The sequence below is a fragment of the Mus musculus genome, chromosome 1 (assembly GCF_000001635.26).
Source record: "Mus musculus strain C57BL/6J chromosome 1, GRCm38.p6 C57BL/6J".
In the NCBI taxonomy this organism is placed as follows: domain Eukaryota; kingdom Metazoa; phylum Chordata; class Mammalia; order Rodentia; family Muridae; genus Mus; species Mus musculus.
This window is the reverse complement of record NC_000067.6, coordinates 178896968-179959689: the sequence shown is the minus strand read 5'-3', so window position 1 is coordinate 179959689 and position 1062722 is coordinate 178896968. Positions and strand designations below refer to the sequence as shown.

At 44.2% G+C, this 1062722-nt stretch overlaps 7 protein-coding genes, 2 long non-coding RNA genes and 1 pseudogene across 22 annotated transcripts in view; 7 read left to right on the top strand and 3 right to left on the bottom strand.

Moving 5' to 3' along the window:
* The first annotated feature begins 81275 nt into the window (after positions 1–81275).
* Gm31668 lies at positions 81276–93693 on the top strand. The gene is made up of 3 exons (XR_373747.3): positions 81276–81523; positions 92650–92778; positions 93528–93693. It is a non-coding gene; the product is annotated as a predicted gene, 31668 (long non-coding RNA).
* Positions 93694–155674: 61981 nt separating this feature from the next.
* On the top strand, positions 155675–214786 carry Ahctf1 (AT hook containing transcription factor 1). The gene is made up of 36 exons (NM_026375.2): positions 155675–156337; positions 160352–160479; positions 163760–164013; positions 165867–166047; positions 167137–167344; positions 169275–169391; positions 169957–170041; positions 171351–171501; positions 172590–172722; positions 172814–172995; positions 173559–173620; positions 174554–174682; positions 175510–175600; positions 176654–176743; positions 177907–178047; positions 178730–178834; positions 179993–180086; positions 181867–181990; positions 182131–182187; positions 183536–183682; positions 184171–184358; positions 188747–188891; positions 188970–189101; positions 190231–190381; positions 190551–190701; positions 191288–191395; positions 193620–193812; positions 196017–196220; positions 196728–197145; positions 199329–199428; positions 201661–201755; positions 204036–204241; positions 205618–207379; positions 211000–211133; positions 212434–212510; positions 213162–214786. The coding sequence occupies exons 2-36, from the start codon at positions 160359–160361 to the stop codon at positions 213355–213357; spliced, it is 6732 nt and encodes a 2243-aa protein (NP_080651.2). The 5' UTR covers positions 155675–156337; positions 160352–160358; the 3' UTR covers positions 213358–214786.
* Positions 214490–264653, top strand: Kif28 (kinesin family member 28). Its single transcript, NM_001370897.1, has 23 exons — positions 214490–214573; positions 219571–219762; positions 223557–223760; positions 225292–225327; positions 226468–226692; positions 228290–228444; positions 231370–231481; positions 242911–242978; positions 245711–245817; positions 246750–246862; positions 247148–247238; positions 248345–248399; positions 250216–250339; positions 251149–251293; positions 253823–253941; positions 254473–254580; positions 257034–257308; positions 259319–259453; positions 260230–260396; positions 260605–260711; positions 260935–261082; positions 261738–261913; positions 263876–264653. The coding sequence occupies exons 1-23, from the start codon at positions 214490–214492 to the stop codon at positions 264029–264031; spliced, it is 3102 nt and encodes a 1033-aa protein (NP_001357826.1). The 3' UTR covers positions 264032–264653.
* A 7847-nt stretch (positions 264654–272500) lies between these two features.
* Sccpdh (saccharopine dehydrogenase (putative)) lies at positions 272501–291941 on the bottom strand. Of its 2 annotated transcripts, NM_178653.3 has the most exons (12): positions 291145–291459; positions 288995–289107; positions 283219–283299; positions 281520–281649; positions 280761–280810; positions 279975–280105; positions 279081–279198; positions 278138–278257; positions 277983–278039; positions 275374–275485; positions 273913–273994; positions 272506–273118 (listed from the first exon to the last, which is right to left on the bottom strand). In NM_178653.3, the coding sequence occupies exons 1-12, from the start codon at positions 291332–291334 to the stop codon at positions 273013–273015; spliced, it is 1290 nt and encodes a 429-aa protein (NP_848768.1). In that variant the 5' UTR covers positions 291335–291459; the 3' UTR covers positions 272506–273012. The 2 variants fall into 2 exon arrangements, with proteins under 2 accessions (XP_017176959.2, NP_848768.1); XM_017321470.2 differs by lacking the exon at positions 277983–278039 and having other exon boundaries at positions 272501–273118; positions 291145–291941.
* A 40270-nt stretch (positions 291942–332211) lies between these two features.
* Cnst (consortin, connexin sorting protein) lies at positions 332212–413246 on the bottom strand. Of its 2 annotated transcripts, none has more exons than XM_006496799.4 (11): positions 413074–413246; positions 379922–380352; positions 366824–367005; positions 357958–357988; positions 355085–355171; positions 354623–354737; positions 353421–353442; positions 353157–353253; positions 349024–349904; positions 336712–336923; positions 332212–334691 (listed from the first exon to the last, which is right to left on the bottom strand). In XM_006496799.4, exons 2-10 carry the CDS (start codon positions 380298–380300, stop codon positions 336741–336743), a joined length of 1977 nt encoding a protein of 658 aa, XP_006496862.1. In that variant the 5' UTR covers positions 380301–380352; positions 413074–413246; the 3' UTR covers positions 332212–334691; positions 336712–336740. The 2 variants fall into 2 exon arrangements, with proteins under 2 accessions (XP_006496862.1, NP_666217.2); NM_146105.3 differs by having other exon boundaries at positions 332217–334691; positions 336788–336923; positions 413074–413161.
* A 138-nt stretch (positions 413247–413384) lies between these two features.
* On the top strand, positions 413385–431638 carry Tfb2m (transcription factor B2, mitochondrial). Of its 5 annotated transcripts, XR_001781680.1 has the most exons (9): positions 413385–413868; positions 414704–414792; positions 417233–417383; positions 421843–421991; positions 425968–426057; positions 427563–427625; positions 428226–428386; positions 430024–430160; positions 430336–431638. XR_001781680.1 is itself a non-coding variant. In NM_008249.5 (8 exons), exons 1-8 carry the CDS (start codon positions 413559–413561, stop codon positions 430511–430513), a joined length of 1191 nt encoding a protein of 396 aa, NP_032275.2. In that variant the 5' UTR covers positions 413414–413558; the 3' UTR covers positions 430514–431636. The 5 variants fall into 5 exon arrangements, 4 of the variants coding, with proteins under 4 accessions (NP_032275.2, NP_001317984.1, NP_001317983.1 ...); NM_008249.5 differs by lacking the exon at positions 430024–430160 and having other exon boundaries at positions 413414–413868; positions 430336–431636; NM_001331055.1 differs by lacking the exons at positions 414704–414792; positions 430024–430160 and having other exon boundaries at positions 413414–413868; positions 430336–431636.
* Gm5561 (predicted gene 5561) lies at positions 438775–439445 on the top strand (annotated as a pseudogene).
* On the top strand, positions 441637–1007730 carry Smyd3 (SET and MYND domain containing 3). Of its 7 annotated transcripts, none has more exons than XM_011238864.2 (12): positions 441637–441902; positions 536272–536335; positions 547905–548012; positions 549226–549283; positions 554271–554407; positions 865288–865355; positions 866722–866824; positions 873256–873366; positions 909312–909399; positions 915779–915954; positions 916380–916383; positions 916833–916915. In XM_011238864.2, the coding sequence occupies exons 1-12, from the start codon at positions 441739–441741 to the stop codon at positions 916898–916900; spliced, it is 1149 nt and encodes a 382-aa protein (XP_011237166.1). In that variant the 5' UTR covers positions 441637–441738; the 3' UTR covers positions 916901–916915. The 7 variants fall into 7 exon arrangements, with proteins under 7 accessions (XP_011237166.1, NP_081464.1, XP_006497045.1 ...); NM_027188.4 differs by lacking the exons at positions 916380–916383; positions 916833–916915 and adding exons at positions 987394–987502; positions 1002128–1007730 and having other exon boundaries at positions 441649–441902; positions 915779–915953; XM_006496982.4 differs by lacking the exons at positions 441637–441902; positions 536272–536335; positions 547905–548012; ... (2 more) ...; positions 916380–916383; positions 916833–916915 and adding exons at positions 569199–585730; positions 987394–987502; positions 1002128–1004535 and having other exon boundaries at positions 915779–915953.
* On the top strand, positions 631626–662307 carry Gm31349. The gene is made up of 2 exons (XR_373746.3): positions 631626–632406; positions 633563–662307. It is a non-coding gene; the product is annotated as a predicted gene, 31349 (long non-coding RNA).
* Positions 1007731–1026832: 19102 nt separating the features above from the next.
* Kif26b (kinesin family member 26B) overlaps positions 1026833–1062722 on the bottom strand; it is a 403733-nt gene continuing 367843 nt past the window's right edge. Inside the window, exons 11-15 of one of the 2 annotated variants that reach the window (NM_001161665.1) lie at positions 1045839–1046001; positions 1041514–1044928; positions 1031329–1031531; positions 1030696–1030846; positions 1026833–1027610 (exon numbers count right to left, since the gene is read on the bottom strand). In NM_001161665.1, coding sequence (NP_001155137.1) covers positions 1027462–1027610; positions 1030696–1030846; positions 1031329–1031531; positions 1041514–1044928; positions 1045839–1046001 — 4081 coding nt within the window. In that variant the 3' untranslated portion in view covers positions 1026833–1027461. The remainder of the gene's footprint in view (positions 1027611–1030695; positions 1030847–1031328; positions 1031532–1041513; positions 1044929–1045838; positions 1046002–1062722) is intronic. The other variant, XM_006496865.3, reaches the window with a different exon arrangement.

The window sequence follows — 1062722 nt, the reverse complement described above, 5'->3', positions numbered from 1 at the left end:
GTGAGGCACGGGCTGGGAACTGCGCCACGGTGCCTCGCCGCCGCCCGGGGTCCCCGCGGTGACCACCCCCCAGCCGGCCTTCTTCCTCCACTTCTGCGGAGATGCCGTCGGTCCCGCAAGGGTACCCTCGGCTTCCAACCGCTCTAAGACAAGACAGCCGCTCCAGACGCTGTTTACCTGCCCACCCTGCCCCCATTCGGCTTTCCCACGCCCCAGACTCCTAATTTCCGGTGTTCCTAATCCACAGCGTTTGTGTCACTCCCCCAGGATGGAAAAATAATAAGAGACTGGTCTGCTTCACCATCCCTGTCGTGCATGCGGGATCTCAAAGGAGAGGGATTCCCGTTTCTGTTTCCCAAAGTTTCCCCCAATGTGAAGCCTGGCATGTTTTCCTCCAGAAATATCCTAGATCATGCCTGTTATTCTTCACCCAAGGTGACAAGCTCCCCTGGGGATTCAGCTCCCGCAATCAACATAGTTCGTCACTGTCACCAAACCTACAACTCTCTGTCAGCACACTTTTCAGGTATGGGGACAGCCACTCTGCGGCCCGGTAGCAATGCAGCAAAAAGCAAGTCACTGAAGAGCCAAGGCACCTGCTGCTGGTGGGGCCCTTTCAGGGTTTTGTGGTCTTAGATTTTGAGAGAGTTCCCTCCATAATGCTCATGGAAGGTTCTACTTTTGATACAGCTAAACCGGAATATTGCGTTTCTGTTATCGCCCCCACCCCCAAGTGAGCGCCTCCTCCAAAACGTGGTTATTTTATATGCCTTCCCTACACCCGTTTTCCGTGGCAACGCATGCAATGAATCATTCTTACATCTCAGTAATGCAAAAACAGGGAGAACCAGAAACGAAGGCCTAGATAAGTCAGAAAATGACGGCTCAGGTTAAAGTTGCTGTGATTCGCAGAATATAGTGAATCTTTTCTGAAATGTATACTTTCCGAGTCTCTTCTTGCTGGCATAAGTAAGGTCTGCATTATTTTCAATGTGTTCTTGACATGTGAGTGATACTTGATAGGTTCAGACAAAAGGTTAATCATTTCCAGCCATGAAATCTTTGAGTGTGCCTGTTCCTTAATTGTACTAGTAACAAAATTATAGACGTGAAATGTGATCCTAAACTAAATAATATCATTTGACATTAGTTACTGTTGTTATTTCATTGCCATTGGTGTCTTTTTTCCCTACCATTTTAACAAAGACGTTGCATGGGAAGGGATAGTTTTATATCGTCTGTAATCATCTATGTAGGTCAAGAAATGTTCTTCAGCCTCACCAAGTTTTTAAAATGAAGTCAACACATTTTTTAACAAGTTCATTTACTCAGGAGAGTAAGTCATAAAAATGTTTTTAAAAGTTTTTTAAAAGAGCACACAGAGACCAGATGGTTCAGCAAGAAAAACCCCTGCTGCCAAGCCAGACAGCCCGAGTTCCATCCCTAGGCCCAACATGATAGAAGTAGAGAAATCAATTCTCATGCCTTGCCCTCTGATCGCCACAATCACGCAGGGATATGTGCATGCACGTATAAAAGAGGTAAAATGAATTTTTTTAAACAATTAGAAATCAGTTGTCGAGGAAGGTGAACCCTGTCGGTTCTCTTTAAATGTCTAACTAGTAATAGAAATATACGAATTGATTGCAGGTGCTATTTTTTTCCCAGGGCTTGGAAAAGAATTCAGGGTGGCAAACAGGCTGTGCCCACTGAACCGCACCCCAGTCTTAAACACAATTTTTAACAAAAGACTCAAGCTGCCTGTCCTTCTACCTATTCTAATTAGCCCTTGGGTACCACCCACAGACCAGGGTATTGAAACTTATTAAATAACCCTTTCCAAATTATTTAGAGAGGAGAGGAGAGAATTTATTTTGTTTTTTTTTTAAAGCACAAAGAGAAGGAAGAAGGTTGAACCCAATCAATTTTGCTTGAATAATTCAAGCTTAGAGACTTAATAATTAACTGAACACTAAACACATTGTGCGGGTGTTATTTTAAATGTTCTAGTTGAAGTGTGAACGTGCTTGTTAATGAAACTGAGCTTAAGCCAAAGAAAGGGGCAGGCCCAGTGGTGGTACATCCCCTGAAGTGCTACCTCAAAACCCAGGCTGTCTGGCACAGGGTGCTCTTAAGGCAAAGAGCCTGGGGAAGGTCTTTGTGAGACTCGGTCTAAGAATCAGAGGTTTAATGTATTGCACAGCAAACACCCAGTGTGGTTGAAATAATCAGAGTTTTGTGAAGATGTTGACAATGAACCCCTATCTTTCAGGAAAAATAAAAATAAAGAAGGAAGACGAGAAGGTATAATGGTAGGTTGAGAAAGGACATGTGTGGTTAAACAGCCCACAGTGTGTAAGCTTTCCAATCCACTCTCCAACTCAGGGCTAAGAATAGAAGAAGCCGTGTACCAATTAATATTTATAACAACCAGCCCTATGCTTAACTTGGTACCTCTTACTCAAGAATAAGCATAGTTACAACAATGGCAAACAGGACCTGAGGAGATAGCTCTGTAGAGAAGGTTCTTGCCATGCAAGCGGGAGGACCTGTATTCATTTCCTCTAGAAAGCACATAAGAAGTTAAGCACAAACATGAGCACTTGGAACCTCTGCACAAGGGACACAAAGTCAGACAGACCCCTGGAGCTCACTAGTTTGCCAGATTAGCCTACTGGGCAAGTCCCATATCAATGCATTCACAACCTCACACAAATGTACACCTACAAACATTATTAATTAATTAATAACAGAGTAAAAAACATAGTAGGACTTACTGTGATTCATACAGAGTTCAGGACTTACTATGATTCGTACAGAGTTCATGCATAGCAGGACTTACTCTAAAGTCAGACCTCCTTATTTGAAGGTTTTATGTCTGCAGTGTCAGCCAACCACAGATGGAAAATAGACTTACACTATATGCACTTTTTTTGAATCAACATTCCATAAGCAACTCAGTATAATAAGTAATTGCACTGCATTTATATTATACTAGGTATTTAAAATAATCTTGAAACATTGGAAAATATATAAAAGGACATGTGAAACTTATTTACAAATACTATGTGGGGGACTTGAACAACCTTGAATCGTGCTGAGGTTGGGAGCTGGGGTGAAGAGAGGTCCTAGAACCAATCTCCAGCAAATACCAACAAGTAACCATAGTGCCCAACCCTCTGCACCTCTTCAGACCCACAAGCCTAGGTCTAGACCTGTACCCATGAACCTTCTCTGTGCTTGAGCCATCTACTCTGGATAAGTGTGGCCAGCACCCGTCCTCTAAGAAACAAGTCTTTATAGCAAAGGGAGACCATTACAAAAAACCACAACTGAACACAATGCTAAGATTACTGGATTGTGGAGAGCCCAGCCTACAGATACATCAGAGCCCCCTTATGGCTCAGGGAACACGGAGGAGGAGGAAGAAGATGGAAAGATTGTAAGAGCCAAAACACCAGTAAGTCTCCCATGGAACAGTCTTGCCCAGAAATGGCTGCATAAACAAGACTGGAACAAAGGCAGTGTCAATGGTCTCGTTAACATGGAAGGAAGAAGTCTTTGTGGGGTCCCACCCCTAGACAGAGAACTACAGGCCATTAATGATCACTGGGAGGAGAATTAGCCTCTCCACAGACAAGCAAAGGCCCCTATGATGGCTTATACAGAGCAGAGTAGCCAGCCCTCAATCATAATCTCAACAAAATCAGGGTTAGAAAATTCTCTCCTCTCTCTCTCTCTCTCTCTCTCTCTCTCTCTCTCTCTCTCTGTGTGTGTGTGTGTGTGTGTGTGTGTGTGTGTGTGTGTGTGTCCGTGTCCAAAGAAGGAGCTATCAACCTGAGAGTGGGACAAGGACATGGGAGGGGATAGAGGGAGGAAAGGGAGGAGGAGAAAGGGTATAATTCTATTCCAGTTTAAAACATTTTTCTCATGTTTAAAAACAAATTGAAGATATTTCACTATCTCCCCTCTAGGTTCGCCTATCCTCTGAAGACAGAAACAGTAGCACACGCTAGCCCTTGCATTTCAAGCTCATTATATTAGTAATATCAATGGCAAAGTCTCACCATTTAAAGGGGGAAGAAAAAGACTCTCTGATTAATGCTTGCTTTCTTTTAAGACTTTCATTTACTGTTAGTGGAAGGGGTGGGCACATGCCAAGGGACACAGGTTGATGTCAGAGGATACCTTTGATCCAGGGTTTGAACGTTAAGTTGGTTCCCCAACACCCACATATAAAGCCTAGTGACACTGCTCTTGGGAAGAAAAGACAGAAGCCTCCTGGGGCTTGCTGGCCAGCTAGTCAGTGGGGGGGACACAGGTTGATGTCAGAGGATACCTTTGATCCAGGGTTTGAACGTTAAGTTGGTTCCCCAACACCCACATATAAAGCCTAGTGACACTGCTCTTGGGAAGAAAAGACAGAAGCCTCCTGGGGCTTGCTGGCCATCTGAGGGGGGGGGGGGGGACTGACTACCTCCAGATTCAGTGAGAAACCCCGGCTCAAAAACTTAGCTGAAGAATTAAGGAAAATACAGATGACAACCTAAGGTGTACCACACACACACACACATACATACACACATACATATTCTACCCCTACCCCTACCACTACCTCCCTCTCCTCTCGTGTGTGTGTGTGTGTGTGTGTGTGTGTGTGTGTGTGTGTGTGTGTGTTTGATTAACGGGTTCACAAACTACTATTTCCCACCTGCTAGTCAGCAGATCTTGCCCATTTGCCCTATCTTTCTCATTTTCAAAACTGTGTATGGTCAAACATACTACAGATAGTATTCACTGTTGGAGCTATTTGGTAAGTTTGAAAATTGAAAAGATAACTAGAGGGTTTTTTTTTGTTTTTGTTTTTTTTATAAATTGTATCCACAGGACACATTTGGTCAGACTCTGGGCTACTGTGTCACAGAAGCAAGACAGTGTGTCCCTCCTAGTCCTGGACTGGGGGTGGAGGTGATTTCCCTAGAACTGAGAGCCCGCAAGGTGAGAATTGAAGGTTCTAGTTACCACACTCTGGGAACACTGGGCAGGGGAACCAGTGACTTCTATAGCACCACAGCAATAAGCTGTCCACAACCCACCTCTCTCTCCCGACCTTTGAGCAGTAGTTGATTGCACCAATCATATTTCCTAGTTGGTTCCTCCTTCTCGCTCTTTCTTGGTCCCCTTTCCTGGGTCTCCCTCACCTTATGACCAACACTGGGGCACCCACCACAGGGCACTCCATATCAATGGGCGATCTCAACTCACTTCTTTAAAGTTTGGATATAGCATCTCTGGAAGACTTGTCTGCTGAAGGTCTGGTTCCCCATACACCAGTGCTCAGAAGCCATTGAGCCATAGTGGTTCCAACCCCACCAATGAGTACGTCCATTCACTGATGGCCTCGCAGGGAGGGCTGTTGCAAGGCAGAGGTAAATCTAGGAGCCAGAGGCCAGTTGGGAATCTCAGTTATTTGAGTTTACCTATGAAGGTTGTGTTTGGTCACCCAACATATTCCTCTCCCCTCTCTTTCCTTCCCTTCTCCCTCTTTCCCCTCTTCCTTCTTTCATTCTTGGCTACCGCAAAATCAACATCTCCGCCCTACTAAGCCTCTTAAGCTTTAACAACAAAGGACTTAAGATTTAAACATTATTGGCAACGGTTTGGAAAACATGACAAATTATTTAATACTCCAACTGAGAGGTTAGGTCTACATCCCCTCAAGTGTCCCACTTGTAACAAATAGAATGCAGGGGCTGGAGAGATGGCTCAGTGACTGACTTGCACTGACTGCTCTTCCAGAGGTCCTGAGTTCAATTCCACCTCCACCACACATCCTGCCGTTGTACATCCATGTTTACAGCACTGTATGTTGTTTGCTTGCGTGCCTGCTTACTCGCTAGATTTCTCCCTTAATCCTCTGCTCTGTGAAGGTAGAAATGACACCGGTCTTCTCCCAGCATGGCAGCCTCTGCCCACGCTCTGCTTTGTCTTGTTCTTTGCGTGGCATGGAAACTCCTTCAGAGAACCAGGAGCAGACAAGGTGAGTCTCTTCCTAGGCCAAGAAGACAGGCTCCCCGTTGGCCTGCTGGCTTTTAAGGATTTCCACTTACTTCTTTTGTATGACCCGAATAGAACCCAGGGCCTATCTGTGCTAAGCAAGGACTCTGCTGTTCACCTGCACTGCCAGACCTAGACTTAAGTTTAGGAACCCAAGGGGGTTGGCAATGTCTTTTGTTATACAATGGCTGCCAAGAAGCAATGACAACAGCTAGCATGCATTGAGCAACCTCTCTGCTAAGCACCTGCCGCATTCACTAAGTTCTCTTTTGAAATCTTACAGCAGAGAGGCTGAGCTTAATGGCACATCCCTATAATCACAGAACTCTGGGACATTCATGAATTTAAGGCTAGCCTAGGTCTACACAGCAAGATCCTGCCTCAAAAGCCATCTAGGGCCAAGGAGATGGTTCTGTGTGTAATGTTCTTGCTGCATCAAAGTGGGGGCCTGAACTCAGATCCCAAACATTCAGGTAAATGCCAGGCACAGAGACACGTGCCTATAGTTTCAGCACTCGGGAGAGAGAAAGATCGCTAGGACTTGCTGGCCAGTGAGTCTAGCCAGATTGTTGACGTGTAAGTTCTATTTCAGAAAATGAAGAGGAGGGAGGGAAATTAAGAAAGGCCTTCGGCATTGACCTCTGCACCCACCACTCTTATCGCATGTGCACATACAACTTGAACATATACTGGTGATTGCCACAACCTGAAGAACGTAGCAGGGCAGAAAGGTTGATCAATAAGTGCTAAGGTAAAGTTATATAGAAACAAGGAGTTCTGGGGCACTGTCTCACAACAGAGTGACTATAGATATGTATTATAGGTATATAAACTAGGTACCATATGTTTTCAAAAACTAAGAATTATAAATATTTTTATAATAACCGATAAAAGTTTAAAGAGATAAAAATGCTTAAACTGACTTAAACATTGTACATTGTACACATGTATCAACCTGTTTCATGGTACTTCATTAGCATGTATAATTTTTATGTTTTTTTATGTGTCTCTTAAAAACAGTTTATACCAAACTTGGTGGCACAAAATTTTAATCTCAGAACTCAAGAGTCTGAAACAGAAGGATAATGAGTTCAAGACCAGCCTGGGCTATAGAACAAGACCATGATTCAGAAAGCAACAGTGAATCAAATTAAATGAATGAAAGTAAAGTTTGTAGGGCTAGACAGACCACACCGTGGTTAAAAGTGCGTATTGCTCATACAGAGGGCCTGAGTTTGAGTCCCTAGGCAACTCACAACCACCTGTCACCTCAGCTCCAGGGGACCTGACATCCTCTTCTGTCTTCCTGGGGCTCTGTACTCACATGCACAAGCCCCACACACATACATGTATATATACAAAAAACCTAAAAATAAGAATAAAATCTTCATGTAAAGTTTGTGTGCTTTGAGTGAAATATTGTCCTACCCCATAATAAAGTATCAGAAAAGCTAGCAATTGGTCATGAGAATATGCCTTATTATTTAACTGAAAAAAAAAAAAGAGAGAAAATGCAAATGAGTCTTACTGTAACCTTGAAGCACAGAAAATGTTTTCCTATGCAGGTTTTTGTCAACTGTTTTTCTTCTTTAAAATAAGCAAATCAAAGAGAACCATCTATTCAGAGAAGATTTACTTGACAGATACCAAAGGGGGAACTCTCGATTATCAGTACAGTGACTTCCAACATCAGACAGAGTTTGTGGGACTGTTGTCCCAGAGGCTCTTGGAAGTGTGCACTTCAGCTCAGTTCTAACAGGCATCCTTCAGATGGCTCAGAGACCGCCTGCCAGAAGGTAAAGGGACGAGAACAGATGCTCTCTGCAGGCCCCATTCAGCTGCAAGGTTCAGTGTCTCCACACCAGTATGGGGGACTAATTAAGCTCACAGTCATATGCTGGAGCTAGCGATTACGCTTTAGAATAGACCGTGACCTCTCTCTGACCCAGGCGATAGCAGCATCAGCATTTACAAGTGGAAGAAATACTGTGCCATCAGCAATGTGCTTTAACAATGAGAAATGTAACAAAGAAGAATAAAATCATAACACGTACGAGGCAAGACCCAGACGTGAGATGACGTCACCAAGGACTGTCGTTCTTGGGAATGAGAAAAAAATTTAAATTCGATCTGAGAGCTGGACAGGGCCTCCGTCAAATACAAAAGGCCCCCCAACATTGTAGGATATAAGGAAAACTTCAGGCAGAGGATAAGAAATATTGTAAAATAATGTATAACTAATAGACGTGAGACCTTATTCTAACCACTTCTTAGGATACTAGAGTGGATTTAGCTAGGATGGCAACCTAGAGAACCACACAAGGAGTGGCAGCCGAGGGTAAGAGAAATTATTTTCCTTTACTGTAACAGTGTGCTAGCTTTTCATTGCTATAACAAATACCTGAGATATTCAACCTGGAAAGGGGAAAGGTTTAACTTACTAAGCACCGACGGTTTCAGTCTGTGGTCTATGCCACTGTTACCCAGGGCCGCGCAATCACGTCATGCCAAGAGTGTGTGGCAAAGCAAAGCTACTCACCTTACGGGTAGAAAGGAAAAGAGAGGAAGGTGCAGGCTCTAGAGTCCCATACTGCCCTTCAAGGGCTTGCCTCAAGGGGTAAGGATGTCTTATTGGTCACTTTGCCTGTTGCCATGACAAAAGGCCTGGCAGAAGCAACGGGAGGGGTGGATGGTTTATTTTGGCTCATGGTTTCAGAGAGATTTCTGTTCATCACGGCAGAGAGACATGGAGTTGAGAGAGCTTCATCGATGCCGGCAGGAGCACATCATAATGGCTGTTGACTGGGCCGTAGCTGTTGGCATAGCCTAACCCAGGAAGCAGAGGAAGCCAGCCCTGGGCAGATCCTGGGCAGCTACAACCTTCAAAGACTCCCTTCTAGAGACCTACTTCCACAAGCCAAGCTCTGCTTTTGACAGGTTCCCCCAACCTTCAAAATAAGACCACAAGCTATATAGCCAGCACTCAAATCTCCAGCTTGTGGGAACATTATAGATACGGCAACCTCCTACTAGGCCTCACCTAGTAAAGGATTCATCCCTCTCACATCTCCTTCCTGGGGTGCACAAGCCTCTACCACAGGAACTTTTGAAGGAACCTTTAAGATCCAAACTATAGCAATTAAGCTTGCCAATTCTTTAAAACTTTTTCTGCTAATGATACTGTGCTGTCCCATATAACCAGTTGTTCATTACAGGATCATTTTCTGAGCAATGGACCTGAGTGTCGTATGAACCATCCATGTCCTTTTGTTCATTTTGCCTTATAAGGACATGATTCATTTAACAGCCTCAAGGTAAAATATCATGTGTGACTAGGGAGCAAATGTTTCCTCTACATAAAGTTAAAACAGGCCAACTCCCACTGCTAGCCTCTGACTTCCACAAAGGTACTATGGTGTGTGTGCATGCGTGTATGCACACACACATACACACAAATAGACAAATAAATTAAGTCACAAAAAACTTAAACAGAATAGTCTAGACAGTGATAAAACAGCCAGCTTTCTCTAATTAAGTGGCTCATACTTAAGACAGTGATTAATCATCCCACAAAAGTATTAACTAGTCACTGGTAAATACCAAGTCTTTTTAATAAGATTTATTTTATTTTTTTAATTATGTCTGAGGGTATGTATGTATGTGGGTGTATGTGTGTGTGTATGTGTGTGTGTGTGTGTGTGTGTTTATTTCTGTGTGTATGAGTGTGTGTGTCTCTCTGTGTATGTGAGTCTGTGTATGTTTCTCTCTGTGTGTATGTATGTGAATGGATGTGTGTGGATGTGTATTTGAGTGTATGCATGTACATGTGTGTGTCTCTCTCTATGCCTATGTGTATGAGTGGTATGTCTTTCTGTCTATATGTTTCTCTCTGTGTGTGTATGTGTGTGAGTATGTGTATATGGGTGTGAGTGTGTGTATATGTGCGACTGTCTGTATGTGTGATAGTGGGTGTGTATCTGTTTCTCTCTGTGTATGTGTGGATAAGTGTGTGTGAGAGAGAGAGAGAGAGAGAGAGTGTGTGTGCAAGTATCTCTCTGTGAATGTATGTATCTCTCTGTGCGTATGTGTGTCTGTGTGTGCACAACTAAGTATGTGTATCTATACGTGTGCACATGCTTGCATACGCAGGAGTTTGAGTACCTGGAGAGGCCAGCAGAGAGCACTGCATTCCCTGGACCTGGAGTTCAGGTCCTGTTTGCCAGCTGCTGGACTTGGGTGCTGGGCACTGAACTTGGGTGCTCTGCAAGAGCACAAAGGGCTCTTAACCTCTTTGACACTGCTCCAGCCCCCAGGTTATTTTTTTAAGAGATTACTAAAGATTAAGGGTACAGATTAATAGGTAGAGTGCCAATACACCACACATGAGTCCCTTAGTCCCATCCCCAACACTGTAAAAAAATTAAACATATATTATCAAATAGATTCATTCATTTGGTTATTCACAAGTACTTACCAAACCTCCAATTTATATCAGGTACAGAGAACAAGGTATATGTAGATGATATCCAAACATCATTGAATAAAATCCCAAAGATATACTTTACTTACAAACTGTAAACCAAGACCCACCAATATTATCAATGTCTTTTTAGTTTGGAAGTAGACAGCAAGCAGAGCGGGAAGAAGCAGGAAAGGACAATGGCACAGATGGCACAGATGACCACACCAAGCCTGCTTAGCCTAGGTCTCCTATGGCTAACTTAGTATTTGAAGGCCCAGTTCTGAGGACAGGGCTAGAGGAGACAGCTATGGCTGTCTGGTGGGTTGTAGGGTGTTGTACATGATAGTGGTTATTCCCAGCGAAAGCAGCATTGATTCCTAACAGGGGTAGAAGAAATCAAATGGCAGAAACTCAGGAGAGACTGCATGGTTCAGCCTAGCAGGTTCAGTTTCAGCAGGGCATTGGAAGAGAAACCAAGATACAATCGCATACACACAAGCTAACCAGGTGAATGGATCAGGGGGACAGGCGGCAACTCTCCAAGGTGCCTGGGGGAGCAACAGCAACTTGACTTACAAGCAAGAGGCATTTGTGACATCTTACAGACTGATGGTGCATGCCTGTAATCCCAGCACCCGGACGCATGAAGCAAAGGGATCATGGGGTTGAAGCCACCCTGGCCTACTCTGAAAGATCCCATCTCAAAACGCCCAAAGCAAAACGAACAGAACTGGGGTGGATGAGTTGGTGAAGGGCTTGCCACCCTGGGAAAAGGACCTGGATTTGGATCCACAGAATCCACATAAGAGTCAGGCAGTTATACACAGTTATAACTCCAGCTCTGGGGAAGCAGACAGAACGATGCTTGGTGCTCGCTGGCCAGCCAGTCAAGCCGAATTGTGGAGCTCCCTGCCTCTCTCCCAAAATAAGGTGGAGAGTGATTGAGGAAGACACCTGATGTTTGACCTCTACACACACACACATACACACACACACACACACACACACAAGCATGTAAGCACACACATAAATAAATAAAGGTATCTTGCTACCTACTGGTCAGAGTTCCTACTGTGAAGCATGTGATTAATCTAACCCTGGCATAGGTACTCCATGGAATAATGCCTGAAGGCCATCACTGCTGGTATCTGGTTGAAACCAGAACAGCCATTGATAAATACCACCAGTCTAAAACTGGCTCCCTCCCTGCCCTATCATGATGCCCCAAGCATGCCACAGTCTGTCCATTACTCTAGGTAAAGTTGAATCCTGATGCGTATTTCAGAGACTGTACTCAATAGAAACCATGGTTTTCCCTGCCTGCTAGTGTACTGGACTTTGGCCACTGGAGCTAAGGTGCTTTCTCCTGTAGTTGGCTACTGCTGAGCCTATCCACAGTGGAACTCCAGAAGGTTAAATAATAAAGAACTATTGTAGAGCCAAGAATCATAGTTTACAAGCAAATTAGCCTTGTAAGGGAAAGTCGGTAGAAGAGCTAAGGAAGGCATACCACCCTCTTCAAGGGACATAAGATGGCAACTGGGTGCCATGACTGTGACGCTTTACACAGCTATTCACCCACATGTCAGTCAGCAAACATTTATTGAGCACGGTCTGTGTGCCAGCTAGTGTGCTAGATGTTTCCAGTCTCTGTGAAGTCTGAGCATCAAACCATCCCCATTTTTTATGCTCTCTCCAGCTTCTCTCACTCTCCCTGGCTCACTTCAGTCTGTGCAGATCATCTTTCACTTCTATACTCTCTATTTTCTTTCTAATCTCTCTCCTCCTCCTCCTCCTCCTCCTCCAGCTCCTCCTCTCCTCTTTTTCTTGATTCGCCCCCCCCTCTCTTCTCTTACTTTCTCCCTCCCTCCTTCTCCTTCTCCCTTTCTCTGTTTTAATAGCCTATGCCAGGCTCAAACTCACAAATACCTATTCTGGCCTTAGCCTCCTGAGTACTGGAATCAGAAGCATAGCCACTTTGCACCCCCCCACACACCTCTCCCTTCCCCTCTCCTTCCCCCTCTTCCTCCCCCTCCCCCTTTTTCCTCCCTTCCCCCTCCCCCTCTCCCTCTCCATCCCTCCCTTCCTCCCTCTCTCCCACTGCCCTCTTTCACCTTAACTTCTCATAACACTGAATGGGAATGGATTAAAAATAGTTACTGTGTGATTGGTCTCAATTACTTAGAAGAAATAGATACTCTCAAGGAAGTTCCTGTTGGATACATTAAGCTGGGAGCAACTGTAACACCATGTTAATACTTCCCAGGGTACTCATTAGGTTGGATGAGCTAGCTACCTACAGGAGACAGGCACCAGAGGAAGAGAATGCCAGGAATGCGTTTGCTGGCAACTGGTGAGGGCAGATGGATAAAGGAAGGGTTTACTCGGGACTTTCCACAAGGGCAGTGCAAAAATGGGTCACCAATGCCTGTTCAGTAGGGAGTCTGTCCTGAGTATTTTCTCATACACTTTTTTTTTTCTGATTCCCACAATACACCTAGGATGGAGGCAGGATTATGACTTGCACTTGAGGAAACAGGAGAAATAAAGAAAGAGACAGTGCTGGCGCTAGGTCCCATTGTGTCTGATACCAAAGCCCTCTATGGTCGAACAACAAGAACTGTCCGGAACTTAACAGCTCTGTTGGCCAAAACAGAGTCAAGTCGTTATAGGGGACCACCGTGAGAGGTCCTGAGGCCTCCTGGCCACAGCAGGCCACTCTCAACAACTCTGTGCACGAGGTCCCTGGCACAGACAGCTCAATAAAAGATGAATGCATAAGCAGCGTTCCAAACAGCAAGCTCCAGAAGCTTCTGAACTGGAAAACTCATTAGTCCACCTCTTAGGGTTGGTTTTAAAGTCAACTTGTCACAAATTAGAATCACCTGAGTAGGGAGTTTCACAAAAAAAAAAAAAATCCTGATTGCCTTGATTGACATGGAAAGACCCACCTGATGGTGGGTGGCAACTTCTGGTAGCAGTTCCCATGAAAACGGAGGCTTGGCAGAAGGAAGGGCCTCTTGCCCTTGGAGGTGATTTGCCTTGTTGCTGCTGCTGCTGTGTGTGTGTGTGTGGGGGGGGGGGGGGTGTGATGGGAATGAGTCTGTCACAGCATTCTAGGCTTTCGTCCTAGAGTAACGACCACCAGCTCTCTTGTAGTCTTCCAGATTTGGGGCACTAGACTGTGATTGCTGAGGCACGAAACTTTGTGGACAAAGTAACTACCAGATTTTCAGTGTCCCGCCTCCCCAGCCTCAGACAGCCATTGTGGGCTTATCCCAACTGCTGAGGCTCCCAGCCTCTAGGACTGAACAACTATCAGGTTCTCAGCAGCTCAGGCGATTCAGCTGTTGCTATTTACATGTAAGTTGACCTAACAAATTATTTAATAGATACATGCATATATGCATATACATGTGTATTTTCTGTTTTTGTTTTTAGATATAGTCTTACTATGTTGCCCTGGCTGTCCTCAAACTCCTGAGATCAAGCAATCCTCCCCCTTGGCTCCCTGAGTGCTGGGACAGACTGCAGGCATCCACTACCACATCTGGATACGAGTTGGCTTCATGAGTCCAAGAAACTCAATGGATTCTTTATTAACTTAGGAGTATTTCGATACTAATGTGCAAATTTTTCTTCCTGTGCATAAGAGAAAAACATGTTTTTTTTATATATATATTTGGAATAGCAGAACAAAACCAATCCCACTGCAGAATTTGAGAACTATATAGAATTGAAAAGTCCTTCACAGGTCTAGGATGGGGATCATAAAGCTTCCACTTGGAGATCCCACTTCACTGAATTGTCTAATTCTCCTGAGGAGTAACCGACGATCCCAGTTAGCTACTGCATGACAAGCCTCTTGAAAGTCAGATGGCTTGACCTGGCATTCCTTCCTAGTCATTGCTTAATGAGATGGCTACATTCACAGATGTGTCACCAGATGAGCTCATCACTGTGAAAACATTGTAGAGTGCACGTACACAAACCACGATGCCCACGATGTAAGTAGGTGATAGGACTTAGCGGGACCACTGTCGGCTATGCAGTTCAGCATCGACTAAGACACCATCGTGTGCGCATAATGCCTCTTTATAGCTTAGGGTCAGCAGCTTGGACTCTTCTCTGATAGCAGTTTTTTGGCTGGGCTCTTTCGTGCATTAGTGGTCAGCCACAAACTGGTTTAGCCAATCTGGATCCCCGCTGGAACAAAGATGAGTCAGATCTCACTCACCTGGTCTCCTTTTCTAGCAGGACAGCTTGAACTCGCTCACATGGCAAATTTGAGGATTCCGGAAGAGCAGGTAGGGATGCTCAAGACCTCTAAAAGTCCACAGTTGGATTTGATTTGCCCTCATTTTTACCATGTTACCCTGACCAAAACAAAATCACACGTCCAGCTTAGATTTAGGGAGCTATGAAGTGGACTTTATCTCTGAATGGAAGAAAACGTAGTATTTGGATATGAAAGGGCCTGAAAATTTCCTGAACCCACCACATGCAGCACAAACTGTATTCAGCTCATGTTAAGCATAATATTGAGCCTGTATGACATGTTACCCTAAATGACACCCTGGTAGGATGTGAATACAACCCAATCACAATGTATGATAACTGTAACTAATAGATATACCTAGATGAGTAACTACTGACTAACATGAAGTGCTCTTAAGATGGAATTGCCCAGAAAGCTAGCACTACCCAAAGTCTGTCCTTATCCATGAGGTGCCCAAGAGATGCAGCAAGGTACCCTACTGTTACCTGGAGCTCTGGCACCAACTTGGAGCAAAGAACTCATGTTCAGCCTGACAGTCCCAAACCAAGGGAAGCAAAACAGGAAGCCTGGCCTGGAGTCACATCTTCTCACTCTAAGTGAGTGGTTCTATCTACCAGACAGGACTGAGACAGGAGAAACAAAAGGACAGATACAAAAGAAACTATGTTCCAAAAGTTAACCCTGGGTAGCCCTGTCTGGGCTTCTCAGATCATGGTGCAAGCACTTCTCAGATTAATCACAAAATGGAGAAGGGGCAGTGCAAATGGGTACTGAGCATGCTGGGAGAGCGAGCTTCTGGCTGTGTGACCCTGTGAGTGAAGGTGGCGTGTGTGGGTCTGTACTATTAAAAACAAACAAACAAACAAACAAACAAACAAAAACAAAAGCTGAAGCCTCTCTTGTTTCTCTGGGTTTCTGAGGTGTGTTCTCTCTCTCTCTCTCTCTCTCTCTCTCTCTCTCTCCCTGCCTCCCTCTGTGTGTGTGTCTCTCACTAAATCTATCATCTGTTTATCATCTATCATCTAGCTAGCTAGTTATCATCTATCCATCCATGTATTTATTATCTATCTATCTATCTATCTATCTATCTACTTATCCATCCCAGAACCTCATGTATTCATAGCAGGGCCATTTTTACACACCAAGTACTTCAGCTCAACACAGTGGTTGACTGATTGTGCCTCTTTGCATATACAGTTTGTTCTTCAGTATGTGTGTCTGCATTGTGTATTAACGATTGGGTTGGGTAAAAGATGCACAGAAAAGACTGGAGAGCTGGGAGTGTGCACCACTTACTTTACAACTCATTTAAAATATTTTTATTCTCAAGCACTTTGAACACCACCTGCAACTCCCAGGAAACCCAGTGGAATTCACTTTAATGGTCAAGTTTGTGTGGAGGGGTCTCTGTCCATTCGTGAGGTTCCGCTGAGGTCCTGGGCTTGCAAGCAACAGAGATGAACTTGACTTAGCACTTTACTACTTCATGAGACAACATTAAGTCAGCAGAGTAACGGCAGAATAATCTTTCCTTCCGGGTACCAATGGCAGAATAAATCAACCCCATCAACTCTAACCCTTCTCTCATAGAATACAAGAGCCAAATTTCATGGAAACTGATCAGCCCAGCTGTATTACATGCACACAGGGGGGCGGGGGCAGACAAGGGCATGGCACTAAACAAAGGAATTTGAGGGCAGAGGAAACCTCTTATTTGTCAAAAGAGCAGAAAAATTTGCTGAGCCATTTGAAACCAACCACTATGATGTCTTAGCCACAGCATCTTGAAAGTGCTTAGTGAAGACATTATAGCAAGGATAATGGGGCCCAGAGTCCACCATGTGGTAACTGGCTGAAGGGCAACCGCGGGAAGCATGTTCAGTCAGATCAGTATATATGGATAACTGAGACATGCTGCACGCTTAGAATACTATTATTCTGACGCTGTGCCCAGACCTTGTATTGAGCAGGTACAGTGAAACCGAGACCCATGAGAATAGCTGTCACAAAGGAGGGAGTTAGCATACTCCGAGTTTCCAGAAGCAAGAGGCATGGCATAGCACACAAGGTCACCACGGGAAACTGTGAAGCAATGGAAGCAGACAGGGAGAGAAAGGCTGTGGGGAGAAGATTCTGTCATGATTTAGGCAGCAATGAATGGAGGAGGGCAGGTTATGCCTAGAGAGTTTGAACAATCCCAGTGAGATCTGGGCTATAATGGTGGCTCACACCTGCTTGGCAGCTGGCAGGAGAAAGTGTCCCCGAGTGTAGGTGTCCGATGAAAATGGAATAAGCAATATACTGGCTGGATTGGTTGGTTGGCTCATCTAAGGTATGCTGACATCTTACACGCATTCTCGCGACCGGCCAGGAAAGACGCAACAAACCAGAATCTTCTGCGGCAAAGCTTTATTGCTTACATCTTCAGGAGCAAGAGTGCAAGAGAGCAAGAGCAAGAGCAAGAGCAAGAGCAAGAGCAAGAGCAAGAGCAAGAGAGAGAATGGCGAAACCCTGTCCCTTTTAAGGAGAATTATCCTCTGCCTAGGACATGTCACTCCCTGATTGGCTGCAGCCCATCGGCCGAGTTGTCGTCATGGGGAAGGCAGAGCACATGGGGTGGGGAACTACCCTTGGCACATGTGCAGATTATTTGTTTACCACTTAGAACACAGGATGTCAGTGCCATCTTGCAACGGCGAATGTGAGGGCGGCTTCCCACACTGACAGATGCCTTTGATCTCTGTAGGATTTAGTTAACTTGGGAAGGATGATGCTTAGGTCCACAAGACCCGCCCCCTAAGTGCCAGAGTGCAGAGAATGCATCCAATAGGGTTGAGAGTGGTGCATGCCAGTGGAGGGGAGGTAAGGGTGAAAATTTGAATCTAGCCTGGGCAACATAGCGTGACCCTGCTTCAAAACAAACAAACAAACAAAAAAACACAACACAGAAAAAGAATATGGAAAGTATGAAATGGTGATACTAGCTAGATAAGTTATAGGAAGTGTAGAATTAGGCTTACTGCGCATCCATTGTTGTCACGTGACTGTACTGACCGTCTAGTGTGCTGCAGGCACCTCCCTCTATCACTTCTTCTAGCTCTGTATCCTCATCCTTTTCACCAGCCCTGTTCATCGTGCACGAATGTCAGGACTTATTGAAATAGTTTCTATGGCCATGATTAGTATGTGAATCTTTTTTTGTGGGGAGGGGTGGGGGTTCGAGACAGGGTTTCTCTGTATAGCCCTGGCTGTCCTGGAACTCACTTTGTAGACCAGGCTGGCCTCGAACTCAGAAATCTGCCTGCCTCTGCCTCCCAAGTGCTAAGATTAAAGGTGTGCACCTCCACCGCCCAGCGTGAATCAATTTTTAAACATGACAGAACAGTATGCCTATTTGGATCAAAATGATATTGTTTTTAAAGATTTATTTATTTTATATCTATGAGTACACTGTCACTGTCTACAGACACACCAAAAGAGGCCATCGGATCCCACTGCTGATGGTTGTAAGCCACCATGAGGTTGCTGGGAATTGAACTCAGGACCTCTGGAAGAGCAGTTAGTGTTCTTAACCACGGAACCATCAATCCAGCGCGATAATTTTTTTTAAAGACAGGATTACATGTTCGCCAGGCTGGCCTTGAACTTCTGATCCTCCTACCTCCACCCCTAAAATCTTGGAATTACAGGCATGGCCCACTCCACCCAGTTTCGTGTCATATTTTAAAGTTAAATGTAACTCTTGGTTAAAGTACAGGGTAATGGATTCATGCGCTTCCAAATTGATGTCAACATATAATAAATTTCCAGGCACTGAAAATGTTTAGTTTATGAAACTCATCCAATTCTTTGTTTTTGCTTTTGTGGTGCCTAGGGGCTCAACTCGGGGCCTCACGCAAGCTGGATGCGCATGCGCATCCTATGCCCAGCAGCCCAGGCGCTGCTCTTTCTGGGCTGTATCTGTAGCTTCACGTTTGACCAAGCTACACCCACAGCCCCGGTTTTACCCTTTTTCTGCTGTATCCCTAGCTCTGCATTTGCGTCCATTTCTCTGCTACAGTCATATCAGTATTTATTTTCTCTGGGTGCATTCTTGGAATGTTTCTGCTCAGCAGAGATGCAATATCAAGCTTCTCTCTTTTATTAAATATCTCAGACAGCAGATTCTCTGGATGGTAAGCTCAAAGTTGCCAGAGGGTGTGTGTCTTTTGTCTGTTGTGAATTATGCCAACAAGCTCACCCGAGCGGCAAAGACTGTTTTATATTATCAGCTGAGTCTGCGAGAACGAGCTCTCCCAAGGATCAGATTGTCCGCTAGCTCCACACCACCGTCTAGAGAAATTTAAGTCTTCAACTTTTTCCATAGACGAAGTGCGTATTTCCTTTGGCTCTCTTTCTGTTGAGTTTGGTTAATCCCTTCTAAACCAGAGAGCTCGGGCTTAAAACACACACGCTCCCTTTTGCACAAACTCTTCATTGCCTTTCTCTGACTTCCCCCCAAGTCCATCTGTCATGTTTGAGCGCGCTCACCCAAACTGTTCGGATTTCTATTTACCCGTTCTGCATCACATTTGTGTTTGTGAGCTGGTTGCTTAGTTTTCAACGGCAGTTGCGAGTGAGTTGGCGTCGGCCTTCCAATGGCCTCTTTTATAAATAGTAATGATGGAACGCTCCCACGCAGTCACCACCTTTGAAGCTACTTTTCACGTTGATAGGAAAGGAAGCTGCTGACACTGGCTTTCCACACTTCCGATCAGTTCTCCAGGATCCTCCTACGAGTCTCCATCTCCTAAATTTCAAGCTTTGTAAGTCTGATTCTTAAACTCATTCGTCGCATAAAGCTGAACACATTTGCTTTTTTAAAATTTCCGTGTGTCCTTAAATAACGAGTGAATAGTGTCACTCCCACGGGGCTCATTGTGAAATTCACTGAGAAATCACAGATCTGTGGTGCTGGAGAACTCCACGGACCATGGGCTGTACCAGTCTCCCTTCAAACTCTGCTCTCTTTAACCCACAACTCTGACCCATATTTCTGCAACTTCTTAGGGTTCTTAGAGTCTTCTTTCTTGATATGCCCATTTCCAGTGATGTTAGCCATGAGTTCCTTATTTTCTTCAGTGTCTCCATGTCCTAAATAAAGACATGGCATGGCCTCAACATTAAAATTCTACAGACCACAACAAACTGATAGCTAAAAGACACCTTCTTGAATCATATGGCTTCCCTGCCCTTCCAAAACTGCAGGATGCTAACTTTAAAAGAAACACAAGGAATATCCAGTCCAGTCACATATTATTTCAAAATATGAAAGATTGATGTTTATTTCATTTGAACCTGTTCCTTTCAATAAAATCATCTTTAGACTAATGTATATGGTTAAACTTTTAAAATCTCAAAACATAAACTGAGCCTGCTGACCCAGGTCCGTATTCCCAGCCATTTGGGAGGCCAAGGCAGGGACTCTGCAAGCCCAAGGCCAGCCAGGGTAGCTTAGTAAGCTTCTATCTTAGCATAAAAGGTGAAAGGAAAGCTAGTAATATGAGTCAGTACTAGAGTGCTTGTCAGAAGTGTAAGAAGTCCTATGTTGAATCCCTAGGACTGAAAAGGGACCCACTGAAATAACCCAATGTACCTCATTCCTTCACCAAAGAATTATTACTGAGGCTTCTGCCTTTTAAATCAAATCATGGGGCCAGGGATATAGCTCAGTGGTAGAATGCATACTGAACATGCAGAGCACCCTTCCACTCAAAGTGATGATTTCTAAGAACTGGTATATTCAGAAGTTATTTAAGTATATTTAATACCAATTCATCATGGGCATCACCCAACCACTGACATATATGTGTTGGTTCTACTAACATCATGTGTGCCTGAACTTGTTACTATAAAATACATGTCTAGTGTTAGAAATAAGAAAAAATCATGTAGCGCCCCGGCTGGCCTTAAATTCATTATGTAGCTGTGGATGACCTTGAATTTATGACCCTCCTGCCTCCATCTCTCAGTGCTGGGATTACAGATCTGTACTACTACACCAGGTTTATGCAATGCTGGAGACCAAACCCAGGGCTTTCCTGACTGCTGGATAAGTACTATACTCTGCTGAGAATCATTCCCAGCCCATAAGAGATGATCTTTAAAAATGATTGCCTTGCAATAAAAATGTAACAGTATCCATGCTATACTATCTTCCTGATGGTTTGTTTGCTCCATATAATTTACTCTTGGTCAAAAGTTTAGAAGGCACACAGGATTTTTTTCCCTCATAATATCTCTACTCGACAAGCCATTGTAGTGACTGGTAATGAAATAGAACTGAACCCCAGAAGCTGACAAAATTGATTACCTTCTCAAGTTAGAACTTTTAATATTTTATAAGGTGAAGCCTGGCTATGGTGGTCCATGAGCAATCAGAGTTGTTATATTGAGATTGGAGAATGAAGGCAAAATAGCTACTTCATTAACAATGTGCAGTAAAGGGTGGCAATGTCTGTAGGGTTTTTTTTAAGATTTATTTATTTACTTATTTATGTGTGTGAGTACACTAATGCTCTCTTCAGACACATCAGAAGAGGGCATTGGATCCCATTTCAGAGGGTTGTGAGCCACCATATAGTTGCTGGGAATTGAACTCAGGGCCTCTGGGAGAGCAGTCAGTGCTCTTAACCACTGAGTCATCTCTCTAGCCCCTGTCTACAGATTTTATACAAAATTTTGTGGACAGGTCAATATGAAAAAGCACAATGGGACTCTCTCTCTCTCTCTCTCTCTCTCTCTCTCTCTCTCTCTCTCTCTCTTCCTTTTTGTTTTGTTCACTGCTGTGAAGAGACACCATGAACACTGCAACTCTTACAAAGAAATATTTCATCCGGACTGGCTTACAGTTTTAGACGTTTAGTCCATTATCATCACGGCAAGAAGCATGGCAGCATGCAGGCAGTCATGGTGCTGGAGAAGGAACTGAGAGCTCTACATCTGGATCCTCAGGCAGCAGAAGGAGACTGGATGCCACACTAAGCCAGGCTTGAGCATAGGAGACCTCAAAGCCGGCACCCACAGTGACACATTTTCTCCAACAAGGCCACACCTACTCCAAGACCACACCTCCTAGTAGTGCCACTCCCTGTGGGCCAAGCATTCACATATATGAATCTATGGGAACCATTCCTATTCAAACCACCATAAGATGTTTCAGTGTTTCTTTGTTATTTGAAAGAACAGATAATAAGGCGCATTCCTGTAAGTCATCCTTGCAGTTCTTCAATGTCGGGGGCGTGTACTGCTTAATGAGGCAGTCTACCCCTTACTCGAGAGCAATAGGTGCTATGAGAATCTGTGTTAACTCTTCATGTGATGCTCTCAGAAAGTGTGACCTCTGAATCAGCAGCAACAGCATAACCAGAACTTTTAATAAAGACATTATTGATCCCACCTCCCGTGCCATATTCACCAAATCAGAATCTAAGTTGATGCTCAACAATGTCTCTAAGTGAATCTCATGCTAAAACTAGAGACCTCCACAGAACCAACTGGACAAGGACACTGTTGAAGACTACTTGGGTTACATATATCAGAGATAATTATATTTAAATAAATAATGTGCATTGGAATTTTGCAGTCTACAAATTTTTGAAATAGAACAAATTGTTCTGGATAGACACAATAATGAAAATATAATCGCTTTCCAGGTTATTATTCTGTTTTCATGTGACGCAGATACTTCTAGGGGCATTTATTTCTAGCATAAAGCACTTCTTTTATGCAATATAGGTTGGAGCCAGGCCACCCTGGTTCAGGTACAGCTCGTCAAATCAGGACAGACACAGCAACTGTCCACGTGAAGTACAGTATCTTGGTATATGAGGTAAGATCAGAGCTCAGGATGCACAAGATCCTTTTGCTCACTCATAAATGCACACACAAGCTCTGCCTGACATCACTCCTGAGCCTTCCTGCTGATCATTTCCCTACCAGGTTATATCCTCTTCTGCTGCAGACAGACTTCTCCTGGTGGCAAGAAGACTGTCACCCCTTCAAATCCTCTACCCGCACATGGACCTTGTATGCCCCTTGTGGGATTTTGAAGAGGCTTGGCCCAGGGAGTGGTAATATTAGGAGGTGCAACTTTGTTGGAGTAGGTGTGGCTTTGTCGGAGGAAGTGTGTCACTCACTGTGTGGGTGAGCTTTGAGATCCTATGTTCAACTTCTGCCCAGTGCAGAAGACAGCCTCCTTTTGTCTGGCTGAAGAAAAGGAGTCTCTTCTTAGCTGCCTTTGGATCAAGAGGTAGATTTTTCAGCTCTTCCTTCTCTAACATTGTATTTACCTGCACACCACCATGCTCCCCACCATGATGCTGTCATGCTTTCTGCCATGGTGATAATGGACTGATCCTCTGAACCTGTAAGCCAGCTCCAATTAAATGTTGTCCTTTATAAGAGTTGCCTTGGCCATGTGTCTCTTCACATGAAACCCTAATGAAGACACCCCTAGAATCTGAATTGTTCTCTTGGAAAGAAGAAAGCTTTTCCCATCCAATCTCTAAACCAAGATGGACTCCTGGGATGGGAGGTAGCAACCAAAGAAAGGCTGAGAAAGCAAATAGTACCTGCTACAGTAGCCTACTACATAAACCTTTGTCGCTGTTACAATGTGAGAAAGAAACTTAGGGGAGAATAATTTGCCTTGCCCAAATTATTCCTGTCAGTGAAAATTGAAACCCAAAAGTTAAAGGTAATAACATTTAAAACAATATCATGGTCCACATTTGATAAAGGCCTTCCTAGAAAATTTTCGTTTGGGTCTTAAGTCAACATATTTGTGTTAAACTTTCTCCTTTGCAAAAAAAAATATTTTATAAAAATAGTTGGACGTGTCTTCCATAAAACAAGAGTTAAAGAAATCTAATTTTTCCTGTCGAGACAGACGGTTGAGATGTTTTTGGCACTTGTGTCATTCAGAAATGATTGTAACAAACTTCAAGCTTGGCAGGAACGTACTCCCATCAGAGCAAGGGGGAAATCAAGCCAACCTAAAGTTGTGAAGATTTAAGTGACAAGAATAAAAACAAAGTAGAACATTTTGTGGGTTTTTGTAAAAACTATGACTTAATGCTTCCTGACTGAAATGTTTTCAAGCAAGACTTCTACTTAACAAAAGGTAATTTTTGTTATGTGACTTCTTCCTAACCCTGGCGAGGTAGTGGGGAGCACATATCAGTGAAGCATACCAGTTAGGGGTTCACATGATCAAACATAAGCAATTCCAAAGATTTTCATAATAACACTCATGTGTTCTCTCCAGCCATGGTCTGGTCCTCCTATCTTCCCTTTGAACAGTGTCAGAACACTATGATTCATATACTAAGTGCCCTATGTACTAGATCAACATAACAATTGGGAAATCCCATAACCCTGGACTTCCTGGTGATTGTATGTCTACATTGACAATGCTGGTGCTGTGTCGCATAAGTAGGCAGTTTCATTCAAATGAGCATCAGTCTGAGTATGGTTCAGTCTCTTTTTTAATTGGATATTTTATTTATTTACATTTCAAATGTTATCCCCTTTCCCGGTTTCCCCTCCACAACCCCCCTATCCTATCCCCGTCCCCCTGCTTCTATGAGGGTGCTCCCCCACCCACTCACCCCTACCTCGCCACCCTGGCATTCCCATACACTGGGGCAATGAGCCTTCAGAGGACCAAGGACCTCTTCTCCCATTGATGCCAGATAAGGCCATCCTCTCCTACATATGCAGCTGAAACCATAGGTCCCTCGACACGTACTCTTTGGTTGGTGGTTTAGTCCCTGGGAGCTTCAGGGGCATCTGGTTGGTTGATGTTGTTGTTCTTCCTATGGGGTTGCAAACCCCTTCAGCTCCTTCAGTCCTTTCCCTAGCTCCTCTCTATTGGAATCCCTGTGATCAGTTCAATGGTTGGCTATGCGTATCTGCATCTGTTTGGTTCCGTCATTTTCGACCTCACATTGCTTCTTACCTGTCAGGTCCTTGTAATTGTCTACAACAGCCTACAACAAAGGCTTGCTTCAGCACAGCACAGGTTCCAGAATTCAAGCTCTTGTCAACGTTCAAAGAAGAGTCTACATGAAGGGTTTTTTTTTCAATTATTATTACTTTATTCTTAAAATTATTGTTGCCTCTTCTTCAAATTTCTGTCAAAGAATCAAACAGGGCAGGAGGCTATTGCAAAAGCAAAGAAACATTTCTGGGTCTTATGTAAAGGTCACATCGTGGTGAAACATGAGCACTCTATTTTTCTGTGACCTTTTGCAATAAATGTTAAGTTTGAAAATGTAGAAGAGAGGGATTAGATTTGGCTGTCCTTTACTTACAATTCCATTTCAGCAGATAATTGACAAAAATAAGACCAGGAAAGCTTCACTCTTTTCCTTGTGTTAGATACAAAGTGTGTCCACCCATGCTCACATGTGTGCATGTGTATGTGTGCATTGGCTGTATTTAGGTTCTGTCCATCTTGATTTTTGAGACAGGCTGTCTAACTGGCCTGGAATTCTCCCAGAAGGCTAGGCTGGCTGGCCAGTGAGCCCCAGGGATGATTCACCTGTCTCTGCCTCTATAGCGCTGGGATTACATGCACGCTACCATGTCTGCTTTCAGAAACAGCATCCCTCTGTGGTCTCAGCCATTATTCCTGCTTCCAGCTTCCCACTTGAGCTCCTGCCCTGGTTTCTCTTGAAGATGGTCAGTAAGCTGTCAGCCAAATAAACCCTTTCCTCCCCCAAGATGCTTCTGGTCGTGGTATTCCTCACAGCAACAGAGTGCTAACTAGGGCAAGATCCATAAAGGTAAATGTGATATGTGGGTCAGCTGTGGCTGATAAAGTCACGTGGATGAGGCTGTGGTGTTCTATGAAGGAAAAGGAAATCCAGGTTAAACCTGGTCTGGTCCTGGATTCACGGCAGAATGATATAACACTTTTCAGAAACATAAAGTTAAAAAAAAATACTGAAAGCTGGAGTGATGGAGTGATGGCTCAGTGGTTAAGGGCATATTGCTCTTCCAGAGGCCCTGAGTTCAGTTCCCAGCAACCATCCTGAGTATCCCACAACTACCTGCAACTCCAGCCCCAGAGAGAACTTAAGACCTCAGGTCTCCAGGCACACCTACACCAACATGTGTGCAGAGATGTCCTCACAGACACTTAATTAAAAATAATTTCTAAAAGATCTAAGAATATTGAAGATTCAAATAAAAAGAACATAATCACAAAAAAAGATTTTGCCATCAAATTCCACTTACAAATTGAATGTAATTTGAAGGACACAGTACGGTTCTTCTCACTGATGAAAATAATGCATTTTTAGAGAAATCATCTTACACAGTGTGATGCTATTTGTATTCAAATGAGGTGTATACATAAAACCTTCAGACAGCAAATATGAAAGTTGTAATGGCATCTATTTATACCTGACTGGTAAAGTTGTGGGCATCCTTTCCTTTTAGCTAATTTTGTAGCTTATAAACAGCCTAAAATGAACAACCCTGGTATCTCTAACCAAAATTGATGAAAATTTCTTTCCTTTGTTTTGAGTCAGGGTCTCATTATGTAATCCCGGCTGTTTCAGAACTGCCTACGTGGATCAGGCTAGCCCAGAACTCACGGAGATCTTCTGGCTCTGTCTCCAGGGCACTGGAATTAAAGTTTTCTGCACTGCGTGTCCCTCCTTGAAAATTACTTTTAAAAACAGTCTTTAGAATAATTTGTCTTTTTCTTTTCTGAAATTCATTTTGCATTTGGGAAAGGTACTAGAAAGCTTTTGAAGATAAATCAGCCTTTTAAAGATCGGTGTCACAGGGCCCCGCTAGGATCCCTATAAAATTTTGCAGACTCAACGCTAAGCTTCTCCTACTCTTTCAGCCTTGATGATGCGGCACCTCCCTCTATGCAATGCACCTCTGCCATCCCTTTTATTTTCTTTTCCAGGGCCCTGAATCTGCTCGGCAAGTGCTCTGTCATTGAACCACATCACAGTCCTCCTTCACAGCTACTTTACCCAGAATCCCCTGGCTGACCAGTGTTTCACTAGGCCCAGCTGTTTCTCCCTGAGACCTACCATCCTGCAGGCCATCATATTCTCTCTCAGCCTATAGTACCAGAGTCCATAGCCAATTGTCCCCTCCTGTGGCTTGTCATACCTCTAGTTCTGTGTTTCAGCAATAACAAGGACTGCTGGCTATGTCTAAGAAAATCACATTATTTTGGAACTCAGAGCTCCAACAGAAAGCCAAGGCTAAGTCTTTCTACTGAGGATTCTGGTGTGAGCTGGCTGAGATGGCACATTTATAATACCAGTACTACACAGAAAGAGACAGGTAGCTCTCTGGGGCCTGCTGATCATCCAGCTTAGCTTATTTGGCACGTTCTAGATTGGTGAGGTACCTTGTCTTAAAAACATCAGGTAGACATCACGTGAGGGTTGACAGCCAGGGCTGTCTCCTGGCCCCCACATGTCCTCACACAAAGGTATACTACTGTAGACATGAACATGCATACACCCACACAAAGATGCTGGTGCTCCCCTGCTCAGTATCACTAGCATCCAAACCACAAGCTATAGCTAGCTGCACTTCTACTGAGCTCTTCCCAACACACAAGATCTGTGACCACTTTGTGACCGTGTGACAGCCATGCGCTGTCCTCTGAAGCCCCAGGAGTCACCTGTACATGGACACGGTGAAAAGTGACAGCAATGGTGCCACCCTTCCCCCGCCACCCACATCAAATCGATCATCTGCCAATCCCAGCGCTGACGACAGGGTGCCTTTGGGAAGCCCCCGGAGATGATGCCCAAATCCACGCTGGCCAATTCATCCTTTCTATCCCACCACCCTGCAGAACAAAGAGAATGTTCTCTGGCCTCCAAGAGATCCACATGTGGGGCTTTACCACAATTAATCCCCACAAAGTTGAAAACGTAGTGGTCTAGTGGCAGCTCGTCCCAGGTGGCTGTAGGGTCTGATGTGTCCGGCTGTGACTCCCTGGACGACTATCAGGCCTGCATTCCTTTGTCTTCCTTAATGCCTCTCCACTTTGTTTTTTGGGGGTCATAGTCTCTCACTGAACCTGAAGCTCACTGATCTGGTGAACTGTCTGGCCAGCAAGCTTCAGGAATGATCCTGCCTCCTCCGCACTTCTCAGCCCCTGTCGGCACTGGGGCACACTCTTTTACACTCGGTGTTTCCATCTGTAACGACCTGGTTTGATTCCTATGCCTTTGACAGGGTTTATACAGGTGAGTTAAATGGTGGTGTCAGAGGAGTTGCTGCCCTTGCAGCCTTTGCTCATTGCCGCAGCCCTTCTTGAGATACAGTATGGCTTTTGTTTAGCTCGCAGTTTGAGAGAACAATGCATCATGGTGGGGAAGGCCTAGCAGCAGGAGCATCTGGCACTGCTCATATTACATCAACAGTTTGGAGACAGAGAGCAGTGAATGTTGGCACCCAGCTCATTTTATCTTTTTTTTATTCAGTCCAAGACCACAGCCTAGGGTACTGCTGCCAACACTGCAAGGGAGTCTTCGCTATTCATTGTACTGTTCTAGAAACACCCTCAGGTATACCCAGAGGTGTGTTCTCATCTAAATCTTACCAAGTAAACAATAAAAATTAACCATCACAGTCATCGCTGTGGACAACAGGGAGAGCCACCAGTTGGACATCGTGCCAAGATTCTTCGGTTCGTTTGCACAAATTATGGTCATTTTGCACTGGTCAAGGGTTACTGCAGGAAACGAACCCCCTGGTGAGTTTGCACAGCCATTGTGTTAGATTGCCTGGCCAGCTTCTACAGAGTGCTTCAAGGGCAGAAAGTGAGAGAAATCTCAAGGAATGTGAGCTGCAGAAGTGAGGTGCTGACGGACCCGCTACTAGATAGGACACTGGGGAGGCAATGTGGATCGCAACTGGAATTCTCCCAAGATTTCCTACAGGTGCTCTGGGTATTGGTTAGAATCTGTCAGTCCTGTTATTAACACGTTTTCTTGTTGTGTGTGCTGAAGAGAGAGTGGAACTGCACTCCAGTATCAAAGGGTAGGTCTTCACTCTAATGAGAAAGCTGCTGTTGCCATTCCATGGAACCCCACAAACAGCTAATGGCAGAATTAAGCCGTGAGCCAGCATACCAAAGGTCTTGGATATAGCTCAGTGTTTGGCCCTGGGTTTCATTTCCAAACCTGCAAGAGAGGGGGTCAGGGGAGAGGAGACAGAGAGGAGAGAGAGAGACAGAGAGAAACAGACAGACAGACAGACAGACTTGGAAAGACAGAGACACACAGAGAAATAATATACAAAAAGTCTTTGTCATCTCTTACAGAGTATTGCCTCATATGGCTCCCTCTGTCCAAACCTTCAACTCGATTACCCGTCACCCTGATTCTCTCTGGACACCATGTCAACACGAGGTTCTGTCCACCGGTAAAAGCTGACCCACCTTCGCCCTTACTAACAGCACAGTTTACCCAGCTTCTCTTCAGATTCCTCTGTGAATGTCCAGATGTATGTCTTCCAGCTCTTCTTCATGGGACTCAACTCTCTCCGTTGATAAATTGTAATGATTCGGAGTTGGAGGTGTCTCAGATCAGATGCCCCAAGGCACGGCACCAGCCCTTAACTCTGCCAGAAGTACTGAAGACACAGAAGTGCTAGAACACGTTTATAAATGGAGCCAGGCATGGCGACACATTTCAGAATCCTACGTACGCAGGAGTGAAGGTAGGAGGCTAGTGGGTTCAAAAGTTACACCAATTTCAGGTCTTGTTGCTATATAGATGGGTGTTCTTTGTTTGTTTTCTGTTGCTGTGATAAACGCCATGACCAACGTACAGGAGGGAAGGGTTTACTCTAGCTTACACTGCCGGGTCACAGTCCAACAGCAAGGGAAACCAGGGCGGGAACTCCAGCAGATGTTCCAGCAATGATGCTCTTTGGGGGACGCAGCTCACTGACGCTGCTCATTGGCTGACGCTGCTCACTGACCGATGCTGCTCACTCTTCCACAGATGTGAACAGGTTAGTTTGATCAAGGAAATTCTTCCATTGCTACTCTGTCTTCTGAACTGACTCTAGGTTATTTCAGACGGGCAATAAAAAAAACCTAACCTTGGCAGATGATGATAGCCCAAGTTCATGAGAAGTTCAGTAGACTGGGTTTTCTTCCTTCATCATGCCCTTATTATAGAAAAGCATACACAAAACATAAAAAGAACACCCTTTGGGTCAGAGAGGATACACTTTTCCCCTTTCGATCTATGAAATCATTCACAATGACCATACTAATAATACTGCAGATATTTTTAGGCCTAATTCATCTGGGCTAAGTCTCCTTCCTTACAGTGGAAGAACTTGTGTGCTTCTTAGTTCTTTTCATCTGGGGAAGAATTTGCTTTATGCGGTGGATGTGCGGTGCCCACAGGCCTGTTATAGATGAGACCCTGATTCACTCGGCTGCTGGGAGTGGTGGTGACCGACTGGCTACACTCGGCTGAGTTATTTCCTCTGGTTTGCCATTAGCTAAAGAAAGCCACTTTGCTCCAGTCACACAGCCCCTCTGAAGAGGCCCACAGAAAGCCCCAGAACCCTTTGTGGGATCAGCTGAAGTCTTCATGTGGTTTGAACGTAGTTCATCTCCTCCCTTGGCTCAGCCTTTTCTCTACTCACATAGCTCCGGGGACTTCCCTCACCCCTGCTACCACAAGGCCTGCTCTTCTTGTGGCATCTAAGGCAACTGGCTCTGGGAATGGTCTGAGGGAGCCATCTCTCAAGTGGGACTAAGAGCTAGATCACCCACAGGTCACAGGCGATGAGAACGCTGCCGCCCCTAGTGGCTGGTGACTCAAGGATTGTGCTTACGCTGTGCCTGTGCAATCGGTAAAGTTAGTTCTCCCTGGTGGTCAACTGAGATAGGCCATCAAAGTGATGTGGTGATTTAGCGATGTGCCCCCAGAATCATTGTGAAGGGTTTGTTTACCAGCTGATAGGATTCTGACCTAGTCAAAGGATCAAGCCCTTGGCAGATTCCTAGTGTGGAGGAGGATTCATCATTGGGAGGAGGAGCCTCCTTGGAAAACGTACATTCCAGGGGTGGGAACTGGAGAGGTGTATCTCATCCCTTGCCTTTTCTTCTCTATTCCTGATTGCTGTAAGCTGAGCAGTGCTGGCCACAAGCTTCTGCTCCCAGGGTGTTCCTTCTGTCTCATCTGCTCTAAGCTAACCTTGAACTGACTCTTCTGGACATATCAGCTAAAACAGATTTTCCTATCTTAGATTGTTTTAGTGTTTTGTTGTAAGTCAAAAAGTGTGGCTAATACACACACCGGAGAGCCAGTGGGCAGGGTGGCATAACTGGCGGTTATTACACGGCCCTGATCATCTGTCAGCTCCCCCATGCTGCCACAATGGCCATGGGAACCCAATGGCTATGGTGACAGCAGTTTTAAGTTTCATACAGGCTAAAGGCACGAACTCCTACCCAGTAGTGCTGATCCAGCTGCTGCTCTTAGTGTCGGACTTAGCTCCGGCACAGAGCACCCTGTATATCCAATGTGAAACATCTTTCACTAGAGACCATTTTGGTGGCAAGTTTGGATTCTTTTTGTACTGGAAATGTTTGTTGTGGGTTGCCCTGGTGCTGTTTGTATTCTGATTTTAATTCTGCTTCCTCGAGAGGAGCTGCATACTCAGGTGATTTCATGTGAACCTTCTTCCCATTCTAACTGGTCAGATAAAGGCTGGAGCCTGTGACTGGGCAGTGGGAGGGAAAGTTGGGGATGGAGGTCTTAGAGAATGGAGGAAGAGTAAGGGACAAGGAGGAACAAGGATGGAGGAAGAAGAGGTGGAAGGAAGATGGAGCAGAACCACATGGCCTGGAGAAGTCGCAAGTAGCCAGGGATCTCATAGCTGAGGAATAGAGTAGTGTAGTGGTAGACCTGTCCAATCTAGACGTACACCTTATAAATATAATAACTGAGTTGTGTGTTTTTGCACGGGCTTATTGGGGCTGGAAGCTTACTGTAATGTGGGAAACTAAGCAATTAATTGTGATAATAACTTACACATATGGATATAGATTCGCTTTCCATGCCTTCTGGTGTCAGTCAGCATTTTCTGAATCATTTCCAAGTGCTTAATCCACAGATATGGAATACTGTCATAACTGTGCCCATTCAAGGGACTCTACTTACAGCAAGATTATAGTAAATGTGAATACAAGACCATGGAACCCACTGATTCTATGGACATTATACCACTCAGACCCTGACAGGCTGTTAATGGGATCAAATGGCCTTTGAAAAGACCACAGATGCTCAGACTGGGAGATGCCAACTTGATAGGGCACCATCATCCAGGTTTCAGAACGAGATGACACTGCATAGTGTTGTGCTCCCCATAGAAAGAGTATTTAGGTCTAGGAAACAGGACAAAGTAGAGGTGGCTGTGTTTGCTATCACTATCTATCAGTCACTCGTGCTTCCTGCACTTGCAATTCTGGACTCTGTGGTTTGGGGTTCTTATGTGCTGAAGGGAAACTGCTCCCCTTAGGAACACAGTGCTCAGCCCATTGAACTTCAACACTACAGGCGCCACTCAGTCACCTCATGCTTGTTGCATAGACAGAGGAAGAAAAGGAGTCATCTAGGGGTGTGTCATCTTGAAGCCGCAGCATGGGTGATTGACTATAGTCGTCAGGAGGAGGTGGGGTTGCTGATCCAGGCTGGCCCGGGGAAATGTAGGTAAGACACTCAGCATGTCTCAAGGGAGCCTCGTCTTGCTTTCCTTACCATTCTGAGGGTAAACACAAGTGCTGCAGTTTTAGACTGAGAGGACAGGACCTGCAAGGTGTCAAATCATCAGTGATGAAGGTCTAGGCCATCCCATTAGGTAAGTCACTCAGAGGAGCAGAGATATGGTCCACGGGTGAGGGAAACCTGGAATGGGTGGTAGGAAAGAAAAGGACTTGGTGTGTGGGGAGGTGTCTCAGGATTCATTGCTGCAGTGACAGGATCCGTTTAAATTTCCCGGGGTAAAAAATAAATAAATAAATAAATAAATAAAATAAAAAAATCAGAGTCCTAGAGAAACTGTGTATAGGACATAATTTTTGGAAACGGAGGCTACGAAGCAGGTAGGGCAAGGCTGTGGGAGTTCTGGAAAGCGCTATTCAGAGCCCTTCTTCAGGGTGGAGATACTCTTTCCCCAGTTGTGGGGAGCACTGGGCAGTTCTCAGCAGAGTCACTCTCCAATATCATGCTCTCAGGCCCTATCTGAGCCAGTTTTCCATCTATAACCAATGGATGCAGGACAAGACAGGCTGTCCTGAGTCCTCTTTGGCTGAGGCCTGAATTTTGTTGCATCTGCCTCATTCCAGCACTGCCTCCTACCCGACCCTGATTCCTTCCCATTGGTGCTAATCCCTGTGTCCCTTACAGCTGCCTCCCGCCCCGCCCTGATTCCTTCCCGATGGTGCTAATCCCTGATAGACTTTCTGCACACAGATGTCTAGCTCCAGCTAGCTTTGCTCTGGATGGGTAACTTTGCTTTCACACTGTGTGCATTTTCAGTCAGAATGTCCTCTCTCACCCCTCGTCTTCCTCCGGAATTCTATTCATTCTTCACGACTCTGAGAGGTTATTCATTCTCAGCATTGCTAGATTTAGTAAATAAAAATACAGTTCACCCAATGAAATCTGAATTTCAGATAAACAACAAATAATTTTTAGTACAAATATACCCAAAGGCCCTTGGGAGTATTTATTCTCATATATCTTATTTAGCAATCCTATTCATTCTTCAAATATTTTTTGGGCATCTACCCTATGATAGTGATACTGAGAACTGTATTAGTACACAATGAATAAAATAACTCCAAATTCCTGCTCCCGTTGAGTTTACACTCTAGTGGAGGGAGTTGGGCCATAAATAATCAGGCCATTAAAACATAAATAGATACCCCATGAAGGAGAATAAAGTGGGGGCAGACTGGGGAAGAGAAAGGGTTGGTGTGAGTGGGCATCACTGTTTAACAGGGATCTCACTAAAACAGAGAAATTTAGAAGAACCCTGGAAGAGATGCAAGGAAGATTAGGGGAGGGCATGTTCCAGGGTGGACTTCAAAGCAAACTCCCTGAGACAGAGACACAGTTGGCATGTTAGGGTCTATTGAGGAAGCCAGCATAGCTGGAGAATAGTGACCAGGACAGGTATCAGGTATCGAGGAAACAAAGTCAGAGGCGGCCACTATAGAGGCTTCTGTATTGATTCTGGAGAAGACAGGGCAGACATGAGATGGCATTTCAGATTTTAGTAAGCTCAATACTCAGTTAACATATTTGTTAAATTGGTAACGTCTATGCTGAAAACTGACTCACTCTGTGGGGACAAGCAGGCCGGGTAGAAACAAGAGGACCGGGCCGCCGCAGCCATCTTCCAGTAACTCGCCAAAATGACGAACACAAAGGGAAAGAGGAGAGGTACCCGGTACGTGTTCTCTAGGCCTTTTAGGAAACATGGCGTTGTTCCTTTGGCCACATACATGCGAATCTACAAGAAGGGTGATATTGTAGACATCAAGGGAATGGGCACTGTTCAAAAAGGAATGCCCCATAAGTTCTACCACGGCAAAACCGGAAGAGTCTACAATGTCACCCAGCATGCCGTGGAAGGGCAAAATTCTGGCCAAGTGGATCAATGTGCGGATTGAGCACATCAAGCACTCAAAGAGCAGAGACAGCTTCCTGAAGCGGGTGAAGGAGAACGACCAGAAGAAAAAGGAAGCCAAAGAGAAGGGCACCTGGGTGCAGCTGAAGCGCCAGCCTGTGCCACCCAGAGAAGCACACTTTGTGAGGACTAACGGAAAAGAGCCTGAGCTGTTGGAGCCCATTCCATACGAATTCATGGCCTAATGTACACAAAGAAATAAAATACCAGCTCCAGAAAAAAAAAAAAAAAAGAAAAAAAAAAGAAACAAGAGGACCAATCATGAGGTCAACATGACAGCCCCAAAAGGAAACAATAACACCTGATGGCTGGTCGCTGGCACCGCAGCTGTAGAGACAAGGCTGGCAAGGGGCTAGGTCCTAAGCTGTAGACGTATATACAGCTGGTAAGACTGGTTGATGATTATATGTGGAGTGTACTATAATTTAGATGTGAAATATTCCCCAAAGCTCTATCCCTAGCCTGCTATTAGAAGGTGGTAGAATGGTTAAGAAGTAACACCTATCTGGGAGATCTTGGATGACTAGGGTGAGCAATTGAGAGATAGATTACTATCCCAGCCCACCCAACCCCAGTGTCTCCCTGTGTCACTTAGGCTAGTCTCTAATTCTTGGACCATATCCTCCCTCACCAGCCGGGTAACTAGTACCACAGACACCAGCCACAATTCAGTGTCCACCCTGATTCATTCTCTACTGAATAAGGGAGGAAGATGGAGACAGAGAGACTGACACAGACCTGGAGAATAGAAAAACAATGCTTTCAAGGAGTTTGGTTATAAAATACGAATGATCCCATAAAATTCAAAAGAAAACAATGGCATTTAAAATAAGGGTAAGAAGGCCTGGGCAAAGCCCAGGAGCAAGGGAACACAAAGGAACCGGGCACAAATGTGGAAACTGCAGCCCAGGTCAGGAGCACAGAAAGCACCACATTCAGAGCCAAGGTGAACTTGCAGACAGTGAAGTGGGAGGTGGGCAGGAACTATGGGAGGAGCCATCTCGAAGCACAATCCTGTAGTTGGAAGTAAGGAAGAAGAAAGGAATGAACCTGTTCAAACGCTGGAGAGGGGCGGAATAAAGTTGTCAGGGAGGGGAGTGCAGCGTCCTGTGAAGGGATGGGAGAGCCAGACAGGCCTCCAGCTGCTTGGGTTCTAAATCCCAACCAACACAGCCTGGTTGTATTGTTTTTCTTCAACTGCTCTCAGCTGTCCCAATGCAGGCAAGGAGTAGGCTGGAAACTGGATAGAAACCGGACTGGAATTCTGGCAAGGAAGTGCATCAAAGTGAGAAATAAGCCAGGCTGGCTAATGTGTGGGCCGGGGAATGTTTACAGTGACTGCCCAAGAACTCTAAATGGGGCAGAGAGAAATGAGGACAGCAGGGGGCGGGGGACAATGGACAGGTGCTGGGATTCAGGGTCCTGTGGGGGTAGAAATTTCTAGATTGGTGGGAGAGCGGAAGTAGGTGGGTAGGAGAGCAGAAGTGAAAAGCTGTCACTCTGGAGGACCCTGGAGAGAGTCTGTGGAAGGCTTGGGCTTCTCCGTGCCTCGCTGAAACAGTGGGAATCTCTACAAGCAAGGAAAACACAGTGTGCAGAGGCCTGAGAGCTGGGGGCTTCTGTGCACATCCAGACACCAGCAACAGTTGCACGCTGGAGAGGGTGACAAAGAGCCACTGTGTCCATTTCCTATTGTTGCTCTATCACGCCACCACAACTTTAGCAGCTCAACACAATACAAATGGATTCTCTTCTCACAGTCTCAAGGATCAGGGGTCAATTTAGTCTTACTAGTATTCAAAGTGCCAGCAGGATAGTTTTCAGTGGCAGAGCTTTCTGCCTATGTCCAACCCCAGGCACTGCCCTTTCCCTTCGTCCCAAGCTCCTTCTCCACAATGGTATCATCCCATCTTTTGCTTCTGTGGTGGTTTGAACAGGTATGCCCCCCACCCCCATAGACTCATGTGTTTGAATCTTGGCCAATAGGGAGTGGCATCATTAGAAGGTGTGGCTTGTTGGAGTAGGTGTGGCCTTGTTGGAGAAAGTGTGTCACTGTGGGGGTGAGCTTTGAAGTCTCCTATGCTCAAGCTACACCCAGTGTGACACACAGCCTCCTTCTGCTGCCTGCAGATGGAGATGCAGAACCCTGAGCTCCTCCCGCACCACGTCTGCCTGCACACTGCCATGCTTCCTGCCATAATGGTAATGAACTAAACCTCTGAAACTACAGGCCAGCCTCACTTAAATGTTTTCCATTATAGCAGTTGCCTTGGTCATGGTTTCTCTTCACAGCAATGAAACCCTAACTAAGGCAGCCTCTGTTCAGCCTCCCCACCGGCTCTAACACCTTTATAGATTACATTGGCCCCACATAGATAATACTTCCCACTCAATACTCTTTGCAAAGTCTCCCTTGCCACCTACATGTTCTCAGGTCCTGGAAATTACGGTATGGACTTCTTTGGAGGGCCATTCTTCTGCCTACCTCAATCTATTTGAAGACTCTCCGCATCTGGCTGTGTCAATCTCACTTCATCTCAGACTGAATTTATAAGATCCCCATATATTATGCCTTCTTTGAGTCTTTATTGGGGTAAATTTGGGGTTAATTTGCTATTACAAAAGATTTGATGTCCTATTCAATTCTGTTGTTATTGTTTTGTTTTTGTTGTTGAGAGAGGGTCTATTTCATATCTAAGCTAACCTCATACTCACTGTGTACTTGGACTGACCTTGAACTCAAAGCAATCTTCTTGCTTCAGTTGCTTGAGTGCTTGGATTGCAGGCATGTACAGTAAGCCCTATCTGGCTTCCTGAAGATACTAAGTCAGTATGACATAGGTATCTCTTCTAATCTTCATACTCATCCCCCAGATATTTGAAACCAATGGCTAGACTTTTGCTTGTTACATATTTTTTAAATATCCACCAGCTACACGTATTCACTCAAGAGCACTTAGATATAAAAGTTGTCAGTGTCTCTGCCAAGGGTTATATATCTCCAGGGAATTTGCGTGAGTTTTAAAGGAAAATATCAACCATCTCTGGGTCAACCAACCATTAGAGAATGAAATAATGCACAAGTAGTTGTAGAAAGTCTCAAATCCATACAAAGCAGTCTGGCAAAGCAATAAATAACACTGACTATAAAAATAAACTGTGTGGGACTGGGGAGTAGATTAGTTGGTGGAGTGTTTGCTGGCATACATGAAGTTTTGGGTTCAATTCTCATTACTAGGTTGGGGGGGGGGTGGACGTGCTCAAATGCCCATAATCCTGGCATTTGAGAAGGGAAACCAGGAAGAACAGAATTTGAAAGTTGTGCTCAGCTACATAGTGAGTTCAAGGCCAGCCTAGGCGACATGGCATACTGCTCTAAATACGAAATGAAAATCAACTGTAGACATTCATAATATCCTCTCGTAACAATCGCCATAAAGAATTAGATGACAGCACAGAGACGCTTATATCTACAGTTATAGATAATGGTGAAATTATATTCTGGATCACTGAGTCCATTATATTAATTGAATCATCAAAGTATAGTTTTTGTTTAATCAGTCAACTCATCTTCTTTAGTCGTGTGATCCTACTTCTGTGGGACACTTTGTAGATTCCACAGACCAGCATCAGAGAGCCATCCCAGGGTGGGTGTGCCCCAGTAGTGGAGGCTTGCCTAACATGCATGAAGCCTTGGGTCTATTTCCAGCAGCACAAATATCCCATCCTAATAACTAACTGACCAGCTACTGGATTGAATATGTGCCAGAAGATTTTTGTTATCAAAATGATTGAGACTCCATCCTAACTTTCCAAGCCCAGTCCTTGCCAAACCGTGGTCCCTAAGGAGCACTAGGGACATTATGTCACATAGACATAGATATTTTCTATCCCATTTTAAGAAAATAATCATAGTACCGGTTTCTTTGCTTTTTGCTGTCATAAAATCCCCGATAAAAGCATCTTAAGGAAGGGTTCATTTAGGTCCATAGCTTGAGGGCAGGGTTCAGCACAAACAGGGAACCCAGCCACAGGAGCCTGAGATGGCCTGTACCGGGGCACACTGGATGGATCCACAGTCAAGAAGCAGACAGAGATGAACTCTGCTTCTTGGCTTGCTTTCTCCTTTTTTGCTCAGTCCAAGTCCCTAGCCCACTCAGGGCAATCCTTCCCACTTCAACACAACCTAGAAAACGTCTCATAGTCCGGAGGCTTGTCTCATAGAAGATTCTAGACCCCTTTCGTGGGTCAAATACTCCTTTCGCAGGGGTCACATATCAGATAGCCTGCATATCATGTATTTACATTATGATTCATATCAGTAGCAAAATTACTGTTATAAAGTAGCAACAAAATTATGTTACGGTGGGTCACCACAACATGAGGAACTGTATTAAAGGGTTGCAGCATTGGGAAGACTGAGAACTGTTGTGTGGGTGAAGGCTCTTGCCACCAAGCCTAATAACTCGAGTTAGAGCTACAGACCCATATGATAGGAGAGAGCCAACTCCCGCAAATTGTCCTCTGACCTCCACACATATGCTGCCCTGGTCCAGGCATGCATGTATGCACACACACTCATACACATGTACATAAATATAATTTTTAATCGATGGCAGACCCACCTCTTGCCTTATCTTCTAAGTTTAGGACTAAACACATTTTAAGCATCAGAGGAACACTAACCATGGGTATTCTGTTTATCTCTTCAAGAAAATGTAAGTGGCTTTCTTATATCAATCATTCATTAGTCTTTGATCCCAAAGACAAAAGCCATCTCTAGGCCAAGTCGTGCTATATTTGATATAGATACAGGCACTAATGCCTGGTGAGCACCACCTTGCCATTACAATCAGACCAAATTTGGCTTCCTGCCCTGGAGAAAAGCATGCACCGGACTCAGCCATCCTCTGGAACTGTCGCTGGGGTTTTGCTGCCAACGACAGAAGCGAATGAGGTCATTTTCCATTTACCTTGGTGGGGAATGAGAGACTCCAGGGTTCCTGAGGTGCTGGCTCTTCTCTAGCTTTGGTCCAGGGGCTGACTATACCCGTGTCTTAGCTGCTTAGAAATACATTGAGCCATGATGATTTGCATGCATTTGCACATATGTGCTACAATTCTATAATAAGGTTAGAAAAATAGAAATGAAAGAGCCAGAGATTTTTGTTCGACCCTCGTGGATTTTATTTTCTTTCATTTGTGGCACTGGGGATAGAGCCTAGGGCCTTGCACATGCTAGACAATTGCTCTACAATTGAGCTCCACCCCCAGCTTTTGGCTGTGGGCCATGGGGTTAGCCATATTACTCTATCAAATGGGCTCTTCCTAGTCTCTCAGCACTAAGTTCTTGTAAGTGCACCACAGAAAGACAGATTCTCAGGCCCCACCCCAAACTGACTGAGTTGCAATCTGCCTTTTTAAACAAGATCCCCAACTTAGTTTATCTTGATTTTTCAAACTCAAATTTAACTGATATATAGACGTGTTAAAAACTACTGGTACTGGTGGGGGCGATCTGTAATACTTTAACAATAGTTGACCTGTTTATTGTAAGTCAGGGAAGTCACAAAGGGTAGCAACTCCACTGCTCTTTCAATCCCTTCAGGTTTGGTTTGGTTTCATTTGGTTTGGTGCTTGTTTGGTTTTGGTGGCTGAACCGGTGGAGACAGCAGAAGTGATGACTCGGGTCCTGGCTCACCAGTACTTTTTCCACACAGGAATCACTGTACCAGAAGCCCACTACACACTTCTTTATCTTGGTTTTGCCCCCGAAGGAGCCAGTGTATTGAAATCAGTGCTGGCTGATTTCCATTTAGTCATGGTTTTCCAGAGGAAGGCACTACCGCAGGCCCCCTATTTACCAACACTTCTGACCTCCTTGGTGCATTTTACCATATCACTGTGACCTGGACCGGAGCTCAGAGAACGCACGCAATGTTCTGACCCCTGCACTGTGCGATGCTTAAACTGCATTAAACATCCACCCCAGGTGATCTGAGTGCACAGGGAACTCTGAGATCCCCGATCTACAACATAAACTTCCTTGTAAACAAGGAAGTTCAATGTGAGAACAGTGTGCTGGATGTCAGAATGGAGGGAAATCACACGGACCAAAAGCGTCTTCTCTCCTCAGAGCAGCCTGGCGGCCCAGCCTACCAGGTTTGCTCTCGAGCTTGACCGTTCAGGGATGTGAGAACCTCAGCAGCCTTCCTTGTTTATGGTTTAACATCTTAGCCAAGAGCAGTAACCGATTGGAATCCATTCAGAAGAAGCCCGACTTGCAGGCTAGAAAGTACTAGTGTGAGTCTGCATTTATTTGAAAAGATAAATGGTCTCTTTAGCTAGGGACAAAGAAAACTGGGCCAAACTCGAGGAGAACCTGCCAGTGGAGGGCTCCGCAAATAATTAGCGGCTAATTTTAGCCCAGCAGTTTACCTATTTTTTTTTTTCGTTATTCGGTTGTAAAATATGATCCTCCCAAAAGAGTGCCCCCCAAATAATGCTTGTGGTCCAGCAATATTATCTCAGATGATAGCACCCGAAGCAGAGCAGCGCTGCAAGCGATCGGAGCGGCGGCTGCCTCTTCCTTCTTCTCTATGTCCCTCCTGTTCTCACCGGGTTGTACTTGCGCTAAACTCCAAGTGTGCGCACATCTAAGCACGGTGGAGAAATGCTTTCTAGTCTCTGAAGGCATACTCTTTCCTTTATCCTCGAATCAGGGCAAACTGTTTGCACGATAGTGCCCATTGCTAACTCAGTTTGCCAGCGCCTCACTCTGACCTGTACCTCGCTCTGACCCGGAAACACTTTCTTCTGCATTAGTGGCTCCCCATCTGAAGCCGTCTGAGGTCTGGATTTCTGATTCCTACAGCTTCCCCGTGCACTGGTCTCTGCTGAAGCTCAAAGCAGGGTTTTTTTTTTGTTTTTGTTTTTGTTTTTTGTTTTTACTAATAAACACTGGTATTTCAAAGTTACGTTAGGTTCCATTCCTAACATCCAAATTGATAGCATCCTGCCCCTGCAAATGGATGGCCTTTCCAAATATGGTAATTTTGAGATCTCTGTCATAGTTAGTTAGTGATAAAAGGCATTTGCCCAGGATGTCCTTAGGTTAATAAAGAAGTAGTGAACAACACTGCCCAGAAGTTTCCAACAGACCAATCATTACAAGTGGGTCATCTCATGGTGTTATGTCTCCTACGGGCATGGCGTACCCACCCTGCTCAAATTCACGTAGGTTACTTCACCCCTCTCTCCGCCACCCCCTCCCCCGACCAGAGATCTTGCCCCTTTAGCGCAAAAGGAAATAGCATTGGTCTGGCATAATCCTCTTTTTACCAAGCCACGCCTTGGCATTCAAAATGTAAGGAAATAGGGCTGGTTTCTCTGCCCGCTGGCCAAGGCACTCTGCAGAGAGCCCAGTGTGGTTTCTGAGCAGCCTTCAGTAAGTGGAACAGAGGACAGGCTGGGTCAGCCGGTGCCTAGAAACACGCATAGGCGGAGACATTTGTTAGTAAAACTGGCAAGGATGCTTTGAGATCTGAGGTCACAAGGAACCGAGAACAGCGGGTTAGGTGGACAGGCAGCCACCACGGATAAAATCTGACCTTTACCCACAATCCCACTCAGCTGTTTTCCCCAGCAGCCAGGGAGGGAGTCTTATCCTCCATCCCAGTGTCAGGCAGCAGCTACCTTTCTCTGCAATATAGAGCTCCCTGCAGCTCTGCATGTTTAAATGATAGCTCCAACATGCACAGACAGCCCGCCAGTGCGAAATCTACCTGACTTTAACTTGCCCTGATCATTTATTTTGGGGGTTAAACCCCTACCACTTTCATGGGCCCCCTGGGGAAGTACTTCACTCTTTGGAACCCTGTCCTTTCAAGAAGTAAGCTGCTTTCTTCCCTCTCTGTCCGGACTTGACCATGACATATCCATTGTTTGTTCAAGGTCACATATCTCCTGTTGGTAAGTTGAGCTCCTTTGTCTCTCTGGAAGCAGCCAGACATCAGACATCGGGACTCTGTTTTGTTTTGTTTTAATTCAAGTATTCCTTATGCTGTGGCAAAAAGAAATTTTTCTGGCAAGTGTCAACCCTAGAAAATAAATAAGAAGACAAGGCTGGGTGTGGCAAGGCTGTAACTAGGGAGGCTGAGGCAGGGGGAGAGACTCTAATTGTTGCCTGGAGGCTCAATTTCAGGATTTAGAAATTCTCTCTCTCTCTCTCTCTCTCTCTCTCTCTCTCTCTCTCTCTCTTTAGTTAAATTTTGCCAGACTGAAAATTGCTGTGTAAAATATGGCCGGTGGCAGAAGGCTTTGTCCTCTTTCTTATGACTGAGCAACAGCTCTCCTTCCCTACCTCCTCCCAAAGCTCCTCCCAGCCATGACAGACAGCCTCAGGTCCCTGGCTCCCCGCACTATCACAAGTGCTTCTAAACTATTCCTCCAGGTCCCTTCTCTTGCCCCTTGACAATGGCCAGGGAATCAAGGTCTACAATGCAGAAAGCTCTTTCAAGATCAAATGTCTCCTAGCATAAATTCTCCACACCTCATTTCCACTGACTCAGAGGTGTCCCTGTGCTCCCCTGAGACCCCTCCGCTTTCCCTGTGTCCTGAAGCTCCTCTCCGCCTTCTCTAGAACGCATCTTCCCACAGCTCTAATGACACTTTATAGGCAGATTAGTTGGCAGACATCTACTTTTCACACTGAGACTCACATTCAACATGGGACTGAAATCAGTCCCATCATCTACAGCTGATTGATGGTTGCCCCATAAAGGGACTGATTTGGTACCGCCAAGGACCACTGATCCAGCTATGTCTGGTAGTGTATTTATCCTTGCCAGAACTCATGCTCCTATGTGTTGAACTATAGACATATAGTTCATAGAACTATGTTCCTATGTGTTGCTTTATCCATGCACTGACTAACTTGTCTCAAATGCATTTGGTTAAAAGTCTACCCTGGTGTTTCATTTTGGTCAACTTGATACAATTTAGAGTCACTTAGAAAGAGTGAGTCTCAACTGAGGTATTGCCTCCATCAGATCAAGTTGTGGGCATGTTTTTGGAGGCATTTTCATAATTGCTAATTAGTGTAGGAGGGCCCAGCCCACTGTGGGCGGTGCCATCCTTAGGCAAGTGGGTGTGGGCTGGATAAGACAGCCGAGTAAGCCATGGGGAACAAGCCAGGAAGCAGCACTTGTCAATGGTCTTTGCATCAGTTCCTGCTTGAGTTCTCCCTCTGACTTCTTCACTAATGGAAGCTTAAGCCAAATAAACTCTTTCTCCCCCAGGCTGCTTTTGGTCAGTTCCTCCACCCCACTTTGTCTGTTTGTTCGTTCCAATAGCAACAGAAAGAAAATTCTAACACCTACATTCTAACCATGGAAGAAATTAAACTATACTTTTCTAAGAAACCTAGAGTCTTAGACAAATATATCATAATAACTATGCTTAGAAATCAGTAGTCACAGAGCGCTAAGAAATTTATTTTTTGAGATGGGACTGCACATAGTCCATGTGATCCTGTGCTATGCAAATGAAGACGCTATTGAGCTCAGGATCCTCCTGCTTGCCTCCTGCAGTGGGGACTGTGGGTGTGCACCCTCATGCTCACTGTTGCGAAGGGTATTTTAGAACCTCAAAACAGAGAGGTCTTACCCAGCCTTAAAAAAAAAAATCAGGAGAAATGAATGTCTGGATAAGTCTGGAGTAAGCCCCAAACTGTTAGTTGGTACAAGGCAAACCTAGAATTTAGATAGCAAGAAAAAAACAAATTACAGCTCAGAAGAATCAATTTATAAACTCAGTGTGGCGGCTCACACCTGTAATCCCAGAACCCAGGAGACTGAGATGGGAGGATTTTAATGAGTTCCAGGAAACCTTCAGAGTAAGATACTGTCTAAAAAACAAAACAAAACAAAACAAAACAAAACCCCTTATAGTTCCCTAAAGGCTCAGCCCCCATATGGAAAATGTGGATATCACTTCCTTAACCAAATCTATGCAGCCAGCTAGCCTGCATGCTATGAGTACTGTCTGATGGTATGAAATGCTGGTTTGTGGCAGCCATGTCCTAGGGGGAGGGGACAGATTGAGGGCTCTAGGTCTTATTTTCTCCACCCTGGCTCATTAAAAATTTTCATAACAGATCTTCAGAGGATCCAGTGTACAAGACACTCAGCTGTTGCTAAGAGATGTCCTCCCAAGTCAGAAAAAAAATGGAACACACACTTAGGGATGGTTTACATGTGACCCAGCTGGCAGAATAGCACCCAGACCCTTTTTGTCTAAATGATCCTCACAGAGAACCATTAGCTGTCCATGTCTATGTGCAACCAAGCCACGGTCCTGTTCCACTTAGTTCTGCTGCTTTTCACAAATAGATTTTAAAAAGAAGAAGAAAAGAAAGAAAGACAAAAAGAAAGATAGCTTCCGGTCTAAATGAGATCAACCCACCTGACCCACAAAAAATCCAATTAATTTACAATAAAACAATTAGGGAAATTCCCATGGAAAAACCAAACTTAATTCATTCTGGGTGAAACCTGGAGGTCCAATTGATTTTAGGGAGAAGGCTAAATAGTCCTGTGCTTGTTTGGATTTGGGTTTCTTACTTTCTTTTATTTTTAATGATTTATTTACTTTTATTTCATGTGCATTGGTGTTTTGCCTGCATGTATGTCTATAGGAAGGTGTCAGATTCCCCTTGAAGCCAAAGACAGTTGTAACCTGCCTTGTGGGTGCTGGGAATTGGACTTGTGTCCTCTGGAAGAGCAGCCAGTGCTCTTACCCACGGAGCCATCTCTCCAGTCCAGGTCACTTTCATAAGGTGGGTCCTTAGCGTTTTCTTAGCGAAAGGTGTTTGCACTTCTTTGATTCCCCAGAGGTAGAAATGGTGTATTATATTTTGTTTCCTCAAGATGTAATCTTAGACAAAAGAAAGCATGTCACATACAGTAGCTCGGACCTGTAATTCAAGAGACAAAGGTAGGAGCTCCTAGTTTGGGGCCAGCCTGTTCCACACAGAGAGTTTCAGGGTTGCTCGGTAAGCCCCTGTTGAACAAAAGAGGGATGTGAGATGGCTCAGCAGACACAGAGGCTTGCTGCCAAACCTGCTGACCTGAGTTTGATCCTCAGGGTTCACACCGTGGAAGGATAGAACTGACTCTTGAAAGAGTCCTCTCACACCCATTATGTGCAACGGTGGTCATCAAATGCCCCCTTTACACATACACAAGTAAATAAATTTATAACCAAGTAAATGCTGTCCAAATGCCCCCATAGATACACAAGTAAATACATATATAAGTATATGCAGTTTAAACTTGATTTTAATATTTAAAAAAGAATAAATGTTTATTGAATAAATCTCCAAACCCCATATTTGGAGACAGGGAGGTTAACCACCCAGCCTGTGTTAGCCTAGGGTGGTGACTCACATACTCCTGGCCTGGTTCCAACCGTCTTAACCCAGAGCATAAGAATAAGCCCTAAGCCTTGCTCACAACATCAACCTTTCAGAGTGTGTTTGTTTTCCGGGTAGGGTTGGTTTGTTTACTTCTCATGGTTGTGTTGTTCTGCTTGTCTGCCTGCCCTGACAGAAAGCTTAGATGGAGCGGAAGTGTCGCCTGTTTTAAGGCTTCCTGGCACTCAAGCATGCTCTGAAGACGGTGGCTTGAATGAAGCCTTTTGGAGGTCATGATGACTGACACCCATCTGAATGAACTGGAGAACCCCAGAGAAATGGAATCTTCCTTTAGAATACTGAATGGCATCAGTGTTGGTATGTGTGTGCATGTGTGCATGTGTGTGTGGGTATGCGTGTATGTGTGTGTTTAGACCATGCACCATCATTTAAGAAAACATTCATCACTGCTCTGTGCCCTAGTGAATAATCCCTAGAGCCCCACTCACCTTCTCTGTCTGAAGCATTCAAGCATCCTCTACCTAGAGAACATTCTGCCTGCTGTCAGGGGGGTGTCCCCTAGTCAATGAGCATACTCAAGATCCGCACTGGCAAGCCCAGAAGCCCATCTCTCAGGTGATTCTAGATTCTGTGAAGTTGATAAGTAACTTTATCCATCACTCATTGTTGCTTTGTCCTAAAGACACGGGAGGCACAAGTGCCATTTCCAGTATTAAACCACCATCATATGCAAATTTCCGCATGGCACCTCCAACAGACCTCCCCAGCATTGGACACAGGCTAGAATGGCAGCCTTGTATAAAGACGGAAGCAGAGCGGGAGGCTCATCACACAACGTAGATTAAACCTACAGTTCCCGATGATCCCCAGAGACTGCCCTAAGCACCTGGTGCTCAGGAAGGACAGCAGCTGCTTGTCAGCAGAAAAGTTCCAGGGGGTGCTGACGCTTGCCCAACCATTTGATATTTTTTAATTATTTTATTTGTATGCACGCGACCATGCATGGCACAGCATGTATGTGGAGGTCAGAGGACAACCTGAAGGTTGTCTCCCTCCATCGTGTGGATCCCGGGATCATACTCAGGCCGTCAGGTTTGGTGGCAGATGCCTTTACCCACAGAGCCAGCTCACTGACCCCAATCATTTGATTTTACAGATGAAGAGACAGCCATTAGAAATGATTCAGCCCAGGTCACACAGCAAACCTCTGATCGAGCCTCAACTGGAGCACCTTTTTCACTTCACCCCCTAAGGGTGTTACATTAATGTTATAAAGGATTAATCTGGGATGGAATTTTGTTTTGTGTTTTTAATAAAAGCAAATTGTTCGTGTCCACCTTCAGAAAGCACATGAAACTGTGTTAGCACATGTCTTTTCATGTGGTTTATTCCCACACAAGGGGCTACACAAGACAAAAATGTCTCCTTTGGCAGTATCTGACTCCAGGATGTACACAATTAAGGCAACTTATTTATAAGGGCCAGTCCACCATATGTAGAGGGATTTGCAGAGAGAAAGCAGCTGGAAAAACAACCAATAAACAGACCCTTTCCTTATCCAGCTCCACACTGCAACATTTATTTTCTTTCTGTGTTGTTGTGCTTCCAGCTACTGTAGCAAATCACCCAAAGTAGTCAACTTTAGATGAGGAAACATTTCTGTGCCTTAAAGGTTGGAGGCTTCAGCTGGTGGCTAGTTGGGTCTGTGAGGAGGCAGCATACAACTAGAGAGCACAGACTGGAATGAGATGCTGACATACAGCAACTAGGAAGTGGAAGCAAGAGATAGAGGAGGGAGCGGGCTTTCAATATCCCTCCAAGAGCACACTACCAGCGACCCAACTTCCTCCACTAGGTCCTCTTGAAGGTCTCATTCCTATTCAAGAGTGTCATGTTGGAAACTAAGCCTTCACAAGGGGTCTCTGAAGGGCACTCCAGACCACCCCCCAGTCTAATTCCAAACTCCCTATTCTAGTTCCAGACCCCAACACTCTAATTCTTGAATTCCTGCTCTAATCCTAGACCCCCATTCTAGTCCCAGACCCCCTCATTCTAGTTCCAGACTCCTCATTCTAGTTCCAGACTCCCCACTCTAGGTCTAGGCCCTCCCCCACTTTAGCACTGGTGGGCCACATAGAATCTACAAGTCTGTACTTTTGGAGACGTGCTGGGCCATTATCCAGAGCAACAGTGCTATGTTACATTCCCACCAGTGGTACAAAGGTTGGATTTCTCTGCTGGCTCCTGAGCATCACCCTCACTGACTCCTGTGACTGTCCCTCTTTGTTACCTCAGCCATCCTGTTGAGTGTGACAAGGTGCCTGATCTTGGCTGGGCGCTGCCACTCTCTGTGTCGCATAGTTCTAAGCACAGCCTCATGTTCTTCGTGGCTACTTGTTCACTTTCTTTGAAGGAATGTCTCAAATTATCTGCCCATTTTCAAAGTGGGCTGTTCATCTTTTTGTGGTGGTAAGGATTCTTTTTATGTTTTAGATATGTCTCTTGCCAGATACGTGGTTGGCAAACCTTTGTCTCTAATTGCATGGGTTGTCTTTTTATTTCTCTAACACTGTTCTTGGAAGCACAAAAGTTGTTTTGTTTTTAAGTCCAACTTACCCAAAATTAGGTAGCACTTTGTAGCCCAGAATGAGGAATTTAGATTTTATTCTAAACCAATCTATTTTAAATGTATTAATTTTCAACATTTCCTGTGTGTTTTATTTTTTATGATGCTTGTGCCCTGTTACTGTTGGTATTTTGTCTGGACTCCACCCCCTCAGTTACCTGGCAACAGCCAGGTATGCTACTCCCCACAGTTACCTGGCAACGGCCAGGTAGGCCTGGCCCACCATAAAAGGGGCTGCTTGCCCCCTCCTCTCTTACTCCTGCTTCTCTCCCTTCCCTCTTGACTTTTTACTCCCCCTCTTTCCCCACTCCTTTCTCCCCTCTCTCCATGTGGCCATGGCTGATCTCTACTTCTCTGCTCTCTCCCTCTCTCTGCCTTTCTCTGCCTCTTCTACCCTCTTAACTCCTCTCCCCATGCCCTGAATAAACTCTATTTTATACTATACCGTCCTGTGACTGGTCCCTCTGAGGAAAAGGATGCCTTGGCATGGGTCCACTGAGACACCCCCTTTCCCCATACCTCACTACACCCCCATAGAACATATTCTTGCTTCCCTTTATCTTTTATAACCACAATAGTTATTATATTCAGAAGCTCTCACTTAAGACAAGATTATAGGAATTTCATGCTGGACCTTTTTCTAGGAGTTGGGTACCGGTCGTACCTCCATTTGGACTTGTAATGAATCTTGAGTTAGTGTTGGAGAACAACTTGAAGCCAGGGTTCAGGTTGACCTTTGCCTATAAATGCCTATTGTGCCAGTGCCTGTTTGTAAACTACTCTCCCTTTGTTCTTGGACTCTGAAGAATCAGCTGACCGTAAACCTGAAGGCTTATAGACTCACTTTTGTTGTTTCTGTTGAGCTTTGGTTCTGCAAATAAAATTGAAGGCAATAAAATCTAGAGCTCAAAGGGCCTTAAAATTACAGTAACCTTGGGGTCCTAAGGCTTAGAGGACACAGACAATAGGCTCGGCTCTTTCTCCAATCCTCCCCAGATAAAAGGGCCATAGGCTACCTGTTCTTTAAAACAGCTTTGCTCAGCAGGCTTCCTCTCTCCAGAGAGTTTCGTGAAAACCCTCATTTCTTCTGTTCAGTACGGACCATGCAGGGCTGCTGAAGTGGCTCAGACCATGCAGGGATGCTGAAGTGGCTGAGCAGTTAGGAGCACTGGAGGCTTTACCAAAGGACCTGGGTTTGATCCCAACACCTACTTGGTAGCTTACAATAATCATCTATAGCTCCAGTTCCAAGTCTCCTCATGAGGGCACTGCCCACAAGTGCTATACAGACAGACCTACATGAAAAACAAAACAAAACAAAACAAAAAAGCAAAAGAAGAAAAAGAAAAAACCTCCCCCATTTAGATCCGCCTTTGTTACATTTGTATTTGTAGTTTCTCAGTATATTTACTGGGTGTGGTTTATTTCTTTCAACATATACATATATATCTGCCCTGCATCCAGTCTAGCTGTTGGCTCCAGAGAATGCCTAGGCATGAAAAAAAACAAACATTTTAGAGTTAAAAAAAAATAAGTAAAAACAAGCAATTCAATACGTCAATTACCTCAGGGAGTAATAAGGATTGTAAACAATGAATGGTAACAGGATTGCAAGTGAAAAATTACATCTCATTTAGAAAGTGTCTGTCCCAGAGGTCATGAGAGCAGGAGAGCTGGCCCTGATGCTGAACCAAGCCCCAAGAGTGAGAGATCAATCAGGAGATTTGAGCAACAGCACTTGGGAGACTGGGCAGCACCGTGGAGCTGGTTCTGGGGGTGTGGGGGTGAGCTGGCCCCAAGGGCAGGAGAGTAGGAGAGCTGACCCCACCTCCTGCCAATGGAGGCATTAGGTGGCCTAGCTGGAGAGCTCAGATAAGGGGGAGCTGGCACTCTGACCAGCTCCGCTACCATCCAGGCTCAGATCCAAGGCTCTGACTTGTCCCACCCCAAAGCCTATACTATTTGTTAATGGTTGGGATGTGTGGAAGGGCCAGTCCTGCAGAGCCAAAGCTGCAGGATCTCCACGATGCAGGACAACAGCAGGATAACTGAGAGGAGCCCAGATGAAAATCCAGTATTGATGTTGTCACGAAAGCCAGAGACCCCAAACCAGACCAATGACTCATTGCAATGATAATTTGCAAGTGAAGATGTGTGGACAGAGGGATACACTATGGGACACACTACAGCTTCTGTGACTCCTCGTAGAAGCTGTTTTCTATGCTTTGTTTTGGTGTGCGTGTGTTTTCCTTTTGTGGGGAGGATAAAAGAGCAGAGGGTGGGTATGAGGGGATGGGGAGATGAGCTGAACTGGGGTACATGACGTGGAACACACAAAGAATCAATAAAAAAAAGTTAAAAATAAATAAAAATAAATAAACAGCTTTTCTGAGAATGCAAAAAAAAAAAGATGAATAAGAATAAGAATAAGAATTGTCAACAAAAACTTCCACAAGAGACTGGTAAAACAAACACAAGTCAGGACTGGAGAGATGGCTCAGCCGTTAGGAGCATTTGTTGATCTTGCAGAGGAGCTGGGTTTGGTTCCAACCACTCACAACTGACTGTAATTCTAATCCCAGAGGATTGGACATTCTCCTCTGGCTTCCATGAACACTGAGCATACATGATGTGCTCAAAAAGCAAGCAAAATACTCATCGGCATAAAATTTTAAAAACTTTTTTTTTAATGCAAGCAAGTCTTAAGGGTTGAGGAATGTGCCAAACCTGAGAAAGAATTGTGTAAGGAGAGGTGTTGGCAAGTTTAAGGGCTCCAAGAAGGGTATACAGTAAAGCAAGAAGGCAAAATCAGCCCTGGTGTGGGGTGGTAGGTTTCATTGGGAAACGTAGAGGCAGGCAGATCTCTGTAAGTTCAAGGCCAGTCCAGTCTACAGAGAGAGTTTCAAGGAGAGGCAGGGATAAGTAGTGAGATCCTGTCTCTGGAGGGGTGGGGTGGGGTGGGAGAGGGCCAGAGTAGACTGGAGGAGGAGAAAAACGGGTAGAAGATTGGAGAATGGCAGGAGAAAAGCTAGAAAGCTCAGAAACACTTTGCAGCCCAGAAGGAAGAGTTCCGGTTTTATTCTGAGGTGAGGGAAAACCCTTGGAGAGTTTAGGCAGGCGTGATGGCTGCTCTCTGACTTGTACTTTAAAGAGCAATTCTGAGGGATGAAAACCTGCGACCTTGAGCACGACAGACATTTCTTCGGTACAGCACAAAAGCTCGATCTGTATGAGGAGAAGGGACTAGAAACTGGACTTCATGTTAAATTAAGATGGTTTTGCTGCCAGAAAAACACCATTGAGGATTAAAAGTGGAGCCACTGCCGATCTGGCGTGTCAGGAGCCGCTCGCTGCATATTAACTACAAATGAAAGGCTCTGCAAATTGTAAAAATGAAGAAAATGGATGCCCCGTAGCAAACTGCCTTCTTCCAGGCTAGAGAGATAGGCAAGGTAGATGCAGAGAATCATGGCACAGGAGAGCAAGAATCAGCAAGCAGAGACCATGGCAGCGTCTGGGCAGTGTGGAGAAATTTGGTCCGTGATTGGCAGTCGCTGAAGGTTCAATGTAGATGAGTCTGAGTCACAGAAGGACCTGAGTTTCATTCCCAAAACCCATGTTAAAAACAAAAAAACAAAAAACCTAGCTATGATGACTCACATGTGTAATCCCAGTGCTGGGGACAGGGGAGACTGGTCAATCTCTGGGGCTTGTTCTCCACCCCCACTGGCCTAACCAACTACCCTTCCAGGCCAATAAGACACTTTTTTTTAGGATAGGGAGGGAGGGATGTTATCTTAGAAATGACACCTGAGGTTGTCCTCTGCCTTCTAAACACAGACAGACAGGCAAGCAGACAGGCAGGCAGGCAGGCAGGTAAACAGGCAGAAAGACAGAAAAACAGAAAGACAGAAAGATAGGCCTGGCATGTGTTTTTGAAACTTCAAGGTCCACCCACCCCCAGTGACACACTTCCTCTGACAAGGCCACACACACTCCGACAAAGCCTCATAATCCTTTTAGTCCTTTCAAACAGTTCCACTGGTGACCAAACATTCAAATATCTGAGTCTATGAGGACCATTCTCATTCAAACCTCCACACTCCTGTTGGAATTAATTTTATGGACTAATCTGAGAAAAGGTTTAAATAAGCTGAAAATGTGCATAAAATATATGAAGGGGCTGCCAGGAGTGGTGTAACCTATAATCTCAGTAACCTATAATCTCAGTGCTTGAGAAGTAGAGGAAAGAGGGTCCCAAGTGCAAGGCCAGACTGGTCTGCTCTAAACAGTGTGTTTCAGGCCAGACAGGGTTGTATAGCAAGGCCTTGTCTCAAACACACACACACACACACACACACACACACACACACACCACACCATACCATGCACCTGAACATACAAACTCTAGGGGACCCATCCCGAGCTGTCCAGAAAAGGTACAACATGAATTTTACCTGCTGGTGCCTCCCCAGATTCTCACAGTTAATACTGAATGAAAGTTTTCCCATCCTTCTGGCAGGAATAGGGGAAGGAACAAATGCGTGTTGCATAATAATTGGATTATGTTCTGAGAAATAAGTCGTCAGGCCATTTTGTTGTAGGAACATTACGACAAATACTTTCACAAATTAGATGGGATAGGTCAATCACAGGCTCACAAATGAGCTAGGGTCTGGGGAGACAGCTCTGTCAGTAGAGTGCCTGTCACACAGCACGGGGAGCTGAGTTCAGATCCTTGGCACCTACATAAAAGCTGAGCTTGTTTGCACACGTCTGTAGCCCAGTGCTGGCAAGGCAGAGCCTGGCAGACCCTCCGAGCTTGATAGACAAGTGGTCAAGCCAATCAGTCAGCTCTGGGCTCATTGAGCCTTGACTCAAAAGGTAAGGAGGAGAGCAAGAGTAGAAGAATACCCATCATTGATCTCCAGCCTCTACTTGTACACACACACACACACACACACAGAGAGAGAGAGAGAGAGAGGGAGAGAGAGAGAGAGAGAGAGAGAGAGGAAGCACATGCTTAACATGTATAAATTCTTGGGTTTAATCTCCAAGATAAAAAAGAAAGGACTAGTGAAATAGCTCAATATGTAAAGGTACTTGCCACTAATCCTGAAAACTTGAGTTCAGTCTCCAGGACGCAGGGGGTAGAAGGAGAGAACCAGCTCATATAAGCTGTCCTCTGAGTTACACGTGCACACACAGAAAAATGATAGATAGATAGATAGATAGATAGATAGACAATAGATAGATAGATAGATAGATAGATGATAGATAGATAGATAGATAGATAGATGATAGATAGATAGATAGATAGACGATAGATAGATAGACAGATAGATAGATAGATAGATAGATAGACGATAGATAGATAGATAGACAGACAGATAGATAGATAGATAGTCAATAGATAGACGATAGATGATAGATAGATAGACAGACAGACAATAGATAGATAGACAATAGATAGATAGATAGACGATAGATAGATAGATAGATAGATAGATAGATAGATAGATAGACAGACAATAGATAGATAGATAGATAGATAGACGATAGATAGACAGACAGATAGATAGATAGATAGATAGTCAATAGATAGATTGACAATAGATAGATAGATAGATAGATAGATGATAGATAGATAGATAGATAGATAGACAATAGATAGATAGATAGATAGATAGATAGATAGACGATAGATAGATAGATAGGCAATAGATAGATAGATAGACAGACAATAGATAGATAGATAGATAGATAGACAGACAGACAGACAATAGATAGATAGATAGATAGACAATAGATAGATAGATAGACAGACAATAGATAGATAGATAGGTAGACGATAGATAGACAGACAGATAGATAGATGGTCAATAGATAGATTGACAATAGATAGATAGATAGATAGATAGATAGATAGATAGATAGATAGATAGATGATAGATAGATAGATGGATAGATAGATAGTCAATAGATGGATAGATGATAGATGATAGACAGATAGACAGACAGACAATAGATAGATAGACAATAGATAGATAGATAGACGATAGATAGATAGATAGATAGATAGACGATAGATAGATAGACAGACAGACAATAGATAGATAGATAGATAGACGATAGATAGATAGATAGATAGATAGATAGATAGATAGATAGATAGACGATAGATAGATAGACAGATAGATAGATAGATAGATAGACGATAGATAGATAGACGATAGATAGATAGATAGACAGACAGATAGATAGATAGATAGTCAATAGATAGACGATAGATGATAGATAGATAGATAGACAGACAGACAATAGATAGATAGACAATAGATAGATAGATAGACGATAGATAGATAGATAGATAGACAGACAGACAGACAGACAGACAGACAGATAGATAGATAGATAGACGATAGATAGACAGACAGATAGATAGATAGATAGTCAATAGATAGATTGACAATAGATAGATAGATAGATAGATGATAGATAGATAGATAGATAGACGATAGATAGATAGACAGATAGATAGATAGATAGATAGATAGACGATAGATAGATAGATAGACAGACAGATAGATAGATAGATAGTCAATAGATAGACGATAGATGATAGATAGATAGACAGACAGACAATAGATAGATAGACAATAGATAGATAGATAGACGATAGATAGATAGATAGATAGATAGATAGATAGATAGATAGATAGATAGATAGACAGACAATAGATAGATAGATAGATAGACGATAGATAGACAGACAGATAGATAGATAGATAGATAGTCAATAGATAGATTGACAATAGATAGATAGATAGATAGATGATAGATAGATAGATAGATAGATAGATAGATAGATAGACAATAGATAGATAGATAGATAGATAGATAGATAGATAGACGATAGATAGATAGATAGATAGGCAATAGATAGATAGATAGACAGACAATAGATAGATAGATAGATAGATAGACAGACAGACAGACAATAGATAGATAGATAGATAGATAGACAATAGATAGATAGATAGACAGACAATAGATAGATAGATAGGTAGACGATAGATAGACAGACAGATAGATAGATGGTCAATAGATAGATTGACAATAGATAGATAGATAGATAGATAGATAGATAGATAGATAGATGATAGATAGATAGATGGATAGATAGATAGTCAATAGATGGATAGATGATAGATGATAGACAGATAGACAGACAGACAATAGATAGATAGACAATAGATAGATAGATAGACGATAGATAGATAGATAGACGATAGATAGATAGACAGACAGACAATAGATAGATAGATAGATAGACGATAGATAGATAGATAGATAGATAGATAGATAGATAGATAGATAGACGATAGATAGATAGACAGATAGATAGATAGATAGATAGACGATAGATAGATAGACGATAGATAGATAGATAGACAGACAGATAGATAGATAGATAGTCAATAGATAGACGATAGATGATAGATAGATAGATAGATAGACGATAGATAGACAGACAGATAGATAGATAGATAGTCAATAGATAGATTGACAATAGATAGATAGATAGATAGATGATAGATAGATAGATAGATAGATAGATAGATAGATAGACAATAGATAGATAGATAGATAGATAGATAGATAGATAGATAGATAGACGATAGATAGATAGATAGATAGATAGATAGATAGGCAATAGATAGATAGATAGACAGACAATAGATAGATAGATAGATAGATAGATAGATAGATAGATAGATAGATAGACAGATAGACAGACAGACAGACAATAGATAGATAGATAGATAGACAATAGATAGATAGATAGACAGACAATAGATAGATAGATAGGTAGACGATAGATAGATAGACAGACAGATAGATAGATGGTCAATAGATAGATTGACAATAGATAGATAGATAGATAGATAGATAGATAGATAGATAGATAGACGATAGATAGATAGATGGATAGATAGATAGTCAATAGATAGATAGACGATAGATGATAGATAGACAGACAGACAATAGATAGATAGACAATAGATAGATAGATAGACGATAGATAGATAGATAGATAGATAGATAGATAGATAGATAGATAGACAATAGATAGATAGATAGACAGACAGACAATAGATAGATAGATAGATAGACGATAGATAGATAGATAGATAGATAGATAGACAGACAGACAATAGATAGATAGATAGATAGATAGATAGACGATAGATAGATAGATAGATAGATAGATAGATAGATAGATAGATAGATGATAGATAGATAGATAGATAGATAGTCAATAGATAGATAGATAGATAGATAGATAGATAGACAGACAGACAATAGATAGATAGATAGATAGACGATAGATAGATAGATAGATAGATAGATAGATAGATAGACAATAGATAGATAGATAGATAGATAGATAGATAGATGATAGATAGATAGATAGATAGATAGACAGATAGATAGATAGATAGTCAATAGATAGATAGATAGATAGACAGACAGACAGACAGACAATAGATAGATAATAGATAGATAGATAGATAGATAGATAGATAGATAGATAGATAGATAGATAGATAGATAGATAGATAAATAGATAGGCAGGCAGGCAGGCAGATAGATGTAATTTTAGAATAAAGGGGCAGAGGAGAGAACAAAATAAAAGCACTTAGACATTGTACTGGAGGACACTTATGAGCAGTCTATAAGCACTGGAGACGATATTTAATATCACCAGCCATCAGAGAAACACAAGATAAAAGCACAGTGAGACCATACGTCCAGCTAGAGTGGAACAGCGACAAATGTGGATTTGGAACGAGTGGCTGGTTCTCTCACACATTGCTGACAGGGCTAGAAAATAATTACCCTGGAAAACAGTCTGGCATTGCCTTAGAAAGATGGCATATAACATGATAATAGTCCTGCCTGGTCTGTACCTGAAAGGAAATGAAAATGTAGGTTCCTTTGAGTGTTTATATTATCTATGTTGAAAATAACAAAAGGGTGTGGCTGCAGCTGTAGTCAGTGATACCTAGCATGCATAGAAGTTCTAGGTTCAATCCCTAGCACTGCAATAGTTAAAAACAAATAAACAAAAATGGATACCTGTTCACTGAAGTTGCTTTGACAAGAACCATCCAAAGCTGGAAACAACATAGATGTCCTTTTGCAGGCAAATGGATATATGAACTATGGTAGGTTTACACCATGGACTGCTCAGTAACAGGGTCATGAACTAAGAAAATGCTCTGTGTAATGGATCCCAAAAGCCTTGTAATTTAAGGACAAGACCAAGTAACATGAGCTGTGTTCATCTAATATTCCAGAAAAACATGACTTTGGGGATAGAGGGTAGAATAGTGTTCACCTGAGCCTGGTGGTCAGAGGATGGAGCTACTGTAACGGATACAGGAGGATATGTTAGTTGATGGTGTCTTCCATATCTTTGTTGTGGTGGTGGTCATAGGGCATACAGATTTGCCAAACTTCAGGATAACCAGCAAAGTGAACAACAATGCTGGTCCCTGACCCAGGGCTCAGAGTGGGTTTCAGAGGTATAAACCCAATGGTTCCTTTTCAGACTATAGGGTTTAGAAGTCAATTAGTGTCTTATTTTCTTTTCTGTTGCTTGACAAAATACCAAGACAAAAACAACTTAAGGGAGAAAAGGCTTGTTTATGCTCACAGTTCTCAAGTGCCTGTCCATCACCGCAGAGAAGTGATAGCCTCAGAAGCCTGAGAGGCCTGGTCATGTACAGTCACAGTCAAGACTATAGATATGCTGGTCATGTGACAGTCACAGTCAAGAGACTCTGGCCATGTGACAGGGAACAATGAATTAATGCATGCAGAGCTCACTTTGCCCTTTCTCTTAAACGCGTTCTCACGACCGGCCAGGAAGAACACAACAAACCAGAATCTTCTGCGGCAAAACTTTATTGCTTACATCTTCAGGAGCAGGAGCGCAAGCCCCAAGCCCCAAAAACGAAAGCCCCCCGCTTACATCTTTAGGAGCCAGAGCGCCAGCGCGCCAGAGCGCCAGAGCGCAGAGCAAGAGAGCGCAAGTAAGAGAGAGAAATGGCGGAAACCCCGTCCCCTTTTAAGGAGAATTATCCTTCGCCTAGGACGCATCACTCCCTGATTGGCTGCAGCCCATGGCCGAGTAAAGGCAGAGTACATGTAGTGGAAAATTACTCTTGGCACATGCGCAGATTATTTGTTTACCACTTAGAACACAGGATGTCAGCGCCATCTTGTGACGGCGAATGTGGGGGCGGCTCCCAACATCTCCCCCTTTCCTTTTAATAAGAGCAATAGGCCACCCATATTAATGAGAGTGGAGATAGAGGTCAAATCCCCAGTGTGTAGGTAAAGGAGCCATGTACAGGATTAGCTCTTAGGCTCACAGGCTTTTACCCAGAGCAACCCTGACCTGCTCCCGTGTCGTTTTGCCTGGAGAGAAGGACACTTGGACACTCAACCTTCTTGAAAGATGACATGTCTCCCTAGAATAGGCTCATATATGCCGCAGAGCCCTTCTACTGCAGTGCTTAGCCGTGCAACTCTCTCGGGCTGCTGAAGCACACTCACTCTATCCCGTGCAATGAGTCTAGCCTCGTGAGATGCAAGAGCTGAGTGGCCAGCGACCTATTGACTAAGCATAGATATATCAGGGGAAGCACCATGTTCTAGAGCTGCAAGTGCCTGGGCAATAACCACCTTGTCTCTCCTAGTTTGGGCCTTAAGCTTACAGACCAACCAAAGAAGCAACACTAATCCACAGCAAAGTGTATCTCCAAATAATATCAATCCCACCCATTCTTTAAAGAAGGGAAATGCTGAGGAGATCCAATTGGGTAATCCTTTGGTCAGGGACAGGTCCAAGCGCGTGGAGTTGACCTGAAGTTTCAATTCCCGAAGGATCTGTTCAAATTCAGCCGTCCAATTCTGTAACATATACTGAAAAAGACTTTTTGACAAATTAGCTGCCCTAGTAAATTTCTCATACTGAATGGAAGTAACACACAATCCCGGAAACTTTTGTTCACATCCCAGCTGAGCTATTTGCCATAATACATCTAGTTGTTTCTGGACAAGATCTATGAGTTGATTAACCAGCATGAGACCACCCTGTATCTTGACATTAGCTGAGGCCTGTTTATCTATGACTGTAGTCACTGAGGCTGACAAAGTGTTAATGGTGTCAGTCGTCTGGACCTGTCCAGACAGAGCCAAGGCTGTCTGAATCAAGGCTAAACCCAGTTCCTAGTTAGTGGTAAAAAAGCAGGGGAATACTTGAGCATTATACATCACCGTCATTAGGAGTGGAAATGTCGACATTATCCCCCAACGCTGCTCTCTCTTTATTATTGTCGCCCTGGACATCACCAAGACGAGGGACATCAGTATTCCCTTGGTCAGTCTGGATTTTTTGGGTGAGTCTTTCTGGTATCCAAAATGGGTTGTCTTCATTCTGTGGGAAAACACAGATAGCTCCCCTGGATCTTATCAAAATAGGATCTGGGCCATACCATTTATTATCAAGGACATTTTTCCATTTAACCATCTCATTGGGCCTATCTGGCTCTGAACAATGACGTTCAGCCGCAGTATGGCCATGAGCATCAATATTTAAAAAATTGAGTGTAAAGAGTGCCATAGACACAGACACTCTTGGTACTCGGGGTAGAGTCTCCTCAATTCCCCTCTTCTGTTTTATAAGATAGGCTTTGAGGGTGCGATGCGCACGCTCAACAATACCCTGTCTTTGAGGGTTGTATGGAAGTCCAGTCAGGTGGGTTACGTCCATCTGACGGCAGAACTGCTGGAATTTTTGAGATGTATAAGCTGGTCCATTATCAGTCTTAAGGAGTTTGGGTTTCCCCCAAGCACTCCATGCCTCAAGACAATGTTGAATCACATGTGAGGCTTTTTCTCCGGTTAACGGAGAAGCAAACACGATGCCAGAACATGTGTCAATGGACACATGGAGATATTGAAGTTTTCCAAAGGAAGAAACATGTGTAACATCCATTTGTCAGACCTGTAGAGGTCGAATACCGCGTGGGTTAATTCCCACATGAGGAACTGGCAAGAACTCACAGCAGCTTTGACATTGAGTAACAATGTCACGGGCTTCTTTTCTTGTCAAGGAGAAACGACTGCGTAATGTTTTAGCCGTCACATGAAAATTGTTATGAAAATTTCTTGCAGCTTCTACCGGGGATGATAGGGCAGCAGCCACCACTTTAGTGGCCTTATTTGCCAAATCATTTTTTAGAGCCATGGGGCCAGGTAGGCCTGAATGGGCTCTAACATGAGTAATATAAACAGGAAATCTTCTAGATAACAAAACTAATTGTATCTGCTGAAAAAATATTGGCAACTCTACTGGAAGGCTTAATCACTCCAGCCACTTCTAAAAGATTTACTGCATTAACCACATAGCAGGAATCTGACACAATATTAAGGGGTTCTAAAAAGGTTTTTAAAACTTCTAAAACCACTAAACATTCTACCACTTGAGGTGAATTTTCATTATATTGTTTGGATACCACTTTACCATTAGCCACATAGGCACCTATGCCAGTTTTTGATCCATTAGTATATACCACAATCCCATTTTTAAGTGGGTTTCTTACTGTTATTTGTGGAAACACAACAGATTGATTTTGGGCAAACTGTAAAATTGGATGTTTTGGATAATGGTTATCTATTTGTCCTGAAAAGGAGGTAACTAAAACTGCCCAATCATTAGATGTGGCTGCCAAGGTTTGAACCTGTGCAGCGGTATAAGGTACAATTAAAAGATATGGACTTCGCCCAAAGTGGGTGATTGCTGCTTTTAGGCCTTTAAGGGCAAGCTGTGCAATTGCATCAGGATACCAATCTATTATTTTAGCTGGGGATACTTTTGGATGGATCCACAACAATGGCCCATTCTGCCACAAAACTGCGGTTGGCAATTGTGCTGTCTTAAAGACACACAAACTGAAAGGCTGCGAATCCTCAATACGTTGTAATTGTGCATTCTGTAAGGCTTTTTCCACCTTTTGTAAGGCCTGGTTAGCAGCTAGAGTAAGAGCCCTAGGGGAGGAGATATGAGGATCTCCTTCTAAAATACCAAACAAAGGCCTTAACTCAGCGGAAGGAATCTTTAAAAAAGGTATGAGCCAATTAATATCTCCCAACAGCTTTTGAAAATCATTTAAGGTATGGAGGTGATCTCTTCTTATCTCTACCTTTTGGGGCACAATCTTATCTGGGGACACCACAGAGCCCAAGAATTGTCCTGTATCAGAAATTTGGACTTTTTCTGTGGCTATCTGTAAACCCCACTGACTTAAAGTTTTAAGTAGAAAAGGATATGCCTTTTGTAGCATGGTAAGGTTTTTATGGCACAGGAGGATGTCATCCATGTAAAGGAGCAAAATTAAAGAGGGGAATTGTTCCCTCACTGGCAAAAGAGCTTCTTGCACATAAAGTTGGCACATAGTAGGACTATTGGACATTCCCTGTGGTAAGACCTTCCATTGATACCTCTTATCAGGTTCCATGTGATTAATAGAGGGGATGGTAAAGGCAAATCTGGGCCTATCCCTTGGACACAAAGGTATAGAAAATAAACAATCTTTAGTATCTATAATAATTAAATTCCAGCCACGTGGTAAGGCGGAAAGTACAGGGAGACCCCTCTGTACTGGGCCAAATAAGTTCATTTGCTCATTAATGGCTCTGAGGTCATGGAGCAGTCTCCACTTTCCTGACTTTTTCTTAATTACAAAAATTGGAGTATTCCAAGGTGAGGTAGAGGGTTCAATATGGCCTAGTTTTAATTGTTCCTCTACCAGTTGAATCACAGCTTCCAGTTTTTCAGAGGATAGGGGCCATTGAGGAACCCACACTGGATCCCCTGTTTTCCATGGTATGGGTCGTGCTGCCCCAATGGCCACTAAGGAAAACCCAGACCCTGTCTGTCTTGGTTTCCATTAGGTGAGATGGGCTCTATCCTTCCCTGTTCTTGATGTCCTAACCCTTTTCCTTCTTTATAACCCATCTTTGCCATGATATTTTTTGCTTTAGCTGAATACCCTCCCGATGGGGCGTTTTCATTGGACAAAATAAGGCCCAAATGCTGCATAATATCCCTTCCCCAGAGGTTAACCGGGAGTGGGAGCACATAAGGTATGAACTTCCCTTGCTGCCCTTCAGAGGATTCCCACGTCAAGGCAATGGAGCTTATAGTGGGACATGATTGATAACCTAGGCCCTGTAATGAATGAGATGACTCTGTGGTGGGCCATGCTTTGGGCCACCAATGTGTAGAAATTATACTTTTATCTGCTCCGGTATCAAGGATGCCTTCAAACTCTTTTCCGTTGATCTTAAGGCGGAGCTTAGGTCTATCATTCAAAGATACAACCAAATAGGCAGAATCATTTCCTGAGGAGCCCATTTTCTTTCTCTCAGGTCCTGCAAATTTCTCCCTGGTATTATCAGGGAGGAGCAGCAGCTGAGCTATCCTATCTCCTTTACTAATAGAAAAAACGCCCTTAGGGCTTGAGCACAGGACCTGTATTTCAGGGGAATGTTGACAATCCATAACTCCAGGGTGGACTACTAAGCCCTGCAAGGTGAGTGAACCCCGGCTGAGAATAAGGCCCATGGTTCCCGGGGGCAAGGATGGTATAGGCTCCACTGGCACCGGCTGAATACTCATTTGAGGCATTAATAGGAAGTCGGAGGCGGCACGCAGGTCCACCCTTGTGGGTCTTCCTGGGTCGCCTCTCTGACTGCTTCCTGGGTCCTGACAAACCAGTTCCCATATCTTTGAGGGCCCTGGGACCGAGGGCCCGATGACCCGTTTTTTGGCACATAAGCTGATTGACTATCAGGTGGGGGAAGGATTCTGCCCTTTATATCCCTCACAGAGCGACACTGGTCGGCTCTATGATAACCCTTGCCACACTTAGAGCAAAGAGTGAGAGTCCCTCCCTGTTTATCTGGAGCTCTGCAATCTTTCTTAAGATGCCCAGGCTTTCCGCAGTTAAAACATGTCCTCTGATCATTTCTGCCCATGGAGCGGTTTTGGGATTGAAGGATGGCAGCCACTAAACCTGCATTGCTGAGAGGTCCCCCAAGCTCTCGACAAACTCTGAGCCAGTCTTGTAAGCCTTTGTTCTTTCTTGGGGCTATGGCCGCTCGGCACTCCTTTGTGGCTTGCTCATAGATGAGCTGTTCTACCAGAGGTGCGGCTTGCTCTGAGTCTCCAAAAATACGCTCTGCTGCCTCTGTCATTCTGGCCACAAAATCTGAGAAGGACTCCTGAGGTCCCTGGACGATCTTTGTTAATTGCCCAGTGGCTTCACCTGCTCGGGAGAGCGCCTTCCAGGCCCTAATAGCCGTGGAGGAAATTTGGGCATAAGCTCCCCAATGGTAGTTTGTTTGATCAGCAGAATAAGCTCCCTGACCCGTTAACAAGTCAAAAGTCCAATCTCTCTGCTCTGGAGTCAAAGCAGCTGCGTTTGTTCGGGCCTGTGCTTGTGCAGCCTCATGCCAAAGCACTCTCCATTCAATATATTTGCCCATACTAGGGAGAGCGGCTTTTACAATCGTTTGCCAGTCGGCAGGAGTTAGTGCCATGCCGGCAAGCCTGTCTAACTGCACCAAGGTAAAATTAGCATTGGTTCCGTATTTACGGACCGACTCGGCAAGTTCTTTAATCTGCAAGTATTCTACCGGAGCGTGGACACGCCCACCCTCGGCTCCTTCAAAGACCGGAAATGCCTGTTGTATTTTCCTTTGTTCCTCTCTGGGAATGAATGAGTCTGCGCATTGCCTCTCTGCGCATTGTCTCTCTGCGCATTGTCTCTCTGCGCATTGTCTCTCTGCGCAGGGCTGACGCACTACGCAGGGCGGGGGCTCCGCATAGGGCGGACCTTGAAGCCGACTGCCCGGAGGCTGAACAGCATGCTGGCTTTCGCCAGCCGCTTTTGGCTTTTTTCTTGACCGACTAGCTAGCACTTTATCTGGCTGGTAATGAGCTGCTTCTTCCTCCCAGTCTGTTTCTTCAGAGGAGAATTCTTCATCTGCTTCAGAGCTACTAAGAGCTGGCTTCCTGAGCTCATCTAGTGACGAGTATCTCCTAGAGACCTCCGCTAATTGATCTTTTTTCTTTTCTTTTTTCTTTTCCTTCCTTCTAATCTCTCCCCAGGTATTCTTACCTGACCTAAACTTTTCCTTGGGTTCAAGACCCTTGGAAAGGCCTGTATACTTATTCTGTGCACCATATTTCCTCTTTGCTCCTACTCTCTCTCTCCGCTTTACTTCTGATAGATTGTCCTGAATTTCATCTAGAATTTTCAGCCCTATCTTAATCACTTGATAACATGTGAAAAAGAACAAAAGGGCTCCTAACACTAGAAAAAGTTCAAGGCCAAACATACCTTGTAAAGCTATTTTCCACTTTACTTCTGATAGACTGTCTTGACTTTCCTTAGAAAGTTCAAGACCAGACTTACCTTGTAAAGCTGTACTCACTGGTACTCCTGTTCCCCAGCTGAAGAGTTCTGAATTCATGCAGTTGAATCCTTCTCAACAGTCTGTTTTACGGGAACCTTTATTACCGTGACCCGCAGTTCTGGTTCCGGAATGAGGGATCTTCCTTGCGCCGGTGATGGTTAACTCCTGTCCCGAGTTTTCTTGTATTTTCTCGTCCCGGGTTTCAGCACCAACTCTTAAACGCGTTCTCACGACCGGCCAGGAAGAACACAACAAACCAGAATCTTCTGCGGCAAAACTTTATTGCTTACATCTTCAGGAGCAGGAGCGCAAGCCCCAAGCCCCAAAAACGAAAGCCCCCCGCTTACATCTTTAGGAGCCAGAGCGCCAGCGCGCCAGAGCGCCAGAGCGCAGAGCAAGAGAGCGCAAGTAAGAGAGAGAAATGGCGGAAACCCCGTCCCCTTTTAAGGAGAATTATCCTTCGCCTAGGACGCATCACTCCCTGATTGGCTGCAGCCCATGGCCGAGTAAAGGCAGAGTACATGTAGTGGAAAATTACTCTTGGCACATGCGCAGATTATTTGTTTACCACTTAGAACACAGGATGTCAGCGCCATCTTGTGACGGCGATCCCAACACCTTTCCAATTTACAGTCCAGAATCTCCTGCTTAGGGAATGGTTCTGCCCACAGTGGTCAGGTCTTCCCACCCCAGTTAGATCCTTCACGGCATCCCCAGGGGATGTCAACTAGACAATTCCTCCCAGGTATTCTTGGTTGTTGAGTTGACAGTGAATGCTAAGCACCACAAACACCTAAGGGGAAATATATATATATATATATCCCTAGAGTCCAGGAGATAAGTCCAAATCAGAAGTATAATTTGAGAGTTCTAAGAATTTTAATAATATTTTTATGCTAACAATCAGCCAGTATCTGTTACATCTATCCTGGGCAGTGGGCACAGACTAGAGAGTGTGTTTTCTTCATGGGAGTTGATATAGATGGGGCTGAGGGAGACACTATTTGTTCCATTTTTCTCAGGGTTAGTACATATCTAGTCAAAGGCAAACAGCCTACAAACAGAACCTTTACCTGTAACCCACTCACTTTGTGAGCACTGAGTTCAAATCAGGGCTAAGTGACTCAAAAATTTGAACTACAGTGAGTTACAGAGGGATGCCAGATTTGATTAGTCCTATAAAAGTGATTTATTGTCCCTGTGCATGTTTGTGTGTAACTCATAAGTATTTCGAAAAGATTGAAAACATATTTTTAATGTATGAAAATTGGCTCTGCAATAGATAGTAGGAGAAATCATATACTCTGTTTTGTGGCGTCGGCAAGCAAGCAAGAAAGAGAATGGCTAAGCAAACTCATCCCACATTTAAAAAAAAAAAACATTTAAAGGAAGTCAGTTCTAATTTGTTCCGTGTTTCCACTTTATAGTCAAAGCAATTTATTTTTTGTTTTGTCTTGGAATTGGTTCCCTTATATAACACATGCCAAGTAGCAGGGGAAGTGTGGTTAACTATTGCCAGCTAAAATTCTTGTCCCATAAGCACACTCCCTTCTGGCTCCTTCTCTCCTTTTCGTACTTTGGACATCAAGAGCTAGCATTCAGAGCACAGGCCACAGAACAGTTCTGCAGAGAGGGCACGTCCAGGGTTGGCCCTTCTTTGAAGCTCTTATTAATTTACCGAATACTGTTTGAGCTCCTTCAGGACCGCCATGTGGGTCTTGAAGACAGCTCACACAGGGTGCAGCCAGCAAGGGGCTTTGTTCTAAGTGGGGTTCCTTGAACAACGCATGCAATCTTGTGAAAGTGTGTTTAGAGGAGAGAGAAAGCAAAATGCTTTCATAGACCCAGGCACAACTCTAATTTCTTCACTTTGATGATCTCATTCACAAAAAAAAGATGGCATTCAAAGGCCTGCTTTAACTAGGTGTCAGGGTAAGCCTGTGCTACCAGCACTCAGGAGGCTAAGGCAGGAAGCTCACTTGAGCCCTAGGAATTTGTGGCCAACTTGGGCAGCGTAGTGATACCCCTGTTCTTAAATGGAAAAAAAAAAAGGAAAACTTCCCTTAAAGAGAAAGTTTTAAGCCAGGCTTGGTAGAGCAAGTCTTTAGTCTCAGTACTTGGGAGACAGAGGCAAGTGGATCTCTGTGAGTTCGAGGCTAGCCTAGTCTACATAAAGAGTTCCAGGACAGCTAGAGCTACATAGTGAGATCCTGTCCCAAAGAGAAAGAGGGTGAGAGAGAGATTTAAATAAATATACAGACAAATTCATATCCTATTTTATCCTATTTTCACCAAATGTTCTGTCTAGGTACCTGGAAAGCTCTCAATGTTCCAGTAAAGTCTCTGCATTGAGACTTACATATTTGACCACAAAAAAAAAAAAGAAAAGAAAAGGATAATGACATATGTCTGAAAATTCCATAGTGAAAACTGTCGCTGTGTATGCTAACTTTAAATAGTAACAGGAATGAAGAAAGTTAGAAAGTTTGAGTTTACCCCCACTGCACCCCACCAAACCCTACCCCCTTTTATTTCTTTTATTTAATTTATTTAATTTGAAACTGGGTCTCATATATGCCAGGCTGGCCTCAAACTAGTTCCATAACTCAGAACAGCTTTGCCATTCTGATCTACCTGGTGAGAGGCAGAGCCGTGAGAGCCCCCAGAAGCTAAAGCTCCAGCTAGCCCAAACAATAAAAGAAACTGCCACAAAAGCCACCTGGAGGGTGAGGACTGCCTTGCAACACTGTCCCCTGCCCTCCACACGTGTGCCGTGAGTGCATATGCCCTCACATACAAACACATACACATAACTGACCAACTAAATACATAAAACATTTATTACAACAGAAAAGTTTGAGATTCAAAACAACAGCAAATGGTGTGGGGGTGAAGTTCAGCGGAGAGCGTGAACAGAGCGTGCGCAAGACGTGGGCTCGACGCTCTAAAAACAGTAGTGAATGGAGATGTACCACGTCCACAGCGTTGTCATATCTACACTTCACAAACCAAACCTGGGTGCAGGGGTCAGGGGAGGTGAGACAGGAGGCACTCATGAAGCTCCTGGAGCCCTTCTTTCTTCTAGGATGCAATAAAGAATGTCGAGTTGAGAGCCCGGAGGAGAATGAAGCCATGTCTTACCAAACAAGCGAGCTAGAATTTTTCAAGCAAATTCAAAGAGACCAGACAAGGAGACTCAACAGAACAGAGTGCCAAGTCTAACAACTGTGCCATCTAACGTGGTAGCCACATAGTGACTTCTTATATACGTATAAATTCATTTAAGTTGCATAATATTACATTTTCAATTCTTCAGTCTTATGTAATGGTTACATGGGGCTGCTGTAACCCATTCGGTCGCACAGATATTCCATTATTACACAAAGTCCAGAACCACAGAAAATGCAGAGACAGAGCCATGAAAGCATAGCTTAAAAGGAGTCCTCAAGCTAACTGGCATGCTGCTGTGGCTGGTTTTGTACGCTTTCTCTGGCCACAAATTATCCAGATTCCAAAAGGCATTCCATTGATTTAATATGTGTACAGTGAGCCTCTACTAATTCAAAGTTAGGTAATAAGAGAGGCAGAAGCCTGAATAAGACAGGTTCCAGCCTCAAAGAGCCCAATAACAGGAAGGAAAATAAGACCCAAGTTAGTCATCTTTCCGTTACTAGGCCAAATAACTGAGATAATTGGCTTATAAAGAGAAAAGGTAGATTTGGGCTCACAGTGGTGGGGGTTTCTGTCCGAGACTGGTTAGCCCCATTGCTTTCCGAGAAAATTGTTAAGTAGCCATCATGGTTTGGGTGTGTGCAGAGCCCACTCTCCACACAGTAAGCCAGGGAACAATGAGAAAGAGGGCAGAGCTAGAGTCCCACAATCCTCTTCAATGACACAAAGGCTTCACAGCAGGGCCTTCTCTATAAAGACCTCACACCCCCAAAGAAGTACCATTCTAGTGACCAAGCCTTTAACACACAGGCCTTGGGGGACATATAGTGCTGTGTACAAATAACCACAGTGCCAAATGAAAACGTGAATATCTCCAGAGAGGGATGCCACTAAATATACAGGAGGTCAAAGAAAGGATGGGCTACTCAAAAATTCCAAACCATCTCCTAGATGAGCATCTTTCAAGCTAACTCTTGAGGAAGACAGTCCGGGTACGGTGGGGAAATCCCAGCAGTCCAGAGGTCACTTCTAATCCAAATGTGTCCTCAGTGAGAGGTCCTGGCTCTAGTCTCCAGTTTTTCAGTTGGTATGTAGAAGCGGTAAACGCTCAGACGGAGAGGCTGTTACAAGCAAAGGCACAATGGTAGACGAACATACGGGAAACCGGAACAGCGCATAGGCTGGGAGCTCAGTCACGGCGCACCTCTCTTACGTCACAGCGCACCTCTCTTACCACTTGTACCCAGTCGTGATATTAACTCTAGGACAAGGCAAAAAAAAAAAAAAAAAAAAAAGTGCAAACAAAATGAAGTCACCCTTGCAAACCAAACAAACAAAGCAAGGTTTGGGCAATGCCTTAATAGTGTAGGTCAGATATGAGAGGCACCCTGTGACAGTTTTAAATGTCAGCTTGCCAGGCTGAGAATCACCTGGGAAGCGTCTCCGATAAGGGAGTGTCTAGGTCAAATTGGGTTGTGGGTTTGTCTGTGGAAGAGTGTTTGATGAATGATTGATGAGTGGGAACCTAGCACTTTCTGGGCAGCACTACCTCAAAGTTGGGATTTTGAACTATGTAAGAGTAGAGAACACTTAGCCGAGCAGAGAGTAGGTACATGGACTGCGTGCGTGCGTGCGTGCGTGCGTGCGTGCGTGCGTGCATGTGCGTGCATTCATTTTGCTCTGTTCGACAGTGATGTAATGTGACCAGCTGCTTTGAGCTTTTGTGTAACTGCAAGCTTCTAAATGTAGCCACGCCCAAGTTCCCCCAAAATAACTTCTCTAAGACTTAATATTTCATGGAAAAATGCCTAGGCCAAAAGCGTTACTTGTTTCCTGACTAGCTCATAACTTATTTGTTGAGGTTTCATCTGTTGCTATGTATGTGATGCTAAATACTGCGCCCCCACCCCCAGGTCTGGTTGCCCCCAGGGATGAGAAAATTACCAAGTGCACCAAGTGATGCCATGTAACCTTGCTCCTTAATTTAAAACTATTGGTTGAATAAAGATGCCTACAGCTTATAGCTGGGCAGAAGGGAGGTAAGCTGAAATAAACCCCTTTTTTTGTATTTTGGGTTATTTTATCACAGAAACAGGAACACAACTAGAACACACAGCTAAAACAAAGGGGGCCATTGTATCTTTGTTTAAATGTGATTTTTAAGTAGAACTAAAGAATAATGAATGCCATTAATGTCCCTTCTTTAGGAAGAGGCTCCCATTTGTAGAAAATACGAGCAAGAGAACATTTTGAGAACACAGTCAGGAAAGCTACAGGCTATCTCTGAGGAGGAAGGGAAGCAGGTCAGAATCTGTAGGCGAGGGAGCACTCATGCACAGACCACTAAACAGTGAAGCTGACATGGAAAGGCAGAAGCCAGAACCACAGAGGTGGAAACGGTGTAGATCAGATGTAGAACGCTTCGTCCCGTGCTAAGAAGCAGATAGAAAACAGCGCGTAAGTGAAATACTACCTCAGCGGGCTTGCAGATCTCTATCTCTTAGTGGCTATGGATATACGTAGAGAAGAAATATTTGCAATCTGCAGCTGTACCAAGGATCTGTCAGTAGTTACACTATTATTTCTTCTGTAAGTATTTTTACAACCACACTGAAATATTTGTGTAAATGAAAATATGTGTTTGGTGTGTCCAACTATAACAAGGTATTTGCCTAGTGACAAGTCTTAAGACTTCCGAGGATTTTCTTTTTCTAACCCCCTAGGTCACTGCTGGCAATTAGCACCTTTTCCAGTCACATTCTCTTCCAAAATGTTGAAAATGAGACAGGGAAAAGACACAGGGACTCACTCACCATCTGAGATCTTTACAATAGCCTGACACATTACCCCACCCCTACCACAAGATGAGAACAAGTTGCCTTAAAAATAAACATTAATTGCATACTGAGTCCACATGCATATTTGTGCCTAGCCCTTAATCCAACCATAGCTGGGTATGAGGTGGGTATAGCTGAGGTGAGCTTTCACTATAGGTGACTATCCTCGATGGATAAAATTAATGTCAGTCTTTAGGCACCAGAAGGTAGAAGTGATTCTAGCCAGCCGTGACTTTAGTTTTCTGGCAGTACTAGATGGAACCTGGGCCTTGTGGGTGCTAGTCAAAAACTCACCGCTGTGCTTCATCCCCAGCCCTGAGGCGCTGATTCTTAGTTGTGGTATTTCAACTTAAATTGATTCTGACTAGACGCTACTGGCTAGGGGCATACCTCGGTGTCAGAGAACTTGCCTAGCGTGCATAACATTCCAGAGCTGATCCCAGCAACTCCAGTAAGTCAAAACAACGAAAAAGAAGCCTCGTGTGTTGAGCAAGGCTGTCAACTCACATTTTAAAGAGAAGCACTCATTAATCTGCTCCCGCTAGCACATGCCTATAATCCACATATTCAGGGTGTGGAGAGGAGGCAGAAGGATCACGGGTTCTAAACCATCCTGGGCTACACAGTTCAAGACTGGCCTGGACTATGTGAGACCCTGCAGGGGAAAAAGAAAGGAAAGAAAAAGAGAGAGAGAGAGAGAGAGAGAGAGAGAGAGAGAGAGAGAGAGAGAGAGAGAGAGAGAGAGAGATTTCTGGCTGTTTAGCCATTGACCACCTACATAATTCCTGATGTCTATTTGAATTATTTGGTTTTATTTTGTTTTGCTTTTCATCAGCTCTGTTAACAATTCTGTATTCATGTTAGATGTTTTTCTAGATACAGTTGGATTAAACCAAGATGCCGTCAAATTGGAATATGTTGGGCCCCTAATCTAACATGTCTCATGTCCTCATGTGGAAAGGTAGGGGGCTTGCAAGATGTCTCACAATAAAGCTGCTTGCTGCCAAGATGACCACTCTGAGTTCATCCCTGAGATCTGCATGATAGGTGAGAATTGACTCTAAAAGTTGTCCTCTGACCTCCACAGTGTGTGTGTGTGTGTGCATAATAAATATTTAAAACAGTGGCAAAGCATTTACTAGCATGTTCCAGGCCTGGGGTAATTTATCTAAGCACAGAAGAAAGAAGCAAGGAAAGAGGAAGAGGAGAAACTGTGGGCACACAAGAGAGATTGTGAAGACATAAGGAGTGAAGACCGTGCTAGGGCAGAACTGAAGGATGGAGAAACAAGCCAAGGCTTCCCCGTGACCGTGAAGTTCCAGAAGCTGTGAGAGAGGCGTGGAGTAGCCTTTCCCATGCTCTTGGCAAGGAAGCATGACCCAGAAGACACCTTGATTTCATACTTGGGACTCTAGAACTATGAAACAATGTCTGTTGGTTTATGTGACTCCAGCTTGTGGTGTTTGATTACAGCAGCCCTTGGAAGCGAATAGGCTCTCCTCTCCAGCCTTAAAGTTTGTGGTTCCCTACTGTTTGCCTGGGAGGGCTTGTTTGTTTCCAACCTGAGATTTTTTATGTCTCTCATTTTCATAATTTTAAAAAAATGTATGTCTCTCTCTCCCCCCCTCAGTATGTGTGTGTCTGTCTGTGTGTGTGTCTTTCTCTGTGTGTGTATCTGTTTATATGTCTGTGTGTGTCTGTGTGTCTATGTTGTGTGTGTATCTGTGTATGTGTCTGTGTGTCTGTGGGTGTCTATGTTATGTGTCTGTGTGTCTATGTTATGGGTGTCTGTGTGTCTATGTTGTGTGCATATCTGTGTATGTGTCTGTGTGTGTCTATGATGTATGTGTACCTGTGTGTGTCTCTGTGTGTGACTCTGTGTCTGTGTGTCTATGTTGTATGTGTATCTGTGTGTGTCTGTGTGTCTATGTTGTATGTGTTTGTGTGTGTATGTCTGTGTGTTTATGTTGTGTGTGTCTGTGTGCATCTCTGTGTCTTGTGTGTGTCTGTGTGTCTATGTTGTATATGTGTATGTCTGTGTGTCTATGTTGTGTCTGTGTGTCTATATTGTCTGTGTCTTTGTGTCTGTTTGTTTATGTATGTCTGTGTGTCTATGTTGTGTGTGTCTGTGTCTATGTTGTATGTGTATCTGTATGTGTCTGTGTGTCTATGTTGTATGTGTTTGTATGTATATGTCTGTGTGTCTATGTTGTGTGTGTCTGTGTGTATCTCTGTGTCTTGTGTGTGTCTGTGTGTCTATGTTGTATGTGTTTATGTGTATATGTCTGTGTGTCTATGTTGTGTGTGTCTATGTGTCTATGTTGTCTGTGTCTGTGTGTCTGTTTGTTTATGTATGTCTGTGTGTCTATGTTGTGTGCATCTGTGTGTGACTGTATGTGTGCACACGAATACATGATGAGGGAGCAGTGGCATGTGCCACCTTATAGGTGTGGATGTCAGAGGACAACTTTACGGTGATGGTTCTCTCGTCTATGTGGGACCTAGACCTTGAACCTATGTCTCCAGGTTTGTGAGACAAAGTGCCTTTACTTTCTGAGACATCTTGCCCATATCTATCTCTCATTTCTAAATATTTTTACTCATAAATTGTCATTGTGATTTCTTTCTCAGCCTCCGGAGTGCCAGAGTTGTGGGCACATACCACCAAGTCCAAATTCTGTTGAAACTTTTTGGGTTTTCTTTTTTATTTAATACAGAGCTTCACATAAGCATAGGCAAGAATGCACTCTACATCTGTGCTCTACTCTCTGGCCCCACAGTTTCCTTTTCAACCTCGAATACCTGGGTGAAAAATGTTTAGATTCCAAGAACATAGCAATTTAAATTATATCCTTATTATTGACTTCTAATTCAATTGAATTATAAGCAGGTTACAGTCTTATGATTTCAATTTTTTAAATGCTGAGACTAACTGACATATAAAATTGTTCTATTATAAAAGTCCTAGATATACTTGAAAACAAAGAAGTGTATTTTCTTTACAAGTCTGGAATATTGTATGTATTCAAGATACATTCAAACCTTTAAATGGTTCCTTCCTATCTTCTTGGTAGTCTCTAATTTATTTTATCCATATTGTTTAACCTATTTTTGAACATGCCTTTAATTGGCCCATACAATTGAATAGCTATCTTTAAAGTTGTGTAACTGTGGGATATTGGTTATTTACCCCCAGGCACTATAAAGACATATTTCATTGTCTTGCAGTGTCAGATTTTGCCAAAGGGATGTCAGCAGTCAGTCAAATGCTCATTTCTCTTCCCGCTAAAGGCTGTTACCTTTTCTCTTAATCTTTAATGCTGTATCATTTCACTGAGTTGTATAGATTTATAATATTTATTCTACTTGGGGGTCTATATGCGATCTCCTTCATGTGTCGGTGTGTTGTATGGTGAAGTGTCTGTGCACAAATGTATGTGAGTCCCTGCATCATATGCTTAGCAGACAGTGGAGGATAATGTCAGGCTCCTGCTCCATTGCTCTCTGCCTCATTTCCTTGAGATGGAGTCTCTCACTGAACCTGGAGCTAGGGTGACCTGCCAGCAGGCCTGTCTCTGTCCCAGGGTGCTGAGTTACAGCCACACATGTGGTGATGTGGGTGCTGAGGATTTGATCTCGGGCTCAGATGCTTGAGCAACTCCCCCCACACTGAGCTCTCTCACCAACCCTCCCTCCCTCCCTTCTTTCTTTTAAAAAAGTAGATTTGTCTTATTGTATGTGTTTGAGTGTTTTGCCTGCACGGATGTATGTGCAACATGTGCATGTCCGGCACCCTTAAAGGTCAGAAGAGGATATCAGTCCCCAGGGACCTGGCGGTAGGGATGACTATGAGCCCACCCACCATGTGGGTGCTGGGAACTAAACTCGGGCCCTCTGTAAGAGCAGCAATCTCTATTAATCGCAGAGCCACCTCTCCAGTCCCTCAATTCTTTTTTTTTTCAATTATAAAAAATGATACACTATTATCTCTTCAGCTATTGCTTCTGTGTAATATATTTCATTCTCATCTCGTATATTCCTCGTGAGCACATGTCAAAGCCTATCAAAGGGCCCTCCGATCCCCTAACTACTGCTCTCTGTCTCTCTGCCCGGTTTCCATGGTGAAAGTCTCAGCATTACCATCAAGTCTCTAATGTTTCCTTGAAACTATTTTCAGTCTATGGCACATATTATCTACTGGGTTTTAATTTTGATGGGTATGTATTTCGTTTCTAAGATGTCTAATTCTTTTCATAATCTTTTCTGATTTCATTCACATTGCTTTTTTTTCCCATAATACCTAGCTTTGCTTAATGGAAATTATTCTTTTGTGCCCCACCCTCTGTTCATTTATGTTCATGCACATGCATGTATGCACGAGTGTGTGTGTGTGTGTGTGTGTGTGTGTGTGTGTGTGTGTGTGTGTGTGTGTGTTTGAGACTACAGCCCTGTCTGGCCTGAAACATATCTTTTAGAGCAGACCAGGCTGGCCTTGAACTTGTGGACCCTCTTTCCTGTGCTTCCTAAGTGTTGAGATTATAGGTTATAGGCAGGAGCCATCACTACTGACAGCTCCTTCATATATTTTGTGCACATTTTCAGCTTATTTAAACCTTTTCTCAGGTGATTCCATAAATTAATTCCAACAGGAGTGCGGTGGTTTGAATGAGAATGGTCCCTACCGACTCAGACATCTGAATGCTTAGTGACCAGGGAGCAGAACTGTTTGAAGGGATTACAAGGATTATGAAGTTGTCTTGTGGCCTTGTCCGAGAAAGTGTGTCACTGGGGCTGGGCCTTAAGATTTCAAAAGCACATGCCAGGCCTAGTGTGTCTGTCTGTGTCTCTCTCTCTCTCTCTGTCTCTCTCTCTGTCTCTCTGCCTGTGGATCTAGATATAGTTCTTAGCCATATCAAGAATGCCGCCATGCCCTCTCCCACCATGCTCCCCTCCAAGATAATGGACAAACCCTCTGAAACTATAAGCCTGCCCCCCACCCCCACCTCGTTAAATATTTTCTTTCCTTTGCTTTGGTCATGGATCTCTCCTCGGCAGTAGAACAGTTACAAAGACAAGGGGTAAATTCATGTTCTTAGTTATTTGTTGCTGTTGGCTTAGCTTTGAATTTGGTTGAAACGCTCACTTGGAAACTAGGCTTGCATATTTTTTCTTTTTCTCCCTCCTTCCCTCTCTCCCTCCTCCCCTCCCTCTCTCCCTCCTCCCCTCCCTTTCTCTCTCCCTCCTTCTCTCTCTCCCTCCAATGCCCTCACACATTCTCCTCCGTGTGCAGTGGATTGGGGGCTTGCCTTCTTTCCACACTTGGCTCTAGAAGTGTCTTTTCAGACTCCAGCCTACTAATGATGCTTCCAAGGCCGCACCCCCAGTGACCCGAAGAATGCGCAGACACAGACGGGGCCAGCTACCCTTCCCGCTGGCCACAGGTTATAGCTGCATCCTCTCTGTCCATTTTGCCCATGGCTGGCTAGTGCTGCGGCCTCGGGCAATAGCTCTCTTTCAAGCTCCTTTCAAGAGCAGAAGCCTGCCCCTCCTATGGCTTCCAGCAGTGAGTTTGGCTACAGCCTACCATCTGGGCTGGGGGGTCTTTGATTCTGTTTACTTGGGAAGAGCCAAGCTCTAGTTACTACTGCCTGGTTCCAGCCCCAAATCCCATAAGCCCGTGGCTTCCGCTCGGCTCAGAGCTTTGTATTTCTGCTCCACTTTTGAACTACAGAAATATTTATTTAAATTTTAATCTTGATAAACTTCGTCATTACTGCATTCTTGGAGGAAAGATGTGTCGAAGGTGCACATTTTCAGGGCTGCCTGGACTGGATCTGGGTGCAGACCCCCTTAGCAGATGGAAGAGCCTGCGGTGGGTGCCTTCGCTTCTGTCCTTAGATCCCCTTCAGACCGCAGCAGGTTTTAGAACATTATTTCATAAATAAGCACTTTTAAAATAAGTACATGATTAGTGCATAGTCAAGAATAATCATTCTTGGTCTAGAAGTATAGCTCAGTGTAGAGTGCTTCCCTAGAATATGGGAGCCCTGGAATCTGTCCCCAGCACCGAGAAGAAGAAGAGAAAAAGCAATAGTCTCTTAAATAATTTTGTCTTTCATCTGCTTATCTAATTAACTTACCAAATGATCTAATTCAGCTGTTATAGTATTGAAAATATTAAACTTTTTACCTTCCAGCCAATCTTCATAGAGCAGCAATATTTTATTTTATTTAAAAAAAAAAAAAACTAAGGAAAATCTCTCAGTCCCCTGAGTTCTGGAATTTTCTAATGACTTTTTTTTTTTTAACCATATAAACAAGCCAGGAGTAAATGAAATGTGGTTTATTGCTTATACTTCCTGGAATTTCTGCAGCCATTGCAGAATTATAGCATCTCAGGGCTGGGAGACATTCTTCATATGACCACACTGCATCTTTTCCCCCTGTTGGTCTGCATCGAATTTGTGAAGGTTAGTTACTAACTAATGGGCTAAGACTCTAGAGAATTCTGTGGCAAGGTAAGAGCCCACTTCAAAGGAAGTTTAGACACCCAGCTGGCCCCTTTGAAGAGAACTCAGACCCATGAAAAATCGTTTGAAACTTTCCGATGGAACCCAATAGAACAAGGAGGCAGGTCCTCCTCCTCCTCACAAATGGGGCTGCTCTGCACATGGAATATTGGTACACGTTTAACAAGTAGCTGCCAAAAAGAAAGAGAGAGGATGGAGGGATGGCTCAGAGAGCATCTGCTGCTCTTGTGTATCCCCAACACACACACACACACTCATGGTGGCTCACAACTGCCCTAACTCCAGCTCCAGGGAATCTGACTCCCTCTTCTGACTTCCTCAGGTTTCAGGCACCCATGTGGTACAAACATACACATGCAGATGAAATATTCATACACAAAATAAAATAAATAAATCTAAAACCAAATTTAAACAAAAAAACGACTAAAAAACCTATGTGGAAGTGTTTGTCAATTTCCATGAGGCAAATACTCCCGCCATGGCTGAATTCAAACTACCAACCTGCCATTGCTGTTTACAGAATTGGAAAGAGTTGCCCGCAGTCCGTTCTCTGGGCTGGTATGAGTCAGACTCAACACGAAAAAGAGCTACAAAACCAAACCCAGTTCTCTCCACACCTCCACTTAACCCCCCCAGAGGATTTAATGGTTTGCACAGAGACTAAAACACCTTCCCAGTCTTCAGGTCCCAATCACAATCCTATGGCTTTTAAGCACCTACCTGCATAATTAGAGTTCATTTTAATTTTTTTCTCAAGACAGGGTCTCACTATATAGCTATGTAGCTTAGAACTCACATGGACCTAGCTGGCCTTGAACTTACAGAGTCAGCCTGCCTCTGCCTCCTTTAATCTCCTTCTTTAATCTCAGCATGCTGAGATTAAGGAATGCAATACCATGTCTGAGTTACTTAAATTCTTTAGCTTCACCTCCTGCCATTCTCCTGTCTACAGCTCTCTAGTTGTTTGGAATGTTTCTGGTCCTAACACATAAAGTTTCTTATCTCGCGTCCTTCACTTATATACTGAAATGCTACCTTCTCCTCATGATCTCCTCCATAAATTCCATCATTGGGGGGGCTGGAAAGATGGATCATTAGTTAAGAGCACTGGCCAGACTTTTTATCGTTATTATTATTATTATTGGATATTTTTAATTTACACTTCAAATGTTATCTCCTTTCCCGATCCCCCTCCCAAAATCCCTATCCTATCCTCCCTCCTCCTGCTTCTGTGAGGGTGTTCCTCTACCCACCCACCCACTCCCACCTCCCTGCCCTCAGTTCCCTTACACTGGGGCATCTATCGAGCCTTCATAGGACCAAGGACCTCTCCTCCCATTGATGCATGACAAGGCCATCCTCTGCAACATATGCAGCTGGAGCCATGTGTACTCCTTTGTTGATGGCTTAGTCCCTGGGAGCATTTAGGGGACTGATTGGTTGATATTATTGTTCTTCCTCTGGGGTTGCAAACCCCTTCAGCTCCTTCAGTCCTTTTTCTAACTCCTGTATTGGGGACCCCGAGCGTGTTCAGTCCAATGGTTGGCTACAAGCATTTGCCTCTATATTTGTAAGGCTCTGGCAGAGCCTCTCAGGAGACAGCCATATCAGGCTCCTTTCAGTATGCACTTCTTGGCATCCACAATAGTGTCTGGGTTTGGTGACTGTATATTGGATGGACCCCAGGTGGGACAGTCTCTGGATGGCCTTTCCTTCAATTTCTGCTCTACATTTTATCTCCATATTTGCTCCTGTGAGTATTTTGTTCTCCTTCTAAGAAGGACTGAAGTACTCACACTTTGATCTTCCTTCTTCTTGAGCTTCATGTGGTCTGTGAATTGTATCTTGGTTATTTGGAGCTTTTGGGCTAATATCCACTTATCAGTGAGTGTATACCATGTGTGGTTTTTTTTTTTTTTTTTTGAGATTGAGTTATCTCATTCAGGATGATATTTTTTAGTTCTATCCATTTGCCTAAGAATTTCATGAATTCATCATTTTTAATAGCTGAGTAGTACTCCGTTGTGTAAATGTACCACATTTTCTGTATCCATTCCTCTACTGAAGAACATCTGAGTTATTTCCAGCTTCTGACTATTATAAATAAGGCTGCTATGAACATAGTGGAGCATGTGTCCTTATTACATGTTGGAGCATCTTCTGGGTATATGCCCAAGAGTGGTATAGCTGGGTACTGGCCACTCTTACACACTCAGCAGCTCACAACCACCTGTAACCATAGACTCTGATGCCCTCTGCAGGCCTCCTAAAGAACTTCACATACATGATGCATATACAGTTTTACAGGCAAATAACCATACACAGAAAATTAGAATAAATAAGTCTTTAAAAAAAAAACCCTCTTCATATTCTGCCCTCAACTTATCTTTTTTGGTCTTACCTCTTGGTGTTTTGTCTTGTTTTGTTTTGTTTTCCGAGAGGGTTTCTTGGTCTCTTGGTCAAAACCTGGTACCTTCTCATGGCTTCCAACGGTATGAATGGAAATTCATTTCCCTCACAGTGTTTTCGTATTGCATATAGTTCCTAAGCATTGAACCATTTGTCCCCAGGCAGCTGTGAGCCTGGGGGGTGCCAGGGTCATGCCTGGTAAGCTTGTCTAAGTCAAGGTCATAGCAAGGGCTCAATGGATAAACGTTAGTTGGTGAAATGAACAAATAAATGAAATTAATAAAGCATAAAGTTTAGGTTGTATATGTTAGAGTAGTTATGGGCACCGAAGATTTTAGGATAGTGTCACTGGGGGGCAGGAGGGAACAATTACAGTTCTTTTTATGAGAGGACTCATAACAATATAAAACTGGCTTATTTGTCCCTAGAAAACAAACTGAGGAAAAGGGAAGATTCCCCAACAATGATTATAATCAGAACAAATGCTCAAGTAACGATACCACAAAGCAGATTTAGTTTACCAAGTAGGGCCCCAAAGTTCCTAATAATTATGTTTAACAGTATTTTAAAAAGTGGTTTTAATGATTTTATGGGGTCAACAGACATAGCATAAGTTGAGTATAGGAGCACCTAGAAAAGCTATCAATTGTTGATTTAGACAAATGTATGGATACAAGACAACTATATAGATGACGTACAGTGTAGCTCTGGTTTTATGATGAGCATGACCAAAGGAGACACTTTCTGTCATTCCTGCTCCTTTCACCATGGTTCAGTATCTCCCATGATCCTCTTCTCAGCCCAGTACTGTACTGGCTGGTTTTATGCCAACTTGACACAAGCCGAAGTCACCTGAGAGGAGGGAGCCTCAATTGAGAAAATGCCTCCATAAGATCTGGCTGTAAGGCGTTTTCTTAATTAGTGATTGATGGGGGAAGCACCCAGCCCATTGTGGGTGGTCCCTGGGCTGCTGGCCCTGAGTTCTATAAAGAGACAGGCTGAGCACACCATGGGGAGCAAATCAGTAGATAAGCAACATCCCTCCATGGTCTCTGCATCAGCTCCTGCATCAGGTTTCTGCCCTGTTTGAGTTCCAGTTCTGGCTTCCTTTGTTGATAAACAGGAACTCGGAAGTGTAAGCTGAACAAACCCGTTCTTCTCAACTTGCTTTTTGGTCATCGTGTTTTGTCACAGCAATAGAAACCTGGCCTAAGACTCAGACTGTCCCAGATCTCGCTCGTTGCTTATTCTCGCTGCAGAGGGTCCTGAGTCTCAGCCCACCACAGCTCCTTCGACTGCCTGGACACACCCTCTGCTTCTTGGCGATGTCCATTTTCTGGTCCTTCTGGACCATTCTACCTCCCACGGAAGCACAAAGATCTGCTCTCCTCTAAGATCCTGGGGTGAGAAAGAAGCTCAGGGTTTGCCTCTGCCCTGGGAAGACCTTTTCTGGTTTAGCTTCCTCTTTGTTGTATGCTGCTGAGGTAGACGGGCTTTTGGAAGAGAATGCTTTCTGTTTCCTATGGGTAGCCATCACTGATTTGCTGAGTATGTGCCGTGGGAGATATGACAGGAGACAGACCTCACTGTGTTTTCGATCTGTTGTTTGCTGACATAAAGGGAGGTAGCACCTCCCACTCTGTATGGATTAGGATATGTTGTATATTAGAATAACTTTTAGTAAGTTAAAGTTCTAACTCTGCCCTGGCAAGTATTAATGATTTTGTTAAAGTGTTCCACCTCAGGCCCCTGTGCCCAGGGCAAGCAGACCTCATTCCTTTAGCTCACCATGCTCCTCTTGGCTTCAAAACTTTAGGGGGGGGGGGAAACCTTTGCTTTTGTGGACCAGGTTTGCAGGGTTTCAGAGCACATGGAAATTCCAAGTTTCTAATCCCGAGAGTTCATCCAAATTGCTGGGTGGCCGTCCGCAAGCCCTCTCCAGTCAGTCAGTCAGTCCTTCACGTTAGCCTGTTGTGGAGGGAAGGGCAGTTCACAAAAAGAAACAAACCCAAAATCTTCCAATCAAGTCAACAGTTCTGACCTACAGCAGGGAGAGACTTAAAGCCAGTGCAGTCATGCCGGAGGCTTGCTTTTGGTAAAGCAAGGGACAGAGTGATTTTAACATCCACACATTCCAAGCCACAGTCTTCCAAGCTTGTCCTTCCAGCCAAACCTGATGGCAGGAGCCAGGTCTAAAAACAATTTCCAGAGAACAGATTTTGGCATATCTTTAATCCTGCAGAGAATAAGACTCAGGCCTCTTTTTGTTTTGTTTTGTTTTAAAATTTTTATTATTATTATTTTAAAGGACACCTTCATTCCTTTTGCTACATAATGTTGCAGACTATGTTGGTTTTTTTTTTTTTTCATTTTCAGATCACAGTAAATATTTTTTTCTCAAACAGATGTTAGGAACAGCTCAAAATTTTGAGATTCTCTCGTTTTTTCATTCTTTCTAAACTTGAAATTCTTTGTGAGAGCTGAAGTCTGACTCTATTTTAAGAGACTTGTTCTTCTTATGTGATCATTAAATCACTTTGCAGGGGGCAGGGGCAGTCCAATTCTGACTATTTGGAGAAAAGTTACCACATGACAAGTGGCAGAAAAAGGTTTTGATTTTAATTACAGCCCTGGCCATGTGGCCATGTGGCCATGTGGCCATGTGGCCATGTGGCCGAAGCTCTGCCACCCAGAGACACCAGCAGTCCCTGCCCTGTTTGGGAGAGTTTTATGAACCAAAAACAAAACAAAACAAACCACTGCAAATGTTCTAGTTTGAGAGGAACGTCCAGGGAAATTGATGGAAACCGGTGCGTTCCGGTGAGATTTCTGTGTGAAGCTGCAAGCCCGCAGGCCTGAAAGTGTGGTGGTGACCTAAGGGGCTGACTCAAGCCTCCAGAATCCACTTAGGGCCACAGACCTCATTCTAAAATGGATAGTCCTTTGGGCTTCTCAGTGTGAGTCTGTGAGGGCCACGGAATCAATGGGGCTCTGTCTGCCTAAGAACTCCAAGTTCTGGCAAACAGGAATTGATGTGCCCAGTAGCCAGAGGGGCAGCCTGTATTACACCAGTGAAGAGTTAAAACCCTGTAAGCCTGGGTTCATGGATGCACACATCTTAGCTGAAGAAGCAATAACACGGCGCAGTGTGATCTAACTTACCCACAACTAAGTTCTAGCTCTGAGCAGTTAAACAAATGCTTCCTATGGAATTCTCAAGTTTTCTGGAAGGCACAGGAAAGCTCTGTTTTCCACACTTCCTGCTCCCTACAGGGTTTACAGCCCTGACTTCCACCACCCAAATGCAGCCTGTTCTCCAGCCTTTTGACACTGTAGCAGCACACGGCGTTCTACCTTATCTCTCTTCTTCTAACTGTTCATAAAAGTAATAACTTACAGATTTGCAGGCATGTCCTTTGTCTGATAATTCACTAGAAAAAGGCATCCCAGACAGAAGATACAGCCTGTATTAGAGTATGTGATTTTGACATATATATGGCATATATAATATATACCTTGTTTTTATAGTGACTTACTATTTAGAAAACAGTTTACATATATGGTATCCTTCTATCATCTTAGCCATTGAATAAGGAAACCTTGTACCCATTTCTACAGGCAAGGAAAACAATGAAATGAGAAAAGGCTTGTCAGTGAGTCCGAGCTAGACAGGATAAGTAGGTTCTGGGGCACTGTTACACAGCATGGCACATACAGACAGTGATCATATTCCATATTCCAAAAGAGATAGGGGATGCCAGAAGTGATAGTTCAGACCTGTGATTCCAGCAGTTGGGAAGCTGAGGCAGGAGAATAAGTTTGAAATCAGCCTCGGCTCCGGAGTGAGACTCGGTCTCAACAACATTAACAACAACAAAAAGGTAGAAGAAAATATTGTATATATATATATTTTTTTGGTTTTTCGAGACAGGGTTTCTCTGTGTAGCCCTGGCTGTCCTGGAACTCACTTTGTAGACCAGGCTGGCTTCCAACTCAGAAATCCACCAAGGAAATGAGAAATGAGAAAAAAATGGTTACTCTCACTTGCATACTATGTAATGCACACCTGCAACAAAGCATCACACAAATGTGTACAATGTTATGTATCCATTTTTAATATTTTTAGATTAAAAGAGGGGAATGGAATGGAGCTCGGTTGGTAGGCTGCTTGCCTAGCCTGTGGGAAGTCCTAGGCTTGATTAGTAGCACACCACGACCAGACATGGTGATGCACACCTATAATCCCAGCACCTCTACAGGAAAAGGGAGAAGTTCAGTGGTATCCTTGGCTATCCAGCCTAGGATATATGAGACTTTGTCTCAGAAAAAAGAAAGAGAGGGAGAGAGAGAGAGAGAGAGAGAGAGAGAGAGAGAGAGAGAGAGAGAGAGAGAGGAAGGAAGGAAGGAAGGAAGGAAGGAAGGAGTGAAACCAGAGAGGTTAATGAACTTTCTCAGATGGGGTGCAGCTTAATGAGTGGGCACGTGCCTGGCGTGGACGAGACTCTGCATTCTGTCTCCAGAGACAGGAAAGTAAACTAAAATACCCACAGAACTTTCTCAAAATCACATAGCTAATTAGTGTCAATGATAGTACTTGAACTCAGGCCTTACAACTCCATAAGTTTTCAACAATACAGAAGAACTGCTCCCTTTATATATTGTATTGCATTGTATTGTATTGTATTGTATTGCATTGCATTGCATTGCATTGCATTGCATTGCATTGCATTGTATTGTATTGTATTTACTTGGGGGTGGTGGGGATTAAATCCAGGACCTCACACATCCTGGGCAAACACTGTCCCAATAACCCACATCCCTGCCTTAGAATCATGTCTACTACTCAAAAAACAAATTCCTCTAGGATCACACTTTATTCCAGACTCTGCTGCGGATCCTACTTTATAGAGCCGTGTTTGCAGTGTCCCTGCCGTCTCGTAAAGATGCCTTTCTTGTGAAGAAAGGACACACTAAATATCCCTGTAGACTCTGCAGTGTACATCACTGAAGTGGGTTCATTTAGTGATCTTGTACTGGAGTCCTCCCTATACATCCACAGATGAAGGGAGATAACGAGCCCTCCGTGCCCTCTTGCTCTGAGGATGCCTGGAGTTAGATTTATCCCAGCACTGGGACCTGGAGTTGCTGCTACAGGAAGTCCTGTCTTTTAAATTAGGGCTCCAGCCATTTCCTTTCCAGTGACTCTTATTGTCGACGGATCACTCCCAGGAATGCTGTCCCTACGTACATGTGCTGAAGATCACCAGTGACACCTACTCCCTACTGAACCACCAAGTGCTGGACAATCTGATAATGTCTATCATGTGCTTTGGATGTGTAGAAAGACCGGGTTTAGGAGCAAGGGTGCAATTATATTGAGTCAGCAATGGGATCATCGTCTGTAGTTTACGTATGTGGCTGTTGCCTAAGATACTGCTGAATATAATGAGGCTAACACATCTGACATTTTAAGGGCATAACGACGCTATAAAAATTAGCAGCAGAGTCTATGTTGAGAAGGGAAATATCCTTTCCTTTTAAATCCCTATATGACCAGAATTTTATTTTAGGCTCTCTGCCCCAGTTCATTGCGCAATTAGTAACACACCCAGATTTCACAAAGCCTTCCCTTCACTTCTTTGCCTGGTTGGATCAGAATGCCACTGTGGGGGAATGTCCTGCAGAAGAAAGAATGTGTCTTTGGAGGGACAATCAAACCTTGGAAGACCAAATGGCCATGACTCCTGTGGTAGTGATTATAGAAAACCTAAGGCCATAGCTCTATGCTTCACAGCGATGTCCTGGCCCATATCTAAGAAAACTGAGCCTGGCTGCCCTTGGCTAGCCTATCATTTGAATTTGTTTACAAGAACTACTAAACTCAAAAACCACTGTCCATAACCAAGTGGGGCATCTTTTGGTATCTTGGGAACTGCATAAGAACTGAGGCCATGAACATTAAATTTTTATTGGCGATTTGGTTCAGTTGATAAGTGCTTGCAGCACAAGAATGAAGCCCTAGGTTCACATTCCCAATACCCATGCATAAATCAGGAATATGGCACAACTCTGAGCACAGACAGGAGGAGCCCTGGGGCTTCCTGGCCAGCCTCTCTAACTGTATCAGAAAGTTCGGAATTCAGGGAGAGACTGTGTCTCAAAATAAATAAGGTGAAGAGCTAAGGAGTAGGATCATAAGATGAAGGTGCCTGCCTCCAAGCCTAACAAAATGTTTGAGGTCCAGGATCCATGTGGAGAAGGAGAGAAGCTCACTTTTGTTGTCCTCTGACCTCCACACAAGAGCCACAGCATACATGTCCACACCCGCTCTTAAATAAATAAATGTAATTTTTAAACAATGTCGGGTGCAGGCAAGTGTAGGATGCAGATGCTTGGGCTTGTGTTTGATTTTATTCACACTTAAAGATAATAATAATATAGGTAAGGTCACCACTCACTACAAGTCCTATCTCACGGTAGGAAAGTCTACATCATTGGAAAGTGGTTTTGTTTTGTTTGTTTGTTTTGTTTTGTTTTGTTTCTCTTCTACACATGTGTTGGCCTGGAGTTGAAGATGAAGCAACACAATATGAAATTCTCTCAGGAGCAGGCCCTATGGTGCACATCTGTAATCAAGTGCTCTGGAGGCTGAGGCAGGAGGATTGCAAGTTGAATGCCTAGGCTACAGAGTGAGATCCTGTCACATAAAAGAAGGAGGAGAAGAAAAAAGAGGAGGAAGAGGAGGAAAAAGAAGAAGAGGGGAAAGAGGAAGAAGAGGGAAGAGGAGAGGAAGAAGAAAAAGAAGGAATAAGGAGGAGGAGGAGGAGGAGGAGGAGGAGGAGGAGGAGGAGGAGAAGGAGAAGAAGAAGAAGAAGAAGAAGAAGAAGAAGAAGAAGAAGAAGAAGAAGAAGAAGAAGAAGAAGAAGAAGAAGAAGAAGAAGAAGAAGAAGAAGAAGAAACTGCCACCACTAAAAGGCAGTAGTGTTGCATCCTTTTAATCTCAGCATTCAGAGGGCAGAGGCAGAGAGATCTCTGAGTTCAAGTCCAGCCTGCTCTACAGAGTGAGTTTCAGGATGGCCAGGGCTACACAAAGAAACCCTATCTTGAAAACCCAATAAAATAACAAAAGAAGAGGAAGAAGGAAACAGCCTGCTTAGAAGTTCAGCTCCCTGTCATGGATACAATATTTCCAGTTCATCTCATCAGTTTCTTGATGGAGTCATGACCATCCTCTGTCTTAGTTTCCTATAACTACTGTAACAAGTGATTAAAACAAGTTCATTCCCTGGGAAGTTCAAAGGTCTGAAACCACTTTCAGGTTACTAGGCCAAGACTGAGGCACCAGCAGGCAGCATCCTTTAGCTTTTTGCAGATCCCCGTGGCCCTAGCCATCCTTAGCTTGTGGCCAAATTCATACCATCTGTTTCCCTGATCACTTCTTCTGTTTGTGTCCTACATACTCTAGCCCTGTGGTTCTCAACCTTCCTGACACCACAATCCTTTAATACAGTTCCTCGTGTGGTGACCCCACGTTACTATTCCATTGCTCCTTCATAACTGTAACTTTGCTACCATTATGAATAGTAGTGTAAGTATCTGATATGCAGGGTGTCTGATCTGCCACCCCTGTGAAAAGGTTGTTCAATCCACAAAGGGGTCGAGACCCACAGGTTGAGAACTACTGCTCTAGCTAAATTAACGGTCTACATGGGTGGTAAAGGGAAAGTTCTCACCCTAAAATTTGTAACTTTCCTTGAGAACATATGCCCTCTGCTCCTGGGCTAGTAACAGCCAAAGGTGTAACAACACTAAAAACTACTGTCTGCTTTACCTACCAACTGTCCCCACAGCCTGTGGAGTATGGAAAAGTGCCTGCACAATGGTCCCTCCCTTATCCCTCAGTCTACCTAATGACTTTTCCCTTCAGAGATTTCCTTATGGGGATACAAAGCCCAGGAGAGGCGCTTTATCTCAGCCTTTCTAAGACTCAATAGGCTCCAATACCAGGAGACTCCTTGAGTTCTTAGTAGTTTTCCTGTTGTCATACCCTGGGCAGTCTGGTGTATTAGCCATTAAACCTTGTCTATTCGGTGACATTCAGGGGGACTCAGGTCTGGGTGCCACAGGGCTATTCCACAGTACAGTGCTTTCTGCTCTCCTTAGACATCTGATCTTCTGCTTCTAAATTGTGTTTCTAGGAAAAACAAACAAACAAACAAACAAGATCCCATATCAACCCTTTAGGAATATATCCAACCCCAAGAGATAGACTTGATTGGTTTTCTTGTTTTCACTTCTGGGAAGCATATCACTGAGCCCTGACAGAAGAGTCTAATTACCTAGGCTCAGAATCTACTTCCTTCTGGGTGTGGTGGTGCACTGAGGAGGCTGAGACAAGAGGATGGTGACTTGAAGGCTAGCCTGGGCTACATTGTGAAACTATAGGAGGGAGGGAGGGAGAAAGGGGAGGGGAAAGCCCTCTTCTGTGAATATTCTGACAATCCTCAAAGGCCCCAAGCAACCATGAAAACTTCACATATACTGACATTAACAAGGCTGCTTATTGTTTAAAAAAAATACTATAGTCTAGAGATTACATAAAGCCAATGTCCGGAAGTTTTCAAATTATACCTCACCCTGACGTGACTGGATCCGGATCCAGTCCAAAACAAAGAGATTCTTTTTCCCATGCAGTAATCTTGGCTTCCAGATCTACAACTAAGATTCCACTGCCAAGTGGCTGCCCCACCAGCTCCCAGCAGCACACCCTAGGCTTGCATCTATATGTAGCACCTAAGAGTCCAGCAAGGGCCACAGAAATATCAACTTGGTCCTTGAACTTCATCTTCTGCTCTCTGAACTCTGCCTCAATGTTTGTACATTTACAAGCAAAAGATGTGTTCCCAAACAAGGAGGTTAATAAAAAGATCCATGTTTACATTTTCCACGCCTTTCCCATTCCCTGTACTTACAGGGAGGGCCCTGCTTTGGGCTTGGCTTCTCTAAACTGCACATTCATCAAAGGAAGAAAAAGAATTCTCCAAACAGTTACTTCCTCATCTCCCCTGGTGAGCCATCTGTGTGGTTAGCAATCTGGCCTTCTAGTTGGTCTGAACACAGAAAGCAGTTCTTAGTTTATTATTTAGTGTGATTGTCATTAATCGAGATCAGTTCTTCCAAGGGGTATATTTTCAACCACATGAAGATGGAGTCTTTTCCACATCAGGAACTGGGGTGGAAGGCAGGACCTGCTGTGTGTCAGCTTTTGGAGGAGGTTCTCGGCCAAGCATGGTTTCTCTGCTTTTGGGTCCTTTTTTCACGCTCTTGAGGAGTCGAACATGACAGACTCACATCTTGGTGAGCCCAAAGCCAAACTAAACAGAGAAAAGGTGTAACCAAGTGAACAGAGATAAATTACCTGTAGCAGGCAAAGAGCATGTGGGAGACGGTCTACAGATGCACATGGAGGGATTGGTCCACCCCGTTCCTAAACAAGCTCAGTTGACAGTCATAGAGATTAAAGTGATGGGCAAGAGTGCTCTGGGCATGCTTAGCTTGTCCCACGAGATTTACCTGAAAATAAGAGAAAGGCTACTCTGAATGGGACGGTAACATGGGAGTCTACCTTTGAAGGTGCCTATTTTGCTCTTTAAATACACACACACACACACACACACACACACACACACACATATATATATATATATATATATATATATATATATATATATATATATCAATGATATGAAGTACTGAAGTAGAATATAATGTTATATCATCATAAAATTTACTTAGAACATATGCACTGTTTATTTCTGGATTCTCTTTATTTTATTTTTGGATTGCAGTTGACCACAAGGTACATAAACAAAGCACACTGTTTATTCTTGGCTACCAGGTCTTTAAATGCCCTTCTTTGCAAGGAATACCCAGAGAAGGAAAGTTGGGACTCCATTACCACTTCAGAAGGCAAAGAGGGCCCAGAGCTTTCCTATGACCCAGCGGCTCAGAAGCCAGCGCAATGCTGGACCCTAGCTGGTCAGAGGGCTTGCTGGGATACGATGCCTGTGGGCAGAAATCATCTGTGGTGGCTGCGTCAGATGAACTGTGTGTCCGGCAGCCTGGTGACAGGTGTATCAGGTGCCAGGGACCAGCAGCCATGATGGCCATGGTCCAGCAGTGACCACCCCGGGGGCAGTATCTCTGTAGTCAGATCTTTTCTCCTGATCATTCAACGTCTTTTTCCTTAAAAATAAAAATTAAGCCAGGCAGTGGTGGTGCACACCTATAATCCCAGCACTCGGGAGGCAGAGGCAGGAGGATCTCTTGTGAGTTCAAGGCCAGGCTGGTGTACAGAGTGAGTTCCAGGACAGCCAGGGCTACACAAAGAAACCCTTGGGGTGGGGGGAAGGGGGGAGAGCAAGACAAAACAAAACAAAAGGAACTACTGTGGACATAATATAAAGGGAGCTGTTCTTTATCAGATAACTTTGAGACATGCCAATTAGAGTTGAACATGAATTTCATTTTTGTTTTGCTTTCCCAGCGCTAGGAATCAAACCCAGGGCCTTGCACGTGCTAGGCAAGCACTCTGACGTTGAACAATAGCCCCAGCACCAAACATATTTCTTCCTTACGTGAACTTTCAGATCTGTCCCTTGCAGTGACAGGGATGGATCTCAACACATGCTCAGCAAGCCCTCCACCACTAAACCACACAACCAGCCCCAAGCTTCTGAACATGGGAGGGTATCGTGGGACCCTCAGAGACGTCACTTCCCAAGTGAAATGACTGCGGGACTGTCTTGTTAAAGCTGTCTCTCGAAGGAAGACAAACCACCCAGAAAAGTTTGCACTTCTTACTGTGATCTTCTGCTTCCTCCCTCCTCGTCCTGGGGAGCCAGACAAAGTGGGTGAGGAGGGAAGGGAAACTGGGGTGTATTTTAGTCACATAAAAGTAAAATCAGAAACGAAATGACAGAATGGGGCGCTGGAAGCAAGCATCCTTTGCGGCGCTGGAAGCAAGCATCCTTTGCAGTTCTTTTAGTGTCTGTGAGAACAGGTTTGACAGCCTGCCGTTCATAGACCTGTGCTTCTCAACCTGTGTGTGGGTGGAGACCCTTTTGGGAGAGTTAAATGGTCCTTCCACTGGGGTCGCCAAAGACAAACACAAAACACAAAATGTTTGCATTATGATTCATAACAGTAGCACAATCACAGTTATGAAGCAGTGACAAAAATAATCTTGTGGCTGGGGTCACCAAACATGAGGAAGTATACTAAAGAGGCTCGAATTAGAAGGGTTGAGAGCCGCTGTCCGAGACCAACATCACGGCTTCACACCTGAGAGAACTGAGGTCGTACGGCTGCTGAATCTCATGGTTGTCTTGACTTGTTGCTGTATAGAGAGTCTGCTCTCATTTAGGTAGAAAATCTGATTACTTTACCAGAACACTGTATTCCCAGACTAAAGGTGACTAACTTAATGTAGACCAGTAGTATCACCTGAATGCCTCCCCGCCCCGAAATAATAGTTACGACAATTTTTTAATGGGTGCAAGCAAGGATAACTGAGACAAATGAAGAAAACAGTAGCATCAAAAACCACGAGACGATCCTCACAGGGTCAAAGCATTTCCGGGAGGAATCCCACTTGACTATGCTAGGCAGTTGTTCAGCCCTGTAACAGCTACTTGAAGTAAATCAATTTAAAAAAAGAAAAAGAAAAAAAAAAGGAAAAATTATTTTGGTTCCATGGTTGCTTGGCCCCAGTGCCTTGGAGGTCCTCTAATTGCCTGCCTAATTTCTGGTGACCAGAAAGCTGAAGAGAGAAAGAGGAGTCGCTGGGTTCCCGCAAGCCACGCCCCAGCCACATCCCCAGCCACACCCCCAATGACCTCATTTCCTGCGACTATACTGTTTTGAAGGTTTCACTGCTTCCTAATAGCACCAGAAACTGGGTAGCAAGCATTTTGCACAAGACCTTTGAGGATCATTGTCAATCTAAACTGTAGCACTGCCCACCCCCACCCCCATTACACACACACACACACACACACACACACAAGTTATATGTTATCTCAGGGATTCTCATCCTGTGGGTGTAACCCCTTTGGGATTGAATGAGACTTTCACCAGGGTTGCATATCAGATGTTCTACATATCAGATATTTACATCACAATTCATAACAGTAGCAAAATTATAGTTATGAAGTAACGGCCAAAATAATTTTGCAGTTGTGTGTGTGTGGGGGGGGATATCATCACAACATGAGGGACTGTATAAAAGGGTCGCAGTGTTGGGAAGGTTGAAAACCACTGGATTATGTGGTGAGTCTCTAAGGGAGTCTGCGTCTGGGTTCAGCCACAGAATAAGCATGAAAACATGGCTTCTTTCTCCAAGTCAACAACTCTGAGAGCTGAACTGTAATCTGAACATACGTAGAAAAATGAGGAAAACAGGAAGTGGAGAGGACCCCTGAAATGGGAGATGTCTCCTCAACAAATATCGTATTCATCACCTTGCTAGGTCAAAACCCGGTCATAAGACGATGACGACACGGGACTGCTCCGGCTGGCGCCTGGCCTGCGTTCATGGAATACGCGTTTAGGAAAATCTGGGAAATACTGGAGATCAAAGCTACCTTCTAAAAAACAGGTAGGGCCATTTCCTTTTGCTTCAGGTGAAACTTCCATCATGCTTGTCTTTGGTGAAGTCTCAGGCTCCTCCCATGACTGAGCTGCCCCATGACCCTCCAGAGGGAACCCCCAAGGTCGCCAACGCTGGAGGGAGCCCCACACTCGCCTCCTCTAGCACAACCCCCTCTCTCTATGATTGGCAAACGGAGCCTGAAGCCTACCCGACACCCGGAGAGTGAGTGTGCTTCTGTCCTTTCTATTTCTGAGCAGTTTTCCCATGGCCTCCAGCCAGAGTGTCCACACCAGTAATGTCTAGAGGATTTATGAGTCCAGCCAGCCTTTAGGTTCCTACACAGACCTAAACAGGAAATCCACACAAGGAAATGCCCTTTCTGTTTGCAGGCCAAATTCCCAGGATGCCTTCACCAGAGTGCCTGGCTGGAACAAAGCAAAGGCCTGGTACAACAAACGCCCTTAGATCCAAATGCAAGGGTGCCCTATCTGCCCCTCGGCAGCCCCCTTCCCCAGTCCGGGAGGCACTCTGCTCATTTAAGGAGAGCAAGATTCTCTTTCCTCAGCCCTCGGTTGGTTGAACCTTGCTCTAGTTGCTGGTTGGGGTCAGTAAAGAGACACACATATCCCTCTGACCTCAGGGCATTTCACCTGGACTTCTACAAAGTCCATTAACCTGAGTCCGCCCTCTGGCTCCATTAGCAGCGCGCACCGTTTGTTCGTATCTTTCCTGTTCTTCCTTCACACTGCATTTAGCACTGGGAGGATGCCTGAAGATCGGAGAAAAAGGCTGATTGAGGTTGAAGTATGTCTCAGCAGTAGACTCGGCTTGATTGGCATCTAGGACGCCCTCAGTTGTGTCCCGCACACCATAGGAAAAATAGAAGTGACACCCAGATGCTGCTGCGTCCCTCTGGGCTACTACACTGTGACAGCCATTCAACAAGCCTCTTCTGCCTGTCCTTCTCTCCTGAATCCAGCCACTCCAGCCCCGGGGAGCATTTTCAAATCCTCCCAGGTCTCTGTGAAAGATTCAACTTTACGAGACCGTGACTGAACTGGGCAGGAAGGAAGCTGGTGTCTCTGTCCCAGAATAGGACCGTATTGCTGGTGACCCTTTGACCTCCCCTCAAGGCATCCCCATGGCTGACCACCGAAAATAGACTCCTTCCTCTCTGATTCGCTCTCCCCTCCTCCCTCGGGAAAGAAGACACAAGCGTCCAAGGAGCCAGCAACATCATCAGGACTTGACTGTCTCAGGAATTACCAGATGTGGGGGAAAGGATAACATGTCATTTCCTTTAGCAAATAGTCTGAGTATGTGTGCTTTTCCTCTTGATCCGGCTCCCTCCGACGCTCTGATGCAGTGAGAGTTAGGGACAAATCCCCCTGGCTTCTTCCTACTCTCAAGGATCCTGGCAGCCTCCTCTGAAACCCTTGAAGCTCAGCCCCTCGTTAAGGATTTTATTTCTATTATTTTATTGTATTTATTTGATTTGGGGTGCTGGGAATGGAACCTGGGGTCTTTAAAAATAGCTACACATGCAGTATTGAGTTATATGCCCAACCCTAAGAAAACGCCTTGCCTTTTGTATATATGAACAAGGATCAGAATGAGCTTTGACTCAGTGGAAAATTTGGGAGTCAAGTTAAATACAAGAGAATGAACGGGAAGGAAGCGATGTTGGAGGAGGGTTTCTGGTGATCAAACTGCTCACCCTTTCCTCTGCACCACGGTCCTCCATGATGACCAACATGGTGATGTTTCTTGGAATCTTGCCTCACCAACCCAATCTTCTACCAGGAAGAGGCCCACCGATCTCATGACAAGCTTTATGTAAGTTTGGAAACCTCTGGTCCACACAGATAAAGCTGAAGAGTTGCCATGGTCCCAAAACACCAAGAGCTGATGTGAGATGGTCATCTGAAGGGGAAACATGTATCTGGTACATTGCAGAGGTGAGAGGAAGGTATACTGGTTAGATATTTGTCAACTTGACCAAAGTCTAGTCATCTGAGGGCAGGAGACCTCAATTGAGAAAATGCCTCCTATGATCGACCTGTAGGCAAGCCTGAAGAGCATTTTCCTTATTTGTGATGAACAGGGAGGGTCCAGCCTGTTGTGGGTGGTGCCATCCCTGTGCTGGTGGCTCTGGGTTCTATAAGAAAGCAGGCTGAGCAAGCCATGGGAAGCAAGTCAGTAAGCAGTATGTCCTCCGTGGTCAAGAGGAGCATCAGCTCCTGACTCCAGGTTCCTTCTCTGTCTGACTTGCTGTCCTGGCGTCCTTCTGTGGTGGCTTATGGTATGGACATGTAAGCCCAATAAACCCTTTCTTCTTGGGTTGATTTTTGGTCACTGTGTTTTGACAATAGAAACCCTGGATAAGACAGAAGGGAAGGGGTTGGAGAGATGGTTCAGCAGGTAAGAGCACTGACTGTTCTTCCAAAGATCCTGAGTTCAAATCCCAGCAACCACATGGTGGCTCACAACAACCATTGGTAATGAGATCGGACACCTTCTTCTGGTGTGTCTGAAGTCAGCTACAGTGTACTTATGTATAATAATAAATAAATCTTTGGGCTGGAGTGAGCAGGGACTGAGCAAACGGGACCGACTGGAATGATCAGAGGTCATACTGGAATGATCAGAGGTCATAAAAAATTCAACTCCCAACAACCACATGAAGGCTTACAACCATCTGTACAGCTCCAGTGTACTCACATACAATAAATAAATAAATAAATAAATAAATAAATAAATCTTAAAAAAAAAAAAGACAGAAGGGAATCAAATAACCTAGCAAAGGATAGTGGCAGGGCTGGGGCACATTTTCATTTAATAAAATGCATAATATGGACCCAGTTATATAAAGGTATATTGATATACAGGAAGAAATAAAATACTGCACATGGAAATGGCAGCAGGGCATAGTGGTGCACACTTGCAGTACCAGCACCTGAGCAGTGAGGGTAGGAGGTTGATTAGTTCAGAATCACTCTTTGAGCTACATCCAGTTCAAGGTCAGCCTAGGCTACATGAGACTCTGGCTCCAAAAAAAAAAAAAACCCAAGACTTTTATAATGACATCAGTAAACATGCCAACTCAGATAGGACAAACATCAAAAAGCCCATCCCTAGATGGAGAGCTACAGGCCACTGATGGGGTACAGGGTGTTCTCAAAGGACCCATAGTGACTTGCGGTCCTGCTAGATCAATTGGCTCAGGAGTCTGGCAGCCTCTGAGTTTTCTACACTCTGATTTCCTAGCAGGGCCAGGCCCCAGGCAAACACAAAACAAAACAAAACAAAAACAGAGTCCCCAAAGGCCTAACAGAAAGGACAATAGCATGATGTAAGAGGGTCACTTAGCAGCCAGTGACTCAGCGTTTCTGCCCCATCAACACCAGCTGTACCCTGCGGTGCTGACAGTGGCCTAGGCTGGGCATGGAAAAACAAAACGGACAGACAGACAGACAGACACACACACACACACACACACACACACACACACACACACACACACACACACCACTGCAAACATCACATTGTCTGAAGAGTGGCAAACAGTCTGACAGCTGAACAATGTATGGACACTGGGCCTTAATTCAGTCTTGGTTAACATCTTTCATCAGGTTCCCTATGAGGGGGCCACTGATGGGAGACCTTAGCTCTCCAGACTGGAGCTGTTATCTGCCTCCAGGCTCTATGCCCTGTTAATTCTCCTGACTCTCCATCGTTCTTTCCAAAATACCACAGGGTGAAATTTGGTTAGTGTGGTAGATGTCAGAAGAGGGTTCTCAGGGCTTGGGAGGAAATTCCCAGCCTTTGTGAGTCACAGGAGGGCCTGGGAGAGTTCTGTACCGGCTACAGAAGAGAATGGGAGACAGTGCCACAAGTAGTCACTGTCTGTAAATGTGTGTCTTATTAAAAGATGGTGTCCACAGGACTGGCACTGTTTTCCCCAGCGTCTCTGCTCCCCCTGGACCCAAGGCAAGGAGCTGTTCAGATCAGGCTGCTCCTGGGAGGGTCATCAACTACCACCAACCACCAAATCCACCTTTTTATCCAGCCTCACTCACTGAATGCGGCCCAAGCAAATGTATCTTGTCACCCACAGCTACTTTGAGAACTAGCTATGAGGAAAGTTCTTCACTTTAAAACTCAAGGCGAAATAGCTGTTTGTAAAGGTGATTGATTGCCTGATGACCTGATCCTATGGTAGAAGGTAAGAACCAACTTCCAAAACCTGGCCTCTGATCTCAACACAATGATGATGATGATGATGACGACGACGATGGTGGTGGTGGTGGTGGTGGTCCTGCTGCTGCTGCTTCTGCTGCTGCTAGTGGTGGTGGTGGTGGTGGTGGTAATGATAATGATAATTTAACTCTAAGAACTCCAGGGCCTGGAGAGATGACTCAGCAGTTAAGAGCACTTACTCTTGCAGAGGACCAGGGATTCAGTTACCAGCACTCACATGACAGCTCACAACTCTAGTTCCAGGGGTCTGATTCCCTCTTCTGTCCTCCCCAGGCAGGAGACATATATATGATGCATATGCATACATACAGACAAAACACTCATGCACATAAAATAAGGGAAAAAGCCTCCAGGGACTTCAGAATTTTCTTGTTCACTGTGAGGTATCAATCAGACCATTGCATGGACATTTAATTTATACATATATACACACATGTGTTTTTATAGTGGCTCTAAAGATGGCCTTACTAGGCAAGCCTCTACCACTGACCTTTACCGCAAAGCTGTGTGGACATTTCCAATCTCAAAGCATACTCTCATTTCAGAAATTAGGTGTCTTGGGCCAAGTATCCCTAATCGTTGCCATATTTACTCTCAGGTTAGTTCCCAGCACTTCCTGCCAGCCTAGAGCAAAGGACAGAGCTGGAAGACACGTGTCCCCAACTTGCTTCCCAGACTCCACTTGGAGCATGGAGAATATCTCTCAACCTCTCTATGCCAGGAGGACTCCATTCATTGAACCCCCACTCTCTTGGAAGCCCAATGCTTTCACAAATACAATCCCATTTCCTCTTCCTCCATCAGCTCCTTCCCCAGGCTGCACAGCCTTCTGGGAACTTTCCCCCAAATGCATGTCCCAGAGACTCACACCATAGAAAGAAGCAAAGGCTGCACGTTACAGATCTCTCCCACCTTCCCCATCTGAAGCTAACATGTATTGGTGTTTTACCTACAATAAATTTGGTAGCTACTCCCTTATATAGTTTCATCGTGGCCTGTGGCTAGAAGGTAAGACTCCCGGGTAAAGCCACAATGAAGAGTGTTTAAGAGTGTGATGCCCTTTTTACTTGGGAAGGTCCCTGCAGTGGCTACCCTGGGTATGCTTGCAAGGAAGCTCAGCAGATTTCCCAGCGTCCCGAGGAAGCAGCGATTCTCCAGGAATGTAATTTCTCAGCAGATGTGGGGAGGGAACACGTCTGCGATTCAGAGACAGACTGAGTGTTAGGGGAGAAACCCACTCTGGGGCCTAGAGAAGCCTTGGCTCCTACTAGTCTTTCCCAGTGCCCAAAGGCAAGTAAGGTGTCCTCCCTTCAGAGCACCCAGATCTCCAGCCCCACAAGCAGTGGGGTGTCTGTGGCCCCATGGTCACCCACTGATCACTGGCCAATGAAGGTAAAAGACTGTGATGGCAGCAACCACTTCCTAAGAAAGAAACAGAGAGGTAGTGGATATCGGTCTGAAGGTTGGAAGAGCCAGGAGGTCCTTTGCTCTCTGCCCACGGTGGGCATACAGACAAGGTTTTCGCTTGTTTGCCCTGGCAACTTTCTCACTGTCATGGAATGTGCCAGCCTAGGAGGACAAGGCAGGATGGATGGCGCCCAGCACAGAACAGAGAGAGTAGCTCCTGGCTGTGGTGATGACATGGTCCCCCAGTGGGACAGACTAACAGCAAGGCCTGCCATCCAACTGAGCCACCCTTTGTCAACAGGCCGTGAGCCTGTGGGTGACATGTCGAGCTCCTGAACTCCCAGCAGGCTTAGGTCCCTCAAGGCCCCCTGAGGGGCTGCAACCCTGGTTCCTAGGCCAGGAAACATTTCTAAATAAAACCTACTCGGTTCTCTTTGTTTCACCGGTGCCTTCTTCTTGGACTCGTTTTTTTTTGTCTGAAAGTAGGTCTAGCTGGATTTGTTTCTATTTCTACGGCCTCACGCACAGCCCCATTAACTTTCTAATACCATTGGAGCCTTTCAATTATGTGAGAAATTAAAGCAAACGTGCCATTCTTGAAAAACCTTTAAACCGCCATGAGTATTCCCTTGACCCAGTTTTCCATGTCCTCTGGGGACCCAGAATCCCTGACGAGGACACCTTGTGACTCACTGTAGAAAACAAGTCGGGAACAGCAAAGGGCAGGTGGCTTGGAACTGAAGAGGGTCTGGACCAGAGAAGAGCCATTTTTTTTCTTCCCCACATCCCAAATGTGAGAGGCTGCCGTGTATTTGCTCTGCTACAAATAAATAAATAAATAAATAAATAAATAATGATAAATACGTAGCCATCCATTTATGAAAGAATTAACACAGGATGAAAACACAGGATGTTAAACACTAGTGGGAAGAATTGTATCAGTTTGGATGTTGGATAAACAGGAGCCCTCTCCATAGATGGCAACAAAGTATTTTTGTCAGGGGATGGTGGTAAGGAACTGTAAAGACAGCAGGACCTGAGTTCACAGACACCTAAACTATACATTGAGACTCTATTCCAAAAAGCAAAATCATAAACTAATTCATTATCATTCTTGCATTCACATTTAGAAGAGTCACAACGTCAGGAGACATGCAAAGATGTCTCACAATGCCTCCCAACCTGTCTAACGAAGCATTCCTGGGCTTAAGCTCCAGACCCCGAGTCTGGAGGTCACAGGGCATCCTGAAGTCAGAAGTCAAGTTCTGGAGCACAGCTGCACCTCAGTAGCTGAGTGACTGCCTGACTTGCACGAGGCCCTGAGTATTCTTCCCAGCAAGGAGGAAGAAGAGGAAGGAGGGAGGCAGGGAGGGAAGAAGGAAGGGAGTGAGAGAAAGAAGATGGGAGGGAGGGAGGGAAGGAGGGAGCGAGGGGAGGAAGAAGGGGGAGGAGAAGGGCAGGAGTCTACAGTTTAAAGTGTACACAGCTCTTGCGGAGAACCCAAGTCAGGATCGCAGCACCCACAGAAGGCAGCGCATGACCATGTGTAACTGCAGCTCCAGGGGACGCAAGGGCTTCAGTGAGCACCTACGCTCCCAGACATAGACACCCACGTGCATACATATAACGATTTTTTTATATGTTTTAAAAAATAAGAAGAAAAAGCCCTGTTTCTAGCATTCATTCCATCTGACTTGCCATGGAGTCTTACCACAGAGGTTCCAGAAGCAAATCTCCTTTGCTGGGCTGACAAAGGCCAATTTAGAACTCTCTGAACTTACTTGGAGTGAAAAGACCAGGCCTTGGTCACTGAGTTGTTATGTCTATTACTATAGCGCCATCTAATGGTGAAGTACATTAAAGCCCAAATGGCACCCACGTAGGGGACCCCTAGGACCCTTAGCACTTCTTTCCCTATCGAATGTTTACGCAGATAGATCCTACCTTCATATTTTTTAAGTTTTTTAATTATGTGAAAGTTTTGCAGTCAGTAGACACCTCACTTCCCAGTTTTGATCTCCCCGCCCCGGGCCTTTAAATAGGAGGTCTAACACTCACAAAGCTGGGCAGGAGCAGGAAGCCCGGGCTCCCGGTCAGCCCAGAGATCCTGAAGGTGAACACCCGCAAGTCTGGCCATGCTGCCTTGTAGAGCGGGATGTTTGTAAGCTAGGCATGGGTATATTTTCCAGTTACCATGTCCTCAGCTTAATGGCTTTATCAGAACATAGCTCCATCAGAAGCCAAGAAGCATCTGTAATTTGCCTGTCTTTGCAGATAAGTCATTATTTCCCGCTTTCCGTCTGTGTAGATTAACTGTACAAAATAACGGGTTTCATTGTGACATTTTCCTAATGCTTATAATGTATATTAATCACATTTACCCCTCCTTATGAATCTCTTTTGTCCTGGTCCCCGCTTCCTTTCAAATAGTTCCCTTCTATTTAATGCTTTTCTTTAAAAAAAAAAAATCAATGTTCTGCTTATTAAAGAAATTTTGTTAAGTTGGCTTGGTGGGAAAGTCTTGAAATACCAAGGCAGGATGTTCAGGGGTTCTATACCATACTCTGCAACATAGCGAATTCCACCAAGTTCAAGGCCAACCTGGGCTCCATGAGGCCCTATCTCAAACAACAAGCAAAACTATGCAATATTTGTCTGAGTTTAGCTTATTTTGTTTGATGTGATGATCTCCAGTTCTAGACAGTTTTCTGTAAACAACATGATTTTGTTCTTTATGGCTAGATGACAATCCAGTGTACATATATGTTTTCTTTGCCCATTCACTATTGGTAGGCCCTAGGCTAATTGTATAACTTGATTATTATAAATTGTATCATGATAATATACATATATATGCATATATATATGCAAGTATCTGTTGTTTGCTGTAGCTTACTAGATTTTCCCTATAGGTCATTTTAGGTCATTTTTAAGTATGTAAAAAAGTACTGGATCTGAAGTCTTTGTAGGAAAAAAAAATAATAAAGTCTCTAGTTTGACTATCTGGCGGGGGGGGGGGCATGTAACATTAGTGAGGAAATTTTTCTTTATTAAAAAAAAAATCTCCCAAAGCATAGTATGGAAAATAAAATCATCACCAGGCAGTGGTGGTGCATGCCTTTAATCGCAGCACTTGGGAGGCAGAGACAGGCAGATTTCTGAGTTCGAGGCCAGCCTGGTCTACAGAGTGAGTTCCAGGACAGCCAGGGCTATACAGAGAAACCCTGTCTCGAAAAGCAATAAATAAATAAATAAATAATCAACAATTTAAGACACTGTTTAACATTTGCTATAAACAACCACGATAGGAAGAATAGTGTGGAGCCGGGTGTACACAGTATATTATCATAGAGAAGACAACGTCAGACCACAGCTCTATGCAGAGACTACCCATGGCTCTAGAGTTAAAGACCCAGGACTAGAGAGATGTCTCAGTGGTTAAGGCCACTTGTAGGCTAACAATCAACTGTAACTCCAGTCCCAAAGGATCTGATGCCTTCTTCTGGCTTCTTAGGAGACCAGGCATATACATGGTACACAGATATACATGCAGGCAAAACACTCAAACACATAAAATGCAATTTAAGGGTTTTAAAAACTAAATTAAAGTCATGGCAAAAATTAAATTGTGTTGTTATACAAGAAGAAAAAGTGCATATTACCAGCACATTGTCTTCTATTCTTCCTGGTAAGGAATGCAAACTGCAGGGCTGGAGAGATGGTTCAGCTGGTAAGAGCACTGACTGCTCTTCATAGAAGTCCTGAGTTCAACTCCCAACAACCACATGGTGGCTCACAACCATCTGCAATGGGATCTGATGCCCTCTTCTACTGTGTCTGAAGACAGCTACAGTGTACTCATATACATAAAACAAATAAATAAATCTTTTAAAAAAATGAAGAGGAAGAATGCAAACCACAGTTTATTTAGGAATTTTGTTCCCAGCACCGGGAATAGTGTGTGAATGGTCTGGGGAAATTTACTGACCAATGAGAACAAAACACATCTCTCTGCACCCTTAGGCTTCCTCTTTCTACACAGGACATGCATGCATCAGGGATTTGCTTTCTAGCAGTTCTTCTAACTCCAACTCCGTGTCCAGACATCAGCAGCATCGTTGAGCCTGGCTGCAGAACCTCCAGAGATGGGTCCTGCAAGGCTGGGAGGGTGGCATGGACAGGCGACAACCAGATACTCAGCTAGAGCATATAGGGAGAATTGCCATGGCAACAGCAAGCAAGGCCAGAGAAAGTAAAATGGGGTCTCCCTTCAGGCGTCAGTGTTACCGTGAAATTCCGAGACGTATTTGTACTCTTAAAAGTAACGTGCGCAGGCGGAGCATGGTAGCGCATGCCTGTGGCCCCAGCTACTGGGAAAGCTGAGGCAGCGGGATGACTTGAGCCCATGAGTTGCAGGACAGCTTGGGTGATACAGCATGGAGAAATGACCAATGAGGACAATGGGAAGGGGCTCCCATAGGATCAGAGAGGACAGCCTCTGCGCTGGGCTGCACATTGGTGTGCTCCTCCTCGCTGTCCAAGCACAGTTAGGTCTTTCTGTTGCAATGAAAGTAAAGGTAAGTAAAATATAAATAGCGCCGTGAATATTTCCTGGTAGGAGCTAGGTTAGGTAGCTTTGTACAGTTTTGTGCTTTCCTCGTGCTCCCAACAGTGCGGCATCTGTGCTCCTGTGCCCCAGCAGCTTGCAACGTGAACGGTTCGACTGAGATGGCCACTCCTAACCACCAACCTGGAATCATATCATAACCGGTAGGGTTTGTTTGTTTTGATGTATGCTTAATGTTTTAATAAATACTTTTTAAAGATTTATTTATTATATATAAATACACTGTAGCTGTTTTCAGACACACACTAGAAGAGTGCATCATATCCTGTTACAGGTGGTTGTAAACCACCATGTGGTTGCTGGGATTTGAACTCAGGACCTTCAGAAGAGCAGTCAGTGCTCTTAACCGCTGAGCCATCTCTCCAGCCCCTAATAAATATTTTTTTAAAATTTATTATATGTAAAGGTACTGTAGCTGTCTTCAGACACTCCAGAAGAGGGTGCCAAATCTTGTTACAGATGGTTGTGTGCCACCATGTGGTTGCTGGGATTTGAACTCAGGACCTTCAGAAGAGCAGTCAGTGCTCTTACCTGCTGAGCCATCTCACCAGCCCCTGATGTATGCATATTTTTGTCCTTCCTCTTTTCTTTTCTTTTCTTTTCTTTTCTTTTCTTTCCTCTTCCTCTTCCTCTTCCTCTTCCTCTTCCTCTTCCTCTTCCTCTTCCTCTTCCTCTTCCTCTCCTCTCCTCTTCTCTCCTCTCCTTTTCTCTTCTTTTCTTTTCTAGCTGTGTAGTAGCCCTAGCTGGCCTGGGACTGGATGTGTAGCTCACGCTCCCCTTGAGTTTCGCAGGTGCTCCTGCTTCTGTCTCCTAACTACCAGCATCACAGACATGTACCACCAGGGATATCTTAACCCAGGGCTGTATGTGTGCTGTGCAGATGCACACGTTTTTGTGTGTGTACAGTGAGTGTGTGCAGGTGTGTGCACACCTATAGCACAAGCATTCAGAAGCCAATGTCAGGGCAACTTCCTCAGTTGCTCTCCACCTTACCTTTTTTTTTTTTAAATTATTACATGAATTTATTTTGTGTGTGTATGTGTGTATGTATGGGGGGAAGGGTACCTGCACGCCATGACACACATGTGGAGGTCAAAAAACAACGTGTAAGAGTTGGTGAGTTGGGTGGCTAGCAGGTACATTTAACCCCTGAGCCAACTTGGCAGTCCCACCTCACATTTTTGGAGATAGGGTCTTTCAATGAATGCAGAGTTCACTGATTCTGTTAGACTATCTGGTCATCAAGCCCCAGGCTCCTCTTTCTCCCCATCCTAGTGTTGGGATGATACCTACATCCAGTTTTTTATGTGGGTGCAGGGGATCTGAACTGGTGCTTGTAGACGAAGTGCTTCACTAGGCACTCTCCTGACTCTCAGCCTGGCCAGTGGTGTTTAAAGTGATTTTTTTCAAACTGGCAAAGTCTGCATCATCTAAGAATTTGGAAAAAGCTGTTGTGGGGGCTTCATTCCAATTCTACTCCATCAGAAACTCAGGTATGGGGGGCTGGTGAGATGGCTCAGTGGGTAAGAGCACCCGACTGCTCTTCCGAAGGTCAGGAGTTCAAATCCCAGCAACCACGTGGTAGCTCACAACCATCCATAACAAGATCTGACTCTCTCTTCTGGAGTGTCTGAAGACAGCTACAGTGTACTTACATATAATAAATAAGTAAATCTTTAAAAAAAAAAAAAAGAAACTCAGGTGTTTTAACAGATTCTCTGCATGACTCAGATGCACTCACCAACTTGAGAACCACTGTCTTAAATGAAGACACTCAGAAAGAAACAGCTAGTGAGTGTGAGCCAGGCCAAATTAAAACCACACCCTCTGCTCCAAGTGTCAAGCCACGAACCACTTTGGCCAAGACAAGTCTACCCACCCCATAGACCTGGTTATTCTACCTGGGAACAGGGGCAAGGCCACTGGGGCAAAACTAGTTAGTACCTGTGATGGAGCTAGTGGAGAGCTCCCCGGGATCCTGCATCTCCTTGTTTTGTTTGCTAATCTCTAGGATCGATCAGTGGTTTACTTCCTAGCCTAGCAAGAATGGTTGGCAGGCATCTGTGTTGGTGGAAGCAACCGTGCCCTGGAACACTGAGATCTGGCTCAGCACAAAGGAAACAGTGTGGGCCTGCTAAACAGCTTGGGAACTGAGATAGCACAAAACCACCAGCGATCCCCCAGGAAGGGGGGGCGAAAGCCATTCATCGCCTGTTCTGATAAACACCCAAGTCACAGAAGAAGCGTAAACAATGCCATATCGGAGGCTGGAGGCCGCATTCCCACACTTAGAATTAATAACCGCTAGCACGGCCTCAAAGGAGAGAAGGCAGTTCTTTAACAGCATCTGGCTGCGCTCTGGGCAGAGGGTGGGAGGGCAGGCAGAGAAATCTTCAGAACCGGGAGAACCAAAGTCTTTCTGAAATTTTTTGAAATAAAGAAAGTTCTACTTTTATCAGAAAGTGCTCTGAGCAGGAGGCTGCCACAGTACTAATAACAGCTGTAAACCTGCCTTGTTGGAGGCTAGGAATTTAGAATTTATACACAATGAAGATTGGAAAAATAGCCAGAAAGCAAACCAGCTCCTTTGAGTTGGGAATGCTTACAGCAAGCTTCAGTTTTGTTTTAAGGATCGGGGGAATGAACCCAGGCCTTTGCATATACTCCTGAGCTATATTCCCAGCCCTTTCTGGAATATATTTTTGGACCACCCTCGTGCCCCATTTAAGGGAGAACAGAAAAGAAACCAGACTGATCCCAGGGAAACCAGGCTCAGGAGCCTACATGCTTTTTCCATAGAATTTATGGGATTGGAGCTCAACGTTGGAACACCTGGAAGGAGCCGTTGCCAGTGGTAACCATGGCTGCCTGGCCTTGGACTGCTGCACCTTGCAGCCCATCAAAGCAGATTCGAAGTAAGAGCCTGTGCTCAAGGTACCTTGCTATCAGAGTAGAAAAAAGATGAAGGTAAAAAGCTCAGAGGGCAAGGCTCCACAGAGGACAGCGCCACCTGCTGTGGATCCAGCAAGAGAAGGTGGAAGGGGCTTTATCTCTGCTTTGATCCCAACAGTTTTGCAGCTGTGAAGCAGCCCCACTTAAGGCAATGTCCAAAGCCCCTGGAAAGATACCACCCATACTAGCTTTGTGATGGTGGAATATGCCTTTAATCATAGCATTTGGGAGCAGAAGCAGGCATATTTGAGTTTGAGGCCAGCCTGGTCAACAGATTGAGTTCCAGGACATCCAGGGCTACTCAGAGAAACCCTGTCTCAAAAACAACAACAACAACAACCCCCAAAACAACAAACCAAATCCATTCACAGTAGAGAGGTGGCTGATTCTGTTCTTTGATAAGCTCAGTATATCTATCTGTATCTGCTTTAGCAAAATGTTTCTTCACCTGTCTGCCCCAGCCAAACACCATCTGACACAACTGACTTTCCAAAGAACCCTTAAGCTTCCACTTCAGTGACCAAGCCCACTTAGTCAGTCAACAGGGTCTTGAGGGAGGGAGTGAAGATGAAAGAGAAAAGACAACTAGACATCATTATAGCATGACTCCAGCAAGCACCGAAGCAAGTTTATTTTATTTTTTTCCCAAGCTGCTTTTATACCACATTAAAAGTCCGTGCAAAGAATACAATTTGTTCCTTCTGCTTATCAACATTTTTAACACCTGCTATATGTGAAGCTCTGTGCTAGAGTCTGTCAGCAAACATGAGTGAGGCAGAGTGTCTGACTCCCAAGAACTTACAATCTGGAAGAAAACAATCACACACCACCCTCAGCTTCACAGTGAGTTCAAAGCTAACCTAGCCATGTAAGACCCTGTCTCCAAAATATGGGTGTGTGTCTTTCTACCAAATGAAAAATAAAGACAAAATAAATAAAACAAGCATGTATAAGAAAGGAAAGAAAATAAGAAAAATAAGTAATCAAACACAGGGTTTGAAAAATGGATTTCCTATTGTAATCTTTCCTTTCCATCCATTCTCAATTTTATAAGTATTTACTAAGCATCTACAACACACTGAGAGCAGGACTATTAGAAACAAGATGCTCACTGGGGGGTGCACAGCTCTGCGGGAGAGAATGACCTAAAGCTAAGGAGAGTCTCTGAGGGTGCATGGTGTCAAAGAAGGCACCCAGCCAAGGGACCAGCCTGGGAAGGGAGAAGACACCTCAGAGAAATTCACAGTCCTGAGCCCTACACTTGTAAAGACTTTCCACAGAGCTGTTTGGAGTCTGGTGTGTTTTCATGAACAAACAAGAGATGGTATGCCTACTAGAATACCAGTTCCTTGGAAAGTCATTCTGTCTGGTGGGCCAGAAGTCTCCGTGGCTATTTGAATCTGGATACATCTGGAAGGATGCTGAGCGAGCATGAAATCAGAGCAAGTTGCAAAAATCCCCTCGGGATCTTGTTGACACCTGATGTCAGGCTGCCTCTCTCTGTCACCTTCTTCTCTGCCTCCTCTCAGCCATACTTGCCCCTCCTCCCTAGACCTACACCCTGTTCATCCAACTGCAATCTAGGTTCTATCCTACTGTGATCTGAAGCTGAGTTTATCCAGGTCATGAAAGTGAGTTCTCTAACGAGAAATACAGGACTCCCTCTGCCCTATATCCAGCACAGTCTAGGCTGCCTCTCCTCCCTGCACCTCTAGGCTAGATCTCCTTCCTACTTTGTACCCCTATTGTTTCTTCCTTTTCCTCTTCCTTTTCCTTTTCCTCTTCCTCTTCTCCTCCTCCTCCTCCTTCTCCTCCTCGTCTTCCTTTTTCTCTCCTCCCCCTTCTCTGACTTTACCAGCCCCTGCAGCCCGCAGCTTGTCCCCTCTATTCTTTCTATTGAGACCACAACTTCCATATTCATAACTGTTATCTGTGGCTCTAGTTGATTTTTATTTTTAAAAATTACAATGCAGTCTGATGTAACAGCACACATGTGTGATCTCACCACTCAGCAGGCAGAGGCAGGAGGATCACAGGTTCAAGGCTAGCCTGACCACATAGAAAGTTCCAGGCCAGCCTTGACTGCTGGAGACCCTGTAATAAAATGAACATGGCTACAATTTACACCCCCACCCCCACTCCCACTTTTGGCTTTTTAGAAATTGTAACCACTACTGGCAGTGAAGTCCAATGATGGAGCACTTGTCTATCATGTTTAAAGGCCTTGGGTTTGATCCCTGGCACTGCAAAATAAAAATAAATAATATTTTATTTTATTTTACGTTGCTTTTCACTAGCAGAGGATGGTGCACTGTGGAGGCCAGAGGCCAATCCTGTAGAACTGGATCACTCCTTCCACCTTTTCAATGGGTTCTGGGTATTGAACTGGGGCCACCAGGCTTGCACAGCAATCACCTTTACTCGGTGAGCCATTTCATCAGCCCCAACAGTAACCATTTTCAGCATAGAGTCTAGAGGCATTAGGTACCTTTACGTTGACATGCGGCCATCCCCACCATCTATTGTGAGAGCTCTTTACCTTACAAAACTGAGATTCTACCATAACCACTCGGCCACTACTCCCCCTCTGCCCTCTCTCCACATCTTGGCAGCTGACATTCTACTTTTCATTTCTATGAGTTTGGTCAATGTAGACCTCTCAGTAGAGATAGAATAACATAATATTTGTCTTGTGTATGTGAGAGAGAGAGAGAGACAGAGAGACAGAGACAGAGAGAGAGAGAGAGAGAGAGAGAGAGAGAGAAAGAGAGAGAGAGAGAGAGAGAGAGAGAGAGAGAGAGAGAGAGAGAGAGAGAGAGAGAGAGAGAGAGACTGGCTTGTTTTACTTAACACATCATCTTCTGGGTTCTTCCATGAGATAGAATGAACCAAATTTTCCTTTGTGTCTGTGTGTGTGTGTGTGTGTGTGTGTGTGTGTGTGTGTGTGGTTTTACTTAACACATCATCTTCTAGGTTCTTCCATGAGATAAAATGAATCAAATTTTCCTCTGTGATTGTGTGTGTGCACAAAGTTCCTAGTGGTCTAGAGGATAGAGAACTTAATGAACAGTGTGTGTGCATGCACTGCAGGGAAAACCCTTGAAGTCCTGAGTAAAGCAAAAGGGGAGATGATGGATGCCTTCTCCTCCTCCTCTTCCTCTTCTTCCTCCTCCCCCTCCCCTCCTCCTCCTCCTCCTCCTCCTCCTCCTTCTTCTTCTTCTTCTAAGATTTATTTATTTATTTATTTTTAAGATGTATTTATTTGTCTATTTCATGTCTGTGAGTACACTGTTGCTATTTTCAGACACACCAGAAGAGAGCATCAGATCCCACTACAGATGGTTGTGAGCCACCATGTGGTTGCTAGGAAATGAACTCAAGTCCTCTGGAAGAGCTCTTAACCGCCGAGCCGTCTCTCCAGCCCCTCATTCCTTTTTTGTTGCTGTGATAAAGCACCCTGACAAAATCAACTCCAGAGAGAAAGGGCTTATTTCAGCTCACAGTTCCAGATGCCCGGCCCACGGCAGAAACGACAAGGCAGCTTGGTCACACTGCCTCTCCAACAGGAAGCAGAGTGGGATGAACACATGTCTGTCAACTGCTCAGCAATCTTTCTCCAGTTACACAATTCAGGACCTCTGTCAGGGAATGGCTCCCCCACAGAGGTAGCTTCCCACCTCTGAACACAATCAAGACTATCTTCCACGGGTGAGTGCACACACATACACACACATGCACACACCCAATGAGTGCACACACATACACACACATGCACACACCCAACGAGTGCACACACATACACACACATGCACACACCCAACGAGTGCACACACATACACACACATGCACACACCCAACTTCCAGATCCTCTAGATTGTGCCAGGTTGACAAGTCACACTCACCATCACAAAGTATACGTGTAGTTATTGTTTTGGGGTCAGAACATCCATATTCCCTCCCCTTCAACACCAGTCAGTGCTCCTTGTTCTCAGGTCCTGGGACTCAGACTGAATTATGTCACTAACCAGCAGACCGCGGACTGTGGAACTTCTCCTAGTTTATACACGTACCCTTCTGGTTCTACTGCTCTGGAGAACCGTGCCTGCTGTAACTGGTCAAGAACTATCTCAGGTAATAGAGGCAATTAGCAAAAATGTGGGTGTGAGATAGAGATAGAGATATATAGATAAATAGATGATAATAGATAGATGATAGATAGATAGATAGATAGGTAGATAGATAGCTGGCTGACAATTTCAAGTTATTCAAGGTGGCTGGAACACAGGAAGCTGGAGGCAAAGAGAAGTGGCCATAGACAAAATCATATCATGTTTGCTAGTACCAGGAAATCCAAGATACCAAAAACATGGAACTATTCTACAAGGCCTGTTAGAGATGATCTGTGAGCATCAGGGTTCAAAATTAGCAGTATCTGATAGTATAAATCATGATATCCTTGCAGAGTCTTTGGATTAAAGGATGGATGCGCTGTTGCCATAATTCTGGTCCCAAATGTTCCCCCAAGGTCTGTGTGTTAGAAACTTGGTCACCAGCCTGTGATGTTGCTGGGGTGGTGCCCGATAGAAGGAAGTTAGGTGTCCGAGGGTGCTCTGAGGCCCCTTCCTTTCTCTCTGCTTCCCAGCTGCCACGAGGTGAATGCGCCTCTTCTGCTCTGTGTGATCACCGTCATGACCTGTGCCACCACAGGCTCAGAGCAGAGGGCGGACAACCGTGGACTGAAACTTCTGAAATCAGGAGCCAAAATAATGGATTTCCTTTTCAAAGTGGATTCTGTCAGGTACCTTGTTACAGCCATGTAGCGCCGACTCTCACACACAGCTATGCACCTCAGATCTTCGGCTCACGTTTGCTGAACTGAGCAGATAGATGCACAGATTCCCCAGGCTCAATTCCGAACACTGAGTGAACCAGGCGAGGTGTGCATACCTATAATCCCAGTACTCAGGAGGTGGAGGCAGGCAAGATGACGTTTAGAGTGAGTTTGAGGTTAGCCTGGGCCAAATGAGATCTGAAAACAAAACAAAACAAAACAAACAAACAAACAAAAGCAGGAGGAGGAGGAAAAGGACAGACCTGTCAGATTGGCAAGAAAGACAGATCCTCCAAGGGTTGTCATGTAGTAGATTCAGCTCTGCACACTAAATTACAAAAAACAGCCCTGGGGCTAGGGCAGGCCCTGGATTCTGAAGTTTGCTCCTTTGGCTATGGCATGCGTGCTGTACTTCTTTACCTGCTAGCTAGCCTACCCTCCTTCTTTGCCCCTTACCTTACTTGATAAATCTCAGCCTTTTGCTTACACACTTGTGAGCCTATCCCATAGCCTGTTGGAGCCCGTCTTCCTCTCTGGGCAGGCTCAGACTTTAACCGCGTTCCCAGGTCTACCCCCACCTCCAGAATCACCTGGGCTCAGCCTGTCTCATTCTTTGACCCTCAGGTCTGAGGTAGTCTAGAAAGAATGTCCCTGTTGGTCGGCAGCTTGGCTGGGAAAGGACAGCGCTGTCGCAGGAAGCCTGTGTAAAGCGGCCGCAACCAAAAATAAAGGAGGGCCCGCCACAAAAATTACTGACTCAGTCGAGGCCTCTGTCCCGGGAAACATTCCCCGGATAAGTCACACCCTCAGGCGGCCGAGGCTGCTCAGAAAGACCTTTTTAGAGAAACTGGAATGGGGGGTTGGGGGGAGGAATTTTCCAAGAAGTCCTGGGCGGGAAGCTAGGCTGGGCGATGGGGAAGTGAACGGCTAGTTTCCATTTGCTGCCACCTCCCGGGAGATCTGAGAACTGCAGGTCTGCCTGGGGAGCAGGGTCACCGGGACGAGCAGCCCTGAAGTTAGGTCCCACTTTGTGAGGCTGCAGTTGGAGGGAAGGTGACAATCACAGACCATTTTGATGCAAAGGAAGAAAGGAAAAGTGCAGGCTATGAGCCTTCCGTTTCCGGTAGGTTTTCATGTCCTCAATTTCTAAGCCAAAACACCTCCTGCCATTCCTCCCACTTTTCCCTTTTCCACTTCTCTCTCGACTGATGGGAACTCCCTTCCTCCTCCTTCCTAAACAGCTTTCTCCCATCAATCCATCCTGCTCAGGGCAGCCAGTTTAAAACCACTTAGTCGTTCATGGATGCCCAAGGTCCCATTGAACACCCAACTCCTCAGACCCACCCACAAACTCTTCCTCACCTTCAGGAAGTCACTCTTTCCAGTTCCGTCCACCGAGTGAATTTCTCCCCGTTCCTCTCTATCCGTTTCAACCCATTCACCCTTCAAATAGCAGCGCTCCCATCAATCACTGCTCAGGGAAAGTCCCTGACCTGCAAAACTCAGCTCCTTCTGCCATCCACTAACACTTCTCACACTATCTTCAAGGCCAGTACCACAGTCTAATGACTGTATCTACTCATTTAATTCGTATCTCATTTCCCCTAAACTGCAAATCCACTATCACTGACATATTAAATCTGACATAGTAGTAAATTCTGAATAATATTTGGAATGAAAGTCAGGCATAGTGGCTCATACCTATAAATCCAGCACTTGGAAGGCAGGAATTTAACATGATCACATACACACAGATCTATATAGCGTGTATACATTTTCATATATACACATGTATACATACACACATCCAATGTATATATATGTATATATCGTATATCTATACATATATATGTGTGTGTATTTATATATACACACATACATATAAACACATATACACATACATGCATACACGCACACACATACACACCCTGAGGCATTTTCTTTCTATCTTTCTTTTCTTTCTTTCTTTCTTTCTTTCTTTCTTTCTTTCTTTCTTCCTTCCTTCCTTTCTTTCTTTCTTTCTTTCTTTCTTTCAAGTAGGGTCTCTCTATGCTATCTTGGCTGTTCTAGAACTCACTATGTGGACCAGGCTGGCCTCGAACTTACAGAGATCTGCCTGCCTCTGCCTCCTGAATCCTGGGATTAAAGGCATCACCACTACTCCAGGCTATGTGGATTTTTCATATGCAAAACAGAAGAATGGTGAAGCCTGGCCTGCTCGGTGCATTAATAACTGTAGGCTTAGAGTTTTCAAAACCCACTTTTAATAAGGGGTTCTCAAACTCTCCGGCACCCCCCCTTCTAGCCCACCATCCAAAAGTAGGGGAGAAAAGATGGTAAACAGGACAAGGGGACGTGGGCCTGTTTAGAAGTAGTTCTTTGGGGCAACTCCAATCTCTGTTCATCATGATACCAGCAGTCCAGATTAGTAGTGTCAGGATACTGTGCCTCTCTCAATGAAGTGAAGATCAGTGAGGACTTGAGACCAACTAAGCATTGCAAAGCTAGCTTTCACGTGTCCTCCCCTGGGTCTTACCTCAGCAACGTGCCACATGAGTCTGCATCCCATGACACAACCAGAAACTTGCGCGGGAAGTAACTTTTCTTGTTGCTCTAATAAAAGCAACTGAAGGAAGGAACGGAAGGGTTTGATTTCGGCTCACAGCTTGAAGGTATGGGAGTCTGAGAGGCAGCTGTCACTGGCGCAGTCTAGGCCTCTGCCCCGAGAATCATTCCCTAGAAAAGTCACAGCCCGCCTTAGTGGAGGAAGCAGGGGGAGATGAAGGCCTTCTCAGCTTGCCTCTTCCTTTTTCTTCAGTCCAGGACCCCAGTCCACCGGAAGGTGCCGCCCACATCTAGGGTTGGCCCTCCCACCAAATTACCCCATTCTAGAAGCACCTCGCAGGCACGCCCAGAGATCTGTGTCCTAGGAAACTCTAGATCCTGCCAAGTCGACTGTCTTTATTAACTGAGGCGGCAGTGCATTGATGGGTAAGGGGGATGATGTGTGGGATAAAGGGAGCAGAACTGAGGGGTGAAGTGAGGAGGGACCATAGCAGAAAGAAAGCCACTTATATGCCCCATTACAGGGGAATGCCCGGATCAAGAAGTGGGAGTGGGTGGGTAGGGGAGCAGGGCGGCGGCGGGGGGTATAGGGAACTTTCGGGATAGCATTTGAAATGTAAATGAAGAAAATATCTAATAAAAAATTGAAAAAAGAAAGGAAGGAAGAAAGAAAGAAAGCCAGCCACTGAACTGGTGACTCGTAAAATCCTGATGGTGCCAATAGGTAAATAACAAAAGAAAATAAATATTGAATCCCCCTGTTCTAGTTAATTCTTGTTGTTATGATAAGACATTTGGCCAAATTCAGAGGAGGAAAGAATTTATTTATTTATACTTCCTGGTCACAGTCCATCACTAAGGGAAGTCAGGGCAGGAACTTGAGGCAGGAACCTGGAGGCAGGGGCCACAGAGGAGCTCTGTTTGCTGGCTCACCCCCTGGCTTAGACTCAGCTAGGTTTCTTATAAAGCCCAGGTGCAATTTCTTAGGGATAGTGCCACCCATTGTGGACTGGGCCAATCTGATCTGGGCAATCCCTCAACTGAGGCTCCCTCAGGTGACCCCAGACTATGTCAAGCAGGCGGCTAGGGCTAGTCACCCTCAGGTAATCCCCCCCCGGGGGGGCGAGGGGCAGGTTCCAGAATAGGTGATGTCATACTGTGGGAGGGAGTCAGACACCTACTTGAGTGTCATGTAGTTGTGACAGCTCTTGGACACCAGAGGGCACTCTTGAGATTTTTGGGGGGCAGCTTGTCCTGGACGTGTGATGAGGGCTGAGGCACCGCCCTGTAACTGTGCAGCAGGCTGGGCCAGCTGTTCATTCAAGAGAAGTGCTCTGTCTGTGAGGTGCCAGCCACCCAGAGTGGCCATTGTGTTTTAATTCCTTACTGTGTTTTAAACCCCTTCTTTGGAAAAACAGCACCTTAGTTATTGGTTTTAGAGTTAAAATCTTTGCCCTTATACTTTGGTAGGATAGTAAATCAAGAAACTTTTTACCATAGCCAAGAGGTGGGCAGATGAACTAGGTAAGGATACTCACAAAATCTTTGAGACTAAATGTGTGTGTGCTGTGTGCATGTATGCTTGGATATGCATACACATATGTCTGCTGATACATGCAGTATCTTCCTTAAAAAAGGGTCAGCCAGCTCCAGGGAGCCTCATGTTTCTACTTGATCTCTGCTGGGCTGACAGGCAGCAGGGCTCAGCTTTTTTTTTTTTTTAATTTATTAGGTATTTTCTTCATTTACATTTCCAATGCTATGGGCTCAGCTTTTTGTGTCTGTGCTGGGGTCCCAAACTCAGGGACACATGCTTGCATACCATCATAAGAACTTTACCAACTGATCCATCTCTCCAGTCCCAAGAGAACAAATCTTCCTTATACTTATTCTATAGTATTGGGGATCAAACCTAGAACTTCATACAACCTGGGATGAAGTGTTCTGCTTTGTGAGCCCCTGAGACTGAATTACAGACAGAGCCATGCATCGTTAGAAACAAGGGCTTGGAGCACCCCCATCCACACTTTAGCTCTCAGATAAAATAACTGGCCAGCTTTTGTTGGCACCTATCCCATTTCAAGAGCGGATTTCCAGCCTCCTGCCGGCTTTGAGTGACCTGACCACTGTTCAGGAAACTCTCCTTTTGTTTGACTAGCTCAAGCTGGTTTTCTTTTATGCCCCCCCAAGGAATTGAGACAAATTATTATCTGTCTCATAAGTTCTACTTGACTAAATAGAGATTGGGGAGGGGAGTCCCAGTTCAAAGCCTTGGATACCAGCTGCCAAGAAAGAAGGTAGCTGGAAGCACCTAGAATCTGGCTCAACACAGCTTTGGGGCACTAAGCAGGGAGATACTAATTGGCAAGGGAAGGAAGGTGGCTGCAAGAATTCGGTGTACAATCTTTTCTTTTAAAAGGTGTGTGTGTGTGTGTGTGTGTGTGTGTGTGTATACATGCCTTTGGAGGCCCAAACAGTGCTTCAGATCTTCTGAGGCTAGAGTTACAAGCAACTATGAGACACCCAAAGTGGGTGCTGTGAACTGAATGCAGGCCCTCCAGTAGAGCAGCAAGCTATCTTAACCAGCAGTAGCCCCTAACTATAGGATCTTCTGAAACTCTTCCCCACAGGAACGAGTCACAGATCTATAAGCCTATAAGCAACGAAGGTCAGAAACAGAGCCCAGAAAATCCATATTCCACAGCTCCTGGGAGATGCAGCAAAGATCCTAAGCTTCCCCAGGCACAGATGACTGATTCATGAGGCAGATGACTAAGAAAAATGCCTCTTGTATAAAAGATGTCTGGCCCTAGTTAGTGCCAGAGTCAGAGAGAGGGAAGCATCACTCCTCGTAAGCAGATGAAAACCTGCATTCTCTTTTTTTCCTTAAAATTTTTATGTATATGTGTCTGCATGTATGTGTGTACATGTGCTTCTATGTACCTATGGAGGCCAGAAGAGAGTATTGGATCCCCTGAAGCCGGATTACGGTAGCTGGGAGTGCCCAGGGTGGGTGCTGGGAGCTGAACTCCAGTCCTCTGCAAGAGCAGTGACCACTCCTGGCTGCTGAACCTTCAATAGACTAGCCAAGGTTAAGGTAATCGGAACCAATCGGAACCACAGCAGAGGTGATGGATTCCTAGAACTGTTGGAAGCAGGAGTCTCAGTATGGACTTGAGGTGACAGAGTTCTTTGACATAGGTCAGTGGGCTCTCGCCATGTTCCTCATAGAAGCTAGATGAGAAAGGGGCCCTTTGATCAGAGGGTATGTGTTGGCATGTCAGTGTCCACCAGGGTGTCCCTGGATCAGGATGAAAACCTGCTCTAACAAGCAGAGCTTGCTCTCCACCCTCCCATGGTCTGGGACCTAATGTTTTGCTGTAAAGAGGGATCCCTCCCTGTAGCCGCAGCCTGGTAACCGGATCAGGAACTTTGTGGCTGGCATCAGGCCCAGGCTATCCTGGAAAGCCATTGAGTAACACATAGAATTGCTAGAAAGACGGAAGTACCAGACCTGAAGAAGACAAAAACAGGAACAAAGAGACAGGCCACTGTATGGGGCCCTTGATCCATGGGGCGGCTCATGAGAGCTCTGCTCACACGGGACATAGTCAACCTGGCCACCAGTGCTGATGTGCATGCGTGTAACTCCGGAGATGGGGCATTGCTGTGGCCCTGTTACAAGTAGGCCACACCCCTTCCCCCCCTTCCTCACTCACCCCCAAACAACTATAACTGGTTCCAATGGTACCTCTAACTGCCTGAGTCTAAAAAGAGAAGAGAAAGAAAGGAATGTCTAGCAAAATTCTTGAATATCCCTCTGTTGTTATACAGTCCAGGATGGCTTCCAACTAACTCATTTTGTAGCCCAGGCTATCCTCAAACTGGCAAGCCTCACCATCCCCGTCTTGGCTAGCTGGGATTGCAAGCATGCACCCCATACCTAGCTTCCCTCTACCTACAGTTAATCTCATTCTTTAGCTTCTCTATTATCAGAATTCTTTCATGCATTCTTAAAACAAATCAACACAAAATAAAAACAAGGCAAGGTCTTGCTATGCTTCCCAGCCTGTCCTCGAATGCTCCTCCCATCTTGGCCTCTCAGGTAGCTGGGACTTATAGATGATGCTACACCCCACATTTCGTGATAACACCTGGGAGCAAGCCCAAAGCCTGGATCATCCACACGAGGGACTCTGCCAGAGATGCACTCCCAGCCCTCTGTGTATGATTTAAAAGAAAGCTCTTCGTTGTCACACTCTCTGATAAACACCACGTCACCTCAACAGATCCCCAAGCCAGCTGTGTGAAGGTCTGCAGCTAACCCATCACAGTTGCCCTGCTCAGGACCACTTTCCTTGGCTGACAGGAGCAACCCGGCTGGGAAGTTATAAATCCTTTCTACCCACAAGAAGTGGCAAGTCTGGTCAGGAACTGAGAAATATAGGGATATATATTAAAATGGATACAAATTATTTGTATCTTTTTTCCATATTTTCCAATTTGGCGAAGAACAGATTTTATTTTTTTTTAACTTTTAAAAATAAGTTTTTATTTTATTGTTGCTTACAATTTTGTGAATTTCTTTTTTTATTATTTTTTTATTTTTTTATTACGTATTTTCCTCAATTACATTTCCAATGCTATCCCAAAAGTCCTCCACACCCTCCCCCCCCCCACTCCCCTACCCACCCATTCCTATTTTTTTGGCCCTGGCGTTCCCCTGTATTGGGGCATATAAAGTTTGCCTGTCCAATGGGCCTCTCTTTCCAGTGATGGCCAACTAGGCCATCTTTTGATACATATGCAGCTAGAGTCAAGAGCTCCGGGGTACTGGTTAGTTCATAATGTTGCACCTACAGGGTTGCAGATCTCTTTAGCTCCCAGATTTTATTTTTTAAGATGTATTATTTTATGTATGTGAGTACACTGTCGCTGTCTTCAGACACACCAGAAGAGAGCATTGGATTCTATTACAGATGTGGCTACTGAGAAATGAACTCAGGACCTCTGGAAGAGCAGTCAGTGCTGTTAACCTCTGAGCCATCTCTCCAGCCCCAAATACATAAATACAAATATAAATATAAATGTAAATATAAATATAAGGAATATGTATGTATATATGTGTATATGTGTATGTAGATATATAGATATATTGTTCTTGACCTCAAGGTTTTCTGTGTTCCTGCCTTCCCCTGTTAGCTTCCCCTGTTAGCCACATCCTTGCTTGATCCCCATTCCCAACCTGCTTCCCCTTTTCCCTCACAGCTTTGCTTGAGACAGCCCCTCAATGAACCCCAAGCAATACTACCCTATCTCAGGCCCCACTTGCAGAGAATAAGGACTTACCACACTTTGCTGACATGATAGTCTTTTACACAGACACACACATGCATACACATGCACACACACACATACACAAACCTGCACCCACACACCGATCCCCTTCTTGTTACAGCTCTACAGTCTAGCATGTCTCTACTTCCCTAGCAGACAGGAAGAGGGGTTCTGGAGCATCCCTGACCAGTGCCAGGCAGACTGGTATTAGCCGATAGTCAGGCAAATGAACGCAGGGCTGCATGTGACATGCCCCAAGGAGAAGCACTTGCCACTACTGTATAAGGGGACTGCACTAATTAGGAGGTCGGGGAAGGTGTTTCTGAGGAAGTGATGCTGAGCTGTTGTGAAGGCTAATCTTAGTTGTCAACAATTTCTCCATCTAATACAGCGGGGAACAAACCTCAGGGATAGGGCCATTCTCAAAGGGTTGAGTCTCTCACATCAATTAATATAATCAAGACAAGCCCCGACAGATTGGCCTACAGGCCAAGCTGATCTAGACAATCCTCACTGAGGCCCTTTTCCCAGTAACTTTAGATTGTGTCGAGTTGACAAAAGAACCCATCATAGGTGTCCTGTTTGTGATCTTGGCTTCTCAGAAGGATCACTGAGTCCAGGAGTTCTAAGGTCAGCCTAGGAAACATAGCAAGACCCTGTCTCAAAATCAAATGAATGAATGGGTGCATAAATAAATATACTTTAAAGTAAAGTTATGCGATTCTGTCTGGAGAAGCAACCGGTGTGACTTGCTTCAGTGAATCATAGGTATCTCTTATTTTTAAAGTTTTTATATGCATGCATGTATAGAGATGAGTATAAAGATACCATTTTTTGTATGTGCAGGGAACACATGTGAGGATGCATGTGGATGCTCAGGTGTGGTCCTTCAAGAGTCATCTGCCTTGTTCTTTGAGGCAGGCTTCTCACGGTACTCACAAGCCCCAGGGATCCTTCTGCCTTTGTCTTGCAGCAGTGGGAGTATAAGCACACACTGCAGCAGTGGGAGTATAAGCACACATTGCAGCAGTGGGAGTATAAGCACACACTGCAGCAGTGGGAGTATAAGCACACACTGCAGCAGTGGGAGTATAAGCACACACTGCAGCAGTGGGAGTATAAGCACACACTGCAGCAGTGGGAGTATAAGCACACACTGCAGCAGTGGGAGTATAAGCACACACTGCAGCAGTGGGAGTATAAGCACACACTGCAGCAGTGGGAGTATAAGCACACACTGCAGCAGTGGGAGTATAAGCACACACTGCAGCAGTGGGAGTATAAGCACACACTGCAGCAGTGGGAGTATAAGCACACACTGCAGCAGTGGGAGTATAAGCACACACTGCAGCAGTGGGAGTATAAGCACACACTGCAGCAGTGGGAGTATAAGCACACACTGCAGCAGTGGGAGTATAAGCACACACCAGACACCAGGCTTTTGAGATAGGCGCTGGGGATTAATCTCAGATCTCACACTGGGGTCTCATCCTAGCCTCATACCTATTTTCTTTAGAATGTTTCTTACAGCCAGACGTGGTGGCGCACGCCTTTAATCCCAGCACTCAGGAGGCAGAGGCAGGTGGATTTCTGAATTCGAGGCCAGCCTGGTCTACAAAGTGAGCTCCAGGACAGCCAGGGCTACACAGAGAAACCCTGTCTCGAAAAACAAAAAAACAAAAAACAAAACAAAACAAAACAAAAACAAAAACAAGAACAAAAAGGGATGTTTCTTACATTTATTTATTTATCTTGTATGAGGACATGTGTTTGATCAAACGCCATGGCCTGTGTGTGGAGGTCAAAGGACAACTTGTGGGAATCTGTTTCTTCCTTCCACAGTGTGGGTCCCAGGGACTGAACTCAAATCCTCAGACTTGCAGCAAGAACCTTTACTCACTGAGCCATTTGCTAGGCATATATTTACTGATTTACATGAAAAAGGTCTCTTGTAGCCTAGGCTGGCCTCAAACTCATTAAGTGTCTGAGGACAACTTTGAATTTCTGATCCCCCTGCCTTCATCTCCCAAGTACTGGGTTTACTCCCAAGTGCCTGTTTCTATGAGGTTCTAGATGAAATCCAGCATTTTGTGGGAGCTAGGCAAGCACTCTATTAACTAAGTCATATCCCCAGTCCAGACCCCTAATATGTGTTTGTTTGTTTGTTTGTTTATTGAATTACTACAGGCAGAACCTGATCTTATTAACAACATAAGTCCAGGCTTTTCCCCTTCATGGTTTCTGAGAATTCCAGGCTATTCTGCAGTGGCAGTTGACAGGCCTAGACTCTCCACCCTCACTCTAAGAATCCATCCTCTTAGGAGAAACCCTCGACCCTTTAATGCAGTCCCATTGTGGCGAATCCCCAACCATAATTTTGTTTTCATTGCTATTTCATAACTGTAATTTTGCTACTGTTATGAATTATGATGTAAACATCTGTAGGTTTGGATAGTTGTGGTAGATGCCTGTTAACTTCCAGGGGGCGAGACCCACAGGTTGAGAACCACTGTCCTAGGGTTTCCCTATCTCTTACAACAAAAAGTAAATGCTTACCCTCACACACATCTTTGAGACTAGTGGGAGGCAGCACCTGTCCATTTATCCATTCTAAACTGCCTCCAACTGGTTCTGATTCTTCTCAACTACGTGTTTTAACAAGCCAGGGCCTCTGGAGCTAAGGTTTGTTCATCTTTGCACTCACCCCTGTCCTCAGCATCTAGTTAACTCTCAGTCTCCAGAGAGGGCTTTATTAATTTCCTCATCCAAAGTTTTGTCTGCCACTGCCTACATACCACCACCTCGATTATCTTCATTATCCCTAGCACTCAGACCTATCACAGGGGACAGGAGCCTAGTGCATGGGAGAGAGAGAGAGAGAGAGAGAGAGAGAGAAAGGCAAGAAGGCAGGAAGGCAAGAAAGAAAGAAAGAAAGAAAGAAAGAAAGAAAGAAAGAAAGAGAGAGAGAGAGAGAGAGAGAGAGAGAGAAAGAAAGAAAGAAAGAAAGAAAGAAAGAAAGAAAGAAAGAAAAAGAAAAAAAAAGAAAGAAGAAAAAGTATTTATTGAGCACCAAGTATATGCCAGAACATAGGCTAAGTGCAAATGACCCTGAGTCATGGAAACTATATTTTAAGAGGGAAAAACATGATTTTTTTAAAAAAGCAAATAAATAAGTAAATAAATAATAAATAACGAGGCCAGGCATGACCTTTAATCCCACCACTCAGGAGACAGAGGCAGGCAGATCTCTTTGAGTTCAAGACCAGCCTGGTTTACTCCTTCTAATGGCAAATTGAATCCAATTTGTAGGGCTTTTCCCCCCTTTTGCTTTGTTTGTTTGTTTTTAGAGACAGGGTTTCTCTGTGTAACAGCTCTCTGTCTGTCTGGGAAGTTGCTTTGTAGACCAGGCTGGCCTCAAACTCAGAGATCCACCTGCTTCTGTGTCTTGGTTAGGGTTTCCATTGCTGTGAAGAGACACCATGGCAACTCTTAGAAGGGCAACATTTCATTGGGGCTGGTTTACAGGTTTAGAGATTCAGTTCATTATCACCAAGGTGAGAAACATGACAGTGTCTGGGCAGGCATGGTGCAGGAGGAGCTGAGAATTCTACATCCTCACCTGAAGGCCTCCAGGAGAAGGCTTCCAGGCAGCTAGGAGGAGGGTCTTAAAGCCTATCCTATAGTGACTCACTTCCTCCAACAAGGCCACACCTCCTAATAGTGCCATTCTCTGGGCCACACCACCACATTCTGCCTCCTGAGTGCTGTGATCAGACATGCAACACCACCGCCCAGCCCTGTATTTTTCTAATGTGCACTGGACCCGCCTCATCCGGACCTACAGAAATGCAATTCCAGGCAGGGACTTCCCTTCTCCAGAGATATCCCTACCAGTCCAACAGCAATCTCACTTCAGAGCTCTTGATTTGCACTCTTCCTACAAACTACTTTTACACATTAATAATCTCTACCACCCACACCTCCGCCACCTCTCTGTGTGTGTGAGCATGCGCGCTCTGGATAGTAAGAATTTTTATCTCCCATCAGCTGTTCCTTGCCATGCTTGACAAGTTTCTTCTTACGGATGCCCAGGTTAATAATCAGGCAAAGCATCAAGGGAAGCCACATGCAGATTTTCTGGAGATGCAGTACTTTTCTCTTCAATACTTTGCCCTATAAACTGCTAGTTGCCTCAAAGTCCTCTGGTTTTTTTCTCCTCAGCTCTTGGGGTTCTGTGTGTGCTCCTGCCTCTCAACTTAGCAGTTCAGAATCTGCCTCCAGGCAAAGACTGGGGTGATCACAGGGCTTATCTTATTTGTTCCATCTCAGAGATCACACTGGGCACTGACTCTGGGTCCCTGTGTAAATACAGTTACTCCCTGTATGTGTCCAGTTTTCTAGTTGTTTATGCCAGAAAGTCAAGTTCCATCTCTCTTTTCCTCACAGCCTAAGTTTCAGTCTAACTCAATATCTAACCTAAAACAGCTGTATTAGAAGATGTATATTCAGAGAGTTTAGGGAGCAGCTCAGTGATGGAATGTTTGTCTGGTGTGCACAAGGACTTGGGCTCAAAAACTGACATAGAAAACAAATACAAATAAAAATAAGAACCTGCTTTCTGATCAGAGCTTTGAAAGCATAGAATCTGAGCTATGGGGATGGTTAATAGTTAAACTATGGTAATGATTAATCTTCACTGTCAAGTTGCTGGGGTTTTTTGTGTTTTATTTTATTTTATTTTGTTTGTTTTTAGACAGGGTTTCACTATATAACCCTGGCTGTCCTGGAACTCACTATGTAGATCACCAGGCTGGCCTCCAACACATAGATGTCCTCCTACCTCTGCCTCCTGAGTGTTAGGATTAAGCAAGTGTTAAACCACTTGTTTAGAATCACCATGGAAATACACACCACTTGGTATGTTGGGGTTCATGAGTTGCTCCACAAACCACACAAACCCCTATCTCAGTCACACAGGGATGGTTTATTGAACATGCATCCTAATACTGATCAGATCAGGGACGTAGCTCAGAATTATCTGAGGCTACAACAACAAACATCTTTCTCTTTCAGCTTATAAAGAAAAAAGCCACAAAATCACAATGAGCTCATATGCAGGTACAGGAAGTGCTGCCCAGTGGTCAGCCCTGACTCAAGCCATTTTAGACATAACAGTTCATATTGACCTTTAACTTGATGGGTCCTACATAAAACATTGTGGAATTTTTAAGATTAACAAACCTCAAATAGAACATACAGAATATAACAGGGTCAGCATGAGCCTGCTCTGAGTCGTTATTTTTCTGTGTCAACAACTGGCAGGCATGGAACAAAATGGGTACAGCTATGCTGGGGGGTTGGGGGGCAGACCTCAACAGGTGTGTCTGTAAGAGTGTTGCCTGGAATGTTTAATTCCAGAGGGAAGACCCATCCTAAATGTGAGCATCACCATACTCTGGGGTCCTAGGCTGACTCAAAAGCAAAAAATGAGCTAAGCACTGGCCTTTGTTTGTCTCAGCTCTCTGATAGGTCTGACATGACATGCTATCTTACTCTGTAAAAGTAACTGTTACTCATCTGTTACTACAGATGTAACCGTCCTCTCAGAGGCTTCCTGCTGAATAAACTCACCCTTTCTAGTTCTGAACTCTGGCTGGCTGGTTCAACTCAGCAGCCCTGGCTCAAAACTCCTCTCCAAACTGACTGATCCAATATGGCTTCTCTTGGCCTCTCCTGAATTGCTCTGCTTGGCCTCACACTAACTTTGGCAATATGTTCTAATCTTCTGGCTCCTTCTCATCCTCTGGCTCATTCTGTCTTCACCTGCAACCTGTCTCAGTAAAACTGTCCTGGTAAAATTGCCTCTTGTCTCTGTCCCTGTCCCTATCTGTCTCTGTGCCCTGCTCTCTTAAGTTACTTCCTTTTCTTGTACTGTTTTCTTCAGTAGCCTCCCTTTCCTGTGCTGTTCTCAAGATAATTGGGCTTATCCTATCTGATTCATTCTGTCAAATCTTTCTCTGATTCATCACTTTGTCTGCCCCTCAATTAGATATCATTTTCAAACATGGCTGATTCCTTCTTTAAAAAAAAAAAAAACTACTTTACCTACATTGTTAGGGATTAAAGGTGTGTACTAAAGGTGTGTCTGTTTTTCAACCAAATCATACTGTAATCCAGAACATGTCTGCATTCCAGCCAGATCAAGTAGATCCAGAAGGTCTTTGGATGCGATCCCTTGCCAGAGCAGTCATGTTGCTGGATTAAAATTCCTCTACACCACTCTCCTGGCACCGTACCTTCCCTGCTATAATGTGAGACAAAAATAAAACCTTCTCTTCTTTGTGTCCCAAAGAAAGAAGGGAGCAAGACACAGAATGTTATACCATGTCCATTGTGTGCCACAGGGAAGGGGAGAGAATACACCAGTGGACTTGTGAAACAGCAAAATATTTTATTATTCTCAGCACATAAGCAGAATAGCTGATGGATCAGGGCCACCAGACAAGGACTCTGGAGCCTTGTTTCTTCTGGCAGCCTCAAATAGACACTGAAGCAGGGTGCATCTGAGAAATGTTACAGTTATAATTTTTACCAATCCAAATTCGGGAATTAGGGACTTTCCTAAGTGTTCCGTCATTGTCAACTGACACTGAATATGAGTGGTTTTGCCCAACCAATCAAATTCATTTGTTCTTTCTGTTGTTAGGAACAGGCACTATGTTTTGGGGAACTATTGTTGCTTAGAGAGGGGATTGGTCGACCTAAATAAAATAGAGTCAGAAGTCAAAATGGTAGTATTTAAGTTCCTCATATCTGCTCCCAACAAGAGCAACAGCAATGAAAGTGGATTTACTTAAAGAAAGGGTAAAGGCATAGGATACACTCCATAGGGTGGGAGCAGGCTCACACAAGCATATGGTTGGGTTATGGGTAACTAAAGAGGAAAGCTCCTGAGATGCCCAAATAAGGCATTTATTCACTGCTGACAGGACTGCTCCAAGCAGAGTAGTGGGAAGCAGCCCCAACCTCCAGTTTGTTTGAGGTTTTAAAGGCAAAAACTGCAAATGTGACACAGAACGGCAACTCTGGACATCTGCAGCAAGTATGCCTTGTTTACAGAAGCAGAGAGACAGCAGTTAAGTGGTCAGGTAGTCCTCATAACCTTTAGGTCAGGGGCACACTGAGTCCAGAGACCAGTTTACTCTAGGAATTTATGACTGGTTTAAGTGACCAGAGACCAGTGTACCCAAGATAGTTTTAACACTTAGAGTATCCTCAGGAATATTGTCATGAGGTGGTACAGTTAGAGTTCAGCAGCCAACTACAGTTCAAGAGCCCACTTGCTGGGTCCACTTTCCTTTTTATTATCAAAAGGAAAGGGCCCAGTTCTCTGAGAAAGTGTGTTCTCCCTTAGCTGTCAAGGTGGTTGGTTTTCTTTATTTCTGGAGGGGAATGTACAGTCCTTGGGGTGGTGGTCTCAAGCAGTCCTGGGATAGTCTTTCTTAGCTGCTGGATTCCAGCGGTAACCTTAGCGCTCAGCTCACAGTTGTGGATGCCTACCTGTCTTCCTGCCCCACTTCCTTCTTTTTCCTTGTGAGTTATTTTGTCACAGCAGTGAGACTAACACTTGGGGAACCTTTGAGATGCCCTGAAAGGACAAACTACTCTGGTGAAGTTTGATGTGTCTCAAAGGTGATAAGGTTCAAACTCTGTCCCTATAAGTCTTCTTCCTTTCACTCAACAGAAACAACACCCAGCTATGGCTCAGCTTGGACACTGTGAAGTCATCCTCATGCCCTCGCTCTCTCTTACCTCCCATTCAGCTCATCAGCACTTCCGGTCAGACTCAGCTCTAAGCTGTAGTCAGAACACAGCCATGTTCTACTGCCCTGATCTCAGGCGCCAGCAGCTCTTGGTTCAATGTTTGCAATAATCTCTTGTCGGGTCTCCCTTCTCTGCCCAGGGTCTGTTCTCAACTCAGCAGCCAGAGTGACAATTTGACGTGGACTTCCCCTTTCACACCCGCTAAGAGCTCTTCATGTCAGGTTAAAGTCCTGCAATAGTTCATGCTGACTCCCTCCCCTCTGTCTCTGGGCTCCTGCCCTTTCTCACTCTCTCCCGTCCACCTAGATCTCCTAAACCCTCATGTTTAAGGTGTGGTTTTGCCTCAGGTCTTTGCCCTCAGTCTCTGCTTTCCTCTTAACATGCTCTCCAAATACTCACATATCTTGTTCCTTCAGTCCCTTCAAATTGTTGTTCAAATGTCTCTTCACAGCGACACCTTCTCTGGACACCTGCGATACTCTGATTTATAACACGAAATACATATTTTGGTCTTTGTTTCTGGTTCCTGCCACAGAACTCCTGAGACCTTTGCAAATTTCTGAGCAACAATGGTTCTGAGGGATATTGTGTGTCTGTGTGTGTGTGTGTGCATTTGTATGTGTGCGTGTGCATGTGTGTATGTGTGTGCACTAATATTTGCTCTTTGAGGAAGATAGTGCCAGTGTTGGTTAAATTACTGGATGCCTCTGGTGTCAGAGAGCTAGCACATTAGTCAGCTCTCTTACTATAACAAAGCACTTAAGATCATTGACTTTTTAAAAATGAACAGTTTAATTTGGTTCCTAGTATTAGAGGTTTCGGTCCATAATCAGTTGACCTCCGGTGAAGCAGAGCACTAATGGTGGTGGGAGCATGCAGCAGAAGAAGCTGCTTGCCTTATGGTGGCCAAGAAGTAAACGAGAAAGAAGAAATATCAGGCCCCCAGTACACTCAGCAAGAGCATGCCCTCATATAACCAGATTTCCAACTAGGCACCACCCCTAAAATGTTCCTCTGTCTGTCTGTCTGTTTTGTTCACATGTGTGTCCTTCACTAGACCGCCTTCTGATTCTGTGTTGCTTTCAGTTTGTCTGATAGTTGCCAGAGCAGTGGACAGACATGTCAGAACGCTGCAGCAACAGGAGACGCAGGACACTCTGGTCTCCTGCTGGAAGAAAGACCCTGAGAAAGTCTATCTCCATCTGGGCAGGGGAATTAATGGTCCCCGGCCTGATTCTGTTTTTATCCTGTGGCGATCGCCTGGAGGACTGTTTCTGTGTGTGTCTGGTGTGTCTCTCTGTGTTCGGACTTGGACTGATGACTGTTTTGAGAATCATGGGACAGACACTACCCATCCCTCTGGGCCTGTCCTTTTCTCTCATCCACAGGTCCCCTACTGGTTGGTACTTATGCCCTCCGGGAAACACCTAAGAATCCTGTCAGACCCCAATGCTGACCTCCTCCCTTCAGATCCTCCACTGCCGCCCTACCCCCTACTCTCCAACTCCAGGGAGCAGCCTGAAGGGCACAGGCCATCCTTGGATCGCCATCCTTGGATCGCCAAGGTGGCAGACCAGGGACCCTGCCCTTGGACCAGGAGCCAAAGGAGTTCAGCATGGCCAGCTTCAGGGCCGTTAACTTGGGGCTCCAGGCACGGGCGCTGCACTCCTGCACCTCCTCGGACTCCATGCTGAAATTTGCCAAAAGACCCTCACTCACAAAGACCACAGAGACCAAGATCGCTGCAAACTGCAAGAGGCTTTAATTATTGATCCAACACGTTGTGCCCTCACCCCCTGCCCCCCACCCCCCCAGCATGCAGGCAAGAGGAGAGACCCTGAACAAACAAAGAACATATTTTTTATGCCTTGTAAGGGGCAGATTTAGGCAACACGTCTAGCTGACTTATTCTAATTGGCGTAGCAAGTAACCCTTTCAGGCATTGGTTGGTTTGCATAGGGTGACTACCTTTGGCCTAGTCTCTCACTCTGCCTGCCCTTATGTTTTTTTTTCTCAGCATTGTTTAGTTGACCAGCTTCTTTATCTGGCTCTGCACTTGGCCTGCTAGTATAGTTTGGAAAGTCCCTTCAGAGGGGGAAGGGGCTGGGTGGTCTTGAATTTATTTTGGATTCTATATACCCCCTCCCCTTTTCTCTGGTGCATTTCAATCTTGAAATGATGTCTCACTTTGTTGCAGCTGTTGATATTGTTGCCTAAGCATCAAAACTTGTACTGTTCTTATGAGTTCTCGAATAAAAGCTTGTAAGTGATTAAGGGCGCATGGGCCAAAGGTTAAGAGCAGAAGCAGGATAAGGGGTAGTAAGCAGGACTAGGTAGGGACCCTTCCAGCGAGGCTCAAGGGTCTGCGCATGATGCAGGTGCAAGTAGACCAGATCTCTGACCTGGAACTGATGGGATGTCTTTTGAGTACCCAGCTCATAAGCTGGAGCCAGTTGTGACCAGACTTCTTTCTGCACCACCCGCAAGCCTTTTAACCTAGCATACAGATCATTATTACTACAATATGTGGGCTCAACCACATTATTTAAGGCAGTGAGGGGCGCAGGAACCCCATAAAGGATCTCAAAGGGAGTAAGACTGAATCGAGAGGAGTGTTTCTGGTTCTAAGTAGGGTGAGGGGGAGGAGCACCACCCAGTCTGCACCGGTCTCCATGGTTAATTTTGTCAAGGTCTCTTTTAGGGTTCTATTCATCCTTTCTACCTGTGCTGAGCTTTGAGGTCTGGACACACAATGCAATTTCCATTCGACCTCTAAATACTTGGCCACCCCCTGACTTACCTGGGCAACAAAGGCAGGGCCATTATCTGACCCTATTGCTTTTGGCACTCTGAACCTTGGAAAATTTTCTTCAATAATCTTCTTGATGACCATCTGAGCAGTCTTCAGGACTGGGGCACTGTTGCGTGAAATATTTAAAAAGCCATCCGCATTATACCAGCAGTGAGCATTGGTGGGCAAGCCAATGCCTGGCTGGCTTGGCCTCATCTTGGCAGATTCTCTGACCCAGAGCTCCAAAATCTCTTCACCCAGCTCACTAAATTCCTATGGCGGTCACTGCCACGTCAGCCCCATGCTTCCAAATTCCAGTCACTGGCTGGGGTGCCCCACCACCATACCTTTCTCTGGAACTGCTGCGTGAAGGAAACACCACACAATCTTAGTTTAGAATCAAAAGGCAACACAATCCCTGGGCACAACTAGCATCCTTATGTGTGAGCCATTCTAAACTAAATCCCCTGGTAGTGGATCCCAAAGGATCCGGGGTCTCTACCTACATTTTGGCCTCCATCAACTCCCCATTCAAAAGCAAATATCTTTCTCCTGCTTCCCCTCTTCCCCCCCCCCCCCCTCTCTCAGAACTAAATCTCTAACTCTCAGGCTAAGAATCCTACATTTCTAGTGGATTCTTGCCTGCCATGTTGGGCACCATCTATTGTGAAAGGTATGACAGCAAAGTGTGGGTTTGTAAGACGTGCTCCCCAAAAGGCTGTGGGAGCCGGGCAGTGGTGGCGCACGCCTTTAATCCTGCACTTGGGAAGCAGAGGCAGGAGAATTTCTGAGTTCAAGGCCAGCCTGGTCTACAGAGTGATTTCCAGGACAGCCAGGGCTACACAGAGAAACCCTGCCTGGGGGGGGGGGGGGGTAAAGGCTGTGAGAATTTAGAAGTGTGAGGCTTGTGTGGTAGGAACCCACCAATGGGAACTTAGTGAGCTGGGTGGAAAGATTTTGGAACTCAGTGTCAGAGAGTCTCCACGAGATGAGAACAGGACAGCCTGTGCCTTGCCAGCATAGCATGCATTGCCTTTTTTTTTTTTTTTTTTTACTATTTCATGCTACAAGGGACAAATCAGCTGTGAGGTGTGAGGCAGAGCAGAAGTGTAGGGTGATTACCAGATTTCTGGTCTGAGTTACTTGAGGGTGTTGTTATTAACTAGATGCTAATTTCAGTCTCATGAGTCATCTTCCTGTCACTGCACTACCAAGTCTCAGTGATGATGGGGCACGAAGCTGAAGCCACACACCCATTTTCACTCTGTGCACGAGCCTAGCTGGCGGCAGGAGCCTGACTTAAGTGCTGTTGGTCATCAGCTTCCTGCCCATTATGAAAGGCCACGCCTGTAACACCATCACCATTTTGGACAGGGCTCTGGGGCTTCTTGCCCCACCTTGACAACTCCCTGAGACAACCAGGGTAGGGTCATGCGTGGGTTTCCCTGAAGAAAGGTTCAGATTTCTGATAGTGTCCTGAGATTCACAATGCTCTTGCCTCAAGCCTCTCAAGTGCTGGGATTACAGGCATACTCCATCAAGCCAGCTTGCTTCTCACTTTAAAAAAATATTATTTTTATGTCTTTGGGTGTTTTGTCTATGTGTATAGGTCAGCCCTACCTGTGTGCGGTGCCCGTAGAAGAGAGAGGTTGCAGCATCCCCTGCAAATGGAGTTATAGATCGTTCTAAGCCACCATGTGGATTCTTGGAATTGAACCCCTGTTCTCTGGATTATATGCTCAACACTTAACTACTGAGCATCTCTGCAGCCTTTGATTCTCACTTTTGTTTGTTTGTTTTTATTTTTTTTCTGAGACAGGGTTTCTGCATGTAGCCTTGGCTGTCCTAATACCCACACTGTAGACCAGGGTAGCCTTGAGCTCAGAGAGCCACCTGCCTCCACCTCCTGAGTGCTGGGACTAACAGTGTTGCGCCATTACCACACAACTGATTTCTCACTTCTTGAGAAGACCTTTTCCCTTGAGGGGGACAGTTAAAAGGAACCTTTATTAATCTAGTCAACTTCCCATCACCAGGCAAGCTGGGGTATCTAAAGGTCCTACCCAGGCTCGGCCGAGTGGAGCAGTTGGGCAGAATGCTGAGCCCAGGGACAGCACTCATGAAGACCCCAGGATACACCTTTCACCCACCTGAAGGAGGGGGATGACAAAAAGCAAGCAGATCTGTCTGAAGCCAAAGGGCTATAAGTAGGCATAACAACGGGCATTAAGTAGATTTAGTAGGACGAGTAGCAGGCATTCTAGAAGGATCTCTGGAAATCAGTCTATAAAGACAGAACAGAACTTGAAGGTGACTGTTGAAGCAACTCACTTGAACCTAAGTGGCTCAGCAGCAATGGCCCTCCTATTGTGGAGCCGACACTATACCGCACAGCAGTAGTGCAGATTAGGACTTTAGGACATGCTTTTTCCGGAGGTAAAACAATTACATTCGTATACTTAAAAGACTTATTTAAGTTCTAAGTGCTGATGAAATAGTAGGTAATAATACATGGTTATCACACGAATAAATAGAGCATGATAGGCTGATGCAGCTGGAGGTGGCTTTTCATGTAAGAAGTGTTATGCCTAATTACAGGAATGGTATGTGTGTTAAGTTTTTAATGGCGATTTTAAAGACAACACCTTGAATCAAACACACTCTGTGATTTTAAGAATGGCTTTGAAATACCCAGCTTTCTTGATCATCAAGTGACCCTACTATAAGTCTCAGTGCATGAGTCAGGTCAGAAGAGTCACCTGTCCTTTCCTTCTTTCTTTCGGTTTTTTGAGACAGGGTTTTTCTGTGTAGTCTTGGCTGTCCTAGAACTCACTCTGTAGTTCAGGCTGGCCTTGAACTTATAGAGATCCTCCTGCCTCTGCCTCCAAAGTGTGGATTAAACATCATATGACTCATGGAAGTCCACTTTTTCAATAAACATTTAAAAAATAATGAGTCTAACTGAAGATATATCCTAGTAGTCCTAGCTACTGGGAGATGACCAGCCTAGATAACAGTGAAAATCTATCTTCAAACAAACAGAACATTTTGAACTTAAGAGAGATTCACAGGTCCTTTACTTTTTAAAAGATTCTTTTTAGATTTATTTATTTATTTATTTATTTATTTACTATGGATACAGTGTTCTGCCTGCATATAGGCCTGCAGGCCAGAAGAAGGCACCAGATCTCATTATAAATGGTTATGAGCCACCATGTGGTTGCTGGAAATTGACTCAAGACTTTGCAAAGAGCAACTAGTACTCTTAACCGCTGAGCCATCTCTCTAGCCCCGAGATTTATTTTTACTAATATGTTTGGGCATGTGTATGTTTGTGGGTGTGGATGTCAGAGGAGATGACCCTCTGGAGCTGGTGCTGAAGCAGTCATGGGAGTGAGAAATGAACTCAGGGCCTCCAGAAGAGCAGCAAGCACTCTTGACCACTGAGCCATTTCCCCAGCCCCCGTGATCCTTTATTGTTGGAATTATTTGTATTGACCTTAGTAACTATTGACATACAACCTGAATTAATGAACATAATGAAAAATTCATGGCTGAGATCTGTGTGGTAGCCTTATCAGCTAAAATAGAGATGATTACGCTCAGTACCAACTTGGCCGGACTTTTCGTATATGATAAATAGCACTGGAGAAAGCAGCAGGTCACTGCAAAAAACATGAAAACTATAAATATTGTACTATACCATATATAATCATATATGCATACAACTTTTGGCCTATACCCTGCTTGCGAGAGAAACGTCAGCGTGGCAGTGTCCATCTCTGAGTATTTTAGACACAGTTTTTCCTGGCATGTTTACAATTTCTTTGAACAGAAAACAGGAAGTTATTACAAATCTGTTTTAATCTTGCATAATGACATGACACAACCTGACAATTAGTTTAAAAAGACGATTATAAGTTAATTATGAAACTCAGTTTCTCACTTGAGTAACAGAAACGATGTAGGTTAATTTGTTACAGTAAAACACAGCGGCTTGCAACAGTTATCACATGCTGGGCCACGCTTTCCCTATCACTCTCTCCACAACCAGAAATGCACATCAGCTGAACCGAGTGCTGAGTGCTTGCCACTTTAGCACTCAAGGGGCTAACGGAGGAGGATTGCCCTTGGATTTCAAACTAGCCTGCACTCCATAGCAAGTACCACACCAACCTAAACTACAAAGCAAGATTCCTGATTCTCAAGTGTGCTTACCTGTATAGTGTTTTCTTGACACAAGATTTGTAGCCCAGGCTTGCCTAGAACTTACTATGAAACCCAGTCTGACTTTGTCTTTTGTGTATTTGGGTGTTTTGTCTTCATGTACATCTGCATGTCAGAAGAGGGCACTGGATCCCATGGGACTACAGTTATAGCATGTCATGAAGCTGTCATGAAGTGCTGGGAATTAAACTCAGGACCTCTGGAAGAGCAACCAGGGCTCTTAACTGACAAGCCATCTCTTCAGTCCCCAGGCTGGTTTTGAACTCACAGCAAACCTCCTGCCTTAGCCTGCCTAGAATTAGGATTATAAGAGTATGTTACCAGGCTCAACTCGTATTCTTTTAATCATTTAATAATGAGATATTATATTTATGATTAAATCTACTAAACTTTAAAACATACAGAAACTATGAGATATATTTCAAAAAAATTTTTTTTGAGGAACCTATTGTGACGGATTGTATTTTCCAAAAATGGCTGTTCCTATAGATTTATTGTCTCTCCGTGTTTTTCTTTGTCCTTTTAAAAATTTTTTTCTTTTTGAATTGGCAGTTAAAAGTACTTTTTACAGCTTTTGCACAGTATCCGTATCCAGCACCCACATGGCATTTCACAGTGGCCTGTAACTCCAGTTCCAGGGTTTCTGATGCCCTCTGCAGGCCTCTGTAAGCACTGCATGTACACAATGCACACACACACACACACACACACACACACACTCATACACATGAAAAGTAAGTCTAGAAAGTAAAAAAGAGGACTCAGTGGTGGAGTGTTTACCTAGCATGCCTATCTTTAATACTCAGTGTGGGACCTTAATGGGTTAGGGAGAAAAGGTCAAGGAATCTTCTATCCAGGATACCTCAAAACGTGAGGACAGCAGGAGTTGGTCACCTTCCCCCTCCCAACCTGGTACCCCAAAGCCAGCTCCCCCACCATCAACCCTAGTAAGAATGTATTACCCTGACATTTATCAGACTTCACTTCTGTTTGAGCTTATAAAGTCCACCCTCCTGCACACTTCCTGCCCCGCTCCGCCCCCACCCCCATTCCCTAACCCTACAGCCCCTGAGAATGCAGATGAGCCATCTTCTAACACCCCAGCCCTAACCAATGAATGGTACAGAGCCACACAAACCTTGCCCCAGAGACCCTAGCCACCTTCCCAGGAGCATAAATATCCCCCTCTGTCCCCCAGTAAACTGAACCAGTTCTCCAAAGTTGTTCCTGGGGTTGCGGGACCTGGCTATCCCAAGGGAGAAGCAGACACGGGGCGGGGCAGCAGCTCAGTACTACAAAAAGAGCAAACCCTGTCACATTAAAACGCATGATTGAAAGCTTCTGTTACTCTGACCTTTGTCCCTCAGCTTGCAGTGACATGAGGCTTCGTGATGGTCATGTAACAGCTGTAGTAACAATAAAACCTCTGTCTCAGTGATTGGCAGTCAAGAGATAGAACTTCCTGCCTTAGAAGGTGAAGCAGTGTGGGCTGAACTTGGGTAGAACTGGCATGAAGGCCAGTTTGGACTCTTTCCCTGGGACAGCTGAAAGCACTGCCCACCCTGCCCATGGCTGTAAGCTGCTGGGCAGTGAGAATGGGAGTGTACGCCAAGACATGGGGTTCACTCTCCAGCTGAATAATAGTTCTTAGTGTTCTCAAATCTCTGGGAGAGTCAGTAGAGACTCCTCATGTTAGTGTTAGGTAGATGGTCTGATAAGCAAGGGGCTCTGTCCAGTGGAGGACAAACAAGTCCTTGTCCACAGGAGCAGCTGTTTTAAGGAAGGAAATGGGGATAACTTGACAGTTGATGATACTAAGGGGGACTCCCTCTAAGCTGCCTAGAGCTTTCCCTGAATTTTAGGTTTCTTTGCTTTTATTACTCAGGGTATCCTGTAAGTTTTAGTGTTTGTTATTTGTTTATGGAGTGTCTCATGTGGCCCAGGCTGGCCTTGAACTCTCTATGTAGCTGAGAATTATCTAGATTTCCTGTTGCCTCTACCTCTGGAGTGTTGGATGACAGATATGAGAACCTAGTATACAGGTTGCTGGAGATCAATCCCAGAGCTTTGTGTATGTGGAGCAATTGCTCCACCAACTGAGCTATGTCTCCAAACCTGTTTGTTTTTAAAATAAGGTCTCACATAGCCTAGTACTCGGTTTGGATTTATAGTTTTTCCTACATAGCGCATACCTATCCTGTAGATGGTTTTGTAGTTGTAAGTATTTGCTATGAAAGCAAGAAGACCAGAGTTCAGAGCATGTAAATGTGAGTGCCCGGTGGCTATGGTAGATTGCCTATAAATCTATAAATCCAGCTTTTGAAGGAGATGACAAGGGATCCCCAGAGCAAGCTAGCTGTCGAGATTAGCTCTGTGGGCAAACTCTGGATTTGATTGTGAGACCTTGCCTCCAAAGAATAATGTGGAAGATCAGTCTAGGAAGGTCCCCGTTGCAACTCATGTCTCTATGGGCACATTCCCACACTCATGCAAACATGCATGTTCGCCTCACACCCCACACACAGAGTCACAAGATTTCCTCAAGACCCTTTGCCAAAACAAAGCTGTTTGTCGCAGGCCATTCTGACTTCTTCCCTCCCAGGTACTCCTCCCAACCTTCTTCCTTCTCGGAATCCCTCGTGCTGTGTGGAGAGCTGACTAGACCCTTTCTTCTGCTTACACAGCGCCCGTCTTTTTAACACTGGTGCCAGGGATCCAGACTCAGGACCCCGTGCTTATGTGGAAAGCACATCACCAATGGAACCATCTTCTCTAGCCCCAGGCACAAAAAGAACTGTTGTCTAACGGTGATAAACCTAGAGAAACCTGAGCAGAATCCTTCGATGTAGGATTTCTTAGAGTTGCAGACATTGAAGTGCACCAGAGTTGTTGTTTTTAACCAATTCTCGAACATCTGATTTTACCAATAAAGACTCAAGAACCAGATGCTGAGTGAAAGCCTGCTAGCTCAGAGAGGCAGAGAAAGCACCCAGCTGACCTCCCTCCTCAGTGGACATCCCAAAGCAAGCTGTCCTTCTCCACGATGTCTCTACCCCCACCCCCCAACAGAATGTCCCTCCTTTCTACTTCCTGTGTGTCTCTCTATCCTTCCTCCTGACTCCCTCTTACTCTCTATGGTTTTTCTCCTATGTTCACTTTCTGTCAAATGGTTGCTTGCTTCACCTCTTGACCAGTCTAAATATGGTTGACTTTTTAAAAATCCTGTTTACAATATTCAAGCAGAAATCTCTTGGGTTAAAGTTGTGTGCCAAGGCTGAGGCACATCACAACTAGAAAGAGGTTTATTCAGTAAATAATACAATTTCACATTATGATCAAATATCCTGCAACACAGAGTAGTGGCTTTTTAAAACTTTCCTGAGGATCCTTCCTTCCTTCCTTCCTTCCTTCCTTCCTTCCTTCCTTCCTTCCTCCCTCCCTCCTCTCTTTCTTTTTCTTCTCTCTTTCTTTCTTTCTTTCTTTCTTTCTTTCTCTCTCTCTCTCTCTCTCTCTCTCTCTCTCTCTCTCTCTCTCTTTTTCTTTCTTTTTTCTTTTTTCTTTTTTTGAGACAGGATCTCACTTGAAACTCTAACTAGTCTAGAACTCTCTATGTAGACCAGGTCTTGAACACTGAGATCTGCCTGCCTCTGCCTCTGCCTCTGCCTCTTAACGTCCAGAATTAAAAGCATTTGCTACCATATCCAGCTCCCTGTAAATTTACTTAAGGCAATCCACACTTAGTCCAGATTAATTAATTAATTAGCCAACTAATTATTTTTTATTGTCCTCCCTCTCTCCACTTCTCCACCATCAAAATGGCACTAATTCCACATTCCCACCTGTCTTACTTAGGGTTTTACTGCTGTGAACCGACACCATGACCAAGGCAACTTTTTTTTTTTTGCCAACTAATTAATTAATTAATGTTTAGTGCTGGAGATTGAGTCCAGGGCTTCAAGCAGCTAGTTAGGTGCTATACCTGAGCTATCACACCCCAACCCTCAGTTTTTAAGGGTTTTTTTTTTAATTCTTGAATTATTTCAAATGGGCTCTTGCTATATAACTCAGGTAGGGGACACTCTCAGTTCCTTGGCTCCAGCATGTTCTAGCAATCTCCAGTTTGACGATCTAACTAGTTATATTTGCAACAATGTATTTCAGAAGAAGGACACATTGTATACATCCTAGAGGTTAAGATTTCAAAATGTCTAGGGGGAGGGTGCAATTAAGCCTGTAGCAGAGAACAGTAGCCCAGTCAGTTTCCCTTTAACCATTGGCTGGGGAGGGAGGCACTGAAGGAGGCTCCCTGGAGATGGATTGGTTGTGTCCGTTCATGGCCAACTGGCATGATAATACTTTAATTGTGTGAAAAGCCCAATAACGTATATCCATTCTATGGCAAGAGAAGAATATAGATCTAACCCTGTACTTATTCTCTGTCTGAAGAAACCAGGCATTCCTGTTTAATACTTTTCAATTTGAAGTGGTTGTATTTTTTTTTTCAGTACTGTTAAGGCCTAAGTAGAATGTTAAGGCCTAACTGTTATGTTGCTACGCTGCCATTTTGTTGTTACTAGTACTATAGGAAAACTGTCTCATATGTTGCTTCGCTGTTACTAAGAATGTTTCTCATGCCCAAGTTGATTACATATTGTTATGTTCTGTTTTCTTGGAAATCAATCACAACAGAAGTCAGTTAGAACTGCTTTGTATAGTCAGCCACAATAAGCTTGGACCAAACCAACCACCCAGCAGCACTTCCTGTGTTTGTGTATATACTTTTACCGTATTTGCCTTTAAAAGCAACCCCTGTGATCCCACCAACAATGGATGGATCACAGGGCCCCTAATGGAGGAGCTAGAGAAAGTATCCAAGGAGCTAAAGAGATCTGCAACCCTGTTGGTGTAACATTATGATCTAATCAGTACCCAGTAGCTCTTGACTCTAGCTGCATATGTATCAAAAGATGGCCTAGTCGGTCATCACTGGAAAGAGAGGCCCATTGGACACGCAAACTTTATATGCCCCAGTACAGGGGAATGCCAGGGCCAAAAAAAATGGGAATGGGTGGGTAGGGAAGTGGGGGGGGGAGGGTGTGGGGGACTTTTGGGATAGCATTGGAAATGTAATTGAGGAAAATATGTAATAAAAAAATATAAAATAAATAAAATAAATAAATAAATAAAAGCAACCCCTGGAATGGACCCCAACATAAGAGAGACACCTGCGTCTATTAGAATAAGACTTCCATTTTGAGTAGGGGTTGAGTAAAGTTTAAGCTCCCAAGACCTCCCTGGGAACTGACATCCTACTTATCCCGGTCTCTCGAGCTGAGAGACAAGAACAACACGGACACCAAGGCGGGTTCATGCAGCAACTTCTTTACTTGTGGCTTTTTCCCTTACAGCTCTCTTTCCCAGCAGCTTCTTCCTCCTCCATCCTTCTTGCAGCTTTACTTACAACCTTTCCTTCTACTTAGGGCAAGGGCTACAACTCTTTCTATACTCGCGCCAACTGACCTCATCTAGCTCCCACCTCATCCAATCAGAATTCACACACACTCCAGGCACGAACTCAGGTTGGTCACCGATAAGCTGACAGGTCCGGATCACGAGGAACAGTCCAGCCTGGCAGGCAGCCCACACATGCAGCCTCACTGCGCATGCTCGGGCAAAGCAGTAACACCGTGGCCCATGTGGCCGCACCTACTTCCTGCATCTCCCCCTTTTTGTTTTATTAGTAGCTCTGGGATCAGCATTTGTCTTAGGTCGCCCCCATCCATGCCACATCCTTACCTGTCATGGGAGTGACGAACTCACTTTCACCATCCTGTCTTAGGTTGGTATGCGCACGTGGGTCTTACCCATCATTGATTACTGATCCAGCATATTGAGCCAACATTGGGGGAATGTTCCTGCTTCCAAGGCTGCCATAGCCTGCACTAAGGCTCGTTTATCAGCCCTGTGCCACCTTCACATACGTGTCATTCACCAAAGCATTCCTCCACACACAACAGTCAGCAGGAGTGCTCAAAAGGCCATCCCTCCCCAATTTTTTAAGAATCCCACAGTTCCCTGGATGATGTCCAGCCATTGCTTTGCAGTTGCAATCTCCACACAGGTGTTGTCCACATCAACAATCGATGCTCAAAGTTCCTTCATCTTTGTGTCGAGATCATGACTCCAATTTCCTAGCAGCATCACACCAATTGCACACAACAGATTTGCAGCTCTGGAAAATTCTGATACTGAACAGAGGTTACACACATTCCTGACATATGAGTAATGCAGGAAGCAAATACTAACTGCTCCAAAATATTCCTGCAACCAATCCACTCTTTGGTTAACCATAAGGATACCAGTTTTCAAATTTGTATTCCAGTGGAGCTGAAGCCCCGATTTCCTCTTTTCAGTCCCCTTGAAGGGAAGCTAGCATGGTGACTAGGCAAAAGCAAAATTTGAGCAATTCTATCTCCAGGGGAAATGACAGACACTCCTCTGGGGGAGGAAACCATGATCTTATTTTTGTGAACACCTTATTACTTTCAAAACACAGATGTACATAAAGAAAAACCTTTTATTCAAACTTGGCTATATTCTGTTCTATACCCCCATACCACACTGCCTTCTGTTCCCTGCCTGTTCACTAAATGTCTTTTCCATATCTTTTCAATGCTTACTGAAATACAGATTTTATAGACATAAATTTGTAACATATTTACATAGAGCATACATATGCATACTTAAGAACTTTAAGTGTTTTTATCTTACACAAAACAATGGCCCCTTTCATAGTGTTGTTTTCCTTCTAATACTATTAGCTAGTCCTCCCATCCACTATATAAGACCATCTTTTCTCTTTTTCTTTCATTTAAAGCATTCTCCTTTAATGGCTCAAGTTTCTACTACTGAGTCTTCAGGAACTTTCCTGCAGGTTGCAATGTTTTATCTTTGAGGAAATTGCTCAAAAAGTACCTAACCTTAACTCTTACTGCCTTTATCAGAGTTTAAACACATGTTTGAGGTTTTATAAAGGCAGCCTGGACCCCATAAGTTGAAACTGACTCCTTCAATCTTTGTACAACCTTCCGCTCCAGTGGTTCATGATATCATTGCCCCTGTTGGTCCTGAAATACTGGGAAGGCCCCCGCAACGGTGGGCACGTTTTTCCAGACTTCTGCATGAAGACTACGCTTTCCCCTTTTGTCTCCCTCATCTTTATAAGGGGGAGGAGAAGGCAACGGAGGGGCTGATGGTTTGGGCAGCCTACGGTGACTCAAACTCTAGAAGAACATCAGACTACAGACATCACTGTCACTATCAGTCCCATTGCTGTCACTAGTAGACCCTTCAGAGCTATATTCCTTCTTCTCTTTCTTATCTTTGGTTTGTTGTCTAAGCTGTTTAGATTTTTGGCGGCTAGCCTGAGAAGCAATCTCCGTAGCCTCCTCAAGCACTGCTGCTCCTTCCTCTATTTCAGCATTGTACTTTCCACTGGCGTCCCTCAAGCACGCCCTGACCAAGTTCCAGGTGGCTAACATTTTTACTTTCATTTTAGTTGCAGTTGAACCCATGTTGCTGAAATTCTCTTTGTCTCTATTCCTGAGAACCTTAGTACTTCGTACCTTTTTTCCCGGGAACCTTACCTTCGTCTCTATACCTGAGAACCTTAATGCTTTGTCCCTTTTTTCCCAGGAACCTTACCTTTGTCTCTATACCTGAGAACCTTAATACTGCAGTTTAATTAAGACTCAGAGACTTCTAGCTAGTTTAAAGCTTTTGGTCTTATGCTGGGGCGGTCTCTCAGCTAGCTATCTACATGTATCCTGACTTTTCCACCATGCTGTTTCCCCATGTGGTTCTCACCACTCCACTCCATTCATCTCCTACATGTTTCCTTCCACATCCTCTCCAGTCTCCCACTTCTCTGCTTCTCCCCTGTGTCTCTTGCCTGCCTGGAAGTCCCGCTCCATACTTCCTGCCCCAGCTCTGGCCCATCGGGCTTTTATTATACAAAAAACCAAACTCCAGTTTGAATCATCAGCAGCAAGACAATGCCCCATCCATCTCTGATGGGTTGTACTCTGGCAGGTGAGGAAGGACAGGCATTTACAAATAGAATCTATGTCAGTGTAGAATCCAAAATAAGTTCAAGACCACCTAGCCCCTTCCCCTCTGAAGGGACTTTCAGAAACATAGCAGTCAAAATGACTAAGTCTACAGCTGCCAAAACAAAATGAGCTGTTCTCAGAAAAATAACCATAACAAGATTAGCAGTTCCCAGAGATATTCCCCTACCCTGCCCCACACTGAATTCTGAAAAAAACAAAACAAAACAAAAAACAAAAACAAAAAAACACAAACCGCCGTGACCTTGTCAATAGCTGTGACATCAATAGCTGATCCATAAGTTCAAAATGTACTGCTGCTTTCCTGATAACCCACCATAAGGGCAGGCAAAGTGAGTCACTAGGCCGAAGGTAGTCACCCTATACAAACCAACCAATGCCTGAAAAGGTTACTTGCTACACCAATGAGAATAAGCCAGCTAGCCCTGTTGCCTAAATCTGCCCCTTACAAGGTTTAAAAGGTGTGTTCTTTGTCCTGAGTCTCACCTCTGGCCTGCGTGCTGAGAGGGGGGTCCCCAACATGTTGGATCAATTAAAAAAAAATCCTCATGCAGTTTGCAGCGATGGCAGTCTCTGTGGTCTTTGTGAGTGAGGGTCTTTTGGCAGACTCCAATATCAGCACAGAATTAACAATTGAAAATACAGGCACATACCTTCCCAACGTGAGGGAAGGGTCATTCCAACCCTTACACACTTGCAAATAAAACAAGTATAGACTTAACTAAATGTCTGACACAACTCATTTGATTAATTGTCACAATGATAAGATCAGTATCCCTTTGTGTTCTTACAAGGAGGAAACTGAGTCATGGAGTGGTTATGAATAGTTTTCCCACAGCAGATCATGTAGGAAGACAGAGCTCCACCACCACAACAAAAAAAAAGGTTGATAAACTCCATTCAGGCCCAGTAACACTTGGAATCCCAGAACTCAGGAGGCTGAGGCAGGAAAATTGAACATTTTGAGCTAGCCTGAACAAAAGAGCAAGACTATGTCTCCAAAAATAATAATAATAATAACCAAAACAAACACAAGACAAAAAAATAAACAACAAAGAAATACTGACAAACATTTACAGACCTTGTAAATTTCACAGACTAGGTACTTTGGTGCTGGGAATTGAATAAGTGCCTTGTGTGTAAGAGCTCCACCATCAAATGTAAGACTCTGATGAGCCTTAGCAAGTGGAGACACCTCCACCCCACCCCAATGAACGAGCAACTCAGAGCCAGGGATTGATTCAAAAGCAAGAGGAATTTATTGTTCCAGCACTCTGGGATTATCCTGCACCCGAAGGAGAGGCAGTGACCTCGGACAGCCTGTTTGACCAGTTTTTATACAGTTTTCAGGGGTAGAACAGAGAAACAGCCACTAGGCACAAAGTGATTGGCAGAACAGTATGACTTTTAAACTGATTAGTCCTTAGGGGATGAGGCAGCAAGGACTTCCCTTGTCTGTAGGTGGTCAATGGTTGGTCTACCCTGCAGTTTTCCTGAGAAATGTAACCCAGGAAGGGAGGGGTGCCTACGTGCTCCATCAACCTACCTCCCTTCCAGGAGGGGAGGGGTCTTTATGCTCTGGGGTCTGGTGGAATTTTCCAAATGTCCTGAGCTGATCTCTTCAGAGCTGTAACAATAACTTTTGGTTTTTTTTTTTTTTTTTTTGCGGGGGTGGGGGTTTGTTTTTGAGACAGGGTCTCACTATGTAGACCAGGCTGACCTATAACTCACAAAAATCTACCTGCCTCTGCCTCTCAAGTGCTGGAATTAAATGTGTGTCACCACCACCCAGCTTCCTTTATGCTTTTTGTTTTTTTGGTTGTTTGGTTGGTTGGTTTTTGTTTTTTTTTTTCAAGACAGGGTTTCTCTGTATAGCCCTGGCTGTCCAGGAACTCACTCTGTAGACCAGGCTGGCCTCGAACTCAGAAATCCACCTGCCTCTGCCTCCTGAGTGCTGGGAATAAAGGCGTGCGCCACCACGCCCAGCTTCCTTTTTGGTTTTTTAATTGAAAGAAAAAAAACCTCCTGCCATCTATTTTATTCTGATCATGATATTCCTCTCCCTTAATTCTTCTCCCCAGATTTTCCCCAACAAACCCAACTCCATGCCCTTTCTTTCTCTCTTTAGAAAACAAACAATTAAGCAAGCGAACAAATTTAAAACAACAACAAAAACCACCCACAAGAAACTTGAGACAGGACTACTCAGTGGCCTGGAGCTCACCAGGCAGGCCATGCCGTACCAAAAACAACAACAACAAAAAAAAAAACAAAACAAAAAACAAAACTGCTAAGCTATCTCTCCCATTCTTTGCCATAGTTTTAGAGCACCTAAGTTATGTTTTAGAAGCAATAGTAACTAGAACTATTCTATTAGAGTCACAGAAGATTATGATATTAGAACTGGTCATTCACCAAAGTAGGGAAAATGTAAACAAGGTGAAAAACATTGTCTTTAGAAAGTTTAATAAACAAAACTTACACAACATCACAGATACACTTGACTGTAGCCTTGAGCTTTTCTACCTGGCCTCTTTGTTCCCAGAAATAATTAAGACTCTGAGACTTAATATTTCGTGAGTAAATGCCTAGGCCAGAAGCTTTGGCTTGTTCCCTGACTAACTTGTGACTTAATTACTAGTTTATTCTATTTATAAATCCTGCTACATGATTGGTTACCTCTCCTCTGTCTTGTGTAACCATCTTCTTAAGTGTTCAAGGTGAATATCCTGTCCCTGACTCTTTCCCAGAATCCTCTGGCTCTCTGCTGGATGTCCCACCTTCTAATCCTGCCTTAGCTCACTGGCCATAGGCCTTTTATTGACAGGTGATGTTTAAGAGATTCTCTCTACACTTGACCATCAGTGGGTATCAATTAAGCCTGTATGGGTGGTTGAGAAGCATAAACACAAATACACTCCTCACAGTGCCCTAAAAACAGACACAGGAGATGAGTCTGACTGTAGCTTCCTCAGTAAAACCCATTTGCAGTGATGTGCCAGCATCTCGCCAGCATGGTGCTTAGAATGACTGAGGCAAATCCAGTGTGATACAGGAATCCAGAGGCATGGAGGTGGCTGCTGGCACAGACTGTTCTCTACTGACAGTGACTGTGAGTCACTGGCTTCCCAGCGATGGATGAAATCTTCCTCCAGAGCAGCCCCCTTCACACTTGGCTTGTGTGATCTCCAAGTCATCTTTCCTCTACTCCATTTGCTATGTGCTTTCAAAAGTGACAAGTCCTGGATGGAGTGAGCATATGGGGATCCCAGTGGAGGTGGGAAAGAGCTGCAAGCCTGGAGCTAGAGTCTGTTTTCTTTTTCACAGTGCTGGGGATGGAACCTGAGCCTCCTGTATGCAAGGCACGAGAGCTACCACTGAGCTACACTCCCAGCTTTTGGTTGAGATAGGATCTGATCTCACTTTATAACATAGGCTGGGCTTGGACTCACAATCCTATAGCCTCTGCTTCCACATCACTGGGATTTCAGGGGTGTAGCACACACAATGGCTGGCTAGAGTCTTTGTGTATCAGCTTCTAGAACTGTGTTAACTACAAGCCAGTATCCTTGAGACAAGGGGGCGCTGATGAATCCTGGAGCCAGAGTTCCAAGTGCAGTGTATCTGGGTTTCATGCCTGGAAGGGTAGGTGGACCTCTACAGGGTCTAGCTCAGCCTAGTCAGTATGTAGATTAAAGCATAGCTAGCTCTTCCAGGCTTCAGTGGATATTTTCAATCCAAGGGCATGAACTTGAGGAAGGAACAGAAGGGCAGAGGAGGGTTCCTAGAGGTGAGAAGGAGACATGAGGGGAGAAAGTGGTCCAAAGACACTATATACATGTATAGGTTGTTTTTGGTTTTTGGGTTTTGTTGTTGTTGTTGTTGTTGTTTTATTTTTAATTTAAAAACAGCCAGGTGTGGTGCAGAGGCAGACAGGATTTCTGTGAGTTCCTGATAGCCAGGTCTATTCAAGTGAGTTCAAGGATAGCCAGGGCTATGTGGTAAGAACCTGTATCATAACATAACATAACATAACATAACATAACATAACATAACATAACATAACATAACATAACAAAACAACTAATTGGAGCTGGGCATCATACTGTAGTCCCAGTATTTGGGAGGCTGGGCAGGAAAATTACTGTGAATTTAAGGCCAATCTAAATACATACTGAGTTCTGAACAGCCAGGAAGAGTAGGAAGGAAGGAAGGAAGGAAGGAAGGAAGGAAGGAAGGAAGGAAGGAAGGAAGAAAGGAAGGAAGGAAGGAAGAAGGAAGGAAGGAAGGGAAGACGGATGGATGGGTGGACAGATGGATAGGATTGTGACAGGTGCTCTGCTGCCTCCTCTGTCCCCTCCCTTATCTCATGGCAGCAGTCTCCTAGACACGTGCAAATATTCACTCCTTTTGCCTGGGGGGTTTCCACAATGAACCTAGTACCAACACAGCAGATAACTGCAGCAATTATACACCAGGGTAAGATATGTTTTTAAAAGAAAAATTAAGGGTGAGGGCTGTGTCTCAATGAGAAAATGCTTGTCTAGGCTGCCCAGGTCCTGGATTTGGTCAAGAGCACCACAGAATAAAATAAATGTATAGATAATACGATGATGGAATATAACCTCACATTTATGTAGAACAATCAGCCAAACAGTGAAGAAAACATTCCATGTTGCCATATATTGCATCCATCAATTTGCTGGGGTTGGGATCAAGGGCCTCAGCTCAAGAATGACAGTCAAGCTTTCTACCACAGTGCTGTATCCCCAGTCTCCCCAGGCCCAGCACGTTCCCCCCCCCCCCGCCCCCGCCTTGGGTGTGGAAGGGTTTTGTTTTATAAACCAGGTTGTTCTATATAGAGCTCCACATAGCCCAGGTCAGCTTGATAGAATCCTACCTCAGCCTCTCGAGGGCCTTGAGCCCAGGAGTGTGCCCCAGTGTCTAGCCCCTACACTCGAAGGCTCTAATTAGTCACCCAAACAGTTTCTTAAGAAACTGTTCATCCTTACAGATGAGGAAACCCAAGCTTGAAGGCCCCTGGCACTGGAGGTCAGGATTCAAACTTACATCTCTTCAACTCAATTCCGTGCTTTTTACAATGCTTCCCAAAGAGCTCATTTCCTGTTGTCACGGGCAGGGCTGAGCCCATTTCATTTGTATTAGGAATCAGATCTAGAGGATGATCTAAGTCACTCTGGTTGGTCCTGGGTTGTGGGTCCTGATGATCTGCAGAGACTGAAGGCACATGAAGCTGGGAAACAAATACTGTTTAAGATCTGCTCTCTGGAAAGTGGACAGGGTTTGAGGTGTCCACTTTCCAGATACCAAAGGGAATAAGCGAGTTCCACCGAATGCCACCAGAGGCTCTTGGTTCTTCGGAACTCTTCCCACGATGATCATTAAATGGCTTAAGGAGGTCCAGTCCGCAGAACGCAAGGTATCCAAGTGGGTGAACTTGCATAGGGGACTGCAAATTTCCTTTCCCCACCTTATTCGCCCTTTAATGCTTCACAGCCTCTTTCCGGTCTGTTTTCACTCTTTGAAACCTTGTGAGTTTCGGGCTGGATGGCTCTTTTTTTTTCTCATAGCCTTCAATGTTGTAACTCCAAAAGACAGCCGCTCCGTCCCCCGATGCTTCTGCATCTCTTTCCACCCTCCTTTTCTGGAGATTGCTTTCCTCTGCTCTCTGTCTTTCTCTGACTTCTTCTCGCTTTCATTGACTAAATATTTACAAAGTAGAGTTGGGGGTGTGGCTAAATGGTGCCAGTGTCAACAATAAAACCCAAACCAGACAACTCTTTAAAAGCTTCTCAGCCCGCTTTCTTATAGGACTCAGGACCACCACCAGCCCAGTGATGGCACCACCCACAGTGGGCTGGGCTCTCTCCCATCAGTCACTAATTTTTTTTCCCCTTCTCTTCTCCCTCTTGCTCCGCCCGCCACCCCCCCACCCCCCATCAGGCCCATAGGTTTTTTTTTTATTGTTTCTCGTTACGGATGGTTGTGAGCCACCATGTGGTTGCATTTGAACTCATGACCTCTGGAAGAGCAGTTGATACTCTTAAACTCTGAGCCATCACTCCAGCCCCCCCCCCCCCCCAGTCACTAATTTTGAAAATGTTAAATGCCTATGGCCCCATTTTCTGTAGACATTTGCTCAGTTGGGGTTCCCTCCTCTCAGGTGACGAGCTAGTGCCAAGCCAACACACACATGCATACAGAATAAAGTTTTAAAAATGTAAAAGTAGTCATAGTAAACTCACTGACAGTCTGGGTGTGTGGCTTACTGGAGTACTTCTCTAGCATCCTGAGTTCCATCCTCAGTTCTTAAAAGAAAGAAATAAAGAACGCACCAATATATGCACAACCTACAGTTTAGCTATTATTTTTTTTTAAGAGATGAGGTCTCACCCTGTTACTCTGGTGACATCTAAACTTTGGGGCTTGAGGGATCCTTTGGTCTCAGTATCCTGAGTAGTTGGGGCTACAAACACTACTACTACTACACCCAGAAAAATGTTCAGATTTTTAAAACTAAGAGATTATGTGAAAGAAAGGGAGGGCTAGAATGAGAAACATTTTGAAGAATAAACTGGTCTTTTACTGTATTGATGATAGGTTATTATCCACATTTGGAAAAGGAAATAAACTTGTGGCTTTATGCAAACAATTTTTCAAATTCATAAATTCTATATTTTGATAGCAAAAAAAATTACATTTCTTTAATAGGGGTCAACAAGATGGCTCAGCAGGTAAAGGGGTTTGCCACTAATCCCGACAACTTGAAATTGGTCCCACATGGCTAGAAGGAGAAAACTGATTCCCACAGTTTCTTTCTCTCTCTCTCTCTCTCTCTCTCTCTCTCTCTCTCTCTCTCTCACACACACACACACACACACACACAAATATATCAATCAATAAATAAATGTAAAAATAATCCTTTTAGATTAAGGTCTGGGGACTTGGTTCAGTTGGTAGAGTGCGGATGTGACACCATCCTTGGGTTTGATTGTAAGTACCACAGAACCCGGTGTGGTATGCCTCTGTAATTTTAGCACTTAGGATGCATAGGTAGGTTGATCAGAAATCCAAGGTCCTTTTCAGCTATGTAATATGTCCCAGGCCACCCTGGGCTACATAAGGCCCTGTGATGGCATGCCTGTAGTTTTTAACTCAAGAGGTTTAAGCAGGAGGATGAGCCTAGGCCATACAGTAAGTTCCAAGCTAGACGGTACTACAACGGAAGACCCTGTTCTTAACAACAAAACTAACCAAACAAACGCAAAAACAGAACAGAAAACCCACACAAAATTATAGATTTTACTTAATATTGAAAGGTATCAGAATATACCTTTAATTAAGGGTTATTTAAAGTAAAGGCTCAGGAGGGACAGCAAGTATAAAAGGGATAGTCCAGATAGGAATGTAAACAGTTACCCACCATTATGAAGCCTTGGGCTCCACCCTTGGGAAAACACACGCACACTCCTCCACTTGACTTGTATCAGGAGAAAAGAAACAGTCTTTTAAAAATATTCTTATACATCTTTAAAAACCATATTTACTTTTTATTTCTATGCATAGGTGACTGAGTTTATGCACAGTCCATGCATGTGGAGGCCAGAAGACGGTGCTGAATCAGCTCAGATTGGCACTACGAGCAGCTGTGAGCAACCAGGTAAGGCACAGAGAAAGAGCAGTAAGGGCTCTTAACCTCCAGCCCAGAACCATCCTTGTCACTAGAGGTGGACAGTTAAGGAACAGAAAATCCATACAAACAGACTCCTTCAGCCTCTTCACGTGTTTGGTAATTTCCCCAGAACTGTGACTCTGTTCAATCCACCATAGAAAGCATTTATTTTACTTCTTTACCTTTGCTAAATGTCAAATGAATTCACAGATCCAGCTGGAAATCCCAGGAATGGAATGACAAAGTTTTGGTGCCCCAATAATGCCAGGTAATGCTCAGTTGGTTGTTTGCCACTCAAGTAAGAGGACTTGAAGACCTGAGTTTGACCCTTGAGCACCCACATAAAAGCTGAGTACCTGTAACACCAGCACTAGGGATACAGAGCCAGGAGGATGCCTGGGATTTTTTGGCCAGCCTGTCTATCTCACTAACATTCCTCTGAGAGAGAGAGAGAGAGAGAGAGAGAGAGAGAGAGAGAGAGAGAGAGAGAGAGAGAGAGAATGACACCTTTGTGTGTGTGTGTTGTGTGACACATGTGTGTGACACATGTGTGACATGTGTGTGTGTATATGTTTGTGTGCAGTTGTGGGTCTTCAGATAAGTTCATAGGGTTTCCAGCATGAATGAACAGAGCAACACAAATAGACAAAAGCAAAAGAACTAGACAAGCCAGGTAATAGTGGCTCACGCCTTTAATCCCAGCACTCGGGAGGCAGAGACAGGCGGATTTCTGAGTTCGAGGCCAGCCTGGTCTACAGAGTGAGTTCCAGGATGGCCAGGGCTATACAGAGAAACCCTGTCAAAAAAAGAAAAGAAAAGGAAAGGAAAGGAAAGGAAAGGAAAGGAAAGGAAAGGAAAGGGAAGGGAAAAAAGAACTAGACAAAGTTCAGGAGCAGACAGAAAACCAACAAGCCAATAAAAACACTGTGGTAAATCACTTGACGGTTCATTTTTTCCATCTACAGAACAAGGTCTTCTGCCTAAAATATCTCTAGAGATCTAGAATCTCTAGACTGTGGGGATACACATGGACACACACACGGACACACAGACACACACACACAGACACACACACAGACACAGACACACAGACACAGACACACACAGACACAGACACACAGACACACACACACACACACACACACACACACACACACACACACACATTTTTGAGCCAGAGTCTCACTACGTAGCTCTGGCTGTCCTGGGACTCACTGTGAGGCTCTGCCAGCCTTTGCCTCCCTAGTGCTGGGGTTAAAGACCTGCGTCTCTACATTTGGCTCCCTTTGATATTTTTAAGATTTATTTCAAACGATGTGTTTGTGTGGGGGTGTATGCTGACATGAGTGAAAGGCCCCTTGGAGGCCAGAGGTATCAAATTCTCCTGGAGGGGATGTTCCAGGAGGCTATGAGTCCCTCACAGAAGTGGGTAGAAATCTAGTCCTCTATAAGAGCAGTAGTCTCTAAGCCATCTTGTTATGTTCTTTTGTTTAGAATAGTGAAATTGATATTCGCTCACTCATGAAATGATTATTTTAGCTGGTCATCTTATCATTGTGAGAAATGTTACATGGAAGAAGAAAAATGGAGCTCATCATTCACCCCGTGACTTGTTAATTGGCAAACTCCAGGGTGGGAACTGCTTGCTGTAGCCCATATTCTTACAAAAATGATGAAAATGTAGCCATTAGAATAAAGACCATTATCCTTATTTCAGACATAACAGCTCTATTTCTGTTGTTAATGATAAGGTAACAATGCCTTCTCTATCACTTTGCCAAACAAACCTAGCTTAACTCACACCGCTTCAATGAGGTTCTAAAGTCTCCCAGATAAGATTTGTCAGTCACTCCCGGGAGGCAGGACTGAAAAAGAAACATAGTATCTTGAATAAAGGACCTCCTTGGAGGCTACTGCCATTTTCTAGGCCCTTAGCTTTATACTGAAATGTGGTCATCCAGGTGAAGGGGAGGGAATTAGGCACCTGCTCACCTTTAATCTTTGCCACAATGGCGCAGAGCTAACATTGTCTTTTCTTAGCTGAGAAAACAGCCCCAGAAAGGGAAGTTTAAATTAAATCATGTAGCTGGAAGCAGTGAAAAGCATTAAAACCGAGTTTAACTCCAAATAATCACATTCTTCCCTTTACTTTCTTTGGTCAGAACTGTGCATTGAACGTAGAATCTCGAACAAGCAGGGCAAGCACTCTACCGTCAAGATATACTCAGCCCCTTCAATGACTGGGAAAAAAAAAAAGCAAAACTAAACAATTCTATTTGTTTACATGGAGTCTCAATGGATCTGTACTTCAGGCCATCCTGGAATCCAGGCTGGCCTCAAACCAATGGCAGTACTCCTGCCTCAGACTCCCAAGTGCTGGGATTGCAGACATGAGCCATCATTTCTGGCCCCCTAGCTCTTTTTAACTTTTGCGTTTCTTAAGATAGTGTCTCACTAAATTGCCCAAGCTAGAATTGCACTCAGTCTAGATACAAGTGTTATTTGCTATCCTACTGCCTCAGCCTATTGAGTGGCTGGAACTACAGACCTATGCTATGTCAAAAAGGCCAGGGTTCACATTCTTCCAAAAGGAGGACACTTTGCAACTGTGTTCACCCCAAGTCTATCCTGTGGCCCGCTGCTTATACAAGATAAACCGACATCACAGTCAAGTGATTTTGATAAATGCCAAGCATGTTAAAGACAGTGAAATATTACATAAAAGAAATGCTTAATTTATTTAGTCTGCTTTTCTACAATCACCGTTAACTACCAAGCCTACATTTTTCTCTTTACACTTGACATTTTTTTACCGTCTTCTGAAACTAATTAAAATAATCTGGTATATGCTTAAATGCCTGAAAGAGGAAGAAAGGTTGGAGAGCTTTGCATTGGAAATTAAGTTTATGGAGTAATTAAGGTTAAGAAGTGGCAGGGAAGTATTTTCAAAAGATGCAGTTTGTGCTCCTGGGGTAGCCAGAAGATGGGGGTGGTGGGTGGGTGGAGAGCATCAGAGGCAAACGGGGAACAGGCATGAAATAATGCAGCATACTTCCAAAGCAAGTGTTCAGTGAGTGGGCTGAAATGATGGGAAGGGTTTGCCACAGACAGGAAAGCTTTGGCTGGACACAGGGGGATAGTAAGGTTTAGATGGGAGGCCAGGTGCATGACATATTCCTGTAGTGACTAGAATGACACAGGGCAAGCCTAAGATGATTTAGCAAGAATGTCTCAAAGACATCAACTGAGCTGGGGGAGTAGTTCAGGGTTTGTCTAACATGTGCCAGACCCTGAGTTGAATCTCCAGCAGTGCATGAAACTTCTTCTAGTGGTGCATACCAGTATTCCCAGCACGCGAGAGCTTGGGACTGGGAGACCAGGAAACTAAGGTCATCCTGGGCTATGGAAGGAGATGAGAGAGACTGTATCAAAACAAACAAGAGGTGTAGGGTAAGTAAGTGGTAAGAAAGGAAAAGAAAGAAAGAAAATAGGGAGAGAAAAGAATGCAAAAAGGCAAAACACATTTGGGAAAAAGCAAAGGAAAAAAGGACATTTGTGGGGAAATAGGCCAGGTATGGTTGGTTGAGGTTTTTGATAGTTGATCACTGAAAACAAAAAACAAAACAAAAAACCAGTCTGTTGGTAATGACAGAAGAAAGATTGAAATCTGAACCATCATATATTGGTCTGGGTATTAGGTATGAAGGAACAGATTTTTAAATTTACAATCTAAAGAATTTTCAAATTATTTAATTTTCTTTATTACATGTGTATTTTTGCCTGTGTGTAGGCCTGTGTATCAATGGTGACCATGGAGGGCAGAAGAGGGTGCTGGATTCCTGGAACTCAAGTGACAGATGGTTGTGAGCTACTATGTAGGTGCTAGAAATCCAATTCTGGGCTGGACTGTGGTGGCACACGACCTTAATCCCATTTCCAGGACAGTCAGGGGCACACAGAGAAATCCTGCCTTTAAAAACAAAAGAAACGAACGAAAAGTCCAATTCTGGTCCTCTTGAAGAGCAGCCAGTACTTTGAACTGTTTTGTTGTTTTGTTTTTGGAGACAGGGTTTCTCTGTGTAGCCTTGGCTGTCCTGGAACTCATTTTGTAGACCAGGGTGGCCTCGAACTCAGAAATCTGCCTGCCTCTGCCTCCCCGAGTGCTGGGATTAAAGGTGTGTGCCACCACGCCCAGTTCTTTCCACCCCCACCCCTGGACTTTTAATCCTCAGCCTAAAGAATCTGTGTCAGTCCTCTGTGCTCTGTGTCAGTCCTCTGTGCTCTGTGTCAGTCCTCTGTGCTCTGTGTCAGTCCTCTGTGCTCTGCAGATGATTAACGAACAAACGCCCAAAAGGTCACCTGATTCCCCAGTTACTAAGCTCAGTGGTAGAATTCCTGGGCTGAAAATCCATCTTCTTCTTACTACCAAGGAGTCTGATATGGAAGGAAATTTGTTCCAAAGGATGGGAATATAGACAGAAGAGGAAGGCAGGCAGGGATGGAAACTAACATGGGTGTAGGACAAAGGCAGGTTTTCTGTTTGAAAACAGAAAATTAGTTCATAAGAAAGAGGGATGGGGGATGTAGTTCTGTTGGTAGAGTACTTGTTTAGCGTTCATGAAGCCTCGAATTTGATCCTAAGAACCACCTAAAACTGGGAAAGGGGTGCATGCCTGTAACCCCAGCCCTGACTGTCATCCTCAGTTACACACTGAGTTTAAGGCCAATGGTGCACATGAGACAGTCTTCACACACCCCATTCACTACCAGCAAAACAGAACCAGACCACACAACACTTACTGCAAAATCTTGTCTAACTTCTTCCTCTCACAATTTAGAATAATACCTTGCGCAAACTAGCACACTTTTACATCTTGCAGTGAATAAAGAAAAAGTCACAAAGATAAACAGTTTATTTCTAAGAGGCAGCTTTATCTCAAAAATTGTGCAGAGAGAGAGAGTAGTAGAGACAGGCTTTCCTGATTAAAGCAGTCTACTAATGTCTTCTCCTTCTCTCTTCCCCCTTCTGTTTGTTTGTTTGTTTGTTTGTTTGTTTGTTTGTTTGAGATAGGGTTTCTCTATGTAGCCTTGGAACGACTATGGAGACCAGGCTGATCTTGAACGCACAGAGATCCTCCTGATTCTGCCTGTGCTCTTACAACTCAGTAATAAAGACACATTCTATTTCATTTGTTTGAAAATTCTTTGGTGCTGGGTCTAGCTTCAAAGAGAGATACTGATAGTCTACAGAAGAAAGCCCAAAGATGAGCTCCAAATGATAGTCTAGAAATGATACAGTCTAGAAATGATACAGTCTAGAAATGATACAGTCTAGGGATCTTGATTGGATCTGTTTTCACTGATAGTTAAAAGAATGAAAGGGTGGTTCAGGTCTTTAATCCCACGGCTCAGGAGACAGAGGCAAGAAGATCTCTGTGAGTTTGAGGCCAGCCCCATCTACTAAGAGAGTTCCAAGATAGCCAGGGCTGTTACACAGAGAAACCATGTCTAGAACAAACTGAAAGGAAAAAAAAAAAAAAAGAACTGTTAAGACTAGAAGAGTTAAAAGGCAAAGCACAACAAGCAGTAGCAGAATTAGCAGTTAAAAAGGCGTTTATTGCAGGCAGTAAACACACAGAGAAAAAGACCTTCTACAAAACAGAGAGGGGATTTGAGAAGCTGAAAAATCCAGTCTCTTCTTGAGGCCTGGGGGTTGTAAAACCTCTAAAACCTCCCTGACCTACTTTAGTGTTGGTCAGTTTGAAGGCAGAAAGGATGGATGGTTGATCGGTCCACTACAGTTGTGTAACGTGTTCTAATCAGGCTTTGAACTTATTGAACCAGTCCATCAGCAGGTGACCTGCAGGTAGATGATAAAAGCTTGCCAGGTTTTTGTCTCAAATCAGGAGGTTAAAAAAAGCTGGCCATCTTGGAAATTCGCCATGGCTCATGTCCCTGTTTGTCTACTAAGGGTCTGCCCAACTCCTCGTCTCTCAATACTAACAAATCGAAAAGAAAACATAGGTTTGGCATAATGGAACCTACAGCTTCGTGCATGCCAAGCACGAAGCTCTGCCAGCAGAATTACCCAGCGTCAGATATATGACAAAAGATTAGGCTAGGCGACCTGAACTCTCTGCTTTTTGAGAAAAAAAAAAAAATGAGAGTAAGAGTTTCTCAGTAAGTCTGGGTTTTGTGTGTGTGTGTGCGTTTCCTTGAAGAGTTGGAGCACAGAACGGAAAAAACGGAGGCAAGAGCAGCAGTCATAGACGGAAAGATTATCGCTTGGCTGCCAGCAGGAACCGCCACTAGATTAGGCCGGCCCTTGCTCCGCAAAGCCGGACACGCCCTACACTACGCCCAGCGCACAAAGCCCTATGGGACTTGTAGTCTTTCGCCTATCTGCTCCTAGGAGGCGGAGAGACCCTGCTGTACGTAAATGAATCTTTCTTCCCGGCGTCGTCTCGGTTTTCTCCCTTTGCGAAAGGCCTAGTAGGGAAAGTTTGAAAATTCCCGCGGAGTCGGCGCCAGAGGCCGGAACCCTCGCGAGAAGTCCGAGCCCCGCAGCGCGATCTGCGATCGGATCCCCGCCCTGGCCACGATCCTTCCCTGGGCGGAGAGGCTGTGTGTGTGGGGTTCGGGCAGTGCGCCCGGGGTAATGCGCAGAGCGCGGCCCGAGCGGTGCCAGCCCAGTAAGTCGAGTCGCCAGCGGGGAGGACGCGGCGCGGGCGGTGGGACGAGTTCGAAGCCGGGATTGGGCGAAGGAGCACCCGGGGCCTGAGGGGACCGGCGAGAGACTGAGCGAGAAGCGGCTTCCGCGGGCCCGGGGCGCGCGCCGGGCCGTGTCTCCCGGGAGATGCTGTGACGGACCGCACGGAAGCAGCGACGCCGGGGCCCTTGGCGGCCTGGCCCGCGGGCTCAGGTAGGGTGGGGAACCGCAGGCCCGCGCGCCGAGGGCGGGGCGGCCGGGGCGGCGAGGCCCGGGGCCTAGGCCGGGCGCACCGCCTCGCGGGGAAGCGGCGTCCGCGAGCCGCGACCGGTGCGGCTCGTTCCAGCGCTCGGGCGTTAGTTACATAACCCTGGCGGCGGGTGCCGGCACATGGCCGCAGAGTCGAGCCTCCGGGCTCGTCTCCCGCGCCCGCGGGCGGGATCTCCGCCCCCCGGGACGAGTCTGACTCGAGACCCCGGGCCGTCAGGGTGTAGCGGAGCGATGGAGACCTTTGTGGGGCGTTCCCCGCGGACAGCCGCGGGCGCTCCGAGTCTCTCCGGCGTTGGCGTGAGCTCCACATGGTCCTGTGCTTGGCTCGGGTGAGTCCTGGGCGGGGGAAAAAGTTTCACTCGCGAAGCGGGCCACAGGGCTGAGTGGATCTGGTCCAGGACATCTAAGAGAACCGTGTCCGGAGCTCATCTGCGAGCTGTAAGGCCCATGACTTTTGCCTTTGGTTGACTTTTTGGAGAGTCGACTCTGCTTTTTGAATTGATAGGTACACACATGGTCCTTTTGAGACAGGTGGTTTTTGTTGACTTTGTGGAACCTTTCTTTTTGGTACCGTGAAGAATCACATCCAGGTCCTCACACATGTCAGGCAAGCGCTCCACCACTTGAGTTGTGTCCCCAGCATGGGATCTTGTGATTTTTCGGTTCCTAAAGCAAACGGCAGCCATTCTTAGAGGTGTGTTGTTATAGGAAAGTGAGCGTTGTTATTTTTGTTTATTTTTGATGCCAGTGATCGAAGCTACCACCTCGAGCTTATTAAGCTCGAGCCCCGCCACTGAGATCTAACCAAGTCGCTGAGTTTGGGTGCTTTTTTTTTTAATAGACAGTTGGAGACATTTTTTAAAGAGCGTGGATTCTTTAGAAGAAAATATAATTTGGTTTTTGATATACTAAAGAATCTGTGGGCTTTAAGAACTGTCTTTAACTGTCAGCCTCCCAGAAGACAGACGTTGTTGGGTGAATTTACCTATTTCAAGCGGTGATGTTTGTGCTATGGGGAGACTACATTCCGTGATTTAGTTTGTAGTTTTAGTGGTTCTGAGGATGGCCTCGCACATGTTAGGCGCAGAACCTGCTTCTGAGAGGACCTGCTCTTTACTCTTGAGAGACACTTATCACTTTGTAGCCAGGGGATCCTTGAATTTTTCTCTGTCCTTGCCTCAGCCCAGGGAATAACCGGGATTACAGGTGGGAACCACATAGTAATTTAGTAGTAAAATGTTACCAGTTTGTAAGGCAACCTAATTATTTGTAAACATTTAAAGTTGGAGCACAGATCTCCACTTAACAAATAAAGCATAGATCCTAACTTTATTTTTTTTATTATTTTATTTTATTTTTGGCTTTTTTTTTTTTTTTTTTTTTTTTTGAGACAGGGTTTCTCTGTATAGCCCTGGCTGTCCTGGAACTCAGGCTGTCCTCGAACTGAGAGATCCGCCTGCCTGCCTCTTCCTCCCGAGTGCTGGGATTAAAAGCGTGCGCCACCACGCCAGGCTAAGATCCTAACTTTATAAATCCAAGAATGAAGTGTTCCTTCTCTAGGTTAGCTTAAAGGTCTCCGTAGCATGTCTATTCTAATCCAGCCTTATTGCACAGATTTTCTTCTTTAGCCACACAGAATAAGACAAGCCCTGGGCTCATAATATTCTTGAAAAGGTGTTTAATGTTGGGTGCTCATCTTTTGAGGCATGTCAGCTTAACGTTTTAAAATCCTCACATTTCAAATCCTGCCTCTAACTACCACATTATTTTTCAAGACAGCCTAGACTGTCCTGGAACTCACTCTGTAGACCAGGCTTGAGTAGATCTGCCTGCCTCTGCCAACGGGTGGCTGTGCACTTCCACAGCCCCTGCTCTTTTTTAATCTCAGTTTATTCTTAGGATTTCACAGTGTATATATCTCTATTGTAGCTTTCATTCCTGCATCTTATATTGCGATTATGAATACCTTCTTCTAGAATGTAATCTGGAGGTCAGAATGTAGATCTTCCCTGCCTATTGGGGTCTGTCTTTCCTAGTACACTGTTTTGAAAGCACAAGGAACGGTGGTGCATGCCTATAATCATAGTTGGTGGCAAATGGTGGTGGAAAGCCGGAGTTTAAGGCCAGGAGTTCAGAAATCCTGTCTGAATACCAGAATTCAACAAAAAGTAAAGCAGCGTGTGGTTGTTTGGATCACAAGTGAAAGACTGCCTACTTGGGACCAGATACTTATTTAATGGCTAGGTTTAGAATTTTGTTTTTAGTCAGTAGAATCTATTTACTTTGGGACTGTGCATTTTACTTCATAAACTGGTTTATGGTATTTTTTTTAAGTTTCTTAGCCTTATAAGTTTTGCTCTTCATAATGAAATAGTGATACTTAAAAAAATAGAAGCTGAATATTGAGGGATTTAAAATTATATCTTAAAATTTATTGTGGCCATACATAATGGTACACACCTTTAATCCTAGCACTCAAAAAGCAGAGGCAGGGGTATGTCTTGAGATTTTGAGATCAGTTTGTTCTACATAGAAAATCTCAGTCTTCCTTTTTTCTAATTGCAAATTCTTGGCCAATTCAGGTTGGATTTCACTCCAGCCTGCCTAGCCTTTCCCCGTTTTTCTAGTCCCAGTCTTTCCCCATTTTTGTAATTCGTGAATCCTGACTGTGAGTTCTTTTACTGTATTTTACCCCTTTATATTAAACTTAGTCTTACTGCCTTTCAAGTGGACGTTGAGGCTGTTACTGAAGCAACAGATATAATAACCTTGTATAGCATTTCTGACAGTGCAGGAGTGCATTAAGCTCTGTTTTAGGGCTGAGCTTCACTTTTAGCTAGGGTTTTGCTGTACGTCACTGGCTCATCTAGACCTTAACATGTAGACCAAACTGGCATGGAACTTTCTATCTTACTCATTTTGTCTCCCAAATACCAAGGTTATAGGTCTGCCTTCATGTCTAGCCTGAAGAGTCTGCCTCTTTGGAACTCAGAGTACATTTAACAAGATGGGGGTCAAAAGGCTAGATTTATTTTTGATAGTTAATATTTAAGACCAAAGTCAGCTTGTCTCGCAGAATTCTTATTGTCTGTCCATCTTCTTCTGCCCCTTCTCCCTCCCCTGTCCTCTCTGCTTTTTATCTCAATCTTTCAGATAGATGCTTTTCTATTTAACCAGAATTTTTGGTCTTATTTGATGTATATCAGTGTTTTGTCTGCATGCTGCATGCCTGGTGCCTGTGGAGGTGAGAAGGCATTGGAGTTTTTGGAACTGGAGTTATGTTGGTGGTTGTGAGCCACCATGTGGGTGCTGAGAACCAAACCTGTGTCCTCCCCAAAAGCAACAAATATTCTTAACGACTGAGCTCTCTCTCCATTCCTCCTTTTTGGTTCACAACAGAAGTTGTGAAGAGATTTTAGACTTATGTGTATTGGAAATTAAAGATAATTTAGATTTTTTTCTGTCCAATAAAAGATGGTTTTTGGAGAATCTGGACATTATGGAGTTTTCTTCATTTTTACAGAAAAATTAACATTATAGGGTTGAAGATAATAGTTTAGTACTGAGTTCAGTTCCCAGCACAAAAAGGAAAAGGAATGTAATGTAGAAAAGGGGTAACTCTAAATGTGGACATTCCCCACGTTTACCTGTTTGTCTGCTGTTGTTCTCTGAAGGTTGGACAGTAAGGTGAATGACTTGGACACAGTTTTCACAGAATGTGGGAATACAGAATATCCTTAGCTTTGTGAATACTTTCTAAAGCTGCTTGAAAGGAATGTTTTCTTAGGAAAGCAAAGTTTCTAAGCACACATCGGACCCATATGTGTGTGCTTATTCTACTGTTATTTGCTTTTGAATGGGGCTCGCTCTCCCTCAGATTCATCTTGATTAGAAATAGTGAGATGTACTGTGTAATAGAACAATCATCATTATTTTATTTTTTAAAAATATTTACAGTGGCAGTATGCAAGACTTGACAGCTCAAGTGACTAGTGATCTCCTGCATTTCCCAGAAGTGACTATTGAAGCTCTTGGAGAAGATGAGATAACATTAGAGTCCGTGCTTCGTGGAAAGTTTGCTGCAGGTAAGTAACATTGTTGAAGATTCACTAATTTGAGACTAGAGCTCAGGCACTTGCTGCCTGGTTCAGTCCTAGGTTTAGCTTAATTGCACTACACATAGATATGCATAGTCATACATAGATGCAGGGGCAGCTTAGCAGTTCAGGGCACTTGCTGTTTAATCATGAAGACTGGAGCTGAGATGTTCAACCATTCACAAACCTATAATTTCAGCTTCAAGAGATCTAATGCCCTCTTCTGGCCTCCTTAGGCAATCTCATATCCTCATAGAGATAAACACACCCACACTCAAGTAAAATAAATACTTTTTTAAATTACCAATTTGGTTTGCAATGTATATACATATTAGTTTGTTCTAGATATATGTTCCTTAAAAAAAAAAAAAAAACAACCTAGGCAGAATATAACTTAAACAGTACCTGTTAACTCTGAATGTAAAACTATGCTCTGAAACGTATTAGTAAATTTATGGGACAGTGAATTCTAATTGTTTTTCTTATTAAAAACTCATAAGGGGCCAGGTGGTGGTGGTGCACGCCTTTAATCCCAGCACTCAGGAGGCAGAGGCAAGTGGATTTCTGAGTTCGAGGTCAGCCTGGTCTACAAAGTGAGTTCCAGGACAGCCAGGGCTATACAGAGAAACCCTGTCAAAAAGCAAAAAAAAAAAAAAAAAAAAGAACCTCATAAGGGGTAGGAGATAACTCAGTAAAGTGTTTACAGTAACCTGCAGCAGGTATGTAAAGGCAGGGCATAGTGGTACTTATCTAACTCCAGAATTGCTAGGAGGAGGTAAATTTGAAAGGCCTTACTCCCTTGCCAGTGTAGTCAAAATTTGCAAATGAAGTCTGGTTTATAAATTTGTAAGAGGTTTTAAGTTCTCAAAATATATTTGCACAGGTTGGGTTTCCTTTTTTATAAAGATTTATGCTTGTAAGTGTTTTACCTGCATATTTGCATGTGTACCATATGGATACAGTGCCCTCAGAAGTCAGAAAAGGGCATCAGATGTCCTAGAACAAGAGTGATAAATGATAGGTGGTGGGTGCTGGGAACCAAACCCAGGTCATCACAAGAACAGTGAGTGCTCATAACCACTAAGCCATCTCTCCAGTCTTAGTTTTTCCTTTTTCGACAAATCCTGGGCTTAGGTTTTTTGTTTTTTGGTTCTTGTTTTGCGCTTTTGTTTGCTTGCTTTGTAGCACACATCTAAAATGTCTAGTTAGCATGCTTTTCTCCTGGGGGGACTTTAGGTCCTATTCCATTTCCCAATCAGCTTTGGTTTTTGTCATCTTGATCACTTTTCCAAATAGATAGGAATACATCACTGCAGTGGCTCCTCTGTGTGCTTCTTGTTACTTTTGTGTCCTGCTAGAGAAGAGACTGCATAAATGAAGGCCTTGGGACTGCAGGTATGCTAAGATTGGTCTTGTGAGCCCCACAGTACACAGGTCCACTATTGTTCCTGGCTGGCTGGCTGGCGTCCTAATGGAATAGCACTGGATCTTTCTTTACCTATAAAATTGAAAGAAAAAAGGAATCTCACTGAGTAAGACCTTAATATATAGCTTTTGTATGGTGATACAACATCTTCCTTTTTCTTTTTGTTATTGTTATTTTTTGAGACTAGGTTTCACTGTAGCTCAGTCTGTCCTGGAACTCACCACATTGACCAAGCTGGCCTTGAACTCTGAGATTTGAATGTCTTTGCCTTCTGAGACTGGGACTAAAGGTGTATGTCACCACACCTGACTACAGATATAGCTTTCATCTACCTTTTTATAGTTCTGTCGTCTTGAATTAAAAGTAGTAATGGTACTTACTTTGTCAGGCATCATGACAGCCTTTTATTGAAGAAGGTAGAAAACTTTTCTAAGTAGGTAGTTTGTATAGCTGAGAATAAAAAAGGTTAATTAATGTGATCCTGGTACAAAGATAAATGGAACTTAGGTCTCCATTGTGTCTTGTTTTGCTATTCTCATAAACAGGATGTAGTATCATTCAACTACAAGCTAATATATTTATTCATCTATCTGTCTGGATGAATGACTTTTGGGTGAGGCTTCTCCTGGGGAAGCAGAAGTTACTGCTTAGCCTAGATACAGAACCCACAGCAGACCACAGTAACAGTTACATCCGAGTCCAGCTTGACAAACCAGTGAGTTTATTGGAATTACCAGGAGTAGGGTGAGGGATACCACAGGAAAAGGGGTGACGCAAAGGTAGCTACATCATTGAAAAGCCATCCACAACATGGACAATAGGAAAATTGCTCGCCTGGAGTTTTCGGTACATTTTGCGGGTAGAGACTGTTGTCAGTTCTGGTAGAGTCTTCTCCCAGCAGGAGGGGGACCCCATGACTCTTGCAAGTTTAAGCTTTCCCAACTGTATACACTTTGTTTACTTTCAGGGCGTCATGAATCTCCCCTCTTCTGGGGGTAGGGTTTTCATTAGAAGAAAATTGTGGTTGTCTCCAAGGTAGTAGTAAGTTACTTTCATTCATGTAGTTGCTCGTGAGAAAATGTAGGATCTGTTTGGTTTGAGTTTTGTTCTTTCTTGAGACAAAGGCTTACTATATATATAATTCCATTCTCCTGTCTCTTAAATGCTGGGATTACAAGCATGCACTACCATGTCCAGTTTAGGATATATGCATAATTTTTTTTAATTCTTCATATCTACCCATCAATAAGCAAATTATATTCTGTAAGATGAAACTAGTCAACCCATTCTTTTCACAGATTGACTAGTGTACCATTTCACTATATCTACTCTGCTCTCATCCTTTTTGTTTGTCTTCTTATTTGTTTTGTTTTGCTTAATGGCTAGATAATATTAAACAAGTTAGATTGTTGTGTACCTTCTTCGGACTAGCCAGTGACTTTAAAGACAGAATACAATTGAATAGGATTCGGAGACAAAAAAGGAATGGTGATACTTTGTGTTATTGAACATCACTGACCACTAGCACCTCGGATGGTTCATGTTTGTAGCTCTTGCTGCCACTGAAGTGTTGGGCTGTCCACGGTGTCCCATAATACCTGGTTTTGATCTGCTTGTATGTACTCGTGTTAACTAACTGTGATTTTAGACAAGTTAAACTGCATTAAGCTTGAGGTTATTGAGCTGTGATGAGTATATTTATATTTACTGCATGGTTTTATTTTAATTTAATTTATTTATTTTTGAGTTACACTGTGCTCTATAAATGCTTTGCTTTTAATTCAGGAGGGATTTACAGTAGTTTATGTAATAAAGTAAATGTCTTTTTTTTCTTCTCCATAGGGAAAAATGGACTAGCATGCTTAGCTTGTGGTCCACAACTTGAAGTTGTAAACTCCCTAACAGGAGAGCGGTTATCTGCATATAGATTCAGTGGAGTAAATGAACAGCCTCCTGTAGTCCTTGCAGTGAAAGAATTCTCTTGGCATAAGAGGACTGGATTGTTAATAGGATTGGAAGAAGCAGATGGGAGTGTTCTTTGTCTTTATGACCTTGGTATATCAAGAGTGGTCAAAGCAGTTGTTCTTCCTGGAAGGGTATGTACTATTTAAGATGCCTTGATAGTTTTGCTTTTCAAACTGAAAGCTCACAAGATGTGCTCACCTTAAAAACTCATCGAATTGTACATTAACAATTAATGTATTTTTGTGTAATTATCCCCTTCAATATATAGTTCAAAAATTTTATTTAGGCGTGCGTGCTTGTGTGCATGTATATATGTATATACATCACGTGCTCGTGTGGTGGTCAGAGGACAACTTGTGGGACACAGACCTTTCCTTTTACCTTTATTTGGGTTCTAGACATCAAATACAGGTTGTCAGGCTTGCATCATTGGGTAGCAAGTAGCTCTACTGTCTGAACCATTTTACTGGCCCCTTCAAGTTTAAGATGACCAGGCATGGCTGTACGTTAGTTTAATTCTAGCACTCAGGAGACAGACAGGTGAGTCTCTTGTATTGAAGGCAAGCCTCATCTTCTATGTATAGTTACCGATAAGTTAGGGCTACACAGTGACACCCTAACTTAAGAAAAAAAAGGCAGATTATAAAAAGAGTTGGTACCCATCTCTTAAAATATATTGAAGTTTAAATAGTAATGTTTGTTTTGCCTGCATATATCTGTGTGCTATGTGTAAGCAATACCCACAGAGGCTAGAAGAGGGCATTGTATCTGCTGGAATTGAAGTTAAAAATGGTTGTTAGCCATCATGTTGGTACTGGGAATTGAACCCTATATCTCTGGAAGAGCAGCTGAGCCATTTCTCCAGCCCTGGTTTTATCCGGTTTGATAAAAATACAACAGACATTTTGTTTGGGGTGTGTGTGTGCATATTGCCTTTTTTGCTGTTATGTAATTTGGAAAGTGTCTTAGTCACTGTTCTATTCCTATGAAGAGACACTATGACCAAGACAACTCTTAGAAGAAGACATGTAATTGGGGGGGCTTGCTTACAGTCTCCGAGGCTTAATTCCTTATAATCATGGCCAGGATCATGGCAACGGGCAGGCTTGGTGGGCAAGTACCTGAGAGCTGTATCCTGATTCCCAGGCAGAGAGACAGAACAGGGACAGAACCTGAGCCTATCATGTGCTTTTAAAATCTCAAGGCCACACCTACTCCAACAGGGACAGGGCTCCTAATCCTTCTAATCCATTCTAACAGTTCTGCTGCCTGGTGACTAGACATTGAAATGTGTGGGCCATTCTTATTCAAAGCACTGCAGAAAGGTAAACTAAACTTTTTTCTGAAATGATTAGTTTACTCTTCTTACATTGGGTGATGCTGAACTGGCTGCTTGTAAGCTCTAAACTGAAGACAGCATTGCTTTGAGTTGTGTGCTTAAGAATTTTATGATTTTTCAACAAGATGGATAAACCCTTAGCCAGACTAACCAGAGGCCACAGAGACAGTATCCAAATTAACAAAATCAGGAAAGAAAAGGGAGACATAACAATGAAAGCTATCGTAAAATAATTATTCTGTTTGTTGAATATTAACAGTTGAAAATATTAAAATCATGTTCTACAAAAAATAATTTTATGATTTTTTTATTTGTTTTAAGTTTCAGTCTACTTCATCTTTAAACAGATAATTGCATATAATTCAGTAAAAAGATTATAATAAATAAAATGAGCCAGCTAAGCAAATGACTGACACAGACTAAGCTGTCAATAAATATTGGTTAATTTTCATATTTTATTATGTTAACTAATAGCTTAATTTTGTTGTATATTTGAGAGTTGCACTGTTTTCTTAGATTCATGGGTGTCATGCAGATTATGGTTCCGTGTGTTATTTAAGACTGTTTAAGTTACTAACCTGCCCTAATATAAACTCCTATATGTTGTACAGTTGATTTAGCTTCTAATCCCATTCTGGATCCTAGGTAACAGCTATCGAGCCTATAATTAACCATGGAGGAGCCAGTGCGAGTACCCAGCATTTACATCCAAGTCTCCGGTGGCTTTTTGGCGTGGCCGCTGTGGTGACTGATGTTGGACAGATCCTTCTTATTGACCTGTGTTTGGATGACTTGTCCTGCAGTCAGAATGAAGTTGAGGCATCAGGTAATTCATCTGTTTGTTACTGGGAAACAAAAATTGAGCATTTCAGTGTTGTGTGTAATAGGACTTTTGGCTTTTTCAGATAATGTTTCTCTGTGTGGCCCCAGCTGTCCTGGAACTTGCTCTGTAGACTGTGCTGGCTTTAACTCAAGAGATCTGGGTTGATGTTTAAGTGGCCAATTGTTTCATATAGAATTTTTTTTTTTAATTATGTGTACCTAGGCATCCTAGTCCTCTTGGCTAAGTCATTTTATTTTATTTTATTTTATTTTATTTTATTTTATTTTATTGGTGTGTTGATATACTAAAGCAGACCTTGAAAGATGTAGGATGTGGGTGATTGAAGCAGCAGGATTGTGAGCTCAGGGGAACGTGGATGGATCTGTAACGCTCCAGGCCACAGCTCTGCCTACTTTCTTTTCTTTTTTATTTAATTTTTTACTTTTAGCAAAAATTTTTTTAAACTTTAATGTATGAGTGCTCTGTTGCATATACATCCTGCTTGCCTGAAGAGGGCATCATATCGCCCTATAGGTGGTTGTGAGCCACCATGTGGTTGCTGGGAGTTGAACTCAGGACCTCTGGAAGAGCCGCTTGTGCTCTTAACCGCTGAGCCATCTCATCAGCCCCAGCTCTGCTTAATAAGACTCTTTCTCAAGAAAAATGAAAAGAAAGAAATGGTAGAAGTCTAGTTTCCATGTCTGAGTTTTTCCTGCATATACCTGGTGCCGTGGAGGTCTGAAGATGATGTTGGGTACATGTGTAGAGAGGTCAGGGAACATCTTTGTGGATTCGGTTCTCTTCATCTTGTCTTTATTTTAAAATCTTAGATTTTGTGTGCATGTATACATGTGTATAAGAGGACATGTATGTCATGGTGTACATTTGAGGGTCAGAGGACAACTTGGAGGAGGTGGTTCTCTCCTTGTATCATGTGGGTCCCAGGAATTGGATTCAGGTCATTAGTCAGTGGCAGGTGTCTTATCAAGTGAGCCATCTTGACACTCTCCAGTATACACCTTTATGTGGAGTGTAGGAATTGAATTCTGCTGGCCCATACTTAGTTTCTTCATCTTGTCTTTTTGGTTTTAGACCTTGAAGTTATCACTGGTATCCCAGCTGAAGTACCACACATCAGAGAGAGAGTGATGAGAGAGGGGCGCCACCTGTGCTTCCAGTTAGTAAGCCCATTGGGAGTAGCCATTTCTACTCTGAGTTACATCAACAGGACAAATCAGCTTGCTGTGGGTTTTTCTGATGGCTACTTAGCACTTTGGAACATGAAAAGCATGAAAAGAGAGTAAGTATAATTTTTTCTCTTAGTTGTTGACTAATCAATTCTTTTAAAATACAATGTATCAATTATTTGAAAATTAGTATAAAGAAAATGACAGTATGAGTAATTTATTGAATTAAGTCATTGTTTGGTAAGGAAATTACCTAGCATGTGAGTTTAGGTTGGTTCGTTTATAAAGCATCTGAGTAGAGGATCAAAACTGGAGGCTGGCATGGGAGTGAAGCAAGGTCCAGGCGCCGCTGGGCTTTACAGAGAACAGTGGCTCACAAAGGAGAACGAGCAGGGGGAGAGCATTACAGTCAATTTGATGACCCATTTGCTGATCAAGTACGACTGGATAAACTGCATTATGTTTATAGTATGAGTTCTTTTGAGAACTCTGCTCCCTCTAATCTATTAAAGGCAACCATTTAAGTGTTCTTGGTATTTTTTTAAACCAATTATTGAACACTTGGTAAATTTTTTTATGCTGTCAAAATATTTCCTTAAATGTAATTTAATTGATACTTGTATAGAAGTAATCAGCAGGTAATATTGGAAAAGGCAGCAAATTAAACACCCCATCTTAATTTTTAGTTAAGAGATAGACCAGTGCCCATTTGACATTTTAAGTTTTCAGTTTTTTGTATTCTTTACCTCCCCACCCCTGCCCCCCTCCGGGTGTACTGGCATGCTCTCTTGGGTACCCCTCCGGGTGTACGGCATGCTCTCTTGGTTACCCCTCCGGGTGTACCGGCATGCTCTCTTGGGTAACCCCTCCGGGTGTACTGGCATGCTCTCTTGGGTAACCCCTCCGGGTGTACTGGCATGCTCTCTTGGGTACCCCTCCGGGTGTACGGCATGCTCTCTTGGGTACCCCTCCGGGTGTACCGGCATGCTCTCTTGGGTAACCCCTCCGGGTGTACTGGCATGCTCTCTTGGGTAACCCCTCCGGGTGTACTGGCATGCTCTCTTGGGTAACCCCTCCGGGTGTACCGGCATGCTCTCTTGGGTACCCCTCTGAGTGTACTCATGTCCTCCTGGGTGGTCTTCTCTGTTGTATTTCATTGTAACCTTGATTGGCTTTGCTTTTGAGTTGCTGCTAATACAGCATCCGGGCAATTGTTACATGTGCAGCATTGTGTTATCTGACATTGATTTTTGGGCTTATTATGCTTTTAAGACTGATTATGAAAACTCTTTAGTTTCATACTCATTGCCTTTTTTGTCCCTAATTTTTCAGTTGTGTGGGGTGCTGAGGTGGGGTGCGGTGTACATATGTGCATATGGTGGTTAGGTTGACTTGCAGGATCTCTTATGTATACCATGTAGATCCTAGGGATTGAATTCAGGCCACCACACTTGGTATCACATGATTCACAGGCTGCGCCGTCTCATAGACCTTTATCTGTTGTAGAAAATCGACTTTAAACTCAAGGGATAGCTGGGCAAAGATAAGAGCCATGATGTCACTAGCAGTGGAGAGATGGAGGAGGAGGAGGAGGATTAGGAGGGTCAGGTCAGCTTCACTACATAACAAATGTGAGAGCAGCCTGGGAGACATGAGACTCTGAAAGAGCAAACAAACGGTGATGACCAAATTCCCACATGGTAGAGTTGGAATTCTCTGCCTCTTAGGAATAGGAGTGGAGAAATGACCCCTTATGGTGTGCATTGGTGTGACTCTTAAAAACTAGTTATAATATAGCTGTACACATGTGATTTAGCAGTTGTCATTCCTGTTCTGCCTGGGAGTGATAGCTAGTATGATATGATTTTATCCTGCCTTGTGTGTGTTTGAAGGTAAGATAACTTAGCTATATCTCCCAGAATACTGAATTTAGGAACTGTAAAAACAGTTTCGCCTTAACCCAGATTTTTCATGAGGTACCTTTTTTTCCAAAAATAAAGTTTTAATTTGAAAATAAACAGTGTGTGACTTTGTTTGTTTTAGATACTATACACAGTTGGAAGGTGGAAGGGTTCCTGTCCATGCAGTTGCCTTTCAAGAGCCTGAGAATGATCCTCGTAACTGCTGTTATTTATGGGCTGTTCAGTCCACACAAGATAGGTCAGTATGCCTGTGCTTCTAAGAATTCATCTCCTAAGGCTGAGGATGTAGCAGCAAAGGAGTCACACTGCAACAGTTTGTTTCTTTTGAAATGTTTGAATTATATTGCCACTGCCATGTACTTTGGTACTACACCTTGTGCTATGTGTGCATTGTATCTGATTCATTTGGTACAATGACTTCATATCCCTTTGTAAAGTCCTGTTCTTGTGTAGGGCTTGATCTTTATAAGTAAGAGTGTGGAGGACATGTCTCCAAAGGCATGTTCTCTGTAGTTGCCACGGGATGATTCTATTCATATTTCTCTTGGCCAGGACTTAGTGCAAAGGAAGGTAGGAAATGCTGTTGATGTTTTAGGTAGCACTTACTGAAGGAGGAATATCTGAGAAAGAATATTGGGTTAAAAATTGTGGTAGACTATACCACATGCTGCATTAGTTACATTTTATACAAACAAAATACAGCTGCGGTTTGCCATATGCATTTTATGTGTTATGTAAAAAATTGGGAGGATGAGATGTAAGCTGCATGTTTTGGTTTCTTGAGTTAATTTCTCTTTCTTCAGTGAAGGGGATGTTTTGAGTTTGCATCTGCTTCAGCTGGCTTTTGGTGATAGAAAATGTTTGGCATCAGGGCAAATTTTATATGAGGTAAGTGGTTATTAGTCTATTATCCTTTTTTCTATTTGGTGTTTTTTTATTGTACTGTTACTCTTATGTTCAAGTTAATAACTGTATTCTTCATTAGTGGAAGAAACAATAGTTTAGTGGCCTGAGCTTTCTAAGGGTTTCCACCTGGTTTGCTCTTGTAGCACTCTTAACTTTTTCTAGGTATATTCTTCCCCCATAGCAGAGAAGCTGGACTAAATTACCTAGTTGTAATCCCAGGAGCTATTCTCCTAACTTTGTTCTGACATACCAACCAAGCACTTCAGGGTGTATGCATCAAAATGCTCAGATAGCATATTTTCCTAACTAATATTTTCAGTATTAAAGAGGAGTGTTGGCCTAGAGAGATGGCTCAGCAGTTAAGAGCACTGACTGCTCTTCCAGAGGTCCTTAGTTCAATTCCCAGCAACCACATGGCGGCTCACAACCATCTGTAATGGAATCTGATGCCCTCTTGTGTGTCTGAAGACAGCTACAGTGTACTCATATAAATAAAATAAATCTTAAAAAAAAAAAAAAAGAGGAGTGTTATTATCAGCTACATTTTCTCAACTCCAGAACAGGCTTTCTGAACTTGGTGTTTAGGTATCTGGATGGGTGTTAGGGAATCTTTGAACTCTAATGATTACACATTTTTCTGGGGAACATCTCAGCCTTATTAGCTCTTAAGAGACTCTGTGATTAAGAGAGAATTTTAAGCTGGGTTTAGTGGTACATGGCCTTTAATCTTGGCAAAGGCAGGCACATCTCTGTGAGCTGGAGGCCAGCCTTGTCCACATAGTAAGTTCCAGGACAGTCAGAGTTGCACAATGAGACCCTGACTTAAAAGGGGGGAGTAGGTAAAACTCTTTTTGTTTATTGAGCAGAAAATTCTGTTTTGATTAAGAATTAATATTCAGTCTTTTGAGGCAAGGCATGTTCTAGGACAGCCAGGTCTACTTAGAGTGACCTTATCTCAACAAAACTTAAAACAAAAAAAAACTATTCTTAAGAATTTACATGAGAATGCAGAAATCGATTTGCTGGCCTTTAGGGCATTCCAGTTTATACTCCAGCTACTAATGTATGAATGCTACCGTGTTTTAGAAAACTTTTACAATACTTATTGGTGATTATTTCTGAGACCATAAATCTAGCTTGGTATATACATTTTATATATATATAACTTTATAGCCTTCAGAGCGATTTGCTCTCTAAAAGCATTTGTGTGGGAAAACTTTTAGCATGGGAATATTTCATTTTAGAACACTCTTAGAATAGTGTTAAAGTTTCTGCATGTTTTATGTTGCAGGGATTAGAATACTGCGAAGAAAGATATACACTGGATCTAGCAGGTGGCACGTTCCCCTTAAGGGGACAAACTAGTAATACCAAATTGTTGGGATGCCAGAGTATAGAGAGATTTCCATCTCATGGAGACAGAGAAGAAAGTATGAGAGAAGGTTGGTTAAAAGTACTCTTAACTCTGTTGTGTGATGGCTTAAGATTTATGTCAGATTTCTGGAATTAATATTTCTGACAGTTGAAAATTAAGGTCCTGTGTATGTCATTTATTCAGGCTTTTAGGTCTTGTTGCTCTCTGGATGACTATACAGAACTGAAGAACTTGATTGCATCAGCTAGTGAAAGACCCTGTGTTTGAATCAAGTTCAACACAAAGATGGTCTCCATTTTAATAAGTGTAATTTGTCTTTGGATATTTTTCTGTTTTTTGGGTTTTTTTTTTTCTGTTATTTTGTTTTCCTTTTTGAACCATGCTGTGTTCCCCCAAACCCCACCCCGTGTCTTTTTCTTTCCTTTCAGAGTAAAGATCCCAGGGATAGATAAGTTCAGCATTGATTTGTTTTCCCTTCCTTTCTTTAGTGGTAACCTTTGACGGTTTTGCATTTCTGAGTCCTGCTTCTTCTATAGATGGAAAGTTCATTTATCCCAGAGATGCCCTGTGTCGAAGTTCCCACTTTTAACCTTGTGGTTCTGTTTTCACATCTAGAATTTAACATGCCATCCCTCTTCTTATTCTCTGTCCATGGCTTCCTTTTCCAGTTGCCATTAGTGATATCTGAGGTTTTTACTTTTCTCTTCCTGCCGAGGCCCCTTCTGGTGCCATTCCACTGCCGTGGTCTAGGTATTTGCATTTGTTTCCGCCTTTGCCATGTGGCTAGATCTGCCTTTCTCAACTCAGTTCCTCTAAAGGATTAAACCACAGACGTCCATTGTAGGTATTAGATTAGCTGCTGGTGCTAGCTGTCTACTGTCTTTGGGGAAATATTTGTTGAAATCACTTTCTAGTCTTATTGTCTCAAAGGTCTAAAGTATTACCTGGAAACTAGTAAAGGGAGAACCTTCTGATGAGAACTTCTCACCAGGAATGTCAGGGTGTAAGTGAGACTCAAGTGACAGAAATGGTTTTCATAAGTCTACTGAAATGTGAATTAAATGTTACTGTCATTTGGTTGTGGTTATGTTTAGGTTCTTTATTCTGTTTTTGAAAAATAGCTGGGTTTTTTGTTTTGTTTTTTCTTTCTTGCAGCTCTGTCTCCCGATACCAGCGTTTCTGTCTTTACCTGGCAAGTGAATATATATGGACAGGGAAAGCCTTCTGTGTATTTAGGGCTATTTGACATAAATCGTTGGTATCATGCACAAATGCCCGATTCTTTAAGGTATGATTACTATGTTTTCTCACCCCCTCTCCCTCAGATATTGTTATGTATAGCTGATAGTGTCTCAGTGCTTTAAAACTTTTTCTTCTAGATCAGGAGAATCTCTGCATAATTGCTCTTATTTTGCGTTGTGGTCATTGGATTCGGTTGTAAGTAGGACTTCTCCACATCACATCTTGGACATACTAGTACATGAGAGGAGTTTAAACCGAGGGGTTCCTCCTTCCTACCCACCTCCAGAGCAATTTTTTAACCCAAGTACTTTTAATTTTGGTAAGTATTTTCATAAATTTTTGAGAAAAATAATGTGTAAATGTAGTATGTCAGCTGTATGTTTCATATCTCACTATCATTTATAACTTACATAACTTCTGATACGTATTTATGTACACAAGAAATAGAGTATGTTTATAAATTTTGAGTTTTTTAGAAAATGTCAGTTAATATATTAGTAATAAAGTTTGTCACTATCTCAAAAGGAATTTATAATTGCTGGGCAGTGGTGGCACAAACCTTCAGTCCTAGCACTTAGAGGCAGAGGCAGGCAGAATTCTAAGTTTGAGGACAGCCTAGTCTATATACCAAGTTCCAGGGCAGCCAAGGCTACACAGAGAAACCTTATCTTGATAATTATTCTTGTCCAATGTGCTTGGTACATACCTTTAATCCCAGCAGAGGCAGGAGAATCTCTGAGAGTCTAAGGCAGCCAGGGGTGCACAGTAAGACCCTGCTTTGTTGTGGTTGTTTTTAAAGAGGGGACAGATTTATTCAATATAAAATTTTAATTACCTACAGTAAACATTTAATTCAAAATTTAAAATCTTTTTCTTTTTAAGATGCCACTTGTTTGTTAGACTCTGGAGTTATCCATGTAACTTGTGCTGGATTTCAGAAGGAGGTACGTATGCATTAACAACTTGCTGAGTGTGTGTTAGAGCTGAAGCTACATATTAGAATACAGGTGATTCATGTATTGAAATGTTCCTGGTATTTGTATAAACTAATTCATCTCTAAATAGTAGCTCCTGCTAGATTTTCGAGTTTAGCATCTTAATAACTTCAGTTTTAATGAGAGCTTGCTAGAAGTCATATAAATGTTTTTAGCAGCTTTGTGTGGGTGCCATCTTCTACAGGAACTCAAAGAAATGGTGACTAGGTTCGTGCCTCATTGCATCTTCTGGGTGCTTATTTTAGAGATGGGAAGGGGCGGGGTCTCACAGTATAACAGTGGCTGTTTGCAGTTTAGAGATCTGCTCAGGCCCCTAACTGCTGCAGTTAGACTGCCCCACAACTGCGGCCTGCCCTTTTGTGTCGTGGCCTTGTAGGGCTTCCTTTTTTTTTTTTTTTTTTTTTTTTTTTTTTTGGTTTTTTGAGACAGGGTTTGTCTGTAGCCCTGGCTGTCTTGGAACTCACTTTGTAGACCAGGCTGTCCTCGAACTCAGAAATCTGCCTGCCTCTGCCTCCCAAGTGCTGGAATTAAAGGCATGTGCCACTATGCCTGGCCGTAGGGCTTCTTCTTGTTTCTTTTGAGAAATAATACAAAATTGACAGAAGAATGATGTAAGAATAGTTTGTGATGTGAAGACCTTTTAGTTGGCAATCAGCCACACACATAGTTGCTGTGGTTGTCCTAAGTGAAAATCTCTCACTAAACACAGACATGTTTGTCTGCAACTTCTGAAAATACTGCTGTTGTGTCTTATTGATGTCATTGCATTCAGGAATCTCTAAGCCCCCTAACTTGATCATGCAGTTTAGTCAGGCTTTCAGTATTTCCATAGATGTATTTAAGTTGATGTTGGCTGATGTTGGACTAATTTTTCTATTACAGACTTTGACATTTTTAAAGAAATCAGGACCAACTCTTAATGAAGTCATTCCTGATAGTTATAATCGATGTCTTGTTGCTGGTCTCCTCTCACCAAGACTTATTGATATTCAGCCTTCCAGTTTAAGTCAAGTGAGACATTTAACTTTTTTCTTTCTTTTGAATTTTTTTTTGGGGGGAGGGAATCTGTAACCTCATGTTCCAGGATCAGTAGCCATGGCCTTGAAATTTGGCTTCCACATCCTCTAACCTTAGCTAAAGAGATGCTCAGTGGTTAAGAACACTGGTTGCTCTTGCAGAGGACCAAGGCTCAGTTCCATAGTACCTCACAACCATCTTTACTTCCAGTTCCAAGGGATCTGATACCCTCTTTTGACTGCTTAGGCACCAGATGTATTTATCTTATACATCCATGCCAGTAAAACACCTTTTTAAAAAGTCACAAGTGGAGCTGGGCTCAGCAATGCAAGCATATATATAATCCTAGTTACCGAGCTAGCAAGATCAAAGTTGGTCTGGCCACAAAGTAATTTGTACAAGGCTTGCTTGTATAGTTTCATGAGACTTTATCTTAAAATAAAAAGGACTGACTGAGATTATATAGCTCAGTGTGAGTGCTTGTGTCCTAGGCTCCAGTACTGCTAAAGAAAGTACAAACTGCGAGAGTTTCCTTAGCTGACGAGTTAAGCTTCATTGGCCATGGCATACAAGTCTTCTGTGGGTGTTGGGGTTTCCCACTTCTTACAATGCTGGGTATTGCGTTGGTTTTCTTCCTGCTCTGGTCAGGTGGCCTCCACCTTGTGACCCTCCTGTCTTACTCTCCTTAGTGCTGTAACTTTACAGATGTGCTCTGTTGTCTCTCTGGCTACAGCCAAATGAGCCTCAGAACTATTTCCCCACCTATACTGCCTCTGATTTCAGAGTGTCTTTCTTTTTTTTTTTTTTTAAACATGGTTTAGGAAGAACAATTAGAAGCTATATTGTCAGCAGCAATTCAGACAAGTTCCTTGGGACTTTTGACTGGTTACATCAGAACGTGGATAATAGAAGGTAACAGTTTCACTTTGTAAAAATAGAATATTTTGGGTGGGTAGGGGAGTAGGGGGGGAGGGTATGGGGGACTTTTGGGATAGCATTAGAAATGTAATTGAGGAAAATACGTAATAAAAAATATTTTTAAAAAATAGAATATTCATATTCTTAAAATTACAGTTCATGGTTTTACATTTTAGTTAACCTTTATGCATGAGATTGTTTTAAATTCACGTAAAGTTGTAGGGTGGAGTAAAAAGTGAATCTGTGATGCTCTGTACCAGCTTCACCCCAGTGTGAATATTTATTCATTCTTTACATGAACATGCACATACTCTGCCCATGTAATGTTGAAAGAACATGATGATCATTTGAAAGAAAGCTTCCTGTTTCTTAATCATTTCAATTTTATTTCAAAACAAAAGATAATCACTTATTTTTTTTAAAAAAAGTTGTGATTACAAACAAAGGTTAATACTGAGTACTAACCAGTGTTGCAGAAATGTTTTTTATAGCTTAGTGGGATTTAGAGGAATACAGCATTTTTGTATTTTGAGTTGTTTTAAGACAGGCTTTCTCTGTAGCCCTGGCTGTCCTGGCACTCTCTCTGTAGACCAAGTTGGCCTTAAACTCAAGAGATTTGAATGCCTCTGTCTTCCAATTGCTGGGATTAAAGGCATGTGCCATTATGCCTACCATGATTTGGGGTCTTTTAAATATTCCTTAATATGGTAAAATTTCTTAAGTCAAAATTTAAAAACTGTAGGCCTTTTTTGTTGTTGGTTTGGACTGTTTTGGGTTTTTGTTGTTTTTTTTTTTAAGATTGCTTTCCAGTTTGTATATATTGCTCTCCCTCATAACTGCTCCCTGCGCCCTCTTCACCCTCCTTCCAGTTTTGCACCTATGGCACTGCTCCTATGAAGAGGTGCACAGGATCCATTTGGTAGAAGTTAATGTTAAATTCATGAACTTGGCCTTCCTATCTGGCTCCTCCTACAAAGTTAGTAACTTCCATTTCGAAGTTAGTAATCATTCTTTTTCTTCTTTTTCCTTTCTTTCAATACAAATAAGAACAACCAAATTCTGCTGCTAATCTACGATTTGTTCTTGAGTGGACATGGAATAAAGTGGTTCTCACAAAAGAAGAGTTTGATAGGCTTTGTAAGTATGAAGTCTGGATTCAGGATAAGCTTTTTTTTTTTTTTTTTTTTTTTTTAATTTATTTATTATATGTAAGTACACTGTAGCTGTCCTCAGACACTCCAGAAGAGGGAGTCAGATCTCGTTAAGGATGGTTGTGAGCCACCATGTGGTTGCTGGGATTTGAACTCCTGACCTTCGGAAGAGCAGTCGGGTGCTCTTACCCACTGAGCCATCTCACCAGCTCTCAGGATAAGCTTTAATAGTTAATCTTGATGTTGTAATCCCAGGTAGAACATTTGTTTGAGACAAGGTTAGGTGTCGGTAATCTCAGCAGTTGTGAAGCTCACTAGGTCAGTGGTTCTTAACCTGTGGGGAGCAATCCCCAGGGACAGCTGACCTCTTCACGGGAGTCACATATCAGATATTTATATTACGATTCATAACAGCACAATTACAATTATGAAGTAGCAACAAAAACAGTTTCATGGTTGGAGGCGAGTCACCACAGCATGAGGAACCATTGCTGTAATCCATGCTTGCCCTGAACTTCTGGTGCTTTCACCACCGTTAGCCTCCAAGTGCTTGAATCCCAGGCATGAAAGTTTTACCATTTTGGGAATGTAAAGTCTTAAAACTTGTGGTCCTAGAAGAAAACATTTATATTAAAAGTGTATATTAAACAATTATTAACAAAAGCTTTTTACTAGAAATACATTAGTAAGCTACATTATGTGCCTTCACACCAGGCTGTAGATCAGCCATTGTTGCTGTTTTAAGCAACCACAAATGCTGGTAATGGAGACCTTGTGTTGTAAGGTGATTTGGGTTTTGATTTTGTTTTTTTTTTTTTTTAAGACCTCTTAGTATAATTCAAGTGCATATAAAGTATTTTAAGAAGAAAATTAGAAACTGATTTGAGGGACTCAGAAATTATGATGTTCTGCTTATTAAAGTAAATATACATCTTTTGACATGTAGTAGTTCTGAAGATAGAGTGCAGACCTAAATAGTCCATAATCTTACTTTGACTCTAGTTTTATATTGAAAACTAAGTTCCTATCTTATAAGTTCTAGCTTATATTTGTAAAGTCTGTCATTCTTTAGAGTAATGGGACTTCAGAAAAATGCACATTGATTGTAAGTTACTGTGTTGAAACTAATGTTGTATTTTATCTTTGAAGGTGTGCCGCTGTTTGACGGTTCGTGTCGTTTTATTGACCCACAGACTATTCAGTCTATCCAGCAGTGCCATTTACTGCTTAGCAACCTTAGTACAGTCTTAAGCTGTTTTGCAATGGAGGCCCAGGGTATCACTGAGAGAGGTGTGTACTTTATACAAATGAGTGTTTTATTAAATTTTACTTAATTTACTTACAATTCTTGTTTACTTGGTAAAACATTGTATAAAGAGGAAATGTTCAAAAGGAAAAAAATTTAACTTATATGTGTATATGTAGGGTATATGTGAACATGAGTGTACACATGCCATCTTGTATGGATGACACAAAACAACTCTAATTGGTTCTTTTTGTCTACATTGAGTGTATCCTAGGGATTGAATTAGGTCTCCTGGCTTTTTTAACAGGTACCTTTATTCACCGGACCATCTTGGTGGCCTTAGAATTTACTACCAGTAGAATTTAAAATTTGAAGTTAACATGTATTTATGTATTGAAAGAAGTGACTGGTTTTTTGGTTTTTGTTCTTGTTTTATTTTGCCACTTCAACAAAGGAAAAGGTACAATTTCACATAAAGGCCTAATTTGAATAGTCTACTTTCAGTCTGTTTTAATAGCATTTTGCATGAAACAGTTAATTTTGGTTTGCATAAAATGCCTATTTCTCTCAGTTATCTTAACATTTTAGAGATTTGCTTAACCTCACTTTGGTTCAGTGTATACTAAATACAAATTAAATTATATATGCATACTGTTGATTATTTTGATTGTTGTTCATGATTGATAAATGAAAAGTTACCCAACCAGTGTTAATTCTTCTTTCTAGGACTGGTGGACTTGAGCAACAAGCACATGGTCACCCAGCTTCTCTGTCAGTACGCACACATGGTTCTGTGGTTCTGCCACTCGGGGCTTCTGCCCGAAGGCTTAGGTAACGTAGTTAATGTATGAATAGCTATTCAGACATCCTAGCTCCATAGTGTTACTGTTTGCTTCTGAGCCTTTACACTATGTTGACTAGTCTTCATTCTAGTTTTTGTGTCTTCATTGCCTCACAGACACTATATTCATTGGATTAACATGTAAAATGAGAGCAAGTTGGGGGAAAACATGGCTTCTAAAAATGTCACTACCTATAACTTAGATCATGAAACTGTGGTTTTATAATGTAATTTACTGATGTCTTCAGTATTTCTATTGTTTTGTTCTGGTTTGAGGAAAGGGTCTTACCATGTATCCCTGTCTGACCTGAAACTCACGTAGACAGATCAAGATAATATTAATCATGGTTTCACCTGTCTCTACCACCTGGATGCTGGGACTCCCCAACATGCCTAGCTTGTGTAATCTCTTAATATGGCTGGCTGGCTGTCTTTCAAAACAGGGTATCACTATTTAGCTCTGGCTATCCAGGAATTCATACCAGATCCACCTGCCTTTGCTTTTATAGTACCAGGATTAAAGGTTATTGATACTTGTCATCAATTAAGTGTTTCTGTTAGTCTAGTAATGTAAATACTGAGAATTAGAGACTTGAGAAATTATCAGTATCGTCTTACAGAGTTTGTAACAAAGACCCAGCTCCGTGTATTTCTGGGAAGCACAGAAAGTTGCTCTGCTTACTGCATGTGCAACTGTTGTCTTATTTACCCTTTACACTTCCCTTACATTTTCACTTAAGTAAATGGTAAATATTATTTATTGGAAATTCTCTTTTGTGCCACAGGAATAAAATTATTAGGAGTAATTTCTAGGCTGTTAAGATCCACCGAGCATCCTTGTTACAAACTTCTTGTGTTGATTACATTTTAGCAAGACTAGGCCAGGTGGTGTATGGTGCACACCTTTAATCTCCGCACTTGGGAGGCAGAGTCAGGCCTGGTCTACAGAGCAAGTTCAAGGACAGCCAGGGCTGCCTAGAGAAACCTTGCTTCAAAAGAACAATAGCAACAACAACAAAAATAGTAAAAAAAATTTTAGGAAGACTAAAAATTTATTAAACATTTACAGTAAAGTCAGTTGAAGTTTTGAGGTATTTTGGCAGTATTGCTAACTTTTTCTTTTTCTCCAACTTTAATCAAACCTCCAGATGATGCTCTGCAGCTGTCAAGACTACGCTACAACTACCCTGTAATTCAGAACTACTATACAAGTCGTCGGCAGAAGTCTGAGCGCTCACCCAGGTACAGGCAGCCTGACTACAATATTCATTCTCACGTAGTCAAGTATTGTCATAACTGACATTAACCTGATGCCTATACTTTTTTATTGAAAACAATTTTTATATAAAATATTTTAAAAGATAAAATAATACCTGCTTAGGACACACACAACAAACAAATGAACAGGCAAACTTAAAGAGCCAAAGAACAACAAAACACAAAAGTCTCCTAAAAAAGTAAAAGTCTGTAGGGTAAGAAGAAAATGGGCAGACCAAGCATTCTGGGTCAAAAAGTACCATTGAGTTGGTTTGTGTTAGCCATCTACTGCTGGGCTGGGCATAGGGCCTAGCAGATGATATGAAAGTATATATAGTGACCCTACAAATTCCGACAAGAAACTTCTGTAGCTGATAATACTGTAAGTAACATAACAGGGTACAAAATTCATGCACAAAAATCACTAGCCTTCCAGTATACAAAGGACAGAGTAAGACAGAAACTGAGGAAACAGTGCCTTTCACAGTAGCCTCATAAAACACAGTATCTTGGGGTACTCCATCAAGAAAGTGAGGGGTTTGTATAAGTAACACGTTTAAGATGTTGAAGAAATTAAAGATTCAGAAGCTAGAAAGGTCTCCCATGCTCACTGATTGGTAGGGTTAAACAGTAAAAATGGCATGCAATCTAATGTCTACCGTTTTAATACTCAGCAAAAACCTGAAAATATATCAGAATTGGTTATTTTTAACTGTTTTCAAAACTTAATCATGTTTTTCCTTTTCTTTTTTATATTTTTCTCATATAAATTAAAAATAGCCTAATTAATTGCTTTGAAATGAAATTATGGTAGAAGGAATATTTAGAATCTGATCCTGTCTCTGGGATTGTAGAAGACCAAGTAACATGTAGGGTATGGTTCACAAACACTGATTCGGGTGTCTTACGTCAGATTCTCCTGGGAATGCCCTGTAATGCTAATACACTGAATGTTGGAGTTCACGATGCCTTAGTGTAACTATTCGAGGCTAATGACCGTGAACTTGGGAAGTTGATGGGGGTTTTGGTTTTAATATTTTCTATTTTGTTGTATCTTGAAACAGTAAATTGCTCAGGGTGTTCAATTAACTGTAGCTGACCATCACCTTAAACTTGATTCTCCTACCTCAGTCTTTAATGTGCTAAGATTCTTCTTGGTTCTAGTCATGCATATTCTAAATGTTGGTAGCTGTTAATTCTGTGTGTGTCCTTTGGAGGATTTTTTTACATTTTCTGATGTTTTATTTGTAAACTACAATATGAATATAAAGTCATATGTATAGGGCACTTAGTATATGTCGGTCTGATTCTTGGGACTGTTTCAATAAATAGAAACTTCCTGCTGTTCATAACAGTGGGAAGGAAATAGGCAGGGGTGAAACCAGTGTGTCACATTGTAAGTGTCCAGAAGCACATTGCTGAATGAACAAAACCAGGATTAGCTCTGAGCTGGAACAGAAACATTTTTGCTACCTGGGGCTGCTAATAGTTCATTCAGAATGGTGGAAAATAGAGCAGTCAGCCGTTTTGCTGGGTTGGTCCGGTTCTTTCCTTCACCGGCTGGTGTGTAGTGACTGCACTTAAGGCAACTTAGGGATTTTTTTCTAACTAATGCTCCTTTGAGCGCTACAGTCCCGTGATACTAAATGAAGCCCGTTTTCACCTGTCTTTTGATAAGTTTAGTTTTTAAGCATTTGATGCTTCCTGTTTTGTTATTAACAGTTAACATTGATGCAGATTATCCTTAATGTTTCCCATGTTGCAGAGGGAAGTGGAACCACGACTGCTTGATGATTGATGGATTAGTCTCTCAACTAGGAGATGAAGTTGAGAAGTTGTGGAAGCGGGACGAAGGTGGCACAGGAAGATACCCTCCTGCTAGCATCCACGTAGGTCACAGTGACACGGAGCCATTGACAGTGAATAGAGGGGAAGAGCTGACGGTCCATACTGGACATAGGCTAGGGAACATGGAACATGAAGAAAAGACTAGAAGATGCATTGATGGTTTTATCTTCTCCTTTTATAGGCATTACTTGATATATATTTATTAGACAACATTACCGAAGCAAGCAAACATGCTATTGTATCCTTTAAACTTTTACTAAGTATTTGTACATTACAAAATTCTAGCGATAAGACTCAAATATCTAACCCTAATCTCATGAACTGCTTTTGGTTTTTTCCCTACTTAAGTGTGTATTCTTAACTCAGAGTTAGTGGCATGCTCAGATGGTTGATAATGAATGTAAAAGTATATAAAAATTACTATTTTAGGCTATTTATTCTTGGGGTGACCTTACCTTTTATCAAATTATCAAATGTGTATAAAACCAGCTGCTCTGAGACTGGCAGTTGGGGTGAGAGGAGTCAGTGCATGAGTGGTGGCCCAGGTCTCAGGTTTGATCTCCAGCGCTGGAAGGAAAGAGTGGAAGCTACTCAGAATACTGCTGGGAGCGAGCTGCCATTCTCAATGGAGTTAAGTGCTGAAAATAAATAGCATTAAAAGTTTACACAAGGAACTGGAGAGATAGCTAAGTAGGTAAAGTGCTTGTTATAGGAGCACGAGGACCTGAGTTCAGATTCCAGCCCCCACGGAAAAGCTAAGACTTGTGTGCTTGCCGTCCCAGCACTACGGAAGCAGAGCCTCAAGATCTGGATTCTACTGCCTTGCAGGCCAGGCAGTGGAGTCAAGTGGTGAGATCCAGGTGAAGTGAGAGAGAGACTTTCCGGGGCTGGGGTCGGGGGAAATCAGAGAGTGAGCACTATTTGGTGAGTTATTAGCACAGTATCTAACTTCTGATGTCTGTATGCATGTGAGTGTGCCATAAGAACATGTATGCACACACTCATTCAGCATACCCACACACGACAAACGAGTTTTTAAAGTTAGCTTAACACAACATTAGGCATTATTTGAATCCTGTGCCTTTTATCAAATTGAAAAGATAGTCTCCTGCAGGAACAGTTTAGGTTAGGTATGGACTTCAGAAAAGAGCAAGTTTCATATCTTGATCCCTATATATATATCCCAATGTTTGTGCTAAAGTCCTTTTAATCTAATATATTATTGTCATAATGTATATAAGATACTTTTTGTATTTGCTTAAGCTGCCAGCTTTGCCCAATAGAGTTTGATCTATAACTTTTTAAAAATTTACTAAACAAGTTACTTGAATTTGCTATTTGTTTTAATGAACAAGATGTATTTTTATTCAGTCTTTTTTTTTGTCATAGCAGTAAAATACAAAGGATAAATAAGGTTGGCATGGGACTCCTTTTCCCGTGTTTAGTAAACTATATCCATACCTGCTATCCTAATGGCCTTGTAAGTGTAAGTTTCTTAAACCTCTTCATTCTACATCCTGCTCCCTACTCTAACTATATACATGGTTTTTCTTTTGTTTATTGTCCTTAATGCTTTTTTTTAAAAGACCATTTATTTGCTGCTTGATATTATGTATTCCTTTCCAAATAAAACGGATACCCCCATTGAATCTTTCCCAACTGCCTTTGCTATTTCTTGGGGCCAAGTTAAGCTAGTTCAAGGATTTTGGCTGCTAGATCATAATGACTATGAGGTAAGTAACTCACTTGGAATATACGCTTTTGTAGATTATTATACTAGAACGTGTATAACTACGTTAATTTTGACATAGGATACTGTCTTTTTTCTAGAAGTAATGAAAAGCTCACTTTAACTGGTGTTCTCGCCTAAACAGCAAGAACACAGTTCATAAACTCAGGTTCCTGCTGTCTAAAGAATGGGTCATTCAGGTGCAGCACTGACTGTGCTAAAAGATTTGTTTGGGTTCTGGTGTGAGCCAGAGAAGACAAAACTAGTTAATGGGCATGAAATTGGTGTAAGAAGTATTCTATATAAGGAGGCCTCAAAGATGATATTTCTGATAAACCTTGGGTCTTTGACCTCTACCATTAGATACTTTTATATTTACACTTATCTAATTTTTACTTTAGTGATTTCTTAATACTATTTGCCTTTTAAGAACCACAACCTTGTCTAAATACTAAAGACTGTATTTATAGTTAACACTTCATTGTTTTGCAGAATGGTTTAGACCTTCTGTTTCACCCAGTTACTGCAAAGCCTGCATCGTGGCAACATTCAAAGATAATTGAAGCTTTTATGAGTCAGGGAGAGCACAAACAGGCTCTCCGGTATCTTCAGACAATGAAGCCAACAGTGTCCAGTAGCAATGAAGTTATCCTTCACCTCACTGTTCTACTTTTTAATAGGTAAGTACATCTTAAAAATAGAAGCTCTTGGCCATACATTAAAAAGTGGAATTGATGGAATAGATAGTAAAAAAAAATATGTAATCAGGTGATGGATATATGAGACCCTGTCTCAAGAAAACAAAATACATAATTTTACATTGGTCTCATTATCTTATAAGACAAATACATGGTGCCTTTCACCAAGTAAACAGTGTGTGCTTGGCTGAGACATGACTACTTACTATCTGCTGCTATTAACGACATGGCTTGTCTCTTCCATGGACAGATTAGGTCAGGTATGGACTTAAGAGCAAGTTTCATATCTTAATGCTTAAACCAGATTTGAGCAAATACTATTTTTCGCTAGAGACCTTTTGTTTTTATTTGTATATTTGTGTATTTGTGCTTTATATGTTGTAAGTATGTGTACATACCACGTGTGCACAGCATCAAGTGCCTTCCTCTATTGCTGTATACTGAATATTCCATAGATTGGACATGCTGGGATTCATTTCCAGCAAGCCATCACCACCATCATCAATCATTGGCTATGTAAGTGCAGAATAAAGAGTAACTCGATGTTGTTAAAAGTTGGAGAACATTACACCAGTGAAGATGATTGCTTTTTTAAAGTTCAAGGCAAGTCCTGTAGTAAGCACATAATTACTTAATTTTCCCCATATACCTGCATCTCTAATCCAAGTGTTTATTCTCAGTGTCCTTGAACCATAGTTATATTTGGGGAATCTGAACTTAAATGTAAAAGGTTAGGCCACAGAGCAATCTTTCTGGCATTCAAGGATTGGTGATCGGATAATCATAATTACAAATAGCTGATAGTTGAAAATGTTTCAGTATTTCAAACATACAAAAAATAACCTCTTCTCTGAGACTATGCTATGTGATTGGGGTAATCCTGTGGCTTTTTAACTACTTAATGATACTGCTTAGTAATTATGCTAAATCCTTAAAAATAGTACTGGGACCAACCAGGTAGCTCAAGCCAGCAAAAGTGTCTGTCGTGCATGCCTGATGAACCTAAACACACAGAGGCAGGAAGGTGACTTCAGAGTCTGGACCTCCACATCACGTGGACACGTGTCATATACGCACATGTTCACAGAGCAATAGGGAGATGTGGTCCAGCAGCCTTCTACCAGGGCATAGTTTTTAAGAGGATAATCTTTGGACGAGGATAGATTTTAACTTTATAAACAGTACCACCTTCTCTTGCATATTTGACATTCCAGCATTTGAGAAGATAAGCTAATTACTTTCTAAACTGTAGTTTGTCCTTTTCATGAGGTTAGTGCCCACCTTGCAATATTGTGATTGTTAAGTGCACAGATGCCATTATAGCTGTTGAGAAAGTTGTAATTTATTAGCAGATGGTGGTAGTGATTGATAGCCATTGTATCGTTCATTAAACCTCATAGCTTGATTCCTGACTCTGACCCCTTCTTTATCTAAGATGTGTAGTTTTCCCAGTTTTGTGGTGGGTGCACAATAGTTAGGAAACTGTTAGTATTGTGGTTGCCTGATTTAATTTTTTCTTACAAATACAAGAGAAATGAAAAGCCTTATGTGCAGCTATTAGCTATTATTTCCTTTCTTTTCCTCTTTCTACACTCAGTAAATTGATTCTCCAATACTCTGTAGCTCAAGTTGAACGACTTCTAACTTCTTCCTTCATGAATATAAAAGTGTAAATCAACATCTTCTGCATTACCTAAGCTTGCCATTGAGGGTTTTCCCCCTGTTCTTTAAAAGTCGTAATTTATAGTAGAGAGTTTAAGTTTTTGATATGTTGTTAGTTTTGTTGCAGTTATGTAGAATACTCCACATGATAACTGATAACTCACCTTCGTAAATAGTGTTTTTATATTAATAGGTAAACTGTCAGTATTGTCCAAGACATCGGGCTGTTTTGTTATGTGGTTTTATTCTTTTTATGCTCTCAGTGACCTTTTCCTGTTCTATTTGATGAGTTACTAGGAAGAGATGCAGAGGACCTGGGTTCAGTTCTCAATAGCCACAACAGCTCATGACCACTTCTAACATGATAGAGAATCCAGTGCCCTCTTCTTGCCTCCACTGGCTTCTTCATGTACATGGTGCACATAACTCACACATGCACACACACATAAAAATAAGTTTAAAAAATTACAGAGAAAATTTAGGCTGAATTGCTGCTGTCTTAGTTAGGGTTTTACTGCTGTGAACAGACACCATGGCCAAGGCAACTCTTATACGGACAATATTTAATTGGGGCTGGCTTACAGGTTCAGAGGTTCAGTCCATTATCATCAAGGCAAAAACATGACAATATCCAGGCAGGCATGGTGCAGGAGGAGCTGAGAGTTCTACATCTTCATCTGAAGGCTGCTAGCAGGATACTGACTTTTAGGCAGCTAGGATGAGGGTCTTCAAGACTGCACCCACAGTGACACATGTACTCCAACAGGGTCCCACTTCCTAACATTGCCACTCCCTGGGCTGAGCACATAGCAGGCCGTCACAGCTGCCAGCTATGGGATTGACTGTATGTTCTTTTTAATACTGCCAACTTATGTTTTACATATTAGGTTAGAAAGAGTTTAACATTTTAGTGACTTTAGTATATTGTTATTTATTTCATCTTTTACAATATTGTGATCAAATCCAGGACCTTACATTGGTAGGCAAGCATTGTCTGTGAATATACTCCCAGGCCAGCCTTCTTATATAGTAACCACTGTCATGAACAGTCATTGTCATTGTGCCACCTTCTGTTATTTGCACCCTATGTACCTTTCCAGTCTTCTTCTCTCTAGGAAGGAAGGCTAAGGTTCAGGTAAAGGACTCTTGTATCCAGGCTATCTATAACTTACTGTGTAGCCCAAGCTTTTTCTCATACTTGTTTTGTGATTCTCCCTCTAAGATGCTGAAATTGCTGGTATGTGCCACCATGCCTGGTTTATATGGTCAAACCCAAGGCTGGTGCATACTAAATAGATGAGCACTCTACCAACACACACCTCCAGCCCACAATTGCTTTGCTGATGTTTATGTAGATTATATTCCTTGCAGTTGTATTGTTGCTTTCTGACCTACAGATAATTTTAGTTTTCATAGTTAAGCAAGAGTAAACCTCTAAAACAAGTCTGTCAGTGGGATCAAGTTGAACACTGTATTAATTTCTCTTGCTGTGATAAAGCACCATGACCATGGCAACTTATAGAAGGAATTTTATTTGGACTTATATTTGCAGAGAATCGTCACAGCTGGGGGTGTGGTGGCTGGAGCGAAATGCTAAGAATTCTCTTATTTATGTTTTTGTTTTTGTTTTTCGAGACAGGGTTTCTCTGTGTATCCCTGGCTGTCCTGGAACTCACTTTGTAGACCAGGCTGGCCTCGAACTCAGAAATCCGCCTGCCTCTGCCTCCCGAGTGCTGGGATTAAAGGCGTGTGCCACCACGCCCAGCTGAATTCCCTTATTTTTTACAATAAGCATGAAATAGAGTGAGCACTGAGAATGGGCAGCTCAAAGCTTCTCATTATCACTCACTTCATCTGACAAGGCCTCACCTTTGAGACCTCACCTAAGAGGACCACCAACTGGTGAGCACATGTTAGTCCATGAGTCTCTGGGAGACATTCTTAATCGAATCGACACAGAGAGACTGTAACTGCCAAAGTGCACAGATTCCCAGACTGACGCCAGGACACCTAAGTAAGAAGCACTGCTTCATTTAATGGTGTTCCTTCTCACAGAAACCAGTTCAGAGCTTCCACTTGATGTCTTCAGATGTTATCCACGTTTTCCTCTTAGATCTTGGTTTAGATCAGCCAGTCACCTACTTCCAAGCCATGCTTCTTACTTCCCCACATATATTGACACACAGGTCTCCAATTTTGGTCCAGTGTTCTGTTCATGCTAAGTATAACTACCATAATATCCTGACTTTTCCATGTCAAACCACACAAACTTTCAGTTCTTTCTGCATGTTAGCTTCTACTTTGTTTTTTTGCTATGTAACACTTAAATATTAGAAAGCTGCTTAAAATTGAGGTTCCCAGATGCAGCCAGACACAATGGTATAGGCCTTTAATCCCAGCACTGGGAATGCAGAGGCAGACAGATCTCAAGTCCAAGGGCGGCCTTGTCTACATAGTAAATTCCGTAACAGCTAGAGTGGATTCCAGAACAGCAAAAGCTATACAATGAGATCCTGTCTTGGGTGGGGTTGGGGGTAGCGGTGGGGTGCCCAGATGTCTTTTTGGCATTAGCAAGACTCATTATATATCATATTAAATAAAACTTTCAAGTTAATTTTTAGTTGCATGTGTAATTATCTTTTGATTCTCTAAGTAGGTGACTTTCCCACATGTTTCATAACTTTTTGAAACTTTGGTACTGATTTCAGATGCATGGTTGAGGCCTGGAACTTACTGCGACAGAATTCAAACAGAGTAAATATAGAGGAATTATTAAAGCACGCTTATGAAGTTTGTCAGGAGATGGGCTTAATGGAGGATTTACTGAAGCTGCCATTTACAAACACTGAGCAGGTAATCACTGACCAGTATGAACTTCAGAAGAAATGTAGGGTCAATTGATAGTTTACAAATCTGCTTTGTTCTTCCTAGGAATGCTTAGTGAAATTTTTACAGTCCAGTACCAGTGTTGAGAATCATGAATTCCTTCTAGTTCACCATTTACAGCGTGCCAATTATATTTCTGCCTTGAAACTAAACCAGATTCTGAAGAATAATCTCATGGTATGATTAATGTTGTCTCATTGTATAAAGCAAAATAATACGGGAAACTAAAACCTTTCTTACTTATTTTACAAGAACTTACAGTCTCATAACCATCTTAGTTTACATTGTCCTGAACTTGAAGGATCTGCATTGGTGCGATTATTATTGAGAACTGAGTATTACTACTTACATTTTCTGCATTTACCATTATATCAGATAGATTCAGTCACGGAGAAAATGAAAGGAAGACAATTAGAGAGTAAGAGTTGTACAGCCCAAAGAGCAGACCTTCAGAAATTAGACTGCTTTTAGCTTGCTCTGTGCATATAGGATTCCTTTTGAGCCTTGCTTTCCTGATCTGTAAAATGATTCTTGAGAGCTTGTCTGTCTGGTTGCCATATCCACCATATCCACATCCAGGGGTGGACCTGACTGAAACATTGGGAGAATGAAGGAAATAAGAAGGATAGAAAAGATAGAAAAGCTGGGATCTGCTGGACTGGACTCTTATGTAGATACCACAGCACCCTGGAAGCTCAGTGTGTTTATTCTCAGTGTGTTTATACAGTTGAAACAGGAGGGAGGGCAGGGCTACTGCATATAGCTGAACAAGGAAGCTAGATTACTATATACAGATAAACAAGGAGGTAGGGTTTAAAATATATAGCTGGATCAAGGAAGGCAGATTTATTTAATTTTGGTAGAGCAATCTTCAGGTCAAGTATCCAAAGGAAGAAAGCTACATTTTCTATACATAGTATTAACATCCACAAATGGACCAGAAGAAACCTTTGCCACTACAGCTATTGTGTGTGTGTCAGGGGCGTCACTCATTTTCCTGTGTACATGAGGCTTTTTGTCTTGACACGGCCATGGCCATGTCAGCACACATGTTCACTCAGAGCTTACCCAGCTTTGAAGGAGCAGAGTATGTGTTACATTGTATGAGTTGTGAAGTATCAGAGTTTGGTAGTGGGTATTTGGGATGTATAAATGTGCATACAATTAAGGAGGTATATGAAATCTGAGCTGGAAAAAATGTAGATAAAGGAAGATACTAGATGACGTTCATAATTAAAATTTCAGGAATAAATCTATAGCAACACCTAAAATTAGGAACATTAAAACTTTATTATGTATTTAATAGAGTGATCGTGACCCTCGATTGCGGGAAAGATCGGTGACTCGAAATTCTATATTAGACCAGTATGGGAAAATCCTACCTAGAGTCCAGAGAAAGTTAGCTGTTGAGCGAGCTAAGCCTTACCACCTGTCGACATCCTCAGTTTTTCATGAAGGTAAGATTTCATTGTAGAATGCTTGTACTCGGGCTAGGGAGGGTACTGAGTGGGTCCTTCCCTTCCTGGAGTCCTCGCCATCATTTCCTTGCTTTGTGTACTTAATTACCTTTCTATTAATAAAGTCATGTGAGAGATGCAACTGAGTCCTGTATTTTTGTTTTTTAAGTTTCTAGACCCAAACCGTTATCGGCATTTCCAAAGAAAGCTATAACTGGAACAGTGTTAACCCGATCTACGTTCATCAGCAATGTTTTATCTAAAATTGGAGAGGTGTGGGCAAGTCATGAGCCTAGAAATGGCGTCTCACTTTTTAACAGGTATTCTTTTCATTAACTTTACATGTTTTATATTTACTTACTTTGTGGAGTGGAGGGCATGGGTGTCAGGGTGCCTGTGGAGGGCAGAGAACTATTTAGATGAGTTGGCTTTCTCCTTTCACCATATGGGTCCCAGGGATCAAACGGAGGCAACAAGTGTTTGTTTTTTTAAAGTCCTACACATACTCTTTCCTGAGCTGCAGCAGTGTTCCTTGGTGAACCTTCATTGTTAGCAAGTTTATTACCAAATGTAAAAAAATGAAAACTTCATTTAAGTTAGCTACTTTGTTAAAGAAATGGTTTTGTCATTAAGTTCACATTTCAAACATCTTGTATTTGTGGGTGTGATGTGGAGATCAGAGGCTTTCCCAGGCAGTTCTCTCCCAAGGAAGTCTACCTGCTCAGCCTTCTTTTTGGCCCCATGTAAGATTTTCAAATGACTGTTTATTGCTGTTTGGCAACAGTGCAGAGAGATACACAAAGTGAGGAGGAGAAGTCCTTCTTTCCTCTTCTGTCTAATCTCACAGAACTTTTGCCAATAAGCCATGTGACACACAATTTAAAACTGAGTATTTTTTCTTTGTAGTCCTAAAACAGAACAGCCATCTCCTGTAGTACACTCTTTCCCACACCCAGAGCTTCCTGAGGCGTTTGTTGGAACTCCAATTTCAAATACATCCCAGAGAATTTCTAGGTGAGACTGTCTTGAACAATTTTGAAAAAAACTGTACTTGTCTTAAACAGGTAATATTTTAAATTATTAAGCATTCATTTGAATACTTTCTGTTCTACTTTGGTAGTATAATCATTTTATGAAACTATAAATCAAATTACACTTATTTCTGTTTACTTACCTCATGTGGCTTAATGAAGATAAGCAAGCCATATTAAAACCCTGAGGAAAACAAGCTGTCAGACTTTGTTTTGTTGACCACTAAAAGAATGTTGAAATCTTGGCTGACTAGGTGACGATTTCTTCTGGGCCCACTGAAGTGTCTTGTGTTGCTTAGGTGCAGTAATAGTTGATCTTTCCCAAAAAATTAACTCTTAAAGTCCTCTTAAAATATGAAATTGTGAGGCTGGATGTCACATATGCCTTTAATCTCAGCACTTGGGAAGCAGAAGCAGGCAAATGTCTTGAGTTCAAGGCCAAGCTTTTCTACAGAGAGGATCCCAGACAGCCAAGGCTTGGTAGCAGAGAAACCTTGTCTCAGAAGACAAAACAAACTAAATGAAATTGTGATTTAGTATATGCTTAAGAACACTGGGTGCCTGAATTGTACTCATACTCACCACTAACAGAGAACATTGTTGATTCTGAACAGTATGCCTACTCACTATAAATTTTAGCTGTTTTGTCAAAATTATACTTATTAATATTAAAATTGAGTTTTTACACTAACAGTAAGGTACTTGGTATTTAAAAAAAAAAGTTGGAATCAAAGATGTTTGGACCTTTCATAATTGGGCATATTCTGAAAGTTTGGACTGCATTTAGTTAGATGGTTTCTAATATGAGATGATAGGAAGTTGATGAGCGTGAATGTGACTGATGTTTTGTCTTTTCCATTAGCTGTAGTTGTTTCCAACAAGCCACTGCCTCTGTCCCCTCTACCTTAGCAGCAAAATGTTGAAAGGGAGGCAGTGAGAACTCTGGAGACAGCTGCTAAGGGTTTCAGGTCTCCAGTGTAATGAGAAAGTGAATATTAACTCAGAGGACATATCCTATTAACTGTGGTTATATGCCTTCTCAGAAGATAAATGCATTCCCCAGTTCTGTTTTCCATACTGATTTTGAAGAAATGGGACCAAATAGATACTGTCAGTCAGCCATGGCACTTCCACAGGCTTACATGATCGCTTCAGTTTGTTTTGTTTATGTATATACTAGAAAGTCCATTATTTGGATCACACCAAAAAGTTGAGGAAATCCCAATACCTAGCGAGATGCTTAGCATTTCCTTTATATAACATTTCTTAATCAAAAATACTTCTTTTCTTGATTCTTTTTTAAAAGAATAATTTTGCCGGGTGTGGTGGTGCACGCCTTTAATACCAGCACTTGGGAGGCAGAGGCAGGCGGGTTTCTGAGTTCGAGGCCAACCTGGTCTACAGAGTGACTTCCAGGACAACCAGGGCTACACAGAGAAATCCTGTCTGGAAAAAGTGGTTTCTGCAAATATTTTCTCCCTGAGTAACAGTTGATTCGGATAGGGTTTCTTATTTCTGGCAGCAGCAAAGCTGGTTACTTTTCCAAGCAATTTCAGCAGAGGTTTCCCTTACATTTTAGAGGAACTAAATGATGCTGTTCTCCTGTTGTTGATTTGTTTTGTTTTTGTTTTTTGAGACAGGGTTTCTCTGTGTAGTCGGGGCTATTCTAAAACTAGCTCTATAGAGCATACTGGCCTCAGCTCTGCCTACCTCTACTTCCTTACTGCTGAGATTAAAGGTGTGCACCACCACCACTACCCTAGCAAGGATGCTGGTTTTATCACTAAAAATTAAAACCATAAGTTGAGGGTGATGTCATGTGCCTATAATTCTACTACTTGGGAGGCAAGGCCAACAGGATCGGGTCATCCTCCGAGAGCGCGCGTGCGCACGCATGCACGCACGCACGCACGCACTCTTAAATAAAACACGGCGAGAACAGCCAGTACAAGTGGGCCACCAGATACTATAACTTGAAGATGACCTTGAAATTTAAATCATAGGTAAAGTGAAGGTGGGCAACTGGAGCTCTTTGTTTTTAAATTGTTATCTACAGTTCCTAATTCTTTTTTGCTTTTGAAAGAATGTCAGACTTTTTAAACTAATGCTGACAGTTTTTGTACATTAATATACTTACCTAAAATTAGGTTTACATGTTATGATGTTTAATAGTGAGCACACAGATATCTATTTGTATTTAATTACAGATTACTGGATTTGGTTGTCCATCCTGTACCCCAGCCTTCTCAGTGTTTGGAGTTTATTCAACAAAGTCCCACAAGATCTCCTTTGTGTCTGCTGTCCAGTTCGTTACCATTAAGTTCACAGTTTAAAAGGCCACATCAGAATACCTCCAGGCCTTCAGAGTTGCTTTTACTTGAGACTCCTCTCATAGTTAAGGTTAGTATTACCTGCCTAGTACCCTAGGGAGTCAGCACTGTTGTCAAGCAGCACATAGAAATTATTACTAGTTACAACCTAACTCTGGATATTCAAATGTATAGATCTTAATTCTTACGGTCATATCTTTTCTCTTTCTTTGATTTATTTTGTTTTGTTTCATTTTCAATTTTTTTCAATACATTTTCTCTTGTGGCACTCTCTGAACTGGAACACAGAGATCTGCCTGCCTCTGCCTCCTGTGCTGCTATTGAAGGTATGCCGCCACTGCTACCCGGCTATGTTTATATTTTTAAAGTACTGTATTTTTACTTTCTTCTTAGACAGTTAAGTTTATACTTTTCTGCTTAATATTAATGATGTTTAAAAAATAATGCACGTCTGTATATGATTGTCATAAATTGTCCTTTTTAAAATGCTTTTGTGTTTTTGAATTATTTATATCTATATTATTGTTGACCATCATCATGTTGTTGTTGTTTTCCCAAATACTATGTTGGTGTTTTTTCTTGCAAATACTTTGGTTTTAGGCTTATTTTCTCACTTGTTTCATTTTGAGCTAGTGTTGTCAGGTGATCTTTTAAAAGGCTTTCTTCTACTGTCCTTGATAAATGACTTAAGAAGAAAACAAACCCAAACTGGTAGTGACTGGTAGCAGTTAGCATATATATTTTTCATTTTCCAAGTATTTTTGCATATGGTGTCTTAGGCTCTGGTGTTAGTGTATTCTGCATATGATTTTTCTTTGTTTGTTTTTGTTGTTGTTTTTTGTTTTTTTTAAAGATTTATTTACTATATGTAAGTACACTGTAACTGTCTTCAGACACACCAGAAGAGGGCATCAGATCTCATTATGGGTGGTTGTGAGCCACCATATGGTTGCTGGGATTTGAACTCAGGACCTCCCGAAGAGCAGTCGGTTCTCTTAACCACTGAGCCATCTCTCCAGCCCCTGTTTGTTTGTTTTTGATTGGTTTGGTTTTTTTGGATAGGATCTCACCAGTCACCCAGGCTGGACTGAACTTAGATGCAGCTCAGAGTGGCCTTGAATTTGTAACCTTCTTGTCTTAGCCTCCTGGGTTTGAACCACTGCTGTGCCCAGCTCCTCTAAGTTTCTTGTGTAGTAATATGGACTAAGTCTCAGGGAAGGGGGAGATGGTTTTGGTTTTTGGTTTTTTTCCACATTATTTATTGTGTTTATTGGTTTGAGGAGAAGAGGTTCCGTCTTTTATTGTAAACTAAGGAATTCTTATTTTTCAAATTGAATAAGGGATATTTCACTAAATGCTAATATGAAAATAGTTTAAAAGAGCTTGATGTATTTGTTAGGTCCTAACTTATACTGTCCCCTATTCCTGACTTACAACATAATATTTCTGTCCCTTTTAATTCTCTTTCCCCTAAAATCACATTTTTATATGACTGCAATCAGAGAAAATTAAAGGTTTATTTATTTATCTCTTTTTGAGGCAGGGTTTCTCTGTGAAGCCCTGGCTACCCTGGAACTTACTTTGTGGGCTAGGCTGACTTTAAACTGCCTGCCTCTGCATCTCGAGTGCTGGGATCAAAGGCGTGTGGCTTTTTAAGAGAAGGTTTTCTTTCCTTTTCTTTTTTTAAAGATTTATTTATTTTTATGAATATGAGTACACGGTAGCTGTACTGATGGTTGTGCGTCATCATGTGGCTGCTGGGAATTTGAGTTCAGGACTTCTGCTTACTCCGAGCAGTCGGCCCCGCTGACTCTGGCCTGAAGATTTATTATTATATCTAAGTACACCATTGCTGTCTTCAGACACACCAGAAGAGGGCTTTAGATCTCATTACAGATGGTTGTGAGCCACCATGTGGTTGCTGGGAATTGAACTCAGGACCTCTGGAAGAGCTGTTGGTGCTCTTAACCACTGAGCATCTCTCCAGCCCAAAACTCTACTCTTTTGTTTTGTTTTTTGGTTTTGTTTTTTGTTTTTTGTTTTGTTTTGTTTTGTTTTTGAGGCAGGGTTTCTCTGTATTGCCCTGGCTGTCCTGGAACTCACTCTGTAGACCAGGCTGGCCTTGAACTCAGAAATCCGCCTGTCTCTGCCTCCCAAGTGCTGGGATCAAAGGTGTGCACCACCACTGCCCGGCTCTCTCTGAGATTACTGTCTGCACTTGTGTAACTTACTTATAAACACTAAAACTGGGATTCTCTTTGCTCTTCATCATAGAAAGCTAAATCTTTGGCTCTGTCAGCCACGTCTTCTGGATTTGCCGAGTTTACTCCTCCATCCATCCTTAGGTCTGGTTTTCGAACAACACCTTTAGCATCTCCCTCTTTGTCACCTGGAAGATCTCTCACTCCGCCTTTCAGAGTTAAAGAAACAAGGATTTCATTCATGGAAGAAGGCATGAATACACACTGGACTGATAGAGTAAGTTTGATAAGCAAAACTGAGATTTTTTTTTAATGAACTTTTGTGGATAGTCTTGAAATTACAAAGTAGATCTGAAAGAAACCTTTAGCCTATATTTGAGCTAAGCCAATATATACCTTCTATAGGTTAAATAAAATTGTGTGGTGTGGGTGTGTTCCTCTTCTATTATTTTACTATTAAAAGGACTAAGAAACTATATATTTTAATATTTGGTGACATCTCTTGATGGTTTGGTTTTTAATGAAAGACTGTGGAGTGCCATTTTAGTTAATATTAATAGAAATATACCCACTTGATCATTTTTTATCATCTGTCCTGTACATTGTATTTTGTTTTAATCAGTGACAAATTATTCATTAGAGAAATATTAACAAAATTAAGTTTTAGAATCACATCTAATGAAAATTTGAGAAAGTAGGAAGTGTGGAAAGGATGGGTGGATGTGGTTAGTGTAGACAGTGGGTGGGGGACCCCGGGGCTTTCATGCACTTTTCCTAATTTCAGGCTACAGATGACCGAAATACAAAAGCGTTTGTTAGCACATCTTTCCATAAATGTGGACTTCCAGCAGAAACTGAGTGGATGAAGACCAGTGATAAGAATACATATTTTCCTCTGGATGTCCCTGCAAAGGGCCCTCAGAAAGTGGTGGCAGAGTCACTGGCTACCCATTCAGGAAGGCTGGAGAAACTGGATGTGAGCAAAGAAGACAGCACAGCTTCCACCAGGTCAGACCAGACCTCCTTAGAGTATCATGACGCACCATCACCAGAAGACTTGGAAGGTGCTGTTTTTGTGTCTCCCAAGCCAGCATCTTCCTCCACTGAACTAACTACTAATTCAACTCTACAAACAGAGAGGGATAATGATAAAGATGCGTTTAAGTCAGAAGGTGCTCCTTCACCCGTGAAGAAACAAATAGGTAGGAATTCTTTGTACATATTCAAAGTTGTCATTGTTATCTACAGTAAAATTTGTAATAGAATATTTCCTACCATAGTAAAATGTCAAGACTAAATAATTTTCTCAGTTTGCTAGATCTTAGACAAGGTAATTTTATGTCAGCTTATGAAAGTGGCTTGCCTTCTTTCATTCCTTCATAAGCAGGTAAGATTTAATGACAGCTTGTATGTGCCGCCCTTTACTGAGCCATAGCATTTACTATAACAGCAGAAGGCGTGCTGGTGGAAGGGGGAACACACTGCAGTCTGCCTGAACACATCCAGTAACTATGACAAGTAGAATAGTGCCAAGTTTATAAACTGAGGGACTACTGGAATTTTAGACTTTTCTAACGGCCAGTTTGCTAGAAACCAGGACTTTGATTCTACTCTCTGCCCTCACCTCTGAAATAATCACATGAAGGTCATGATGAATGTCCTCGGGCCTGTGAATCTATTGTCTTAATGATTTTTTTTTAATCTACTGAAAAATTTGCTATTTTTCAATGATGGGGATTGTCTAAGTATTTTATGTGTGCTAGTAGAAAATCACCTTCTGCCCCCCACAGTCCTTGCTGACTGTTGCCTGTCAGCAGTAATGCACGGATAGAGTACTTGCTGTGCATCCTATAGAGTGTGGTGGGCTGTATTGACAGACACGTAGCTGTTCTGGATACGGGGCCAAGGGAACATCAGAAAGGAACACTTGGTTTAGAATCGATGAACCAATTGCCTACTTTGCATTATTAGATTTTGTTTGTTTGTTTGTTTTTGTTTTTGTTGTTTTTCAAGACAGGGTTTCTCTGTAGATTTTTTAAAGATGTATTTATTTTATGTATATGAGTACACACTGTAGCTGTATAGGTAGTTGTTTGTCTTCATCTGGTTGTTGAGAATTGAATTTAGGACCTCTGCTCGCTCCGGTCAACTCCTCTTTGTCTGGTTGGCCCTGCTTGCACAGTCCCTGCTCGCTCCGGCCTAAAGATTTACTATTATACATAAGTACACTGTAACTGTCTTCAGACGCATCAGAAGAGGACATCAGATATCATTATGGGTGGTTGTGGGATTTGAACTCGGTACCTTTGAAAGAGTAGTCAGTGCTCTTATCCACCAAACCATCTCACCAGCCCATGTTATTAAAATTTTATTGAGCGAGTTTATGTAAGGTATTTCCTTAGGTCTGTAAAACTAAATGCATACAATAAAAATCTCATCTGACTGGGGGTGGATGTAGCTTACGTGGTTTACCTAACATGTATCAAAGCCCTAGGTCCAATCCCCAGCACCAATTTAAGCACATAGTGTAGAACTGTAATCCCAGCACTTGAGCCCAAGAGCCAAGTCCAAAGTCCTCCTCAGCTGCATAGCAAAAACTATTCTGGGACATTTGAGACTTTGCTATCCCACCACCCCTTCCCCTCAACAATGTATCATAAGTAGATTCTCTTTGGTGTTTATGGGCTAGACTGAATGAAGAATTTGTAACAGGTAAGTGAGTCTGTTTAGATTGTAGTGTCTTTAACAAATATAGACGTTAATATGAATTGTTCTAAGAACTTTAGGGTTCTCATAAATTAAAAAAAATTGTGTCTAGAATTTTGGGCAGGGTTGTTTATTTTTTGTTTTCCAAGACAGGGTTTCTCTTAGGTAGTACTGGCTGTCCCGGAACTGCATGCAGTGCAGACTTGCCCAGGCCTACTTCCTTTTTTTAAGTGCTGTATTCCACTAAAATACTTAGATAGTCGCTAGTAATAAGGATGTAGATAGTGGTATCTTTATTAGCCATTTCTGCAATATTAAGCTGTTGAGACAATAGAAATCTTGGAGGGGGTTACCACCATAAACCATAGAGTGAAGTAGATTCAGTTTGAAATCTCAACCTCTTAACATGATTTGTGTTCTTCTGAGCTAAGCGTGAAATTAATGCTATGGGTTTTTTCACCTACCTCCGTGGATGTTGAGAATTGAGTTAATTTAGGGAGTCCTGTTAGACCCGCCAAAAGGGAGAAGTGCGAGTTAAGAGGGGCCCTTGAGCTAGGCCCAGATAGTTAGAAGGAAGTGCTAACAGCCTGATGCCAAGGAATTAAAACGAGAACAAAAGAAGTAGGACCAGCCATTTCTGTAAAGACACTGACCATGGCCTTATCTGTGTGGCTTACAGGCACGGGAGATGCTGCAGTGGAAGCATTTTCAGAACTGAGTCGCTTAGACCCTGTTGAAAGAGCTGAAGCTTCTTTTGCTGTGTCGTCAGTCTGTGAAGGGTAAGCTCTGGAGCAGAGGAGAAGGTTGGAGACACACACAGCTTGTTGGTTAAGAATGTACTGCTGAGGCTAGGAATGGTAATACACACCTTAATCCTAGCACTCAGGAAGCAGAGGCAGGCAGATCTCTACGATTTCAGGGCCAGCTTGGTCTGCAGAGTTAGCTTAGGACAGCTAGGGCTCTGTTTCACGGAGAAACCCTTCCTCAAAGGAAAGAAAAGTGAATAAGAACAGTGTGTACTGCTCTTCCAGAGGATCCAAATTCAATTCTAAGAACCTACATTGGGCATCTCAAAACTGCCAATAATGCCAGCTCCAGGGGATCTATCTGATGCCTCTGGCCTCCTCAGATCACATACACACACATATTTAAAATAAGTTGGTTTGGGAGAGGCCACCATTTCCAAGTGCTTGTTGTTCTTTCAAAGTTCCCTGGTTCTATTCCTACCATCCATATATATGAGATGCTTCACAGCTGTCTGTAAACTCCAGTGTCAGGACACTGAGTTCAGGACCTAATCATTTATCTAAAATGATAAAATGATAGTGTATGCCTTGTTGGTCCATCAGACTAGCCACTCACTGAGCTCCAGGTTTAATGAGAGACTGTCTCAAAAAATAATATAGAATTCATAGACCTCTGTATCAAAAAACAAAAGACCCAAACATGATTTTGATAGTCATTCAAAAATATGCATAAGAAGTACCCGCAAAGCAAAGGTGATGTCCATCAGTGCTTGCTGTCTGAAACACGGTCTAGTTTAGGTATGGTGACTCACAGAGGCTGAGAGAGGAATGTGAGTTTCAGGTCAATCTTGGTTATTATAGGGAGATACTCTCCAGCAGTGAAGAGAACCCCCAGGCTAGCAGATTGGTTCTAGTTCCTAATTATACTCAAGTGTAAGGTTACCTTGAAGTATACACTAGCACACTGCTTCAGTTATAGAGCCAGTTGTCCTAATCAATCAGTATGATCACTGGAGCCATCCAGCACCTTTCATTCAACACTTTGATTAACACTGTGTGGAAGATAAACAGTGATAACTTTAATGCTTTGAGGCTCTATGATCATTTAATAAAACTAACCCACATAGACTTTTAATTTGTAAGGCACAGAATAGCTCATTACCTTATGAGTGAGCAGTGGGTCTGATATTAAAACCTACCCACAAAACTTGGATGATCATCTTTGTCAACTCAGTCAAATATTTTTTGCTGAGGATAAAAAATGTAATAACTGGAATCTTCCAGTACTTCAACAAAAATAGTAGGAAAAATAAAGGATTTTCCTGGAGTTTTGTTGTTGTTGTTGTTCCTTATTTTGTAATTTTTCATTTTAATAAAAAATGTTTCGTAGGTTTGATGGACATTTGCAACAATCAAGAAGCAAGTGATTATTCATATTAGAAAAGTTAGTTTCAATGAAAATCTAGATGAATGTCAATATTTGGAAAGCTAGTTTCTTTTTTCATTTGTTGTTTGTTTCCTCTGTGTAGCCTGGCTGACCTGGATCTCATTCTGAAGGCCAGGCTGTTCTCAGATTCAGAGATCTGCCTGCTTCTGCCTCCCTCTGTCAGCACCTGGACAAGCTGGTTATTGGGCAAGTTGTGAAGATTTAGTTGTTGGGTATTAGTCATCAGTACTATAGATACTGTTATCTAGATAATCTCCACACACATAGAAATCTCTGCAAATGTTTCAGAGACTGCTTTCTTGGGAGTATAGTGTTTGTCCTATACTTTAGTTGGAACTTGGAGAAAAGCCCAAGTGATGGATAACTGCCGGAGTATTCTACAGCTTACCATTGTTTATTCTGAGTCATTTATCTTAATATTTCTAGTTAGTACTAAAGTGCTGGTGCTGAGCCTACCAAGTCGTAGGAAATACTGGACACTTGACAGACTTGCCTGAAAAACAAAGACGTAGTTGTAAAATGCCTGACATGTAATTTATATACTTAAAGGCACTTAAACATCATTTTACTTGTACTTTTAAGGCCACAACAGCATTTTTTTTTTTTTTTTACAGAAGAGTAAACTAACTAAAGGAAAGTAGGAGAAAAAAATGCAGCAGTGTTTATTTTATAAATTTTACAAGAGTAAATTTTATAAAATTTAAAATGTTCTTTGATAGTGGGTTCTGAATTCTAGTTTTTATAACAAAGTAGCAAGTAAGAAGAAGGTGGGACAGGTGAAGTCTCATTCACTAAAGTGTGCATTTCTGTTTCTCAAGGGAAACCTCCACTTCAAACTCCAAGACGTCAGTTCTGGATGGAATCGTGCCTATTGAGAGCCGAACCTCCATACTTACAGCAGACCACAAAGAGTGTATGTATCATTTAGGGCTTTGGATCAGTAATTTAAAAGAGTATTATTATTAGATTTTTCTTTTCTCAATTCTTCTCTGGCCAGCTTCCATGGAGTAAAAGCATTTTAAGGATATTAACTATCAAAAGAAACTAACTCTTTTGGGGTTTTTTTGGTTTTTTGTTTGTTTGTTTGTTTTTGTTTTTTGTACAGAGTTTATTCAGGGCATGGGAAGGGGAGTTAAGAGGGTAGTAGAGGCAGAGAAAGAGAGTAGAGAAGTAGAAGCTGGCCATGAGCATGTTGGAGAGAGTGGGGAAGGGCAGGGGAAGGGAGAGGGGACGGAGCAGGAGCAAGACAGAAAGAGGATCAAGAGTGAGAACAAAGAAACTTCTAAGAACAGGGACCTTGGTGAGTTTTATGAACATACTTTCTTTTGGAACATGAAAGAGCAAATAAATTACCTGTTCATAGCAGTTTATTCAAGGAAATCAATAAGTACATTACATAAATCAAGTTTTTAATATAACCACTTTGTTTTATACAAATATGAGAATGGTATTTTTATTCTGCGGGTTCACAGTTAGATAGAAGGAAAAGACATGGAATGTCTACTCCAAATACATTTCTTATATATTAGCTCACTTAATCTTAGCACTGTACTTTGATGGCATTTTCTAGATCTAGAGCCTGTACCACCACTATTAAACTTTATGCCCTGTCACAGTGTGAGTGACATCTGGGGCAGGCTGGTGCATTTGATCTCAAGATTGAGACTGATACACAGGAGCTGCAGAGATGGCTCATGCTCATTGTTAAGAGAGCTGACTGCTCTCCCAGAGCTCCTGGATTCAGTTCCCAGCAACCACAGGGTTGCTCACAACCATCTGTCATAGAACCTGATGCCCTCTTCTGGTATGTCTGAAGACAGTGTACTCATATACATAAAATAAATAAATCTAAAGACAGACAGATCTGATCTACATGACAACTCTAGTATAGCCAGGACTACCACATATAGAGACTGTCTCAAAAACAAATAGGAACAACAATAAGAAAATGAAATGGAATGTATATTTTTTGTAAAATAATCTAGGGAAGATTCTCAACATGTAAAGTAAAACCCAAGTTACTCATTTTTGGCTCTGTTGTTACCAATTTACATTGTCTTCTTGGGTCTGTGCTGTGCTTTGGGAAGAGAAGATAGTAGGTGACTACAAGCTGCACAGGTCTGAATGGGACTGCTGTGGTTTTGTGAGTCAGGTCTGCACTTTATTGTATGTTGTTCCTGGGTATGTTTTGTCTGATACACACTATCTTCCTGTAAAATGTGTGTAGTAGGGCTTGGCAGCTACTCTAGTGCTAATGCTATCTGCTATTGTAACTATCATGACATCATCAGTACATTTAATTTAAAAAAACTTATTTAATACTTTTATGTAGCAGTAACACAGGACAAGACATTCTGTCCCTTAGTGTTATAGCCTGTCATTGAATAAGTATGTTCTATGCTGTACTACTTTTTGGTAAACATTTGATCACAATATTTTTGTCAGGTAATGTGCTTTGTGTATTGAGAGGGGACAGTGGGTTATGGTGGCAAACACGGGTGAAAATCATCTCTCACTGAATTAATATTTACAGACTAAGAGTATGAGCCCATTAAAAAGTATAGGGGTATTTAATCAAACTAAACATAGACATCTTTTTTCCCTCTTGAGGTTATCATGTTTTGCATCATTCACAAATGCCAAGCCTCATATTGACATAAAACTTAGACAAGAGACATGAAAGGGATTTCCTTTTTAATTGGGCTATAAAATTATGACATATCTGAGAAAACATCTGTATCTATTTGGATGATTGCTACCAAAAGAAAAACGCCCATCCATTTTATAGACAACTGCAAAGTCGAGGTTGCAGATCTCTTGTAGAGTTCTGCTAATGAAGGTGGCTAGTTTTTTAGGAGTCTGGAGTCCCCTTAGAGTAGTTACCATTATGGTAAACTTTGACAATAATGGCAAGAATTGTATCCAATTTGGAGAAGCCAAGTGGTTCAAGTATGAAGTTTTTCTTCCATGTTTGCCTTTGTGGGAAATGTACACATTGTTGAACGCATACAGAGTAAGAGTCACAGAGAGGCCTTCCTCCTTGAGATATTACAAACTTTCTGGTAGTTTATTAAGATAAAACTCTTTAAGTCTAGGTAAGTCTTTGCTTTTTGAGTTATATGAATCTAGCTTTTTGTCTGGAATGTTTAAGAAGTTACTCTGGTTTTGTTTGTTTGTCTGTCTGGTTTTCCAGCTGTGGCCAACACGGTTGCAGATGTTGAAAGCTCTGGGTCCACCAGCTCCAAGTGCCCGGTTACCTCTGAACGCAGCCTCGGCCAAAAACTAACATTAAACTTAAAAGAAGATGAAATAGAAGCTCATGTACCAAAGGAGAACGTTGGTTTACCAGAAGAAAGCCCTCGAATTTCTGCTGCTCCTTCTGATACTCACGAGATTCATGTAAAAATATTACTTTTTTAATGCTTTCTAAATTTTAGTATAGTTGGGCTTTAAAGTTGCTCATTTAAACTTAATCTGCTCATTTGACAACAACATTTTTAAGATCTCAAAAAATAAGTATAAATGTTTTGTGGCATATAAAATAACACAAACTTTAAGAGATTAGTTTTTATGTAAAATCAAAAGATTATATTAAGGCACAATTAACATAATATTAATTAATATTAGCAGTTTTGTTGTTGCTCATTTGCTTTAAAATGGAAGGGATTTTTGTTTTGTTTTTTAACTACTTGAGACGTATTAACTGCTTGAGACATTTAGACATCATTTGTAATAAGTGAATATAGTAAACAGGATCTCCCTGCATATCTGTGGGAGAGAGACACTAGAAAAAGAATTCTTTTAGTACTTCATAGGACTTTCTGCTTTTCTACAGTCTTATCAAATCCCTTTCACGAGTAAGGGAAATTTGAGTAAATGGAGTTAGGAATAACTCTTAATAACTCTTCTAACTCATAAAAATCAAATTGTATGGAATTTGGGGAGTTTATTAATTCATAAATTCATCCACATTCATCTTTTTAAGATTCTCCCCCTGAAATAAATGGCACTAAATTTCCTATTTCTAAAGTTTGGAGGCAACAAATCCATGGGAGTAGGTAATGGGACTCCTCACTTCTAGGTTGGGTCCAGTCTGCCAGTTCACTATTTGGGGAGTGGGAAAATGTCTTTGTCTAGGTGGGTGATAATGTCTACCTTCTTGGTCAGGAGATCTCTCTGTTACTCTCTACCTCCTCCTTTTTCTCCCCTTCCCTTACCAAAAGGTAAATGCAAGGACCATTCCTTCTTCCACCAAACCCTTGCAAGAGAGGTACTGAACTTGAAAGCCTTAGGAATTTCATGGTTTATGCAGCCCCAGCAAAGGGAAGAAGATTGAGTCTAGCCCAAGGGAGCTTATGTAGGTGAATTGTTCTTCAACCTTACGGGGATCATGCTGTTTAGAAAGTGTGGATAGTTAGGTAATTTGGGGATTATTGTTTGGGGTTATTTCCTTTTCTCTAAGTTTTTTTCTTGGTAAAAGAATAAGTCTTTAATTTTCTTAGAATTGTTAGCATAATGATTTTCAAGATTTTGTTAATGCTGTCTTTTTAGCTAAGAAAATGTGGGATTTCTAGTTTAATTCCATCCATAATATGTGTAGTTATTTTGATTGAGGTTTCATTTCTTAAATGGATGTTTCATGACATAAGTCAAGTGTAGTTTGTATTTTAAAATGGACACACAAAGAGTAAGATGTCGTTAAAATTCTGTGTGCTTTAGATCAAAATGAACTTTATAATTCATTAACTAGTTTCTTTACCTTTAACTCATTTTAGCTAATTGGATGTGAAAATCTTGAAGTTCAAAATTCAGAAGAGGAGGCCAAGAATCTTTCATTTGATGAGTTGTATCCCTTAGGGGCAGAGAAACTTGAGTATAATCTCAGTACTATTGAGCAGCAGTTTTGTGACTTGCCTGATGACAAAGACTCTGCTGAATGTGATGCTGCTGAAGTAGACGGGGAACTTTTTGTGGCCCAGAGCAACTTTACCCTGATTTTAGAAGGTGAAGAAGGAGAAGCTGAGGCAAGCGACTCTGCAGCACCTAATATGTTACCGAAAGCGACCAAGGAAAAACCTGTGTGCCACAGGGAACCCCATAATCAGGAGCGCGTTACAGATTTGCCATCTGCTGTGACTGCTGACCAAGAATCCCACAAGGTAGAGACTTTACCGTATGTGCCTGAACCGGTTAAAGTGGCAATTGCAGAAAATCTGTTGGATGTAATTAAAGACACCAGAAGTAAGGAAGCAACTCCCGTGGCAGCAGGTGAGGCTGGTGATGAGGACGGAGCAGTGATAGTCTCAAAGGCTGCACATTCGTCCAGGCTGACAAACTCTACACCGAAGACTGTTAAGGAACCACATGCAGAGACTGTAAATACCAGCCAGAATGATGACATGGTTTCTTCTAGAACTCTCACAAGAAGGCAGCATGCCCTAAGCCTGAATGTCACATCAGAACAAGAGCCTTCAGCAGTTGCCACTCCTAAGAAGAGAACTAGAAAAATTAAAGAAACTCCTGAGTCTTCTGAAAGGACCTGTTCTGACCTAAAAGTAGCACCTGAGAACCAACTGACAGCTCAGAGTCCTCCCGCTCCTAGGAGAGGAAAGAAGAAGGACGTTAGCCAAGGCACACTGCCAAGTTCTGGTGCTGTGGAGCCGGAGCCGGAACCTCAGGGTACGCCGGGAAGACTGAGGCTGAGAACGCAGCCACCCGAGCCAGCAGCTGAAGAAACTCCTTCTAGAACAAAAGTCAGGCTTTCATCTGTTAGAAAGGGAACCCCTAGAAGACTTAAGAAGTCTGTAGAAAATGGGCAAAGTACAGAAATTCTAGATGATCTCAAAGGGAGTGAGGCAGCAAGTCATGACGGGACTGTCACAGAGCTGAGGAATGCCAATTTAGAAGATACTCAGAATATGGAGTATAAACAAGATGAACACAGTGACCAGCAACTGCCTCTAAAACGAAAGAGGGTCAGAGAGAGAGAAGTTAGTGTGTCAAGTGTGACAGAAGAGCCAAAGCTTGACTCATCCCAGTTGCCTCTTCAGACAGGACTCGATGTACCTGCCACCCCTAGGAAACGTGGTAGACCCAGGAAGGTAGTTCCCTTAGAAGCTGATGGTGGCACAACTGGTAAGGAACAGACAAGTCCTCAGAAGAAAGATGTTCCGGTTGTCCGGAGATCTACACGGAACACCCCAGCTAGAAATGTGAGTACTTTAGAAAAATCAGTTTTAGTGCCAAATAAGGAAGCTGCTCTAGTGGTGACATCTAAGAGGAGACCTACAAAGAAGTCTGCAGAGGAAAGCTCAAAAGATCCATCAGCGGCAGTCTCAGACCTGGCGGGTGGAGCAGCCCACACAGAGTCCGCTGACCGAAGGGACGGACTGCTTGCCGCCGCTGCTCTCACGCCATCTGCCCAGGGCACAAGGACTAGGTCTAGAAGGACCATGTTGTTGACGGACATTTCTGAACCCAAAACTGAGCCTTTATTTCCTCCTCCTTCAGTGAAGGTTCCAAAGAAAAAATCAAAAGGTATTTAGTTTTATTCATTTTTATCTTTCTTAGAATACAGAGCCTAAAATTTTGAGGGTTTTGTTGTTGTTGTTGTTGTTGTTTTAGTTAATTATTTAGTTAATTTCCTTAAAGAAAAATTGTGATTAAGACAGAACACCTACTCCCAAAAAACCCAAACCACCAGATAAAATTGACAAAAAGGTTTGTTTCCAGGTTGATGTTCAAATTGACGATTACCCAGATGCTCTATGGCTTTGTGTCCCACAGTCCATTTGACACAGGTCTATCTTGTTCTCTTTCCTCTCTGTCTTTATATCTAAGTAACTTCATTTTGTTTCCCTTTAAATATAACTTTTTGCTGTATTTTAAAAAAAAAAGTCTTCTGAGCCAAACAGTGCTTGAAGTTTAAGAAACAGCATTCTTGTTTGGAATAATGTAACAAACACCTTAGTTCCTCTTTGTCGTGTTAACGTAATTTTCTATATAGCTGTTTTTCTGTTAAAAAAAATACATCTATTACAGAAAATTAGATAATATGCTTTAATCCATGGATGGTCTTATTAAAGAATAAATGGAATAAGCCAAGCACGGTGTACCCCTGTATTCCCAGTATTGAGGCAGCAAGGCCACCTTGGGCTATGTGGCAAGACTCTGTATTAAACCACATGCTACAGTCTATGAACGTACTTCCTTAATGATCATTTTCAGAAACTCATGGTAGATGTATATGTTAGAGCAGGCTCATTAGCCTCTGTGGAAGCCAAAGTGAATCTGGAACTAAGCATTTGGCTGAATTGGCTGGTCAGCAGACCCTCCACTTCTGCTCTATTTTTGCCTCCCAGCACTGAGAATGTAGGCACTTTCGATGTTGTCCAGCATTTTACATTACTGCAGGGACCTCCTCATGCCTACACAGCAGGCACTTTACCCATAGTCTTCTCCACATTTCCTGTTCCCAGATATTCATAGTCTTCAAAGCTCTAAGCATATATGAGATGATAAATTTGGTCACATGTGACATTTCATGTCACTAATATTCCTCTGGTGCTTGAGCATCTTCCTGTGGGATATTCTCATGGTTTAAGGATTCCTGTGTTAGAGTAGGCACCTTTTATTAGGTAGCTGGAGGTACAAGAGATATTTGAGAGTTGGGGTCTCGTTTTGAAGTTGACCACAGTGGAGTCATTTGACCACAAAAAGTAGCTACTAGAGCTACCTCTCCTTCTCCCCAGAGAGCTGTGTTCCAGCCCTGGATTTGTCTTGTCATTTTTAACTTTTTAATCCTCATAATACTGTTCATTGAAATGTTTTTCTGAAGTTTGCAGAGAGATGAGGCATCATCTTACAGATAATAAAACTTTGTGTCTGCCCTAAAAGAGGTGTGTTAAAGAAACCACGACTAGGCCAAACATTTTAAACAGGATACTAAATTCTTAAATTCCTTTTTGTTTTTTTTGTGACAGGGTTTCACTTTGTAACTTTGACTGCCCTAGAACTACCTCTATAGACCAGGCTGGCCTCAAACTAACCGAGATTCGCCTGCCTCTGCCTCCCAAGTGCTGGGATTATAGGCATGTACCACCACCACCAGCTAATTTCATCTTAGTCTTAAAAGTACATGTGGAAGCTTAACTGGAGACTAAGGTGCTCTGGGAAAGCCAAAGATGATGGATGTTGCTCCAGGTAGCCTAGAGAGTTGTGAATATAGACTTGCATTGTTAACAGTAGGAAGGGAGCCTTGCCACCAGAGGCCTGCAGTGTAAGGTCTGCCTCTCATCAGCTGGTGGGGAGGGTGTCTCGTGCTGCTAATGCTCTTCTCTTGGGAAGAGCCAGGGCTTTTATGGGCTAGGGAGGTGACTCAGTCAGTAAAGCACTTGACTCTCAACCTTGATGACCTGAGATTGAATCCCCAAGATCCATGTAAAAAACTGGCATGATGGAAGGGAGAGGCGGAATGCTTGTGAGCCAAGTAGCCTGGCCTGTGTAAAATTCCAGTGTAAGATCTGTATCAACCAAAAGTTGGAAGACACCTGGGGACCAACCCCGAAGGCTGTCCTCTGACCTCCATAGACAGACTCCTGCATCTACACACAAAAGAGCACACACAAAGGCTCAGACAAGTTTGGGGTTGGAGTTTGTTTTTGCTGGTTTTTTGGTGGTGGTGGTGGTGGTGGTGGTTTTTGTTTGTTTGTTTGTTTTGGGTTTTGGTTTTTTGGGGTTTTTTTTTGTGAGTAGTGGTGGTGTTTTGTATTGTTTTATTTGAGAGAGAATCAGGCCAACTGAGCCCCCAACTTATCATTTTCTTACCCCTACCTCCTGATGGAACAAATAGGTTTGGGCCTTCATGGCCCAGCAAAAGTCATACTAGTAAGATTAGACGTCTGACATTGGTCATCTGTCTATTTGCGTGTCTGTCTCTCTTTGCGTGTCAGTGATGTGCATATCATACAAAACTTGTTTGTAAAGCACTTGCTATATGCATCGGATTGTTCTGATCTTTACTGAGATAATTTTCATCTGTATCTTACTTTTTAATTAGCTGAGGCAGGGGTAGTGAGTTCAGAGTCCCGAGTGTAATCTCTGCACTGCTTATGTCATTGCCACTGCTATGGTAGTGCTGTTTAAAGGAGAGTCTGCATGCCGCATTTCTTTTCTATGGCTTACTTTGCAACCCTCTCATTGCCCCCCCCCCAGGATCCTTCCCTGACCCCCTTAACTCTGAGCTGGTGGGGACCCCCACCCTGGCACTTTAGTTATTTTTAAAATGTCTTCATTTGCATGTAGCATTGTATAGATCTTGTTTCAGGTTTTTATGTATGTACATAGCAGTGATCATATTCAGCTCTCCTCCCTACCCTTTCACCCCTCTCCTCTTAGCTGCTCCCTCCATTTCTTGCACTTCTTTTTTTTTTACTTTTACTTTGTATAGTTAATTAGGGAGTGGTTAACTAGTCATCTGTGTTATCTATAACCTCCTACTATTTTTCAGCTTTAACTTTGATAAACTTTCCCACCTATCCATCCCTTCCCCATTAGAATGAGTAGCTCATAATGAGGTAGCTAGAAAGGGTTTTGTTTTGATTTTTGGTGTTTGGTGTTTCTCTTTTAATAGCCCTGACTGTCCTGGAGCTCCATCTGTAGACCTTGAACTCACAGAGCTCTGCCTGCCACCACCACCCAGCCTTAGGATGAGGTTTTAAAGTTGGAGTCTCTTCTTTGCAAGTAAAATTGCTCTTGCAAATAAAATTCACAGTGTAATGAAAACCTCATCTAGAAATGGAGACTCGCAGGCCACATGGGATTCATTCAGCTCCTGAGAGGAGCTGAGGGTCAAACTAATATTCAGTAGCTTTGTGCTGCCTGGAGGCCCATTGTTATGATGTGATAGCATTTACTTTGATGCCTTAACTATTCATGGACAGTGGACTTCCTTAAATAAGAAGGGGGTGTTTTGCCATCACTTCTGTCTCCTGACGTGGATAATAAATGTATATGCTGTATTGTCTTTGGATGTTTTTGTCTTTCTAATGCATACCGTTTCTTCCAGGATTTTTGCTGCTGTATATTGATTGCCTTTTGTTTTGTAAACCAGACATAGTTACAGGTCGATGTTTTGTTTGTTTCCTGCTTGTCTTTAGCTGAGAACATGGAGGCCGCAGCCCAGCTGAAAGAATTGGTGTCAGATTTATCTTCTCAGTTTGTTGTTTCCCCTCCTGCCTTGAGAACCAGGCAGAAAAGTATATCCAATACTTCCAAGCTTCTAGGTGAACTGGTAAGGAAGGCATGAAAACATCTCTGTGATTATTGAGTTATTTGTTTGTGTGTAGACTGTATACCCCAGAATTGTCTAGAAGTCATAATCTTGCCTCAGGCTTCTGAGAGCTGAGATTAAAAGGATGTTTAAGCGATTTTTTTTCCCTAAGTAAATTTGTTGAAAAAAATTATTTAAAGATGCAGGTGGGCTCACAGTTAACTGTACTAGCTGTTCTGGTAGAAGACTCAGGTTCAGTTCCCAGCTCAAAACCTGTAGCTCCAGTTTCTGGGTATCCAGCCTTCTCTTGTAGCCTCCTGGGGTGCCAGACTTGCATGTGGTACACACGCCCTCAAAATACTCAGACACAGGAAATAAAAATAATAAATATTTTAAGCAAGGTAACTTACATTTATATCAAAGGCCCAACCCTGTGTTTGCGGTCTTTAAGACAGGGCAGCAGCAATGTTGTAGCTACAGTTAGGAGTCAAGGTTTAAAATTAAAGTGCTTGCCAGGCATGGTGACATTCACCCTGAATCCCAGAACTCAAGGCAGAGATAGGCTCCCTTGAGTTCAGTTCCAGCCTCTTCTATGTGCTTAGTCCTCAGCCAGCCAGGGATGCATAGTAAGACCATCTCAAAAACAAACAAACAAACCAATAGTAACAAACATGGCCCTTAAAATTATCTGGGTGTTTAGTTGAAGGGACAATTAGTATGCTGAGTACAGTCGTCTCTGCCCAAGTGCCTCTGTCAATATAGGGATGGAGGGGACAGCTGCAGGGATTCAAGTGAAACATGGTGTAGGCTTTGAGTAGTTTCTGTGGAAAGCATTCTAGGAAGGAAGAAAGCCACCTTTGGTGACCCAATGCCTATAAGATAGAGAGAACCTGGCCTCAGAGCTGAAGACATGTTAGGAGGGTGGCTGGTAGAAGTGTAGAGTGAATGCTGACAAAACAAGGTCCAGCCAGTGTGGGCTGAGGAGAGAGAACCATTCTAGTCTAGACCATCAAGTTTCTGTCAGAGAGCCAGAGGGCTCTGTGTAGGACCTAGGAGGGTTAGCAATGCTTGACTCCTTGTCTGAGCAGGGTACTTTTTTAATCAGTACTTTAAATGTTTGATTACAGCCAGGTGGTAGTGGTGCGTGCCTCTAATCCTGGAACTCAGGAAGCAGGAGGAGGTGGATCTCTGAGTTTGAGGTCAATCTGGTCTACAAAATGAGTTCCAGGGCTACAGAGAGACAGAAATAGAGAAGCCCTGTCTAGAAAATCAAACTCTTAATTGCTTAAGCAATTTATATTTTTAAATTTCTAACCCATAGGAGAGTGACCCTAAACCATTAGAGATCATAGAACAAAAACCAAAAAGAAGCAGGACTGTGAAGACAAGAGCAAGCAGGTAAGCAGCACTAGCCCCATCTTCCGTTCATCCCCTGGAGCCAAGAGGGTGCTAGAAAGGGTGAGACCACTTCTCACACAAGCCTAGCCTTGACATTGTGGAGTTCAGCACTTGAAGTTAACATTCGCCACAGAGTGAAGACATACAGTTTATTGTCCACTTGGCGTGGTTGGAAGAGAAGATAGTCTACCTCTTCATTAATTTAAGTCCCACAGCTGTCTCACTACTTAGCAGTATTACTGCATGTGTGGTAAATATGTCCATGTGAGATGCCTTTGTGTAGCAGGACTCTCAGGCTGTGCTTAGGCTTGGCTGACAAATGAAAGTACAAATTCCTTCAACGCGACACAGTTGGCACCGCTCACATGTACACTGCCTTTGTATATGTTCATGCCACTTGCTACTGTTTATAAATTCGTGGGTCTGCTGGCTCTCATCCCATGAGCTGACTATAGGTACGTGGGCCATCCTTGTAACTGCAGAATTTTAGACATATCTGTGGCTGAGTATGCCCCCCGGCACACATGGGGACGCGGTGGGTGGTGAGGCCTTAACCCTGCCTGCAAGTCCACTCTCCAGGTCTCTGCGAGAGAAGCACTTGACCAGACAGCACTTTGTGCCCATTCCTACTTGACTGTATCTTTCTTTCAGAAACACAGGAAAAGGAAGTTCTTGGTCACCTCCTCCTGTAGAAATTAAGCTGGTTTCTCCCTTGGCGAGTCCAGTGGATGAAATAAAGACCGGCAAGCCAAGAAAAACTGCAGAAATAGCAGGAAAAACTCTTGGAAGGGGCAGAAAGAAGCCATCTTCTTTTCCAAAGCAAATTTTACGCAGGAAAATGCTGTAATTTTTAGCCCAAGATTTTAACACGCACCTGTTTGTAAAAGTCAACAGTATTTGTGTGGATTATTAAAGTCACCAATTTGGATGGAAATACTTTATATAAATTGTACAATTTTGTAAGCAGTAAATGAGTAACTCCACATGGAGTGCAGTTCTTGTAGTGCAGGCGTTTTATACGACTTGATGCGTTTATATCAATGTAAATATGACTTATCATTGGGAGGTTAAATAAACTACTGTAAAGTACACTGTGTGTCTGGTAGATTTTTGAGAGGAGCTTTCTGTTTGAGTTGTAATTTTATATGCTACTGGACATATGTTCATATCCTTTCTTTACAGTTAAGATACTAGAACTGTCTTAAAATGAGGGCGATGAACTATTGATTATTTTTAACATTGCTGTTTTATAATGTATGCACTTTGATGCTGTTCCTCGGATCTCTGGTCAGTACCTGTGCTCATTGGGCTTTGCCTGATACTGTGTTGAATTTGAATTGTGGGCATGTGATTTTGCCTTTTTGTAGTTTTACAAATGTTGTGTAATCTACCTCAAATGAGTAATTTTCCAGTACTGCATCGGTTTCCTAGCTAGCAGTTCTCTTCAGTAACTTAAGGACTATCTTGTCTCTCAGTTCAGAGACTTAATTATCCAGGTTAGATTGACCGGTTTCACTGCTTCCTAGCAACCTCATGGAAGGATTGAAGAAAGAAATAAAACAGTGCACCGACGTGTGCCTGCTGCTGAGAAGAGGAGCCGACAAGGTTTAGACTTCCCATGCTGTGAAAGAGCTTGCGACTTCGTCACAGGAGCCTCTCTAGTATTCAGGTTTTAAACTGGTAACTGCCACAGAACCTCAGGCACAGGTTACAGAGAATGGAAGAGTGTGAGCAGATGTCGGAAAAGAGGAAAGGAACCCTCTTTTCTGCAGCGTGTGTACCGTTGGTAATGGCGCCTGATGGAAGCCATGATGTTCATCAATAAATAAGTGTTGTCAAATAATTTATGACAGGTAATTGATAGTGTGTAATGAATGGACGCTTAATAATTGATACCTAAAAGCAGACTTTGTCAGCTAAGCTTTGGATGTTTTCGTGAGCAGTGTGCTTTGTGTGTTATTTTTCTACCGAGTAGCATCATGGATAATGAGAAAATGGGGAGAGTGCCTGTGCCGAGATCGGACAGTGTGAGAGTGGCCGTCCGGGTGCGGCCGTTCAGCCAGGTCAGTCCATGCTCATTGCCTTGCTGACAATTACTGCCTGATTTTATTAATTTTTTAATAATAGTTTCTGAATTTGTATTTAAGCTGCTTGTCATTTATGAAATATTAAACTTATTTAAATGGATTTGTCAAATGATTCACAAAAGCTCTAAGCATAATTTAGTAAACATTTAATTTCATTCCTTGGTACAAGTAGCACAATAAAAAAAACTGACAAGAGAAATACTGTCAAGTTAATAATTATTTAACCAGTGCAGTTTGCTAAATAGAGATGTGCGGTGTCTGTTTTTACTGCATGTCGGTGTGGGGCAGAGATGTCAGTTGGTAAGTGTGCTTGCCTACCGTGCATGAATCCCTAGGGTAGCTCATCAGCACTCTATGAAATGAGGCACAGAGATGTGTGGAATGCCAGCTTGAGGCGAGGCAACCTACTAGAAGCTCAGTTTTTATCCTTGGCTATGTTGTACATTCAAGGCCAGCTTGCACTACATGAAACACCAAGAAATGTTTATCTTAAAAGTAAGTCTTGCCACATGTGGACACGTCAGTGATCCCAACATAGAAAGCTAAGGTAGCAGAGTCATGTTCCTGACCAGACTTCAGTCACATAATGAGAACGTGCCAGTGTGCACTTACATGTTAGTTTTATGGAAACACTGCTCATGAGATCTCATGCGCAAGGCTGCCTCCTCCCCTTGGCTGTGCCCCATCTACCTAGCATACATGGGCACACTCTGCATACCACTCAAGTCAGAAGAACTGGAACTAAGCTCTTCCACAGGTTCCAGAGAGGATGCTGTTCTGTAAGAAGCTTGCCACAGAGGTAGAGAGCTGTGCTGTGTGTTCCCAGTGGAACCTGCTATCCCCCTTTCCATTATAGCACGCTTGTCTTTGCCCACTGTGACCAGTGAAGTTTTGTTACTCTATGACTGCTAGAAAGTGCTAGAGCTAAAGAGAAGTGTCCAGGCAGCTGGAGAGGGTGCAGTGTGTAAGAGCACTGGCTATTGCAAAAGACTTGGGTTCTATTCTCTCCTTGCCTGAGAGCCCAATTTATGCATCTGCAGGTGGCAGCAAACTTCACTGTCACCCCCTGGTAGGAGGTACAGAGAGCTCCTGGAGCAGGCAATGTCCCAGTGTGAGACTATGCTAATGCCATGTGGCTCGTTCCCATCAGCTCTGTGGTGGGCCCAGTCATCACACTAGGTGTGGAAGGAGAAGCTTTCGATCATGTGAGAGTTCTGCAAATTACATCTTTGCCATACAGGAAATGAGAAGTTTGCACTTTGTACCTTGCAACCCTTGTGCAAGCAAACACACACATACCAGGTCAAGAACTGAAAGGATTTTACCTGCTACTCACCTCCAAGGAATGTCTGAGATATCCAGGATCCTGAATCTTGATGCCACCAGCTCGTACCCTCATGAGTACATATGATGGATGAATACACAGTCCCTACTGTGTCACCTTAACGACTCTAATCTTCACTGATTAGCATAGTGTAGACATATAGTAGAGACAGGCCATGCTGGCAAGCAAGAAAACCAGGTTCTCAGGCACTCTGCTTTGTGATAGTTGGTCTGTGTGACAAGACCTACAATGTTCAGTTCAACGGATCTAATGATATGGAACACTCAAGATGGTATTGGCTAAGGTACGGGTAGTGTACATGAGACCAAGAGAAGGTGTAGGTTCCTCTAGCACCTGTACAGTCAGGATGGGAGGTATCAAGCCTTACCAAAAGTCAAGCCCCATCTGGCTCGATCACTGTTGAGACTGTTGAAGGAACATGAGCGAGTCAAAATCCCAACCTCGGTTCTTTCACAGCCTATCCAGTCTCATCAGGATTACCTGGCAGCTTATAGTGCCTGTACTTCCTGTGCCCCTCCTAGTGTGGTATCAGAGGCTGTGACTATGAAATGTCCCCACAGGCTAGCATGGCAGAGTGTTTGCTTCCTGGAAGATAGCACTGTACTGGGGGGAGGTTGTGGAGCCTTTGGGACATCAGGCCTCACTAGCTATAAAAGCTACTGGGACCTTCAGCTTGACATTGCTTTCAGTCGAACCATTGCTTCCTGATGCTAAGCTGTGAACAGACTGCTACACTCTCCTGCTGCCAGTCCCCAAACAGTCCAGATAAGTCTTTCCATAAAGGTCACTTTGCTCAAGTTCTCTCACAGGCATGAGAAGGGTAGCCACTACAGTGTTGGAGGTCAAGGGTCCCAATTGCCCCCTCATCAGTACTGCCTTTACAACATATTTTGAATTCTTCCCTTTCATGCCTTTCCTAGTATAGTATCTACCCCCAGAATGTCCTCAGGGAACAAGGATATTAGTACAAAATGGGGGTGCTGCCCTAATTTTGGGCACACCAACACTTGTGTTACTCAGATGGTCTTACCCCCACCTTCACCAGTTTCTTTACGTGGCCCTAGAAAGCAGCCTTAGTTGCTATGGGCCTATGCACATTCAGCATTTGAATCCAGTAGAGCAATGGACTCTTTGTCTTCATTGGCCTAGTGAGTTCCTTGGGAGAACTGTGTGGCCCACTCATTCTGAGACATACTCTTGGCTCCACCTCTTACAACATTCCTATTTGGGATTCCATTAACAACCTGTTCCTAAGCCCCACAAGAAACTCCATCCCCTCTGGGACAGCAGAGGGGAAAGGTGAGACTATGCTTTGGGCTTATTTTCTTTCTGCTTAGGGGCTACCAAGATCACCTTGGGTTATCATTTTCCTGGAGTTCAGGAATGGAGCACACCACACCATTCCTGTTTCTACCCCAAGTGCCACCCATCCACCCTCTTTATGTATGACCATGTGTGTGCAGGTGCTCCCGGCCAACACCAGCCTTGTCCACATCATAAACAGGATTTGGTTCCTATTCCATCACCTGATGAAACACCATGACCAAGGCAACTTTAAAGGGAAGCATTTAATTTGGGAACTCAGGATTCCTGTGGGTTGTAGAGGCCATGCCTGTCATGGGAGGGAGTATGGCAGCGGGTAGGCAGGCCTGACACTGGGGCAGTAGCTGAGTGACAACAACCACAAGGCAGAGAGAGAGAGAACTGGGATGATGGGGCTTTTGAAACCTCAAAGCCCACCACAAGCGACACACCTCCTAACCCCAAACAGTTCAATCAGCTGGGGCCCAAGCATTCAAACAGTGGATAAAAAGGGCTGTGCAAAGCCTGGTGACATGTTTGATCCCTACAGCCCACTGTAGAAGGAGAAAAACGATTCCTGAAAGTTATCCTCTGATCTCCACACACACCATGGCAAGCACGCACATGCCACACATATATATCATACATATACATACACACATATACATGCACATATATACATCATACACATAGTAGAATGAAATATAAAAATGGCTTTCCTAGGTCCTTGAAATGCCTGGGCATAAGTGGCTTCTCCTATCCGTGCACTGTTCCCACAGAATACTCAGGACTTCCTTGATGCTTGCCCTGAGCTACCTGCCCTCTCATCATGCCTCTCATGGCCACAGTGGACAGTTTTCCTTGGATCTGTCAGGCAGTCTGGATGCTGTTCCTCAGGCCAGATGATGGGTGACACTACTCGTCTCTCAGCTCCATTTCTTCTCACAGAAGCACCACTCCCATATGCCAGGGCATGCTCACCTGAGATGAGGCTCTCAGGAACACTTGTTTAAGAGAGTTTGCTAACTGTTTAGGAATGCTGCTACAAAGTCCCGATCTCTGTCTCTAACGTCACATTCTATACCTTCTTCATAGTCACAGAGGAGCAAGAATCAGGTAGGTGTAGGCGGGAACCTCAGCTCTCATGTCCTTCAATTCCAAGCTCCTCCCTACTCCCTTCCAGGGTTCTAATACCCATATCCTCCTCCCGTTGTCACCCACTGCATGAAGCTGGACATGGTTTTTTCTTGGCAGCCCAGCCTTCCATTTCCCTAACATTGTGCGTATTGCAAGTCTTCTGATTCTTTAGCTCTTTTCCCCATAGCCATTGGCCATTGGTGGTCATCCAGCCCACAGCAACAACTCCACCACAGTGGCAAGGCACTCCTTGCTCCTTTGACAGCGGTACAAGTAGCATTTGGCAAACAGCTCAAAAACCTGCAATGCCTTCGGAGTATATGTGTACTCATTAGGAGGGTCACAGTACCTACCATACAGGGCACGCTTCCCACACAGAATTATATATCCAATGTGTATGGCCTCTTACTCTGGCTTCTCTTGTCCACATCCTCAGTTTTCTGGTTGGCTTGCCAGTTGTTCCAAAAAAAAAAAAAAGAATCTACTCCCAATAAATGAGGTGCCATGAGACAAAAGGAAGTGGTAGCCATGAGACAAAAGGAAGTGGTAGAGACTGGGGTTGCACAGAGTGAACCCTCCTAGCAGAAGCCTAGCCTTGGCAGATCCTACGACTAAGGTCAAAGAAGAGGGCTTATAAATCAGTCTTTCTCACTGCCTATACTGTGATGAGACACTGTGACCAAGGTAACTGAAAAAGGAAAGCATTGCTTATAGTTTCATAACTGGAAGCTTACTTACAGTTTCAGAGGGTTCAGTCCATGACCATCATGTCAAGGAGCATGGCAGCAGGTGAGCAGGCATGTGTCTCGAGCAATAGCTGAGCGCTGACATCTTACTGGCAAACTAGAAGCAGAGTGGGGATGGTCTCATTGGAGGAGGTGTGTCACTGGGGACATATTAAAAGCCAATGGCATACCCAGAGAGAGAGAGAGAGGGAGAGAGAGAGACAGAGACAGAGAGAGAGAGAGAGGGAGAGAGTCTTACTTTGAAACTTCCAATCCCACCCCTAGTGACACACCTCTTCCAACAAGGCCACGCCTAATCCTATACAATTCCACCAACTGGAAAACAAAAATTCAAATATAAGTCTGTGGGGGCCATTCTCACTCAAACCACTACAAGTGCTCAGGACAAGAGACTTCATCCAGCAAGAATGCACTATGATTCTGAGTTTATAACCTAACTACAGAGAGAAAAGAACTCTGGAAGCCAGTGTGTGATCTCCATGCATTCCGGAAACATCAGCATCCGAGACCCTAAGAACGAAGAGCGTGTGAAGACCTTTACCTTTGACCTGACATATTGGTCTCACGATGGATTTCAAAAGGATGAAGATGGTGTCCTTATTCCATCTGATCCAGCTAGTAAATTTGCAGGCCAGGTAAGTCGCTTAGAAATGTCAGTGGTAGATTTTGTCCTTTGTTTCCTTGTCTAACGTGGCATTAGACGCTTCAATGTTGTCCATGCCAGAGCAGAGAGATGACTCAGTTGCTGAAACTCTTGCTGCCTGAGCAGGAGGAGAAGCTGCAGTTGGGACACTCAGAAGCCATGTGAATGCCAGGCCTTGCTCCTTGGATTACAGCGCTTTTAAGAAGCAAGAGCTAGCAGGAGAGGCTCTGGGCACTAGCATGTCCTTGACGGAAATGTGGGGACCCCTGCCCCTCTTCTCTCTCACTGTGCTTTCTAGCAATCAGGAGATGGCTAAGTCTCTGTCCTTCACTTCTGCCATGACACATTGTATCATCTTGGAACTACAGCATGGGGCTAATTGAGCATGAGTTGAAATCATGATCCCAAGCCAGTTTTCCCCTTTGTAAACCGATTGTCTCTGGTCCTTTAACAATGAAAAGCTGGCTAAGGCAGTGAAGCACAGTGAAGGGAGCCCTTTCCTCTGGTCATAGAGCGGTGAGTGGCAAGAAACTTGAAATGTAACTAGGAGGTGTACCAGATTTTTTTTAAGATTTATTTATTTATTATATGTAAGTACACTGTAGCTGTCTTCAGACACACCAGAAGAGGGAGTCAGATCTCGTTACGGATGTTTGTGAGCCACTATGTGGTTGCTAGGATTTGAACTCAGGACCTTTGGAAGAGCAGTCGGGTGCTCTTACCTGCTGAGCCATCTCACCAGCCCCAGATTTTTTTTTTTTAGCTTGCAGATGATACCCAAAATATGTCCCAGTAGTACATCACACCACTAAAATTTTTATAAAATGACTCTATTCCCTACCTAAGACTTAACAACATTTTATATTATTTGAAATTTTCAATTTGTTGATGACAAAGGCTGGTGAGATGGAACCCCTGCCATGCCTGAGGACCTGAATTCAATCCCTGGGACCAACATGGTAGAAGGAGAAAAACAACTCCCAGAAATTGCCTCTGAATTCCGCACGTGCACACACAAATTCGCACATGAACACAAAATAAATAAATTAAAATGTAATTTTAAAAAATTTTTAACTGAGAACAACAAAAATCTCTAAATTTTGAGTAGTGTTGATTAGAAAGGACAGCACAATTGCTAAACTTGGCAATCACTCCTGAGGTTGACCGAGTTGCTTGGAAATAACTGTAGACTGAGCTAGACAGAGTATGCTCTGTGGGTAGCACCACTGGCTGATCTAGCAGAGGAGCTGAGCTTGGACCCCAGCATCTGTGTTGAATGGCTCACAGTCCCCTGTAACTCCAGCTCCAGGTTGTCCAACACCCTCCTTTGGCTTCCAAGGGCACCTGCACACACACACACACACACACACACACACAGACACACACAAAACCCTCTTTTAAAAAGCTGCAGATAGGGCTGGAGAGATGGCTCAGCAGTTAAGAGCACTGCCTGCTTCCTCTTCCAGAGGTCCTGAGTTCAATTCCCAGCAACCACATGGTGGCTCACAACCATCTGTATTGGGATCTGATGCACTCTTCTGGTGTGTCTGAAGACAGCTACAGTGTACTCATATAAATGAAATAAATAAACCTTTTTTTTAATAAAAAAAGCTGCAGATAACCTCATTCAAATACATTTTGAGTAAAAAGTACAGACACAGTGTTCTTGAAAACTATAAGCCCAATTCCGTTAATCCTAGCGATCACAGAATCCTTACAGTACAGTAAACCTTTATTATCTTTGTTTGCTTGTTTTGTTTGTTTGTTTGTTTGTTTGTTTGATACAGCATCTCGTTATTTAGCCCTGGCTAGCCTAGAACTTACCATATGGACCAGGCTGGCCTCAAACTCACAGAGCTCCTCTGACCCTGCCTCTCAGATGCTGGTATTAAAGGCATGTGGCTTTTTAGTCCTTTCTATAAGAAATAAATAGTATTAAAATTGGTTATTGTAACGTTTCCCTTAGTAAATCAGACTGTGTTGGTGTGTGTTTCTTTCTCAGAATTAAAAATAATACAAATGCCGGGTGTGGTGGTGCACACCTTTAAGGCAGAGGCAGGCAGATTTCTGAGTTCGAGGCCAGCCTGGTCTACAAAGTGAGTTCCAGGACAGCCAGGGCTATACAGAGAAACCCTGTCTTGAAAAAGAAAAAAGAAAAAAAGAAAAAAAAAAGAAAAGAAAAGAAAAAAAGAAAGGAAAAAACCCAAATTCTATGGCTGTATATATTCTAACAAATAGTCCCAGGATGCTCCCTGTCTTACCTTTTGAGAGCTATTGCTTGTGACCAACATGGAAAGGAGCCAGGCCACACCCTGTCTTTTGAACAATCATGGACACAGTATTATTTGATTCTACTTTTAAAAAAATGTTTACTCAACAGGTGGTGGTGGCTCACACTTTTAATCACAATACTTGGGAGGCAATGGGAGGACGATCTCTGAGTGTTCGAGGCCAGCCAACCTGGTCTACAAATGGAGTCCAGAACAGCCAGGGCTCTCTTACACAGAGAAACCCAGTCTCGAAAAACAAGCAAGCAAACAAGCAAGCAAACAAACAAAAAGTTTCCATTTTTTCCCCTGTTTCTATCTCCCAAAGAACTCTACCACCATGCCTGCTTTTAAAGGTTTGTTGTTGTTGTTGTTGTTGTTGTAATATATTTAATATAGGCGCTGGAGAGGTAGCTAAGAGCATTGGCTGCTCTTCTTCAGAACCGGGGTTCAGTCTCAGCAGCCACCTGATGGCTCACAGCTGTCTGTAACTAAGGTTCTATGGTATCAGATGGCCTCGTCGGGTCTCCAAGGACACCAGGTGGCACATATGTGGTGTCTAAACATACATGTAGGCAAAATACCCATGTACATAAAATGATACAAATTTAAACATATTTTATGAGATATTTTTATTATTTTTTTTAGAATTTCACGCATGCATATTTGTATTTTTATGGTACTCACCCCTTACTCCTCTGCCTAAACTTCTAGATCCATCCACACCCCACTCACTCTCCAGCTGTCTCCTTATTTATTTATTTATTTATTTATTTATTTATTGACTCCCCCAGAGACAAGTTCTGGCTATCCATATGTTCAGGAGTGTGGGGCCATTGGCTGGAGCCTCTCCACTTACCAGGGGTCACACCCTCAAAGAGAATTGTCTTCCCCTAGAATCCATCCACTGTCAGTATGCTCTACTGTGTGTGCGGCTCTTGAGCCCCTAGCCCTCTGTGCTGGAGTAGGGACTGGCCTGTTGTTGTGCAGGTCTGGGCCTATGAGATGAGTGTAGTGGTCCTTCTTGGGTCCTCCCTGACGTCTGTCTGGCTCTCACTGTCTTTCTGTTCCCTCTCTTCAGTGGTCACTGAGCCTTGAGGGGAGGGTTGTTTCTTAGAGTGTATCATTAGGCCGCTTTCTGTTTGTATAAAAAGCACCTGTGATAACCCAATTTGAATCAAGACTTCAGTGTTGTAGGCCATTACATTTTCAGCCTGTGGTAAAGTAATGCATTACATTACAGCGGTGTGTGTGGAAGGGGGCGGGGAAACTATAGATTTCATAACAGAAAAAATGAAAGACAGAAAAAGACTAGGGTGTTTTCACAGCCTCCCAACGCTACCAACCTGGAAGCTAAACCTTTGACACATGGACTGTTGTTGGGTGGCACCCTGGATACAAACTGTGGTTCTGTGGAGGGGGCTGTGTTGTGTCAGTGTATGCACAAATGCATATGTGTGTTGAGGAAACTTTCAGGAGAGTCACCGCCACTGGTGACATTTAACGGTATCGTTTCTAGAGCGATGTCTTCCATGATATCGGAAGGGGAATTCTAGACAGTGCCTGGCGAGGCTACAATGCTACTCTCCTGGCCTATGGCCAGACGGGCTCTGGAAAAAGCTACTCCATGATTGGCTTTGGCACAAACAAGGGTCTTATTCCAAGAGTGTGTGAAGAGCTCTTCCAAGCTATTGAGAAGCAAAAGGAAAATCTAGAACCCCAGGTATGCCTTAGTTATTCTAGATTCCCGTCTCCTGGGAATTTTACCTGTTCTTCTCCTTTTTCTTTTTTTTTTTTTAAGATTTATTTATTCATTATATGTAAGTACACTGTAGCTGTCTTCAGACACTTTTTCTTCTCTCTCCAGCCCCACTCACTCGATCTGGCCCAAAGATTTATCTATTATATGTAAGTACATTGTAGCTGTCTTCAGACACACCAGAAGAGGGCGTCAGATCTCATTACAGGTGGTTGTGAGCCACCATGTGGTTGCTGGGATTTGAACTCAGGACCTTCAGAAAAGCAGCCAGTTCTCTTAACCGCTGAGCCATCTTTCCAGACCGAATTTCACCTTTTCATTTTCCACACGTGGAAGGCACCATCGACTGTATTTTCAGGTTTATGCGTGTGTCCTAAAATAGGCAAATATTTATATATTGTATTATGTCATAGACGGTGCTGGGACTTGGACCTACCCTGATTTGGGCATAAACATGGGCTCAGTCTCTGAAGTTCACCCAGGTGCCAAGGGTGGGTCTTACTGTCCCTGGCTCAGGTGCCTCCAGAGCAAGCTTTGAATCCACTGAAAGTCGGTGGCCATCACTAGTGTGACTAGCTCCAAAACATGACAGTAAAATGTCCGCAAACACCCACAGGCACAGTCCTTGCTCTAGATGGCAGCAGAGATCAGACAAAACACAAGAAGACAAGACCCTGCACCTCTTGGTGCAGAGGAGGGGTATTTTTTTTGTTGTTGTTACTTGTTTTGACCAACTGTTGGTTGAATCCATACATACAGAACCAACCTATGGTTTGGTAGTGAGATGCCATTCTAGAAACTTCTGGATCACCTGGGTTAGTTATGTGCAATGAGTCATTTCTATAAAGCCCTTCCTAAAACCCTCCCTCAGCACTGAGTGGCAGAACCCGCCTCCTCTCCCCCTCCCGTCCCCCTCCCGTCCCCTTCCTCTTCCTCTCTCATTCCCTTCTCCTTCCCCTCTCCTTCCAATCTCATTAGTCTTCCTGCCTTAGCCTCCTGAGTGCTGGAATACAGTCCCTGTATGGTGTCCGTTTTGTTGTTGTTGTTTGTTTTGGATCTCTTATGTGAGTATATACATGTGTAAGTGATACAAAGGTACGTGCACACATGTCTGTACAGGTAGGTGTACATGCCTCTGTGCACACTTGTGGAGACCTGAGGAGGACCCCGATGGAGGACCTCCATCACTCTCCACCTTGGTCCCTTGAGAAGGGGAGTTCCCTGGTTTTTATCTAGACTGGCCGGCAGCAAGCCAAGCGCGCCACCTATCGGCAGCCTCCACAATTACAGGTGAGCGCCGGCAGCCCTGGCTTTTTTTGTGGGTTCTGGGATCCAAGCTCAGGTCCTCCTGCTTGAGCAGTGCCTCCCCAGACGATTTTGTGTCTTTTTATAAAATTCATTAAGAACAATGCAGTGTGACACATTTACTAGAGTATGTTAGTGTTTCCCTGTTATGTCTCTTCAAGACAATATTGACTCATTACTCTCTCTACAGGTTATGTTTAGCATGCTGGAAATCTACAATGAACAGGTACCGGGCTCTCTCTCTGTCTCTCTCTGTCGCTCTGTCTCTCTCTGTCGCTCTATCTGTGTGTGTGTGTGTGTGTGTGTCTGTTTCTGTCTGTCTGCCTGTCTCCCTCCCCAGCCTCCTCTGCGGAGAATCAAACCCGGGTCCTCGAACTCACTAAACAGTCTTTACCACTGAGCCACATCCGTCCTGAGAGCCCATGCTCTGACACACATACCTGAGTGACTTCATGAATTACTAACACCAAGGACTCTGGCTGCCTGTCATTCTGTAATGCATGTGCCTCCCCCCCCCCCGCCCCCCGTCGTCTCCCCCCCCCCCCCCCCCGTCCCACTGCCTCTCCAGCACCATCTCAAATCCCTTGTTCTTCACACTGTATGCTTTAGCCACATAGCAGCTGTTTTAGTTACTGTCTGTTGCTGTGGTAAAACACCATAGCCAGGACAATAAACAGAAGAAAGGGTTTCTTTGAGGCTTATAGTTCTGGAGGGTAAGAGTCCGTTACTTTTGCGTCAGGGAGCGTGGCAAAAGGAGGCAGACACGGCGCTGAGGCAGCTGCTGAGAGCTCACATCCGAACCCACCAACAGGAAGCAGAGCCACTGGGGACGTCAAAGCCTAGTCCAGTGGCACACCTTCTTCCACCTCCTACTCCTACCCAGATGGTTCCACCAACTGGGGACCAGCTAGCCAATATCCAAACATAGAAGCCTGTGGAGGCCATGCATGGATCAGGAGGAAGTGCTCACAGCACTCTTAGAAACTCAGACAGGGGGTTCTTGAACATAATTGAGCTGCAATTCCAAAAATAACTGCTCGACTTAAAAGGTAGGTTTCTGGGAGCTGGCAGGACGGCGCAGAGGATGTAGCTGCTTGGTGCCAAGCTTGGTGACCTGAGTTCAGTCTCCTGAACCCACGTAAGGGTGGAAAGAGAACAACGCCTCAAAATTGTCCTCCAACCTCCACACAGTGTTGAAACACTTAACTCAGGTCTAAGGTTGTCTGGTCCCTACAGAAACTCAGCATTCGACTACATCAGGCATATTTACAGAGCATCTAAAATTCCGCAGGCAGTGATCTAACAAGGAAAGAGGTGAAGTCCACCTTAAACACGACCCCAGCCCTTCTTCTTTTTCCTCCCACAGATCAGGGATTTGCTGTCTAGAACCAAAGCTCCCGGAGGCTTAAGAGTCAGGGAGGATCAACAGCTGGGGTTTTTTGTGGAAGGTCTGAAGTGGGTGCCTTGTGAGAATTATGCACAAATTGAAAAGCTGGTGGAGCAAGGATCAAAAATCAGGATGACAGCGTCCACCAACATGAACGCCAGCAGCAGCCGATCCCACATGCTAATCGCCATCCAGTTCAAGCAGGTGGGACCCTCCTCTGCCACAGGCTCCCAGGGGCCGAGTGGGGGTGGTGCAGTGAATCCTTCCAGAGTGGACCAGTGGGCTGAGGTAACGGCTTCCAACCATAGACCATGGAAAGAGGTGAGGGCTTTGCTCTCCCTATCTATCCCTCAATTAGGCTGTCCCATTACTTGTGGTGAAACTGTCTTACGAGTCACAAGCCCTCAGAGTGCCCACAGGACAAGGCTGGTTGGTTTTCCTCAAGTAAATTCTACACTTTGAGGAATGAATTTTGAGTCCGAGTTGGTAAGGGTCATGAGCCCCTGTGATATAAGTAGAGAATTTAGATTAGCAGGTCCATGGACACCAGTCTGAGGACCAGACATGAGCCAAGGGCGTAGCCAGTTGCTAAAGCACTTCCTAAGATTCTGTCTAAGATGAAAATCCCTGTAACATCCACTAACTAAAGCCTCTGGTAAACAAGAGAGGATTTATCTTTTCCAATCTCCTTGATGGGAGTCAGGATATCTCTAAGTAACTTCCCAAAGTTGTTCTAGAAGCATTGCTCCTATATCCTGGGTGAATGCCACAACCAGCTGTGATTCCACAGGCCCTTTCCATGCTGGACCAGCAATGGAGGAAACCATCATGTTCACACCGGGAACAGAGGAGATTATCTTCCCAACCCTCAGTTTCCTCTTCTGTAAAATGGGCTGATAGCTCTGTTCTCAGGCATGTTGGGAGGCTGAAATGAAGTACTGCCTTTTGAAGAGGAAGATAAAGCTCTCGCTGTGCAAGCAGGAGGGCCAGGGTTCAAGTCCCCAGTTGCTACATGAAGAGCGAGGCGTGTTCTTCTAATCCTAGCATTGAGGAAGCAGAGACAGGAGGATCACGGAGGCTTAGTTGTGTGTTTAAGTGTGTATGTGTGTATGTGTGTATGGAGCAGTTGAGGAAGACATCCGATAGCAACTCCCATCTTCTGCATGGACACTCATGACTCATGCATGTGTACCTGTGTATGCACACACATACAAGCATATATGAGAACATGCATGCACAAATATGCACATGTACAGAAACACAGACAGAGAGAGAACAAGAGAGAGGGAAAGAGGGAGGGGGAGGGAGAGGGAGGGGGCATTTTGTACATTTTAAATGCCTTTTCCTGGATGAACATAATCACGTTAGTATAATGCGCTTACTGCACATGTGGTTCTCCCAGTTATTTGAAGTTCTTATTTTAGGGTCAAGGGGAAATCTCTGTGAGTTGGAAGCCAGCCTGGCTTGCACAGTAAGTTCCAGGACAGCCAGGGCTACACTGAGATACTCTGTCTCCAAAACAAAGCAAAACAACAATGAAACAAAATGCTTGTCCAACGCTTGCTGTCCACTATGTCTCTGCAAAAGAGCTTTGCAGAACTGGAGAGGGGCGGCAGGACACTTGGACCTGGGAGGGTAGCACTGCCCCTATCAACTGTCCCTGCACAAGGACAGACCCTCAGTGCCAACTGTCATTGGTCTATTATTTTTGGAGCCTGAGTTAACACCTTCATTGTAAGCCTGTGGACCAGTCTGTCTCCTGGGCTTCAACCTAACAGCCTGAGGTGTCGTGTCTCTACAGGTTTTCCTGGACACAGCTCTCACCAAACGGTCCAGCATCAACATGGTGGACTTGGCGGGAAGCGAGAGGCAGAGGTCATCAGGGTCTGAAGGAGACCGTCTGAGGGAAGGATCAAGGGTCAATTTAAGCCTAACCAGTTTAGGGAACGTCATCAGGTATGTGACGAGCGTACAGATATCCATAGAAGCTACTCTTCTATTGTTCTGAAGAGACATCATGACCAAAGCAACTTATAGAGGACATAGTTTATTGGGCACATATGGTTTCAGAGGATAAGACCATGACCCTAATGGCAGGGAACATGGCAGCAGACAGACAGGCATGGCACTGGAGCAGCCGCTGAGACTCACATCTTGATCTAGAAACAGGAGGTGGAAAGAGCTAACTGAAATGGTGTGGGCTTTTGAAACCTCAAAGCTAACGCCCAGTGACACACCTCCTACTAGACCTCCTAATCCTTCCCAGTTTCACCAAATGGGGACCAAGATTTAAACATATGAGCCCTGGGGACAATTCTCATTCAAACCAACACAACATAACATTAACTATGACAGTGAAGATCCACTGGTGATGCTCCAGTTCTGTAGTGAGCCCAAGACCGGGATCTCAACCCCAGCTCCAAAACCTACCAAGGTCAAAGAAAGAGGATTAAATTAATAATAACCTTTACTTCGCAACTCATTGGCACCAGCGGCTCATGCCCTGCCCTCCTGTATATTTAAAACTAATTAATGCCTAACAAAATAACACTAATAAAATAAGTATTCACCTGACCGACACAAGAACTAGTCAGTGCAGAATTCTTTTCCCGTCTTCTCCTCTTAGAGGCTCCACCCCTCTCCCCCTCCCCCCACACTGTTCCTCCTTTCTTTCTTTTTGTTTTCTTTTCATGTTCGTGGGCACACCTGTGAGTGGATATGTGTGCACATGTGCACACCTATGTGCAGAGACCAGAGATGTAGGGTGTCTTCCTCAACTCTCTCCACTGTATTTACTGAGGCACGGTTTCTCAGTGAAGACAGAGCTGGCTGGTTCAGCGAGTCTAGCTAAGCAGATTCCCAGGGGTCCCTGGGGAGATTCCTTGTCTCCACCCCACAAGCTCTGCAGTGCTGCCACACCTGGCTTTTCGGTGGGTGCTGTAATCTGAACTCCACTGTCCACACTTCATCCAGTGAGCATCCTCCAGCCCTCTCCTATCTCGTTTTATCACATGAACATTAGTGCATATATGGGGCACATTTTTCTAAAACTTTTTTTATTGATTCTTTGTGAATTTTACATCATGCGCCCCAGTTCCATTCATCTCCCCACCCCTTCATATCCATCCGATGTCTTTGCAGCCTCCCAACAAAACAAAACAAAACAAAACAAAACAAAACAAAACTCTCACGGTGGAAGCTTTGGTGATGCACAGCATTCCCCTCTGTCCACACATCTTTACTTGCAGAGGTTCCTAGCCACGAGTCATTGGTCTGGTTCGAGGCCTCTGGCTTCTCCTACATCGATACTGGATCTTCATCCGGACTCTTGGTTATCCTGTTGTTGCCCTGTCCCTTGGAGATTTTGCAGCTTTGGGTCTGCAGGACCAGCCTTCCACACTGTTCAGCAGTTCATAGATGAGGAGATAGATGTTGGGGTGGGCTAGCTCAAAGCCCTGGATCTGGGCATGGGAGGTGGCTGAGCTGGTCAGCCCTCCAACTTTCCCACATCCATACCACCAGGGTGAGCTCTCCAGCACTGCCCCGGCTAGCTCACCCAAAGCTGCAGCCAGCAAGTGGCAAGGCCAGATCTCCTGCTTTTATGCCTTTGGGGCTGGCTCACCCTCCCCTATGCCACCTGGACCAGCCCTACTGTGCTGCTAGGCAAGTGCAGGGTCTGATCCTGCTCCTCTGAGTGCTGGTGGCAGGACGATAAGGTGCTATATTTTCTTCTCAGAGTAACTTAAAAAAAAACAAACAAACTCATTAATTAAGGTATAGATCACAGTGACATACATAAATGTTTGTTTTGTTTTTAGTTTTGAAGTACACAAATCTTGAATTTTCTATTCAATGAATTAACATATACATGTTCACACACACTCACAGTTTAATTACCACCCATGTCAAAATATAGAAGACTTTCCGAAATCACTAGTCTCCATCACACCCCTCCCCACCGGAACACAGACACACAAATGTACACCCCCTGGAACACACCCCCTCCCTATTGTCACACCACCAAAACAAGCTGACCTTTATACTGTCAGATTAATCTTTGCCTAATACTTTTGAGTTTTATAATTTAAAGCATTTTTAAATTATGTGTATGTCTGTGGGTTTTTTTTTTTTTCAAGACAGGATTTCTTTGTAGCCCTGGCTGTCCTGGAACTCACTTTGTAGACCAGGCTGGCCTCAAACTCAGAAATCCGCCTGCCTCTGCCTCCCAAGTGCTGGGATTAAAGGCGTGAACCACCACGCCCAGCACTTGTATGTCTGTCTGTGTTTATGAGTGTGGATATGCGCACATGAGTGCAGGTACCCGTGGAGGCCAGAAGAGGGCGTCAGATGCCCTGGAGCTGGAGTTACAGGCAGTGGTGAGCTCCTTATGCGGTTCAAAATGGAGTTCTCAGCATGCTCTTCAGCTTGGTGCCTTCTCTGCAGTCGCTGTCTTTTGTGTAAATGAGGCAGTGTACACAAGGTCTCTGGCTTATGTCCTTTCTTGCTTGGGGACTCTTGCACGAGTATCTGCCGTTCTGTGTTATTGTAATTTTACAGGGTGTATTGGCTTCTTCTCCCTGACATGAAGCCGTGTCAGGGAGGAAGGATTTAGCTTTACTCGTGGTTTTTGAGTGAGGAAAAGCATGGTGGCTAGGTGGCTCGGTGGAGGGAGATTGAGCAGGGGTACTGGGTGGGGGGTGCTTATCCACAAAGCAGAGCAGCTTACTCACAGGGTTAAGAAAACGCTTACCCACAGGGTGGCCTTCAAACCACAACACAGGTTCCCAGCAGGGATTCATGAGCCATCTCTAGCTTACCCCTGGGGAAGCAGTTTCGTTCTTACTCCTCCCACTGATTGTTTTATTTTTTGCCTTCACCCAGTGCTCTGGCCGACCTAGCCATGGGGAAGAAAGTTCTGCATATTCCCTACAGGGATTCTGTTCTGACCAAACTGCTCCAGTCAGCCCTGGGCGGAAACAGCCGGACAACACTGGTAAGATCATTCTTAGAACAGATGACATTGCTCAGCTCTTAGTGGTCTATGGCTGAAATCACTCTCAATACATACAGGACTTATGGCTTGGCCTCACCCTCAATGCGTGTCCATTGTGGTGTGGGACAAGGCTTCCACGATATTAAATATTTTATTTATTCTTTGCAGCAGCTTTTGGGTATGGCACATGGAATATACATTGCTTTCCATTTTGTCTCTGTTTTGTGATGGGGATAGAAAAACAGGACCTATCATATGCCAGACAAGTGCTCTACCACTGAGCCAGCCCTCCAGCCTAGAATATTATATATAATTATTTTTGCTATAAGAACAAAATTAATAATCATTCCTGCTGGATGGTGGTGGTGCATGCCTTTGATCTTGGTACTCAGGAGACAGAGGCAGGCAGATCTCTGTGAGTCCCAGGCCATCTTGATCTACAGAGGGAGTTTCAGGACAGCCAAGACTACACAGAGAAACCCTGTCTCCAAAAATAAATAAAAGAAAGAAAGAGAGAGAGAGAGAAGAAGAAGAGGAAGAAGAGGAAGAAGAAGAAGAAGAAGAAGAAGAAGAAGAAGAAGAAGAAGAAGAAGAAGAAGAAGAAGAAGAAGAAGAGGAGGAGGAGGAGGAGGAGGAGGAGGAGGAGGAGGAGGAGGAGGAGGAGGAGGAGGAGGAGGAAGGGGAGGAGGAGGGGAAGAGGAGGAGGAGAGAAGAGAAGAACAAAAAACAAAAGAAAAAAACATTAAAAAAATTAATAATATTACTACCAGCATTCTGTGGTGAGGCAGGTAGTTGCCAGACAGTTGTACAATCACTAAGAATTGGCTATGTGGGTACACCAGACAGATGTACAGCCACTGAGAGTCAGCTATGTGGTACAACATGCTAAACCAAGGTCCGCTAAACTATTGCCTAAATGTGATTGATAGGTTTTCTCTGAAGATGAAATAAGCAAATTCAGCTGAATTAAAAGTAAAAAAGGAAGGTTTAATTGGGAACGGACTCCAGGGAGTTCCCCAGTCTCTGGGGATGAAGCCAGAAGAAGTCACAGGCAGACTATGTCACGGGAGCGTCTTATAGAGTCTAGTGGGGGTGGGGGTGGGGGTGGCTTGTGACTTCAGGTGGGGGGTTTGGGACACCTGTCAGGAATGTGGGACTGGGCCTTTTTGGTGCTTTTTCTGCTGGGATGCATTCTAAGTGGGTAGGGTTGGAGGAAGAGGGAGGAAATGGAACTTGCTGGACTATGGCAGGGAATGTGGGGGTGTCAAGGTGGGGGGTGTAGGAAAGGGGAAGGTGTGAGTAGTAGGGGGTTGTGGAGTGGGGGAAGCAAGCCTGGGACTACAAACAAAATACTTCATCTTAAAGTCTTTCTGGGTGTCAGTTATTTGTGGATCTCAATGGTACATTCACCAAGAACTTGGAATAAAACATCTTTCCTGCTGGGCAGTGGAGGCGTATGCCTTTAATTCCAGCACTCGGAAGGCAGAGGCAGGCGGATTTCTGAGTTCGAGGCCAGCCTGGTCTACAGAGTGAGTTCCAGGACAACCAGGGCTACACAGAGAAAAAAATAAAAGAAAAGAAAAAAACAAAACAAAACACTCAAAACAAAACAAAACCACAAACAAACAAAACTTGAAAGCCACCCTCTACACTGGGGCTGTCGTGCTGGACACAGCATTGATGTGTGTACAGTGCTAGGTTCCATTTCCGGTACCAGGAATGCAGAAACAAAATCAGTGCAACCAAGCCACCTTGCGCACACAGAACACAGATTAAAAGAGAGCAGAGTCCCCAGAGACAGTGAGGCCAGACACCTATGTAGATCAGCAACACTGATGTGGGCAGATTTGAAGGATTTGCTTGTTTTAAATCAAGGTATCGCTCTATAGTTTAGGCTGACCTCAAAATCATATTTCTCCTGTGTAGTACAACTATTATAAATTGTAGTAGACTCAGACTATGTTTATCTTCTTCGGCTTTGACAATTACTGGGGGGTAACCCCAAATCTACTTTTCTAACTGCTGGCCTGGCTTCCTCCCCAGTGATGTACTTGCTGTTTCTCCTGGTCCATCTCCTCTCATGGTACCTTCTCCTCTCTCCGCCTCAGTCTCCTCTCTCCTCCTCCACCCACCCCACTCAACCAGGTAACTCAAAAACCTGCCTGCCTCTAATCCCTCCAGTAATGGGCTGTAGCCATTTTTATTTAACCAATGGTTTTTAAATTAAGGAGCAAGGTTTTACACAACAAAAGCAGTAACCATGAGAAGTCACTCACAGGCCCAGACCTTTGGGTGTAGAATTTAGCATTGCAATACATAGCAACAGAGCAAATCTCAACAATCCTCCTCTTCTGTCTAAATAAAAAGGCTCTTTTTCTTATAATAATAATAATAAACAACATACAGTTGGAACAATTATGAAAATTATAGGTAAGAGTCACATTCAAAAAGTTCGGTCCGGTCTATTCATATTTGGCAACTCAGGAGAAACTATTCTATTATCTATCCTATCCTGGTGAGTTCAGAGTTCTGTATCTAAATCTCTTTTTTTTTTTTTTGGTTTTTGAGACAGGGTTTCTCTGTGTAGCCCTGGCTGTCCTGGAACTCACTTTGTAGACCAGGCTGGCCTCAAATTCAGAAATCTGCCTGCCTCTGCCTCCTGAGTGCTGGGATTAAAGGCGTGTGCCACCACGCCCAGCAAGATTTATTTATTATTATATGTAAGTATACTGTAGCTGACTTCAGACACACCTGAGAGGGCATCAGATCTCATTACAGATGGTTATGACCCATCTTGTGGTTGCTGGGATTTGAACTCAGGACCTTCAGAAGAACAGTCAGTGCTCTTAACCACTGAGCCATCTCTCCAGCCCCTAAATCAATTTTTAATCCTAACATGTATTATCATTCTAAAAATATCTCTGTAGATAGTTCTAGAACAACTTCTTCAATCCTAAACAATCTAAGTTTATAGTCAGAATATGCCTATCTAATCTTCAACTCCATCAGAGACCTGAGAAGGAAGGAATATTATCTGAGTATGCAGGAGGGACTCAGCTTCCAAAATTTATAGAAATGTCAGAGACAGCTGGCCACTGAAGAGTTTTTCTCTGCTGAATCCTATCAATGGATACCCTGGACAGTCTACAACTGTTCCTGATAATACCTTTTGTTTGCCTGCTTGTTTGGTTTTTTAACAGAAACGCCTCCTCCTATATGGTCTGTCTCTTAAAGTTGGAGGAATGCTATTCTGTGTTTCCCATTGTTGCAATAGATCTCTTCCTCATAAATTTGGCGGCCTTAACTTTCCTATTTGACCTTCCGGTCCTATACATTTAATCCATTTAAGACTTGTAGTTCCTGTCCCATTATCTAGAAGCTATGTAAATAGCCTTTGAAGCGGCCAAGCTGGATTCCAGGAATCTTGTGATGTTAAGGTTACATCTGCCCCAGTAGCCACTAATCCTTCAATCTTAATTCTATCTGACAGTAATTTTAACCTTGGTCTCTTATTTATAGTAGTCTGCCAAAGTCACTGTCTTTCAGTATCCATAGAATCGCTTTAGGAGATGCTCGATTTTCCTTAAGTGGCTTGACTTTTGAGCAGCTCTATTTGTCCTATCAGACCTTGAATTTGTTTGTTTGTTTGTTTGTTTTTGTTGTTTTTTGTTTTCAAGACAGGGTTTCTCTGTATAGCTCTGGCTGTCCTGGAACTCACTTTGTAGACCAGGTTGGCCTCGAACTCATAAACCCGCCTGCCTCTGCCTCCCAAGTGCTGGGATTAAAGGCATGTGCCACCACGCCCGGCGGACCTTGAATTTTTAAATTGTTTTAAACTGTGTCTCAACAAGCAATTGAGCCTTGTGCTGGGAGGGAGGCCCCCGGAAGCTCTCCGTGATGCAGGACTGATGCTATGGGACCATGTAGCCTGGTGAATGAGGCAGTTGCCTGGTCCCAAGCACTATCTGTTGTTTTTGTTGTTGTCGTTCTGTGGTGGCTTAAAGGCTGCGTTTTTGGGGAAGGGTGTGCCTCTCCACCCTGTAACTTGTCCCTGATAGTTTGGTTATATGCCCAAGGTAAAGTGTACCAAAATGTAGTACAACTATTTTGAATTTATCCTGGACTAGCTTACAAATAAATGAGACTCAGACTATGGTTATTTTATTAGCTTTGACAGTTACTGGGAGTGTGTGTGTGTGTGTGTGTAACCCTTAATTTATTTTTTCTAACAGCTGGTCTGGCTACCCCAGTGGTGTACCCCAGATACTACTATTCCATGCACTCACAGTACATCTCCACTCATGGCACTTTCTCCTCTCTCCTCCTTGTTCTTCTCCATCTTCTGCCAAGCCTAACATGGTAACTCAAAACCTGCCTACCTCTATTCCCTCCAGTAATTGGTTGTAGCCATTTTTATTTAACCAATAGTTTAAAATTAAGGAACAAGGTTTGGGGCAATAAAAGCTGGCCTAGGCCTTGGAGTACAGAATTTAGCATTACAATACATTGCAACAGAGTAAACAGAGCAATAAGGAATGCTCCTGCCTCAGCCCCGCAGGTGCTGCAATTATAGAAGTGTACATTTTAAGAGTTTCTCCTACTACTGAGCCAGCCCCGACCCCACTGTAGTGCAACAACAAAATGTCGGAGAAAAGGAGGTAGTGGGTGAGTGCTGATGAGCATCCCAGGCTCAGACTCAGAATGGCCACAGCCAACCTCCAAGCTCCATGACATCAGCCCCAATATCAGCAGAAATTTCTTAAAAGGGATTAAGTCACTGGCTCCAATGGACTCCAGCCTGCCCGACCACAACAGAGAGAACTCCATCCATCTTGTTTATTGGTTAGTATCCACAATGCCTTCTTCAAACTTTATGGTCCATTTCAGGAAGCTGCTTTCTACTTCTGTAAGTGCCGCTTTCAGCAAACAATACTCCTGCATTGTTCCAAGTGTATACAACTCAGATTACAGCTGTGTGTTATCTTAGGTTGTAAATGGTGGTTAATAGGGGGATCAGAGGCATTGTTCCCTTAAAGGCTGGCGGAACAAACAGGAGAGATCCAACTGCTGGCTGAGCACACAGCAGCCTGAAGTCTTCGGAGACCTCAAGGTGTGTTTTATTAGCTTTGGCTGTGAGGTCCAGCAGAAGTGCCAGTCTCTTAGAATCTAAGAGATCTTTTCACAATATTGTGTTGCCTCACCTAGGAGGTTACCAAAGCATAGCCTATCTCTGTCCCAGTCTGTGAGAGTGTTTCCAAAGAGGATTTAGCAAAGAAGAAAGCCCTGCCCTGGATGTAGGCGATAACAATCCCAAATCCACCTGTGAGCTGCAATGCTCTTCCCTAACTACCTGCCTCGAGGGACTGAATCCGCTAGGAGTCCGAGCCAAGAGAAACTCTTTTTTGTTGTTGTTGTTTGGGTTTTTGTTTTGTTTTGTTTTTTGGTGTTTTTTTGGGTGGGATTTTTTTGTTTTGGTTTTTTGGTTTTTTTTTTTTTTTTTTTTTTTTTTTTCAAGACAAGGTTTCTCTGTATCGTCCTGGCTGTCCCTGGAACTCACTCTGTAGACCAGGCTGGCCTCAAACTCAGAAATCCACCTGCCTCTGCCTCCCAAGTGCTGGGATTAAAGGCGTGCACCACCACGCCTGGTTGAGAAACTCTTTTTGACAGTAGATTTTCCCAGGTGCTTAGCTCACTGACAGGAATGGGAAGAGCACACAGCATCGGTCACCAGGCTCTTGACAGGATCTGGAACCAGTGAAACTTTCCTCTCTGTCCTGCTAACATTCAGCCATCCTTCAATTTCCTGAGGACCCAGCATTGAGAGCCCGAGGCAGAGTCAGCAGGATGGGGGCAGAGTTAGCCAGTGGCGGGCTCAAATTCCACTTCTGACCAGTTATCACATGGGTGGCTTTAGCTGTTGTAGTTTTCTCTAAGCAGAGTTGTAACGTTCAAACAGGGCAGTGAGACTGGCTCAGCAGGAAAAGGTGCTTGTGGCCAAACCTGATGACCTGAGTGCTATTCCTGGAATCTAGAGTGGAAGGATCCAACTCTTCTTGTAAGCTGTCCTCTGAATGACACAGCGACATGCACATGCACACGTGTGCATGTGCACACACACACACACACACACACACACACACACACACAAATAAATAGATGAATAAATGTAAAAATAAATTTATTTTTTAATAATTAGAAGTTCAGGGGTGTGGCATGATGGGTCAGTGATTAAGAGCACTTATTCTTGCGGAGGACCAAGTTTTGCTGATTCTCAGCACCCACATGATGACTCACAACCACCTGTAACTCCGATCCCAGGGAATTTGATGCCTGCTTTGAACCTCCACAGGGACCAGACACACACACATGGTACACACACACATACATGCAGGCAAAACATTCATACAGATAAAATAATCAAACACATCTTAAAAAGTGAGTAAAATTTCAAATAGTGCTGAAAATTAGTGTAATAGTCAGGGTTCTCTAGAGTCACAGAACTTATGGGTATGGGTAGTCTTTATATAGTTAGGGGATTTGTTGATGACTTACAGTCTGTAGTCCAACTCCCCAACAATGGTCAGCAGCAGCAGCAGCAGCTGTGAATGGAAGTCCAAGGAGCTAGCAGTTGTTCAGTCTCACAAGGCAAGCAGGCAAAGAAGAGAGCAAATCTTCCTTCTTCCAATGTCCTTATATAGGTCTCCAGCAGAAGGTGTGGCCCTGATTACAGGTCTGTGCCACCATGCCTGGATCTGGGACTTGCTTTGTCCCAGATGACCTTGAACTCAGAGATCTCCCTGTCTTAGTCTTCTGGAATTCATACCCACTGTGCCTCAAGATTTCCATGCAAAGATCCAGGTCAGAAACTTGTATCTCCCAGCCTCCAGAGTAGGATCACTGGTGAGCCTTCCAATTCTGGATTGTAGTTCATTCCAGATATAGTCAAGTTGACAACCAGGAATAGCCACTACAATCCACCCCTTGTCAACTTGACACAAATAATATCTCATGCTCACATGAAACAATAACAAGGTCATGAATACGCCTAACTTGATATATCTATTCCTCATACAATCACAAATGCATTAATAACTTTATAATGGGCAATGTCCCTAGGGAATATTCTTTTAGTGTCTCAATTTAAATACCAATTGATGTTAAAGAAACTGAAAGAAAGACAAATGTATTCTTAACAAAATAAGACAGAGCATTCTTATTACTATATATATATTGTTTGTTTGTTTGTTTTGTTTTTGTTTTTCGAGACAGGGTTTTTCTGTGTAGCCCTGGCTGTCCTTGAACTCAGAAATCCGCCTGCCTCTGCCTCCCAAGTGCTGGGATTAAAGGCATGCGCCACTGCGCCCAGCTCTTATTACTTTATAATCCTCATTTCTGCAACTGGTTACATGGTCTTAGCTGGTATTTATAACTACCTTCCTGTAGCTGCCTGAGGCCACACTAACTGGGTTCCTGAGTGGGAGGCCGGAGCTGTAAAGGAGAGACCGGTGAGAGAATAAAAGAGACCAAGATAAATTTTCTGATCATGGCCCCATGTTTACTAAGAGTCTGTGCTTATATAGGGGGAGGCTCATCCCCTGCCATGCCAGGCTTCTTGATGCTTTGTTGCTAAATTGTTAGCACTAATCTGTCAGAGCAGTTAGCATTAGGTCGCCAAGTCCACAGGTTGTCGGCTATCTCAGGAATATTTCAGGAAGACAGGTTCAGCCTCTCTAGTTTTTGAGAAAGAGCAGCGGGCAGGTGACAGAACAATAAAGCCATCTAGGTGAGGGCTCCACCCCAGGTGGTCTCATTCTCAGTGGAAGCAAGGTCTGAGCCAGCCTGCTCAAGGCTGGGGGAGGCTACACCTTCCTCTACTACCCATTCTGTATTTCCTTCACCCTTGGCACCTCAGCAGGTCTTGGCTCTTTTCCTGGAGGATTGACCCATACCTTCATTCCTGATGGATCTATGTCCTTTGTCATCCTGCTTGGATTAGGCTAGTGTAGTTTCCCATTGACTTTAATCACAGGACATGGTAGTATTAAGAAACTCCCTAAGGGATCTCCTGCACTCCAGACATAATCCTGTTTACCTCCATTGTGGGGAGGCAATCCAATTTCCCCATGGTAATCTGAATCTATCACCCCTCCTAACACTGTTATTCCTTTCTTAGCCTGTGGCTTTCAGGGTATTAGAAGCCCAAAATGACCAGGGGGAAGTCTGAGCTTCCAGTTCAATGGAACATTTATTGTGGTTCCTGGTATGAGCACTCCCCTCTCTGGAACCAAAACTTCTACGCCAGCAGAACCTAGAGTTATGGGGACAGGAAGCAAAAATTTTCCTAGAGGGTCACTAGGAGTGATAGTAAGTGGAACTATTCCCTTTTCCACCCCTTGATTCCTGGACTCATGGATCCTGGTTATGGGAGAAACTGTACCATATATCAGGCGCTGATTCAAAGCATATACTGCCTTCTGAAGAACTCTGCCCCAGCCCTCCATGCTGCTGCCACCTAATTGGCACTGTAACTGTCTTCAAAAGGCCTCGGTGCCCAATTAAACCCACTGAATTTAATTCATTTAATTGAGCAGCAGCATCTCCAACCCTAAGGTCTGGCACAAGGAAAAGGGCAAGAACAAAACTGTTCAAATGTGCTGGTGCCCCTCTCACCAGTTTGCGTCTTATAGGATTCATGAAGGGCATATCTTCTGGTCCTTCCCATTGTGTAGGATTAGGTTTTACACTATATATCCACTCTAGCATTGCAATTTCCCTAAGCCTTAAAATCCCTTAGTCAACACTAAGCCAAAGGATCTCAGGCATCTCCAACTCCTTTTCAGTAGGCCATCTTTTGATAAACACTTCAACCAACCATTCAAACAAACTTCTGACTGACACCTTTTTTTTTTTTTTTTAACTGTGTAAGCTTCCATATTAAACTTAGAATCTCCACTCAGAGGGCCCATGTCAATAAACTCAGCCTGCTCTAGTTTTATGTTCCTTCCACCATTATCCCACGCCCTTAAAATCCATTCCCACACATAGTCCCCAGGCTTCTGCTTGAATGAATTAGCAAACTCATTAAGCTCCTTAGAAGTGTAGCGAATTTCCTCATGGACTACACTTTCTGCCTCCCCTCTAGGGGCCTGCTTTGCCTTGATTCTGGTTATAGGTCTAGAAGAAACTATTGGTGGGCCTTGAGAAACATCAGTATTGTCTTGTCTGGCATTTTCTTCAGCTGAAGTCATTGCTGGTTTATCAGACTCTAGTGGATTAATTTCCTCATGGGAGGAAGGCATTATTTCAAGGGGTGGGGCTAAGGGTACTACTTCCTCTGGTGGGGCAAACCCTTGAGAATCTGAAGATTCAAAATTCTCAGCTTCAACAGGGTCTTCCCACACATCCTCATCCCAAGTTATAGGATCCCATTCTTTGCCAATTAATGTCCTTACTTTAACTGCTAACAGCCTCTGAGGCTGAGACTTGAATTTTTGCTGTAATTTAGCCAACCTTATAATAAGGGCTTCCGTTTGATTTTCTGCAACTTGAGCTCGGTGGCTGCTGGAGAGAAGATTCTCCTCAAGGACATAGTTAGCAACTTTTAGATTGTTTACTTGAGTCTGGAGTCATTCAATTTTATCATACAACTCCTTCTTTTCCTTCATCATTTGTTCCCTGAGATGCTAAGAGCAACCACCCAGCAAAATCATTTTCTGGTTTTTTTCCCCCATCTTGTAGAACGTTTTGTATACAGAATCACCTAATTCATCAAGATAATCAAGGGCATTAGCTTCTTTAAGCTTGAAATATAGTTTCAACCACAGATCTTGAATATTCTCTGAGCTCCCAAGAGGGAGAGACTCTGGAGAGGTTTCAGTAGTTGAAGGTGCTGGTGAATTATCAAACCAACTCCAGATTTTTAAAAGACTCATTCTTATACTTCTGCTCCTCTAGAACCACCTCACTCCTGGTACCAACTTCTGTATTAGAGTTCTCTAGAACCACAGAACTTATGGATAGTCTCTATATAGTAAGGGAATTTGTTGATGACTTGCAGTCTGTAGTCCAACTCCCCAACAATGGTCAGCAGCAGCTGTGAATGGAAGTCCAAGAATCTAGCAGTTGTTTAGTTCCACAAGGCAAACAGGAGAAGAGAGAGGGTATATCTTCCTTTTTCTAATGTCCTTATGTAGGTCTCTAGCAGAAGGTGTGGCCCAGATTAAAGGTGTGTGTTACCATGCCTTTAAACTCAGATGACCTTAAATTTAGAGATCTCCCTGTCTTAATCTTTTAGAATTCATAGCCACCATGCCTCAAGATCTCCATGTGAAGATCCAGGTCAGAAACTTGTTATCTCCCAGCCTCCAGATTAGGGACACTGGTGAGCTTTCCAATTCTGGATTGTGGTTCATTCTGAAAGAACCTAGTGGGGAAACCCCCACTCATTTTCCGTTTGGCGCGCACCCAAGAATCACGAACAGACAACCATCTTGATGTAAAAGCATGAGGTAGATTAATGACGGAGCTCCGGGCCGACCCGTATCTCCCGCAGGAGACAGAGGTGTCGACCACATGGTGGAGCCATAATGGCGGAGCTCCGGTTCGAAAAGTATCTCACACAGGAGACAGTGGTTTCGACCCCGAGGCTTGGAAGCTAGGGACTTTTATAGAAAAGGGGTGGGGCTGGGGGAGGAATTTGCGTGGTTTCACATGATTGGTCCATTTAAACATCAACAGACTGTCAGAAGGGCGGGAGATAGGGAGGTACCAGGCCAGTCAGGACAGGTATCGATGGGCCTGCCCGGGCATGTCCCGGCCTGTTCTGCTATTTTTTCAGCCCCAGGTTTTAAAGCTCACAAACAACTCTTTGGGCTACTTGACATACATTACATGAATCACAAGTCTCAAGTTTTATTTTCTTTTAATTCCAGATATAGTCAAGTTGACAACCAGGAATAGCCACTACAATTACATAAAATGTTTTGTGAATATTAGTTTCTTTTTTTTTTATCAGCACGTGTGTTCATGAGGTGTCTGTGTATGCATAGGTGGGAATGTCCATGTGTGTCTGTGTGTGCATGTGTGTGTGTGTGTTTGTGTGTGTGTGTATAAAGGACAGACAACCTCAGGAGGGTCATCCTCAGGAATGTCATCTACTTCCTTTGAGACTGGGCTTCTTGTTGGCCTGGAGCTCACCAATTAGACCACTGGCCAGTAAGCTCCATGGGTCCTCCTGCCTCTGCTTCACAAGTGTGCTCCAGTACATGTGGCATATTTATATGGGTTCTGGTATCAAACTCAGTACCTCATGCTTGCAAAGCAAGTACCCTACTGTCCGTGTCATTCTCCCAGCCCCAATGTTAGCTATTGTAATAGCATCGATGGTAATAAACTCCTGATGACCTAAGTCTGCTCCGGGGCCTTTCCAGATTGCAGCCCTAAGTCCAGCTGACATCTGTTATGAGGAAACCTTGTCGACACTGAGATATGCTGAGAGGTGGGTAGCTTGTGGGGGGTACCTAGTCATCATGTTCTGTGTCCTGAGTCACAACCCTGTTCAGCTCTACTTGATGGCTTGGTGTTTGGGCTGGGGGTCCAGTGGGGAGGACCAAGTGGCCCGGGAGAGGGGAGGAGGGGCTGGAGGGTGGGCTTGACAGTAAGGACGCAGGGATAAACACGGCAGTTGTTCTTGCTGTTCTCACAGGGATAATCACAAATTACATCATGGACCTTAAAGGTGGTAGTGTGTGGCCTTTAATCCCAGCATCTGGGAGTCTGAAGCAGGTGAATCTCAGTGAGTTAGAGCTCCAGCCAGCTAGGCAACAAAACCCTACAGTGCAGTTGTGCTTCTCCTAAGGGACCTTCAGACACTTCTCAGCCAGGGTCCCTTCCCAGCCTTCGTGGCTCAGAGGCAGTACCTTTTCACACCGCATTTTCTCCCAGTATCTGTAATGCAAGCTCAGATCTGTAGGTGGAACTCAGGCTTTAGGAACATTCTAGATGTTCTTCTCCCACCTGTTGCTGCAATTTTTGTTGTGTGTGTGTGTTTTTTTAAACATTTATTTACTTATTATATGTAAGTACACTGTAGCTGTCTTCAGACACCCCAGAAGAGGGCATCAGATCTCATTACAGATGGTTGTGAGCCATCCATCGTGTAGTTGCTGGGTGCTCTTAACTGCTGAGTCATCTCTCCAGCCCTCTTTGCTGTGTTTTATCAAAGGTGGCATAAGGTTGTGGGAGGGAGCAGCTCAGTGGCCCCAGGCCACCGAGGCGTTCCCCTGAGGGGACATGCCTAGTACATGCGACAGGCCTGGTACAAAAGGAAGTTTATTGGGGGAAGAGATGGGGACCTGGGAAAGGGGTAGAGACAGAGAAAGGAGGGGGACAGAAAAGGATGGGAAGAGAGAGGAGAGAAGAGAAGAATAGGAGACGGACAGAGAGATGGAGGGAGAAAGATGGAGAGATGTGGAGGGAGAGAAGGGTGAGGGGAGGAGGGAGGAGAGGGGCAGGGAGAAAGCTGGAGTAGCTAAGTAGTTCTTATGCGGGGGTGGGGGGGTTGAGGGGGCTGGGGGGGTTGGCTTGTGAAGGAAAATAAAATATTGTAACTTGTGAGTTTAAGAGCCCATGGCCCCAGCCTGGGACTAAGAACAAAGCAGAACAGCCCCCAGGCATGCCAGAGCCGGGCTGTTGATTAAGGCATTCCTAAGAACATCTTGACTGTAGGCTGTTGATTAAGGCATTCCTAAGAACATCTTGACTGTAGGCTGTTGATTAAGGCATTCCTAAGAACATCTTGACTGTAAAGATAAAAAGGTATGCAAGGACCAGCAGGGCTATATTATCTAAGTCAACACCATCTGGCCAGAATCTCCCCTCTGTCTATTGCCCCTTGACGCCGGGTAAAGTCATACATCAACTGGTTGCTATGTGAACAAAGATAAGCCCCCAGCCCACAGGAACAAAGTCCTGATGCCCTGTGTTCTTTCTGTTAATGTTTGAATAAGCCAATAGTGTGTCGCTATGCTGAATTCCACACCCCTGAGCCCATTACCCCATAAAAGCCCCTGGCTTTCGAGCCTCGTGGCCGACATCCGTTATCTCCTATGTGGGATGCATGTTGGTCCGGAGCTCCGTAATTAAACGTCCTCATGTAATTACATCAAGATGTCTGTTCGTGATTCTTGGGTGCATGCCGAGAATCGGGTGGGGGGTTCCCCACTAGGTTCTTTCACTTGCACCTGGCATGTGGCTGGCTAGGCAAGCTGTCCCTGGGTAACTGTTGGGCTAGTAGATTTCTGGGAGGGGTTGTGCACAGAGGGGCTCTGGGTTCTATCCACTCTGTCCTGGACTTTGGGCTTGGTGCAAGCCTCATTAGAATCTGTTTAAAATTTCTTTTTTCTTTTTTTTTTTTAAGATTTATTTATTACTATATGTAAATACACTGTAGCTGTCTTCAGGCACACCAGAAGAGGGAGTCAGATCTTGTTACGGATGGTTGTGAGCCCCCATGTGGTTGCTGGGATTTGAACTCTGGACCTTCGGAAGAGCAGTTGGGTGCTCTTACTCACTGAGCCATCTCACCAGCCCCTGTTTAAAATTTCTTTTGTGAAATAAAATGGCAAAGGCTTGAGACAGCTGTGGCGGTGAAGTCCTGTGGTAAAGCAGGTCTAATCCCCAACATCAAGATAAAAATAGCATAAGATACTCAGTTAAATTCAAATTTTAGATGGAGAGTAAGTCAGGTATGCCTGAGTTTCTGTGGTGACATGGGAGGTGGGGGCAGGAACAGAAACCCTGTGAGTTGACCGCAGCCTGTGGCACATAGTGGGGCAGTTTGCCTATGGCTCCCTGGGTTCTAATTGTTGATGAAGCACATTCTTGGATTAGCCAAGAGTGTTCAGGACCCAGGATGTTCAGGGGCCCAGCACAGGGACTGGGCTGAGCTTAGTGAATTTGTGTGAAGCATGTAGGTTACTGAGATCAGCTTTGGTCTTCATGCTTGCAGATATGTCTAGCCTGTGACCCACAGGCCCACAATGTAAATATGGCCCAAGAAATTTGTAGATGACAATGTAGTGTCACAATGTCAAAAGGCTAGGCACACCAGGTAGCGAGAGCTGACATGGTTTCACCCGGGATCTCAGCTTGCCTGCTGTTACCCCAGGGCTGGTGCTAAAGCTCTGACTGCAAAAGGGCCTGAGAGTGTGTCTGCCATTGCAAATGCAGGGCTAAGAAGGTTCGCAACAGAGCGGTGATCAACACCTGTCCACTGGCGAGAGCTTCCAGGGCCGAGAACGCACTGCTGCTTGGATTCAGGGGCGCTGGAGCAGCAGGTAAATCAAGTCAGGAGGCCAAGCTCAGCCCCTCCTAGAGTTGGATGACACCCAGGGGCTAGGACGGAGGGGTGACTTGTAGAGCAGCTGGTCTGGGGAGGGAGAGCTGGCCAGGCAGTTGGGGTGGGAGGGAAGGCCTAAGTTTTGTTAAGGGTTTTAACAAAGTGACTCAAGGGGCTGGTGAGATGGCTCAGGAGTTAAGAGCACTAGCTGCTCTTCCAGAGGTCTTGAATTCAATTCCCAGGAACTGAGTGTTGGCTCACAACCATCTTTAGGGGAATTTGATGCCCTCTTCAGGCAGGCGGATGTATATGCAGCAGAGAACTCATATTAAATAAATTAAAAAAAAATAATAAAACAAGCAAACAAACAAACCAAAGTGACTCGACCTTGAGAAATCCTAGCTTGGAGATGAGTGTAAGGTCTCCTTTGTTACAAGAAACAAAGCCTTGGGCTTTCCCATGGAGTAGGCGCACCCATGAGAACACATTTCCAGGTTTCCCATGCCAACTGGCTGACCTCAGGCATCCACTGCAACAAAGCGCTGCCTGAGTTAGAGGAGATGCAGACGGTGGCCCACACCTGGCCCTGTTGGTCACAAGTGCTGGGTGTTGACCTGTGTGTGGCATCGAAGTCCCATTATTACAAACCCAGACATGAAACATGAAAAATGGTGGAAGGCAAATCTGTTTTTTCTGAACCTCTGGCTGGATGAGAAGTCCTTGTGTGGATAGATGGTCACGTGCCTGCACACATGAAAAGGAGAAAGAGGGACCTCTGAGCTCCATGCTCCCCACGAACTACCCCAGGACCAGGCAGATGAGTGTTCCGGAAGAATCACACAGAAGCAGCTCCGTTTTATCTCTCCTCTGTCTCCTTTACATCTCACCTTTGATGATGGCCTGTTGCTTCAAGTCCCTCCTTCTCTCTAGAGCACCCAGCCTGTTTCTGGGCAGAACAGCAGCTGGGGAATCAGGGGACCTGGGCCCAGCTGCTGGAGCAGGCACGGAGGGAGTGGGAGGAGCAGTACGAGGCACTCACACAGGTAAGACTCACACCATGCTGTGGTCCCGCTCCGTCTCCTGGGGCTCTGGCAGGGAGTAGGGAGCCAGGAGAGGATGCCAGGGGCCTGAAGAAAAGAGGTAAGGCAGAAGTAAAGGAGGGCGGGGCCATAGAAGATGGCTGGTGGGGGACCAAAGGAAGTGAGGGCCCTGGGACAGGGCCTGCCCAGACAGCTCTTCTTCCTCCAGAGACCCCTGGGATAAGGCCTGCCCAGATGGTTCTCCTACCTCCCGGGGCCCCTGAGACAGACTTCTCTCTGTCTTCCTAGGAGCAGAAGATGGTAAGGATTCTCCCGCACCTCCTCAATGTCAATGAAGACCCACAGCTCACGGGGGTCCTCAAGTTCTTCATTCACAATGGTACCTGATTCTGCTGTCCCCTTACTCTTCCATCCGCCCCCCCTGCCCCCACTCCACCACCCCAGGCCAGCTCTGATTTTCCTTTCCTTCCTCCCTCCCTTCCCCCACTTCAGATCCTCCCCTCTCTCCCTCCATGCCTCCTCCCTCTCCTTCCTTCCTCCCTCCCTCCTTCCCTTCCTCACTTCTCTTCCTCCCTCCCTCCCCCTTTCCTTTTTTTGATTTTTTTTTTAAATTGCACTACAAAGCAAATTCACATCTTTAACCTCTCTTGAGTGTTAAGTGCAGAGGCACTAAACCATCACCACATCTATTCCAGAACTTTCCATCATTGTGTCAGACCAGAACTCGATACCCATTAAAAGCCACCTCCCCTCTCTCCTTCCTGAGCCCTGAGAGACCATCGCTCTTCCTTCTGTGTCTGCATTTCACCATGCCAGGTGCCTCAGAGCAGCGACATCACCCTACAGTTCTCCGTTGTCTCTCTCAGTCCACGGAGTGTAACTAAGCTCATTCAAGATGTAGCATAGTTTGGAATTTCTTTCCTCGGTGCATGTTATTGGTTCATCACCCAAATGTGGTCACATCACATTTTTGTCTAATGGTTCCCGAGGAGGTGGCAGCCTTTGGAATAGCTCTCCATTACGTGTGCTACTGAATGGGTTGGAATGCAGAGCCCAGAGTTGGGCTGACATCTGTACTCTCCTCCCGGCCGCTATGCGTGTCTAAGATGGGTGTTGGGAGGACAGCCAGACCCACTCAGGAGCTGCAGGGGACACTGTGCACCTCAAGGGGCCAGCCACCACAGTAAAAGAGATTCTAAGAGGAGAGACCCAGCCTCAGTGGGTCACTGAGAACTAAGGCCCATGAAGAAGGTGACACTGTCAGAAAGTTGGCAATCCCAAGGAGGGAAAAGCAGAAAGTAAAAGAATTATACATAAAGCAGCGTCATATCTGGGTGTTATGATTGACAGCTCCAATGAGGAAAACAGATTCTTTGTCTGCTCTTACTGAGGAAAGAAATGCCACTTTCAAACTATCAGGGATATTACCTTATCAAGGCCAAAGGATGATAATTTTTAAAGATAAACCGTCCTGACTCTTTCCAGGCTCCTGTGATGTTGGTCGAGCTGCCTCAAACGCCATCTGCCTTCAAGGCCTGGGGTAAGGACAGCACCTGAGTCCTGAACTCGAGGACCAGGACTTCTCAGCCTGGACATCTGTCTTGTTTGGGTTTGGCTTTTTTGTAGATGGGATCATACTATGTAGTTCAGGTTGGCTTCAAATACAAAATCCCCTGCCTCCTCCTGGGTGCTAGATTGTCAGGTTTATGCCAACGTGCTTGGCTGGAGAAGATTCTGGAAAGATATCTAGTCATGGGTAAGGCAGACTTAAGTCCAGTTGGATGGGCAATATTTCAAAGTTCCCAGGCCTCCCTCAGCATCCTCTCCAGTGCTCACGAGAGAGTGGTCCTGGAAGTGCAGTGTGGTGCATACTTCCTGTTTCTTTATGCTCCTTTTGGGAGATAAGGGACAGCAATGGTTAGAGCCTATAAGGCAGAACTCCACAGCAGAAGCAAGGTGACCGAGCCAGAAACAAGGGGAGAGGAAAGACCACGCACACTGTGAGGGTCTTTCACGACTGTACCTCTGGGTGACTGTATCCTCAGGTGTCTGTGTCTGAAGCTCTCACTGAAACAGCTTTAAAAATTAATTTAGGCCGGGCGTGGTGGCTCACACCTTTAATCCCAGCACTCGAGAGGCAGAGGCAGGCAGATTTCTGAGTTCGAAGCCAGCCTGGTCTACAGAGTGAGTTTCAGGGCAGCCAGGGCTATACAGAGAAACCCTGTCTCGAAAAAACAAAACAAAAAACAAAAAAAAAAATTAAAAAATACATATATCTGTTTTAATTGACACCATAGTTATGTACATTTGTTTTTAAAAAAAGATTTATTTACTTATTTTATGTATATGAGTACACTGTAGTTGTACAGATGGTTGCAAGCCATCATTTGGTTGCTGGGAATTGAACTCAGGACCTCTGCTCGCACCAGCCCCACTTGCTCCAGCCCAAAGCTTTATTTATTATTATACGTAAGTACACTGTAGCTGTCTTCAGATGCACCAGAAGAGGGTGTCAGATCTCATCACGAATGGTTGTGAGCCACCATGTGCTTGCTGGGATTTGAACTCAGGACCTTAGGTAGAGCAGTCAGTGCTCTTAACCACTGAGCCATCTCTCCAGCCTCAATTATGTACATTTGTATCTACAGTGTGAGCTATAGTCTCTATTGTACAATGGTTAGCCATCAGAGATACCAGGGATTCTGAAATGTTCAGCTAATGAATTTGAGTATTATAATCCTATGCTACAGAACACCAGGAGTTCTCTGTCAGCTCCACCCCTCTGGCCATTAACCATTTCCTCACAACCTCTCTGGCTACGGTAACAACTCTTCTTTGCTTCTTTGAGATAAGTGTTTTGTCCTCCCCATATGGGTGAGAATGGAATACTTGTCTTTCTGGATGTGGACCTGGTTCATTATGGCCTCCAGTTACATCCACGTTGCTGACCTCAGGGGAATCTTCCTGGCCAAACGGTTTCCCCATGGTGTACATATACCATGTTTATCATCTGTTGGTGGGCACGGGGGTTTATTCCATAGCTTGGCTGTTGAAACACTTTCTTTTCTCCATTGATAGTTTTGTCTTTTGGTTTTTACGTCTGGAGGTTCCTGGCAGCTGTAGGTCTTCAGCTGGGGTTCGTTCCAGGACTAGAATAGCATCCTCACTGTCTGCCAGCTCCCTGCACACACACACCCACACATACCATGGCTGGGCCCGGCAGCCTCCAATAGCACTGTGTGGTGTTGGGGGGGTGGGTGCAGCAGGAGCTTCCCCACTGGCCACAGCTGTGGATCTCATTGTGCAACCCAACCAGCCATAATCTACCGGGTGACTGCATCAAACTCCTGTCTTAGAATTTCAGATAAACATGCTTCCTTCGTGAATTTGGATGGTAAAGTGACAGTCGCACCACACAGCAAGTGCAAAGTCATTGTTAATGGGGTACCAGTCACCGGCAGGACAAAGCTGCAGCATTTGGTAGGTCACAGCAGTGCCTCAGTGATACCCTCAAAATGGTGGTCGGGGGTGGGTAGGGGTGGCTCTCTTGTGAAATGTCTCCTGTCACAGAGAGAGGGGCTGGCCTGGGCCTGGGGCTTCCCATCTCTGCCAGACTGCAAAGGCTGAGGTGAGAGACCCGTTCTCTACCTGCTGAGTCTTGGGAACATTACTTGAGTTCTCTGAACATCACTCATAATTGAAGGAAGATGGAAATGGAGGATGCTCTCCAAGATCCTGCCCAGTGCTCACATTTTATGGTATCCGAGGCTTAAAAGAACCTGTCCTTGGGAGCAGCATAGTGTCTACTTAAGACAGTCCCTCTTTGTCCCTATTCATTCTGCCACCCTCCATGGAGTTCCTTCCTCCACAGTGGTTACCCTGATGTCCTTTCCCTCCACTGATCAGTACACACAGAAACCATAAGCCTCCTTTTAGAATCACAAGGTGTGCCCTCCCTAGCTTCACTGTCCAGCACATGCCCCATCCCCAGGGCTTCCCTTTAGCAGGCCAGCAGCAGTGTGGTCTACCTTACCCGCCCCTTCCCCCCAACATCTGCTCTTAAGTCTTCTACCCTCTCTGAGGACTTCTGAAACCCTAATCCGAATCAGACCCAGGGGACACTCCACAGAACCCCTGTGTTTTTCTTCTGAGGTTCTGACCACGCTGGTTCCACTCCTGGAAGAGGGCTGAGCCCGGGTGGTGATGGAGGGGAAAGAGTTCCAAGATCTCTGTGGCTGGCCTAGAAGCCTGGGCCCTGCAGCAGGCCAGGCCTTTGCTTTCCCTCCCAGGACCGCATCATCCTGGGGTCCAACAGTGCCTTCCTCTATGTCGGATTTCCCTCCGAGCGAGGTGCTGAAGACCTGAGCAGATTCGACTACGACTTTTTCCAGCTGGAGCGGGCTGCAGCCGAGGGCGTGAGTGTGGCCACGCTTGGTAAGTGCTCTGGGTCCGCCTCAGGCATTGGCCTGTGCAAACACAATAGCAACTGCTTTCACGATGTCAGAGTACAGCATGCAGAAAGTTAAAATGTGAGCTTGTTCTCTGTCTCTCTCTGTCTCTGTGTCTCTGTCTCTGTCTCTGTCTCTCTCTCTCTCTCTCTCTCTCTCTCTCTCTCTCTCTCTCTCTCTCAATGCATGCTGGGGATAGAACCCAAGGCTGTGTGCTCTTGCATGCTAGACAAGTGCCCTACCACTGACCTTACATCCCCAGCCCCCAAATATGGTCTTCATAGAAATAGGGAACTGAATATACGTCACAGGTGTGTTTAGCTCATTAAACCTGCCCTTAGGGATGAGGGTAAATGTAGCCCAAGGCGATGAACCTTGATGTGGGGGCAAGGTTTTACTGTTTCCTACAGCGAGTGGAGGCAAGATGCTCAGGTGAAATCAGCGGGTTAGATGAAGGCCTTCAGCCAACAGGGGACGGCGTGCATTGAGAGCCTGCTCTGGGCTGGAAAGATGGTGATGGGCAAAGTCCAGGCCTTGGTCTGGAAGAAGTTGTAGCTCTAGGTTTCTGAGTGGAAGATACTCCCTTGCCCCTCAGCTCACCCTCTACCCCTTTACTATCCAGGATTCCTCAAAGGTGAGTGTATTAGAGGCTCCACCCTCTGCCCATTCTCCTCCCTTCCCATCTCTCCTCCCCCAGCGCAGAGTCATGTGCACAGGATTGGCTGGACCCTACTGAGGTCTTTGTGATACGCTAGCTTCTCAGGGGTAAGCACCTATACCCTGTTTGCCTTAATCAAGCCTCAGGTGAGGAGCAATGAGGCACTGAGATTACAGGTATCAGCCACCATACCTAGCTTTGTTTTCAGATCTCACTCAGTAGCCAAAGCTAGCCCAAGACTTACCATGTAGCCCAAACTGGTATCAGTGCGTTAACCTGTCTCAGCCTGCGGGATTGGGATTACAGATGTGTGGCACCATGCCCATGTTCCACTGGAGTTCTTGATATAAATCCAAGACCAGGGTTAGTGAGACAGCCTCATGCTTAAGAAAGCTAGCTTCATAGCCAAGAGGACATGGGTTTATACCACCATCCATTCATGGGACAGAGACAAGGAGGTGGCTGGGGCTTAGTGGCTGCATGTCTAGGTTCGTGGAGAGATGCTGCCTCAAGGGAATAACGTAGAAAACAGGAGAGGAGGACACTTGACATCTTCCTTTGGTTTCTGCTTGTGAAAGACTCCGAGAGGAGCCCCTCGCTCAGGCCTCAGGACAATAGCGGACACCCAAGAACTCACGACAGACCGAGCTTGTTGCAAACCACATGAGGTTTTATTCGGGGAAAGCCAGAGCTCTGGGGACGACTCATATCCCACGCAGGGGCAGAGGAGTCGACCTCGAGGGGAAAGAGTTCCCAGTTTTTATAGGCCCTCAGGGGGGAAAGGAGAAGGAGGAGATTAAGGGATTTCCAGATCTAAACAATGTCTATTCTCAAGAAATGGGTATGGGAGGGGTACGAGGAAAGAGTCTAATGAAGGTGCAGCAATGGGCACACACCTGGTCAGAACATTGGCAGACACACAGGTTCAAGGAGTGGCCAGAGCATTGTGCACCTCTATTTTTCTAAATCAGTGAAGCTAGTTCTGCTAACACTGACGTCTATCTTGCCAATTTCAGGGCTTCTGTGTCCTTTTACATTCTTCCAGGATCTTTCACTTGCACATGCATGCACACACACACACACACACACACACACACACACACACACACATAAGCAAGATAACCCACCTTCTCATTTTGTTTTTTATAACTGTGCAGAATGTCTTCCCAGCGTACAAATAGTGGTGACAAGAAGGTCATCTAACCCCAGGCTCTGGGCTGATGCACTCCTGTCCCAGTGATGATGGTGGGTTCTCGAGGCAGCCTGCTGGGAAGTTCTGAGGTATTGGTACCATGTGACGACAGGCAGGGAGTCTCTACAGAGCAGACAGGTCCTGACAGAAGTCGGTGCTCATCTGAGTCGGAGTTATGGCCTCCCATCATTGCTATAACCATTCCTCCATGGCACCCAGACACAACTGAAGGAAGAACAGGTTGCTTGCTGAACCTTGGAGGATTCAGCACAAAACCCCAGCCCCTTCTCTGGCCCACTGGCTTCTGCTTCATCTAACCCTTTTTCCTGGACAGTCCAGAACTATGCTAGTTTATGGGCCTTGAGATCAAGAACAAGAATAGCCGAGATTTCAAGGCTATGACGAGCAGCTGTATAAACGAACAGTGGAAGCTGGGCAGTGATGGCACAGAGGCAGCTTGGCCTACACAGTGAGTTCCAGGACAGCCAGGGCTACACAGAGAATCCCTGTCTTGAAAAAACAAAACAAAACAAACAAACAAACAAAAAAACCCAGCAACAACAAAAAGCATACCAAAATGAATGAACAGCTGAGTGTGTGATTTTATTGACGGCTGAAAAGTATAGAACAAGAGACAGACTCACTTCCTCCCCGACTCTCACTAGGTTGTGTCAGCCCTGGAGATGACCAAGCTGACCCCAGCATCTTAGCTGTGTTCCAGGACTACGTCAAACTCATGCCGCTGGTTGTTGAAGCCAATCAGATGAGCGAAGAGTTGAAGAAGGTAACCTTTTACACCCTGACGACGGCGTAAAGACAGTGACATAAAGACGGGTCCTGAAAGGCCCTTGAGTTCTAGGGAAGGCCTTGAGTTCTAGGAGGCTTTCCCACGACTGCACGGAGCTAGTGATGGAGCTAGGTTAACTCTCAGGCCTTTCCAGCCAGCCTGAGTGCCTGCCCTAGTTCAGAGCCACTGGCACCTGATGACTGCACACTGGCCATAATTAGCCCCCAACATCTCGCCAGCACCTCAGTGGCTCATATGTCTCAGAGGGGACCAGGTTAGCTCCCAGAACATGGGATCCCAGTCAGCAGGAGCCCCAAGAGGGAATTAATCGCCTTAGGAAGCACAATAATATTTTCAAGACAGCATTGAGAAAGTCTGGTCCTCTGCCATCCCGCTTGGCAGGAACTCCAAGGAACAAGATGATCCAGACCTTGTTCTTTTACAAAACCTGAGGCTGGGAAGAATGGAGAAGCAGCCGCAAAAGGAATATGGAGTACGGGGTTGTTTAGTGAAATGTTTCTTTACCAGGGGCTTACAATGGAATTGAAGGTGAAGAATTTAGCATCGTCAGATTCCAGGGGCTATGACCTCCAAAAAGAGGTCATGGTGAAGGTGACCAAACAAGGAACTCACGAGGTAAAGCACCCCCTGCCCTCATCAGTGGACAGACATGGGCCTTCTCAGAAGGCTTCCACAGTACACAGGGGATTTTTGCCAGTTGCATCCAGGAGACCTAGACGAGATGTTCTCTGAGTAGGGTCGAGTCTGGGGACCCTTTGTCATGTTTCCTTGTCTTTCTCTCATGTCAACAGTTCCTGGGATCTGGTGACATTGTCTCTTAGTCAGGGTTACTGTTGCTCTGATGAGCTCTCACAGCCAAAGTCAACTCAGTGAGGAAAGAGTCTATCTCCCTCCTACTCCTATGTAACTACCATTGAAAGCAGTGAGGGCAGGAACCGAGAGGTCATAGATGAGTGCTGCCTACTGGCTCCTTCCTCCTCGTGGCTGGCTAAGCCTGCTTTCTTATAGAACCCAGGACCACCAGCCCATGGTGGTACCGCCAGTCATGGGCTTGGTCCTCCCCCATCAACACTAGCTAAGACAATGCTCTTTAGACTTGCCTACAGCCTGCTCTTATAGAGGCATTTCTTCAACTGAAGTTCCCTCCTCTCTGATAACTGTCAAGTGGACACCAAACCAGCTGCTGCTACTACTAACTGCTTTAGCTACTAATGCTGCTCTCAAAGTACAAGGGGAACTTGAGGGAAGGTTTGGTTTTGCTGACAGTTTGAGAGTGGAGTCTATCATGGAGGGAAGTCATGTGACAGGGGCTTTGGGCAGCTGGTTACACTGCACCTACATCAGGAAGCAGACGAGACGAAGCCAGCTTTCCCTTTCCTGCAGTACAGGAACTCAGCCTGTGGAACAGTACTGCCGCTGCTATTCAGGGTGTGTCTCCCCAGTCAACCTAGATAATCAATCCCTAGACTAGCCAGAGACTAGTCTAATCTAGATAAACCTCAGAGGCATGGTAATCACTTGTCTCCTAGGTGATTCTAGATCTTGTCCAGTTTATAATCAATGTTAACTATGACAGACACCCATGAAGACCCTCTGTTCACATTTAACGTGACTCACAAGCCTTAGTATCAAGCCAAGGGTGGGTGGGTGGTGGTGGTGGTAAACACCTTTAGTCCCAGCACTCAGGAGGCAGGGGCGGGGGCAGGGGAAGGGAGAGGGGCAGAGGCAGAGGCAGGTGTATCTATGAGTTTGGGGCTAGCCTGGTCTACACAGTGAGGTCCAGGGCAGCCAGGAATACAGAGAAAGACCTTATCTCAAAAAACAAAACAAAACAAAACAAAACAAAAACCACATCTCTATATGGCGCTTCTTCACACGCCTGGAGGGCAAAAGAGACAGAAGAATCTGTGTTTATCCTGCAACTGTCCCTTTGAAGGTAGCATTCATTTGAGACAATACCTCCTCCTTTGGCTTTTGTTTTTATTCTAGCTGCCAGGAAGAGTTGCTGGGTTTACTTGATACCACTTCTGATGGCACATTTTCAGTCAAGAAAACTTCCAACCGAATTCCCTTCTATTGCAGCTTAAGGTTCTCCCCATAGCCTCAGAGGCCCCGCCCTTGCAATTCCTGTCTTAGACTCTTTGCTCACTGGAGGAGAGTGTGTGTGTGTGTGTGTGTGTGTGTGTGTGTGTGTGTGTGTGTGTGTGCCTAGCTGCAAGGGAGACGGAAGGCAAGGAACCGCGAGGCTGGGCACCTGCTGTGGAGCCACTCCTTGCTGTTATGGAAAGGAATTGTCCTGTTTGTATTGTCTGTCTGTAGCAAATTCTTCATGCACTAACTGACCCTATGACCGTAGCTCTCTCTCGGCTGTTAGTCCAACACAGGTCTTGCTGAGCCATTTTGTTCCAAGGAAAACTTGTGGTTGTTAAATCTATTTCCCTGCCCTTTCCAACTTCTGCCCCCACCAACATGCCTTGGCTCCTGCCTCTTTATCCTTAGTCAGCCACACAGTAGCTCTCTGGCTCTACTTCCAGCACACTAAATTTGATGTTCTAGTAGGGCCTCAAAACACTGTTTGGAGGGCTGGAGAGATGGCTTAGCAGTTAAAAGCACTGGCTGCTCTTCCAGGGGTCCTGGAGTTCAATGCCCAGCAACCACATGGTGGCTCACAACCATCTGTAATGGGATCTGATGCCCTCTTCTGGTATGTCTGAAGACAGCAACAGTGTACTCACATACAGAAAGTAAATAAATAATTCTTTAAGAAACAAATAGGGGGGGGGGCTGGTGAGATGGCTCAGTGGGTAAGAGCACCCAGCTGCTCTTCTGAAGGTCCAGAGTTCAAATCCCAGCAACCACATGGTGGCTCACAACCATCCATAACGAGATCTGACTCCCTCTTCTGGAGTGTCTGAAGACAGCTACAGTGTACTTACATATAATCAATAAATAAATCTAAAAAAAAAAAAAAAGAAACAAATAGGTTGCCTTGGTGCCTTGGTCATGACGTCTCTTCACAGAAATAAAAAGAGTAACAGACACTGGGTGACCTCTCTTTGCATCCTCAGGTATGGATTTGGTCAAAAGCCAAGTTCATCAATAGGAAATTCTTGATGGAGGAACTTTACCAGCGTTTTCTAGAGAGCAGAGACAGCCACGTAGCTCAGGAAGATGACCCTTTCTGGGATCCCCTGGAGGTTGTTCACTTGGGCTCAGCACACGTCTGGCTGCAGCCCCTGGCTCACTGCATGATGCTGGAGGAGCAGGTGGAGTTTTTGAACTGTGACGGGCTGGAGGAGGCAGTGCTACACATTCGAATCACACCCTGCTCCCCGGAAGGATGGTGAGTCTCCAATCAACCCCTGCTCCCCAGAAAGGTGGTGAGTCTCTGCCCCTTCCCAGAAAGTTCTCACGAAGGGGAGGGAGGTCCATTTGGTCCCTGAAGTGGTCACTGGTGAGACAAGTGAATGAGTTCTGTTGCGTGCAGCTTTTGCTACCCTGCCTAAGCTCTGGGACCCGGATCGAGATAGCAAACCCCACCCAGCTTTCCTTGAATCCACGAATAAAAAACACAGACACATCTGTTGCTCAGCTTCAACTTGCCTTTTTGGCACAATTGCTGGGTGCTACTTATCTTCTGTCCAGAGAAGCACGCCCTTATCAATACTCTTAGCTCAACACTTCACCACCTGCCCTCAAATTTAGTTGCTTAGTTACATCGAGTCCCTGATAAACATCCCCAACCTCCCACCTGTAGAAGTGGCCTGTGGCCACTCTCCTCGAGATCTCACATGGCTGCTTAGCTTTTCTCTCTCTGAAGCATGGAGAACGATTCTCTCTCTCTCTCTCTCTCTCTCTCTCTCTCTCTCTCTCTCATCCCCTTGTGCCTATCTTTTCCTGGGGTGGGGGGAACCCAGAAGTCCCACCTATTCCTTCTGCCCAGCAATTGGCCCATGGCTTCTTTACTGATAGATCAAGAGCCAATTGGGGGACAGTATGTTAGCTTCAGAACCACCTGTACAGAACTCATTCATGATTTGGCCTTGCTGAGCCTGATTCTTGTCAAATGCCCAACATTTGGGGCAGCCCAGCACAGCTCTGGGGAACCAAAAGAATGAGGAGGTCATTCCACAAAGCTGCAAATGGAGTGAGGAACTCTGGACGATGGCCCAAAGCCTTGAGTTGGTACCATGAGGGAAAGAAGCCTATGTTGTTGTGTTCATGCTTACCCACAGCCTGCTCCTGGAACCCTGGGGGGTCTGGCACCCAGTCCACAGGATGCTTGACACATCAGAGGCAGGCATCAGAGCCAGAAGCACAAAGTCAGTTTCTGCTCACCAACCTCCACTTTTGGTAGAGGCCTGAACTTTGCTCTTTGGTTTGAGGTTAGGGTTAGGTGTCGGGACTCCTGTCTTTGAACTCCCGTTTCATAATTCTTATTTTAGCTCATAGGATATTTATTTTTTTTAAAGATTTATTTATTTATTATATGTAAGTACACTGTAGCTGTCTTCAGACACACCAGAAGAGGGCGTCAGATCTCCTTACGGATGGTTGTGAGCCACCATGTGGTTGCTGGGATTTGAACTCCGGACCTTTGGAGGAGCAGTCGGGTGCTCTTACCCACTGAGCCATCTCACCAGCCCTCATAGGATATTTATATATAAGTACAAGTGTTTTAGCAATCTTAAGTGCAGAGGTTGGCAGGTCTCGGAACAAACATCCAGTGTACCTTTTCTTGTCTTGATGAAGAAGAAACCTGTTTGAGAAAGGAGGAGGGGAGCCTCCAAGTTCTGGATCTAAAGGGCCACGCTGACCAAGCTCTGTCTATAGGGACTTCAGGCCATTGGCTGGTCACTTGGTTACCTTTGCTGCCTCAGCTGCCCAGTAGTCACATTGAAAGTGAACAACATTCCTATGTGTAAGTTTCAGACCTTAGGGACATGGCTGGCATGAGAGAGGTCTCCAGTTAGAAAGCTGTCCAAATCAGTTTGTGAGGCTAGAGGGCTGGTGTTAACTCTGGACTATGAAGACAACTTAGGCTGCAGCATCCGTGAAGGCAGCTGGCTTTTCCTCCCTAGTGGGACCAACTCTAGCCTTCACCGCACACATTCACTGCATGAAGATGTCTGTACTCTTCCCTGAACTGTGAGCTCTTGGAGATATCTTCCCCAGAAGCACAATGCAGAACCAGCTGTTCAGTGACTGGATTCTACAAGTGGGTACTACTGCCCACTCCTCCTTTGGGGCAATCACCTATCTCCTTAGGACGCTTTCACTCCTGTGACATTCGAGTGCTAACTAGCCTGGGCCCAGTCTAATCTAGAGACTGACATTCAGCTCTCGTCTGTAGGGCACATGGTGAGGAAGACATGGTTATTGACCCTCTGGAGCTGTTGGGCAAGAGGATTGACTTCCAGACTCACATCGTCCGGTGCCTTGGTGTCAAATGGCTAAAGGAAGATGGAAGCCGGGGCATTCAGATGGGGTACGGGGTCTGCACTTGCACGCACCACCCGTGTGGCTCCTGGTGGGTCAGGACTTTGGGTTCTTTTTTTCTTTAAATGTGTTTGTCAAAAAGTTCTAAGTTTTTCTGTTTGCTCAACTGCAAAATGACTATTTTCTCCACCAAGTAGAGAAACCACAAGACCCTCCAGATGACTTGGATGGCTACTGAGCCTCATACGGTGTTAGGCACTTTAGTTGTCACACACACAAAAAATCCTTCTAAAGTGTATTATTTAAGTAAAATGTACAGGTAAACTAGATAGGGCTAAGTTCATTAGAGTCAACGAATACTGAGAGATAAAGGGATGCTTTAAAAAGTGAAAAAAAAATCTCAAACACCTCCTAGGAAACTTAGTTCTTTACTTATTTGATAGGGTTTCTCTGTGTAGCCCTGGCTGTCCTGGAACTCGCTCTGTAGACCAGACTGGCCTCAAACTCAGAAGCAATCCACCTGCCTCTGCCTCCCGAGTGCTGGGCTTAAAGACATGTGCTGTCACGGGTTGGTAAAACTTAGCATCTTAGAGCATCCAAATAGAGTCTAAACATTGATGAAAACCTTTCTCCCTTGTTACACTAGTTTCATGGTGGCCGTGGTCATGCTGAGTAACAGCCGTTGGAGTCAGAAGTCACAAGAATCGATTACAGGACAACTTCTTAGCTAACTGCACTGGGCTGTGGTGCTGTGGCTCGCCTGATTATTTTCTCCACAGATCCGTCCCTTCTAGTTTCCAATCCTGTTTTGTATTCTTCTCTCAGGTACAAGATTTATGATCTTCCAAATACTTTGTACACCAAACCTGTATGGAAAAGTGTGAATCCCAGAATTGAAGAGACTGTCCACTTTGCAGCCTTGGGTGCATCTCGAGAGTTTCTGGATTACTTACTGACCAATGCCCTCATTGTCGATCTGTGGGGCCTCCAAGGTACCAGGTTTACTCATTCTGTCCTGCTGTGTAACTGTCCAACCAGATCTAATGCTGCAGAGGGAGAGGAGGGAGGCGGGCGGGCCTGTGGAGCGGAGGGTAAGAGCCGTTTTCTGCCAGGCCTCTGGCTTCGACCTGGTTCATCCCAGCTCACTGGGAGCTGGGCAGCTGAGACTCCTTTCCTTGCTGGTCTCTCCCCACGCTGCAGAAGGCTGTGCCCCCTTGGGCGTCTCTCAGCTGGATGTCCTGCTCACAGGTGAAGGCCACATCATGGTAGACACCAAGACATTTTCCAGTGTGAAGGATGTGAGCCAGGTGTGTACACATGGTAGCTCACAGGGGACTGAGCAATCCTGGTGACGGCCCCTTAGAGAACATTCCTTCAATGTTCTGTGTGCCTCTCTGGGGTGCCCTGAGGGATCTAAACCTCTCCCCACCTCCCCATTCCATCCTTGTTTACTGGAGCTAACATGAAGCACTAGTCTGGAAGGCTCTGCAGGTAATTGCACATCAGGCTGAGCTGGCACATCCTCCGTAGATCACGTCAAACCAGGTGCCAGAGCTTTATCAGAAGTTGCTCAAATTAGAGCAGGAGACGGAGCTGCTGAGAGATGTTAACAGGGCTCTCAGAGGTGAAAATGTGTTTCTCAAGGCTTCACTGGAAAACGCTGGTTCTGCTCCACAGGGTGAGAGACGGTACCGTGTGAGTGCTCCAACACATTCCCAACTCCCATGTTTAGGATGTGCTATTTGTCTAGAATAGGAAGTAATTTAAAAATTGATTGATTGATTGAATATGTGTGTGTGCCTGAGTGTATGTGTGTCCACAGAGGCCAGAAGAGGCATCAGATGGATTCCCCTGGAACTGGGGTTACACACGGTTGTGAGCTGTCATGTGGGTGCTTGGAATTGAACCTGGGTTCTCTGGAAGAACAGCCAGTGCTCTTACCTGCTCGCCCAACTCTCCACCTATGGAATTGGAAATCTTAATGAATTAGTACATATCTTAGACCATAAGCAACAACAACAAATTAGAACTTCTTTTCTTTTGCCTTGAGCTATCTTTGAGTAGGTCCAAAGAGATATGCTGATAAGTGGAGATATAAAATGTCACCAAAGCCATGCATGGTGGTACACACCTATTATCTCAGCACTCAGGAGGCAGAGGCAGGCCAATCTCCAAGTTCGAGGCCAGCCTGGTGTATAGAGTGAGTTTCAGGACAGCCACAGCTACACAGAAAAACACTGTCTTGAAAAACCAAATAAATAAGCACAGAAATGTGTGGATGCTGATGAAAAATACTTTTTAATTAATTAATTTATTTATTTATTTTACTCCAGCCCAGAAGCTGGATAATCCAGAAGGAGCTACAAGGACAGCTGCTAGAGAGGCTAAGCAAGTGTGTGCTCAGCAGGCCAGCTCCGATGCCCAGCTGGCCAGAGCCTTGAAGGTGTTCTATCAAGGCATGGGTGTGGCCAGAGGACAGCTCCTCAGACTGAGGCGATGCAGACCTCCCGTGAGTAACCAGGCTCCCCCAAACCCCCAAACCACATCCCATTTAACCTAAAGATTTGACAGCACAGTGACGGGAGGTTTGTGAGCAGATGAGCAAATTAATAGTTCTTTAAAACTGTGGGTCCTTAGCAGGCAGCGGTGGCACACACCTTTAGTCCCAGCATCTGGGAGGCAGAGAGGCAGGTGGATTTCTGAATTCGAGGCCAGCCTAGTCTACAGAGTAAGTTCCAGGACAGCCAGGGCTACACTGAGAAACCTTGTCTTGAAAAACAAAACAAACTCTTGGCAAACTGGGAATCAAATGGATAGTCTTCTATCTCACCACGGAAATGTTAGGCAGACACAGGCTTCCATGACTAATGACTGACAGCTTTTCTTTTCTGGTTTTTTTTTGTTGTTGTTGTTTTTTGTTTTTTGTTTTGAAACAGGGTTTCTTTGTATAGCCCTGGCTGTCCTGGAACTCACTTTGTAGACTAGGCTGGCCTCGAACTCAGAAATCCGCCTGCCTCTGCCTCCCGAGTGCTGGGATTAAAGGTGTGCGCCACCACGCCCGGCCTGCTTTCCTTTTCAAACACGGAAAAGCCACAGATTCTGGCTAAACCACCCCTGCAGTCTCAGGTTTCAGTCAGCACAGGGAGGCAGAAAATACAGTCTAAGGATCGGAAAGAGAGCAAAGGCTTGCAGTCAGAGCTATGCCTGTGCCTGTTGAGCACTGTACACGTAAGACCCAACACTCACAACAGCCACTCTCCAAGGGCACCACTGTTTGGGTTTTCATTAAAAGGACCAGAGCGTCTCAGAAAGGACAAAGAATTGGTCATGAAAACCAGGCTGGCTGCTGCTTCTGGGAGAGCAACAGTATGTGGGAGCAGGGGGCTGAGGCAGGGCCCTGCTTAAGAGGAAGATACCTTCAGAGTCATTAGACCTGGGAGTTCCTTTGGGGCCTCCTTCTGTCTGTATACCTCCCAATAAAAGGCGAATGCCGCTGGATGAAGGGTCCCATAAACAACGCTAAGCAAATCACTGGGGCTGGGGAGGTGGCTCAGCTGAGTTTAATTCCAAGAACCACGGTTAAAAAAAAAAAAAAAAGCCCAAGTGGGCAGTGAGTGTGTCAGATCCCAGTCCTGGGGAGAGGCAGGCAGGGGACCCCTGGAGCTCACTGGCCAGTCAGCCTAGTCTACTCAGTGAGCTGTCTCAACAAGCCAGGGTGGACTGCTCCTTATGAACAACTGAGACTGGCCCAAGGCTCCTCAAGGCCTAGAGGAGAAATAAGCATGGCCTGACAAACCAATTTGTAGCATAGGGTGACTATCCCTCATGTAAAATGTTTTAGGTTTGTTTGTTGAATTTGGGGAGATTCTCGTGGAGTTTAACTGGATGAGCCCCCCTCACTCTAAAAGCCAAAGTTAAAACTTCCCGCCTGCTAGCCCGTAATTAACATCAAGTCTTCGTGTTCAGAATATACAAATGATTACCTTTCAAACGTGAAACAGGAAACCTGGAAACTCATTGTGGGAAAGCACTGGGCAAAGGGTCCCAACAGGCAGACCTCAAACAAGAACAACGCAGGAAACAAACTAGAGAGCAAATGTCGCCTGCCTGCACCCTCCCCCTCCTCTGCCGATGCCACTGCTACTCCAAGTCCCTTCCCAGGGGTACTTGTTTCCACTGCAGAGGAAATGTATCAGCAAACCCGTCCATCTGGGAGTCCCAGTGCAGGCCTCAGCGCGTCTACAGTGCTGAAAGCCTAGAACATTCCAATCTGCAACTGTGGACCACCGTATTCAATCTCGGTAGATTCACACGGCCTTCCTGAAGCCAGTCAGTCACCACTGACTGTGCATAGCGTTCCATGCAGTTCTCCAGCCACGTGGGCACGTTTACTGGACACCCCACTCACAGGTACAAAGTATTTGTATGTTTACTCTAGTCGTAAGAAGTTCCCTGCCTTTCTTTTTTGTAGGAAGATGATCAAATGCTTCGGCCATTTGTGCATCAGCAGTCGCAGATGCTAAAGGACTTGGAGGACCTGCTGGAGTCCAGTTTACACAAGTTAAAAGCCGACGTTGCTTTCATAGTGAAGAAGAGGAAAGAGTATCTACTGCCCAGCCAACAGTGAAAATGAGCCAGCTGAACACTGCACACATGCTCTGACTTAGTGAGCGGCACAGATGCGTGGACCACGTGCCTCTTTTCCAGCAAGGACTTGCTGTGGACCAGAATTGCTTTAGCTCATCTCTGTACCTCCAGCCCCAGTACAGGGATCACAGACCTGAGCCACCGCCACACTGGGCCTTAACTGGATTTTAAAATCCTGTAAAAACTGCCAGGTGGTGATGGCACATGCCTTTAATCCCAGCACGTGGGAGGCAGAGACAGGTGGATCTCTATGAGTGCAGGGCCAGCCTGGTCTACAGAGTGACTTCTAGGACAGCCAGGACTACACAGAGAAGATCTCACTTGAAAAAAGAAAAAAAAAAAAAAAAAAAAGAAAGAAATCCTATAAAAAATGAACAGATATGCAGGATGTCTGGTGAATGTTGAGAACCTAGAGCTCTGGATGTGACTGCCCAAGATTCAGTCCTGGCTAAATCTATCACTTACAAATTGTACGGGGTGTTGGGGGGACTCAGCCACCCTCTCTAAGCCTCTTTCCTTGTGAGTTATCTGTGATGGACAATCATTACCAACCTCCTGGAAGGCTTTTTTGGTCCTTTATAAAAGATTAATTTTATTATGTATATGTAGTGTGGTGTGTGTGTGTGTGGTGTGTGTGTGGTATGTGTGTGTGGTGTGTATGTGTGTGGTGTGTGGTGTGTGGTGTCTGTGTGTGTGTGTGTGTGTGTGTGTGTGTGTGTGTGTGTGTGGTACTTTTAGAGTCCTTTAGGGGGAGCTGGACTATCTGGAGCTAGACTTACAGGTAGTTGTCAGCCACACTTGGGCGCTGGCACTGATCTTGGATCCTCTGTGAGAACAGTACATGTTCTTCACCTCTGAGCCATCTCTCCAGCCTGTTCTCTTTTTAATTTTTTGGGACATGGTCTCACTCTTAACCCAGGCTGCCCTTGAACCCAGTGCTGTGATCTCAGTGTGAGCCAGCACACGCACACCCAGCTCTTCCAATCCAATCCTTAAATGAAGCCTGTCTGATTTGTTATTTTTGTTTGCATTGTTTTCGGAGAGAGAGATAAACAATAGTTAATTCACATTTATTTTCTTTTTTCTTTTCTTTTTTTTTCGAGACAGGGTTTCTCTGTGTAGTCCTGGCTGTCCTGGAACTCACTCTGTAGACCAGGCTGGCCTCGAACGCAGAAATCTGCCTGCCTCTGCCTCCCAAGTGCTGGGATTAAAGGCGTGCTCCACCACTGCCCGGCTAGTTCACATTTCTTATTCCGCACTCTGGCTCTGAGCATCTAATCTACCCATCCACACGTCAGTCTCCGTTTGCTTTCTATATCTGTTTAATTGGAATGCATCCAACTGGTTCAGCAGCAAGCAGTGTAGAGCAGGACCCTCTCAGCGCGGGGCTGGCTGTTCGCGAACTCCTCTAAGTAGACAGTCCGTCCTGCTGCAGGCTTAGATTCCACAAATGGTTGGTGAGTGTTAGAGACTGGCAGACACTAAGAGTCTATAAGGAACCCTTTTATGGCTGGGGAAACATCTCGTAACAAAGCAGTGACACATTCGCCAGGTGCCAGACATTAGTCCTAATTCCAAACATTTGTTGGCTTGTTTAAGTCTCACAATGATTTTATGACTTAATGTAAGCAGTATATAGTGACAATTTTTGGAATTTTAGTTTCTTTAAAAAAAAAAACCACAGCAATATTATAAGAATACAGTTTTGTTTTAATCCCAGGTGTGGGGATATGGGCTGCTTCACAACTGCTGACTACGATTTACCATGTTTTTGCCAGCTGCAGATAGTTTCTGCCTTTAAAATTCTGGGAACTTTTCAGAGGGTATGTAAGAGGGCCCCTGCTAGGTGATGTGGGTAGCTGTGGGTCATTGGTGTGTGTGTGGGGGGGGGGGGGGTTAATGATTGGCGTTGGTTGCTGTTGGTAGCTATTTGTTAAGCAGTAGTGTGCAAAGAAGAAACAAAAAGAAATCAGATCTCCTGACAGTGAAGATCAAACTTGCCCAAGGAGCCCAACGTCCCTGTAGTGGCTATTCCTGGTTGTCAACTTGACAATATTTGGAATGAACTACAATTTGGAATTGGAAGGCTCACCAGTGACCCTTATCTGGAGGCTTGGAGATCCTTATCTGGATCTTGGTTTGAAGATCTTGAGCCATAGTGGCTATGGATTCCAGAAGATTGAATCTCCGAGTTAAGGAACACACCTTTAATCTGGGCTATGCCTTTCATCTGGGATTAAAGGTGTGGTGGAACACACCTTTAATCTGGGCTACACCTTTTGCTGGAGACAATATAAGGACATTGGAAGAAGGGAGTCTAGCTCGAGCTCTTGCTCCTTCGCCTGCTTGCTGCGTGAGACTGAGTAACTGCTAGATCCTTGGATCTTCCACAAAATATCACATTGGTGCACTATATTGATGACATTATGCTGATTGGACCAAGTGAGCAGGAAGTAGCAACCACTTTGGACTCATTGGTAACACATATGCGTATCAGAGGATGGGAAATAAATCCAACCAAAATTCAAGGACCATCTACCTCAGTGAAATTCTTAGGAGTCCAGTGGTGTGGGGCATGCAGAGATATTCCTTCTAAGGTGAAAGATAAGTTATTGCACCTGGCCCCTCCTACAACCAAGAAAGAAGCACGTTTAGTGGGTCTATTTGGATTCTGGAGACAACACATCCCTCACTTGGGTGTGTTACTTAGGCCTATTTACCAAGTGACTCGGAAAGCTGCTAGCTTTGTGTGGGGCCTGGAACAGGAGAAGGCCCTTCAACAGGTCCAGGCTGCTGTGCAGGCTGCTCTACCACTTGGACCATATGACCCAGCAGACCCGATGGTACTTGAGGTGTCTGTGACTGATAGAGATGCTGTTTGGAGCCTCTGGCAGGCCCCTATAGGTGAATCACAGAAAAGACCTTTGGGATTTTGGAGCAAAGCTCTACCATCATCTGCAGACAACTATTCTCCCTTTGAAAAACAGCTCTTGGCCTGCTATTGGGCCTTAGTGGAAACTGAACGTCTGACAATAGGACACCAAGTCACTATGCGACCTGAACTACCCATCATGAGCTGGGTACTATCAGACCCTGCAAGTCATAAAGTGGGACGCGCACAGCAGCAGTCTATTATCAAATGGAAGTGGTATATACGTGATCGGGCCAGAGCAGGTCCTGAAGGCACAAGCAAGTTACATGAAGAAGTTGCTCAAATGCCTATGGTTTCTACTCCTGTTACAATGCCATCTGCTGCCAAGCATGCACCTATAGCCTCATGGGGTGTTCCCTATGATCAACTGACCGAAGAGGAGAAGACTAGAGCCTGGTTTACTGATGGCTCTGCACGTTATGCAGGCACCACCCAGAAGTGGACAGCTGCAGCATTACAACCCCTTTCTGGGACAACCTTGAAAGACACAGGTGAAGGGAAATCTTCACAGTGGGCAGAACTTCGGGCAGTACACATGGTATTACAGTTTGTTTGCAAGAAGAAATGGCCAGATGTACGATTATACACTGACTCATGGGCTGTAGCCAATGGATTGGCTGGATGGTCAGGGACTTGGAAAGATCACAATTGGAAAATTGGTGAGAAAGACATCTGGGGAAGAAGTATGTGGATAGATCTCTCCAAATGGGCAAAGGATGTGAAGATATTTGTGTCCCATGTAAATGCTCACCAAAAGGTGACTTCAGCTGAGGAGGAGTTCAATAATCAAGTGGATAAGATGACCCGTTCTGTGGACAATCAGCCTCTCTCCCCAGCCATCCCTGTCATTGCTCAATGGGCACATGAACAAAGTGGCCATGGTGGTCGAGATGGAGGTTATGCTTGGGCTCAGCAACATGGGCTTCCACTCACCAAGGCTGACCTGGCTACAGCTGCTGCTGATTGCCAGATCTGCCAACAGCAGAAACCAACACTGAGCCCCAGATATGGCACCATTCCTCGAGGTGACCAGCCAGCAACCTGGTGGCAGGTTGACTACATTGGACCACTTCCTTCGTGGAAAGGACAGCGTTTTGTTCTTACTGGAGTAGATACTTATTCTGGTTATGGATTTGCCTTTCCTGCACGTAATGCCTCTGCTAAAACCACCATTCACGGACTGACAGAATGCCTCATCTATCGTCATGGTATTCCACACAGTATTGCTTCTGACCAAGGAACTCATTTCACAGCCAGAGAAGTACGACAGTGGGCTCACGATCATGGAATTCACTGGTCTTACCACATTCCCCATCATCCTGAAGCAGCTGGGCTGATAGAAAGATGGAATGGCCTTTTGAAGACGCAGTTACAGCGCCAATTAGGTGGTAACAGCTTGGAAGGCTGGGGCAGAGTTCTTCAGAAGGCAGTATATGCTTTGAATCAGCGCTCGATATATGGTACAGTTTCACCCATAGCCAGGATTCATGGGTCCAGGAATCAAGGGGTGGAAAACGGAATAGTTCCACTTACTATCACTCCTAGTGACCCTCTAGGAAAATTTTTGCTTCCTGTCCCCATAACTCTAGGTTCTGCTGGCTTAGAAGTTTTGGCTCCAGAGAGGGGAGTGCTCCTACCAGGAGCTACAACAAACATTTCATTGAACTGGAAGCTCAGACTTCCCCCTGGTCATTTTGGGCTTCTAATGCCCTTAAACCAACAGGCTAAAAAAGGAATAACAGTGTTAGGAGGGGTGATAGATCCAGATTACCATGGGGAAATTGGATTACCTCTTCACAATGGTGGTAAGCAAGATTATGTCTGGAGTGCAGGAGATCCCTTAGGGCGTCTCTTAGTACTACCATGTCCTGTGATTAAAGTCAATGGGAAACTACAACAGCCTAATCCAAGCAGGATGACAAAGGACGCAGACCCATCAGGAATGAAGGTATGGGTCAATCCTCCAGGAAAAGAGCCAAGACCTGCTGAGGTGCTGGCTGAAGGTGAAGGAAATACAGAATGGGTAGTAGAGGAAGGTAGTTATAAATACCAATTAAGGCCACGTAACCAGTTGCAGAAACGAGGATTATAAAGTAATATGAATGCCCATTGTAAATTTACTAATGCGTTTGCGATTGTACGAGGGATAGTTATATCATGTTAGGCGTATTTACAACCTTGTTATTGTTTCATGTGAACATGAGATATTATTTGTGTCAAGTTGACAAGGGGTGGATTGTAGTGGCTATTCCTGGTTGTCAACTTGACAATATTTGGAATGAACTACAATTCGGAATTGGAAGGCTCACCAGTGACCCTTATCTGGAGGCTTGGAGATCCTTATCTGGATCTTGGTTTGAAGATCTTGAGCCATAGTGGCTATGGATTCCAGAAGATTGAATCTCCGAGTTAAGGAACACACCTTTAATCTGGGCTATGCCTTTCATCTGGGATTAAAGGTGTGGTGGAACACACCTTTAATCTGGGCTACACCTTTTGCTGGAGACAATATAAGGACATTGGAAGAAGGGAGTCTAGCTCGAGCTCTTGCTCCTTCGCCTGCTTGCTGCGTGAGACTGAGTAACTGCTAGATCCTTGGACTTCCATTCACAGCTGCGACTGAACAATTGTTGGGAATTGGGCTGCCGACTGTAAGTCATCAATAAATTCCTTTATTATCTAGAGACTATCCATAAGTTCTGTGACTCTAGAGAACCCTGACTAATACAGTCCCTAATCAGCAGGAAGTCTAACAGTAACGTTGCCCCCTTTCCAACCCCTGACCTTATTCAGGGACCTCTCTCCTTTCCTCTGTTTCTCTCTCATATCTAGTGTTAGGGGGTTGAAAGGAGAGAAGAAAAGGGGTGAAGAAGGGTCTAAGAGAGAAGAATGCATGCAGTAGCAAACAGTGGCTACAGCAGTCCTTGCACCAAAGCTCCTCCAAAATCCGAATGGAGAATGATCCTGGGATCAAGCAGTCCCATTACTGTGCGCATGCTCAAAGAATGGAAATCAGTATGCTGGAGGCTAGCCACACTCCACGGTCTTTTACAGCACTGTTCCAAGCTAAGAAAAGGCTTAAGTGTTTGCCAATCTCCACGTTAAGAAAAACACGAATTACTGGGCAGTGGTGGAGCATGTCTTTAATCCCAGCACTCGGGAGGCAGAGGCAGGTGGATCTCTGAGTTGGAGGCCAGCCTGGTCTACAGAGTGAGTTCCAGGACAGCCAGGGCTACACAGAGAAACCCTGTCTGGAAAAACCAAAATGAAAAAAATAAAATAAAATAAAGAAAAACAGTAGCTTAACTAAATTGGCGTGGCACCAAATTGCCTTCTAAATATCCCCACTTCCACTTTTATGCAAATGACACTCTCAGTCATAATCAGGGCCGCTTTTGTTTGCAATGGGCTGTGAGTGCAGAGAATCATGGCTGGTCAAGGTACCAAAGATACGTGACGACTGCATGCTCACTCCTAACTAGAACATCTATGGCAACTGCCCCTAAAGCTCAGGAATGTGTGGAAGAGGGAGATGACAGTGGATGATTTCTTCTGGGCATGATGCAGCAGCCATTGCAACCATGATCACGACAGCTGTGGCTGGGCCTGTCTGCTGTCCATCACAGGCTGGGGAGGGGCTCACTGGGCCCTGCCTCTCCTTGCTGAACTATTGACTAATGAAGGAATTGGGGGCCAGGTATTGTTCAGTCGTAGGCTCACTGATAAACCCGCTGGCCTCTAATGGATAGCTCCACACCCATGGGTGCCCAGAGGCCATGGTTAAACTCAGTGGGTCACAGAACAAAACAAAGTCATGAGTGTGGGAAGTGACTGGTAGAACTGGCAGGGATAAAGGGTGACGAAAAGAGGGAGGAGTGGGAGCAATTGGGGTGCATTGTACACATGCAGAAGACTGTCAAAGAACAACGTAATAGAAGCTGTCTGTAAAGGCAGCGAATTCTAACTTGTGATAGCAGGGAAACTTAGAGCCCACTGTGCTGAGTGACGAATCAAGCTACAGAGACAGATATCATATAATCTCCTAGCTACAAAAATAGCTGGCAGGACTGGCAAGACGTGTGCACCAGGAGCTTGAGGGAGGTGGTGAAATGTGAGGAGTCCTTTGTCGGTGATACAAGTCACAAGGAGTATGGCTGTGTGTTCTGTCCCAGGCTAACCATGGTCAGCAGTGATGGAAATGAGAGGATAGTAAATGTTCTCACCACAAAGAAACGATAGTTCCAGGTGGTAGATGTTATTACTTTGTTCATTCTATATGTGCATGTATTTAAACACCTTTTGTTGTTGATCCCAGACAGGGTCTAACTATATAGCTCCGACTGTCCTGGAACTATGCAGACCAAGTGTTTCCATTAAAGGTGTGGACCACTATGCTTGGCTAAATACCATTTTTAAAAATTGATTTTTATGTGTGCATGTATCTGAATGTATGTATTTGTACCACCTGTGTGCAGGGTTGCTGACTAGAAGAAGGCATCAGGTTCCTTGGAGTCACCAACTGTGAGCCACCTGTGGGTCCTGGCAATCAAACCTGAGTCCTCTGCAAGAGCAGCTGGTGCTCCTGGCTGCTGAGCCACCTCCACAGCCCCTGTGATACTCATTTTGAACCTCATAAATATATACTATTACTGGCCAATTAGAAAATTAAATAGAGCCGGGCGGTGGTGGTGCACACCTTTAACCCCAGCACTTGGGAGGCAGAGGCAGGCGGATTTCTGAGTTTGAGGCCAGCCTGGTCTACAGAGTGAGTTCCAGGACAGCCAGGGCTACACAGAGAAACCCTATCTCGAAAAACCAAAAAAAAAAAAAAAAAAAAAAAAGAAAATTAAATAGAAATAATTTAAAAAATTAAAAGATCCTCTCTCTTTTCTTTTCAAGTTGAATACTCTATTCTTTCACACAGAGAACAGAGAAGGGTCAGGAAGCATGGGTGCTCTGATCTATTATGTCCACACCCCCGTGGCTGCTTCCTTTGCGTAAGGAATAGCATGAGTACTGCATGTGTATGTCAGGGTCGTTGTTGTTTCTCTTGTTGAGATAGGATCTGTAGCTCTGACTGGACTACATAGCTGAGGGTGACTTTGAACTTCTGATCTTCCTGCCTCTGCCTCCTGGGTGCTAGAATTGCTACCACACCCAGTTTATGGAGTGCAGGGGCCCCAACCCAGGACCTCATGTGTGCTAAGGACACACTACCAACTGAGCCACATGCCCAGCCTCTGAGTATATGAATGCCATGTGATTATTACAGGAGGAAACATTCTTCTCCTTGTTCCACTTCCAGGCCAAACATGGCTGAATTTGACAAATTCTGCTGAGGCTGTCAAAAATCAATACAAAGTTAAAAGCCATTTGCTTAACACTAGTCACAGTTATAAAGTCAGGGACAGGAAGCTACACTGCTCAATTACTGGAAGTAAAAATGTCAGGCCACTTTAAGTAGTGCCAATGTATGAAAGTATGCATACAAGTCCAAACCAAAAAAGGGGGAAAAAGTCACTCAATAAATAACCCTTTATTATTCAACTGAGTTAAACAATCCAAGATCAGTCCATGGAGTAGATGGGTGAGAAAGCAGACTGAAGTAGAAGTACAGTTTCACTTAGCAAACGCTCACATGCTACGCAGAGGAACTTAGAGGAGGGTGAGATTCCACAACACCAGGGCAGGGAAGGCAGACTCTACTGCCACAGCCTAACAGCAGCCACGCTCCGTCACTAAGGAATGCTGTCAGCAACACCAACAGGGGCTCTCTTCACCATCTGACCTTCCAGTTCACTTGTCAATAAAAACGTAAGGAGAATGTTAGTTTCCTCTCACAAGCAATAAAATCATAAAAACAGCTGAGATATGAAGTTTAGGATAAGATAGTATAATTTCCTGCTTTTAATGTACAGATATTTTATACTTGACAGTCCACATACAGTCAGATAGGCTTATAGAAGAATTTCACATATCAAATACAGACGCGGTTTGTGCATTTTATGATTCGGTTAGTCTTCAAACGTTTAGACTTCGGAGCTGCTAATGACACTAAATTCAATGCCATGTTTGTTGAGTCTGTCAATCAACTTTGTTCTGGAGAAAGCTGCTCCAGGTGTAAAGACACCGCCCCTGTAAAACAGTAAACAGAATACAGTGCACATGGCTCTTTTCCAGCCCTCTCCTCTGTAGGACTAGCAATCACAGCACAACTCCTGAGAGCCAGTTCTTCACTCTGTCACAGCTACTCCTGGGTCCATTCCTAAAACCAGGCAAATGAGCACATAGCTCATATACCTGAATCTTCACACTCAAGAGGCCTAAATAAAAACATGAATTGGATTGACTCAGCCACTTAAAGTTGAGGAGAATAAGTTTCTGTAACTATAATAGCCAGTATTTTAAAAATGCTAAATGATAAGTACTTGAAATTTTAAATTAGGTTCTACTACACACAACTTTTATAATTTGCTTTTCATCCAGAGGGTTCTGCATATTGGTGAGCATGGTTTAGTTCTAAGAAGACCAGCGAAACGCTCGGTAAGAGCACATACTCCATACCCACTGAGCAGCACAAAACTCAGTTCCCAGCTGCTAAGCCAGGGCTCTGCCCACAGCGAATGTATACTCAGCACTGACTAGATAACACTGCTAACAATCAACAAGGGCCTCCTCCTGGGGGCCAGCTCTGGACTTGAGCTTCTTTTTCCTTTATAAAGAACTGAAGCCAGCTTACACGGTTCTCATTCCCCTTCACAGTGATTCCAAAGGCAGACAGGGATTGTCCTTTAGACTGCTTTAACCTACACTCTTGGTTAGGAACAAAAACAACTCGTTATAGACCCAAGACTGAAAATGAACTCAGAATTAGCTAAAATGTGACACAGTTAAAAGATACCTTTTCATTAGAAGAAAGCCAAACCTACCCTTTTGGAAGGTCAGAGGCGTCACTCAGAAAAGTCATGGCAGCCTGAACCATGGCTATGGGAGTAGCCACGTAGCCAGCCTCTGCAGAAAGGGTTGGGCAGAGAAGAGTGTTCATGAAGTGGACATAACCCCGAAACCAATGGTGCATTTCATGTCTAGCACTAAGTATACAGAATTTTTTTCAGTAAATACTCTGAAAAATTGACATTTATATAGTCCAGGTAGAATATCCTTCACCTACACTGTTTGAAACATCTGTGCTTTAGGTTTTGTTTTCTTCATATATTGGAATACACACGCGCACACACACACACACACACACATACACGTGTATACATACACACATACTGAAATTACTACCTTGGAGGGAATTTTTTGTTCGGTTCAATTTTTTTTGTTGTTTTTATGAGACAGGATCTCATTATGTAGCCTCGCTAGGTCCAGCCTGGAACTCACAGAGATCTGCCTGCCTCTGCCTCCCAAATGCTGAGATTGGAGATAGTTTTATAAACTATTTAGAGCACACCTGCAATTTGACATTGCCCAGGACATGAGGTCAGGAGCAGAATCTGCCACTTATGTAACTGTTGGTATTCAAATGGTCTGATTTTCAGATTATAGACATTCTAGCTGTGCTACGGTCAGGAAGTCTCTGTACTGAGTGCTTCAAGGTTACGCAGTGAGTGAGCGACACCATCCCATCTGCACTTTACAGATGAGGCCGATTCACCTTGTCTGAGCTTCTGGCTGAGCCAGTCACCCCCAGGCAGGTGCCAACCCTGGGTTTTAACAACCACTGATGCTGAGGACTCTCATCTTGGCTTCTGTCAGTCTAAACTGATCCCTCTTCATGTACTTAACAAAAAAATCTCTTAGTATACTAAAGAAAACAACTGATTGTGCCCAGTAACTTAAGAAGTCTGTAATACAGTGAGGCACTGGCAGGTCCATCACTGCCACACAGTAATTGAAGCACAGCCAAACTATCTTTAAAAGCCAGGGTGTAATTTGAAAAGGAAGTGTGTTGCAAAAAAAAAAAAAAGAAAGAAAGAAAAAAAAAGCCTGTCATCGGGCTTGATTAGTCCTGATCAGAGACTGCGGCACCTACCCTTCACCTTTGGCTCATGTGAGGGCTTGTCAGTCTTTTGGACAATGGATCCTTTTACCAACCTATCAAAAGTTACTATGCTCCTTTATAAAATATGTGTGAATCTATATATTTTACAAAATTGGAAATTTTGGACCACAGATTTGACTCAGAATTATTTAAGTAAATATTTAAGTAAGAGACTAAAGCAAGTAAAAAATATCAGCTAACCTTCTTTCTTATTAATAATAATTAAAATTTGCCATTCTCAAACTTTATTCAACTTATTAAGTTATCATGAAAAAGAAAACTAGATGCATTAACAAAATTGGCTAAAAAAGCCTAAAACATCCTTAAGCCATTTACAAAATACCTGGTCCCTTCACTTGAGTGCAGATTCGGATATTTGGTTTGTTCTTTTCAACACAAGTGCCATGGCTGTATCCTTGACCAAAGAATGTCATTGTAAATGATGTCTCATCCATCTGTGGAAGAAAAAGCATTGGGGTGCTTAATCATGTCATTTCTGTCTCCAACCCAACAGACGCTGTTGTCCTATTTCACGAGACACCTCCCCTCCTAAATCTGTTTTAATGGGTCTCAGAATTCTGTGACAGATTTTCACTCAAGTTGCTTCTACTCAAAAGCACTGATTTTGCTTGGTGGTGGTGGTGCACTCCTTGATCCCAGTACCTGGGAGGCAGAGGCAGGCGGATCTTTGAGTTTGAGTCCAGCCTGGTCTCCAGAATGAGATTCATGACAGCTGGGGTACACAAGAAACCTTGTCTCAAAAAACAAAACAAGCAAGCAAAAGCACTGATCTTGAACACTAAGAACTTTAAACTGCTACAGACAAAACCGTCCACAAAACGTCTCCTTTTCCTCCGGACGACTTAGGCTGTGCTGTACCATGACCAGTCGTTAACACTGAACTTAAAGGGCCGACTAAGACAGGAGCCCGACTCTGCTCATCTACTGTGGATTGAGTCTTGGGTGGTAGTGTTAGGGATGATATTCTTTTAGCCTTCTGAGTTTTCTGGGTAGACTTGGTGACTTTACCAGCTCAGCAAATACCTTCCCCACCACTTTGATGACACTGAGCACAACTGTTTCATGTCACAAAAGCAAAATGACCCAATGAAGGATAGTCAAGAGAAGCTCTCAATACACATGGTTGCCTGGGACATAAGATATTTCTAATAAAAAAAGTCAATATATTATCTGCTGTATCTATTATCTTGTAACATGGGGCAGAAATTACTTCTCTGAACTACAAATTCTAATGACTGGTGTGTCAGGAAAGGAAAGGTGATAGGAACAGGGATAAGATAAAGATGAGGGGCTAGAGAAATGGCTCAGTGGTTAAGAGTGGCTGCTGTTCCTCCTAACACATGTGTTGGATGGTTCACAACTACTTGGAATTCCAGCTCCATGGGCTCCAATGCCCTTGCCCAGCCTCTGCAGACCCCTGCACTCATGTGCATACACCCCCACACATAATTAAAAGAAAAACATTGGCTTAAAAGTGATCCTACACTGTGACTTAGAGAACGGCAGGACCACTTATACAGGCAAGAAATGCTGGTGCTGACCTGTTTGGAAGGAGTACAGAACACACTTACGTGGTTTAGGAATCTACCTGACAGGACAAAAGGAACAAACAGTGACTACAACGGCCCTGATGAAAAGATGTAAACAGTCAGCTCAAGTGTCACACTCAACGCCTGCGCTATGCTAACACAGCTCAACGGACCAAAAGAGGAACAAAGAGATAAAGAATTTAACCATGGGCTGGTGAGATGGCTCAGTGGGTAAGAGCACCCGACTGCTCTTCCGAAGGTCCGGAGTTCAAATCCCAGCAACCACATGGTGGCTCACAACCATCCGTAAAGAGATCTGACTCCCTCTTCTGGAGTGTCTGAAGACAGCTACAGTGTACTTACATATAATCAATAAATAAATCTAAAAAAAAAAAAAAAAAAAAAAAAAAAAAAAAAGAATTTAACCATGATTAACAAGTTTTTTACCAAGCATAACTAAGGTCAAGAGAATATTTTAGGCCCTGAGATGTGCACATGATAGGCTCTGCCTTTCTTATAATACACTGACAAGACAAAATTATAAACAGATTCAACAGCAAAAGAAGACATGGACTAGGAGAGACAGGGAGAGTTCAGAAGGCAACATATCAAATCTCTGAGGCAAAGGGCAGGATTCTTAAGTGTATACATTTTTTAAAAAAGACTTGTTTAGCTGGGTGATGGTGGCACATGCACTCAATCCCAGCACTCAAGCAGAGCCAGGTAAATCCCTGAGTTTGAGGCCAGGATGGTCTATAGAGTGAGTTCTAGAACAGCCAGGGTCACACAGAGAAACCCTGGTTGGAAAAAAAAGAAAGACATTTTTATTTTATGAGCATTTGCCTACATGTATATGTCCACACACACACACACACACACACACACACACACACACACACACACACACATATGTCCACACACATGCCTGATTCCTACAGAGGTCAGAAGGTGGCATCAGATCCCCTGGAACTAGGTTTACTTACTCTGAGCCACTATGAAGACGATGGGACTGAACCCAGGTCTCCTGTAAAAGTAGCAGTGTGAACTGCTAAGGCGTCTCTCCAGTCTCCTAGCTTATTTTTGTTTATTTGAGACATGGTCTCACTATGTTGCCCAAGGTAGACTTAAACTCAAGCCCACACTACCTCAGCCCTCCACTGATTGAAGAGCTTTGTGTGGACCCATTAGGGGAAGTCATTTCTCTGGCCTGGATGGAGATCTAATATTCCAAGCTACCCAAAGCAGAGTTAATCCAGTTGGGCCTGGCCTTGGGACCACATGTCAGGAAGATGAGTTCACCTTAAACTATGCAGAGATAGGAGACATCAAGACATAGACATTCAAGTCTATGATACTAGAGGTCCTGGTGTAAACAAAAAAAACAAACAGAAACAAACAATACCTGTTTTTGTGTTGGACCTTGTTTTGAAAAATAGCCAAAGGAAAAGAGCCATGGGAACTACAGGAAAAACAACAGCAAAAACAAACTTCAATATTATCATCAAAACTTCACAAGAACTATTTCTAAAGATTTAATTTAATTAAAAGCTTACTTACTTTTATGAGAAGTTGTCTTCCAATGCTAAACTTCACAAAGAATAAAAAGAACAGTCCTGCAAACATCAGCTTAATCACAGAGGTGATGCCTCCCACCGTCACATAAGCAGCATACTGAACCTAGGCGCACAAGGCAGAGGCAGAGGCAGAGCGTTACTCTCCTACAGACAGTAGCTGTGCTGCACTTACTGCTCAGTCTTTACACGCTGAGCCGAGTTCCCACGTGAAGACTGCACTGTGCTCAGAACAACTCAACACTGGGAGCCTAGGTTTCAAAGGAATTGTTGCAAATGGCAACTAACTTGTTCACTTAAACACCAAAGCTCACAAAATGTTTCTGAGTCTAGTAATAATACATCAATTCTCTATCTACTCTAAGAGAAAATATATTTCACCATTTCTTTCTTTCCTTTGAGGCAGGGTCTCATTCTATAACCTAGGCTACTAGTTTTAAGCTCACTACACAGTCCAGACAGGCCCTGGACTTGAACTTATAGTAATTTCCTGGCTGGCCTTGAACTTATAGTAATTTCCCTGCCTCAGCCTCCTGAATACTGAGCTTACAGGCATGAACCACTACATCTAGTTCATTCTCCACCTTTTTAATCTGAGATCGTTTCCTCTTATAGTCTCAGTGTGAGCAACTATTCACCAAAAGGAGTCATCTGGTATTCCAGTGTTAGCAAGGAGACCCAGGAACAGGGGACAAAACATCTCCAAAAACCATTACAGAAACAGAGCTCCAGCAGAGATGTCTGGGTGCTGCTTGCTGATCTTGCTGCAGGCCAGGCCTGAATCACACACAAGGCTAGTACCACACCCATGACCTAATATTAAACACTTTATTTACAAACATGAACATCACAACTTTAAGACAATAAACATACTGAGGTACTAAAACAAACAGGCTTACACTTTATTAAGCTATGTCACGTTTACTTACTGGTGAGTCCTCTAAATTTTCATGTAAGTAACGCTGAGTCCTTTTCACAACAGATATATCAGATCCCAAAAAAGGAATGGAATACGAGTTCAGCTCTCTACAATAGCTGACTGGCCACCTGCAAGACAGAGCCATGAAAATGTTGCATTTCCTCCAATTATTACAATGATCACAACATCGACTGGTAAACGTCCAAATTAAAGAACGCGGAAGCCGTTCCTGGAGTGATTAGTAATGAGGCAGAATGTGCCTTTATTTCAACGTTTCCACGAGTTCTCCCCGTATGTCCCATACCTACACCAAAGGAAGCTTTGCTATTCCTCACACTCCTGACGCATACATACAGGGTCTGATCCCGTCAACTTCTCTAAATACTGACTGAATTAAATACCACTAACAGCCAACTCTTATGTCCTGTCTATCTAAGTTCTCACACATAAGGGCCATTCATGTTGATTATATGAAATGATCTTTTTTTTTTCCCTTTGGTTTAGGTTTTCAGAGCCAGGGTTTCTCTGTGTAGCCCTGGCTGTCCTGGAACTTGCTCTGTAGACCAGGCTGACCTCAAACTCAGAGATCCACCTGCCACTGCCTCCAGAGGAATTTAAGGCATGAGCCACCACTGCCTAGTCTAAGGTGTAGTTTTATCATAAAAAACTGAACTGAAATTTAATTTTTATAGTGACAGACATCATAAAATTCATTTTTAGAAGTATTATGTATGTGAATATATAGTGTTTATACAGTATAATATGCTAATTACATTTTAACTTTAGAAATAATTCTGAACTTATCAAAAGCCTTCAAGCTTTTCTTAGTAGCACATTAATAACCAACCAATAGCAATGCAACACAGACTAGAAATAGTAAAGAATAGGTTTAAAATTGATATACCTTCTTTTCAACTTTGTACCAACAATTGGGACAGGTTTCAGACATGATACACTCCGTAGTTTTCTTAAACTACCCTTATCGCCAAAACCATAAATTGCCGACTTCCAGGTTCCATCATGAATACACAACCCCTAAGAAAATATTTCACAAGTTAAACACACCTTAAGGGCAATTACTGAAAGTTAAGTAACTTAGAGCGATTACATTTCACCTCCATTTGTGCAAGACATAATCCTGTAATAATCTTGAGATGAATTTTCATGGCCAACTAGGCAGCAATAACACTCACTGGCTTGGTTATACTCACCATTTACCCCAGTGCAAGCTTGCTCTTCTTTCTCCATACTTATTCATGCTGACTGGCACTAATGTGACAGTTTTCTGAACTGACATTACACATGAATGTCTTAGAAGTTGACCATAGTAATTCACTCTAATAACAAAGCAGCTATCTTAATTTTCTAAAATTAAACATAGAGACTTTCAACACTAAAAGCATATAACATATAATCTAATGTAAACCTCTTTTTTTTTTTTTTTTTGTTTGTTTGTTTGTTTGTTTTTTCAGACAGGGTTTCTCTGTATAGCCCTGGCTGTCCTGGAACTCACTCTGTAGACCAGGCTGGCCTCGAACTCAGAAATCCGCCTGCCTCTGCCTCCCAAGTGCTGGGATTAAAGGCGTGCGCCACCACTGCCCAGCAATCTAAATCTTTTTCAAGAACCATGAATCACTTCCAAAATATTTTTAACATTAGTTCGAAAACAACAACTAAACAGGAAACTGACCTCAGGTCCTGTATTTATTGTCAGGAAGCTTTCTACAGCAGTCAAAGTACCTAAAGAAATAAGAGAATGTTAAAGGTAAAATCAAATGAAACCTAAATTATCCAACCAGGACAAGTAATTATTAAACTATGTCATTCAGGTGAGGGCATTTTTATTAAGCTTACAGTTGAAAATTTTTCAGAAAATCTTCACAGACAACAGTTTTATTATGTTTTTATCCACAGAGCAAGACACAGTGAAGGCCAGGTGAACTCTCAGAAAGAGTTTAGCATAAATAACTGGTAGTGTTGTCAAACTCTCCTGTAGTATTTAAATTAAGAGTGCTAAGAACCTTCTCCAGTAAGACAACAGCTTAGTCTACTCATCCTGGACAGCTTTTCACAGCACTCAATAGGAATGAGTCTGCCTTATCATAATCGCTTTCAAGGACTTTTCAGTAATAACTGAAAATGACTACAAATGTTCAGAAAAAACACTCAACACTCCTTGTGGTCGCTTAAACATGGGCTGGGAATGTGGATCAGTGATAGAGCTCTTGTCTAGCATGTGCAAGGCCCTAAGTTCAAATCCCAGCACCACAAAAAACAAAACAAAACAAAAAACCCCAAAAAAACAAATAAACAAAACAACAAAAAAACAAATAAACAAACCAACAAACAAACCAACATAACATGGCTAGGGATGCACTCAAGATATCAAGAGTGCTGGCCTAGCCATGATGGTGAAAACCACAAAGCTCTCTTACAGACCAGTCATTACCGTTCATCTGGTTCCTGGTGTATAGCACTCCTAGATCTGCTGGGATGGAGTCAAAGCCACTGCTTCCAATGATATAAACCCCCTTCTCTGCAGCTTTCTCATGATACTTCGCATGCATTAGTTCCAGAAACTAAAAAATCCAGGACAGAAAGGTCAATCAGTTTATAGAAACACCTAGACCGATATTAAATGAATTATCTTAACGACAAAGCCATTAAACTGGAACTGCCCAACCAATGTGGCTCTACAACACAATTTTAACTGTCAGGTGGTTTTCAGTTGTTTGACAAATACCAACCCCACGCAATAATGTTACAAAGCACAGCGTGAATGTAAGTTGGTGTGAGGTTGTGAGTTACATACAGTTGTGAGCCACCATGTGGTTGCTGGGAATTGAACTCAGGATCTCTGCAAGAGCTGCCAGTGCTCTTAACCACTGAGTCATCTCCCCAGCCCCCAGATATGTTTTTAAAGAAGTATAAGGTTTTTAGCATAGTGTTTGGCAAATGTCAAGCATTAAATAAATATAACCATTTAAAAATATTTTTATATAACATATGCTGGGGATTGACCTCTGGGTGTCACACATATGAAGTACATGGTCTACCACCTAACCCATCTCACTTAATGCTTTTAATTTTTTTTCTTTTTTTCTGAAATAAAGCTTTACTGTGTAGCCCTGGATGGCCTCAAACTCAATTATGGTCTTGAACTCACAGAGATCCTGCTTCCTTTGGTTTTTGTTGTTTTGAGTCAGGGTCTCTTGAAGCCTATGTTAGGCTTGACTAGAATATCCTTGAACATCTCAGCCGCTGAACTCCACACCCTGAGCTCAGAGCATGGGCTGTGCCATCTCGCCCTGATTATGCAGGGCTGTGAATGGAGTCCAAGGTTGGGAAGGTGTGCTGGTTTGAAACACTTGTCCCCAGGGAAGTTGTTAGGGGGTGTGGCCTTGTTGGAGGAAATGTGTCACAGTGGGGGTGAGCTTTGCAGTCCTATGTGCAGGTTCTGCTCAGTGCAGAGGGAGTCTCCTGTTAGCTGCCTGTAGAAGACAGTCCCCTCTGCTGCCTGTGGATTGAGTTGTAGAACACTCAGCTCCTTCTCCAGCACCAAGTCTGCCTGGATGCTGCCATGCTTCCCACCATGATGATAACGGACTGAACCTCTGAAACTGTAGGCCAACCCCAATTAAATGCTGTCCTTTATAAAAGTTACCTTGGTCATGGGTCTCTCACAGCAATGGAAACCCTAAGACAGCATGCTAATCAAACATTCTACCATGGAAGCTACATCCCCAGCCCAAGTTGAGGGAACTTCATATTTATTTTTTCTGTGATGTTGTAACAGTACCTACTTTTAAAAAGGGAACTTATAATGAAAAACTTACTAAGAGATACAGTCTGAGAATTACCCACAACATACATACTACTCTAATAATTAAGCTTACATTATTCAGTAACTATAAAAACCAGCAGCTCAACACACAAAGGAAATAACAATAGAACATTTTAAGAAAACTGAAGCTAAGATGTTACCAGTGCTCTCCCTCAAGCTAGGAAGAGAATACCATGAAAACACCACCTCTAAGTACTAGGAAGGTATCAGCTTCAAAATGTCTACAGAATGCTACTAAACATGCTTGCACTTCACAGAGATTCATTTATGGATAATTTTGTTTTCTTCTTTTTGATTTACATACCTGAGGTTCCCCACAGATGTCAATACAACTTGTTCCATTTTCAATACATGCTTTTACTACAGGTTCTCCATAAAATCGATACTAGGGAAATAAAGAAAACCAATGTATTATTCTTACTTCACAAGCTTAACTGAATCAAAGACCATGGGAAAATGGCTCAGTGGTTAGGTGCCTGCCAAACATGCATTAGGACTTGAGTTCAGATCCCTAGAACCCATGTAAAGAGCCTGACATGGTACTGCATGTAATGCATAACATATGTGTATATCCCGGCGCTCCTGAGGTGCAATGAAAGGTGACATGCCAATGTCTGGAAGATCATGGGCCAGCTACCCTGGTATATGCAGGGGCAAGAAAGAGATTGTTTCAAACAAAGTCTGATTCCAAGGTTGTTCTCTGACCATATGTGTACCATAGTGTGTACACACACACACACACAGAGGATTTCACAAGCAAAATGCCACTTTACTCTTAGAAGTACAGTCTTAAGTTATCAAAAAGCCAAATGCTGGGCTGATAAGACAGTTTAGAAGGTAAAAGCACCAACTATCAATTTTAAGAACCTGAGTTTAATCCTAGTGACACATGGTGAGACAGAATTGACTTCTTCAATTGTTTTCTAACCTACACACACAGAGAAAAAAAGTTAACACAGCACAAAGATAAACTGGGAAACTAAGGCAACTGTGCTGTGTGGCCTCTCACTGTACATAAAGGAGCCATGGAACCAGAAGCTCGCACGTTAATCTCTAACTAAAGGCGAAATACAAAGCTCTCCAGAAGAAATAATTTACTTGAATTAGAGCCAAAAGAAAAAGGATTTGTAAGGAAAAAGAAAATAAATAAAAGCAAAAGTATATGCAGATATAGGAAAAGAGGGTTGCTATTACTAAAAGCACAAGCTGGCTGAGCCAGAAGTGATAAGAAATGAGTCTGGAAAGAAATACAGAGGCCAAATGAGGAATGACAGAGTGTCAGGTTAGCAGTTCCAACTGGAAGGTTTTAAATAGGACACACACACACACACACACACACACACACACACACGGTTGTTTGGGGGGAGGAGATCCACCTGGGAGCACTCCTCCCTTCGCCACGCTGCTCCTGTGAGCAGGGCCAGTGGTGCAGGTGCATAGCACTCACATTTTATCTTCTGTAATTAACATCTCTCTACACCCAGTTTTCGAGTTTGAAAGCTGGAAGTGTTCTTTCAACCCACCTTCCCTGTAAGTCAGCAAGTTCTGCCAAATCTGTCTCCTAAAAATTTGTCAAGTCTAGCTTATATTGCCTTTCACCTAACTTTCTACACAAAGCCCCCGATCACTTCACAGTAACTAATCTAGACTAATTCCCAAAGAAATACCCAACTCTTATTTTAACATAAGAGTGGAATCCAGCCTCTCCCTCTGCCCCACTTAGAGTGGCTGTCTACTCAGACTCTGAAGTCCAAACATCTCCTCACAGTTCTTGAGCATCCCGTCATGCCACAGCCCTTAGTTCTCATGTTCCTGCAGTCCTAAAGGTGTAATGTTACACCCAGTAGTGTCTGCTTCTACCACCTAGATCTCCTACCCTGCTTCTGACGGGCTGGTTCCCAACATCCACAGCCTATGTCTGAGCTAGCGAGACACAGCTCTTAGGCTCTACCCACAAACCCCAAATACTAACAAGCATTAATAACCACTTAACATAAGAGTAGTTCCTTAAAGAAAGTGCACATTTTCCTTTTGCCACAACACATCTTCCTGTTTTGTCACACAGCCACTTATCCACTGGGTAATCTGAAAATATCCCACTAACTTATCCCTATTTTTATTACGCTGCAAATAGTTTCCTTTATTGGGACTGAAGAGATTGCTCAGTGGTTAGAACACCTGCTGTTCTGTCAGAGGACTTAATCAGTCCCCAGCACCCAAGTCACTCAGCTGTAACCACAGCTCCAGGGCAGCTGGCACCTTCTCCTCGTCCCTACAAGACACTGCACAGAGATGGGATACATACACATATACATAAATAAAAATAAAATTATAAGGTTTTTTTGTGGTTGTTGTTAGTTCCCTGGGCTTGTGCAAGGTGCTCAGAGACTCGGAGTAATAATCTTTGATCTCAAATCAGTTCTTCGCACTCCATGTTCTAAGCCTGTAGGCTTGCAGGTAGGTGTATCTCCACCAAGGGTATACAACTGAGCCACTGGGTGACAGAACCTATGAGAACTTTTATTCATGCTAACTCTGGGTATAGAAGATTATTGATCCTTGAAGTGTAGATTAACATCTTGGGCGTCAAGTAGTCAAGCACCAAATACAGTTACAAGGGGCACTCTCAGAAGCACGGAGAGTTCCAGAACACAACGGGGCCACCATGATAGCATCATTCATTGAGCTATTGTCCCCTACTGCTACCTAACGCTTGCTTACACACGTCTAACAGAGAAGAGAGTCTGAGGCTTGAGCTCTGAAGCCTGGGCATTTAGAGACAGAAATTAAGATCTAACACTGGAGATGGATGAAACCGATGGGGGAGAAAAACCGAGGGGGAATCCTAAGCTGACAGTGAGTTCCAGGTTAGCCTAGGGTTAGCAAGTAAGATTATATCTCAAAAATTTAAGAAAAAGATTAAGAAAAGGAAGAAAATTCTAGCTCAAATGCAGAGAAGTGGTTTAAGATGAGGACTGAGGTGGGTGCCTCTGGTAGGCCTGGACTTGAAAGAGCACTTCCGTGGAATCGAGAGGGAAGCCTGGGGAAAAGTGGGTTATGGTAGTGGTGCGGGAGGTAACCGGAAGCCCTCCGAGGAGTCTGCCTTAAAATAGCACATAGAAACGGGTTACCGGGGTTTACAAAATCAAGAGAGTCTTTTAAAAAATGAGTGCCAAAAGTGCCTAAGTGCTGACAGAGAAGTCCAACAGGGGCTCACAACCCCTGAGAAAGTAATAAACGATGCTGTCGCTGTGCCCTCTGTGTGTGTGTGTGTGTGTGTGTGTGTGTGTGTGTAGCTCTCCCATGCTACCATGATCTGATGTCCTCCTCTGGCCTGTGAGCTCACATACACAGCAACAACATCATCATCTTAAAAAGAATCCGATAAGAATGAAAAGTTAATGCTTGATCCAGTAAAGTTAAGAAAATATATAATTATAAGCATAAAGCTTTCAAATGTTGTGCCCAACAGACACGGGAGCTTTTTCCTTGTGACAAGAGATGAAGGCAGAGACCAGGTGCTGCATGGAGGTAAACAAGTACACAGGCAGCTCTGCTATTACAAAGACAGAAGACTTCTGTCCTGGCCGTTTCTAGTTTCACAGGAAAAACTGGCTCATCCCTATAACCTCCTGTCAGGAGAGACTGCAAGTCTGAGGCTAGGCTGGGCAGCAAGCAATATCCTTTCAAAGAAAAAGGGAAGGGAGAAAGAAAGGGAGGGAGGGAGGGAGAAAGGCACGGAGGGGAATGAAAGGGAGGAAGGGGGAGAGGAAGGGAGGAAGAGAGGGGAGAGGGAGGGAGGGAGAGAGAGAGGGAAAGTAATCAGGTAGAGTGAGGGAGTGAGCCAGAGTGCAAAGGGAAAGGCTGTGAAACCTCTGCTTCAGAGTAGACTAGAACCCCCAAGGGGAAACAGGTCTGGGGTGCACGCAGACCCAGCACAGTGCTTCTAACTGTGTAATCTGATGTAAGGCCAGCTGGCGCAGGCAGGCTCACATTCAGTGACAGCCTGGAACAGGGTTGGATTTTTCTAGAATATTGAGCAAGGAAGGACTAAGTCTTACAGTGATTATAACAAGATAGAAACTTGCTTGAATCTCAGCCTGATCGATATCAGAGCTAGCTAACAATGAGAATACAGAGGTTAACATTTTAGATGTTTAGTTCTCCAACATATTGCCAATTATGATGGCTTTTTCGGATCAGTAAATAGAATCAACAGTCAGTCATCTTGCTACAGGTCAAAGTTTGGAAGGGGCCTTTCATACCCAATATCCAATATAAGGGCAAGGGCTGTTTCCTTTTAAAACACTAAACTACACTTTGAGCGCAACCATTTTTTTTTTAAGACAGGGTCTTGTTAGCTTGAGAAGAGGCAGCTCTGGCCTCCAAGGCTCTGGACTGCTAGCGGGAGCTGCCACATCCAGATGACCCCACCACTTTAACCACCTCCACTACAGCCTTAATGTGTGTCTGGTCTGGGCCATCCTGCTAATAGCATATTAGCTACTTTTCATCTCAGAAGCTGAATAACTTAGAGATGAAAGCAGATCTCCAAAGTCACTTGATTACATTTAAAAGAAACCCAGATCTTAACCCCAGCCTGTAAGACTCCACGCACTCTACCTCCTGAATATTTCACCATCCCTCCTATCTCTGCCAGGCTACCAGCCTCAGCCTCACTATCTTCTCCATCTTCAGTCTCGCCAAGCACAGTCTCACCTAGAACCTTTGCACCTACTCTCCACAGAACAGTTTCAACAATCATACAGTTTACTCTCTCCCTTTATTCTGACCTCTGTTCAATGTCAATTCCTTAGAAATACTTTGAGAGAGTATGAGAGCTGGTGGAACATTCCCTTAATCCCAGCACTCAGGAGGCAGAGGCAGGTGGATCTCTGAGTTCAAGACCAGCCTGGTCTGTAGAGGGAGTTTTGAACAGCCAGAGCTACATGGAGAGGAGAGAGGGAGAGGTAGAGGTAGAGGTAGAGGTAGAGGTAGAGGTAGAGGTAGAGGGAGAGGGAGAGGGAGAGGGAGAGGGAGAGGGAGAGGGAGAGGGAGAGGGAGAGGGAGAGGGAGAGGAGAGAGGGAGAGGGAGAGGGAGAGGGAGAGGAGAGAGGGAGAGGGGAGAGAAGAGAGGGAGAAGGGAGAGAGGAGAGAGGGGAGAGGGGAGAGGGGAGAGGGGAGAGGGGAGAGGGGAGAGGGGAGAGGGGAGAGGGGAGAGGGGAGAGGGGAGAGGGGAGAGGGGAGAGGGGAGAGGGGAGAGGGGAGAGAGAGGAGAGGGAAGAGGAAAGAGGGGAGAGAGGAGAGAGGAGAGAGAAGAGAGAGGAGAGGGAAGAGGAAAGAGGGGAGAGAGAGAGACTGGTATGCAAATACCTATATCTGTTCTGCTTCATGTATTTAACTTATTATATTTCTATATACCCCACAAAAATGTAAACTCCATACATAATTTTCTGTTTATGATTGTCCCACTTGCCCAGAATAATGCACTTTACAATAAATGAATAAATAAGTTTGCTTTTAGCTTCTACCTCTTCTATCCTTTAAAATATCTACATAATGATACAAGAGTAAAGCAAAGAAGCTGGGACTGTAAATGCAAACGTTTAAAAATGTCAAATGACATGTATTTACTGTGTATGGGAGTGTACACACACACATGCATGCATGTACCCATGCTAAGGTGCAAGGGTACAGATCACAGGACACCTTTTGGGGACCAGTTCTCCCCTTCCACTGTATGGGTCTGAGAGACTGAACAAAACTTGTCGGGTTGCAGGGCAAATGCCTTTACCCACTGAACCATCTTTCTAGCTCATCAAACTTTTATTTTATTTTTACATTAGAGAGGGGGACACAGGGTAAGGGGTGCCAATCAGCACATTCTCTGAATAGGGTCTCAAAGACCTGTCACTACTTTGGAAGACTATCATATCAATGGAAAGACTTCCCTGTGGAGGGAAGGCCTTCAATCTGCCATCTGCCCTCCACCCGTGTGTCCCTCTGGACTGTAAAATACCAGATTTTGTTAGGAATGAATGGACTGTTTGTTCTGATACAAAGAAAGGCCGACTACTTACCGGTCCTACGCAGTTGAGGACAAGCTTTGCCTGTTTAGCCATTTCATCAAGTGAGGCTGGATTACTGATATCACAGATTATGACTCCAACTTCAGATGATAGTGATGGTCTTCCTAACGTTAAAAAACAGAATCACGTCATTCAAGTCCAAGTCAACGTGAGACCTCCTAGATCACCTGCCTATAGTGGTCAGTGATGGCAACCTTACACTGAAGACTTTCAACCATGAAACCTTTATAATCTGTTAATATGCTGAGTAGATGCCTGTTCTGACTTCCTTTCCATCAAGATGTCTCTATTACAAAAACAGCTCCTAAACAACTATATCTGACCCAATTATAGAGAGGAGGCCGAGGCCGTCAGCACTCGGCACCATGAGAATTAAAGAGGACTTGGAGGCCAATGCACTTTTTAGTAGTTTTAAAGAATTATTTTACTAAATTGTGTGTGTGCACATACGCACGTCAGTGCAGGTGCCCAAGGAGACCAGAGGTAGCAGATATTCCCTCAAGCTGGAGTTCCATGGGGCTGTCAGTCACCCAATGCAGCTGCTGGGATCCTCAGCAAGAGCAGTACATGTTCTAACTGCTGGGACACCTCGCCAGACCCGTGATTTCATTTTTAAGTAGTCCAGCCTATATAAAATCATCCAAGCTTATAAGGAAATAACTGGAACTAATTGACCCAATAGAGCCATGCAAGTCTCCACTGATTAAGGCACTCTCTGCAAAGCTGCCTAATTTGGGCAATGTAGATGGTAAGGAATTAGGTTATAATTATACAGCAGTGGTTCTCTGCCTTCCTAGTGCTGTGACCCTTTAATCCAGTTCCTCATGTTGTAGTGACCCCAACCATAAAAATTATTTTCGTTACTAATGTATAGCTGTAATTTTGTTACTGTTGTCAATCATAATCTAAGCATCTGTGTTTTCCGATGATCTTAGACAACCCCTATGAAACAGTCATTCGACCTTCAAGGGGTCTGCAATCCACAGGTCTCTGAGAACCACTGCTATACTCTCACTGAGGGAAAATAAAAGGAACAATGTATTTTAATAATGGCCTGTTTTCCAGAAAACAATAAATGTCCAAAACTTCTCTGTCAAGGTTCTGTGTGTTAGCAATGGCAGCACAAAACAAAAGGCTGTGTTCCCTTGCCCTGACAAGGCTCAGTGTGGAACCATAAAACTGAATAGAAAGAATGAAGAACAAGTATGACTTGTCCTGGGTGGAGATTTAGTTGCCAAACTCCAAGGCTATGGGGTTCTAAGTCGGGTGCTTCCCCAAAGCAAAAAGGTTGGGTGTGTGTGTGTGTGTGTGTGTGTACACGCAAGAGCACCCACGTGTCCCTCCTCACTCCCATGTGTGCATCACAACACTTAGGACAAGGCCTAGCATGGAAAATACTACTCAATCAACATGTTGACTAGAAGCTGAAAGAATAAGTAAACATCCAAAACTTAAAAAGAAAAAAAAAATTCCCACATTTTTATTAAGAATAAGACGACTGGAGTGGAGGGTGGGGGTGCGAAGAGGCAAGGGCATCAGTATGTCCAGGTCAGCCCACACTGCCTCAAGCAATTAAAGTGAGAACTGCAGGCGGATTTCGACAAGCAAAAACACAAACTGAAAACCAGAAAAACACACACACACAAAAAAGCAAGCAGCTAGCGGGGTAACTCAGAAGCACGGTGTATATGCTTACCACGTTCAGAAGTGCTGAGCTAAATCCGTATCACCAAGCCACAAAAATAGGTGCACTATAATATTGCTAGTACAACTCAGCTTTCTTAATTGTCCCCAAGAGACAAACTACAATGGACCTCCAAGAAATCCGTGTCTTATTTCCCTTTCCCACAAGTACAAGAACCCTTCAAACCCATCAGAACAACAGAGATGGACAGAGGAGCCACTGAAGTTCTGAACTCTCTCTCGACAGTGGAGATCCCCAAATTGGGAGGGAGAGAAAAGCCTTTTCTTCTTTTTTTCCTTTAATTTAGGAGCGGAACAAGGCCCGGCCCGGCTCGGCCAGGCGAGGCGTCCGGTCCTCCCGCAGGGCTCGATGCAGGCGCACGCTAGGGAGACGCCCCTCGGCGACCTGCGCCCAGCCCGGCCCGGCCCTGCCCACCCCGGCGACCCCGCCGTGTTACCCAGTTTCTGGGCAGCCTTCTCCAGCACTTGCTGCAGCTTCTCCTTGGAGCGACCCGCCACGGCCCAGGGCAGGCGGGAGCTCTGCTCCGAGGCTATCTGCTCCCGGGCCACCTCCTCCGTCACGAACTGGCCGGTGAAGCCAGAGGCGCCGAACACCACCAGGTGGAAAGGCCTCTGCTCCGTCGCCATGACGAGTCCACAGCGAGCTGCAGCCCGGGGCGGGCTGAGTCCACCGCGCCTGCGCCTCAGGCCGGGACCCCAGTACCGGGCGCAGCAACCGCCGCTGTCCTGGCCGCCGTCGGCGCGGCTACAGCGCCCGGCTCCCTTCGGCCCACGCGCGGGCCACGCCCACAGCCACGCCCACGCCTCCTCGCGACCAAGCTGCTGCGCCGCATCCCGGGCCACCGGCCGGTGCCGCGCCGCCACATCCGGCTCGGGCTGCACGTCCGCTTCGGTGGCTGACAGGAGCGGCCGACGGCCCATTGCTGCCCGCCGCCCGGCTACCCGCATCAATCTGGCCACCCGAATCATCGCGTCCTCTTGGTTCCCCTGAAGCAGAACCAGGGCGGGCCGGTTCTTCCCGCTTCTCTGGGGGGATTGCGAAAAGAGACGGCCGGGGGGTCGCCCACGCCGAGAACTGGAGCTTGGAAGTCGGTGGCGGAGGAGAAGCTTATTAGCAATAAGGAACGCTGGTGACCCGAGCTGAGAGCATTGGACTGACTGTCTGTCATCCAGCCTTTCTGATGGTGTCAGAGACCATTGCTTTGGGCTAGGCTTCCTTTAAAAAAATTTTTTAAATTATTTTTAAGTTTGTTTATGCGTCTGTATGTCTTGTCTGTGCACACGCCCGTGCCACAGGAGCCAGGGGACAACTAGTCTAGGGATCAAATGTCAGGATCAGCAGTAAGCACTTGTGCCTACTGAGCTATTCTCGGAGCTGCTACAGACCAAACCTAATCGTGTTCGTTGAGACTTATTGTAGAAAGCAGAATGTCCATGGGGGTGGGTACAGCAGCTAGGCCAGGGTATTTAGATGACCACTATCCCATGAAGCCTCTCATTTGCCTTAGTGATTTTTTTTTTTTTTTTCTGTAAATATCACTTGACTTGAATTCCGTTCTGGATTTCTTAGACCCAGCTCTGGTTTTCAGGGCTGCCCAAATTGCTGATTATTGTTGAGCGTTGTTTGTTTGTTTGTTTTCCTTTGTCTTAAGCTTGCTTAAAGTTTTGTTGTTGCTTTTGTTTCCAGACAGCTTCTCTGTGGCCTCAGAATCTGGGTCCTCCAGTGTCAGTCTCCTGAGTCTTTGAATTACAAGCCTTCCACCCCACTTCCCACCCCACTCCTTTTCTTTTGTTTTTTTGAGACAGTGTTTCTCTTTGTTAACTCTGGTGGCTGTCCTGGGACTCTCTTGGTAGACTAGGCCAGCCTCCAGCTCAGATCCACCAGCCTCTGCCTCCTGAGCACTGGACCAGCTTCCCCTGCTGTTTTTTGTTGTTGTTGTTTTGTTTTGTTTTGTTTTTAATGCTCTAGTTGGTTTTCTCTCACGATCAAGAAATTCTTGGGGAATGAAGAGATGGCTCCACAGTTAAGCACACTAGATGCTCTTCCAGAGAACTCAGGTTCGATTCCTAGCACCCACAAGGCAACTTACAGCCTTCTGTAACTCCAGTTCCAGGGGATCTGGTACTCTCTTCTGGCTTCCTCTGGTACCGGGTACTTACATGATGCACAGAAGTACACACAGGCAAAACACACACACACAAAACCAAACAAAAAGAAAATATCTGATAAATTAACTTGCAAAGAAGAAGAAGTTTGCTTAGGTTTGCAGTTTGTGTATTTTCAGTCTTTAGTCAGATGTGCCTGTTGCTTTGGGTCTCTGGGCCTCTGGTAGTCTTTCTGGATGCCGGTGACTGGACTTCAAGGCAGAGAAAATTACTCTTATGTGCATTGGTGTGAGAGGATCAGGTGCTGGAGTTACAGACAGTTGTGAGCTGCCATGTGGGTGCTGGGAATTGAACCTGGGTCCTTTGGAAGAACAACCAGTAGCCCTTAACCACTGAGCCATCTCTCCAGCCCCCACAAACTACTCTTTTCATGGCCATGAAACAAAAGTAGAAGGGGCTGATGGCTCCTACATTCTCCCCTGTAGGCATCTCCCCAGTGATTTAAGGACTTCATATTAGCCCCCACCAAAGCTTCCACTACCTCTAAACTGCAGTTTCCCAGAACCTCAGGGTCCAGACCTAACACAAAGACTCCAACCCGCAAAAGAGATACTTCACACACCAAGGCTGAGGCCAGACTGTTTTGTGACACATGGTTATAATCCCAGCACTCGGGAACCAGAGGCAAGCAGATCTCTGTGAGCTTGAGGCCAGCCTGGTTTAGAGTGAGTTCCAGGACAGCCAGGGCTGTACAAGAAACCCTGTCCTGGGAATAAAGAAAAAAAAAGATTCTGAAAGTTCTACACATGCCTACTACGTGGGCCTGTAGTGGACATTCAACATCAAAGCTATAGTGTGCTATAGATATATTTTTGATTGTGAGCCTAGCCTTTAATGGCTGAGCCATCAAAGCTGGTTATTGTCTGACTGTAACAGAAAGTAAAAATAAAGGAAGACAAAGCTGGTAACATGGTTGGCACCACGCTGGTCCAAATGAAAACTGCAGGCACGTAGTGTCTGGGGAGATGTCTCCATCAGAAAAATCTTTCTAGCTCATGCTGGAGATATAAAACTCCTCCTGAATTTAATTTTGTAATTGTGTTATTTGTATCCATCTAGAAAGCCATTTAATGCCATCCAGCAAGCATTCTCAGGGAGCCTCCTGTGTGTTAGGCTCTGAAACAGGATCAATGAATCCATGGCTATGACAACTTCATTGCTATCCCTAATTTGGGACTGATGGCTTAATCGATGTGTATGTGGTAAATGAGGAGAGGAACTGATCTAACTCTAGGCAGAATAAGCAAGAGAAGACACTCGTCCCAGGATATAGTGTCGGTGGTGCCAAACAATGCTGAGGTCCCCTGTGTTATATGGTACTTGTTTTAATTCACTGAAAAAGAGAGTTCCAAGAAGAAGCCAGTACTGGCCTAGATTAGCAGGGTTTAGATATAGAAGAATTGAGAGAGTAATTGACGCAACTATTTTAAGTATTTTTTTTAAAAAAAGCACAATGAACAAAAAAATAATCACTTTTTAAGTAAAGTCAGTGATACTGAGCAGAGGCTCTCTGCCCAATGAGCATGAAAATCAATAATACAGGACCAGGTGTGCACAAAGAGCTACACGGTGTGCTCACCAGACTAGGGGAGAAATGTGTGCGGCCCCAGGAAAAGAGAAACAGACACCGGGCTGGTTAGTGTCCGATTGTAACAGGGAGTAAAGATAAAGGAAGACAAGGCTGGTAACATGGTTGGCACCAGCCAGCTGGTCCAGATGAAAACTGCAGGCATGTGGGGCCTGGGGAGATGTCCCCATCAGGAAAAGGCTTGCTGTGTCTAAGTCCCAACACCCACGTAAAAGCCAGGTTCGTACTGCTCTGGAGAAGTAGAGGCAGGAGGATGACTGGGGCCAGCCACTCTGGCTGAATCAGGGCGCTGCAGTTCAGTGAGAGACCCTGCCAAACACAACGACACAAAACAAAACAAAACAAAACAAAGAAAGCTTAAAAGAAAGAAATTGCTTTGAGTCTTAGAAGAGACTTGGCCTTGGGCTTTAGAACAAAGTCAAGACTGTGAGGCTGTGAAAGACAAGGGGCCTTTTGAAGTTGGACTAAATGCTTTTGTAGTAGGATGTGGCCATGAGCCTGTGGGGGTCAGGGCGTGGAATGTGGTGATTTTTCAGGAGAATGGTCCCATGGGCTCACATATTTGAATATTTGGTCCCTAGTTGGTGGCTATTGGGAGAAGATTAGGAAATGTGGCCTTGTTGGAGGAAGTATGTCACTGGAGGTGGGCTTTGAAGTTTTAAAAGACTTGTCATTTTGAGTCAGCTCTCTCTGTCTCTACTCATGGATCAAGATGTGAGCTCCACCTCCTCCTGCCACCGTAAACTTTGCTCCTGCTCCGCTGTTGTGGACTCTAACCCTCTGAACTATAGAGCCATTTAAATGCTTTCTTGGTCAGGGTGATTTTTTTTTTCAGGCAAAGAAATGTAACTAAGACATTTGTTTCCTGTTGCTGTGATAAATGCTTAAAGCTAAGAACTTTAAAATCAACAAAAGTTACTTAGCTCAATGCTGAAGACCAAAGGATCAAGTTGAGGCAGCCCTATTTGGTCTCTTGTCAAGTTTAGCCATCTGTTTACATCACAAGGAAACAGAAAGGAAAATGATGAGCTAGGAGTTTAACTTGGTGTTAGAGTGCTTGCTTAGCTGAAAATAGAGACAAAGAAAAAAGTGCAGAAGAAGAAAAAAGAAAAGGAAGAAGAAAGGTTGACTTTACTTTTTATCATCCCACACTCATGAAACTAACAAGGATTCCTCCTGAACCGCATCAGTGTGTTCAGCAGTAACGCCTGAGACTCTAATCCTACCAGCTCTGCTTTTTAATGTTTCACCACCTTTCTTATCACCGCTTTTAGACCCAGCTCCAACACACGAACTCTTGGGAAACTTGCTCAAAGTACAGCCATGCCATACATAACGCACACACTGTCTGGGTCTGCTTCATTTGAATTCAGGACATATATTGGCACCAAAAGCTTAAAATATACTTGCATCTCAAATATGACAGTTATTTTGGTTGTTGATATCTGGATGATATTAAAACGGAAAATATTCTAATAACATGCTGTGCTGGCTGGTTTTATGTCAGCTTGACACAAACAAGTTATTTTGAAAGAGGGAAACTCGGTTGAGAAAATGTTCCTACGAGATTAGCCTATAGTGCATTTTCTTGACTGATGGCCCAGCTCTCTGTGAGAGGTGCTATCTATCCCTGGGCTGGTGGTCCTGGATTCTGCTTAGAAGACAGGCTGAGAAAGTCATGAGGAGCACCCAATAAAGCAGTCCTCTTGCCTATGCATCCGCTCCTGCCTCCAGGTTCCTGCTCTGCTTGAGTTCCTGCCCTGACTTCCCTACCTGATGAACTGTAGGGACAAGTGAAATAAACTCTTTGCTCCCCTTATGGTCATGGTGTTTTATCTCAGTAATAGAAACTCTAAGACTCACGCTTGTTTTTATCATGTGTCGACTTGAGCTAATTACCCACGCACACCTAGCCGTCAGACACACTATTTCTGCAGTTACCATCTGCTGGCTCTACATGAGAGTTACCACACTCCATATGTGATGTGACTCACGGTCATCAGAGAAGACTATTTTGTTTGCCTGTCAATGACACCCACCTCTATCTTCCAGGAATATATGCAGACAGGCAAAGGCTCCAGCCCTTGTCCCACCTAGACCCAGGCTCTGTTATCCCCTAGGTCATAACTTTGACTGTCTAGCATTTATGATACTTGAGTAAGTGTGTTACATGAAGTTAATAAGACAAATAGATGCAAAATTCTAAGTGTGTGTAAGAAGGAAAACCACAAATACCGTAAAGAACATTTCAAAGGATGCATAGTCTATGATCATAAGGGTAATTGTGTTGGCTAGTATTAATATCAACCTGACATAAGCTAGAGTTATCAGAAATGAGGGAACCTCAACTGAGAAAATGCCTCCATAGGATCCAGCAGTAAGGTATTTCCTTAATTAGTGATTGTTGGGGGAGGGTCCAGGCCACTGTGGGTGGTGCCATCCAGGTCTGGTGGTCCTGGGTTCTATAAGAAAGCAGGCTGAGCAAGTCAGGTGAAACAAGCCAGTAAATAGCATTCCTCCATGGCCTCTGCATCAGCTCCTGCCTCCAGGTTCCTGCCCTGTTTGTGTTCCTGTCCTGGCTTCCTTCAGTGATGGACTACAATGTGGAAGTGTAAGCCCAATAAACTGTTTCCTCCCCAACTTGCTTTTTGGTCATGGTGTCTTGTTGCAGCAATAGAAACCTTAAGACAAGTTGATACCAGGATAATGAGGTATGGCTGAGACAGACCTGACCATGTTGTTTTTGTGAGGATTGTGGAAGGACTTTAGAACTTTGGGTTAAAAAAAAACAAAAAACAATGAGTTTTAAAAGCAGATGATGGAGGCTTGGCTTGTGAAATTTCAGAGGGAAGCAACGACCCTACCAGGGTTTTTGTGTGGAGAATCTGTAGTTCTGGTTAGCTGGGGCTGAAGAGTCAGCTGTGATTTACAACATACCAGAACTACTAACTGGAAACCTCTGCTTTGCTGAGATGCTCAATGCTAGTTGCCTGGGGCTGAGAAATCAGTGGTGATTAAGAAGGGATCATCAGTGAGGTAAGATCTGGGACACGTTTCCAAGAGCACACAGACGCTGTGACCCAGAGGTGGCTGTACTGGCTGGGTTTGCATGTCAACTTGACACAAGCTAGAGTCATCAAAGAAGAAGGAGCCTCATTTAAGGTAATGCCTCTCTGAGATCCATCTGTAAGGCGTTTTTCTCAATTAGTGATCTATAGAGGAGGTGTCAGCCCATTATGGGTGGTGCCATCCCTGCACCGGTGGTCCTGGGTTCTGTAAGAAAGCAGGCTGAGCAAGTCAGGAGAACAAGCCAGTAAGCAGCGCTCTTTCATGGCCTCTGCATCAGCTGCTGCCTCCAGAATTCTGCTGTTTGTTGAATTCCTGTCCTGATTCCCTTCAATGATGAAAAGCAATATGGTAGGGTAAACTGAATAAACCCTTTCCTCTCCAACTTGCTTTTTGGTCATGGTGTTTTGTCACAGCAATGGAGACCCTAACTAAGACAACAGCCAAGGTTATACCTTGAGCTTGCAGCTGAACTTGATAGTGTAAGAACCACCCAGGTGGTACTGGTTTTGAAGGCATAAAGAGCAGCTAAGGCTTGGCACTGTGAGAGGCCAGGAAAGGCCATTGGTGAAGGTGGAGACTCTGTGGCAGTTGAAGGCCCAGGACTGAAGGCAATAATGCAAAGAAGTTTAGGTCTGGCACCCTAACGAGAGCCTATGAGAGGCTATTAGTGAGAGTGCAGCCCAGTTGTAGCAGAAGAGCCTAGCATTTTGGAGACACTGGTACCATGGGATGATCACTAAGAACAGCAGCAGCAGCAGCAGCAGAGTGGAGCCAGCCAGAGCCTAGAAGACAAGCTGTGTGATGCAGGAGGCAGAGCTGGAGAAGTGACCCAAGGCGTCTTTGAAGGAGTCTAGAAGACTGTGAGTAGATCCCAGACATTGGGCATTCTGTTATTTATACTGTTGGGAGTTAAGTTTTGCTTTGTCGGATTGTGACTGTGCCCTGGTTCTTCTCTTTTGAAGTTAAAAAAAAAAAAAAAAAAAGGTATTTACTTTTTATTTTACCAGAGCCCACAGTTGAGAGTCTTTAAATTTTAAGAGTTGGGCAATTTTAAAGGGACTTCTTGCGCGCGCTCGACTCGACCAGCAAGAACGACGCTGCAACAGGATCCTTCTGCACACGTTTATTGGGAGAGCTTGATTGCAGAGGCGAAAAGACTTTTTGCCCAGAGCTGGTGCTGCTTTTATAGGCCTAGGAGAGGCGTGTCTCATACCCTGATTGGTTATGCACTAAGCCTCATTTGCATGTTCCTCATCTGATTGGCTACTCTCTCTCAGTACCTCACTGAGCCTCATTATCATACCTCATTTGCATGTCTCACATCCGATTGGTTATACTCTCAGTACCTTACAGAACCTCATTATCATGCCTGGGCCAGGCAGTGTTTTTGCAAAAAACTTTACTGCATATGTACACATTGGTTGTTTGTCCAATCTTATGCATGGTGGCCAGCAGTAGTCAGTGCCACTCAGCAACGGCACATGTGGCTTCCCACATCTCCCCCTGTTTGTTTTAATAAAATGAGGCTGGACTAGGCCTGTGCAATTATGCCCATCCGCCGTGGCTCCTGTTTTAGGTCGTTCCTCTAATGTCACAGCCTTACCCGTCATAGGGTAACCCTATCGCCACCGGGCCCCATGTCTTAGGTTGGACTGTGCACGAGGAAAGTTGCCCGTCTCTGGATACCGCAGTGCTGTGTGACAATAACTGCTAAATGACCTAGGGCGAACTCTGCAAAAGAGGCCAGCCAAAAAATGAATTAATGGTGAAATCATGATCACTCTATCGCTTGCAATGAGGAAACCTCAGTGATGTGCAAGGGCTGATCAATGATCGTTGAGTCTCTCTCATCTCAGTGTCGTGGAGTGCAAGAGCAGAGAACTCAGATGCCAACTAATTCTTGAGCATGGATAACCAAATTTCAGGGGAGGAGCCGTTTTCAATAGCTAAAAGTGCCTGAGTTATAATCACCTTGTCACGTTTTTGTTGGGTTCTGAATTTGCATACCAACCAGAGCATGAACGCCAGTCCACAGCATATGGCAGCACCAAACAAAATCACTCCCACCCATTCCTTAAAGTAAGAAAAAGCAGAGGTAAACCAAGAGGTAAAGTCTCCGAGGGTCACTGGTTCCACTCTGGTCCCATTAAGGTTCAGGATCTGCATCTGCAGTCTCGCCTGCAACCTCTCCAGCTCCTGCGACCAGTTCCCTTTCAGGTAATTTGATAGGTCTGTACTTTTAATAAAAGAATTATTAATATACTTATTGGGAGTAATGCACACATGCGATATGGATGCCACACAACTCATTTGTATGACATCCATCATCCGTTCCATATTATGTTGTAAAATATCCACTCTCTGATTCACTAACATTAACCCTGAGGCGATATGAGAATCCACCTTTTGCAGGGTAAGCAATGCTTCAGAGGATTTTTCTGCTATCTGACTTATGGTGTCAGCAGTATCAATTTGATGGGCCATTGCAGTTCCTGCGGTAACTGCTGATGCCGCGGACACTACAATGGCTGTAACAATGGCAGCTGTGATTCCAAAACCTCTCTTTTGCCGAATAAGACTCGTTATTGGGAACTTCTCTGGATCTGCCTCAACAGGCACAGGGACAAAGATTGGTAGATGAACCACTAAGGCTAAGAATTTGGTTCCATTCCAGCATTGCGTCAAAAAACAAGTAACATTTGTACAATCTAACCATTCTGTATTATTTTGAAATTCAGCCAATATAAAGAAAAATGGAGGATTGACACAAACTTCTACTGGAGAAGTAGTCATATTAGTTGTCACATTATCTAAATGAGTAGAGGTATTGGAAAGAGTGGCAGAAACATTCAATATCTCATGAAAGGTTCCAGTCAGCAATGCAAAGGCTGACAGACTGGTACTAGCACCTGCCTCATTGCTTAAAATCCATTGGTAATATGGCCAAACATTTTCTTTCCCTGTAGCATCTCCTTTATCGCTCATTATAGCAAAATCTAGTGGGGGTGACAAAACAAAACCCTTTGCTATTTCTTTTCGAGGAAAAATTTTTGATTGACAAGGTGAAAAAACTATAGGAAATGCGAGGTCCGGATGACACCAAGGCATGCTGCGTATAGCAGTAGCATTGCCAACAGGCCATCGTGATCTTTTGGGAATGGTCACCTTTCCCTTTATCATAATAGTGGTGATGTTTATAGGTGAAGTTATATTATTTTCAACATCACCTGAGCCTGATTGCGCTCCTTGAGCAACTTGCGTTAAAGCATTAAACAACACTCCAGAGCTCACCTTATTTTGGCTAATGGGATCTGCCCAATTAGAGATAATCTTTTTCTTTAAAAATATACAGGGTGTAAAAGGTTTATCCACATTATGCACAAAGCATAGTGTATAATTCAAATGAAAACTAGAACTATTATACACCCATGGCTCTTGAGGAGTTTGTCGTGCACAAGGCGCATCCAAATAACATTCTGTTGCAAAAAATAAAGGCAAGGTAGAAGAATTGGAATGTACCGGTAAAGGTACTGGCCATGATCTTACTATGGCCCACAAAGGTATACTTATCCCTGTCTCAATCATCAGGAGCAGGAGAATCATCTTGGGGTTCATCTTGCTCTTTCACGGTCCTTGTCAGTCGCGTCGGGACCCAAAGTGGATTTTCTTCACCCTGTGGGAAAATACAAATAGCTCCCCGGGATCTGATTAAAATAGGATCCGGGCCATACCATTTATTATCAAGGACATTTTTCCATTTGACCATTTCATTGGGCGATTGAGGCCATTGTCCGTGCCTTTCAGCTGGTGATCTTCCAGCATCATCCAATTTTAAAAAATTAAGAGTAAATATTGTAAGGGATAGAGCCATCTTTGGCGTCATAGCCTCTATTCCCCCTTTCTGTTTTTGCAAATATTGTTTCAGAGTGCGATGGGCTCTCTCAATTATGCCTTGGCCCTGTGGATTATAGGGCAATCCAGTAATATGTTTTACTTGCATTTGTTTGCAAAATTGGCTAAATTTAGAAGAAGTATATGCAGGACCATTATCTGTCTTTAACACTAGGGGCTTGCCCCATGCAGCCCAAGCCTCTAAGCAGTGAGATATGACATGAACTGCTTTTTCCCCTGTCAAGGGAGAGGCATGTAGGACACCAGAACTGGTATCGATGGATACATGTACATATTGTAATTTCCCAAAAGATTGGATATGCGTTACGTTCATTTGCCAAACATCTAGGGGTCGCAATCCGCGAGGATTAACACCCACGGAAGGTGCATTAACAAATTCTACACATTTACCACACTGTAGGACAATATTTCGGGCTTCTTTTCGTGTGAGCTTAAACTTTTGTCGTAATGTAGAAGCAGGGACATGATAAAGTTGATGAAAATTTTTTGCACTTTCTATAGAACTTTGTGATAGGAAAACCATGTCTCTGGTGGCTGAGTCAGCAATTGCATTTCCCTTAACCATAGGTCCAGGTAATGATGTATGTGCTCTAATATGTTGAATATAAAAGGGATGCTCATGCATCAAAATACAATTTTGTATTTTCATCAAAATTTCAGATACAGGACTGGACTGTTTAAAATTTCCGGCAGTCTCTAATGCTAGAACCGCATTAACTACATAAACAGAATCAGAGACAATATTTATGGGCATAGGAAATCTTTTAAAGACTTCTAAAACTACCAAACATTCTACCAATTGAGGGGCTCCTGGTGTAAATTGCAACCTTACAGCCTTTTCATTGATTACATAACTTCCAACTCCTGTTTTGGATCCATCTGTATAAATATCAATGGCTCCCTTTATAGGGGTATTAGCCGTTACCTTTGGAAATATTACTGGATGCAATAACATAAAATGTAATAACTGATGTTTAGGATAATGATTATCAATTAAACCAGAATAACTGCATCTAAGAATGGCCCATTCATCTATAGTAGCACACAATATTTGCATTTGTGCGACAGTATACGGGACAATTATGCTATCAGGCATTTTTCCAAAGTGAGTGATTGAAGTTTTTATCCCTTTGTGGGCCATATTTGCTACCATGGTGGGATAATGCTCTATAGTTTTATTAGGGGATATATGTGGATGTATCCATACTAAAGGACCATTTTGCCATAACACAGCAGTTGGCAGATTGATGGTGCATAATATGCATAGGCACAAAGGTTCTTGCTCATTTATACGAGTTAACTGTGCTGTTTGGATCGCCTTTTCCACTTTCCTAAGAACATCAGAAGCCTCAGGTGTTAATTGTCTCAATGAGGTAATATGTGAGTCTCCTTCTAAAATTTGAAATAAAGGTTTTAATTCCGAAGTAGGGATCCTTAAATAAGGTCTAATCCAATTTATATCTCCTAATAATTTTTGAAAATCATTTAGTGTCTTTAGATGGTCTTTTCTAATACTAATCTTTTGTGGGGTGACACATCGTAAAGTAATAGTGGCTCCTAGAAAATGACTAACATTAGACTGCTGTACCTTTTCTGGTGCAATACTCAAACCATTATTTTTTAAAGTTTCATTAAGCAAGCCATAAGCTTGCTGTATACTTTCTTCTTCAGGTCCACAAATTACAATGTCGTCCATATAGTGACAAATTTTTAAGGAGGGGAAACCATCCCTAACCGGTTGTAAAGCTTTTCCTACATATAACTGACATATGGTAGGGCTATTTGCCATTCCTTGGGGTAATACCCGCCATTGGTACCTTTTATCAGGTTCCATATGATTAATAGAAGGCAAGGTGAATGCAAATCTAGGTTTATCTTTCTTATTTAATGGAATTGAAAAGAAACAATCCTTAATATCTACTACTATAATTCTCCAATCCTTAGGTAGAGCTGAGAGTAGGGGGAGTCCTTTTCCAGGGTGATTGAGTGGGCTCCACATGTCCCAGATCTAATTGTTCTTGTACTAATTCTTTAGCTGCTTTTAACTTCTCAGAGGGTAAAGGCCATTGAGGCACCTACACCATGTCCTCCGTATGCTACGGGATGGGCAAAGGCTCTTCAGTGGCCCCTAGAAAAAACCCAGCCCTTTCTTTTCTGCCTTTACAGTGGCTTTAACTGGTGAAATTCTACCTTGCAAAATTTTTCCAAGACCTAGTCCAGGTATATATCCCATTCCTTTCATCATTTCCTTGCTTTTCTGAGAGTAATCATTAGTCAATATAAAGTTCATAGCTGATAACACATCTCTCCCCCACAAGTTTACAGGCAAAGGGAGTACATATGGTTGAAAAAGCCCTGTCCTTCCTTCTTTATCTTTCCATTGTAAGGATTTTGCACTTATAGTTGGGGTAGCCTCATATCCTAATCCTTGTAAGCTATGTGACGATTGATTAACAGGCCAAGAAGCAGGCCACCACTTACTAGATATAATGCTTTTATCTGCTCCTGTATCCATTATACCTTGAAAGGTTTTTCCTTCTATTTGTAAAGATATGTACTTTATTTTCAAACATACTCTTTCTACCCTTTATACATTGCTTTTGCATATTACCTGTTTTCTTATGTTGTTTAGAATAACTCCAACCTTGGGTTTCCAATTTTAAGCTAACTTTCTGTTACAAGCAAAAGGCTGCCTGCCCCTTTAAAAGCTCCATTTGCAATCAGCCTTCAGCAGGGCTTTTTCAGCTGTACTTGACTCCCAGCCACTGTGCAGCTAACTTGTCATTTTTTGCTGTGCAGACTGAGACTGCTTTTTTATTTTTCAACATGAAACACAGAACAACAATCATTCAATCATCCAAGCAAAAACAAACACGAGTTGACAGACATATAGACAATTTGGTGCACCAAAAAACAGAAAATAGAACACAGATATCCTATTCGAAGCTAAAAATATTTCCATAGGAGCCAGAGAGGAAGCAGGACGTCTCCCGTTTTCTGTCTGTCCCTAGGAGGGCTCTGAAATAGCTTATTTTCATTTTTTCTCCTTCTTCTAGGAATTCTGCACAGTGGCTGCTTCTAATAGTTACTCCTCTTTCCCTGAGAGCTATCTTTAAGCCTTTGATGAAGGCTGCCTCTTTAGTCAAAGTCCTCGAGAGGAGGGTAAATTGACTTAATTTTTTGCTCTTCATTTTTTATATTATCCTTTATATCTTTATATTCTCCTTTGTATCTTTATATTATCCTTTGTATCTTTATATTTTATATTATCCTTTGTATCTTTATATTTTAGCTTCCTTTCTTTTTCTCTTTTTATATTTCTTAAGTTACTTATTTTTCTGCGCGCATCTTCTTTTTTCTTTCTCTATGTTTCTGATATGCCTTCCTGGTACTCCTACAAAGTCGCTGCCCTTCCTTAACAGCTCGTCCCACACAAACCCAGTAACAACTACCAGACCCACTGCGTAAGAAAGCATACCTCTCAGAGACTTACCTTAATTTCTTTATACTTACTGGTACCACCGTTCCTCAGCTGAAGAGTTCTGAATCCACGCAGTTGAATCCTTCTCAGCAGTCTGTTTTGCAGGAACCTTTATTAACACCGCTCCCCAGCTGAAGAGTTCTGAATCCACGCCGGATCCTTCTCAGCAGTCTGTTTTACGGGAACCTTTATTAACCGCTCCTTCCCCGCGATGCAGTTCTGAATCCTCCCTGTAGCAGGGGGTCTTCGCTCGTGCCTGAAGATGTTTCTTGTCCCGGGTTTCCGGCACCACTTCTTGCGCGCGCTCGACTCGACCAGCAAGAACGACGCTGCAACAGGATCCTTCTGCACACGTTTATTGGGAGAGCTTGATTGCAGAGGCGAAAAGACTTTTTGCCCAGAGCTGGTGCTGCTTTTATAGGCCTAGGAGAGGCGTGTCTCATACCCTGATTGGTTATGCACTAAGCCTCATTTGCATGTTCCTCATCTGATTGGCTACTCTCTCTCAGTACCTCACTGAGCCTCATTATCATACCTCATTTGCATGTCTCACATCCGATTGGTTATACTCTCAGTACCTTACAGAACCTCATTATCATGCCTGGGCCAGGCAGTGTTTTTGCAAAAAACTTTACTGCATATGTACACATTGGTTGTTTGTCCAATCTTATGCATGGTGGCCAGCAGTAGTCAGTGCCACTCAGCAACGGCACATGTGGCTTCCCACAGGGACTGAAATTAATTTTAATGCATTTGAATTTTGAAAGGCTGTGGGACTTTTGAAGTTATTATTTTAATATGAGATCTTGGGGACAAATAAGAAAAGAAGGGTTGTGGCTTAATAGTGATATGTTTGTGTGTGTCACATTGACAAGGAGTCAGTTGTGCAGGATAGTCTCATGTCAACTTGAGATAAGCTAGAGTTATCTTAAGAGAGGGACCCTCAATTGAGAAAAGAATCCAGCTGTAAGGTAATTTCTTAATTAGTGATTGTTGGGGGAGTGCCCAGCCCATTGTAGGCGGTGCCATCCCTGGGCTGGTAGTCCTGTGTTTATAAGAGGCGAAGCAAGCTAGTAAGTAATACTCCTCCATGGCCTCTGCATCAGCTCCTGGCTCCAGGTCCCTGCCCTGTTTGGGTTCCTGTCCTGTCTTCCTACAGTGATGCACTCTCCAACTTGCTTTTTGCAAGTGTTTTGTTTTGTTGCAACAACAGAAACTCTAAGACAATGATACAGACTAGAAAAAGTGATGACATCAATACAGAAGGTGTCCTTGTGATAAGAGCTGATGTTGCTAAATTAACGAAAATGATTTACTTGCCAGTATATAGTTTTATGAACATAAAATTTCTCACATAAACTATTTTGATATATATGTATTTATATATGCTACATATAAATATATTAAAATATATAAATGTATATAAAGTATGACTTACATGTGTTGGGGTCCTCTGTGGAATGGCTTGGTGCATTGTGTTTTATTTGCACGATTTCTTTTTTGGCTCTCACCTGTGAAGGGGAGTCTTGCTTTTTCATACTAATTTTATCAGGAGAAGAAATCACTGGAATCACTAGATGGAGCTCTTTGGTTCTTCTTGCTCAAAGGCCTTGTGCTTTTCCTTGGCACAAGCACGCCCCAAATACAAAGGCTCCCAGGCACTCTCTGATAACTCTTCCCACTGCTTTGACTTGGACTCTGTGCCCCATAGTATCTTTAACCTAAGGCATCTTTGAGGCCCTTCTGTTTCAGGACACAGATGGTATCTGGTTCGCTCTTGTGGAGAGATCAACGTCATAAAGTAAGCTTTTCTTTTTCTTCTTCCTCTCTTCTTCCTCTTCCTCCTCTTCCTCTCCCTTGTCTTTTTCCCTTTACCCCTCCTTTTCAAGATGGATTCTCACATGCGGTCCATCCTGGCCTCAAATTTTCTTCCCATCCTTCTCTCTCTGCCTACTGAATGCTGGGACTACAGACTCACACCATCTACCTAAGCTTCTAACCGGGCACTTTTTAGAGCCACTGAAGCATTAAGCAAACACAAAAGGCCAGTTTTGCTTTTTTGCTGTTTTCCCTATTTTTGTGTTACTGTATGAGGGGCATTATGGACACAATGTAAGCATCACCAGTGGCAGATTCCACTCCTCTTCCTGCTTAGCCACAGAATTGTGCATGCATGTGTGTCATAGGGGATGTGCAAGCACCCTCGGTAGGCATTGTGAAGTGCTTACGAGCATCTAGCAATCAACATTAATGGGGAATGTTTATCTACTTGGTGCTCCCCTCAGAGGCACCTGAGCATCTGTAGTAGTCGGGGTTCTGAGTGGAACTAACAGAAGGGGGTGCTACAGGGCTGCAGGGCCAGTGCAGATGTTCCTGGTTCCTTCCCTTACTGGGCAAGAAGCACATGCCGCCACCCCCACCCCCACCCCCCACCCCCACCCCCCACCCCATCACCCCATCACGAATGCTACAGTTTGTTTACACATTTCTCTCTCTGTTTCACACACATCGAGTGCTACCAAGCTAAGAAACAGAAACTGGTCATGGCGAACACTGGTTTCCTGACCCCTTGCTTAGAGCCACAGGTCTGGATGGAGCTGGAGGCAGAACGCTTATGGCTTGCGAAGAAATGTCAGTTATATGGTGAGATGGAACCTGGTGTAACTTGTAGGTCAGGGACAGCTGAAAGACCCACAATGTGAGGGCTCCCCCACGTTCTGACTCAGGAGAGGCGACACCCCAAAATCACCCACAAGAAACGGGTCTTGCTGCAAATTGCAAGAGGATTTTTATTCAAGAGCGCTCTCGGGCCCATGGTCATACACCACGCAGGGGTAGAGGACCGTGGCGCCCCGAGTAGCTGGGTAAGGGGGTATTTAAAGGAAGAAACCGAAACTCAAGGAAGTGGGGAGGACGTTGTTGGAAGATACCAAAGATACCAGTTAAGAGTCACAAGGAAGTGTAAAGTTACAAGAGTCACAAGGAATACCTGGTAATTGTTAACTCTCAAGACAGCTTCTAAGAGCCTCTAACAATAGCACATTTGCATTGCAGGTTCTGGTAATGGTCAGGGTGACTTTCTTTGAATGAGCGCTCTTTGAACCCAGGAAGCGGGTGGGTGGAGGAATGTCGCTATCTCTTTTATGATTAGCATACCTTTACAAAGGCCACATTCCCAAGCCTGGGCCTAAAGGCCTAGAATTCTGTTTTTACGTTGTTATACTTTCACAGCCACAGCGAGGCAAAGCGGTGGCCTGAGTTTCAGAGTCTGTAAGGACCTCAGAAGCAAGAAGCTTCACCCCCCCCCTTTTGAAAGTGACAGTCATGATGCCACTTCATGGATGATATAAGTGGTGTCAGCCACCATCTGGCACAAGGAAGGAAAAGTGTGGGGAACAGGCTGCAAATGAGCTAAGAAAATGCCTGAGAGCAGAAGATGGCAGGCTTATGGTTGGCACCAGCTCACCTGGCTACGGCAGTGACCTTGGACATGCCACTCACAGACTCCGACCTCCTGCTTTTTCCCAGAAGGAAGAGTTAATTCTTGCTTTGTTGGGAAGGATGTATTTTGCAGGAATTAGGGCTGGGTAAAGTCTGAGTTCACTTTCTGACTCAGCCACTTTCTAAGTGTGTGCCTGTGGGATGTTTCTGAATTCCGTTCTTCTATGTACAACCTCATAGATCTGATATGAACTTAAGGCAGGTAACAGTTTTCACCAGGTCCTGGAACACAGAGGGTCTCAGCTAATGTTGGTTTCCCCTTCTTAACTCCTGCAGCCTTTGCTACCAACAGACACAGCCCAAACGTGTACCCTGCTTGTATTCTTTAGGAAGGATGTTTGTTGGCCTTGTTGCCACAAAATTTCAGATTTCAGGAGGCCAAGGGACATGTTGCCTAGCACTGAGTTCAGCACACAGTCGGCACCGAACAAACAAATCTCTGTGCCAGACAAAGGGACAGAAAAAGCACAGACCTTGACACATCCACCCGTCAGGCTGATGTTGGAGAACATCAACCAGTTCTTCCCGAAATGTTCCTGGGAACAGTGGCCCCATGGCTGCTAATGGGGAAGGAACGGACACAGTCACCTACACAACAGAGTGAGTGGAAAACCTTTCTTCTGCCTGTTGGTTACTTTTCTGTGGCTGTAATAAAATGCTGCCACCAAGAGCCAGTTATAGAAGAGCGAGGGATTTTGTTGCTTGCTTTGGGGCTGATGTTTCCAGAGGGTTATCTGGCAGCGGCAGGAACAGGAAGCTGAGGAAGTGGGGTGGGGTTGTAGACACTGATGTACTTCCTCCAACAAGGCCACCCTGCTCTCGGGAGGTGCTCTAGTGCTGCCTTTGGAGAGAGGCTTGTTGTTTGTTTTTGAGACAGGGTCTCCTATAACACAGCTTGGCATTGAACTCACCAAGAATGACTTTGATGTCGGATCCTCCTTCCCTTCCCCCAACTGCTGGGGTAGCTGTGTATCACCATGCCCGGAGATGTGCATAGCATCAAACCCAGGGCTCTGCAAATGCTACGCAAGCTCTGACTGTGAACTTGAGCTACATCTGATGTGTTTATAAAAAGATAAAGAGAGGAGAGATATGTTCTATGGAAGTGTAGTGAGGTATGGGGGGAGGGGTGCCTCCTCGGGCCCATGCCAAGGCACCCCTTCCTCCCTGAGTGACCAGCCACAAGATGGTATAGTATAGAATCGAGTTTATTCAGGGCATGGGGAGGGGAGTTAAGAGGGTGGTAGAGTCAGGGAAAGGCAGAGAGAGGGAGAGAGTAGAGGAGTAGAGGCCAGCCGTGAGCACGTGGAAGCAGTGAAAGAGCAAGAGAGAAACAAGAGAGGAGCAAGAGAGAGAGGAGGGGGCAAGCATCCCCTTTTATAGAGGGTCAGGGCTACCTGGCTATTGCCAGGTAACTGTGGGGTGGAGCTTAGACAGAATGCTAACAGCATCCCTCTCGTTCTGAATCCCCTCTTTGTTGTTGTTGCTTTTTATTCTTTTATTTTTTCTAGACAGGGTTTCTCTGTATATCTCTGGCTGTCCTGGAACTCATTCTGTAGACCAGGCAGGCCTTGAACTCACAGAGATCTGCCTGCTTCTCCTTCAGCCTCCTGAGTGCTGGGATTAGAGATGTGTGCCACAGTTGCCCTGCCAGTCCTGATTTCTAAATGTGTTGTAAAAAATCCTCAGCTGACCATCCCAAAAACTGTTTCAGATAAAGGGAGAAGGTGGCCCTGTGGTTCCTTATCAAAGGGCCCTGTACAAGGAGTGATCATAAGGCCAGATGTTTCTGAGAGATCTGTTTCTTAGGGGATGATATGAGAAGACGGGTGATGCACAGACACTTCTGCGTCCTTGTCTCAAACCTGGAGCCTGCAGCCTGTGGCACGAATGCCTGAGAGGAAGCCCTCATTCAATGCCTGGGCTGTGGAATCCACTTCAGTGTGGGAAAGCACGCATGATGCGTGCCTGCCACTCTGAGCTTTCACGGAAAACAAACTCACAGAGCTATTTGATCACCGCCCTCTGGAATCATGAAGGCACAACCTGTGTAACAGGAAGCAGGTCACCAACTAATCTCTTCAGAGTGGCGAGAAATGCACCTGCAGATCCCATGAAGATGAGAGAGAGGTCCAGCTTGACCCCTCCTGCTAACCTGCCCCCCCCCACTCCCCTCAAAACTGGAGACACAACAAAGGTTGGTTGAGTGGGCTATGCATTTGCTTTCAGAGTAAATTAACTATGATCTGGCTGTACCTAACAAAGTGGCAAAATCACCAAGCCCCCTAGTTCTTTTATTGACATTATCTTAGCGGTTGATGGTTGCCATAGAAACCAGCAGAGTGTCAAGTCTTCTCTCTCCCAGCCAGAGGAAGACCTGAAGTTATTCTGATCTGGGCCTTTTAAAAATAGAACCTGCCTCGGGGCTGGTGAGATGGCTCAGTGGGTAAGAGCACCCGACTGTTCTTCCAAAGGTCCGGAGTTCAAATCCCAGCAACCACATGGTGGCTCACAACCATCCGTAATGAGATCTGACTCCCTCTTCTGGAGTGTCTGAAGACAGCTACAGTGTACTTACATATAATAAATAAATAAATCTTTAAAAAAAAAAAAAAAAAAAAAAAAAAAAAAAAATAGAACCTGCCTTGATCTTTGAGGGAGAAGCCTCAGAGTTCTCCCTCAAAGTTCTTGAAAATGTTTTTGCCATGTGCTTTTATTATTATTATTATTTGCAATTTGCTTATATTAAAATTTTTAATTAAAAATGGAAAGACAAAATGTTTGGGGGCTGGGGAAATGGCTCAGCAGGTGTAGTCCTTGCCTTGCACACACAAGGACCTGAATTTGATCCCCAGGACCAGTGTTTAAAATGCTACATTGTAGCACACGTGTAATCCCAGCACTGGGGAGGGCAAGGTAGGCAGATCTGTGATGGTCACTGGCCAGCCAAGCTAGCCTAGCAGGTCTTAGACCAGAGAGACCTGGTCTCACAAAACAAGCAGATGGCTCCTGCGTAACAACAACTGAGGTTGTCTTCTGGCTTACACACACACACACACACACACACACACACACACACACTCACACACACACCTCATATGCACACAAGTACAGAAAAATATAAAAAGAAAAAAATTTCAGTTACACAAAATACAGTAAATCACCAGGAACTGGTTTAAGCCGGCAGTCCATGCTTGGAATTGCAGCACATGTGAGACAGAAACAGAAGGATAAGTAGTTCGAGGCCTACCTTGGCTACACAGGGAGTTTGAGACTAGCCTCGGTTACATGCACCTCATCTAAAATTAAAAAAAAAAATGGCTCAAATGACACCCATTAAATGGCAGATTAGGTCTCTTCAGTTGCTGGAGGCAGAAGCGAAAATCAGCCTGAGTTAGACATACTCACTGGCTTCTTTAGGGAGAAAGACTTAAATTGACCTGAAATCCTTGGAGGATTTGCTATAGTTTGGATATTGAATATTCCCAGAGGCTTATGTGTTAAAATCTTGATCCCCAGCTTTAAGGTCCTGGGTAAAGATGGAACCTGTAAGAGGTGGGGCCGAGCGAGAGGTCTGCATTGGGAGTGTGTCCTTGAGAGGAACTGTGGGAAGGCTGATGAGGCGTGGGGTCAGCAGGTAAAAGCACTTGCCACAAAAACCCAGTGACCAAGGTGGAAGAAAAGGACAGACTTCTGAAGGTTGGTTTCATTTGGCCTCTGAGGGTATATCACCTCACACACAAACACATACAAAGAAAGGACATTTTTAGAAGGAAAGGATGGAGAGTGGGACCCCACCCCTTCCTCTTTGCTTCCCTCTTCAGACCTGACCATGAGGTAAATGGGCCTCTGTGAGAAGCGCTCCCACCATGATCTACTTCCATCCCATGCCTAAAGCACAGGCCAACTGGCCATGAACTGAAGCCTCAAAATCAAGAGCTAAATAGGTCTCCTTTCCAAGACGATTTGTCTCGGCATTTGTTACCAAACCGGCAAACCGACTGACTGACAGACTCAACAATGGCACTGGTAGCCTCCCTACACTGCTGTCTCGTTTTGGCCCTTATCACACCTTGGATGGCATGAGATGTCGCAATGGCTAGCTTTCAAATCTCACACTCATTCTTTAACCAGAGGCGGGAGTAGGAGGCACCCTGGCCAGCTTAAGTGTGGCACGTGTGGCTCTGGCAAGCCTTGCCCTTTCTCCCGGATTCCCTCTGCCTCACTGAAAATCATTAGATTGCAGTCCTAAAGATAGCCACCAAAGTCTTGTCCCTTATTTGGCCATCTCCTCCTCCTGAGGCTACCAAGGGCCAGCTATCAAAATATTGAAGTCCAGCGATGAGTCACCTCACCCTAACACGGGGTTTCTCTCTTTACCTTTATAAACTGCCATTTGCCTATGAGTCTGTCTGTGTCTCTATCTAGGTTCAGTTAATGTCCCCAGGACAAACATCCCCGTCCCCTCTCCCTTGTTCCTCCTTTTTCCCTTGTCCTCTATCTTGTCTTTGTCTCTTATTTCGTGCCTTTGTCCCTCTGGAGCAAATCCCCTCTAGAACTTGGTCTTGAGGGTCCTGAGCTGATACCTTTTCTTACAGGAGTGAGAGGGTTCTGAGTGCCTCAGGGTAGTCTCTTTGCCAGCACTGAACCTGAAGGGAGATGTGAAGGGAGGTGTGAGGGGCCTGGCTACCTGCTGCCAGGAGGGAGCTGTGTGGTGAGAAGAGCAGCTAGCACAGTAGTGGGACTGCCAAGAGCCACCTCTACACGTTTGCATCCCCAGCCCAGGGCTCATCTATCCCATTGAGATTATCCTCAGATAGCCAGGTGATGTAAAGAAGAATTAAAAAAAAAAAAAAAAAAAGAACTCTGTTTCTAGTGTGTTTACACAAGTTAGCCAAATCTGTTTTTTTTTTTTGTTTGTTTGTTTTTTTGTTTTTTTGTTTTTTCAAGGCTCAAATACCTGTTTCCACCAGGAGAAAGAAACCACATATTTGTACAAAGTTTAATTTGAAGAATCATTCCTGTGATGGAGATTACAGTTGCAGGGGGGGGGGGGGGGGATCGGCTTAAGAAAATAATACAGAAAACCTTAATGAACACAAGGGAAGCAGATGTGAAAGGCAATCCAAGGACTGAGAGAACACAGGCTCCTGAGCCACATCACAGGATGGAGGTCTAGACCTGGGCAGATGTAACTCGCTGAATGGCAGGGAAACTGACCCCAGAGGGATTCGTTATAAATAGCACCGGTGTGAGAGGGTTCCCCCCTGGTCAGGCTGTGCTGGCCTGGCCTGTCCTCAAGGCAGGAGGAAGCTGGTGCTAGGGAACTGACCTAAACACCCCTAATACAGCAACTCTCCTTAGGGGAACAACCCCGGAGGAGGCTGAGCCTCATCAAGTGTTTTAAGATTGCCCTCTAGTGGTGAGGGGGGCTCATCGCCTGCATCTGAACCAGTGAGGGAGTCGGAGGAACCCTTAGGAGAGCCCAACCATCCAGAGCTGATGCCTGAGAAGAGCATAGCCATGTCAGGGATGGGAGGACAGGAGACAGGGGTGATGCCTCCAGAAATGGAGCTGGAGCCCACTCCAGGAAAGACCTCTCAGCCCCAGCCAGGAGGTGGTGGCACACGGCTTTAATCCCAGCACTTGGGAGGCAGGGGCAGGCAGATCTCTGACTGTGAGGCCAGCCTGGTCTATGGAGCAAGTTCCAGGACAGCCACGGCTACATAGTGAAGCCCTGTCTCAAAACATAAAATAACAAAATGAGTCACTCAACCCCAAGAGGAAGGGTCATGATTGTTAATAAGCTTCCAGAAACTTCTAATGAGACTGAGAAACCTCAGTTTAGTGCAAGATAGTGTGTCCCAAGTCCATATATTTATCGAGTCACTAATCAACTAACTGGTGTTGGGACATAGTGAGGCATCGCTGGGGGCAAACAGTTGGGCGTGGTGCGCAGTAGCCGTGGCAACTGTTATGTGCCAGGGTGACAAGGGCTGACGTGGTCTGTGTCAGCTTCCCATTAGTGCGACAAGTACCCGAGGTAAAGCAACTTTAAAAGCTGTTCACAGTTTGGGGGGTTTCAGCCAAATACCCATGCTGCTCTGGACCTGCAGTAGCAGGGGGTACCATGGTGGGAGCATGATGTTCACCCCAAGGCATCTGGGAAGTCACAAGAGGAATAGCAGGAACTAGGGGCTTGGGTCTCCTTCACGGTTTAAGACCTTCCACAAACCTCTACATTTTATTTTATTTTATTTTTAAGACAGGTTTTTGCTGTGTATCCCTAGTTGTCCTGGAACTCGCTCTTGTAAATCAGGTGTCCGGAAACTCGGAGATCTGCCTGCCCTTGCCTCCTGAGTTCCGGGATTAAAGGTGTGTGCCCCTACCATCCAGCTACCTTTCTAAAGCAGGTTGATCTCATTTATGTATATGAGTGTTTTGCCTGTGTGTACTAATATGAACCACATGCATGCAGTACCCAGGTGGGCTCTAGAGCTCCTGTAACTGGGAATGAATTACAAATGGCTGTGAGCTATCCTGTGGGAGCCAAACTGGGTCCTCTGCAAGAGCCACAAAAAAAAAAAAAAAAAAAAAAAAAAAAAATGGCTGAGCCAGCTCTCCAGCCCAAGGTTCTACCTTTTTAACATTCTACCGCCTCTCAAGAGCTGCAAAGAGAAATCATGTTTTCACGGTATCCCCCTGACACCCGAGACATCTACTGACTGATGGAGCCGTGAGCTGTCTTATTAATCTGACTTTATGGAGACATAAAGCCATATTCCCAAAGCAGTAGGAATTTTAACTTGTCTGGCGTTAAGCCAAGCACTCCCCAACAGCACCCATCCAAAGGGCAGGAAGGAGAAAACAGGATTAGGAAATTGGCAGCCACACCTGGAAATGAAGCCTTGCTTTGAATGGTGCCAGCTCTCCTCAGGCAGCAGACAAGGGGAGGCTCTGGAGTTGGCTTGTCAATGATTTGTTAAGGCTAATCCAGGACACCCATTTTGTGCCCAGTTTTAGAGCCCAGCCATCAACTCTTGGGCAGCCTGTTTGGGGCAACTCACAGCCTCTGGAAAGATGACAGGCATTAAAATGGCTTGTCGGTAATTCTGGTGGCAATGTATTAGGGACTATGAAAACAGATGGTCTCTTTCTTAAAACTTACTCTGGAGTTAAGAAGCATTGCTGGGAGAGACAGACATTTCCCCACCGTGCCTGGTTTCCCATTGCCTTAATTGTCATTTTGAAAATGCAGTAGTTGCTGGAGACAGGTTCTATGTGCCTCCCAGCCTGGGGGGCAGCCTTCTATCTGGTGGTGGGCTTTCCTGGGGTCTTGGGTCAGATTGGAAAGATTTGGACTCATGAGGCAAGAGCCACTCTCTCCAAGAGGCACCACAATGTGGCAGATCTCCCTCTCTGGAGCTTTAAGGCATGGACTCTGGTCTGCCTCTTGTCCTTGTTGAAATAAGAAACACCCCCCCCCCTTCCCCTTTATCCATGGCATTCCACAGAAGAGCTGAAATTCTATTGAAAACAAAAATAGTGTTGGAGACAGGAGCTAGGATGGAGAGGGAAAGGCCTGTGGTTCCTAGGCAGCTGCAGGTCTGTGGCAGCAGCTGGCTGCACTGCCCTCTCTGGATGCAGAGACAGCCTTCATGTGAAGTCACAGAGCGCCACAGTGGCTTGTTCCTCAGATCTGCCTCTGGGCAGGTGGAGAAGACAGAACCTGCTCAAGGTCTGTTTAGAGAGGGAGTTTCCCTGTCAGTCATCTGAAAGATTTGTTTTTATTTGTTCTCAAAAGTGTCCATTCACCACACTATAATCAGCAAAAGAAAGAAAACCAGCCATGCATGCTCACCCATGCTCACCCATGCTCACCCATGCTCACCCATGCTCACCCATAGTTCCTAAAATCCTGTCGTCTCCCATACTTATCTTTCAAATTCTTCTTCTCTTCTCTTTCTTCTCTTCTCTTCTCTTCTCTTCTCTTCTCTTCTCTTCTCTTCTCTTCTCTTCTCTTCTCTTCTCCCCTCCCCTCCCCTCCCCTCCCCTCTCCTCTCCTCTCCTCCTCTCTCCCTTTCTTCCTTTTTTCCTTTCTCTTTCTTTCCTTCTTTCTTGTGTTTTTTGTTGTTGTTTTGTTTTGTTTTGATACAAGGTTTCTCTGTGTAGCCATGGCTCTCCTGGAACTCACTCTGAACACACTGGAGACCAGGCTGGCTCCCCTCAAACTTAGAGATCCATCTGCTGCTGCTTCCTAAGGGCTAAAGGCGTGTGCCACCATGACCCAGTTTCCTTGACACACACGCACACATGACAGGAACTGTAACCCATGTGACTGGTAGGTCAGAAACCATTGGCAGGGGCAGTAAGTGAGAGAGCTCATTGCCAACAAGCCTGATGACTTGAGTTCAATCTCAGGGACATGCATGGTACAGGGGGTGAACCCACTTCTGAAAGACATTCTCTAACCTCCACGTGCAAACCACACCTGCTCGTACACACACACACAGACACACACACACACACACAGACACACACACAGACACACACACACACACAGACACACACACACAGACACACACACACATAGACACACACAGACACACAGACACACACCTGTGTGTAAATGAACACAATAAAAAGTAGTAATGTAAAAGCCTTGCTTTTACTTCCCATGGAGCGGTCTCTTAGGTCAAAGCTCCTTCTGTTTTAGGAGCCCCACATCTCCACAAAGGCTGTGGCTGAGGCTCTGTAGGGATGCCCTGCCTATTCTGTCTGCTTCTGTGCCTTTCTTTACTGCCATTTCCTCACTCTGCAGAAGAGAAGGGAGCAGCTGGGGCTTCGCTTAGCCAACACCGATGTCCTCCTCATTATGAGTACCAATCTTTTTTTTTTTTTTGGTAATTTTTTTTTATTAGGTATTTTCCTCGTTTACATTTTCAATGCTATCCCAAAGGTCCCCCATACCCACCCCACCCCCCATCCCCTACCCACCCACTCCCCCTTTTTGGCCCTGGCGTTCCCCTGTACTGGGGCATATAAAGTTTGCAAGTCCAATGGGCCTCTCTTTGCAGTGATGGCCGACTAGGCCATCTTTTGATACATATGCAGCTAAAGACAAGAGCTCCCGGGTACTGGTTAGTTCATATTGTTGTTCCACCTATAGGGTTGCAGTTCCCTTTAGCTCCTTGGGTAATTTCTCTAGTTCCTCCATAGGGGGCCGTGTGACCCATCCAATAGCTGACTGTGATCATCCACTTCTGTGTTTGCTAGGCCCCGGCATAGTCTCACAAGAGAGAGCTATATCTGGGTCCTTTCAGCAAAATCTTGCTAGTGTATGCAATGGTGTCAGCATTTGGAAGCTGATTATGGGATGGATCCCTGCATATGGCAATCACTAGATGGTTCATCCTTTCATCACAGCTCCAAATTTTGTCTCTGTAACTCCTTCTATGGGTGTTTTGTTCCCATTTCTAAGAAAGGGTAAAGTGTCCACACTTTGGTCTTCGTTCTTCTTGAATTTCATGCGTTTGGCAAGTTGTATCTTATATCTTGGGTATCCTAAGTTTCTGGGCTAATATCCACTTATCAGTGAGTACATATTGTGCGAGTTCCTTTGTGATTGGGTTACTTCACTCAGGATGATACCCTCCAGGTCCATCCATTTGCCTAGGAATTTCATAAATTCATTTTTTTAAATAGCTGAGTAGTATTCCATTGTGTAAATGTACCACATTTTCTGTATCCATTCCTCTGTTGAGGGGCATCTGGGTTCTTTCCAGCTTCTGGCTATTATAAACAAGGCTGCTATGAACATAGTGGAGCATGTGTTCTTCTTACCAGTTGGGACATCTTCTGGATATATGCCCAGGAGAGGTATTGCGGGATCCTCCGGTAGTACTATGTCCAATTTTCTGAGGAACCACCAGACTGATTTCCAGAGTGGTTGTACAAGCTTGCAATCCCACCAACAATGGAGGAATGTTCCCCTTTCTCCACATCCTCGCCAGCATCTGCTGTCACCTGAGTTTTTGATCTTAGCCATTCTGACTGGAGTGAAGTGGAATCTCAGTGTTGTTTTGATTTGCATTTCCCCTGATGATTAAGGATGTTGAACATTTTTTCAGGTGCTTCTCTGCCATTCGGTATTCCTCAGGTGAGAATTCTTTGTTCAGCTCTGAGCCCCATTTTTTAATGGGGTTATTTGATTTTCTGGAGTCCACCTTCTTGAGTTCTTTATATATATTGGATATTAGTCCCCTATCCGATTTGGGATATGTAAAGATCCTTTCCCAATCTGTTGGTGGTCTTTTTGTCTTATTGACGGTGCCTTTTGCTTTGCAGAAGCTTTGCAATTTTATGAGGTCCCATTTATCGATTCTTAATCTTACAGCACAAGCCATTGCTGTTCTATTCAGGAATTTTTCCCCTGTTCCCACATCTTCGAGGCTTTTCCCTACTTTCTCCTCTATAAGTTTCAGTGTCTCTGGTTTTATGTGGAGTTCCTTAATCCACTTAGATTTGACCTTAGTACAAGGAGATAGAAATGGATCAATTCGCATTCTTCTACATGATAACCACCAGTTGTGCCAGCACCATTTGTTGAAAATGCTGTCTTTTTTCCACTGGATGGTTTTAGCTCCCTTGTCAAAGATCAAGTGACCATAGGTGTGTGGATTCATCTCTGGGTCTTCAATTCTGTTCCATTGGTCTACTTGTCTGGCACTATACCAGTACCATGCAGTTTTTATCACAATTGCTCTGTAGTACAGTTTTAGGTCCGGCATGGTGATTCCACCAGAGGTTCTTTTATCCTTGAGAAGAGTTTTGCTATCCTCGGTTTTTTGTTATTCCAGATGAATCTGCCGATTGCCCTTTCTAATTCGTTGAAGAATTGAGTTGGAATTTTGATGGGGATTGCATTGAATCTGTAGATTGCTTTTGGCAAGATGGCCATTTTTACAATGTTGATCCTGCCAATCCATGAGCATGGGAGATCTTTCCATCTTCTGAGATCTTCTTTAATTTCTTTCTTTAGAGACTTGAAGTTCTTATCATACAGATCTTTTACTTCCTTAGTTAGAGTCACGCCAAGGTATTTTATATTATTTGTGACTATTGAGAAGGGTGTTGTTTCCCTAATTTCTTTCTCAGCCTGTTTATCCTTTGTGTACAGAAAGGCCATTGACTTGTTTGAGTTAATTTTATATCCAGCTACTTTATTGAAGCTGTTTATCAGGCTTAAGAGTTCTCTGGTGTAATTTTTAGGGTCACTTATATATACTATCATATCATCTGCAAAAAGTGATATTTTGACTTCTTCCTTTCCAATTTGTATCCCCTTGATCTCCTTTTGTTGTCTAATTGCTCTGGCTAGGACTTCAAGTACAATGTTGAATAGGTAGGGCGAGAGTGGACAGCCTTGTCTAGTCCCTGATTTTAGTGGGATTGCTTCCAGCTTCTCACCATTTACTTTGATGTTGGCTATTGGTTTACTGTAGATTGCTTTTATCATGTTTAGGTATGGGCCTTGAATTCCTGATCTTTCCAAGACTTTTATCATGAATGGATGTTGGATTTTGTCAAATGCTTTCTCAGCATCTAACGAGACGATCATGTGGTTTTTGTCTTTGAGTTTGTTTATATACTGGATTACATTGATGGATTTCCGTATATTGAACCATCCCTGCATCCCTGGGATGAAACCTACTTGGTCAGGATGGATGATTGTTTTGATGTGTTCTTGGATTCGGTTAGCAAGAACTTTATTGAGGATTTTTGCATCGATATTCATAAGGGAAATTGGTCTGAAGTTCTCTATCTTTGTTGGGTCTTTTTGTGGTTTAGGTATCAGAGTAATTGTGGCTTCATAGAATGAGTTGGATAGAGTACCTTCCATTTCTATTTTGTGAAATAGTTTGTGAAGAACTGGAATTAGGTCTTCTTTGAAGGTCTGATAGAACTCTGCACTAAACCCGTCTGGTCCTGGGCTTTTTTTTGGCTGGGAGACTATTAATGACTGCTTCTATTTCTTTAGGGGATATAGGACTGTTGAGATCATTAACCTGATCTTGATTTAGCTTTGGTACCTGGTATCTGTCTAGAAACTTGTCCATTTCATCCAGGTTTCCCAGTTTTGTTGAGTATAGCCTTTTGTAGAAGGATCTGATGGTGTTTTGGATTTCTTCAGGATCTGTTGTTATGTCTCCCTTTTCATTTCTGATTTTGTTAATTAGCATGCTTTCCCTGTGCCCTCTAGTGAGTCTGGCTAAGGGTTTATCTATCTTGTTGATTTTCTCAAAGAACCAGCTCCTTGATTGGTTGATTCTTTGAATAGTTCTTCTTGTTTCCACTTGGTTGATGTCACCCCTGAGTTTGATTATTTCCTGCCTTCTACTCCTCTTGGGTGAATTTGCTTCCTTTTCTTCTAGACCTTTTAGGTGTGTTGTCAAGCTGCTAATGTGTGCTCTCTCTAGTTTCTTTTTGGAGGCACTCAGAGCTATGAGTTTTCCTCTTAGGAATGCTTTCATTGTGTCCCATAAGTTTGGGAATGTTGTGGCTTCATTTTCATTAAACTCCAAAAAGTCCTTAATTTCTTTCTTTATTCCTTCCTTAACCAAGGTATCATTGAGAAGAGTGTTGTTCAGTTTCCACGTGAATGTTGGCTTTCTATTATTTATTTTGTTATTGAAGATCAGCCTTAGTCCATGGTGATCTGATAGGATGCATGGGACAATTTCAATATTTTTGTATATGTTGAGGCTTGTTTTGTGACCAATTATGTGGTCAATTTTGGAGAAGGTACCATGAGGTGCTGAGAAGAAGGTATATCCTTTTGTTTTAGGATAAAATGTTCTGTAGATATCTGTTAAGTCCATTTGTTTCATCACTTCTGTTAGTTTCACTGTGTCCCTGTTTAGTTTCTGTTTCCATGATCTGTCCACTGGTGAAAGTGGTGTGTTGAAGTCTCCCACTATTATTGTGTGAGGTGCAATGTGTGCTTTGAGCTTTACTAAAGTTTCTTTAATGAATGTGGCTGCCCTTGTATTTGGAGCATAGATATTCAGAATTGAGAGTTCCTCTTGGAGGATTTTACCTTTGATGAGTATGAAGTGCCCCTCCTTGTCTTTTTTGATGACTTTGGGTTGGAAGTCAATCTTATCAGATATTAGGATGGCTACTCCAGCTTGTTTCTTCATACCATTTGTTGGAAAATTGTTTTCCAGCCTTTCATTCTGAGGTAGGTCTTTTTCTCTGAGATGAGTTTCCTGTAAGCAGCAAAATGTTGGGTCTTGTTTGTGTAGCCAGTATGTTAGTCTATGTCTTTTTATTGGGGAGTTGAGACCATTGATATTAAGAGATATTAAGGAAAAGTAATTGTTGCTTCCTGTTATTTTTGTTGTTAAAGTTGGCATTCTGTTCTTGTGGCTGTCTTCTTTTAGTTTTGTTGAGGGATTATCTTCTTGTTTTTTCTAGGGCGTGGTTCCCATCCTTGTATTGGTTTTTTTCTGTTATTATCCTTTGAAGGGCTGGATTCATGGAGAGATAATGGGTGAATTTAGTTTTGACGTGGAATACTTTGGTTTCTCCATCTATGGTAATTGAGAGTTTGGCTGGGTATAGTAGCCTGGGCTGGAATTTGTGTTCTCTTAGTGTCTGTATAACATCTGTCCAGGCTCTTCTGGCTTTCATAGTCTCTGGTGAAAAATCTGGTGTAATTCTGATAGGCTTGCCTTTATATGTTATTTGACCCTTTTCCCTTACTGCTTTTAGTATTCTATCTTTATTTAGTGCATTTGATGTTCTGATTATTATGTGTCGGGAGGAATTTATTTTCTGGTCCAGTCTATTTGGAGTTCTGTAGGCTTCTTGTATGTTCATGGGCATCTCTTTCTTTAGATTTGGGAAGTTTTCTTCAATAATTTTGTTGAAGATGTTTGCTGGTCCTTTGAGTTGAAAATCTTTATTCTCATCCACTCCTATTATCCGTAGGTTTGGTCTTCTCATTGTGTCCTGGATTTCCTGGATGTTTTGAGTTAGGATCTTTTTGCATTTTCCATTCTCTTTGATTGTTGTGCCGATGTTCTCTATGGAATCTTCTGCACCTGAGATTCTCTCTTCCATCTCTGATCTTCTGTTGCTGATGCTGGCATCTATGGTTCCAGATCTCTTTCCTAGGGTTTCTATCTCCAGCGTTGCCTCACTTTGGGTTTTCTTTATTGTGTCTACTTCCCTTTTTAGGTCTAGTATGGTTTTGTTGATTTCCATCACCTGTTTGGATGTGTTTTCCTGTTTTTCTATAAGGACTTCTACCTGTTTGGTTGTGTTTTCCTGTTTTTCTTTAAGGACTTGTAACTCTTTAGCAGTGTTCTCCTGTATTTCTTTAAGTGAGTTATTAAATTCCTTCTTTATGTCCTCTACCATCATCATGAGATATGCTTTTAAATCCAGGTCTACCTTTTCAGGTGTGTTAGGGTGCCCTGGACTGGGCGAAGTGGGCATTCTGGGTTCTGATGATGGTGAGTGGTCCTGGTTTCTGTTAGTAGGATTCTTACGTTTACCTTTCGCCATCTGGCAATCTCTGGAGTTAGTTGTTATAGTTGTCTTTGTTTAGAGATTGTTCCTTTGGTGATTTTGTTACCCTCTAGCAGCAGACGTGGGAGACTAGCTCTCTCCTCTGAGTTTCAGTGGTCAGAGCAGTCTCTGCAGGCAAGCTCTCCTCTTTCAGGGAATGTGCACAGTTATCTGGTGTTTGGACCTCCTCCTGGCTGAAGATGAAGGCCCAAAACAGGATCTTTCCCAGAAGCTGTGTTGCTTTGGCCAGGAAGGTGGCCGGTTGTCTGGAGCCGAAGATGGCGCCGCCTCAGAAGCTCTGTGGCTCTTGCCTGTCCCAGAAACTGCTGGCCTCTGTATTCCACACCCTCACTCGTGCATCCTGCCCTCCGCGGAGTCCCGGAACCAAGGTGGCTCCTACCAGAGCCTGAGGCAGAAACCTCTCGGGCCGGGCGGACCCCTGTGCTCTCACCAGGAAGGTGGCCTGTTGTCTGGAGCCGAAGATGGCGCCGCCTCAGAAGCTCTCTGGCTCTCGCCAGGAAGGTGGCCAGTTGTCTGGAGCCGAAGATGGCGCCGCCTCTAAGACTAAATCTTAAAGAGTGTCCTCAGTTCCATAGACACTCTGCCTTTTCACTGTGACTGAATGGAGAGAAAAAAAAGAGCGAGTACCAATCTTAAACACAAGACGGGCTTAGTCTCTGGCAAAGAAGTCAGGGGAGATCAAATCTCTCAAGAGGGACTTTAGTTCTCCCATTGAAAATGCAAGGGCCCAGGGTGCCTGGCTGGGGAAAATTCATTGGGGTAGGAGCTTAGTCCAGGCACGCACTTGCCTACCTGCCATCCTTCTTCACAGTGAATAACAATGTTGGCTCTCCAGGTGCAGTAGAATGCCAATAAGAAAACCTAGGAGCTATAACAAAATGGGTGTCTATGGTGTGTCTCACATCTGGGTGCTTAGCTGATGTTGCCTCAAAACCAAGAGAAAAATCACACAGCCCTCTGTTCAGAGCTACAGGACACAGAGCACATGAGGCCACAACTGCAAGGTTTTTAAAGTTTCTGGTACATACTTTTTCTCTGTGCCCCTGTGCACAAGCGTGTGCAGATGCGTGTTGTATATGCCCATGTGCATGTGTGTATGTAAACATGGAGGCCAGAGGACGGCCTTAGGTGTTACTCCTCAGGGTCTGACTGTGTTTTGAGGTAAGGTGTCTCATTGGTCTAGAACCCACTGACTTGCTGGTCACTGAACTCCAGGCATGCACGCAGCTCTGTCTCCCTAATGCTGGAATTACAGGCATATGCCACCACGCCTGGCTACTTACAAGATTACTGGGGATTGAATTCGGGTCCTCATTTGTGGGTGGCAAGCATCTTATTGACTGAGCTCTCATCCCAGCCCCTAAATTAAATTTTTTCATTCTATTCTAGGCGGTGGTTAAACCCTCACCATTGTAAAAGATTAAAAACATCTTAAAGGCCAGGTGGTTGCGGCACAACACCTCTAATCCCAGCACTCAGGAGGCAGAGGCAGGTGGATCTCTGAGTCTGAAGTCAGCCAGGTCTACAAAGCTAGTTCCAAGACAGCTAGGGATGCATAGAGAAACCCTGTGTCAAATCAACCAACCAACCAGCCCAAACTACAACAACAAAACGATCTTAAGTTCTACATACTCAGAGTTTTGAGTAGTGCATGTGTCCACCCACTCTGGCTACTATCCATCCCTCTGCAGATCTATTACCCTCCGATTCCAGGCATCTGATTATATACCCACGAGAGCAGGAGACTTAGAAAACCCAGAAAAGGAATGGAAAGCTGTGCCCAGCACTCCTAGTTACACTGACCTCTCTCCCTGCTGGTCCTGGTGGTCTCCTCTTCCCTGATTGTCATTGATAACTCATCATGGCACTAAAAAGCTGGCCTGGTTCAGAAAAAAAACAAAACAATACAAAGCAAACCCACCAGAAGCTCAGTTACTTGTGGCTTCGATATAAGCAGCAAATAGTTCTCAGTGTAGATATGTGCTGGCAATAACTAGCTTACCCAGCACCGAGTGTGTACGCAGGTGCTCTGCCAGGGAAGGCCTCAGCCTTCCTCCTGAGACTCCTCAGAATAACTCATACAGGCATGGAACTCACAGGGGAACAATGGCACTGCGTTGTCCCAGAAGGCCTGTGGCCCACAGATGTGGCTTCATTGTCTGTTCTGTCTTTCTCCATATGCAAGACAGACTCACAAAGTTCTAGATCACAGAAGGACACAGGGCTATTACTGTTGTCCACTTATGTATGGGTGTGTGCACATACAGTCCCACAACACACCTCTAGAGGGCACAAGACAACTTGCAGAAGTCCAACTTCTTGTAATGTGGGTGTCAGGGACTAAACTCAGGTCAGGCTTAGCGGTGAGTACCTTGACCTGCTCAGCCATCTCTCTGGTCCGATTCTATTGTTTTGGTGCTAGGCAGAGAGTCCTTGGCCTTAGCATACTAAGCAGCTAAGGACACAATCTCCCACTGTGCTGTAATCTCAGCCTCCCAGGGCAGTTTCAATTTCTCAACCAGAAGTGGAAAAATCTTCCTTTTTTTTTTCTGTTGCTCCTGATCTCAAGTAGGTCAGCAACAGTCCTTGGATCACAGCTTCGTTTGGACACAACAGAGCCAACCTCACAGTATATGTAAAGGAACATAAGTGTAACAGCCTGGCAATCAAGACACAGCTGAGCAGTTTGGCTTTGGTTTACAGAAACAGCAGAGTCTTTCTCAGGGACCTTGTATAAGGAGCAATGCAATGGAGAACAGTAACCTAGTTCCCAGCCTTCTGCAACTAGAATGTGGTTTGGTTATACCTTGGTGACTCTTATTTTTCTTTGAGACAGGGTTTCTCTGTTTAGCCCTGGCTGTCCTGGAACTCTATATACCAGGCTATCTTGGAACTCAGATCTGCTTGTCTTTGCCTCTACCTCCTGAGTACTGAAATTAAAGGTATATGCCACCAGTCCTCTGTGTGTGTGTGTGTGTGTGTGTGTGTGTGTGTGTGTGTGTGTGTGTGTGTGTTGGAGATTGAGCAATGGCTCAGCAATTAAAAGCACTGGTTGATCTTCTAGAGGGTCCAGGTTCAATCTCCAGCACCCACATGGATCTTGTGCCCTCTTCTGGCCATTCTGGGTATTACATACATTGATGCATCTAACATACATTTGGGACAGCTCTGCTGTCCCTGGGTCCTTTGACCCCGTGCTCTTTACTGCCACTTCAAGGTGCCTGCTTTTTCCACAGCCAGGGCTAGATGACTGTGCATGTCAGGCTCACCTGATCAGAGAGGATCTGCTTATCAGATTCTCTGACGAATGCCCTTCTAGACCCATCTCCATCCAGGTCGCTAACCTCCCTGGCATGAGGGCCTTTGTCAGTCACCTAAGGCACCCTCTAATCTAACTCATTGTGGCTAGGATTGCAGGATTACAAAAAGCATTAGGAAGAGCTGTTGATTGCAGGCTCGGTGAAGTGGCCCACGGGCACAAGAGAGGCTTCCGAATCGATGGATCAGTTTCCCACTTTACCTCTCGCCTCCACGTGGCTTTGGAGGATTCCTGAACTCCACCCAGTAAATGCAGCAAGTTGTTTCTTGTCAGCAAAGGAAAGATTGCATTGGATGTTCAAAGAATTGGGAGGAGTTTAAACTGTGAATGTGTGTTAGCAATCCCATAGAGGAGGAAGCAGAAGTCTGGAGGAGGGTAAACAGCTCATTAATGGGGTCTACTTTGCTTCTGAGGCCCCAGCCTGAAGCTGAGGTTGGGGTTGCTTCCTTCCTTCATGGTTTATGCTCGACCAAACTAGCTTACATCCTGACAGCCTCCTCTTTGGGGCTGACAAAACTGCTATTTCTAGACCAATAATTTAGTTTTCCGTGTAAGCGGTAACACACAAAGGGGGGGGGGGGAACCAGGCAAGCAAGCAAGCAAGCAGAGTAGAGCATAGAATTCCCTGGAAGTCTGAGGCAGGAGGATTGTGAGTTTGATGCTGGTATGGGCTCCACAGCATTCCAAACCATCCTGAGATACAGAAAAATTCCTTTACAAAAAAGGGAAAAGGATTACATTCATGTATAGCCACGTGTGGACCTGCTTTTGGCCTTGGAAGCTCAGGGTGTTTTTCTTGCTTGGTTTATACATAGTCAATTCCAGGTCATGTACTTAGAAAGTGAGAGCCAGCCATTTAGGGCTCCATCATTCTAACGGGCGAGGGATGATGTCAGCTCTTTCTCCTTAAGTGCACATCTCCTGCCTGACCTTTGATCCAAATCAATTAAGCAATGAAATTATGAAAGCTCACTTTTGATCAATATATTCCAGCCAAAGGGATATGGCTGTCCTTACAGACTATAATTAGATTGGCTTTGGAATCTGAACTGCTGCATCATATAGAATAATAAAACAAAAAATAAAAGTACAACAAAACCCCAGGGTCTCTATTGTAGTCCAAGCTGGCCCAGACCTTGCCATCCTCCTGCCTCCGCCTCTTAATTACTTAGGTCAGCAGCTCAACACTCAAGAAGGAAATAAAGGGATCTACAAACAGTCAGCAGAGTTATGATGGGGTGGGGGTGTTCTGAACCACTGAGTTTATCGAGACATCCTAATAGCGGCTGGTTGGGTAGCTACCCTTGTATGTCAAAACAGGTATTGTAGAACGGAGGTACAAGGAAGCCACCAGAGCTTTTGTTCTAACAAAGCAACCACCTCAAAAGGGAATAAGCCGTCCAAAGAGTAGGACTCTTCCTCACCTTGAAGCTACAAACAGAATATATTTTTTAGCAGTGATATTGAGGCACCGTTTGTACTTGCTTCCATTCAGAGCACGCATTGCTCTGCAAGTTTTGAGAGATGTACCTACCTATGAAATCAGCAGCACATTCATAGCATCGGTTTCCATGAGTCCCTAGATTTGCCATGGCCCCACTGCTATGCAACCTTCACACTCTGGGGCCCGTTTGTTTCTGCCACCGTGAGAAAATTGCTTTTTTTTTTTTTTTTTTTAATCTGAGATTCATTCATATAACTACTCAAAGTTATCTGAGTGTTTTGTTGCTGGAGTGCTCAGCTGCACTGTGTTTCCAGGTCTGGGTTTCCACAGTTAAGGCAGCTGTGAACATTGGTGAAGATTGGTTTAAAATTATTTGTCTGGGGGTGGGGGTGCGAAGGGTCCTTTACCATGTTTCTGGTGGTCAGAGGATAACTCGAGGAAGCCATTGTGGGTCCCAGGGATTAACAGGCTAGGTGGCTTTAGCGGATGAGCTATCTCTCCAGCAGTGACATTTGGCACATCCCTAAGTAGTATGTTACTGGGATTCTGAGAGACTGTACAGACTCAGGAGGTAGCTGTGGCCCATACAATGTCTTCCTACACGTGAACCCACTCGGACTCAGTCTGCACTGATTGGTCTCCTTGGCCATGTTTTGAAGTTTTCAGCACATAATAAGCCCGTCTTTTTTTTTTTTTTTTCTAAAGTTATTTATTTATTATATGGAAGTACACTGTAGCTGTCTTCAGACACACCAGAAGAGGGTGTCAGATCTCGTTACGGATGGTTGTGAATTACCATGTGGTTGCTGGGATTTGAACTCAGGATCTTCGGAAGAGCAGTCAGTGCTCCTAACCCCCGAGCCATCTCTCCAGCCCTAGTCCAGTCTTTTAAATGCTCCTGTGAACAAATCTTTTTCAGATCATTAATCGAGATGCATAGAAACAACAGATTGTGTGTGTGTGTGTGTGTGTGTGTGTGTGTGTGTGTGTGTGTGCATGACCTTGAACTCGGCAACACCTTTGAATTTGTCAGTCTGGAGCTTTCATGTGGCTTCTTTGCTGTCATCTGTGAAGTTTTCCTTCCTGTCTTCCAAACTGGATGTCTGTTTCTCCCATCTACTTTCTTCAACTTTATCTTCCTTGCTATGCTGAGCAGTGATAGAGAACGGGTACCCTTCCTCCTTCCTGATAGATCACAGCTCAGCCTTTTAGCATCGCTACCTGCACATTCCTCAAAGCCCTTCAAAGACCCTCCTAGTCTTTTCCTAATCTTCGTTTAATCACAAAAGAACGATCGATACCTTTTTTACACCCATAATTTTCCATATGGTGACCATAATTTCCCACCCCCATATGTTCTACCAATGTCACACCAAATTCCTTATGTAGAACTGTCCTTGCACTGTCTGTCTGTCCATGCAGTCTGGACATTTTAAGTGTGCAGAGGAAGCTCGCTCATTTGCATTTTCTTGGTGACTTTTAAGAGTCAGTATCTTTTCATGTACTCATTGGCTATTTATATGTTCTCTCTTATGAGGCCTTTCAAAGTTGTCATAATTCTGAATATATATATGTATATATATATATATATATATATATATATATATATATTCTAAATTTATAAGGTCTTCAATGAATTCATTGTGAGGCTCTGACTGTCAAACCTAATGACTTGAATTTGATCCCCAGGACCAAATGGTGGAAGGAAAGAACTGACTTTTAAAAGTGTCCCCGGCTTCCACACACACATGGGCAAGGACCCACTGCCCACACCAACACAACTTTACAAAAACATTGTGACTATTGTCTTGCATCTGATTACTGCCTCTCATTTTCCTAACATTATATGAAAAGCACATTTTTAAAAAGTCCAACTATCACTTCCCTTTTACCCTCTCTTACTGTGCTCTAAGAAATCCCTTTTTATACAAAAGTTACCAAGCTAATCCTGGGTTCTTCTAGTGACCCTATAGTTTTAGGTTCCAGGCCTGAAGCCTATTCATTTCAGATTTAATTGTTTATGCTAATTAGTTTCACGACTAGACGTGCAATTTTGACAGTGTTATTTGTTGAAAGGGCCTGGCTCCTTTGTGGATCACTTGGGTGTGCTCATGTGGCCTTTAGGTCTCCCTAGACACCAGTCTGACTGCTGTAGAACAAAACGTTGAAAAACAGGCAAAGGGCCTCCAACCATCTTCTAGGTCAGCTGTCTCTCAAGCATTTTAAACTGTCAATTTCTAAAAATTGCTGCAATTTGAATTTGAATCATGTCTGTTACCTCTATGAACAATTGGCTCTGTGAATGGCCAACAGTCTATTACTGAGCCATATACTCGGTTTGGTTTCTTGAGACAAGGTCTCAATGTGTAACCCAGCCTAGGTTGTCACCTTCAAAAACACAGGCGACAATCTCTGGCTGGTCTGGGAATAACCAACTAGGCTGGCTGGCCAGGAGACGTGGGCATCCTCCTGCCTCTACTTTCCTACACAGAGACTGCAAGTGCGTTTTCACGTGGGATCCTGAGGTCCTTGTATTTACTGGCCAGGCAGGTGCTTTACTGGCTGAGCTGTCCCTGCCTCTCTGACTCTGTCCTAGCAACTATTTTCTTTAAAAGATTTTGGACATAGTGGTGGACTAGCAATAGTGACTTTAGCTTCTTGGTTTTCTCACTGTCTTTATCTTGTTTCACTATTGGTCTCATAAAATGGGCCAGCAGTACTTTTTTTTTTTTTAAGAGCATTTTGTGCCCTGAGTACTTCTTAAATGACTGCCATATTGACTGGCAACACTCTCTAGCCCTAGTTTTCCTTGTGAGGTGGTTTTCAATTCAGGGCAATTAAGACTTTACTTATTTATCTGACACTGTCTTGTGCACAAGGGGCAAACAAGCACCAGCCTGAACCCTTCTGTTTTGAACAGCAAGCTTTGGCTGAGATGATTCCCACTGCTAGAAACCTGCCTGCTACCAACTGAGCAGTGCTCACAGCGGCTGTGATGCAGTACTGGTTACATAGTAACCACCAGACCTTTGGCAGTCAGGAAAGATGGCTGCTTGACTTTCCTATCAGCTGCTGTGAGTTCCTTTATTCCCAACAGTGCAGAATGAAAGAACTTGAATTTCCAATCCTCTAGGTAGCACGTTGTTACCTAGTTTCTTTTTGGTTCCTTCTTTACAAATACATTCCCTTATCAGACGCAAGCTCTTTAAGCCGAGTGGGGCCCCCAGCCCTCTCACTGTGCTTACAGGGCTGGCAATCTGATGTGTGTAAGGGGGCAGAAGGCAGCAAACACGAGCTGCTCAGCACCAGACACAAAGCCACGCCCAGCTTACTACATTGCTATTAAAGTCCAAAAGCCCCAGAGGCACTCGTACAGTCTCTGCAGGTGCAGGTCATGTGAGGGAAACAGAAGTGTAGTGGAGCCGAGCATCACCAAACCTGTGGCTTAGAGATGTACATGTGCTTATTCAGACACAGAATGCATCAATGTCAAAATACTACAAACGCCACACAAGATCAACTGTGCCCAAAGCAATGAGAGCTTACAGAGGTCTGCCTGCTAGCAGTAGGATGAAGAACCCAGCCTCTCGAAGGGGATGAGCAGGGACGGAGGGGAACAAGAGTGTACCAGGTAATGAAGATGCTCAAAATGCATTATCTACACGTATGCAAGTGTCATAATGAAACCCAGTATTAATAGATGCTAATAATGAAAAATAACCCGCCTATGTATGGGGAGTGAGTGTCACAAAGGCCAGTGTCAGGAAAGGAGGTCACCAGCCGAAGGCTTCTTTGGTCTCCATTTTCCCTCTGTTCAACACCCACCGCCCCACCCTGGCCCCACCCAGTCCTTCCTCACTGCTCCCCTTAGGCTATGTTGTCCTGCCATTCAGGAGACCCAAATCACATCTGCCCTTGCAAAATAAGCCTGACCTTCAAACTTCAGCTCCTCAGCACCTCTCACACCCCAATTCACAGACTGATAAAATCAGACTCTGGACTTGATTTTCAAGTCTAAAAGGATGCAGCACTTGAGAGTGGAGCCTGGTTACTAGTCAGGCAGAGAGGTATTTTAAAAGCTGAGAACTGTTACTTAGGGACGTTACGATGTCCTCAAAATAGAGGTGATAAGATGGCTCAGTGGGAGAAAGCGCTTGCTCTCAAGCGCATGACCTGAGTTTGAGCCTCTGGACCCTAATGGTGGAAGGAGAGAAGCGACTCCGTTAAGTGTTCTTCTGACCTCCACATGGACACTGTGGCACAATTGTGGTCCCTCCCCAAAATATGTGAATGTAATTAAAAAAAAAAAAGACTTGCTCCAAATAGCTGGCATCTCCTTCAGGGACTGGCCCGACCTCTGGCATTATAGTTTGCTTTCAAGCACGTCCCCCAACACCCAAAGGGTTCAAATAAATTCTCGGAGACATTTTGTTGGTGTAGATTTTAAATTACAAGCTTGATTTGACACCCTCAAATACAGTTCTTCAGAACTCTAGGTATAAATAGTTGTCAGTACTTTCAAATGAGAGGAGGAGTGACATTTCAGCATAGTTGTCTGATGCTTGTACGTAGGATAGCATCCTCTCACCTGCAGGGGGATACTCCAATTCATGCAATAAATGACCATTACAGGTTTCAAAGGTACCCTAGGTTTTCTAGGTGAGAGTTCACACCCACTTTAGGTCACGAGGTCAGTCTGCTCCCGATCACTCTGGTTCCCCGAGTGGTGAGCACCGGCTCCTTGGATACACAACTGGGTCACTGGTTAGCCAGGTATCATTTCAGCCCTTTCTTTTACTGGATTCTCCCAGGAAACCCAGGGTTTTGGAAATGTGGCCAAGGTGGCTGAGAGGCAAATACAACATCAGAGATCACACGGGACTCTGAGTGACCGAAAAGAGGTGAACAGGAGGGAGATTTGAACTTTTCTTGACATAAAATTGGCAGAAACAAAGATCATCAAATCCCCGCAGCTAGAAATCATGAGGGTGAAATGTCTGTGTATCGAGAGGAGCCTGCACAGATGACCTCGCTCGTGGCTCCTATAGAACCACTGTTCCAGGATGATGGGACCTATGTTACATATGATATGAATACAAAGTCTTAAAGTTTATAGTAGGACATTAAAATAATCTTCTAATAAAATCAGCCTTAGGTATAACGAATCTAAATTTCAGCATTCTGTATACTTCTAAATAAATAACTCTGATCTATACCCATCGAAAATATTACAGTTTATGGTGACATAAGAGATAAGCCACGCAGTATTATAAGTGAAAATAAAAAGTCAATTTCAAAATAAGTCTAAAAATACACGGAGCTGAAATGGTATAAAATCCAAACACTAAGCATCTAATTAAATAGGCAGCGGTGGGATGAAGGAATGCAGGCTCAGCAGCGCACGCTCAATTCATAAAAAAGCTCCTTAAGTTCACACTCCAAATAAATAAGCAGAGACACAAAGGAAGGTACTGTGCCAGCCAGTAACACCTGCAAAGCCAGTTTTCTCCTTCCTTCCAAACGATCCCGACAGGAAAACAGAACATAACGGTCACTTGCTAAAAAACTATAATTCATGATTTTTAAAAAAAGATGTTGCCTCGAATATAAAAAGTCAAAGGAAGGCCTCCTAAACATTAGATCACTGTACCGCAAATGAGGAATGGCCACCTGGTGACAGAATTAAACAACACTAGACATTTGTCTCTTTAGGGTATGACTGGATTTCTGCTTCATGAGCCCATGAAGCATTCTAGAATGAGCCCACGAGAGGAACACATTCCATACACCTAAGCGCACGGCCTGAGAGTACGCATACACGTGGTAGTCTGCTTCATTCGTCAGAGTATGGGTTTACCTGCCCTAAACACCTGCACAGTGGCAACCACTCCTTACTCAGGATGCTCTCCTGAGGCTCTCAGGACATAACAGACACTCAGTAAGTTTCTCTTGAGCTGCGCACAGAGCCCGGCACTCATCTCTTGAGGCAGCATAGAAGCCAGAGTGAACTCTCACCTGGGACCTGGGAGTTCTGTCCCTGTGCCTTTGGGCCTGTCAAGTTCATCGACACAGGTCTGTCAGTTCTCAACTCGGGGCCAACATCTCTACAGTTTATCTAGTTCACAGGTAAGCCTTCTCCAAAGAGTTGTGCCTGCACATTGTCGTCAAGTTAAAAGAATAAAGGTCATCTTTGTATTCTATGCTGGCTATCCACTTGTGATCACTGCTTCAGACCACCCCTGCCTCCGCCCCCCACAACCATTTTGCAAATGGAGACCAGAATCTAGAGTAATGCCCAAGGCTTAAATCACACAGTTCCCGAGATTAACTAAAAAATGGCACTGAAGCCATAAGATAATGCTCTCTGATGACAAAGAAACTTATTGCATGATGGTGGGAAGCAATGGCTGTGGAGCAAGACTGTAAACCAGGAGTGCCCTTTAGCCCTCAGTGTGAGCCCCACATGACACGGGGAAGCAGCAAGGAGAGGGGCCTGCTCGCCATAGCTCCCTCTCTCTGTCCTCGGTGCCTACATCTGTGTTCCCTGGGCTGCTGTTTAATGTTGCTGTTTCTAACGTTCATCCTTGGGTCCTTGATGCCAGGGAGCAGGGATGTCTCATGACTTCTGAGATAAACGCTGTCGGGGAAGTCTGCATCTTCTTTGTCTGTCAGCCGTCTGTCACGCCTGCCACGCTTACTGCTAGGAGAGGTAGACCCAGTGTTTCAGCCCTGCCACCCCCTGCAGCAGCTTAGTGTAATAGAAGTCCACGTTGTCGGCAAAGTCCGTGCAAACAGGTGACTCAATGTTGCCCAGGGTGCAGTAGAGTGCAGTTCCTCCAACACTGAGGAAGACAGTGGCTATGCACAGCAAGATGAGCAGGATGCAGGAACCACCACCAACCTCATCTGCAAACAGGAGAACGGGGTTAAACTATCAGCAGGCTTAGCTCAAGTCTCTTCACGGGTTCTTTTAATCACAGTCCTCCGATGCCTGCTAATCTAGGCTAGCGACCTAGTTCATCTCCTCCCACTTTCTCATCACCGTGACTCCTCCCCATCTATGGGCTCTGATCTGTGGACCAAATGTTCGGAAGAACTGTCTGCACTAAATATGTACTATTTTCTTACCACATCCCCTTAAACAATACCACATAGCAATTATGTACAGATTATTTAAACTCACGGGATCTGATATATAATCCAGAGGTGACTTCAACTACTGAAGTTGATCCAAGACATTTTTTAAAAAGAAGAGTAAGGAAGGATGGGTGAGATAGCAGAGTTGGTAAAGGAGCTCGGGCACACAAGACTGAGCGCAATCCCTGGAATTAACTGATGGTGGCAGAAGAGAGCCAACTCCAGAAGTTGTCCTCTGACCTCCATACATACACTGTGACACAGGTTTGAGATGCACAACAACAGTAGCAGCAGCAGCAGCAGCAGCAACAACAACAACACCACAAATCATCAGTGTCCAAGAAAGTACACAGGAGGTGTGAGCAGAGTCCCTGAGAACACACACTGTCTTATACAAGCGCCCTGAGCATCTGCAGGTTTTATTATTCAGGAGTCTTGGCTCCTGTGGTACATGGAGGGATGACGTTTGGATACCATTCAGGTATCTGAAAATGTCACTTTTGCTTAAGCAACATGCATGATGGGCTGTGGTGGGGACAAACGTGAGCTGCAGCTGAGCCCCCGATACGTGGCTGATACAGAGATGAACTGGAGTGTGAAACAGACTCCTGCTTTGGAGGACAGAGTGAGGAGAAGAGGGAAGTTTCTCACCAGCAACTCTCTAGTCCTGACCATGTTATATTTTTGATAAGCTCTGTTAAATGAAATATACCATTAAGACAGGTTTCATATACTGTTACTTTTGTTATGTGGCTGTCATAAATTTAGGATCATCCATGAGCAGCTGGAGAGACAGCTCAGCAGTTCAGAGCACTGACTGCTCTTCCAAAGGACCCAGCTTCGAATGCCAGGCACCATACAACAGCTCTCAACCCTCTGTAACTCCATTTCCCCGCAGATCTGATGCCCTCTTCTGGCCTCCTCAGGCACTGCATGTATGTAGTGCACAGACATATATGCAGGCAAAATATCCATGCACATAAAAAAAATTCTAAACACCCCAGTTACCTATGAGCTTCCACATTACACTTCTAGACACAGTGCTGCCCCGAGGAAGGGTGTGGGCTGGGCTCTTTAGGAAGCTCCAGGCGGGAGTGAGGTTTGCCTATGCACTGGCTCGTCAGTACAACAAAGATTGCAAGACTCTTGACATCAATCCATACACGGTATCTACATGTTTTTCCTCGACCTTACTGGCAGAGAGGTGGTTGTAGTCTGTATTTTAAGAAGGATAAAGCTGAGTAGCTTGGTGAGGGAGGAGGTGGCCTGAGAGTTCCAGACCTGGGTGCACATGTGTGTGGTCAGGTTAGAGAAGTCCCCTGGGGTCAGGGGAGCTGTGCTGATTACACACGAGATGCCAGGATAAAATAAAAACATTTCTGAGGCCCATAACAGCATCGCCTGAGTGCCAGCCAGGGACAGAGGTGCTCAAGGGCAACTGTGCTGAGCAGCTCTTGGGAGACGCTTGGCTTCTGTACAGAGTGCCTCACAGAAAAGGAGGGACAGTAATGTGTCACTAAAAACAAAATAAAAATAACAAGCCCACAAGAGAGAGAGAAAGCAAGCAAAAAGGGGGGGGGGGAGGGAGGGGAGGGGAGGAGAGGAGAAATATATATATATATATATCCGAGGTGAGTTTTCAACCTTGACTTATTTCTGGGTTGGTGAGACTACAAAGACTATTTTGCAACTCACTCATTTATTTCGGCAAAAAAAAGGAAAAAAATTTAAGATATAACAGAGAAACTTTGTTTCTCTGCTAGAAGATAGTGCAACTGAGTCTACACACCCTTACAAATCCTGCTGGCAAACTTCGTGTCACCTGACTGTCCAGCACTCCCAGACCCAGGGCTGCCGGGGCGCACCTTGCTCCAGGTTGTCGTCTATTTCCTGGAATCGCACTCTGCGCTTAGCCGGCTTCTGCTGCATCTGTGCAGGATGGCTGCCTACTGTGTCATTCCTCTTCTTCAGTATGGACACCAGCCCTTCTGCAGGAATGGCCTGTCAGAGAGTGGGAAAACCAGTGGTTATGTGGAGTGTGGGGCGTATCTGGGACTTATCGGCGATTATGTTACACGTGCAACCACAGAGCACCATGAGAGTGACTTATACTTCCATCCCCCTTTCATTCATCCACAGGTTGGCTTGCTTGCCCCTCTCTCCCTCCCTCCTTCCGAGCCAAGGTCTTTCCCAGGCTAGTCTTGAATTCATGGCAATTTTCCTGTCTTAGCAGAAGTCTGGAATTACATGCATGACTTACGTCTAGCTTAGTGACAGCACTTAAGATACGGTAGCAAACTTAACATTGAATGAGTTACCTTAGTACCTCAGAGAAAGTACACACAGTACTAAGTAATCTATAGTCAAAATCTTTTGGGGAGTTTTGTTGTAGAATCTCTCTCGGCTTTCTATGACTCATTCTGTATGCAGAGGATAGTAAACTATATAGCCCGCAGCCCCCTGGTTCTTCTTTCCCCCATGCCCCCAACCCTCTACAGGCCACCTTTACTTCACAGTTCAAGAAAGCTAGGAACTTGCTATATATAGCCCAGGCTGGCCTTGAACTTGAGATCTTCTCTAAGTCTCCTGCTCGCTACCATCCCTAGCTGTATTTCACTGTTTTTGTAGATTTAACTGGAAACTACCCAAGTTTTGCATAGCTTTGGGGGAGCTTTTTTTAAAAAGATTTATTTATTTATTGTATGTTTGTGAGTACACTGTTGCCATCTTCAGACACACCAGAAGAGAGCATCAGATCCCATTACAGATGGTTGTGAGCCACCATGTGGTTGCTGGGAATCGAACTCGGGACCTTTGGAGAAGCAGTTGGTGCTCTTAACCACTGAGCCATCTCTCCAGCTCTTTGCGGGGGGGTGGGGGTTGGGGTGGGGGTGGGAGGCTTTAAGGCAGAACTAAGTAGTTGTCACAGACTATAAAGCCTAAAAGACCTATTTATAGTTTGGTGCTTTACAGGAAAACACGAGGCAGCTTTTCAGCCTCCACCACCCATGTTCTGACTTTCACACAGGCTACCTTCCTGTGTCCTATCTCTTACTTATAAACCACGACACTAGCTTGTCATTTGGGATCAGAAGCTGAGAGAGAGAGAGAGAGAGAGGGAGAGAGAGAGAGAGAGAGAGAGAGAGAGAGAGAGTTTGAAGAGACAGGAGGGGATGTAGCTGCTCACTTGTGTACACCCCAGCCCACGGGGAGCAGGTGCCTGCTTGTTTCATACTATAGATGACGACATGGGTGGGCAGTGTGGGCTCAGCTCTGTGGATGTCAGCCCTAGCTGTAAGCTAGGACTCCCTGTAACGTCATTTATCTGATCAACGGCAGAGTACTTAAGGTGATTTCCAGTTCCAGCAGCAATCTCGGATAATTATGGATTCCATTAGTGCTTTTTATGATACAGGGCTTTTAGGAGCAAATCACTCCAGACAAGTTGTCCTCAACTGGGCTTCTCTGAACATGGGTCTATAGAAACCATTATCTTAAAAAATAATCAATAAGCTAGCAATTTATTCTTTTTATAGGAAATACGTATTTCAGATATCCTTATTCTGAGAAAGTACTTTAGTGACATTAAAATGCTAAGTACAGGGCTGGCAAGATGTCTCAGTGGTAAGGATGCTTGCCACGAACCCTGACAACTATCTGAGTTTGTCCTTGGGAAGCGAGAACAGCCCCCTCCAGTTGTCTTCTGACCTTCACACACAGGCTGTGCACAAGCGTCCTCTCTCCATAAAGAAAGGAATGTAAATCGTTTTACAGGTACAAATATATGAAGAAATAGGTTTTTTTTTTAATTGTTTTAGAAAAAACATTGACTGATTCCTTTATAAGACAATGGAAAGTGAATTTTACAAGGGCCTTGCTTAAGCTGAGAGTCAAAGACATCCTGTTTAGTTTTAAAGAGCGGGAATGAGGCCGGTGACATGGCTCCGTCGGCAGAAGCAGCCCTGCACAGGCCTGACAACCCTGACTCCCAGATCTCACCCAGGAGAGACCTGACCCCCAGCCGTGCTCTGGCTTTCACAGGCTGTCTGGCAGGCACACGGCTACACTCACATGCATCAACACAATAGAGATTAATAAATTTACAAAAATATTAAAAAGCAAGGAACAGAAAGTAGAGATTAGTTTTAATGAAAGATATTTAAAGGACAATCTTTTTTACTTCTATAAAGTATAGAAACAAAAGGGAGGGGCCTCAGAGAGCCTCCATTCCTCTTCCCCATTACACATTTCTCTGTTATATATTTGCTGTGGTGTATTTACCTACCACAAGAAGGCTTTATTCTTGATTTCACAGAGAACTTTGCTATTTTCTCAGGCTGGTCTTGAATTCCTGGACTTAAATGGTCTTTTGGCCTCTGAGTAGGACTGCAGGAGTGCCCACTGTGTGCCAGGCAAAAATTCTACACCTGAGATGCGACTCTAGCTTAGGAGTTAAGATGCAGTTTAAACTGCATTTATTCCGTGTGTGTGTGTGTGTGTGTGTGTGTGTGTGTGTGTGTGTGTGTGTGTGTGTGTTCACACACGTTAGATTGAGATAGCTTGCAGGAGTTTTGCCCCCTCCATTGCGTGGGTTCCAGAGATTGAACTCAGGTCATTCGCTTGGCAGCAAGCTCCCTAGCCTGCCCAGCCGTTTAGCATGAAGACCTGAGTCTGGATCCAGGCAAACAACTCTGGGGGTCCATGCCCTTGTGACCTTGAAGCTGGGGATGGGGTGCAGAGTGAAGCCAACATGTGACAGAGGGAGAGAAGTCATCTAACACCCTCCCTGACATGCATACACAAAAGGGCAGTGGGAAGGGTGAGCCCCAGGGCAGCATTCATGTGAAGTGTCTCTTTGGGATATTAATTTTGCATCTGTAATTCAAGAAACAAACTCTTTTGTTTGTTTGTTTTTCGAGACAGGGTTTCTCAGTGTAGCCCTGGCTGTCCTGGAACTCACTTTGTAGACCAGGCTGGCCTCGAACTCAGAAATCTGCCTGCCTCTGTCTCCCGTGTGCTGGGATTAAAGGCGTGTGCCACCACGCCCCGCTAAAAAACAAACTCTTATCAAATGATGTTGCAAGTATGACAGACTTGAGAGCTGTCCCCTGGAATAGCACAGTGGGTCTCAGTGTGGCAGCAATCAGTCCCTACCTTGCTTCTTGGGAAGCTTGGCCCTGGAGGCCTTAAGGGACAGGAGACTTACCGAGGGCCCACCTTGTGTACTTTGTAAGGAGGGCAGAGACCGAGTGTGAGCTGCACAGAGGTGTGGGATGTCAGAGTCGCTGTGACTGCCCTTCCCCAGGGCTTCAACTCTGCATCTGTCTGCTTCCTTACCAACAAAGCTCTTTCGTTTTCTAGCCCTGTGCCCTACACCCCTCTCCCCACCTTTCCCCACTGTCCACCGAGAAGGAGGGGTGCTCTTCCAATGATATTTCCTCTGGGTTTTTCTTTCTTCTTTTTGTTAAGTATTTTCTGGTTCCTACGGCACATACATGAACAATGTACAATGGGACTGAGCACAAGAGAAGCCAGCCAAGGAGTGAAATTCTTGGATGCAAGCTACTTAGGATGTATTCTTTGGTTTTGTTTTGTTCTCCCCACACCTCAATAGTCTGGAATAAAGGGTTTGCGTTCACCTGAAACAGAACTCCTACTTCCCACAACATGGCATTCAGAAATCAGACCTGCTTCACTCCAGAAATCCTGCCCTGTATGGACCTCCTACAACTCATTCAGAATCTCTCTATACCACAGTATGGCAATCAACCCCTAACACTGCCTGGAGGGCCAGGACCCAGAGGCTGGGTAGCTTAGAGACCTGGGATAGAACCAAACCTGAATGGCAAAAAACCCAAAACACCAACCACCTACCCAACTAACCAAACAACTAACCACTAACGAAATGATTCCTAACAATATTCCGATATACTCATAGAATGGTGCCTAGCCCAACTGTCATCAGAGAGGCTCCATCTAGCAACTGATGGGAGCAGATGCAGGGAACCGCGGCTGGCCAAACATTAGGCAGAGCTGAGGGAATCCTTAGGAGGAGGGGGAGAAATGACTGTAAGAGCCAGAGGGCTCAAGGACACCACAAAAAAATCCACAGACTCAACCAACCTGGCCTCCTAGGGGCTTACAGAGACTGAACCGCCAACTAAAGAGCACGCATGGTACTGGCCTCTGGGAGGAGGTGCCAGGTCTTACTGCAACTGGATAGGCCATGGCTGGTTGACACCCATGGGTGGCCTGCTCTTTTCTGAAGAGGGGGAGATAGGGGGTGGGGTGGGAAAAGGTGGGGGGAGGACCGGGAAGGGAAACTTCTGTCAGGATTTAATGAATGAATGAATGAATGAATGAATGAATAACAAAGGACTTAGGTGGGTGGAATATGCCAGCATTCTGTAGCTGACAGGGAAGTACTTGGAATGAGACCGTGGTCTGTTCACAGTGTCCTGCTAAAGATGCCAGATGGCTCTACACAGAGTCTCCAGATACAGCTCACCACAACGTGTCTCCTGAGAACAAGCCCCGGAAAGTCATTCTATGGTTTGTTGTTGTTGTTGCTACAATAAAATAAGAGGCTGAGTGTGGTGGCGCACAGCTTTAATTAATCCCAGCACTTGGGAGGTAGAGGCAGGAGATCTTTGTGAGCTCAAGGCTAGCTGGACTACACAGTGAGCTTCTGGACAGCCAGAGCTACATAGTGATACTGTCTCAAAGACAAAACAAAAGTATTAAGGTAAAAAGCTTTTCAGTCTGTTTGTCTGTCCATCCATCCATCCATCCATCCATCCATCCTCCTCTCCCTTTCTCTCTTTCTCACTCACTCCCTTCCTCCCTTCTTCCCTCCTTCCCTTCCTTCCTTTCTCTGTTCCTTCCTCCCTTCCTCCCTCCTTTCCATCCTTCCTTCATGATGCTGGGATCAGGACCAGGGCCTTGCCTATGCTAGACAAAAATAAAGAAAATTTAAATCTCCCAAAAAGCTTTATCTGTAACAGCAAATTTAATTTCCTGTTTCAATTAGCAAATTGCTTTCTTACCTAAACAATGTATACCCAGCTCATCCACTGAGAACATCTGAGCCGTAATTACTGTAATTGGTGGCACTCTCTAATGCAGGGCTGGGGAAAAAAAATCCATCTGGCCTAGTACTACGTTGCAAATAAACAGCTCATCTCCATCAGCGAACGTCAAAGGCTGCCTTAAGTGTGGATCAGAGTACACGAAACTAAGTGATTCCGAGACCCTGGAACTGCAGGTCCTAACACGGACAGCAGAACACCTTGCAGTCAGTCACAGGTCCTTCTTTACCAGGTTAAAGGGGAATGGACCCAAATTAGATTCTTCATCCACAGCCTCATCAAGAACACGAGCTCGGCTTCCAATGAACTTGACAGATAACACATACAAGCCAGCGACTTCACTGCAGATGAACTGTGCACTTAACAGACATTCCTGTGCCATTCGGAGCTCAGTCCCCACAAGGCTTGTAGCCATTCTCAGATGAGGTAAAGGGCCTCAGAGTGTGCTTGGGCTCACACACACTGCCAGCAACTGACTCAGGGTTAAATACAAAGGCTTAGTCTGTACTCTTAGGATTTCCTTTGTGCTGCATGTATTGTTACAATTAGGTTGAAATGAATAAGATCTTTCAAATAAGTTGCAAGGCTTTTGGCTTTCCAATTGTTGCTTGTATTTCCTACCTCCTATGTTTCCCAGTTAAAAGATTCTTGCCATTGTCATGGAGAAGGGATAAAAGATTGAAGATCTTTGGTAGAAGCACATTAGTGTCATGGCCACTGTCAGAACGTCACAGCTACTTGACAGAACAAGTCATGGCTGGACCAGGTAAGGAACAGTAGATGTGGGAAGCCATTTCACAGAAGAGCCTGCGGCTTCCTCAGGCCTCCCAATGCTAAATCTGAGACACTGCTTCAGGAGACACCAAGCGAAAACGAAATCGTAAGGGAAATAGGCCATATTGAATTTCTCTTTTCTTTTCTTTTTTTTTTTGGTTTTTCGAGACAGGGTTTCTCTGTATAGCCCTGGCTGTCCTGGAACTCACTTTGTAGACCAGCCTGGCCTCGGACTCAGAAATCCGCCTGCCTCTGCCTCCCAAGTGCTGGGATTAAAGGCATGCACCACCACTGCCTGGCAAATTTCTAAAAGCTTAAGAAGGTAAAAGCGTATTGTTAAAAAAGGAAACCAGGAACGTTCTAATGCATCTAAATATCTAGATCGGGTACTAGGCTTTTGTAACTAGCTCTTACTTGCAAAACAGACAATTTAGTAAGTACAAGATGGGAAAGGAGCCGTAAGAAAGGAACCGTAAGTGCCAGGCACGCCCTCCTACTTAAACCCCAGATCCCTTCTCCCTTGGCCTTGGCAGCAGCTGCCTTTACCAGCGGAGCATCTCACTGGTGCCTTTCCTAATATTTAAAGCTACATTGTTTATTTTTATGTGAATTTGGTTACAATTACCTCTCCACCTAGAAGGCAAGCTTCAGGAAGATAGGGGCTTGATCTATGCTTACTGCTGTCCCGTGGTCTCTCTCAAGTAGTGTAAGCATGCTGGAGAGAAAAATGAATACACAAGCGGGGGAACTCCATACAGACGCACCCAGCATACACTTAGAGGCTAGAGAGAGGTACAGGGGCATAGCTAATAGGATCCTATCTCTCAGGACCCGGCAGTTTGGTGTAGAAGGAAATACGCCTGTGTCTTAGGGGGAAGACCACAGCTGGACAACCTGTGAGTTGACTGTCCTCTGGAGCATGGGATGACCCTTTAAACAGGGGTTGCATGTCAGATATCCTGCATATCAGGTATTTACATGATTCATAACGGTCAAAATTACAGTTATGAAGTAGTAACGGAAAAATTTTATGGTCGGGGGCCACCACAACATGAGGAACTGTATTAAAGGGTCCCAACATGAGGAAGGTTGAGAATGCCTTAAGGGGAATGTTGCCCCACCCCTCCATCACCAGAGATTCTGAAAAGTGGTTCCAAGGGAACAGCGACTTCATGAAGTTGGGTCCTGTGCTGGGCACTTTCATGCCGAAATGGCCTGGTCTGAAATGTTGAGGCTTGGGAACGAACAGGTATAGAAGATGGTGCATCACTAAAACTGACAGAACCCAGGTGGCAAGGGACAGAGGTGAGACTGTGCCAGGTGGACCTGGAGGTAGGGGACCAGTCTGACTGCAGCTGAAAACAGGACAGTAGGAGATGCTCAAAGTGGATGGGCCAGACTACCAAGAATTCTGGATTTCATGCTACATAGCTGAGCCTTTCCCACGAAGCTACAGGGAGCCCTGGGAAGAGGCTGGTGGCACAAAGAATATTTTAGGGCAGAGGTTTAAAGTCAGCAGGCAGAGTGTTAGGGAGCTGGATTCAGTCTGACTTAAAAGTATAGTGTTTTATTTATGTATTTACAAGACAGGGTCTCACTATGTAGTTCCAACTGGCCTTCAACTCACAGATACTGGCCTGCCTCTCTGCCTTCCAAGTGTTGGGATTAAGGGTGTGTGCCAGTGTGCCCAGGCCTACTAGAGGTTTTGCTTGTTTCATGTTTACTTCTGAATGTTTTCCCTGCATGTATGTATATGCACCATGTGTGTACCTGGTACCCGAGGAGTAAAGGGAAGGAGTTGGATGCCCCGGAAATTAGAGATATAGACGTTTTCAAGCCTCTATGTGGGTGCTAGAAACCAAACCTGGGCCCTTGGAAGAACAAAGGCTCTAAACCACTGAGGCACCTCTCCAACTCCAAGCAGTTTTAAAAAGATGAAACCTCTAGACAGATAGGGGAACATCCCTACTGACCTACAGGCCAGTTGTTTCATGCATTTGTTTGACCTGGTTGGCCCTCTGGGTATCAGTTTGAGACTCCAGGTCTACACAGTGCTCATGTGAGATCAGTGGGGATGGGGAGGGGATAAAACAAAGGAGAGGAAACGGAAACGCAGGAAGTAGCTAATGCAAATGTCTAGGAAGAACAGTAAATATGTAAAATTGAAATGTAATTAAAGCAGGAAAGGAACTTGGTAAAAGAAACATGTCAATCAAGATGCATTAGCTAACTAGAAATGTAAGAAGCAGTCTAAAAACAAGAGACAAAAATGATACCATCTGGCACAAATTAAAAATGGGCAGTCCCAGGGTATTCCTCAGACACTAGTTAGAGCGCTGCTCAGGGACTAGTTAGAGCGTTACTCAGGGACTAGTTAGAGTGCTACATAAACCAGGGGTCAACCACTCCCGCCCATGGTGCTCTTGGAAGGCAAACCATCTTCAGTGAGCAAGCTATCCCTCTGCTTCCCCAGAAAGAGCCCTTCTGAGCAGACGTGCCATGGCTGCTGTTTCTAAGACTTCTTTTCCAAGACCCACTCACTCAGCACAATGGTCAAAGGTGTTACCCTCTCAGACATCTCCCTAACTCCAACAGTTAATTTAAAATTTTAGTTTAGTTTTGAAGCAGGGTCTCGCTATGCTGGTTGGCTTGGAACTCATGATGTAGATCTGGCTGGCCTCAAACTCCTAGCCTGCTTCTGACTGCTGAGGTTAAAGGCATGTGCACCAAGCCCGACCTTACCTGCGTTTGTATTATGGTGGAATTCAGTGGAAGTCAGTCACAAAAGATTAAGTGTGAGGATAAATGAGTAGCCCTAACTTCTTGTCTGACACTGCATAGAACTAGCTTTTTTTCTTATAAAAATCTATGAACTAAACCAGGTGTGGTGTTACACACTTATGATGTCAGTACTGGGGAGACTGAGGCAGGAGGATTGCTAGTTAAGTGACAGCAGCCTAAGTCACACAGAGAAACTCTCTTAAACAACTGAAAATGTGGACCCGAGTTGGCTCAGTAGGTAAAGGTGCTTGCTAAAACCTGACAATGTGAGCTTGACCCCAGGCTCCCATAAGTGTCCCCAGACCTCTGGTGCAGATGCATCCAAACCCACCCAGAATAAGTGGAATAAAAACTAAAATAAAAACCCCAAATCTATGAAATGAAGATACATGTGTGTGATTTCTTCCATAAACAGTGGGGACAGCGCTGCCAACAATGGGTCACGTTCTTTTTAATAAGAAAACCCAGCAATGCCTCAGCTATTAGGCTATTGCTTAGCAAAATTATTCTTGGGTTTGAAAAGAGCTTTTCAAGTCTAGAAAGTTTCATTTCCACATGCCTCTATACCTATGAGCTCAAACGCTGGAGCCGATTTTCCTTCTCTCAGAGTTAAACTTCATTTCATTACATAAGACGGAGCTATGTCTAAACGTAACAAGAGGCTGCCTGTGTAAAAACAAGTTCCCCTGAAGCCCAGCTGAGCCATGCAGAGTGAGAAAAGCCAGCAGAGAAAGATGCCAGCTCCCTACCACTAGGTAGTTAAGAGCTTCCATCAGAAGGGGGCCCTGAGGGGTCAGAGTTCAGGCAGATGCCAGGAGAGGGACTGATAGTGACAGGCAGCAGTGTGTGGCCAAACTACCCAGCAAGGGCAGGGAAGCCTCACTCATCGGGCTGTTACTCAGCGATGACACGAGGGAGCCCCATAAACCCGAGCTTCTCATTAGACTCTGCAGCGCCCAGATGGTTGTAGGCATTTACTGCAAGCATAAAGCACAAACTGGCTTAAAGCACATTTGTACCTCAGCCAAAACTACGTTTTTCAGAATCTAATTATTAAAAAATTTAAAACTAGGGGCCGGGGTGTGTGTAGCTCAGCAGTAGAATGTCACCTGGCACATGCAAGACTCTTGTGAGCTATCCTCAATACAAACAAACCCGAATTGTGCTGTATTCCAGTAATCCCAGCACTTGAGAGGGGAGGGGGGCCGGCAGGTGGACTAAAACTTCAAGGCTACCTCAAATGTTGGGAGCCAGCCTGGGCCACATGAGACCCTGTCTCCAAACAGGCAGAGACAAGTAATGCATATATGTGTCTGTGTGCAGACAGTTGCACTTGTAAGGACACCTGTGACTTAACCTAAGGCCTCACTCTTACAGCATTAAGAAAACACTTAAGCCTTTAGCTTAAGCTCTTTTGCAGGCAGGCAGATTTTAGTAAAACATATGGTTAGAATAGGCACCAGACTTAAGCACTCAGAAAGTATGTTTTACTATCTATTTCATAGCACCACAGAGCACGCTCGATTTGTTAACTGGATGTAGCTTCGGGGGTTCTTATACAGAAAGACTTAACAGGCCAATAAATGTTACAAAGGAGACCATTACATACTCTTTTCTCAGAAGAGACAACTTTCAACTCCACGTACAATCTTCTAGCCCCGGGGTCATGAAGAGACTGCGCTGTGATCTGAGAAGGAACTCCCCATTTAGCTGTAACACACACACACACACACACACACACACACACACACACACACACACAGTTGCCCTGTGCAGAGCAGTGTTCAGAACACTCTCAGCTCTGCTCACCATCAGTGCTGCTGCTTCTCAACAACTATTATGAAAGTTGTGCTGAGGTTTATATCATATTAGTACCATTTTAACCCTTTCACCTATACAGTTCTCGGCACGTTATATTCCAGATGCTGTACGACCATCCCTACCACCTGTTATCTAACTATTCCACCGATGAGCAGACACTCGGTATACTCCAAGAAATGATTCTGATAAGAGAATTAAGACACAGGCTGGGCGTGGTGGTGCACGCCTTTAATCCCAGCAATTGGGAGGCAGAGGCAGGCAGATTTCTGAGTTCCAGGCCCTGCCTGGTGTCTACAGAGTGAGTTCCAGGACAGCCAGGGCTATACAGAGAAACTCTGTCTCGAAAAAAACAAAACAAAACAACAACAACAACAACAAAAAAAACCAAAAAAAAGAGAATTAAGACACAAAAATCATAGTTTTGTGGAAGCTATCTCAGGTACTCTGGTAAGAACAAGCATGAGAATAACTACTGAGCTTAAGGCTTTACTTTAAAAAAAAAAATCTAATTTTGACAAAGGAAAAACCCCACAGTTTATAGGAAATAAAATAGGAATAGAGCAGTGGTCCCAGGAAGCTCGTCACAGAGCTCCATTATCACATATAGGTTGTTAGCTAGTTTTGCTTTATTTTCCTGCTGCCTTCCTGAATGTTGTTAGAACACAGTGGCTGTATACCAGAATTTTAGAGGGTTGAAACAATGCTACACAATGTCTGAGGCTGGCCTCGTATTCACAGTGACTCTCCTGCCATAGCCTCCCAGGGCAGAGCTTAGGGGTGTGGATGAGGTCAAGGGTCAACCTAAGGTGGAGGGGGTGTGGGGGTGGGAGTGGGGTGGGGGTGGGAATGGGGACGACAGACCACACACACAGAAACACTGGTCTCAGTTTCCCAGCACAAGCTGGCTCAGAGAGATACAGCCACGGCCCAGGAGGCTGGTGAGCCTGAGGGCCCCGCCCTGGAGCTGTCCGGTGTGACTCTCTGTGACAGCTCTCCTGCTGTCTCCCTTGGTTTATCTGCTGTGGATTTTACCTCTGTTTTCCTAGACTTACTTATTTTATTCCCCCCCACCTCCATAGCTTTTTATCTTTTTCTTCCCAGGACCTTTAAAATTCTCTTATGAAACAAAAGACAACAGTCATCTTTCTTTGCTGTTCTTTTTTTTTTCTGTCTTTTCTCTATTTAATAGCTTAAAAGTTCATCTTAAAGCGTCATCTCAAAGCTTCCCTCCGTTCTGTTAAGGCTGCTTGTGTAATCTAGAGATGCGTGTTCCCACACTGAAGGAACAGTGAACACACACACATCATCTTATTCCCTGGGGATACGAGGAGAAAGGCTTCCTTACTCGAGTGTGCCCAATCTTGTCTTCATCTGAGCCCCTGAGAATGCTAACTCACAAGGTTGAAAAAGAAATATGGCGTTGGTAGCCGTGCCTCTTGCCTCTGTCTAGAGGCAGACAACGTAGCTTCCTAAACTGTAAGCACTGCAGTGACTGAATGCCATCTGATTTAACAACACACAAGTCATTCAATAATTAATGTTGATGTTAATGGAATTGTCCCCTTAAGCTTAGAACCAGAGCAGGATTTGCACATGAGATTGCACCTTACTCTCCCTGCTCTTCATCCCCGATTTACCTCTGCGATCTCTATCTTCTTGGCCAGATCATCAAGGGAGAGCGTGCTCTCGTCAGGAGGCAGATCCTCCTGGAGACTGTAGGACGCTTCTTCAGGAGAGAGGTCTTGGAGGAGGTCAGAGTCGTCGTCCTGGATGTCCTCGTAGGACAGGGAATCTTCAGCATCCTTCAAGCATCTCTCCAAAAGGCTGTGCAGATAGTCTTCCGTTTCCTTACTCACTCGGTCTTCACTGTCCCGCCTTTCTTCTGGGGCCATACACACTTCCAGACACAGTGTGCTTACGTCACAGGCTTTCCTGTCACCACAGAGTGCACTCTCAGGACCAGTCTCCAAGCCAGCCTGACTCTGTGCTGATTTCCCATCACTGGCCGTGACATCAGGCTGCCGCGGCTCAGCTACCTCACTGCTGTGAGGCTGGTCCCTGGGCAGCGCTTCAAATGCGTCCTGCAGAGGAAGGCAGAGTTCTTTTCGGTGTGCCTGTGAATATTTACCCTCTGAAATCAACCCAGGCAGTGCACCGTCGTCGCCGGTGGAGAGCTTCTGCTCTGCCACTGATTCACTAGGAGGAGCCACCTTAGGGTCTCTGGCCACACCGCAGTGGTCCTCTGTGGGAGGCGCCGGCACGCAGCTGCTGTCTTTGCAGGCATTCGAGGCAGCAGCTGGCCCTGACCTGCTCCCGGCTGTCTCCAGGGACTGGGTGTGGAGGTCCAGTGTGGCATTGGTGCTGCTGGGCAGCTCCTCCGTGTGGTCCTTTCCTGCAGTCCCTGGAAGCTCGGGGGAAGCTGTCTGCCACTCCATCTGATGACAGCCGGGGCTGCTCTCCTGGGGCTCCTCCTCATGCCGGTCTCCACTTGGATCCGTGCTGGGACAGGTTTCAATCTCTGAATATGAAGAAAAATAAGCTGCTTTTGGACTCCAAACAACGCTTTGCATACAAAGGTAGAGGGGAACACATGCACACGTGTGACACAAAACTATTCTAACCCTTTCAGACAGAAATGCTGTCTGTTACACTGCAGTGTCCTTAGGCAGAACACACACGCCATGTGGTTAATAAATAGTATTAATGTAGTGAAAAATGATTATTCAAAAGCATGTTAAAGTAAATGAATGATTCAGTCCTCATTATAAATAAAAAAGTTTAAATTCTGAATTTTTTGTCTTTTATATTTAAATAAATACACTTATTATTTTTCTTTTTTTAAAAATCTAATAAACCAGAAAACTTTTTTAGCTTCTACTTACTTAAGGCATGCCATTATTGGGTAAGTATTTGGGTAATCTTACTAATAATATAAAGATGTAAATAGGACGAAGTTTATTCAGAATGAAGGAAGGAGAGTTTGTCAGATTAGACTTGTAATCTGAACACAGCACCTTTGAAAATGTGCCTTCAGAGCACAGGCAGCTTCCTAGTACATGGGCGCAGAGGGGACTACAGAGAATACATCTGACAAGAAGCAGAAACAGGTTTGAATTTCTACCTCTCAATACTTTTTAAAGAAAAAACTTGTATGTAAACAAAAAGCAGAACTTGCCCATTGGTCAAGAAAGAAGCCCTCTCATCTTGTTAGCTAAACATTCTACGAGGGCATATATAATTTCCACAAAAAACAGTCAAAAGTGTAAGACAAAATAATAGTTTTATTCCTTTTAAATTTTAGTTTACTAGAACTTCAATTACCAACTGACAATCTAAGCAGTCCAGCCCCAAGACCAGGTATTTCCTAAGTTCTGTCTCAGATGCCGGAGAGGCCAAAACGGCCTGGCAGACTCCGCTGTCATGCAGAGGCGGCACCGGAAGAGTTCTGCACGGTCCCTGGCTCCCGACCCCCAACTTCTGATATCAGAGAGCACTGAGAAGAAGTGGCCATCTCTGGAGAGTCCAAGGTTTGGCTGCAAGACAGCAGGTCCCCATGGGTTGTGAGCCTTGCCCAAGCTTATTGGCATCTATCAGGCAGGGTATGGGGCAAAGGTCAAAGTAAGAAAGGCTACAGCCAGGTGGGAAATGGGTCAAGCTCAGTCATAAAGTCCAATGAGACCGGGCAGCACATTCCTGGTCTGTTAACCCCCAAGGCTGGGGATCTCCACATAAGGGAAAGGACAATACATAACAAGGACAAAATACAGAGAAAGATGCAGAGTGCAGGGCCCCAAGCTACACTGGAAAGGCATCCACAGCACTGACAATTCTCTCTTAAAGATGAGGTGGGGCCAGATGCCCTTCTTTGTCCAGGATCATGATGGATATTGTTGTTTGGATTGTTGAAGCCAGTGATAATCCCAACCGTTTACTCAGTCAAAAAATGAGGTATTCAGTTAGAAGAGCAAGGATCCAGGCTTAACTTAAGAACCAGAGCACCAGACAAATGGCCTTAACTGTGGTGCCTCGGTCTCCCCATCTGTACCACAGAGAGCGCAGCAGAGGACAGGCCGGTGCTGGGCTGCATGCAGTGCTAAGCTTCGCTTCACACACAGGGTTCCTAACAGCAATCTTCCCAGTGCACACAATGTGGAGGCACGGCCACACTCAAACTGGGTGACTCCTGAGTCCATCCCTTTACTGGGTGCATGTGTGTGTGTGTGTGTGTGTGTGTGTGTGTGTGTGTGTGTGTGTGTGTGTGTGGACATGACTCAGGACAGGATCTTCTACAGCCCAGGCCAGGCTTAAACTCGCCCTGTAACTAAGAGGACGACTTTGAGTCGTGTTCTCCTGCCTGCCCCTTTCGGTTCTGGGATTACAGGTGCACATCACCGTGTCTATTAAGTTGCAATAAAGCTTATTTTACCCTGGTTTCTGACATTTAAAAAATTACTAGAAAAAAGACAGAAAAAAAAAAAAAACAAGCGTGTGAGGTTGACACAAAACAAAATCCCTAATTTGTGTCATAAGAGAAAAGGGAATGAAGATTTGGAACTGACTTAACAAGAGCTTTGGTAGAGCAGAGGGCTAGTGAATGGCAACAGTCACATCTGTACTGTCAGGGAGGCTCACTCAGAACGCCTGCCATCTCTCTTTAAAACAGTTCAAATCATAAGGTTCATAATATAAACTGATAATAAAATCATCATCAGGATAAAAATGTCCTGAAAATATTTACTTCTAAAGCTTTGTAAATACATTTAGAAATGTTTCCCAAAGCCTGTTTGATATGCTTGCACATGCACTTATATAGTCACAGACATACACACAAAGCGGTATGAATCACACACACTCTCACAGCACACATGCAATGTCTCACACACACAGTCACACACACACACACACACACACACACACACACACACACACATCCGTTTGCACATGCACTTATATAGTCACAGACACACACACTCACTCATACAGTGTCTCTCACACACAGTCACACTCTCACAGCACACATGCAGTGTCACACACACATACACACACACACACACAGAGTCACACTCATTCATCCGCTTGCACATGCACTTATATAGTCACAGACACACACACACACTCATACAGTCTCTCTCACACACAGTCACACTCTCACGCACACATTAACATACACACACTCACAGACACACATTCACATACATACCCACCCATACACACACACACAAACACACACTCATACACACACACGCATATACACACTCATACACTCACACACACACACACACACACACACACACACACACACACACACACTGTATGTTAGCTAACAAAGGAGAGAGGATAACGTTCTATAAGTTCTCCAGACAGAACTTCTCCCTAGCTAGGCTTACAGAACAGGTTGGTACCTGGTTAATCTGTTCAGTAATAGTTTGGTTTTTTGTTTGTTTGTTTTTGTTTGTTTGTTGTTTGTTTTTACACAAGAAAGAATCTAAATACACCAAAGCTATTTCAGACCACTCTGTATAATCATTTTATATTATGTTTTCCATACTGACATTAGAGAAAATATTTAGATTTTAAAGAATTTATATTCTATTACTTCTAGTTATCTAAAAATAGAAATACATATAGAAATGTAGGTTTTCTATTTTTTAAAAGTATATGTACAAAAACCTAAATAAAAAAAATTCCAACCCAGCATTTCACATGTAACACTTAAAATGCTGCAGGTGACAGGGCTCCTGTAAGCCTCTCTAGTGTTCTCTGCACGGACCTGGCTCTTTGGCTGCTGCTTCTGTCCCCACTGCCTCTTCAGACATTATCGCCCTTGCAAGGCTTTTCCTCTCTGGTGACGGTTCCACAGGCGCTGTCTAAAAAGTTGTTAAAGAGGAAAAGATAGTCATGACTTTTTTTGAGAAACTTGTATTAAGCTAGAAAACTGCAGGCATGCTGGGGAAGGTTTTCTGGGCCAGTCTGGCACACAGTGTAAGGTGCTGACAGGCTCCCCGTGAGTGCTTCCAGAAGCAAAACCTCTTACCTTAAGCTTGGACAAGAGAGGGCTGTAGGAAAGAAGAAAAACATAGTTTTAAAAGTACAGCATGCTTCCAAACAAATGTCACTGAAAGGACTATAAAAAACCAGAGCTCTCTGCATTCTAATATTAGCGCAGAACAGTCCCAGGGCTGAAATACTGCCACCGGCCTCCGTGGTCAAAGGAGAGCTGCAGCTTGTGTTCGCTTCCTTCACCAGCTGATTGCTACTGCAAGGCCCCACACAAGCTACAGGGGCTTTTCACACCCCACAAACGTTTTAAAGTTTCAGTTTGAAACAGATCATGGCAGAAGAGAATTAGCTGGAATTACCCATGGACAGACAAGTACCTTCCAAGTGTTCGGTTTTAAGGATACCACTCTAACAGGTGTGGGTGAAATAAATTCTAGCTTTACTATTATCACTATACTTGGGATTAAGAAACAGGTCAAATGTCTACATGTTGAGCACGCAGGCCGCCACGGGGTCATACGATACATTGTCACAGCAGCACAGCAGCACTGACCCTGCATGTGATAAAATGGAACCGAGAAACAAGGGTGTAGGGAAGAATCTAGAAACAGTAGCATTATCCTCTCTGAACTCACAGGCCATGTAAACTCCACTACAGACCTAAGTTACGATCCGGGGGAAGAGAGGGGATCACGGACTTGGTGCTTCAGTGAAGCTTAACTATTAGGGTGACTTAGTCTTAGAAACCTAGCTGCTCTACACAGATGAAGCAACTGAGAAGTACCTGGTGGATGAAGGTTTCCGTCACTTAGGTTAAATACTACATACTGTGCTGCTTAGACCGTTCTTTAAACGGTTACAACTGTTCTTAAGATATACAAACACTGGGAAACAGCCAAAATAAAAATAGTGAATATATAGATATCCATACATTTAATAAAATTAAAATAATAAATGATTAAAAAACAGAAAAAGTCATAATGCATAACTTAGATCATTTGACTTGTCTGATCCCTTAATCAGAAAGTATCAAAATTATCAATGTTTCTAGTTAGAAGGATCCTCGAAGCCTATGGAAACCAGGTGAGGTTTAAAAAAAAATTATTATACTCAGTTTAGTTTCTTAAGTTGAAAATGTCAAGAAAACAAAGAAATGGCTCATGCAGTTCCATACTCAATGTACTGTATATCTTCAATCCGCTCCAACTTACTTTAAATAAATTATAACATACGTACTCTTGGTGAGTTGTGCAAATTTTAGCAAGCTGTTCAAAATCTTCACCATTAAATCCCTTTTCTGAATTTCTCAGAGGCGTCACTGTACGTGGCTGGACAGCTTTCCATTTTGTTTCTAAATTTAAAATATTTGTTAGTCACTGGTTCTTACAAAATCTATTTAGGCTCCACTGTAATAATTAATATACAGCTAGCTTCTCAGGCAACCCAAAAGTTAACACAATTAGCAAATAGCTACGAAGAGTAAGATACAGACCCGTCAGCCTTCCCTCTCCTTCCTTCTCTCTCTCACCAGGTGCTGGGGAACTCAGGGCCTTGCCCTTGCAGGCTCTAGGACACTAAGCTACACCCCCAGCCTGGGCTTTGCAACAGTAACTTTTTAACATGCAAATCGAGGTCAGTGCTAGCAAGTTGTTACATTAATTCCCATTAATTCCCAGTTCCAGGTCAGTCTGTACTTACCCCATTGTTCCTGAATGGCAGAAAGATTTGCAAGCAATTGCTCATGATACAGCCTTTCAAGCTGAATAAATTTCATTGCTTTCTCATCTGAACAGAAAATCTTGAGGAAAATAGAAATCAAGACTCCCTCTCCATTAAACCCCAGGTTTGCTAAGGAATGTCCTACAGAAGACAAGAAATGTGGTGGCTCACGCCTTTAATCCCAGCACTCGGGAGGCAGAGGCAGGCGGATTTCTGAGTTCGAGGCCAGCCTGGTCTACAGAGTGAGTTCCAGGACAGCCAGGGCTACACAGAGAAACCCTGTCTCAAAAAACCAAAAAAAAAAAAAAAAGAAATGTGTGGACCTGATCAAAAAGATGAGCCGACTCTAAATATTTTCAAATGTAAGCAGAGCTGACTTGAGGTTTCCTGGCTTCTGAGTAAGCGCATCTCATCATGTGCACACATGGAACGGTGACGCCGAGGGACTTGGGTTCCACACTGGAACACAGAGAAATGAAAGGCTTTACTCAAGGCCTGCACATCTAGCGCTCAGTAAAGCCATCCGATTGGAAGGAGGGCCCACAGGAGATCTTGGAGCCTGTGTAAAACTTTAATTTCTTTACTTAGCTGACTTCCTGACTCTGAGACCCTTCAGGCAACGTTTCTTTTTGGTTCCCGGACCCTTAGCTTACTTTTAATCGGACACTTTCCTCCCATGAGTAAAAAGTATAACATGCTAAATCATGAAAACATCACATGACATGGGTCTTTTATAAAAAAAAAAAAAATAATTCCCTACAGTGACTTTCCTAATTATCACGGAATTCCAGTTTTTCGTTGTTGATCTTCTTATGACCTTTTGGCTTTCCATCTGCACCACACAAACCTGCATCTTAGGAGGTCACAGAATACTGTCCAACTGCCCAGCTTCCTCTGGGCAATGTCCTGAATGTTGACCCAGAAAAGAGAGAAGACGCGAAAGTTTAGCTTTGTAGCCTTCCCATGAGCACTAAGAGGGCAGTTCTCACTTTATCACCTAACACTCCTGGGCCCAGAAGCAGCATCACAAGTCCTCTGCACCCTCTGCCCAGGCTCTGCTCCCTCTGCCCAGCCTCTGCTCCCTCTGCCCAGGCTCTGCACCCTCTGCCCAGGCTCTGCTCCCTCTGCCCAGGCTCTGCACCCTCTGCCCAGGCTCTGCACCCTCTGCCCAGCCTCTGCTCCCTCTGCCCAGGCTCTGCTCCCTCTGCCCAGCCTCTGCTCCCTCTGCCCAGGCTCTGCTCCCTCTGCCCAGCCTCTGCTCTCTCTGCCCAGGCTCTGCTCCCTCTGCCCAGGCTCTGCACCCTCTGCCCAGGCTCTGCTCCCTCTGCCCAGGCTCTGCACCCTCTGCCCAGGCTCTGCACCCTCTGCCCAGGCTCTGCTCCCTCTGCCCAGGCTCTGCTCCCTCTGCCCAGGCTCTGCTCCCTCTGCCCAGGCTCTGCTCCCTCTGCCCAGGCTCTGCTCCCTCTGCCCAGGCTCTGCTCCCTCTGCCCAGGCTCTGCTCCCTCTGCCCAGGCTCTGCACCCTCTGCCCAGGCTCTGCACCCTCTGCCCAGGCTCTGCTCCCTCTGCCCAGGCTCTGCTCCCTCTGCCCAGGCTCTGCACCCTCTGCCCAGGCTCTGCACCCTCTGCCCAGGCTCTGCTCCCTCTGCCCAGGCTCTGCTCCCTCTGCCCAGGCTCTGCTCCCTCTGCCCAGGCTCTGCACCCTCTGCCCAGGCTCTGCACCCTCTGCCCAGGCTCTGCTCCCTCTGCCCAGGCTCTGCTCCCTCTGCCCAGGCTCTGCACCCTCTGCCCAGGCTCTGCACCCTCTGCCCAGGCTCTGCTCCCTCTGCCCAGGCTCTGCTCCCTCTGCCCAGGCTCTGCTCTCTCTGCCCAGGCTCTGCTCTCTCTGCCCAGCCTCTGCACCCTCTGCCCAGGCTCTGCTCCCTCTGCCCAGGCTCTGCTCCCTCTGCCCAGGCTCTGCACCCTCTGCCCAGCCTCTGCTCCCTCTGCCCAGCCTCTGCACCCTCTGCCCAGGCTCTGCTCTCTCTGCCCAGGCTCTGCTCTCTCTGCCCAGGCTCTGCTCCCTCTGCCCAGGCTCTGCTCCCTCTGCCCAGCCTCTGCACCCTCTGCCCAGCCTCTGCACCCTCTGCCCAGGCTCTGCTCTCTCTGCCCAGCCTCTGCTCCCTCTGCCCAGGCTCTGCACCCTCTGCCCAGGACTGAAGGCTTCCTATTCGGATGCATACTTGAGTGTACTGGAAAACTTTATTTTGTTGTTTACTAGTGAAGACCTAATGTGTCCTTTTAACATACATCTGTACATCATAAAATATTTCTATTAGTGAGGAACCATTAAAACATACATTTAAATTGCCCAATGATGCAGATGGATCTTAACATGATATTCTCCAAACAACAAAACCATCTAATGATATCTTTCTCTGCACGTGGCCCTACTGTGTGCAGCTCAGGACCACACTTGCAGCATGCAATCAGAGGAGTTACTGTCTGCTGCTGTCCGGCATGTTCCACTATGTGAATGTTTGACTTGTGTGCTTAAGAGCAGGAGAATCTAAAAGATTTTTAAAGTTTCTCTTCCCGGCAGCATGTGTTTTCCCCATTCTCTTGAATATAAATATTTAATGTTGGTAAACTTAGAGGTTCTTTATGGAAAGCCACATTTAAATGGCTCTAGGGGGTTTCTGGAGTGACCTGTTTCCTACACTTTGCTCTTTGAGGTGGCTACAAGGGCACACTCAACTGCCAAAACCTGCTGAAACCATTCGGTCTGCACAGCTTGTTTCCTGGACCTCAATATAAAAAAAGATGGTTTTTCCAAGCAGCCTATGAATTCTGTCTGTGAGGTAGAAAGGATACAGTCCTCTTCCTGGAAATAGGTCTCAGCTACCTGTAAAGACAGAAGAAGAAAGGAGTATTTGAGTGAAAGGACGAACTAGGGAGACAGCAAGATCTTGTAAGGCTGCTTTGATAGGCTACTAACAAAATGATTTCTCCACATCCATGAGTTCAGAGGAACTCTGTAGGCGCAGGCCACAATCCTAGGGTCTCCGTCAGCAAAGCTAGCACAAGTACCCTTTAGCCGCCAAACCACCATGTTCTTTCCAGTCTAGTCACGTCCTAACAAGCTTCACTTAGCCCCTTAAGTTTAAAAAGGAAGAATGCTTAGGGATGAGGGGAAGGCTATAGGCTTACAAAGCTGCAGTAGGGGTCAACAGGTTTAAAAGATTATTATTATAAACTAAAAGTTAGAAATGGCCAGGCAGTGGTGGTGCACACCTTTAATCCTAGCACTTGGGAGGCAGAGGCAGGTGGATTTCTGAGTTTGAGGTCAACCTGGTCTACAACCTGGTGAGTTCCAGGGCAGCCAGGGTTATACAGAGTCTCAAAAAACAAACAAACAAACAAACAAACAGTTAGAAATGGGGTCAGGGAGATGGCTCAGTAGGGAAAGATGCAAGATGAGTCTGCCTAGGCTGACAACTTGAGTTCAATTCATGTGATTCCACATGGTGGAAGAAAGAAGAAGTTTCCCTAAGTTGTCCTCTTACTTCTACATGAGCATCATGGAACACCCCCCCCACACACACACACACACACTCACACACACCCACACACCCACACACAGCAGAAATGTCACATTACATGAGACTTTAACACCATTTCATTTCTACTTTAAAAACTACCAGCTCAAAACCTCAGGGGACCCTGGTTTTGGTGTGTGTGTTTGAGATTATGTCTCCTGTGGCCCAAGGTGGCCTTCAATGCCAAATGCAGCCGAGAATGACCATAACTCTTACTCCTCCTTTTCAGATGCTGGGGTTGTAAACAGCACCACAAGGTAAGAGCGTGCTTTGATATTTTTACTTATTGATATTCTTAGTGTGTTTGTGTGTACATACCTGCACACACACTAGAGTTTGAAATGAGGTGTTGCCTGCAATTGTTTACCTTTATTATTGGGATTATTTTTGAAACTGGATCTTACTCTGTAGCCCAGGCTGGCCTCAACCTCACAGAGATCCACCTGTCTCTGCTTCCTGAGTGCTGGGATTAAAAGGTGTGACCATGCCTGGCCATGCACCTTCTTTTTTGACTCAAGGTGTTCCATAGAACCTGGTGCTCAGCAGTTAGCTACACTGAGTGGCCATTTAGCTCTGGGGATGTGTGTGTGGGCCTGGTCACCATCAGCACTGCTCGCTTGCATACGCGGAGGCTGGGTATCCAGACTCACGTTCTCATGCTCACAGAACAGGTACTTTCCCATCTGAGCCATCACTTCAGTCCTGTTTTTAAAGATATTTATTTTGTTTTAAATCATGTGTATGCCTGTGTATGGTGTGGTCGGTGAGTGCAGGTGCCTGCAGAAGCCAGTGGCATCTGAACCCAGGGGGCGGCAGGTACAGGCAGCTGTGACTGAACGCAGGCTCTCTGGAAGAGCTTTACAAACTCCTTACTGCTCAGCCATCTTTCAAGCCCCATGCTGAGACCTATTTCTTTTTGGCACAAGATCTCTTGTAGCGCAGGCTTGCCTGAATTCACTGTTTAGCTAAGGATGACTCTGAACTGCCGATTTTTCTGCTTCGACTTTCTGGGTGCTAAATCTAGGCCTGGCACTGTGCTGCTATTTTTAAAAAGACCAGGTTAGCTGAGACAGTGCTTGCCCAGCATGCTCTAGGCTCTGAATCCAGTCCCTAGAACTTCAAACATAGCTCGGGGATGTATGTAGCTCAGTGGCCATGGGCGTGCCTAGTGTGTGGGGTTGCGTGGGGGAGGTCACAACAACAACAACAACAACAACAACAACAACAACATGGGAGACAGACCAGGGTAAGTGAACTGTTAACAGTTAAACATGCGTAGTACCACAAATACACAGAACTAGAGAGTCCAGTCTCAGGAACTGATCCCAGAAAAGGCTTCTCACTTATCAGTTTCATTCTAAAGGATCTTTAAATTAAAAAGAAGAAAAAAATCAGGCACGCACTTTAATCCCAGCTACTAAGGATCAGGCAGAGTAGTAGCATTAGTCCAGGAGTTCAGGGCCAGCCAGGACAGAACAAGCCCCATCACAGGCAGATACAGCAGTTCATTCATTAATTATGAATTTCTTCGACTTAAAAACCTCTGGGCCTGGTGAGATGGCTCAGCAGGTAAAAGCACTGACTGCTCTTCCGAAGGTCCTGAGTTCAATTCCCAGCAACCACATGGTGGCTCAAAACCATCTGTAATGAGATTTGACGCCCTCTTCTGGAGTGTCTGAAGACAGCTACAGTGTACTTACATATAATAAATAAATAAATCTAAAAAAAAAAAAACAAACCAAAAAAACCTCTGACTCCTGAACAGTCTCTGCTGCGTTTCTGACCCTCAGTCTCACACCTGCTTCCTTCCTCCAGCTCGCCTGGCCTTGCAATCGTACGTGGCTTTTACTGTCAACCAAATGTTCATTAATCCAACAGTGTGTCATCTAGACTCAAGAATGCACAAAAGTGCCAGGCGTGGTGGCGCGCGCCTTTCATCCCAGCACTCGGGAGGCAGAGGCAGGCGGATTTCTGAGTTCGAGGCCAGCCTGGTCTACAGAGTGAGTTCCAGGGCAGCCAGGGCTACACAGAGAAACCCTGTCTTGAAAAAAAAAAAGTAAATGCACTTCTAGGCAAAAGGGAGCCGTCAAGAACAGATATATAGATTATTTACTCTGAAAATCCACCTAAGCCCTGCAGGACAATGAGGAGATCTCCCTGCCTCATTTACCTAAACCGGAAAAGCAGCCTGGCAGAGCAGATGGCTCAAGGGCCTGACAGGTGAACGACCTGACTGCTCTGGTCCTGACACTTGGCACTGTGGGGCCCTGAAGGCATCATTTTCATCTTAAAAATGGCCAGAGCCACTCACATCTACAAGAAACAAAGCTGTGCCTTCTACCTCAACTGTCCTAGTATATGGGCGTGTATCACCATGCTGAAGCTCAGGTTGTCCTAGAACTCACTGTGCAGCCCAGGCTGACCTTGAACTCCCAAGACGCTCTTGTCTCAGTTTCTGACAGCCCCCTCCCCTACCAGCCAATCATTTTGTAGCTCTGCTTTGGTGGGTATTTAGTATTCATCAGATGAGTGGATGAATCCCGTGGAAGATGGGGATGGCGGACACTGAGCCATCCAACGTCATTCCCCCCCCCCCCCCCCCCAGTCCTTCAGTACAGTCACACCTAGTGAGTGAAATCAACCAACTGAAAATCACCGGCTTCCTCCACACATCTGAGGGGCTGGCAGGAGAGACTCTGAGGTTTTCTTGGTCACCCCATTCTCCCTTTGACAAGATGTCTGGATTTCTCCAGAAGGCCCAGATCCACTGCAGGGATAGAGACTTTGCTGGCTGAACAGGACCGCTACCAACAGCTCCATTCTCAAAGTCCCTAGTGCAATTATGTTTCCTTCCAATCATTATCACTAGGATAACCTAGGGACTTCCGTGCTTTTCCTCCTAGGGAGGGGTGTGAGGGAGGAGCCTTGGGAACACTCAGGACTAGGTTTGCCCTGTACTAAGCAAGGCCAGTCTTCCCAGAGCTTCCCCAGGGCAGCAGAGAGCTTTCAGGGCATGCCTATAAGAAAAACCATAGCCTCTGGCCCTTTGATCTATTTTTCAGTAGAAGCAAGAAACTGAAAAAAATTTTAACCTATATTTTATTTTTGAAATTCTGTCTGTCAATATTATAGACACCTTTGCTATTTTTTTGGCTTGTTTTTTGAGACAGGGTCTCATGTAGCCCCTTCCAAGTGTTGGTAGTGTGTCCCACCACACTCAGCTTGTATGTGCTATTTCTTGATTTCTCTTTCCTCAATAAAAGATGAATTGCAAAGTTCTTTGCTGGTAGCTGTCCCAACCATACAAACACACGGTCATTCTCTCACATGGTCACCTATCCCATGTTATTATTATACTAAGATCATGGGCAAACATCTGTTCACCTTATTAGAAGCCAACCCATGCAGGACACTACCAACATCTCCATCTTGAAAGTCCCTAGTGCAATTATGTTTCCTTCCAACCATTATCACTGGGAAAACCTAGGGATGTGGGAGGCTGGTGCTTTTCCTCCTCGGGAGGGGTGTCTGAGAAGAATTTTGTTTTCCTTGGAGTGGTTTGGGCCCACCTCAATCCCATTCCCCTATGCTGGGGACTGGACATGTTCAGCTTACATTCTGTCCAGGAACTACAGCCTCAATATAGTGATGCTAATTAAAAAACAAAACTAAATGTCCTTGCACCTCCTTTAATCCCAGCACATAGGAGCAGGCAAATCTCTGTGAGTCTGAGCCAGCCCAGTCTATATAGCAAAGGAATAGTTTCAGCTTATCTAGAGGGCCAGAGTTTTTGGAAAACACTGAGAAAGCCGGATAGGAACCCAGAACCGACAGACAACAGACATAGATCACATGGAGCATTGCAGGCTGTGGGAAAGGTTTGGCTTTTCCTGTGACTGAGAAGAGATGCCACTGGAAGGCCACGTTAAGTGATGTGGTCTAATATGCCTTATCCAAGTCACAGTAACTGCCAGGTGGAAGGGTGAAGTCGAAATAACACAGGAGTAACTACAGGGAGGCTCGTGCAGTGAGGAAGTTTGGGTGGGATTTCATGAAGCTACACGCACTTGCTTCCCCCAGAGAAGGGCCAGTGGGATGGCTCTGCAGGTCAAAGTGCTTGCTGAGCAAGGCTGACAGCCCAAGTTTGCTCCTTGGAACCTTGTAGGTGTGAGGTTGTCCACTGACCTCCAGACACGTGCATATTATAATAAAAGAAACTTATGTTAAAAAAAACTTGAAATTTTAAGTGGAAAAAGCGTGTGTACGTGTACAGATCATAGAGAATAAGTGTCAATGACTTGTGGGTCTAGGTGAAAGGTACAAGCTGGTGTGCTGGGAATTACTAAAATGAATGAAATATACTTCCAGGGGCTGGAGAGATGGCTCAGTGGTTTAGAGCACTGACTGTTCTTCCAGAGGTCCTGAGTTCAATTCCCAGCAACCACATGGTGGCTGACAACCTTCCCTAATGGGATCTGACGCCCTCTTCTGGGGTGTCTGAAGACAGCTATACATAAAAAAAAGACTCATATACATAAGAAAAAAAAAGAAAAAGAAATATCTTTCCATCCCTCCTGGATTGTATGTTCCTTGGGAAGTGACAGGGGATCCGGTGTCCTGCATGGAGGGGATGGCCTCAGCTGACTTCCATGGCTCTAACGCCTCAGCATCCTCCGCAGCTTCTGAGCATGGACTTCACAGCAGCCTCAGAACTAGGGACAGCAAGGACAGAGCTGCAGCTCTGCAGTACCATGTGGTACTCGCAAGGCTTTTGCTGTGTGTCACACACTGCAGTACGTGTTTATGTCCATCAAATGACTTCTACCAACTTTAGAATGATAAAGAAGCCAAAAGCCACTCAGCTCTGCAGGATGCCACTACCCTCGCTGAGCCCCTCACCTGAGGGACAGAGGGTCAGAGAGGGCTGGAGTTTCTGGGAAACAGGGCAGAGTGTTACTGTGAAATTCACACATAATCTTTTTTTTTTTTTTTTTTTGTGTTTTGAGACAGGGTTTCTCTGTGTAGCCCTGGCTGTCCTGGAACTCACTTTGTAGACCAGGCTGGCCTGGAACTCAGAAATCAGCCTGCCTCTGCCTCCCAAGTGCTGAGATTAAAGGTGTGTGTCACAACTACACAGCTCACACACAATCTTTAGGCCTGGTCAAGACTCTTGTTCTCTTCCTGACTAAAACAGGTCCTTTCCCCTTCCTGATTTGCTTCTGCCCTTCGATCTCCTGGCATAGGAAAAAAAAAAAAAAAAGCAAAAAGCAAAAAGCAAAAAGCCTTCATAACTCTAATGCAACCACGCTTAAGGATAGATAGATCTGCCTGTCTTGTTATTTCTATCTTTAGCTTAAATACTCTTTTCCCAATATTCCACTGAACTTCTCCAGGGGAGTTCACGCCATAGGAAAATCGATGGCCAAACACTCTTATCCTTGCTTTGCCAATGGCTGTCATTCTGTCAGACATGCTGTCTCTTGGTGCTGCCCCAGCATCCTTTCTCCCCCAGTAAACTACTTTGAGAGCTTCAGCTCTTACTTCAATTATCTCTAATCCTTGCCCTTAGATGACTGGGGAACAAGGCTGTTCTCCTATACGGCGTATGACCACCATCATCTGTTTAATGGTGCTTGGGGCTTGAGAGAGGCTCAAAGGTTAAGAGCACCTGCTTTTCCAGGGGGCCAAGTTCAAGTCCCAGCACACACGATGGGCAGCTCACAAAGTACTTTAACCCCAGCTTCAGGGGATCCAACACCTTCTTTTGTTCTCTAAGGGTGTATATATACACGAGCACACACACACACACACACACGCACACACAACCTTTTAAAAATTATGCTTAACCTCTATTTATGCTACTTAAGGGCAACCCATATTCAAAGTTCTTCCAGGTTATTTTAAATATGGATGCATTATCCATCCAAAAGCAAACTCTGGTACTAATGTTGAGGAACTCGACGGGAGGGAGGGGTGACCTCAGGTGCTCCATGGACAGACAGGTAATGAGGAGGATGTAACAGTGTGAGCACTTTTTTGCAAACTCAACCCACTGTGCGAATGCCGCAAAGGCTGAAAGCCTTGGTGTGGGGGCAAAGATGGCAAGTCAGTAATGATTTAGAGGCCAAGCAGCAAGCCACCAGTCTTTAACAGTCACACAGCAGATAACATAAATCTGTAAATATATGCACCTTAGTGCCTTGGAACAAAAGGTATTATACTTAAAAAATAAATAAAAAATACCTCTGTTTAACTGCCAATGTTGAAATAGGGAAATGAGATTAAAAAAAATCAAGGGCTAGGAGTGCAGCTCCTTTGTCACAGTGCTTGCTCAGCCTTGGACTCACATAAATTGGGTACACTGGGTCATGCCTGTAATCAAAGCATTGGGGGAAGAGGCAGGAGGATCAGATATTCAAGGCTTCCTGAGCTACACAGCCAGGATACATGAAACATCATCTCAAAACAAAAACAAAACAGAAAATCTCTCTCTAGTACCAATTACTTTCATTTTAACTGCAAATAAAGTCCAAATCACAAATATTTAAAATTTGCCTAGGGGATCTCACATGCTACAAGGCTTCCCACCACTGTCCTGAAGATCCCCCCCCCTCCATGTTCTCTACCTTATAGTATACCAACCTCCTAACCATCAGAAGAATTCTATTTCTAAAATCCAAGTTGTATTCTGGGGATCTGTTGTGTCACTCACCAGTGGGAGCTGGCTAAGCACACATGAGACCCTACAGTTATCCCCAGCATCACCTGTGAGACCCTACAGTTATCCCAGCATCACCTGTGAGACCCTACAGTTATCCCAGCATCACCTGTGAGGCTCTACAGTTATCCCAGCATCACCTCTGAGACCCTACAGTTATCCCAGCATCACCTCTGAGACCCTACAGTTATCCCAACACCACTTGTGAGACTCTACAGTTATCCCAGCATCACCTGTGAGGCTCTACAGTTATCCTAGCACCACCTCTGAGACCCTACAGTTATCCCAACACCACTTATGAGACCCTACAGTTATCCCAGCATCACCTGTGAGACCCATCAGTTATCCCCAGCACCACCTGTGAGACCCTATAGTTATCCCAGCACCACCTTTGAGACCCCACAGTTATCCCAGCATCACCTGTGAGACCCTACAGTTATCCCAGCACCACCTTTGAGACCCCACAGTTATCCCAGCATCACCTGTGAGGCTCTACAGTTATCCTAGCACCACCTCTGAGACCCTACAGTTATCCCAACACCACTTATGAGACCCTACAGTTATCCCAGCATCACCTGTGAGACCCATCAGTTATCCCCAGCATCACCTGTGAGACCCTATAGTTATCCCCAGCATCACAGTATCAATAACAACAGCAACACCCACCCAAGCATGCAAGGCCTTCTCCCTGCTGAGAGTTCTTGCTCTCATTTCACCTCTGTCCTTTTCCAGCCATAGCTTTCACAGCCCAGTCACTCTGCTGTGATAGGTCACTTTTCTTTTAAGAATTTAAAAGATGCTATATGTATGTATGGGCATTTACATGTAGGCAACTCTTGCATGTCCGAGGCCTGCAGAGGCCAGAAGAGGGAGCTGGGATTCCCTGGAGTTGGAGTTCCAGACAGTTATGAGCTGCCCTGTGGATGCTCGGAATTGATCAACGGTCTTGTGGGGGAGCAGGAAGTGCTTGAAGGGCTCCAGCACCTACTCTTCCTGACCAATCCAGCTTAGGAGCTGCCTTCTTTTCTCTGTGGCTGACTGGGCAAAGATAACTGCTTGTCTTGTGCAGCTGACCCTTAGACATGGCCACTCTGACAGTACAAAGTCCCACGCTCGGATGTGCATACTCACTGCTGCCCTCTCATGGGGGCATTAGGAAGTCTTTGCTCCTTCAGCGGCTAGTAGGCCTCTTGGCACTCACTTGGAGCTTACTAAACTCTTGTCATATTGATTTCTTGTACTTAACTGAATCACTGAATAAAGGCGTTGGCTACTTGACCAAATTACAAATCATGTAAGGCCACGATGTCTACCACCCAGACTATGCCAAATCTTCTACCAGCCACGCACTTAGGGTCAACAGTGAGTGGGATGAGTCGACCGTGAAGAACCGGATTTAGGGTGGGTGTGATGGATGTCATACCTGGTGGAGGAAGAGGGGAAGTGCCCTGGAGTCCATCTGTGCCACCTCGCCTCGGATCAGCGAGAAGAGTGGCTGCAGCGCTGGCGCTTTGGGGGGGTCATTCGCGTTCACTCCCGCAGCCTCCTCCTCGCCAGCAGCCTGCGACGTTGCATTCTGCGTCTGCATTACAGGTACGGCATCACCTATAGAAAGTGAAAGAAGCGACCACATTAGGCTAGACCCTGTCATGGAGGAATGCTTTTAAACTAGCATCTGCATTCATGATATAACTTTCAAGTAGAAGTAACCCAGAAACCGCAAGGCCTCCTTCAGTGGTTGATGCTTTGCCATTGCTAGGAACACTGATGCAACCATTTCTGCAGAACTCTTACTGAGGACTGGTAAGAAGGGTTCACTTCACAAGCCTGAAAACCCAGCTTAATACCCAGAAGTCCTGTTTTAAAAAAAAAAAAAAGAAGCTGGGCACGGTAGCACACTCTTAATCCCACTGCCGGAGGGACAGAGACAGGTGGATTCCTGCTGCTTGCTGGCCAGCCAGCCTAGCCCTTGGTGAGGTCCAGCCTGGGAAGACACTATGTCTGAGGAAATACAAAAGTGGTCCCTGCTTGGGGACTGACATCCACTGTTGTCCTATGGCTTCAATATGAAGACACAGACACACACAGACACACACAGAGGCACACACAAACAGAGGTGCACTCATGGCATATCATAAAAAGATAAAGAAATATATGCAACTTACTGCCTGATCAAAAACTTGATTCTTCCAAAAGAAAGGTACACAATACTCTGGGGTTCTGGCTTGCCTCCAGTGAGAGATCCCTGAACAGGAAGGTAATCGTGTCACCCTGTGAGACAGCTAAACAAACTGAACCTCCTCAGTGTTAGAGCTACTTGTAGGTCCCAGGAGACTGTGAGGACTCAGGTAGCAACGCTAACCTCAGTGAGGTGATTTCCCTGGAGAGAAAGCACTGCAAACTTCTAAGCTGTCACCGCGGAGTGCTGAGTCCCACCACCGCCCGTGAGATGCACCCACGCTTTCCACTTTAACCGTTAGCAACGCTAACCCCGTTCACCAGAACCTCAGGACTGATTCCAATGCTCATGTTCACATCACGTGAGCTGCCCATCTGTCACTAGCATCGTTCAGCTGGTCTGTCTCAGAAAGGGTCTTTCCTAGTAAGGGAAAACAAGCAGCCCTTTCCTTCCTTTGACAATGTGCCCCAAACCCTGCCTTTCTCTGTCTACCACATAAACCCAATGCTCTAGTGGACTAGTACACTCTTTATATCCCTAGGGAAATACTCCATACATCTCCTACCTATTTATGTTCTACCCTAACACACACACACACACAGAGAGAGAGAGAGAGAGAGAGAGAGAGAGAGAGAGAGAGAGATAACTGCAGAGATGTATCACCCACACCTATATCGTATGTCTTGGGATAACATTCTCTACTGAGACAGAGTCCATAAGTCAAAGAGCTTTGAACAGGGAGGAGCCAGGGCCCAGTTATAGCATTATCTTTCAGAGTGACCTTAGAGTAGAAAGTTACTCACCATAAATGGAGATGAGTTCTCAAATCGTCCCTAGATCTGATAAACTAACAGTCAAATCCTCACAGAGATTTTGATGATTAAGTAATACACAAAGTGCTGGCCTGGTGGTACACACACATTTGTAAACCCAGCAGTTGGCAAGCGGAAGCAGCAAGATCTGAGGTTCTATGCCATCTTTAACTACACGTTGAATTTGAAGCCAGAGTGGGCTACAAGATAATCTGTCACAAACAACAACAGCACTGGAGAGCTACATATGGGAAAACCTCTAAGGCTTGCTGGCTACCTACGACAGGCAACCACTGAGCTCTGGGTTCAGGGAGAAACTGTCCTCATTAGGGTTGCTAGTGCTATGATAAAACACCATGATCAAAAGCAACTTGGGGAGGAAAGGGTTTATTTGGCTTACACTTCCACAGCACTGTTCATCATGGAAGGAAGTCAGGACAGGAACTAAACAGGGCAGGAACCTGGAAGCAGGAGTTGATGGAGGGCTATGGAGGGGTGCTGCTGACTGGGTTGCTCCTCGTGTCTTGCTCAGCCTGCTTTCTTATAGTACCCAGGATCACCAGCTCAGGGATGGCACCACCCACAATAGGCTGGGCCCTCTCACTTCAATCACTCATTTCGAGAACACCCCACAGTCTTGCCTACAGCCCCATCTTACGGAGGCATTTTGTCAATTAGGGTTTCCACCTCTCTGATGACTCTAGCTTGGGACAAGTTGGCATAAAACAAGTCAGGACTGAAATTCAGTCTCAATCAATCAAATGTAAAATAATTAGGTGGACAAGCAATTGATGACACCTGACACAGAGGTCTGACCTCCACAAATACACAAAATTAACAACATTGTTTTAAAAGAAAGGAATATGAGGCAGTGGGAGTTGCTTAATGGTATGAGGCCTGGGATCATATTCCTTGCACAGCAAAAAAAGAAAAAGAGGAGGAAGAAGAGGGAAGAAAAAAAGAGGAAGAAGAAGAGGAGGAAGGGAAAGGAGGAAGAAGAAAGAGGAGGAAGAGAAAGAAGAGGAGAGAACTTTTCTTGCCCAAGAACCAGAGAATGGACAATCCAGAAGCCAGGCCTGCTTCCAACACTTATCTCCTGTACTTTTGCCAAGTTACTTAAACTCGGATTTCTAGCTTTGTTTTGGCTTCTCTGGGCATCTACCTTCTAAGATCGCTAGCCGTATATAAAGCAGTGGAGACGGGAAAAACCAAGGTGTGCTCCTGACCCTCACTGCCAGGTGAGGGAGATCATTGAGATAAACCTGCACTCCCCCCTTTTAAGAAAAACTTTCAAAGGCAAACACTAATAAAGCTTACTTACAGCCCTATGTTGCAGTGAGTAAGAACTAAGCCGGACACAGTGGCACTCTCCTGTGCCTCAGCGCTTTAAAACAGAGGCAGGAGAATCGGTTCCAGGCCATCCTTTGTAGGAACTTTAAAGCCATCTTGGACTAAGTAAAAAGACCCCCGCCCCCCAAAAAAAGCAAAATATAAGAGTAGAAAATAGCTTGACACGGTGGATCACACCTTTAATCCCAGCATTAGAGAGGCAGAGGAAGGCAAATCTGAATTCCAGGTCAGCCTAGTTTGCAGACTGAGTTCTGGGACAGCCAGGGCTACACAGAGAAACCCAAAACGAAAAACAAAAAGCAAAAAACAAAAATTAAAACAAAAGAACAAATGAAAACATTTAAAAAGAAGCATGTATGATAGTTACAGAGTTTGTTCAACATTCACCAACACTGTTAGTGTGAGCACCAACGGTTACAGACTTAGTTCAATGTTCACCAACACTGTTAGTGTGAGCACCAACGGTTACAGACTTGGTTCAATGTTCACCAACACTGTTAGTGTGAGCACCAGCGGGCTCGTGTCCCCAATACAGTAACATGCATTGCCTTCCAGGTTGGCTTCTTTTTCTTAGTCAGACACTCAAGTTTCCTTCACATCTTCCCATGGCTTCATATCTCGTTTCTTCTCAGCACAGAATGGGCTTCTTTTAGTAGGGGAACGATTAAGAAGAGAAACACAGGTATGACCATAGACTTACAGGCTAACATGATGTGAACCTGCACCTTTCTATTGTAGTAAATGACTTTATGATAGCTACTTGAACATTCAAAGTATAATATGGAAGCCTGGTGGTTGTCTGTGTGTATTTCAAGGTAATTTTGATATTGTTACATTTGGCAACAATGCCCTATAAGTCTTATAATTGTTTCTCACTTTAAGAAGGTTAATTATATGTCATGAGTTATCACTAAAATTCTTTGTGGTACATAAGAAGTTCTCTTGTAAAAACACATTTATAGTTAAGCAAGAAAATCAAAACATGAACTGTTGAATGCAATTTCCCCTTAACTATAACACCTCATTCAATATAGAGAAAGCTCTGTGCTACTGTACACGAATCCAGATGGTTAAAGAGAAACAAGAAACTCTAGTTACCTTCCTTTGCAAAACCACGTGAGTTACAATTAAAGTACCCTCCAAACAAGGTGGGGATGCTATTTATACATTTTGCAGATGACAGGCAAATTCAGAAGCCCTAATTTAACTTAACACCTGTCAACTTCATTAAGCTCTAAAAAAGAGAACACTGTTCAACATTTGTCTGTTAAGGTTTTATTTAGCTTTTATACTTGATTTTAGCAAAAGACTGAGAAACATTTTTATTTGATTTAAAAATTTGTAACAGCTTTGGGGCAAAGATCAGGTAGTTTATCTTGACTGAGATACATTTATCCAGTTCTGTGCCTCTGGCACAAGACTGATCCAGTCAGCTGAGAGCCTGAGGGTTGTCAGGAAGCACTTTAGAGCCCAGGGATAGCTTCTAACAGCTTTTGTCTCGAAATGCCAGGACTGCACCCTGGCATGCATGCCCCTCTAGTATCTGCCATCTGCCAGCTCAGCTGAGACGCGACTGCTGGCTTCCAGGCAGAGGAATAGTGTGACTGGATCATTTAAAAGCGGAAACCATGAATGTGAGACATTATCCCAGACAAATGAGACCCAAAGGGTCTAGAAGCCAGCAATGACCAGGTAAGCACAGTTGTGATGGAGCCCTAGTTAGGTTTTCAAAGCAAAACGGCAGGAGAGGCAGCCCCACTCTCCCATGTCCCTTTATCTGACTTGTCTCTGTTACCTGAAGGACAGACACAGGTGTTTGTCTCTGTGTCATCTAAGTAGAAGCCCCTCCAGAGCAGGAAGTGGCAGACTCTGCTGTAAATTATTGTCAGGTGAGCAGAAAGTCAACTGACAACTAGTTGGGTCACAAAATGATATCTGAAGCCAGAGAGGGAAAGCCAGGAACAATGTCACCTTCAAGAAAAGAAAGCAGGGCATTCGAGAATGCCCATGTGATTGACAAACTACAAAGCCAGTCCCGGTTGTTAGGAAGGATAAATGCTTAGAGAAAGCCCTGAGCTTTCACATCCATGATCTGAGAGGCTCTGCAGTGAGCAGGAACCACAAACAGCCTGTTAGAGAGTCCAGAGCCAAGCTCGAAAGCCCAGAAAAGGAACCCAAGTTAACCCAGTGAAGAAGTGCCACCCCTCTGCTTCCCAGAGTCACTGCCACCATAGGGTTCACCATGTCCAGCATCCAATAACAAAAGTCTCAAAGTGACAAAGAAACAGTTTAGAATGGCCTGAATAAGGAAAGAAATCGAAGAATGGAAAACGTTTCTGAGGAAGACTAAAACAGCAGTCCTACTAATGAAAGTAGGTTACCAGTCTCAAAAATGCTCAGAGACCAAAGGAAGGGAAGAACAAAAAAAAAACCAACAGGAAACACGAAAGCAAAGCAGAGGGAGACTAGGAGAGAGACGGACTGAAAAGGGAAATTACCGTTTAATGCACATGGACATTCTGTTTGGTGTGGCTTGAGTTTTGGAAATAGACACCAGCGAGGACTATGCATGATATGAATCTAATTACTGCCACTGAATGAACACAACCATTTTGGGCAATGAGTGGCTAAGGGCAAATTGATGTTTTACAGTAATAAAAATAGTAAAAGAGAAAGTACTTCAGCTCTGTGATTTTGCTACGATTCTCTGAGCCACTGCATAGCTTTTCTTCAAACTGCTGCACCCCAGAATGCTGTGTCCATCTCAGCCATATTCCTGTGGGTGACCAGGTGTGAACATACCTTGAGGTCTACACAGTCCCCACCCTAGACTTTCTCCCATGCATCTTCATTCTAATTTCTAATATTGTCACTGTCTAAACACACAGAAAATTCTCTGCACCAGGACCAGTATTATGGGGTAAGATAAATCTGAGACGAGACAAAGTCCTTCCGGCCTGACCTGGGGTCAAAGGGATGTATTATGTAATTATGGCATAATTATCACTTGCTCTGTGTGGCTAGGTCTCCTCCCATGCCCTTAGGCAACAGCCTCTGCCTTCAGAGGGGGCAGGGCTGAAGCAGGGCTGTGGTGCCCAGGTTAAGCTGGGGTCATGCTATGCTATTAACATGTGGTAATAAAGTAATTAATGGTAGAAACAAAGAAGGTTTTACATGTAGGCCCTGGATCTGTCAGCAGGCTTTATTTTAGGTAGCCTTTTGTTATTGTTTTTGAGATGGGATCTTCTCATCACACAGCCGCAGCTGGTCTGGGACTCACTACATAACCCAGGCTGGCCTGAACTCAGAGTGATCTCCTGCCTCCTCCTAAGTGCTGGGATTACAGGCATGAACCACCTGTCAGCTTTAGGTGGCAATTTAAAAATGACTGTTAACACCTGGGCTGTTCTGAAGGACACACCTCTCATCTGCTAAATTCTCTGCTGATAAACTGCAGTCAAGGCAGACTCTGGATGACAATGCCACACCTCTAGGAGAATCCTCTCATTCTTTCCTGGTAAATGTCACAGAGGGCACTCTCCTTGAGCAGAAGCTGCAAGCCTTTTTATAGCTTGTTTGCTTGCTGTGCACTTATAGAGGATGGCCCTAACTAAAAGCTTCAATAAATCACAGTGAGCCGCAGCCCGGATCTACCTTAGTATCGAGTACCACTTCCTTCAGCTAGACTTGTCTTGGACTTAAAGATCTTATTTTTTTTTCCTTTCAAACACAGGGCTCTTTAAATCAGGCACATTATCCTAAACTCAGTGTTCAGTGTTTGCGGCTACACTGGGGATTTGAAAAAGCATTTCACAAATGAACTTTATGAAAACTCGAAGGGGATTTGACAAATGTTTGTCACTGAGAGCACTCTTGGGCCAGTCTCTCCATTCTTAACCCTGAAGGTATCCAAGCAGCTGACCCCCAGCAGCTGCACCCATGCCACCACCATGCTACCTCTGTCCCCTGCAGCTGCATCCATGCCACCACCGTGCTCCCCCCAGCAGCTGTACCCTGGCCACCACTGTGCTCCCTCTGCCCCCCGCAGCCACATCCATGTCACCATCGTGCTCCACCGAGCAGCTGTACCCAGGCCACCACTGTGCTCTCTCTGCCCCCCGCAGCCACATCCATGTCACCACCATGCTCCACCGAGCAGCTGTACCCAGGCCACCACCATGCTCCCCCCAGCAGCTGTACCCAGGCCACTACCGTGCTCCCCCAGCAGCTGTACCCAGGCCACTACCGTGCTCCCCCCAGCAGCTGTACCCAGGCCACCACCGTGCTCCCCCCAGCAGCTGTACCCAGGCCACCACCGTGCTCCCCCCAGCAGCTGTACCCAGGCCACTACCGTGCTCCCCCCAGCAGCTGTACCCAGGCCACCACCGTGCTCCCTGCAATTCCCTCCAGTTCTGTCCCTTTCTAGAGCTTGCTTCAGGCTATTATCATTCTGTATTCATGGCACTCTTAGTACACATAAATATTGCCAGAAATTAGACTCTAAATTATGTAGAACATGCCAATTAGCACCAATGTTGGGAATCTCTAATTTTCCTCTTAGATGTTTGATTAGCTGTTCTACATTCTAACAGGTCTTATTAAAAATGAAAAATATGCAAGGGGTTTGCCCAAGCATGCAATTAGCTATTCAAATTCCTAAACCTTAAATTAATAAAGACTCTTAAACTTCTTGTCCACAAACAACTCAAGTGCCAAAGTTTCATAGGACATTAATAGACTTTCAGTTCTGACCCAGGCCTGGTTAATATCAGAATGGCTAAGTCCCACCAGGCTATCAAGGTCATCCGGTCGCAGGAACACTACATTCATCAGCTATCAAATACAAATGTTTCGTGATTCTCTGGGATACAAAAAGGTGAACAAGACTCTCAAAATCAAGTTACCTTCCAAGGAAGCATAGAGACAGGAAATGACGTAAGCAAAGGCTCTTGCTGAGGAAGCCTGGAGGCCCGAGTTCACTCCCCAGACTCCACAGAAGTGGAGGGAGAGAAGCAAAGCCACAGAGTCCTCTGACTGCCACACAGTACCACCTGCACTGGGACTAGGGCACTGACAAGGCTATTTAATGAGTAATTCTCTCTCACCAAAGACACAGGCACATGCTCAAATTTGGAAACTTTTTGTGGAGAGAGGGAGAGACTAAAATTTCTTTAAAAGAATTTCCCCTGTTTTAACCTGTAATTCTCTAAAATCTCCTGGCAATAGATTACCTTTGGAAGAACAGAATCAGATTTAGGAAGATGTAGAAAGCCAGGAGGTAGGATTGGAGAGCAGCAAAGAGAAACACATGTAACAGCACTTGATACAGCTCCCATGAAACGTGGGACGAGCTGTCCTTTAGCAGGGATCTCTGGGTTTCATGGAGCTATGGACTATATAACTACCTCAATGTTCTTTTCAAAAATAGTTTTGCTGAGATGTAATTTACACGGCTTACAACTCACTTCTTGAAGTACAGAATTCAAGTGCTTTATTCTCTAGAGTGTTATCTACTGTGGACAGTCCATATTTGTGGTTTCTTTCCTTTCATTAAGCATAATTAATGCTTTCAAGCTTCATTTTGTGGGTTCTGTCTCAGTACATTATTATTTATTATTACTATTGAGACAGGGTTTCTCTGTGTAGCTGTATAGTCCTGGCTGTCCTAGAACTCATGCTGTAGTGCAGGCTGGCCTCAAATTCTCAGAGATCAGCGCCTCTGCTTCCCATAAGCTGGGATTAAAGCTGTGCGGTGCCACCGCTGCCACCATGGCCGGCTTCAGATGCTGTATTTTAGAAGTATGGCTGAAATCATGACCCAGTGACTAGACAAGGGGCACATCTCAGGTCTCTCTCTGTCCATGGAGATTCCCAGTATCCCTCACATGGGCACTGCAGACAGCCCTTCACCCTTTCCCTCCTGACTACTCTTCATCGCCCTGGCTTGCTGGGCGCTGGCTGCGCCTCCCATAGTCACTGTCATGTTCAAGCCTGTTGGGAAGGTCCAAACTGGTTATTGTAACACGAGGCATTTGTGATCTGCGCCTCATCAATCCCCCAAATCTCTGGCACAATACCTGCTATTTCCCCTCCACTCAGCCTTTCGCTGACTTCAGCCAAAGAAAATATGGAGACTCACTAACACAAAGGACACTTTCTCCTTGCACTGGGGGCTGCTCTGACATATTTCATCTTTATCCTTATCTCCTTTCTTGGCCTGCATTCGTCCTATCTCCGCAGAGACATCAATTCCTCCTGGAGGCTTCCACACCTCTCCCTGGATGCTGCCAGGGATGGTTAACCCTGTCAAGGCTTCCTTTGCTGGACTGCCTGTTAGCTCCTTCGCTGACTCACCTGAGCACGAGGAACAGGAAGGCAGGCTCCCCAGCAGTTGAAGGGTAGATGGTACATAACACTCAATAAACACCTGCTGACTAAGAGGTCTCCATGGGTCTACAAATTAATGTAATGGCAGTACTTATAAAGTACAGAATTTTTCTGTTATATAAAGCCATTGTGCCTTAGTTAAGATATTTTCGGGGTAGGCAGAATAAAGGCTCCAAAAAATGATTATGTCCCAATGACATGAATGATATCATTATCTATGTCAAAGAGGAACTGAGGCAGTAGACAGATCTAAGGCTGCTCATCAGTTATCTTTGAACAAGGAGGTTCTGCTTTGTGGGACCACGAGAACCCTTAAATACAGAAGAGGAAGGCAGCAGAGTCCAAATAGCATCTGCGAGGACTCTACAAGTCTTTGCTGGCTGCAAAGATGGAGGATGGGAGCCACACACTGGGCTAGAAGCTAGAAAGACAGAGAGACTGGCTAGAGTCTAGAAACCCCCTTAAGAGTATCTACAAAGAACGTAGTTGACTGACAACCTCACTTTAGCCCAGAGAGCAAGGGCAGACTCCTAACCTATAGAACTATATGTTAGATATTATGTGCTGTTTTTGAACCTCTCGAGTTGGGGAAATTTACTAGGGGATCATGGGATTTTTTTTTAATGAATATATCTTGGGCTGGAGACAAGGCTGATGGATAAAGTGGTTGTCACACAAGCACCAGGACCAGAGTTGGAATCTCTAGAATCCTTACGTGACTCCACATGAATTTGAAGGACAGTTAGAAAAGTCTGTCTTATGGTCAAAGTCGGACATGTAAGATGCAATTCGGAGCTCATGTTTTATGGCATCACCAGTTGTTACTTTAGATTCAGTAACATGCCAGTGGGTCCCTTCTACCTAACAGGAGGAGGTCCTAGGTTCAATTCTCTGTACCACAAAAAGTATATTATATATAACATATATAATAAAAATATGTATTGTATATGTACACATACACACAGGCACACACATAGGCACACACACACAGGATTTAAGAGAAGTACAGACAAAAAAGCTAAGACAGCTAAGACACACAGATTAATTTGTTAGTTCTGAATTCTCTAAGACCTGTCACCCAGAAGAACACTCTGGCACAGCAAGCACATGAACTCATAAACACTTGATTTTTGGCTACTTTATGCACAGGACTGTTGTCCTCAGGACAATGCTCAGGATATGCAGTGTCAGCTTCCTTGTGATAAGCAGAGACACGGAAGGAACTGAGTTCCTGATCTCAGATCATAAAGGTAGCAGCAGCAGGCAGAGCATAGCTTCAAACCCAGAGCTCTCCCTGCTAACCGCTGACTCCAGGCTGAATATCCATTTCCAGGTTTTGTCTTCCTCCAGTTCCCAGCCTTCCTGGTCTTAGACCAGCTGGATACCTTAAACCATGGTGGAAGTGAAAGCAGATAGGGTGCTGAACAGGGGCAGCGTCAGTTTAGAAGAGTCGAGTCTCCCACATGCTCTCTACCTCTGGTTCCGGTTATCTCCTGCACTGTTTTGTCTACTGCTTAGATGCCATGGTGACTAGCACCGAGCAAACACCAAATGTTGTTATGGCAATTTTTATAGACACTTCATCTGAACTTGTCTGTTAAGTCATACAAAATTTATGAGCCATTGATTGCCAGGGGCTGAGGGCAGGAGGACTGGGGAGTGACTGCTAATGGGTTCATAGTTTTTTTGTTTTTTGTTTTTTTGTTCTTTTACAGAGGACCCAATTCTGCACAGCTCCGTGGCTGTAATAAAACCACTGTGCCGTAGACTTTAAAAGGCAAACTTGGTAGCTTGTTAATTATATCTCCATTTTTAACAACTTGCTATTATAAAGAAACCAGACATTGACGAATGTTGGCAAAGGGACAGAGAAACTGTATCTCATCCATATTTCCATATTTGCCGCGCTGGAAAGCAGTTCTCCAGTTAAACATCATGTTACCTACCGTGAAAGACCATCCCCCTTGGATAAGTGAGAGAAATGAACATGTGTTCACAGGGGTGTCACTCACAGGAGCCGAAAGACAGAATAACCAACGTGCTCAACCGTGTACACGCAAGAACCCGGGAAATGTGCTGCCTCCATGCAAGGGAGCATTTCTTGGCCATAGAAAGAAAGAGACTGTAAATAGATTACAGCCGGAGTGAACCAGGAAAATGTGTTTCGTGAAAGAATCCAGCCAAAACTCCATCTATATGATTCCACTGACAATAGTGTCCAGAGAGGACATTCTATAGAGAAAAAAAATTAATTAGTAACTGCCTACAAGAGGGATAGCTCTGAGAAACAGACTGTTAACAGGTATGGGGCTCACTAGGGGTTCTTGTGTTTTGAGATTTCTAGCTCTGTAGTCAGATGACCTGGTGCTCACTGTGTAGCCCTGCTTGGCAAGTCTGTGGTTCCAGCTCCCAAATGCTGGGATTACAGGTGGGGGCCACCACGCCCAGACAGGTTTCAGATCTTAAGACAGCACTATCAGACTAAGGTGACAGACAGACAAGTGCCTCGAAGGACAGTTTATAAAATCAATCTAATCCACACAGCACTGTGCACATCATGTTTACCATATCAGCTCTTTTATGAAAAATGTATTCACACCCCTTACCAGGGGTGAAATATTTTAAGTGAACACGGAAAAGACAAAGGAACATGAACAGCCAAGTTATGAATTATCTTTACTGGAGCCAAATTATGAGTTACCTCATTAAATAAGGAATGATTGGCAGGTTATATGAGTGCTTGCATGTTTGTAGACATGTGTGTACAGGTATATGTGTGCATGCAGAGGTTGGTAGGTCAGTGGTTAAGGCTGAGTGTTTTCCTTAGTAACTCTCCATTTTATTTACTGAGGCAGGGTCTCCTACTGAACCTGGAGCTTGCCGATTCAGCTGCTCCACATAGCCAGCTTGCCCCTTTCTTTACCTAATAGTACTGGGGTACATGCAGGCCTCCAGACCAACCTCATACTGTGTGGGTGCAAGGGTCTGAACTCTGGTTCTAGTGTTTACGCAGTAAGGACTTACTGCATCTACCGAGCCAGGTCCCAGCCCTGTAGTTTTATAGTTGGCTCTAAATTTTAAAGCTACAAATGCAAACCAGGAGATAGAGTAACAACATTTCTTATCAGCCAAAGTACGAGCGAGTGGAAGAGCAGGAGGGAAGAGGACTCATTCACTTAATTCACTAAGCCTCCTGCAAGCACTGCTGGCCCCGGGTGAAGTGCAGGCCAGTAAGGACTTCCAGCCAATAGCGTGCCAGAACTGTCGAGGCCAGCATGCCTCTGATAAACCAACAACACAAAGTCAGACAAACAAACAACAAACAAACCCCACCACTGGTGGCCTTTCCCCACGACTGCCTGCTGATTCAGACACAGAACCTCAGAGCTGTATTTTATCTGACAAACTATATTCTGAAGAAGTGTCTGAATTACTTTGCAACCAAAGATATGCAGATCTTGAAACCAGATGCTTCCTCAACACTGGTGCATGTAGGCTACTAGCTCACTTGCAGAGGGAGGCAGGAAGATCCTACAGGAGGCTGTGCTAGCCCAGACCATCCCGGGTCAGAGAGCAAAGCCGCCGTGACGCAGAGAAGGTAAGGTCAGCACACCATGGTGTGGTCTATAAAGGAAGCAGACTAAACACGTTGTAATTTCTCTATAGACCGTGACTGCAGGGACAAATGGTATGCAAGAACCACACAGTGGGGCCACAGGTGCTGCGGCAGAACAACACCAGAAGAAATGTTTATTTTTGTTAAAGGAGAGCAAAGATAATCTGAAGGCCTCACCTGGAGGTGCACTCTTAGGAGAGCTTTTTTTGGCCCTTGGACTTCTTTTTGCAGGTAGTTTTTGGTCCTGTCCCAAGGAAGGTGGGTCATCTTTGGGACCTTCGCTTGGAGTGTTTTCTGCGTTCTCCGTGGGGGCTGCCTCGCAGCTGGACGGGAAGCTTTCGTTATTGTTGAGACTGTCCTGTTCAGACACTGTGGCTCTCCCCATGGCGCCTTCACTGGTGGTCAGACCCGCAGGCCCGTCTCCGGCAAGCTGATTTTCATTTTCGTCTGAGACAGAAGGCAAGCGTGTCACTCTCCTTTCCACGCTGTCCCCCGGATGACATCCATCTTGTGGCTCTATCTGCAGACTGTATGTAGGAGGGTCGCTGTCATCCATTAGCGCATCTTTTGTGGAGCTGTTTTAACGTCTCATCAAAGACCTTCCATGCCTGCAAAGACAAAGGACTTAGTTACGGCTACTTCATTCCCTAACCTCTGGGGCTAACAGTTTCCCACGTTCCACTTCGCTGGAGTTAGGAAAGGAGTGAACTTCATTCCTCCCTCTTCTCCACCTGTCACCTCACCCAAATCTCACCCAGTTCTACGTCAGCATGACGGCTTCACAGCCGCTGTCCCGTGTGTGACACTCCACTAAGCCCGAGTGGAAGGCCGCCTGCACACACTGCCTTCCTAGGTGCTCAGGGTGGTTCTGCGTGGGTATCAGACTGGGGCTGCTGACTTAAGGAAAGAAATTCTTGGCAATGCAGGCTACCTGCTAAAATCAATCACTCACGATATCTCTGCAGGCTTGCCAGAAAAGTAAGAGCTAGCTGTGGAAGTATTCCTTTGACTAAACAGCAGCAACATTTACAAATGAAAGCACTGGAGGCCACACTGTTGCACACTCGCAGGAGAAAGTCAAACAGCACGTTTTAGTCTGTGGTTTCACTACACCTTCATCTTCTAAAGATAAGCACTGAGGGCGGAGGGAGGAGGTGAACCTCATGACTGCCAGCAAAAGCATTTTAAAAAGAAAGGGTGGCTCGAGAGACAGCTTGGTGGTTAAGAGCCCTAGCTGCTCTTCCAGAGGTCCGGGGTTCAATTCCCAGCACCCACATAGCAGCTCACAACTGTTTGTAACTCTAGTTCCTGGGGACCTGACACCCTCAAACAGACATACATGCAGGCAAAACACCAATGTACATGAAAAAAAAAAACCCACCCTAATTTATGATGGAGAGATGGCTCAGTGGTTAAGAGCACAGACTGCTCTTCCTAAGGTTCTGAATTCAATTCCCAGCAACCACACGGCGGTTCACAGCCATCTGTAATGGGATCTGATGCCCTCTACTGGTGTGTCTGAAGACAGCTACAGTGTATTCATATACATAAAATAAATAAATCTTTAAAAAGGGAGGGTGGTAATAATTAACTCTAGGCTATTTAAATACCTAGAAAAGTGCCTATAGGTTCCATGTACTTGGGTGGTTGAGGCAGGAGAATGGTTTGAACCTAGGGGTCTGACGTCAGCCTGGACAGCAAGAGAACGGTGGTCAAAACACAAGCCAAGCAGATCTATAAAAGATCAAAATCCCTTATCAGGCATTTTAAAGATCGTATCATTCAAAGGTCCATTTTAAGAAAAAGTATGTCAGCCAGATTATTGATGCTTGCCTGGGCCTGAGTCAACTATTCCAGTAATTCTGGAAAAAACAAATTCCTGTAATCACCTAAAAATACCATAAAGAAAATAAATAAAAATAAAAATAAGTAAAAATTTAAAAATCACCTAAGTAATAGTACTTTTAAAAACATCTACAAATGGATAAGCTGAAAATTTTCTCTTAAAAATATCTAAATAGGGACTGGCGAGGCAGCTCTACTCTTGCAGAGGACCCAGATTCAATTCCTGACACCCATATGGTGGCTCACAAATATCTTTATCTCCAGTTCTAGGAGATCCTATGCGCTCTCCTCACCTCTGCAGGCACCAGGTATACATCCACACAGGCAGTCCACACATAAAATGAAAATAAAATCTTAGAAAAATAACAAAGGGCATGTTAATAAAGTACACTCCTCTTTAAAGTCCACAAACAAGGGCTGGGATGTAGCTGAGTCGACAGCGCTTACCCAAAGTGCAAGGAGCTGTGGGTCCGACCCCTAGTACCATAGAGACTGGACATACTAGCACATGCCTGACATCCCGGTACGTGGGAGGCAGAGGGAGGCAAATCAGCAATGTAATGTCCTTCTCACCTATGTAGCAAGTCAGAAGCCAGACTGGGATACATGAAACCTATCTCAGAAAATAGATATATACACAAATATATCATACACACACACACACATATACATATATCACTTACATATGTAAAAAGTCTACAATATTAATCCTATAAAATGCATTATATACTTGTGACCTATTTTCAGCTGACATTATTTCATATATAAGGTCATTCTTAGAAAAACATAAAAATGTCTACATCTGGCTGGTATCGTTTTCCTTAAAACGTGCACAGTATCTCCACTGACTCTATTTCTGGTTTTTGTTTTGTTTTGCTGTTTTGAGACAGGGTCTCTCTAGATAGCCCTGACTGTCCTAGAACTCACTCTGTAGATCAAGCTTAGCATCCAACTCACAAAGATCTGCCTGCCTCTGCCTCTGCCTCTGCCTCTGCCTCTGCCTCTGCCTCTGCCTCCTCTGCCTCTGCCTCTGCCTGCTGGGCTTAGAGGAGCGAGCCACCACCACCCAGCTTGTATTTCTACTTTAAATCACCTCAGCTGCTTTCTAATTTAGACCGTCAAACTTAGAGGAGGTACTGCAGCCTGCGTACACTTTAAGTACAGTATTTTATCGTCTAACCGTAGAGACCCAGAGGCCACTCACTCAGGGGATCTAGGATAGAAGAAACAGCCCGGCAGCTATCACTTGGTGAATCTCCTTCACTCCCCATACTGTGGCAGCCACTTCGTATATCTGAGTGTTGAGTATCCAGAGGTTGAGCTTTTGTTTTGTTGTGGTGATGCCAGGGATTAACCCAGGACTTCCCCAGGTGAGTGTTCCAGTGCTGAGCTGCAGCTCCTAACCATCTTTCACTTCACACTAGAGTGTGTGTGTGTGTGTGTGTGTGTGTGTGTGTGTGTGTGTGTGTGTGTGTGTTACAAGAGTGCACGTGCATAGGTGCGTGCCTATTTCTCGGTACGGGCTTGTGTGTGCCCAAACACATCTGTGACGGTTAGAGAACAACCTGTAGGAGCTGGCCCGCTCCTCCTACCACGTGGGTTCTGGGTGTTGTGCTCAGGTCCCCGGATGGCAGCCAGGGCTTTTATTCATCACTGAGCTCCTAACTTTCTTGAATTTTCATTTAAGACAGGATATTGCCAAGTTGCCTGGGAAAACTTCAAATCTGCTACATAGCCCTGCCTGGCCTTGAACTAATGATTCTAAAGCCCAACCTTCTGGTATGCCACTACATCTGGCAAAACGTCATTTGTGGTGCTTAGGTAACAGGACAGGTAAAGCACTTAGGAGAGCACTTGGTCCACACAGCAAATGCTTAATAGATGTTACTTCCCAAGCAGACTTACAATGCATAACGCCCGGGTGAGTGACTCGAGGGACACTCAACCTTACTGTATATTCAGAAACAGTTTGTCCCAACATTCTAGAACTGACCAGACTCTGGATGGTAAATAATGCTAACCAGCTTCATTACAGAACCCTGAGATACCAATTTACTATGGCAAATTCTCAGTCAGCCCCTGAAGTACTTACATGTCTCTTCTGAGTGTCCTTTTTCAGGTGACTAAGATATCTAGAAATGAGTGGTTGGAACTACTGGTAAGGGCTAGGAAGATAGCTCAGTGGGTAAAATGTTGATCTTTCAATCATGATGACACGGTTTGATTCCTAGAACCTACATTTTAAAAGCCAGGCATACTGCCGGGTGTACTGGCACACAGCTTTAACCCCAGTATTTGGGAGGCAACTTCAGGCAGATCCAAGTAAGGGCTACATAGAAAGACCTTGCCTCCAAACAATAACCAACCAACAAAGCCATGTGTGGGAGTGTGTGCTTGTGACTCCTACTGCTAGCAGGCAGAAACGGGCAGGTCACTCGGGCTCACTGGCCAGCTAACCTAGCCTGTTAAGCTAGTATGCATGCAGTATGTATGTATGTATGTATGTATGTATGTATGTATGTAAAGGCACACAGCTCCTAAGGAACACATCTGAGATCTGGCTTTCACATGCACATGTGATCACATAAACACATACACACAAGACTCCTGGGTAAGCTGGGCATGACAATCTTAGGAGGACCAACACCTGAGGGACAGCCCAGGTACATGAAAGAGACCCTGTTCCAAAACCAAACAGCTCCTTAGTAAGTATAATTTTATAGACTGCCGAAGCTTTGTCAAACACCGGGCCATGTCATACATGTGGGGCTGGAGAGATGGCTCAGCAGTTAAGAGCACTGACTGTTCTTCCAGAGGTCCTGAGTTCAATTCCCAGCAACTACAGAGTGACTCACAACCATCTGTAATGAGATCTGATGCCCTCTTCTGGTGTGTCTGAAGATAGCTACAGTGTACTCCTATAAATAAAATAAATTCATAAATCTAAACAAAAAATAAAAGTATTCATGCAACAGACTGACTTCTCATAATCATCCAGCAGATAGTTACGTCCAGTCCTGTTACACTGTTGAAGAAGCAGAGACTCCTATCAGCCAGCTTAGAAATACCAGATTCAACCATTGTGTTCTGTGGGCAAAGGAATTAAAAAAAATATTTAACTTGGTGTCTGCCCTCCACCCATTCTAAAACAGAGACAGACCTCCAATGACCAAGTTCAAATGCTTTTCTCCTCCCTGAATGCTATATCAATGAATGAATGGGTTCCCAGGAGCCCTCTGCCTTCTGTTGAGAGACTTTCTGGGTGGTCTTGGGGTAGGCCCACACATCTAAATGAAGAAGCCACTCCCAGGAACATAAATGTTTCTCTTTTGGGCCTCAGGACAACTTGCCTCCTACCCTTTTGTGATGATACCATTAGTTTAACTGTTAATCAAAAGGAATTTAGAATGATATAAATAGTTTAACTGTCAATCGAAAGGAAATCCTGCCAATGTTGTCTAGCATTGGGTCTTACTCTTTCCAAGATTTTATTCTGTATTTTATTTTTGCTGGACACTTAACAATGCATCAAGGCCTGGCTCAAAAGTCACTCACCCAGTTCTCCTGGCCGATTTCTCGGTCCTCAGACTCCTCTGCAGCCCTGTGCCAGTCAGAGTCCTCCCTGAGGGCTCTGCACTCTTTCAGATGTGTTTTTACATGTAAGCTTTTTGAAGGCCCACAGTCTCCTCCTAAGTCTTGTTTGTCAGCGTCTGGCCCTGGCTCCCATGGCTGTTTGACACATGGCTTATGTTTTTATTGTTTTCTTATGAGAGGGGGAGTCAGGGGTGATTCCCAGCTGCAGCCTGACCCTGCTCTGAAAGGTAAAGGGCCTGATGCACAGTGCTTGGCCCTGTCTGCGCTCTTAAAGCCTTGCAATGAGAATACTTTCATTTGAACAAGGCGATACACGTCCTGTGAAATCCTAACCATTACCAAGCTCTGTCAGCTATGGAGTTCACAGTAAGATGTCACACCCCTCTCCTTCTCTGCCAGCAGTGGGGAAAGGACTGAGCTAAATGACAGTAGTTCAAACCCTGCACTAACACTGCAGTGGATTGGCAGGTCATCAGTGCCCGGGAGTTTGTGTTCAAACTTACTTTATCTGCACAATACTGCTATCTGTTCAAGTTCTTCTGTCTCGACCAAATCTCTCCAAAACAGCAGCAACCCTGAATCACTACTACAACACAGACACTAACATATTTTGCCTTTAAAAGCATGACAGTGACTTTCCAGACTCTTGAGGCAAAATAGCATTCCAAATATGTACATGGTGTGAGTCATCTGACATGTTGACTCTTTAGTCAAAGAATTTCAAACAAATATATTCAAGGAAGGCCTATATAAAACGTGGAAGCCCAGAAAACCTCAAGGAAGAAATACCAAACAAGCATTCTAACAGTTTAAAAATAGAAGTCTTTATTTTGTTAAAAGCATAAACTTGCCGTGTGTGGTGGCGCACGCCTTTAATCCCAGCACTCGGGAGGCAGAGGCAGGTGGATTTCTGAGTTGGAGGCCAGCCTGGTCTACAGAGTGAGTTCCAGGACAGCCAATGCTACACAGAGAAACCCTGTCTCGAAAAAAAAAAAAAAAAAAAAAACATAAACTTAATCACATATAAAATTTAAATCATGATTCTTACACTTAAATGTAGTGGTATTAAGCATAAGCTCTGATTAAGGTGAAAGACGCTGCACAGGAATAGTTAGGTATATACCAGTGACTAGAACTACTTTAGGAGACTGTATTGCCATATTTCTTTAATTCATTCAGATCAGACTGAAATACTTTAACTTTCACATACCAAGTTCCTTCAAAAGAACAAAGGCTGACTCCTAAGTTTGAATTTGCCAATTTATAGTCAGGTCAAAAGTCAGAGATGGTGATCCAAGGGTGCTCTACTAGCCTCAAGTCCAGAGACGCCCACTCCTCACCAGCTCAATACTGAGGAAGAAACACTCACACTCCAGCACCTTCTCATTAGACACTCCAACACACACACACACATACACACACACACACACACACAGACACACGTACGCACGCATGCACGCACGCACGAACGTACTCCAACACGCCCTTCACTGCGTTCAATACTGTTTTATATAGTTTTTGCTGATGCTTGTTTTATTTCTTGGGGTTTCGTTTTTGGAGACAAGGTCTCCCTCCGTACAGTAGCTTAGGATGGCCTGGAACATGCTGTGTAGCTCAGGCGAGTCTCAATCTCAAGCTCTTCAGTCTGAATGCTGGAATTGCAGCATGCTTTACCACACTCGATTGAGTTCAAACAGTTTTCAAGTGCCAGTCAAAACCTTTCAATTTCACATTTTAGTTATGAGTGTTGACTGCGGTACCGAACTACCAGGAAGCTTCTAGAAGTTAACCGTGTATCAGCTTGGAGGGCTGATGGAGAACCAGAGAAGACTGACATTTCCCCTTGTTTTCTAAAATGAATGTAGAGCATACAGGACTCAGACAGTGCTTCTAAAAGTGGGATTCTCATGACCTTGGTTCATTGCTGGTGGGAGTAGAAATGGGTGTAAGTAGTACCGAAATCAGGATGGGCTTCTCAAAACACTAAACACAAAGTAGGATGATGGTATACGCCTAGGATCCCAGCACTTGGTAGGGAAAACCATAGGACCAGATAGATGTTCAGGCTACATAGCAAGTCCAAGGGCAGCCTAGGCTAATAACACCCTGTGTCAATCAACAACATAACCCAAATTAATAATAGAAGGACTAAGTGAGCTAACTATATATATGTCCCCTGCGTGCATACTTCAAGGACTCTAAGTCCTACCACAGTGATATTTTGCGCATACATGTTTATTGCTACCCTACTCACAACAGCTAACAAATGGAAGCAGCCCAGAATTCCATCAATAGTTGGAAAAGAGAAATGTGGAGCATAGACACAACAAAATATTAAAAAGGAAAGAAAGAAATCATGACATGTGCAGAAAAATGGATGGACCTGGAAATTATTTAAAGTGAGATGAACCAGGCTCAGAAAAACAAGTACTGCCTGCTCTCTGACACTCAGAGCCTAGATTTTAATGTTTGTGTCGGTGCACATGCACAAACGAGTGTGGAGGCCAGAGGTTGATGCAGGGAGTTTTCAGTTGCTTTCCACTTCCTTTTTAAAGATTTCTCTTATTGAGCCAGAGGCTCATTGATTTGGCTAGGTTGGCTATCCCTGTGTCCCCAGTGCCAGGATTACAGATGTGCAATGACACACTCAGCTTCTTTTTTGTTTGTTTGTTTTTTTCCGAGACAGGGTTTCTCTGTGTAGCCCTGGCTGTCCTGGAACTCTGTAGACCAGGTTGACCTCAAACCCAAAAAAATCCACCTGTCTGCCTCCCAAGTGCTGGGATTAAAGGCATGAACCACCACCACCGCCTGGCTCAGCTTCTTACAGATGTTCTGGGAACTCAAGTCCAGGTCCTCACACTTGTGGGCCAAGCGCTTTACCCAGTAGGCCATTGTCCCAGTTCCAATTTCAGTGCGTGTGTGTATGTGTGTGTGTGTGTGTGTGTGTGTGTGTGTGTGTAAGACTAATGCTTCTCAGTGCTCTCTCCCTAAGATGCTGCCCTCAGGGCTCCCTTGTGGACAATGTCAGCGCGTAGCTCCCGAGGAAGCGAATGTGAAGTCACAAGGTTTGACTGCTGGTCTACTGGATGTTGCCTGTACACAATGGCAGCATTCAGTCGAAGACCATGACCAGCAAGAGAAAGCAGTAATGGATCCTATCTAGTGGGGAAGGTGGTAAAATGCATATCAAGTGCTTTGACTGACAGGAGTTGACAGGAGCTGAAATGTTCATTTTACATAACTAAATTAAAATGGAAATTAATTCAGTAACTGAAAGCCTTAGGCACATGTGGAACACTGTATTTGAGCCTTTTACATCAGTAAATTTTACGAAATCAAAATACAGATTAAGCACTGGGCACAGTGGTCCACACCTATAATCTCAGCACCCAGGAAGCAGGGGTGGCAAGAGGGTCACAGTTTGCGGCCAGCCCAGGTATAGAGAGCTGGAGACCACCCTCAGTAACACAGTGAGGCCCTGTCTCTAAACAAGGCCATGGGTTAAGGCACTTGCTACCAAGCTCACAAGCATGCACCCACATGCTAAATAAATGTAATTTTTTAAAAGGGTTATTAGCTAAGCTTGCTGGTACACACCTACAAACCCAGCACTGAGGAAGCTGGGGCATAAAGACTGCTGTGAGGTTGAGACTAGCCTGGGATATATGTAGAGTACTAAGCTAGCCAGCCCTACACAAGACCCTGTGTTTCACTCTAACATGTACCAAGAAGGGGAGAGGCTTTTCCTAGTGTAGTTTCTAGAAACAATATTACATATACAGCCTGCACTGTATTTCTATTGGTCCATACCGCTCTGACACAGCCTTGACAAGGGTCATAGTCATGGTGACTCACTCCATGCTAATTCATTCTTGCTAATACAAGTTATGCTACAGGCATTTCCTGGCACAGACATTATAATTAGTGTAACATGACAATGTAAATAAATACCTACTGACAGAAATAGATGCTATAGGCCTTTAAAAGTAATTTCTACTCCTTGTTTATTTATTTTCAGAATGTCAGCCTCAGAATTATGCATCCCCCTTGTTGGTACTTCCTCATACCCAAACGTCAAAACATTTTGGGCACATTGTAAAAGTTGTATATCAAAAACAAAACCAGACTCACAGGAGGTGCACACACTGAAGAGATGGGGCATAGTGTTGGGAGAGGGCCCTGGGAATTACCTGGAAAGTATCAAGCAGCCAAGACAGGGGCAACTGGCCCACTCGCACGTGAGTGTTAGTTACCATAAGTCCATACTGTGCATTCTACTCCATAAATCCACACTGTTTAGAGATGAATTCTATCATAATTCCAAATTCTACTTCGTGGTATATTCACTGTCTTCAAATCAGCCTCATGGTGCAGTTAAATTACAAAGTAGTAGCTAAACAGAGATCTGCATCCTAACCTTCTACAGGAGAAACGAATCACCAGGAGTGCCAGACTCTTCTAGGTTAACAGAAAGTGACGCCAACTGTCATTTATACCATATTCTGCAAAACTTAAGTCATTCTTTTTCCTGTTTCTTTTTTTTTTTTTCCTTTTTTTTTTTTTTTTTTCCTGTTTCTTTATGTGGACAACTGAACGTCATTTCTAAAACCTTGACTCTGGTTTATTTCATGTTTTAAAAGGAAGGATGGATGTGTGTGTGTGTGTGTGTGTGTGTGTGTGTGTGTGTGTACCCATGCTGTAGGAATCTCACAAATGTTACTGTTAACCTTTTATAGCTTTGTACCGTTTAGAGACACTTGCATTCTAAAACACCACTTTTGTTTGTCAGATCCTAAAGAAACCCCCAGACAAGTCTTCCTCCGTCCCCATGCTCCTCCCAGCACTTCTCATTCCACCCCTACCCTAAGCCTCTCCCTCTCTGGGGCTGGGCTGCCCTTCCCTTCCCCCAGGCTTCTCAATCCCATTTAACTCTGCTATTTTGGTTACTTGCTCTCTTGGTTCTTCTCTTGGCTCCTGGCTCCCCTCTCTGGGTTCCCATGCACTCTCTTGGTCCTCTTGGCCTCCTCTACCTACTATCTTCTTTCTCTCTCTCTCTCCAATGCTGTCTCCCATCCTCTCATAGCCCCATTGAGTCTGCTGGTGTGTTCAGGTTGGCCTCAGGCTAAATTATTCTTATCCACCCTTCTCAACACACCTACTCTCATCTTCCTTTCTTACTGATATCAATTCCAAATTTCATCTTACCTCTTAGGGATCTGGAGTTTATCTAACACAGGCCACACTGAATCTACGTAAGACCAACAACTGACTTAGACTTCAGCCACAGGGCTCTAAAGAGCTCTGATGTTATCTCATTCCTGCAGGACTAAGATTCCTCCTAACTTCAGCACTTTGTTCTACTCTGTGCAGTCTAAAACAGGTATCACTTTGCAGTTGAAGGGTCTGCTACAGGCAAATGTGCACATTTCCTTCTGGCATCCTATTGTCTGCCTTCCCTTATCTTGAAAAACAATGACACAATGTTGACCTTGGACCAGGACCGTGTTTGTCCGGCACCAAATCTGGGAGAAAGCCTGCTTTGAAGTGTGAACACAGTCCAGGTGCTACACCTAGTGCTCTTTGTAACCTATCTGGCCAGCATTAAAGAAGCACTTGAGGTCACAAACAAAGCAAAGTAAGTCTCCACATGGCAGCCAAACTCTGACCCCAGAAGTAGAGTGCTTTGACTGAGCTCCCAGATGCTAATATACTCAACTATGTCTCTTATGAGCAAGATGTATTTACTTAGTGAGGGAAGAGGTATGCTGACACTGAACAGCTCGCACTGCACTCTAAAAGTGAATGAGGTTTATGTTTCAATATAAAATAAATTATAAGCTGTACCTACAGGCTCTGCCCCAACCTTCCTTCTTGCTACAAAGAACGTTGTGATTAAGAGCAGGCAAGCTCATAGGAGCCAGAGGAGGCTGCTCATGTGAGACGCAGTACTGTGAATAGCTTAAGACTCTAATTTAAAATCTTTTTTAATTTTAGTTTTTTACTATATTTAGTGTTGGGGGCTGGCAATCAGCAGCTTGTGGACGTCAGAGGACAACTTGCTAGCATCAATTCAGGTTCTCCCCTTTCACATGTGGAGCCCCAGGAGGACCTTAGATAGTCAGACATGGTGGCATATGTCTTTCTTTACCTGCTGGCCCAAGGCTATCTGACTTTGTCACACACAGAGAAGGAAAAGAAAAAGAAAAAGAGCCGGGCGTGGTGGTGCACACCTTTAATCCCAGCACTTGGGAGGTAGAGGCAGGCGGATTTCTGAGTTCGAGGCCAGCCTGGTCTACAAAGTGAGTTCCAGGACAGCCAGGGCTACACAGAGAAACCCTGTCTCAAAAAAAAAATAAAAAATAAAATAAAAAAAAAAAAGAAGAGAAAGGAAAAGGAAAGGAGGGAGGGCGAGAGAGAGAGAGACAGAGAGAGAGAGAGAGAGAGAGAGATCTGTCAGAGAAGAATTTGACACCAGCTTGGGGGCTTTAGTGTGTGTGGGGGGGAAGGGAAGTAAGTATAGGGCTAACAGCATAAAAGATTTCGAGCAGAAATCACAAACAGAGCATAATGCCAAAGAATGAATGTATAAGAATGAATGTAAGATCCAGGAGCTACCACATATTCAGGACACCATAGGGGACTCATCCATTATTCACACAGGGATTGAAATTCATGAGGAGTCAGCCTCCCAGTGGTGACATCCATTTCTGGACCTCTGTGCCCTTTGCCCAAGAAACAGATGAAACCCCATCTGTTCACCAGGCCATTCAGCAGGAAACGGCAGCAGCAGCAGCAGATGTACCTGCCCCGCCTTCTCTGAAATGGCCCATGAACATGAGTCCAGAACCCTCCTTCCTGTCCATCCCAGCTCCAGGCTAACACGACAGAGACACGAGAGAATATCTGAACACTGCGTCGCTTGCGACTGAGGTGGGTGTTCCTCCCTCAGCATCTGGACCAGTACCCCAAGGAAAAGTGCCAAGAGAAGAACCAAACCAGCAAACCAAGCGGGGCGCAAACAGGACTGTGGGGAGAATGCTGAAGGGGGCAAGGCGCTGTGAGCAAGCTGAGATCATGAGAACGAATTAACTGACATTATTTTTATCTGTATGTACATCCGTGTGATGTATACATGTGAGAATGTGCCACGTGTGTGCAGGGACCTGAGGAGACTGGGAAAGGATGTCTTATTGCCTGGAGCTGGAACTTTAGATGCTGGGAACCAAACTCAAGCCCTCTGGTTTTTATTTTATTTATTTTTTTATTTCTGCACGGCTGGGAGTGGAACCTAGGACCTCACCAATGCTGGGCCAGCAGCTGTCATGGTTATTTTTAGTTGTCACCTTGATACAATGATGACAGTCTCAGTGAAAGACTGTCTAATCAGGTGACCTGTAGGCATTCTGTGGAAGGCTGTGTTGACTGCCTTAATTGATGTGGAAAGACTTATCCTGAATGTGGGTGGCATCATTTCCTGGGTGGGGCCCTGGATCATATACAGAAGGACTGAGCCTGCACACACATATTTGCTCTCTGCTCTTGACTGTGGATGTGCCTAGCTGCTTCAGTTCCTGTCTTGGCTTCCCTGCAGTGATAGACTGTAACCTCGAACTATAAGCCAAATAGACACTCTGTCCTCTTAGTTACTCTTTGTCAGTGTATTTTATCATAGCAATAAGAAGGGATGGACCCACAAACGTGTGTGTACCATATACACACAAACAAAGTGAAGTTACGTCTTTCAGGTATGTTAGTTATCATGGCAGCAGGAAAAGTAACCAACACAGATGGCAAGAATGAAATCTACCACAGAGGACCTGGGCTGGCTTATCCTGAAAGCCTCCTCCCCAGGACTAATTTCCATGGCACCAGAAGGCCCCACGCAATCTTCTAAGGGAGGGAAGCAACCAACAGTCCCACCCAGCCATGATGCTTGTGAACCACAACATGACCAGCATGGCATGATTAACCCTAAGGGTCAATTGTGGCGTGCATACCTTGCTGGCAACTAATAGCTATTTAGTCACTCATAAGGCCTGCAGAGCAAGAAGGAAACCATGCTTGGTACTGGAAGCCTCGCCAACTTCCTGGGGCCAGTGAGGTCTTGGCTCCTGGAGTACCTACAACCACCATTTTTCTAGACCAAGATAAGCCCTGACTACATTCAAAACATTTCTCCTTATACCCATAGATACATGTAGCCTTCACCCCTCATCAAAGAAGCCTCTGTTTGCAATAGACATAGACCGTTTCAGAAAGACAAAACAAATCAAAACAGAGAAAAAATATACAATAGACAGCTCTGCATCTAAAGCTTGGGAACATTACAGAAGAGGGGGCGGAAAGATGGCTAAGGTCCAGAGGAAAGGAGGTTTGCTATAAGAATGTGTTTTCTAGAAATATGAGAGAGGCTACATCCATGAAGTCTCATCAACATGGCTGCCTAAACAAGACCTGTCACTTACAAACATGCTAACATGGAAGGGGGAAAGCTCACAGGACTTCAACACTAGACACCGAGCTACAGACAACCTGACAATGCTGAGAGGGAGAGATATGGCCTTCTGCAGGGAAGAGGCCTCCAATTGGTTGACAATACCAAGTGGTGAGACCCTAGATCATATACATTCAGGTAACATTATCTGGACCAAGCAGGTAGTATTAATGTATTAGGGTGTGTGTGTGTGTGTGTGTGTGTGTGTGTGTGTGTGTGTGTGTGCAGTACAACAACTAAATAAAAAGAGGCCATGGATTTGAGAAAAAATAAGGAGGGTACATTGAGAGTGGTTGGAGGAAGAAAAGGGAAGAAGGGCATGATAAATTATAATTCCAAAAAAATCAAAACATTATAAAACTAAAATCATCCTGAGGTAGAAATTCTGTGTTAGCAGCAGTGAGTGAAATTACTTGGTTTAATTGCTTTACCAATGGCAAGTCCTGCAAAGGATGATTCACACTTGGAAATAGATCGTCGTGATTTATTGTCATGGCTTATTATTTACACAAATATTCTTGTTATGTATTGTACTGAAGTCTAAGTTTTAAAAGGGAAGTTATACTGTGGTAGTTGTCTTTGATAAACATCAATGTACATGCTGGGCATGGTGGCGCACGCCTTTAATCCCAGCACTCGGGAGGCAGAGGCAGGCGGATTTCTGAGTTGGAGGCCAGCCTGGTCTACAGAGTGAGTTCCAGGACAGCCAGGGCTATAGAGAGACCCTGTCTCGAAAAACAAACAAACAAACAAACAAACAAAAAAAAAAAAAAAGAAAGAAAGAAAAAAAAACCAAGACCAAAACAACAACAACAACAACAAAAACATCATTGTACATGATAAGCATTAAAAAGTCATATATCAGAAACCTATGGGCTGGTGAGATGGCTCAGCGGTTAAGAGCGCTGACTACTCTTCCTAAGGTCCTGAGTTCAAGTCCCAGCAACCACATGGTGGCTCACAACCATCTGTAATGAGATCTGATGCCCTCTTCTGGAGTGTCTGAAGGCAGCTACAGTGTACTTACATATAATAAATAAATAAATAAATAAACAAATAAATAAATAAATAAAAAGAAACCTATGATTCATTATGATTACATGTATGCAAATACCTATTAAAAAGGGTGAAATCTACATATATGCCTTAAAAATGGAAAAAGGTTATTTTCTTTTTCTTTTTCTTTTTTTTTTTTTTTTTTTTTTGGGTTTTTGAGACAGGGTTTCTCTGTGTAGCTCTGGCTGTCCTGGAACTCACTTTGTAGACCTGGCTGGCCTCAAACTCAGAAATCCGCCTGTCTCTGCCTCCCAAGTGCTGGGATTAAAGGCGTGTACCAACACGCCCGGTTTATTTTCAAATTTAAAGGAAAGCATCAATAAAAATAAGAACTGGTAATGTTATATTGCATCTAAACTTAAAAGTTTGCTACAGTTTATAACTATCTTCAGGAATGTTTAGTGCTAGCTGGGTGTGGTGTGCACATTTTTTACCCAGCATTTGGGAGTCAGAGGCAGGCAGATCTCTGAGTCTGAGGTCAGTCTGGTCTACAGAATGAGTTCCAGGCTACATAGAGAAACCATGCCTCAAACAAACAAATTAATAAGTAAATATAAAAAATAATGTAAGTATGAAGTCAGACATGGTGGTGCACACCTTTAATCTCAGCACTTGGGAGGCAGAGGCAGGCGGCTATCCACCTAGTCTACACAGCAAGTTGCAGGCCAGTCAGGGCTAGCTACATAGTGAGACTCTCTCAAAAACAAGGGGAGAGAAGACAGATAGAGTCATTCCATAATTCACAGAGACCAGAAATGACATTTCAAAACAAGAAGCCAAGAGCAGAGAGAAGTGGGGTCAGTGTGAGGCAAAGCTCTGTCCTTGGACGCATTCCCTTGGGTCACAGACAGGCGCCCGCCATTGCTTGCCAGCTGTGAAATCTTAGTCACATTAGCTCAGATCTCTGAATCTCTGATTCTTTGTTGTAAGAATGGAATCAGATAACGCTTGGGGAAAGGGTAAGGTAGCCTCTAAAGACAAAACATTAAACACAACCCTCGTAAGCAGTCATGGCTGTCAGGGCAATTCATAAAATCCTGCTTTTCCAGAAAAGTCCGATGCCTGACCAAAGACATTTCTTGCTGGGCATTCTAAGTAGCAATCTGGTTGTATTTACTCGGCCTCCGACTGCATGTGTTTTCAGGTCTTCCTGCTTACATTTTATCAATGCTAAATCAAGCCTATGCCTGGGACTCCCTCCCCGACTCTCACTGCTCTCCTCTCGTCTCCTGTTAGGTGCGTGCTAGGTTCTCGTATCCTAACATCTCCATTGCTTAATATAACTTTTGTAATGGCTCTTTATAGTTTGTGCTGAAATGTTCTTTAAAAAAAATTATGAGTATAGATAATTTTGCCATCGTGTTTTTCTGTACATTGTGTGTGTTCCTCATACCCAAGGAAGCCATAAGAGGACATCAAATCCCCTGGAAATGAGGTTGCAGGCAGTTGTGAGCTGCCCTGTGGGGGTTGGGAATTGAACCTGACTCCTCTGGAAGAGCATGAAGGGCTCTTAATCACTCAGCCATCTCTCCACTGCCCTGTGCACTGCCTGCCACCCCCCTCACCATCCCCCAGTCCCCGCCATATGCTTACTTCTAAGTTGCTTCTGCCAGCTCTTGCTCAGAGTGAATGCTCTGTACCTCTTGCCTGTGAGCGCCTATGCTGTATGGCTGCGTCTATGGGTATCATGCACAGGCTAAGGAAGGCTTACTCCTTCTCAGGTGCTTTGCTCTTACCAGGCATCCCACCTTACTTATTAGCCACGGCTACTTTCATAGCTGAGCAAGGAGCCACGTCTACAAATGCTCTAGGAAGCCTTCCAGAGAATGCACAGCCAGAGACGAGACAAGCTCCCTGCCCCTGCTACTGGCCATGCTCCTACAACTGCAACTCATCCCACCACTTTCAAGAACAGCCATGTTTAAGAGCCTAGTGCTGTGTGACATATTCTGCTCCACTGTTCTATTTGGGTTCCTTGTTCAGATACAAGGGTTCATTCTTAGTTCCCATAGGGCAGTTAAAATTCAAGCCCACTGGATGAATACCTCCACTCTGTTCTCTAAGATAGCTGTTGAAACATGTAACATTTGTTGAACACTTAATGAGGGTTGGGAACATGCTAACATTCTGAGCATGTTTTTTATTCCATTTGCATAGAAACCCTATTATCCTTTCCATCTTATGGCTAAGGAAACAGATGTGAAGATATATAACCTGCTCAGGCGTATGTAGTAAGCCTCAGAACTGGGACTGCACCCAGAAGTGAGTGTTAATCCCTGTAAACTGCCATTCCTTCAGCAATCGATCCTGGGCTCTACCGTCACGGAATCAAGGAATGCCTACAGAATGAACACACGTTCCCTAACAGTGAGAAACCCTGAGACCAATTACTTTACATTCAGGGCTGTGGGGAGAGAGGGGTGAGTGTATATGTAAGAGCACAGATGCACGTATACCACGGTATGTGGACGGGTGGCCAGAAGACAGCCTTGGGTGTCAGTTGTTACCTTCTACCTTGAGACAAGGTCTCTTGTTCTCCGCTGCATCTGACAGGGTAGAGGCCATGAAAGCCACGAGCTTTCATGATTTCTTCCTGTTTCCCTCCCATTTCACTGTTGAAGTTCTGGGATTACAGATGTGCACTCCACGTCTGGGCTCTTGGGATCCCAACCCAGATCCATGCACTTATATGACAAGTTCTTTACCCCTGAGCCATCTTCCCAGACTAATCAGTAGATTTTTTTTTTAACAAGCAGATACATTAGATGGCAGCAGTCTTAGTTATGTTTTATACTGTATTAGAGTATTAAACTGATTGCCATTTGTGAAATCGTTGACTTTCTAGTGATAGCAAGATGCTTGGCATTTTAAAGATACATTACACGTATTGCCATTATCATTTAAAAGCAGGATTCCTCTTGGACAAGAGCTGACTTACAAGCTGGTGGAGAACACGCAGACAGAACTGAGAACTGATCAAGGGTAATAAAGAAATGTCTGAGGGGAGGGGAAAGAAGAAAGAGTAGAAGTTGAACAAGGATCTCAAAGCCACAGGATAAATGCACACCTTCTCGTGACATCAAGACAGTAACTCCATGCTGAAATGAACATGTTATATGGCACACCAAATAATACCCAATGGCTTGGGTTCTGACGAACGACTCTCAGAAGCAAATGGCTATGAAACCCTACGTGAAGGGTGACCACAATATCGGCGTATGATGTTGTGGTGCTTACTCTGTACTGTGCTCACGGTAACGCATGCATTTCCATAGCAATCCCACTACACAACTGTTATTAACAAGGCCATGCCCTGGATGAAGAAACTGAAGTAATAACAGGTTAGGTTACTCATTCATGGCCATATTGTTCTCAGGACTTAAACCCAGCAGAGAGTTCCAGTCATGTCTCCCAATGCAAAGACTCCATGACAAGTAGATGGTGAGCCATGTACTGGAGAGTTCAGACAAGTTAGGGGAAGCAGGAAGGGAAACTGATGCTATTAACCTTAGGAAGGCCTGGTCACAATGGAGGCAGAGCTAACATGGCAGACACGGAAAGATCTTCAGAGAGCTGTTTTTAAATGGAGTAAGCAGTGTATTGCAGGATCCAGGACACTCTATCTCAGCCTTGCTTCCTTCTTGCTGTAGGGTTTCTTTCAAGTTATTTCACGCATGCGCTGTAATTATTGCCCAATTGGAACTGAAGCTTTTATGGCAACAGAAAACATCTTTTGCAATCCTTACCACAGCACAACCCAGAGCACATAAAAGGTATAAATATCTGCTTGTCCAATTGAACTATGACACTAAAAGTTCACTTTCACTGCCTCTTACCTAAGGACACAGATGTAAAAAACAAAAACATTACATAAGGTGGTATTTTACACTTACTTAACAAACCCACAAATATTAGCTACGGGGAAACAGAGAGACAAGGGAGACTTGAGAACAGGGTACTTCCGCCCCTGAAAGATTAAAGGTGACTGGAACAAAGCAGAAAATCCCCAAATGCACATAAGCATTTGTTGTTTTAAAGTGAATTAAATTATCGGACTCATTCTGCTCTCTGACATCCTAATGTGAGAAGATTCTGAGTTTGTAATTACAAATGTCTGTGTTGTTCATATTGAAAGACTGTGCTTCAGACACAAAGAAAACAAAGAGGAGGTGCTTTGAGTTACGTTCTAAACTAGAAAGACAAATGGAATTAGGCCAGAGTCAACTTTAACCTGAGCTTTCTATTTTGTTTCTTCTCTTCCAGTTGTGCTCGAGGCATTCACCTTGTGCCATTCCTGACTGTTTTTCCCACATAAAAAAGCGCATTACCCTAGGAAATTCCACGCCTGTGACAGAAGTGAATTGAGAGCCTGAGAGACTGGTACCACCCAAGTACAGCCACACTTAGTGTAGGACTGGTGCCACACAAGTATGGCCACTCTTAGTGAATTAAATAAAACTAGTAAAATAAATGTTATTAAGAGGATGCTCCTGACATTTTATAGCTAAACAGCTAAAGTGACGCCTTGTGACACCGAGTGAAAATGGAGACATACGTGGACACTTTGAACATGAGGTGTGAATCAATGGACCAGGAAGACAACAGTATCATTATTACTGACTTCTGAAGAATTCTTAATCTCAAATTAGCTCAAAACCAGATCCAAGCTGCATGTGACAGTGCAGCCTAAAATCTCAGCGTCTGGGAGGCAAAGGCAGGAGGAAGATCCTGAGTTCAAGGTCAGTCTGGGCTACGTGGAGAGTTCTAAGAGTAAATCCTAGTCTCAAAACAAACAAAACAACCAAAGCATAGAAATTGAGGGGGAAATAGAAGGGAAAAGGAGGGAGGCAGAGAGGAAGGAGAAAGAAAAATACAAAGAAAGGAAAACAGGGTCAATTCTAAAGAGATGGGTGTGGTGGTACATGCCTGTAATTCTAGAGGTCAAAGTTTGAGTGGGTGTTACACGTTAGCAAGGCCCTATTTAAGAAGAAGGAAAAAAAAATCCGGGAGCAAATAGCTCAATGGTAGATACCTTGACTTAGCCTGTGGAAAGCCCTAGATTCTATCCTCAGTGTACACATACACACACACACACACACACACACACACACACACACACACACACGTACACACACACAAGAGGAAAACAGGAAGAAGACATTCTAAAGCTCTCTAGCCACAAAGGCATTTTTTTCCCCTGAATGATTTCCTCCGGGCACGTCCTTTTCCTTATCGTGATTGAAATTATCTACCTTAAAAATCTGCCTAAAAGCTACATAACTTGGCAGCGGTCCATCAAAATAAAAAACAGAGAGGGGATAATGAATCCTAAAAACATAAAAACCCGATTCAATCACTGAGACTTTAAAAATAAAGCATGTTGGAACAAGACTACCACGTGTTTCCATGTTGGCGCTCCCATGAATTTTAAAGGCCAAGTTTCCATGGATTGCTGCTAAAGGAAAATCAATGTCCTTTGTCAAACATTCCCTGAGTGCCTACTACGCACACTCTACCAGGTTCACTGTAGGGAAAAGTGGAGAGAGGAAGGTTAGTAGGGTAAAGGATAAAAGAACCGAGACATGTAGCTGGTATCCTGCGACATCATAGTGCAAGACACAAACACACAAATACAAACCAGCAGCAAAGGAAGCTTTCAGTAAGGGCTGCGAACAGCCAGAGCGCGTGCGTGGGAAAGCACGAGAAAAGCACACCAAGTGTGGCCCAGGCTGAACTCTTGAGTCTCCTGCCCTTGCATTCAAAGCGCTGCATTACAGGCCTAAACACTAAGCCAGGTGAGAAAAGAATGCAGGACTCCAAATACGGAGAACTGTATTCTACTTCACGCTCAATAGCTGGTTTGAAATGCTTAGGTAAGGTATGCATTCCCTGGGAACTTTAATTTCTTCAGCTGTAAAATCCCAGGATTCGCTGAAGAGGATTCTACTCTCTTGCATAGCTCTCCTAAAAATGTTTGCCATGTTCCTTTAAGCACTGATATTATTTTACTTATAATTTCACTTAAAAGATGCAAAAACTGACTTTATGTGTGCATGATTCTTAATACAAACTATTAAGCCATAACAAATTGACAAATAAGGCACTAAGAACCGTATCAGTGAAATTAAGTCAACAGCCTGATGGGGATCCTGGATCCCGGTGCAGCCAGCTCCCTTCAGTCCCAGGGAGCTGGACAAGACCAAGGACACGACTCTTCTAAAGGAAGCTGCGGGGTTGTGCCACAGGCGTAACTGGTTAATTTTGCTCAGTGTTTGTAGACAGATGTGTAGACAGATGTGTAGACTTTAGTGTTGAAATGCCACATCAGAATGTGGCTCCCTCAGCACTAAATCAATCTGAGCTATAGCAGTCTGTTCTAGAACATTTTCATCTCCCCTTAGGCCTCTCACTTCACACCCAGCTAGTGATCCCTCCCCATTCCCCAGTGTTCCCCACAGCCTTCCTCAACCACTCCAACCACTAACCTTCATTGTGAGGCAGAAGGACTGGCACAGGTTCAAAGGCAGCCCGAGCTGCAGTGAGTTCCAGACCAACCTAGGGCTACAGTGTGAGATCCTGCCAAAAATAAAACAAACGGATCCACCAAAACCCCCACTAACCTGCTTTTCCTGATAGATGTACCTATTCCAGATAGTCCATATAAATGGAATCATAGTATGTGTGTGCTGGTACATACTTTAATCCCAGCACTCGGGAGGCAGAGGCGGGTGGATCTTGGTGAGTTTAAGACCAGTCTGCTTTACATATGGAACTCCTGGACTACATAAAGAGACCCTGATTCAAAAAACAAAAAAATGGATGGAAGGATGGATGGATGGATGGATGGATGGGATCATGTAATACCTAGTCTTTTGTGACTATTTTCACCTATTATGGTTCTGCCATGGAATATCTATTGTGTCAAACTCTATTTGTGCAGATGACTCATGGCACAACTCTTACATCATAACAAAGTGACAAATAATCAATCAAATATAAACATATCATTTCCTTTGACTCCCAATACTTCACGGTAAGGACAGAGCCACATTTTCTGTATCCATCCATTGACTGTTAAGCATCCTGGTAGATCTTAGAGTATTGTGAGTAACATTGTTACAGAGATTTGTCTGAAAGTTTTCATGTTTGCTTGACTTAAGGCAGGGTCTCATATTTCCCACTCTGGCTTGAGCTGCAATGTAACCAGGCATGGCCTCAGCCTCCTGCTTCTCTTGCCTCTAGCCTGGACCTGCCAGCACTCCAGGTGCCAGCACTCCAGGTGGGTAAGCACCAAACGGATCTGTTTCCCTCTCCTCAGGAGTAGAGCCGGTTGAATGATACTTTTGTTCAACTGATTAAGGAGCTGCCACACAGTTTGCTTCCCAAGGGGGTCGACAAACATGCTACACTTCCTACCAGCAATTCACAAGATCTAGATTTCTGTATCTCTCAAGATGAAATCTGTGGTTTGGACTTTTTTTTTTTCAGGACTGCTGTCAGTTTGAGCCAACTTGGGCTACATAGGCGTTCCAGGCCAGCCTGGGCTACAGAGTGAAACACTGTCTCAAAGACACAGTAGATAACCAGGTGTGGTGATAGCACATGCCCGTAATCCCAGTACTTGGGAGGCCAAGGCAGGAGGATTGTCCTGAGTTCCAGTCCATATTGAGCAGCAGCACTGGCCAGGGTTGCTGACATAGTTCATCAGTAGCACTTGTCTAGTGTATAAGAGACTCCTGGATCCCCCCTGCGGCCCCCACCCAAAAGTGCCAGATGTGGACATATGCTAATAATGTCTTAACATGGTGTGTCAGTACAGAAACTGTCCTTGTTCCTGACAGCTCTTTACTTAGCCTGCTCTGGGGAGACAGGATAACATCTGACTGGTACATTTGGTAATAGTTTTGGCTGGAGAGAGAAGTTCAGGGAGAGAACACTCGCCTAGCATGTGCAAGGCTGGAGAATCAGTCCTCAGTTCTGCCAACGAATAAGGAAAAAAGAGATTACACCACCTTTCTCTTGCCTTGTGCCTGTCAAAAGAGAGTACGCTGCGCTACTATGCTGCTTCAGGACGCCTGTCTCCTGCATCCTTAAAGGAGACACTGGATCATGTTAGAAATGAAGGAACAGATAGCCAGAGAAGGAGGGTGGGAATGCTATAGGACCACAGCATAGAAAGATGATGAACTGTCAGAGGAACTGGGCACACATCAGCTTAGCTAGATGGAAAATTATGGGAAGTCCAGGCTTGTATCTCAATGCATGCTCTCCTAGTCCAGTTCAGGCCCTTGGGCAGAACTGAAGAGGACATTGCTCACCGAAATCCCCAAGGCCACACATGTTTATAACCTCTCTGAACCCATCTTCCTATTTCCTACTAATCCTGTAAACTCTCTTTCCAAATAATAAGCAGACACCTGCCTCTCAAACCCAAGAGATGATGATGGTGGTGGTGGTGGTGGTGATGGTGGTGGTGATGGTGGTGGTGATGGTGGTGGTGGTGGTGGTGGTGGTGGTAATCATGTATGTGTCTGTGAGGGTTTGTGTGTGTGAGTGCAGGTGTCCATAGAGTCCAGAGGCGCGGGATCCTTTAAAGTGGAGTTACAGACAAGTGTGAACTATCTGATATAGGTGTTAGGAACAAACTGGGTCTTTTGCAAGAGCAGTACACACTTTTAACATCTGAGCCCTGGGATTAAAGGCATGCACCACCATGCCTGGCTAAACAGCCAGTACTCAGAACTGCTTGAACACCCCTCTAAGCCTCTAGGACCCTATTTTAAAAACAAGAATAACAACAAAAACAAACAAAACAAAACAACAATAACAACTCCCCCCCCCCCAAAAAAAACCCTCAATATAATTGCTGTAACCTACAGAACTGAGAAATTCTACAATGCTAGTTCTCAAGAACCCAGGTTGGAAACCTCCACCTTAGAGCTGTACTGATCACAGAAACAAGCACAACTGAATTGTTTCATTATGTCTCCTTCTGGAGTCTAAATTGGAAAGGTAGCATTTAAAGACCACCATGGTGATGGCTCAGCAGGCAAAAGCACTGGACTCAAACCTGACAACCCTAGTTCCACCCCAGAATAAAGGTCAAAAAGGACAGAAGGGACTCAACAAACGTGTTCCATGACCTTGACTTCATATTCATGGTACTCACAAAGCCCCCTCTCCTCCATAGAGTGGCATCAAGATTTTGGTAAACTGGCACTCAGAAGGCAGAGGCAGGAGAATTTTTGTGAGTTCAAGGCCAGCCTGGTCTACATTACTGAGTTTCAGGCCAACCAGGAACTATACTATATCTATACTACTGCTGCTGCTGCTGCTGCTGCTGCTGCTGCTAATGATAATAATTAATAGCAATTTAATTCCACATACTACTTATTATATTATAAAATTATAATCACTAAAAAAGTTTCATATACATTTCCTTCCTTCCTTCTTCCCTCCCTCCTTTCCTCTCTCTCTCTCTCTCTCTCTCTTTCTTTCTTTCTTTCTTTCTTTCTCGCTCTTGTTTCTTTCAAGACAGGGTTTTTCTATGTAACCCTGGTTTTCCTAGAACTCACTCTGTACACCATGCTGCCCTTGAACTCACAGAGATCTGCTTGCCTCTGCCTCCCAAGTGCTGGGCTTAAAAGTGTGCACCACCACCACCTGGATGCATATCCATGTCCTTTCTTAAAAAACAATTGACTTAAACTCACGTAAAACCATTCATTTTCTAAAAATGTCTTTTTTTAAATTATTTTTAAAAATTAAAACAAATTTAAAATTTTACTTATGTATTCATGGGTATGTGTGCACGTGAATGTGTGTGTGCATGAATGTGTGTGTGCACAAGTACCACACATGGTGGTCAGAGAACATTGGGAGTTGGTTCTCTCCTGCCATGCTGGTCCCCAGGATTGAACTCGGGTCTTCATACTTGGTGGCAAGCCTCTTTACCTGCTAAGCCTTGTCACTGGCCCATGTCTATATTTGAGGGTCTTGATTTTTCCTCAGATATCTCGGAAGAGATTTATACAAGGTGCTCTGTGTAAGCATCAGTCCCACAGTCCCACTGTACTTAGTAACATTCATGTTACCTAGGCTCCAACATCAACCATCAAGTTCACAGGCAGTAATACCAAGTCCAGAATCACTCATGAGCCTATGCATTTCAAAGTTACTCACCAAAGTGGCAGATTTCCTTATATATGTATAGTATAATATGTTCCCTTGCATGGGTTAGGGTTAATTAAAATTCATTTCTTTAATTCAACTTGGGTAAAGTATAATATTTCATATGGCAAAAACAATCTAACTGTATTATAAAACCTAAGTGGAAAACATGTCAGCTTATCTCCCATTCTTCCAAATAAGGAGCAGAGGCAGTGTTTTTTAATTAAAGGCTCCCAGTGCCTCACATATCCTCCTCAATCTCTCCTGCATTCCAGAGCTAGATTAATCTTCAGAAAACACTACCTTTCTGTCTCACATAATAAAAACAGTGGTTGCACAGATTTGTGGAACAAATAATTCTTCATGTCCCCAAAATCCATAATGACATGTTACTATCTGCTGCTCAATTTAGTTCATGTCATCCCATCTTGGGTTTTAACCAAGCATCAAAATATTCTCTTTGACACTCTTGAATAAAATTCAACATCTGCAACATCCCACTCCCCGTATCTCTGTACCTCTTACAGCCAGTCCACACACTGCTACAGAAAAGGACAACTGTTTGAGTCAGCACAGTATCCACGCAGCTTCAGCTCAGCTTCACCCTTGGTGATCCTCTCTAGTACAGCACCCACGACCACAACAGAGATTGCCAAATGTCACATGGAAGCCAGTATTTTGCTCTCATCTCAGAGGAATGCCTCTAGGTCTGCTATTCTAAGATAATCTTTCTGTCTGTATCCAATTTGTACCTCTTTGATTTCATCACAGAATATGCCTATAAGCAAGCCTGTATCCAGGTCACCCTGCACACTAGGACGCTCTTCAGCATAGAGCTCTTCTTTACCTAATCCTAAATCAAGACTAACTTCGAATCTATGAAAACATCCACAGGAACAACTCTTCACTCTAAAGCACACAGAGGACAAAACCTGATGTTTAAAACAATTTCTGAAGCTATGAAAGTATAAGGTAGCCAGGCGTGGCAGCACTCCCTTTAACCCAGCACTCAGGAGGCAAGAGACAGGCCACGTGCAGACAGTCATCTACACAGCTGGCTCTGGGCCAGCCAGGACTACACAGTGAACCTTGTCTTAATAAGCAAACAAAACAAAACAACAGCAAACACCCACCTAATGTGCTTTTTTGAAATGTGTTATCCCAAAATGCTGTATTTGGATAGGAGCTTTGGGAAAAAAGAAAAGACTCTAGAGTAAAGACAGGTTATCCTAAGTTATCTATCCTGAGCTGGACACTAGAGAAGGGAAGCCAGTAACAAGAACGTTACAGAGAACACTTTCCAGGGCTTTTTGCAGGATTGCTGGTAGATTATGCCTTTTCATTTTCCCCTCAAAATGATGTGTAGTTGGCATAGGTAGGCTAGAAATGTCCTCATGTCCCCTGGAGTGTGTCCCTCTTCCTGGCCAATCCATCGCACTTGCCAGTACAGACAGAAGACATCATGGGCCCTGACTGCCAAATAAGCTTTTATTTAAGTTTCTTAGAGAGGAGAAAAAAAAAAAAAAGTTGTTGGGTTTTTTTTTTCAATAATTGTTTTTGTTTTTTTAAACACCTTTTTTTTTTTTTCTCTTTGGAGAATCACTTTTCATAATTGAAGGAAGGAACATTCTAAATAAGATTTTTTAAGGCTTACAACAAGCCAGAGTGTTCCAGCCTTTCACCTTTCCTTGGCAGGCAGCGTAGACACAAGTCAGAAGAGGGAATGTGCTGCACAGTAAGCACGAGGCTCTTTTTCAAGCTCTCTTTCCGACACTCCTAAGGCCAGAGCCCAGTGTGACCTCCCAGCAAAGGCTTCTCACACACTGGGCTCTGGGCGGAGCATCACAGGTGCACGCAGCGTCCTTCCGCAGAGGCCCCTGGCATAGTTGTTGCCTCAGCCTGGATAAGGGCTCCTGAGCAGGAGTAATACACCTACCTTTTCAGGTTGTCAGGGGGATAAAGCTTGTGTAAAAACAAAGCTCTCCAGGGTATGGCTGGGGGTTGTAGGAATCAAATATGCAAACTACTGTTCAACTGTCATCCCGGCAACCTGAGTTCAAGTCCCTGCACTACACAGTTGAAGCAAAGAACCGGCTCTCACAGGTCCTCCTCCTACCCCCATTGTGTGCCTGTGTGGCACGTGTCCCCTGGGACACAGTCTCTCTCTCTCTCTCTCTCTCTCACACACACACACACACACACACACACACACAAATGTAACCTTTAAAAAAAATTTTGTTTGTTTTGTTTTGTTTTGTTTAATTTCTGGGTTCAGTTCCCAGCACTCAAAACAAAACAGAACAAGACAGTAAAACTCTCTATGTATCGTAGAAGAATGCTGCCAATCTGTGGTGTTCTTCCCGCTTCATCCTCTCTAGTCCTGAGCTCACAGGCCTGGTCACTTCCTCCTGTCATCCATGCTGAGTGTGAGGGCAGAAATAATGTGGGCTACTTTCCTGAATCCTTAAAACTTACATACATACATCATACTTGGATTAAATAAGCCTTTTCCATATTCTATGAGTGGGAAAAAAAAAAACCCTAAAATCTTTTTACAGACTAAATTCTCCTTGAGCAATCTTTAGCAATGACTTCAGTTTGCCCAGTCATTCTGTTAAGTCTACAACGGTAAGACTCTACCTGCCAAAGACAGAAACTGTGAACAAGGAAGGACTGGGCGTGCGTATAACACAAAGGACAGCAGGTGCTAAAGTGCCTCAAAGCCATACTCTCAGGACTCAGGAAAACAGCATTCTGTTGCAGCACAGAGTGCGTGTATTTTAAGGGAATTTTAACTTCAAAATCCATAAGTACCTTAAGAGGTTACTGTGCTTTGACTCAAATTACACAGCCTCCACCTAGTAACACTGAGTTCTCAAAACACAGCTAATATAAAAAAAGGATACATTGATCTACTAGGTGGTAGCTTTCCAGGGGAAAAGATATACTTCAAAGATAAAGTGTATCACAAGATAAAATTAATTACTTTTCTATTTACTTTTTTTGAGACAAGGTCTTACTTCCTATGACCAAGGCTAGCCATAGAATCATAGTGATCCACTGTCTCTGCCTCTCTTAAATGCTGGAATTAAAGGTGTGTACGGTGTTAATTCTTACAATCATACATACCATCAAAATGTCAATGCTCTAGTATCAAAAGAGGTTGCTAATTTGCTACTGTTTCAGAATTCTTACTAGGCACTGTGACAGGGAAAGCTGGATCTGTCAGTCTTTGATAGGTACTCTATCTTTCCATTCCAAATGGCCAGCGATGACAGAAAACAGGAAGTCCTAAGATAGCATGATACAGTATCGTAGTGGTAACATGACACAAGGTTTCTGTCTCCAAATATGGTAAGTTCAAAATCATGCCTAAAACACTTTAAGAAATCTCCAACTATCACCAAACATCAGAATCTTAAAATATACCATGTTTTAAAAAAATAGTCCATATAAATTACTCCAACTGCTTAGAAAATAAAAGTAGGCCTTTGTTGAAAGTAAATATATTTTCCCATGGGGATGATAACAGAAAAAGTCTGTACTAATGTAAACCAATAAGGCTCAATAACTGAAGGGAAAGCAAAATAATAGTTTCCACCATGGGGTTGCTAGGATTTGAACTCAGGACCTCTGGAAGAGCAGTCAGTGCTCTTAACCGCTGAGCCATCTCCCTAACCTTAAAGGAGCTTTTTAAAGAAACGGAAACGTTGCCAGCTATCAGTTTTCTTCCTCAGAGTACTAAAATAAATTCACTAGGGCCAATTTATAGGAAACAGTGTGTTTTAATTTTCTTTCCCAGAAGGGATCTAGCTGTGCTGTCCAGGGTGACCCCAGGCTCCAGGGCTCAAGTGAACTCCCTCTCTCAGCCTCTGACATAGCTAGGACCACAGGTACATGCTACTTCACCTAGCTTGGCTTTAAGAAAAAAAAAAACATTTAAAATTTTTCTTCTATTAGTTTTTTTGTTAGGTTTTAGAAACAGGGTCACCTTATATTACCTAAAGTGCTCAGCAGGTCTGCAACTCACTACCCTCCTGCCTCTACATCTAGAGTGTTGCTTTCTAAAAATACAAGTTTTACTACATTGTCTAAGCTACATAGCAGGATTGTGTGAGATACATGTGTATTATATAAGATACATGGGTATTAATAAAAGTGCTTAAGATGAAACAAAGGGACAATCACAGTTACTCTTCCTTCACCCAGGCAAGGCTACAATGTACCATTTAGCCTAAAGCTTGCTCTGTCCCTAACTGCCGCTCAGGTGTGCACTAGCTCAGTCTAGCCTCTCAGTCTACTCCTGTCCTGCAGATTCCAAGCTTTGTATCTTTCTGCCCATATCTTCAATTTTCTCTCTGGGGTCCTGAATTAAATTCTTTTTATCAATCCAAAAGCTGCCAATAGACAACTGTCTAATTTTAAATGCAAGTGAGAACACTACCGAACTGTACACACCTCTTTCACAAAAATTAGTCTGTCCACCTTCTCCAACTCTGCATTTGTTCCTGTAGACCCTCCACAGGCAGCCTTACAGTGTGCTGTTCTATAAAGTCTGGATTCTAGATAGAAAGTCTGTCTCCTGATCAGAGAAGCAGACTTGTTTAGTGTTAAATTATAAGAAGTATTAATTGGGAAGTGTATTAGAACACGGGAGTCAAGACAGGACCAATGCTGGGTCAGGCTGGTCCCCACATGGGGAAGCTGGATTCCATGTTACTTCAGCTCTAAACCATGACATTTTCATCTGAACATGACAGTTTACCACACCTGCTGTGAAGCAGCTCCTGGCAGGTCCCTAGACGATGTGCCAGCAGCTTTATATAAAGCCGCCACACTTCCTTCTAACAAACATAAACTCTGATTCCCATGATTTCAAAGCCAAAATAGCACATCCTCTCTCATTCTATAATTTGCCTAAAAAAAAAATCTACCTCGCTCTTGATAAGAAATACCATGCTGTAGAGGCCCACATCTCCAAACCCATCAGCTATACTTGAAACTGGGTCAGAAAAGGGTCAGTTTCAACACAACAACAGCAGGTACCCTACCTGTTTCACAACCAAGTTCAAGCGTTCCACAGGTCCTTCCCAAGAACACCCTACTCAGTGCCAACAGACTTAGTAGACAAAGACTCTTCCAGCCCTGATACAGTGTTGCCGCACAGGTGTCACAATGACACCCAAGGAAATGACTGAGCCCTCTATTCATCTTCTGATACTCACTAAACAAGCACTGACATCAGCACTCACTAAAGGAGCGGAGTTTGATGTCAACACCGAATAGGAAGAGACTTCTTAGAACCCTCTTCCTGCACAGAATCTTCTCAGTTTGAGAATGGAAGCACTTATAAAAGGGAAGAGAGAGAGAGAGAGAGAGAGAGAGAGAGAGAGAGAGGCTTTTTTTCATGTATCCCAAGAGAATCAGACTCTCCAGGTAGAAAGACATTTTAAGCATCAAACAGCAATGCTATAGCTATGTGCCAGCCAATGAGGGAGGCACTGGCTATAAGTGACTCTTGGACATTTGCAACAGGGTCAGCCCTAATTGAGATGTGCTGAGTGTTAACCACATCAGAGCTGCAGACTTAGCAGGAAATCTTGACAACTACTTGTAACTCTGCTATACAGAGGAGTAAAGCCACTAAGACCATTTCCACCTGGTAAGTGGGACTGCTAGTCAAGTTTTAGAATTATCTTCCACGCCTTTGAATAATGCTTCTCCAGCCTTGAGTCTGATGCAAGCCAGAACTGTCATTTAGTATTTCCCAATTTCAATTCTCATTTAAAAGCTACAAGAAAAAAAAAGAGAGAAACCAGTAGTTTCCGTTCTCAAGCAATCTGATTATGATAACTTAATAAGAAAAATAATTTAAAACCAGCCATAAAGAAACCAGCAGGCACTATTAGAAAGAAAAATTACTTCAAAGGCACAAAAATTGCACAAGATACAAAAGCCCCAACTGCTAAGCAATTTGTGAAAAAAAAAAAACTTTAATTAAGCTTTTCTAAAAATGTAGGTCTAAATGCTGACTCTAAGATTCATTTTAAAAGTGAAATGGACATGGGGTGGGTGCTTTCTGTATTGCTCGAGTACCTGCAAATGCAGACAAGTATACCATTAACTCTATGCAGAGGGAAACAACTAGGCACATGGCAAAGGCCTGCAGTGCCAGGGATGCTGAGTTAACCAAGGGTGGGGGCTCAGGCGGGAAGGCGTTTGCAGAGAAAACATGGAAACCTGAGTCCTGATCCCCAAAGACCCACACCCATAACCTGAGTGCGTGGAGGATGGAGGCAGACGGAGCCGTGGACACTGACGGACAGCCAGCCCAGCAGGATCTGAGCTCCAGGGTCAGGAACAGAACATGTCTCAACAAAACAGTGGACAGTGACAGTCACGTGACATCACACTACACAGGCACACACATGCATACCACATACACAAACAGAAACAGGGAGCTGGGGAGGTAGCTCCAGGGCAGAGCACTCGCCCAGCGCGTGTGCAAAGCCCAGGCTTTGACCCCTAACAAAGAAGGACAATGATAAATATAACTTTCCTAACGCCAACCACTCAAAAGGAAAATAAACCCTGCCCCAAGTTTCCTTGGACTGAGTAGGCTGTGGTCCACAGGCATTGTGAAATTTTTAAAAATGGTGCTAGGTCTGGAATTCAGGGCCTTATACGTGCGAAGTGGTCTACCACTGAGCTACAATCCCCTTGCCTTAAGAGGCTTATTTTAAAAATGAAAAACTCAAGAATATACTGGGTAAGTAAATTTTGTTATTGCTCTGATATTTTTTAAAAATCATTCTGAGGGAGGGACTGGGAGGAGAGGAGGCAGGGGAGGCAAGGATCGTGAGGTAAAGTTAATTAATTATTTAATTAATAAAAATTATAAAAATCATTCTGCCATATTCAATTGTTAAAATATAGCTCTGGGGAGGGGTGCAAGTCTAGAATCCTTCTGAGTTTATCAAAATGCCAATGGGGGGGGGTCACCTTTGCTTTTTTTCTTTTCCTGAGACATGGTTTCACTATATCCTAAACTAGCCCTGAACTCTATGCATCCCAGGCTGGCCTCCAACTGGTGGGTAATCAGCCTCCTGAATGCCAGGAGCACAGACTTTTACCACCATGCCTGGGAAGAATAATTTCAATAAAGAAAGGATGTTAAAAAACAAAACAAAAACTTAACAAAATCAAGATCAGTGAACAACAGTTAATAGCTTCTGCAGTGTACTAACTTACCATGCAAAAAAGGCCATCTTCAGGTGTCAATTCTTTCCGCCCTAGAGTTTCATTAGCTAAGGGCAATCTTGAGGCTACTTGGCAGGTGACACATTCCTGAGAAACTCTTTCCTTGTGCATTTATATGCCAAGCTCAATTATGCTGCCAGCAGAGTAAGCAGAAAGGATTGTACATATTTTAAACTAAGAAGTTGATTGGCCGCAGCTTCCAGCCTTGATGGAAGGGATAATGGGCAAAGCTTTGAGTACGATCCCCAAACACCGAAATCACTCTCAAAGAAAAGGATCTTCTAACACTGCCAAAATTCCCATTAGAGTATCCTATTTTTAGTCTTTGCAATCGGCCTTTTAAATTGCATTCTACGGTACAATGTGCTTAACTAAGTTTACACAGAGAATAAGGAAGCTTCCTAAGGCTTTAATCCTTTTAAACATGGGAAGGAATTTTAAGCTTTCAAATATTAAAATTTTTCAGCCTGAAATTTCAGTCTTGCAAACATGCATATTAAAAAGAAAAGGTAAATCTTGGCCCACAGGGAGGGAAAGAAGGGAGGCACTCGGCGGTTCCTGACAACCAAAGAGGTAGCTGTGGAGGGGAAAGAAGGTATATGGGGGCAAATAAAAGCTACCCGCAGGGAAGCTGGCACAGGCGACGGGCCACCGAACAGAGACACCGACGCGGAGTAGAAGCTGCCGGGTCCCCGGGGAGGGGAGCGCGCGCGGAGAAATTGGCGCGACGCGCGACAACCGCGTACCCGCAGAAAAGCGGGGAAAACAGGAGATCCGAGAGGGGGCGGATGCGAGAGGGACCCGCTGCAACTCCGGGGAGGACAGCGCCCGGGGAGGAGCCAGCGACTCCCCACAGCTCGGCGGTCGCCGCCAGCCGGCTGATCCCCTGCAGCCGGGCTGCTGGTCTTACCTGGGCATCCGAGGCAATGCAAGGGCTACCGCCGGGCGCCGGGTCTGTTTCCAGCCCCGCGCGCTGACATGGCGGCCGACGAGCTGTCACACCGCCGGCTCGGGTCTCCCGCGGCACTGGAGGATCGGACACCTCTAGCCTTCCCGCCCCGCCTCCCTCTGCGCAACCCTCCCGGCTGGCGGCCGGACCGAGGAGCATAGAGTGCGAGACCGCGGCTAGAGAGGAAGTGCGGAGGGCGGGCGACCATAGAGTTCCAGCACGGACACACCCGGAGAGTCCACGCACAGGAGCCTGGGGGCGGAGCCTAGGCGGAAGCGGAAGCGAGTGAGCAAAGGACTGAGGCTAGGTCGTTCGCATGCGCCATTCGTAATGTTTACTTCCGCCCGGCCTAGTGTGGTGGTGAAATGTGTGCACGTGTGATGGGGTGCTCTGCGTTCTTCGCAGAGGCTACCTTAACTGGTGTTTGAGGTGGACTTTAGAGGAGGATGAGGGGACCGGCGATGCGGCTTCCCCCGCGGATCGCGCTGTCAGCGTTGGCCCGCGGCCCATCTTGCATTCTAGGGTCCGGAGCGGCGACGCGGAAGGACTGGCAAACGAGGAACCGCCGCGGCTTCTCTGACTTCAATATAGAGCCGTTGCCTGATTCTGATTTGGAGGAGTCGTCCCCGTGGACATCCAGGAATCGATCGGAGCCTACGCGTCACATAGCATGTAAGAAAGCGGCCAGGAACCTGGTACGGGACCTGCTGGAGCACCAAAACCCATCCCGTCAAATTATACTAGAGTGCAATCCAGGTGAGTTGAACAGAAGCTTTGCCCTTAGCGTTTACGTGCCCAATATCCTAAATTAGTGTTTGTTTATTGTGTATGCGCGCGTGTTTAGGTCAGAAGACGACTTAGCGAGAGTCAGTTCTCGCCCTACACTTGTGATCTCAATGATTGAAACGAAGTGTTCAGGCTTTACGCCAACCGCCATTGCCCTCTGAGCGTTCTCATTGACCCTGAATTGTATTTTTTTCTTTCTTAAGCATCACTTCTTACTGACAGTCATTTCGTTTAGACTTGACAGTAATTTTTATGGCTAAACATTCAAATAGTCCGTGAGTAAGAGGTAGTCGCAATCTTACATACTATCTTATATACTTGTTTTTCTTCTAGGAAATAGTGACATTTGTTAGGACAGTAAGTGTTGCTGTCACTGACAGACAGAAGGCTGTACAGCTTACCTGTTGAGATGTTGTGGGTTCAAGGTAACTGCCTAATCATAGTTTTCTATATGCAAAAAGAATGTTATCTGGAAACATTGTGTCGTTGAAGCTTGTGTAAAGTCGACTTTGAAAGTGACTGTGGCCGGATGCAATGGCACACACCTTTAATCCCAGCAAGAGGCAGACTGATCTGTGAGTTGGAGGCCATCGAGGTCTACAGAGTGAATTCCAGGACAGCCAGAGCTACACAGTGAGATCCTGTCTTAAAAATAGAGGAAGAGAAAGACACACACACACACACACAGAGAGAGAGAGAGAGAGAGAGACAGACAGACAGACAGACAGACAGATAGAAATGGAGAGACAGAATCAGACAGTATGTTGTTTATTTTGCAAATAAAGTTTTTCTGTTAATATACCAGGTCCTGGAATCCTGACTGGGGCATTACTTAAAGCTGGTGCCAGAGTGGTTGCCTTTGAAAGTGAAAAGACTTTTATTCCACATTTGGAGGTATATTTTTATGTTCCTAAAGTAATATATCTATAAAGACTAGGACCTGTTGAGTGTTCCATGCTTGTTGAGTTTCTGAAAGCTTGGGAGTTCTGAAATCTCTTTTCTAGTTCCTACTGGGGCCCCGAAAATGATAACCTCAAAGCATGACTCATTAATAATAAGTGAGTATTTTGGAATAAAGGACAGTTGGAAGCCCTCAGGTGTAGCTTCAGGAAGAAAGTGTTTCTGCCCTCCTGTTCTTCAAATCAAGCCCTAGAGAGCAGAACTCCTATTCTCAGGATAGACACAGAAGCTAGGACCACCTCACTGCAAAAGAAATGATAGGCCTGAGAATTACTGTAAGCTTTCTGTGTGAGAACTGCCTTTGGCCTACCTTGATTCATAGAGGATCGGGAGTTCTTTTGTCAGAAGCGTTCACCCTCTGCCCAAGAGGAACGAATGACAAACGTAGAGAGCCTAAGAATCTGAACGGAGCGGCCCTGGGTCTGCTTCCACCTTTGGTTGGTTCAGGTCACACCCCTTTTATTCCAGCTCATCCCCACAGAGCTGCCCATTCTCCATTGACTCTCAGCGTGAAGTTGGACACTTTCTCTAGATCTACATAGGAACACTTGTTACATAGGCTCCCATTAATTTGTGGTTACACTTTTCAGTTGTTAATCTACCTTTTGTTAAATGAGTGTAGTTTATTCCCTTAAGATCAGGAGGAACTATGTCCCATCTTACCTTCCTATACAGTCTAGCTGAATGATATATAATTGGTCACTAAGCTCATGTCCCCATCTTCAGTACTGTGCTGTGGCTCTGCCCTGTGTGAACTTAACTTTCAAGAGTAAGTGCTAAGGTTAGGTTAATGGTGGTACACTGTTCTCTCTGAGTTTACTTAGGACTTCAAGTGAAACCAAAAAGGGTTGAGATGGATAAGCACAGTTGCAGAATGCTGCTGTTGTTGTTTTTTTTCCCAAATGATTGTTTCAGTGTTTCTGAGTCTTTAACTGACAGTTAACCATTAGAGAAGAAATTAATTCAGGAAACATCTATATCAGGTTCCTGAAAGCAAGAAGAAAGAATGGCCTGAATTTAAAGGTGCTGCGAGACAACGAAAATCTTGTGGAAATAGCTACAATATCTAAAGATCAAACTGTTTAAAAATGAAACTTTGGAAGGTTGAGTTGTTTTTGGCCGTTAGTGGGGTTATGCTCATGGTAGAACAGCTAGTTGGCCTAGCACAAACAAGGCCCATGGTTAAACCTGGGTGGTGAGAGAGAGCCTGGCAGGTGAAGTGCCATGCACCTTTCATTCCTCAAGTCTGGTGCAGAGGGAGGAGAGTGAGAGCCATTGGTTTCAAGGCTAACCTGGTCTATATTTGGAATTTTAGACCAGACAGGACTACATGGTGAAACACAAAATAAACTGTTTTGTAATTGACAACATTGAAGAAAAAGAAGAAGGAAAAAAGCTAGTAGACTAAGATTGGCAGAGCTCCTTCTGCTTCTGCCTCCCAAGTACCTGCAATCCTGGCATGCGGGAGACAGAAGCAGAATCCATCACCTAAGAGTTGGAGGGTAGCCTCATCTACATAGTAAGTTCCAGGCCAACCAGTGCTACATAGTGAGACCCTACCTTAACATTCCCCACACCGTCCAAAAGAGAGCCACCTTTACAAACAGCTAAAGCATCATCAACAACAATAAAAAATTTAAAAAAGAAAAGAACAAGAAATTTTGTTGGTGATTTTTTTTTTCTGGTTTTTTGAGACAAGGTTTCTCTGTGTGCCCTGGCTGCCCTGGAACTTGCTCTGTTAGACCAGGCCAGCCTCATCCACCTGCTCCTGTCTGCTGAGTGCTGAGATTAAAGGTGTGCACCATCATGCCTGGCTTGGTTTGGTTCTTAATGTGCTGATGGTTGGATCACAGAGCCTTGTACAGCTACACGAGTCCTGAACTACTGAGCTCCCCGGCCACTGCAAGGTTACCTGTGTTTCAGACATCTTTTCTTAAGAAAACTGTTGTATTTGATCATTTCTCATGCAATAGTTGGTTTTTATTTCCTTTGTTAGATTTGAGGTTTACTGGGACTGTTTACATCTTCATGCAAGATTTTTGAATTGTTTGATTTGATTTGAGTTGCTGGAGAGCCTCCTTGTTTGTTTGGCCAGTGTTCTACCATTAAGCTTTATAATGCAGTCCAGCTCTTGGATTTTGTGGACCAGATCTCACTATATCATAGAGATAGACTGGCCTTAGTGTTATTGTGTAACTCGGGACCTTCTTGAATTTATAATTCTACTGCCTCAGTTTCATGAGTGATAAGATTTCAGGCCTGCCCCACCAGCTGTTGTTATTTTTATTATTGTTTCTTATTTTTTGAGGTAGATCTTAAGTTGTCCCATGGTGCACATGATGATACATTTCTAATCTCACCACTGTCTCTTTAGCCCTTACAGAGGAACATGGATGGAGAGCTACAGGTGGTTCACTGTGACTTCTTTAAAATGGATCCTAGATATCAGGAAGTAGTAAGACCAGATGTGAGTTCACAGGCAATATTTCAGAACCTGGGAATAAAAGCAGTTCCTTGGTCAGCAGGTAATTTTCATCATTCACTAAAGCTGATGTTTTATTTATTTATTTATTTATTTTTACCAATATATTTATTTGTTTATTGGATGTATATGTAATATATAAAGATTCAGATCATTCATAAGCAACCACTCTTTCGTTATACATGCCTTTCCTGAGGCATAGATCGTCCCAGCATGGGAAAATGGCCGTTCCTCCCTCTCTCCCTCCTTCCTTCTTTCTCTCCCTCTTGACCCATTTTCCCCCTTCCACTGTACACTCAATAAAATAAATAAATGAAAAAAATCATGCCTTCCCTTTTCCTGCATATAAATAACCATTTTAGTTCTATAAAAGACTAATTATGTACTAAGGAGAGAAGCTTAGTTATTGAATTTTAATTATATATATTCATTGTACATGGGATTGTCTTACATAAGGACATTTTCATATAAATTTATGTTTAAATATATGTTCATATAAATTCTCTTTCCTATCACCTTTTTAAAATCCTTTTTAAGGATTTGTTTATTTCGTGCATATATGTGCTCTGCTTCCATATTTTTGTCTATACATGATGTTCATGCAGTGCCCATGTAAGCCAGAAGAGGGCGTTGGAGTCCCCTGGAACTGGAAATGTGCACAGTTGTTAGCCACCATGTGGGTGCTAGGGATTGACCAAGGTGGTAGAAGAGCTGCTGGTGCTCTTAGCCACAGAGCCGTCTCCTCAGCCCCTCTGTACTCCCCCATCACTCCTGCTAGCTTCCCTTATCTCTTAAATAGTGTTGCTTCTGCTTTCTCATCATCATGTTATGAATCTATGTAAATCTAATAACCACATATGTGAGAAAGCAAGGTGAAGACTTTCTGAAGCTGGCTTAATTTGCTTAATATGATAATCTTTGTTTGTTTGTTTGTTTTTTTCATTTCTCCACAGTGACATAACTTTGTTCTTTATGACTGAAAAAAAGGAAATGTCATTGTATATTAACAATACACAATTAGATCCTGTTTTTAAGTTTAATTTGCTGATCTTACCTTTTGGTTGGGGAATTTATTAGACTATTAAGAGTAAGCATTATTATTGGAATGTGTCTATTTCATTGATCCTGTAGTTTGGATGCTCTCTTATTCATCCTTTGATCAACTACTGTTTGTTGTGACATTTATTCTTTCTTCTAGCTTCCTGGACGTTATCTTTCTTCAGTCTGAGGAATTCCTTCAAGTATCTTCTGTAGGGCTGGTTTAGTGGTTATGGCTGTCTCTGTGAATGTTGCTTGTGGAATGTTCTTCTTTCTCTTTACTGTCACCTAGCTTTCCTGGGTGTATGCGCTGGTTCCCAGGGGTCGGTCGTCTTTCAGAGTTTGAAGTGCGTCCTCCCAAGCCTTCCTGTCTTAGTTTCTGCTGAGATCTGCAGTTCTCGGCCAGGCCTGCATTTTCATGCCCTTGCTGTTTATCTGGTGCAGCTTTCCCAGTGCTTCCTTTGCTCTGTGTAGTGGGTGTTCTCACTACGATGAAATGGGAGGGTTCTTCTCTGGCCTTGTCTCTGAAGCGTCATCACTTGAATAGGCATGTCTTTCCCTAGACTCAGGAACTTTCTGCTATGATTTTCATTAAACTATTTTTTATGCCTCTAGCATGAATCATTTTTTCTGCTCATGATTTGTAGATTTGGTCTTTTATAGTGTACCACAGATCTTCAGTGCTCTGTGGATACCATCCAGTTGATTTATTCTGTTGTTTCTGAGTGCCCCATTTCCTATACTTTGTCTCAAGCCCAGACATTGCATTTTTCCTTGAGCCATTCTGTTAACGCGTTTTTTATAGATTTTTTATTTGACGTCCTGCGTTTACTATTTCAAGTGGCTTTTTTTAACATAGTATTTCTGTCTTACAGAATTTCAATTTCTAGCCATACTTAACTTCCTTTCTTCATTAGGCAAATTTTCTTGGAATTTGTCCAGGATTTAGTTGGTGTCTTTGGCTGTACTTACAATTCTAATACACCCCTAAAAAAACAGTGTCTGCAGAAACAGTCACTATGAAAGGGCAGGCCCACTCTGAACATAGAACCACAGTCAAATACACAGTTCCCCTTAAATGCCAGTCGTAAAGAAGCGCAGGAACACTGGAGGTATTGTGTATTAAGATACTAGTCAAGTGTGTGTGTGCATGAAAAGGAAACCAGTAGAAGAAGTTAATGATTAGCGTTGAATTGGTTGGAAGAGTGAAGAGGGAAAGTAGGTGTGAGTGAGGCAGTTTAGCTAAGGTAGACAGACAGACTATAGGTAAGGAAATGGAGAGATGGCTGGCTTCACCTGGCTCTGTGGTTAGGAGCACTTGCTGCTCCTTCTGAGGACTGGAGTTTAGTTCCCAGCATCCATGTGTGCAGCTCTCAGTTGTCTGTACCAGCAGCTCTGAGAGAGCTGATGCCTCTGGCATCCTTGGGCACCTGCACTCAACACGTGTGCCCATATGCAGGAGCATGTGTATATACATAATTAAAAATCATAATGATAAATCTTAAAAATAGACACAGACTCTGACAACTTAAAAGCTGGGAAGTGTCCCAGCTGTCAGGAGGCTGAGACACAGACCCTGCACACTGGTCTGCTAGCCCATCTGCTTTGGACAAGCCTATCAACGTACAGATGAAAAGAAGAGGGGCGAGCAAGACAGACGGACAACATTGCTCTGCTAAGTTAATGTTTGGTATGAAACAGATGGAATCAGCGTGAAGGGGAAAGAGCAGGATGGGATGTAGAGACTGGGGGGTGCCTTCTCACCTGACTGTTGGTCACAGCCTTGCATTGCATGTCTATCACTCTCCAGGGTGTCCTTCCCATGTGAGGTCACAGATGCTCATTCTGTCCGTGGCCATCCTTCACAGGTCTGCTCGTACAGTCTTCACACCTGGGTGTTATTCTAAATGCTGGGTTGATACATCAGCCAGGTATCCATCTCACTGAATATTGCATCAGTCTGATTCCAGTTTCTTCTTTGCAGTCTAGAGGAATTCTGGCCTGGTGTGAGCATTTAGTTCCATGACATTTTCCATGAGGGGAATGAGGGGCCAGAGTTAAGTTGCTTACTCAGCAGAAAGAGTGTTTGTTTGTTTAATATTCTTATATGTAAGTATGTACATGTACATATGGGTGACATCAGATCTCCTGGAGCTGGAGTTACAGGTCACTGTGAGCCACTCAAGGTCGGTGCTGGGAACCAAGTTTGAGTCCTCTGGAAAAGCACCAAGTGCGCTTAAGTGCTGAGCCATCTCTCTAGCCCCAAGAATCTTTTTTAAGTAGTGTTTTGTGGCTACTCCCATGAGTGCCAAGAGAAAAGGGTTTTTCTCTAATATCTCCTCCTTTTGTCATTGTTGTAGGCAACTGTCTTAGTTCCTTCAGAGCAGTACCTCAGCATTCATCTTGCACGACACGTAGAGTAATAAGACCCTGAATCTTGGTGCTCTGCTCCTGGGCTTCTTACCGTCTTTGTTTAAGGGCTTTCTGACCACATGTTGGTGGACATCACCTTTAGAGAGATTTAAAAGCTCTTGGATTCTGCTAGCTTTTTTATGTCCCAACCAACGAGGCACTGTCCAGGAATAGCCTTCTCTCCTTTTAAAACAATAACCAAGTTGAGAACACTTAGATTGGCATCCACGAACAGACTTGGGCGCCCTTACTCAACAGCAGGCACACTTTGCCATGGGTCAAAACTCCTTACTTCTTGGGAAAATCTTGTTTGTCATTCCTGTAAATAATCCAGACCACTCAACCCTTCCACTCTTCACCCAGAGCAGCAGCTACTTCTGTGGCCGTGCGTGCCCTGGTCATAGAAAGTATGAACTTGTGTTCATCGGCCACATCAATGAGTTTGTGGCAGCCGGTGGCTGGGGACGAGAAAGTCAGCTTCATCTTGACACAGATGACCACCTAGGAAGCCTCACAAAAAAGAGGCCCCAGTACAAAAACTTTTATGTTCTTTCTTTTTTTCCTCTTTATGCACATGTACATATTCTTGTATGTGCACGTACGTGTACATGTGTGTGCATGTGGAGGCAGAGTTTGGTGTTGAGTGCCCTCCTCGGTCACCCCGTGCCTGTCACTGAACCTGGAACCTGTCTAGGTAGACTGAAGAGCTACCCTGGGTATCCTGTACAGTGCTGGGCTCTCTGCGTAGGCCTCCCTGAAAGCAGGTCCTCCTCACACGTGCACAGTTAGCCCTCTCCCCAGCTCCCTGCTCTGCTCTTTCCAGTCTCTCATTTTTGGGTGTTCCCACACCTCTTCTAGTGCTGTTTCCCAGCTCTCCTCGGTCATTTCCCTGGTGATTCTAGCATACTATACCACACCTGCATGTCATCTACCATCTTGGATCTTTAATTAAAATACAATTACTATTGTTAACTTACTTTACATCAGCAAAATGTGATCATAAGAGAAAGTTTTAAGGACCTCATGAAAATTTGTGTTTGTATTCCTAACAGGTGTTCCTATAAAAGTATTTGGAATCCTACCATATAAACATGAAAGACGAATACTTTGGAAAATTCTGTTCGATCTGTACTCCTGCGAATCTATATACAGATATGGACGAGTAGAACTGAATATGTTTGTTAGTGAAAAAGAATTCCGGGTGCGTTGTTAAAAGATAATTGGTATCACTGCTTTAAAAGAGTGCTGTATATTCTGAGGCGCTTCGGCTGCATTTTAATTTGGGGCCCCTGACATTTGAGAGCTCTAAGATTATGAAGTTCTGTAGCATGGTCTTAGAAACATGTGAGACAGACTGTTTTAATTATTTGGCAGTTTACCTTCAGTGGCATTAAATTATATTATACACCCAGTACTTGCTGTTTAGCTCCAAAACTTTTAGACATCCCACTGAATGCTTGACTCCCCGCCCTCCCATTTCCTCAGGCTCTAGTGACTGTTGTCCTGGACCAGCTGTGATTGGAGTCATCTGTCCTTTTGTGGCTGACTGACTTCACTGAGCTTGGTATCCTCAAGGCTCATCTGGGTTGCAGTGGGTTCAAATTTCATTTTCTTTTTACTGAATAGTATTCTGCTATATGTATTCCCCAAAATGTGTCTATTCATCCATGATGAAAGAACACTTAGCTGCTTCCACCTCTCAAATAAATGAATAAAGCAGGCACAGATGTACATGAGTTCCTAAGGGTTTTTACAACTTCCTGTTGTCACATTGTGGTGGGTAGTGTGCAGGCGGGTGGGCAGAGGGTGAGGTCAGCCTCTGATGCGATTGCTCAGGAGCTGTCTACCTTCTTTTTGATTCTTTTCTTGTTTACCTCTGTTTTGTTTATTCATTGATTTGCCTGTTTGAGACAGGGCTCTCACTAGGACTTGTAGTTTGCCAGTTTGGCTAGACTGGTTGACTAGCAAGCCCCAGGAATCCTGTCTCCACTTCCCCATCGATGAGTTATGGGCATGTGTTTTTGTGCCTGGCTTTCCAATGGGATCATCATGCTCAGGCCTCATGCTTGCATGGTAAGCACTGTGCCACCTGAGCCATCTCTCCAGCCCTGCTTTCAGTGTTTTGGGGCTCATATATAAAGAGCTAGGATGGCTAGATCATATGGTAATTTTCTGTTTAATTTTTAAGAAATAAGGAAGTGCCATACAATTGTTCTTGCTAGATGCACTATTTTACTTCCCACCAGCAGTGCGCAAGAATGAAAGATTTCCCTCCATCATACTTGTGTTTTTTTTTTTAATTTAATTTTGTGTTTCTTATTAGTGTATGAGTGTTGGTACACACATGCCACAGACTATGTGTGGGTCAAAGATGGGTTCCAGGGATCAAACTCAGGTTGGCAAGCTTGGCCAGCTGCACCTTCTCACAGGCCCTTTTGTGTCTTTGATACCATCTCATAGTGGCATAGTGGGACGAAGCATTGTGTCATTGAGTTAGTAGTTTCTAATTTGTATTTGCCTACCATTGGCATATCTTCCCTGAAGCAATTTCTATTAATTGTGTGTGAGTGTGTGTGTGTTTAGGTTTTGGTTTTCCGAAAGGGCGTTTCTCAGTGTACCCTTGGCTGTCCTGGAACTCACTCTGTAGACTAGACTGGCCTTTATTCAAAGATCTGCCTGCCTTTGCCTCCGAGTGTTGAGAATAAGCGGTGCATCACCACTGCCTGGCTTCTGTTAAAATAATTTCTTCTTTTTGATTTTTCATTGACCCCCTACATCAACACTTCTTTCTATAAAAATAGGATACAGGTCCCAATGAAAACCACATAGGTGGTTAATTTTATATACAGTGAAGGACTGAAGAAGGCAAAACTCAAATAGCTGCTTGGTCATTTCATAGTTACATTCCTAAAGCAGAAACAGGGATATTGAACAATAGGAGAATAACAAACTGGTTACCAGCAGGGCCTTTGCTGTGTAAGGATTAATGTAGATGGACTTTCATTTTCTTGGCAAGTTGTACTTTCTTGTGTGGGAACTTTAGCTCTTCCTGATTTCTGGGAAAAGCAGATAAACAACATGGCTTCACCTTGGTGCCATGGAATGTGGATCTGAGTGGCTCGGGTTTGATATTTAGTCTGCTGTGTTAGGAGCCTGGTGCAGGAACAGCAAGCAGCCTCTTTACTTCTCTCCTGGTTAGTGAAAAGGCCTCCTAAATCCCTGTGCCTTGCTGTTAGAATCGATCACAGTGCTTCATATGAGTGAGCCGTGGCTTCAGTGTAATTGACAGCATTCATTGTGCATGGAAGAAGTGCAGATAGGAGCAATGGAGCAAGGAGGGAATGTGTCCTCACCCAGAGAGTAAATATTGGCTAGCCACGTAGATTGAGAGGCCATTCTTGATCCTTGAGACCATTCATACATACAATATATAAGCAAAAAAAATGACGGCAAGGTAGTTAAGAATGCTCATCAGGTTGTAGCTTGGCCACAGTGGCCAAACCTGTGTGTGGTTCGACTATTTGGACACTTGGGGGTAGGGGAGAGAAAGAACTCAAACGAGGAAGGATCAGAAATCAAACTTCTCTCCAATACACAGTTGCAGAGCAGCCTGGGCTACCTGAGATCCAACATTTTGTCTTGCTTATAGCCTCTTTTTGTGCTTTTTTTTTTTAACCATGGACTTTGTTATTGGATTCTTTCCCACTGACCCCTTTCATTCACTGATGGTATCATCCTCAGTGTCTAGCAAGAGTCAGCCTTGCTGGGCAGTCGTGGTGCACACCTTTGTCCTATCGCTAGAGAGGCAGAGACGGGCAGATCCCCAAAAGAGCCTTAACAATTATTTGTATTTAAAAACAAACCATTGTGTTTGTGTGTGTGTTCATGCACATGGGTGTTAGCATGTGGGACATGGGCTTAGCATATGGAGTCAGAAGAGAAAAAACCCAAACCTTGCAGGTGTCATTTTCTCCTTCCACCAAGTGGATCCCACGTTGTCAGGTTTTATCCAGTGAACCCTCCTGTCATCCCAGCCTCGGCAATTCTTGATGCACCATTTAATAGCTCACCGAATACATAATTCTGACATACCTATCTTTCTCTGTAGTACATATTGTTGTGTTGGGTTGTGTTGTTGGATCCATAATGCAGGAATTGTTTCTGTCTTAATTGTGTCTGTAGCTCAATGATCAGTTTTTCTGGTTTGTGTTTGTTTGTTTTTTTTCAAACAGGGTCTTGCTCTGTAACCTGGGGTGCTGTCAGATTCACTATGTAGCCCAGTCCAGCCTGGAATTCAATGGAATCCTTCTGCTTTAGTCTCCCTAGTGCTGAGGTTATAGTTGCTTGCTACCATTCTTGGTCTTTATACATTTTTTATTTTAGCTTTTCTTATTTATTTCATGTGTAGGATTGTTTGCCTGAATGTATGTTTGTGTCCATACATTCATGCAGTGCTTGATGAGGCCAGATAGGAGCATCAGATCCTCTGAGTCTGGAATGATAAGACAGTTGTGGCCTGTCGTGTGGGTCCTCTTGAGTCTGGGTCCTCTGGAAGAGCATCCATTGCTTTTAGCTACAGAACCATCTTTCTGGCCTGTGGGGGGTTGGTTTGTTTGTTTTGCTTTTTTGTTTTCTTTTCATTGCTGTTTACTTAGATGTATGTGTTTATGCCATGCGTGTGTGAGTTACTTGGCAGAGCTAGAAGGCATTGGATTCCCTGGAGCTAGAGTTACAGGCTTAACAATTCTAGATGCACGATTTAATTGCTTACTCTTACAAGGTGTGAATGGCCCTTTGCTGTGTTGGGAAATGAATTCCAGTCCTCTGGAAGAGCAGCAAGTGCTCTAAACCACTCCAGCACGTATACAGTAAGCTGTATATGTTGCCATTTGTTTTCAGAAAGGAAAACTCTACTTGAAAGTTCTCGTGGTTAATATTTTGTACTTAGTTCTCTTTTATGTTTGTTAAGACAGAGACTCTTTATATAGTCCTGTCTATCCTGGAACTCACAGAGATCCTCCTGCCTCTGCCTCCTGAGAACTAGGTTTAAAGGCCATGCCTGGCCAATTCTCATCTTTTAATTTAAAATTTTAGATGCTATTAAGATGTTTCAATTAAATCCAACATTTGATATTTATTAAGATTCTATGTGACATAATTTTGTTTGTTTTTACTAGAAACTGATAGCGACTCCTAAAAGACCGGATTTATATCAAGTAATGGCTGTTCTTTGGCAAGTGGCCTGTGACGTTAAGTTCCTGCACATGGTGAGTGACATTTTAATGCCAGAAGAACCGGGTTACTCAGATTGGTAAGTGCAGACCCTGCACTAAAGGTTTAAAATATGAATTTCATTATTTTTTAACCTGTTTAATTTTGTTTTACTTTGAAGTAGAGTGTGACTATGTAGCTCTACCTGGCCTGGAACTCTTTATTCCTTATGGAGATCAGAATGGCCTTGAATTCCTCCTGTCTCTGCCTCCTGAGTGCTAGGATTAAAGGCATGTGCTATTACCAGCTCTTGAGAGGAGATTAACACTGACACTTGTTTACCAACTTCTCTTATAAAAGTAATATGACTGGCTCATTGATAAAACTAAGGAAACTAAATTCACAGTTCCACCTTCCTCTACCTCCCGTGTGCTGGGATCAAAGGTGAGCACCACCACCACCCAGCAATGCTTTGTTTTTTGAGAGGGGTTTTGTTGTGTAACCTCAGACTTTTCATTCTCTCCTCTCAGCTTCCTTGAGTGCTATGATTATAAATGTGTATCACCGGGCTAGAGAGATGGCTCAGTGGTTAAGAGCACCGACTACTCTTCCAGAGGTCCTGAGTTCAAATCCCAGGAACCACATGGTGGCTCACAACCATCTGTAATGAGATCTGATGCCCTCTTCTGGTGTGTCTGGAGACAGCTACAGTGTACTCATATACATAAAATAAATTAATAAACATTAAAAAAAAGGAAAGTGTTTTTAAAAAACTGTGTATGACAGTATTTAGCTTGATACATTCCCTTTACCTTTTATACAAAATGTTTCCAAATTCAATAGTCAGCCATTGTTAACACTTACTGAGCTACAAAATGTTTCCAAATTCAATAGTCAGCCATAGTTAACACTTACTGAGCATTGCCAGATGTGATTGAAGTGATCTATCCTTTCATCTGTGCAGGGTTTTGGATTTGAGGCAAGTGCTTAAATACAAAGCTACAAACCTTAGCACCTAGGTATGGGACTTCTTTGTTTTTGGTTTGTAGGGTGGGTAGACTGGGTCTCTGTAGCCTCTACCTCCCAAGAGTAGAGATTGTTTACCACCACATCCAGGTTTACATAGGTAGATTATTTTAAGGCAATAATAATTTGAGACATTTTGACAAAAGAGAATTAACTGAAAGGACTGAGGAGCCTTGGTCTTCAGTTGTGAGATATAAACTAAACAACGTCTTAGGGTTGAGGAGATGGCTCAATGGGAAAAGCACTTGCAGAGCAAAACAGGAGGACCTGAGTTCAATTCCCAGCACCAATGTAAAAAGTCCAGTGCAGTGGGCCTTGCCTCTAATCCCAGGTCTGGGGAGGCAGAGACAGGAGGATCCTTAGTTCTACAGAACCCACAAGCCCCAGGTTCATGAGAGACACTGACGTGAAAAATAGTGTGGAGAGAATGATGAGGAAAACCGCCTCCAACCTCCACACACATCCATATGTACACATTTGTCACACACAGACCTATGGGAAGAAAGAAATAGCGTGTCTGTTTTTCTTCCTCTAGGAACCTTGGTCGTCATTTAGTGTGCATACGGAAAATGGGCACTTAGAAAAGTCAAAGCACGGGGTAAGAACAAATGATGCCGTTCTTTTTCATCATGTAATCAAGTGTTTATTTTCTCTTAAGATTGTCTTTAGAGGCTGGAGTGATTATCTTATCTTTATTTTTAATTAACAAATTTTCAGTAATAAGAATGTACATACATATGTGTGTGCATACACAGTATATAAATGTATGGTTAGGCAAAGAAGGAATAAGAAAAAGCTAGTCGGAAATACTTCTGTATCCTTGGGACTGGTGGTGGAGTCCCTTACCCAGCAGGAGCTCCATTCAGGATATGGATGAGCTATGGGGCTATGTTTGAGCTCTGATTTTCACTCGAGTCAAGTCAGTAAACGTTAGCTGTCCAGGTTGAACTTCCAGGCCAGGAAGTGGTGAGTGGCTCACTAGGCACGCATTGGGTTTGCCCTGCAGCTGAGGAATGGAACTGGACCCTGCTATCACCTCTTCTATCACCTGACAAACAGGTTACAAAGTGTTAACCTGTCAACAAGAAGACCCAGAGACGTGTGGGACATGCAGTGACTATTGTGAAGACATAAGCAATCAGCATTCTACTCTGGTAATAGTTTATGACTGACAAAAATTATTTTTCTTTCTGTCTAGGAATCAGTAAATTTACTGAAACAAAACCTATATCTTGTTCGAATGACTCCTCGTAGGACTTTATTTACAGAAAACCTAAGTCCTTTGAACTATGATATATTTTTCCACTTGGTAAAGCATTGCTTTGGGAAACGCAATGCCCCAATAATACGCCATTTACGGTAAGTAGAAATTGAATAAAGATGAGTAGAAAAGTAGAATTTACTGAGATTGTCTCCTGCTTTAGAAGGTGGCTTTTCACATCTTGATTTGGAGTAAGGTGTGCCCATGTTTCATTTACCTGTTAAAAATACTTCTTCTGGGCCAGAGAGAAGGTTGAAAACCAGTTCACAACTGTAATTCCAGTTCCAGGGGCTCTAGCACGCCTTGCTGGCCTTTGTGGGTACCACACACATGGCATACACACAACTACCCATAAAATAAAAGTCAAGAAAAACAGTAAATAAAAATGCCTTTTCTCCCTGTTGCATATTATGTTTTCCACACACTCCAAGTTTCGTTTATTTTCATTTTTAAGTAGCAAAATCAAGGATACTCGAAGGTTGTTTTAGCCTCAGTTTATATTTTCTTATGTGTGTGTACATGTGTGTGCTGTGCCCATTGAGGCCAGAACAGCATGTTGTATCCCCTGGAGCTCGAGTTATAGATGATTAAGAGCTGCTTGACATAGGCGCTGAGAACTGAGCTCAGGTCCCCAAGAAGAGCAGCAAGGACTCTTAACTGCAGAGCCATCTCTCCATCCTATGTAATGTAGTCTCTATTTACCTTGTAACTAGCAGTACCTAAAGTATCGTCAAAAGATGGAAAAGTGTTAGTTATTTTAATGAATCATCATATACCATAGAACCTTAGTATGCCTATTGACTGGAGACATTTATTTTGAGATTGGGTTTCATGTAGCCCAAGCTAGCCTTAACTTTCTGTACAGCCAGAGATGACTTTGAACTTGTTTTGTTGTTGTTGTTGTTTCTCGAGACAGGGTTTCTCTGTGTATCCCTGGCTGTCCTGGAACTCACTTTGTAGACCAGGCTGGCCTCGAACTCAGAAATCCGCCTGCCTCTGCCTCCCGAGTGCCACCACGCCCGGCTGACTTTGAACTTGTGAACCTCCTGCCTTTACTTCCCAAGTACTGGGGTTATGGATGTGCAGATGTGTGCCAGCTCAGTGTATTTACACAGAAGGGTCAGCCTGCAATCCCAGTACCCAGGATCCTGGTCACATGAGTCCCAGGCCAGCGGGGACAGAGAGTGAAACTATCTTAAAAAAAAGAAACCTCACCCATGTTGGTGGGGCACGCCTTTAATCCCAGCACTTGGGAGGCAGAGGCAGGTAGATGTCTGAGTTTGAGGCCAGCCTGGTCTATAGAGGGGGTTCTGGGCTTACATAGAAACCCTTTCTCAAAACAAACAAACAACCACCCCCACCCCCAAAAGCCTCAAAACCCAGAAGCTTCATATACACACAAAAGTTTTAAAATGTCAATAAACCACAATTAGAAACCTAATTTTCATCTCAAGGTCTTGGGGTAGTGGCCATTTAAATGCAAATATCAAAAAGAAAGAAAAAGAAAACCATTAGATGTATGTGGTGGCACACACCTTTAATCACTGTACTCAGGATGCAGAGGCAAGGGGATCTCTAAATTTGAGGCTAGCCCAGTCTACATAGTAAGTTCCAGGCCAGCGAAGGCTATGTGGTGAGACCCTATCTCAAAATAAAAATGATAATATGTAAACTAGAATTTTTGTGAGAATTAATTATACCTTGTTAGAATTTCAATTGGTGATTTTCATTGCAGGCTAGCTGTGAATTTTTAAGAGTACCTGTCCCGGTCTCCTGGGTGCTGAGGTTATAGCCATAACACACTTATGTACACATTTCCTATCCAGACTGAGTGAGGCATTCATCCCTGTATCCCAGTACTGGGAGATTAAGGTAGGAGGGTCGGTTCAGAGTCGTCTCTGTACAGAGTGGAGAATACACATGTCATATATAAACTGTCAACTGAATTCAGTTATATGTGTTAGCCATTTTACTTGGACATAGGAGGCAGCTTTCTCAGCTGTAGCTGACAGTTGTAAAAGTGTGTCTCTTTGGTTTTCCTCTGCAGTTCACTGAGTACGGTTGATCCTATTAATATCCTGAGGCAGATAAGAAAAAACCCTGGAGACACAGCTGCTAGAATGTATCCTCACGACTTCAAAAAACTTTTTGAAACCATAGAGCAATCGGAAGACTCCGTCTTTAAGTGGATCTATGACTACTGCCCGGAGGACATGGAGTTCTAGGAAGAGTCTGCAAGCCGAGAGTGAGCTGGAGCTGTTTGTCCATTATTTTGAAATCATGTGACAAATGAACACTGAATTTCAAGAAGTTCATATCCTTTTAACAGAAGAGAAACTACCCTTGTTTGGCACAAATGAAGCAAATAATTTCTTCTCAAGTTGATACCTTTGATACACAGAAAACACAGTGGCTGCAGTATTATTCAAAGTTAAATAAAACGAAAACCTGTCAGTTTGATCAGATCAAATCTACTTTGTTTTAAAGTACTCTCTGCCGTAGATCAATGGTAGAACACATACCTAGTATGTCCAAGGTTTTGGTTTTGCTCCCTTGTAGACGCCCGACTCGCCAGCAAGAATGACGCCACAACAGGATTCTTTTGCACACGTTTATTGGGAGAGCTTGATAGCGAAAGCGAAAGACCCCGAGCCCAAAAAACCAGTGCTGCTTATATAGGCCTAGGATAGGTGTGTCTACACCTGATTGGTTATGCTTTCAGTACCTCATTTACATGCCTTGGGCCAGGCAGTGACTCTGCAAAAAAAAAAAAAACTCTACTGCACATGCGCACATTGGTTGTTTACCCATATTCATGGGCGTCAGCTTATTGAAACCAGTACCATCTTGTAATGGCGTTTATTGGCTTCCCATACTCCCTAGCACAGGAAATTTTTAAAAAATTTCTATTTACTGTAAAGGCCCATAGGTATGGAGTATTTTCAATTGTAATTTAATTTACTTTAAAAAAACAAAAAACCTTTGGGCCAAACCTCTTTAAATATGCACTTTTCACCATTGCCAATTGCTTGCATCTCCCTCAGTTTCTATACTGTTACGCTTAGAAAATAAATTGATTTGGGCAGACATGGTGGCATAAGTCCCAGGCCTTGTGAGGTGGAGGGCCCATCAGTTTAATGCCACTTTCAACTGTAGAATTGAGTTTGAGACCAGTTTAGGCTAAGAAAAGACCCTGTCAAGCAAAACAACGGTATAAACTTAGAAAGTGATCAGTTTATCTTTTATTATGTTGAAGTGGATTATCAGGCACTATGCAATCCAGTTGTTTAAATTTTAAATTGTAGTATGTTTTAAAACTTTTTGAGAAATAAAAGAATTTGTATATAGTTTGTGTGTATATGTGTGTTTTCTTTTTTGTTCTCCATATGCATGAGTGAAATTTTAAATTGACCCCAAACTTATTTTCAGTGTGCTCTCAGTGAGTAATTCTGTCTGTGTAACTGAAGTGTCTTGAGGCGCTGAGTGCAGTGACGTGCACCTGCAGTTGCATGGGTGTCTGAGGTGGGAGGGGTGAGCCGTCCAGAGTTGGAGACCAGTGTGGTTGTTGATGGGGTTGGGTGCAAGAGAACAAGATTTCCTCTCAACCATGAGACCTCTTGCAAGGTAGGAAAGTGGTTCCTTAGAGTTTGCTGTACAATCATGAGGACATAAGATGAGTTCCCAACACACATATAAAGCTGGGCAACTGTGGTAGGAGTACTGGAGGAGGACACATGGAGCTCATAGGAGGAGGACTCATGGGGAGGAGCTCACAGGAGGAGGACGCACGGGGAAGACAATCTACCAAGTCATGAGATCTAGGTTCAGTTGGAAAGGCTCTAAAGATCTTGTATCAAAAAATAAGCAATAAAGATTTGTCCACCACACACAAGCTTATGCACATATACCACACATAAAAGTATTTCTGTACATGAACCAATCTATCACAGCTATACATTTGATTTTGAGTGGCTGAATGGATTGAGCATGTATTAAGTACAAGAGCAAGGAGCAGGTAGTAGAGTGTAAAGCATCTTCAAGCCGAGTAGTGGTGGCGCACGCCTTTAATCCCAGCACTTGGGAGGCAGAGGCAGACGGATTTCTGAGTTCAAGGCCAGCCTGGTCTACAGAGTGAGTTCCAGAACAGCCAGGGGCTATACAGAGAAACCCTATCTCAAAAAAACAAAAACAAAAAACAAAAAAAAAGCATCTTCAAACTGAGCATGTGGAACATCCTGATTGGGGAAGCAAGCAAGCTAGCAGGATTAGACCAGGCACTTACAACACCCATAAATGAGGAGGGAAGCCCTGCTGGAGTAGGCAGTCCTGGAGTTTTCATAATTTTCTATAGATTTCCATAGTTTCCATAGATTTCCAGGCACAGGGTTCTTCTGTACATGGACAACTTTCTGACCTCTGGTTCCCATTGCTGCCATTTTTATATCATGATGAACAAGTTACCTCTTTTGGAAATGCTCTGCACTCTAGCTGTTCTCTAGAGCGCAGTGTTTTTAATAACCTTGGATGTTCTCTTTTATATTTGTCAGCCTGACCCAGGGACCCAGCCTGATTCAGGACAGGGACACTTTAACATGAGGCAGGGATGTGCTGGCTCTTCATTCCTGACTACTTCCACTTTTGTATTTTGTTTGTTTGATTTTGAGTCAGATCTCACTATAGTAGTCCTGGCTAGCCTAGAACTGAGATGACCTCAAACTCATGGAGACCCACTTGCCTCATCCTTTCTAATGCTCAGATTAAAGCCCCAAGACCAACCCAGAGTCAGTGACCATTTACCTATATAATATATTTTATCTCTGCCACATTTAATATTTCTACTATTTTTATAATCTGTTTTTTCCATATATTCTTGATCAATTGTTTGATCAACACCAGGCTTGCCTGAGCTTAACTCAGTTACACCTTGTGATAGTAGTAATCTATGAACACCATTACTATTTCCTGGACCACTGAGGTTTCCTGAATCTTAGCACTGGGATCAATCAAGAATTATGTGGTCCTTGAAAGGCATGCTCTAATCCAGTACTTGCAGGGCAAAGACTGGAGGATCTCCTTGAGTTCCTGGCAGGCATGGTCTACACAAGAAGTCTATGTAGCAACCAACAGTTCTTGACAAACAACAATTCTTTTTTTTTTAATTTTTTTTATTACATATTTTCCTCAATTACATTTCCAATGCTATTCCAAAAGCCTCCCACACCCCCACCTCCCCTACCCACCCATTCCCATTTTTTGGCCCTGGCGTTCCCCTGTACTGGGGCATATAAAGTTTGCCTGTCCAGTGGGCCTCTCTTTCCAGTGATGGCCGACTAGGCCATCTTTTGATACGTATGCAGCTAGAGACAAGAGCTCCGGGGTACTGGTTAGTTCATAATGTTGTTCTACCTATAGGGTTGCAGATCCCTTTAGCTCCTTGGGTACTTTCTCTAGCTCCTCCATTGGGGGCCCTGTGATCCATCCAATAGTTGACTGTGAGCAAACAACAATTCTAAACGTCGGGAAATCTGATTCCACCATCTCTTAGTGTTCTATTGTTGTGTAGAGATACCATGACCACAGCAACTCTTCTAAGAGAAAGCATTTAATCGGGTCTGGCTTACAGTTTTAGTTTAGTTCATTTTCAGCATGGTGGCATGCAGGCAGACATGGTGTTGGAGAGGTAGCTGAGAGTTCTACATCTATGACCACAGGCAGCAGACAGAAAGCCACTGGGTCTGGCTTAGGCTTTTGAAACCTTAAAGCCCAGCCCTACTTCCTCCAACATGGCCATACCTCTGAATCCTTCTCAATGCCATTCCCTGATGACAAAGCATTCAATCATGAGCCTAAGGGGGCCATCTTATTCAAACCACCACATACCATTAACCCTTTTAAGGTTTTAAGATTGACTTTCACAGGCAGTCAGCAGGAGGGCTTCTTCTGCACCAGGTGGAACTTGAGCATAGAAGGGACTCTCAAAGCCCATCCAATAAGGCCACACCTAATCCAACAAGGTCACACCTCGTAATAGTGCCACTTCAATGGGTCAAGAATATTCAAATCACCACAATATATAACCTTAAGTCTGCCCCCACACTTTCATCAAAGAGACCACATCTCCTAACAATGCCACTCCCTATGGGCCAAGCATTCAAACACGAGTCTCTGTGGGCCAAACCTATTCAAACCACCACACCATCCTTTCATCAATTCTTTTTGCTATATTTTTATGGTTTGTTTGTTTTTGTTTTGTTTATCCGAGACAGGATTTCTCTGTGTAGCCCTGGCTATCCTGCAACTCACTGTGTAGACCAGGCTGGCTTGCCTCTGCATCCCAAGTTTTGGGATTAATGGATTGTGCCACCACTGTCCTGAAGTGGAAATCTCTGGTTTTTTTGGACACTCAATTGTGCCATGTGATATTTTTTTGGAAGCTGTCTTATGAGAGGATGTTTTGCTGAGGCAGACACTTGAGAGGAAACATGATGTCTGGAAAGAGTATGAGTAGAACCCAACAGACAGCGAATGATGCTCTTGCACTGGCTTGCCTTGCAACACTTTGCTGGTCTTTGCTGATCTTCCTTTGTTCCAACTTCATAGAGAACTTCTTGTGGTATTCTGGCTACTTCTGGCCACTTCTACCAACTCCTGCAGACTTAGCAGAGCCTTGTAGTTTCTTCTGGTTTGAGCTGCTGCCACTCATTTAGGTTTGGTGTTTGACAACTGGACTGGACTGCTGCTGTTGATTCATGTTTGATGTTTTAGACTGGACTGCTGATATCCTGGCAACAAAGACTGGAATTGCCCCTAAGAACTACCTCTAAACAGATCCACGAACTCTGTTTCCTATTAACCCTTTTTGTGGACTAGAAGGGAAGTTGAAGCGTTAAAGAACCTAAGTAAAATAATTTTTGAAAAAAATCTAAGCCCATACTGTCCAGCTTTAAAAAAAAAAAAGTTTTACCTAGGAAAACGAAATAGCTGCCCACACAGTTCTCTTCTAGATAGGATTGAAGACTAAGTGCTGAAAGACTAAGAAGAGAACTAAAGTCCTTCACATTCCAGGATGAGTCTCCTTCAGGAACATTCAATAATACTTTTGCTTGGGGACTACTTATAATTTTGCAGTAAGAAAATAAATGATGCAGCCATGAGCATTGGCTCATACGTGTAATATCAACAAGATAGGTGTCTTAGAAGGCTCTGCACACACGGCACATACACATTTATGTATATTGGCAAAATATTCCTCATAACATTGATAAGGGTAAATTAAATTTAAAAAAATGTAAAAGTAGGAAAAAAGGGGAGAGAGAAGAGTTGCTGAAACCCGCACGCTCCTGAAGTGATGTCTGTGACTGATGACCTTCAAGCCACAAAACTGGATGTTAAATTTATTAGAAGATGGAGAATTTTGAGTTCCATGTGCAGTGAATATATACTACATCATTGGTAAGGCATCTCAGAGAGTTTTTGAAACAGTTCAGCAATTCTTGGCTAACTGTTTGCTCAGTTTATTACTCAGACTGCTGACCGAGGTTATAGCAAACATTTATAGCCACTGTTTAATTTACCTCTTGCTAATAAAATAGTGTATTCACCTTACAATTAGGGTTTATGGGAACTGAGGTTTAATCATCCCATGCTCCAGTGATTCCCACCAGGTCGTTAAAAGCGAGCAAGTGAGAATGACGGAGATGGGCAAGGAAGCATTAATTTTTGCATATTTTTACCTACATATCTTATGTGTTTGTGCACACATGTGCACATAGATATGTATACTTGAGTGTGTGTTTGTGTGCAGGCTAGAGATCAATGTGGGTAAGAGATCAATGTGGGTATCTGCCTCAATATTTCCCCATCTTATTTGGGGGTGGGGGGGTGGGGATCTACCAGCTTCTTCCTCCCCAACATTGGCCTGTGTAACTGTGCCTGGCTCTTTTTGGTTGGGTATTGGGAATCTGAACTCAAGTCTTCACGCTTACTTGGCAAGCATTTTATCATCTGAGACATCTCCCCAGCTCTCAAATGTTTAATATTTTTCGGTCAACAGCATGGTTCATCTGGTAAAGGGGCTTGCCTTACAAATCACACAGTCTGGGGCCGGTGAGATGGCTCAGTGGGTAAGAGCACCCGACTGCTCTTCCGAAGGTCCAGAGTTCAAATCCCAGCAACCACATAGTGGCTCACAACCATCTGTAACAAGATCTGATCCCCTCTTCTGGTGTGTCTGAAGACAGTTACAGTGTACTTATATATAATAAATAAATAAATCTTAAAAAAAAAACCAAATCACACAATCTGAATTCCATCCCAGGATTCCGGAGTGGAAGGAAACAACATGTATAATACACATGTGTACAAAATAATAAAGAAAATTAAAATATAATTAAAAATGAACTTTAGAAACTACATTTATGTGTCTATTTAATTTGTGTGTACGCATGCGTGCCTGCATGGACACATGTACCTGGTGTCAAAGGTCAAGCTCTAAGAGTAGACTGGACTCTTTTCTTGTACTCAATGGGTTGAACCCACAGATCATCATGCTTGGTGGCAAGTGCCTTGACCTTCTGAGCCATCTTTCCAGGGAAATATTTAGTGTTCTAATCATCATTGTACTTCTGCTACCACCGTGTATTTCCCTAACATTGTCATTTTTCCAGATGGAAACTCTATTCCCACTTACTGATTTCCCTCCCTATGTGCTATTTGTCTGGCCTGGTCCTTCATGTTCGTCCTTTTGCATCTGATGTAACTCACCCTACGTGTTTCATGTGTTAGAATTTCATCATTTAGCCGGGCGTGGTGGTGCACGCCTTTAATCCCAGCACTCGGGAGGCAGAGGCAGAGGCAGGTGGATTTCTGAGTTCGAGGCCAGCCTGGTCTACAAAGTGAGTTCTAGTACAGCCAGGGCTATACAGAGAAACCCTGTCTCGAAAAAGACAAAAACAAAACAAAACAAAACAAAAGAATTTCATCACTTACATTTTGCATTATATTTATTTATTCATTTTTGAGTGAAAAAGAGACTGTGTGGGGTCCATAGGACCAACTGGCCAAGTCAGTTCTCTCTCCCCCATGTCTCTCTCTGTCTCTCTCAAAATTACATGTACCAACCAAGGTGGTCAGAAATGGCCGCTAACACTTCATCTTACCAGCTCAGAATGTCATTCCCTTTAATGGCAGAAGAATATTCTTGCACACTCATGCACCACATGTACCCAGGTACCACAAACTTGGTTATTCCTACTTTTTGCAATTGTGAATAAACCGCTGTGCTATGAACACTCGAGTCCTCCCTTTATTTCTCTGGTGTCATGAGACTGTTGTAAGTAAAAGAATCCGTGGGCTGGACATGTCAATCAGTGTAGAGCAGCTGTGCCCAGCATGCACAAGGCTCTGAGCTCAACCCACAGCATAAAAAGGCTCCAAAATAGTGACTACAGGTTCGAGTGTGAAAGTGAATGTTGCAATGTGAAGAGAATTCACGTTGAGCATGAAAAAGTGGATGTGAGATAAACCATGTTGTCATGTCTGCTGGACCCTGCCAGGACTCCATCGGGTCTTGTTTACACAGCCATGTTGTTGAAGTATCATGGGGGATGCTTTCCTCTCCAATCTAGGGCGCAGACATGTAGATGATTTTAAAGGTGAGATGATAGGGTCTCCCTTTCAACATTGTGTTTAAAGAAGTTGCCCAGGTGGTGGTGGCTCACACTTTTAATCCCAGGCCTCAGAAGGCAGAGGCAGGTTGATCTCTGTGAGTCTGAAGCCAGACAGCCAGACAGCCAGACAGCCAGACAGCCAGACAGCCAGACACACACACACACACACACACACACACACACACACACAGAGAGAGAGAGAGAGAGAGAGAGAGAGAGAGAGAGAGAGAGAGAGAGAGAGATTGAGTGAGAGAGAGAGAGCTCTCACAGAGTAACTTTAAAGAATTTGTAGTGAATGCCTCATCACAAATTGAGCTCAGGACACACAAAGTCCCGGCTCTATTTCCAGCACCAAGCACAACACAATGAAACAATGCAAGTTGTGACAAAACAGTGGGTACACACTTAAGTGAGACGGGGAAAGGCTGGTGAGATAGTTTAGGGGGTGAAAGGCTTGCTCTGCAAGTCACATAAAAGTGGAGAGGGATTGGAGAGATGGCTCGCGGTTAAGAGCACTGACTGCTCTTCTGAAGGTCCTGAATTCAAATCCCAGCAACCACATGATGGCTCACAACCATCCATAATGACATCTGATGCCTTCTTCTGGGGTGTCTGAAAACAGCTACAGTGTACTTACATATAATAAATAAATAAATCTTTAAAAAAAAGGTGGAGAGAGAACCTTTCCACAGCACTGTCTTCTAACGTCTACGCCCACAGGGAGGCACACATTCACTCACACTCATGGACATGTATCACAGACACACACTAACTCAATAAACTCAATAGTAAAGTTAATAATTACTCTTATAAGAATATTTCTGGTTTTCTCTTCCGGTCTCAGGTGCTGCGGGAGCCGCGGGATACCGTGCAGACATGGCCAAGTCCAAGAACCACACCACACACAACCAGTCCCGCAAATGGCACAGAAATGGCATCAAGGAACCCCGGTCGCAAAGATACGAATCTCTTAAGGGGGTTGACCCCAAGTTCCTGAGAAACATGCGTTTTGCCAAGAAGCACAACAAGAAAGGCCTGAAGAAGATGCAGGCCAACAATGCAAAGGCAGTGAGTGCGCGCGCAGAGGCCATCAAGGTCCTGGTGAAGCTTCAGGCCATCAAGCCCAAGATGCCAAAAGGCCCCAAACTCAAGCGGCTGGCTTTCATCGCTCACCCTAAGCTTGGGAAGCGGATTCGAAGCTACATGGCCAAGGGTCAGAGGCTCTGCCAACCGAAGCCTAAGGTCCAAACCAAGGCAGGGGCCAAAGCGCCAGCTAAGGCCCAGGCTTCAGCTCCAGCCCAGGCTCCCAAAGGTGCTCAGGCCCCCAAAGGTGCCCAGGCCCCTGTGAAGGCCCCATAGAAAAGGCTCCTGCCAGTGTGAAGACAGACGGACTGCTGTGACACACCTCCCCACACACTATTTGCAGATGACCAGTGTCCTATGCTGTTCTTACAAATAAACTCAGGCAAGATCTGTTAAAAAAAAAAAAGAATATTTCTGGGTGTGATGGCACATGCCTTTGATGGAGGCAGGTGCAGGGGCAGGGGCAGGGGCAGGAAGTGGAAACTTAAGGGTTCTTTTGAAAGTCAGTTGTGTTGGATGGTGTTTTGCTGGCAGAAACCTGTGAAGGAGTGTTTTCCTGAAGTGGACACAGATGAAAGGCTAAGGTAGACTCCTGAAGGAACGCTTTGCTGACGTCAGTCTGGGTCCCTCCTACTGACTCTTGAGTAGGCTGAGGCCTGACTGCCTCTACTAGATAGTGCCATTGCTGCTGATTCATATTTACCGTCCTGACTCTACCTAACTAGACTACTAATATATCCATAAAGTGCTTATGATTGAGCTGTCGATACTGATGCCTATAAACTAACCTACTGATTTCCTGACAACATAAATAAGATTTACTAAAAAAAGAAAAAAAAATCTAAACTGGCTCACTTCCGCTGTATCCTTTCTTTCCCATTACCTCAAGTAGGTGGTGGGCTTCAAGAGAGGTTAAAACATTTTAAAAACATCATTAAATATAGACTTTAAAAAAAAATTACAGGCAGTAGTGACGCACGCCTTTAATCCCAGCACTCGGGAGGCTGAGGCAGGTGGATTTCTGAGTTCAAGGCCAGCCTAGTCTACAAAGTGAGTTCCAGGACAGCCAGGGCTACACAGAGAAACCCTGTCTCGAAAAAAAAAAAAAAAAAAAACAAAACAAAACAAAAAAAAATTAAAGTTACAGGAAGGGGCAGGGGCAGAGGCAGAGAGGCAGGGGTGGGGCAAGGGGCAGGATTAGGGACAGGGTTGGTGGGTGGGGCAGAGAGGTAGAGGCAGGCAGATCTCCGAATTCCAAGCCAGCCTGCTTTACACAGAGATTTTTCAGGTCAGCCAGGGCGAAATTGTGAGGCATGGTCACAAACCAACAAAATATTTGGATTGAAGTAAGAAATCACTCATAGAAAAAGATGTTTTAAGCAGGATTTCTCTGTTACTGAGGCTAGTCTTCCACTTGTGTGTTTGCTGGGGTTCCCAGAAGGCACACAGACGTGTATACAGGAAAGGCAGAGGCAGGATGTCTATGAGTTCAAGGCCAGCCTGATCTACACAGAGAGTTCCAGGACAGCCAGAGATACACAATAGACGCTGTCTTTAAAAAGCTTTGTGTGGTCTGATATAGGTCTCATATAGCTGAGTCTGAGCATCAGAACTGGTTGATCATGCTGACCCTCCTAGGCAGTCTTGTGCCTACTCCTTTGCTTGTTCATTGTATACCCATAATCCTTTGCTTGTATATCCATAATCCAAGAACTCAGGAGGAAGAGAATAAAGGGTTTCTGAGTTCAAGACCTGACTGCAACATTATTTCAAAGGGTTCAACAAACATAACTCTAAAACGGTTTATAAAAAAATATAGGCATATAGATAGATATACAGAAGGTGTGATCCAAAACTGCAGATGCTGGGCTGGAGAGATGGCTCAGTGGTTAAGAGCACTGACTGCTCTTCTGAAGGTCCTGAGTTCAAATCCCAGAAACCACATGATTGCTCACCACAGATCTGTAATGAGATCTGATGCCCTTTCTGGTGAGTCTGAAGACAGCTATAGTGCACTTACATATAACAGTAAATAAATCTTAAAAAAAAACCCTGCAGATGTTAAGAATTTTTCGATCTAGATGCTGAATATACAGATAACCACTGCCCTTTTTTTTTTTTTTTTTTTTTTTTTGATACAGGGCTTCTCTGTTGTATAGCCTTGGCTGTCCTGAAACTCACTCTATAAACCACGCTGGCTTTAAACTCAGAGGTCTTCCTGCCTCTGCCTCCCCAGTGCAGAGGTTAAAGGTGTGTGCCACCACTCATGGGCTCTTACCATTTTTTTTTTCACTATGCATTAAAATTTGCATAATAAGCTGGGCGTGGTGGAGCACACCTTGAATTCCAGAACTGAGGAGGCTGAGGCGGGCAGAATCCTGTGAGTTCGAGGTCTAAATAGAGAGGTTCCTTGGTCTATCAAGAGAGCTCCAGATCAGTCTTTGCTACACATAGTGAGACTCCGTCTCAAAAAGAAAAAGAAAAAGAAAAAGAAAAAAAAAAGCGCGGAATAAAATACAGGAGGAAATACACCACCCCATCCCGAGCTGTAGTAGGTCCTCCTGCGCATGCTCACAGGACCTGCGCGCTCGTCTCCGCCCCCTGGTGTACGCAAGCGCAGGACGCAGGCGCGCAGTCAGAAAACACGAGACTCAAGCTGAGGGACGCAGTTCGGATCTGAGGTGTGGATCTGAGGAAGGATGGAGGCACTGAAGGTGGAAAAGTTCACGACTGCCAACCGGGGAAACGGGCTGCGTGCTGTGGCTCCACTGCGCCCCGGGGAGCTGCTCTTCCGCTCCGACCCCTTGGCTTACACTGTGTGCAAGGGGAGTCGTGGCGTAGTCTGTGATCGCTGCCTACTGGGGTACGTACGGAACCTGAGCCCGGGGCGCGTGGCTCTGCGGGTGGGGGTGGGCCTCGAGGGCACAGCTCTGTGGGGTGTCTGCAGCACCCTAGGCTGCGGTGGGAATTGGGGGAGGCAGTGGTGCAGATGAAGGGGAAGCGTCGGGCAGATAATTTTGCTGGGGAACAAAAATATTCAAAGCCTGTGCAACGAGCTTCATTGGTTGTGGAAATCAGAAGTGGCAGGGGGGTGTGAGTCTGGGAAGGAGTAGGGGTGTGTACGTCAGGATCAGAACTGAGGCCCCACCTGACCTGTCTTGCGGGAGGAGCGAGAAGCCTGGTGTTTATGTTGTACTTTGCTGGTCTGGATTTTACGTGGCTTGGGTTTAGGAAGATGAATGAGACATCCCTAAGGACTGGAGCAAATGAGAATTAACCGTGTAACAAAAGAGCAAAATAAGAGATGCAAACAGTCTACTCTAGGAGCGTAGGACTCGCGGTGTGCTTTGCCCTCTAGAGATTGTGCGGACAAATGTAACTCACCACCTCTGTGTAGATGCAACAGTTTATGTGACAGTGTTTCGAAGTCTGGAAGCACGGTGTCAGCGGAGGGTGCTTTACTGTTTATAGAGTTGTGTAACATATACACTTCCGTCCGCACACATCGGGTTCCCACCATGCACTGGGATAAGGACTCTGAGGTAGGTAGGTTCCAGACCCATCCCTCTGTGTTTGGGGTGGGTAGAGGTGGGGAGTCTAGCTTTACTATACATTCCAGGATACTCCCCTCGCTCCCCTCTCCTCCCTCCTCAGTCCCCGCCCCCTCAGACAGGGTTTCTCTGTAGCTGCTCTGTAGACTAGGCTGGCCTTCTCTGCGTCCCAAAGTCTTGCTGTTACCAACGCCCGGCTTCCACAATATTCTTGTTTAGTTTATAACTGAAGACTTCGCTTTGCATTTTAAAGTTAGCAAATAATAATGTTATCTGTTATCTTCTCAAGTGGTGATCGAAATGACATGCACACACCTGCACGCGATTTGTTGCTGAAAGAGCAGCGGGAAGTTTGTGGGGTTAAAGCAATTCACTCCCTTCACAACTCGGCCTCGAATGCCACGAACCCCCTTCTCACAGACTAATTGGAGAAAGCAGGACTCTTCCTTCATTGTGTTACATACTTTGTAGGCTATTTAGAGTGTAGATGTACCTCACCCCATGGCAGAGAGCTTACTGCTTAAGTCCTAAAGCATTAAGTGGTAAAGATGATGTAAGCCTCCTTGCAGACATAGTTTGAAGGCTGTGTTGCTCAGTGGGTAGAGCAGGTGCATTTAATCATAAACAATGACAAATTAGTAATGGAATGATCAGAGATTGTCTTTTGAACCCAGGTGCTCTGGAAGGGCAGCCAGTGCTCTTAACCACTGAACCATCTCTTCAACCTGAGATGTTCTTTTTTGTTTGTTTGTTTTTGTTTTTCGAGACAGAAATCTGCCTGCCTCTGCCTCCTGAGTGCTGGGATTAAAGGCATGCACCACCACACCTGGCTGAGATGTTCTTTTTAAAAATTTTGCTATATATATATATATATATATATATATATATATATATATATTTTATGAAGTACTGGAGTTCTGTACAAATATTGTCTTGGAGCTGATTTTGAGTCATACGTTAGAAAGAATCTCCCATTTTCCAGAATAAAGTACACAATGAGCCTGACTTTTATCATTTTTCTTTCGAGAACCATGGTGATTCAAGAACCAAAAAAAAAAAAAAAAAAAAAATTCTTGAAAGGTTGTTGGGGAACTCTCAGCTTTGCTTTAAGGGTGGGAGAAACCTGGATGTGAAGATGAACAGGAACCAAATCAGAACTGCCCTGTAGTGGTCGGGCTGTAGTCTGGGCCGCATCCTGTTGGTAGCACCCTGGACGAGGGACTCTGCTGTGCTCTTTGGGAAGCTAATTGCTCTCTTTCTTGGATTAGCCGAGCACAGGCCACTGCTTACCTTAACTGACAGGTGAGAAAGGATTGTTCTTTTTGGCTAAAAGGTAGGAGGCAGCCCTCACCTCTCAGGGTTATAAACAAATGCCAGGAATCCAAACAAGTGCATCCTTCAGGCTGGCTAACAGATACTTGCTTATTCGTTCTTTACACAAAACAGTTGATTTGTGTTTGCTTTGGGTTGTCACGCTGTATGTATGCTGGAATTCACTTGCGTTATAATAGCAAGCCCTTCACAGAACACACTCGTTTCTATGGTTGTAGGGCTCTGAGCTGCCTAGTTGAGAATCATTGCAGCCTGAAAACTGTATTAGTGAAATGCTGGTACATTCTTAATGTGGTTTCCCATCAGTAATGATGTGCATCATTGTGGAATACATTTTCCTGTTCTTCTTCTTGTACGTGGAGTTTGTTTGTTTGTTTATTATTCACCATCACTTATAAAGTGAGAAGAAGGTGTTGTATTGTTGAGTTTTTGTGTTCTAATGCAGAGCAGACATAGCTCTCATTTTGTAATATGAGTGTCTGGCAGGATTATTTTGCAAACTTTTTTTCTTTTTCTTTTTCTTTTTTTTTTTGAGACAGTGTCTCACTATTTGCTCTGAACTCACTATGTACACCAGGCTGGCTTCAAATTCAGAGATCCACTTGTCTCTGTCTCCTAAATGCTGGGATTAAAGGCGTTTGCTACCATGTTCTGTTAACCTTTCTGTCTTTTTTTAAAGATTTATTTATTTATTATATGTAAGTACACTGTAGCTGTTTTCAGACACTTTTTCTTCTAATTCTGGTCCCGCTTGCTCTGGTCCAAAGATTTATTTATTTATTTAATGTGAGTGTACTGTAGCAGATATCATTATGGATGGTTGTGAGCCACCTTGTGGTTGCTGGGATTGAATTTAGGACCTTCGGAAGAGCAGTCAGTGCTCTTAACCCCTGAGCCATCTCTCCAGCCCCCAACCTTTCTGTCTTTTATTTGACTATTATATAATTACCTAATAAAACATGGACTTTGAGCTGGGCATTGTGGCGCATGCCTTTAATCCCAGCACTCGGGAAGCAGAGGCAGGCGGATTTCTGAGTTCGAGGTCAGCCTGGTCTACAAAGTGAGTTCCAGGACAGCCAGGGCTACACAGAGAAACCCTGTCTCGAAAAACCAAAAAAAAAAAAAAAAAAAAAAACCCAACCCAAACCAAACCAACCACAACAACAACAAAAACAACAAAAACATGGACTTTGCAACATTTATGGGGAAGGGATAAAAATAGAACAAATGGTTACCAGGTTCTATTTGCTTTTTTTTTTGCATTTGATTAGTGCTTTGGTTAGCACTAATTTATAAGTCTATCTGTCTTATTTAAGTATTTATAAGTCTATCTGTTTGTTTATTTTTAGACAAAGTTTTCTGATAGCGCACTATGGCTTGTTGTTAGCTATGTAGCTGAGGATAGATGACTTCGGCTCCTTATCTTGCTTCTAACTCCCGAGTGCTGGAATTATAGGCATGTTCTAGTGTGTCTGACACTTTCTTTGTTTGCTTTATTTGTCAAGACAGTGTTTTTCTGTGTAGTCCTGGCTGTCCTGGAACTCACTCTGTACACCAGGCTGACCTCAAACTTGAATATGTTTCCTAGTATCTCTTGTTCTTCTCCTTTAAGGAATGGCTTCTGGCTTTTCATGTAGTGAATGGAAAAGACAATAAAGAGGCTGAGGCTATGGCTCTGAGGTAGCGATTGCCTAGCAACTTGAAAGAAAAAGATAAACTTGTGACTTGCAATCATGTATACTGTTTTCCCTGCTGTCGTACACATTTTTAGTTTGCTGCTGATACAAAAGATTGATTGTACAATGAGTTTTGTTTACTTTCAGCTTATGTTGGTTAAATGCAGCATGTGAAATTTCACTGTGGGGTCTGGAGAAAGAACCCAGAGGTAAAGAGTACTTTCTGCTCTTCCAGGGGACCCAGATTTGATCCCTAGCATCTTTGTCGTTTGGCTCACAATCACTTGTAATTCCAGCTCCAAGAATTCATGTCTTCAGCTCTCTGCAGGTATCTGTTCACACGAGACACACATACACATAGGTACACATAAGTGAAAATGTTATCACACAAGGCACACGTACACATAGGTGCTACACACAAGTGAAAATATAAAACTAACTCTTGACTGTATCACCTTGCATTTGTAAGTCTCCTTACCATGGTACTGACCAAAGTCTAACCTTTCTATTCTAGCTTACAAGGCACACCGCAGATGGAAATTGTTTATGCTGTAAAGGGCCAGTATTTGGGGGATGGTTTAGAAAGGGCCATGTTGCCTGCTGCTCTATCAATACTGACTGTGGACAAACTCTAATGATAGTTCCTTCTATAAGTCAAAGAGCATTTCATGTGTTACTAAGGGTTGGAGCTTTGTGCCTTTCAGGAGGGAAGTAGGACTTGGAAGTGGGAAGGTCTTCCTGCCTTTGTGGATTGTGGAGAGAAGTGTGCGAATGTAGAGAATGACCATGTTGTCGGAGTTACATGCTCCAAGTGGTCTCCTCTGGCTGACATTCTGTGGTTATGGGGGTGTGTTAAATGGACTGAGGGACAGATAATAATGGTACAGTTTGGGTCTTCATCTCTATACTTTCTCCTCTTTATTTGGGATCTTTTTTCCTTTTTTTTTTTTTTGTAGTGCTGGGGATAGAACCCAGGGCTTTACACATGCTAGGCAAACAGTCTACCACCAAGCCACACTCCCTCACCCCCAGCACTATAATTTAGTGTCATGAGAAGAGAAACTCTGCTTGCCATAGCCCAACAGTGGTAGAAGGCAGTGGCTACACAGGGGAGCCTCTGGGGCAAGGGATTCTGAAATGCTCTCAGTGAGATGGATGGAGGAGGTTAGTGACCGAGGGAAGAGCAGGCATCAGGACAAGGGACTGTGTGATGGGGACCCTTAAGTCAGGACTGTGGACACCAGGGATGGGAGCAAAATGATGTCCCAAGAGACAAGATGGCACCAGTCCAGCAAGAACACAAGGTCACCACGTTTGAGTTGAAATGTATATGTCTTCGCCATAATGGCACTGCAGGACGATGGTCTAGTAAGATAGTGAAGTCTTTCTGGACCTAGACTGCAGGCAAGGGCAAACAGCTCTGTGTGGTGTGGTGAGATGTGGTGTGAGAGCAGGCAGCAGCAGTGATTAAAATCCAGTTCATTGGCACATGCCTTTAATCCCAGCATTCAGGAGACAGAGGCAGGTAGATCTCTGAGTTCAAGGCTAGCCTGGTCTATGTAGCACATTCTAAGCCAGCCATAGTGAGACCCCATGAGTTCTAGAACACACCACATCATATTCAGGAGAGAGATTACAAAAAACAAACACACAAAACCAGAACATTGAAACAAGCATTACTTTCATTGCTAGAGAAATGGCTCAGTGGTTAAGGGTGCCGGCTACTCTTTGAGAGAGTCCCGGTTTGATTCTCAGCTCCCATGAGACAGCTCACAACAGTAACTCTGGGCCCAGGGAATCCAATACCATCCTGGCTTCTGCAGGGGCACTTGACGTGTGCATGTGATATACAGACATATGTGTAGGCAACTCCCTCCCCCGGCTCCCCACATAAATACTTTTAATGTGATACATAGACATACGTGCAGGCAATCCCCCCTCCGCATAAATGCATTTAAATTTTTTTTTTAAAAAAGGTGTGAGACAGCCAAGGAAGTGGTTGCTAAGTGACTCAGACTTAGAAGGTTCAAAATAGTTTTCTAGGAAAGAAGAGGGAATCGCCTGCTGAAACGTGGGCTTCATGTAGAGTGTGGCAGGACCAGTTAAAACCTGTTGTTTAACCTCTGAACACTTCCTAGTGCAGTGCTTTTCATTCTGCCGCAGTTGGCAGCTGCTGGCTGGATTGACCCAGATGTTGGGTAGCTGTGATGGGTGGGGAGAGCAGAAGGAACTTGAGGCTAGGCTGTAAATAAGAGCCCACAGGATGGTTACAGCCTCTGAGCTGGGGATGAGGCCAGGAGGAAAAGAGTAGGTTATGAATGTGGTGGAATTACACAGTTAAAGGTCCTTTTAGTTGTTTAGGACAGGTCTCGTGTCACCCGGACTGACCTGAATTGTATAGCCAAGAGTGGCATTTGACTTCTGGTCTTCCTCCCTCTGCCTTCTACCTCCTGAGTCCTAGGATTATAGGGATGTGCCACTGTGCCTGGCTAAAGGCCCTTCAAAAAAATATATGTATGTATGTATGCATGCACATATATATATACACACACATATACGCACACATATGTATGTGTATGTATACACACATGTATATATATGTATATATTTATTTATTTTGTGTGTGTACATGTTTATGGATGTATGTACACATGTGTGTGGATGCCAGAAGACAACTCGACAACTTCGAGTGGCAGTATCTCAGGCACTGCCATTGATTGATTGATTGAGTGAGTGAGTGAGTGAGTGAGTGATAGGGTCTTTCACAGGCCCTGGACTTACCAAGTAGACTAGGCTCCCTAGCTACTTCTCTTGCTCTGAGATAACAAGAATGTGCATCATTCCTGGCTTCTGTATAGGTAGGTCCTCAGGGACTGATCTTAGCTCTTTACACTTGCAAGGCAAGCACTTAACCAGTTAAGCTGTTCAACTCAGGCTAGTCTGGAACTCCAGATATCCTGTAGCTGACCTTGACCTCCCGGAAGGCCTGCCTCATCTGACCCCAACGCCGTGATTGTGATTATAGGAGTCAGCCTCAACAGCCTTCTCTTCTGAGCTTGGTGGTCTTTGTTTTTCCTTGCCTAGTTTTTGTTCGGTTGCTGTGAGGCGATACCAAGAGCAAGATAACTCACACAAGGAAGCAGTTAATTGGGGCTTGCTTACAGTTTCAGAGCGCTGGTCCATGATCATGGCGAAAAGCAGGCAGGCATGGCCCTGTAGCTGTAGCGGACAGGTTTACATCCTGATCTGTAGGCAGCAGGCCAAGAAGGGAGGGATGGGGGGCGGGGGGATGGGACAGAGGGGAGGAGGAAGGCAGTGAGCAGAGACAGATAGACAAAGCCCCTCTCCAGTGACACACCTCCTTCAACAAGGCCACTCCTCCTAGTCCTCCACAAACAGTTCATCATCCTGAGACTAAGTACGTGAGTGTATGAGCCCATGGCGGTGGAGGGCGGGTATTCGCATCCAAACCACCATACTTTATTGAAGATTTGATATTGACAGTTACAAATGGTCACAGAATGGATTGACTTGAAGTGCTAATCTGCTTAGCATTATATGTCTTAGGGGCATGCATAACAGTTAGAGGGGAACAATTTTTGAAATGATCACACATCTGAGAGATCGAGGTGTTGGGTGAATTTTCTAAATTAAGTTACCAAGAAAGGTAGGTATTGTAATGAATAGTTTAGTTTAGCAAAGGTCAATTCTCACACTGGCTTGCTACCCCGAGTGGAAATCGTGAAACCTGGTGCCCCTGACTCCTAATGAGTAAAAGACATTCAGAGCGTGCAGTGACTGCTCATTGATTGAGATCACTGGTTGCTCCTGCAGAGGACCTGGGTTTGGTTCTCAGACCGATGGAGCAGCTTGCAACTCCCTGTAACTCACTTCCAGGGTTTCTGACTCTCTTCACCAGGTACAAATCCATATTTGTATGGAAAACTACTGAGAATTAAAACACACACACACACACACACACACACACACACACAGAAATGTTATGTGAATATGTTTTCATTTCAAATCCCAGGTGTGGGATATAGGGCTGCTTCAAATTGTCCACAGCAGGTGACTATGATTTGCCTCATGCTCTAGCAGGGGTATGATATTGCCAACTGAGGATAGTTTATGTTTGGAATTCTGGGAACTCTTGAGAGGGTACGACAGAGCCCCAAGAAAGGCGGCCGCTGCTGGAAAAACTTAAATAATAGAATGAATATATCTAAAACTTATTTTAAAAGAAACATCAGGGGCTGGTGAGATGGCTCAACAGGTAAGAACATCCAACTGCTCTTCTGAAGGTCCTGAGTTCAAATCCCGGCAACCACATGGTGGCTTACAACCATCCGTAACGAGATCTGACTCCCTCTTCTGGTGTGTCTGAAGACAGCTATAGTGTACTTACATATAATAAAAAATAAATAAATCTTAAAAAAAAAGAAACATCGGGCGTGGTGGTGCACACCTTTAATCCCAGCACTTGGGAGACAGAGGCAGGTGGATTTCTGAGTTCGAGGCCAGCCTGGTCTACAGAGTGAGTTCCAGGACAGCTGGGGCTACACAGAGAAACCCTGTCTCGAAAAAAAACCAAAAAAAAAAAATCATTTGAACATCATTTGAGTTTATATGATAGCTAATTTTGTGAAGTTTGTTAGTGCTGGGCACAAGCCAGTTACTGACTTCGTATAAACTCCTTTTCCATAAGGAAGCCCTGAAGGCAGAGGACTGGTAGAATCATTTCATAGGCTATACTTGTAGCGCTGTTTTGAAATCATGGCTTGGGTATTCCTTGTAATGGCTGATGGGTTTATCTGGGGGTCCGAGACCTGTGAAGGAATGAGATGGAGTGACTGGTGACTAGTGGGTAGAAAAGGACACTGTGGACACGAATGACTTCCAGGCTTCCTTGCAGGTGACGGTCATAATTCCTGTTGTTTTGCTTATTTTCTTTAGCAAGGTGGTTTGGGAAAGGGCCGCGTGGCTGAGCTCTGAGCCTGAAAACATTTGATCCATGTGAATGCCACAGCCGAGGACATTGTTATCAGACAGGAGGACCTGCTCTGTACACGGCAGTAAGCTTTTTTCCATTTCCAGACTGCTCGATGCTTGCTCCGGGTGCTCAAGAAGGACATGGGACAGGGGGTAGAGGATGGTGCCTGGAAATCAGTGTCCTACGGACTTCTCCAGTAGTTAATTAATCCTGGGCTTGCAAATGGTGAGACCCCCAGGACCAGCCAGCTCCCTGCTGTCAGTTTGTATTTCCTCGCCCCTGCCATGGAGACATCAGATTTCTTCCCACTGTTCTGTTGCCCACTGCTGCGGTCTGTGCTGCTTTGACTTATGACTGCTATTGGAAATCTCTGTGAGCAGTGCCGTTCTTGTTCTCCTCTTTCATGGGATGGCAGTAGCCAGCTAATGCCTGTGGTGGCGGCTGCTCTTCTTGTGTGCTGTCCTTTGACATAGCCCCTTTACATGCTGGAAAATTTATTGGAACAGATTTCGTAGGAAGATGCTGCTGAGTAGTAAAAAAAAAAAGCTGCTGAGCACAGTGTTTGATTTTGAGATAAGGTCTGTGGCCCAGGATGGCTTGGAAATCACCATGTGGTCAAGGGTGACTTTGAACTACTGATTCTGCTTCCACCTCCCAAGTGTTGGCAATCCAGGCCGCCTATACCACCATATCTGGTGTAAGAGGTTTTGTTTATGTCTATTAATATTTACAGCATAGAGAAATAAAAACTGATACATTGCAAAACACTTATTAAAACATACTAATTTGAAATAAACTTTCTATTTATTTATTATTGAAGGAGGGTTTTATGTGCTCCAGGCTGTCTTCTAACTCCTAACTAGCCGAGGATAGCCTTGAACTCAGATCCTCCTGACTCCACCTTTCAAGTTCTGGGATAACAGATGCATGCTACCATGCTTGGATTACAAACTATGTTTTCTTGTGGCTAGAGAGATGGCTCTGGACTGAAGAGTCTTTGTTCCTCTTGTAGAGACCAGAGTTTGTTCCCAGTACCCAAATGGGATTAACACACAACAGCCTGTAACACCCACAGTCTCCAGGTGATCCAAAGCTGCTTTCTGGCTTCTGTGTGCGCATGCACACATGCATGTATACACCCATGCTGTCACAAATGCATAAATAAAAATAAAAGGTGTTTTCATAAAGAAATAAACACAAACTGTCCTTTTTCTTTTGTTTTGTACTTTTGAGATAGGATCTCTTTATGAAGCCTTAGGTGTCTTGGAACTTGCTATGTGGACCTGATCTCTCAGAGATCTGCCTGCCTCTTCCTCCTGAGACCTGGGATTAAAGTTGTGGGCTGCCATTCCTGTCCTATAAATGTTATCTCCCGAGCCATAAGAGCTTTAGTGAGAGTGAGGGAGACGAAGACAGGATTGCTGGAGTCCTCCATGCTGAGATCCTGTCTTGAAAGGAAGAAAACCGAGGCAGAGTGGGTAGCATTTAATGAAGCATTCCACAGGAGTCAGCCGTGGTGCACGTCAGGGGGAGGAGGAGGGGGAAGGGGAGGAGGGAGAGGGGGAGGGGGTGGGGGGAGGGGGAGGGGGAGGGGGAGGGGGAGGGGGGTTGGGTGTGGAGATGATTAATCCTGCAGGTTTGAGTTGGATGCTAGCCTTCCCTGTGTGGGAACCTGGGGAAGGTGGTAAGGGAAGCAGACCAGGAAGAAAGTAAGACTGAACACCTAGTGAGTAAATAACAAATCAGAATTAAAGGAAGCAGGAGACAACAGGGAAAGGAAAAGCTGGGCTTGGTGGCATGTGACTTTTATTCTGTCACAGGGATTCTCCCCTGTCAAAACTCAACCTACCTATCTACCTATCTTAAGAATTAAAAACTCAGGCTGGAGAGATGGCTCAGCGGTTTAGAGCACTGGTTGCTCTTCCAGAATATCTGAGTTCAATTCCTAGCAACCACATTGTGGCTCATGCCCATTTATAAAGGGGTCTGATGCCCCCTTCTGGCCAGCAGGTGTACATGCAGACAGCACTCATTAAAAATAAATAAATTAAAAAAAAAAAAACTAGCTATTTAATCTTGGGATGTAGATGCAGGTAGTTATCTGACTTGGAGTCAGATGGCTAGCGTTGAGACCATATCTCTAAAATAAATAAATAAATAAATAAATAAATAAATAACACAAAAATATACAGAAAGATTTGAAAAACCTAAACAGAAACTTGAGCGATGAAAGTTGTAGTTCTTGACAAAAGTTCTTCCCAGAGGGCCAGATACTTAATGGTATTTAGTGTAGCATTTTGGTAGGCGGGTTAAACCGGTTTGTTTGGATTATGGAATACTGTTTCACTGTTAACACTGAGGCAGAGCTGCTTGTACAGGTGTGGCTGACACACTACTGATGAATCAGGTTGTGGAACAGTGCGTGTGCGTGTGTGTAATAAAATGTCTGGCGCTCAGAGTGTAGCCCAGGGGTCGAGCTCAGCACACACAGGCTCAGTCACAGCACTGACCAAGTAATGAAAGGTAGCAGGCTCTGCATGGTTTTGAGTTGTACTTGTGTGTTTAGAGTGGGCCTTGAAGGTACAGCAGAATTCTTATTATTTCTCGAGAGTGATTTTTCAGAGGGTTTGGAAGAAACTATTTTGTACTTTTGTGTTTTAAGGCATTTGTCACTTTCTGTAATTGGCCATTTAAATAAATTTAGAGAAAGCTGTATGTGTCTCTGTGTGACTGTTTGTTGCTGGTGGCAGTGACTGAACCCATGGCCTCATGCATGTTAGGCAACACTGCCACTGAGCCACAGCCCCACCCTGTGCTCTTTTTCCTTGTCGGAGGTGGGGATGCAGTCTGTAGCCTCGATGGACCTTATGAAGTCAGATGCACTATTATCCAACAAGGTCCTCTGATACTCACTGTGTATTCTGTATTCTAAGCTGACCTTGGACTTGAAACAGTCTTTCCACCTTCAGCCTCTTGATTTCTGGGCTTATAGATGTGAGGCCCCACCCTAGCTCAACTCAGGTTGGAGCTAGCACTTGTGTTTTAGATTTTTAATTCATTTTATTTTAATTTTTGAGACTAGATTTCATGTAGCCCAAGGTCAGTCTCAAACTCTGTAGCTGAGGATGTTTTTTTAAAAATTTTTATTTATTTATGTATTTATGTATTTATTTATGTATTTATTTATTTATTTATTATATGTAAGTACACTGTAGCTGTCCTCAGATACTCCAGAAGAGGGCATCAGATTTCGTTAAGGATGGTTGTGAGCCACCATGTGGTTGGTGGGATTTGAACTCAGGACCTTCGGAAGAGCAGCTGGCACTCTTAACCACTGATCCATCTCGCCAGCCCGCTGAGGATGTTTTTAACCTGACCCTCCTGCGTCTGGCTGCAGCTCCCCACTGCTGGGCTCCCAGGCCTGTGCCGCCACAGGCTTGGAACTACCAGCTCTGGATTCAACCTGTGGAGTCTGGGGTTTACAGATATATGCTAGTTAGGAAGGTGGATCTCTGATGTGCAAGGCCAGCCTGGTCTACAGAGTGAATTTCAGGATAGCCAGGGCTACACAGAGAAATTCTGTCTCTGGATGGATTGGTGGGGTGGGGAAGAGACCAGCACTGTTGAGGTGAAATCAGGGGTGTTTCCTCAGAGTCAGCACATAGAAGCTGGGCTCCAGGGGTTCCCTAGGTTGTACCTCATGCTCACAACTGGAGTCAGTGGTGTGAGAGTCACCTGGGTAGAACTGTTTTTTAAGATCTGAAGGAAGGGGTTGTGGAGAACAGCTGAAGCATGGCTCTGTGTAGCCAGGCTGGAGTCCCCGAAGAGAGCCCAGGGGAGGCTGCTGTGAAAGTGCAGCCCAGTTGCAGCAGAAGACCCAGGATTTTGGAGATGCCAGTTCTGTGGAATAACTGCCAAGGACAGCAGCAGCCATGGAGTAGAGCCCGCCTGAGCTTCAGAGACAGCTGTGTGTGCTGCAGAGGGTGGAGCTGGAGAAGTGACCCAGGTAGCTTTCGTTCAGGCTGAGTGTCACACAATAGAAACCCTGGCTTAGACGGGCATCGCAGTTGGCTGTGGTGGTAAGTCAGATCCTGTCCTTTTGGTTTCTTCCCTGTTTTCAGCTTCGTGTTGCAGCTAAGACTTTGTGTGGAAAGGTTTTAAGATGGTTCAACTAGCCTGCTCATTAAGACTCCCCTCGAAAATTAGCCGAGGGTAGTTCATTGCTTACCGATTTCCAACTGTGTTGCTCCCCTGCACTTGACAGCTCAGCCTAGCGCTCCACCACAGCAAGAGTCTTCTCGTGTTTAGTTATTTACATGCTTTCACACATGCACTTACAAATCTACAGGATTCTGCTGCTGTTCACACGGTTCACACTTATTTTCATCTTTGTCTTTTCCTTCTTTTCCTTTTCTGTTTTTTGAGACATGGTCTCTGGCTGTCCTGGAAATAGCTATGTAGACCAGGCTGGCCTCAAACTTAGAAATCCACCTGCCTCTGCCTTTGGAGACCTGGGTCTAAAGGCGTGCCCCCTTCTCCCCCTTCCCCTCCTGCCAGCTCTTCGATGTATAGACCATGCTGGTCTAGAATTTACAGAGATCTACCCAAATTCTGGAATTAAAGGTATGTGGCACCATGGCCAACATTTGTCGTTTATTTTTTTTTAAATTTATTTATTTATATATGAGTGCTTCGTCTGCATATACACCTGCATGACAGACGATCCCTTTTATGAATGGTCATGAGCTACCATGTGTGTGCTGGGAATTGAACTCAGGTCCTCTGGAAGAGCAGCCAGTGCGCTTAACTGCTGAGCCATCTCTCCAGCCCCCAGCGTTTGTCATTTTGATTGTGTTCTTGCATTTCCCCACTCTCTGAGGGAGAGACTTCAATTAGGCTCCAGGGTGAAGGCTTCTTTCTCTATGTTTTCTTAATTTTACATGTGTTTCTGTTGTGCTTCTGTCTCCATGCATACATACATACACACACACACACACACACAGTCATTAGGTGGGAATCTGGAACAGAGAATCTCGAGCCATATAAATGTTTCTGTAGGATGACTGTCCTTGTCATCTTATGGAGACTAAAAATCAAGCCAAACCCAACACACCTGTTACTGTATACTGGAAACACGGTGAAATAGGAAAGGGTGAATCCAAGAAGGAATCTGGCTGTGGACTCAGAAAAAGAAAAGTAGGGTGAGGGCCTGGTACTGAGAACATGTCACACTAAGTGTGCTGAATAAAACTGATGGCGGTTGGTGAGGTGGCTGCTGATGGCGGTTGGTGAGGTGGCTGGGTGGGTAGGGTCTTGCTGCTGAGTCACCTGGTGACCTTAGGTTAATCCCTGTAACTGACAAAAGATGTGCAGAACTCACTCCTGTAAGTTTTCCCCGACTCCTACACTTGTAAACATATATATGTACACATACACACATGTACACACACACACACACACACACAGATGAAATAAGGTAAACCATAATGTAACTTTGTAGCCACTGATGTATCTATAAATGGACCTTTGTATACAAGAGGTTAACAGCGGGGAGTTTACGGCTCAGCGGTTACATGCACCTGCTGCTCTTGCAGAGGACCTGGGTTCAGTCCCCAGCATCCACACTGTGGCTCTCAGCCATCTGTAACTTTAGCTTTAGGAGATCAGATGCTCCTCTGGGTGAGTATGGACAGGAGTATGGGCAGACAGTGTAGAAGCACTGGGGCGTGGGGAGGGCAGTGCAGGGCTACCCAGCACCTGCCCACAGGAGGCTCTCACAGGTTTTACAGGGAAAGGAAAAGCAACACTGGCTGAGGAATTTTAAGGGTGCAGAATGCAGCGCTGTGTGGACATCCTCCCAAATGTTCACACCCTCAAGTACACTCAATTCCCTATGATTATATATGAGTTAGCTGGAAACTCACTGTGTTTTTAATTCAGTTCTTGACGCTCCAGGTGATAGACTGTGGGTCAGCGGCATTAATATCAGCAGAGAGCTTGTCAGCTGTGTGCCATTTCAGGTTCTAACATACACTGAATCAGAATATACATGGCCTGCATGTGATTTCAAGATGGCTGTGTAACCTGTTTGCACATTAAACTAAGGTGAGCTGATTTCTGTACCTTTAAAGTTCTTAGCAACCTAGCTATTTGATATCTACTTTCTCTGGGAATATTTGAAGACTATGATTTGATTTTTATACGTACATATCCCACATCTAAAGATAGTGCACATCAAATTTTAGATGATTGCCCATTGCCATCTTAATTTTTATAGAGGCAGAGCTCCCTCTGGTGGACAATGGGAGGAAAAGCACACACTCTTTCCAGAAGAGCAGTTTCAGTTTTCAGCTGTTAAAATGCATTAACTGAGCCTGGCATGGTGGCTCACACCTGTATTCCCAGCTCGTGGGATGCTGAGGTAGAAAAATCGCTGAAAGTATGTGGGCACCACCCCCCAAGCAAAAGAAAAACAGTAGCTGACCTCCCAACTTACTAAGTGGGTCCAACTTGGGTAGAACAGTTGGTTAGCATGCAGGATCCTTGGATTCAGTCCCCAGCACCATACACACACAAGAAAAGTCCATAATTTAAAACAAAAAACCACAAAAGAACCATCAAACCCAAAACAAAAAAACAACACCTCACTCTAAGGAAGAACAAGGTAGGTTTTGTGGTAAAGGAGGATTATTAACAGTGGCCATGTTTTCAGAATTAAAGTCACAACAAATGTTTAATAGTCCATCATATTTGAAGCTGGTATGATCTGGGGGAATAATTTTTCTTGCCTATCTCTTTACCGTGATGTTTATCGCTGTGAAAGTTTCTCTCTCCTCTCCTCTCCTCTCTTCTCCACTCCACTATGTGTCTTTTAAGGATTGATTTTAGATAGTGAGGCCATTAGGTAGCAAGTGCCATTCTTTACCCATTGAGCCATTTTGCCATTCCCTGATTTTGTGGGGTTTTTTTTTTTTTTTTTTTGAGATAACATTTTACTATGTAGGCATTTTAATTCTTTCATTTATTTATTTAATTTTCTTTTAAAATTCCATTTATGCCAGGCATGGTGGCGCATGCCTTTAATCCCAGCACTCGGGAGGCAGAGGCAGGCGGATTTCTGAGTTGGAGGCCAGCCTAGTCTACAGAGTGAGTTCCAGGACAGCCAGGATTACACAGAGAAACCCTGTCTTGAAAAAACCAAAATAAATAAGTAAATAAAATTCCATTTAATCCCGAGTGCTGGGATTAAAGACGTGTGCCACCACACCCGGCTATTATTTTTAATTGTATGAATTAGTTTTCTCTATCTGTGACAAATCACCATGACCAACACCATGACCAAGGCAACTTAGAGAAGGAAGGGTTTTCTTGGGGGTCGTGGTTTCAGAGAGACGGGAGTCTGTCACCATCACAATAGGGAGTGTGGCAATAGGCAAACAGTTTTGGCTCTAGAGCAGCAGCTGAGAGCTTTCATCCTGATCCACAAACAGGATCAGAGCTCACCCCCATTGACACGTATCTTCCAAGAAGGCCAGCTTTGTTTTTTTTAAACGATTTTATGTGTATGAGTACGCTGTAGCTGTCTTTAGACACACCAGAAGAAGGCACATGGTTGTGAAGCCACCATGTGGTTGCTGGGAATTGAACTCAGGACTGCTGGAAGAGCAGTCAAGCCATTGAGCCATTTCTCCAGCCCAAGGTCACACTTCTTAATCTTTCCCAAAAGTTCCACCAACTGGGGATGGAATATTGAAGCACAGGAGTCTATAGAGGCTATTCTTATTCAAATGGTCACATTGTGTGTGTTCTGTAGCGCTTGTGGAGGTCAGGAGACTACTTACAGAAGTTGGTTGTCTTCTATCATGTATGTGTCTGGTTTCAAACTCTGGCTTAGTGGCGGGATCCTTTTCCGTTTGGGTCCTCTTACCAGACTCACTTTAGATTTTCTAGACAGGGCCCAAGCTGGCCTCAGCTCACTCTGTAGATGAGGCTGTCCTCATCTTCCTGCCTCCACCTCCTGAGTGCTGGGGCTGCAGACCTGCAGCACCACGTGGCTTCATAAAGATTTTTGAGTGAGTGTGAGATGTGCAGAAGGATCTCAGGTTGGTGCAGATTTGTAGGAATGCTGTGATAAGGATGATGGCCCGTATTAAAGGTGTATACCACCACGCCTGGATCTGGGACTTGCTTTGTCCCAGGCTGATTTTAAATTCAGCTTGCCTCAGTCTCCTGGGATTACAGGCATGTACTACCTTACCTGGGCCTAAGCTTTTCATGGCCACTGTGCCTCAAGATCTCCATGTCAAGACCAGGCCAGAAACTTGTGTCTTCCAAGCCTCAAGATCTGGATCACAGGTGAGCCCTCCAACTCTGGATTATAGTTCATTCCAGTTATAGTCAACTTGACAACCAGGAATAGCCATCACAGTGTATATGCATGTGTGTGCAAGTGCCCTCGGAGGGCTGAAGACGGCATTGAATACCCTGGAACTGGAGTCATAGGTTGTGAGCCTCCTGGCAGGGGTGTGGGAACTGAACTCAGGTCTCCTGCCAGAGCCTCTAGTGATCTTCACTGCTGGACCAATCTCTCCAACCCGCTTTGTCTCTTTTGTAACTGTTGACGTATCTGGGCATCCGTTGCCTTGAACTCACCTTCTCCCCTCTCTCTGCCTTTCTGCCCTGATGCTTCCTCCTCCTCACTGCCTCTCCTTTGTCCCCCAGGTTCCAGCCATGGCCTCTGTCTCCTGGCCACTGACAGTGACTCATTTGCTGTGGATTGGAGCCACTCCGGCAATGCTTAGGCTACTTATTAGATCAAAACCTTTGAAGGTGGGACCCAGACATTGTAATTTTCAGTTAATTGCCTACTCAATATTTTCTTCTCTTATTCAGTTTGTAAATAAAAGAATGAGTTTAACTGGACACATTCTAAGTTCACAGCGTTTCACTTGGGTGCTGTCCACTCCCCAGAGTGGTGTATGAGCTTCTCCTCTGTCTCTTTCTCTCTCCCTCCCTCTCCCTCCACTCTGAGCACATCTGTGACACAGTACACACGTTGAGGTCAAAGACAACATCTGAGAGTGTAGTTCTCCTTCCTCTGATCTGGAGCTCGAACCCAGGATGTCAGTGTTACGCCACAAGCTCCTTTACCTGCTCAGCCATCTCGCTGGCCTGTCTCCACCCGATTTTATTTACTGAGTTTGGAAATCGTTTTACTTATTTGTCTATTTATTTGTTTGCTTATGTATGTGTGCATACGACAGCATACATGTTAATGTCTGAGGGAAGTGTGTGGGAGTTGGTTCTCTCCTTAAGCAGTGTGGGTTCTAGGGAATCAGGCTTTCTGGAAAGTGCCTGTACCTGCGGAGCCGTTTGGCCAGCTCCCTCTTATTTTAGAATCCTTCTGTCTCCGTGTGTCCCGTGTCAGAATTACAGCTGTGTGCTGCTGTGATCCTGCAAAGGAATTGGGGTTCTCATGTTAGCCAAGCAAACACTTTCTGTCTAAGCCTCCTCAGGCGAGCACCATATCCCCATTGCGCCTGCTCTCTTTCTAGGCTGACTGTTTCCCATTCTTTGCATTCTTACTTGGGAATGCCATACACATCCTTCATTTTTTTACAACTTCCCTAAAAGGAACTCTCATCCTGGCCCAAGCCCTCTATCCAGACCACACAGGAACATAGCTAACCAAACTGGGAGTACAGCTTATGGTGGGAGAGAATCCACAGGCCACAGGGAATCTGAGATGGCTCAGAATACGTTAGAAGGATTCATTCTGGGAATTGCCTTGTGTTAGGTGGTCTTAAGAGGCTTAAAAAAAAAAGGGGTCTGCCCTGGATTAGGTGTGGCCAAAAAATGAAAGGGGTGATTTCAGGAACAAGAGCCACGAGCTAGTTCTGATGGGACATGCATATCGATTATTCTTGTGCTTTGGCCAGCCTTCACATTTTTTCAGTGTCCAGACATGGTTGCAGTATGGGCTTGCCTGATAGCAGTGTACTGTTGAGTGTTCTGGTTCAACTGAAGGATGCTGTAGCCTCCACCTAAGGGCCTGGAAGGCACACCCACTCACTCACTACCTGGTGACATCAGCCCTGTTTATGCAGGTTAGCAGCAGCCCTTGCTAGAGCTGATTCTCAGCTGATTATCTATCTACAGAGCCACCCCATGATGGCATAGTCTGCCAAGTACTTCCACGTCAGGTGTTTGCCACAGTGATGAGGAGGGACTAATGACAGATAGTGTTAGGCCATGCTCTTGGCTCTCTGCATTCGACCTCCTGAGGTAGACATTGTCTTATTTCTCTGTGTATTCCCAGAGAGTCAGTCTCAGTCAACACCTCAGTGGCCGAAGTTTGCAGTTTCCTAGAGAACTCTTTGCAGCTAAATACTTAGACACTTTCCTGCCTTCATTTTTTAGACTTCTCTCAATTTGGGGTTGATGAGATGGCTGAATGGATAAAGGGGCTTGCTGCCAAGCCTTTTGACCTGAGTTCAATCCCAGGGCCCACAGGTGGAAGAAGACAACAAGACTCCTACAAGTTGTCCTCTGACTTCCACATAAGTGTTGAGATAAATAAAAATGAAGAATAACCCCAACATCCTGTTTACAGGCTCCGCTGTTTTTCTTAAGCTGACCTAGGAGTTCACAGCAAGTCTCATTTCTCCTGTCTCGGCTACAGTTCTTCAACTTGACCTTTGTCACACCGGACGATGGTAAAGTCGCTCTTTTGTGTCAGTAGGGATATTCAGGTCATACCAACAGTTTATAAGCCTGTTTTAAAACCCCCAGGCCTAATTTGAGTGATATTATTCATGTAATTAATGACCTTCAATGATTAATTTTTACAGTCACACATCAAATAAGTGGATTTGATTTTAATTTGTAACCCAACTTTTAATGAGTAGAGTTTAATGAGCAAGGTGCTTGTGGGAGAGAGATAGAGTCCTTGCGAGGCCAGGGAGCCATTTGGCTGCATTGTCTAGGCAATGTGAAGTGACAGGTGAGTGACAGCACTGATTTTCTGTCCTGTCGTGGGTCACGCCTCCCGGAAGTGCTTCTTGTCGGTAGGGCATTTTCTGTTCTTTTCCTTGTTCTTTCTGGGAACAGATTCTTCAGCTGTGTCCCGTTTGTTGATTTTTGGTTCTTCATTCTCATGGCGCTGTGTATTTTATCCTTCATCGAGCATTGTGTGCTTACTCATTTCAAAGGATTCCTTTGTTTCTTTTGGTTTTTCAAGACAGGATTTCTCTAGTGTAGCCCTGGCTGTCCTGGAACTCACTCTGTAGACCAGGCTGGCCTTGAACTCAGAGATCTGCCTGCCTCTGCCTCCTGAGCGCTGGAATTAAAGGCGTGTGCCACCATTATCTGGCAAGGTTTTACTTGTTTTAATTTTGTGTGTGTGAATGTTTGGCCTGTGTGTGCACCGTGGAAGCTGGGAGAGGGCATCCGGTCACTTGGAACTAGAGTTAAAGAATGCTGTGAGCTTCTGTATGGGCGCTGGGAACGGAACCCAGGTCGCAATGCCGGGGATCACAGTGAATACTACTGTACCTAGCCCCAGGTTCTGTTTTAACTATTTGAAAAATGAAGTTATTACATTATATTCTGTCTCCTGGAAGCTCTAGAGACAGGGACTGTGGCTTATGCCACAATAATATTTCTCTGTTCCCTTTGTATTTAAAACTAAAATACAATCACATAATTTCCCCCTCCATTGCCTCCCATGGCCCCCTCCTTGCTCCTTTTCAAGTTCATAACTTGTTTCTCTTTGTCGCCTTGTACATGTATATAAATACACACATACATATAATCATGCATATGTATATAAACACACACATATACACATGCATATGTATATAAATATACACATACATATACACATGCATATGTATATAAATACACACATATATACACATGCTTATGTATATAAATACACATACATATATACACATGCACATGTATATAAATACACACACATATATACACATGCATATGTATATACACGCATATATACACATGCATATGTATATACACGCATATATACACATGCATATGTATATAAATACAATTTGCTTAACCTGTTTAGAATGACTTGAACGTGTGTGATTTAAGGGCCAACTAGTTGGTGTTGGATAACTGGTTAGGGTACTCATTTTTTTCCCCGTTCTCAGCGTTCCTTATGAACTAAAGGTGAGCCCTGAGAGAGTTCCCCCTTCCACATTAGCATGGCTGTTGGTGGCATCTTGTTCAGATCTTGTTTAGGCAGCCATGCTGTTGAGGTTTCATGGGTACAGCTTCTTGGTCATTTCTATATCTGTCACTTCTTATATACACTAGAGCTCTTGTTATCATTCTAGGCTACATTTTCTCCTTCTACACATAAATTCCCTCTTTTTTTGGTTATATAATTTTTTTGTTGCATTATTATTTTTGAGACAGGGTCTTTCTATATAGTTCTGGCTGTCTTTGAACTCTCTATATAGACCAGGTTGGCCTTGAACTCACAAAACTCTACCTGCCTCTGCCTCCTGAGTGCTAGGGATTAAAGGTGTGCGCCACCACTGGCTTTTGGTCTCTCCTTCTGTTTATTGTTACCTTGGAGATTCTCTGCCTTCCATTTAGGTCCAGGGGCTAGTGTTGTTTCCTTACGTTCATTTCTTTCCTCTCCCTCCTCATCTTCCTTTTCTCCGTCTGGGAGGTTGAATGACCCTTTCACAGGGGTCACCTCAGGCCATCAGAAAACACAAATACTTACAGATACTTACTGTTCATGGCAGTAGCAAAGTTATAGTTATGGAGTCACAATGAAAATATTTGTATGTTTGGGGGTCACCACACCATGAGAGTCGCAGCATTAGGCGTGTTGAGAACCCCTGAGACAGATTAAACTAGGGTGGCCTAGAACTGTATAGCCTAGGCCAGGCAGTCCCCTTGCCTCAGGCTTGTGAACGCTGGGATTACAAGTGCAAGCTCACTTTTCTTGAGGTGAAATAACTTTGGGTGGCAGTGCCAGGGATGGAATGCAGGACGGCATTCAGGCACGCACTCAACCACTGAGCTATACACCAACCTAGAGGCTGTTTGTCCATCTATGTTTCTACATAGTAATGACAGATGACACTGTATTTGGGACAGGACAACTTACATCTGAATACTTCTGCTTGCCAGATGTGTGACCTGGGACGGACCAGTGTTCATCTTCATTTATAAAATGAGATATTTCTACTGTGCAGTGGGATTGCGGTGAGGGTCAAAGTTCATGCTGTGCCAGGTTGTTACATACATGCAACATGTTCATCCCAGGTTGTTACATGCATGCAACATGCTTATCCCAGGCTGTTGTAGAAGTGAAGGATCAATTAACTCAAGGATTAGAATTAAGTGCTTTTGGTTCCTTTTTGATTGGAAAATTCTTGAGTTACCATAGTTACTTACAACTCAGCATCACTGACAGTGGCCATGAATCTGATATTACCCAGTCTTTTGAGACACTTTTGCTAGGTAGGCCAGCTTGACCTGAAGTCATGATCCCTTTGCCTTAACAATCTACCATCACATTCAGCCTAACATCTATTAGTGTTGAAAAAAAATTCTTTTAAAAAAGACAGGGTCTTACTAGGTAGCCCTGGCTGGCCTGGAATGCTCTCTGTAGACCAGCCTGGTCTTGATCTCACATGGTCCACCCATGTTCCACAGTGACTGACTCTACATTTTTACAAAATTAATTTTAAAAAGTTACATTTACTAATTTAATGCATTCATGCAGGCATGTATTCATGACACCACATGCATTTATTTAAAGGTCAGAGGACAACTTGTGGGAGTCATTTCTCTCTGAGGTGGGTCCCAGGGATTAAACTTAGGTCGTTAAATTTAGTGGCAAGCACCTTTATCCACTGAGGCATCTTACTGGCTCTTGTACTATCCATTCTTGAGGGCTGGTTCACAAAGTCCTGTGTGTTGAGGGGCAGTACAATTCGTTTCTGCTTAAGGCTTTGGTTATGCCATCTACTGTATGAGCGTGGTAAGTTAGGAGTGAGCCCCTTTTCTCTCAGTAAAATGGGTCGACAGTAATGAAAACAGTTACGTTACAGAATAATGTCCAGCCCTGAGCACAAAGCCTGAGATAGCGTATGTATTGGTAAGTTCATTCGTCTCTTTCCTCTCCTTCCCCCCTCCCATCTTCCTTCTCTCTGTCCATCCACCTGTCTGCTCATCCATCTGTCTTCAAGGTTGAAAGACCTTTACACAGGAGTCACCTAAGACCACCAGCAAACACGCATAGTGACAATCACAGCAGGGGTAAGGTGCATGGAATACTGCTGTGTGTCTGGCTTGCTGTGTGTCTGACTTGCTGTGTGTCTGATATGGTGCCACTGGCTTTTTGTGTGTGTGACCTCATTTAATCATCTAGAGTTTTCTGAAAATTTTTTTTGGTATAAGTCAAATTTTAATCGATTAGGAAACTGAAGACTGGAGGGGTTTTGTTTTGTTTTGTTTTGTTTTGTTTTTTCGAGACAGGGTTTCTCTATAGCCCTGGCTGTCCTGGAACTCACTCTGTAGACCAGGCTGGCCTCGAACTCAGAAATCCACCTGCCTCTGCCTCCCGAGTGCTGGGATTAAAGGCATGCGCCACCACGCCCGGCTTGACTGGAGGGGTTTTAATTTGCCTAAATTAAATAGCAAATTGTACCTGATTTCAGCCCCTGCTATCTTTCTGTTTTCTGTGGAAATGTCTCATATGTGAATAGTAATTCTGTTATTTGGTGACAGTACAACATTGCTATTAAAACTAACTGTTCCAGGAATTGCAAAAAATGTACAGACAAGATTTCACTTATAAATCCCTCCCAGGTGAGGTGTGGCTACTCATATTCAGGTTGAAATTATGTTTTCTCCAACACACTTCTTCTGACTGACATCTTTTAAAAGTATGAATAAATAATGATGCATTTAAAAAATGTGCATCGCTGTCTGAAACTAGGAAAATTACTTGGGTTGCGAAAGGAGCAGGTCCCAAGCAAAAGAGAAAAAAGAGAAAGATACCAATTACCATGTTTACCATGCCTTGTTATGTCAGCTGAGTTTTTTTCCTGTGCTGTGTCATCTTAATTGCACCGTGGTCTATAAGAAAGCTTTGAGAGACACATTGTATCAGAGAATATAATTATGTAATCATGCATATCCCCGCCCTCTTAAAAAGACCTTCAGCTTTTAGAGGGGCAGGGGAGCTTGTGTTTGTGCATGGGCATTCTTGTGGGTACATGTGCATGAGTGTGTATGTGTGCATGAGTGCATGTGTGTATTTGTGGGTGTGTTTGGCATGACTTGTGTGTTTGTGTATATGTCTGTTCTTTTTACGTGGATGCTGGGACTCTAAGCCCAGGGCTACAATTGTGTCCAACAAGTTCCTTACTCACAAACACATCTCCTAGACCCCTTAGCGGTCTTTTCACTGCCCCCTCATTTCATCTCTTTCTTTCTTAGTCAGACAAGATCTCATATAGGTCAGGCTGGCCTCCACTTGGCTGCATAGCCGAGGCTTGCCTTAAGCTCCTGATCCTTTTGGCTCTACCTTGTGAGAGCTGGGATTACAGGCAAGAGCCACTACACCTGGCTTCTCTGCCATTTCAGTGTGACTCATTATGTAACGATCTTTAATGCTTTGCTTGAATTAATGTGAATGTTTCATGAGCAAACTAGATTCTAAGCGATTGCCAACAGTTCACGGAATTAGTAGAGATGTACATGTCATCAGAGGGAAAGCCTCCTTTGATCACATTAACCTTGCTAACTTAAAGAAAACAGATTCATCTGGGTCCAATCGAAAATTAGTTTTGTTTTTGTGAAGAGTAAAATCTTTGAAAATCTGTGGGACTTCAGGGTACAGGCAGTCACAGGGTAAGTTAGAAGAAAGCCAAAATGTGGGTTATCTGCTTGTGGTTAGAAACTCGGGGCCCCTCAGTGGTTCCTCGGTCCATCTGATTCTGTGGTTCGATGCTTTCTCCTCTGTCCCTGACTGGTGAGTTCTAAGATCTTATTTCATATCTATCTGCTCTACTGAGAGTATGTGGCTTTCATTTCTTGGGACTCATTCTTGTTTTCCCCTGTAGCGTCAAGTTATTATGTTCACAAAGCCCTGGAACAGCTTGGTTTCATTTGTGGTGTGTGTGCTGTGTGTGTGTGTGCTGTGTGTGTGCATGCTGTGTGTGTGTGTGCTGTGTGTGTGTGCGAGCTGTGTGTGTGTGCACTGTGTGTATGTGCTCTGTGTGTGTGTGTATAGGCCAGAGGTTAACTTCAGCTGTTACCTACCTACCTACCTGCCAGTTTTTGAGAAAGAGTCTCATGTAGCCCAGGCTGGCCTAGAACTGACTGTGTGGAGAAGGCTAGTCTTGAACTCCTGATCCTCCTGGCTCAGCCTCCCAGGTAGTGAGTGCTGTGACTGGAACCCCAGAGCTGGTGTTGTCTGTCGCCACTGTCATCAATGGGCAGAGCGAGGAGTTGAGTAAACTGTACTTGATTCAGGGAGCTGGCACTGGAGAAGCTACCTTACCTGTGCTCTGCAGCCAGCTGGCCAGAGGCAGTCTGCCACTGGTCACTCTAGAGCTCCACTCGTGTAAACGGCTAGGTGGTCAGTCAGCCATGGTCTGAGGCTTGTAATATCTGCATCTCTTGTCTTCAGCCCTTCATCATCTGACTGGGATAGGCACTGCCTAGATTCATCTGACTGGGATAGGCACTGCCTGGATTGCCAGCGGAGTCAGCGTCTGCTGGTGTCAAACTCTATGCATCTCGGGGCATCTGGGTGGGGTGCATTAACTCAGAACAAACAGACCTCATTAATAGTGAGTACGTGCTCTGGCATTAATAGCATATACATGCAGGCTGCTCTTTACAGCTGAACAGGAAAATAGACTTATATAAGATAAAATACTTTTTTTTTTTTGGAGTTTCTCTGTGTAGCCCTTGGCTACCCTGGAACTCATTTTGTAGACCAGGCTGGCCTCGAACTCAGAGATCCGCCTGCTTTTGTCTCATTAAAGGCATGTACCACCACACCAGGCTCGAGAAAGGCCCATGTGTCCTTCCCTTTCGCTGTCACTGGGATTATGGGTATGTGTCTTGGTGCTAAGCTACAGCAGTTCCGTGGTACCAGAAAATGTCTGCTCAGTGCTTAAATGTCTCTTAAATATGACACATTATTATTTTTTGTTTGTTTCTTCACATCTGGTGGGCCCAATTAAGGGGTGATATGCTTATAGTTGGTTAATTTATTAAAGGCTTTTTTTGTTAAGGTGAAATTTATATACAGAATTAGCCACGAGGAAGTGATCAATCTAGTGTACGCACAGTGGAGTGTGGCTACCACTGCTTGGCGTTGTGTTTCTACTCTGTGGATTCCCTCTGTCTTCTGTTACTGACAACATCTCCCTTTTCATCCTTGGCTTTCCCCAGATTGGTATGTCTCAGATTGCATTTCCACACCATCATTTCCTATGTCCCTTTCTCCTTTTGAATCACTGGGGAGGTCTAGGCACCGTCAGTTTGGAGCTCAGTCTTATATGGAGACATGTCCTTGGATGGTGTGTGTCATGTTAGGGAGTATATAATGCATCCTTGTGTTTTAAGGACACTCTGGGGGGCCATTGGATAGTCCTCTGTGACTATTCCAGAGAGAGCTTTGTCTGCTGTCTTCGTTATAGTACAGACACGTGGTTGTCTTGGTTACCCAGCTGGGAAATCATCATTTTGGGAAGATCGAACCACTGTCTTGCACTCCTGATCACACATAAACCCTGCCTAGCCACTGCTACCTGGGGGAGCTTTAGGACTGTGCCCTGGGAGTCCTCTGCCCACGGGTCCTTACCATCTTTCCCTCAAGCCTCCCCACTTGCCTGTCAGCCTGACCTCTCAGATCTACCTCTCAGACTTAAGGGAATCATCACCCTTCTTTCCACCCTCACATCCTACTCCTCATCACAGGAGTTGTTACCATGGTAACTGCAAATAACTGCCTACTCTTGATCTATATCCTCCATTTTCTTAGGTCGCCTCCATATTAACTTACTGCTCTTTAATTTTTTTTTTTTTTTGGTACTGAAATAGCGTAAAGTTTCGCTGTTTTACTCATTTTAAGTGTGCAGCTCAGCAACATTAATCGCATCCAGTGTTCTGTCTTCCTCTGCATTCTGGTTTCAAACCTTTCATTGCCTTGAACAGAAGATTTTTTTTTCTTTTTTACTAAATTTTTAAATTTGTTTTGTATTTGTTTGTTTGTTTGGTTTTTGGTTTTTCGAGACAGGGGTTTCTCTGTGTAGCCCTGGCTGTCCTGGAACTCACTCTGTAGACCAGGCTGGCCTCGAACTCAGAGATCCACCTGCCTCTGCCTCCCAAGTGTTGGGATTAAAGGCGTGCACCAGCACTGCCCGGCTTTTTAATTTGTTTTTTATTGGGAATTCATGCACTATATTCTGACCTATAACTGATAGACAACAACTCCTACTCCTTCACCCCAGCTCCTGATAGTGTCTACTCTGCTTTTTGTGTCTATGAATTTGGCTTTCTCCGCTGTTTTATGCACGTGGAACTGCATGTTTGTTCTGTGGCTTTTATGCATTCCAATGTGTGGCTTTTGTGACTGTTATTGTCATGAACGGTTACATATAAGCTTTGTTGTGGACATCCTTTGATTTTTTTTTCCTGGGTGTTTGTCTAGGACTGGAACGTTGGGATCATATAGACATCCAGACATCCCAAAGTGGCTTTGCCAGTTCACGTTTGCTTTTGTGTGTCTTTTGGTTGTAGCTACCCTGCTGTGTGTGATAACAGCCTGTCTCCTGTGGCTTTGGTTTCTGTGTCCCTCGCGGTTGATGCTTCTCTATTCTTGAACTGCCGGGTTCTCCTGTGTGTGATGCGCCACTATTTTGGTGTCCTCTAACTTCACAGGCTACTTCTCTCTTACTTGCTGTGCCTCTCCTGCCTCCCTGGTGAGTGGAGAGTATACAACTTTGGGATTTGTTGTTTCTCTGAGCTCTTAGGATATCTCCATTGATGCATTGTATTAAAGTAACTTTGTAGCAGAGGAAGTCCATCTGGGACCTCTGTTTCCCTTGCCTTCTCATTGTTACATACAGACTCCCCCAAGAGGATCATGAGATAACTGCTATATTATAACCGGTGGCTCAGAAACTGATGCCTATAGTGTTCTGTGTGTTGGTTCGAGCTGGGGATAAGAGTGGACATGGTGGAAGCCAAGTGGATGTTTGAAGCTTTTTATTTTAATTAATTAATTAATTAATTTTTAAATCTGTAAGAACCTCACTGTATAGAAAGCTGTTTCTCATCTGACAGTAGTAGAGTTAGTTTGGGTCCTAAATATCACCCAGGGCCCACATGTTAGAAACTTGGTCCTCAGGATGGTGCCCCTGGGAGATGGTAGAACCTGTAGAGAGTGTGGGTATAATGGGAAGTCTTTAGGTCACTGAGGCTCAGCCTCCAAAGGGACTTCTTTTGCTTCTTGGCTTATGAAGTAAGTGATTTGTTCTGCCATTTGCTCCTGCCACGAAAGGCTAATGTGTCAGCAGGCTCATAGGAGTTGGTGTGCTTGACCTAGGACTGGAACCTCTACAACTGTGAGCCAAGATAACATCTTTTCTCTTTGCAGAGTAATTTGGGGAAAGACGTTACTCTGAAGGCCACGAATACAGAGAAGAGCTATGACTCACCAGCTGCCTTCCTGTCCTGCAGTGTGTGAATGTGCTGCTTGTTAACTTGGGGGACGTTTTTCATAAAGTCGGGAGCCTCTGATTATCATGACTGCATATGGTGCTTGGGTTCATAGAAAGAAGTGAGTGAGATTGTGAGTGTGTGTATCTGCTCAATGTTTTTATGCCAGTTTGACAAAGGCTCGAGTCATCTGAGAGGAGGTCACCCCCATTGAGAAAATGTCTCCATAAGATCTGGCTGCAGAGAAGCCTGTAGGGTGTTTTTATTTTAAAAAATTTTTAAAATAACTTTTTTGTTTGTTTGTTTTTTCGAGACAGGGTTTCTCTGTATAGTCCTGGCTGTCCTGGAACTCACTTTGTAGACCAGGCTGGCCTCGAACTCAGAAACCCACCTGTCTCTGCCTCCCAAGTGCTAGGATTAAAGGCGTGTGCCACCACCGCCCGGCTGAACTTTTTTTTTTTTTTAATTAGTAATTTTGCCAGGAGGACCCAGCCGTTTGTGGGCGGTGTCATCCCTGGGCTGGTGGTGCTGGGTTCTATAAGAAAGTGGGCTGAGCAGGCCATGATGAATGAGTTGGCGAGCAGAGTTCTTATTTAGCCTCAGTATTGGCTTCTGCCTCCAGGTTCCTGCCCTGCTTGAGTGGCTGTGCTGACTTCCTTTGATGAAGGGTTAAATGGAGCTGTGAGTGAAATAGAAGCCCTTCCCTCCCCAGAGTGTTCTTGGTCATTGTGTTTTATCACCGCAGTAGTAATGTTAACCAAGACCAAGGAGCGGTCTGAGAACTTTGTGACTTGTGCAGTGCTGGGCAATTGGCTTTTGGTCTATATCCCATTCTAAAACAAATTTAGCTGGGAGGTGATGGTGCATGGTTTTAATCCCAGCATTCAGGAGGCAGAGGCAGAGGATCTCTGTGAGTTTGAGGCCAGCCTGGTCTACAGAGTGACCTCTAGGACAGCCAGGGCTATGCAGAGAAACCCTGTCTTGAATGCCCCCCAGTCCTTCCCACACTTAAAAATTATGGGAATCACTGTCAAACTACAGTCGGGTATTTTGGAACTATGGAATCATCAAAGCATCATGACCAGTTTTGTGTCTCAAGACTGGGTCAGATGTCCTCCACTTCCTGTAGCTGACTTGTGCTTCGCTAATGAGCTCTTACAGTCTGTCAGCCATTGATACCTCTGCAGTTGTTAATCTAGTTGATTTAAGGAACTCGCTTCATTCGTATTTATAGAACTTCTTTCGGTTTGGATCTAACAGTCTATTTATAGATTGGAGACACAGGGTTTTAATCTTCCTCAGGGGAGCCCTGATGGGCTCAGGATGAAATCTGAGCAGAACAATAAACAGCACCAGAGTATAATTGCTGTGCTCCAGTAAGCTTTAATAACTCATAAAATATTTATCTGTGCTTTATATCACGTTAACTTTTAGATATTTTCATTGCAAAGTATATTTTTTTGTTAGTTTGCTAATTATAGTTGAAATTAAAGGCTCATTGTGAATGCATTCTCTTCTTTAATTCTGCTTTATAATTGGTTAAATCATTTTTTTTAAAAGAAACTTTATTTGGGTATAATCTCAAAATTACAGGAAAGTTGAGAAGAAACAGAGATGTTTCTTATGTCCTTTATCCAAATTTAGCAAAAGTTAGCATTCCCCATGTGGGCTTTGTCATGTTTAGTTGCTCTCTATTTATACACACATACATTTATTTTTTGAACCATTTTAAGGCTAGTCTGCATATGTAATTTTTTTTTTTTTTTACTTAAATAGTTCATGTATGCTTGTTTCCCTCTCCTCTTTCTCCTTCCTTTTTTTTTTTTTTTTTAAATAAGGATATTACATTGTCCGGGTTGGCCTTGAATTGCCTGTGTAGGAGAGGTTGCCCTTGAACTTCCTATGTAGAAGTTACCATTGAACTTGCTATGTAGGAGAGGCTGGCCTTGAACTTGAGGGTGACCTTGAACTGTTTCTGTTTTTACCTCCTAAGTACTGGAATTAACAGTCTTGAACAACAGTGCTCAGCTCGTTCTCTTTGTCTTTCTGTCTCTTTCCTTGTGGATACATTGAGGGGTGTGTGTGTGTGTGTGTGTGTGTGTGTGTGTGTGTGTGTGTGTGTGAGAGAGAGAGAGCACGTGCACACTGCGCACACACATACATACATATATCTACACATGTATGTATGCAGAAGTCAACCTTGAATGTTTCCCCTTGATCACTGTCTTCCTTGTTTTACATGAGGTAGGATCTCTCACTGGGACCTGTTGGCCACCAGTCAGGTGGGGCCAGTGAGCGCCAGCGAGCCTCCTGAGTCCATGTCCTCAGCACTACAAATGTGTGGCACCGCCTCTGACTTTTCACGTTTGCATGGTCCACACTTTACCCACTGAGCATTTTTCCAGCCCCTCGGCTTGTATTTTCTCAGAACAAGGATGTTTTGTTTTTCCTCCGTGTCCTGCTAATATTTCTCTCTTCCTCGCTGGCATCTTGCCTTGCCTGGTACTTGCCTTTTAGTTAGGCTGGCCTTACAGCAATCCTCCTGCCCCAGCTTCCTGAGTGCTGGAAGTATGTAAGTTTGTACCATCCGATTTTGGGTGGATTATTTTTGTGGAGTAGCAGCAACGGATTCAATCCCAGGGCCTCATGCACACTAGGCAGGCATTGTCCTACTGAGCAAACCCCCAGCCTCACACAGTAGGCTTTATCTAGTCTCTGTTTCTTTTCTTCCCATCTAAATCTATTCTGACGGCACACATTGCATAAACTTGTCGTATCCCTACTTTGTTATTGTGGAATTGTTCTTTAATTGTGACCATTTTTTTTTCCAGGCTACATTTTGTAATTAAAATAACTTATTTGCACAATATATAGTGACCAACCAAATGAGGTAGTCAACATTTTCCTCCTAAACACCTCATTTGTTTGTGTTTGTGGCTTTGAACTCATTCCAGTTCTTCACTGAATACATTACACTGCTCTGAAACAGGCTTCCTGCTGTGCTGTAGAGCAGTACCTTTCTCCTGTATCTGACTGCATTTTGGTGTCTGGTACTTGTCCTGTCTTTGTTCCTCTGCCCATACCCTTGCTCGAGACCAGTGACCTCTGCTCTTTACTTCTGTGAGGTCATTATATAAGTTTTTCGTGTGAGTAAGAAGATGCTATCTTGTTTCTGTGCCTGGCTCATTTCTTCCAGTTCCAACCACGTTGCCCCAAATGACAGGATTCTATTATTTTTCTGGGGCTGAGGACTGCTTCATTGTCTGTATGTCCTGTGTATTCTTTGTTAGGTTTTTGGCTCCATGCCTTGTAATTGTGTGGGAACCCTGCAGCTCCTCAGATAGGGTTCAGGGTCTGGGAGTGGTAGGCTTTTACAGCAGCACATATTTCAGTGGGAATGTCTGGGGCCTCCTGCTTTCCTTCTTTGCAGAGGGAAGTACTTCCTGGTTCAAGGTTGCTCTCCAGAGCTGGGGCTGTAAGTGCTGTGTGCTTAGTTACATTCTTTCTACAGCTACTGTGTTTCTTTCTCTGTGTGTTTCAGTACCTTTCCTAACCCACTCTGTCAGCTCCTACTCAAAAACTCAGTAAAGTAGCTGTTGGTTTTCTTTGGTCTTTTGTTGTATAAGACGTTCATCAGGTACTTCTAGGAAGCCATTTTGCTGAAATCCCTTCTGTCTGAAGTTTTCACAGTGGATTGCAGATTCTCTTTGTGGGGTGGGGCGGGATGGTGTGGATTCAGTGCTAGGGACTGAACTCAGGGCCTCATGCATGCTCCCTACCACTGAACCACTCCCCCAGGCCTTACAACACATCTGCATTTTGAGACATTCTCCATTAATTATTTTTTCCTACCCAGGGCCTCAGATGATTTTTTAAGAATGTCATAGCGTCCACCATCACATGGAGACCGAGGGCGTTTCAGTTACAGAATAACACGTTTGGATTAGCTTCCTTTGAAAATGGGCGTGGGGGAGGGGAAGGTGGGGGAGCTCGAGAGATGCTCTTCCAGAGATCCTGATGATATCAATTCCCAGCAACCACATGGTGGTTCACAGCTGTCTGTAATGGGATCTGATGCCCTCTTCTGGTGTGTCTGACAGCTACAGTGTACTCATATATATACAATAAACAAATCTTAAAAAAAAGAAAAGAAAAGAAAAGAAAATGAGATCGGATTCTTAGCCCGTGACACTTGGGAAACGTAAGATGATCTCAAGAGCCTGCATGTGTTCTCGAATTCTTCAGAATCTTTTCTTCTCATACATCTTCTCATACAGTTTGGAGCATGGATGCCTCCGCCCTCGTGCCTGTATTCTTTCCAGATACATACAGAACTCCAGGTCACCATGGCGTTTAGTCAATAGCCTGATAATGACTGGGGTTTAACCTGGTTAATATTCACTAAGGTATGGTAGAAACTTATTAAAGTTATACTTATTAATTAGAAATTTACAGTAATTGTGATGTGCTGGCTTGAAGTTTTCTTTGTACTGTTGAAGGCGAATAGAAAGGGATTTGCTTAGCTAATTAAGACTATAAACAAGAAGGGAGGTTTAATCCAATAACTATTTTCAAACACTTGTAAAATCAGCACAAACTAGGGATATGCCAATTAATATTTTTAAAATTAATTAAAGCAGTAATGTACTCTCTAAGGTTTTCTTTCTTGGTATTTGTTGAAGTTGATAGGAAATTGGACCTAAGGATATTTTTCAAGTTATCTTGTCTAAATTATATTAATATATCTGTATATATGCTATATTACTATCTTGTAAAAGCATAAGAAATCAAAACTAAAATTGTAAGGAAGCACAATCTTGGTTGTGATATAGGAACCAAATATGATAATTTGCATTATTTTATATTTTAAATATTAAAAAAGGTATTTCTTGATACCCAACCAGTCAGTTTTACAACTTGATTAAGACTCACTCTGGAAAAGAATACTGGATTCTGTGATAACCTTTAACCCCACATTAGTTGACTAATTTTTTGTTTTCTTTCTCTCTTTCTCTCTCTTTGTGCATACTTACGTGCATGTATGTGGATATCAGAGGACAACTTCTGTGAGGTAGTTCCTCTGACTGTGTGGGTTTCTGGGGCTGAACTCTAGCTGTGTCTCAGTTTAGGTTTCCATTGTTTTGATGAAACACCATGACAGAACGCAAGCTGGGGACGAAAGGGTTAATTTTTCATTTCAGTCACATGCTCCATCACTGTCCATCACTAAGGTAACTCAGGCAGGAGCTGGGGCAGAGGCTCAGGACCGCTGCTGACATGCTGACCGGCTTGTTCCTTATGGCTTGCTTGACTTTCTTATACCATCCAGGAGTGCCCACCCAGCAGTGATGCCAACCCCTGTGGGACCGACAATCCCCAATCAATCATCAGCTAAGAAAATGCACCAAGGGCTGCCCACAGACCAGTGCAGTCGTCTCCTCTCCTCTCTTCCCCTCCCCTCCCCTCCCCCAACTCTCTCTTTACACTGTAGCTGTCTTCAGACACCAGAAGAGGGCATCGGATACCATTACAGATGGTTGTGAGCCACCATGTGGTTACTGGGAATTGAACTCAGGACCTCTGGAAGAGCAGTCAGTGCTCCTAACCACTGAGCCATCTCTCCAGCTCCGGTGGGTCATTTTCTCAGTTGAGGTTCCCTCTTCCAAAATGACTCTAGCCGGTGTCAAGCTGATGTAGAAATGAGCCATCACAGTGTACCAGGCTTGGTGCAAGTGTTAGGCCATCTTCCCGGCCTCTTGATAATCTCCTCATTGTCATTTTGTTTGCCTGGTATCTACTGAGCGTTTCTTTACCCAAACCAGAAAAATGAGTAGCTGAGCAGAAAGTATGGTTCCCATTCTTGGTAGAGAGGTGACAAAATCATGCATGTTTTTAACTGTCATAACTCAAGGTTAGGCAAAGTACCGTGGGGCTGTTTATGCCAGTGTCATCCGTATAGTAGGAGGGCCTGCAAGGCAGGTTTTGGAAAGAGTAAGTGTCCATCTGGGATGTGACATTTGGCTAGTTTCTACAGGGTGTATCATGTCTGCATAGTGCAGAACAGTGGGTTGGACATCTCCAATGCTAAACCACTTTGAGTTTAAGAAAAGTGCTGTGACCTTGGATGAGAATAGAGTGTGCTCCTCACTCTGTGAGCAAGAGCCAGGCTGGGAAAGGCCAAACAAGCCCTGCAGAGAATTCAGACTGTGTCATCTAAGCAAGGGAGGAGGGGGGTGTTTTTTTTTTTTTTTTTCTTCTTCCATTTGTTTGCTTTCTTAAAAAGATAACGGTGGCCAGTGGTAGCCAGAGGTGTCAAGAGGTGGGCAGTATGGGTATGAATTGTGTTGTTTAAAAAGCTCATGCAAGGGGCTGAAGAAGTAGCTTAGGGGTAAAGTGTTACCTGGCCTGCATGAGGCTCTGGGTATGATCCCAGCACTGCACAACACTGGGCATATGGCGCCAACCTGTAGTCCCGTGACTTGGAGGTGAGGGCATCTGAGGCTACATAGCCAGTTCAAAGCCAGCCTAGGCTGCATGATGCCCTGTCTCAAAAACAAACAAATAGACAGACAGACAGGCACTATGTAGGAAATGATGAAGTAGGGCTTAGCGGTTAGGAACACTGACTGCTCTTCCAAAAGTCCTGAGTTCAATTCCCAGCGACCACATGGTGGCTCACAACCATCTGTAGTGGGGTCTGATGCCCTCTTCTGGTGTGTCTGATATCTGTGTGATCCAGCATAGGGCCAGGCTGACATGAGCTTGGTGTATTCTGAGCCCTGAGATGGGCAAGGTCAGTGCTGGGCACCCTTTCTCCATGCCTGAGGAAGCCCTGATACCAGTCTGCCTGGTTAGTCTCTGAGCCTGCCTCCCAGGTTCTAGTGTTATAAATAAGATCCTGCTACAAAACTCTGCCCCCTCTGTCTCTGTCTCTGTCTCTGTCTCTGTCTCTGTCTTTCTCTCTGTTTCTATCTCTCTCTCTCTCTGCCTCTGTCTTTCTGTCTGTCTCTCTGTCTGACTGTCTCTGTCCCTTTCTGTCTCTGTCTCTCTGGCTTTTGGCTAACACATAGCTTCTAGCATAGCCCAGATGTGGGTTCTTTGAATACAAAAGCCAACAAAAAACAAGTCCTATGGGGAGGATATCATTCATAGCAAATGGTGACGGATTTTTGTTTTGTTTTTCAAGATAGGGTTTCTCTGTGTAGCCCTGGCTGTCCTGGAATTCACTCTGTAGACCAAGCTGACCTCGAACTCAGAAATCTGCCTGCCTCTGCCTCCCAAGTACTGGGATTAAAGGCGTGCGCCACCCCTGCCTGGTGGTGACAGATATTTTAATGGAAGCATTTAATATTTAATTTAATTATTAATTAATTATTAATATTTAATAATTATGGCAGAAGCTGGGAAGGACTACCTCCAGCTGTTGTGATCAGGTAGAGCAGTGTTTTGCCTTCCAGTGGGAGCGGCTGAGGGGTATTCAGCCCAGGCTCCTAGGAGATGACTGGACTGATGCTCAGCCTTGACTGCCCTTTACGGAAGTCAAACAGCTGGCTCGGTCCTAATACGGTCTTATTTATCTGAATTAGGGAACTAATTTGGTAGGTTTTAAAAGTGATGGAGATGACACTAAACCAGCCAAGCTGGCAAATAGCTGGGACCCAGGAGAGGCATTCTTCTGGAGAACGTGGACACTAAAGAGCAGGTGATAATGGAAGCTGTTGATGCAGGTCAGGGTGGGGACAAGTGCAGGGAAAAGACGAGGCAGGAAACCTCCGGGCAAACCAGCCCTGTGACGGAAGCAGAGGAAGTAATTCCCTTAGTAACTGTGCCCTGTGTTAATTCAGGTCATTAGTGTAGATGTTGGTTAGATCTTATGATTTAGTGTGGGCTAGATATGGATGTACCTTAAATGACTGGTTCATACACACACACACACACACACACACACATGCATATATATGAGTATTTATTTATTTGAGATTGATGGTGATTATGCTAAGCATTTTATCATTGATGTAGTGAGGTACCGTCTTTAACTTTTAACCACCAGCAAGTACCCATGTCTGCTTCCAAGTTTACTTAGAAGACAAGTGCATGGAAGTAACATTTTTCAAGAACCAATTTTATTTTCTGAATTCAAAGTCACCTGTCACTTTTGCCATAAATTCTTTGAGGCATGAAATAGCCTGCCAGTTGTCTATTGCTCTCAAAGTTAATGAATGGTTATCAATTTATCACGGGTAATAACCTAACTGCAGATTGTAAAGAGAGCATTCTATCACTTCCAAGCCTGGGTGCCTCAAGGCAGTATCTGCCTTTCTGTACTGTCTGCCTTTCAGTAGCATAGTTGAGAGCTGCTGTGTCCCGAAGGCCCTTAGCCCAGAGCTTGGGTATCACCCTTAACATTTGGTAATAGCACAGCGAAATAGTAGCTAGTTGTAGCTCGCTTTGTGTAACAGACTAAGTGGAGTAGATTTCCATGTGACATTGTAAATGAAATTTCTTGATGAAGGCTGTAGCATTTTAAATCTTATTAATGTTACTTTAAGCAGTTTAGATACCCTTCTCAATAATTCATAGTTCAAGTGTGACTGCTTTCTGGCCCACTAGCCTGAGTGTAAACACAGGACTGTTTCAGGGGACCCTAGTTTTCAAGGCATATCTTTTCCACCTTAGACAGAGAATGTGACATTAACATGAATATTTGCTTTATAAGATCAGGGACTTGGACTTGACCTTATCTTTATTGCAAACAAACCAGACCAAGTGTTTTTTTAATCTTGCAGTTCAGGCACTGAGGACAGAATAATAACTCAGTACTTGTGGATTAGTGTGAACCATTATTCCACTTTCCCAGGTATAACTGCTGTAGAGCTGGTTATATTACAGACAGGAGGATTTAACGTCTTAAAGATTTTTCTTCCCTAATCACAGCAGTAGAGCAATAATGGCTGGGCAGTTAAATGTGTTCTTGGTTCCATCACAACTAGATCAGCCTACAAATGGAGTATTTTTATCTGTTTCCTTTGATTTATTCAACAAGCCATTGGCACAGTGGCCCTTATTATACTTATTGTTTTAATTATTATTCAATATATTTTAGTAAAGAAAAGTATGCAAGTTGAGGCCATGCCTTGTTGCCAATTGATAACCTCTACTAGTTATTGCTGTAGCTAAGGTGCATTTGCCTGTGTGCATTTAAAAGCCTCCAAAATTTTGTTCTGATTGATTCTTAGCATATTCTAAAATATATATGAGGCCTTACAGAGTATCCCCATTTTTAGTTTGTGAAGAGCTCTAGGCAGGCCTGAGCATGGCAAACATGGCTGTGGCAGGCCTTGTCCTTCCCCCATTCCCTCTGCCTAGCTCAAGCCCGTTAGATTACATTCCTAAAGCTACATTCCAAGGTCTGTTCCCTTATTTGGCCATTTCCTCCAGAGACTGACCACCAAGGTCCAACAATCAAAAGCCCCCTTTTGACTACCCTAACTAACAAGCCCCAAATCCCCTCCCACCCCCGCTTTGACTAATTAAAGCCCAGTAAAAATTAAACACCTCATCCTAGCACAGGGTTTGATTGGTCAAACCGAGATGCTGGAAGCATCCTTCCCGCTACTCACTGTACTGTAGTTTCTCAAGGAAGTGCTGCTGTCTCCTAAAAATGTCTCCAAGACAGAATTTCCAGTTTCCCTTGCTAATTGGCTTTATAGTTGTGTTCTCTACCTGGTGCGTGTGCAGGGTGCAGAGCTTGCTTTCTCCTTTTGATTCTGTCCAGGATTTCAGCCCATGGAATGGTGTCAGCACAGTTAGGGTGGACAGGCCCAGATCAGTTCAGGGCAATCTAGGCAATCTCTGACGGGCGTGCCGGAGGTGTGGCTCCTGCGCAATTGGATTAGATTTATTCATTTTACTTTTTGCCCGCAAGTTTTATGTGTTTACTGTGTTCATGCTTCGTGCTCCCAGGGGTCAGAAGAGGGCATCAGATGCCCTGGAACTGGAGTTATAGATGACTGTGAACCATTATGTTGGTGCTGGGACTTGAACTGAGGTCCTCTGTAAGAGTAACAAGTGTTCTTAACCTCTAAGCTATCTCTCCACCCCTCCTAGGTAATTCTCCTTCCTCTTAAGTTCATGTTATTAACCATCACATAGACTAAGCCAGGACAGTTGTACATCTCTATTCATAGAGGAACTACAGATTAAGAAAATAGTTAATTTTAGTTTTAGTAATTATTGAAACTAGTGTTTTATATACGTATTCTAAATTTTATTATTTGGACATAGAAATAATACTGCCTTTAAAAAATAAATACATGAGTTTTTGATCTAATAGTACTTTAAATTTTTTTCCCTTCTGTGTTTTGTAGACAGTCACACCACTGGTAGGCACACTTTTTTTTTTTTTTTTGCCTCGTGTCTGACAGAGTTTTGTGTCGACAGTGAGAGTCATCATCTCTACAACTCGCCAGCTGTGTGACTCTGGGCAAGTCATTTATGGTCTCTGTGTCTGAATGTCCCTGTCTAGTAAACGGGACAGAAATGTGGTTCTCATAGGACTGTGGTGAATGTCGTATGAGGGTTCTCTAGAGAAAGAATGAATTAATGAATCCTTCTCTCTGTATAAAGGGGGTTTATCGGGATGCCTCACAGGCTGCAGTCCAGCTAATCCAACAATGTCAGGCTGTGAACAGAAAGTCCAAGAATCCAGGAGTTGTCAGTCCATGAGGCTAGATGTCTCTGCTAGTAGACACATCCCTAAGAGATAGGCTCTAATCTAATGCCAGTGAAGGAATGGACTTGGCTAGCAAGAGAAGAGCAAGCGGGCACAGAGCAAAAGCTTCCTTCTTCTAAGTCCTTATGTAGGCTTCCAGCAGAAGGTGTGGCCCGGATTATAGGTGTGTCTTCCCACCTTAAGATACAGATAAAAGGTGAGTGCCTTTCCACCAAAAGTCCTGACTAGAAGTGGATCCACACACTTCTAACCAAGCAAAAAATCTGTTGTAGGTGTGCCCTCTGCTTCTGGATTGTAGTTCATTCCAGATGTGAGATTGGCAGCCAGGAGTGGCAGTCACAGATTCTCTATACATGAAATGATCTGATGTTTGTGAAACGGGGAAGACAGCGTGTGATACCCAGTAAGCACCATCAAACTGCTTGATGACTAGGAAGTACCCCTTTCTCCAGGCTGGCCTTAAACACCTAATTTAGCCTGATAAATGCTGGCTTTCAGGCTTATGCCACCACATCTAGCAAGCATCCTGCTTTGGATGTACTCATTAAATGCAGATTTTACACAGAGGACTCTTAGGTCAGAGTGAAGCATTGTGTGTGTGTGTATACATGTGTGTGTGTATACATGTGTGTGTGTGTGTGTGTAATCTCTTTTAAAGTCGATTTTGTGTTTTGGACTAGTTTTGGGTATAGAGATACAAAGAGGTAACATATGTACTGTGCTTCTCAAACACACAGCTGTCCTCACGTCTACATCCCAGCCTTAAGTACAGTTATCACAACTCCTGACTCATGTGACACATCACCTAACAGCTAAAGTTTGTATTAAGATTCACTTAGTGTTGCATATTCTCTGAGTTTGGACCAGTGGGTGTGACATGTCTCCAGTTCCATCTATCCCCTCCTCTCTCTCTCAGTCAGTCCTGGCCACCGATGCTCTTCTTCCTGCCTCTGTGGCCTTGACTTCTCCCGAATGTCACGGGGATTTGGATCATACTGTGTATAACCCTTCCAAGTTTACTTCTTTCGCTTTGCAACATGCATTGAAAGTTGATCCTTGCTTCTGTGGCTTAATAGCTCATTTCCTTTAAATACTGAGCAATCCATTGTCTGAATAAAATTCTATTGCCTTTGAATGACTAAATGTCTTCCCTGGGTCTTGTCAGTGAGCTAATAAATAGTCTCTGAAAGCCAACAAAGTCCTCTGCCAATCTCCTTGGCTCTAGGCACACAGAAGTGATCAAAGCAGAAAGGAATGTTCCCTTGTGGGATCTCCTGCATGTTTGTGGCTTAATTATGTTTGCTTTCTGTCCCATCAGCCCAATTGGGAGTCTTGTCTTCTTTTTGGGACTTTTCAAGTGTGGTAATAGCCTGGCATTTCCACTAGGTGGCAGTAGGGTCATATATAATGAACAGTGCAAGGCACTGAAACCACTAGTTTGTTCATTAACAGAGTTCTTTTTATAATGAGTTAAATTTAAATGCTTGCAATAACTCTCCAGATATAATCATTACTTAAAATAGTACTTTCATTTTTTAAAGTTAACATATAGAATAATAGATTTCATTATGACATTTTCATTCTGATGTCCCCCACCCCCACTCCCCACACTAGGGTTTCTCTATGTAGTCCTGGCTGTCTTGGAACTCACTCTGTAGACCAGGCTGTCCTTGAACTCAGAGATCTGCCTGCCTCTGCTTCTCAAGCACTGGGGTTAAAGATGTGTGCCTCTACTCTCACAATCCTAATGAGTGCTTTTCAGAATAAACTCCAATACATATAATTTCTTAAATTCTTTAAATCTCTTAAGCTACTTGTTGTATGTGTAGGAGTGTTTTGCCTGCATGCGTGCCTGTGCACCGTTAGGTACTTTGTCCCTAGCGGGGCCAGAAGAGAATGTCCGATCCACTGACTGGGATTGAGGTCACAGACAGTTGTGAGCCACCTTGTGGCTGTTGGCAGAGCAACCCGTGCTCTTAACTACTGAGCCACCTCTCCAGCCCCAGGCCCTCAAATTCTTGAGTTTGTCTTCCTTTGATCAGTGAGGTGTTTACTGTGATCCTCACACAGGCTAGGCAAGGTCTAGTTTTGAGAGTTCAAAAGTTGAATACTTGTTCCTTGATGTCCTTGAGATGTCACGATTTGACAAGGGAGACCAGCTGGATTAAGGGATGTGTTACAGTGAGTGTATGTCCCAAGTGTCCTCGTTCGATGACTTTGACAGATGCACACCTATGTAACCTCAATTCCTGTTGAATTACAGATGACTAATGTCTTGGGGGTAATCAGAGGGACAGTTGAGCGATGGTGGCCTAACAGGCATTTCTGAGAGAACGACCTGGTGACTTTGGTTATTTTTTACCGGTTCAGCTTCAGTCCTTTTGAGTCCTGCACGTGCTTTGGTTCTTCTCTGCCATTTGTCCAAACAACACACGTGCGTTAGAAAAGACGTGCGGTGACTTTCAAAGAAAGCCCGGGCGTTATATTTCTGATGATACAACAAGCAAATCGAGAAGACTCTCAATCCAACAGCAGCGGGCTGTGGATTCACAGGATTAAATGGGCCAGCGAAAGCAGCAGGCTTCACTGAACACCGTCCGTGCCAGGCACAGCCTGAGTGTTGATCACAGTTACCGTAGCCCTAAGCACTGGTCATTTCTGGTTTTTCTCTTGTTGAGAATGGCAGCAAGGAAACTGATGTGCAGAAGATCACAGAGCTCATGTAACCGGTCGTAGCTGGAGGCGGCAGGTCTTGACAGCCTGATTCCACAGCAAGGTTTCCAATCTTGCCTCCAGAAGAAGGGATTTTAAATTACAGTAGGGAAAAAAAAATCACAAAAATAAAATGGAGATTTTGTTTTTATCCTTGTTTGGGGGAAGGAAAACGAAGAACACACGGGTAACAACAAGTGGTTGCTTATTCAGGGCCCGCTGTATGTGGCAAGGTGGTCAGCTACCCTTGCGTTGGCAGTTGGGAACGTTTAGAGTGGAGCCAAGGGAAGCCACCAGTATGCCCTGACTGGAGGCAGTTTGTGTGGGAAAGATGTACATGAGCCAGGAAAAGTATGGTATCTTAGCACCCAGAGGTACAGGCTCTAGGATTGTGAGTTCGAGACCAGTCTAGGTTGCACAGCAAGACTGTGTCTTAAACTAAACCAGGCCTAAACCAAAAAACTCAACCAACTTAGACAGACAGAAAATAAAAACCTATAGCATCCTCTGGTTGTTTCTGAATGAAATCAGGAGAAAAGTCAAGAGGCCTGTCAGTTACTGGTGGAGTTCTTACTGCTTTAGGCTGATTGTGGTTTGACTCTCGCCCCGTTGTTGGAGAAAGCAGTCTGAATTGTCCTCCTGGACCTCTTACTTGGCAGGTGATTGGCTGCCTTGGCTTGCTTCAGCTGTGGCTCAGAGTCAGTTTGTGTGTCTATACATTCTGTTTGTATCTCCTAACAGTTAGGTTGGGAGTAGGCACGCCTTGGTAAAGGGACTGCCGTCTAAGGGTATTATTTCCCTAGGCTAACACTTTGGTGTTTGGAAAGGGAAGAGCAGGGGATGGGTGAACACCCTGTGGACATCTGTTACATTTTCCCCTCGGAATGTTGGCTCTCCAGTGTGGTTTCTACACCAGCAGCGTTGACACCAACCTGTTAGCAATGCACAGTGTCAGGCCTCACCTCACACCCACTGAAGCAGAACTGGACATGTGAGCCCAGTGCTTCAGTTTTCACAAGGTCGGAGGGCATCTCTGCACTGCAGCGGAGACCCACTTGCTGCATAGGAAGGAGCCCTAATAGCAACAACTCAAGTTCGACTGCGTCCTCATTTCATAGTAAAGAATATTGACAACTAGCCTTGGACTTGCACAGGGTGATAGACACAGGATTAGATTCTAGGCTCGTCTTACTAAAAGACCATGAATTGTACTTCAATAAAATCCAACCAAACAATTTGAGAACAAGAAGGATGGGCATATGTGTGTGACTTCTCGACAGCAGGAAACTCGAGAGGCAGTTGCCAGTCATGAGATGTGAACTTAGATTAGATCCAGGCTGAAGCCAGGAAACTAAAGCAGTGCTTTTCTTTAATCAGTGGGATGAGTTTGTGTGTAGACTGCTCACTAGATAATATTATACACTGCGGTCACATGACAGATTATGCTTCTCTTAGGAACGACATGTTGAAGTTTTTAGGGATGGGTAAGATTTCTTAAGTTCTCAATTGGCTGAACAAAGGAACACGCGTGAGTATGTGTGAGAGACAGAACAGACGTGGCAAATTGCTAACACATGTTTAAGCTGGGGGGTGTGTGGTAGTGGTTATTTTGTCCCCTCCACCCCCACACAACCCTTTTCCTTGGTCAAGTGGGAGGAAACCCGTCCTTTTAGAAAGCTGGGCTGAGAGCAGTGGAGCTCGATAGTCCAAGTGATGAGTTTATGGCAATTAATCCCCCGGAGTACACGAGGCTGCCTTGCGCTTCGAAGGTGTTGAATGAGGGATTGACTGAGCCTGGAGAAGACCTGTCCCCGTGATTTATGGTGCGTTTGTGTTCTTTAGCTCCCCTCCCTGCCTACTTCTCCAGACTTTAAAGTTGAGAAAGAAATATTGGAAGGACAATCATCCCCTGTATTGAGATAATCAATCTTACACGACAGGTGAGAATGCTGGAATGTGGCCTCTGAGCCTCGCTGACTCCATGCCTTTGTCTCCGGCTCTTTCCCCCTCATTCTTTCTCCTCTCCTTTTCTCTCTATCCCTCATATTCATGAGGGAAACTTCTAGAAGTTAATATTTCTTCCCCCCCCGCTTATCAAGTATTTTTAGAATTTTATCTTGTTACAAACTTGAAATTTTCCTCACAATGTTGTAGCTCAGAATTACCTTCTGTTTTTTTTTTTTTTTTTTTTTGCCTTTAAGAAATCAATTAATTGTATTGAAGGTATTGATTTTTACCAGTATACCTGTCTCACCTTGCATTTTGTTCCACAATATTAAGAAAGTTAATGGGATTAACATATTCTTTTTTTGTCCCAAGAATTATTTATTTTATGTATATGAGTACACTGTAGCTGTCTTCAGACACACCAGAAGAGGGCATCGGATCCCATTACAGATGGTTGTGGGCCACCATTGAATTGAATTGAATTCAGGACCTCTGGAAGAGCAGTCAGTGCTCTTAACGGCTGAGCCATCTCTCCAGCCCAGATCAACACATTCTAATTGACTTATTTAATAATCTGCCCAGTTTCTCCAAGAAGTGGACAATTTTGCAGCCTGCCCCATGTGCTGACTAGTGTCATGTCAGCGTCATACAAGCTAGAGTCACTTGGAAAAGGGAACCTCTGTTGAGAATGTGCACCTAATAGATTGGATTGTGGGCAAGCCAGTGAGTGTATAGGCATATGTTCTTAACAGCTTACTTTAATAAGGGTTCAGCTTCCCCTCTAGCCCACTGCCCACCATTAGTGGGAAAGAAAAGTTATTAAGACTTGGAGGAAGTAGACCACTTTAGAAATAATTCTTTGGGGTTGAGTCCAGTCTTGGTTGTCAGGACATCAGCAGTTGAGTTCAGTAGTGTCAGGATAGCAAACACAGATCAGCAGCTGCAGTCCATTCAGCAATCACCACCCACAAATCAGCAATGGCAGTTCAATGCAGAAACCACAAGACTCTGGTAATTCGCCCGAGTCCTCGGAAGTGGCAAGAGGCTACAGGAACCTCACGAGAAGTTCCTTGGTGAGTTTACCTCTGTGACATCACCACAAGCGAAGCTCAGCAGCGCAATGTAAGGCGAACCAATACATGTGTGTTGTCAGCGAAGAAGAAGGAGATGGAGCCAGGCGAACCAGTGTTTGAGTTCCCACTGTCTGTGGGGTCATATATAAATATAAATTCCTTCTTGTGTCTGCTTTAACAAAACACCCTTTTACCTGTGTGCCCCAGCAAGACATCGTTTGACCTAACTGACTTTCCAAAGAAACCAGAAGTTTCCTGGGTCTATAAGAAAGCAAGCTGAATAAATCTATGAGGAGAAAGTCAGGAAGCAGCACCCCTCTCTCCATGGCCTCTCCTCCTGTTGCTTTCTCTAGGTTCCTACCCTGAGTTTCTGCCCCCTTACTCCAGGGATGGACTTAGAAGCTGCAACCCCCTGCTCACCAAGTTACTTTTGGTCTTGGTGTTTATCACAGCAATAGAAACTCTAAGGCATCTTAACAGTTAAGCCTACCTTCTAAAGGAAAACTGAACAACGCTACATTATATACCATCTTAGTTAAATTGGACTGTTGTGGCTGCTGCCTGGAAAGATGTAAGTCGGTTAGGATGGAGACTTGGTCTGTTCTCACAAGAAGCTTGCTGAAGAGCAGGTATGGTCCCTCCCTCCCTCTTGCTGTGGCTTCCTTGCTTGCCCTGTGTCCTCTTCTTTGACACATGTTCCTGCCCTCTGCCTGTTGTTAGGCCCTCAGCAGAGGCTGAACAAGCAGGGCCACCAGATCTTTCAACTTCCAAAACTGAGGCTGAACAAAACCTCTTTGCTTTGTAAAGTTACTCAGTTTTCGAGTTAGCTGTCAATCAGGTTTTGTGATTTTAGTCATGATAAACAGACCAGTTCAGTTGGTAGAAGATTTTACTGAAGACTATAATACCTTTTTCCTGCAACAACTGTTACCTAGCAAAATCCCTTAGGGAGGTGGGAGTCCTCATGGCCTACCTCATCTATGTGAAATGTTTGTCAGGCCCAGTCATATGCAGATCTTGTGTGTATAACCATACCTCCCGTGAGCTCACGAGTGCAACTGCTGTGTCGTGTCTAGGAGACATCTTTGCCCCACATCGCACCATCCTCTGGCTCTCACATTCTTGTCTGGCTCCTCTTCCGAGATGTTCTCTGAGCTTTGGCGATGATGGAGTCTGTCATGGTTTGAATATGCTTGGCCCAGGGAATGGCACTATTAGGAGGTGTGGCCTTGTTGGAGTAGGTGTGTCACTGTGGACATGGGCTTTAAGACCCTCATCCTAGCTGCCTGGAAGTCAGTCTTCTGCTAGTAGCCTTCAGATGGAGATGTAGAACTCTCAGCTCCTCCTGCATCATGCCTGCCGGGATGCTGCCATACCTTGCAAGGTGGGAACCTTGATGATAATGGACTGAACCTCTGAACCTGTAAGCCAGCCCCCATTAAATGTCCTTTCTAAGACTTGCCTTGGTCATGGTGTCTGTTCACAGCAGTAAAACCTTATCTAAGACATAGTTGTCATATGACAACTGGAGTACCAAGCTTCTCTATTGAAGGCTGGGTGCAGTGCTCAATCCAGATGGTGAATGGGCCCTGGGACCAGCTCTTCTGTTGTCTTTATGAGCCCAGTCATTTTATTTATGTAAATAGAGTCACAATTTTTGTATTTAGCGACTGGCATCTTTCACTTAGCCTGTTTCCAATTTCATCTGTTATGGCCTGTATCAGTTCTTCCCCTCTCTTCCTCCCACCTCCCTTCTTTCTTTCCTTCTTTGTCCCCCCCCCCTTCCTTTTCTTCCTTTTTGCTTTTTGAAACAGGGTTTCTGTGTGTAGCCCTGGCTGTCCTAGAACTCACTATATAGACCAGGCTGGCCTCGAATTCAGAGATCCACTTATCTCTGCTTCCCAAATGCTGAGATTAAAGGCAGGTGCCTGGGGAATATATACTTTCTTTTCTTTCTTTCTTTCTTTCTTTCTTTCTTTTTTTTAAGATTTATTTATGTATATGAGAACACTGTTGCTCTCTTCAGACACACCAGCAGAGGGCAACAGATCCCATTACAGAGTTACCATGTGGTTGCTGGGAATTGAACTCAGGACCTCTGGAAGAGCAGTCAGTGCTCTTAACCACTGAGCCATCTCTTCAGCCCATTTATTTTCATTTTATGTTCATTGGTGTTTTGCCTGCATACATGTCTATGTGAGAGTGTTAGAAGCCCTGGAACTCGAGTTACAGACAATTGTGAGCTGCCATGTGGGTGCTGGGAATTGAACCCAAATCCTCTGGAAGAGCTGCAAGAGCTCTTAACCACTCACTGAGCCATCTCTGCAGCCCCTCTTTCCTTTTTAAGACAGTAATAATTCAGTTATGTATAATATTTTGTTCATCCATTTGGTAGTTGACATTTTCATTATTCTGATTCTTTGATTATTCTGAATAATGTGTGTAGCAGGGCTTGTTGAGATAGAGTAACACACACACACACACACACACACACACACACACACCACAGTCTCTTCCTCTCTCAAAAAATGCAGCTATGAATTTGAGTGTGTAAATATGTTGTCGGGACTTCGATGTCAACTCTCTTGGGTAGATTAGCGCCCCCTACTAATGCTTTCGCTTTCTGTGGCTTCAGTTATCCATGGTCAGTAGTTATCCAAAGACATTAAATGGAAGGTTCTAGGAATACAAAATTCAGGAGTTTTAAAACTGCGTGCTATCCTGAGTGATGTAATGACGTCTGAGCTGTCTTGCTGTTGCCAGGGATGTGCCCCATGTCTTGTCCAGCTGTCAGAGCTGTGCATTCTGTCTCCTCACTAGGGTCCGTCTAGCTCATCTGCCCAACTGTCTCAATCCCACGGTGCTCTGTTCATGAAACCTTGACTTTTTTATTTAATTTAATTTTTTTTTTTTATTTTATGTGAGTACACTTTTGCTGTCTTCAGACACACGAGAAGAGAAGAGGGCATCCAACCCCATTACAGATGGTTGTGAGCTACCATATGGTTGCTGGGAATTGAATTCAGGACCTCAGGAAGAACAACAGCAAGAGCTCTTAATCGCTGAGCCACCTCTCCAGCCAGAAACCTTGGCTCTTGATAAGGCCTCTGAAATATAAGAGTAGTAATGTTGGCAGTTCACCTGTGCCAAGAGAAACTGTAAAGTGTGTTACTATAATCATATACTAGATAAGAGAGTGGCTTACGGTACTACAGAAAAATCTTTAGAGACCACATTTGAATAACTTTGATGACATTGTAATTTCCCTAATTTATTATTATTTTTAGTTTCTTACTATTCCTAACTTAAAAATTAAACTTGATGATAGGTATGCTGATGTACTGGGGGGGGGGGGTAGAAAACAATAGAAAGTGTTAGTAAGAACTCATGTTTCGGGCTGGTGAGATGGCTCAGTGGGTAAGAGCACCCGACTGCTCTTCCGAAGGTCCAGAGTTCAAATCCCAGCAACCACATGGTGGCTCACAACCATCCGTAACAAGATCTGACTCCCTCTTCTGGTGTGTCTGAAGACAGCTACAGTGTACTTACATAAAATAATAAAATCTTTAAAAAAAAAAAAAAGAACTCATGTTTCAGGGCTCAAGGGAAACTTGGAGCCTGTCTCTCACAGGCTACTACATACCCAGAAATGGAACTGCGGGTTCTGTGTCAATTCTGGTTTTAATTCTAAGACAGCATCACGTTTTCTGAATCAGCTGTATCTTTACACATTTCCCTAACTGCACAGGTTTCTTACGGCTCCATAGTCTGATCAGTACGTTTCCTTCCCTTCCCTTCCTCGTTCCTGTCTCCTCTTCTGTCTCCTCCCCTCTGGTTTCATTTACTCTTAGTCAAGTTTCATGTGCTTTCTGTTGAATGCTGTGAATGTCCTAGGCCAGACTAGAATCACCTGGGGCAGTTGCCACAGAAGTATTTTATCAGGGTCTCTAAGGTGGGTTTCTAGGTGTTGGACAAGTATCTCAAGGTGATTTCTGTAGACAGACAATTTGAGACTTTGTGATTCTTGGTCAGATAGGTTTTTTATAAATTTTCTTATCTCCTTGGAGATTCCCAGTGATCATTAGCTTATTAGAATCCTCCCTTATTAGATTTCCCTCCCTAAATCTATTTTATGTCTGTTTAGTTTTTATTTTTTTGTTTTTTTTTTTTTTTGTTGTTGTTTTTTTGTTTTGGTTTTTCAAGACAGGGTTTCTCTGTATAGCCCTGGCTGTCCTGGAACTCACTCTGTAGACCAGGTTGGCCTTGAACTCAGAAATCCACCTGCCTCTGCCTCCCAAGTGCTGGGATTAAAGGCCTGCGCCACCATGCCCGGCTTTATGTCTGTTTAATTCAGCATTTTCTAACCTAACCGTGAATTCTTGTGTGTGTGTGTGTGTGTATGTGTGTATGAGTGTTTTTTTCTTTGATTTCTGACTTCAGCAATTGTTCTGTAGCTCTCATGATGTGGGAACATTTTATTATTCGGAAGGTTTTAGCATTGAAATGTCTCGCCTGGTGATTTACAGCCCTAGTCAATATATTCAAGTTTCAACTATCAATTAATTCTCTTTCTAAAGGGGCTTTTGGCTCTCTCCCTTGAAAGCTGCCTTGTCTGTTTATAATTACTGAGAGCTGTTTGTTTTCTGTGGTTTACATTTTTTTGGTCTTAAGGTTTGGACTTCCTGTAGTCTTCTTATACTAATGAAACACAAAGACAGTTGTCACATATAAATTAAGGCAGCAGTAACTATGTGCTCCTTCTCGGGAGCGTAGGGTAACAGTGAGTCAGCAGCCTCTTCTGTAGCTGATGGTCAGGCGCCCGCTGAAGATGGCGGGTGTCAGGAGTGACTTGCTGCTCCGCAACCATCAGCTTCATGTAGCCCTCGAAACCTGAATTAACTTCTATTAAACCTAAGGTTAAGTACTTGATTCGCACCACCCTTGTTTCAAGTCTCCAGCCAGAACGCATGGGGTGATTTTTATATCCGGACAGATTCAGGACATTTTGACTCTTGTAGAAAGCTTGGACAGTGCCAGTATAGATGGTTTGTCATCTTCCCAAGTGGCATTTGTGGAGATGATTCATTGGGTAAAAACTTGAATCCAAAGATATTTTTTTTATATATCTAAAGTTAAAATTTTAGAATTAGGAAATATACCCAACCCCAAAACAGACACAACACAATTGCAGTATGAAAAGCTCAAATTGGAAAGATTTGTTGGTAAACCTGAAGTTCCTTTAAAAATCTGTTAGTTTAGCTAGCATGTGTGAGCGGAAAAGAGCCCACTGCAGACACTTCAGGATTGCACAGTGAGCATTCCCATCACCCCACAGGCTTCCTTCTGTAGCGTCAGAAGCACCATGGAGCTTGCTTATATATTAATGAATGCATTGACAGCTAATACTCACCTGGTAAATATATCTTCAGTATGTGAGGTAAAATATAAAATAATATTTTAGGTTGAGGTAAACACACTAGACTAGTTGGGAAATTTAGGCGTTGATTTTCTTCTATTACTAGACTTGAATATAAGAAACAGCCGGGTGGTGGTGGCACACGCCTTTAATTCCAGCACTTGGGAGGCAGAAGCAGGCATATTTTTGGGTTTGAGGACAGCCTGGTCTACAAAGTGAGTTCCAGAACAGCCAGGGCTACACAGAGAAACCCTGACTTGAAACAAACCACACACACACACACACACACACACACACACACAGAAGAAACAATGGAGGTTGGGAATGGTGGTGCACACTTGTAATCCTAGCACTCTGGAAGCTGAGGCAGAGAGACTGTGAGTCTGAAGCTAACCTGGGCTGTGTAGAAGACAGTGTCACAAAGAAGCAAGCAACAGCAACAACAGCAGCAGCAACACACTCTGGAAACATTATCTGTGAACACTTCAAAATGCTCCTTCTCCCGGAGATCAGATCCAGGACCCCGGGTGTATCAGGCAAGCGTTCTGCATGGAGCTGCACCCCTACCTACCAACCAGTGGAGCTGCACCCCTACCTACCAGCCAGTGGAGCTGCACCCCTACCTACCAGCCAGTGGAGCTGCACCCCTACCTACCAGCTTTATGGCCATTGTATGCCTTTTGTCCTGTAGAGGAAGACTTACCTTTGGGACATTTTGAAATTACTAATTTATTTTCATGAATCCTTCAAATATCCATTTCATTTACATTAGATAGGAAAATCACAGGGAGTTATCGTTACATTTAAGGTTTTGTTTAACAAGTAAATGTAACCAGTTGGAGTGACTGTATCTCCAAAAAATAGACAAGGCTTGATCTTAGCAAACCAGCAGAGAGCTGATGGGTTTTGTTTGTTTCTTTGCTCGTTTTCTCTTTCCAAAGCAGTTTGGGAACTTGAAGTTGAAACCAAAGAACAGAGATGGCTTAGTTTCTGGACATTTTGTTTTCTTTCATGTGTGTATGTGTATGGAAGTGTGGTGTGGGGGTGTGTGGTGTGTGTGTACCTGTGCATGTAGGGGGTATCCAATTGTGCAGGTGTCAGAAGGTGGCACAGCACATCTTCTTTCAAGACTTTCTGCCTTAGCCTTTTGATCAGGGTCTCTCCCTGAACCTGCAGTTGTGTTTTTTAGCTAAGCTGGAAGCCAGCAAGCCTCAGAGATCTCTTGTCTCTTTGTTCCTCCTACTATGGAGGTTATAGGCACGAATGGGACCTCATCTGGTTTGTTATGTGCTGGGACCCAACTTAGGTTCCCATGTTTGTGCAGTGTCTTAGTTAGGGTGTTACTGCTGTGAACAGACACCATGACCAAGGCAACTCTTATAAGAACAACATTTAACTGGGACTGGCTTATAGGTTCAGTTCATTAACATCAAAGCGGGAACATGGCAGCATCCAGGCAGACATGGTGCAGGAGGAGCTGAGAGTTCTACATCTCTATTTTAAGGCTACTAGCAAAATACTGATTTCCTCAGGCTGGAGAGATGGCTCAGAGGTTAAGAGCACTGACTGCCCAGCAACTACATGGTGGCTCACAACCATCTGTAATGGGATCCAATGCTCTCTTCTGGTATGTCTGAAGACAGCTACAGCATACTCGCATAAATAAAATAAAGCTTTTAAAAAAAATACTGGCTTCCAGGCAGCTAGGATGTGGGTCTTAAAGCCCATGCTCACAGTGACTCACCTACTCCAAAAAGGCCACACCCATTCACAGAGCCACACCTTCTAATAGTGTATATCACATTCCACTCCCTGGCCCCCATAGTTTGTTCAAGCACATGAGTCTATAGGGGCCATACCTATATAGCACTCTCAACAATACTGAAAGTCCAAAGTTCAATGTCTCTTCTGAGATTCATCCAATCACTTAACTGTAATCCCCAAAGCAAGGCAGGAAACCATCTGTGCAAACTCCAAACTCTGCATCTCCTTGTCTGATGTCAAGATGGTCTTCAGATCTCCAACTCCTTTTTCATCTTTGCTGACTGTAACAATCTTCTTTTTTCCTGGACTGGTTCTACTCCCTGTTTAGCATCTTTCCTCAGCAGATACCCCATGATTCTGCCATCTCAAACATCTTGGGGTCTCCAAGGCAACTTCAGTGTTACAGCTTCTTGTTTCAAAGTCTGGGATCCACACATGATCTTCTGGGCTTCTCCAGAGGGCTGGTGTCACTTCTCTAGCTCTGCCCTCTGTAGCACTCTAAGCTTAGGTTGATCCACTCCACTGTTGCTGCTGTTCTTGGTAATCATCAACTCCAATACGCTGGGGTCTTCTGCTGCAACTAGGTCACAAATAGCCTCTCATAGGCTTTCTTCTTTACAGGACCCCTTCAGTCCTGGGCCATCTACTGCAACTGAGGCTGCACCTTCATCAGTGGCCTTTCATGGCCTCTCATAGTGCCAAGCCTCAGCTGCTCTTTATGACCCCTTCATGCCTTCAAAACCAGCATCACCTGGGATACTCTTATACATTACCAAGTCCAGCTGCAGCACAAGGTACAGCCTTGGCTATCTCTGGAACACAGCTTCATTGTGTTCCCAGAAAACACTTTCAGAAGATTTCACCTCAGTGGCACTGGTTTCTTCTAAACCACCACTAATTTCTTAGCTCCAGATATGCTGTGAATGGGCCTGGTGCTGTTTGTATGTTGATGCTAATTCTGCTCTCCTGGAAGGGGTTGGGGACAAGGAGTGAGTCACATGTACTCAGGTGACTTCTTGTGAACCAATCCCCTAATGAATATAGGAGCCAATCACTGGGTGAGTAGGAGGGACTCCGGTTGGATAGAGGAAGAGAGGAGGCAGGAGTTGGGGTCCTTTTGGACGGGGATAGCATGAGGACAAGATGTAATTATGAGTGTCTCCCATTTTCAATGGTGGATCCAGGTTTTTTTGTTTTGTGTGTTTTAAAGATTTATTTATTTATTTTTTATGTATATAAGTACACACTGTGGCTGTGCAGATAGTTGTGAGCCTTCATCTGGGGGTATTGAATTTAGGACCTCTGCTCCCTCCGGTTAACCCTGCTCGCTTTGGCCAACCCCGCTCACTCAGGCCCAAAGATTTATTTATTATTATAAATAAGTACATTGTAGCTGTCTTCAGCGGCACCAGAAGAGGGCGTCAGATCTCATTATTGGTGTTGTGAGCCACCATGTGGTTGCTGGGATTTGAACTCAGGATTTTTGGAAGAGTAGTCAGTGCTCTTACCTGCTGAGCCATCTCACCAGCCCCAGGATTTAGATTTAATAAGGCTTTCAAGACTAGGATTTTAGTTGTTGCCCCCAGCGTTTGAGTTACTGTTGTTTTGGAATTAAGTCTGTGTTGTGTTTTCCTTCACTCGCCGGCTTGTTTGGGTTCAAGAGAGAAAGGTACGGCAGCAAAGCGTGGGTTTGTCTGAGGTGCACCACAAAGGCCGTGGGGGATTTGAAGCATGGTGCTGGTATGGTAGCCACCCACCAGTGGGAACCTAGCAAGTTGGGTGGAGACGTTTCAGGAGCTCTGGGCCAGAGAGTCTCCACAAGATAAGAATAGGTCGGCCATTGCCTGCCAGTGCATGGCCAGCTAGGCTGCCAGGGCAGAGGGTTGCTGGCACAAGTGCGGGAATGAACCGCTTTCATTTTTTAATGTTTCTCACAACACAGATAACCAGCATTAATAGTCCCTTCTATTCTGGACTCTAAAGCCAGAGCCACATGGCCAAAGCTGCTGATTTTTGTTGTTTGCTGGAGCTGGAACGTGGTCCCCTTGTTCTATTACATTATCATCAGCTTTCTGTTTTCCAACTCCTTCACTGCCTAAGCTTGGATGTCTTGGAACTTGCTCTGAGACTGATTAATTCAGAGATCTGCAAGCTTGTCTCCTAAACACTGGGATTAAAGGTGTGGGTCCACCAAGGCTCGATTTAAAATTTTCTTTACCTAAAACTTGTTCTGATCTAGGTTGGCCTTGAACTCAGAGATCTGCTTCTCTTTGCCTCCTGGACCTAAATTTAGCTGGGTGGTATTTTGCCCCAGGGTCATTAATCCCTTAATTCAATTTAATATCTTTGAACACCGACCGGATCCAGCTCCATTTCACTTCCTGGTGCTCCATTAAAATTCAAACCATATATTTTATATTTTTCCTTTCTTAGCTTGCTACACTTGTTTAAAATGCCCTTCATGAAACTTAACCAGAGAACAAAGTCTATGATGGGTGTTTCTGAGACTTCCCTTGTCAGTGCAATTAATCTGAGTCTGTTCTCCTTAGCTTCAGGCATAATCTTCAGACAAGGGCAAAAAGTAGCCACAATCTTCACCAAAATACCACAAGAACAGTCTCTAGGCTACATATTGAAATTATTCCCTGAAACCTCTTGGGCCAGGTCCACACAATTCAAATCACTCTCAGTAACAAAGTCTTCCATATTCCTGCTAGGATGGCCCAATAAGCCCCTTAAAATTTAAAGCTTTCCAAATCCCAAGTCCCCAAATCCACATTCTTCCAAACAAAAGCATGGTTAGGTCTATCACAGTAATACTCCAGTGCCTGGTACCAACTTCTGTCTTAGGGCTTAACTGCTGTGAACAGACACCATGACCAAGGCAGCTCCTAAAGCACTTGGGAGGCAGAGGTAGGCGGATTTCTGAGTTCAAGGCTAGCCTGGTCTACAAAGTGAGTTCCAGGACAGCCAAGGTTATATAGAGAAACCCTGTCTCGGGGGAAAAAAAAAAGACATTTAATTGAGGCTGGCTAGCAGGTTCAGAGATTCAGTCCATGATGGTTAAGGTAGGGGTGAGGCAGCATCCAGACAGGCATTGTACTGGAGGAGCTGAGAGTTCTACATCTCCATTTGAAAGCTGCTAGCAGAATGCTGGCTTCCAGCAGCTAGGGTGAGGGTCTTAAGCCCACACCCACAGTGCCATGCCTACTCAAACTGGACCTTACCGTTTAATAGTGCCACTCCCTGGGCCGGAGCATATACGAGTCATCTTATGCAGCAGGTGCTATTAGCTCCTGAGCCGTTTCTCAGGGTCCTAGATATTTTGTTTCTTTCTTAGACAGATTACTCCAAGAAGAGAAATTAATTGGACTATAACAGTGAGTGTGTATTTTTCGTGGGTAGTTTACAGGCCTGTCAGGTAGCATCATGTAATTCTTGACTACAGGTGGGCTTGCAAATATGTAAATTTTCTTTCTCTTTGTGTCTGTGTGCCTGTGTCTGTCTGTCTGTCTGTCATTGCTCACCTTGTGTTTTGAGACAACGTGTTTCACTGAACATGGACCCCACCATTTCTGAGAGACTGGCTGGCACATGCCTGCCTCCTTATCCAGCATTGGGGTTACAGGTGGATGGTGCCATGCCCAGCTTTTATGTGTTTGTGTTTGGGAGTGAGGGGCCAGAGGTTCAAACTCAGGTCCCCATTCATGCACAGCAGGCACTTACCCACTGAGCCAGCCTTTTCATTCTTACGTTTTATTTTTCCTTACTGAAGAATTGAATAGATTTATACTTCAATAATGTGAATGGCCTATAAGAGAGACTTTTGCTATTATCATAGACTAGGGTTTTTTTTTCTCTCAAATAAATTTAGTACTAGAATTCACAGTATACTTTATCTCTTCCATATAAACTGATCCACATTTTTAACGGAAACCAGTAAATAATACCTTGTTACCTGCATCCCCGTATAGATTTTATTACCTTCATCTTTATTCCCTTGTTCAGTTTACTTAATAAGAAAAGGCTGCTAATCCCCCTTTAAATTGATTTTACAACACACTAATGGGCTGCAGCTGCTGTGTGACTCCTGTAATCTCTGAGGCAGAGGTCAGCAGTCAGCAGTTGGTAATGGAGGGGCCTGCCTCTGTGGTACCGTGCAGGACGGATGCCTCTGTGGTACCGTGCAGGACGGATGCCTCTGTGGTACCGTGCAGGATGGATGCACGGATGCAGATGCTCCTCCCTCAGCAGCGGTGGGCGTCAGGATGCAGGCCGGCCTCTGCTGATGAGCTTCCAGGCCATTGGGACCCTCTTCGCCCACACCGTGTCTTCTCTCACGTGTTCCATGCTTACTGTGATCCTGGCTACTCTTTCTTATTCCTCCATTTTTTTTATTTTTCACAGTGAGGAAAAGGTTGAGATCGAATTGATGTAATGCGAGAAGAAACAGCACTAGCAACTCTAGGCCGTTTCTGTCACGCCTCAGAGCAGTGGTTCTCAACCTGTGGGTCTCGACCCCTTGAAAGGGAGTCGCCTAAGATGATCGGAAAACACAGATGTTTGCGTTATGATTCATAACAGCTAGCAAAACTCCAGTTGTGAAGTAGCAACAAAATGATTTATGGCTGGGGGGGGTGGTCACCACAGCAGGAGGAGTGGTATTAAAGGGGCCCAGCATTAGGAAGGTTGAGGACCACTGCTCTAGAGGCAGCTCATCCCATACCTCTCAAGTTTTCTTTCCTTGTGCTTTGAAAATTACAAAGCTGTTTCCTACCTCTATTGATTATCCTTTCCTTCCCTGCCTGTCTCCATCCCTTTTTTCTCTTTCAGCTTTCCCTTCTCTTCTCTCCTATCTTCCCTCCCTCCCTCCCTCTCTCCCTCCCTCCCTCCCTCCCTCCCTCTGTTCCTTCTTTCCCTTTCCAGATTCTCCCTAATGTCACCCAGGTTGGTCTAGAACTTGCTGTGTAGCCCAGGCTGGCCTTGAACTCAAGGCCCACCCACCTCTACCTCTCAATGCAGGCATGCGCCCCAAGCCCATCTTAGCTCCTTCATCTAGAACATTAATTTCCAGATCCATTGCTGTTGTAGTCTGTATTTACCTCATTCCTCTCCTGTCTGAATGCTGTGTCATTGCCTGGGCACTACACCCTGCCATTCATTTTTCAGTTGATGAACATTTGAATACTCCCCCACCCCCAATTAGGAATTATGTTGCCAGGAGCTATTTTTTTTTTTTTTTTGTAGATGTGTTTTTATTTCTCTTAACCATGCAACTAGGAGTGGGACTGCAGTGTCCTATTGAGTAGGTGCCAGCTGTTTGCTAAGGTAACTACACATGTCACCTCATCAGTATCAAAGGTTCCAGTCTCTCCAAGTTCTTACCAATACCCAGCTCCATGATGATTATAGCTGAACTAGTTAGGATTGAAGTGGAATCTCATTCTGAATTTGATTTATGCTTTTCCTAGTGACAAAAACTATTGAGCATCTTTTAAAAAAGCTTTACATCATTTATACACACACACACACACACACACACACACACACACACGCCTGTACACACCCATGTTCATGTGACACCTTACTGCACTGGGCTCTCTCTTCCCACCATCTGGTGGTCCCAGGAATTGAACTCAGATCGTTAGCCTTGGAGGCAAGTGCCTCTCCCTGCTGAGCCATGTTGCTTTCTTGTTTTAAGTTTTGGGGCTGCTAGGGATTAAACCCAGAGCCTTGCCTTGTTGGGCCTTGCAGCAATTCACTGATCCACCACTGGGTCTGCTGGGCTGGTTTCAGGCTCAAGTGATTTTCTTGCCTCAGTCTCTAAGTGTCTGGGACTCCAGGAGTGTCCCACCCCCACCAGCCCAGCTTGCTCTTTCACCCTGTTAATGTGCACTTCGATTCAGAAACATTTACATTTGATAAAATCGGTTTTATCTTTAAATATATATATTACTTATAGTTTTGGTATTTCATTTAAGGAAAAGTATTTCCAGGAGTGGTGACGCTTGCCTGTAATCCAGGCATCAGGAGGCACACAGAGGGTCAAGTTCTCGGCCAGCCCTGGCTATGGAGTGAGTCCTTTTCTCAAAAACAAACTAACAGACAAACAAAAAATTTAAAAAAAATCCCAAACATCCAAAATTGCTATTTACCCAAGGTTGTGAAGATTTGTAGTGATTTCCCTTCTAAGAGTTGTCTGTTTAACTTTGCATTTAGGTCTTGGATGTGTTATTTTGAGTGAACTTTCACATGTGGGCCGATGTGGGGGTTCAAATGGATTCTTTGACATGTGGATACAGCGACTGAATCCATCTTTATTGAAGTATTCACTTCTGTATGAGGAAGGAGAGTGTGAGTTTTCATGGAATTTACTCATTCATTCCGCAATAATAGATCTGGTGACACTGTCTGTCTGTCTATCTGCATCACAGCACACGTGGGGAGGTCAGAGGACAGTTTGCAGGCGTTGGCTGCTGCTCCTACCACGTGGGTTTCTAGGGATTGAACTTGGGCTCAGCGGCCTCGTGTTTACCCGTCTTGCCGGATGGTTTTTTTCTTACACAACTTTATTAAAGCCTCATTTACATACCACAGCAATCATGTAATTAGCTGTGTGACTCAGTAATTGTGAGAAGGGAGAGACGCCAGCAGCGCATTAAGGAAAGGAAAAAGACTTGAGTTCCAGAATGCACTGAGGGTCACCAGTGGCCATAATTGTTGGTGTGCATTTGTTTAAAGAGACAAAAACATTTAATCTGTTCCAAAAGAGCTGCCACCTCATTTGCTTCATGGGGATTTCTCAGTTGTTTCCAAGATTCAGCTGTAGGTAAGGACTTGGTTTCTGGGCTTTCGCGTGAGGGAGGCCAGGATGCTGAGGGTGTCAGCTGGGAGGCTGGGCCGAGTTAACCGCCCCTCTCAGAGTCTTCCTCCAGCTGTCTCTCATCAGTCACTCGAAAGCTTGTGCACATAAAGTCTTGATGGTTGGAAACTCATTTACTATGTGGGGTTTCATAATAGAAATCTGACCCTGCGACACACCCACAGAAGAAAGGTAGAACTCAAAGACAGTACTCTACTAACTAGATTTTATTTTTCTTTTGTTGACATCATTGATATTTTGGCAAAAAGGAGTTGGAGCTCTTATAGAAGAATTCCCTCTGAACACTTGCCAGTTCCCTGACATTTCTAGTTAGAAAGGTTTTCTGTTTCCAAACTTAAGACACACCTCCTCTCTTGCACAGCAGATGGGAAAGATCAATGGCCGCTATAGAGAATTACAGGGTCTTTTTTTTTTTCTTGCTATTTGATCTTTGATCTTAAGACAACTTTTAACCCTGTAGTAATCTCCCAAGAGATTCAAGAAAATATTTTGTGAAGCAAAATTCTGGGGACCACGAGCTGGAGGCCCAGGAGCAAGCTGCCAGGCAGGAAGCTGATGCTCTTAAGAAATCATTCTCTGCTGTTGCGTGGTTTTTATTAGGCTGAGTTCTTAGTATAGTTTATGTTTAAATGCATTATTGCAATTTGGTTTTGAATTTATCGTTAGAGGAATAATGAGTCCTTTCCTGATGATTTATCAACAGCCAGAAAAATAAATCACAAATAATAACAACCCAAATTCTCTCATTAGGTTTGAAGATTCAAAATTACGTTAGGATATTTTAATTTGGAACGCTCCCTTTTAAGTTGACTTCCTAATGAGGCTCGCCTTTTAAGAAACAAATTCAGGCACTAGTAGAGACCGGATTCTGATACAGAAAGAGCGTAACCCACGACCTTAACACATGGCAACAAAAATCTGCACAACTTAGTGTGCCTTGCTGTTTTTGAGCTCAAGAGAGTGGAGATTTCAGGGCAGCCAGGGAGCCAGAGGCCTAAGAGGAGACAGGTCTGCAAGGACGGATGAGAGAAACCTGCTTACCCAGGTTTGCTTACCACAGGGAGACAGTGCTCAGAATTCTGACGGTAATGGAATTTGGAAAAAGCTGCTGTTTGTGGGCTTTCAGGAGGGTGTGGAGTCCCCAGAGGCTGTAGAGGGTAGTTAACACCCAAGCATAAACCTTTTCTCCAAGAACTCCCAGATGACCCCCAAACAGGTCATTCCTCTGGCGGTGCATGGGGAAGGGAAACTGGCGGCTGCAGATGTGACAAGGAACTTAACCAAGACTCCTCTTTTGTATCTTCTTGTTCTCTACTGAAAGGAGGTAGATGCGAAGACTGAGGAGTGGTTCAGGGGTCAGGTGGAGCTTGTACCTAACATGCATAGGGTACTGTGAGTTCCATCCCCACTAAGGAAAAAACAAGAATCCCTCTTTCCTTTAGGGTACAAACCCAGGGGCCTGCAAGAAGGGGATAAAGGCAAACATACCCTGAAGGGAGGATGTGAGCCCAGAGCTGCACTGGGGAAGGAAAGAAGTGTGGAGAACCCACATCCCTGGTCCCAAGGGAGAGAGTGACTATCTAGAACTGATGCTCAATCAGACCACTGCCATTTTCCGGAGCAGCGAGTACGGCCTGTTGCTGTTTAGAGGTGGGAAGACTCCTTAGTGAGACTACACCAAGTGCAGACCAAAGCTCAGTGGCCAGGAGACCCTGAGAAAAGCCACCACAAACACGTCCTCACTCTTAAGACAGGTCGCCCCAGAAGAATCAAAGATTGTGTATGTTGACTGTGCTAAACCTCATACCAAACCAGCAGCCTGCTCAGTCCCAACTGAAGGGTGGAGTATCCATTTCTAGGCATTAAAAACCATTATCTTAAATTTAATTTTCTTTGCAAGATGCCAAGTTTTGGACAGAATAGAAAACATGTGATGGCTCATGTCTCAAGAGACAACACAATCAACAGGGATTAGAAATAATAAAATGTAGTCACTGTGAGTACTGCATTGGAAATGTTAATGAGAGAGGAACACAGCATGCTAAAGGAGATGGCCAATTTCAGCAGAATGCTGAGACCTATAAGGAATAGAAAACACAGGAGCAAAGGCCCAGGATAGGCTTAATGAACTTGAAAGCAAGTTAGTAAAACTGAAGAAAAATGTGAAAAGGAGAAAGAGTAGAAACAAACAAAATCCTCTCAAGCAGGTGTAAGCATCCAAGAGCTGACACACAGCATCAGAGCTGATACACAGTATCAGTGAGTTTAACAAGAGTGTGAGTAGAAGACTACATTATTGAAGAAGATCACCCTGGAGAAGGCAAACAGACCCAGTGCATAGGGTTGCTTCTTGGGCTTGATTAAAATTAAGATAGTGATATTGGGGAAACCAACCAAACACCATACACATAAAACAAACAAATAAATGTTTTTTTTTTACAATGAAAAAGAAATAGATAATTGAATGAATGATGTAGGGCAGCATCCAGAAGAATTTCAGTTAATAAATACAGAAGTTATTTGTTGTATAGACAACCACAGTTAAGGCACCAGCTAAACATTGCTATAGTGCAGTCCAGTGCTGAGAGTCTGAAAAGACAGGGATTTGCAGAATTTCAAAGTCTTTCTCCCATGAGACTAACTTTAAGGGAAGAGAGTGGCTTTGCAGTGGAGAGACCCGGCAGACATCCTAACCAAGAGCAGATCACGTCGCCTGTGTTCCTGCCCAGGTGTACAACCTCATACTCTGATCACGAGAAAAACCTCACTTCTGCTCCAGATAACTCACTATTGCTCTTCAGGGGCACTGCATGTTGGAGCCTGGAAGGTGGCCCGGGGAGTTAGAAGTTCACGAAGCACAAGCCCGACGACCTGCATTTGTTCCCCAGAACTCACACGAGATGCTGAATGTGGGGCTGTGCATCTGTGAGCCCAGCATCCTTTAGTGAGATGGGAGGAAGAGACAGGCTCATGGCCAGTTAGTCTGGCATGAGATGTTCAGAAACAAGGGGAGATCTTGTCCCAAGAAGACAGATGGCAGGAACCGAGTTCTGAATGTTGTCCTGTGACCTCCACATGTGCACATGGTATGCACGTGTATGTCCACACTTTAAAAGACAGGTAAAGACTTTGGGATTGTCACAGACCGGATGAGGCTTAGGAAATGGAAATACATCGTTGAACTTTGGGAAAAAAAACCCAGTGACATTACTGAAACAGTTAATTTGGATGAAATCTGAGCAAAGCCCCCAGTGGGTAAAGATTGCATTGATGTTGTTTCTTGGTTTTGATTAGGTTAAGACGGTGTTAGGGAAAACTGGCCAAAGAACTCCTTTTTCTATTGCAACTTTTATATATACTTAAAATGACTTAAAAATGAAATTTAGAAGAAACAAATTTAGACTAAAAAAATTGCAGCCTGCAATGGTCTGTAAAAGACAAAGCCCCTGCCTCAGGTTGCCGGAGTAGCATTTGTATATTTTACAAGATGTAATTACTTTTGTATATCATCCTTAGAGTGTTTCATGCCTAGATTTTGACCTAAAATATTTAGACTTTTTCTTTTTAAGTGAGTAAAAGATATTTGATCACATAACTATTATTTACTAAAAATCTTTGTGTTCTAAGGACTTAAAAAAGAAAGTTGGCTGTTATTTCTAACCCTTACTTTTTTTTTTTATCGATTCAAGATGCCGAGTGAAAGCCATGTGACAGGCACTGGGGCCGAGCCCCAGGGTTCCCAGACTCAGGGCCCTGGTTGCCTGTCACCAGTTTGTAGTTCTTCAGAGAATGTAGAAAAAGAAAGAGAATGAAGAAAAGGAAAATCTTGACGGGAAATCAGTGCCCTGTGGGTGCTGCAGTTCGCAGAGCTTCGACAGTCATGTTTCTCTATTTGCTCATGCTTTGCATGGGGAATTCTGTCCTTTAGACCCTTCCCACCCCTGCCTTCCCAGGTCAGGCCGTCTGGCATTCCCAAGTTTCTGCTGGTTTTCCTCACTTGAGTTGTGACTCTCTGTCCTCGGTGTGCCTTATCTAGTGTTAGAGTGACTCAGAATGCCTCTGCGCTTAGCACATGTCTGCAGCCAAGGAAGCGCTGAAGAACAAATGTAAGACCCACATTTACAACCATGCTGACCTGCTTTCTTGTTCTCCTGGTAGTTGCTATTCTTTCTGCCATAATTTAAATTATTTTTAAAATAGAGTTAGCATACAAAGTAATGGGTTTTATTATGGTACTTTCACACACATTAAGGGGTGTGTATATGTATGTGTGTATGCCAGTATACATTGCTCTCATTTATTCCCCCTTTTAGCTCCCCTCCACCCTGGCTCCCATTTAATATTATTTTTACAGCACTGGATATTGGACTGGGTTTCTGCTGGAACCAGTCGAGTACTTTACCAGAACCTAGCTATCCAGTCCTCTTTTCATTTGTTATTCTGATAGAGGGTCTTACTAAGTTGCTCAGGCTGGCCCTGAACTTTGAACTGATGCTTCAGCCTGCTGAGCCACTGAGATGTCAGACTGTGTCATCAGGCCCTGCTCTCCCATAGTGTTATTCATAAAGGTTGGAGGCCTAGAGATCCTATTTGTAAAAAAAAAAAAATAAAAATGATGCTGTGTTGGAGACGTTGTGCCTAAAGGAAGTACCCGAGCTCTGCAGCTTGTAAGAGAAAGGTTTCCGTTGGCTTACAGCTTTGGAAGGTCTGTGCTGTGATGGGTCACCTGTGTTACCTTTGGCCTATGGTGACAGCACATCAGGATGGGAGCAGGTACTGAGTAAAACTGTTCACTTCACAACCAGAGAGCATAGAGAGAAGTGGGTCAAGACCCAGAACTGCCTTTCAGAGCATGCTCTCGTATTATGCCTCACTTCTTAAGGGTTTCACTACTTCCAGATAAAGGCTTGAGCCTCGGTGTGTGTGTGTGTGTGTGGTGTGACATTTATGACATCTTTGCAAATGTTCCCGGATGGGAATGTTTGCAGATAATCACAAATGCACGTGAAGCTTATCAGGTGGACCTAGGTAGAAAGAATCATATTTGGGCCCAAAACCTAGAGTGTTAGTTTTTCTCTTTTGGCTTGGCCGTTATCGCATTAGGAAATAATTTTGTGGGTAACACGAATACTGGAAACTTAGCAAGGAAAGATTATAGAATGTTTTTTTAATGCTGAATGTAAGGAGCACTGAGAGGTTATTGTCATATAAGGTCTGCCTACAGAACAGGAGTGCTGGGCGGGGCAGGGGCGGGGGGGTGGGGAGGGAATCAAGTGTCTGTGTTCTTTCTGATCAGCAGACTGAGCAGGGAGCACATGAAAGACTGCAGAGCTGGAAAATCTTTTAATCGCTCTGGACGGAGTCTCCTCTGCGGTTGTTCAGGGAAGCCATCGCTCTTCTCCCCTCTCTCGATCCTCCGTGTCCTGTCTGACTTTAAGCTCTGCTACAATGCTTATTGAATTGGATGTTAGAGGCGAACCTTTTTGAGTTCTCAATGTTTTGATGTTTAAAGGGCTTGGGTTGAATTCAGAGCCCATCAGTGGTTATTAAATGCCTGCTTTGTGACAGATCTTGCATGGTCTATCTCATTTAAGTGCGGCGGGGGCCAAGTTATCTAAAGAGAAAAACTGAGAACTTAGAATCGATATTTTAAGACATCTCAGTAGGATTATGGCCAAGAGGGGAAGAACGAAATGAGTAGCAGGGAAACTATTGCTACTCAGGAGGTCGCACGTGTGATCTGCAAGTGACCTCCAGTGCCACGCACCACCGATGACACCCCTCATACACGCAGCCATTAGGAGGTTACATTTTCAGACGGAGCGGAGTAACTTACTGTAGAAATTAATTGTGCTCTTAGTGGGTCTGCGATGAAGGCAGTAGAGTCTCCAGTGTGCAGTTTGCTCGCCAACTGCTAACACGTTGCATTCTGTTGTCTAAAATTCTTCTCATTTAGAGTTTAATTTTTAAGTATCGCAGCTAATTTTGAGCGTTCTCAGTCATAGATTATGATTTTGTTTGCCTCCTGGCCCTTGGAAATAGTTGAAGAAAAGTTGCCTTGCCGCACAACGAAGCTACCTGTGACACAGTGAACTGAAAACCTTCGTTGGAAGTGAAAATGAATAAACTCCCTAAACGGAGCCCCATCCTATGTCCTGACAGCATGTGGATTATATGGCTTGGGTTTGTGATACACTTATTTCTGGAATGATTGCTCTGCCGATGGGATGCTCTAATTAACTTTTCAAAAGGAGCCAAACACTCCCACCTGCTTCCTTCTCGTGGACTCTTTCTGTGAGAACAAGCACAATGATTAACTTTCTAATTGATGTGTGCGGGCATAAGTATCTGAAACACTTCTACTAAAGCAACGTCATTTTTTAAAAAGATAGCCAAGTTAAATATGTAATCGCCCTCCAGAGTAATTAGAAGAAAAGAATGGATGTAATTAGAACGTGTGTCAGTCTCTGCATCGGGCACACGTAACTGATAGCACCGCTTCGCACATGCCAGCAGTAGAGGGAGGTGTCCCCTGGGGAGAGAGCTGCCGACGGAGGTAGGCCTTTCCTGTGTGTGCAGTGGTCCCATTCGAGTGTAATGTAATTTTCACTGTCGGGACTCATCTGTAGTTATCTCCTGAGGTTTAAAAAAAAAAAAAAGTATGGATATTGGGCTGCCGGAATCTGAGTTCTCTCCTGGAATATAGCCAGAGATGTGAGTTTAAGATCTGGATTTTATCAGCTGCTATAAGGAAGAAAATGCTCAAGTGTTTTAGTGGCTCATTTTATTTACGATAAACTAGAGTCCTTTTTAGGTAAAGAGTGACTGAGTGAAACTAAGAATTTGAGGTTGAATTTGGTTACCCAGAGTCAGCTTGACAGATTGTGGCCAAAAATAGAGATAATTCATATAACAGACCCATAAATGGCATCTTCTGGGACAGGTTAGGCCAAGGTGTTAATAAATTTGCATTCTTTTTCCCTCTTCCTCTCCACCTCCCTCCCTCCCTTCCTTTCTTTTATTCTTCTCCCTCCTCTTCCTTCTTCTTTCTCCTCCCCCTCCCACTCCTTGTTTTGAGGGAGGTTTTCTCTGTATACCCCTAACCGTCCTGGAACTTGCTTCATAAACCAGGCTGGCCTCTAATTCACAGAGATGCCCCTGCATCTGCCTCCTAAGTGCTGGGTATAAAGACGTGTGTCATTTATCACCTGGCTACTTAGATATTTTTTAATCATATTTTGCTGATCAGGTTTTTCTTTTCCTGGATTAAGTTTATTTAATAAAAAATAAGTTTAATTAAGTCAGAGGATTAATTTGTGCAATATAACAATTTAGTTATGCTAGCTAGATTAGTATATAATTTCTAAGAATTTATTTTGTGTCAGAGTTTTGCCTTCACTTGGGTGTAGTTCCTGCATAGGCCAGGAGAGGGCATTACATTCTCTGGAACTGGAGTTACTGAGCTGTGGGTGTCAGGAACTGGCAAGAGCTTCAAGAGCAGCTAGTGCTCTTAACCTGATGAGCAATGTCTCCAGCTCCCTTGAAAATAATTTCATATGCGCTTTACATATGTGTTTTATTTAGGGTAACCGCTTTTTTTGAGTAAGATCCCATCTAGTGTTTCCTGTAATATTTTATCTTCCGTCAGCTAACTCCATCTCGGATCAAGGCTGGTTTCTCCCTGCGTCTTTTTCTGACCCCACGTGCGCATCCTACCCGCATCCCGCAGTTCAGTCAGGTGCTTTCAGCTCATCCAGACCCCAGCGATGTTTTCATTTCTGTTTTTGTTTTGTCTTTGTCTTCCTTCCTGGTTTGAAATGGTCTCATGCAGCCCAGTCTGGCCTCAATTTCTTGCTCTTTCTCCCTTCACCTCCAAATGATGGGATTACAGAAATACGCTACCTGGCCACTGTTACTCTGTTGTCCTTTGTCCACGTAATGGTTTTTTTTTTTGGGGGGGGTGTCCCAAAATAAAAATAACCAGGTTTGATACATTTTAATATTTTAAACATAAAAACCAATGTAAAAAAGATTGCCTCAACATATAATTAGTATAATAGTTACTGGCATATTTTACATTTTCCCCCCTCTTTTTTGGGTATAGGACCTCTTTTGCCCTGGCTGGCATTGGACCCACTCTGCAGTATAGCCTGTCCATGAATTAACATCTTCTCGCCCTAGCTCCCATGTATTGGGATCACAGTCATGTGCCACCAGGCCTGGCTTATTTAATTTTAATTTCTCCACTATGTACTCCTAGCTGGCCTAGAACTCATGAGTGATTTACCTGCCTCTGTCTCTGTCTCTGCCTCTGCCTCTGCCTCTGCCTCTGCCTCTCTGCCTCTGCATTAATGGTTATGCACCACCATGCTTGGCTTCTATTAAACTTTAAGACATTATACCTGGCTCACCAAAATTCAGATCATCCACATTTCATGGCTCAGGGGCCATGCAGTCACATTCTGTAGGCCTGCAGTGATTGATTTGGGGAAGTCCTGGCTTCCTGTCCTTTTCCTTGGGATTTTAAGCCTGGCTCCCCTGTCCAGTGATGGATTTTAGCATCTAGCCTCTCTCTCCGGTTTTGAGTATGGTTGCCTGGTGCTCTCTGACAACATTCCTGGAGTGAAGAGAAGTCAGAGGGGTGGTTTACAGGTGCTTGGAGTCAGGCAGGCCTTTAGGGTCACTGTTTCTTCTTTAGCATCTCCTCAAAGATCCTATCCTCCTTCTATCCTCCTGTTCTTTGCTCTCAGAGTCCTAGCACACCATGAATCCATACCAGAAAGAGACCCTGAGAAATGGGTCTAGTCAAGTCATTTTTTAGAATTAGAGTTTTATAATCTCTCCCAGTTATTTAGTTATTCTGTTTATGCACATTTTTCTCTGTCTTAGGGCTTCTGTTGCCGTGATAGAGCCACTGGGGGAGGAAAGAGTTTATTTGCTTATACTTCCATATCATGGTGGGAGGAAGACAGGACAGTGACAACAGGGCAGGAACCTGGAGCAGGAGCTGATGCGGAGGCCATGGAGGAGTGCTGCTTACTGGCTTGCTCTCCTTGGCTTTTTTTTTTTTTTTCATCCTGCTTTTTTATAGAACCCAGGATCACCGGGTTGCTTATAATGGGATGGGCCCTCCCCCATCAATAACTAATTAAGAAGATGCCCCACAGGCTTGCCTATGGCTCAATCATAGGGAGTCCTTTTCTCCATTGAGGCTCCTCCCTCTCAGATATCTCTAGCATCTGTCAAGTTGACATAAAGCCAGTCAGCACCCTCTCACCCCATCTTTAAGAGTAAAGCAGCTGCAGACATCTTTCACTGTCAGCCACTCATGGTCTTTCTGTGTCATTCTCATGGCTCCTGTGGTCCCCGGCCTACTGAGTCCATCTGTGCCAGGAAAAGATCTGGGGTAACGTTTCCTTAAGTCCTTATTGGCGCACAGACAGACTGGCCACTATGTGGCAAACTCTGACTTGACCCATCAGCGGTCCGTGCTGCCTGTCTCCTCCTGGAGGAAGTGAATCTGCAAAGGTCCGGGGAATGGGCATCTGGAGGGCTTATTGGAGCAATGCAGCAACTCAGGGTGAGCTGTGCTCCCTGTGCATCTGCAGCAGAACCCCTCTGCCGTCCAGTTTCTTTCCCTCTTCATCACTGAGAGATGGTAAACTTGGAAGGGTGCATCTTAGCGTCCCCTCCAGGCTATCCAGTGCCTCTTCCCACGGATACTTTCTCCAGTGGTGCTCACTTTCCCACCCATCTGTCTATGGTTACCTACCTCACAGGTCTAGAACATCTGGTCAGCCTAGGTAAGTAACTAGCAAAGTGGCTTGACCTGCTGCAGTGAAACCGCAGTTGGCTTATTTGAAGAGTTGAAGAAGAAACAATGTATCGGGTTGGAGAGGTGGCTCAGCAGTTGAGAGCACTAGCTGCTCTTCCAGAGGACCCAGGTGTGATTCACAGCACCCACACAGTGGCTGGGTAGCTGTTCAACTCAGCTCACCAGTGTTTCCAGCCAGTGGCTTCCCTGCTGAGCCGTCCCACCAGTTCTTATGTGAGTTTTAATGTAAAGTCCAGGTATCTGATCATTTCCATTTAAGCATTATACTTGTACAAGACAGCAGCCTTGGTTATATTCACAGCACTGTATGAGGATCACGACTATCTGTTTTTATTTTTGTTTTGAGTCATGGTCTGGCCATGTAGCCCAGGCTGGCCTGAACTCAAGCTCCACCTGCCTTTGCCTCTTAAAGTGTTGGTATTGTAGGCACATGCAGGCCACTCCTGTTGGGACAGGTCTGTAATCCCATCCACTCCAGAGGCTGAAGCAGGAGGACCACAAGCTCAAAGTTGCTCCTGGCTGCAGAGCAGGCACACACCAGCCTCCACACAAGGCTAGACACTGTGCTTCTAACAATATTTCTATCACCCTGAACAAAAGTAGAAACCATTGACCTGCAATTCTCCATTTCTTTCTCTGCTCAGTGTTTTGTCTCCAGAGGAATTTGCTTCTTCTCAATATGCCATTAAGAATTATTTCGCTAACAATAATGTCATTAGTGAGATCATACAACATCTGTCCCTTTGTGTCCGGCTTTCTTCACTTAGCGCATCTTCCAAGTTTGTCTGTGTTGTAGCGTGTGGCCGGTCTTCATCTATAGGCTGTGGTCTTGATACTGGTACTGAGCTTGACTCAAGACATCTGTATGGCTTTCAGTGTGAAGATGAATTATTTATCCCCTTCTTGATTTCTGAACTTAGTATTAGCATGTTCTGCTTTCCTCAGTGGCGCCGTGATGCCATCGGCTTGAGAGTCAGGCGGATGAATAACAATTTCTTAAAAGTTATCCTGACGTGTAGGGCCGCTTTTCATGTAGTCTGCGTAAAAATAATAGTGGCAAATATTAATCAAGTAAGAATGAAGATTTGAATGCTAAGTTAGAGAGGGAGAGAGAGACAGAGAGATAGACAGGTGTGGGAGAGGGAGAGAGGGAGGTGTGTGGGGGTAGGGAGAGAACTCAAGAGCGCAGACGCTTAACTAGAATATACAGTTACAGTAGTGCTCCCTCTAATGTGCATGTGCATATCTTCAGGAGATAGTTTTGTAGTTCTGTAGTTGAAGTTTTGTTTGCTTGTTTGCTTTTGGTATTTGGGGGCAGAGTCTTGCCATGTACTTATGGAATATTTACACAGACTTTTATTCAAATGTAAATAAGAAATTATGACATTCTGTAGAAAATTGATGGAATTGGAGAACAAATTAAGCCACTCAAATATTGCATGTTTTATGTGTAATCTAGATTTAAAGATATATGTTCCTTTAAACATTTATTTATTTATAATTAGTTAATTTAGTGTGTGTGTGTGTGTGCGTGTGCGTGTGTAGCAGGGGTGGAATGGGATGCGTACCACAGGTCAGAGGACAACTTGTGGAGGCCAGTTCTCTCTTTCCATCATGTTTGTCCTGGGGTTGGAACTCAGGTTATCAGGTTTGTCAGCAAGTACCTTTACCTGCTGAGACATCTTGCTGGCCTTAAATGTATTGTGTTCTTCACATATGTGCATGTGAGCATGTGCATACGCAGTCTTAGTTACCTTTGTTGTTGTTGTTGTGAACAGACACCATGATCACAGCAACTCTATAAAGGAACACATTTAATTGCAACTGCAGCTGGGAAGCATGGCAGCATCCAGGCAGACATGGTGCTGGAGAAGGAGCTAGGAATTCCACAGCTTGATCCACAGGCAGCAGAAAGACTGGGACATACTTCTTCCAACAAGGCCACATCTCCTAATAGTGCTACTCCCTATGGGCCTATGGGGGCCAGGTTTATTAAAACCACTACTACACTATCCCCCCCTGCCCCCCCCCCCCACACACACACTCGGCATGAAGCAAGGAAGCAGTCAAGTTGGGGGAGGGCAAGAGAACTGACAAAACTATCCTAGGCAAGGCCCATTTTATGCCAAGTGTTGAGGCGAATGTGCTTTCCTGGATATTGTCCTGAAAGTGAAGCGGTGCCTGTCCTGTTGGCAGCACAGTGCTGTGGAGTCATCACAGGCAAATCAGCGAGTCCGGGCCACATTTTGCTTTCCCCCATTGTTCCGAGGGCTCTCGCTGCTGCCTGGATTCATAAGTGGTGGCACGTGCCATTTCAACCGAGGTGGTCCTGGGAAGGACTGGGTTCTGTTTTGCATTCACTAGCTCTTTGTCTCTGACTGCCCCGGGGGTGGAAGGGCCACGGGGGAAAATGATTTCCAGCTATTCAGAGGAAGGGGGTCTGTTCCTGGGTTCCACAGTCTTATGTCACCCAGGTCCTTTATACTCACATAGCAATAACAAGGAGTCAGTCGTTAACCATTTTATGTTCAATATTTATATTAGCACAGTGGAAGAGTGTATTTAATTCTTAGGGTTACTGGCGCGTGAGGTGTGTGTTTAATGAGTTTTAATGATTTGTGGACTGAACATTCTTGCTTTGCTTTGTCCATGCATCTTTATGAGCCTCATACTCCCTGACTGTTCGCTCCACCCTGCTGTTGGGCATAGACCCTGCATTCGCAATCTCTGCATTGATCTTTATTCATGAAAATTAGCTACCTACCCCAGTTTCTGCCTAGTGAGTTTCCGTCCTAACAGAGAGTACGGTCTACCGATTCAGTGCATAGGTCCAGGACTCAGAACAAATACAATCTGTAATATTATTTTCTGTGTGATTTTGGACTCCAATCGCTGACTTTCTCTGGCTTTCCCATTTTACAAATGAGAACTATTTTGGTACCCGACTCAGGAGGTTACCGTGACCACCAAATGAGATGTTTAGTACATCTTCTAGTGTGTAATTAGCAACAATGATAGTAATTATTGTCAAGATGCAGCACGCTGTAATGGAATTAGACAGACTGGGGTTGCAATCCTAACACTGGGATAGGTGGGTGTGCAGGTTTCTACGTGCCATAGAACAAGCAGTCTCTTCTGTCTGTATTGATTTCTACAGACTATAAATTGATTAGCTGTCTTTATTAGGCAATTAGGAAGATCTAGTATACAGCAATATTTAAAACCGGCCACTACTCACCACCCTTCAGTTGCCAGGTTTGTTTAAGGAATGCTGACCAATAGGCTCACACCGTGCCGCTTAAGCCTGTAAAAGAGTTGCCATTCAATGCATACTTATATTGGGATCTCTTTTTCCAATGCCTGTCTTATTTGTTGGCTGAAATAGATAAAAATCATTGAGAACGGATGATGTACGCAGGGCTCTAATGTCTTATTTTGGAAGAACAATTATTCCGTGCAGCTCTGTGCCACCGGAGTGAGTGAGAAAGGAAGGCCACACCACACAGATTCCGAGGATGAGACAGGAGTCCTGTGTCTCGTCTCTGATTTGCTGATGGAAAACCAGCAGCTTTAGGAAAAAGTATTCAAGATGGGAGGAGCCTCCTGGGTGGGTAAGGATGTGAGCAAATGAAGGTGATCAGCCAATCAGACGCCTCTGTACCTCTGAGGACTGTGCTGAGGGTGGCACCCACCGACTGAGAGCCAAGCTGGCCTGGCCTGGGGAAGAGAGAAGAGGCAGGAGAGGGCAGAGCCTTGCCTCAGGGATAGGCATCAGGCCATGATGAGAGAAGAACCACCTCATCTCATTTTATTAGTACGCAGAAAGCTAGTGTTGGGCAATGGGGTTTTGGTTTTTCCATGAAGCTTGGGTGGGAAAGACCAACAGGCTAATATGAGTTTATTTTCCTGGTCCCCCTGCCCTTCCCTGTGATACGGAGAACAGATAGAACACCAAGTCTGCAAAACACAATGCCCTTAATAAAAGAAGAGATTATAGTTATTTGTCTGTTGTGGTCCAGGAGTCACCCCACAAGCCACATGAACACCCATCTCAGTCAGACAGGGATGGTTTATTGAATGTACAACCTAATACTGGTCAAATCAGAATTACCTGGGCTACAACAATGAACATCTTTCTCTGTCAGCTTGTAAAGAATAAAGTCACAGAACCCACAATGAGCTCATATTCAGGTGCTGGAAGTGCTGCCCGGTGGTCAGCTCTGACTCAAGCCATTTTAGACATAACAGTTCATATTGACCTTTAATTTGATAGGTCCTACATGAAGCTTATAGTTGTGGGATTTCTTAAGGTTAACAAACCTCCTAACACACAGAACATAACAGAGTATGTGGTCAGCATGACCCTGCTCTGGGTCAAGATATTTTTCTGTGTCAGTGACTGGAAGGCATATTACAGCAACAGTATGAAATAGCTGGCAGTGGTGGAACAGGGTGGCCGCAGCCATACTGTGCGCGCGCGGGGGTGGGGTCGGGGTGGGAGGTGCCCAACACATTTATCTATCTATCTATCTATCTATCTATCTATCTATCTATCTATCTATCTATCTATCTATCTATTTGTGTGCCAGGGCGTGCTTGAACTATGATATGGATATGGAGGTCAGAGGACAACAACCTGTGGGGAATTAGTTTTCTCTTGTGGGGCCTGGGAACCAAACTCAGGTCGTCATGGCTCCAAACAGAACCACAAGCCTCTTTTTGTTTGTTGGTTGGTTTAACTTGCCCAGTCATCTTACTGGAAACCATATCATTTTAACGGCCCCCACTCTCATATGAAATTTGGAAAAGGACTTTGCGGAAGGAGGGAGGCATTTGCCAGTTCTTCTAGGATTGCGATTATCAGGTAAATCTGGAGTGTTTCAGTAACTCCCCCAGCAGCAGGGTCAGAAGCAAGTCTTCTGAAGGCCCCGGACTTCACTCTGTTCACTCGTGCAAGACTGGGTAAAGGAACGACTGCAGAGACACCGTGTGAGAGCAGCGTCAGCCACTCCAGCTGTGGACGCCCTCGGATTCACTGTGCTGGGCTAGTACTTGCCACGTCCACTGTTAGCCGTTTGTCATCCCCTGAAATGTGACTGAGGAAGTTATTCATCTAAATACACATAGCTAAATGTGTCTAGTAGTATTGAAAACCAAGGTCTGTGAAGGGACGGGGACACAGAGGAAGGAGGCTTAAAGAACTTTCTAAACGTTGGACAGTTTTTCTCTCCCCCTCTTATGCGTGCAACCCCCCGCTACTGTACTAGAACAGAAGGAAGTCTGCCCGAAGATATCAGATATTCAGGGCATGGCACCTCTCTGCCTCTGTGGACGCAGAGGCAGTGCATAGCTCTGCAAGCATCTGTAGTCTGGCAGGCAGGATCCTCAGGTCAGCAGCTGTGTATGCCTGGTATTGCTGAGCTGGCTCCGGGGACCTTTAATGACTACAGCATCTGTTTCAGACCTAGGTGGAGGAATTCTGCTCCCTTCAGTGTGAAGTCAGCGAAGATGGGGACCTTGAGAAGATATGGACCTTGAGCCGGGCCTCAGGCCTCAGGCCTCAGGCCTCAGCATTAGAGAACTAAATTGTTAACTCTTTGTGGTTTTGGTGCTGGGTTTGCTGTGGTACATGTAGTGCATTTCTAACAACAAATGATTCTTTTATGGTGAACTGAATTCAGGGTAGGTGAATGAAAGGTAAAAATGCTGGCTGACTTTATTTATTTTTAATATTATGGCATTAGAACAACAGTAGGTTGGCAGTGTTTAGTGTGTCCACTTAAAGAGCAGTTGGGGTCTATCTAACATGAACCAGAACACAAATACATTTCTGTCAGAAAGCTGCCTTTAAAGCAAATCAGGGTATCTGAGCTGTTTCTAGTCTTAAGTTTTATCAGAAGTGAGTGACTCAGGGCAGCCCTGCACCTCTTTCTATGTTTTGAGTCCATAAAATGGCACAATTGCCTAATATGGTCATCAAGACTTTTTTTTTTTCCTTTTTCCGGGACAGTCTCACTATGTAACTTGTCTGGCTGGGATTCACTGTGTAGATCAGGCTGGTCACAAAGATGACAGAGATCTGTCTACCTCTGCCTTCCAGATCCAAGGCATGTACCATTATGCCCTGCGCCATATGGAACTAAAACACAGCAAAACAGACAAAACCATAAAACAGCTCACTGTTACATCTCCAGGACCTGTTGCTATTATTTCATGTAGTTTTTGTCCCTTTTCACTGCTGTCTGCTACGCCATTTGGGTAGCATATGCCATTTTATCTATATATCAGTGGACTCTCCTAATAAAATATCGGAATTGTTCATAGTTTGAGTTGCATCATCATTTGAAAGCAGTGACGATAAGGAAAAAGCCATACACAAGTCCTGAGAGGAGGGACAAAGGAGAGGGACCGGGGATACATGACATACAGTATTGAAAGTGGGTTGGAGAGAGGGTCATAGGAATGCAGTGTTTCCCCACTTCTGGCCCATCACAAAGCCTGCGTGTATTTAGTGAGTGAATAAAGGAACATATGGAGAGAGAGAGTGAGTGGTTTTCAGATCACTCAGATGGTTAGAAACAGAATGGAGACTTAAGACTAGAAGATCAGTGGTTCTCAGCCTTTCTGATGCTGAGACCCTTCCGTGCAGTTCCTCATGTTGTGGTGACCCCCCCAACCATAAAATTATTTTGTTGCTACTTCGTAACTGTAATTTTGCCACTGTTATGAATTGTAATATAAATACCTGATATTCAGGATATCTGATACGAAGCCCCTCCCCTGTGAAGGGTCAATGGACCCCTAAAGGGGTCTCAACCCATAGGTCACGAGAACCGCTGTCTTAGATTGTTTATGCCCGGGGTGATTTCGACTGTCCACGATCACATGACCAGGAGAGGGGAAGAGGCTTAAAATGGGAAGGGGCTTCTGTGGTACTCTGTCACGTAGAGTGATAGGCCAGCAAGGGCAGCTTGAGCTCAAGGTCAGTCAACAAAGGAGTCCAATCACAGTGCTCTCCACCAAAGATTGCCCTGAGCTGTTCTGGCCCAGGCTGGCGCGTCTGCAGTGGATCCGAGGTGTTTCAGCTATCTGTAATTCTTCTTCACTCAAGACAGGACAGAGAAACCCACGGGGATGCGATCACTCTTCATCAGCCACAGGCAGAGTAGGCAGGCCCGATGTAGCAGGAATCCTTCCTATCACTGAGCAATTGGAGACAGTGTGCTTGTACGCTGCCCTTGAACTCTGGGGCTCAAGGAATCCTCCAGAGCAGCTGAACTCCAGGCATGTGTAATCGGATATATAACCGTTTTAATTTAAAAGTACCTTTTATTTATTTGTGGTGTATGCATGTGCACTGTGCATGAGGAAGCCAGGACAGCTTGTAGGAAGTGCTTCTCTGTCAACTGTGCGTGTTCCCAGGACTGGAGTCAGGTGGGCAGGCTACTTGGCAGGTCCCTTTACCTGATGAGCCATGTCTCTGGGCCAGCCGCTTGTTTCTACCAGGGAGTTCTTATATTGAACTGGAGAAGAAGGCTGTCAGCATAGCTAATGGGATAGCTGTGTGTATTTTCCAGTCTGTAACATTTTTTGATTGTTACTGGTGTAACCTATGATAGAGTGTAAGTTCATGTTTAAAATTTCATTTCCATTATTTTACATGATTGAGTGCTCCTGCTAGGTCAGGGCTCGTATAGTCCTCGAGACTGAATCTGAATTAGAGAGATGTCTCTCCATGAGAAATGGAGACCAGAAATCAGCCTCGAACGCTGCAAGTGGCTGTTGCCCTCCCTTGTTCATTGTCTAGGTATTTAGTGGTGCCATTTTAGCATCTAATTAAGATTGTGCCTGCTTGTCAAGTGTTGTGAAGCCTTACACAGTCTGAATCATCAGATCAGCCCCAAGAGCATCTGAAGAGGGAAGCCTTACGCTCACACAGCGGTCGGTCCCTCATCTCTGGCCAGGGTGTGAAGGGCAGCATTGATTCATAAGATCACTACAAACAGCCCAGCGATCACTGGAGTCTACTGAGTGGAGGATGAAATGCAGGGGGCTATTACAGACGCTCTGTCTCTATTAACCTCCCTTACCCTTCCATTTAGTGTGATGGATAGAGGGATGTGTGCCCTGAAATCACAGAGGTAGCATGTGTTCCGATGACAGGTCTTCTTTAAGAAGGCAGTGTTAATCACGTTAGCAGATCATACTGAGTTTAACTGGTTTCAACAGTTTTGCTTCACATTTTATTATGGAGCTTAATAAATTAGGGAAGTAGAGAATTAACAAGTTTAGTCTTGGATTTGTTCATTAGGGTGAATAAACAGCTGTACTTTGATACACCACGAATACTCCTAGAGGGGCCTCGGTAGAATTATCGGCGTCTATGAGCATCACTGCTACAGTTTATCGCTCTCTGTATAATCACCGCACCCTAATTTTTGGAGTTTAACACTGTCCGTGTTCTCCCGTTGAATGACTTGTCTCCCTACAGTTTTGCTTTTAGCTCTCTGGAAGCTTTGCCTTGAAAACTATCACATCTGTCCATGGAAGCACGCATCCGATGCCGGGGCGGCGTGCCACCCTGTACACATTTTAAAAGTTAAAATTGGTATTCATTACTTGTGGCTATTATCTTTTGATTCATAAACTTCAACACCTTTGAGCTGTGGGTGTCTGAAACAGTCAGGAATGCCAGAAAGAGTTCCCTTTCACATAAAGTCTTCTCCCCTTAGTCCTCTGAAGCGATACTTGGCTAAGGTACTCAGGATCACTTATTGCACAGTTAATATCATTCACCATGGCTGCTTTCTTGTTTTTTCAAAATATCCCAATTTTTCTATCTCAGATAGTCCAGTCTGGAAGAAGCAAGGATTCTTCTTTTGGGTGTGGATTGAGTGTGAGAAGCCATAAATAACTTAATGACTAATGTCAAATATGTTACGGTTTCTTTATGGTTGAACACCTCTTTTATTATCTGTGATGTTGGGCAGTCAATCAGGTGGGATGGCTCGAGCCATACTTCTAACCTCTCAAGTTATCTTTTAAAAAAAAAGTTGAAAAATGTTTTGGTGCAAATGGTATGGGTGTAGTTGCCTGGATTATTGGTAAACAAAACCAAACAAAAACCCCAACACACACGTAAAATTATTCTTCTGCTAGACTAAGCTTTATGGGAAGGCAGGCTCTGCTCCTGTTTTTTTTTGTTTTTTGGTTTTTTTTTTTTCTGTGCTTATTTCTAGCTGTTTGTCATGGTGTCTGACTTGATAAACAGTTGTTAGAGGAAGAAATGAATGAATGACCACACTAGCGACATCTTACAATTAAACGTTTTTGAAGGATCATGGATCTGAAATATGCAGCATTTGATCTTTTCTTGTTTTTCTTCTTCTTTTTTTAATGGCTGTTTAGGATTTTAAAAAGAGATTTATTTATTTAATTTATATGAGTACACTGTAGCTGTGCATCCTATCCCATTACAGATGGTTGTGAGCCACCATGTGGTTTTTGGGAATTGAACTCAGGATCTCTGGAAGAGCAGTTGGTGCTCTTAACCACTAGCCATCTCTGCAGCTGATCTCTGCATCCCTGATTTTCTTTGTTTGTTTGTTTGTTTGTTTGTCCTAAGGGAAGGAGAGAGAAGGGGGGGGGGAGAGGGAGGGGCGAGAGAGATCCAAACTTCAGAGAAACATGAGCACAGCCCTGGCCTTCATGACTACTTGAGGTCAGACTTTTGAGTGTTTGTGAGAATGCAACGTGAGCGTAATGAATTCTTAATGGCAGTCTGCTAATTTATCGATGAGCACTGCTAATTTCTATGCTTGAGTTTTATGTTTGTTTATACAAGTAATTGTCAAGCTGAAGTCTCTGTATCACACTTAGGGACCATGAAAGAGCCTTATGCATAATTTCTATAATAAAGTCTCCAGGGTGACATGTCCTTATAAATTCATAAGTGATACCATTCAGTTTGTAGCCTGGTAGCATAAAAAAGTCCTTATATGGGTAGACACGTGTCTTTTGCATCTTGAATCTTTTTTTCATGGTTTATTTTGGCTTGGGGTTTAAGGGTAAAGGACATCTTGGTAGGGAAGACATGGTGCCAGAAATGTAAGGCAGCTAATTGTGTTGTGTCCAGCATCAGGGCACAGAAGAGATGAATGGTGGTGGTCAGTGCCCCTTCGTCTTTTTATTCAGTCTGTGACCCCAGCCCACCACATAGAACTGCTTCCGCTCAGCCTGCCCTTCCCCCCTTCATTTAGACCTTTCTGGAAACACCCTTATAGGTATTCTCAGATATGTTTCCATGGTGATGAAATCCAGTCAAGTTGACAATGAAGATAGGAAGACTGCCAGTCACTACACACTCACCTTGCTGGCTTAAACTCTGTGTGTGTGTGTGTATGTGTGTGTGTGTGTGTGTGTGTGTGTGTATGTGTGTGTCTGCCATGTACACATCTGCTTGTGTGTAGATGCCTGAGCTTGATGTATTAGGTGAGTACTTTTTTTTTTTTAACACCATTTATGGGCATCTGAATTCAGGCCCTGATACTTCCGCAGCAGATATTTAACCGACTTAGCCATCTCCCTAGAACCTTAAATCAGGTTTTATAAGTCCTCTATGCACTCAAGGCGCCGACACCAGTGGTCTTATTCTTCAGCTGATGGCAAAGCACAGAGGTGGTGATTGGACTCCTCATGCCCTCAGCACTCATCCCCCTGTGGTAGTGATGCTTATAATCCATTAGTGAAGATAGGCAACTTTTCAAAGGCAGCTGACAGCCACTGGTTTGGTCCTTTTTACTTTTAGAGAGCCCCTTAGGGCAATTCAAATGACTCTTTGCAAAGCATCCATTTGTCTCCGGTTGAAGGGAAATAGAAAAATAAAATATTTCCCCATAGTACTGCATGAGTGATATTGGCTCTGAGGTCTCTGCTACTGGTGTGTCATAACATTCCGGGGACAGAGCAAGATGACATATCTCTGTACTTGGACTTACATATTAAAACACTTAGAGCCTGCCTTATTCTAAAGAGTTATGGCTTCAGATCTGTGCTGCTATTTCTTGATTGGTTGCGTGGAGTAGTTGTGGAAAGGCTGTCATGTGTTTGGAAATGGAGGAGTTAGTACCCGTCTCCTGGCTTTAAGCCTGACTGGCCAAGATGGATCTCTTTGACAAGTTGACCAAATTACCCGTCTTGCACAGTATAGCATAACAAATTCATGCATTCATTGTTACTGTGTGTTGTTCAGTTTCCTTATAGAAATGACTTCCGAACCCTGCTTGATTCCCACCTTTGGGACATTATGACCTCTATGAGGAGCCTGGGATCCCGTGAAACCCAAAGCAGGATTCTCCAGACAGGCAGAGGTGACGAAGGCTTGGGTTCTGGAGAACATCTGTTCTTTAGGTGTTGTGGGTTCTGCCGCGAGACCTTTGGCCTGACATTCCGGTGTCAGGGTCTTGCCGCACGGTCAGGTTTGTATACAGTGGAGTTAAATTCTTGTGCTGGAGAAGGACAGTTGTGGTGCGTGTCTTCTCAGGTTCTTTAGATTCAGAAGTGTCGGAGACACTTGGCGTCACTACCTCTGCATGTCACACGCCTGTGTTGTGGGAGGGAGTATCATGTTTTCTAAGAATTCAGGTAAATGATCGGAGCAACAAGAAGACTGCTAGTACAGTCCTGAGCCCGAAGAACAGGGAGTAAGAATAATTGTCACAGTGATATGATATGCGGGTAGGAGGATTTTAACTCTTTGGATTTTCCAGGTGGAGAGGCAGTTGACGCTGGCTGATTTTCAGTTTTATTGAAAGATGCCAGCCAAGTATAGAAAGTGATTCAGAAATAAAGTAGGTCATTTTTACATCATGTTTTTTTTTTTCCCTTCATGCTTCTAATCTATTGAAGATACATAAATAAAAATGGTCGTTGGAGTGCATTGCTTTGGTTCACACCTTTGGATGCAGATCTTTTAGAAGACAGAGCTACACAGGACGCCTCTTTAATTTAGAGCTCAGGTTGGGCTCTGTTCTGGTGCTGCTCTGCAGTGACTGTCCTATCGTGGGCAAGTGATTTATTTTTGAAACTTAATTAAAAAGTCCTTTCGGCGAGATTTGATTCACGTCCCTTACGTTCCACTCATTTGCTTTGTATAATTTGCCGGGCTGTGCTGCTGATTCCAGTTTTAGAACCCGTTTGTCCCTTGGAACCTGTTCCCGCTAGCTGTCATCCCCAATCTGCTAGATCACAGGATGACGCCATGTTTAACATTTGAGGGACTGCCAGATTGTTTCTATTTTCTATTCTTACCAGCCATGTATGAACCTTCCAGTGTCTTCTGATCCTTCTGATCCATGTGAACGTGTCTAATTGTCATTGTCAATATCCTCGTGTGTTTGAAAGACTATACTTTTGAGGTTTTTGATGGACATTTTCTTAATGATTTATGAGGCTGAATATCTTCCATGTGTCTGTTGGCCTTTTGTATATATTCTTCTAGAGAATTATACAACATATATTTTATTTCTGTGAACTTTTTGTTGTTGCTTAACCACCTTTCAGATGGTAATAAAATTGGTGCTTTCCTTGTGGAGTTACTGTAAGGATTTAGAGAGGTAATATACGTGAGATGCTCAGAGCCTCGGCTGCCGTCGAGAAGATCCTTACTCTTGGCTGTGGTTATTATAGCAGTTTCTTCATGTGGCTAATGCTTCCTACTGCTCCTAAATTCTCCAGTGAGAATTTGAAAACTCAACTTCAGTTCCTAGTTCTACCAATCCTGTCTTTGCTCCATATGCTCAATTGCTTGTTTACTTGTTCCAAGGCCTTATTGTGATAGAATCTAGAAATATGAATTAACAAAGTGAATGTCCCCCCCACCCCCAGCAAGCCTTTAGACAGTACCAGAAAGGCAATCAGACAGTGGTATGCTCATTTATGTAGGCATTGAGTACTGGGCTGTGAGAATAGGTGGAGGGTTACACAAGGCTTTGTAGTCAAGCTGGATGGTAAGTAGGAGATTCTTCTCCATACAGCAGCCTCAGTGTTGTGGACAGAAATTGTTCAAATGCTTAGCAAATATTCAGGGTAAAGTGAGACCCTCAGGGGACTCTCCCCATGGCAGTGGAGACTAGAGGCTCTTGGCCACTTCCCCTGATTGGGTTTGAAAGTCTCCTAGGTAGGAGTTATTTGCCTCATGGAGAAGCCTGAGCTGATGCACAGGCCTAACATCCTTGAGTGGCACTAAAGTGGATAAACGCAGTGACTCAGAGGGATGCTGGGGCAACCAGGAGCTCAACCTATGACAGTGTTGTCAGGGCCTTGCCTTTCTGCAGAGTCATCTTCAGTGTCAACAGAAAGACCACCGTCTCCAAAAAGAGGTTGCATCTGAGTAAGGATGATCAGAAAAAGTAGAGTCAGGAAATCTGTCTCTACCAGGTTCTGGGGATCGGGGGATAGGTATGTAGTAGGTGATGCCTTCTTTTTGGAAGTGAAGGAGGATGATTGCTGACACCTTCCCGGCGTTGTAGGTAGTAGGTGATGGCAAGCTAACGATGATTCCCAAGGTGGTTGATTACCCAGAGGCCTTTGGTATGAGCAACAAAAGTAATCTACATATCCAACCCAAACCTTGGCCTGGCTCCTTTTTACTTAGAGATCCTTAAGAACCTAGAGCTTTCTCACACGTGGAATAAAACAGTATGCTCGTCAGTTCAAAATGCGATACAGCAGAAGGAGCCAGAGTTAAAAGCAAACAGAGTTTTCACACATCTCCATTCCTTATTCTATTTGGGTCTTCCATAGTGAAGGAACCCGTTCATGAGTATGGAATCAGTTGTTTATATAGTCATACACACTCTGCAGCTTCCGGAAACGCCATCCCTTGATTTGGGTTTGTTTTGGGCCTTGTTTTATATAGTTACTGCCGCGGAGAAATATTAATAGCTTCACTTCAGATAAACACAAGTGGTTTTGAGGACTACAAGTGTTTGTGGTGTTTAGGTAATGTAAGTTGATTTGGCAACCAAATGTTTTGTGTTGCTGGGAAGATACGGAAGTGTAGAATTACTGCTTAGTGTTCCATATGTCCTCTTCCTCTTCCTCTTTTTCATTTCCCGTTTTTCAAGACAGGGTTTCTCTCTGTAACCCAGGCTGTCCTGGAACTAGCTCTCTCTAGACCAGGCTGGGCTTGAACTCAGAGATCTGCCTGTGTCTGCCTCCCAAGCGCTGGGATTAAAGGCGTGCGCTGCCACCATCTGGCTCTCTATGACTTCTAAATTTCCACCTGCTCCCCTGCTTACTCTTCTCTGAGGGTGTCCTTTTACTCTGAGTGGGATCCAGAAGTGTTAGCTTGAATGGGAAAGCACTTGATGTTTCTGGGCCGGGTTGACAGATAGAAGTGTCTTTTGAGTTACAGTGTGGATGGCCTGTCTGTGATGACAGCAGAGGCTTTCTTTGTCTTGTTACTATTTAAGTTGGTGAAGGTTATTTTCATCACCAGTAAAAACTGACTTGCTCAAGGGTTTCTCAACCTGTGGGTCTTGACTCCCTTGGGAGTCACACATCTAATATCCTGCATGTCAGCTATATGACTATACTATAGCAAAATGAGTTATGAAGTAACAATGGAGTCCATTTATGGTTGGCATCACCACAACATGAGGAACTGTATTAAAGGGTTGTATCATTAGGAAGGTTGAAAACCACTGGCTTACAACTAAGCCAGAAAGGAAGGGGATGGAGGAGGGAGGGCAGGAAGAGGACAGGGCAGGGGAGAGGAATTGACTACGTCCTAGAGAGGGGACAGATTTTGCTGTAAGACATTATTTGCCAATGTTGGTGCTTTCACGAAATAGGGGTGTGTGCAGGTTTGAAAGAGCAAGGGGAGAGATGCGTGTGGGGACAGGGGTAACTGGAGGTTGTCTTCCGAGAGCTAGGCAGTGTGTGCTGTCTTTCTGGACCTGAACAGATGACGTCATGCTTGTGGGGACATGGTTATCCATGGAGGTTATGTGCCAAGAGCTGGGCCGTGTGTGCTGGCCTTCTGGGCTGACCTGAACAGATGACGTCATGTAACCTTTCACTTTAATCATTACTTTTTCCCTTTGAGGACCCAGCAATTTGTTTGATGGTCTTGTTTTATTTAGCTGATAGTAGGGGGTTTGGGCTTTGCCTCTGTGATAGCCATTTTCATACTGAGTGGTGAGGGTGCATTTCAGGGCTGCAAGGATGGCGTCCTTTCTCTTTATAATGCTGTATGTTCTCGTTTGATTTTCATGGGGCCGAACTCTCTGAATCCTTTATCTATTCGCTGACTGTTTTTAGGTCACCTACGAGTTGCTTGGCTAGATATCAGGTACTGAGAAGATTAAAAAAGAAGACACTGCAGGGCCACGCTTTGCCAGAGAGTGAGATCAGGAACACGAGCCACATAGTCAGAGAGCAGTTCACTGCGACTTACTTTTTACTTGCAGTTTATACTGTAAGTTTAAATATTCTGGGACGCCAGACTTCATGGCAGCTGTCTTTTGGGAGAGACAGATGCACTTTGAAAAATTCACTGTAAAATACATTTTAAAAGCATCTTCTGTGTTTACTTGTCATTTTGATTTCAAAATTGCTCCATTGAGGGAAAAAATGTGGCTGTAAAAACCAGTTTAAAGTTTGCAGAAGGAACAAGTTATTAAGAAAATAGCAAAGTAAATAAAGTAAATAAATAAAGGCTCCAGCAGGGAGCTGTGTTTGCCTCGCTAGTCTGACCAGAGTTCGAGCCCCAGGATCTTCTGTAGCTCACTAAAAGCTCCACAGCGATCTGACTGGGCCAGCCAAGGAGAGTCACAACAATTGGAAGGATGCGACATTCAAAAGAAGATCTTGAAGAAACAATTAAAATTTGTCATTTAAAATATCATGTGGTTTTTGAGAAAGCATTCAAGTAATGACGTTTTAAAAATGGTTTCTCTGATTTTCTCTAGGTGAAAAATAGATGTTTTAACTCACTGCTATTGGGATTCTTTTAGTTTCCTCAAGGTTGATCAGTTACAGAGTCCCATCTCCCGAGATTATTATAAAGGAGCAACGACCTAGGCGATGATGCCTGTGTGGTGAAGTGGGTGAGCTTACCTGCAGAAAGCAGTTGTCTTTTCTCTACTGGAAGGTGTTTCATAGCAGCCTGATGTGTAGGAAGAAGAGAACATTGGTGTTAAAATTTTCTTATTCTCTTTTGTCATCTAGGTAGAAAAATCAAAAAAATACTTGCTTCTCTCTTGTCTTTGCTCTCTCTCGTCTTTGCGAGTGATTGGTATTGATTCTCCAGCTTGACAAGATTGAGAAGCACCGTGGATGCAAACCATCGGGCATGTCCGCAAGGAATGTCCAGAATAGATTAATTGGGGTGTGAAGATGTACCCCAAATATGAATGAGACTATCCTGCTGGCTGGGTGCCTGGACAGAATAAAAAGGAAGAGAGCTGCTTACTGAGTTCATCTCTGTACTTTCTGAGTGCGGACACTGAGACCAGCTGCCTTACCACTATGGCTTCCTGCCGCAAGGGATTATACCCTTGAAACGTAAACCCAGACAACCCGTCCTTCATAAAGCAACTTCGTTAAGTTGTCGAGTAGTTTTTCCAGCAGTGCATAAAGTCATGAATGCATTGACTCTTCTCTCTGAGATGAAAGTATATAAGTTTTAAAAAAAATCTATTTAGATAGGCATGTTACCTCCCTAAGAGGTTGACAGTTAAACAGACCGTGACTTCAGAGCATTTCAGGTTTTACATTATTTGATAAGGTGTGGACAACCCGTTCTGTTATTTACTCTTATTTTAGTTCAGTGAGGTCACACTGCCCACTGTCACGTAGCTAAACTACAGTCCAGTCCCAGGCTCATGTGGCTGTAGTGTTGATGATTTATCCACTACATTAAATTCTCTTAAAACTTTGTTGATGAAAAAGCACAGTCTTAGAGAAATTAATTGATAACGCATTATACACAACAAAAAATGATGCACCATGAGAAAACTCAGTGAGTCCAGGTGAGTGGTGTGAGCAGGTAGCTCACCTCAGAGAGACTGGAACGGGAACGGGAATGGGCGTGTGACGATGTTCTCATCCGAGCAGTCATGAGGAGGGAGCCCAGCAACACATACGCCGAGCCTCACATCTCTGCCTGGCAGTGCCCACTGGCGGGATCAGAGGTTGGTAGGATCCGGATTCAGAGCAACTTTTACACTGCCACAGGAGTGTAACAGCTGCAGCCACTTTGGAGCGCCATTGTTAACGTACAGGAGTGTTAGAGGATGTTCTCAGAACTCAGCCTTCTGTGAAGCTGGACAGGAGAGAGACTGACTGGAAGGAAAGATGGCGACACTCTCACCATGAACTCTTTTATTTTGGGGAAATACAGCTATGTTTTTTTTTTTTTTGTTGTTGTTGTTTTTTGTTTTCCCCATGAAAACATGCATGCCAACGCCTAGGATGTAGGGGGTATAATTTTAAAAAACAGATTAATAAGTATTTTTAAAACGTATTAATTTTAATTAATGAACTATCAGATATAATTGACATAAAAGATCCGTGAGTTCCTTTGGTTGGTCTAAATCTGGATAAAGACCACAATGTTTTGGAAACTGTTGTAATATGTATGCAGGGCAAGTAAGTATTGTTGTAGTTTAACTTATAATAAATAGTAAGAGCATTGTAATTAACGTAGTGGCCATTATGTAGGTTATAGAACCCATTCTGTCAACATGGAAAGGTAAAATAAATTGTGATTTAAATTAACACTAAAATTGAACTGTATGTGTATATATGTATCTGAACTATATAGTATATTTATGAGGCAGTATTTACTCAAGGGTTAGATGGAATGGATGTTTAAATAATATAATCATATTTGTGTCTATAAATATGTAGTATAATTAAATATTCATATGTAAATTATAAAAACAGGTTTTAGTAGCTTCATACTGATTTTTTTTTTAATTTTAATTTTTTTTTTTAATGAGACAAGGTCTCACTGTGTAGTCCTGGCTGACCTAGAACTTGCTTTGTAGATGGGCCTCTAACACACAAGAGGTCCTGCCCCCTCTGCCTTCTGAGTGATGGGATTGAAGTCAGTGCTATCATGACTGGTTTGCCCTCAATCTGACCTCAAGGCAGAAACCAAAGGGATGATAGAACATACTGCTATATTTGAGAAGAAAACATTAATGGTCTAGAGGTTTTAGCTTGGTCTTAGAACCTTCACATAGGTGGTGTGAAGGACTGAGTTCTTAGGAAAGAAAAGAAAAACAATCTTTAAAAAGTAATAAAAAGTTGAATATGTGGGACTTGATATTCTAGAATGTAAAACATCATTGGTGTGTTATTTAAAGCTCACTGGAATTTTCCCTGTGGTACCTATAGTGTTTAGTTATTTTGGCTCCAGCTTTTGTGTGTGTGTGTGTGTGTGTGTGTGTGTGTGTATGTATGTGTGTGTGTGTTTGTGTATGTATTTGTGTGTCTGTCTTGTCTGTCTGTATCTATGTTTTGCCAGAAATTCAGTATAGAGAGCATCACTAAGTTTCAATTACTAGCTAGCAAAGTGACCTACAACTTGTAAAACCTTGTAGCCGATGATTGTTCATATAATGGGGAAAGTTTAAATCTGTGGTCTTGGGAAAAAATGTTAATTTGCTCCTAAACTTGTTACAGATGCCTTGCACAAGGCAAACGGAAGGTATAAGTCATAATTGCCTTTTAATATCCTCGGAGATTTAATAGTCTCCCCTGGCTTTAAGGTCCATAAAGGAAGTATGCATAAAACACTTTTACTGCTTACAAGTTAGCTCTTGATCAGACAGTTAAATCAGCCATTGCACTGAATTGGTAGAAGCTTCAGTGAATGTCCACTGAGCAGTGGGGTGCAGGCTGCCAGGCAACATTCAAAACTAGGGTCCCATGCTGTTGGTCCACTCGAATTTTAAAGTGATACTTGTTGTCTTAGTCAGGGTTTCTATTCCTGCACAAACATCATGACCCAGCAGCAAGCTGGGGAGGAAAGGGTTTATTCAGCTTACACATCCACACTGATGTTCACCACCAAGGAAGTCATTACTGGAACTCAAGCAGGTCAGGAAACAGGAGCTGATTCAGAGGCCATGGAGGGATGTTCTTTACTGGCTTGCTCCCCTGGCTTGCTCAGCCTGCTCTCTTATAGAACCAAGACTACCAGGGCAGGGATGGTCCCACCCACAAGGGGCCCTGCCCCCTTGATCACTAATTGAGAAAATGCCCCACAGCTGGATCTCATGGAGGCACTTCCCCAGTTAAGCTCCTTTTTCGATGATAACTCCAGCCTGTGTCAAGTTGACACATAAAACCAACCAGCACACTTGTAAATCATCCGTTTGACGGAATGAGTGGACATTGCTAGACGTATGTAGATTTTGCTCCCAGCTGCCCTGGGAGAGGCATGTACAAACATCTTCCCCTTTTCCTTTCTGATGTGGCATATCTATCTACTTGCATATCTATCTACTTAGATGAAATTATCTTATGTGACATAGACTTAAATTACAAGTTCTTTGAAGATCCACTCAGCTGATTCTCTTTCTCTCTCCATGGCAGATAGTCTGTTTTGTGTTCACCATCTTGCATTCACTTTGTAGATCACCTCCCATGGTCTGCAGAGTCGCTCATGCCTGCTTTGTGAGCCTTCTCTGTCAGTAGTGAGTAGGTTTACGCTTCAGAATGTGAACTCAGATCGACGAAGGGCTTACCTTTGCATGCTTTCACTGGGGTCCGGAGCGGAACACTGGCGTTTGTGTACCTCTTGTTAGCATGTTTGCCACAAAGATGATGGCTTTGATTTAGGTATCTGAGGACAGTGGATAGCCGCCTCCCTGACTAACGCGACCCAGATATTTGCTGTGCCTTTGTTTGAGAGTTAGTGAGGACTTAAATGACTTGTTTTCCTTCTAGGAGGGTTTGGTGCCAGTGAATCGGAGATTCAATTTCCCTGAAATATTAGTCATTATGGTTTCTTACTCTCTGTTTTATATGCTCGAATTGTGAAATAAAGCGACAGGGAACAGGGGAGAACAAACCTAAATCAGTTCTATTTTCCTTTTCTCATGGAGTTACATTATTTTGACCACATCTGTTGCTTTGTATTAAAAATCATTTGTTAGTTATATGGATGGACGAGTGAATCTCTTTAATTTTGAAAAAGGCCTTTGGGCTCAAACCAGCATAATTACTATTTGGCAACAAAAAAATTTGGAAGATCCCATCTCTAAATTGTTTTGAATATTCAAGCTAAAGGGAGATCTTATGTTTAGCATTTTCAAGCATCTTTTTGTTTAGTTAGAGTTACAGTAATTTCCCTACTCTGGAAGAATAGCAAGATTTTAATTGAGATAATCTATTTTTTCGGAGTATAGAATTTCCACGAAGAAACAGCCAAGCCCTTGGCCACATGGCATTACCATTTTTAATGGAACCCAATGCTTAGATTTCAATGATATAAGCTTGGAAATTTTGTAAAGATCCATTATTATTATGAAAATAATCTGAACTTTACTTACCTTTCTCCATGTTAAAAAACAAAAAGGCTTCCCCACCCCACCTCCCATGAGATTTATCCTTGAAAGGTGCTCGCCTTAGCATTCAGGACCCCTCACATGCCTTTTCCCTGGGGCTTATTTTGGACCTCACTATCTTGAGCAGCATTTTCCTAGGAGACCCCTTCTTACAACTGGTTTGAAGGTGTGTGGTGATGAGTCAGTCCACCCAAATCAGGGCTTTTTCTCTGGCAATTTAGAGTAATGGAAGTTTTAGCCAGTTCTCATGTTTCTCATCTCAGATTTCTTTCCCAGGGTCTCCTGGGCCAACCAACCACACACTGAGTCTTGGGTTTTGATTATTTTATTCAGCTTACTACAGGCCGCTGGGTGTTAGTCTTAAACCTGAGGGGTGTGTATATGTGTGTATGGAGGGGTATTGCAAGGACCCATGCTCACTGCAGAGGTGTTTCTGAGTCTACCAGGTTGTGTTGCTCAGGGGTGGGTGTACCTTAGAGAAGGAAGGACTACTGACTTCATGTGTTGCTATAGTCAGAGCTGGACCTGGAGACTCAGTGGTAGTTACGCCAGGTGTCTTACATGATGGGCCATCCACACAGGACATTTCTAGAGAAGCAAGAAAATCATTTAGGGGCTGGAGAGATGGCTCAGTGGTTAAGAGCACTAACTGCTCTTCCAGAGGTCCTGAGTTTCGCTTGAGTTCTGCCACATTCAGAAAAAGCCTCTTGATTTAGATAAAATCGGTCCTTTATTTATTTCTATTCACTGTTTCTCCTTTTAGCACCAGGAATTGCCTAAAATAAGCAGTCCCTCTTCTGAAGATTGCTAGTTAGTTCTGGTTTTGATTTGATGTGTGCATTTGTTTTATTTTTTCATTGCTGCTTTCAAGAAATGCAGCTTTGTTTTTCATTTGGATTGAATGATACGCTTTTAAGGAAAGACGGAGGGACGAGGATGTTTTCTAAAGTGCCTGCGGGCCTTGACTCCCCCCCCCCCCCCTTCTGCTGTTCAGGAGTTTCTCAGCAGGGGTCCTTACCCCTAGCTCCAAGCTCACCCCAAGAGTAAAGTTCTGCATGGGATCAGTGACTGGTCTGGTCCAAACAGGGCCTTAACTTTTCTCTTGGATTCAGTAAACACTATTTTGGAAACCCGAGGATTAAAAATCTACTTACTTGCTTATAAAAATTGTGATTATCTAAATAAGCGTCATACATGGGACTTCCGGCAAAAGCAAGCAGGAGTTACTTTATCCAGTTATCAGCCCTTCTTGCTTAGTGAGCCACAGTGCCATGTGCTAAGGTGTGCTGGAGCTGCTTGTTGTGAGCCGTGGAAGGGAGACGGGGAGCAGGTTCGGGTACTGGCCGCTGCTCGCCGCCAGTGTTCTTAGATCTCTCAGTTGCAGTCACTGTTTCTTAGAAGCGAACACAAGCACTCTGTGTAGTCGGGGATCGTTATTTCCAGTCACCAGAAGTAACCTCTGGACGAGACAGACAAAGAAAGGAGAGTATAAGGGGGTGGCTGCATCTGAGGAGGTGAGTTTGGTGCCAGCAGTCTTGTGGTCCTCCCATCCTCTCCCCGATGTTCGTCCGACCTTCTCAGACTAGCTCATCACACTCTACACTGGCTAACTTTTCAAAGATTTGGCTTACTTTTGCTTATTATGGAAGGACAGCTTTTTACTCTTATTTCCTCCTGCGATGCTATTGACTGAAGTCAGATCTCAGAGTCATTGGCGGTTGTTTCTGTTGACTCGTGTCTTGAGTTTGTTGTAGATGTAGGTGGCTAGTGAGAGTGGTAGTCAGGCCTGGAGAGGCAGGTTCCTCGTGCTGTTGTTCCCCAGCGTTGCTTTGACATCATGATGGAATCTTGGGTAGTATTTTCTTTCTTGTGTCATGTCTTAGTTAGGGTTTTACTGCTGTGAGCAAACATCATGACCAAGGTAAGCAAGTCTTATAGGGACAACATTTAATTGGGGCTGGCTTACAGGTTCAGAGGTTCAGTCCATTATCATTAAGGTGGGGGTGTGGCAGCATCCAGGTATGCATGACACAGGACGAACAGAGAGCTCTACATTTTCATCTGAAGGCTGCTAGCAGAGTTCTGACTTCCAGGCAACTAGGATGAGGGTCTTAAAGCCCACACCTACTCCAACAGGGTCACACCTCCTAATAGTGCTATTCCCTAGGCTAAGCATGTACAAACCTTCACATGTCATTAATGCAGTCTGTTGTAGTGTTATGTACTATTTCATTTAAAACATTTGTCTTACAATTGTAGTTTTGACTCTTTGACCTCCTTGGTTTTCTATTATTCTAACATTTGTGTGTTTGCTATTGTTTGTTTGTTTGATTTTGAGATAGTGTCTCAGAAGTAATCCTCCTGCCTCTGCCTTCTGAGTGCTTGGATTACAGATGTGCATCACTGTCTGGCTCTCATTGAAGTTCTTGGTTTGCGTGTTTCAGGTTTTCCCCTTTTACATGAGTATTTAAGGTTAACATTTTCTGTGTTATTTTTAGTACAAGTTGAGGCATTTCCTTAATTATTAACTTAAAATATCTCTTCTTTTCTCCACTGTGACTCTTCAGTTCTTCAGGCTATGTAGAAGCTTGCCCCACTCAGAAGAGATTGTATTGGGTTTTTAAAAAATACATTTCTAGTTCCTCCATTGTTAGAGAAAATGACTGGTATTTCTAACAAGGCTGTCCTTACCCTTGCAGAGTCACCTGACACATGACAGTCACTTCATGCTTCCAAGCTGATTTATACTCTGGTATCTACTTTTTTTTTTTTTTTAAAGACAGAGTTTCACATGTAGCTCTGGCTGTCCTGGAACTCACTATGTAGATGACGCAGGTTTATCACAGACATCCTCCTGCCTCTGCCTCTGCCTCTGCTGGGATAACAGGCATGTGGCACCGTACCTGGGTAGCAACTACTTTTGATCTTTTGAAAATGTACTAAGTATTTCTAACATGGACATAATAATACTGCCCACCGTATAGGACTCCTTCAAGTTCGGCACGAGCTAATAGATGAACAGCATGGCACCGTGCCCTGCACAGCAGCAAGCGCTCACACTGCGTCATTCTGTTTTCCCATCGACCCCGTTACTCTCTGGCAGTTAGTTGGTGCTTTGGCCTGCCCCGACTGTCCACCCCTCCACTGTCTTCTCTGTTGGCTAATGTTACCGGGCTTATTTTAATTTTATGATTCAGCCTTTTAAATGTCTGGTTTTGTTGCTCAGGTAACTTGGGAAAAACATCTCTGATGCCTTTCAGTCTTAATCCTGCCTGTCTGAAGTAGGATTTAGTGGAGTTTCTAAATCATTTCTTAGCAGGGCTATGTTATTAAGTTGGATAAGCCAGGACCTAGGATGTATGACTTTGGGAGTCTTGGGGAGATGACTCATAGCCTTGTTTTAAAAAAAATATTTAAAGTGTACAGAGTACAGTTTGAAGATCCACAGCCAGATGATTGAAACCTTAAGCACTTTAAAACCTGAGACATTTTGAGCGTCCACATGATGGTAGAAGATCCAACGCTGACCTTATATATCAGGTCAATCACGAGTGTGCTAAAAATGCAATTGCTTCAGGCTAGGTGCACAAAGTATGCATGGAATGGAAATGAAGCTGATGTTTAGAATTGGTTGCCATCTCTAAAACATCTCATCAGCTCAGTTAAAATACTGTAGTATCAGAACAGTCCAAAATTCTAAATACTCATCTTGTCCCATACACGTCAGATAAGAGAATCCCAATGTCCGTCTGGTATTGTATTTGACTTTGGATTCCCTATGGCGACAGTAATGTTCCCGTGAAAGGAGGCTGGATGTCTAGATAAGAATACAGTTAAATAGTAAGTTTAGCTTGAAAAGAAGATTAGTGGTGATGTTGGCTTTATAGCATGTGAATAGTCTGCTGCTTTTGTTGTTGTTACCAGGGCTTTATTATCAGACTTCAGACATAGTGGGCACTGAGCTTTGTGTGACCACCCCAGATGTGACTGTTCCTAATGCCACTGAACTCTGTACTTGAAAATAGCAGGTTAAAATGATAAATTCACGCTGAATATCTTTGTTGTCTGGCTTTTCTTTGGGAGATGGAACTGTTCCGTCCTAGATAGAGAGGGTGCTGACCAACCAAAGAAAGGATTGCACCCAAACTCAGCTTGCTGAGCCAGTGAGTTTATTGACTTATAGGAACCCGGCTAACTGACAGACAGCTACGATGTCAGGTTACCCATGACGTGCCTTGTGGAAAAGCTAATAGCACAGAGAAGTCCTACCTTATCCAAACCATTTGCTTACGTAGTGGTGGGTAGAATTCTGGGGAGTGGATGGGTCTGACAGGGTCTCCTGGGTCTCATGTTGTCCTCTCTCTGGATCTCTTGAGGGATTTTGTGCACATTGCCATAGCTGCTCGGCTTCACAATAAAGATGTTCACCATCAAACTGGGGTATTAGCTGTCTCACAGTGGTATACCACAGCCTAACCAAAGAGCATCGCCTGGACCGTGAAAGAGGATGTTCAGCCATTTAAAAATCCAAATCTTGACTCGTGTGTGTGTGTGTGTGTGTGTGTGTGTGTGTGTGTGTAAGTGTAAACAGTGCCTGTTTACCTGAGCTTGTGCCTGGATGCCGGAGACCACCTTTATGTGTCTTCCTTTATTGCTCTCCACCTTATTTACATACAGACTTTCTCACTGCTCATGGATGTCACTGCTGTGGCTGGGCTGACTATGGCCGGCATGCAGTGGGATCCATATGCTTCCTCTCTTGCTAGCAGTGGGGATGTAGGCACACACAGCTACATCCAGCTTCTATGTAGGTGCTGAGATGCCAAACTCAGGTCCTCATGCTTGAGCAACAAGCACCATTCCAGCTCCTAAAGAAATCTAAGTCTTCAAGGATGTGCCGTGATGTGAGCAGAACTGTGGGCATCAACGTGCTGACGTGGGTTTTCTGTCTGCAGCCGCACGTTTCTTACTTATTTTCTAACACAGAACAACTTGTTCTTTGCAGGAAGGAGAAGCTGATGCGTTGTTCTCAATGCCGAATTGCCAAATACTGCAGTGCCAAGTGTCAGGTAAGACTATTGCGCTGTTCATGGAAGGCTTCAAACCCTCCACCTCTGCATTTCGTCTCCGTTGTGCCCCAGGGCCTGTTTCGTCTTTCCTTTCATCTCTTGTAAAGACAAAACCAGAGCAGTGATTCCTTTTTTAACTGGTTATTTTTCCTTTAGTTTTAAATTCAATATTTGTACAGTTTGAATAGGCTTTGTCAAGGAAGGGAGGGAAGGAAAGAAGGAGAGAGAGAGAGAGAGAGAGAGAGAGAGAGAGAGAGAGAGAGAGAGAGAGAGCGAGCACTAGCTGCACATTAATCAAAGCCAGGCACTCATTGACCATTTCTACCCCAACACAACCTCCTATTGCCCCTTTAGCTATGACTCAAATGGATTATTTCACTGATGACATCAGTGCCTTCACGACCCAGGCACCTACCAGTAGCACCAGCTGGGGACCAAGTCTTTAATAGCCACACATGTGGTGGTACATTTCATTTTGAAACCATCACACCATTCATTGTTAAGTTTTCTGTGCAGGCATATCTGAGATCATATATGTTTATAAAAACAGATACAGTTGTTTTGCTACAAGTTCTTCTATGCCTTCATTTCCTTTTTCATATTTAGAGATTATTTTATATCACCTAATATATATGATATTTACCATGATCATAATTTCCTCATTAATGAAAGTTTAGATTTTCCCCAAAATAGATATTATTAATAAAGTATCTAAGATTATTTTTGTAATTTTTGTGTACTTGTAAAATTTAATTTAATGATAAATTTCTAATCATATTTTTTTAGTGAAAACATATATGCATTTTGAATTTTTAAAGATAATGCCAAATTGCCTTCCTAAAGATTAAATTAATTTGTAATGAGTAAGGTTGTTAATATCTTTGGAATTCTTTTAAGGATGTATAATTAACATTCAACATGACCTTTTCTTCAAATCTTTTGATTAATCATTTAATAAGAAGTATAATTATGCTCTAATGAATTGTATCATTAAAAAGTCTAATTGAAACTTGGATGTCCGTGTGGTCCCATGCTCATTCTTATTTTGGGATATGCGTGTGCTCTTGTGTGTTTATGTGCACAGACACTCATGTGGGATGTGTGTGTGCTCACTAGTGTGTTCCTGTGCACAAGCACTCTCTTGGAGTTCTCATTTTTTCAGTGTGGACCTTTTTTTTTCAGGTATTTATTTATTTATTGCTATCTCATTTTTCTCTTTTGAAATTAGTTTCTTCAGGATACAAATAAAATGATTTTAATGGGAAAAATCCATTGTTGGATAATGTCAGAGCATCCAAGTTCCCACGTTACTTCTGCCACTTTCTAGTTAAGTAATTTCATAGGAAACATAGGGCCGGGTTGGAGAGATGGCTCAGCGTTAAGAGCACTGTCTGCTCTTCCAGAGGTCCTGAGTTCAATTTCCAGCAGCCACATGGTGGCTCACAACCATCTGCAGTGGGGTCTGATGCCCTCTTGTGGTGTGTCTAAAGAGATCAATGGTGTAATCATATACATAAAATAAATAAATAAATAAATCTTTTATTTGAAAAGAAAGAAAGGAAGAAAGAAAGAGAGAGAGAAACAAACAAACAAACAAACATAGGGCCAGGCCTTGTTTCTGAGTCTGTACTGATGAGAGCTAATATCTTACAGACATCTGCTGTGTGTAAGCTGTTAATAAGAATCTTGAGTAAAAGCCTGGCAGTGGTGGTGAACGCCTTTAATGTCAGCACTTGGGAGGCAGAGGCAGGTGGATTTCTGAGTTCAAGGCCAGCCTGGTCTACAGAGTGAGTTCCAGGACAGCCAGGGCTACACAGAGAAACCCTGTCTCAAAAAAAACAAAAACAAAAACAAAACAAAAAGAATCTTTGAGTAAATTAGCTACAGGTGACACACTCACCTTACCAGTAAGGAAAGAGCTCAGAAAAGCAGTAAATTGCTTTGTATTTCATAATTGATACTCTCTGGATTTTGGGAAATGAATGTATATGAAGTTTCCAGATTTTATATTTACCTTGTAAATGTAAATTTTATTCTTGCTGGAACATTCTGATTATATCTGCCGTTCTATTCTCTGTTGTGTTTGTGCTTTGTTTCTTGGCCCCTTACTTTCACTGTGATGCTTGGTCCCTCCACCTGTTTTATATTGTGTTCAAAAGACACAGAATGGAAACATTTTAAAATTGAAAACAAGAGCCAAGGAGATGGTTCAGTGGGTAATGCCGGCAAGTGTGAGCGAGCACCTGAGTTCAGACCATCAGCTATGAAAGTATGTATCTGTAACCTGAAACTCTGTGGGAATGGAGACAGGCTTGGGAGTGGAGACTGAAGCTCATTGGCCAGCCAGCCTAGCTGCCATCCATGAACTTCAGGCTCAGGAAGGGACTGTGTCTCCAAAATTAAAGGTAGAGAGCAATTAAGGAAAGATGGTCTAGTTCATCCTTGGCCCTCTACACATATGTGCCTGTACACGCATGTATATCTTCACACACAAGCACAAGTCTTATGTAGGAACAATGTGCACACACACACAGAAATATAAAAGTTCAACATGCTCCTGATAAGATATAAATATTAAAAAATACTTTTATTTTTTATTTCACTTTTTACAACAAATACTTTGTCATAGTGATATCTCAGCTTTCTTGTACAAAATCATAAACAGTAACTACAGTAGAAAGCAGGGGGAGAGAGAGAGAGAGAGAGAGAAAGCCACCCTAGGGGTTGACAGTTACAGTTGACAAATCCATATACCTTAGGGTAATTCAATGTCTATGCATACTTATCTGATCGAATGCTCTTCTAGACAGAGGGTATATTTTATTTTCCTCAAATTTAAAAATTTAGCTGTTCATTTATAAAGTTTTAAATGTAATTTACCCACTGTCAATTTGCCTTATATCCAGTGATTTACCTTAGCTGCAAATATATGACTGTAAACAGAAATATAAGATTATAAGCAGTAACTACAATGGAAAGCAGAGAGAGAGAGAGAGAGCGAAAGAGACAGAGAACACAAATGCCTTTCCTCTCAAGATAAATCATAGAAAATCTATTTTGTGGTTATATTTTAGCCCATCCCTACCCCCTGGCAAAATGTGGCTCCCCATTTCCGTAAATGTCTGGTCAGGTGTAATGTGTATAGAAATGATGAATTAACATACTATTTGACATACATCTTTTGGAAATTATTTCTAATCTCAGCGGCCCAAGCCTTTATTTTTCCTTTCCCCCATTTTTGCAAATATGTTTTCTCCGAGGCTACTTTCTCCAGTTGTAATAATACAGAGAGAGAAGGAAAAAAAAACCCATTATCTGATTAGAAGAAGTAGAGGGAGTTTGGTGTGCGGGTATGCCACTTTGATTCATCGTAGTGTATATATTTTATTACATATATTTGTTATTCACTGTAGCATCAATAACAGTGTCGTCGTTAGATATAATGTGCAAGGTAATGGGAAAAGAGCCAGTAAGATGAAATATACGATGCCAGCTAGAATATATGTTTGTGGGCTTGTGGGGAGTTGCGTGGGTGTGGAGGTGGGAGTCAAAGACTGGCTGGAACATATGCATTTAAACTGCTCCGGTTATCCGCCCCTTAAGGTACAGAGCTAACCGCTGTAATTATTGAGGATACTATAAAGCTGCACAGAGTTAAACTGACAAACTGAACTATAAGGACGATAAACAGTGCTGAACAGGAAGTAAGGGCAAACAGAACGGAGACTGATGTAGGGAATGTGACTCTGTAGGAGAAAACCACGTTTGTCTCTGAGGGATGCAACCGGCTGGCAACTGAGCATTTACCTGTGCCTGTGGTGTCAGCACGTTGTCTTTCTGCTCAAAGGATACTGCCATCGCCATTAGCATTTACATTTCCTTTTTAAGCATAAAGCACAAGAACGTATTTTCATCATAGAAATGAAGGAACAGGACTGAGACAATGGACATTTTCTCTTTTTACTTCTGTTCCTTTAGAGAGAATGATTCTTTTTTTGTGAATGCAGTAGGCTGCAAAACCGGTTCCTCCAAGTTTCCTATGCACTCTGCCAGTCTGTCCATCCACCACTCACAGCTGAGCATGCATATAGTGTTGTTCCTGGTCCTGACAAGATTTATTCTTTTTCTTTGGTGACTGTGAGCTCCTGCCTGTGCCTGATGGTGGCACATCCATCCTATCATTTCCTAGTGTGGGAACCCGCCTCCATATTGGTATAATGGACCACCCCAGATGATTCAGAGACTGAAAAGGAAGAACGGACTGTTTTATTATTAAGAAATGTAAAAACTGACCAGGTTATTGGAAGCAAGTAAACCAATCTCAAGCAAACTCCCTCCCCGAGTAGTATTTTACCTTTCCTGGACTTAGCTGACGTCTGATAATTACATTCAAAGTGAACTCATTGCTAAATAAAGCACATGATTCTAGATCACATTTCCGATTATGATCTTAGGAAAGGCACTACATTTGCATAGAGAGGTTCTATTTCATATTTGCAACTATATATCTCCTTACACACATGAATCATATTTTTGGGTCAGCATTTCATTTGTGGTTATCAAATGATTTGATTTATTTTTACAGTAGAAAACTCTTCCTATGTCAGTAAGCCTTTCACAGGGTGATTTTATCAGTTGTTTCTGCAGTACTGTTCTTCAGTAGAGGTGTGTGTGGGGGGTGCTAAACAAAGCTAAACCTCTTGATTATTTTAGGAATAGTTGTGTTTCAGGCCTCAGGCTGAGAGGGTTTGCTGTGCTGTGGATGGTCCTGATGCTGTTTGTATTTTGATGCTAATTCCATTTTCCCAGGAGGGGCTGTGGATGAGGAGTGAGTCGTGCACATAGGTGACTTCTTGCGAACCTTCTCCCCACCTTAACTTGTAAAATAAAGGCTAGAGCCGGTGATTGGGCAGCGGAAGGGAAGGTGGAGCTGAAAAGTTTGGGGGAGAAGGAGGAGAGGGGAGAGAGGATGAGGAGGAGAAAGAAGGAAGGAAGATGAAGGAATCTGGGCGATCCAGATTCCGAGTGTCTTTGAATAGCCAGGGGTAGCTATGAATTATTATATAAGGGATGGAAAAATTACAGGGCAATTTGTCTTATCTAGGTGGACAGTTTATATCAATATCAGTTGGCTCTGAAATTATTGTGTGGGCATCTTGTGAATTGAGAATTTATTGATATATAAATCTGACTGATGAATTATAAGCTTCTAGAGTTTTGATTTACTCTGTTAAGGGGATTTGTGACAACTGGGTACAGGGGGTAGATGGCTAAGAAGGTATGGGCAGTTCTGAGGCAGGCAAACTGGACCTGGGAAGACCTCCGCCTCGGGCTAACCTAGAGGCAGAGAGACCAGGGCCAGAGAGTAGCTGGGTATAGAGTGGGTTGGTGCAGATTTTTTAAATATTTCCCACAACACTCCAGAGTTGTTTTTGTTTGTTTGTTTCTTTTGTTTATCTGTTTTTTTGAGACACGGTTTCTCTGTGTAGCCCTGTTTTGGATTTGTTCTGTAGACCAGTCTGGCCCTGAACTCAAAAGAGATCCACTTGCCTCTGAGTACTGGGACTAAAGGTGTGCACCACCAACCACCTGTATTTGGAGAGTTATTTATGGTGCCTCCTTACAATCTCAGTGGTGCCTGGCATTCACAGTGACTCTGTTATACTGTATCAAGATCTGTCATAGCTGTTACTGTTTCCTAGTTCTTCTGCTTTTCTTATTTTTGTCTTTTATTATTTCCCTGCCTTTTGTAGTCTTTGGTTAAACATTTTGTTCACAGTGATTCCATTTTTTTGTCTTCCCTGTGCTTTTTTGTTTTCTGAGATCGGGTCTTACCATGTAGCCCACACTGGCTTCAATTCATATATCCCAAGATAGCTTATCTAAGATGTTCCTGCAATAGCCTCTAAGTACTTGGATAACAGGTGTATGTCATATGCCCCCTCTTTAGGGAAAGCACCTGTCTGTGTAAGAGTAGGACCAAGTAGAAGACCATAGTGGTCTGGATGGTCTTAGCATTATATTTAAACTGGACTTTTCACCTTAACTCTCCATTGCTTAGTCTAAATCATGCCAGTAGTAGGGAGATATTTTAAGATACTTTAGCAATATAGGCTTTTGGGGTGTTAACTCCCTCTGTTCCCCCTCACACTCACACCCCCCCTCACCCTGTATGCCCCAGCCCTGCATGTCTCCATCAGTTACACAGGCTTGCTTGTTTGCTTCCTCCCTCCCTCCTTCCCTCTCTCCCTCCCTCCTACCCTCTCTCTTTCTTTCTTAGATTTATTTATTTTATGTATATTATACTGTTGCTGTCTTCAGAGACACCAGAAGAGGGCATCAGATCATATTGCAGTTGTTTGTGTGTCACCATGTGGTTACTGGAATTTGAACTCAGGACCTTCAGAAGAGCAGTCAGTGCTCTTAACCGCTGAGCCATCTCTCCAGCCCTTGAAAGAAATCTTCATGCAAGAATTTGATCAATACCCTTTAGTTGTAGCTGTTAGACAGCCTGTTCCACATCTACTTTCTATTTCCAAATTCCAGCTTTGGGGATCTTCACACCTCTGAGGGCCTGTGGTCCAACGTTGGGCCTTTTAAAGCACAGAGGTTGAGCTCTCACTTGCTACCAAGCCCTCTTGAGTGGAATGCAAACCTTCAGGTCTTCTCTAGTCTAGATTGTAGGGCAGCTCACTTACTTTGAGTTGTGCTCTTAGGAAACCCTTGTAGATGCCTGTTTGTCAGTGTCAGGAGGCATATGTTGAATGCCTTGCAGTGATTGAAAGTAGTCCAGAGCCTGGGGAGATAACTTAGCAGCTAAAGGCATTTACTGCCAACCCTGACGCCCAAGATCCACCTGGACGTCACGCCTGCAAGTTGTCTGTTCTTCTGCCTCCACACATCCACTGTGGGCATGTGCATATGTTTATACATACACATGTGCACATACACACCTTAATTAATAAATGTAATAAAAAAGTTCAGATAACCATTTTTATCTCATGAATAGACAGTTTCTAGGGAAGTTGTTAGGGCATTTAAACAGGTATGTTTGGCACATGTAGGGTTATTCTAGGTTTGAGATTTTTAGCCTTTCTCAGACCCACCTCCACAATTTATGATGGCTATGTTTCTTGCCCCCTTTAATATACTGAAATGAAATTATACAGGTAATGCAGTCTATGTAAGTTTGTATATCTATTATATACTTTTTTTTTTGTTTGTTTGTTTGTTTGTTTTTGAGACAGGGTTTCTCTGTGTAGCCCTGGCTGTCCTGGAGCTCACTCCCTAGAGCAGACTGGCCTTGAACTTAGAGATCTGCCTGCCTCTGCTTCCTGAGTGCTGGGATTAAAGGTGTGCACTACCACACCCAGCTCAAATTTGTATGTTCATAAGGAGAAAGAAAATAAAGTCTAACAAAAATATTGTGTCTTGTTATATAAATAGTTAGGCATGACTAGACTGGAAGTCATAGTTAGTTATAGACTGGCAAATACACAGAGCCACTCTGAGAAGGAAGAGGAGATGTATAACCGAAAGTCTCCTGGATTGGCAAATCTGATATAGCAGGAGCTATGGCCTTAGCGGATACAGCTTTATAAAACATGAACTGACTTTAGAAAAAGTCTCAAAGTCTTCCCTTGACTTGACAACGACAAAATTCAACACTGTTAGGACTATGTAAAAACAAGCAAACCAAAGTTTATTCTAGGCTGAGCCCATTAGAAACATTTCTACCTTCACAGAATATCTCAAAGGATGTATGAAACTTTGTGTTGCCTTTGGGATTCGTTTTTCTCTTGTGGACGTGTCCTCCATGGGAGGTCTGGATTCTCATTTTCTGCTAATTAAATGTCAGTCATGCACTACAGCATCACACCAAATAAAAACAACAGTTTCCAGGGCAACCTTCCTGCAATATTGGTACTGTCCTCATTGGGAACTCCTCATGTAATTAGTTTGTAACAGTTACAAATACTGTACAAGGCACGGAGACGTGCAGTTTCTGAAGTTATTTTTCGAGTCTGGAATACTCTGACACATGGAATTCTACTGCAGATTTTGACTTCCTTTTCTCATCTGAAACCCAAGTCTTCTGCTGTTTTTGGCTCTTAATGCAACACTTGTTTTTCCTTGATCTTCCATGGCCCCTTTGTACTTGTTGTATAGCATTGTTAATTTTGATCTTTGAGAACAGAAAACATCCCAGCCAGTGTTGTGAACAAACTTAATTGTGTTCTTGGTTGGCAGTGGAGGGAGAATATAGGAAAGTTGGCCATCCTTTGAGAAACTGGTGGACATGGAAGTCCAGTGTGCCATTAAAGGGCCCAACTAAGGTGAGGGAGGATAGTGCCAGTGTTTCTTAGTGTCTTTGCACACGGAGTTGCTTAGTAGACTCATGGGTGGGCTTATATTTATAAGATTTATGCTGAGTCCAAGCAGCAGGTCTGAGAAAAATACTGTTTTAAAAACCGTATTTTTTTTTTTTTTGTTTTTTGTTTTTTTTTTTTTTTTTTGGGGGGGGGGGGTTTCGAGACAGGGTTTCTCTGTGTAGCCCTGGCTGTCCTGGAGCTCACTTTTCAGACCAGGCTGGCCTCGAACTCAGAAATCCGCCTGCCTCTGCCTCCCGAGTGCTGGGATTAAAGGCGTGCGCCACCACGCCCGGCTAAAAACCGTATTTTTATCATCGTGGTTAGAAGAAGTGGAGTAGACTGAGACTTCCGTCTAACGTGAAACATTTCCAAGTGGTGCGATCACGTTCTATGTTTACTCACGGTCTATGTTTACGACTAATGGTTTGATCCTGCTTTTGGGCAGACTAAAGGCAATGAACTTCTATGATCCTCTAAATCCAGTGGGAGGATCAGCAGGCTGCTCGCTATTTTCACGGAATGACGCAAGAATAGAACGAAGGGACATTTTTCCCAGTGTCTGTTTATTATTTAGATAGAGCAGCATTAATTATGTTAAAGACCAGATGTTACTTTTGACAAGAATTCTCTAAACTTTGGATGCTTCATTTAAACCAGTGCCAATTACCTGGTTACTTGGTCCACTTTCTGAAGTGTGTTTGGCTGCCAAGTCTCCAAGTTGATCGTACCTTGATGATGATGATGATGATCCATTACATCCCCATTGCACTTTTCCCTTCCTCCACAAAGAGCATGCCTACTTAGGGATATCAACCAAACACAGTCTAACAAGTTACATACGCTAAGACCAGGCACAAACCCTCCTGTCAAGGCTGGATGAGGCAACCCAGGAAGAGAAAAAGGGTCTCAAGAGTAGGCAAAAGAGTCAAAGCAACCTTCCCCCCACCCCCCACGCCCACCATGTAGTTTAGTACTGCAGTTTCTTGTCTGAATAAAGGGCTCTGCACTGGCCTGCTTAACCCATTCTAACTGGAAGACCAGATGGAAGTACCCACTTCACATCTTAGTCAGTGTATATCAGCCCTGTACCCGAGGATGGCTGGCAGTGACAGTCATGGGATTCTGCGTCTCATAATTTACACACGTTTGTTTGACTCATTTGAATGTTTAGTAGATGAATTTGCTAAGCAGGTTACTGCGTTTTTTTAAAACTTATCTGACAATGAAGCAGTATACTCTTTGAACACCTTGTACATCTTCGTAACTGACAGTTGCTAGCTAGGTCAGTACTTGTTCCTACGCAACAAGCTTTTTCGTTCCACTGAATTAGATACTTCAGGTAATGACTGGTGTTATGTAAATGCCCAAGATGCCATTATAGTTGTAAACATAAGCATTGTGAAAAGACACAGTCCAGTATGATGATCAGCCTTCTTGGAATACATTCTCCTGTGATTTAGTATTTAGTAACATATGTCTTCCTTTCTACTAGATGAGAATTATGGAAGTCATTATGCTCTGTTTCTGCCTAGCTTATAAAGCAACTTAAATAAATGTACAAACATGGCAGTCATGTAGTGGCCATGTGAGCACGCCAAGGGCTTCACTATCCTTGCTTATATTTAAAGAGTTTGTTTTTAAGTCCCAGATCATGAGCCTTACTTCATGTTTCTTCTGTTAAAGACTATTTCTTTTTTCTTTCTTCCCCCTCACCTCCCAGCCCCCTACTTCTAGATAGGGTTTCTCTGTGTAGCCCTGGCTGTCCTGGACAGAGAACTCTCTCTGTAGACCAAGCTGGCCTTGAACTCACAGAGACCTGCCTGCCTCTGCCTCCTGAGTGCTGGGATTAAAGATGTGTGTCACCACTGCCCAGCACAACCTATTTTTTGCATGACCATCATTGTCTCATGAAGCACAAGTTGACTTGAACATAGTCAAGGTGGCTTCAAACTCCTAATCTGCTGTCTTCAGCCTCCTGTGTGACTGGATTATAGGCACATTAAACTAGCTCTCTTTCTTTTTGTTCTTTTCCTTTGCTTCTCCCTCTCTTCTTCCTCTCCCTCCCCTTCTCCTCCTCCTCCCCCTCCTCCCCCCTTCTTTTCCCTTTCCCTCCCCTTCCCCTCCCTTTCACCCCATCCTCTCCCTCTCCCTCTCTCCTTGGTAGCAGCAGGACTTGAGCCAAGGCTGCTTCATGCTCAGCTCTTCGCCTACTTCTTTACATGGAACTAGTGTAGTCCTGCTGGGTGTGAGTGAGGTGTAAGCAGTGGAATGAAGGATGACAAAAAGCATCAAACAATGATCATCTTAGTCAACATGAGCAGCTAACACTGAATGGAGTTGAAGTGGAAGCGGTGGGCTTGCAAACAGTGTTTCTCTAACCCCCGCTTATGAGAGGGCTGGCCAGGCTAACCCAGGAAGTCTTTTGTAGCAAAGGGCTCACGAGAACACAGTATGAGTTAGATGTATAATTTTTATGTGTGTGGCATCAGATATGTCCGCGATGGAACTTAGGAGGCATTTGCTCTGGCTGTTGCTCTGTCCTCAGGATGGCATCCTTCCCTTTAGTCCACTCACGTCTAGCTTTGTGACCTAGCTCCAAGGCTATAGACTTTTATGAAAAGGAATCTTGTATAGTTTAGCCAGGATATAAGTATGACCTCATACTGTCTTGAACAAACTGGACTTAGGGCTTAGCTCCTTTCTGGGATGCCTTTGAGGTCTGTCAATATGTAGTCTTTATAGTTTTGAATCTGTTAGCCCACCTGGTATATCTGACTTTTTACAGCACAACTCACGATGCTGGCTTCTCTGGTTTGATTTCCCCTAGCCCCATGATTAACTTTTCTAGCTTTGGGTGATTCTTTCTTTAAATACTATTGTATACACCACCAAATATTGAGTTTAAGTATTAAGAAAGGCGCACTGGTTCTTACTATAGAGCCTCCCAGCCTTGTAAGGACCAGGCAGATTTAAGGACAGCATGAAGCCGAGGTGTTGGTGCCTTTGTTTGATGGCTACTTTCCTGACAAAGACTCAATTCTGGATCATATGCAGTATTGTAAAATGAATTTTGTATTTTATAGTTCTACTTAGGCTGTTAGGAGTAAATTCACGCTGGTGATTCTCAGTGTTCAAAACCGGTTGGAATGAAAGTTGACTTCCTTCCCCAATGCCTTTCCATGCTCTTGTCTTCACAGAAAAAAGCCTGGCCGGACCACAGACGGGAATGCAGTTGTCTTAAAAGCTGCAAGCCCAGATATCCGCCCGACTCCGTGAGACTTCTGGGCAGGGTTATCGTCAAGCTGGTGAGCACACATCAGGAAAGGGGCCTGGGTCTGATCTGACGGAAAGCAGTTGCTGTTCCTGTTCATATTTAAGGCTGAGACTGCACCCATGTTAAGGTGGATGGCGGATTATCCCAGGCAGTGTGTTAAGATAAGAAACGTTCCTATTCGACATTGGCTTTATGACAGTGACACGCATAGTCCCTATAAGTAGAGATAGTATAATCTCTTTCTTGAATAGAGTCTTGAGGTAACATATTAGCAACTAGTAGAAATTATGTTTCCTTTGTAACTTTTTCCTAGGAACACACTGCATGTAGGAGCGAGCTTTCATTGTCTTTTCAAATGAGGACATAATTCGATGATAATATATTAAATTGACAAGTCCACCACCACCTCCTCCTCCTCCTCCTCCTCCTCCTCCTCCTCCTCTTCTTAAATAGAGCCAGGATTTGTCTCTGTCTCCCATAATACAGCAGAGTCTAGAAACCTACCCTGAAGAAGCTTCTAGAGTGTTCCATGAGGGCTATAGCATAACCACCTCAGATTTTTGTAGGGCCTAATTTTGTTTCTTCACTTAGTCATTAACTTTCGAATTTTTATTTTCCTTTTTCTCCACCTCAAACATTTATAGAGGCTTTTATAGTGGGAACTTCTTGTAAAGGAGGTTTTTATTGGAGATAAAACTGCTTAGGTGAAGTTGCAAGACTTTAAAACTGTTACTAAGCAATTTAAAAAAGAGCGCTGTAGAGACCTGGAGGCATGACTAGGGGGCGGTGTGTGTGTGTGCACGCGCTAGCTGTCCAGCCCAATGATGGTCTGTTTCTGGGGCCTATCAATGGGAGGAGGGGACTGACTTCTGACTGTTGCCCTTTAACCTACACACACACACACACACACACACAAATAAATGCTTTCAATGTTATGAAGAAAAAGTGATATATAAAAAAATGATCTTTTAAAAATATAATTGTAGCTGGGTGTGGTGATTCACACCTCTAATCCCAGCACTCATGAGACATCTTGTGGACCTCTTGTGATCCAGGCCAGCCTGGTCTACAGAGTACTTTTCCAGGACAGCCAGGGCTACATAGTGATGTAGTGGTATATCATGTCTCAAAACAAGCAATCAAACAAAAACTTTCATCAGACTATCCCAAGTGTAAGGAAAGCTGCATAATTATCTATTGAGGCACTGACCTTGTTTTTGGTGTTTTCTCCTTTTCCTTCACAGATGGATGAAAAGCCCTCAGAGTCAGAGAAACTTTATTCATTTTATGATCTGGAGTCCAGTAAGTGATTATTCATTAGAATCCTAAAATTAATTCTATCAGTTATCTGCTGAACTCTCCCACCCCAGTTTTTCTCATCTTTACAGAGGTTCAGTCTAGGGCAGCTGTTCTCAACCTGTGGGTTATAACCACTGAAAAGCACGTATTTCCAATGGTCTTAGGAACTTAGCAAAATTACAGTTATAAAGTGGCAATGAAAATAATTTTATGGCTTGGGGTGGGGGGGTCACCACAACATGAGGAACTGTAGTAAAGGGTCTCTGTCTTCTTCTTTTTTTAAGACTTATTTATTATATGTAAGTACATTGTAGCTGTCTTTAGACACACCGAAGAGGGCATCAGATCTCATTTTGGATGGTTGTGATCCATGTGGTTGCTGGGATTTGAACTCAGGACCTTTGCAAGAGCAGTCAGTGCTCTTAACCACTGAGCCATCTCTCCAGCCCCAAAGTGCCCTGGGCCTGGCCCAATCAGCCTCTCTCAATCCGTGTGGAATCAGGGTTTGGGAGAGATGGGCAAAGAGTTAGCGAGAATTTGCAAACACAAGTGAGTGCTAAATCTGAATGTATTTTGTCCAAACGAACACCAGACTTTTAATACAGAAGAAAAACAAGAAAGCCAGGCGAACACATCTGCCAAGTTACATTGACTCAAAACAAAAAGAGTGCATACATAAAAAGATGGCGGGAGCCAGGCCACATTTACCACTGAGAATAGGAACAACCCTTAATTAAAAAGATCAGCTAAACACAGGAGCCAGGTGAATGCTCTGATGCAATGTTAGTCTATTGTTAAACCCACCACCAGGGGTTCTTTAGTAAATATCTGATTATGCTATTCCTCTGGGCCTAGTGAGAAAACCTGCACCAGGAGAATTCCCTTCTACTAACCCTTTCATTCAACAACCCACCTATTCCTAGGCCATTGTGTATTCCTGTGTTTGGGTGTGATTCAGCTATTGTCCTAAGTAATTACTATGCAGACTAGCCCTGAGCTTTTCTAGCTCTGTTCGAGTAAATTATAATGCCTAATTAGTTTCACTGTCTCTACTAGAAGTGAATTTGAATGTTACTGAATAGGTAACATTCTTACTGAATTCCAAGATCAGGGTCAGCCTCAAGAATTTTCTAGGAACCATTGGAACCCTGGTGGAGGCTTAGCTATATGTCATATACTGAATACTGAAAGAGAGCACACGGATCCAAACACCAGACTAATGCAGTGACAGGTTTTTGAGTATACGGGCTATGGGAATGCCAAGGTTCCAGGAGGCAAAGTTTCCTTGAAACTCTTTGCCTCAGGACTGCTTCCAGGCTTTCAGGCCTGTAATGTGTGTCACCGCTGGAGTAGATGTAGCACCAAAGAGTCTCAGCCTTAGGAAGGTTGAGTACTGCTGCTGTCCGACCTCACTCATGATGAGCACACAGTTACCCCCTGAGTTGCCTTCACAGACTGCTTTTAATAACAATGTTGCTCTTCTATGTTTATTACATGAATCAAACGCAAAGAAATGTTTGTTTTTATAAACAGCTAACACATGATTTTGTTTAATAGGTTCTAGGGTAGATTGGGCCTCATATAGGTTTGTGAAGCTCTACAGTAGACAGAATAGTGTCGTTGGGCACGTGAACCCATCTGCATAGGAAACTGTGCTAGAGGGTTGCTACTGTCAAGAATTAATAAACTTGGGAGAATGTTAGGGTTTTTCTTTTGAGTTCTTTTTCATGTCTTTATTGTAAACACTATACAAGTCTTTTTTTTTTTTTTCACGAATAAGTGAAACTCTGCATTGAAAGTAGGAAGTTCTGACCTTTTAATGACAGCAGAAGAGCCCTTGCTTTATTCTTAGACACCTCAAGCAGGAACCATCAGCCAAGCTGTCCCTTTTCTAGTCTCTGGCTGGATTGTGCTTATCCAAGTGAGGATGGTTTGAACATTTAATGATCACTTCTAGAATGCTCCAGCTAGAATGACTCCCATGTCAGGAGGTCTTCCTCCAGTAACAGTCACTCCAGGCATACTGCACTGGCCCGAGAATGCAGTATCCTGACCAAGCCTTGGTGAACTTTCGATGACCCCATAGCTGTTCTCATTCAACATGGGAGTGGGAACACCACTCCATGAACTCAGAAAAAGGTGTTCCGTTGACTGGGGCAAGAACTGTTTTTTGATTGGTACAAATTCGATCCTTCATTTGCATACCACACTTCCTTTGTTCCTGGCTCAATCAGCAGCAGGCTGGGCATCTGCTCTTTAAGTCAGCCAGAAGCCTCCTTCCTGTGCTGGCTCTGGTGATTTTTTTTTTTTAAACATTTTAGCCCAGTTAAAAGCATTTCCCAAATGGACTTCTCTTGCCTACCTGTGATTTTTTATCATGTGTAGAATGGACTGAGCTGGTAACACCAGGAAGAGGTGTCACCAACTGTGAAGGGGTAGGCTGACAAGTGACTGGCTCAGGGGCAGAGAGTAAAGGCAGGGTAACTGTTGAAGAAGCCAAGACTTCAGAAGGCAGTGGGCAAGAGACTAGGGGCCTTGATCTCCGGAAGAGTTCCTGGTAAGTTGCCACACCTTGAAAAGAGAAGGTTCCTACTTCTAACATGCCTGAGCTCTATATGGCTAACACTGGAGTCCTGATGCTCGAGAGCTGTCATGCCTAGGTGATGCTGACTGATGACAGCCGCTGTTGTGTCGAGATGGTGCATAGAGCCAAGGATTTTGCTTGCTGTCTTGTGTTGGTTTGGCAGCACTGAGTCAGGGCTGTATTCCTCTAAGCTGTGTGGTAAATCTTCAGCTTCTAAGGTCTAGAGTCATGCACCTCTAGTTCTTCAGAATTGAAGCTATAAACTTTTGAATCTGTTAATCCAACCCATAATCCTTTGCCATACAAGGGCATGCTCATGATTTCCTCATGAGCAGAACTGGGAGAATCTGTGTTTGTTAGTAGCATAGCTGTTAGTCTAATTGACCCTTTGTCTTTTGTTTCTTCCTTCTTTCATCTTTTCTCTCTCTCTCTCTCTCTCTCTCTCTCTCTCTCTCTCTCTCTCTCTCTCTCAAGTGACATAGTGAACGGCAATCTAGGGAACCCCATAGTGCCCTCATGCCTTTAGACATTAAGGCAGGTCTCGGGTGCAGAAGACCTAGGCTCTGTGATGGTCTTAGGCATTGTTCTTTCCCTCAGCTACCATGGTGGTTGCCAGTTGCCATGGATGCCTTCAGGCTCCCCAGATGTGGGTTCAAGCACAGTCAGGGTTATTTTGCTTTTGTAGAGTCAAAGGTCTTCTTCACTGAGCTTGTAAGTGGTTCCAGTCTCAAACCAGCTAGAACTGGTAGACTACGTTTGTTACACAGTTTACCTACCTACCATTTTGGTTGGAGTTGAATGAGGGGATGATTTCAGCTTTGCATTTCTGGGGCCCTAGCTGCCAATGGTAATATATTGTTATTTAAGAGATCATGGGTTAATTATTCTGTTGGACAAATAATTTGAAGAAAATATGCAAACCTGACATGAAGAAGAGTGTTAGTTCAATTTGATGTGTCTTTTCAAGTTTTAATAGAGAACTAATTATTCATTTTTCTTTGTAGTACTGCTAGATAATTAACACCATTTACACTGAATTTGACTATTAACATTAGCCCTGCTCAGTAGCAAGCCATTATATTGCCTTTGGTGAAATGTTCTCAGATGTTATTAGTCTGATGGTTCACTCTCAGCCTTAATATGGCATGTGTAGTATAATTTAAACCAATATTCAAGGAGGTCATATTAACTTTAAAAATATGTGTATTTTTTTATAAAAATATAATTGACATGTAAAGTATTTATACAAATCTGTGGGGTCTAAGATATGTAATATAATAAATATATAACAGTAAAAATAAGGTAATTAGCATTCAAAAGTCAAAAATGTATCATTTGTATGTATTGGGAACCCTTTGGAAGTTTAGCAGAAATGACTCAGCACAAGTATACAATAAGTAATGATGGAATCAGAATGTCCGAAATTTATCGTTTTTATGTTGGAAACATTTAGGCAATTTTTATCTAGTAAGGACTTCAGCCTGTGCGCTGCAGAATGGCAGTACTGAGTCCTCCTAGCTGACTGTGCTTTGGTTCCCATGATCCTGCCTTCATCCCACTGCTGTGCCCTTTCTTACATCTGATGACCACATTTGACTTTAGTGAGATCCTCTTCTGCCCTGTTTTGCAGAGACCTTTCACTTCTTTGGCTACATTCCTTCCTATATATTTCATTTTGGGTCACAATTGTGACTCAAAGTGTTTTGTTTCTTTTGTTGTCTAAGTTTGTTGTGAATGTGTAAAAAGTCTTAGTAATTTTTATGCCAGTTTTGTATCCAGAAGCATTTCAGAACCATTGTATCAGTCTTAGCTCTTTTCTTGTGTCTAGAATCTTCCTCTGTAACTGAAACATAAAGAGAAGAACCTGTGTTTGTCCAGCCTGGAAATCCTTCCAGGTTGAGATTTCTCAGGTCATCCATGTTTCTGTTATGGTTCACATTTTATATGGCAAATTACAGTTGCTTAAACTCCATGTGAACTTTCAATATCTTGTTTTCTGTCTTTTTAACCTTTCAGATAATACTATTTACCAGTCAGTTGTGACCTACATGTGAGTTATTATGGGGAAAGTCAGTTTAAACTCACTGACTTCATTAGGATTTATGATGGTAGAGTTGTGCTCTATAAGGTAAAAGATCTGGCAGTGTGCAGCTGATTTTGGTTTATTATATTTTTAAAACCCGTATGCATCTGTTTAGTTTTTGATAGCCATTTGATATATTTTGTGGGTAAAGTTGGAGAGAATTTATAATGTAATATGTATCACGCTTTGTAGTTGTCAAAAGAACAAGATTGTCAGGATAGATTGCGTGTCATGAAATATCTTGTATAGCCAGCATTTGAACACCTGAGAATTATTCATGGCGTTCAGTAGGTGATTATACTATTTGTTTTCTTTACAAAAAGATATTAGCAAACTCACTGAAGATAAGAAAGAGGGCCTGAGGCAACTTGCAATGACTTTTCAACATTTCATGAGAGAGGAGATCCAGGATGCGTCTCAGCTGCCGCCTTCTTTTGACCTTTTTGAAGCCTTTGCAAAAGTAAGTTTGAAGCTTCTTCTCTTGGCTGATGCTGTCAGTCAGTCCCTCACCCTCTGTTTTCTTGTCATTTGCAAACATGCCTAAGCCTTGATGGGGTATTGAGGACCACTAATGCCCCGCATCACTCCGCATCGCAACAGGGAACGAAAGCTCCCAGTGGTGCCTGCACTGAAAGGGTCTTCATCTCTCTTCTGGTTGATCAGTGGTTTTACTTGGAGATTCCTCGTTGCCAATACTACAGATATGCCCGTCAGAGAATCTGTTCCCTTTTTTCAAAAGAACACAGCATATATATTTCATTACTTTCTTCTGAAGGATTTCACTTTATTATTGGATTTATTCTTTATGTTGGTTGTTTTAGCCAGCTGAAACAATCTATTGGAATCTATTCTGATTAATTGATTTTTAGATGATATGAAAGCATGGTAGTTTCTGACTTAAAACAATCTAAAGAGTAGATTAGTGAAATCCGAGGGTAGGGTTAGAAAACAGATTTAAAAAAAATTTTTTTTTTAAATTTTTGTCTGTTAGTTGGAGCTAGGCGTTTTCTTCCGTGAGTTTGCTTAGGCACAGGCAGCCGTGATACAGCCGTGTGGGATGGCTCGGACCCAGGACTCCACACTCTGCTCTGGATCTATTGTCTTTGTCCATTTATTTTCAGTGGTTCTCACATTTTACATTGGAAGACGACCTTGCTGCTTACCTTGCAAATTGTAAAACACACATTTTATAACATCCCATGATTATTTTTAAGGTCTGCTTTCAAAACTACCTGTTTTTTAAAGAATTTAAATGGGATCATTTGGAGCACTAGAGATTTCTTCTAGTTTTTTTTCCCCCCAAAGTTATTTTTATTCTGTAAAGTATGATCAGTGGTTTTCTGATATTGTGATCACAGCATTATAATTTGGTTTGTCTATAATTTTAAAGTTGATTATGGTGGCTACTCTGATTGCTTGTTTCATATGTATTTGAAAAATTACAGCCTTTAGTAGTTTTGTACCTATAGTACACACAGCTTCTGCAGTGTTAAACACTGAAGCAGCGGCATTTGTCTTATGATGGCTGGTACATCATTCCTCACTTTAGTAATATGGCTGCCCTCTGGTGTCATTTGTGTTGTTGAAAAATCTTCCATAAAGTGAGTAATTGTGATTAATGTTCATGTAAAATGTCTTAAAATATTGCCAAATTTAAAATGTGCGTCATTGCCTTATTCCTATTGTTTATTGTTAAACATTTTGTTTTGTTTCTTGAGACAGAGTCTCTCTGTGTAGTCTTAGCTAACCAGGAACTTGCAGAGATCCACCTGCCTCTGTTATTGAGTGGATTAAAGGCCCGAGGTGTCATTGCTTGGCTCTTTAAGCCCTTTTTTTTTTTTTTTTTTTTTTTTTTTTGGAGACAGGGTTTCTCTGTGTAACAGCCTTGACTCTCCTGGAACCCACTTTGTAGACCAGGCTGGCCTGGAGCTCTTAGAGAGCTACTTTCCTCTGCCTCCCGAGTGCTGAGATTAAAGGTGTGCACCATCACACCTGGCCTTGTTAAACATTTTTAACGACACTTATTTTATGAAACTTTCCCCATGTTGTATATGAGGAATATTCTGGCATTGTGATGAAAGGCCATTTGTTTGGACAAACTTTTAATAGTAATCTCTCCTCTTTCCCATATACTCGTAGTTGTGCTTGTTATAAAAGTGGAGTGTTTAGGAATGGGGGGAGAGCTCAGCTATACACACAAGCAGGCGCTCCTCCTTTCCAATCTTAGTGCATAAGAAGTGGTGACAAGTGGATCTGCCCCCCCCCCCCCATAATGGTGGCAGAATAATGGCTTTCTTCTGTTAGGTTCTTAGAATGCAGGATGTGTCTGTTTCTACAGTCTTGGTTTTTGCCTGGCAAGATTTCCTCGATGTTCTAGAGACCCTACTGAGCAGTTATGTTGTGGGTCACAGTGAGGACCTCGTCCTTGTCACTTGCTGTTTAGCACCAGCATCGATTTTGCTTCTACCACCCCACATAAGCACACACATGAACAGCATTAGTGTATAGATCTTTGGTGTTTCCCCTGTGATTTATATCCCAATAAATCCCAATGAATCTAAATCTTGCTTGTAAAATTGAGTACCACGACATATAGGGGCACAGATTCTTTTTCCCAGTTCAGATATCAGAGGCCCCTCACATGGAAATAGAAACTGACCTGAGTTTGAGAAGAGAAGACACACTGGCAGATTGTCCACGGTGGTCTTGGAAGGCTGGGTACAGAGAGTGACAGTGCTGGTGAGTGGCAGTGCTGGTGAGTGCTGGTGACCATAACTGAGACTTAGGGACACACTTGGCCTCCACAAGAGAAGACTACAAAGACTGGAAGAGAGGCTCAGTTGTGAGATATTCCAGTCAGTTGGAACAAAAGCTGGATGTTTGCTGTTTTCATAGATGCTGGCAGCCACTGCGTCTCCAGAATTCTCACCCAAGAAGAATAGATACCTTGGGATCCAGTGGATGATGGAGAGGCTGGAGAAATCACAAAATCCTTTAACTGTGTAGTAATGGTTTCTTTTTAGGTTTAAGCTTATGTTAAATTATGTTAAGTATATGTTCTTCAGGCTGTAAAACTGTGGCGTCTCAGGATCAGCGCAGGTGGTGACCATCTTTCCCAATAGCAGAGGCAGCTGAAGGCACGAGGTGGCTGGAGATGTCAGCGAGTCGATTATTCACATGCTCACCAAAGATAAGGGCTTTCTCTCCCTTTTGTCTTCTTCCAAGCGAGCCCCCTCCCTCCCACTTCTCACCCCCCCCCCCCACTTCCCATTCCACACATTTGTCTTCTACTTTTATTTCCTCATGAAGTTTCTGGTTAGGTTCTGAGGTGAATTCTTCCAGGAGTAATAGGAGCTCTAATAAAGTCTTCAGACCGAGTCCTTAAACATTTGCTCCAAAGGTAGAAAAGGAGTCTACGGCTACCTATAGTTACTAACTTATCAGATCAGCAAAGGTCAGACACCGAGAGGACCGATTCATTTACTTGTTTAAACATTTGTTTTCTAATTTTTATTAGTTCACGTGTACGGGTCTCGCCTTCATGTAGCTAAGTGCACCACATGTGTTCTGTGCCCACGCAGGCCAGGAGACAGGGTCGGATCCCTTGGAACTGGAGCTGCAGACAGTTGTGAGCTGCCCTGTGGGTGCTGGGAATCAAACCTGGGTCCTTTGGAAGAGCAGCACTCTTAACCCCTGAGCTGTCTCTGCAGCTCCGAGAGGACAGATTTAAAAGGAGACCGTGTGGTTTAGCAGTTAAGTCATCTTCTTCAAGCAAGAAGTGAATTTCTCCTGATCTGTGCTTATCTGTACATTTGTATATGTGTATATATGTTTCTGCTTATTTGTACATAGGAATAATAATATCATCTTCTTTGTGGATAAAACTGAGGACTAAGTGTAAGTTGCTCGGTAGGATAGCTGGCACACACTAGGAATGTCTGCTGCTGTTGCTCCACCTTCCTGCGTTATTGGTATTTGAGTATAAAATGTCAGCGTTTATGCCTCCCAGTGCTGTCATTCAGCGCTGAGCACAGGCGGCCACTGATTGTAAACCAGAGTTTCAGACGGCTGCCCGCCGCTGTGCTCAGGGCCGGTGTCTCTTGAGATGCTGTGAATTACCTGTCTCGATGAGAAGAAATTTCGCAGACAGAAAAGAGTATCTCTGCCCTCGTAAGCTGTTTTTGTTTTAGTCCAGAGTTTATTGTGGCAAAAATTCACTTCTGCCTTCACTCGCTGCAGCACACTGATTGCGGAGCGATTTTGGGGGCATATCTGTAGGCGCTGTGAAAAGCAGGTTGTGAGTGAGCTCTATTCCCCACTTGTACCCCAAGCGGTGAAAACTAAATCACAAGTGTCTTAGTTGTGATCATTTTCTGAAATGGACTACAACATGCAATATTTCTATTTATTGTAATTATTGGAAACGTTTATGAGTAGGCCAAACTAATTTCTGTAAACAGCTTTTGAGGTTTTTTTTTTTTTAAATTAATGCACCGAAATTATTTGTTTAGGGGTTCATTCAGGGTTCCAGAAAAAAAATGCCTATCTTTTATTCTAGATTTGTAGCTTTTCTAAATATGAATCCTGACTGAATAGAAACACGGTAAGATCTGAGCAATGAAGTAGAAACTGAACGAGTTGCATAGAATGTTCCAGAAATAGACATTAGATTGGAAGCAGCAGAATAGCAGTGACCTTCTTGACCACAGAACATGTGTCTCTGTTGCTGCTCCCCCACCTCTGTAGCACTGTTAATTTCGCAGTGTTGTGCCACTGGCACGGAATTCTTTTCATTAGAAATTCCACATCTGTTTTGAAAAGATGTTCCCTCTACTTTTCCCCTTCAAACAAAATAATAATTCTCCTGGCTACGTTTTTATACTTTAAGGCATATATGCCATCTTAAACATGATTTTTAATTTAATAAAATATAACGTTTAATGCTTTTAGTTGTATTTGCAGTGTATGCTGGTTGTATGAATTTGAAAGAGGACATTTGAAGGTGATTACTTTTATTTTGGTATTAGGCCACTGAAATTCCATATTCTCTTTCATTGTGAGCAAACTTTTTATTTTTAATTGGAGAATTAAGAATTTGTCGTAACAAAAATCCTGTGGATTAATAAGATGAGAAGATATATTGATTAAATATTTATCATTAGGGACATTAGAGATAAGGCCAAATACAACAGGACTCAGACTATTTCAAATTGTAAGCTGCCTTTAGCTGGTGTGTACTATTAGGGATGGGAGTGCTGGTACACAGGCTACCTCATAATTCCAGTAAAGAGCAGACAGAAAGAAAAAATAGTTACATAATCCTTTCTTTTTAATACTTTCTCTTTTTTCTTTTTAATTCTGCTGGAGACTGCATTAAAAAGAAAGAGTGATGCTGATCTTGGTATATCTGGGCATCAGGGTAGAACTAGAACGATCAGTTGATTTGTGCTAGCTGTTTGTGCTGCTGTGCTGGTGTTGGGTGACTCCCGCCCTCTGCGCCGTCTAATTTGTAGGCAGACAATTACCTCTTGCTTTGAAAGGTCATGAGTGTGCCTGCCTTTGCCATTTGATGGCTTCAAGTTCACCTCCAACAAAATTTTAGAGCCTTTTTCTTGATGAGCTCCGTTGGCTTCCGCTACAGCAGCTTGCTATCACGGAGTAAGGAAAGCAATTTTTTGAATTAATAAAGTGATGGATTGTCTAATTACAAAGCTGATGTGCGGTGGCCATATTGTAACTTTGACTGCATTACTAGATGATCCTAGTGACTGATCAGTTGGGCCTGGGTTCCATTAAGGGAAAATATGCTATTAAATATTTAATACTGAGAGTGAGCAGACGCGCCAGGACTGCTAACCTCCGGGCACCGGAGTGCACGTACCTATATGTTTGGCAGCGACTGCTTGAAGAGGCACTGTAGTGTGCTCAGAGCAGCTCCTGGAAGTCTTAGTTGTGGGGATTAACTTCTTGGTTGGTGTAAGACAGGCAAACAGCCAAGACTTTAAGTGAACAATGATCCTGGCATTCTAATTACGAGCTGGTGACAACAGTCATGATTTATATATATATTTTCTTTATTATAATAGATTGAGTCCCCAAGTAGATTCAGGAGACATTTATTCTCAAAGATGCACGTCAGCCCTTCAAGGAAAGTGAAGTTTGTAGGACACTTGGGCTTTGAAGGCAAAACAAATCATTGCTTGCATTTTAATGATGATATTTGTATATTCCGTTCTTTACTTTGCATTTGGTTAACATTCCTCTTCATTTATGTGTAAATAACCTGTGACAGCTGTGAGATAGATCATCGCAGTTAAAGACCCAATGCCTTCTAACTTCTGAAGGTGGGAAGGATTATTAGTGAGCTCTTTATCTGCTCTTTTATTATACCTGTGCTGCCCGAGGTTAACTGCCTACCTTAGGTCCATTGCTTTGGTTAAAAGTGTGGAATGACTGTTTGCCAAGCCTTTTATTTCTTTGTTTGAGTGTCTGAATTGCCATGAGTTTAGATAAAGGTGATTCTTGAAGACTGCAGAAACAGGACATGCTGCTGCCCTTTCTGCTGCCCTTTCTTTAGCGACAAAAACTTGCTTCTTGGGGGTACTGTCCCACTGCAAGAGAGTGAGTCCCTGGCAACTCTCCTGTTTTAATTGTTGGCCAAATAAAATAGCACAGAACAATTTTCTGTGTTGTGGATGTTACTTTAGTAAGTATTTACAAATAGTGATTCAGTCGGTAAGTGTATACCAGGCAGAAGGCCATCTTTAATATCATGGCAAAATTCATGAAGTTTACTAAATTAGCTGTCAAGTCAGCATGGTTGACAGACTGCTATTTCAGGAAGTGAAAACTTGCTGTATTAATTACTCCAGCATGTGGGAAGCCTTTCTCTAAGATGCACGGATATGACTATCGTGGCAGCTTGAAGGCAGACTTTTACATGTGGGAAGAGCACAACTGTGGTCGGTCCCTGAGGCAGGTTTTCAAAAAAATTAATTGTTTTAGATTGAAAAAAAATAGTCCCAATTTATCATTGGGATTTTATTTATTTGTTTATTTATTTATTATGCTTCAACTTCTTGATTCTCCTGTGCCAGATTCCCCAGTAGTGGGCTTTCAGGTGTGTTCCACCACACCCAGCCATTTCAAAATCTGTAAACCTTATGCAGTGGCAAAGCAGGCTTCATTAACACTCAGTGTTACCTCCCGGGGAGTCAGCTTGATCTTGCTATTGATGCCTAGAACCTGGGCCGTGTGTTTGGGAAGGCCATAGCTGTGCTCTGATGAAGCTCTGCTTGTGAACACACAACGTCAGGTTCCATCTCTTTTGACATATCTTGGAATGGTCTTCTGTTCATTTTCCCCAGTAACCTTTAAAAACAACTAGGCACAGTTTTAGTTTGCAGGCTGTGTTAAAGAAGATGGTGGGTCAGATTTGGCCTGTGGGCCATTATTTGGTAAACTGCAAATCCTTTTTGTAAGCCAGAAGATATTCTGTACATAGTAGGAAACAGAGAGTACTGTCAGAAAATTCTTTAATTCAAACAAAGAGGGAGGGTGGATAGGAAATGTTTTACTTCTCCTAACCAGCCTTTAGTTCTACTGGTTTTGATTTCCCTTACTATTTATCAGCAAATGTACATAGATACAATAGCTGGTTTTGCATTCATCTTTAGCTCTAAGATAATTTAATTCAGTAACTTTAAAAAGTCTTTCAACTCAGTAATATAATAAAGCCATGCTGTTATGCTAAGGAGAGAAAGAAAATTGTCAAATAGAGAAAACATATACTTATTAATTGTGGGGAGCCGCCCTCACATTCGCCGTTACAAGATGGCGCTGACATCCTGTTTTCTAAGTAGTAAACAAATAATCTGCGCATGTGCCAGGGGTAGTTCTCCACTCCATGTGCTCTGCCTTCCCCGTGACGACAACTCAGCCAATGGGCTGCAGCCAATCAGGGAGTGACACGTCCTAGGCGAAGGATAATTCTCCTTAAAAGGGACAGGGTTTTGCCATTCGCTCTCTTGCTCCTGAAGATGTAAGCAATAAAGCTTTGCCGCAGAAGATTCTGGCTTGTTGCGTCTTTCCTGGCCGGCCGCGAACATCTCTTACGTGTTTAAAATATATCCTGGTTTTGTTTATATATATTTTGAGATAGGGTCTCACCATGTAGTCCCGGTTGTCTTAGAATTTGCTATGTTGCCCAGGCTGACCTTGGAACTCACAGAGATCCACCTGCCTCTGCCACCCAAATTCTGGCATTAAAGTGTATACCACCAGATTATTATTTTAAAGTTATTATTATTTACTACTATTATCAGTGAGACAATGAGGGAGGGAGAAGAAAAGAGAGATGGGAGGCTCACCTTGAGGGCATGGCGATCAGAGCACAGCTGGTGGGTTCTCTTCTCCTGTGTGTTGTGGGGGTTGAACTGAAGTCATCTGGTTTGTCTGACAAATGCTTTAATAGGCAGAGCTAGCTCCCTAACCCTGTTTATTTTGTTTTTATGAGACAGGACAGTCCAGGCTGTTCTGAAACTTCATCCTCCTGCCTCACAACTCTATCTCCTGGTTGCTGGGATTACTGGTATATATGCCTATTTTTTGCCTGTGTTTATTGTTCATATATAAGCTAAAGGTACTATATTTTGTTATTTTTTTTCTGATATGAAACAGAAATATATAGTCTTATGTTAGTATTAGAAATATTTTGGTTGAATACGTCAGGTCAAAATTTGTATGTGTATGAATGTGTGTGTGCATGTGTGCACACGTGAGCTATGTGTGGGCTCACATACATGTGGAGGCCAGAGGTTAATAATGACTTTCTTCTTCTGTCACTTCTCTACCATAATCTTTTGAGGTATGGTCTCTAGTTCCCAGGTTGGTCTGAGCAGTCTGGCCACACCAGCAGCCTTGCTGCTATGCTGGGCTGCAGACCCTGGTACTCCAGGCTGTGATGTGGGGGTTGGGGACTCTGAACTCCTGTCCTCATGCTTGCATGCCGGTGCTTTCACCCACCGAGCCATCTCCCCAGCCCAAGGGTCAAAGGGTTTTGCTTGATTCTTTATAATTTTTATTATTATCCTCACAATACATTTTGATTTGTCTGTATCTATTATAGTTGAGAAGGGCTTTTCCTGAGAGAAAAAGAACAAATATATTTTAGAGGTGTGATGTTAATAGTGACAAAGATTTTCACAAGTTCTGTTACATTTTATAATAAACAAGAGCAGAGTTATATTTTTGAGATTAGAAATTATTTGTTGTCCCTTGATGTGGAACATAAGATGATTTGATACGTTAACAAAAGTGGAGCGGTAACTTTGGTGGTGGCTAATCTAAGGCATGTTAAAAAAAAATGTCTCAGTCAAGGTCAAAAGCAACCTCCAAAACATCTACCAGTGGACGGTCTAAGATATGTTCATATCAGAACATGTATGTTCAGTGTGCAGTAGTGTTGCATGCTCAAAGGGACATATTACACACGTTGAAGAAAAGCCAGAAAGCCATCCTGGCTGAGATGCTCTAAGGATGAGTTAGGCCACCCTGGTATAACCTGAAGCTGCCTGACCCTGGATACCAGGATGGGTTATCTCAGTATACAGTAGGGCCAGATGATAAGTGTTGTGCTCATGGGGTTTGTGAAGTTGTATTCATGGTGCATCATGGGGGCTGCAGGATTTCTACCTCAGCTTGTCTTCTGAAGGTTTGTTTCTCTCTGAGGTGTAAGTCCAAGTCTTCACTCAAACCCACGGCCAGAGCTGCCCTTTCTGTAACCACTGGTGTTTTCTACTGCCGTCTTTAGTGACTGAGTATTTCGCAAGCCACACATTTTTCTTTCCAGATTCTCACTTTGGTTGTGAGGGTCATGAAAACACAGTCATGCTTTCCTCTCCCTTCATTAGCATGGCAGAAGAAGATAATTCTCAGCTGGAAGACAACAGAAGTCATCTACCTAATGACCTGCCGAGCTCTTCTCTTCTTCCTCTCCCATGATGCATCAGGCACTGTGCAGAGGTGAGGACTCACCTAGTGATGGAAGAAAGCCGAGTTCATTTCTGTTCTGTTCTGAGACTCTGTTTTGCTCCTTGATGCCAACTAGTTAAGGAACTGCCCGCTGAATTAACGTGAAAATGTGCCAGATGGGGCACAAACATACTTAACTGACGTCATGCCAGCTCATCAACAGCCCTTGCTTCTTGTGTTGATGACCATCTCTATGAAGCCAGGAAATTAAGAATATTTGATGTAGCCGTATTATCCCTATGACCATCTGAAGCCAGATTAGGTTGTCTCTGCGCTGAAGAATTTCAACTTCAGAGATTCTGTATGTCCTGTGTTTAAATGATGGTTCCTGGACAAACCTGCTGAGTCCCCTCACTTCCGGTATCTTGATTATAAACAGAATCTCCACATCACACATTAGCAATATGCGGATTCATATGTAGTCCAATGCTCTGGCCCAGTAGACACCAGGAAGCCAATGGGAGTAGACAGCCTTGCTGTATGTTTTCTCAGTAGATCAAGGGGCAGTTGAAGAATTGGCCTCAGGGTTCCTAGTGTTACACTCTTGGGTTCTACTTTTAGTATTTTATAACCCTACAAAGTACTTAACATATAAAGCTACAGCCAACTACAGCAGCGCCCTGACCAGTTACCATGGTCGTAATGCTCTTTGCAGGTGAGGAACGGTGTAAGGTCCTGCTTCGTCAGAGTGGGGATCAGAGATTTCCTGTGCCTTTCCCAGATGAGAGTTCCTGCCTCCCTCAGTCCTTCACACTGCCTTCTGTGCTGTGTGAGTTCCACAGTAGGGCTACCCAGAGTATAAACAGGAGCAAAATTCGGAGCAACAGGAATAAGGGGATTTGCTAGCAATTCTCTTAGTAGTAGGAAAATATTGTTCCAGGCAAAACAGTGACTTTTAGAATGGTGTCTCATGCTGTTTATAAGCAGGTAATACACTGTGTTTCCCCCTTCCCTCTTACCAGGCACCCCTAAGTTAGTGTGGTAGGGTGGGTTGGAAGATGGTGTGTTTTTCTTATGAAGTGGCTTCGCGTTGACACTGCTGCACGTCCGTGTAAACATAAAGGTAATTGAAGTAGAATCTGTATGGGGTTAGGCTGCCCTCTGACACCTGAATTCTATATAGCCTGGAAGTACGGTATGTATATTAAAACATGAATTATGCAAGAGTCCCCAGCATGACACTGTATCATTTCCAGGACATCTTTTGGGCATATTTTCTCTGTAATTCTATAGATAGATGTTTTGTACATTAAAACATTTTGTAATTTTATCAACTATGTATTCAATACAGAATAAAGTACTTTTGGTAGTAATACTTTTTTTTTCCTTTTATGAGTATTTATTTGACTTGAGCATTTATATTTGTTAATAGCACAAAAGAATCATCATATAGTATTGCTTTCAAACACATGCTTTCCGAGCAAAACGAAAACCGGAATTTTACTACAGTAGGTAAGCCTTGACAGTGATAGGTGCCATGAAAAACTTACCAAGTTCTTCCCTGTGCTGGCCGCTGTCTCCTTAGGCTCTCTCGTGTCCAGGTGAGAGTTCACAGCACCTGAGTGGAATTTCCACTCCCTGTCTTGTGTGGTGCTAGTGCCCAGGGGCCTGGTTCCTACCACAGTCTTTGAGAAGCTCTTTGTCTTTCTGGTGCAGAGGGAAAGTTGTTGAGCTATGTTGGTTTAGTACCCTTCAGTCTCCTGTGTTAGAGACATACCGTTGGCTTTCTTGTGGTCCACTTTCACAGAGGTTTGCACCTAAACCCCAGACATGCACACCCTAAGTCATGATGTTCAACTTATAGAAATCTGTAACAGTTTTTTGTGACATGGCCAGTCCCCGATTTGTTCACCGTGTTACTTTACCAGCGATCTTTTGCTGATTCTCCCCGTAGTGTTGGCTGGTAGGGGTCTTCAGCTGTGGCTTTCCCCACCTGTGCCTTGAGGAAACTCAAGGCTTCATTTCCTGCCTTGTTATTTTTCCCCCCTAAGCTCTAATCCTGTATTTTTGTAATTATTAATTGTTGCGCGCTCAACTGGCCAGGAAGAACGACGCTGCTACAGGATCCTTCTGCACACATTTATTCAGTCCTGTTTCTTCTTTCTTTATCTCTCCCTTGTTTATATCTCTCCCTTGTTTATATCTCCCTTGTTTTTATATCTCCCTTGTTTATATCTCCCTTGTTTTTATATCTCCCCTGTTTATATCTCCCCTGTTTTTATATCTCCCCCACTAATAGTAATCCTCTCTCGAATAATAATCCTCCCTCTAACCCGGGCCTCTCACTCTTATATACTCTCAGTTCCCATCCACGCACAGCAGGCCACGCCACCTCACCAGGCATGCAGCTTCAGCTAATCAGGGCAGCAGGGGCAAATCTCCACCAAATTGGATTCACCTGTATCCTGGTACACCTGCGCAGCACTCAAGATGTTTGTGGTTTATATGAGGAAGTCAGGTGCAAGTCATATGACTTAGCTGCAGTCCCTGGCGCCTTTGGGACTGCCGCCACACCCGCTCCCCACAATTCCCCCTTTTTTTCTTTTTTGGCAGAGAGAATGTCTGTAGATAGCCCCCCGCAGCCATGCCCCTTACCCGTCCTTGGGTGACAAACAGCATTGGTTTGATCCCTGTCTTAGGTTGGTGACATGCCCAGGGAGTCTTATCACTGACTACCTCTCAATCATGCCAAGCCACTCCTGGGGAGATTGTGTTTTGCTTGCGGCAGGTGCATCAAAAGGCCAGGATGTTAATTAACCTATGGCCAGATCTTAATTGCTGCAAGCAAGCCTCATGGGTGAAGGTAGAGGTCTGATCCCCAGTGTGCAAGCATAGGGGCCCTACACAAAACCATCCCTTAGGCTCATCACCCAGAGAGGTCTTGGCCAGCTCCCGTGTCGTTTTTCCTGAGGGAAGGGAACTAGGACACTGAACCTTCATGCAATCAGACGTGCCTTCCACAGGATGCCAACAGCAAGCTATCCTCTGTGCAGTGCTTAGCCTCGCACCCCACGGCATAACGCAGCATAATTTCTTTTAGAGCGGCAAACCAAATCTGAGGAGATTGTCCCGCCTCCACTGCAGCAAAAGCCTACGCTACCATGGCGAAAGTGCGGGCCTGCACACTCTGCACCTAACACATGTGCCAAACACACAACGCACACGCACTATAACAAGCATACATCCCAGGGCTCTCATCCCCGCTCATCTTCCCTGAAGCAAGGGATAGATGGCCAGCGGGGCTATCTCTTTAAGGGGAATTCAGGGATCAAAAAGCGTGGAAAAATTTGAATGTCATGTCGAGCTGGTATCGGCTTCTGGAACACCGAAAGGATCTCTCATCTCGGCTCCATCCTTTGTGCTTGTGGGATCATCCACCACATCCACAGGGGCAACTGGATCAGGAGCCTCATTCTTGCAGCGTCTCACCAATCTCTCCGGCACCCAAAGAGGTTCCGTCTGGTCCTGTGGAAACACACAAACAGACCCTCTCGCCCACATCAACACCGGATCTGGTGAATCCCCAGGGGAGATGGACACAATACCTCGTGGTAATGAGACCATAACCTCAATCACCTGTGTGTCCATCTGGGGAGTCAATATGAGAGTCAAGTTTTCACTGCTGAGGAGGCATAGGGAGGAGGCACAGAAGCTAATTCGCCTTCCTCCTCCGCCTCGGCTCTTTTATTTTGTCCTTTCTGTCCACCTGATAACACTGTGTCTCCTTTCTTTTTCCTTTTTCTTTTTAAGCCCTTCTCTTCCGACATACTTTCTTGTTGCTCTATAAGGATTTTCTGACCTGTCTTGACTGCCTCTTGATTCAAACAGTAACAGAGTCCATATATCAGAACAAACAAGACCAAAACTATCAGACCTACCCACAAAGGGTCAACGGGAGAAAAAAGCATAACTACTCAGCGAGGATCTATTGATCACTACACTGAGGTTATCATAGTTCCTTAATCTGTCCTGAAACCAGGAACCTTAACTTGTCCCAAAGCCATGAACCTTATCATTACTTTGTGCCTCCTTCCTGGCAACTTTATACTTGCCTCAATTTTATCCGAGGTCCTTCCCAAACTCCTGGGGTCGCAAGTTTCACTCACCGTGAACTTACCCTGCCAGCAACCACTGACTGCTGAAAGTTCTGAACTCGGTGGGGGAGTCGGTTCCCCGTACGGGCCACCAATTGTCGTGCCCGCTCTCGACCAGCAAGAACGATGCGACCACCAGTCCTTCTAACAGCAGTTTATTCTGTCTTCATCTCTCTTCTTTCTCTTCATCAGTACCTTTCCCCAGCTGAAGAGTTCTGAATCCACGCCGGATCCTTCTCAACAGTCTGTTTTATGGGAACCTTTATCAACCACTCCTTCCCCGTGATGCAGTTCTGAATCCTCCCTGTAGCAGTGGGTCTTCGCTCATGCCTGAAGATGTTTCTTTTCCCGGGTTTTGGCACCACTTGTTGCGCGCTCAACTGGCCAGGAAGAACGACGCTGCTACAGGATCCTTCTGCACACATTTATTCAGTCCTGTTTCTTCTTTCTTTATATCTCCCTTGTTTATATCTCTCCCTTGTTTATATCTCCCTTGTTTTTATATCTCCCTTGTTTATATCTCCCTTGTTTTTATATCTCCCCTGTTTATATCTCCCCTGTTTATATCTCCCCTGTTTTTATATCTCCCCCACTAATAGTAATCCTCTCTCGAATAATAATCCTCCCTCTAACCCGGGCCTCTCACTCTTATATACTCTCAGTTCCCATCCACGCACAGCAGGCCACGCCACCTCACCAGGCATGCAGCTTCAGCTAATCAGGGCAGCAGGGGCAAATCTCCACCAAATTGGATTCACCTGTATCCTGGTACACTTGCGCAGCACTCAAGATGTTTGTGGTTTATATGAGGAAGTCAGGTGCAAGTCATATGACTTAGCTGCAGTCCCTGGCGCCTTTGGGACTGCCGCCACACCTGCTCCCCACAATTAATGAAAAATTTCGCCTGGACAACTTGTCTCACTTCAGATTTTTCATTCCGAATTTGTGAGCCCCCTCCTTCCAAACAGAAGCATCCTCCACAGAGCAGTTAGGGGTGTTGTTATGTTACCCAAATCTTGCTTCTTTATTCTTTCCTGATTTTATACACTAATGGTGGAGTTCATTAAAATATCTAGTTTTTCTAGTATGCTTACCTTGTTACAACTTTATCTCCTCTCACAAATTGATTGATGAGATATTATTTATAGTGTTATGAATTTAATTTGAGGAGGGTGATAGGTGGTCTGTTCGTACTTCATTGCTCTATATAATTAAGCTCTCTATTTGTAACTTACTGCTAAATCCTCCTTTATCCTTCATTTCATAAAGGGTGTCTTTGATGCTCTTTTGTAAGAAATTGTAGCCCATTGCTTTCCACCTCACTGGCTACACCTTGACCTAATGTTCTTATGTTTGTTCTTTTGCTTACTTCTATACCTTCTTAAAAATGTCTATTAACAGGGCTGGAGATGGCTCAAAGTGTGAGAGTGCTCGCTGCCCTAATTACCCAGAAGGCTCCAGTACCTTCTAGAGAGCCGAGGCCTGTAGCGATTCAAGTGCTCTCTGCTTAACTCCTTCTCATTGTGATTTCAAGAGACTGAGGTTTACACTATCCTGTAAAAGCCTGGACTCTTTAATGGTGGCAATAAATGTGGGAGGCTTGAATATATTCCCTGGGTCAGGGAACTGTCCTTGACAGGGTGAAGCATTTTTGAACTAGTTTGTAAAGCTGCACATGAATATGAGGGCACACAATCAGAGGTCATCCAAGCGACAAAACAAGAAATGGCACGTGCATGTGTGTGTGTGTGTGTGTGTGTGTGTAGCTAAATATCATGTGTTCCTTTGGCCCCTAAGGTAATAGCCATCTGACTTGGTTCAACTTCAGCCCTGAGTGATAATGATCGCCTGTAGTAGTTGAGTGGATTTTTCTACCTCATCAGTGCTGTTGAATTTCATAATTAGTTAATTACAAGGATGCGATCAGATTTCAGAAATCCACTTCTGCTTGCCAAGGTCTTGCTGCTAAGGCCTTGAGGGTTTTTTATTGTTTGTCTAGATGAATCATTTTATTAAGAGGTGAAAGTAGGGCGGGGCTTCTGAGTTCAGTGGCATCTGAACAGATGTCCCAGGTAGAGCAGACCTTTCTGGTCTTGTTGATTGAGAGCCCTTCTGGCTTTTATGTAGAGAAACAATGATCCTACAAAGGTGTTCTTGTGCTAAAAATATTCCATTCATAGCAGTGAGACTGGAATATTCGTTGCTTCCTACCACCCAAGTCTGCCAAGAGACTCCCGCAAGGTCTTTTGCATCTTGTGGACAGGAGGCATTGTGTTCTCTACAGTTAAAAATAATCTCTTGGTCTATTTGAGTAGAGTGTTTTCTTCCTGGCAAGAAATGTTGAGACTTGATGATTTTGTTGTTTAAAAATTCTTTTGAAAATTACTAGATGTTTTGAATTATAGAACTCAGTGGGGCTCACAGTGGGTGGGTCTGTTTGAGGGGTCGCATATTTACTGACAGCCATCAGCGGTTGCCAGTTCCCTTAAAGCTCACTTCCTTTCCTTTATTCCTACCTTTGTTAAATTCCACTCTCCATCCTGCCTGGCAAGGTCCTTTCTGCTCTTCAAGCTGTTGTGGGCATCTCTGTAATCCACGGGAGACTCTGTGGTGCACTGACGATATGCTGAGCTTGACAAAGAAAGGAGGAAACTGACAGCGGCAGCCATAGTCTCTCAAGGGAGTTTTGTGTAATTGTGTTTTGGTTGTTTGTGTGTTTCTTTCAGTTCTCCTTCCAGACAGACAGAAGCTAAAGCTTAGCTTTCCTCTCCCCATTCAGTGATGCAGGAAGAGTAAATACAAGTTTGCTGAACTATAACGTATTTGGCCAGTTCTTTCTGACCTAAAATACCCAAGCACCCTACTTAATCTTTACCACATTTCTTCATTTCTCTTCTATATATCAGAAATAAGAGGAACTTGTGGATGACAAATCAAACTATTTTTCCTGGTTCTTTTTATCACTGACACACGGTATTAAATATCCTAGTAACACAAGAAGCAGGGAAGAGAGTCTGGACCATCCCAGACAAGAAGCCTCCTACCACGCTACCATACTCAAAATGGCAACATCTACCATGCTTCCCGGGAAGAATGGCTCACATTTACAATGGAAGGGGAGATCACAGAGGCAGTCCATGGTTTTCTGTTCAATGCACTGAGCTTTTAAACAAAGACAGATTAAAGGACTTCAATGTGAGAGAACTCATCTTGTGTCCTTACACTCAGACGTTTCCTATTGCAAAAGGATTGCGCTGTCAACATTTAAGGAAAAAGAGCGTCAAATGAGCACTCAGGGTTGCAGCCACTCGAAGTAAGGAGATGGACTTATACACTTAAGATTTCAAAAGGCAACTACCCTAACATATTCTAAGGAGCACTCCATTCCTACGCAGCCAGCGGAACATCAAGGTAGATTCCAAAATCAGTATGCATATATTTTTTGACTGTTTGGAGGCATTTAGTGTTAGCAATGAATTATTCTCACAGGCTTTGTAGTTCACAGAGCAGGCTAAAATTCTAGCAAAATAATGCATAGTAGCATATTTTAACACAGAAGGATAAGATATATGCAGACAGGATAAAATATATGCAGACAGGAATGTAAGAGCAGGCATTTGGGTTTATATTACACTCCCCCAGTCAAACAAGAGCACAGCAAACTGTCCAGTATGGTCCAAAAGGCAAGGGCATAAACAAAGTTGCATCGAATCTCTCAGTGACAGCTGGCTGCCCGAGATGAGCGGAGCTGTGAATATTATGACTCTTGTGTCATGTCCGTGCCGGGCAGTAAGGTTCAGGATTCTATCTCCCTTCTTACACTCAGTGTCTACTGTGGCCAATCTGAAATCCTATGGAAGAAGTAACGGGGCCCCCGAATGACATTTAGATAAAAGCAACCGGACTATGGAAGAGAGGGTTCCAGCAGACATGTTTCCCAGGACATGAGCAGGGTTTTGAAAAAGAAGATGTCATTTGCTGAGACGTGGCCTTTCAAGACTTTTTTGAGATGGTCCCAGTGCACTCTTTTATGATTTACAATTTGGCACCAGAGGTCTCATCCAATTTTCAAAGTGTAAGAACAAATGGATCCTAAATATATGGTAATAACCATTAAGGAAAGGACTGGACTCTGCCCAGGGTGTGGGGGATCAGAGTGAGCAACACCTGCTTTTGAGACACCAGACACCGAATCTGGAAACACAGGCTTTTGCAACAGGGGATACGAACTCACTAGAAGAAATCTTTCTGCACAATGAGATTCCTAATGGGTCTCGTTGAGCTCATGATTTCCCTAATCCACACAATCTGATCCATTGTTTATAGAAAGTAAATATTCGTAAGTGAGATTTTTTTTTTCAGGGAAAATGAGCTATGCATGACTGCATTTAATTTTATGTTTATTATTTTGCTACAAAGAACATTAAAAGTGATTATAATAACGGTCCAGCTCAAAGGAGTGAGCTCTGCTCTGTATTGTGCTCTCAGTTCTGTTTTCCTTTTAGTTGACTCACGCTATGGCTATAGATTCATGGACTATAATGTGAGTTTCCAGTATATGCATATAGAAGGAAATAATCAAATCAATCCGTTGATTCTTGAGAATGATCAGAGTCAGGTTGCTTGAAAGGGGACAGCGACAAGGATGGACAAGGAGAAAAAGAGGCTTAGAAATCATGAAGCGAAGCATTGCTGCATGTCTGCAGCTGCTCCTCACGCTGATGGGCTGGAGCTCTCAGCTACTCCCTCAGTGACCCACGAGCCAGCTCAGGTCATCAGCGAGTAAGTGATGGATCAAAGAGGAGGTGCCTGTGCTCAGCTTTCACACGTGTACACTTAACATTCAGCCGTCCCACTTCCCAGGTCTGACGCGACAGGGCAGAGTCCAAAGGCATGAGGGGAAAGGGTAGCCGAGGCGTTCTAGAAATCTCAGAAAGAAGCCAGCCAGCCACCAGCGCTCAGGATTGCTAACTGGGTGAAGTCAGCATCCAATGTATGCTCGGAGGCCCACAGTGGTTCTGGTTCTGACTAGGATGACAAGCTCGGGGCTGTCTTTGTTCTCTCTGAGAACAGTTCACATTTAGCTCCAGGGAGTCAAGCTACCTCAGCTCCTTAAGCCTTGGATTACACATAGGAGCCATCAAGCTGAGCTAGCTTTTACAGCTTACTTAGAACCCCCGCCCCCATCCTATTGAACCACAGATTCATTCTACCACAATCAGCTTGTGAGGTCAGCTGGGAATGCTGAGGTATTTGAGGAAGAGCCACACAGTGTCAAGGTGACTTAGGACTTGGTAGTCTTGTGACCTGTAATGAAAGTATCCAGAAAGAGAAAGAAAGGATTCAGAGTGGTCTGTACCTGCTCTGGGCACGTTTGCTGCCATTACTTCTTTGGAGGTCACCATCTTACAGTACTCCACCTTCAAAGCTGCAGACCACTTATTTAGGAACTTATTCCATTGTAGTTTGGAGGTTTGCTTTACAACCTCTTATGCTGGGTGGCCTGTCATCATGTTCATCTTGATGTTAAGATATTACGGTTTCGACTGTAGAGCCCAATTTATTTAATTTCATGAAAAATTGGGAGAATGTATTCACACATGCTTTCGAATTTCCCTTTTAATTTAAGGAACAGAACTACATAGTTATAGTAAAGTGTGAAGATATATTTGGTTGAATATTTTTGTCTCGACTATCTTGGCTGCAAGCCTTCCATTCTGACTCGCCATCGATATGATAGCTGTAGCCATGTGTTGCGATCCCACAGAGAGTGTTCATCAAATATATGGTGTGACTATCTGGCTCCCAAATCAGATGGAGAGTCTCAAGAGACTGGAAGTAGTAAGAACAGAGCCATTGGGTTGGCTCCTGATTGAGGCCTCCCATGGTCTAGCAGGAGAGGGTTAAATATCATACTCACATGGTAAGAGAGAATGATAGTTGAAACCATAGGACACGTTAACCACAGATACTTTTGCAAGAAAGGAACCTTGAAGTGTGTTTGTTTCGCTTATATTAGACTTTCTAATTAAGGAATCTGTGGAAATTAAAAACTCCAGTTTCAAAATGTGGCTGTGGATGCACACATGTTAATTTCAAATTATAATCTTCAAATGGCCTTATTTCCCTTATCATCTCTCTTTAATATTAATTTTTAACATTTTTATGAGGAAGTGTCCCTTATCTGCATATTATTAAATGGAAGCAGTCAGACTTGAACATTAACATTTTTTCTACTGCAGTAAAGCTGTGAAATTAGCATGCTTCTGATATTTTATGTTAAAAGGACGATTTGTGTTACTGTGAAGATAACAAGGATGCTCTTATCCTGGTCCTTGTGCTGAAATGAGGTTCTCCATTTATTGAGTGCCACATTGTTCATATAGCAACTTTGTATCTTGTGAGGTTTTAGAACTAGCTGAGAAGCTGAATCTAGAATCATTGTTTCGCCAAGGGTTAGCTTTTAACACTGGACTCAGTGAGCGACTCCTGACCTCTCTCACAGCAGGCTGAGGCGTTTTTTTCAGGAGAAATAACTTCTTGTATTAGTAAGTTTTATTCCTATAAAATCATCCAAGCTTCTCACCTTATATAATTTTCTCAGAATGTGGCCTGCACATCTGTGCCTCTTAGGTGTGAGGCGAAGCAGGTTTCTGCTAGCAGTCTCTGCTAGCAGTTCCCCAAGCTGCTCTCAGAGCTGAAGCTCAGCAGACTAAAAAGCTTCAGCCAGTGTGATGGTATAGCCTTTAATCCCAGCCCTGAGGAGACTGAGGCACATAGGCCTCTGTGAGTTAGAAACCAGCCTGGTCTACATTCTAGGCCATCCTAGGCTACACAATGAGGCCCTATCTCACTAACCCCCTCCAAAATCAACAGAGGTAGAAGTTTCACATCTTTTTTTTTTTTTCTTTTAATGGTACAAACAAACAAATCTATAACTCAGAAAGATTCATCATAGGGCTATTTCTCTTCAGGTAAACATGTATTAATTTGTAGCTTGTGGTGCTAAGGGCTGTGGTGGTATTATAAGAACATTAAATTCAGTCCAGTGTCAGAGATTTCTGTAGAGATCAGGCAGCCCAGTGGCATTTGGCAGGTACTGGCAATTTTGAAAGGCTGGGCTGCAGGGAGCATGGCCAAGTCCTGCAGGCTGGGCGGGCATAGGCTTGGGACCATCATTCAGCTTTGATGAGATGGTAAAACGTGCTGTGATGTATTTTTTTTTTCTTCACTATTTTTCCCTGCTTAGGAAAGGTATTTCCATGTATTTTTTGTTGCTGGTCATTTACTATTATGTACTTCTGTGGCTGTGTACACAAGAAAACATTTCAAATTTATTATCTTGTGGTATGCTTTGAAGTTGGTTTTTTTTTTTACATTGAATTATATTTTCACCTGAACTGTGGCTACCTCCATGGAAATTTCTTCAAATTTATTATATTTGAGTACATGTTTTATGTAGATATTTACTATTATAGTTGTTTCATATAGGAAGTCTTTTGAATGTGTTTTATATACTTATTTTTTTAGTTACCTGACAAACTGGACTGTTACACATCCATGTTAGTTTTGTGTGCCAGGAAAATTATTATGCTTTGTTTTTTGCTAACTACTTTTTATCTAATTTGCATTGAAAGAACCTTGATTTTATATCTTATTTTTAGATTAGTATGATGCCCTATGAACACATTCTAAACTTGTTATTCCCAATTGATTTTCAGTCTCTAATATGTAAATCTTAAATGAGTAGCTTTTTCCCCCCTCCTAAAACATAGCTTTCAAATCACTTAGACATCATTATAAGAAAGCAGTTTTATAAGCCTGCTTTGTTTCTTTGTATCATTAAAATAGAATTTATGTTCCTTTGTATATTCTGTGCCAGCAAATATAATATTCTTGTTATCAGAATTCCATTTTGAATGCAGCAGAACATACACTTTACTGGCAAGCCTGTAGTAACACCAGTGACTGTGTATTGAGGACTTAGCTATGAGTTATGCTGTGTTCTAGTTTTCTGTTACTGCATAACAAGTGGCTGCCATCTTAGTGGCTGTACAGCATTCAGAGGCAGTAGTTTAAAGGGATACAGTAGAATCTCCCCCCGCCCCCACTAAAGTGTTAACTCATTTACTCCTTACAAGTTGATGAGGGAGCCACTCACAGCAAGTAGTGTCTCATAGGCTCTTTATCCAGGTAATTGGTCCGGAGCCTGGGTAGCCACTTGGCCATCCTGACTTCTTTATTTGCATCTGCTCTTCCGTCATAACCTGTGTGAGGGAATTTCACTTATCTACGGGTTCCTTGTACAATGGCAGTTCTATGAGGGCACACTGAGGCCAGCATTCCCTTGTCCTACTGTGGTTGCCAGTGCTGCAGTATTGTCACCCTCATGCTTACAGCAATGTGGGTTGTCTAAAAGTAGAGCTTTATAGCTCTGCACAGTACACAGTATTTGATAACTATAACGGATGGGAATGGTCTATGTGTTTATATTAGTGTACTTTCATCTCTATTAAATTATATACTCTTTCTGTTTTGTTAAAAGGGAGGTGTCTCAACAGGTAGGAGGGCTTGCCACTAAGTCTTTTGACACGAGTTTGATTCCCCTGACCCACAAGGTAAAAGGAGACAACGATCTCTTACATGATGTTTCTGGTCTTCCCATGCATGCGCTGGTATGTGTACACACACACACACACACACACACACACACACACACACAAATGTAATATGAAAATTGTTAAAGTTAATGTTTGTCATATTATGCCAGCAACAGTCTGACATGTCTCGTTTCTACTGTATCTCTTGTATGTATCACTTTTTCTTGTGGTTTTAATTTATTGTAATTTTGTTCCTAGACGGCAACAGCATAGTGTGTGTACACACATGCATGAATACATGCACCACCCCCCCCCCCCATATAGATGCAGGCAGTACATCCTCAAAATCATGTGACCCTTCGTTATGTGACATGTCTCTTGAGTTCCTTTGGTAGGGGTACAGGCTTGTTTATTTTCTATTTTAAATCTTCAATATTTGCATGGGTAGATGAATGTGAATTCGGGTGCCTGCAGAGGCCAGAGGAGTGGTCCCTGGAGCTGGAGTTACAGGTGGTTGTGAGCTGTGTCCGGTGGTCGCTGTAAGCTGAATTTGGTTGCTTTGATCACTCTTCATCTTTGTTTGCATTCTTCTTTTGTAGCATGATGTTTCTTAGACGAGACTGTGTACTTAGCTTTAGAAAGTGTCTGCTCAAGTCTGCATAACTTCTGCAGATTTGAGTTTGCTTCTTTAGTCGTCCAGGAAGCCTTGAGCAGCCTTGGGTTGTTACCCACAGCTGGGTCCTGCCTCATGGACTTGTCTGTGCTGTCTGAACTTTCTTGTCATTTCTCTCTTTGTCTCAATGCTTGCTAAGGTTTGAAAAGTCCTGGCTGGGTTCTTTGTTGTGGAATTCGGAGTTGTGACTTCACTGGATCACTTACCACGTGGCAGCTCTTTGCTTGGCCAGAAGGAGAGCCTTGTCAAAGCAGAAGCTCAAGCAGTGCCCTGTGCTGTGCGGGCTCCTGTTCTTGCCCCTGTAGCATCTTCCCACGTCCTTCATGAGGTTCAGTCCACATGCTGTCCGCTTTCTGTGAAAATACAGCACAACTTTCACCGATGTCTTGCTTCCGTCTTTCCTTCCCTTCCCTCGCCATCCTAAACCAAGTGAAGCATGAAGGGGGTTTGTTGGCTTCGGAAAGTCTCCATTTCACATGGCCAAACCCAGGGCTTTTGACAGTGTCATTAGTATCTGGCCTCTCTCTTTGGTGGACTGTGCTTTCATGAGTTGTTTTAGCTCTCAGACAGCCTGCCTTCTTTGGTGAGGAAGCTGAGGACAAATCCAGGTCCAAATCCAACAGGATTTGGGGGAAAACCCACGTATACATATATACATACATACATACATACAAACATACACACACATACATATATACATACAAACACACATACATACATACACACATACAAACACACATACATACAAACATACATACACACATGCATACATACAAACACACATACGTATATACACACATATATACATACACACATATATACACACATATATACATACAAACATACAAACACACATGCATACATACACACATATATACATACAAACATACAAACACTCATGCATACATACACACATATATACACACAAACATACAAACACACATGCATACATACATATAAACACACATACACACACACATACATACTTCCTTCATTCCCCAAATTAGCTGTGACATGGGTTGGGTCAGGGTGACTTTCTCGAACTAACCAATGGGAAAACAGTACTTTGATTGTTCGGCTTGTACTGCATGCTCGTCTAGGGGCTCAATCCCAATGGCTCACACATAGATTGTGAGAATGATGCGGTAAAGGCTCGTCACGTGGTGCCTGCCTCCAACGGCCTTGTTCACTGCCTGTCTCCTTCTTAAGTTTCTCAGATACTGAGCATCCATAGTACATGCATATGCCACGTTGCTTTCGATAGGGCCACTTATTTATTCATGTATTTGTCAGGAATTTACTTGTTGCCAATGATGTTGCAGACATTGTGTAAAAGGATATGAAAGCAGAGATAAAAATTTTTTAAAAAAGATATATCGGATCTCGCAGGGAATTAAGCAGCCAATGTGTGTGATTTAGTCTTTAAGTGGACTATAAAGCTTAGGAGATGTCAGGCTTGCCATGAGTACCTTTGGCACGCAACAATTATTTTGCACGAAATGGGCTCTTGAGATGTTGAAGTTTGTACATGTATCTTATTAAAACACAGTTTACTACTTCACGCTTGCCACATAGCACGTCTTGCTTAGTGACCATTTATTCAAACTGAGACCGTAGAGCATTCCCGCCCTGTGTTGTTCTCTCTTGTCCGTCTGCACAGGAAGTTTCCTGTCTCTGTGTCAGGTTCCCCTGGAGCTCAGGAATTCTAGCACTCACCTTTTTCTCTGTTGCCTCACAGGTCCGTTTTGGTTTATCTTGGCTCCCGTACAAGCACTGTACAGTGGGCAGTGAACTGTCGAATCTCTTGAATGATAAAAATGAGTTGTCAATATGGAAACCGGTTTTTGGCTCCTGATTTTATTTTATGTGTACAAATGCTTTATCTGCATGTATGTCAGCACATACATATATACTATGCCTAGTGCTCACAGAGGCCAGAAGATGGCAGCGCCAGATCTCCTGAAACTGGAGTAGAGGTGGGTGTGAGCCTGAGGTGTGAGCCTTCACAAGAGTGCTAAGAATTGAACTTAGGCCTTCTCCAAGGGAAATGAGTGTGTTTAACTGCTGCATCACCGCTCCAGCCCCTTTTTTCTTGCTAAATAGTATTTCCAAAGTAGCCTTCTAGATGAATGAATAAAGCTATGGGTTTCCTTGTCAGTTCTTAATGGGTTTGTTTGTGAGAGCTGGTATAACTTTCACCTCACGCTCTTATTAACAGGCAGATTGGGGCCATTGGAGTTTTCCTTTTGGAACTGGCCTTATTTTTGATATTTGTCACATAGTACGCCTGCTCTCTATCATCAGGAGAGTACTTTGGTTTCTGCAAATCAGCTGTCCTTAGTTAGGCGAGCTCCACTCGAGGGCTGGTGTTTTCTATTATCTGGTTTGAAGCCAGTGTCCCTTGTTTCTGTTTTCTTTGCAATAAAACCCAGGCTTTGATTTTCTGAGCTCATTGTAATTGGTAATAAAAACGTAAACCGATGTCCTCGGAGGCAGAGGATGAGAGCCATGATTGGGCGTCGGCCATATGCAGCGCCACGGCTTACATTCATTATATTTAAAATACAACAGTTCTTGGTAAGTTTTGTTATTATTCTTGTATCATAGGAGACAAATGGAGGGTTAGGCAGGGAAATGCCATGCCAGGAACACATGGCAGAACTAGGATTCTGACCTATTGGGTCTCAGATCTCTCAGTTCAAGCAAACTCTTAGTTCCAGAAATCAGAAATCACAGAGCTATGTAAAAAAAAAAAAAAAAAAAAGCCCAAATTCCTAGTGTGTTGCTTTCCCGCACCTCCAGAAAAACCCAGATAGTATCCTTATCTGGTAATATTTTATCAGAGTTTATTAATTCCCTTCCATATTCCCAGTTAGGCAGTTTTGTGTAATTTCCTAAATACTTTCTGTGAGAAGAGCAGCTAAGCTGCCACATTGCCTTTAATATCTCTACCTACTTCATCCTCGAGTGCCCTTGCCTCTGTTCATATCCCGTGCAGAAGTGTGCATTTTCTACCATGTTAGGACGCATTATAACTTATTTGAAGCATTTGTTCAGGTTAAATATGTATTGTCAGGTCCAATATTACAGGCCTGTAACCCCAGCTATTCAGGAAGTCAAGGAGAAGGATTATAAATTCAAGTCCCGTCTGTCATATAGAGTGTTTCAGACCAGATCCTGTCTCAAAATAAAATGTAGAGAGAGAGAGAGAGAGAGAGATGGCCATGTAGCTTGGGGAGTAGAGTGCTTGCTTAGAATGCCTGAGGCCCCCAGGTTCAATCCCTACCACTATGACAAACCAAACCAAACCGATCTTTATATGTATTACAGAAAATTTAAATAGTAAGTGAAAATACAGATTAAAAATTCAAGTTATGTAGAAACCCCATTCATTCCAGATCACCATTGCCAAGAACTGGGTCTCCCAACTATATCAGTGTTTAGTGTGTATATATATATATATATACACACACACACACACACATATGTATATATATATATATATACAGGTACCCCACATATACATGCAGGTACCCCACATATACATGCAGGTACACCACTTATACATGCAGGTACTCCACATATACATGCAGGTACACCACTTATACATGCAGGTACTCCACATATACATGCAGGTACACCACTTATACATGCAGGTACCCCACATATGCATGCAGGTCCCCACATATACATATAGGTACTCCACATATACATACAGGTACACCACATATACATACAGGTACACCACATATACATATAGGTACACCACATATACATACAGGTACACCACATATACATACAGGTACACCACATTTCATTTTCTTTCCGTAGTTGTAAGCTCATTTGTATGGGTGTTGAAAATTCAGTCACAGAGCCCTGTGAGGTTGTAGACACCGGGACGTGCATAATGACTATCTGATCCCAATTGTGTGTGTGTGTTTTTAAACATGGGATAAAGAAATAGAAATGAAATTGTGGGGGCAGATTTTGCATTTACTGTGTGTGTTATCCAATTGTTTCCTAATCCTGAGCGTATTCTCTGCCAGCATTGTGGGTGAGAACGTTTTCTCACAACAGAAGCACCAGTGTTGTTTCAGTCCCTTCTGTGCTTACAGATTATATAAGCAGTGTCTCTGTGAGTCTGGTAGGGGAAAATATCCATCTTATCTCTATCCAATGGCTATTTAACTGAATGAGGCAGCCCCCACCTGACCTGTGAATTGTATTGTAAGCTCAGGACAACCCCTATGCTGCTTGGAGCTCTCTCTCTCTGTCTCTGTCTCTGTCTCTCTCTCTCTCATTCAGGAACGTGGAACTTCAACCAGTCCATTAGTCATTTAATCCAATTTTTATGCTTTACTGTCATTTCTAATTGTTTGCAGCTTATTGACTTGGTAATCCTTGATAGAATACTGCTGTGGGTCGGCTGTGGGTTGGTGCCTTCTTGCCTGATGCAATGTTTGCTAATTATTACTACTACCTTTCACTCGAAGTGTGTTCCTCCCATTAAGTATGTTCTTTTCTATCTCGTCTGTCTTTGATAGGACTGGCTGGAACATATGGGCTGAATTAGACAAAAGAAAAGCTTGCGTTGCTCATTGCCTTTGCAGACAACAGTGCATCAAGAGAGGAAAAGAGCCGGCTTACCAGCCCACTTCAAAGTGAGCTCCGTCTAGAAAATTAAAGATGATGGAATATTCATTATATGGAAAACCACAGTTGTAGTTATAATTCATAGATAATACTGGCATTTAAATCCAAGATGCCTTACTAGCAGAAAACACAATAAAACAAAAAATGTAACTCTCTAAAATACAGATGTCATTGTCCTATGAGAATGAATATAGCTAATGTGTATAACTCAAACAGGAATCTTGAAATTGTTTTTCAAAATTCAATTGAAAAGCCACACTAATTCTAGGTAGATATATAGCTGTCACTGACTGATGTCTGGATCTGTGGCATTCACACATCAGAAGAAACCAAATCGTTGACCTTTGATGCATTACAGAATATTCTTAACATTGCCAAGAAATGTAGGTAAACTCTTAGGATCTCTTAGAAAGCCAGCCATTGCAGCCTCTGAGCTCAAGCAAGACAGGATCCCGCTGAGATCTGCTGAAGTAGGAAGGGCGATGCCAAAGCCACAATCATCTTCCTTTGTTGAAGATTCTCAGTGTCAGAGCCAAGGATTGAGCCTGCTACACTGGGTCATCTTTAAATCACTGACTTTCTGAGGCAAGTTTTCATACCTTTCACTGTATTGAGTTGAATCACACTTCCGCCTTAAATGCGGACGGAGTGCGCTCCTCTTTGGTCTGCTTCCTTTGACCTCTCTGAGGTACGCACTGTCGATGATCCCTTATTTAGTCTTCTTCCATGACTTGATGCTTGCTGTCACTGCTTATCCTCTACTGATCTGCTAATGCTGGCCTCCCTTAAAGTCGGTGCTTGTTTATCCCTTATTCTCTGTCTTGTATTGTATTGTTGTCCTTTTTTTTTTTTTTTTTTTAAAGATTTATTTATTTATTTATTTATTTATTTATTTATTTATTTATTAATTATATGTAAGTACATTGTAGCTGTCTTCAGACACTCCAGAAGAGGGAGTCAGATCTCGTGATTGGATGGTTGTGAGCCACCATGTGGTTGCTGGGATTTGAACTCCTGACCTTCGGAAGAGCAGTCGGGTGCTCTTACCCACTGAGCCATCTCACCAGCCCTATTGCTGTCCTTTTCTGCAAAGTTGACCGTTCACCAACTGTTCTTGCCTACTTCAGCCCACCCTCCTGAGCTACAGTGCAGTATGTGTAACTGGTTGTTCTTCATTCTGATTCCTATCTCATCACCCAGAGTTAGGGATCTTGGGTGACTATCTAACACCTTCCCTTAGATCAGTATGACACATGTATTTCCCTTAGATTTGTCTCCTCTGTCTACTTTCAGCAACCTAGAAACCTTTGAGGATGTCAGCATTTCAGAAAAAAAACATTTAGAAAATATCTAATGGTATAACATTTTAAAAATAATTTTAACTATTCTTTAAAAAAAGTCTTAAGTTTTCTTCAGTGGGATGAGTGAACAGTTCTCTGTTGAATCCAGGAAGATTGAGTTTGTATACAGAAAATACTATTATATGGAATTTTAGGACTGTATTTTAAAAAGGTGTATATGTATATATAGTCTATATATTACATATATGTGTGTATATAAAAATATGAATCTGTAAAAGGTAAATAATTTGTACACATCTGCACTGGCTGTATAGGTTACAGTGGTTGTTAATCAGTTTCTTCTATCATTTTCTCTGGTATTTTCCTTACAAAGTCAGTTTATTCATCACTGACATCATGAGAGTTGCAGTTTTTATTCCTATTATTCTCCACCATTCAGCATTCCTCTGCTGTTATGTAAAGTCATTACAAATCAAAGACAATGGATTTGCTTGCAGCTCAAGTTGTTGAGGGAAGCATTAACATTTTTGGATAGTTGTAAAAACAAGTCTGAGACTTGGAAACTCTAGGAGAAGAGAAAAATCCAAATAATTTCCACAGGTGTCACTGAAGCCTGGACAGTTGTGTAGAAATCGCTTCTACCTCCCTAAAGAGCCTTTATGCCCAGAATTTAGGTTGGTCCAACTAATATCACCCGCTTCCTTCTCCCCCATTTTCTTTTGAATATGTCCTTCCGATAATAGTTTCTAGATCAATGTGAACAGTTCAATATCCGTGGTATCCCAGTGTGCATCCACCCCACCTGCACATACACACCAAAACCAAACCCCCAAATCAAACGGTGGCGTTTCGTGAAGCAGTTGGTCTTTAAAATTCTTTGGCTGAAGTCTGACTCTTTTGTTGCACGCTGTCGTCTCAGTTGTTCAAGGATTTGCTTTACTTGTTCAGAGAATTGAGTTTTCTGGATCGTATAGCTATAGTGTGAATTGGTGTCAAGGTCAGAATCTCTTAATTTTATTGATGGAGCTGGTATTATAACCAGGGGGTATCATGCTGTATATTTAAATCCTGACATTGTGCCTAAAAAAACTGTCATAGATTGGCTCTCCGTCCAGCAGATATTTTATTAAATTCCTTGGCTATATCTAGTTTACTTTTCCTTCGGAGAAATATAACAGAAAACCACCAGCCTCATGATCACAAATGGATTGTTGCCATGGCAACCTACCTTTTTTTTTTTAATATTAGAATTTTCTTGTTGAAGTAAAACTTACGACATTGGAGACCTTTTCCTGATGGTGAAAACTTCTTTCTGTCTCTTATAGGTGGGATTATGCTGGGTCCAAACAGATACCTGCTCCGATGTAGGAAGAAGACAGTTAATTTATACACTTTGCTAATCAGAGGCTCAGTCATTGTGTTGGGAGACCCATACTTTCTTAGCTGCAGACACTCTGCAGGCTCTGTCTTTTACAGATGGCAGCGAGATCTGTCGGAGTGTAGAAAAGAGAAACCACGTTGCTGTCTCTCACATCAGAGAGTGCAGTAGGTCTTAGAATATTGCTCAGGTTCCCCAAGACTGGTTTCAAACATTGTAAATAGGAACATTAATCTCTGCCTCATGGACTTGTCTTACTAAATTATTGCTTTCTTATTTACAGAGAGCACAGCCATAATAAATACACAGCATTCTGAGTTCATGGATCAGCTCACTTAACCTCCATAAGTAGCTGCCTTGATTTTGTTACCCGTCGCCATGCTGGAACGCATTGACAGGAGCAACTTAGAGGACAAAGGGTCTGGTGTTGCTCACAATCCCAGCTCACAGCTCATCATTTAGGGAAGCCAGGGAGGCAGGGTCTTACGGAGGCTACCTTTCGTCAGAGTGCGAGAGGATGGATGTGTGCGTGGTTGTTTCCCGTTCCCCCGTGTTCACACTGTGGCTCAGGATATCCTGCTCTGGGATCATGCTGTCCACAAGTAAGATGAGGGTTTCAACATCAACTAACTTAAACAGGATAGCCCCCCCCCCCCCGCCAACACACACCCCCATAGGCCAACCTTACCTAGAGATTCCTTCACCAAGCCTCTCTTTTTAGATGATTCTCGAGTGGGTCAAGTTGACAGTTAAAACTATCGCAATGACGATAAAAAGGCACAGCGTTTGCAGTTTCATGTGAAGATGTTTATGAGAGAGAATTAGCTGACTCATCCATGTCAGTTACTCTCTCAGTGCCTACCTCTTGGGGGCTGGCTTTCCAGGGAAAGATCTGGGCATGAAACGATGATTCAGGAGCTTAACATGGAATGGAGTGGTAGCTGATGCTGCTACCGAATAGGTAAAAAGCACTGTAGCTACACACCCTCGAGAGGCCATCGAGACATCTCTGCGGCTGATGTGGATAAAAGGCTTGCAGTGCAAGAGTGAGGGTGAGTTCAGATCCGTAGAACCCATGTAACTACCGGGTGGATATGAAAGTCCACCTTACGTTCCACTCAGAACGCGGGGGTTGGGGTGGGGGTGGGTTGGGGAGGGGGTGGGTTGGGGTGGGGGTGGGTTGGGGTGGGGGTGGGTTGGGGAGGGGGCCAAGATGACTGGTGGGACTATTGCTATCTATGAGCTCTGGGTTTGATTGAGAGAATCTGTTTCATGGATAAAGTAGAAAAACTATGGAAGATAACTTCTGACATTAGCTTTGGACTTTCATCCGTGCGCATGCACCCATACTGTGCCCATACCTGTGCAGACATTCCCCATACATGTACAGTGCTCCCTGCCCCCCCATCAACACACATAGAAAAAGAAAAGAATAAACCATAATAAACCGTTGAAACAGGAATGCTTTAGATATAAAACTGAGAAAGAGAAGATAGCAGAGATGATAGACGAACGCCTAGAGAGAGGAACACAGCAATGCTACAAGGAGACTAGCAGTTCCAAGTGCTGTAGGGGTCCCTAGGATGAGGGCTGCCAGTGCTGACTGTCTCGCCTGTAAGGAATCATGTGCTGACCTCCTGGATAGCGGCATAGTGTGGTGAATGCCGGACCTTCCTCGGTTGAGCAAGTTGACCAGGAATGGCGGAAAAGCCTAGAGCATTAATTGGAAGGCCAACGAAGAGTCCCTGTGTTCTCTTAGTGCCTCTTACAGGGACTGAGTGGATGAACCAATAAAAATAAAAAATTAACAGCGAGTAGATGAGAGGGTTGTCGTGATGGAGCGAGAATCCTGAGAATCGACAGTGAGGGGATTGGTTGTGAGTTCCAGGATAGTCTCTTTCCTGAGGTCAGTGGTGGGCCATTCCCTGTGTGGACAGCTCCATACAGTCCCATACAGTAGGACGGCATCCTACAGTAGTGTCATAGGAGGGTGGAGAGGCAGTTTAGCTCCATGTATGTATCATGTCACTTAGAGTCCACAGGCCTCTAGTGATATTTTTTGTTTGTTTGTTTTTAAACTTGTCTTTTGATAACACCTTAAGTCAGTTTAATAAAAAGTACCTATCCATCCCAGTTACTATAAAGCAGTCTTCTGAAATATCAGGAGAAAGGCTGTTTACTGTCCTGCTTTCCATGACTTGCTCAGCGTGGTCTCTTCTACAACCCATCACCACCTGCCCAGGGTGGTCCTGCTCACAGCGAGCTGGGCTCTCCTACATCAGTCATCAATCAAGAGAATGCCCCGCAGACTTGTCCACTAAATTGCGGTTCCTTCTTCCCTGATGGCCTCAGTTTTGTCACATTGACAAAAATTAACCAGCACAAGTGGTTTTTATTCTGTTTTAATACGTAGTGGGATTCAACCATAGTCCTCTGACACGTTACATGTTCTCCCTGCCACAGCTAAGCTCTCAGTTCCATACAGCCCCATACAGTGTGCAGATGTCTTAAGAGAGGCAAGCCATTATTCCTCCGGTGTGGGCTGGCCTGGGGGTTATGTTTAGGATTCTCCTTGCTGTTATCTGCAGAGTTTCCCCACTCACACACCTGCTTTTAAGCTTTTACATTCATTCTCTCTTGTGACACTAGGGACTTAAACCCCTGTGATCCGAGCAGGCCAGGAAAGCGACCCATCTCTGATTTGTACATCCAGCCACGAATATTCATTCTTATCGCAGCTAAGATTGCACATGGACTTACATGTGTTTCAACCACCGCCCCACAGCCCCGTCTCATGCCTGTGTCATTTGCTCAGTTCTTTGTGTTGCTTTCTGTGGCAGCTTTCTGTTTTGAGCACAGCCCTTCTGCCCTCAAGTGAGGCGCTGCCAATACACGTTCCCAGCACTTTCGGGAAGGTCGTAACATGTCATGCTTTTTCCTCTGTCAGTGGTTTAGTACAGCATACGTCTACAAAAATTATATTGTGCTGTGCTGAGTGATTGGAATGTTGGAGTGGGTTTTTATTAGCAATATATCTGCCCATATAGTGATCATATCTTTTTTAATATGTGACAGTTACAGTGAGTTTAAGATACAGACATACTGGATCGGATGTGGGAGGTGGCAAAGCCTCCTTTACTACCTGCATGCGCGATAATCAAATTCACTTCTCCCCAAGACCAATATTTCTTCCTTTCCATTGTAATTAGGTTCCTCATTCTGCAAGTTAATTATGATTATAAATATTGAATACTTGCCATGTTTTCTCAAGTATGAAAATAAAGGCTTACACTTAATGTGTAAACTCAGCTGTATGTAGGTCCGGGCATATGGCTCTTCGTGTTTCCTTAAGTCATTGGGGCTTTTTGTCACTGTCGTTACAAATGTCCTCCAAGGACTCCCACATCAACTCTTTTCCCATTCTTTATAAATAAAAGAAATACATTTTTAAGTTCATGAATTTATAATTTCAGACATTACTCCATTGGACCCTTACTTGAAGGTGTACATATAATCTCAGTTTGCTTAGCTGTCCCATAGTCTCTAAACATTTGGTCTAGTGTTTTTGGCTAAAAGCCAGCAGCAAAATTATGCTTCCGTGCAACTCTTAGCTCCTCTCCCCTTTCTTGGAGCAAGCTCTACAAAATGTACTCATAAGACATCACATTTGAATTGCAAATTTGTATGTGGATATTATCTTACAAGTAGCCAGGAAAGCAACCAGGAGAGAACAATTCCCTAATTTGTTAGCAAGCTGTATACATAATTTTAACTGATGTTCGACCTGACTGCGCAGTCATCAATGTTTTGCAGATTTGTCAAGAACATCATTCCCCAGCCTTTCCCGTTATTAACGAACACCCGCGTATTTCCTGCCTTACTTAAAGTGAAACTTGGTTATGAGACAAGGGTGGTACGGCATCTGCCATTCCGGAGCACTGTAAGTTTGAGGGAAGCCTAGGTTGTTTAGCAAGCAGCAGACCAACTCTTTAGATCACAAAAGTGAGATTTCTGCCATTTGCCAGAACCTGACCTAACCAGGTCCTGAACATAGAGAGTGAACAAAAGTAGTGTCGTAGCATCCACATTTTATTGGAAAATTGTTACTACAGACACATTTCTAAAAGATTTGTCCATGGATTCAGGGAGCTGATAGACAAAAGGAGTAATTTTCTGAGCGTTTGAGTGCAGGACGTCTGCCATATCATCTCGTACTTGGAAGTTGGCGTTGTCTGAAAACTTGAGTAAATAATTTGTATGGCAAGTTTTAAATAAATTTGAAATCGGAGACAAAGGAAAATATTTGCTTTTAGGAGACATTGGCAGGAGTAGTAGTATGATGATTTGTGTTATATATATTTTTTAAAGCGCTAGCATGCGCTAAGAAGCAAGATTTTATTATTATCCTTTATTAAGCTCTGTGTGCTAGAGAAGGAGAAGGGAGGGTTTGAAAGTGTGTGTGTGTGTGTGTGTGTGAGAGAGAGAGAGAGAGAGAGAGAGAGAGAGAGAGAGAGAGAGAGAGAAACATGCCCTGCTTTCGAGTCAGAATCCTCAGAGACCAGAGATTTATCTGAGTGTTCATGAAATCCAGTCCACCTTAATGACCCCGTGACCCTCGGAGCAGCAAGTGTGCTGCTACCTTTGGAGAATTCCGAGCAAGGTGCTTTCTTTGTTCTGCATCTGCTGCATCCGCAACATATGCCAGATGCTAGATGCAGAAGTGCTGCGGCACCTGCCTGTTGGGAAATCTTCATCCAACTGCTAAAGTCGCAGGTCCACAGCCTGTGACAGCCTTGTGTGCACCCCTGCTCCCTACCCTTCCCCCATTGTTGGTGCTGGCTCTGAGGAAGGGCTCACAGGTGACAATGAATATACTTTCCCTCCTAAGAAACCATTTCTGAGGAATGCATGGAATTTTTTTCCCCTCCAGGAGTCATTTACATTCCTTAATCTTTCTGCTGTTTGATTTGCTGTTTTAACTACTTCGGATGTGCTAAGCTTAAACATTTGATTTTATGCGATATAAACGTATCCTTGTGCCTTTTTCAAATCAAGCTAGCTGGACTATTACGGACCTGAAGGTTGCACACAGGTCACCGTTATCATGGGGCCTGAAAGCTGGCTTTTTGTTTATGACTTGATTGTGTGAGTAGTGGGAGATATAAATTTTAATGATGTGACAAGCGGGAATCCTGGTAGGTTCCTGTGAGCACTAAAGGTTGAAGTAGAAACTGTCTTGGGCTTTTGATGCCGTAGGTATGGCAATTAGATTTTTGTCTGATCTCACAGAAGAAGCAAGTGTCACTGAGGGACCTGAGAGGCAGGAGAATAGTTGAAGTTAAAAACTTATTTCTGTTTGAGGCCTCAAGTTGTCTTTATAGTCAGTGCAAAGGTGTGAGTAGTGAGAGCTCCATCTACCGAGGGAGCAGAGGCCTTTCCATGGTGCTGGTGAGGCAGGGAGGGAGAAGGCGCCATGATACACTTAGCACAGTTGAATGCAAATTCCTGTGTGTTCAGGGTAGGAGCCAAACGTGAAGAATTGTCCGGAGGGGGTGAAAGACCCACAACGTGAGTTCTCCCCCACGTTCTGACTCAGGAGAGGCGACACCCCAAATCACTCACAAGAAACGGTCTTGCTGCAAACTGCAAGAGGATTTTTATTCAAGAGCGCTCTCAGGCCCACGGTCATACACCACTCAGGGGTAGAGGACCATGGTGCCCCAGTAGCTAGGTAAGGGGGTATTTAAAGGAAGAAACCACAACTCAAGGAAGTGGGGAGGGCGTTGTTGGAAAATACCAAAGATACCAGTTAAGAGTCCCAAGGAAGTGCAAAGTCACAAGAGTCACAAGGAATGCCTGGTAATTGTGCAGGTTATCTCTCAAGACAGTTTCTAAGAGCCCCTAACAATAGCACATTTCATAGTGGGTTCCAGCAATGGTCAGGGTGACTTTCTTTGAATGAACACTCTTTGAACCCAGGAAGCGGGTGGGTGGAGGAATGTCATTATCTGTTTTATGATTAGCATACCTTGGAGCATTGAGTCACAGAGGCCACATTCCCAAGCCTGGGCCTAAAGGCCTAGAATTTTGTTTTTACGTTATACTTTCAGGGTGAGGCAGGGCAAGGTGGTATAATGGCAGCAACTCAGGCTTGTCTCATGCTAATGCTGCAGGCACTGTGCTGAGCCTTTTGTGGGATCTTGATTGTATAGTCTCTGGAATCTTACAGATTCTATTTAGAGAGGCAGATGGGTGACCCACAGTCAAAGGATTGGTGACCTTGATGTGCATCCAGGCCTAAGCTCCGTATTCACCTGCTGCCAGCTCCCAAGTGCTGAGATGACAAGCATGTGCCTTCACCAGTGACTTAATTTCATACACCCTTCAAGAATGAGTTTGCAGTGAGTCCAGTATAGAAAGGGTCCACAGTCTCGAGGATCTGGGCTCATTCATTCTTTTGGGTTACAGAAATCAGGCTGTTTGGTTTCTTTAGATAGCTAACAGTGGACACAAACCAGATTGATTTATGATATTTTTTCTTGGTAGCATTTGTTGATTGTTTTGCAGTTTTAGCTGTAAATACATTTTTTTTTTTTTACCATTATCCTCATAACATATGTTGGAACAGACGTCTTGTCTGCTAGGAGCAGTATTAAAAATGCTTACATAACAATAATTGTGATACGAAGATCATCTGCAGCCAATCAAAGAAGCTCAGGCACTGGACTTCATTTATCTTCATCTGTCTCTAGTGTAGAGAAAAGAGGATGCTGAAATGAAACAAGGTGAAGAACCAAATGGAGGGCTTGGGTTTGTTTGCCTTTTGCATTTAGATATGGGATCTCTACATTGTATTATGTCCAGTCTCCATGGCTCTGTCCTTTACAAAGCTGGACCCACATGTTCCACGTTTTGCAGAAATACCTTTCAGGGAGTTGATTTGTAGGCATCAGACAAAACCAGCAGAATGACACTATGCTGCCTCCTCCCATCTCCCTCACTTCCCCTTAGCACATGGCAGGGCGACACTGGAGACTGTCCTTGACCGATGACGCTGGAATCCATTTGCTCTTTGGTTTTCAACTGTTGAGTAGGAATTGTGCCTCTAGAACATTCGGCTGGCTCATGTCGTTGAGGCCTCTCCTCCTACAGTAGGCGCATGGGAGCCCTGTGTTCAGGAGTCAAAGTCTTCCATCTAGCCTTTCCTTCTGCAATGCTTAAGCCCAGGATGTGGACACTGTTTATCACATTTATCACATTGCAACATTGACTCCTACAGGCAGGTCTCTGAGTACCTGCTGTTTCCCAGGCTATATCCTAGATTTGGAGGATACAAAGATAACGAGGCGCTCAGCTCTCGTAGAGGAGAAACACCTGTTTAAAATAAAAGCGCCATAGCATGCCATGATCAGCTTACAATCACAGTCTTCTCCTCTACGCAGCTAGCATGAACACAGAAGGCCTTATCTGTGGAGGCAAGTGTGGCAGTTCCCGGAAAGAGGCTTGTCAGGCTCTGGCACATAGTAGGTTGTTAACAGCAGGTACTTTAGCTTATAAAGATAGTCCATGAAGACTAAATCGAAGAAAAAGGGCCATAGTTCAGGCAACCTGAGTCCAGCAAGGCCTCCTGTGTCATTATGGCATCCCACCCATCCTTTACTGTGCATTAATTCTGAAATATGCGTTCTGGTGTCTTGCAGATGCTGTGAACACCCACCTCCAGGGCAGGCACTGTGTATGCATCTACCCACTTTCTCCTTTGCTTGATCTTTGAGGAACCCATGAATGTTTGTTGAATGAACAAGGGTAGATTTACCTATCAAAACATTCACGTAGAATAGAATGTGTGTGACTTCAGTCATGGAGTTTCCGCAAGTAAAAGATACCAAGCTCCAAGTCTTCCGCAGGCATTGCCTTACTGGCCTTCCTTTCCTGGCATCTTTGTTTTTGATGTTGCGGTCTGATCAAATTAAATGCAGGCTCAACCATGCTGTGTGGTTAAGTATTGTAGGGTCCAATAAGTGTGCAAACAGTAAAGATGAGGCCAGCAGGGGTCAGTTTAATACCAGTTTAAGCAGCGAACGCAGTAGTTTTTACATCTGTGTGAAGTGCAGGAAGAATAGGAAATGACACGCACCATCCAAACGCAAGCTTTTAAACTTCAAGCTATACCGGAAGATTGCCGGAAACCTAGAGAGATGTCCTCAGCATATTTTCCTGGATGACGAAGGCAGAGCAGGAGATGAATTGCGGCATGCAGGGATGTAGTTCTCCGACATGCCGCACCAGCACTTTGAGCTACCCTTACTTTTCACAGTTTGTATTGATGTGGGCTAGAAGGATCTGGAACTGTGATATGCATTTATTTGACCTTAGCTACTAGGTATGCTTTGTAAAATACTTTATGTCCCTTTCCCCTTTAGCTGGCTGCAAAGATGAACTGCCACTCGCGAGAGCTTGCCTGTGAAATGTCAGTGTCCCGCAGTTTATAGATGAGGCCGGACATGAAATGATTCCTTCTGGCTACTAATCTTCAAGAGAAATAGCTTCCAGCTACTATATATATCCCCTTGTTATCTTAGTGGATTTGCATGGCCTTTTCTTTGCAACTTAGATGTATGGGCTTGACATTTATCAGACTAGGATCCCAAATACTAAAAGTTAAAGTTTGTGCTAGACTCAAGAATTACCCATGTAGTTACTTGCTGATGATAAGCACTCTCTGTAGATAAATATTGCCTTGATGCCCTGGTATACTTTTCCTCAGACCAGTAGCTTCTTGCCATGTACTGTTTAGGAGACCCTTGATGTATTGAACACCACATCCATCAAAACATGGACTCAAAATATTTGGGGACAAGTTGCATCTGGAACTGTACACAGGCAGTTTTTCTTACAGTCCCTAACAATACACTCCAGCAATGGTGGACAGCACATTTAACCTGTACCTGCTATCACAAGTGATCTAGAGATGGTTTAAAGTGGATGAGGGGATGAGCAGAGATCATATGCAGACACTGTGCCATGCATGTAAGGGGTTTCGAGCATCCTAGGAGCGCTGGTATCCATAAGAGGGTCTGGACCGCACACCAAGGGATGTTATCATCAGTTACCTGAAGACCTTCATGTAAACAGTCTATAGATAATAGTAGGTCATCAGATATAAGGATCAGGTCTTGTTCTAGGGAGCAGTTGTGTGCTGGGTCTTTCAGAGGACTGCCCTATCAGAATGCTTTAGTCTTTCTATGTCATTCATTTCCCATGACCCAGCACTGTCGTCTTCCTCTGTTTTCTGTCTACCTGTTTAAGTGATAAATAGGATATAGTGTTAAGAACTTTGTCTTGTAACCCACTTCTCATCAGCCACAAAGTAAAACCGTTCTTTCATGCTGGCTTTGTGGGGAGTCCTGTCCATTAGGGTCAGTTGTAGCCCCAGGAGATGAGTCTTTCCATACAGGAGCAGGGTTCTTTCTTTAAAGGTCTTTTGGGGTGCCATTTCCCATAGTTCTCTTGGAACGGCCAGGAGGTATGTTGTTTGTGTAGAGGAACCCACTAGGGCCTGGAGGATGCTGGGCTGATGGAGGTGGTCTGTTTGTGGTCAAGAAGACCATATGTAGCAGTGTTGTTTGTTGAATTAAGGTGTGGTTCTGTGGCCTTTGCAGTTGGCCGTTGTGTTCTGAAGATCCTTACTGTATTTGGTGTACGAAGCTTTTTCTTTTTAACCAAGTAAGCATCCTTTGTCTTTATTAGTTTTTTTCTGTGTAGAATGCATCACCACAGATCTATTACGTTAAAGCAACACATATTTATCGTATCTCAGCTTCTCAGGGTGAGCACCCATGCTTAGCTCGGTGTTATGGTGAAGGCCTTTCATGGTTCTCATTAAGATGATCCCCGGGTGGAGTTCTTATCTGGAAATCTGAGAAAGGATCAACCTCCACGGTCCCTTGGGTTGGTAGAAGCATATATGTTCTCGTGTAGGTAGGACTCAAGGATCTAGCTCCTTGATTTTTTTTTTTTTGAGGTGGAGTCTCTCCATTTGATCAGGCTAAGCTTGGTCTCACCATCTTCCTTTAAGCTCCCCAAATGCTACAGTGACAGGTCCTGGCTGCTACCCATGACTCAAACTGTTTCTTCCTTTCTCTTTTCTTTCTTTGTATTCTCCTCCCTTCCTCCCACTCCTATCCTTTGCTGATTTTCATGGTCCTAGTGATCAACCTTGGGCCTAATAGGCGCTAGACAATTATTCTACCCCTGAGCTGCCTCCTCAGACCCTGCCTCTTTGTTCGATACAGTCTACTCACAGTTGCCAGATATCTCTGTGTTGTGCTTTGCCATATAGTCTCCCTACATGGCCATTTGCCTGGTCAGTCAGCCAGGAATGCCTGTGATGCAAGTCTCCTAGCACCACATCATCATCACAGGAGTGACACTTAAGCTTTGTCACATACTGTCGGAGAGAAGCAAATCACCGACTGCTCACGCTCCAGGGGAACAGATCTTACAGGGCATGAACGCTGGAAAGCAGGAATCACAGTCTGGGGTACCCTGGTACATCTACTTCTTGTCCCCCAGATATGTCAAGGGAGAGAAGAAAGCAAGCAGGAGAGCTTGTGAGAGCTCATTGAGTAACAGGAGAGTGAGCCATGGAGGAGACACCGCTGGGATCCACATGGCTGCATCTCTAGTTTTCCCGGCTGATGTAAGGCTTCAGTAAGTGTCTAAGTTGTTGGTTCTTGCTTATCTTCTATTTGCCTTCTCACTGTCTAAATGATCCTGTTGTCTTGGTGCCTTTGTCTTTTAATAAACTTAACTCTGTATTTAAATGGGCATGTAAATGTCCATACCATACCACTAACCACACCCATGACCACGCCCACCACCACTACCAATATCTAGAACATTCAATCACCTTCAAGTTTCCAGATCTCTTTCTGGTGACAATCTTTCCATGCCTGGCTATAGTAATCAGTGATCTGCATCGGGCTTCTAGATTAGTTAGCTTATTTTTGAATCTCTGTTCTGGCTTACTTCACTTAATATAATGACTTCTAAGGCTCATTCCCACTGCCATTTGTCCTGCTGTTACAGAATGTGGCAGTTGTAAGGGTCTGGCATAGCTTGTATATCTTGTCACCTGTCAATAACCATCTGTATTCTCTCCAGTGATTAGGAACTGTGGCCAAAGCTACTGTCTCTGTATGGACATATGGCTTATTGTGCTCACATAAATACCAGTAATGAAATCACTGGGCATATAATAAGTGTAGTTTTCAATTAACACAATAGTGCCAAACCATTTTCCAATGTGATTATGCAATTTTGTATTCCCACCTGCAGCGCGTGAGGTTGCCAAGTCTTCTACTTTTTCACCAACACTTCATAGAGTCTCTCTTTCCAATTGAACTGCATGGAGCAGGCGTGCAGTGATAGCTTGTGATGGTTTTAGTTAACCCCAATCTCCCTTTCCTTTCCTCTCCCTGCTTTAAGCGTTGAGTCTACCCCGGGTCCCACATGTGCTAGCTCTAGTACTGATCTGTACCTTCAACCCTAGATTGCATTTTATAATTAAGGTTCCCAATCATTTTACACAGACCTTTGGCCATTTATACATCTTTCACAAAACCTTGCAATTCCTTTAAAGTGATCTGAAGTGGATGAATTATTTCAGTTGTTTAAATTCGCAAAATGGTACTGACCTTTGTATGTAATTGCTCATATATTAATTTAATGAACACACATTAAGCAGCCAACAGATACTAATTGCTTTATGCACATTGACTGGTATTACATATTTTCATATCATCCCTATGAGATTAATGATGCAGTTATCCCCATTTTATGGATGGAAAGTTGAGGCCTTCGTAGAGATGCTGAGTGACTTCCCTGCTGTCTTGTCCAGGCTAATAAAGAACGGAGCTAGTGTCTAAACTTGGCTCTCTGACTTCATGTCACATCTATGTTACAGCTCTGGGTAGCTGCCGTAGGGATGATCTGGTATGCACAGTCCATTTGCTGACCACTGTGTTTGACAGTCATGCTTTGTTCCTGCTGAATCAGCGGTGTGGCCTGGCTGTGAGGAGAGACACCCTCTGAACACAGTAGCTTAGGTTCCTAGAAGCCTCTTCCTACGACGGTCGACTTTTCTCAAAATAAATAAGTAGTGAATAAAATCTTCCAACAAAAATAAAGACCGAAGGGTTAGATAGCAGTAGCATCTACCAGGTATTCTAGCTCTAGTGGCCCTGGAACTTTCTATATAAATGTGAGGCTATAGAGATAGACTCCACGCACATTGTCTTCTTCATCCCAATGCTGTCCTTGGTGCAGCATTTCTGGGGAATCACTTCAAGGGTTGCAGCCTGGTCTATAGAAAGAACAGGAAAGGAGCAGACCAGGATGTTAATTCCCAGTGCTCTGGGCTGATTGGTCACTTTCCCGCTGCCCGTGTTCAGGACGAGACAGGTTATTTCATAGGGTTTATAGGCTACTCAGTAAAATTTGGATGAATTTGTACTGGCTGGAGAGATGGGGTGCATGATCTAGTGAAACATCTAGAGTTACACAATTTCAGAAAAGCATGGAGTTGCTTTCAATTATGTGCAATAATTTAGTTTGTTTTTTAATGCATGGAAGAAATGTGCACATTTAGAGAACAGAGTCCACAGCATTCAGCAAGCCTTGAAGCAAAGCCCCAGAATCAAACATTGGCTTGAATGTCAGTGTGCCCACAACAGTGTTTTTTATTACACGACTCATTCCTTTTATAAAAGTCAGGCATTGTGAGAAGTCCAGATGTGAAGCTTAGAATAATAAAACCAGAGAAAGAATACATCAGAGATTTGTAAAACCCAGTTAATATGGAAGTAATTAACTATGGGAATCATGGTATGTTCTTCAACAATAACCTTGAAACTTCATTTCTGTGTCTAATGACTCAGAGTCTCATAAAAAAGAAAAGGGGGGATATGCTCTCAGGCAGGCTGTGAGGAAGTTCTGAGGTCTTCTCTTTCCTGACGAGCACACACAGGCTTAGTCTAATGTGGGACTAGGGCTTGACATAAAGCCTGACATTGCTGGAGGAAGGGGTAGCTGGAAAACTTTATATAACTAAGCAACAGAAGTGACCGCGTGCTCTTACTTAACAACGTAACAATTACAAAACACAAGGCAAGCAGGAGAGAATTAGTAATAATTTAAAAAGAAAACTGAGCTAGGTTTTGTAAATGAAATCAAGACAGAAAAAAAAAATCTCGATGATGAAACCAAGTGGTAGAGCTTTGAAAAAAAAATCAAAGTGGTTAACACCCTGGCTCCGTAGAGGCTGAGGAGGAAGGAGTGAGAAGAGAGGGAGGGGGCAGGGGCGAGAGAGGGAGCTTGCTCAATGGGAACATCATTACTTATAAATGGAAAAGATTAGGCAGGGATCCTGTGATCCAATCCTTTGCCAAGAAATTAGGTACCTGGGTGCAACTGATTAGTTCCCAGAACCTAACAAAAATCTGTACTGACACCAAACATGAAGAAGTAGAAAACTTGAATAAAACTATAATCAGCCGGGCAGTGATGGCCCATGCCTTTAATCTCAGCACTTGGGAGGCAGAGGCAGGCAAATTTCTGAGTTCGAGGCCAGCCTGGTCTACAGAGTGAGTTCCAGGACAGCCAGGGCTATACAGAGAAACCCTGTCTCCAAAAACCAAATACCAAAAACCAAACCAAACCAAAACCCCTATTGTAGCCTCTCCTCCCCAGCCTGAAACCTGCTTGCTCAGGGGTGGAGCTTGCTGCTGAATTGTTCTGCCACGCCCACTGCTGGAGCCTGCTGCTTTCCTGTTTCTGAGCATTCATGGGTTCACCTGCAACCTTATCCCAGGATTATTTGGCAGGAATCCCCCCCCCCTTCATAACTGAGTGTCAGAATAGTAAAATTGAGCTTTGATCGGGATGACTGTCTTAGCTGCATCTTTCTCTCGCGCCGCCTAGACCCCCTTCTTTTCTAGGTTTCCAAGATGCCTTTACAGACTAGAATCCAGACATGTGATCCGCTGGCCGGACACAACACCCTATAATTAATTCAGCTTATAAAAGACCCTCCCAACCAAGAAAGCCTCTAAGTAGATAGCTTCACAGTTAAATTTTATCAGGCACTGTTGTGGTTTGAATAGGTATGGCCCCATAGACTCATGTGTTTGAATGTGTGTCCCATAGGGAGTGGTACTATTTGAAGGTGTGGCCTTGTTGGAGGAAGTGTGTCACTGTCCACAGACAACCTTTGAGATCTTTTATACTCAAGCCACACTCAGTGACACAGTCTCCTTCTGCTGCCTGTGAGTCAAGCTGTAGAACTTTCAGCTGCTTCTCCAGCACCGTGTCTGCCTGGACGCTGCCATGATGATTAGGGAGCAAACCTCTGACACTGTAAGCCAGTCCCAATTAGATGGTTTCTGTTATTAGAGTTCCCTTCGCCGTGATGTCTCCTCATGGCAAGGAAACCCTAAAACAGACATTTAAAGTATGAACACACATGAGACTTTTATCAAAATTTAAAGATCAGGAAAGCCAGCCAGCATCACCTGGATACCAAAGCCAGACAAGACCACTACAGGGAAAGAAAACTATGACCCATATCACCGTATGACATAAATCCCCAACAGGGTACTATGAAGCCAGATTCAACAGCGTATTAGAAAGGATTTACATCGTATTGAAATAGGATGCATTCCCGGAGTGCAAGGCTAGTTCAGTATGTGAAAACCATTGCAGTGTGCCACATTAATAAAGTAAAGGGGGAAAATCATGTGGTTATTTGATTCCATGCAGGGAAAGCATTTGCTAAAACTTAACATTTTATTAGTTAGGGATATAACCTTAGTATTAAAAAAACAGCCACGTGTGAAAAGCCCAGGCATTAAAACAGAATACTGGAAGACTGGAGACTTCTGGAACATGCCTGTATTCCACTTTTGCTCAGCCTACCACCAGCACCTGAGCCAGGTTACATAAGGACAAGAAATAAAAGGTCTACACTGGAAAAGAAGTAGTAAAATGATCTCTGTTCACGAGCTGTACAATCTTCTATGTTGAAAATCCCAGCTCATCATTTAAGAAATCATGAAAGAGTACAAATGTACTTTTAGAGACTAAAAGCACATTGGCGTTTTCAGAGGCTTGGAGTTAAAGGGGGGAGGAGATGGGAGTTATTGTTTAATGCATCAAAGTCCAGCTTATCAATACTGAAATATAAGGAGTGTCGAGGGTTGTTCTGTGTTGTGTTTTCATTGACCTGAAGCTATATGCTTCTAATTATTGAAGCAGTAACTTTATGTTATGCATAGCTTACCACACTAAACATTTTGAAAAAGGTCAAGTTTCAACCTAGAAGGACTTTGGAAGTATAGCTGATACTTTGAGGAATGAAGACTTTGATATAAATTCACAGTATTAAGAATAAAATTTCAGCCAATAGAGTTTGTTGTCTATATTTTAAATATCCTTAACTTTCTGTGAGTAAAGCATGTGTCTGGCTTATTCAGAATCAAGAGGGCAGTGTATGATAAGGGTCCAGTCTGTACTAACATTAATGCTTATATTTATATCAAGTGATTCAGTTAGGATTTATTGAGAGAAATTCATCTATTTGAGTTCACTCTTTGCTTGGAATTACTGTGGTTGGCATTCTGTAGCTGTGTTCCTGGGACCTTTGCGGATCTTGAGGGTAAGCCTCCCAAAGATGCAGAAGAATATGGGGAAGAATATATTCGGGAATCATTCTGAGGCCTGGGAGGAAGAAGATGGAGTCATAAATTGCACAGAAACGGAGTCTTATTCTCACTTGTCCCCAAGTGTTCATCTGGTCTTCAGTCTCCTTATCTAGACATGAGAACATAATATGAAGAAGGTTAAATTTATTCTTGTAGCATGGAAGCCATTATAGCGAGATATTTGTGTAAGCTATCGTATCTTCATTGTATCTGTTTGATCTAGGGAAATATCTTGAGAGAGTATTACTTCGTTTGAAGTCAACTTAAAAACAAAAGGGAACAGGGCCACTTCTGCAGTAGATGGACCTAACCCTTGTCTTCAATTTGATTTTTTGGATGGTAATGATTTAAGCGGTCTTCTGCATATTCAGATGGATGGGTGAAGGGGTGGTTTTATTCATTTAACATCAGACACATGCTTGTTGGATTTTAATGATCCTGATGTAGTATTGAGGTCCTACAAATTTATAACATTTCATTTTTTACATATAATTTTTTAAGTCTTCTACTTTTTTTTTACTGAGTCATAAGGTTAATGGTGAATGTAGAGTCCAGACCACTTTGGTAAATCGAGATGTTGATAAGATGTGTAGGAAACATTGTAGGGAAGAAGCTTCGGCTGCCTGTCAGCTTACAAAACCTCGTGCCTAGGAAAGCTGGATATCTGAGGCGGTAAAGGCAGGATGGGATCAGTGGTCTAGGAATAGAAGAGTCTTCATATGATGAGCTGGAGGCAGGGCTCGCGATGATGGAAAGCGCTCTCATGAAGCCTTCACAAGCGGCACTAGCGTCCTATGCGCCTAAGGTGCCGTCTATGCTTCTGAGTTCCTATCTAGCACAACTGTCTTAAGGGTGTGAGAAAGATCCAAAGTCTGAGGCTTTGTAGGCACAGCCTGGCTAAGTGGATTTTCTGAGGGTTTAGAGGCAAGGCCTGGCTAGTGAGGCCAATTAATATTATTTGACTTAAAGAGATTTTTGCAAGGAGAGAAGAGAGGAGGAGGAATTCCAAGCAAAGGTTTTTAAATGTAAATGCTCAGTTCTTTGATAAGATCTGTTTGTAGGAGAATCAGTTTCCCAGTGCTTTGAGAAGTACACTAAGTATATCCAAATGAGAATTTGAAAATGTTTCCCCAAAGTACTATTGGTATGGATTTGCTTATGAACTGAGAATAACAATAATAATAAACCTCATTTTCTCCTGTTTTAGAATTAGGCCAAGAATATAGATCTGCAGATATTTCATCATCTGATAAAGTTTTACTTCATTGTCTTCAGAGCACACATTAACACATGGCTATGTGCTCTGTGGGCTACCTAGGTAACAGTTATCCTTGTGGCTCCTCTCCTTTTGGCCCAGCTCTCTCTTTCCTGCTCTGTATTCAGCCCATGCAAATTTATTTTAATGCTGCTCTATTTCATCTTTAATCAGGCAGGCAAATATTCCAATAAAAAGTCTCAAAGTGAATATTTATGACCCAGTACTAAATATATACCCTATAACTTTGGGGAGAGCCATTTGTCAGGTTCATAAAATGACAGATAGTCCCCCCTCCATAAATAAAATTACTCTGGAAGAATTAATGAAAGAGAATTAAGATGCTGTAGACTAGAGAAGAAAAATATTATTTTTTGATTTTTTTTAATTTTCATATGGGATTTCACTTCCTTTTTAGTTCTAATTGAAAATACATCTTTGCCTTTTTTGTGACTGGGTCAAAGACTTTTTAAAATTATAATGTTTTCCTTAAATCATTAATAAGATTTGACATTACAATAATCAAAATGTTTAACCAACATTAACCAATCTGGACTAGATTCTTTGGGGCATAGGAAGAGTTAATTTTGTGGCATGTAGTAATCTACAACAACATACTTAGTGATACAAAGCAGAACATCTGGAAGGAACTGTTTTAGTGTGGGATTTTCTGAGGGTTTTCAGAGGAAGGGGCTGTTGATTCATACATACAGTGTGGTTTAGATATGCGGTTCAACTGGCCCAATAAAGATGAGGATGTCCTTGTCTTATGGAGGAGATAAAGAAAGGGAGACCATGACATTCCTTAGAGTGCTACTTCACTGTCCTGTCAACAAAAATTGCAACTATTGACCATAACCTTTGCTATATCGTGAAGATAAAGGTTATTGTATGATTAATGGTCAAGGATGGATTGACCATTATTCCAACAGAGCCAGTGAAGGGGGCCACCAACAAGTCTCCCTTGTCTTAGCAAATAGAAGAGGGAAAATGAGTCTTGAACAGATGATACAACTTAAGGAGTCTAAGGAGCTAAGGTCTGTAATATATGGTTTTAAAATAAAATGATAGCCAATGTGTGGACCTTAAATGTTAAAAACATGACAAATTAGCTCATTTAGACAGAAGATTCTTCAGCCTAGAGTTTGGGAGAAAAATCCATGATCTAATTAGCTGGACGATTGTCAGTGCAGGGGATGAGGCCAATGTTTATTTGCTTTCATGCAATTCTATTTAAAAAAAAAAAGTATTTTCTAAAGGTCCTTTGGTTCATCTTGATCCCCCATAGGCCGTGTGAGCAGGCCAGCTTACCAGCTTATTTATTGTGACATGTAAAGATCACCAGTTGAAGTCCTGCTCCTGCCATGTCTGTTCCTTCTGCTGATTTGCCAACTTCCCAGCCATACTTCATGGCTATGGATTAGCATCTATTGATGTGTAAACATCCTGAGGACTGTCAGCCCTGGAGGACCCTCTGCAGCCTGTCTCTTGTTTCTTTCTGCCAGCACACACCTTGCAAAATGATTTTTAAAATGAAAGACTATGTATTGACCAGAAACTGCAGTCTGCTTCCTTGTCAATGGAGTTTACAAGGGTAGTTAGGTACTTACTGCTCTGCAAGCACAGGGAGGCCTCAGGGATATCGCATTAGTCACATTCTTCTCCTTATCTGACTTTATTTAAAAGATACTCTCATGTAATTCAAAATCATCAGCTGGAAATGGATTTTTTAAAAAATACAACAATAAAATGTGTTCTATATACATCATAGAGTTGGGATAATTCACTAATGGACTTCGTGTAGTGTAATGTTTTAAATGCTTGCGTACACTTTTGCAATAGCCTCTGATAATTGGATGATATTAAAGAGTACCAGTTAGCACTTCCACCCCAGAAATTTAAGAATATCTTCAAGTTTTGACAGAAAAGAGTGTAGTCCATACTGCCTGCAGTTCCTATAGACTGGTTATAAACCATCACGGTATAGCACAGAGTCCATAGGCTTTAAAAGGCTCTTCTTTGTCAGATATGGTATATTTACTTATATGTCTCTATAGAACACACACACACACACACACACACACACACAAAGTTATAATTCAGGGTATTAAACTCTGGGCCTTGTACATGCCAGGTAGATACCCTACCATTGAGTTATATCACAAGCTCAAGACATTGTACTGGAATTTTGTTGAGATGGTAGAATAAAAATATATTGCAGAAATGCAGAAAATTGCCATTTATCTTCTTTTAAAATAACTATTTTATGTTTTGATTATGTGAGTGTGTGTATGTCTGTGTGTGGGTGTATGCGTGTGTGAGGACAGGTTCCTGTGGAGTCCAGCAGACGGCTTCAGATCCTTTAGTCGTTGTGAATTGCCAAACATGGGTGCTGGGTCTGAGCTGGTATCTTTGTGGCATTAACCACAGACCCATCTTTCTAGCCCTGGGTGATGAGTTTTTATATTTTATTGCATCTGATGTATGTTTTACACCACAGCCATGTTATTGTTTACCTGGCATAGTTTCTTAGCCATCCAAAAGGAATAACTGTATGGGTATTTTACTTCCATGTATATCTGTGTGCACCCTGTGCATGTCTGGTGCCGTGGATCCCCACAGAACTGGAGTTACTGCCAGTTGTGAGATGCTGGGTGGATGCTGGGAATTGAACTCAGGTCCTCTGGAAGAACAGTCAGTGCTCCTAACTGCTAAGTCATCTCTCCAGCCTCCAAAAGGAATACTTTATCTTAAGAGTAATGGCATGTAGAGATGATGAAACATGGTAATGAGCGTGGTGGTGTTCTTAGAGGCAGTAAGCATCCCGAAAAGGAAGTCCGGGTGGGGCACTCTGAAAAGTCACAGACTTAGGTCGAATTTGTGGAACTGGTTTGCACTGGATTCTGTGTCACCCCCTGTGCCACCTTAACTCTTTCTGTTTTATTTCAGGCACGGATTTCTCAGTTGGATCATTTTCATGATCTTCCATTTCCTACCTCCTCTCAGACTCATCCTTAGAAATACTCAAGTCCCTTAAAAATAACAGAGATTTTCTTGGTCTGCGTTTCAGAAGTCTCTCTAAATTATGCGTGTGCTGTGTCATCTTGCAGGGCCGTGGGCCACTGTGTGGTGGGATGTGTGTAGGGGTACAGTCTGTGCCACTGCCGGCTTTGCCCTGTCTTAAAGCTTCCCTGGCCTCTCTGAGCTCATTTCCCAGTTTTCCACTGCCGAAGTGGTAATTCCTCATCTCAGCAGGCCAGGAAGTGTGTCTGTCTCCTTGCAAAATGCTTGACAGGTTGTTGGCATTTAATAGACATTAATGTTTCTGTCTTCATGTCCTTATACATAAAATGGATTTTACTTATAAAGTATATGATTGGTATCTTGGCTTATAACTATTTTCAACACGGTTGTGGGTAAAAATGTTTTGAAAAATGTTGACTTTCAAGCAGCGTGTCTCTAAGGCTGCTCTTGCCTTTCCCTTCCCCCTCCTTTCCCTTCTGTTGGAACACACGAGGGCTCTCACGGGCTGTTCCTAGTTGAATTAACTCACTACATTAATTAAAAATTAATAATTAATTGCATTTGCTGTGTTCTGCCATGTACCTGTCTGCATGTCCCTGAAGCATGGGAGCTCTTTGGACTGTTTGCTCATCTTTTATCCGTTCACCCTTCGTTCTTCTCTGTGAGAAATTTCTCCCTCAAGTTCTGCTTCCCTTACTGTGTCCTCTACAAGTGGGCATGGCTGCTTCTCCCTCTGTCTTTGCTTGGAATGGATGGTCGGCCTCTTACTTCACAGTGGTTTGGTTCTGATTGATGTGGGGTGATTATGGCTCCTGTTTCCCTATCCAGTTAATTGAAATCTACCTCATAGTCAAGACCCAACTGACTCGGCTCCCTTCCAGAGTTGCGCAGCCCATGTAGACTACAACTAGGGGATGAAGGCAGACAGCAACAAAAGTCCTCTCAACTGTGGGATTAGTGATGAAAGAGTATTATCCAATGAGGTTCAGGGTTGGTTGGTGGTGAGCGTGTTTGGGAGAGCATGAGAAGTTTTGAAGCAGCTTCTGGCCGTGAGGTTCCTGGCAGGGTAGGCCAGAGAAGAGGGAGCCTGCTGTACCTGATAGCCATTTTTAGTTCAGTTAGCAAGAGATTGGTCATGAATGTTCAAAACTCTGTTGTCTGAGGAAGATCTAAACAGAGCTAATGTGCTTGATAGAAGCTTTGGATTTCTAACCTGCCTGGGTGCTCTCTCTCTTAGTTTAATGGTCTCTCAGTCCCTCAGCATGGAGCAAGCTTAGAAACCAGAGTACTATAGAGCAAGAAGAGTAAGGTAGGGAGGCATTGAGGACGACACCTGAGGTCAGCTGTGGTTACCATATATACATGTGCACATGTGTGCACACCATACCCGTGGCATGTCCATAGATACATGAACAGTTGCATGCATACTTTGTATACATTAGAATGAAGTAAGCGCTACAGGTTAACATACAATTTCTCTTCTCACAAGCATGTGCTCTGGTCTTACATTTCCTCATATCTATATTAGTCATGAAGTTAAAAGAGACATTTGTTCTGCCAAGACAATATGGTCTTTTGGCTAGAACTCAGAAATTGAAAGCTTTGATTTGTTGGTTTTTGCAAGCATCTTGTATCCGAGGAATTAACCTGACCTAAAATAATTTGGCAGTAAAAGATTAATCATGTACCACTTAATAAGAAGCAATATAATTATTTAAGGTGGTTTCTGTTTTTTTTTTTTAGTTTTTTCATTTAATATGTGAATTAATTGTTAATATAATTTCTTTTCCTGAGACTAAAAAGTTGTTCAATCTTGTTTTTGAGTTTGATCATGCATTTGGTATTTTCCTTTGAGAATGAAAAAGATACATTTTAAGTGGAAATATAGGCCCATGTAGAAAGAATTAAACTTTCTAGCACCGCCATTTACTAATAATACTGAGACACTCTGAAGGTTAAAAAACAGGTGAGGGTGTCATGCCCAGTAGCCTAAAATCCACACTGACTGGGAAACTCACTTGCTAACTCCGGCCAACCTCCTCTTTGACATGAAGCTCATGGAGTCCTGACTCTGACCTGTCCAACCCCTGTTTGATGTAAAGCCAGCAGTTACGAAGTTCTGATTCTGACCTGTTGTTTGACAAACATTTTACATACATTAACTCCACAGTCGTCTCTGAAGCAAGGGTAGATGCTGTTAGAGTCATGTGCTTTGTGAAGTCATAACCCGAGACTGTGAGACGCAAAGTTATTTACCCCCGATGAGCAGGTGTGAGTTAGCAGAGCTCCTGTCAAACTCCTCCACTGCAAAGTAGCCCATGGGTTATGTGGGTTCTGTATTGTCAAGGCTTTGTTCATTACTGTGCAGTCTTGAGTACATGTGAAAGCAGCTGAAGCCCACACTCTGATATTTGTTATCGACCTGGATAGTCAAACCATACATACTTGGAGAGTTGCAGAATGCATGACTTGGCACATGCTGGCCTGATTCTGTTAAAGGGCCAGGTTTTGCCACCTGGTCCAGACGTGTGCTGGATAGGAGAGGTTAATATATCGCAGTGGACAGAGAAATGGACTCTAGTGTTGATAGTGCGTCAGGCAGAGCACCTGCAGAAGCAGGAACTCCATGGAGATACTTGAGGCTGGAAGGAAGGACAGAGTTAGAATTGTAGCCTGTTTGAACTGGGCAATTACCTAGTTTGTCTTTTTCTTCATTTGAAACAAACAAAAAAAATGATAAGGTCCAATTCAGAAATATTGAATTAAAATATGGCAATATGCCCAGAACTGCGTCTGGCACATATTAATGGATAATTAATAATTGCTAGTTCAGCAGTGAAAAAAATAACACACCCGTGGTGTCTGGCAGCATCAGGCTTTAGAATTGGACTGCCTATCCACTGTGGAATTGTACTTTGGTTCACATATGCCTGTGTTTGCTTTGAAATCCAGTGTAATCCTCACTGGTAATCCAAGAAGAAGAATAACACACACACACACACACACACACACACACACACACACACACTCACTCCTATACACAGCTTCACATTTGCACTCACATTTTCATTATTGTCTTGTACTGGGGAAAAATCTGTATAAAGTTGTTTTTTAATACATAAGACATTCTTATACTTAGATACCTGCTATAATCACAGACATATTGGACAAGTGATTGCAAGCAGTAGAATTACATTATTAGAGGGAAGGCTGTACAGAAATATATCTGTTTTTTTTTTTTAATATTCCACTTGTATAGAGTGGATGCTATTTGTTTGGTGATGGGGCTAGGGGTTGAACATGTCAGCTGACCATTCAGCCACTGAGTTATAGCCGTAGCCCCAGAGTGTGATTCCTAGAGATTTATTGTAACAAGAATGGAGCTGAGGTCGGAGTCATATGGTGTACACAGGACATAACAGTGTCACTGTGCCATTTGGATAGCTCACCTGTTTTTGTTTTGTTTTGTTTTGTTTTGTTTTGTTTTGTTTTGTTTTGTTTTTTTCCTTCTTTTTTTTCCCCCTCATTTGTTGGTATTGCTTTTGAGACAGGGTCTTACAGTGCAGTGCAGGCTGGCCTCAAACTTCCAGAGATCTGCCTGCCTCTGCCCCCAGCCCCCAGTGCTGGGATTCAAAGGTGTGTGACACTAGACCTGGCTGACCCTTTCCCATGTGGAAGAACATAAGCTCTACCCCTCCTTCCAGTGGTGAGCTGATTCTCTGGTGCTTGTTGTACTGTGTATATAGAAGCAAACGTCTTCTCTGGTGTAGGGCAGTGATTTACGGGGAGTGCCACTAGGTGAACTCAGGCATGTCCCAAACTGACGTTCTTCCTGCTCAGTGTCCCCAAGTGCCAGGTCACTTCCCTACAAGCCACAGTGACCAGCTCATCATATATATAGAGTTTCTCTTATCAGGTACTGACTAAAATGGCTACTTTATACATGATTGTATACCCTGTAGTTTGTTGATGATATTTCTATGTTCTTGAATGTCATCTTTGAAAATTATTATGTCTTTACTATGAGGAAGGAAACCTATTTTCTAAGCTTAAATTATCATTAAACCTTAAAATTCAATGACTATAAAGTAGCAGTAAAACAGCAACAATATTCATTAAATTTAAATTGCCTTTAAGTAAAATTTCAACCTTCGTAGGTATAATCTTGAATCACAACAGAAATGTCAAATAACATAAAACTCAAAACGTTTTTCTAATTCCGTACTGAGCCTACAGAGTATTAAATATTAAACATTAATTTATTTCATGCTATTGGCAGTTCACAGTGATTCAGTGTTTAATGAAAAAGGCCCCAGTTATGAGATGGTGTCTACATTCTGTGACAACTGTGTGTTTGTTTACCACTGATTAACAGGGTTTATTTTGGTGGTCTGCATATCTCAATATTATTAAGCCATATATGAAAATACTTAGTTTAGGTAGATCTGACATCTGAACTTGGTAACTTGCAAAATTAAAATTCTATCTCTTTTGGAAAATATATCTTTTTTTTTTAATGAAAGAAATGATACAGTGGTGGTAGATATTAGATGTAGGGATGCCATGCCTCATAAGTTTAAGAAATGTAGTGAAATCTTGCAAATGAGTCTGGGAAAAGAAAAACTGCCTTAAATAAGTACAGGAAGTTTTTGAACAGAATTAGAACCCTCCAGAATACATGTATTTCTTCATAGACTAGAGTCAGCGTGGTTATATGTTTTACATGGGTTTATTTCTTTATATTGTTATTATCTGTAGGTGCTAGAGTGAATTACTAATATTTCTGTACTTTTTAAAAAATATGTAAATTGGGGGGGAATTGGAGATGGCTCAGCAATTAAGAGCATTCACTGGTCCTTCCAGAGGCCCAGGGAGGGTTCAGTTCCCAGGAACCACATGGCAGGACACAAGTATCTGTAACTCCATTTCCAGGGGATCCTACACCCACCCATAGCCATGCAGGCAGACTTTTGTGCCTGCTAGTTAGCTAATAGCACATGTCACCTTGTGATAGTGTATGTGACGTGAGGGGTCAGTTGTGAGCTGTGGACAGTGGTAAGACAGGCAGACCCTCAATAGCTCCACACAGCACAGTTCTGTGGTGTAGGCTGGACTGTGTTGTACTTGATGTGCCCCAGTCAGGAAATGACTACACACATAGCAGGTGCTCTTTGTGTTGTTTACTTGTGACACACAGAGACAGACACTCTCTTCTGAAGCTACCTCGGCCACTTTCCCTCATCAGAAAACAAAGGCATCCTCCTGCGTCATCCCCAGTCATCCCCAACGTGTGCCAGTAAGCCCACCCAGCAGCTCCCCTCCGCTTCCAGCCCCATGCTGTCCTCCCACCAGCTCTGTGGTGATCCTGTTGGCTTTGTTTGGGTTCGGTTATCCAACTCATAGGGTTTAATGGAGGAAATTGTGTCTCACTGAGTCTCAGGGCATTTATTGTATATTTTCACCCTAATTAATTAATTAATTAGACACAGGTTTTCTGTAGCTCAGGCTGGTCTCTCAGTTCCCTCAGTGTCTTGATTACAGGCATTACGTTGCACTGTTTAGGAATACTGGCGTGGGCCTTCTCTCCTGCTCTGTGTTTATCTCTTTAAGAGCTAAAGTTGGTTTTCATTTTAACATATCAGTCCATTAAAGCTTGTATCACCGAACATGGTTGCCCTTTAAATGTTGGATTTGGGACGGTTGTAGTTACAGTCCGATATACCTTCCTCATCTTTCAAATATCTACACCACACTAATTTTCACCTTGTTTTAGTTGAGAGAATTCGAGATTCACCAAAGATGTCTTAGGAAATAGACCGTCTGGACAGTGTCCTAGCTGATGGTTTTGTCCTAGCACTGATGTAATTGTTGGGTTGCGTTCCCACATTCAATGTGCCGTATAACTATGATGGCACCTTCTGTAGTCCTGTGAACATATCTGTTGAACGTGGTGAAGATTTGCTCGGTGAAATGGAATCTTCTCTCAAGCGCAGCAAACATCCTGCATCTTCACACCTGGCTACTGCGGGGATCGTCTGTGCTGAGTGCTGTGGCTTCCAATGCACTAAAAATCATATTCTGGACTCATTTGTTTTCCTCAGGTTGAGACGGTATGACAACTAAATTTGTCAAGTGGAAGTTGGAAGGCGGGAGTATTGGACTATGAAAATGAAGTTTCTGAGAAGCCACAGTTATCACAGAGTGAGAAAAACCGGAGAGTACTCCAAGTGTGTGAGAGACAACAGCTTAGAATTAGTGTCAAGGCCGAGGACATACAGAAGGAGTTTTGAACTTTAGATTTCATAGTAAGATTTTGAAACAGTTTGGATGGTATGCAACAGGAGAAGAGGAAAAAGGAATGCATTTGAATTTATTCTGCAACTTCTTAGAATTACGAATGAACTCAAGAATTATTGTGCCACAGGTAACACGAACACTGCCTGGGAAAGTGCTCACAGCAGATGAGAGACAAGAATGAATGTAAAAAGGAATGAGTTCACTGTGTGTGTTTGTCTGTATGTCTGTGTGTGTCTGTATTTGTCTATGTGTGTGTCTCTCTCTGTGTGTATATGTAACTTGTAAGCTCATAGAACATCCTCTCTCTTTAAGAAACAGTTAATGCAGCAAATGGCTGTGCAGTAGGCAATGTAACTATATATATATATTTTAACTTGTAAACAAACAGGTTTGGGAAATACCTAAGAGCAGGAGCAACCATGTACACGCACACACTTGTGCAGACATGTATAGAGTTTCTTTTATTTTAAGGAGAAAGAAGAACTCTGTTTTGTATGTGGCTGCAGTTTTATCATGGCCTGATTATCAAATATAATTTAAATAAAAATTTTTTATGGAGCCTATTTTTGGAAACATTTCATCCCAGATATTAAAACATAAAATAACTACAACAACAGTATAGGGTTTTATACAAGGCAATTCCCATGAATTAAAGCATAGAATAATTAACAGTTTGGGGTTGAGTGTGCCGTTTTCTATGTTCTATATAAAGGATTGGCTAGTCTTACCAATGCCACTATTTTATCGTGTTTTACAGTCTTCGTGCTTGCTCCTGGTTTTATTTGAACTTTAGGAAAGCACCTCAAAGCAGAGGAGTCAGAGATGCACAGCTCAGCCAGGGGTGTGCCAGACAGCGTCACACTCTGGCTTTCAGTGTTGGCCACACGCTCTCTCCCTGTGGAAGTACCTACCGGGCAGGAGGCCCCGATGAAGATCATAGCGCCTTAGTTTAGGACAGAAGTGCTTCACACCGCACACGGCTGCGGCAGGGAGAAGTGACAAGCACCAAGTTTTGCCGTGCTATCATGCAGAAAAGGTAGCTTTTGTTAGACTAGGCTGAACTGAAGCCCCTGATGTTCCCAGAATTACTTTGCTAAAAAATAAAAAAATAAATAAAATAAAAATCTCTATTTGCAAATGTTTCAAGTTAGCAACAAAAGCAAATTTGAGATGATCCCAAAAGATTTAAAAATCTTATAAAATCTTTTTAGAATCCAGAAATCATGTCCAGAGCTCAGTTTTATGAAATTTTTTTTTTTTTTTGGTCTACCTTAAATTGTGTCAAGGATGTAGTTTCATTGTGCCGTGTCAGTGTGTACACAGGACCAGTATGGATAAAATTAAGTGATCAACTTCCATTTTTTTGGGGTGCCAGCCATATCTTGGTTGACTGTAGTTTTGTGAAATCGCCTGCCCGCTAGCTCCTCATCGGGACTCATCTGTCGTCCTCTGAGCCTCCGCTACACTCAGCGCGAAGCTCTTTCCTATGTAAGCCAGAAAGAGTGTGTTCTCACCTCTCATGAACCACTGATGTCACCTGCCCAGTCAAGACAGCAGCTGGCCAGGTTCTTTTCATACCAATACACTTTTAGAGAGATGACAAAACCAAACAAAGCACCATAATCAAGTAAAAGCCCCAGACTCACCAGTGGTTCCTCCGGGCTTTACTGCAAAGTCACCTGACACAGCTGAAGGCTGGAGCAGCCGCTTGCACTCAGAATCTACCCCTGGATGTAGTCTTCAGGCCTAATTGTTCACAAACACAATTTGGTTTATTAGTGGATTTAGGAGTACAGTATGAGGTTTTTGTAATCTAATGTTCATATGCAATCTAAAGATACGGTATTATTTTTTGTGGGGAAAAAAACCCAGATGAAAGACATAAATTGAGATGTGTTTGCTTTCATATGAGGTATCATGATAACATTTGAAAGTGTAAATGTTGGAATCGGGAACTCACACCTGAATTTTCTCTAAAATGTGTGATGAGGCATGGCACATTTTTTTGTGCTTTGTTTGTGTATCTTTAAAAGGAAGATTTTTAAATCCAGCAGCTTCATGAAACTAATATACATATTAAATAAAATTATAGGTGTGCTATTAATCTACCTGACAGGGTACCCAACAGGTGATATTCTTCTTGCATTTGATATAATTTATTTATGAATATTGAGCTTCAAGGTTCACTGGCTATAATGTGTGTTTGTCTGTGTGTCTGTGTCTATGCATGCCTATGTGTGCCCGTGTGTGAATCTGCATGTCTGTGTGTGCCTGTGTGTGTCTGCATGTGCCTGTGTGTGAATCTGCATGCATGTGCATGTGCCCATGTGTGTGTATGGGTGTGTGTGTATAATGCAAAGTATAAATGTCAACTCATCATAAGTTATATGCTAGATCTTCAATTAATCTAATGACCCTAATTTGTGTGGGAGTTTTTCCTACTATAACAAGAGCCCAAACTACTCAAATAGGCATGATGAGGCTGCCCTGAGGAAGAATATATACTCCTGTCCCACATAAAAGCTCATTTGCATAGCTAGAGCCATATCCAGTTCAGTGCTGTCTCAGTCTCATGCCACGGTTTATATTATCTGGGTTCAGTACAATATTTAAAATGCTCCATGTTCTTGGGCTTCTGTAAGCTTTTACATGTGTGTATGCCGTTTGGAATATCTTTTTGATGTCAGACTTTTACATTTTTTTTTACATAGAAAAGAATGTTTGTCATTATTGTAGGCTAAGTAGTTAGGAACTAACCAAGTACCTTTTGGAGGTGAACTGTTCATCACAGAGACAAGGGGATCTGTTTCTTTTTGTTGACTTAATGGTGCCCTTTCAATCCGGAGCTCCCTAGTGGCAGTCTTGGTTTGAGTCTTTCCTGACATGTTCATTTGGAGCCTGCTACTCTGATATTTGTACTGTTCTGTGTGCCAACATCAAGGGGATACTTTTATCAAAATAAAATAACAGCCCCTATTTACCCACTCTGGCCCCTCCTGTGCTTATGCCCTGGTGAGTGTCATATCCTGATCTGTTGCCTTTTTACAATACATACTCTTTTAGTTATTGGGAAAATAAATCCTTTGTTTTCTAATCACGTTCCTCTCCTGAGTCAGGACAGCTCATCAATATTAATGCTCTGAGTAGAATGAGAATTCTAAACCACTGTGTAATTCATCCTGGGCACAGGTGGTGACACATTCTTAAGAAGGTGAAGGTCCTAAGTCCCTTAGGTTATTATGTGAAGACCCTCCTCTAATTATGTAGCCATTTGGTATCTGCATAGCTAAAAAGATTGCTCTTCAATTTAGTCTGGTCCCTTATATTTGATGCATTGGCAAGTTATCTTGTCATTGGTGAAGGACCTTCATCTCTTTTCTCATTTGGGTAATAAATTGCTAAAACAGTAGCTTGCCTGTCACCCCTGTTCTTCAGCTCTGCTCTCTGCTAACATTTCCAGCTTTATAATCTCTGGGGTTGCTTGCTCTTTTTCACATGCCCAGTCCATGGTTGGATAAATGTGACCTGCGTCTGCCCCATGACCTCCATGGCCACGAACTTCCTTGGGAGCAAATCTGTCCTAAATTATGAATCTTATAACTAGGCATACTGGCATAATCTGAAAAATAGCTGGTAGTGTGTGTGTGTTTCTATGTCTCCCTCTTTCCTACCCTTTCTCCTTCCTTCCCTTGTGGAATGATTCCAGTAGTGGGCTCATTAAACAGGCATGTTTAACTTTCCATGTGTAGATCTGTTACTGGCTCATCTACAAAAATTCATGACCTATATATAAAGCAGTGTAGGAAAGCCACTGCTGCTGGTCCAGGAGAATATATCCTAGCTTACATGAAAGGTCTTACTGAAACTTTGAGGAGGCTTCAATTAATAATAAAAAAAAATGTTGAGCATATCTGTCCCACTCTGTGGTATGGCTGCAGTCAACCTAGGACCGAGTGTCCACGAGTTTTGATTGAAATGCTTTTCCTTAGTATTGAGATACATACATACTTCAGACTTAGCAAAAGTCACTGTGCCATGATCTGTCTTACATTGAATTCAGAACATCAGAGGGAAGCTATGCTCCTGGGATGGTAATTGTTCACCTTGGTACCACGACCTTTAACCTCAAAATACCTCACCGGTTCCTTCACGCTCTATACACAGGAACCATGACCACTTTCTTATTGGGATGTGCCAATTAAGAGGCTTTGTTTTGGAAGTTTTAGAAACCTATTCTGGCTAGCTTCAAATCAACAGAAATTAGTATGCTAGACTGAGAACATTTATAGGACTAGAGGAATCTCCTTAGCCGAAATCTGTGGGCCAGCTACATTTTCCAGAATGCTGTGTGCACGTGACAAGTTTCCCAGCGTCTTTCCTCTGTGTCTCTGTCCAATATATTTATTCTAGCATATTCCAAATTATTTTTGTTCCCAGTTTTTATACTTATTTTTCAGGCTGTATTTTATTTGGAGATAAGAGAGAAGGAGAGAAGAGTGGCTGCCGGCAGATTCCATCAAGGGCTTCCCTCAGTCAGGCTTCTTGGTGGGTTTGCTCAGAAGGGAATGAGACGTGTGTGAAGACGAGACGCATTAGTCAGCGGTGCCGAAAAGGCAGAGCAGTGCCGAAAAGGCAGACTACTACCCAGAGATGAGCACACACGGAGATGTCCGTCCCGGTTGCAGAGTTAAAGAAAACCGAAACTTCAGCAATTTGAGTATCATTGAGGTATCATTTGTCTACGCATTCAGAATTTTTCAGGACTAACGGGGAGGATCAACTTCTGATAGTAATGAAGCTTTCTCCCCTATGTAAAACCGTTGAACCTGTGTATTCAAAAAAGATTTGGGCGTTTGTAGTAGGCAACAGACAACACTGGGAAGCTCTACAGTGGCAGTATTCAGAGTGCTTCCTGTCCTTTCTCTGTGATGCTGGAATGGACAAAGCAGAAAGACTGATGAGTTGGCTGTGCAGAAGGCCGGCTCTCAGGCTGGGGGCCTTATGTGCTGCAGCGCAGTAGAACTGCATCGCCCCCGTCAAACTGAATTAGTGCGCTACATGTCACGGGTGGCGGGGAAACCGTTTTGCCGTTAATAATACCGTGTTTTGAAACACCACATGAAGTGATTATGGTGTGTACCAATGATGCCCTCGGTTCTCTGTTTTGCATGCGTCACATCCTATTTATAAGGTAACGTTTTACAAACCAGACGGGGCGGGGGGAGGGGGGAAAACGGTCCTGAAGATGAGGGATCTTCTTCAGTGTCACCAGCAAAAGGTTCATTCTCTCCAGTGGCTTGAGTCAGCATTTCAGAATATAAAAATTGGAATGTGAAGATTAGTCTGGGCATGCTATTGAAGCGGGGCCACTCAGGAAAGTAAAAGGTGCAGCGGGCTGCATGCAGGCGCACGTGGGTTCCTTAAAGAATCAAATACAAAGAGGGTTGCGCTTCCTGATGCTGTTCCCAGGTGTAAGGAGATGATAATGAAATTCTTTAAAAAAAAAACCATTCAAATCAAATTAGCAGATACTACTTTAATAGGATTCCTCCCTCCCTCCCTTCTCTCCTTCCTTTCTTATTTTTTTAAACATCTGTATCAAGCCTGGCCCTAAAGCGCAGGGCTTGGTAATGTTTGCCATGATGTATTGAGTGGGTGGTCATCAGGACATGTGTTGTAAGTCTGAAAACCCGTGTGTACAGAGTGTGAGGCTACTCCTAGGGATGAGTTGAATTTCAACTCATTTTCAGATTTGATTGAGTGAGACCTGACTTGTTAGCTTTAGCTTGTACCTTTAAAAAAAATGTGTTCTATTTCCAAGAAAGCAATAAACAAAACAAAATAACCTCCCTCTCAGACCAAAGCCATTAAAAAATATGCCTTTGTAATACCTAGTTTTAGGGAAAATGTACAAAATCTGAAAGGCTTCTTTATCAGTACACGATTGCTCTGCTATAGTTTTCTTACAGGAAAACACTGAAGGGACATACGTGCACATGTGCACAGAAATCAAGGCTTACAGTAATCCAAACCAGCTCTCACAGAACATGGATGCTGTGATCTAGCTGAGCTTAAACTTCTCTTTTGTTTCTATGTATTCGTGTGAGAAAGCCGAAAAATGCCCCCATTCCCTATCAGCTCTGTGAATAGTAAAGGTTTGATGGCATTAACAAAAGAGTCAGTTCAGTGGTTAAGAGTCACTCATACCTTCCATTTCTTATGCCCTCACATTTGACCCAGGCCTTTCTCTGACTCTCCATTCCTTCCTGCTAGTAATTTCCTTCTACTTCCACAGTAATGTACTCTTGTGGATGGGGAGAGCCTTTCTGTATCTAAGACTCATAAGTGCAACTGGTTCCTGGGTACCTACAGGGTTTTGCCTGAGCAGACACAGAAGTCACAAAGGATGGGGAGTTTGTGTCCTTGTCCTTAAATGGGTTACGTTACCAGAATGAAAACAAACATATAAGCAGACAGCCACAGCTGCCTGACAGATGTGTAGCAACACACATTGATCAGATGCAGATAGTAAGATAGATGGTCATTTTATCTCAGGGCAGAGAGGAAAGTGTTCAAGAGGGCCTGTCCCCATCTTCCTAGAAATGGCATGGACTCTCATAGTTTTCTGTGGACTGAGACAATGATGGGGCTGAGGCTGAGTTCTTCTGGATAATGCAGGGGCACAATAAAAATTAATGTGTTTGATGAAAACCATTTCCCCCCCCTGTGTGTGTTCATGCTTCTGTTAAAAGATTGAATTCACACACAGTTGGTAAATACTGGGATGGTGTTGAGTTAATGTGACAACCTCCTTGGTTTATAGGTGATATATTCTTTTCTTGACACATTAACTTAATGGCTTTTGTTGAGGGGTGGTAGCAGCTGAGGGCACCCAGCGGGGTGGAGGAACAGAGAGACTCAGTAGGGAGCCTTAGCCCTTGCTGCCTTTGTGTCCTGCCTGCCTTTGTTTCTAGTTCCAGCCAGCCTTTTAGCTTACTGTTGCTATAACAAATAGCCCTGGACAATCTGTTTATAAAGAGAAAAGGCTGATGTTGTTTCAGAGCTTTGAGCCTCTGGTTCACAATTAGTTGGCCTCATTGTTTTATTTTATTTTAATTTTACTCTATATTATTTTATTGTGTGCATTTGTATGTGTGTACATGTGGGGGTTAGAGGACGGCTTGGGGGAGTTGGTTCTCCCCTCTCCAGGAGACTGAACTCCGGTTGTCAGACTTGATGTCGAGGGCCTTTCTTTGCCCGCTGAGCTGTCTTGCTCACTGGTTTTATTGCTTAAAGGTTATGAAGAGACAATGAGTAATGGAGTGTTGTGTGGTGAGGAAAAACTGCTTACCCCATGTCTGCCAAGGTGGGAAAAGAGGAAGAGGATGATACTAGGCTCTCACAGCTGCCTTTGAGGATATGCCCTAACTTTCAACCCTCCCCAGGCTACCCTCCCACTCTTTTCTGTTACTCAGCAGTGTGTCGCTGACTGAACACCATACCTCTGATGTAGGGACTTGGAGGAGGATATTACAGGTTCACAGGATAGCACGGTCTTGCTGTATTTCTAAATGACTTGTAATTTCTAGAGACTTTCAGTCTTTTAATTTTTCACTTCACTTTTAATTTTAGAAGCATTGTGATGTTTGCTGTTATTTTGTTGTTATTGTTAGTTATTGTTGTCTGTTACTGGGTATTGAACGTAAGTCTTCATACTGAACGAGGAGGGATCTACCATTAAATGTCAGCCATGCAGTTTTGGCTATACATCATTTACTGTAAATATAATACTTCAGCTGTACTTTTCTATCAAGAATGTAATACATTTTAATGCCTCTGATATCTTTATTATGATCTTTAAGGTCTTGGACACGGCTTGGATATTGTGTCTCATGTGCCCTTGCAGTGCAGATTTTATATTCCTGGAATTTTCAGAAGTACATATATACAATTCTGGCAAGCCTCTCCTCCAGTCTGCAGAGTAGGGCTTTCTGTCATGGTGAGATGTTTTATACCTCACTTCCGTTCCAATATGATAGCCAAAAACCATGTGGCTATTAAATTTTCATTAAATTAAATAAGAAATTTCACCTCTTTGTTAAACTACTACTTGGCTCTTGTTCTGGATTACACGGCTGTAGTGTGAGCCCCTGAAGCCCTCTTTCCCAGAATTCTCCTATGTAAGAAGTTAACAGTTTCTCAGGGGAGAAACTCAAGTTGACAGCCTGGGACAGAAAGAGGCATATGTAGACCAGGGGTGGAGTATCTCTGGTTGGATATCTTCTGGCACTCCCCAGAGCCTAATGTTGATGTCTGTGTGCCCAAGGAATTGAACATGGGGTTGAGTGTTCTAATGCCAACTTCCTGATAGTAAATAACTCTTATAAACATAGGAGAGACCTCATTATATGGCTAGAAGGCAATGCTTTCTAGTAGAAACTGAGAATAACTCTTCAGTCTGGTTGACTAGAAGGGCTTAAATTTAGGGTTATTGTGGTAGAAATTAGCATATTGCATAAGACACCAAAATTGTAATGGGTAAAGGCAGGTTCATCTTTTATCCTCCAGCTTTATACTCAGGGCAGGTCCACTGCTAAGATGCTTGTGGCTCTAACTTTATACTCAGGGCAGGTCCATTGGTAAGATGTTAGTGGCTCTAACTTTATACTTAGGGCAGGTCCATTGGTAAGATGTTAGTGTCTCTAACTTTATACTCAGGGCAGGTCCATTGGTAAGATGTTAGTGTCTCTAACTTTATACTCAGGGCAGGTCCATTGGCAAGATGTTAGTGTCTCTAACTTTATACTTAGGGCAGGTCTATTGGTAAGATGTTAGTGGCTCTAACTTTATACTTAGGGCAGGTCCATTGGCAAGATGTTAGTGGCTTTTTGTCTGTTTTTTTTTTTTTTTTTCCAACCTAAGCTGTCCAGAAGACCTACTGTTTTGACAGTAAGAAGTTAGAAATCGAATGCCGAGATGACTGGCTGTGTTGTGAGATGTGTCTCAATGTCCTATCATCATTTTCTGTCTTTCTGTCCACATTGCTCTCTCCTGTTAAACTGGATTGACACCCTAGGTTTTCCCTAAAGGTTTTACTTCCATTGAAACAAAACATAGGAAACATTTTCTAGTTTCAAATCACGTAGTCATGAAGGCTTATTACAGACATTTTAGCAGATTTATATCATTCTATATTCTGTTCTGTGTTTTTATGGCATGCATGGCTTACTGCGTTAGCAATCAAGCACTTCTTATCATGCAGGTTAATGAAATATTTTCCTACATGACATACCTCATGGTTACTAAAGTTCATAGGGCACGGTGGTGGCCTGGACTGGCCAGTGTCTGTGGCCATGTGAATGGGAGTGCTTCTCTCTGTTCCCTATATGTCCTTTAAAGGGCCTGCTGCTGCTTTCTGCTTCATTATAATTCACACTGCATCCAGTGTTACTGGAAAACTAATGAAAACGCAGGGGCTACCAGCCTTTATTTTACTGCTGAGAATTCTCAGTGGTTACAGTGTTATGTGCCACCTAATTCTCTTGATGTTGCTTTTTTCTTTTAATAGTGATTTTTATTTTCAGTCCAGTGAGCCATTTCATCCATTAACCCTCTAACCGCTGAGTAGGCTCCATGTCACAAAGAAAAGCGCTTTGGGTTTATTGTAAAGATACATCCTCATCATGTGTGAACTCTCGTGTGTATGTGTGTGTGCACATCTGTGTGCGTGTATGTGCATTTTCTCACTAGCACTAAGAACTGTGGCGTTTTGGTCACTCTCCGAGACAAAATGCTGGAATAAGAACAGTTTCACAGATAGTGTTTCTTCTACAACGTCTCGGTGATAGAACTGTTGCCATAGCAAAATTAGGATAAATTCAATAAAACCTGCTCAGCCCTTCCAAGGAAAGCCTAAGCCAAGGTGTAAGGATTTTAATGTCACTCTTTCCTTTTTCCATTCGATTCCCCCCAACACACACCAAACACAAAATAAACATCAGTTTTACCCTTCCTTTTGAAAAAATTGATTTGCTGTGGCAGGTTGATGGCATTAGACCCAGGTGTCAACTGTACAGATTTGTATCCCAAACAGCAGTTGTCATTCATGCCCTGTTTTAGGTGTCTAGTGGTATATCTGATGAGCAACTGCGGCCCCAGATGACACAGGCTGCTTTGATGTGTGGGGGATGTCATCTCTGGTACACCGGGAAGCAGCTCGTGCGTGTGCATTTTAGTAATAACCAGAACTTGATTCCTGATGTGGAGTTTATAGCTGTTGTCCCTGCGTTGTGACGGCCACGCAGCAGCATCTGGTGCGTTACATTTCCCTCAAGGAGGGACAGGTCCTCTTCTCTTGTGCACCTACTGCTGGTGCTGGTGCTGGCCATGATCTTTGGACAGCGCTTTCACAGCACTCTGTGAGTATCTACAGCAGATTGAAAGTTAAAGCTAGCTAAACCTGGTGGCTGTAGCCTCGGGAGGCTAAGACAGGAGATGGCAAGTCTGAGACCAGCCTTAGGAACTCGATCAAACCACACATCAAAGTTTACAGAGGAATAGGGGATAGATGACGGGACATCTACCTCAGAGGTAGGCAGTTGCCTAGGAGGCAGTGGGTTCTGTCTTTGTAGGGTGCACATGTGTGTTGAAGTTGCCAGTTAATCCTGTTTAAATCGACCTGGCAGCTGCAGCAGTGTGAACGTTTTTGTGCTCCCTGAATGAAAGACACACACACACACACACACACACACACACACACAGCCTTATATTTCAATATGCCTTAAACATCTCAGTGGGTGGGCCACTCCAAACCCTCCATGTGGCTAACACCTCCCCTCCAATCTTCATGATTTATTACTTACCAAAATCTATATTACATCTTTGCTGCCCTAGATCCATTGGGGGGTTGGGGCACAGCCCTGGAGCTGCTCTTCTCTGGCTCTTACATGATTGGTCTGCTCCCTCTTCTGCATCTCTCAGGCCTGGACCTACTCCTTTCCCAGCGAGGCAGTTCTAAATCCTTCTTCCTCTCTCCGTTACCTTGCACATGAGTTCTAAAGTCCCACCTCGGTCTTCTTGCCCAGCGATTGGCCACTGGCAACTTTATTTATCTCAGCATCTTACATGCGGATTCTTGTACAATTTTGAGCACCGAATTAACATAATACAAGTGTTAGACCAAATCCACAACATGTGTGCACAACACACATACACACTTACACAGGAAGACAAGAGCTAAAAATAGGAACAGTGACACCATAGAAAGAAAGGTTCCTGCTTACCCATTCTATGCTAAACAATCCATAGCTGAAACAACTGAGCACCTCAGAGATTCGTCTCAGCCTGTAGATCAGATCACAATGGACATAGGTGCTTCAGTATAGGATTTGTGTTTAAAAACCTTTAATGGGTTAATTGGATATATATAGTCAACATCAAAAGATCCGGTCAAACAAAATGTACCATTTACTAATTATTTTTCACAATTTATAGTTACTTTGTAATAGTCAGAGATGAAAATATACTCCAATTCTCATGTAAATTAAATAAATGCACAGTGTGCAAATTCATCATTAGCTTGTCTTGATGTGAATTGAAGAAAAGTCTTTAATTCTTCCAAATTAACTCTTTCCCAGTGTGTTAACTGGGAAAGCAGGTGCTGTACCAAGTTAATGAAAAGGCTGTAGGATTCACTTTTGATTCATTTAGGAGCTGAGGGTCAGCATGAGACAGCTAAGGTTGCAGGTTTCCATAGGTCATCCACTCCTTCTTTGTTCTCTGTCTAGTCAGTGACCACACACACACACACACACACACACACACACACACACACACACACACACACAGTGGTGGAAGGCCGCATCTACAATTTGACTAGGAGAGCACATTTGCTTGCATTCATTTGAGGTGTGAGCAAACTTTCCAGACCAAATTGAGAGCCAGTGTGTGGAAAAGAGTAAATGAAGATGTCATAGACATACTCTGTGAAAAGACTGGGTTATGGACTGCTCTTGTTAGTAGAAGTATTTAGACAAGCATCTTCGTAATGATGTCACTCTCCCACTTCCTACTATCTGGAACCTTAAATCTGTTTTTCTTTCTTCTCTCCTACAAGGCATCACTTTCCTTCTCGTCTTGGAACATTTATATGATGCTGCTAATTTGTACACATTTATAAAAGAAAGGAATAATAGTTCTTCTAGTCACCGTTCTATTGCTGTGAAGAGGCACCATGACGAAGGCACCTCTTTTAAAAGAGCATTTAATTGGGCCCCACTTATAGCTTCAGGGGGTGTCTTGATGATCATTGTGGGGAGCCTGGCAGTAGAAAGGCTGGCATGCCACTGGAGCATGAGAGCCAAGAGCTTACCCCTGCTCTGCAAGAAATTTGCAGGCACAGAGAGTGAGGTGTACCTGGCATGGACTTTTGAAACCTCAAAATGCATCCCTAGTACCAACACCTCCTAGTCCTTCCTAAACAGTACCAACGAAGAACCAGACAGTGAAATATCGGAGCCTAGTCCCATTCAAACCACCACAGTAGTAGTGTGACTAATCCACCCTTCAAACCATTGATTAGACTTGAAAGAAAAGTATCACAGGTACTAAACCAACGAGAAATTAGCTTTTCTCTAATGTCGAAAATAGCCACAACCTTTACACCACCCCCACCACCCCATGTGGCCTCCTCCGTTCTTGATAGGGTAGCAAGCCACCTCTTTTCCCTTCTTTCCCTTCCTGCTCTGCTGGCTTTTCAGGGGAGCAAGCACTATTGGATCTTTTGATGTCTGAATTTGGTCACACCTCTGCTTCTCTTAGTTTCTTTATTCTCTCTTACACTTAGAATAAACTGTGAGCTCCTCATTTCTTCAGCACTAACCTCGCTCTGCATTACTTTACGTCTCATGCCATCACCTGCCTAAGCCATGTCCGACTTCGTTCTCGTCCTCCTACCTTCACTGTTCAGTTTCAGAAGCTTCTGCTCCCTCTGCTTCCGAGGCTGGGGTGTGTCGAAGGTCCCAGGAAGATCCCCTTGTCTCTCCATTGTATCCTCTTTGAGGGACTCAGCATTTTATTTTAAAAGCACTGCTTGTGTGTTTGTTGACGTGGTTATTCTGTCTCAGCACTGTGAGAAGAAAGCTGTAAAGTCTCTGCCTTGTGCATTCTGGTAGCTGTGTGTTATTAATGATAGGTGTTGGAAAGAGTGATTTGAAAATAAAATGTTTTAAATCCTCTCACAGATGGGATGTAAAACCCAAATAAAATTTCAGATGACAATCAAAACTAATTTTGTGAAACTACTTAAACTGAGTGTTATGATTGTATTCATCCAAATGGAATTATAGAATTTAGCTAGTCCAGTATGTTAAAGTTGCTGGAGTCTTTGTATTTCTAAAGGAAAATTCTTCCCCCCACCCCCTGCCCCACCCCTGTGTGTCACTTCAGAAGAAACAAAGCTAAATGACCCTCTGAACACATAGCCCATAAAGTGACCCGCAGGTAAGATTGGTAGGTCTGTCAGAGAAGCAAGGGTCATTGATGCTCTGTGACTGTGGTTCCTTCTGTACAGAGTGAACAAATACTTTAAAATGGGTATGCCTCCTCAGGGAGGAAATGCAGAGACAGGGAACTAATTTGTGTCGATTTGAAGGGCCTGAATATTTTCAGGGTCAGGGTCTGTGTAATTGACCTGGGAGCTCCCAACCTTTTCTTGCCTACAACAGCCCGTTGTCCATCTGCCCCACATGACTGTGGTGATTGCCCATGGCCAGTGCCTTGGCTGCAGGAGACTCTTCTGTCGACCTCTGTTTTCTTCCTCTTCCAGGGACCAGAGAAGTTGGGTAGAGGGCTGAGAACTCTGTGCCTTTTTAGTGTTGTCAAAAACTGCAGGGCAGAGTCTTACAAAGCAGTAATGTTAGGCAAAGGAAGCTTAGCCACAACAGCCAGTGAGAGTTGTAGAGCTGTAGAGGCCAATTCCAATGGATTCACCTACAAAACAACTCTCGCCTAAGGCCAGGGAGTGTTGTGGAAGAGGGCGTGGGAAAACTGTAAGAGCCAGAGGACCAGGGAGTTTGCTGTGAGACTGTGTCCCTTAAGAGTGTCCGAGGCTACACCCATGAAGTCTCACCAACATGACTGCCTGTTAGCTGAACAAGGTCAACAACAGTAGAAAGGTCATACTGGATGGGGGAAGCCCATGAAGCCACAGCCATACACAAAGAACTACAGGGAACTAAGGAATGCTGAGAGCAAAAGAAATAGCCTTCCCCTGGGAAGACCACACTGCTTGGTTGTCTAGTACCAAGTGGTCAGCCCTAAGAACCTACATACAAGTAATTTATTAAGAATGAGCATCATATTTAGGAATATATATTTATATACATATATGCATTTAACAACAATTAATGAAAAAGAGGTTATGAACTTGACAGAGAGCACGGTGGTATGCATGTGAGGGTTTGTAGGGAGGAAGGGGAAGACACAAATGATATAATTAAATTATAGTATTGATAATAAGAGAAAAGAAAAAGGGCAGGGGGAATTTAAATGACTGCCAGTGACAGTATACAGTTTAGCTGTGTAGTGAAGAAATGCATGCAGGTTAGATGTTAAGCATGTATGGTTCCCCTTCACAGCTATGATCATCACTGTAGAGAACTGTTCCTTCCTATCTAGAACACACAGCACACGTTAGATTGCCTTCCTTCAAGACGCCCTGTTGCCTAAGTGTGGCTGTACACAGCTTAGAGTTTTGTCACCTGTAGTTTTGTCACCTTTGGGCTATAAACTTGACCCTCTGAGTCACGCTTGAAGGAAGTAATGACTAGTTAAGCAAACTCATAGCCAAGAAGAACCTACTATTTGATTAATATTTTTTGAGAACTTTCTGTGGATTTTATAGAATTCTCAGAGGAACGTTGTAAATCATTTTTTAAGCATTTCTCTTTTTTGTTTTTGTTTTGTTTTGTTTGTTTTGTTTCGAGACAGGGTTTCTCTGTATAGCCCTGGCTGTCCTGGAACTCACTTTGTAGACCTGGCTGGCCTCGAACTCAGAAATCCGCCTGCCTCTGCCTCCATTTTTTAAAATTCTATTTACAAATGAAATAGAAACTGAGAAATCCAGGTATTTGCTCAAAACAATGTACCACTAATAAGGCACAGTGGTCCAAACCCCAAGTTTGATTTCTGAATTTGGCTTCTTATTACATTAAGTACTTCTCTATGACAGACTCGATAATACAAACCAATAATCTGTGCTTGTCTAAAATGGAGAATCAGATGAATGTGAGCACAATACCTATTCATACTCTAATCCCAGTATGATTTAGTATAAGTGGGAATTAACATTAACAATGTGTTGTTTTGGTCGGCTTTTATTTTCTGAGTCGAATTTGCGCTATGATGCTGTGGCAGTTTTTCTCTCCAGCTGGGAAGGTTTTGATTGTCTGTTGAGCTCCTCCTGGCTGTGTTTGGGTTTCTCTGAGTTTTACTTTAACACCCTTCCGATTGTTGGCAAATATTCATCATGCAGCAGACCTGCCCATCCGTTCTGCTGCCAACCCAGACATCACAACAGGCACAACAGCAGAGCAGCCTCTGTTGTGAATGGTGAGACAGGGGAGTCGTGGAAAAGAGAAGGCAGATGTGGAGATAGGTACAGGCTGAACTTGTCAAGCAAAATCCTCTGAAGCCTAGGACTTTCTGAGTGCTCAGAGAATCAAAGATTCCTATTTTGAAGTATTTCAGATGTCTGTCTGTCTTTCTGCCTATTTTGATGTAAGGATTTTCTATATAGCCCAGGCTGGCCTCAAACTTGTGGCAGTGTTTTTATCTCAGCTGTGGCATTTTAAGTGTATCACCACATTTGGTCCCAAGATGTCAGATTTTTGGATTGATTATATATTCAACTTGCAAAGTCAGGACACAAAAATCTCCAAATCTGAAAAATTCCCAAATATGAGAGCATTCTAGCCTCAAGCATTTCAGATTAGAGATAGTTACTCTATATGGGAATCCGCTTGGGGATGTTCAGAGTTCAGTACAAGGAAAGCTGAAGACATTTATGCCAGACATTGTGTTTACAGGTGTCATTAGACTTGGAATTGAATGAGCAGAGCTGGTGAGATGAACAAACAAACACTCAAACACACATACCCCACTTTCTTAGCCGAAGCTTAGCTTACATATAAAGATGACATCTGGGCGTCGGATGCTTCTCTCTGGGATGGAGGCTCTTTGAGGGAGCTGGCTCTTTACCCCTTTGCAGCCTCTATTATTTGAAGCACATGGGTGTTTTCTGTGATGTTCCCAGCATGTGTGATTTCTCTTTCTGACACATGTGTGCTGCTGCAGTACTCATGACATCATAGCTACGGTTAGCATACCCATGAGTGTAACTCCTTTTGTGGGTGGGTGGAGGGAGACAAACCAAACTTTTCTTTTTAAAAAAAATTTTTTTATTAGGTATTTTCCTCATTTATATTTCCAATGCTTTCCCAAAAGTCCCCCATACTCCCTCCCACTCCTCTACCCACCCACTCCCACTTCTTGGCCCTGGCGTTCCCCTGTACTGAGGCATATAAAGTTTGCACAACCAATGGGCCTCTCTTTCCACTGATGGCTGGCTAGGCCATCTTCTGATACATATATAGCTAGAGACATGAGCTCCAGGGGGTACTGGTTAGTTCATAATGTTGTTCCACCTGTAGGGTTGCAGATCCCTTTAGCTCCTTGGATACTTTCTCTAGCTCCTCCATTGGGGGCCCTGTGATCCATCCAACAGCTGACTGTGAGCATCCACTTCTGTGTTTGCTAGGCCCCGGCATATTCTCACAAGAGACAGCTGTATCAGGGTCCTTTCAGCAAAATCTTGCTAGTGTATGCAATGATGTCTGCGTTTGGCGGCTGATTATGGGATGGATCCCCAACTTTTCTTTAAATCTTCCCCAACACTGACCATTGCCATTGCTCCAGGTTACACATAACAGCTGGTAAAAGTATCTGTGCCGTCCACCTTCCTCCAGATGCAGTATTTCCACATCAATGTCCTTTTTTTCCCTTAATTTCTGTCCAGTGACCACAACTGTTCTGAGTTTCATTCTTTGGTTTGCTGTGCAGTTTTTCACGTATGAATTGGTATTGGTATTTGGTTTATTTTGGTATGATTTTAATTTTATGTAAATTGAGCCAGTTTAGGCCCCCATCACCATTTTGTTTCTTTTTGACCCAGCACCCTGAGATTTTTTTTTTTCCCATGATGCAGCATCTAGATGCAGTTCTTTCTTCTTCATTGCAGCAGTGTTTTCTAGACCAGCGTTTGTCCAGGTTGAGTTTGCTGATCATTCTTTTGGATAACAAGAACATTAACTATCCTGGGTCCTTCTTCACGTTGGCGTTTGAGCTGAGTTTTGGTTGACTACCTTGTACTTTGGGATTCTAATTCACAGTTGTTCAGATTCATTAAATGTAGTCTTGGGAGTCTCTGTTTCATGTGCAGATTTGTTCTCAGACCTCCCAGTCTGGGCAAAGTCTAGGTGGTCTCTCTGGTGTTAACACTTGAAGCTGGGATCCTCAGATTAGTCAGTTGTCTCCAGTGAAAAGCTAGGGAGGGTAGTGTGCATGGGGAGGAAGGGACATGATGTAATTATAGTTTCCTTTTTAAAACACACATGCACATGCATGTGCACACGCACACTTAATTGTTTTAATTTAAAACTATGAAAAGAAACCTGTACCTTACAGACCAGAGCCAATTAGCCTTTGGACTTTTCTTCACCAGGTAAACTTTGTTGAGTCTTGGTTGTGTGAGGACAAGGCTGAAAGCCTACTTTGAGCTATGCAGAAAATTTATGGGTGGAGACAAAAGGATTAAGACTTTCCTCTTAAATGCAAAACTAACAGTTTCTACTCACTACTGATGGCTTCCGCTAGAGCACTGATGGGTATACTACTATGTGACATTTTACAAATGGTTCCTAATTAAAAAAAAATACAGTGCTGTCACGTAACAACAGCGTTGTATGAAAAAAGTGAGGCGATGCTGCTTCGTGATAATCTAAAGTAATTTATGTATTTAAACATGTGCACGGAACCCTGCAATGACATTTTTTTCTTTGTCATTGACTTCCCAGTAGCTCAGTCGTATTTTAAATATTTATGTTTTATATTTTCCTGCACCTGTCCCATGACAATGCACATAGACCATGCAAACAGAGATGTATTTAGTGCTGGGCTTGTGAAACCATTTTCTTACTGTCCCAATCTCCATTGGAAATGAAGCTGCCTTTTCAGGCGTTGCTTGGGCATGCTATATATGAGTAATTGTGCAGATTATCATCATAAGCTTCTCTTCCGCGTGCATATAGCTTTTGTGGTAACCGGTAAAACATTGCATCTTAATTTGAATGAGAAAAAAATATCAAAAGCATTTAGGAGATAGGAAAATATTTTTAAAAAGAAAAGAATTGAAGCCATATCTATGAATTTAAATTTAATACATAGTGGGAAAATGGCATAGATAATTGAATATATATGCACTTATATAGTGTTGTTAATGTATACACAACACAGTGGGTGATATGTCCTTAAACTAGACAAATCTTTTAAAAATTAGAATATTTCCTTTTGGTTTGAGATCTACCAGGAGAAATAAAATGAATTTCAGGATCCATCCCTTGTCTTGTTCAGTCTCGTTACCCTCGTATCATGGTGTTATGATGAACCTGCTTCTGTTAGATTAACACTGTCGCTTCTCAGGAGAAGGAAAAACAAAAGTTTCATGGACTGAGAAACAAAGATTAAACCTTGGTTGTGTTCCGCTGCTTGTATCAGCACAGAGCTATTTGTTGATCTGTGTCACCTACAGTCTGGTTCCAGTAGCCATGTCAGAAAGGCACCTGGTGATACGTCAGAAGATAAAGCGAATTACTGTGTTCAGTGAGAGAAATCAGCAGGACTAGGGGCAGTGTTTTTAATTCGTAGGCTGGGTTAGAGCTGTGGTTTATTCAAAGCTGACAGCCATTGAGCCGATCCCAGGCATCCTGGGAAGAGTACCAGCTACAGTAGGTGGACCGCCTGGACTGCATCTGTGTGGGGTTCGTCTTGGCCTTGGACAAGGTCACTGTCCTGGTCTGGATGTGCAGTGTATGGTACAGGCTGGGGGCCAAGTCAGGGGGTTGATGGACCTATTGACCTTGTTCAGCCTATGTGGAGGCTCAGGGCCCAAGAACAGCTGTTTGTTTCTGCCTCTCTGTGCTTTGAATGAAAGTAGCTCCCATAGATTCACGTGTTCGAATACTTGGTCCCCAGTTGGTGGAGGTGTTTGGGAAGGACTTGGAGGTGTGGCCTCATTTGGAGGTATGTCACTAGGTGCAGACTTGAAGGTTTTAAAAGGCTAGGATCCAGCCATTCCCTGTGTTCTCTTCTTGGAGCAAGAGTGAGTTCTCAGCTGCTATTCCAGCTGCCTACCTCTGTGCCCTTACTTTGCAATCGTAAATCGCTACCCTTGGAATCAGGAGTCCAGTTAGGTACTTCTATCAGTTGTCTTATCACTGCAATACAAAATAAAACAAAACAACCCCCCCCCCCCAAATGAAGCCTAAGACACCTATGGTGTCCTTTGAAATGTGTTTGTTACTATTATCCAGCCTCTTCAAAATGGCTGATTTCATTCATTAGCCTTAAGATTTTTTTTTTTTTTTGGTATGTATGATGGTATTTTGTTTATGCATGTGTTTGTGCATTTATTTATTCAGAATACTAAAAATAATATCCAGTGCTTCCTGTATGTTAAGCAAATGCTCTACCGTTGACCTCCTCTTCAGCTATAGTTTGTTGTTGTTGCATGTGTGTATCTGCATGACTGTATGTGTGTGGTCACGATTGGTATGTGGTTACACTTTGACACAGGTATACGAATGTGTGGAACCCAGAGGTTGATATCAGGTGTCATCCTCATTTGTTCCCCACCTATGAATTGGGCCAGGGTCCTTTACTTTGAGCCCAGAACTCACTGATCTGGCAAGTCTAGCTAGCCAGCTTGCTCTATGGATGCCTCGCTTCTATTTCCCCAGTGCTGGGATAACAGTTGGGCTTCCCCATCCACCTGACATTTATGCTGGTGCTGTGGATCCAAATTCTGGTCTTCATACTTATGTAACAAAGCTATTTACCCACTGAGCCACCTCTTCCGCCCCATTAACTTATTTTTTAATTGAAATATTGTAATTGTAAATATTTAAGAGACACAGTGTGCTCTCTCTTCAGGTTTGTAATGTGTGAGATTCAGATCAGGGCTTTTACTTTAGTTGTCGCTTCAAGCCTTTGCCATTTTCTAGTGTTGGGATCATTTAAAATCTTCTCCATTCGCTGTTTAAAATATATAGTTAAATGTTGCCCGTTATAGTTTCCTTGTTTTGCTCCTTATCTGTCAGTTAACCCCTCCAATGACCTCTGGGCAACCATCATTCTTCTCTCTGTTGTTATAAGACTCCTATCCTCCCTCTCTCTCTCCTTCCTTTCCTTCTTTTCCAATTCCTTTCCCTCCCTCCTTCCCTCCCTCCCTCCCTCCCTCCCTCCCTCCCTCCCTCCCTCCCTCCCTCCCCCCTCCTTTCCTTCCCCCTTCCCTCCCTTCCTCCCACCCTCCTTTCCTTCCCCCTTCCCTTCCTCCCTCCCTCCCTTCCTTCCAGTTACCACATGTAAGTGCAAATGTTACTTGCTTTCAACTTTATCCCACCTAGCATGTTTTCTTCTAGTTTCTTTCACATCACAATATTCACAAAGGATTAAATGTCATCCATTTATCTTGCTAAATAATGATCTCTTGGGTTTGTATCACCCTGGGTGGATGAAATGAAAAGAAAAGATCTTCCTGCTGTGGTGTGATGTCATTTCCTGGGTCAAGCACAGAAAGGAGGGGAGCAGCAGTAAGCGTTGGTGGCCCTGTGCATTCTGATTGTGAGTGCGGTGTGGCTGGTGCTTCAGGCTTCTGCCATCTATACCTCCCTGCCGTGATGGACTGTATTCTTAACCTGTAAGCGAGTGGAGGCCTGACATTTACTTGGGCCTACAGTGACAGGAGAAGGAACAGAGCCATGCACTTTCAAGTTCTCTATTTCACTTGTCTATGAGTGAAGCGTTGATTGTGAAGACATAATGCCATACCTTATTTAAATGCTGCCATCTCCGTCCCCAATTCAGTTTCTCTTTCCTTTCATTGCTCAGCGAATGTTCTATCCTCTGTGTGATTTTACCATCGGCATTTATATCTTAAATGCTTTCTGTCGTTTATAATTACGTATTGTGACATAATTGGAGTCATTACATTATCGAGAAGTTTTGGTAATGGCCAGACTGCAACCAACACAGGAGCGTTGCCGAGGATATGTATGTGGTGGGTATTAAGCATGTTGCTGAAAATCATTTGCTTTTTGTGTTTCATGGAACTCCCTTGTAAATTTGCATTTAGAATGATAATTCATGCTAACAGCTTTCATCTCCCTTGAGGTAGCAGAAATGAGTTCTAAAGATGGCAGAATGAAAGAGTCATCTTGCAGATAAAGTCAATGAGCTGTCAAAGAATTTTTCTTCATCAAACACATCCCAAAGCACCCTGTGCTGTTCTAGACTTTCCGTAACTGTCATGCTAGGATTCTTAGTTCAGTTTTTTATATTTTGTTTTTGTTTTTGTTAACCAGGACAAATATTAACAAGCATATGTGGTCAGTCAACGGAAAGTACTTATAAAGAGTACCTTGGAGCGGTGTTTCAATCTTCAGGAAAATGGTGAAGGGGAAACCCAGCATTGATTGCTGTTGCTAGGCAACGCCTTTTGCAGCAGATGTACCAGGGACAGTGGTGCTGTCTGCCAGCACAACCATGCATGATAAAAAGCAGTGCAGTGCTGTGATGTTTCAGAGACCCTGGAATCAGCCTAGTGCTTCCTCTTTTCCTTTGGTCTGCTTTGATATGCATTTGAGAAGTTAACTTCACATGGGCCAAATATGTAGACAGTGAGAAACTTGGTGCCCTTTGGGGATTTTTAGAGTGGCATGAATGGATTTGTTGAGCCAACTCTAGGAGAATCAGGTTTTTTAAAATTTTTTTTCAAGTAACATTAATTTTCCTGTCTGCTCCTGTGTGTTTCCATTCATTCATCTGTGCATATACCCACACATACATTCACTGCCAAGTGCCTTGCGTTGCAAAGCGCTGTGTTCCTAATAGTTTGGTCTATGCTGTACTGCTTCCTGTTGGATAGTGCATCACTGTATGGATTATAAGTGTGTTGAAGGGACAGTTGTGTCAGTGTAAATGTTTTCTGAAGAAAGGCCTCTCGCCTTCTGAGCTTTCGGGGTATACTGGGGAGTTTGTTGAGGGCTTCCTCGGCCTCCTTCCTCGTGAGACTATTGCCCCAATCTGGAAGGTATATCAGGAGTATGTATTGTGCCTGAGCCCCCTGGGTATATCCTTTTGACTGCCAAAGAGCCATCCTTGAGAAATACTGAAGTAGACGTATTAGTGACGAGTTTATCAATGTCACTTGTCAGGTTGAAGTCATTCCCGGAGAAGCCACTTGCTGCGGTGTTCAGTCAGTGCCCCACACCGCAGGGTGACTCCTCAGCCTCTTCATGCCATGATTGCTGTTGATTTGATTGAATCGGATGAGCTCACCTTCCTTCGGGAACTTGGTCTCTGGATGTCCCTCAGGGAAGCTGAGGAGCAGCATCGTTGCGTGGGACTTAAGCCACCTCAAGAAATAGAGCTACATAAAAGCCTGCCAACCTCCATCCATGTTTATACAGGTAGATCCTGAAGATGGACGCTTCAGCCATCTTGAAAAACCCACCAATGATTCAACAAATAAGGCAGCAAGCACCTGAATTCACCTCTTTGTAGTTGCTTTCAATGTCAACGCTGATAAAACATTTCAGTGGTCTCTGTGCTATGACTCTGATCAAGTCTTTAATAAAGCTTTGTACGCTTATAAAGTATTGGCATAAATTAGCAAGCATTTATTGCTTATACAGGCTGTAATAGAGAATTCTTTTTTACTTTCTTCAGTTGTGTATGCCTGGAATCCCCGTTTCAGTTAGCGCTTGTTAAGATGTTGGCCTTTTCCCATGGGATAGGGCAGCTTAATATATGGTTCTTATTAGTTTGTCTAGTTCGTTACCATTCCTCTGTCAAGCTAAATGGCTTTTAGATGACTCGTGCATTTAAGTCTGTTCAAAAGTTGTTAAGGTTTGTAATTTATCATATAACCATTTCTGACCTTGTTTGGTCCCTGACTAGAGTGATGTTCATTGAATATATATTGAAGAATATGAGAAACATTAATGTCGCACTAAAAGCATTAGCAGTAAGCGTGTGTGTTTGTGTGTGTGTGGTGTGTGTGTGAGCACATGTGCGAGGTGGCTAAGTTGTTGCTGGCAATCAATCATAAGGCTTTATTTCTTATATTTGGTAGTGAAGACATTTTCCATTATTTATAATTTTTAAATTACTTCCATTTTAAAATTAGCCACCCTCATTTCAGCCCATGTTCAACAGTGATATATTTTCTGAATCTATATCATTGTATATGGTTTGACCTTTAGTTGAATCTGGTAGTAAAGATCAGGATGAGTTATGCTCGAGCGGAGAGGGCCTTTAATGTTTCTCCGTGCTTGGTGTTGTCCCACCACACATGCTGTGTGATGTTATTAATTTGCTTGAATCATAATGAGCTTAAAAAAAAAAACCCCAAGTCGGTCTTGGCTAATGCATTCTTGGACGTTAAGAAAGGGCTGTAACACCTGAGTGTTCTGCATGAGCTGCAATGGAGGCAGACAGTTGCCTACAGGCAGCAGAATGTATTTCTGCAGGTGTGTTTTCTCTGTGTGTGTGTGTAGGTGACTCTCGATGACCCTAGCAGTGTCCTTATTCTCATTTGGGAGCTAAGTTTTTAGAATGTAACTAACTGAATATTTGTGGAGTCGCCCCCAAACCACTCAAACAGTAGGAAGGCATAAATGACTCTGAGTGTTTAAAACATGCAGAAGAATAAACTCGGTCATCAGTGGCATGCAGTGGGTATGTGGCTGTCTGTATGTTACCATTCCCTTGGGCCCAGCAGTGTCTGTTCACCTAGGCAGGAATATCAAGTCCTTGACAGTGCCCTGCCCGGGGAGAGTCAGTGACTATGGCTCAGCCTTAGTCACAGGGCCTGGGCCTCTGGAACACCCCTGGTCTACTTTTTTGGTATACAATGACTCATGTAGTCGATCGACTGTGACAGTGAAGTGATTGCAGACAGGGAGACCTAGGCTTTCAGTGAGTCCATGAGGGGCAAAGGTCAGTATCATTCTAAAATCATTCACAGCCCACAGAAGTAAAACGCAACTTCACTTGAGAGAGTCGATGCATTTCTGAAAGTTTCATATTACCAGAAAACCACCATCTCATCATAAGTTCCTTAAAGTGCTAGGCAGATGCATATATGGGAAAATTTCAGGCAGCCATAGGGGCATTTAAGAGTGCTTCAAATCTATTAAGATTGCAGATAGCACGGATTTATAGAGCAAATATTTTTTTTCAATAAACCATCTTGTGGGGAGGATTGAATAAGCTGAAAATGATCTGGGAAGTTTTGAGTGTCTGTCACCTCCTGGGAGCTAGTGTCAATGGAGAAGGGTATTGGTTTAACTGGGCAAATTCATCATTAGAGGCTAACAGTGACTTAGTAGTTGGCCCAGTGTGGCTATGGGCCACTCGTATCAGAAAACTTGAAAGTTACAGGATATTTGCTTCGTTAGTTAAGGTCAACTTCCTGACATTGTTAGTATGTTTGGACACTTTAGAAAAAAATCTCTTAGATTTAGCTGGGGTCATTTTGCAAGCCTGTAATCCCAGCTACTCCAAGGGGCTGCGGCAGGAACATGGCAGGTTCATTGGCCTGTCTGAGTTATAGCGGGTATTCAAGGCTAGCCTAAGCAACTTAGTGAATCCCTGTCTCACAATACAAAGTAAAGAGAAGACCCGGTTTATGGACCCATGATGGAGCCCTTGCCTAGTGTGCACAAGCCTCTAGGTTCAGTCAAGCCTTCCCTTTCTCTCCCCAAGACTACCTCAGACTTCTCCTAAGTGTGTAATTGATAGTATTTAGATCCCTAAAGGGTCTAGTACTGAATCGTTTTCTCAAGATATTTAAGAAGTAATAAAAGCAAATGCTTCCTTATCTTAGAATTGAGGAAAATGTTATTATATATGTATATATATATTCATAAATATTATTTTAGGGGGATTTATTAATTTTATGTGTGAGTGTTCTGTCTGTCTGTCTGTCTGTCTGTATGTATGTATGTATGTTATGTGCACCATGTGCATGCTTGGCGGCCATGGAGGTCAGCAGAGGGCATCAGATCCTCTAGAACTGGAGTTAGGAATGATTGTGAGCTGTCATGTGGATGCTGGGAATCTAAACTGGGTCCTCACTGCAATCAGAAGTACTTTTACCCATTGAGCCTTCTCTTCAGCCCATAAATACAGTTTTTAATCACTAAATAGATAAATAGATAGATAAAAAATGCACTGAACAAATATGTTTTACATTGTATATTTCTCTTGGGTCCCTCCTACCCCCATACCTTATAGCCATTGTCTCTTTCATGCATGTAGCTACCTTTCTCTGTTTATTCTTTTTCTTGAGAGCTAGCTGTGAGTGTTTTGTATTTCTTAATACAATTTGCCTCTTTTTTTTTTTTAATTCATTTATGTAAGTACACTGTAGCTATCTTCAGACACTCCAGAAGAGGGTATCAGATCTCATTAGGGATGGTTGTGAGCCACCATGTGGTTGCTGGGATTTGAACTCAGGACCTTTAGAAGAGCAGTCAGTTCTCTTAACTGCTGAGCCATCTCTCCAGCCGCACAATTTGCCTCTTAAGAGGCAAAATTGAGACCACTAATATAGCTACTCATGTAACAAGAGAGAAAATGAGTGTTAGAACATTTTATTCTTGAAATTCAGATTCAATGCCCAAGAAGATGTTAAATTAAAACGTTTAGGAACAAATTTTATATGATATTTGACATTTTTTTGACATGGTTTCTCCTTCAGAAGTCTTTATTACCTTCACCACACTCACAGCCATTAATTAGACTTAATTATGTAACTATACTGGCGCTCACTCGTGTTTCTTCAGAAAGCCAGTTTTCTGGTCCTGCCTCCTCCCATCCCTGTAGTCTCTAACAACAGTGGCAGCTGAAGTTTGTTAGGTTGCTTAACCTTCCTTTCTGTGGCTCACCTTGCTGCAGATTGAAAATAATTTTTTTTTACGTCATGCGTGTCCAAGCCCCCTTTTGTAGTCAGTATGGCATAACTTTTGTTTACACATCATTTGCATTGTACGTGAAGCAGGGGTTGAGTGTGCATGGGAGGATGTGTGTAAGGTTGTCTAGAAATACTCTGCTATTTATCTAGGATACTGAGCATCGTGACATCTTGCTGTCTATGTCAGCTTCTTGGATTCCAAGGGCTGATTGCGTTACCAGCGTGTCCTGGGCATTGGTGTGTGCTCTTCTGTCGGGGTTAAGCCTCTCTACACCGCTCTGATGTTGACTTTATTATTATCTCCTCTGGAAAGATAAATTAACATAGTGGATGAGAACTGAAATACTTTGTGCGTTGTCACCAGACCTTTGCAGCTGCAAGCTGGTAAATCCGCCTCTCTCTCTAACGTCCATATTTCCCTTGGGTAGAAGAAGCACACGCGCGCATACACCTGCAAACCTCGCCAATCTGAGAACTCTGCACAGCTTCAAGATATAAATGACCAGTGCAGTTCAGCAGGACATTACTGAGCCACGATGGCGTTTTCCTCCCAGGGAAGGTAAAGCTGTGGCTGTCCTACTGAATCTGCCAGTTCCCTCTTCCCAGGCATCCCGTTCTCTCTTCTCAGGCATCCCGTTCTCTCTTCCCAGGCATCCCGTTCTCTCTTCCCAGGCATCCTGTTCTCTCCCTGCGCAAACTATGCTTGTAGGTTCACACTTTCACTTTTAACTTTAAAAACCAAGCCCTTGTTGCTGGGTTGGAGTTTGGCCTGTCAGGTCATTATTAGTTAAACTTGTGTAAAATAACAAAATTCCCATCATGTCAGATTTCGGTGTTTCTTTGGACTTGAAAGGATCCCCACATCGCACCTGTGTTTCTCGCTCCCGTCCCACTTACTGGCTTTGATTCCTCTCTACAAATGCTCGTTGTTCTCATTGGCTGTGTTTCCATAAAATAAAGGCCAACCCACAGGCTGTTTATCTTAGCAGCCTGAGGCTTGCCTCTCCTGCCCTGGTACGCTTCTTCTTCCTGCCTTGTTTCCAGAGGCACCCTGTCCATCCCCAACCCTGTCCATCCCCAACCCTGTCTCCCACGATGGCCATTAGAAGCTCATTCTTTCTGTCACTCTCCTTCCTTCCCTTTTTGGAACTTCCTTCTGCTGTGGCAGCGGCAGGTCTTGGTTAGCTGGACCAATCATGCCAACATCGATTCTCCAAATGTATAGCTTTCTGGGCTCGAAAAAGTTCTCCACCTTCTAGTCTACTAATGTAATTCTAATGAAAGCCGGAGATTAAATAATTGATATAACCAAAATGTACTGATCTGAGGGGAAAGAAATCAGATCCAAAATAGAAAAATTAAATGAATCCTCCCTCACGGGGTCACATCTGATTATTTTCTTCTGCTTATAAATGAAAACAAAACTAAACATGGCTCATCAACTGTAGTTGTTTTACTTTGTAGACAGTATAGTCCTTTTTCCTCCTTTTCCTCCTCCTCCTCTTCCTCTTCTTCCCACTCCTCCTCCCCTTACCCCCTCCTTCTCCTCTCTTCCTCCTCTTCCTCCCCCCTTTTCTCCTCTTCTTCCTCCTCTTCTTCCCCTTCCTTCTCCTCCCTTTCCTCCTCCTTCTTTCTGTCTTCGTTTTTACCCTACATCTTTATATCAGGGTCCTTGATACATGTGTCACTGGCTAGCCTTTTCCCATGGGTCCTGCTCTTCCGATGTGACATTTTCCACATCTCCTTTATTTAGTAGCTCCCAATTCATTGGCCTTTCCCACTCCTATGCTGTATGTTAGTTTGAAGTAGGAGGACAGGTCCTAATAGACTGCATTGTAGTGCTCCGATGGAGCTTAAGGTTTCTAGGGTTCCTGTCGAAGGGTAAAAATGACCATGGTGGAGGGAGAAGAGGCATGAATCCCAAAAAGGACTGGAAAGAGGGCTCAGCTGTTAAAAACTCCTGTGGATTTTTCTGAGTAGAGTTCCATTTACCTGACAATCATGTTAGGCAGTTCAAAACTGCCTGTAACTCCCACCCAAGCTGATCCACTGTTTCTGGTTTCCTTAGAAACCTGCATGTATATACACATAGCCCATATACACATGCACAAATACAATCCAAAGTTTCATAAATAAATAAGATTAAAGAGAAACCTACATCCAGATAGTAAGTGATACTGCATCTACTCTTTTTCAATTAATCTTTGTTACTGATGATGGGGAATTAGATACATCAGTGACTGATCCATGCTAGGGGGTTTAGCCTTGCCATATGCCCTACATCAGTGACTGATCCATGCTAGGTGGTTTAGCCTTGCCATATGCCCTACATCAGTGACTGATCCGTGCTAGGTGGTTTAGCCTAGCCATATGCCCTAGATGGATGAGTAACTTAACTCTAACTTCTGTCTTTAACTCTACCCAGTGTCTTTATTATGTCTAGAAGTGACCAATCATGTTCATTTTAAGCAATGTAAATATCCAAGACCAATCTTAAATATTATGGCTTTCTTAGACTAACATTCCTTGCTCACCATAAGGAATGAGCTGTTCAGGGAACTCAACTTTCTTCAGCCTGCCTCTGGGTATGTCAGCACTTTTGGCAAATCAATATATTTAAGAGGGAATTGAAAAATTAATAGGGATTATATTACCACAAACTTAGGTTTTGTAGTTGTTAAATTGGCTGCAATGAAATAATGAATAGTCACCTAAACTGTTAAAATGCACTATACTCACTCTAACGCGCCCAGTGTTTGGAGGTTTTCCTCACCGCCCCCGTGCTTCATCAAAGCATTACATGTAAAGTGCTGCCCGGGCCACAGTTCGATTAGTCGTGTCTTTTGGAGTATGACAGATTTACGTATCTCAGAAGATGCTGAGTAAGGAGTTCTACTCAGGCTGTACTGAAATTGCCTTTATGCAGCGCAGTGGATGAGACCCAGAAATAGAATAGGTTATTGATTTTTGCCTATTTTGCATTTATGGCAAGAGAAAAATAATACTTGTAATTTTTCTTTCAAGCATACAAAGTCTGTGCAGAATTTTTCTCTCTCATTTCTTGTCTGATGTTGATATTACCAGAACTTTCCATAGGCTCCCGCCTCCACATTTGCATCTGTGAAGTCAGCATGCCTGTAGTATCTGTCTAACTGATTAGCTGCTTCATTTCCCCACAGATTTTGCATTGCACTTTCTTATTCAGGATCCCTCTCACTTTCTCAAGTTGGTTTATGGTAGAATATCGGTTTGAATGTAAGACTTTCTCTTCCTTCTCCTCCTGCTATTCTTCTTCCTCTTCTTCCTCCTCTTCCTTCTCCTCCTGCTATTCTTCTTCTTCTTCTTCCTCCTCTTCCTTCTCCCTCCTCCTCCTCCTCCTTTTTGATATTTAGTTGAATAGAATGTAGACCTATATTTTTTTAAAAAATAAATTTGAATTTAGATTTTTCTACTTTTCGTACATGTGGATCATTCCTGTTTTTCACAGTTAAGACAATTTTAACAAGTAAAAATTAAGAAGCTTGGTTTTCTGTTAGGAATTGAAGTCAAGATAGAGATGGGCAATTCATGAAACCACTTAAGCCAAGCACTTCCTCAGCCTTCGTAGCTTTCAAGTAATGCCATGATCCAGAGTTTACTGGTGATGAAAGGCAGAGATAAGAGCTGTAGCTCACTGGTCTGTTACCGTACTAACAGAAACTGACATTTGCAACACACACTGTACCTCATGTCCCTTTTCTTAAAGGAGACATGCTTTGTTTTGGCCTCATTGCCATGAATCTGTCTCAGGAAAGGGTCTTAAGAGAAAACCCACTCCCTCTTTTTGTTGTTCTGTGCATTATAAAAGGAAAGAAAAGGGAATACAGCGTTTGATTGGAGCAGTGAGCATCCCCTCGTGGATCTGGTAACCTTGTTAAAAGGTGATGTCCTCGTATCTTCTCCTGAGTTAGTTTATAGTTGATAAACTAGCAGCTTGCAAGATGTGCCCTGGGTTTCTATCTCTCCTCTCCACACACCTATTACTTCACATGTTTGCCTGTGTGCACAACACATGCCTGATGCCCACAGGGGCTAGAAGAGGGCATTGGATCCATAGATCTGAGTTGCAGATGGCTTCGAGCTTCCATGTTGGTATGGGGAATCAAACCCTGGTCCTCTGAAGAGCAGCCAGTGTGCTTAGCCATGGAGTCATCCCTGTGTCTCCTTTTTTCTATATTCTTATATCTGACTCCTGTGATTTTAGACACTTCCCCTTTGGAAGCTCAGAGTCTCTTACTCTCCTCTTCTTGTGTTCCGCCCTTCTGGAAGAACCAGACCGTGCACAAACTGCAGGGGTGAGTTGACTGCAAATCCAGCCTGTTCTAGTAAGGCCTCAAAGCAACAAGAACAGAACATACGAGAATCTCAGGAATCTAGTCAAGCCTTGGGCTGCATATTAAAAGCTGGTTCTGCTCAGCTATGGTTTCCCTACAAATTTAAAGTTATACTAAAATAGTTTATGAATTCAAGCCCAGTTGACTCTTCTTTAAAAGATTTATTTATATATTTTACATATACGAATGTTTTGTCTGCATGTATGCCTGTATACCAGAGATAACATCAGATCTCACTGTGAATGGTTGTGAAGATCCATGTGGTTTGGTAGAAATTGAACTCAGGACCTCTGGAAGAGCAGCCACTGAGCCATCTCTCCAGCCTGCCAGTAGATTCTTGATGAAGATGTGACAGAGTCATTGACACATATAGCTAATAAGCGTTAGTCATCTACCTTGATAACTCTTGGATTTTCACTGTCTCTGAATGTTTGTGTTCTCAATATTAAATGTGTACATAAGTAACTTTTTAAGTAACTGAGGTAGTATCAAAAATTCCTCTTAAGTCAGATTTTGCTAATATTGAAGGAAAACTAGGGGTTCTGAAATATCAGGCCATTCAAATATACACAGCACCTAATGGACAACCACGTGGTAAGTCATTGACGCCTTCATTAAGTAGCTGGTGAACCCTTCACAGTTAGTCAGGTGACAATTTCAAGCTTTATAAGATAAAAGAGCTAGGTTGATCCTTCGGAATTATGTAAGGACACACTCTAATCTGGACACAGTGGCAAACACAGGGTAGGTGAAGATAAAGATACCTGGAACCTGCCTTCTAGGAGCACAAATGGGAAAGACGACAGAGAATCCGTGGGGACTCAGCCCTAACTGTTCCAGGGAACTGTGAGAACCTGAAGGGTGCAAAGGTGACAGACTTCAGAGATGGAGAGATGAGTGGCAGGTGAGGGAGTGGGAAAGTGACTTTAGAGATGATAGGGCTTGGGACAGGAGTGGACCCTGGTTGACTGACGGCAGGCTGTTTATTTGGTGCACCTACAATATTTCATTGTTACCACAATGTATAACACTTTTGAAATCCCACGTAGACGTACTTACCGTGTCCTTTTGAAAATCAGAACAGGACAGACACCCGAGGCTTTGTTGTCAAACGTGGCTTCAATGAGACTGATGCTCTCTGGCTCCACAACCTTTCATGTGACTTGGAGAAACCCTGGCTTCCCAGTGAGGGAAGCCGTGAAATGGAAGTGGGAGAAGATTTGGGTCAAGCCATGCATCTTACTCCTTTCAAGTAGAAAAGGATTTTCGGAAGATTATCAAAGAAGATTCCTCATCAAAGGAGAACTTTTTGTGGAGAGGAAACGTAGGTTGACTGGTGTCCACCCCAAACGCATGTGCTTAAATCTCAGCTGCCAGTTCCTCAGGATGTGGCAATATTTGGAAGTATTACACTTTAAAGAGATAACACCCTCATCCTGTTTGAATGTGTTGTCACCAAAGGAAGAGACACCGGAGACATGTGTGCCCAGAAGGGCAGCCACATTTGCCAGTCAACAAGACAGACCATGGTGGAAGCCATATTTACTCTGGAGAGCTGCTTTGGTTAGTCATGCTGAACTAGGCCGGCTCTTGCAAGTGAACAAGGGGACTCTGAGGAGAACACTGATAGAGCTGGGACTGTTGACTCTAATTGTGCAGAAGCCACCAACAGTTGCCAGACAAACCTCCAATGTCAGTTTACAGATCTGGCCAAAGGTTCAATGAAGGCCTATTGCATTAACTTAACTCATTAGAGTGAAACATAGCCCTGGGGTCAGATACCCACAGTATACCCCAGGGATTTGTTGTAGGTAGTGAAAGGAACCTTGAGGGTCTTTTGAAACCTTTGTCCCCTACTTCTCGTGTAGAGAGGCTGAGGAATGCCACGGTGATGATAGGATGCTTTCACTAAAAGCATCAAATCTTTACTTGGTCCTCAAGGCAACTAAAAGAGGGATGGGTGTCTGGTGTTTCTTCACGTGCCGCTTCAGACGAAACGAATTGCACTTGTGCGTGCCTTAGCTGATCTAGAGATGAATACTCATTTTCTGTCTGGTGAAAAAGTATTGTGATTGCATTGCTCTTTAAAAGTGCACACGGGTTGGAGGGAAAGCCCAGCAGTCTTACAGGAGCCTGCATTTGTCTCCCAGCACCCTAACAGTAGCTCACAAGTGACTATAGATCTAGTTCCAGGGGATACCCTTTTCTGGCCCCCGTGTACTGCATACATATATACAGTCAAAATACATATAGGAAATAAAAACAAATAAATCTTTTTTTATAGTTGCAATACATCTCTGAGCCTGAGTTGTCTACTTCAGGGATCAGGTGTGGGTGTGCCTGTGTGTGTATGTTTTTGTTTGTGTGTGCTTGTATGTGTGTTTGTATGTGTGTTTGTATGTGTGTGTTTGTGTATGTGTTTGTATATGTGTGCTTGTGTGTTTGTCTGTGTGTGTATGTATATGTGTGTGTGTTCCTATGTGTGTGTGTTTGTATATGTTTGTGTGTGTGTATGTGTGTGTGTTCCTATGTGTGTGTGTTTGTATATGTTTGTGTGTGTATGAGAGTGTGCTTGTCACTCCTCTCTCATATTATCAGCACCATCCACTCAGGCTGATGGATATGGAAGCACACTCGGATTGTGCTGAGGGAATGCATTTGTTAGTCTCTATGAGTGTTTGTTTTTTCAGGTTGCTGTGTTCTGCCTCTAGGCTCTGAACCTTGGTTTCTATGTCAACAGATAGGATTCTTGTGGAGTGTTTGTAAGACAGCTAGCTGGCTGTCAAGGATACTTGTTGTCCAGAATGGCTTGCATTCCTGAGGCTGCACATGGATTTAACATCTCACATGATACCACGATAAGAAACTAGTTTGTTTGTTTGTTTGTTTCCTTCTTTCTTTCTTTTGAAAAGAGAAGGGAATGAGAGGCCAAAGTTTCATCTCTGATGACATTAGCAAAAGTCACAGACACTCTGTGGACTTCTGTGTCAGGTATAGTGAAGTGACAGTTCCTCTCTCATGTGTTTATTGGAGCACTGAATTGAATCTATGTACAAGCACAGTGCCTAGTACAGTTCCTGGGGGTAAGCTGCTTACCCCTAACTAACCCTTTCTCCTCTGTGCAGCGAGTATCTGTGTCCCTGTCTGCTCAGCATCCATGCCTCTCTCCTCCAGGACCAGCCTCTGGGCTTTGGGTGGCTTCACTTTCCCTAATCCCCACCTTTGTGCTAGGGATCCAACAAAGGGCCTTAGATGCTGGGCAAGTGTGCTTCCACTGAACTGTGTCCCCAGTCACCTCACCACTTTTAAACCTTGAAATGGGCAAGGTGATTGTGCTGCAATACACCCCAAATTCCCACTTGTTTATGAAGTAATTTCACAAACATTCTTCCTTAAAGGGCAAGAAATATTTGTTGGCTGCCTTTTTCTCTGTACACCCAAGCCTAGGGCTGGAGTACATTCAAAGGACGTTCAAAGGACCCTTCTCTCCTGGTGCTCTCAGTACAGTGACTTCACAGGGGCAGAGTAGGGATGGTCCTTATCTAGCAGGTGTATGTAGAACAGCCAGAGGTACAATCCCAAATTAAGTTTGGTGCCAAGTGTAGTAACTGTTCACTTTACTCTAAAAGAGTTAATTAAGCAATTATAAGTTAAAAAAAAAAAGCCTTAGTTCCCATTGGTCAATTAGAGGCTCCTGGAAGAATGGTTAATTATTGAATGTGTTCACTTTATATTATCTTTTTATGTAATCTAGAAAAGAAAATATTCCAGGCGCTGGTTGTGCATGCCCTTAATCCCAGCACTCAGTAAGCAGAGGCATGTAGAGCTCTGAGTTCCAAGACAGCCAGGGCTATACAGAGAAACCATGTCTCAAAAAAAAAAAAAAAAAAAAAAAACCAAAAAAAACCCACCAAACCAAAACAAACAACAGAATTGGATGCTTTATCTTACATGCATTTGGCCTGTGAAATGAATGTCGTCTCTCTTTAGCATCCTCTGAACGGTAGATGTAAGCAAAGTGTTCTTCTCATGCCAAGCTGCTGATGGCTCTTAACGAATCAGTGCCACTCTCTGCTCAGAGGCTTCATAGAGTGGCTGGTTTCATCTGTCCTGTCATTAGAAAACTTGCCTTGACTGTGAAGTCTCTGTGTTATTGAGAGCCACCTGCTGGCAGGGTCACTCCTGCATATGGCCACCCTGATTTAGATGCTTACGGCTGATGGGGACATATTGATCTTATTAATTTTATGTGTGCATGGGGGTGGGGTCAAATATTATAAGAATGTCACTGAAGCTGCCAAGAGCAAGAATATGTCACTACTAAAAGTTAGCTTGGTACTGTGGCCAGGATAGAAGCTATTGGGCCCCGGCTTGTGTATCTCATGATGATTACAAATTCACACTGGCATGTTTAACAGAAACCTAAAATTGTGTATGGTACTGCCTGGTGTTAGACATTGTATATACAATTTAACAGTAGACATTTAATTTTTAGAGTATCTGAGATTTAGAGCAAAATTGTGATGATAGCGCAGAGTTACCAAGTTTTCTCTGTTTACTGTTATCCTAGTATTGCACACTGCTATAGTTAGTGGACAGTGACAGTGCACAGGTCTGTGCTATACAGACGTTCTTAGCTTTCACATAACAATCTTTTCCCGATCTTGTATCCTGCCATACCAGTCTAGTCATCGTGTTATTCCAGCTTTCAGTTACTGTGACAACTTCCCAGACTTGCTTTTTTGACAGTCTTGCCTGTTTTCCCGATTATTGGTCAAGGATTGCAGAACGAACCTTATGTAGCAGAAGGTCACATTTGTTGAAGTGGGCTTTATTGGGTGGAGTTACATGCAGATATGGGTTACATAGAGGGAAAGTTCTGATTCTATTGGCTTCTTCCCAACCCCTGAGAAAGCTGTGACTTACTGTTGCTGTTGGCCTTAATCACATGACCAGTTGGTGTTGGCCCTAATCACATAACCAGTGTATCTTCCCCACAGTCTTTTGAAGAACACTGCTGTGTTCAGCCCACACTGATGGGCTTGGGGTTTTGTCCTACCTGTGAAAGGAGTCTGTGACGGTTACACATGCTATTGGCAATTTTCTCAAGGGAATATTTATGTCTTCATCTATTAGGTGTTTGTATCAGTATATGTTTAGAGACTCTAGTTTTGGACTTTGAGTTACATTGGAATCTACCCTAGCTTGTCACTCGCAAAGTGTCCTCACTTCGACCACCTCCTTGGGTTATGTCCCTTTGACATCCCCCAATCATTGTGAAACTTTTTATTTATTTTAAAAGTATATCCCAACATTATAGCTTTCTATGATGCTCCAGGCTCATCTTCTGTATTTCCTGCTGTGTCCTGGGAGCAGCCATGTCTTCAGTGAGCCCTGATTTCTCATAGCAAAGAGTTTAGAAACCAGGATCCTATCCCTGGCTGCTGGGCCTTTGCTCCTCTGTCACATAGAAGAGTTTTAGCCGTCCTCCCTTTATTAACTTTTTAAATTTTAGATATTTCTTATTTTTATGTGTATGTGTATTTTACCTGCATGCAGGCTTGCACATGTACGTACCTGTTGCCCGAAAGGGCATCATATCCTCTGAAACTGAAATTATGGACAGTTTCGAGTCATTCCGTAGGTGCTGGGAATTGAACCCAGGTCCTCTGCAAGGAATAAGTGCTCATAACTATGGAGCTGCCTCTCCAGCCCCCTAACTCCAGGGTTTTGTTTGTTTGGTGGGGGAGGGGTCCAAGTTTTAATTTGTTTGGGTTTCTATATTAAGCAATACCATTTCTATTAAATATTAGGGACCAGAACTGTTAAATAGTTGTGACTTCTATGCCTTTGGAAAGAATGTTCTGTTGCAGGTATCTTAAAGAATTGCAGGAGCAAAACAAAATAAAAAGGAAAACAAAGTAAACAGAACACAGATGTGTAGGACTCGCTGTCAGGGATGCTGTGGGTGATGCTTGGGCAGAGTGCCTTTGCAGTAGCCTTTGTGAGCAGGGGGATCCCTGAGGATGAAGCCAGGGCCTCCTCCGTGGAGCTCCTGAGGCAAGCATCCTGTACCTGAGCTCCCCAGCTCCCGACTCTCAGCTCTGCCGGCTTTCATTTTTTATGGACTTCTGTCTGTTTATGACTAGACTAAGAAGTGCAAGTAGCCACTCAATTGTATTTACTCCTTAGAACATTTCTTTTTTTTTTTTTTTTTTTTGCTGGATGCCTAATATCTTAATTATGCAGTGAAAAGTGATCTGCAGTATCTACTCCCAGGAATGACTGTTCTAGTAGGTGATTATCTAATCACCCAGTGGTCAGGAAAGGACAACACGGTATTAGGTATTTTCCTGGCAAACACTCTCCCTATCTAGAACTCAACAACTTAGAGAGATCAGAGAGATCTGATAAATGATTTAATTTATATTAAATGATATATAGTAGAATGATAGAAAGTAGAAAATATTTGACATTACATCTCATTGATATTCTTGCCAAGAAAGATAACACCTTATCACCTTATTCTTAACATGACTTATTAATATTCTTTGATAGTATGTATATATATATATATATTACATTCTGCTTGTTTTGTTTGGGCCTAGAACTTCTTATTTAGACCAGGCTGGCCTTGAACTCACAGAGAATTGTTGGCCTGGCCTCTGTGCCACTGTGCCCACACATATAATGCATTCTGACTTCTTTCATGCCAGCCTCCTACTGTCTCCCGCACACCTCTCTTACCCTGGCTACTCCCCCGGACTTCCTTACAACTCCATTTTCACATTCATGTCTCTTTATTTTGTCCTGTGATCCAGGGCCTTTCTCTCCATAGAATCTGGGCTCTATATGGAGTTGAAGGGCCTCCTCTGTGGCTTCATGAGTGAAGACAATCGCTGGCTCTCTCTTAGAATTTGGTCGCTAATAATTCAGCAGGGTAGCAGCGTTGGGGCAGGCCTGGTACGGGACTGACGACTCGTTCTTCTTTTCTTCTTTTCTTTTCTTTTTTTTTTTTTTTTGCCAAAAATATTTATTTATTATGGATTTATTTGTTTATTTATTTAGAGAATGTCTGTGTGTGTGTCTATCTTTCTGTCTTCTTTTGTTTCTGTGTGTCGGTGTGCGGGCATGTGTATGGCACAGTATGTATGTGGAGCTCAGAGGACAGCTTGTGGGAGTCGGTTTTCTCCTTCCACCATGTGGTCCCTGGGGCCAAAGGTCATCATGCTTGGTGGCAAACACCTTTACTTGCTGAACCATTTTACCATTCCTAAGGTTTATTTTCAATAGCTGTTAACTGAGAGTTGTCTGGGGACTGGGAAGCTCTGGCTATTCCGTAGAGGACCCAGGTTCATTCCCCAGCACCACACGGCAGCTCACAACAGTCCTTAACTCCAGTTCGAAGAGATCTACAGCACCAGGCATGCATGTGGTCTATATTATCTGTGCATGCAGGCCATACCTATATATACAAAATAAAATAAATCTGAAAAGAAGAAAAAGATGGACCCCTTCATGGTACAGTCAGTTACTACTCAGAGGAAGCCGGCTTACCTTTCCATGTGAAGGGAGCTTGTTCTCCTTGGCAGCCAAGCCCTGCAGCTGCTGCCTGTGCCCTGGACTGCCCGCTGCCCGACCCTACTTGCCTTTGAGGGTTGGAGGTGAGGTGATGCAGCATCAATGGCACAGATTCTGGGAGCAGGTGAGAAAGACCACAGCAAGCTCCTTTAGTCCCTGTCCACCCTCACACCATTGGCCCCAAGAAAGCATCTCTTTTAGACAGCAGTTCCCGATTGGCTAGCACTGTCTGCATCAGCAATCCTTGGTCTCTCAGACAGTCCTCAATTAGGTCCTCCTGCAGGAGATACCTTTGTTTATGTAGAGGCACCTCACAGCTCCTCCTATATGCAGCAGCTGCTGCTGGCCAAGCCTTGCGATCTTTTTAGATTCAGAACAAAACAAAACAACAACAGCAACAACGACAGAAACCCAACTTTGGTTCTTTTATAGGATTCCTTCCCCTCCAGTGATGAGCAGAAAGGCCCCTCACTCACAGTAACAAGCTACGTAAATTTTGTAGAGGTTTTTTTTTCATAATAGAGAACGTGTAGCCACAAAGAGTAAGATTTAGAAGAGCGTTGTGTGTGTCTGAGAGAGACAGAGAGAGAGAGAGAGAGAGAGAGAGAGAGAGAGAGAGAGAGAGAGATATGCCATGCAGTCTAAATGTTCCTGGACTATTTGGGACCTGGAGGGTGGGTTGTGGCCATGCCTGTGGGACTGACAGGATGATGTATGACCTTAGGCCGCTGGAAGCAAGGCCAGCTGTGTTCATGTGTATATGAACATTCACTTTGCCACAGAGGCCCAGTGTCAGAGTCCTGCTGTCAGGCTGTAAAGGAATTCCAGGCAAATGTGAGGCCTACTGTAAGGGTAGCTTTTTGTGTCTGACGATGAACTTGTACCCACTCACTTTTGTTGCCCCCGGTTTGATAAACTACTTAGCTATCTATTCGATGACTTCACCATCACAGGCATTTTGACTTTTGGCTCAAAGCAGAGCCTCGGTATGAACTTAGTTTTGCTGTAGTTCAGGGAGCCAGATTTCATACAGTCAGTTTCCAGGAAACTGTAAGGATAGTGATATGTGTGTAGCAGTTTGTCTTTTTTCTTTTTTAATCCACATCTTTGCCAGGAGAGTTTGCTGTGTAATAAAAAGGTGAGAGTCTATAGCTGTCTGTGTGCCAAGCCTAGTGTAGATGATTCGGTGCTCGAGGTAGCTGGTAGCTGCAAGAGAGCCTATGCAAAGAGCTGTGTGTAGTACTCCTCACTGTTCCTGAGGGGTCAGATGCAAGTCTATAGTCCTGTTTGTGGAAATTCTCTGAAGAGAGGAACAGCTCCTGGGTTGTCGGTGTCCTGTAGAGTTTCTGTGGTGATGGACACACCCTCTCTCTTGCTGCATAATATGACAGCCACAGGCCATATAGGTCTGCTCAGTGCTTGCAATGTTGGGACATGGCTGGGGACTTGAATTTTAAACAATTCAACTTACATTTTATTTCCAATTTAAATAGCCACATTTGTCTAGTCATTGCTCTTTCTTTGGACAGCACAGCTCTAAAATGTTTACTTTTCTAACATTCGGAAGTGCTTAGACCCCCACAATACGTCTAACTAACAACCCAGAAGTAAGTAGTTAGTCTTTTGTTGTGAGTTTCCTTGTGTCTGGCTGCTGCATGTGTGCCTCTGAAAGTTCATGGTGGAACCAGGCACCCTTAGGAATCTAGAGTTGTAGATTAGCTCAGGAAGGCATTGCACCACTCTAAATGATGCGCACCTGGGACTGCAAGGGGATGTGTGTGGTAAGTTTGTGTCTGTGTTGTCTCCCCACCCAGGACTTGGTGAGCATGGTGCAGGATGCTCTGCTGCCTCATTTGCTCTGCCATTGATCCTTTGCCCTCGAATAAAGGCGAAGATTGGAACGGGGATCTTGGAAACAGATATGACAGAGGACCAGGAAATCTGATGTCTGCTGCAAGGCTATGTCTTTTGGATATGATAGGGAGACTTTGCTAGTGATATCTTAACAGTATGGCTGCCTAAAGAAGACCGGAACAATGACATCACTAATTGACATGCTAGTGTGGCTGGGAGAAGTCTCACCAGGGCCCTAATCCCAGCAATTTACAATTGTGAAGAGAGGGGAGAGTTGGTCTTCCCCAAGAATGAGTGTCCTCATTGTTTATCCAGTACCAATTGGTCAGCTCTAAAGACATGAGTATAGGCAACATTAAATGGACTCAGAAGGTTGTATTTAAATATTCAGTCATACATATGTAGCAGTAATAATTAAAGAATAAGAGGCCATTAATTTAGGAGGAGTAGGGGTGATGTGGGAGGGGCTGGAAGGGGATGTGATGTAACTATTTTAAAAAAAGAAAATAAGACACACCTCCCATTAAAACAAAGTATTACCCTTTTTAGAATATCTTAAGATCAGAGTAGGAGTTATTTATTACTGTAGCGTTTTCCAAAGAGAGGTACCGTCAGGTCATCTCATTCCTTTAGAGCTGAATTCTAATAATTACGTCTTTAGAGATCACAGGAATTCTTTAACCCCCTTTAAAGTTACTGAGAAATCGCAGAGCAGCTCTGTGGGGAGGGGTCACAGTTCATGTTTCCTTTCCTTTTCTAGAAACATTTACTAAAAATTCTAATTATCTGTCACTTTCAGATTAAAAGAGAAACCACACACAGCCTCATCTGTGTAAATATATATACATAGATTAAAATCCTTATGATACTGAAAAAAAATTGTATAAGTCCTTATTTTCCCAAGAGAAAACTTCTGTTTTTTCCGATTGCTTTTGGATACATTTTTCTTCCTTCCTTCCTTCCTTCCTTCCTTCCTTCCTTCCTTCCTTCCTTCCTTCCTTCCTTCCTTCCTTCCTCCCTCCCTCCCTCCCTCCCTCCCTCCCTCCCTCCCTCCCTCCCTCCCTTTTCCTTCTTTTTATCTCAGTGTTTCTCAGACTTTCAGAGTTACAGATTTCTGGCTTAGTAGGTTTGCCATAGGCCCTGGTTTCTGGTGCTGATGTGGCTGGTCAAGGCCTGCTCTTCAGCAATGACTGAGCCATCTTGCTTGATCATCCAGGAACCCCATGATCTGCTGGCAGATATGGGCCTTCACTGAAAGAAACCAAAGCTGAAAGAAAGTCCTTTCCCCAGGACCACGTGATAAATTGGGGTGAAGAGCTACCTTAGTCTGGGAAGACTTTTGATATTGTCTGTTAGGTTTCAAACCTGGACAAATGGTTGGGGTACCACTTAACATATCAAAGTGGACCTGGCTGTCAGGCTCTCCCTGCATCCCTCAGTCCCCGCCTGTTGCAGGACCCTCCTGGTTGTGTAGACCTTGCCCCACACTCTAAACTCTGCCGCTCAGGGGGCTCGGCTGCTCTTCCCTTTATAATCCAAGCTCTTTTCTTATCTGTGGGGCTCCTGGGTGCTGCACCTGGCCCCCCTCTGTCCCCTCTTCCTTCCTGTCCCCCCTCTCCCACACAGCACAGCTCAGGGTGATGTCCACTCTGGACTCCCCCAGAGGCCCCTGACCCTGGCTGTGATCTCCCACAGGTCGGTAGTAAACCTTCTGCTCTGCCATATCCAGGAGCAGCCAGGGTTCCCTCCTTTTCCTTTTTATTTCTTTTATTCATTCATTCTCCATTGTACACCAGGAATTTAGTCCCCAAATCCCTCTGAGAGTTCAAACATGTTCAATATCCTCATCTCATCCTTTGCGGAGCTATTTAGATGCAATCCTTCCAGTACTCATATATTTATTCAGTCATATGTTTGAGTCTTTTTCTCTTTTCAAGAGGACAATAACTATTTTTTTTTTACCTTGTAAAAGGCTAGTGTGCTGACTCAAAAAGGCCAGATACTATGAAAGCCTGCAGACCCAGAACTCATACAAAAGGACGAGAGAAGTGACTCTTTAGAGTTATCCTGTGGCATGTTCATGCATTTGCGTGCGTGCACACACACGTACACGCACATGCACGCACACACACACTAACAACTTTAAATTTTTTAAAGAGGAAGCATAAAGGTACCATCCCCTTTAAAGAAACAATTGATTGCGCTTGTTAAGACCACTCACAGTCAATGACAAGAAAGGGGGACATGCAGTCCTATAACTGTTTTTCTAAACCCTAACTTGTCTGTAGAACCATTATTTGTGGGCCCAGCGAATTTAGGTGGATGATGAATGACCCAGGACAGGGAGTCTGATAACCACACGGCCAGAGTCCCTATACTTGTATTGGCTGCAGCAAGGTGCCTTTACTGCTTGTATGATTGGAGTGTGTGTGTGTGTGTGTGTGTGTGTGTGTGAGAGAGAGAGAGAGAGAGAGAGAGAGAGAGAGAGAGAGAGAGAGAGAGAGAGAGAGAGAGAGAAAGAGAGAGAGAGAATTGTAGGGGAACAAAGAAACCCATGCTATCATAAACTTGGTCCTACTGAGTGGTTTCATATCACATATCCTGCATATCAGATATTTACATTATGATTCATAACAGTAGTAAAATTGCAATTATGAAGTAGGAACAAAAATAATTTTATGGTTGGTGGGAAGGGAAGGGGCTGAGGTTCTGTGTTACAGGGTAGCAGCATTAGGCAGTTTGAGAAGCACCGACCTAAGGCCAGTGTGTGGTTTTACTTATCCTGCAGCCTTTTAGGGGATCATTTTGAGGAAACTGGTCCTGGTGGGAGTATGTAATTTAGCCAAAGTCTCTCACATTTAAGGTAAGCAATCAAGCTGGGGCATAAATACCCTACCTTGGACTGACACGTAAGGGCTGGCAGTGATACTCACTGGGAGTTGTGTGCAAAACTCCACATTCCTCGAAGTAAATTATTCTCCATCAATGCAAAACTAAATTTTTAGACTGAGCCCACGTTTCTCCCATCTGTCTGTTGACCAGTTCCTTTGCTAAAATGTCAGGTAGCGTGTCTTGCCGTGGCTATCCCAGGGAGATTTTATGGCAGCCATTTGGGTGTTAACTGCCGTGTGTTGTGAGCTTCAATTTGTCTTAAAGCTACAAAGAGCTTCCATGACATTTGCACCAATAACTCAGGTTTGTTATTCTTCATTTCTCCTTGGTAGGTCTGATGGCTTTCCAAACAAAGGCAGTCCTCTAAGTACCTGGCATAACCTAGTTCATGGAGGTGCTTGGATAAAACTCCCGGAGATGTCTATTTAAGATCAGTTCCTTAGATTCCCCCATTGTCCCCAAGGTCTTTTTACCTCTTGTATGAGTGTTTTAACAGAATATTTCATAATGATATTCAGATTTACAATAATTGATTTGTGGATACTATTGATAACTCTACACTGAACAAATACATGGTAACTAATTCATGTAGTCAAGTCATTGCCGTGTGGCTATGAGGACTGTATTGGCTCTTAGATGTTTCCCTTACCTACTGAGTAAGGTAAAAATCACTGACTTGAAAATAAACTCCTTCCTGCCTTTGGATGTCAGCTTTCTTTTCTGTTAGTTATGCTGCTTTCCTCCTTGAGTGGAGTGAGATGGCGTGTGTCATTCATACCAGTGTCTGTGCAGTGGAGTGACAGTAAGCAGTGGCCAGGCGGTGCCTCTCCTTAAAATAGTTTTTCTTCATGAAAAAGCTCTGAAATCAGAGCACAGTGGTCCAACTAGAACGTAGACATCTTGGAGAAACAGGTTGGAAGCAAGACTGCCATGTGACCCCTTGAGACAAACATCTTTAGGAAGAACACATCAACTAGGAACATTAGTAAAAGGGTCACGCTTATAGAGAGGGTCAGGGTGTCTTCGATGGCAGAACACTTTGCAGATGGTGGTGGCATTTGTGTGTCTGAACTTAGAGCCACTGAATCGGGCCACTTGAACATGAAGATGCTTAAGTGGCACTGTGGTGGAGTGCACGCTTATATTCTGAGCCCTGCGTTTGAGCTCCCACACTACAGACAATAAACACATCAACAGTTACAAACAGAGTTGAATACTGGTGCTTCAGTGGAAAATGTAAGCGAAGAAAAGAGCAGTATGTGTTGAGCATCTGAGCTGCCTTCTGGGCATCTCTCCAGTGGATGTACCATCACACCCGGCAGTTTGTGACCAGCAGATCCATTTGGTGGAGTGGATCCCACCTGGTTAGGAATCTGTTCTCTCATGTTCCAGGCTGTGGTCCTAGGGGCAGGGCCAGCACACGCTCAGTGAGTGAGGACACCGTTCCCCTCAGTAGCCCACGTGTGGTCCGTGCACTCGATATGACCACAGCCTAGCCAGCTCTCTGGAGATGACTTGGCCTCAGATGTGAGACTGGGCAGCATGGTGGCCTCACCTTTCTGTCACTCACCAGCTGCACACAGATTCTAAAGGAATTTCTGAACCTTTTCTGTGTGAGAATAGCCATACTTGTAAGAACCATGCACGGCTTAGAGGACCCGAGTTTGAGTACCATTCTTACCCTTACGTGGTGAGGATCTATGGCCGGAATCTGCTGCTCTCCTGGAGTTACCGTCTAACAGCGCCGCTTTTACAAGAGGGGAGCTCTGTGACGTGGCCAGTGCTGTACTGATGTGAAATGAGTCTTGACTGGACAGAAAGTTACAAACTTAATAATAATGTGAAATTCTACTTTCTAGCAAGTCACCTTGCTATTCTTTAGTTTCAGAGCAATTATAAAATTGTGAACGATTTGGAGTAGGAGGAAGGGGTCTGGTTAACTCAGCCAGGCACGATTTTCTCCTTATAAGTGTCTCTGGCCTGTCTAGTAGTCCGGTATGTTGTGGACACTGCTCATTGTCTTTGAACTTTTTATCCTTTGGTGTGTGGGATAGGAGGAGAGTGGAGGTGGAGATGGGGGAGCAGCGGAGGCATTTGCTTCTCTTTCTAGCTCCTGGGTCAGGTCACTCCTTACAGCCACCTGCTACTCTGCCAAGGGATCTAATCCCCTCTTCTGGCTTCTGTAGACAAGTGCATGCACACACACGTGCACACACACGCACAACAACAACAGCAATAATAACAACAACAACATTTTTTTTCCTCAGAAGAAAGCAGGTCTTAAGGCTGCTGGCTCTTGTCACGGACACACTGGTCATGTTTGGAGAGTGCAGCAGACCCCTGTCCTATGCACGGCCTTACTTTGGCCCGATTTCCTTCATGATGGTGGTTTAGATACCTATGTGTTTTCCATTTTGGATTCTCCTGTAAGTTATAGCATTTCACTGGTTCCTTCATTAGTGAGATCAATAAAATTATTTACCTTTGTTTATTTTTTAAGAGTCATAATTTTACTTTTATAAAGAAATCTTTCCTTTTTGGAAGATACATTTATTTTTATTTTGTGTGCATGTATGTTTGCTTGTATGTATATGTACCACATTCATGCAGTACCTAAAGACGCCAGAAGGGGGCACCAGATTTTTCCTGTAATTGTGGTTATGGGTCCGTGTCCCGCGGGGGATGGGGTGGGGGGGGGGGCATGTTGATATTCAGAACTAAACCCTGGGTCCGCTGAAAGAGTAGCTGGTGCTTTTAATTGCTCAGCTATCTCTTTAGCCTGTATAAATGAATATTCTGTAATACAGTAAAAGAACACAATCCTGGGAATTACATTTCTACTTTGTCTGTCTGTCTGTTCATCTGTCTTTTCTATTCCTGCCTTTCTCCCTCCCTATGCTGTGTGTGTGTGTGTGTGTGCGCGTGCGTGCGTGATGTGTGTTGGTGCATGTGTGTGCATGTGAGGACAGTGATCAACCCTAGGCCTTGTTCTCCAGGAGCCATCCCCCCTGTTTGTTGAGACAGCTTCTCACTTTTTAGCAGGCTACCCAGAAAAGCACCGTGGAGCGAGCCCCTTGCCTCTGCTTTTCCACGCGTTCACCACCATGCCTGGATCTTTATGTGGGTGCCTTAAATGACCTCTGGCCCATGGTTATGTGACTTGAAATTTTATCATTTAATACCCTCTAAACCCAGTATGTCTGCCTTAAGCCTGTTAGTGTGGAAGCACATTAGCATAAAGTCGATCTAGTTCTTTCAGTGAAGTTTACCCTCTCTTCCTCCCCCTGGCACCCGCTTCCTTCCCCCCTTTCTGCCTCTCTCCTTTCTCCCTTTGTTTCTCATAGGGTCTTATTATAGAGCCCGAGGCTTACCAGACTCTCAAATCCTCCCGTCTCTGCTTCTCAAGGGCCAAGACAAATTGCATCTTGCATCACTTCAGAATCTGTCCTATATAAAGGCCACAGTAGAAGTTCTCTGAAGTGATTGTTAAAGCAGACAGAAGTATGTTTTACAGAAGTTTTATCTGTTGCTTTGTATTTCTTGCTTATGGCAGTTTTCAGTAGAGAGTAATTGAAGAAAAAAGAGCATCCTACTGTAGGTAATGATTTAGTTAAGAAAGATGTTTGCCTGTAAAATGGCATCTTGGTATAGAAAAACCAACAGTGCTCACAGAAAGCAATGGTGCTAATTCCAGTGACTTGCTTGTTTGTTTTAATACCAACCACCCTTGTGCTCAGAAAAGTATTTCCGCATCACCCAACCCCACAGAGTTGAGACATGTAAGGATTGAAGCTCTCATTTCTGCTGTTCGTGTGGTCATTTTTAAACACTAATACTAGACTTGCATCCCATGAGCTAAGGCCACTAAACACCACAGGCTAGATGGTTTGAAAAACAGGATTTATTGTTCATTATCATAGCTCTATAAAACAGGTCAGAGTCCTTCTGCATTGTTTAACAAGGGCTTGCTTTCTGGTTGCAAATGGTTCCTTCTAGAAAATCCCCTTTATTCCTGCATGCCCATGAAGAAGTATATTTCATTGGAACCTTCCTCCTGTTAGGTCAAGACCCACCTGCATCTCCTGATTTAGCTGTAGTTTCTCCTCCGAAGGCTTCATCTCCATGGGACACTTTGAGGGTTAAGGCTTTAACATAATGAATTTTGAGGTGGATTCAAACATTGAGTTTATAAAAAGGTACGGTACTTTTAGAAGCAGAAATCAGACATCTAAGGTATAGGAGGCATCAAGTGCTGTCCCTAGAGGAGGCCAGGTGAGCACCACCCAGGCCCTCATGGTGGTGACACGACAGGCCCACATCAGTGCGGGTTCTCATCTAGAATGGAGTAATTATACTAAGCCACTGCTGTTCCTCGGTCCAAAATTTTGACTATGATCTCTGAAGTTTCCCCCTGTAGTGAAAGAGGACAATAAACCTGCCTTTTTACATTTTTAATTTAGTCTAAATTTGGGGATGCCTTTGGGCAGTACATGTCTTTAGATGTTTTCAGCTTATATAATGGTATCCTAGAAAAGACAAATGCTTTCTGTTTTTCCAATTCTTGGCCTTTCCGTAGAACTGCCTTTATTGGTTCCATTGCTAATGGGAATGCTGTCACTCAGGACATAATATAGCATGATCTTTCTTGGTCCTTGGAGTGGCTCCCTTGGCAGTGTGGTGTCACCTCAGGTCCTGGGGCTCTCCTTCTGGGCCTGATGCCTTTTGTTGCTGTATGTCATGTCTCATCTTGTAAATCCTTCTAGCAATACCTTTTATTACTGAGGTGGCAACTCTTGTTTCTGCCAGGGCTCTACACTGCTACTGTTATAGGTCATTCATTTAAAACACCTAGCCAAAGAGCAGCAGACAGATCATCACCTGCAAAGAGCAGACCATCATATTTGCTTTCTTCTCAAACTCTGTGTTGATCATGGAAAGTTTTTCATGTATCCTAGGGTGTCCTCAAACTCACTACGGAGTGGAGAATGGCCTTAAACTCCTGATCTTCACACATCCTGGGATTACATACATGTGCCAGCGTGCCTGCCTCATCAGGCCTTTTTGTTAACATTTTTACCTTGTAGGAAATTGAGTTTGTGTTTCCTCACCTTGAGCTATCATTACTTAAGGAGGTTAGTCTAACTATTTCTGGCTGTTTTTTCTCCTAGGCCATTCATCTCATGGTTAAGGTGTGGTCATAGCTGTGAAATTAAATGGCATCTAACAGCCAATGAACTATATTTAGATTTGTGCTTGATAGTATTTTCTTCCCAGTGTTGGGGATTGAATCCAGGGCTGTGCACATAGGAGGTAAGTGCTCTCCCACTTAGCCATATCCTAACTTCTAAAAATGCTTTGAGACCCATTTGATGTTTTCTCTTTCCTTCCTAGTTATCCACCAAGCTTAGTCTATTTGAAAGATACTGTTTTCTCATAATCTACCTTTAGTGTACAGTTTTATTGATCCCCCTAAATTTATACAGATTTTCTCTTACTTCTGCTGATGATCTTTCTCTTACATTAACTTTTTATGTGCATGCCGCTGATATAAAATTCTAGGTATAAAGAGCAAAACAGACAATTGGGCCAGGCAGCATAGGCCTGCAGTCTTAGCTACTTGGGAGGCTACAATACGAAGCCTGGAAGTTTAATGTTCACTTGGGCTACAGGGCAAGTTCAAGGTCAGCCTGGGCAAGTTAGGAAGACATTGCCACAAACCACAAAGTAAAAGGAGGGTTGAGAGTGTTGCTTAGTGGCAAAGGGCTTGCCTAGCACATTGGCAGTTCAATCCTGAGCAATGCAAGTGTGTCCACACGCACTTATGCACACACTCATATGCACTAATGTGCACTTGTACACACATGTGCACACCGAGAGCAACGTGAACAACCAAAGAAACGGTTTAGACAAAGGATAGAAATATAATTAAAGCACACACTGTTTAACTTGCTATCGGAGGTTCTGGGCTCTGGAGAAAGTCTGAAAGATTCTCTTTTCTCAGGACCTCCTTTTCTAAACTAATTTTTCTCACTTGTACTTAGTGGCTTGCTCAGTGCCTTCTCAGTATGAGCTACGTACTTTGGTGTTAACTGTCTCCCCTCCATCTTCATCTTCAGTCTTAGTTAGGATTTTACTGCTGTGAACAGACACCATGACCAAGGCAACTGTTATGAGAACAACATTTAATTGGGGCTGGCTTACAGGTTCAGAGGTTCAGTCCATTATCATCAAGGCAGGAACATGGCAGCGTCCAGGCAAGCATGGTACAAGAGACACAGAGAACTCTGCATCTTCATCTGAAGGCCACTAGCAGAATACTGGCTTCCAGGCAGCTCAGAGAAGGGCCTTAAAGCCCATGCCCCACAGTGACACACCTACTCCAACAAGGTCCCATCTCCTAATTGTGCCACTCCCTGGGCCTAGCATATTCAAAGCCACCACAGTGTCTGAGAGTGAAGAGCAGTTTCTCACACCGAGGAGAAGTTGACATTCAGGAGGTGCTCTTCCAGGGATGATGCCCTCTGTCCCGCAAGTGTCCCTGTGAAACTGGCTTCTTGGTTTCTAGTCTTTGGATGAAGAGACAGGGAAGCTGAACTTGGGAGGTTTCTTGGAGGCATCATGGAGGTATCAAGGTGTCAGAGTGTGACTTATTGTTGTGCTCACTTGTATCTGAGTTTTTTTGCTTGTGAATCCAAGTTATGTACCTAATGAGAGAATAATAAAGTAGTATCATTTTGGCTTAAATTTGTTTCTTAGATTAGACTGGTGCATTCAGGAAGAACATAGCGCAGTGTAGTGGGAAGAGTATTATTCTGGGAGGCCTACATCTAGGTGAGAAGGCAGCTTTGCCAGATGACGAGTACGCCGGGCCTGAGCCTGCTATTTCATCTTTTCAGGCCTGAGGTTTCCAGTTCTACTCTGAAGGAGCAGAGGTAGGATAACTCTTGGATCTCTCACTTCAGTGCTGTAGTGGCAGTGAGAGGGAGTTTGTAACTGTAGAGGGGACTGGATAGAACTGGGACAGAGGACGTGAGGCATGAGAGATGAGAGGGTGGTGAAGGACAGGGGCTGTTGTGGTGGCAGAGCAAAGGCTGTTGCTCAGGAATGCAGCTGATTATTTTCAATGGGGAATTAATAAGTCAGGTGTGACTATGGGAATTAATAGGGCAGGTGTGACTATGGGGAATTAATGTGGCAGGTGTGACTCTGGGGGATTATTAGAGCAGGTGTGACTATGGGGAATTATTAGGTCATGTGTGACTATGAAGAATTAATAGGGCAGGTGTGTCTATGGGGAATTAGTAGGGTGGTGTGACTATAGGAATTAATAGGGCAGGTGTGACTATGGAGAGTTAATAGGGCAGGTGTGACTATAGAGAATTAATGTGGCAGGTTTGACTATGGAGAATTAATAGGCCAGGTGTGGCTATGGGGAATTAATAGGGCAGATGTGACTATGGAGAGTTAGTAGGGCAGGTGTGACTATGGGCAATTAATAGGGCAGGTGTGACTATGGAGAATTAATAGGGCAGGTGTGACTATGGGTAATTAATAGGGCAGGTGTGACTATGGGGATTTAATAGGGCAGGTGTGACTATGGGGAATTAATAGGGCAGGTGTGACTATGGGGATTTAATAGGGCAGGTGTGACTATGGGGATTTAATAGGGCAGGTGTGACTATGGGGAATTAATAGGGCAGGTGTGACTATGGGGATTTAATAGGGCAGGTGTGACTATGGGGATTTAATAGGGCAGGTGTGACTATGGGGAATTAATAGGGCAGGTGTGACTATGGGGAATTAATAGGGCAGGTGTGACTATGGGGATTTAATAGGGTAGGTGTGACTATGGGGAATTAATAGGGCAGGTGTGACTATGGGGAATTAATAGGGCAGGTGTGACTATGGGGATTTAATAGGGCAGGTGTGACTATGGGGAATTAATAGGGCAGGTGTGACTATGGGGAATTAATAGGGCAGGTGTGACTATGGAGAATTATTAGGCTAGGTGTGACTATGGGAATTATTAGGCCAGGTATGACTCTGGAGAATTAATCGGGCAGGTGTGACTATGGCTACTAATGAGAAACACTTCTTAATCTTAGAAGAGGTCTTACTGCTCTGTTTGTTTTGTTGAGAAAAATCACCTTAAAGGAGGAAAGGCCTATTTTGCTCACGGTTTTAGTCTGTGGTCAGTTGGCTCCATTATTTTTGTGTCCATGGCAAAATAGCAAATTGTTGGTGCAAGTTGATGTGTGTACCTCATGGTGCATAGGAAGTAGAGAATGGGAAGAAAGGAGACCCTTGGCCCCCTAAATGACTTCGCTTCTTCACATCACACCCCACTTTCTGGTAAAACCACAGACTGGCCAATAAGCCATTAATATGTGGGCCTGATTAAACATAACACTTCCAGATTGTAACTGGGATTAGTTTTCTGTTGAAAACTAAAATTAACTGGGGAAGATGTAAGGCGATTGCTTCCTTATATTTCCATCTTAATGAGGTTAACATCATATATTTATTAAAAGATTTATAAAACAATAGCAGTTTCTGCCATATAAACAGGATTATCCGCTGTAGAATGTAATGTGGGTCTCTCCCTACCTGAAATCTTGGCTTTGAGACTCTGGGTCTGGAAGATGTTGCTCAGTAGACTGAGCTGCAGAGGTGATGGTGAGTCCCAGAGGTGAATGCTGTTCATCCTCCTTACTCAGGTTAGGGGTGAATCCATAACCCCACATCCTTAAGCCACGCATCTCTTTCTTTTCTTTTTTCTTTTTTTTCTTTTTTGGTGATTTGAATTCTTTCTTTTTTCCCCCTTTTAGACAGGGTCTTGTGTTGCCCAAGGTTAGACTCAAACTAGCTCATTAGCTGGTGATGACCTTGAGCTATCTCTTATCCTACCTCTACCTTTGCTAGTATAGAGAGTCAACACCACACCTGCTTTATGTGACACCAGGGGCAGAACATAGGACTCTATGCATGTTAGGCAACAATTGTACCAAGGAGAAACACCTTCCACTCCCTTTGAATTCTTTTATAATTAAACAATTTGTACATCTTTGGGCATTCTGAGATTAACTGTGTCTGTCTGTGGAGGGAAACTTTGGTAACCCAATACATGATATAACAAACCTATACAGTTGTTAGTATTTTCCTTGAATTCCCTGAGTCTTCTGTGTACCAAATGGGATGTGATCTGTACTGTTGCTGGGGATGATGTCGGCTTTGTGGCAGTGGAGGTGTCAGTTGAGAACCTGAAGTGCTTTGCATTAATTTTCTAAGTAGACAGAATATTATATCATAGCGGAATATGATTTAAAAGACCTCCTTTCTGTCGTGGTCCAGGGAAGCTTCTGTTTGAAGAACCGTGCAGAACAGACAGCTCCCTTTACCACAGCTGCTTTACCGTAATTCTCTAGTGTGCCCCCAAGAGTTGTTCCTCTGCTACATTCCCTCACGACCCAGCTTTGCGTGGCCGCTTCCCTTCGTGGAAAGAATCCTTCACGTATCAACTGTCCCCTGCTCACAAGAATATCTGTTTGCATTCCAACCACACAGGCCCCTCTTGTTTCTCAGGGTTGAGGGTGGATGGGGCGAGATGGATGAGAGTCCTTTTCATAGCTTAAGCAATCTCTCCGTCTCAGGGAGACAGATACAGTCTGTATGATGGATATGCTTTAGGGGAATGTGTTTTTGGCATGAGGCTTCTGTGTGTTTACAGCTTAGCACGTTTCTCCATCACTCTTCTCATTACGTGCTCTGTTTTTGTGGGTTCTGGGGAGTCTTTGAGAGGGAAATTTACCTTCCTGGGATCTTGTTACAGTGGTTGCCTCAGCCACACAAAACAAAACAAAAAATTCATGACGTTGCATGCGAGGTGTAAGGCATGCCAGGTGGTTTTAATATTCCTCCAGACACACAGTCTTTGAGTTTTAGATGCTTTCTTACTTGGGGATGCACTGGCTATAGAACTTGTTCTGCAGAGGCTCTGGGGAGAGGACAAGGAGGTGATGGTACACTCCTCATCACGTGCCCAAGCCCAGAACACACTTAGACCCCAGATTTGGTTTTCTAAGGAGGGTGCGGAGACGCTCTCAGAGTTGAAAATGAAGACCACATTGGTTACTTTTCAGAAAGTACTATAGAACAAACTTTTGATATTAGTTGAAAGGAATCAGATCTTTATTTTGCCTTTCCTTTATGAATTTCACCAGAGATGTAACCACTTAGCATGAGGAAAAAACTCCCTTCAGCAACAAAAGAAAAATGGCTCAGAAATTGTCTGGTAACCCCTGGGACAGTGAGTGGTTGTGAGTACCCCGGAGAGGCAGTGGGGATCACGTAATGTCAACCTGTGAGTTCCCCGGCCCGTGACTGCTCACCTATTTTGCAAACTGTCAACTAGTCAGGTTCTTCCAGTGACCAACAGTGACTGGAGGCAAGAAGGACAGGAGGACCACTGAGAAGACAGCATGGTGAGACAACTTGCCTAACAGCTCTCTAGAACAGATAGATGACTCGGATTTATCAATGGGAAGAAACATGCCAGGAAGGAATAACAAACCATGGGTGGTGACTGTATAGTAGATATCGGCCAGTGTTACTGTCTGGATCTGTTTCTGATCCTCAGTGTACAAATAAAGAACAAAAGATTATGATGTGGGAAAGGTAGTGCTGCCTAAGTATTTGAAGACATTAAGGGGGTGCTACTCACGTGTTTGAGGAATTAGAATATGGAGGTTAAAAACAAACTATATAAATGGAACTATTGACATCTTGGGGGATGAAACAATGTGGCAGTAGGATTTGCTCACGTAAGGGCCAAATGATGGAGATTGTACAGGAAGAAAGACTGGCTTGCATTAGTAAAGGTGGAAGACAGGTGCATTTTTTTCTTCATGTGCATGGGATGGAAATAATCTGTCAGAATATCTCCAAGAGGGAATTGTAGGTGAAGATATGTAGTAATTCTTAAAACAGTAAGAGATCAGGGAGTTAGAATCCTTAGCGGAAATCCTTTTGTGTTGAATGTTTTGGCCACTAGTTGGCTGTTGTTATTTTAAATTCATACATGTACCTGTCTACTTTCCCATGGCACTATTCATTTTGTGGATGATGCTCTTACAACAGAAGCAACTCCAGCAGAGTCCATTGGCTTGTGGTCCGTGAGCATCTCTGAACTGTCTATAAGTGGCTTCTAGACTTGGGGTGTTAAGATAAGGTTGGAGATTGCTGTCCCTTAGCATACCACTTCAGCATCTAAGTTTGTTTTTGAGGGTAGCTCTATCCTTTGGCTTGAGCTTTGCCTACCTCTTGAATCATGCAATTCACAAAGGTCACGGGTCCCACCTACTTGGTGCTAGAAGGACCTTGTCTAATTCCTCACTTGGTTCATTCAAGTGGCTGCCAATTAAGCATCTACCTCCAGGTTATGGTTGAGTTCCTATGGCAAAGACCCACCCCCCTCCTCCACCATTTCACCTTCAGAACTGTTGTTACACTCTGGAAGATTTTCCAATTACTACATCTAATTAGAGGGAAGAATAAATTACCGAAGCAAGTTAAATTATCTCGTGTGTCACAACAATAATTAACATTCAAATAGGAAACTGCTGCCATTTTTATAAACATCACTAAGTGGAGGCAGCACCTCCTGAAAGCAGGAAGCATGGGTATCTCCCTCGCTGAAGTCTGGCGTAAATAAGTATGGTTTGAGAGAGATCTGCTGGCCTGAGCGTGCGAGAGGCCAATACCACCAGAGGACATTTATATTCAGTGCGTTCACTTCTGCTTCCCTGGCAGGACACACTCAGCTCCACAGTGCTAGCTTGGGCTTGTATTTGTGATTTGTAAGGAGTGCCATAAGAGGGGACATACTTCATCTTATTCAGTTATTAAATTTTCTAGCCTTGTATCATTACATATATTATTTGGGGATTTAAAAATGTCAGTATGGAGTTAGCTGAAAGGCTATAGGCAGAATGCCTTTTAAATTATAAAGGCCCCCAAAACAAATGATAAACAGAATAAAGCTGCCCCTGTCCTTGTTTGGCATGAGGTATGTGGGAAGATAAGACTCGGTGGCCATAGGTAGCTGGAGTTGGAAATCATATCTGTTTAGTCAATAAATGGTCCTTCACCTAGAATTCATTTAGACAACTGACAAGTTAACTCTGGCTTTCATAATACTGGCTTATGATTTCTGTTCTTGCTTATCTTTTACATTTACAAACACTTAAGTGATACTTGAGTTGAGACCAATGGAATCTGATTTAAGAGATAGCGGTTGAGTTGTAATTTGCTCATAATGGAGAGATTGCCCTGAGAACGTCCAGCACATTAGGGGAGTCTTTGAAGGTTTAAATTAACTTTGGGGGAGATTTGACTTGGACACCAGTACAGATCCTGATACCACAGGCCAATAGGAGCTGTAGTTTCTTGTAACTGCACACTATGCCAGAGGAAACGTCAGAGTTTTTCTTTGCTTAGGTTTCTTTTCCTCTTCATCTGTGCTGGTTAGCACAAACAGTCGGTGCGTCTTCCCTTTCACCCTGGAGCTTGTGGCTTCAACATCTACGGGATTTAGGGCTCACCAGCAACCCCAGCAAGAGGCTGATGTCAGCCTTATTCTCGTTTCTTTGAAAATGGCCTTTTTCTGATGGACAGAGCATGTGAGTCGTTCCTCATGTTTTAAAGAAAATGCCTTTTTCCCCTCTAAAAATGACCCCAATTCAAAACTATTTTTCATGCTTTCCTCTTTTTTGCTAAGGGGAAAATATGATTCTAAAATTTATCAGAGCTGGACAGCAGCGGAGGAAGCTGGCCCGATGTTACCCGTGACACCTCTCACCGTGGTTGAATGAGGGTAATTTTGTCAGGTGATCTCCAGTTTGGGGAACGACACTTTCTGAGATTAAGTATCATGTAAAAAGTTAATAATTATTTTCTAGTTCCTGAAGGGAATTTGAGCTGGAACCTGGGCAAGTCAATCAGAATGAGACAAGGAGACAAGGATGAAACAGAATGTCTTACTCTTGGTGGAGCTGTTTAATGCTAGCTTTGTTAGAAAATATGGTTCCCGTTACTTTGTTGCCTTTGAATGAATAAATGTCCTAGACATATTTTGAAGGAATGATAACTTCTCGGGTCAATGCAAATTACTTTCTGTGGAGAATGTATTGAAGATAGGAGACTTCTTAGAATAAATTGCATATTTTGAAAAAGATTTTTATTCTGTATAAAATACAGAATAATGCACTTGGAATTCCCAGCTAATTTACCCACACCTCATTTACAATGTGTTTTAACACCCTACGCAATGAATAGTTGGTAATTAGGTGATTGACACATCCTCTCATAATCACACATGCAAGTAAATTGCCCCTGTGTTCCAGGAGCATTGCCTGTATATGTCACACACCTTGTCCAGTAAATATTGTTCGGCATAACTGTCAGTTGTCTGGGGACACTGTCTTCACAGCTGACTAGCCCCGTACTCTGAAAGCGCAGTGCTCTTTCTTAGAAGTACCTTCAACGCTGAGGATAAATGGTTCAAACTCAGGCAGCGAGATGTGGGGGTTTAAAGTACTTGAATTCTTAAGCCAGGAAGGAGTGTCTATTTCAGGGTATTCACATAGGTTATGTTCACACAGGATAGTTAGAGAAGGACGGTCAGTTCTGTTTAGTGAGTGTGTGATGGTCTTCTCATTTCACAAGACAGTGGGGTCGCTGAGCAGTAACTTTCTCTCAGAAATGCTTTTGTTTTGTCTCGTGAATCAGAAAAATCAATCGTTATAGCTTACGCTACTCCATTTTAAAACTTACACAATTACTGTATCACATATTACCATTGCACAGTACTATCTTATAAAATAATCCTCAACCATAAATTTAATAAGGTTGATGTTTATGTTTATATACTATAATACTTTCTACATATGGCATAATGCTTAAATTTCTCTCCTTAGTACTTTTATAATAATTGATGCATAGCCTACAAACAAAATGTAGATTTAAATATGGAAATTTATGGAAATTTGAATACATGTCTATGTACATTCCTGTAACTCACCCTATCATTGGCATCTAATGGACATTTTAGACATTCCTCATTCTAAAAGTAGCAAAGTTCTACACCTGGCAAGGACAGAAATTCCATTTTATCATGTTAAAAAAAATGGAGATCTTACAGCAGTCAGGATGTCTGAAATAAAATACTTAGGTGACAGGACGTGCTGGTTTGGATGTGGAGAAAGGGGAAGACTCCTTCATTGTTGGCAGACATGCAAACTTGTACAATCACTCTGGAAATCAATCTGGCAGCTTCTCAAAAAGTTGGAAATAGTTCTACCTGAAGACTCAGCTATACTACACCTGGGCATACACCTAACAGATTTCCCACCATACCCCAAGGACACATGCTCCACTATCGTCATAGCAGCTTTATTCATAGTAGCCAGAAACTGGATGATGTCCCTCAAGTGAAGAATGGATAAAAAAATGTGGTATATCTACACAATGGAATGCTATCCAGCTATTAAAAACAAAGACATCATGAAAATTGCAGGCAAATGAATGGAACTAGAAAAATATCTTACTGAGTGAAGTAACTCAGACCCAAAAGGACAGACATGACAGGAACCTAGCATACTGTCCTTTGGGTGGCTATGCACAGCAGTGGACTGAATCAGAAGCAGACATCCATAGCCAAACATTAAACAGCGGTCGGGGACATCTATGGAAGAGTTGGGTGAAGTTTCGAAGGCCCCGAAGCAGATGGGGATCCCACAGGCAGACCAACAGAGTCAACAAATCCAGACCCTGGTGCTCTCAGGATCTGAGCCAAACCAAAGAACATACATGGGCTGGAACAGGGACCCCAGCACATATGTTGCAGACAGGCAGCTCAGTCTTCATGGCTGGCCAGTTAGGCCTCAGTGGGAGAGGATGAGCTGGCAGAGACTTGATGTGCCAGGGTGGGTGGGACACATGTGGGAGGTTTCCACCTGGAGTCCTGACCCATCCAGCAGGTCCAGTTATTCTAGGGTCTCGAGGGGACCTTCTCCTAAAAACCAAGTGGAAGGAGGGAGAGATGAGAACCCTGTGCAATGAACGATATACGGAAGCAGTCTGAGTAGCATCAAGGTCTCACTGTATTGAGAAAGGCTCAAGGCTTAAATGCACAAGCAAAAGGGGAAGTACTTTCCAGCAGGAGGGGTGGGGCAGTAGAAATGCACAAGTAAAGGGGGAAGTACAAGTACTTCTCAGCATGAGGGGTGGGGGGGGAAATTTTTCTTTTGGCAGCTACACGGGGAAGCAGGAACTTGGCGGTATCAGGGTGTGGTCAGGACATCTGGCGCTGACTTAGGGCTGGAATATTCTGTGGTTGTTCTTGGAACGGTGCATCAGTGGCCTGCTTTTGACCTCCTTTTCTTCTTGGGGGGAGAGGCCCCATTCAGAGATCAGGACAATTGTGTTGTCTTAATAACTCCCAACAGAGTCCCACACTCTCAAGAAGGGGAGAGGTATAGTGGTAGGGATGGGGGCGGGTAGCATTTGGAATGTAAACAAAAATGGTGGAGAAAGGCAGATATAATTAATAACTAGAAATTGTTAAGGCTTTACTCTGTGCTTCCATTGCTAAAATAGATTCACTATTAATAAACACATAATAACAGTAACTCATTTATAGGTGGTGACATCACCCAGCCTTATCTGAAGAGAAGGTTAGGCTGTGAGTGAGGCTTGTTAAAACTAAAGGGGCTGCACTGCTTTATTTCTTTCAGGTATGCAGGACTCCGAATAAAAGATTGAGTGAAACAAGCTTCGTATCTGTCCTAAGAATACCTGTTTTCAATCATCTTTGAAACATTTACTGAAACAGTGTTTTGGGGAGACACAGATAACCATACCTAATATTTAAAAACTAAGAAATCAACCCTTGGACTGAAGTGGAAATTAAAACAGTTTTACAAGTCACAGAAAGTAAACCAGGTTCTACTCAGGGAGTCGTGGTCTCAGCATATGCTTGTTCCGCTCTGAAGCCACAGAAAACCATTTCTCTGCTTTCAAGAGAAAGACTGAACAGTTGCTTAGAAAGTATCATGTATTTTGCATATAAATTCTCTGAGAAGTCTTGAAATAAACAGAGCCTACACATACCAAAGAAAATACGAAGAACTCTCCATAGTCTCTGAAGTGTTGAAGATTAATGGGGAGGCAGACTGTGTGTGGAGATAAGGCCACCATCCTAGGATGGCAGCGTTGCCAAAGGATGCTTTTAGGTGGCATTATTTATTTTAGATAAGTGTTTACTGTGCATGCGGAAGAACGGATCTGCAAGATAGCATATGGGAAGACTCTCCAAAGCAAACACCATAGCAGGTAAACATACGAAAAAGGATTTAATCTCACTAATGGTCAAAGAAAGACAAATGGCGAGACGCCATTTGATGAAAACTAGGACAAAATATTAATATTCCAATGTTAGCAAGAGCGCCAACCCAGTCACTCACAGCGCTGTTGATTTGGGAGTAGAGAAAATTAGGGAATATTTATTAACAATCAAAACTGGCTAATTGAAAGTGAACGTTGTTTGATATAATTGTCCCCCCAACCCTGAATTTCTTTTTTTTTTTAGACATGGTGTCACTATTAGGTAACCTTGGCTGCTCTAGAACTGCATATGTGAGACCAAACCAGTCTTGAACTCATGGAGATCCACCTGTCTCTAGCCTCGGTGCTGGGATTAAAGGTGTGCGCCACCATCCCCTGATTGATGATACTCTTTTTTTTTTTAAGCAATAACAACAACAAACCCCAAACACAAATCAACAATATGGAAGTGGTTAAATGAATTGCAAGTAACTGGGAAGGGAAATTTTAGTGGGAAATAACCAGGGTACTATATTAATTGAATATCATTTGAATAGCAGCAGTTGTTTTTATAGATGTATACATGCTATATGTAAAATACACAACATATTTCAGTAGATATTTATAGGGAATAGAACAAAATCAGCACCTTAAATTCCTTATTTTATGATACTGTCAAATATATTGTTTCATTTTATTTTTTCTCATTAGTACACAATTTTTTAAAAAGTTTCAGTTTGTAATAATACATTTTTTCTCTCTTATGTTATTATATGGCTTCATTAATTTCGTATAATATTTGGAAAACAAATGCTCAGGATCAAATTGAAAATTTTTCTATTATATATACTTTAAAAATCAAAGTATTTTCATCGCTATAGGAGTACATATGTAAAACATGAGAATGGTATCTATATATCTGTGTTCTGATTTTTGAAACATTTCATAGTTTTACAACTTTACATGTTAGACATCATGTGAGTTACACAGATTAAATTAGCATTCACCAGACTGCACGGTCATACATCATTGTGTGTAATGATCTCATGGGTCACAGTGGTAACTGTCCCATAGCGTCTCACAGTGACTGAGTTCCAAATAAACGTGTGCAGTCAGGGTTCATAGCACAGCCTTTCAGTCTCTACACGCTTAGCATCCTGCTTTTCATTTTATTTTGTTTAAGGAGTATGTTCAGCAGGGAATATTGCAGAGCCTTACAACCAACCATGAAGCCAAAGGCAAAAGCCTTAGTAGGCACAACGGGCCAACAGACACATGAAAGGGTGCTCCAAGGCATTTGTCACCGAGGACACACCCATCAGAACAGCAGTGAGCTGGCGCTTCTCGTTCACCTGGATGCACAGACACAGGAAAACGGGAACTGGATGTTGATAAGGATATAGAGAAATGAGCATCCTTGTATTTTGTTGATGGGATTATAAAATAGAGCAGTCAGTGGGGCAAAAGTTTGTCAAAGACTAATGTTAAAATTAAGATATGGCTCAGAAATTCCTCTGGCTTTTGTCTTTGGTGGACCCAATAGAACTAACGTCGGTACTTTTAAGTCCATGTATGTGTATGCTCACCGTGAGAGTCTTCTATTCGTGTATGCTCATAGTGAATCTCTTCATAATAGTCAGTGATCTGGGTCCGATGGATCTATGCAATGGTGGACTTAAGCTATACAAAGAATGAAGCACAGATTATGCTACAACATGGATGAATCTTGAATACGTTGTAGCAACTAAAAAGAAGCCAGGCAGAAAGGTCCTATTGCCTGGGTCCATTTATAGGAGATGCCAACACAGTTAAGTCCATAGAAAATAGAGGAGTTGTCAGGCTCATTGTGAGCGTAGAATGAAGAACAGCTGGAGTGAGCACAGAGCTCATTTCAGGTGATGAAAGCATTTTACAGCCAGGTAGCATGGTGGTCACACAGTGGTGTGACTGTGCTGGCCGCTTCTCACTCAGTGTTTCATTTTAAAAAAATTAATGTTGCATGCATTTCACCTCAGTTAAACCAGAGTAGACTAACTACGTTATCCCATGTCAAGTAGCTCATCAGTACCAGTCTTTAGAGTATACACTCTTTCACATGTTCTATGGGCCAAATTGCAAGTTATACAAATACAACCATTAGCCAATTATATGGAGTGTTTAACATGTTCAGGGATCCATGATTGACAGGGTCTCCAGACTCTGGGGACTATCCCCACTCCAAGATTGTACAGACAGAATATGGAGGCCCTATGGATTGAAGAGACACTCAGTAAACAGAAGGCTTACATTGGGACAAGCCCAGGGATTAACTGTCTTTTCACACAGTGAGTCGTCTGGGGGAACTTACCAGACGTACATGCATGTTCAGGCAGCATGGCATCATCCTTCTGCCAGTTCGGGTACATTTCTGTCACGCATTCTGGCATAAGTAGTTCGGGTGAGAACATGCTTCAGAGAGCTGTCTGTGCAAATATGTAACTTTCTTCTTCAGGGATGTGCAAGGAACACAGCAGCCCGTGGCCTGTGTGACCTCTGCAGATGAGTTCCGGCTCAGACCAAACCTTTAATGGCCTCAGGTTCTTGTGCAAGTTCCCCCAAAAAGAACCCTTTAGATGTCCAGTCTCGCATCCCAGCCACATCTGCAAGGGGCCTCAAGAACACAGTATTTTCTTTCAAATGGGAAAGAAGCCTGGAGTCAGCAGTGTCTGTATTTCTGGCTTTTCCTTCCTAGTCTTGGAGTAAAAAAATAGAAGGATAAGGCTAACTATATGTGAATCATTGTATTGCCAAAGAGTTTGTTTTGTTTTGTTTTGTTTTGTTTTGTTTTTCTTATTTGGAGGAGAGTCTGTGTTGAGGATGGAGCCTAGGACACTGCATGTGCTAGGTATGTGCTCTACTGTGGAGCCCCACTCCCATCCCCCCACCTGTGACTTTATCGTTCAGTTGTACAAACTCTGTTATTTTGTAACTAAACTTAACAGTCATGCATGCCCCTTCTCTCCTTTCTGACACTTGCCCACCCATGTTGCCAGTGCCAGCCCACCTTAACCAACCACCCTTGAGGAGCCTGGGAATCAATGCTGTGGAAACCCGCCATTTGCACTGCACCTTGCCTGAGACTATTTTTTTTTTTTTTATGATATGCTATGTGTGTTGGGTTTTTGCCTGCCTGCATGCTTGTGTGGGGGTTTCTGAATCCCCTGCACCTGGAGTTACAGATGGTTGTGAGCCGCCATGTGGTGCTGGGAATTGAACCTGGGTCCTCTGGAAGAGCAGCTGGTGCTCTTAACTGCTGAGCCATCTCTCCAGGCTCTGGGAACATTCTTGGCTTGAGAGATGTGGGCTAAGTTTTTTTTCATTCCTAATCCATAGCCTTTAGCAGTATCATCTTCTTTCTGTCCCACAGACCCCAGTGACAAAGTGACATGCTCTGGTTTTCTTTTTCCCTTCTTTTTCTTTTCTTTCTTCTTTTCTTTCCTTTTCTCTTTCGTTTTCCCTTCCCTTCCCTTCCCTTCCCTTCCCTTCCCTTCCCTTCCCTTCCCTTCCCTTCCCTTCCCTTCCCTTCCCTTCCCTTCCTCCTTCCCTTCCTCCTTCCCTTCCTCCTTCCCTTCCTCCTTCCCTTCCTCCTTCCCTTCCTCCTTCCCTTCCTCCTTCCCTTCCTCCTTTCCTTCCCTTCCTCCTTTCCTTCCCTTCCTCCTTTCCTTCCCTTCCTCCTTTCCTTTCCTTTCCTTTCCTTTCCTTTCCTTTCCTTTCCTTTCCTTTCCTTTCCTTTCCTTTTGTTTCCTCTCTCTCTCTCTCTCTCTCTCTCTCTCTCTCTCTCTCTCTCTCTCTCTCTCTCTCTTTCTTTCTTTCTTTCTCTCTTTCTCTGGCTTTCTTCTTCCCCTTCCTTCCTTCCTTCCTTCCTTCCTTCCTTCCTTCCTTCCTTCCTTCCTCCCTCCCTCCCTCCCTCCCTCCCTCCCTCCCTCCCTCCTTCCCTTCCTTCCTTCCTCCCTCCCTCCCTCCCCCCCCTTCCTCTTTATGTCATGGACTATATGTCACCAGTTACATGTTCTCTTTTCTATTCTATTTTGTTTCTCTTTATTGTTTCTCTTTGCTTTGGCAAAATACCCAACAAAAAGAAGGCAGGAAGGGAGGGTTTATTTTGGCACACAGAATGAGGGTACATTCCTTCATAACAGGGAAAGCCTGGCAGCAGGGCACGGGGCAGCTTGTCACATTGCATCTGCATCCAGGAAGGTAGGGTAGGTGATGCACCTCGGAGCATCTCTTACCTTCTGCTGTTTGAGTTAGTCTGGATCCCCAGCCCATGGAATGATGCTCTCTATATTTAGGGCCGTTCTTCTCACATCATTTAAGGTGTGCTAGAAACCTCCTCACAGACATACCCATGGTTTGTCTCCTAGGGAATTCTAGGTCCTATCAAGTGGACAATTAAATATTAGCTACCACACTGCTTTAAAAGTCTCTTCTATCTTTTGAAAATAGAAAGGGAGGGGACAGAAGCTATGTCTTTTCTACCTCTTCTTCTCTGCCTTTGACTCCCAGTCACAGTCTGGATTGCCTCCACTGTTCTAAGTGTCCTCTCTATGGCTGTGATAACACTTGGACCAAGAGCAACTAAGGGGAGGAAAGGCTTTATTTGACTTGTACTGCCAGGTCACAGCCCATCATTGAGGGAAGTTAGGCCAGGAACTCAAGCAGGAACTTGACACAGAAACATTGAGGGATGTCTCTTGCTGCTTACTCAAGGGCTCATTCTTAGCTGGTCTTCCATAGTCCAGGATCATCTCCCCAGGCAATGGTGCTGCATACAGAGGGCTACACCCTCCCATATCAATTGATAATCAAGCCATTCTGATCGGGACAATTCTCCAAACGAGAGACTCCTTTCTCTGGTGACTCTAGGCAAGTTGACATTTTTATTTCTTAACATCTTTATCTCTTACCACCTGTCCCTAGCAGTTTGGTCTTCAGGTACATCCCTCGTGTCACTGAGATGACTAGCAGTCTCCATGTGGCTGGTCTGAGTGTGTACTCAGCTCTCTGGATCTGACCTTACAACATTTTGTCCTATGGACAGAACTCTCTCCTCTGCTCTTGGTACAAGGTTTCTGTGACATTAAACCTTCCTTGTTTCTGCCATGTAGATCTGTGTGCTCATTTTTCTACCTGTTTTGTTCTTTAAATAGTATCTTTGAGCCACCTCATAAATTCCTGTAGTTACTTTTATCATGTATTGTGTGAATGACTCTCAAATTTATCCTCCGTCTTAATTACCATTGTATGTTTTCAGTGATTGGCCTAGAACCTTAGTTAAGAGGATGAATCGATTTGTATATACGTTTGTCTAGCAGGAATGGTCATTTCCCTACCCGTTTGTATTGCTAGTCAATTGTGATAGTTTAAGAAATATGCCCCCACAGGCTGTGTGCTTTAACACTTCGTTCTCAGTTAGTGATGCTAGCCTTGCTACACAAAGTACATTAGCAAAGATTATATACCTTCACTGTGGTGGTTTGACTAGGAAGGCCCCCAGAGACACTCATGTGTTTGAATTATTGGAGCATAGGGAGTGGCACTATCAGGAGGTGTGGCTTTGTTGGAGGAAGCATGCTACTGTGATGGTGGGTCTTGAGGTCTCCTAGGCTCAAGCTACATCCATTGGCAGTCTCCTGCTGCCTGTAGATCAAGTTGTAGAACTCTCAGCTCCTCCAGCACCATGTCTGCTTGTGCTCTGTCATGCTTCCTGCCATGATGGTAAAGGACTCAGCCTCTGAAACTATAAACAGCCCTGATGAAATGTTTTCCTTTGTAAGAGTTGCTGGTGGTTGAGGATATGAGCTCTCAGTTTCCTGCTCACGCCTCTGTGCCTGCTGCCTGCTGCCCCAGCTCCCTTCCATGGTGCACTCTTATCCTTCTAGAACCATAAGGCAAAATAAGTGCTTCCACCGATTGCTTTTGGCCATGGTGCCTTATCATGGCAACACCTAATGTATCACCTTTTAGGAAGATAATAACTATACCAAGAGAGGCATTGTTGGGCTCTCTCAAGGACAGTAAGCTTGGTTTAGGGCAGGTACCCATTTAGTGTGAGCACATGAAAGAGTAGATGACTCAGGAAACAATCCTGGCACAAGCCCACAGTCTCTGTGGGGTCTGGCTTTCTCGGTTTGCAAGCCTGCCCCTCTCTTTCACACATATCCCCATACACAGGTCCCTCTCCCACACAGATAGCACTGAGGGTTCTTGTTGGAAATCTGCCCATTCTCCTGAGTTTTCCCTCCCCTCTCCTCCCTCTCTATCTCTGGATTTCCCATTTCGTCACAGTGGGGAGAGGAAAGCTAAACATAATTCCCAGTGGCTAGAGATACCAGGGTCTCTCTGGCTTCTGCCTCCAGAGAGCAGCTCCGAGCTTTTATATCTCTTTCCCTCTTACCTGGGACCACCGCGCTGCCCTCTCCATAGGCACCTAACGAAAGAAAGGGGCTTAACACATTGTGCAGTTTTAGATTTAGTGAGATAAGTCGACTCTGCTTAAGGTGCAGGTACCTGGAAGAAAACTTCAATTATGATTGGTGTCTTACCTCCATTTCACAGCCACAATGGCTACGGTGTTCCTTTTGATAGGAAGTTCTTTCCTTTCCAACTCTGACTATCTGGGTCCCTTCTTCCGAGGTTCTGCTTTTCTCAGACCCTCTCCTGGCGTCCTCTGCCCTAAGGCTCCAGGACTGGCTGTTAGAGATATCTCAAGCTGTTTGCTGCTCTGCTGCATGCAGTCTGTGTCCCAGGACCTGACGACACCCACGGCGGGTATTCCTTCTGTCTTACCGTTTGCCACTCTGCTTCTCACTTATTTACTTGTTCTTACAGAGTGACAGCAGTTTCATTTATTTATCAAGATGCTTACATGCTCCCTCTTAAAGAGCATCTAGATTAATAAACACCAAGCACAGAACCCCAACCTGAATTTATGTTTTTATTGAGAGCGCTCTAATTAAACACAAGCTTTAAAAAAAAAATCACCCAGGAGAGCCTGTGTGTCTCTCAACATCTGATCTGTTTCCCATCGCAGGGAGCCAGGCCCTCTCAGCCTTCACTTCCAAGTTCAGGGGCATCTAGGTAGATGGAGATTAAAATGGCCTGGTTGTGAATATATATATAAGCCTATAAAATACATATACAAATTGGTTAAAGAGCAATAAAATTTCTTTCTGTTTCCGGAATGCTTAGCCGGGCTATTAAGACATGAGCATGCTGTCATCATTCCGGAGCTGCAGCTCTGCTGTTTGCCCTGCGTAATTGTTTTCAAGGTCATTCCCTTCTACCAAAATCCAGGCCAGCTGGAAAACTGTCAAGCAGCCTAGACATGCCGAATGAAGCCCCGTTCTTACTGTCCGTTCCTAGTCACGTAGAGTCATGATTTCGGGTCTCCTAGTTACAGCTGGTCATTGAACACAAAAGTCACAATGATTTACAATGTTAGGAACATGACTTCATTATCTTTCCAACCATTACATATTCCAAGGATCTTTTCAAGAGAAATAATTGCCAAAAATAATTGATGTATTCTAGGAGGATGACTATTTACGGCTTCATGTATCACTACTGGTGAAAGTGATTAACTGTGCAGTAGGTAGCTCCAGTAGATGAATATAATTGAGACATACAGCTGAAGAGGGTTGTGTGCTTAGCCAGCCCCTGGGTCACTTAGGAGATATGTTAGACAAGCTGGCAGTACACCACTAACAACTGGCTGAAAACGGTTTTCTGTACACAGAGCAAATCTCTGGTGAAGCAACACGTTCTGAGGTGCTTACCAGGAGGGTGTGTGGCGTTGTTCATACCTTCCTGTGAGAGTTCTGGCACAGGAGTAAGCCTTGTGCATGTGGAGATCTCCACACTGTATTCTGTGTGAAGCCTTGAGATGATTCTTAGCTAGAGATCTGGTCTATACTACTGCCTGACTTCTGTAATCTCAGTACTGAGGAGGCTGAGGCAGGAGAATTGTTGAAAGTTCAGGTTAACCCTGGGCTATATAGTGAGTTCTATAGATCAAAAACATGCCTCAATACTCACACAGACCACCACCACCATCATCACCACCACCACCACCACCATCATCACCACCAACAACAACAACACATTCCCCAAGAACAGACCTGAGGTTTCAGAATTTTTCATCTACTCACTCTTAGGAAATGCTATGTATTCTGTATCGTCCCCAGACCCATGACCTTCCTTTACTGGAAATTTGGGTTCAGATTAAGACAGACAAAAATCTCTAGATGCTTTTGATAGTAGATAAAAATTTAAAGTGACCCAACAATACATAAACCCATTCTGTTAGTTTTATTAGAATTGCTTTGAGTGGCTTCATAAAGTTCAGATCAGTTATCTGTGGCCCTCAGAGTCCCCTCTGTCACTGTTGGACAGAACTGCACTCCTCTCGTGCACAGTTCTTGTTAGCGTGGCCTGGTTCTGAACTCTTTTCAGCTTGGGGGAAGCTTATAAGGCTGGTGCTGAGCCAGCGTGGTGACGGATGCTAGCTCTTTCAATGGTGGTGGTTTCTTTGGACTGGACTGGCCCTCTGAGCTCTTTTGAATGCCTTGCTCCCATTGCCTTGCCTTCTCTGTTGATCCTCTGACAAACTTTCCAGGGAATGAATTCAATCTAACCAACCAAGGTGACTTCCATGGTTGTCTCTTAGCTGCAACAGGGACTCCCAGCCCTGTCGTACCTTTTCTTCCCTGGGCTTTGAAACTCTAGGCTCTTCTGGTTTGCACCTAGATATCTTTGTCCACGGTTTTCATTCTACATTCCTGCCACATGTACACGTGCACAACTCCTGTCTCCAAAACTTTGCTGGTTTTGTAACCTAGTTCACCCCCAGGGCTCAGCATGGGGTCTCATACACTGAGAAGCAAGGTGTATGATTGTGATGTGAAAAGCACTAATTGTTAGCAACTAGGAATGTCCATCAGCCTGCCCCCTTCCTTCCCTCTTTGTCTTGTTCACGTGCTCTCTCTCATTCCCTGTCAGTCTCTATCTCGACTCTCTCTCTCTCTCTCTCTCTCCCTCCCTCCCTCCCTCCCTCCCTCCCTCCCTCCCTCCCTCCCTCCCTCCCTCCCTCCCATGTCTGCACTCCAGGATAGCCTTTCACTCTCCCCCTCCCCCAATAACCCTCTTGCACTAGGTCTGTGGCGTTGCATGCTTTCTTAGCTGCGCAGGCCCACCAAAGGTGCTTCCTCACCTCTTTATCCACACAATAATGTATCTCAGTCAGCATGAGCATGCAAGGTTGCTCTTGGCCCAGTGGAGATGAGCAACGTGAGGGCCTGGGTAGAAGAGCCAGAGATATGTGGTTTGGAAATAGCAGGACTTGGGGACACTTCTTCCTGTCTGTCATTTAAAATACACTCTTCTTATGCAGATGTGTATTTGATTATCTTTTCAGTCTTTAGATGTAAACAGTTTTTAGGTTATGCATTTTACAAGACATCTTTAAGCAGCTACTGATACAATCCGGGGTCTTGTTTGGGTTTGTTTGGTTTTTTTTTTCTGCCAGTTAAAAATTAAAAAGCAGGAAGAGCCTGGAGTGCAGCCCAAGAAATCTCAAACACCACAGACAGTGACCGACAGAATCGACAGGTGAACACAGTGAACAGATGAGGAAACACACGAGTGCAGTAGACAAACGGAGACAAAGATCTTCTGCACAGCACAGGGGGAACTCGGGAAGCTGAGAAATCCAGGTTCTTCATTGGGCATGGGGGTTGTAAAACCTCTAAAACCCCCCTGACCTACTCTAGGGTTGGTCAGTTTGAAGGCAGAAAGGATGGATGGTTGATCGGTCCACTACAGTTGTGTAACGTGTTCCGATCAGGCTTTGAACTTATTGAACCAGTCCATCAGCAGGTGACCTGCAGGTAGACCATAAAAGCTGCCAGATTTTTGTCTGAAGTCAGGAGGTTAAGAGAGAAGCTGGCCATCTTGGAAATTCCTCACTTAACTATTATTATTAACAATTAACTAGCGGTGGCTCCTGAGCCATCTCTCTGCCTCCCACAGAGTCTAACTCTTAGTCTCTCATACTTTGTTGCAGGCATGGTACTGCATATTGGGAATATATATTTTGAGTACAAAAAAGCAAATCCTTGTGTTTATTTTCCTTACTGTGATGAAAAACCCAAGATAGAACATCATATAAAGGAGAGAGGTTTGTTGAGCTCGGAGTTCCCAGTGTTTAGAGGCATGATGTTGGTATTTGAGCCCTGATGAGGCCTTCCTTGGCTGTGTCACGCCTTGGCAGGACAGTGGCCTGTGTCACATCTTAGTACAAGGCACAGAGTGAGTCCAGGGTTGGGCTCGGGGTTTTAGAACTCACCCTTCCAGGAGACCGTAATTGCTTTTTTCCAGGTCAGAATTCCCAGTCACCTAAAGACCTCCTATAGGGCTACTGCTCCTAAAAGTTTTATCTCTGCTCCTAATATCACAGAAGTGAGGAGCAAGATCCCAGTAGGTGAACCTTGTGTGGACAGACATCATCCAGATCTCAGCAGTTACAGCAGAGATGCAGATCAAGACACGTGTCGATGCTCAGGACAGGAGCAGTAGGCACGCAGGGGAATTGTGAGGGCAACACAGGATGGCACTGGAGTATAGGCAAGAGCTGGTCACAAGCACTACAGGACACACCGAATGAGCTGGTGGTTTGCACCACAAGTCCCTTGGTGGGACAGGCAAGCCTTTTTAACTGCAGTGAAAAACAGCCTGGCCATGGTGGTACCATGCAGTTGGACTCCCCAACTGTGCCTCTCCAGATGCATTTGGGTGGGGCTCTACTCTGAAGTGCTTACAGGGTCCAAGTAGTGCCACAGAGAAGTGAGGCTAGAGACTGAGGTCTACTGTAAGCAATTCTATCATACTGGGGCTGTCCCAGTGACTGCTCCAGACTTCAGCATGTGTAGCAGACATGTCCTGGCTAAGAAGTGTCAGCAGGCAGCCTACTTTCTCTCTCCTAGAGCTCCGTAGATGCCCTCCCTGCAGCTCTCTCCAGGGTCTCATAGACGTTCATCTTCCTTTAGTCTTCCCCTGATTTTAAGGCCTGGCTTGTCCTGTCTGGGATCTGAGAACGTGTCTCCCTACTCCTGCCCAAGAGTCACCTACAGTCTGCTCTCTCTCCAGTTTGAGCACTCATGACAAGTTCTGCGTCAGGAATCTGGTGACAGTGTTGGGGATAATACAGAAACAGAAGGAAGTCTTGTGAGGTTCTGAGCAGCTGTCTTCATAGCTCTCCGCCTTTCCCCATCTTCACAGAGCTCTTTATCCTGGGAAACTCTGCTACCTTCCTTCATTATGCACAGCAATTTAGTTCCCAAACATCCCTAGGCTGTGCCCCCCACTGTTGTAGATTCCATAGCTCCTTAGTGCTCCTGTGCAGGGGAGCTGGCAAGAGCTTTCCTATCATGGCCTTCTCTTTTTCTCTCTCCCCCTGAATCTGAGCGAGCCAAGCTGCGGATGAATTTATTTCCAACCAACACACGTTTTCACATCTCTAGCCTGAGCCGCAGGAAAAGGTCCACTTGGTTTTCATCTTACACTTTTTCTTCTTATACTGTCAGGTGGGTAAAGAGACACGCACAAGTCTCTCGGTCAGAATTTCCCAATCAGTGCTGCTGTTAGGCAGTGAAGAAATGTGGGCGTAAGACAGTAGCCAGCACCAAAAGGAGGCAGGCAGATCTGGAAGCAGGTGTGTGAGCAAGACAGAGGATGGGAGCTACAAGTGTTGTAGAAGATACTTCATCTCAACTGGGGTTTCTACCCCGCCTTTGATCGCTCAGTTCCCAGATAAAAGACACGCAACCTTTAAATTTATACTAAGCCTTAATCAGCACTAGAGCTGGGCAGATGTCTGCCCGCTATGCTATTATGTCTACTTCCCTGCCAATAACCCTGCAACACGACTTGCTATGTTCCCTCTGGGCTGCTCCTAACTCCAATAGGCCAGCCCTCATGGCATCTTCTCTCTCTACCATCTTTCTTCTTCGGAGACTCTCCTCAGACCCCAAAGTGGGGACAGGGGGACCCCACCTATCTCAATTCTGCCCATTTGTAGGCATCTTTATTCACCATTCAGGGATAACTTAGGGGTCAAGGTCACATAACTAAGTGTGGATTCTATCAACCCTCAGGTAAGCAGGCCTTCAAGGGCAGTATTTAGCATTACAATACTCAGCTGAACTTGGAAAGCCAAATCACCTTACTTGGTCTCTTGTCTTTCCAAATTTTGTGAATTTAAATGAGTTACTTGACCTCCAGTTCAGGTTTTTTTGTGTAGCCCTGGCTGTCCTGGATCTCACTCTGTAGACCAGGCTGGCCTTGAACTCAGAAATCCACCTGCCTCTGCCTCCCAAGTGCTGGGATTAAAGGAGTGTACCACCCCCCCACCCCCCCCTCAGTTGTTTTTGTTTTGTTTTGTTTTATAAAATAAGAGAAATAACCACCCAGGGGTAAGAGAGACTGGTGATTTTTGTGTTTACCACCCTGAGGCCCTGGCCAGCCCTTCCCTGCTGTGGTGGCTTTCCCTGGTATGGTTCCTGTGTCCTGCATACTCTAGCACAAGCCTCTTGTCACATCAGAGACTTCGCAGCATCAACTGCCCAGGACACCGCCCATAGACAACTGACCACTCATGCTTTCTTCAAAGTCAATAGCATAGCTTTTTGTTTGTTCTAAATAGACCCAGGTTGATTCGAATCAGAAAACACTCTGCTGTCATTTGGAACCTAACTGTTCTCAATAGGCCCCCAGGTTAAGGGCTGATTCTCACAGCCCATGGCACGGTTGGGAGGTGGTTGGTCCTAGTTGATGTCTTTGGGTTACTGGGAGCGTGTCCTCAGGTTAGATCCCAGTCTCTGTGCCGTGGTGTTTCACCCCAGCCCCAAAGCAATAAGACCAGTTGATTATGAATCAAAACGTCAAACCTTTTCATCTTAGAATTGTTCATTGCAGATATTGCGTTACAGACTTCATCGTGGCTGGGAACAGTTTCCAAAGCCGATGTCAGTGAAAGCCAGTGGGCCTGGCTTCTGCTGTCTCCTCTCCTGAAGGACTCACAGGGCTGCTTGGTACCCTCCCTTCTGCCTGGCTTTCAGAATGCACATGGGCGAAGCTGAAGGATGGAAACCACACTCCGGGTGGTAAAAAGAAAATACTGATGTATTTGGATCCCTACTGATGTTGCAGAAGTCCTGGGAGATAAAGACACCCTTATGGTGAAGTGTCTCATCTGGTGGTCTCTTGTAAGCAGTAGAAATTAATTCTGCTTACACGTGTCTTTCCAAAATTTCCTTAGCTTTTAAAAAAATTAATTGTTAATGATTGGCTTCTTGTCATCAATTATTTAAACATCCTTCTCAGAAAGGGCTACTATAGCTGCCCCTTCACAGGTCTTCTATGTCCTGCTGTCTCTCTGCATGATCACTACCTCGTTAGCATGTCTGAAGTGATCTTGTTTTAATTTACTGGGCATTTTGCTCACCGTCCTGGATGGTGAGCCATATCTGAATATAGATTGAAGGTGAATTTTTACTAGAGAGAGAAAACCGTGGAATTCGTGGTGCTGGGCTAAGGCAGCGACATATATACTGTGTGCGTGTGTTTATATTGTAAGTTCAGTGTACGAGGTGTTCCATATACCTTCATTTTCTTATTTTTCAGTAAATAGTTCAATTAGGAAAAACAAATGTAAGGGCTGTGGTGGGCTATATACAAGACTGTAAATTTAGTCCTCACCACTGCAAAAACAAAACATGAAATCCTGTATCTTATATCTGCTTTTCCGGGATTTTTCTAAAATAAACCCAGCTTCCTTTGTTAACCAGCATATATTTACTTCTTTTTAAACCCAGTCTCATGTTCCCCCTGCTAGCCTTGACTTCTCTCTGTAGCTGAGGACCATCTTGGTTCTCCTGCTTCCATCTTGTAAGTAATGTCATTATAGACACTTGGAATCACACCTGGTTCCACATTGTTTGTCCTAAGATGCTTGTAAATGAGACTTTACATGTGTGGTACACTTTGAAATGCAACTGCGTCTTGTCCAGCTAGAAATGTCCTGTCTCGTGTCTCTGCGGCGTCTCACGTCTCCGTGGCTCTCTGTCACAATGTGCATTTTTACATGTCAAGATGGTTTTCTTCCTGGCCATTTCAGGGGATGACATTTCCCAGATGAAATTTCAGCATCCGCTGCATCTGTCACAGGCCAACAGGGCCATTTCATTTTCACTGAGGATGGAGAAAGAGTCGAGAGAATAACAAGTTGGTTTTTACCTTAGAGAAGCGGCATTTGGGAAAAGAACCTTCATTTAGAAGTCAGTCGTTCTTCTCACAGCAGACCATCGCCGGCTTTAATAATTCATTCTGAAACCTGGGCTTTTGTGGCCAATGCTTCTAGCTCTTTACTTATTTAGAGGCCCCTGTCCCCCTTGGTTTGCACCTGCAGCTGCCCCTTCTATGTGCTGTGCACGGCCAGCAGGGAGTAACACATTCGCTGGAATCATGGAAGCCCCACAGCTTCCCAGAAATCTTCAATCCATTGGGAATTTGCTTGAGAGATTTTTCCTTACGAAGCTCATCTTTCATTTGAACCATGGGTCCAGATCTGTAAACTCGGGAGCAGAAGCTTCTGGTGCTGGGATTCTTGAGAAATTCAAAGCCTCACGATGCATTGCCTGGCTTGAAGGTTTTCAACTCTGCTAGGGATAAATAGAATTATGCTAGTCTCTGGGGTGTCTAACAAGAACAGCAGAATACCGAAAACAGAGCAAGAATCCCCAAAGCAAAGACAACCCAAGAGGGCCAGTGAAAGGACACTAAAGCTGCCATTGAGGCAGGGGAGAGGAGGGATTTCTTTAGTGCTACTGGGTGACCCTTTCATGGATAAAGAGGGCTCCTAGTATTACAAAAAAAGAAAGAAAGAGAGAAGGAAAGAGAGAAAGAAAGAGAGAAAGAGAGAAAACAAAAAAACAATAAAAAACATCCTTTGCATCTGACAGCAAACATGATTAAAAAGAGCAACTTGAGAAGAGATCTGTGTTAGCTTGTTTCCTTGATCTACATACAATGTCTGACAGAATGGCAGCCTGGCTTTGAAAGCCTGACTTCATGAGAAAATGTAATTGTTGTAGTCTCTCTCTCTCTCTCTCTCTCTCTCTCTCTCTCTCTCTCACACACACACACACACACACACACACACACACACACACACGTGTTTGTGTAGCCAGATGTCATATGCACCTGTGGGCACATGTGCATGACTCTGGAGGCCACACCTTGATGTCTGGTGTTTTCCTCACTCGCTCCTCACCTTAGTTTTTGAGAGAGTTTCTTACTAACTTGGAGCTCATCCATTTGGCTAGTCAACTGGCCAGTGAACTATAGTGATCTGGTCACCTCTGTCCTCTGTCCCTATTCTGGGCTTATAGAAACAGGGCTGCACCCAGCTTCTTATGTATATACTGGGGGTCCAAACAGACATCCTCTTTCTTGCTGCAAGGCGCATAACTGATAAAGTATCTCCTAGGCCCTTGCTGTAGCTTCCTAACCAGGTAGAGTGTTATGATGAAGAACATGGGCTCTGGGACAAGAGGGTAGTCTGTCCCTTGTCTGTCCCTGGGCAAGTTACTTACCTTTGTGCCTTGATTATCTTGTCTGTAAACTGTGTACTCAAAGGTACATGAAGGAACCTTCCAGGCAAGGCTCCAGCATAAGTTGAGGACAGGCAAAAAAATGTAACCAGAGGATACAAATAGGAAGCAGGGAGGACACTGTAGGGAGGACGGATGATCAGCACTGGGATCAAGGCAGCTCTTTTTCTTTATCTTGGTCTGGTTTACTATTATAAGCCCTGAATGGGAAGCATCTGTTATTCTGAACATGTGTGAGGCAAAGAAGTGTGCTTGTGCATTGTCGTCGTTGTTGTTGTTGTATTGGAACAAGGCTTTACTCTGTAGCTCAGACTGGCCCTAAACTCAAAAACTTTCCAGTGTATCAGCCTCCCAAATGCTGGGACTACAGCTGTGAACTACTGTATACAGCAGAAGGTTTAAGTATTGCACTTTGCTTTTGTATCTCTCAGGAAACCACACCCTTAGCCCCCTGTATCCACAGGGGTTTTTGAATGTTGCCTACATTGCCTTCATGACTCTGCTACCTAATGACTCCCGAGTCTTTCCTTTGTCTTTTCTTCTCTGTCATCTAGTCACTAAGTAAGTATGGTTTGCTCCCAACCCTTTACCATTATAGCATTGGGTTTCCTTTATCTCATAGACTCGGAGCCTGAGATATTTCAGGGTTTGGAAGTTGTGCGTAGTTTTGAACTATTGAGTATCTTTAATATTCAAATTACAAAACCCAGGAGCAGGACCTGCCTGACACTGTGCTCAGTAGGTAGAGTGCTCACCTAGAGTGCACAGAACTCAGGGTTCCATCCCCAGCAGTGCAGAAATCAGGTTGCTGGCAAACAACTATAATGCCAGCATTTCAGAGGTAGAGGTCAGAGGATCAGAAGTTCAAGGTTATCTTCAGCAATATAATAGGTTCACAGCCAGTTGAGAATGGATGAGGCCCTCTCTCAAACAAAACAAAGCCCCAAAAATTCCAATGGTCTAGGAACATTTTGGGGTTTGGTTTGGGGATTAGGATGGATATCCTGTACCACCTTTTTGGTGAAGCAAATTCTTTAACTTTAGGGGAATTGTAGTTCTCTGGGCTACACATTCTGTAGCTTGCTTCTTCAGTTTGATTGGAATTTCCCTTTCTTTGATCTCCAAATCAGCTGCTGTGTGATGTAAAGCCCCCTTTGTCCTGGAGATAGTACCTGCTTCTACCAGGCTCTTAGCTTTCATGCTTCCTTTGGCCATTTGTGTCTCTACCACTTAGCACACACTTCATAAAGAAAAGGAACTCAGTGGTGTTTACAAATGAGTTTTATATTAATTTATTTATATATTTTAAAAGATTTATTTATTTGTATGTGCATTGTTTGTGCCTGCATGTCTGTGGATCTGGGGTTACAGGCAGTTGGGAGCTGCCATGTTGGTGCTGGGAACTGAACTTGGTTCTTCTGGAAGAGCAGCTAGTGCTATTAACAGTTGTGCCATCTCCAGCTCGCATGTATTTGTTATTTTATGTGTATGGTGTTTTTTCTGTACATGTGTCTTACGTACCATGTGTTTACAGTGCCCACAGAGGCCGGAAGAGGGCGTTGGAGCCCTTATACCCGGAGTTATAGACAGTTGTTAGTCTTTGTGTGGGTGCTGGGAATGGAATCCAGATCCTCTGGAAAAAACATCTAGTGCACCTAACCACAGAGCTATCTCCAACCCTCTATCTCAATGGGTTTTAAAGATGCCAAAGAAGGCCTTTTCTTTTTTTTTTTTTTTTTTTTTTTTTTCCATTTTTTATTAGGTATTTAGCTCATTTACATTTCCAATGCTATACCAAAAGTCCCCCTTACCCACCCACCCCCACTCCCCTACCCACCCACTCCCCCCCTTTGGCCCTGGCGTTCCCCTGTACCGGGGCACACAAAGTCTGCGTGTCCAATGGGCCTCTCTTTCCAGTGATGGCCGACTAGGCCATCTTTTGATACATATGCAGCTAGAGTCAAGAGCTCAGGGGTACTGGTTAGTTCATAATGTTGTTCCACCTATAGGGTTGAAGATCCCTTTAGCTCCTTGGGTACTTTCTCTAGCTCCTCCATTGGGAGCCCTGTGATCCATCCATTAGCTGACTGTGAGCATCCACTTCTGTGTTTGCTAGGCCCCGGCATAGTCTCACAAGAGACAGCTACATCTGGGTCCTTTCGATAAAATCTTGCTAGTATATGCAATGGTGTCAGCGTTTGGATGCTGATTATGGGGTGGATCCCTGGATATGGCAGTCTCTACATGGTCCATCCTTTCATCTCAGCTCCAAACTTTGTTTCTGTAACTCCTTCCATGGGTGTTTTGTTCCCACTTCTAAGGAGGGGCATAGTGTCCACACTTCAGTCTTCATTTTTCTTGAGTTTCATGTGTTTAGGAAATTGTATCTTATATCGTGGGTATCCTAGGTTTTGGGCTAATATCCACTTATCAGTGAGTACATATTGTGTGAGTTCCTTTGTGATTGTGTTACCTCACTCAGGATGATGCTCTCCAGGTCCATCCATTTGGCTAGGAATTTCATAAATTCATTCTTTTTAATAGCTGAGTAGTACTCCATTGTGTAGATGTACCACATTTTCTGTATCCATTTCCTCTGTTGAGGGGCATCTGGGTTCTTTCCAGTTTCTGGCTATTATAAATAAGGCTGCTATGAACATAGTGGAGCATGTGTCCTTCTTACCAGTTGGGGCTTCTACTGGATATATGCCCAGGAGAGGTATTGCTGGATCCTCCGGTAGTACTATGTCCAATTTTCTGAGGAACCGCCAGACTGATTTCCAGAGTGGTTGTACAAGCCTGCAATCCCACCAACAATGGAGGAGTGTTCCTCTCAAAGAAGGCCTTTTCAAGTTAAGCTTTGGATCATGTTATAATTTCCATGATATACTCCCAAATAGCATAGATAACTTGTTATTGCGTATTACAAATGATAGCATTCTAAAACTTTCTTTTGTGTCCAAACTGTTAGAGAATCCGTGTGGTCGTAAAACTTTTCTCTGCTCCCATCAAGAATATGCAGTGTATTCATCATGCTGTTTTATTCTCTTTTTCTCCTTTGTTTTCTATTTCCTCCTTTCTAGGTTGTTAGAATTTAGTACCATAGGTTGCTAGTGTTTAGCACAGTAGGTTGTTAGCATTTAGCAATGTTAGTGGTGAAAACCACACCATCAAAAGCATGATGGTTCTTCTCAGCTGGACTCTAGTCAAGCTCCCTGGTTTGGTTGCATTCTTGCCATTAAGGTTACGCTTTGGTTTTGTGGAGCAGAATTGGTTAACAGGTTTGGGATTATGCATTTGTCTTTAACCAAAACCACATAGGAGCAGTGAGAGGACTGGTTTGATATGTTGTATCAAAAGTATGAAATTAAGGGAGGTGAAAGTTGTCTGCTTTATATTGGTCTTGTCATGAGAGGGTTGGAATTTGTTATGGAGCTAACACCAAACACCAAGGAACACTGCCCATGTATTTATGGCCAAGTGTCGCCAGCCTTGCAATTATTGTTCAGCCCATTCGCTGGGAGGTGAACCCCAGATGTGCCTTATTTTGGGTAAAGGAAGAAGAGCAATATGTTTACTCTTTCTGGGAGCTTAGTATAATTTGTGTCTTGACAATTTCATTTGCATCCTACTGAGTTAAGTGTAGGATCATGGCCAAGAATGCTTTTTCAGTCCTGGGCCTTGCTGCTTTTTGTAGCCTGAGAAGTCTTCCTGTATGATTGCTTTGAAACCTATGAGGTGTTACTTTCCTGTTCTTCTCAAAGGAAAGAGGGGTAAAAGAAAAACCCATGGAAGTGGGAGATCTGGCTCTTGGGCTCCGAGTCTACCATCATTGTATCAGCAGCAGAAAGGCCTGTGGTGGCCTATACGTGTGACCTTGGCATCTCGCTGTGCTGTGAGCAGAGGTAAAACTTAGAAGACTTAAGCCCCAATCACTATGCAAGTGAGCCAGTTGCTTACCAGAGACTCAGGGTGTCCTACCTGTTAGACGTTTGGGTCTTTTGTAATGCACTTGCCAAAGACACCAGTTCCTTATTGAGAGGGATTATAGAGTGGTTAATGTCAGCAGAGACAGAATCAGTGTGGTGTGTAGTGAAGAAGGCCTTAGAGCTACCAAGGCCCACCTTACTTCCCTTGGTTCATTTGTGAGCACATGCTGGAGACCTTGTCCTGCTTGGCTGTGAAGATGTAGAGCCAGGCCAACATTTTTCTTTGTCCTTCTGTGGACTTGCAAGGTAGCACAGCTTTAGGAGTGTAGAAGAGAACATGATTCTTGCATGAGCCCACAAGCAAAACGGGCTGGAGCTTCATCTGTGCCTTGTAGTCTTTCACAATCAGTGCCATGGGCTGACTGCTCAGTAGTGCCACAGTATGTGCTGCACTTAGTGGGAGATTTGGGAAATAGAGACAATAGCAAGCATATATGTCATGTGGTCTGGTGCGGTGTAGACTGTGAGGAACTTATTCAAACATTTGGCCTTTGGTGCCCCCAGTGACACCCACTGGCTGGCTGACTTCCTCAGATAGCAGCTATGTACATGGAAGGCCCAGCTGGGACAACTGCGCAGCAATGTAAGTGGCTTGTGATGGGAGAGCTATACTGAATGGTACCAGCCAAAGTTTGAAAAGTCACTTCAGCTCTGAAAGGATTTGGCAGCCATCAGGGATAGTGAAGAAACCTTAACCTTGGTTCTTGTAGTGATCTAATACCACGCTGTTAGAGTGAAAGACCCACAATGTGAGGACTCCCCCATGTTCTGACCCAGAAGAGGCGACACCCCAAATCACTCACAAGAAACGGTCTTGATGCAAACCACAAGAGGACTTTTATCCCAGGCACGCTCAGGGGCCCACAGTCGTACACCACACAGGGTTAGAGGACCGTGGGCCCTGAGTAGCTGGGAGAGGGGGTATTTAAAGGAAGAAACCACAACTCAAGGGGGTGGGGAGGGCATTGTTGGAAAATACCAAAAATACTAGTTAAGAGTCATGAGGAAGTGCAAAGTCACAAGATTCACAAGGAATACTTGGTAATTGTGCAGGTTATTTCTCAAGACAGTTTCTATGAGCCCCTAACAATAGCACATTTGCATAGTGAGTTCCAAGAGTGGTCAGGGTGACTTTCTTTGAACGAACACTCCCTGAACCCAGGAAGCAGGTGGGTGGAGGAATGTCGCTATCTGTTTTATGATTAGCATGCCTTGGAGCATTGAGTCACAAAGGTCACATTCTCAAGCCTGGGCCTAAAGGCCTAGAAGTTTTGTTTTTATATTATACATTTTCAAGAGCAGGGATAGGGCAGCCATGGACAGAGTACAGTTAGGAGTTTGTGTCTTCTTTGGTGTTAAAAAAAAAGTCATGAAATTGCCTCACAAGAATTATTCATTAGGCACGATGAAAATCTCAGCAAGGCTTTGCAAACATCCTGAAAGTCCCCGAGAGGAGCCCCTCGCTCAAGCCTCGGGACAATAGCAGACCCCCAAGAACTCACGAGAGACCAAGCTTGATGCAAACCACATGAGGCTTTATTCGGGGAAAGCCAGAGCTCTGGAGATGACTCATATCCCATGCAGAGGTAGAGGAGTCGACCCCAAGGGGAAAGGGGTCCCAGTTTTTATAGGCCCTGGTCGGGGGAGGACAAGGGGGGAGTAGGGGATTTCCAGATCTAAACAATGCAAAATGATTGATTTCTCAAGAAATGGATATGGGAGGGAAACAAGGAAAGAGTCTAATGCAGGTGCAGTAACTCCAGATTGGCCCCGGCTGTGGTTACTGGGGAGATTTTCCGACTCTATCTTAGCAAACAATATCACAAACACCTGGCAGTGAGGTGCAGCAGTGGGCACACACCTGGGTTCAAGGAATAATTCAATACATGTAAATGAAATGTGTTACTAATCAAATCAGCTTACTTAGTAGTGTCTTAGTTAGGGTTTCCATTGTTGTGAAGAGACACCGTGACCAAGGCAGCTCTTATACTGAGACATGACTCTTATATTGAGGATCGCTTACAGTGTCAGAGGTTCAGTCCATTATCATCATGGCAGCATCCAGGCAGACTGGGTGATGGAGAAAGAGCTAAAAGTTCTGCATCTTAGTCCAATTGCAGCCAGGAGAGGACTGGCACCCTCAGGCAGCCAGGAGGAAGCTCTCTCAAAGCCTACCTCCACAGTGCATACTGCCTCTAACAGGGTTACACTTCCTAATAACCACCGCAGTTAGCATTCCCACCCCCTCAAAATTTAGCCCATTTCTATGCACTGGAACTCTCTGGACCCTCCTAATTGTTTTTGCAGAATTTAGTAAGTTGTTGTAGACAACATTAGTTCCTTGCCAGGAAGAATTCTCCCATCTAACAGCAGTGTTCCTTGATGGAGCCCGACAGGGAACTCCTCCCCCTGCCTTCTCTTTGTTTCCCCGGCTTCTACTGAGTCCCATTCTCTTCCCTATACTGTAGGAATAAGGTTTTTTACACTGTATAAAGTTTACCCTTGGGTTATTCAAATGCTGATTTCTCTGCCCTCAGTTCTTGTTTCAATGGGGAACGACATTGTAATGCTTATACCAAGAATCTCCTGTCTCAAGTTTGTGTAAACAATTCTTACCTTTTTTTCTCTACCCTGTCAATAAATTCTGATCACTCAAATAGGTTGGCAGAATAGAGAGTAGGGTGGGATGTCTGCCAACCAGAGGAAAGAGAGAAAGGAAAGAGAGGGAGATTCAGATCAGCACAGAGGAAGAGGATAGAGGGTTTGGAGCCATGGGGAAGGGGTCTGGAGAGAGATCATGGAAACACACTGAAGCCCTAAGAGCCAGATGAATAATTTTATGCAAGTGTCATGGGATGAGGCTGGGAGGCAGCCAGATCAACACAGAAAGTCAATGTAAGTCAGTTAACTGCTCTATTGAGGTATAGTTTTAAATAAACCTTGTAAATCTTTGTGGTTATTGGGGAACGACATAAAGTGAAGAAATCAACCACCAGATTAACTCACTGTTTACATTTATATTAAAAATGGCTCATAGCCGGGCATGGTGGCACACTCCTTTAATCCCAGCACTTGGGAGGCAGAGGCAGGAGGATTTCTGAGTTCGATGGTCTACAGCATGAGTTCCAGGACAGCCAGGGCTACACAGAGAAACCCTGTCCAAAAAAAAAAAAAAAAAATTCATTTACAGTATTCAAAGTCATTTACCCCCCAAAATGACTCTTTGCTATGTTAGGAATTAAAACTAAGAAGTTGAAGTATTTATTAATTTGTTTAAGATACATCCATAAAATGTTAATACAAAGTATTTTATGAATTTGTATGGCTTTTCTCAACAAAGAAATGATGGGAATAACATTGTTTACAGTTTTCAAATTTATTCAACATCTGTCCCAATAGATGACTCCTAAGTCCTCAAGGCCTCCTCTGGAATGCTCTCTTGTGACACCCAGGTGTCCCCCTCCTGGAAAACTGCCTACTCCTTTGGCCAGGGGATGGCACAGAGAGTGAGTTCTTGTAGCATGAGGACCTGAGTTTGGAACCCTAGAATCTACATAGAGGCTAAGGATGACAGCGTGCGCCTGTGCACTGTCACTGAGCAGTGGAGGCAGGGGGGTCCTGGGGGCTTCTGCCCAGCCAGTCTGTCAGAAATTGGGAACTTCAGGATCAGTGGTACACTCTGTCTCGAAATGGAAGGGGGAAGAGTGGGAATGGAAGACACTGATGTCAGCCTCTCTACACTCACCCTCTCACATGTGTGTATACAAATGAACACACACACACACACACACACACACACATTATTTAAAAAACCAAACCCAACTCTTTAATTCTGAGACACTGAGAGTGATAATGGTGAGTTTTCCTAGTGTTTGGATGAGGAGATTTGCAGCTGAGGGCAAGTGCATATTCTTTTTCAAAGGAATCTGAAAATTCTTGATGCAACTCTCAGGTAAATCTATCTCTGTGGCGAGGCCATATGCTTGAGTATAGTCTGGTCAGGAAGAAGAAATTTCTTTTCTTTCCTTTCCTTTTTTTTTTTTTTTTTTTAAGATTTTATTTATTTTATTTATGCTAGTACACCATCACTGTCCTCAGATACTCCAGAAGAGGGCATCAGATCCCATTACAGATGGTTGTGAGCCACCATGTGGTTGCTGGGAATTGGACTCAGGACTGTGGAAGAGCAGTCAGTGCTCCTAAGGGCTGAGCCATCTCTCCAGCCAGGAAGTTTATTTTCATTCCAAAACTTTCACTGAGGAAGCATATCTAGTAAAGTAGAATCACTGACTGGGGGAATAGAGATTCTGCTCCCCCAGCCCCAACCCCCACACCTCCCCTTTTCAGGCAAGGGGGATGGGCCAGGTCCTTTGCAAGTGTGTAGCAGTTTTCCCTCTCCATGGCCTTGCAGGTAGCTTTATCATCCTTTTTGTAACAGATTGGAAAACGGAAGGCAGGAGAAATTAAAGCCCTTGGATTATCACACTAATTAGTAGTAGACCTGGGATTTTAATACTGCTTGTCTTCTTGGCTTTTTTCCTGTTACGTCTGAGAAGAGTGAGTTTGCTACACTCATCCTACATCTAGAAAGACATCATGACTTGGAAACGGGCACTGTGATTGGGCTGATGTATTCCTGCCTGGAAGCTCATTTATGAGAAATCATTTCTGCAGCATGTCATTTGAACCCAGAGCCAAGGGTCTACATAATCAACCCATCTTCTCCCAGGGTGAGCCAAATGGAGGCAAACATTGGACACAATTGTCTTTCTCTGCAGGGCTCTAGATGAGCCACGGTGGTACAAACATGGTGCTTACTTCCCACTCTCTGATGAGACTTTCCCTTTCTTGCCTCTCTGCCTTCTGTGGCCACGGTGGAGAAATCCTTGATTTGACTATCTATTGGTTTGTCCCTCTGAGTTATTCTTAGGCCCTATCAGACTGCCGTGCTAATTAGTCTAGTTAGCAAACTAGTTAACTACCAGGTGCAAGTGTACACCATCATTTCACTTACTAGGTCTAATTACAAAAAGGAGCCAGCTGTTCTTTTCCCAGTGGTAACTTAGAACAACAGCATCAGCCCACTGTAGGCCATGAGTTGAAGAGGAAATTCAGGGAATGAAAACCCGCCTCATGGGCTGGAGAGGTGGCTCAGTGGTCAAGAGCACTGACTTCTCTTCCAGAGGTCCTGAGTTCAATTCCCAGCAACCATGTGATGGCTCACAACAATCTGTAATGGGATCGGATGCCCTCTTCTGGTGTGTCTAAAGATAGCTACAGTGTACTCATATACATAAAATAAACAATGTAGAAAAAAAGAAAACCTGCCTCATTGGCCACTAATGACAGAAGGCTTGATTGACAGTTCACTTGGTAATATGATTCTATTCTGTTTTGGTATGTATGCTATGTTCTGTTACTTGGGTATAAAATGTTTTGTCAAATTGATGCTGTGTATTTGATAGTGGATTTTTACTGAGGACTTTTTGGGTTGCTGGTGTTGATCATGGTGTAATCACTTCATAATACCAAGACGATATTTAAATGATTTATAGTGAGTGGCTTTAATAACAACCCTTTAAGCAGAGGAATCGAACTCCTCTCCCAGGTTCAATTATAACTATCAGGTGTGCTTTTCCCGAATGAGAGCCAAACCCGGAATTGGTGAGCTCTGGGGATTTGCTGTTGTTGTTCAGTAATAGGTTGTGACAAAAAGGGGACTGGAGAGATGGCTCAATGGTTAAGAGCACTGACTGTTCTTCCAGGGCTCCTGAGTTCAATTTCCAGCTGCCACATGGTGGCTAACAACCACCTGTAATGCTGTAATGGGATCTGATGCCCTCTTCTGGTGTGTCTGAAGGCAGCTCCAGTGAACTCATATACATAAGATAAATAAATCTTTAAAAATGATAGAAAAAAAAAAGGAAGAAAGGAAATCTCAAAGTGCCATTAACCTGGCTTTGTCAATGTCTCTCTCTCTCTCTCTCTCTCTCTCTCTCTCTTTTTTTGTTTTGTTTGCTGTTTGTTTGCTTGTTTGTTTGAGACATGTATATCTCTATGTTGTCCTGACTGTCCTGGAACTAGCTCTGTAGATCAGGCTGACTTTGAACTCACAGGAATTTGCCTACCTCTACGTCCCTAGTCCAACCATTAAAGGTATATGCCACGAGACCTTGCTGTCAACTTCATTTTGTAAAATCTTGGCTGCTTGAGAACTAATCTCAAGTCCAAGTGTAACGTTCACAGGTTGGAGCAGCATGATGGCAAGCTGGTGGTCAGGAAGTGTGATGTTTGAGGAAGGGTGACACTCATGTTGCCTCTTCCGGGTGTTTCTTTGGATGTTTAAATGTTCTGGGAAAGGAAAGCCATCCATGCCTTCTCTGGAGATGTAAGCGTCTAAGCTCAGAAGCAAATGCACGTTATCAAGTTCTTCACAGAATCTCAGTGAAAGGAGTCAGGGATGGGGTTTCCTTATAGCAGCGAATGCAAAACAACAGGTGACGAGGCTCACTGCACACGGGAGCGAAGGATGGATTCACAGTCTTAGCACGCTGAGTGAAGGGCAGAGTAAGCTTTCGGTGGGATTGTAGGCAGGAGAACTGGCTTAGGGTCTAGCAAAGCTTCATGCCATGGACCTTCCCGTTGGAATGTGGATTCTGCTTGGAGGCTCTTAGATTTACAGCTTGCTGCCTCGCTCTCCACAGGCTTTTTCTCCACAGTGCTCTCCACGGGCCTTTGTCTGATGTAGCAGAAGAAATCCGGAACACTAATTTCTAAAAGTATGATTACATTGGATTAGGACAATGGGCACATTGCTCATCTTAATAATGCTTCCAGCCTTTGAATTCATTAAAATAATAAAAGATTTTCTTTTTCTGCCTCATTATTTTTGATGTAATTCTCCCATAGAGCAGACTTAATCCCTTTGTTAGTGAAAGTAGTTAACATTTCCCTTCTGAGAGGAAAACAAAAAACAAAAAAAAAATCACTTGTGTGACTCCGATTTCTTCCTCTTTGAAATGTCTGAAGGAAAACCAAATAAAACCCAGGATCAGACAGGAGAGCTGTGTGGACTAGTGGAGGATGAGGTATATATAGGCCTAGGTGGCCAAGAGACTCTTAAATACATCCAGCTCTGGAAAGCTGAACCGCAAACCTGTGATTTTTTTTTTTTCTTCTATAGAAAAGGAAGGGTTCAGTTTCGACCCCCAAGGTTCCTTTTAAGGCTCACTTAAAACGTGGCAGATAATAAATACTTTTAAAGCCATAGTGCTCATCCTTCCCAGCTCTTCCTGACCTTGCTTCTTTTCCAGGACCACATCTCAAGGGCAGTGTCTGTCTTGTCCTGTCCTGTCCTGTCCTGTCCTGATGCCACTGTTATACCAGACGAATCTCACCTTACTACAAGTAAAGGGTTCAGCCTAGGAAGTTGCTAGGGGCCATTGCTGGAGTGGTAATTGTGTTTTTCATCTTGGAAGTCACTAAATCACATTTCCCCCCTAGAATACCTCATGTAGCAGATGAAATAGCAGGCCTCTGAGCCTATAAGGGTTCCTCCATTTTCTTCCTTCCATCCTTCTTTGCTTGGTAATCTTTCTCTGTGAATAGGAGCTTGGAATTGCGCGTGCAGAGCACGTCCTGATTCCCGTTGCTTTCAGTACGTAATGAAGGCATATTCTTTATGGGGCCTGTGCCCGGCTTCTCTCCTGTCTCTCACAGGAAGTGAGAGCTGTTCCCCTGGCTGGAGCTCATGACAGGAACCCTCTGAGGCAGAGCCTTTCTCCAGCAAATAAATTACTGCTGCTGCCCGCTGCTGCCTCTGAAGGCGGGCCTTTCCTCAGCCTGGGAAATGAAGAAAGCAGCAACCTGTCCCTTCCCTGGGGGGTTTGCCCAGGCAGAGTTTGTTTACAATGAGAAATGTGCCAGGCAGCACCGGCTTCAACCTGACAGTGGGTTCAGAAGGCAGGAAACTGGGACATTGTGAGCACTGTGGGTGTGTGTTGGAGGCGCTTAGTAACTACCTAGCAGGCTATCCCCTCTGCCTGGCGCCATCAGGACTAGAGGGGATTAACAAGAAAACAGGCTGCTTCTATCCTCAAGATCCACACAGGATGCTGTGCAGTTTGTGTCTGTGATGTCCGACAGCACAATCTGCCTTCAGTGGATGAGCAGCAGCTCGCTCTCTCTCTCTCTCTCTCTCTCTCTCTCTCTCTCTCTCTCTCTCTTTTTTTTTCTCTCACTCTCTTACTCTCTCTGCCCTCCCAGCCTCCCTCCCCCATCAGATGGTTCTGTGCTCATTACAGGTGAGGTGCCTTATGGCCCCACTCCTTGCTGTTTTTCTGAGTCATTGCTTGCTTCCCTCTGGCTGTTTTCCTCCTTCCCTTTTCTCTCTTGCTCAAAGTGGCCTTCCACATCCCCACTGCCATCTCTTCTTGTTCACTCTGCCTGTCAGAGTAGCAGGCCTCTGTGAGGGTAGCCTTCATCAGCATTTGTGCCTTGCCATGTTCCAGGTCCATGGAGTCCATTATGAGAGCCATCTGTGGCCATGGCCCCCCTCCCTGGACACCATGGGGGCTGTTTGATCCTTATTAAAACACTCAACTCATGACGGGAAGGAGTATATTAGAAAGTGAGGGATCTCTTTGTTATGCCTTTGACCTTACAGTTATTTGTTCTTTTGAGAACAGACTATACAGGTGTTCTTCCTTTTAGAGCTGGACTCTTTAAAACTCAAGTGTCTGAGCTTCTAGAGAGCTAGCTGTCTTAGTTACTGTTCTGTTGCTGAGAAGAGACACCATGACCTCAGCAACTCTTATGAAGGAAATCATTTAATGGGGGCCTTGCTTAGAGTTTCAGAAGTTTGGTCAGTTATTATCATGGTAGGGAGCATGTATGGTAGGCATGGAGAAGTAATTGAATCTGTTTATCTATATCCTGATTCATAGGCAGAGGGAGAGGAAGAAAGAGAGTGGGGAGGAGGAAAGAAAGAGAGAAAATGAGAATGAATGAGAATGAGTATTTGGGTCTGGTATGGGTTTTTAAAACTTCAAAGCCCACCCTAGTGACACACATCCTTTAACAAGGCCATACTGCCTGATCCTTCTAATCCTTTCAAAGAGTTCCACTGCCTCATGACTAAGCATTCAAATATATGAACCTATGGGGGCCATTTTTATTCAAGCCACCACAATATCTCTGAAAATTTTGGTTTTAAGAAAAAGTCAGAATGTAAGCTAATGAAACCAGGGCTGGAACTGGCCTTAAGTCCAGTGCCTTGGGCACTGGTAGGCATTGGTAGGCACTGGTAGGCATTGGCAGGCGTTGGTAGGCATTGGTAGTGCTTCTAACTCCAAACACTGGCACAGAATTGTTTGCTCGGTGTCAACTGCTCAGAGAGTGTGCTAACCAATTTCATTATGAATTAGTTGTGAGCACATCTGCTGCCATGCACTGTGCTGCTAAACACTTGATGTGCATGACAGCAGCCTCTTAGATCGGGTGGTAGAATCGCTGCTCTCATTTGATGACTAAGAACCCAAAGCCCTAGAGGTTAGAAGCTCAACCGGTTCACTTTGCAGCCACAGGCACCGAGTCAAGACTGAAACAGAGGCTTCCTAATGTAGCTCTGTGGGCCTTGGGAGGGAAGAAAGGCAGGACCCAGAGCTCCTCAACATCCAACAAGGTTCAGTTCTTAAAATATTGTGTGTGGGGGTGAGAAGGGAGCAAATATGATCACATCTGGAGAAAACACTTTCAGGGAGCCTGCTTAAGGGTTTGTGTTTTGTTTTTTTTTGTTTGTTTGTTTTCCTTCCTTCCTTCCTTCCTTCCTTCCTTCCTTCCTTCCTTCCTTGTGTGTACTACATAAACAATAACTCCCGAAAAATGGGTACATATTCGGGTTCTTTTAGGAAACAATATCCATGGAACTGAACACTAAAAAACAGAACAGAAAGAAAGAAGAAAACAAGAGAGGCCCCTAGAGCTACACACACAAACACAAACACACACACACACACACACACACACACACACATACACACACACACACACACACACACAATCTTGATTCCACTAATTCCACTAAGATAGATGGGGTATTTATTTGATCCTAAGGCCATGAAAACCACATTTGGACATCACCATTTCTCCTCATGTCTGCTTATTTAAGGCAGGGTTTCACTCTGCGTCCAAGGTGGCGCTCAACCACCACCCTCCCAAGAACTGGGCTTGTAGGTGTGTGTTGCTGCACCAGGCTCTCCATCACAGGTTTAAGAATCAACTGCCTCCCCTGCAGCCTCCAGCATGTAGTGGTCCCTCTGTGCAGTAGATGCAGTCCACTCTTGGTAGTTTTGAGCAGTCTCTGCTAGTGGTTTCAAGCTTCGGGTATAAGCCATATCTGTAACTTCCAAGGGGAAATTCCATATCTATCCCTTAGTTTTCAGGCAAGTGTAACAGTGACCACGTTCAAATGCTTTGTGTGTTTCTATGAGAGTCAGCAGTTTTCCAGAGGTCTTGTTTATGAAGGTTGTTAGTTATGCAAAGTGGGCCTTTATGGATAGTTCTAAGAAATGATTCCAATTAAAAAGAAATGGGTAGATTGCCAGTCAGTGGCAGCTAATTAAATTATGATATGCTCCTGTCATTAACGAGAACCCTGACCCAAGCGAGAGGGAAAAAAGGATAAATGCAGATTCTTGGAATGTGTTGATAGGGAGGGTGTATGGCTTTATCCGTTCTCATATAATTAGACGTGTAAACTGGCAGCTTCCTGTTATGTCTTTGAAATCAGAAGCCAAATCTTCCCTTCTAGGGTATAATTAATCAATTTCTGCTGGAGTATTTTAGATGCTACAGCACAATGCAGTTTCATTAAGATCTATAGTTTAATAATAATGGGTCAATCATCATGACACTATGGCTTCAGAGCTTCAAACACCAAAACCATATACTTGCTGAGACAAGAACACTGCCCCGAGAAGAGATTGAATCGAGAAGGTGGTGTGGCTGCGTTAGCTTTCGAAGGCTGGTTCCTCCTCAGCGTTCTGCTGGGAAGACGAGAGGGATCTTAGACCACAGGCTGGCACTGAGAGCCCTAAGGACACTGCGGCATCTCAAATCCATATCCAGTGTCCATCACCACTTGTCAACTCCACAGGGACGCTGTGGTCGGAGTGAGCAGAGCCTTGCAGGGTGGCAGTAAGTAGCTTATGAGGACGGTAAGGGAGTGGAGGGGTTTTCTGGAAGCATTTTGTTAGCCGTGCTGCTGCCTGTGAGGAAGAGTTCAAGGCTTTGTGAATGTTACCTTTATTGGATTAAATCAAGGTTTGGTACTGTGAGCCAGTGTGCTTTTGTGGGTTATAGCAGGGACTTTTTCTCACGTATAGATAAACGATGTTGACTTGTCATACGGGAGACCCAGAGCATGATGCTGGGGAAGGCCTTGGGGTGCCTCAAACATGATTAAAGTCTTGAGAAGTTTTACTTTACTAGCTGGACATGTATGATGAGGGTTATTTCTCTCCTTTCCTAATATGCTATGAAATGAATTTGGAGTGCCATGCATGATATACCCACCACTGCAAGGCAGATGTGAGAACTTACTATCAATGGCTTCCTTGTCAAAGCTTCGTGGGAAGTTTTGAGTCGTGCAGTAATACCTGACTTGAGCGTAGATCCTATTCTAAGCATTTCCATCGAACTGTGTACCCTCCATCCAGAAGTCACCAAAGGTCAGAACTAAGACCATGAGACTCCTGTGTCTTCTCTATTAATCTTCCTTACAGTTTTCTGGCCGGCTATATTTGTGAATGTCCAGAAAGTAGAGAATTACCTAAAGAGATTGCCTCGGAGACTAGGTTTCTATTCTGATGGCTCTCTGTCACAGAGGCACTGAGTGAGGATTGAGTGTCCTTTGTGTTGGGGACAAGAAGGCAGGTCTGAAGCCAGCACTCCCTATTCACAACTGCTCTCCCCAAATACTTTTATTTTACTTAAAGGTAGTTTATTAAATGAAAACTAAAAAAGGGGCAGGGAGGGATTACCTTGAAAATGTGCAAGAGTGAACCAAAGCATACTTTTACTTCTTTATAGGAAACTTAAATTTGTACCAAAATAAGACTCTTGCTTCCAGCTAAACAGTGCCTCCGTTGTCTATACAAGAAAAAAACAAACAAACTAGGATTTATCTGTTTTTTTTATTTATTTCATCATCATTGTGTGTGTGTGTATATGTGTGTGTGTGTGTGTATGTGTATGTGTGTATATGTGTGTGTGTATGTATGTGTGTGTATGTGTGTGTGTGTGTGTGTGTGTGTGTATGTGTGTGTATAGCACGGTGCACACGTGTCACTGTGATCACATGGAGGTCACAGGATAACTCCCAGGAGCTGGTTCTTTCCTTTCACTGTGGGGATCCAGAATCAAATTCCGGCTGGCAGCAGTAGCCTGTCAACGTCCCAGATCCTTGGTCATATAAAAGTCAAGTTTCGATAAATCTAGGGCAGAGGCACTAGCACTGAGTACATAGAGAATGGGGAACCAAAGGAGAACACTGATTTCCAAGACACATATGTTGAGATTCAAGACCTATTAGGTTATATGATACAAGGGGTTTGGTATACTATCAACTGCCTGAACTTTCATTTTTCCTGGAAATCACTGGCTTTCAGCAAAGCAGAGGAATTGAATACACAGGGCCACTTGAAGCTGTCCCACTGCACAGCTCCTCCCACTTCTGTATTTGTCACAAGTGATATGAAGCAGTAACTGTTGGCCCTCACCGAGGTCCATTATTGCTAGGCAGATTCTTTCCACCCTGTTAAGCCAGGCTTGGGGACGTGCATTTACAAAGTATCCCTCCGAGGCACTGGTTTCAATGGCCTGGTGCTTCTTGGTGTAGTCTTTAGTGAAGGACAACAAAAACAGGTCTGTGGAGATGGTGACTCACTGGTGAAGGTAGCACAGGACACCTCTCTGCCGTTGTTACTTCTCCAGGCTCTGCTGTTTGGCTAGGATGACTGATAGTGTTCCAGCTGGCACTTGTACTCTTACCACCTGATGGTTTTGAGCTTATATTGTTTGCTTGAAGATACACTGTCCCTCGTATAAGGTTATAGTTTCTCTTAACGAGATGAAACTTAAGCCTGCTTTTATCTTGGGCTTGAAAGCCATCTTATAGTAAAGAGAAACTAGGTTCATTCCTGTTTATGATGAAATCTTTTTCTCAAGGGTTGGGCTGTGCCCTACCTGTAACCTTAACTTCCAATGGTTCTGTACTTTCTGTTCCAGGAAACAGCAACCGTATCTTCCAAAGGTTGTTATGTTATGACCATGTTATTATAACCACCTTGTTATGACCACTTTGCAAGCAGGCCTTTGTTTCAGAAGGTTGTAGTGACCAATGTGTTAAGCTAATGTGTTTCTCTGACTCTGCACTTATTTGCCTACCAGATCACCCATTCACGAACCCCCTAGTCCTGAGCTATCAAAACCTTGTCCTCCCCATATCCAGTGCTGACTCGTGAAGCTCGCCTTAGGGAGAGACAGCCTGAGTACATGACTAAAGCTCCCTTTAATTAATTTGGCCGTGATCTGATTCTGTGGTCTTTCTCCTCCCATCCGTGGGATTAACAAACTCTACAGAACAAGCATGATTCCCATTAAGCAACATTAGGCTAAAGGGCCTTGGAGAAGACAGGTCCTCTTTTCGGTGTGACTCAGTTCAGATTCCTCAAGATTCCGAACCTTCTGTTTCCTTGGGCGCTTTTTGGAAAATCTTGTTGTGTGTGTTTGTATGTGAATGTATGTATGTATGTGTATGTATGTATGTGTTCTTCAGCTGACTACTTTAAAAGAGATAATGTCTTTAGATATTATTGTACTGTACTTTCTATAGTTTTCTGATCAGGTAGTAACCAATGAAATAGATAGCAGGAGGAAATGCTAGACTCTCACGACTACTGAGAGAGGATGAACCAGACACCTCTGGAAGCCAGGACCCACCATCCTTTATTTCCCTGTGAGATTCTCAGAAGGTTCTCTCCTGAGACCATGCAGAGACATTCAAATTCTTTTGACTACCAAAATCCCTTCGTTTTTTTTAAACAAAATAAACATGGAGGCTAAAAACCCACATTCAGAACTCTACAACCCACTAGTGGCTTTCTGAGCTTTATCTTCACAGGTCAACTTTCACACTTAAATGCAAAGATGAGTGATCACAAAAGCAAAGTGTATCACTTTGATTTAACGAATCTATCTCAGAATCAGCCATGTTCTTCTCCTCCATGGCCTGCAGCTTGAATGCTTTGCTAAGAGTGGACAAAGGGAGTTCTGAGATGGGAGAAGCTGGGAGTAGAGTGCTCTGGAGTCCTGCCTGCTGGAATCAGGAGAATCGCCATCTGAGACACGAAGTAAAGGTGTCACTTCAGACCTCTCTAACACACACTTGGAAATGGTCATTAAAGGTTAGACCAAATAATCGAATTAAGGGTGTTTGGGACACAAAATTAGGTAAACTAAAATCTAAGTCTGTTTTTCTCTTTCATCTTGAGCCATTCTCCTGTGTATTGAAATACCTGTGTTTGTTTGTTTGTTTGTTTCTTGTAAACATAAGGTTAGCAAGAAAGGTTAAAGGGTTAATTTTAGGTCTTTCATCTATAAAAAATTAAATTGTCTCACGAAGCTTGATCAGATATTAATGCAACACCCGACAGTGCTCTGGGGCCTGCTGGGAGCTATGCTATCCCTCCTTATTGATTAGAACATGTGCTTTTTGCTGCTTCTGAATTATTTATGGAGGATCCCCCGGGGTGCTCAGGCATTGAAAAGGCAGATGATGAAATCCTTCAGTCTGAATGGCTCAGGCTGTGGGCTTGGTGGCTATTGTGACTGACCCTGAAGGCCAGGCCTCCTGGGTCCCTGGTGCCACCACCCTGCAGTCCTGGGGAGATAGACTTACAGAAGGAATTAGATTGGGGCCAGCAGACTCAAGGGACCAGAGCACTTTGTAACATGTTTTTTAACTATGATTAATCTATAGAGAGTGACTCAAAGGAATGCAGGTACTGTATTTAAACATAAGATAGATTTTTTTTTTTTGCATAGGTAATATGAAAAGGTGAACTGACCAAGCCATAATGTTTTCTTTGTTGTTTCATCTGGGAAACTAATTATCACTAGGGCCATTGTTTCACTACAAACATTGTTCATAAATGGTGTGTGGATATGTATAAGCTTGTAACACCGAGAAGACTCAGTTGATGATGTTGCATGCTGTATCTGTGCTGTGTGTGGATTTAAGACCATGTACACAAACCATGGATGCAGACTGGGGAAAGTAAGAAAGATGCATCTTATTTTTGTCCAGTTAGTTTTCATTGTCTTAAGGAATATTTTTAAAGGCGTTTTGTACTTTTTAGATTACAGCAGAGAAGGGGATATTTATGGGCATTCGGCAGAGGAGAGGGGGAGAAATCCTAATAGGATTTCCTTTACAACTCAGTGCTACATGATCTCTGGAAGGAATTAGAAAGTTTCCATATTTCAGGAGGTGCAGTCGTATACCAAAGCGCCATCTCGACACCCTGCCGTCCAATTATATACATAATATATATATATATATATATATATATATATATATATATATATATATATATATAAAATTTAATGCAAGTACCTTACTGTTCACTTGAAAGTAGAGAGAAAAAAAATCAACTAAACTTATAATCCTCTGCATCTGTCTGGGGACGAGCAGAGAAACACATGTGCATTTCTCGACAGAACTCTGTCTCACTCTGTGGCTCGAAGGAAAAATCAATTATGAGCTGAGTCTGTGAAGTGGGTGATTAGCTGTGCACCATCTACTTAAGCCTTCTTCAGAGCTGGCCACTAGATTTAGGTTATTATGGTATCTAAAGGGGAGAAAAACAACCGCCACCTTTGCAGCGGAGAAGCCCAGTGGTACTTTAAAAACCTTAACGAACCCTGCAAATTGAAAGTGCCACAATCGGCATGTAGAAAGGAGAATTGTGTGGGCTGTGTCCTGAGTTCTGGCGGTCTGTCTTTGGCAGATAATTACTCATCTTCTGCAGAGGCTTTGCTACTTGTAAGATACACCACATGCATTCACTCTGGGGACAGTGCATGTTAAAAGACAAACTCATACTAAGACTGATGCGTGTTAATTCGTGGACTAACAGCAGGCAGAGGCAGGGCAAGTGGGACGTGACCAACTATAGGCTCATGGTTTCTTTTGGGGGTGATATAGATGTTTAGCTTGGAACTCGATAGCAACGGTAGTTACATGGTATTGTGCATGTATTAAAACCCATTAAACGATTCACCTTATACATGGCTTATTACAGTACATGAATTATGACTCAATTTGTTTAAAAGCTCGTTAACCCTAAAAGTTCACTTATCACATGTGCATCCTAGTTTGCCTTTGTAGTAAAAAAAGAAAATAGTAACAACTCTTATTAGGCTTCTGTTTCTTTATTTTTTTTTCCCATTCCTGCTGTCACTTATATCATAGTGATTAAAATATTTGATACATTTTCACTTCTCCTATGAAAGACTTTGTACATAGATGGGTAGGATTTGCATCACATAACTCTAAGGTCTTCTGCATGTTTGTTTGGACAGCCTGTGGCCTCCCTGTCCTGACTGGATTATAGGCACCTGCCTCCGTGTCTGTCTGGCGCCTTCTTGTCTTGCTTTTTAGGATGGCTTCATACTGGATACTTGCCATAAGTCCACCTGCATCTTGGGCCCAGCCCAGCACCTGTCAACCTCCTGCCTTTCCAGGTTTACTCAGTCACTTGCTGTTTTGCTTCCTGAGTCCCCTGTGGGTTCAGACACTCGTTTCCCTACTCACTTGGCAACTGTATGACTTACCATCTGTCTTAGTCAGGGTTTCTATTCCTGCACAAAACATCATGACGAAGAAGCAAGTTGGGGAGGAAAGGGTTTATTTAGCTTACACTTCCATATTGCTGTTCATCACCAAAGGAAGTCAGGACTGGAACTCAAGCAGATCAGGAGGCAGGAGCTGATGCAGAGGCCACGGAGGGATGTTGGCTTGCTTCCCCTGGCTTGCTCAGCTTGCTTTCTTATAGAACCCAAGACTACCATGGATGGCACCACCCACAAAGGGATCTACCCCCTTGATCACTAATTGATCTCATGGAGGCATTTCTCACCTGAAGCTCCTTTCTCTGTGATAACTCCAGCCTGTGTCAGTTGGCACACAAAACCAGCCAGTACACCATACACAGCCAGTTATTTTCAATCTGTCTAACTTGCAAAGGCCTGCTGGTGGTCATGCCAACCTCTGCCTTCTTCCTCCAGCTCCTTGGTATTGTCAGGGCTCTGCTTACATCTCTCCTGTTTGCAGTTTTTCTTTGCCATTGTAGAACCAGTGTTTTTATCTCTGAATGGATCCCATCCAGATGGAATGGGTATTCTACCCCAGAGGCAGGTGGAAGGTGGTAAGAGATTCATTCTTCCCTCTTGTCTCTGGGCCCCTCCACTGGGTGTCCAACGTGCCTGGCATGATTTTAACTTTTAACTCTGAACACGACAAACCTATACTTTTACAGTTGTTCATGATCAGTATGATGAAAACTGGGGCATGAGCAGGTAAGATGGCTCAGTGGGTAAAGGTGCTTGCCCCAAGGCCTGACAACCTGAGTTCAATACCTGAGACCCACATGTTGGAAGGAGATCCTGAATTGTACAAGAGTTGGTTTGGGCATAAATTCTGTAGAATGGACTGTCTGAGGCTCTTACTCCACTCTTGGCACAGCGGTGAGATAGTAGATTGGGAACAAGTGTACTCATCATCTGCCTGAGGCGATCAATCTCAGGACTCATGACAGAGAACCCTTCCAAGCTCCTCTGATCTAACGGTCACCTGGTCTGGGGGGCCCTGTTCTTTTTTTTTTTTTTTTTTTTTTGCCATTTTTATTTTTTGTTAGTATTAACTGAGTGTAGAATGGTATTGGGAAGCCTTCTGTGGCTATTCATGTAATTGTGCAGGACTTTTATAACTCAAGAAGACTTAGCCAAATGGTAATTGGCCAGACTGGAGGCAGAAGTAGATGGCTCTTAGCAGGCCTTTCTATTAACTCTGTGTGTGTGTGTGTGTGTGTGTGTGTGTGTGTGTGTGTGTATATCTTTTATTTAAAATATTCTGATTTTTACATGGCAATCGTTTCAGCTCTGTATGCATTCTAGGTGTGCAACTTGTTTTTAGCAATAATAGCTAACTTCATTTTAATTAAGGAGCTTTAAGATGTTGGATTGTGGAACAGCTTTTGAGCTCCGCATTTTAATAAAGTTGTGGGTTTTGCCTCAATCCTTCATTGTTTGGGCATAACCTAAGGTGTGTCCTTCGAAGCAATAGTTCTGTGGAAGAATTTGATACATATCCTCAACATGGTCTATTTATGACCTTCTTCTGTTTGAGCACATACTTGTTATGTAAATTAGGGTCACTTCCAAAAGCTCACATTATAGGACTTAATTAGATCATATCACACCAATGACTCAAAACTATTTTGTATTGTCTTCAGTTACGAGGCCCCATGTCTGAGTCTCACTACAGAAGGGTGTTGAGCACGGGACCTTTGAGCAGTTCACAGAGAGCAGTTGGGACAGTCATACTTTTCAAAGCTTGGAAAGAAAAGCTTTCAGGTAGATGACAGAACCACTGTAGCTCCCCCACATATCGTAATAGAAGAAAGAGTCACTTCTTGCATTTTCCGAGCATATTTTCATCAATAGTAATAGGTGCAGTTTTAATGTAGCCGTACCTCAGTGAAACTCTTGGCATTTCCTGCAGCTGTGTGATTAGACAGGAGACACTCAACATATCTAGTACATTTTCTATCTGGTTTAACTATACATATTTCTAGGGATTATAATTTCTTGGATTGGTGTAGTATGTAAGCAAGGATTGTTAACATTCCTTCTAGGCTCCGCCCCACGGTTACCTGGCAACAGCCAGCCATGCCTGACTCAGTATAAAGGGGTCTGGCTGTTTGCTCTCTCCTCTTTCACTTGTCCCTTCCTCTTACTCTCTTCACCTCTTCCCTCCCTGTCCCTTCTCTCCCCATTCCCTTCCCTTGCCCCCATGTGTTCATGGCAGGCCTCTACTCCTCCCTCCTATCTCTGTCTGTCTGTCTCTACTACACTCTCAGCTCCCCTCCCTATGCCATAAATAAACTCCATTCTAAACTAGTATCTCAGGGGGAAGGGATGCCTCAGCATGGACCTGCAGAGGCACCTCCTTCCCCCGCACCATTCCACGCCTCTACCAAACATATCCCCAGCTTTCCTTTTCTTTTTTATAAAACACAATAAAGATCCTTTGAAAATAGTTAAAACACTTGGTGTGGGTGGGTACATAGCTTGCCCCAAGAGCAAGAGGACCTGGCTCCAATGATAGAGCCTGTGTTAAAAAACAAAACAAAACAAAACAAAACAAAACAAAACAAAACAAAACAAAACAAAACAAACACCCCTCATACCTGGTACCACACTCTTCACTGCCAGAGCTGTGGAGAGGGAGACAGGTAGGTCCCTGTTGCTCCCTTGCCGGCAGGCCTGTCGACTTAGCAAACTCTTTGTCTATGAAAACCTCTGCTTCTATAAACCAGGTGGACAGTTCTAAATACTCACACCTGAGGTTGCCATGTGACCTTTAAATACATGTGCATGCATATTCATGTACAGTCTCACACACATGTAACCAGACACATTTACATGCATAGAGATAAGTAGACACAGACACACACAAGCAAACAGAAGAGCACAAGTAAATATCTATTATTTGGTGCACGGATAGAAATTTTAAAATGAGCCCGTAAGTCGGAGCGTGGGGAGCCATAGTTGCATACTTGTGTAGAAGGGAGTGGTAAGATACCTGGCTGCTTAAATCCTTTGAAAGACAGAGGGCCCTACTCTTGTTCCAGGATGCTCCTTATGCTTAAGTAATGTGATGGCCTTTGAGCCTAAACCTGCAGTTTCTGAAATGTCCTTTGTTTGGCAGACACAGTTGAGAAACTGTTGAAAGCCAAGCACATGTGTTCACCCTCGCATAATTTGCATTTCATTTTCAAACAGTCATACATCCTGAAGTAAGCCAGTGCACCTGCCCGCTGGGGCAAATAAATACTGCTAATTCATCTTATAAAAACTGTAGGTATGTCATCTCAATTTTACCCTAAAATTGAAAATTTCATTAAAGCTTATTTCTGAGTTGTGTCAATGACCTATTTGGTCGAAGCCTGGTTCAACAAGCCCTGATTTAAATCATGACAATGCAGGACAGACTGGATTGTGATTTTTGGAGTACTGTTTCTTAAAGAACATTACCAAGGGCAGGCCATTCTTCCTGCAATGCCAGCCACATGCCACTTCTAGAAGAAAAGGTGGGAAATAAAAACATTTTTCTTAATGCAATACAGCGAGTGATAAGGAGAGCTGACTTGCTCACGAAGAGAGGAAGGAGACGTCGTGGTTTGTAGAGGAAGATTAAAGTGTCACTTTACTGAAGGTTCTCTGCCATTTCCCCAGGGCTGTCTTGTCTGTGGGAGGAATGGGTTCTTCTGGTCTAAATATAGAACAGCTTTAATTAAGTTGATCAGGTTTTTTGGAAGTGCTTTCTGCCTATAGATAGCCATGGCTTAATTACAGTTTTAAAATGAAAACCTAAGTTAGCTTACGATTTTAATTGTAATAACATACACAGCAGCACCAATTGCTGCCTTAGCCATGGCTATTATTGAAATGGAGATGTTTTGCCTGATTTCAGTGTCAGGTGAGTTCTTCCCTCCCTCCTGTTCTTAAAAGTGTATGTTAATGAGGGACAGTTTTGATTTCCTTGATTGGTCTTTCTCCTGAGGCTGCCCCCCCCTGCCCTCCTCCCTCTCCCCCATGCCTCTCAGCCTTCCCCACCCCCTACCCCACGCCTCTCAGCCCTCCCCCTTCTCTCCCCCATGCCATCAGCTTCTGGTGATGACCTGAAACAGGGCTAACAGTGGTCATATTTGCCTTTTCTCTCTTTTTTTTTTTCTGTCAGTCTGGCTGGATGTCTGTGTTTGTCCTTTGTCCTTTGGCAGTGCAGCCTTACCTTAGTTCATTTCTTCACTGTTTCCTGCTCTCCTTCTTGCACGTGTTTGTGGCTGCCTTTGTTATTTTCTCTTCCTTCTGCTTCGTGTGGAGTTATTTTGCGTTGCTTCTCTAGGTTTTGAGGTAAGGGCTTGGATTGTTGATTTGAAGTCGTCTTTTTTTTTTTTTCTTCCACTTTTTATTTTCTTTTGAAATGTTTATATTTATTTTAGTGCCAGAGCGAATGTGCAGAGGACTTTTGGGAGTTGGTTCTCTCTCTGCACCATGTTGTCGTTCCCGTGCAGCTGTTTACCTGGTTACTACAGCCTCTCCTCTCCCTCCTCCTCCTCCCCCTCCTTTTCTTCATCTAGAAAGATAAATTTATAATATTTCATTCTCCCCTGCTCCTCTTACTTTCCAGAGTGTTCTGTTTAAAGCAAGTGACTCTGTTTGTAGTTTTGGGACAGGTTTTTAGATTTCCCGTGTCCATCTTTGGTTGAAAGCATTTGTGTAATGTCAGCCTCAACATTCTTGTCAGATAACGGCAGCACTTGATTTACCTGAGCTTGGTTTATGTCAGTTACCTCGTCTGGGTTAAGTTGACATTCCCTTGGATTTTAGCACGAGCGTTTTCAGCTGTCTCCGGGCCATTGAAGATATTATGAGATGTTGGACATTACATCCACACACTGTTAGTGGACTTCCTCGGACACTGCCAGTGGAGAAGGAAGGGAGCCACTTGTTGCCAACCTGGACGTAGGTAGAATTCAAGCTCTGTGCTGTCTTTGAGGGGCCACCCGTCCACTTTCTGGCGGGGTGCAGTTCAGGCTCCCTTTGGGCTCTGCTGATGTTCTGCACGTGAGGAGGTAAGGAGGCCTCGTTACCATTTCTACATTGCTTCCATTTCTACATGGCTATCAGGTGGAGTGTGTGATGTGTTACTGGTAGAGCAGAGCCTTTACCGCATTGCTGTATGGTGGGGATGGAGGTCCAGTCTCCCCATGTGGTCCTCGCTGTTACTAGAGAGAGGGCAATTGTCTTTATCAGTCAGCCTGTGATTCCTATTTGGGCTCCCTTTTGTGACTTTATTATACAACCCTGGCTCCCAACACTGCTTTAGTCTTTGCTGACACAGGTAGGAAGGGGCCTGTAGATATTTTCCTATTGTATTTTGTTGGAATAGGGCACTTATTGCCTAAAGTTTCCTATCAATGCTAGTGTGCTTTATGCTTGGTTCTTAGGTTTGATAAAACAGGCTCGGTTGGGAGTTGTCTTTGCATGCGGGCGTTAGTGTGCTTTTAAAGGAAAGTCTTACATTTTAATGATTTATTTTGTGTGTCTGTGATTCTGGGAGAAGTGCACAGTATAGCAAGCACGCGGAGGTCAGAGGGCACCTTGCAGGAGTTGGTTCTCTCCTACCGTGTGGGTCATGGGGTTGAACTCGGGTCCTCAGGCTTGGCAGCAAGTGCGTCTATCCATTAAGCTGTTTGACAGTCTTGTAGCACACTTTCTGTTACTGTACTAGTCAGTGAGTTTTGAAATTAGGATGTGTGATACCTTTATTTTTAATTAATTTTCAAGATTGGTTTGGATGCTTTTAGTACTATGAGATTTCATATGAATTTTATAGACTTTTTTTAAAAAAAGTCACAATATGCTAATATAACTTTGATAAGGATTTCCCTAAATTTGTAGATTGCTTTGGGTGTTTGCCATCTTAACAATACTAAGTTTGAAATGCATTGTCCCAGGTTGTCTTTCTCTAACTTAACTGTTCTAAAATTTAAATTTAGAACTTGGAGTTTAATACTGCTGAGTGTAACCTTGGCTATTTTGGCCCAATATAATCTGACTAATTCCTTTAAAAGCTCTTTTAACTTTACAAATCCAATATAGTTACTGTTTTTGTCAACTTTATATCTTTTCTAAATACATTTTTGGGTCAGCCAAGTTACTGATTAATGTGTATAATAGGATTCCCCCAAACCCATGAAGCAATAACATCCATTAGAAATGGACCTAAGGATTGAATTGACTTTCATCTGTGATTGTGCACTTGGTGCCAACACCACACTCTATGGTTTATCATTTTGCTCTACCACTTCAAAAATGTCTTGGTTAAATGTCATAACCCTTTCCTGTCCAGCTTTAGGTCTCTATAAAAGGGAAATTACTGTAGTTCCAGATAAGGTATTTTAATAAAATGCTTTCCTATGTAATTGTCATCTTCTCGTGTGTGTATCAGAGTTTAAAGCCAGTTCTGAATTTGGGAAGTGGGCTGGAGAGATGGCTCCACAATCAACAATGTGTACTGCCCTTGTGGAGGACTTGGATATAGATTCTAGTGCACCTATATCGGGCAGCTTACAATTGCCTGTAGCTCCAACTCCATGTGATGGATCCAAAGAGAGTACTCTTTTGAACATCAGCTTTGCTCACTCAGGTACATATACACATAACTTTAAAAAAATAAGACCTGACATTCCAGGGGAGATATATGTAAGATTTAGTTATTTTCTTTTCCTTTTAAAGATCATGAGATTATAGGTTAAATTCACCTTAGTATGGTCTAATTTGAATGACGATATTCAGATACACACACACATACATTTGTCTGCAAATCATTGAAGTTGTTGCCATGGCAGAGCAGGCTTGGTCTACAGCCATTATGAACAACAAACAGCCTGTGGTGTGAACACAGGAAGATACAGAGCAGCCCTGGTTCTAACCAGAACCTTCTCTGATTTCCTAACTCACATGTGTCAGTGTTCACACATATCAATCAAGTCCACAGAAGAGCTACATCCGGCAGTGTGGCCGGTTACCCCGGAATGTAACTACCCAGTGATGGTTTCTGATACAGGAAGCCTCCCTCAGAAAGTGCACTGCAGAAGCTTCTCTCTCCCATGGTGCTTTTCTGCCAAAGGGCTGAGCAGTGCTACCCTGGAGAGCAGAGGCTGGACCTGGGTCCTGCCCCCTGCACTCCTTCACCACACCTTATGTGGGGCCCATAGGTTAAACCTCATGAACAGCGACTTCCAGCAAAGCTCACCCTGTCCTCCTGGTGTGAGCAATTCCAGGATGAGGGATAACTACATGCTTGTAGGAAGTGGTCCTTGATGGATGACTCTTAACCCTCTTGTTCCCAGAGCAAACGGGAGAGATTCCATGCCTCCAGAGAGTCCTATGATGCCAGTGTTCTGGTCTCAGCCAGCTTTCTTTATCCCTGGCTAGAAAAGAATCTCGAAACTAGAAAGGGGACATTTCCAGGTTTGGTGTTAGCAGTGTAACCCGTACAACACCTTATATTCAGAAAGCATTTACTGAGTATGGCCATGCCCTGGGCTTTGTTGCAGTCTCTGCTAATGTGGTATTAAATAGCACAGGAGCCTTGATCTCATGCAAGAGAGGTCTGTAGTGGTCATTGTGATAGAATGAGCACATTCTAGTGATAACTATACATCTATGTGTTCTGGGAACACACAGGGAGTACATTTCTAACACGCGTGTCCAGGCTGTGTCAAGATAATCCTAGATTTACATTTCAGAAGCAGACAGACAGAGGCACCGAGGAAGTCAGATGAGATACTTCCCCGTGCCCCATGGTAAAGGTGGGCCCTTTCCAGTTCCTGGAGCATAGAATGTATCGAGCTTCCTTTTACTTGGGAAGCTAAAGCAGCTTTGCTTGTGGGGCTTCTTGGTGGCTGTGGTATAAAGTATAGACTTTATTATGTAGTCCACAAAGGGCAGCTTATAGCTTCTAAGCAGATGAATAAATGAACATGCTGATTTGGAAAGATAGTTCTGGTAATAGCATGAAAGATGGATTAGAGAGTTTGGGAGAGAAAAAGGAGCCTAACTATGAAACTCACAGAGTAGTTCAGGCAGGGGAAATGAAATGCAAAATTGGACTCTTATAAAAAGGCTGGACCCATCTGCAAGCCAGGGAGGAGCGCGTAGCTATAACTTTTATTTGGGAAGGCATTTCTTCTTGTGATTAGGAAGGGCTTAAAATCTTCTGTTAAGTAGAATTCTGTAGTATAAGGGAGATAAAAGTTGGTGGTTAAGTTAAAAATGGTCCGTATTTCACTGAAGGTGGCTAGCTTCTTTTAAATCATAAATTTAGCTTGTGGTTTTCTTTGAGTCATACAATTTTAACTTTAAAAGGGCAGAAACTGAATCAGAACACTTGAGCATCAATGAAGGTTCTTCTGGAGGGAGGCTGAAGCTAGATTTTGGGTTGGAGAGAGCAAAGTAGGTTCAATGTGCATATGTTAGAGCCCAAAGAGAGGACAGTGTTCTAACACTGTTAATATGCTGAAAGAACAGGGGCTCAGGGACTTAGTGACAGGCCACGCAGGCCTGAGTACTGTTGCCAATAATTTTGTCTAAATCTGAAGTGTGAAAGCTTTAATCTTAACTTGGAACCTCTAGGAGTGACACATTGTATCCATTGGTGACAGAAGAACCGAACAACCCACAGGTCACTTGGCTGCCACTTCCCGAGCTCACAATGCCAGCACCGAGACTGTTTACTGTGAATTTTTCCCTTTTGTGCTTCAAGGTGACTCTGGAACTCGAGGGCCCTCATTTTATTCTTTTTGATTTTTAAGTAGTGAATGTTGCTGTCATCCTTGGTCTGGCTTGCCACAGCTTTTGTAAGATGTGCAAAGTACTTAAGCAAAGGGCAGGCTGAGGAGGCCCAGCCTGCAGGGGCGATAGCCTGCAGGCGCGATGGTTCTTCCTAGGTCCAGAGTCCAGTTAGCTGTTACAGGACCCAGCACCATGTTGAGGGGAATTAATTGCTCTCTCTTCTTTCAGTTGTTAAAGCACAGAAAGAAGCGTATTTCTTTAGAACATTCTCGGTCTCATGCACAAATGGCCCCTGTGACACGAGGCAATGAGTCTTCAGCCCAGCAGCCTCTCCGTGGATCCCCTAGTGAGTTCCTCGGCACAGTCCACTTGCCATATATGCACAAGCACTTTATTCGGGTTTGATTAAATGGCAAACATAATAGCTGCAGATTTTGTTCCCTTTGGTTTCCTTTGAACCATGAACGGGCAGAGGACGGTGCTCTGAGTTGAAGGGAAATTGCCGGGAATGTCAAAGGTTCATCTCTCCAAGACAGTTTGCCCAAATGAGAAAATACAGTGTCACTGTGGAAAGCGGAGAGCAGATACACAGGCTTTGTACTGACAGTAGCATGTTTTCCAGGTTTGATGAGGCCGTTCCCATCCTCTGTTGCATTATTTAGGTGTGTGTCTTTTTTGTTTTACAGGACTACATTTGCAAGTGCCCACTAAACTTTACTGTGGATTTAGAAATGCAGATGCAAGCTTTCCACACCTGCCCTGCCCCCACAACTACTTTAATACTCATTGCCATGTATCTTGCAGAGGATCCCAGCCAGGAGAAAGAGGGTCCACAATCAGGGACCCCCCCAGACCGACCTCCTTAACGTAGACAGATAGAAATCTCATGACAGTGAGGTAACAGCTTGGCATGGTGTCAGGCCCACCGCTGCACTGTATCAAACAGCTTGCTCATCAGGAAATCCTACTTGTTCACCTACAGGATGGGGGTTGATGCATTTACCTTGTAGGCGTCTATCACAAGAGTTAGTTAAAATACCGTATGCAAGTTCTCATCAATGTGCCTGGGCCTGGAGAAAGCACCCTTTGAGTGGTCCATGATGTAGGTATTCTTCCGAAAACTTAACACCAGCCTACGATGTTCTAGGTCCTGTTTGGAAGGCTGGAGAGCACAATGAGCGAAGCACATGACTGTTGCCCTCTAATGGATTATATCTTAGTGAGAGGAGATAGACGATAGTCATAATCAATGAGGAAACTATGTAACATGGGAAAGTTAAAGGTCTGTGGGCAATAAGAATATAGGACTAATGTATTTTAAGCCCTGAGTGACTTTAGGATTCATTAACAGGACCCTCCCAACAATGAGTTAGAGGCATTTGATGTTATTAATTCCACCAAATTTGCACATGCATTTCTACTCTTACCATGCGTAGCAAAGCTTCTGATAATAGATGAATGCTTAATACTTTAGAATAGCAATTTAAAAAACCCCGGGCATGCCCATTTTTGCCACATCGTTTCTTCCCTCTTTGTGTTTTATTCTATTACATTGCAGTGAGTTTAAGTATCATACCAGTTTAAGAGCTGATTCTTTAAAAGCAGAACAGAACAATTAGCGGGATTCACCTGTAGATTCAGGATTCTTCCCCCCATCTTTTGTCTGCTACTCTTCATTCTGACACATGATCATCACACTGAAGCACCAGATCCATAGGAGCTGACAGAGAGGCTCTCAGCCTGACTGTGAAAGGACAGGTGGTGATGCCTGACTCAGGTGGATAAGGGACATAGTAGAGTGTTAGTTACCCTTTGCAGTGACAGAGGAGTTCCCAAAAGTGGAACCCTTTTCAGAGCTACTGTATTTCCATCTAATGATCATGAGCAGGGGATTTGTTTTTAAAGTGCTACCCCCTCTTATCCATGCCTTTGCACTTTGCCTTTCTCTGTAGGAACACTGGAGACCATACAGTTTCTCTAATGTCCCTTGGGTCGTGGTTGCCAACCCTGGTGGATTCATTGCCCCTTTATAATCTAGTCCTGCAAGCCTTCTTTATTTCTGAAATGTAGTAGATGCCTTAATTCTATACATAGTTTTAAAAGATTAGATAGCCATAACTGTAACATCAATGGCAATGGTATTTTAAGCATTTTATTGTATGAAAGTTTGATTGCGCTCTAGAGTACAGTGTGATGTTCGGGTCCCTCAGGCATTTAGATGGTCTCATAATGAACAGGTTTGGATTAATGGTAAGTAAATCAGTGTTGGCAAGAGTTTGTATTGAGAGTTGAAGCTTTGACATGAGTTCTAAGTAACTATACACATAAACACACAAAGTGACCATAGATGGTCATACATCTGTACATGTAGGTTGTGTAGGTGTGCTGTGTTCGTAGCTTAAACATCATGAATTGTGGACACAAGTTTCCCTCATGGCAAACAACTCTCCACACAGTTCTATACCATGCAAAATATATCTCTTCCTCAGTTAAGAAAATTGCATTCTTTGAAAAAAAAATGCAATATATATAAAACTATGCAAGAAGTTCACTAGTCTATAAGTAAAATGGAAAAGGCTGTAGGTTCCTCACAAACACATTAGCTGGAGACTGGTGGAAGATTTGAAAGACTTGCAGTATGTAGGACAATTCTTTCTTAACCCAGTCTGTCCTGTTTAGCAGAGCTGCCAAAATGTCCTCATGGTGATTGAAAACATTCAAATGACCCCAATGCTATGTGTCCCCACTGTAAACCACTGGCGCCCATCTGGGGTCCTGTTCATGCTGTGGTACCCTGTAACTCACAGCAGCCTGGCACCACACCTGGTCTAAGGGGTACCCTTGGAGTTCTGTAAGTATTTGCTTGAAGAGAGTACCAGATGGTGCCTCATGACTTCTGGGTTTATGGGAGTGATTTCCAGATGGCGGCGGCTGATAGTGCCTTAGTCCCTTCCCTCAGACAGGTCTGCTTTACCGTTTCCTCAAAGGCTGCTGAGCGTGAACTGCTTAGAGTAGGAGCTTGTGCTTCTTACTACTGCTCTGAGGGCAGAAGTTTTGTGGTTGAGTTTGTTTTTGATGTGTGGGTTAACCGATTGGGTATTTCCTCTGTTGTCATCTGCATGTTATTGACATGTGCCCATGTTCATTGCTCTGAGTCCCTGTCACCAATTCTGATAAGACATCTCTGCTGTTCTTACCATTGTTCCTTTGCCTTTATCCCTTCCCCAGCTGTATGAAAGGCATTCTGTTACATGTTACTACTCCATCAAAGCGTGTCTTTCCTTCTCAGTCATCACTCATCCACCTCTGTGCTCAGCTGCCTTTTTAAAAAATGTTGTTATATTTTTAACACGTTACATATTTAATAGTGAACAGCTTAATTAAAAAGAAATGTTATTTTTTTCCCAAAGTCCGTGAGAGTCTAGAAGTATCTGAATGACTCACTTTCTAGAAAACACAAGTTTATTTGATGAAGAAACCTGTGTTTTGGTTTTTTACATTTCTTCGTGTGTGGCTATCATTGAGCCTTGATTAGGAAAATTTGGATACCATGTGGAGGGGTATAAAAAGCTCTTTCAAAATTTTTGAGCTCAGATTAAAATGAGGAAAGTCCCATTGTAGTGACTTTAAATAGTGTTCATTATGTAGTTTTTTTTTTTTAAAAAAGAGAATGATTGGATGGCGTTCTCTCTGAGTTTATGGAATACTAAGGAAAACCATTCAAGAGTTTAAATATGCTGTCATCAACATCACCGCCAACAAGAATTATCCCACAATTATTTACATGCCAAAAATTCATTAGGAAAAATATGAACAGATTTTATTTGGCCTAGGTGAAGCTTGTCCAGGTCTTGTGTGTGAACATAAGGTATTTTTTAGAAACAGGGAATATTTTCACTTGAGACTTCCTATCTAGTTATTACCATGTGTGTGTATGTGTGTGTGTTATATGTGTGGTGTCATGTATGTGTATGTGCAGGTGTGAGTGCACATGTGTTTGAATGCCTCTGGAGGTCAGAGGTTGACCTCTGTCATCTTGTTTTTGAGACAGGGCCTCTCAGTGAACCCAGAGCTCATTGATTTAGCTAGAGAGGCTGGCCAGCTTCAGCAATCTGCTAGCTCCCTCATCCCTCCTTCACTTCAGCAATGAGGTTAAATATGTGTCTTGCTGTACCAGCCTTCCCATGGGTGTTGAAGCTCTGAATTCAGGTTCTCATGCATCCATGGCAAGCACATTGCCAGATGAGCCAACTGCCCAGGTGTGTCTTAAATGATGCCCTTGTGTCTGTTCCTGGCACTTAGGTTGCCTGCCCTATACAAGTGTGTGTGTGTGTGTGTGTGCTCGTGAGTGCGCGCGTGATCACAATAGATGGATGGAGAGAGAGAGAGAGAGAGAGAGAGAGAGAGAGAGAGAGATATTTTACGTATTTTTGTCCACCATAGTACTTTAAATGTTACAGTTGACCAATGTATATTGGATGGCAGTTTTAGATTTTATGCTTTAAAAAAAAAACTTTCGAAGACTTTTAGATTCTAGTCCAGTTGAAACAGCCTTTTGTCTTTTAAGCTCATAGGACTCTAGACTGTTCTTGATGAATGGTGCCTCTCTTTAGAAAATTCCTTTGGTAAATAGGAAAAGGGCTTTCGGGAGGTTAAGCGACTGTCCCAGCTCACTAGCTGGCTAGTGATGGTATTCAGACCAGCATATAACTGAGGTGCAGTTGAAAGAAGCTACTTCTTGCTTTTTTAAAAGCTAAATGTTGCTCCATGGTGGTGGTAATGGTATAATTTATCAGTGTCCAAGTGTTTGTTTACACTGGTTATGCACACAGAACAGTAAACATTATCGTCAAGTCTATGTAACATCAATAAAGGGTTTTATTCTGAAAATGATCTTTAGTGTAGATGTTTAAAAACAAAGAAATGTGGTGAATAGAATGGCAGGTTGGAGACAGCAGTGACAGGTGATTGCAGTGACAGGTGACTGACAGCACTGACAGGTGATCACAGTGGCAGACAGGTGACAGCAGTGACAGGTTGACAGGTGACTGACAGGTGACTGACAACAGTGAAACTGCAGTGACAGACATGTGTCAGCAGTGACAGGTGACACCCATGAAGCACCGACAGGAAGAAGACTTGGGAGCAGGTGGAGAATTAGCCTTGTGCTGTGGTGCTGTGGATGCCAACACTTTCATAGTTCTAATATAAAACTGCACATCTCTAAAAATAAAAAAAATCTAGGATATTTTGGTAACATTCCTTTGTAATGGTGTAATCTTGCTTTTGGATTCAATATATTACTTTATATAAAGTAATGCAAGCACGTAATTTGGTTTTAATAGCTTCAGTTTTATTAGGAACAGAATATAAAGATGCAATCCCAGGGCTGGCAGCGTTGGGGAAGTATAATTGGACGGTGCATCGTGATTTAGGCTGTCGTATAAGATGGCTCTTCTGTTTTGGTCATCACCTGGCTACATCATGCAATTCCTGTAATTGTGGAGTGCTTTGAACACATTCAGCTTCAATTATCTGACAGGTGTTCTCGTTCAGAATTTTGGATTTCCGTGGCTTTGAGCTCTAGAGATGATTTAAGTTATTTCCTCTTTATTGGCCTAGAAGATTAGGGCAGGAAAGAAGAAAAGTGCAGCGGTGTCCCGCTTCTACTTATTTCTGGGCAGCAGGGGGCGTGCTTGCTTTGTGTCCTTAGGGCATTAGCTGGGCCTGGCCTGTTCACTCATCGCTTCCATTGTGAATTTGGTCACTGAGGTTTCAGTGGCACCCTAAAGTTGGGCTGATCTGAATAACTAACCACTCAGAGTTAGGATTTACAAATAAGAGATCTACAAGACATGTTCTTCAGGAGACTTGGCCTTTAATCAGTTGGCGATTGGGGCCATTGCACTAACATGCCATAATTTGTGACTCACCTTTGAAGTGTGATGGATGTTCAGGCCCTTACAGTTTGTCATTTGACCGCAGGAGAGTCACTTTCAGGACTTTCAGGGCATCTCTTGTGACTGTACCTGCATGTGTGTGAGATCGAGAGACTGGACTTCCTTTTCGTCCACTCTTCCTTTCCTTCCTGTGGCTCTCCCTTCCCAGGCATTCAACAACACATGCTGGTTTTTTTGGAATTCTTCCCCTTTAAATGGAAATATTTTCAATACCACTCTCAGGCCTGGGGGCTATGTACTTTACTGTAAAAGGATGTGAGATGGGTGTCTTAGCTAGTGTTTTCTTCTGAACATGGGCACTTATAATTGGCCTATGGTGTTTTGTTTGGCTTGAAATCCTTGAGTAATAACCCTCTTTGCTGTGTTGTGATGTTTCTGGTTTTGGTGACACCCCAAGATGGCATTCCTGATCTCAGAATGGTGCCGTTCATTGTCCATTTAATGATCAGTTTCCAAAACATGTTCTCTTTTACTTCCTACAAAAATCATTTTGTGGTCACCCCATGATCGAACAAGCCTTTATCGTTGTATTGAAAAGACCTGGCATTAGTTTCCTTTGATTGCAGGACATAAGAGAAAAATGGTCCACATTGAGAAATAAATACACCGACCAAACAAAAGAGCTTGCTTCTATCTGTGGTGACAGACATATTTTGATGAGTTTAGATTCCTTTCATTTTCCAGAGTATAATTAAAATAGCAACAATTATAAAAGCAGCTTTTCTTGCCGAAATTGGAAGAATTTCAAAATTAAAAAAAAAAAAGTAAAGATCCCCAAATAAAACAGTGCAAAAAAAAAAAAAGCACAAGGGAGAGGCAGACTCAGTTTGCAGACGTTGTCTGGTTTCAAAATAGTCCTGTGTTGTGGCACAGTTAGTGAGCGTATCAAAAAATAATCACAAGGTAAGATAAATCATCTATTAGGATAATGTCCTAGAAAAGATTGCTTTGTAGTGTTACAAGCATTGCAAGAATACTCAATAAAGGGACCAGCATTTGCAACCATAGCATGGTGTTCTGTCTTGAAAGCTCTCGTTTTCAGTTAGGACCCAGCCCTCTCAGAGCAGGACCTTCTCTTCCTCCTTTTGGTGGCTTCACTGAAGCAGTGAGGTTAGGGAAGGCCATCCTTCATCTTCCTGACTTTAGTCAACACTCAGTAAATATTTACTTAGCGTGTATCCTAAGTCAGGCACATGGCTCCACGCAGGAGGTGCTGACTGGTGTAATAGGTGGCCCTGCCCTTTTAGACCTCACGATGTAGCAGGAGAGTCCACTGTGTAAATAACCAACCCCAGTACATTCTCCACTGGTTATGTACAGACTGTACTGGAGGCAGGTGGGAAGAGTGGTGGGTTGGGGGTGGGGGTGGCACGGATACAAGCTTGCTGGCCTGTGATGCAGTATTTATAAATCAAACTAATGACCATCTAAGCAAGGTCATTAGGAATCAGGAACTGTGTCAAGTACAAAGGGTGCAGAGAGGAAATCCCCATACTCCTGACACCCGAGACACCACTATTTTATAAAAGGCAGGCACGCGTACAGTTGGGCAAAGGACCCATGTGTAGAGCCCTGAGTGGTTGTTGTGGAAGGAGAGAGACTAGCAAGGCTGAGGAAGACAGGGCTACAAAGATAATGCACAGAAAGGAGCCCGGAGTCCAGGGCTGGGGCTTGGGAAGTAGGAGGGAGGTAGTGGGTTCATCTCAAGCTTGGAGTCAGCCAGTAGACTCTGATATATGAACATTTGGAGCGTCATAGGTGACGGAGCTTGGGGGTGGTCTTAGTGTTTGAGCAGACAGCAGAAGCAGGAAGTATGCCTTCAGTGTCTCACCCTTCTTCCCTGAAGCATGCTGTAAAGCCTGCCTTCCAGGGATGCCTCCTTTCACCTGCTGGAGAGAAGCATCCTTATCCGTGTATCCTTGGAGATGGGGAGGTGGGCCTTTATAAAAAGGCCTTGTTAACTCTGCCTTAGCTCGTCATCAGTGCACCTCAGCCCCTCTGTGCACTCTTACTTCCATAGGCCTGAGTGGAAATGAACTCGCTCCCTTTACTTCTGGAGGTTGATCAGGATCTTTATTTCTAACGGCTCCAACACTATGTAAAGTTCACGTTAAGCAAATGTGCACGCTTCTCCTCTGGCTATTCCATCTTTTGTGATAGGGTTCTCAGCCGTGAACTTAGTAGTAATTAAGATCAGACGTATTGGGGGCTGAAGAGATGGCTCAGCAGTTAAGAGTACTAACTGCTGTTCCAGAGGTCTTGAGTTCAATTCCCAGTACCCACATGGTGGTTCATGACCATCTATAGTGTGATCCCGATGCCCTCTTCTGGTGTGTAGCTGTATATGCAGATGGAGCACTCATATGTAGAATAAATAAGTAAATCTCTAATTATTTTTTTTTTAAGAAGAGAAAGTATTTTCCTTACACAGAGAATAGATACTTAAAAGGAACTCTGAGGTGGTTTGATGAGAATCACTCCTTAGGCTCATGTATTTGAATGCTAGGTCCCCATCTGCTGCAACTATTTTGAGGAAGTCTAGGAGGTGTGGCCTTTTTAGAAGATGGGAAGGTGTGTTACTTGGGGTAGGCAGTGCCATTTCAAAAGCCCACCAAGCCAGACCAGTCTCACCCTCTCTGCTTCTAACTTGTGGAGATGTAAGCTCTCAGTTCTTGCTCCAGCGCCATGCCTGCCTGCCTGCCTGTTGTCATGCTCCCACTCTCTGAAAGTTCAAGGAAATCTCCAGTTAAATGCTTTCCTTCATAAGATACCTTGGCTATGGCGTCTTTTCAAGGCAATAGAACAGTAACCAAGACAGTCCTGTAGCACGTGGCAGAAAGTGGGCCTAAAAGGCAACTTGAATTTCTGATGGGTGATGGATGTGTGTGGGTGTGACAGTCACTGTCGCGTCCGCTCTCGACCAGCAAGAACGACACGACCACCAGTCCTTCTAGCAGCAGTTTATTCAGTAAACTTCCGTCTTCATCTCTCTCGCTTCAACTTTTTCTCTCTCTCTACTCACGGCAAGCCACGTCACCTCACCAGGCATGCAGCTTCAGCTAATCAGGGCAGCAGGGGCATGTCTCCACCAAAATGGATTCGCCAGTATCCTGGTGCACCTGCGCAGCTCTCATGATGGTTGTGGCTTATTTTCAGGTGTATGAGGAAGTCAGGTGCAAGTCATAAGACTTAGCTGCAGTCCCTGGCGCCTTCTTGGGACTGCCGCCACACCTGCTCCTCACAAGTCACAACTTACTCTCTGCAAGAGAAAGTCTCAACTGCAGCGGCACACATATAAGAGTTTCTACTCTTATACACAAGTAGCCAAGAGAAAGGGGTCTGTAACCCTATAGGTGGAACAACGATATGAACTAACCAGTACCCCCAGAGCTCGTGTCTCTAGCTGCATATGTAGCAGAAGATGGCCTAGTCGGCCATCATTGGGAAGAGAGGCTCCTTGGTCTTGCAAACTTTATATGCTCCAGTACAGGGGAATGCCAGGGCCAAGAAGTGGGAGTGGGTGGATAGGGGAGCAAGGCGGAGGAGGGTATAGGGGACTTTCGGGATAGCATTTGAAATGTAAATGAAGAAAATATCTAATAAAAATTGGGGGGGGGGAGAAGCCAAGAGAAACATTGCAGGACTGGTTAGATCTTTTAAAAATTCTCAGAAGGTAGCTAGGGGCTGTGCTGGCTTACAGTATTATGATGGTTGTAGATACTCCAAAAATCCGTGACTTCCCTAGCTCTGGATAGTTGGCTAGATTCCTGGTACCAGCCATGATTTGCCCCTTGTTGGTCTTAAGTGCAATCAAAGATCTTTTGGTTAGTGCCAGGGTATGTGTGCCACTTCTGTACCCTTGGGGTTTTTGTGCCGCACAGCTCATTGTGGTTCAGAGAATGGAAGAAGTAGTCTTCCATATGGTTATCCAGAATGACTAGCCCTGAGAAATACAAGTAACATTGTACAGACAGAGCAGGTTGTCCTTGGATATTTATGAATACATATGTATGTACCCACACACATACGAACATGATGTACACACATGAACAACAATTAATGAAAAAGAGGCCATGGATTTGAAAAAGAGCAAGGAGAGGTGGTGAGAGAGTCTGGAGGGAGAAAAGGGATGTGGAGATATAATATAATTATATTATAATCTCAAAAAACAAAGAAGTCCTCAGAGATCTGGTCATGGTGGCCATGCCTGTAACCCCCACAATCCCGAGGCTGAGGGAAGAAGACGTTGACTTGGAGGTCAGCCTGGGGAACCAGGGGCTGGGTACAGCTCAGGTAGAGAGAGAGCCCTTGCCAGTGTCAGCAATTGTTTGCTTTGCAGCGTTTCTGGGACCAGCAGTGGGAGTGGTGGGTGGTGTCTGCAGATTCTCAGAGATTCCGCAGGGTGAGTTGGCTTTTGTCTTGGCTATACTTGCATGTGAATTTTGTCTCTGCGTTCCTGTATGGCACTTAGGGCTCCATGGAGCAATAGCCATTTCATCTTAGTGAGGAAAACCGGGAAGTAAAGAGCCTTAGAGGGTACTTACAGTGTGTGTTTTAAGCAAATTCCCCCAAGCTTCACACAATATTTCTATTTAGCAAATGTCTAAGATTCAAAACATTGAGGTGAAGGAAGAAGGGAGAATAAAGGAGAGCAACCAGCATTCCGTATTGCCGGGGAGTGTCGTCAAATACAGGCTTGTAAGTATTTCTCAGGCTGAAGGCTGGGGCAGGAAATAGACACAGAAGTCAAGGCCCCATTGTTCTGCTGTGTTGTGTTGGTGCTGGGGATGGACCTCGGGCCTCACACACACTAGGCAAGCTCTTCTGAGTCATTGCCTCCCAGCATAACTCTCTTCCCACTGTCTCTCCTCACTACCACTCCTGAGAGGGACAGCCATGGCTGCAGGGCAGCTCATTCAGGTCGCCCTGTGGCAGGCAAGTGACTGCCCCCCCCCCCCCCGCATACACACACCTGTACATATGCTGCATTTCATCCCTGACAATCCCTTTCATTTGGAAGATGTATGTTTGGGTTAAGGTTGTTGGTACTCGTCATCTGGGAATGCACTAGAAATCTCGGTATCGAAATGTTTAGCTTCTTAGATGAGAGAAGCCCTCTAGGAGAATGAGCAGACATCTCACTAAAGGGGAGAAAAGATGTCATGCCATTGTTTGGGGGATATAAAGACTTAAAACACACACACACACACACACACACACACACACACACACACACAATTATTCATGTTCTCAGTGGGGGAAAAAATCAGGAAGTTGCTGGCTGCATACAGGACAAAAGGGCCCTTCCCTCCTCCCACCAATCTCCCACAGTTCCTCCATCCCGGCCTCCTGGGAGGGAACCCAGGGCCTCACACTTCCGTGACAAGTGGGAACTGTCTCTCAGCAGCAAGTCTTTACAGTGTTTCTCATTACTGTCACTCCTGAGTGGACACAGCCATGCCCGTTCTCTCCAGTGTCAAGGAAGGGACTGGAGCTTTGCCTCGCACAGCCTGACATGGGCCTCACAGTTCAGATTGTGCGCGAATGCATTTCAGTCACAAAATGAACAGCTCCTTGAGAGAATGAAATTATCAAGCTGAGCTGCCAGGCTGGATCTGGCCTTCTGTTCAGCCAGGCTTGGAGAGGTTTCTGACTGTGGGTGAGCCTGCCTGCTATACTCCCGTTAAACAGAAGAGGGCGGCAGAGAGACTGATTAGAAAACCCACTTCCTTATTTGCTTCCCTCCAATGCAAGCTCTTGTGCAGTGTATACTGATAGGAAATGAAAATTGAAATTAGCACCTTTTATTTTTTTCAACACCAAGTGATTAGAGAAAAGTTTAAAGTAACACAACCCAGATTTCTTCCCGCCAGGCCCCCCCCCCCCATACTGATGTTGCCAAGAGGACTAATACTAGGGGATTTTGATGTTCACAGATGTGACAGTCAAATGCAATGGATTATTTGTTGCAGGTAAATAACCCTGATGGGTCTTGGCTTTCTCCTGGCATTCCATGTGCTTGTATAAAAAGCATGCACTCCCATGTGTTTTGATGGCTTATCGCAACGCATTTGCCCGCTGGAATTAAAGGGTCCCTAAGGAAAGCTGTTTCATTTCTTGCTAAGACAAAGGAACGTTAATGCCATTTGACTTAATTTTGGTTTGGCACTGGCTTTGTTTTTAAAATATTGTTTTTACAACCCTGTTCTTTTGATGATAGAATTAGTGTCTAAGCTGGCTGATTGGGTGGCTTTAGGCCCTTGACCTTTAAAATGTGACGTAATTGAAGTCATGTTTATCTGAGGAGGATGGTTTATGCTCACACACTGTACGTGAACTCTGGCTGGCTTCTCATTAATATTCTATCTTTTTTTATCTCTGGTCTAGGACAGCTGCATACCCCAGGGCTTCTTTCTGATATTTTAGTATTTTCTGGTTTTAAGGTTAAGGACAGTGAGTAGTCCTAGCAGGTAGCCCTTGCTCCACTGTGACTCATGGGGTCAAGTTATTGGTAGTCCTCCATAAGGAAAGCGAGGAGCCCACTGTGACATTTTATATTGTGATAAATTTAATCTATTGGTGGCTTGTCCTTACGGCCCCACTTTATAGATAAGCTATGAATGAAGTAACTGGTCTCAATGCTGCTTTCAAAGTGAGAAGTGTCATTGTCCAAGGGGAAGGGCATGTGGCATGGCCTGATGGCTTAGCGTGGAAAATGAGTGTGTGTGCTTATGTGACAGCCATGACCCCCTCAGGACCTGGGCTTCTAGCTTGTTTCTACCTACAGTATTCATGATCCCACCTGTCACCTCTCTGTACCCCTCCTCAGCCCAAAACAATACAGAAAATCAGTCACCTTTGCTGTCTATCAGTGGCCTCAGGTCTCAGCTCTGTCCATGTTTTGGGATAACTTTCCTATGAAATGAGGGAGTAGACAAGGACACCACCGATCTCTTTGATTGCATTAATGTATTGGTTATCATCGTCTTTGTCATCTTCCTTCTTCTCCTCTTCCCCTCCATCTTCTCCTTCACAAATCTATTTTATTGTTTTAACTGTATGATGTTCCGCTATGTGTATGTCTGTGCACCACATGTGTGCTTGGTGCCTGCAGAGGCCAGATGAGGCTATCATATAACCTGTTTTTTAGTTTGAATAGGAACGGCCCCCATAGACTCCTGTGTTTGAATGCTCGATCACAGGGAGTGACACTATTAGGAGGTGTGGCTTTGTTGGAGTAGGTATGGAGGAAATGAGTCACTGGAGGTGGGCTTTGAAGTTTCAAATTCTCAACCCAGGCCCAGCATCTCTTTCTTCCTTCTGACTGCCAGTCCTGATTTAGTATGCTCAACTACCTCTCCAGCATCATGCGTGTGTGCCTCTTCAGCCTGCATGCCACTGCACTTCCCACCATGATGACAATGGACTCAACCTTTGAACTGTAAGCCAGCCCCAGTTAAATGCTTTTCTTTTTAAGAGTTGCTTTAGCCAGGATGTCTCATCACAACAATAAAACCCTAAGACACCCTGGAACTCAGAATTTCACACAGTTGTGAGCTGCCACGTGGCAGCTGGGAATCAAACCTGGGACTTGCTGTCTCTGGATGGCTTTGGGATTTGTTAGTTTGGTCAGTTTGGTCCTCAGTTTAGGTTACATAACTGACTGAGGAAAGGTTGTCTTGATCTGCTATGTATTTCCTCATGAGTCTTAAGGTTTCTATCTCTGGGTTATGGGGTCAGGAAATAGGGTCTTGGAAAGTTCCTGGTGATGTTACTAAGAATATAGTAGAGGTAGGTTTGTAGGAAGAAATGAAAAAAATGAGGATTTAGATGGCATCAGCATCTAGAGCAGTTTTATTTCATGACAGAGAGGTGGCAAGGTCCCAAGTTCTGGCTGCACTGTGTTTGGGCCACAGAAACCAGGCACACAATGACTAGAGTTCAAGAGAAAGCAGAGTGTATCCTTCAAGCCGGGGTTTTTGTAGCTAAGGATAGGGGTTGGGGGTTGGGGGTGAGGTGGCACGGAATCAAAGGCTCAGACTCAGGGAGCTTGCAAGGATGAGGCAGTGAGTTTATTATTTCTCTGGGAGCACCCTTTATACCCACTACCTTGTCCCCTTGGTTCCAAACAAGCATGTCCTCCAAGCGGCAGTTCCTGATTGGCTGTCATCATCTGCATCACCAGTCTCTAGGCTCAGGCAGGCTTCAGTTACCTCGGGGAGGGTGGGGGTGCTCCCCACTTGCTGTTTTCTGAAGTTTATGCAGAATGGGTCTTGTCAGTGAGGCCTGCCATGCCTTCTACAGACAGGAAGTGGGTTGGGGCATTCCTTGGGGGCTGCCTGGAGGAATTAGCTATTTTCTTGAGACAGGCTATTAGTTTGAAACTGTGAGGTCTGCTGACTTTTTATCACCACCAGGTCTCTGGGGTGGGGGTCAGCAGCTTTCCTTCTGCAATCTCCAAACAGCTAGACTTGAAGCTCAGTTTAGGGCCTTGTTTTTCTTTGGGGGGGGTCCCTTTAGTTAACTGTAACCAACCTTCAGCAGGCTCAGATGCCAACTCAGCAAAGAGTAGGTTCCTCTCTGGTGTTCTGACCTGTGAGTTCTTCTTGCCTTCTTGGTCCCTGAACTTTTAGCTTCATCTCCTTATTTCAGACACTCCATCTATCTCCACCTGGCTTGCTCCTCCCTGCCGAGTGCTCTGGGAAAGCTCACAGTGTGCCAGCTGGAGGTCTGCACTGCCTGTTTCCCAGTGACCACTGTCCTTGTTCAATGTCTTGAGAAACATCAGTTTGGGGTTGTTTCATGTGGAAGGTAAATCCACGTCTCACTGCACATCCTGGCTAGGGACTAAAGCACCTCTGCATGATTTCTTAATGCCTTTCTGTCAGAGCTTCTCTAAGGATATTTCCCTCATCCTGATAACAGCTATGTTAGTGTTATAAGTTGGCACATCCCCTCTAGGAACCTCAGCAAGAAATGCCACCACAGAGCTGCCTGGCTACTGCCCTTGCTTCTGTGCCTCCCAAGAAGATGCAACAGGAGAAAAGATGACCACCTGATGTTAATGCAGAGTCAGTTCAGATCCCAGCAGTACAGGCAGGAGGAGGATGGGCTGATATAGGTTGGTTTGTTTGAAACAAGGTCTCATGTAGCCCAGGCTGGGCTCAAGCTCGATATAGCGGAGGATGCCCTTGAGCTTCTGCTCTGTGACTGCTGGGATGGCAGGTGTTCACCACTGTGCCGTTTTATGCAGTGCTGGAGATCCAACCCAGGGCACTCTGCACACAGGGCAAGCTCTCTGCCAACTGAGCCACATCCCCTGCCCAGGGTAGTCATCTGTGAGCACATATGTTTGTTTTCTACAATCCCTTCCTGAAAGTCAAGTATGACACTGTAAGGTTTTGCTTTTTTTTGTTTTAATTTTCCGTATTTCCAGGCGCCAGGAGATATTAAAACAACCCAAGTGGTCGTTTTAATCCCTGGCCCTGGGATGCTCACTATCCATAGGAGAACCAAATATGCAAAAAAGGAGAAGTCTATAAACAGTGTAAGGAAGCATGGGTCGGGTGGACTGGGAGTGTAGCTCTTGGTAACTGAGTGCTTGCCTCCCATGAGGGAGGAAGCCCTGGGCATGGTTCTGAGCACTGCCCTACTTGTAAGAAACAAAAGGTCCTAAGCCTAGCCAAACAAAGAACATGGCTTCCCAGTTTAAAGACCTTAAGCAATCAAAGGCCATCTATCTAATTCTTCCTTGCCTTTCAACCAGAGCGGGGGTGGGGGTGGGGTGGGGTGGGGATGGGGATGAGGGGGTGAGGGAGATAATAAACCTCTGGCTCTCTGTGCTTCAGGCTTCTCGGTGGATCAGGGCTCCCTCTTTTATTCAATAGCAAATCACTGATGAAGGAAACAGAAAAGCAGTACTGGTAGCTCTCTAAACTGACTTTAGTCCAACCTAGCTCTTGGTCATTCAGGGACCCCACCGTGGGCTGGTCAGTCTTGGTCATTCGGTGACCCCACCTCCCAAGGCCGCGCTGCTGGTCATGTGTGTGTTGCTCTCTGGTTAACTGATGAGCTTCATCTTGCATGACAAGTAGAAGGGAAATTGCGAGCCCAGATCCCTACCTTATGCATCTCCTTGGTGGCAGTTCTGGCAGAAATATAGGATTATTTCTGTTATATTAATTGTATGGTTTATTTCTGTTGTTGTTGCATTTTTTTTTAAAGAAAACATCTCTGTAAAGTTTGTTCCAACTGTCTTTCTACACATACTTCAAGAAACTGATTTTCCTTGTGATAAAGACAGTGTTGTTCCTTCTGAGGACCCTCTCACTGGGAATACACTTTCTCAAGTATATTTTTAGGAGCTATCAGTACGTACTTATCTATACTTTCTTTGTTGAGACTTGACCTACCAAAACCAAATAAATTATTACTTTGCTAAGTTTGGGATTTCAAAATACACATAATTTACTGTGTGAACATCTCAGTTCTGCCATGTAGCACAGGGAGGAGGAAAACCGGAATGGCGCTGCATGGCTCTGCATGGCTCTGCATGGCTCTGCATGGCTCTGCATGGCTCTGCTTGGCTCTGCATGGCTCTGCATGGCTCTGCATGGCTCTGATTCCTTTCCCACTCACAGTCCTGTGTGCACCAGGAAGCTTCTCTTAAGCCCTAGTTAGTAATGTAACACAGGAGAACGTCATGAAGAACTGACTTGGATGAAAGCAAACAAAATGGAAGCACCATTCTAATGACATAAAATGAGAATACAGCACTTTAAAGAAATAGAATAGTACTTCAATGGAGGCTTACCAAAAGAACTGACTATTTGAAAATTTCTACCATGATTGACAAATGTTACGTTTTGGCTTTGCCTCTCCACCGTGGCCGGAAGCAGGTTATATCCAGAAGCTCTGGGAGAGCAGGGTTATCTTCTGCTGTGTTCCTTTCCATTTTGGAAGAATCTTTTCGTAGATATTGACATCAGGATACTCATGATACGCAATATTGTTTTAACTGATGAAAATTAGGTTGACCATTCTGTAAGTTAAACCTTCTGACAGCAGGAAAACCTGAGGTTCGGAGCACACATCTCTTCCAGCTACTCTTGCTAGCTTGCTAGCACTTCGCAAAACCGTTGCGGTGAATGGAGCGATTTTATGTGTGTGTGTATGAGGTGTATGCAGTGTACTCCCTCCAAGGTAAATATTCATAATGGGGGAAAGCAAAATCCTGTCCACGGTTAAGAGCGATGTAAAGCAAACAATAACACCCCTCCATGAGTGAGTCTCCTGCCGCTGTGATTTTATAGCCAGATAATAAAGAGCTCTTGAGATCAATCATAGACAAGGTATTTGTACGAGAGTGGACAGACTTGCCACCATGCCTATATGCCACGTGTACGGTAGTCTGGGAAATCCCTTCCCCATCCCTACCCCTTGCTTGGTTCATACAGTTGGCTGTGCAGAAAAGGAAAAATGTCTTGGGGTGCAACCTGGGGGTGCATGAAGTTGTAGGTACCATGTCCAGAGGAACCCAGGAGGACGGTTCATGCAGTTCTGTCACAGCCACACAGATATTGCCACCATACCAGTGAACACAGCCCTTCCAGTATGGAGGTGTTCAGTCATAGCCACACAGATATTGCCACCACACCAGTGAACACAGCCCTTCCAGTATGGAGGTGCGGATACAGAGGGACCCCCGTAAACAGTTGTAGAGGAAACTTTCTGAACAGAGCTACTCAGACGAGGAAGGAGCGGTAAAGCACCACAGAGACTGCTTGGGGTGCACTCAGGCCGGCACGGTAGACGTCTCTTGTTGTACATCGTGGAAGGGACCATGACTCATTCAGCATGACCAGAGATGCATTTGTTCCCAAGTCAGTGTGAAAGGGCATCAGATCTCTGAGACATTAGGTTAAGTCAGCACTGGTCATGATGGATCCTGTGGCTGGGATCTCTTGAAAATCGTTTGTGGTGAGTGAGTTCTTTCTGCTTTGCTCAGAAACACACTAGCATGCAAGTTCCTTTCTTTTGTTATGAGACTTCTTACTGAACTAGTAAGAGGCTCAAAAGCCCAGGTCATTGCCTCTGGCATATAGACACCACACTCAGGCATGATACTTGGATGGGAATCCTTGATGAGCCTAGGCTGTCTTTTCTTCTATATTTCCCATTTCTTTCTCTTCATCGCTAACCTCACAGACACCGAAATGGAAAAAAAAAAAAAAACCGAAGGAAGGACTTACTCTTTAGTTTGCAGTTAAGGAATCCTTAAAACCCCACCTCCCTCTAATTTCCATAGCTGAGAGCCCTTCCGTGGACTTGTACTTTAGAGTTAGGAATCACTTTGGAGGTCATTATCTGTGCAGATGGAAGTCTGATCTCCTTAAAGTCTCACCTACTTGTCCAGACCACAGGTCTCCCTAGAGACTGGGCGAGCAGGCTCTTCTCCATTGGAATGATTGCCTAGTCTGTACACGCAGTCCCAGGAAGATTTAATTTTAGTGAAACCAACTTAGAGACCAGGTAATCAGTGGGCTAGCGGCAAGTGAGAACTGGATCCCTTGATGTGAGGTTGTTAAGGGAACCCGGAATTCTAAGCACAGGTCCATGACTTTTCTAGAAGCAGCAAGCAGATTTTTCTGGTCCATGGAAAATTTTCAGTGACAGAGTATTTTTAAAGCCTTCAGATTCTTATAACATATTGTGGTGTTTTTTTTTTTTCTTCTTCTAATAAAATCTGACCTTAAGCTTAAGCATCAGTTTGTCAAATATCCATCTCGCTCTCCCTTGAGCTCACTTCAGGCTTCAGATGGATTGCGAACTGCCGAGTGGCTGCTCTAGAGCTGGCATAATCCAATGGGATGGGATCTATTTATAATAAAAACTGTGTGGGAGCTATACCCAGATCATAACATTATTTCTTTATCATACCCAGCCCAAGTTTATCTTTATAATGTAGTATTCTGCCAGCCTAATAGGCAATAATTTCTTTTATTAGACTCCCAACTAGAATGGATTTAGTACTTTTCTTAGTTCATTCATCTGATCTAATCTTTGCTGCATCTGGGAGATAATTAAAAAGCAGTCCTTGAACTCAAGGAGCCTGTGGTCTATGGAGAAACAAAAATGAAATCACACCAGTACACCAAAGCAGTTTTATGGCACAGACCAGCAGTTTTCAGCCTGTGGGTCATGACCCCTGTGGGGTTGCATATAGATATTTACATTTTGATTCAAAACGATAGCAAAATTACAGTTATGAAGTAGCAACAGTAATTTTATAGTGTGTGTGGAGGTCACCACAACACAAGAAACTATATTAAAGGGTCTCAGCACCTGGAAGGTTAAGAACTATTGGCATAGACAGCACAGAGCAGAGAGATGCCTGCCCTGGTGACAAGACATACAGAGAAGAAAGAATTGTCTGGGTAAAGATGATGACCTTAGGAGTGGAGATAGCCCATTTCAGGCTGTGGAGGCTCAGAGTTAGGACACCGGTCTGCTGACTTGAAGTCAGGGTCATGGCCTTCCCTTGTTTGAGAATATAGCTGCTATTTGCTTGGCTGATCTGACTGACCATGTATTGGATGTACATTCTCTTCTAGCCTGAACCCCCTGGAGGCTTTTCAGACACCATTTCAGTCGAATGCAGATGTTCTGCTAATTACACAGCCACTGGAATAGTGTGAACACTGGAGTTAGTGTGTTAGTGTGTCAGCTCTCCCCAGACTAGAGGTACAGGCAGTGTGTATCGGGATTGATCAGATCCTCTGCAACAGTGGCTACTCACTCTTAATGGCTGAGCCATCTGCCCAGCGGTTTAACAGGTAGATCTGCATTCAGTACAGCAAGGGCAGGAAGCATTGATGAATTTACCCTCGATAAAGGCAAGATTTGTGGAGATTGTAAGGAGGGTGATTTCTGTGTACCTGAACTCATAGTGTGACCTGTACCCCTTTGCCATCACACTTAGATCTTCTTATTGTAACTGTCAGTTACTTCGGTGGAGTATCAGCCCCTGGAGCTGATGGGCAGCATGCGGCACATGCCGTATGCGTAGCGGATGCTCAGGGGACACCTGAACGTTCACACGGATGCTTTAGCCACGGCCGTGAGGGACTGACCCTGGAGTTTGTTTGTTTGATTTTTGTTTTTAAATCAAAAAGAGTGTCATGTCTTGTCAGAAACAAGTCTTGCTCTGAAGCCAGTTATAATGTCAATAAAGGATTAAACTTCGTTAGACTTTCATTTTCCAGAGACTAACTAGACCTTGATTTTTCACTGTTCCTTGGAGAGAATTCACTGGAGACAGTTCTTGTTTAGAGCTTAGATGATGGTGGTGGTGGTGATGCCGTTAATGATGTATGTGTGCCTAGTGTGTGTGTATATGTGTGTATGTGTGCATACACATATGGATTTTTCCCCCCACCTACTTGGCTTTTTGAACCAACACCTCTGTAATCTCAGTAGTAATTCCATTGTAGATGAATTCATTTGGAAGAGTTAAAAACAAAAAATCACTTCTGTCTTTTGGTCTTGAGTTGACTATGCTTAAGACTGCCATGGGGGTGGGGGTGACCCAGGTGACACAGCTGGGGGTCTGGTGAGCTTATGAGAATGGAATTCAGAAGACCCATTTGTTTACAAGAGCCTCAGCAATCCATTGTATTGTTTCCATCTGCTTTAGGTCTGCAAAGACAAGTGTTGGGATTTTCTTTAATAGGCTCTCTTTTGAGTTAGTTAATTCAGCTAAGTCTACAATTACCCAGGGAAGGCAGGGTTCCTGCTCTGAATTGCTTGATGAGGGGCCAGTGGGCTGGGCTGTACATCTTGGAGCCACCCACCTGGATAGTACAAACTGCTCTGTTATAAAAAGATGCACCTTTATGAGCTTGTCCACGGTTGATACATGGCTCCTTTGTTTAAAGAACAATCCGAAGAGAAGTACTTTGCCTCCATTTTTTGGAGAGCTGTTTTCTAAATGGGAAAAAATAGAAATATTAACAGCTCAAAAGGCTTTTTCCAATAGCCTGGTTTTCCAATAGGCAGTTTCCAACAGTCCAACATTCATGCATGCATGCATTCATTCATTCATTCATTCATTCATTCATTCATTATTTCTCATTCATTCTAACTTGCTTGGGAGCTATACTTATCTTCCTTGTGCTTCTAGAAGGTATAGATCAGTGCCAAAGGGCTTGCCTACCAAATAGTAGTTCCTGGATTTGATCCCCAGCCAAACAAAGCCCCCTGGGCCCCACAAGTGTTAACTCATCCATGATGTTCCCTTAGCAGTTAATATCCAAAGCTATTGAAGACCCACGAAGCAGAACTTTACGGTTACCTCAATAGCCCACAGCTTCTTATGAGCTAGTACCTTTCAGAAGCAGAGAGAACGGAGGAGAGATAGGCTGGGAACATGGCTCAGTTGGTAAGGAACCTGTGGCACAAGCAGGAATACCAGATTCCCAGCATTCCCTGAAAGCTGGGCATGGCACCTTAGCACTGGAGGGAGGGAAGGGAAGGGGAGGGGAGGATGGGGGGATGGGAGGGTCCCTGGAGTAGAGTGGCTAGCCAGTCTAGTGGTGGGTGGGGATCTCTGGAATTTGGTGGCTGGCCAGTCTAGTAGTTGAATCACTGAGAGACCCTGGCTCAGGAAGGACTTTTACCCCTGGCCTCCGTACACAGGTGCAGGCACACACAAATTAAATTTAGACAAAATCGTGGGAAGCAAAGAAAAAAAGACTTGACCTCCATTGGAAGGGAGACAGACGGCTGTGCCACCCTGAAAGCCAATGGTGAGAGGATGCATCTTGATTCCTCTCTGGTAAGTGTGGCGGTCATAGGCAAATCAGGTCTCTGCTTATAGTGCATCTCATGGAGAAGTCATTGCTGTTCTTTGTCTTACCTCGCCATTCAGAAATCATGTTGGGTTTGTTTTTCCCCATTTTCTCTCTCCCTCTCCCTCTCCCTCTCCCTCTCCCTCTCCCCCTCCCCCTCCCCCTCCCCCTCCCCCTCCCCCTCCCCCTCCCCTCCCCCTCCCCCTCTCCTTCCTTCCTTCCTTCCTTCCTTGCCAAAGCATTTTGGTGAAAAATGAATGAGCTTCCAATTTTGTTTGGCAATGTCTATATTAAACCAATGGATACAGGCTTTCACCTTCCCTATATTTAATTCTTAGCTTCAACTTGAGATCACATTAATTTTACATGAGCTATTCTGTTGCATGCTAACAACCACCGGCTTTTATCTACTGTTCTTGTGGTCTTCTGGGGTGGGTTCTCTCACTGCAAAGGACAGCTACAATACAGCAAATGGCAAACCGTGTCAGAAGTATTTCTTAGTCTTTAAACCCATCTGGGGTTTATTAGTTTTCCAGATATGGGCTAACATGGGTCTGTGACTAGGCATAAGGCCCAGAGAGCAGGATTAGGTAGGTTTCCAGGGGCTCTGAACTCATGTCAAGCAAAACTGTTGTGCTGGGTGGCTAAGTCCACTGAATGGGGAAAAGTCTAAAATTGCTTTATCTCATTGCATAATGTTTGTAAATTTTATTCAATTAAATTACAGCTTTAGGGGCTCATGAGGTTAAAATTAAATTTTTGTGAAGTTTTGATAAGGAGACAGCCAAACAAGGCTGATCAGCAGTGGCTGCTTTGGAAATGTGTTGGCCGAAGTGTGAAAACAAAGGGTTTGGGTTTCAGGAGCCCTTGGCATGCCGAGCCCATTGGCTCAGAGGTGGAAGTGCGCACCTGCTGCCTGCCATCACAGGTCTTTCTCTGTCCTGTGTTTTCTCCGAAGTAACCTCCAACCATGAAGCAAGCATCCTTTATAACTCTCACCCCAAGGCAGTGTTGTAGGCAGGCTGCCAGTGATGTTAGGCTGTCTTCTGTTTCCCTCCCTTGTTGCATGTTCTTTAGTCTTTAAGATATGGCCACCTTAGTAAGTTGCCCCCCCCTGCCCCCCCCCCCCCCCCACAGTAGTGATGTTTCTTTCCTCGGTCAGCTCTGCCAGGCTGAAGGATGACAAAGAGCACAGGACAGGCTTCCAAGTAAAAGACTGGGGCTTCAAAGCAACATCCATTATGGTTTGCTGAACCTCTTCCTCCCCCTGACCCCTCTCCCCCCTCCCCGTGTGTGTGTGTGTGTGTGTGTGTGTGTGTGTGTGTGTGTGCACACGCGCGCGTGCATGTATGAGATGCCCTAAACTTCAGCAGGGGAAGCTCATGCTTTGAGATGTAGTGGTGAATTCTTTCCTTGTCCAAGCCCTCTGTTTATGCTTTTTGAGCATTCTCTTTATCAAGGCTCAGCTGTTCACTTCCTTCTGGAGTGCATGCAGGTTTTAGTTTAGGTTGTTGTTTGTTTTGAGACAGGGTTTTACTCTACAGCCCAGGCTGGTCTCACATTCATTATTCTCCTTCCCCGGCCTCCTAGTGGTGGGTTATAGGCCTGTACTGCCTGTTAAAGGTACCACCTTCCTTTTTAAAATCTAGTTCTCACTAGAATATTCCCCATTCCCTTTATGAAGAAGCCCCTGTTGCCTGTTCTCCATGTCTGGTCACCCTTGGTGTCTGACAGGTGATTAATCTTCTGTTGTGCCCAGTGTCATGCAGCCTGTCTCCAGCAAGAAACTTGTTAGTTTAGCTTAGTCAGAATTCTAGCTTTGGTTTGTTCTTTGACGGTGACAGACTTAAAGCCTTGTTTATATTAGAGGGGCTAAAACTGGGATGGTGCAAAAATTGAGAAGGGACATAATGGAGAAACAGTTTGTGTGACATGTTCCCGTCAACTTATCTGTGCTCACTGTGCAGTGTATTATGGACTGATATGTGGACCTGGTGCATACACTATGACTGTCCTAAAGCTCCTGCCACTTGCCAACACACCTGGTGGCAGCTGCTGCTGCTGCTCCTGCTCCTTTCCTGCTCCTCCTCCTCCGCCCCTTCTCCTCCTTCTTCATTCTTTCCTTAAACTGTTGACCTCAAAAAAGCTCAAAAAGCAAATATAACATAATTTGAGAATCAAAATGAAGCAGAGTATCAATTTAATATAATTAATTAACAAACTATATTAAATGTACAATCAAATGTATGTATATGTGTGTTTGTATGTATGTAGGTTATGTGTGTGTGTATATGTACTTATGTATGTGTATTATGTATATGTATGTCTGTATGTGTATATGTATGTATATGTGTGTAAGTATGTATGTGTGAATGTGTATATATATGTATATACTCATGTATGTGTATGTACTCATGTATGTGTATGTATATGTATATATGTACTTATGTATGTACTTATGTATGTATAAATATGTATGTATGTATGTATGTGTATGTATGTACTTATGTATGTGTGTGTGTGCACGCGTATATATGTACAGAGTCTGCCTATGCTGTCCAGGACCTCCTAGCAGCAGTGCTTCCCTTGGAGCAGCCTTCAGAGTATCTGGGACTACAGCTACATGCTACCACACTCTCCTCCATTCAGTTTTGAACTTTAAAAAAAAATATGCTTTTCTTCTTTTACAAAATCAACACGTGACATTTACTTTTTTTTTTTTTAAAGATTTATTTATTGATTATATGTAAGTACACTGTAGCTGTCTTCAGACACTCCAGAAGAGGGAGTCAGATCTTGTTATGGATGGTTGTGAGCCACCATGTGGTTGCTGGGATTTGAACCCCTGACCTTCGGAAGAACAGTCGGGTGCTCTTACCCACTGAGCCATCTCACCAGCCCGACATTTACTTTTAAAGTATGAAAAGATGTAGTTACAAGTTAAGCCTCTAAGTATGGTGGTGCCTGAGAACAGGTTCCCTAGCAGGTGGACATCATGGCTGGGGATTGTCAAGAACTCAAAGGATACCTGCGTTATGTCAGGCACTGGGTAGGGAGCTGTGGTGGACTCCGGGAGGGTTGAAAAGCAAATACCCCACCCTCATTAAGCCATCAATGTCAGAGTGATGCTGTTTCTTGGATTTCTGTTTGACAACTTTTGCCTGTAACATGAAGAAGTATGCACTGTGGTTAGTTTTCTCTTATTAATATCCCATTTGCTCGTCTTTAAAGCATAGCTCATCCCAGTGGATTGGAAGTTGTGGACAGAACTTGTTGTCTTCTAAGCTGAGGACTGCAGCAAAGCCATCAAGATGCTATGAGGGATGGCTTCCCTGAAAGCATGGCTGATCACTGAGCTCTGTTAGAGCCCAAGCCTAGGCAATCCCTTTCCCCCATCCTAGTAGCCCAAAGCATAGTTCTCATGTCATTTGTTGGCCATCTTGGTTTGTGTTAGTTTATTTATCCTTGAAGCCTTCACTTCGTTGCAAAGTCATCCAAATGCAAGAAAGTTGTTTAGAGAGCAGGGTGCTCTTAGGAGCTTCCATCCAACCTTTTGTGATGTAGCCACTGGGTTTGTTGTGGATCCTGTCAGGGCTTGCACACTCTCTTTGACAGAGGGGCAGTGTCACAGACACGAGAAACGAAGTTCAAGAAAGTGAGACTTGGCAGAGTGGAGCTGTCTGCAGCTCAGTGGGGGCTCTCCCTGATATTTGCAGCGACATTTAACCTTGAACTTTGCAGAAGACTCCTGGTCTCTGGAACCAGGTGTGCCCTCTTCTGAGGAGCAGTGAGCAGTCTGCAAAAATGGAGAAGGAAGTGGGCAGGACTAGTGTGGGATGAACAGATGTGCTGTCTGTGTGGGGAGATGCCCAGCGGGGCGTCCACAGAGCCTTGACACCAGATCAGAAGTCAGGCTATCACACTGACAGGCTGTCAGAGTCTTCAATGGCTACCTTTCACATAAATTAACCCTTTTAATCAACATGTCTGCCCTACCTGTTGAGGGTCTCTGAAAAGGTTAAACTAATCTAAATATTAACCCCAGTAAAACAATTAGGACGGGCCAGTGTGCTTGGTAAACATAATCTTTTGTATCCCAAAAGATGACTAGAATTTATTATAATTATTATAAAATTTAATTTTAGTTTTTATTTATTTTTAATTTTAATTACACAAAGCAGTGTTTCTTCTCTCTTGGCATGGAGAATGGAGGGGTGCTCATCTCCTCCGGACTCTCCATAATTCCTTAGGAGATGATATACTGCTAAGGGTCATTTAATGATTTAATCAGGAAGGGCTGGCTGTGGTGAGGCAGTGAGAACTGGCATTTAACAAGTTAATTGGAATTGGAGAGAGCTATTAAAAGGCCAGGAGAAGGTCTTTTATGAAGCCCTCAAATCTGCTTCAAGCCTGAAGATCTTATTAAATTATGCTAAGGGTGTATTTCCCTTTCACTGTAAATCACCCATTAGGATCATCTAATCAGCTTCCTCAAAGTTGCTGCAGATGGAAGTATTATTAGCCTCACCATGATGGAATTTTAATTTTTTTTCCTCTTCAATTGTTACTGTATCGATGTTGAATACTGGATATTTTCTTAGCCCACTGAGACCAAACCAGAATTGATTTTAGAAATTTCTTCTCTCTCTTTTTTTAGTTTCAAACAGAATTGTTTGAGGCACTGGTGACGGATTATGGTTCTCAGCACACTCAATTGTTCTGTTGGTGTTGAAGGTGTGGCCTGCTCTCCTCTGAACAGGCATTCAGTGTGCTGTTTTTCGTGTGTCCCACCACAGAGGAGCAGATGGAGATTTTTGGATCCCATTGTCCCTCTGCTAATGACCCAGAGATCTGTTTATTTCACAGCCATATGTGGGACACAATAATTGTTTCAAAAATAAATATCGTGTGGACTGTTGATCTTAGGGAGTAGACTCTGCCAGGCCCGGGGAGACTGTTTTTGGTGGCCTTTTGTTCTCAGCTTACCAGACTCATGTGAATGCTCCAGGGTAACTGAAGGGCTCTCTTGAGACTGTTTGCAGTTTCATACTGGAGAGAGGAGGTTGAGGGTAAAGACAATTAAGAAACATTGTGTCTCTTTAGTGATTAGAAGCTCAACTTTCCTTTACTTGGAGAGAACGCAAAAATGGTTTGCAAAGCAACACTTGAGCTGCAGCTGACACTTAAGTCTTTTAGCATGCGTTTAGATGTGGGCACATGGGCATATGCATGTATTGCCACATATATTGTCTCCACTATGTTTTTTAAAAGCTGCGCATATTGAAATTTTTATAACTGAAATGCCTCTTTCATAGAACAAGAAATCCGGTGTCGTTTCCTGATGTTATTTTTAAATAAAGTTTAGAAGAATATTTGAAAATCACATAAGTAATACCCAGCTCCTTCTCCCCCTCTTGTGAAGGGCCGAGAGCTAAAGGCAGAGATGTCACTCTCTTACTGAGCTCAGTTCTCTCCTTGACATTCCTTATGAGAGGAAGGGTCTAGGTAAAATGCCCAGGCTTGCCTTCAACTTATAACCCTCCTACTTTAGCTTCCTAAGTTATAGGCTTGCCCTATGGCTAACTGCCAATATTTTGTTATCTGATTCATTTTTTTTCAGGCAGGTCAACTAAAATATGATAGGAAACATTGAAAAGAGATTTTTAAAAAAAAAAAAAAAGGAAAACAAGGTCCGAATTTATTTGTTTTAAATATTTAAGTGTTCAAATATTGGGTCTTATCTGAATGCACAGCATGTAGTGCCCATTCTGGCACCTTTTGACCTTTATAACCAACTCTTTCAGCCCAGTAGGTCCTTGAGTATGTAGAATGTCTGGAAACTCACTCCCAGCGTCATGTAGGTCATAGGGCTTCCTTGGTTGGTAGTGACTGAGTGGTTGAAGGCTGCCTGTTGACATGCAAGAGGCAGGCAGATGTGTGGGTTTATAGATTTTTCTTGTTGGTCATTTATACCAGTGTATAGACTTACAGCATGACCAAATGCATGTGTGAGGTAGTTTTCCCTACTTTATTCATCGTTTGGTGGGGGTGGGGGGGATGGGGGTGTGTGTGAGCTCTTCATAGCTCACTTGTCTTCTTTATGCCAGTAAATTTAAGTGTTAGTCTAATGGTAATTTATAAACGATACATGGTGTTGAAGAAGTTTGCAACAATAATGAAAAACTCCCAACACTCCGGCAAACTGTTCAGGAAAACTCAATGCACAGAGCCATCTTCAGACTGGTAGAAACGGAACTTGTGACAGCCTGTAACTGTAGTCACAGAACCATACTTTGGAAGAAATTAGATGCTTGGACAAAATTAACTTGATTTAAGACCATCACTGAGAAAAGCCAGTGCCATTACTCCCCAAGATGACCTAGGGGTAGGGCTCCCGTTTCTCTGCATCTTGCTGATATGTCAGGCGGGTGTCAGGTTATGCTAGGGCAGGAAAGATGATGCTGCTGTCTCCTAGTTAGACTGGTCGTTCGGGAGCTGCGTAGGGTAGGATGGAGGTAGGGGCATTCCAGCATTTGTCCTGTTTGTTGGTACAAATTAATCAAACAGAACTTTAAAGGGCATGAATCGAAGAGATTCCTGTTTGTGGTGTGAAAAAAAAAATGATGTTTTTCAGTGTTTTTTCAAGTAATTAAGTACTCCAGAAGTGAATATTTCATAATGAAAACATAGTTATAGGCCCTGAGGGGGGCGGGCTATGAACTGGAGATGAGTGTCATACTTCTAGTTCTCCTCATATTCCTGGACTACATTCAAGAAAGTGAATCAAAGCCCAAAGACTTGGAGGAGAAGTGCTTGGGCATCAGATGCCTTGGAGGAGCCCATCCTTGCTGCTGACTTCGTCTAAGCTATACTCGTTGTGGGGTAATCAGACATGGAGCTGTGATGAGCATTTGTAAGACCTGCAGACCCCGTAGTTAAGTCAAAAGGCAGCTGCTGTCTGTTTCATATACACCATCCAGGTAGCCAGCACTTTACCAGCTCACTGGAAGCTAAGGTCAGGCGTGTAACTTGCTGTACTTGTGTTAGGTGTGGACTGACTCCTGAGTACTGAAGTTAGTTATGCTCTGTGAGCACTGTCCTCTGAGTCCCCTGGAGCAAAGCTGATAGCAGTCAGAGGGCTTGGCTCTCACGCCTTCGTTCTCCCCGCTGCCATGGGTTACTGAGGTCGCTGTGCATCTTGTTTCTGTTTATTCACTTGTACTTTTTGCCAGGAAAGAAGTCTGGACAAGGGTAGTATTAAACTGTCTCCACAGAGCTCTTGTTAGTCCCACCACGGCCCACTGGCAAGAGTAGTCCAGGGTTCAGTAGTTCACGTTGTCAGTTTGCTCCGAGTTCAGTGAACAAAGCAAGCCCTGGACACAAAGCAAGAACTATACACTTAAACTAATAGGAGTCCACAGGGTAGTGGGTAAATAGCAACAGTCAGCTAATCAACGAAGAAGGGAAAGTTTCCAGCATGTATTTATTTAGTGTGTGTGCTTCTGAGTGCCTCTGCATGCCATGGAGGATGTGGAAAGGATGGTGAACACTTATGTAGGACTCAGTTCTTGCCTTCTGCCATTCAGTCTCCGAGAATTGAACCCATTGAGGCATCTCACTGGACAGTACTTTCTTTCTTAATTCTTTTTCTTATTAGCAGAAAATCTTAGTGCTGAGTTTTCGGCTGCAGAGAAAGTGCTATTTGATATGTATCCTAGTTACAGTATCTCCAGCCCCACAGAGCTGCATGAATAGTATTCATAGGGGAAAACTATTTTATCGACTACCATAGGTATTGAAGATCATAGCCCCGTGGTTGTAGATAGATGTATGACGACCTTTGTAAAGGGGAGTTTTAAGAGTGGGCACTGGTGTATAAAAATAAGAACAGGATTGGTGATAATGTTCTGGCCATTCCTCCCTCAAAGGGTAGCTGCTGGTCGTGCAGCCTTTTTTGGCTTTGATTGACTTGCCTGGCGATTTGGATGCTACCAGCTGCATTTCCTCATGTCCCCTCCTCATTTCCTCCTTTGAGGTTTCAGGCTCAAGTTGAGATGTCCAAGCACTGGCATAGCCTTCTTTCACTCCTCCTCACTTGACGTGTTGTCCCAGTGTGTGCTCCCAGAGTCCCTTGTACTTCGTCATGTCCACATGTGGAGTCCTTGTCGACCACACCACGTGCCACCGTCTCTTACTTGTGCCTTGTCTCTTGCATCTAGCATCTAGTGTAAGTTCAGTAAGAGTTTGTTAAACGAGCGATTGCATAGCTGAAGCCTTACAGAAGATTAAGAGGTTAAAAACTGACTCTGAGGTTCTTCTGCTAGTCACTCCCAACTGTACTAGCTGTGTCTGCATTAGCTGCCAGTGGGCCCACTTATGAGAAGAGACAGTCAGTCTAGGAAGCAAATTACAATATTGTATGTGACTGGCGCCATGATGTGGGCGGGGCCTTTGGATGCCAGCGGAGGAGATGCAGTCCAGCCTAGGGAGCCCAAGGAGACAATTGGAGAACACCATGTCAGGTGAGAGAAGGCTATTGGCCGAGTGTGGGAAAGTCGTCAGTGAGGGCGTGACAGAGAACTCGAGCATGACATCAGTTCAGACTCTGCAGATCCCAAAGCCTATAGAGAGGGATGTGTAACTAAGGCAGGGGGTGAGTGTGACAAGGAGGAGCCGGACGGGAGAAAAGCAGCTCTGAGATACTAATTAATACCGTGGAGGTTAATGTTTGTATAAAACCCTTTTGGTTTGGGTAGCAATGCAGTGTGGAAAGCCCACGGTTCGTGTCCCTCGTGTGGACTTCATATCAGGCTGGTCATTCAGGCCTCTTAGTGCTATTTTTTAACACCGCGAGTTCATACTTTTTCAAGTATTTTTAGGACTTCTAATGAAGCCTGTTTTATACACAGGATGCTGACTAAATCTGTTGAGCGTATTTTAAAAGGGCATTGTGCAGTAGAAATGCCAGGGCACTAATCAGTGGTACAATCTTGCTGACCATCTGAGAGAACAACCACAGTTAAGCGGGGCCCTGCCTTCAGTTCCTGGCTGCCAACAAGGTTTCATTCATAACAGACATGCCACCTTCTCTAGCTCCATACATAAAGCGAGCGGCCTTAGATGTGGCTGAGCGACTGGGGCACAGCTCTGGCATCGAACTCCCAGCGAAGCTCTTTTTCTGGGACTGGCTTCTCCCCTCTTAGGACCTGTGCATGCAAGGGTTTTGTTGACAGTCCCTCCTGTCCTGTATATAACCTTCACGAATCGATTCTGTGTCCTGGCTGGGTTTTTTTCCAGTGTTTGAGACTCTCGCTCACATGCTTTCTAAATCCAGTTTGTTACCTTAACACAATTAGATAGTCCTTCAGTCGTCCTGGGACTCTGGCGATTTCATGGAAATCTGAAGAAAGAAATAGGGACAAGTGGCCTGGGTCTTTCAGAGTCCTCCACTGGGAACTACTGAGAAGACTTGGACGTAGCCGTGTCCATATCTCTCTGATCTCTGCTGTGTAAATGCCTCTGCTTCCAGACTTAGGTTTCAGCACAGCTTCAGGGCAGCTATGAGCCGTTTAGAGGGTGGGGAGATGGGGGGTCCTGTGCTGTTTCCACTGGCAGACAAAGGTCCTGTTTCTACCGCAGACTTAAATGGAGTGGACAGCTGCTCAGTCTCGTGGGTGCACAAAGAAATGCAAACCAAACTCATGACCAGGTCAAAAGGAAATGCTTTTGAAAACTGAAAGCTTCAACAAAGGTCTGTGAGCGTTTAATGAATATTTAACTGTTCATTTTTTAGAAGTCTTAATGGAGCAGTTTAAGTGCTGCTAAGCAGTTTAAATGATGTTTGACCAGAAATAGATAGATGAGTGGATACCTCTTCCAAAATGGTTATCTAGTTCTAAAAATTGTAGTTAAAAGAAACACAGTAACACAAAGGGTCTCATACCTGGAGACTGTAATAGATAGGCACATAGTTTTGAGTGAGAGTTTGTAGGAGAAAGAATGTACTAGAAAAATATGATCATTATGCATTGGTATTTTAAATAACAAAGTCAAGTAATTACTCACACAGTAGTTAAAGGTTCAGAAGGCTCTTTAACTAAAAATGTGTCAAAGCCCTTCTGGATACACTATGTCTTATGTCTGCACATACATGTATTTATCAGCAGAAGCATGGACCATCTACTGATAACTGTAAGACTTCTGAATTTAGTAAAATACTCAATAACAAAGGAGACATATTATGATCTATACAAAGTTAAAATTTCTAAATAGTTTATGTTATCATACTGGAAGCAAAAATAAGCAGCAATCAAACTCCTGATACCTACTTTTGAGGGTACAGTTTAATTAGGCTATTTTGTGGGGTTTCCATTTTTCCTTTTGACTTTTATGCCAGAAGTAATAAGTTGAGAACTGTCAAGAAGGGAGTGCAGGTGTGCTTTCCTGCCATGAGCCTTTATCTGGATTATATTCAGTAGCAATACTGGCATTTGTCTTGACATGCGTTTCCTGATCAAAATGACACTCTGCTGCCTTAGCTAGATCCAGGCTGCTATATGAAGCTAAGCCAACTCATGTGTGCAGGGTTCTGTGGCGGACAGAAGCACAGGCTACATTCGGAAGCAGCTGCTGATCTTTTTTATTTTTTCTTATTAACGACTCTGTATTAGTTATGAAGTCATTATATAAGTATGTACAAAATACCTCAGAAGTTTGAATGTAGATACTGGCTTGGAGGAAGAGGGGTCTATCCCAGGGGTGAGGCCCCGTTTACTGAAAGTCAGAGGAGTGCTAAGGACTGGGCATCAGCCAGTTCACATTGCCTTATGAATACAGCCAGGGCCTTACCAGTGCTACTGTGTTTAAACTTACAATCACAGCACTGCTGGAATCCTCCATTTGTCTTCTGTTCAAAGTTAGAATGAAAAGGCACAGGTAGGTTCTGCCCATGTTGTATTTTCAGATCAAGTTGCCATCTTGGCAGATAAACATTTTCTAGAGAGAATGAATTTGTCTTACGTTGTTTTCTGTTGCTATAATAAGACACCTGAGGCTGGGTACTTCAACTCACCAGTTTTAAGAGCTCAGGAGATATATTCTTGGCTCTGGTGAGGGCCACATGGTGGGTAACGACACAGTCATTGGATCATATGCAAGAGTGTGCTTGAGAGGGACCAAGAGTGATGGAAATGGGAGAAAGAGGGATCACTTCTACCTTTGCACGACAACTCTGGGATTTCATCTGCTGTGTGACACATTAATGTGTTCATCAAGGGGAGATCCTGTTCCTTAAAATTCCGTTCTTTGACCATCGCCTCGGTTAGAGACCATACTTCCTGCACATGGGCCCTTGCTGACAGCAATCTTCCTTGGTTAGATTCTAGAGATTGAAGGCACGGTCCTTGGCTTGCTAGGCAAGATCCATGCTATACAGCATGAGACACATTCCAGCCCTGCAGAGTCTTTACTTAAATGTAGACAGCAGAGAAAACGACTGCTTAGGCTGTCTTGCTCAGCTTCGGTGAGAGCTGCTATAGTTCTTTTCCTCACTGTTGCCTTCCCACTGCTTCAAAAGGAGAGAAACAATGACTGAAGCCCAGTGATGTAACAGTATCATCATTCAACTAGTGATTGGTGACTGGTGGGTGCCAGTATATCGTTCACGGAGCTTATTATCTAGTAGGGAAAGAAAGATGTTGGGTAGATGAGTTTTTAAAGTAGCAAGAAATGCCTATTATAGAAAGAATGGAAGGCTAGATGTTGAAATAGTCCAATGGGTTTGTCAATTTACTAGAATTTGAGGGAATTTATGGCCATGTATTCTATGTATTCATGTACAGGAAGAATATTTTTCTGCAGGATATAGATAGCATGGAGGGTGGAGAATTTGGATTTGTGGAGTCAGGAAGGCCAGGAGCGGTCTCCAGAGAACAAGAAGACTAGCCTCTAACATAGTAAGAGCAACTGAGAGAGAGAGAAGGAGGTGTGCATGGCTGCTCTGTGCTGCTGAACTGTGGGCCTCCTGTAGCTTCACTTAGGACTCTGGCCTTCAGCAGGAAAATGACAGATATTCCGAGAGCCACTCATTCTCCAGTCTTTTGTAGGTGTGCATATTGAATATCTCTCTGGTCATTCAGTTGCTATACTTAGTCTGGAAAATCTTCACAAGTTTCATTCCTTCGCAAAAAGCATTTTACAGATGAGATTTTTCAATAACTTCTTTGGCAAAAATGGTTAAAATTGATACTGTGTGCAGCACAGAAAATACTATTCCAGAAATGAGAATCACTGTGTGGTGTGGCTCAGTGGTAGAGCTCCTGACTGGCATGCATGAGACCCCTTTTCAAGCCTCAGTGCTGGGAGGGGAGGGGAGGAGGAGGGGAGGGGAGAGGAAGGGGAGGGGAGGGGAGAGGGAGGGGAGAGGGAGGGGAGGGGAGGGGAGAGGGAGGGGAGGGGAGGGAGAGCCTTTTAGGAAGTGCTGATACTGGCTTCTGACACCTTCCTTTGGAACTGGGGAGGGTTTTGGTTCCTTCAAGGTATTGCTTTGTCCCAGTGTACCTAGAACCACAGTCTAAGAGTGATGGTCCCGGAGGCAGCCATCTTTTCTGTGTGCTTTCCTCAAGATTTTATCCGGAAATCCTTAACAACCCAACAGAACTTGTCACTGTTGCCTGAGCCAATCAGAAACTAACAGCAAATTTGGATCTAGAGATCATGATGGCGCCAAGCTTTGGGTTGTGCTCAGTAGTTCCCACAGATGGAAAAATCAATAGCCTGGTTCTTAGGCTGGGTGCTTGGCACACTCCTGTTACAGTAGACTGTATATTATACTGTGTTGTGCGAGTAGATTGGTTCCTTATTGATTTCACACGTGCCCATATCTTTTCTATAAAATTAGATCTTGTGCCAACACACAAACACAGCTGACTGCCATAGCACACTTGACTAAAAATTGGTGAAAACTGAAGACTTTGGATACATTTGAATACCCTGTGTGTAGTTGTAAAGACAAATATATTAAATTACTTTTGTTTGTGTGTATATGTATATGTGTATATATATATATATATATGTATACACACACACATACATACACAACTTCTTTCTGTGCATAAGAACTAGCAGTGAAGACAAGAGCGCAGAGATGCAAGCAACAGTGTTGTTAGTATTTTCCCAGCCTCCTTGCTGTCTCCTCTGGATGGGACCACATTCCTCCCACAGGCTCTGTGCTCATGGCTGTTGTGCTGTGTGTCAGCTGTATTGTCCTTGAGTGCATCATTATCCCACCCAATACAATATTTCCAGCTCAAAGGATGAATTAATCCCCGAGCTAGGGTTGTAAGCATTTTATTCTTTCTGCCTGTTCTTGCGATAGTTTTATCCCAGAGGCATTTAGCTATCTTCCTCCTTCTTGTGTCTTGCTGATGCCCAGTCCTGCTGTGGCCTTACTGTGCCTCCGAGCTCAGTCTCCGTGCCTTTCCTTACTGTGTCGTAACAAGCCTGGTGATGTCCTTAAGATGTGTAATTTGTCACAGCCTGGCCTCTGTAAACTTGTTACTTGTTCTATGAGAACGCATCTGCACCCTCTAGTAATTAGCGTCCTCTGCAAGGGCTCTTCCAGGCAGTGGGGATGAAAGCCTGTCTTGGGCCGTCACACACATAAATAGAGACACTGATTGTCAAGTTGCAGAGGCAGCACAGTGACGGTTCTGTAAACCCACCGACACCTCTAGCTCCTGGTCCTGTTAGGTTCTCTAACAAGCACCTTGTAAGGGAAGGTGACTCGAAGACTCAACAGCCATTTAGCTGCCAAGTGTGACTCAGTTACAGTGGATTGATTAGCATCCGTACGGGTGCCATCATAGTGTCAGCCAAGAGAGCTTTAAAGAGAGCATGCAGGGTGTCTGGATAATGAATTTGTTTCCAAGCCAGAATATCTTGAGAGCAAAAGGGAGAGGTGGGAATACCTGTGCTTGGATAAATGACACAGACTGGGGATGAACTAGGCAAATTGCATTCGTGGCTACCGAAGCCATGGGATGTGCTAGGTTCTCAGACCCTGTTCATGGAAAGGTGGAAGGTTTTCTGTTGCTCATTCACCTGTCTGTCATTTCACCAGGGACAAGGTGCTTCCATCATCCGCAGGGCAAACAAACAAATCTTTTAGGGTTGACCAGAGACAAGATATTGAAACCCTTTTTGTGGTGTGTGTGTGTGTGTGTGTGTGTGTGTGTGTGTGTGTGTGTGTGTGTGTGTGTGAGGGGGGAGGTGAAGATAGCTTTCCTCCTCTTCCTGTTGGCCTCAGCACTGAGATTGCTCTGCCGGGCGGATTAACAAGAGGAAAGCATATAGATTTACTTGTTTTATGTGACTCGGGAGCCTCTGTAAGGAAATGGAGTTGCGAAGAGCGCTCATTAGACATGAGTGGTTTCTGTATTAGTGTTGATGGAGAGTGGACAGTCATGGAGAAATAGAGTGGGGCAGAGGGTCCTGAGGTAAATGTAATGAGCACAGGCTGTTTGCTGACACTCCCTTGTGCCTTGTGCAGTCGGAGGAAAGGATGCTATGTGGGAGGGCGCATCTCACTTGAGGGTCTTTTGACCTGCTTCAAGGAAGAGCCGTAAAAAGCCTTCCTGTGTTTTATGACCTGTTTTAGAGAGAAGGGTGTGGTGGAGGAGTCAAAGTGACCTTCCAGCTTCTACTGTTTTCTTAAAGCTTCATCTTAAGATATCCAGTACGCCATATGCAGGAGCAGCGTGTCCTGACCCCTGTTGGTAGCTACCCCTGGCTCGACAGAATGTGATTAGAGTTTAGCAGATGATGAATAACCCAGAGAAGTCCTTCTTTAGGGCACTGGTGCCCAGAGGATGCAAACTGAAACCAAGCAGAACACATAGGAAGCATGCTGCAAATACTTAGGTGTAGAGGTTTTTAAAATTCACTGCAGGAAGTGCAATAGTGCCTTTGTTGGGAGATAAAACCCTTTCCTCTTTTTGTTTTGTTATTTTCTTTTCCTTAAAGGTGGGGGATACACCTGGGTTTAAAGCCATTAAGAGGAAAACACAGGTAGGTGCAGCATTTAGTGGCAATTTGTGCTCTTTTTATGTATTCTTGTGAGTATTCTAACCATAAAATATTAATGTTCATCTTTACGGTTAAAATACTGTGCTCTAAAGAGTATGGATAGAGGCGGATGACTTGTAATTATTTACTAGACTTTCTAAACTAAATAATTCAGGGTGGCACTAAAGGATCGATAATCAACCTCCTGAAAATTGAATAATGCAATCAATTCGTATGTCTTCCGTGGCTACTGATGGAGCCACAATATTTAACTTTCCCATACACGACACACATCTAAAAGGAAAACATATTAAAACATTAAGGTAGAAAAGTGTCTTTTAATAGGGTAAAATATAATTCTCATGTAACTTTGTGCCGTGAATTTAATGTAATGAGTAACAGAATCATTATCATGATAAGAGCGACTCCCAGGAAATTCCAGAGTTGAAGCATTCTGTTGCTGCTGACAGAGTGGTGGGATAAGGTTGAGGGATTAGTAGTAAACTGTGTAATTTCTCAGGGCAACAATACGGAACTGGATCTTTCTTCCTGCCACATAGGCTTCATTTATATCCTGTGGATACACATGTCCAGGTTACCATCTAACTTAACAGTCTCCACCTTGATGACAAACAGCAAGCTCTGCAAACAGTCCTTTGATCTCATCTGTAACACGGAGATGAGACAGAGGTCTGTGGGTTCTTTTATTTTTTATTTTTTTTAAATTTATTCCTGAATTTTCATAACAAAGGTTTAGGTTTGGCTTCGGTTTATATTGAATCGTGTGATTCTTAAGCAGTTATGCAATTGTGACCTTTGTATATATTCTGTGGGCTTTTTGTGTTAATTTGTTTGGCTTCTAGAGGATCTGGGTTCAGGTAACGGAGGAGTCCATAGTATGGCTGTCTGAGAAATAAGCAAGACCAGATGTCTTGATTGGCACTTTTATCCTGTGTGAATGGAGCTTTCTTAGTGTCCCAGAACTAAGGTTGATCCCCAGGTCACCTTGAAGAAAGTATAATACATCTAGTTTTTTTTTTTTTTTTTCTAGCAAGGAGACATACATTTAAGTCCTGAGCTAGCACACTAGTAATTAAGAAGTAAAAGTTAGGTCAAAAAGAAAGTAGCCCTATGCTTACTACTTGCAGGTTCTTATTTTCCTTTCGTGTAAGGAGTGTTTGTCTGCATATTTCAGGTGTCACATGGCATGCTGTGACTGTGAAGGCTAGATGAGGCCCTGGGTCCTCTAGAATTGGAGGTTGTCAGCTGCCATGTGGGTGCTGACCCCTGAACCACGTCTTCTGCCAGAGCAGCGTGGCTCTTAGCCCTGAGCCATCTCTCCAGCCTCCAGTTTATTCTTGTGAAACTCAAAAGAGAGATGGTTCCTTAGCAGTCTTTCAGGTCCTAGGGACAAGGTTTTGACTCCATCTCTCAAAAGTAACAACACTCTTCCTAGATAGAAGCCAGCTGACTATACAGATGACAGTCTCCTTCATCACAGCGAAGGTCATAGGAATTAAGCTGTTCACATTTTCCTTGCCGTGGCTTGCATTGATAGCACTTGCTAATCAGACAAATTGGTAGCTCATTTGCATTGGTGATGGACTTCTTCGAAGTTTTGCTTCCGACTGACATGCATTAATTATCCTGTTGGAGATAGATACAAATAGCCTGCATGACTTTCTAAGGCTTGATTCTTCAGCCACTCTGCAATTACTGTTGACTGCCTGTTGTTTGTTGGACATTGTTGTACATAGCAGGGAGGCAGCAAGGAGGGACAGGGTAAAAAGCATCCTTGCCCCTACAGTGTTCCTAGTCAGGGAGATTTTAAACTAGGGTAAGTGAAACACCTGGCTTCTTTTGCAAGAACACTGAACTTGAACACCAGATTTAAGGTATCTTAAATAGCTCACCTTTTGTGTAGTGGTGGTGGTGGTGGTGGTGGTGGTGGTGGTGGTGGTGGTGGTGGGGTTGGAAATCCTTGGGAATCTTTTTCTTCTCAGGAGCAGTGGGATTTTTTTTTTTTTATTTGTTTTGGGTTTTGTTTTCCTTACACATTCTGCAACTTTCTTAATGGACTTTTCCTTTAAAAACAAGGTCGAGCTAAAACATGAGCTTAGGAGTTAATGAAGAAAGGAAAACAATTTAGGGATTTCGAATAAAAGATTTATCTAGGAAAAACAAAGAGGAGTTTTATGAACACCACTGATGTTGAAAGCGCTCCCCCAAAGGTTCAGGCGTTAAAGGGCGCTTCTCTCCCATACTGATCTTTATTTTTTCTTAATCCTTCATCTCCCTCTTTGCCTCGCTCATTAATTTGTCATAGTTTCGGTATAAAACAGCTCTTAATGGAGACTACATAGTTTAGAGATCACATTCTGTGACCAATAAAGAACATTTAAAATTAATAGCAACAATTATAATAAATTGGAGACATCTAGGCACCCCTAAAAATAAAATTTGAATAACTCTAAAGCTTTAGTTGGCTTGTTTTGACTCTCATGAATTGGGTAATGCCTTATCTAGAGGTTTAGAAGCACGGTGAGTCCAGCGGTCCTGACATTTCCAGAAGACTTGGTTTTATTCTGCTGCCCCGCCTCTGCCCCCGCCCCCAGCTTCTGGAGTTTACAATCTTCCTGTCTCCTCTTCACGATAATGGTCCTGAAGCTGTGGAGAGGGTGATGTGAATGTCCCTCCTGAGGCTCAGTGCCCCACTCACACTTATTCTCTGCACTTTAACCAAATCCTGAGTTTCTGCATTAATCACCGACAGTTCCTCAGACAGATGAGGTGTGAGGCTAATGTATGGGTATATAGATTCAAGTTTAATGAGTAGTTTAACACTATATCCGCTTAGCAGAATAACAGGAGTAGATTAACCCTTGGGGCCTGGGAGCTTCACAACCATGAACCAGGCATTCTAAAACTCCCATCGGGTGTGTCTTAAATCCAATCAGAAAGCATTTGGCTGTTGGCTACCCTTCATAACACTTGGAGCTCCTATTGCCCAATGGGCACCTTGTGCCATTCAAGTCATTGTCATAGTTCACGGCTGGATACAATTATTGATGATTTTTTTCCCCAACAGACTACATAGCATTTTTTGGTAGTATTAAAGACAGCCAGCAGGGAAGACACTTTCTAGTCCGTATAAATCTGATTTCTCTGTGTTTCATGACCAAGGTATGTAATGCAATCAGCAATAGAATCACACTGTTCTGTTCCTGTGAGCAACTAAGAGCAATGCCAAGAGCTGGCGTTGATTTGGGAGTCTCCACAATACCAACAGCTTGGGAATGGGTCCCTAGGTCTGACAGTGGAGGAGCTCCTGACAGTCAATCACCTCTGGCAGAGGAAGAGTCAGTTTTTTCAAGGGTGTGGCCCCTGGAAAGGTTGACTATGCCCCAGTGAATCGCTCCAAACACACAAGTATCTGTATGGTCAACATGAATTGGACTTTTTAAAAAGGATGTGAAGTTAGGAGGGGCGGGGAAATGGGGATAGATCTCAGAGACATTGTGGGAGGCATAAGGGTAAATATGATCACAATACGTATCCTATTATATGAGATTTTCAAAGAGTTACGAAAGTTTAGAAAGGATTTCCTAGCAGAGCAGAAAAGGCGGTCCTCGTGGGGCAGGACAAGGGTCAAAGCAGATCGGTCCTTTCACAGTGAACTTCTGTCTGAGCTCGAAGCTAGAAGGACTGTCTTAAGATACTGTAGTTTTCCTTCTTTCTAAGTTTAGGGGCGCTGCTGATGCTTTGGAGTAGTATTTTCTGCCCCTTCCGTCTTTGTGTTTTTCCCATGACTCCATTTATGCGCATGTTATCATCCAATATTGAGGACGCTTATATTAAAATTTTTTTTGATTCTCTATTCGGACTGGCGTATTTTATTTGCTTTATGTTATTTCTAACCGATAGTAAACTGTCCAGTGAAGTTTTCTAAGTTGTACATAGGGCAGCTTACAGTTTTAGTAGTTTTATTGAGTTCTTTTTGGTATTTTATAATTTTCAACTGTATGCATGCTTCTTTCCCTTTCCTTGCATAGTAATGAATGCTGACTAAGTCATCTTTATTTAATTTTGTAAACCCTCTTTTTAAAGGACCAATTTCCTATTCATTTTTTAAATACATCACTAATTTGGGCTCTTATTTAGAATATTTTAAAGCTTTTGTGGGTTTCTGAATTCTATTGAGTTTCTCTAAAGAATATGGATTTCTGTTTGCTTTAACAAGCTCCTAACTTGATACATGTGTGCTCCGAGTCCAGCCATCCCTGGGAAGGACAGCAGTGTGACTGGTCTTCAGTTACTCTAGCCTGGGATGCTTGCCATCTCCCAAGGGCATGTGTTTTGGGGACTGGGGGTGGGGCTTGATCACTTAGATTTAGGCTCATCTGAGATTTAGGCTCAGCATATGCACTAGAATGGGCTTCTTTCTTCTCTGTACCTCTCACTGGTGTTTCTTCTCGCTCTCCTGTTTCTTCACGCCATGAGACTACCCATTTTTGTTCCAAGTTTTACTGGCCCCAACTGGCTCAACTGGAAAGTTTTTGGCTTCAGTGAAAAAGACTTTAAAAACAAGAAAGGCACCTGTGTTTAATTTGGCGTTTGAAAATTTGGAGACAGTAAAGACTATGTATTAGTGTACGTGTGAAAGTTTTCAGAGAAGATTTGCATGGGAGTCAGCCAAGGTTTGGAGACCCCTTTGAATGTGGGCTGTACCATCCAGCAGGCTGGGGCCCAGATGCAAAGAGATGGTTGTGGTTGTTAATGGACATGTGGGTGCTGAGCTGACCTGGAGTCCTCTGCAAGAGCGAAAAATATTCTTAATCTTTGAGCAGTCTGTCCAGTCAGAGCCATCTGAAAATTTAAAACTGTTTTCAGTAAAGATAGCATGTTCCTGCCTCATGTTCAATCCCTAGTAATGTGTTTGCATGTGAGCGCGCGCGCGCGCACACACACACACACACACACACACACACACACACACACACACAGTCCATGTAGTAGATAGATGAGAATGCAGACTGAAATAGAAGTACAGTTTCACTTAGCAAACACTCACATGCACATACATATACTTCATTATGGAAAATAGGAAGCATCTCACACAAAGCTAATATACCACTAATTTGATCTTTCCCTCTCTCCCCCTCCCCCTCTCCTTCCACTTTTCCTCTCCCTGTACCCACTTCTCTCATTATCTCTCTGTGTGTTTAGGGTCCCATGTAGTCCAGACTGGCCTTCAACTCACTATGCAGTAAACCGGTCTTAACTCTTGATCCTCTTTCCTCCACTGCTTCAGTGTTGGGGTTATGAGTATGCACTACCTTGCTTGACAGACAGACAGACAGACAGACAGACAGAAAGGCACACACACACAAACACACATCGGAGCAACATCCTTATTTTTACATACTGATATATCTTCACTTGCTTGAGAGACAGATAGACAGACAGACAGACAGACAGACACACACACACACACACAAACACACACATCGGAGCAACATCCTTATTTTTACATACTGATATATCTTCACATGTTTACTAAGCTCTAGCTGACGACATTGGATATTCTATACTCCAGACTTTCTACTGATAGGACTCAATTTACCCTGTTGTAATCTCCTTAGGAAATCCTTCAACACGTATTCCTAATTGAACCAGTAAAGCCTCATTGTTTTTGAGCCTGCATATTTGAGATTCATGATAATTAGGCCAAGAACAGAATTAAAATTTATGGCTGCCAATTAATGACTTTGAAGAATATTTTTCCTAAGAGACAAAGAGCTTCTAAACATCAGTTTAAAACGGACCAGTTACACATACATCTTTATCTGCTTTTCATTTCCTAACCAAGTAGTAGTTTGTTCTGCTCACTCTGCAGATTCAAAAGCAATAAAAGGTACATGCTGTTAACATACTTCCACGTCAGACTTGTCACTAATGAGGACTCTGCTTGTGTTAATTCAAACACAACTCTTCTTTCCCCCCCCCCCCCCCCCCCCCCCCGTGCTGCCCTCCCCTTTCCTATTATCCTACTGCTGGAGTCCCTGCCTTTACTTCCTGGGGAGGAGATCCTCCAGGAGGGAGGAGGGAGGATCCTGGATCCCTGGGTGCTTCCAGCAAGGGATGCCATCGGGGGCATGGTCTTCTGGTATCACATTAGCTTATAGCTTTTCCAAGTTTTTTTTGGATGTCATTTTTTAGACATCACTATGGGAATGAATACAGGGTGTGCCAAGCACTAATGACTAAAAGCCTATTAGTTTGAAATGGATAAGTTTAGAAAGCCTCTTAAAGATTGCTCCAGACATGTCCGGATGTATTTCTGGCCAACCACCGACAGAGGTCTAGTTGGACTTGACCGGTATTAGACAATGCTGGCTCTTCTCTATCTCTGAGAAGTAAAGTCACCTCCATCATCTTGTCTCACCTGCAGACAGAAGTTAGAGATCTGTTATGAGCTCAGCTTTACCATAGGCAAGGCAGGCGTAGGAAGAAGACCCATGAGTGCCATGGGTTAGAAGTCACCAGCTCCCTCCCAGTGGCTGGTGCTGCTTGCATCTCTTTGGTCCTCATGCCCCTCAGCCTTAAAGGCAGGTAGGAAGGGGATGTTCCCTCAGAAGTCTGACTTAGCTTTCACATCCATCCATGGTGGGCATGAAGAAAACGGGAAGGGCCTTGGAGATTCACTTCTTTCCCCTATGGAGGCAACACACAGTGAGGATATAGAGGGTGTGACTATCTTCAGTGCTGGGACCTGCTCACCTGAGCATTCTGTGAGGAGTAAAATCACTCTCTGCCTCATTTGATCCCCAGGGCACTTCAGCCTCACCTTGTAGATGGGGTAGTGAGACAGGGCTGCCTCTCCTTTGGGGAGAATTTAAACACAATTCTCTCTCTTTGAATTCTTGAACAGAGGAGACCACAGAGGGCTTGGCTATAGATACCTTGGAGAGCCTTGTGGAGTGGGGTAGCCCAGTGTTGGACTGTGGAATTTGAGGGGGCGGATAGCTCAGTGGTGGGCTTGGGAGATAGCCCAGTATTGGGCTGGGGCTGAGGCTGGCACGGGAGTAGGTTTGGTGGGGGATAGCCCAGTGTGGTAGAGAGCATGCCTAACAAGCTGAGACCTTAGGTTTACTCCCTAGAACTCCAACTAAATAAAATAACCTTTTTCCTTTTACACTAGATCCCCACCCCCTCCCCCCAATTTGGTATTGCATTCCTTAATTTGGTCTTATAAGTATTATATAAATACGTAAGTAATATTCTTTTTAGGCACTTATCTATACTTAATTTCTGATGTTGGCCTTCTCTGCTTAGCAGTGATTCATTGGCAAAAACCAATGCATTTGGGGTTAGCAGACTAACATCTGCAGGCAGGCCTGCTGTGTGTGTGTGTGTGTGTGTGTGTGTGTTTGTTGAATTAACAGAAGTATCAGATGTTTTGTCTTACATAAATGAGTTAAATATTAAGGACAAACTGAAGGTGTGTGGCAAGAGTCTTTCCTTACCATGAAAAGTCATAGTTGGTAAACTCTCAGTTTGTTTCTTTGCTCTTTCTGTCTGTCTGTCTGTCCGTCCCTCCTTCCCTCCCTTCCTTATCACCATCACCACCACCACCACCACCATTATCATTATTTCTGGTTCTGGGGATGGAAGCCAGGGCCTGGTGTGTGAATGATGAGCTCTGTCTTTGAGCTTCAGCCATCTCCCTACTGTGATTCTTTTTTTTTTTTTTTTTTTTTTTTTTGGTTTTTTGAGACAGGGTTTCTCTTTATAGCCCTGGCTGTCCTGGAACTCACTCTGTAGACCAAGCTGGTCTCGAACTCAGAAATCCACCTGCCTCTGCCTCCCGAGTGCTGGGATTAAAGGCGTGTGCTACCACGCCCGGCTCCCCGACTGTGGTTCTTATTGGTATAAGAGTAACATGCTGTGCAGCACATCGCCATCCCTGCCTTCAGGCACATACTGCCCACCATGTACTGCCTGGGGGCTGGCTGAGGACTGCATGATGGCACACTGACCTTGACTTTGGTGTCTTTGCACTTCCTGCATCCCTGCTGGCTCCTTTCCCATCAGCTCCACCTCCCAACATGGTAAAGGTCATCAGGCGGTTCAGGCTGAAGCACTTAGTCCTACATTGTTATTTCTGATTATATAACTGGGATTTTCTTTTGTAGGAAGTTTTAGCCCTTCCTTCGATTGAGGAGGCTGCCTTGTACCCTTTCACTAAGGGCAGCTGTAAATGGCAGCTTTGTACTGCCTGGGTGCTCTCTTTTTTGCTGACCTACAGTTTAATTTCCAATGTCTAGACTTGATAGTCTGAATTTAAACACAAGACATAAACAGAGTCATCTGGAACTCATTTTTCCCCACACTAAACACTTCTTTCAGATACTAGTGTGCAGGAGACTCCTTCCTCTAACCACACCTCCAGATGAAAATCATTTAATTAACTGAGAAAGGTTTAGCTTAATTGCTCTCCTAAACAATCACGCATACCGGGTTGGTTTAGGTTTCCAGTGGCCGGAGGGTGGTAAATCGCAGATTCATGCTTAGGGAACTCCTACAGGGTCTTTTTGCTCAAAGATGTGGTTGCTCCAGCCTGCCCTTTCTCAGTCTCACAGGCCAGTTGGTTCTGGGTGTGTGGCCTTGCTAATTGCTTGTGGCTTTCCTGTCTGGTGACAAAGACTGAGCTGGACCTCTTCTGGGAATGTGCCACAAACCGGATGTAAGCACCCGATATCCGGCTCCCCTCAGTTTGTTGCTATGTGTCTGCTCTGCATTCAAATAAAACATTACAGTCGATATAAATAAGCTGTTTATGCAGTTATGTGTGTCATGCAAATACCTTGGATCACTTAGGCTTTGGTGCTGAGCTCTGCCTGCTTGCTAAAGCCCGAGGCAGAAGGATGCAGGAGGCACTGGGTGATGGAGGAGTTTGTACCAGGAGGTGCAAGTCTACAGAACTACTCTCAGACCAGAGTTGGAAGCTCCAAACTTTGACTCCGGAGGTGATGAAACCCAGATGGCTTCCCCAGCTGGCACACTTTACACACTCCACTCTCAACAAGTCAACTTTTTATCTTCTAGTCCAGAAATTGGGTTTAAGGGGAGTTTGGGAGAGGGAATGTGAATATGAGTAGAAGCCCCGCTCACTTGCCAATCAGATAGTTCCAGCCCCAAATAGTCTTCTAATTAGGAATGAAATCAGACGGGTGGGTCTGCGCAGAGGCAGGTACGCCACTGCGTTAGAATTTGTTGCATTTTAGCAGTAAAACAGGGTTCCTTTTCTTTTATCACCGGGGTAATTAGGATCTCCGTGACATCTACAAGACACTCTTCCTTTTCCAACTCCTAGCTAAACTGTACTGTCTTCATATAAAGTGACTCTGTAAATGTCTACACCAGCTCCTAATGCAGCAGAACTTTTACAGAGTCTAAGAGTTTACTAGTTGAAAGCCTATTCATGCTGAAATAAATTACTGAATCCTCCTGCACTCTCTCCTCCCATCCCAGACTTTAATTATAAAGCCACAATCACACCAGATAGTAAACCTTAAATATTTTAACATTTCCCCAGCAGGAGACAGCAGCACATAAACCAGCAGGCAGTTATATGGAGAGATTTATTTCTTACTGACCCAGGAAGCCATGCCTCAGTGCCTCAAGAAGATGCTGTTGTGCCCCGCCCTCTCCGAGGGTGCTAATGAATGAGCACAAATACCTACAGCGAGTTAAGTACTCTTGGTGGGACAGATGACAGAGGGCATCAGACAGTGAAGATTTTAAAGTTAGGTCTGTCGGGTGCTCAGGGATGTTTGTGTGTAAATTTGGAGTTGAGCTCCGACAGGTCTGAGGTTTTTATGTCGTGCAGTCCTCTTGGTTGTGAAAATTCACTTATTCCAGTCTGTGTCTATTTAGAAGCACTGGAAGTTTAGGGCAAGCTCTCACAAGATTTACCGCTGCACTGTTGGGTAGAAAATGATTTGCAGAGGGGATATCGCTGCAGTTCATTAGGTCAGAGCGCTTGCTGCCAAGGCTGAGGATGACCTGAGTCCGATCCTTAGGACCCACAAAGGAAGGAAAGAACCAAGTCCCCAAAGTTGTCCTCTGATCTCTACCGAGGCACACCCACACTAAATGAGCGAATACAATGTCATTCGTAAAGCATGACTTTTGAAAAATGATGTAAAACATGAAAAGACAGTTTTTGGGTGTTTATGTCCAGGTTGTTGAGAAGGTAATTGTAAATGGCTCTTCTGAGCTGGAGAGATGGCTCAGTGGTTGAGAGTATGCTGTGCTTGCTGAGTTCAGTTCTCTATCACCACTGGGAGACTCACAGCTGCCTTTATCTCCAGGAGATCTGATGCCCTCCCCTGGCCTCTGCAGAAACTGCATTCACATGCACAAACCCATAGACATACACATACATAATTAAAATAAATCCATAAATGATAGATAGATACTTAAAGCCTCTCAGTTGTTAAAATTCAACATTTTAGGACATCCACAGTCAACTTTTTAAAATTAACCCATTTATAATTGTGATGCTGGAGAATACAAGCCCTGCCTTTCAGTAGTCCAGTTTGAATGACTGTTTGTACCTGGGATAAATTGAACTGAGTTATCTTTAGAAATTCACAATGTATCATGTGTTCATAGGAATGTCCATTCAGCAATCCAAATTCCTTTCCTGCCATTGGGATCAAACCACCTGATACAGCCTATGCCACCGGGGGATTATTCGTTTTGGCTCACAGTTTAGGGGTTCAGTGCATCATAAAGAGGAAGGTGGCAGTGGTCCATCAGTGCATACATGTGCGTGTATGCATATGGTGCTGGGGGCAAAACCAGAACCTTAGATATTCAAGGCATGCTATCTATGAGAGGGAGCTGGGAGGGGGAGGAGCGGAACCTGGGGAAGTAGCAGGTTTCTCTAGGGACTCTCAGGAGATGCTTGTCAGGGGTGGTGGGAGAAATGCTCAGGGCTTCCTGAACATCTGTATACCCAGAGTATCGTGAATGTGGTGTTTCAGTGTTTAATGTCAGCTTGGTCCTTCTGGCTAGTTAGTTACAGAGTTCTATTTAGGGTACTGGAACAAAATGCATGAGGCTGTGCTTACACACAGCAGAACCGAGAAGGGTCAGGTAATGGCATCGTTACAACTGCCTTGGCACCCAAAGCTGGGGTCAAAGCTCCCCAATGTCTTCATGGATTTGATGGGCTGTTTCTTTAGACTGGGAGCATCCATGCTAAGTTTAACTCTGAGCCATTTGTTTTATGCCAGCAGTTTCAGTAAAGCAAGGTACCATGTGGACTGGCTTCTTATGAGTCTTGTTCTTGTGTGCTCCCTTATTCTGGATGACTTAAAAGCGTGGATCTGAGCTAAGGTGCCAGGAGGACACACTTCCCTTCCTTAATCTCTGATGCTCTGGATCCAGCTAGGACTGATATCAGGAAACATTAAAAAATATGGTAGAATGTTTTCATGTCTCTGAAATATTTTCTTTAATATATATCCTGCCCTGAATTAGATGAAATATAAGCTTTGGAAGAACAAAAAACAAAACAACAACATGATCGTCATGGGAGGCTCAGGGTTCAGTGGAAGCAAGTTGGAACTAGAAGTTGGATTAGTGGGCCCAGTACAGGCCCTGACTGCAAGGTCACTGGAGAACACAACACAGTAGCTTTTTAGTTCTCAAAAAAAGATGGTTAAAGAGGATAGCAGGGACAGCATGTCAGTCTGGGTCACAGCTGTCTGTCTACCTTTGAAGTCTTCCCTCCTGGGCTATGGGGCAGAGCCAACAAGAAAACCTCAATAAAAACATGATGGTCTTTGAATCAACACTATTCCTGGAGTCTGGTAGTTTGCTGGTTTCTAGACTAGACACTGTGGATACTGAATAATCCAGGTCCTGAAAAACACAGGTAGAGTAGCCTAGGCACTATACAAATCAATATGGAGTTTCCTTTACAAAACTAAAGACAGAATTACCATAGGACAGCACTGAACCACTCCTGAGTAGGAACCCCAAGGAATCTAATTTAGCCTCCACAGAGATACTGGCACATCTGTGTTTATTGCTACACTAGCCACAGCTGCTAAGATACCGAAGTAAGCAAAATGTCCCTCAGCAGATAAATGGGTAGAGAAACCGATGGGAAACTTCAGCAGCAGCAGAAAAAATGCCTGGAACCAGAAATTAACATGTTAAGCAAAATAAGCCTAATGGGCAGATATTACATATGTCCTCTCACATGTGGAATGTAGATTTCAAATGCACGTGTAGGATATGAAAGGAGCCTGTGAAGGGGAAGAAAGGGGTCGAAAGGGAAGAGGGAACAAGAAAGGGCGTGGCTGTTGGAGATCTCCTCCATCAGTCTCTGGTCTTTGAATACTTGGTATCCAGTTGGTGGCTGTTTGGGGGAGGATTAGGAGGTACGGCTTTAATGGAGGAAATGTCTTTGGGCCTGGCCTTGGGGTTTCCCAAGATTCACACCATTTCTAGTGCCCTCTTTGCTTGCTGTTTGCCTTTTAAGATGTGAGCCCTCAGGTGTTCTTGTTTGCTTTCAGGCTAGGCAGGGACTCTAAGCCCCAAATAAGCTGTTCCTTCCGCACGCCAGCTTGGTCATGGCACTTTTTATCATAGCAGAAACCCTAGACAATGGGTAACAGCAAAAAAGAAAGACCAATGTCATGTGAAGCACACAAAACACACATCAACACCTATACACACTACTACATGAGAAACCAAGGGAGCGTATGGGGAGGCAGCCATCCGAAGACAGGGCGAAGAGTAGGGAGGATCATGGGAGGATAAATTTGAGTAAATACAATGGAATACATCTATGAAAATGTCCCAGTGAAGTTCTTTATGATATATACTAGCTAAAACCATAATAATTTAATAACAATATGATCATCATTATTAATATTAATTATGAGTGGTGGAATGTAGTTAGTATGGGGGTAATTCAATAATGTAGACTGGGAAATTGCAATCTGTGTACATTCTCTGGAGAGGGGTAAGTACAAGGCATGGTGACACCTAGTCTCCAGACTCAGGGAGGGGAATGTCCAGGGGTGTTCTCAGCTTGGATCACCCGAGCTCTAAAGGATACACCCTTGTTACACTTCTTCATCCCACCAACAGCAGAAAAACATTCTGGGTGGGGAGGGCACATCATATGTGCTCTGTGGCTAAGACTAGAAAGTATGGCCTTATGAAAACAGCTCACGGCAGCCCAGTTGGATAAGAGCAGAAGGTACACTCCGAGAGACTGATAAATTAGCCAAGAAGATAAGCCTTTTCTGTAGAACCAGTTGTTATGGCTCCTGGTTGGGAGAGGGAAAGTCTTTGCAGTCTCTTGCAAGGGCAGACGTTATAGACGACTGAGCCCAGAGAGGAGACACAGTAGACATCAAGTAAGATGACAGAGGCTTCACCTCAGGACAGAGGCAGGTGGGGCTCTGTGAGTTCCAGGCCAACCTGGTCTACACATAATGTTTCAGGGCGGCCAGCACTACATAGCGGGACCCTGTATCAACAGAATGAAGCCTAGAGTATTGAAGGACAGTGGGAACAGAATTAACGCCGTTTGACTGGAAGAGATGAACCATAGTCACTTCTGGCAACATCATGTTGCTTATTGAGTTAGCATAGCAAAGGTACCTTGTTATCTCTCATTGAAAAGAGCCGTTTGCCAGGCTGGTCTGTGGTCAACATCTGGAGTCTCCATATTCAGGACACTCTCCCCAGTATGTGACAAGAGTGTATCACTGTGGTCTACGTTTATACCGAACAACTGCTGTTCTCCTGGGATCCGGAAATTAGACGGGGCTGCAGAGGATTAACCTTCAGTAAAATCTCAGGGTACAGCTAGCTTCACTGGCTGGCAGCCTTTCTGGCACGTAGTCCAGCAACTTTCTGGAGGAGTGACCGTTCTCATGGTAACATCGCTGGAAGGGGATATTCATTTCTCGAAGTCTCCCCTCCTGATACCCTTCCGTTGCTGACTTTGCTTGGTGTTCCTCCACTGTGATGCATTATAGCCAGGACTCTGGCCATATGCTGGGTCTCAGACGCCATCTGGGCAAATCACTGAAAGTGGCTGCGGCTTGTATTTCTCCAGCACAGTCTCCTGCGGTAGTACCTCTCAGGGGTTAAGAACACAGAGGGAGGAGTAATTACGGGATGGGAGCAACCACATGGTCTACTTTAAGTTTTTTGGCTCATGCCTGTATAGTTATTGGCTGTTTGTTGCTCATAAAATTAATTTAACTGGAGAACTTTGTTTTTTGTGACATACTTTCATTCATTCAGCCGTTACCTGGTGAACTGTCACTGGACACTGGGAATTGGTTAAGCCTTTTAAAGGCCACAGTGATGTTTAGATATATGAGCTGAGTGTTCAAAGAGGCCATCGCCTCACTGGAAAGATTTACCTCTGAAAAGCATATAGCATTCATTTCGAATAAGAAATGTTTTTATATGCAGATATTTTGTCATTGAGAAATTATCCAACGTGTTTCCTTATTATGGTGAGTAGAATGTGCAGGTATACAAATTGTGCTTACTTCCCAATTGGACTTCAGGTCCACGATCATGTGAGCAATCTGCTTCCTCTTCTAATGCTAAAACACGTTTAAAAGTAGCATCCAGAACCTGTTCACCTCTTGGCAAGGTCCCCTAAATTCAGTATGCCTCCCATCTTCTCCTGCTGAGCCTGCTGAGTATGTCTTCTTGTGGGGGGGTCTGGTCATTTCCTCTTGTAGGAGTGAAAGGGCCCTTGAGTCAGAGATCCACCTCCACACTTGTCAGCTAAGTACTCCTCGGCTGCCTTTATCCACTTAGGCACAGCGAGAGGGGGTGATCTTCAAGCTACCCCGTCAGCATGCTGTGCCGCACGTAAGCAATGCAAGCATGGTTCCTGCTGCTCCGTCCTGATGAATGGGGTCCATTAACTAACAGGGTACATTTGTGTTGCCCTGGGAAACTAAGAAGAGTTTTGGCTTGAGGATGCCAAGACCATAAGGAACATCAGCCAGTGAAGACAGTTTATTAAGAAGTCAACTCACGGGCTGGCGAGATGGCTCAGTGGTTAAGAGCGCCGACTGCTCTTCCGAAGGTCCTGAGTTCAAATCCCAGCAACCACATGGTGGCTCACAACCACCCATAATGAGGTCTGCCGCCCTCTTCTGGTGTGTCTGAAGTCAGCTACAGTTTACTTACATATAATAAATAAATCTTAAAAAAAAAAAAACACTTAAAAAAAAAAAAAAAAAAGAAGTCAACTCACTTCCTCATTCAGAGGTTTTTATTCTAGTGGTATGGCCTATTTTTGCCTTCATGAAGAAAAAGAGAAAAGAGACTTTTAGTATAAGTACCCCAAGTGTCTCCTTTTGCACAGGCATAACACTACTGAGTGATAGCCTCTCGGCCAAGTCCACTCTAAATTTCATGGCAAATAAATAGAAGTGGTCGCATGAAGCCACAGTATCTGCCTTTTTGTCTGGTTGTACGTGTTCTGTTAAACAGTTTTTCCTACTTTGGAGCTGATGTGAATCACCTCATACACATTTGATTTCCAAAGCGTACATCAGCACGTAATTTTTAGCTGGTATGTATGTCCATGGCTCATGGCTCCCAGCATCCCACCCCTGTATCTTGTTACAGCTATTTCTGTCTCTTGTGTCACCGTTGAGAGTTTGAGGGCATTTAAAATGTTTATTTATAATGAAGGTGAGCACCCCCATGCAGTGGAGATTCAAATAGGAATGAAGGAGAAAGAAATGGGTGCTGAATGGACATCAGCTAGAGCTCACTGGGCTGTTTGCCCTTTCAGCAACACTTAGAGTCCTTCCCGGATGTTGCTTATCTGGTTTAGCAAGTAACAGGACAGTGCAGTGGGTCTCAAGTGGCTGGGGCTGGGGTAACTGAACAATTATGTCCAAGTGTAGGTCCAACCCTCTTTCTACAGCATGGGAAAAACTAGGGTGAAAACCTTTGTCCTAAGTATGATGCCTGAAGGAGGAATGACCATGTCCGCCACTGAGGAATCAGTGGGAGGAGCCCAAAGAATTATTAGATGATAAAACAGGAACCATCTGCCCCTTTTCTTTTCCCTTGTTTGATTTTGTTAATCTCCAAGTGATCAAGAAAGATGTTCTGCTATTTGAGCAATGCCATGCCATTTTTAACCATTTAGCAAAAATGGTAGTTGAGATATGATTAGGGGGAAGTAAAACTTTGTGAAGTGTTCGCTCATGAAAGCTGTGTAGAATTCTTAAATCAGTGGTTCAAAATAGGACACTTACATTCCACAGAGCTTGTCAAGTCCTGCACAGTTCAAAGCAACGTTTCTTTAAACTTTTTTTTTTTAAACAATGTATCTGGTGATCTCTAGAGTGGGTCTCTTTGTTAGACCTGCCAAATTCTGAGATGATACTGTAAGTAGCTCGTACTGTCTTCTATTTTAATTTTCATATTAATGTTTAAATGCCTTCTGTTCCAACATAAATGGATTTTGCTTAACAAATATTGCTCGTAATTAGGCTCTTACCAGCTTAAACTGGATCCTGCAAGCATGCAGCACATTTCTTCATTAGTTCTCCTAATTGAGTTACAGAACATGAAATATTATTATGCCACAAATAATTGTATCTTATTTGCCTTTTTCTTGAAGCTTTTCAAAAGAGTTTATCACATTTTAAAATGACAGGAATAAGTGTTTTGTTTTGTTTTGTTTTTTTCCCTTAGCTCTATTCTTTAGCCCCAAGTCTAAGACTATTTCTTGCAACTGCTGAGGTGGATCTGCTAGTATAAAATATTTACAGTCACTTAAATTTTATTAGCTCTCTATTTTTACCTAAGTGAATGGGTTTTATTTTCTCTGATGCTTGTCACACTGACAGCCTGTCAAATGTGGGCCACCAGACTTAGCAAAAGAATCACACACAAAAGCTCCAAAGCCCTTCTTCCTTTCTTGCCACTAGTGAACTTGGTGCTCATTAGTGACCTGGATCTGGGTAGGTAAAGAGATTGTTAATTGTGGAAAACATTATTTCTATACCACTTTTAATACATATAAATGGTATGATTGTAATTTTGAAAAAAAATCTACCATCTTTATTATTTCCTTAATAAGCACTTTACAATTCTGCGCTTCATGAGACAGGTATGTAGAATGTAAGAGTTTTCATATGGCCTCTTACAAACCCAGCTGCTATATTTAGTTATCATATGCCACCCTCAGGCTTCTGCATTTTGTCTTTTCGAAGGGAATCTTCCAAGTGGTAGAGAAAGTTTAATTCTCTGAGAAGAGAAAGGCAGGAAGAGAACCATTCACCAATGATAAATGAACCATATATTATTTCATAAGGTAATGTATTATTTGAGGTTCCTAACTGAGTCTGGCTTCCATCCGTCATAGTTTCTATCTCCTGTGTTCTTTTAAAAGACGCTTTTGTTGGAGAGATTTTAGGCTTACAGCAGGATTGGTAGAGGGTATAGAGCTATACTCTTGCCCCATAGATGCATAGACTCTCCCATTATGATGGTCCTCCTTGTAGAGCATCTGTTACATTTGTTATAATCAGCAAACAAATTGTTGTGTTCCTGTCACTCAAAGTCTATCTTACTCTGAAGATTCTCTGGGTTGGAAAAGATGGCTATTGATAGGCAGTCGCTGGCTTTGATGGTGTTGTGTGGAGCCATCTCACTGCCCTAAGCATACTCCGTGACCCACCTGTTCAGTTTTCCTTCCTGTGGTCCCTGAACCACAGCTTGCCACCGTTTCCTTGGTTGGCTTTGGTATGGCATCTTTCTTTTCAGACTGCCTTTTTTCACTTAGCACCATGCATCTGCTGTTCCTTTGTGTCTCCTCATGGTGTCATAGCTCATTTCTTCTCATTGCTGACTGCAATGACCTTGTCTGGATGTCCTGGAGCGGTCTATCCATTTACTTAATGGACCTTACTTAAGGATTTCTTGATGATGTTCAAGTTTGGACCATCAGGGACAATGCTGTTATAAACATTTACCTGCAAGATTCTTTGTAGAAATTTGTTTTCCACCTGATTTAAATAGGTACCGCCGAATAAAGTTGCTCTCTTATGTGGTAAAAGTATAGTTAATATTTAAGACATCGCTAAGGACCAGTGAGATGTCTCAGCCAACAAAGAAAGGCTGATGTGACCTCATTACAGTCTGCAGAGCCCCTTTAGTGACAGGAGAGTTGTTCCTTGATCCTCACATGTGTACTGTAGATATGAACATACAGGGATACATACATGCATTTGCATGCACACGCAAACTCGTGCGTGCACACACACACACAGAGTCAATAAATAAATACATGTAGTTTTAAAAAGAAAATGAAAACTGCCAAACTGTCTTCTGAAGGCAGCTCCTGTCGCCCCCGCCCACTCCTCACCATGTGGGGTGTTGTCCGGGTTCTGGATTTTGCCTGTTCTAATCTGTATGTAGTAGATTCTCATGGTTGTTTTAATTTTCATTTCGCTGATGACACATGATGAAGAACATCTTCTCGTGTGCTTATTTGCCATCTGTATCCGTTATACATTTTTAATTCAAAACCATTAAAACCGTAATAGGTTGCGAGGGAGAGACAGTGGGAGGGAGGAAGGGGAAACCTCAGCTAAATGAACCATCTCCTAAGAAACTGGCTTCTTCTCGCTGTTTTTGTGCACATAACTGTACACTTCTGCACCTAGCTGTTGTGGCAGAGTTTACAGGAAGATGAAGAGGCTGAGGTTTACCAAGAGCTTAGCATGCTTGAACATTGTGTTACATGCTTCGCTGTCTACGGTTTTAATCACAAAAACCCCTCTGGAGTAGATGAAGTGGTCATCTCCATTTAGTAGTTGAAGAAACTGAGGTCGGAGGAGCCTAACAGCAACAGCGCTGGGGTAAGGACCTGACTCTGAATCTGGAGTGTGTGCCCATAGTCTTTACCCTTGGCTGTTGAACTAAATGGTGTAAAACGTACAAAGATGGAAGTGTAGGGAACACTCTGCAAGAGGCTCAGTAGCACGAATAGAAGGGAAGTTGGTTTGTTTGATCGGGCCCAGGATCCTGGCCTTGTCTGTCTTTGTTTCCCCCTGGCTTGTAGCCTGCTGAACTCATACTTGAGCAAGTTTTGCCCTGCACATCTGTGAAGATGGTGGCCGTGAAGCGGCCTTTATTGTTTACTCTATGAAGCCTACGTAAATAACCTCACCATGCCAAACTTTTCGTTTTCTTGTCTGTAAACCTGAACACCGGTGTTATTGGGATGACAAATAAAATTAACACTCCACAGCTATTTACTGAGTGGGTGATCTTCTTTCTCCTCTCCACTCCTGTCCCTCCTGCTCCTCTCGGAGAGGAAAGCTAGTCCCCTTGGCAGGATGAAACAGTGAGGCAGGCCTGAGAGGCATCAATTATATTCTTGCTAATTTGCTGGTGTCTTTTTTTTCCCCCTCATCAACTTTATTGAGCAATAATTTTATACAATTAAATGAATCTATTTAATTGGATGAGTTTTGACAGTTTTACACTCCCTTGAAAGCAGTCACAGTCAACACGCAGCACTCTTCCATCTCTCTCTTCTCCCCTCCCCCCACACATGGAGGCCATTATTAGGGAAGAAGAAATGTATCTGGACATAAGCATCATGATACTATAAAGGGTTGGTTTGTGCAAGGATGCCAGCTCCATGACTAGGCAATGTATACAGCTTGGATTCACTAAAAGATGGGCTAATCCTTAGCAGAGTGGACCAATGTGAGACGTCACGATACTCACAGTAGTGTGCAATTTAAAGCATAAATGGGTCTTTAACTCCATTGTTATATTTTATGTATCCATTACCCTGACGTGTGCGCCCATGTGAGCGTGTGAGAATACATACATATGTGTACGTTCATGCACGCATGTCCTGCCACAGCAAGCATGTCGAGATGAGACAGCGACTTGTGAACATGGCCTTGCTCACTGCATCCTGTAAGTCTCAGGGGTTGAACTCAGTGTCTGGCTCCATGGCAGGTGCCTTACCCACTGAACCATCTCACTGGTTTGTGTATTTCTGGATTATTATATAGTTATATAGTATTGTTATATAGTATTTCCAGTTCTTAGTTGATTCTGGTGAACTGAAACAGCGGCAAAGAAAATTGCAGATGAGAGAAGGCAAGCCAGTGTCTGTGGCTCTTCTTGCCATCTGTCCATCCTTCCTCCAAGGCCCAGCCTCTCACTGAGCTCTTATTCCACTGTACAGTGACTTCAAGTTTATCTAAGTGACATCACTGTCACTCCTGCATGCAACTTCTCTCACTTAAGTGTGTGATCTTCAGTCACACGCGTATTGTTGGGTCTTCTTTCTTTTTTTGTTTTGTTTTGTTTTTTTAGTTTTTCGAGACAGAGTTTCTCAGTGTAGCCCTGGCTGTCCTGGAACTCACTCTGTAGACCAGGCTGGCCTCGAACTCAGAAATCCACCTGCCTCTGCCTCCCGAGTGCTGGGATTAAAGGCGTGCACCACCACTGCCTGGCTGGGTCTTCTTTCTATTACTGAACATCCTTCCATTTTGAATACATACTGCATTATGTCATTTTCCTATGAGTAGTTTTCTCTAACATTCATGTACAAATCTTTCTTTGAATATATCTTTGCGTTTCTTTCAGGGGCTAAAGGCTATGTTGTAGGGTACTTATATTTGACATTATTCTTTAAAGTGACTAGCAAGCTCTTCTGTGAGGTACTTTTCAATTTTGTGGCCTCCTTGGTACCATAGTGGTTTCACTGCAGCCTGGCTGCTGCCTCAAATTGTCAGTCTATTGACTGGCAGCATCCAGCTGGGTGGGTAGCGCTCTTTCACTGTGATTTTTCTATCCTATTTCTCAGACTGGTTCAACTTTTTATGAGCATTCTACCATTTGGATATTTTATTTTGAGTCTTTTTTTTTCAGCTATTTTGCCATTTTGTATGATTTGTCTTCATATCATTGGATTATAAAAAATACTTTATGCATTAATAATAGGGATTTTTCTATTGACTGCTTTTGTATGTCAGCTTGACTCAAGCTAGAGTTGCCATAGAGAAGAAGCCTCAAGTGAGGGAATGCCTCCATGAGATCCAGCAGTAGGGTACTTCCTCCATTAGTGATCAATGCAGGAGGGCCCAGCCCATTGTGGGTGGTGCCATCCCTGGGTTGGTGGTCCTGAGTTCGATAAGAAGACAGACTGAACAAGCCAGGGGAAGCAAGCCAGTGGGCAGCACCCCTCCATGGCTTCTCTATCAGCTCCTGTGCCCAGGTTCCTGCCCCCTTTGAGAGTTCCTGTCATGACTTTCTCCAGTGACGAACCATGATCTAGAAGTGTAAGCTGCCCAATAAACCCTTTCCTTCCCACTTTCTCTCTTCGTCATGGTGTTTATTACAGCAGTAGAAACCCTAATGAAGACAGTTCTGCATACCTGTTTCTTGTCCTTTTGTTCCCTTATTGGTACAAGTTGAAGAGAGAGTTGTTAGTTTTAAAGTTTTTGTTTTGTAGTTTCTGTTTTTAAAGAAACACACACACACACACACACACACACACACACACGAAGACAAAAATCAAAAACATAATCCTAGACTGCCAGCTTGCAGCTGCAGAGTTGGGACCTGTTAGTGGAATAGAAGGCCCCTCCATCAGTGCCAGCCTACAGCAACTTCTCATGGTATCCTAGTGGCTTCTGGGTATCTCTAAGGATCTTGATGATGTAACCAAGGCCAGATGCCCCAGACGTCTTTGCACAGCAACATCCCTAGTCTACGTCACAATGATGTCCTTGGGTTTCACAGCACTAGCTGCAGAGCCACCTGTGCACAAGGATCAGAATCAGATGGCCTGTCACATGGCAGACAGGCCTTACACTTGCTGTGTTTCAGACCTGTTGTCTGGGTGTATGGAGCGCAGTCATCAATTTAGGCTCCTTTTGCCCTCAGCACCGCTTTTGTGCATTCCCTTCTTCAAAGGAGAGCACAGTTGAGTAGCAACCTGGTGTCTTGCCAATTCAGAGAGGCATCCTTGGGAAGTCTTATCCACAGAAATAATTCCCCAGTGACACCAGCCCAGCAGCAACAGACTTCTCTTCAGATGCCGTGAGTCTACGAGCATCTTGCTCTTCTAGGGTCCCTCCTGTTGGTCCATCTGTCTCTCTTCCCCTGCCACTTGTTGCATCTAAGAACAGGTTTTCCTCATGGAATTCATAGTTTATCTTTTACAGTTAGATTTATCATCCACTTTGAATTAACTTTTGAAACTGATCTGAGAAACAGGCTACTGCTACCCAGTTGCTCTCAGCCCCCTCGATGATGTCCTTATGTAAGCAGACAAAGAGATGTTCCTTCCTCCTACTGCCTCTCCTTTGAATCTTTGGGAGCCAGCTGACAGTGTTTGTGCAGGCTCACATACACATTTTGGCTTCCATCTCTTTCTAATCCTCTCTTCCTCGATCTGGCTTTTCAGTGAGCCTTTGGGTCAAATCATAAGTGTCCTCTGTCACATCCACTCTTTCTCCCGTCCCTTCCCTGTTTAAATTAATGTGGATATTTTTGTTTTCTTTTTACTGAGTTCATATAAATTGTAGGACAAGCTTGCAGTCACTGTGGTTAGAATGCTATTGAATATAGACCACTTTGATGGAGATTGACATTTTAATATTGAATCTTCTGACCTGGCTATCTCTTCATTTGGAGATCCAATTTAATTTCTCAAGCATGCTTGCCTCTCATTTCTACTGGGCACCTTGTGTAGGTTAGTAAAGTTCAATGTGCCTTGTACTTAGTCACACGACTTACAGACATGAACTGTTTTTTTTTTTCCATGTTCAACTGTGGCAACTGAGAGTCACACAGCTAACACATGCCACCACTATGCTTATTCCAGAAGCCATGTGGTTAGGCTCTCCATACATTTGGGAATTCCCCGGTCGTGTATTTGAAAAGATAATTAGCAATTATTGAATGCTCATTTCTTCCCTCCCACAACCAGAATTAAATGCATGAACTCTCTGACTTGCTAGCTGTATCCACGGGTGAATAGATTGGTCTTCAGTTTCACCATCTCAGACTCACAGTGGACCTGCTTGTTATTAGAAAACCATGTTAGGATGATTTCTGCAATACATGTTAATTAGATCATATTTCTCTTGCGCGCTTGTATCGTTTAGATACCATGAAGCATTAAATATGTCTGATGCTCTCAGCCACACACAGGAAGTGGCTAGACTTCTCCAGAGCAGGAAATAATTGCACATCCCCATCTAGTGCTCATAATCCACCCCCACCTCCACGCCCACACCCCACCATGTCCATCCTGCCCTGCATGTTACCCTTCATGGGAGCCCCATGGCAGAAGGGGATTTCACCCGATAAACATTGTCTGGGGCTCTAGTTTTGCCTAATGGTTCTTTCCTTCTCTTTTTAAGAGACAAGAAAAACGAATGGGCTGTTTTATACCCTTTCAGTCCTCTGATCTTCAGAGAGGAATATGTTGAAAGGCATGGTGCGGCTGCTTTATGTGGCAGTTTATAGTCTAATTAAACGTATTTTACGCAGATCATTATGGACTTCATTAAAGCTGGACTTTTCATAAGAACGGTGATGAGTAAGATGAATATAGAATCATCTGGGTCTATTAAATTTTGTGATCATATCAGAAGAGTCCAAATTTGCCTTTGAGGTTTTGTTGGTCATTTATTTTTGGATAGGTCTTGCTTCCCGTTTGGCTCTTTCATTTTTTTTTCCCAGTGAGCAAACAAAATGATTCATAGAAAGGCTTGTTGCTTGGAGAGAGTGCCATTGGGAGTGTGCATGGTGGTCTGTGTGAAAGCTTCTGTCATGGGCTGTCTAACTCGTGGAGAGTAAAATACCTACAGTAATCCGTCATGATCGATGTCGAAGAGAGATGAAATTGACATACCCTTCCTGTGATTTTATTTTTTTCCCCTTTTGTGCCATGTTAGAAATCCTTTTGTGACCTTAACCTTAACTGCTAATTATTTCCAGTGTTGGTGGAAGCCATCTATAAATCAGTATTTGAAAAGAGAAAACGACTCCTGTTTGTCTTAGCTATAGAAGTCAACTGTAAAGATTTGTGAGTAATTTTATACTGCATTGGACAAAGGCCAACTTTTGTGAGACTCCCTCTTCCACCATCTTGCAAAAAGAAAGTAATATTTGGTTGTATTTAACAAAACCCTTCTTATTCCAAAGAACCTGCAAAAAATGTCTGCATATACCGTGCAGCCAGCGCAGGTGCCCTGAATTCCACAATGGCCTCCGATGTTTGGTTTCTGTTTCTCGTGACTCTGTGCTGGGTTGGGGGTCATCTTCTTGCATCTCGTGGCCTTCACTTCCTTCCTCAGCCATGGCTGACGTTGCTCCAGTGGATAGCTTTCTCTCTCTCTCTCTCTCTCTCTCTCTCTCTCTCTCTCTCTCTCTCTCCCTCTCCCTCTCCCTCTCCCTCTCCCTCTCCCTCTCCCTCTCCCTCTCCCTCTCTCTCTCTCTCTCTCTCTTGTTCCTGCTTTGGTTTGAGAATCTTCTCACTGCAACAAGAATAGTAACCAGTACAAGCATCCACACCAAGAGCTGGAAGGCTGGGTCCTGCAATATTCACGTTTCTTGATTTACACCTCCTTTCTGACTCCCGCTGGGGCTCACTGGTCTCTGCTGTCCCTACTGGCACTGGGTAGCATTCCTCTTTCTCTAAGACCTCACCAGCATTTGCTCCTCATTGTTTCCTAATGGGACATTCTGACATTGGTTTGCATTTCTCCTTGAGTGAAGGCTGTTTTGTTGTTGTTTATTTTTGTTTTGTTTTTGTGATGTGTTCATTGACCATTTTACCTATTGTGAATTGTCTGTTGAGTTTTCCCCTGATCACACTGCTCTCTCTCTCTCTCTCTCTCTCTCTCTCTCTCTCTCTCTCTCTCCCTCTCCCTCTCCCTCTCCCTCTCCCTCTCCCTCTCCCTCTCCCTCTCCCTCTCCCTCTCCCCCCCTCTCTCTCAGTGTTTAATGTTTTGAGTGTGTTAGATGAGCTTCTGCTAAAACTTTTCCCATGGGGCAGGCTGGCTTTCCATCCTGATGGCTCTCTCCTCTGCTGTGCACGACCTCTAAAATTTCGCTCGCCAATTCTTCTTATTTTCTGGCCCATCAGAACACTATTGAGAGAGGCACTGCCAATACCTATGTATGCCTCATCATGGTTTTCCTGAAACTCAGGGGTTTCTGGGTTTCAAGTCTTTACATTAAAGTCTTGGCTGCAGTCTGAGTTGATGTTGTATGGAGTGAGTCGTAAGCTATTTAGTTACATTCCTATGACTGCCCAGCTTTGCCCTTACTGTTTATTCAAGAGACATTTTTCTCAACGTGTGATTTTGACCCTTGGCTGAGAATCAGACACCTGTAGATGCATGGATTTAAATATGAACCTCAATCCTATTCCTCCATTATTCTTGATGAAATGATTATCTTCTGAAGCCTCTGTATGGATGGCCTTCTCCTCAACTTACCTGATGATTTCTTAGCAAATATGTTGTACATTGAGCCTCTTTATTCTCATCTCTGTGAAGTGTTTGTGTGTGTGTGTGTGTTTGTGTGTGAGTGAGAGAGACAGAGAGAGAGAGATTGATTGATTGATTGATTGATTGATTGGTTTGCATCTACCTAACTGGACAACAGAGTAGAGCTGCTTCTCACACTTGAAGAAGTTTAAAGGCATATCCTTTTAATCAGGGAAATGAAGAAAGGCTCAAGATGTGGGGGCGGATCTAAGAAAGGCCTTTGCCGAACTTCTGATCTTATATTTCAAAGCAAGAATACTGTTTTTTCTCTTATGGCCCTATCTGTGATTTATAAAAGGCTGGCATGTTGGTTGCATTAATATGTGTATCTCTGTAATATAAAGCTGTTTTCCTTGTTATTATCATTTGTAGCAATGTCAGCTTACATTGGGCTTTACTCAGTACTCATTGCTTTTATCTCAAAATGTGCATATTTTGTTTTGGTGGAGGCCAGTTTTCACCAGTGAGATATGTAAGTGCTAATTAATTATTGGAATTTTTACACGGATTATACAGTGTCTTACTCCTGCCAAGATTTTATGAATCATTGAGTATGTGTGAAAACAGTTTCCTAGACTTAACTCACACATTAGAAAATGCTCATTTGAGCAGGGCGTGGTGATACATGCCTATAATTCTAGGATTTGGGAGGCTGGGGCTGAAGGATCATAGCAAATTCAAAGCTAATTGGGCAGCATGGTGAATGTGAAACCATACTGGGAATCCATGAGATGCCGACTTAGCATTTGTCCCTCTCAAGAGGAGGAGGAGGAGGAGGAGGAGGAGGAGGAGGAGGAGGAGAGCAAAGAAAGGGAAGAATAGGAAGAGAGGGAGGGAGGGAGGAAAGCAAAGGAAAGTCACTGAGTGACTTTCTGCCCATTTTCCCTTCATACACATTGGCTTATCAGTGAAACCTGTTTAGGGCAGGATCCCAGCCCAGTTCAGTTGAATTCTATTAAGTATTTACCTGTGCTTTCTTAGTTTCTTCCATGAAGGAAGCACTGACAAACTGTGGTGAGCCACTACACATGGTCACTTGATGGCCTCCAGTTCTCTTCATGCTCCCGAGTGTATCCTTACAGGCTTCCCCTTAAAAGCCTCAGCCTTCTGTCCTTGTCTCAGTCTTCCAGGGTTTCTGTGCCATGCCTCATGCCTGCTGTGATCCCTTCATGTTTTCCTATTCTTACACGCGTTTGCGACCGGCCAGGAAAGACGCAACAAACCGGAATCTTCTGCGGCAAAAGCTTTATTGCTTACATCTTCAGGAGCCAGAGAGCAAGAGAGCAAGAGCAAGAGCTCTATTGCTTACATCTTTAGGAGCCAGAGCGCAAGAGAGCAAGAGAGCAAGAGCTCTATTGCTTACATCTTTAGGAGCCAGAGCGCAAGAGAGCAAGAGAGCAAGAGCTCTATTGCTTACATCTTTAGGAGCCAGAGCGCAAGAGAGCAAGAGAGAGAATGACGAAACCCCGTCCCTTTTAAGGAGAATTATCCTCCGCCTAGGACGTGTCACTCCCTGATTGGCTGCAGCCCATCGGCCGAGTTGTCGTCACGGGGAAGGCAGAGCACATGGGGTGGAGAACTACTCTTGGCACATAAGCAGATTATTTGTTTACCACTTAGAACACAGGATGTCGGCGCCATCTTGCAACGGCGAATGTGAGGGCGGCTTCCCACATCCTATAATCCCAACCAAGTCTACTTCGCTTAAGTCATTACTGTCACCTCTTATTTGGTTACACACCATCAACAATGATGTGTTTGTTGTGGTTTGTTGGGCCAGAGTCCTCAGGGTGAGGTCTGTACTGTCTTAAAACCAGAGTTCCCGGGAGACACATGATCATGATAGTTTTCTGGAACTGGATTCTCAAGAATATACTTTTTTGGTTGGATGCAGAATTTGACTCAACCACGGTAGCAACCTTGTGAAGTCCATCTTGTCCCTATTTTGCTGAGAAGAAAATGGTGGACCAGAGAGTTCAAACAAGCCACTAGCACAAGTGAGGCTGGGATGTAGAAGGTACTGCCTGCATCCTGGACTCTAGCTTTACATATCCCAGTGGAAGAAAATACTTTTTGGAAAATGTGTTATTTTATGTATAATCCTGGTATCTGGTGTACCCTATTCTGACCTTACTAATAAACATTCCCAGAATTTTCCCTTTGTCACCCAAACATTGCTGGATCAAGCATTCTGATGCTTATATCTTTGTACCCTGCCACCTTATTTTGAGTGAAAAGGCCCTAAAATACAGTTTTCTGTTCTTTAAAGACTATGGGGATTTTCTCACTTATTTACTTATTTATGTCGTTTTATTTGTCTCTGTTTTTGAGACAGGTCTAGCTCTCTGGTCCAGGCTGTAGCAGAACTCACAATATTCCGACTTTAGCCTCTCGTGTGCTGGGATTACAGGAGAGTACCAAGTAGCTGTGGATTTCCTATTATAGAAGATGCTGTACTTCCGGTATATAAGGTCAAAAGGAAGCCTGTTGCCTGGCTGACAGCAGTGTTGGGAGAGGGTGGAAATATTTTTGAGGCGGGCATAGCTGGAGGAAGCAGGCAGCTGAGCCGTCATTTTGTTTTTTTGTGTCTTGCGCATGACTGAGAGGCAGTTTAATTTCTAGTAAAACAGCCTTGCTCATGCTCATCTGAATGGCTATTGTTGCAAATGAACTTTGAAATTACTTCAACGGATTATGCAAGATTCTTACTAGGTCTCGTGGAATTAATTTGTCTATTAACTTTAGAAAGTTTGATGTTTTAGGGGATTAATTCTTTGGGAATATGTTTGTTTATTTGTTCATAGAGTTTTTCATATTCTTCAATGACATTTTCTATTTTTTGTATCATTGTTAGATAGTTTCCGTCGGATTCATCGGGTTCATTTTTTATATCTTATGATATATGTTAACTTTTAAAAAGTATTTTCATTTGATCCTTTTATCGATTCCTTGTATTCCAAAAAGTTAAAGTTTTGTGTAGTTATCTCAAACCTGTGAACTGACTAAATTCTCAGTAGTTTAGTATTTTTTTTTAAATTTCATTTTCAAAGTATATAATCTTAGCTGTAAAGATGCAACCTATTTATATCATTTCTAAATAACTCATTACATCAGGCAGACCCTTCTATATAGTCATCTGTCAAATTTCTTCTTTTAATGAAGTGGCTGTAACGTTTTACCCTTCCTGTGGTGTTTGCTGTTGAAGTCTAGGAGGTCGTCTTCACCATCCTCCCTGTTTACGTGGTTTTACCTGGTTGATTTATTGGCCTAATTTGTTGTGTTTGTGTTCTTCTGGGACCTCATTAACTCTCCTTTGCAGCTTTAGCCAGAACCGTGAGCTCTTCATCGAACTGGTCCTGTGAAGGAAGGCTGGAAATTAGTCTGCATGCATTCTTTCCCCTTAATGACCCAGACTCTAGCCTCTCTACTGAACATGAGTCGGAGCCCGACTCATTAGTTCTTTAATTCCTAAAATGTCTGCTTGGTGTATATTGATATGGACTTAAGTTATTTCCTGTTAGTTGGCCTAAAAGTCATTTCAACTTTCTCTACGAAATAAATCCAAGGAACAATGGTGTTTTACAAAAAGAACTTCCTTTGATCTAGACAAATACACAGAGAACCAATTCAAATTAAGTCTGTGTCTAATTATGTATGCAAGTTTCAAGTTAGGAAAAAATGGGATATTATTTTGGGGACTGGTTTCCTGTCTTTAAAATAGAAACTCTGGACTAAACAAGTTTCAAGAGAACCTTACAGACGTCTCCAAGATAGCAGAGCTCAAGGGTAAGGTTCCCCCTGTCTCCTGGACGTACAAGGAGCCCACAGTGTTATGGGTAATCCTGGCCGTGTCTAATGGAGGGTGAGGTCAGGTTCGCTTTCACCTGGAGGTCCTGGAAATTCTTTGTGGGAATCATTCTGTCCTCCACCCTCTGCACGCAGGGTTTTGCCTCTGGCAGAGTTCTAACTTCAGTGTGCATGAGAAAGGAAAATACTTACCATAATGGCTTTGGGCAGCTGCCAGGGAAAAAAACTGGTACCTCCAACAATCACTTTCTATTATTCTTTACTGCTCATATGATACATTATTCATCATTCCCAAGTATGTTCATTATAAATGCTGTTTAATCACATTTTAAAGGTAAACAGCATTTATCAAATTATCATCCAGCGTCTTGCTCCAAGTCAGCCTTATTCTTCGCTACAAGTCTGTGCCCTGAGGGAGAACATGTGTGTTTATTATTATTATTTTTTTTTGTTCTGTCGTCTGTCCAAAGGTTGAGAGCTGCATGTGTGTCCCATTGAATTATTCCCCATGTTTCAGCCCATCCCCCGCCCTGATACGAAAGTAGCCGTCTTACTTTGCTAGTGTTGGTTCTGCATCAAGACAATTTAAACGTGGGTACTACTTCAGTTTTCTTCCTGGTCCTCATCGATTGTGTCATTGAAACCTTTGTTGTTGTTTAGACTGTGTAAGTATCTTAATTCACTTCGTGAATGCTGGTATTATTTATTTAACTGAATGATAACAGTGTAAGTGGGATCTTGTTAAAATGATGGCATTTTGTGAAGACTATCAAAAATTATTAAACCTTTTTATACCTATAGCCCATCTTTAATACTGAGGATAGTGGATAGAGCTGAGTAATCCACAGATTAAATAACTTAAATGTGTGGCTTCATGCATATGTTGGCATGTAATTATTTGTATATAGTTAAGGGTGTGAAGATCAAGCAGAGAGGTGCTCTGTGGTGCATCCCCTTAATCCCAGGGCTCCCAAGGCAAAGCTGAGTGAATCAGGACTACACAGTGAGACCTTGTCTCAAAACTAAATCCAAAACAAAAAGGTGTGAAAAATAGAAAGTTCCCTGCATGCTTTTGGAAATCATGTTCAGAAACTCGGGCTCTTAGGACGTTTCCTTTATTCCATCAAATATATTAATTAAGTGTCAAGAGAATAATCTCCGTTCAAAGAACTGGAAATAGCCTCCACAAAACCAAACACCCTTGGTCCAATAGACAAAATTCCAGGGAGAATATGCGGTCACGAGCTTGAGAGAGCAACTTTCAGTTTCCCGGAGTGGAGGTGGGGATGGGGGTGGGAGAGGCAAGCATGGAGTTAGTACAGGAAGGCTTTTAAGTACTGACTTAGTCTTGAAGATATAAAGGAAATTGTTTGCCAAAAGAGGGAGGAAAGGAGCTCTGGAAACAGCTTAAGGCATTTGTGAATGATATGATGTGTGTGTGTGTGTGTGTGTGTGTGTGTGTGTGTGTGTGTGTGTGTGTGTGTGTTCACTCTCACTCTCTTCTTGCAGGATAAGGAGGAGATATTTTTAACCTAAGATGCCATCCTAGATGGCTATTCCGGAGTTAGTTCATAGAGTTAAGTCCTTACTTATGGATAGATAATTGAGCACTGCCTACATGGACAAAGATTCAATTACTGTTGAATAGTCTTTTGATTTGAAACGTCTGTCAACTGAAGCCACGCATGTCTTGCTTCAGCTGAAGTTAGGAATTTACAGACTGAGATGAGGTTCCCTCTTTGAATTAAATTTAGTTTAACTGGTACATAAACACTTAGAACTAACATGTTTTGATATATTCGTCGTGTAATTCTTGATTCTGGTTAGTCCTATCTAGTTCCCCAAATGGTTTTTGTTTTGTTTTTTTTTTTAAACTCCTTATGTAGACCAGACGGGTCTTGCACTCGTAGAGATCCACCTGCCTCTGCTTCCACAGTGCAAGTGTTTAACATGTCTTTATGGCTAAAACTTTTTAAAAAGACGATGATGATGACGACGACGACAATGGTTATATGTATATGAGCACACTTTTAACCACTGAGCCATCTCTCCAGTCCATGGCTTAAGCTATTTTGCTTTGTTCTAGCACATTGTTTTCCATGGTCACACTCATGTATTGGCACATCAGGACTTCTGTCTGCCATTTTAGCAGTACCATGGAAAGTGCATGAATTCTCATGCCATTCTTAGTCAGGGACTGTTGTGTCTGTTTGTCACCCCACTCGCCGACTCTATGCCCATCTGTCTGAGACCTTGATTCGCACGGATTGAGGAGGGCCCACTGAGCCCCGTCTCTTGCATTGTATCTGTTTGTCACCCGCCAGCTCTATGCCCATCTGTCCGAGACTCTGATTTACACGGATTGAGGAGGGCCCACTGAGCCCCGTCCCTGGCAAGGGACCATGTTAACCGTGTGTTTCCAGCTTTAGTATGTATATGGCCGGAGTGAGCGGTGAGTGGTTTCTGAAGTGTGGCTTTATTGAGAAACCTATGGGTTTCCCCCACCTTGGCTTTTTTTCTTGTCTACAGTCATTACTTCTCCCCTCTCCTGAGCCATATTTACTAAAAGGAACCTCTTACAGATGCCCAGTGATGCTGGAGAAGGCGAGAAGTGCCTTGACTGATTTATACAAGGGTTAAATAAATGCACAGAAGTGGTGGGTTCCCACTCTCCCTCTCCCTGTGCTTGTGGCTTTATTAGAGGAAGACAAGCGGAGTCAGGCAGACATGCGAGCTCATCCTTACCTGTTGGCTGTCACAGGACTCACAATGAACTCTTTAAACTTTGGATCTTCCTTTTTCTCCACTGTAAAACAAAAGAAATCAGGCTTGTGGCGAATGTTGTGACATCGTCACCCTCAATGCTGCACGAGTTTCAGTAGCTGTTCCCACGACTCGTCTCATTCTAGGCTTATCAATGGTGATAAAAGCCCATTTAAATTGCTCAGACTTTTTTGTTTCTGATAAAAAAAAATCCTTATCGTCTAGCTCGAATGAGCTCTGACTCCTTCTGCATTCACCCTAACAGAGGCTGTAAATTCTCTGGTTCTCCTCCAAAATCAGAAATCATGGCTTTTGTGATGTGCCTTGCTACTCTGACTGAACAGCTCATGTGCTCTCCTTTGAGGACTCCTTGCCTAGAGAGTACAGTCATTGCTGGCTTATTTTATGGATGCTTAAGCACCACCAATGCAAGGCGTGCTTGCAGAAAGCACACGTCCACCCACACCCTTTTGTACTCTTTTTCCACATAAAAATTCAGCTCTGAACAAACAAGATAACCAGAAGTTTGCTATGGGAGATTAGAAAGATGTTGTGTGCATTTCAACATCCATGAAATTTTGTCTTCTGATCTTTCTTATTCCCCCCCCCCCAGCCCCCTCCCAAGCCACAGTGAGGGAAGAGAGAGGGGAACATCTGAGCTTTTCTCTTTGCAGGATTCTGAGTTGTTTGTTCCCACCTAGGCTTCTGTTTGTCTACCACGAGTTCTTCAACACCTGGACATCAAAGGTAGAAAAAGCCCAGCCATCTGTCTTGCACCTACTTGCCATTCATGTGATGTTTTATGTGATTTTCAAACAAAATTCTGGGCAGTGAATATTAAGATACATTAGAATCAATGGCGTGTAGCCTACAAAACTTTGGAGATCTAGAGACACTTAGAAACCCACAAAGGTGTGTTTTCAAAGTATTTAAATGGACAACCCCTCCTCTTGCAAATATCCCTTTTTATTTTATTTTATTTTATTTTTTAAATGAAAGAAAATTCCATTCCGTCATTGCGAAGAGTATATAGCTAGCTATTGATCTTCTGAAAGGAGAGGAGCCCCTAGGGGCCTGGCTGTACTACCTCACTTCCCCAACCCCACAGCCCTCCACCTGTTGTTGAGGAATGTGGGAGTTGCTACCTGTGGTGCTTGAGGAATATGGCTAGAAACTACTGCTCTAATCCAGTCACTAATCCACTAACTGTTACAGTCCCAAGCATTGGACCCAATGTGGCCAAACACTGATTATTGCTTTCTTTAGGTTCTAGATTTTTGCATTAACCTTGTAGATTTCTGCCAGGAAAAATAAAGTATTGGGCTGGAGAGAATGTTGGGATGTTTTATCCGAGAGAGGTGAAACAATGGATGAACCCCATTCCAATCTCAAGTGGGTGCACGTGTAAAGAGAAGATGAACAGCCTGAACCCTCCTGAATTCCATGTGGTCATGGGATGAAGGAGAGGTGACTGATGCTGGGGTGTCAATGCCAAAAGGCTATTGTTCTCAATCTCCCTTGTCTTTAACTCATTTGTTTGGAGAAAATTAAACCTACTTATTCACTAAATCTATTTTAATATTTGTATGTCGGTAATATTCTAGTTGTGTGTGTCGTGCAGTAAAGATTCCCAAAGAGCACCCCAAATGGTCAGAAAGCGTCTCTTTGTAGATGACACGACATGTTTGACAGTGGGTCGTAGGGTCCTAGAGCACACCTCTTTGAAGCATGAGCAACCTTCCGGTTTCCTTGTAGGATCTTCTAAGGTTAAGTGAATGGTTTCAGCTTAACAGAACCCAGGGGACATTGCATAGTCACAGATCATGTTGGACCTTCGCCATAACTTAGAAAGTGGTACTGGGTTAATGATATTTTGCCAAAGTTTGGATTCAACTACCCTTTCCTCCTTGTACCTCTTCTGATGAGGTAGCAAGATACTGAGAACTCCCAGGACTGGTGCAGGCCTCTGAATTACGATAAAAGCAGCATATGGAAAGAATGGACTTGCCTCCCTTCCTTCACACGTTGCCCGGTGATGTGGGAAGATTCTTCCTGCTTTAGTAGATTCTCTTTTTACCAATGGGTATCTCTGTCGCTTGTAAGTTTGTGCCCCCACTGAGCTGTCACAGGTCACTTCTACCTTTTTAATCTCAAAGGACATTCTTGCAAATTAACTGCTTGGTAGTATTTAGTGAAGCAATTACTTAATTGATACACCAGGTCTCTGACTTTATATCAGTATCAGTGTGAGGGATACAGGCATAGCAGTGATTTATGGTCACATGCCAGAGGCTGCCTCAGTTCATCCCAGATGAAGTACTTACTAATAAGCATTGCCTTTTTCCTCAGAGTCTATTGACTTGAACCTGAGACACCTCCCACAGATCATATTTTGAATGCTGGTTCCCTTGCTGGTGCTATTTTGAGGGACCTAGCTGATAGGTCACTAGCCACAGGAGTGCTGTGGGCATAGCTTGCTCACTGATTTGGGCCTCCTGTGCATCCTATTCTGCCATGATGCAAGCGGCCTCTAGAGTACACTCCCATAGCCATGGACTAAGTCTGTCCTCTAGGACAGACTCTAAAACTGTGAGCCAAAATTAACCTTCTGTCCTTTAAGTTTCTCCCACTGAGTGTTGTGGTCACGATGGAAAAATATATAGCATGGCTACTTTAACTTTGTGTGTTGGCTTTGGTAAATATCTGTTTTCTATTCTGAATTTTGTAGGCAGTATATGGGACTTAGTGGGCTTACATCTGAATACACACATTTACATCTGAATGAAGAGAGGAATAAATATCCGTCTACGTATGCATATCTATGAGAGTAAAGTACTGCAACCAACAAATAACTCAAGCAAGGAACCTGGGATTGCTGTTACCTTTTTCTATTTGTATTTCTTAGACTGTAAAGCCAGGCTAAAGCCTCTAGATTGCCCCTGTCTGTATTTTGTCCTTCACCTGTCCGTGCCTCTCCTTATGATGTCAAATACAGAACCTCAGAGGGAGACTTTTGGATTCCCATTTTTTTTTTTTTTAGAGAGAGAAAGTCTTGACTTTCTCTGTAAATAATAGATATTGATAATATTTTACTTTTCATCTATTTCTACCTAGTACAATATTCACAAAGGTATTTGCGTTTTAGCTTGTGAAGACAATCACAAACTTAAGCTAAGAGCCTTGATATTCTGGAGCAAAACCCCGCAGGCAGCATATTTAGGTCTGGAGTGAAAACCCTGCACATCCCTTGGTGAGAGCTGCAGGAGCCCTCCAGCTGCTGGTGGTGGCAAGCTGCCGGGAAAGGGGGATAGAATTATCGAACATTCTAGGAGTTCAGACCTGGATATGATTTGTCAATGTCAATGTCAAATGTCTTATTAACTTTTAAGGTCCCTTGTACTCGTGTGTACTCATGTAGGGAGTTGTCTTTTGAGGTGTAGGGGATCCTTGGTTTCGTAGGGATAGGAACTTCTGCTTCAGCCAGGCACTTGCTTTATCTTATGCATTGTCCTCTTTCCATGAAAGACTTCACCTGACAGGAAAGTTCCACTCAGTCCTAGGAGGCTGGGTAGTGTCCCGCTGAGCATCCTGGGAGAGTGGATTCAGTTCCAGGTGTATTTTCCCTCCCTTGAATTTATTGTGCTTTTGCAGACTCTTTGTTCTCTTTCTAAATGTGTTATAAAACCAAAAGCTATAGATAGTAGACAAATTTCAGTATATTGAAATAATTCTAAAAAAAGATTGCGTAATAAGCCCCGTGACATCACAGCCTTCTGGGACATCACAGTCTTCGAGCCTTCGAGTGTTGACCTCTTCCCTCTGTGAGCTGAAAATGTAACGGAAAATAGCCCAGTAGAAAAGTAGACTGCGGGAGGGTATGTTGTCTCTGTCAGACAAAAACACAGCTCACATTTCCCCCAAATGATTCAAATCTAGAGCTGTGCACGAAGGTCGAAGACAGACTAGTGTGATCACCAGAAACCAACAGAGCAGGAGCCCGCTACAGTTTTTGGGTCTGAAACCCAAGTAGAGGATCAGGCGCTGGACTAGTGGGAGCTGAGACAGGGGAGGATAGGACCTGTGATCTCGGAGCCATGGAGCCACTTGAACAGTAGAAATGGAAACAATCTGAGTGGGCAAGAAATACCCGAGGCCACATACCGGAGCTCCCAGACACAGAAGCCATGTTATGTTGTCCTGAGGGTCAGCCTCCAAGGAACCAGGCAACAGGATCTGGAAGTCCATTTATAACAAATGTACAGAAGAACAAAGCTCTACTGAATTCTGAAGTTTTACTGGTGGGCTCGGTAAAGGACAAAAGGCTTGGTAGTAAACTGTGCCAGAGAAACAAGTATTATTCAGAAAAGGTAAATTGGGGGGGGGGGAGACAGACAGATAGACAGACAGACAGACAGACACACACACAGACACGACAGAAAAACAAACAAACAAACAAAAACAAACAAAAAAAAACTGGGCTGGTGGCGCAAGCCTTTAATCCCAGCACTCGGGAGGCAGACACAGGCGGATCTCTGAGTTTGAGGCCAGTCTGGTCTACAAAGTAAGTTCCAGGACAGCCAGGGCTACACAGAGAAACCCTGTCTCGAAAAACCAAAACAGACAGACAGACAAACAAAACAAACAAACAAACAAAACCCAGAGACATGACAGAAACAGAGAGAGAAAGATTATTTCTCCAGCTGCAGATGTAAATGCTCTTTGACTCAGCAGTTATGCATAGATGAATATTTCCTATAGTCATTTATCAAATACACAATGTGGCAGATGTATGTGGTATCAACCACACCTTACTTTGCAATAGGAAAAGCGCTGAGATAGTATCTGAAAGTCCATCAGTACTCAAGCTGTCGTAACCGCTTCTGGGAACTGTATGACACTGTGCAAAGTTGACACTAAGCTGCTTTGATAAGAGTGCAGACATTCACATGTGCCACATTACCATGGTTACTTGTGTAAAAGGAAAGGGAAGAACACCTAAGTGTGTTTTCTTGTCAATGCAGGATGTAAAAAAAACCACAAGAAAAGTAATATTGTCTCTGGATATAGAAACCACTAAAAAACGATCCTCCTTTTTTTCTCCTTCTTTTTTTTTTCCTTCTTTCCCCTTTTCCTTTCTTTTTTTGCTTTGTTTCCTGTGGCCAGGTTTCTCACTGTGGCCCCAGCTCTCCTGGAACTTGCTTGGTAGACCAGGCTGCCCTGGAACTCAGAGATCTCTACCCCTCGAGTGCTGGGATCAAAAGTGTGCGCAGCCATGCCTGGCTCATCCTTTTCATTCTTATTTGAGAAGTAAAGGAAACCTGGCCCCCGTTTGTATCCAGCCTTGTGTAGCTTTACACTGAAACCTCTAATTGAGATGCTTCTTGGATAATGCTTTCTCGAAAGAAATCGGCAAGGCTGTTTGCAGAGCCAGCATAGTGCGATGGCCCAGGTGGCTTCAACGTGCAAGCTGTGACCCATCTGCCCATGCCCCCGCCCCCCCAACCCCATGTTCATCTCCATCCTGCCTCTTGAATCTCTGTGTTCCCCAACCTTCTGGAAACCAGTAATGCTGCGTATTCGTAGATACAGTTCCACTGCAGGCCCAGCTAACACAGTTGTGCGTACCTAGGGGCCTGATGGAGCAGAATGCTTGTCTCTGCTTACAATGCACACTCCCCTTAGCTGTTCATGCTGTCTCTTGAATATTTATTTTTATATAGAGCAAGTTGTATATCATCAATAAGCAAACATTTGGACAATCTGAAGAGCAAAGTACAGGAACAAATGTGCACTCCTCAAATCTGTCTCCTCTGTCTTTCTTTCCTCTTCTGGGCAAGATTTGCCAGAAGTGGAAGAAACTGAATGTGGATGTTGCACACAATTTTCAATTAAAATTGCTTGCAGTAGGAAAGTAGGCAAAGAAAGTAGATGGGGGGTGGGGGGATAGGCAGCCATAGTTGAGGTCCCCACACATGCCAGATCCCATGAACAGCAGCAAACAGGCTCCCGCAGAGAAATGGAAACACTGTTGTCCTGTGACAAGAGGTTCCAATTAATGTGACTCACATGCATCTGTCTTTCAGTAGCTCACCTCAGGAAGCAACAACCTGTCCTGCTGCAGGAGTCGGCAAAAGGCTCATTTAGTGAGTGCACCAGGAGGCAATCTGGGACCTGTGCTGAGTGGTCAGGACCCTTTTCCTTTCCATTTACCTCAGGTCAGGAGTAGCAGCTGACAGGGAGATGTGGCTGTCAGGCTTCTGAGGAGGAGGCCCTTCTGAAAGTGTATGCTCCTCAGAAGCAAAGGTATAGAAGAGATCAACATGGCATCAACATGGCCAGATCTGGGTCACTAAAACAAAAGTATATTTACCCTGTTAACATCAGAGTGAGGACTTTTGTATCCTACTGCAGAATTGATGAGCTTAAACAGGACCATCTGTCAATTATGTATACTGGACAGTGACCTGGTAGTCAGAGAGGTTCAAGATTTATTCTTGAAGCTAGCTATTACATGATTCATCGTGTATTTATGTTGGGGGGAATGGAAGGGGGGAGGAGAGAGAGAGAGAGAGAGAGAGAGAGAGAGAGAGATAGGTTGTTATGCATGTCTCTGTGTGTACAGAGAACAGAGAAGGGAGTCCTTGCCTTAATCTTTTGAGACAGTGTTTCTCACTGAACTTGAAGCTCGACTGGCAGCCAATAAGCTTCAAAAATTCCTCAGTCTCTGCTCCCAACAATACTAAAGTTAAAGCTATGCCCGTGGCCACATCCAAGGTGCCAGGAACCCAAACTCTGATTTCCATGCCTGTGCCCAAGTGCTCTTGCCTTATGGGCCGTCCCCTCAGCCACCTACACACATTTGATGAGGAACACTGGTGGGACCCAAATTACACGGCTCTGTCATGGGAAGTATGGTTTGATTCTCTTTCTAAGTCTAGATTTCCAGAAAAGCCCCAGGCATCAAGGACTTCTATGATCAAGTCCTTCTTGTGAAGCTAGAGTCCCATTTGGTCCAACAGTAAAGCTCCGTGGGAACACAGCCAGGCTGTTCACACCTTCTTAAAGGGGAGGTCTTGACGAGTGCCTGCTATTCTGTTACTGCCACAGACTGACTGTGAGAGGCAGTTTTCCATATATTTAATACCTGCTTAAATATCATTCAGTTTCATGTATCGCTTAATCACTGCCGTGATCTTCTGAGATGTGTAGTTTTAATTTCCGTGAGTGGGAATATGGTTCTTTTGAGGGCCACACAGACTCCCATGTGGTTATGAGATATAATGGAGGAAACACTCTGGACCTTTCATCTGCTTTTCTAAAAAGGTCACGTCTTTGTCTTGGTTTTTAAATGTCACTCTAGGGATGAAATACAGGCTGTCACACATGCTAAGCAGAGCCTCACACATGCTCTCTACACACTCTGCTCCTCGGCTACATCTCTAGTCCTGGTGGCAACGTTGTGCAAGACTGTGATGTAGTACCACAGTCAGAACCTTGGCATTGATGGAGCATGTCCATCTCCGGGGGGTCTCTCATGTGGCTCTCATACAGCGGCGCCCAGTTTCCCACCACACCACTCTCTCCTTAGTTTTGAAAACTCCGGATCCATTCCAAACTATGGAAAACACTTCACCCCCCACCCCTTTGTCTTTTCTAGAATGGCCTATAAATAAAAGAAAACAAAGCATGTAATAGTTTAGCATGGACTTTCACCTTTAGCAAAATTCTGTGGAGGTTTATGCCAGCTCTTGCATTGGTTCAGTCTATTCTGTTTGTTGCTAAGGAGTAGTCCCTGGTTTGGATGGACCATAGCTTATAGCTTCCTCCACTGAAGTGCACTTGGGTTGCTTCTGTCAGGTCCCAGAGAAACCTGGGACAAGTCTCCCTCAGTACCCGAGGCTCCTGATGGCACTTCTCACCCTGCCCCCTACCCCCTCCCCCACACCTCTCCAGCCCCTCCCCCAGCTTCTGATTCCTACAGTTTGGCCACATGCTCTGTGCTCACTCCTGGTCCTCAGCTCCTCTCTTTGCCTACTTGCCCTCTCTTGTGTCTTCTTCTCCTCTCTGCTCATGGCCTCGTGCAGTCAGGACCCTTCCAGATGCCTCTGGCTGTGCTCCCCCACACATTTACGATAAAACCTTTCTCCTTCACCACCTCTAGGAGCGATCATGTCCTCATTCCCAGTCAGCTCCCAGTTTTTGCCTCTTGAATATGAAATTTCTAAACACCTTTTAAGAGGTTCTATCGGAGCGTAAGTCTTCTGTTTTTCTGGTGTACATGTTCAGGACTTGGAGGACTGTAGGGCAGTTGCATATTTAGTGTGTGTTGGGGTTTGTCCTTTGTTCCTGCATTGGGAGCTTGGTCCCTAGTGTGGGAGTTGATGCAACATTGAAGGTGTGTGTCCTAGCAGGAGACCTTGGGTCAGTAGTGTAAGTTATCAGAAGGGATGGTGAGATTCCAGCCTCTGTGACTTTTTGAGATACCTGTGACCTTCTTCCTCTACCATCCCAGCTGTTGATAATCCACCCTGGGATGATGATACAGCCGGGGAGGGAGGTGTCCTTCACTTCAACTCATGCCTCGCTGTGAGCTACATCATGCTCTTTTCTTCAGAAAAGAAAATGTTCTCGTTATTACAAGGAAATAGCTGGAGCAAACTGAGGGCATGCGGCTTGGATTGACCCGATGAAGTGTCTTATTATCTTTATTGTTCTGAATTATAAGTGAGAAAGCAAAAGCCCACAGTAGTCACCTTGCTGAAAGGTGAGCTAGCTAGTAAATTGTAAAACTTAAGACTTGATCTGAGTTCTGTCTGACCCTCTGACTTTGCTTGTACCCTGTCCCTATTACAGGACTGTGCTGTATAATGTTTTCTTATGATCTTATTAAAATCACTAAAACTGAGGAGGTGAATTTGTGGACATAGGTTTTGTTTTGAATTTTTACTCAAAAGTTGAATGCCAGGGCAGAGATGCCAGACTCCACGATCATAAGATTCCCAATAGTTTTAATGCATAAGCAAGAAAAGGAGCCTTATGATCTCGTGTGTGGGAGAGGCGATTGGCAGGAACTGTTTGCTCAAGGAAGCAAGGATCTTGGTCTGAGCTCTCCATCTTTTTGATGCCCACCTGCCTTTCTTTCTGCATGGACATCCACCAGGGCTGGTGCACAGCCTAATGACTGCCAGCTCTCAGGAAGGCAGGTGCTCTCAGTCACTGCTGAGGGTGGGAGACAGGTGGGGATGTGGTGGGATGGAATGCATAGGGTGTTCCCAGGATGGGCTGATGTGGGAGTTGTCCTAGGTGCCCATGATCTGAGTTGGGAGCTGCCCTGGTGCTGCTGGTGTTTGTTTGTGTTTGTGAGATGTGCCATATTGGAATTGCAGCCTCCACTTGTAATCTAAAGGGCTGCTTCTGGGTGACATCTTGACAGGAAGCTATCATGTGGGAGAAGAGGGCTCACTCTCTGACCAGCATTTAATCATTAATACTTCATGCCTGGTCAGTAGAATCTGCCTGGACATTTGTATGGAACCACTGACTTTGTATTTATTTCTCTCATCCCCCTACCCCCACCCCCACCCCCACCGAATAAAAGGAAAAGACTAGTATTTAGCAGTTTGAGAAAATTCCAGCCAACAAATTTCACATTACGGTGGCAAGATTCAGTGTAACTTTAGAGCGGTGGGATTTGTGCTACTGCAGGAAGTATCCCTTCTGTTTCAGAGATTTTAAACAAAGGCAGGTGGTTACCACTCACTCTGATTTCTGCAGCCTAAATATTGCTTCTGAATTAAAGTGGTTGGTTTCAGTTTAGTCTCTACAGACTGAAATGAAGCTAAGGATAAAAACAGCCCAGTTTTGTGTTTAGGGCTGCAAAGACTTGAATTCAGCTTCATCTGCCATGTAACTAACCTGAAGTAATGGTCCCTTCCAAAGGTCAGTGCTGTTTATATGGTAATAATGGATTTTCCCCCCATTAACATTTAATTCCATTTCTGATCCCAATATTTATTAAACATACAAAGATTCCGGAAGTTGCTCAGTCTAAGCTGGTGCTTTTCCTTTTGATTGATAGATAATAATTAGGTAATAATTGTTCACTGCATTTTGTTACGAGGATGATCATGTAGGTGATGTCTCTGTGATTTCCTGTGGGGACTCTATTACAGAGCTGACAGACACTGTTAGACACATAGATAAGAAAGCCTGGTCTCCGACCCTCGTTATCTAACAATGAGTTCCGTGTACAGCAGGTAAGCCCACATTCAGTTTTACCTGGGAAGCAGAAACTTCTCACCAGTGATTTTCAGGTAATGTTCCCAGGATGCAGCCCACCTCCTGCCGGCACCCATACAGGCACAAGCCCGCCTGCTTCTGTTACAGTGTATCATTTCTTCTGTTACAGTGTGTCACTTCTGTTGCAGTGTATCACTTCTGCTTCTGTCACAGTGTATCACTTCTGCTTCTGTCACAGTGTATCACTTCTGCTTCTGTTACAGTGTGTCACTTCTGCTTCTGTTACAGTGTATCACTTCTCTTCTGTTACAGTGTATCACTTCTGCTTCTGTTACAGTGTATCACTTCTGCTTCTGTCACAGTGTATCACTTCTGCTTCTGTTACAGTGTGTCACTTCTTCTGTTACAGTGTATCACTTCTCTTCTGTTACAGTGTATCACTTCTTCTGTCACAGTGTATCACTTCTGCTTCTGTTACAGTGTGTCACTCTGCTTCTGTTACAGTGTATCACTTCTGCTTCTGTCACAGTGTATCACTTCTGCTTCTGTTACAGTGTATCACTTCTGCTTCTGTTACAGTGTATCACTTCTCTTCTGTTACAGTGTATCACTTCTGCTTCTGTTACAGTGTATCACTTCTGCTTCTGTTACAGTGTGTCACTCTGCTTCTGTCACAGTGTATCACTTCTGCTTCTGTTACAGTGTGTCACTCTGCTTCTGTTACAGTGTGTCACTCTGCTTCTGTTACAGTGTATCACTTCTGCTTCTGTTACAGTGTATCACTTCTGCTTCTGTCACAGTGTATCACTTCTGCTTCTGTTACAGTGTGTCACTCTGCTTCTGTCACAGTGTATCACTTCTGCTTCTGTTACAGTGTGTCACTCTGCTTCTGTTACAGTGTATCATTTCTGCTTCTGTTACAGTGTGTCACTTCTGCTTCTGTTACAGTGTATCACTTCTGCTTCTGTTACAGTGTGTCACTTCTGCTTCTGTTACAGTGTATCATTTCTGCTTCTGTTACAGTGTGTCACTTCTGCTTCTGTTACAGTGTATCACTTCTGCTTCTGTTACAGTGTATCACTTCTGCTTCTGTTACAGTGTATCACTTCTGCTTCTGTTACAGTGTGTCACTCTGCTTCTGTTACAGTGTGTCACTCTGCTTCTGTCACAGTGTATCACTTCTGCTTCTGTTACAGTGTGTCACTCTGCTTCTGTTACAGTGTATCACTTCTGCTTCTGTTACAGTGTATCACTTCTGCTTCTGTTACAGTGTATCACTTCTGCTTCTGTTACAGTGTATCACTTCTGCTTCTGTTACAGTGTGTCACTCTGCTTCTGTTACAGTGTATCATTTCTGCTTCTGTTACAGTGTGTCACTTCTGCTTCTGTTACAGTGTATCATTTCTGCTTCTGTTACAGTGTGTCACTCTGCTTCTGTTACAGTGTATCACTTCTGCTTCTGTTACAGTGTATCACTTCTGCTTCTGTTACAGTGTATCACTTCTGCTTCTGTTACAGTGTGTCACTTCTGCTTCTGTTACAGTGTATCACTCTGCTTCTGTTTCAGTGTGTCACTTCTGCTTCTGTTACAGTGTGTCACTTCTGCTTCTGTCACAGTATATCACTTCTGCTTCTGTTACAGTGTATCACTTCTGCTTGGGATTTCACATTGTCTGCTTTATGCCACATTATTCGATGACACATTTCTACTCACAACCACACAAAATAAATAAAATTGAAAGCTGTAGTCAAGATGCTTGATACAGGTTTTAAAGACCAGGTCATTATTGATACATAGTAAATAAATGATAATTTGTGTGCGGGTATGAATTTGTAACCTGTAATACAGGCCTGTTGATCGTGGGGCTTTGTAGAAGCTTTTCTGTGTGGTTCCTTTTAGATTTTAGAAGTAAGCTAGCCACCGAGAATATGAAGGTGGAGATTGGAGCAGTGGCTGGAGTCCACATATGTGGAGAAGGATTAGATCTTATCGCTAGCAGAGGTCGAAGATGTACCTAAAAAAAACCTAAAACACAACCTAGCCTGTCAGTTCCCCGAGAAAAGAAGAAAAACTATGTATTTTTTTTTTTAGTTGTATGTTTTGGGGCTCTGTGGCCAAAGTGTGTTTCTTTATATACATAGAGTGTGTGTATAATTATGAGACATGATTTAAGTGACAGAGTCTAAGAGTTCTTTATGTGGAGACCAGGGGAGGGCAAGAGAAAGGACTGTGCTTTCTTTCTTTTTTTGGCAAAGCAAGTCATTCTTTTTAAGAGATGGCTCCCTGCAGAGCTCCTGAGACATTTGCAAACAGCTCCCGAAGTTATTACAAATTCCATGGCTTCCTGTCAACAGCATCACTATGTCTCTTTCAGGTTTAATCGTAAATCCACTCAGATGACAAGGGGAGCTTCTGCTCTCCGCCACTGTTGAGATGAGGCCTGGGCCCCAATCTCAGGATTCGCTGAGTCTTTGAAAATGATTTCTGTGGTAGCATTGATGTTCAGGTCATGCAGCCAGCGTCTCCTGGGTAACAGGCTCTTTGACCTAACACAATTCTCTCTGTGATTCAGTTAATTTGGAGACCAGGGCCCTCGCCATCCCTGGTTCCTGATTTTTATTTGCAGAGAGACATTATACATCCTTATATTCAACACACCTTTAAAGGGAGGGAATGGAGCCTTTTGAACGAACATGTTCATGTTTATAGTGATCTATTTCTTTCCTACTGTCCCCTGGGTGAGATTTGTCACCAGTTCCTTTCCAGATGTTGTTAAAAACATCTTCCTTTCTGTTGAGATTATACTGAATTTTCTCTTTTTCTGGAAACAGTTGGTTTGCATTATGTTGTGTAACTCTGACAGTATTCTAGAATAATTCCTCTATTCTGCCTTCCATGTCGTCTTATGACAAAAAGCAGAATCTTTTGTGGCTGAAAAATAGCTGGCTAAAATAGTTGTTATAAGTTTGAAATCTCTATTTCCTTATTTTTTCTCCTCCCACGTGATAGTGATAGTATTTTCAGAGTAGTAAGTTCATCATTATTCCTTCATTTTTACTGGATGGCCAATATCTGCCAACTGCAGACTTGTCTCTGAAACAGTAGATAGCAGTACTAAATGCATGCTAAGCACTGGCAATGGTGTGGTGTCTGTGTGTGTGTGTATGTTTTTACATTATCCATAAGGTGATCTGAAGGAGGGGGTCTGAAGTTAAATAACTTACCCAACATGAAGAGCTAGGATGTAGAGAGGCATATCTACCTTCTGTAGTGTTTGCCTGCCTGCCTGCCTCCCTCCCTCCCTCCCTCCCTCCCTCCCTCCCTCCCTCCCTCCCTCCCTCCCTTCCTGCCTCCTGCCTTTCTCCTTGTACCACAGTTGAAAGCCATGGCTTCACTTTTGAAAGGAGTCCAACCCCAGAAGTTGAACAATTCATTCTCAGCATCATCTTTAAGAAAGACGAACAGAAAAGAACAAACTATACAGCTTTGTTCCTTGGCAATCCTAAAGTAGTAATGACTTAGGAAAATGGCATAGAATGACACATTTCTGGAGACACTGTGGAGGGGAGTGACAGCAACTCAGGTCATTTCCAGACAGCCAGTGCTCTCTCTTCAGAGCTTTGAATTTTCATCCTAGCAACAAGGTTCTGATTCAGTGGAGAGAGCTTGCTATGCTAATGTTCTGTTGCCCAGTCACTGATTTTAAATGACTGTAGTCATGCAGAGACCCGCAAAGCAATTCCCCAGGGCCAGGGCTCCTACTTCTTCCATAGTTTTCAATCATCTCAGCTGTTCTTATTCTCCAAGGAGCCTGAAGCCAGTCAGGAGCAAGGTCTTCTTGAGTCCGACGGAGAGGGGCCTGAGGGGAGCTAAGAGAATGTGTCAGTGGAAAAACACAGTGAGTGGTATGTGTCATGACTGCCTCATTCTTTCTAGGTACTGTCCTTAGGAGAAAGGGCAGTGACAGATTTTCTCAGACTTAACATGTAGATGAGAAATTTTGGGGTTCTGATCAATAGTGCAGCTGTTTCTTATTGTGAGGGTATCATGGGAGGGGTCAGTCTCCAATCCCTCTTTTCAGGGGTCCACTATCATAATTTGGCATGTCTATGGCCATCTTCCACACACACATGGAGAATATTTCTACCTACTTACTACTTACAACTTAAAATTGTTTGACTCCAACATTATTCAAGACTCACGTGGTCAAATTCATGCCTCGAATAGCCCTGGATTTGATTCCCAGCAGCATATAAACTGGACATGGTGGTACATCCTTACGGTCCCAGGACTCAGAAGATGGAGGCAAAGGGAACCCAAGGTCATGAACATGTTCTGCTATATAAATTCAGAGATTCTGTCATTTTTTTTTTTAAAAAATAGTTTCAATGTCATGTCTTCATGCTAATAAATACTGAGTGCTCTGTTTTTTAAAATGTTCACATGAATAGTATAGGAGTCGTGTTGCTCGACCATAATAGCTAATTAACTCAACTCTTATTTGTCAGGCATTGTGCTATTTTTTTAAAATATAAACTCTTTATATACAGATAAGAAACTAAGGTTCAAGGACGTCACTGTGTAGGGTGACACCATTGGTATGTTGAACAATCAAGGATGTTTGTTCCAAGATGCCTGTCTCCTGAACCCATGTTCTGACCCTTTCACCATGCACTGATTCATGTAACTAGTTCCCCACAGAGAGCCATTATCCTCTCATTTCTCACAGCAACAAATACTTCTAGAATGAGCACCTTTGTGCACAGATGCTTAGGAAAGCGTGCCTGTGATACATGCATTCTAATGCTTAAGAGCCAACCAGATTTTATGATGTTTTTTAGCCCACATTGACCTGTGCAAAGAGGTCAGGTTCGTTCTGTGGAGGAGCTGGCGCTGTGCACTCAGTAGCTATCACCTTGATAATGGCGATGGGTTTCCTGTCATGTAATTAGACTCATACTTGTTTTTAAAAGACCCAGAATCTCTGCTCTTAGTGTTCTTGGTGCCAGAATCTATGTTTTAACTCCCAGCGTCCTTTAAGTCCAAGAGGATCTCTGATTGTTTAATAATTTGGACGACCTCTTGGGAGTCAAGCCTGTGAAGAGGTCACAGAACAGTGGCCACAAAATAAAAACCTTACAAAGGGGATATTGACGCCTCATTCTCAGTCACAGCGAAAGGACTGTTTCAATTTTCCATTTTCCATTTCAATGGGTTTTAATACGCTGAAAAATAAATTAAAAAAATACACAAACAAAAACTTGATGTGGGATATTTGCCTATATCACTCAGAAAGCAATAGCATCATAAAACCAGGGTGGCTTTTCATCAATGGAATGATTAATTACTACACCAGACTGCAGGGACGGGGATCAATAATATAGCGATGGGTAAATGAATGTCACGCACTCCACAAAAGCATCTCCTGGTAGGCCCCACTTCTGCTTTCCTCAGAGCTGCATGGCAGGCCTGTGCGCGGGGCCGATGGCTTGGTTGGTCTGGTGGGTAATTTTCTGGATGTAGGAATCTAAGCCCATGAACTCTCTGGTGAGTGCTGTTCAGTCTTCCACTGCTCACCCAGATGCTGCCTTGAGACGGCCTCCGTGGACAGTAGAGGACCAGGATTCAGACTGTGCCGTCCGCACCACAGAAGACCGAATGGATCCTTACTTAGTTACCATGGTTTCTTGGGCTCGCACCCAGAACCTCACACATGCCGTCCTGCAGACCTGTAGCCCCGAGTCTCAGGATCTTTAACATGTCCGAGCTCTGGTTTGCACCAACACACAAAAGCATCCTGGAGTTCTGTACCCATGCACAGTTGCAGAGTTCCTCTCTGTTTCCTGAAGATGCAGATGCAGGGTTTGCCCTGAGGTAGACGGAGGCGCAGTAGCAGGAGCTTCCAGCTGTGGCTGATGAGCTCGCATAGTTTCCTCAGGTTAATGGGTCTCTTTCTGCTGTCGGCATCCAGAGTTGCCACATGTTATGCTCACAAGTAAATGCTGTTCTCTTTAGCTTTCATTTTGGCCATTAAGTTGGCATTTACCTTCATAAACCGGCAAAGACCCGTGCTGGGGATGCTCCGTAAGTGCCGTCAAGGACTTGCTTGAGACCTTAGCCTTGGTGAAGAGGGGCCTTGGGAGCCTGTCTGAGGCTGTCAAGCCTTGTAAAGGTTACTGAAGCTTTTGTTTCTTTCCCCATCGAAGGGAACAGCTCCTGAGTGCCGATGACATAGTTCACCAGCGAAGCACTTTCCCGTGAGGCAAGGGACTGGGTTCAATTCCCAGTGCAACAAACAAAGAAAAATAAAAACAAAACCAGAAAACTCCAAAAGCAAAAAGAAAGCCCAAATCAACTGCTGGGCATGGTAGTCTGTGTTTATAACCTCGGCGCTGGGAATCCGTGCATCTGGGAAACAGAAGCTAGGAAGTCAGTTACTCAAGGCCAGCCTGGGCTAGATCACAAGTTTAAAGCTAACCTAGGCTACATGAGACCCTGTCTTTGAAACACACACACACACACACACACACACACACACACACACACACACAAAGACAAATAAACAAAAATAACAGTTCTTTAAGTGTAAAATACAACCCACAGCGTAAATGGTTTTTAGTGGATGGGGATGGGACAACGATTAGGTCTGTGAGCTTTATAAAGCAGCTGTCTGATTTGTTTCCTTGTCTATAAAGTGGGGCCGATTAGAAGAGCCTCTTTGTCGAAGGTTGTCATTGGATCATGTGAGTTATCACGCACAGCATTTAGAATGCCATCCCGTACATTTGAAGCCCTTAATAACTCTTAAAATATTAGCCGCTGTTGTGTTAAGGCTACATTCATTATTAGCATTTTATATTTTCAACAGACTCCTTTCTTGTAGTGAGTGGGGAAGAAGACTAACACGTTTGAAATGGAGGCTTTAACATTGTGAACACCAAGCCAGGTTTAGTGCTTGTGGAATGGGAGATGGAAATGACCAAATATGTCAACTTTGGAAACCTAAGGACTGGAGGACTCCAGGTCTTTAAGTCTCCACAGCTCATTAGAGACCACTAGAGGTCTCTGAGTGAGCTTCCCAGCTTCTCCTTGAAAACTGTACGAATTAAGGATGCTGTTTTGCCTCTGGTCATTTTTGAAAGCCATAGCACAGAAGAAGGGGGGGGGGACCCGTTTGCTGTCAGCCCATAGGTCTATCTTACTGTGTGTATTCTGCTCTGGGCTGCATGCCTGTGCCACAGTGGTCAAAGTACACGTCCCACCTGTCAGAAGGGCAGGATTATGTTCAGATGGAGCTAGGGCAAAGATGTTATGAGATACAGCTCTGATTGGGTAGATGGGATCCGACAATCCCTTGGTTTTAAGAATTGAGTATTTTGAAAATGACAGTAAACTATTCTGGCAGGCCAATAACAATCCTATAAGCACCAAGATACACGTTGTGTGTCGAGAGAAAAATGCTTTGAAATCCCCTTTCTTTTAATATATCTGATACAGCTTGTGAAATTTTTCTCATGTTGCTTCGCCGTATTTCTAAGATCTCAATTTCAAGAAAGCAAAGCTTTTATTTTCAATACTGCCTTGTATTATTGTAAAATATTTATCTTACTTGTGTATACTTGCGCTTATTTTAAAATTTTATTTAACCTGATATGGTCTTGAAGAGAATTGGACAGAATTCTCCATTGATTTTCTTTGTCACTGGCATTTAGCACCATACCTAGACCAGCTGGATCGGCGCACTTGGCAACGTGACAGACACAGGTAGATCAGAGGACACCCTTGATTGAGAACCCAACCAAGAAACTTCACCATGGAAAGAGTAGTGGCAGCATTTCTCATTTGACTTTCTGACTCCGCATATATTATAGAAGGCTGTGTTGCCAATAAATTTGCAAATCGAACCTCAGATTTAAAAGAGAAGACTGTCATTACCTCAGAGACATTTCTCTTTTTAGCCTGTCTCTTGTCTGTCTGTCTTCTTCAGAAGTGGATGGAGTGAGTGGCTGACAAGCAGGTGCGCAGTCTTGAGCCGGCACCGTTAGCCTTGGAGACTGGGTTGTGCCATGTAAGGCATACGGAGCATGCCTGGTGCATGCTGGCAGATCACACAACTGCACTCAGTCACTTCAGTAAAACACATCCTCAGACACTGTCAGAATACAAGACCATCTCAGCTGAAAGTGGTGCAGTAGTTCAGGAGGTAGAGATGCTTGCTGCCAAGCCCGACAACCTGAGTTCAGTCCCCAGGACCCAGGTGCTGGAAGGAGTGGTCAGTTCCTGCAAGTAGTCATCTGACCTCTACACACACACTATCAGTATAGCACACAAACTACACACACACACAAACTACACACTCATACACACGCACACATGTACACACACAGATACACACACACACATGCACACACACACATACAGATACACACACATGCACACACACACATACAGATACACACACAGATACACACACACAGATACACACACAGATACACACACACAGATATACACACATGCACACACACACAGATATACACACATGCACACACACGCAGATGCACACAGATGCACACACACGCACACACACACATACAGATACACACACACAGATACACACACAGATACACACACACAGATACACACACAGATACACACACATGCACACACACACAGATACACACACAGATGTACACACACAGATACACACACACAGATACACACACATGCACACACACAGATACACACAGATACACACACACACACACACACACACACACAGATACACACACATGCATATACTATGCACAGGCACACACGTGCCCCAGACCACACATTCATGTGCAAGTAAATAATAAATATCAAAATGAATCATCCCAACTGGAGAGGTTCTGCAGATGGTAATTGAGACACCCAGGGAAAAACAGTGAAGCTTGACTGCAGTGGAATTGCTGCAGGGAACTCAGGTTCTCTATATCCATAAAATAAAAGTGTTTATTATAAAAAATAAAAACTGGGCTGGAGAGATGGCTCAGCAGTTAAGAGCGCTGACTGTTCTTCCAGAGGTCCTGAGTTCAACTGTCTGTAATGGGATCTAATGCCCTCTTCTGGTGTGTCTGAATATATTAAATAAATAAATAAATAAATCTAAAAAAAAAAAAAACCAAAGATGTCAGGAAATTACTCACAACAGTTATGACAAAGAGTTGGTCCTTCACCACATAGAGAATGTGAACCCATCTGTAAGAAATGGCTATGTGGAGATAGATTGGGAACACACACTGAGAAATGGGAAGTATTCAAATTCACCTATAACACTCATAATGCCTCTTTCTGTTTGTTTGTGTTTTTCCCCCTTGGGGGTGGTGGTGTCTTATATTTACTTTGTTGGTTGGTTGGTTTGGTGTTTTGAGGACAGGGATCTATACCCTATGTAGCCCAGGCTGCCTTAGAAGTTATGCTCTTCCTGTCCCAGCCTCCTAAGTGATTACAGTCGTTAACACCACCGTGGGCTGTTCTTAATGTCTCTATAGCTAGTCTATAGATCATTGCATGAGGTAGAGCAGTTAGGGCTTTGTGTTGGGGGTCTGTGGGAGGGCTCTAGGGGAGGATGGGTACCACAGTGGCTCAGAGCTGGTTGTTAGAACTGAAGGAGAGTGAGGACACTCCCTTGGTCACCCTGGAGATGAGATGACTGGAAGATGGCCATAGCCGTGGCTTGCCATTTTGGGAAGAAGGCAGTTGAATGAACCCTGCTCGCTGGAGATGCTACCGTGGACTCAGAGTGTGTAGCAGAGACCCTGGATTTTCATGAGCACACTTGTGCTTTCTTTCTCTGACTCTTAAAGACTTAGGTTGATGAAAAGCAAGTGTGCACCTGTCCTGACCCGTGGCCTCTCAGTGCCATCTCCACAGAAAGTGCTTCTTGTGAAGTCTGAGTCACAGCTGAAACAGTAAAAGGCAAACATTGAGCCTGGGATGCACTGTCCCGTAACACAAGGGAATAAAGCAAGAGAAGGCTGTGCACAAAGGACGTCGGAGGCAGCTTAAAGGGCTCCCACTCACCAAGTCTGGATGATTTGAGTATCAAAACCAATGATACAGCACTGAGGGAAACAGGAACTCGTGCATCCAGAATGGTCTTGAATAAAGGGGTTCTCAAAGTCTGGGCCTGATGGGAAATGAGATCTTTGAATCATCTCACGGTAACTTCCTGGGCCTCCAAATGTTACAGAGGGAAAACTGTTCAGAAGTTGACAGTTCAGAAGGCTTGTGTACTGCCCAAACAAAAGGGTCAAAGGTAACAGACCAGGGGCAAGCATGATTCGTATCCCTCCTGCACCACCTGAGAGGGTAGCATGAGTGTGAACCTCCTCGCTGCAGCAACTGCTCTAAAGATGCATCACCAGAAGCAGCCGTGAGCATACGTGGAGCAAAAGCCGGGAGGAGAGGCATGCAGAGCCTCTCCTGAAAGTCAAGGTAAGAAGCTTTGAGCTGGGGCCTTTTGCTCTGACAAAGAGTCACTGGGGAGTGGTGGATGGACCTTGAATAGCATCTAATGACTACATTGTAGCAGTACATATATTTTTTGGCAGTTCTGCAACTTTATTTGACATTCAGCTGGTTAGTTCTCATCCACATTGACTGTCTGTAGAGTATGAATGTGGGAAAAGGCGTGTAAGTTACCAGTGTGCAGAGCTTGTTTGGGGAATCCTCATCCTCATTACGTTTTTCTGGACAAACATGCTCCAATGCGATATGGAACGTTCCTTATTCCCTTGGCCCAGATGGCTTTATTGAGCCTGGTGTCAGTGCGCACATCTGGAGTCCCCATCTCCTTCATGGCAAACTTCCAAATTTCTCTGAGTGCCCAAGGGGCATGCTTCTTGAAGCCCACTCCATGCATGTGCTTGTGAATGCTAATGGTGTGTTCTTGGGTCACCACCTCGTTGATGGCAGAAAGGCCCTTCTTGCCACCCTTCATTTCAGGAGCCATCTAAATGGAGACAGTGGGAAGGCTTCTGCCAGGCCCAGGTTGGAAAGGACAGGTGTGAGGGGTTATGGGAAGCAATATGAAATTGCTAACTCCTGTTTTATGGTGCTATTGTGGAACGATACTATTGTGTACAGAAATGATGTTTGGAGAAAAGGGGGGTAGCCCAGTGCTATAGCATCTGCCTAGCATGACAAGGCCCTGGGTGCAAGCCGGGGGGAGGGCGGGGGGGGGGGAGAGAAAGGGTGAGAGATGAAGGAGAGGGGAAGAGAAGATATAGTTTGCAGGTTATGGTATTCATGGTTCATAAACTAATTTTCACATAGTTCAGAAAAATAAATTGTAACTTTTCTTTAAGTTTGAGGTTCTTTCTAAATGAAAACAAAAATTGGGTAGAACCATCAGCAGCAGTCGTATTGTACCTTGTGATAGCTTGTGTGTGACACATTAACACATGCCAACAACCTTGGCTGTGCATAAGCCGTCACCTGTTATTCTGTTGTGATGGAGCAGAAGCACTCTCGTGTTAAGGTGGCATTATTAGCTATACATGCTGTGGGTTCTTAGCTGTGTACAAAAATTCATAAACAAACATGACACACCCCAGTGCCACCCTCCTCTTACTGTGCAATCATGAAGGTAAGGGCGCTCTGACTGTCCACAGTGTCCCCAACGATTTCCCATCATTTCTCTCCAGCATCTCCTGTTAGTGTAGTTCTGCTCCTGTTCCTGCCCATTGTTCTTCCTTTTTTGCTTCCTCTCATCCATCCAACTAACTATTCTCCTCACTCCGATGCCATCTCTGCATCGCTGGTCCTTTTCCATAGAGGATCTGGCTGCTTCATCTTCCCAAGGACAGGGCTGCTTCTGTTTCCCCTGTCGAAACATTTTCAGCTGTGTGCGGCGTTTTTCACAGTGTTTTCTTCCCTGGAACCGTGCTGATTGTTTATAGGCAGCATGTTAATGCCTTTCTGTTTCTGCAACAGACAGATGCTATCTGTCCAGCATGGCCAGCCCACAACCCCAGCTGTCATATCAACAGAGATAGTTCCTCGGGGCTCCAGAGCTTAACTTGAAAGTGTAGTCCAGTTCCTGAAGAATTAAAAGTAGGCCTGCATGATCCAGCAGTTCTCTATCTGGGTAGACGTCCCGAAGCCTTGAAAGCAGGTTCAAGCCTGTCTGCTCACCTTTGTCCATAGCAGCGTTTGTCACAACTGACCTCATGGTAGAAGCAGCCTGCACATCCAACCCAACAACAGATAATACAATATATACGTAAAATGGAAGGCAGCCTTCAGCAAGGAAATTCAGACAGGTGTGGGCGAACCTGAAGGTATTACACTGACCGAGATAAACCAGCTGTCAAAGGTGGGTAAACGAGAGCTGCCTAGAATAATCCAGCTTGTACACACAAGAGAGGTGGAGTGCCAGCCACTGGGTCAGAGGGGAATCCAGCTTCTCACTTCTATGAGAGGAGATGTTTCTAGAGCTGGATGGGTGGTGGCCAGATGTCATTGGGCATGGAAAGTAGTTATTCACTGAAGTCATTTATTCACTGAAGGCAACATTTATTCCATCTCCTATGGACACAGTCCTGTTCTATATTCGCAAATGGTGGCTTTACAAAGGCCTCTTTTATATTTTATCCTATTGGGAAACTAGAGGTTATTATGGTGAGTGAGGCTAAAATGTTAGGATGTGGTGGTGTCAGGGTAACTCTGAACGAGTTCACCTCCTTCATTCAATCCCATTTCCTCCAGAAAGCAGGTGGTGAGCTTCCTGCTTGCTGGCATGCCCCTGGGTCAGTCAAATGCTGCTGTTCTTTGCTTAGAACAGATTGGTTCCTTCTTGTGGCACAAACCTGCTAAAAATCAGTTCCTCCCCTGCCTTGAAATGCCAGGTGACGATTTGGATCTTCTCTCTGCATACTCTCTTTATCTTCTGTCTATTTGTTTAAAAAATCCTGCTAATGAGATTCTTTTGTAATCTGGATACCCAGAAAGGCCTCTGGAGTAAAGTTTTCCAGCCTTCAGTGTGAATTTGAACATTTGCTCTTGTCATGGGGATACAGGAACTGCATGCTGCCCCTCTGTGGTGCAGCCTGGGACTCTGAGTTCTTTCCCTCACTCCACTCATCTGCTGTGTAGAATGCAGTTAGAGTCCCTCTCCAGATGTGTGCGCCAGACGGCCTCATACCTGGCACATCCCTTTAGGCTTCTGATTTGCCCATCAGCCAGTTAGATTCTATCCTTGCTGAGTTGGCCAGGCTTGTTTTGTTAAATTGCCCTGTTTTTTTTTTTTTTTTTAAACAGGCCCTCGAATTCAAAATTAAATAAATGTAGTCTATCAAACCAATAACTGTTACATTACAGCCTAGAAATCATACAGTACCTGCTGCCACATAATAAAATTATGCAAGTGAATTAAAAAAAAAGAGCTATAAGTCTTGAATGAGAGATACTTACCATGGTGGGTTTGTGGTAGTTAAAACACACGCAGAAAGCCTATGAAATGCAATCTGTCTCCTTGGCACATTTGAGACATGGTCTTGGATTCTGTTTTCCTTGTGGAAATGTAATTCCCGTGAATGTCCGTTCCTCTCAGATACTGAGCGTGCTCTTTGGGATAGACGAGTGAAATGAGTGTGTACCAAAAGATAGACAGTTGAAATTTAAAAAATAAATTATTTTATGTGTGTGGATGTTTTGCCCACATGAGTGTCTGTGCACCACATGCATTCCTGGTGCCTGCTGGGGACAAAAAGAAGGCATCAGATCCCCCGAAACCAGAGTCACAGATGGTTGTGAACCCTGATGTGGGTGCTGGGAATCAAACCCAGGTCCTCTGGAAGAGAAGCCAGTGCTCTTAACCACTGAGCCATCTCTCCAGCCCCCTTCCCCACCTTTATTATTTTTTTTTTCTTGATGTGACCCAAAAGCACATTATTCCTTTCTGGATCTTTGTGTGCCGTTCACCTAAAATGTTCCGCAGGATCAGGTGGGGTTCATGTATGTCACCTCGCATGCACGGGGACAGGTGGGGAACAGACGCGGCTGCAGTCGGTGAAAGTAAAAACACGTGCTAGATCTGTTCTTCTTCTGTGTTTGCCTGCAGTGGTGTTTCCTTAAGGAAACAGGTCTTGCCTACAACAGGCGGTTGTGTGAGAAGGGCTGTGTGGACCAAGAGGGTGGCCATTGGCAAAACTGCACTGACGAACACTGAACATTTTTCTTGTTTGTATTTGCATTTATTGCACAGGGACACACACACACAAACACACACACACACACACACACACACTGTTGATAGAGATGATTGCATGAACTCTTAATGTCCTTAGGAGCTTTTCTTGTTGGGGGTAAGAGATTGGGGAGGGAAGTGAGGTGAAAGGACAGATATAAAATTTCCAGCATCACCTAGTGTTTAAATCAGATTCTTGCTTCAAGTCCTATTATATAAACACAGGGGCAAACACTGGGGGTTGAGGGGTGTCAAAATCTCTCCTAAGAAATTCTCTCTGTGTTTATCATTTTATGACTTCAGTGTAAATGGGCTGTCAATTATAGGTTTTTCAGTGTCCAGAAAGAAGATCTATGGAAGACATGCACTGAGTCCTGCCAACACTGTGTGTATGTGTCAGCACTTTTCTTTCTAGCACACTATGGTGCTGATGGCTCTCCGACTTGTTTGCCTTTTTGCTCCAGAAACAAAATAGAGATGTCTTTTTAGCTTATCATTACAGATAAAAACTTAGGGAAGTGTTTGGGCCTTTTGTTAATGGCTTAGGTCTGTCACCCAACAAGCAGCTGATAGCCAGTCATTTTAATTGCTGTTTTAGTTGGAACCTGCATCAGAAGAATTTCCTGGTAACATGCAGGTTCCAACTGCATCAGGGTAGCTCTGGGCGGGGTTTGGTGCTGAGTTTGTAGAGTGAGATAAAGGGGGACTAGCAGCAGGAAGAAATGCCAGCAGATAATAAACAAGTGCACAGACTTCCTCTGGGTCCTCTGAGGCATCCGACTACTGGCATTTCTGTGCTCTGTGCTCGCTGTGTAACCTCTGTATGAATTGACCCCACTGAAAACCATGTAGCTGGGTGGGAAGCAACACACGGCCAAGGAAAGGACGGAGAGTCTTTGGAGTTCAAGCTCTGACACTGCTGCTGCTTTTATGGCACATGGCAGGTCCTATGTGCAGGTCCTGTTGAGGAGAGCTCCCCACTCCAGATGAACCATGGCCTGCCTGGTCCTCTTGATTGGTCCCCTTCCTTATATTGCTTTTTAAATCTCTACCTACAGATTTCCACGATTGCGCTTTGAAACTCAAAGAAGTGAAAGCTAAAGCAGAATAGTAAAAGAAAATGTAGAATTAGCGTGAAGTTACAGTTGGGAGGCAGAAGGTACTTGAACCTGATCCTTAGCCTCTGGTAAATTCTTAAGCTTCATTTCTGTATCATAAAGGGAGAGGGGCCCAGGTCAAGGCAGACGAGAAGATGTAGCCTCTCCTGCTGCTGTGGGCGTACACTTGCGATTCTACTTTTGTAAATCTGTCCTGGTCTTTACAGTGCTGATTGCCATCCCAAATGCAGGGGTTAACGTTGCTGTCTCTGGATTACGTGTGGCTAAGCGGGTGTTGGGGATGACTTCCCTAGTCCTCCTCTGGACACGTGATTCAAGCATGTGCCTTGGAACAGAACGCTCCAGTCTAGGTACTTTCAACAAGCTTGGCTACTTCCATTTTTTGGAGGCTGAGATTCTAAATCAGGATAGTCTCCTTTGTCTGGCTTCTAGCATGACCCTTGATGGTTAAACTCTCCTGGTGTTGATGCATGGAAGAGATCGTGAGGAAGGAAGCAAGAAAGAACAGGCCAAGGCCAGGCTTACTCATTCAGAAAAGATCTAATTGTCTCCTGCCAGACCTACCCATGCTGAAAGTCCAGCATTTACCTCTTACTGTACTGGCTCTTAAAGGTCCCACATCCTTCAGATGCCATGACATCTGGGCATCAGGGGACTAGCCATTTCCAAATCAGTTCGGCGTGTCACATGTCCTTCAAATGAGAGACATCCTCTAATCTTGTATTTTAGGCTCACAGATAAACCATGACAAACACAGCTCTTCTTTGGGGATTGTCACTGTCCCTTCAGCCTATTGAACCCACCATGTCTAATCTTCAGCATTGATGTCTGTAGATGACACAAAGACCTACCAATGATGTGGCACAGTCACTGTCAGATGCCGTCCAACAGCTAGATCTCAGAGGAATTACTTTAAACCTCCTAATCATTGAGTGTGGATACATTTCGTGAAATCTGAGAACTATTTTAAGATGAGGCCTTTACTTTCCCCCACCTTCTTTTCTTGCCCCCATTTGGACTTTCTCTATCACTCTATTTATTCTGTGAATAGGCAAAGAGAATTCAGTTAACTCCTTGCCAAAAATGCACTCAGATTTCTCCTGCAAGCACTTATTTGAATTAAATCAGAGTAGTAGTAAATGAAGAGGCTAGACAGTTTATGGACTTTATTTTAGTCTCCCTGACTTCAGTACCGGGCTCTTGGGGACATGTTGATCTGGCTGCCTGCTAGCTTTAGCAGATGTTTTTGCCTAGGGACAAAAGCCATCTTCTGCTCTTTGAGCACTTTGTGCTGGAGTTGAGCAGTCCCTCTCTGAGTGGAGACACTTCTGCTGTGTGGCCTGCTGGTGAGCTAGGGTGCAGGGGTGGGTGGCATGGGACAAGAACAGAGATCATGCTTCAAAGGTCCCTTTTTATGTCTACACAGGCAGATCATTGCCTTAGTGGACAGGAAAACTAATTCTATCATTCTAATTCTCAGGAATCCAGAAAAAGGACCAAAACATCCCAAAAGAGCCACATGGGCCATCTCCACTGCTCTTTCTTCAGTCTCCCCACCAGATCCTTACTGATGGTCTCCAGAGAGCCTTGTAACACATATACACACACAAGTGTGTGTGTGTGTGTGTGTGTGTGTGTGTGAGGGGGGGGGCGGGGAGGGAGGAGTTGGAAGGTTTTTAATAAAGAGTTGGTAAAACCTGGTCAAAGAGGCTAAGACCTAAGTCTCTTGCCAACTTCAATCTAACTTAAAATCTAAAAGTTTTTTCCACTTTATAAACAAGTATTATCTGTTGCTTTATTACCCTCATATGTGTATATATGTGTGCATGTATTTATAGACACATATAATAAACACATTTCAGCATTAACTAGAGTGCCAATTAAAAGCACGCAGTCGTAAATATTTCCATGACTTCGAGAAAAGTGAAATCTCATAGTTTATTTTAAAATGCATTAAAATTGAGATCCTAGACTCTTCCCAGAAGTGGAAAGTGCACTTTAACTATAGAATAATTATGATCTCTAGTTTCAGCCTGTTCAGCATCAAAAGCAACACAGGCAAACCGGTAAAGCCTTTGCATGCTGGTGTTTGCCCTATTATGGGAGCCCATGGGTATTTATAACTTCGCCCCGAGCTGTGTGCTCATTGAGAAGGACACTGTGTGAAACCGCTTTGAACATGGTCTCCTTGCACAGCGCAAGGTTATTCACTTCTGTGGCTTTTCTGTGAGTTCTGCTACGTTAGTTACAGGCAACATCCACTGTGCGTGGCCTGCATGGGGCCCTGGCATTGCCCAGCAACTTTGTTTTCCTTGGTGTTCAGCCAGAAGTAGGAAACCAGGAGACTTAATGACTTGCCCAAAGTCACGCTACCAGCAGCCCGAGTCTCTATGATCTTTAATCAGTTCAGAATGTGGCACCTGAGAAGGTCCTGTGGGATTTGCCCTCTGCTGGCCTAAACAGAATTAACCCTTTGGGTTACAGTTTGCTTGAGTGGGAGTGTGGGGAGAGAGACACTCTTAAAAATAAAATCAATTCCTTGTATAGATTATTCATCAGTGTCCCTATATTTTAATCTGATTCTTTTGGGGTTAGGTCCCTGGTATATTTCTTATCATCCTCCTCCTGCCTCAATGTTTATCTCCCTTTCTTGCCCTTTTAGGTGAAACCCAGAGCACATCTTTGGGTATCTTGGAGGTAGGAGGATCTTTATTGCTCCCATCTGTATGTACTCCCTTCCCTTACTTTGAAACTCGTTGAGTTTTGGTCAACTATCCAGATTTTTTTCCACCGTAGTCTGGTTATTAAAATTAGCCTATTTTAGTTTAAAGTTTCAGTCTTGAATCTCACTCAGGTCTTGCTGACTCCCAGTAGGCTTTGGGGTCTGTCTCACTCTCTCTCTGTGCTAATTTGTTCTAGTACCTGTGCTGTGGTGGGTCCAGAAGAAATACCACCCAGGGCAGTGCCATTTTTTTCTTCCTGAGGAAGGTGACACTTGGTCATCTGCTCAGATACCCTCCCTGGAGCAAACGACATGTTGTCTCAGCACATGCCTGTGTGTGTGTGATTTGGGGGTCCATATTCCCCTCTCTGACTCCCATTATCCGACCACTGTACATTGATAGGACATAGGCGCGTTGACTTTGGCTCCAGGGGCCATCCTTGGAGTTTAGGGTTCAGGCTTCAGCAAAATGACTGAAGCCCAGCTTCCTTCTTTGGTGTGCGTGTACATTTATGACAAATCAGAGTGTCCTCCATCCCAGACCACTGCTGCTCTGTCCAGTTTTCAGTTCTCACTCCCTCCTCGGGTGGCATCAGAAGGCTGGCCACTCAAGAACATGGCTGACCATGGAATGTGCCCCAGATGTTCTGGGTAATTCTGGGAATGGGAAACCCTTTTCCTCCAGGGAACTTTTAGGTTGTATGTTTTGTTTTAATTTCATTTTGTGTTTGTTATTTGATGATCATGGTTCTGGGAACCAAACTCATCCTTGCCCTTGCTACCCAAACTCTCCACCATTGAGAGCCTGTTTTAATTTTTTAAACACTCTCCCCATGTTACCCAGGCTGGCTGTAATATCATTCAGTGGCCCAGCCAGGCCTTAAGTCTCCTCAGTAGCTGGAATCACAGCTGCAATCATGGCCCCATCTTCTCATCTCACCTTGAACTTCTAAAACTCCACAAGCCCTTTAAGCTCCTGCTGTTTATAGAGTGAGCAGGAGCAGTGTGGTCTTGGGAAATGGTGGCTGCATTCTGCTCAGCTAGCCTGTGAAGTGGAGAGAGGAGTGGGGGTGGGGGGCTTGGGGAGTCTCGGCCTTCATTGCTGGAGCTACACTAACACTCTCTTTAGTATATGGGGGCTATCACGTCCTTCCTCAGCTCTGGTTCCTTAGAGGAGATTGCTCTGAGCAGAGTGTAACTATGAAAGCAAGATGGAAAGCAAAAAACGTTACAACAAGATCAAGAAAGGACCACGTTCGTGACCTCTGGCCTCCTCCAGCTGCAGTTCTCTCTGCGTTTGAACTTCACAGTGTTATTGCTTTTGTGTCTCAGAGACCCCTCATTCCTTCATCTTGTTCGCAGTCAGATCACCAATAGCTGTGCCCTGCGTGTTCATTGTATTAGGGATGTTGGCAAAACTAGCACAGTTCTGTGGTCTGCACTGAGAGCTACTGAGACGGGCAGGCTTCTGTTGTCTGTGCAACTTCTGCGCTCAGTGGGTCAAAAGACAGGGTTTTGCTGTGCGAGAGGTCGGGGTTCGAGAGATGGGGCTCGGCATTTGTCATCTGTTTAAAGGTTGCTCAATGCAAGCACCAGGAAGACTTTGGCTGAATCCAGTCTCCTTTTGGTTTATTGTGTTTTACTCTCCCAGGGATAAAAAGAACCCAGGGCTTTCCGTGTGTTCCACAAGCACTTTGTCACACAACTGTACCCATGGATTCTTTTGAAAATAACCTTAAGAGTAGTCAGAATTATACATGGTTTGTGTATCACAGCCCACTTTCTGTACATATTTCCTCAATTTATGGGAGAAAGGCGGGTCTTTCTCGGTCTCTCTCTCTCTCTCTCTCTCTCTCTCTCTCTCTCTCTCTCTCTCACACACACACACACACACACACACACACTCATAAACTATGTAACATCTTTGTATGCCAGGCCTCCACCACACATCCTTTCACCTGTGCAGTCAGTGTTCATTGTTTTCTGTTTGAGAAGGACTAGCAGTAAGTAAACGGGCCATTAGGGTGTATTGTTTTGTTTCCTTGTAATATCCTTTCGACTCTGCCTCCTCCTTTTGTCCTCCAGCCTGGCCTGGTGACTGCTGGCTTTCAGCATGCTGGAGGACTGGAACTCCCCAAGGCTGCATTCATCTCCTCGAGTTCACATTATCTTGTCTTTGCTTCCGTGGCAGCCTCTGTATGGAGATGGAGTGCTGTCTCCTGTAGATGAGCAAACCAGAGCTTAAGGAAGTTGTCTAAATCTTGACAGGGAGTGAGCTGAGGAATTAGGATTGCAAATCAAGTCCAGGTCGTGATGATGAAATTGCTCCACCATATGCCGACCGCTTCTCAGCCTCCAGAGCTGTTTTGGTTACCGTAAGGAAAAGCTGTGCTGTGTATCTTGGTTCTTGGGGCAATGAGAATAGTTTATGGTCTTTCTGTTGGACTATCAGTTGACAAAAAGATAGGAGGAGTTTATATTTGTTAAACATCTCCCTCTTTTTTCCTCCCCTCCCCGCCCCCCAGCCCTCCCTTTCTTTTCCTTTTCTGACAGGGTTTTACTATACAGCCCAGACTAGCCTCAAACCCTGAGTTCTCCTGTCTCAGTTTCCTGAGTGCTAGGCTAGGGTTGCAGTTATACCCCCAACACGCCTGGCCTTTATTTATGTTGCTGTGGCTTCTATTTATTAAATAAATGATATTATCGCTTTTGTTTTGTTTCTGGTAGCACCTGTACCGCGTGGGCCTCCCAGGGAAACAGTATTTCCTTTCACTGTATCTTATGGTCCCCCCTCCCCCCACACACACACACAGATCCACACATCTTACCAGTTGGCCCATCCACAGCTCAACCAGGCCTCAACCTTACATAGCCTTCAGGGTGACCTCTGATTCTCAGGGCTCCTGAGAGCAGAGCATCCCACAGCATGAGGAAGCCCGAGAGCCCGAATGCGTTACTTTGTTTAAATTCTTGCCTTGAAGTTCCTTTAGTGAAGGAGCCAGATTGGCAATCCTACGAGAAACAGTTGTGTTTCTTAGTTACGCTGTAATGGAGGGACTATAATTCATGGCCATTAAATTGCTTCCTTTGAAGTATAAGAAAAACCAGAACAACATTTACGGTCCTTTAACCCACAGGATTACAGTACACATGAATTAAAGTCAAATGTGTTATGAACTCTCCTGGTACTGTGGCTGGCAGGACTCCATCCGCACCCCTCACTCATTAACTGGTTGACTTTCAAGTAGAAACTGGGCTGGCGGATGGGTTGAGAGTCAGGATTTCAGAAGGGTTTCCCCTTCTCTCAGTTAGAAGCAAGGAATGTAACTCTGGCAGCTCAACTAAAAATTGAGACTTGTTACTTCTCTGAGAGATCTGTTCAGAAGGCAGCAGAAAGGAAATGAACTTGTAGCATTCCCTCTGCTGATAGGATACCTTGTCTCATGAAATCCTCGCACCACACCCATCTCACACACAGGCATGAGACTAACAAGTCTGTGGTTCTGGATTCCAGTTCAGACCTAAGCCAAACAGAGTATGAACTTTAGCACCCCCCACCCTGTTTTGCTCCCCAGAATCAGTAACAGAAGACACAGAAATACTGATGACACATTTGGGACCCATGTTTTATATGGCCTCAAACTCAGAAATCCGCCTGCCTCTGCCTCCTGAGTACTGGGATTAAAGGAGTGCGCCACCACGCCTGGCTTACACTGTCGTCGTATTTCTTATTGGGGAGTTTCATGCGGAAATTGTGGGTGGTAAAAAGCCGCAGAAAATGGATATTAGGACCTAGTTAGTGACTATATCTGAGATAGCTATACCTCACGTGTATGCTAAGCCTGTGTTATTGTCTTATGACTTTTTTCACTGAATGTCTCGATAAGGAGCCAACACAAAAGGGTAACTATGGAATGGTGTTGAAGTCAGACTGTAGCTATGCCTCCCTTGTCTTGAGAAGTAACCTATAAGACATCAAGATCTGTGAGCATGTTTATTGATAAGAGCGTTCTGTCACCCTAACTTAGTGCCTGGAGTCTTTTCAATGTGGGTTTGATCCTGTATGGTTCTGAAGAGGTCATTAAAAAATAATAATTCCACCACTCCACTAGATGGCACTGTGGTCGCATAGATACACTAGATGCCCCACTGTGGCTCCTGAGAGTGGGTAAGAGCATCCTGTTGGGATGCCCTGAAGCCTAATGGAGTGAGAACTGGTATGTTTTGCCCATCTATCCCAGCACCTCCTTGTGTCTACATATCTTCACTCGACAACATATCTTTGACCTTTACAGTCTTCTTCTAAAGCCCACCCACCAGTCTTCTCTACCAATGAGCTTCCTCTTCTCTTCACACCTCATTTTTCTTTGTTGAATCTACAGCACACTCACATTGCAAAGTGCATCACCAAGATGTCTGTGTGTGGACCCTGCAGTGGGAGCAGGTGGGAGGAGACTCCAAAAACATGGTCTTCCTGCCCAGTAGACTGGAATCTCTCTTCACACCTGATGTAGCAAGCTTTTTCCTGCTTAATTTTGTAGAGAACTCAGTGCTGTCCCATTAATGCTTTAGAAATTCAGTCCTCAAAAGGATAGAGACACTCTCTCTGCAGGTTAGCTTCTGAATGTTTGAGATGTTGGAGATATCATACAGAGCTCCCGTGGTATCTTCTCAGGACCATCTACAACCACAGCAGGATGGGGGAGGGGGGCTGCCAGAGACTGTCTAAATCTTTTCTTTTAAAGCAAGGAGATAGGGTTGCAGAGGATGCCAGGTCTCTTCCCTGTATAACAGCGCTCTGGGCTAAGTTGCTGCCAGCTCCTTAGAAAGAGAGCCGTCCAGTGCAGAGGCAGGACCGATCTGGGGATATTAGTTATTGGGGAGGGGGATCTACAGATCTAAAGATTACAGAACTGCAGACGCGACCTCTGCCTGACTCTCATTGGTAGTTCAAAAGCGGGATCATGGAAGACATTTAAGGCATTTTCAGTCCCCCCTTGCAATGCATTAGTCATCGCTGTGGAGATTTATCCTCGTTTCTGTCTTCAAACCGCAGCTTTCAGGGCCAGGATCATGATACAAAAGAGGCATGCTTCTTCAACTCGGGAAAGGGCGATTAACATTTAAAAACTCCCCAGCTCCTTGTCCCAATAACGAAGTTGGACACTGCCTCTTCCATGGCACCTAGAGCTGGGAGAAACTTGCAAAACACAACCAGTCTGGAAGGTTGAAGATGGGTTGGCAAGAAGAGTAGATTCTTATGGGAACCAAAGTTGTGGGTAGGCAGGCATGTTGGGACTTGCCTGGTGTTATTTTTTCTTCTTGGCGCATTTCATCTTCTATTGACAGAAAGCTTCCTCTGTAGCAGTGCTTCTTGGGATGTCGCTCAGCTCACACTGCTGAGTCCAGAGAGGTTCAGGTGAATAAGTTGGAATTCTGTGTTTGGAACTGACCCGACCCTAACAATGGTTCTGTGGCGGCCTCACATGGCATCATCTCTGTTCCCTCTGTCAGATGAACAGGACACTAGACCTTTCTTTCCTCAGACTGGGCTGTGAATATGTTGCCGAGTATCACAGGGAGTCAGAAAACTGACCTCTTCTTGGCTAGGATGCAGTGAAGCAGTGGCCTGCACCTCCCGGCTATGTGCAGTATGCATGCTACCATCTCGTTTCCCAGCTCTCTGTGTATTGCAAGCTCAGTGAGAGGATTTAAGAAGCACTCATTGATACTATGTGATACCAAGCACGCCCTTTGATGACCTGCAGTTTACCTGTCAAGACAAACTTAGTGATTTATCAACCATCAGCGTGATACTCTCAGGCAATGTGCCTGAGATCTCTGTTATCTTGGTTAGTGAATAGCCTAGACATGAAATTCCTTAATTTGGCTGTGTTGATAAATAAATGGTTTATTGTTTAGGGTGGGGTACACCTCTTTCCCCCTCTCCCCCAAGAAGGTCTTTAAAGTTTGGGAATATTCATGTCATCTTTGAGTGGGACCCTCTGGGATGTAGTAGGGAAAAATGGAAGGTGAGAATCCTGACACCACCACCACACACACACACAGGGACACACAGACACTGGGGGAGAGCTAGGCAAGAATGACTTCAGTCTTTGTCTTCACTTCCTGCTTCCAAATTTCTTATCTGCTCTCTTTCTTTCTTCCTTCCTCCCTCCCTTTTTCCTTCCTTCCTTCCTTCCTTCCTTCCTTCCTTCCTTCTTTCCCTTTCCTTCCCTTTCATCCTCTCCCCTCTCCTCCCCTCCCCTTCTCTCCCCTCTTTTTCCCTTCTTCCCTCCCCTCTCCTCCCCTCTTCCTTCCCTCCCCTCCTCTCCCCTCCCCTCCCCTTCTGTCCCTTTCCCTACCTACCTTCTTTCTTCCTTTCTCCTTTCCCACCCCTCCCCTCCTTCCCCTTCCTTCCCAACTTCCTCTTCCTCCCCTCTTCTCCCCTCCCTCCCTTCTTTCTTCCTTTCTTCCTCTATTCCCTCCTCTCCCCCTCCCTCCCTCCCTTCTTCCTTCCTCCCTTTCTTTTTTTCTTCTTTTTCTTCCCTATCTACTCCATCTCTTCTTCTTCTGGGAAGAATAGAAAAGAATTGACTTATTGGTGTCCCATCTGCCTGGCTTGAGGGTATGAAACAGGGTGGAGCATAAGGAACTAAGCGACTGTTTGTGTACGCCTGTCTGCAGCCTGGCAGTCACAATGCCTCCATTGACAGGGCAGATACCAAGATTTACGTATCTTAATCATTATCAAGAATTCTTGTTCTGAGGAATTAGGCAAGAACATGTCTTCAGTCAGCAATTGTGAAGTGCCAACTAGGAGTCAGGAGCAGTCGCACCTTCTGCCTGTGACTTTCACACCTATCTTCTGAGGTAGCAGTGTTAATCCCGTTTAAGAGCAGAGGGATCAGGACACAGGCCTTTAGGACAACCCACTGGCTCATTACCTAGTGTCTTGCAGAGTTAATAAATGCTCTCTGAATGGAGAAATAAGCAAAATTAGTGATCAAGTCAGGCTTTAAAATCAGATCTTATAGCCTCAGACCCAGCTTTTTTTTTTTTTTTTTTTTTTTTTTTTTACCTCATTGCTTCTCTATAAGAGATTTGGGTGAACCTAAAAGACCCGTTGTGCTCTTTACTGTTCCCTGTACAGTTTGCTTGACTTTGAAGACCATGTTAGCTTCATTGACTCCTTCATTCTGTGCTTTAGCCTGTAACTGCTAACTCTCTCCTTCGCGTCCCTCCTATTTTCCCACAGCTACAGCTTCCTTGTTAAATCTATTACTTCTGGAGTCCCAGCTTCCTGGGTATAAATCTGCGATTTGGTCTGTGATCTGGATGAATGACTTAACCACTGCATCTCTCAGAATCACTAGCCTTAAGCCGAAGATACTAGTATTACTGACCACAAGAGCTTCTTACGAAATTGATGCCAGTAGACATGTACCTAAAATAGGTCTTTGTCATTGTGATGGCTGGTTTTATGTCAACTTGACACAAGCTATGGTCGTTAGAGAAGAGGGAGACTCAATTGAGACAATGCCTCCATAATATCAGACTGCATAGGGCATTTTCTTAATTAGTGATTGATGGGGGTGGGCCCAACCCATTGAGGGTGGTGCCATCCTGGGGCTGGTGGTCCTGATTCTATAAGAAAGCAGGCTGAGCAAGCCTGTAAACAGCTCCCCTCCATGGCTTCTGCATCAGCTCCTGCCTCCAAGTTCCTGCCCTGCTTGAGTTCCTGTTCTGACTTCCTTCATTGAAGAACAGTGATGAGGAACTGTAAGCCACATAAACCCTTTCCTCCCCAATTTGCTTTTGTTCACAGTGTTTCATCACAGCAACATAACTCTCACTAAGACAACTACTTATTTATTCTTTGAGACTTTGAGACAAAAATATATTCATACAATATACTTTGGTTTTGTTTTTTTCTTCCCCCAACTTTTCTCAGCCCCCCCCCCTCCACTTCCCTACCTACTCAACTTAAAGTTCTTTTTCTCTTAGAAAAAAACAAATAAACAACAAAACCCTAGGAGTCCAGTTTGTATTGGCCACCCACTCATAAGTGTGGGCCTTCTTTGTGATGTGGGTGATAACCCTCTTCAGTGAAGAAAACTGATTTCCCTTCACCAGCAGCTATCAGTTGCAGATATCGTCCTGGTTCTGGGTAGGACTTCATGCCCACTTCCTTTCCCTCGGATGGGCTGGGATCTTGTCTGGCCTGAGCTTGTGCAGATCTTGTGCATGTTGTCACGGTCTCTGTGGCTTCACGTGCGCATCTCTCCTGTTGTGTCTAGAAACTGCCGTTTCCTTTGAAGTCATCCGCTTCTGCCTCTTAAAATCTTTCTGACCCACCTTCTACATAGGTCCTTGAGAGGAGGGGTATGATGCAGATATTCCAATTAGAGCACTTCAAAGTCTCTTCTTCCCCACAGTTGACCAACTGTGAGGCTCCGTGTTAATTACTACCTAATACAAGAAGCAGCTTTTCTGATGGTGGCTTAGTGATCACTGGTCTGTGTGGGTATAGCAACATGCCATCTGGGCCTGTTTAATTACTATGTTCATTTAGAAATAATAGGAGTGGATGTTCCCTTAGGGTCTGTGATCTGTTGAGCCTCCGGTTCTTGCCTTCAGTGATAATGCGAGCTGTGTGTATGGGTGTTTTGTCTGCATGTATGTATGTGTCCACAAGCATGCTCGGTGCTCATGGAGGCCAGGAGAGTTATTAGATCCCTGGGACTGGAGTTACAGTTGTAAGCTGCCATGTGGGTATTGGTAGTTGAACCTGGGTCCTCTGGAAGAGCAGCCAGTGCTCTTAACCCCTGAGCCATCTCTCCAGCCCCCTACCCTCAATGATTTTTTTCTTCCTTTTTAAATTGGTGCTGGAATGGACACCTAGAGCTTCCTGTGGCTAAGCAAGTATGGTACCAGTGACTGAGACCCCCCATATACCAATGAAGTATGCCTGTGTCTTAGAGTCACTCTTAGGGTTCTTGAGTAATTTCATCCTTATAACTTTCACATGATTCTCTCCCTGATGTTTTGAATTTTTTGCTGGTGGTTTGGTGGCATCCAGGCTGTTTCTGATAGTGTCTGAGCCATTCCCCGTGCTCCTCAGTGTGCTCCTCCCCATTGCATGGGTTTTGCAATTTCTCCACATCCTCACCAAATTGATTTTTTATTTTTAAATGATAGCCACCTAGTGGTGGTGTTGTGGTATGTCCTTGTGGTTGTTTCAAGGTGTCTGGATAACATATAAGAGCTGTGTCCTCTTAGGAGCCAGGTCGGTCACATCGTGCTTTTGACTGAGAGTCAGTGATCTTCTTGCCTTTCCCAAAGGCAGGTGAGAGATGAATGGATGTCACTTAAACGGCGGCTGAGCCTGGCCTCAGAGGGGCCAGCCCGTGACTCCTCACTCTGGAATCTACTTGTTCACAGGTGTTGCAGGCCTGGCTCCAGCCCAGCACAACATTTTCCCTGGAGGAATGCCACGCTGTGGATTTTCTTGTCTGCAGACGCTCTTGTTGCCAGACCTTACAGACAGGCTCGGGGAGCGTTCGGTCTGGCGGGCCTTGCCAGCTAGTGCCTGTGCATGACCCTTTGGTGGAGCGCTGCCAGGGAAGCCTGGGCGCTTGCAGGCACATGTGGGCGTGGCTGGGCACTCCCCGCCTCTTCCAATTGTTCTTAGATGGGCAAGGCTTCTCTTCTCAGCCCTTACCTTGGACTTCCTCCTGTGTCCCATCATTCAGCTGCCTGAGTCCCCACTTCCTTCCTGGAACTGAAGGTGCTGACCTTCTGCAGAAGGGACTGGAATTGTTCACATACACACCATTTGCATGGCTGAGAGGCTGGGAGGAAGCACTTGACAGGCAGACCTCCCACTTCGACCTGCCCCAGTTTGCATCTTGGATTTCCTCAGGGAAAATGGTCCCTCCTGCTATTGATTCACAGCTAAGATGAGATGTGATTACATAAGCTGAAAGTGCACTGCTGGCCAAGAAATGGTAGCTCTTGTCAGAGACCTCCAGCAGCTTCTCAAAGAGGCAGCCAGCCTTCTGTGATGCGTTAGTTACCAAGCATCATGGGCGTTTGATGAGTGAGGCTTAGGAACATTTAGATAAATGCTTTGTTTTGTTTCATTTCTTCATGTTTTCTAATAATTTAATTTTTCAAAGTAGCAATTTTACCTGTGTTTCTTTTATAGTGGGTTTTTTTTTTTTTAAGAATTTTATTTTGTTTGAGATAGGGTTTCATTATATAGTTGATGCTGGTCAGAAACGCACTATGTTGCCCAGGATAGCCTTAAACACACAGCAATCCTCCTGCCTCAGTTTTCTAAGTGCATGCACCCATCCAGTTTTTAAAGTGTCTTCATGTTTTTACTACTCACCCTCACAGGCCGTCCCATTATTCTAACCTACCTGGTGTAAGGGGAGGTGACAGGTCAACTAAGGGATCCATATTCCCAGCCAAGGATGCAAACTTGACTTGCTGACCAGGATCTTCCCTGCCTTTGAAACAAGCCCAGAGCTGCCTGCAGATGTTTGTAACTCAGATGTGGGAGGTGAGTGACTGTGTGACAAGAAATAAGCTCCAAGCACTTGGCTCCAAAACATGTCAGGGGAAAAAATGCCCATTGCAGAAGACAGACAGGGAAAAAACATGCGCCCCAGGAAGCTAGCCGCCCATGTGCCCTCTAACAGTCGCCTAGTCAGAAACCCGACTGCCAGGTGCTCATTCGCTGTGTGTGTGTGTGTATGTGTGTGTGTGCATGCGCATGCACGCGAGCTCTGCCTGTGTGTGTACATGGGTATGTGTGTATTTTTTTGTATATTAACATTTTTACTGCTCTGGGAGTTTCATGTCATGCACTCTGATCTTAATCCCTTCACAGTTCCATGTCTTCCCGCTTGCCCCTAAAAGAAGTAAAAAATAATTTTAAAACGGGGAGGGGAGAGTCCATTTTTGTGATATCTGTATACTTGCTGGAACATCGTCAGATTCTTAGTAGCATGTCCCTTAAATAGAGCTGAGCCCTTCCCTCCCCACACCTCTGCCCAAACCCATCAATTGTGAAGAGTTGCTCTTTGGCTTTTTGACACACTTTTTTAGCTCAGTTTTCCTCATTGGATATTCGGGCAAATTTTGTTGTTGTTGTTGTTTTTGTTTTTGTTTGTTTTTTTGTTTTTGTTTCTGATGTAACATATGGCCATGCCCCAGTTTATATCAGATAAACTTAACAGTTTCTTTGAAGTAGCACTGTCTAGTCTGGATAAGGACAGTTATAAATACCAAAGAGTCAGCAGTCACCTATATGAGAAGAAAATGAACGAGTATATGGTTATTGCCACAATACATTTCTACAAGCTCCGTGGCTATTAAAGCCTATAAGTTATCACCTTCAGTTTCGTGGACCAGGAATCCAGCCTTTGCTTTTCTGAACTAAAACTCAAGGTGTCAGCACGAGGTTCTAGGGGAAATGTGCACGAGGACCCTTACCGGCTTCTGTCTACCATTGTAGTTCCTCAGCTCAGGGCCTCTCCCTCTGCCAGGGCAAGGCAGGTCAACTTAGTGAGAAATCTGGACCGCAGGACATGTCCTCTCCCAGGGGATAAAGTGGAATAATGGACTTCGAATCATAGATTCCTCAGCTGTGGTTTGGCGTGCACACTCCCTTAGTACAGTTCTAAGTACTGGTGTCAGTAACTAAGTCACTTCAGAAACCTGTGCCCAAGGTCCCCATGACTGTAGGAATAGAGGGATGTAGACCTAGGGAAGATGCCTCTCCTACCAGTTTTCTAACTAAAAAACTTCCAAGCAAGCAAACAAGCAAGCCGAACAAATTCAGGAGAAGTACCACTCTGAGGAAACGTAGGATGATGTTGAAATCTAGAGTTGGAAGACAGATAAGCCATAGATGTCTTAGTGTGCATCTGTTTCCATTGAGATTTTATAACCTACAGCAGAGTATGGTAGGACTTGAGGTTTGGGTTTGGTTTTTGTTCTCTTTATTGTTTCTACAGTAAGCTCTGAATACTTTTAGGGAGATTAAAAAGAGTAAAAACCACCTTGAGCCCCACAGACCCCTCCACAGCTCAGTTGAACTGTCAGTCTCTTAGAAAAACCAACCAACCAACCAACCAACCAACCCCATTTGTGATTGAACATCTGTAGAAGGTGGAGAGTCTTTCCCTTTGTCCTTTGAGGAACAAGGGCAGACACTTAGAGAGCTATGGCAAAGCACTTGCTATTGTATCTTCTTACTGTGTCTGACCTAGCACGCACATAGCATTCCCTGGACAGTTTATCCCCTGGCTGTTCATTGCAAGCCTGCTCTGTGTCTGGTTGCACATTAGACACTGGCACAAGCTACTCTGCCTCCCAGTTTGCCTGCCAACAGTAGTGCCAAGGGCTGGGATAGGGACTTCAAGGGACTCACAGTCTAGTGTAGGAAGAGAAGGACATGAAGAAATGCACATAGAAACTGGGGACCAAAGGGAGGGACAGGAAGTGCTGTGGGGTACAGAGGAAACTGTGCCACAGAGGAGGCATTTGAACTAGGCCTTGGAGGTAAGGAACGGGGAGGGCTGTGTGCTTTGGGTTGAGGAAACAGTCATCATAAGTGTTGTAAATGTTCAGACAGGAGTGAATTCTAAAAGTCACCCGAGAAGCCATGGCATCCAAGGTAGGAGTGACCTAATGGATGCATCTCACCACCCCCACCCCACCCCAGGGGCTTAGAGTAACTCAAATTGCTGTCAGTCTTGGTCATACTTGGTCATAAAGAAACAACTCCAAGCCATCCCTATTTGTAATTTTAACTTTTTCAAAACCTACTTTTAATGATGGTTCTTAAATGCTTTACCCTCCCTTTTAGCCCATTACCCACGAGAGGTAGTGGAAAACAAAGGGTACACGGGAAGTGTACCTGTTTAGAAAAGTTCTTTGGAGCAACTCCCATCTGAGTTGTCTGGAAATCAGCAGTTCAGTTCACAGATTAGCAGTGGCAGCTCAGTCCACTCATAAACACCTCATGGATACACCAGCAGTCCAGTTCAGTAGTCAGTTAGCAACAGTAGTTACATGACCTAGCAGAGACAGCCAGGCCTCAGCCTTGGCTCATGTCAGCAGGAAGGAGCACCAGGAAAAGTTCTTGACTGTGCCTCTCTCAGGGAAGGGAAGATCAGCGAAGATGTGAGGCCCACAAGCACTGCACAGCGAGCTCTCTATATAAGCAAGCCTAGCTCAGCCTCCATCACTGTCTTATTTATAACCTCCAAATATCACATGTCCTCTACTTGCCTTGCCTGAACAAGTGCATCCGTCTCAGCTACACCACTCTGCTAATCATCCTGAGTCCAGAGGAAGCAGCAAGAAACTGCAGCACATCACCAGAAGTTCTTTGGTGCATTTCTATGGAGTCCCGACAAATGCAGCTCAACTATGCAGTGTAAGGCGGACCAATACTCGTGTGCTGTTAGCAAAGAATTCTTCATCAAGTGTCCTTTCACATAATTGCTATAGCAGAACATCTCTTCACCTGTGCCTGCTTCAGCTAAACATTCCTTCACATTTCCCCCTGCAAAGCACCATTCCAAAGAACCTATAAGTTTCCACTTCACCAGTTAATGTGAGTTCTTGGAGGGATGAGGGGGCTGCCAGGCTTAGGAGACTCAGGAAGCCTACATGACTCTTATGGTACCCTCAGGAGGCCCCTCTGCCATCCAAGCTTCTGCAATCAGGTCACCCAGGCAGGAGTGTGCAGTGCAGTAACTGGGCATGAGTTGCCCGCAGTGGCTTGGGCTTTTAAGTCATGCAGCTGCCTTTGGGTTGCCAATGGTCCTATAAGAAGTCCTAGAAAATGTGTTAGTTTACCCACTTGTAAGTGGGTGGAACCCTCTTCTTGGTCTCTTGTTAGCCTCTCTGGAAAACAGACATTTCTTTCATTCTCTCCTGGGAAAGTTATACAACACAAGGTTCTTGGGTTTATTCTTATTGGGTCAGTCTAGATATCCAGCTTTTCTCTCGAGCTGGTCTCTGTGGTCAGAGGGACACACTAACTACTGATTGTTCTAAACCAGTGGTTCTCAACCTATGAAGCCCTACCCTTTGGGGGTTGAATGAGCTTTCACTGGGGTCACATATCAGATATCCTGCATATCAGATATTTACATTATAATTTATAACAGTGATGAAATTACAGTTATGAAGTAGCAATGAAAACATTTTATGGTTAGTGGTCACCATAACACAAGGAACCATATTCAAGGGTGGCAGCATTAGGAAGGTTGAGAACCATGCTCTAGACTCTCATTATTACTATTACAGTGGAAAGGGGGACCAGATGATGGATGGTTGGCATGTATTGATGGGTTTCATTATAGCACTTAGCATGGCTCCATTTAGCATGGCTGCTGCCATGGGTGTGGCGATGGTGGGTAAGGGGTTGATGCTCCAAAGTCAGCTGGTAGCCTCTGTTTCTAGAAACCTGGGTAGATGGTTAACTTTCAAGAAAATAAATGTCACCTGATATGAATGAAGCACTCACCATTTGCTGAACACCTAGCACACACCAGCCGATATTTTGACGTTTACCTCATTATCTTTGATTCTTAACAGCTCTGTGATATAAATGTTCTTTAATAATTGCTAAACCGAGACTCAGAGAACAATAATATCCTGTGTGCTCTGAGGGTAACATTTCTCTGTATAAAGAAAAGGTGAGACAAACACTCACTACCTTGGAAAATACCCCATGTTGTTTTAATTTTCTTCTGAGAAGTTTCCAGTGGAAGATCACAGGAACATCTGGATTTTTCCCGTTTGGGGGGAGTGGTGGAGGCATTGGCCTATGCTGTGCTTGGAGGCATGGACACAAGGTGGTTTCATCATGAAAAGTGGGCTGTTTCTCACACTGCCATGATTCACCTTATCTGGTGTGGATCTGTCAGCATTTTCCTGTTTGGTGACAAGTGATGACTAACCTGAAATGAGGTATGCTCTTGCACAGAGAGCCAGCTTGCCCCACGACGTGTCTGCTGGCATTTACAGAGAATGCACGTGCGCTCCCCTTTCTCCCTTGACGCTCAGGCACGTTTGTAGTACTCACTGGTGCCATTTATCTGTCAGATGTCTGGAAGGCGAGGCTAAGCCTGGGGGTCAGCTTGATGAGGGTCACACATATCCTGTTCTGAGACACTCAGCATCCTGTCCCAGTGAGGACACATCACTGCCTGCTGAACTGTGGGTGTTAGCAGGTCACCTTCACTCAGAGAGAACTAAGACTGGAAAGATGGAAAGTGTGCAGTGAGCACTTCTTAGGGTTATAAAACCTTCTCTGAGGACAGTGGAAATACCCAAAGGCTTCGTGTTTCAGCAGCCAACAAAGGTGTTTAAGGTCTAAAAATTTTGCATAGTTTTGTTTACAGTATTACACTAGTATATGTGAAGTTAATTGATAATTCTAGCTAACCTATATAAAAGACACACAAGTCAGATATTTTACTTACAAGCTGTAACAGGTTTGGAGCTATTCTAACTTGCTTCCCAGCTATGAAGTCCCTTCTTACTTGCTGTTTCTCCTGGCCACATGCTCATTCATGGTCCATCTCCTCTCCTGGCTTCCTCCCCAATCTCTGGGTCTTTTCTCCTTTCCCCTCTACCTGCAACCCCCTCACTTGATTCTCAAGGTCCACCCTCCTCCCTCTACCACCCAATCACAACTCTAGCCTTGTGTTGACCAGTCGAATTGGGGAACAAGGTTTGCATAGCATCACTTGGTGTACATGAGGATCTGCTTGTCAGCACAACGAGATCTTGAGAGCCAGTGTTTAGCACTAGATGAAAAGCAGCATCAGACTAACCCACTATAAGTATATAAAATCAGCCAGGTTCAGGAGGGTTATGGAAGCAATCTGTTGGGCTTGAGCCCACTACGGGATAGGTGCATGTAACAGACATGCATCTCAAGGCTGCTCTTTTGACTAGAGGGTCAGAAAACAAGTGTGTGTCTTTTAGAAAGCGAAGCTTCCCTAAAGCCAGTGTTCCTTAGTTCCCTTCTTCCTTCTGATGATGAAGAAAAAAAGTGTTAGCATGGGCAAATTGCATTCTTAAACATTTCCAAGTACAATTCAATGTCTCCTTCCTGAATGTATTGAAGCAATGATCTGGACACTAAGCCTGTTCTGAAATAAACACGCTGCTGGTTGTCTGAAAGTTAGGAGAAATAGAGTGAAAATGAAAGTGATTCTGAAATGTTGTGTGACTTTATCCACCCTGCCCGGGGGATGCACCTCCTTGTTTAGAGGCTTTGATGTATGATACGTGACATGTCTGAAGGTTGTGACTGGATAGTGACAGGCTTAGAAGAGCTTCACTTTAGCTGAGGTTGGTTCAAGCAGAGTTGGAGGCGGAATGGGACCTGAATCCAATAGTCTTAGGAAAGAGTAAAAACAAAACAGAATGCCGATGAGGGGTTTTAATAATGAATAATTTTCCAGGAACATGGTATTCCATATAGAGTATATTTACTATATATTTTTATATATGAGAGATCATAATATGTTTAAATATGCAATCCACTCAGTTGTAGAGCTCAGAGTATGAGGAAGAAGGCTACAATATGCAGTAGAAATGAAAACTTAATTCAATAACAGTGGGGGGCCATTTTAGAATTTTTCTAGAGAATTATTTGAAATTGCATGGCTACTCTGTCTACAGTATAGAGATTGAGTAGATGGTTTCTAGAATAGGCTCAGATGCAGGTATCATGTTGCATGGACATTGCACTGGTCCGAATGAAATGATACTGGTTCGCATTGCAGCAGTGGTCATAGAGGTGGGAACAAAGGGACACATTTTAGGTAGATGTTGGGGTGACTTGGATGGGATTTGGGGTGACTTGGATGGGATTTGGAGAGACGGGCCTGTGTGAATAATCAGAGAAGCCTTTTTGTTAGTAGATAATAAAGGACGGAGAGATGGGTGAGGTAGAAGCTCATGAATTCGCTGTGGGTGATTTTGGGCATGCCTGCCTCACAGATGAACTGTCTAAACGTGACTAGTAAATGCATTGGAACTTTGAGAGAAGTCTGGGTTTAAGAGGCACCCAGGCACAGACTAGAGGTGGAATACAGGCATGCCTGAGAAGTCTCAGGTAAAATGCACAGCATGAAAAAAGAAAGAAGGATAGAGCTTGAAGGAATGCCAACACTTTAGGGGGTAGCAGACTGCACACATCCCTTTATAAAAAGACTCAAGGGGGCTATTGAGAGGGTTAGGAGGCCCTGGGGTAGAAAGCAGATGTCAAACCCAACAGGTGGAAGCAGTGTGTGGACAGGAGAAAGATACCAGCCATTGCAGAAACGATGAGATACAGAGCCTTCAAAGCTATCCATTGGCCTGGAAATGACTAGTCAGCAGGATCATAGAATGTATGATATTCAAGAAGTTGGTTGAGCTACTTGAACAAGGAGGGGTTCATGGCAAGGACAGAATAGGTGTACGGTGAACATCCTCATAAGAAGTTGGGTGTGTGCAGAAAGACAGGGAAAGGTGCTGTATCCATCCCCCATAAAGACAATGCGGAGTTTTGTTGCTGAATTAAGATGGTAGGTAGATATTCAACCCTGTTTCTGTACTTAGAGAAGGGAGTGATTCAAAGGGAGCGACTCAAGAATGAAGAGTGAGAAAAGATTCAGTATGGAACATCCTCGTATCAGTAGCCCTGGGAATTTGTTTGAGAAGTAAATGATCCACCTCTACTTCAGACAAACCCATCAGAGCCTCTGTAATCTGGGCCCAGCAACTCATGTTGTAGTTCAAGATGGAGAACTGCTGAGCCAGAGCACTCCCCAGTTGTGCACTCTGCACTAGGGCCAGCAAGGCACTTCCTCGGGAGCCACGGTCAAATAGGTTCGTGGTAGATGCTGTGAGATTGAAGTTTACTCTTGATTCTCCCAAGTTTTCTCCCTAAGATTTAAAGAAGTTCTGTCTACTGCAGGGCCTGGGATAAGAGCCGGGTTGCTTGAATCCATCCAAATGGATTTCTAAGCCTATTCTAGGCTTAGAAATACCACCATCTAGGCTTCCTGGCTGAACTACAAGGATAAGTTTCAAGTTGAAACGTTTGTCTGTTCTCCCCTTCTTTCCATTCCTGTCCCCGTTCTTTCTCATCAGGAGCAAACTGTTCTACTTGTTGATGACGGATTCCTTGCAGCCAAGACAGTTCCATCCCACCTCATGTCTGAACTGTCGTTATCCAGGAGTTTGAAGTTTTTAACAGTTGTGATTTCTTTGCGCCTTTATTAGCTGCTCTCGAAAGGTTCCTGAGATCATATCCTTCAGAATAAGCAAGAACATCGGACAAGCATCCATCCATCTGCATAGGAGACTTGCTCATATGTGCGAGATGTCATTAACGCCTCCACACAGAAGGCCTCCGACAAAAGAAAACACGATGTTGTTTTTAAGACAAAAAGTCAAAAATTAAAAAAAAAAAAAAAAAAAAAACCTGCTGTGGGTGGGCATCTGGTTGCAGGACTCAGTGCTGGTCTTTTGATCTCCTCAGATTTTTTTTGTTTGTTTGTTTTTGTTTTCAAGATGCCATGAGAAGGTGCTTCATTGTGAATTCAGTGTTTACAGCACTGGCCAGGCTGGCCCTCAGGGAAAAATGGTCAGTCTGATGTAATTAATCACTCATTTTCTTTTCCTGTCTTGATTCTCATTGACAAAAATTCATTTGCAGTGTGCATTGGATACAGGCACAGGGGACTGAGCGCCCCCCCCCTGGGGGGGGGGGGAGATGGTGGTGAAAGGGCTCAGAAAAGTTGTCATGTTCTGAAAACAGAAGTAAAGGAAGACAGGCCATCTTGTCTCTGAGGGACCTTCTGTGTCAAGCCCTTCTCTTCTGGAGGCTTGGGGGCAAAGGTCATGTGTACAGCAGGTCACCTGTCTTCTTGGAGGATCATGGCTATTTAAATATTCATGTAGGGAATGATCCAAGGGTTGAACCCCAAAAGAAGTACAGGCAGCTGCCTCTGAGCAGACCAACACTCCACCGAGCACCGAGGTAGTGCTCATCCTATGGAATGTTTACACTGTCCTTACTGAGAAGAGTTTGCGAGCCGTGTGCATTTCCCCCTAGGACCTGGAACGTGCTATGGACATGAATTGAATATGAATTAGGTAGGCTTGCAAAAGGATTAATTTTAGAAAGCACAAAGCCAAAATTCCTTGCTAATATTCTGATATTCGTTTCTTTGATACAGCACTTAACTTACAAACCACACTTGATCATCACAATCAATCAGCACTCAGACATTTTGGCTATTTCATATTTGATAAATGGAGATAATCTGATGCTTTTATTTAATTATAAATAGGCTGTTATAACTAAAATTAAAACTTAACATTGCTATTAAAGTTGCACTTCTGTATTATCTTAAAAAAAAAACTGTAAGAGGGACCATGCCAGGATTTTGTGTTTTAAACAAACAAACAGTCTCCTAAGAGAAGACGTTACAATGTGCTATGCCTAGGGCCAGGCTTGGGGGAAATGGATGCTGGAGAATTCCCTGACCATGGCTAAGGAAACACCCCATGGAAGCAGTAGTTGTTCGGGAGAAAGCAAAAAGAAAAAAAACAAAAGGAGATAAATAGTATCAAATTCTCTCTTTGTGCAGAAAGTTCTATTTGATCATTTTCAAAGTTAAAGGTCCAGTCCTTCTTTGAATCTAACCATAAACTTTATGGGTGCTAGGACTTGGATGTGCTTCCCGTACAGGCGCCAGAGGCTTTAAACTCCTTTTCCTTTAAACTCCTGTGTTGTCCACTCTACTTGGTTATGGCAGAGTGGGTTGGCTTTTGTCTTTAAGATGGAGATTCTTTTTTTTTTTAATGTTTTCACTCCGTACCTTGTTTATAAATGTTTGGCTTTTGCCAGATGTTTTGGGTTGAGCTGAGTGGGGGAGCCTTCAGGGTGAGCCGATTTCCAAGTGTTTATTCTACAGCATTTCTAATGTAAATGTGTGGCATGGAAAGACTTTGAGTGCTTTTGCTGCATTAGGTCTGTCCTGACAGCTCCATGTTTCTGAATTCTTATAATGATTCTATCTGGCTGGCTGTCCAGCCTGGTTTTCACGAAGAGCTCCCAGATAGTTAGCCAAAGGACACTCACACAAAACACCTCATGGTTTGAAAAGGCAGAGCTTTGGGACACTGGTACAGCTCATGGGGTCCCTGCCTCCAGCCTGCTGCAGGCTCTTCCATCCTTGAATCTTTGCACCTTTTTAGCTGCATCTCCATTCTTTACTTTAAACTATATTAAACACCTGCTAAGCAACAGGCATTCTTTGGTTGCAGTGGTCTGAGCCAGATAGGCAGTCTTTTGTCCTCTTCAGCTTAATTTTTTTGGTCTGATCACAGCGGGAGGGTCGGAACTAGAAGGTGTGGGCAGCCTTCTGGGAGAGCCAGAGTGGCAAATTTTAGGCTTTCTGAACTCTGCAGTCTTTGTCACAGCCGTTCTGCTATGGCCCTGTCACAAAGAATAGCCTCCAATAAAGTGACAGTGCATACCTTTAATCCCAGCCCTTGGGAGGCAGAGGCAGGCAGCTCTCTATGAGTTCAAAGGCAGCCTGGTCTACAAAAGTGAGTTCCACGACAGCCAGGATTGATCACAAGGAGGAAACCCTGTCTCAAAGAAAAGAGAGAGAGAGAGAGAGAGAGAGAGAGAGAGAGAGAGAGAGAGAGAGAGAGAGAGAGAGAGAGAGAAAGAAAAGCAAGACTAGATGCATTCAAACAGGCAAGGCTGAGAAACAATGGAACTCCTCAAAAGCAGGAGCTGGCTGGTATACCCCAGGCTATAATCCACACTTGGTCGTGGTACTGTCAGTTCAGTGGGGCATTGCACATGCAACACACTGTGGACTTGGGCTTGGTGTCCAGACTGTCAGGCATGCCTCCTGTTGGGGCAGGGCAGCTGGGGAGAGCATTTCTGAGCATCCGATGCTATCGCAGAATTACTAAGCACTGCCTTGGTCATCTTCTCCAACTGTTCTCTCCTCCCTGGGCTCACTAGGCTTCCTCACAATCCGGGTGATGGAGCAGCCCCCTCCTTTCTTCTCTGTGTGACGGGTCCGTGAGAAGCAGAAACAGTCAGACCCAGATCTTAAGCAGGCCTGGGAGAAGGAGACACACATGTGCTGACTCTGCCTTCCACAGAAAGACTTTCATTTTCTCTGTGTGGCCCCTACCTGATGCGGGGCACAGCTGGTGACACTGGGCCTTGCCCTCACAGGTCTCACAGTCACTGGAGTCAGTCATTGAAGTAAATTCCTGCTCGGGTTCCCCAGCTCTATTTGGCCACCCAGCACATATATTCAGTAACAATAGTAGGCATGACCATGGCCTGTGCCTAGAGAGGGGTTTGCTCCTTTATAATTACAATAGCCACATTCTCGATAAAACACAGTCCTGTGGAGTTTGCCACCTTGTCCTGAATCTTTGGTTTCTTTCTTAGGAAAGAAAGTGTTTTGTTTTGTTTTGTTTTGTTTTGTTTTGAGGAAGGTAGAAAAGACATTGAGCAGTGATCCTCCTAATCTCTTCAGTAGTGCTAGAGGAAGGAAGAGATCCTGAGAGCAGACACAGGAAGAGGGAGAGAGGGAGGGAGGGAGGAAGGGAGGGAGAGAGACTGGAAGCAAGGGGAGAGAGCAGCATGGGGCTGAGCTAGAAGAAATAACAAAGATAACTAGAAGGAGCCATTTGTCTCTTATCACAAGAGATGCTGCTGGACCAGCCTGGTTCCAAACTGATGGGCTGATGCTCATTGTAGAGGATTTAAGACAGTGAAGAACTCTTGAAGTAGCTCTCTCCCCCTCCTTCCCTCCCTCCCTCCCTCCCTCCTTCCCAGGCTCCCTCAGTCCTTTCACTTTACAAAACAAAACAATGATGAAATCTACCTACTCACTCCAACTTTCAACTCTAGAAACACAAAGACTACCTCTAGAAGCTGGACAGTCTATAAGAAACTTTTGTTGTTGTTGTTATTGTTGGAACATGATTAAATTTTCCTTGGTCATGATTGTAGGCAGTTGCCACCTCTATCATGCAAACTGTTTTAAGTCCCTTTGTTCCTGATGGGCTCCATAAGAGGTGGGTGAACCATGAGTCTTGACTGAGAGGAGCTTATAAATCAGAGGAGATAAGATGAATGACACCTGACAAGGGCTGGTCAAGGAATCTAGGGTGTCACCAGTTTCTGTGAATGCCCTTCGTTTCTCCATAGCTCCTCATTCTGTCCAATGTTCTTTGGGCTCCTGCAAGAGACACGTGCCCTGGTATGTGGACTCTAAATAGTGTAATAACAAGAGTAAGGTCACCTTCAAACAGGGATGCTCTATCACACCTGCTCTACACATCACTGGCCATGTGACTGGGGAGGGGGCCGATGCTTCACTTCTGTCTTTATCTATAATGTGGATAATGATGATTGCCATTAGTCTCTTGAACACAGAGATTAAGAGAGAATGCACACGTGTGTTTATAAGCCAAGAACTCTGAGAGTTGTATGGTCACTGCCTTCCAGTAGCTTACCTTCAGGGAAATTAGCATCCCAATGGTGAAACAGGGAAGAGTCTAGAGTTGTTTTGAGTGAAGGTAAAAGGAAGATACAGCGTGATGAAGGAAAGGTGAAAGCCGGAGTCTACCTCAGGCTGTGCTTTCTCCAGAAGTGGTACCCAAGTTCTTGTGCCTTGAGTCAGCTTGGCTGGAGATGCAGAGGATGTTTGATTGGTTGTTGGATAGAGGATAGATGTGGTCAAGCAGAGCCTCCTAGGCTTTGGGCAGAAGTTTCCACTTAATTGTTAATTGCAGAGCATTAGGAAGCCATGGGGGGGCGTGGGGGGGTGCAAACATGAGTGTGATCTAAGTCATTCCTTCAAAAAGGTGATTCTGAGAGTGTGTTGAGGAGAAGAAATGGCTCATGGGAGACAGACAGTGACTTTTGCTGAGGCAAAAATAATTCTAGGAGGCAGAAATAATTAAATGGATTTAAGCTGAAGGTGAATTTCCAGCTCTTCAGGAGGCTGAGACAGGAGGATTACTTAAGCCTAGGAATTGAAGGCTAGCCTGGATAACCTTGTGAGACTTGGTTGTAAATAAAGAAAGAAGAAAAAAACACCCTAATATATTCAAGCTACACTCTCATGGAACAATTGTTAAAATTGTCAAGGACTGGATGGCATGAGTTAGAGGAAAAAAAACGAAGGCTTCTGGAATTTTCTCAGGTTTCTTTCCCGAGACTTTGAATTGATTATCTGGGAATGGGTAAGGAAAGATGAGGTTTTGGGTGGAACTTAATTGTGTTACATGAAAAATGTCACTAGAAAACCATGCATTCGCTGAAAGAGAGTTTTAGGGTAGATAGGATCAGAACTTGGACACTTGCCACGGGACAGATGGCTTTGAGAGACTGAGAAGCGGTTGCCTCAGATGCCTCAATAGCGGGACATTCCAGAGCCACAGTGTCTGGGGGTGGGGCATGGGGCTTGACTGAAACTGTGTAGGCATGTTAGCCAGGTATTAATAATGACAAGTTTGTTAATGTGTCAGAGACTATGCTACAGAATGACTCTCAACTGAGACGATATTCTGAAATGGAATTAATTTGACATCCAGAACACTCCTATGGGATTGATTTAAGCTTTATTTTTCTAGACATTGCATTTGGAATCGTATAGTAAGAGATGGGTCTGTGGCCAAGTCTATGAACCAGAAACCGGGGGGCAGGGGTAGGGTGGCTAATTTACGTGAAATTACTTATGTTGATCAACGCCATGGCTAATTGACACAGCTGTCATTGCACTGGGCCTTCTCATGCCATGGGATAGTCTGGACACACGAGCAGCTGACTGGTAGACATTGAGTCTTTTCACTGGAAAAGTGTTTGTGTGTGTGTGTGTGTGTGTGTGTGTGTGTGTGTCTGTCTGTCTGTCTGTCTGTCTGTCTGTCTGTCTGACTCCCCTCACAAATTGGCTAGCTATTGCCTCCATCCCTTTTCCCCATCCACATGTACACAATAAACTATGTACTTTAGCCCAGTCATATTTTCCAGCTGTAAAATGAGGAAAAGCTTCAGCTATAAGACTGCTGTTTGGCAGACACCTGGTTCCTAGTTGGTGTTTATCAAATAGCTGCAAATTGACTATCCTGTGTACAGCACAGACACCCCTAATTATACAACCTCCCAATTTCCCTCTCTAGCCGCAGCCACAAACTTTCTTCAAATAACTTCACAAGCATACCCAGAAAAAGGCCACAAATCTCTGGCTACCCTGACGCAGTGTTACGTCCTTGAGTCCTTGAGTAGGGTGCGGGCTTTAAGCCGTTTCTGCCACAGCTAATGATGTTTGTCTCCAGAGCCATTCCTTACTTTACTAATCTTCTCTTTATAGTCCAGTGGGCTGTGACCACAGGCTGTTCAGTCTGTGTGGGACGTCAGATGCTGTGCACAGTAGGTCTGATGGTAGTCCGACTGTACACATGAGCTCCCTTGGACATATTGGGTGAGCCCAGGAATGTGGACGCTGGCGGGCAGTTAACAACCTCCACTGAATCCTTCGATGTAGCTGGACCTGCACATTTTGCAGGTTGGGGATTCAGTAGTTCATTGTGTCACTGACCACTGTGTCTGTCACAAGATCCCTGTGGGGTTTCCAGTAGAGCTTCATGTATATCAGCTTGCTCATGGCTTCAGAAACAGCCAAGTCTTTACTGGAAGACATTGCTGCTTAGCCCACGGAGGACTTTCCCCACCTGGTGTGGCAGTGAACATAGAGTCCAAACCTAATGGAGCCAATTTGATTTCCTTCCTGCCGTTTGAGCAGCTAGTGGTGAGGACAAGAAGCCAAGCTGGGTTTGGGACTTAGGAAAACATATCATACCGTAACACACGGTACAGAGTCAGATACATTCAGATCCCTGCACCGGTCCAGGGTGTACGATTATAGACAGCAGTTCTCAGTAGCCAAGGCATTACCAGATTGGCATCACCCAAGGGATGGGAGATGCAATTGTCAGTGACCACTCACGAACAGAGCTTGGTGCTCAGTTTTGCATCAGTGGCTGTGAATCCAAATCTTTTAGTCAGTTGCCAGGTATGTGACCTTAGATGAGATTCTCCGTCTTCCTGATAGTTCTGTTTGCAAAATGGTGCTTATTAAACCGACTTCCCAAGGATGTTTCAAGCTTTCTCAATCAGATAAGTAATGGGCCTACCACAGAACAGCATTTAGTTAGATGAAACCTGCCATTATAAGACAAAACCAACCCCAGCAAACGTGCACTGAGTGCCTATTATGTGCTGGGCCCAAGTGAAGGCACTGGGATTTCAGAGATGTAAAAACAGCACTTGCCAGCCTCGGGGACAGTTTTGAATAACACCCTCTGCTCAGGTGTTCTCAGGAAGGATAATGTAGTCTCATTAGACTCCAGTGTGCATCCTCTGAATAGCTTGTGTAAACTGGAATTGTACAGAGACAGTTTGGGTGTCACAAGGTGTTCAAATGAAACACTGACATTTTTATTTGTTGTTTTAATAGTCCTTATGATAAATGCCAACCAAGTAATACTTTTTAGAGACACTTGGTTTTTACACATGCTCTGAGAGGCAATAAAACCTCCCATTAATGCTAATAGCGTTCTGACAGAGTGAAGACGGTTGTGTGACAGAGAGTAGGCGCCTTGCCCTCCTAATGTACTCTGAGTTTCAAAACAGCACAAAGGCATGCTCTGGGTGTTTATTCAAGGATCTGTATGCACATTTAATAGATACCATTTATCTTTAGCCAGAGAACACATATTCCTGGTGTCTTTTCTCCTCCTAGGTTAGTTGGGATTTCCTTTCCCTTTGCAAGAGCTGTGTGTTATTAACTAAGGGAATGGAGCACGGTCCTAAGTTTCTGTTGACTGATTTACAATAGGTTGGTGGGTGGCTTCGGCACAGAAACAGTACTGACAATGGAGTCAGACAAAGGCCCAGGCCCTGAACCACAGCTGACTCCAATGGGAAAGGTCCAGGATGGGGGCTGGGAATCACGTGTCCTGGGGCCCGGGAGAGTGCCATACTACGTATTGTCATTGTGGAAGCTGTGAAATGCCTGTGTTGTTAATGATGGTCATATTCAAGAGAAGGCACACGTTCTTCTGTGGCATTTAGCATTAGTAGCTTTAGCAGCACACCATATCAACCTTCAAACCTGCAGAGTTCCAGGCTTTAGACCAAGGATGCTTTCTCAGGACAGGGTAGCTGATGCTAGAGCCTTGGAAGTCTCACTGTCTTAAGGTAGAGAATATATTTGGTATAGGCTAGGGGTCAGAAATTGGTGGAGCTACCATGAACTAGTGCTTAGAACTAGACTCCTGTTAGTGAGTATACACTAATATACTCCTATCAGGAGATACAGAGCCAGACCCAACATTTACAATGGAAGAAAGCGATGGAGAGCCCAGAATTACTAAACAGGATGTATGAAGTGTGTGTTTTATATTTACAGTCTCCACTTGGGATGTAGGTATGGCTTGACCCAATTCATAGAGAAGAGGACTGAGCTTCAGCATGGCTGGGTAGTTTATCTGAGATCCTAAGACTAACAAGGGTCAGAGTGTAGCTCACCCATGTGTGTCAGGCATCTGAGTATGATCTGTGATTGTAGGTAATAGTGTTTATTTTGCCTCACACTTCCTTCCTGCTTTGGATGATATCCTTTGCAGCGTACTGTATATTCTGTATATTTTTAAAAATAAAATGTTCTACTCATCATTCTTTCTATTGAAAGGGAGAATTTTGGGCTTGAAGGATACTGTCATGTCAGTAGTCTGACTAAGGTGGAAGCTTCACCATAGACAGGGCAGGAGGAAGCTGCTCTCGGAGGAAGATCAACTTGTTCAGAGCTGTGATCTAAAGCTGTCCCCACAGCAGTGTGTAGACAGGAGCAGAAATCAGCCAAGGGAGAGTAGCCTGATTTGTAGAGGCTCCGAGAGAGTGGAGAAGTTTTCATCTGTTTGCTTAAAAAGTCAGGAACATGGTGGCAGGTATTTCCTGGGTGTGGAATGTAGACTGTGTGGGGAAGAACACATGATCTGGGGAAGGTAAGAACATGCCCTCCACACTGTGGATCCCACAAGTCTAGTATTCACCGGAAGCGGTGAGTCTGCAGTGCAGACACGGATCACAGCTTTCTCCCACCTATAGTCTCACGCCAGCCATTCCCTTGAAGCCAGACTTATGTATTTGAGTGGGATCGGCTACCAGTGAATCTCTTTCTGGGAATGATAAAATTGCCTTTTACTTAATGTCCCACCATCATGCTGCAGTTCTTGTGTTGATTTCTTTGACTTTACTTAAGAAGAAATTCTTGGGTCACTCCTGTCCCACCCCTAATCCCAGGGCTCCTAGAAGTACTCCCTATACAGCAAGCAGCCTAGTGGCTGGGTATGGCCCAACACATATCAAGTTACGTACGTTCTCCACATATTATCACAGGCCAACCTTCCTTGCTTCTCACAGACTCTATACTACAAAAGATTTTTAGGGACAGTTCCTTGCTTTCTCACGTGCCAGTGCGTGTTTGATTTGTCCCAAATGACATGTCACTGTCACCATGGAGACACCAGCATTTGTTTTATTTGTCTAGGATTTCATTAGGAGTTTTCATTTACTTCTGCTTTTCTGAGTTTTAGAGACGCAATGCCTACGTGTCATTTTCCTCTGTCCTGTTTGGTCTCCTCTCTACTTTGTGAATCTGTGCTTTGGTGTCTAACGTCAGTTTGGGGGAAATTCTCCATCACTGCTGTCTCACGTGTTCTTCCATTTTCTCTCCGGGGATCACCGTTGCTTGTGTCTTCTGTGATAGTCCTACAGATGTTAGATAGCCTCCTGGGTCTATTCCAGTCTTTATTCCCCACCATTTCATTTAGGAAGTTCCTGGTGTCGGGTGTTCAAGCTCCAAGATTCTCTCCCTGGCTCTCCAGTCCACCGAGCCCAGGAACAGTACTTTTCACCCGTCACGGTGTTTTTGGATCTCTGTCATTTGCTTGATCCCATCTTAGAATGTCCTGTTCTGATCCCATTCCACCTCGTCGGTGCAGTAGTTGGTTTTCCTCGTCTGGGGCCTTCGAAATGCCCAAGAGAATAGTAAAGTTGCTTGCTGCCAAGCCTGATGCCCGGAGTTAAATACCTACAACCCACATGGTAGAAGGGAGAACACCTCCCTCAGGTTGTACTTAGACCTCCGTGTTTGCACTCCTGATGCTCCGCACAGTGGATTTCTCCTTTCATCAAGCTTTGCCATTTTGTTGTTGTTGCAGAGTGAGTATCGTGCTATGCTGGGTAGAAGGAACATTACGTGTGCTGGGAAGCCTCTGGTAGCTTGCTGGTCACATCAGGGTAAGGGGACATTCATCCAGTGCTCTGATTCCATGTTGATTTTTCAGTGAGCCTATCGTCCCCCCACCGCCACCCTCCCACCCCCACCCCCGGAGCTGCAAACTTCGAGGTGGGTCTCAGAGTCACCCCTTAGCTGAGAAGATGGCTGAGTATTCCTCACTCTCCAGAGCAGCATTAGGCTCTTAGGAGACCATGGCGGATTAGGCCGTGTGTAGAGGCAGGTGTTGTTAAGAACACAGTTCTTGGGTGTTCTCCAAATGACTTGTTTTTTCCTGGTAAACTCATCTGAGAACCTGGTAGAACTCTTGGAGATGAAACTAAGGAAGTGTGTCCCTCTGCTTCTTTGACCTAGTCCTCAGGTCTTCTGACTCAGATACTTGCTCACCCTGGGCCTCTAACAAGTTCTCATTTATGCTGGTTTTTCTACCCTAGTACTGTCCCGTGTAGATTGCTGCTCTGAAAACCTGCAACTATCTGTCCCCAGCTCCCCATCACTCCTGTCTGAGGGCAGCAGTTTGTCCTGTGAAATCAGTTTGTGGCAAGATCAAAAAATGTCTCCCTTTCTTGTCACCTATTTGAGATATCCTGTCATGCCCGAGAGAGGCATTTATCAGGGCTTGTGGTTTCTTTTCCTCTCCAGATATCTCTGGAAGTTCGTTGAAACACAGAGACAATCGGTTTTGCAGTTACTGAGGTCAAACCTTGGCTCGCAGTTTTGCATCTTCGTTTTCTTTCACTGTGCCACGGGACCAACACGCAGGCTCTGTCTCTCCCTCCCCTAACTCATCTAGCTGCTGTGTTGATAGCAGCTTGGCTAGGAGGCTTGTAACTGAAACCAAAGCCATGTGGGCTTGTCCAGTTGAGGAAAAATGTGTAGGTTTAAAATCACCAGGTGGACAGCCCCAGGCAGAGACACCAGATTTGAGGAGGCACTCAGCAGCTGCCTCAGTCAGCCCCCATTTCATAGTTCTGGATTTGACCCTAGCATAACCATACTTTGGGTCCTATCAGAATACCCTAATCATTTCATCCACAGTGACCCTGCTTCAAGAACAGTGTTAGCATACACAAGGAGCCTGAAGTCGAAAGAAATTAAGCCACTTGGCTTAACGTTTCAAATGGGAAAAAACAAAGTGACCCTGTGGGGAGGGAATTGAACACTTGGAAGGTGTGCCTACTGGGTGGAAGGTGTGGCCTAATGGGCAGGGGTGTGGCCTCTGGGTGAGTGGGGGTGTGGCCTAATATGAAGGAGGTGTGGCCTAATGTCTGGTCACTAGTTCATTGAGTGGTTGTCCCTGCAAAATCTTAAAGAATTCTTTGGAAGTTCTCTTTTTAATGAATTAATTTTGTCAATCATTTCTATCTAATTTTTCATACATTTTGATCATATTTCTTTCCCCTTTCCTAAGTCCTCCCTGTCTCTCGACCCACCCAATACCATTTCCATTCTCTATCTCTCTTAACAATAACAAAACGAAAAACCAAGAAAACAAGACATAATTAAAGACAGAAAGAGAAAAATCACCAAACCATGATGTTACAGAAACCTGATTTTGATCCCGCCTAGCTCTCACCGCTTCCTGGACCCTGACTTCAGTGAGAGCCTGCATCATGCCATCTAGCCTCTCAGACTAAAGTCAGCTAAACAGACCTTTTCTTCATAATTAGCTTGTATTGGGTACTTTGTTATAGCCACAAAAAGTCTACGCCATTTCTTTACAGTGTTACCATGAAGAGCAGCTGGAGTACCCATGTAGTAAACGCACGACTCATTCCCTTGTTCATTGATATTTTTGTTTATTTATTTATCTTTATGAAGCCGCTTAGTATATTCTAGGCCTTGCTTTGAGCCCAAGGTTAGGGCAATGAACAAAACAGATCTCAGCTTTCCAGTGAACTCACTTGATACATATTGATGCAGTAAAGCATGCTTGGGCGTTTCTATTCATATTACTCTCCTCTGGCTCCTAAAAGCACCATGAAAACGCTCTGGACTAAGCCATGGGACTTAATATTCTTCACAGTACAAGAAGAGGCTTTCCATGGCGGAGTTTACATTTTCCATGGCTAATCTAAACAAGCAGAGAGAAGAACAGTGCCCACATTCGGGGTCCAGTCTGGCCAGCTCATTGATGATCTGTTTGCTGTTTCTTCCTTGGCCATCTTGAACCATAGCTCTGGGTCTTACAGTGCTGCCTGCGCACACTCACATTTTGGGGTGAAAAAGTGGAAAAGAAATTGGGATCCTATGTAGCCGATAAGATAGAGTACACGCTCCACATATCCATTCTCCTAAAATTGAAGTTATGACCCAGAGACCTTTTCTGAGAGGGCTGACAGGAGGAAAGTAGAAAACTCACGAAAGCCCTGGCCTGAAAGTGTTCCGGGCAGCAGGATTAACTGTCAGATCAGCCCTGCTGAGAGGGAGCAAGAGAAATGTTTTTGCTGTAGTATGTGAGAATGAAGAAAGCCAGGGATCTCTGTTTGCAGGTTCTCTCTCTCTCTCTCTCTCTCTCTCTCTGTGTGTGTGTGTGTGTGTGTGTGTGTGTGTGTGTGTGTGTCTGTGCCTGTGTGTTTCTGTGTTCTCTCTGTGTATATGAGGGTGTCAGTTAATTCCTGGGGCACAAACCATGAGCTGCACCCACAGAGTGACTTTGTGATTCTCTTTCTTTCTTCAGATACTCACAAACCCTTAAGCCATATCTAACTCTGTCTCCCTCTGTAGTTCTCAGAGACACGTGGTAACATTTCATCAATTTGAGTTGATCTTGGAGGTGATGAGGCTCAGCGGCTGTTATCATCTTAGGAATATACCACACAGCCAACCTCCTCCAAACACATAGGGTGTGCTCTAGGAGAGGGACAGATTTGCCAACGGAAAGCGCTTTGTAGCCCTTTTCTCCCTTAAAAAATCCAAAATCAACTGAGAAAATTTAGTACTTCCTCTGGCCACTTAATGCCTCTGTGCATTCGGTTTGCAACACATCTGCATCATTTCCAAGCAGGAAAAAAAAGATCCTGTCATTTTAGCTAAGTTTCTGCTTTCATAACAGAGCCAAGAATAGCAGAGCCATGTAAATCAGTCATTAACTGATCCCCTGCATCCAATGTGTGGAACTCAACAACTAAGAGTTTTTTCAATAAAATAGCAAGCGATGACATCATCATGGACCTTTATCAGCAAACAAAGTCAAGGACGCCAGAGTCTAAATGTATGGATCAGAGTGGGTGCTCCCGGTGAGTTGCTTACATTTTGTAGGTTCATACCAGTTTCCTATTATACTCAGATTTTGCTAGTATTCATCTTTTACACTTTAAGTGTGTACCTGTGCCTTTGCATGCGCCCATGCGTGTGTTGCTCAGTTTTCTTTGTGAATTTTATATTTCTTTGTTTAGAGAAAGGGGCCATTAAACAAAGAAGGCAGTGTTGGTGAAGGCAGAGGACTTTGGAATCCATGTGCCCTGTGAGAACACAGTGCACCATGCATGGCAAACAAAACTTTCCCTAGACTTGCTTTGGTGGCTTTAGAGATCATCCAGTTGGTTTTACCTCCTCTCTCCCTTTATTTTAGAAACAGGGATAGATACTGACTGACATGGAGTGAGTTATCCCCCCAAAGTCACTCAGTCACTTCAGAACTTGACCCCACTCTTCTGCCGGTAACCCTGTGTAACTACTCCCATTGCTTTTGCACTGTTGGCTTACTTAACCTGAGAACACACTTGTCTTAGTCAGAGTTTCTATTGCTGTGAAGAGACACCATGACCACAACAACTCTTATACATTGGGAACATTTAATTGGGGCTGGCTTACATGTTCAGAGGTTTAGTCAGTTGTCATCATGGCGGGAAGCATGGTGTCTTGCAGGCAGAATGGTACTGGAGAAGTAGCTGAGAGATCTATATCTTGACCTGCAGGCAGCAGGAAGAGAGAGTGACACTGGGCCTGGCTTGAGCATCTGAGACCTAGAAAGCCACCCTCAGTGACACACTTCCTCCAAGACCACACCTCCAAATCCTGCCACTCCCTGTTAATCTAAGTGAGCCATTTTCATTCAAACCACCGCAACACTGAATGAAGCTGAGGATGTGGGACTGGGAAGATGCGCAGGTCCTAGGGCAGTACCCCTCACCCAGGATGTGGTGTCCTTCCTGATGGATTGTTATCTAACCTCTGCTTAGATACCAGCTCCTGAGATAGCTCACTGTAGCTCCCAAAGGCATTTGGATTGTGATTCCAGATCCACCACCCTGTCATATCTCTTCCTTTCTCTGCCCTTTTCTTTGGGGCCACTGAATACCCATGATCTATCAGCCACTGTGCTATACACAAGAGGAACAAAGCAAATCAAGTGTGGGGTTTGCCTCCTGGGAGTTGGCATGGTTTGTGAAACAGACAAGTCAGCCACTGTGGCCTAGAAGGACAAGTGCTACAGGAGGGCCTGACTCTGACTGGTGGTGGAAAGCGGCCTCCTGACAGACGTGACCGCTGAGCTGAATGTGGGCCTGTGAGATGAACAGATGAAGGCTGTCTCTCACACAGGAAGAAGGCCAACAGGAAGGGAGAGCATCATCTCCCAGAGAGCACCATTTTCAGAGGACATTGGGTGTTTCTTAGGCCTAGAGTAAGGGAAACGTATGGAGGTGATGGGAGGGAAGATAGCAGAAGGAGGCGGGAGTGTAGAGGGCTGTCGTTGATCAGCAGTCTGAGTCGTGTTTGATGGTATTGTCAGAATGTTAATTTGGAGGCTTCAGTCTCCTGAAGATGCCTTCAGATTCAACCTGTCTTGCCTTGCAGTGTAAGCAGCAGACAAATTTAGCTTCAATTTCTGACACCTTTGCGAAGCCCCTTTGAACCTAAGAACCCTTGTCTGCGAAGAGGATGCTGTGAACTCTTCCTGACTTGTGCAGTGAAGAAGGAGGATGCACAGCAGCTGAGGGAGGCCCTGGCTGAGGGTTCATACCAGAAAGATTCGGTTTTCCCAGCGTTCCATCCAAAATAATGCCCACCAAAAATCCATCCTGCCTCGGCTGTTGTGACCTGTGACATTAGCTCTGACATTTGACTGAGGTTGTCTTGCAACTGTCCCTCCATGTTAAACATGACAGTACAACTCTGCCTTCTGGAGTGAAATAAGATCCGAAGGGAAATTTTCCCTGAGCACTTCCTAAGTCTTGAGGGAGGATACCGCCTAAGTCTTAGCTTTTCTAGATGATTGCGGATTTTTAGTAGACAGTGCGGTCAGATGGTGGGGATTGTTGCAGAAGAAGGGAAGTAGACAGGAAAGTTGGGGAGGGGTGGATATTGTACTTGATTGACATATATGGAAGAGACAGTGCTGCTGTGACAGGGAGCTTTTGTTTGAAGAAAGGTTTGGGCCTCCTTAAGTATGGAAGCAATAGCTCTGTTATGGAGAGCATGCATTGGTCAAAGCAGGTGTAGGAAATGTGTGTCTATGATGACACGGTAGCTCAAATTAGATAGGAGACATTCCCCAGGGAAGCTGGGGCTAATTCCATCCAGGCCTGTTAACCAAGAGAGGCAAGGGAGATGTGGGAGGTGGGGATGGTGCGTTCAGGGGACTGTTGGGAAAGGGAAAGGGGGAAGTCAAGTTCTTGAAATAGGAGGGAAGGGAAGGGTAACGTTAACATCAGGCTTTGTTTGTACTGTTGTGTTAAAATAATGCCCACCTCCTTGTTATGCTAATTAGGCATACCCACGGGGAAACGTTGTAGTTAGAGTGAGATGGACTTCTGTGAATAATATTTGATTTTTATAGGAAAACCTGTCTCTAGTTGGTGGTCTTGTGTTTCCCCATTGGCTTTAATTCCATCCCACAGTTTCCCGTGCCAGTTCTTTGTGAAGGAATTGGCAGGTGCTGCGCATGGACACATGTCACTGGATTTGGTATAATTTGTCTCCCTTTGCAGCTTTCCTAAGTGTGTTACGCTAAGGATGAGTTTCTACTTCAGTAAAATGAGAAGTCTAGACCAACAGCATGCTGGGGTGGTGACTGTCTTTCTGAAGTTTGGTTCCGCCAAAGAGTGTGCGCGTGACGTGTCATAGGGATAAGCAGGGGTCCCTTCATGCCTTGCAGTGGGTGGACAGTGTTTGACCAAGCGATGGCATAGCGAAAGACAAGTCACTTCAGGCACCACACATTATCTCGGGGTGGAGTCAGAATCCGAGATGAGAAGGCGGGACTCAAAAAGCCAGACAATCCCTCCATCCTCCTCAGGACACCACAGGACACCTGGTGGGGGGCACTGGGGACAGGGGAGAGAAACTCAGGTGAAGGATGGAGAGAATCACCCCAGGCATTGGGGGAAGAAAATCATTCTTGTGCATCGCAGTAGCTGATGGGGCTTAAAGGCAAGCAGACAGAATTAGCTCCATAAAAGCAATCCTCTGCCCGCTTAGATCAGAGCAGACGCCAGTACATCATGGCTACGACTGGGTTTCCGTATCTGTCTCGGCTGAGATAAACATGTCTGTCTACCTCGGGGTCTTACGTGATGTTGTGGATGTTTCAGATGGTTACTAAGCAACTGACCATGAGTGGGTTCTAAGGAGGGCGTAGCCACAGTGAGGCATGCTTTCCATCAGATCTCTTTACCATCTCCTTTTTACAGTGTGGAGGGTACTAGGTGATATTTCAGAAGCACTAGTAGGAGAGGGCTTTATATACCCTCCTGGTAAGAAATATTGGGGTGCTTTTTAGGGCTTTGGTTTTTATTTTTACATTTGCAAAAAAAAAAAAAAAGAGAAAGTTAGTTTGGACATTCTTTGCCTTAAATGCTTTCTAGATCTGGACACTGTTTTCCTTATGTATTTTTTAGAAGGCACTTGACATCAGTTCTCTCAGCACCAGAATTATAGCTACATGCACCGTCATTCATGGATCCCAGGAACAGTTGCTTATTTAAAAAGTTGTGAAATAATAGATATGAAGCCAAAGCTCTTCATGCTAAACATATAGATATTCATATAAGGACATGAGCATATGGGATACACATTATAGAAATGAAGAGATTAATAAACTTAAAACTAAGAATAGTGATTACTTCCAGAATGTGGAAAAGGACCGGATTGTATGGAGGACAAAGGATATTGTGTGATTGTGTCAGTACTTGAGGCGAGGAGACATTTCTCTTCCAGTGGGCGGTAGGTAAATGGAACCTTGGCCTAATATAAATATCATGATGCAGCATATATCTCAGTATGCTTATAGAACATTTTTATTTTTTCTTTGAATGCATTTCTTCAAGGGAAATAAGGGTCGTGACCTCAAGGTACTTAGATCTTTTGAATAGGAAAAGACATTTGCACAGATAAATTGCACAAAGTACTCACAAGGCAAGAGAGTCAAGTCTAAGCCACTTAATGTTCAGTGATAAAGATTGGCTTTTTCATAATTAGCTTCACCTCAAAGGAGAGACTCACTAGGTGCTGGCATTAACGTGCGCGTGAATAAACCGTGAAGAAGGTACGTGGAATCATCCAGCAGGAACCTTTCTTGAATGATATGAAATTTAAACTTGTACATGAAGAATGAGTAAAATTATGGGATAGATACTTTGTAAAAGGTACATTTGGGGGCTGAAGAGATGGTTCCATGGGTAACAGTACTGGCTCCTCTAACAGAAGACCTGAATTCAGTTCCCAGCACCCACTTTTAGCCTCCTTGAGCAACAGACACTCAATTTGGTGCCCAAACATACATGCAGGCAAACACTCATTGACAGAAAGTAAATCTTTTAAAGAAGCATAGTTTCAGGAGGTATGATGGTTTGTATGTGCTCGGCCCAGGAAACAGCACTATCAGAAGGTGTGGCCCTGTTGGAGTAGGTGTGGCTCTATAGGAGTAGGTGTGGACTTTAAGAGCCTCATCTTAGCTGCCTGGAGGTCAGTATTCTGCTAGCAGCCTTCAGATGAAGATGTAGAACTTTCAGCTCCTCCTACACCATGCCTGCCTGGATGCTGCCATGTTCCCACCTTGATGATAATGGACTGAACCTCTGAACCTGTAAGCCAGCCCCAATTAAATATTGTTCTTTATAAGAGTTGCCTTGGTCATGGTGTCTGTTCACAGCAGTAAAGCCCTAACTAAGACAGGAGGGTACTCTGTGAACAAAGATAAAACACCACATGAGCATGGGTCATGACTGAAAATTGACAGAGAGGCCAGACCACAGAGAACTGTAGTGAGTGTTCGGTTCAGTGGAAAGATGGGCTACGAACAGGTTCTGCAGGGACTTTCCCATCACACCCAAGTATTTTGTCTTTATGCTGTAGCGCTGGGCAGAACTCATATTTCTCTTTGAAAAACTCAACCCATTCTTAAGAAATATTTATCTGGTGGCAGTTTAAAGGCTAGGTTGGGATGAATGGAGCTAGAGAAACGTAAAACTGCAGGCCAGAGATGATGACAAGCAAGAGCGATAGAGACAGTCAGAAAGGGATGCTTTCAGGAGTGACAGGGATGGGTGGTGGATTGACAGGGAGTCTGAAGTAACTTCCTCTACCATTTCTTACCCTTCCCTGTGGCTATTCCTCACTGCCTCCTCCATCTTCTCTTGGATGGTGTCCTGGGCTGGTTAAGGGAAGGAGGCAGCAATCACAGTTAACCAGCGTTGGTAAATGCCCACTTGGGAAGGATAAGAAACATTTGACTATCACATACCCATACTGTCCACCCAACCCATACCACACTACGCACAAGGGGTGGGGGGTGCACACCATGCACACAAAAACACATTTAGAAACTTTGTAAAATTTCAGTAAGAATGATTAGAGATGTTTTGGAATTCTGCTGTGCCTTGTAAATAGGATTTGCTCGACACACTTCAGTATTCCTCACTGTTGACTTCTACCTTTGCCTTCTGCTTAGATAAAAGCTCCATAAAACCCTCTCAGTGCATGTTGCTGCCAATGCTTCATTTGCTCAGAATATAAGCAGTGCTGGGGTTGAGGAAATATGCCTTTCACCAGCCATTAACAAGAGATATGGGTGGCCTCCATCACGGTCTCCTGAAGTTCATTCAGTTAGACCGTTAGTGATAATGGGACCCTTCAGTCAAAGCTCTCAGCGTTTGCTCATTGGCAGGCTCCGCCTTTGTTTGCTTCTGACAGCCAGCTTTCCTGTTTACTGCAGTTACGATGACAGTGAGCTGCACTATCGTCTGGCAGCTCCATCCGTCACTGTATTATTATGTAATTTCCTGTTCTTGTCCATCTTTTCTCTTTGCATCAGCACAGATGTACATTGACAGGTATCCTTATGGCTTCTGGTCTCATTTCTTCCCTTGATCCTTCTCTTCATGCCTGCTTCTCTTTCTCTCTTTGCTCACGTCCCCATTGGTCTTCACATTCTCCTTTTTTAGACTTGCCTTCTATTGATAATGCTTTGGCTTATTTTTCCCCTCAAATGGGGTTTCCAATGATCTCCCACCTCTAGCCATATTAAAATACAGGTTATACAAAGTCCTACTTACTTCTGTTTTATTTTTGTGACCCCACACGTCTTTTCCTGTCATTGGTACCTTTTTCTCAGAAGCAGTATTGATTCTGGACCTTTGCCCTTTTCACGTTGCCTTTGACTGCCGAGAGGTTAGAAGCCTCGAGTCTGTAAATTCACCTATGTTTGCTGTAATTATCAAGCCTAATTCTTTCTGTATGTTCTGTTTTGTCCAGATGTGAGAGGAAAATCAGGAGAGCGTGCGTTGCAAAACAAAGCTGGAGGGAAAGAGGATCATTCGAGATGTTTTTCGTTAAAAATAACTAAGTGAATTTAGCTCAAGTCACGGAAAGCTTTGCTCTTTTCTCGGTGACGCTGAACAGTCGGGTGGCTGGTTTACATAGGAAGCTTGGACTTCTCATTGGAGGCAACACTGAGAGTAACTAAATAGGAGAGAACAAAGGGAAAGAGGGAATTGCAAAGGTCAGACCACAGGCAGCACATGCAGGCTTAGGAGCTAGGAATTGTAAATACTTGTCAAATATATATATATATTTTTAATGCCTGCAGCACAGGAACCTGAGCATTGGCTAGATAAGGCACTCAGGTCTGTACAACCAGCAAGTGCAGCTGGTCCCTGGGCGCCAAGGACTGCCTGGTGTTTTAATTACCCCCAGATCACCGGGAGGAAGTAGAAATGATGTGACCCTATCTACTGCTGTGTGTCTCTGTTTCTATAAAGTTTTTGTGAATACCCTTTTCTGTGGCTGTGTTTAAGTCTGAGATCTCACACACGTGCTAGGTAAGCGTTCTGCAGAGGAGCACCACCCAGGTTTCAGAAAATGTTTTTGTATTTCCTTCTCCAGCTGTGTGACTTTGATGGCCAGCACACTCTGTAACAAATAGCCACCTAATTCCAGAAAGGTCTTTACCTGGCTCTTCCATTTGTCAGGCTAATGATGAATGACCGTGAAATCCGTCCTCTGAACCTCTGCCCATTCGAACCCCCGCCCCCCAAATGCCTCACTTGATTACTTAGCTATGCAATGGGTAGAAAAGCAACGCAAACTTGGACTTTAAGATAACTCGTTTAAATTCAGCTCCAAAGGAAATGGCACCGCTTAACTCACTATGGAAGGCGGATGCCTGGAGCTGCAGAGCATTGAGTTACTCTGGAGTGCAGCCACATTTGGCAAGTCCCTCTGGCTTGGCAGAAGCGCTGTAATTTTATACAGGTTTGGGATTTGAGTGACTTATGTTAGTCTGTTCCATAATGGCCAGGCACTAGTTTTTGCTTTTTTTTTTTTGCTTGCTTGCTTGCTTGCTTGCTTGCTTGCTTGCTTGCTTGCTTGCTTTATTTATTTATTTATTTATTTATTTATTTATTTATTTATTTAACTTTGGTGGAGCAGAGGTCCAAGGAGGGGGCCAAAACTGCCCAGCCTTTTAGTGAGTGACTCCAGGGGAGAGAGAGATGGTTAGAAACTTGACCTCAAGTGGCTGTAGTGACAGACATAGCTGTATACATTTCTACTTAGTTTCCTCCAGAAGCCTAGAGGCCTCTCTAGTGGTACTGCCCAGCACTAACAGAGGATTTTGTGCGTTGGAATCTGTTTGACAACTGGTGGCCTGGAAGAGTTCAGTTGTTAATGATTTTTCTCAGCGAACTTAGCATATTGTGCCGTTCTAGCTAAGGATGTCTTCTAATTAATGGGCTATTGTACAAGCTGCTGCCGTTTGCTTTGGTCCCTGGGTGTCGGGACTCATTCCAAGGCCTCTTTCTGTCTTCTCAATTAATCCTCACAATACCTCTGGTCTATAGCTTTCTGCTCAATGCCGGCCTTTTATTTCTGAGCCTTTCCTATTCAAAATGAATTGGTTTATAAATGCAGGCACGTGAGCAATCGAGCATACTTGTCCCCACGTGAAAAGCCTTATTCCCCCATGATTTTAAATGTGTCGTAGCGGGTGGCGGAAGGCATCTGTGAAACGAGAGAAAGCGGTAGGTAGGGTTTGTTGGAGGGGAGGGGAGAGGCAAGTGGGCTGCGAGGATGGATGGGTCCGTGTGGGAATGGCCACAGACACCAATGCTCACAAAACAAGTGTCGACCTCATTTTCTCTTTCTTCCTTCAGCTACTTGTTCTTTTGTGGCTGATTAATCTTCCCTGCCCTCTCCAGGAGGGAATATCTTTCTCCCCGTGGCACTAATTTAGGAATGGCAGCTGAGTTAGTTAGCTTCGGTATCTGTGGCCATTCCCACATGGACCCATCCATCCTCCCAGCCCCCTCTCCTCCCATACCCCCCCCTCCATGCCTCCCAGCTGGCCTTCATAGCCCCCAGCAACCCAGCATGTGGATGGTCTGAGCGAACGTAGGCCGAGTACGTCCCAGGGTCATTGAAGAGCTGTAGACTCTTGTGTTTCTAAATTGATCCGACAGATTAGACTGTCTTCCCAAATTATTGCTGTTTGTATTATGACAGAGTCACTGACAAGGAAATATGACCAATAGCTAGAAAATCATCTTTGGCTGAGGAAGGCTAAAACCTGTCAAAATCAGAGAGAAATGTAACACGCTTCCCAATCTTACTGAGCCTACTTGGAGAATGGAATAAAGCAAAATGGTAAAGGAGGAAAATCTTCTCTCCTCCTTAGTGCCTATAATTGCTCTAGGCGTATCATGGGCCTTTAATAAATGAATAAGCAAATCCCTGTTGCAAATGGTCCTAAGCCCCAAACCTTCCCTCACCTGGTCCTCTCCCTAGGAGTCCTACAGAATTGAGTTTTCTCAGCCAGCGTATGGCAGCACGTCAGCCACCTTAGGAAAGTGTTGAGTTCTTTGCCTTGGGTTTGTGGAAATCCTGAGTGGCACCTCCTGGTGGCCAGGAGAAATCCGAATGTGACCGGCATCATGGTGTTAGTGGCAGACATGACAGATGTTCTACTCTCAAACAGTGTGCTTCAGTTTTAGGGAGCCCTTTGCTCCAGTGAACAGTGGGTCACTGGCATGGGCTCGGGGTGAACAAGTCCCAAGGAGCATGCCCAGGACAAGTAGGGACCTGACATGCCCAAGGGTGTCTCTGCTCTCCTCTTCAGATCACTCTTGCACCTGCTCGGCCCTTCCTGTGGAAAACAGTCATCGGCATCATACTTGACCTTTCCACTTTCTGTGACGTGGGGAACAGGGCACAGTTCAGAGACTTGTGCATCTTTTTTAGTCAAGGTGAAGATGGGAAATTTCACTTACTGGCTGGGGCAGAACCTGGTGCCCCTGCTCTTTTTACTTTTTTTATTGTCATTTCTGGTGACTTTGGATGTCGTGACCTTGACGGTTAGAAGGTCAAAGTCATCTGTCTGAGTGTTTACGGCATTTTCCATTGCTTACGACGCCAGCCTCCGGGCTCTCTCCCTTAGTGCCCCTTCTTACTGAGCTTTCTCCGACTGTCTTAGCCACTCTGGTGACCTGGATCTAGTCTATTGGGCACTATGCAGTTGGCATGGGATATTTTTCTTAAACAGCAGCTGAGAATCTTGCCTGTGTAGGTTGCTGAGTGGGTATTTAGTCTAGGAAGGTAGGGGAATAAAATGAAAGGGGGGAAGGAAAGAAGGCAGTGACAATTTGTTCTGTCCACTGAGGCTTGAACCCAGGGCCTCATACATTCTAAGAAAGCATTCTTTCTAACACTGAGCAATACCCCCGATTCCTTTCAGATATTTTAAATTTTTGTATCAGATCTTGCTGATCACCAAGATGGGCCTCACCCTTGCTTTGCTTGTCTCCAAGATCACCATTCTGCTTTAGCCTCCCAAGAAACTGAGTTTATAAGCATGTGCCAGCGCACGTGTCACGGAGGTTAAATGTGCCCAGCGTGTATTCCCTACAGAGCAAATATTGAGATCTCAGCTTGGTGTGCCAAATGCTGGGGTAGATGTGTGACCCAGTACTGTGTTTCGTAAGCTGAGAGATGGCCCTCTTCCAGCGGGGCAGACCCGAGACCCTGTCTAATCAGCACCCAAAAGATCAGTGGTGAAGAAGGGAATGGACTGCAGCCATGTTTAGAGGTACCTGGCAGCTCTGCTGGGACTAGAAGCCATGAAGAGAAGAGAATCCAGGGTCAGTGTGAGGAGGCAGTCTGCGTAAGCAAAGAGGCTGGAAGGATGGGCCAGGACTGCACGTGTGTTCAGCATCCGTGGCCTGGGATGTGTATCTTTCCATGGCTTTGGTTTGTATGTCTTTTAGACCCATGCTTTGGTGATTCTTTTTCACTCGCCCTGGCCAACAGCTTTGGCCTTCTGTGAGCATGGCTCGAGGAACAAGGGACGGACTGTGATAAGCAACTTCTAGAGAAAGGAGCATGGCGGGGGAGGATGCAGCTGTGATTTGTTTTTCTTCCTTACACTGAAAAATAATAGAATAGGGTTTGAGGGACCACAGGGCAACTGGCCTGGGGACCTCATTTCTTGCAGCCTCCGCACCACACAGTGGCGGGATCCCCTCTGGTCCGATGAACAGCCTTTCCTCCCAGGTTCTTGCAAATGAAGCATCAGGGCAGTGTCCAACCACAGAAGGACTGGCCTGTTGAGGTGTCTCCCATTTGCCACCATAGCTTGAAAGATTCTTCAGTGTAAGTTCACAGAAGCCCTTCCTGTAGAGCCACGCTCGTCACAGACTCATGCACACTTCGCAGCCTGTGATGAGGACTGTATGCTTCTGGGTATCACAACTCAATGTATTAGACATGCCCAGTAAAAGCCCTTGTGTCAGAAGTCCTCTGGGGACAGTTTTCACCTTCCTTTCTGCGTTCTGAGAGCGACCTCCTCAAGCATCAGGATTAATCTTACAGTTGGGAGTTGCACTAAGCAGTTGGTTAGTGCTCAGTCTTGACTTCTCCGTGGAACATTTTTCTGTAGTTTTCTCCATTCGCTTGATTGAAAAACACAGATGGTTTGAGCCACACTCTGCTGTGTTCAATCCAGCCTCATTCGGGTGATGTAAACCACTCAGCACGCTTCATTTAGGGACTCAGACCAGACCTAAGAACCAGGGACCAGAACTAAGACCGATTCCAGTGAAGAGCACAGACCCTTCTGGGGCTGGATTTCTATACCCATTATATGAAAAGAAAATATGAAACTAGATTATCATGGAAGAGGATGTTTATTTCTTTTGGGAAACTGAAGCTACACAAAAGAGCTTTAAGTGGGCTCTGTGGGAGAAAGCTGAGTTTATCGTGATGGACTTTTGGATATGGACACATCTCAGTGAAACTTGTAACACAAGACTCCACGGCACAGTTCTAGAAACCCGTGACAATATATTACAATAAATTATTTAAGGGTATCATAGCAACTGTGGGCCCGGGGATATGAGAGGAAGATTACATGATGGAAACATTATCCCAGAGCTTCCGGCTTTTACGTGTTTTTTGATGGACATTTCCAGTGAGTGTTTCCCCATCAGATGGCTTTAATGAGATAAGACGCCAGGTAATAGCACCCCAGAAAGAACCAGGAAGGGGCTCGGGGATCTCCTGTTTTTCTTTCTGTCTTCATAGACAGGGGTTGGGTGTGGCAAGGAATTCTATGGTGAGGAATGCCCTTAGGCAACGAGAAGCTGGGTAGCTTTCACCAAGCCAGTGTGGCATCCACAGGGGCTTCATGTGCTTGCACTTGGCACTGTGGCCTTGGGAGGGATGCAGAGTCTACTGGCTGCTGCCTCCTCATTTACAGTATTGGCTTTGATGTTGACTTTGGCCTTGGCCAAGCATTGTTGCCTATGTGTCCTCCGTGCATCTCACACTTAGCTATAGTCACAGCTTGAAGTGTGACAGACACATTGCTGTTGGGGAATCAGTGGTATGTACACCTGTCCAAGTATATTGCCTTATACGTGGAATAACGAAATTATCTTAAGATTATTTTATATTCTATTTGGCTTGTGTTATAAAGGTAATTTCAAAGCTATTTGACAAAATTCCTAATATGTAAGATTTTTTTTCTCTTTAATAAATGACATACAAATAGTTTTTTGGCTAACAAAATTTTGTTGTATTGGGTCTTCAATAGTATCTTGCACTCAATGAATTTGGTGTTCAATATTCTTACCAATTTTTCCTTAAGAAACTATCTAGGCTAGGGCGTGGGACAAATACCTATAACCCCACAACTCAGAAGCTGGAGGCAGGAGGATCAGAAGTTTGGGGCCAGCTTGGGCTCTATATTGAAACCTTGACTTAACAAGTAAATGGAAAAGGAAAACAGCTAGGTTATATTTTATAATTTTCATGCTCTTTTCATACTCTATGAGATAAAAGAGTAGTTTTAGTGGCTAAATACAAGCACATTACCATGAGTACTCTAGAAGCGTTGGTGAATTGTGTGGGCCAGAGATATGGCTCAGTGAGTAAAGGTGCTTGCAGCCAAGCCTGACCACCTGAGTTCAATTCCTGAGATCCATATGGTAGAGGGGAGAACCAAATCCTGACAACAGACATAAGCATGCATGGACTCCTTGTATATACACATATGCATATACTACATACATTGAAAGCCTTTAAAATAGAATTATTATATTTCTAACACGTATTTTTAACGTCTTCAAATGCTTTGGAAGAATTTCAGCCAGAGAAAGGATGTCATGAAAACATTCCGAGACAAATTTATAAAACTGTCATTTTTTTTCTGTCATTGTCTTCCAGGACCCTTGCTTTTGGTGTTGAAACTTTTAAATGTTTAATTGGCAAGCAATAATTGCATATGCTTATGGAGTACAACACGATCCTTTTGATACAAATATTCACTTTAGGATGATTAAGCCAAGCTGATTAGCCATGCCCACTGCTACTTCATGAGTCTTCCTAGTAAAGGGGCAATGGTTGTTTTAGTTACTGCTTTGGACATCGGTATTGAAAAGTTTGCCTTTAATGTCCTTCTCTTAGAAACATTCTAGAGAAGCATGAACCCCTGGGGTTTGTGAACCCTTGTTTGAGGTTCCCACCAAACCCACCTCAGTCTTGGACTTTTCTAGGCAGCCCAGTTAAACACTGTTGTCATTTCCATTGGAGACAACACACCCTTGGGGGTAACAAAAGATTATTCTTTAAAAAATCTAGATCTGTATTTAATCAAATGTCATACACAGCTAGAGAAGAATGTGCCCGACTAACTATGCTTTTAATATTAGAGAAACGGTGGTTATAGGCGTGGGCTGGGGGTGGGGTGGTTATTTGTCTGAAGAGGTCTGCGTTTTCCTTTGTAATCTTCCAGTCCTTCCTAGCTCCATTCTCCACTCAGAGAACTTAACAGACCTAACCCTGGTAAGCTCTATTGGAAGTTCACCTTTAGTGCCACTAATTAGCAGTCTGTGTGTAGAAATCCTGTGTGCCAAAACCTTGTACTTGGGCATTAAATAGAGCCTCTATAAAGCAATGCAGATGGTCTTCAAGGAACCACTTCATCTTTATATTGTGAGAGTTTCCGCCTATTAAATGTTTGAAATTTCATTATGTTATTTGAAGAGTGGAACTGTTATTACTTGAACTAGGCTGTATAGCCTTTAGTAATTAGAGGATGCAGGATGGGAAGTGACTGGTCCTTGGGTCCTGGTGTAGGGTTACTCTGCTCTGGTCCAATGAAGCATTATCTTGCAGATGCCAGCTTGGCTCTTCCAAGGTAATGGCACAGTGGTGATCCTGCCTCCTGTTGCAAATCCTTCATCCATTTGCTGTCATGGAAGAAAAGATATAGTTCTAAAAGTCTGAGGAACGATGTGGAATTTGAACACATAGTATCTGAAATAAATAAATGTCTTTGTGGTGTTCAGGTTGTGTCCTGGCATCAGCCGATGTTTGCATTTATCCTACAGGGGGAATTTTCCACTTCAGAGCATGAACATGAGGTTAGAAACCTGGAGCATGGACCAAATGACACAAAAGCCTGGTTGTAGTTTATTTTCAAATGCACCTTTGATGGTTCTTATAAGATGTGGGAGTTTTGAAAATATAGTTCAGCAACCAACTTGTGCCTGCTCCCTAGACTTTTGCATCTGACAAAGGATGCCATGATATAGACTCTCAGCCATTTTAAAGAAAAAAATATAAAATGTAAGCATAACTTTACATTCAATAATAATAAATTATACACTGTAGTTTCATGTCACAGAAAATATTTTTAAAGTAATAACCATACTTGACTTTTAAAAGGAACTCTTTAGCCCAGTGTCTTTCATTTTTCCTGAACTAATCCTCTTTATACACATTTCTAGATGTGCCTCTTGCATGAAATACCCACTCATTAATATTTTTTCCCTGTGTAAGATTTCTGAAGAAAACTGTGTCTGCATAGCTAATGCTTTAAAATGTGCAAAATTCATTCTTGGACATTAGTTTCATCCTTTTATCCCTTAATAGAAAGAGGAGTTACTTTCAAATTATGGGCATGTGTCATGGGCTGAGTGCTCGTGGACACATGTGTCGTCTGCCTGTTCTTCCAACAGATAGTAGCGCCTCTGAGCTGCCATCTAGCCATGGTGGCTGTCGGGACCTGAGTGAAAAATATTTTTGGTCATGTTCTTCTCAATTAATGTGGTGCTGAATGGACTCAGCATTTTATCATCGTCGTTGTCGTCGTCGTCATCATCATCATCGTCATCAATTTCATCATTTTGTGTGCATGTTATATGTGGTGGATACTGGCACATGTGCATCCTGTGGTGCATTTAGAGGGTCAGAGGTCAGAGGACAACTTTTGGGAGGTGGTTCTCTCATTCCATTCTATGCAACTTTCAGAAATTGCTCACCTCTCCTATCTTGGGTTGGAGGATCAAACTCATGTCACAAGGCTAATAACAGCGCACTTTAACCTCTGACCTGTCTCACTGGCTCTAGACTCGGCATTTTTAATAAAAGTGGGAATTGACAAATAACTTCATGTTTTCATTCACAAGAAGACTAGCACAGAGCTCTCAAAATGACACTGAGGAGGAACTTGGCAAGAATCTGTTAAGCAACATTAAAAACACCCTACTTCTGTTGTAGTGCGTTGCAGCCTGGAGGGTGGCAGATTGATAACAGTGAAAAATAGGAAAAAGCGGCGGGAAGGAACAGAATAGAAGAATTTCGAGAGAAGCTTGCAGAGAGGAAAGAAGCCCGCCCATCCACGCATCCAGCAGATGCTTATTCTGTGCCCCTTGTAGTATTGGGGATGGAAGTCAGGAACTCACACACAGTAGGTGAGCATTCTGCCACCAGGCCATACCCTGGTCAGCTCTCTACTACTGGGCTTGTCCCTTGCTGTTAAGCAGAGCATCAGACAATGCATACATAAGGCTGTATCCCCATCCCTGGGGCTAGAAGCAAAGAGAGGGGAACAAGGGGTGAGTTAGACTGGAGATGTAGCAGAGCTATCAGCAAGGACACACGGGTTGAGTGGATGGGAGATTAACTTCTACCTTATCCTTGGACCAGCTGCCTCCCCTCCAACCCCCAAGCCAAAGAGTGCCTAACAAAGATTTGTTTCTGGCCTTTTCCTGACCCTGTTCTAGATAGTGACCCTGGGAATGCTTAGGAGCACATCTGTGATGCAGTCCATCTGTCTGAATGTCTAGGGTGGCCTCCGTGCACCACACATTGCACTGGGCATGAGGATACAAGAAGTGGAGCACTGCCACTCCCTACCGCTCCCTCCTGCCTGCTTCTACAAGTGTAAATGGGTGTCATGAGGTCCCTGTGTTGGAAACAGACAATGTCAGAATTTATTAGATAAGAAATTCACAAGCCAAAAGAGTATCATCGACATCACTTTGCCAAATAATTTGCTTTCCTTGATACCCTCAATTGCTAATACCAACTCTCAGATCACACAATATATAACACATAGCAAATACATATATGATAACTGTGTAATAAATAAATATGAATGTACATTTTAGAGTGATGTAAGAGGGCTGAGGAGGCAGAGCTGATCATCGGATAGAATTGTAAAGTGGACTTAGTGGGGGCGAGGTAACACACAAAACCCAGGTCCAAAAGAATCTGAGGCTGCTGGCTGCTGGCTGCTGGCTGTAGAGTCAGGTTGCGGTGTCAGAGTTGAGCTTCAGGGTAAAGTGAAGGGTGGATGATATTGGTCCAAGTAGATGGGTGGACAGCAGTTCCAGACAGTGAACAGGTAGATGGTGATGTGAGTGGGCCATCACAACAGTAGGAAGTGACCTAAATGGAGGCCTCTGTGACAGTCAGGAGTTCTTTGCCTGTCAGTCCCTTGAAGCATACACTGGATGGTCAGATTATAGATTGTTGGGGCTGTCACTAGCCCAGTGCCAGGCGTCCAACCCTTAATGTGGTACAAGTGAGGGAGTTGTACCCTTTCCTTGGTCTGGTGTGTCTGGTCTTGGGCCTAGTTTTTGTGGAATGCTTTGTTTCTTTGTTTTGAAACAAGGTTTTACTGTCTAATAGCTCTGGCTGTCCTGGGACTCACTTTGTAGACCAGGCTGGCCTCCATCTCAGAGAGATCCACCTGCCTCTACCTCCCAAGTGCTGGGATTAAAGGTGTGTACCACCATGCCCGGCTTGTGGAATGGTTTTAATATCTCCAGTTGTACTCCTATACTCCCAATTTACCTCAATAAGTTTATAGGGTAATACTTGTCCTCTCAGGAATAAGTCATTTATGAGCGCATGCCATGTCGGTAAAGAAATTCATGTATCCACCTAGATCCAGAGTTTTTCTCCATCCCCAAGATGGATTTAAAGGCTGCTTCATAAAATGGAGTCTCTGGGGGCAAAGCACCATCTAGAAAAACAACAACAACAACAGCAGCAGCAACAACAACAACAACACTGTTTTAAACAATCTGAGCAATTTAGGGCAAGGTACTGGTAGGCAGTATAGTGTAGAACATTGGCAGACAGTGGTCTAGTGTGCTAAATATTGCTAACAGCATGATGAGAATTGTCACCTGAGTCCAGAGGTAAGGAAGTGTGTCCCAGAAAAAGACACCAGGCTGGTGTTTCTTTGTTAGATTTTTATCCTTACAGAATTCATCAGAAAAAAATAGGAAAAAAAAAAAAACCTTTAGTTTGCTTCAAAATTCAGGAAAAAAATTACTTCATTCGAATGTTAGCAAATTTGATTTGCTTGGTCTGACTTTTTGTTGGTGGTTTGCTTTCCCTGCTGTTCTGAATATAAAATACATTTAAAAATGTGAATTCTGTAATCATATCCCTCAAATTCACAGCCATTTGAGAATGTTTAAAATCTCAAGGACCAGCCACAGAGCCTTTAGCCTCGTATTTTTATCATCCATGTTATATATGGGTCTGCCCTCTTGCAGGCACTACACTCTTGCAGCTTAATACAAACCAGATGCCTGTAAAGCAATATAACCAGAATTTGTTTAAAGTGTGTCTGTGCACCGGTTTACTTTCAGATTTGAAGCTGTGGTTTTATCAGACTTTGAAGGGGGGCCGGGGTGGGGGGCGATAATGCCACGCTGCCTAGCTTTCACTAAGAATTGTTTGGAGCAGCAGAGGCGCTTGCGAGGACTGCGTACCTTTTCCTATTCTCTTCCCTTCTGTAAATCTGACAGAGAGATTTGCCATCTCAGCCTTTTCTGTAGAAACTCTCTAACAAGTCGGCATTCATTTGTAGTCATGGTCTGTCTCAAACATGGTTGTGTCTCCTTTCCTCTCAATGGGCTTTCTATATTTCTTCCTAAATTTATATCTCTGGCCCTACCTGCTCTCCAAATTCCATTTGTTCGTTCCTAGTCTGGCTTGGAAGTGGCCCAGGGCCATTTGAAATTCACCCTAACAAAACAAAGGGGCACATTCCTCCTCAACACACACACATACACACACACACACACACACACACACACACACACACACACACACACACACATATACACACACATACACACACTTACTTGGTGCCAGACTTGTCCCTTTTGCCTTCTTCCTCCTCCCAATAAATGACAGCAGTGGTCAGCCACTTAGAAGCCAAACACCAAGTTTATCCACGACTCCTCCGTTCCCCATCTGCAGCTCCCCAGTGAAGGCTGTGGCAGAGGTGCCAGCTCCTCCCACTCCTGTCACCAGTGTCCAAGCCAATGCGTGCATTATGAAGTGACCTCTGACCTGTGTGCTACACACGCATGCTCACCATTGAACAAACAGCTCGTTCTGTGCATAGCAGTCAGAGAAATCCCTTGGGAACAGAAATCAGACCCATTTATTCCTTGGCTTGGAGTCTCATTTAAAATAAAATTCCCCACCTGGATGTAAAGTCCTGTATGATCCAGCTACCTCTTCTGTCTACCATCTAAACTGCTTTCTTGGGCTACACCAGCATCCTCTCTGTGTACGTGCAGTCTTACCTCAAGGCTTCTGCACTTTTTGTTTCTTTCTGGTGACTTACACCTCTGTGTGTGGAAAATATTCATGTGGGGAAAGCAAGCTACATCAAGATTAACTAACATATAAAGAAAGTTGGCAAAGATTGGAAGCCCTTCCTCACCTGGGCTTCCTAAGGAACTGAGCATGTTCAAGAAAGACCCATTGTACAAACGTGGTGGGGAGTGTCCTGTAAAGGGTCATTTGCCCCATGTCCCAGGGCCTTGGCTTTCCTCTCAGCTCACTAGCTACTCCTCTCCCCAGGAGTGTATTTCCTTTCCTAATAAACGGTCTCTACTTCTCTTTCTAACCATGTGTCCCCACAGCGGTCCTTTGGTCCAGAACACAAGAGCCCTCCTATGCTATGGACAGCTGCAGCACTTTCTCACCAACGACCAATTCTCCTTGGTCTCTTCCACTCCCAGTTTACATGCCACCTTGTTCTAGTGGTTTGCCTCTTTCTCTCATGTCCATGTCACAGAAACACAGCGTTCACCTCAAAGGGAATATGAGATGGTTTGTTCCGGAGGCCAAATATGAGCAGCCATTGCATGGAAACCCAGATTTAAGTTACCCCAGATTCCATGTCCCAATGTTGAAGCAGTTTCGTGCAGTTCTTATAGTAACAGAAGAAAGCAATAAATCAGAGGGTTCTAATCATGCTTTGCCGGAAACATGGCAGAAGGGTTACAGCAGGGTGGGGTGGTTTCCGCTCGAGGCCTCCCGTGCTGTTGGATATAATGCTTAGCCCTTGGACTGGTGGACAGTAGAGTTTTGCTACGTTAATCCGTTCCAGAGGTTTCATCGGTTTATCGGGGTGTTAGGTCTGACACCAAGGTAGGCCAGGAGTGCCTCAGACATAAACCACAAGAAACAGTAACCAGGCTCTAGACCTGCAGCATCCCAACTTCCCAAGGTCAGTGGTCAGCCAGTCAGCCTGCATTTGTAGATGCAGCTTCTTTCCAGGGATTCCTCACGTTCTTCACTGATCTTCTCTCCTTGGCCCTTCCCCACAAGGATAAGCTCTCTGTCGTGGGAGTTCTTCTTTTAAAAAATGTCTGTCGTTGTGTAGAGCTTAAGTCCTGTGAGAGCAGGGACCTCGGTGTTCTTCCCCCTGCCCCCATATCTGTCTGGGCATTGTCTCGTGCCCGGGTCTAGGCTACGATTCAAGCCTAGCGCTCTTTGCGTATTCTTTGTGGCCTCTGGCACAGTACATCACCTCCTGCACAAACACGGTTCTAAAGTTCCTTGTGTATAGGGATTATATGTTTTCTTTCTTCCTTTCCTTATCTACCCAGAGGGCACCGGAACATGCCACAGGCCGGTGAGGGGATCTGTGTGTCCGGTGGGAGCTATGGCTCCACTGCGCAGCTTCCTGTCTTCCCTGTGGTCAATGGGCAGCTTGGATCACAAACTCCCTCAGGGTGCACTTCACTATGCAGGAATAAAAACAAACACACTGCTGTATTCCTTAGATAAAGGGGCCTTTGGACCAGGCAGGCAGTCAGGAAAACATGCATGTCACAGGCCCCTCATTTTTAATGAGTACTTTAATTGTATTTTGAATTTTGAACATTTTGTGGAGTTGTAGAATGTGGCTTGTGGAGAGGTTAGACTACAGTCAGTACTTTCTGCGCTCCTTGAGGCCCTGTGTTTCCCCAGGGTTGAGGAGTGCACCTTAGAGATGTTATTCTAAAGTCACCCATCATCTGTGCAAGCAGCCCCTAAAACGCTCCGGGTCTTTGTGCTCCTGCCTGTGAGATTTCTAAAGTGGACACCTAACAGGCCCCTTCTTATTTCCACAGGTGATCTGCAATTCGTTCACTATCTGCAACGCGGAGATGCAGGAGGTCGGCGTTGGCCTGTACCCCAGGTACGGTAGACATTCCAAACCAACTCACTTCCACCCAGCTCCTCAGCCTCTCGGGGGTCATTAGAAAGGCTTCTGTAGCCTCTAGCTCAGTAGCCAAACTCAAGACATAGCACTACATTGCATGAGGCTATAGAAATGGTAAGTCTTATAACACACATTATACACTATGCTATTAAGACAAGGCAGGCTTCACACCTAACCACTTGTTCTCAGGCTGACTTTGGGGTAGGTTCAGGCTTATGGGTGCTGGGATTCAGTTAATCTTTACAAAGTCTCCCCTGAGCTTTGGCCTCCACCTCTTGAGCAGAAGCACACAGTTATCCCTCCAGACTGGTGGCATGGTACCAATAGGCTAAGTTTGACTTTGGTGGTCACACACTTTCTAATCACCTCTAGAAGAGACTCAAGAGCCTTCAGAAGTAGCCTATTTCTTAGCCATCTCTAGGGTAGCCTCTATCCCCGAGCTGACTTTTGTTCTGTCTTTATGCCCCTAGGGTTCAAACATGGTGTTTCTTTTCAGTAATTGTACCTGAGGCTCAGCCTCCTCTCTAGCCTACACACATGTTGTTGCTTGCATGTCATGTCTCTTCATAGCACAGGTTTCTGAAAGCAGCAACTCAGAGGGCTTCAGAGCATGGGCTCTGAGCTCAGGCCTCCTGGTTCCGGTTCAGTCCTCAGTTGATTTGTGCATCCTTGGATAAACCAGTCCCATCCTTCAGCATTGGTCTCTTCACCTGTAAATAACCCCCACCAGCTTGTTGTGGTGACTGAATCTGGTCACCCTGCTCCAGTCCTGAGCAGGTACTTCCCACACAGTACATGCCCATCCTAAATGCTGTCAGTTCATGGTGACAGTGTAAAGTCATTGCATTTCCCCCAAGAAACCTCCAAGAAAAGAAAGTGACTAGGCTCCTTCCCAGAATGCATCAGGACACACCAGTGTGAGCATCTAGCAGTGCCACAGCCCTTCTCTACCAGTGCTCAGCAGTGAGGCCCTCTGTAGGTCAGGGGCACCTTGGGAGACTGCTGTAACTGCACCCGTACCCTTTACCCCAGAGATGATCTCTTCGTGAGTTACTTTGTCAGTACCCCCATCATTTGGGTAACCTTATTGGGTGGAATCTACTGTGACCCATCCCCCAAAAGGACTTATTATCAAACTTCCCCAATTAGCCCGCATTATGAGGAGCAGCACAGGGGCAGCCTGTAAGTGCTCCAAGACCCCAATCTTCATTTCTTCCCCATCAAACCCATCTTGCTCCCTACCTCCCACCTAGGTGTCTTTTGACTGTTGTGTCCTTTTGATGAAGTTGTTTAACTCTGCGCATTGATGGTCCCCTTGAGTTTTCTTTCTTCTTTCTTTCAGTATGTCTTTGCTGAATCACAGCTGTGACCCCAACTGCTCCATCGTATTCAACGGGCCCCACCTCTTACTGCGTGCAGTGCGGGAAATTGAAGCAGGAGAGGAGGTGAGGAAACCTGTGCCTCCCGCTGCTGGCCCTCCTCGCTCGGCAGCACCTTTCCCAGCTTGGCTCCCTCCGACCACCGGCTACAGCTAACTCCTTCCTGTCCTGACACCAAGAAAACGCTCAAAACAGTCACACACCAAATTGTAGATGAATCTATGCACATGTTTTTGGTCTTGGTCACTGGGTTTCTTCATGATGATAGTCCTGCGACATGTATTTGAAAGATGTTCTTTGGTGACTGGGGCTGTCTATCTTATATACATGATGGGGGTCATTAAATCACCTCATTGGCAGCAACAGCCCAGCTGCTTGCTACATCCCAGCACATGGGCATTCTGAGAGGCAACCCAGCTTGTCAGTACCGTTCCCCAGGACTTGCCCAGAAAACAGGCGTGGTTTATTCTCTCTGGCCTTCCCACTGGGCTTTTGTAACCCCACCGGCATTTCTGGGTGATACTTTCAGCACAGATACAATGGTCAGATAGGATTTGCAAGTGTGGCTTTGTGTAGATGTCCAAGCAAGCTGCTTTGGTGAAAGACCTTCACTGAGGCTTGAGATCTCACAGGCAACTACAAATAGGCCAGTTCAGAGCTGCTGGGCCACACAGAATCAGCGTGGACTGTGTGCGGTTTCTACTGGTGCTGGGCTCTGCTTATTGTCATGATTTCCAGAAGTCTCTTTCCTCCTGCCTTCCAATTTGCTAAAGTGGATATTTCCTGCAAGGAAACTGGAGAGCCATAAGCTTTTATGGCATTTATGCAGTATTCCTCCAATAAAACCTAAACTTAGACACCATATTTTATAGAGACAGGGATTTGGCCTTGACAGGACTCATTTCAAATGCGTTTTCAACCTAGTACTCTGCCTCTTACACAGGATCTTTTGCTGAATTTCCAGTTGTCAGGACCAGTCAGTCGGTCCACACTGGGATATCTGCTGATGCTATGGGGAATTTTAAGTTCTTTCTCTGGGGGTCATGTGACTTGAAGGCGGACTAGAAAGGGAACGTCTTTGTTCAGCCCTGTTAGTGTGCTTGTGACTTTTGAACCTCTGTGACTTGACATCAGCAACTTAGAGGAATGGTTTATTGAATGCCATGCTGTACAGGGTTCAGTCCATGGCAAGTTAGCTCCATGTTCCTGAGCCCATCGTGACACAGCACATTTGCAGCTGCAGCATCACATAACAAAGGCTGTTTGGCTCATGGCCATGAAGACAACTGAGATAGTTCACATCATGGTAGACAAAGTGAAGCGATAATGAGAGACCAGAGCTATGTTGCTTCCCAGTGACCTACATCCTCAACTAGGTCCCACCTTCCCTAGGTGTGCCTTTCCTCAATAGTCTATTCAAAATTTGAATACATCAATTGATTATTGTTAGTACCAGGACATTCCAAACCTATGAGCTAACAACGTGACCCACAACCTGCAGGCCAGTTGCCAAGCCAACGACCACCATATCCCAGAACCCACTTGGCTCACCTCCCAGCCTTACTTGTGTTATGTCACTTTCCATATAAATAAGGGGAACACCCCCTCCTCTTTTTCTTCTCTTTCTTTCTTCTTTCCCTTTCCACTTGCCCTGTCACTCCTTTTCTCCTCTCCCCCACAATAAACCTCTCTCACGTGGAACTGCCTTGGCCTGGTGTGCTGTTCGGGTATATCCACTATATATTATTATTATTAATACATCAATTATACTTGTTTATGTGAGAGCTCTCCTCATCTGCTTGTCTCTGAAAGCTCCCTCATAGATACTAGCAGAGGTATGCTTTCATAATTTCCTAGTCATACCTTAATACAGTCAAGTTGACAATTAAGATGAATCATTGTACATCATCTAAAGGCAAAAGTGACTGTTGGTGGTGATGATGTTTTAACCAAACGGGGCTAGGGTATCTCTCAGTGGTAAAGCTCTGAGCATATACAGTATCTCGGATTCAATTCCCAGCACTGGACGATGTCAACAAACAAGAAAATCTATGAGAAGGGGTTGGGGTTTTCTAAACCCTTATAACTAACACATTGGTTCATCATCTTCTGGGGCCTCATCACTTGGGTGGATAGTGATTTGCATGAATTGAACATATTAGTATCCCTAATGTCAATGTTTGTTTCAAGTGTTTGGGGATTAGGGTTCTTCATTCAGTAATCTCTGTTTGCTGGAGCAAATTCACAGAGGGCTTTCTGTGTGGTAGGGGCTGGTTGGCTGTTCCAGAGTCTGAGGAATCCGTGTATCAGAATGACCTTCTTGTGTGGAAGGAGGAGACAGACAGAAGGCAGCAACATGATACAAGAAGCATGGTAGCATAGGTGTGCCAAGGCTTCATAGATACTCTGAACAGACTACCCAAGGCATATACAGGTGCCAGGGTTGGGGGGGGGGGTCAGTTAAGGGGACATATAGAGAAGTGGCCTTTCGATCTGAAAGAATCTATAGAAATAAAGTTAGGTGAGGCAGGCACCAGTGTTCCAAGCAAGGAGACAGAAGCCACTGGCAGAGTGCTGAGTTCAGTGAGCAAGAAATGGTTCACATCGGTATTGAGGAATCCACTCCAGCCAGGAATGGAGAATGCATGGGGGCTGGACCAGTCTGGGGCTTTTCACAGAATGCTGTTCACCCGAGGATTTCTAGGTGTCTGCTATGTGGGAGGAACGAGGGCCAGGCAGTGGGTCTCCTTGAGTTTTGAGGAAAGGAGGTATGGTAAGATCTTATGCCTATAGACAAGATTAAGAGGAGGGTCAGTCTGTCCCTCCGGGCAAGAGTTGACAATGACAGTCTGAAGTCAGGAGGAGGCCAAGTGGTGGCTCAGAATACAGAATGTGAAGAATACAATATTTAGAAACCAAAATTAGTAGAATTTGTGTGACAAAGAAAAGGGACAAAAGTGACTTTAAGATGAAGTGATTTTTTTTTTAAACTTTGAGCTAGTATTGGAAAAATGTGTAACTGTGACAATATACTACAAAAATGAAAACAAGATTTGGTTTTATTCTGCACTCCGTTGTTGATGGGAAAGATGGTTTCAGGGAAAACAGTTTTCTCCGCTATGTGATTTGAACAGAGGCACCATAACCAAGTCCCTGAAACCTCTGCAATATTGCTCTAAAGCTGGAAATGATTTATGCATTTTTTTCATAAGAGTTACACTTAAATGGCAGAGCAATGGTCAGAGCATTAATATTTTAATGCGATTTTGTTCTGTGCCATTAAAGCACCAGTTGATCAATGGCCGTGGTTTGTGTGTGTGCCCGCCCCGCATGTAGTGAGCAGTGACTCCATTTAAACTTTCAAATCTATGAGCCTTTAATAAAGGTTTTTATCTTTGCTTGATAAAATGATTGAGCTGCCATTTCAAGCTAGCTGCGTGCTTCCGGAATGTTCTTGCTGCTGAGCCCCTCAGCTTTGGTACAGTATAGTTTGCAAACTTCAGTGGCATGAAAGAGGCACAGAAAAGATAAGGAGTCCCTATCCCAGAGGGAGGGGGCGTAGACAGCTGTATAGTCAAGACTCTATGAGGCACAGGAAAAGACATCTGAGACGAGGAAGTAGACCTACAATCAGTCTAGGAGAAAAGACTTGTGGGGCTCCATCCATAGGCAGGAAGAAGCTGCCTGAAGTCTTCACATAGAGGAATGACTCAACCAGCTATGGGTGTTAGGGAGCGTGTTCTCCCTCCTCCTCCCCCTCCCCCTTCCCCTCTCCCTCATTTTCCCCCTCCCCCTCTCTCATCAGTTTAGAAGGTAAAAAGGTAGAAAAAGCCCCTAGGAGGCAAGTTAGAAAGCCATTGCTTGGGTAAAGGCTTCAGGCATTACAGGCTACCCAGAAAGACTGTGAGACCCTATTTATTGGGGTGAGACAAAATAACTAGTCTCCTGCCCGGCAGTCACACATGAGTTGTAGTCCTTATAATGCAGTTTTAGAGCCAGACACTGTTGAGTTGGTGGCTTCACAGTAGCTTGGAATTACCCAAGAGCTTCTGCTTGACCTGACAGCGATGACTAGTGACTTCTGGTCTTTAGGCTGGGCTGAGAAACGGGGTCTTAGAATGAATTCTACAGGGAGCATAGTCACCAGCTGCCCCCTCACCTGTGTGGGGATCTGTCCAGGACCAGAGAGTCTGAGGATACAGGATGAGTGTACAGCCCCAAACTTACTGATAAAGATGTTCTCGAATATACGCTTTGAGACTAGTTGCTTGGTCTGTGGAACCTGGTGTTCTCCAAAAGGCATGGGAACTGGCCTTGTACTGTAGCCCTTTCTCCTCTGCCCTGCCTTCAAATGCAAGAGAGAGATGGAGGAAATGAAAAGATGACCATTGTCTTAGCCAAAAGAGCCAGCCACCACCACTGCTCTGTGTAGCTTGTGCTGTATATATTCCACGGTGGGGCTGTAGAGGCTCCTTCTGTTCGTAGGCTCCACTGCCACCCCAAGAAGGGTACCTGCTGCAGTCCAGGTGAAAGAGTCAGGCTTGAATCGGGTCAAATGCAGATCCCAGCTCCTTTTAGGTTTTTTTCTGTTGCAGTTACTTCAGGAGTGCAGCACTCACCAGAGGTGTTCCTGCAAGACCAGATCTATACTCTTGGGGCAGACATTAGTTCTTCTGTGGAAGAAGGCACCCACAGCTTTCTAACATGAGCCTCTGTGATGAGCCAGGGAGTCAGCTCAGGTTCTGTCTTCTGTCACCCTGGTGACAGTGAGTCTGACCCATGTGGCTGGCCAGACTTCCTCCTCCTCAAGGAGGCCACCTTAAAGTCATTTTCTGTCAGAGGCCTTCTCTGCCCTACCTTGACTTCAAACAAGTATAATCATGTTTAGTAGACACGGGGTGCTTTGTTTTCAGTTAAGAAAAACCACATGGAGTGTTTGCTCTGGGGCATTTTGTCAAGTCTTTCAACAGATAACCCTGCCCCCTCCTCCCTGCAATATCCCCAACTCCCCCACACCCATAATTATGTTCTGCATTTGAAAACAGATAAATAAGTCATGTATACTGTATAGTACAAGCTGGTATCCATTACCAGAGTAAAGCAAAGGAAGACAAGGGGGAGGGGAGGAGCGCTGGGTGTGGCAGGAGCCAGTTGTTATTTTAAATAGGCTGCAGGTTAGGCCTCCTAGAGAAAATGGGATTTGATTGAAATGGAAGAGGACCAGAGAGGCCACCTTGGTGGATCTGGGAGAACTCAGGCCTGAAGGGAAAATATGAAGGGACAACAAAGAGGCCAGACTAGCCAGAGCAGCAAGAGCCATGGAAAAGGGGGAAGGGAACGTACAGGGAGGGCCATGCGTTCAAAGGAGTGGGTGCAGCTTATATGAAGCTCTTGCTTCTCTGTCCCCAGTGATGAAAGACCCATATTTTACTTGGGTCATCAGACTTAATATTTTTGACAAATTTGAAAAATGAATATTTAAAAACAGTAACCATAACAAAACGTTTTATCATTAGAAACACACACACACACACACACACACACACACACACACACACACACACACACATTCTTACCAAATAGTAAACAAGTTTCTAAATGAGGACTTTGTATTTCCTTCCTCCAATTCAGCATTGAGCCTATGCAGTCCAGAGGCCACACTCGGGTTGCTCTGTAAGACCTTGGCTTTCCTCAGACAAAAGGGGGCGCTATTGCAGTATTTCAAACTGAAGAAAGCCTGTCTGACTTCAATTGTGGTGAAGGCTAGATTGTAGAATGCAGAGATTCCTTCTAGGAGAGAAGGGCCAAGGGTGGGGTGGGGAGACCATCCTGAGATGGTGGTTGGCCAGGTTGGGATGTAACAGTGGGAAAGATTAAAAGTGGTCACTTCTGGATGAATTGTTAATGTGGATACAACAGAACTTCCTGATGGTTTTGGATGTTAGAGTCCAGGGAGACACAAAGGGTTCAGTCTAGACAACATGAATAGAGCTACTGCCTCCTCTCCTAACTAGGGAGGCTCTGCAGGTGAGTAGGAAGGGGAGAAGAGTTCTGATAACTGTGAACTTGATTCTTGTGTGTTGGGGAAACATGTTTATGCCCATGGTGTTACCTGAAGACCAGGGACCCAGAACAGAGTGAAACTGGCCTCTCTGGTCATCAAGGGTCATAGAATTTATGGTCAAACCTTAGTGACAGTAAATATGAAATAACTCCTGAGGTTTTTCTGTTTGATGGAAGAAAAACAAAAGACAAAGATAAAGTACAAAATTGTGTCCAGGTTATAAACGTGATTCTTTAAATTAAGCATGTAATGTCTGTATGTTGACAGTGAGCCAGACTAGAATAAGACACATTACAGTCGCCAGGGGAGGAGGCTGTAGGTGGCTCCTTTCTCTTCCTCCCATTGATGTCTTACTCTAAGCATTAGCAGTGATGATAGCAGTAGAAGCAAATGAGTGTACCAGTCATGCAAGCCTTTCCTTCGGTTCCCACAGCTCACCATCTGCTACCTGGACATGCTGATGACCAGCGAGGAACGCCGGAAGCAGCTGAGGGACCAGTACTGCTTTGAGTGTGACTGCATCCGATGCCAAACCCAGGACAAGGTAGGTGGAATGAGAGCAGATTGAAGCTTTCCATGGTGGTGTCTGAAGGGTCTGGGGAGCTCGGCTGTGTTCACACTGCTCCAAAGTGCACAGCTAAGTAGAACAGGGCACTTGCTGCACTCTTCATTTCCTGACAAGGCGAGATTTACAATCTGTGGGGCTTCAGGTATCATGGAATATAGACATTAAACACATGACATTAAACATGTAATTAAAAGGATATGAAAGGCCAGAGGGCTGTTGAGAGCATACAGTAAGAAGCCTGAATTATGTTACGATTGATAACAGTTACTGCTGAGCAATAAACATACCAAGTCGTATTTTGTCTTCTTAGTTCTTTTAAATTGGTTCCAAAAGGCTCTCTTCTGCGGCGCCTTATCAGATGGAGCTCACTTACCTCAGGACTCTCACTCTCCAAGGAAGGAAGAAGAGCCAAAACTAATGCCATAAACATAATAAACTGCTCTTCAGTTACTCATGCACTGTCCTCATTTTGAACTTATCTGCTTTGGTTTGCACGCAATCAGGTTATGCGCCATCATCTTCCTTCTGCGGGGTGTTTGTTTACGTTGTTAGATGTCTTTTATGGTCATGATCTCATTTTATGTCAATACTTATAAATAAATTGTGAAGCCAAACTCAAGGCAGCCTCAGAGATATGCCTCTGGGATGATACGAAGAAAGAAGGGACAGAAGCAGCTCTCCCATTCAGGTCAACTGGCTCAGCCAGGTTGTTCTTGTACCATGCTGGGGCCACCTGTGGTTGTCTCATCACTGTGGAGAGGTGACTGCTCTTCTTGAGAAAGGACCGTGAGCCCCTTTGAATACTGGAAACCACAGATATAAGTGGTTTTGCATGAAAAGGAATTTTAAGAACTGGGAGTGGTGGCACATGCCTTTAATTCATGGTCTTTTATCCCAGAAGCCATGGGTGGGATGTGCCTTTAATCCCAGAATTCATGGTGGTACATACCTTTAATCCAAGCACTTTAGGAGGCAGAGGCAGGTGGATCTCTGAGTTCAAGGGCCGCCTCATCTCTGGAGGGTGTTCCAAATCAGCCAGGGCTTTACAGTTGAGGCCCTGTCTCAAAGGAAAAAAAAGAATTAAGTAGGAAAAGTTGGATCTACTACAGATAGATAGCACCAAGATTCAGCCTACTTTAGTGTTATGCTATATAAATGCTCAGCTATATGTTTAATGCTTATTAATGTATTTTAATTTTTATTGTAACACGGGGTGTCACAAAGTTAAAAAAGTAGTGTCTTCCTGCCTCAGCTTTCTGAGTTGCTGTGATTATAGGCCTGCACCAGCAGACTGAGTTTCTATGATGGTTTGAATGAGAATCGTCCCAGTGGGTTCATATATTTGAATATCTGGTACCCAGTGAAACTGTTTGGGAAGGATCAAGGGGTGTGGCCTTGTCGGAGGAGCTATGTTTCAAAAGCACACACCAGGTCCAGGGTCTTGCTCTCTGCCTGTAGTTCTCATCTACTGCCCCAATGCCATGCCTACCTGGCTGCCTGCTTCCCATCATGCTCTCACTTTGACATTCATGAACTCTCTGACACTGTAGTCAAACTCCCAACTAAATGCTTCCTTTTATACATTGCCTTGATCATGGTGATTCATCACAACAATAAACAGTAACTAAGACAGTCCCCAGGTCATTTCTTTTTCTGCAGCAGTTCATAGCATGTGGCTATGTTCCTATGTCCTCTTGTTCCCAAGATAGCTGCTGTCTCCAGTACCTAGTTGGTGTGTTCAAGCTCCAGATAGGGAAAAGAAGATTCTTTAGAGATTAGGGAGCAATGTAGATACTCTTGGGGATGTGGACTTACAGTCCATGTTAAAAGCACTTCATAGAGGGATACACTTGTCATTAGGTAATTTTGTCATTGTGTATGTAGAACATGGTATACTTACTATGGTGAGCTTGTTTTATAGAGTATAGTCACTGCTCTGAAATTACAAGATATAGCATAACGAACAATTAACAGTCATTTGTTGACAACTGTATATTATACTTGATTGTGCATATACTTGATTCTATTGCCAGCACAGTAGGCTTCTTTATACTGATAATATATTATGCAGTAATGCTACAACATCTATGGTATCACTATGCAACAGTCCTGTTCAGCTCCATCATAGCACTATGGAGCTCTTAGTATGATGTCAATTAATTATAACCAACTCTCAACAACATGGAAGTTAACAAATCATAAGATATGATACTCAGATGGAGACCCAAGAGAGCCAACTGGTGTGAATTCCAGACCAAAAGTTTATAGGTTCAAGACCAAGAGTTCGTATTTAGGTCTGAAGCCAGGAGTAACCAATATCCCTGTTAAAGCAGCAGGTGGATACTGTTCCCTCTTAACTAAGGAAAAGCCAGCCCTCCTTATTCTGTGCAGGCCTTCAGCTGACTGGACAAGGTCCACTCACACAGGAGGGAGGGAAATCTCCCTTACTTAGTCCATGGATATAATGTTAATGTTGGTTATCTTGTGGCCAGTCAGGTTGGCATGTAACAAACATGACTTGTCATGAGTGCCATGTTAGAGATAGGCCAAAGAGTGGAATCCAGAAAGTATCTGCTTAAGCTACTGAAGTCTAGTCCAATCTGTATGTGGCATATTGATTATTCTGTCTGTATTATAAGGGACACAGACTACGTGACTTTAAGGCCTCATCCAGCCCCATTGTTCCATATTTGTATGAAGTGTTTCCATGTGGAGACAAGCAGGGTATGTACTTACATGTATAAACCTGTTATATTTTCAATTTCCCATTTATCTGGAAATTTTGCTCTGCTTAATGATATCTGTGACCAAGTCTCCATAGTGTTAATTTGCCCAGGGGGAAAACTATCCACAGGTCAATTCACTACTTAGCACATTCCCCAAAGGCTGTAAACTCAAATTCTCAGGACAGTCAACATTAACTGTGTTTCAGTCCTCGATTTGTGTTTGTCTTGGAACCTGGGAAGCCCATTGTCCCAGCTCTCCTAGTCACGCAGTATCACGCTGCTGCACACATCTGCCTGCTGCTGGAGTTCACCGGTTTCCTGTTTCAGGAAGTCAGGAACCCTACTTCCAACATGTACAGTATGCACACGTGAATTTTCCCTTCTAAACCAGCAGCAGCTTACTATCTGGAAGAAATAAAACTGCCCACCTTAAGGAGACTTTGAAATGTTAAGGGACCTCTATGTCTTTCCTCAGGTCAGAACCTAAGACAGCACAAGCAGAACAGATCACACGGGACTGACCATTTCCATAAGTTTGTGGCTGGTACAGAACAAACTTCCCTCAAGGCCACATGCTTTATTGCCTCCCCAACCCAAAGAAGAAGAAGAAAAAAATCTGTGTTTACTGGTCATGTCACTTTTGCTTCCCTAAAGCCAACTGTATTTAATTCTTCTATTAAATCACCACAGCTAGGCGCTGAGGAGATTGCTCAGGGCGTAAGAGTGCTTGCTGTGTGAGCGTGAGGAACCTGAGTTTGCATCTCCGACACCCACATAAAAGCTGGAAACAGCCATGCATGCCTGTAACCCCAGAGCTGAGCGCAGAGATGAGAGGATCCTGTGATCTTGCTGGACAGCCCAGTCTAGCTAAACAGCAGCAAGCTTCAAGTTCAGAGAGAAGCTTTGTCTCAAGAGGATAAAGCAGAGAGCAACAGAGGAAGGCATCCAGTGTCCTACTCTGACTTCCTCCTGTGCATACACAGGCATGTGAACCTGCATACACATTCATACACACACACACACACACACACACACACACACGCGCGTGTGCACGCCCCAAATACCACACACACACTGTGCACATACCCATATACCATACCACCCCCAATATGCACACACACACCACCACCACCACTACTATCACACACTACACAAGGCACTGCATGCATACACACATGCCATACACATGCCCCCAATACACATATACACATCACACACACATATATACCACATACACATATACACAAACCACATACACATATATATCTCATACCACATACGCATAGACACACCCCAGTATGTAATTTATTGAAATAATAATGGGCTGCCATGTCTGTCAGTCCACTCATAGCTCTTGTTTCCTACAAGATCATGAAGTAACCCCTGCCTGCTCTCCAGCTCTTTCTTCTCACTCACACTACATCCTGTTTCAGAGAAGGCTTTCTTGTGCACCTCTGTTTTGGCGCCTTTGCTCTGCTCAGGGTTAGTGCTCAAGATAAACTTTCAACTCATAGCTCAGTATTTTGTGTTTTCCAAGGTCATGGCCCCAAGAGCCAGATGTTTTCCTTACTTCTTTCTTTTGCAAATACCAATTTCCTTTACCCAAAATATGCTAAAATTATGTTCATGAACATGTGTGTGCACATACAAGCATGTATTTATACATATGTGAGACTATCTGAGTATGTCACACAACAGCCAAGCATTTTTATATTTATTTGAGAGATAAATGAGATGAGACAAAAAGGTAAGACAGGCTAGTCCCCAGAATGTATGCCCAATGATCCTTTTCATAATGGCCTAGATAAATCACAGATTCGCTCTGGACTTGTTAGTACACACAGCTAACAGCAGTTTCAGAATTCACAAAAACCACAGAATTGAGCACACACCTGACTTTCTGCTAAGTCACAGTTCTCCTCAAACTGAGGCAGAATTCTTCTCAGACCCCATGGCCTCTGAAATACCTGAGTTTTATATTCCTCAGTGAGACTAATTGACATAATTTTAAATTATATCTTAAAAATCAAAGAATGACAAGCAACGGTGTGATCCTGAGGAGCGTCTCTCTAATGGTTTGTTCTACTGCAAGAATAAATTTTCATCTTCCTCAGACAAAACCAGTGTGCAAAAATGCTTCAGGTAACCCTTCCCAAGTGTTGTTTGTTACAACTAAGGCCTTACACTTGTCACCTTTACTAAGGCAAATTGTGTGCATTTTGAAAAGTCAAAGGGTCCTTGCATGGTTGATAACATCAGGGCTCTTCTGGTTGGCACCAAAGTTTGGCCCTTCTGCAGTTTGCACCCCACTTGTCCTTAGTTCATATTGTGCTGAGAGCGTGGTGGTACCATGCAGGATGACCAGCCTTGATTTCTGAAGGCGCTGGGCATCCGTGGCTGTGCCTCCTAACTGAGGCACCTGGGCAGGAGGCTGCAGAAAGAAGCCATGCTTGGTCAGGAGAGAAAGTAATGCTAGGTTAAAGCTGTGTTCAAAGGGAAGCAGGCGTTTCTATCCAAGGATATTATTCTGGTAACTTGAGTCCACTTGAGATGTGAGCAATTACTACTTAAAAGTCATTAGTAAACCAAGATGTTTTTCTTTTCTTTTTTTTCCTGTTGCCTTCCCCTGTTTTGCTAAGTTAATTATGAACAGAACTGCATCGTGGCAGGATGGTGAGGCCAGACAGTTCTGAATTGTTTCCCATTCCAAGTTTTAACAGTCTAAGCAGAATGTGTTTCCTGTTTCTAAAGTTTTCGTCATAGGCAAGGTATGTTATCTCCAGGAAGATAGGAGAGATTTCGCAGAGGAGAGAAGAATGCAAAACAGACACACACAGCACACACACACACACACACACACACACACACACACACACACACACACACACGTTATCCAAGGATAACCTGTGGAAATCAGTTTTTGTCTTCCATCATGTGGGCTCAGGGAATCGAACTTGGGTCCTCAGTCTTGGCAGCACACACCTTAACCTACTGAACCATCTTGTTGACCTCTTCTTGCTTTTGCAAGTAAGCAGGGGATGGCATCTCTAAAGTGGTTGCAGGGATGGCTGATGTTCATGTTAACAAGGAAAGGTGTTCTTGACTTCATAACCCAGACTCCTGCACCCAGGGCTGCCACAAAGCACTGGGTAACCTCTAAGCAGGTCCCATGGACCATCTCTTTCCTGGGAAGTCATTAGTGTGACCTTTATGTTTGTCATAGAATATGCTGTCCCAGCACCACAGTGTTCGATGCCACAGTGTGTTTCTCTAAGCAGACCAGTAGGAATCTTCTTGCAGCTTAGCTGGGTTCCAGAGTTCACCATACATTTAAGAAGAGTGTCATTCCATAATCCGTAATGACACAAACACCACCTTATAACCTTCCAGTTTCTGCAAATATCTACTGGCTTTTGGCATATTCTAAGGATATCAAAACTCTGGCTTCTCTGGACCACACTGGGCAAGAACTGTTAGATCATACCTGTACTGGCTGGCTTTGTGTGTCAACTTGACATAAGCTGGAGTTATCACAGAGCCTCCCTTGAGGAAATGCCTCCATGAGATCCAGCTATAAGGCATTTTCTCAATTAGTGATCAAGGGTGGGAGGGTCCCTTGTGGGTGGTGCCATCCCTGAGCTGAAAGTCCTGGGTTCTATAAGAAAGCAAGCTGAGCAAGCTAGGGGAAGCAAGCCAGTAAGCAGCATCCCTCCATGGCCTCTGTATCAGCTCCTGCCTCCAGGTTCCTGACCTGCTTGAGTTCCTGTCCTGACTTTCTTGGGTGATGAACAGCAGTGTGGGAGCGTAAGCTGAATAAACCCTTTCCTCCCCAACTTGCTTCTTGGTCATGATGTTTTGTGCAGGAATAGAAACCCTGACTAAGACAGTACCTTAATGTGAAGACCCCAGTCCATGGTTCAACAACCACTGCAGATACGATGCAGAGAATAGTTTTTCTATTAATGGAGCATTGTACTTACCCCAGTGCACTGTCCACAGCTGTGTGTAAGAAACAGAAAGTATATCTTCTTTAGAGGACATGATAGATTAGAGTAGCTGCTGAAGTTTTGGCAACACCAAATACTTTGGAGGTGCTTGACTGAGTTCCTTATATGCCACATCTTGTCTAATTTCTGCATCTTGTGTAAGCGGTGATTGCTCTATTCCCATTCCATACATGAGCTAACAGGGATCTCTACTATATGGCCTTTTCCAGTTTGTTGTGCGTAGCTATAAATCTGTAGCAAATATAGCCATCCACATTTGTTTTAAAAAACTGAAATGTAGTTTATGTTTAGCAAAATTCACTTTAAAAAAAAACTATACAATTCTTCCAGTTCTGACAAATGAATGAAATTGCTGTTACCACCCTTTAGGGGTACAGTTCTACTGTATGCCCTTCAAAATTCTTTATTTGGCTTTATTGATAATGTTTATGCTTGATATCCATCTGGGTACTGTGTCACATTTTTATGCACGTATGTTCTATGTAACCCAGTTTTAGCATATTTATTTTCTCAAACATGTTTAAGTTTGCTTTCTATTGCTGTAATAGAACACTAACTAAAAACAACATGTGAGAAGCAAGGTTTTATTTCATTTTACAACTCCCAGGTCATACTTCATCACCGAGGGAAGTCAGGTCAGGAAACCAAGGCAGGAACTTAGAGACAGAATTTGAAGCTGAGTCATCAAGGAATGGCGCATATAAGCTTTTTTCTGAGGGCTTGCTTAGTTACCTTTCTTATGTAGCCCAGGCTTACCTGCCCAGGTATGGTACCACCCAGAGAAGGCTGGGCCCTCCTTCATCAATCATCAGTTAGGAACATGCCCCATAGACACACATAACCATAGTCCATTCTGAGGGAGGCAATTCAGTTGTGATTTCCTCTTTCCATGTATGTCTAGGTTTTTGTTGAGTTGACAAAAAATACTTATGGGAAACAGTTATCAATATTTTATGGCAAAACATTTAAAATTCTTTCTTCTTTATTTTTGAGATCTATAGTAGCCACTCCCTGTCTGTAGTCACCCTACCAGATCTTCTAATCCAGACTCAACTAGAACCCGACACCCATTCGTCAGTCTCTCCTTGGGGCTCCCTTCCCTGTTGTCCCTGGTTGCCATCACTCCATTCCCATCTTGGTTTTTCAACGGTAGGAACTGAACTTAGGCATCCCTAACACCTATTGAGGCAAGTGCTGCACCACTGAGCTATATTCCCAGCTCTCTATTTTCAGCTTCCATGAGATCAACGTTTTTTAGATTCTACATGTGAATGAGATCCTGTGGTGAGATCTTTGACTGGCTTATCTTTCTTGCTTGTTCGACCCATGTTCAGACCAACACCAGTAGTTCCTTCTTTTTTTCTCATGGCCACCTAGCATTCCATTGCATGTATGCATACATGCATTCGTTTGTAAACATGTATGCACGTGTAGCGATATTCTTTATTCATCAGAATATTCATCAGGTGGAAGGCACAGGCTGATTTCATTCACAGCTATTGAGAATACTGCTGCAGAGAGCACGGAACAGAATTACATCACTGTGGTGTCCTGATCTCATTCCTTTGGAGATAGAGTAGAATCCACAGATCATCAAGTAATTCTACCTTAGTTTTTGAGAGCCCCTCCCTCCACCCCCGTAGGTTTCCACCCAGACTGCAAGAGATGATTGTAATTTTCATTTCATGCAGATCAATATTTAGGATTGGGATTGCTAGTAATATGGCAAATATATGTTGAGCTTGATCTTGCTCCGTTGTTTTACTGAGTGACAGACACATTGGAATTCCCACCAACCGTGACTTAGAACTCTGTAGACACTCATTCTTGTCAGCCCTGTTCTTTATTCTCAGTTGTCCTCGTATGTGATGTTATGCATTGTCATCTGAATTTGGACTTAATTTGTATTCATTAATGGCTAATGATTGTCCTTTCAAATATATCGTATACCCATAAGTGTGTTTCACATGCTTATCTCATTTGAAGACACATTTGTTCATATCTTTCGCCTATTTGGAAAAAGTCTAATGTTTTCTTGCTGAATGATGAGAGTCTTTGATTCTGTATAGCAAATACACGTCATGTAATTTGTTTCTCTCCACCTGGGCCTTGACTTTTAGCCTGTTGACAGTCTTTGAGGAGTAGGAATTTGGGTTTGATTGCAGCCTGCTCTATGAGCATGTTCCTTGTGTAGATGAGGCCTTGATGTTCTGTGTAAGACATCTTTGCCCAATCCAAGAGAACAAAGTTTCTTTTAACTTGTGCTTTCTATTCAAAATTTATATTTTGGGGCTTTATGCTCATGTCATTATGTGGCACAAGGTTTCTTTTTTTCTTCTTTCTTTTTTTTTTTGCATATGGATATCCTGCTGTTCTGGTATTGCTTATTGAATCAGCATATTATTCATTGTAACTCATTTTAAAATTCTATTCGTTGCATGTGTATGGTGTGGGGGAGGAGGGCTTGCAAATGGGTGCCTGTGGAGATCAGAAGACATCTTTTAGGAGCTGATTGGCCCCTTCCACCTTAGCAAGGGTGCAGGTCCTCACGCTTGCTCAGCAAATGCCTTTACCTGATGTGTCATCCCAGCAGACCCTCAGTCTCTCTTTTTGAAGCCCCAGGATAATACAGGAGTAGTGCTGAGGTAAATCAAGGAGAAGTGGGAGGCATGGTGAGTAACTGGCAGTGAGATCATAATATGGAAAGTGAGTGCTTGAGAGCACTCTGGCTCTGGGTCCTGCTGCATGCGGGCCATGGCAGGCTTTCTTCTCCCCTTTCTCTCCTGTAATTGGGAGACTTACCGATACTTGGCCAAGCTGTTTTGCTTCCAATTAGATAATGTGTGTGTAACTTGGGAGATGGAAGATGCTCAGTATTGCTGGCTGTTATCATTCTAAAATGATCCATTTGAAAGTTCCAAGAACTACAGTATCCCCGGTTCCTGTTATTTGATGATAAGAATCTGAATTGCTCGCCTAGGCTTCTTGGCAGCTTTCGAAGCCTTCCTGCTTCAGTCATTAGTCATCTCTTATTCCCTTCCATTTGCCATCTGTGGGACTCCAGTGGTCCCTGTGTTAGGGTGCTCAATATTCTTCATCCATAATGTCCTTCTCACGCCCCCCCTCCTGCCCAGCTTATACTTCTGAGAAGCAAGCTGGATCTGGCTGCCCTGGGCTTTGAGGATACATCACTGCCTTCCACCACTACCACCTCCACCCTGGTCCCCCTACAGTTCCCTGCATAGCTCTGAGGGCAAAGTGGACGCAGATGTATGTGGATCTATACCTTGATTTTCCCCAAGGTCTCCTCCATCTGAGACCTACGCTTCTTTCAGGGTTTTCTGTGTGAGGATTGCTTTTCTTAGCCAGCTGTGGTGAGAGCACCCTGCGCTCCCACCACTCAGGAGGTGGTAGCAGGAGGAATTGCAGTTCAAGGCCAACCTTACTACATGCTGAGCTCAAGGCCAGCCTGGGCCACAGGAGAACCTGTGCTAAAATACAAAAAAGGAGGGAGATAACTGATTTCCTTGCTGGATGAGGCCACACTTGGACCCATTTGCTCAGAATAAGACAGAAGTTGTGAGGCATCATGGGATAAACCTCCCTGCTGTTTATTCCTTATTCATTGTAGTTCAGGAAGGAGAGACCACATTTTGCTGGCCCTAAGCCTGAAACAGACTATGAGACCGTATATCTATTCGTCCTCCTCCTCTTCTTCCCCTCCCTCCTCCTCTTCCTCTTCCTCCTCCTTCTCTTCCTCCTTCTCTTATTGCTCATCCTCCTTCTTTTAAGATGTTTGAGTCTGTGCACGTGTGAGTGTGGGTATGTATACAGTGTGTGCCATGGCACATGTGTGGAGGTCAGAGGATGACCTTGAATGTCAGCCCTTACCTTCTACCTTATGTAGAACCCTCCTGTGTCTGTGTGGGCCCTGGCCATGTGAGTGCTGGGATTACAGACACTCTCTATTTGGTTTGTTTTCCCTTGGGTTCTGGGCATCTCAATGTTTTCACAGCAAGTACTTTCCTCAGTGTGTCTCTGCAGCTCCTGAAAATACATATATTCAGTGCTCACAGCTGGAGCATCACCCTCGTAGTCAGAGTGCAAGTACCTCACTGCACAGCAGCAGTGGGCAGCAGAGGGCTCCAGAACCTGCAGGTAGCCACTCTCATGACAGTGAGAAGAACAGCTCAGATTTCAGAGATGGGAGGATGTGCTCTAATCCCCTTCCTCGTCTTACTCTTTGCAGAAGTGGAATGGTTCAGAGTTACTTTTGTTTGGTGTGTTTCCTCCCTTACCTACGCACTGAACTCAAAAGTGAACTTGAACTCTGACCCTTTCTGTCTGCCATACTCGCCAATGCCCTTACAGTCTGTAGAGTGTACTTAGTTGTACTCCCACCAGCACAGCCGTCTACTAGTGTCTCTGTTGGAATGTGGGCCAAGGTGAGAGAGTGAGTTTTCTAGCTGCTTGGGTGGGGCTTCATGGTTAATAGGCATAAGCAGTTCCGAAGGATGGAACTGATCCATTTGAAAGAACAACGTGAACCCCATTTGTCTCCATTTCAGAAGTTGACCCCGTGACCTCCCCAGCACCCACCAATGAAATTTTAGATTACCTAACCCACCCTATAAATACAGAACAACTCACATAGTAGTCAATCAAAGTTACACTAATATCACCGCTTTGGCCCCTACCAATCATATTAAAGATTGCCTAATCCTTCTAGAGAGTCCCCCTGGTTCCCTGTAAGAAAGCCTGTGTGCCTTTGTCTGGGGTCGACATTTTGGACAGTGGTTGACCCCGCACATTGGTCATTTCTGCAGAATAAACGCTCTTTGTCTTTGCATACTATCTGAGTCTGGGGTCTTCCTTTAGCAACTTTCAGACCCTTACACATTCACTAGTCCCCGGGAGGATCCATAGTGTCACTGTGTAATTCAGGTGTGTGACTTACCAGGTGTGTGTCCCCCCTTCCCAGACCCCTGACTGAAAAGTGGCTCTGAGGCTCCACCTACATAGCAAACATAGCATCTACAGTCCATCCTCCATTTTCTGTCCAAAGCTGCTGACATGATGGCCAGAGAGGCTTTTTGCTATACACTGAAGATCCCAGGCACAGAGCATGTTGCTTGCTTAAATTCATAAGCAGAGAAGACAGGGAAAGTTGTATCAGGGTCAGTTTGATGGGAATAGCTGCAAGAGATAGGAAGGCTCTAGTTCAGAATGTCCACCGTAGAGAGGGAGGAAGTGAGTAGTGCCATGTATAACTAAATAACTGGACCGTTAGGTTCAGTTGGTGCAGCCATCATACCGTACCCCAGAACTCCCAATCAAGCTCAGGGCTGCCCTTGGATGTGGGGGTCAAAGGTGAAAGGTTGAGGAAGAAATTGGTCTACGATGATTCTCACGGCGTTGTTTCGAGAAAGGCTTCTGAGAACTCTTCTTGCATATCCATGAGAGCAGTTGTCTGTAAACACAGAACGCCAGCCTGGTCTGATCACCAGCCAGGAAATTGGCAGATGGCATGTTTCAGATACTCACCTGCTTCCAAGGCTGTCCCTGGGCGCTTCTGGACAGGTTAGGACACTCACCCGTTACACTGAGGTGTGGCTGTCAGAACATGTGTCCCTGCAGCTGTACCCCCTTTAGTGAGGAAGCTGCTTGGTCTCCATGGCTGTTCCAGCCTGTTTTCTGTGTTCTTTGCACCTACATTGCCAGTCTGCATGGCAGATCCCGGGGACTGCAATAATTAATAATGAAGCTTTCTCTGACTCTTGTTTAAAATGTAAAGTAGGGATCTAGAATCACTTTAGCCTGTCTATATTGTTAGAACTGGAAAGCTGCAGCTAAAGGCCCTTAAACAGTTGTCCCTACACTTGTCATTAACTAGCTCTAGGCAATAAATACCCTCATCCTTAACTTGTAAACATCTTGTTCTGCTCGGAATTTAGTTAATCTAGGCATTTTCTCAATACCTTCTTAATGCTAATTTCTTAATTTATTGTGCCCTTTAATCTGGAACACATAAAATAGCAGCCAATTAATAAATTATGCTTCTTACAACTGAAACAAAAGCACACTAATTATTCTAAACGATTAGGCTGCACTCGACACAGTAGAGGGCCTCAGTGTGTAACAATCTCTCCAGAAGATGAGAGTTGCCCAAATTTTACATCCTATAACTGAATATCTTCTTTTCAAGGCAGCTTCATTTAGGGAGGTCAATTCAAACCATTGTGCAGATGGTAAGTACTAACTGCCCTAATAGCGTGTCATTGTGTCCGAGCTCCACAAAAGATCCAGGGTAGCATTCTCCACGAGCTTCATCCTGTAGCTGTGTGCAGGCGGCTCTCTAACTTAAAAAGTCAGAGAAAGCTGCCGCAGTCAGCGGAGAAAGGTGGAAAGCAGAAGTGAGGACAGATTAAGGAACTGGGATTGTGCAGGCTCACGAAGAGTCCTACCCGGGGCTGTCTGAGCTTCCTGGCTTCCTGAGCTGTGGAAACAGACAGAGACTACATGTAGCATGGTTGACTTTGTTTTTAATAGGCTACCATTTCTTCTGTGGATGTCTTCTAAGAAAAGTCTTTCCCAACCATTTGGCCTCTGAATTTTCCCAAAGTTTCCCCTCTTCCTAGTTTCACAATCTGTTGCTCTTGCTGGATAACTCCTTGGAGGAATGAGATGTTTTGAAGGGGGGGGGGGGGAGGGAGAACCAGACATTATACCAAAAAATATTGTATAAAATTATTTTTCTTGTTTAGATCATTCTACTTTATTTGTTGCTTCTATGACAACAGTCAACAAGAACTTGTGCATCCCACTGTGCTCTTTAGAGACCTACAAGGAGAGCCTTTCACCTAAAGACCCCTTAAAAGCAAGTCACAGTTAATAGGAAGGGTCAATGCTGCAGGGCCATGCCCACATTCCTACAGAGACAGTCCCACATTCCTGCATTAGTCTGCTCTCTGTTGTTGTGATAAATACCATGACTAACTAAGGAAGAAAGGGGTGTATCTCATCTTCTGTCAGCGAGGGAAGTCCAGGCAGGGACTAGCTGGAGTTAGGCACCTGGAGCAGGCACCTGGAGGCAGGCACCTGGAGGCAGGCACCTGGAGGCAGGCACCTGGAGCAGGCACCTTGAGGCAGGCACCTGGAGGCAGACACCTGGAGAAGGCACCTGGAGGCAGGCACCTGGAGGCAGGCACCTGGAGCAGGCACCTGGAGGCAGGCACCTGGAGCAGGCACCTGGAGGCAGGCACCTGGAGCAGGCACCTGGAGGCAGACACCTGGAGCAGTGAAGGAGTGCTGCTCACATGCTTGCTTTCAGCATGCTTGTCTTCCCAGCTCCCGTAGAACAGCCCATTGAGCTTTGAGCCCTCAAAGTCTTTGTTAGACCAAAGTTCCAAAGAATTCCACAATCCTTCCCAAAGCAGCATAGTCAGATCGGTCACAGCCAGCAAGAGCCCATTTTCTGGTACTGAATTGTGTTAGTCAGGGTTCTGAAGAGTAACAGAACCAATGGGACAGGGAAAATGTATGACTAGGAGAAAGTGACACGCTGACAGAGTGCCTGGGATTTCAGACCTTGTGCTTGTGTGGGTTCCTGCCTTCAGCAAGATGCTTCTGTCAGCTTTATTAGAGCAGTGCTCCATCTGAGAGCCAGGACCTACTTCAGATGTTATCTCAGCTACCACTACCACCACTGCTACCAAAGAAATCTGTGCTACAGCTTGGAAAATGTAGCTTGCCATAATGCTATTGGTTTGATAATCATGTTACGAGCTGTTTTCCTTCTGGCCCCAAGTTCCCGCTCTACTGACTTGGACTCAAAATATATGTACAAATACCTGGGACATATAGCTGGGCTTGTTCCATGACTAACTAATAATTTAAAATAACCCATTTATACTAATCTACATTTTGCCACGTGGCTGGTTACCTCTGCTCAGGCACTGAGTGTCAGTCCTCCTCACATCTTCCCCAGTGACTCTTCCCCCAGGTCACTCTCTCCCAGAATTCTTTCCACCTACCAGATGTCCCACCTTTTATTCCAACCTTTCCTATAGACCATAGATTTTTTTAATTGTCAGGTGATGCATCCATATGAAACACAAGTTATTCTCTCTACAATTCTCCCTTTTAGTCCACTTAAAGGCTCTTTTTCTTAAAATAATAACCTATGCAATAATAACAACTATGAAAACTATTAGGTAAGATTTACATTCACAATGTTCAGTTCATATGTATTTGGCAACTTAGGAGAAAGTATTTGATTATCTATCTTATCTTGATGATTCAGAGTTCTGCACCTAAATAAAATTCCATCCTAACTTGTATTATCATCCTAAAAACATCTTCTTAGACCTAAAACACTTTCTTAAGTCGTGAACAACTTAAATGTAATTGTGAGGCTATAACTATCTAGTCTTCAGCCCCATCAGAGACTTGAGAAGGAATAAATATTACCTGAGTATGCAGGAAGTACAAGCAAGCAGCCTCCACAATTATAGAAGTGACAGAGAACTGTTGCCTGGACAGTCCCCCAAAATTGTCCTTATAACTTTGGAGCATCCGTCTGCAGCCTTCTGGCCTAGTATATCTGGCAGACTTTTTGTGAAGCAGGAATTAGGAAAGGCTGCTTACCCTGTCCTGGCAAAGCTCAGCAATTGACTTCCATGTATCTCTCTTTTTCTGGACATTTTGTCTACAGTTGCAGAAGGGCAGTTTTCTGCCTAGTGGCAGCTTGCCACATATAAAGCAAATTCCATATGGAACTTCTTCAGTTCTCATCAACTAGTCTCCAAGAGTACTTCAGCAATGGGCAGAAGGGCTTTTAATAAGGTCCGGGATTACTTATAATTACTTTGTAGACCTTGAAGATTGAGCAGACAGGTTAAGCAGGAAAAGTCACTAACTGTCTGTTTAGGGCAATTACTGGTTATCTGTTTCAATTTCTACACCACTCTGAACCCTGCCACATTAAGGAATGGAGGAGCGCCACCCACCTTCTCCAGAAAGTGTGATGGCCTCTGTAACAGCCTGCCCGTGGAAGTCCCTTTATTGACTCAGCCATTCACTCTGCTATGAGCTCATCCCAATAATTTTCACCTGGGAAAATTACAACTGCCACCACCCAGTCTTTCAATTAAGTACACTGCGCTGTGAGATGTATCATGTAGATTTTTATTAATTTAAATATTTTATGTCAACAGAAGGTAGATCACTATTTACCGGTGCAATGCTGTGTCTCACAGAACACATACATGTCATGGTAAAGTCATCAGCCCACCTCGTCCTACTGCAGAGCAGATGTGTGCTGAACGGAAGCTGGGACCCAGGGCGCTGTCAGGCATTTCTTTACTTTTCAGTCATTAGATAGTTGACTTAGAGACTTCATTGACAGTTTCTTAAATTTTGTTCTTTTTCATTTCAGCATGCCTCCCCTGTTTCGGGAAATATTTAAAAAGCGGCACCATCCTATGCTATACCCAGCTACTCTCTGCTCCCGGCAGTCCTCAGCAGTCTCGCCACCACTAGGCTAGCCCCATGCTGTGACCCATCATGGTTCTCTTACTGCGGATTCCGCTCACATTCCCAGCCGTCCACCCTCTGTGGTCAGCAGTCCCAAATCCCAGTAACCCTGTAAAACCAAAACTCTAGAAGCTTCTAATTTATCAGTCAGATTTATATATCAGTAAATTCTCAATTCACAAGATGGCCATACCATTCATTCAGAGCCAGTTGATATTGATATAAATTGCCTACCTAGATAAGACAAATTGTCCCGTAATTATCCATCCCTTATATGATATTCATAGCTACCTGTGGCTAAGGCCACGCAGACCCTGGATCGTCTTCCTCTCCCTCCATCTTCCTTCCTTCTTTCTCTTCCTTGTTTTCTCTCTCTGTTTCCTCCTTCTTCCCCAATCTTTTCAGCGCCACCTTCCCTTCCGCTGCCCAATCACCGGCTCTAGCCTTTATTTTACAATTTACAAGTTAAGATGGGGAGAAGGTTCACAAGAAGTCACCTGACTCACTCCTGTCCACAACCCCTCCTGGGAAAGTGGAATTAGCATCAAAATACAAACAGCACCAGGACTATCCACAGCACTCCCCAAATCTACCATCTCACCACCTATCATTAAAAATAGGCGTGGAGTCATTCCTCCAAATTATCTATTGAGGTTTGGCTTATTGTAGTCACTTCAAGCCATAGATGGCCCAACAGGCTGTTCATGTAGAGAGGAGGGTTGGTGACTGGGGAGTGGAGGATGTGCAGGCCTTTGTTGTTGAAAACTTGGAGAAGATTTCACAGCAGCTAAGTGAAGGCAGCAGGCTTGATTAATGTGAGTACTGGAAACCTACCTTTCCTGTGCAAAGAGGAAGTTAAATGAAGCAGCCCCAACTGATGACAGGCCATCTTTGCTTCTTGGTGTCTTCTGCCTACTGCAGTAAAAACTGCAATTTCTTGAGGATTTTCTCCAGCAGCATGCTCTCTTGCTTAGACTCTATAAAGGTGCGTTTTAAAAGCCTGCTTCAATGGAGCCCTTCTAGGCTTGTATTTTACATGGAGACCTCAAGCTGTCTTCTTTTAGGGGCTTCTTCCGAAGCTCTCATTAGCAAGAAGCCCTGGCCTCAGAAGGGTAGCCAGTTGCTATGTGGTCTAGCATCTGTGTACTTTCAGGCTCAGCCCAGGCTCTTGCCTGCCCCAGGGACTTTATACTTGGCTCCCATGGCCTGAAACTCAAACAGGCCCTTCCTGAAGCTTTGTGCCTGCCTGGCTCTTTCCTATGCCCCCACCTTCAGCTTGAGCCTCACCACACTGTGCAAATTGCTTGCCTCTAGACCATCTTTTTAGATTATAAATTATTCACTTAGCACAAGCATTCTGGATCATTTGTATTTAACGCCTAACTGTTTGTATGTTGACATTGTCAGCCCGGTTCTCTGGTGTGCCCTTGATATCCACGTGGTATCTAATAAATCTGGATTCCACAGAAGAGTAAGTGCATCAATATCATTACTAGAATGCTCTATGTTCCAAGCATCTCTATTACTGGATGCTTCATGATGACTTTTGTGCGTAGTACAATTTCATGATATTTTAAATGGTAAGCAGTCAGGAAGGGATATTCTGACCCTTCATCCCCCATTGTAACCGTTGAACATGGCCTGTCCCACTTACTCATATCAAGACTCACACCCTAACACATAAGACACCTGCTGGAAAGGTAGAACCTTTTTTCCAGTGCCATTTTGATAGAGTCCTTCCTCCAAGCAGTTTATGCCCTGGTGTTATTCTTCTCAGAAGGTGCACATTACCTTGGGAAGCCAAGCTGTAGTAACAGACCAGGGGAATGCACAGATATGTGAGTTTTCTAAACTATTGAAGTTCATAAATACTACCTGATAAAGATCTGTATAGTTTTATTGATTTCCTTGTTTGTTTTGGTGTTTTGAGGTAGAGACTCATTAGCCCAGGTTAACTTCAGACTTGCTATGTTGTTGAGACTGACCTTGAACGTTTCCTAGTCCTTTTGCCTCTTCTTTCCAAGTGCTGAGATTATAGGCATGGGCTGCCACGCCCAGCTGAGATCTGAACAGTTGTATAGTTGAAAAAGGAGATCTATTTCATAGATGCTCATAAACCTAGAAAGGGAGGGGACTGTGGAGGCCCCCCTCTGATATCAGGATGCTCTCCCACACCATCCAGGTTGAGCAAGCACTAGGCTCCTACAGAACCTTTAATGAAGGTCTCAGCACTTTGCCTTTGAGCAGATCACTCTCCTGTTGGGTTTCTCTGGTAGTGAGAAGTGATTACTCTCATGAACTGAAGGCTGCCTCATCTGACTTCCATCAGGGTCCTAGTCTGTCCCATGCAGCTGCAAAGGAAGAATAAATAGTCCTTAGCCCTCCTGCCAGTCCTCAAGTAGGCAGAATCTGGAAGCACTGTGCCATAGCAAAGTGCACATAGGCTTAGCAAGGTGCACATAGGTTTAGCATGATACACATAGGCTTTGGAATCACACAGCTGGGACTTAAATCTGTCTCTACCTCTTTGCAGCTACATGAGTTTAAGTTACTTCCTATCTCAACCACATGCTTGTCATCTGTAAATTAGGGAGTGAACTGGCTTTTAACTTTACTGAGATGACAAAAAGAGATAAAGCATTTATAATAATTACCACAATAAATCTCAATAAATGTTGTCAGGTTGCTAGCATCATTTGATATGCAGCTAGCCAGCTCTTTGAAACTTAGCCTCCTCTGTAGACTATGGAACATGGTTCCAACCAAGGATAGATTCCAGTGTTGACACTAGTCAGTGCAGAAATACAAGCAGAAATGTGTCCATGTATCATCTCATGGCACACCATGAAGAACTCTGTAATACCTTGTTGAATCAGATGAATTGTGTCTCAAGATTTTATTTATTGAAGACATTTGACACACTGGGTTCAGACTGGCTGGCTTTGTCGGTAGTGTTTTCTAGAAAACAACACTTTGTTTATTCAGGTCTTGGTGAAGTATTGGTCATTGGTAGACAGGTGTATATGCCACAAAACTTCCGTTCTGCAGACTGCAGTTGCCAACACTAGGCTGCTGCTATAGTTTCCTCTCAGTTCTTTGAGAGGAACTTTGGTAATTTCATGACTGCATTCACATAGTCCCTTCCATAGCCCAGACTATGGTTCATCTAGAATTAATGCTGTGAACTTAACCCATATCAGTATACAGTATACTTGATTATATCAACCCAGCTCTCTCCTCTCACTTCCTCCACCCCATCGTCGGCATATTCCTTCTCACCTTTATATTCTCTCTTCTTCCTCTTCCTCCCTTTTAAATAATGTATTTAGTTCCATTAGAACTACCTACATATTGACATGGGGCCGTCCCAGAAATGGACAACAACCACCCCAAGGCCCAGAAAAAGAAAATGGCTCTCTTTCTCCCAGCAAGTATCAGTTACCTCAGCTAGGGGTGAGGCCTCGTGAACTCCTCCCCATCTATTTTGGGATGTTGACAGGTTTGATCATCTTCTGTAGGTCTTACATAGGGAACTGTAAACACTGTGAGTTTATGAGTGTAACGGCCACGCCATGTCCAGAAGACAGCATTTCATGGCTTTCCTCCCACCATTTGGCTCTTCCACTCTTCCTACCTCACATTCCACAATATTCTCTAAGTCCTGGGTAGGGGCTGGTATAGATATTCCGTTTAGAGCTGAGCACCAACAGTCGCTAATTCTCAGCACTTCTGTCTGGACTGCTGCCCAGCACAAAAAGACGCTTCTGCAACCGAGGTTGAAAGCAGCATTAATCTATAGGTATAAACATAAGTATTTAGCCTGGAGTTTGGTAGCGTATCCATGTAGCAAAACGACAATGGTAGGTCCTCTCTTGGGGCCTTTGATGTTATGAGTGGTAAGCTTTTACTCAGGTCTATAGTATAATGTATAAATCCCCTCCTGTGGAACAGGTCTCAGATCCATTAGAAAGCCTTTGGTGACCTCCATAAGTCACCCCACTATTGCACCCCTCGGCACATGTTGCCTGAATGTTTATATTATAGTATACAGGTCCACCATTGGGAATGTCCACTGAATACCTTTCTCTCCTGGGGGCCTCTATAGCACATTCTAATGCTAGGAAAGCCAGCTTGTACCAAGGAAGTTCCCAGTACAGTTCCAGTTTGATTTCTCTATGTCCTGCAGCCAACATGTGTTGTGTCCTCAGCAGTAGGGTCTTGCTGTGTCATTATGGTAGGCAGCCAGGAGCACTGGCCACAATCAGTGTTGTCAGAGGGCCCCCTGGGCCTCACTATCCAATACCTCATAGGGAAGTGCCCCATGCCTGGTACTGAGATTTTTTTCTTAATGACCTGTGTTATCTGGGGAAAGACTGTCCATCTATGCAAGGTACCTCAGTTCAAGCTTCTTCTAAAAAGAATCTTATTTTTAATAGCTTAGCAAGTAGTAGGCTTCCATAAATGTTTTCACAGAGTCTTAATTTTGGCCAACCCTGTCCTAGAGCTCTCTGCTCTCCCATTCCCCCTCTCCCACCTGACTTAAGCCTTCAGCTCCCAGCATGTCTTCCTTATTCTAAAAAGCAGGGTTTCTCCCTAGTCTCTCTCAGCATTCCTTTAGGATTGCGTATCTTAGCAACATCAGGGTCTTTCTGTCAGCCGCCATGTCTCCTCTGGAATTGCACTGCTTCCTCACAAGAGCCCATGTGAGCCCATGGTTCTGGCTGGCTCCTTCCAGGTGCCCTGCGGCCTGGGTCCTCTAGTCCTGCTCCTACTGGGAAGCTCCTTGGGGCTGGTTTCCGTCAGCAGTCTGAGGGTTTTCTGTAGATGCTGAACCAGTGTGTTTGCACAGGCTACAGATGAGCCAAGCCCGCCTGCTCTCAAAGTGATGATTGGACAGCTTTATAAACTTAGAATCTCCTCATTAGCAAACTCTGCGGCTTCGTTGTTACAAAACAAAGTTCTTAGATGTGGTGTGGTAGCACCATCCATCTTCCAGGGTTAGCCAGTCACCAGGCAGCCACAGTCCCGTTTTATAAGGCAAATCTTAGCTGGAGAAAAGGAAGGTCATTTGCTTCTGTGAGCAAAGTCTCTTCTCTCTGTGTTTGGCGTCCTCTCTTCTGCCCAGCCTCATGTTCACTTCGGCTCACACCCTGAGCTCTGCTTTTCTGCAGCCCCCTGCCTTCTCTTTCTCAGCCGAGGATGACGTCAGCAGTGTGTTCCCACTGCTCTAGCACCTGTAATGCCGGAGCTACTGATGAAAAGCCCCGTGTGCCACCGTTGGACACCGTAGCTGCTCCAGCCCTTCCTTCTGCTAGGCTCTTGCCTTGCCAAGCTGTCCTGTATGTCCTCACTTGGCCCCTCCTTCACCATAGCCTCCTGAGTCCTCTCTCCTATTCTACTTTCTAAGCCCTTGCTCCCCTGATGTCAGTAGATCAGTGGTAACCAAGGCACAATGGGCAAGGACATCAAACAACTTACTGCCCTCCCCAGCCCATTGCTTTCTTCTGATGTTGCCTGTGGACCAGCCACCATCTCTGCTTCTGTGCTCTTGGCTGATTCTTCTGAGTCTCCCCTACTAAGCCTTCACTCCAAATCCTGGGCAGCAAAGGTCCCCATTCCTGCACCCCACCCCACCCCTACCCCTTGTCCCAGAGCGTGTGTCCTAGTTGCAATGTGTGAGATTTAGAAAGGAGACATGTGAGACATGTAACATTGTAGCCACCTGAAGTTACCATGTGTGAGGTTTAGATGAGATGTAACATTGTAGCCACCTGACTGTAAGCCTCTCCATGCCAAAACTACCTGTCATCTGAACCTGCAGTTTCAGTTCCTGGCCTTCATGTACAGTGTATTGAAGTAGAGACCATTTGAAGGGTACAACATTCATCATGGTGATGTGTATCGATCACTCTGTATATCTGTTGTAAATAAACTAATTTGTGCAAACCCAGAGGACATGGAAGAACAATTTTAAATCAAGTAGACAAAAGAAAACAAAACAAAACAAAACAAAACCCCAAACCATGAGCACTTTCAGCAAGTCATAATGATGTTGCCTGAAATGCTGCATATGGTCCCGGAGATCGAAGCCAAAGGCTGAGGGTTAGAGAGATGGCTCAGCCATTGATAATGCTTGCTGCCCTTGCAGAGGACCCAGGTTCTGTCCTGAGCACCTAGGTGGAGCGGGGCTCACAGCACCTGTGAGTCAAGCTTCATGGGATCAGAGTCCCTCTTCTGGCCTCCTCTGGAATGCCTCCCCCAACACATAAATAAAAGCCTATCTTTAAAAAACAGATCAAAGAGCCATGCAGTGGTGGCGCACACCTTTAATCTCAGCACTTGGGAGGCAGAGGCAGGCAGATTTCTGAGTTCCAGGTCAGCCTGGGCTATACAGAGAAACCCTGTCTCAGGAAAAAAAAAAAAAAAAAAAAAAAAAAAAAAAAAAAAAAAAAAAACCCAAACCAAACCAAACCAAAACAAAACAAAAAACAACCCTAAACAGATCAAAGGCTGAGGCCCTCCAAACCTGGTAGTCTCCAGACTTGATTATACATGAGAGTCACAAGGAATCTGATGTCACTAGAGCACCTGTCTGTCCCTCTATTGCCAAGGTGACCTGGGCCTATGTTCTTAGGAGATCTTGCAGGCAATTTGCACACACATCCACTGCTCTAAGATCTTGAGGAGGGGAAGAGCTGAAGGAACAAATACAGTCTTCCTGAGGGGAAGCCAAAGCGCTCGGCAACCCGGAAGTACCTCCCTGGGATGTGGAAGTGTGTGTGTGTGTGTGTGTGTGTGTGTGTGTGTATGTGTGTGTGTGTGTGTGTGTGTGTCTGTCTGTCTGTCTGTCTGTCGTCTGTCTGTGTAGAGTGTGCATGTGAATATCTGTGCATAGTATATGTCTATATGTCCTCCTGTGCAGTGTGTGTGTGTGCATGTGTGTGTATCTGTCTGTCTGTCTGCCTACCTGCCTGTGTAGAGTGTGCATGTGAATGTCCACATAGTATATGTCTATATGTCCTCCTGTACAGAGTGTGTGTGCATGCATGCCTGTGTGCCTGTCTGCCTGTGTAGAGTGTGTATACTCTATGCCTATATGTTCTCCTGTGCAGAGAGAGAGTGTGTGTGTGAATGTCTGTCTATGCAATTTCAGTAGAGTGGAGAGAAAGATGCTGCAGCCTAGCAGAGTAAACCAAAGCCTGTGACATACAAAGACAAGCAGATACATAACATTCCAGCTCCTGTTTGTGACGAGTAACGGAAGCCTTCACATAGAGAGCTTTCTCAGTGCCCTGCCAACCCATGTTCTTGCACTGAGAAAGAGGTTTTTATATTAGCTTACTTCAAAAAAGAAACCCTTATACATTCCAGTTTATGAACACTTACTAACACTAAGTTTTTACTTTCAATGTCATCTGGAATGTTAAATGGATAGTATAATGGTAATGGCTAGGGCCATATAATTTGGACATACAAAGAGTATAACCCAAAAAGAAAATAATTAAAAAGAAGCAAAAAGTAAGATCTTACAAGTTTCCTTAGGTGACACCACAGTACCCCTGGCACTGGGGACCCTGAGATGAGAAGAGAGAATCACAGCATTTTGTGTACCCCAAATGCCATTTTAGGACAGCCAAAGTTTGATGAGGACCTTATATTACAGCAATATAGTTTATACTTATACTGTTTGGAGCCAAAAAGATTTGATGTTGTCAGCATGCTGGGTTCCAGTGAAATATGCCCAGGACCCTGGCTCAGTGAACACCCTCTTTGGGGAGCTAAAATGTTCAGAGAATGCATTTGAGTCTGTATTTCTAGATCTCCCCACAGTTCCCAGCAGGTCCTGTGTGCGATCCCTTGCCCCTCTCCAGCCTTTCTCGTTGGGGGCTGTGAGGCCATAGGGACACCTCCACTCACCCTCTGGGGACGTTTTTTTGGAGTACCGTCAGACCTCTGTCTGGAAAGCTCTGTTAACAGTCATGCATGCTCAGTTTATAAGACGGTTACAAGGAAATGGAGGTGGGGGCAGGGTGCCAAACACAGCCAGAGCTTTTATCTTTGACATTACAAAGAGGTCTCTGGCCCGGGGCCAGGCTGGAGTTTACGGGAATATAAAATGCAGACATGTGCTTTCTGTTGGTGGGGCGCCAGGGGAAAGACGGGCCATGCAGCCAGACAGCACTTCACTTCCCTGGGATGCACAGTTGCTAAGAAGAGCATCCGAGTCTTGGTGGTTCAGAGCAGGGTCACTTGTGGCTATGAGGTAGGATGAAGAAGAGCCATGCCATATGCTGGCCTCCTCTCTTCCCAAGGTGAAAAAGGGGTGGCCCTGTCAACCCCATAGCCTGGGAGTGATGGCCTTCTGCAGTGACCCCTGCACCCCTCAGGAGCACCAGACTCCGGAAGTATGTGTCTGCATACTTATTGAAAGACAAGATAGACCTCCTCTACTTTTAAGCAAAGTTTTGATGTTGTACCCCTCAAACTGTGACATAGTCTTCTTGAGCTTTTTGTTCATTTGGCACGAGGTCAGAGGAGTCCGATGTGGCCTCATTAAGCATAAGGAAGTTCTTGTGGATTTGTGCATCCAAGCTCTGAAAAATAAAAGAGAGAAAGATAGATTAGTGTGCTACCAGAAGTTGCACTAACAGATATTAAGGCGTGGCTTCTGATTCCCTAATGACATAATTTTCTTTGGTTACCCCAGCGCTGACCTTCTTTAAAAGTGTCTCTACACTTGTGTCACAGGACTGACTGGTTATCTGAAATTGCAAGTGTGGGCCCCAGCCAAACTCACCACTTGTTTGGGGATTACAGGTTAAGTAATCTGATGTGCTTGTCTTAGGAGATAAACAAATGCCATAAGCTGCCTGGGTTTTGGCTATCACCCCTACTGACCGTTACAATCATGGATGTCAGGGGAAGCACACAAATTAAATACCCTTGGTCCAAGTCTGGGCTTGGCAACAGGCGGTGCCATGTTGAGTACAGTCTTTGTTCTGTGCCACATACTCTCTCTGTTCTGGCTGGGGTGGTGCTGGAGAAAACTCAGCTTAAAATAGAAGGAAGAAGGGGAAGAAAGAAGGAAGGAAGGGGCTTGCAATTTGCAGGACCACACATGCTCAAAGTCTCTACTCTCTGAGTCTAAGAACTGTCCTCAGGCACCGCAGACACCTATGTGACCAATGGACTGGAACGATTAGTTTCCATCTCCATGGTAACCATAATCGAGTTTTCACCGAGGCACTGGGTCTAGCTCTGAGTCTTGCAACTGACTGGCCAACAGCAGAGCTGGGAGCTGAGTCCCAACTCCTTGATGCTGCTTTCGTGGTTTCTGCCACACAATGCCTCGAGCCTGCGACCTAAAATTGTCCAGTGATCAATTCAGTGCTGGGGATCAAGCCAATGGCCTGGCGAGGGCTCTAGCACACAGCCAGCCCTCATCCTATTTTGAAATGTCTTTGGAACGCCTGCATCTAGCCCATCCTAACCTTCACCATCAGGATGTTGCCCCTTAAATCTGTTCTGTTGTAGTTTGAAGCAATTTCCTGTCTGTATGTAGAGGTGAGTGAAAGCAGCTGCTCCCAGTAAGGGACATAAAAAAGATTAAGGAGCAGAGAGCTGTGGTTTCAGTCTCCATTAAAATAAAACCTGTCCTGAAATTTGGGGCACGCAGGGGGCGGGGTGTACTTTATCTTCATGGCTGCCTGCATTAGGACAGTTTTCCTGTAAAAATCTTTGCATTTTTCCCAGAGTCTCAAACCTCCCACCTCGTGGTGTTTACAAAAGGAGACTGGCAGAACTCGGCCTGAGTCACATGCATTTACAGCCGCACAAGCCATCCGTTGGATAGTTTCTCCACAAATGTGAAAAGAATTCGTTTGAATGTGCCTTTGCGAGCCAAGCCAGTAGCCTCACGCTTTGTATGATCCCCACTGTGCGTTCTCAGGCGCTTGACTCTGCAGCATGGGGAAGATGCAAAGAGGTGCTCCCTTAAATATCCTCCCAGAATGTTTAACTGCCTCTGCATGTTGGTCCATCATGCCTGTTCCCTGCAGAATGCTGCCTGTAAAAACGGATCGTCAGCAGGCTCCACTGGTGTGGCTCAGCTCTCAGAAAGCCCCAACTTTTGTAGATGCGGGTGTTGCCAGTGTAAATGGCTTTGGTGGTTGCAGGAGCTTCGCTGTGACGTGAACGTCCCCTTCCTCCTGGAACTTCTCCGTCACTGGAAATTTAACCTTGAACCTGAGATGGGTTGCACGGACATTGCCTTGTAAAACTGTGTAGTTTCTACAAAGCCGGTTTGTGCCAGAGTGAAAAGCAGACACACCTTTGCTCCCTAATGCCTGATCGGGGCACACAGCAGTTTGATTCTGTCTTAAGTAGCAAGCATTCTTGCCTTTCCCTCCACACCCCTTCGTGCCCACTGTGCCCATTGGCTGCCGTGGGGTTCATACAATGGTGAATGCTCTGGTTTCAGCCTTTTTTCCCATGTTATGAAAGAACCGTTTTCTCCCCCTAAGTTAAACCTGGACTGCTTTCAGGTATTTTTGCCAAAGGAAGTGGAAATTGGTTCCAGTTGATGTTTCCTGTTAATCATAAAGGTTCTTGAATGAGCCTGTGAGCTAATCTATTAGTCCCAGTATGTTATCCATGAACCAAAGTACTGCAGTCAAAGACACTGAAGATTAGACTGTTCCCATCCTGGGTTTTATTTCAGGGCTCCCTGCCCCTCTCCAGAGGACAGGCATGCTATTTGAACCGTATGCTACTTTCTTTTTAATATAAAGTAACAGAGTACCCCTTCTTCCTTTTAACACACTGGAATTGTTGCCTCACTAGGGAAGTTTATAAGTGTTCCTTAATTCCGTTCCGATCCTATCCTCCTCCTCCTCTCTGATCAATCTAATTAGAGTTTACGTGGGGATCGGATAACAGGAAACACAGGAAGGCAGATCGCCCTTCTCTTTCTCCATTTTAATGAGAACCATCTGAAATTAAGCTAGCACAAGAGTTCCAACATCAAGCGCTTGCAAACCTAGCAAGTAGAGTTGTCTGTGGCTTCCTGTTGCAAGGTAAACCCGGATTGGTACCTCTAATGCTTCATCGGATGTTGCCAGCAGCCACTTCCCAAGGATGTGTCCAGCCACCTGTGCCAGGACCCTACCCTATTGAGGAAACTTGGCTCTCTCATTCCTGGTGACTACTGGCCCCTGAAAGGCACCGTGTCTACTTTGAAACCAGAGGAAGCCTCTGGCTAGTTGAATCCAGCTGTGTTGACTGGCATCTTTTTTTTTTTTTTTTTTTTTTTTTGTGGTTGTAAGATTTTTGTAGAATCATCTGTTTTTACATTCAAGAAACCAACTCTGGGGTATCAGTTTACCATCTTTGTAGCAGGGGTGTGTGTGACCTTAATCCATCCAGGGAGAAGAGGCTGGGGAACTTTGGGCAAGAGAACTTGAAGTGACTTCGGATGATGTTTAAGTAGAAGCCAGGGAAGTTCACTGACCCCACTTCCCAGCTAGCCCTTGCTGCTGTTGTTTGAGAATATGGATCCTGAGCCAGTGCGGGATTTTGTGTTTTAAATTGTGGCCAGTATCTGGGTATGTGGCAAATACCACACTGCAGTGGGAACATATCCTTCTCCAACATTGTTACAGTGGTATAATATCAGAAATGAGTCAAGGCAAAAGTATTGTAGAAGAAAAAAAAAACCCTCAACATTCAGTTTCCTTGGTTGTTACTCTCAATGTTGTTAAATTAAGTCATTGATTTTGTTCTTCTAATACTCTTAGCCATGGGTCATAAAAGTTACCATCACTCTCCTTGTTCATCCGTTGCGCCCACATGTTGTTAACTGACAGTGTGTTGCTATAGGAACTGTGAAGAGTGGCTTCCAGGGCTCCATGGTCAAGCTGATCCACAGGGCAGTCATTAACACCCTGGTGGAGTGCAGAAAGGGCCAGGAACTAAAGGGACAATGGGAAGACGCCAACACAGTGAGGGGGGGCGATAGAGGCAGAGGGATGATCAGTAGTGTTGCCCCACTCCTGTAGGTCTGCAGGTAGGAGGCTCTGTTTGGAAAAGTAGGCACCAGATTGAAAGACAGGCCAGACACATAGGTGATGCAGGGCACATAGATGATGCAGAGCACATAGGTGATGCAGGGCACAAAGGTGATGCAGGGCACATAGGTGATGCAGGGCACATAGGTAATGCAGGGCACAGAGGTGATGCAGGGCACAGAGGTGATACAGGGCACAGAGGTGATACAGGGCACTGTCTTAATCAGGGTTTGTATTCTTGCACAAAACATCATGACCAAGAAGCAAGTTGAAGAGGAAAGGGTTTATTCAGCTTACACTTCCACACTGCTGTTCATCACCAAAGGAAGTCAGGACAGGAGCTCAAGCAGGTCAGGAAGCAGGAGCTGATGCAGAGGCCATGGAGGGATGTTACTTATTGGCTTGCTTCCCCTGGTTTGCTCAGCTTACTTTCTTGTAGAATCCAAGACTACCAGCCCAGGGATGGCACCACCCACAATGGGCCCTCCTTCCTTGATCACTAATTGAGAAAATGCCTTACAGCTGGATCTCATGGAGGCATTTTTCTCAAGGGAGGCTCCTTTCCCTATAATAACTCCAGCTTGTGTCAAGTTGACACACAAAACCAGCCAGTACAGGCTCATAGGATAACTGATGGATTTGATGGAATATGAAGAACTGGGGTGGTCAGGAGGGAAGGGAGGAAGTAAGGATACTCAGGTTTACCTGATGGCAGCTCTCAGGTCAGCTCCCACTTAGCTATTTCCACATTTTTACTGATAGCTTCAAGACTGGATATTGAGGCATCCCAAGCTCTGCGGGAAGGTTGTTACCAGGGGCAGGACTCAGCTGGCTCTGTGCCATCTCAGTCTCCAGAATGGTCCAGTGGGAGATGGTTGCCAGGTCAGGATGCTAAGGGTAATGAAAAAGAAGGCTTCTGGGGACATTTCATGGGTTAGCCCTAGGGGGTGCCCGGACCAGTCTGATCTAATTGTATTTGTCAGGGTTCTGTAGATCAGAACCTGATAAAATCACTGTTTCTATTTAAAGATAGTTGATTAAATTAGCTTATGTAATATGGATGGACACATCCAGCAATGATTTTCAGGAACCAGAGACAAGAACATGAAAGTTGCTCAGCCTACAAGGCCTGTAAGATTTCTGAAACTTGCAGGTCTTCTGTCTACCCTGGAAACCCAAGAAGCTGGTACGAGAATCAGTGAAGGAATAAGTAACAGCAGCAGCAGCAGAGTAGATGACCTCACTACTAGTGAAGGCCAGGCCAACAAAGACACATTTTTTAAAAATTAAAAAATACCCTCCCTTTTTCCATCCTTTATCTGGGCTTCTGTAAGAAAGTGACCAATATGTAGGGATGAATCTTCCTATACCAATCAAAGTAGTCAGGATGACCCCTCCCCCCACCCCATATACATGCCCATAAACTGACTCAATATAGACAACCTTGCATTGAGACTCTCGGGACTCCTACAGCTTGTGTTCTGAATTATCTTTTGTCATTTATAGAAAACTTGTTTTGTTCTGTTTACTTTTGCAGTGCTGGGTATGAAATCTAGGACCATACACAAGCTAGGCAAACTCTTTACCGTTGAGCTGTGTCTCTAGCCCATAGTAATACATTGAATACTTTAAATCTATATAAGCATGAAATGAGAATTTTTCAATCTTCCACGGGCAAATGGGGAGGCACTTGTTCAAGCCCTTTTATATTAATTAGTAAAGCTACAATTCAAAACAGGGTTTCCTCTTTCCTAGATAAGTTGTCCGGAACGATTGAAAGTTTTATTCATGTGTTTGGATAAGGAAAAATAGAAATGTAGATGTATGCTTATTGATTTCATACTTCAGGATCTGGAAGATGAACATATTAGTTTTCTCTGATATTTCTACAATGAAAAAAAAGAAAAGGCTTAAGCTCTGCTTCCCTAACTGGCTTTTCTGTTTATATTACAAAGTTCTGTTATGTACCTACACAATCGAAAGTGTTGTCCCGTGGCCTGGTGCTAGGAGAGATGAGGCAGACGCCACTGTGGGCACAGATGTGAGGAGCAGATAGGAGTGCAGTGAGTTAGGTACTCAGAGAGCAGAGACATTGACTACAGTGGAACATTCCAGCAATGTTAAATTCAGCCCTGAGCTGTGAGCATGGCCTTCTCCAGCTCAGACACTAAGTCCCCATCACTGTCATCAAATGCTTGAGAGCAGGTTTCAGAGACTCTGTGCCTTGGTTAAGTAAATAAAGGCTTAGTGTCAACCAGCAAGCACCGCTGTGCTCCTGTTGTCACAGTTAGCTGTAATCCCCACAGGAAATGGCTTTCTCACCCACCCTGTGCACACCTACTGGATTTGTCTGGAGTCCATGTTAGCTTTGTTGTTTGTTTGTTTGTTTGTTGTCTTACTGTTTTTCAGATGCTAGTAGTGAGTCACGGTTGAAGATTCTTTAGATTTTCTACTCACTGAGAAGTTTCACCCTTGAAGCAAACCCAGGAGACAGGCAAAGACAGACCAGCAGCCTCGAATCCCGCCTTGGCAGTCAGGGATAGAAGCTGTGTGTGTCTGTTCCTCAGGCTTCGGGACTGTCTGGGCCCGGACATCCCACAAGTGTGCTGGGGGCATCGACATCTAGAAATTTCCAAGTACACGTTCCCTCTTCTAGATCCACTTTCAGGTCATCCGGCTGAGCTCTGTACCGCTCGAAGCGCTGTGCTAGGTGTTTGGAAGAGAACTGGATAAAGAAGAGTTTAGATTTAGGAAACTGAAGACCTGTGTTTGGCTTCAGTAAACGTACACTAAGCGATGGCTTATGCACATCCACAATAAACTACAGCTCACAAGCTCAGTGCCACATTGCCCTGTGCACTCTTAGGCCTGCCCCTGCCTCAGCACGTTACAACTTGCTGTCCTTCTCTCTATGACCCTTATCTGCTGCTCCTTCATCCCTTGCAGCCCTCTGTCTAAGACCTTCCCTGGACACATCCTTTAAACCCCACCCCCACCCCACCCCTCCTCCCTCAGTCTGTCATTCTCATCTCTTCTGGATAAACATGATTGGCTGACTTGTTTTTCTGCTCCACCCCAGTGATTACAACAGTTCCTAGTAGGCACACATTACATGTTAATAGAGTTAATGAGTGATCAAATTAATTAATTTCAAGATCAAGGAGGACCGTGTGCAGAGAGCTGCAGTAGCCAAAGGTCTAGAAGATATGTGTGCTGGGTTCCACTCGTCACAAACCGAGAGGCTTAGAACAATACAATACAGACTTTTATTTTACACTTTTCTAGGTCAGAAGCCTGTCTCTGTTTCTCTGCACAAGAATCAAGGCATCCATCCACAAGGCTGCCTTCCTTCCCACTGGCCGCAGTGAGAGTCTGCTTGTTTGCTTTTCCAGTGTCTGGGGCTATTTATAGTCCTTGACTCATTCAGTTCGCCATCTTTAAAGCCAGCACCTGCTCCCATTGGGCTGGGATGTGCAGAAGTGAAAAGCTACTTCCCCTCCTGCCTCTTCAAACTGACCCTACACACACACACACACACACACACACACACACACACTGACGTCCTCTTCAGCCTTTCTCTCCTACCTTTAAAAGTTACCATAATTATATTGGGTAATCTGGAATAGTTTGTGGTTTTATAAGCATCTGTAAAGAACTCAATCCCATCTATAGCTCAGTGCCCTCTGCCAGGTAATCTAGTATCACATCTCTGGGCAGTCAGGACGTGGATCCCTGTTGAGATCTACTATTCTGTCCACTAGAGGGATTGACAAGCAAGATGTTTTCTTTAGAGCAGTAGTTCTCAACCTGTGGGTCATCATTCCTTTGACAAACCTCTAGCTCCAAAAATATTTGCCTTATGATTCATAAAAGTAGCAAAATTACAGTTATGAAGTAGCAATAAAAATATTTTTATGGTTGGGGGTCACCACAACCTTTACCATGAGGAACATGTTAAAGGGTTGCAGCATTAGGAAGGTTGAGAACGACTGCCTTAGAGCCTAGGACTTGAATTGCCATTTAATAAATATAAAATGGGCATATTTAATCAGGGGTGACTGTGGTAGCTGAAGTGGGAGGAAGAGATGGTCAAATCGAGACTTTTTTTGGCAGCGGGGGGGGGGGGGTGTTCGAGACAGGGTTTCTCTGTATAGCCCTGGCTGTCCTGGAACTCCCTCTGTAGACCAGGTTGGCCTTGAACTCAGAAATCCACCTGCCTCTGCCTTCCAAGTGCTAGGATTAAAGGTGTGAGCCACCACTGCCTGGCAAACTGAGACTTTATGAACATGAACTTAGAGCAGGAACACTGAGAGAGACTGGCATGCACTTCTCCACAGAGATTTGCTCCCCTCCGTCCCTTCTGTGTACAGGAAGAGCTGGGTCTGCCTGTACATGTGTGAAGTCTTTTTCTTTTTTTTCTTTTAAATAATTGTTTATGTATTTTGTGTATATGAGTACACTGTGACTGTCTTCAGAGACACCAGAAGAGGGCATCATATGGTTGTGAGCCACCATGTGTTTGCTGGGAATTGAACTCAGGACCTCTGGAAGAGCAGTCAGTGCTCTTAACCACTGAGCCACCTCTCCAGCCGCATGTGGAATCTTTTTCAAAGCCATCTTCTGTTGCTCGTGCACATAGCACAGACAGAGAACAGATAAAGCCCTGGTTCACAGATACATGGTGTTTACTTCCGTGTGCACAGCATCTACCTTGGCTGCACATGGGATCTTGTTCTCCTGGTCTTCATTGCCTTTAGTTTTTTTTTTTTTTTTTCCTGACCCTAACACCCACATCATGTGTATCTTCCTACTGGCAACATAGAACTTACTCCCACAGCGGCTCTCACAGGGATTGGTCTGTCTGTGGGGAGGCACATCTCCAGGAAGATGCTGGCCCTTCACCTTGACTCTCTCGCCACGACTCAGCATCCTGGATAGCTCCTCCTGGACACCAGGCAGAGCAGTGTGGATACTGAATGATGGATTGAGTGGTGTCTGAGGTGTGCTATCCTCTAATTGGCTTCTTTGCAGCAGCACTGTCCTGCAAGACATCCTGTGGGTATAGCACTGTCCAGTGGGCTACAGGCTCTTGAAAGGTGGCGAGTACAGCTGAGGAGCTGGGCATTTTGCTGCATGTGGTTTTAAGCAACTTAAGTTGGAATAGTCACAAGTGACAAGTGCCCACTCTGTTGGATGATGTAAGGAAGTAACAACTTGTTGAGCATGCCAGAGAGGCCACAGCGGGATTTGTGGGGAGCACATGATGCAAACACAGCCTTTTGGGGATCAGACGGCTTAAGCTTTGCTTCTGTTATTTTGTGTGGTTTAATTTTTTTGTTGTTTTGTTTTTGTTTTTGTGTTTTTGTTTGTTTGTTTTCTGAGTCAAGTTTCAGACTCAAAACTTTCTCCATGTAGTACTGGGCTGGCAGGGGTTGGGGGTGGACAGTGACACCAGACATTCTTCCTGTTGCTTTTATAATTGCTTTCCAGTATCTTAAAGACCAGGAGGACTTCACTGTCTGGTCCAGGGTGTAGACTCTGTCCACACCCCACCCATGAATATACCAGGGATGGCCTTTCCTATGTAAGAGCCATGTGAAGATGAATTGGGACAGTATTGGTCACACAGCACAGTGCCCCATACCTACCTGGTACACAACACTCGGCTGCATGCTGGGGGCACATTGACAAGCTGGAAACATGGATAGAGAGTCAAGGTGAAGGGCCAGCATCTTCCTGGAGACTCTCAATGTGCCTCCCCAGGGACAGACCAATCCCTGTGAGAGCCGCTGTGGGCGTAAATTCTGTGTTGCCAGTAGGAAGATACACATGATGTGGGTGTTAGGGTCAGGAAAAAAAACCCTGAAAGCAGTGAAGACCAGGAGAACAAGATCCCATGTGCAGCTGAGGTAGGTGCTCATGCACTAAGAGCACGCATTTAATAAATGATAGCCCATCATCTTAATGGGTTTTTTCTTCATTTTTTTCACATTTAAAAAGTCATTAAAATATGAAAAAAAATAATGTTAAGATATTTGCTTCTCCATAATTTTTTTGTGAATGTCTGGATGGGTCCACATGAGTGTAGCAGACTTGCCTTTCTTCATCTTAGCTCTGCTGATAATCCATGCTTGGGTTGCTGTACAATTTCCTAACAAATAGAAGCTCTTGGAAGAAATTTTTTTTTTATTTTATATTATGAGTGTATGTGACCGTGTGAAGTTGTGTACATCTGTGAGTCCCGGTGTCCTTGGAGTTTAGAAGAGGGCACTGCGTCACCCAGGGTTGGAGTTACAGTGGTTGTGAGCCATCCATCATAGGTGCTGGAAACCAAGCTAAAGTCCTTTAGAAGAACAGCGAGTGTTCTTAACCACTTGGCCATCCAGCCCCCCCGCCCCCCAATAACAGCTTTATTTTAAAAGTCTCTCTTACTCTTCCCTAAAAACAGGCTTATTGACATATAACTCACATATTGTTCTGTTCACTGGGTTTACAACATATAGATCAGTGGGTTTTAGTCTCTTGGTAGAGTTGTACAGACAAAGTCATGGTCAGTTTTAGAGCATTCTTACTATGACTGAAGGAATCCCAACCATTAGCAGTCACTCCCCAGTTCCCTCAATTGCCCTTGCCCCACTCAATCACCAGTTTGCCTTCTGTCTCTATGGATTTCCCAGTCTGGGCATTTCATATTAATGGAATCATGTCTTTTAAGAGTCTTTTATTATATTTTTATTTGAGAGAGAGAGAGAATATGAATATGAATTTGAGAATGCATGTTATGGAGATTAGAGAGCAACTTAAGTTCTCCCCTTCTCCCATATGGATCTGAGGGCCATCAAGTGTGGCAACATCTACATTTACCTACTGAGCCATGTCACCAACCCAAAATGACTGTCTCCTTTCACTCAGAATAGTGTTTTTCAGGTTCATCCATGTTACAGCATACACTAATACTTTGTTAATTTTATTATGAGTAATATTCTGTCATACTGTCTTTATCTGCCCATCATCAGACAGTGGATATTTCAGTTACATCCTTTTTAGCTATCATGGATATTTGTGCACACATTTTTGTTGAACATGTTCTCATTTCTCGTGGTTGCCAGCCTAGGAGTAGAACTGAGACGATAATGCTATTAGTAATGTGGTGTTTCTGTGTTTGTTAGAAGCTTCATAGCAAACAGGCCAGGAGACATCAACAATGTGGTGCTTCATCACACATTTTCTTGGCATCATGGTAAGAAACACAAATAGGCCAACTGTTTGAGGAGCTGAGAAGCCCATTTTTCAAAGCCATGCCACTCACCATACATTCCACCTGTGGAGCATCAGCCTCCAGCCCCTCAGCATCCCTCCTGTTCCTTGCTTCTCAGTAGCAAGTCGGAGCTGTGTTGCTGGGCAGGAGGTGGCATCTCACTGTGGTTTTGACTTGAATTTCCCTAATGATTAATGATGCTGAGTGCGTTTTCATGTGCTTGTAGGCCATCTGTTTGTCTTTCTTGGAGAGATGTCTGTTCAAATCCTTTGCCCGTGTTTTAATTGGGCCATTTGTCTTCTTCGCCCGTCTCCCCATTTGGCCTGAGCAGGATGCTGACATGCTAACGGGTGACGAGCAAATATGGAAGGAGGTTCAAGAGTCGCTGAAGAAAATCGAAGAGCTGAAGGCGCACTGGAGTATCCTTTCACCTGCAGGCTGAGCTGCAGTGTTGGCTGCTGCTTTGCTGGAAGTTCGGAGTCGGTGGACCCAGAGCAAGGTCTGAAAGTGGTGTGGGGAGTGGTCCAGTGGTGGGGAGCCGCCCAGGAAGACTGAGGTGAGGTCAGCACTGATGCTCTACAAAAACTATCACCAGTTAATAGTATGGCCCAGTAATACCACTGATTGCATACCTTACTAATAGTGGCTGTACTATTAGTATACTAATAGTAGGGAGGTAAGTTGTAGGTGTTTTGTTTTCCTCTGTGTGCAAAAGGTAAAACTCATAGACCCCCTTCCACCTATAACCTCTCTAGTCTCTGGAAAGGAATGTGTGAATCCTTATAATTTAACACCGCTGACCCTCAGCCCTACAAACCAGCCAGGGAACAGCAGTGGTGGGATTCTCGGTTATACACTTTCTTGGCATAAATGATAAAGAATGCAAATAGGTCAAAGTTCAGAGCCAAGAGAGACAGCATGTGATGGCATTGTCTAGGATTCCCGGACGGCACCTTACTGTGTAAAGGGACTCCCAAATCAGGGACAGGATTCCGATAGGCATAAGCTGCGACAGGCAGAAGGCACTGTCCTTAGAGGATTCCATGTGGACACAAGTGTGATGGGGAACTGCAGGTATGAAAGAAACTTTAAACTATGAAATGATCACCAGAGGCTCATCAGACACTTTGTGCTGACCATACCCCCAGGCAGGAATGAAATCTGCAAGTAAGCTACCCAATCAGTAATGTTAGAGAATCGTGAAGGACAGAGAAGATAGGTAGGTGAGCGGTTCTCCTCTTAATTGTGAGTTACAGAAATCAGTAGTTAGGTAAGTTTGTTAAAGAGTCTGAGCAATGAACTCATAGTTGGTTAATAAGAAATAGAAAAGAAGGCTGCCACGTCCAGGCTGCTGTATGGATTTACTACGAGATGTAAAGTTTGCATCTAGATTTCATTAGAGGGTTTGAAAAGAAGTAGCCAGGATATTTGGATACTAGCAGATCCAGGCATCTTACTCGATGATCAAATGATACAAACGTCACTCTGGGGGGCTCTGTCTCCTGCACCTTTGATTCAGTACTTCAAAGAGACTTTCCAAGCATGTGTAGAGATGGAAGGGAAACAGAGGAGAGACAGTAGAATCAAGAGCTCAGTAGATCCTTGGCCACTTAAATGGCTATTGAATTCCAGAAGATGAACTTCAACAAGAATGTATAGAAAGTCTTCTATTTGGGGCAAGAAGTTGAAGGACATAAATCTGCATAAAACTTGGCAGCTGAACACAGGAAAGGACCCTATTGCTTTGGTAAATAGCGAAATTTAATAAAGTGTATGAGTATGTTCTAACTCTCCAGAGGCAACTATGATCTTGGGCTGTAGTCATAGAAATTTAGAATATAAAATAAGAAAGGAGGTAGCACAGGGCTGAGCCTATGTAGACTCTCCTAGTCATTCAGTCTGGGTATGGCTTTAATAAGTCGGCCTGTAGAGAAATTAAATTCGTTATGAGGAATGGAACAGAATTAAGGAGGAATTTGAAACTCCACCTGTCAGCTTGATGGAAGCTATGGGGAAAACAGTTGGCTCTGGGTTGGCATTCATAGACTCGAAGTTGCTCTTCTGCCATGGATGTCTTGTTCTCTGAGGTCCTACACAGCAGAAGTCAGGCCATAGAAGACCCTGAAGCCTTTCGGTCTCACCTGGATGAGACTTACATAGAAACTGATTCTGCCAGGTATTTGGGTAGTCTTCATCCACCATGTGATAGAGGCAGAAATGACCAGGCACAGTCTAGCACTCACACCTCCCACACAGTGGGACGGTAATCATGCCAAGCACGAGGTGCTGTGGTTCAGATGAGTCGCTCTCAAAGATCCATGTGTCAGAGGCCCAGGGTGCCTCTAGTGAGGACTATGGCTGACGCTTAAGAGGTGAGACCCGCTGTGGCCGTGGGTGATTATCACCCAGTGGCAGCAGCGCATATTCCTCAGTACCCGCTCCAGTGTCCTGGATTCCCGAATGAAAGACATACACACACAGCTTTATATTTTAATATGCCCAAAGCAGTTCAGTGATGGAGCCACTCCCAAACCTCCAAGAGGCTAGCACATTTTCTCCTTCGACATTCCTGAGTTATTACTTACTAAAGTCTATAGTCCATCTTTGCTGCCCTAGACCCAGTGGGTGCGGGGGTGTGTGTGTGCTGGGGCCGCTCCTCCCTGGCTCTTGAATGATTGATATACCTCTCTTTTGCAGCTCTCAATCCTGGACCTTACTCCTTTCCCAGCATGGTGATTCTAAATCCTCCTTCTTCTCTCCATTCCCCTTGCCCACTAGTCCCAAAGTCCCACCTCTGTCTCCCTGCCCAGCCATGGGGCAGCCATTGTTTAACAATCAGAATCAACTGGGCTCAGGGACCCTCAGCATGGGCGGGATTCTCCTGCAGTTTTGGGAACCCAATTAACATAATACAAGTGTTAACCTAAATGCACAACAGCCTCCTGTGAAGCCATTGGGAGAATGCCTTTAAGGGGACCTCATCTGTGCCTGTCTCTGCTTCCAGGCTTGAAATATGAACGCTTATTCTGACACCCACTCCCACCAGTGCCCTCTGGTGCCCTCACCAGAGGCCAAATCAATGGGGCCCCTGAAACTTGGACTTGAACCTCCATAACTCACAAGCCTGTCTTTGCTTCATGTGATATTTTGCATCAGATAGTTCATTTTAATCATGCAAAACAGAATAATGCAATACAGACTTTGGTAAACACACATATACATATATACGGGGAGGGGGGAGAGAGGAGAGGGAGAAAGACAAAGACAAAGACAGGGATTAAGGCTTTTTAAAGGAGGTGATAGCTGTACTGTATCTGGGGAGGTGAGTGGGATTTTTGGCAAGCCATGAGGGAGAGCATCTCAGTGGTAAGAAACGTGACGATACACAGAAGGTGACATGACGTGATGCTGGTGCTTGCCAGCATGCCACCCATGAGGAAAGAAGCTAGCGGGAATGGGCACAGAGTTAGTTTTTATACAAAGCGGCCCAGAATGATGCTAGGCAGAGTAGCATCACTAGATGTTCACAGACCTTGCTCTGGCGTCCTGTCTTAAGAAGCTGAACTAATCCTCAAGCGACTTCATTCCCATGTCTGTCTATCTGTCTGTCCCCACCCTCCTATAGTCATTTGGAGCATTTGAAAGAAAGCCCCCATCCTGCACTCTGGTCCCTTCAGTTCAGAGCTCAGCACCTCAAAAGATGAGCAGTTATAGTAGATGCCACAGGTGGCAAGGCTAAATCTGAGCAGATCTATGACTGCATTAGCTTAGGAAGAGACTTGTAGCTAAAATTCTTCCTCCCTCTGGACCCTGGAGCGGTGTACATGAGAAGTCTCACCTTGTTTGCCAGGAGATGGTTTCCAACAATGTGGAGGGAGGTTGGTATGAAGTCCTTTGCTGCTTGGTGGAGGTGGGGGGGCTAGATTCGTTCCTATGAGTGAGTACAGATTATCACATCTGGTTTCCACTTGCAAGGCACCCCACCTCATCCTCTTGATGAGACAGAGCACATTATGGAAATGAGAAGACAATAACAATGGGGATCCAGCAAGCGATGTTACAACAAGGCTCAAGCCTTGCCACAGAAATGTCTGGCATTGTGTAAGAGACAGCCATTCCTCCTGACAGTTTGTCAAACATCTAATCCTGGAATGAAAAGCCACAGAGGTTAGCACGGCAATCTGTTTCAAAATCAGCGTATTGCCTAAGAAACCGCTTTCCCCCAACCTCTGGGGGATTCGTTCAGCAAACTTGAAACGTCCGTGTCACACACATACAAAGGAAAATCACCAACTGTCAATAACTTCAAATCACTGTCTTCAGTACGCGAACCCCTTCTGGGATCCGAGCCAGGACTCACCCTAAGAGGTGACATAAAGGGCCCTCAGCTTGAAATTCTCCCTAAGGAAATGGCGCTCTGGAGTAAAGTGGTGTGCCTCAGCTGAGAGGAAACGTCTCTCCTGGGAGCTGCTTACATTCCTGGTTCCCAGGTGTGGCTTGGTCGCTAGAAGGTGCCACTGTTGGTGTTTCAGGAGCAGGGCTATGCAGGCACCAGCAGTGGAGAGGAGTAAAGGAGCTTTGTACCCATGGGCTCAGGGTGTACACAGGCCACAGGGTGAGGTTGCTGTGTTAGGACACTGATGAAGAGGACCTGAGTCAAAGTTTAGGGGAAGTGCATGGGACGGAGGAGAAATGACTCAGTCTTCCATTCCTCTACTCTTCAGCTTGTCAGGCTCAGGGGTTGTGACCGGAAGGAAAGAGGAAGGTACATCTCTGCCATGTGCTCTGCACACTTTCCAGCCGTATCCATGACACCTGAGAACTCCGCCTAGCTCATGAGAGGACAAGAAAAGATTTCCCTCCGTTTTAAGACTCATTGTTTTATTTGATTTTTACTGAGACGGGCACTTTATTTTCAGCCTACCTCAAAGCATTTGACTGTCTCAAAGCTCCAACTCTGACGGAGGGTGGAACTAGCTTAGATTTGAACCAAGCTTAATCGAAGATGAGGCTCTCTGTACCATTTCTTCTATAGTTTGAGTCTTCGAATGTTTTCCCCAAGTGGATTTCTAACATCAAAGCGGAGTAGTGGTGGGAGAGGGCAGGGAGATGCCCAGGGTCAACACATCAGGGTGCCAGACTGCGATGACCCCAGCTGAGTCCCGCACGTGCACACACGCGCCTCCAGTGGAGGAAGCCCCAGGACTCCAGCTGCCTCTCTAAGAGGATGGAGTTTCAGTCTGCAAAGGTGAGGATGGAAGCTAGACCAGATACCACACCCCTGTAGGCCCAACTACTCGGGACACTGAGACAGATGGGTTAGTGGAGCCAGTGGTCTGAGGCCACTCTGGGGAACATGGAGCAGCGCATGGGGAATGGAAAATCACCGAAGCCTCACAAAACTCATTACTGCCTTAATTGGCACATGGTTAATCAGAAAGTCAGAGTTACTAAGCAGTGGGTCTCCTTGTTCTTAAAACAGCATGTTTCCTTCTTCAAGGTACACTTAAATAACTCTTCTTAATAATTTCTTTCTATCTATCTATCTATCTATCTATCTATCTATCTATCTATCTATCTTTATTGAGGCCAGACCAGGCAGTCCTCTGCTGTGTATGTGTTGGGGGCCTCAGTCCAGCTAGTGTGTGCTGCCTGGTTGGTGACTCAGTATTTGAGAGATCTCAGGGGTCCAGGTTGGTTGAGACTGCTAGTCCTCCTACGGGGTCACCCTCCTCCTTAGCATCTTCCAGCCTTTCCCTAATTCAACCACAGGGGTCCCCGGCTTCTGTCCATTGGTTGGGTATAAGTATCTGCTTTTGTCTCAGTTAGCTGTTGGTAGGGCCTCTCAGAGGGCAGCCATGCTAGATTCCTGTCTGTAAGTACATCATAGCATCAGTAGTCATGTCAGGCTTTGGGGCCTCCCCTTGAGATGGGTACCAATTTGGGCCTGTCACTGGATCTCTTTTTCCTCAGGCTCTTCTCCATCTTTGTCCCTGAAGTCCTCCCTTCCTCCCTCCCTCCCTCCCTCCCTCCCTCCCTCCCTCCGCTCTTTCTGTCTGTCTGTCTGTCTCTCTACGTAGTCCTAGCTGTCCTAGAACTCACACTGTAGGCCACACTGGCCTAGAACGACCAACTACCCCTGCCTACCAAGTGCTGGGATTAAAGGCGTGCACCATCACACCCAGACTTTAATATTTTCTTTCAGTGTTTGGGTTTCAAGTAAGAATACATGTATTCAGTTAAGTATAGGTTTGGCTCGCCTTGTTTTATAACAAACAAATGTGTTTCTTCAGACAGCTGCACCAGCCGCAGGCCTGTGCACTGGTGTAGGTTGGGTTGCATGCATGTCCGGGACTCGGATGAGTCAGAAGCAAGTGCATGCTTCCCCTTTCTCCCAAGGGATTCTTTTAAACAGAAATAATTCCACAGTAAACAATTGGAAGCTGAACTAAAAACTCCAGTCCAGTTTAATAAACACCTTTGCTCATTTCTCAACTAAGTTGAAAGGAAAGATATACAAGGGTGAAGAGGGATTGTTTGTTTCTTTGGGAATTTTAATTCTGCTAAAGTACAGGCCGGGTTAGAGACTCGTTTGTTGGTTAAACAGAATTTATTTTGCTAAGATGTCACTTGAATGGGTTTTTGTCTCTCAAGTACGTTTTCCAGGCTGCCCTTCTGTGCAAAATAATGGGAGCCTCCCCCCTCCCATGCCTGGAAACTCTTCATGCTTTAGACGGCTCTGTTCACTTCTGTGTTTTCTTGATGAAGACAATGAGGCCTTAACTAAGTTAATAACAGAGTGGGAGCAGGTTCTGGCGCTGTGCCAGGCGATCATAAACAGCAATTCCAACCGGCTTCCCGACATCAACATCTACCAGCTGAAGGTGCTCGACTGTGCCATGGATGCCTGCATCAACCTGGGGATGCTGGAGGAGGCGTTGTTCTACGCCATGCGCACCATGGAGCCGTACCGGTGAGTGCTGGGCAGGGCAGGGCAGGGCTGGGACTCAGCTGCCTCCACTGTGGGCTTGGGATGGGATGGCCGCTGTTCTGACTGATATAAGACTGCTGTCCCATCAAGCATTCCTACCAGCAGTTAGCATACAAAACCAAACCTTCTCTCATTCATTCCCGTTTCTTCACATATCCGACAGTCACTGGTAAAGCTGTTTCCAGGATCCTTGACCTCTGCTTGTTCTGAAATGAGTTAAATACTGTTGCTGTGTGAGAATGGGTGATTATAATACTGTATGTGGCTTGCAGTGTAAGGACAAACAGGGAGGGGCCAAAGAGGAGCACATGGCTCAGTCCTCTCTTTGGATCGACTATGCAGGTGAGGGTGATAGATCTGATGCTCTTAGGCTAACAGTGGTGGTGGGTCTCCTCTGTCAGAATTCACATTTGTCAGTGATTGTGTGCACACTGTTGGCCCTTGTAGCCATCTTGTGACCAGGTAAGAGAATCGGAGGCTATTCTTCTCCAGTGAGTCATTGGATCAGAGAAGAAACTATTGGTGAACTACGAGTGATTCATTACATTATGTGTTGTGCATGCACACATGTGTGCATATGTACATAGCATGGTGTATGTGTATACATGTGCATGTGTTTGAAGGCAGGACCTAGCTTTATGGCCCAGGCTAGCCTCCAACTTGTGATTCTCCTCCCTCTGCCCTCTTTCCTAGCCTGGGCTACAAGAATATGCCACCATAGCTGATGGAGACTTATTTTTTCCTGCCTATGCTCAGCTCCTCCAGGTGTGTATGTGCTAGGTGGTCTTGTAATGTGGAAGAGCTCCGAGAGGAAAGGGAGGCTGAAGTCAAGTGCTAAAGGTCTGGGCAGTACAGCAACAGTTTTCCCTGGACAAAGAAGAGAAATCGAGGTTGAGAACAAGCCAGCGGTGAGGATGCAGGGCAGATGAATAATCTGAGAGCCGAGTTACTCAGTGCCCAGCACAGGGCAGGTCACCACAATGAAGACAGTGGCTACATGGGATATAAAGGGGGCCGTGTCTGCAGAGCAGGACACCTTTCCTGGGTGTAGTCTTCCCCATTCTACAGATGATACATACATGGCCTAGCCAAAGAGGGTGAGGCACGGGGAGAATCCAGACCTAGACCTCTGGGACATGGGACAACAGGTACAGGGAGTGGTTCTAAGTGAAGCAGGTGGGGCACTGCCTGTCCTCCCTGGAGGGGAGCCTCGGGTGACAGACAGCAGGGAGGGGAAATTACCTCAATCTGCATGTCAAGAATAGAAGTAGGTTTAGGATCCAGGCTGTCACTATCAAGAGAGATATCCATCCTGTGTGACCCTAGGCCAGCAGTCAGATCTGGGCTGAGAAGAACCTGAAGATAGCCAAGGCCCCTGTAAACAGGTAGGTGTCAGAGACCCACAAGCCAGCCAAGCGGCTCCAGACCCATGGGTGTTTCCAGACTTTGGCAGCTGGCTGCTTTTGTTCCCTTGTGGTGAACAGCTTTGGAGCTGTCTGTGAGTCAGCTCTAATCTAACGTGTAAGATGCTGCCTGGAGGGCTGAGACCAGAGACTTTCCCATGAGCAGTGGAATGTCTGTTAGGGGTGAGGAATCTTGTGGGTTTTCTGGAAGAATGAATCAAATACAGAGAGATAAGGCCGCTCTCTCAGAGCCGCACTGAGCGTTGACGTGGCAAGCAGTCTGTGATGGTTGGCGCAGTCTCTGAAGGCTGGGGCCTGGCCTCGGGAGCCCAGAACACATGCAGCACAGTGAATGGATGGACCCAGGCCAGGAGCTGCAGACTGAGAAATTCTGCCTTTCTCCAAGGGCTCTGTGGCAGCACAGTCCCCCATCCTTGTCTGGCTGGCTTTTGAAGCAGATTCTTGCCTTATCTTTTCCTTCACTTTGCCATCCAGTCTACCCTGCCAAGGCCAACTGGAAATGGCCCTTTAGATTGCCCCACCAGTAAGCTCTCAAAGTTCTGATTGCATTTTAATCCTCTTTTGTACATGTGCAGAGACTTCTGCACAGCACTGACCCAGCCCCACTTAGCTGGCAGTTCAACCAGCGAGCACTCACGTCAAACAGAAACTTTCTGCATAGATGAGGCCACGTCCTCCACAGCATATTCCCTCGTGTGTGAGAAACTTTCAATTACGTTTTCGTGGCATTGGCCAATCACGTTCTCCCGGTAAATGTGTGTTTTGTCCTCGTACACAGAGACAGGTTTTCAAGCCTGTTTCATTCTCTTCTCCCTAGGGCTTGCTCTGCAGCACGCTGCCCTGGCCCACTTCCACTGAGTAGGACTCGTGCCATTTGCCATCAGAGGGACTGTAGAGCCAACTTGATGAGCAGTCTAGAACCCACACAGTTAAGAGACTCAAGGAACACACTTTGCCCTTTCCCTTTTAGCTCAGGACAGCGATATGGGGAGCACAGACCAATGGGTGAGATGCCCCATGAGCCCCTGTCAACCTCGGAACAGGAAGGGAATGGCAGGTGGCGATGGCTTTCATGTGCTGTCAGTCACCTACACAGTGGCCTGTGGCTGCTCTAGGCCAGCCTTTGCTGCCGTTTAGCCAAGGACACGGACAGTTAGGGAGGCCTGGGTTACTGATCTGTGACTGGATTACCATCTGCAGGAATAATTTGACAATGTCAATGTGCTATTTGTCGTGCCCGGATTGAGGTCAAGCCTCGACTGAGCACTTTGTCACCGTAACCTTGGGTAAGCTTCAACTGCTGACCTTGGAGGACAGTGTGTCCAGATCCCATCTTTGTCGAGCCCACTGTTTTCAACCCCCTGCTTTGCAACTCACTTATTTTTACCCAATAGATCTCACTTAACTTTATGGTGCAATTTACTACAGACCTTTTTTTTTTTTTTTTTTATTAAGTCTTCCACAAGGCAAAATGTCTGAGGCAAAATGTCCGAGGCAAAACATACCTCATTCTCTCAACAGATATACATGGTGCTATCCCAGAATCGTGCCGTAGTTTGATTTCCAATCTGTTCACTGTGTCAAACCATGCTACGGTTCAGATCAAACCATTTGATTCCTCTTCGTGTGCTGATGTGGTCTGATCCTCATGGCATATCAGTACAAACTCCCAACTGCTTGCCTGCTCTATTTCAAGTCATGCTCATTTTAAATTTGGGTAGCTATCATCCCCAAATTTTACCCTACCCACCACAAGGTCACTTTGTCCACAAGGGAATATGAATAAGATGACTCTGATCATGTATCATCATCATCCTTAAGTAGTAGTAGTAATATAGTTGCCTTGATCTAAATTTATTTCAAAATATATCATGGCCTTCTCCATCCCCTTAATCAAAGCCTATGGTGAGATTTGTTGATATTCATTTTGGTCACAATAGTATTTTGTGCCCCTGGTAATGACACAGTGTGAGTCACCTGGGGGCAATGCAGAGAAGAAGCAATGGAAAGAACACTGGAGGCCTGGGTGCAAATGTCCATGGTCCTATGCCATAGAGAGCTGGGAGAAAGGAGGGGTGCCGGGGAGAAAAAGCCAATGAAAGGAGCCGATTCCAGCTTAGACAGGTATCTGTCCTTTCTCGTCAGGGAGAATAGGGTCAGCAGGAGGAGAAGGAAAGTATGGCTGGGGACTGGCAGCCATGACATGTTTACAAGTCAGGAGGTATCAGTAACCCAGGAGATGCTGACATTACATGGCTGTGGCATCACCTGCCATGTTGCTTGTCCTTTTGTGACTAGCCCATCACTTCTGCGTTTTCTCCAGAGAACAGTTAACCGAGAGCCCAAGGAAATGGCCGGACCAGTGAGGGATACAAGATACAATTTTCTCCTCGGATCTCAAGTGCTTTTTTTCCTGTGATTCATTGACAGATCTTAATATTTCATTCATTTTTCTGTTGCCTTAAAGCCTGACATAGACAGGACTGTCTACAGCTGAGACCATCCCTATAGCATCGCTGACCCTGGTATAGACTGGGCTGTCTACAGCTGAGACCATCCCTATAGCATTGCTGGTCCTGGTATAGACTGGGTTGTCTGCAGCTATTAGCATTGCTGGCCCTGCATGCCAGTTTGACATCAGTCTGCTACAGTCTGATATAGCCTAGTAAATTATTTCACAACAACACGTTCTCATCGTGTCCCCACATGGCACCCCTCTGCACAGGGGTGCCCCAGAGGTTTTTCTGTCTGTCTCAATCTCTTTTTATAAAGCCACAGATTGGATTAAGGCCCACCACAAAGGCTTCATTTTAACCCAATAACCTCTTTAAAAATCCTACCCCCAAATGCGGTCTCATTTTGAGGTCTGCAAATAAGGGATTATGGGAGGATTAGAATTTGGCCCATATTTTTGGTGGTCTATATGCAGCTCAAACACTGGCTCTTCCCTATTTGTAAAAGTTACCCATCCCAAGGATTGGTCCTTTTGCATCTACTCAAGTCATCATGAGTTTGGGCCTAGTAGAAGTCACCTGTCATTCTTGAAAGAAAAAATAGCCTTTTAGCTTGTAGGGCTTCTATTTGAGTTCAGGAGATCCATGGTTGTGCAGTGGCCCTTGTCAGCATGAGTAGGAGCAACTAGAGTCACCCTGGAGACTTCCTTCCTAACCAGCCATGTAGACACTGGCTGGCTGAGGGAAGAAGCCAGCGCCTTCACCTACTGCCTGCCCCGAGCTCCGGTTCCGCATGCTCAGGACAGAGTCTTACTGCTGAGTTCTGCTGCTTCCTGTGCCAGCTCCTGGGGCAGACTACAGAACCCTGTTGTTTGCCTGTCTGACTTGTCTTGGTGGGCAGTCTTTCTTTCTGGCATCTCTTCTCTGTGCTGGGTCAAAGATCCTAATACCACTTTCCTTCAAATCCTACCACTGTGGGCAGACAAGCAAGAAGAAAGCCATCCTCCACCCTTGGGGCCAAATCACTGGAAACCTGTACTGTTTGGTGTTCCGCCGTGTCTGGGAGCAGTGCGTGTGCCCTGAGAAATTATCTCTGGGCTTCCTACTCATGAAAGCGTTCCTGGAATAAACACATTTCCCATCTCCATTCACTTTTTCTCTCACTCTTCCCCCAAGGTATTACAGAAGCTCTTTGGCTCTCCTGACAGAGAATCTTCCCTTTCTTATTATGACAAATTGTAGCTGATCTGAGGGAATCTTTGGGATGCGGTGTCTTCCTCCCATTGAATCAATCTTGTGGTTACAGCTACCCACAAAGCTAACTACAAAGCTGCCATTTCTTTTCCTTTTCTCACCTCTTGGAAGAGAAAGTAGGCTCTGTGTGTGTGTGTGTGTGTGTGTAGAGAAAGTGATAGATAAAATGTTGAAAGGCTTAAAAATGTTTAAAACTAATTTGAATTACATATAAAGCATATACTTTATGATTATAAAAATTTGGTCAGTACCAAATTCCTTGCCATTTGTTTGTATATTCTGAATAAAATCCATATTGAGTTTTTTAGAAGTTCCCCAAGGTTGGATGAATGGACTATCAACTAAATTGCAAATCAAAGCAAACTGATTTCTCAAGCCTCATAAATGTGATGAGAATAGAGAACGTTGATAGCATTTGTAAAAAACAGTGAGAGGTCCTTGAGAGAAGCAAGAAAATGGCAAGCAAATGTCCTTCAAAATTGTAGTTGCAGCTTCTGAGATAGCCAAGTTATTCTGAGCAAGAAAAACACCCTCTGAACTAGTTAATAAAAAGCCCTTGAGCTTGTTAAAGCAGACTGCCATGAAAAATGGTTAATATTCTCATTGTTCAATGTATCCAAGGGAAGAGGTGCAGCCAGCTGCTAAGATAGACAATGGGCAGCCAGAACCCCAGAACAAGGGAGGCCCCAGCTCCGGTAGTGGTGGGGGTGTGGAGACAGCACCCTGCTCTGCTGAGAGTGAAATGGATGATAGAAATTGCTCTGTCTACACAAAGGACACCAATCATACTAACACTGCCCTTCAGAATTAAAGAGGAAACAATGTGCTCTCACTTGTAATGAGAAGCATCGCTGTAATGTCCTCCCAAAGTGAGATAAATCGAGTTCGCCAACTATAAAAGCATCTTAAGCTATTTGTTAGCCTCAGCTTTCTAGACGAGTAGGTAAAAGGACCTGAAGAGCCCTCCTTCACCTTTCGGCATTCTTAAACCCAAGGCTGATTGCTGTGATTTATTAAGAGCCTGCTGTGGTCTAAGCAACTTGCCCATCCTTGTAACCCTCACAGCCCCACCGAGGAAGGGCTTAGCCGGGCCTGCCTTCCAGAGGAAGAAGCTGATATTCTCATGACTTGTTCTTCAATGATAGAGCCATGGCCGAAAGCTCAAACCTCAGGCACATTTATTTTACTTCCTTTAGAAAGTCCTTTGAGTCAGAGGGAATTTGAGTTCTGGTTTGGATATCAGATGTCCCCAAAGGCTTATGTGTTGAAGATTTGGTCCCACAGTAGTCAAAGATTTGGTCCCACAGTAGTCAAAGTTGACTGGTCATGGTGGCTTTTTATATATCAAGAGACTGATCTGTTAATGATTTCATAGCTGATCGACTATTGGAAGGTGGGACTTAATTGGAGGAATATGCCTTTGAAGGGTGTGTCTTGAGTGTCTCTAGCCGCCTCCCCTCTCTTCTTTTCTCCCTCCCTCCTTCTTCCCCTCCCTCTCTGTTGTCTTCACTGCTATGAGGTAAGAAGCTTTGCTCTACCTCACGTAATTGCTTTGATGTCCTGCCTCATCTTAGGCCCCAAAGCAACAGAATAAGGCACCCGTAGACAGAGGCCTCTGAAACCACAACCCTAAACAAGCCCTTCTCGTCACACATGATTGTGGGTGGGGTTTGTGTTTGGTCACAGTGAGGGGAATGTTGTCAGATACACCAGATTTGGTTGATTATAAAGCAGAGAGTCACCACACTCACACTGCAGAGAGCTATGATCGACTTTCCTCTCCCCAACCCTGCCTTCCCACTGTAGATGGACTTGAACCAGCCCATCATGATTGACAGAAACCCAACTTGACATGTACACACCCAGAGGGGCACTTGCTGCCCACTGAGCTTTACAGCCAGGGACAGGTCAAAAGTCTCCAGGGTACAAAGATACCGTCCAAGTTATATACTGTCCTTCTTTCCCTCCTTTCCCACAGTGTACAAGAAGATAGCTTTCAGCACCTCTGGTTCACACCCTTTATCCCCAAAACAGAGGGTGTGTTCTGTGCTCCCCAGAGCCATGTTTAACAGTGTGCATTTTACAGAGACCACTTTTGAGTCTCTCTAAATATATTGTTATAAGAGAGACAGGCACTGGCAGCCCCTCAGGACTGTAGGTTTAGTATGGGATGCCCATCTTCCAGGAGCTTAGAGGATAAGTAGATTCCAGCAGCTGGAGGAATGGTGCCTACAATGTTCTTCCACTCAGAAATAACCTGGTGAAGTGTCATGTAGAAAAGAATTGAAAGGGAGGAAAGAGATCCAAAGGCCAACAAGCCAGACCAGCAGAGAAAGCAACATCAGAATTCTGCAAGAGCCAATTCCTAGACTCTAGAGGCAGCAGCAAAGCTCACGTGGACTAAGCCGGCTGCTTCAAAGGAAGACTTAATTATAAGGAAAAGGTGGATCTGGGATGTAGGCAAGGTCACATCTGTGGGACACAAGTCACAGAGCTGGCATGCCCACTTAGTTCTGCAAAGGTTCTTGGCCCCTAGTGTGTATCATCTATTTCAGTCAGTAGACAGCTCTGTTCATGTTGGAGATGCCGCCAGGAGAGTACACCTGGATTTCAGCAAGAAGTCTGAAAGCGTCTCTGGTACATTTTCTATAGATAGAAAAATACGGACTGGTGAGATTTAGTTACACCTTTGAAGCAGCTGTTTCTGCTCCCTAGTTATTAGCAGATGGATGGACCCTTTGGGGGAAATGAGTGGGGATATGCCTCTAAGTGGCCTTTAAAAAATGGTCCTAAGTCATCATTTTTATCTGAGTGAATAAAATGAATAAATAGAACTTACACAATCATATTTTTCAAGGGATTCAAAGCTGGGAAGAATAAATAATACTTCAGGGGACAAAACCAAGCTCACAAACATCATTTTAGTCAGAAACATTTGGTGGGTATCAAAAATGAGCAGGGGTTATATCAGAAGTCTACACTAGAGCTTAGGTAGCAGTAAGTTAACAAAATGACATCTACTTCTACACAGTATATATGCAGGGTATCTGTGTATATACTAATATATACAAATCATTAGGATTAGCTGTATGGCATATATTTTTAAATTAAAATGGTTTCTAACCATAAGAAGATAGATTTTAGGTCCTAAAACCATCCAAGAGGACATTCTAGGCAGGAGCTGCTTTTTTAAAGCTGGCATTAGGTTTGTAAGCTCGGTGTTGCCTGCCAGCACTGTGTGGCCCTTTTCACTTGACCAGGATGTGGGAATGGGAAAGCCAGGAGGGTCCTGCTCAGGCCCTCTGAGACCCAGAGAGCAGAAAGAAAGCAAGTACTCCACTTGTACTCCCGAGTTTTCAATGAGAAGATAGCTTTTAATCTAAAAATAACTAATGAGAACAGACACTAATCCCTGTTGAGATGGGCAGATACAATGTAGTTTATCTGGGTTTATGGAAACACAGCATCCCTTTCAAGGAATCTTATTTAGTCCCTTTGCCCTGCTTCTTGATCGTCCATGAGCCCTCTGTCCCCAGGGCTCCAAGCACAGGCACATGCCTTTGTTCTTTAAACAGTGTTCTCCAAAGTAAGTTTCATGGAGATAATGTCCCCCCTAGCTTGTGAATAGTGGTTTCAGGTCACTTTGCTGTTACCAAGGCCCCATGCAAAGCCCGCTACATGGTTTCCAAATATGAAAGTTTGCCAGCAGTTGCTTGTCAGTGTGGTTGGAGCTTTACAGTCTGGATGCCTGACACCTACTAGCCCACCTACCCAGCTGCCTCTGCTGCGGTTCTCTTCTCTTCACTGCTTCTTTTGAATTCTTCCTGACATCATTTCTATTTGTTATGATTCCCTAAGTAACATTTTCAAACTTTTATCTACTAATGCAATTATTTTCACACACACACACACACACACACACACACACACACAGAGAGAGAGAGAGAGAGAGAGAGAGAGAGAGAGAGAGAGAGAGAGAGAGAGAGAGCGCTAAGTAAGCCAAGGGTGGTGGTACATGTTTGTAATTACAACACTGGGAAGATGGAGTTGTCAGGAACTGAAGGTCAGTTTTGACTACATCACAAATTCAAAACCAGACAAACAAACAACAATAAATAAGCAACAGGTAAGCCTAACTAACTAAATGTATTCTATTTTCCCAACCCTCATCACATTTTACATTAAAAAGAAAAATCATTCTTTTATTGGCTTCCTTGAAACATCAAACAGCATACTGCAGATTTTCTCATCCTCTGAGCTGTAGCTAGCTTCCCTTGTTTCTGACTATGGAAGATGGAGGCTTGTCTCCCTCACTCACCACAGAGGATGTGAATATAAAATTCTCAATTCAAAGTCATTTTCAATGACAGGCACAAAGACCTGTTGCCAGGCTCCTGCGAGCATTGTCTCAGGAGCCTGTCGGACTGACTTCCTTTGATCTGCCCACTTTGTCCTTCTGCGAGAGGTCAGGAATGGCTCTTTGATGTGTTTAGGCCTAAGCATTTTTTTCTTTCATTCATGCAAGTCCATTTTATTTTAAAGACTCTTGTCTTGCTATTATCCCTGTTGAAATTTGTCTATTTTCTTTTCTAATTTAGTCTTCTCTGTTTTTCTGAAGATGTCACTTGTTAAGCTGTTTCTATGTCTTGCATCTCTTGTGTTCTAGAGGCTATCTGGGATTTTATCTTCCAGGTCATTAATTGGATTTTGTATTTCATCAAATTTATTTTTTAATTTACAGGAATACAATCTCGATCTTTGGTGTATAGCTCCCCTCCTTATGTATGTATTTATTTATTTTAAACTTTTGTAGATTCTGCATCTTGGAAACCTAAGGTTTTTTTTTTTTAATTCCCTTTCATTTGCTAGATGGTCTTAATTTTCTTCAAGTTCAGTTTTTGCTCTATTTGCTCTGATTTCTTGGTAATTTTTGTTGGCTTGTTTTGAGTTTGGGGTTTTTTCTTCATTGCTTATATTTTAAAACAACTTTCTTGATATAAATTACATATACATAATCCCTCCATGTAATAAGCAGTCAAGTGGCTTTGATGCCCCCCCACCGGAAGTTTATGCCTGCACTCTCCAATCTTCTCAAATACAACCTGTTCCCACCCTTACCCTAGGCGATGACTATACCCTCATATATGAAATAAAGGGATAGAAAGCCTACGTTATACGTCTGGGCTCTCAGAATGGAAGGCAGTAAGAAGCCAGTGGCAGGGAAGGAAGGAAAACCAGAGGTGGGGATCAGGACCCTAGAGGGGCCAGAGAGGAGCTAGGGCAGGCGGGTTGTCCTGCTGCTCTGGGTTTGCTTTGTGGCCAAGGTTAGAGAACATTCTGTTGTAGAAGATGATGTGGTAGAATAGAGTTTGTTCTGTTTACAGTTGTTTCCTGCATGAGTGACCTAGCACACAGTAGGTATTTTGCATTGGTAGATTCAGTGCACATAGTAGGTTCAATGCACATAGTGAGGTATGCATTGAATTGGCCCTGGGGTTGCTGTAGGTGGGAGAGATAGTTCCTGAACTAGGGTTTTCTAGACTTTAGAGTTACTGATAAAATGAATGACTATATATAGGCTGCCAGCGAGGTGTGCCCAAGAATAAATGTGGATCTTCCACCAGAAAAAAAATCTGAATTAAAGGTATATCTTCCTATCTCAAAAGACCCATATTAAAAGTGGGTCTTCCCAGTTCAAATTATTTAATTGAGAAAAAAATCCCTCACAGGTAAACCCAGCCACTTGGGTTTTAATTAATTCCAGATGTAGTCAAGTTGACAACCAAGAATAGCCCCCACAACCACCCCATATTAACTTGACACACAATAATATCTCCTTATGCCATACTTAATTTCAAAATGAAAACAGTAACCTGGTCATATTTATGCTTAATATAAGTATCCCACATACAATCACAAACATTTGCATTAGGTTGTTATAGTTTCTTATTGACCTTTATCACAGGACATGGTACCATCCTATACTTTAGATATTATCTTTCTTAGCTCTATTGTGGAGAAGAAGACAATCCAGTTTTTCCTTAGTAATCTGAATCAATCATCTCTCTAAACACTATTATTCCTTTCATAGCTTGTTGGCTTAAGGCCATTAGAACCCCAGCGTGGCCAGGGTACCATCTGTGTCCCGTCCAACGGAATGTTTGTTGTGGTTCCTTGCAAGAGCACATATCACTTGTAGACCAAAACTTTTAGGCCAGCAGAATTTTGGGTCAAGGGAACAGAAATCAAAATTTTTTCAAGGGGGCCACTAGGGATAATTGTGAATGGAACTATTCCTCTTTTCATCCCTTGATCCCTGGACCCGTGGATCCTAGCTATGGAAAAAAAACTTTACCGTATTATTGAACACTGCTTTCAATCATACACCACCTTCTGGAGAACCCTGCCCCTGCCATCCAGGCTGCTATTACCTAGTTGGCACCGTAACTGTGTCTTCAAAAGGCCATTCCATCTTTCTATCAGGCCAGCTGCTACAGGGTGGTGGAGAGCATAGAAAGACCAGTGGCTTCCATGACCATGGGCCCACTGTCACATTCCTCTGGCTGGGAAGTGAGTTCTTTCATCAGAAATGATGCTGTGCGGAATACAGTGGCAGTGGATTAGGCATTCTGTAAGTCTACCAGTGGTCGTTTTGCCAGAAGCATTACATGGTGGAAAGCAAATCCGCAACCAAAATAAGCATCCGATCCAATAAAGACAGACCATTATCCGTTCAACAGAGGAAGTGATCTAGTGTAGTCAACCTGCCACCAGGTTGCTGGCTAGTCACCATGGGGAATGGTGCCATATCTGGCTGGGGCTCAGTGTCAGTCTCTGCTGCTGGCAGATCTGGCATTCAGCAGCAGCTGTAGCCAAGTCAGCCTTGGTGAGTGGAAGTCCATGTTGAGTCCATGCATAAGCCCCATCTCTGCCACCATGGTCACTTTGTTCATGGGCCCAATGGGCAATGACAGGGATGGCTGGGGAAAGAGGCGCATGGTCCACAGAACAGGTCATCCTATCTACTTGATTATTGAACACCACCTCTGCTGAAGTCATTTTTTGATGACCATTTCCATGAGACACAAGCCACTTCGCATGCTTCAGCCATTATGAAGAGATCTAGCCGCATGCGTTTCCCTGATGTCTTTCTCACCTATTTTCCAGTCCTGCTCTTTCTAGGTCTCTGACCATCCAACCAATCCTTTGCTACAGCCCATAAATCAGTGAACAACTGTATATCTGGGTGTTTCTCCTTCCAAACAAAGACGATGACCAATTGTATTGCCTAAGGTTCTGCCCACTGTTAAGATTTCCCTTCCCTGTTATCTTTCACAGTTGTCTCAGAAAGTTGCTATAATGCTGCAGCTGCCCATTTCTGAGTGATGCCTGCATAATATTGCAGAAACATCAGTGTAACACACCCTAGTCTTCTCTTCCTCAGTCAGCTGATCATAAACAACACCCCATGAGGCTATAGGAACATGCTTGGCAGCAGACACCATTGTAATGGGAGTAAAAACCATAAGCATTTGGGCAACTTCTACATGTAACTTGCTTTTGCTTTCAGGCCCTGCTCAGGCCTGATCATGTATATACCATTGCCAGTTGGTAATGGATTGCTGCTGTACACATACTATTTTATAGCTTGGTGGATCAGATAATGTTGGGTAGCTCATGTCATATGGTTACTTAGTAGCCCATTATAAAACATTCAGTCTCCACTAAGGCCCAATAGCAAGCCAAGAACTGTCTCTTTAAAGGAATGTAGTTGTCTGTAGATGATGGTAGAGCCTTTCTCTAAAATCCCAAAGGTATCTTTTGTGATTCTCCTATAGTGGCCTGTCAAATGCTCCAAACAGCATCATTATCTGCCACTGACACCTCAAGTACCATGAGGTCTGCTGGTCCAAGTGGTAGAGCAGACTGCACAGCATCCTGGACCTATTGAAGAGGCCTCTCCCTATTTCAGCCCCCACCCCAAACAAAGCTAGCAGCTTTCTGCCTCACTTGGTATGTGGGCTGACTAACGCATCCAAGTGAGGAATGTGCTGTGTTCACAGTGCAAATAGGCCCACTAAACATTGTGCGTCTTTCTCAGTGGCAGAGGGACCAGATACAATAACTTATCATTCATCTTAGAAGGGTTATATCTGCATGTCCAAAACCACTGGCCTCCTAAGAAGAATTTTACTTATCTAGAAGGCCCTTGAGTTTTGGTTTCATTTATTTCCCATTCTGTGATATACATATATATTACCAAGGCCAAACTGGTTGCTACCTCCTGCATACTTGGTCCAGTCAGCACAGCGTCATCAATCTAGTGGACCAATGTGATATTTTGTGGGAGAGACAGATGACCATAATCCCTTGTAATTAATTTATGACACAGGGCTAGAGAGTTAGTATATCCTTGAGGTATAAATGTATACTGCTGGCCTTGCCAATTGAAAGCAGATTGCTTCTGATGGTCCTTATGGACAGGTGCCAAGAAAAAGGCAGTCATTAGACCAGTAGCTGCAGATCATGTACCAGGAGATGTGTTAATCTACATACCACCTCGGGTACAGCAGCCGTAATCAGAGTCATGACTTGATTAGGTTTTCAGTAGTCAACTATCATTCTCCATGGTCCATCTGTCTCCCCACTGGCCAGATAGGAGAGTTAAAGGGATATGTGGTGGAAGTCACCATCCTTGCATCTTTTAAGTCCTTGCTGGTGGCACTAGCTTCTGAAATTCCTCCTGGGATGTGATATTGTCTTTAACCCACCATTTCCCGATAGAAGCAACTTCAGTGGCTTCCATTTGGCCTTTCTAACCATAATAGCCCTCACTTCATAGGTCAGGGAACCAATGTGAGTATTCTGCCAACTTGGAAATATGTCTGTCCCAATCATATGTTCTGGAATGGGGAAAATCACTCCAGGATAAGTTTAGGCACCTACTGGATCTACGGCAAGTAAAACTTCAGCCAAAACTCCATTAATCAACAAACCTTCATGAGCCCCTACTTTAACTCTAGGGCTCCAATGTTTCTTGGTGTCTCCCAGAATCAGCGTCAATTCAGATCTAGTATCCAAAAGACCCCAGAAAGCCTGAATTCTTTCTTTTTTCCCATTGTACAGTTACCCTGGTAAAAGGCTGTTAGTCCCTGAAGGGAAGGACTGGAGAACAGCTAACAGCAAAACCTGTAGGCATTTTATCAAGCTCTTTCCTCAGGGGAACTTGGGCGTCCCTTCATTACAAAGGGTTCTGGGTCTCCAAACTGGCTCAAATCTAGAAATTGGTTTACAAGCTGAGATTCCCATTTGCCATAGTCCAATGTAGCCTTTCCTTCATTTGTTTGAGAACTTCTCTGCTTATACAGATCAAACACAAATGCAGCAGTTTGTGTATTTGTTTGTTTGTTTGTTTACTCTGTTTCATGCCTGGAAACATTATGATTGATTAGCCAGTACCAAAGGTTCACTTAGGTCACACTGTGATAAAAATCCCTTTGCTGGTGCTATGGGTCAGCTCATATTGTCATTGGGTTGTCTATGCTGCAATTACAATAGCTAGGATCACCTTGCTTTCGGCAGCTTTGTACTGCCACCTGACCCCTGCTACTCTGGGACCCAATGGAAGCTGTTGCATTTAATTCATCCAACTGAGCAACAACAGCAGCATCTCCAACCCTCAGGTCAGCCACAAGGAAAAGGGCAACAACAAAGCTCTTCTAATGTGCTGGTGCCCCTCCCACTATTTTGTGTCTTGTAGGATTAGTGAAGGGCATATATTCTAGCCCTTCCCTTTGTGGAGGATTAGGTTTTATACAGAGTGCCCTCTCTAACATTGCAATTTTCCCAAGCCTTAAAAATCTCTTCATCGACACTAAACCAAGGATATCAGGCATCTCCAACTCCTTTCCAGTAGGCCATCTTTGGACAAATGCTTAAACCAGCCATTCAAATTTTTGACACTTTTTTTTCCCCTTATCAGAGTGACCTTCCATATTAAACCTAGATCCGTCCCGCATACAACAGATGTGATTTGTCTCCATTTAGATTGAAAGCCGTGGCTGGGAGAGCTGAATGCCTTACCAAGGCCACACATCCAGTCAGGGGTGAAATATTTCACACTTGAAGCATTCTTCCCACCACCTGTCCTTCAAGATGACGGACAGCTTCAGAGTGAAACCTGTGTCCATGATCCTAGGACAAGGAACAGGGCCTTCCTCAAGGTGGCCCTGGCATTGCTGTGGGTGGAGGGAGCCTGCCCTTTTGCCCAGGAGGAACTGAGCCAAGAAACCTGCATGCCCTCACATACCTCAGTTTCAGTTATGAAATACCTTTGAAATTATTTTCTCTGAGCAACAGAAATACTGACACCTCCTCTCCATTCCAGTTTCTCAGTGAGACTTTTCATCTCGTGTTGTTTCATAGACTTTAAATAAAATGGAAGTTCCGTGGGGACTGAAAGGGCTCGGAGATCACGGGGATGGGACTTCCAGCCGCCAGCTAATTCAGTGCAGCTCCCAGGTGGGAAAATCAATGTCTGCCCTGCAGAGGTGAATCGCGCGTGCCATAGTGTCAAGCTGCAGACTCGTCCCGGAGAATTGACTGACCCTCCTTGCTTTTCAACTTTCCACTGAAGCATAATTCATGCTTGCCTTTCTTCAGACACACTCTGTGTGTGTTGAGTAGAAATATGAGCTGGTGGCGCCTGGAGGAGATGGCTTCTGTCTGCCTGCCTGTCTGTCTGTCTGTCTGTCAGAAGGCTGGGCTCAACTATTCAGAGCTAACAGACGTCTCCAGGCAGCTCCAAGCAGAGATACCCCTTGTACTGATGGGTGAGTTTCACACTCACCAAGCCCCTTAATCTGACCTTGTCACTCCAGGCTGGTAATAGTGACCCATTCAGAGGTAGGTCTGGTGTGGTGCCACAATATGTGGAGGTCCAGCACTCAGCCCAGTAGGTGGCTTCAGGCCTGCAAGCTCCAGGCCAGCCTGTGCTATACAAACAAGTTCCTGTGGAGAGAGACAAGAATTTAAAAACAATTTAGTGCGGACTTTGCTGAAGCTAATTTTCATCCCCTCTCCCCCTGCGTATCCTTGTCTCTACCCTTCCTGGGACCTCGAGTCACCAGAAGTCAGCTCACTGCAGCATTAGAGTAATTGCTTCCCACTTGGTGAATAACCGTTGGCTCCATCCTCATGCACAGCCACGTAGGACTTTCCCACAATCTAAGAACCAAGTCGCAAGGTCTCCCTACACTACAGGAGACTTCATGTCCATTGCTGTTCTGATTGCTCATGACTGTATCTTAATCCTTGGCTGGATAAATCTTCCTATGTGGGCAGATATAGATGCATACACATGCGCTGGGCTGGGAACAGAACCCAGGCCTTCACATGTGCCCTGTATCACCGAGCCACATCTCTACCTTCTATGGCATATTCAATATATAATTATTAAAATATTAATTAAATCTTATGTTATTTGGAAAACCACTCCCATTCCTGATAAACTCTGACTGCTTGGGCCCAGGGGGATGGCAGTGGGCTTCATCCTGGCACCCTGGTAACTTGGCAAATCCTATTGAATCCCTCTGCTTGGTCGAGGGTTTTCAGCACTGATGATAGCAGAAGCCTCAGAAAAAGGGGCTGGAGCCAGCCTACATCCACATTAAGGCATCGTGGTGACTCTGGTGCCAGTTCCTAGCTGGAAGTTAGCAAGGGCTAAGTTCCTCTTCCTCTCTGTGTGAGACTTAGGGATGTACGCCCACATACAGCAGCAACCATCTGCTAGCAGCTAACATAAGCAGCTCCCTGTGAAGTGTCCAGCAGCAGATGGAACACAAGACCATGACTACACATGTGTGCCTTAGGTGCTCTTTAGCGGAACCTGAAATCAACCTTCCTGAAGAAGAGATGCCATTTGGGAAGAATGATCTACCCAATGGCCCAAAGCTCTGTAGTATGACCATAGCTTGTATGTGAGCACAGAGGAGATGGAAAACATAGGACTGTGGGTGGGGGTGAGGGGTATCAGGATCTCAGAGCAGTGTTTTATTTGAAGTCAGTGACCCTCAGCTTTTTCAGTCAGCCTGTCTTTGACTGAACTGGGGCTCACCTTATTCTCTCTCACCCTCCTTAATCCCCTGCCTCCGTATCTAGTCCAAACAGGATCACCCTCCTGTGCTGGCCACAGAAGTATATGTAACTAGCCAAGAGGTATAAACCTGTTTCTAACTTAATAAAACCAGTGGTTTGGGAGAGTCCTGGGTGGTGACACCCTGCAGAATGGCTAATGATCCCTTGGAGCTAGGACCCTTGTATCTGGTAGGAAATAGGCTGACCCCCAGGCTCACTTGCCTTCTAGAAGCTACACAGAGAGTCTATCCATTGAAAAGGGTTATCCTGGGCCACCCTGGACCCACCTGTGGCTCTGGGTAGGCAACAAAGCAGATAAAGTCATATGGAGTGTGGGCCTCTCATTGTCCACAAGGTTAGTTGGTGACCTGAGTTCATTGGTGCTAGTGATAGGCAAGTCTGGAATAAAGTTGGCTGAAGACACCCCCGCCTTCTTTTTCTGTCTTTTCTGTTTGTACCTCTTCCCTCCCATGTCACTGTTCCTCTGGATGCTGCATGAAGAAGCCTGTATTTTTCTCCCTATGGATTTTTTTTTTGACAGGGTTTCTCTATGTAGCCCTGGCTGTCCTGGAACTCACTCTGTAGACCAGGCTGGCCTTGAACTCATAGAGATCCACCTGTTTCTTCCTCCCAAGTGCTGGGATTAAAGGTGTGCACCACCACCACCCTGCTCTATGGGTCTTTCTAAAGCGCATTCTCAGGCCCATCTGTTTCACTGGGTCTTCCGACTGGTCCTTCTTCAGCCTGCCTTTTAGGGACATCCATATTATAAGAGTCAGTGCTGCTTAAGGCCAAAGTGTGGAAGCTCTGACTGTCAAAGTCTGTTTGCTAAGCACTAGCAATGCAGCATCTGCTGGTGCCTAGAAGGTAAGACCTCTGTGGCCATCCACTTGCTTGGGCTCAGACTCACCTGTGTTTTGATTCTCCTGCCCTTCCGGTCCTTGCATAGATTAAAAGAGGAGGCTTGGCTCCTACCACCCCCATTCTGTCTATTTGGACTCTAACCTATTTAAGTTTTAGTCTCATAAGTCCTGTTGTCATGGTTTCTTTGGTTTTTCTAGCATGCAGGGCCGGGTCTAAAGCTCATTGGTACAGCTCAGCTCTTGCCTGGCATGCAGGAAGTCCTGCGATTTTCCATTCCCAGCACTGAGGGGGAAATCCCACACCAGTCTTCATTTGATAAAAGACAACAGATGAGTAGCTACCCTTATTTATCTCTGATCACCTTATCTTATAATTAAAAACGCCCAAATACCTATAATGGGGAGTTCCCCCAGAGACTCCCTGTGTGAGCTGTTTATTTGATGGATGGCCCCGAAAACCTGTGTGTACACGCCGCATGCCTAATGTTGTCATTTACGAGGACAGACATAATTCCATGTCCTCAAAGACCTTGTCAGTAGCTGAGGCAGAGCCTGGGTCTGAACAACATTGGGTTTCCTCTTTGGCCATGTGCTTATGAGCTGAAATGAAGATTACCTCGAGTGCTGCTGTAGTCCGAAGAGGACATTTGTCCCTTCAGGACTTTAATCTGAGGCTGCCTAGGATGTCTGTCATGATTTAGTTTCTGCACCTCCAACCTGCCAGAAGCCAAGTGTGTCATTCCTCAGAGATGGCGGCCAAAGATGCTGAAGTCAACTCTTCAAGAGCCCAGATGGGTCTTGCCACCTACAGGATAGGGAAGTTGGTGGGGGTGCTGGTATGTAGCCTATCCCTATTTATAGTGCTATCTCAAGCGGTTCTAGTGTGACCTTGGGAGGGGAAGGGGTCTTTTTTTCTGGGCCTGGCTGCCCATGTAGACTAGTTACTTTTTCATGTGTTTCCAAGGAACAACCACTCCATAGGACCTTGAGAAAGTCCACCCACCCACAGCCCCAATATATCAGAGGCCATATAAATTCATTTAAATGTATCAGTGGCTAAGGACATCAGAGGTTCTCAAGAGCAACTTTTAGGCAAACAGCCCAGTCAGTAGTTGTTGAGAGGCCCTGGCTCAGCCCCCTTTCCTCAGTTCTCACTTCACTAGATGGGGTTAGTCAGTTTTGTTGAAACTGTCAAGGGCTGTCAAGGGAGAAGGGCTGTATGGTCACATTAGTTTGTGGAGTAGTAAGTATTGTTTACTGGATGACAGATGTGGTGTGGGACTAGGGTGAGCATGGGGGATAAGGTTCAGGTGGTAGGATCCTGGGAGTGACTGTATCTGGTATCTTGCTCCACCCCCACCTAATCCACTGGCTTTGTTTAAAATGAACCTGCCTATCACTAAGCTGGCAAGGAAGGGTGGAGTTCAGATGAGGGGAAAAGAGCCTGTCCTTAACCCACACAAGAGGTAGGGACCTTGGCCATCTTCATGAATATCTGCCTATTGCTATAGTAGCATTGAGTGAGTCCTTACCATAACGAGCCCACCAACTTGAGCTTTAAGTTCAAGTGAGCCTTTTAGTATATCTTAAAATGTATTTTAGAACATTAGCAAAAAAGGGGGAAAAAGACAGCTATGCCTTACAGTAGAGAAACTTGGCAAGCTCCTCCCACAAGTTGAGGCTAGCTTCTTTGGTGGTGGGAGGTGGGTATGTATTCTCTCGGATCTCATACAATGAGAAGAACAGTGCTGAGCATTGAGAGAAGCGAGAGATGAAGTCAGAAGTTGTTGTGCAGAGCACCCGACACCGCTCTTCACAACTGTCAGGGAAGACTGAGACACGTGCAGGGCAGTGGAAGCTGGGGAGACAGGGTGGATGATACAGATTTCAGAACAGCAAGATTGCACTACCAAGAAACTAACAAGAGTCGGTTAGCATCTGGAGTTAATCAACAATAACATTCCAATACTAATTTCTCAGTTTTGGTAAGTGTTGCTCGGTAGTGTAAATCATTCCTGGAAGGAACTTGAGGATGGGGCTCATGGGGACTCTTCTGTGCTACTGAAAAAATATTCTGTTAATGTAAAATCATAACAAAAAAATCCCTATCTTTATTTTTATTTATTTATTTATTTATTAGATATTTTCTTTATATACATTTCAAATGCTATCCCGAAAGTTCCCTATACCCTCCCTCCGCCCTGCTCCCCTAACCACCCACTCCCGCTTCTTGGCCCTGGCATTCCCCTGCATTGGGGCATATAAAGTTTGCAATACCAAGGGGTATCTCTTCCCAGTGATGGCCGACTAGGCCATCTTCTGCTACTTATGCAGCTAGAGATACGAGCTCTGGGGGTACTGGTTAGTTCATATTGTTGTTCCACCTATAGGGTTGCAGACCCCTTCAGCTCCTTGGGTGCTTTCTCTAACTTCTCCATTGGGGGCCCTGTGTTCCATCTTATAGATGACTGTGAGCATCCACTTCTGTATTTGCCAGGCATTGGCAGAGCCTCATATGAGACAGCTATAACAGCTTCAGCAAAATCTTTCTGGCATTGTGCAATAGTGTCTGGGTTTGGTGGCTGATTATGGGATGGATCCCCAGGTAGGGTAGTCTCTGGATAGTACATCTAGTCTCTGGATAGTCCATCCTTTCATCTTAGCTCCAAACTTTGTCTCTGTAACTCCTTTCATGGGTATTTTGTTCCCAATCTAAGGAGGAATGAAGTATCCACCCATTGGTCTTCCCTCTTCTTGATTTTCTTGTGTTTTGCAAATTGTATCTTGGGTGTTCTATGTTTCTGGGCTAATATCCACGTATCAGTGAATGCATATCTAATGCCTTCTTTTGTGATTGGATTACCTCACTAAGGTTGATATCCTCCAGATACATCCATTTGTCCAAGAATTTCATAAATCCATTGTTTTTAATTGCTGAGTAGTACACCATTGTGTAAATGTACCACATATTCTGTATCCATTCTTCTGTTGAGGGACATCTGGGTTCTTTCCAGCTTCTGGCTATTATAAATAAGGTTGCTATGAACATGGTGGAGCATGTCTCTTTCTTACCAGTTGGAACATCTTCTGGGTATATGCCCAGGAGAGGTATTGCTGGATCTTCTGGTAGTATTACGTCCAATTTTCTGAGGAACCTCCAGAATGACTTCCAGAGTGGTTGTACAAGTTTGCAATCCTACCAGCAGTGGAGGAGTGTTCCTCTTTCTCCACATCCTCACCAGCATCTGCTTTCACCTGAATTTTTGATCTTAGCCATTCTGACTGGTATGAGGTGGAATCTCAGGGTTGTTTTGATTTGCATTTCCCTGATGATTAAGGATGTTGAACATGTTTTCAGGTGCTTCTCAGCCATTTGGTATTCCTCAGTTGAGAATTCTTTGTTTAGCGCTGAACCCCATTTTTAATGGGGTTATTTGAATTTCTGGTGTCCAGCTTCTTGAGCTCTTTGTATATATTGGATATCAGTCCCCTATCAGATTTAGGATTGGTAAAAATCCTTTCCCAATCTGTTGGTGGCCTTTTTGTCTTATTGACAGTGTCTTTTGCCTTACAAAAGCTTTGCAATTTTATGAGGTCCCATTTGTCAATTCTTGATCTTACAGTGCAAGCCATTGCTGTTCTGTTTAGGAATTTTTCCCCTGTGCCCATATCTTCGAGGCTTTTCCCCACTTTCTCCTCTATTAATTTCAGTGTCTCTGGTCTTATGTGGAGGTCTTTGATCCACTTATACTTGAGCTTTGTACAAGGAGATAAGAATGGATCAATTCGAATTCTTCTACATGATAACCGCAGTTGTGCCAGCACCATTTGTTGAAAATGGTGTCTTTTTTCCAGTGAAAATCTTTACTTTTAATTAGAGTGTCACCAATAGGAAGGTTATTTTTCTGTCACATGCAGGAAGTAGTTAAAGGCCTCTAAGAAATGGAAGCATTGGTGAAACTGACAGGTAGCGTGAGGGTTCCTGGAAAGCTGGTTGCTCCCCATGAAGAGCTCTACTTACTACCCAGCTTCCCATATTTGGGACAAAACACCTAAGACTGTAAACTAAACAGAGGAAAAGCTTATTTCAACTAGCATCTTTGGAGGATTCAGTGAATGGGTATATGACTGTTGCTATGGCAACATGGTATGACATGATGTCATGTGGTAGGGGAGGCCTTTTTACTTCATGGCTGTCGAGAAGGAAAAATTCCTTTGATAGGCATACCCCAGTGACCTGACTTCTGCCCACTAGGCCCAACTTCCTAAAAGTTCACCACATCCCAGCAGTGCCACAGGCTGCTGACCATGCTGTAAACAGAAAGGCTTAGGGTGATCTGATAATCTACACTGTAGCACCCCATCTCCAAGAGTCTGTCTGTCAAGAACTCCCAGCTAACACTGAAGCCAAGTCAGTACCCCTTGAACATCCCTCCTAAGGGATGCTCTAAAAGCCAAAGCTTCTATGAGTGTTCAGATAAGATGCTACCGTGTGCAAAATGCCATGCTGTGAAACTTGCTTTCAGATATGAAATTATTTAGAATGTCTATAAATTGATACCCAAACTAAGATACAATATGAAACATAAATAAAATGTGTATTAGGCTTTCTTCACAATCTACCTGGGATCACTCTTTTCATATATATGCAACTATTCCAAAAATCTAAAAATCTTCAAAATTCAGAAGCATCTTGCCAAAGTCCAACTGGTGAGCCAATAAGTTTTACTGGGACTGCTTATATAAGTTGAGATGAGAGGTTACAGGAGTAAATATGACCTGAAGACAGCTGCATCACCAAAAGCCTATTGCAGCATGGTGACGGCTTGCAAGAGCTAGAACCCTGGAGCACACGGCACAGTTGTAAATGGTTTGGAGGGTATTTCTTCCAGGCAGTTACGTGCTCTGAAGTTCTTCAGGTAGCTAAGCTTGTCTGAGAAGGACTCTCCACATTCCTATTGCTTAAATCTATTTGCAGAGAGAGGGGCCTAGTGAACCTGGTCAGTTTCAGGGACTTCCTGAAGACTCTAGTTTACTCCCAGAGCTTGCTGAGCTTACCTGCAGGACGGAATGTTTGCTTCTCTTTAGAACATCTTGTGTCCTGATCAGGAGCTCTGAGCAAGGAGTGTTTCCTCTCAGAGGAACTGGCAACACAACAACATACCCCAGTGCAGACATATAATTAAAAAAAATTTAAAACAAAACAAAACCCATGTTCTTGTAACCAGTTGCCCGACTCTGCTGCCCCCATCAAAAAGGAGGCCTTTGTTGTTACATCCACAAGGAGCTTATAGTTGAGGGTTTTTAGAACCACAGAAAGGAGACAAGAATGGAGCCCATTTTACTATCATTAACTGCCCATGGAAGCGTGGGGTTCCACAGATCACTTTTTGGGGAAGGGTATCCCATTCTGCTCGCTAGAGTAGGGCTTTTCAGTCTGAGTGCTTCCAGGAGTTCAGAGAGCTGTCAGGTACGGAAAGGAATGTGTTGCACAGCTGTGTTTGTGGATTTTTTTTGTTTTGTTTTGTTTTGAGTGTGCAGCTGTTCTTGTGTCAGCAAGCCGAACAGAGTATGGCCTGAGTACTTTCATGTGATTCCGGAACCAGAGACCAGTTAGATGAAGCAGATCCCATGAAGACCAAAGTAGGAAGGATCCTCAGATTTTTTTTCTTACTCTTTTATCAGAAAGTAAAACTGATGGGTGTGGGTGGGAGTGATGGGCAGAAACCTCCCTCCTTTACGAAGTACCTCTCTGGGAACCTGGTACCTGTCACCAAGAGCAGAAACAAAGCCCTCTTTGTGCACGTCTGGACAAACCCTTATAAAGATTCCAGTTTGCATGCCCACTCCTTCCTCCTTCGGCCTTCTGCAGCATCAGCACCATTTTAGCCACAGCCAGTTTGATGACTGCCCACACAGACGTGGTTGGTGGTATTTCCGCTCCCCTGGCCAGTGATGAGTTAAGCTGTCACTACAGTGGTTGCCCTCACAGGGGCTTTATTAATACCAGCCCCTGCTCCAGACTTGACCTTCAATCACTGGAAAACAAGAAAACATTGAAAACAACTTCAACCAAATGAAAAATCCTCTGCCAAGAACTCAGTCTAAACGTCCCCACCTTTGTATGAGTGATACAGGAGAGTGAGCCGCCTGGCAGGTACATTTCCAGCTGATGGAAACCTCGGGCTGTTAATGGCTCTTCTGGGACAAGGCTGTGAGGGCAGAGCTGGCACCAACCATGGCGAAGTCCTGATGAGAGAGGAATTACTCAAACTTGTGCCTAAAATAGCCAGGGACAAAGAGTCCAGGAAGACCCATAGCACTGACTAGACATCCTCGCCAAAGGCTAGCTCCTTCCCATGCCACAGATGAGGAAAGCCACTTGATTTCTCACTGTACACATGTCATGGCTAGTCTTCCATCACTGTGAAGAGAAAGGTACTTCGTAGCTAATGCATCCTTTGGGGTCCTTGGTATATTTCCATTGTGAAGAACAATCATATATTAGCCCGGGCACTCTTTCATGCAGCGTATTTTCAAAATTCATGCATGTAGTGACATATATCAGTACTTTGTACTGCCAAGTCATACATAAGGCAGAAGCCTGTAATTGTAGGAAAACAGTAACTGGGGTGGGCAGGCCCTCTTGTAATGTGGAGCGTGTCATTCACTCAGGTGTATGGAGCCAGGCTTCTGAAGTTCAAGCTTTTTTTTTTTGGACTTGGGATAAGCTCGCTTGGTTGAGAGGCCTGTGCCGTGGGTGACGTTATTGATACTGCTATGTGTGATGAGACAAAGCTAAGATTTATGATCGTGGAGAAGCCAGGCTGGGTCTGGTGCCGGGATGCTGCTCACCAAGCCAAGCACATACATCTTGCTCCAAACGCAACTTCTGAAGTGCAGTACAGGCATCGCTAGAGAGAAAAAAGAAAGAAATTCCTGTCCACCATTTGTTAGATCGTGAATGCCCCTCTCCACGTTCCCAGCCTGGAGCCTTTATCAGGTGGGGTCCAGTGGAGGAAGTCAGAGCATTTGTGTTGATGAGACTATGAACCTCCAAAACTGGGGGCCAAATTAACTTAAACATTTCCCCTTACTGATTCAATTGTCTCAGGTGCTCTGCCATGGGGTGGGAAAGCTGACCAACACTCTGTCTCTTCTGGTTTAGAGCAAGTGTTCTAGTTATCAAATGAAATGTTCTTGGACCTGTATGTAGGTCCGTAACTCCGTTGTCTTGTTAGTGGCTAAGTGTTATTTGGGGGGAAAACCTGCCCTTTGTAAGATTTCTCCTTTGTATTATAGTCTGGACAGTGTTTGTTGCTCAGTCTCTGTGACAACTCATTTGGTCTAGAAAGTTCCTCCAGAGAAGTCCTCTGATTAGATTGGTGGAAAGATGACGAGTTGTGGCATTTTCTTCCCACTCTCACAGCCGTGAAGGACATCTTCCTCAGCTCTCGGTGTGGTTTTGTTGTAGACTGTGCTTTCTGACAGTTTTATTGAGAGGTAATTTGCATGCCATATAATTTACCCACCTTCAGTATGCAGCTCAGTGGGTTATAATGTATTTACAGAACTCTGAAAGCATCTCTACCGGTTTAGAACGTTCTCATCACTTCCAAGCAAACCCCCACCCATTGGCTACGTGCTAATGAGCTGTTAGTTCCCCAGTCACTGGATAACCACAGTTGCTGTTACTCTAGATTTTTCTCTCACAGACATTTTATATAAATGCACTAATATAAATGCAGACTCTTTCATGGAGCGTATTTTTAAAGATCATCCATGTTGTGACATACATCAGCACTGTGTGTTGCCAAATTACATTCCATTTTATAAGTATACCGAATTTTATTTATCCATGTAGTAAATGATGATCATTTGGATTCTTTCCCCCTTTTGGCGAAGAATGCTACTGCTATGAAATCCACGCATAAGTTCTTGGAGAGAACATGCTTGGCTGTTCTGGGATGTGTATTGAGGAGTAAACTCCTTGATCATATGGTAGGCTCTGTTTAACATTTTAAAGAACTGCTAAACCGCTTCTGAAAATGTGCACGTAACGTTACGTTTCCATCAATAATATGTGGAGCTGATACTTGCCGCATAACCTCATTTCCACATACTGTCTTTGTCAGGGTCTTTATTGTATGCATGTACGTGCATATATGTATGCAGTGATGCTCACAGCTCACAGTGCCTGTGTGTATGGAAGTCTGAGGTTGACATTGGGAGTTTTTCTCCATCACTGTTCACCTTATTTTGTGAGACAGTCTTTTACTGAGCCTGGAGCTCACTAATTGGTTAGTCTAGCAGGAGAGCAAGCTCAGATTGCCAGATGCCACCCCCCCCCTTCCTCTAGTTTACATGAACAGCACCATGGCTGAGTGCAGGGGATCTGAACTTAGGTCCTTTCATCCAGAGCCCGCCCTTACCTGCCCTGATTCTCTCCATTGTCTCGTTGGGATTTTTGTCTGCATTTTCCTGTTGGGTGATGCTACCGACTTTGTTCATGTACTTAGTGGCCACTTGTGTTTGTTCTTTAGAGAAATGTCTATTCTGATCCTTGACCCATATTTTAATTGCATTACTTGTCTCTACATTATTGAGTTGTAATGGTTCTTACTTTATTTTATTGACTTATTGATTTTGGAGACAAGGTCTCAGTTTGTAGCCCAGACCGGCATTCTCCCTGCCTTGGTTCCCTGAATGCTGGGATTACAGTTGTATACCACATGCCTGGCTTAAAAATTCTTTACAGATTTTGAAGACAAGTCTTTTGCCACATATATAACATGCAAGTATAGTCTCCCATTCTGTGAGTTACTGTGTTTTCCTTTTTGAAAGTATATTTTTAAAAATATTTTAAAATATTTAACAAAGTCAAATTTATGGGGTTGTTGTTGTTGCTTGTGTTTTTGGCATCATATCTAAGAAACCATCCGCTCAAACAAAGATATCAAGACCCACTCTTGCTATTCCTCTGACATTTAGGTGTTTGACTTATTTTGTGTTAATCTGTGTGTCTAAAATGTACATTCTGTGCGGATACTAAACTGTTAGCACTTTTTTAAAGCGGGAAAGACCAGCTCACCTTTCTACACAGCTGCATTCTGTGGCTGGGACTAGGTTGCATGAGAGTACGGTGGTTATTGTCACACCCATCTCCGAAGTCAGGCTAACTGGTATCCTCCATCCTCCCAGCTCCCTCCGAGTGCTGACTTACACCCATTCTTCAGCACAACTGAGCAGATACAAGCTCACGTGCTACTAAGCATGCGAGAGTGCTGACAGCACCCCTCCCCGCTTCCGAGCACAGGAACCACAGGGAGGTGCTTAGCTTCTCTGGATGTTCTTCTCTCATCTGAATGATGAATGCTTTGCGGGGTCATCGAGGAGTTAATGGGGTATCATAAATGGCGCGCATTGGGTTGCAGCCTGAAGCCTAGCAGGTATTCCCTAAATGACAGCTGTCATTATTCTCGTGATACTGCCTTGCCTCTGAGCCACTTGCCTCATCCTTAGAATAGAAACAGAGCAAGGATGTCCCTGGCTTTGCTTAATCCGATACCCATTGGGCCTAGTACACTGCTCAGTGTACAGGAAGCTTTCAGTAAATATTTGTTGATGGGTTAAATATATAATACTTCTTCCATCCCTTAAGTATAATGGTAAGCATTTTCTACCAATGTATTCAGACATCTGTGGTGGCCCACAGTGGGAAATACTGATGAGCTGGAGTCAGGAAGACCAGAAGTTTCAGGTTAGCCTGGGTTACACTGTATATGTATGTGTATGTGTATGTGTGTGTGTGTGTGTGTGTGTGTGTGTGTGTGTATGTGTATGTGTGTGTGTGTGTATATATATATATGTATATATATGTATATATACATATATATATAAGCATTTTGAAAAGTATGAGACAGTACAGAAATAACTTTCTGTGTTTTTAAGGAAGATGTGGATTGATGTAACAATATAGCAAACCTGCAAATGAGGTGAATATATATTCTCTGGAAGGTGTGATTTCATTTTCAAGATCCTAAAAGAACCAGAGATCCTTTAATAAAGTTAATTTATTAAAGAATTTTGAGGTCATAGAAAGCTAATGCCCCTCTCGTGGCTTTCACACTTTTCCTGGGGAGAGAACGGCCTTCTGCCCGACCCTTCTTAGGAGCAGCTATATTGAGGCCAGAAGTGGGGAGGGAGAGACACGCAGAGATGGGCTGTCTTAGGATGTCCAATATCTGCGTAAGGAGTGGGAATTTGCTCAGCTCTCTAGTCACATCTTTCTGTTTCATCTCCCCCCTCGCCATAGAAGTAAAAAGTCAGTACTTTCATATCACCTTAAAATAAATGAATATAGACTTTAACCCCTCCCTGTGTGTCTGCCTACTCAGGGCCTTAAAGCACAACTCTGATGCTGACAAATCCACAGGAATCTTGGGTAGGTTCCTTAAAGTCATCAGCAGGAGAGGACCAACCAGTGACAAAAGCCAGGGTTCTTTGTATTCTTTATTAATTAGTTCTGAAAAGTCCCTCATATCTCTAGGTCCATTCCAAGCTGGACAATGAGTGCATTGAACCCTTAGGGCCTGACCAGCTCTTATTCCTGTGGCATAGCCAGTCAGAGGTTGTAAGTGACTACCGCATCTCCAGATGCTGTAAAGAGACATCTGGATAACACAAGCCCACCCATCCCTGGAGAACTACAGGCACTGTGCATGGTACCACCTGTGAGCTTATGTGCCCTGCTGCACTTGGCCATACAGAATGTAGGAGAGGCAGAGTTTAGGGATGTCTGTGAGAGGCTCAGACACACTGGGAAGAAGTCAATACAGAGCTGAGTCTGCACATGTTACTTATCGAGAAGAAAAAGGCAGAGAGCCATGGGCTACAAGTTTCTAACTCAGGGCTGTACCCAGAACTGTAACCAAAAAGGCAGCACAGACATGGTGCTTCATCTCTTGTCTTTGCCTCTGTATTATTCTCTGTAGGTCAGTCAATCCTGGGGGCTCACCAGAAGATGACAAATACTGATAAGTCAACAGGCTTTTGGAAAGGCAGGCAAAGCTGCAGAAATCTGGCGTGCTATCCTTGGAAACTCTGTGACCTTGAGCATTCTCTGCAGTTTCCATAGACTTGTTTTTCTCACTGGTGGGTGACAGAAATGACCTTGAAGGGTTGCTCTGAAGGCCCACTGGGAAGCTCAGATACAACTTGAGGCCCAGGAGCGGTGACATGGCCCTGACAGTGCTATTCTAGAATGGAGCTGTGTTGAAGGGGCAGCTCTGAGGAAGCAGCCTGTTGAGATCTAGAATCTAGACATCCCACTGGAGTACCATCTCACCTTGAAAGCAAGAGAACCCTGTCACCTTCTACCACAGCCGATAGACCTTGAAGACACCACATGGGGTTGAGTCAGCCAATCATGTGAGAATAAATGCTGTGGTTTCTGTTACATGAGCAGCCAAGCCTGTGGGATAGAAAAGGCTTCTGGGAGCTGGAAGGGGAGACCTGCTCCATGTGGTGTCCATCTTGCAAGATGGAGACATTCTGGACACCTGCCTCGTAGCACTGACTCTACTGGAGATTGGTAGACTGATCCTTTAAAACTGGTAGAGTGAGCCTGATGCATTTTCTTTCATTTTTATGTAAGAAACATCGAATTTAACACAATACATAAGGTGTTGTGCAAGGTGTTAAATTGAGACCAGAGAGAGAAAGATGAGAGGGGCAAGGGAGGTTCCTGCCTTCAGGGAGTTGGGAAAGTAGCAGAGTTCTTCTAGAGAAATGTCAGCATTGCTGGGGGCAGTGAGCGAGGGCAAGCTTCTGGACACTTTGAAACTGTGGGTTCTATAGATGTAAGACAGGAACTCTGGGTCTGTTATAGGAATGAAAGGAAAGTGGGTTTGGAGTGGTGGGTGGATACTCAGGGTGACAGCTGCTTTCTTACCACTGTGATCAGAGGCTTACAGGAAGCAACTTAAGGGTGGAAGGTTCCATACTGGCTCATGGATACAGTATTCTTGGAGGGGAGGGCCCAGAGCACATAAGGTGGCTGGTCACATTGTATCTATGGAGGAAGGCAGCAAGAGAGGAATGTTAGCACTCAGCTGGCTCCACTGTTAACCCTTTCAGGACTCCAGTCTCTAACTACCAGCATTCAATATGATTCCCCTTCTCAGTTAAACCTCTCAAGAAACACTCTCAGACATGCCTCCTAATCCACTTAGGTTGAGAGCAAAGGCCACCCATCACACTCAGTAATGTCACACTTTTTCTTGCCTTTACCATCAAGTCCTCTCTCAAAGGGGTTTGTAATCTCACAGAAGAGGGAAGGAAAAGATAAAGTCACAACAAACATCACAGGGCATAAGGAAAAGTAGACAGTAGCATGGGCAGGGTGTGCAGGGAGGGCCAAGTCTGGCCTCAGCCTTGAAACTGTGGGTTCTATAGATGTAAGACAGGAACTCTGGGTTTGTTATAGGAATGAAAGGAAAGTGGGTTTGGAGTGGTGGGTGGATACTCAGTTCAGACTGGTGGCCCTTTCCAGTCTGAAGGCAGAGAAGCAGACCAAACAGAGGAGTCACCCGAGATCTCATACAGCAACTTCTCAATTGTCAGAGTCTCCTTCTGAGAGACAGGAAGAGAAGGAGGGCCTGAGACATAGCGTTCCAGCTGTGGAGACACTGGGCAGCTCTGATCAGATTTTTAGTATGGTAGAAATGGAGACCTGGAGAGGACCAGCTAACATGACAGCAGAGGCTACCAGAACGAGACAGGCTCTCCTTGGAAAACACATCTGTCTGAAGGCATGTCTGGCGAGGTGGTTTTCATGGGGCCTTCTCAGGGTGGCTATCTAGAAGGTGTGTGCCCTGGAGCTCCCGGCCACTGCTGACAGTGGTTAAAGGGGGCAGAATCTGAAAGTCTCTGCCTCCTGAGTGGAAGAGGAGGCTGCCATGCAGATGAGAATCACAAATGGCCCTAGCCTTTGGATCCCTTTGGAGCCGAGGCGAGGCCTGCTGTCACCTTGTCCACACTGTGCCCTCATGTCACGTTGTGAGTCTTTCTGGCAGTGTCCTGCTCTCCCTTGTACAGTCAGTTTGAGGAAGTGGAATCTGGGAACCTTGCCACCCTCCAGTACCTGGTGGCCTGCCAGGACTTTGGATACAGTGCAGTTTTATCCTGGAGCAAATTTGATGCCAGCCCAGAGGATCCTTTCCAATTTCCTTCTTCCACCTGGCAGTCTTGCTGTTCTGCCTGTCCCTGCATCGGAAGAGAAGAGAGCAGAAACCTGTGTCTCAGGGGCTGCCCTGGAAGGTCACCCAACAGCTAAAGTGAATGACGCGATGGGGCTGGCGTTGGAGGTGAATCCACAACGTGGGACTTGATTAGTAAAGGCTTCTTGAGTGAACTTCTCAGAAAAGCATCCATATGGCTGAAACTGAGGGGCCCTGCTGGGATGGTTCACAGGCTGGGAGCTTCTCCTGGACAAAAGCAGTTGGCCTATGACATTGCAGGGTCTTTAGATAAGGTTCTTCTTTCCCTCATTTCTGTCGTCTTTCTCCTATGGGCTTCTAAGGCTTAGATGCCTAGAGCCTTTGGGGTGTGTGTGTGTGTGTGTGTGTGTGTGTGTGTGTGTGTGTATGTATGTATGTGTGTGTTTGTGTATATGTGTGTCTTCATGTGTATATGTATATATGTGTGTGGATATGTGTGTTTGTGCGTATATGTATATATGTGTGCTTTTCATGTGTATGTGTTTATATGTATGTGTTTATATGTGCAGAGGTATGTGTGTATGTGTATACATGTATATGTGTGGGGTTTTGTATGTATGTATGTATGTATGTATGTATGTATGTGTATGGGTATGTGTATGTTTCTATATATATGCATATGTAAGTTTATATGTATATGTGTATTTATGTACACATGTATGTTTTATGTATTTTCATTTGTATATTTTTGTTTATGTGTTTTGTGTGTGTGTGTGTGTGTGTGTGTGTGTGAAGGAGAGAAAATAAGAAAACAGGACAAGATCAAGAAGGAAAGAAAAATTGATTTTCAAGTAGTCCTAAAAAACAGTGGAAGTATTGTAATCTGTTTTCTGTTGCCACAACAAAATACTCAAGGCTAGATAATTTATAAAAGGAAAAAGGTTCGAAGCTGGAAAGCCCACAAGCATAGTCCATCAAGGGCCTCCTGCTGTTTTATCAGAAGCCTAAGGAGGAGGAAAAAAAAACCTATTACATGCAGCTTCACCTTGTAACCACGTATTTGGAGGTGACTAATCCTGCAAGAGAGACAAGAAACCATGCAGGGGCTCCATTCTCCCTCCCCATCTTGCTGCAGAGTCTAACACATGGGTAGGGGACACTCAAACCCCACCAGAGAGCAAGAGAATGTGAGCCAGGCCCTCTACACTGCTTCTTCTGATTGCAGTCCCTTCCATACCTCTCTGTCTGGCACTAGCCCTCTGAAGCCAGAGGCCTCTGTCAGTGCGTATTTCACATCAAATAGCTGAGCTACCTGGTTGGCTCAAAAGCCTTGTGATGGCAGACAGACAGTGCAATAATTAGGGAGGCAGAGGCTACCAGTCCTACTGACAGTATTACATCCTCTGCCTTGCCTCCCTGTGCTGTTGGGAAAGGAGCAAGAAAGGGTTTCCCCTCCCCCTTCCTGTTTCTATTAATGCTCACCCTGACTCAGCCTTGCACTGGTAGATTTGAAGAATGATTTTACAGGAAGAATGAAGATTTGAAGAGTGGCTTTACACTTTACGCAGCATGCGTAGTGCTGTCTTTGGTTGTAGAGTTAAGAGAAGCTAGGCATGCCAAGCACAAAGTGAGCCAAAGGGAGAGCAGGGCTGGACCCGCAGTGGACTGTGATCAGTGGGATCGCCACAGAAGACGGTTGGAGAGTCCTTGTTCTCAGCTGCAGAGAGGCCCCATAATGCAGAGTGCCACACAGCCACAGTGGCAGCTGTGGCAAGAACTGAGTTCCTGGGTCCCAGGCCCCAGCCAAGTAGACTCTTTCTACACAGTGGAGGAATACATCAGTAGTAACTTGGATTGGCTTACATGGCTCTTACTGTGGCCCAACCAAGTGTCACTGTATGTCAGTCTTCACATTCTGAAATGTGTTAGAATCAGGCCTAGAAGTAAAAGACAAGCCCCAAACCCCGGGGTCCTGAAATCCTTTTCTTCCCACTAAGGGGTGCTGTTGTCTGGGTTGGGGTGAGGGGACTATTCAGAGGATTGGTTCCTGGTGAGGAGGGGCCCCTGTGACCATAAGCCTGCCTTCACTTCCACAGGCAGAAAAGGTGCACAGACTCAGGGCCACAGAACTCTGGAGTCAAAGCACCATATAAGCCTTCTAATCTGTCCTTAGGAGTTTCTGGTTGGAAAGAAAGGCCTACAGAGCTAAGGTGTCTGGCTGCCATGGGACTGACCTGTGTGGCCTGCTGCCAGATTGTACCAGTGGACGGATTCCTGGCAGAGGTCAAACCAGGCTCAAGCCACTGAGAATAATTTGTCATCCACTTCCAGAGTGACATTCGACATCTTGTCAATGGAAGGTCCATTTTGAAACAAGCCAGGCAAAGAGGCAGCAGCACATTCAAGGGGCTTTGTAGGAAAACAGACCCACATCCAGCCCACACCTGCCGCTTCACAGCTGACTCATCTCAAACAGTGAACGGTCTCAGGCAGTGTGCATAAGCTCTCAGAAGGGCGATTTCCTACATTGTAAAATGAAGAAGACGGTGATGTGATGGGCCTTAGGAGTTCATCAGCAAAACTGATAGGATACCACCTTGGAGCCCCTGGACAGCACATCACAGAATAGCTACCATTTAGAAGACAGTAGTTACTAGTCTGTAGTGCTGAGAGGTGGACACACTCTTCACTGATTTGTGTTTCCAAAGAGTTTTCTCCAAACGTGAGGCTTGTACGTGTGTGATATATATATAGAGAGAGTCTGGAAATGTCAACTGGGTTTGAAAAGGCAACAGCCACATTGTATCACTAACTGCCCAGAAAACTTCCAATAGTGCCTTCCAGTTCTGCAACCCTCGGCTCCTTTAAATAAATAGCATTAAAAGTATAGTGTTAAGAAGCCCAGGACTTCCTGTATTTTAGATCTGTCTACGAGTGCAGATACTAAAAGCATAACAGGTATTTAATGGAATCTGTCTTTTTGATGATAATTGCAACATTCTGAAGTAGGGCTTTAAACACATCTGTATACGCAAACTGCTACTTGGAAATTGCTTGCTTCAAGGGGGCATTCAGTATCTCGCCAAACTTTCAAGTCAGATAACTACTGTTTAAATTGATGGCAGGTGTTTGATCTATAAATAAGAGTTGGGCTTTGCACTGCGGGGGCTCTGTTTACCTGAGGCCATGTTCATTTGCAACACACCAGGAACTGGAAAGGCCAGAGGCACAAGCATCCATGGTACCCATCCATGGCAGCCGCGATGATGCTTCTATACTTCTGAATTTGGGGAGAATCTGTTTCTTTGGACAAGGGAGGCTCTGTTGGATTAGAAAGTGAACCAGTGAGCCTGAGGAGAGGTGAGATCATATGGAAGGATTCTGAGCAGTGGGAGTTGGCCCAGAACATCTGATAGCCCCAGTAGCCACTGAAAAGATCTTCCCCACGGTCTGGAGACATAGCTCAGTGGATAAAGTTCTTTGCTATACAGCAGGAAAACTTGAGTTTGGCCCATAGAATCCACAAAAAACTATATGCAGTGGCACATGTATTTAATGCCTGCACTAGGAAGACAGAGGCAGGAGGATCTTTGGAATTTATTAGTCATCTGGTGGAGCCAAATTAACTAGCTCCAGGTTCAGTGAGAGACCCTGTCTAGAAAAACAAAGTTAAGGAAGATGACTGATGCCAGCCTCTAGCCTCCTCCTCTGCGTACCAGCATGGGTGTGCAGGCATGCTGGTACACACACACACACACACACACACACACACACCTCCCATAATTTTGTTCTTGTTGTTTCTTCCTCTTCCTCCTCAGTTTTCTTTCTTCCTCCTCTTCCTCTTTTTTCCTCACCTTAGCATTCACTTTCTGGCTTTAGCAACCTCATTTATTCTAGTATTCTATATTTATTCTAGCAGAAGGGTTGTCAAAACTGGCTCTGTCCCCATGACTCCTAGATCGCTTCTGATGTTCCAAGTGCCCGTTTTAATGCTAATCTGGACCTTGCATAGCCTGGACATGCACGCTATCAGGGCTTTTCAAAGTTCTCACACCTACACCTACATCTCACACCCATCACCTAAAATCAGAGAGCCAGCAACAGCTCACTTCTGAAGGATGGTGGCTTCCAGAGTCACTCCCACCTCTAGCTCTGAAGCAGAGGCCATGGTGGAGAGGGAGCCTTTGGTGAACCCTGGGCAGTGCACTACTATAAGACTGGCTTCCTAACTGCTCACAGATTACAGTATTGTTGGTACCTGTCTGTCTATCTAGAGACCCATCCTCATCTAGAGAGAACTGAGGAAACTGTGAAATAGATTCATGACTCCCGGGCACTGAGGACATGGGAGACCATTCCCCAGGGAGGAACTTTCACCATAGATTGTGACGAAGCCAGCAGGCTCATAGGCACAGAGCTCTCAGGATCCCCAGGTCTGTCTCCTGTGACAGCACTACTCAGTGAGAGGCCTCAGTGTAGAGCCCAGCAGGGAGGCACACATCCAGGCTGGCCCAGCACCAGCTGTGCTGTCTTGGAATAAAATCCTCAGTATCCTGTCAGGAGAGGCTGGGCAGCAGAGAGGGTGGTACATCAGAGAAAGCAGTGTCTGAGCTGAGACAATGGAATTGAGAAGGATGCTCCCAGTCAGTAAGGTGGCTGACAACCTTTGATCCAAGACTCACATGAACAAAGGCGAAAACTGACTCCCCCTGACCTCCACATATGGGCAGTGGCACCTGTGTGCATGGACACACACAATAAATATTTTTTCTTTCTCTCTTTCTTCCTTTTCTTTCTCTCTTTCTTTCTTTTTAAAAAATGTTGTGGTTGTTGTTTTTGTTTTGTTTTGTTTTATTGTTTGTTTGTTTGGTTGGTTTGTTTTTTGACCTATAATGTTTACCCTCTGAGACCAGTGTAAGCTCCAGGGGGGACATTCTGACTCCTGAACTATGTGACAAAGAAAAAAGAGAGCGTGCTATCCATTGAAAATGAAGACTCTTGTGCAGATGGTCCTACATATTCACAAATAAGAACTTGCTGAGTACATGGAGAAAGGTAGTGGCAAATTAGCTAATCACTTTGCCCCTGGTGGGTCACTCACACTCACTGCACCTGCCCAGGAGCTCTGAATTCTCAAGTAAAAGACAGACAGACACACAAACACATAGGTATACATGCGCACATGTGTGCACGCACATGCCAGTCACGTGACTAGCTTAATGGCTGGGCATTTCTAATCCTACCTGCTGATAGCAAACACTCCCAGTATTCCTAAGTTATATATTTAAAAGATATAGATCTTTTAAAAATCTATATCATCTCTGCTACCCCAAACACAATTGGGGAAGTGGTCCGTGTGACCACTTTCCTTCATTCTTACATGTCAGCCAGCCTTTAGGTCTGGTCTTTCTTCTTCCCCATCATAATGATCTCTGCTCCTTCCTCTCTCCCAGTCCCTAGCCTGAGCAAATCTAAAGGTCCCACCTCAGTCTACTTGCCCAGCCATTGGCCATTGGCTCTTTATTGATCAATCAAAAACCAAATGGGGACAAGGACCTTCAGCATTTGGACACAGATTCTCAAAAGCATTAGACCCAATCCCCAACAGAGAAACCTTTGTTCTGTACTCCTAGCCCCTGTAGTCTTCAGTCTTCACTAAACAGTGTAGCTCTGAGCCATCCACTTTGCTGGTTAGGGTCTGGTCCTTGTCAATATCTTCCCTGCCATTACAGGTGATCAGGGTTTGGGTCAGCTGTTTTCAGATGCACATAGATGGCAAAATACACAGATAACTTATTAAAAGCAAAGCAGTAGTGCAGATTGGAAAGATATACACCCAAGGGTGACAGTGGGCCACAGGAGTGAAGATGCTAAGAGCCCTGGTTATTGTTGGGTCCTTCTTTTTATGGGGGTTCAATGGGAGAACTTTGTTTGCTGAGGGATTCAGTGAAGGTAGATTATGATGATGATGATGTTATTTTGATTGACAAGAGCAGATTATGTAATCTTTGCCTGCTGAGCATGTTCCTTCTCTTGGTGTGTCTGATTTTAATTATAGGTGTGCCCAACTATGCGTAGCCTTAAGAGGGTAAATAGAGGAGTCTCTAAAAGTTCACTCAGAGGACACGGTCCATTGAGCAAGTATCTAAAGTCATTCTAAGCTGGCTGTGCTTGTTACCCATAGTTCTCAGCTTGTGTGCCAGGATGTGTTTGAATGGAAAGGGGACATTATTGATGGATTGCTAAGAGGAGTTACTGTGTTTCCATTGTTTAAAGGAGGTAGTTATACAACCTGCAGGAGGTGGGCCCAGGTTGCTGATATATTACTAGGTTCATACAGAGAGGGGAATGTGGATAGCACAAAGCCAAAAAGTCCCTGGTGGCTATCCCTGTGCTGGCCTGTATCACTGCTACTACAAGCTTGGGTCCTTTTCCTGGTAATTTGAGAAAAAAAGTTTTCCCAATATTGCTCCTTTTTCCTCTTACCTGAGCAGTTATGGGGGTCTGTGGAACTAGTGAACCATCCCTCTGAGTCAGAAGCAGGCATCCTGAGAAGGGCACTCTGAATATAAAATTAGACCTCTTCCCTTCTACCCTGTGACCCCATGGTGACGAAAGGGCCTATGCTGTGCGTTTATAGGTTGGGCCTCCATGCTAGGGGTAGAAATCGTTGGTCCTGAGGCAGATAGATGTAGATCTCCAAAGCTTACCACAGCTAGAGTCATCTGGGAGGAGATAACTTCAGTTGAGAAAATGCCTTCATCAGATTTGCCTACAGTCATTTGTATGGGGGCATTCTCTTCATTAATAATCAGTATGGGGAGGCCAATTATCATTATAATTCCCTGGCATTATCATTCCCTGGCAAGTGATTATGGATTATATAAGAAGGAGCAGCCTGAGCAAGCCAGGAGGAGCATGCCAGTAAATAGCACTCCTCCATGGTCTCTGCTTCAGCTCCTGCTTCAGGTTCCTGCCTTGGGTTCCTGCCCTGACTTTCCTGATGGACTACAATGGGATGTGTAAGCTCTGTATTCCCTGATGAACTACAGTGGGATGTGTAAGCTCCATAACTAGTTTCCTCCCCAAGTTGCTTTTGGTCACGTGTCTTTATCTCAGTAATAGCAACCAAACTAAGTCACAGCGTGTGTGTGTGTGTGTGTGTGTGTGTGTGTGTGTGTGTGTGTGTCAGTGTGGAGGCAGGGAGAAAGGAAAGGGGTACCCAGTTGGGAAAAGTGACCAATGGTCCTAACACAGCTGGTGTTTCTTCTCCTATTTTCCAGGCAGATGAACTGTAATCAATTTACCAAATGATCACTAGTAACAAGGTCCACGCTTGCAGGATGTTTGAGGGTAGCAATCAGCAGGCAGCAAGGGCAGTACAGAATCCCAAATTCTTGAAGACCATAGAAAGAGCCCTAATTTATTTCCAGGCTGGCTTTTAAAATTATAACCCAATTATTTTCTATATACAAGTTATGAATCGGGGTAGGAGAGTATCCCCAAGAAGAGATTGGATATTCTGTGGTCTCATTGCAAATGCACACACACACACACACACACACACACCAAAGGACAAGAACCATAATGAAGTTAGAAGGCTGCTGTATACCTATGGAGAGCTTGGTTAGCTTACCACTCTTCACTCTCCCCCTTCCCTTGCCCACACACACATGCTCACACTGCTTCCCAAGGCAGTTGGCTCTCTGACACAGTGACAGTGTTTGAAGGCTAACATTATGTTGTTTGAAAGCCTCGCCAAGCCCTGCTCATTTCTGACTTTGCTAGAGGTTTCAGCGGCCATGCTAGCCTTTTCCCTTTTACTCGAGTGCAAATGGGGGCCAGGCTTGCATGTGCACATTAAAGGCATGCTGGCATGTGGAGGGGCTGCGTGCCTGTGTCGGTGTTGAGTTCTGATGAACCAAAGAAACAAGTATGCCTGGGTTTATTCTGGGGAGTGTGTGTGTGTGTGTGTGTGTGTGTGTGTGTGTGTGTGTGTGTTGGGGGGGTATGATAGCCCATTCAAGAGCCTTTATCTGTTTAATGTAGCAGAACTCAACTGCAGAAACCCAACTCCATATTAGCATATCATGAAATGGGGCAGTGCAGCTGCCTGGGAATGGCCAGTTTATTATTGCTGGGGGCTGTCCTGGGTTATGATCTGGAAGAATTTGAATCGTCCTGTGCATTTTTTTTCCTGCTCTCGTTTGATTTTGGCAGTAGCAGAAGAAGAGAGTATTCCCATGAGATTCAATTATTTCCCTTCAAAATTCTCTTGGACTCATAATGACTATTAAAAATGGAAGGCACCCATATCTCATGCTATTCAGCTTAACTGGTAATTAAAGTGCAATTAAATTTTTCACGGTGTAGATTGTGTCTATTTTTTTTCCAGGGGAATTACAAACCCCGAGCCCTTGAGAATTATGGGATTAAGCTATAGACATTTAATAATTCAGCTTTGATCGGATGCCGCCACTGATGGGTCTCTAAAAGGGAATGAGGGCAGTGTGTGTGTGTGTGTGTGTGTGTGTGTGTGTAGTGTAGTTCAGTTATTAATGGTGAATTTAAATTTTATTTGGTTTCTTAGAAACCAGAGAATAACTAGCAGGCTATGAAGGAAAGGCCATTGTGAGTGTAGTTTTAACTTGGCAGTGGTCACTGTCCCTAATACATACTGTCCCTAAGCCAATAATTATCTCTAGCCTACCAGGCCAGCTCCCCTCAAGTAGTTTTGTGCAATTTGGAACATTCCTGAGTTGCTACCAGTGAACAAAGCATCAGCATTTGGCTGGAGGTTGGAGACAGGATTGCTTGGAACCTCTGTGGCCTTGGCCAAATGTTCATACTCCTACTTCCCCTCGCTCATCTACATTTTTTTTCCTTGTTGATTGAAAATGATTTTCAGAACTGGGTTGAGGCTTTAATCATGTTTCAACTTTTGAAAGACATTTTGCTGACCTGAAGCCAGAACATCACCAGGTCTTTGTGCTGAGGAGGGTAACAGGGGTTGGTCTGGCTGGAAAGAGCAGAAAGGGCTGCTTCCTGCAGCCCACCAGCAACACAACACAGGGGTCCAGCCCCAGCACCTGTGCCCCCAGATTCTAGAGAAGCAGAGGTTACCACAGTTTAGCTGTGTGTCCCACTCCTGATGGTGGTGATTGCCATCCTCAGGTACTGTCCTCGGTCCTGATTGGTGATGCTAGTCAGGCACTCTACTCAGTCCTAGCTCATCTGTAACTCTAGGGAAGATATGACTCTCCATTTCCTGAATCTATTGTAAAAATTCATCTTAAAGGAATCTCATATGTTGGGGGTAGGGCGATGATCAGTCTTACTACTCAAGCATGAGGGCCTGAGTTCAGATCTCCAGTAACTACCCAGAGTACTAGTATGCACTTGTAATCCCAGTGATGGGTAGGCAGGGACAGGGATGTGGTCTCTGGAGCTCACTGGCCTGGGCAATCACTGAAAGACTTTGTCTCAAAAATTAAAGTGGAAAGTGGCTGAAAGACATGTTGGTCTCTGACCTCTGCACACATGCACACATGCATGAGCACACACATAGAGTGAGAGAGAGAGACAGAGAAGGGGGCTGACCATGTCTCAAGTTGACAAGGTATGAGTTTAGTGAATTCAGACAGCATACCGTGATTTATGGTATTATTGTGCTTCTTGTCAATCCACCAGATTTTAATGCCTGCATCTCCATTGTGGAACTCTAGCCTAAAATGTCCTGTCCTTTCTTTTCCTTTTCCCTTTTTCCTTTTTCCTTTTTCCTTTTTCCTTTTTCCTTTTCCCTTTTCCCTTTCCTTTCCTTTCCTTCCTTTATTTTCTAGGAGTAGCAGATAAGTTAAACAGCTCAAAAGATTCCCAGTTCTAGTCTCCCAGGAGTTAATAGTGGGTTCCCTGGCACATACTAGGCACTCAGTATGTAAATGGCTGTAGATTGAAAGGAGTGTCCTGGACACGTTAGATGGTGTAGTTCATCTTCTGTCTTAAGTCACTCATTCATTCCCTGGGGTGGTTATAAGAACTCGAGGCTATACGTCAAGTTAGAGCTGCAGATTCTTGAAGTCCTCTGCCCAGGCCTGGGTGTAGTTGTCAGGAAGGGCAGCAGACACTAGCTCACAGGAGAATGGCATAGCCACATAGTGCCCATATGTATGGGAATGGCATCTAGTTCTTTCGGTTGCCTGGAACCATGGCGAGGGTGATCGCTGAATATTGGTTTTTGAAACAGTGACTAATAAAGATGGTAAAAAGCCAAATACTTGTTGACTCCAACCTTTCTCTTTTGGCTGCCATAGACTTTGGCAGTAAACTAAATCAACCTTTATCAGTTGCCCAGAAGAGACAAATTAGAAGGACAGAATTTAGGCAGAAGATGTGGAACTAAGTGGGCAGGTGGCTGTTCTTTCATACGTGGCAAATACTTAATGCCGCTCAGAGAAGACACCAAGAGTTGGGAGCATTTAGTCCTTCCCTGGTAGCTTATTAGAAACCTTAAGGACATCCTAATACACTTCATCCTGTGATAAATAAGTTTGGCCATTCAGGCCCAAGTTTACTTCGTGCCTTGTGCTGATTTTACTTCATGCCTTGTGCACAGCTCTTCAGGCCTCCAGTTTCCAGCCTATGATGAGGACACACTAAGCTTATCAGTCTTACATCCTGAAGACTAAGTAGCCTGATTCTTGCCTTCTCTGTAGTAGATGACGGCATAGCTGTCAAATCTACCAGTGAAAGAAATGTCCTGGTTTATCCCTCATGTTTGGACAGAATACATGTTCCTTTTCTTCTTGGTCCTTGAATCTTGGGAAGTCATCTCAGTGTGTTTTTAATGGCCATGAATTTGCGAGTCAGAGTAGAAGCCTAAGCTCAGAATTTGAATATGAGGTGTGTCCCACTTGCTGTGTGGTTGGACACCTGAGTTTGCAGCATCAGAAGTTTTAAAATATAGGTTGTGGCTATTCCTGTATGTTTGCATGTATGAGGATGTACAGCTAAGAAGAAGTCTGTTGCCAGGCAGTGGTGGTGCACACCTTTAATCCCAGGAGGCACTTGGGAAGCAGAGGCAGGCGGATTTTTGAGTTCGAGGCCTGGAGTGAGTTCTAGGACAGCCAGGACTGCACCGAGAAACCCTGTCTTGAAAAACCAAATGAGGAAGAAGTGGGGGGAGGGAGGAGGAGAAAGAAGAAGAAGAAGAAGAAGAAGAGGAGGAGGAGGAGGAGGAGGAGGAGGAGGAGGAGGAGGAAGAGGAAGAGGAAGAAGAAGAAGAAGAAGAAGAAGAAGAAGAAGAAGAAGAAGAAGAAGAAGAAGAAGAAGAAGAAGAAGAAGAAGAAGAAGAAAAGGAGGAGGAGGAGGAGGAAGAGGAGGAGGAGGAGGTATCATCATCATCATCTGTCAGCCCATATAGCAGGAAAGTCCATGAGTGTCGAGGTTTAAGGAATGGCCACCTCCAGAGCCCTAAAAACACACCAGGACACTGTCTCCCTACACTTCTGTTTCTTCTTGAGTTGGCTCCATGATCAAGGATACTGAACTTGAGACATTGCTTTTAACCTGATGATATGCAAGTTTGTTGTTTTCTGTCTAACTCTTGCTGTCTCTAGAAGTGATTTGTTCTTTTCCTTAAGAACCTTCCATTCTGGAACTTCCCAGAGGGAATCCCTTCATTGTCCTTTGCTGTATAGAATCCCCTCTGCCTCTGTGTGGCCAGGTTTTGCATTTGGACTATCAGTCAATCTTTTTATTCCTCTTTTCTGCTGTCATTCTGCCCACGTGGAAACCTGAAGAATTCTACTTTCTCTAGCCACTCCAGGTCTCTGTAGCTTGCACTGTATAAAGCTGTTGCTCGACAGCCATTTCTGATGACTGACTTGGCAGGTTCCTGCAGCTCAGCCTATCAACAGATCAGGAGTGGCGGCGGTGCGTCTCAGCAGCAGTAATTGTGTATAGGAAACCTTCCATTCATTTCTGCATAGATGCTTTCTCCCGTTTTGTTTTTGGTGACTTGTCTCTGGCCCCTCTCCTGAACCTCGGTGGGATGTGTACACAGCTGGAGGCCAATGACAGAGTGTTGGAACATATGGTAAGCCATTCATAACCGGATCCTGTGCCCAAGATGGTGATCTTTCATGTTGCTGGTGGAGGTTCTGCACAACAGTCTGGAATTTCACATTAAGTTAGCTTCTGTGACTCGAGTAATGAAGAAGAATAGGAATGTTCAGGCATTACCAAGATGTTGGGCTGTGTATGCCAGGGCAGTTAACAGGGGATAGAATTTCAGAGCTGGAAAGGACAGTCTGGAGTCAGACCCCTGCTTGTAAGATGAGACCATAGTGACTCAGTGCACTGTGGAATTTGCCCATAGCCAGAACTGAAGCCCAAGGCTCTTGCTCCTGGACCATCTTCTTCCCTCTCAGCCCACCATCTCCCAGAACAGTGCTGCCTTCCCGAGGGGACAGTCAGATGCACTCCACCCTCTTCATGGAGGCACTGGAAACTGCTGCTACCTTAGTAGCCAGGGCTCTGCAGAGTCAAGGGCCAGCCCGTGGGCTATAGCCCAGAGCTCCTGACCTGAGCATTTAAGTGCTATAGTGATACTTCTGCTTTGGAATTTGTACAATTCTTTTTAAATCAATATTTTGAAAACAACTAACATCCTAGGGATAAATAGTCAAATGCTCAAAATCTTCATATCTTTGTACGTTTTAAATGCTGTTTTAAAATTAATTATTTCTATGTATATGTGTGGTTTGTATGCATGTATGTGTGTACATCATGTGTGTACCTGGTGCCAGAAGAGGGTTTGGGGGCCCCTGGTACTGAAAATAGAGATGGTTGAGAGCCATCATGTAGGTACTTAGAATCAAACCCAGGTTCTCTGAAAGAACAGGCAGTGTCCCCTAACCACTGAGCCATCTCTCCAGCCCCCATTTTTATAAATGCTTAATAAAAAAAAATCTTAGGGCTTAGGGAGATCGGTGACTGGCACCCTGATGTGAAGTTTCATGCTAGAACATCAGGAGACTCATAACAGTTGGCTTTTAAGAATCTTGTGACCATTATAAACTTCGGGAGTTCCTCCTTGGGAGCACTAACAAATCCCATCTCTCTCGCTCCTTAGGTCCTCAGAGATCACTTTCTCCTAATGGAGGCTTTTACTGAGAGCAACTCAAGTGGTTACAAGGCTGGATCACCAAGGGGCTAGGTTGATAAGCGTGCTGATGATTCGCCCACAGGCAGCTCCCCAGGATGAAGCCTTCCTTTAGCCAAAGGGATTGATTGACAGGCATAGAAGGACCTTCCTGAGGTCTGCAGATGGCACTGTTATATTCTCAAAGGACAGGATTGATTTGGTGTCACCCTTCAATGTCCGCTTCCGCTTTGGGTAGGTTTGTTTTGTTTTAGGTTTTGTCACTCTGTTTCCTCCGTGTGTCATTATTTTGTTGGTGTTGGTTGTTGGGTCCTAAACTAGAGTCATTTATTTGAAGCTGTGATCTCAGTTCCCCCACCCCTCTTTTAACTTGGAATAACAGCTTAGTCTTGGCCTGCTTGTCTAAACTGAGACTTAAAAAATGTTTCCAATTCTATTGCTCTTGGTGTGAAGGAAGATACCCACTTATCGGTTCCTTTTATAACCCTTCCGTGTTGATTCTTGGTGACTCTGAGAATGGGCCCCATTATCTCCGCTTCCTCGGTGAGGAACTGGAGCTCCTAGTAGGTCACTGAGGCCAGGAGCAGGTGTAAGTCCTTCTGAGTCTGTGGCTGTACAAGTTTGACAAAGGCGTCCTCAGTGTCTTCATCCAAACCGTGGCTAAAGATGCTGAATAGCTCTCAGCCACACTGGCTGCTTCAAGTGCCCCTGTAGACCCTTTTCTGGGAAGTTAGTCAACCACTGCGGTGTAATTCACCTTGTCTATCTGATATTCTCTTTATCGGCCTCATTACTGTTTTCTTGAAAATTCTTCTACATGTAAAAGCATCAGGCACATTTTAAAAGTCTAGCTATTTTAAATATTTGTAGCTGGTTCTGGTTTAATGTAACATAGCCAGGGAAAGTAAACCCCTTTATGGTTCTGTTCTCTAAACAGAACTGTTTACTGGGTTTCTCCCCTAGAAAGCTGCCTATAAAAGCCAAATGAGACCCCGCCAGCTCTGCCTCTGCACAGCAATGCCTAACGGGTTTCTTCAGCTCAGGATCTTCCGTGATGAGCAAAGAATTTGCTGGGGATGGCTCCACCCCCTATGCTAGTGAAATTCAATCTCCACTGAGCCATAAGCACTTCCTATTGTGGTCTTTCTCCTTCCATGAGAAGAGTACCATTAATCTTTAACCACAGTGGCTAAGAAAAGCCACTCTGTCTTCAGGCAATCGGGAATTTTTTTCCATTTCCCAGGGTCCACCCTCTACCTCTCATTCCCCTGTGGTGGTGCAGGATCATCCATGACTTGCTCTCTGGCCCCTATTACTACTAGAGTAGAAGCTTTGTTCTTTTCCTATGCGTGTGCACAAATTGTTCTTTAAGAGCAAAGTTGCCATGAGTCCTTACTCCAGATGTCCTTCTCAACCAATTCGATCTACAGAAATGATTTGCCTGTTCACTGAGGCACATCTGCATGGCAGGCACATGTGCCACATACTGCTCGATGTAGCATTGACTCTTTTAAAAGTCACACACAAACCTTGTCACCACTTAGCTAATCCTGTCGTGTGGGCCACAGATTATAGTGATATGATTGCAGACTGTAACATATAGTTACAAATTACATCAAAGAAAGAAAGACATCCCATCATGGGATCTTCATACAGTAGGCCCCAAGGAGGGGCTGCCATGGGCACGACCCACCACAAACAGCCTCAGTCCATCCTCTAGAAGAGTATGAAAAACTGGTGTCTTATTCAGGAAAACCTGGGGATGACAGGTTTTCTACTGTCACCTGCAAGCAGAGGGCCTTGGAAACTATATAGCAAAAGCATAGGACAACTGAGCAGTGCTGGGGTCCCAAGCAGCTCCATGTGTTACCCCTCCTGCCCTGACCCACCTGCTCAGTTTGCAGCGGTAGGACCTTGTTACCAGTAAACTAGGCAGCCATTTTCCAAGGCTACAGAGAATCTCTTCTGTGCTTCTGTCCTCTCCCTATGGGCCATTCCTCAGGGGTCTGCCCTATTCCTGTCTGGTTTATTCCTCGGGACTCATCATCTCTGGCCATTGGCTTCATAGGGAGCACTGGGCTGAGAGTGACTTGCTCTTGGCTGGCAGGCATCCACGTGCCCGCCTGTGGTCTGAGGAAGAGGGCTCCTTGAGAACAAGACGTGAAGGAAATGGTCAAGACAAATGGTTCAGAGCAGGTCGCATCACAGAGGGAAGCTGCATAGCAGTCTCCGTGGGGATCTGTTACGACTCCTCAGAGTGGTGGGGTAATGCCAGCGACCCACATAGTTTCTGTGAGTCCCAGCACACAGATCTAGGTGAGGTGCCCCACAAGCAGTCCTCTGGTGATTCGCTGGCCTATTATTAAACATCAAGGAGAAACTCATCTAGGGCAGGACAGACAGAGCCTCCTCTGTCACTGTCTGGGGTCAAAGTACATGAAGAGCAGTGTGCGGTATGTGGCCCGTCCACTCGAGGGATTGACGTCCCAATGCAGAATATGCTCGCTTACATAAACTTGCTCTTCACTGTGTTGCTTCCCAGACACTCTGCGCTCAAAGGGGAGGAGAGGGACTTCTAGACTGAAGCTTTCACCTCTATGGTGAGCACAGAGGAAGCTAAACTTCAGGCTATGCTTGCTAAAGCCACTGACCCCAAGCCACAGGTCACAGAAAGAAAGGACCCGGGGGCTGCTGCATTCACTTCAAACAGCTGGATCTGAGAATCCCCAGGAGCCTCCTAGGTTTTGAAATAGCCCATACTAGCTGAGAGCTGCATTTTTTTTTTAAGTAGGAATTCTTCCATTTTCTAGACTAACTTGCTTCCCCCGAGAAACATTTGGCATTTGTGAGTGGTCAGCGAAGCTTACCAGGTTTCTGTGCACCAGACTGCAAATCCAAGCCGCTTAGCATCCTTGAACCCACGTCACAAAAAGCCACATAGTTTCTGAAGATGGTAGACTTCTCTAGAAGGTAGAGGAAGCAGTCCTTGAGTAAGAAACATCTGCATTCTCTGGATCCACCTCCTTTAGAACTCAAAAGATAACCCGGATGGTCATTTCCTTAGGAATCCCAGCTTGAGATGAGACAGGATCTCTTGATGGCAGGGGACTTGCAGAAGAGAGTGAGGCTCCGGGACACTCACTGTCAATCCCAACAGAATGCTTAAGCATCTGTGCCTGTCGCATTTTGTCAATCTAGTCTCACTGAATTTCAACCTGCGGTAGCTTCAGATAAGCACAGTTCATTACAGGCAGCCTCTTCCTGGGGTTAGTGCTGTCCTTCTAGTTGTCAGTGCTATCAGCCATTGCTCCGAACTCTTGTGCAGATTCACAAGGATCGGGCTCCACTTTGCTAAAAGAATCCAGACCTTTTTATCACCATCCATTCAGATGTCTCCTCCTCCTACTTAGTCCTGTGTAGTAAATCTGCATTGCATTTTATTTTCAGTAAAGTGTTGGCACAGCAGGATCTTTGCTTCTTGTACGTAATTATTTAAGTTCCAGATAATCTGTTCATCTAAGTCCTGAAAGAGAGGTCAGACATCCCATCCCAAGAAGTGTGCTTCTGCTCGCTCGCTCTCTCTCTCCCCCTCTCTCCCTCTCCCTCTCCCTCTCCCCCCCCTTCCCCTCCCCCTCCCCCACCCCCTACCCCTCCCCTCTCTCCCTGTTGGCACACTGTAGATACCCTTGGCCTTCATGTTTGTGCATTAACTTTAATGTCCTTGATGTGTAGGGCTTTTCAGAAGGATGGAAGCCTGTCTCTGCCATGTGGGGGACATGTGATTGTTTGTAATGTGGCCTGAAGAAAATTGATCAGTTACTTGGAGTTGGAAGCAACTAAGATGGAGTGATCAGAAAACAAGCCTGTGAGAGAATGGTGTTTTGACTGGAAGAGAATGGCTGAAAAGAGCATGTGGTCCTGAGGCAAAGAATTCCAGGTGGACCACGGAACTAAGAGTTGCTGATGCTGGTACACATTGGTCAAAGGATGAGATGCAATCAGAGTGGGCAGAGGGCTTCTCAGTCTCACGGCACAATTAGAACCCTCTTTCAGCCGCAAGAGGCAAAGTAGATCAATGGTAAGCGGGAAGGTGTAGCCAGAGCCAATAACAGGATGAACAGTCAGGCTGAAGAAGAGACCGGTGAAGCAGGGATGGGGCCTGTACCTTGGCTGCTTGGCCCTGTGTGACAACAGTGAGATTCCTGGCACCCTGGCTCCTGACTTGTGCTGGTTACTATATGTGCACTGTATGAAGTGGGATGTAAGAGAGCCACGTCACCCGTGTTGGGAGGTGCTAATGCCAGGAGGCTGCTGGCCCTGAAGTTATGACTCCTGTGAAGCCTGTGTGTGTCCTTGGGGGTATAGGATCCGGATGTAAGCTGATCCAGATGTGGCTTGATCCAGGCCAGAGACAAGATACCTTCTACCTGAGTGACAGGTCTCCATCTGTGTCATTGAGAGTAGGATACCTCAACCCACCACCAGAGATTCTGTTCATGACAAGGAAAGAGAGCTGTAACTTTAATTTTTCAAAGCCTACTTTTAATGATGGCTCTTAAACGTTTTAATCTCCCTTTTAGCCCACCACCCACCAGAGGTCGTGGAAAAGAAAGGATATGAGGGAGGTAGGTCTGCTTAGGAATGGTTCTTTGGAGCAAATCCCATCTGCACTGCCAGGAAATCAGTTCAGTTCAAGGATACACAGTGGCAGCTTGATCCACTCGCAGACACTTCATGAATATGCCTGCAGTTCAGTTCAGTAGTGTCAGGGTAGCAGCAGCAGTGGCGCTACCTAGCAGAGACAGCCAGGCCTCAGCCAAGTCAGCACCAGTCAGCAGGAGGGACCAAGAGCGACACCAGGAGAACGTCTCTGCTGTGTCTCTCTCAGCAAAGGGAGACCAAGAAGCTATACAAGCAACCCAAGCTTCACCCCCTTCACTGTCGGTCCAGTCTCCCTCCAAACTTCACGTGTACTTCACCGGTCTTGCCTCAGCACATGCGCCTGTCTGAGCTGACATCACTCTGCCAATCCAATCAGCTCGAGTCTGTGGAAGCAGCAAGAAGCCTCAGCACACCACCAGAAGTTTGTGTGTGTGTGTGTGTGTGTGTGTGTGTGTGTGTGTGTGTGTGTGTGTGTGTGTTTCTCTATGAAGTCCTGACAAATGGAACTCAACAGTGCATATGAGGCAGATGGATACATTTGTGTGGTTAGCGAAGAATCCTTTATCACGTGTCCTTTCTCGTGCTTGCTTTAGCAGAACATATTCTCACCTGTGTCTACTTCAGTAAAATGTTCTTTCAGAAGTCTGCCTTAGCCTTTCACCTGTGTCTATTTCACTAAAATGTTCCTTCACATGTCTGCTTTAGCAAAACGTGCTTTCAGTTGTGTCCACTTCAGGAAAACACTCCTGCATGTGTTTGCTCCAGCAAAACACCGTCCAACAACTTTCCAAAGAACTCTGACGTTTGCACTTCAGAGAGCATCAAGGACAGTCAGAACGACCAACAGCAGCAAATTCATTCCATATGAAAACAAAACAGTAGACTAAAAGTCCTAAATATAATGCAAACACTTAAAGAGAAACAGAGCCTTCTGGAGTGAGTGGCCAATCAATTAAAACGAGAATGGGAGAGTTGAATAGAACTGATTAATCTGAAAGCTGTAGTCAACAGAACAAAACAAAACAATGTTTATATATTAAATTGCATTATGACACTGAGGAATTCAGTCAAACAGAAAAATCTTTGCAAAAATCATTTTTTAAAAGTAGCTAGGAGGATGGAGAGATGGCTGAGCGCTTAAGAGCTCTGACTGCTCCTCCTGAGGAAGTTCAGTTCCCAGCACCCACAGTGGGCAGCTCAGTACTGCCTGTAACTCAGCTCCAAGGGATCGGGTGCCTTCTGCTGGTCTCTGCAGGGATCTGCGAGAGCACACGCACACACACACATACACCACACATACACACACACACTCACACATATACACACACACTCACATACTCACACATACACACATATTCACATACTCACACATACACACACACTCACACACACACACATACACAAGTTTATTACTAGATTAAAAAGAGAGGGAAAAGAAAGGCACAGGTGTATGCCATATAAAAATTACCGTGGTCCATGTGATGAATGAGTTATGCTAAAGGAAGCTGTGACCAAGCAGGACAACCTGATTTCAATCTCTGGGACCCTGGGGGTAGATGGAAAGAACCTACAAGTTGGCCGTGGTTGTCTACAGGAACGTGATGGCATATGTGTGCATTAAATACACACATACATACATACATACATACACATATACATATATACATACATACATACATACATACATACATACATACATACATACATAAGGAAAGTGACAGCTTGAGCTTTGAAAGTCTTAATACATCGGGACACCTGTGGTAAGTAGGTCACTGGTCATTTCCCAGAGAGCTTTGGCACTGCTCCATCCTGGCCAGAAATGAGGCAGCAGGTGGAAGTCTCCTGAACAGGACTACAGAGAGCATGCTGCTTGCACCTCTGGAAAGCAAGCCTTTGCCAGGGAGTGTTGCTCCGTGTGTCAGAGCTATGAGGGGACATATTTCATCATCATCCCAACCCTGGGTGGCAGTAGCCACAGAGGTGAGGGGACAAAGCCAGAGGAGCCCTGTGAGTGTCCTATGTACCTTCCCACGCCAACCCCTGCTTGATGGCTCCCTTTCTGCTACAAGGGTCACATTTATTAAAAACAAACAAACAAAACCAAGCTATGTGCTAACTACAGACTATTTGACCTGTTTATGAATCATTGCTTAGCAGTATCTTGACAGACTCACTTTGTGCCCCATTGATCTGGTACCTCCAGGAAAGGATAAACTAGTAGAACGTCAAACTCCCATGTTCCTGAGGGGTTAATAGGATGGAAATATGGCCTCCTAGATTGAATAAGGAGCTTGCTTATTGCCCATCATCACAACGCACCTCTTTTGGGGTCTCCTGTGCCATGAAGATTAAGCATAAAAACCTAGAAATCTGATAGCAAAGAGAACCCCTGCTAATAGCTCTAAGCACCCCCCAAAAAACATTAAAATACAGACTTATTTTGCAGTATGTTATGTTATGTGACTTAAGCTAAGTCATCAACTTTTGTGAATTTTAATGTCCACAGTAATGTTTGCCTCCATCCTCCATTCCTGTAACAGGAATTTATTGTAAGCAACAAATAACAACTTCTTAATGAAATGGATGAATGTCTAAACCCCTCGGAGGGTCCTAGGATATGGTCTTAGCTGTATCAATAATCCAGCCTATGGGTAGGATTCTCTGCTCACCTCCCCCGTCTCTGCCTGCCCCCCTTCACTCTTTCTCTCCCCACTCCCTCTCTCTTTCTCTCCCCCTCTTTCCACCCGTCTAAACTAGACATTTTGTGAAGCAGTCTAATCAGGTGGTCCTGTGTCACTGAGCCTGACAGTGAGAACTTCTAGGGAGGAAGGGAGTGGCTCTGAGGAAAGGGAAGTGGCGGGCATTCTGGAGGGACATAAACATAACCACACACAGGGAAGGAAGATGAGGCCTCAGGATAAGGCTGGCAGTGCCACATGGGGTCTCTGCTGAGGATTTTCCAGTGATTTCCAAAACACAGGATGAGTGGCTCTAGCCAACAGTCTGGCTGGGAGACTAGAAAGGAGCAGAGGAATAAATTGAATTTCTGCAGAGCCGGTGCCTCCCGATGCTCACAGGAGGTTCACACAAGTCTCCCCCACCCCCCACCCCCAACCCCTCTCTCCCTTTCTTTTCTAAGAGATAGGTAAACTCATTACCTTCAGAAAATGATAATCCGCCCGGCAGAGCCCTGCTCCATGGCCCCACTCAAGAAAAACACAGACAATGAACATATAAACCTCAGTTACTGACAAAGTCACAGTGCCACTCTGCCCTGACTTTGGGACTCCCGCAGTTTTCATATGCTATTTTGCAGTGTCCTGGCGTTCACAAAATAAACCAGCCCTTTGCATTAGCAAGCATTCCAAGTGGCACTTTGGGGCCCAATGGGGGATTTGGAAGAACGCTTCCTGTGCCGGACAGACCTCTCTCTTCCTAGGTGAAATACCAGTTTCCTTTTCCTGGCTTCACTCCCCATTAGATGCCTGGAGCAATTTAGCAAAGGTATCCGCTGTGGGTAGGGAGAAAAGTGACCAGACTAAGGAGGTGTCTGTGTTCTGGGGTATCTGGGAGGCCCTACATCTGGTGTAGACTTGGCTTCCTCATGGTGCATCATGTTGAATGTGCACAGGCAGGGTGAGGACTCCCACTGCAGCCCCTCTCTTAGATCCTCCTAACAACAACAACATCCACATTTAAATAATTAACCCACCTCTGTTTTCCCTGGAAAATAATTTGTCCAGAAATATAGAGTGAGTTGAGCAGGAAGTGCATTTACTTCACAGTGGAAACCAGTAGGCGTGCTGATGAGATGAAGCAGGCTGCAGTCCAGGTCTAACTCCAGGTCGGACCTCGAGCTTTAGCTCAGCGAATTTGTGGTCCATGAAGATGTCCAGCCATCTTAACTAAAATTGGCACTATCCATGCACACGACTCCAGGGGAAGCCTGAAGTCCCTGCTCTGACTGCTTCTAAACTTAGCCTGGCCTTGGCTAGAAACACGAGTGTGTGTGTGTGTGTGTGTGTGTGTGTGTGTGTGTGTAGTTGGCTCTGGGTTTTCTGGAAGTGTTGGCATTCCCAGATGCTCAGGGTGGCTCGACTTGGAGCTAGGCAGAGGTAGCATAGTCACCTTCGGGACCGATTCCGGCTCTCTCTTACCTGGACCTATAGCGCCAAAGCAGTAGATCACTCTGAGCTCCACTCATTGACTCAGTAGTCTGGCATCCAGTGCGGTGTGTGATTCACACGGCAGGCATAATGGTGGTATTTCTACATCCATGTTCCGCGCTCAGGGCACTCTTGCCTATTTATTCTATTTCTTGAGTCCTTCGTAGGCACTTGAGGAGCAGGGTTTTGTGCCTGCTGTTCCCACTGCCCCAAATATTCTATTTCACTTTCAGTCTAATTTTGATTTATCTATATCAACCTGTCCCCAACCAAAAAAATTTTTTCTCTTCTCGGGCTGTCCCGGCGGGTTAGGCTCGTTCTGCCTGCTGGATGCCTTTCGCCATATTTGTTAGAACCTCTCAAGTACCCCACAGGATTTTGAAAACCCAGCTGTGGAGAAATGACGTTCACCTAACAAGTGAACCTTTTCCAAGGCCTTGATGAGCTCAGCCATCTAAAGGAAGCTGGGAGATGTTCATCAAGGGAAAGTGCCCTGGGGAAGGCAATAAGAAAGGCACTATGAAAGTCTCCAGCCCAAAGAGAAAAAGCAAGGTTGTCAGGAAGCAAGGGATGGAGGGGAGTGAAGACAAATGAGGCTCATTGCAAAATGCTGATGTGAGCCGGCCAAGCATCAGGGCTGGACTTGACACAGTGGCTGGAAGCGGCATCGCTACTGTGGAATCATGGGAGTGCAAAGAAATGGGAACTCTATGCAAACAGCAGCCACAGAGGACTCTAGAGAGAAGGAGACAGAATGCCTTTCCCTGCCAGCAGAAGCGAGCCATTTAGAACAAGAAGAGCAGTCATTTGCACAAGTGTTAAAAAACCCACTTCCAACAGTAAAATCCCTGAAATATCCCTAGCAAGGCCATGGCTCTGCCCAGGAGATGGTGTGTGATCTGGAAAAGTAATGAGAATGCAATGGGCATTGTGAAGACGCTGTTCTAATGAACACACTTCCCTTTGCCCCTCCCCGCCCCTTCCAGCAAATTCTATTACTCCACCAGCCTGCTAGCGATCAGTTGGGCCTTTAGAGAATAGCCTGTGAACGCTGAGTTACTCCACGACAGGATTTTTGAAGACAATGTAATCTGGCACTTCTCAATTTTCTCTGATTTTGTGCAGAGAAAATAGAAGAGTGTCATAAATATTTTCTGCAAATAGTGTTACAAAGAGAAGCACAATTGGCAACAGCAGTGTTCTGCTATTTGCTCGGATGCTAGATTCTGGGTTTTCTGTAGGAAACAACCGCACTGGCAGACTCATTGGTTTCACGTTTCTCTGACACGCTTCTTTTTCTCTCAGGTGAGTGATGAATTCGGCTCTGCCTGTGGACTCCTGGTGGTCGGGTAATACTGGGCTGTGGGGACTTCCATGCTTAGCAGATTCAGGGTATATTAGGGGCTATTGAAACTGATCGGAAATGTTATATGTTAACCCAGTGCACAGAGCTGCCTACAACAAAATGTGTGGGGAGGGGAGGGGTTAGTGAGGTCCCGAGATGGGATAGAAAGAAGAACTGCTGGGTTCGGATCTCAGTTCTCTGACTTGCAGACAGCGTCCTGGGACCTCAGGTTCCACTTCTGTATAACTGATAATAAATCACCCAAGTGTTACTAGTGGTCGGTGGAATTAGTGGCTTTGAAATTGCTTCAGAGTTTAAAAGCACACACTTAAGCCCACTGTGATAACTTAGTGGCCCTGGTACTGAAGCCCAGTTTTTGTAACCCTCTTTACCTTCTTAAGGTTCCATTACCTCCACTGGCCCAGCATTGCCACCAGTTTCAATGCAGTGCTGAGTTTTACAGAGCTTTGCTCTCAACTGTCAATCTCAAGCTTAAGTAGCAACACACTATTGTCTCCAAGAATTGTTAAGACAGAAACTTGGGCTGGCAAACTGGCTCAGTGGGTAAAGTCACTTTCTGCCAAGCCTAGTGACTTGAGTTCAGTCCCCAGAACTCATGTGATAGGAGAGAACTGACTCCTACAAGTTGTCCTCTGACCTTCATTCACACTTGTGCCTTGGCACCCACCCATGACCCTCCCACATTAGTAAATCCCTTGTTAATAAGTAATTGTAATGAAAAGGGAAACTTCCTATAAACCTAGATAAATGCAGTCGTCAAATATGAGTGTTCTAGAAGGAATCACCCAACCACAGATAGGAATTAGGAATAAGGGATGCTTGTGAAATACTCTATATTATCCTTTTGGTCCCCCAGGAGGAAGCACACTAGGGCACATTAGAAAAATTGCATGTGCGAGTAGAATCATTTGTGTGAGTGATAGAACCCCCTTTATCTGTTCTGAAACACTCCCGGACACTCTGGTCATCCCGCTGAGGTTCCAGATGTGATAGAATCGGAACGAGTTATCCATGCTACACTCACTCTGACATGCAGATATACAAAGTGTGTCAGTGTAGGGCGCTGATTGTTTTACGTCTATGCATTTGGGAGTGGTTTCTTGAACAGCCATGAGTAATTGGAGCACATATTGTTTAGCTGTAAATCTGGGAGTCCCTGCATATATCCCTACCACGCTGGGTTTCCCAGGGGTCAGTGGAAGCCTGGGAACAAAGGGCCATGAATAAACATACCCAGGACTTGTAAGAGAACACAGGCCTGTTCCCTTTCTCAGTTACTGTTCTTCTGAAATCGATAGTTGGATAGTTGGGCTCCCTGATGGTCTTCCCCTTGAAGGTTGTGTTGTGTACTCTGGGTCTTTTGCCTTTCTGTACAAGTTTTAGAATTCTGTGGATCTGCAGAAACTCATGTTGGGATTTTGATAAGAATTGTTTGGCCTGGTGGAGGCCAAACATCTATCATGGGGAGTTCGTGCCTTTCTATATCAGTGCATGAACTCAGTGTGGCTTTCCATTGTATCTAGAGTGCTGATTGATTTAACCTGCATCATGTCACTTTTCAACATATTCATGCCATACCTAGAATTTTTAAAACATAATATATATATATATATATATATATATATATATATATATATATATATATACTTAAGTAATTTTAACTGCCCACTGATTAGGATTCTCATGTTATAGATAAAATATATGTATTAGTTTGTGTTTATTGAATTTGTATCCTCTGGCTTTATTAAATTCAGTTGACTTCAGGAACATTCTGTTTTGTTTTGTTTTCTTGAACCAAAGATCAAGTCCAAGGTCTCTCATATGCTAAATAAATTCCCTATTGCTAAACTGCATCCCTAGCCCTCTTTGCTCTTTTTATTTTGAGGCTTATGAGGTGGCCCAGTCCGACCTTGAGATAGTCTGTATCCCAGGCAGGCCTTGAACTTACAGTCTTCAAGCATAGCCTCTCTTGTATCTGGGGTTGCTGGTTTGTGCCACCAAGCCTGGCATCTTGGGATGATTTTTAAAATTGCTTGATACTTTCTGTCCATTTCCTACTTTCAATCATATGATCTATAATCAAAGACTTTGTGTCCCTTCTCGTGTGCATTGTGTCCCCCTCTTGTCCCATCTTCCTGCACTGACTGCAGTTCTGCACTGAGTTAAGTTGAGCAGAGTGGAGACCGTGGGCATCCTTGTGTTAGCATCCGTTTTAGGGGAAAAGATTCAGACTTCAGTATTGCCAGTGGCATCATGATCCAATGCCCTTTCCCAGTGTTCTTTGACTCTCCGCATCAGATCTGTAAGTGGGCAGAGGATGAGTACACTCGGTGTATAGCTAGTTCTTGTAGTCAAATGTACTCTTGTCTATTAGGAACTTATTGACTGAAATGGAATCTTCTGTTGCCATGCCTCTCTAAGTAGATTGAAAAGCAAGCATCCAAAATGCCCTTCTGCCAGGGCGCATTAGCTATTAGCCCTGTCTTGTCATATTATTTGTCTCAGGGTTTGTATCAGTTTTCAGGCTGACACACCCAGCCTCTCAGTCCTCCCACTGCCCACCTCTCTCTGCCTTGTTATTCCCAGGAGTCACAGTCTGTGCCTAGAGTAAAGGTCCACGTTGGTTGAGGAGAGAATGGGGCGAGAAGGCTTTACGACTGCTGCAGAAGCCACTCCCACACAGCACTCAGTTGTGTGGATTCCTGCTTGGTCTAGACTTAAATTTCTGCTTCTGGATTCAGAGGGTGGGAGGGGTCTTTCCCAGCACGCAGGCAGGCTGGTGAATTCATATTCCCATTGCACTCAGCAAAGCTGTAGTTGAGGAGACATCCTGGACTCAGGCACTAGACAGCCCCTCTGTCTGGTGTTGGTCTGAGTTCTATTTTTCACTTATAAATCTTTCTTTAAATATTTAAAATCTGTGCTTGTGTCTTGGTGGATATTTTAATAGCTAATTGGGAGTTCTGTAATGGAGCTAACTTGTCTGGTCCCATTGTAACTCTGAGTATACTGAATGATTGCTAATTTTGTCTTATGTGGCCAGTCATACTCCCTGCTTTCAGTCCTTAAGGTAGGGCTGGGAGGGTAAGTCAGTGTAGAGCACTTGTCTGGTGCTCACAAGGATCGGAGTTCAGTTCCCAGCACCACCCAATAAGTAATGGAGTAAGTAAATACCAGATAGCAAGCTGCCCGTGCTGTCCATACATTATACTTGAGGGAAAGATGGAAGACATTGCCAGGTTTTCTCAAAACCATCAAATTTTACTCAGTCTTTGGACAAGGAGGATGGGCCCAGTGGATAAGGCACATTCAATGTGAGGATGAAGACTGGAATTTGGACCCCCAGACCCACATATCTGGGTAGTCATGGCAACCCCTTCTAATCCCGTTCTAATCCCCTTCTAATCTCTGAAGACAGAGAAGGTAGTCACCAGGCACGCTAGCTATAAGAGTAGCCAAATCAGTGGGTTCTCCATTCATCAAGAGTCTCTGCCTTCTAGCAACCAAGGAAGACACCCTACACCTCAGCTTCATGCTTCCACATAAATGTTCATGTGCACAGATAAACATGAACATGTTCATACACACATACATGCATAAACACATACACACTACCACCACCACAACACATACTCAAAAATAACAAAATAAAATAAACTTGATTGTTTGCTTCTTCTGTGAAATGTTTAAATTTTTGAGTCATTTTCCTCTAGACAATGACAAAACACACATGGCTTCCAACAGGGGGACCCTTTACTGGACCATCCTCTCTCCCATATCACCTTTCTGCCCTTTAAAAACCATACTGCTTGCCGGCTGAGGAGATGACTTCAGGGAGTGAAGGTACAAGCCTAATGACACCAGGTTGACCACTGATGCCCATGAGAAAGCCAGGTGCTGTGGTGTCCATGAGTGATCCCAGCGCTCTGTTGATGAGGCAGGAGGCAGAGACCGGAAAGCACAAGCTCCTAGGCCGGCTAGCCTGGAGCATGCTATGCAGTAGTCACAAGCGACCCTAACGATAAAGGAAGCACTAGTCACACATGCACTGTAACATACCAACCTGTGCACGCATGCGTGCACACACACACACAAACAAACAAGCAAATACATAATACATCAAAACACTGGCAAAGTGTCTGCTGCATTGTAGAAAACTGTTAAAAGTCTTACAAGTTGAAAGTATGAAGGAAAATAACTCACGACTCTAAAGACTTCTCCAATCACAGAAGGAGTTAGAGTGATTTTTAACCTCCAAGTAGGGACTGGTTATATAATGAAGCATATAAACTGGGTATACAATGCTGGGGTCTAAAGGGAGACATGCATTTTGGGTTCTAGGGAGGGGCAGAAGTTAGCTGCTGCATCTCCCTGACCCTCCGCTCTGTCAGAGGAGCGTTCATTAGCAGACGGAAAAGTAAAAGCTCTGAAGACTCAAGTATTGAAGTATTGGAAAGATATATTTCCTTTTCTAAATCCTGTAGAACTCTGGGGAGATCATTAATAAGCTCACTCCTTTTAACTCTTTTTAAATTACTTGTTTTTGATGCAAAAGGCTAGGTTTTTTTTAATCACATAGAGAAATGTTACATTTTTAAAAGAATCCACTTTCATGCAAAATCGGGATATTACATGCATATTTTGAAGTCAGGACTGGTGGTTTGAATTCCATCCCAGCTACATGCTATGCGTGCGATCTCAGACTCTGAAAAATTGTGTACCACAGCTACTTAAAATTTAAGATATAGATAAAAGCAGTACCTATTAAATGATTGTGCTCATTGATAACAGAGAATGGTGAATGTGAAATAATATGGCCCCTGCCATCGTCATCAATAAACTTTGCGGGTTTGCTGTCATTTAACCCTTCCCCTCCCCCTTCTGTATTAACCTCCCTTCCTCCCCCTCCCTCCTCCACAGATGGAGCCCCTTTCCCAACTTCCATTTCTTGTTTCATATCACCTTATCCTGCTACTCCCTCTCCTGCCCCCCATCAGGTCCCTGTTCACATGGCTCTTGTAGTTAGCCCAGGTTATGCACTCGTACCTGAAGATTTGGAAATGGAAACCACAGAGAACATAGAGCGCCTGACTTTCCTGGTCTAGCCTGCCTCACTTCTCACTCAGTGTAGTCTTTGCTAGTCCAGCCATTCACTGGAGCATTCCTGATTTCAGTTTTCTTCTCAGCTGACTTGTGCACATGCACATTTTCACTCTCAGTTCATCCACTGAAGGACATGTAGGCTGTTTCCATTCCTGGCTGTGGTGATTAGAGCAGCCATGAGTATGGCTGAGCGAGTATCCATGCAGTAGGATGGTGAGTCCTTCGGGCGTATGCCAAGGAGTGGTACAGCCAGTCCTGTGGTAGGTTTGTTGTAATCTTGAGGATTCCTCAGACCTGACTTCCAGACTGGCAGCACCTGCTTGCAGTCCCTCCAACATGGGGTCCCTTCTCCATATCCTCACACAGCATGGGTTCTCAGTTCTTTTCTTGATCTCAGCCATACTGACTGGGGCGAGATGAAACCTCAGAGATTTTAACTTGTATTTCCCTAGTTGCTAAGGTGGGTTAATACTTTCTGAGATACTTCTCAGCCATATTTTTTTTATTTAACTAAGAATTCTTTTTTTTTTTTAGATCCTCAGCCCATTTAAAAAAAAAAAAAACTAGGTGAAGTCATCATATATAAATATATAAACAACAAACATGAACTCAGCTGGGTATGTGTGTGTGTACATATATATGTAATAATGAAAAAATCAAAGAAAAAGAGATCATTGATTTGAGAGGGAGATGAGGGGCATGAGAGGAGTTGGAGAAAGGAAAGAAAAGTGGAAAATGATCTAATTGTATAAAATTAATTAAATTAATTTATTTTTATTATCTTTTATACAATATTTTTACACATTGTATGAATTTATTCATATGAACATCCTGGCTAGGTAAATCCATAAAGGAAGAAGGCAGGTCAGTGTTGCCTAAGTGTGGGGATAGAAGAGAGGATATGAGGAGCGTGGCTGCCACGGTTCCTTTAGAAGTGAAAGAACATTCTAAAGTTACATTACTTTGAGTAAGCTAACTATTTAACCATTCTTAAATGCAGGATATAAATGTCTTTACAACTCCAGAATGGTATACTTTAGAAAGAGTAAACCTGGGAGAGATGGCTGAACAGTTAGGTGAAGTGGAAATTTCTGTTTGTGTCCCGTGATGCAGACGCACATGATGTTTTGCTGAGGCAACATGTGATGTTTGGAGAGATATACAATATATTTTGATCATGTAATTTCCCCTCCCCCAGCTCCTCATCAGTCCTCCCCACCCAGCTTCATGTTCTCTCTCTCAGGAAACATAAATAGGTAGATAGATAGATAGATAGATAGATAGATAGATAGATAGATAGATAGACAATAGACAAAATCTATTAAGACAAAAAATAACAAAGCAAAACAAAAAGTACTCAAAAATACATGGAGTCTATTAAATTAAAAAAAAGAGAGAGAGAATATGGAACTGGACTTCTGTGTTGTAGGCTCAGGCACGGTGTGATAGCCCCTTCTTATCAAATATGAAATGGCTGGTTGGAAGAGAGAACTGTTGCAGACTGAGTCCTGCAGCAGGGAGCGAGTGACACTGGGCTTCCTTAGTGTTTTAAAACTACTCGTGCTGCTTAGGATCAGACTGTGGCTATAGTAAGTTCATCCCACAGAAGAAGATGGCAGACTGGTGCTCATCAGAGAGTGGAAAGGTAAGGAGGAGAGATAGGTTAGGAAAGTGAGGATCAATACACAATAAGAAAGGAGTCATAAGTTCTTGGTTCCTGAATTACTAGACTTCATGTAGACTAAATATGACCACGTGTGCTCTTTTCCAAGACAGCCAGAAGACCTTGACGGTTCCCGACATATAGATGCTAAGTGTCGGAGGATATAGGAGTGTTCTTTTTATTTCTTCATTACATCATGTACAGGTATTGAATCATTGTGTTGTGGACCCTAAATCTGCACTATTTGTTTGTAGTTGGTACCTGCTGCCTGATCCAGCTCTAGGCAGCGGTACAGATGCATAGTTCTTTCTAGGAACTTCATGTGATGTAATCATACAATGTGTAACTTGGGGTTACTGTTCCTGGGCTGCAACACCGTGACCAAAGCAAACATGGGGAGGATCATGACCCCAGGAAGCCAGCACAGGAACACGAGCAGGGCAGGAACCTGGAGGCAGGAGCTCATGCAGAGGCCAGGGAGGGTGCTGCTTACTGGCTTGCTTCCCCTGGCTCGCTCAGCCTCTTTCTTATAGGACCAGCCCAGGGATAGCACCGCCCACAATGGGCTGAGTCCTCTTCCATTAATCCCTAATTAAGAAAATGCCTTGTAGGCTTGCCTAATCCCTGTCTTAAAGATGAGTTTTCTTACCCGAGATCCCCTTCTCTCAGATGACTCTAGCTTTTGTCAAGTTAACATAAAATGAGCCAGCACACAATGCAAACTCACATCTGCCTTTTTCTTTCACTCAGCATCACAGCACAGAGGGTTGTCCATATGTATCCCAGCTATTGATTCCTGCCCACTGCTGAACAGGGAGGATTTCCTGTTAGATCCCATTGGGTTTGGCAGACTTGCTCTTCTCTCTGTCAGCCACACAATCTTACCATCCTACTTGCTTCTTAGGGAATCCCTCTACTACTGCCTCCTAGCACTTACTGCATTTTTAACAGATTTCCACATTTTACATCATTTTCCAAGAAGGAGTAAGTGTGGTCCCTAACCTGCTCTCAGACCTGAAATAGAACGCAAAGTTTCACAAATTTGAATAGATTAAAATAAACATTTTCTAAAATCCCAGAAAACAAACGTTCAAACTCTGCTCACAAGCTCTTCCATAGAAAGTGATGTCAGAGCGGTAGAGTCGCGTGGGTGTTCAGATCCCGAGGGCTTCTGTGGTTATGCTCGACCTCAGCGTGGCCTTTGTTCCCAGTATAATAAAGAAGAACAGGGTAGAGAAGTAGGGAGAGGTCCTGGTAAACCTCTCCTTCCCATGTTTACTCCAGAATTTAATAGCTTACAGTCACTGTGTAATTCGTTATCATGGTTGGTCCTTTAAAAACATTTACAGACATTCCTCAGACATTTCATATCTTAAAATGGCACCGTAAGATCTGAAACCTGCAAAGGACAGACCAAGGACCATCCTGCCACCGTTAGTTTGGAGTATTAACCAGAAAGCTACTAAGGTGAACTGAAATGCCATCCTGTTTGCTGGGGGATCCATCGGTTTGTGGGGCAGTTTTCCTGCTTTGTGTCACGGTGTTAGTGGGTGGGGGTGGGGGATAGGAGGAGCAGGTTTGGCAGGGGGGAGAGGAAACCAGTACATTTGGTGAGACAGGGAGCACATTCGAGGTGGTTTAACCCCACACGAATAGGGACAGAGCAGTGGGCTCTTGGCTCTCAGTTCATGTTCTATAAAGAAATATCAAGTCCCAGATCCTTTGGAAGATTTGCTAATTTCTATTTTTATTTGTCTGTTTTGTTTTATCTTTTGAAATTCCTTTAAAAAGAAAAAAGAATTATTTATTTATTTTATGTATATATGAATACACTGTAGCTGTAGCTGTCTTCAGACCCACCAGAAGATGGCATCAGATCCCCTCACAGATGGTTGTGAGCCACCATGTGGTTGCTGGGAATTGAACTCAAGACCTGAAAGAGTAGTCATTGCTCTTAACTGCTGAGCCATCTCTCCAGCCCCCAAATTCCCTCTTTTTTTTTAATTTGAGAATCTTATGCATGCATACAATGTGTTTTGATCCAATCCATCCTTCTATTCCCCACTTCCAATTTCTCTCCAACTCACCCCACCCCCAAGCTCCTCCCCACCTCACGAGCTCTGGTTTTAAACCCATTGAGGCCACTTTCCGCTGTGAGCTCTGTGGTTACGGCTGTGGGACTGTCTGCTGGAATCTGGGTTAGCACCCCAGGATCACAGCCCTGAGGAGAACTCACTCCACCGGCAGCCGTCACCTGCCAATAGCTCCTGGGCAAGCGGCAGGACCTTGTGAGCCTTTCCCCTTTCTGCACTAAGGCTTGGCTGGTTTGCTTTTGCACAGGTCTGGAGCCTGCAGTTAAACAGCCACTGAGCTCATATGTGCAGCAGTGGCCCTGTGGGGCCTGGCAAATGGTGTTTTGATTCAGATGTCACCTCTGGTTCCTACAGTATTTCTGCCCCCTCTTACACAATGATCATTCATTCTCATTCTCTCTCTCTCTCCCCACCCCCGCCTCCTCCCTTCCCATACCCCTTCCCCTCCCCCTTCTCTCTCTAACTCTGTGGCAATGTCAAGTGATTTCCCACATCTTACAAACTACCTACCACATACTTATCAGCCCTAAGAATGCAGGCATTTGTGTTTGAACATTGTTGTATGCATTCCCAGGCCTGGCCTGTCACTTTTTTTACACCTGGGCAAAGGTGATGTGACAGAGTTACTGAGCTGCTTCAGCCCAGGTCTCTGTCTCCTTCGTTCTAATTTACAGCTTCCCCAGATAAGTCTCTGCCGTTTAGATTAAATAAAAAGATTTTTCGGGTTCTCAGTATCTAATTAGAGAGTCATCTCAACAGTGGATCCTACCCACACGGTTCCTGATCATCAGAACTGTGAGGTAAAAGAAAGCCCCCACCTTTTGGGCAAGGTGTGAGAACCGTGAAATGTGAGATGTATTATTTTTGTGCGCAAAAATGGTCCCGCTTACTAATTTTACGGAGTAAAAGAAACCCAAGAAAGTCTTCATTGTAATGTTGTCAGGTCTAGTTACAGTGTGGGCTCTGTGAATGTTCTCATACTAAGGCAAGTGCAGAGGTGACAGAGACACGTCGGACCTTCTGTGCTGCGTGGGACACTGGTAGCACATGTCACAGACACAGGGAATCAGGGGTTTGAGGCACGAGCAGGAATCACAGCTGAACTCCTTGCCACTGTTAGAGCTGTGGGTGGAGGGGACACTGGGCAGGGTCGATCCACTTGGGGATTAGCAGCTTTCTGGGTTACATGAGGTCATTGGGCAGCATGGTCTGTCTTTCCTCTCCGGCTCTTTCCTGTTGGGGGTAGGGGGCAACAAAAAATTTTATTTGTTACAAATCAAAGCTTCCCTGTCACACAGGCATAAATAAGTTCCATACAGCAGCTGCTTTACATTATACAGAGCCTGGGGAGCAGAGGAGGAGTCTGTGACTTCTCAGAGAGCCTCGTCCCTGGTCCCCATGGTGCTTGCTGAGTCCTGAAGCCAAGTCTCCCAGGGTTGAGGGCAAGCTGCAACTTCTGCCTTTTAGCTGCAGGGTCAGTGTCTGGAAGAGCGTGACAGTCCACCTCTCTCCTTGTGTCTGCCTTTCCATTTGAGGTTCAGAATGTCATAAAACCCCAGCACCCTTGGAGACTTGATGTGGTGACAGGGCTCTGTTCCTCCCTCTCTCCTCCCTCCCTCTTCCCCTCCCTCCCTCCCTCTCTCCCCTCCTTTCTTCTTTGTAAAAGGTAGAGTTTTAATAACTGCTTTTGATGCCAGGTTATCAAACTCACAAAATAGTGCGAAATGTCTTTGGGGTAGTATTGTCTAGATGCTCATTTTTATATAACACATGTGCTGCTCTTCTTCAGGGTTCATGACTTGCACTCCAAAGGCTTCTGGGATGGCCACCATCTTCCCTCCCAGCTCTCGAACTGGTTGGTGAATTGTCCTCATGGCACTGTGGATTTGAATCTTGCTGTCTTGTTGTCATTTAATATTTGTGAGGTTTCTTAGGGTTGATGTGTCAGACCTTGCTCTGCCCTCTTCTCCGTTCTCTCCTGTGAGATTCCAGCTAGCCTGCATTCCCCTTCTGTGAATGACGATAAATACACTCCTCTGGCCTGCTTCCAGTTCAAGACCCAGAGCCAGGAGTAATCTTAGCTTAAATTATTGCATTATCACTTCCAGAGTTTCTATTGCCAGTTTTTATGTGATTTTGATCTTTGCTAATATTCTTTCTTGTTATTTAAATTTTCAAACATACTTTTCTTTCTTTCTTTCTTCCTTTCTTTTTTTTTTTTTTTTTTTTTTTTTTTTTTTTTTGAGACAGGGTCTCTCTGCATAGCCCTGGCTGTCCTGAATCTAGCTCTGTAGACCAGAATGGCCTCATACTCACAGATCCCCCTGCCTCTGCCTCTTGAGTATTGAGATTAAAGGTGTGCACCGCCACACCTGCTTATTATAGTTCTTTCGAAAGTCTCTCAGAACCTATATATTTTAGTACAAAAGTTCTGTTTCACGTCTGCATTTCCTTTCTCTCAGTTTTCTGACAGTTCCCTTCTCCTGCACCTGGTTATAGTTCTGCTGTACACAGAGCATTGTACAGAGAAATTAAAGAGATGACGGGGCTTTGCATGACGCTGTGCTACTCACAGAAGTATCTCTTTGCTGCTAGCCATCAAGGCAAAAACATATCACCTTAATTCAGGCAAGACATGTATTAAGTGATTCGTTCTGGGTAGGGGCCACTCTGTTCCTGTTCGACTACACGATTCTGAGGTTATAGCCCTTTGGGAGCCACTGATGAAAGTCTGGGATTCACTCACGCACCTCCTACTTTTTGGGTCCTCGGTGTAGGTTGCTGCACATCCTTGTCCTTGAGGCCACCGGAGCTGTTTGTTGCTCAGCTATTTGGCCTTCCTGGCCCTGGCTCTCTTTTCAAAGCATCCCAGGGGAAAGTGGCTCCTCACACAAGGTGCACACCTGCAAGCTTCCAGTCTTTTCCACAGTCATGAGTCTTTAGGAGTCTACAGCTTCCATGGTCTGTCTTACCTTCACACGGGGTCTCAAAAACATTTTCATCATTTTGCCTTGTTTGTAGCATGAGTCAGTCCGAAGCGAGCTAACCCACCATGGCTGGGAAAACGGATTCTGGTGAAGATATTTAAGTCACATCTCAGACATTACATCATTTAATATAAAACAGGCGGACAGTTCCTTACAGCTTCAGTGTATCTCATGTTAAGGTCTCCTTCAGTATCTGAGAACGGCCTTTTTAACTACTCCCCTACTTGAATCAGGATGCATCAAGCCTATGTGTTTGTTACATCTCTTAAGTCTCTTTAAATCTCAGCTGTCCTTCCCCACCACGTGCTCCCCCCACCCCCACCTCTTTCTTTTCCTGCTGTGACCTGTGGAGGACCCGGTGCCGAGGTCCTGTGGATTCCCACACCCTGGACTTAGCCCGATGCTTCCACAAATTCCTTTATCACTTGTGTTTCCCATAAAATGGGATCTAATTTTATGAGCTCCATTAGATTCTGTTCTGGTTTGTTGGTTTCTGTTTGGTTTGGCAAGGATGCTGTATAGGTAAATGCAAAACAATTTCAGCCATATCCCTTCAGACAGTACTCAGTGTCTGGTTTCCCATGTCAGTGACTGGGCGGTGCATTCATCTTGGGACAGCCTAACCTACTACTGGAAGATTCTCCACCATCCTGTCCTCTGCCAGCTTCACCTGGCAATACATTTTCCCCCAGACTAGATTTTCAGGAGTTGCAAACCTCTTTTTCCCAAGCCCCATCACTATTCTAGATTTCTCAGCTAACATCCATACAACTAGGTCTGTGTATTCGTTGGGAGATGCAACTCCAACAGGTAGGTGAAGCTCTCACTTTAGGACCAGCAAATGCTTTGACTTTAGGCTTCGCAAACAAGCCCGAGCACTAACTGTCTCTTCCTGCCCTATAAAATGTCAAAGCTTTGCTACCTCTGAGGCAGTGCCACTGTGGCTGTAGCACACGGAGAGCACTGGGCACAGAGCAAAGGTCCTGCCGGTGAAGGCTTCTCTTTGTGCCTTTTGAATTCTCATGTAGTCCCAATTCCCTGACCCTCAGCCTCTGCTGAAACCTGAGAGCAGCAAGACCATATGTGCCTATTGGTGGAACTAAAGCTACTATATATGCCTCTCCACAGCCACCCACACCCTGTGCAAATGCATTGCCCCCATGTACACAGCACCAAGGCAGCTTTTCCATCCTAGGCCCAGCTTTCTGGGGTATGAGATGGCTCGTCTTGCCCCTATGGAAAGAAGAATTGGCCTGTCAGATGGTTGTGGTGTTATATGACTCTCATATGTGTCTTTGTGGAGGTGTTTCTGAATCGCGGGTGAGGGTGGGGTCACCTGTGACTGCTGTCTCCCAGCAGGTCCCCAGATCCTGTTGAATGAACTCTGACCTTGTTTGTCTCAGATCCTTCTTTTTTAAGGATTTGAGACAGCAGCCACTGTCTTTGACACCTGGGCCTTTCGCCCCTCCCTCGCTCCCCCCCCCCCCCACTTCTCTGTGTTTCCTACCTGGTGATATATTTTCCTTTCCCTCAATAGAGTGTCACCTGATAGGAAGACTTGGGAACTAGATATGTCTGCAGTGGGTAGCCTGGCCAGAAGGCACCTCCCCTCCATATCTGCATCCAGCCTCCCCTACTATCGGTAGGATAACCCACCCCTTTCCATGCCCCACATCCCATCCTCTCCTCAGTCCAAACCAGCCCACTCTTGCTGTTCCCCAAGTCACTGTAGTCCCAACTCCTGTGTTAGGAGTAGGGAGGGATACCCACGCTCCTCTTTGCGTTGTGACTCAATCATCATTTCTTCAACTTGGCTCTGTGTTCGCCAAGGATAAGAATACACCTTGGACTTGTGCAGAGGTCTGCAAACACTGGACTCCCCTAGCTGTGACACCCTAGCTCCTGTTCCACCCCAGAACAGGTTCCACCTCAGGTTCTCTGTGCATCCCTGATTGACATCTGATAACCCAGCAGGTGAAGAAGACCAGCAGAGTCCCCCACTCTCTCATTGCTTCCCTTTGCAGGTTGATGGAAAGGCCACATCCTACGTGGGCTACCCAGCAGGCGTGAGCCTTCCCCAGAACTCCTTGGGGTGCTACTCCAACCAGCAAGCATGAGTCTGATTCCACAGATCAGCTGGGAGGCCTCTAGGAACAAGAGTCCCCAGCAGCCTCTTACTAAGAGTCAGCGCACCGAAGTTGTGTGTGGGCATCCCCCACTTCCCATAGGAGCCTCCCGCTCACCCTCCACTCAGGTTTTAATCTTCCCGTGACCGAGGCAGGTACCCGTCACGGCGTAATTATGCGCCACTTTCTCTGCTATCACAGAACCAGATTTTCTTCCCTTCTGCTCACTGACATGACAGACACGCACTTAGCAGAGAGATTATTAGTATAAAATTACTTTTTGGCCTTTAAATTTAACTATACCATATTCACAGCAATAAAATAAAATCCCCAATCCAGGTGCGCTTTTCAGGGAACGTGTCCGGGGCAATTACCTTCTGATGATGGCATCCTGCACTTAAGCCTTTTGTCTGAGGATCGGGAAATCATTTCCATCCAACTCCGTAATGATGTTCATTCTGTAAGGGACAAGAGGTGAAGCCACTGACCTCATAGCGTACATCAGAGATGAAGGAGCCTGGGGACCAGGTGTCTGCTGCTTTGTTCTCCACCTTCTCCCTTTCTGGGTCTTTAAAGAGGCACGGTCCGCCTCCCGTGGCACAGTGCTTGCCCCCAGGTCAGCAATCTTCCTTTTTAAGAGCATGAATGAATAGGTTTCTATATTGCGTTTCACAGAGAGGAGCTGAATCAGAGGAGTGGGGTGCTGAAGATCTGTTACACGGGAGGGCTTAAGTCTGGATTCAGTGGGCTCAGTTAAAGGGCAGCCGAAGCTGAGCCACACAGGGCTAGCATTATCTAGGTGAGCGCCTGAACTGTCGCTGTGGCCATGGGACAAAGGCAGGTCCTCCTGTCTTCACATCAGGAGAATGTCCTGGTTGGACTCCCTGGTTGTCTAAATACATACCCATCCTTCCATTCCAAGTTCCTGGGAGCCAGCTTACCCCATTTCTCCAAGCCACCCAGCCACCAGTTTGTTCTCTTCATCAACCACTGCGTCACTTTCTCCCTCCACTCTGGTCAACAGATTTGAACTGAATATGTATGGCTCGAAAGATTCGGGCACAGGGCACAAAAGCACTCTCCTTCCCATAATGTTATTTTTGCTCTTGTATGAATATTTATCTGTGTCTGGTGGGATCATTGGGTCCTGATGGAAATGCTCATGTCTTTCCAGTGTGGTATTTCCCTCTCGAGCCTGACCATAATCCTGCATGGGCATCGGAAGCTCAGTATTTGCTTAGAGCGGCAGTTCTCAGCCTGTGAGTCATGACCCCTTTGGCAGACCTCTGTCTCCCCCAAATATTTGCATTAGAGTTCATAACAGTAGCAAAATCACATTTATGAAGTAGCAATGACAATAGCTTCATGTTTGGGGGTTGCTACAACATGAGGAAGTGTGTTAAATGGTTGCAGCATTAGGAAGGTTGAGAACCACTGTCCTGGAACCTGTAGGAGATAGAAGAGACAATACTGTGGGATCCAAAATGAAACGATGCAGTATTGAGCCCTTATTCTCCAATCTACCACCACACCCCTCCTATGCTATATGCCTATGCTAGTATTAATTGGCAGCTTGACAGGTAGGAGACAGGCCTCTGGGCACACCTGTATGAGGTTGCCTGAAGGTTAGCCTCTGAGAAGGTCTGAGGGCAATTGTCTTGATTGTGTTGATGTGGGAAGAAGACCTCTTAATCATGGGCAGGGTCATCTCCCTGGACCAGACTAGAGAGGGCCAGCTGAACATTAGCATGCATGATTTAATACTCTCCTCTTCTGACTGTGGATGGGCATAGCATTGCCAATTCTCTCAGACTCCTGCCACTACAAATCCCTGCCACAATAGGCTGTCGCCTAGAACCGTCAGTCAAATAAACCCTTTCTCCTTTAAGTTACTTTTGCCAGGATATTTTATTAACAGAAATGGGGCAGGGGGTGGGGTGGGGACAAAAACAGGACAATGTGAAAGGTCTCAAGAATGAGTTGTGTTCCTTCTGTGTGCTGGCTACCATGGGAACACACTACAGACTGGGCACCTCAACCACTGTCGAGAGAAAGTGAGCACACATGTGCTGTAGGAAAGGTGGACCATGATGGGCTCTACAACCAAGATTCAGTCGAGGGGCTTTGCAGCAGATGTGTGGCAGCATCTCTTTGGAATCAATAGAAATGCCCATACCTTTAGCCAGCAAATATATATTGAAAGTATCCAGGCATGCCCCCAGTGCCTCTCCTCCAGAGGAGGGAGCCACCTGCCTGGATGGATGGTCACATGGCCATCTCTGGTGACATCTCTTAGATAATTTGAGCCCTGTGCCCTCCCTGCTTGAGCTGTTCTTTGTCTGTGAGCCTGGGCAGCCCATGATTAAATGTCCCCATGTAGCATATCTCTTTCATTTATTCTACAAATACATATTGATGAAGCTGGGCCGATGTTGCAGCTTCATGGAAGAGGACCAGGGGCAGACTCATACTCCAAAACGCAGTGCAGCATTCTCTCCATGTAAATGCACAGGGCCAGATGGATGGCTCTTCACCCTGCCCTAAATGCAGGAGGTATTCTGGGGATCCGAAGGAAGGTTATATATCATCTCGTCTCCATATTGGCTTCTAGATCACAAGCTGATTTCCCTTCAGGAGCTCATTAACAGTCACAGCCAGCTCTTCCCCTGTGTCCCAGTCTTCCAGTGAAATACTGACTGCGAAGGTGAGAACTACCGTCACTGTTTGCCTTTTGGTCTCTTCCAGGATTTTTTTCCCTGGAAGCCATCCCGTCAGAGGTGTGCAAGTGATGAAAGTTGGCAAGCTGCAGCTCCATCAAGGCATGTTTCCTCAAGCCATGAAGAACCTGAGGCTGGTGAGTGTGCCAAGGCTTGGGTTCGGCCCGGCGTACCTTCCTCTGTCTCTTGCCAGGCCTCTACTCGGTGATTGCTAAGCTCTGCTCTTAGCGTATGAGCGCATACATGCCCAAGTGTGCTGGTAAATGTTTCACAGCCGTCTCTAAAAACATTTGTAACAGTTGCCAATTTCTGTGGGATAAATGTACCCAAATGAAATTTGTTCTCCACTGTCAGTATAGACTCAACCTGCTTATTTATTATGCGTGCTGTGCATGCACATGTGTGTGCAGGCTTGTGCACATGCATGAAGAGGCCAGAGATCAACTAGGTGTCATTCCTCAAGAGCCATTCACCTTACTTGGGGAGACATGGGATCTTGCTGGCTTGAAGCTCACTGATTAGGCTACACTGACTCCCCAGTGCGCATCAGAGACCTGACTGTCTCCACACTCCCAGCACTGGGAATTACAGGTCTGCTCCTCTAACCCCAGCTTCTAACACGGGTCCTAGGGCTCGAACTCAGGTCCTCACGCTCACATGACAAACGCGTAACCTACCCAACTATTCCCCAGACCCCTAATCATTACAATTTTAACAGTCACTCCGGTGTGAGTCTCAGAACACCAGTACACATGTGCTCACAAATCACCCTTTCCCCACATCCTCTGAGCACAGTGTCTCTTCTTGCGGGAGGTGAGACCTGCCCATCAGTCTATAGTCTCTGTATCACTCCCCCTTCCCCTCCCCACTGCCAGGGCAGGCTCTTGTCAATACTGACTCTCTAACTTTGAGGTCTTTACAAAGCCATTTCCTCTACCTTAAATGTACTTCCCAGCTCAGAACTCTACTGGTCCTTCAGGGCTCAGCTCCAGTGTTTTTGTTATCGGGGTTCTTACAACTCTTTGCCAGCGCTGCCAGTGGAGAACATTCAACATTTTAGTGTGTGTGTGTGTGTGTGTGTGTGTGTGTGTGTGTGTTGGGGGGCACCCTTCCCAACCCCAGCAGGCCTGGAACTCATCGCTGTCATCCTTGTAACTAGTTCAGCATCAGGCAAAATCCCCAAAATGTATTTGTTGTTGGAGAAATGGGAAGGGAAGGAGTGAGAGAGGTCAATACAATCTTAGCAGTGCATGTTGGAAAATGAAATGGAGGGCCTAGGCTAGTGCTCGTTACTTTGCAAAAGGAGCACGGAGTTCCACCCTCTTAAGGAGTCTCTCTGCCTGGAGCAGCCCAGGGCTCTCCTGGCCTAACCTTCCCACACTTCAGAACGTCCTCTTGCTGTGACATGGCAGTCATGTGCCTATCTGGCCCCTGTACTGGTGGGTCATAGGAGACCTAGACTATAGGCTTTCTCAGGGAGCCTTTGATACCTGAAGGGGGTCTTCTGGGCCCCAATACTCTTGTGTCAGAGAGCTGTGGTAGAATGATCAAGCACTGCAGTGAGGCTTCCCAGGGACTGTCTAAAGGGACAAGCAAGGAGATAAATGCCTAAAGGATTTCTAAGCCAACTTGTATCGAACACTAGCCACATTGTCTCTAATTGACAGCAGCCATCAGCCAGTGGGAACAACTGGGGCTTCCTGGAGGTCGGCATCTCTTCTTCTTTCTCTTTCTCCTGCATCTTCCCCAGATGAACGTTAGGACAACCTCCTGCAGTCTCACAAAGGCTGCCCCTTCTCTTATCTGGTCAAGAGCATGACAACCCTCCATCCGTCGAGACAAATGGCACTTACCATGTTCTGCTCTGTGAAGGTTTAAGTAAAAAAAGTAGTAATATGTCAAAAGCAAGAGAAGTATTTCTAGTCCTGTTTGGAAAATGAAACGTCAAGGTGGATATGTGCAAAAACCTCTCTTCAAGACATAGCCAGTTCTGATATATTCTGCTTAATTCACCACGAGTTGTTGATTAAATGCTGCTGCTACTCTGAGTAAGACCCAGTAATACTGTCCTTACAGTTGGAGGAGACAAACATGTGAAAAGGTTTTATAATCTACACTGAGATGCAAGGCTCCTCCCTTCTCTCAACTGTCTCATTTAAGTAGAAGATGCTTTCTGGAAACGCAGCATCTAGAATTGCCTTCAAGCCTATTTGAATTCCCGAATGTGATTTTAGAAGAAAGGTGGGTGTCTTAGTTACGGTTTTACTGCTGTGAACAGACACCATGACTAAGGCAACTCTTTAAGGACAACAGTTCATTGGGGCTGGCTTACAGGTTCAGAGTTTCAGTCCATTATCATCAAGGAGGGAGCTTGGCAGCATCCAGGTAGGCATGGTGCAGGAGGAGCTGAGAGTTCTACATCTTCATCTGAAGGCTGCTAGCAGAATACTAGCTTCCAGGCAGCTAGGATGAGGGTCTTAAAGCCCACATCCACAGTGACACACCTATTCCAACAAGGCCACACCTACTCCAACAAGGGCAAACCTACTCCAACAAGGTCACACCTACTCCAACAGGGCCTACCTTCTAAAAGGGCCACACCTATCTAATAGTGGGAGGACTATGAGAGCAAGTTTGGTTCCACTCTTGGCCGGGGACTGAATCCCTGCCTTCTTTATAGAGCTTCAGCCGGGGCATCAAACACCCTCAGCTGCAAAGACAACCCTGAGATGACACGGTGTGGGCCTATGGGTGGTGTGGCTTTTGTGGAAGATGCAGGCCATGACCAGGACCCTCTGATGCTTGTCATGTGGCCCATGACACCTCTTGCCCTTAGTCTATTGAAGTGGAAACTGTCCTGTCACCCTGCCCTCATCTTGTGAGCTTACCATACATCACCCAGAAGCTTCTGTTGGAAATCTGCCCAGCATGTCCTCCTCCTGGCACCAGAAGTAAGTCCCAGTGTGAGTGCCGAGCAAGTGAAGACTGTCCTGGGCTGACATGCGACTGTCTGCCAGACTTTAAAACATGCTCTCACCCAAGGTGCCTGTTTGACTCTAGCCAAGTCCTAGGCTTATTCCAAACACTGACATTAAACAAATCTCAGGAGCAGATATGCTCCCTGGCAACATGGTAGAGCATCGAGGGGTGCCAGGGTTGGGGTCACAGGCTCAGATTCTAGTCCAACCATGTAGCTTTGTAACTTGAAGCAGGACACTTAGACTCTCCAATTATGACTTTATTTTCCAGAGGATAACTCTTCTATAGAGTTTACAGAAGTGGTTGGGGCAGTGTTATGGGTATGCCTGCCAGTCTCAAGCATTGGAGGACTGTGTTCCTGTTGACTGGGAACTTTATTAATTATGTTTACTGTTTGCGGTTACAACATGGTCTTCCCTTTGAGGCACTACATCCTTCATCTTGGGGTGTTACCCCAAAGGGAGTGGGACTTCCTCAAGGGACTGATATATCTTATGTGTCCCCCAATGGCGCCAAACACAGACACATATGCCATCCACCAAACAAAGTCACACTGGAGTGGCCTGAATTTCTTAATAAAGAACATTAGGAGCCCCAGCAGGGCCTGTTCTTTGAGTCATGTCTGCAGCAGACCTCCTTCTCATGACAACTTCCTAGCAGATGACTAACCCAAACCAACAGAGCACTTCGAGAACATTCGTGGCCTCTGGGTGCAGGTGCAGGCTGGGGTCTTCCAGCAAAAAGCTTTTCTCCCGAGTTTCCTCAGCATTCAGGCAACCGGAGCAGCAGGAAGGAGACCATGCACTTCCCCCTTTGTAACAGCTACCCTCTTTTGATGTATGCCCTGGGTAAAGCCTGGGAATAGGGATTTCAAAGCCCAAACATGAAGCAGAAATGACCTTCAGAAACAGGCGCAGGAATGCGTCACAGATTGTTAGGACCCTGCAGAAGGTCCCCCGTTTGTCCAGCTCTGATGTCCTTTGCTTCTCTCTCCTCGCCTCTCAGTTGAAATGCTCTTCTCAGGATTGCCACGGGGCAGTCAGTCCTGCAGCCCCTCCCTGCACAGTTCTTTCTCTACTCTTCGTCTCTTGCCCTGTCTCTTGGAAGGCTTCTGTTACTAATTTGACTTGTAGGCCATCAAGGCCAACCTTGCTCAGCCAGGTATCACGGAGAAGACTTTCCCATGGGATCATTTGCTGTAGCCTCCCTGACCTGGGTCCCAGGCTGGTTCCTTTACTCATGGTATTTGGCCAGTGGGAGCTGTGTTACAGTCAGCCTTCCTTTGCCTGGGTAACTTTTTTACAATCCAGATCCAGGTTCACTATGCTTCTGCTCCTCTCATGTTGAGGATCTATTTTGCCTTTCCTGGTCTCAGATAGGAAGTTCAGGCATAGGGTTCTGAAAGTCGCTCCCTTCACCCTTGTGCACTTGTCGGTTACACCCACTCATCCTGGCAGATCCCACAGCGCAACTGAGCTGGTCTCTGATCCAGTCTGCACCCTGCGCCTCTCAACAGCCAGAGCATGCAATTTTACTCTTCCCGTTTCCTAGCCCTCTACGGTAGTTTTTAATCTCTGTGTTCATGTTCACATTCATGAATCTGATCAGGGCCCCTGCCTCACCAGAGGAAAGTGAACATGCGTACAGTCTTGGATAGAAGCCCTCAATGCCTGAGACTTTTTGAGCACGTTTAGCCCACCTGCACGTGATGTCACAACTTGGCATGTGGGTCAGTGGGAAGGAAGAAAAGAGGGCAAGAGATATGAAGACACGATAGGCTGTAAGTGCCACTGGTGCCATCAGAGCCCCTGGCTCTGGTACTTATGAATGTCGCCAACTGAATTCCAGTAGGAAATAGTAGCATCAGGTGTGCGTTTTTAAACAAGAAAGAGAGGAGATAGGGCTAGAGAGATGGCTCAGCGTTTGAAAGTGCCCGCTGTTCTTCTAGAGGACCTAAGTTCAGTTCCTAACACCCCCTTTAGGAGGCATCCAACCTCTTGTAACTTCGCTTCAGAGAATCTAAACACCCTCTTCTGACTTCCGTGGGTATCAGCACATATGTGCATGGAGTGCACGTGTGCATGAATTTACACACACACACACACCACTTTTTAAATATCAAATATTTAAAAAGAGGAAGTAAAGAAAAAATGATGCATAGTGACTAAACTGTCTTAAAGAAAACAAGCACAAATGTCCCTATCAAAGAGTCTAATCCCAGTAGTAGCCAGAAGCTGAGTGGGAAACCTGGACTTGTGCCTCTGGCTGTCACCAGCAAGGTGTCATCCTTACTCCCTTTTAGAGTGATGTCAGGGTCAGCCTGCTTGAACAAGGTTTGCATAAAATCCAGATTCCCAAAATGTCTATATTTTAGTTGAAAACCATTCACCATACAAAGAACCAGCCTTAATCTTTATAATCGATCAACAGATACCAGCTTTGAGAGAGTAGATACATTAGACTCGTTTGACAGTGATGTCACAACAGCCTTTGTAAAGATGCTGCTTCAGTGAGTAATTATAAACACTTTTGCAACAAACAAGAATCGTAGTAAGTCTCGTGAAGAGAGAAAGGTGTGACGGAACACACAGAAACCAGAGAGCCAATAAATTCAGGAAGCAAGCGAGGAGAGAGAAACTCAGCGCCAATTGCACAGGGAGAAAACCATAATAAAAGTCAAATTGAACATGGCCTTGGGGACTTGGGGACTGATGACTAGTAATGCTAGCTTTCTCACATTCGACTCCCAGAGAGAGAAGAGAAATGGTAAGTATAAAAAAATACTTGAAACAATATTAGAGGCATCGAAGCTGGAAAAGAAAAAACTAAGCAGATGACAAAATTTTATGTGTAAAATGCATACACAGAACATATAACATATAATAGAGTTATATATTATAATTAATAATATAAAGTATTATAACTAATAAATCAGTTAGCAAATTAGTACCATCTAAGATCAACATTCATAAGTCATTTGAATAGGAAATTGAATTCTTCCATTTGTAAGATGATAAAATGCTTGGAAATTAACCAAAGTGATGAAAGAAAGACATCAAAATATAAAGTGACATCTTGTGCTATGGATCAAAAAACTGAAGATGTAAACATCTCTCAGAGTAGTATATGCATTCCCATCAAAAGCCAATTGCTTTTTTTTTTCAAAACAGAAAAATCAATCTAAAATTCACATAGAAACCCAAGAGACTTTGCCCCAGCAAAATAGCCAACATGAATCTTTAAAAAGAACTAAGTTGGAGAATTCTAATTCCCAATTTCAAAACTTACCATAAAGGGATAGTAATCAAATCCATATGCTACTAGTATAAAGATGGATACATAGACCAATGCATATACAATAAAAAAAATGCAGTAGAGCCTCACACACATGGAAAAGCAATTTTCAACAGCACCACTTAATAAGGTAAGGATGGTCACCTCAACACATGGTGCCAGAGAGACTGATGTCCACATACAAAGACTGATGTGAGACTCACCTAACCAGAAAATAACCCAAATGGATCCAGATATCTGAAACACAACAGCTCAAACTACAAACAGATCAAAACAAAAGAGGGAAACCGTCAAGATATTGAGATGAGCAACGATTTCTTGACTATAACAACAAAAGCCCGGGAGTTCAAGACCTAGTGGTCGACAAATAGACTTCATCTTAACGCTAAGCATTATGTATCAGAAGGCCACCTGCCAATGGAGCAAAAGGTAAGCAGAGACACACAAAAGCATATTACTCAGCCCTGAAAGGAGTGAAGCTCTCCCACATGATACGCCCTGATGAACTCTGAAGGTATTACCCCAATTCAATACAACCGGCATGTGCTGTGTGATTCTGTATGTGTGAGGCACCTAGAATGGCTGCTCACAGCAGAAGGCAGGGTGGTGGTTACCAGGATCTGGGGGAAGGCATGGGTAGGTGCTTACGCACTGTATAGCAGGGAAGCCCTTTCATCACGGCATGATGCAGATGTTCTGCACGTGGACGGCAGGCACAGTAGCGTGGATGTTCCTGTGCATCTAAGGATAGTCCTCTCAGTTAGTGCTGTGACAAAATGCCAAAAGCAACTTGGAGAGGCAAGGTTTATTCTACCTTACAGCTTGTAAGTTCAACGCCAAGAAAAACCAGGGCAGGATTTTAGAGCAGGAACCTGGGCAGAAGTTGGAGCAGAAGTCAATTGCTCTGACTTGCTCTTCCTGGATTGCTCAGTTTGCTTCCTTATACAACTCAGGACCCACACTGGACTCCCACATCAGTCATCCATGAAGAAAATGCCCCACAGGCTTGCCCACAGTCCAATCTGATGAGGCCATTTTCCCAACTGAGGACTCCTGTCCCCAAATCTAACTTGTATCAGGTTGACATAAAACTAGCCAACTAACATGGTAAAGTTTTTTTAAAGTCTATATTAAAATATGAATTACATATATTATTGTAATTGTTTTCCTATGTGATGGAAAACTACCTGAATTTGGCAAGAGATAAAAAGCTAAGTAAATGCTCCCCTCCCCCAAATTAAAACCAGAAGGCATTCTCGCCCAGATTCATTACTCAAATAAAAATGAAACCCAAAACAAATACTCAGCGTAGCAGAGGATGAAATGATTCCTTGCTGAGAGGGGAAGAAACACCTGAACCAGAAACCCCACAGAATAGCTCCTTGTCTTCAAGTGTGTCTGGGGAAAGGAGTTGTTAGTCCCCAAACCCAAATTCAGCAAAAACATCGTTCAAGCGCTGGAAAGGAAACCAAGCTGTTCACAGCTATAGGAAAACGAAAAAAAAAAAAAAAAACTTGGCACCATCAGGCCTCACCTAAAAGAATTGCCACCCCAACGCCTCTAAAACAAAAGAAAAATAACACAGGAAGAAATCTTGAAGCATCAGGAAGAAAGGCTACAATAAACAAAAGTCTGAATGAGTAGAATTTCCTTCTCTTCAGTTTTCCATGTTGATAGTTGAAGGAAGCCAGACACTGGCTGAGGTGGTTCTAGAAGTCTGTGGTGCAATAGCTGGATACTTAGATTTGGGGTTGGGGATAAAGGTAGAGAGAAGGGACGTTGCTCTCTGTGATTCCACCTGGTAAAAGTGAAGATACCAGTGGACTATAATGAGGAAGGAGGGGTGGTCTAAAACAACCACTTCTTAAACGCCGTGTAAAGGAATGTACTCAAAGGCACTACAGGGTGGAAAGGCCGTGTGGCTCAGTTGGTAGCGAGCTTGCGAGGCTCACACAAGGCCAGGGCTTTGATCTCTAGCATCTCATTACATGAGTGTGGTGGTGCTCTCCTGTAATCTCAGTGCTGGGGAGGTAGAGGCAGCAGGATGGCAAGGTCAAGGTCATTCTTACCTACATAGCAAGTTCAAGGCCAGCCTAGACTAAATAGACCTTTAAATGACATGCTAAAAGAGATATGGCAAAACAAGGGGATTCCAAAAAAAAAAAAAAAAAAGACACATCAAAACAGGTAGAAAGAACAAACAAAAAATAAAATGTAAAACTAATGTAGTATTAATTACATTGTAAATATAAATGTCTATATAAATATATATAAGTACATATATAAATATATATGTCTATATAAATAAATATAAATATAAATGTCTATATAAATGATCTAAATCAAGAGTTCTCAACCTATGGGTCATGGCCCTTTTGGGAGTCAAACAACCCTTTCACGGGGATTGCCTAAGACCATCAGAAAATACAGATATTTGCATTGCAATCCATAAAAGTAGCAAAATTACAGTTATGAAGTAGCAACAAAAATAATCTTATGTTTGGGGGGGGGCACCACACATGAGGAACTGTACTAAAGGATTCCAGCATCAGGAAGGCTGAGAGCCCCTGCTGTAAATACTCTGGAAGGCAAAATTTAGTAGAGCAGATATATTTGAAAGTAACCCAGTATGTGCTGTCTGTAAGAGACTCTTTAAACATAATGCTATGGACAGACTGAAAATAAAAAGAGATGATACATCATGAAAATATTATAAAAAATAGCTTCAGTGGCTATGTTAATATCATGAGTAGACTTCTTACTAGAGATGAAGGACCTAGAATGGAAATGTAGTCAGTCTACCCATAAGATGCAACAACACTAAACATAGCTGCATCAAAGCACACAGTTTCAAACAGTACAGACAAAACCTGGTACAGCTCTGCCATGGAGCCTGAGGCAGGAGGATTACTAGTTGGAGACCAGACTGGCCACCCTAGCAAATTCAAGGCCAGTCTGGGTAGCATAGCAAGACTCTGTCTCAGAACCTAACCAAACCAAACCTGTAGACCTGAAAGAAAACAGAAAACCACAAGTATAGGTAAACGTGAAGCCTGTGTCTACAATTCATAAGAACAAACAGACAGAATATCGACAAAGAGAGAGGGAAATTTATTACTACCACTAGTGATGTTTACGTGAAGAACACATGTCACAGGAGAACCCAGGACACATTCTGGGCCATTAGTCAAATAATCAATTAATGTGAATGGTTCATAAGTGTAAGAGATAGATAAATGCTCTGGCCTCAGCAGAATCAAATTAGAAATCAATAACAGTACTTGGAAACAAAATCAAGGCTCCATCCCCCCACCTCTGTCTGGTGTGGTATGTCACATAGCACAGTGCAACCAGAGGTGTGCTTTCCTTCGATGACACCAAGGTCTTGGGAAAGTACGACTCCTTCAGAGTCTCTGGCACTGTGTTAATATTGATTGGGTTGGTTCTGAAGAGATTGCTCACAGTTAAGAACATCCACTGCTCTTGCAGGTTAATTCCCAACACTCACATGGTACCTTACACCGTCTGTAACTCCAGGGGATCATTGCCCTCCCCTGGCTTCTAAAGGAACTAGGTAAACATGGAGGTGTACACACATGCATGCCGGCGAAACACCCGGCATATAAAACAAATAAGTATTTCTAAATGTTGACAGATTAAAGATAATAACACAATAATGTGTGTGCGCACATGGGTGTGCATTTTGCCTGAATGTATGTGTGTGAACCATATGTGTGCAGTGCCCATGGGGGTCAGAGAAAGGCACTAAATCTCCTGAAACTGGAGTTACAGGCAGTTGTGGGCTGATTTATGGGTGCTGGGAATGGCACTGATGTCTTCTGCAAGAATAATAGTTCAGGGTTCTTAACCCCAGGGCCGTCACTCCGTCCCCAACAACAGCAGCTCTTTCTGGCCTGGTTTCTGCCACTGACCATGTCTGGAAGCCCCTCCTGTGGGCACCCCAGCAGTCTGCTTTCTCTGTGATGATGCATAGGCACAAGCTGTCTGACAAGGCCAGAGACCCTCCCACAGCAATGGCCCTGACCTAGTCCCTGGAACTGCCTGTCAGTGTAGCGTACATGAGTGAACAGGTGATCCCTCCAAGGATATCTAGCCTCCCTGGAGCGTAGCCCTCAGGGTACCTGACACTTAGAGTGGGTCTGGGATGTTGTAGAGTGGTGTGGGGTCTGCAGGGAAGCTTCTGAGCTCACATGGGGCCTCGGAGACGTTGGCGTTTCCTGCTGCCTGCCTCAATCAGTGGCTCTGGAGCCGCCTGTGGGCACAGCTTTGCTTGATGTCCCCTACTGAATGCCACGTCCACCTCCCCTAGCCCACACATGGCTTTCATCTTGGGATGGGCAGAAGAAGGAAACTCATCCGTGTCCCGCTGTGGAGACCCGATACACAGGCTCTTATCATGTGTTTCTTTTCCTTCTGATTTTTGTATCCATATTCAAATCATGCTCGGGGAAGTCATTTATTGCATTCCCCGGGCTCACAGTAGAAAGCATATGAGATCCTTGATAAACTTAATATACTTATATTAAAAATTAATAAGAAAGCCACATTGTTTCCAGCTTTAAATCATAATTTGATCTCATTCATTCTATTTAATACATGGTCACAATTCTAAAATTACGTTGTTTTTTTTTTTTTTTTTTTTTAAAGATGTGATGAGATGGAAATGTGTCGTGGGAGCCTTTTCTTTATTTCTCAGAGAGCCCTTTGCCTCTCAAGCAGCTGACTGTCTACATTGCCATTTCCAGTGTAACATTCGGAATCCGAACGGGGGTGTAGCGCATCCCGCTGGAGGCTTCAAATGAGTCCTCCGTGCGAGACTGCATGCAGGCTCCTTTTAAATGCTACCATTAAAAAATAAAATTTAATGGCAAGAGAGAAGCTTTTCCCAAACCAAGCCTGCTCCAGTTTAAATTTCCTTAATCTGTTTTATACTCCACTACAGGAAATTAAACTGGAATTGTCCCCTCTGACGTGCACATGTGTAGCATTTGGGAGGCGCTGAAGGCAGAGAGCCTCAGTTCCCAGCTACCATTGCTATGGCTTGCCCAAGATTTACTGCAGCTTCGTTTGGGGGGTCGAGGTGAGAGGAGGCAGTCCCCGAGCCCATTCAGGGCTCCCTTCCATCCCAGGCACATATTTGCCCCAGGACCATGACAGACACAAGTGGCATCCCATTCCAGAACCAGATCTCGTCCTCCATCACCAGGCCTGCCCATTCATGTCAAATCACTGACACCTTCAGACACATGGAAGTCACTGGCAGACTTACCAGTCTTTTTTTTTCTTTTTCTTATTCTCAATTTCTCTTCTGTATATGACTATCACTCAGAGAAAATCTTGTTTATTAATTATAACTAAGCTCTTATTTCTACACACATGCTTGGGGAAACACAGATCAGCCTTCCACTGCCAGGGTGACAAGAAGCCAGCATTGTCATTAGGCTGTCGGTCAAGTTATAGAGAAATCCAGGTCCCTCTCTAGGTAGAGAACCCCTGAAACACAGCCATCAGACAAAGCTTCTCTGCTCAGGAGCTATGAGAAGAAGCCAGCAGAGGGCGCTGTGGCAGCTGAGCCCTTTCTCAAGTCGAGATGCAGGGGCTCTAGCAGAGAACATTTATCCTCAGCAAATCACAAGCACAGCCAGCCCGAGATAAGTAGAAAGGGACCAGATAGACACAGTGGCTTTCAAGTCAGAGAACTTGCCATGAAGGTTCTCTCTGATCCAGAATCCTCTATAGTGACCCCATCATTCGGGTCCCTGTCTCAGACCCCGGCATGTCCAGCGCAGCAGAGGGCCCAGGGCGGAGCAGGGAAAAGAGAATAAAACATGAGGCACCAGATGTTGCTCTCTAATCTTCTCCCAGAGCCTGGCTGCCTGCAAGGTGGGGCAGCTCCTGCTCTTCCCCACTATTCCAGCAAGCCCTGCCTTGGGATATGTGTGCAGTCACTGCAGGACAGACCTGTGCAGATTAACAAGAAACAAGTTCCCTGCATCTGTCCTGGCCCCTCCTGTGGGCCTGACTGCCAGTGTCAGTCCAGAGCCATTTTCAAATGTCCTTTTATTTTCTCCCAACATTGATCTGTAACCCTATCTCCTGCCTCTCTGCCACCCCCCCCCCCAACACACACACAGGTTGAGGGAGAAAGGCAGAGAGAGACAGAGATAGGCAGCAGGCAGGCAGATAGACAGACAGTAGACAGACTACTTTCAATTTTCTTTTTCTCCTAACATCTAGCCATAGCCACATCTTCTGCCCCTCCAACATGGACACACACACACACACACACACACACACACACTCACACAGGTTGAGAGAGGGAGGGAGGGAGGGAGGGAAGGAGGGAGGGAGAGAGGGAGAGAGAAAGAGAGATTGATTGAGGGAGAGACAGGCAGGCAGATAGACAGTCAGACAGAGAACACCTTTACAGAAACCCGAAGAGAAGCCAGGAGCACAGGCTAACAGCAGCCACCAGTCTAAGGCTTTCTCGCCCTGCCTTCAGTCTTCCTCTCTGTAGAGGCCAGGGCGTCTGACTTGATGATGTCGTGTGGACAGAGGGGATTCACTGTGAGACCTCTCAGTGCTTTCCAGCTCCAAAGTCTCTGCAGCCAAGGAGGATTTGTCCCAACAAATGCCTAGCAGAGTAAAAGCAAAAGAGACACACGCACACACGACGACAACAGTAGCACCAGGAGCGAACCCAGAGACTGAAAGATCTGTGTCCTATCATAATGTAAGTCAGCTGGAAGTGACCTAACTCTTCAAGAGTGGTTTATAAAATAATATCCACAGACGCAGCAGAGCTGTTCACACCTGTACAGGGTGAATCATGCTGACTTTAGATTAGCACCAAGTAGCAGACAATGGCTGTGATTTCTGGGAGTTACTGCGCCTGTCCTCAGTGGGGTGTGGGGGTATCAGGTTGTCCTGGAGTCCATTGCCTGGTGCTTCACAGCCACCAGCACCACCCCATAAAGGGTCTTTAGAGCACAGTCACACCGGATACAGTAGCTTTGCATTCCTTCCCCTCTCCACATCCTGCCTTCCATTGAACAGTACATGGTGCTGCTGCTCGGGTCATTCATCTCTCCATAGCAAACCATCCAAAGACTCAGGAGAGTGAAGAACAATAAGATTATGTTCACAGTTCTGAGCCAGGAATTGGGATTGAACACAGCAGGTGTGGTGGTTTGCATATGCTTGGCCCAGGGAATGGCGCTGTTAGGAGGTGTGGCCTTGTTAGAGTAGGTGTGTCACTGTGGATGTGAGCTTTAAGACCCTTGTCCTAGCAGACTGCAAGCCAGCCTTCTGCTAGTTGCTTTCAGAACAAGATGTAGAGCTCTTAGCTCCTGCAGCGCCATGCCTGCCTGGATGCTGCCATGCTCCTGCCTTGATGAACCTCTGAACCTGTAAGCCAGCCCCAATGAAATGTTGTCCATATAAGAGTTGCCTTGGTCATGGTGTCTGTTCACAGCAGTAAAATCCTAAGACAGCAGGAATGGGTCTCCAGCTTTTCCACAGTGCCTGGCTGGCTTCTGCTTGGATGCTGAGGTCATCTAAAGCCTCTCTAGGAGTTAGTCACCCACAGCTGCCCACATGTGGCCTCAGCATCTGGCTTGGGCTTTCTCAGGGTTTGGAAGCTGCTGTCCCAGAAGCAAATGCTAGTGACTAAAGCAGAGACTTCTTGCCTCTAGGTTGCTAACTTTATTTCTGCTGTGCTCTCGTCCTGGAGGATTCACAAGCTCCATCCTTTTTTTTTTTTTTTTTTTTTAAGTTCTAGAGGTTGAATGTCAAGACTTAGTAAAAGGCTGAGCATGGAAGCCTAAGGAAGGGACTGTCAAAATGTCAACACCATGCTAGCACATCCCTGGAAGAGAATGTTAACTATACACATGTTGTATATAGTCATTAAGAACCTGGAGGTGAGCATAAGATGCAAGAAAAAGAATTACCATGGGCTAGTGAGACAACCCAGCATGTGAGAGAGCTTGCCACCAAAATGGCAGCTTGCGGTCTATCTCTGGAATCCACAGGGTAGGAGAGAACCAGCTCCCTCATTTGTCCTCTGACTCCCATAAGCACACCTCGACACAGGCATACCCCCCACCCCCAACATAAAATAAAAAGTAGCATAAAAGCAGCACACCATTTCTTCTTTTGCTCAACATAATGGCCTTAGTGAGAATGACTAAAACCCTCCACTAGCCACCTAACCCTGTGTATCAGTATAGTCACTGAAGATCATATCCGCCCCAGGATGCCCAGTGTGGAGTCCGCCTTCTAAACACCCAGGTAGCACCCATGCCACCTGTATTCTGGCTTTGTCAACCACAGTGCTGCCTACTCCTTAAAGACTGGTTGCTCGCCTGTGGGCCACAGGACTCCTAGGCCTTTGGGAAACCGTGAGAAGCCAGAGAGGGACCTGTCTGTTTTGAGGCATTAATCAGTCACCTGTCCTTTCTCCTTAGGCCTTTGACATTATGAAAGTGACCCACGGCCGAGAGCACAGCCTGATTGAAGATTTGATTCTTCTCCTGGAAGAATGTGATGCCAACATACGAGCCTCCTAAGGACCCCCAGAAGGACGGGGAAGGTGGCGCGCCCTCCATCGAACGCCTTACTGAGGTCACACGCTCTGTGGTGTTTGCTGTGTGGACCTTCTGTAGAAATTGCCAATGTGTTTATGTGGGTAAATGTGATTCTGTGGCATGTCGTGAGAAGTCTTACTCGTGATAGAGCAGAACCATTACAATAAATTAAAAAGACGAGTCCAAAATGCCACTGGCGACTTGGCTTTGCCTATTCTCAGGTGGTTTTGATGGTTAAGATGTCAACATTGGAAGCAGGAGCTTTCCAAAAGAAGAATGGAATCCCAGGCAGCCCCTGAAAGGCAGAGGCAGGTGGATCTCCATGAGTTCGAGGCCAGTTTTGTCTACACAGTGAATTACAAGACAGCCATAGCCTTGTAGAGAGACCCTGTTCCAGAAACTGAAAAAAAATAGGGTAGAATATGTTCAAGTTTCCTCTGTGTGTGTGTGTATATAGAAGTAAACGGATAAAAGTAATAATTTTCACATAGACTTCTAAACACAAGTGTATATCAAGAAGATTTTTTATTGTACTTTTATCTTTATTGAGATGTCTTAATTGTACTTATTAACATGGTTCACTGTGATATTTCTATATCTGAATACACACACATGGCGCCCAGTTGTCACTGAGGAACTCTGGCCTCCATTTATTTTCCTGCCTCCATGGATCACCGTTTCTCTCTCTCTCTCTCTCTCTCTCTCTCTCTCTCTCTCTCTCTCTCTCACACACACACACACACACACACACACACACACCCTCCTGACTCTTACACATGAGAGGGAAAACGCAGTACTTGTCTCTGTCGTCCCCCCTTATTTCTCTTTGTATAATTTCCTCCAGTTCTGTCCATTCGGCTGCAGCTGACAGAGCTTCACTCTTCTTTATGGCTGAGTAATAGCCTGTTATTTGTATGTACTTGGTAAATGTTAGCAAGCACCTACAGTAACTGCAGCCTTGGCGATTATGAATGGCTTTATAGTAGACATGTCAGGCAAGTATGTTTGGGGTTTAATTTCCCTTTGACATACACCTAGAAGTGGCATGGCTGGGTCCCATGGTGGTACTCTTTTAACTTCTTAGATGAACCTCCTCCATACTCTCCTTGGCTTTAGGTTCCCATCAACAGTGTATGAGAGTTCCTGTTCTCCATGTTCACGTCAGCATTTGTTATGGGTTTTTTTTTCCTTGCTTTGCTGTTGGCTTTAATCGCATTTTAACTGGCGTACATGATATTTCATCATAGTTTCGATTTCCCTGATGACCAATGGTATTGATTGTGCCTCATGTTTTTGTGACTGTTCAGAACAGTTGTTCATTTTGTAATCAGATTCTTGCCTTTTCAATTCCTTACCTATTATAAATACACTATGTATTGTGGATATGACTCCTTCACTGGGAGGATGGTTGGCAGACAGTTCTCTAGTTCTGTAGATTGTCTTTTCCTCTGCTGTTTTGTGTGCTGTACAGAACCTCAGTGTAATTGTTTGTCTTCGGTTCTGATCCCCTCCCTTCTATAATCACATAAAGCCATTGCTTATTCTGGCTTCTATGATACTCCATTGCCCTTACTGACGTGTTCCCATGCATGTTCCCAGCTTGATCTTGCATTTGGTCTTTGGTCCATCGTGAGCTGAGATCCGTCCGTCGTGAAAAGGTTCGGTTTCCTTCTCTTGCATGTGGCTGTCTGCCTTCCCTGCACACTTTGTTGAAGAGGGAGTCACACAGCCTTTATGGTTTGGGCACGTTTGTCAAGAAGGAGCGGGTTCTAGGTTTGTGGGCTTACTTTTGGGCTCTCCGTTCAGTCCCATGGGTCCCTTGCTCTATGGCCATGCCGTTTCTGCTAGCACGGCTCTGTAATATGGCTTGCAGTCAGGTGCCATGTTGCCTCTGGCCTCACTGGTTTCACTCAAGATGATTTTGTCTGTCCTGAGTCTGTTGTGAAGAAGCAGAATTCTGAAACGTTGCCTTTACTCCTCTGCAGTGAATAACTACGTGTTATTTCCTCCTGAATACCCCTCCAACACAGGAATCATCATCTCAAATCCTAGGTCTAGGCCATTTCCAACATTACTAGGAAAACACTGTAAGGCTCACACAAAAAGAACAAGATACTGAAGTCAACTCTTTGTATAAATCTTTGCTGTACTTTATAATTCTTTGTGTGTGTTAAAACTTTCTTAACCCCCTTTCTTCTGTAATTGCTCTAGTCTGTGCTTTGCTGTGCTGGTGGGCAGAGCACAAAGCTCTATTGCCCTGTGGTAAACTGTGTTCTCATCCTCATTCACCTTAGCCTGGTTTCCTCTGCTTTTGTTGTCTTTTCCACTTCCCCAACCCCTTGGCCTGCTTCTCTATCTTTCTGCTTTAGAAAAATAACAAAAATATTTCCCTTGTCCAAAAAAAAAAAAAAAGTTGAACCTTGTATGGCTCACTGGTCCTGGAAGCAGTGCGGTCCTTCCTGTTCCAGTGAGATTCTAGTAGTAAATCAGACCGGTGGGCTGCTTCAGATGAAATGGCCCTTAGATAGTAGGCTACAATCCACTCCTCTGTTACAGGGATACAGGGTGTGAAGGCAGACTCCAAAATAGTGGCCTCCAAGGGAGGGAGGCAGAAGACACTGTCAGAATGACACATGGTCGTCAGAGCCTGAAGGGGTATACCTTAAGTTAGAGCAAAGAAAGCTGACAGCAAGAAGCTGGGGCCCACCGGCCGAACATCTGGTGCCATGGAAACGATGACATGTGTAGGGTGTCTGATGCACACCCCTGAGCTCCAGGACCTTTTCCTAAGGATGCTTCTGCTCATGCCCAGCTGTCATCCAGCCAGCACACCCCTAGGCAGTGCTGTCTCTGCTAGCCACAGTAGCTTATAGTGGGCATCTGAAGGCCGTTTCACAATGAGGAAAGAAGTCTGACGTCAGGTGCACTAGAACCCCACCCCAGATTTGCTAAGTAACTCTGAGAGGACCTTGACCTCAGCCTTTTGAAAGGCCAGTTCTATCCAATTCAACAGATATCTATTAAATGATTCTGATGTTTTCAGGAAACGTGCACACAAAGGCCAAATAAAACTTGCATGACCTACCAAGTGTATACTGAGAGAACTTGCATCCATTAGCTTATGCTGTATGACAAACAGCCCCAGAACATAACTTGGTTTAGCTCATAGTGCTGTAGGTCAGCACTTTGAGCTGGACATTTCTGGTTTGTTCCGGGACTTATTGGTTGTGAATCGTTGCTGTTATTGGTAGGTCACTTGCAGAATCAGAGTGACTAAATGATACAGCACCTTAAGTTGGCTAACCAGTTATGTCCACAGGCCAGGAGAGTTCCAGGATCAGTAAGTCAATCAACTCCCAGCCAACCAGTGCTTTTCAAGCCTGCTTCTATCACATTGGCTTTAGTCCGATAGGTCAATGCCCACCCCAAGGCATGGATATGTGTTCCCATCTCTGTAGAAACAGCTACAGTCCCTCAGCAGGGGCATAGCCACAGGAGTGGGGAATGGTGCCATCTGGGCCCTTCACCATAGCAGCCCTGAAACTATCTATATGCTATGGAACACTTAACAAATATGATGAAATATACACTCTGTACTTCCGGTAATAGACTAGAATAATTTGCCATTCTAATCCAGATTCTTAGAACACTCCAGGGCCCATCGGTGAATTCTCTGACATTCTCATCAAATGAAAAACAAACTTCCTACATTCTGGAAAGATGGGGGTGGGGGATGGAACCAAGAGATGAGGACCAAGAGAAAGCTGTATTGTTTGTCCCCCTTTAACTCACTGGGGAAATGAAAGACCCCAAGAGAAAGTCAGGGAGTAACTTCCATGGCCCATGGGCAGAGTTCGTAGATAGGATGCCGTGCTTGCCAGCTTTCTGAATGAAATTTATCAGTCACTGATGATCCTGGATTAAGAGATTTGTCTTCACGCCTCCTAGAGAAAATCTGATGGGCTTTGAAATCCCTCTCTGCCAACTTACAGTGTGTGAGGATGAAGGCACCCTGCGTGGACCCAGTTTTAATACAAAGCAAACATTTAAGCAAAGGTAAATATTTACCCAATAAAATTACAGCAAAATAATTTTGGCAAAGAGGGAAACGGTCAGAGAACACAATTTAAAATCCGTGTCGCCAGTGACTGAGGATTGATTGCGGCCCCAGCCTCTACGAAGCCTTCCCATTAATCCATGGTCATTGTAGCGGCAGGCTTTTCTCACGTCAGTAACTTGACGCCATTAGCCGCTCCTCTGGGATGAGAACACATTTGAACTGAAAATGAACACGCCGGGCATAATTTATAGCCGTGCCACATGAATGCCAAGAGTGTGAGGAGGAAGCTGCTTGGGAATCCACTCATGGTGGCTACCCAGACCTGACTTCCTCTAAGCAAGAGCCAGACGGCTGCAAACCACAGGCCCCCAGTTAGACTTGGCTGCAGGGAGGGAGGGAAATTGCATACAGGAGCCAGATGTCTTGAAAATTCCCTCCTAGTCCAGCCAGTCAGGAGTGGAGGCAAGGCTCCCATAGCAGAGCCCACCGGGGTTCATCAGAGAGAGGGTTCTGGACCTTGTGAAAACCGTGAAATCTTCATGTCAAGCAGTCACGGAAGGAAGCCCCTTTCCTCTGAGGTCTGATGGGAGAACACCCGAATCCAAGCCAGAAGCCTCCCTAAGACTGGGATCAGAGTGAGGATGCTCTCGGCGTGTTCACCACTAATCCAAAGCTCTGAAAGAGCAGCCGAAGCATCTCTCCTGCCCCTACATTTACTATTCAAATTTGCTTTCAATTGGCATAGAAAGTGTGCCCCTGCCTATGGACCTAACCTGCTATTCCAGAGGGACCAGCTTCCCAGTCCCAGGCCTCAGCCTTTGTCAGGGCCGTGTGTGTGTGTGTGTGTGTGTGTGTGTGTGAGTGCATGCATACAAGGATGTTGCTGTAGGATATGAGAGGGGGAAATGGAGGTTTGAGGGACTGCAGAGAGAACCTAATAGCATACATGTGACATGAAAGTGAAAAGGAGAGAGGGGGATTGACCCACATATGTATAAAGTACATACAAATATACCACAGTGAAACCTGCTACACACACACACACACACACACACATACACACACACAAATTAAGGACATACAAAAATACCACAGTGAAGCCTGCTTTCTATGCCAAGTGAAAACAAATGTTAACAGTCAGTGTAGGGGTGGGAGAGATGGTTCAGCAGTTAAGAGCACTGGCTGCTCTTTCAGAGGTCCCAACTTCAATCCCCAGCACTTAGAACGGCAGCTCACAATCGTCTGCAACTCCAGTTCCAGGAGATACGATGCCCTCTGATGCCCTCTTCTGACCATCAAGGGTTCCAGGCACTCACGTGGTGCACAGACATAACATGCAGGCAGATGCTTACACAGATAAAATAATTTTTAAAATTAACTGTTTTCTTTTCAAGTGAATGTAGAATAAAAACTGTAAGGTGCATCTCTGGTTCTCTGCTGTTCTTTGTGTCTGTGTTTTTGCTTAACTTGCGGGTAAACTGGCTCCCGTTTTACTGTCACGTTTTATAGGTCTCTTTTAATTCTACTGCTCTCGCTGTGAATTTACAAGAATTCTTGTTTATCCTTTAGTCACTAATGGGTAAAAAGGAAAGGAAAAAAACACTGAATTTTAGTTGTTTTAAAAATATATTGCCCTATTCATCTGAGCTCAGTATATTATCTCTCTGGGGATATTAAAGATGTGAGAGAACCTTGATTTCTTTTTCCTAGCTTCGTATTTTTCTATTGAATACCCTTCTTTTGCTTGTACTAGGCCCCAGCGTCCACATCTACCTTTCCCTGTGTCTCTGTTTAGAATTAAACCTGCTCTGAACTTTATGGCTTCCTGTTGTAGTTGTAGAACACATGGTCCTGCAGCAGAGCTTTCCATCAAAACAATGACAGGGTAGACACAGGTAATTTTTGAAACAGTGGAGGGGTTTAAGGGCAGGGGAGGAAAATCTAGGCTGATATGAAGATGAGAGTCTAGATAGATGGCTGACTGCCAAACTGTCCCCAAAAGTATTTGTCAGTGCCACAAACTCAGACATCAGAAGTTTTCCTGGGAAATGTTCAGTGTCTCTGGTTCCTGAACTCCCTGAGATGGTTAGACTAGAGAAGATTCTGTCCCCGTTGCACTCAGACCCCACACGGCTGATCATTTGCTGTGAGGAGAAATGATTGTTCTATAACAAATGTGCTAAATGATGAACGAATGTCGGGGCTAGATGAGCTTCTGGTCTGGACAGCCAAACTGGTTCATGCTTTAAAGTGATTCAAAGTTGCCCCAAGCAGTAGGCTTCCCAGGGCTCTGGGAAAAATGGATAGAGAGCCTCACACAAGCCAGCTACCACCCAGGCCTCAGAAAGCCCAGAAGTCATTATTCAAGGTTACCAAATGGCCTTACCATGAAAATCAGGATTTCAAGAGCAAAAGGAACTAAACAAGAGACAAGAAAACAAACAGGAGAAACAGACTTAGGTTTTATATACTAGAAATAAGTAAATTGTAAGATTTTGGAAACTAGAGAATAATTTCATATCATAAAAGTGGGAGGAGAGGGGCTCATGAGCACCCACCCCTAGCTGATGAACTATTGACAATTAATGTCCATTGGACAGGGAGAGAGAGAGCTAGTTTTCTTTAAGAATGGTACCTGGTAGATTGATCATGCTCCAGGTGGTACATGTCTAAGCACATGGACAGCACAAATCGTACTCAGTGGGAAGGAAAGGGAGGCTTAAAGTAGGAAGCAGGTGGGGACATGGCAGAGACAGATCTATGGGGAGTTAAGCAGAGAAGTGGGATATGTATCATGGTCAAATACATCATATGCATGCATGAATTCTCAAAGAATTCATTAAAAAGTATACATTTTTAAATGATATCCTATATTTGAATAACCATACAGAGTCTAGAGGTGAAAACTGCTTGCTGATATCCTAGGATATTGCAATGGATATCCTAGTTAGAAAAGAAAAGTAAAAGAAACAAGTATGGGCCAGAAGACAGTTTAAAGTCATCCCTAGTTCAGAGAGAGGAGCACAGGGAAAGTATAGTAAATATGAGAGATGGGAGTTATATAAACAAGATCCAAGAATACAAAGAAAGAAGGATGAGAATTCAGAGTCCAAGTTGAACACACAAGCTTGCAAATTCCTCCATTCTGACGGAAGCATTAGCCCACAAATTCGGGAGTCTAGTGAGCCCCAAGCATGATGAACAAAAAAGAAAAATTATGATTTAGAGAAAACATGAAAAAAAAAAAAGAAAATCTTAGAGATTTATTAGAGGAGAAATGAATTCTGCTTTCAAACAGTTGCCAGGTGGTTCATAGATTAACTTTCATCTGTATTACTACAAGTCAGAAGGAAGAACAGTTTCCAATGATGATGAACTGGTTCATGAACTATGATACCCTGCAAAACTATCTCTTGGCAATTATAGTAGAATGAAAGCACTTTAAAGCATTAACTCCAGAGGAGTTATTACTAACAAACCCTAGCCTGGGGGAAGGGGATGTGCCAGGGCTAAGAGTAAGTGTAGCTCAGTGGTAGAGTACTCATCTAGCATGCAAGGGCCCTGGCTTCCATCCTCACCACTGCAGTCTATGCCTACCCTAAAGTACACACCATAACATGTGGGAAAGTGATTGTGGATGAAAGACCAGTATTGTAAAAGTAAGTGGACAGGAGAACAAACAAGCAGCTAGTACTCCATGCCATGTGGAGGGTCCTGACCCTGGTGGCACTACTTTCTACATGTGGTTCTTCCATGATTAGGAGCTGTAGCTACTTTCTATTGTTACTAAATTTTGGGTTATGAAGGTTATTTATTTTTATTTATGCATATGTGTGTGCTTGTCTGTATGTGCACCACATGCATGCAAGTTCCACAGAAGCCAAAAAAGAAGGCATTAGAATTCTTTGAGCTGAAGTTATAGGTGATTATGAACTGCCTGGCGTGGCTGAACTCAGGTCCTCTGCGAGAACAACACATGTTCTTAACCATTGATCCATCATCTCTCCAGCCCTCCAGGGTTAACTCCTTGGTCTTCCTGTGTTCTATGCTCCCTGTGTTTCCTAGTATGTACTTTAACATAGGGAGTTAAAAATGTTAGTGTGAATGGGGAAGGAGTTATGGAGGTCCCAACCCCAGTTGAGGAGTAACTGGCAGTTGATAACTGCTGGAGGAGAGAGAGCCTCTTTTCTTTGGGTGTGTCTATTGTCAGGTGGCACATTCCCCAATGGATGACCCCATACCCATGTGCATATGGGCAGCTGTAATTGGATTCAGTGGGTTGATGATGATCATGATGGTGATGATCATGATGATGATAAAATAATAACAATAATAAAACAATAGTAATTATAAATGGTATAAAGTTGGGAGGGATATGTGTTTGGACAGTACTAAGATGATTTGGAAGAGAGAATTGGAGGATATACTTAAAATAATTGTACATATGTATGAAACTTTCAAGGAATAAATAAAAAGTACTCCTAAATAGATCATTTACATTGTTCCCAACCACACCTCCACCTGTCCCAAAATGGTTTCATCTTTCCAAAGTGAATCCCTGACCCATTACACAGTAAATGTCCCCCACACTGGAGTAACCACAGCTGCACTTTGGTTTTCCTGTGCACTGCAAATGCTATACTTCATCTGAAGCGGATCCACATGATACTTGTCTTTCTCTGTTTGCCTATTTTCACTTAGCACAATGTCTTTGGGGTTCAGCCATGCTATATCACATGTCAGGGTTTCAATTCCAGGCCAAATAATAGCACTTGTATGTACACATCACATTTCCCAGGTCCATTCACCTGCCAGTGGACATTGGACAGTTATGGCAAGCACTGCTGTGAGCACTGAGCATCCCAGGCAAGTGTGTGCATCCCGGTCTTTCGATCGAATACTCAGAGCTAGGAGAGCTGGGTCATGTAATCAAGCCATGTTTACTTTTTAGATGAATCTTTGTTTTGCTTTGCACAGCAGTTGAACTATTTTAGATCTATACCAGCAGAGTACCAGGGTTCTCATTTCTACACATCATTGCCAACACTTAGTTATCTTGGCTTTGTTTGAAGCAGGAGTCCAACTCTATAGCCCCAGCTTCCTAACTAGCTGTCATTATAGATACGTGTTACCTATCACATAGGACTGATTGTCTTCTGGGGTCTTGTTTTGTTTTATTTATTCAATTGTAGCCACTCTTATGGTTGTAAATGGAATTTATTGTGAATTTGACTTCCCTAATAATGAACTAGACCTGACATCTAACCTGCTTTTTAAGATTGAGAATTAGTATAAAGTGTTTTTCTAGGATATTCATGAGTTTTTGGTCCAAAAGGTAAAAAGCACCGTAACCCAACAGAGGAGCTGGGGCAGGCACATGAGCCGCAGTCCTGGCTACTGGGGAGGCCAAGGTGGAAGGATTGCTGGAGCCTAGGATTTTAAGGCCAGCGGAGACAACACAGAGGTTTCACAATTAAAATCCCAGCGGAGGGGATGTTTTTAAGCTACTGTGCTGTGGTGGGTGTTCTTATATTCCCTGGGAAGGCTGTGCTCGGAGGCCCTGCAGGGTCCTGCTGAAGGAAAGTGAGTGGGGACAGCCTCTCCCCTCCCCATCTCACACACACTAGAACTCACTTCATCTGCAATGGGCAGTGCCTTTGTACAGAGGGGACTATTTGCCATTCGTTTCCATCTTTCTTTCAGTTCAATGTGTTTCATGGGTCACATGATCTCCGATTACGAAGGTGACACTCAGGACAATTTTTATGGCAAATTGAATCCCAAATTACAACCCCTGAAGGGGTCCGCATTAATAATGGGCTTTAAGAGCATCAGTAGGGGGCCAGAGCCGGGTTCCAGCGCAGTGAAATGCAGTTGCTAATGTAGCATTTCAGGAAGACACACACAGGAGTGTGTTATTAAGACGCAAGCAATGTCTTCTCCTTTCAGACAAGGATGTTCGCATTACCATAGACACCCACCAGATTGCAGAATAATGAAGACAGAATTATTTTTGCTTGAATTGGGATTTCCCTGTGGCTGAGTTAAGAAGCATGACCCACCACCAGTGAATCGGAATGACTTTCTTAAGGATCAGCCACTCTGATAGCTATTTGTGCTGTAGGCATTGGGGGTGGTTTACTTTGTCAACACAGGAGCCAGTGCCTCTGGTCCGTGTGTCAGGGAGTCTGCCTGAGTGGTGAACAGGTAAAATCTGGGAACATAGCAAGTCTGCCCAGCAAATACTTCTCTAAGAGATGTCAGGATTTGAATGCATCTGTGCAGGGCAACATGGTGTTACAGGTCAGAAGGCACCGTTAAAGAAGGTAGAGTCTGAGCTTGCGAGATGGCTCAGTAGGTAAAGTTGCTTACCACATAAGTCTGATGACCTGAATTCCATTCCTGGAAATCATGTGTGGGATGAGAGAACCAACTCCTGAAAGTGGTCCTGCTGTGTGCTACAATCACCATGAGCCTGGATTTGGGGGGCCTCCTTGTACGTCCTATACCACATGACACATGGGTTCTTAGGTTGGTTTGAGGAGCACTGACTTTGACACATTGCACATTGCAAATCCGAGAAAACAAAACAAAGTAAAAGCAGAAGAAAGCTAACAAAAGTTGCATTGCCTGCACACAGTCATGGGACTTCACTGTAGGTTTATTCTCTACATACATGCAAAACACATATTAAATTAACATTAAAAATTAAATAACATCCAGCTCTTTGGTTTTCTCTTTTATGTTACTTTTTTCCTTGATAATTTATTTTTTATTCATGTTACATTTATTCTGTATGTATATTTGTGCATGCATGTGTGTGTGTGGTGTGTGCATTCGTGTGTGTGTGTGTGTGTGTGTGTGTGTGTGTGTGTGTAAACAAACAAACCAAAAGGTCACAGCACACACCCTGCACACCCTGCAGGAGCCCATTCTTTGCAGGAGTAGGTTCTGGGGATCAGACTCAGGTTGTCAGCCTTAGCAGCAAGTGCCCACTGAGCCATCTGGCCAGGCCCTGGTTTGCTTCAAAGAGTTCTCCCTGTCGCCTGGCCGGTGAATTCACCAGCCACTGAAAAGTATCTCTAAGATCTGTTCTATGCAAGATGAGTTGCTAGAAACTGGGGAAGCATACAGTGTCTCTGACCAGTCAGAGCTTTCTGTGCAGCGGAGGATATACATCCTAGGGTGAGAGAGAGAAAACAGCACTGAGGGCATAATGGGTGAGAGTTTCCCATCTTCCCCCAGGACAAGGAGAGTTGGAGCTGTGTCAGTTGCATTTCTTTTACTGAGCTAAATATCATAACTGTCTTAGGGTTTCTATTGCTGTGATGAAACACCATGACCAAAAAGCAAGTTAGGGAGGAAAGGGTTTATTTGGCTTACACTTCCATATTGCTGTTCATTATTGAAGGAAGTCAGGCCAGGAACTCAAACATGGCAGGATCCTAGAGGCAGGAGCTGGTCCAGAGGCCATGGAGGGGCTGCATACTGGCTTGCTTCTAATGACTTGCTCAGGCTGACTCCTTATAGGATCTAGAATGACTAGCCCAGAGATGGCACCAACCACAATGGGCTGGGCTCTCCTCCACTGACCAGTAATTGACAAATGCCTTACAGCTGGATCTCATGGAAGTGTTTCCTCAACTGAGGCTCCTTCCTCTCTTATGGCTCTAGCTTGTGTCAAGTTGACACACAAAACCAGCCCGTACAATGACCAAGGCCACTCACTGAAGGAAGGTTTTATTTTGGGTTTTTGGTTCCATCACAATGGAGAAGCCTGGTAGCAGGCACCAGGCATGGTAGCAAGAACAGCTGGCAGCTCACATCCCAAAATACAATCAGGAAACAGAGAGAAAACACAAAATGACACAAGTCTTCAAGCTCTCAGAACCTCCAGTGACAAGCCTCACTTCCAAAGTGTCCCCAAACAGGGCCACCAAACTGGGAACCAGGCATTCAAATGCTATAGTCTATGAGGACATTTATCATTCAAACCACCACTCTGTCTTACAGAATCCTCACTGAGGATCCCCAAAAGGGAGGAGTACTTGACTTATGAGAGACAGGTGAAGAGGCAGATGAAGAACTGGGTTGAATGCTGTCCCCTTCCAAATTCATTTGTTGAAGCCCTAATCATAGGTACTTCCAGATTTACTTTGCTGGATGAAGGGACTTTGAGAGTTTAATTAAGTGCAAACCGGACCAATAGCATAGGCCCTCTCCAATCTGATGGGCATCCTTCTAAGCAATGTTGGCCTGACACAAACACTGAATGTTGTGAGAAAGGAGACTGTGACAAGACAACAAGGAGGTGGCCACTGCCAGCCAGTGAGTGCAGCATAAGAGTGGAGCCCGGACTGGCCAGCACCTTCATCCTGGACTTCCAGCCCCACACTGTAGGGACATCAGTTTCTGTGCTGCCTTTTTAAAGAATGAAAGCCCGATAAACTATATTAGACTGTGTTATTTACTTCTGTGTATCTGTGAAAAAAAAAAAACATTGACCAAAAACATGTTGGAGAGGAAAAGGTTTATTTCTGCTTACTTCTTATAGTCCATACTGAAGGGAAGCCAAGGCAGGAACTCAAGGTGAGAACCTGGAGGCAGCACAAAAGCAGAGACCATGGAGGGACACTTCATGCTGGCTTGTTCTCCGTTGTCTGCTTAGCTTGTCTTATTACACACCCCAGAAACACCTACCTGCCCATGGGCGTCACCACCTACAGTGAGCTGATGTCTTAGGGTTTTACTGCTGTGAAGAGACACTATGACCAAGGTAAGTCTTATAAAGGACAACATTTAATAGGGGCTGGCTTATAGGTTCAGAGGTTCAGTCCATTATCATCTAGGCAGGAACATGGCAGCATCCAGGCAGGCATGGTGCAAGAGGAGCTGAGAGTTCTACATCTTCATCTGAAGGCTGCTAGTGGAAGACTGACTTCTAGGCAGCTACAACAAGGGTCTTAAAGCCCACACCCACAATGACACATCTACTCCAACAAGACTACACCTCCTAATAGTGCCACTCCCTGGGCCAAGTATATACAAACTATCACAGCTGGTTCCTCTCACATTAGTCATCAATCAAGAAAATGCCCCAAGCCTACAAGCCAGTCTAATGGAGGCATTTTCCCAACTGAAGTCCCCTCTTCCCAGATGACCATGAAAAAATAAAAAAATCAACAAGCAAACAAACTATCACTGACTACCATATCTTTTTGGATTCTTTTTTAAATCCTCAAAATTATAGAAAGGTTGCAAATAAAAGACATCTTTTCTCCTCAACTTTTTGAATAAGTTGCTGGGCTGCTTCAAGTGCCTCAGGGTTTCCTATTGGCCAGCCAAATTCCCCAAATAAGCCAAATGGCCTAGGCTCCGCACAGGGAATTGATGCAAATTCTTTGGGAGGAAATGAAAGTACAAGTACTGAGGAGTAAGGGGCTCGGGATACGGGAGTGAGGAGGTCCAGTCTCTGCCAAACACTAGCGACCTTGGAGAAATCACCTCCATGCTCTGAGGAGTTGAGTCTCAGTTCCTTCCAACTGGGCCATCTGTGAGTTTATGTCTGAGGGGATTTATTTGTTCATTTGCTTGAGACAAGGCCTCACGTAGCTGAAGGTGGATGTGGATTCACTATGTACCCAAAGATGACCTTGAAATTCTTCCTGCCTACACCTAGGGGGCACAGGGATTACAGGCATATATAGCACCATGCCTGGCTTATGTGGTGCTGTGGATGGAACTCAGGGCTTTGTGGATGCTGGGCAAGCATCTGTGCTCCATCCTGTCTACCACAGGATTGAGGGTAAAACCTCTTCAGTCTAATGGAAACTCCAGTTTGCCAGCTCTTCTTTACAATATGGCTGAGTCTCTCACCCTTTAGTAGCTTCCTCTAGTCCCTGCAGGCCCGTTTCTTCCTCCACGTGCCCAGGAAACTTCAGCCCTTCTCCTAGACCTGTCTCCATGCCCTCCTCTGTGCTGCTGGACTCGTGCCCCAGCCCTGGAAGCTGAGTCCATGACCTTGTTGCTTCTTACTCAGCCTTCCCTTCCATTAGCCGCTCAAGCCTTTGGAGAAGAAGCCTGGGTCTTCCCTCCCAGTCACAGGTATTGACTCCAAGGGGCTCTGAGCAGGTCATCGGTGGATACATATTCTTTAAGCAGTGGGCACAGATGAGTCGCTGGGTATTCGAAAGATGACCCTGCCTCTGAGGTACTCTCAGGCCAGCGGAGGACAGGTGACACACAGTCCATGTGACTATAGGGGATGGCTGAGGGGGTGACGGAGTCCTCAGGAGGGGCACCTTTCAAAACGGATTTTCATCCACGAAGCCAAGGTGGGTGGAGCTTTGTCATCACTGCTGTGCCTTGCTAGGGATAGGAACTGAAAAAAAAAATATGTTTCTGCCCAATAAGAGTTTGGACAGTGACTGTCTTATTGTCTGTTGATTCTTCACTTCCGGAACATCTGACACACTGCAGGGATCGCTGACACTTGAGCAAAGAGCGTGTGAGTCACTGAAGCACACCCCCCCCCCTCCTGCTGTGTCCACAGCTCTCTCCCACTCCCCTTCCTCCCTCCCACTCTCCATACACTAAGCTCCAGCCAGCCCTTCCCTGCTGCCAGAGCTCAGGATCAAAGACTGGGCAAGTCAGAGCCTCCACCCCAGAGTCCCCCCTCATCGGTCTCCCCTCAAAGGTGCAGATCAGCTGAAGCTGGGTCAGGCAGGATATGGGTGGGGATCAGCTGCCCTCAGGACCTATTTATGCTTCTGTCAGCTCAAACAAGGCTCCTGTGTTCCCACTTTGCCATTCTTAAGAAGCTTCGTGGGTTTTAATAAGGACCTTAGAGACACCCTCCTTTGCAAGCAGAAGAGCAACTCAGGTGCAGTAATTAGGGTCCGTGCAGTGGCCATGCAGGTGGAGGGTCCTAATGAGGGCTTTCCTTTTGTCCCCCTTTCCTTTCTGGGCTCTCCCAGGGGGAGTTTTTACTAGAGAAAGAGCAGATCCACTGTCAGGGAAGGGAAGTCATGTGTTAGTTAAGGGTCCCCAGAGAAGTACAACCAATAGAATGCATATGTGCAGAACAGGGAGACAGTGACCCTGCACTTAATAAATAGACTTGTACCGGAGTCGGGGACAGGCCACTCAGGCTCAGAGGCTGGGATGCCAGTCAGTGACCAAACAGGTGCTTATCAGGTCTAAGCCTCCACCTCCCGCAACACACAAATAAAGAAAATAACAGCGGAAGATTATCCCAAACCCTGAGCCAGCCACCAATGGAGGTGGGGGCATCACAGCACTGACAACTGCAAGTGCGCTGCCACAGAAACCATGCTCTTCCTCCTCCCAGAGCCCCCTGAGCCTTCGCCATTCCCATGGCCAGGAGCACAGTTGTCAGGGGTCAGGACTGGCATGAATGACCTTTCTGTGTTATGGGAAGCCCTGAGGTTTCTGAGCTGTGGCTTCTCCAGCTCCTGTGGCTCTGACGTACGCACTTCCTTTTCAAATGTTTCATAAAGCAATCCTGCACCGCACATCGAATCTGTAACCCTGAAGGTAAATAGGTGGTTAGGATAAAGGGGTGTCCTCTCCATCCCTGTACATGGGTCAGGCTCCGGGAGAGATCGGGTCAAATAAGAATGAGGAGTGACACTTAAGTTAGCATTCCAGGATTCAAGGAGGGGAAATGCACACAATGCAGGAACCCAGGGGTGGTGGGAAACTATAAATCCGTAGTTTCTCAGAGAGTATCCATAAGACTCAACCCAGGCCAAACTTCTTAGGCAGGACTCTTCCTCTGCGCCAGGAGTCAAAGCATCCCTTCTCAGGAACAGCAACAATCCTAGGACTGTCTTTGCCTATCAGCCAGGGAAGTGGCCACCCAAGGGACTCCCATGCCTCTTGCTTCTCCCAGGCAGGGTAGCACTGAATATTGATTCGAAACTGCACGTGCATAGGGTAGAACATTCTAAAGTATGCTGAGCCAGACATTTGCAACATCTACCTTACAATCCTGCCTGCTCAGCGCCACCATTGCTGTCTCCTTGGTGGGGACCCAGATGAGGTCCCAAGCTGAGTCTGACCCCCAGGACCAACCCATGCTTTAAAAAAGCAATGGGGAGGTGGAGACAGGTGGATTGCCAAGGCTTACTGGAAGGCCTAGTCTAATCAGCAATTCCAGGCCAGAGAGAAATCCTGGTTCAAAAAATGAACACCATCTAAGGTTAACCTCTGGCTTCTACACTGAGGTCACACACATATGTACCCTATACACAGACACATAAATGCACACACAGAGACACACAAACAGACACAGACACATGCAAACATAGACATATACATACATACACACAAATACAAACAAGCAGGCATAGACACACAGATACATATGAAGTAGAAACTTAAGGGTTCTTTGGAGAGTCAGTTGGGCTGGATGGTGTTTTGCCGGGGCAAACACGTGAAGGATTGTTTTCCTGAAGTGGACATAGATAAAAGACTAAAACATACTTGTGAAGGAAAGTTTAACTGAAGCAGACACAGGTGAAAGGATGTTCTGCTAAAGCAAGCATGTGAAAGGACATGTGATAAAGGAATCTTTAATAGCCACACACTTGTACTAGTCTCCCTTTATGTAGTTAAGCTGCATTTGTCAGGACTCCATAGAGAGAAATGCACCAAAAAACTTCTGGTGGCATGCTGCAGTTTTTTGCCACATCTGCAGACTCAGGCTGATTGGCAGAATGATGTCAGCTGAGGCAAGACCCGTGGAAGACATGTGATGTTTGGAGGGTATAAATAGGATTCCGCGGAGTGACACAGAGAGAGCTTGACTTGCTGGCACAATGCTTGCAATGGTTGCAATGCTGTGCAATGCTTGTGGGTCTCACATCTTCACTGATCTTTGCTTTCCTTAGAGGCACAGCCTAGAGAACTCCTGGCATTCCTGCTGGTCCCTCCTGCTGGTCCCTCAAGCTGAGGCTGAGACCTGGCTGTCTGTTAGGTTGCGCCACCATTGCTGATTTGTGTTTGCTATCCTGACGCTACCTAACTGGACTGCTGCTGTATCTATGAAGTGTTTGCGAGTGGACAGGACTGCCACTGCTAACCTATGAACTAAACTGCTCATTTCCTGACAACGCAGAATTTGCTCCAAAGAACCATTTCTAAGCAGATAAACAGGTCCACTTCCCTCCATATCCTTTCAGGGAGGTTAAAGTGTTTAAAAACCATCATTAAAAGTGGGCTTTGAAAAAAATTAAAGTTTTACACACACACACACACACACACACACACACACAATGTGGATACCAATTTAGAGACTGTGACAGTACAAAAGGCAAAGACAGCTTGCTTCTGGTGACCATACCCACTCTCTTCACCAACCCCTGTCAGTGGGCAGATGTGAACTGAAGGCAAGCTGAGATGAGAGGCCATGCCAAACCCCTGGGAAATATGGGCTCTTCTTTAATGACCCACTGGAAGCTCAGCAAGGCCTTGTCTAAGATATGAGAAGGAAAACCAGAGGTCTTAGGGGCCCACAAGTGTGGCAAGGTTGTCAGAGCAGCTTCCTGGGCAGAAGCAAGAGCACGTGTTTGCTTGGTGGCCACTCAGCCTGTCCTCTAGACACTGGTGCACCCTGATGACTGATGGTGCCCATTGCTGCCTGTGTTGGAGGGACAGAGGTTGTCCTTGGGGGCAGGAGCTGCCCTAGGAGATGTTTGTACATTCCCAACCTTTTTTCTCCGTCTTCTGCAATGTACTTAGTTGTAGTTGAGACAAGTGCCAGAGTAATGAAGACAAGTACCCGGGGAATGAGGAACCCCTGTGTCCAGGCTCAAGCCACATGCAACCATCACACGCCCCCTGATTTGGTGTAACACTAGAAATATGGAACTGAGGGGGACTCTAACACCATGCTAGCTGACTCTCTGCGACAGGGGACAGAGGACCATTCCTGGGATTCTGTGACAGCTCTCACCTCCATCCATTCCTGCCTGAGTCTGACTTATTGCAGGACAGACCCATAGGGAGACTAGACAGGTGAGCCCCCGAGGACCCGTTGGACCTGGAGTCCCATATGCTAAGGTATGACTTTAGTACAGTGACCGGTCTTAGTCCTAGCACGGCATTCCCCTGGTGTATAAAAAGACCTCCTGGGCAGAGAAGGAAGCACAACTCTGGGTAGGATAAAAGTGAACATTTAATGCCACCATACTTTGATTCTTTTAAACACCAGATTTTTTTTTTTTACAACATTTTATACCTCATATGCCACAAAGTCAGAGACTGTAGCCAGTGAACAATATCTTCACACCAGGGAATTGCACACAGCTTAATGGTTTCATGTCACCAGTTGATGAGAACTATAGAATTCAATTCTTTTCTGGACTGTTCTCCAGGCAATCTGTTCATATTTACCATGATCAAGCCAACAGCTAACTTTTATATAGTTATGTAAAAGCCCATACACAAAACCCAGCCTGCAAAACAGGCTGTTGGGGACCTGCCCAAGGCAGAGTTAAAAGTTTGACTTTTGAACAAATGACTCGTGTTTTGAAAAGTAACAGCAAACACTTGTGAGCTAAGAACTTAGTTTTTAAAACAGCACCAATCCTCTACCCAGTTCAACAGTGAATTTGAAACAATGACAGTAAATGACACCATCCCATCGACTTTTAAAATGAAGGCTTACGGACTTGTGAAGTTGCCGATTCTGTTACAAGTCAATGCACTCGGGCAGGCCTCGTCTCCAATTTCCCAATGGGCCCGTTTCTACAGATAAGCATATCGATATATACATACATACATCACCCGTTAGGGGCTCTCGTCACCAAAGTTGGAAGAACCACAAAGATCCCATGCCACAATGTCCTTGTTTTATGACTTAGAAAATCTGAGGTCCAGAAGAGTTGGTTGTGTGTCCCAGGCCACAGACAGGTCGACTGTTAGAAAGGAATTAGGACTCGGAGTTTCTGTCCTACGTTCATCTGTGCTGCACACACCCCCCATACAGACACACCCACATATGTGCACACACTGGCACAGAGAAGCAGCCTGTGTTCATGTACACACTCTGGGTGAAAGGTGCTCTATCAGGGACACTCCAGGTGGCGGGGCTCATGTCCCAGTTCTGCTGTGAGACTGTGAACCTGGCCAGGCAGTGAGTACGGATGTCAACTTCTTCATCTATACATGATCCTCCCTCCCCTCTGGAGAGAGCTTCTGATTTCTTCAAAGCGTGTCCCACCAGTTATATTATTCCCTTCCTTTTCTGCCATCCCAGGAGGGTAGCTGTTAGGACCTCCCCACAACTGTCTAGGGGGGGGGGGCAGCAAAATTCAGCAACCTACCCGAGGTTCATAGCTTGTGGTGGTGCAGATGTGGCTTAGCTCCCTGCTGTCTAGCTCCAGGCTTTTCCTCCTAGCTCTAGTTGCCTCTCAAATGAGACCTAGCCCAAGCCCCTTCCACCTTTCAGAGGGCAAATACTGTAAGTATTATGGGTTGTAAGACTCACTAAAGTGCTTTGGTTTCTCAAGAACAGATGGCACATCTATGCACGGTGAGGACCTCCTGGGGTCTTAGGGAAGAGTAGAACTTAATACTGTCAGCACTTTTCTACAGGGGCTGAGTGGAGACCCAGTTGGAGGAGGCTGGATCCTTTGTTAGGAAGGCAAAGGCCCGGGGAACCTGATTTCCAAGTTGATTGCCATGCCAACTTGAAAGGAAGAGCTTTGTCTCAGTCCCTTTGGCTGCCTGCTGAGATTCAGAGCAAAGCTCTGCACTTTGAGGCTGATATCCCACCCCTGGCTGTATCCATCACCCTTCCCTGGCCCATGTCTCTGCTAATAGACATCGCTGGAGTAAGAAAAACAGAAGAAAAAAGACAAAACACAGACCGAGCAAGCACACACACTTCAACTCAGGACGTGTGGAGGGCGTTCCTGACCACAGTGCAGAAATAGATCTAGGAACATAAGCGGTGTTACAGGACAGCATTCTGAGGTTACAAATCAATAATGTCTCCTTAAGTCAAGCCTGGCAGTGTAGGAGGCTGGCGGTGTGGGGAATGGATGCAGGAGACTCCTTTGGGCAAGGTCATTCTAAGTGGACATAAAACCCAGGGATTGGAGTGCTCACTTTCACATGACACCAGTAATTGTTGTGTGTGGAGAATATTCAGCTTCGCCCCTCCCACAGTGTCACACTATGTCCAACATTGTGACATCACCTCAGGTTTTGCAAAGGGCCACCCCAAAGTAGAATGTGTTTGTTTAGGAATGGATAAATTAACTCTTAGATGTTTTCACCACCCCTCCCCCCTTATTTTTGAGAGGATACATTGGATTTAAGATAGTTTCCTTGGTTATAATCCTGCTTTTATTCTTATGGAAATAATTCAGAGTTTGTCACTTAGAAATATATTCTGACACATCAGGAAGATGGCTAAACAATACAATTTATGTGTTTTTACAAATGGCTTCGTAATGTTGTAAAGAGGTTACTGATGTTGTCCAGGAGAGTGGTAATCTATATACTGTACAAGAATGCTGTGTTTCTATCACTTGAAAAAAAAATTAGAACCATTAACCAATCATGTCTGTGAAACTTGCCCTCAGCTGTTTAACTTGGCTCAGAGAAGAGCAGCGGGCTGTGTCGGCCTCTCCCAGAGCCACACATGTGTTAGCACTAAGCACACCCCTTTCAATGTGGAAATCAGGGCCAAATCTAGGCAGTGGCAGGAAGGCAGGAAGGACGATGACAGTGGATGGCTTAGTCAGCATCAACTCATAGAACACAGGATTTTCAACATGTTTCTAATGGGCCCTGGCTTTGGTTTTAAAGATAAACTACCCTAAAAGGGAGGAAATGTTTTTGCATATGTCCCAAGGAAAGAACAACATTCAGGAAATCTGTTTTCGATTTTGGAAGGAACTCATTTTTAGTAATTTCTTTTACAGACTACAATTCTTGGTGGAATAAGGAAACCCAAAAAACATTCACTTCGGGCTCAGCTACAGATCGGCAAAGGCCATGTTTGCACTGAGCAAATTGTGGGCTCCTGCCAACCTCACCTTCTTTACCGGAAAGTCAAGGGCAGACAGCGGGATTGAAATACAGAGCTGTGAAGAAGGCATATGAATGGATCCTCATGAACGAAGAGCACGAGACTCCGAAGACCAGAGAAGGTGGCTGTTCCTCAAGGATGTGGGATCCATGCCCACAGGGCAGATGCTTTTCTTGCTCAAAGTTTGGATGGAACTCCCTGCAGCAAGCACAACCTGAGTGTTAGGTCCCTTGGGAGCACTTCCCTACAGAGCATTGGAGCTCCTTCCTGGATGTTAGACCTCCATCTTTAAGCTGATTTGTGGCAAATGGGACCTGGTTCCCACTGGATGAACATTCCTGCTGCCCACCCTTTGCCCCATTTCCTGGAGCTGTGTGATGTTCCTTACACTAGTCTCTAGCTCAGGAGCCATTTTCTTGCTTGGGGGTCATTACTTGAGTCATTGCTATGCCATCAGAGGGTCCATCTCTGAAACTGTATCTTATGTTCCCCATGTTGGGAACAGCAACTGAAGGTGAAACCACAAGAGAGTGGTCTGGGTTTCACCTCTGCTGAGATGAAAGTTAGAGACAGCGTCCGGAGGTTTCCAGAAGGGTTCAGAGATAAGATAAAAGATTCAGCTCAAAAGATTCAGCTCTTAGGTGGGTACTGAAAGCAAACCCCAGCTCCCTCAGAGCAACCGCACCTATCCCCTGGCCCAGGTGAGGTGAACTAAGGGTTTCCTCCTGGGAGAATGATGCCCCTGTTTCAGATTTTAGTTTTACTTGGGCTGAAAATGCTTCTGCCTCACACTAGATTCTTTGAAGCAGGGCTAGATGATGTGGTTTGAATCCTAATGCTAACACTGATTCCTACAGAAGTGGTTGCCCAGACCATCACAAACTCAACTGATGCCATGCGAACTGTCTCCCCAGTTTAACTGGTCAATAAAAGGCTAGAGCCTGTGATTGGGCAGTGGAAGGGGAAGATGGGGATGGAGGCTCAAGAGAGAGTTGAAGATCTGGACAGAGATGGGGAGAGGAAGAAGATGGTGGAGCAGGCAGTGGCCATGGACCAGAATCAGGTGGCCAGGAGAGACAGCAAGTATCAAGGGGTCTTATAGCCGGAGAATAAGTTAGCATAGCCCTAGATCTGCCCAACCTAGGCATGTGGCTTATAATGAAAATATCTGGATTGTGTGTCTTCTATACAGATTTATTAGGATTGTAAAATCTATCAACAGCTGCAGTTATGGGGGGAAGGACAGAATTCAAGTAAGGCATAGGAACCTAAATATTAATTTCAAGGAAACACTTTGGGGCCATCTACGGATGGATAATGAATTATAAGTGAGTTCTTTGGCGGTCCCTTTGCCCCTTGGTATTTGTTTGCGTGTTCCTCAAGCCAAACCCGGAGCCACCTCACACTGGCACCATCATCAGACACCAGGACTACGTCTTGGCACCTAGAGAGTTGTACTCCCATAGGCATCTCAGAGATAGGGCAGGGAACAGTTGCATCATGGGATGCCGGAGTTCTCCAAGGCTTATCAGCTAAGATAGAGCTATGTGGTAGAATAAGATGCTTACAGCTTACTTGTGTGTGGGGGGGGGCAGGATATTAGAATGGACAAGAGATGTGCATTATTTCACACAAACATCTCCCTGCACCACCGGTGGAGTCCAGTGGGATGCCCTGTCATGTGGATGTGACCCCCTGGGAAGCTAACCTCGCCTGGTCAAGTAACCCTGGTAATATGGCCTAGCTGAAGCATAAAGATGCTTGGAAGGTATGCAAGCAAATCCGAGTGGGAGGCAACCGAGGGCTGCTCTCCCAGGAGAACCTGCTGACTAAGAGTCTGCTTTCTACAGATGTCAGCCCAGTCTCACTCCAGCAAAGGCACTGGGCTTTGTTGGTGGCCCGTTAAAGTATTCACTGGGGCCTGATGACCTCACGGCTAAGGGAAAAGGCAGCAGGGACCAAAGCCAAGCTCATGGATTACTAATCAAATGAATTTGCTTTTGAGCAAAACTTCCCAAATCAAGGCCCTTCATAAGAAACAAAACAGAAGTATATTTCAAACCAGCAATCAAAACAGATGTTCAAAGTATTGGCACCCCTATGGGTGTAGAAGCTTCCAAGAACATTGCTGTTAAGCAGGTCCATGCACACATGTGTTATGAGGCTGAGGTGGGCCCTGAGCCCAGGACTCCTGCCGAATGGCACTGGGAGGAGCTGGAGAAGATCTGAGAAGGCTCTGCTTCTCTAGGAGACACACTTGTTAAAGCTACAAGATACACAGAAGGGGAAAGGGGCCATTCCAGAGCTCAGGCCATTCAATCAGCACCTTGGGACCCTTTTGCAGAAGAGTCAACTCTTAGGAATGTGCAAAGCAGGACTGAGTGACCCATGGGGCTAGCTTTTGGTCTACAAGGCTGACTTCTAAAACAGTCAAGCCGATGGCCTCATCTGTGCCCTGCTCTGTATCAAGGATCAGGTGCCACAGCACTCACATGACTCCTGTGTGATGAGTTCTGCTGGCCATGCATCGTGCTGTGCTGGGATGCAGGCGTCCAGCAAAAGGGCTGGTCCAGAAACACAGAGTTCTTTCTCTTTAGAGAGCATCTGGGGTCAAGGAGTTGGTTAGTGGGGCTGGCCCAGATGTGCCACACAAAGGTTGAGGATTCAGAGTCCTCTTTCCAAACCCCTGAGCTTGTGTTTGCACAGGCAGGCTGCAGAGGCTCTGGGAGAGAGAATTCTTGGCCCTCCTGCAATGCTCAGTTGTTCCAGAGGCCTGTAGACAATGCCTGACCATTCCATGCTTCAGTCCTATCTCCCTAACATGGTCCAATAGCCCTGAAAGGAGGAGGATAATTTGAGAATAAAGTCCTCAGGTTTTTGGGGGGGGGGGCAAGATCTAGATCTCCACTCTGCCCTATGTATGTGGGGTCTGGAATTTAGGGATGGGGTTTCTCTCTCTTTCTTAGGATACTAAGGTGGCAGGGACAAGCCATGGAGGCTTTAGGACAGGGGAGAGTTGGCCTCTTGCTACTGGACAGGACACTGGATGGCAGAAAACGATGCAACCCCAAGCCCGTGTGAGCCCAGAGAGTCGAAATGTAGACAGCCCCACTTTGCATCAGTGATGCCACAGTAAACAAAGAAATGGGACTCGGCTGCGGTTGCCCAAGCTTTCCAGCCAGTCTTTGGGCTAGAAAGGAACATGAGCTTGTGTTGAGAGCCACAAGCCCATGAAACAAACAGGGACAGGGGCTCACATCTCTCTTCCCCTTAAAGACATCTCTCCTTGTCACTAAAGCTCATGTGTACCTATTCCATGCCCAACCCTGGGTCTGCCAGCTGACCTGCCGCTTTGGAAGATAGTCTCTCCCATCACCTGTCCTTCCAAACCTCCCTGGGAAACACACCGGCTCATGCCAACGCGGTTTCCACGGTCTGAGTGGCCTTACCAGAAGAGCCATGAAAGACAGTTAACATTTATTCAGCTGCAATACCGATTAGGAGACATCACTACAAACACAACTTCTTAGAAACAAACAGCAAATCAGAAACAAGAGAAAAATACCAAGAGAAAACAAGCCGTCAATACATTTCAAAAACTGGGTTGAGTTTTCTGTTTTGTTGATTTCTTCTTGACTAGCACCATCTGGACACAAGAAAGTACGGACACAATGTTTGGATAATCATAAAGATTTGCAAGGCACTTAATCCATCATTCTGGGTCATCTTGTTGGTGTTTCGTTCTCCATGGTAATCCCATGTCACCCTCCCCTTTCCCACAGCCGCAAGGTAAGAGTCTCTTTGCTAGCGGTCCTATGTACAGAGTTCTTCAAGGTTCCTCAAAGTGCTTTCTCAGTCCCACGGGGCTTCCCATCATTTCCTCCTTCCACATGTTGGTGTCTGTACCTTTCTTTCCTATGGCAAACAAAGGAAACATCGCCTTTCGCTCCACGCTCACTCCAGACTTGCTACCAACCTTCATCCTCATCCTGTTGTCTTGGGTGTTGCCAGCACAGAGGGCTTGGGAGGGCGGTGTCCTGCTGAAGTCCTGGGGGAGAGAGGGCCTGATGGCTCAGAGCCCATCAGTCCTTATCGGCGCCTGGAGGTGATGTCAAAGCAGGTGATCATCATGAGATGGGCCTTGCAGAAGTTGACGCGGCTCTCCAAGCGCTCTGTCACACCCTCCAGTGCCTCCAGGTACTCCAGGGAATCCAGCTGCAGGACCTGCTCCAAGTCAACTGAAAGAGAAAGGAGCTCTTAGAGATGGGAGAGCTAACTGTAAGAAGGTCTGCCTCCCCCACCTCCTCTGGGCTAAGGGCAACTGAGTTGTGCCACATAAGCATCCCCTCCTGCCTGGCCCTCAGCCAGAGGAAGTGACACCCATTCTGGTTTCTAGCTTCTTAACATTCAGAGACAATTCTAAGGAACAGGGAGGTGGTCTAGAACTTCCGATGCCTACCCTCGCTGCCTCCAACACGGATCTTTGAGGCAAGAAACTCTTGGGATGCTAAGGCAGCAAGAGTCCCTTTCAGGAGTGATGAGTGACATGCATACCCCACCCTCCTAGAAAAAGGAGGTTCCTGTTTCCCATCCCTGTGTGATGTGTTGCTACCCCTCAGGCTGGGGGTCTTGATCTTGCCTTGTGTAACACAAGCTGGCCTCTAACTCTCAATACACCTGAAGTGAGCCTTAACCTCCCAGTCTTCCTGTCTCCTCTGCCTGAGAGCTGAGGTGCTCAGCAAAACCATGACCTGACCCAGCTTCACCAGGCTCACCTCACTGGTCACTGTGTGTGTGTGTGTGTGTGTGTGTGTGTGTGTGTGTACATATGATGTTTAAAAAACATGTACTAACAATTAAGACAACCTTTAGGCTCAAAACACAAATCGAGTCATATGGCCATTGTGTCTTGCATCGGGTGCAGGCCTATAGCAACAAAAGTCCTTGTGCGTTCCTTTCCTGAGGGGCAGGGATCTGGAGTTCCTTTGCCCCCATAATGGCTTGGCAGAGCCTGATCTCATTTTGAGGGGTGTTATAAAAGGTCTGAATGGGGAGAGCAGCAGGGAATGGACAGTAGTTGATGGGGGTGGGTAGCTTAGCAGGGACCTCACATTAAATTCCCAGCCGGGCAAAACTACCTCAGCCTGCATCGCTTCCTTAACAGCAACACAAGAGGAGGAAGTGGAGGGGTCCCTTCCCCTTCTTCTCCTATCCATCTTGAGTCACCAACAAGAAGAACATAACATAAATGTGACAGATGTGCAAAACCACACCCGATACAGAAACACGAGGGTCTGTCATGGAGTAGAGTTCTTTTAACAGGGGCAGCTATGCATGTAGTCCTCGCTCAAGGTTATATTGCTAATAAGCACTGTGGCTAGAGACAGACCCAGGGTCCCTCTACATCTCAGCTCAGTAAATTGAAACCAGAGCCTCACCCTATCCCAAGCACACCAGACACCCTCACAGGCTCCTCTGTAGAGAGGCAAAAGGAGGGGAAGCTAGAACTGGAGATGGAGCTCAGCCCATCGCATTGTTGTAGCATTGTCCACTACCCATCCGTCTTGAGAGTTAGCACTCAGTCTCCTTGATTTTTTTTCTTCTGATTCCTAGTTTAAATTTATCTTTTTAAAAATATCTGTATTTCTCCCTTTCATGTGACCTTCTGTTTTTTGTCTCAGCATCAAAAAAAGAAATACTACCAACCCTTGACATGTACCAAGGCAGGAAGAGAGCAATTGCACACTCCAAGCATCTGAGGCACATGTGCACGGGTGTGTAAGCTCATTCGCATCCCAGGGTTGGGGGGGAAGAAATTTAGTTTGGAAAATGATGGTCATTTTCAAGCCTGTCTTGGGCATAAGCTGCTTTTGAAAAATACAAGGATGGCGAAAATGAGGGTGCCACCTAAGGGGCCAGGATGGACCCAGGTGTCCATGAAAGACAAAGGAGAGAGCAGAGAAGAGGCATTGGGCGGCTTAGGTGTCAGTCAGATTTGGGCTCATCCTCATTCCCATGTTGGTCTCATTCTACTTGAGATGAAAATCCTGTTGGTGGGGGAGTTTGTATCTCTGCTCAAATCTCTAACCAAGGAACTAACCTTGTACCATGCAAACAGGCACTGAAGAAGTAGCTGCTGCCAGACTATCTAGTTGACTGAACTCTGGGATAACTGCATATATTCCAAGATGCCAAACTCCTCCTCTGGACCATGCAGCATAAACATTTGCTGCAGCCTAGAACCACCCTATGGGATGGGCATGACCACTCTTCTCTTTTATAGCAAGGAAACCAAGACCCAAAGTCAGAAAACACCTTACCCAAAGTTACACAGCCAGCACGTAGCAAAAGCCAGTATTGAAATCATGTCTGTGGGACCTTGAGCAGGGACATAGATGCAGCCCCAAATAGTAGGGCTCTCTATTTTCTCAGCTTCCAAGAAAGAGACGCTGTGAAGGTGGGTTTATTACTCTTGGTAAGCTAGTCAGGAGCCTTTCTTCACCTGTATCATCGTTTCCAGTCTGTTCTAAACCCAGCTCTTTGGAACACACATCCAAGCCTCTAGGCTCCATCTGTGAGATTCCTCACCAGCAGGGAGCACCAGGAGGGTGTGACTCGCAGGAGAAGGTGTTAACAAGAGGAGGTTGGAGGGAAGAGCTGGGCAGGAAAGTTGTGGAGAGAGCCTTTGTAAAGCTGCTGTTGTATTTTACCTACAGACAGACAAAGCCTTCCAGGATTGGTCCCATATCAGTGTTAATAGCCGGAGCAAAGTTAAGCCTTATTTTGAAGTAAATGGAATAGCTGGTAACAAATAAATTAGGGACAATCAAATCTATCTCTCAAAAAGAACAGCACCATTACAAATAGTTACCTGGTGGTTACTATCACCTGGGCTCTTGGCTTAATGGAATTAACCCAAGAGCTGGTCATTGGATTTTCAGGGTCACCAGGAACAGTTTGTGGGTGGCACATATTAGTCTATGAAGAGAGCTATAGTCCTGGTCCATTTTAGGCTAGATAAACCTCATGAGTCTATGGCTTAGAATCTTCTGCCAGGTGTAGGGAAGATAATACGTTTTGCTTTCAGGTGCTCTCAACTAAGACCCTCAAGTGAAAGTATCTTATACAGGAATTCTTACTAGCCCTCTGTTGCCCTGGCCTGATAGATAGAAGGATTGCTACTCTTTAGGACATCTCTATCCCACCAGCCCCATGCCTCGGATGCAAGCAGTCTCTGTGGCTGTCATCCTGGGTTAGGCTCCTAGATTGTGTTACTGGAGACCACTGTGATAGCAAAGATGGGCATGTGCCAATGGGTCTTACATTCACGAAGCCACTTGTTGGGGTCCAGCATCAGGTACTGCTTGGTCGCTTCTAGCTCCTTCATCAGCCACTCGTACTTGGCTCGGACTTCAGCGATTCTCTGCTGCCGATGTTCTAGGATTTTCAGCTTGGCATTGAAGCACATGACCTCCTGTTCACAGAGGAAGAGGTGGGCAGTAGAGAGAAGAAAAGCAGAGGGCCTTCCACTCTGACTCATCCCTGCAGCCACCTCCAGAGAGAAGGACTGTGGGAGGGGCGGGTGACAGGAGCCCAGGTTTCCAGAGGCATGATAGGATCCTGATGACCTCAACAGACAAGACGCCCAACTCCAGGGAGACTACTGTAGGCTGTACTAATCTAGAAGAACCATGGCTCCCCAAAATATCAGTCTGCACTCATGTGTGGAACCTCAGAACAAGGAGCCAGAAAAGTCCCTCAGAACTCAGGCTCACTAGCTTTTAAGGTGTTCCAGGAAATGAACACACAGGATCTACCAAAGTCTGTGGCTGGGACCAGAGCCCTGCCGCCCGCCATCCACTGGCCATCCCAGAAACCTGTGAAGGCCCTCTGGAAGTTCTATCCTTAGGGCGGAACCTGGGGGATCTATGACCCTTGAGGAGGAAGTGGCCTCACCTTGCTTGTAGCTCCTCGACGTCGCTGCAGGCGCTCCACGTCATCAATCTCATAGACTTTAATTTCGAATGGTTCCCCAAGGCTCCTCTGGGTGCTCCTCAAGGGGCCGTCCACCCAGCGGACCCCTGTGCTGCTGGCAGTTTTCCTCACAGGTGAGGGGGTATCGAGAGACAGTGCTGGAATGAGCCTCCGTCTCTGGGAACCTAATACAAAGAGAAGCCCCAGGTGATGCTGGCGAACTTGAATGTGAGGACTAGCATAGGGTCATAATGAACATCCCTTGTTAGCTGCTGTTATGATGGACAGCATCCCCCATCAGCCTTTGCGCCGTGTATGAGACCCTCCAGTTTCCCACCATTCCTTTGTCATCTTAACCCACCATTTGATTCATCTAGAGAAGATGAGCAAAAGCCTTACTTGACCTTTACAGCCACCACCCTCCAAGCATCCCTAGTAAAGAGTGTGCAGGAAAGGGCATGAGTCGGGTTGGCACAACCCGGAGAGGCTGGCTATTCCAATGAAATTAGAGGTGTCCTTGCTAGGGGAACAAGGTCCTAGTATTTGGTACTATACCTGGAAGACCACTGTAAACAATGAAGGTTGCAAACTGTTCAAGAAGCCTTCTACACTGAGGGAAAAGCGGCAAGCCGCAGCTGACCACTGCCATTCTCCTGTGTGTGTGTGTGTGTGTGTGTGTGTGTGTGTGTGTGTGTGTGTGTTTAGGTGTGGAACCTCTGGGCTCACACACAGCAGTAGAGTGCTCTGCTATCATTGATGGAGATTTTCTGTATAGAAAAGCATAATCCTGCCTGATGTAAGCCAAGCATCTCATTTAATCCCTGAATGAGACTAGACAGGTACAAAGATGGCAGGCAGTTTTTCTGAGGTCTTGGTATTTTCTTCCTGTGTGTGTGTGTGTGTGTGTGTGTGTGTGTGTGTGTGTGTGTGTCTGTTTGGTGCTCATGTACACGTGGACAGGTATCTGGTGGCCAGAGGTCATTCTTCAGACATCATGCACCTTGGTTTTGGAGACAGGCTCTCTCATTGGCATGGAGCTTTCTGAATAGATGGGGTTAGCCAGCCAACAAGCCCCTGCACCCCAGCACTGAGATCACAAGCACCCAACCTTTTCTTACTTTCTCCCTCCCTCTATCCCCCTCCCTTCTTCCTTCCTTTCTCTCTCTCTCTCCCTCTCTTTCTTTCTTTCTTTCTTTCTTTCTTTCTTTCTTTCTTTCTTTCTTTCTTTCTTTCTTTCTTCTTTCTTTCCCTTAATGCATGTTCTAGGGATTGAACTCATGTCCTTATATTTATGTGGCAAGCACTTGACTAAATATGCTACCTCTCTAGTCCCAGTATTCCTTATTTCACATATGTATGTATGTATGTATGTATGTGTGTATATGTATGTGTGCATGTATATATGTATGTGTACATATATATGTACATATAAATACAAATATAAACATATAAAGCACATATATACATATAAACATATACACATATTCATATGTGTATATATACAAATATATGTACATACATATATACATATATACACACATATGTATATATACATATACATACATATATACACATATATACATATATGTATTTTTTATGTTTTAAGGTTAAGAAAAACCAGAAAACACACACACACACATATATACACACACACAAACACATATATGCATATATATGTATGGCTTTTTTTCTATGTTTTAAGGTTAAGGAATGCCAGATAACAAATGATTTCCCCAATGGTGTTGTAATGGTTTAGATCTTAAGTATTTGCTGAAGGCCATGTATAAATAATCATGAATTGGTTGCTGGCTTGTTGACTTTTAGGGGTTGACAGAACCATTTCTAGAAGGTTGTTCCTAGGGGCAGAAAGTTAGGTCACTGGGCAATGTACACACTCTAAATGGCCAACAAATAGAGGGCACATGCTTAGCTTCATCAGCCAGCAGAGAAAGTCATACCAGAATTACACGGTGTGCTACTTTGCCCTAGTCATAGTGAGGCCCAGAGGGTGGGCGTGAGACAGCTCAGAGGGCACAGGTGCTGTCTGTGCAAGCTGGGAACCTAACACCACAAACTGTGACACATACATGCATACACACATGTCCACATGCATACTAAGAATCATAAGAGATTTAAATTTTATTAGTTAAAATTATTAGATTGTTAACTAGAAAAAAAACTTGTGGTGAGGATGTAAATTAGTAGGGACCCTGGCCTATTGTTTACAGGAAGGTAGATTGATATAGGCATTGTGAAGAACAGTGAAGAACAGTCTAAAAAAGATACAAGTAGATCTACTACATGATCTAACCATTCCACTTCTAGATAAGTATCCGCAGGGAGTGAAATATACTATGACATAGACACTTGTGTCCATGTTTATTAGAACACTGTTTGTAACAGCTAAGACATGGAACTGAACCCAGGTCCTCTACAAGATCAATGCATGCTTTGAACTGCTGAGCCATCTCTGCAGCCCAAGAAACCATCTTGTCTGCAATGCAGAGAGAGCCAAGGACTGAGAAGGAAAATATAAATCACAGTCTTTGGCCTCAGAGACAAGGAGCCAGAATTCTTCAACATGGACACAGAAGGCCAGGGTACAGGGCTGCTTCCTCACCACTCTCCGTCCCTGTGGACGTGACCCTATCACTTCCCTCTCCAGTGATCACTTTCTACAAAATACCCTCTGCATATTAAGGATTTTTTTTTGCACAGCCCTTATTCTTACCTTGTGTGATCATGCACACATGCACTTACTTACGTTATGCTGTCAATGAGGAATCTTTTCTATTCTCCCCTCCTAGCTACACAAACACACACACACACACACACACACACACACACACACACACCCTTCAATAAAGTGCAGGCAGTGATCTATGAGACCAAGGAACATCAACCCCAGGGGCAAAGCAAATGCTGTCTCTTAGGGTCTATCTAACACCTTTATATGGGAACAAATCAGATAATGGGCTGTTGTTTTTTAAAGCCTGCCCAAGCCAGCTGACTCCCGGCAAGCTGTTCTATTACTCTGTGTCTCAGCTCCAGCCTCTGTGAACTGGGAGCCCTGAAACAACACCAGAAAGGCAGGAGGCACAACTCTGACTGGTCCAGGGTGGAGTGAAGCAGAGTGTCCAAGAGGACCTAAGTCAGCGCTTCTTGCAGGTGGTAGGTACCCCTAAGTCATCCCTCTCCATTTGATCCAGGTTTTGATAAAACTGTTGCATTCATTATTTTTTCCTTGATGGAAGTAACTTAAGAAGGAGGAATTCGCTTTGGCTTCTGTTCCAGGGTATATAGTAGAGTCTCCATCATGATGGAGAGGCACAGTGGTGGCCTGGCTTTCGTCTATGGTGGCAGGATGTAAGGCAGCTGATTCATCTCATGATGAAGAAGCAGAGGGTGCTCTAGTAGAAATCAGGCCACGCCCAGCCATCCACTTACTCCTAAACATTCTCCCAAGACATTGTTAGCAGTTAGGAACCAAGTCTTTAAATGCACAAGCTAGTGGGGGGGACATTTCAAATTTAAATGATAATTTGCATGGTCGGATCATAGAGAAAGTGAAGCCTTCTCCTCACTTGTTGAGACAAGGCAGAAAATACCCCCTTTAAAGAGGAAGTAGTAGAATGTGTGGGTGAGGGTGTTTCTCGGTGTCTGGGCAGAGCTAGGTGCCCTCAAGACAGACTTGGGCAATGTCAAGACGAGTCTGTTTGCAGAAGAACAGAGGCAGAACCGAGTGGGACGATGTATTCTGTATTCATTACCTACTGCTGTGTAACAAATGAGCCCAATCTCAGCAGCTGAAACCTCCATCATTTAACTCACAAAACACCCTGTGAATCCTGCACCTAGAGCATTAGTGGCTTCAGGACATTTCAGAGGCAGAGAGCATGCCTTCCATTACTCACAAGGGCAGCAGAAGCAAGCCCTTGCTGCGCCATGCTGCTGTGAGAGAAACTTGGGCCTGGCATCTGAGCTGGTCCACACACATAAGATTTCTGGGATTTTCTTCTTGGTTCACCATCACCACCTCAGAAGTAGTATTTTCAACTTTTGCTGAACTCAATTTTTTCCCTGATGTCTTCCTTCTAGGCTGCTGGTGAGATCTAGGGTAATGTCAGCAACAGAAAGCCACAGGAAGTAGAAAATCCAAGCTAAGTAGAAGTCTTGCAGTGCCCCACTGCAAGCTGCCCCTTCATCAGCTGGCACATGGTCAACATGTAGACATCTGGTATGTAAAAACACTTGGGTTGATAATTGTTCACCTAAGTTTGTGTCATGAGTGGGCCAGGATTGGTTTAAGAAATTTATCTCTTATACTTATTTTCTTTGGTATGTTTGCATATATGTGTATGTAAGCATGCTTGTGTGTGTGTGTGTGTGGGGGGGTACACATGTATGTGTTTGTGTACATGTTTGTGCATGCACAAGGAGGCCTGAAGTCAACCTCAGATGTTACTCTTCAGGTATCACCCACCCTGTGTTTTTTGAGATGGGATCTCTCACTGGCTTGGAACTCACCAAGTAGGCTGGCCTGAGCCAAGGCCTCCTGGATGACTGAAGATAGCAACTATACAGTCAGTTACAATGGTCTGACCAAACTTTTCAATCCTCTAGATCAGTGGATCTCAACCCATGGACTGGGACCCCTCTGAGGGTCAAAGGACATTTTCACAGGGGTCATCTAAGACCACCTGAAAACACAGACATTTATATTACAATTCATAACACTAGCAAAATTACAGTTATGAAATAGCAACAAAAATGATTGTTTGGTTGGAGGTCACCACAACATGAGGACCTGTATTAAAGAGTCCCAGCATTAGGAAGATTGAGGACCACTACTCTAGATGGAGAGGCAGAGCTTTGCTAGGGCTCACCCAGTTCCCTCCTGACACAGCCTGGTCCACTTCATATCCTCTGTGATTCTCACTCTGTCCGCAAGACCCTGGCATTGTCTGCTCTATCACATCTAGGGATCTAATTTATAAAGCTTCCTGTGTCATAGGGCAGTCACTTTTTTGTCTTCTCTTGACCATATATTCAAGCTTTTCCCCTGGTCTTTCTCTTCTATGGGTAGGTTCATTCACCACGGTCTCTCTCTTCTGTGACCAGGTCCTGTCACCTTGTCCCTTTCTCTCTATATCTAGGTTGAGTCTCTTAGAAGCACTCTGGCAACCTCCAGCTCCCTTCCCCTGTTTCCTAGAAACAGCCACTATGATTCTTGATCTCATTACAACAAAATCAGGCCACACCCCTGAGAATCAGATCATCATCAGAGCCAGTCTGGGGCACTTCCAGTTCATTGAGGGTCCTTAGTCACAGACACCTGTATAGTGCTGAGAAATGGGGTATAATTCACGACAGGCAGCCAATGGCAGCCTATTGGGCTGGCCTATCCAATGTCAATGTTTATTCAACAGTAAGAGAAGGAAGGATAGTGTTTGGTACACAATAAAAACAAAACCAACCAACAGACAACCAAAAACCAGCAGACTAGAATACACTTAAAACTATATTTAAAACACTTATCACCAATAGGACAAAATATGCTAAAGCTCTCGATAAGAAACAGGAGACACATTTTCAGGCTATACTGCCAGCCACCAATTACCAATCAAAGAATCAATCAGTGATACCTAGTGGCACTCTGTACCTTATCAGTACTAGATACCAAGCAGGTATTGCAGAAATCTATGGCTAGGCTGGCCCTGGCATGAGTGTAGCTTATAACCAACGTGGCTTCTCTTCAGGCAGCCTCTCCCTCTAGCCCAAGTTTCCCAGATGCTGGTAGCAGCTAGCCAAACCCCCTGCAATGGGAATGAACTACCTTCAGAGCAAGGTCCCTGTCAATTCTCAGACTTCCCCATCAAACAAAGAGACGGCAAGCAAGGGCAAGAAGGTGCAAGGGTAACCCACAGTACAATGCAAGGGATCAGATAGTGAGATAAAAAGGACTTCAGAGGGATGTGGCAGGGTTAAACATGGGGGCTTGGTTGGTGCAGTGATGATTTATATTCTCTTAGCAACTTAGATGCCTACTGGCTGGGCAGACACTACTCCCCACCCAGCCAGGTTATCATCACTCTAACTCAGAGCTCTAGGCTGCACAGTTTTGTGCTGCCTACCACAGAGGGCTGGCTAGGAACTGTAGAGAATCAATGAAAATCTACTCACAGAAGTTCCTCTTGAGAGTCTGTAATGACTCCATTGCTGACTCCGCTATATCATGTGCTCTCGGTATATAGAATGCATCTGTGTGTTCTTGTTACATTTCCCACATGCTCAAGGGATAACATCACCCGGCTTTACATTTTCTATGCTCTCACTGTGCTCCTTGAACATTCCCTCTGAATGAACCCCAATATGAATGAACCCTACTTTGAATAAACCCAAGATAGGCCATGCTCTTGCTGCTCCAAACCTGGGCTCCCATGATTTATTTTCTCAGCCTCCAAAGCCCGTATGAGCAGCAGCATCCTTCAGGACCAGGCCTTTCCCCAACAGCCTTCTGCAGTTGCCTTGATTTGCAGGACTTTGCCTATGGCAAAAGCATCCTTCTGCTGGCTGCATTATGGGCTCAGCCACATGGCAGTATGTCTCTGTTCATTGTCCTCTCTCTGGACATTTCACACTTCTCATGGTTGTCTTAAACTCTGTGATGCTGCCCCTCCTACCATAAGTATGGGGATGCCTGATCAATGGCCAACACTTGCTGCAGTTTTGATTATGGGTGTTTTATCAATGTTTTAAAGGTGTGGTCTGCAGAGTGACACTGGTGGGAAGTGGTGGAACCTTTGGGTGGTGGGACATAGTGGGAGGTCTGGGTCACTGGGCCCATGACTTTGAATGGAACTATGAGAATCTAGCTTTATTCCCTCTTTCCACTCCCAATCATCATTGCTCTACTACGCATGCCTTGCTGGGTGTGCTGCCTCACTACTGGCCCCAAAGCAACAAGGTCAACTGGCCATGACTGAGCCCAGGAGCTAAAGCCTTTCTTCTTCCTTCTCCCTCTCCTTCTCCTGCTTCTGCTTCCTCCATCTCCTCCTCCTCCTCCTCCTCCTCTTCCTCCTCCTTGTTTGTTTTTTTGAGACAGGGTTTCTCCGTGTAGCCCTGGCTGTCCTGAAACTAGCTCTATAGACCAGGCTAAGCTTGAACTCAGTGCTCCACCTGCCTCTGCCTCCCCAGTGCTGGGGTTAAAGACCTGTGCCACCACCACCTAGCACCTTACTCCTTTCTAAGTTGATCATCTCAGGCATCCTTTTATAGTAATAAAAAATTGACTAATACAACAACCTACAATAAAGTTCATTCACACGGGGTTTCCCTATGGAAAGGATGTCATACGATTACTTTTGGTTTCATAATAATAATGTGCCCAGCAGAAGGACCCTGGCCATTATCTATCAAACTCCCATACATAAGAAAATTGAGGCTCAGAAAGGCTAATTAAAGTCAAATAGCTCATGACCCCAAGCTTAATCTTTCCACTATAGCATGCAGTAAGCCCAGGCTCATTCAACAACGTGGAGCTATAGGCAGTGGCTTGTATGGTGGCGACATCCAGATGTGTGATCATCTCTGCTGTTACATATGCATCACACAGAATCTGAGAGCTCATGGCTATTTCCCAGTGACACAATTATAATTCTTTTTCAGTCAGAAAGCAACTAAATCATTACAATTCTCCAAACGCAAAACAATCACAGATGAAACATAACTGCCTACCCTGCAGTTCTAAATCCCAGACGTCTCCTGTGACTGAGGACTGGCCGGCTAGGTAGGAAATTCCTTTGAGGAAGCCTTATGGCTTCTTTTAAAGAAGTTGTTTGTGATTTATGTTGATCACGTCTGACGGCCAGCATTTCTCTTAATAATAATCATAAATAAGGCAGACAAGGTCACCTAACCTGAAATGAGCAAGTCTTCCCTGCGGTATCTATCACAGAGCCCTCGGTCTATGGTGGCTGCGGTGGCTGCGCACAGAGGTCTGATGCTCGGGACACTCCATATTAAATCCCGTCTCCAGCACCTTCCCTGGCATTTTTATGACACACCATTTTCCTTCAATAGCCTTCTAAGAGGAGTCCCTCAGAGGGCAGCAGTTATGACTGGAGTCAGCCCTGAGCAAGGACATGTGTGGAGCCTGCTACCTCTCTCCGAGCTGTCTGTCATTCTCCACACTGTTGTTCTCTCTCCCCATCCATTCCGTGGCTTCCCTGCTTCACTCCAAACCGACACATTAAGGAGCCTTGACTAGAAAGTTGAAGACGGTGGAAGAATAAAGTAGCTGGGTAGCGACACATTAAATTAGAAAACAGAAGCTCGCTCCACCAGGAAAGCGTGAGCGAGCCTTGAAGCAAATGCTATACTGTTCTCCGGGCTTTGAAGACCAACACGGAGTAGACAGTAATGACAATGCCTGTCAATCAAGTACTAGGAAGGCCAGCACAGTTATTTTCCATGAAGGCTGGTATACATAAGGTATTTAGTTATTTTCAGTAACTAACATCAGTACATTTCAGGGCCCCTGGCCTGGGGGATAGGTCACAGTGCCTGCCCTGACACACTCAGCAGCTTGTCACTTTTACCTCCTTCTAGGGGCTGGGGCAGGAGGTGTGTGTCTTCTGAAAAGCCTGTTCCAAGACAGGGATGAAATAAGACAGATTAGAAATGCACAGCTAGGAAGTGCAGATGCCAGTGTGGCAGTAGCCACAACAGTCCCTGAGCTTGCCCGGAATGGAGTGTCCTCGCTGAAGCCTTGTGCTGTGATCTGCAGAGCACCGCACAGATGGATGGACCTCTTATATCACGGCAGATGGGGATGGGAAACCACAAGCTTAGGTAGTCCCCGGAGATTGAATTCTTTGATCCAAGGAAGACAAATGGTTTATGATGGACATTGCTCTCAGCCCTTATGTGGGCTGGTCCATTGCAGAGCTCCATGTGTGTGTGTGTGTGTGTGTGTGTGTCACATCTGGCAGGAAACAGGCAAAAGCAACCCCACGGCAGGTTGTAAAGGCCCAAGGATGGTTCCTGTAGCAGCTGCTGGGGGAGAGGGACCCGTTTCTGCATGTCACCCCATCTCTTGATCCTGACTAGGCTGATGGCATTGACATGCAGGGTAAAGGATTCAGAGCTCTCAATTGCAGAGCCTGGCTGTGTATGGAAGATGGTAGATATCCAGGCAAGGCCAGGCCAGCAGGGCATTCTGTTCTGCTGCCCTCACTCAAAGGAGTGCAGAAGTGTACACAGGGCAATTGATTTGATTTTATTAAGAAAAAAAATCAAAAGTTCTTGCACTAAAGAACTTATAGGGACCCTTTCTTTAGTATCTAATGAAAAATGACATTTCAGATAAAATTCTCATGGCATCTATATTATTCTTAGTACCCATGCCTCTGTCTCTACCCACTTTCTTCTCTCTGTCTTTTAAATTCGCCTGCTCCATGGTATCCGGGCCACCCTCTCTGACCTTGGTCTTCTTTTTGCCCAACATAACTTACTATCACATGCCTACCCCAAATTCCAAGGGATATATTAGTAGCTCAGGCATGAGGTGTTGGGCATATGTACCTTCTGACCCCATATTTCTGGAGATGGCCAAGTCCCCCTACACACAGGTAGGCAGCATGGTGCATGGCATATATTGCCTAACACTTGGGGAGAGGCACTGCAGGACCCACTGCAGGTGTGTCTATAACTGTCACCAATGTGTTTGGGGTAGGAATGGAGAAAGGCTATCTCCCATCCCACTTTCGATGAGACAAAGTGCCCTATGTCCCTGAGGGCAGTTTCCAGGGTCTTGGAGGCCACCAGCTCCATATATAGGCGTCTGTAGCTACTAGGTCAGAAGGGTTGGGAGACTCAGCCTTTGAATGGCAGCGTGAAGGCAGAGATAAGGGTAAATGGAGGAAGCAAGGACCAGCTTTCTGCCTGGCACCTCCACAGCGAGTATCTCCTGGCATCGAGTAGAAAGTCTCTGGGGGTTACGTCCTCAGCCAAGGTCTCTGGTATCAGGACACTGAGGAAAGTGAGCACAAGACCCCAGATCTAGTATCTAGACCAACCCCTCCCCCATGGCTGGTCGAGAACAGGGGAGGTGAGGGTCCAGAAGCCTGATGCCTCTGTCCCCCCCAAGCCATGCCAGGTACCCACCTGAATTGGACCTTTTCTTTTGGTTTTTGAGGCTCCTGCATCTCCCTCCCACGGAGCTGCTGTTCTCGCTCATGGAGTCCTGGGCTGAGGATGCACTGCCGGTGGCCTCGCTGTCTCTCATCATGCTCTCGTAGCCACTGCTGCCTCCGCTGTGGTAGAAGAGGGCAGTCTTCCCCATGGCAGGTGGTAGCTCCCCACTCAGGACACTGCTGTTATCACTACCGTGCCCGCTGCTGCAGCGGTGCGGCTTCCTCGGAGGGGTGATCTTGCTGTAGGGCGAGGGCAGCAGGTGGGCGGCTGCGGGCTTGTCCTCCGAGGGAGCCCCACTGCGCTCTTCCGCCTCTGCCCGCAGCTGTGCACTCCTCGGGCCCGCACTGCCCTGGAGCAGCTCCGAAATGCGCCCGTTGACCGCTCTTAGCGGCAGTTTGGAAGCCAGCCCAGAGCCCCGGTTCCTGCTGAGCGACTGGGTGGACCAGGACATGTGTTTCCCGCTGGGCGGTAGGTTGGAGCTCTGGCCCACAGACTGTGGCAGGGACTTGGTGGAGAAGCTGAGGGTTTTGGTGGTGGAGGTGGACAGGCTGCTGCGGGATTTAGGACTGGCCAGCAGGAGCTTGCTCACTGCAGAGATCTTAGACTGGCTGGCCTTGGGAGAGGCCCCTGTGGACTGAGTGATGCCACAGCTGGGTGGTGAGGCGCCAGTGCTGCGACCCAGGCTCCTCCCAGTGCGGGGCATGGTACTATCTTTGCCGGCATGCATGCGGGAGCTCACCGACGACAGGCTTTCGGCCCTCTCCAACGACAAGCATTCGTAGTGGCTGACTGTTGTCCTGCCAAGAGAGTTGCTTCTGCTGGCCAGCTGTTCCAGCTTGGCGCTGAAGAGCTTACTGCTGCTACTGACATCCTTAGTCTTGCCGTTGGACTCATCAGGGAAGCAAGCCAAGAAGGTAGCTGGCTGGTTCAGGGGGCTGCTGGTGTTGCTGCTGCCACCACCGTGTTGAGGGCTGGCCCTGTTCTTCTGGTCCAAGCTAGACTTGCGGACAGGAGGCAGAGGCGGGGTCCCTTTGGGCCTTGCCAGGACGCAATGCTTGGGTGAAGCAACTTTCCTCTCTAGGGTTGTCTTCGAGGATGGGATGCCCGAAGCAGCACTGAAGCCATTGCTGTCTGCCAGGCAATGGTAGAAGCTGTCCAGCTCCTCGTGCCTGTCAGCTTTCTGAAATGCCCTTGGGAGGCTGCTTGACTTTAGGTTTCGGTTGACATGGAGGGGACTTTGGGCCACCAAGCCAGGCAGGGCCATCTCACAGCCATCCACGACTCTCCTAACGTTATCAGTCCCTTGAAAGGCGGCTGCCTCTGAGCTGCTGCTGCTCAGCCTGTTGCCTGAGCTGGGCCTGCCATCCAGTTCCTGCTCTGACTTACCTTCAGTCTTCAGGGAGCTTGGGAGCGGCTCACACTTAACCCCTTCCTCGCTGGAGTAAGCGTTCTCCCTTTTCACCTCTTCTTCTCGTTTAAGCCAAGGATCCTCAAATTTCATCTCTCTCCTTGTACTGGGTTCCTTGCTTTCCTGGGCCTGGGATGCTTTGGGGCTCACCTTTGGGGTGGCAGTGGAGGACTCAGGCTCTTGCACGTTTCGGGGGCTCATGGCGATGCAGGGGTAAACGGTGATGTTGGTCTTCATGGGGATGTACCCTTCGCAGCTGCTCAGGCTGGCTGTGTTGGAGATGGTGACCATGGCCTTGCCCACCGTTGAGATTTTGCAGCCTTTGATGGGAGCGGCTTTGTTGCCAGACTCTTCCCCCATCTCAGATAAGATGAGCAGGTTGTCAGGGCCCACCTCGGGCTTCTCTCTGCACACCACTGCCGTGTTCTGGATGCTGCTGACAAACTCCGAGGCTGGGGGTTCTGCCATGGCTTCCCCATGCCCAAAGCACGTCTGGGCTATGAAGCTGTGGCATGACTGCTCGCCATCACTGCCCGCGCTCATCTCGCTCAGCCAGGAGCTGATGGAGGAACGCCGGCTGCCCGCGTCCCGAGCCTTCTCATCCAGGCCCAGCTTTGGGAGAGGCAGGAACTGCGTGATGCTCACCTCGGAGACGGGGGCCATGCTGGAGTAGCACTCCAGATCCTCGCTGATGCTGCTGATGATGCTGACGGGCCGGGAGCCTGAGGCCAGGGCCTGCACGGAGCAGTCACTGTTGAAGCTGATGATGCTGGTAGGGCGTCCACTGTCGAGCACCCCGCTGATGGTCAGCTCCTCCACCAGTGTGAAGACCAACTCATCCTCACCATTCAGCTCCAGGGGCTGTTGCACAGTCACCATTGTGGTGCTCAGAATCTCCTTCTTAGAGTCCGCTGGAGGGCCTTCCTGGTCCTCACCGTCAACTAGAGTTCCGGGAAACCCTTCGCTCCCGGCAGACATGGATTTCTTCAAAACCTGGGGACTCATTCCAACTGGGGGAGTGCGCACGTCGGGCTGAAGCAAGGATTCACTGGAGACCATGCCAGAGTCCTTGCTCAGGGAAGGTGGTGGGGCAGAGGAGGGCAGGACCCCCTTCTGGGTGTAGACTTTGCACCTCTGAGAGGGAGAACTGGGAGGTTTGTACTCTGAGGTCTTGGACAGACTGGCAATGCCTAGCCTCGGGGAGCCCATGGGTCTGGGCTTGCCCTCCACGAAGCCACATGAGTTCAGACTCTCCCGGCTGCTCTGGAGACTGGGGCTCTGTGTGAGCTGGGAGGTACTGTGCTGGCTACTGCTGCCCGGGATGCTCCGTGGTGAGGCTGGACTGGGGCTGCTGCTGCGTGTCACAGTAGGGGCAGGGGACCGATTCCGCTGTGCCTTGGAGGCTGGAAGCTCTGTGCCTTCCCTCTCGGTCAATTGGCCATTGTCTGAGCCGTTATCTTCCTTTTCAGACTCAGAGGGTGTGTCTGGCCCCACTGCTTGGCTTAAAGGAGCACATCTGCCAGCTTGCTCCGGCCCGAACTGGATGGGCAGCTCTTCGAAGGGAAACTTACTGGGTTCTTCGCTGCCATCTATGCAATCTAGTCTTTCCTGCAGCTCAGCAAACGTATTGCACTTCAGACAGTCCCTTTCTGACTTGCTGGCTGCAGCCTCTGCTGCCTCCCCCGGCCGGCTGTCACCTCTGGTCTTCTGTAGGGCTGGCACAATGGGCACAAAGTCTGGGGGCCCCTCATTGTCAGTGAGTTCCTTGTCAGACAGGGCTGTGCCATTGGGCCCGATGTAGATGACGGTGTCGCAGGACTGCTCACTGCTGGAGGAGTAGTCAGGATCACTGGACAGTGGGGCAAGGGGGAATTCTGGATCCACCGGAGCCCGGGCATGGAAGGGTCTCAGCTGGGTGGGCCTGCGCATTCTGCCTTCCTCACAGGAGCTTTCTCCCCCAGAGGAGCTTGATGTGTACTGCAACGTGGACGAGAGAATTGTTAATGGGGAGTCCTTTTGAGATAGCCTTCCCTCCTAGGAAGCCTGTGTCATACTGCAGGCCCAAGCTGCTGACTGGCGCTAGGGTCTTGAAGACCAGCCTGCAGAGGGGCTGGCACTCACTGGACTATGCCAGAATACCTTCCTGTCCTATTCCCTGGGTATGATAATTCCCATTTGCACACTAATGTATCAGTCTGCTTGGGAAAGGTAGCGACCTATCCAGATCCCACCTGACTTCCTCAAGACTATTCCCCTGCCTCAGAACACTGGTCATGAAGCCTTGCCTTTTTATATACATAAAAGGCGTATACAAAGGAGGAAGAAAGGGAAGTCTCAAGTATTGAGTTGGCTCAGAAATGTGATTTTCTCAAACACTGATGCCATTTGACTGCGACCCTGGCTTTGCTTCTGCCCAAGGAAGTCAGCCTACTGACATCTGCCAACACAATGCAGACACAAGGACACTGACACAAGAACCCACCGGCTGCAGGCTCCTGGGCATGCAGGGGTGGCAGAACCGCATGGCGGGGAGGGGTGAGGTATTAGCCATCCTTTCTGGAGCCAGATTGCTGGCTGCACACCTCACCTCTGTGACCGTGGAGGAGCCTGATTCCTTCCCACCCCTGGGACATTTTTCATCTTATAGCGGCAATCTACTAAAGTGGTCTCTGTCAGCGGTCAGGGTGGGTGACCCGTGACAGCATCAACCATGAAAAGGACACTCAACTTTCTCCCGTGTTGTTGGAAGGCTTTCCTGTTCTGAGACAGGGGCTGCAGCAGCCACGTTTGCACAGTCCTTGGTGTTCAGAGAATGGCGAGACTGATTGGCTCTTTGTGATTTGGCTCTTGTCCCCAGTGTATTCTCCCTCCCATTAAGAGCCCTTACCTTGGTCTTCTTCTTCTTCATCCTTAAGACTCTCGACGCGATCTGGATGGTGGACAGGGTCTCCGCGTAGCTGCTGGCTGCGGCCGAGATGTGTGCGATCATGGTGGTGCGACAGTTCACATTCCCCAGAGACTCCCTCAGAAGCATGGTGAGCTTGCTCTCCCTGCCAAACAAAGTGGATTAAGGCTGCATTAGTGGGCCATGCCTCATGCTGGCTGTCAGGGCAGGACTTCAGGTTTGCATGTGGCTATTTGGTTGTGGGTGGTGTTTTCTTCCTCTTTTTTTTTTTTTTTTTTTTTTAATGGCATACTAATTAGCATTGCTTTGCAGCATGGGGCTATTTGCAGTTGGCAGCTGAGCAAGTGCTTCTAACTCCAAGGATGGGATTCATGCAAACACCTCCCTTGGCACTTCTGTCCTGGCCGCGATGGGCTATTCTAGTGTATCTGTTTGTGTGCATATGACATAGCACATAATGAGGCCTGGGAATAGAAACAAGGAGAGGGGATCAGAAGAAAATGGCTTTGTGACCAGCAATCTGGCATGCTATCTGCACACATAGCCCTTCTCAGCGAGTTTCTGCACACAGGGCAATCCCTGTAATAGAGACAGCATGCTGTGAACCTGCACTGAAGTCCCACGTGTTTACAACACATGGGAAATCCCCCTTATAGCACAGAGGCATGCTACTGCCATTGTCTCTCAACCCTGCCATTGCAGCCTGTAACACTGAAGGAAAAGACGTTGGTATTACTGATAAGCAGAGAAAGACACGGCCCAAATAGTCACTTAGCAACAGGAAGCAGAACTTTCCAGAAAGGCTACCCCTGGGAACTTTGCAGTTGCTATGTGGAACCACTATCCTGGTTAGTGATAATAAGGCCCAGGGCACCTCTGATGGTTTCTAGGCTCTTTGAGAATTGACCTGAAGGAATGGCTCATAGTCCTTGTTCTGTCCTTGCTCTAATGAGATCCTGCCATGTTTTTTTAAGGGTTCTGCTCCTCGAATTCTCCCCATGCAGGCACCTGCTGGGTGAAATATGTCTCCTCCCTGGAGCACCCCACCTGAGGCTGGGAGAACCTCTGGCTACATTTCATGTTCAGATGATGTGTTTCAATCTCAGAATGTCCTTCTCAAGTCCAAGTCCCTACAGAATCCCCTGGAGAGGGACCATCAGCTCAACAGACTTCATGTGAGATCCTGGTCACTGCCAGCAGAGATTTTTTTTTTCTCATGTGACTTATGTCTGGCTTCGGGGAAGAAAGATGGTGGGTTTTTTTTTTTTTTCCCCTACCTGGGACCAATTAAGGTGCTCATTTGGGAATGATGGGCTAGTGTGTTCCAGTTTCAGAGCAAATTGTAAATATACCAGGGCAAAAGAATCAGGAGATAGAAGTGGTAAAAGAAAAGGGAGGAAGTGTGGGGGTATCTGATCACATTTAACTCCCCTCAAAGTATACTCTGCAGGGATGTCTCAGGAAGGGGGTTGGGGGCCAGTCTTGACTTAGCAAAGATAGTTTATCTGAGTGAACCACAGGAAGTAGAAGATGGATTCTGTTTGGATTAGGCTATGACCATATGCAGTTAACTCTTATAATTCATGATAGTTATACACTATAAAGTACCCATAAACAGCAATTTATGGGATCCTGAGGCATGGCTGGCAGAGGGAAACACAAAGTTAGAATTCCTGTGAACCTTTCTGGGAAAATGACAGTTTGGTCAAATGTCAATAGGGTACCCTGTTTTAGGTGACTTTTCTATTCAAAGTCATCTGGGATTTTTAAAAAATGATGTTTATATCATATTTCTTTATGATAAAATACTGCCAAGAGTGTACAATGGTTTCCCGGTCTTGAGAGATAGGACAGTAGAGGCCTCTGACCTTAAGTCTCAGAGTGGCACAGTTCATCACTTTCTTCTTTGATTGTGCAGCAGCTGATGAGTCTTCATATTCAGTTTGCTCATCTCTAGATGCGACCTTCCCCATTTCGGGAGTGGCCTCGCTTACTGTAGGCAAATCCTCCTCCCCTGTGGGTGTATCATGCAATGGCTACATCGGCATTGAACCTGCAGCCAGTAGCCCATGAGCTCACTCCTGAACGAAGCTTAGCTAACTCTCATGTTTTCTCTATGAGGCACAGAGCTGCCCCTTTGTGCCTCTTCTCACTAGAAAGCACTTCCGTACCATGCCGGGGAATCGTTTCAAACAGTGAAATCATGGGCAGAAAGCATAAAAAATTCAAAAGCACTGAAGCCGAGAGCACGTGAGGCAGTGCTCAACCTGTCACACTTCAGCGGGGGACATGTGTGTCAGGGACTCAAAAATTTCCTCCACTCTGTGCACTGTCCTTAAATCACCATAAAAGCATCAGGAATATTGGCTTGGAGATTACAAAGAAATTTTATCTAGCAGGAAATGTACAACACTGGGATCTGCAAATCTGCCTCCTCCAGCTGACTCGACCATAAAGTTCCTTGTGGGAAGTCTTGCTAATCGATGCCCACGGCCAAAGGCACACACTCCCGGCTCTCCGTGTGACTCTGTGTAAGTCTTCAGGAAAAGATCCCAGACCAAATGACAATGATACAACATTCCACCAGTCTGCTGTCTGGTATGCTCCCCACCGTCCACATGTGTGACACAGTTGTAGACAAATATTTGTGGCTTTTAGAAAGGGAGTGCATACGGCTGGAAGAAGCCACGACGTGTGTGTTGCTTGGCAACTGATGTTTTCTGCAGTCTCGTGGAAAGAAAGTCGGCAGAGTCGCCAGCCAGATGGACACAGGTCTCTAATCGCAGGTCTCGAGTGAGGCAGAAAAGCTTAGGAAGCTGTGGTTTTTTCAGCCTCATGGTGATGTTTTGACTCTACACAAAAATGACCGAGAAGGCCGGTGAGAGAAAGGTAGCAAAGGCTATCGGCTGCAGGCTGCGCTGAGCATTCTGAAGGCAACTCAAGGTTCCAAAGAGATTTTAGGATGGTCGTCACCACCAAATCAATACTGAGGATGCAGGAAGAGAGGCATGAAGACCCTCTGCCATGGCCCCAGGATCAGGCTAGCTAGAGAGAGTGAAGATGCAAGGTCCTCTGGCTCTGGAGGACTTGTTAGTTAGCAGCAGGAAGGGCAGGCAATGAGGCAGAACTGAGCATACCTGAGAGGAAACCATATCACTCATCCATGTAGCATCTTTTATGAACACATGGTCCAGCTCCTGCCTATCCCGGCCATGTATACTTATTGAAATGACTAAGATAAAGCAGTCTTGTTTGGATCAAAATGTAGAAAACTCTCAGCTCCTCCTGCACCATGCCTTCCTGGATGTCACCATACTCCCACCTTGATGATAATGGACTGAACCTCTGAACCTGTAAGCCAGCCCCAATTAAATATTGTCCTTTATAAGACTCACCTTGGTCATGGTGTCTGCTCACAGCAGTCAAACCCTAACTAAGATACCACTGAATATGCCCTGGTTTCTATAATATTCTATAATCTGTATTTGATGGATAGCTGTCTATGGGGCTCCTGAATCTTTTTAGATGTTATGAAACAAAGTCAATCGCACAGAAACTGGCAAAGAGAGAAAATACTTGGCTTTAGAAATCACTGGAGCACCAGGCCCTGACCACAGCCACAGCTCACACCACTTCCGGCCACATACAGAAGTGGTCTGCCCTCGCAAAGGAGCTGCTTGGCTGTCCGTGTCCACTGAGCTAATTAGCTCATTAGGGAGCACAGCTGCTCATTTAAGGAACATTTGTGTAGCGCTGGCTGACACAGGTAAGAGCAACTGATGGGCTACTCTGAAGGAGCCTGGGATTTGAGCAGGGAAATTGCCCTGTACAACTCCAACATGATAGCCATCAGTAAAAGGTAACAGCAACTGTGTGAGCAAGATGGCTGACTAAGTAACCCTACCACAGGAACGCTGAAAGACAGCCAAAGTCACAAGTAGACAACTATATTTTGATTTAAAAATAAACTAACTAACTAAACCAAATGAGTGTTCCAGAGCACAGACATTCAGGGCAACCCTGTAGTAAGGGGAAGCGCATGTCTGGCCTCAGCATCCCTGCCTAGGACTCTAGTTGAGATCAGCTTAGACATAGGGGCAGGCACTCCTTCCTGTGGGGAAGGTAGTTAGAAGGACCCTGGCCACAACAGTTACCAACTTGCTCACCTGAAGAAGAGCCCTGTGGTCCTTATAGGCACTAAGCCATAAGTGGGGTCCCCCTGCTAAACTACTGTGTAGTGGGTTGGCCTGATGCTGTTTGTATCCTAATGTTAATACTGGTTCCTCAAGAAAGGTTGCCTCCAACCAGCAGACCATCAGGTACACAGGTGATGCCATACCAACCTTTTCCCCTGAGACTGAGCAGTGGAGGGGAAAGGTGGGACTGGAGGGTAGAGAGGGGTGGCAGGGTAAGAGGGAAGGAGAGAGGACGGAGGAAGAGGAGGAGAAGCCACGATAGACCAGAATATCATGATCAGGAGAAACCACAAATATCAAGGGGTCTTATAACTGTGGAATAAGTTAGCATAGCCCTAGATCTGCCCAATCTAGGCATATGGCTTATAATTAAAATATCTGGGTTGTGTGTCTTTTATATGGGCTTATTAGGGTTAAAAATTCCAGCAACACTACTGAGCTACTTCAGAGAGGAAGTCAGCACTGTGAGCCCCATCCAGAGCTCCTTCCCTCAAGGCCAAACAGGTGTAGCACCCAGCTTCCCTGGAACTAATCAGAACCCTGAAGTGTGAGCTGTCAAAGCCACTCTACCATGCTGGATGGTGGAGTCACTGTTGTCCTGATTGTTGACTCTTGAACTTCAAGCCACAGCTCTGTGCTTGCTGGGGTGCAGTCAGTGCACCATCATTCCAGGGTTTAGTGATACGACAATGTGGTCTCATCCTGGGTCTGAGATGCTACTGTGCAGTATTGACTTTGGATCCCAAATTAGATCTGTGCCTGGAATCAGGCCACTATTGTACGCTGAACACCCCAGCCCAGGGCTACTGCTGTATGCTGTGCACCCCAGCCCAGGGCCACTGTTGTACACTGTGCATCCTAGCCCAGGGCCACTGCTGTACACTGTGCACCCCAGCCCAGGGCCACTGCTGTACACTGTGCACCCCAGCCCAGGGCCACTGCTGTATGCTGTGCACCCCAGCCCAGGGCCACTGCTGTACACTGTGCATCCTAGCCCGATCAGCATCATGACAGCAGCCCAGCGCTCTAGGTCGAAGCTGCTGGGTGTGCTTTGGAATCATCAGCCAGCTTTGTGGACAGTGTGCATCTAACTAGGCCTCAGAGAGTAAGCCATGCTCCAAGTCCCAGTTATTATTATAGGTTTGTGGGACCCTGAGTTCAGAGCTGTGGCTTTACAGGCCTCCGAACACCCCCAGTCTGGAACCTCAAGCCATTGCAACCACTTACAGGTCATATCAGACCTGATACTGTGACTCCTCATTTTAGGGAAAATAACAACACACAAGCAAATTTGTGGAGATTAATATGTGCCCAAACAACTAAGGGGCCAAATTAAATGAAATGGAAGACAGAAAAATATCTAGAAAGTGGGAATAGTGAAAAACCTTCACACACAGGATTCCCATGAAAGCAACACCAAGAGCCCTTCTTACAGCAATGGACAACCCTGCCCCCAGATCTCTGCCCCCAGCACCAGCTTGACATGGCACCTCAAGGAAGAAGAAGAGGGGAAAACTCCATAGTTGGGGTGGGGGTTCAGGGAAGAAGGAAAGAGTAAACTTTGGGGCAGAAATAAGTTAGAGACTAGAAAGGTTACAGGATAAAAAATATATTGTGTTAACATCTATAAACAAATGCAGAAAACCCTCAATTATATTGTAGAGAGAGGAGAAGGAAAACAAGAAAAAAGGAGATTAAAATAGTAGTTAAAGTCTCTTAACAAAGGAAGACCCAGGACTGGGTGGCTTCATAGCTAAACTCTAAGATTTCAAAGAGAAAATAATGCTAATACCTCTTCAGCGTTTTCAAAATTTAAGTTGCAAGGAAGATCTATCTTATGCATATTAACAGTTGTTACTTTAAACCAGGCAAAAACACTAAGGAAAGCTATAGCTATCATCTCTGATAAATAGTGATGTAAAACCCTTTGATGAGACATTAGTAAGTTGAATTCAGTGCAAATTTTATACATTATGATCAAGAGAGATTTGTCTCTGGCATGCAAAGCTGCTTTGACTTATGCAAGTCAATCAATGAGATAGTCCATTAATAGACCAAAGTAGGAAATTATCGCCATTCTCCTAATTAGACAAGAAAAACCCATCCTATAAAATCCAACATAACTTTTTTTAGTTATAAAAACTCCTAGGGACTGGACACACCTTTAACTGGTGACATTGATGGCTGCACTCGGGAGAGCATCCCTGGCAAAGCAGTGGAGCTGACCCTTAGGCCAAGGTATTGGTGAGCAGTCCCTGGGGGCTTGAGTGTGGGAGAGCAGACCCTGCCTCACCTGCTGTGAGTGGTGTGGGTGCAGAGGTGATGCCCTTGCCCCTTGTCACCTTTGGCAGTTGGGAGAGCTGCCCCAGGGTCATGGGAGCAGGATTACTATCCCTGCCCCTCGCCTGCTCCAGTACTTGAGAAAGCGGGTCTTGCACCTCACCCAGGCCTCACAGTAGAGCTGGCCTTGGGTGGAGAGGGTGCAGATGAGCTGGCCCTCATCTACCATGAGATGGAGAGGATCCAGGAGTGATGTTCCCCAACACCTATGGCAGTGTGGAAAGCTGGCCCCAAAGTCATGAGCACAGGAGAGCTAGCCCTGCCTCTCACTGGCTATAGAACTTGAGAGAACGGGCCCTGCACTTATACCAACTAGCATGTCTACCAAGCATGGAGTTGCTCAGCAAACTGCTCATATTCCACAGGAACCTTCCGTTCTCTACTTATTTAATATCCCATTCCTTCTCATAGCTGTAAGATAAGATGGTACTCTGTGATTGCCAGGAGGTAGAATCTAAATTACTCTAGATATCATATATCTACAGTCTGCTCAGAGTATCACTCACTCCACAGCCCTGGCACCCAGGTACTACCTCAGAAATTTGAAAGACAATCCATAGACTCAGAAACAGAACGTAAATAGTTTACCAACTCCAGAATACAACCATGGGTCAAGATGGAAAACATATTGATATAAGCATAAAGAAATAGAGTCAAAAGGATTCTTGGAGGGAGGTCTTTGCATTTCCTAAGAAAAGGATCGCCATGGTTTTGGATGCCATGCTTTGTGTAGCGATGATTTTCAACTGGGGGGTGGGGCTTACTATCTTTGCAGTGCAGTCTGTATATTTTTCAGATAGCCTTATTAGAAGTCTTTTCCTTATGTTTGACTTCAGTCTTCACAACATCAAGTGAAGGTCACTAGCTCTGTCCTCTGGGCTCATACAGGGTAAAAACAAGCCCATTGCTCACATTTTTAGACACACTTATGTCTTTCCTGAGGGTTCTGTTGCTTAAGCACACTCAGTTTTCTTTCTGTTGCTCTTTCAAATGTTTGGCTGGTCACTGAAGCTCACAATAAGCCCTTCCCTATCATGCAACTGTGTGTGTTTGTGTGTGTGTGTGTGTGTGTGTGTGTGAGACTGTGTGTATGCACATATGTGCATGTGTGTGTATGTCTATGTGTGACTGTGTGACTATGTGTGTGTACACATGTGTGCATGTCTGTGTGTGATTGTGTGTGTATGTTTATGTGAGTGTGTGTGAGTGTGACTGTGTGTATGTGTGTGACTGTGTGTATATCTATGTGTGTGTGCATGCATATGTATATCTTTGTGTGACTGTGTGTGTGTGAGCTGGTATGTGCCTGTTCCTGTGTGTGTGTGTGCAGGTGTGTGCATGTGCGTGTATGTTTATACATGTGCACTGAATGTGTAAGGTGATTTCCTCAATTCTCCACCTTATTTTGGGGACAGGGTCTCTTGCTAAAACCTGAATCTCACTGACTTATCTCTCCTAGATGGCCAGTGATGGCCAGGATCTGTGTCTCGCTACTCCCTTCATCCTGGGAGTGATGGGTCCAGATGTATGCTGCTGGGCCACATGGGGGCTGAGGATCTGAACTCAGGTCTTCATGCCTTTGCAACAAACTCTTTATTGACTGAGCCATATCCCCTGCTCCCCAGTCACCCAATTTATGATCTCTGATAAATTTATTGTCTGCATACACTTATGTAGCAAATAATTCAGCTTCGCCTCTCACAAGAGCTCCCCTTTGCTGTGAGCTTTGGGAGATAAACCCTGTGATAGCCATTAAGACCCATTTTTGTTTAGAATGGAGGGTGTTCACATCAGATTTTTGGGTAACATGAACCTGATCAACTACAAGGTTTAAGATCATGGCTTTGGGCCATGAGGTATCATTGCTCTGGGACTGGGGTCAACCATATGGGAAGCTGCTCTATCTAGCCACAGTAATAGTTGTAGATGTCATAGTTCATGCCAACACTGCTGGTTCAGTGCATATTTCACATGCACATGTTGGGACAGTGACATGTCCAGCAGTTACTAGAACCTTCCTAGACCCTACTTCACTCACATATCTCCTCGGAGGGTTGATTAGAGGCCACAGCCTTTTCATGTGATAAGCACTTTAAAAAACCTTTTTATAGATTCTTTGTGAATTTCACACCATGCACCCAAGCCCATGCATCTCCCTGTCCTTTCATTGCTACCCTCCTCCCTTGCAGCCCCCCCCCCCACCAATGAAAACAAAAAATAAAAATAAGGAAAATTTTAAAATAAAACAAACAAAAAACAAACATTTCTCCATGGAAGCTATAGTGTGTCACAGTGTGTCACACAGTGCACCCTTCTGTCCCCACTTCTTTACTTGCAAATGTTCATTGCAATGAGTCCTTGGTCTGGTTCAAGGCCTCTGGCTTCTGCTACACCATCAATATTGGATCCTCACTAGAACTTCTCTAGGATATCCTGCACGCCTTTAATCCCAGCACTTGGGAGGCAGAGGCAGGTGGATTTCTGAGTTCGAGGCCAGCCTGGTCTACAAAGTGAGTTCCAGGACAGCCATGACTACACAGAGAAACCCTGTCTTAGAAACAACAACAACAACAACAACAAAAACCTGTGTTGTGCAGATCCTGCAACTTTGGTCATGCAGAACCGGCCCCTTCATGCAGTCTAGCAGTTCATGGATACTTTTACTGTGTTCTGTAAGTCCTTCTACTGAATGATGGTGTTTTGGGGTACCTGCTAACCACAGAGTTGGCACCAGAAGTATGGTGCAGACTCTTCTAAATCTCCTATATCCTTGAACCCAAATAACCAGAAATCTTGGGCAGAACAGCATCCTGGAGACTGTGCCCTCAAACCTTAAAAACTCTCTCAGGCTTCTCTCAGCTCTTCTAACAAGACTGTAAGAACCTTCACAATGGGAACTGTGTTTAGCCTGTATTTATCCAGCCAATACATATGACTTAACAGCTTTAGGGAAGAACAGAAAAGACTACATTCATTAATATTCACTTCAGCATAACCAGGAACTAGGATTGTCATCACATTAAAGAAAAAGAGCCCTCAAAAAAAAAAAAAAGACAGCCAAGAGAACAAATTAGTAGACCAATAGAATAAAAGGCATATATACAGCTGTCCCTTGAGTCTGTGAACTGCCAAAAATCTCATATTTTAACAAAGTAAGGGATGCTATGAAGGTTGTGCTTAGTGATTCAACATTAAGACCTTCAGCATGCATCACGCATACAAACTGGTCTGATGAAAGATTGTTAATCAGTCCAGATCAAAAGCACCAATGTCAATACTCCCACCACAGCTAGATATAACTACTGTCTTGACATTTTTCCCATTAGTTTTTCACTTCCTTTAAAATCTTATTGAGTCCAAGAAGTCTTATTATCATTAATCATCAAAGCTTTGCTACAGCCATTTTTACAGTCCTGACACTTGTGAGCTAGCCTCTGCAATGCTCTATGGCTGTTTAATCACGGGGCAGGACTAGGGACCATCTCCATTATGCCAAAGTGTGGCTATCACACGTCTTCAGAGTAAAGATGAGGTCACTGTACTCTTTGGAAACTTTGCTTCCTTTCAAGTTTCCATCATTCTTGGGCCGGGAGTACATGTTCATCTTAATGTCAGAGACCTCTGATGGCATTCAAACTGGACTTATGGGCTGATGAGGCATAAAAATAAAGTCAGGAATTGCGTTGTCATGGTAACCTAGAAGCACTTCCCTGATTCTACTCACCCCTGTCTGTGCCCTTGGACTTTCACAGAATTCTTCAGAAGAGAGAAAAATAAGACTACAAATGGAATCTTTGATGCAGTGAAATCTGATTTCACCCAGTATCTTTTCTCAGGTCTCCCTACCATCTTGATTGCTGCCTTGTCGTCCCATGATCACCTGGGTATCCTTCATTATAAGCTTATGTGTCTGGAATAGTTTTATTCTTTTGCTTTCCTTTGAGCTTCAATATTGGTTTCAGGTAGCAAATGCGTACGAAGCATGTATTGGATGTGGCATTTGATAAGGCCTCTTTTTTTTTTTTTAAATCTCACTCCGTTATCTCCCCTTTCAGAGTTGGCATCACAGCTAGGTGGGGTTGGTAGAGGGCTGGGGAGATGACACAGTTGACAGAGTAGCTTGCTAGGCAAACACAAGGACCTGAGTTTGGATCTCAGCCCCGTCACCTCCTCCTCCCCTGCCAATAAAAGCATCAGGCACTGTGGTATGCATCTGCAATTTAAGTACTGGTGACACAAACAGGTGGGTCCCTGGGATCACTGGCCAGCCATTGTAGCTACTCAATGACCTCTTGGTTCAATGAGAGACTCTGTTTCAAAATATAAGCTAGCCAGTGATTAAGGAGGACAGCTAATGTTGACCTCTGTGCTCCCGCCCCTCCAGCACCCGCCCCTACACACACACACACACACACACACACACACACACACACACACACACACACAGAAGTAATCCCAGGCACAAGATGAATGGCAGCTGGTTTACTTTGTAGCTCCAGAAACTCATGTGAGTCCCTTTCCTGCACATTCCTTGGAAAGAGCTAAAAGGGGTTGAACAGGATAGTCAAGGCATCTAGGCATGTGGCTACATTAGATTAGAATCATGACTATTTTTAGTTTTCAGAGTCAACTTATCTCATTCTGGTTTCTACATATAATCAGCAGAGAACACGTGACTAAGAATCCCAGGAGTCTTTATCTGCAAATGCTTGACCCTAGTCTGACCCCCCCACACTAACCAAGGAGATCTCTTCACTCTGCCCCATCAGGCTGCACATCCCTGGGCTTTCCCTATGCTATTAAAAAAAAAAAAGACACATATTAACAGTGAGAGAGGTCAGTGGTCAGTGACACATCCTATCAGGAAGATCTCAGCCCAGTCTCTGTGTCTGTGTGTCTGTGGGCACGTGTTTGTATGAGTGTGCACGTGCATATGTGTGTATGTTTGGTATGTACATGTGTATATGTGTATCTGTAAGTGTGTGTATATGTGCACCTGGGCATATATATATATATATATATATATATATATATATATATATATGTGTGTGTGTGTGTGTGTGTGTGTGTGTGTGTGTGTGTGTGTGTGTGTACATGACAGAACACAGGGTTTCACGGGTACTAGCAAAGCTCTCATCCACTGAACTAAGCCCCAAAGGCCCACAAATGGCCTCTCTATGTCTTCAGCCTTGGAAGGCTTTCAGGAGTTCGTATGACATTCAGGGTTGGAGTGAGCCTTGTCTTGTCTCTCTGGCCTGGCTCCTGACCAGTGTCCTTTGTAGCACTTGGTTTGGGATTATGTTTATGGGACAGCTGTGACATCCTGCTGCCATAAAGCCCATCACTTTCTCACATTCTTATGTAAAACTGACTTTCACCTTTTTCCCATCCACTGTGACATGGTGTTTTATTGAGGGTTCATTTGCACTTCTCTGGTGACCAGTGCAATTATGTACGCTTTCGTGTGCTCATTGGCCATTTTCATGTCTTCTACAGAGAAACTTCTGTTAAAGTCCTTTGTCCAGTGTTTAAGTGCTTCTGTTGTTGTGTTGTAGGACAACTTTAAAAGTTCTAAATATTAAACAGGGTCCCACTATGAAATCATAGATGGCTTGAAACTCACTATGTAGACCAGACTGACACTGAAATCATAAAGATTCATGTGCTTCTGCCTCCTGAGTGCTGGGATTAAAAGTGTGCGACAACATGCCTGGCCTTCTCTGAAAACAGATACAATAGTTGGTTGTTTTCAATCTCTTGGTGGTATCTTTTGATGTATAGGAGATTCTTCATTTTTACATAACACCTTTTTTTAGACACAATCTTAATTTTTTTTTTTTGTATCTGTGGCTCACAACCCTTCCAATTTTTTTGCTACAACAAGCTTGCCAATTAGAATGACTAAGGATGTGCAAGTGACAATTGCTCAATGTGGTCTTTATTACTTAGAGGCCACTCCCAGTCATAGCCCAAGAGCTGTGAAAGACCATTTTCCCATACATGCATGCTATGGACTTTCCTGTCTATGTTTCTTTTGAGACAGGGTAGAATTTAAATTTCAGTAGGTGACGAGGGCAGTGCTTGTTGCAGTGGCTTCTGGGTATTGTGTGCTTTAGAGAAACAAGATGCCAGGGTTCTCAGATGATGGGCCAAGTGTGCTGCTATGAAGGACAGGCCTCAGTAATTGGAGGGAATTGAAAGGAAACTGGGTTGAAGACTAGTTTCCACCACAGGTACAAGTGTGAGGAAAGATGGAACACAGAGGCGACCATTCACACAGTTTAATAACTTCAGAGAGTGCCTCAGAAACTTTAATGAGGGATACAGGAAGGAATGAGACATTAAAAAAAATGTATTGTGTTATAAGAGTGCATTTCCCTGTGGTTCTAATTTTGCTTGGTCATAAGACAGGCTACCATTGCAGGGGCTTTATATTTTGTTAACATTAGGTTATGAGTAGTCATATGTATCTGGGCTGGGCTTCTATGTCAGGGGCACAGTGGTCCTGTTCCACCCACGGTGCCAAAGTCAGTTATTTGAGTTTAAAATACAGAATAAATGTGATTTGAGTTCAGGGTCTAATATACTCTTGTCTTTCCTTTCCATTCTTTCCAGAGTCCAGCATAGAATCCAGAGCCATGCAAGTGCTAAGTAAGGGCTCCGTCCCTGTTCCTCACTCCCAGGTTCCCTGAAGAAGCCTTAATGGACAAGTTTCTCAAAGTCCTGCTGACTGGATCCACAGAACAGGAGTTCAATGCACCTTCCTTCCTCAGGTCCTTTTGTTTGGTTGGGTTTGGTTTTGATTTTGTTTTGTTTTGGGAGGGGGTTGGTTTTCCAGTTAAAAGTCAATGCTTTTCTGTAGCATCATGAAGAGCCTACACTGTGGGATGGCAGATGTCCCAAATACCATAGAAGATGCTGGCTTCTTACAGAATGAGGGCAAAGGTCTGTTCTTTCCATATCCAGGCCTAGCATGGGGTCTAACATAGTTATCTTCCTATAAACATTCAAGCAAGTCTCTAATGGCTAAACTTATCCATTAAGAGAAGACTTCACCCCATGAAACGTCATAAATCCACAACATCTAAGTCTTAGACTCTAAGATAACTTTTTCTGTTGTTGTCTGAAGGATCCAGTGTCATAAGAAAACCAACTGAACTGGGGTTCCAGTGAGTACTGCTCCTACAAAGCTCAGACTCTTCTGTCTGTGTAAGAGCAGACTGACTCTCTCAGTCTCAGAGCAAGCTGGCCTGCCTGGGTCCACACATATCACAGTCCTCAATGGCATATTACAGGAAGGACATTTACATGCAGGGTGTCATCTTAAGGAGTGGGCACAACAGTGTCCCCAAAGAGAAACCAATAGACCGACTATGTGGTCTTAATCTGATGGCAAGGTTCTGGTCAGCTCATCAATACAATGTGATGTGTACATGTTATAAACACTTGGCTATTCCTAGGTAGATATCCAGATATGAAGTTCACAGGACCTACTGAGGTGTAGCAGTTTGTCTTGGCTAAAAGGGGCTGGTCAAACTTGTTGGCATAGTCTAACACCTTAGACATAGACAATATAAATATGTGTCCCAGAAAGAGTGGCAAGTACCATTCTGGCTTGGAGCTAAATATAAAGGGAGCCTCCTGTGTGGTGGGATTTAGGGTTCAAAACTTTTCTATTTTATGTTGCTATGTGAGTATATGCTGAGTGTGTAGTGTCCACACAGGCCAGGTGAGGGTAACAAATCCCCTGGAGTTGGACTTAAAGGAGGTTGAAGGTCACCAGTGTGGGTGCTAGGAAGTGAACTCAGGTCTTTTGGAAGAGCTGCAAGCAAGTACTCTTAACTGCTGAACTACTCCAGCCCATGGTAGGATTTTGGAAGACCTTGTTAAAAAGCTCCAAAGTGTCCTGTTCTTAGTCCCTTGCACTGGCATACAGAATGTCCTGTTTAGACAAACAGGTAGTTTTGGAGTCATTTGTTCTGCAAGCATGCATTTATAACCTGAGATACTATTGGCTCTCTACCTGCCCTGGAAATACAAATTCATATGAGACAGACAGGATCATAGTATGGACCCTATATATGTCCTGGGATGCCCAGAAGTCTTGGTTTTATATTATCTTGTATCCCATCTGTTTATTACAGTCTGGATTTCTTCTCACTTGCCATTACAAGACTTTCACCAAAATAGAATGGGTAGTATGGGTGGACCTTCTGGCTCGCTATCCATATGCATGGTGTGTGGTGAACAGGAGGCCATACTTTACAGGATGAGTTCTGCTAAACTGAGAAATACCTTCTGTTGACTGTCTTTCTAGCTGATACACTCACACAACTAATAACTGTGCTGAGATCAGTTCTACCAGAGAAACATGAGCTTTTGTTATAAAAATTCATTAGATTCCATCAGGATGCAACTGAACAACAAAGTCTATGTGAGGAAGATTGGCTGGATCTTAAATTTCAGGAAGCATGCAGTTCTCTCTTTGCTTCCTGTCACTAGTTGGACTTGAAAAGTATTTGAGACTTTAAAGAGTAAACTGGAATAGCACAAAATTGCTTATAGCAGGCAGCTTTATAGTAGACAAAACAAAGCAGTCTTCATGACTCAAATCTGAGTGTTAAAGTTTTAGAAACAAGTCTTCTAAATTAGAATTGAATTTTTTTCAAACTAAATTGTAATTGGTAATGAAGTGCTCAATAATTGAAAGAAAAAATCCTCCGGTTTTGAGGCTGGTAATGAATTGCAATTATTAAAGACAAAGCCTGGAAACAGAGGACCCTGGGATACAAAGGACAAGAGTTCAAGCCACATAAAGGATTAAACACAAGAAATTCTGTAAGCTCTTTTTTCTTTTCTGAAAATTGATGTATTGATTGTTTCTTACTTGAAAAAAATGTATCCTACTGAAACAAATATACTATAGATCGTAGGACACATAGATTTCTAGTGTGCCAAGAGAAAGGAAAGTTGCAGTTATCAAAATACACAGATAATTTTATATGTTATCACACAAAAACCATGGTGGTCTTAAGATAACTGTTGAAAAATACAGCATTAGGGAAAACAGCACTGCCATGATTACATTTCAGAGACTATAACAAAAATAACGGGGGTAATCAACTTAAAGGGTTGAAAGGTTTATTTAGACTCACAGTTTCAGAGATTTCAGTCCACAGCCCATTGGCCTTGTTGGCCTGTGGTAAGAGCAAATATTTGTGTGTGAGGAAGCAAGGTTGATCACCCTTTGGGAGCCAGGGAGCAAGAGGTAGTGATGGAAGACAGAGCCCCAGTATCCCCCTCAAGTGCACTCTCCAACGACCTAACTTCCTCCCACTAGCCTCCACCTGGTAAAGGTCCCGCTACCATTAGCACTGTGGCCTGGGACCAAGCCTTTCACACATGGGTCTTTCAGGGACACAGACATTGCAAAATCCTAGTCAGGTAAGACAGAGGCAGAGCAAAGCACATTAAGCTATAGCTGAAACAATTTTCCTTATTCTCTTTAACATTCAGAGAAGCAATCAAGAAGTTTTAACTGCTTATCTTTGATGTGCAGAGATAGTTTTCATTGTGTAAGAATGCTGGAGAGTAAAGTTTGCTCGTGATCTTAGTCAACAGGCTGAGAAGCTGTCAGAGTCAATTCTGAAAGGGATAGACTGGACTGTCTCGTGGGTCATCTGGGTATCCAGAGTCTACGCTCAGATACTCACTTCTCAGAAGAGAGAGAATGTGTGAGTAACAAGGAAAAAGAACAGTCTGCTAGTCATGTCCCCAAAAGACCTTTCCAAGCACAATTACACAGTGTGGATAGCTGTAAAATTCATATTAAATGCATTGTTGAGCTTGCAAAAGAGCAAGACAATCTCTAGTCAAAGTCGGGGACTCGCGAGAAGGAGAACAGTGATGCTTGCTTTCACTCAGAAGCTGTTTGCCAGCCAGGTCATCTCACAGGCCTTAGTTTTCATGTGGCCTGGGCTGGAGGTGGGCTTGGTTTGTGAAATAGAAAGACAGAGCCTCAGACCAGTCCAATATGGACATTTTATTAGGAAATTCTCCTTCTCCAACAAATGTCCTTCTCCCATATTGAAGACATGATTTTCTTGTCCTCTAAAACACCAAAACAACAGAAAGGAAATTGCTCTAAGAATTTGAGCTTCAGTCTGAATCACACGCAGGCTGATCGTCTGGAGTCTCAGGATCTGGGTGGTCCAAAATATTTCAAGCTGAGAATACAATTTAGACTATCCTTAGCTGGCACCTCGTAGAACTAAATGCAAACACTCTGTAAAGTAAACCCTTCTTATCCAGGTCTCAGGAATAAAATGCC

Coding starts and splice junctions, on each gene's coding strand:
- Ahctf1 (NM_026375.2), top strand. CDS start 160,359: ATGCAAGACTTGACAGCTCAAGTGACTAGTGATCTCCTGCATTTCCCA. Junction 172,723..172,813: donor CAAATGCCCGATTCTTTAAG/GTATGATTACTA, acceptor TTTTTCTTCTAG/ATCAGGAGAATCTCTGCATA. Junction 197,146..199,328: donor ACCCGTGAAGAAACAAATAG/GTAGGAATTCTT, acceptor TGTGGCTTACAG/GCACGGGAGATGCTGCAGTG.
- Kif28 (NM_001370897.1), top strand. CDS start 214,490: ATGGATAATGAGAAAATGGGGAGAGTGCCTGTGCCGAGATCGGACAGT. Junction 219,763..223,556: donor CTAGTAAATTTGCAGGCCAG/GTAAGTCGCTTA, acceptor TATCGTTTCTAG/AGCGATGTCTTCCATGATAT. Junction 247,239..248,344: donor CAAGTTCTTCATTCACAATG/GTACCTGATTCT, acceptor GACTCTTTCCAG/GCTCCTGTGATGTTGGTCGA.
- Sccpdh (XM_017321470.2), bottom strand. CDS start 291,676: ATGATTCGGGTGGCCAGATTGATGCGGGTAGCCGGGCGGCGGGCAGCA. Junction 278,258..279,080: donor AAAATTTAGAGGACTCACCA/GTAAGTAAACGT, acceptor TTGTGCGCCTAG/GTTCAGTATGCTGCTTATGT. Junction 273,119..273,912: donor GCCTCTGACCTTCCAAAAGG/GTAGGTTTGGCT, acceptor ACTGTTTTACAG/GGGCGGTGTCTTTACACCTG.
- Cnst (NM_146105.3), bottom strand. CDS start 380,300: ATGGATGACAGCGACCCTCCTACATACAGTCTGCAGATAGAGCCACAA. Junction 353,443..354,622: donor ATTTGCACAACTCACCAAGA/GTACGTATGTTA, acceptor TCTTTCCTACAG/CCCTCTCTTGTCCAAGCTTA. Junction 353,254..353,420: donor CTCTCTTGTCCAAGCTTAAG/GTAAGAGGTTTT, acceptor ACAACTTTTTAG/ACAGCGCCTGTGGAACCGTC.
- Tfb2m (NM_008249.5), top strand. CDS start 413,559: ATGAGGGGACCGGCGATGCGGCTTCCCCCGCGGATCGCGCTGTCAGCG. Junction 417,384..421,842: donor AGCAGTTCCTTGGTCAGCAG/GTAATTTTCATC, acceptor TATTCCTAACAG/GTGTTCCTATAAAAGTATTT. Junction 428,387..430,335: donor CCAATAATACGCCATTTACG/GTAAGTAGAAAT, acceptor TTTCCTCTGCAG/TTCACTGAGTACGGTTGATC.
- Smyd3 (NM_027188.4), top strand. CDS start 441,739: ATGGAGGCACTGAAGGTGGAAAAGTTCACGACTGCCAACCGGGGAAAC. Junction 441,903..536,271: donor TGTGATCGCTGCCTACTGGG/GTACGTACGGAA, acceptor TGTTCTTTGCAG/GAAGGAGAAGCTGATGCGTT. Junction 548,013..549,225: donor GCAGGGTTATCGTCAAGCTG/GTGAGCACACAT, acceptor TTTCCTTCACAG/ATGGATGAAAAGCCCTCAGA.